Source organism: Colias philodice, chromosome 27, assembly GCF_061535455.1.
Source record: "Colias philodice isolate Cphi_HAF_F1 chromosome 27, ilColPhil1 Martin Lab GWU primary, whole genome shotgun sequence".
NCBI classification, from domain to species: Eukaryota; Metazoa; Arthropoda; class Insecta; order Lepidoptera; family Pieridae; genus Colias; species Colias philodice.
This window is the reverse complement of record NC_143112.1, coordinates 4,761,159-5,821,529: the sequence shown is the minus strand read 5'-3', so window position 1 is coordinate 5,821,529 and position 1,060,371 is coordinate 4,761,159. Positions and strand designations below refer to the sequence as shown.

Here is a 1,060,371-nt window from a genome sequence, read left to right as displayed (position 1 = left end):
GTAAGCAGTATAAAATCGTACCTTGCGTACAGCCGAACGTGTTAGCAGTATAAAATCGTACCTTGCGTACAGCCGAACGTGTTAGCAGTGTAAAATCGTACCATGCGTACCGCCGAACGTGTAAGCAGTATAAAATCGTACCTTGCGTGCCGCCGAACGTGTAAGCAGTATAAAATCGTACCTTGCGTACAGCCGAACGTGTTAGCAGTATAAAATCGTACCTTGCGTACAGCCGAACGTGTAAGCAGTATGAATCGTACCTTGCGTACAGCCGAACGTGTAAGCAGTATAAAATCGTACCTTGCGTACCGCCGAAAGTGTAAGCAGTATAAAATCGTACCTTGCGTGCCGCCGAACGTGTAAGCAGTATAAAATCGTACCTTGCTTGCCGCCAAACGTGTTAGCAGTATATAATCGTACCTTGCGTACAGCCGAACGTGTAAGCAGTATACAATCGTACCTTGCGTGCCGCCGAACGTGTTAGCAGTATAAAATCGTACTTTGCGTAAAGCCGAACGTGTAAGCAGTATGAATCGTACCTTGCGTACAGCCGAACGTGTAAGCAGTATAAAATCGTACCTTGCGTACCGCCGAAAGTGTAAGCAGTATAAAATCGTACCTTGCGTGCCGCCGAACGTGTAAGCAGTATAAAATCGTACCTTGCTTGCCGCCAAACGTGTTAGCAGTATATAATCGTACCTTGCGTACAGCCGAACGTGTAAGCAGTATACAATCGTACCTTGCGTGCCGCCGAACGTGTAAGCAGTATAAAATCGTACCTTGCGTGCCGCCGAACGTGTTAGCAGTATAAAATCGTACCTTGCGCACAGCCGAACGTGTTAGCAGTGTAAAATCGTACCATGCGTACCGCCGAACGTGTAAGCAGTATAAAATCGTACCTTGCGTACAGCCGAACGTGTTAGCAGTATAAAATCGTACCTTGCGTACCGCCGAACGAGTTAGCAGTATAAAATCGTACCTTGCGTACAGCCGAACGTGTTAGCAGTATAAAATCGTACCTTGCGTGTCGCCGAACGTGTAAGCAGTATAAAATCGTACCTTGCGTTCAGCCGAACTTGTTAGCAGTATAAAATCGTACCTTGCGTGCCGCCGAACGTGTTAGTATAAAATCGTACCTTGCGTACCGCTGAACGTGTTAGTATAAAATCGTACCTTGCGTACCGCCGAACGTGTAAGTAGTATAAAATCGTACCTTGCGTACAGCCGAACGTGTAAGCAGTATAAAATCGTATCTTGCGTACAGCCGAACGTGTTAGCAGTATAAAATCGTACCTTGCGTACAGCCGAACGTGTTAGCAGTGTAAAATCGTACCATGCGTACCGCCGAACGTGTAAGCAGTATAAAATCGTACCTTGCGTGCCGCCGAACGTGTAAGCAGTATAAAATCGTACCTTGCGTACAGCCGAACGTGTTAGCAGTATAAAATCGTACCTTGCGTACAGCCGAACGTGTTAGCAGTATAAAATCGTACCTTGCGTACAGCCGAACGTGTTAGCAGTATAAAATCGTACCTTGCGTAAAGCCGAACGTGTAAGCAGTATGAATCGTACCTTGCGTACAGCCGAACGTGTAAGCAGTATAAAATCGTACCTTGCGTACCGCCGAAAGTGTAAGCAGTATAAAATCGTACCTTGCGTGCCGCCGAACGTGTAAGCAGTATAAAATCGTACCTTGCTTGCCGCCAAACGTGTTAGCAGTATATAATCGTACCTTGCGTACAGCCGAACGTGTAAGCAGTATACAATCGTACCTTGCGTGCCGCCGAACGTGTAAGCAGTATAAAATCGTACCTTGCGTGCCGCCGAACGTGTTAGCAGTATAAAATCGTACCTTGCGCACAGCCGAACGTGTTAGCAGTGTAAAATCGTACCATGCGTACCGCCGAACGTGTAAGCAGTATAAAATCGTACCTTGCGTACAGCCGAACGTGTTAGCAGTATAAAATCGTACCTTGCGTACCGCCGAACGAGTTAGCAGTATAAAATCGTACCTTGCGTACAGCCGAACGTGTTAGCAGTATAAAATCGTACCTTGCGTGTCGCCGAACGTGTAAGCAGTATAAAATCGTACCTTGCGTTCAGCCGAACTTGTTAGCAGTATAAAATCGTACCTTGCGTGCCGCCGAACGTGTTAGCAGTATAAAATCGTACCTTGCGTGCCGCCGAACGTGTAAGCAGTATAAAATCGTACCTTGCTTGCCGCCAAACGTGTTAGCAGTATAAAATCGTACCTTGCGTACAGCCGAACGTGTTAGCAGTATAAAATCGTACCTTGCGTGCCGCCTCTAGTTTAAGCAACATAAAATCATACCTTGCGTACCGCCAAATGTGTAAGAAGTATAAAATCGTACCTGTCGTGCCGCCTCTAGTTTAAGCAACACAAAATCGTACCTTGCGTGCCGCCGAACGTGTTAGCAGTAAAAAATCGTACCTTGCGTGCCGCCGAACGTGTTAGCAGTATAAAATCGTACCTTGCGTGCTGCCGAACGTGTTAGAAGTATAAAATCGTACCTTGCGTGCCGCCGAACGTGCAAGAAGTATAAAATCGTACCTTGCGTGCCGCCGAACGTGTTAGCAGTATAAAATCGTACCTTGCGTACAGCCGAACGTGTAAGCAGTGTAAAATCGTACCATGCGTACCGCCGAACGTGTAAGCAGTATAAAATCGTACCTTGCGTACAGCCGAACGTGTAAAGCAGTATAAAATCGTACCTTGCGTACAGCCGAACGTGTAAGCAGTATAAAATCGTACCTTGCGTGCTGCCGAACGTGTAAGCAGTATAAAATCGTACCTTGCGTGCCGCCGAACGTGTAAGCAGTATAAAATCGTACCTTGCGTACAGCCGAACGTGTTAGCAGTATAAAATCGTACCTTGCGTACAGCCGAACGTGTTAGCAGTATAAAATCGTACCTTGCGTACAGCCGAACGTGTAAGCAGTATAAAATCGTACCTTGCGTTCAGCCGAACGTGTAAGCAGTATAAAATCGTACCTTGCGTACAGCCGAACGTGTTAGCAGTATAAAATCGTACCTTACGTACAGCCGAACGTGTTAGCAGTATAAAATCGTACCTTGCGTGCCGCCGAACGTGTTATCAGTATAAAATCGTACCTTGCGTGCCGCCGAACGTGTTAGCAGTATAAAATCGTACCTTGCGTACAGCCGAACGTGTAAAGCAGTATAAAATCGTACCTTGCATACAGCCGAACGTGTTAGCAGTATAAAATCGTACCTTGCGTACAGCCGAACGTGTTAGCAGTATAAAATCGTATCTTGCGTGCCGCCTCTAGTTTAAGCAACATAAAATCATACCTTGCGTACCGCCAAATGTGTAAGAAGTATAAAATCGTACCTGTCGTGCCGCCTCTAGTTTTAGCAACACAAAATCGTACCTTGCGTGCCGCCGAACGTGTAAGCAGTATAAAATCGTACCTTGCGTGCCGCCGAACGTGTTAGCAGTATAAAATCGTACCGTGCGTGCTGCCGAACGTGTTAGAAGTATAAAATCGTACCTTGCGTGCCGCCGAACGTGCTAGCAGTATTAAATCGTACCTTGCGTACAGCCGAACGTGTAAGCAGTGTAAAATCGTACCTTGCGTACAGCCGAACGTGTTAGCAGTATAAAATCGTACCTTGCGTGCCGCCGAACGTGTAAGCAGTATAAAATCGTACCTTGCTTGCCGCCAAACGTGTTAGCAGTATATAATCGTACCTTGCGTATAGCCGAACGTGTTAGCAGTATAAAATCGTACCTTGCGTGCCGCCGAACGTGTAAGCAGTGTAAAATCGTACCATGCGTACCGCCGAACGTGTAAGCAGTATAAAATCGTACCTTGCGTACAGCCGAACGTGTAAAGCAGTATAAAATCGTACCTTGCGTACAGCCGAACGTGTAAGCAGTATAAAATCGTACCTTGCGTGCTGCCGAACGTGTAAGCAGTATAAAATCGTACCTTGCGTGCCGCCGAACGTGTTAGCAGTATAAAATCGTACCTTGCGTACAGCCGAACGTGTTAGCAGTATAAAATCGTACCTTGCGTACCGCCGAACGTGTAAGCAGTATAAAATCGTACCTTGCGTGCCGCCGAACGTGTTAGCAGTATAAAATCGTACCTTGCGTGCCGCCGAACGTGTTAGCAGTATAAAATCGTACCTTGCGTGCCACCGAACGTGTTAGCAGTATAAAATCGTACCTTGCGTGCCGCCGAACGTGTGAGCAGTATAAAATCGTACCTTGCTTGCCGCCAAACGTGTTAGCAGTATAAAATCGTACCTTGCGTACAGCCGAACGTGTTAGCAGTATAAAATCGTACCTTGCGTGCCGCCTCTAGTTTAAGCAACATAAAATCATACCTTGCGTACCGCCAAATGTGTAAGAAGTATAAAATCGTACCTGTCGTGCCGCCTCTAGTTTAAGCAACACAAAATCGTACCTTGCGTGCCGCCGAACGTGTTAGCAGTAAAAAATCGTACCTTGCGTGCCGCCGAACGTGTTAGCAGTATAAAATCGTACCTTGCGTGCTGCCGAACGTGTTAGAAGTATAAAATCGTACCTTGCGTGCCGCCGAACGTGCAAGAAGTATAAAATCGTACCTTGCGTGCCGCCGAACGTGTAAGCAGTATAAAATCGTACCTTGCGTACAGCCGAACGTGTAAGCAGTGTAAAATCGTACCATGCGTACCGCCGAACGTGTAAGCAGTATAAAATCGTACCTTGCGTACAGCCGAACGTGTTAGCAGTATAAAATCGTACCTTGCGTACAGCCGAACGTGTTAGCAGTATAAAATCGTACCTTGCGTACAGCCGAACGTGTAAGCAGTATAAAATCGTACCTTGCGTTCAGCCGAACGTGTAAGCAGTATAAAATCGTACCTTGCGTACAGCCGAACGTGTTAGCAGTATAAAATCGTACCTTGCGTACAGCCGAACGTGTTAGCAGTATAAAATCGTACCTTGCGTACCGCCAAACGTGTAAGCAGTAAAAAATCGTACCTTGCGTACAGCCGAACGTGTTAGCAGTATAAAATCGTACCTTGCGTAGAGCCGAACGTGTTAGCAGTGTAAAATCGTACCATGCGTACCGCCGAACGTGTTAGCAGTATAAAATCGTACCTTGCGTACAGCCGAACGTGTAAAGCAGTATAAAATCGTACCTTGCGTACAGCCGAACGTGTTAGCAGTATAAAATCGTACCTTGCGTACAGCCGAACGTGTTAGCAGTATAAAATCGTATCTTGCGTGCCGCCTCTAGTTTAAGCAACATAAAATCATACCTTGCGTACCGCCAAATGTGTAAGAAGTATAAAATCGTACCTGTCGTGCCGCCTCTAGTTTTAGCAACACAAAATCGTACCTTGCGTGCCGCCGAACGTGTAAGCAGTATAAAATCGTACCTTGCGTGCCGCCGAACGTGTTAGCAGTATAAAATCGTACCGTGCGTGCTGCCGAACGTGTTAGAAGTATAAAATCGTACCTTGCGTGCCGCCGAACGTGCTAGCAGTATTAAATCGTACCTTGCGTACAGCCGAACGTGTAAGCAGTGTAAAATCGTACCTTGCGTACAGCCGAACGTGTTAGCAGTATAAAATCGTACCTTGCGTGCCGCCGAACGTGTAAGCAGTATAAAATCGTACCTTGCTTGCCGCCAAACGTGTTAGCAGTATATAATCGTACCTTGCGTATAGCCGAACGTGTTAGCAGTATAAAATCGTACCTTGCGTGCCGCCGAACGTGTAAGCAGTGTAAAATCGTACCATGCGTACCGCCGAACGTGTAAGCAGTATAAAATCGTACCTTGCGTACAGCCGAACGTGTAAAGCAGTATAAAATCGTACCTTGCGTACAGCCGAACGTGTAAGCAGTATAAAATCGTACCTTGCGTACAGCCGAACGTGTTAGCAGTATAAAATCGTACCTTGCGTACCGCCGAACGTGTAAGCAGTATAAAATCGTACCTTGCGTGCCGCCGAACGTGTTAGCAGTATAAAATCGTACCTTGCGTGCCGCCGAACGTGTTAGCAGTATAAAATCGTACCTTGCGTGCCACCGAACGTGTTAGCAGTATAAAATCGTACCTTGCGTGCCGCCGAACGTGTGAGCAGTATAAAATCGTACCTTGCGTGCCGCCGAACGTGCTTGCAGTATAAAATCGTACCTTGCGTACAGCCGAACGTGTTAGCAGTATAAAATCGTACCTTGCGTACAGCCGAACGTGTTAGCAGTATAAAATCGTACCTTGCGTACAGCCGAACGTGTAAGCAGTATAAAATCGTACCTTGCGTTCAGCCGAACGTGTTAGCAGTATGAATCGTACCTTACGTACAGCCGAACGTGTTAGCAGTATAAAATCGTACCTTGCGTACCGCCGAACGTGTAAGCAGTAAAAAATCGTACCTTGCGTGCCGCCGAAGGTGTAAGCAGTATAAAATCGTACCTTGCGTGCCGCCGAACGTGTTATCAGTATAAAATCGTACCTTGCGTGCCGCCGAACGTGTTAGCAGTATAAAATCGTACCTTGCGTGCCGCCGAACGTGTTAGCAGTATAAAATCGTACCTTGCGTGCCGCCGAACGTGTTAGCAGTATAAAATCGTACCTTGCGTGCCGCCGAACGTGTAAGCAGTATAAAATCGTACCTTGCGTACAGCCGAACGTGTAAGCAGTATAAAATCGTACCTTGCTTGCCGCCAAACGTGTTAGCAGTATATAATCGTACCTTGCGTACAGCCGAACGTGTTAGCAGTATAAAATCGTACCTTGCGTGCCGCCGAACGTGTAAGCAGTATAAAATCGTACCTTGCGTGCCGCCGAACGTGTTAGCAGTATAAAATCGTACCTTGCGTACAGCCGAACGTGTAAGCAGTGTAAAATCGTACCATGCGTACCGCCGGACGTGTAAGCAGTATAAAATCGTACCTTGCGTACAGCCGAACGTGTAAAGCAGTATAAAATCGTACCTTGCGTACAGCCGAACGTGTAAGCAGTATAAAATCGTACCTTGCGTGCTGCCGAACGTGTAAGCAGTATAAAATCGTACCTTGCGTGCCGCCGAACGTGTAAGCAGTATAAAATCGTACCTTGCGTACAGCCGAACGTGTTAGCAGTATAAAATCGTACCTTGCGTACCGCCGAACGTGTAAGCAGTATAAAATCGTACCTTGCGTGCCGCCGAACGTGTTAGCAGTATGAAATCGTACCTTGCGTATCGCCGAACGTGTTAGCAGTATAAAATCGTACCTTGCGTGCCACCGAACGTGTTAGCAGTATAAAATCGTACCTTGCGTGCCGCCGAACGTGTGAGCAGTATAAAATCGTACCTTGCGTGCCGCCGAACGTGTTTGCAGTATAAAATCGTACCTTGCGTACAGCCGAACGTGTTAGCAGTATAAAATCGTACCTTGCGTACAGCCGAACGTGTTAGCAGTATAAAATCGTACCTTGCGTACAGCCGAACGTGTAAGCAGTATAAAATCGTACCTTGCGTGCCGCCTCTAGTTTAAGCAACATAAAATCATACCTTGCGTACCGCCAAATGTGTAAGAAGTATAAAATCGTACCTGTCGTGCCGCCTCTAGTTTAAGCAACACAAAATCGTACCTTGCGTGCCGCTGAACGTGTTAGCAGTAAAAAATCGTACCTTGCGTGCCGCCGAACGTGTTAGCAGTATAAAATCGTACCTTGCGTGCTGCCGAACGTGTTAGAAGTATAAAATCGTACCTTGCGTGCCGCCGAACGTGCTAGCAGTATTAAATCGTACCTTGCGTACAGCCGAACGTGCTAGCAGTATTAAATCGTACCTTGCGTACAGCCGAACGTGTAAGCAGTATAAAATCGTACCTTGCGCTTTGCCGAACGTGTAAGCAGTATAAAATCGTACCTTGCGTGTCGCCGAACGTGTTAGCAGTATAAAATCGTACCTTGCGTGCCGCCGAACGTGTTAGAAGTATAAAATCGTACCTTGCGTGCCGCCGAACGTGTTAGCAGTATAAAATCGTACCTTGCGTGCCGCCTCTAGTTTAAGCAACATAAAATCGTACCTTGCGTACCGCCAAATGTGTAAGAAGTATAAAATCGTACTTGTCGTGCCACCTCTAGTTTTAGCAACACAAAATCGTACCTTGCGTGCCGCCGAACGTGTTAGCAGTATAAAATCGTACCTTGCGTGCCGCCGAACGTGTTAGCAGTATAAAATCGTACCCTGCGTGCCGCCGAACGTGTTAGCAGTATAAAATCTTACCTTGCGTGCCGCCGAACGTGTTAGCAGTATAAAATCGTACCTTGCGTACAGCCGAACGTGTTAGCAGTATAAATTCGTACCTTGCGTATAGCCGAACGAGTAAGCAGTATAAAATCGTACCTTGGGTACAGCCGAACGTGTTAGCAGTATAAAATCGTATCTTGCGTACCGCCGAACGTGTAAGCAGTATAAAATCGTACCTTGCGTGCCGCCGAACGTGTTAGCAGTATAAAATCGTACCTTGCGTGCCACCGAACGTGTTAGCAGTATAAAATCGTACCTTGCGTACCGCCGAAAGTGTAAGCAGTATTAAATCGTACCTTGCGTACAGCCGAACGTGTTAGCAGTATAAAATCGTACCTTGCGTGCCGCCGAACGTGTTAGCAGTATAAGTGCCATATCACACTAGCGGATTGCGAGCGGTTTCAAAGCGGAGCGGGTGCCAAAGAATACGTTGCGGGCGCGCAACGAACACGCCGCGGTTGCGCAGCGAATTCGTTGCGGACGCGTCATTTTGTATACTCTCGCACAAAAGCCAGCCCTTCCGCCTTGCCTAACTTCCATTCAATATTTCCATCGTTTCTGTAGCACTCAATTTTTTAACCGTACTGTGGAAATGCACTTACTTAACAGTTAACTAAAGATGTAATAACAACTGGAGTTGTTAAAAAAAGGTGCTATAAAATTGAATTACTAGGACTTTTAGAATGTACCATACATTCCAAAAGTATGTAACGACTGACCAGTATAATCTCTCCCATAGCAACGTATGTTATAAAGAGATTTTGTGAACCTAATTATGAGCAAAGTGATAGTGAGTTGCTGGTTGCTTGATAAAATTTTCTATTCACTGCTATTTATCTAATAATAAGATAGCCCTGTTTTAGTTAAGGAGCTTTAACATTTATTTCACTAATGAACTTTCTTAATGAGCAATTAAGTTATCTGATTGCATTTCGACCAAGATTTAATAAATAAATAAATAAATAAATAAATATTATAGGACATTATTACACAAATCGACCTAGTCCCACAGTAAGCTCAATTAAGGCTTGTGTTGTGGGTACTAGGCGACGATAAATATAATATTTAATAAATACATATATAGATAATAACACCCAGACCCAAGAACAAATAATTGAGTTCATCACACAAATATTTGCCCTGACCGGGGATAAAAATAATATAATATAATAATATATAATAATAATAGATAAAACAATACCCTAAACATTAACATGTTATGAAACTCGTAAAAAATAATGATCTCATAATTATTATACTATCACAAGTTATAAGTAACAACCAGCACGGATTCCATTTTGTTAATGAGTGTACATGACTGCGACGTAAACGTTGCGCATCTGCCACGCGTCCGCAACGAATTCGCTGCGCAACCGCAACGTATTCGTTGCGCACCCACTCCGCTTTGAAACCGCTCGCAATCCGCTAGTGTGATATGTCACTAAAATCGTACCTTGCGTGCTGCCGAACGTGTTAGAAGTATAAAATCGTACCTTGCGTGCCGCCGAACGTGCTAGCAGTATTAAATCGTACCTTGCGTACAGCCGAACGTGTAAGCAGTGTAAAATCGTACCTTGCGTACAGCCGAACGTGTTAGCAGTATAAAATCGTACCTTGCGTGCCGCCGAACGTGTAAGCAGTATAAAATCGTACCTTGCGTGCCGCCGAACGTGTGAGCAGTATAAAATCGTACCTTGCGTGCCGCCGAACGTGTTAGCAGTATAAAATCGTACCTTGCGTGCCGCCGAACGTTTTAGAAGTATAAAATCGTACCTTGCGTGCCGCCGAACGTGTTAGCAGTATAAAATCGTACCTTGCGTGCCGCCTCTAGTTTAAGCAACATAAAATCGTACCTTGCGTACCGCCAAATGTGTAAGAAGTATAAAATCGTACCTGTCGTGCCACCTCTAGTTTTAGCAACACAAAATCGTACCTTGCGTGCCGCCGAACGTGATAGCAGTATAAAATCGTACCTTGCGTGCCGCCGAACGTGTTAGCAGTATAAAATCGTACCCTGCGTGCCGCCGAACGTGTTAGCAGTATAAAATCTTACCTTGCGTGCCGCCGAACGTGTTAGCAGTATAAAATCGTACCTTGCGTGCTGCCGAACGTGTTAGAAGTATAAAATCTTACCTTGCGTGCCGCCGAACGTGTTAGCAGTATAAAATCGTACCTTGCGTGCCGCCGAACGTGTTAGAAGTATAAAATCGTACCTTGCGTGCCGCCGAACGTGTTAGCAGTATAAAATCGTACCTTGCGTGCCGCCTCTAGTTTAAGCAACATAAAATCGTACCTTGCGTACCGCCAAATGTGTAAGAAGTATAAAATCGTACCTGTCGTGCCACCTCTAGTTTTAGCAACACAAAATCGTACCTTGCGTGCCGCCGAACGTGTTAGCAGTATAAAATCGTACCTTGCGTGCCGCCGAACGTGTTAGCAGTATATAATCGTACCCTGCGTGCCGCCGAACGTGTTAGCAGTATAAAATCTTACCTTGCGTGCCGCCGAACGTGTTAGCAGTATAAAATCGTACCTTGCGTGCTGCCGAACGTGTTAGAAGTATAAAATCGTACCTTGCGTGCCGCCGAACGTGCTAGCAGTATAAAATCGTACCTTGCGTGCTGCCGAACGTGTTAGAAGTATAAAATCTTACCTTGCGTGCCGCCGAACGTGTTAGCAGTATAAAATCGTACCTTGCGTGCCGCCGAACGTGTTAGAAGTATAAAATCGTACCTTGCGTGCCGCCGAACGTGTTAGCAGTATAAAATCGTACCTTGCGTGCCGCCTCTAGTTTAAGCAACATAAAATCGTACCTTGCGTACCGCCAAATGTGTAAGAAGTATAAAATCGTACCTGTCGTGCCACCTCTAGTTTTAGCAACACAAAATCGTACCTTGCGTGCCGCCGAACGTGTTAGCAGTATAAAATCGTACCTTGCGTGCCGCCGAACGTGTTAGCAGTATATAATCGTACCCTGCGTGCCGCCGAACGTGTTAGCAGTATAAAATCTTACCTTGCGTGCCGCCGAACGTGTTAGCAGTATAAAATCGTACCTTGCGTGCTGCCGAACGTGTTAGAAGTATAAAATCGTACCTTGCGTGCCGCCGAACGTGCTAGCAGTATAAAATCGTACCTTGCGTGCCGCCTCTAGTTTAAGCAACATAAAATCGTACCTTACGTACCGCCAAATGTGTAAGAAGTATAAAATCGTACCTGTCGTGCCACCTCTAGTTTTAGCAACACAAAATCGTACCTTGCGTGCCGCCGAACGTGTTAGCAGTATAAAATCGTACCTTGCGTGCCGCCGAACGTGTTAGCAGTATAAAATCGTACCTTGCGTACAGCCGAACGTGTTAGCAGTATAAAATCGTACCTTGCGTACCGCCGAACGTGTAAGCAGTATAAAATCGTACCTTGCGTGCCGCCGAACGTGTTAGCAGTATAAAATCGTACCTTGCGTGCCGCCGAACGTGTTAGCAGTATAAAATCGTACCTTGCGTGCCACCGAACGTGTTAGCAGTATAAAATCGTACCTTGCGTGCCGCCGAACGTGTGAGCAGTATAAAATCGTACCTTGCGTGCCGCCGAACGTGTTAGCAGTATAAAATCGTACCTTGCGTACAGCCGAACGTGTTAGCAGTATAAAATCGTACCTTGCGTACAGCCGAACGTGTAAGCAGTATAAAATCGTACCTTGCGTTCAGCCGAACGTGTTAGCAGTATGAATCGTACCTTACGTACAGCCGAACGTGTTAGCAGTATAAAATCGTACCTTGCGTACCGCCGAACGTGTAAGCAGTAAAAAATCGTACCTTGCGTGCTGCCGAACGTGTTAGAAGTATAAAATCGTACCTTGCGTGCCGCCGAACGTGCTAGCAGTATTAAATAGTACCTTGCGTACAGCCGAACGTGTTAGCAGTATAAAATCGTACCTTGCGTACAGCCGAACGTGTTAGCAGTATAAAATCGTACCTTGCGTACCGCCAAACGTGTAAGCAGTAAAAAATCGTACCTTGCGTACAGCCGAACGTGTTAGCAGTATAAAATCGTACCTTGCGTAGAGCCGAACGTGTTAGCAGTGTAAAATCGTACCATGCGTACCGCCGAACGTGTTAGCAGTATAAAATCGTACCTTGCGTACAGCCGAACGTGTAAAGCAGTATAAAATCGTACCTTGCGTACAGCCGAACGTGTTAGCAGTATAAAATCGTACCTTGCTTGCCGCCAAACGTGTTAGCAGTATATAATCGTACCTTGCGTATAGCCGAACGTGTTAGCAGTATAAAATCGTACCTTGCGTGCCGCCGAACGTGTAAGCAGTGTAAAATCGTACCATGCGTACCGCCGAACGTGTAAGCAGTATAAAATCGTACCTTGCGTACAGCCGAACGTGTAAAGCAGTATAAAATCGTACCTTGCGTACAGCCGAACGTGTAAGCAGTATAAAATCGTACCTTGCGTGCTGCCGAACGTGTAAGCAGTATAAAATCGTACCTTGCGTGCCGCCGAACGTGTTAGCAGTATAAAATCGTACCTTGCGTACAGCCGAACGTGTTAGCAGTATAAAATCGTACCTTGCGTACCGCCGAACGTGTAAGCAGTATAAAATCGTACCTTGCGTGCCGCCGAACGTGTTAGCAGTATAAAATCGTACCTTGCGTGCCGCCGAACGTGTTAGCAGTATAAAATCGTACCTTGCGTGCCACCGAACGTGTTAGCAGTATAAAATCGTACCTTGCGTGCCGCCGAACGTGTGAGCAGTATAAAATCGTACCTTGCGTGCCGCCGAACGTGTTAGCAGTATAAAATCGTACCTTGCGTACAGCCGAACGTGTTAGCAGTATAAAATCGTACCTTGCGTACAGCCGAACGTGTAAGCAGTATAAAATCGTACCTTGCGTTCAGCCGAACGTGTTAGCAGTATAAAATCGTACCTTGCGTGCCGCCGAACGTGTTAGCAGTATAAAATCGTACCTTGCGTACCGCCGAACGTGTAAGCAGTAAAAAATCGTACCTTGCGTGCTGCCGAACGTGTTAGAAGTATAAAATCGTACCTTGCGTGCCGCCGAACGTGCTAGCAGTATTAAATCGTACCTTGCGTACAGCCGAACGTGTTAGCAGTATAAAATCGTACCTTGCGTACAGCCGAACGTGTTTGTAGTATAAAATCGTACCTTGCGTACCGCCAAACGTGTAAGCAGTAAAAAATCGTACCTTGCGTACAGCCGAACGTGTTAGCAGTATAAAATCGTACCTTGCGTAGAGCCGAACGTGTTAGCAGTGTAAAATCGTACCATGCGTACCGCCGAACGTGTTAGCAGTATAAAATCGTACCTTGCGTACAGCCGAACGTGTAAAGCAGTATAAAATCGTACCTTGCGTACAGCCGAACGTGTTAGCAGTATAAAATCGTACCGTGCGTACAGCCGAACGTGTTAGCAGTATAAAATCGTATCTTGCGTGCCGCCTCTAGTTTAAGCAACATAAAATCATACCTTGCGTACCGCCAAATGTGTAAGAAGTATAAAATCGTACCTGTCGTGCCGCCTCTAGTTTTAGCAACACAAAATCGTACCTTGCGTGCCGCCGAACGTGTAAGCAGTATAAAATCGTACCTTGCGTGCCGCCGAACGTGTTAGCAGTATAAAATCGTACCGTGCGTGCTGCCGAACGTGTTAGAAGTATAAAATCGTACCTTGCGTGCCGCCGAACGTGTAAGCAGTATAAAATCGTACCTTGCGTGCCGCCGAACGTGTTATCAGTATAAAATCGTACCTTGCGTGCCGCCGAACGTGTTAGCAGTATAAAATCGTACCTTGCGTGCCGCCGAACGTGTGAGCAGTATAAAATCGTACCTTGCGTGCCGCCGAACGTGTAAGCAGTATAAAATCGTACCTTGCGTGCCGCCGAACGTGTAAGCAGTATAAAATCGTACCTTGCGTGCCGCCGAACGTGTGAGCAGTATAAAATCGTACCTTGCGTGCCGCCGAACGTGTTAGCAGTATAAAATCGTACCTTGCGTGCCGCCGAACGTGTAAGCAGTATAAAATCGTACCTTGCGTGCCGCCGAACGTGTTAGCAGTATTAAATCGTACCTTGCGTGCCGCCGAACGTGTTAGCAGTATAAAATCGTACCTTGCGTGCCGCCGAACGTGTTAGAAGTATAAAATCGTACCTTGCGTGCCGCCGAACGTGTTAGCAGTATAAAATCGTACCTTGCGTGCCGCCTCTAGTTTAAGCAACATAAAATCGTACCTTGCGTACCGCCAAATGTGTAAGAAGTATAAAATCGTACCTGTCGTGCCACCTCTAGTTTTAGCAACACAAAATCGTACCTTGCGTGCCGCCGAACGTGTTAGCAGTATAAAATCGTACCTTGCGTGCCGCCGAACGTGTTAGCAGTATAAAATCGTACCCTGCGTGCCGCCGAACGTGTTAGCAGTATAAAATCTTACCTTGCGTGCCGCCGAACGTGTTAGCAGTATAAAATCGTACCTTGCGTACAGCCGAACGTGTTAGCAGTATAAATTCGTACCTTGCGTATAGCCGAACGAGTAAGCAGTATAAAATCGTACCTTGGGTACAGCCGAACGTGTTAGCAGTATAAAATCGTATCTTGCGTACCGCCGAACGTGTAAGCAGTATAAAATCGTACCTTGCGTGCCGCCGAACGTGTTAGCAGTATAAAATCGTACCTTGCGTGCCACCGAACGTGTTAGCAGTATAAAATCGTACCTTGCGTACCGCCGAAAGTGTAAGCAGTATTAAATCGTACCTTGCGTACAGCCGAACGTGTTAGCAGTATAAAATCGTACCTTGCGTGCCGCCGAACGTGTTAGCAGTATAAAATCGTACCTTGCGTGCTGCCGAACGTGTTAGAAGTATAAAATCGTACCTTGCGTGCCGCCGAACGTGCTAGCAGTATTAAATCGTACCTTGCGTACAGCCGAACGTGTAAGCAGTGTAAAATCGTACCTTGCGTACAGCCGAACGTGTTAGCAGTATAAAATCGTACCTTGCGTGCCGCCGAACGTGTAAGCAGTATAAAATCGTACCTTGCTTGCCGCCAAACGTGTTAGCAGTATATAATCGTACCTTGCGTATAGCCGAACGTGTTAGCAGTATAAAATCGTACCTTGCGTGCCGCCGAACGTGTAAGCAGTGTAAAATCGTACCATGCGTACCGCCGAACGTGTAAGCAGTATTAAATCGTACCTTGCGTACAGCCGAACGTGTAAAGCAGTATAAAATCGTACCTTGCGTACAGCCGAACGTGTAAGCAGTATAAAATCGTACCTTGCGTGCTGCCGAACGTGTAAGCAGTATAAAATCGTACCTTGCGTGCCGCCGAACGTGTTAGCAGTATAAAATCGTACCTTGCGTACAGCCGAACGTGTTAGCAGTATAAAATCGTACCTTGCGTACCGCCGAACGTGTAAGCAGTATAAAATCGTACCTTGCGTGCCGCCGAACGTGTTAGCAGTATAAAATCGTACCTTGCGTGCCGCCGAACGTGTTAGCAGTATAAAATCGTACCTTGCGTGCCACCGAACGTGTTAGCAGTATAAAATCGTACCTTGCGTGCCGCCGAACGTGTGAGCAGTATAAAATCGTACCTTGCGTGCCGCCGAACGTGCTTGCAGTATAAAATCGTACCTTGCGTACAGCCGAACGTGTTAGCAGTATAAAATCGTACCTTGCGTACAGCCGAACGTGTTAGCAGTATAAAATCGTACCTTGCGTACAGCCGAACGTGTAAGCAGTATAAAATCGTACCTTGCGTGCCGCCGAACGTGTGAGCAGTATAAAATCGTACCTTGCATGCCGCCGAACGTGTTTGCAGTATAAAATCGTACCTTGCGTACAGCCGAACGTGTTAGCAGTATAAAATCGTACCTTGCGTGCCGCCGAACGTGTTATCAGTATAAAATCGTACCTTGCGTGCCGCCGAACGTGTTAGCAGTATAAAATCGTACCTTGCGTACAGCCGAACGTGTAAGCAGTATAAAATCGTACCTTGCGTGCTGCCGAACGTGTAAGCAGTATAAAGGCCGCTGCATACGTGACGGGATTTTACCCGGACGGGACGTGACGGGAAGTTTTGGAAACATCGTTGCATACAAAATGTATCCAAATACGTATATGTCACGGGAACATCGACGGGACGGGAACGTGGACGGGAAAAATATCGTCGCCGACGATGTTTAGCACGTCCCCGTCCCGTCCCGTCCCGCACGTGCCCCGTCCCGTCCGTGATTTCGCTACGTATGCACAGTCGCTCCGTTCGTGCCGGAGAGATTAATAGTGACGCCTTCCAAGTATCGAAAATGGACGATGAAAAACTGATCGAATGTGTACGCTCTTATCCAGCGTTGTATAATTTAGCGAACCCACAATATTTAAATACAAAATATGGCAATTTTATTTTTATAAAAATTATTTATGGCGTAAAATTGCTGTGAAATTGTCATACAGTGAAAACGGTAAGTGTTATTTAATGAATATATTGTGGTATTCCTAACTATACTTAGTCCTTTTCACCTATGATGATTCCTGTGACACTTCATCGTGTTCTGAATTACGTATTTTATGTTTAAAATGCCAAAATAATTTTAGTGCATAATATTTTTGTTTTATGGCGGCATTATTACCAAAAATATAAAAATGAAACATCTTAAGCTTATAAATCAAAAACAGTATTGTTTAGTTTAAATTCAAATTCAAATTTATTTATTTGCAGAATGTAGATTACAAAGATGTTAATGTTTTCTTGACGGTCGTAGCTTCTTCGTCATCTAGAGCAATAGCAATTAAAGCCAATTCTTGAATTGAAAAATCCATCTTTCGTTGTTCACAACACTAGCACGTTAGATCAGAATCACGTCACGGTGCGTATGCGTTTGCTCCACGTTCCCGTTGTGAACGAGGCAATCACGTGCCCGTCCCGCTCACGTCCCGTCCGAGGTATTTTCCCGTCACGTATGCAGCGGCCTTAAAATCGTACCTTGCGTGCCGCCGAACGTGTTAGCAGTATAAAATCGTACCTTGTGTACAGCCGAACGTGTTAGCAGTATAAAATCGTACCTTGCGTACCGCCGAACGTGTAAGCAGTATAAAATCGTACCTTGCGTGCCACCGAACGTGTTAGCAGTATAAAATCGTACCTTGCGTGCCGCCGAACGTGTGAGCAGTATAAAATCGTACCTTGCGTGCCGCCGAACGTGCTTGCAGTATAAAATCGTACCTTGCGTACAGCCGAACGTGTTAGCAGTATAAAATCGTACCTTGCGTACAGCCGAACGTGTTAGCAGTATAAAATCGTACCTTGCGTACAGCCGAACGTGTAAGCAGTATAAAATCGTACCTTGCGTGCCGCCGAACGTGTGAGCAGTATAAAATCGTACCTTGCGTGCCGCCGAACGTGTTTGCAGTATAAAATCGTACCTTGCGTACAGCCGAACGTGTTAGCAGTATAAAATCGTACCTTGCGTGCCGCCGAACGTGTTATCAGTATAAAATCGTACCTTGCGTGCCGCCGAACGTGTTAGCAGTATAAAATCGTACCTTGCGTACAGCCGAACGTGTAAGCAGTATAAAATCGTACCTTGCGTGCCGCCTCTAGTTTAAGCAACATAAAATCATACCTTGCGTACCGCCAAATGTGTAAGAAGTATAAAATCGTACCTGTCGTGCCGCCTCTAGTTTAAGCAACACAAAATCGTACCTTGCGTACAGCCGAACGTGTAAGCAGTATAAAATCGTACCTTGCGTGCTGCCGAACGTGTAAGCAGTATAAAATCGTACCTTGCGTGCCGCCGAACGTGTTAGCAGTATAAAATCGTACCTTGCGTACAGCCGAACGTGTTAGCAGTATAAAATCGTACCTTGCGTGCCACCTCTAGTTTAAGCAACATAAAATCATACCTTGCGTACCGCCAAATGTGTAAGAAGTATAAAATCGTACCTGTCGTGCCGCCTCTAGTTTTAGCAACACAAAATCGTACCTTGCGTGCCGCCGAACGTGTAAGCAGTATAAAATCGTACCTTGCGTGCCGCCGAACGTGTTAGCAGTATAAAATCGTACCTTGCGTGCTGCCGAACGTGTTAGAAGTATAAAATCGTACCTTGCGTGCCGCCGAACGTGCTAGCAGTATTAAATCGTACCTTGCGTACAGCCGAACGTGTAAGCAGTATAAAATCGTACCTTGCGTACAGCCGAACGTGTTAGCAGTATAAAATCGTACCTTGCGTGCCGCCGAACGTGTAAGCAGTATAAAATCGTACCTTGCTTGCCGCCAAACGTGTTATTTTTAGCAGTATATAATCGTACCTTGCGTACAGCCGAACGTGTTAGCAGTATAAAATCGTACCTTGCGTACAGCCGAACGTGTAAAGCAGTATAAAATCGTACCTTGCGTACAGCCGAACGTGTAAGCAGTATAAAATCGTACCTTGCGTACAGCCGAACGTGTAAAGCAGTATAAAATCGTACCTTGCGTACAGCCGAACGTGTAAGCAGTATAAAATCGTACCTTGCGTGCTGCCGAACGTGTAAGCAGTATAAAATCGTACCTTGCGTGCCGCCGAACGTGTTAGCAGTATAAAATCGTACCTTGCGTGCCGCAGAACGTGTTAGCAGTATAAAATCGTACCTTGCGTGCCGCCGAACGTGTAAGCAGTATTAAATCGTACCTTGCGTGCCGCAGAACGTGTTAGCAGTATAAAATCGTACCTTGCGTGCCGCCGAACGTGTAAGCAGTATTAAATCGTACCTTGCGTGCCGCCTCTAGTTTTAGCAACACAAAATCGTACCTTGCGTGCCACCGAACGTGTTAGCAGTATAAAATCGTACCTTGCGTGCCACCGAACGTGTTAGCAGTATAAAATCGTACCTTGCGTGCCGCCGAACGTGTAAGCAGTATAAAATCGTACCTTGCGTGCCGCCGAACGTGTAAGCAGTATAAAATCGTTCCTTGCATGCCGCCGAACGTGTTAGCAGTATAAAATCGTACCTTGCGTGCCGCCGAACGTGTTAGCAGTATAAAATCGTACCTTGCGTGCCGCCGAACGTGTTAGCAGTATAAAATCGTACCTTGCGTGCCGCCGAACGTGTTTGCAGTATAAAATCGTACCTTGCGTGCCGCCGATCGTGTTAGCAGTATAAAATCGTACCTTGCGTGCCGCCGAACGTGTTAGCAATATAAAATCGTACCTTGCGTGCCGCCGAACGTGTTAGCAGTATAAATGTATGGGAGTGTTTGATGTAAACTTTTTAGATATTTCCCGTTTCATTCTTAAAAAGTTATTACTGTCATTTTACTCATTAGGTAAAGGGCTTTCGATATCAGTTTAAAGTTTTTTGATATCTGTTATAGTTACGGAATAATCGCCTGTGCACACTTAACGATTACACCCTGTATACTCACATAACCACGTGAGAAGGTGCAGTTTACACATTTTGGTCACCACCTATTACATTCCCAATATAGCTCCATAGAGCCTCACCTAGGGTGTGCCAGCAGCAGAGCGCGTCGTGCGGGAGCCGCAGAGCTGCGAGACAGTGTCTCAGCGCTGCCAGACAGTGTCTCAGCGCTGCCAGACAGTGTCTCAGCGCTGCCAGACAGTGTCTCAGCGCTGCGAGACAGTGTCTCAGCGCTGCCAGACAGTGTCTCAGCGCTGCCAGACAGTGTCTCAGCGCTGCCAGACAGTGTCTCAGCGCTGCGAGACAGTGTCTAAGCGTTGCCAGACAATGTCTCAGCGCTGCCAGACAGTGTCTCAGCGCTGCCGGACAGTGTCTCAACGCTGCCAGACAGTGTCTCAGCGCTGCCGGACAGTGTCTCAGCGCTGCGAGACAGTGTCTCAGCGCTGCAAGACAGTGTCTCAGCGCTGACTGCCAGCGCCATACTACCGCGGCGGACATCATATCGCCGAAGCCGTTCATTATGTACTGTAACACGAGTAGGGGTTGTGTTGGATAACATAAAAAGTATTCATTTAACACGTAATAATTGATTAATACAGTTTACATAGACCGTTCATTACAATTTAAATGTTGTAAAAACAATAGTAGTATAGTACGACATAAAAGAGATGAAATTAATTATTTTGGAACTAATTCGTTTTTCATTACCTGGCAACCCTGAATTGGCAATGTAGCTGTCAAGTTGAATAAAAATTTGTTGTTTTTTTCGTGAAGTGGAGAATTATTGAGATAAAATTGTTATTTAGAACAAGAAATTTAAATAAAAAAGGAGACATCATGAAAAAGGTTAAACGTAGCGGTGTCCGTGATGTGGTGTATAAAGTTTTTATTCGGTGTTTGTCCGAATTTCAAGCTGGAAATTTATTGACTGATTTGGAAAACGTTTACAAACGTACAGCAGAATATACCGGTGAGATTCCATTTATTTTTGCTCAATACTACGTAAAATAGAATATTCCATTAGTGACGAGTGTTTAATGTATGTATGTATGGCGATTATTACGTTTTCGCAATTTAATTTGAGGTTATTTGTATGTAAACAAAAACTAGTTTTTATAGTGCGACCAGCACAATTTGAGTCAAGAAGTTATATCCAATCCAACCAGCCTGAAATAAAGTACCTAGTTTAGATTTTACTACAAAGTATAGTGATAACTGTTTTCATACAGCTATCTATCTATTAATCAATCAAAACATAAGAAAAAAATCATATTTACTGTATCATATTTACAGATACTGAAGATGCCCAGTACCCTCTTGCCAGTACTTCGAAACAGAGTGATGATCAGTCCTTTGAAGGAGTAGAATATTTAGATTTTGATGAATTATATTAATGTACAAAATTTATCTACAAAAAAAATAAAAATATGTGGTTTTCAAATCGCCTTGTTTTTTTCTACCCGACGGACCCAGAAAGAGGGTAATGTGTTTGAGCTGCATGTATGCTTGTTTGTTTGTATGTTTGATTCTATGTGCGCCTCTGCAGTCTAAACACTTGACCGATTTTTATAAAATAACTAATTCCAAATACATTAATAAGTAAAATTTGACCTAGGTAGGTCAATTAAAATACTAATGTATTTTTGTCTTAAATTTACACTATTGCTACAATGAAACAATTATAACGGTTTAAATCGCGGTATTTATTTTAGATTATATTATATAGATTTTTGGATTTTTATTCTATAGTATCAAGATCGCTTGCGTCGCAGTATCAGTGTTGCTATATGAGCGACGGTGGCGCCCTCATTTATTTTCATCTCTTTTGTGTCGCACTGTATGTTTTGGCTACAGACTTATAATTACGGCAAGATCAAAACAAAAAGAATAAATAAGATACTTCGTTACCGACATAACCACCCCCAAGGGTGCAATCCAGTATCCACACACACATAAAACTTTTATTCATTGGTAATTTAATCTTCAATTAGTAAACGGTGTAAACCTCTAATAATTTAATGTTAAATTCAAACCAAACAAATTGATTGGGAGAACTAAATAAAAAAAAATCTGACCTCTATATGCAAGAATAGCAAGCACTTATGGGAAATCTCAGTAAAGATGGCCGCCGCAGCGTTCAAGTCGTTCACAAACTTATCAGTTAATTGCAGAGCTGGACTCATAGTGCTCGGAAGTGCCAAAATGTTAGCGCTTATCCATTCCTGTAAAATAATTGTGTTAATCTATACTAATATTATAAAGAAGAGTTTTTGTTTGTTTGTTTGAACGCGCTAATCTCGGGAACGACTGGTCCGATTTGAAAAATTCTTTCGGTGGATTGCCCATTTATCGAGGAAGGCTATAAGCTATAATTATATCATCACGCTAAGACTAACAGGAGCGGGGCCACGCGGGTGAAACCGCGTGGCACAGCTAGTTATGAATATTCATCGTTATTTGGTTGTTTAAATTGACAACTATGTTTCGTTTTTCGTTGTGGAACTTGTGCGTGGTCCTTCAAGCCGGATAAAAATAAGTGTAGTCCTTCAAGTCAATCATGTATATTATTCTCTTATAAGTAAACTAGCTTTCCACCCGCAGCTTCGCCCGCTTTGTCTAAAACCTAATAAATTACATACTAAAACCTTCCTCTTGAATTATTCTATCTATTAAAAAGAACCGCATCAAAATCCGTTGTTTAGTTTTAAAGATTAAAGCATACAAAGGGACATAGGGACAGAGAAAGCGACTTTGTTTTATACTATGTAGTGATATTGGTTTAATTTACAATAGTACGTATTTTAAGAGTTAATTTAAATAGGTACGTACCTTTAGGCAGTACAAATAAATAAAAACAAAATATTTTCCGTTAGGTACCAAAAAAATAACCATGTAAAAATTATAATGAGTCAAATAATAAATGTTTTTGAAACCGGAAAGATATTAATTTAGGCATTTTGCTATTTATTTAAATATTCATATGAGTTAAAATGCTTCATATTATATTGCCACCAGCTTTCCGCCCGCGGCTTCGACCGCGTATTCAAAGAAAAACCCGCTAGTTCCCGTTTCTGTGGGATTTCCGAGATGAAACCTATCCTATGTGTTAATCGAAGTTACCCTCTATATGTGTGATAAATTTCATTGTAATCTGTTCAGTAGTAATTGTGTGAAAGAGTTACAAACATACACACCTCCACATACACATCCATCCGCACAAACTTTCGCATTTATAATATTATTAAATTAGTTGGATTTGACTTACCATAGTTTCAGCAAGCAAGGCTCTTCAAGCTGGTACATGTCGCTGACTATCTCTTTGATAGTAACTTCATCGCCAAGACTCGAACCGAGGATTTCAGCTTCATGCTCATAAGCTGCTTTTATATCCTACACATTTGATAAAATTGAATTATTTTTAGCATTTTAATTTTTAATGTATAAGTTCAACAGTAGAGTTGCAAATAGCATGTATGTGCAGGACTGAGTATATTTTAAACAGTTCTAGAAGTTTATATCATTAATCATTTGGGCGGAATGGGCGGGGCTAGTCGTTTCAGTTGTTTCGCCGCAAAAACAGGAATTTTTTTCGGCTTTGTGGACTCGAACAGACTGAAGATATTGCACACATTATCCTTTAGTTATTATCATTTATATATATTCCTGAAATATTTTATCATTTAAGTATATTATTCCTGAAATATTTATTCTTTAGCAATCATAATCTAGAAAAGAAGAAGCACAGAATTGTTCGTCAGCCACCTTACTGGTCTTGCATGCATAGCGAGAGCTGCTAACCTGTTGAGTAGTCAGCGCATTATTCTGTAAATTCTTCAATAACCAATAATTGGGCAGTGCTTGTATAAACTAGACTATATCATCAACCGCCAGTCACTTCACCGCTGTTCATGCAAGAGCGCGGATGCGTAGCGAGGGAAGCGAGCACAGTAGTACTAACCTGTTGTGTAGGTGGCCTATCATCCTGCACGTTCTTCTGTAATCTATAGTTGGGTAGCGCCTGGAGAAACCGCACAATGTTATCATCCGCCAGCCATATGGCCGCTCTAGCCGTATGAGCAGGGGCAAGTCTCGTATGCGCTGCTTTAGCATGTGTAGCCAACGACCCTGCAGCAGCAGTGGCTCAGCGTCGCACGGCTAGCCATGCGCGGCTGACGCAAGCGAATACTGTGCACTGCTCACCGCTGTGGAGATAGTGTTGTATTTGTTAAAAAAAATTGGTTGTCTATAAAGTCGGTTTACTGACGATAGTTGAACGTGGCAACGTCCGATTGTGCTTCTTTGTCGCTCGATCCGCGCTCTCGCTTGCACTTCAAGCCTTACATGGAACGCCTCAGAACGAGGTAACGCCGCATGAGTCATGTTTTTTCGTGCGTGCAGCCGGCTGTACCGAATTATAAGACGTTGTCACGTTAAAAATGCGGTATGGAATTAAACGACATGGACAACCAATAGATTAAATATTTCAAACAGCCAAGTGAATCTGAAAAATTATCCATCCATTTTTTAGTTAGTACAAGTCAGACGAAACCAGAAAATGCACAACATTTTTTACAATCTTGTAAGTCATCAAACAGAAGCAATGAAAAGGGGTAAATTATTAGAAAATGATGTTATTGAGAAAGTTGAAAAAATAATGGATATAACTGACTATTACTATTACATCATCATTATATAATATGGACCCTATAATAAATTATAGATGTTAAAACTGTTATTTCTACACTAGCGGTCCGCCCCGGCTTCACCCGTGGTACATATGTCGCAATAAAAGGTAGCCTATGTTCTTTCTCAGGGTCTAAAGATTATCTGTGCCAAATATCATCAAAATCGGTCCAGTAGTTTATGCATGAAAACCATACATACATACATACAAACCTTTCCTTTTTATAATATTAGTATAGATATTAGATATATTGTATTTTAGTATTTACTTGAATTGTCTTGTTACTATAAAATGTTATCTTCTCACTACATATACTATCTACTGAATTATGTACTGCAAACTGCTTCCCAAGTGTACCCTGTGTTTTATAAGTAAACTTGAGTTGACAACAAACCGGTATGTAATTCTACATTATGTTGTGTTGTTGAGGCACTATCGGATAAAATTTCAGATGCAAGAGGCTCAGATTGACGGCTTTATTTTGAAATTTGTTTGGAAGGATACCAATATTCTTTAATCTTAATGTTTTAGGTCTGTTTTTCTTGCAAAGTTTTGTTTGGAAGGATGTACCATTCTTTAATCTTAATGTTTTAGGTCTGTTTTTATTGCAAATTATTGATTTTATGCTACATGTAGTTAACTGTGTCTTCTTCAACCTAAAAATGTTAGATATAGATTAGTGAAATTATTAAAAAACGGAATTTTGAAAAAGCGAATACTGTTTTGAACAAAGAATACTTATACTCTGTTTTGAAGCAACCAAACTCATAAATTTACTTTACATTAAGATGTTCAGATCTGAACTTCCTACAATAAAAATAAAGAGTTCAATACTAACCTCAAAGTGATCTTCACAACAATATTAATGAGGCGCTATATTTAGCGCCTCTTAACTCTTTACACCTACATAACTTTACACTTATAAACCATTGAGATACTATTACTACTTTACAAAGACAAATACTTTGGAGCATTGAGCATTTCTTATTTTATTTTCGCAGTTAGGCACAACACAATACTTGTATGTAGATTTTTGTATTTGGCTATTGAAGACTGATGTCCCTTAACGATTTATTAACAATTATTATAAGAAACGAATAACAATATTGAATCAAAGATTTTCTTGACTTGATTTGTTTCACAGGATTTGTTTGTTGTGAGGTTTGTTTGTTTGTTTTCATGAACTGTGACGTCACACGAAGCGGCCGCAGAGCAAGACGAGCAAGTATCTGTCACAGAGCAAGTAATATAGTAGTATCTGTGGCAAGCGTTTCATACCCCGTTTTCCAATTACAGCACTAGAGCGCATTATGCGGCATAATGCTTAACGTTGAATGTTCCAACTACAGCAACGCTTCGCACAGTCGAGCACTAGAAAAAGTAATGCGCGTGAATTGATGCGTGCAATTGATTTATCGTTAGTAATTATTAATTGTTGGAAAAAAAATTAAAGCTTTCGTTTCATTGTAGTTTTTAAAGTGAAACTTTTATTACATCGTCTCAAACTTTTTGGTCTGTGTAGCGCATGTCGCGTATATCGCGGCTGCCGAGTAGGTATACCTACTCGGCAGCCGACTGTCACGCGACATGCGCTACACAAAGCAGTGTTCGGAACCGTTCGAACAGTTTCACTTTTACCGTGGTTTCATAAAACCACACAACATTTTTTTCCTTATTATCCTGAATTTTTTATCTTTATACTCACCCCTAGAAAGAGACACAGGAGACGGAGGGGAGTTGTCACCATCCATAAACCAAAATATGTTCTTATCTATACTACAGTCTACAGGAAACAAATATAAATTTATATGTTTGTTGATGAGTTTGTTGATGAACTGTGTTGATGAATCAGTTTTCAAGTCTTAACCCTTATTAAAACGCTGGGAGCTATACTTCCCACGTCTCAGATTGAAGTAAATCGTGTTTTATTTTTATATGCTTAAACCTAATGCAGTGTAATATTTATCTACGCAATCTTAACATTTTAGAGAACTTTTTTTCATGAAACACCTTTCAGAAAATTATTACATGTCATGGTAAACACACGTCAAAGTCAGGTGACCTGAATTTGCAGCCGAAAACGACCGTTATTTTTTAGTTTTTGGTGTAGTGCTCAAAAAAAATTAGATAAGTAGATTTGAGTTCTAGCTATGTAAACTAGACTATATTACGGTTATTATATATATGGTATATTAGGTTGCGTGAAACGTAAAAATATTCCCAGAATCTTTCTTTTATACCTTGGTAGAGTCGATTGAAATTAAGTCTATAAGTGGGAAGATATCATCCCAGTGTTCGTCACTGCACACGACATTCGGAAATTCTATATATAAAATCTGTGTGTCTAAAAAATCTTTTTTAGTTGGTATAAGCAACTTATTTATTGTTATTCGTTATTTCCTGATCAGATGCCCTTCCAAGGTGTATCCGTGCCGATAACTGACCGCCTCGAGCTTCTTGGAATCACCCTAACGCCTACTCTTAATTTTGGTTCATACATTGAATCCATAGCCCCAAGTAGCCTCGAAAAAGCTTGGTATACTGGCAAAGGTGAGGCAGTATTTCAGCCCGGGACAGTTGCTCAATCTCTACCAAGCACAAGTCCGTTCGTGCATGGAATACTGCTCTCATCTCTGGGATGGATCTGCCAAGTACCAGCTGGAGTCGCTTGAGGCGATAGAGAGGCGTGCCAAGAGGCTCATAAACGACGATGTGCTAGTAGGCAAAAAACTCCAGAGCCTCGCTCATCGTCGCAGAGTGGCAAGTCTATCGGTTTTTTACCGGATACACTTTGGAGAGTGCGCTGCGGAATTGCACGACCTTATTCCGCCATCCCCGTTTTTCCATCGTTCATCGAGGCGCACAGATTCTAGGCATCGCCACATGGTAGACGTTCCATGTACCCGGACTAAGCGGTTCGGATCGACATTCTTTATTCGAACCGCTAGGGACTGGAACATGCTTCCTGAATCTGTGTTCCCCGATGAGTACAATATGGGGGCCTTCAAGAGGAGAGTGAACAGGTACATTCTAGGGAAGCACGCTCCATCTTAGGCCACATCTCAGCTTACCATCAGGCGAGATCGTGGCCAAGTGCTCCCCTATCGCAGCATAAAAAAAAAAAAAAGATAATTAGAAATCTTAACTCAATACATTAGTATTTACCTATTGTTTTTATTTTGTTGTAGAAAAATGCCATTTTTATGTTGAAGTCATTCATTTTTCAATTCCCGAATTCTTCCCTCAGTAAAAGAAACTTGCATTGATGAGTACTTTCACCTCCTTTATTAAAAAACTTGATCTTTATAATTTTTTACGATAACATTAAATTCACAAGTGGAGTCAGGGCAACTAACTAGAGTTTTAAAATATTGATGTCTGGAGTGGACACTGGGAGCTATAGTTCCCACCTTTCCAAACTTTTTACAAGAGAGAACAGATGACGGGATATATACTTCCCACCGAAAAAAGGGTACTTCCCCCCCACTAACCCCTTTTTTGTGTGTATTTTTGAAATCTACGACCTTTTTTGTTAGCTCCTCCACAGGCTTGCGTTTGAATAAGGGTTAACTTATTTTGAACTAGTAACACTAAACAGATATCAGACGTGACATTCATTATTTTTTGTCTACATTTTTTATTTTTTCGTGATCTATCAAACGTCAGAACTGTGGGAGATGTCGAGTTTGTGTTGTAAAAATAATTAATTTGTCGACGTTTTTGTCTAACAATTATGTGAATAATGAGATGAAAGTGTAAATAAATGTTTTATTAGTGTTCGCTAGTGATTATGGCGCATAGTGGTGGTGTTTTAAGTTCAGATATATCACGGAGAAATCCTCAAGACGAATATGAGCTCATACAGAGGATCGGTTCGGGCACTTACGGAGATGTCTACAAGGTAGGGGCTTTCTAACTCTTTATTTTTTTCGTCATCGCGGCGTTTACAAAGCTATAACACCAGTATCACGGTGAATCATGACATTCATACATAAATCGTAACGGGTCTCGGGTCACATTCTGCATACGTTATTAATTGGTCAGCCAAAAATGATGGCACGATACTGAATACGAAAATCGTGCGAGTTTCATGAAAAAAAAAAAAGAAATATTGCACGCATTTACGTCCTTGGACACTAAATTGGTTAATTGACTGAAACATCCCACTTTGAACAGTGCAATTGCTTTCAACACGTTACAAAGAGTCGTAATTATGCCAATATTTATATTGTGAAACATAAATAATTTGTAAAAGCGTAGTTGTATATAAATGTATACAAACAATAATCTTTGAAACATTATTATTTTAATGAAACATTTTCCCATTAATCCATTGGTATATCAAACAAGTGACATATCTATGTTCTTTTTGTATTTATCTTCTCACATGATAAGTATTTGATTAAATATATTATATCAAAGGAGACATATTTTTATTCTTATGTAATTGTATCTAGCCAATTTTTAATGTATGATATGAAAATCGAAAGAAAATTAGAAAATAATCAACACAGATCAAGAAATATATTATTTACTTTACATTTTTACTCAAACTCAAACATTTATTCATTCAATAATTAGACTTCTTCTAGAAGCACTTTTGAAACTTCATTACATATTTTTACATTTACCACAAATTCGGAAAGCAGTATCTACGGAGAAGAACCGGCAAGAAACTCCATAGTTGCTCTTTTAAATCATGTCAGTTTTACAATTTAATTTTACAAATTACATATGTAACATTATATATTATAATAATTATAATAAATACTATTTTACAAGATTTATCAATATAAATAAAACATTACCCTAGATAACATCTATAATTAAATTCAAAGTGGGCTACAGAAACTATTATTATCACAACATAAATGATTTGATTAAAAAAGTGGAGCATTTCCTATTTCTTAATCAAACTAAATAATTATTATGTTCATTCACTATTATGCATATCCTTTGTATTGTAAAAATGAATAGCCAAATGTGTTGCTAAGCGTAAAACTGAAGGACTCGACTAATTCAGCAATATTTTTTTAAAATTTGTTAATGCACAATGGAGGTTCCTATGACAAGATGTTGCAAAATCCGTAAAATTAAAAATTAAAATGTAATATTGACGTGATTTAAAAAGAGCAATTATGGCAAGTTTCTTGCCGGTTCTTCTCCATAGATAGGTACTGCTTCTGAATCGGTTGTATATTTATCAATTATGAATTCAAGGCACATTTTTATTATAGGTATTATTTGTACTTTATTTTAGTAAGTTATTTATCAACGAACAAAACAAAGATTATAGATTTATTGTACAATTTTTTTGTAACCGGATAATTTGGTACATATATACATATACAATAAAAAATAATAATTAAGGTGACGTCACATGTGTGTGAAACAGTACATGTAATATTTTCAATTAAACCAACTTTTACTTGCTTATTAGATCTATTAGTAAGACGTTATTATATAGTTACATGTCACATGATAAATTTTTTTTTTTTTTTTTTTTAAATCTCCTCTAAACCTGCAATCTGCCTTATTAAGCATTAAGCTGGTGGTTAAAAGTTTTAATGTTGGCATGCATGGCAAACGCCCAGTGGCGTCTCCATATAATATTTTCTATGATCATGGTGAGTCTGATTCTACGGTTGAAGGAGGTCTTGTGGAGCTCTCCGTTTTATGCGCTTAAAAGTGCGAGTGGGCTCCATCATGTTCCAGACAAGTATGTTGGGGTGATTTTTTATACGGCTTTTATATGTCTTAAGTTTCTTGAGAATTTCCTCTTTAACAGTTGGAATAAACAAGTCACGGTGAAGATGACAATTGCTAATGAACCACGGAGCTCGAGATATGATACGAAGTATTTTTGACTGGAAACGTTGTATAATTTCCAGATTAGAGTGAGCTGCAGTACCCCAAAGTTCAACTCCATATGACCAAATTGGTTTGAGGATAGACTTGTACAAAAGAAGTTTGTTGTTCAGTGAAAGGCCAGAGTTACGCGCCAAGAGCCAGTACAATTTGCGAAACTGTACACTAAGAGCTTTCCTTTTTGTGAATATATGTTTCTTCCATGTAAGACGTCTGTCCAAGTATATACCCAAGTAACGCACATCTTCTGACTGGGGAATTGTTATTCCGTTAAGTTGAACGGGTGGACAAGTATCGCGTCTGAGGGTAAATGTCACTTGCACCGACTTCGTTTCGTTGGCTTTTATTCTCCAGTCTTTCAGCCACACTGAGACATCATTTAAGCTTTGCTGTAACATTTTCGAGGCAGATACAGGATCCTCATGCATTGCGATGAGAGCAGTATCGTCAGCAAATGTCCCAACGAGAACATCTTCTTTAGTCGGTAAGTCATAAGTGTATATTAGATATAATACAGGACCCATTACGCTGCCCTGCGGAACACCAGCCTTAATTTCGTAGAGATTTGTTCTGTCGTCTCCATGCTTAACATAGAAGTGTCGTTGTTGAAGATATGACTTAATGATTAGGTAGAAGTTTATAGGTAAAGCTTGGAATATTTTATAAAGAAGGCCCTCATGCCATACACGATCGAATGCCTGCGAAATGTCCAAAAAAGCTGCTGAACAATATTTTTTGTGTTCGTATGCGTTATTAATCATCTCGACCAAACGATGGACTTGTTCAATCGTGCCGTGACCTTTGCGGAAGCCAAATTGATGGGTCGGTATTAAATCAGATTTGGCTAGCAGTGGAGCCAGGCGTTTCAGAATGAGAATTTCCAAGATCTTTGAGGCAACAGGTAGTAGACTTATGGGGCGGTAGGAGGAAACGTTTTCTGGAGCCTTTCCTGGTTTGGGAATAAGTATGATTTCAGCCACTTTCCACTGAGAAGGTATGTATTCTCTTCGCAGTATAGCGTTATATATAGCAGTTAGTAAGTCAATGGCTACGGAAGGAAGTTCCTTCATGGCTTTAGTTGTTATTAAGTCATAACCAGGAGCTTTGTTCAAGCTAAGATTATTGATTGTGGAACGAACTTCACTTGCCGTGAACTTTTTTATGGGAGGTGAAAGCTGATGCGGTGTCGATAGAGCTTCTGTTACTTCAGATATCTTGCTAGAGCCGTCAGCAGAGTTCGGCGTGAACACTCGCGAAAGATGCTGAGCAAACAAGATTGATTTTTCAGCGTCACTTTTGGCCCACGTGCCATCATCCCGTCGAAGTGGTGATTGGAAAGATATTGGGCTTTTTAAAGATTTAGTTGTCTTCCACAAAGAGTAATCTGTTGCAGAGGTGGCATCTAGGCTGTGCAAGCGATTTTCTATTTCTATGTTCCTGATGTCTTCTAGAGTGTTCTTAACTTTCTTCGCTAGTTTGTTAAATTTTTTCTTATCTTCTGGATGTCTAGAGGTATGCCACTGTTTTCTTGCCTGTCTCTTTTTAAGTATTAGTTCGGTTGCTATTTGTGGATACATGGGTATGATCTTAATATCTCTGTGTTTGGGCGTAGCTTTCCAGGCAGCAGTTTGAATGCAATTGTTAAAACTCTCAACAGCTGTGGTTATATCGTCATCTGATTTCAAGGGTATATGTTTATCTATTGTGCTGACTATAATTTCTCGAAAGTATTCCCAGTTAGTTCTTCGAGAATGAATCCTGCAAGGTTTTGTTACTTCCACAGGCTCATTATACAGTACGGCTATGACAGGTGTGTGATCAGACGATAGTTCGTATGTAGATTTGCAATGTAGGGAAGAGATGGGAAGACCTTTCGTTACGAAAAAATCAACCAGGTCAGGATTCTTCTTTGGATCGGAAGGCCAATATGTCGGTTTTCCAGTAGATGTAACGCATAGGTTAAGTTGCTCGACAGCTTTCTTTAGTTCCCGACCCTTCGTAGTAGTGGTTCTTGCGCCCCAGTCAGTATGTTTGGCGTTATAGTCCCCCGCTGCAATGAATCTATTGCCGAGTTGATTGAAGAAAGACATATATTGCTCAGCTTTTAGGTTGTGCTTTGGGGGTATGTAAAGCGCTGAGACCAGTATTGGGCCACTTGCACTCTCAATAGAGATGGTAGTGGCTTGAATTTCATTAGTGCTTATTGGATTGTGGACGTAGTGTTTGACATTGTCCCTGACCAGTATTGCAGAACCTGCATGAGCTCCGCCATCAGGGTGGTTAGTGTGATACAATTTGTACCTTGGCACTTGGAAGTGGGATTTGACGGTAAAATGCGTTTCAGAAATAAGCATAAAATCAATTTGATGAGTTTGCAAAAAATATATTAGTTCTTGAGTATGATTTGACAGCCCATTTGCATTCCACAAGCCGAGGATTATGGGTTTAAATACACTTAGTTGCGGGGGGGCACGGTGGGCCGCCTGCCTCCCGCCTGAATAAAATCCTCGCAACTGCCTTGATTTGTCGTTTGCGATCGCCAGTCGGATATTACACTTAGCAAAAGGCTTGTCATGTTGTTCAATTGTTGCATCATTTGTTTAAGCATATCCAAGAGTTCTTTAATGTCATTATTGGTTTCATTGGACTTTCCAGTTTGTTGGGTTTGAGATTTAGGCAGATTAGGATCCTGTAGCGGAGGAGTGTGAGTTGCAACTGTTACATGCTGAGGTTTGTAAAGCCTTTGGTTTTGTGGTTTCTTATTTAGACCGTAGCGAACGACGTCAGCATATGGCTGAATTGGATGTTGGACTTGATTAGAAGTAGGGATGTTCAGATCTTGTTGAGGAGCTCTGACTCGAAGAGCAGGGTATTTCTTTTTCTGAAGCTCCTTGAAGACAGAGCAGCCTTTATAGTTCGCAGGGTGATTTCCATCGCATAAAGCGCATTTGACGTCATCCGATCGATCTTCACGCGCACATGTGGACGATGCATGATTTCCGGCGCATTTAATGCATCTTGGACAACGACGACAATAGGCTTTTGTGTGTCCGTAATCAAGACAATTGGCACACTGAGGTATAGTCCGTTTTGGTTTTGGTGGTTCAAACTTTACGCGACAATATAGCAGGTTTTTAATTTTATAAATATCTTTATTATTTGAGCTAGGTTGGAGTTCGACTACAAACATATGCAACGGGGTTTTGGTCAATGCTTGTTTGATATTCCAGATATTAGTGGTGATGTGCCCCAGCTTTGCCAATGCTTCTTTAATATCATCAGTATCAGTCGATGGATGTATGTTCTTAAGTATGACTTTAAAGTTCCGTTCTTGTTTGGGTTTGTAAGTAAAATATTCTGTGCCCTTAGCATCTAGTTCATTGACAATGATCCTGTACGCGTCTGTTGTTGCTGGTTGAATTTTTACCTGATCCTTGGGTAATACTTTAATTTCAAAAAGATCTTTCACGGTTTCGTCCAGCAATTTTATTAAGGGACGAATATTATTAACTTTGTCGATGAATATAGGTGGAGGTTTTGGTATCCTTTCTGTTGGCTGGGGTTGATGGTCCTCTTTTTCTACATCGTTATCGAGCATAGAGAAGGAATTGTGTGTGGGTGTCGGCTGGCTTAGCCAGTATGTGCTGATTTTAGACTGTTTTTGGCTTCTATCTGCTTCAGGACTATTTCTTTGTCTCTTGCGATTTTGAATTTCAGTCCACTTAGAATTATCCGGGTTTTCATTGTCGTTAGTTTTGGCTGTAATGTTTTGGCTGCAATCAGTGAGGGATTGCGATCTAGGTCTATTGAAGAGACTAGGGTGAAAAATTTGTTGTGTAAGCCTTTTTTGATTGGTTTGGGTTAGGATAGATGATTGATTAGACGATTCCATTTTAGTTCCCACGAGTAGGGCAAATATACAGGTCACACAACCGGGTTACTCCCATTCCGGTCATGAAGGCTCACTTCAACTTAATTTTTTTTTATTATTTTTTTTATTTTTTTTTTTTATATTTATTATTCTTAGAAATATTTTTAAAAGTTAATGAAATTTATCTTCTATTATTATTAATTTAAATAGTGGCAACACAGAGAATATTGTCTATGGATTGTCATAACATGTCAATGTCATGTCATTTTCACTTGACAATAAAAATGTTAGGTGTAATATTGAGGGTAGTCTGTAGATTGCAAACAGTTAAAAGTGTCACTATAAAGTTTTAGCACTAGTTTTTTTTTAAGAAAAACACAACACTTTCACTGGATAACAATCACACATGTACTTCAGGTTGTCTTTTCCACTTTTTTCACTTTTTAACGACATAAGCTAGAATATTTCCCGTAGTAACGATTTTATATTCACGAGAGTATGTTTTCATGGTTATGACAGTTGTGACGATAAATAATATAAATTAAGTAGCATTTACCTCAGTGGTCACGGCTCGGCCAAGCGTTAAGTTTATGATTCACAAAACATTGACTCATTGCGTTCAGTGTTCGTAATTATAGTTTTGGTATCTTGCAATAGGTTAGCTGTTAATTGTATTGGTTGAGAACGGAGAAATTTGTACGGTTTAGCATATCTTTTGTGTTAACAGGTGATATCATTTATTCTAGTTAGACTTGGAAATTGTGTTGATTTATGTGTGGATATAGCTTTAATATCTTTCAGTATATTTTCTCTCACTCTGTCTATTATTTATTATCTCTTGTCAATATTATTTACGATTCAATTTTGGATTATTAAAGGGGAGCTTTGGTCGTCTATTTACTTAAATTTTTGATCATTAACAAAGGGAAACTTAGGTTGTCTTTCTACTTCAAAAAAAGTGAGTTTTCAGCAATATATTTTAAATTATTATTTAAATTAGAGTTATCAAACATGTATTTTATAAAATCACTCAGTAACTTCTTTGACAAATCAAAAAACTTTGTTTGAATAAGAATTTGTAACAACTAGGTTGTCCGAGGTAACTAGTATTATTTAAAAAATAACTATTTAATTTTGCTCTCATAATCTTAATCCCATTATTCAAATCCTATACAACTAACCAATCTACTTCCCATGACATCGAAACAAAACAAAATTCAATTCTAGAACAGCTTGAAATATATTTCTAACACATTCTTCATTCGGCTAATAGACTTCCTATACAAAAATGTACATACTAAATGTATCAATAATTGCGTCATATGATTATATTTATGTGTAATCGATCAATTGTCTCGCCGTGGGAAAAATATGAGAGGAAGCTGTAATCAGTAATAGGTATAACTTGTGCCTTGTTTATTGATAACTAGCTGCGCTCCGCGGTTTCACCCGCGTGGCTGCGCTCCTGTTGGTCTTAGCGTGATGATATATAGCCTTTCTCGATGAATGGGTTATCTAACACCAAAAGAATTTTTCAAATCGAACCAGTAGTTTCTGAGATTAACGCGTTAAAACAAATAAACAAACTCTTCAGCTTCAGGAATGTATTGATTTTCAGGATGCAGTATGTATATTATTTAAAAAATAAAATAAATTGAAATTCCATGATTAAATTATATAGCTTTATAAGTTTTACGGCAATGTATAGTCGTAAATAGTGTAGGTACTGTTGAATGATGAAGTAACTAATTTTTCTGCACATATTCAGTATTATTTTCACTAAAGTAACTAGTAATTATCCTATGAAGTAGGTAACGATAAGTTGCACTGATATTCAATTGTATCTTCTTTGCAAAACGCGAACTTCTTGTACCTACATAGACAATTTCTTTCGTCCAACAAATCTGAACTGTCTGAACAAATTTTTAGCTATATTTTGAATCAAGTAAACATGAACTGCTCTATCATCTTGAAATCACGTAAAAATATTTGTTTTATTTGGGTGAGTGTCGCGGCACGAACCGTTCCGTACGTTTAGGCAAACGTACTTCCTGATTTTTTATCGCAACCTTCGAGGGTGGGTGACTCTGTAGACTGTAACTGAATATGGCGGATAAATAACGTGCTCTTGTTATTTAAATGACTTGGTATGTACATGTGATGATATAACGTTAATTGTTTATTGGAAAATGTATTTAAAATAGAAAATGGGACGTTTGGTAGGCCGTAGGAATAAAGAATATGTAATCGCAATTTGCTAAGTTCGACATTTGGAAAATAGTGCAAAAAGTTGGAAAGAGCGTCAGGCATGATTATTTTTGTATCCTCTAGTGTTGTTTTTATAGGAACAAGTTTTAGGCCATAATATCACAATAAAAAGTGAGTCGTCCAATCTCGCTTAGATGATATGAATTATGCATTTATAAGCTAATAAGAAATGCAATAAATCTAGAATAGTGTGATCAATTAAAATTGTTGTTCGTACGAACCGGTGCGACATGCTAGACGGTCATCGAACCTGCACCCTCGGCTTGTGCGACTAGACTGGATGTTGCCGGAGATGAGCAATGTCTAACTTATATTATAAATACGATGTGAGAATGGATGTATGTTTGATGCTCTTTCATGAAAGAACTGCTGGACGGATTGGATGAAAATTTGCAGTTCTATAGGTTATCAGAATAACTGCACGAGCTACAGAAATATCTACTTATTTGATTTTGCGGGTGAAAACGCGCGTTGCAGCTCTATCTTCATAATTTCTTAATACATACAATACACGGTAAATACCTGTGTTAGGAGTTAGGACGATTCAAAAGTGCTTCTAGAAGAAGTCTAATTGAATAAGTCGTCAATGTTTCAGTTTGAGTACATAATATTGTATCTGTCTGTTCGCGATAAACACTGCAAAAACTATTGCACCGATTTTCATTATCTTTTCACCTGCGGATAGCGTTGTTCTCGAGGATGGTTTTATTATACTTATTACATACTACTTTTTTGAGTTTTGAGATAACGCGGATGAAGCATCGGGCATTAAGCTAGTTGTAATGTCATTTTTGTATCGGATAGCCAATTTATCGAGGTAGGCTATAAATTCACGGTAACAGCAATAATTTTTGCTTAAAGGAGAAAAAATATTATTTTTTATGGCAGACGAAGTAACTTGTGACAGCTGATGTACTTATGTAATGAAATGTAACTGCTCTCTGTATACGGAAAATATAGTCCTCAGTACCTTTATTTGATTCTATAGTAAAACAATATTCTTCTAATATGTATTTAAAATTTTCGTGTCGCGGTGTTCGAAGTGAAACTCCTCCGAAACGGCTTGACAGATTCTCATGAAATTTTGTTGCAAATCAGATAGGTCAGAGAATCGGACTACATCCATTTTTCATATCTCTAAGTGATAAGAGTAAGGCAGAACAACGTTTGCCGGTACAGCTAGTAATAAACTTACATTTTCGTCTGTTGATTCTTGGCGATTATCTCAGAAACGGCTTAGCCTTTTTGAGATTAGCTCGGATCATCCTCTTAAGTATTATTTGAACTAAATTTAGCGCGAACCGGTTGCCAGTTAAGGAAGTTATAGTAATAATAATAAATTGATCGAGATCAATGGATCCGAATTATTAATAGCCTGCTTATTTGATACGTTTCATTCGATTTGTCTATCTGTATGATTTTTAGGGTTCCGTAGCCAAAATGGCAAAAACGGAACCCTTATAGTTTCGTCATGTCCGTCTGTCCGTCTGTCCGTCTGTCCGTCTGTCACAGCCGATTTACTCGGAAACTATAAGTACTACAGTGATGAAATTTGATGGGAATATGTGTTGTATGAACCGCTACAAAAATATGACACTAAATAGTAAAAAAAAGAATTGGGGGTGGGGCCCCCCATACATGTAACTGAGGGATGAAATTTTTTTTTTCGATGTACATACCCGTGTGGGGTATCAATGGAAAGGTCTTTTAAAATGATATAAAGTTTTCTAAAAAACATTTTTCTTAAAGTGAACGGTTTTTGAGATATCAGCTCTCAAAGTCGTAAAAAGTATGTCCCCCCCCCTCTATTTTTATAACTACGGGGTATAAAATTCTAAAAAAAATAGAGGTGATGCATGCTAATTAACTCTTTCAACGATTTTTGGTTTGATCAAAGTATCTCTTATAGTTTTTGAGATAGGTTGATTTAACTGTAATTTATTATATTTGCTGCTACGGAACCCTTTGTGCGCGAGCCCGACTCGCACTTGGCCGGTTTTTTGTAGGATTTTTCGTTTATGGTAATAGCGTTATTAGTGTTTTATTTTACGCGATCTGGTAGGTTATTGTGTTTAAAATGTAGAGACAACCTAAGTATTTAAATTATTTCGATTCGTAAGATAATATTTTCGTTTTGCTTTCAAGTGTTGGTTTAATCAACAAAATTATTAAACTATAATATTATAATATATTGACTATAATATTTACGTGAAATATTTGAATTTCAAGATATATGTAGGTACTTAAGTAGAGTAGCATACAAATACTATAGAACCAACTACCAATACTAATATCCAATCCAACCCCGTTCCTACACATTATAAACTATCTCATCAAAACAACATCGAAAGGCCTATTTTTTCAATCATATTATAAAACACATGACGTCAGCGGAATGCAACAATAAAGACAAAACACTTGCTATGCGGTACACGCCTGGTGCGCACGTGTTGACATAAGTATGTACATAACTATGTATGTGTGTGTGTGTTGTATGTTTGTTTAGTTGAACATGCGGTTGGTGGTCTACGTAATTCTTTAGTGAAGAAAATGTGTCTCTGGCTATGTTTAATTTATTTTGTGACTAGATTTCCGCCCGCGGCTTCGCCCGCGTTTGCAAAGGAAAACCCGCATAGTTCCCGTTCCCGTGGGATTTCCGGGATAAAAACTATCCTATGTGTTAATCCAAGTTACCCTCTATATGTGTGCTAAATTTCATTGTAATCGGTTCAGTAGTTTTTACGTGAAAGAGTAACAAACATCCATACATCCATACATCCATACAAACTTTCACATTTATAATATTAATAGGAAATAGGATGACAATAGATATCCTTATCACTAAGCCTAAGGTATGGGTGTGACTAGGGAATCCAATCCCGCAAACGCGGGATCCCGCTAATGCGGGATCCCGCAACTTTTTTGCGGGATCAAAAATGCGGGATTACTCATGCGGGATCCCGCACATTCGCGGGATTGAAAAAAAGTAAGAAAAATAGGCTCAGACGATGATCTGAACTATTATCGGACGGAACGGAACGTAATCAATGTCAGTTCCAGTAGGTACTCTATGACTGGGGATTCCCCTACGGCGCACGGGGATTTAACTTTGCGCGTACTGAATGGGTGGCAGAGTCTAGAGCTGCTGTGCGTGTACCCACTCGAGATAATTCAACTGATATTGACACTTTTTGAATGTGGAGGGAATAGGGGGAAGTATTTGGAAGCTGTTTATACTTATGTAAAGTCAATTCCGCCTACAAGTGTGGAAGCCGAGCGTGCTTTTTCCGCCGCTGGTTATTTATGCAACAACATAAGATCAAATCTAAAAGATGAAACGTTAGATACTTTATCATTTCTTCGAAAGTATTTTCAGAAAAAAAATAAGCTGATTTAAAATGCCTCTAAAACCAATGAATATGTTCTATTTCAAATAAAAATCTAAATATGAAACGTTAAATATTGTGAATATTGTATTGTCTTAAACATCATCATTATATTTAATTTATAATATAAGTGATAACTTTGCTTCATGTTGATAAGAATAATCATAAAAAAAATATTTGTGTGTATTTTCTTTCTTTAAATTACATGAAACAAAAATAATAATAATTAAATCAATCCCGCAAATCCCGCGGGATCCGCGGGATTGATGATCTTAAACCCGCAGGCTTGCGGGATCGCGATTTTGATGCGGGATTGGATTCTCTAGGTGTGACATATCTAGATCACTACCGATCGTCACCTGCTGAGTATACACTAAATTCAATTGGAATCGCTCAAGCTGTTACTTATTTTATCGGCTGTTCAATGAATAGCCTAGCCTCTTAATTAAACTGCGCCGATCAACTAAAGCTGTTCGTTAATCATTCACCAGTTTTGACATAATCGAGTAACATACTAACATACACGATTAAAATAATTTCTCACATTAATAAGATTCTATAAAGATTTATGACTATAGTTGCGTAGGTGGTTAGCCGATTCGAGGCAGGGTACGCAGGTTCGATGCCCATGCAAGGTCACATACAAAATAGTGAAAGCCTACACTTATTAGTTATTAGTTAGTAGTTATATATAGGTATTATATTATATGTATTATTAGGTGACTAATGTTCGTTTAACGAGAGAAGGGTGACTGGGTTTTTGTGTGTGTGAATCATTCGGTTTTGCTTGTGTAAAAAAGAATAAGGGAACAGTTTATTTAGAGCTGTCTATTGTTATGTGTTTATATTGAAGTTAGACCGTAGGTATGGGATAATAATTCTAGTTACAATAAGGGCCGATTTTTCAATGCTTGGATAAAACTTATTCGTCGAATAATTTATAAAACTACCATTTTAAAAACGTGTTCTAATTGCCCGTATTTGACAGTTTACGTGACATTTTAATATTATCGTGTAATACTTTATTGGACAGATAAGTTTTATCCAAGCATTGAAAAATCGGCCCTAAGTGTGTTTAATAAGTATGAAACTGAGGGCGCTATGATAGAATATATAAGCAAAATCGTATTGAGTAAATCAGGATTCTGCCTAGATATGAATATGAATAAAAAAATGCACATTATTTCGAATCGATATCTCTAATTTCTGAAGAAACGCAATCGACGTAGAGACAAACTTATAAAAATATGCAGTGAAACATAAACCTCATCATTTATTATTGAAGTCGACTAAAGAAATTATTTTGCCTTGATAATCTTCATCAAAATACATAATAAATAAGACCACTTACTTTGAGAAAAAAAACGAAGCGCGCGTGAATCTCTATGGCATTTTCAATTTTCATAAAACTAACGAGAGAGGCTTGTAGAAAATAATATATTTTATCGTCGGGGTGTCGTCGCAATATTCAGATTAAAGAGTCGTTGAGTTAACGCAGTCTGCACGGTGTTAGGGCGCTTCACACGGCACTGCGTAACGCAGCGGTAGCGTTTTTTATTGATTGTATGGGAGATTAGTAGTTTGTATGGTATGCTAATAATAACTCGTATAGATTCAAGATAAATTCAATAAAAGTGTACCTCACTATGAAAATGGCAGATCCGTCTTTTAAACGTAGATGAATGAGAAAATCAGCTGCATTTATGACTTAATTAATAAAAAAAAAACACAACAATGAAATGAGATTGAAATGATTCAGATTTATTAAGTAAAATTTAATGCAATGCAACTCCTGTAAAATATATATACTAGTAGCTAAAGCGTAATGATAAGGTACACGTATGTCGTTTCAGGTGTATTAAAGAAACTTGCATTTTAGTTAGAAACATTTCAGACTTCTCAATTTTTAATTTCAATATTTGTAATGTTTGTGTGAAATGCCTTTATAGACAAACGTCGCGGCTATAGACTCGCCGTGCCGTCGCTTCAGAGGGTGCGTCAATAAATTCAATTCTATAGTGATATGCGAATTCGTGTGGAAGGGTGGAAATTATATTAAGCTATTGCATAGCTTCTATCGCGGGCCTTGAGCGCGGGGACCGAATCCAGAAATTCCGTAACGAAAAAACCTCACGCTCGTCACTCCGACGGACACGGAGGTGTGGCTTGAAGGCATAGCATGCAATAGCTTTACCGCGGCAGTCCCCGAGTGCCACACGTCTTTTTATAATAGTTTCTACATGTGACTTTGCTCAAAGATATCATGTTAAACAAGTGTGTATTCACACAGATCGTAGAAGCAAGTGTTACAATAGATTTAGAAGCTATACGTTTGTAGTAGTTCTCTGGGAGGGGTTTTAATCATAGACGAAATAGGCGTAGATGTACTGAATTTTTCCACTCTGTAGGTTGTAAGGGTCCAGAATTGAGTGTTTGTTATCATAGTTGCAGACGTAGTTATGTATAGTTATGTAGAAAAAAAGATACAATATAATCTGTAATTTCTAATTAGTCTTGGAAGACGCGAAAGCAGAAAGTTTCCCAATTTTTTATTGGCTTTGCCATTTTTTATCATCGAACTGCACACACAATTAATCCAAACCAAATACCAACCATAACAATATCAAGATAATTATTATTATTATACTACAATAAAGAGGAACGACCCTCTAATGAGTAAATGCTACTCAACTGCTGAGTAAGCCGTCTGGCTTGGTATTAGGGAAATAATAATCACCGGTGACACATTGGAAGGGTTATAGTACCTAAGACTGTAGAGTTTATAAGAAAGTATCTTAGAAAATAAAGACTTCAAACCTTTTCATTGTGTTATGTTTCGAAGACTATGGCGAAGGTGTGAGGGTAGTCAGAAATCTCTACTAATATTATAAAGCTGAAGAGTTTGTTTGTTTGTTTGAACGCGCTAATCTCGGTAAATACTGGTCCGATTTGAAAAATTCTTTCGGTGTTAGATAGCTCATTTATCGGGGAAGGCTATAGGCTATATATCATCACGCTACGACCAACAGGAGAGGAGCCACGGGGGTGAAACCGCGCGGAGCAGCTAGTAAAATAATATTGCGTGAAATTGAATACAAGATCAGCAAGCTATTTCACAGAGATGCTACGAGTAATAGTCCTGTAGTATTTGTTACAGACTAACTAGAGTCGCCTCCCCAGTTTTACATACAATTGAATCAATATGCCATTAATATCAATGTTTACCACATACTTGCATAATATATATCTATTAAGAGATGAACGGCTGCCCACCTATTTGGCTGCGTGTTGTTTTTTTTACTAAGCGAAACGATTCTCGAATATACGCAAAAATGTGTTGAAAATTCACACATTTAATCTCATTTTATGCCTATTTAGACCCGTGAAAACGTTTATTTATTAAAATAAATAAACAAACTAATATGTGACTTATGTTTTGTAACCTAAATTCTAACTAATTATTATCGGTCAATTAAAGCTAGCCATTTGAAAACAAACAAATGAATGTAGTCTTTATGTACTAGTTAATAAGTTCTAAAATTCTGTAAGAAAACTTCGCGTGTGTGGTACATGTAATGCGAACTGGCTCCAGTGAAATATAATAATATATTCATTGTGATTAAAAATTCAAGATTGTGAAACACGAAAGAACTGCTACTTGGTAAAATTAAATTGTTGTTAATTGTTTTAATTTTAAAGCCAACCGCAAACCGCAACATTCAGAAATACCCGACTTAACTGAAAACTCTATATTTGACTCTATGCTATATGTACGTATACAGTTTAAAAATCTTAAGAAGATTATCCGAATTTAAGTGTTTTTATTTTTTTATCACAAAATAAAGTACTCGTAGTAAATTCTTTAAAATCTCTGTTAACAAGCGGACACGGGCGATGAATCTATAGCAATACAATATGATCCCTATAATAAAACTGAAGAAATAAATAAATAAATAAATATTATAGGACATTATTACACAAATCGACCTAGTCCCACAGTAAGCTCAATTAAGGCTTGTGTTGTGGGTACTAGGCGACGATAAATATAATATTTAATAAATACATATATAGATAATAACACCCAGACCCAAGAACAAATAAATGAGTTCATCACACAAATATTTGCCCTGACCGGGGATCGAACCCGGGACCGTCGGCTCAGTAGGCAGTTACTTTACCACTGCGCCAACCGCGTCGTCAAAAAAAAAATGTTTGGTAGAACGCGCAAACCTCAGTAATCGCTGGTTATAATTGAAAATGTCTTTTGGTGTTGGATACTCCGTTTATCGGAGAAAACGACAGGCTAATATAATCACGCTACGACCAATAGGAGCGGAGCAGCAATGAAAAATGTTGTAAAAGCGGGAATTTTTTATATTCCTCTCGAGAGCAGACGAAGTTACAGGGGTCAGCAAGTTAATTATATTTGTAAGTGACCTCGACAATGCCACTTCCATTCTAAAGTGCTCTTGCTGCAGTCACTGTAATCCCCTCAAAGCTACCTAGTGTTTAAAGTGTAGATTTAGATGACTAGTCTAAGTAGTTAGTACTCGCTGTGCGGGTTGGTTATACTTATATGGATCGTATATAATTAAAACTAGCAAGGGCTGTAACTGTAAGCTCTTTGCTTGGAAAATAAAGTCCAAATAATGCTGGAAAGATACATTTTTCCAAAGCACACACAATGCTTGTTTAAACAGAACAAATAGTCAAGTATAAAACATCTGAGGCATGTCTACTTAGGGCCGATTTTTCAATGCTTGGATAAAACTTATTCGTGGAATAATGTATAAAACTACCATTTTAAAAACGTATTCTAATTGCCCGTATTTGGCAGTTTACGTGACATTTAAATATTATCGTGTATACTTTATGTGTACTTTACGTGTAATACTTTATTGGACGGATAAGTTTTATCCAAGCATTGAAAAATCGATCCTAAATGTTCATCAACACTTTTTGACCACATAGTTAACATAATTCTACAATTATCACTTTCTCTATATTTACTCTGGAGTTTTGTTCTTATCACATGGTTCTCTTATCGTGATAAGAGTAATCTAAGTCTGACCATCGGATTTGCGAAGGCCAAGCTATCACGACTTGCTACTTGAATTTGGCCTTCTTCTATAGATATATTTATAGAATACAGGGCAACAATATGGCCCAGGATAATAGTTAGGCTATGCTGGTCGTCTTTTGTAATCTTATCGTGCACCATATTATAACGATTATTTGGGTCATCTTCGTTAAAGCGATCAGTATAAATAGATCCCAGTTAGGAGAGTGGATAATAGAAAAGATAGACCTTCGTTGGTTGGTGGTTGTAGAACTCTGCGACCTTGTCATATTGATACCTATATGCTATAACACACCCTCTTGCCCTGAAGCTTATAGCTCAGATAAACTGAAGGATTTGTAGTGACATGTCTATTATTAACTTTACAATAAGGTTTATGACATCAAAACAATGCCATGATGAACTGAACATGATGTTTTCCATGTTCGTGATAATTGTTAACAAATTAGATTTCTATGAAAGTAAATGTTCCCATTTAAATTTACTCAAGTTCTTCTGCTCTGTTTTTGTTGTTTCCATATTATAATTGTTGAATAGCAATGCGCTATTTATTCTCTCGTTGTTTTCAAAACATTTGCACTTGTCGTGCGAGCGTTTGAATGTGGGTCACCTGTTTAAATTAATATTGGCATCATTAACGAAGCGCATTACAAAACCACAAATCCGTAGAGTATCTACGCAGTGGCGAGGGGATATCAAGTAAATTGGAGTGCCAGCGTGCCCGGGGTCAGAGACCGGAGTCAATTAGATTTGCGAGGCACCGATGAATAACGGTTATGATATGGGTTCATTAGTTACCTAGTTTGTTGTGGTTTTTTGCGAGTGTAGAGGATAGCAGGATAATGGCTTCGTAGTTAAGGATGTTTTATAGGATAGTATGAAAGATTTCGTGACTTTCAGAGGAAGATTTTACGTTAAATGTACGTATGTTTTACGTATAATAACTAAGTCGAGATCGAGTCGATTATATTAAGTTGAAAATGAAAACAAATAATCCATATCTTATCCTCACATAAACGCCACGCTTTTTAAAGAATTTTTCCATAAGCTTAGCTTGGATATATTTGACGACATTAAAATAAGCCATACGCTTTAGGTGAAAGATTCATCGTCTTCTAGGAAGTCTCTTAAAAAATAAATAAATTCAAGATTCTATGTAATTCTGTAAATTTTTATAACTTTACCAATATATCGAGCCAACCCAGCACTTCCGATCGACGCACGGAGCGTTAAATTCGTTCCATATACCCTAAATCTGTAACGTTTCCGAATGGTCGCGGCGCTGGTCGTGCGTGCATAATGGTCCGGTCGACAGAATTGTGACCTAGATTCCTGGGGATAGGGGTTGATCATTGAATCAATAATAAAGTCGTTTATTCAACCAGCTTTTCGCCAGCTTAGTAAGGAAATTCCCATAAAAATGAGAAGTATATAGCCTATAACAGTCTCTAGTTTCCCGACTATCTCCATACGAAATCATATCTATACTAGTTTTTAATATTATAAAGCTGAAGAGTTTGCTTGTTTGAGCGCGCTAATCTCAGGATCTACTGGTCCGATTTGAAAAATTCTTTCGGTGTTACATAGCCTATTTATAGAGGAAAGCTATAGGCTATATATCATCACGCTTAGACCAACAGCTAGTCAACCAATATGTTTATTCACACTGTCTTCGCAAATTTCCAGGCGAAACGCATCAACGGCAGCTCCGAGCTTGCCGCCATCAAGGTGATAAAGCTCGAGCCGGGTGATGACTTCGCTATCATCCAGCAAGAGATACTGATGATGAAGGACTGCAGGCACCCGAATATCGTTGCGTACTACGGCTCGTACCTGCGACGGGATAAGCTTTGGATCTCTATGGAGTACTGCGGTGGTGGTAGCTTGCAGGTGAGATATGAACAACTCTAACAATTTATTCTGATGATGATTAAATGTAGGCACCTCAACATTAGATATTGAGATATGACCAGCTCTAGAAATATACATATGGTAGATTTCACCAAGAAGAAAAAAATACATATAAATAAATAATCGAAACAGAAGGAACTATTTCCTTCATAGCACCATTAAATGATAAAAAATATACCCATTTCTATAGTGAACTAGCGGTCCGCCCCGGCTTCGCCCGTGGTACATATTTCGCAATAAAAGGTAGCCTATGTCCTTTCTCGGGTATCAAAATATCTCCATACCAAATTTCATGCAAATTGGTTCAGTAGTTTAGGCGTGATTGAGTAACAGACAGACAGACAGAGTTACTTTCGCATTTATAATATTAGTAAGGATTAAAGTAAGACGTATGTAGTGTGATGTATGACAGTATGATAAATAAGATAGTTAGAAAGACTTAAGATGTTTCTGGCTTAGCTTGCATGCAGATAGATTAGCGCAAGTAATAAAGTAAAGCCTACTTTACCGGATAAAAGCGGTAACTACTTAGGATATACATAGGATATATTATAATACTAGATTTCCGTCCGCGTTTTCAAAGAAAAACCCGCATAGTTCCCGATCCCGTGGGATTTCCGGGATAAAAACTATCCTATGTGTTAATCCAAGTTACCCTCTATATGTGTGCTAAATTTCATTGTAATCGGTTCAGTAGTATTTGCGTGAAAGAGTAACAAACACACACACACACACATCCTCACAAACTTTCGCATTTTTAATATTAGTAAGACATGTAACAATGAAGGTAACAATTGTATTCGGGCTGACCTTCAAAACATTATTAGAGTATGTCAAAAATAAGAGAAATGGTTACCTCTTTGATGAGCTATAGCAAGAGCATTCTTTCGTGATATTTTAGTGTAAACGAAAACTCGTATTCAGTGTTAGAACATTGCAAATAATCTTTTCGAACGCACTAATAACAACGAAATAATGCTCTACGCCTGTTTACACTAAACGAATTTGACATAGTGGGGTTAGAATGAGCATTCGCTCGTTTGATGTTAATGCACGGTTAGAGAATCAGTAAACATTTTTAACAGTAACATTCTACTTTCCAGGACATTTACCATGTGACCGGGCCGTTAACAGAATTACAAATTGCATATATGTGCCGAGAGACGCTCACTGGACTATCGTATCTACACAGTATGGGCAAAATGCACAGGTAATATTTTTTTGTAGTAGTTTATTATTCATACGTGAATATGGAATAATCGTTTTTACTCAAAAACAAGTTTTTACTCAACAATTTACTCAATTTGACTTCTTCTAGAAGCACTTATGAATCGTCATAACATAGTTTAATCATTTACCACCGATTCGGAAGGCAAAGAATGGAGAAGAACTGGCAATAAACTCCGTACTTGCTCTTTTAAAATCATGTAAATATTGCATTTTAATTTTACATAATATTACATATACACTAAAACCTTCCATGAGTATCTGTTATAGCTTTCCGCCTGCGGCTTCGCCCGCGTTTTCAAAGAAAAACCCGCATAGTTCGCGTTCCCGTGGGATTTCCTGGATAAAACCTAGCCTATATTACTCGTGGATAATGTAGCTTTCGAATGGTGAAAGAATTTTTAAAATCGGTCTAGTAGTTTATGAGCCTATTCATTACAATCAAACAAACAAACAAAGTTTTCCTCTTTATAATATTATTAGTGTAGAAAACCTCTATCTATTAAAAAAAGAACATATAAAAATGCGTTGCGTAGATTTAAAAATCTAAGCATACATAGACAGGGACAGACTACTAGCGACTTTGTTTTATTCTATGTACTGATAAAAATGAGCGAGTGTGCCGAGCACACGTGTCAGAAGTGCAACTTCTTTGGCAAAATCGTCGCCTTACTCTATGACGTGACGGTATTGCCATTACGCGACCTACTCTCAACGCGCCTAAAGAAGAAAAATATATATTAATTAATGAATTAATTATTCACAGGGATATAAAAGGTGCGAACATTTTACTGACGGAGTGTGGTGACGTGAAATTGGCAGATTTCGGTGTGTCTGCGCAAATAACTGCAACAATAAATAAACGGAAATCCTTCATTGGCACGCCGTATTGGATGGCGCCTGAGGTGAGTTGCATCAAAATTGATGCAGCCATTTGAGAGATGTGAAAAGTTTAAGTCGTAGAGGGGAATGTTTATGCGCGGAAATAGCTGGTCTGTATGACATTGATATGTACGATTGAAAAATTTGTACAATTATGAGGGATGACAACAGATAATTTCAAGCCCAAAAATAAAGTGACACAAAATAACTTTTTTTTCTGTTATTTCATATTTTTTATGAATGGGTATTTTCCATAGCACAGTATTTTTTTTTTCATCAATATATGTCTGATTAGATGACACTATTTTTGGTCATCTAGTATTGCACGCCTCATAAGCGAAGCGTTGAGGTGGGTACTACTGTCACTTCGCGCAAAACATCTGATTTTTCAAACTTAAAATGTCTTTATGTATCATACATTGCACTTGTAAGATAATACATACACACACATATTAAGAAAAAACACTATTTTTAACGTTCATGATATTTTTGATGTCATTTTTGTTATTTAAACTAGTTAAAAAACAGTTTAAAAAAGTTCTGTCTTGGACGTCCGTGTGTCTGTATGTGCGGATCCTTTTTCTTGTTAACACGATAGCGACCGAAATACTTTACTAATCGAGTCTTTTTTTTTCTCTTACGCTTGAGTATGCTCAGGAATAGAACCCTTTCATTTTTCAGGGTCTGATTCGATGTGGTTTAATTGTTATTAAATAAACAAAAATAATAATTAATAAATATTTATTAAAAAAAAATTATGAGGCGTGCACTTTTGGATTTTCCAAATTATTTTTATTCTATTTTAGATATCTACCTTCAAAAAGTTTATTTTACAATACATTGTAAAGTTTTATACAAAGCTCTTAATATATTCTCTTTTTCTTTTCTTCTGTATGTGTGTGTTAAATAATATTTTTTTATTGTATTGTATTGTATTGTATTGTATATTTCAATATTAAATTGCAGGTAGCGGCGGTCGAGAGGAAAGGGGGTTACAACCAACTCTGTGATATATGGGCTTGCGGGATTACTGCTATTGGTATGTATTTTATGTACTAATATTACAAAAAAATTGTAATAATTTCAAGTTAAAGAAAAATAATTAGAATATGTTGTTATGCCTGTTCTGTGTAATAAAATCAACAACTACTTTGATACATAATTTTGCGACAATTATTAACAGAGAACCTAATTCATAATTCTATATACGATAATGTTTTTCTCTAAATAAATTATAATTATTAATATTATTCACAGAATTAGCGGAACTCCAACCGCCCATGTTCGAATTACACCCGATGCGTGTACTCTTCCTTATGTCCAAATCGGGATTCAAACCCCCGCAACTGAAAGAGAGGGAGCGATGGTCGCAACTGTTTCACGCGTTCCTTAAACTTGCACTGACTAAAAACCCTAAAAAACGACCCACCGCTGATAAGTTACTGCAGGTATGTATTTGAAAAAAAATTGAGGGTAGATAAATATAATTTATGTAAGGAAAGTCAGAAAATGTCGATGGTGTATAATTAACTGCTGGTATGTATTTTCAACAAAATATTATTGTTTAAAAAAGATGAGGGTAGGCATAAAAAATATTGAGGGTACATAGAAATTGTAGTGTGTGTATTTGAAAAAAAAAATTTGTTGTTTATGCGGATGTTTTTTAATATAAAACACTCGATGCGTGTGCTATTCCTGATGTCCAAATCGGGATTCAAACCCCCGCAACTTAAACAGAGGGAACGATGGTCGCAATTGTTTCACGCGTTCCTTAAACTCGTACTGACTAAAAACCCTAAAAAACGACCCACGGCTGATAAATTGTTGCAGGTATGTGTTTATTTGAAAAAAAAATGAGGGTAGATAGTAGGCTATGTGGTATATGGGTAGTTTGATAAATTATGCGAAACACTAAGAAAAGATCTAAAATATTTTTAGCAATATGTAAATATAAATAATTGAGGGTAGTTAGAGTTTGTAAGTTATATGGATCATTTGATATAAGTATTATAAAAACTGTAAGAAAAGGCTGAAGTAACTATAGGTTTATATTAAATCGTATTTTCTGCCACAATGTTAATATTTAAGGTTTTAAACATAATGAGAGGAGTTTTTTTTGGGGACTTTGAAGATATTAAAAATTATAATTTTTAGGGTAAAAAATACAAAAAATTACAATAATAGAATAACATAAGATAACAATCGAATTACAACTGACAATAATTATAGAATTTGAACTTTAAAACACTACACTGCTTTCTACAAATATTTTTAATATATTTTTCAGCACGCATTCTTTCAACAAGACAACATGAGTAAGCGGCTTGCTATAGAACTATTGCAGAAATATTCGAACCCGCCGAGCCACTGCAATAGTCAAGAGTTGGACGAAGACGGGGTATGTGCTTGTGTTTATATGTTTTATTTATATAACTGTCCTGGGTTCGATTCCCGGTGGAGACGAAGAAAAAAAAAATGTCTCAGTCTGGTAGGACACAGAAGGCTGATCACCTACTTGTCGCTAAAGAAAATCGATCAGTGAAACAGATGTATAAAAAATGCATCTGCCCCTTACCCCACTTGGGGACACGGGACTTCACTTTTAATAATAGCAAAAAATATTTATAAAAAACCATACATAATATAGCATGTTACTATGAACATAATAGTAGGAGAGAGATGTGTTAAAAATAAATAAAATATGGCTCACGCCCAGTCTTAAAGGGCTATTTACTAACTTACGTGTGCGTACGAGAACTACATATAAATATATGTACGTTAGTATGTTTGAATCTTTACTACACGTATGCATAAATTAAATGATTGATTACTTTTAGTCCATTGAAAAGTTACATTTGGGGTTGCGATTGCAATTTTATTTTTTTGATGTGTAGGGGGGGGGGGGCAGTGTGAAGCTATCACCAAGTTTGTGGGGTCGCCACCCTTGTCCCACGGCCGCCATCTTGAAAATAGCGGTTGATATGGTTTTTAAAATTGCGTCCTCTAAAAAACGCAAGGTTAGGCCTAAAAAATGTAACATTTCAATGGACTATTTATTGTGCTGCCAACATAAAATACAGAAAGTAAAAGCAAAATTTATACGCAGCCCGGAAGGTGGTTTTGTCCTTTATAAATCACTTACTGCGCTCCGCGGTTTCACCCGCATTGCTCCGCTCCTGTTGGTCTTAGCGTGATGATATATAGCCTATAGCCTTCCTCGATAAATGGGCTATCTAACACCGAAATAGTTTTTCAAATCGGACCAGTAGTTCCCGAGCTCTCTTCAGCTTTATAATATTAGTATAGATAAATGACTGTTAAATATGTATGTTTGTATGTCAGACGGTGCCAAACGTGCCACAACGAATAGCATCAAAGCACACGGGCCGTCGCCGCGTGCCCGACGCGCAGAGACATCGCGCCAGGTGATATATACTTACACTTACACTTACATTACACTATACCTGCACTTACACTTACACCTACATTACACTATACACTACACTTACACCTACCCTACACTAACAGTTACATTTGCATGGACGATACGCAACGAAGATTGACAACATTAATCAAATTGGCTTAAAGTAATTTATTATTTTGGATTTGTGATTATTGTTTTTCGTAGAAAATGGTTAGATTTTGTGCTGTTTACGGATGTATTTCATCAGAAAACCGCGATTTTTTTTTACGCTAGTCACAAATGTGCCAACCATAAAGCGTTAACACACACATTTGCAGTCTCTACAGTGTGACTGTCATAAACACTGCTAATTTGAAATGACCACTCTCTTTATAACACACTATAACACCATGTAACCTTTCCACATTTACATTTCAGCGTATACGAAACCATATCACACTTGAAACTACAAAATCTAACAAGACTTTAATATAATATTTAGTTTTATAGCATTCAAATACTTTACAAGTGAATTATTATTAAAGTATATAAAAAATTCTAGACGGCTATTCGACTAGGCGTAGTCCCGGTATGGCAAAAACACACAGGTTCAAATCCCGCCTTTTGATAGATGTTATTATATTCATTTAAAATTTGTCACAAACAATAAATACCTTTAAAAAATCAAATATTCATACTTATTTTAAATTATTTTTATATATTTCAGTCTCCACGAAGACCATCGTCGCTCCGGCGCGTACGACGATTCGCCGATCATAGATCTAGACGCGGACGATGATCTAAGTGTTGCCTCCATGCCGAAAGTGATCAATTTTAGTGCAGATCTTAATAATAGCGGGGATACTGTTAAACGGAATGGTAAGAAAGTGAAAAAAAAGAAAGAAAAATGTGTGCGTGTACTAGTGTACACACGTAAGAAGTGAAACTTCTTTATGAGCTTATTTTTCAAAAAATAATTTACTATATGCAACTTTCCAGAAATACGTCGAATCACGCGTGGTAGGGATAAGAAAAAGATGGGGCGTAACGGAAAAATGTCACGCGTAACAAAAAAATGTTACAATAAATTTTTTTCCAACCCCGATAAAGAAGTTTCATTTCAAAAATTATTTCACAAACTCAAACATTTATTTATTCAAATAAACTTCTTATAAAAGCACTTTTGAATCATCATATTTTTAACATTTACCACCGATTCGGAAAGCAGTATCTATGGAGAAGAACCGGCAAGAAACACCATAGTTATTCATTCACAAAGACAGAAATCACTAAATATGTTTAGTAATGAAAAAAAGACGTGTGTCACTCGGAGTCTGCCGCGGTAAAGCTATTGTATGCTATGCCTTCAAGTCACACCTCCGCGCCCGTCCCCGTGGGGAGCGTGAGGTTTTTTCGTTACGGAATTTCTCGATTCGGTCCCCGCGCTCAAGGCCCGCGATAGAAGCTATGCAATAGCTTAAAAAGACCGTGTGTGCCCAGAACCACTTGGAGATGCTAGGCGTTTCTTTATCGCCAAATCTCAACTTCGGGCGGTTCATAGTGTCCAAAGCACAACTTGCAGCCAAAAAACTTGGCATACTATCTAAGGTGCGGCAGTATTTCACATCACAACAGCTTCTAAATCTTTACCAAGCGCAAGTTAGATCTTGTGTGGAATACTGCTGCCACCTGTGGGCAGGCACTGCCAAATGCCACCTTGATGTTTTGGAAGCGATGGAAAGACGTGCCAAAAGAATTATAGGCGACGATAACTTAGCTGAAAACCGCCTTCAGAGTCTTACTCATCGCCGAAGAGTTGCCAGCCTTTCGGTATTCTATCGCTTACACTTCGGCGAATGCGCCACTGAACTGCACAGCATCATCCCTGCTTCCCCTTTTTTTCAACGGACATCCAGGCGCACTGCAGGCTACCATCCTTACTTGGTGGAAATGCCGACTGCTCGCACTTCTCGCTTTGCGTCGTCATTCTTAATGCGAACCGCCAAGGAGTGGAACTCCCTGCCAGCGTCTGTCTTTCCAGAGAAGTACAATATGGGTTCCTTCAAGAGGCGAATAAATAGGCATTTTCTAGGTAGACATGATTTACCACCATAGACCGCGTCACCGCTTTCCATCAGGTGGGACTGTGGTCAAATGTCTACCTATCCTAATGTAAAAAAAAAAAAAAAAAAAAAAAAAACACGTGTCAAAATTGAAACTTCTTTGAAAATATTCTAAGATAAATATCGTCGACTTCCTCCATGACGTGACGGTATTGCCATGACGCGACCTTGAAATTTTACTCTCAACGCGCCTAAAGAAGTTCAAATTCAAAAATAATCAACAATATCTTCAGAGTTTTTGAAATTATACTTCAAGATTTATTTATTTGTATGTTTAAGGGCCGATTTTTCAATCCTTGGTTAAAATTTATCCGTCCAATAAAGTATTACACGAACATTTTAAAATGTCACCTGTAAACTGTCATATACGGACAATTAGAATACATTTTTGAAATGGTAGTTTAATACATTATTCGATGAATAAGTTTTAACCATGGATTGAAAAATCAGCCCTAACACTTTTAAATATAACGTTTTCAGCATACCACAGACAGACAAGCGAAGAATGGAGCGTAGCCTCGTTAATGACGTGTCCAAAACACAATCCACTAACGCAAGAACTGTCCGATACAATATCGACGAGTGAGAAGTAAGTACCCTCATTTTTTACAAATGAAACGCTTGTACACGTATATTATTTATATTTTACTCTTTTCATAGCAAGTGGTGTCGGGTCGTCACCGGCGATGATATATTGAGAATGAGTTTGAGGTATTTTTTTTTATTATTGTTTATTTGTTTGTCGTTAGGCAAATTTTTGAGGTGTTCCAAATTTTTGGTTGGTTTTTGTTTTTGTGATCTTTTTTTGGATTTGGAATTGGTGGTTTTTTTCTGTTTGAGTTGTCCGTGTGGCGTTGTGTTTATAAGTGTTTGAAGAGCGTTGTTTTTTTTATATAGTGGAACTTTGATAATTTTTATGTGAGGAAAGAGTAAATATGTAATCGAATTACATTAAAACCTTATTTGGAAGTTAGTATGTGAAAAGAATGTCATGCTATACACAAAAAGAGTTTTTATCTGTATTTGAAAATATTAAACATACATAAAGCTTTTGATATAGTGACAGAATCAACTATGTATGTTAAAGTACAGACTTACAAGCTGAAAGGTAATTTTCTATAGTTTACTAGTAATTTACTATGAATTCTAGCATATATTTTTGAATTGGATTAAAATAGAAATATGCATGTATAGAAAAATCAATCAAATAATATTCGGGGTGTCACAAGGGTATGTTATAGGTCCTTTGGTATTCCTTATTTATAACAACGTACAAATCACTTGAAACACTTGTAAACATACTTTATACGTATGGTATGGATGTGTGAATGTGAAATTAGCACAGATATTAGATTTAACATGTCGAATATTGTGTTTTTTGCATGTATATACGAATCTTAGATATTTAATTGTTGACATTGTTAGAATTTCTGAAAAATCTATAATTTACCGATTAATATGTACGAAAAAGAGCGTGTGTGCCAAGCACGCGTTTCAGAAGTGAAACTTCTTTTGCAAGATTCAAAGATATCAAAATCGCCGCCTTACTCCATGACGTGACGGTATTGCCATGACGCGACCATGAAAATTTAACTCTCAACGCGCCTAAAGAAGTTTCACTTCAATAATTATAAAAGATAGTCAACAATTAATATATTATAATGCATTTATTTGTGTATGTATGGCTTTTTTTAAATGCGATGTGTTTGACTTACATCAACAAAACACAAGCAACGATATACTACAAATTTTAACTTAATACATAACAATTTTTCTTTTACAATAATGTTTGATTTGAAAGAGTGACAAAACATAACACTTTATTACTTGCCTACATTTACAATATATATAATGCTTTTATTTGAATTGGAATAAACAAAAAGCCAACAGGGTTTATTTTGTATGAAATCACAAAATTAATACATAATCGAACTTATTTAATACTATTTATAACATTGATAGTAATTCTATAGAGTTTATTATTATTTTATAACTTTTGTTACTTGTATGTAAAAGTTTTAATTGCATAAGGTTGTTTCTTATACTTGAAATTTGAAAACAACAGTAACTCATAGTTATAAATTTCTGTTAATCAAAGTCTATTTAACACATCCCATGATATCACTATTAAGTATTAACATTGATAAATTGGTAAATTTAATTGTAAAAATTATTATTTGAATTCACGTACAGTCAATTATAATAATTTATTTATTCAACATCATTGGTCCACTTATTAGTAACAATATTCTTATATCTATGTTAGTAACAATACCAAAATTAATACATCATTTATTACATTATACATTTACACTTTATATTATTACTTTAAAGAACTGTATACAACGATACATAACGTTATATATCCAAGCGCGAAACGCAACAAAAATGAACTCTAACACAACGTGATAAAGAACATTTTGTGCTTGGCAAGTGTTTTGTAAGTTATTTCTCTTGTTTTAGGAGCCTCTTGCAATATATTGACGAAGAGTTAATGCTCAGGTAAACGATACGCATGGACACGCTGATTTTTTTTAATGTTTATATATTTTTTTGTATGTATGTATGTTGGTGGGTTAGTTGTGGTTTTGCGGTCATATATCGACAGATTTTATGGGTTGTTGGTTTTATACGTGTTTGAGGGTAGTTGGTTTTTTTACATTAAAAAAAATTGTCAGTTTAATGAGTCAGGGCAGTTAAAAATAATAAATAAAGAAGATTCATTGAATAAACATATTATATATTGTAAAAGTCAGGTCAGGGAAAGATGAGATTTTTATAATTCGATAGCTGACAAATTGTAATAGGAGAAATCTGTCGTTATATGATAGGGTTTGTAGCAATGCATATTGAAATAAAGATGTATTGGAATATCTTGTTATATTTATAGATGCTTTTTGCATAATGGTTTTTTTCGAACGGATTTTATTAAGATTTATTTTACTTTGCGATTTTTTTAATATTTAGTCGTATATGGTTTATATGTGTAGCAACTGTGCATTTATCACGCATGTATTTGTTTACAATTTTGATTAAAATTTACGTAATTAGAGTTAGTAGTTAAATTAACCATATCGTAAATTTGAACCGACTTTATATAAAGAAAACATATATCTTTCGACTATCACTTCGTGTCCTGCACCACTTGTTATTTGACTAATGAAAATGCCTGATACAGTGTTTAACACTACCCCGGCTTTAAACGCTAACAGCACTGCATCAACCCCAGCCTTTCTCCCAAAATATACCAAGAACTACCATAAACTACCATCTTCTACCATTCACAGGGCAACACTCCCGCTCACAGCGGACACGGCCGCGATACAACAAGCTGGCAACACTGGCCTTTCTATTCACGACCACCATTTATCGCAATGTATACAATTAAAGCAGAACTATTTAAATAATTCAACGACGAATGTATACCAGAGTCTGACCAGCTTCCAAACTCCCATGGGGGCGTCCAGTGTTTCTATAGACGATCCCTTATGTAGGAAAATGGGCGATAGTGACATTATGTATGTCGATCAACAGGAATCTGATACAGTGGCTAATTCCCCTCAAAATAGAAACGCGAATTGCGAATGTGGGCTCTGTCCCAAACCAGAATCTAAAGATGTCAACACTTTAAGTGACTTACAAAGATCCGTAGCACCAAAGTGTTCCTGCGATGCGTGTAATTCAAACGGAGATATACTAAGCTATTACAGACACTGTTCGAATCAGAATCGAGACTCGGGTATAATATACTGCGAATCGTGCAAGAAACAAAAGATTTCCGTGTCGAATTTCCGCGCGTTGCAAATCGCGAATCGGTTGCAGATTTCCGATTCGGGGCATCTAGAAAACGGGGGGACAGATGAAGAGCTGTGCAGGAAAATCGATATGAGTCTGGACATGGACGATAAATACGAACATCGGAAACGACACAACCGGCACAATTCCGATTCAGTGACGGCAGGAATCGATTTGAATCAATTCTGTCAATGCGATATGGAGGGTAGTAAGAGAAAAACGTCGTCGGTCGATGAGATTTTCAAGATGGTGGATGAGGATGCTGCGAAATTGGAGCTTTCTGACGAGCAAGTTAAGAGTCAACGGCAGAGGAGCCTCTCGGATAGTCAGAGGGATAAAGCGAAGGTGGAGGGAGAGGGTAAGTTCTTTTTTTACTTATATACTAGTGATCCGCCCCGGCTTCGCCCGTGGTACATATTTAGCTATGTCCTTCTCCTGGCTCTAAACTACCTCCCTGCCAATTTTCAGCTAAATCGGTTCAGCCGTTCTTGAGTTATAAGTGGAGTAACTAACACGACTTTCTTTATAGATAACTAGCTATACCGCGCGGTTTTATCCCTGGACGAACGAAAAAATCTAGTATTTCTATAGTATTTTTATATTTCTATATCTCATTTGTTATTCTGATATATACCTAAACTATATTCCTGTAAAATTTCATCCAAATCCGTGCAGTAGTTTTTTTGATATATGATTTAGGTTTCGCAACTTCTGGGTATGTTATATCGAACTTGTCTGTCAGTTAAATGAAATACAAGGCAGAAAGTGTTAAAATTGTGCAAAATTTTATAATTTTTCCAATAAAAAATATGTATACTTTCTACCTACCTACCTCCTATTTCTAGTTTATTATTTATCCTTATACCAGTTGGTTGCCTGGAAGAGATCACTCTTAAGTGATAAGGCCGCCTTCTGTGCTGTTTTTCTTTTAGAATAAGTTTTGTTTGTATTTTATGTATTTTGGCAGCACAATAAAGAGTATAAATAAATAAAATAAAATATAGATAACCTGTCTTTTACGGGGCAGGTGGTCTTAAATAAAAACGAATCGTAGGTACATCATATTAAATTTTTATTGTTTTAACATTTCATGCTGTGCTCAATGATATTATAAATAAAAAGTGCAGATAGGAGGCCAATTAGCCACAATTTACTTCTGCTGTCTCTTTCGCTCGCGATAGTTGAATTATGCCATCTCACTTTGACGTCTAATCGTGTGTGCGTTAGTGTGCGTTTTGAAGATCGGATGTTGTGTTGGTAACCTGTCTACACCTTTTTCCTTATAATTGCGTAAACACAATCTCTATATGTTTACGGTTATTTCGCAAACACAATATTTCTGATTCCAATAAGTGCTCTGCTGGCAATGGCCCTTGATCCTGGAAGGGTCGCAGACCTCTTTGCACTTCCAATCGCACTCGGCGTCGGTTATACAGGGGGGGTAATAGTTTGACACATCTGCTGTAAAGAGAGAATTGACCATTTTAACCCATTGACCACTTTAACCCATTGACCACCGAGCGGCCCGATCGGGCCGAGACACAATAGATTTTCTATTGTGTCTGTGATCCGAGGACTGACGGATTATAGGACATTTTGACGTGACAACGTCTTATAATTCGATAGAACCAGCTGCACGCACGAAAAAACATGACTCATGCGGCGTTACCTCGCTCTGAGGCGTTCCGTGTAAGGCTTGAAGTGCAAGCGAGAGCGCGGCACGAGCGACAAAGAAGCACAATCGGACGTTGTCACGTTCAACTATCGTCAGTAAACCGACTTTACAGACAACCAATTTTTTAGGCAGTTTTGCCTCACGTAAAACCGATTTTAGGCGTAGCGACGGCATGCGTCGTTTATTTGCACTAGTGTGTATGCTGTTTCACATCTGCCAGGCGTTTGGTGACGGCTCATACTTTTTCTCAGAATTTAATAAAATTTATACTAATATTATAAAGCTGAAGAGTTTGTTTGTTTGTTTGATCGCGCTAATCTCAAGAACTGGTCCCATTTGAAAAATTTTTTCGGTGTTAGATAGGCCATTTATCGAGGAAGGCTATAGGCTATATATCATCACGCTAAGACCAACAGGAGCGGAGCAATGCGGGTGAAACTGCGGAGCACAGCTAGTTATTATTAACTAGAAAACTAGACTACTTTCAAATTGCCAGAACTAAAACAAATACAAGTCGGCAAAAATACAATTGAATTGAGAACCTGCTACGCTTAATTCAGAACTTTTCACTGTGTGAACCGATTTTGATGTTTCTTTTTTTATTTGATAGCTGATGGTCTCCCGTATGGTTAAATGTGGTACAATTTAATAAGTCAGTTCAATAAGAAAAATACCCCACTTTAAGATAAAAACTTGCCTGGAAGAGATCACTCTTTAGTGATAAATCCGCCCTCTGTGCTAGTCTAGCTATAAGTTTTAGTTTTAAGTAATAATAGAAATATGTATACTAGCAAAGTAAAGTGTAATAAATAAAAACTTGTATACCCTAATATAAAAAATATTAATACTAATTAATAAAATAATAAAATTAAAAACCTGGGTCACAATACACGGCCAGTAACATTGTAGCGAAGAGGAAAATAATTATTTGTTGCTTCATTTTGAGTCTTTCAGATTCTTCTGTGCTGAATATATTAACATCCTATTACTATATATAGCATTTTATTAATTTATAATCACACGGCTGTCTTTGAAATTTACGACCATAAAGATTTATAATGCGCAAGAAAAATAAAAATATTTAACGCTCTTCATTCGATCGATATGTCGATTCGATACACCTGTCTAAAATAATCTAAATTTGTATATATCAATACGTAAACAAATATAGAAAAAAATATTAAATAGTTGAGAATTGAGAGTTTTCTGTTATTTTTGCGAGCGTAGATTAAGGGCCGATTTTTCAATGCTTGGATAAAACTTATTCGTCGAATAATGTAGAAAACTACCAGTTTAAAAACGTATTCTAATTGCCCGTATTTGACAGTTTACGTGACATACTAATATTATCGTGTAATACTTTATTGGACGGATAAGTTTTATCCAAGCATTGAAAAATCGGCCATAAATAGAATTTAATTAAAATAGTACAAAGGTTTACATTTAGGTATATGATATAAAAAATGCTATCATCTAGACTATTCACTAATAAATTAATTACCTAATTCATAATATTAGAAAGCTGAAGAGTTTGTTTGACTCATTTATCTCAGGAACCACTTTTCCGACTTGAAAAATTATTTCGGTGTTAGATGCCCATTTATCGAAAAAGGCTAGGTAGGCTATATAATATATTATATCATCACGCTAAGGCCAAGAGGAGCGGAGCAATGCGGGTAAAACGGCGAGCTATGCAACTAGTTGTAATATAGGTATAATAGTTGATAACCTAATATCGTAGATAATAATCTAATGAGACTTGAAAGGTCGTCTCATGGTACCGTCACGTCATCCAGTACGGCGACGTTTTTGGTATCTTAGAATCTTGCCAAAGAAGTTTAACTTCCGACACGTGTGCTGGGCACACACGCTCTGTTTTTCATCCATACTAATATTATAAATGCGAAAGTAACTCTGTCTGTCTGTCTGTTACTCAATCACGCCTAAACTACTGAACCAATTTTCATAAAATTTGTTATGGAGATTTTTTGATACCCGAGAAAGGACATTACTTTTTATTCCGGGAAAATGACGCAATCCCGGAAATCCAAGGGCGGACACCTAGTTATTACATAAATGTAAAAAAGTGTTTGTTTCATTGTCTATCTTACACATAGCAAAGGATATATGTTATGGTATAAATCTCTATTTTTTTTTTGTGTGTGCAATAAAGCATTCCGCGCGCGACTTCGCCCGCTTTGTCTAAAACTTAACAAATTTTAATTACTAAAAACTAAATCTATAACCACCCTATTCAAAAACTCTGTGTCAAATTTCATGCTGCACTTGGCCAGAGTGGTGGATTATGGCCTAAACCATTGTTTCTCTTTACATGATGATGATGATGTTTTTGTTATTCTATATTTATAGTATTTTAATTAAGTTTAAGAAGATTGATGTCAACCATTCCTAAGGATATAATTGACATATTTATCTAAACTACCCCTGATAGTCACCACATTTTAGTGTTTTTTTTTGAAGTGAAAACTTCTTTAGCGGCGTTGAGCACTTTTTCTGTAATGGGTATAAAATCTTAAACTCGCGTCAGGACACGCGTGGCCTGATCGAAAAAGCGTAAGACGGATGGATATCAAACATGCTCAACGTTAATAATCAAGTTTTCACTTCTGCGGGCACTCCCAGAGTGCAACCCTTTTTTTTTTGTATGAGAAAAAGTTTAGCTGTTATTATCAAGCGTAAATCTCGTTGCTCGCCCTGGCTGCGCCTGAATGTGAATTTTTTTTTTGTAAAGTTTCAAATTTTTAAGACTTATTATATTATAATACAAGCGGAGACAAAACCTGGAAAAAAAACGTGTGGCACTCGAGGACTGCCGCGGTAAAGCTTATTGCATAACATCGCATCGCTGTGCCGGTTGGAGTGGGGGGCGTTAGGTTTTTTCATTACGGAATTTTTACATTCGGTCGCTGCGCTCAAAGCCCGCGAAAGAAGCTATGCAATAGCTTAATAAACCTTAACTAGAATTAGTTCTTCAAGTTATAAGTGTATAGACCTTGTACCTCATTTGTACTTATCATCTACTACCTTTCCGCCCGCGCTGTCTAAAACTTTACAATTTTCTATTAAAAAAAGAGCGTGTGTGCCACGCACGTGAAACTTCTTGGGCAAGATGCTAAGATACCAAAATCATCACCGTACTCCTTGATAAGTCAGTATTGCTTATCATGCAACCTTGAAATTTTACTCTCAACGCGCCTAAAGAAGTTTCACTTCAGAAGCATCAAAATCTGTTGCCTAGTTTTGAAGATTTAAAAATAGGTAGGGACGTATAGACAGCGAAAGCGTCTTTGTTTAGTGATACGTTCAATTAATTCAAATTCGTTTATTCATATCGACTGTAATGATATACCAATGAACGGTTCGAGACTGGCATCTTTGCTAAGGTACCGAGTAGGTATCCTGTATAAAAATACCAGTTCATTCCCCATATAATTTACTAGCTGTGTCCCGCGGTTTCATCGCATTGCTCCGCTCCTGTTGGTCTTAGCGTGATGATATATAGCCTATGGCCTACCTCGATAAATGGGCTATCTAACATCGAAAGAATGTTTCATATCGGACTATTAGTTGCTGAGATTAGTGCGTTCAAACAAACAAACTCGTCAGCTTTATAATATTAGTATAAATAGGTGTAATTTATTAAGGGCTGATTTTTCAAACCTTGGTTAAAACTTATTCGTCGAATAATGTATAAAACTACCATTTTAAAACGTATTCTGACAGTTTACGTGACAATTGACATTTTAATATTATCGTGTAATACTTTATTGGACGGATTTTAACCAAGCATTGAAAAATCGGCCCTAAATGAATATAACAAACGTCTCATTTTCATATATGTATATGGTTATATTTATTCAACATGTATTGTACATATTATATATCTGGTATGTAGTATACGCCGCATGTACATATGCTCGTGTTGAAGGCATCAACAATGCTGCACGTGCCCTTGATTTTATCCGGCCTGCACACGGACTTGCACTTTATGTCGCATTCGAGGTCGGAGCCGCAGTAGGGGTATTTAACTGCAAAATATATAAAATTCTTTAAAAGTAAAGATATTAAAAATCACCTAAAACTTGGCAGAATTAAACCAAATTTTAATGGAATATGGTACTTCAACTTGTCACAACATTTTTTTTTAATAAATAAATCTTTATGGCGAAAGTTTGAAAATTGTACAAATTATATATTTTGGGGAAACTAAAAATTGAAAAGGGTGGTCTTAAGTCAAGCAACGACTTAAAAAAAATGTTCAAATCACCCAACAAAAGTTCTGAGTAACAAGTTCAAAAAAAACAGTGGAATTGAGAAACAAAAAAAGGCTTCAATTAATAAATTTTTACATTCGTAGCAGTCTAAAACTGGTAAACGGAGTTTGATGAGGTTTTTTGACGTGACAACGTCTTATAATTCGATAAAGCCGGCTGCACGCACGAAAAAACATGACTCATGCGGCGTTACCTCGCTCTGAGGCGTTCCATGTAAGGCTTGAAGTGCAAGTGAGAGCGCGGAACGAGCGACAAAGAAGCACAATCGGACGTTGTCACGTTCAACTATCGTTAGTAAACCGACTTTACAGACAACCAATTTTTTTTAACCCATTCAGCCCCAAGCGGCCCGATCGGTCCACGACACAATAGATTTTCTATTGTGTCTGTGGTTCCGGGGCCTGAGTTATTAATTGATAGACTGATTCTTGAGAAGGGTTTTAGTATAGAATTTGTTAAATTTTCTACAGAGCGGACGAAGCCGCGGGGGAAAGCTAGTAATATAAAATATATCTTACTTTTAGCGTTAGCAACTGCCAACAACGCTGTGAAAGCGAACAGTAAAATAACTAAGAATTTCATTTTTCACAAAATTTTCTGCTGAAATTTCTTTGACTCTTATGTATATTATGTAGTCTTTTATTCTACTAAAGCCTATTTATATAGCATTCATTTGAAAGGCATATAAATAATAATCTGATCACCGTTACATTGTTTTTCTAATTCAATGATATTTAATAATAGAAATAATCGTGATCACCGTAAATTTTATTTTCCAATACGTCAAATGGTTATTTAAGTTTTAAATGGCGAAGAGGACTGTTTAGTGTTTATGTTACCATCGTGTTTATTTTTATGTGGTAAATATTAAATATGTTTGTGTTTAATAATCGCGTTCTTAACGAATCATTTGTAATTAGTTGCTCCCCGTGGTTTGAACCGCATGGTTCCACTCCTATTGGTCTTAGCGTGATGATAAAAAGCCTTTTTCTCAAATCAGAATCTTTAATTTATCAAATCGGAACCGTAGTTTCTGATATTAAGGCGATCAAGCAAACAAATAAATAAACTGTTCAGCTTTATTATATTTACTAGCTGCTACTACTACAATGATGCGCCTATAGCCCTCCTCGATAAATAGGCTATCTAACATTGAAATATTTTTTCTAATCTGACCCGTAGTTCCTGATGTAAGCGCGAACATCCAAACAAACAAATAAATACCAAATTGTTTTATTTGTAACAAGCGGTCCGCCCCGGCTTCGCCCGTGGTACATGTTTACGTTTTCTCTACATAAGAACCATCCTCGTACTTCAAGGAATATAATAAAAAAAGAATTATCGAAATCGGTTCAGCCGTTCTCGAGTTATGCGCTTACCAACACATTTTGCGATTCATTTTTATATATTTGTAATTATAATTAAGTTATAGATAATTCTACTAGCATAGTATATTTTTTTCTTCTTACTCTGGACTCTTACTTCTAAACTGGACTTTGAATTTTACTTTCATCAAGGCTACAAACTTTGCTTACTATGAAATTAGATGGTCTGAAAGACAAAAAAGAACTGAAAGGATATATTTCTTTGTACAATTTGTAAAATTAATCGCGAGGAGTGGCCCATTATGTCACTTCTATACCATTTCAAAATTACCTGTTATGCTACAATAATATAGGTTTATGTATTTATGTATTATTGCACGCCTCATAAGCGAAGCGTTGAGGTGGGTACTACTGTCACTTCGCGCAAAACATCTGATTTTTCAAACTTAAAATGTCTTTATGTATCATACATTGCACTTGTAAGATAATACATACACACACATATTAAGAAAAAACACTATTTTTAACGTTCATGATATTTTTGATGTCATTTTTGTTATTTAAACTAGTTAAAAAACAGTTTAAAAAAGTTCTGTCTTGTATGTGCGGATCCTTTTTCTTGTTAACACGATAGCGACCGAAATACTTTACTAATCGAGTCTTTTTTTCTCTTACGCTTGAGTATGCTCAGGAATAGAACCCTTTCATTTTTCAGGGTCTGATTCGATGTGGTTTAATTGTTATTAAATAAACAAAAATAATAATTAAAAAAAAATTATGAGGCGTGCACTTTTGGATTTTCCAAATTATTTATCTATTATAGGCACAACAACGCCCCCCGTCCCGCCCCGTAGGGCGAGGGGCAGACGGGCCAGGAGCCCCGTCCGACCGGCGCCTAACGGTCTACCGCCAACGCCTAAAGTTCACATGGGGGCTTGTTTCTCTAAGGTATGGAGACAATTTATTACCAACTTTATAGAATTTTTCGTAATCTCAAACATTTATTTATTAAAAAAGACTGGGCCGATTTTTCAATGCTTGGATAAAACTTATTCGTCGAATAATGTATAAAACTACCATTTTAAAAACGTATTCTAATTGTCCGTATTTGACAGTTTACGTGACATTTTAATATTATCGTGTAATACTTTATTGGACGGATAAGTTTTATCCAAGCATTGAAAAATCGGCCCTAACTATACTTAAACTTTAACTTTTTTCGCTAAGAATATATGTATGCTCTATTCTCACCAAATCAAAAAATTACGTATTCACTCAGCTTAAATAATTTCCATCAACTTTTATATCACTTATATATAATATAATAAAAATTACACCAATAGCAATAATGATATTCCAAGTTTAATTAATTCGATTATCATTTCAAAAAGGTGAATTGAAGAAAAATTCACTTGGAAATTCTTGTTCTTTCGGTCTGTATGTTTTATATTCTCCCCAGGTGTTCAATGGTTGTCCTTTAAGAATAAATTGTACGGCGTCCTGGATTCACCCGGATACAAGGGATCAGCATATTCTTATTGGTAAGTCTCCTTCTGCTATGCTAAATTTAATTATCATACATGCATCCAGAATTATGTAATTTTATATTTAAAGTTTGGTTGATTTTTTCTTTCCATAGGTACATTTATATGTTCTCTTTTCACATTGAACTATCTAGTCTATTTTGCCCATAACATTGACTACATCCATACTAATATTATAAATGCGAAAGTAACTCTGTCTGTCTGTCTGTTACTCGAACCAATTTTCATGAAATTTGGTATGGAGATATTTTGATACCCGAGAAAGGACATAGGCTACTTTTTATCCCGGAAAATGACGCAATCCCGGAAATCCTACGGGAACGGGAGTTTATGCGGGTTTTTCTTTGACTGCGCGGGCGAAGTCGCGGGCGGAAACCTAGTACATAATATTACATCGACTAACATCAAATACTCATCCCAACAGGTGCCGAAGAAGGTATATACACACTGAATCTAAACGAGTTGCACGAAACTGCGATGGACCAGCTTTGTCCACGACGAACTATATGGATGCACGTTATAAAAGATGTTCTGATGTCTTTATCCGGTGAGTTATAAATGACTATATGATTAAAATGTCTTTAAAAATAAATAACCTATTCACTATAACAACTACCCAACTCAAGGTTGTGGGTTGTATAGACCTTCCCAATACTGCCTCGAGTTGATTTTTGTTCAACTTTATGCAAATACATTTAGATTGATTCAATATGTTTCCATTTTTCGATTATCACTTATCGACATGTTGCAATTCATTTTGTAATATTACCGTATCCTACACTCATTGAATCTACTACTATAGTAAAAATTCGTCTCTATTCATTTTAAAATACCATTCAAAATTTGTAAGATAGATTATTTACAAATAAAATTAAAAACAACGGCCCCAAATGAGATCCTTGGGGAACTCCTGTGAGAATTAAATTTTTTTGTTAATATACTCGCGAATTTTAATAACTTTTCACATGATTTTGTAAATACGTCGCGTACAAACGATGTAGTGATCCGTCGATACATTTTAAGGATATCTTTCAAAATACATTTTCAAGGTTTAGTAAATGCTCTACTAAAATCTGTACATGGACTTCTTGACCAATAGTTGTTGGTTGTTGTAGATTTTTTTTTGTTTTCTATGCCAAAGTAATTATTTTTTTAACCATAATTTCAAAAAATTATCGGCTTTTACCTATTGGTACTATTGTAAAGTTTCAACTGACTTTAAAAAAGGAGGAGGTTATCCATTTGACTGTATTTTTTGGGATTTGTTACCTCAGAAATTTAAACGTAGTGACTAATTTTGTTTAGTTTTGACAATAGCAATGTCGACTTCTGACATTTTTTTCCTATCGATATTTCAGGTAAAACCCCATCGCTATACCGTCACGAGTTACTATCTCTAGCGGGTAGCGGTCGGGCGGGAGGGGGGCGGTCACTAAGAGTGTTACCGCCGCGCTTGTTGCCCCGACGTTTTGCACCGTCTGCTCGGTTGCCGGATACGCGAGGTAAGTATACACACACGCACACATGCATAAACTACGAAATAAAATAGACTTACATGCACACACACAAACATAAACTACGAAATAAAATAGACTTACATGCACACATATACACACACACACGCACAAACAACGAAATAAAACAGACTTACATGCACACACACTCATACATAAACTATGAAATAAAATAGACTTACATACACACATATACACATATACACGCACAAACTATGCAATAAAAGGAGAATGGGCATTTTACTATGGAAGTTGGGCCTGAATACTTGAGTTGGACCAATACACATGAGATATTGTTTTTATAATAGATCATACATCACGGGAAAAATATATATAAAAAAATAATCAACCGGGTTTTTGTACAGTCTCATCAAGTTTTATTTCGTGTGTATTGGTCTTAACCCAAGTTTCAGGCCCAATTTGACGCGTCCTCCTTTATTTTATTTCAACATTTGCCATTTTTAATACTTGCCCTATATTTACGCATTTATCCCCCTTCAGGTTGCACATCGTGTGCGGTAGTACGCAATCCGTACAATGGGTACAAGTACCTTTGTGGGGCAACTCCCGCAGGACTCTTTCTCATGCAGTGGTACGATCCGCTAAGGAAGTTTATGCTGCTCAAGGTAAAGGGATAGATAAATTAATGAAAAATGGTTTGAATTAGGTTGCGAATAAAAAAAGAATGGTTGAAATCGGTTCACATAGTCGAAAATTATGAGGACAAACACTTTTTTAAAAAATCCAACCTCGTGATCGATTTTTTTCTATTTTGCATTTGAATGCAAAAAACAATGCAATACACCAAGTATGATTGCGTTTAATTTACTTATTTTACTTGGTTATAATCTATATTTTATAAAAAAAAGTTTCAAAATTTAAGTATTAATTTAATTTAAGTATGGATTAAATTAAGTTAAAATGCTACTTTTACATTTGTACTACTCACGCATTCTTTTTTATGGAAACTGGGGATTCCCCTTTGCTTGAAATAAAGTACAGTCTGCAAAAGTGCGCTCATATTGTTTAAGATTTAAACATTCAAAGAGACAACGGGAAGCCTATGTAGTGATAAATAATGTACTTAATTCTTTACTTATAATACATAATTGACTGACCGGTTGGCTTGGTTGATAGTGGCCCTGCCTTCCAAGCTAGAAGTCGTGGGTTCGATTCCCACCCGGGGCAAATATTTGTGCGATGAACATAGATGTTTGCTCTGTGTCTGGGTGTAAATTATCTATGCAAGTATTTATTTAAAATTATATATGTATACGTATGTTTATCAGCCATCTGGTTACCATAACACAAGATAAAGCTTAGTATGGGATCAGATCGTGCCGTGTGTGAAAATTGTCCTGAATATTTATTTATTATTTACTAGCGGTCCGCCCCGGCTTCGCCCGTGGTACATGTTTACGTTTTCTCTACATAAGAACCATCCTCGTACTTCAAGGAATATAATAAAAAAAGAATTATCGAAATCGGTTCAGCCGTTCTCGAGTTATGCGCTTACCAACACATTTTGCGATTCATTTTTATATATAAGAAGAAGATAATTATAAATAATATTCCACAGAACATAGAATGCGTGCTACCATCGCCGTTACTCGCGTTCGAGTTGATCATCACACCAGAATTGGAATATCCTTTACTTTGTGTCGGAGTCACGAGGAAACCCATGCGGCTCAACTTGATTAATATAAACTCTGGTAAGTTATCTAAGTAAGGATAGAATTTACTTACAAAATGCTATAAGTACGACAGGTTTTGACAAAATAATTTTCGTTTGTAATATTAGTATTGATAGGATCCGACTCGAAGGACTATCAAATATATGAACATTTAGTGGTCCTTCAAGCCGGATTTTAACTGCTAATATAATAAACGCGTAAGTGTCCTTGTTTCACGTCGTAACGGGGCGTTTTCTTGGTTCATTCAATTCAAATGAGAAATTCCTTCGACCACGCGGACGAAGACACGGGTAATAGTTGGTTTGAATTAAAGACTTGTTCATTTTGTGGTCCTTCGAGCCGGATCTACACAAGTAACCTATGTTTATCTAAAATTTTTGTTATAATACATTAAGAGGCTATATAGTTCCACCCTGACAAGTTAGACGCGAGGCTCGGGCCTTAATTTTTATACCTGTGTCATTAAAATGTACATAACTATCTTAGGAGCTCATTTATTTTTTGATCCTTCGAGCCGGATCGAAAGTATCGACTTACGAATATATAATATTGTTACGAATATATAATACATTTGCAACCATGTATATAGAAAATAATATTATAAAAAACGTGTAGGGGCAACTTGGTTCCACACGGACGAGTTGTAGGCGAGGCCGGGGGCTTCAATATAACTGTATACATATAGCTAGCTACCAAATTGTCTTACATTTAGTGGTCCTTCGAGCAGGATTTGTATGAATATCTACATATTTAAAATAATTCTGTTTTAAAAACGTTAAGGAGCAACATGGTAGAGGTGAGACCTGGGAGCTTAGTATTTTATTCCTATATCAAATTTTATTGATATAAATATCTTATATGGGGGATTTGGCGATCCTTCGAATCGGATCTAATGTAGCGTACTACGAATATACCCTAATATTCTTGATTTAATACGTTACTAACATATGTATATCTATAATTATTGTATAAATACGTGTAGGGGCAACATGGTTCCATTCTGATGAACTAGAGGCAAGGCCCGGGGGCTCCAACACGGTGGTCCCGAGGCCCGAGAGGCTCCACACTTTACGGGCAGTGCATCAGCTGAATAAGGATGCGGTTTGTTGATTTTTATTGTTTTTTACCGTATAATAAGTGGATTTTTTTATGTTTTTCATGTTTTTATAGAGAATAGTGATTAAAAATAAAAACTTTGTTGATGTTTGATATTGTATTAGTTTAACTCAGATGAACCGATTTTAATGATAGTTTTATTTTGTTTTTCATATTTCCAGATGGTCTTAAACAGGCTGCAATTTATCATAAATATATATTATATACTATAAGAAATTACACGCGAGGCCGGGTTAAATATTAGTTTGAATGGGTATAATAAGAATGTACTGCGATTCTACACAGCTACCTAATTGATGTAGGTAGTTTATAACAAATCGCAGCTAGTCAACGACTATTAGCAAAGTGAGGGTAGTTGGGTCGAACGTCGTATAAACAAGCCCCCCCCCCCCCAGGCGTACGAATGCGCCACGAGACAAAGGAACGCGGCTTTTTATAGTATTCAACAGCAATAATGACAACTACATTGACAACTATTCATCCACAAAAATATTAAATCAAAAGTTACGTCTAACAATACATATACTTACACAATTTTGGTTCAACTGTCTTGATTTCTATACGTATTTCACAATACATAAATAAAAAGTTCGTGAGTGATTTGTTTTTGCCTTTATTTTAACTGCCTTTAATTTAATTGCCTCTTTTCAAAATGATATTTTTGCCCTTCCAGGTACTAGTATGTCACGAGAACGTGGTAGATATTATCCCGGTATTGCCCGCGTTCGATTCTCGGCGCGGCGATGAACGACGGCGAGGCAAACTGCCGCAGCGTATCACGTTCGACTTCCAGATTGATAGTATATGTGAGTAGATAAAAAATTAATAAAGAAAATCGTTCTTTTTGGTAACTACCCACCAAAAAAAAATTGGAAGAAATTTTGGGACTATTGGCACAGTATTACAATATTATTTCCTACAGTAAGGAAACGCCTTTGAACTTTGAAAAAAGTAACGACATTTTATTTATGTAGCTTGTAAATTATGACGTCAGGGCTGTGCAAAATTTTTACAAATTAATATTCAAAATTACATTTTATGTGTTGTAACTAGTCAACTAAATTCTACACTAAATATATTGACGTGAAACTTCTTTAGGCGAGTTGAGAGTAAAATTTCAAGGTCGCATCATGGCAATACCGCCACGTCATGGAGTGAAGCGACGATTTTGGTGTTTTTGTATCTTGAATTTGAGATTTTGTTTGCTAAAATTACAAAATTGAAAGAAGGCGGAAGAAGCGGGTTCGATTCCCGCCTCGTGATCGAATTTTTTCTATTCTTTAAAAAATGTAAATATCTTTGCATATTACCAAAGAAGTTTCACTTCTGACACGTGTGTTCGGTACACACGCTCTTTTTTTACTAAATCTAACTAAAAACAAATTGGTTGTCTGTTAAGTCGGTTTACTGACGATAGTTGAACGTGACAACGTCCGATTGTGCTTCTTTGTCGCTCGTTCCGCGCTCTCGCTTGCACTTCAAGCCTTACATGGAACGCCTCAGAGCGAGGTAACGCCGCATGAGTCATGTTTTTTCGTGCGTGCAGCCGGCTCTATCGAATTATAAGACGTTGTCACGTCAAAAAACATGACTCATGCGGCGTTACCTCGCTCTGAGGCGTTCCAGGCTTGAAGTGCAAGCGAGAGCTCGGAACGAGCGACAAAGAAGCACAATCGGACGTTGTCACGTTCAACTATCGTCAGTAAACCGACTTAACAGACAACCAATTTGTTTTAAACTAAAACTAATACATGATTATTTTGCAGTGTGTCTCGCGGACTCAGTGTTAGCGTTCCACCGTCACGGCATGCAGGGCCGGTCGTTACGTCACGCTGACGTCACACAGGAGATCGTCGATAGATCTAGGGCGTATCGCCTTTTGGGGAGGGATAAGTGAGTTTTAATTTATTATACACAAGTATAAAAAACGTTCTTAATAGAAAAAAATGCAAAAATTAATTTGAGGGACATGTATAAGATGAGTGAATGAGTGAGTGATTGAGTGAAAGATTGAATAGGAAAACTAGTGATACACTAAACACTTAGCACAAAAAACTGTATATTATTTGTAGAAAACAATGTGAAACTGACATGTGTAAGATGAGTGAGTGAGTAAGTGAAAGCCATTTATAAAGTTAAGATTAGTCAAATTTGTTGAAATCAAGCCATTAATAATAAAATTGCATGACAATGTTTGAATTTATTGAATGAGTGAATGAATCCATACTTATATAATAAAGCTGAAGAGTTTGTTTGTTTGAACGCGCTAATCTCAGGAACTACTGGTCCGATTTGAAAAGTTCTTTCAGTGTTAGATAGCCCATTTATTGAGAAGGCTATAGGCTATATATAATCTCGCTAAGACCAACAGGAGCGGAGTCACGCGGGTAAAACCGCGGAGCGCAGCTAGTTTTATATAGTTATGTAAAAAAAAGTTTTAAATGGTATTTGATTGATGAATGATGAGTGAGTGAGCGAAAACTGGAGAAATTACACATGTACTTATAAAACGGAGTGGTAAAGTAAATGTTTTCTCCATAATGTTGTCTATTTTCCAGATATTTCGTAAAGTGAAAGATCGATGAATGAATGAATGAATATAAAAAAATATACAGATTTAGAAAAATAATGAGTTTTACTTAGTAGAGTTTTTAATATAATAATAATTTATTTCACAGGGTCGTCGTTTTGGAATCGCACACGCTGCAAAACAACACACTGTCGGGCGAAGACGGGAACGATCTATATATTTTAGCCGGACACGAAGCGTCTTACTAATTCCATAGATACATTATACATACATACAGAATTTACAAAAATTTTATTTAAATTACGAGCAATTTTGAATGACGTTTAGTGTTTATAGATATGCAATAGTTTTGCGATTTTTTTATGTAGTAAAAAATGTATCTTTTAAAGGTAAAAGTCAAATAAAAATAGCATTTTGTTTGAAGCAATAAATGAAATTATATTCAATTAACATTGCAATACTTAGCGTATGCTTAAGTTATTCGACGTAATAAAATAAACTGAATTATTAAAAATTAGAAGCGTGCGAGTTTGATTCCCGTCGGAAGCACAAATTTATCGACTTTTTAAGACGATTAATTAGTCTTTATTATTTAAAATCTCGATTGTATCTTCATAGCACTGCCCTTTCCATTCCATGGATGTAAAAGCAATAATATAGAAAATAGTTTTTTTCTCGATGAATTTAAGTGTTGCCGTAGACGTCAAGTATAATTAAAAAAAATATCACAGTATACAGATACAACCAGTAGGGAAACTTCATATAAAACGTTCGAAATGGTTCACGCACACAAGCAAGCGTGTTTACCAGAATCGTAAGGGATTATGACAATTTACAGATATAAGAATACCCTTATGATTCTCGTAAACACGTTTGCTTGTGTGCATGAGCCATTTCAGACGTTTTGTATGAAGTTTCTCTACTGTTTGTATCTGTATACTGTGATAATATATCGCCTGGTATATAGTTAGTTAAAGATTTGTATTATAACACGATTAACAAAATTATATATAAACAGTGTGCATACAAAATCGTTTAAAAATACCCAATATCGAATTAATAGCGTGTCGCTATAAAAATATCACGTGAAATAACGTAACGGTTATAACTGTTATTTTTGCATAACGTTACTGTGATTTTAAATTAGATACACATGCAATGGATGGCATTTTAAAAATATATTTATTAATTATGTGATTAATCATAAATAACGCTAACAAATGTATGGAAAAGACAACATTATCGTTATATTATAAATATAGTTTATAGTAACGGAGAAATTATAATTGTTCGCTTATTTTGTAAATATATAAAATTCCAATTAGATATAGTCAATTGTATTATAGACGTAGTTTAGTTATTGTATTTAATTTTTTTTAATGTAACCTCATGAGAGCGCTTGCTCGAAAATGGACTGTTAATTTATTTATGTGTCGTGTCTATTTTTTAATTTGCATGTAATTTTTGCTTTTATGCCGTGGGATGAATTTAATATAAAAAATATCATTATGATTTTTTTTATTAAAATTACTAGCACAAATTCATAGACAAGTATGTAGATAAAAATAACAACAAATTGTGATTTTTGTTTTACAACTGTTATTTTCACATCGAATAACGTTCAGTTACAAAAATATAACGGTACATATTTGTAACTGTTAAATAACGGTATTTCAAAAATAACGTTTTTCATTTGAAATCTTATAAAAATGATTATTTTTAAGTAAAATAAAATATATTTAATTCATCCTACGACATATTGCGATGTTTTGTGAGATTCTCACTGTGGTTGTATTCTACACAGCACTATCGAGCGATTTTTTCTTTATTTTTTGCAAACACCACAGATTAATTATAAAATTAAGGGCCGATTTTTCAATGCTTGGATAAAACTTATCTGTCCAATAAAGTATTACACGATAATATTAAAATGTCACGTAAACTGTCACATACGGGCAATAAGAATACGTTTTTAGAATGGTATTTTTATACATTATTCGACGAATAAGTTTTATCCAAGCATTAAAAAATCGGCCCTAAAATAAATGTGGTCTCGATATTTCTGTTAAAACGAAACAATGTAATGCTTTAAACCAGTTAATTTACACCTGTAATAAACTTTTAATTTTCACTTTTTGGTTTTTTATTTACTTTACTTGCACTCTTCAACTTGCTTTTAAGACTCATTAGTTATTCAGTTTGATATTTGAAATCATCATAATTAAATACCATCTTTTTTGCATTTTTATTGATGTCTTCATTTGCCGAAATATATGATTTCGCATCATAAGAAATATTTTAATTTTCTGTTCAGTAATATAGTTATTTCATTCAATACATATTTTTCTTTGCAAAGTACGTACGTATTCTTACAATGCTTGCAATATTACGATTATTGAGTAAATGTAGCACTTTTAATTTCATAGACTAAGCATAGCCATAGACTCAGTGTAGTACCTAGGCTGGTGCTAATTTTTCTTTCAAAACCTGTACTTGTCTACTATTTATCAAGTTTGAATTTTCTAAGCTTCCCACTTCCAAAATTGCCAAAATTCACTTATGGCAAGTGGACTGAATATTGGCTGTATTAAAATAAATTCCCTTATATCGATAATTAGATATAGTTTTTTCGATTTAAAAGTTTTAATAGTCGTAGGTTTCGAAATTATTAGATGTAAGACAATGAACACCAATCTTTAATAAGAGTACAATAGTGACATAAATTTCCGTAGGTTTAAAGTTATTTGTGTAACTCTTAGGAAAGTGGAAATTGATGAGATATTTTTAAACTTCTTTATTATAAAGTGTGGCATTAGATTGCATACAATGCATCAATGAAATTACGCAAACATTTTGCTTCTAATCGGCAAAGTAATTTAAGATATGGGTCTGTCAGTAAAATGTAAAATTCAGAGATCATTTTGTATAGTGCTGCAACACTCGTTCACCTTTTTGTCTAATTTATAGATATTTAGATACTTACAAAACTGCAACACCGCCCTTATATATTCCGGCTGTGAAAATATAAAAGAGCGTGTGTGTCGAGCACACGTGTCAGAAGTGAAACTTCTTTCGCGACCGACGTGACGCGACGCGACCTTGCAGTTTTACTCTCAACACACCACTTCAAAAAAACAATACATCTAGAGAAAAAATATAGGCCATAAATACGCTATAGATTCATTAGAAATTATGTTCTCATAGTTATTCCATAATGCGACGAATACAAAAACTCAGCAACGATTGTTTTCAATGATTCGGTGTTCCTACCGCATGCCACAGCATAAATTGACGCTTCGTGCGTACCTGTGGTGCGTACCTATTTAAAAAATGGTAGGTACACTGGTAACTCTAAATAATTCATTAATTTACACCTCAAAGCTAAGTAACTTTAAAACCTGTCTTTTAAAACATTGTAGGTTGGCACATTACAAACGACCTATGTACCCATTTTCATATTAAAGTATGTTTGAAAGCTATCATCGATGGATAAGTTACTTAATGCATTAGTTATTTTATGACAGGAATCAGAGAATATAAATTATAATGTTTTGTAGAAAGACTGCTTGCTATTATTCAATCTAGAGAAAAATAGTGATTCTTTACCAAAGAAAACAGCATTCATCGATTTATTCGGGATATTTATTTAGTAAATAAAACAATTATTAATTAGATATTATGATGATAGCATGCTAGTCTCATTTACTGACAGATCTATTTACAAAATGTAATCTCTCCAAAGCTGGTACAAAGCAAAGACAATTTACGTTAGTTTAGTATTTCAAAGTTCTCAGAAACAAATAATTTAGGTATAATAAAACAATATATTTATTTTCGTTATGAAAGTAGATGGATTTGTCTTGTACATAATGGTTAGAATATGTAGAATAAGCAGAAAGATTAAATGTTAATATCCAAGATTATATTGAAAATTTTATTCCAGACAAATAAAAGTATTAAATTATATTTTGTTTCATTTTTTTCCCTTATACTTACCTAATTAATTTTATTTCCGAGGCCCGGCTTCTGTCGCGGTATTCGCATGTGTGATGAGCCCTTGATGAGCCAGTATTATTTAATTTATTTATTTAATTATAGAACATGTGGACTTACAGACATGCACCACAATGCTATAGAGTACAAAAAATTATTTTACACAATACAATTATTATACGTGATAAAAAATACACAAGAATATTGAAAAAAATATACTTATTACAACTGAAAGAAAACTTCAAACCGAAGGATTTATTTTGGAAATTCATATGCGTCCTGTGTTGCCGTAGTCAAGAATCAAGATGTGTTAAAGACTGTGGTTGTAGTTTGTACAAAAGAAACTAAAAAGGAAAAAAAAAACTGGTTTCAGTTAGATCCACTCCTGTTGGTCTGAGCGTAATGATATATAGCCTATAGCCTGCCTCGATAAATGGGCTATCTAACACTGAAATAATTGTTCAAATCGGACCAGTAGTTCCTGAGATTAGCGCATTCAAACAAACAAACAATATTATTGCTCCGCTCCTGTCGGTCTTAGCGTGATGATATATTATAACCTAACCTAAAGAAAACTTCAAACCGAAGGATTTATTTTGGAAATTCATATGCATCCTGTGTTGCCGTAGTCAAGAATCAAGATGTGTTAAAGACTGTGGTTGTACAACAGAAACTAAAAAGGAAAAAAAAAACTGGTTTCAGTTAGATCCACTCCTGTTGGTCTGAGCGTAATGATATATAGCCTATAGCCTGCCTCGATAAATGGGCTATCTAACACTGAAAAAATTGTTCAAATCGGACCAGTAGTTCCTGAGATTAGCGCATTCAAACAAACAAACAATATTATTGCTCCGCTCCTGTTGGTCTTAGCGTGATGATATATTATAACCTATAGCCTTCCTCGATAAATGGGCTATCTAACAACGAAAGAATTTTTCAAATCGGACCAGTAGTTCCCGAGATTAGCGCGTTCAAACAGTTTAGTTTTTTAATATTAGTATAGATTTACGTGGATTCGAGCGGATACATAGAGCACTCGGGCGCTGCTATGAGTGAACAGCGCTTTTCGGCCTGCTCGGACGTCGCGTGATAATACTGCTCATCAGCAGTATTGCAGCAGCTTCATACACTTGACCTAATTTTATTATAATATGTAATGTAACTACCTATAGATTATAATTTACTAGCTTTCCAACCGCGGCTTCACCCGCGTTTTTAAAGAAAAACGCGCATAGTTCCCAGTCCCGTGGGATTTCCAGGATAAAACCTATCCCATGTAAAGTTTCATTCAAATCCATTCAGTAGTCTAATCCATACATACAAACTTTCGCCTTTATAATAGTAGTAGGATAAGTAATAAATGTTTAAAATAAAATATTTGTTCAATGCTCAAACAACAGCTCGTCTATACAAATATTATAAAGAGGAAAGGTTTGATTTTTTGTTTGTTTGTTTGTTTGTATGAATTGAATAGGCTCCGAAACTACTTGGCAGATTTGAAAAATTCTTTCACTGTTGGAAAGCTACATCATTTCTGAGTGACATAGGCTAGGTTTTATCCCGGAAATCCCACGGGAACGGGAACTATGCGGGTTTTTTTTTGAAAACGCGGGCGAAGCCGCAGGCGGAAAGCTAGTATAATATAAAATATGTAATACCACAGACTAATAATGTAATACTTTTTGAGCTTAGCCCAAAAAACAACACAAACAATCTAAAAACTAAATTTTTTGCTTCCATATTGATTGTAGATCAAGCCCAGCGCTCAAGTAATTTATTTTAAACTAGCTGTGCCCGCGTGTCCCTTCGTCCAGCATACTCACCACAACTCACCATGGAATCCTGATATTTCATGAATGTCAAAAAACTGTTCTGAAATAGTGCTAAATAGTGCCCAAAGGAAAAAAATAGTGCTCTTGTACTTGCGAAGTTATAGCCATAGTTCGATGAGTATGCTGGACGAAGGTTTCGCCCAGCATACTCACCTCCGTCCGGAGAATCTGTATACGCTTCAAACATAATTCATACTTCAAAAAATAGTTCCCAAATAGTGCCAAACGGTGCCCAAAAAGAAAAAACAGTGCTCGAATAACTTCGGAGTTATAGGCTTCGTTCAGTGAGTATGCTGGGCGTAGGTTCTACGCCCAGCATACTCACCTCACTGCGCGAATATCGAACGAGCTATAGGTATAATTTACGTCTCAAAAAATTGTACTTGAAATAGTGCCCAATATCAGTCCAATTTTTGCTTGACTTTTGACTTAGAAAACCATTAAATTTTAATGTAAACTTCTACATACTAACGTAAAATGGGGTACAGTCGTCGACACATGTTTTTGGACAAAAATATTAAACTTTCTAATTGTAGACTTCATGTTATCTATACATCTATACAAATATTATAAAGAGGAAAGGTTTGATTTTTTGTTTGTTTGTTTGTTTGTATGAATTGAATAGGCTCCGAAACTACTTGGCAGATTTGAAAAATTCTTTCACTGTTGGAAAGCTACATCATTTCTGAGTGACATAGGCTAGGTTTTATCCCGGAAATCCCACGGGAACGGGAACTATGCGGGTTTTTTTTTGAAAACGCGGGCGAAGCCGCAGGCGGAAAGCTAGTTGGAAATAATTATGGTATTTTCTCACATGTCAAAAACTTTCGATTAAATGCATTATTATATATTTTATAAATAATAATAAATGAATGAAACTTTAAGCGTAAATGAAGTCTATTACTTCATTGCATTGTGTGTTTGTCTGAATAAAAACAGTCATTTGCAGCCAATAAAATTAATATCTTGAAAAATTGTAAAAAGGAAATTATACAGTTTCTTTTTGTATATATGTTGCAGGCAAAACTTATAACCAGTCAAAACTAGTACTGTGACATAGTTATACAAATTTTTAAAACTCTTTCCAATAGTTTCATCAATGAAAGGTTTAGCAATAAAAAACATTTTTAATTACTTACGTTATTTATTACTATTTAAAGGGCCAAAGTAATCAGAATTCTAGTTAACTAGTTCACAGCTTTTGTTAACATTCATAATATAATCAATGTAAATAGAAAAAATTGTAGTTTTAATATTGTATATAATATACATATAAAAAAATGTTTAGCGTCGCGGGCGCCGCGCGTCGTAAGCCCCATACCTATTGACCGTACGTGCATCCATTACTGCCACACTATATTGAACTTTATCACATGAGGAATACAGGTCAATTCCGTAAACGTTGTGGTACCGTCCTTGATCCGGAAAATGATTATTTTGAATAATTTTGTCAGTTGTAATGTAAGCATTAATAACAGCAACTTTATTTTTCATGCATGATTTACTTCATTTGATATCTTAATCCTTCAAGCGCCGTGATCTAGACAAATATATAAAATCATTGTTCCTAGCTACCGGGGTCCCATGCGACGCGCGAAGGCTTAATCATATTATTATAAAGTATTATTAAAATAATGTGTAATTAATAATATTGCGATTCTAAAGTAAATACTCCCTTACATAGACAATATAACAAAACAAATAATTTACACAAGACAAAAATTGTTAGAAAGAAAGTTAATAATATTGTATTCGACTGTACTCAATGTAATGTATGTAGAAGTTTACAATCAAATTTAATGGTTTTCTAGGTCAAAAGTCAAGCAAAAATTGGACTGATATTGGGCACTATTTCAAGCACAATTTTTTGAGACGTAAATTGTTCCTATAGCTCGTTCGATATTCGCGCACTGAGGTGAGTATGCTGGGCGTAGAACCTACGCCCAGCATACTCACTGAACGAAGCCGGAAGCCTGTAACTCCGAAGTTATTCGAGCACTGTTTTTTCTTTTTGGGCACCGTTTGGCACTATTTGGGAACTATTTTTTGAAGTATGAATTATGTTTGAAGCGTATACAGATTCTCCGGACGGAGGTGAGTATGCTGGGCGAAACCTTCGTCCAGCATACTCATCGAACTATGGCTATAACTTCGCAAGTACAAGAGCACTATTTTTTTCCTTTGGGCACTATTTAGCACTATTTCAGAACAGTTTTTTGACATTCATGAAATATCAGGATTCCATGGTGAGTATGCTGGACGAAGGGACACGTGCCCGCGACTTCGTCCGCGTGGAATAGTGACTGCATAGTAGTTACTACTTAACACACAATTATTGAGTAAACACGTCTTGAAACACGTACTATCATATACAACTAAATTATAAGTACTTACACATTATTATAAAGTTAAGAAATAAAATAAATAATAACACAAAAGAACTGTTAGTAAAATTTATTATTAAACTGAGCTATAAAAGTTAGGTACAGAAGAGTTCAAAATTTCCAGGATGTGGTTATTCTCCCGCTCCCATATTCCTTCTACTTTCACAGACTTTCAACTTTTCCCTATCACCCCTAGTAAATGGCAGAACCGATTTTGATCTAAACCATGTCTAATCATACCTATATATGTACATGTATCCTTTCATTTGGTACTCCATTTGGATTATTTATCCCCACTATCACCCCTAAGGTGCCTATATGTAATAAACAGATTGACCGATTTTGATAAAACATGACTAATTGTAATTCACACGTCATTTGATATGCCGCTCGATTATATTATTTGACCACATCCGATTATTCATTCCCACTTTTACCGCTATAAATCAATAAATGGATGAACCGATTTTGATTAAATATGCCTCATTATACTTCTCACGTCAGGTCATGCCCTTTCATTTGATATGCCACTTGGGTATATTATTTGATAACTTTTATTCCCACTTTTATACCTATATCCAATAAATGGATGAACCAATTTTGATAAAATATGTCTTATTGTACTTTACACGTCATGTATTTCATTAGATAAGTCACTTGAGTATATTTGATAAAATTTATTTATTTATTCCCACTTTTACCCCTATAATATCAAATAAATGGATGAACCGATTTTGATAAAATTGGACTACTTAATTGTTTCTGACAGGTCGTCTTTTTTCATTTGATATATCACTTGGGTATAACCACAGACTAATAATAATATACTACGTATGTATAACATGGTATAACAGACAGCATTCGTTTTTCTCATTCCCACTTTTGCCCTACATATAATTATTGGATGAACCGATTTTGATTAAATATGCCTCATTATACTTCTCACGTCAGGTCATGCCCTTTCATTTGATATGCCACTTGGGTATATTCGACAACTTTTATTCCCACTTTTATACCTACATATTATATCCAATAAATGGATGAACCAATTTTGATAAAATATTATGTCTTATTGTACTTTACACGTCATGTCTTTCGTCACTCACTTGTCACTCACGTCACTTGAGTATATTTGATAAAATTTATTTATTTATTCCCACTTTAACCCCTATATCAAATAAATTGATGAACCGATTTTGATATAATTTGACTTGTTGTTTCTGACAGGTCGTCTTTTTTCATTTGATATATCACTTGGGTATAACAGACAGCATTCGTTTTTTTCATTCCCACTTTTACCCCTCTATATAATAAATGGATGAACCGATTTTGATAAAATACCTATGCCTCATTATACTTCTCACGTCAGGTCATGCCCTTTCATTTGATATGCCACTTAAGTACAGTAGCACCTCGTTAAGTCGAACCTCGATAAGTCAAAAACCTCCAAATCTCGAAAAAATGTGTTGTTCCCTTCCCTTCAAACCCGAAAACCTCCGTTACTTGAAATCTTGACCCTCTGTTAGTCGAAATTATCACCGAGTCCCTTCAAGCCATTTTGGTACATATTTTCACTCTATAACTCGAAAAATTAAACTTGACCTCTGTATCTCGAACATAGCGACGTTTTATTTTACAACATTTATAACTTGATCATTTGAAATTTATTATCTCTATTGTTCGAACAAAAATAATTTACCGACTTTAACAACTTGCCGACAGTGCAAGTACACTATTGTTTCTTAGAAAAATTTTTGGGAGTATACGATAATAAATTTATCCATCAGAAGAAGAAGAATTTTCTGCTCTTTAAAGATTAGACAATGCTAGAGGACAACCAAATTATCTAAAGCAAAAAAAAATATACTGACTTTATTTAATGCCATATTTTTTATTTTAAACTGATTTGAAATAATGTTGATTTGTAATCAATAAAAACATGTTTGTCACCTCTGCAAGTTGAATTTTAATGTACTTTACCTCTCTAACTCAAAATTTGTAAGAATAAAACTCAAACTCTTTATGTCGAATCAAAATCCGCCTAAGTCGAAATTCTCCATAAGTTGAAAACTCTATAACTCGAATTTTTTGGCGTCTCCCTTGATATTCGACTTATAGAGGTGCTACTGTATATTTGACAACTTTTATTGCCATTTTTATCCAATAAATGGATGAACCAATTTTGATAAAATATGTCTTATTGTACTTTACACGTTATGTCTTTCAGTAGTTTTTATGTGAAAGAGTAACAAACATCCATACATACAAACTTCCTTTATAATAGTAGTAGGATAAGTAATAAATGTTTAAAATAAAATATTTGTACAATGCTCAAACAACAGCTCGTATAATATAAAATATGTAATACTTTTTGAGCTTAGCCCACAACACAAACAATCTAAAAACTAAATGTTTGGCTTCCATATTGATTGTAGATCAAGCCCAGCGCTCAAGTAATTTATTTTAAATATTCAATGAGTGTTTTGACTTTCCTACCAATTTAATACATATAAAAATATGCTTTGAGCACAATATTGCTATTTTTTTGTTGAATTTGATAAATTTGTAATTTAAATATTTACTAAGCTTCTATAGCTTTTAGCATGCATAGAGCACATATTATGTTGTGTTTATATCCTGCTAAAATAACTAGGAACCATATCATAATTGACCGCCTACTTTGTACAGTTGTTGATGTGTGAGCATAGAACCGAGAGGTAGTGGGTTCGATTCCTGGTGGAGACTAAGAAAAAATGTCTCGGTCTGGCAGGACACAGAAGGTTGATCGCATACTTGTCCCCAAAGAAAATTGATCAGTGAAACAGATGTATGCATAATGCATCTGCCCCTTACCCCACATAGGGACATGGGACTTCACTTTTATATGATAATTACATGGGCAGCAAATAAAAAAATTATAAACTTGAGTTTGAACTTATTTAGACAAATAAAATTAAGTTATATGAATTTATATACAAAGAATTAGAGAAGACAAGGTTATTAATTAAAACTAAACAGATAATGTACAAAATATTAACCATGTTTAACTTACAAAATACAATTCATAATATCACAAAGGCACTCATCATGTCGAGATTTAAAACTAAAACGTTTTATTATTCATCGTCTTCAACCATTTCTACATCTTCTTCGTCCTTCTTCTTGCCAGCAGCAGTTTTTTTGGCGAAAGCCGTAATCTTGTATTGTTCTAAGGCATCTCTTAGAGGCTCCATGAATCTATCAAATTCTATGTCAGCCATCGCTTCTAATACATCCTGGCCGGTTAAAGCTTTCCTTTTATGGTTCTTAACAATATTAGTAGCCGCTGAAGTCACATAGAGCACAAAAACAGAAGCAGCTTTGGCCAAACCCGTTCGCGCCTCTTTTGATATAGATACTCCTTCAGGCAAAGCCTCTTTGACGATTCGTGTAACTACTGTGAGCGGTAAATTTAGATCTTCGAGTTTTTCTGCCATTATTGAGAACAATCTACGATTAAATACTATCAGAATTCAATATAACAAGAAAAATACAAACTGAAAATACAAAAACCGCGCTAATCAGTTTTATGCATTGACAAGTGACGTATGACACCAGTGTTAGCAACCTGAAGTGAGCTGATTATCGTACCAGGGGCGTAAAATTATCGTACATTAGGCGTTTTTGGTTCGAAATTATCGTACTTTTTAGAATAAAGTCAATTATAAATAAATAAATCATATAAATTGTAATATTGATAAGTATGCAAGTTCTCTATAGTTAATCTTTGTTTAACTACCGCTGTCAAATCAACGGGACACTGAAACCCAAACGTTGTACGTGCCTTAATATTCATTATACTCTTTGGTTTTACGCGTGGTACAGACTACAGACCTGAACCGATTCCATTTCCACTTTATGTTCAATAAACGCGCCAAGTTTAAAATTCAATCTGACAAAATTTCACTGTTCCCATGAAAGTTCGATATGAAACACGTCAAAATTTCATATTTGTATGGGTGAAATAATATAAATTCTCGAATTTTGCCTGATAAAAATTATCGTAAAATCAGCGTACGATAATAACATGCTATCGTACATCGTACGTAGGCACCAAATTATCGTGTTTGTACGATAATTATCGTACGGTTGGGAACACTGTATGACACACAGGTATGACGTTATTGTGAAAAAACTTTTAAAATGGCAAGAAGATATGTCTTTTAGACGAGCTTCCAAAAAACTTTAGTATAAGTATGTTCTTTAGCGGCGTTGAGCACTTTTTCTGTAATGGATTATGGATATAAAATCTTAAACTCGCGTCATGACACGTGACCTGATCGAAAAAGCGTAAGACGGATACCATTCCAAAATATCAAACATGGTCAACGTTAATAATCAAGTTTTCACTTCTGCCGGCACTCCCGGAGTGCTTCCCGTCTTTTTTTTATATAGTTTCAGGCACATTTCAGGTGCAAGACGAAGTACCAACTGTGAAAAATTTGAATTTTTTGTTCAATATTAAAATCAAAGACGATTTTTAGAAATCTGATATAATCCAAAGTAAATAACAAAACAATATTTTCCCGTTTAACATTCCACTAGTTATTTTAATTCATAGATTTCTCTACTTGTAAAAGCAATACAATTATTGTAAATTTATATTCAATTATGTTAATAAATTACATATATGGTTTTGAATAATAAACAAGAGATTGTAACTACGAAATTTCATATTTTTCTTCACTGAATAAGATGAAAATAAAGTGAGTAATTTAATTTAAATATTTAACAAAAATTTAAATAATACGATTATTTAAATTTTTGTTAAATATTTATATACTTTCAAAGTTGTTCGCCCAACATACCGTTCCTAAATCGTTTGCCTTGCTTTCACAAGCAACTTGTGCAAATGTAACGCATCGCGTAGATGGGGTATTACAATATCCTTGATCCATGTGACACGTGTAGACAGAGAAACCAATTGGATTCTCCGTCTACGATGTGACATGTCCACCATCGTCCAGCATGGTCCTTCATGTCGCTGTCGTGGCAACACTGGTCTTGTCGCCATCGGCCATATTGAATTTTTTTTATCAGTGCGGTGTTTGAATTCGTAGGTGAAGGTTGTCGCTTTCTGCTCGCTTATCGATTTCTTCGTTAGTAATGTGTTATTCTAGTGTTTGTATTGAAAACATGCCGAATATGACACGGGAATAAATTCGTATCGTATTTATGTGTTTTCCTTTGAGTGTGCTCGTAAAAAGTATTCAATAAACAATCATAATATTGATTATTGACTGTCCAACCTGTGTTTATATTTCAAAGCAAGGTAAATAAAGTTTTTTATTTAACTATGTACAGTGATAATTATCAAGTAAATAGTAAGGTTTTATGGTCTATTAGTAAAGGTATAAAATAATGCAGTTTTATTCGTTGAAGCTCGTAAATATAAAAATTTGATACGCCAAGTGTAGTGTGTGACAATACGCTAAATGTATGCGCATAATATTATAATGGAATCGACTAAACTTGATCAATAGAGTGTAAAGATGCGAATAAAATTAGAATTCCTTAACGCTTCCACATATTTACTTCTCATCTGAATATTAATTTTCACCTAATTAATTGGGAAAGCTTTGCGATTGTTGTTCCTAATTCGAATCTTGTTAGGCCAAGTTTTGTATGTCAGCTGTTTATTATTTACGTTATTTATAATTTATTAGTACTTATTAAATGTATTTTGTATATTAAAATATGTATTTACCTACTGGAATATTAAAATAAATATCTTATTTTAATATATTAGTTATGCAGATATTTTTAAGCATATGGAAAAACTGCAGTACCTACGTATTCTTACTAGGTAGTAGGTACCTACACTTACTTAATTGTAAATACTAAATATGTAATATTTTATTTTATTATTTTTTGATACACACATTTCTTCTCTTACCACATAAAGAACGTTCTACACTCAATGGAATTAAAAATTAATTAAGTAATGGAATAATTTTGTCGATTGTCGCCGCGTGGTTAAAAGCTAGGTCATTGGGTTAAACGGGGCGTTAAGAAATATCGATCGATTTACATGTAATACATGCGCCCCGACTTCGCTTGTGGTACATATAAATATTATATAGCGCCTATATAGCACTGAGGCATCAAGTAGGTACATAGGACCTATAGCGCCTGCAGAGATTAGTGCATTGAAACTTCACATATTTTATGCTATGTTAGTTTTACATTAGCCGTTCATCCCGGCTCCGCCTAGGTTGACCTGGAATGAAAAACAAATAAAAAAATATATAGCCCAAACAATTAAACATACTTAGTTAACTATGTAGGTATGTCTCGGAATAATGTAGTAGGTATTCTGCTCTGAAAGAATTTTTCAAATTGGTCCAGTAGTTTCTTAGATCATTAAGTAAAGTAGTTTCGAAGTCTTCATTTTAAGGTTGATGTTCCGACCGTCCCTCCATACATTTTTGATTACCTCTAAACACTTAACACAGACACTATTTCTTTAAAACTAATCATTTTATCACTTCTCTATAATGAAATGTGTGCGCGTTCGACCTTTTTAATCAATAATTTACAATATTTACTTAGAAAAACAACAGTAAAATACCGGAAAAATTTGACACTTCTACAGTAGTGTGCGTGACTTTTGCCAAGCGAAACACGACATAAAGCACGACATCTAGCGCATAGACTATATACTTATTACAGATCTAGCGCGTCAATGTCTAAACGAAAGGCGATGTTTAGACATTGACGCGCTAGATGTCGTGCATTCGCGTTCGTTATCTTATGCATAATGAGCATAATTCTAATAAATCAAAGTTCTGTGTAAAAATTGAGTAATTTCATTTCCAATCGTTCAAAGAAAATAACAATAAAATAAAATAAAACTAATGACCTTAGAAACTATGTTTTTTTTATTTATTACTCATTATTGTTCGTCCGTCGTAGGTCTGTAAACTGTATTGTACACTGAAGGTAAATGGTACTGTAGGTACTTTAGTTCGGCGTCGTCGCTCGTCGGCTTGATATAAAATTACATTCTTGATTTCATTGACACGCGCTATGATTTGCGCGCGGAATTTCTTGTGTTGTGAATTTATTTTTGTATGCTATGCATTTTAATTGATTCAAATTGCAATGTTTCTCTAGTATGCATTTGAGACTATATTGTAAATTGTAATAATTGATCGTGGGTATAGTAATTAATTATTCTAATAACGCAATTAGTAATATATGTATTTTCGGTGGGATTCAAAACAAAAAATTGGCCCGTGATTTTTATGAAATTTCACCACATTGCAAATCACATCAATCATAGTTCATACACATGTATGACGAAAGTGATTAGTATTGTGGCTAACATTGACTCATCAGTTCATCACTGAAACCAGTGATAAATCAGTACCTATATCATATTGTGTTTGAATATTTTTAAACAATGATATAAGTATACAATTATTATAAATCGGTAAACTATCAAAGTAACCACAAACTTGCAAACATTGGTAAAATGTCCAGTAGTTTATGAGCCTATTCATTACAATCAAACAAACAAACAAAGTTTTCCTCTTTATAATATTAGTGTAGACAAACACTATGAATACGATCACGAATGCAAATTCGGGGATTTTCTAATTATTGCTAAATAATAATTGAATTCGTTTTGAAATACTCTATAATTTTTAGTGTATAAATAGACATTTATAATGTGGTGCTCATTTTTTTTGTACTGCTAACGCTATTGTAGGTACCTATTTTCGTTGTTTTATTTCAAGTGAACACGGCCATACAATTTTGTCACGAGCCGCCTATGATTGTAGGTACTTTTGTTAGGCTCCTTCGTCGTCCGCGTCGGCTCGAAAGTTCTTGATTTCATTGTCACGCGCTATGATTTGCGCGCGGATTTTCTTGTGTTGTGAATTTATTTTTGTATTATTATTATTTTTTATTTATTTTTTTTATTTTATTGATTCAAATAAAATATTTCACTAGTATGCATTTGAGACTATATTGTATTATGTATAATTTATCGTAGGTATAGTTATTCTTATAACGCAGTTATATTTTCGGTGGGACAATTTGACCCGTGATTTTTCTGAAATATCACCACGTTGCAAATCACATCAATCATACACACGTATGACGAAAGTATAGTGGCTATAATTGACTCATCAGTTCATCACTGAAACCAGTGATAAATCAGTACATATATCATATTTTATTGTGTTTGAATATTTTTTAAACAACGATATATACAATATTATTATAAATCGGTAAACTACCAAAGTACTTCCGAATTTTCAGACAGACAAACAAGTAGTTTGAACACGCAGTTTTCTTATACTAGTAGCAAAAATCAAAACCATAATATTATGTTTCCCTACTATATTTTACTAAAAGTCGAGTGCGTCGAAATCGTAAATAATAATATGTTTTTCACCTTCCTGGTTATTTTCCCATAGTAAATAGTGTTTTAGGTTTGTTGTTGTAGGTAGGAATAATAATAATTATTCTTACATGTTGGTTATGAAATGTATATTGAAATAATTTACTTTTACAAATCATTAGTGATATAAGTTTTGAGTGAAAATGCTTGGATCAGCAGGTACTTCAAATACATGTTTTGATAAAAAAAACAATAGTGTAATAAAATAAAACTGCGTTTTATTGTAATCAATGTTGACAATTTTAAATTCCAAAATTATTGATCAATAAAATAGTTTACACCAACAAATATAACTTTTATTTTTATAACAATCGTTCATAATATAAACCGTAGCAGGTGGCGTTTTGAAGTTCTGTCTACTCATACAGAAAAATGGAAAACTTGTTTTTTTTGTAAACAATTTATTACTCATGTTGTTTGGCAACTCGAAGCGTGGTCGTCCGTCGTAGGTACTTTTGTTCGGCGTCGCGTCGTCGTCCGCGTCGGCTTGATATAAAACATTCTTGATTTCATTGACACGCGCTATGATTTGCGCGCGGAATTTCTTGTGTTGTGAATTTATTTTTGTATGCTATGCATTTTAATTGAATCAAATTGCAATATTTCTCTAGTATGCATTTGAGACTATATTGTAATAATTGATCGTGGGTAGGTATAGTAATTAATTATTCTAATAACGCAATTATATTTTCGGTGGGATTCAAAACAAAAAATTGGCCCGTGATTTTTATGAAATTTCACCACATTGCAAATTATATATTATACAATTACAATTACAATTATTATAAATCGGTAAACTATCAAAGTAATTACAAACTTGCAAAATATGCTTTTCCGAATTTTCAGACAGACACACAATTTTATTAGTTTGTTTTAGCAAAGTAGGTACCTATACCTATACGCTTACGTCGCGCGTCGCGTCGTCGAAAACGGTGCGCCCAGAAACAAACATACCTAATTCAGTTACAATCCTTTTTTTGTTCCGTAATTTATTGTATTTATTCTAATACGATTTTTTTTATTCGTCGGCCAGTTCTACTAGGTATAAAAAGATAAAATTGAAATATTCTAATAAAAACGACCTACTTTAATAAAAAAAGTACTGGAAATAGTTCAAATTAAAAGCAAATCAAACGAAATACATTTATTTGACAATGAACAGCAAAATGACGGTAGAAATAAATGGGCAGAGGTTCCGCGATAATGTGCGCGCGAGTAGCAGACGAAATGGACGACTCCGCCGCTCGTTCGTTGTTATAAAGGCGCGCCGCACCGCGGTGAGGAAGGCGCGGGGGGTGGCCTTCCGGATTTTACTCCAACACGGCCTCTCCTGACGGGGCAGCGTCCTCGCTGCCTTCAGTGGCAGCTGCAGCTCGTGTGGAAGGGCCAGCTTCGCAGTCTTCAGCGTTATGATGTGCATCGTAACCTGGAGTATACAAAAAAAAACGACATTCAAAAATAAATACTTAAACCAATGCAAATGAGGAAAGCTGAACCGGAAAACCGAACCGTGTAACAAACTTTACACAAACATTAACACTAGCACACGTGGCTATTACATACACAGGCTTTACACGGATCTGTTCCAGTGTAACCAAATACCATTAAATGTGTGCGCAACCAGGCTTTACATTGGTCTACAAAGGTCAACCCAGATACCTATTCAGTAGGCTTTACACAGGTCCCTAATCGGTGGGCCCACCGATGTCACCCAGATACCTACTTACAACAGGCCTTACACAGGTCCCTAGTTGGCGCGTCCGCCAACGTCACCCAGATGCCTACTTACAACAGGCCTTACACAGGTCCCTAGTTGGCGTGTCCGCCAACGTCACCCAGATGCCTAGGTAGCACAACAGTGGTGCAATACCAAAAGGTCACCCCGATGCCATGCGCACCAGGCCTTATTCGGGTCTATTCCAACATCCAGTACAAATAACAAAAATACTCCTTATCATACTAACATTCAAAAAATCCAGCACAGGTATCCGGCGTCCACTCGCCGCGCCACAATACCATGTACCCAGCCGCCGCGTGACTAGTTTTCCCATAGAAACCAACTAGTAGTTTTAGTTCGTATCTATCGTTAGGCAGTATTTTGTATAGGCATCTACCATTATTAGCACATATTTATAGCCATCAGATTCGCTAAGCGGTCCAAGAACATCCGCATGTACGGTATCCAAAGGTACAGGATTCTTATGCCAAGATGAAATCGGTTGTAACGGTGCTCTTGCTACTTGTTTATGTGAAATGCAGACAACGCAATGACATATATTTAGTGACGAACTTTCGCATTCCCGGAAACCAAAAATGTTTGAGAATCAAATCAATAGTTTTGTCTATACCTATGTGCTCATGTTCGTCGTGGAAGACGCGCAACAAGCTCAAACGAAATGCCTTTGGAACAAAACATAAATACCGAGTTTCCTCACCCGTTATGTCATACTTGTAATATAAAAGATCGTTACGTTTTACGTACCGGCTACTATCTAATTCCCCATTGCTTAATTTTTCTAACAAATTTAGAGTCTACTCGTCACCTGACTGGACTACTTGTGCCCAATTTTGCGGTTTATCAACTGCGTGAATCAAGTTAATCGGATTCCTACTTAAGTAGTCCACATGTGACATAAGTACTAATAAGATATTAAATAAAGACTTTTAATGAATTAAACAGCTTTTAATATATCCAAACGGAATGTCGCGTCACACTGCTTTCTTCCCGCGCAATAGACTGACATCTGCCAGCATTAGGGAGGGGACGTGGCCGCGACTAGTGATGTGCGTTCTTGATTTCATCTAACAGCTCGGCCATCCTGCAACCCTTCGGTCCCCGAAGGAAGCTCACCCGGCCGGCCACAGGAACTCACTCATTCCCGCGGACACGACGATTCTTGCTTCTCGAACGGACAGCTTCGGCAGCTCTTCAGCTAAGGCCCTTGAGGCAAGCCATCTCTGCGAGGCCCCTAAGGCAATGCAGGATTCGTTGATATTGCTAAGGCCCCTGAGGCAAGCCATCTCTGCGAGGCCCCTAAGGCAATGCAGGATTTATTGATATTGCCAAGGCCCCTGAGGCAAGCCAACTCTGCGAGGCCCCTGAGGCAAACGCAGGCTTCGGTGATAGTGCTAAGGCCCCTGAGGCAAGCAACCGAGTCGTTGTCAATGCTGAGGCCCTTAAGGCAAGCAAAAGGATATTAGTTAATGCTGAGGCCCCTCACGGCAAACAAGACATTGGCTCACTATGCTAAGGCCCCTAAGGCAAGCGTACAACACGACAATGATGCTTTGGCCCCTCAGGCAACATAAGTTATTTCAGTGTGAACAGGCTCCGAAAACAAGTGTTAACAAATACACTAGGCCCCAGAGGCAAGTATTGTATCAGATACTCGGAGGTAACCACTGCGGACAGTGACAGGCCCCGGAGGCATAATTCTTACATAAAAATCAAATGTATAAGGCCCCATAGGCAAACTACTTTAATTGGCACAATATATGCAACGCAGTAACCAATCAAAACACGAAACTGCTCATTGATAATAATTTAATACACCATTAGGTAGCGCTATCATCAGATGACGACTCACATCGAGCTCGCCATAACTTCAGTTTGTCACGTGCCACTATGTTTTTATAGGCTTTTTTGCCCTTAGCAGCTGACGTGACTTCGTAACGATCGTTAGGCAAAACTGCAGTAACCTTATATGGTCCCGCGTATTTAGGGATCAACTTGCCACTGGACAACCCTGGTCGCATAATTTTTCGCTCAACCATCACTAAGCTACCAACTGCAATTGGTAAACTAGCACGACGACCCTTGTCATACCGCAGTTTCATTCGTGCGGCGTTATCAATAATTTTGCGGGAGGCTTCCTCTCTGTTCGGGGCTATCTCTGATGGCGCATATGACGCTCCCAGTATATCCCCGGCTAAACGGGGTCTCAAGCCACATAATAGCTCCAAAGGCGATTTGCCAGTCCCTTGACTCACGGTCGAGTTGATGCCTAGCTGTACTTTAGGCAGATATTTGTCCCATCCTTTTTGCTCTTCGCCCATATGAGCGGATAATGAATTCAAAATAGTGCGGTTTAGGCGCTCAACCTGCCCATTCGCACGTGGAGTTGCCACGGCATTCAAAACATGTTTTATATCAAACTCGCTGCAGTACTCTTTAAATTCACGTCCGGTGAAAGCCGTGCCTCTGTCGCTCACTATTCTTGTGGGATAACCAAAAACTTGACTTATCCTATTTAGGGCAGTAATAGCTCCTTTTGCATTGGCGCTAGCAACAGCTTCTAGCCACACAAATTTTGTAAACCCATCTATGAGCGCAAAAATATAAGTTTTCCCATTACTTTTACAAAACGGCCCTAAATGATCGACATGTAGGGTGTCGAAAGGCACAGGAGCTCTTGAAATCGGGTGTAAGAGTCCAGGCTGTTTACCAGTCGGTTTCTTGGCCAACTGACAACCAATGCAGCTTGACACATACCGCTCTACACTTTTCCTCATTTTAGGAAACCAATATTTGGCTTGAATAGCCTCCAGACACTTTTCTACACCTAAATGACCATTGTTGTCGTGATAGGTCTTCATTATATGCCATCTCGCGCTTTTAGGCACAACAGGCTTAGCAGAACCATCCACAATACGGCACAACAATTCGTTTACAATTTTGTAGTCCTTAGATAACCCCTCTTTTTTGTGTTTATTAGCGTCTAACTCCAAGTGTAAATTCGTAATAGTTGACTGAATATCCTCATCAGCATCTTGTAAGGCGTTAATAAAATCCTTCTCTTCGATATGCTTAATTGTAATAGGATTTCGACTGAGCGCGTCCACGTGTACCATAGATGTCCCAGGTCGATGCTCCACGTCAAAATCATATTCTTGCAGATCAAGCCACCAACGCGCTATGCGAGGTGACAAGTCTCTTTTTGACCATGCCAGTCGCAGAGCTGAACAATCTGTCACAACTCGAAATTTGATGCCCGTTACGTACACTTTGAATTTTTGAATGCTAAAGACGACAGCTAACGCCTCAAGTTCGAAACTATGGTAGTGTACCTCAGTAGCTGTGGTCTGTCTGCTCGCGTAAGCAACAGCTTTCCAGTCGCCATTTTCTTGTCGCTGTAGTAGCACTCCACCCAGACCCAACTTCGAAGCATCAGTATGGATCTGTGTTTCACGATTCGGATTATAAATTGCAAGGACTGGATCAGAAGTAAGTACCCTCTTTAATGTTTCCATAGCTTCAGTCTGTTCGGTACCCCAGCTCCACTCAGCAGTCTTCTTGGTCAACATTGTAAGTGGTTTCGCAATTGTAGCAAACCCTTTAATAAACTTGCGAAAGTAGCTCGCCAACCCTAAGAATTGACGAAGCTCGTGGACATTACTGGGAGCCCTGAAGTCCGCAACAGCTGTTATTTTGTGAGAAGATGGTCGTATCTCTCCTCCATGAATCTCATGTCCAAGATATTCTACAGTTTTGGTAAGAAATGAGCACTTACTCCGCTTCAATTTGACACCAGCAGCATCAATCAACTCTAAAACTTTCCTGAGATTGTCCAGACAACTAGAGACGTCATTACCCCAAATTATGACGTCATCAATGTACACCTCCGCACACTCATGAATAACAGGAGCAAGTATTTCATTCATGGCCCGCTGAAATACGGCGGGAGCGTTACAAAGCCCAAAACTCATCATCCGGTATTGAAAATGACCATCAGGTGTGACGAAACCCGTGTAAGGTCTCGAGTCTGCTGCTATTTTAATCTGGTGATAGCCATTCGCCAGGTCCAAACAACAGAACATTGTCTTATCAACAAGTCTGTCCAGTAGATCTTGAATAACAGGTAGGGGATATCTTTCTTTTTCGGTAATTTTGTTCAATGCTCGATAGTCAACGCACATGCGATAGCCCCCATCCCTCTTCTTCACTAGCAGTACAGGGCTTGCATAAGGCGAAGTTGATTTCTCCACTATACGAGCTTCAAGTAACTCTGCCACAATATTTCTTACCACTTCTCTCTCATGAAAGGACATCCGGTATGGCTTGTAATTAATTACCTTGTTTTCTGTCAATTTTATGTTCATTTCAATGTTACAGTTCCCTAACTCCATGCCGTTGCTGGCAAAACACCCGCTATAGTGCTTGAGAAGTGAGTTTAAAGCTTCCTGTTCCTCATCAGTCAAGTGATCACCCAATTTAGGTACATTCACTGGTTCTTTGACCATGTTCTTTAATTCAGCTCGAGCTACACATTCTTCACTTTTTAGTTCAATCTGTCCATGTGTCCTATTTATAAGTTTTATAACGACTGATCCATCTTCACTCTCTACTTCCCCACTCAGTATGTCCTTTTCATGCATTGGCAGTCTCTGTTCACTGGGCTTCACATCCATGATACCCCTAGCCAATGGTTCAGTTCTGACTGTTACTTTATTCAAGCCTGGATTTAACACAACATCAACATAAGGGTAGAGGCGCACCTTTTCAATGTCTTCACACAGCTCTGCGAGTTCCAAAGCCATATCCCTTTTGAAGACGCTAAGTTGAGAAGCAGTCTTAACCACCACCACATTTTCCGCTTCAGTAAATGGCTGTCCCACTAAAATATCAAAATCTTGAACTTGATCTGGTACAACATAAAACTTAGTCTTCAACTCAAGTCCATCCACCGTCAACACAGCTGTAGTCAAACCAAGAGGTAGAGTAAGAGCATCGCCATAACCCTTTATAACCATGTCATTATTAGTTGTGCATTCCAATTTTTGTTGCTCACAAAAACTATGCTTCATAGTATTGCAAGAACTACCAAAATCAACAAAAGCTTCAGCAGGGTTCCCATTAATCAGTACAGTTTTAAAATACTTTTTGTCTGAGACATCATTGCATACTGTCTGAACTTTTCGGACCAGTTTGTTTTGAGGACTCGCTCTGGACCGTTTCCTACATTCATCAAGAGTGTGGCCCTTAATATCACAGAAATTGCAATGTTTCTGGATTCGTTTCTTGAAACAGTCAGCTTCAACATGACCAACCCGATCACAAAATGAACATCTTTTGTCAGTTTTATTTTTGTTCTGAATTTGAGTTGTCTTCTTAGTACTCCTATAGCACCTGCTAGCCTTATGGCCAATTTTGCCACATGAAAAACATTTTGTTGTTTTATTTAATTTTTGGTCACTAGGTCTGGAGGTGCTTGGCTGACCATTGTCATTGCCCAAATCTGCAGAATTAATGCTAGCTAAGTATTGCAAAAGAGAACCACTATCACGGCACCCGGCTGACTTAGCACCAACTTCCCACAGCTTGTTACCAAGTGTCCCAATGACAGCTTCAGTTATTACTTCATCACTCAGATGGCAAGACATTCCAATACCCAGCTTTGTGTAGAAAAATTCAATTGGGTCCTCATCTAGCAACCTCACCCTATTGACGAGTTCCCTAATCTGAGAAAGTTTATTCTTGGTGAAAGGAAATGCCTTTATTAACTTTTCCTTCCACTCGTCCCAATTAATCTCATATGAAGCTTGTTGTTCATACCACGCTTTAGCGTACCCACTCAATTTTGAGGTGCAATTGCATACTAGGGTACGTTCATCCCACCCATGCATCTTGGCTGTGCTCTCTAAGTTCCGAATCCAATGTTCAATCGATACTGATGTTGTTTGGGGGTTAAATTCTGGTACAAAGTCGTTACGCCCTACATAACGCACAACAGGTCGCATATCCTTATCAAAACTAGTACTTGAATTAGATATGGGCGGTGTCCCACTCCTAGCGGGCATATTCTTCTTTCTTAACTGTCTGACTAATTCTTTCAAATCCTTGATCCTCCTTTCCTTCTTCCTTATCCTACTTTTCAGCTTTTTCCCGCCTTCCCCAGAAGAAGAAGATGAAGAACTTGAGCTACTATGAGCCCGTTTCCTATCCTTGGAGCGACCCATATTACTCTTATTTATTTAATTACAATATACTTAAAATTAGGTTTATAACAAATTTTTCTATATCAAGAATCTAATTAGACTTAGGTTTTTATTAAATTGTTCTGATTCACACATATACACCTCTATGTTATTCTATAGTAATTGTCCAATATATATAACGCACACAAGAAATAAAATAGAAATTAAGTTTTTTTAAATTATCTTCTATAAATTCAAAATATTAAAATTTATTATTATAATAGCCCACACACTTAGAATGTTTTAATATTCACTAGTTATTGTTTATTTAATGTTCTAGTAATCCAAACAGAATTAAGACAATATGAAAAAAAAACAATATGGATGGAGCTCACCAAGGTCTCTTGCACAATATACCACACCAACTTTATATTTCAAACTTGTCACCACGTGTACCGCGAGCAAGGTCACACAATAAGATTTATCATTAAGAAAGCAACAATTGTCCATAAAACACAACAAAAGCCCACACCAAAGTTAGTTTAAGCGTTTAACAGTGAAAAGCATCCATTATTGCAAAATTAAAGTTCAACAAGTAAGTTTTCCGTCACCAATTAGTTAGGTTAGTAAAACTTCAACACACTTTTGTTAACGAATTAATCATGCCAAAAATCACATATATCGTTTGTGCTCGTGAGAAACATACCACTTCTGAATCTAATAAGATATTAAATAAAGACTTTTAATGAATTAAACAGCTTTTAATATATCCAAACGGAATGTCGCGTCACACTGCTTTCTTCCCGCGCAATAGACTGACATCTGCCAGCATTAGGGAGGGGACGTGGCCGCGACTAGTGATGTGCGTTCTTGATTTCATCTAACAGTACCCTTTTGTGGTATTCTAAAGTGAAATCAAAGTCCTGCATGTAAACATTTTTTGTTAAGTCATTTTTAAAGCGTTGCAATCAGTTACGATTTTAAAATGTTTACCTAGGTACTAAATATTGACGAAAATGCTTAACGTTACTTGGGTTTTGGAGATTTAACTAAAGCTTCAATATTATACTCGCTCGGTCGTACCTGACCTTTGCACTTCACTATCTGTAACAGTAGTGGTCGCTGTACCGCTTAAAAAAAAATTTTTGAATATTTGGCAAGTATGTTGATTAATTTTTCTTTACATACACCGGTAACGGGGGTATTAATTTAATTAAATGACGTCATCAAATCTACCTGCCTAACTTCCGAAACGATTGAGCCACTGTGTACTATGCGTTGAGAATCACAAGTCCTAATATAAGCTACTCCTTTTAAATAAACGTCCGTACCAATTATTACGGGAACATTAAGTGAACATTTTTGCACAATATAGAAATCAACTTCCAAAGTAATACCATTCAACTCAACCGGTAAGGTTTCAAAATAATTAGAAAAAACTTCCTTACCTCCAAGTCCCCGTAATACCTGGTACGTCGGTTTCCCCTGAGTACTTCACTAATTCTGTGGACAATAACGAAACACATGAACCACTATCAATTAAAATATCAACCGGTATACCTAAAATCACACCATTAATTATGTCATTATTTTTCGTAATACCCACATTTTAGGAACAAAAATTAACGTTACTTTTATTTCTAGAATTATCAACCCTTTCTTTCGTGTAACATTTGTCTTCGGTATGCCCTATCTTTTTGCAAAATGTGCATCTCAGCGGCGATTCAGACGTAGGCTGTTTTTTAATGTTAGAATCAAAAGTCAACTTTGGTTTTTTCGAACATTCACTCTTTGTATGACCGAATTGGTTACATTCATAACACTTAATTAACTTAGAATCGAAATGATTACGTTTCAAAGAAAACTGATTAGAATTTTGATTTCTACTAATACGATCATTATTATCGGCATTGTTATTCGGCTTTCTAAATTGTGGCGCTAATGTCGGCTTAACAAAATTTGACAAAAATTCGACTATGTTCTCGGAAGTTAATTTTGCGTTTGCAGCAGCGGCACGAACGTGTGGGTCAACAACACCGCGTATAATTATCGCTGTTAGAAGTGTATCATTTAGGCCTTTAACAATACGCAATTTTAACAATGACCTTCGAGCATATTCTGCATAAGTTGAAAATCTATCAGATTCCGTTTTCATCACATCGTATAGAATGTTCGCGATGTCGATATTGCGTGGACACAAAGCTTTTAACTCTAACTTAAAAGTGGACCACGTGCGGACAGTACTTGTCCATCGGCTCAGCCAGGTACGAGCTTCACCCTTTAAACAGTTTCCTACCCGCGCGAGACATTCTGCGTCATCCCAACGATTTATTTTTAAGGCTTTATCGACCTCGTCACACCACGTATCGACCTCATGAACACTAGGATCGAAATCAGAAACAAAATATTGGTTTGATCTCACCGGGAATGACATCAGCGCTGTCAGAAAGTTCTCGGCTGCCGATTTCATATCGCTCTGCATAGTGGCCTCGGTGGTCGTCGTAACAGGGGTAGAAGTGGGGGCGGCAGGTGCTGTTGGTACTGGCGTTGGTGCAGGTGGAGTGGCGCCGATGTGGCCGTCAAGTAATGATGACGGCACTGCCGACGTCGCGGACGGCGGCGTCGCGTCGCCCATCGTCTCGATAGGGCGCACCACAGCTTGGTCCAGGTCCGCAGAAACAGCTTGAGGCTCCGCGCTGCTACGATCTTCGAGAGCCTGTAATCTCTTCAAAATCTCGTCCAAAGGATTAGTAGTTTGAGGAGACGGTGATCGTTGTCTCCTCCTAGTGCTATGCCTTTTGTTCGCTGGCATGATCGCGAAACTCTCTGCCCAAATACGTGAGATAAGAAGAAAAAAAAATAATAATAATCAGAATGGTTTCGGTGGCATAAAGCCCTCGAATCCCACTTCTGATCTAATAAAAACGACCTACTTTAATAAAAAAAGTACTGGAAATAGTTCAAATTAAAAGCAAATCAAACGAAATACATTTATTTGACAATGAACAGCAAAATGACGGTAGAAATAAATGGGCAGAGGTTCCGCGATAATGTGCGCGCGAGTAGCAGACGAAATGGACGACTCCGCCGCTCGTTCGTTGTTATAAAGGCGCGCCGCACCGCGGTGAGGAAGGCGCGGGGGGTGGCCTTCCGGATTTTACTCCAACAATATAATTATTGTAGCGACAGCCATATTATGTTACTATGTTTTCGTAAATATGTTTTTCACCTTCCTGGTTATTTTCACATAATCTTATCTTATATATAAAAATGAATCGCAAAATGTGTTGGTAAGCGCATAACTCGAGAACGGCTGAACCGATTTCGATCATTCTTTTTTTATTATATTCCTTGAAGTACGAGGATGGTTTTTATGTAGAGAAAACGTAAATATTATGTACCACGGGCGAAGCCGGGGCGGACCGCTAGTATATATATATAAATGAATCGCAAAATGTGTTGGTAAGCGCATAACTCGAGAACGGCTGAACCGATTTCGATAATTCTTTTTTTATTATATTCCTTGAAGTACGAGGATGGTTCTTATGTAGAGAAAACGTAAACATGTACCACGGGCGAAGCCGGGGCGGACCGCTAGTCTTATATATAAAAATGAATCGCAAAATGTGTTGGTAAGCGCATAACTCGAGAACGGCTGAACCGATTTCGATAATTCTTTTTTTATTATATCCCTTGAAGTACGAGGATGGTTCTTATAGCTAGAGAGCTAGTTAGTTTAGTTTTAGTGCAGTGGCAGTGTAAATGTTGTTGTTGAGGTTATGTAAATTTAACACTTTAGTTAACTACCAAGATATAAAGAAATGAGGATAGGACACAATAACTATTGGTTGAGGTATTTATAAACTCATAATATACTTTTAAAAAAATCACGTTTTAATAAATTTCTAGAATTAAATTAGAACAGCTGATTCAAAATAGCCTAAAAAATCTTAATAATAATAATTACGCTTCACAGCAAGAAGAAATGTACCATATGTACCCGCACAAAGTCGATATTGTGTTGCCTACCGTTCGACTCAATGGCTAGGGTTGTAACTACCTTTAATAATTATTACCAAACTAATAAACCGAGTGATGCGAAATAACCATAATTCTTTTAGAGTTTGATAAAATGATCAGGCAGGTATTTTCTTTAATCCTCTGAATTCTCGGTTACTAAATTGTATCGTTGAAATTATTCTTAATCGCGTAAATTTAATAAATAATCATATGGAAAACACTTTTCATTTGTTTTTTTACTTTCACGCCCAACTACTATACAATAATTACGTTGTTTCGGTATTTTGACGAGAAAACGCAGGAAACATCCGTTGTATCATTTTAGATAGATTGTATATTTTGTATCTGTAGAATTGAAATCAAAGCTATGTATATGTTGTATCCATTCTTTTCTTATCGGATTGTTGATCCCAATGCGAATGCGTCACTTAAATTTTATAAAAGACAATTAAGAACATCAAAAATAAAGTGATACGTAAATATTTCACAGTGCAATATATTATGTAATTAATAATAATTATATATTTATGAAAAAATAATTACATCAGATTTAATAATAGCAATTGTTTTGAATGTACATAATATGAATAAATGATTACATCATAATAGTAATAATCACAATTGTTTTATTTCCCATTTGTTGCAACCCTAGCATATTTTCATGTAGCAGCAGAAGTACCTACACTGGCGGCGCGGCCGCGGCATCGTGCGACATCAAAGGCATTGCCTTACTAGGTAAGTTTATAATGACTCATTTCTTTTATTATATAATTTACGTTTTACTTTTACAGAATCCGATTCAATGGATTATGAAGACGAGTCACACAACGCCATACGATAGTGATGATGAATGAACATTTCAATAAATGCATGCGTGTTTTTTTATGTTGTTTTGTAATTATTGTTAATTGTTTCTTAAATAAAGAAATAAACTAAATATTTAAATGATGATTTGTTATTTGCAACACAACTTTATATTTGAGATTCTTTACAAATGTATATTTAGTTTTGTATCATCAAATTTATAAATTTTATTCCATAGTTTTCAAAATTAAATGTAAATGACCATAAAAACATTAATAAAGTAAATCATTGATGTAAGGTCAGGGAACGTAATACATATATACATCTGACCATGTAGAAGCTAAGTCTTGTTGACTGCTGAAGTCTGTAAAGTTTTGTTGTCTGCTGAAGTCTGTACGCAATGAAAATGTCTGCCGTTTCGAAAATAAGTTTTTAAGACCCTAATAAATAAAATATATGAATGGCAGATCTGGTCAAATACTTTCAAAATTGTATTTTTTTCAGCACTTTCATAAGTGTCTGCCAGAATGTTATCCGCGTGATAATGGTCTGCCATTGTTATTTTCCGATAGTAATAATAATCTATTTTCAAATATCAAAATGGCAGACGTGGTCAAATGGTTTCAAAGTTCGCCAAAAATTTCCACCTGTCTTACCTAAGCGCGCGCCCCGTCCACCACTCTGGGCTTAGTGACTCCTCATCTCATGTATAGTAGGTATAGGGGAATCAACACACAAAAATCCAGGTCTGGTCAAATACATACAGGTAGCTTTGCGCTAGCTCTCTAGCTATTACTTCTTATGGAGAGAAAACGTAAACATGTACCACGGGCGAAGCCGGGGCGGACCGCTAGTAAATAATAAAATAATAAATAGTGTATTAGATTTGTTATTGTATCTTGTATACCTACGAATAATTATTCTTACGTCTTGTTGGGAAATGTTCAAATACCTACCTATTGAAATAATTTACTGTTACAAATCATTAGTGTTATTAGTTTTGAGTGAATAGGCATGGATCAGAAATTCAGAATATAATATGCTACTAACTACTCAAATACATACATGTTTACACAACAAACACCACTGACCTCTATAACTATAAGTTATAGAGGTCAGTGACCGTCAGTGACAAACACTATGGATACCTACGCTCGCGAATGCAAATTCGGTGATTTACTAATTATTGATACCTAGTCATTGAATTCGTTTTGAAATAGCCTGTACTTTGTAATTTTTAGTGTTATAGACATTTATAAAATGTGGTGCTCATTTTTTTGTAATAAATCATCCCGAACGCTATTGTATTTTCGTTGTTTTATTTCAAGTGAACACCTATACAATTTTGTCACGAGCCGCCTCTGGCCTCTGGGTGAAATAAACAAGTCAAATGATTTTTGTTCTAATTGTATTTTGGTAGTAGTTTGTTTAGAATTTACATTACCATTGTTTAATTTTTATTTTGTATTTGCAGTAAAATAAAAAGATGAAAAACTTCATTAGGTATATTGTACGACACCTCACTCTGAATCGCGCTAGCGAAATTTTTTCGTTATAGAGCACATATACAACTTTCGGACAATCTTCATTGAGGCCGGCCGGCAAATCGAGTATGTCGAGAAACTTCACTTATTCGATGGAGGTATTCTACCTTCCTTCCTCCACAGTTGTGGGACCCCGACGTGCATTGAACACGCAGCTTTCTGATACTAGTAGCTAATATCAAAACCACAGATATGTCTGTGATCAAAACCATAATAATATTTTTACCTATTATTTTACTAAAAGTCGAGTGCATCGAAATCGTAAATATGTTTTTCACCTTCCTGGTTTTTTTTCCATAGTAAATAGTGTTTTTGATTTGTTGTTGTATGAATAATTATTCTTACTTGTTGGTTATGAAATGTATTTTGAAATAATTTACTTTTACAAATCATTAGTGATATTAGTTTTGAGTGAAAATGCTTGGATCAGCATAATATCATATTTGCTACTTCAAATACATGTTTTGATAAAAAAAAAACAATAGTGTAATGTAGGTAATAAAATAAAACTGCGTTTTATTGTAGGTAATCAATTTTGACATTATTTATTTCCCAAAATTACAATAAAATAGTTTACGCCAACAAATATAACTTTTATTTTTATAACAATCCTACTTCCTACTAATGCGAAAGTTCATACATGTTTCAAAAGAAAAACTTTTACTTTTACTATTATTTCAATTTATCCGGTTTAATTAAGACTTAATATTGATACATATGATCATTATAAATACAAATAGGAATTAACAATATAACGAATACGTGGCACAACTAAAATTTTACCGATACCACCCGTGGTCATTCTCCTTTGTGGGTCATTTGTAACAGGATGGCGGTTCTACAGCGAAACAAGAAAAATGATGGTCAGAACGCTGATACCGGATACCTTAAGATACTGTAATATAAAATATTACTAGATTAGATAAAATATTATAGGTAGTATCTTCACCGTGTGTGACGCGCTTTACATTCACGCCATCTAGAGTTAAATCTTTATCATTTTTGTATACGTCTGTGTGTGTAAACGACCCTGTATGCAATGACAGATGTTAAAACGCATAATTTTACCGAATTGGGTGGATTTTAAGGCAATGATATAACATATTTCAATAAAATATAATATTCAGTAACCGCCATGACTATTCCTAGGTTTGATGACTATTCCAATTACGCAAAAACTCAAATAAACTAGAAATGTAGAATTCAGCGCCATCTAGCGGGATATTGGCTGGGAACAGATCGTTGCAATCACCTTAAACAATCAAATCTTTCCTCTTTATCGTAAGTTTAGAAATAGGCATGTAAAGTTGATGTTGAAGTGTTGTGTGTGTTTACCTATTTAATAAGTACCAATCCATCCACCGCGACATAGGTACATAAAATATTATTTATCTTTGCAATTAAATATTTACATTTTGCATATAAACTGACATGGTTGATAAAAGTAACTTAAATATTTGTAATAACGTGTAAAACTTTAAATACCTACATTATTGTGCACTATGTATATCTGTCGCCGTCAACTGGTTGAATCTGCTATTTGATTGAATGACTAGCGCATACATTGAATGACAACATTCAATTCAGTGACTAGGCCGAACGTTGAGCGTCACTCAACGTCTAACTACATAATATGTTCCTAGTTACCGAACATAGGTAACTATATTATAATATATAGCATATCTTAATATATATACTTAAATCTCGTGTCACAATGTTTGTCCTCAATGGACTCCTAAACCACTTAACCGATTATAATAAAATTCGCACACCATGTGCAGTTCGATCCAACTTGAGAGATAGGATAGGTTTTATCCCGGAAATCCCACGGGAAAGGGAACTATGCGGGGTTTTTTCTGAAAACGCGGGCGAGTCCGTGGGCGGAAAGCTAGTTATAGTATATATCTTATATATAAAAATGAATCGCAAAATGTGTTGGTAAGCGCATAACTCGAGAACGGCTGAACCGATTTCGATAATTCTTTTTTCATTATATTCCTTGAAGTACGAGGATGGTTCTTATGTAGAGAAAACATAAACATGTACCACGGGCGAAGCCGGGGCGGACCGCTAGTAGTATATAAAGGTTTATATTAGCAGTACCTTTAGAAGTATAGATTACGTTACGTGAGTAATCCGGAAACTTCGGAAAAATTAGTCGTGGCTTTAATTTCATTGACCGATTTGTCGAAAATATGCAAGGCGCCCTAGTCAAAGGTCAAAAATACTTACGTCATGTTATAATATGTGGTCCCTTCACTGTTCCAACCTCAATAACTTTTTTATAACTATCTTCTTGTTCCGGCTTCGCTCGTGTTGATACGGGTTTTGATATGGGGATATGGGTTTCGATATTTCAAATCGGACTAGTACCGTAGTTCCCGAGATTAGCGCGTTCAAACAAACAAACAAACTTTATAATATTAGTATATAGATTTAGTAGTATTATACCTACCTCATAACTTCATAAGTCATAGTATTTATTACTAGCGGTCCGCCCCGGCTTCGCCCGTGGTACATATTTCGCAATAAAAGGTAGCCTATGTCCTTTCTCGGGTATCAAAATATCTCCATACCAAATTTCATGCAAATTGGTTCAGTAGTTTAGGCGTGATTGAGTACAAGACAGACAGACAGAGTTACTTTCGCATTTATAATATTAGTATGGATTTAGGTACTCAATGAAATATACGGTTATCCTATATAATTATATGACCTTGTAGGACTGGTTCTGTCATGGATTTTAATATTATGTATTATGGAGTAAATGACCGCTAATGTACAGTGGTTATGACAAGTATGTATATAATGTATAGTTTGAGGAATAAATAAATAAATAAATAAATATTTCAGGACAATTTTCACACACCGCACGATCTGATCCCATACTAAGCTTTCGCTTGTGTTATGGAAACCAGATGGCTGATAAACATACATATATAATTTTAAATAAATACTTATATAGATAATTAACACCCAGACACAGAGCAAACATCTATGTTCATCACACAAATATTTTCCCCGGGTGGGAATCGAACCCACGACCTCTGGCTTGGAAGGCAGGGCCACTACCAACCAAGCCAACCGGTCAGTCAAGGAATAAGGCTAGGAGTTCGAACATTAGAATCTCGTTGCTAGACTGAACTCCTGGCTTCACTCGCGTGGTACCTACTCAAAGCCTATGTGCTAATCCAACTATAGTCTTATCTCTGTACCAAATTTTATCCTACTATAAATGCGAAAGTTTCTGAGGATGTGTGTGTGTTTGTTACTCTTTTACGCAAATACTACTGAACCGATTACAATGAAATTTAGCACACATATAAAGGGTAACTTTTATTAACACATAGGATAGGTTTCATCCCGGAAATCCCACGGGAACGGGAACTATGCGGGTTTTTCTTTCAAAACGCGGGCGAAGCCGCGAGCGGAAAGCTAGTACAATAAAAATAACCAACATAGGTATATATATCGTCTATTGGATAGTAGGATTACATTGTTATAATTTATCTTTTAAGTAAGAGCGGGGGCACACGATGCGTTGCGGCGCCGCACCGCAAAGATTTCACCGTGTCAGTAGGCACACGAGTGGTTCGGCGCCGTAACGTTGTTATGTCGCAGCGGCGTCGTAGCAGCGTTGCACAGCACGCTGTGGAAGGACACGTCCTTCCTTGTGACGCAAAACAACTGAGCGGTGCCGCTCCGACGTCGCACCGCATTCACCCCTCCCCGCCTCGTCTTGGTGGTTACAAGTCCGGTGCGGCGTCATCGTGTGACATGCCACAGATATTTCTATGTAAGACACCGCTCCGGCGCCGCACCGCCGCCGTAACGCATCGTGTGCCTTCGCTCTAAGTTGTCGAGAGCTCTTTTTTCCGGAATTATAATTCTGCTTTAAAACTGTTGGTATTTTTTTTTGTAAGTAATAAATAAACTCAAAACTACGTAAGAAACGAATGTTCTTCCACCAAAAGAACTATGTAAATATTTTTAGTACTAACACAATTGATTATTCCGTTGTTTTTGGAAGTTTTTGTAAAATGTATACACTCACAAATATTTCTACAATTGAATTTCTCAAAAGAATCATGTGAACAAACAAACAAGTATTTTATTTTATATAATCGTGGGAATTATTAGAACTCAAAGCACATGAAGGCCTGTGCGACATTGATGATTGAAGTAACATTTTGTTGTTTTTACCAAGTTTTCCATATACGTATTTTAAGGTATGATGTAATAAGCAAAAAATTGCCACAAAAAAAAAGATTAGACCAAGATAAAGCAGATAAGTCATTAAAAACACGACTGTTTATATTAATTTAGTTGTAGTATTGTTTTTTTTAATAAGTGGTTTTATTTATTACTAGCTTTCCGCCCGCGGCTTCGCCCGCACAGTCAAAATTGCGTTATTTTCCCGAGATAAAAAGTAGCCTTAGTAGTAGTAGTCCTTCCTCGGGTATCAAAATATCTCCATACCAAATTTCATGAAAATTGGTTCAGTAGTTTAGGCGTGATTGAGTAACAGACAGACAGACAGAGTTACTTTCGCATTTATAATATTAAGTATGGATTTACTAGCCACTTATACTGGCATTACCCGGATGCAATTGTAAATATGTAACATACTAGCTTTCCGCCCGCGGCTTCCCCCGCTTTGTATAAAACCTAAAAAATTATATCTACGTATAGAATCAGTCTATCTATTAAAACCACATCAAAATCCGTTGCGTAGTTTTAAAGATTTAAGCATACATAGGGACCTAGGGACAGAGAAAGCTACTTTGTTGCACGCCTCATAAGCGAAGCGTTGAAGTGGGTACTACTGTCACTTCGCGCAAAACATCTGATTTTTCAAACTTTAAATGTCTTTATGTATCATACATTGCACTTGTAAGATAATACATACACACACATATTAAGAAAAAACACTATTTTTAAGGTTCATGATATTTTTCATGTCATTTTTGTTATTTAAACTAGTTAAAAAACAGTTTAAAAAAGTTCTGTCTTGGACGTCCGTGTGTCTGTATGTGCGGATCCTTTTTCTTGTTAACACGATAGCGACCGAAATACTTTACTAATCGAGTCTTTTTTTTTTCTCTTACGCTTGAGTATGCTCAGGAATAGAACCCTTTCATTTTTCAGGGTCTGATTCGATGTGGTTTAATTGTTATTAAATAAACAAAAATAATAATTAATAAATATTTATTAAAAAAAATTATGAGGCGTGCACTTTTGGATTTTCCAAATTATTTTATACTATGGTAGTGATGATAATAATGTAAGTTTTACTAGCAAGAGATTTTTAAATAAATTTTGTACTTATTTTTCGAGCCATTCAGACAGAACAAATCTATCCACTAAAGTACAGACTAGATTTAGTACCTTTGTTATTGTCCTATTTTGAAATATTAGCAAGTAGCAACTGTAACTTGCTGATTGGCTGCGTATTCGGTCGATATTACTTGTAAATGGCATTTTGCCAGGCGCCTTTTCGTCTATTGTGGGGAAAAACACTATAATGTCTTTAGTCTGCTAAATATGGATATATCCTGTACTTACTAATGTGATAAACTAGCTGTGCCCTTCGGTTTTACTCGTATTTCTCCGCTCGTTACGGTCTAAGCGTGATGAATTCATGGTGTATAGCTTATAGCCTTCCTGGATAAATGGGCTATCTAATATTGAAATAACTTTCGAAATCGGAGCAATAGTTCCTGAGTTTAGCATACAATCAAACAGACATACTCTTTAGATTTATGTATATGTAGAAATGTGCTTGTTTTTTTTCCTTTCTTAACACGTCGAAGCGATTTTATGATCAAATTTTTATGTCTGGATATAGGACCTAGATAGGAGACTAGAGAGTGGCAGAGCCCATAGTTTCTTTTTAATCCGGTCAATATCAATATCATAACTTAAAATTCACTATTTCGTATATCTTTTTTTAATAAAACTGGGTAGTGGGTACGGGGTACCCAGTACGAACTACGAAGATTACCCGGAAGAAAAACACGCGCTTTTTAACGGAAAATTAATACACTTTTATAAAAATAATCCATACTAATATTATAAATGCGAAAGTAACTCTGTCTGTCTGTCTGTTACTCAATCACGCCTTAACTACTGAACCAATTTGCATGAAATGAAATGAAATTTGGTATAGAGATATTTTGATACCCGAGAAAGGACATAGGATAGGTTTTATCCCGGAAATCCTACGGGAACGGGTTTTTCTTTGAAAACGCGGGCGAAGCCGCGGGCGGAAAGCTAGTGTTACATAAGTAAAAGTTGTATCAAACAGGGTTAATAAAAATTGACCTTTATAAACAATTACCAAATTACAATACTTCAGTCCCACAGGGCTGGACCTTCACCTTTGGTACTCGTTTTAGCCCAAATTATATTTAATTGAAGCACGCATGTACGTAAAATATTACATTTTTATATGTCTGTAATTTATGGAAATAAAAGGAAGAGGATATAAGTTTATTCGTGAATTTATGATTATATTATAAACTAGCTTTCCGCCCGCGGCTTCGCCCGCTTTGTCTAAAACATAAAAAATTATATGCTAAAACCTTCCTCTTGAATAACTCTATCTATTAAAGAAAAAGTAGTTTTAAAGATTTAAGCATACAGGGACATAGGGACAGAGAAAGCGACTTTGTTTTATACTATGTAGTGATGATGCGAAAGTTGCATTGTTAAATAAATAAATAAATAAATCATTTATTTGCAAGTAAACATGGTATACATAGGTGTTAAGAATAAGATACATTATTTCAGCATGTTTAGCCGTGTTATGAATTATGATGTTTGTTAAAACATCCAAACATTGAAACATCGATATAGGTTATTACTTATTATAGTCTGGCCACACTGCCACACTAGCATTTGTATACGTAGTATATTATTATTAGTCTGTGCTAGCATGTACAATGTACATCTATATCACACACGCATCAAAGTTACACACACACAGACACAACAAATTTAATAGGTAGAATATAGGTAGAATTACTTTATATTCGCGAAGTATTATTTTTTAGATCTCTTTATAGAATGCGTGCTTTTAAATAAAATAAAAAAGACACATATTATTTTATTACAGTTTAAACCAATACATGTACATTATACGTACTTGAAATTGCTCCTTGATTTTTTCTTAAAAACAATCTCAATCTATAATGACCATAGACTAAAAACATCAGAACCAAAACAAACAAAAACGAATTCTGACTCTTGTAAAATACGGTCTATTTTCCACATTTATAGATAGGTATTTTCGAAGGTGGATACGGCACGCCTAATTATACCTGATTCACTTAGCATTTAAGTGGTGACGTCATAAGCCTCACTTTTTGTGGAGTGAAGTCATGATGACGTAATTTCAACTGGGTTGGCATTAGGGTACTGGTCATCGCCCTTTATTTCACTATACTAGCACGGAATAAAGGACAAATTTTAAACTCAAACATTTATTTACTTAATAAGACTTCTTCTAGAAGCACTTTTGAATCGAATAAAATAACTAAGTTAAAAAAAACCGACTTCAAAAATGGAGAAGTAAAAAATAAAAAGATTTGATATTATTAATAACCTACTACATCTCTTCTCTTATATATAAAATTCTCGTGTCACAATGTTAGTCTGCATACTCCTCCGAAACGGGTGGACCGATTCTCATGAAATTTTCTGTGCATATCGGGTAAGTCTGAGAATCGGCCAACATCTATTTTTCTATTATTATATAAATTTACTAAATTGGTTTGATGTCGGTGCCGCCTCCTTTTTTTTGAAGTCACTCAGTCTTTGATAACTTTTTGATCAATTTAACCCCAATTTTTACCCTCAAAAATAATTTAAAACTAAATTAACCGTGTTTTAAATCCAATAATATTTATAGACGTAATAAATAAAATTTCTCCTCATTCCCGTGCGATTGTGATAATTTTGCTCTTATCAATGACATCTGTTATCATTGACACTATCTAATATATCGAAATACCAAAGTGCTGATTTGTGTGTATTTTATATTATCCATAATCTATATTATGTATTATTACAATTAACTACCAAAATCCATGGATTTTTTCGCGAAATACCTGATTAAATTATAAATTAAAGATATATAAGTGCATAGTTAAAAACTAAAAACACTTTTTCTGTTTACTTTCTGTTCTTTCAAAATTTATCAACTTAAAAAAACGGCTTGACAAGATAATATACTCTTGTAAGTATCGTATTGTCACCGATCCTTGATAAGTGTACAAAGTTTGAATTAAATCAATCCGTTTACAATAGTCTAAAAGAATCGGTTACATACAAACATACAGGTGAATGTAATAAAAACGTGTTAAAAAATAAAAATAATCAAGAATTCCACACTATAATCTAAAACTAAAATTTCACACAGATTCGATTAGCTGTTTTGCGTAAAAGAGTTACATACATACACATATTCCTTCAAACTTTCGTGTAATGTACGTTTCTGATAGAGAAAGAATTTAAAAAGTCAGTTCAGTCGTTTCATTAATTTAGAATTACAAAGAAACTATAAATAATAATAGTTTAAAAAAACTAAAAAACACGCTTTTCATAGAAAACCGAACTACAAAATAGAAAATTTTGTCAAATTATTGTATTGTCATCGGTCCTCAATATAGACTACAAGCCCGCATAGGACAAAAATATGGGTCAAATGAACCACCATGGGACATATCTAGAACGATAGCAGAGCAAAAAATAATAAGATTCATCACTATGCCGTCACTTGTAAGCTGTCCAACTGAGTGCAGATGAGAATTGAAAAGTACAGGTAGACTCGGTAAATTTTGGTCATATATTTTTGTACGGCATTCTTAACCATCGATAGATCCATTAAAAATAATAAGAAACCGCTCAGTGCCGTACAAAAATGTGGGTCCACCAAGTCGGAATTTTTATTTAATTTCCGAGAGTTACCGGGGGTAAATTTGGTCATTTGACCATGTACGGCATCTGTGTCATACTATTGCTATACTGCTTTTAATCCATTATTCCGCAACGCCGTACAAAAATCATGAGGACAAGGGGAAAAAATCGAGAGTTGTAATCCCCTCTCTTTCCCCACTCCAGGGGGTCATTTGACACAACACGAAATAAATTTATTTTTAAAGTATTTTATGCATAGATAATATTTTTTCATGTGCCGTACATTTTCGTTGGTTCAAAGGGGAAAAATCTGAAAAAGAAAAAATCCATATAACGAAATATTTGCTTTATATTTTTATAATAAAATATAAATATACATTAATATTAAGAAGCTCGAGGTGGTTAATTATCACCTTGGAAAGTCGGAGTCAGGTGGAATGGACTCCGTTAAATTGATGAACTAATAAAAAAGCTATGAACGAAAAGATGTGAATTATATGCAATCAGTCCATGAATACAGGTAAAGTCACAAGCAAATGCTAGTAATATATACATATTCAAAATGTACAAGTAAAGCGCTTTCAAATGATACCAAACACTGCATATTTATCTTAACTTTATTTTTTTACTCTGTATGTTTTGTCCGCTAGAGGGCGCCACATTAGATTTTGTGAAACCCCATATAGCCTTTATAGACTACAAGCCCGCATAGGACAAAAATATGGGTCAAATGAACCACCATGGGACATATCTAGAACGATAGCAGAGCAAAAAATAATAAGATTCATCACTATGCCGTCACTTGTAAGCTGTCCAACTGAGTGCAGATGAGAATTGAAAAGTACAGGTAGACTCGGTAAATTTTGGTCATATATTTTTGTACGGCATTCTTAACCATCGATAGATCCATTAAAAATAATAAGAAACCGCTCAGTGCCGTACAAAAATGTGGGTCCACCAAGTCGGAATTTTTATTTAATTTCCGAGAGTTTCCGGGGGTAAATTTGGTCATTTGACCATGTACGGCATCTGTGTCATACTATTGCTATACTGCTTTTAATCCATTATTCCGCAACGCCGTACAAAAATCATGGGGACAAGGGGAAAAAATCGAGAGATGCAATCCCCTCTCTTTCCCCACTCCAGGGGGTCATTTGACTAAGTACGGCTTCGGTTCCAAAACATTATCTAGCACTCAAAAGTACTATTAAAAGCAATGCCGTCAAAAAATAATTGTTCTTTTAAATGTATACCAATAATCATCTTAATTTCATCGAATTCTTGATATAAAGAGCTGTAAGGTCATTTGACCCTGTACGGGAACTTTTTTTTTAACATGATATTGTAAAATTCAATTGTTGTATAGTATTGCCGTTCAAAAGAAACCGTTCTAAAAAAAGTTATAGAGAAATGCAAAACCAGAAATTTTGTTAAAGTTTAAACATCGTAGATTAATGAAATATAATAGTTTTCTACACTTTATCCGTTGTTTTAAATAGGGTTGTAACGGAACTCCGCCTCCGCCTCCGTTACTGCGGAACTTCCGCAAAGAATTTAACCTCCGCCTCCGCATCCGCCTCCGCAAAATTTATGCGGAGTCATATCGGAAGTTCATTTACGATCACAAACAACGCGCAAGGAGCGACGTTAGGCGACGCGGCCGCTCGGCTGCGTGTTTTCAAGTGAAATCGAGAGTTTGCTTAAGCCGCGGGAACACGTCCAAGCGGGTGGTGGGAGTGTGAGTGAATGAATAACTGGAGTCAACTTGTCAAATCGTTCGGTACCGCGTAGTTGCAATTGAACCGTGATTGTTTTATGTAATTTTGTGCGTAATTATTAGTTATTGTTATTTAAATAACGCGATGAAGCCGAAAACTAGTGAAATTAGGCAGTACTTTGTAGAAGTAGACGATAATTATGCAAAATGCAAAAGTTGCGGGAACAATTATTCAAGAAAAGGCCGGACAACAACATCACTGAAAGGGCATTTAAAATCTATACATAAAGAACAATTTGAAGAGCTTTGTAAATTAGAAGAACAACGTGAAAAAGTAAAATTACAACAGACATCGTCTTTAACACCGCTTAGAAGGCGAAAAAGCCGCAAAGCTTTTGTTCGTAAAATATAATTTGCCTCTTGTCAATTTTGATTACTAAGATGAATCATGAACATGTATGTACAATTGTACACATTATATATTCTTTTATATATAAAAATGAATCGCAAAATGTGTTGGTAAGCGCATAACTCGAGAACGGCTGAACCGATTTCGATAATTCTTTTTTTATTATATTCCTTGAAGTACGAGGATGGTTCTTATGTAGAGAAAACGTAAACATGTACCACGGGCGAAGCCGGGGCGGACCGCCTAGTGTATAATATAAATAAATGTTGCTGACTCTATTAATCATAAATTTATTTATATTTTCCCAACAAATTTCACCTCCGCCTCCGCCTCCGTTAACCTCCGCATCCGCGGAGGCGAACCTCTTCACCTCCGCATCCGCCTCCGCCTCCGCTAAGTAGGCCTCCGTTACAACCCTAGTTTTAAATAGTATTAACATAGATAAATTAGGAAAAAACGATGCCGTACATTTTTGTGCAGACCACATCTTTTAGGCTGATGAAAGCGACGAAAGCTACAATTTTAAGAGTGCTTTATGGCCATTTGATACAGTACGGCATTAACATATTTTTACCCAACTACGGCAAAGCAAAAGGAGGGTTATGGTTGTTTACAGGTCATGTATGTATGTTCATCTATTCCCTCGTAACTTCTAAACTACTTATCAGAATTCGACAAATGACATATCATTAGAGGCGTCTGAATTGTTCACTGGATAACCAACGACCAGCTAGCTAAAGGCTATATGGGGTTTCACAAAATCTAATGTGGCGCCCTCTAGCGGACAAAACATACAGAGTAAAAAAATAAAGTTAAAATAAATATGCAGTGTTTGGTATCATTTGAAAGCGCTTTACTTGTACATTTTAAATATGTATATATTACTAGCATTTGCTTGTGACTTTACCTGTATTCATGGACTGATTGCATATAATTCACATCTTTTCGTTCATAGCTTTTTTATTAGTTCATCAATTTAACGGAGTCCATTCCACCTGACTCCGACTTTCCAAGGTGATAATTAACCACCTCGAGCTTCTTAATATTAATGTATATTTATATTTTATTATAAAAATATAAAGCAAATATTTCGTTATATGGATTTTTTCTTTTTCAGATTTTTCCCCTTTGAACCAACGAAAATGTACGGCACATGAAAAAATATTATCTATGCATAAAATACTTTAAAAATAAATTTATTTCGTGTTGTGTCAAATGACCCCCTGGAGTGGGGAAAGAGAGGGGATTACAACTCTCGATTTTTTCCCCTTGTCCTCATGATTTTTGTACGGCGTTGCGGAATAATGGATTAAAAGCAGTATAGCAATAGTATGACACAGATGCCGTACATGGTCAAATGACCAAATTTACCCCCGGTAACTCTCGGAAATTAAATAAAAATTCCGACTTGGTGGACCCACATTTTTGTACGGCACTGAGCGGTTTCTTATTATTTTTAATGGATCTATCGATGGTTAAGAATGCCGTACAAAAATATATGACCAAAATTTACCGAGTCTACCTGTACTTTTCAATTCTCATCTGCACTCAGTTGGACAGCTTACAAGTGACGGCATAGTGATGAATCTTATTATTTTTTGCTCTGCTATCGTTCTAGATATGTCCCATGGTGGTTCATTTGACCCATATTTTTGTCCTATGCGGGCTTGTAGTCTAATAAATCTACAAAGTTTGAACGAAATCTGGCCGTTTAAAGTGGGTCAAAATCGCGCCCAAAGAAGTCGGTTACAAACAAACAAACATACAGGTGAAGCTAATATAAAGCGTGTAAAAAAATATAAAGTGATGATTAAATCGCGTACAAGCAATCAATGAGGCAAATTATGCATATTTAGCGTAACTCTAATATAATGTGTAAAGAAATCTAGTTTTTGAGAATCATTCATTATTACATACAAGGACATATTTTTTAGTATTACAATGTTCTTGGAATTTGCTAATTGGTGAATCAGTAGTATTCATTGATGTTACAAAAACTATGTTTGTATTTTTCATTGAAAATTGATCAGCCGTTTCTGCGTGATTGAGGAACTTAAATAAAAATTATTTGTTAACGAATTTACATTGTAATAATTTTCAATTAATTTACAAAGGGGAAAGATTTAAAATGATAAAATAGCGTGTATGCTAAGCACACGTGTCAGAGGTGAAAGTTCTTTGGCAAAATTCAGCCATACCAAAATCGTAGCCTTGCTCCATGACGTGACGGTATTGTCATGAGGCGATCTTGAAATTTAACTCTCAAGCTCCTAAAGAAGTTTCGCTTCAAAAATATGATGTGAAATAGGTATCTGCCCTGTAAAAAAATTGTTTTAAATTTTGAATTCCAACATTTTTTTCCTCGGGTTGTAAGATTTTTTTGGATTTAATTTATGAGACTACTATAAGTTTAAAGAGTAAAAGATAGGATGGAATGTTGAAATACATGGACTTTCACTTTTTCACATTCATACATACAATGAGGCCAACATAAATTGTGTCCTTGCATTTATAAACTACCATAAAAAATATTTTTTCATTCACAACAAAAAGCAGAATTCAAAAACATTATGTACTTCAATAAAAACAATTCTGGCAACATTTTACAATGTTTGCATTAACACGGCCTCACACCTACGGCATCCGAAAATAGCCCTTATTGCCAATTAAATAAGTTGTAAATCGTGTTTGTTTATAAATGTTTCTTTTTTGCACAATTTAATCAGTCTTGGCGCGGATGTCCGAGCGAGTGGTTGTGTGTGTGTTGAGGTTGGTTTAAATCGATATAAATTTGTATTATTTTATTTCATTTTTTTTTGCTTTGAATTGGAATATTATTTAGTGATATTTGTTTGTTAGTGGTAAGTGTTTTATGATTCTGTATTCTTGCTTTGCATGGATATTGTACTAAGATGTAGTGAGTAAATAGTTTTGATATAGTAGGTCATACAGTTGATTCTAGTTGCCTGTAAAGAAAAATCGATCAATAAAGCAGACGATTAATGTATCTGCCCCATAAAATATATTATGAAAGAAACACTATAATATTATGACTTATCAAATTAAATACATTTTCATAATTGGCTTTTACAAGTGTTTATAAACAAATTACTACCAGGAAATGAGCTAAAACGTTTACGTCTTTATGTACCCCAAGAGGTTAATGACATGAGAGCAGACACACCATTAAGATATTAGGGGTTTGTTATTTCTAAGTGGCTGACAACACTATTCTTTTAGCCATAATAATGTTATTAAAAAAATGTTTTTTTTTTTGTTATTTAAGCATAATTCATCATTGACTTCATTCTGTTTACAGAAAATTTAACGTTTATTAATTCAATGCGTACATGGGTATAATATACCATAGTATTAATTTGATAATATGCAGTATATCGGTGATAAAATTGGTTTTGAAACATATATTTAATATTTCTAAATTACACCTAAAGCACTTGCAAAAAATTTAGACACACATTAGTAATAGTATATTTTAAAAACAGTTTGAAATGAAAATATCTCAAGCATTCTGTAGTGTAGACGATTTTAATTACCTACTTTAGCCGAGTGTATAAATTATTCGAGTGATTCTTGTATCGTCGAATGATTTAATTAGCGTACCTACATAGTCGCAAGTTGCGGTGTGCTATGTCTTATTTTAATTTTTTATACTTACCGGTTTTTGTGATAAAAAGAGAGATGGAATGCGAACGGTATTCTTTTTGAGTGTTTTATATATTCGGACTTTTATTTCGAAATTGATTTTGTCTTCAAATAGTTTCACGGAATTCGAATCTAGGCACTATTTATTATGGGACTGTGCTTTATGGTTTAGTCGTAACAGCGTACATACATAAAAAGACAGATATAGAATATATATACCTACTTAGTAATATTATAAAGCTGAAGAGTTTGTTTGTTTGGACGCGCTAATCTCGGGAACTACTGGTCCGATTTGAAAAAAATATTTCGGTGTTAGATAGTCGATTTATCGAGGAAAGCTATAGGTAATCATCTCGCTAAGACTAACAGGAGCGGAGCACTGCGGGTAAAACCGCGGAGCACAGCTAGTATATATGTATAACGAGCTTTACCACGCTTTACTGAGCATGTATAATTACTTCGGTACTAAAAAATCCACAATAAGAAAACAGTACAACGCCTAATCTCCCAGAAAAATACGTTACGTATTGAAAACCGCATTTTTTACAGTCGGTTAACAAAATAAAAAACACCATGTTTCGAAGCAGTAGTTAATGACCTTGCTACTTGCTAGTGACATCATCGAGGTTGGTTATGCGATAACGAGTGAATTTTAATGTAAAAAACGGTTAATTAAATTAACATGATATTATTATTTATTACGCTTAACAATTATTTTTCGAAACATTGAAAAATTCATTTTTTTTTAACCCAAACTCAAGCATTTATTCGTCATAACATAATAATTAACATATAATTGAATCGTCATAACATATTTTTAACATTTACCACCGATTAGGAAAGCAGTATCTATGGATATGGAGAAGAATCGGCAAGAAACTCCATAAATAATTTTAAATTTTATTATACACCTAAAAAGACAATGAATGATTAGTGCTACATTGGTAAGATTGTTTTCTTCACATAGCTTGTGCGTTGCAGCATTTGCCGTTTGAATTTCCAAATTTTCGTTTGTGATCTTTATCACGATTCACGAAATCCTGCGAGAACGAAAAGTGTATTGAAAGTAGTTACATAATTTTTTTTTTAATAAGTTTCTAGAAAGTGCAAATATATTATTAAATACTAGCTTTCCGCCCGCGGCTTCGCCCGCGTTCTCAAAGAAAAACCCGCATAGTTCCCGTTCCCGTGGGATTTCCGGGATAAAACCTATGCTATGTGTTTATCCAAGTTACCCTCTATATGTGTGCTAAATTTCATGCAAATACATCCAAGGAATAAAAAGTTTCATACAAACTTCTATCCCCTATTTTACCCCTTTAGGGGATGAATTTTCTAAAATCCTTTCTTAGGGGACGCCTACGTTATGACATCTACCTGCATGCCAAATTTCAGCCCGATACGTCCAGCGGTTTGGGCTGTGCGTTGATAGATCACTATCAGTCACCTTTGAGTTTTATATACCTATATATATATCTTCTATATAGAAGATTATGAAGTGTTTGATATGTATATCATAATTTAATAACTGTATCATTTACTTCAGGAAATATGTGGTTTTACCAAGGACATCAAATGGTACCTACCTACCTACCTATACTACAGAGTTTAATGTTCATGTGATTCTTTTTATTTATGAAATACAATCATTTGTTGGATTGTGCAATTTTGTACAATATTTTTTAGATGATACGATTATTTATAATTTAATTGAAAATTTCTTATTATATATTTAGAATAGAATAGAATAAGAATTTATTCGCAGTAGAAATCAAACACATAAACAAAAAAATACACAAGAAAAATAACAGTTTACTACGAAAAGGCATCATATTATATTTAAACATCGCTATCAGTTCGTATGTTTTTTTTACAAAATATTGTTACGTTATTATAAACTAGCTTTCCGCCCGCGGCTTCGCCCGCGTTTTCAAAGAAAATCCCGTTCCCGTAGGATTTCCGGGATAAAACCTATCCTATGCCCTTTCTCGGGTATCAAAATATCTCTATACCAAATTTCATGCAAATTGGTTCAGTAGTTAAGGCGTGATTGAGTAAGAGACAGACAGACAGAGTTACTTTCGCATTTATAATATTAGTATGGATTAGTCATTTTGACTTTCGTGGGCTACTTTCAGAAGAGTTTGAGGACCTCTTGCCCACAAGGAGTTAACAATAAAATCAAGACACTAGGTCTTGTTCTAAGATAGGCAAAATGTTTTTTGGACTACTTTCTAAAAAGTTATATTGAATTTAATTTAATGTAATGTTGTATTTTCCTGTTATTGAAGGTGCAGTAGACCATATTGTATTCAACTCAACTCAACTCAACTCAAACATTCATTTATTCAATTAGACTACTAATAGTAGCACTTTCGAATCGTCATTACATTATTATTCAATTGTAAGCTATGTAAAATAATATAGACTGTATCCTTTGTTGGAAAATCTCTAAAAAAAAAAAGTTTGAGAACCTCCTGCTAATAAGGAGTAAACAATGAAAGTTTGTTTTATCTCTACGCAAGGAGTAAACAATATACAATGGAGTCTAGACACTAGGTCATGTTCTAGGATAGGCATAAAGATGGCCGTCACGGCATGACTGACCTGACCTTGTACTAAAGGATTGTCATGCTTGAATACAGAGATCGTATGGCAGCAGTAGCGTAGGTATAGCAGATGAGCAGTGGCTCAGTGGTGAATTGTTGTGCTTTGAAAAATTTGCAGGTTTTATTGTGTAAGAAAATTATGTCATTTGTTTTTAAATTTATTTGCTATAATAGCTTTCCGCCTGAGGCTTCGCCCGCGTTTTAAAAGAAAAACCTGCATAGTTCCCGTTCCCGCGGATTTCCGGGATAAAATCTATCCTATGTGTTATGCAAGTTACCCTCTATATGTGTGCTAAATTTCATTGTAATCGGTTCAGTAGTATTTGCGTGAAAGAGTAACAAACACACACACACATCCTCACAAACTTTCGCATTTATAATATTGTAGTAGCACGTAGTAAGAAGGATTCGAACCCTGGACCTGTCTTTATATGATAATAATATATGTTTATTTTGCAATAAAATATTATAGTCTTTTGTTGACCACATTTTCTATAGCAGTTAAAATAGTACTAAAGTAACTACTGCAGGATTTTTACGACTCTCATAAAAGACGTTTTATTTGTATGTGTGTATTATTTTATGTCTCTTTTCTATGGTAGATGCAATGACATAATACAATTATAATACATATTGCTTGCTTTCCGCCCGCGGCTTCGCCCGCTTGTCTAAAACCTAATAAATTATATACGAAAACCTTCTTCTTGAATCATCTATTAAAAAAAACCGCATCAAAATCCGTTGCGTACTTTTTTTAAGCATACATATAGGGTCATAGGAACAGAAAAAGCGACTTTGTTTTATAATATGTAGTGAAATCTCTTAATTATTTTTCCCAAACAGACCTCCATCCATTTTTTTAAATGTTTCAAATGATAATTAAGATATTATTAATAATATTTTTAATATGAATTCGTCCAAAGTGGTTTATCATTAACATGTCTGAGGTCAGACGTTGAGGTCACTGAGTCAGGAGTGAGGTAATGTCCAATTATATGTTTTATTTTGTTATTTGTCTTATCTATTGTATGTTTTTGATTATTATTTATTATAGTGTATGAAAATAAAGGTTTAATCGTTAGAAGGGTTTAATCGCACAATTTTTTTATCATTTTCGGTTAAAATTTTTGAAATTGGTTACGTATTGTATAATAATTAATACATACCTACTTATAATGTAAGTACTTAATGATAGTTATCAGTAATCACTGTTAGGTTTTTTAAATTTATTCAATATTTAAATATAATAACTAGCTAATCGTCCCGTCCGATTAGGGCCCTTCTGGCCTCCTCCACTCAAGCGACAGCTCAAGCCGAGGTTCGTGGTCCCCGTCAAGGGGGGACGCCCTTGTGCATGTCGCTACCAGGGTGAACCTTCAAATCACCCCCGCGTCCGCGTTAAAATGTAGAAGCCCTTCTGGCTAACATTGAGAGACACCACAAAAAAAAAAATAGCTAGTCGTCCCGGACTCGTCTAGGTTAATAAATACCTTAATAAATACTAAGTCTTGATGCAGATTTAACAGTAAAAAGTTGTTATTACCATTACCACATTATTACGTTACCTATTATAGATTACCTACTATAATAGGTATTGAATATTATACAGTTTTGCGGTTAGTGGGCATTGATACACATTTAGCATAATAAAAATATGTTAAGTATATCGTATATTATTTCGATTCCCATACCTTTCAGTTATTATAACTTATAATGCCGCACGAAAGTTGTCATACTGCAGTACAACGCAACGCAACAATGTTTATGTTTCATTGAGCTGTGATTTATTTTTCTGAATACAAGAATGTTCCGCAACGTTTTACGAACTGTAAAGTTTTTATTGCGATAAGTCACGCGTCCCATTCAATAGAAACCGTTTCGTAAAATATTTCCCAACCCACCATTACTAGAAATACAAAATTTAACCACTATCTCCTTTGTTACAGTCCCCTGCAAAATGTCAACGATTTGAACACTCGGAAACCGCCAATAAATACGAACGAACGAATTATTTATCTGTGCGATGCGTTCAGAAACGTACAGATTAAATTAAACCGACTGTGATGCAGTTTTAGAACGCACGAAAGAGAAGCGAGCGAGACGCACAGCTGGATTCGAAAATAGAACATTCAAAAATAGTGAAAAAATGTTGGGCTCCAAGTCAGTATCGGGGAGACCGTCGGCGGGTGAACACGCCGCATGGTGGGAAACACCATGGAAAACTATGGCTGACCTTGCAGAAGCCGTCGACGACCTCATATGTAGTTTCGACTATATGGACACAGCGATGGATAACCTAGTGATGCTCGTATTCATTTGGATAGTATTCTCGATAGTGTTGCTGGGGATCGCGAAATGGGCGTACGGCAAGTTCGGGGCGAGGAAAGTAGAGGAGAAGGTGGAAAAGAAAGGTAGTGACGAAACGAAGAAGACGGCGAACGAGATAATCAGCAGTGCTGATAGCGTGTTGGCGACAAGCGCAAAGATAAAGACCGGGGCGTTTAAGCCGTCGAAGCCGAGTGGCTTTATCCCCGCGACTCCGCCGAACAAGAAAAGATTAGGTCGGATGTCCCCTGGACCAGAGCAGTTGTCTCTCAAGAAGCATCAGAGCGTCATAGTGCCGACGTGCACGGGCGCGGACGCGGCGAGCGTTCAATGGGTGAACGAGCTGTTGACGTGGTTATATAATGATCTGGTTATTGTGAATGAACTTGTGCAGCAATGGATCGTGTCCATGAACGAGTTCTCGAAGAAATCGGTGGAGGAGGTGAGTTGATTGTTTATTTGATAGTAGGGAAACAATGATATTTTGTTTGAGATAGAGTTTTGGATAGAGTTTAGATTAAGATTTAGTCTAAAGATGTTGTTATTGGGATTTAGAGTAAACTGGGTTATATTAGGGAGGTTTATAAATAGGTAGATTCAGTGTCGAATGATGGCCATGCGAATATAATTTGGATTAATAATTATGTTCTCCTGAAAAAGTCAGAAACTACAACTTCAAATAAAAAATGAATTGACCAAAGAAAGAAGTTGGGGGAAAAGAAAATGTGCAAATTCTGCAAAGCATAAGCGGACCTTTTACGTTAAAACTAATTAGTTAGAAACAGAAACTAAAAGCAAAGCCACCTGTTAATCTCTTAATGTAATAGTTGAACGTAAAATTCAATTTAAATTCGCCTTTTTATCACTTCATAAGCGGCCAAACCTTTGTAAATAAATAGTAAAAGCGATCAAAGTATATTTCGAGTTATGTTTGCTAGTAGTAGCTTCATATCTCTAAAGGAGGCGGTCAAAAAACTAAAAGAGAGGAATAGATTTATTTTTTGAAGTGAAAACTTCTTTAGCGGCGTTGAGCACTTTTTCTGTAATGGGTATAAAATCTTAAACTCGCGTCAGGACACGTGACCTGATCGAAAAAGCGTAAGGGCGCGTTCCCACTATGTCGTAACGACTAATTTATCGTTCGACGACTGTCGTCTCTACCTGTTCCCATTATAACGATTGTTTGTCGTCAATATTTTTTATCGTTTAGCGACTGTCGTATCTAGCTGTTCCCATTGGATCGCGACGACATTTTATCGTTTCCTGGCAGTCGCTTTGTCGTTTACACATCATCAGCAAGCTACAAATCTAGTCGCCTCTGCGTTCGCTTGGTGATTACTAGTGCGTTTACTCTCCTGAGTTCAATGGACGTCATAGAGTTGCCGTCCACGATTTTTTATCGTTTTACGACTGTCGTGTTTGCCGTTCCCACTGTCACGACAAAGTGTCGTCACTGCAAAAACTGTCGTAGACGACAGTAAATTGTGTCGTTCTAAATGTGAACACCTCCATTTAAACATATAAGCCACGACACTTAAAACTACACGATTATCTGTCGTCACGACACGGTGGGAACGCGCCCTATGACGGATACCATTCCAAAATATCAAACATGCTCAACGTTAATAATCAAGTTTTCACTTCTGCCGGCACTCCCGGAGTGCCCGTCTTTTTTTTAAAGATAAAATGCTGTATAAAAACTTTGCAGTGTTTAATAGTGCATAATACATTCCTAGCTAGTGTCAATTAATATTTCCCATGTTAATAATTGATTTGCCTATCGATTGATTGATTGATTGAAACACGTCTATGTCACGTTCATAACACTTATGTATTGACATACAAATGTATTAAAACACGTGCTGAATTTTTTATCAGTTTATTAGCTTCATGATTCTGTTTGTTAACCATCAAAATAGACGGATCAATTTGGACAAGACAGACTGGAATCGTGAGTGAGAGTTTCAGTTACTTTAAAAACATTTCAGTTATACGTATATAATTATACTAGCTTTCCGCCCGCGGCTTCGCCCGCTTTGTCTAAAACATAATAAGTTATATACTAAAACCTTCCTCTTGAATCACTCTATCTATTAAAAAAACCGCATCAAAATCCGTTGCGTAGTTTTAAAGATTTAAGCATACATATAGGGACATAGGGACAGAGAAAGCGACTTTGTTTTATACTATGGAGTGATGCAATGCAAGGTGTATCGAGGCTGAATTTTGTTCTTTATAGATGTTGAAGTTTTTAACATTTTTAACATAAAAAATTTCCAAAATTCCAAGCGACTAAAACCATCTAGATACCGAACTAAATATCTTTAAAATTCGTTTATTTTCTCTTGACGTACAATTTTAAATATAGTGGTGTAATTAATTAACACGCCTATCAATACTAATTTTATAAAGGTGAAGAGTTTGTTTGTTTGTTTGTTTGAACGCGCTAATCTCAGGAACTACTGGTCCGATTTGATAAATTCTTTCGGTGTTATAGTCCACTTATCGAGGAAGGCTTATAGGCTATAATATATCATCACGCTAAGACCAACAGGAGCGGAGCCACGCGGGTGAAACCGCGGAGCGCAGCTAGTCTTTTATATAAATAGAGTATATATTCTATCGTAATATAATAAAAGGATGTCCTAATACAATTAATAAAACATACATCGACTACATAATACCATATGGCTTCTTAATATTATTAGTCACGCGAAATTAATCCCAATTGCCTTGTAATAAGATCCAATTAATTACTCGTTTTTGCAATAAAGAGGTCACGGGAGGGAACGGATGTGTTTAAAGATCTTTATGACCGAGATTTACATATCAAAGAGTATTAAATAGATGTAACATTATAATTATTAAATAGATTAAAGTAAGTTTCTTGCCGGTTCATCTCCATATACTTAGATACTGCTTTCCGAATCGGTGGTAAATGTTAAAAATATGTTATGACGATTCAAAACTGCTTCTAGAAGAAGTCTAATTGAATAAATATATGTTTGTTTGAGTTAAGAATTCTTTGAGAAAAAACTGGCTGATGTGTTCTGGGTGAAATTTGATAGAGGGATAGTTTATGGTTTATTTTGATTATAGTTATTGAAGCACTTAAACGGTTTATATACCTAATTTGAGTTTATATGTTATTACATTTATGTCTGTCGGTCTGTTTTACTCTCATTAGATAATAACATATTAACATAGCATTTTATTTTATAAGTAGCTTCGATAAGCACTATTAGAAATAGAAATTAACGTATTTTTAAGGAATTTAAACGCTACTTATTTGACAAGATATTTTCTCGATTTTCTCAATTTACCTATCGCCATAACAACTGTTATTTAATTGGCAATTCTTATGAACTTCTATAACTTTTATATATTCCACGTAAATCATTTTCTTCTTTGAAATATTTTTCCAGTATAAGTCTTCGTAGCTTTTGATTTGATTGAAAATTTACCTTTATAAAGGACGAAAGCTATAATGCTTCACTAATAAGCAGGAGTTCAAAAAAAAGCTTTGAATATATTATTGTAGCTAGCTGTGACCCGCGGTTTTACCATGCCTGCCACTGTTGGTTGTAGTGTAATGTGATTTTGCCTTCGTTGATAACTGGACTACCAAAAAAAACTATTCATCTCTATAAGTTTGTTCTAATTACGAGTTACTAATTTATAATATCTGAAGTATCAAATACCATGTACAGTACTCCAAAGTAGGAATGGGTCGTCGACGCATTTTTCATCAACGAGACTAGACCGTTAAATGTCGTTCATCAACTAGTCGATCAACTAGTTAAAATCTTCGACTAGTCGATGTGTAAACTGAAACGAATTGACACGGTTGACCGACGCGCGACGGTATTGGTAATCGAACGTTCGTTACCTTGAACTGAGGTCTACACTCTACATGTAAAATTCCACATTCTTACCACGAAGTTATAACGAATTATAGATTTTCAAAGAATTCAATGTCAGGGTTGTCTCTAGTAAAGAAAAAGTCAGAGCTGTTTTTTAACAATTATATATTTATCACCTATCTATTACCAAGTTTTTGTTTATGTTTTAACTTGTCATTTTAAGTCGTTAGTTATAGTCGATATTTTAACATTATTCAATATATTATTATAGGTAGGTAATCCTTATGATATGTAATAAATTAACTGAATAAAAAAAATATCTTGGATTTTTAAGACAATTCAATAATATCAAATTAATACAAATTAATCTCCTTTTTTTTCAATATTTCGAGCATTGATCATAGTAATCTCATTAAAAGTCAAACGGAATTAACGGTAAAAATATTGAACTATCAACTAGGTAGTTGATACAAACGTGTCGACTGACGAGCCGTCTACGACGAGTCGTTTAGCCGTCTACGGTAGACTATTATACGGCCACGTCGAAGAGTTAACCGTCCGCGTCGCGGACGCGTTGACGAGCGTTTCGACTCTTTTGTTTAGTCGTTGAATTTAACTAGTCCGTTGATGAGCGATGGACTAGTCGAATCGTTGAGTGTACATAGACGTTTAATTTAACTAGTCCGTTGATTCAACGCCCATGCCTGCTCCAAAGTGATAATGCGCATAGAAATCTTCGTCATAATTCGGTAACTGTCATATTCCCGGAGCGTCCGAAGACGTTAATTATGTATATAGAGTGGTTAAATGAATTTTCTTCGTGCATAATTTAGTAAAATTTGTTTAGTCAAATGAAATACATTTTGGAAATACGACAATTAGCGAAGATTTACATGCGCATTATTAATTTTGGACTGTAGATATTATATTTATATGCAGCTTTCGATCTCTAAAGTACCTATTTGTTTTTAAGTTTTGATTAAGTATGTCTAGATTGTGAAAACTCAATACCTATTGAAAAACTAAAGCAATCACCGGAAAATATTTGAGACAGCTAGACACTCACATGAGCGACAATTTGTCTGATTGCCAAACGATTGTGTTTTGTTACTAAGCCAATTTATATCTTTGATCATAATACGACTCTATTTAGATAATTATATATATATTTCATAATATCTAAGTGTATGATTATATCTACTAGCTGTTCTCCGCTCTTGTTGGTCTTAGCGTGATGATATATAACCTATAGCCATTCTCGATAAATGGGCAATCTAACACCGAAAGAATTTTTCAAATCGGACCAGTATAGTTCCTGAGATTAGCGCGTTCAAACGAACGTCCTCTTCTGTTCATAATTCTAGCAAAGATTCATCCTCTTCCTAATACTACTCGCATATACAAATACTATTTTGCATAATAAAAGCCGCGAAGGTTATCTTATTTTGGCACAAGTTGATCGGCCTATAGTTTGGCACATGTTTATCCGGGCTACACATGGTTTGCGAAATCTTCACAACATAGTATAAAACACAGTCGATGACGCTATCTGTCCGTACCTATGTATGCTTAAATCTTTAAAACTACCTAATAGATTTTGATGAGGTTTTTTTAATAGGTAGAGTGGTTCCTGAGGAAGGTTTTATTATATGATTTATAAGCGAAAAGCGAGTACCTAATATTATATAAAACGCACAGGTTCTATCAACGCACAGCCCAAACTACTAGATCGATCGGGCTGAAATTTGCAGATGGCCACTATGATATAGGCATCCGCTAAAAAAGCATTCTAATAAATTCTTCCCCCAAGGGGATAAAATAGGGGACAAAAGTACGGTTCCGACTTAACCACGCCTTCCTCGATCTCCGTGGGCATCTTAGACAAGATTTCCACACAGATTTCCCCACACACTTGAAAAAAGGGGATACTACGAAAATTTATTTAGACCGCGCGGCCTGAAGCTGCGGGCAACTTTATTTATATGGCGCGTCATCATACGTCATACGTGACGTCATCAGCCATTTACAAGATGTGTCAGCGGCCTATTTATAGTACATATCACTCGGAGATTATGTATGTAGTCTTTTGCAAGTGCAATGATTTTGTGTACGGAAAATAACGTTTATAGAAGCGGTATTGCGCTGTTTATTTTTAAATCTTTTAAACAAGAGGCTTGTGTGTGTGTGTCTGCCAATCGAAGTTTATTTGAGAGTGGTTTTACACAATTTTATTAGCTACACCCTACACCTGTATGTTTGTATCATACGTAACATACAAATTGTATGTACATCTGACTCGTTTTCTCGATTTTGACCCCATTTTACGGACGGATTTACAGATTTATTTTATTTATTTAGTTTTTTATTTATTTATTTTTTTCACTTATCAGAGATTTTTGTAATTCCATTCAAACATACAAGTTGCCACATTTAAATAAATATAATTATTTTTCATACTTATCGATATGTAATTCTATTACAAGTTACAACATACTTCCTGTTGCTATATTATATTATATCTTACTGGTGTAGCATCTTAGTTATGGCCTAATTACAAATAATATTTGTATATCTTAATATATATATATAATATAATATATATTATATACAAACTAAAGGGCATAGCATTGTAAGTACTTAAATAAAAAAGATGCCACATTTGGCAAATGTTGATAATTAGCCACAATTTTTACTCCCGATTTAAATCATGCCATCTCACGTCTAATCGTGTGTCCGTTTTTGAAAATTGAATGTTATGTTGGTAACCTATCTATACCTTTTTAGTTTTTACTTATACATAATATCATTACACAAATAAAAAAAAACATAAAATAACTTTACTAAAAATAACCACAACATAAACAATAAATAATAAGAATTTCCATCCATTGAATTAAAAACAAAGCCGTCAAAACGTAGGAAACGTTTGCGCGGGAATGTAGGTCGATTGGCGGGAGATTTAAATTTAGAACGCGATTCTGATTCGTGTTCTCTATGGGAAAGAGGTTTTATATCTACAGATACAGATAATAAATATAGTTTGATGGATTGATTTGTTCGTGGGAGTTTTTTTTTTTTATGAACATGACAAGAACTTGATATATTAATTATTTCAATGTAAGAGTGATGGGGTGGTCACGGGCAGATTGATAGATTAATAACATGTGTATAATTATTCACAATATTTAAATCTATACTAATATTATAAAACTGAGGAGTTTGTTTGTTTGAACACGCTAATTTCAGGTACTACTCCGATTTGAAAAATTCTTTCGGTGTTAGGTTGCCCATTTAGCGAGCCAAGAGGAAAGCTATAGGCTATATGTATATCATTCGCTAAGACCAACAAGAGCAGAGCCACGCGGATGCAACCGCGAAGCGCAGCTAGTAATTATATAAATTTTCTGCCCGCGGCTTCGCCCGCATGTTCAAGTGAAATTGATGCCACGATGATTCGATGATTTATGCGTATGTTTGTCACTCTTTCACGTAAATACTACTGAACAGATTACAATGAAATTCAGCACCCATATTGAGGGTAACTTGGATTAACTTATAGGATAGGTTCTTAGGATAGGTTTTATTGCGGAAATCCCATGGGAACGGGAACTATGCGGGTTTTTCTTTGAAAACGCGGGCGAAGCCGCGGGTGCAAAGCTAGTATTTATATAATATGATCAATCCTTCAACCGGACCAGTTACATGCATTGCGACAAGTCTTAGGTTACTTTAGATATAGAATTGCGTATCATGCACAGGAAGTGTCAACATCTTGTAATGGCCGCTGCAATGGAGAAAAATGCTATTTAAATTTGGAATTGCGTTCTATTGGTGGTAGAATATTCGAATTTGGAATTGCGTGCTATTGGTGGTAGAATATTCGAATTTGGAATTGCGTTCTATTGGTGGTAGAATATTCGAATTTGGAATTGCGTTCTATTGGTGGTAATTAGAGTATTCGAATTTCGAATGCTGCATTTCTCAGCATAGACAGTACGCTGTTTTGAGTATGGCAGTCAGGCATAAAGCAAGAATAAATGACGAGTTCTTGTGGTTCTGAATACGGGTTTGTCCTGAGAGTGGTTAGCTGCTATAAACAGAATACACTGCAGAGATGTTTACCTACACTACGGTTAAATAAATAATAAAAAACAGGCTAGTGTTTCTACATGTTACATACAAACATACAGTTGACTCTAATAAAAGTGTGCTAAAAATGCAAATTGAATATTTTAATCAATTGCGTTCGTTGCTAGTTCTTAGTAATCGAGGATTGGTAAAGACTAGGAATTTTTTAACACGAATTCTGAGTTAACCTACGTATTTACTATTTACACAAATAAAGCGCAATGTGTGTTCTAAATGGGTAGCAATAGCATATTGTGTCGCTGTAAGATTGTATATAAATCGTTACTCGTTAGAGCTTAGATAATCACTACTTAGTATAAAACAATGTCGCTTTCTCTGTCCCTATGTCCCTTTGTATGCTAAAATCTTTAAAACAACGGAACGGATTTTGATGCGGTTTTTTTTAAATAGATAGAGTGATCTAAGAGGAAGGTTTTAGTATATTATAATTTATTAGGTTTTAGACAAAGCGGGCGAAGCCGCGGGCGGTTAACTAGTAGATAATAATATATAAACCGCGAGATTTTAAAACGTCGAAAAATTGTGTGTAACATTTTCTTGCAATTTATTGCATTACTTTTCGAGATGGTAATCGGATTGTAACGGTGTTTACAATTTTACGCTGACATCTACGTAAAATGCAATAAGAATTACAGAGAAATCTTCTTATATATAAAAATGAATCGCAAAATGTGTTGGTAAGCGCATAACTCGAGAACGGCTGAACCGATTTCGATAATTCTTTTTTTATTATATTCCTTGAAGTACGAGGATGGTTCTTATGTAGAGAAAACGTAAACATGTACCACGGGCGAAGCCGGGGCGGACCGCTAGTTTAGAATAAATTCGAATCGTGAATACGTGAATCGTGAATCGTGAATCGTACGAGAAATATCCACCATGACTTTCCACAGTTTGTGGTTTCTTTCTAAAATTAAACTACACCACTTTGTTTACTACAAAGATTATAGCAAACAAACAAAAATGTTAAACGATATAACTATATGTTGTAGGTTTAAAAAACTGACATTACTGAAAAGTCTGCCAAGTTCTTATAGTATAGTAGCCTTATAATGTCTTAAAAAAACTTGATATTGCAAAAAGCCTTAAGTTGTTTGGTAAGTTGCCAACTTGTTAAGTAGTTAAGAATATGACAAAGTTGGAACATTCACTTATAATACCACAAGAGCTTCAAAATTATCGGGTATTTTCCGATAGGTTCGTTGGAAACAAATGGAGGAGTCAAGTTTTTAGTCAAGGTTAAAAAATCACGAGCGCGAAGCGCGAGTGATTTTTCCTGAAAAACTTGACGACTTTATTTGTTTGCAGGGAACCTTGAGGGAAATGCCAGATAATTTTGAAGCTCGTGTGGTATTCGGGAGATTATTTTTCCGTCCCAAATGTCGGCCAATAATTTCACAATTGAATTGAACCTGTCAGTTTGTCGTCAACGACCAGAGAAAATTTTCAAAAAATTATCAGTATAATACCATGTAGGTTGTACCACGTGACGTCGAATGGTGCAATTCTATTGGTCGATATTTGGGTCGGAAAAATAATCATTGATATTGAACATTGCTTTGATAGTGATATGAACCAAAATTTTTCTATCGACTTTTATACACTAATAAATTTAAAACTTTATCAATTCAATAAAAATTACGATTATAATCTACATTACAATAGATATTATTTTGGACCTTTTAAATAAATAATTTCTTAAAGCTTTTCAAATTAGCGAGTCTGTGTGAATTGTTTCTTCTATCGTTTTGAAAATACTTCTTATAGGTATATAAAATTCTCGTGTCACAATGTTAGTCTGCATACTCCTCCGAAACGGGTGGACCGATTCTCATGAAATTTTCTGTGCATATCGGGTAAGTCTGAGAATCGGCCAACATCTATTTTTCATATGTACCACGGGCGAAGCCGGGGCGGACCGCTAGTTATATTATAAAATTATGCATCCTCATACAAATATAGCCTCAAGAGAATTTTTAATTACAATTTAGAGACGAATCTATCTTACCGCTCGCGGCTTCGCTCGCTTAGTTTATGACTTTTAACAAATTATAAACCGAAATCTTCCTCCTTTATACATAGGGACAGACAGACAACGCGAAGCGACTTTGTATACAAATTCGTATGAACTATATTAAGTGGTGATTAACAACCCTTTTGGAAAAACAACAGCTGGCTTCTAATATCTATTTAAATAATAAATACAAGCTGAAAACTTAATATCGACACTCGAAAAACAAACTGAGTCCTTGATAGCAATTCAAATTGCTCTGCCCAGTTTTTAAATGGCGGTTTGCCAGTTTTTTTAGTTAACACTATGAATAGGGTTGTCACCTTTTCAGGTCTAATTTTTCTTTTTTTTTTTTTTTTTTTTTTTTCTATACTGCAACTTAGCCATCTGTTTATGTAAACAATAATCTAATATGGTCTCTGATTTTCATCTGTAAATATGTTTATACACTAAGATTTGCGTCCAGTGACGCAAAGCTCATCATTTGTCTGCGAATCTTATCGCAAGATCGGGTATGCTATTTCTCTTCAGGCGAGAAAATCTCACAGTGCCCCCTCCCTTCAGTTCAGCAGCTAATTTATTTATATGGTGTCCCAATCTGCCTTGATATTTCTTGCTGTTTAGTTCTATTTCTTGCTTCACTGTGTGCAGGTTGAGATTAAATTAAGATTAAAATTTCAGGTCTAATAGAAAAATATTAAAAAAATGTTTAATATATTTTTAGCTAAAGGTAGACAAGTGAATTGTATGGAAATTAATAGAGATAGATCCTACTAATATTATAAATGCGAAAGTTTGTGAGGATGTGTGTGTGTATGTATTTGTTAGTCTTTCACGCACAATTACAATGAAATTTAGCACACATATAGAGGGTAACTTGGATTAACACATAGGATAGGTTTCATCCCGGAAATCCCACGGGAACGGGAACTATGCGGGTTTTTCTTTCAAAATGCGGGCGAAGCCGCGGGCGGAAAGCTAGTATTATCTATTTTAGAATGTATTTAACGTAGATAATAACAAATCATGTGAAATAAATATTGTACAAAACAACCATGTGGAATAAAATATTTTCAAGTAAATTTTCTTTCAATCATAGAGTAGGTAGAATTATCCTTTATAAATTATGTTAAATTTATTATATGTGTGACAACCCTGAGGTTGTTGGCAGTACACCAGTTCAACCTGTGGAAACTATGATGAATGTCGTTTTTGTTGACCGTACATTGGCCGGTACTTGATGGATTTGATGCTTTATATTCCTTTGAAAACTGACAAAATGTTAAGTCACTTTTATAAGCTTTGACCATGAAGCTCGTTAGTTGTTAATCCTACTAATATTATAAATGCGCAAGTTTGTGAGGATGTTTGTTACTTTTTCACGCAAATACTAAATCCTCGTCAGATACTGTTGTGTAACTGATAATTTATTAAACATAAAATTTTCAGAGCTCTAAGTCAGCAGGTTACGACGTTTATAGAGTATTTGCGGAAAAATCGATGACCACGGCACATTTTTTTTCTAGAAATCTATTAAGTTTGGAAAAAATTCCTCGTGAGCAATTAAAGATCAAAGACCATCCTATTTTATATATTTTTTTCGGTATTGTGCTTTATGTTGTACCAGACTTTATAGAGATTGAACATAGTCGAAATTGCCGGGTAACGCCTTAACTGAAGACCCAGAATATATATGCAAATGCGTTGAAGTTGTTATTTTCCATCCTCTTTGATCCCAATGCTCCCTCCTATTTAAAAAAAAAAACAATTTAATTTCCTAGATTCAGGTGTTTATACTCTTCGTTCCGCTGATAACCTTCTCCTTAGCTTTCCTCCTCACCACACTAGTTTCCTTGGTAAATCCTTTGTAATAACCGCTATCAGACTTTGGAATTCTTTGCCTATAGCTGTAAGACGAGCTTCCTCGAAAAGTTCCTTTAAAACTCTTTTAAATAAACATTTCTCTGATTTAGCTTTTCCTTCAAAATAATAGTATGTATTATATCCTCTCTTATTTTTCATATAATATGTATTTTATTTGCAGCCTGGAAGAGATCGCTGATAAGCGATAAGGTTGCCTTATGTGCTGTGAATGTTTCTTTTTCTTTTAATATTATATGATTGTAAAATTTGTAATGGTACATAAAACTGTTAAATAAATCCATACTAATATTATAAATGCGAAAGTAACTCTGTCTGTCTGTCTGTTACTCAATCATGCCTTAACTACTGAACCAATTTGCATGAAATTTGGTAAAGAGATATTTTGATACCCGAGAAAGGACATAGGCTACTTTTTACCCCGGGAAATAGGATAGGTTTTATCCCGGAAATCCCACGGGAACGGGAACTATGCGGGTTTTTCTTTGACTGCGCGGGCGAAGCTGCGGGTGGAAAGCTATCACTACATAGTATAAAACAAAGTCGCTTTCCCTGTCCCTATGTCCCTATGGCCCTTGGTACGCTTAAATCTTTGAAACTACGCAACGGATTTTGATGCGGTTTTTTTTATAGATAGAGTGATTCAAGAGGAAGGTTTATATGTATAATAACATCCATTAAATAGTGGAGAAGTACTGTTATTTTTGAGGTTTCTAATGTGATGTCGTAAAAAATTACATTTTTTTGAAAACGCAGGCTGAACCCTACGAGTTTTATCAAAATAATGTACTAAGTATTATACACATTGAAAAGGTCTACAGAAAAGTCCGCGATGGTATATGTCTATCTCCTAAGGCTAACCCACAATAACTTTTTTTTGTCATTTACTTTTTACGACAAATAATGGCTAATTTTCGATGCGATTTTAACCAATACAGCATTAATCCTTAACCAATTAAATACCTTGAATACATTGTTCATTTAATATAGATCTATATGGCCCTTTACACCGTATGATTTAAGTGAATATTTTCGAAGATATTACAGATTTAAAAATAGTTTGGAAAATCCAAAAGTGCACGCCTCATAATTTTTTTTAATAATTATTTAATAATTATTATTTTTGTTTATTTAATAACAATTAAACCACATCGAATCAGACCCTGAAAAATGAAAGGGTTCTATTCCTGAGCATACTCAAGCGTAAGAGAAAAAAAAGACTCGATTAGTAAAGTATTTCGGTCGCTATCGTGTTAACAAGAAAAAGGATCCGCACATACAGACACACGGACGTCCAAGACAGAACTTTTTTAAACTGTTTTTTAACTAGTTTAAATAACAAAAATGACATCAAAAATATCATGAATGTTAAAAATAGTGTTTTTTCATAATATGTGTGTGTATGTATTATCTTACAAGTGCAATGTATGATACATAAAGACATTTTAAGTTTGAAAAATCAGATGTTTTGCGCGAAGTGACAGTAGTACCCACCTCAACGCTTCGCTTATGAGGCGTGCAATTGCGGGACGTAGCGTTTGCGGCGGTACCGGCCGGCCACCCGGCTATATCTATTTTATACCCGTGCGAAGCCGAAGCGGGCCGCTATGTTTTTATATACAACGTTCACAGTTTTTCTGTATTGTATTTAGTATCAGCATTGCACCCGTGCGAAGCCGGGGCGGGTCGCTAGTAGTAAATAAAATATAAATATATAGTAGTATAGATAACTTATCTTCAAGTTTTTCAGGAGTTTTTCTTATCGTTCTGCTATTTTTCATGGCTGCTTTATAAAGTTTCGTAACTAGTTATAAATTTCTATCCCAATACGGATAGTTTTTTCACAAACTTTTCTGAATTAAAAAGTTTTACTATAACCTATGAAGTAAATAGCAAGTCATTTATCAAACTGTCTAGTTGTAAATCCTTTTGCACGATTCTTTAAGCTATTTGTTTAAATTTTTTGTACTATATTCCTTATGTTACATGTAAAGTCTGTAATACTGACACTTACGAAGTATCAATAATAAAAAATTGCACTAGGTAGGTAACTTATTTCGCCAAAGTCAATCTAAGAATTTACAGATCACTCAATATAAACAAATACTGTACACAAATAAAGGACTCGATTATTGAAGTGAAACTTCTTTATCGGGGTTGGAAAAAAATTTAGTTAACATTTTTTCGTTACGCGTAACATTTTTCCGTTACGCCCCATCTTTTTCTTATCCCTAACATGCGTGATTCGACGTATTTCTGTAAAGTTGCATATACATATGTAGTAAATTATTTTTTTGAAAAATAAGGTCATAAAGAAGTTTCACTTCTTACGTGTGTACACTAGTACACGCACACATTTTTTGTTATCATATGATTGTGTCTGTTGTGGTTTTGATTTATTATAATTAGTCAAACAAAAGTCATTGTTATACCAACGGATTAGAACCTTAATTATAATTGGCATATAATCACAAAATAAGATCACAAATCTTCTCTATTCCGCTTTTAAACTAAGAATTATTGAATAAATAAATGTTCGTTAGAGGTAGAGTTCGTTAGATATATGCTAAAGATTGTATAAACAGAATGAACAAATCTGTCAACAAAATTATGTAAACCATGTTTTGTGTCAACTCTTGTACGTAATTTAATCTGACGTGCATTCAACTGGAGAACTCAACTATACAATAACAATAAAATGAAGATGAATTTATAAGCGATAAATAGTGAAACGAATTTGCGATAACTACTGAAGATATAATAAACGAGTTGCGTAGTTTGTTGTTTTGTTGTTATTACTGTAACATTCAAATAACAATTTATATTATTCTATGATTATAATATGTATAAATTTTACCTTTACCATACCTACTGCGTTCTACTGCACTTTGAGAGTGATACACACGACAAATCGGCTGTTATCGGCTGTTGGCCAGAAGGGCTTCTACATTTTAAAGCAGACGCGGGGGTGAACTGAAGGTTCACCCTGGTAGCGACATGCACAAGGGCGTCCCCCCTTGACGGGGACCACGAACCTCGGCTTGGGCTGTCGCTTGAGTGGAGGAGGCCAGAAGGGCCCTAATCGGACGGGTTGGTATACACGTAGATACTGTTTAGTTATTGAAAATAGTGAAGATACTGCTTCGTAAGATATTAGATCCGCAAAGGAAGAGTATCGACGTTGCATATAATAGTCATGATAAATAATAAATATGATTGCGTCAGTTAATTCACTAAGCACCGATTTCAAATTCAAAATAAATGTAGTTTAACATAGAACACATTGTTTTCATATTTATTCACAGAATACAAAGTGCCAGTTTAATTACATTATCTGTGACATGACATTACATCATTGTTGTGTCACGGTCGCGAGCTAGGCTTGAATCATTTATTATGTCGTCGTTACAATGTATGAACCTAATTTGGCTCTTCATTTTACATTGAAATGTTAAAACGTGAGTCATATTTGTAGTGGGTTTCGTACGTTTTGGAGATTTACTTGTTTTTATATTTTGCTACGACAATGCGAAGTGAAACTTCTTTAGGTACGTTGAGAGTAAAATTTTATGGCTGCGCCATGGAAATACCGTCACGTCATGGAGTAAGGCGACGATTTTGGTATCTTTGAATTTTGCCAAAGAAGTTTCACTTCTGACACGTGTGCTCGGCACACCCCCCTTTTATTTTATTCTTTTTCTTATTAAATGGGATGGTTGAACAGATTTTGATGAATTTAGAGCATATTACCAGAAATATTACGTCCACAAAATTTATATTATTAGTATTCAGGGCCAATTCTACGCCTGGCTGATAAAGTCAGTAACTGGCATATTAACTATAAGTTAAATAGAACATTCAACATATTCAGAAGTTGTGAAACTAGGTATTTGCAGATTATCAATGAACCATTCATATCAAATACAAGAAAACGATATCTGAAGATTAATTTTGTAGTCTGGATGCAAGCCAAGTTCTTATAAGATAAGTAGAGTCGTATCTTGTTGCTATATATGACATACATCAGCCTATATACATCCTATGAGAGTACAGGTCAGTTACATCAAACGAGCGAATGCTCATTCTAACCCCACTATGTCAAATTTTAGTGTAAACAGGCGTAGAGCATTCTTTCGTTGTTCTTAGTGCGTTCGAAAAAATTCTAAGCAATGTTCTAATACTGAACAACACTGAATACGAGTTTTCGTTTACACTAAAGGTCACGAAAGTATGCTCTAGCTCTATGTTCGTTGATGTAAATACTCCGTACCACGCTGGCCAAGTGCAGATGTCACATGTCCTCGAAATTTTTGGTTTCTTGAGATCGATGAAGAGATTAGAGAAGATATAAAAATTGTATCTTCATTTATTGTAGCTTTTATTTTTGTGCGATTGAATCACTGCTTTTTTATAGTTGTAAGTAGGGCAGTGGTGAAGTGTAGAGTGAATAAATTTAAAATCTATTTATGCAGCACGCTCGTCTTGTCGAATATTAGATCTATTAGTTGAAGTCAAAGGTCATAATGAGTCATCATTGTTAACAAGTTGCAATACCTACTTATAAGCGATACTAGTTTTTTGTCCGAGGATTCGTTTAGGTACTTGAATTTTAATAATATTATAATGTTTATAACAAGCCTACCTCCCACCTTCTATTACAATATCGTTAAGTTTCCTTTTTGCGACGAAAATAAGAGAATAGCCGTTGTTTAATCTATCATCAAATTAAAATTCAACAAAATCGATACAGCCGTTTTTGAGGGAATTCGCATCATCCATAAACATTCCGATGTATAAAATTAGAAGAATAAATTTAAATAAATCACTACATAGTATAAAACAAAGTCGCTTTCTCTGTCCCTATGTCCCTATGTATGCGTAAATCTATAAAACTACGCAACGGATTTTGATGCGGTTTTTTTAATAGATAGAGTGATTCAAGAGGAAGGTTTCAAGAGGAAGTATATAATTTATTATGTTTTAGACAAAGAGGGCGAAGCCGCGGGCGGAAAGCTAGTAAATAATAAAACGATGAAACATGATGTCTGATGAACATCAATACTAAATGTAAAATTATTTCTATATTTGGGAGAAAACTATAAACATAAAAAGCTCGACACAAACAAATGACATTTAAAATTTGACCTTGACATTTGAGTTCAATGTATTCATAATGTCACTTTGACAGTTCCCATGTAAATATATTTAGTCTGTTGCCTTATCTATGATAATAATAGACTTTTTTATCTTTTGGATTGTTTCCGTTACTAAGTAGCTTTTTTAATGGTGTTGTAAGGTTTTAAGCGTACTTTTTGTTTTTGATACTCGCCTAGTATTGTATACTTTATTTATGTAACTAGTTTTTGTGAATAAAAGGTACTGAATTTGAAATAAATATTGGCCTACTCAAAATTCATTTGTATTAGGCTAAGGCTGTCATAAATTGTAACCACTTAACATAAGGTGGCTGACCTTCCCCTTTGCAAACTTTTTATTAAAGTGAAACTTTTATTACATCTGCATCGTCTCAAACTTTTTGGTCTGTGTAGCGCATGTCGCGTGACGGTCGAACCGTACGATAATTATCGTACAAATACGATAATTTTGTGCCTAAGTTTCACTTTTACCGTGGTTTCATAAAACCACACAACATTTTTATTTTTTTAATTCGTGGATTTTAAATAAAGGAAGATGATGAGGATAGACAGATTATCGTACTTAAATAAAAGATACATTATTATATTCATACTTATGTAGTTGAAAAATGGTTTATGTAACACAATTGTCTACTGTTTATTTCTACTTAATATCGAGCTATCTCAAACCATTTAAATTCTTACTATCCCTAAAAATAACGTATGTATGATTATTTTGTTGGTATTATAAACAAATTTTAATAGATTTTGTTATCTGTTTCAGCAAGGCATCGGCGTGGAGCTAGTGAGAGCGTTAGACAGCCACCCGCCTAGCATCTCCAACATCTTCTGTGAGTGCGACAGCAAAGATGACGTCGTAAGTAATATATTTTATATTTCAATGAATATGTGAATTGTTTTTAACTGTAAAACAACCTTAAATGTTAATAATACCAACTATATAGATAATGAAAAGCAGTGCACCTAATATTGATCCTAGCGTAACTCCACGCTTATTCTAAACTAAACTAGTTTTATCACTCAATATTAATACAAATCTGGAAAGTTTTTCAATTGTCTTATAATATACAATCAGTGCACGATTAAGAATAATATAATCATATCCAATTTGGTACAATCGTTTGGAAGTTATGCGCGTACAAACAATTTGATTTATACAGATGAATCGTTTATTGTGTCATGTTCTTATAAACGCCTACAAGTCACTTAGTCAGCAATTGAATTGCGCTAACGTATCTAGATTTCAATTGGATAATAATCCTAGCGGGTACGAAACTACGAACTGATTACTAGTTAATCTAAAATTATTAAAAAAAACGAAAAAATAATGAATTAGTTTTACTAAGTGTAGATTTTTCTCCTATTCTCGGTGTTATTTTATAGCATAAAGCTTTAATTAAAATGTAGAAATATTTATGAAAACATTAGAAATTTAAGTTTTACTGTTTGATATTTCGTGCACAAAACTATATAAACATAATTAATAACAAGAAAAAAATAAATAAAAAGGCCGTTCTTAGGGGACACCCGGGTTTGAACCGGGGACCTATCGATCTGCAGTCGATTGCTCTACCACTGAGCTATATCCCCATATCCAGTGTTCGTAAATAAAGCTATCGTATTTCACAACAAAACTGCATGTTTGTTGCAGTTGATAAAAACAATTTATTTGCGACTTTATCCCCTATGCGATAAGGAATTAAATGGATTGACAATGGAATTAAGGTTTTGCGTAGGTGGCTTTTATAGAAGAATGGAAATAAGTTACATTTTTATAAATTATTGTTGGCGTCTCGGAGTCTGAGGAATTTGCCGCCATGACGTCATCAATTTTGTTTATTAATGTTTTAGTAAGCCTTTTAAGTAATTAGTTTATTAGTTATCTAATAAGTTGGTAGATTTATTTTATAACGTTTGTTTGGATCTATGGGTTTGTTATTCTATTATACAAAATTGATGATCTGATTTCGATGAAATTTTTCATAGAGATAGGTATTAAGTCTGGATTAGTGGATATATTTCACAACAGAAGTGAAACCGCGGGCTTAATATAGTAAGATAAACCTGATTTTAGATTGACAACTGGGCTAGTAGTAGTTGATCAAATTACTTATTACTTAGCTCACGCTCGCGGCTTCGTCCGCATAAAATGAAATGTTTAATTTTTGATAGGTAAATTATTATTTTTTGAAGTGAAACTTCTTTATCGGGGTTGGAAAAAAATTTAGTGTAACATTTTTTCGTTACGCGTGACATTTTTCCGTTACGCGCCATCTATTTCTTATCCCTACCACGCGTGATTCGACGTATTTCTGTAAAGTTGCATATAGTAATTTTTTTTTTAAAATAACGTCATAAAGAAGTTTCACTTCTTACGTGTGTACACTAGTACACGCACACATTTTTTTATATTATTTATTTTGAAATAGATATTACAAACAAAATATGTGTAGACCCACTAATTTAGAAACATTTTATTAAGCTGTGCCCGCGACTTCATTCACGTGGGAGTCAATTTTTCGCTTCGATAATTTTAATTTTACGCAATGTTTACCACGAGAATTTTTATATAAAAGTAGAGATAAGGTTGTATGACAGCACTTGTCACTTATTAATCTATCTTCCAGTGTTAGATGCATTCAAATCGAGTTTTATTTATATGTATAAATGGATTGCGTTGTATGACGTGAGTAAGCGAACAAATTACTTAGCCTAACTTAAAATGGTGACATGTACTTATGTATAACTTAAGTGCCTTTCACTTTTAATTGGGAATCGTCAATGTTATATTAAATGCAATTTATATTCATGATTGAATTGGTGCAATGGTTGATGTGAGAATGGTGGTTCAGGGTTCGAATCCTTGAGTTACTAAGTGACTGTTTCGAAATCGTCCAAAAAATTGATAATTGAAATTTGAAGTAAATACTTGCAGTACTTTTTGAGTTTTGCCCGGACATACAAACAGACAAAAATTCTTATAACTATGCATATTTAGCTTCGATATCGATTGTAGATCACGTCCGAAGGAGTTTTGCACGACTCATGATGCGAAGCATCAGAGAGTGCTTTACGATCGAAAAATTTTTTTCGCCTCATTTTTGCAGCTATTCTTATTATTATAGCCTTGTTAGTTCACGGAATCAAGATATGTATTTTGCATACTATTGTCGAGATAATTTAATGGAGATTAATCCCATACTTTTTAAAAATTCTCCAAAAAATTTTCCTGTCCGTCATGTGTGAAACCTGAAAACACTATAACTTGTGAAAATATCCATCATTTGAGTTAATTTTTTTTTTAAATATTCTAATCGACGATTGTACTAGGTCACTGAATGCGAATGATTAATTAATTCAGTGTCGTTTAATTGCAATTAATAAAAAACGAAAACTACAATAAGTTTTTTTTTTTATATTTCATAATAAAATGAGCATTATGAGTCGTGCACTTTTGGATTTTCCCAACTTTTCCTCGATTTTATTATCTATACTAGTACATATTATAAAGAGGAATGGTTTGTGTGTATGTATACGTATGTATGGTATTCACGCATAAACTACTGGACCGATTTTGATGAAATTTGGCACACATAATCTTAAGACCCTGAGAAAGAACATAGGCTACCTTTTATTGCGAAATATGTACCATGGGCGAAGCCGGGGCGGACCGCTAGTATATAATATGTATATTATATTTATTTTTCACCAATTCCAGACGATCACCTGCGACTGCGAAGCGACACCCGCATTCCAGCTTAAAGCCTTCAGCCAAATGGGGGATAAAGTGGAAGTCTCACATTATAGAGTTAATGTTAACAGGTAATTATTATTTATTTATTTATTGTTTATCTATTCAAACTCAAACATATATTTATTAATTTAGTCTTCTTATAAAAGCACTTTTGAATCGTCATAATATTTTTAACATTTACCACTGATTTGGAAAGCAGTATCTACGGAGAAGAACCGGCAAGAAACTCCATAGTTGCTTTTAAAATAAATAAATAAATAATTTCCATTTTTTTTTTCAGATTTCGCGCGCGTCTCCACGTGACATGCGTTACGGAGAAATTGACAGGAGAACTCAAATGTGACGGTTGGCCCGAGGTGAAAGTGGCCCTTGCCCCCGTGGGACCGTTGAGGCCAAATACCGCTGAGAGCAATCTACAACAGCTAGTTAGGTATGGATAGAAAAAAATAAAGAAAATAAATATCTTAGTAATATTATAAAGGACAAAGCTAGTCGTCCGCTAAACGGATGAATAAAATAAATTAGTCGTCCGATTACCGGATGAATAAAATAATTTAATCGTCCGATAAAATCTATTTATCTATATAGTTAGGTTATCGGGGTTTCTTTAGAGAACTGCCGCACGTATTATAGGTTTTTTGTGGGGGGAGGAGGGGGGAGGAGGGCACACGTAGGTATTTGATTTTTTTTTGCGCGTCGACGGAGCCCCGCTTCGCGGGGCTCCTATTTCTGTGTAGTTTTTTTTTAAGAAACCTAACCTAACCTAACCTAACGACTAACCTAACCTAAACTTGATTTTTTTTTTGCGCGTCGACGGAGCCCCGCTTCGCGGGGCTCCTATTTCTGTGTAGTTTTTTTTTAAGAAACCTAACTTAACCTAACATAACGGCTAACCTAACCTAAACTTGATTTTTTTTTGCGCGTCGACGGAGCCCCGCTTCGCGGGGCTCCTATTTCTGTTTAGTTTTTTTTTTAAGAAACCTAACCTAACCTAACCTAACGGTTAACCTAACCTAAACTTGATTATTTTTTTGCGCGTCGACGCAGCCCCGCGAAGCGGGGCTCCTATTTCTGTGTAGTTTTTTTTTTAAGAAACCTAACTTAACCTAACCTAAAGGTTAACCTAACCTAAACCTAACCTAACGAATTAAGGGCGAATATCTCGGCCATTTTTGATTTTAGAGAAAAGTTGTTCCTATAAAACATGCTTATATTAGCGTAATCTTTACGATAAAACAATAATAAATAGGTGTTATAATGACACAAACTCCATCAAAAATTTTCTAAGTCCTGCGCCCCCTTTGCTTTTGTCCAACCCAAGGTTATCTATTAATCCGAATAATCGGACGATTAAATTATTTTATTCATCCGGTAATCGGACGATTAAATTATTTTATTCATCCGGTAATCGGACGACTAATTTATATTTTATTCATCCGTTTAGCGGACGACTAGACACTTCGTATTATAAATGCGAAAGTTTGTGAGGATGTGTGTGTTTGTTACTCTTTCACGCAAATACGAACGAACCGATTACAATGAAATTTAGCACACATATAGAGGGTAACTTGGATTAACACATAGGACAGGTTTTATCCCGGAAATCCCACGGGAATCCCACAATGTAATCAGTAGCAAAAGATCTTAAACTATTAATTTGTAAATAAATTTAATGTTGAAATTGATATTTTTAGTTTTATGGCATTCAAATGCTTTATAAATATAAATTTATAAAGAATAGAAAAAATTCGTCCCGCCTCGTGATCGAATTTTTTCTATTCTTTATAAATTTAATGTACGAAAAAAATGTGTGCGTGTACTAGTGTACACACGTAAGAAGTGAAACTTCTTTATGACCTTATTTTTCAAAAAATAATTTACTATATGCAACTTTACAGAAATACGTCGAAACACGCGTGGTAGGGATAAGAAAAAGATGGCGCGTAACGGAAAAATGTTACACTAAATTTTTTTCCAACCCCGATAAAGAAGTTTCACTCCAAAACATTGTTACTAAAATAATTTCTCTAAATTTTCAGTGACATCATAGTAAGCGCTCTTCGCAACACCAATTTGAAGTTCAATTTGGCCCCATACCCCACTTGCCCTAGACTGAGGCGGTATATGGCCGAATCTACCCCGAGACTGCCCCTACATTATGACTCTATGGTAAGTTATTTTTTGTGAATAATGCGGGTAGTTGGATATTTAGTCTGTGAATTTATGTGACGGGAGTGTGCACAAATAATATTCTATTGGCAATGATATTAGGATAACTAAAAAGGTGTAGATATGTAGGATAATCAAATAAAAGTCGATTTTAAGTTAAATTTGTGATTTGGATTATTAGATAAGCTTTATTATTACTATTTGACTGACCGGTTGGCTTGGTTGGTAGTGGCCCTGCCTTCCAAGCCAGAGGTCGTGGGTTCGATTCCCACCCGGGGCAAATATTTGTGTAATGAACAAAGATGTTTGCTCTGTGTCTGGGTGTTTATTATCTATATAAGTATTTATTTAAAATTATATATGTATGTTTATCAGCCATCTGGTTTCCATAACACAAGCGAAAGCTTAGTATGGGATAAGATTATGCCGTGTGTGAAAATTGTCAAAACGTCAAAAGTATTTTCAAAGACTGTGACAAAATTATAATTTAAGACCCATATATCTATCTATATATATAAAAGTCAAAGGTGACTGATATAGTGATCTATCAACGCACAGCCCAAACCACTGGACGTATCGGGCTGAAATTTGGCATGCAGGTAGATGTTAGGACGTAGGCATCCGCTAAGAAAGGATTTCCCGAAATTCTTGCGGGAACGGGGAAAAACGGGGATGCACGTACAAAGTCGTGGGTGGAAGCTAGTATACTATATACCTATTGAATAAATGAAAAACAATATTTGAAAATAAATAAATTTATAAGTATTGCAATCTATAATATAAAAATGAATCCCAAAATGTGTTGGTAAGCGCATAACTTGAGAACGGCTGAACCGATTTCGATAATTCTTTTTATTATATTCCTTGAAGTACGAGGATGGTTCTTATGTAGAGGAAACGTAAATATGTACCACGGGCGAAGCCGGGGCGGACCGCTAGTAATAAATAAATAAAACATATTTCAGTTACAACAAGACAGACATATGTACACATCAACACCAAATTCGACGGCCGGTTGTATTCAGCTCTTGGGTGATAAACGACTTTTGGTTAAAGTCGTGGGTGCTAAGGATATTGGAGGTAAGAAAGAGGAATATAAACATGTAACAATTGTGTTTATATGTAATGTAATATTATATTTTTTTAAATTAAAACTGTTAAACAAAGTAAATGATATATATATATAATTATCTTTAACTTGACATGTTTTCATAATTTCACATTAAAAATAACAATATGAAATAATCTATAGGTACTAATATTATAAAGCTGAAGAGTTTGTTTGTTTGTTTGAACGCGCTAATCTAGGGAACTACTGGTCCGATTTGACAAATTCTTTCGGTGTTAGATAGCCCATTTATCGAGGAAGGTTATAGGTTGTATATCATCACGCTTAGACCAACAGGAGTGGAGCCACGGGGGTGAAACCGCGCGGAGCAGCTAGATATACATATATTTAATACTTACGTTAATTCTCACTTAATCACAAATAAAGTAAATTCGTATTGTAATGAAAAACATCGAATAATAATTTGTTAAAAACCACTACCTACTTTACTAAATACATATTATATATGTACATATAAAATTGCAGGCAAAACCGGGTGTATAGCACCATACTGTGTAGTAGAAATGGATGAACCGCCGCAGAGGAATCAGACAGCATTCAAAAAGGATACAACAAGCCCTCAATGGGAAGAACATTTTCTATTGTAAGTGTTTAACTATCTAGGTACAGGAAATTGAACCTTATTTCCAGAGAAATAGGTATTTAAATTTGAAAAAAAACATTGCTAAGGAACATAAGTGTTTTATTTGCAAAAAAGTTGAGTATTATCTAGCCTAGATATTGAAAATTGAACCTTATTTCAAAAGTACTAAGAACGTGTTTTATTTACAAAAAAAACTTGTAATTTTGTATTTTTGGGATTGTGAAAATTTTGTTTGTGATTTGGAATTCGGATTCATTTCTATTTTAGCGCTAAGTAATTCGTATTTATGGATACCAAGTAGATACAAGTTTTAAATTATATTTTCGTCGCTACTTTAAATAAATACTATCCATACTAATATTATAAATGCCAAAGTAACCCTGTCTGTCTGTCTGTTACTCAATCACGCCTAAACTACTGAACCAATTTGCATGAAATTTAGTATAGAGATATTTTGATACCCGAGAAACGGGAACGGGAACTATGCGGGTTTTTCTTTGACTGCGCGGGCGATGCCGCGGGTGGAAAGCTAGTCTGACATAAATTGTTATAAATATTCCGCTATTACAAAATTGTTTTATTTCTCAAGAAGTAGTAAGAACAAATGAAATATGTAATTTTATAACTGTAATAATAAATATAAAATAACAAAACTACTTTAATACCTAAATAAATATTTTACATGATAATGTTTATTTCACAGCGACCTATCGCCTCAAACTGCGGAATTACTCTTCGAAGTTTATGACAGAACCGGCCCCCCCTCCCCTGGAGGGGCGACTACACAAAATAGGTATGTTTATTTATATTCTTATTGTATATTTAATAAAATATATTGAAAAAGAGACTCAAAATCTATTTAAAAAAAAAAAAAACTTTCTCGTCCTAAAAATAAACAGATTTGTATGAACAATGTATGGAATAATAGTTTTTTTTTATGTTTATGATTGTAATATTAATCAAAAACTACTGAAAAACCATTGAAAATAACTGAAAAACTTTGCTCAAAAAAATTCTTAAAAAATGCAAAATTAATTTTTTCATAATTTTGACGTGACAACGTCTTATAATTCGATAGAGCCGGCTCCACGCACGAAAAAACATGACTCATGCGGCGTTACCTCGCTCTGAGGCGTTCCGTGTAAGGCTTGAAGTGCGAGCGAGAGCGCGGAACGAGCGACAAAGAAGCACAATCGGACGTTGTCACGTTCAACTATCGTCAGTAAACCGACTTTACAGACAACCAATTTTTGAAGTGAAAACTTCTTTAGCGGCGTTGGGTATAAAATCTTAAACTCGCGTCAGGACACGTGGCCTGATCGAAAAAGCGTAAGACGGATACCATTCCAAAATATCAAACATGCTCAACGTTAATAATCAAGTTTTCACTTCTGCCGGCACTCCCCCAGTGCAACCCGTCTTTTTTTTGTCAAAATCTATATATATATAAAACTCAAAGGTGACTGATATAGTGATCTATCAACGCACAGCCCAAACCACTGGACGTATCGGGCTGAAATTAGGCATGCAGGTAGATGTTAGGACGTAGGCGTCCCCTAAGAAAGCATTTTAGAAAATTCATCCCCTAAAGGGGTAAAATAGGGGATGAAAACTTATACCATGAAATAAAAATAAAATTTATCTTTTCCACGCAGGCGAAGCTGCGGGCAACAGCTAGTTGGTAATAAAACTCTATGTATCCCTATTCCAGGTTCCTAGGTCTAGGTCTAGTAGGTATAGACGAGTTACTGGCCGCACCGTCACAACGCCAGCAGATAGCGCTACAGACTCGACCGATGGAGGAACACGATGTTAGCGGCTGTCTTACTGTTGAGGTATTTATTTATTTTTAAAGTGAAACTTTTATTACATCGTCTCAAACTTTTTAGTCTGTGTAGCGCATGTCGCGTGACGGTCGGCTGCCGAGTAGGTATTAAGCAGTGTTCGGAGTCATTATCGTCCAAATACGATAATTTTGTGCCTAAGTTTCACTTTTACCGTGGTTTCATAAAACCACACAACATTTTTTTGACGTGATAACGTTTTTAAAATCGTTTTAGTCGGGTCACATGTTCAGAAACTTGTGTCACACCAAAACCTCACGAGCGCGATCGCAGGTATAACGAGAGAGAGACGGACTGATCTCCCGTCTCATCTCGAGCGCTGCTCAAGACGTTATCACGTAAACATCTCGATCGTAAACCTACTTTACAAACAACCAATTTTTTTACTAGCTGTACTTTACGGTTTCGCTCAGCTCCTGTTGGTCTAAGCGTGATGATATATAGCCTTCCTCGATAAATGGGCTGTCTAACACCGAAATAATTTTTCAAATCGGAGTAGTTTCATGATATTTCTATTTCTAGGATCAAATATTTTTACGAAAAATTAACAATTAATTATCTTTAACATTATTTGTGTCGATTTCAATCGAAATTCATTTTTTTTATTATTTTTAGTTAGTTCGATTCCCGGTTGAAGCAAGTGAATTTTCGAAAATCTTTGAATGCAGTTCTATTTCTTTTAAAAAATAAAGGAATGTTTCCTTTCAAAAAAATTTGCTATCTCCAGTATTTCAAGTACTTTCCCAGGGCCCATCGAAAATTTCCACACTGTATATAATATAGTAAAGATATTTTTTGAAGTGAAACTTCTATAAGCTCGTTGAGAGTAACATTTCAAGGTCATGGCAATACCGTCACGTCATGGGCGACGACGATTTTAGTATCTTTGAATATTGCCAAAGAAGTTTCGCTTCTGACACGTGTGCACACACGCTCTTTTTTTGTTAATCTACTAAAAATCATTTCTCCTTTCAGTTCCTTTTCATAGAGGGCGCTGATATACCAGACTTAGGATCTAAGCCAATGAAAATCAAGGAGAGTTTACGAACACTATCACCGCAAGGACAAATGACAACAATGACTAAAACTATATTTAAACAGAATGGTAAGTTTTAAATTTAAAAAGAATTAGGACGGATAAAAAATTCAAATTTTAATTATATAGTAATTTACTAAAAAAAATTGTTCAATATTGCTATATTGCTATCATTTTCATATTGTTTTATTTTTTTGCTGTACAGATGTTACAAATATTTTTAAACTAATTTATTTATGTTTTTTCTAGGTCACGAAAATTCAGCACTAACAGAGACAGCCCTAAGAGAATTAGAACGGAGCCCTAGCAACGCGAACAAATCCACACTGATCATACATTCAGTACAAAGGGTATGTTCTTTACTTTTTATTTCAGGGTTGTCAATTTTTTTTAGTGAAATTCCTTTACTAATTTTTTGTGATCTCGTGAGTTAGGGTTGTCAATTGTCACATTTGTTTTTATTTCTTTTTTTTTATGTGTTGTTTTTTTACAATTTCGAAAAGTTTCATTTCCTTTTAAGACAAGTAAGACAGTTAAGAAAATGTATACTTGTGATTTTGTTTTACCCTTGTGTGTGTGAAATAATAATTATTTTTTTGCATGTCTGTGTACGTAGGAGCCGACGAAATCAATAAAGGTGAGTTATTTTCTGATTTCTTTGCATTTTAAATTAACTGTTTTAAATTGCATTTTGGTACCTAAATTACAATAGGGTTGTCACAATCCGAAAAAAAATTATATATGAATGTAAATATGTACCGTTGTTCAAGCATGTTAGATTTAATACAGTTTTGAAAGATTTTGTGATTTGTAAAACTTTTTACTTTTTGTTAATAAAAAAACAATATTTATTGTGAAAATATTCAATTTAAGAACTCGACTTTCATTCTTATGATACAGTATTAATCTTTTATTACTGTATTAATTTTATCGTTATCACAAAATATGTTCAAAACCGCGTGTGTGTTGCCACTAACAAAATCCCATCCAAAGGTGGAAATGACGGACTCTGGCAAGTTTATTGAAGTTGAACGCGAAGCAAGCATAAAAGATAGTCCAGAAGAAAAATCAAATGATATTAATGACAAAATAAGTGAAAAAGACGAAAACACAAGTGACACAGATAAAAAATCGGAAACGGTGGAGGAAAAAAAAGATGTGACGTCATCAACGGCCAGTCCGAGCCAATCTCCCGCCAAAAGTGTAAGGATAAAAGAAAATGGCGCGAAATCAAACGGCACGGACGCGGTAATTTGTGTTTTTTTTTAATAACCACTAATTTTTGCATTTTTTTGTACATGATTGTTGTATTGGCATGATGTATTTATGTTTTGGTAGGTATTTATATAATTTTTTCATGATCGGCACATTTTTCAATTTTTGCACAAATAATTTTATATATAAATATTACAACTTTTTGTATTTGTTGTATGCTAATTCGTAAGATTTATATCTTATATCAACACACCTGGACTTTAACAGGCATATTTGGTATGAATTCACAGTTTAAAAGCTAGACCGATTAAGGGCCGATTTTTCAATGCTTGGATAAAATTTATCCGTCAAGTAAAGTATTATAGTGCCACAAACTTATCTGACCCGGTGACAGTGTCACTGATGTCGCTTTCTTTTATATAAACAAAATATTCCGTATGAAAAGTCTGTGAAAATGTGACATTTCAAAATGGCGGCACGTAGTTCCAGTTTTTGCCACCGGGTCAGATAAGTTTGTGGCACTGTACACGATAATATTAAAATGTCACGTAAACTGTCAAATACGGGCAATTGGAATACGTTTTTAAAATGGTAGTTTTTATAAATTATTCGACGAATAAGTTTTATCCAAGCATTGAAAAATCAGCCCTAAGACAATAGGAATAGATTTTTATGAAATTAAATACAGGCATACTACAAACTTTATTGGGATAAGTATCGTTTTCAAATGTTGTAACGATTATGATAACATTTTACTTTTTAATAGGTATTTATTTGTATTTCCAGCAAGGAGACTATGTAAATAATCAAGAGCCACCACCAGAGCCTGCACCAAGGCAAAAAAGGAAACGAGATTTTTTCGGAACCATTAAGAGAAGGTAGGAAAATTATTTATTGCCTTTTTTGCTAAGGAACTGCAATATAAAATCGTATAAACTTAATTTCTTAGCTAAAAGTAAACTTTCTGACAGTCAGATATTGTTATAATTGGATAAATCGTTTTCAAATGGTAACAAACAAACAAATACATATTTAATCTATAAAACACATATTATGTTTTGTCTAAATGATAACTTTTATTCAATGAATATTCACAATTTTATTCATTCATTCATTCCCAGGCTAGGTAGATCCCGTACGAGAGGCCAATCGCTCGATCTGACTGACTCTGAGATCGAGAATCAGCGCTTACGCAGCATCAGCGCTGAGAGAAATAGCCATGGTAAGTTTCAAGAAAAGAAAGAAAGAAAGATTTTTCTATACTTAACGCTAAAAGCACAGACGTAAAATGTAAATAGTAAGAAAACAATACGTAAAATTGTATATTGAAGTGAACTTATTAAAGTAAAATGTCAAGGTCATGGCAATACCGTCACATCATGGAGTAAGGCGACGATTTCGGTATCTTTGAATCTTGCCAAAGAAGTTTCACTTCTGACACGTGTGCTCGGCACATACGCTCTTTTGTATGTAATATGACTATCAAAACACTCGGTGAACATCGATAAATACAAAACAATACAATCGTAGTATATATCTACGATCCGGCTTGAAGGTTGGTCCAAAAGATTGGTCCTTCGAACCGGATCTAGTTATAAATTATGTTATTTATCTAGAGTCTAGACGTTTCTTTCCCGTAAAAGTAATGTATTTCTTATAAATTTATACGAGTTTATTCCTAAAATTTTATTGTTATTGATTTTGAGAAAATAATTACTTGTAAAATAAAATGGCGAACCCCTGACTTGTCAATTTACTTTTAAGTTCTACAATTTTAACGAAGTCCATTATATTTAGCACATTATATTACTCAAGTATAGATACAAAATATCTATATTTCAGATAAAACGTTATCACTAGCGAATAGAAATGTTTATTCCGCCGGCGCGTCGCCCGCACAGTCCGGGGACGAATCTAGGACATCGAGAAGGTGAGACTTAAGTCTTAATTATTATAATTATGTATAAAATATAATATATTCAGGTTCAAAAGTGATTTTTAATGAGATTTTTAGTAACTTTTTACTTTGTGGGAAATTGTTGTTTTGCCTTGTAACTCGTAACTTCTACAAAATAACGTTGATTTTAATTGAAAATGTAAAACTTTAAGGAAAATTAATTGATTCATATAATTATGGTAAAAAGTTAATTAGTTGTGAGCTTTTCAAATAAATCTAGAACAATTAAAGGATTCAATAAGAAAAATAATAATCACGATTTTTTTGCATGGTAAGGCTACATTATAAAAACAAATTTTATTTTAACATAAAATTGATTGAACTAAATTTAGTAGTTAGAAGCAAATGCTTTTAATAATGCCGTCTTGCCATTTTTGGCTTAGTTAATGATATACAATCATACATACTAATAAATGCGAAAGTCTGTCTGTCTATTACGCTTTAGTTTATCTGTGTATTTTTTTCTACGAGTAAAGCCGCAAGGCAAAGCTAGTATAATATAAAAAAATGCATTAATATTATTTTAATAGCAGTATCGTTAACTAATGCTATTTTAATTATTTATTTATTTGATATATTTATAATGGTAACACTAAAACTAAATATGTATTTTCTCTCTCTTTCCATCTGTCAACACACGCGGGGGCAAACGCACTGCAATATGGCAACATCGGTATTTCAAACTAATTCTTCCTGTAACGACTTTGCATGATCTAATTGGCTTTACATTTGCACTATTTTGTACATAAATTCATTTCTTCGTGTACTTTTTCAATCTCTACTATTTATCTGTAAATTTTCAAAATTGACGTTTCCAAATAATTTTTTGTACATTTTCGATTCTAAATCAACAAAACATCGCTTCAATCATATTCCAAATTGTCCATGTAATCTCGGAACGAAAAATTGACAAAAAAGGTCCTCTCTCAGTGAAGTCTCCGGATTTAGTACCGCATCAGCGAGGACGTTCATCCACGAAGCTTCCACCTTAGTACTGGAGACCATAGAAGCTGGTATCAAGAAACATTACCTTGTGCCTTTGACCGTCGCGCAGAGATCAAGATGGCGGCGGAAAGGCGTCAAACTGCACATTTATAATGAGCACACGTTCATCGCTAAACATCTTAGCGGGTGAGTTGTTTTTCTGTTGTTTTATCTGTTTTTTGTGTTGTTTTAAAAGTTGTTTATAAGGTGGTGGGTATATTTTTGGGGAAATTTAAGGGGAAAAGGTATATTTTTGTAATTTAAAATGGGTTTTCATTTTTAAATGGCTTCCTAAATAGTCATTGTATTTTTATTTATATAGTGAGATGTTTTTTTTTATGTTTTTCTGTAATTAATTAATTAATTAATTACACAGGGTTTGGTATATTTATTATTCAATAAATAAAATATAACGTGGTAAGGTTAAATTTTTTATTTAAATAGGTTTATTTAAAGCATTTGAATGTGTAGAATATTCCATTTCATTGGGTAAACTCTGCGACTATGAAATTAGCGAATTGGCTCAAAACGGCGAGTAGATTAACATTGGTGTTCCGCAGGGATATATTTTAGGTCTTCTTTTGTTCTAAGACTACATTAATAATTATTTCTACTCTATTGTACCTTTTAAGTTGTTTTATTTTAAATCCCACTCCTTCTAGTGAAACTAGAAATCTTCATATTGTAATTTGTATTGTCACATTTTCTTGATATGTATAATGCTAATGAGCCAATTAGTTTCCCACTTCTCCTGGTTTCTGAAATGGAGGGTAATGAGGTTTGCAACGATTGGCTGTAATTTTGAACCTTGAAGCCTTTTCCCCTTCTTTTGTACTGGTCATAGAAAGGTTTTATCCCCCACCTCTCGCTCCAGCGGAACGGTGTGCGAGGTGTGCAACAAGACGGTAGCGCGGCGGCTCGGCAAGCAGGGCTACGAGTGCCGCGACTGCGCCATGCGCTGCCACAAGCACTGCCACGTGCGTGTGCCCGCGCCCTGCCCGCGCTCCACCGTGCACAACATGGAGCTGTGAGTGTACACACACACACTACACACTGTACACACACACACTGCACACTGTACACACACACACTACACACTGTACACACACACTACACACTGCACTACACACCAAACACTACACACACTGCACACTATACACAACATACCAAATACTTCAAACACACACACACACAACACGTAGTTCATATCAGTTAACACAAGAGAACGGCGCAAAGAATCTTATATTACGTTCACACAATCTATGAAAATATGGACTATTTCAAAACAATTTCAGGAGAGAATTAAAAAGCTTAATGATATTCACACACACACTGTATTAATTTCATATAACAGTTACGACCTCAAGACATCATAAAATGAAATATTTAAATTGGTACATTTTATCGATTCACATTTATCCAATAAATTAGCAAAAAGAACACTGTATCCTAGATATTTTAAATTTCTAAATGATACATGCATGCTATTCAGTTTTAACCCCTATATCACACACCCGTATTTAAAAGGCACATACTAATTAAAATATTATTTTGTTGCCCTCCCGACGATGAAGGGAAAACTCGCAAGAAATATTTTACTGGTAACCCTGAAGCTATGTAGTTGCCATGCCGCCATATTTAATCCTATATCAATCACCATTTTACATTTCAATAATTAATTACATACGCTAAATTTATTGGTAAGTCGGACTAATTGGTATTAACACATTATTCATGTTTTAAATTAGAATTCACTAACATTGACATTTTTTGGGGGAAAAATATGTGCTAATTTGTAATTCTTAATGCAGTAATACATTGTCAATACAAGATGCATTAGAATTATTTTTGTTCCAATTTTAAGCAGAAAAATATTAGGTCAAAAAAAAATAAATCGTTTTTTTTTTGGTTGTCAAACTAAAATTATAGTTTGACATTTATCATCTTGTATTGCCATTTAAAAAATCATGCAAGTACACACTGTAGTTAAGCGAGTCATTTCGATAGTTTAAAGACACAAAGTAAAAAGAAATATTGGTGGCATTTTTGTAATTTATTAAACTCGGCGTATTTTGGCTTAAGCGATTTTTGGGCGACGAAGTATATAAAAAATATAATTAGACTTTAAATCATTTCATATATAGGTGAACTTTTGGCAACCCTAGCCTATAAGATATAGATTACAGACCATCTCTGATTTTTCTCAGCTTTTTTTAAATGTTCAATCTTAGAAATTGTTAATTTAAAAAATATTAAATATATTTACAATTAAATTAAATATAATTCATCGCTCAAGCCCCATTATAATTATTAATTTAATATTTATAACATTGAGCTGAAATTCCTAAACAAATAAATTTAGATATCTGCTTATATATATTTTTTTATTTCAACGCTGCAAAGGTCCCATTCCCATAGCTTTGGAAATGGAAGGTATTTTGTAATTTTATATAATTCGCGTATTTATTCAAGTTATTTTTTATCGTGAAAATCTTTTGTCCAAAATTGTTTTTATTATTTTTTTATATCTTTGTTGAAAAAAACACATTGCGCATTTCTAAACGTTTCTACGATTTTAGTGTTAATTCTAATTTTAGCGAGTGGCAATAATGGTAATGCTGAATTGAAATGTGTTGCCATATCTTTATTAAAAAAAATCTTTAAATGTACGCACATTGTACATAAATACATAATTTTATGTAACAATGTTTAGTTTAAATTTCCAATATTTTTTATTTGGAAAAAAATTACTTGTTTATCAGGTAATCGTTAAAATCCTACAAAGCGTTTAGAAATGCTTCGCGTATCAGTTATTTTATATATGTTTTTAACTTTTTATAGCTATTTGTAATATTATCATGTCATAAGCTAAGGTAGAAGCTACATCGACTGCATTTATCGAAGCTTCAATGATTAATCTTAATAAAGCTTAGAAATAACGTCAAATTATTGTCTTTTTATAAATTGTTGTTATAACGACATCGCGGTATTTAAATTTTAATATAAAACTAAGTAACTTAACCCTTATTTCGAATTTGTCCGTACCACCGGACAAGTACTTTAAAAAAATCCACCGCCCCGTCTAATTCTATTTTTGCAACAAAAAAACTACTAAGCTATTGGGAGGTTGATCAAATTTTAGTAGAAAAATAAATTTTGCGTGTAATAACCCAGAGTTTGACAGTTGGCGAAAAAATGTCGGCCAAACTGCGCACTAAGAAAGTCTTTCAGGTAATTTATTAAAAAATATTATTTTTTGCCTATGTTGCGTAGATTTTTTATTTGTTTTTTGTGAATTTAGTCTACTAACGTTCAAATAATACGATTTCATAGCTTTTGCTTACGTTATTCTTAATAATTATCGAGTTTTTCACTTGTCCGCCACACCGGACTTCGTCGAAACACCTGTATTTATTGTGTCTTACAGCTTGTCCGTCACGGCGGACCTTGTCGAAATATGGTATGAAAGGTAAAAGATTTGAGTTGTCGGTATTACCAAAACATTACATCTATTCTCAGTACCTATCAACTTGTTAGATACTTCTTATCTACCTAACCTTTACATACGACTTCCCGACGCCTTTGAGTCCAAATATAGAGCAAGTTTTCCCGAACCAGTCGCAGGAACTCAATTTTGCAAACTTACCTTCTATATCGTCTTTACCCTCGTTGCCAACACCTGTGCATAGAAAAAGAAGACTCAGAGAACCATCAGTTGTGACAAAAAAGAGACCCAAGCAAATTCAAAAGCTTTCCCTCTCTTACAAATGGAAACAGAGTACCTTTTTGTATAGAGCCCAGATAGAAGATACTGCAGTAGTTGAAGATCCTCCCGTAGTACGTTCACCTTTAGATTACTTTTTTTCACAGTTTCTTTGTACTTTTATAAAAAATAAAGGCTCTTTTACTATTATATTCTTTTACTTTATACTATGCAACTTCTTTCACGTATTCGATTAAGTCCGCTAGGACGGACAAGTCATTTTTACTAAGATTCGATAATGTCCGGTGTGGCGGACATCGCTTTTCTCCATAAGGGTGGGGGGTAGATTTTTTTTTTCTTTTTTTGGAGGTTTAGAAAAACCATGGAAACTAGGTTATACAATAAAATTTTAATAAGTTTACTATCACCTTCTCTGTCGAAATAAGGGTTAATATACTCGTTGGTTTTTTATTGAAATTTGACGTTATTTTATGCAGTAATAGTATTCGTAAATATCTTTTATAATTATTTTTTATGTAAAAAGTATTCTGTGTTTTATGTTTTTCAACTATATACATAAACTGTATTCTATGACAAAAAAAAACTGTTTTAGTATATGGTTGAAATTCATTATTACAAAATTATAATGAAATATATATTCTTGAAAGTTATTGTATAATATATATTAAAAATACCCAAACATTTTTCTAGATCCATGCTCCCAGTGCTAAATGAATAGTCAAGTAAGAGAAGACTGCAAGAAAAAAATAAAAATCCAAAAAAAATCAGGTTCTTTAAAAAATAATGTTGTAGTCTGTTCTCGTTTTTGCTTTATACTTTATAGCATGATTGTTTTTGCATTAGGTATATTAACATTTTTTATATTTTAATGAAACTTTGGTACTCAATCTAATTAATGTTTTTATTTTGTAGATAAATATTTGAAAAAGAAAGTTGCATGGCTTTTTAATATAATAAATTATTTATTAAAACGTGGCGTAAGAAATATACTACAGTTTATGATATTTTTTAAATACTATTTACTAACCACAATTGCATTATTTTTTATTGTACGCGTTTTAAGTTTATTTCTAACTACATACTTCTGTGTTTTTTTATTCAATACCTAACACAACACAAATAAAATTTTTGTTTTTTTTGCACATGTTTGATTGCAGTTTATCTATTAATTTGTTTTAAAAAGACGTGTCAACCGTTACCTTTTGTTCTATTGTCATTTTGTCTTTGAAGTGAAACTTCTCTAGGCGCGTTGAAAGTAAAATTTCAAGGTCGCGTCACGCCATACCGTCACGTCATCGAGTAAGACGATGATTTTGTTATCTTTGAATCTTTTCAAAGAAGTTTCACTTCGTGCTCGGCACACATGCTCTTTTTTATTTATTTTGAATTCAAATTAATGTATTTTTTTATTTTCAGGGCTTACATCTCATCGCCATACACGGATAAGAATATACGGATGTTGTGATCTTTTATAGAAACGTAGCTTACGCACAAATGAGCTGTTACTTAATATATAATAAATTGTTTATTAAATTATAAAAAATATAAAATATACACCCATACTATAAGTACAACACGCTAAAATGTGTAGGCTTTTTATACATATTTATTATATAAATTTATATACATCATACTTTATGAGTCGAGTATGAGATTATACATCTTTTAAATTGTTAAAATAATACGAAGTCTCGTCTCATAAAATATGAGATAGGAGGTAAGAAGTAGTTGAAAATCCTTAAATACATTCAAGTGCATATTGCGTCTATGCAGTTTGTGCTCTGTGTAGTATTTTATCTGCTTGCTATAACTATATTGGCTAATTATTATAGAGTAGTTTAGCGTCGCTAGAGCCCACCTTTAATTAAAAATTCATTAATCAAACTGTTTAGAAAATTATATCTAAAAAATTGTCCAATGTTCGTCGATTTTTCAAAATCGCTACCTCATTTCTCTTTACCGCGAAGTTACCAAAACGAAAACTTTAAACTTTTTATCTGTTTTATAGGTTATAAATAACGGTAGTGACAGTTACACACTACAGCTGTTATATCGTTATTTTGATTGTAACATAGCTATAAGTGCTTACGCACAATCTATGAAGTCCAAATGTGCAATAATTATTTACAAATAAAATCTTCTCTCGAATAATAAACTTTAATATATTTAACGCCACCAGTGTTTTACTGATTATTATATTTATTGTATGTTGTAAAACCAGCAATTTATGTGTTCTGTTATTTTATTCACAATAACATAGACAATGTTTTTTTTTTTAATTGTGAGTAATTGTAAAATATTATCGGTCGTAAAAATCTTACATGACAAATGTGTACTTTATTTATATTAAGGTTGTTGCATAATTATTTATGTGGTTATATACAAGTAATATTGTTTATAAATGTTGGCATTGTGTTTCTGTAATTTTATTTTCTTCTTTTAATAAAAGGATGCCTTTTTATACGTTGTTTTATTCCTCTATCCCTCTGCGAAATTTACTAGTTAGAAAGGAAATGACTGGTATGATTTGAAAAATTATTTCACCATCAGAAAGTGAGATTCTTGCTGTCGAGAGCGATGAGCTGCAGTTTGTTTTATTTTGTAAAATATGTATTGATTTCTAAGAATTAAAGTTATGAGATACTAGTGGTCCGCCCCGGCTTCGCCCGTGGTACATATTTCGCAATAAAAAGTAGCCTATGTCCTTTCTCGGGTATCAAAATATATCCATACCAAATTTCATGCAAATTGGTTCAGTAGTTTAGGCGTGATTGAGTAACAGACAGACAGACAGAGTTACTTTCGCATTTATAATATTAGTATGGATTAAAAATAGAATAATGTTAAGAATCTATCATCTTCAGTTTATTTTGTTAGTAGTAACACAATTAGATAAAGGTAAATTAAAAAAAAAGTGTATTTTTGATGCATATTTATTAATCTGGTAATCATAAAAAATGAACAAATTCTCATAGAAAAATTAACAAAATCTCAGGGTCCCAAGACACAAGTTTATCACTTAGTTTGGGACCCACTGTCGTAGATTAATAATTGTAAAACATAAATGGACAAATAAATTTATTTCATTTCATGCTAGCACACAATAAGAAACCACATTCTCTACTGAAACACGTCTGTTGTGTTAGGTAAAAGATCGAACCGCCGCGCGGGTGCGGCTTATCACAATATGTGTGCACAGATAATATAATTAATTAATTAATAATTATAGTGTACTCAAGTACAAACTACAAATCTACAACTCTTTGCAAACAGATGCGTTGACTTATCAAGTCGCTCTTGCGGTTGCATACATTTTATTTTGGCGAATAAAATACCTAGTTAAAAGTAGTAATAATACATTATTTCTTGTCAGTGTTTCGTTGATTTTTTAAATAAAACACCAATCAAACATCAAAACATATGTTACGTTACTAATAACGTTTTCCTATGAGCTGCACCGTCCGACACGAAAAGCATAAATTGAAAGCGCCCATGTAATCTTTCTAAGGCTGGTTTGCACCATTTCCCTTTAGCAATAACAAATATGTTAAAGTTGGTTAGGAAAAATGTTAGATGCGCTATCATGACATTTAACAATTTTATAGAGGACGTATAGATTTTAACACTAACTAAAGCCGCTCGTGTTTCACTCGTGCTCGTGTTGTTTAAGTACCTATTGTTAAGTTTAAATTGTTAATGTCAGAAGCGTCAAGTACATATCTACAAAATAAGATGAAATACGCAGTCGTAAAGCAATTTCGCAGTTTTCGCATTGCAAAAGTCATAGTTACTGTTAATGTTATTGTTTGACATTAATCTTTAACTGTAACTAAAATAATTTCTTGTTGAGTTACTTAATTTTCTTGCCGGTTCTTCTCCATAGATACTGCTTTCCGAATCGGTAGTAAATGTTAAAAATATGTAATGACGATTCGAAAGTGCTTCTAAAAGAAATTAGGTAATTGAATAAATAAATGTTCGAGTCGTTTGAGTTTGAATATGGTGCCACTGTGGGTGCCACTTAGCCTGAATCTAAACCTCTACTATAAGTACCTACTTTATGCTATTACTCAATTATTTTATTGATAAATCAATTACAAGATATTTCCTTATATTGTCTCTATTGTCTCTACTAGCTTACAGCTTTCTTTTAGAAAAATATGGTTGTTCCGAATGACGTTTAAGATGTGTTGTGATGTGTTTGGACTTTGGAGCATTTTCATACAATTAATTCTTAAAAGAATAAGCTTGGATATAGTTTGGGACCAATTTCACTGGCAAGAAGCTGGATTCATTTTTTTTGTAATTGTTTTTTTTTTTATAATTCAGTCATTCTGTTACTTCGTGAAGATTTTCACACCGATTATGAGATTAGAATATAGGTACGGGCTGAATAACTTTTGCAGAGACGATAGTAGGTAGTAATTAAATAAATTTAGTAGTACTTGAGCAGTACATGTAGAAAATAACAATGATGCAGAATCAAATACGTAATGTGCCTTTAAAAAGATTAGCTATTCGGTTATATTTTTATGTATACCTACTCATGAGATTTACTATACGCTTTGTTTATACAATCTAATAACATTTTTATCTAATTCCTCTTACCTAAAGATACTAGTATTGTGTCAAGAGAAACTATAATGTATTTTCAAACAATTCCAATAAGAATGTGATCAATAAAAATTCTGTAAGTAGTTTAGTTTTAAATTTCAGGGTTTTGTAACTCTCGTTAGGCTTGAGTTAAGAGCGAGCCATTCTTGAGTTCCGACTGCCCAATGATATATTATGAGTAAGTCTATGAGGAGTCTAGGTTGTTCAATAATTACCAGATTTAGACAAGTATTTTTATTATTTCACAATATAACATAGGAGATTCTATGTTGGGTTCGAACCAACTTTTGAGCTAACTGTTTCTTTGGTTATATTGAAAAGGTTATTTTAATTATTTCTTATTGGAATAACAGTTCTTAAAAAAATATAAGTAATTTAAAAAAATCACACTAAAATCCACTATATTTATATACTTGCTATGACTGAATATCATATTTATATATGTTTTACGTGTCAGGATTATATGAAGGGTAAAAAAAACATCAAAATTAAGTCATCACTTTATTGACTCCAGCATATGTACACATACAACAAGCTATCCGTAAACGCCATCTATTGTAATAAATACAAAATAGAAATCAAGGAATATAAGTAACATTTTGGCAGTGTGTATAAGCCTAGGCGTTCACATTAATTACTATTACGTCCAATATTCGATTCTTAGCGTGTGTAAGAAACAAAAAAAAAATCATTGTGATCACAAAAAAATAAATTTGAAAATATGTACACTATGTCACTGACTACAAATGTCGATAAAATTGTGTGATGGAACATCACTTGGTAACCTAAACTAGCGGAACATCACTATTCCGCTATTCACCTTTTATAATAACTATCGATATTTTCCTTTCTTTTATTTCACTTTTGCAAAGCATAATTTTGTACTTAATGCATAATAAAACATTAGTGACAAATAATAATTATTATAAAAGGTAAATAGCGTATTACAAACACAAAAAAATATACATAAATGACGTCACACGAAAAATCATTTAAATACTGTGATAAACGTGAGGCGCGCTCTGCTTTGTTCAAAACAAAATCTCTTTTACAAATACATAAACATACAAATACAATTGCATCGATACAAATACAATTGCCTCAATACACATACAGTTGCATTAATACAAATACAGTTGCACCGATACAAAGACTGTTGCATCAATACAAAGACGGTTGACTCAATACAAATATATAAACGTAGCGCGCTGAGACCGAAATAGACATATCATAACCAACACATGTGCGTTCAGAAAACGCGCGTGCGAAACGCCGCGTTTCCAACGCGTTTTTCCCCCATACAAACACGCAACACTAAAATCAACTAAGCGATTACAATAATTATTAGGCGTTACAATAATAATATATTCATCGAAATGGCATACAATTTTACACGTTACAATATTTTCAATATATTAAATACGAATAAATACCGATCGACAAAAATCTTTGACATAACTGAGACCAATACAAAAATTGTATAATTGTTAGTATAATCGAACTAATAATTTGGTTAGTTTTTATTTATTACGTTTCTAATACGATAACATTATACATAACTTATAGTTACAATATTTTTAAATTATAATTATAAATATCACTACATTTTAATCACCATCATTACAGTAGTGCTTTAATAAATTACTGATTTACATAGAAAAATATATAAATGCGATGTAAGTTTTCTTATTACGTGAAAATTTCTTTACGACAACGAAAAATAAATTATTTAATTTTCAATTATTGTGCTGTTAAAAAATAACGAATGACATTAAAAAGAAAACTACATATATACAATTGTTTACTTGTCTGTTTAATCGTCATAACCGATATTCTATAACTGCCTAAGTTAATTCCTCCAAATATGATAGAGAATTAACTACAAAAATCACAAGAAAAAACTCTACCGTTTAAAAAAAAAAGACGTGTGTCACTCGGGGACTGCCGCGGTAAAGCTATTGCATGCTATGCCTTCAAGCCACACCTCGTGGAGAGCGTGAGGTTTTTTCGTTACGGAATTTCTGGATTCGGTCCCCGCGCTCAAGGCCCGCGAAAGAAGCTATACAAGCTTAAAAAACTTGAAAATCATTTCTTACTCAACAACTAATATGAAGATACGTAGTATATATTATTAATTTCTCTATGTAAATCAGTATGTACGACATAATTCAAGTATTAATTCACAATAACTGAATTGTAACAAATGCTTATTCAGTCAAAATAGGATATGGAATGGCCTGGTACTAACGTTGCGAAGTAATAATTTGAAAAAAAAAAAACAAAGTATATAATTTCGATTAACGACCATAAATTATTTATAGTTATAGAAAAATGGATATTCTCTATGAATATCGTCTATGTATACCAAAGCAATTTATTTTCTTTATGGACAATGATTTTATACATAACTGCTATGATATAGACGTCAAAAATACAAAAATCCAAAAAGCAAAAAAATGTTTCTTTGATTTAGCAAATACGAATTTAAATTGATTCAAAATATCTATAAATATGTGAAAAAAAGCTCTGTAAAAGATCATAGCATTTTTTATTTTTCCAATTTTTTTTATAAAAACCACTTCAAAAAAACGTAGGCTATCTCGCTAATATCTCTTTCGCACAAAAATCAAAAATTTCTTCACAGTACCAGGCTTCGAGCACCAAAGAAAATGCCTCGTAAATCTCCCAATAGAGGATTATGCAAAAAAATCTGTCAAAAAAGAAAAAAATTATAAAAAATGGTGTCCATACTGTATAATAATATAGTTTTGTACGAGCCGTGTGTAGGCCGCCGGCCTTATCTCATTGGAATGAACTATCAGTCGAGAATGTAGCTGCGAAACGATGTTATTCCGAAGTATTTTAACCAAAATTTGAATTTAATAAAAAAGGGCTTAATGTAAGTAATAAATAATGACGTTGTTTTTTATTCTATATTTGAAGAAACAATTGTTGCACGTTGCATTAAAAAATGGTATAATTACATATTTTCACGTGAAATACTATTTTTATTAAAAAAAAAATATCTTGTATATATTTTTTTTAAATTGTTTTGAAAATAATGTATAACTTAATTACGCAAAAACTTTAACATCATAAAAATTTCCACTTTCATAGATTAAAACTAATTTCAATAAAGAAAAAAATAATAAGAAATTGCTATCATTAAAAAATACCTTCGGAATAAAATCAGCGTCACGCAACCATCACCTATCTTAACACTATGACACTTCTAACGGGGCTAATTTTTATTTAATTTCTAAAAATGTACTTCCAATACACTGTTATTTTAATTATTTTTTTATTCATTTATTCTCTAAAATACCAACCCTTACACGATTATTTGATTTTGTGCATATTTAAAAATCAAAATGGCGATGTATTGCGCGCAATTTCGAAATAACCTATTTTAGTATTTATTATTTTTTCGTTTTATGTTTAAAATGTAAAATTTAAAAACGAATTTAAACCGCATTTATTTATTTCGTTCGAAAACTGTTCGTTGAGTATGTTATACAGGGTGTCCCAAAAAGTAGTGATGAACGGAAGCTGGGAGGTAGAGGACCTAGAGAGCTATCCGAATCACCCCCATGTATGTTATGCGATTTTTCGTATTTTCGGAGTTATGACATTTTTTTCAATTTTTCATCTATCGCTGAGTACGATGAGATTTTTATTTATGGTGACGTGACTTATTGCGCTAGATGCTTGATTTTTTTTGTGTGGTAAGCTGAAAGATAGGCCAATTCAGTATGGTAACATTTACTATCGTTAGATCTTCGAATGGAATAAAAAAAGAATTAAATGCCAAGAAAGATAAAATTACCCAGTATGTTCACAACTTCAAGGGCCCATAAAAAAATAAAATCACATAAAAAAAGTTTTCCATTTGGCTTTTAAAAACTCGCTCTATCTATCAGGTAGCTACCCTAAAAATTTCATTTTATTATTCAGAAGGCTTCAATCGAAAAATTGAAATCTAAATGTGGTAAGTGCAAAAATTTTATTAACATGATGATCATTAAAACCAAATTAAAACCCATAAATAGGTGTTTAATTACCAGAAATTTTTAAAATAACCCCGCTGTTGCTCAATGCAAGTGCGACATCACCGTAAAAAGTTGTCTTTTAAATGTCTGAATGCCCTTTTATCATTTTTAATGGTTTCTTCTGCTACTATGAATTTCCGGGTTATTTCGTCCAAATTGTAGCATTCTCTCAAGTAGCCGAGGTCTTTTTAGTATCCCCATTGAAACAAATCAATGGGGTTTAGGTCGAGGGACCGTGCAGGCCAGGCTTTAAGGCAGGCGTCACCAGCGCATGCGCAGGCTGCAACGACCAATCCATCTTTCAGGGTATCTTTGCCCTTTAGCCTGGCCTCGACGGTCCCCGGACATAAACCCTATTGATTTTTTTCCGTGGGGATACTACAAAGACGAGAGACTGCCACAATTTGAACGAAATAACCTGGAAATTCATAGTAGCAGAAGAAACCATTAAAAATGATAAAAGGGCATTCAGACATTTAAAAGACAACTTTTTACGGTGATGTCGCACTTGCACTGAGCAATAGCGGGGTCATTTTAAAAATTTCTGGTAATTAAACACCTTGTTATTGGTTTTAATTTGTTTTTATTAATCATCATGTTAATTCAATTTTTGCACTTACCTCATTTAGATTTCAATTTTTCGATTGAAGCCTTCTGAATAATAAAATGAAATTTTCAGGATAGCTACCTGATAGATAGAGCAAGTTTTTAAAAGCCAAATGGAAAACTTTTTTTATGTGATTTTATTTTTTTACGGGCCCTTGAAGTGGAGAACATACTGGGTAATTTTATCTTTCTTGGCATTTTAATTCTTTTTTTTATTCCATTCAAAGATCTAACGATAGTAAATGTTACCATACTGAATTGGCCTATCTTTCAGCTTAGCACACAAAAAAAATCAAGCACCTTCCGCAATAATTGACGTCACCATGAGTGAAAATATCACCGTACTCGGCGATAGGTGAAAAATTGAAAAAAACGTCATAACTCCGAAAATACGAAAAATCGCATAACATACATGGGGGTGATTCGGATAGCCCTTTAGGTCCTCTACCTCCCAGCTTCCGTTCATCACTACTTTTTGGGACACCCTGTATATTATTAATTGTGATAAAAAACGCGTTTTAAATCCGAAATATAAAACACTCGTTCTAAAATTGTTATTTTTTTATCAGTTTTTCACGTGCTACAGTCAATACTATTTTCAAGTCATAATACAAAACGTTTATCTTTTAACTTTTATACTTACTTCTGTCAAAAATGTAATTTTATAAAATGCACACAAAATAAATATAAAATTGGTGTATTCTTAATGTTTGTTTTTCATTATCGTGGTCGGGTTTCAAAGTCACTATAAGCACTTAACGACTATTTTGGCCTATTATTTGCACTAATTGAATGAAATTGTCAAATAAAATACAGTAAATTAAATAGAAAAAAAAAAATTTCTATTAAGTACGAAAACAATTCAAATAAGAACGGAATACCACTTTTGAACACAATTTCTTATATTTTAAAAACATTGTCTTGCGTAGTCGGATAAAAAAATTGCATGAAAATGAATACGCTTATTTGAAATCTATTATTTTACGTGGAAGACTGTTAATCGTCTTTTTGAACCCGACCAAAAGGAAAATATTCATGCACATTGTAACACGGAAAGTTATGTCACATGATAAATATGATTATCCATTACTTAACTCCACGCTAAAATGATTATATTTAATACATAATTTATACTGGACTTTTTATTATACAATAAATAAAGTATGAGAAACAGACGTTATATAAAAAGTCCAGTATAAAATTAACACATTAGCAATCCTTATCCTACATACATTAATACGTATTAGAATAAATATTTTAAGTATAAAATTAAAAAAGAAAAACACAACTTTACTCATCGACTCGACGGTGTGCTGTTCGTATCTTTTTTCTTTTTTTTTTTAATTTTTTCTTTACATACAACATTCGCGGAGCAATGTTGCCCGATCGTTGTTATTTTCAATGCGAAGTTGGCAACATTAAATTATTACGTTGTTTTAAATCACAATATACCGAACTAACACCGCTTTTTACAAACAATATATAGCAAAAATCATATAAAAAAAACATAATTACAGACCAAGATTTATTCATGATTCAAAAAAACCTACAATTCCTTAATAACTATTCAACCGTTCAATACAAAAAACATACATTTGTAAATAATTGATTGACGTTGAAAAGATAGACACTTGTTCAAAGTATAGTTTTCCTCCTTTGACTGCAACATGAACAAAAATCTTGATACATTTGTATATATAAAAGTATATAATATAAAAAGTCGGTGTAGCTCGGCGGTAGACTAGTTGCATCGTTCGGCGTCGCCTGGCTTTTTTTATCTGCGAGCGAATTCCGCCTTCATGGCTGTAAAATAAAGAAAAAAATTACAATTGTAAAAATATACAATTTATCGAAGACAAATTCAACAGTTATGTTATTTAATAGTGGTGAGTGAAAAACACTGGTTACAAGTCCTATTTCCGATTTTTTAATTTTACAAGCTCAGTTTAGATACTTTTCGGTAGCAAAATGGTAAAAAAAATATGTTATTACGATTCAAAAGTGCTTCTGAAATTTTGAATTTTTCACAACTTTTTATATTTTTTTAATACATAAAAAGTTGTATGTACATATAAAAAATTATAGAATTCATGCTCTAGCGGCTAGCCTATCCCACTTTTTTGCTATTATTGTCACTTTTCCGGTTTTTTTTCGTAAAATTTCCCCACATTTTTCCCTAATTTTTTCGTACTTTTCCCCCATTCCTTACCGTCGAGTATCTCCCGCTTCATAAGCGCCATCTGTGAGCGCATTTCCCTCACTAGCTCCTGTTTGAAGCTCTCCCACTCTGCGGCGGTCACACAACCGCCTTCACCGCCACCGCCGTTCACTTGCTGTTGAGAGACAGACATACAAAATTAAAAAAAGACGGGTTGCACTGGGGGAGTGCCGGCAGAAGTGAAAACTTGATTATTAACGTTGAGCATGTTTGATATTTTGGAATGGTATCCGTCTTACGCTTTTAACGCGAGTTTAAGATTTTATACCCATTACAGAAAAAGTGCTCAACGCCGCTAAAGAAGTTATCACTTCAAAAATGATGATACACAGATCAGATTGTAGTAAAATTACAAAGAAACGTCGGGAAAATAATATAATAAATAAATCGCGTTTAAAAATCCGTTAATAATCTATAATTTCTGAAAGAAAAATCTCATTTCATCTACACTAAAGATCTATAGTCTATACTTATATTATAAAGCAGAAGATATTGATAAAAAATATTTCAATGTTAGATAGCCTATTCATCGAGGAAGGCTATTATAGGCTATATATCATCACGCTAAGACAAACAGGAGCGGAGCCACGCGGATGAAACCGCGAAGCGCAGCTAGTTATGAATAAAATCAACTCAAAATTAGTAACAAACATACTGGGATAAAACTCTTATTATATAAGAACTCAAACTCTTATATAATAAGAGTTTTATCCCAGTAAAAATACTATTTTTTATACAGGTTAGTAAATAACACCCACCTTCAATATAGTCTCTTCGCTCGCAGAACCGAACCGTTTGCGGACAGACCGGGGCGATTGAGCTTGTTGTTGCGCGGGAGACTCGGAGCTTGCTAAAGTATAAAAAAATATATATTTAAAGATTTACAATATAATATTTAGACTATATGGAAGTTAACTAGTAATTAAAACCATTTTAAAAAGACAAAAAACTACTTTTTTACACGTTGTAATCATTTTTGTTGGAAAAATGTACAAAATATGCAAATATCTTTTGTTATTCATTATTAGTATGTGTTTAAAATAATTCATACACAAATAGAAAAAAATGTCTATTAATTGAAGCTTGAATAAAAACAATGCGTGCCACTATAGCTGCTTGCGTGATGTACCAAAGCAGATGATTTTAAATAAAAAAGAAAAATAGACATTTAAAAACATAAAACCAAGTCAAAACGTGAAACATTTTACATTATATTTATTACGCAGATTTTTTCATAAACATAACAATTTTTTTTATTTAAAGTCGATACATTTTTTCAATTATCCCCACCACATTTTCATTTTCATTCCTACACTAACATTTACATACGCAAAAAATCAACAAAAAAAACGCCCAAAAATTATTTTTTATCACATATTAACATTGATACTCCCAAAAAACCCGAAAAAATTAACAAAAAATCACAAAAAAATCGCAAAAAAAATCCCACAAAAAGCGACTCACGCGTATTGCCATTACAATTGGCGGGCAGGCGGTGCGGCAACGTCGCTGAACGTTCCCAACTTTTCATCGGTGTAGAGTTGACAGAGTTGTCTGTTGATGTCTCCTGGAAATTGTAATATATTATTTAATACATATAATTTTCATATTATATGTAGACTTGTATGATGGGAACACATCGAATTAGATTTTTACACGCAAATGAACAAGTGTGTATTGTATAATATTGTATTAATGACTTAATAAAAATTATTAACCTGAAAAGTTTGTTTGTTTGTATGAACGCGCTAATCTCAAGAACTACTGGTCCGATTTGAAAAATTCTTTCGGTGTTCGATAGCCCATTTAAAGAGGAAGGCTATAGGCTATATATCATCACGCTACGACCAACAGGAGCGGAGCAATGCGGGTATAACCGCAGGGAACAGCTAGTTATTCATAATCACATCTTAACATAGATGGCTCTAGTAGCAACATTACATCCAGCACGTTGATACATATTACACACTACGTTCAGTTTCCCGAGATTTTTGGACTGGATGTAATGTTGCCAGTTGCCACTAACAAAGTAATATAAGTTATATGCGACTTTGTTTTATACTATGTAGTGATGTGGACTTTAAATGTCGTTTCTTTGAATTTACCGGTGAGATTACATAATATTTTAAGTTGTTATAGTAATAAACTTGTATGTTAACTATTGTGAAAACTTTCTAAAATAAAAACTTTGAATTTACAGAGAAACAAATTGAGTTTTCTTGAAAATCCTTAATAATATATCTTAAACTAGCTTTCCGCCCGCGGCTTCGCCCGCGTTTTCAAAGAAAAACCCGCATAGTTCCCGTTCCCGTGGGCCTTCCGGGATAAAACCTTTCCTATTTCCCGTGATAAAAAGTAGCCTATGTCCTTTCTCGGATATCAAAATATCTCTATACCAAATTTCATGCAAATTGGTTCAGTAGTTTAGGCGTGATTGAGTAACAGACAGACAGACAGAGTTACTTTCGCATTTATAATATTAGTATGTAAGTACATATGTATATGTATACCTCGGCTCTATCAAGATGCGCCCGTCGTCTAGCGAGCGTGCGCTGCATCTCGTGCATCATGCAGTGCAGGCTGGCGCGACCGGACCCGGACCCGGCGCCGCCGGACCCGGACCCGGATCCGGTGGACTCGGTTCCGCCGGGAGGAGATGCCGCTTCGGCGTTTATGGCTTGCTGAAATTGGAATTGGAGATATGTATAATTATTTTATTGCGCACACATAATAAGTACGATATAGAAATACGAAACATAAAATAGAAGAAAAACATGTACGAATGGCGGCCTTATCGCTAGGTAGATATCTCTCGAGACTGTAGCTCCCAGTGTTACGTGCATAGTGTAATGTGTTTATAATATGTATGTCGTGGCCATACCGTAAATTTGCTTACTTCATGAAATGATCAATCATTTCACGAACAATAAACAAGTTTTTAAAATATTCTGAAAATGTTAAATATTTTATGGACTCCCTATATTTTATACTAGCGATCCGCCCGGCTTCGCCCGTGGTACATATTTCGCAATAAAAGGTAGCCTATGTTCTTTCTCAGGGTCTAAAGATTATCTGTGCCAAATTTCATCAAAATCGGTCCAGTAGTTTATGCGTGAAAACCATACATACATACAAACCTTTCCTCTTTATAATATTATAGTATACTAGCGGTCCGCCCCGGCTTCGCCCGTGGTACATATTTAAGTTTTCTCTACATAAAAACTATCCTCGTACTTCAAGGAATATAATAAAAAAAGAATTATCGAAATCGGTTCAGCCGTTCTCGAGTTATGCGCTTACCAACACATTTTGCGATTCATTTTTATATATAAGATATGATCTGGCCACATGTGGATGACAAAATCGTAAAACAGATGAAGACGAACATGAAATGATCAAATCTACGACATATACACGTGGTTTGTGAATGTGTGTCGTGTATGTGTGTATGGCATGTTTATATAAGTTGATGCGCATGTAATGTGTGTTTATATCAGTGTACGACTGTGTATGATGTGTACAGCGTGTTGATATCTATGTAAGGGTATGTCTATAGTATGTTCCTAGGGCAGGCGGAAATTCGTACAATGACCTAACAGGGGTAACCAACCTTTGTGTAACCTGAGAACATTATTAAAGGGTGAAAGTGAAAGTGAAAATCTTTATTTCAGTAATCTACATTACATAACACTTTGACTTGATTATATCTAACTTACTTTGCAGTAAGCTGTAGGTATGACACAATTTACAACAAAAAAAAAATGTTAGACCACTTCTGCTCTTAGGTTCTAACTTCTAAGTGTATGTGTATGTAATAATAAAAATAATTTGGAAAATCCAAAAGTGCACGCCTCATAATTTTTTTTTAATAAATATTTTTAATTATTATTTTTGTTTATTTAATAACAATTAAACCACATCGAATCAGACCCTGAAAAATGAAAGGGTTCTATTCCTGAGCATACTCAAGCGTAAGAGAAAAAAAAAGACTCGATTAGTAAAGTATTTCGGTCGCTATCGTGTTAACAAGAAAAAGGATCCGCACATACAGACACACGGACGTCCAAGACAGAACTTTTTTAAACTGTTTTTTAACTAGTTTAAATAACAAAAATGTCATCAAAAATATCATGAACGTTAAAAATAGTGTTTTTTCTTAATATGTGTGTGTATGTATTATCTTACAAGTGCAATGTATGATACATAAAGACATTTTAAGTTTGAAAAATCAGATGTTTTGCGCGAAGTGACAGTAGTACCCACCTCAACGCTTCGCTTATGAGGCGTGCAATAATTATAAATATTTTAGTAACATTTTATGAAATTAGTGAATTATTTACTTTATTTATATTATCCGCACCTCATCCAGACATGACAAAACAAGTTTGTTATCTCTGAACGACCGCGTCACTCACCTCACATTGTACCATGAAAAGCGGTACGCTGTGTAAACGATAAAGAAGTGTATGAAGAGCGATAGGTATCGTTTTATTTTGATGGTAACATAATACTTCGTGACATTGTACGAATTTCCGCCTGCCCTAGGAATATACTATAGCGTATTATAGGCTGTATATGTATAGCGTGGTAAGGGCTGTGTATGAATTTCTATAGCGTCGACATATTTGTGTTCATGTGTAGTATGTATGTACATACCTTCGCCTGCCGCTTCAGCCTCGCCTGCTGCAGCTGCGCCGCGAGCCCCGCGATCGCCGGGGGCTCCGCGGGGGGCTGGGGGGGCGGGGGAGGGGGAGGGGGAGAGGCTGTGGCCCCCGGCGGGGGAGGGGGAGGAGGGGGAGCCGTGGTGGTGGAGGGTTGTTGGGGCGGTGGGGGTGGGGCGCCTTGCTGTAATTACACATAAATAAATAAATAAATAAATCTTTATTTGCTCAAATGTGGTTCACAAGTTATTATTTTATGGAAAAGTACAACACATTCGCCAGTTATACTGGCATGCAAACATAATTTCACAGCTCCGCATAATCAGAAAAAAAGAATTATCACATAAACATTACATACTTATTGTAGTTAAGTTCATAGTGGTATGTTTATATTTTATGTATACTTTATTGTACATGGGAAGTATTATGTACACTTTATTGTACACGGGAAGTATTATGTACGCTTTATTGTACACACGGAGTATTATGTATACTATATTGTACACAGCGAGTATTATGTATACTTTATGTACACAGGAAGAAAAGTCCACAAGTTTTTTGTGTATGATTGTTTCATGGCTATACGCCATTTCTTCCAAATAAATAAGAAATAGTATCTTGAAAGTTTAAACTGACAATGTGGTCACAGAAATCATTAAATCAAGGTCAATTTATTTAATTAATGACGCAATAATTTAATATTTTGTCTGACAACATACAAATGCTTGATAAATGAGAATTTTCAAGAGTTTTCTGATCGTGCAAAAAGAGGAGGGTTTGTATCTCGAGATGGAACGTTGTACGTTGTACGTCAACTTATAAGCATTAAAAAAATAATTATGGGAATAAATTTTTAAAGAATAGCTTAAATAAGCTATTTTTTAAAGAATAGCTTAAATAAGCTATTCTTTAAAAATTTATTCCCATAATTATTTTTTAATGCTTATAAGTTGACGTACAACTTAAAAAAACAACTGCAATCTATGCATGATTTTTTTTAACATATTTTACATAACAATTTATGATAAATAATTAATGAAAATTAAACTTACCATGGGCGGCGGTTGTGGGGCCGCTGGTGGGGTCGGTGGGGCAATGGGGCCCTGAAATATTCAACGTGCTTATAAATTTTCGAAATAAATAGTATTTATTGAATAAGTATGACATTTCTAAATTTGTATATAACATTATGGATCTGTTATTTAAATGGAATAAGACATGAAGATGGAATTGTAGCATTTGCATTCTTTAATACACTTTGTACTTGTAATTTTCTGTAGCTGGTAAAAATGTTTTAAAAATCAATGAAAAAAAATAGCCAAGCAAATTCCTAGTATAGTAAATATTAGTGATGGTTACACCACCAAATTATTTTTGTTATTATTACAAAAATTATTTAACTAAATAAAACATTTTTTAATTACATTAAAAATATGTTAGTTAAATAATCTACACTAATATCATAAAGAGGAAAGGTTTGTATGTATGGTTTTCACGCATAAACTACTGGACCGATTTTGATGAAATTTGGCACAGATAATCTTAAGACCCTGAGAAAGAAAATAACAAATAACCTTTTATTGCGAAATATGTACCACGGGCGAAGCCGGGGCGGACCGCTAGTTAATTATAAAATAAAAAATACTTACATTAGCGGGTGCGGGTAGATTTTGATGCGGGGGCACGGGCGGTGGGGCAACCACACTCGCAGATAGGGACATGTTCGGGGGCATTGGGGCACTGGGGGCAAAATGGATTTATATTGAGTTGAACTTATTGCGCTAGTTAAATATATAATTTTTTGTGTTTTTTTTTTCATCAAAATAATGTAATGTTGTGTGTATGTTATAGGCAAACTCCGAAGCTCCCGCGCTCCTAGGTTGGACTGGTCAATCCTCAGGTCAGACTGAATGACTTTGTCAAAGCCCAAACAAATGTAAATTTTCGGCCTTTGACTAAACAATTTTCGTCAAACCTGGGAGAGACTAATTTGGTCAGGCAAACGTCAAAACACAATTTTATTAAATCGGGGTTTGACGAGTCAAACTCCGATATAGGTATGAAGTTTCTTATCTTCGTATATTTGGAAGCATTTTATCATTTAAGCAGCTTTCAAGTCTTAAGAACCGCTTAACTCTGCCAGTTCTGACACCTGATTGGTCAGCTTAGGCGCGGGTCAAACACAAGCGGCGCGGGCGCGGCACCTCTTCAACCTGTTTTGCACCACGTCCTTCTACATTTTGTATGAAAGAACTTTGGAAATAGCCAATAGCGCACCCGATGCGCGCCGGCAGTGCGCCCGATGCGCGCCGCGCCACTTGTGTCTGTCCCGCGCCTTACGTGATTTTCACTTTTATATTTGAGATGCTTTGAGAGAATGCCGTGTGGCATTAGGCCCGCCTTTTGTACGATGTGCAATAAAGTATAAAATAAATAAATAAATGCTTTGGAATATACGGAGGTTAGTTTGTATAAGATTAAGGGCCGATTTTTCAATCCCGAGATAAACAGTCTAATATCTACCCCTCGAATAGATTTATTCAATTATTTATCTAACTCATAACGGCTCGCCTATTTTTCAATCGTGATTTATTTGATGAACAACTATCTGACCAAATATTTCCATATTGGCAGCTCTGCTCTCGGAGTGGCGAAACAAACATATTAAATTAGTCAGGTTAGAGCGGGATAGAGTCAACTCTTGCAATTTGTCAACAACCGTCATTATGACTCACGTCTTGTATTGCTCTTGTCTTCTATGATTGTTGATTGTTGTTTTGATTCGAGTAAAGAGTTTAGTTAAATTTGTGTTTCAATTTATATATTTTACGATGGAAACGACATACTTAAAGGCAGCGTTCGGCAAATTTTCAATGGCATGGTCATCAGTACTATCAAAAACATCAATTTCAATATGATTTTAATTGATAATAATTATATAGAAAGAGGTTTAATTGTTAATAATTCTACGCTCTATGTTATGACATACGAAAATATCCCAAATTTGACGCATCAGTTGTCAACTCAAACGTCTAACCGTCGAATAGCGCGCTATCTGGCCGTTGGAGCGGCAAATAGATTTATTCCTCAAATAACGTAGTTATTCGATAGATACGTCCTATTCGTCTGTTGAAAAATTGAATATTTTGTTAACTGAAGAATAAAGTCTATCTAGCTGTTTATCTGGGCATTGAAAAATCGGCCCTAAGTATAAAAAAATAACATTTTTAAAATTTTGATGTTTATTGTTTTAATAATTTCTTAAGTAATTAAAATGAAAAATTAATCATTTTTCTGACATGGTGAGGCATTAATGTTAATTGTTTTAATAATTTAGAAGAATTGCAGTCGCTTCTAGGATCAATCCTAGTCAACTAGGCCAAAACCGAAACAGAATAATTTACTTTCGACGTTTGACTGAAAAGTTAGGAGCTCCTGGGTTTGACTAAAAATACAAAGGGCAAAGGGCGAAATTGAAATGTATTTCGGGGATTGACTGATGGCTTTGGCCAAACCTAGGATAAACCAGTCCTTCCGCGAAGAGACTGTGTATCGGACTTTGACTATAACGTGTACACATATCTGTTGCCTATTTATGTTTGTCATTCTGTAGGTGTATCTGTATGTATGTATGTACGCACCTATTAGTGCGGTGGTGCGAGTGCGGTGCGGGCGCGTGCGGCAGCGTGTGCACGCCGTGCGGCGGCGGCGTGGGGGCCGTTTGCACCGTTGTTTGAACCGTCTGGAAATTTATATTTCAATAATAACATAAATATTTAATTATACCATTTTTGGAGTGAAAACTTCTTTAGCGGCGTTGAGCACTTTTTCTGTGATGGGTATAAAATCTTAAACTCGCGCCAGGACACGTGACCTGATCGAAAAAGCGTAAGACGGATACCATTCCAAAATATCAAACATGCTCAACGTTAATTAATCAAGTTTTCACTTCTGCCGGCACTCCCCCAGTGCAACCCGTCTTTTTTTTTATATATTAGCATAATATTATCTGCCCGCAAATACTTTTTCTTTAAGTAGTTTGCAAAAATATCAACAGTTATTTTTGTAATCGAAACGGACAAAAAACTAATGAATCTAAAATCATGAATAATAGTTATTGAATTGGAAATGGTGCAACCATCACTACATTCTTTAATGAGATTACATCTTTTATGAAACACGATTCAAGCCTTATATTTTATGTTTCAATTTTGAAAAAAAAAAACAGTACCATGATGTAAAATTTGTATAGAATAACCAAACTTTTTTAATGGTTAAATAAATCACATGGGAACATAAAAAAACTGCTATTGGTAGGTTAACATCAAACAAACACATATCTGCAATAGAAATTATTATTATTATAGAAAGAGAGAGAAGGAAACTCACGTTATGATGATGATGCGGCGCGTGATATTGACTCTGCGCCGCATGATGCTGCGGCGTTTGCACAGCGTGCTGACTCGGCAACTGTTGCGCTATTTGTTGGTGTTGCGTCGGCAACGCTTGATGTTGCGTTGCTATTTGTTGGTGCTGCGTCGCTATTTGTTGATGTTGCGTTGGTATTTGTTGATGCTGCGTTGGCAACGCTTGGTGTTGCGTTGGCAACGCTTGATGTTGCGTTGGCAACGCTTGGTGTTGCGTCGGTATCGCTTGGTGCGGTAACTGATGCGGTATTTGGTGGTGTGGCGCGTGGTATTGTGGCTGTTGTAGCATCGCTGCGTCTTCGCGCGTCATCGTTCTGAAAGTAAAGGTGTTGGATATTTTTGTCTTTTTATCATAATATGATGTAAGTAAAACAGAAATATTAATCTAACAATATACAAAAAATTGAAGTTTCTTAGCTTGTGTTTTAAATAGTTTTCTTTAAGAAAATAATTAAATAATCTATGTAATAGAGTATGCGTTTTAATTATCTAACAAATTGGCTTCTTCGTTTAGCTTTTAAACAACTTTTCAGAATTTAAGGATTATTATCAGATCAATCTTATACACTAAATAATATAAAATCTCACCTGTACCCCATATCTTCGTCATAATGTGCGTTATGCCCGTTGTACGGCACGGGGGGGTTCGGCTGCACGGGCGGGGGGGCGGTGTTGTTGCTCGCCTTGTTCGCTAGTACCTGTAAGTTTTTTGAGTGGATTTCAGGCATTGCATGAAGAATGGCCGTATAAACATAAGGTACATACATGATAGGCTATGTGTAAAAACTTTGCTCGGGTTAAAACTGAAAATCCTATGCTAATATTAAAAGAATTTGTGGAGTAATTTTTTAGACGACAAAAGTTAATTTAGTTCTAAAATAAAAAGAAACAGACAAGTCTAATAGTTGCTCTTTATAAGTCATACATCCATGCTAATATTATAAATTCGAAAGTAACTCTGTCTGTCTGTCTGTTACTCAATCACGCCTGAACTACTGAACCAATTTGCATGAAATTTGGTATAGATATATTTTGATACCCGAGAAAGGACATAGGATAGGTTTTATCCCGGAAATCCTACGGAAACGGGTTTTTCTCTGAAAACGTGGGCGAAGCCGCGGGCGGAAAGCTAGTAGTACATAAAAGTTCGGAAAATATTACGGTAAAACCATCAATACAAATATTGCTTTATCTTTATAACTGAGCATTTATCTTGTAGCTACCATCCAGTAAACACAATTGAATGACTAGTTTAAAAATAATCTAAATCAATGATGGAAAATCTTATCATTCAAAATGATTCCAATCAAAAGGGCCTCTATTTTAGCCTCAGCTGAAGTATTCCTTTGCTTGACCGAGCCTATCTTAAACAGATATTAAATCCTATGCCAGAAGAAAAACTTCCCAAACAAAATACCTTTTTCCCACTATTACTGTCAATTTCCTGATACCCCAACCGTGAGTCAATTGTAAAGGAAACACGCGTGATTACAGTCACGTAGTTAATTCGTGCACTTCGATGTTCTATATGTAGCTAATTATCGAAGTCAATTTATGCACTTTTAGTTGTACCCTTGGTGGTTTAATTTGGATCCAGGTTCAAGTTCTTAATTGTTTGACTTAAATTCAGAAAAAAAGACTAGATTTTTAGACGTTTTTAATAAAAATTTTAGCAGTACAAGTTAGAGGAAGACACTGCCATATAAAAGCACGTTGAAGCCAAGCTTTGGGCTAAATAAATTACCAAGGCAATTATTTTGGCTAGATATCGTGGAAAATGCTTGCAATTTAAAGTCTTTGTCAGACTCAGAAAGGTGATAAGAAAAATCAACCTGTTAATGTATTAAACACCTAACCTATTACCAAAAGAAGGTACGAAATAACAAATTTTTACTCCTGAGTATCCAGTCATGACTGGATAGATGTTATCCGAAATTACCTTTAGCAACACAGCGGCAAACTTTACCATCAAAATACAATATCCACCATCAATCAGAATTCTTTGTCATGCCAGACCGTCTTGGTCTTTCTTTTTTCTTATTGCCAGACCAAGAAATTTTATTTTTTCGTCTGCACCACGAATCGAACCCAGAACCCCTCGGATCTTCGCTCCGAGCTTTAACCACTGTACCAAGGAGGCGGTCAAAACTAAACCCTCACCTCCAACGTATGCATCATGGCCCTCGCAAAGCTGTCCGCGTCCTCGCGACACGAAAAGTTCAGCCCGTACACGTGCCGCGCGTCCCTCCATTGGTGAAACGTGGCCGTCGCCTGGTTGTACTTGAGCCCTCTGACTATACCGCAGTTTATTACCACCTGGAATGGGGAGGGTTAAATTTAATGATGATATCTTCGCATTTTTATGATGGACAATGTAGTATTATGGTGATATAGGTACATAGATGTAGTGTTGAAATTGAGGTCTTAATATTCAATTTGCTACTGTAATAAGCCATATGATTGGCCACTTGGTTTGATAATTAAGCTATTGAAAATGACGGAATACCCTAGGAGAATTAAGCTGTTGCAATAAGACATTTGATTTGCTACCTGATGCTGCTGAAGATGATAACCTGTCTCCTTAAAAATGTATTTACGTATCATTTTTACAAACTTGGCTACTAACCACATGATCGTTCAGTTTTCTGCCCACTACTCTAAACGTGTTGTGCTTCGTGTGATGGTAGATGAGCACTTTGGACCATCTGACCATCTGACTGACTTACACAGAACTTGGCTACTAAAAATACCAACCTCAAGATAGGTTAGTTACTAACCTCATGGTCATTTAGTTTCCTGCCAACAACTCGGAACGTGTTGTGCTGCGTGTGATGGTAGATGTGCACTTTGGACAGGCCCGAGCTGGAGCCCGAGGGAATCCACCGCTTGAGCGCATCGTCGTACACCATTACCGATGCGCGCGCGCTGCTTATTGATTGCTCGCTGTGAACAAAGGGGATGGTGTAATTAGAATCATATAATCATGTTGTTTTCATAGAGATTTTGACGCTATATTTAATGCTATGTTTATGACGTGAAATAGATAGATGAAAAGAAACGTATAAGATTTCAATAAAATTATTATTACAATCAACATAAATATTTGGTTTATATATTGACGTAGATTGCTATCTATTTTGTTGATTGAGTAAAAATACCACTTTTCACACGATAAAAGGTAATTAAATTGATTTTAAGTTCAGAAATAAATTTATATGGAGCATTGAAATGGGCTAGACTGTGTAAATTATTTAAAAAAAAAAAGCGTTTTGTATTTTTAGAATATCGTAATTACCATACCTACCTGATTACCTACACAGATCTAATTAAATGTAGTGTAACACAGTTTGTTTGTATGTATATATGTATGGTTTTCACGCATAAACTACTGGACCGATTTTGATGAAATTTGGCACAGATAATCTTTAGACCCTGAGAAAGAACATAGGCTACCTTTTATTGCGAAATATGTACCACGGGCGAAGCCGGGGCGGACCGCTAGTTTTATATAAACAAATACCTACATATACTTTACCAAAACAAACTGTACCTACAAGTAAGAAGCAGACCACAGTAGCGGTGTACCAATGAAAGTTTTGCTTTCAACGTGATGGGAAAGTTGGAATTAAGTTCGTCGGTTGCTTCTGGATTAAGTCATTGGGTTGGTGAATTATCTATGATTCGGTGACCACAAATATCAATATCTTAATATATATAAATCTCGTGTCACAATGTTTGTCCTCAATGGACTCCTAAACCACTTAACCGATTATAATAAAATTCGCACACCATGTGCAGTTCGATCCAACTTGAGAGATAGGATAGTTTAAACATGTAGGTACCACGGGCGAAGCCGGGGCGGACCGCTAGTAAATTTATATTATTTTAGTGTTTCGTTATAATGACGAAAGATATTTTTATTTTAAGTGGATAATACACAATTCTATACATTCTATGCGTTATAGTATACCTAATATAATAATTTACACCACCAATACATAGATCATCAAGTAAAGATTAGGTAAGTGTAGGGATAGACGATAGAACATAGAAAGAGATCCATAATTATCGCTGAATTATGAATACTAATAATATTGACCTAGTTTAAAGAGCATATACAAATTCAATATGTATCTATTTTCTTACGTATAAAACAGACTTATAGACTAGAGTAGATAATTTTTGAAACAAAAAAAAATCGCAGTCGGATGAAACCCATTAGAAAAGGAGGGGAATATGATAAAAATGTAAGGAAAAATAAATTACGGTCAATCCGAGTTCGGGAAGTGGGAGGGGGGAGCTTTTAAGAGAAAAAAATGGTCTCTCTCGATTTCCGACAAAACTACAAGTCCTACGGAAAAAAGTTCAATGGCAAAGTTGTAGGTAATAAAAGGATCTACAACTTTTGTATTCACAATTTTTTCACATAACCTCAAAATTTAGGTGAAAAATTCAAAAAACCAAGTTTTGGTTTTTTATTTTTATCTACTTCAAAATTTATTGCTTTTCTACGAAATTTGGTGAAAACTTACTTTATTATGTCCCAAATACACTGTAATTTATTTGATTGAAAATATTTATTTTTTCGCCTTATTTTGAATTAATACCAAAAAAAACAACCTAATTTTCAATCGAAAAGTCACCCGTCAAAATATCAGGTTTTTTCAAAAAACTGGAGTGCCTTTTATTCATTGAAATCTCTACTTTCATATGGTGTAAAAAAAAATAAACACCACCATAGTAAATGTTCTCAGGAAATGCATACAAACAGTGTGAAAATTAGCTTTTACTAAATCAGGCACACTTCTCCAACTACCTGAAATGTTTATATCGACATCATTTTGATTTGAATATGCTGTAAAATATTAAACTTAGAACAGATAATTATTTTTCTTTTGAAATATTACCGAAAAGCCGATACAAGAGAAGATATAGAGTTCGAGAAGTGTGCCTGATTTAGTAAAAGCTAATTTTCACACTGTTTGTATGCATTTCCTGAGAACATTTACTATGGTGGTGTTTATTTTTTTTTACACCATATGAAAGTAGAGATTTTAATGAATAAAAGGCACCCCAAGTTTTTGAAAAAACCTGATATTTTGACGGGTGACTTTTCGATTGAAAATTAGGTTGTTTTTTTGGTATTAATTCAAAATAAGGCGAAAAAATAAATATTTTCAATCAAATAAATTACAGTGTATTTGGGACATAATAAAGTAAGTTTTCACCAAATTTCGTAGAAAAGCAATAAATTTTGAAGTAGATAAAAATAAAAAACCAAAAACTTGGTTTTTTGAATTTTTCACCTAAATTTTGAGGTTATGTGAAAAAATTTTGAATACAAAAGTTGTAGATCCTTTTATTACCTACAACTTTGCCATTGAACTTTTTTCCGTAGGACTTGTAGTTTTGTCGGAAATCGAGAGAGACCATTTTTTTCTCTTAAAAGCTCCCCCCTCCCACTTCCCGAACTCGGATTGACCGTAATTTATTTTTCCTTACATTTTTATCATATTCCCCTCCTTTTCTAATGGGTTTCATCCGACTGCGATTTTTTTTATCTTTTCATTATTTTTAAAGGCTTCTACCCCAGTCTATTAGTTTACAGTTAAATATTAAAAACGATTAAACTATCAAATATTTTTAATATAAAAATCTTTATCTTGTTACTTTCCCGCACACAATCCAACCAAATTAAAACGTCTCAAAAACCAGCTACACCCTACAACATTATGCAAAAACCACTCAAAGGGCACGCAGTCGCAGACGGTTGCGCAACAGTCGCCCAACATTGCCCAACGTGTTGCGTAAGTTTGCCCACGCGGGACGGTACGCCCACGACGCGACGTGGTTGTGTAGCGAAATCGGATTATGTTAACTTGTATGAAAATATGAATGAATATAATATGGTAAAAATAATAATTCATTAAAAAGGTACGAATAAACAGCTGATGAAGGTAAAGTAAGCGTTATTAAAGGTAGCTCAAAAACAACTAGTCAAATCTGGATCAAATGTTCTCACCCGAATACAGCTTAAAAATTCATGAAATATGGTTTCCATTAGAAAATGTTAAACAAAAATTTAAAATACAGTGTTATCGATGAGCCTAAAACGGGTGCCACTTATACTTTTTTTTGTCAATAAACCTATCCATACTAATATTATAAATGCGAAAGTAACTCTGTCTGTCTGTCTGTTACTCAATCACGCCTAAACTACTGAACCAATTTGCATGAAATTTGGTATGGAGATATTTTGATACCCGAGAAAGGACATTTACCTTTTATTGCGAAATATGTACCACGGGCGAAGCCGGGGCGGGCCACTAGTAATGTATAAATCTATGGAAAGGATAAGAAATACACGTTATTTATTTAAAACTTAACTTTACTCTCATTCATACTAACTCATACAAGTCCACTTAACATTCCCTACATCCTGTAACTATCAACTGTCCAGTGTCCTTCAAACCAAAACCACCCAAAACTCCAACTGCCAAATATTTCACGCACATTATTCATCGCGTCAAGCCCAGAATCTTATCCGCAAACGAAACATGGCCACCAGATGTTTGGTAACGTAAACAATGGCCGAAATAAATAATAACACAGCTTATTAACAAAAAAGTTCACCGACTTATGTATAAAATGGAGCAAATTCTGACACCATAATATAGGTATGCAGCATGAACTATGGTGGCTCATTTATTAAAGCATTCTATCTAATTTAACACATAATCTACTATATAAAAATAAGTCGAGTTTTCCTTCCAGACCGCGCTATAACTCCAGAATGCACGAACCGATTTCCACGGTTTTGCATTCGTTGGAAAGGTCTCGGGCTCCGTGAGGTTTATAGCAAAGAAAAGGTGTCTCTGGTGGTGAAACGGAGTTCGCCCGGTTTGCTAGTTGTTTATGAAAAGACAATACGAACATGGTGTAAATTGAAAGATTTTATATTTATAAATACAGCTAAATATTAAACGTGCAATGGATCTGCAAACCCCATATTCTATACGCAATAAAAACAAAGTCTAGATAGAACCTATAATAACTGGAACGATAGTCCAGTCACCACGCACTACGCCAGAATTATTTATGCTAATAAAATAAATATAAAGTTTCTAATTCTATGTTTGTAGGAGGAAATCTTGGGAAATACTAAACCGACCATGAAATTCTTTCACTAACAGAAAGCTACACCAGCATTGACATATTTATTTTAATACTCTTATTCAAGCTGAGCGAAGTCGGTGCAAGTTGCTAGTCAATTATAAATTACCTCTATCATATCACAGTCAAAAGTGCACAATAAAAAGCGAGTGCAATATAAAACAAACCAGAATATTAACATTTTTATTTATACACACGTCGAGCATTGTTGACCCGAAAGTAAAATTGACGCAGGGAAAATATTCCGAGTTTCTAGTACAGGATATGCTAGGCATATTGTGTACACTCATGTATCTGCAGTAAACAAAACGTTTATAAAAATAACAAAAAAAAATCATACCAAAACGTATGTGTGAAAATCGAAGACCACTGAAAATAAACTGATAAAAAATGAAATTATCAGCTTAAATATTGTCAATAAATCTAGCTCTAATACCTTCATTGGTAGTTTTAAAAGCTTTAAATATCCTCGAGACATCTGCATAGAAAGCGCAAAACGTCCTGTCCAAAAACACGAAGATTTATAATTTATTTTTGTCTAGATCCAAAATTGACGGATATTACAAAACCTAGCCATTTTCATTTCCTTGAACCATGTAAGTATGGTATTATTAATTGTGCAAAATTTAAAGTTTATGTAGTCACTAGCTGTGCTCCGCGGTTTTACCCGCAGTGCTCTGCTCCTTTTATATGTTATCAGATAGCAAACGAGCAGACGTGTCGCCTGGTGTTAAGCGATACACGCCGCCCATAAACATCCACTCCACTGGGAAATGGATGCGTTGCTGTCCATATATAAAGGAAAGAGAGGGATATCGTAGGAATTAATTAGCCTTGGCTTGCTGCCGGTTTTTCAGATACTTAAAGGTACACTTTTTAAAGGATTCCATGTTATAAGAGTTCGGGAATACCGCTGGTGGAAGGTCGTTCCAAAGCTTTACAGTTCGTGGCAGAAAGTTTCGCGTAAATCGCACTGTGGAACTCCGCCAGCAGTCGAGATGGTGAGGATGGAACTTATTTTTCAGGCGGGAAGTGCGATAGTGAAATTGCGCCGGTGGTATAAGACTGAACAGTTCCTCAGAACACTCCCCATTATAAATACGGTAGAAGACACAAAGTGATGCTAAGTCCCTTCTGAGCGAGAGGGGATCGAGCTTGTCGGAGATTTTAGGATCGTTAATAATACGAGTTGCCCGACGTTCAATACGGTCCAGAGGAAGAAGTTGGTATTGTGGGGCGCCAGCAAACAGATGGGAGCAATATTCCAGGTGTGGACGAACCTGTGCCTTATACAAAAGGAGTAGATGAGCTGGTTTGAAATATTTCCTCGATCTGCTGAGCACACCCAACTTTTTAGAAGCTAGTTTGGCTTTGTCTTCTAAATGACCTCGAAATTGAACGTCGCTCGATATTTGGACGCCTAGGATTCCAATGCTCGGTGAGATAGTAAGGGGAGTGTTCTGAAACCGAGGGGAAACAAGAAATGGGGACTTTTTAGTTGAAAATACGCAGACTTGTGTTTTTTTGGGATTAAACTCAACTAAATTGAGCCTTCCCCATTCAGAAACTTGATCTAAAGAAGTTTCGATAGTATTCACAAGTTTATTTCGACATTCCCCCACGAATGCCCTAGAGACTTGTGAATGGCCAGAGTAACAGGCATCCCCCGTACTGTCGTCCGCATAACAGTGTATGTTGCATATTTGCAACATGTCGTTAATGTGCAGGAGGAACAGCGTGGGGGATAGCACACAGCCTTGAGGGACACCGGCATTGAGAGGCAAAGAAGCAGAGCGAAAACCGTCGATAACGACCTCTATTCTTCTGCCTGAGAGGAAGCTGGTAACCCATTTACAAAGTCCCGAAGGAAGTCCGTAGGAGGGGAGCTTGGCGATGAGCGCCTTGTGCCAGACCCGATCAAAAGCTTTGGCGACATCCAAACTTACAGCCAAGGCCTCCCCCTTACTCTCGACAGCCTCCGCCCATTTATGGGTTAAATAGATCAAGAGATCGCTGGCTGAACGACCGTGGCGAAAACCATATTGGCGATCACTCAATAGCTGGTCTTTCTCTAGATAACCCAAGAGCTGGCTGTTGATAATGCCTTCCATTATTTTTGAGAGTAAGGAGGTTATGGCAATGGGTCTGTAGTTTGTCGGATCTGATCTATCGCCCTTCTTAGGAATCGGGTGAACAAAAGCGATTTTCCATGATTTCGGCACTACTGCTTTTGTGTAGGAATGTCGAAATAGGCGCGTTAACACTGGCGTAAGCTCAGGAGCACACGTTTTGAGCACTACAGCAGGGATTGTATCCGGCCCACTCGACTTGGATGTGTCTAGGTTACAGAGTGCCTTACGAACAGCTCGTTGTGAAAACCGAATTTCCGGCATTGAGTTTAGTTGACGTGGAATCGAAGGCGGCGTTTTTCCCCCATCATCCAAAGTTGAGTTACTCGCAAAGATTGCGCCCAGGAGATCGGCTTTATCTTTGGCAGAGTGAGCCAGAGTGTTGTCACCCCTGCGTAAAGGTGGAAATGATGACTGACTGAAGTTGCCTTGGATTGCCTTGGACAGTGACCAGAATGCTCGAGATCCAGATGGGAGTTGTGCAAGTCTGTGACCTAACCTTTCTATGTAGGCAGCTTTCGCTGCGGAGATTTCTTTTTTGTAGGCCCTAGAGGCGAAGTTATATTTCTTTTTATAAGTTGCTACGTTGGGATCACGAGTAGCCAGTGCTTTAGCCCAGGCTTCGAACTGTTCTTGCTTGCGGCGTGACGCCATAATGCAAGAACGGTCAAACCAGGGCTTGGACTTGCCACCGACGGGTACTACAGAGGATGGAATGAAAAGTTCCATACCCTGCAGCAACACATCAGTGACAGCGTCTGCACAGGTACTGGGATCATCGTGTGAGAAGCAAACACCACCCCATGGGTAGGAGGCATAGAAAAGTCGCATTCCCTCCCAATCTGCCGACTTATAATGCCAGACTCGGCGGCAGGTTGCCTGTTCCGGCCGTTTTGCACGTTCGAGTGGCACCACACTTCTAATCAGGCAGTGGTCAGAGGACCCGATTGGGGCGGTGACCGTTACCTGATAATTATCAGGGTGTGTAGTTAGTAGTAGGTCCAGCAGAGAGGGTAATTGGCCATCCACATCCGGTAATCGCGTGGGCGAGGAGACCAGCTGTGTCAGACCGTAGGCTAAGGCAAGATTGCACACAGTTCTCCCTGCGTAGTCGGTTGTCCGTGATCCGAGCCAATCTGCGTGGTGAGCATTGAAATCACCTAGTAAAATGAGCTCTGCAGAGGGAAACTGATGCAATACCTCATCGGCCATTGATTGGACGTGCTCAAAGAGCTGATCAATCCCATTGTTTCCACTGTGGGGTCTGTAAAGACATGCATATATACGAGGGCGGTCTTTAAAATCAACATGTAGCCATATAATAGAGAGACCAATAATCCCAGAAGTTGTTAGACGTCGACAGCAAATGTTCTCCCTTACGTACACGCATACGCCGGCATGTGGAACAAACGAGTGTTCTAGATTAAAGCCAGGATATGTGAGGTATGACGTGTCCGATGGGGTGGAAATCTGGGTTTCTGTGAGAAACAACAGGGCCGGCTTGGCCGTCTCGAGGTGGTGATGTACGGCATTGAGGTTAGAGTGAAGCCCTCTTATGTTACAAAAGTCCACGGAATGCGTGACTTGCGAAGATGGTAAAGGTCTATTCTGTCTGGTGTTTCTTTGTGGAGTGCTTGGGTGCGGATTTATGCCCGCCCCAGAATACGACGGGCTGCCCCAACGTGAAGGTTGGGGGAGGGATTCTCCTGCATTGTGCATGCTGGTACCCTCCTGGGGTATTCTACCTGATAAAACCGCTGCCATTATTTCGAATGAACTAATAATAGGGATTGGGAGTGGATAGGTTAGAAGGATGGGAGGGGGATGGGAAATGGATGGGAAAAGGATAGGACAAATAGAGGAAAGTGGATAGGATAGGAGGAGGAAAGGAAGGGAATGGGTCTCCGGACCCCTCACTCACCGAACGAAACGCGGCAATGCCACTTTAACGCCGATCTTCTGTGAGGGTGTGGTAACTTCCCCGGTGCGAGCGTGACCCAATACTAAAGCATGCTCGACTCCCACTACAGACTGTTGGTCTTAGCGAGATGATATATAGCCTTCCTCGATAAATGAGCTATCTAACACCGAAAGAGATTTTTCAAATCGGACCATTAGTTCATGAGATTAGCGCGTTCAAAGAAACAAACTCTTCATCTTTATAATATTAGTATACATTTAGGCAACTATCCCACCTTCTCTAACGCTTTAAAAACACCATCTCAATTAACCAAACTATTAGAGCGGGGGCACACGATGCGTTGCGGCGGCGGTGCGGCGCCGGAGCGGTGTCGCTGCGTCGTCTTACATAGAAATATCTGTGGCATGTCACACGATGCGCTCCGGCGCCGCACCGGACTTGTAACCACCAAGACGAGGCGGGGAGGGGTGAATGCGGTGCGACGTCGGAGCGGCACCGCTCAGTTGTTTTGCGTCACAAGGAAGGACACACTGTGCAACGCTGCTACGACGCCGCTGCGACAGAACAACGTTACGGCGCCGCACCACTCGTGTGCCCACTGACACGATGAAATCTTTGCGGTGCGGCGCCGCAACGCATCGTGTGCCCCCGCCCTTACTATTACGAAACCAGGCTACCTGAGATAACTTTCATCTTCCGATACCGATTGTGTTTCTACAAAGGCGATTGTTTTCGCCTACCTACCATTGTTTAAATACCGTTATAATAATGGGTTCCGAATTGTATTACGACATAAAAATATACCTACTCTAGTGGTCAGTCGAATGGGCCATGTCTAAACTGAAGACTTTCTGTTTTTGTGTTTGATTTTAGGTTGGATTTTAACGGATTTAAAACACGCTTTATTTGTTGCAGTATTATTGTTTCAAGCTCGTTTAACAGCGTAAGAAAAGTCAGGTTATATACACAGAACAATAAAAAGGTTATATGAGTTTTAAATGAGATTTAAATCTTAATTATTCAAAATTAGCATGTTCTGAATTGATTTCAAAATGGAGGAAATTATCAATTCGCCTGTACCATCCTGTACTAAATTTAGTATCGATCATTTAAATAAAGGTGAATTCATTTATCTAACAAAATTCATCAAAATGAATTCCGCAGTTCGGACATGAAGACGTGAATGTGACGATAAACAAACTAATGTAAAATATATAATAATTAAATATAATGTCGTTTTAAGATCACTTTCTCATTACAAGAAAAGGTGATTAATTAAACTGCAATCTCGATCATCAACTAAAATTTATGGTCACACAAACACACTGACCTCTTTAACAATTCCAAGTATGCGAATGGATAAAAAAAAATGAATTCTGCGACACGAATACTTCGAATATTCAGCCCTAAAGGTATTAATTATCATTTTCGACTTAATTACAATGTAAAAACTTAATATTTAAATGTAAAATTGTAAATGTCTTAAAGCAGTATTATTACCAGGGTGGAAAAGTGACAGCGCTATATAAGTCGTCTAGCGCTATCACTTTCCCACACTGGAAATAATACTGCAATAAAACATCATGGTATTTGACTTCAATCGGTTGAATGAGGTAAAAACCCCACTTATTATGCACGTGGGATTTAGTACACACTGTATGAATGAATGAATGAATGAAAAATACTTTATTGTACACCATAAAGAATACATTTTACAAAATTAAAAATACAATATAACAATGTACAGTAGGCGGCCTTATCGCTGGCAGCGATCTCTACCAGGCAACCCAGAAAAGACGAGGAAAATAAATGAGTCAATAACATGGTGGTGCAAAATAAATAAAAGTGCCAGAATAATAGTCTTATTATATATATACTATACCTACATATATGCAGCTTACATTATTATATACATACACAAATAATAATATATTATATACACAATACACATATTATATAATAAATAAGAATACATACTTAAATATATACAAGCATATATACATGCATACATATACATATACATACATACATATTTTATAAGCACATATATTATAAATAAGTCGACAGAGTTAATAACTAGCCTGTGACAGAGTTAAATAATAGTTTTTAACTTTCTTTTTGAAAATAAAAATCTGTATATTAATAAAAACTGTATATTGTTATCTTATTATTATTATTTAGCTACTCTTTAGTTAAATATTTTAAGACGTTACTAGGTCATGTCAAAACAAATAAACATACTTCTTTATCAAAACTCTAATATTAAACTAGAATTTTATATTTATACCTAGAAAATGCCAATCCACATCGTAATCAGTCTAAAATAGAATTTCATCCAAATCTTTTTTTTATTATTTCACTGTAAGATAGTCCATTTATCGAGGAAGGTTCTTCGCTATAATATATCAGCACAATAACACAAATAGGAGCTGAGCAATGCGGGTAAAACCACGGGGCATAGCACACATTATTTCACGTAAGTGTAACAAACTTCCATCCAACTTCACAAACATGACATTTATATATCAACTAGCGGCGCTCCGCGGTTTCACCCGCGTGGCTCCGCTCCTGTTGGTCTTAACGAGATGATATATAATTTATAGCCTTCCTCGATAAATGGGCTATCTAACACCGAAATTTTTCAAATCGGACCAGTAGTTCCCGAGATTAGCACGTTCAAACAAACAAACTCTTCAGCTTTATAATATTAGTAGGGTCAACCGGGGCAAATGCAACTAAAAAATAACAAGTTTCAAGTTTGATCGGTTGCAGTTATCTCCTTTTATATTTGGTCATTTATTTGACCCATTTATTGTTTTTTGTATTTATTCAAGATTATTTTAAACCAATCAAGCAATACAGTAGTCTTATAAATAACTGGTAGTGAGAATATTTCCTAAAATTGGTAGAAAAAGTTACATTAACCCCTAGTCGGGGGTAAATGCAACTAACTGCCATAGCTCTTCTTCTATTTCATATAAAACAACGAATATAGAATATATTTATGAGATTTCATGTTATTCATAGGATTTTGAACTGGATTACCGTGTAGCAAGGACGAGTTTTCAGGAAAAATCTTATTTTTCTGATTGTGGGGCAAATGCAACTATTTGTTAGAGAATTAGTGTGGGGAATGCAAAAAACTTATTCATCGATATATTTTTATTATTCTATATATATATTCAATAACGTTATCTATACAATAACGTTGCGATCGTAGATGGCGCCGCATTATTTAGAGGAAAAACTCATGTACCTACTTTGATTTACCACTTTAAATCGCAACAAAAAAAAATAACAGTGTACTACCTACTAAGTCAATTTTAGTTTTTGGTCAGAACAAATAATATTCTTTGTGTTAAATATTGTTAAAAACGTAAACCAAACAAAATACGTTTATTAGTTAATCAACCGTTTACTAAAAATTACTTGAACAATCACAGAACTATCCTACCTATCGTTTTTAGTTACTTATATTCTTTAACCACGCTTTATCTAATTTGAATTTTACTTATGAACCCGTCTCTGGGTATAATATCGAAGAAATAATCGATGGTTCTTCTTTAATTAATCATAAAGAAAGTATATTTTGACTACCAAGAAGGATACATAATAAAAATATCGACACTGTCACATCACTAGTGTTTTTAGTTTCATACAAAAATATAAGGGGCTATTGTAACTAACCTCACAGTTGCAATAACCCCACAGTGAAATTTTCATGAGGCAATTGTAACTGCATCAATAACACAAAATAGAGTCAACTAACGCACTAAAAATATAAATGAAATATGCTTAACGGCTTGTGATAATCGTGTCCAATCAAAAACACCTGCAAAAAATCACTCCTAAACAATTTTTTTGTCTGCAAAACTCGACACCTGTTTTTACGCACACCAACTTCAAAATAGCGGTTTGACACAATGGCCTATCAATCAAATAGTTTTCATCGTAGGGGCACCATCTATTACTTGTAAGATTTATTAGTCGTTGAGTTATTGAATCATAGGTGGCGATTTATTACAACAACTCTAATAAATTAGTTATGATAACTAGTTGCCATAGCCCCATAGTTGCATTTGCCCCGGTTGACCCTATACGTTAGATTATTGGCCTTTTTACATTCACACTATCCTACAAGATGTTCTCACATCCATTCTGTCTAAAACGAGCGTGTTTACATAAACACAGGTACAATATGTTATCATTTTGATGGATGGTGGATATGGAATCTAGTTATCTCACGGAGATAGTTTTTGTAAACTTGAACCAATATTATACAACGCTTTTAGAATTGATAATAATCACGTGAATTATTTTGAACACATAAGAAACAAAATAGACCAGATTTTTTGAAGAGAAACTTCCTAAGGCGCGTTGAGAATAAAATTACAAGGTTTCGTCCCTCACGTGATGGATTAAGGCAACGATTTTGGTATTTTTAAATCTTGTCAAAGAAGTTTCACTTTTAACACGTGTGCTCGACACACACACTCTTTCTATAACTACTTATAAGATACTTTCTTTTAGGGTCTACCAGTTAAACAACTAAAGTTATAACTCATAAGGTAAGGCATAAATACTATGCAGACTACGAGTTACATCCCATAATAAATATGTAATAATATTAATTTGTAAACAGGAAGATAATTCCCAAAACCTTCGATCATATAAAATAACTACAATATAATGCCTATAAAGTGACATCAAACGACTCTTCTACAAACTGATGTAACTCCAATCCTGACTTACATGCATACCTTACCAAAGATATACCATATGCCAAACTGTAAATAGTCAAAAAATGCTTATCGTAAGATCTAACTGGCCAATCTTGACCATGTACGGCATACTAGAAACTAACATTACAACATACTATCACTTCGCAATACATTACTCTAACATCAACCTACAACCCTCCCACATATTATATTAAATGATTATGCGGTTTAAAAAACTACTACAGAATATAACAGGAGAAATCTGGCAAGCCCACACTCGATGTGATTACTACTATCGAACTCAATCATCAGACAATATTGCTTGTATTTATTCTTTTCAACTCAATCTAAATATAATTGTAAAGTTCCATCATGATAAAAGTACAATTTAAAAATAAATTGATCATCAAAATTTTTATTACATAGTTGTGGCCAGCTCGTAACAGAAAAGCGTTTAATAAACGCAATAATATATACTCACGTAGAATTACCATTTCTTAAAGCAGTATTTATTCCAGTGTGCAAAAATGAGAGAGCTATATAGGTCGTCTAGCGCCATCACTTTCCCACTAATAATATATATAAATAGTACTATTTTAAGACTTCATAGTGACCCCTAATTTAGGGGTCACTATTATTAAATATGAATGATTTGAAAGAACCAACTATGTCATCAAGCTTGATGACATAGTTGGTTCTTTCATCTCCATTCAACCTGATAATATCTTATTATAAAAGCTACTCACTGTGACCAATATTCCTCCCAATTCTTCTCCTTACTGGACCCGTAGCCGCGCGGCAGCGTCGCCGTTTTACACCGCCCATTTAGAGACGCTGCATCCCTTTTATCCGGCAAGCTTAACACCGAGTGCCTTTGCACGGGCTCCGAACGAAACGACTGAAAGGACACCTGTGACCCTTCGTCGTTCGAGCGCAGACTCGACTGGGACCCTTTAAACCCATTCTGCACTGTACCGTAGTCCCCATTTCTGTATTCAACCGCTTGATTCGCTTCACTGTTAACTCTGTTAACAGGGCGAGGAGGTCGTCTGTATTCCATGTTTTCCTGATTGAAAGAAGAAGCCCGTTTCATCTTTGGTGACTCTTGCACGCTGGTTAAAGACGGCATCTTGCTCTCTTTCTCTAGATCGATCTCTTGTTCGATTTGCGTCTGCACATGCGCTAACATCTCCTCCAGATCACCCAGATCCGGATTGATATTCAGTTTGGAACGACGCATTTTGCACACTATTCTCTCACCATTTTTTATTTACACACACTATAATAAATATAATTAAATTAATCACTGCAATCGTTTCATTATAATCGATGGTTCTTTTCCTTGTACTCGCTATGTAAATTTACGCAATAGTAAAATGTTTATAACTCGATCGTTGTATCAACCTAACGCAATGCGCGACACGTCCGCCCCCCACGAGTGTCGGAGCCCAACTGATTGAAATTCAAGACTCAAGTATAAAGCAGAACTCAATTACACTGAGAGCATGACACAGTTATCAAATACTTGTCAACTAACCTGAATATCCATTGCCTTATCAGTTGACATCCGACATTGATAAAAAAATATTATTTTATTGAAGCGAAAAGATCATTGTAGTCATTAATTTTCCGTGTAATAGATTTTAGTCACGATCTCTATTGACAGGGTACAGTGAAATCAAAAATTTATATTTTCCTGCGCCCGCGCATGTTTGGTTGCTAAACTTAATTGTTTATATTTAGGTCAGAATAGAAAGGATTCGCTGTATTCAATTAACTATTGTCAATAAAGTTTCATCGATGATTAATTGCGTATAATATACGGAGTATTAGGTATATAATAAGTTTATACATAGCTTTTATAATATAATATTTTATGCTCTTAATTATAGAGCTTATATTTGTAAAAATAGACAATCATCGGATACGATGCGCTTACGCATATCCTTCCTATGACATTTTTATATATAATTATTCATCCATATGAATTGCAATGTCATAAATTATAATAAATGTTACATTGTCATAGTGTATTTTACAATTTACGTTACAATTTACTTCAAACAGTAATAGTCGAACCCTTGATATAAAAACTTAAAAATTAATAGCGATTCTTTTGCAAGATATAATTAAAAATCGTTTAACTCTTATAAAATTTCATTTACTAGCATAATGCACTTTTAACCATTTTGTTTTCAACGCACGTAATTACTTCTTCTAGATTTTTAATTAAATTCCATTGAAAGAGCGTTTAAAGACTTGACATCTTTTTTCAAATTGTAGCAATCCGCAACTCAAGGAAGTATTAAATAAAATAGGAAGGATTTAGGGCCGATTTTTCAATGCTTGGATAAAACTTATCCGTCCAATAAAGTATTACACGATAATATTAAAATGTCACATAAACTGTCAAATACGGGCAATTAGAATACGTTTTTGAAATGGTAGTTTTATACATATCGACGAATAAGTTTTTACATATTTTTTTAAGTTTAAACAACGCGCGCAAAGCCACGGGCTAGTATCAAACTGATCTGGCAATGCCCCGCTCGGCACTAGATACTATTTCTGATCTCATTGATTCGCCACAATGACAAACGATACAGCCTCCCATCTCAGAGACAGTTGATTGATACAATTAAAACGAATCTTTAACAATTGGGGTCACGCGTATTCATTTCACAGTTGACTTTGTGTTGCCATTTCATTGAACAGCTAGGTTATATAACGCGCAAAATTTTAATGGTCCTTTAGTTATTTTCATTTATTTAAATACATTTAAATTTACATATTATACCTGAAAATAGGTTCACTAATTGCAATAAATAATTTTATGGCGATTTGTGGATATGTACCTCTTTCTAATGATACTAATCAAAAATTGATTGTGTTCTCTTGTTGTGAGAGTGTTTAGTTAATTTCTCAAAACTATCACACAGCGATTCTACGTAGATACGTACAAGAGTCTGCTCTTGTACGTGTTATACTGTATCCAAATTCAGAAACACACACAAGGCAAATACCGAGAGAAACATAATATAATATACATACTACCACATAATCCAACAACCCAATATTGCAATGTTAACCAAAGTTTAGTGTCCTAACCTTCGTTTAAACATCTTTTCCCTATACACCCAAATCCCCAAGTAAACCATAGATATACAATATAAAATAATATTATAAAGAGGAAAGGTTTGTATGTATGGTTTTCACGCATAAACTACTGGACCGATTTTGATGAAATTTGGCACAGATAATCTTTAGACCCTGAGAAAGAACATCACTACCTTTTATTGCGAAATATGTACCACGGGCGAAGCCGGGGCGGACCGCTTGTATAATTATATTTATTGCACACCGTAACAAGGGAGAAGAGAAATCGGTGTAACAACGGGTCAGTGATAGAAAGGTAATCTAGATTCTGTTTAGGTGTTGAACACGTTCAGAAGATAGGCGGTTACACTTTTGTTCGACCGTTTCGTAACATGTAACAAATATTTAAACATACGCGGCCTTACTTATAAAAAGTTAAACAATGGATAAATGTCAACCATTTCCTACCATAGCTTTGTCCTGCTCTTGCTCACATGAAACGTCATTCATAAAAACAAGACAGGTTATTGCAATAACTAATCTATTGCATAGCGAATGGGTAACTTTTTATAAGTAAGACCGATGATGATGAAATTTAAAATATCGAGCATTGAATAATGAATAGAATTAATCACGGTACTTGTTACTTGTTACTTGTATCGCTTTTGTTTTGTAGTACTGTATTTAGTGTGCAATAGAGAATATTACATTCATTTAATAAACAGCAGTGTTAAATTTACATTGAGTAACTCAAATTAAAAACATAACCTAAAAACTAACATTATAAAATTGCTACCGCTCATCACCATATTGCTACCTAACAAAGTTTCTCAGAACGCTCGATTGACTCAATAAAAGGGCACTGCCGTAGACAGGACAGATAAAAACCATTTCGCGTTTTTGTGATTCATTTAATATTAACTTGATATGCGGAAGTCGGGGAAACATATACCTGTGGACATCTCTATTGTTGTCTAACAACATACCTGAGTAGGTACCTACCTACTACAGAATCTTGCCAACTGTTGATTTGTAAAAACTGATTTCAGAACGAATCCATACTAATATTATAAATGCGAAAGTAACTCTGTCTGTCTGTCTGTTACTCAATCACGCCTTAACTACCCAACCAGCAAAGATGTCCTATAACAATAACTTACATCACTAAAAAGCTTTTTAAATGACGTATAACAGTGTCGCGGTGACAAGCTTGTTGTATAATAGCGTTTAATGAGATGATTTTGCTCTATAATCATACACAGCAAATTTGTCCCATAACAAGGTGATGTAAACGTTTATATCACTATTTTATACGGCGTTTATAGAGCAGCTCTTATCCAGATTTTGGTACAGCAATAACAGGACGATATTATCACATAACAGCGCTGGTGGTCTCTTTTTTACAGCAAATTAGTGCAATAAACGATTCTAGGGTAACCTTTATAGTCCCATGCCTATAGAGGCGTAAAAAAATCTACAATAGGACAATTTAGTGTTGTAATGGTTTTCCTTATTACTATTATAGCACTGTGAATCTTCATGGTTGCTGAAACTCCATAATACAGCAATTAGGTGATATATCCGAGTTTTATATCACTTCTTTGTAACCTAATTGAATTATATTAGTGTTTTTCTGCCCATTATAACGCAGTGGTTTAATAGCTGAGTGGTCAGAGTTATAGGACTGATTTACTGTATAAAAGAGTTAATAACTCTGTTATGTAACAAAAACGGCGTATTAATGTAGTAAAATGCGACACTTACGAGAGATATACGGCCTATAAGAGAGTTTCTTTCACTTTAAAACAACAAAAACCTGCCATATTGTCAGCACCGTCTCGTAAATAAATGAAGGGTTCTATTTAATAATCATGGATTGAATGAATTTAAAAAAATCGCAGCTTCAGTAACGATTGACACCAGACAAATTCAAGGTGAGGCTTCGAATACGGACAATGATTCCGTACAATCTGTTACATCCTATGAACAAAACCAAGTTAACAGCCATCATGTGGTTTGTGATAATTCAGAATCAGACCATTCAGACACTAGTGTTTTGCTTGACACTTCGGGATCGGAATCTAAAAATCGGAATTTACACTAGAAAATACAAAATAAAACATGTTATGGGTTTTCTATTTACATCAGGGAACCCTACTAATTTAATCCAGTATATGGCATAACAGTTGTCAAAACTACGTTCGTTTGCGGACGTATAATAGCCACGGAGTTGCTATTTGGCATCCTATACAGCAATTTGGTGTAAAATTAGTTTTTTAATTACTTAAAACTCAATAATTCGAGGGGGGCATGAAAAAAACAGCTTAATTATGCATATAATCTATCAGTAAAATTTCATTCACAAGTCAGTTTATGTATCTAACATAATTAACAGTGTAACAAAAATTAATATTCGACACCACGATGATGGTTCCTATAGTCATTTACTCGTATTATCAATTGGTACACGATTTACCATTTTGTATTATAATTATAGCGTCGCAGTGACTTGTACATCGCAACTTCGTGCTACAAAAGATTCGCGGTTACTCTTAAAACACAACTTCGCGCTGTAACAGCATCGCGGTTCCTTTTATATCACTACTTCGCTCTATAACAGCATCGCGATTCTATAAGTGTACTCTTCTATAGGTCCAATTGGCATCTGAGTTGCTGCTACAGCAACACAATACCACCAAATAGCTTTATAAATGCGCCACTTTGGGGTTTATACAACGTTCTTATCACCCTTATAGAACTACCAATTAGCACCTCTGAAACGTTCTTATCCCTTCTATAGAGCAACGATTTGCTGGTTGGGTATTGAACCAATTTGCATGAGTATATGTGATGTATAGAGATATTTTGATACCCGAGAAAGGACATAGGCTACCTTTTATTGCGAAATATGTACCACGGGCGAAGCCGGGGCGGACCTCTAGTATTAAATAATGTCTTTATTTTGACCATACAAAAGCGCTCAGAGAAGTCTAATTGAATAAATTTAATGTTTAAGATTAAGCCCGAGCTAGCTGCTAGAGATACTTTAAGTTTGAGTTCATTTCGAGTTTGAATTTAATATTTAATCTGCCAAACAAACCGTATACTCCCGCATCACGCGACATTATCACCAGGAACCGGAAGTGCAACCGCTGTAATACGATAACATATACAGTTATTTTTATTTGGCGCTTTAGAGTTAACCGACTTTGATAAGGTATGTTATTGTTTATTTATTATTTTGTGTCATATTTATTTAAAAGATATAATTTTAGGTTGTGTTCGGAATGCTTATGAGACTTACTTTTAAACTATTTTTGTTTCTGTGTATGACTATCGCATCTACTACCTACATCTACCTATCGTTTCATAGATGATAGATCTGGCAAAAAGATAAATTAAAAAAAATCGTATTTCAAATCAGTTAAAACGCTATTTTTGATATGAAATGTAAGTTGGATCAGTTCAATATGATCAGTTATTCTGTCTATATCTTTATACCAAGTCATTATTAAATTTAAACAGCACATAAACCTATTTTATCTAACACTAGCTTTCCGCCTGCGGCTTCGCCCGCGTTTTCAAAAAAAAACCCGCATAGTTCCCGTTCCCGTGGGATTTCCGGGATAAAACCTAGCCTATGTCACTCAGAAATGATGTAGCTTTCCAACAGTGAAAGAATTTTTCAAATCTGCCAAGTAGTTTCGGAGCCTATTCAATTCATACAAACAAACAAACAAACAAAAAATCAAACCCTTCCTCTTTATAATATTTGTATAGATGTATAGATGTATAGATAACACTACCAACAGGTGCATATATACTAACATACATACATACATCTAGAGTCTAGACTATCATCCAACATCTACACTATCTACGTGAGATCACATCCTATACAGTTAACGGTTGATAAACAATAACCATCTTCGAACATAATATTCCCACGTCACACAATCACACATACATACATACATGCATGTTTATAAAACTATCGTCTTTCGTTGTTACTTCGTATGTTCTTAATTGGGATTCTCGGAATTTCGATTTTCGTGATTGTCTGTCAGAGTTTCAGGTCTTTTAGGGCCGATTTTTCAATGCTTGGATAAAACTTATTCGTCGAATAACGTATAAAACTACCATTTTAAAAACGTATTCTAATTGCCCATATTTGACAGTTTACGTGACATTTTATTATTATCGTGTAATACTTTATTGGACGGATAAGTTTTATCCAAGCATTGAAAAATCGGCCCTAAAATAAATAAAAGAATAAGATAAATTCATTAAATCTTAATATATATAAATCTCGTGTCACAATGTTTGTCCTCAATGGACTCCTAAACCACTTAACCTATTATAATAAAATTCGCACACCATGTGCAGTTCGATCCAACTTGAGAGATAGGATAGTTTAAACATGTAGCCACTATAGCCAGGTACCACGAACGAAGCCGGGGCGGACCGCTAGTTATTGACTATTGTATTGTTAGCGATACTGGATAAGTGTGCAAAGTTTGAATTATATCTGAGGGGCTAGTGTGAGTTTGTTCGAGTACGAAACGTTACTATCGCGTCTGCGTCACAGCGAAATTTGTATGGGGAATCAAAGCTTCCCCATACGTCCGCTAGGGGCGCTGTTCGATTTACCATACTAATTCGGCTGTGACGCAGACGCGATAGTAACGTTTCGTACTCGATCAAACTCACACTAGGGGTACTGAATCGAGCTCTGAGCGTTTTCAAAAAAAAGTGTACCATGACTGAATTTATGGATAAATTTTAAATGTTGCATTTTTAATGAAATTTTGATTTAGAAATTTTAAATATACATCATAGTAAGTGAAATTGTATTTAATTGCTTGCAGATTAATTTGTTTTACGAGAAATCATCAAAATAAATTGGGACTGTGAAAAAAAGTGTCAGTTTTGCGACAGTCATTAATGCTCATGTAACTATTAACTACGACTACGAAGGAAGACGCAAAATATTTTGATTGTGTTACGAAGATTATAACATACATTATTTAAAAAATAGAAAATTGAAGTCGACAAATTAATAAAATTCCTATTAAACTAGCTTTAAGTTCTGTTTTGCCACAGCTGATGCCAAAGTAGCCGTTACTTTTACGATACTTAATACATTTTGATTAAAATCGGCAAAGTGATTATTTTATTTCGGAACAGCAAAACCATTTTAAATATTGAAATCAAATTATTTGTGTCCCTTATAATAAAAAAATGTAAAAACTAAAATTTTTCTTGTCGCAAAACGGGGGACTGTCGCAAAACCGATAGACCATTTTTTATAAGGCTAGGTTTATATTGAATCCAATTTACATGGTTAAAACAAAACCAAGAAAACGTTTACAAAAATTTTATTTTAGTACCTATCATAAAAAAATACACCAACACACAGTTTGACACAGTATCAATTTTAGGGTAAAACTCAGAAGAAATAAATACACTAAGTACACCTTTTAACTTTCCATACATGCATCACATATGTATTCAGGGTATACCTGCTGACCAACGCATTCATTGCAATACCATTTTTTGAAAATTATACATGTCCTTTTTGGTCCCGAGATTAGTGAAACCTTAGTGAAACCTAAAAATATGAAAAAATTATAAAAATTATGTAGAATATTACAATGACAATCTAGAATTAGCTTTATGCTGTCAGTTTTGCGACTTTTCTTGTCAGCCAGGTCACGAAGCAAAATGTTGCAAAACTGACGTGACGTTTTCTTCTCAGTTTTTAGTCAAAATTATATTCTGACGAAAAAATGTGCCTACACTCATTATCAAATGTAAATAACGGTTAATGAATATATTGCTCATCTTCTGAAAGTATTTAAACGATGTTTACTTACCTGTATCAAGTAATAATATGTCTCAAACCAGACAGTAGAAATTTCAACGGCCGTTGCACTCACAAAACACATCTGTTTTACTCTAACTGTATTTGAAAATAAGCTTTTTTAAATTTACGGACGGTGAAAGTAAACGATAATTTTGCCAGTAAAAAAATTCAAATAGTAATCTAAAATTTCTAAGTGGCATTATTAGCCGTGGTAAACCCGACATGTCCGGTCGGTACCACTTTATAAGATATTTTTGGAAATCAAATTGTTTTTAAACGATTATAAGGTCGTAATTATGAACTACATGCGACGATTCGCAAATAAATGTACTTTTAAACGACACTAAAACTTATGGTACCCTGGTATAAAACTTTTTAGTATCGCTTCTCTAACATCGAAGAACTTGGATGGGGACACGCCAAAAACTGACACTTTAGTTTTAAAAATGATTATTTCAAAAATAGTACGCAATGTTTCCGTGAATTAATTGTTTACATTTATCAAATTATGATGTATTTAATACTTTTCAAGTATTACAATAATTAGCCAAGTATAAATTTTACTTGTTATTCGACTTGAAACACAGGGGACAGGCCGAAAGTGAGGGGTACACTTTTTTTTGAAAACGCTCCTCTACTCTAAAGAAGTTGGTTACATATACAAACAAGTGAAGCTAATATAAGTCTGTTAAAAAGCTTTCAATTCACGAGCTGGACACATTTATTAAATTTTCATTTTCAATTTACATCAATTTTGTAATTAAATTATTAATTAAAATTTTCTAAATTTAATAAATGTGTCCCATGTGAATAAAACGATAAACGATAATTTTTGAAATGCAAAATAGTTACTTAATTGCCTAAGGTATACGAAGAATAACTTACAATAATAATAATATCTCGCATTGACCTCTCCTTGCGGTTTAGTGGTTAGTGTATCGGTTGGAATGAGGCTACTGGTTCAATACCGAGTTAAGGTCAATATAATTTATAATCATAATTAATTAATACGATAATTGAAACATTTTCGCACAAGTTTTTAATTTTCGATGTTATAAACTTATAAGGTCTAAAAAGACCAGTAAGTATATAACCAAAGAATAAAAATGAAAAAATAATGAATCGCATTTTAAATCCATCAAGCCTTAAATTTCTAAAACTACCTACGTTTGGTAAAAAAAAACTTAAACAAGTTGTCTGTTTCTTCCATATTAAAAAAAATTTCTTCCAATCTTAAAAATTCAAAATTCAAAATTCATTTATTAATTGCTTATATGAAAAAGCCAATTTAAGTAATTATTCCTATAGTAAAAAGGGACTACAGATTAGCAAAAAATGTATGTATGTATGTGTGTAGTCTGCAATATCATTCATACTGATCATACATCAAGCTAAACCAAGTTAAACCACACTCCATAAGACTAATCCGAGTTTAATTATCAACCAATATTAAACCCTTGATTGGCCGCTTCCCGTGCCATGTCCGGCCACACTACCGTTAAATTGAACAAATCAATTGATCATTTAACTGTACTTTCTTTTCAATTATAGTTTTTAGTAGTGGCTTTCAAATTGTGTATTTTGAACGAATTTATCGAGCAATTGACGATAGAAATACGCTTACAATGGTTTTTTTTTGTTTGTACGCGCTAATCTCAGGAAGCACGGGCCGATTTGAAAAATTATTTCACTGTTACATTTATAGAGGAAGGCTTTATCATCACGATAAGAACAATACGAGCGGAGTAATGCGGGTAAAACCGCGGGGCACAGCTAGTATTCCATAACAAACCCAGACGAATACAGGGCAAATTCAAATTCGAATCAATGCTATAAATTTTTACTGCCACACACACAACCTTATACAAAACTAATCACCATCCATACCAATCTAGTGCCCAATTTAGAATCTAGGTAACCTAACAACCCAGTACAATGGATTTCGCATTGTTACCTCAACAATGAGCCTCAACTCAAACTCAAACTCAAACGTTACGTGAAATATGATCTATTGTGATTCGTCTTTACCATTGTGCGAGACCTTTCGACTTTCGTTTTGCTATTTTTACGTTTTATCTATACCTACTAATTTTATAAAGCTGAAGAGTTTGTTTGTTTGAACGCGCTAATGTCAGGAACTACTGGTCCGATTTCAAAAATTCTTTCGGTGTTAGATAGCCCATTTATCGAGGAAGGCTATATATATATAGGCTATATAATTCATCACGCTAAGACCAACAGTAGCGGAGCAACGCGGGTGAAGCCGCGGGGCGCAGCTAGTCACAGATAATTATAATGCTTTGCTAGTAGTTTTATCTAATGTCCATTGTCCATCTATTCTATACTAATGTTAAAGGGGAAAGATTTGTTTGTATGGTTGTTACGATTTAACACAAATCTATTCAATCTATTTAAAATATTCTTCATCATTAGTAAGCTAGAATATTTCCGAGTAACGTAGGTTATATTTTATCCCGGGTGAAGTCAGAAGTTCCTAAGTATTAAAATTTATATATAGATACCTACATGTATTTAAAAACTAACGATTGATCTTTGAAGACAAAATTATAATTTGAAATTATTGACATTCTTTGTCGGGAAAATTCAAAACATGGATCGTAGTGCAAAAATATAAATGCATAATCTGTTATATTATTATATGCTTATGAATCACCGTTCGCTGTTTATAAAATTGGCACGTTTTGTGTTCACCAAATCTCTTATTTCATTACAAAACCCACAACTATATACAGGTGGTTAGGATTGGGAAATTGCAACTATTTATACTGGTAGTGCATATATGCACTATTTATAACATAAAAAATGTATAAGATTAAGGGCCGATTTTTCAATGCTTGGATAAAACTTATTCGTCGAATAATGTATAAAACTACCATTTTAAAAACGTATTCTAATTGCCCGTATTTGACAGTTTACGTGACATTTTAATATTATCGTGTAATACTTTACTGGACGGATAAGTTTTAACCAAGCATTGAAAAATCGGCCCTAAACAACCTTGTTTATTATCCTACTTACTATTATAAAGGCGGAAGTTTGTATGGATGTATGGATGTTTGTTACTCTTTCACGTAAAAACTACTGAATGGATTTGAATGAAACTTTACCACAATATAGCTTATACATCAGAATAACACATAGGATAGGTTTTATCCCGGAAAGCCCACGGGAACGGGAACGAAGCCGCGGGTGGATAGCTAGTTTTAAATAAACAAAATAATTACCTACACAAATAGGTACATAATAACTTTCCTGTCCGCTAATCCAATGACATATATAAAGGATGCAAGATGATGTAATGTCAGTGAGGAAAAATATACATATAGTAAAGAGGAAAAGATCGTTTGTCCATCGAGGTTATCTACAGTCAGTCTGAAAGGGATTTATTGCGTGTACTAGCTGGTAGCCCGGGTTTGCGTGGGCGGAATGATAATTAATCTACACTAATAGGTAGGTAGGTACTGTAAAGAGGAAAGATTTGATAGTTTGTAAAAGTTAGAAACCTACACAAGAAACAGCTATGTTCAATTCTTGACTGATTTTATCACGGTTCTCAACAGGTAAAGGTAAACTAAAGGACAGGAGTAAAATTATTATGATGTAGATGTATATATGTGTTTATCCTGGTGGATTACCATGATGTCTTAAAGCAATATTATTCCAGTATTAAAGTTATGGCGCTAGACTACCATTTATTCAACACTAGATTTCCGCCCGCGGCTTCGCCCGCGTTTTCAAAGGAAAACCCGCATTGTTCCCGTTCCCGTGGGATTTCCGGGATAAAACCTATCCTATGTGTTAATCCAAGTTACCCTCTATATGTGTGCTAAATTTCATTGTAATCGGTTCAGTAGTTTTTACGTGAAAGAGTAACAAACATCCATACATCCATACATCCTTACAAACTTTCGCCTTTATAATAGTATTAAGATCAAATTCTCTACACCCACGACATCACGGCACAAGATATCCCGTATTTCCAAACTATAATCCGACAAACTTAAAAAGTACAAAAACGTGGCGTGGTCATATGAAGCGTAATTTAAGATATTTTAACTTTAACTACATTGTCGAATGACATAAATAAATAAAAATAAATAACACCACAACATTAGTCGGAATGTTAAACTAGACAATTCGTTCCGAAGCAACATCGGCACGCGTGACCGTCGACGTGAGAAACTGTGCGGCAATCGCGTGACATTGAATGTATTGTGACGGGATGTGATGTGATATGATGTGATGTGTTGTGACGTGACGTGACGTAAAAAATACAAAAAAAAATGTAAAATGAAAAACATCAAGGTGCAATACGGTGCAGTATATGCAATGATAACGCTACAGAAGATACTGTTACTGACTGACGACAAAAAATATCATAAAAAAGTACATCGCGTTGAAGCATTTATTCTCCGGGACACTTTAAAGCTTAACCATACGATATCTACTATATTAAATCAATGATTGATATACGTACCAAATATTAACATGACAGCTGTCACTGATTTAATCATATGCAACATTAATTAACCGCAAATATTGCATTATTTAACTAGTACTAACATAAGTGGTCGAAATTCGACCTTCTAAATTCTAATTCTAATTACCATCACCTGCTTACTTAAGTGCAATACTGAAACATACAAACAAACTAGTAATGGATTGAGAAAAAGCTATCTGTTAATCTAGCTTGTCTCACATTCATCTAAACATACGCAATCTATATAGAAAGTAGTAGAATAGAATATGTTTATTGACACTGATTTTTTTACATTTTAGCTAAGAAGTAATAGAATAGATATTTTATTACATTGAGACTGAACATTATGGCATTTTAGTTTTTACTGAGGAAATAATCCTATTTTTAGAGTAATACGTAAATCAATATTATATATTATATATCATGTCAAAATTATCATCATAAAACCATCATAACACAATAAAATAAAACAATATTAAAACTAACACGAAAAACACCTACCAATTAAAGATTTGTCATTGCTAATAAAAAAACACATTTTAGCGATAGCTAAAAAGGTGTTTTCACCATTTAATTAGCGTCACTTCTAAATAAGGACACGTCCGTGCGCTTCAGCCGCCAACGCGCGACTGACCCGACCTTATATGTTTCATGCGATTGTTTAACATTCTACCCACATTACAAATAAAGCGTAGGTTAAGCTTTTTAGAAAGGTGTTTTTAATTCATTTGGAAAACAAATGACGTACCGTGACCTTTTATTGTCAAGTGGAAAATATTATTAAAAGTTTTAAAAGTTAGCTAACTTCGAAGTGCTTTATAAAGTTGTTTTCTGTATTTTTTAAATATTCCATTTTTTTCTCATATTAAGGGCACGAACAAATTAAAAGTCTTAAGTAAGTAGTCGGTCCAATTAAAATCATAAAGATATTTATTTATATTATTACTTATTTAACGACTATTCGTAAATAATATTGCTATTAATACATATAATACAGACATTGAAATAGTCTTTGCGTCTAAATATTTTATCGATTCTCATCCAACACCAAATACAGTAAAACAACTCAACCATATCCCAGTACAATATAACATAATAATAAAACCGGCCAAGTGCGAGTCGGGCTCGCGCACAAAGGGTTCCGTAGCAGCAAATATAATAAATTACAGTTAAATCAACCTATCTCAAAAACTATAAGAGATACTTTGATCAAACCAAAAATCGTTGAAAGAGTTAATTAGCATGCATCACCTCTATTTTTTTTAGAATTTTATACCCCGTAGTTATAAAAATAGAGGGGGGGGGACATACTTTTTACGACTTTGAGAGCTGATATCTCAAAAACCGTTCACTTTAAGAAAAATGTTTTTTAGAAAACTTTATATCATTTTAAAAGACCTTTCCATTGATACCCCACACGGGTATGTACATCGAAAAAAAAAATTTCATCCCTCAGTTACATGTATGGGGGGCCCCACCCCCAATTCTTTTTTTTACTATTTAGTGTCATATTTTTGTAGCGGTTCATACAACACATATTCCCATCAAATTTCATCACTGTAGTACTTATAGTTTCCGAGTAAATCGGCTGTGACAGACGGACAGACGGACAGACGGACAGACGGACATGACGAAACTATAAGGGTTCCGTTTTTGCCATTTTGGCTACGGAACCCTAAAAACGCGAATCGATCACAACGAACAAAAAACTTATTTACTTTCAACAAAGACACTCCGATATTTCCTTACAGCCGAAATATAGCACTGTATTCTCAAACTCAAACATTGATTTTTTCCACGAGACTTTTAGAAGCACTTTTGTATCATTGAAATTTGAAATACTATAGATTCATATTTCAAAAACAGAGAAGAACCAGCAATTTGTATAGTAACATCTTTGTTATTCTACATTCTGCAAATAAAGCAATTTGAATTTGATTTGAATTTGAAACACCTTAGACATGTTTTGACAATCTACAGAGTTGACTGCGCAAGAATCTGCGCAACAGCTAAAATACCCTCCTCACCAAATACTGATTTATTTATTTAACCAGATATCTTTCAGAAGCACTTTCCAATCTTCACAACCCACACTACATAAAAATATGAACCACGATTCACAAAACAATTTCTACGTAGACGACTCAGTCAGAAACTCCATAGTTCCAACTACCATACCTTCCTCACTCCATACCTACAATTGTTACAATAAAAATCCATCACGGAAACGGTTACAAACCTTGAACGTAGATATCACAGTAACCGCGGTACGTTTGCGGTCAAAACCGCACCGCACTTGGTCCTACTATATCAAAGGAATGTATGAAAAACTGGATCATTGGACACATAGTTACTGGACATGGCACTATTTTTTCTTGAACTAATTGCCGGCCTTTTCAATGAAATTTTGACAACCCTAATTAACTTTGATATTAAGTTTTATAGCATTCTAATGATTTTTTTTTTATTGTACCATAGGGGAGCTATGTTGCTTGGTCACAATCTCGCCTGATGGTAAGCTAAGATGTGGCCTAAGATAGAGCGCGCTTCCCTATAGAATGTACCTGTTCACTCTAAATTCATAAATGAGAAAATTTTAAATATTAGGATAAAATATATTACGAGGTGCCGTGGCGAAAGACGCAGGTTCGAATCCTGCCTCGTGATCGAATTTTTCGATCGAAATTTCTCAAACTTAATTAGCAAGGCCCTATCTAATCATAATATATCCAATCAACATCATCTGCTTGTTAATCTCATCATTATAAGCCCAACAGTTTCGTATAAAAACCAAACTGAACATACAAACCGACCTACTAAAAGTTTTATATACCTATATACAATTCGTTTCCGGAGCGACAAAGAGTCAGAAAATATCACCATAATCATAATAATCGTTGATGCGTACCGGTATATCCTTTCATACGAAAATCTTTTATTCCGATATTCCAAACAGGCACTAAAAATGTTAAAATTAAACCACACGATTGACAACTTCCTATCTTACTTCCTTCGACCATTATAAACGCGCAAGTATGTGACATTTGTTGTATGTTTGTTACTCTTTCACGCGAAAACAGCTGATCGGATCTGTGTATTTGGTATTGCAATAGATTATAGTCTGAGCTAGTTGACACATATGCAACTTCGAAAATAATATTTTTGGAACATTTTCTATGCTATTCTGCTCCTATTGGCCTTAAGGTGATGTTAGACAATATACATACCTATAGCCTATACTATACCTAGCTTTCTTCGATAAATGGACTATCCAACACAAAAATAATTTCCAATTCGACCCAGTAATTCCTGAGATAAGTGCATTCAAAGAAACTCTTCAGCTTTTAGTTAATACTAATGTATAACCTAACACATAGAAAAAAAATTCCCGGTAGGTAGTAGGTACTTCTATTGCACAAGCGAAGCCGCACTACAAAACTAGTTTATCTAAAATCCAAGATGGCCACCGGCACACGATCCCGTAAATAGGACGTGGACAACAGGAAATTGTTTTCCGTTATTAAAAACTCATTTCTATGTGATAAACCTTTTTACTGTAGGAAAAGCAATCATTTCACTGCTAGTGAATAGAATAGTTTTTGTATCAAAATACGTGTGAAAAATCTAATGGAGTAGCCATTTTTTATTTTAAATTAAAAAAAATGTTGTGTGGTTTTATGAAACCACGGTAAAAGTGAAACTGTTCGAACGATTCCGAACACTGCTTTGTGTAGCGCATGTCGCGTGACGGTCGGCTGCCGAGTAGGTATACCTACTCGGCAGCCGCGATACACGCGACATGCGCTACACAGACCAAAAAGTTTGAGACGATGTAATAAAAGTTTCACTTTAAAAAGTGTGTGTGCCGAGCACACGTGTCAGAAGTGAAACTTCTTTGGCAAGATTAAAATATATCAAAATCGTCGCCTCACTCCATGACGTGACGGTATTGCCATGACGTGACCTTGAAATTTTACTCTCAACGCGCCTAAAGAAGTTTCACTTCAATAAAAAAACGATAAGTAACTAGCTACGTATACCTAGTCTGTGTATTTGGAACAACAAACATTTAAAATATGTTATGTAAATTAAAACATTGATATGAGTAAAGGCATTGAATAAATAAACATCCTATGTATTACAAATGATTAAATATGAATAAACTACAAAAAATCCCAACTTCTTTCGAGTTTAGTTTGGATCTGATGACCTGATGGTCATAGATTGATGAGATTTTGGAAAACAGTCAATCTATTTTTATTATCACTATCACTACATAGTATAAAACAAAGTCGCTTTCTCTGTCCCTATGTCCCTTTGTATGCTTAAATCTTTAAAACTACGCAACAGATTTTGATGCGGTTTTTTTTAATAGATAGAATGATTCTCGACTAAGGTTTTAGTATATAATTTATTAGGTTTTAGACAAAGCGGGCGAAGCCGCGGGCGATAAGCTAGTTCATAATATTTAGACATCGCACAGAGATACTCGCACAGAGATACTCGCACAGAGATACTCATACAGAGTTACTTTCGCATTTACAATAATGCTGCAGATCAATATCCAAATAAACATCGATTTTTTTTAATTACCGTGCATAACTAAAACGAGTATTAGTCCCATAAAAATTCATAATCCCACCAATTTCAACCAACCAAATTGTACTTCCACCCCACTAGTTATTTACCAATAGGTACTAAAACAGTATATGAAAACATCGAAACCACAGGCAGATATCAAAACAAACAATTTGAACAGAGTCATGTTGACTGTAGTCTTATCAATAATGAATATAGCATTTAATGTGTATTTGTGTATGTATAGTTACTATATTATATGGTGTGGAAATGTACCGTTATAGTAATAATCCACACTAATATTATAAATGCGAAAGTAACTCTGTCTGTTACTCAATCACGCCTAAACTACTGAACCAATTTTAATGAAATTTGGTATGGAGATATTTTGATACCCGAGAAAGGACATAGGCTACTTTTTATCCCGGGAAAATGACGCAATCCCGGAAATCCCACGGGAACGGGAACTATGCGGGTGTTTCTTTGACTGCGCGGGCGAAGCCGCGGGCGGAAAGCTAGTATTTCCATAATTATTCAATTTTCAAAGGACATTATTTTAATGAACAAAAACAATACTTGTTTACAATAATAAAAGCTGAAAGAGAAAGTTATCATTAAAATTGTTCAAAAAACAATCAAAAATATTGCTTTTTGATTGTAATATTTATTATTCTACTATTTCTATGTTTATCGATTACTCGAGGAGATTATTTAGTTTTGAGAAAACAGTCTTTTTAATTAATATTTGGTCAATGTAATTGTTTTTGCAGATGGACACCGTTAACGTTGTTAAATATTTCGCACATATTTTACAGAAATTACACCATCTTTTGAATCCTTTAAACTCTATTCTGACCTGAACATAAACCCTGTAGGTTTATGTATGTAAAACGAAAATCCTCAACACAGTGTAAATGTGACCATTATAAAAAAATAACATATTTTTACGACCTTTATCGTCATTATACAGTTAACATTACCACGGTTAAGTAAAACTGCATCAGTTAACATAACTACAGTTAGTTAACAGCTGTACAGCCACCTGTTTTAAAATGCCACATTAAACGTACAATAAAACATATTTTTATTTGAATATTCATCTTATTTTAAATTTGCTCAAATGAATTTGTGTCGTATAAACTTAGACCGCGGTTTTGCGTGGTTTACATCGGAAAAAAAATATTTGTACTGTAACCAAATAAATTCGATCATTTTGGAATTACATGGTTTTCCTAGTTATTCATATTTACAAAATAATAAAATATTAAATTGATGAAGTAGAACCGATAAAAAAACATTTAAAAGCCTGTCACAAATACACAAATTATAAAAGAATTACTGAAGAAATAAAATGTACAGCTAGCTTCTCTACAAATACAAGCACGAAACCAATTTGTGAACTTTTTTCAGTCCAATAAAAAACTGCATCATCTAAATCGTAAACACCTAATAAAAGAAATACTTCACTTGTAAAAGGACCGTCATCATCAATTTACACAATAAAAGAACCCATCAAAAATAATTCAACGATTACCGACCACAGCACAATGCATTCCACACATATACGACACAATAAACTATTGTCAAACTATTATATCATAACAAACAGTCGTATGATCTATGGATCAATGATCGATGCGTCGACGCGTGCGCACGATCCGCGATTAACTAAATATTAAATAACTAGATCTTGCAGGGGAAACTGTAAACAACGCGAGAAAGGGACGGATAGCGTCGCGAGAGCGGGACGTACAGTAATTTGTTTATGCGGCGTAGACGGAGAATCCAATAGACACCGGCAATGCGTGTCGCAGAAAGGGATAGAAAAGATTACGTCACAATATTTAGGGTTACCGTATGAGGGAAAATTTACCCCACAATTTGTAAGATACAAATCTCTCAATATCATTATTCACATATGTGGATAATAATGAGATATCCACATAATGATATTATGTAGGTACATACTTACATGTCTATACTTAATATTATAAAGAGAAAAGGTTTGTAATTATGTATATATGTATGTATGGTTTTCACGCATAAACTACTGGACCGATTTCAAAAATTCTTTCACCATTAGAAAGCTGCATCTTCACTGAGCAACATAGGCTATATTGCATTTTCAAAAAAAATAGAGATCCTTACCAAAAATGCAATAATGTATCCTTAATAAAAATTCTGTCATCGCGTGCGCTGCGGAATCTATTGAAGATAGAACAAAAAAATGTTCCACGGTATTATAGAATGGATCAATATCTACAAGAAAGTCCGCGATATTCCATTCAAAAGATATAACGAATTTTTAAAAGTGTCAATTTACAGAAAATAGTAGGTATACATACTGTATAATTCAATGAGGAGGCGTAGTGCGGGACGGGGTGAAGGTGAGTAGAGAAGGGATATTCGCAGGAACTACTTTGATTCCGATTTGAAAAATTCTTTCAGTGTTAGATAGCCCATTGATCGAGGAAGGCAATATTGTACCGTAACACTAAGACCAACAGGAGTGGAGACACGCGGGTGAAACCGCGGAGCGCAGCTAGTATATAATAAACATACAGTGGATTTCGGTTATAACGACGGCGGAGGGACCACTTTAATGTTGTCGCTATATCCGGAGGTCTCTATATCTGAAATAATAAAAAATCACGTACATTATCTACTTTTCCTTTAACAGTAAATGTACGTCTAGGAGCCATGTTCACAAGTTTAAGAAACGATGTTTACTCACTGGAAATTGATACGTAACTGATTCATAATTTTAACTTCATGCACGTGCTAAGTAATCCTACACAGAAACAAATCACTTGACCATCTGCGAATGTAAACAAAAGATTCTTATCCTTTGTTTACATTCCTACATAATACAAGCTTAATAGTTAAAGTTGATGAATGAGTCTTTGTGCCTTTGCCGACTCCGTCTCAATATCCGCAATGAATTTCTAGGAATCTGTCCCAAATAGTTCAGAAAAACAAGTCGTTATACCCGAATTAGGCGTTATATCCGGAGTCGCTATTGCCGAAAGGATTTATACGAAAGTATGCTTCAAATTCTAGGGACGTAAGTTCGACGTCGCTATAACCGAAAGGTCGTTACAACCGAGGTCGTTATTAATGAAATCCACTGTATTACTTTTAGATGGGTAATACATATTATGTATTTACACATACCTATATATCATATAATATGTATATATCATTATCATAATCCCATATGAAAATGTGTATGTAATGATAATGCAGATGAAAACTCGATTGTTTATTATTTTTTATAAAATAAAAAAAATAATGTTTATTTTCGTAAATTAACAGATACACACTTTAATTATATTGACCAACCCGCGAAGGCGCAAAAAAAAACGAAATTTACTTAATAATAATTTATTGTAATAAAAAAATTACATTTAAATTATCTCTAACTTAATTAACTACGTCCCTCCGGTTCAATGTTGGAACCAAGAGCGTCCATTGACTTCGGCGGGGCAGCGTTGCGGTGGTGGTGATTGCCGTAATACTTTCTGTGCGCGTGTAGCTACAATCCAAATTTTTTGTAAATTATCCGGTCCAGGAAAACTGGAAAAAGCCATTGAATATTTCAGATATTTAATTAAATACACACTGCAGAATATATATTATTACTAGCGGTCCGCCCCGGCTTCGCCCGTGGTACCTAGTACCCACATGTTTTTAACTATCCTATCTCTCAAGTTGGATCGAACTGCACATGGTGTGCGAATTTTATTATAATCGGTTAAGTGGTTTAGGAGTCCATTGAGGACAAACATTGTGACACGAGATTTATATATATTAAGATTTCCCATAATAGTGGGTAACAATTTGTAGAAAAGTTGGCAACACAAAATTTTTTAGGTTAAAATTTATAATTGTTATTTTTGTGGTTTTTAAACAATGTATTCAAGTCAACAGCACGTGATACACAATATATTAACACGCTAAAATATCATGAAGGCCTATTAACTGATAAAGAGTTGTATACTTACGAGTGAAAAGACAATCCAGGCATTTTCGTTCCACTATCACTTTTACACCCTTTAACGCTACACCGCACCATGGTATTATTTTATAAGGTATTAACGGTAAGTTTAAATTATTCAAAACCAAACACAATGAATTACTTCTAACTTATAACATGTAAAAACTATATTTTTAGGGAAGACGATAGTTAGCTGTCAAACTTTGTTTATCAAAGTAGGTTGCTTTTCTTGAAAAAAGTGGCACGCTGGGTGAAACAAAAAATTTTATCGTTCTCTCTCATTTCTTTACACAACACCGGCATAAGTTGCTCTTTTTCTTGTGTGAATGCGATATAAGATATCAATTTGTCTATTGGTTTCTCTGTCTACGTTATGCGGTGTCAAAGGACTGTTTGTATAGCGGGGCATAGATTAATTAATTTATTAATACAGATACTCCTCTGCGTTCAACTTATTTGATTTTGATGTTTAAAATATCTTGAAAGTAGATGTGGAATATGATTTTTAGAGTATCTACACTAGTGACTTGGACGAAAAAGTGTACACTAAAATAAATGCAATAAATATAATTGAAAACAAACATATTTATGTTCAAGAATTCGAATTAAAGTATCAAGTGTAAAAATAAGCATCTTATATGTCAGAAAAGGTCACCCATTGAGTAAGATTTGATTCACTGATTTTCAGAGGACGCGTTTTGACGTATTGACATTTGACAGTGAAAGCGGTCAGGCTCCTTTTTGATAAATGAATGAATGAATGAAACCTTATGCCTATATGTTTAAAGGAAAATATAGGAACACTCGTATTGATAAATATTATGATTCAATGATGGAGGTGAAAACATGTATAAGTAACTAGATTTCCGCCCGCGGCTTCGCCCGCGTTTGCAAAGGAAAACCCGTGTGCCCGTTCCCGTGGGATTTCCGGGATAAAAACTATCCTATGTGTTAATCCAAGTTACCCTCTATATGTGTGCTAAATTTCATTGTAATCGGTTCAGTAGTTTTTACGTGAAAGAGTAACAAACATCCATACATCCATACATCCATACATCCATACATCCTTACAAACTTTCGCCTTTATAATATATATTAGATATTAGATAGATATTAGAATATATATTAGATGAGTTTGTAAGCGTAACGATTGTGAGGTAAGATACAAATAGACATATATAAAAAATAGGAAGATAGTCAATAATGCATATGAAACTTTCATTTTTAAGGCTAAACCCGGACGTAGTCGCGGGCAAAATATAAGTTAATATAAATAGAGATCCCAGAAGAATGAATACATCATTACAAACACAACACTGTCAACAATAGTTCTGTAATTTAGACTTAAGATTAACTAAACTTAATCCGTGCTTAAAGGTAACTGGAAACGTTCTGAAGGATAAGCTGCTGAACTTTAAAAAGAAAACTTGGAGTAACCTTATATCTTTGATGAAAGTTTTATCGAGTTCTCCAGCGAAACCTATTCCCGACTAACCGTTATCTAGTTTTATCTTTGAAAATTAGAACTTGAAACTCGGCTAGAACCTTGGTTTGCACTCTTTTAGAGTAGTTTTAGAAACCATTTACATTTTTTTTTTAAAGGTGAATTCGAAGCGTATTCGATTAATATCACGATAATTTTTATAATTTACACCTTATCCATACTAATATTATAAAATATGCGAAAGTAACTCTGTCTGTCTGTCTGTCTGTTACTCAATCACGCCTAAACAACTGAACCAATTTTCATGAAATTTGGTATGGAGATATTTTGATCCCCTAGAAAGGACATAGGCTACTTTTTATTACGGGAAAATGACGCAATCCCGGAAATCCCACGGGAACGGGAACTAGCGGAAAACTAGTAACAACATAACGTAACGTAACCTGTAGATTATGAAGATTTACATAATATGGTGTTTGTTTAAAAAAATGCCTCCATAACTTCCATTACGCATCACGAAATAAAAAGCACTTTTCTTACTTTACTTTTGAGTCCCTAACAAAACTTCATTCCTTTCAAAGTACAAGTGCAAGATCCTTTCAATACTTTGAACATGACGTAAAATGAACAACTTCATACATCTTTCAATATTCAAGCATGTATTTTATGCACTATGCATTCGTATCAAGTATTAAAGTCTAAACTTTGAAACATGGCATACATAAGTAGGAAAAACTTCACTCAGTTCTAAAAAAAACTTGAAAGGTACGCAAGTCAAGTTATAATTACTTATAAAGAGTGCATTTCTAAACATTTTAGTGTAAGTTACAGCAGGGCTGTCCAAAGAACGTTTTTTATTAATGTCAAGAACTAAAAAATCGTTCTTTTGATTTTTCTTTGATTTGGTATGGCACAAATTTACACAATTGCAAACTACCGCCATTCTAAATATAATTTTTATAGAATAATATAAAAAATAAATAACTTGTTGCCAACCCTACATCAGCTCTCTTTTAGACCGCCCTGAGTTACATTAATCCAATAACAAAAGCACATTTGAACCGTTCAACTACTGCAATGCAGCTTCGCTTATGACGAGCTCAAATTAAGGCGAACCTGTATAAACTTTGAAAAGATATGACCACTCGGATTTTATTAAGCCTTCACGCGTAGGTATCCACATATATTCACTAGCGATAAAATAACATGAAATCACTTTACAATACTAATACGATTAATAAAGCTATTTTTTGAACAAAAATTGAGTCAATTCTTACAGTACTCCATCTATCCAATAGTTAATGACAGCAAATGGCGCTAATGACGCCATTTCCAATGCCACTATTAATGTTTTCCTCAGTTTAAATATCACATCTACAACTGTTGCCTTAAATACAATACATACTTCATCATCATCATAATCAAGTGGTTTCAATTTCCACCACTGGTATAACTTATAAGTTCTCTTTAAGTTTATAGGCATTTAACACAAAAAGACTGTCACATCTGGTATAACTAATCTATGACGTCTACCACATGACAAGTCATTATTGAGATATTCTGCGTGTAAGTTTCAGACAGTTAAGTAGAGATTGTCTAATCTAAAAATGAACGCCCCTCCACTAAAGTTAATTGTTTCAATGTGTGAGGACAAATAATTATTGAACCACTTTATATGTGTGCGCGCGTCGATTCTACTGCAAACTTTGACACTCGCGCACTGATTTGTCAACTAATCGGGCGATCAGTTCAGGTGCCTAGCATTGTATGGCGGGGAGAGCGCGCTATGTACGGAATGACACGTCCGTTCTGTCGTGCATCGCGTCATTTATGCACTAGTTGGCCAACTGGTCCTGTCGTTCGGGCATGGACGGGACTGGAGGACTGAACGACCAATGAGGCAGACCAATTTGTGTGTATTGCGTCTATACACGTACTTTGAATGTGAGCGTAAACACAGTGGAGGGGCGTTCATTTTTAGATTAGACAATCTCTACCGCTAAGTTATCAAGTGAAAGAAATTAAATCTTACGACTTACTGGAGATAAAAACTACTCAATCGTATTAAAAAAACTGTTTACGTAATAATTTTTAAGAAATAAGACTATTGAGTACGTCTAGGCGAGAAGCTTTGGAATTGAAACTACATATTATTAATTTTAGAAATAACAAAATACTGGATTAGTGAAGTTGCTAAAATAAATTTAACCTAACGATATTTATTATGGCAAAATAAACCAATAGGGGTGGAAGGTTAGGGGTCCTTTGCTTTTAAAAATTATTTGATTTTGATATTAGGTACCTAAACCATTTGATTTTATAATTGTAATAAATCATTTATCACTCATATTTATTTCAGTAGGTTTTTATTGTTCACATAGACCCCTAAAAAGCATAAACAGTAACCACATTACTACAATCTCAACACTAAAGTGACAACTTAATCGCTGCAGCGCTTTAGATAGCGTTTATCAAGCGCTGATAGTGCTTACTTCATTAAAATATCTTTAACTAAATTCTTTTCTATTTTCACTTATAGGTTAAACTCACTGTTTGAAGTTTGTTTAGTTATAGTAAATATTAAATAACTAATTAATAAAAGTAGTAATTTTTTTTTAAATACAGTAGTGTTGTCCAACGTGCTGGATTATGAAGTCTAAGAGCGTATACGCACTATGCGGGTAGCCGCATTGCGGGTACCCGTCCGGCTGACCGCAAGCACAAGTACGTAATATTCATTTCTATGCGCACTGCGATGTGGCTACCGCAGACCGCACAGTGCGCATAGAAATGAATATTACGAACATAATTGTGCTTGCGGTGAGCCGGACGGCTACCCGCAATGCGGCTACCCGCATAGTGCGTATACGCTCTAAGCAGATATACTAAATAGTAAATACTAATATACTAAGCCTGTAGTATAAGCAGATAGTCTGACGATGTTTATAATTACCTGTAACAAACAAACATTATTTGTAAGTAATTATATGATTAGGGATTATAAAATAGAACTAAGGAAGTATATGAATCTGTTTATTTGTTTACCAAACCTATTGAAAAAAAAAGACGGGTTGCACTCCGGGAGTGCCGGCAGAAGTGAAAACTTGATTATTAACGTTGAGCATGTTTGATATTTTGGAATGGTATCCGTCTTACGCTTTTTCGATCAGGTCACGTGTCCTGACGCGAGTTTAACATTTTATACCCATTACAGAAAAAGTGCTCAACGCCGCTAAAGAAGTTTTCGCTTCAAAAATATTTTCCCGCATGCAGAAAACATTGAAACACCTGACGGAAGGTGGTCCACTATATACATATTTCATTTTAATTATCGTAGATTAAGAGGTCTTTTCCACTAATAATGTGCGAGGATGTGTAGCGAGGAATGTGTTTGTCAATCTATACTAATATTATAAAGCTGTAGAGTTTGTTTGTTTGTTTGTTTGAACGCACTAATCTCGGGTACTACTGATCCGATTTGAAAAATTCTTTCGGTGTTAGATAGCCCATTTATCGAGGAAGGTTATAGGCTATATTTCATCACGCTACGGGCAACAGGAGTGGAGCCACGGGAGTGAAACCGCGCGGAGCAGCTAGTAAACAATATAAGTATCGCTTCAAACTTCAAACTAAATGAAAAAACAAATATGTGCGTGTACTAGTGTACACACGTAAGAAGTGAAACTTCTTTATGACCTTATTTTTAAAAAAAATAATTTACTATATGCAACTTTACAGAAATACGTCGAATCACGCGTGGTAGGGATAAGAAAAAGATGGTGCGTAAAGGAAAAATGTCACGCGTAACGAAAAAATGTTACACTAAATTTTTCTCCAACCCCGATAAAGAAGTTTCACTTCAATTATATGATTCTCTCCGTGGTTCCTCGTTACACATTCTCGCATGTTATTTGTGGAAAAGAATCCTAATACACATTGACATTGCCATCAAAACATTTGCCTCTCACAGTCCAATTCATAAACTACCCGCTTTTTACACTACAGAGTATAGTGTATAGGCAGATCGGAAAAGCCTAGGCACAAATTGGGTCGCCGACTGCCCTACATCCGACCTTATGAGAGGCTGGGGTGAAATCATTTTTAAATTACATCGACACTTGAGCCACAGTATAGCTTTTTACGAGGAATAACTGCGTTATTTTGCTGTAGTGAATAAATTAAATGAGTCGTTATTTTGTGAACGTATGATATGTTTTTGCGGCTTCATCTGGTCGATATATTCTTTATAGGCAACTAGCTTACCACCTGCGGCTTCGCCCGCTTTGTCTAAAACCTAATAAATTATATACTAAAACCTTCCTCTTGAATCACTCTATCTATTAAAAAAAACCGCATCAAAATCCGTTGCGTAGTTTTAAAGATTTAAGCATACAAAGGGACATAGGGAAGTAGGGACAGAGAAAGCGACTTTGTTTTATATTATGTAGTGATTAGCTGTTATTCTAGATGAAGCAGTCCTTAGAAATACTTCTAGATTGAGACGTTTTTTCTTAGTCTCCACCGGGAACCGAACCCATTTCCCCTATGTTCCAGGCGTACTGTCCTAATCGTTATGATGTAAAATAAATATATACATGTAATACCACACATAAGAAATAGTCTAAGTACACAAGTAAATAAATAATTTCTTCTTTGAATTATACTAGAATTAAAAGGCTAATTACTATTCTACACAATGCATACTCTTTTATGAAATATTGTCCACTTACTATAGGATTATCACAGAATAGAAAAAAACATTGCATTTTTATAAAGCCACACATTCAACACAAATATTAATCGTATGGACACAAGTATAAAACATTCAAAGGCCCTTCTAAAAGAACTTTAGTAGAATTAATAATTAAATATTTGAGTTCAACTATTTTTGAAGTTAGTCGCCAAAAAGTATAACAAGAGTGTAGTCTCTTCATTTGTAGAGACTCCAGCCCTAATTTACATCAAGTGGCAGCCCTAATTTCCAGCGAGTGCCAGCCCTATCCAGAACATTGCACCCGCGGGCCGCGTAGCAACAATATACCCGACTTTAAATATACAAGAATATTTCTTAAATATACAGAGCTGCCAAATTGTATTAAGTTAGTAGGTATCCTTAATTTGTAACTGGCTGCTACCAGAGCCCTAATTTCGAGCGAGTGCCAGCCCTATCCAGAACATTGCACCCGCGTAGCAACAATGGGTGTAGCATTAAATATACAAGAGCGGCAATCGCCGGCGGCTACGCGCTGATAGCGTAGCCGTGGAGAGACAAGATGGCTGAATCGCGCTTTCAGTGGGAATGAAAACAAATAAATAATGGTGTAAACAGAACAACGCAAAATAAACTTGAAATCATCTTTTAAAATACGTCTACTCCGTAAAGATGTAGGTAGATTTTAATTTTAAAATTACAATAAATACGATTTTAAAATAATTGTTAAATAAATTTTAAAATCGATAGGCTTAAATAGGAGGTAGTGTAGACTAGAAGCCTGTCCAGTTTCGTATTTTCAGTCAGCAAAGACCTAGAAAGTAAGTATAATTGCTAAACTTCTTCCGAATTAATTCAAATTTCAAACCAATCAAAAAATAAAATTCATTGCAAAATTAGCTAGAAAACCAATTAATCAGCGAAGATCTTATACCTATTCGAAAGCGAAATGCGAAAATAATTCCCAAAATCAACCAAAAACTAACCAACCCAAAACCCTTTAACAATATTAGCGCCGAAACACAAATACCATCACACTACGCGACCAAACATCTGCCACCTACACAATAAGGTTTCCCAAACAATTTTTCACAGTTGGCGGGTGCGCTCGCGCAGCGCCGGCTCCGGTGACACCATCTGGTTCATGAGGTCTTGTGTTCTAACATACGTATGGTTAAATTGCTAAGATTTCTTTGTGAGAGAAAAAAGCTGACCCTTTTGTTAAAAAAAAATGTTGATAGAAAACTAGAATATTATTTGACTAGTATTATTTTACAAATACATGAGGAAGGAGGTCAATAAATTATTAAAAAGAACCAAATTACTTCAATATTTTGATACCTTGAGGGCATAATAGTTATATAAACTATTACATTTTCAATTCTCGAGCCAACTTTGAACCATAGCTAACTTAGTTTCTAGTTTTATTTATTCGAATCGCAAAAATTGGATAAACAGATAAACGCTGTAGCGTCTATGATATCCATATTAAAGATATTCATTAAAATTTTAAGATATCTCAGTTTAAAACTACATACTTACTACATACATGTTTATTCTAAGTTCTAACCCTAAGTTAGCTATCGCTTAAAATCCGTCCTACCTACTTCATTCAAACATTCGCAAAACAACAACACTTTACACTCTCACGCCTCACACGGTCTATCAAAAAACAAAACACAATCACCAATCAAATCAATAATTACTGACCTATAAGCGTACAACCTTATACAACAGCATCCGTATGCAATAACAATAACTTGCCATAACACCCACCAATACCAAAAAAGTACACGACAGCCGACAGGGTTGCCACCTTTTCATAAAGATAAAAATAGTATATTTTTTAAAACATTGCAAAAAATAATGCTATTGGGAAAGTCAAGGAAAGTTAAAGTACACCTATATTTTTGGGAATTATTATTAATTTTCAATGTACATAGTTATATATTGACTATTTGTTATTGGACTTAAAAAAGTTCAATTGCGTATATCATTCATACTATATTATTTTTCTATAACATAAATAGTAGATACGATAGAGTTAAATATAGCGCGAAACTGTATAATATAATTGAACATACGTATATGTATACGTATAAGTATAGTATGTATGTAATACAGTACAGGTGGCAACCCTAGTCCACGCACACATTTGCATACAATACGTGTAAATGTCACTTGGAAGCGCGTGCGCCACCTTCATTTGGTCGGTTAGCCTACTTCCATATAAGGCCGTGTGCACAATGGTTTAAACATTTATTGATTGATTTTATTTTTATCAGCTGTTTTAAAAAATATATTTTATTTCTTTAATTGCTACTTTCTGGAAGGGAAAATGACACATTTCAAATCGAAGTACCTTATTATATTAAGTAAATGCTATTTACACCGGCCAATCATTAACGATGTTTTTAATTTGTTTTAACCTTGAAAACAATAAAACGATGCTTAAAAGTTGCGGCTTCATTATTTTAAGTACATACATATATTTATTAATTTTCAATGGTAAAAACATTAAATATGCTATATTAATTGTGGGATATTAAATAGAATTGTAGGTAGTACATAAAGTTCAACCGAATTTAAATAAAAATTACATTACAAAAAAATCTTGTACATTTTTTCTATTACTAACACCGGAAATAATTTATATACACAGTAGGTACTTTATTCACGCATATTTAATTAATAAATTAATAATTTACCACGTTTTTAAACTTATTGCTCAAAATTTGCATAACCGTATCGCACAATACAATAAATGAACCTAATACTTACTATTCATAAAAAATTCATACAAAAATTACACCACAAACAACGCACATCATATGTACGAACCTTTACCACCTTTACGCACAATGACGTCACCGACCGTCTCAATTTGGCCGGTTAATGCCCGCGAACGGACGGACGCATTAAATTATACATACGAATTACGAACCAACGTGGTCACGGCCTAACTGTTCATTGTGTTGAAAGATTAAAGATACTGCAAATTTTGTTTTCTTCTTTGTATTGTTTTAAAAACTGGGCAACTAATATATATGTAATGACGATTCGATTCGAAAGTGCTTCTAAAGAAGTCTAATTAATGTTTGAGTTTTAGTAAATATTTTGTAGGGCAAATATAAAATAATATAGTTTTTACTAACTATTTAATATCATGTTTTTTTAAGTTATAGTTCGTGTATTTAAACAAATTACAACATTTATAGTCTGTCCACTATAAGAATTGCTTTTTGACAGCTCGACGGGTGATACCAGAGTCCAGAAGTGATGTTCAAAAGATTATCGATTGTGATACCATTTCAATTATAAATTAAAAATATTATCATAAATCGAATCAGGTACGTAAATAATAATTACAACGTAAACGTACTAATAAGATATGTAATAATAAGACCACATATCTATGCATTGTATGTTAAAACTAAACTAAACTAATATTTTATTATTTATTGGTTTCTATCTTAAAATTTGGTTGTCTTTACGTTTAAATTATATAACATAATAGAAGAGTTTTTCTGCATCGGATATATTTTACAGAGTATTTCTATCGATTATTATAATCTATCGACCCATCATTGAATAATTCTGTGTAGACATCACTAAGTGGGCGGGACCTGTCCATGAAGAACGATAATTATTTGTATGACATTTTAACATAGACAATACAATCCTTCATAGGCGTGTAGCTGTCAAAAAGCAAATAATATAATGGACAGAGTATAATCAAAATTATAACGATTTAGCCTTTTATGCAACAAATGCTTCACTGAGATTAAAATATAATATACGGGTAATTATGAGACCACATAATTACCCCCATAATTACTTACATAATCTCCAGGTAAACTTTCCATTTTAAAAATTTAAAGTTTCAATACATCCATAGTCCATACTAATATTATAAATGCGAAAGAAAGTAACTCTGTCTGTCTGTCTGTTACTCAATCACGCCTAAACTACTGAACCAATTTTCATGAAATTTGGTATGGAGACATTTTGATACCCGAGAACGGACATAGGCTACTTTTTATCCCCGGAAAATGACGCAATCCCGGAAATCCCACAGGAACGGGAACTATGCGGGTTTTTCTTTGACTGCGCGGGCGAAGCCGCGGGCGGAAAGCTAGTTCAAAATAAATCTAAACCATATACAGGGTGTCCCTCTGTTGGTATACTAAGCTCAAAGGAGGTTATAGTTTTGCGTACGCTGAGTACGTAAAAAATACTAATAAAATTCCAGATGCATTTCTTTTTCAAATAGATGAATTCTTAAAACTCTATGTGTACACCCATAACAAGCAATTCGCCCAACTTTGCCACTAGCACGTGAGCTTTCGTTTAAGATTATGTTTTCATAGACAAAATACTCGACATTAGAGAAGCGGTATATGCCGGCTGCGCGAAGCTAGAGAATAAAACATGGATTTTCAGGAAAAATTTAGCAAAAAATTTTTGACGTAATTTTGTTGTTTAAGTATTTTTTACGTGATCAGTGTATGCAAAACTACAAGTCCCTTCGCGCTTAGTATACCAATAGTGGGACACCCTGTATAGGTATTATAATATACTAGCTGCTCCGCGCGGTTTCACCCCCGTGACTCCACTCCTATTGGTCGTAGTGTGATGATATATACTATATTATATACCTTCCTCGATAAATAGGCTATCTAACACCGAAATAATTTTTTAAATCGGACCAGTTGTTCCCGAGATTAGCGCATTCAAAAACAAACAAACTCTTCAGCTTTATAATATTAGTATAGATATACAGAAAACTAAAACTAAAACCTGTCCGTCACATACCGCTACTGCTCTGAACCTTATAAAAACTACTTACACGCCCGTTGATCACGCCTTCATTAATTAATTACTTATTTGCTATTTAATCTGCGCTGGCGCAATTACAACTGAACTAGAAGCGAAGAATACGTTATCCAAACTAATTATGGAAACATATTTTTTGTTTCTTTATAACGATTTAATTTAAAAAAATGGAGCGATTTTATAAATTATTTTCCCGTACTTAATTAAATTGAACCATTTAAAATATTAATTCAATAATTGTTAAAATCTCATTTAAGAAAAACCATGTCTCCTAGGGCAGATGCCTCTCGGCTCTCACATCTGTTTCACTGGTCGACTTTCTTTACGGGTAAGCAGGTGATCAAACTTAGGTATTAGATCAAGCCTCTTTAAAAATAATAATATGTAGTTTAAAAAAACTAAAAAACACGCTTTTAGTTCGGTTTTCTATAAAACGCGTTTTTTTATTTTTTTTAACTATTATTTATTTTATCAAATTAGTGTATTGTCATCGGTCCTAAATAAATCTACAAAGTTTGAACGAAATCTGGCCGTTTAAAGTGGGTCAAAATCGCGCCCAAAGAAGTCGGTTACAAACTTACAAACATACAGGTGAAGCTAATATAAAGCGTGTAATAAAAATCATCGGGAATCAAACTCATGTTCAGACGCATGGTCCCATTTTACAAAATAGCAGAAAATTGTTATTAGGTAGGTATCTATATATGCAGTAGGAATTAGGATATATTATATTATAATATCTTAGTTACTTTAAAGTGTAATCGCTTGGCTACATATATCGTGGTTCCCGTATCACAATGCGGATTTGTCGAATGTGTGTTCCATCGCGATTCTGTGGCGATACGGGCAGTGGAACGCGGGTGAGAGACGTTAGTGTGTGAAGGACGAATTTCGACATCCAGACCATCGTAGTAAGTCATTGATTGACTCTGACATCATTAAAAATGCTTCAATATTTTATGCGTCATGGTGTAACATCTCATATTAACATAAATCAACTTTCGTAATATTACAAAAATCGTTCCAGACGACGTCAGTAAGGCAAGGCTTACGAGTTACGGAGCCAGTCATTGCATAATCCAACTCAATCTTATTCAATCGATTTAAAGATCGTCACGGTTGTAAAATAGTAAAATGTAGGCCATAGACGAAAATAAGATTGTAATAATTCTAAATGTTACAAGATATAATTATTTATTTTTACCTTTTACACACATAATATATCAAAGGCGACATAAGATGGAACAGATCTACATTCATAACCATCTATAATCGTCCAAATTCGACACATATTTTATAAAGCATGCAAAATTGCAAATTTTCTGTAACAGACAATACAAAAGGAATATATATCTAGACTAGTGGTCCGCCCCGGCTTCGCCCGTGGTACCTACATGTTTAAACTATCCTATATCTCAAGTTGGATCGAACTGCGCATGGTGTGCGAATTTTATTATAATCGGTTAAGTGGTTTAGGAGTCCATTGAGGACAAACATTGTGACACGAGATTTATATATATTAAGATAACCATTCAAAAGCAAAAGATACAGCTGCATTTCATCCTAGGTATTTCATATTACAATGGATACAATTCTACTACACTCCCTAGTCCCTACGTACCTACATTGAAATCTATCCTGACATTGAGAAGATATAGCGCAATAAGGAATGATACGAATTTCCTTATTCGTAGTTATAGTTATATTGCATAACTACTCAATATCAGAACCTTAAGAGTATTTATACTACTGTAATATATACTCTAAGATCAGCCCCCCTAGACAAGTGGCTTTCTATTAGCGTAAAGTTCAATAGAATAGATTATGAATGTATGAGATTGACGTAATCAATCGTCGTCGTCGTCGTAATCAAACGTCAATCTCATACATTCATAATCTATTCTATTGAACTTTACGCTAATAGAAAGCCACTTGTCTAGGGGGGCTGAACAGATACGTCTGCAATCTGGATAATATAACCGTCTTTATGTATTAAATGAAAATCGTTTAACTTGCCTTGATTTGTCACTAGATATTTTTTTAAGCGTATTTTATGTCATCTTATTTATTTTATTACTAGCGGTCCGCCCCGGCTTCGCCCGTGGTACATGTTTACGTTTTCTCTACATAAGAACCATCCTCGTACTTCAAGGAATATAATAAAAAAAGAATTATCGAAATCGGTTCAGCCGTTCTCGAGTTATGCGCTTACCAACACATTTTGCGATTCATTTTTATATATATAAGATAAATCGAATTAACTATTATTGAAACTTCTGAAACCAAGTGTGTCCTTTCAAAACGTCCTCACCCTATTTAGACGCCCTGGATTCAGGACATTTTCCTGTTAACCTAACACGATACACTTGCTATCATTCCATTAACACAACATTTTACCAACATAGACTAAAAATAAATGCATACAAAACTATCATGCCACGCTTCACACAACCACAGTCCACAATGCACCTCAAAAGCAATTCGCGACAACGCGTCACCAAAATTCAAACGTCACCTAGGTACCGTAGACCATAGTGCGAAGTTAAAAGTCGTGTACATTTATTGAACAAAAGGATCTACAATGCTGGACCGTTTTGTGGACAATAGACGAGTGTCGGTTTTGGTTGGAATAACTGTTAAATTTTGTGACTATCTTTGGACAATGCAAAATAGTCAAACTATATGTACCTACGATGTAAATTGATGGAATATGCATCTTGAATTAAAAAGAATAACATAAGAAATAACAACTAGTAAATAGTAACACGATATTCGAAATATAACTTACCTATCTAAGGCTGCCTGTCCACCGGAGCGGAGCGGAGAAACGGAGAAATATTAACCAATAGGACTGCACAAAATCTCCGCACCTCAGAGGTGCGGAGATTTTGTGCAGTCCTATTGGTTAATATTTCTCCGTTTCTCCGCTCCGGTGGACAGGCAGCCTTAGGGCGCTTGTGCACTACAAGGAATTTTACTGTCCGGCATTCCGATTTTTTACGGTCCGGTATGACATGAAAAAACCGATGAATTGCTTGTGCACCTGTCCGTCTTTACTCGGATCAGTGCGGTACAGTTCAAGGAAGTTTGGCGGTATAATGCTATCATAAATGATTGTTTTTGCATTTTACAAGAAACGAGTAAAAAATATAGAAGGTTAAATATTATATTACTTCGTTATAATAAAAAGTAAAGTTCCGTAAGAGATTTAAAATGCGTGTTTCACTTATTTATCTTAATCGGTGACGAGGAGCTAAAGCTATTCCTACTTGAACTTTAACTTACCAACACTTACTTAGATAATAATTATAGGTCAATGCTTGGTCAATGTATATAAAATAACAATACCGACTTCTCAAATCTCATTGCCAACTAAAAGAAAGTAAAACAAGAGCTTGCTTTTAATTGGCATATGCAGTAAAAACAGTAAAATCCAAGCAAGTGGGCATTCGAAAACAATTATACCAACAGCGACTCGTAGACACAAAAAACCATCCGGAATAGGGAAAAGTAAAATGTCGGACAGTAAAATTACGGACAAACGCCCTTAGGGCGTTTGTCCACTACAAGGAATTTTACGGTCCGGCATTCCGATTTTTTACGGTCCGGTATGGCACGCCATTAATCTATATACTAGCTTGTGCACTATACGTAATTTTACTGTCCGACATTTTACTTTTCCCTATTCCGGATGGTTTTTTGTGTCTACGAGTCGCTGTAGCTATAATTGTTTCCGAATGCCCACTTGCTTGGATTTTACTGTTTTTACTGCATATGCCAATTGAAAGCAAGCTCTTGTTTTACTTTCTTTTAGTTGGCAATGAGATTTGAGAAGTCGGTATTGTTATTTTATATACATTGACCAAACATTGACCTATAATTATTATCTAAGTAAGTGTTGGTAAGTTAAAGTTCAAACTCAAAACTCAAACTCAAACTCAAACATTTATTTATTCAATTAGACTACTTTTAGTAGCACTTTCGAATCGTCATTACTTACATAAGTATTTTTAACATTTACCACCGATTCGGAAAGCAGTATCTATGGAGAAGAACCGGCAAGAAACTCCATAGTTGCTCTTTTAAAATCATATTGTCAATATTACATAATCTGTAACTTAAATCTAACTACATAATATATCATAATATGCCAAAGAACTGTGGTTCTTACGCGACAACCCTCCATGGATTTTCATCTTCCATATATTCCTTAATGCTATAATAGGCTCTCTGAACTAATATATTTTTTACATAAGTTTTAAATTTAGCACTACCAAACTCTTTAATATTATGAGGAATTCTATTGTAAAAGCGTATACCTTGACCCATAAATGAATTTTTAACTTTAGCTAATCGGAAAAATGGCATTTCAATTCTATTTCTGTTCCTTGTGCCATAACAGTGTCTATCTCCTACTCTTGTGTGTACGTCGGCATTTTTGTGTACATGCAAAATATTATTAAATATATACTGTGATGGTACAGTAAGGATACCAGTATTCTTAAAGAGATCTCTTAGTGAGTCCCGAGCACGTAAATTATATATAGAGCGAATGGCTCTTTTCTGTAAGATAAATATAGTTTCTATATCTGCTGCCCTGCCCCATAGTAGAATTCCATAGGACATAATACTATGAAAGTAGCTGAAATAAACCAATCTAGCTGTATCTTCATCGGTGAGATGCCTTACCTTTCGGACTGCATATGCTGCTGAACTGAGCTTACCTGCAGCGGTGTTGACATGGGCTCCCCACTGTAGTTTCTCGTCCAATGTTAACCCAAGAAATACAGTCGATTCTGTAGGGTGTAATACCTCCCCGTTCAAGGTAATATTTCTGCTCAACTTTTTAACGTTAGGTAGTAAAAATTCAACACAAGTTGTTTTTTTGGCACTTAATAATAAATTATTAGCAGTAAACCAGTCGGATATGTGTAAAAGAGTACTGTTCACTTCGTCAACATTTGGGTCATGCCTCATAGTTCAAGTGGGAATAGCTTTAGCTCCTCGTCACCGATTAAAATAAATAAGTGAAACACGCATTTTAAATCTCTTACGGAACTTTACTTTTTATTATAACGAAATAATATAATATTTCACCTTCTATATTTTTTACTCGTTTCTTGTAAAATGCAAAAACAATCATTTATGATATAGACTACAAGCCCGCATAGGACAAAAATATGGGTCAAATGAACCACCAGGGGACATATCTAGAACGATAGCAGAGCAAAAAATAATAAGATTCATCACTATGCCGTCACTTGTAAGCTGTCCAACTGAGTGCAGATGAGAATTGAAAAGTACAGGTAGACTCGGTAAATTTTGGTCATATATTTTTGTACGGCATTCTTAACCATCGATAGATCCATTAAAAATAATAAGAAACCGCTCAGTGCCGTACAAAAATGGTGGTCCACCAAGTCGGAATTTTTATTTAATTTCCGAGAGTTACCGGGGGTAAATTTGGTCATTTGACCATGTACGGCATATGTGTCATACTATTGCTATACTGCTTTTAATCCATTATTCCGCAACGCCGTACAAAAATTATGGGGACAAGGGGAAAAAATCGAGAGTTGTAATCCCCTCTCTTTCCCCACTCCAGGGGGTCATTTGACACAACACGAAATAAATTTATTTTTAAAGTATTTTATGCATAGATAATATTTTTTCATGTGCCGTACATTTTCGTTGGTTCAAAGGGGAAAAATCTGAAAAAGAAAAAAATCCATATAACGAAATGTTTGCTTTATATTTTTATAATAAAATATAAATATACATTAATATTAAGAAGCTCGAGGTGGTTAATTATCACCTTGGAAAGTCGGAGTCAGGTGGAATGGACTCCGTTAAATTGATGAACTAATAAAAAAACTATGAACGAAAAGATGTGAATTATATGCAATCAGTCAATGAATACAGGTAAAGTCACAAGCAAATGCTAGTAATATATACATATTCAAAATGTACAAGTAAAGCGCTTTCAAATGATACCAAACACTGCATATTTATCTTAACTTTATTTTTTTACTCTGTATGTTTTGTCCGCTAGAGGGCGCCACATTAGATTTTGTGAAACCCCATATAGCCTTTAGCTAGCTGGTCGCTGGTTATCCAGTGAACAATTCAGACGCTTCTAATGATATGTCATTTGTCGAATTCTGATAAGTAGTTTAGAAGTTACGAGGGAATAGATGAACATACATACATGACCTGTAAACAACCATAACCCTCCTTTTGCTTTGCCGTAGTTGGGTAAAAATATGTTAATGCCGTACTGTATCAAATGGCCATAAAGCACCCTTAAAATTGTAGCTTTCGTCGCTTTCATCAGCCTAAAAGATGTGGTCTGCACAAAAATGTACGGCATCGTTTTTTCCTAATTTATCTATGTTAATACTATTTAAAACAACGAATAAAGTGTAGAAAACTATTATATTTCATTAATCTACGATGTTTAAACTTTAACAAAATTTCTGGTTTTGCATTTCTCTATAACTTTTTTTAGAACGGTTTCTTTTGAACGGCAATACTATACAACAATTGAATTTTACAATATCATGTTAAGGGCGCGTATAAAGTCAAATCACCAATCAACTTTTAGTTGATACGTGTAATATTCAAGACCAAATATAAAAAATAAAATATATGTAAAACTTGATGATATTTTCGATTATATTGTCAGATCAAAAACATAAAATATTGAAATTGACTCGATAGAAAAAATTCACGAAGTTACCTCTAAATTTCACACTTTTACGTTTTTTACTGGACATGGTAATACTTATTATGATTTTTTTTTCATAAACAATTATATTAAAACATTTGCAATATATTTGTCAGAGCATTTTGTGTAATTACTTTTAGTTTTGGTTTAATCACGATAAAACACTTTTGGCGCTTACTATATTTTTAATTACGCAAGAAATCATCTTCCATCGCACGTTCCGGGAGCTAAAAACATAATTCTATTTCATACATCAGACGCTATCGCTCCGTTGAGACGAGTAGACCACGCTAAAATTGCTGCGCCGTGTTTTATAATTACGCCGAATATTGATTTGTTGAAAATGGTAAACAACAAAATGAAAAGACTTAAGAAACGAGAACTAAAGAAGATTCAAATTGAAAAGATAACTAAATGTCGAAGGTAATAATGTATATAATGTATAATATAATAGTATTGTTATAATATTAATAAATTATAATTATAATATAAAAAGATAAGTCTTGATTTACCTATTTGAGAAAGTTTAGTTAGGTAAATAAAATTCATAGTGGTACCTAATTCTTACAGTCGCGGTGCAATCAATCAAGTCAAGAAAGATTTATATTATTATTATTACTATAGGCAGATCCTATGTTCACTCCAGTAAATAATAATATCAATAATATGTAAACCGGTTGTGAATAGTACATATATATTATATTTACAATCTGTATTAGATAATCATACATAACATCTATACATAGGTATAACAAATTCGTACGAAAGTCAAAATTGTACTTACATTGAATAGGTATTTTTTTTATAATATACATATGTATATGTATATATATAATATATTCATAATCTGTATTACATAGTAATATGTAGTACATATCTATACATAAATATAGTTTTTAGAATTTTTGTATGTGTGTCTGTATGTAGGTATGTCTGGGCTCTAATTTTGGTGCAGATATAGCTTGAGACCTGAGAAAGGTCATAGGATGAGTTTTATCCCGTAAATAAAAAAAACTGTCTGTGTTTGTCTGTTTGTTTGTACACGCTAATCTCCGGAACTACTGGACGGATTTGAATGAAAGTTATTTTGTTGTGTAGGTACTATTATATTATCCGGGAAATATAAAATAATAATTTATTTTGAAAACTGAAACACCTGATGCAGAACCGCAACAGACCACCTAAACTATAGATTCATTTGAGAAAGTTTATCCAGGCGAGTTTGGATATTATTATTTGTGTAAATTCTGTAAATTCGTTTCCGCGAGTTGAGTATTCATGCGACGATATTTATAGATACCTACATTCATAGTGCAACACACTGCCTTGCCTACAATTTACAAAGACACTTTTTATACTTAGTTATGTAGGTACCTAATTCCTACGGTCGCCTTGCAAATGCAATCAATCAAATTGACCCTGTTTGAAAGTAATTTACTAATTTCACAGAACAATTTTAAATTTGGAAAATGTGGACCCTCACTCTCAACCTGTGTCTACTGACTATTGCCACGCAGAAAAAAATACTCCAGAAAGGTACCTGCTAAAGTTACCAGCTGTCGATAAAATAATACGTAAATTTCGAAGAACTTTGTAATATTTTATAAAGGATAATTTTTATTTTTATTTTTAGAATAATTGCTGAGTCGAAAAATGTCGTACAATCTAATAGTCCATTGAATAAAAAGTTCTAGAGTGCGTGAGTTAGTAACGTAAGATGTTTCTTCGGAAACATGTCAAGAGTCCCTAGGTAATAAACATACTAAAACCCCGGGCCACTAGGAGGAGCCCCGGAGTGGGGGGAGGGGGAAAATGGGTCCATTTTTTCATTTTTCGCTTAAATCTCAAAAACGGTACATGTTAGAGAAAAACTTTCAAGGAAAAGTTGAAAGGCCATAAAATTATCTACAAGTTGTACCTGAATCATTTTTTCCTATATCCTACCGTTTCTGAGTTATACGCAGTAAAACATGATTTTGGCTCAAACAATTTCCACATCAATCGATCAAAAAATATTTCTTTCTTCCAAAAAACTCAAAAGTGCTACTTGTGACCGGTACTGATAGATTGCTCTTAATTAGGTCTATAATTGGTAAAATAAACACATTCCTCCATGGAAGCCTTTAGGAGGAATCGATTGTCAAAATATTATATTATGGTAGTTTGAGTTACTGAACTTGATCTTTTTATTTTTTTCTTCCAAAAAACTCATAAGTGCAACTTGTGACCGGTACAGATAGATTGCTCATAATTGGGTCTATCATTGATAAAAATACCAGATTCCACCATGGAGGCCTTTAGGAGGTATTGAATTTTATTAGGGTAGTTACGATTAGGGTTGTAACGGAGGCCTACTTAGCGGAGGCGGAGGCGGATGCGGAGGTGAAGAGGTTCGCCTCCGCGGATGCGGAGGTTAACGGAGGCGGAGGCGGAGGTGAAATTTGTTGGGAAAATTTATAATTATCGTCTACTTCTACAAAGTACTGCCAAATTTCACTAGTTTTCGGCTTCATCACGTTATTTAAATAACAATAACTAATAATTACGCACAAAATTACTTAAAACAATCACGGCTCAATTGCAACTACGCGGTACCGAACGCTTGGACAAGTTGATTCCTGTTATTCATTCACTCACACCCACCACCCGCTTGGCCGTGTTCCCGCGGCTTAAGCAAACTCTCGACCATTTCACTTGAAAACACGCAGCCGAGCGGATGCGTCGCCTAGCGTCGCTCCTTGCGCGTTGTTTGTGATCGTAAATGAACTTCCGATATGACTCCGCATAAATTTTGCGGAGGCGGATGCGGAGGCGGAGGTTAAATTCTTTGCGGAAGTTCCGCAGTAACGGAGGCGGAGGCGGAGTTCCGTTACAACCCTAGTTACGATACATGAACTTTTTAACTAACTACCCTAATAAAATTCAATTCCCCGTAAACGCCTCCATGGTGGAATCTGGTATTTTTATCAATGATAGACCTAATTATGAGCAATCTATCTGTACCGGTCACAAGTTGCACTTTTGAGCTTTTTGGAAGAAAAAAAATAAAAAGTTCATGTATCGTAACTACCCTGATAAAATTCAATTCCCCGTAAACGCCTCCGTGGTGGAATCTGGTATTTTTAGCAATGATAGACCTAATTATGAGCAATCTATCTGTACCGGTCACAAGTTGCACTTTTGAGTTTTTTAGAAGAAAAAAATAAAAAGTTCAAGTTCAGTAACTCAAACTGCCCTAATATAATATTTTGACAATCGATTCCTCCTAAAGGCTTCCATGGAGGAATGTGTTTATTTTACCAATTATAGACCTAATTAAGAGCAATCTATCAGTACTGGTCACAAGTTGCACATTTGAGTTTTTTGGAAGAAAGAAATATTTTTTGATCGATTGATGTTGAAATTGTTTGAGCCAAAATCATGTTTTACTGCGTATAACTCAGAAACGGTAGGATATAGGAAAAAATGATTCAGGTACAACTTGTAGATAATTTTATGGCCTTTCAATTTTTCCTTGAAAGTTTTTCTCTAACATGTACCGTTTTTGAGATTTAAGCGAAAAATGAAAAAAATGGACCCATTTCCCCCCTCCCCCCACTCCGGGGCTCCTCCTAGTGGCCCGGGGTTTTAGTATGTTTATTACCTAGGGACTCTTGACATGTTTCCGAAGAAACATCTTACGTTACTAACTCACGCACTCTAGACCCCCCTTGGAGGGACTCATTCAATGGACTATAACCAAATTAATCAAAATAAAGTTCTGGAGGAATGTGTGTCGTCGACTGCGTATGTTTATTTAAAAATAGTATCTATACTCGCTATTTCGACAGACTTTTTTTACGGATTCGTGCTCTATACTGTTTCCCTAATATTGTTTTTTTTTATATATTACATACAGATAGTTTTTACTTTTTTTATTGTTTTATAATATGTATAGATTATCATTAATAATTATAAACAAATAATAATAAAAAGACATATTACATAATTTGTGATGATTTCAACTTCACTGTTTTATACAATTATTTTAGACAACATACCTACTAACTACCGAAAATACGCGTTGAACGAGCGAAGAATATTGTGTATAATTTAGCGTGCGATGAACTTTACGTACGTTGGATGAGCCGGGTGTATGAGGGTATTGTGAGGGCGCGCGGCATGGCGCGTAATGTGCGGGGCTTAATCGTAGAATTATCTGGCTTTATACGCCTTCTTAAAAAAAAAGTTCCCGTACAGGGTCAAATGACCTTACAGCTCTTTATATCAAGAATTCGATGAAATTAAGATGATTATTGGTATACATTTAAAAGAACAATTATTTTTTGACGGCATTGCTTTTAATAGTACTTTTGAGTGCTAGATAATGTTTTGGAACCAAAGCCGTACTTAGTCAAATGACCCCCTGGAGTGGGGAAAGAGAGGGGATTGCAACTCTCGATTTTTTCCCCTTGTCCCCATGATTTTTGTACGGCGTTGCGGAATAATGGATTAAAAGCAGTATAGCAATAGTATGACACAGATGCCGTACATGGTCAAATGACCAAATTTACCCCCGGTAACTCTCGGAAATTAAATAAAAATTCCGACTTGATGGACCACCATTTTTGTACGGCACTGAGCGGTTTCTTATTATTTTTAATGGATCTATCGATGGTTAAGAATGCCGTACAAAAATATATGACCAAAATTTACCGAGTCTACCTGTACTTTTCAATTCTCATCTGCACTCAGTTGGACAGCTTACAAGTGACGGCATAGTGATGAATCTTATTATTTTTTGCTCTGCTATCGTTCTAGATATGTCCCCTGGTGGTTCATTTGACCCATATTTTTGTCCTATGCGGGCTTGTAGTCTAATAGTATTATACCGCCAAACTTCCTTGAACTGTACCGCACTGATCCGAGTAAAGACGGACAGGTGCACAAGCAATTCATCGGTTTTTTCATGCCACACCGGACCGTAAAAAATCGGAATGCCGGACAGTAAAATTCCTTGTAGTGCACAAGCGCCCTTAGGATGGAAAAATCAGCCCTTATTGGGAAACGAATCCTATTTTTTAAGTAAATTAAATTAATAATTTATCTTAGTTAGAGAGTTAGAGACTGAGAATCCTTATGTTATAAGAAGGATTTAAGGGTGCTATAACAGATTTTTAACAAAAACCGCTATTTTACGGTACAATTTTAACTCAAAGCACTTACACGTGAGAACAAAGTAATATCTTAATTTAAAGATAATATATTCAGTTCTACGATCATCTTATAAAAATTGTACGACGTCATACAAAATTGTCGCTGAAATACGATTTTCCCAGCACAATGATGGCATAAAATGCAAAAAAATGGGGTCTAAACCGGTACACTTTTAAGAAAATTAAAAGCCTAATCTATCTTCTTACCTATAAATTATTGAGGGATATATAGTCCTTTATAGATTGTGATAATTTTTTTGTATCTAAATCAAAATTTTATTTCAATTATAAGCTAAATTAAAAATACTTGTCGATTTCTTCATACATTTTGCTCTCGCGGGTCGTCAGACCGCGCTCAGAAGCGCTCTTGGAAGGACGGGTGTATCGCTCCTCGTCCCAAAAATAAAAACGAATTAGAAAAAGATTATTGTGCGTATACTGTCGTTTTCGTGATTTGAAATATTTGATACTTTATAAGAGTAAACTGTATAAGTTTCATATTCCAATTATTTGTAATTTAAAATTATGTTTTAAAAATTATGTTGACTGAGATCCTCTTTTTTTATGGGTTGTTGAACGGATTGGTGGGGTAAAGCAATTTGACAAAACTTAAATCCAAAATGGCGCCGACGAAAATTTGCCATCTTTTCGTTATGGGTGTCATTTTCATGGTTTTTGGGGTAGCTATTAACCAATATGAGGTCAAAAATAAAATCCAAGATGGCGCCGACGAAAATTTTACATCTTTCCGTGATGGGTGTCATTTTCATGGTTTTTGGGGTGGATATTAACCAATATGAGGTCAAAACTAAAAATCCAAGATGGCGCCGACGAAAATTTTACATCTTTTCGTCATGGGTGTCATTTTCATGGTTTTTGGGGTAGCTATTAACTAATATGAGGTCAAAACTAAAATCCAAGATGGCGCCGACGACAATTTTACATCTTTTCGTCATGGGTGTCATTTTCATGGTTTTTGGGGTAGCTATTAACTAATATGAGGTCAAAACTAAAATCCAAGATGGCGCCGACGACAATTTTACATCTTTTCGTCATGGGTGTCATTTTCATGGTTTTTGGGGTAGCTATTAACTAATATGAGGTCAAAACTAAAATCCAAGATGGCGCCGACGACAATTTTACATCTTTTCGTCATGGGTGTCATTTTCATGGTTTTTGGGGTAGCTATTAACTTATAAGAGGTCAAAACTAAAATCCAAGATGGCGCCGACGAAAATTTTACATCTTTTCGTCATGGGTGTCATTTTCATGGTTTTTGGGGTAGCTATTAACCAATATGAGGTCAAAAATAAAATCCAAGATGGCGCCGACGAAAATTTTACATCTTTCCGTGATGGGTGTCATTTTCATGGTTTTTGGGGTAGCTATTAATCAATATGAGGTCAAAAATAAAATCCAAGATGGCGCCGACGAAAATTTTACATCTTTCCGTGATGGGTGTCATTTTCATGGTTTTTGGGGTGGATATTAACCAATATGAGGTCAAAACTAAAAATCCAAGATGGCGCCGACGAAAATTTTACATCTTTTCGTCATGGGTGTCATTTTCATGGTTTTTGGGGTAGCTATTAACTAATATGAGGTCAAAACTAAAATCCAAGATGGCGCCGACGACAATTTTACATCTTTTCGTCATGGGTGTCATTTTCATGGTTTTTGGGGTAGCTATTAACTAATATGAGGTCAAAACTAAAATCCAAGATGGCGCCGACGACAATTTTACATCTTTTCGTCATGGGTGTCATTTTCATGGTTTTTGGGGTGGCTATTAACTAATATGAGGTCAAAACTAAAATCCAAGATGGCGCCGACGACAATTTTACATCTTTTCGTCATGGGTATCATTTTCATGGTTTTTGGGGTAGCTATTAACCAATATGAGGTCAAAAATAAAATCCAAGATGGCGCCGACGAAAATTTTACATGTGTACACAATTTTACAATGTTTTGTTTGTTTTATTGTACCTACTTACTAATACAAACTGAAAATTATTTTTTTAAAATAGATACTTCAGCTTCATAATATTAGTATTAGCATAGAATAAATATAAATTTGTAAATGTAAAATGACAGGGCCTCATTAATAAGATTTCGTGTTTTTATCTGTCACCAGGTATCTCATGAAACGTGATAGGTAAACAGTTAAAATTTTGAGAGATGAGGTTATTTCCTTTACCGCTACCAATAGCAACAAATAAAAATATCGAGGTTAGCATCGGTTGGCGCGGTCATAAATTGGATGGATGATCAATTTTTTTGCAATATCTCTTAGTTTTTTTGTACGGAAAAAGAAACAGCGTGCTTAAATAGAATAACAAAAACGTTAACATCTTTGTTATTTTATTTTAGTTTACTTCTTTATTATTAAGAAAATTACACCTATGACGAAAAGATGTCAAATTTTCGTCGGCGCCATCTTGGATTTTGGTTTTAACCTCATATTCGTTAATAGCTACCCCAAAAACCATGAAAATGACACCCATCACGAAAAAAGTCAAATTTTCGTCGGCGCCATCTTGGATTTTGGTTTTAACCTCATATTCGTTAATAGCTACCCCAAAAACCATGAAAATGACACCCATCACGAAAAAAGTCAAATTTTCGTCGGCGCCATCTTGGATTTTGGTTTTAACCTCATATTAGTTAATAGCCACCCCAAAAACCATGAAAATGACACCCATGACGAAAAGATGTAAAATTGTCGTCGGCGCCATGTTGGATTTTAGTTTTGACCTCATATTAGCTAATAGCTACCCCAAAAACCATGAAAATGACACCCATGACGAAAAGATGTAAAATTGTCGTCGGCGCCATCTTGGATTTTAGTTTTGACCTAATATTAGATAATAGCTACCCCAAAAACCATGAAAATGACACCCATCACGAAAAAAGTCAAATTTTCGTCGGCGCCATCTTGGATTTTAGTTTTGACCTCATATTTGTTAAGAGCTACTCCAAAACCTTGAAAATGACACCCATGACGAAAAGATGTAAAATTTTCGTCGGCGCCATCTTGGATTTTAGTTTTGACCTCATATTGGTTATTAGATACACCAAAAACCACCCACACTTGCAAATGTGTTTGCTACGTAGGAAAAGTTCAGATTTAAGAGTATCCTAGGTAATGTGTTATGTGACGAATACCTATAATTTATTTCATTCCGACTATTTTTCGGAATAACATACATTTACTAAGAATTGTATACAATGCCGGATTTAATACAGTGCCGGTAACATCATATGTATGATAATAATTCTACATTTCTTAAAAAGCTTTGATATTGTATACAATTCATAGATTATTATTCAATGAAATAATGATGTAAAATAGTCACACTTTTTTAAGTTGTTTGAATATACTTATTAGGATCGTACCTACTAATAAAAGTAACAAAATGAATTTTTAAAGTTCCTAGTAATCTTCTGGAATCAATTTCAATAAAAATACATAATATCAAAAATTAAAAATAATATCAAGTATGAAGATGGTCTATAAAATGGAATGCGCTATGTTTACGTGAGCGTGATATTGCCGCGAACAAAGTTACGTCGTTAGATACCTAAATTTGAGTAACGCAGATTTGTGACAGCGTCCTTAATAGCCTATTTGAGAACTAACATTTTTCGGAAGCCGGAAACAAATATCTACAACCACAGAATATATGTATAAAAGTACTATGCTACAACCGTAGTATATTATTATTAGTCTGTGCTACAACTAACAAGAATGAATTTTGTTTCCCAATAAATCGTCATAGTATAACTATCCAGTCATTCGCAAAACTCGTCTTAATAAAAAAAACACCATACTAATATTAAAAATAAACAGTATTATGTACTTATTTCCCGCTAAAACATCTCACCATGCGCGCTCGCAGTGATTCAAAGTGTGAGCAAACCCGGGTGACTCACGTCGCAAAAGCGTCACATAAAACGACATTTTATTCACAAGAAATTCCGTTACCACACTTAGACTTGAGTGAGACTATACTTGGTATTAATTTTATTTTTTGCAAAGCTTAGCCTCCTCGTCTTCGCTCGAAACAAAATGATGGCTTTATTCATAAACGACTTTCCGACAGGAAAGATTTCCTATATATTCAGTATAATATAATTTATATCCTACAGGATTAAGATTGATAAAGCATATATTAAGTAGAAAATATGTTCCTTATTCTTTGACGCAAAAACAGCTGATCGGATCTGTTTAAAATTTGATACAGATATAGATTATATAAGCACAAAGGTACCCGGTAAATTTACCCGGAATCCATGATTCCATCCAAGCGTTTGAGCAACTTGTCTTGACACTTTTCTTACAGATTCTCTCTATCTGCTACGGCCTACAGAATTCAGATTGGTATACCAATCGATATAACGACCATTTCGTGAAATGATCAATCATTTTATGAAATGAGCAAATCTACAATATGGCCACGACATAGATACAAAAACAAAATCGTGTGTATAAAACATTTTTACATATTCTATGTGTCTATGGTGTTACATTTCAACTAGGTACCTACTGTCCTAATTGAAATATTCATAGAATTCTTATTAGTTAATGGCTTTCCTGGAAATTTAATCCAAAAATTAGCTATAATTCCGATCGTATAGTTGTTTGTGAATTCTACTTGACTTTTAACGAGGTTATTTAGAGCCGACCCCAAGTGAACTGGGATAAGGCTAGGCACAGTAGTAGTAGTAGTTTTAACGAGGTTATTTATTATAGCACCTTTATTCGACTGTCAACTTGCCTAAAAATACGTCAGTACCAACTTACAACAATATTTAAGTACACAAGAAATATCTAAGATATATTTTCGCATTGATCACGACTCGCAAATCGCATCGCAAAATTCGATATAAAATAAGAATTATCTGAAAATTATCAAGAAATTAAGACTAATAAATTTATTGTTTTTACTTTTATGTAACTATCCGGGATAGAACCTAGCACATTCCATAAGGTTCGTTCATTCTTAATTCCTTGGTATAAGACCAATGTGTAGAGACCTGCGTGTCCAACAGTCGATTATTTCAATTTCCAACGTCGATCACATGGCGAGAAACAAATGAAATAATGGTTGAAATGCGGATGTCACACTTAAGCGCGTCACACACGGTGAAGATACTATCATATTTTATCCTAAGATACTGTTATATTTTATATTACAGTATCTTAACGCATCCGGTATCAGCGTTCGGACCATCATTTTTCTTTTTGTCATTGCGTACTAAGGACCCCTGTAGAACCGCCATCCTGTTACAAATGACGCGAAATTTTGTGGGTCATTTGTAACAGGATGGCGGTTCTACAGGAGTCTAAAGTACGCAATGACAAAAAGAAAAATGATGGTCTGAACGCTGATACCGGATGCGTTAAGATACTGTAATATAAAATATAACAGTATCTTAAGATAAAATATGATAGTATCTTCACCGTGTGTGACGCGCTTTACTCGTCATACCTACCTACATCTTCTATCATTGCTTATTTCTTGGTATCATCAGAGTATATCTACGTAATAACATAAGCTGTAATGTTAGGTACCTACTTGAGTTTAATAATAATAAATGTATGATTTAAAACTAATATACTACGTTTGTATTATAATTGAGAAATTGTCTGTGTAGCCGACGCGACGCTAAAGTGCATTCAGATGAATTTTGCAACAGAGATAGTTGAGAGACCTTGTAGAGAGACATAACATGGGCTAATGTCGCAAATATATACTTACTGCTAGTTAGTTAAGTGCTTTCACTTATTTTTAGAGACGAGACAAAATATATTGACACTAGCTTTCCGCCCGCGGCTTCGTTTGCATTTTCAAAGAAAAACCTGCATAGTTCCCGTTCCCTTGGGATTTCCGGGATAAAACCTATCCTATGTGTTAATCCAAGTTACCCTCTATGTGCTAAATTTCATTGTAATCGGTTCAGTAGTATTTGCGTGAAAGAGTAACAAACATACATACACATACACCCATCCTCACAAACTTTCGCATTTATAATATGTATTAATAATAGGATAGGATAGGATAAAACAGATTATAAAACGATTGTAGTTATATCCTAGATTGCAAATTATAGTAAACTACATTCACAAGTGTATAATTAATCACTCGCATGCGTAATACGTAATCATTTTATAATCCAATAATTGCATTGATGAAAGATTAGTCATTGGAACATTATGATAAATGTGAATATCGCACCTACATTATGAATGGGAATTTTTATCTGTATCGTTGTTTTTCATTTAAGGGCCGATTTTTCAATCCATAGTTAAAACTTATCCGCCCAATAAAGTATTACACGATTATATTAAAATGTCACCCGTAAACTGTCAAAGACGGGCAAAGAAATGGTAGGTTTTGAAATGGTAGTTTAATACGTTATTCGACGAATAAGTATTAACCAAGGATTGAAAAATCAGCCCTAAAATAAACAGCTCGTTAGAATACTTCAAGAAGACTACCTATGTCTAAATAGAAAGAAGCTCCTCTTTTTTTTAAGTCCATTAAAAGCTGTTTCAAAACATCTACATTTTCTGTTACATATTTGTTTGTCACTCCTTCACGCAAAAACTGCTGAACCGATTTTCATGAAATTTGGCACATAGAGTGTAACTTGGATTAACACATAGGATCACGAAAATCCCAAGGAAACGGGAACCATGCGGGTTTTCTTTTTACCACGAACAGTTAGTAAACACATAAAGCAAAGAAAATAACAAGAAAACCACCCCACACTACATATTTAATTAAGAAAAATAATGAAAACAACTACGCCGCACGCGGTAAACTCATTAGCTGTCGCGTCCTATAGGGCGATTTCAAAATATAATTGTCACCAATTGTTGCATGCGTGTAAATTATATTTGTCGGTAGGACGTAGTAATTTAGGTGACAATTTAGAAAACGCTACCAACATTATTTATGTTGTGACGTCACGATCGTTGCTTACTATGAAGCTTCGTGAAGCAACTACTTGCTTCATCCCTACACGGAAAAAACTATAATAACTTACATAGTAAAAGGCCCTCTGTAATATAATATTTAAATGCTTAAATTGCTGAATGAGATTAGATAATTTTTTGTTAAAGCAATAGATTCAAGTAATAATCATAATAAATACGATTTCGTAAACTGTCGCCGAAACAATTCAAAAATATGTGATTTCATTGTAACTTATAATGTATAACATGATAAGATTATTATTAGCAAAAACAGGGCAAAAAAACTAGCCATTTACATACAATTAGGTATTGCACATTCCATTCACTTTAAAATTTCAGTAATATCATCCTATTTCGAAACAACTTCACCAGCAACAAGTCTCACCTTCAATCATAAACGCCATACAAAAATCAGGGGCCATTGTTCAAAATGTATGTTTCTAAATCATGGTTTTTGGATAGAAATCATCATATTTAAAATCCTAAAAAAATATATAGCACAGATAAACGTTTGATCTAGTGACTTTTTTGGATAAAAACACAATATTAAACATTTAACTCGATCAAAAAAAAATCAGAAGTAACATCGATTTTGAAAGCATAATCAGTTTTATGAGAATTAGGGGAACGCTATGTTTATGAAAATTTTACATTTAATTTACTAATCAGGTTTTACAGGGAAATTTTTGGATAGATTTATAATTTAGCCCTTATTTTTTTCTATATAAAATATAATACGTAAAATGCGACTCGCGCGCACCACGTCAGTGCCGCCAGAGTCCAGCCGGACGTCATCGAAGGAGGACCTGTGCTAGTTTTGCTCCCGACCACGTTTTAGTCGCCGCTCGCGTATTAGAACCGAGCGGCGAGTAAAACGGCGAGCACGTCACGGTATAAATAAATCAGTAGTTTGATTTTGTTTGTTATCCTAGGATTATTGTTGTAAATATAAATTAACCTCTTATTCTATACTATTAAACGAGCAATATTTGCATATTAATATATTTGTTTGTAAATACAGTGTGGAAATTTTCGATGGGCCCTGGGTGAAAGTACTAGAAATACTGGAGATAGCAAATTTCCTTTATTTTTAAAAAGAAATAGAACTGCATTCAAAGATTTTCAAAAATTCATTTTCTTCGACCGGGAATCGAAAGAACTATAAAATCCGTTGCGTAGTTTCAAAGATTTAAGCGTACAAAGGGACATAGAGACATAGGGACAGTGAAAGCGACTTTGTTTTATACTATGTAGTGATTTAAAAAAATTACCTTGTAAAATGTTTTAAAAATTACCTTGCCTGAGATCCTCTTTTATATGGGTTGTTGAATAGGAATAGCGGCAAAGTTTTGAAGTACTAGTAGAAAGACTATTATGATGTTGGTTGATCTGTATTCAATGAGTATGACAAATATTATTTTTATAAAACAACAATCCAAGATGGCGCCGACGAAAATTTGACTTTTTTCGTGATGAATGTCATTTTCATGGTTTTTGGGGTAGCTATTAACGAATATGAGGTCAAAACTAAAATCCAAGATGGTGCTGACGAAAATTTTACATCTTTTCGTCATGGGTATCATTTTCATGGTTATTGGGGTAGCTATTAACCAATATGAGGTCAAAACTAAAATTCAAGATGGTGCGGACGAAAACTTTACATCTTTTCGTCACGGGTGTCATTTTCAATCATTAATTGATTATTATTCAAATTGTTGTAAAATACTCACACTTTTTTAAGTTGGTTGAATACACTAACATACTTATTACATACTTATATTCAATTACATATTATTTTGCCTTTTTTATTTGTTTTACTTTTAATTATTATTACCAATATTTTCAGAAGAAAATAAATTAATGTATCCAGAACGAGAGTTTCATTTTAAACTTTAAATGTATGTATAAAATAGACCAATAAACCAGAAGCGTTCTTTATGTTGAGATGATGTTGATTCTACAATAAAAATGTTAGATTCCATGATATTTTTATTTCTAAGAGCAAATATTTTTACGAGAAATTAAAAATAAATTATATTTTATATTGTTTCTATCGATTTTAATAATAAAGTAAAATTTGAAAAAGGAATGTTACCTTTCAGAAAAATTTGCTATCCCTAGTATTTAAAGTACTTTCCATTCAGGGCACATCGAAAACTTCCACACTGTATATATACAAACAAATATATAAATATTCAAATATTGCTCGTTTAATGGTATAGGATAAGTAGTAAATTTATTTATCAAATACATTCCTACGATAGCAAATAAAATCGAACTACTGATTTATTTATACTGTGGCGTATTCGCCCGCCTTCATAGGTCACCGGAGTTCATGCCGCGCCGGCTCCTGCGCAACGCGGGCGCGAGCCGTCTCAGTGCCTAAAATGCCTAAACTTTCAGTATAATGGGCTCTTAAGTGGTTTAGGTGTCCATTGAGGACAAACATTGTGACATGAGATTTATATAAGTATATTAAAGATTATAATGTCAAACTTATCATATAACTGAGGCCATCCTCAAATAGCATAAGCGAACATGCAATATGCACTATCAATAAATTATTTATAGAAGATTACCTTGAAAATGACGAACAGCGACTTATACGGCTGAATAATTTAATGTACATTAAAATGAGCATATCCGGTGAGAAATGTTAAACTGAATGGACGCAAAATGTTTTATTGAAAAAAATATGTCAACCTTGATATTACTAGTCCTGCAAGATACAAGATATATGCGTAAGTATGGTTCGATAAATTTGATACAAAAAGTTGCTCTAGAAAAATTTAAAATTATTATGATATGTCTCATCAAGTCTTATTGCTTAATAATTTGTGAAGCTACCTTTTTTTAATTTACTTAATTGAAAACTTTACACATTCGTAATGAATATATGTATGTATTATTAAACATCTAGTTCAAGTACAATCCTTAATCCTTTTAAAACTTTTTAACAGGCCACAGCTGAAATCACATCATAACTCAATATTTAAATTATATGAAGCTTTTGACTAAAAACTTTTGAACATTTAAATCAGCATTTTTTCAATGTGGGTGGAGGTGCCTTTGAAAAATTCAAACAGTAGGTATATGGGTCTGCAACTATTTTTCTAAATTTCATCGAAATTGCTAATGTGCTTTCGAAGCCTCTGCAATTAAAGTTAATAGATAAACTTTTGCATTAATAATATTAGTGAATAATATTATAATCTATATATAATATAAAATTAATCGCTAAATGTGTTGGTAAGCGCAAAACTGGAGAATAATATTTTTTATAACATTCCTTGAAGTAGAAGCCGGTGTGGACTGCTAGTATTAGTATAAATTATTTTGGAAGATAGACCATCTACTAAAAAAATAGATATAACTTTAAAAACAATTTATTAAATGTATTAACTATTAAATGAATACCCAAGAGACATTAAATTGTATTAGAACACAACCATTTGCTAAATTAAGTCATAGGTTAATTGTATTGTGTGGGACATGACCTAGCATAACAATTAATTAATGATAACAACAATGGAGTAGTTTTTAATTTAATTTTTTAATCTATTCATATTAAGGCCGCCTCTTCAGCACAGTGCAGTGGTTAATGCATGAGCGTGGAATGCGTGGTCCTGGATTCAATTCCGGGTGGAGACAAAGACATGATTTTCAAGAGCAACTATGGAGTTTCTTGCCGGTTCTTCTCCATAGATACTGCTTTCCGAATCAGTGGTAAATGTTTTAAAATATGTTATGACGATTTAAAAGTGCTTCTAGAAGAAGTCTAATTGAATAAATAAATGTTTGAGTTTGAAGGAAAAAATAATGTCTTAATCTGGCAGGACACAATAGGCTACTTGATATTAATGAAAATTGATAAGTGAAACAGATGTACATGTATAATGCATCTGCCCCATGGGTGGTGCCCACACTGGGGTGGAGACACAGGACATCACTATATATGTATTAAGGTATTATGTTATAAAAAATTGAAAAGCCAAAAAAATAAATATCTACCCAGGAGCCGAGGCAAAAAGATAGTGTATAAAAATAATACTATATTGTTAAAATTCTATTGTCTAAAGTTCAAAACAGCCATTACATTAATTACTTGTGCTTTATTACACAAATTATTCATAGAATAGATTAAACTTGACAATGTATAATTCAATTTGGAAATAATGTTTTCCATGAAAATTAGTAATGCAATAATTGTACATTGTAAGTATAGATAACTGATAAATATGTGAAAAATTGGCAAACAATAAGAAAAATGCTAAATTATGTTTCTGAAAATGTTTATTTTCAGTTTTAGAATAATCTTTATTTTTATTCCTATTTGTTGCATATCATAAATCGTAATAAATTACGAAAATTACATTTATTTCCTATAAAACTGTTATCAGTTATTCACCTTCCCTATCCAATGAAAATGAGTTCGATTTGATAAATATACAGAATAAATATCACACCGACTTTCCCTTCTTATTGGGCTCACCCTAATTCAAAGAAAAATTACGTGTCGTCCTTACAGAGTCATTCTCATAAATTGATCCCCAAATTCAAGGTCAACTCTGCATGTTCAGCCCTAGGGAGAAACGAAAATAATCTATAAAACCAACGTGTGGGGTACAATACCCATTACGAGAAACAAAAATCAATAATAATTGCAATCGAGTACATTTTTCATTCATCGTATACCGTAACAAGGTATTTACATAAAACACAGAGCTTTATACAATTTCATTCATAAAACTATAATTATGAGCATAATTACTTGATCGATGTACCATGACAGGGATGTCTGTTTACGTTATATTAACTCGGTCATAAACCTAGCTAGAGAACAAACAGATGGACGAGAAAGGGTAAATATTAAAGTTTAATTATAGATCGACGCGTGCGAGCTCATATTAAACATTATTTATTTGTTTTCGTCGCGAAAGCTCTACGAAATGTACATACCTCATTTTTATTATGTATCCTTTGTCAAAATCAATTCTGATGCACTATTGCACAGCACGGAACAATTGTTCACTTAAAAACAGCATATTTTCACAAACACACGCGAACATTTCAAAATTATCGACTCAGATACACGGCTGGCACTTTGAGGGTGGCCATTTTTGTCAAAAATCAAAAGCACTGTCTGTTTTTTTCGTTTACGTTCCGATTTTCTCACTTTTCGGCGAATATTTGTGCGAGAGGACGCTAGCACTGCAAGCCGACGACAATAGCGAATTAAAAAAAATCACCGAGATCTGCCGGTCACACCTCCCATTTAGAGTAACATCCGCACAAAATGTTATATTATTTTTAAAATTCACCCGCGTTGCTATATTTGATTTTCGTTCACATACTAAATATTCTTACTATCCTAAGGAAATTAACTTCGATCTTATTTGCAAAATGTAAATTTAATTTAATATAAAACCGGACATATATTATAATTTTCGTCCTTATTTAGAACCTCTTTAACGGGGTCGCGTTATAGCTGAACAATGACCGACCAATCAAGTTTGAGAGGTTAATAGTTGAAACTGTCACAGGCTCATACAAGTGCTGCCATCTTTTGTACATCTGTGAAATTATGAAAGTTTTTTATAACCTTATTTTATAACAGGGCTGCCATAAACATAAGCCGTTGCCGCTTTCTAAGGCAGTTTAGCCCAACAAAATAGGTTTCCAAAATTTCATTATCATCATCATTTGGAATATTATTAAGATGAATATAAAGATAAGTAGAAAAAAAAGTTATCCTTTATAATTGCAAATATGTACTTTATTATCGTTCTTATGAAGTTAAAGATAAACCAATAATGTTATTAAATGCTAGTCTGTTCATAATTCGCCAAACGGGAATCTCAAAAAAGTTTCAACTTAATCTATTAAGTGCTTGGGCACTTAATATTTCCCCAGATTTATGTGTTATGTGGTAATATTAGTAGGGCTAATATTATTAAAATTAAGTTCATGGTTTATATCATAACAAAATTATTAACTTCTCTTGATGACTTATATATCTATTTCCTATGTAAGAATATTCTTCAGAAGGTATAGGTGAAATGTATAATAATTTATTTTCCCAATGCATAAGCATTACATGCAAAGGAAATACTATTTATGGCAGCCCCACCCCTTATCGACAGTCTATTGACTCCTTTGTTAAATGTCAGCTTGACAGTTGTCATACGCAGAGCTTTCCGAAAAGAGATCAATCTGTTTTTCTTTTGATAAATAGTTCCTTTTTCGAAAACATAAAAATAATGGTGGGCGCTATGCCTGTAAATTTAATACCAAAATTTTGTAACGGCGCGATGGATAGTCGAAACGGTTCCGATGAGAACGAAATTCAAGTGACCATTGGTAGTAGAGTAAAAAGTAATGACGATTTTGGTACTGTGAAATATATTGGTGAAGTTCAGGGATATAAGGGTATTTGGTACGGAGTCGAGTGGGATAATGTTGAGCGCGGGAAGCATGATGGATGTGTTGATGGGATCCAGTACTTTAAAGCGACGAAGCCTGGAGCGGGCTCTTTTGTACGCCCGAACAAAATTTCTCCCATGATAACTTGTGCAGAGGCTATACAGAAGTATTACGGAGATCGCGAGGTAAAGTCTAATATACTTAAAACTACATTTTTAATTTGATTTCACTATTAAAGTTACTAAGAACTTTGTTATAATGTTCCATATACATACAATTGAATTATGAATCATCCACACCCACACAAAAGACTGTTTTGATAAGTGTTGTTATTGTTTTATTAACAACAACTGTTAACATTTTATTTATAGTGTAGGTTAAAACTTAAAAGTATGTCTCACTCTCAAGTTAACCTTTGTTGTTTTATTGCATAAAAATAATTAAAAAAAAATTGAGGCATTTATTTCTTTATTTTAATGAAAAAAAACATGTCATGTATTTGGCTCATGTGATGCATAATAATTTCAATTCAACATGAATATTGTTATTATAAAAGTTCAAATACCGTAAATAACTGAAATTATGAACTTGAACTTATATATTGTTATCTGTTTGGATTCAGAAGTTAATACTCAAAAGAATTTTCAATAAACTTTTTTTAGATGTTCAGATAATATACATACATAGCTATAAATTATGTTTTAGCTGACATGTTTAGTGTATATTAAAAGTAAATCTAACTTTCAAGCTCAACAATTTATTTACTTGACTAGACTTCTTTTAGAAGCACTTTTGAATTGCCATAACATATTTTTACCATTTACCACCGGCTTGGAAAGCAGCTATTCCATTTGGAATGTACTTATTTTTTCTTTCATTGTTATCTAAAATATCTTAAAAGTGAATAAGACAAAACAATGACAATATTTATCAATGTCAAGGTGGAGTAGTTTTTGAGTTAAATCATAAGAAACAAACAATTAATAATTAAATTGTAATTTGTATAATATTTTATTTAGATAAGTACTGCCAATTATTGTAATCAATTTGTTTTTACCATTAGGTAATCATCATATACTTAAGAGCAATATCAAAATTTTTTTTTTTTTTTATGTATGTGTGAATGCAATCTGTTCATAGAACATTCAGCACTTGGTTATGAATGTATTGAGACTTGTAGGGCGGGCGATCCAGTGATGCAAAAAAATATTTGAATCAAAAAAATAACTTTGAAAATTTAAAAAATATGACTTTCCTGGTTTTATGAATCTAGAACATTCTGGTTTGTGACCGCTCTTTTTAACAAAATTCCCTTTAATAAAGAAAGCATTATGTAAGAGAGATTTATAGGAATTCAGGTTCATAAATAAATGTACAACAAAATAATATTATTATATTTCAGGATGAAACCGTAGCAGCTCACCGCAGGACAGTCATCAATGAATGGAAGCGTGAAATGGGCGCTCCGTTTATTGAAATGGTCGGCTTCGAGAAGATTCATCAGAAACAGTATGTGTATATAACTAGCATAATTATAGCATTTCATAGGGACTATCGTATACATAAATAATGTTTAAATGTAATCCAGCCATTCCTACAATTTGTTTGATTTTTATTTATTTTATTACTTTAGTACATATTTACATACATATAGATACCTTCAATAAAACTTTTCAGATTACAGTGAAAATAATTAATGAAGTTATTTTTTTGGGCCTAAAATGCAATTTTCCACCTTTTTGGTGAAATATTTTTGATCATGAGATCAACACCATTCAACAATCAAACAATTATAGTCTCCAACACATTTTTGTGCAGAATTTGGTAAAAAAATAAGTCATCAAGTCAATGCAAATCACTTATTCTACACACACGTTCCAGAAAATTCGACCGCCTTCTCGAAGTGTGCGTCCACGATCAAGCCGTAGCTAAAGCGGGCGATGTGTTCTCTCTATGTCCCAATGTAAGAAGCTTGGATGTATCGCAGAATCTGTTCTCGAATTGGCGGGAAGTGATCACGTTGAGCGCTCAGCTGCCGGATTTGAGGGAGTTTGATGTTAGGTGAGTGAAAATACATAGCTTGACCGCTCTGTTTGTTCCAGCTAACCTCCTGTATGGCTGGACCGATTTTTATGGGACTTTCACTTGCAGTAAGTAATAAGAAGTAACATAGGCTACTTTTTTCTGATATTTCATAATTATTAGGAACATTAGGATAAAAAGGGAAAAAATTTACGCGGATGAAACCGCAGGACACAGCTATAGCTTGACCACAGTGGCTGTAGGGTGGTGTAGGTAATAGGTATGTGCGGTGAGGCTGGGAATGGGTAAGAAAGAGCACGAGTTAGAAGTTAGAAAGAAACAGAACGGTTGGTACCGTCCCCCGCCTCGCCGCGCACTTACCTATACAGGCCTACAGCCACTACGGTCAAGCTATAGCTGTGTCCTGCGGTTTCATCCGCGTAAATTTTCTCCTTTTTATCCTAATGTTCCTAATCCTTATGAAATATCAGAAAAAAATAGTCTAAGTTAGTTCTTATTACATTGGTTATCTGTCAGTAAAGGTCCAACAAAATCGGTCTTGCCGTACCGGTTAGCCGGAAAAAATAGACAGACACTAGTTATTTTTAAGATTCTTGAAATTGACCGAATACATAACTTCTTTTAATCCTATTTTTATATCTCATCTTATTTCCTTTATATTTTTAGTGAATAAAAAAAACAAATTTTTGAATAAAACAATAATTTACGAAACCTTTATTCTCATTACAGTAAAAACCGCATGGCCATCGACATGCCGACAGAAACAATGATCCAACTATCGAAAAACTTTGCAAACCTCGAAAAACTGAACATCTCCGTATGCGATTACGAATGGTCCGACCTCCTTGCTCTATCCCACCTCTGGCCGAATATAAACGAAATCATAGCCGCATATAACAGAATTAAAAAAATAACACCGCCACATGACACTTTGAGCACGTTGACAGTTCTGCGGTTAGATGGCAACCCCATAGATTGTTGGCGGGAAATTTTGAATCTGGGCTGTTTGTCAAATTTGACAGTACTAAGTTTGAACGATTGCTTCATTGAGGATATACGGTTTAACGACGACCCGGGAAACGCGAAGGTCGATGTTTTTGTAAATTTGGAAGTGCTGTTTTTGAACAGGAATAGGATTCGTGATGTAAGTATGGACTACATATTAAAAAAAAAAAAAACATTTTTTTTTTTCATTTAATTCGAATTATTTCACACTTCACAGTTTAAAAGACTTTCTTTCATATACTTAAGTATATTATTGTATCCATATCATAAATATTTTATAATAATTCTTAGTAATTAAAGAATACCACACGAATTATACTCACAATGAACTAAAACGATTTCTAGTTTATTATTTATCCTTCTATCAGTTGGTTGCCTGGAAGAGATCACTCTTAAGTGATAAGGCCGCCTTCTGTGCTGTTTTTCTTTTAGAATAAGTTTTGTTTGTATTTTGGCAGCACAATAAAGAGTTTAAATAAATAAATAAATAAAACATATCAATAAAATATACTTCAAAATCCTATATAAACCAATATTATTTACTTTACCTAATTAAAACGTCTTTTTAATATACAAATTTATTTTCAGTGGCGGTCAGTCAGCGAATTGAACAAACTAAAGAATCTCAAAAAGCTATACTTCTTAAAGAACCCAGTGCAAAATACTGAAGACTACGACTCTGCGTCACAACTGATTATTGCGAAAATTGGAAATTTACAGGTAACATAAATCCATTCTAATGAAATGTTTGTTTGTTTGAATGCGTTAGTCTCAAGAACTACTGGACCAATTTCGAAATATCTATAAATATCTATACTTCTATACTAATATTATAAAGCTGAAGAGTTTGTTTGTTTGAACGCGCTAATCTCAGGAACTACTGGTCCGAGTTGAAAAATTATTTCGGTGTTAGATAGCACATATTTTATCGAGGAAGGCTATATAGGCTATATATCATCACGCTAAGGCCCATGGTTTCAAAATCGGGGATTTTTCTATGCTGGGTGATTTGCTTTTACTTCTCCGGCGAAGCCGCGGGCGGAAGGCTAGTTGCAATATACAGTATGTGATCCCTGAGTGCTATAGCACTATTAAAAATCTAAAATATTTGTAAATCATCTGTGCCCCGCGGTTTCTCCCTCTAACAAAATGAGCTGAAACTTCGGCATTTAAATCTGTTTAGTGGTTTTTGCTTATTAGCGTACAAACCTAATATTAAATGTGCTGATTACCTTCTGCCCTGGTTGCCTGGAAGAGATCACTACTAAGTGATAAAGCCGCCAAATACACTAAACTGCTCCTTGCTTTTATTTTTGTATGTTTTAGTATGTAAGTCTGTTTAGGTGTATTGAAGAGTAAAATAAATAAATTTCTGATTAATTACAGGAATTAAACGGATCAACAATAACGCGGGAATTACGTCGAGGGGCAGAATATGATTATATGAAACGGTACGGCGCAGAATGGAAATTGGCGCAAAATGACATTAACATGAAGAAAGCATTCGATTTGGAACACTGTAGATTCCAGGAGTTAATTGATAGTGAGTATTTAAAGATTTTTATTTTTTTATTCAAAATATAAGTGAAAAGTTATGCTTGTAAACTTGTACCACTTAGATGGGGCATAAAAATGTCTTTGAATTTTTCCATTTTTAAAGGGTTACATCTGCATAGAATATGTTTTATAATAAATATAATGAGTGCCGATAATTTGCCCTAAAACACCTTCAGTTTCAGAACTGACATGGGTTAAGACCCATGCTTGAATCATTAACCTTGCAGTGTCTTAATTTTTAAAGCAATATTTCAAATATAATATGAATCGTAATTTTTACAGAATATGGCATCCCAGATGACAGTCTTCTCGTGAAACAGCAAAAAACAGTAACACTCACATCTCAACTATTAGAAATAACACTACAAGATGAAAACGGAAAAATCATCAAGAAAAAATTTCCCTCGACTATGGCAGTGCAGAAACTGGTAACACTAGCGCAAAGGCTATTCGCAAAAGGTTTTACGGGATCACCTAAATTATATATAATGGACGACCAAATGCAAGGCGCGGAAATACAACTCGACAATGTCATGAAAGATTTAGCATTTTTCTCGATTAAAAATGGAGACAAAATTATTGTCAGATTCAGATAATGTGCAAATTTGATTTATGGTTCTAGCAAGACTCAATATGGCTGCATCGTTATTATTGGCGCGTAATTTAAAAATATTATTTTCAAAGTTAGCTTTGTAAATAAACAGAAATTGTACCTGTATTTATTATTTTATTTTGAAAATATATGTCCTATGTATTTTTAAACTTGTCTTTTATTTCATTTATTAAATGGTGTGGCATGATGTAGGATTTTCCCTCCAAAACTTCAAATATTATTTCAGTTATACTATTACAAAATAATGATGATTACAAGTTTAAATATTACTTGTGTGTCGACCGTTAATAATTTGTTGACCTTCATAATATTGTTAAGGTTATGATTTTCTTTTATTTTCAAATTACCTTGCATAAACACATGTCACCTTGGAGACGAACTTATTGTTTCAATTTGTGAATGAGATTATCATATTCATCGTGATATTGTTAAAGCATCAATTATTGTATTATTAAAAGTAGAAAGAATTATATCGATTAAAATAACAATTAAAATATATTTTTAGCAATCTTTTTTTTTTAATCGTTTGTCAATGTTTATTTTGTGGTTTATTTTGACATAACACTGGCCACTTATAACTCGATCGCCATTGGTAACCGTTGTGTCAACAAAAAAAAAGTATACACAGGAATGGCGGCGGGCGACAAATTCAAAGTTGATTGAAAATTTTGTGATGAAAATCAGTGATAGTATCGCCAATTTAGTGTTATAAGTTGTTAATTATGGGTAATTGTTGGGGCGTGTTCCGTCGGCGTCGAATACGTCGTCATATTGTGCTCATATTGATAGGTTTAGACAACGCGGGTAAGACGAAAACTGTGAATAATTTAGCTGGAGAAAATGAAGATAAAGTTTTACCCACGGTTGGTTTTAAGGCTGTGAATTTAGTACATAAAGATACGCCTGTAACTATTTACGATTTGGGTGGCGGGCCGCAGTTTCGGCAAATATGGTCGCAATACTATAGTGAAGTTCATGGTGTTATATTTGTGATAGATTCAAGCGATTATTCGCGCTTGGATGAATGTAAAGCAGTACTAGAAGAGGTATTATCGCACGATAAAATATCAGGTACGTTTATTGTATAGTATATCCCTTATCAGTGGTGTTATTGGGAAATAATTGGATTTGCCATGCCGCTGGCTTTCATATTAATTAAAAGTTTTTTTAACATACCTACGTTATTGAAACTAAATAGTATACTTGTCTAATTGAATTGTAAATACTTCGTATGTATAAAATCATTTATTGAAAATTCATTTAATATAAATAAGGCGTAGAAAATATTTTTCTAAGTAGAAAATTTCTATGTATCAAGTCTTTTAGGTCATTTACAATAATATAAATTCTAGAATACTCCTGAATCAACTTTTGATTCATTATTTCTTTATTAATTTAATTATAGGGAAGCCTGTACTAGTGTTGGCGAACAAACAGGACAAAACGGGAGCTTTGGATGACATAGATGTGGTGGAGAAACTTAATATTGAACCGTTGGTTAATAAGTAAGTATTAAATATTATACTAGTGACTATAAAAATAATATAGATACTCACTAGTAAAATAATATCAAAACTCTGATTCATTCAATTTCCAATTGGTTTTGGTAATTTCTATTCTAATAGGAAAGTTATATGATATTTAGTTTGGAAAGATGTTTCAATTGTCACATTTCTTTTTCAATAAAATAATGTTCCTTATTATATACTTACATTCTAGATTATTGAAGCAAAAAGTTTTCTGTGTTATGACTTTTTTAATGTAGATTATTTTGCAATGAAGATTTTAAGATGTTATACACTAAGCATTATTCCATAAAATATTATGCTGGTGATATATCCAGCTGGTGCTCAAATACTAGCTTACACAGTACGAAAAGACAGACAGATATGAAGACATACGTATATGTGCATGCATACACACACACACTCACACAAACACGCACACACGCAGAAACACACGCTCACGCCTATGTAATGAATGAATTAATGTCTATTACGCAATTTAAAACCCCTTTACAGATATAGATGCCCGACCCTAGTCGAATCCTACACTGCGGAAGCGACGCCATCAAAGTCTAAAAAAATCGACCCCGGCCTCAAAAAGGGCTACCACTGGCTGCTAAACTATATAGTGCGACGTTATGGAGATATAAACCTGCGCGTACAGACAGACATACACACAGAACTCGAACGCAGACGACGTATGACGAGATCAAACAGAGGTTCCCAAACTTTCACAGCGCTAAGTGATGATATAGCCACACAAACTGGCTTTGAGAACCCCAACTTTGAAATACCTAGCCAAAAAGACAATGGATTAATAGTGGTCAAGCCGATCAAAGTGAACAATGATTCAACGATCACTATAGAAAGTTTGGATTCAGATAGTACGTCCGTTAAGCCAAAATTATCTCCGTTATTTGGGAAAAGGGAAACAGAAGGCAGTAATTCTAGTGAAATTAAAGTGGAGTTGGAAACTAGGAGTGAATTTAGGAAATTGTCCCCGATTGTTAGGAATAGGGGTGTGAATCATATAGATTTCAAGAATCGGCCGCAGTCCAGCCCGACGTATAAGAAAAATACGGTATTTTCTATATCTATGCTTCTATACTAATACTATAAAGAGGAAATGTTTGTTTGTTGTATGGTTTTCACGCATAAACTACTGGACCGATTTTGATGAAATTTGGCACAGATAATCTTTAGACCCTGAGAAAGAACATAGGCTACCTTTTATTGCAAAATATGTACCACGGGCGAAGCCGGGGCGGCCCGCTAGTTTTTAATATATTTTTTGAGTTTATTCCGTAGAGATCAGCTTATGGATTTGGGTTTAGGTTATCTGAAAGTTTTTTTTATTTTATTTTACGCAACTATTTAAGTAACGACCATTTTCAAAATTTAGTTCGCATCTTTTCCATTATGTACTATTTTGTAACATTTTAAAGAGTAGCAAGAAAATCGGATATTTAGTATAGTATCAATATATTTATGTCTTTATATTTTACGACGACCGTCAACAATTTCAACTATATAATAATTGAGGGTAGTCCAAATCAAGCTGATTTAAATTTAATAGACATTAATGACATTATTTCAATCGTCGCCTAAGTTACAATTATAACAAAGACATTTTTGATACAAAAAAAGAGCGTGTATGCCGAGCACACGTGTCAGAAGTGAAACTTCTTTGGTAAGATTCAAAGATACCAAAATCGTCGCCTTACTCCATGACGTGGCGGCATTGCCATGACGCGAACTTGAAATTTTACTATCAACGCGCCTAAAGAAGTTTCACTTCAAAGTACGTTATCTTTAAGTAATTTTATTAATTAAAATTTATAATCTAAAATTTCAGCTACCGCTTAGCAAAAACTCGTCTCTCATAGAAGATAAGATCACAAAGGACAGTGTCACAGAAGGGACTCGAACCCTGGACTCTAAGAAGCAACGCGTTTTGGTCAACGATATAGAACTTATGCAGATGCATCGAGAGATTGTGCTCACTGAACGAGGTAAATAAATAATTTTATATTTATGTTACCGTAAAACTGTGAATACCGTTAATTATAATTTAATAGCTAGATTGATTCAAGAGGAAGATTTGATTATATAATTTATTTGGTTTTAGACACAGCGGGCGAAGCCGCGGGCGGAAAGCTAGTATTTCATAAATTATCCCTTTAAATATATCGAAAACTCGGAAAAGTATATAATTTACTAGCTGCGCTCTGTGGTTTCACATGCGTGGCTCCGTTCCTGTTGGTCTTAGCGTGATGATATATAGCCTATAGCCTTCCTCGATAAATGGGCTATCTAACACCGAAAGAATTTTTCAAATCGGACCAGTATTTCTTGAAATTAGCAAGTTCAAACAAACAAACAAACTCTTCAGCTTATTATAGTATAGATTAAGTTTTAGACAAAGCGGGCGGAAAGCTAGTACTTCATAAAAAATTATACATATATCCATACTAATATTATAAATGCGAAAGTAACTCTGTCTGTCTGTCTGTTACTCAATCACGCCTAAACTACTGAACCAATTTGCATGAAATTTGGTATGGAGATATTTTGATACCCGAGAAAGGACATAGGCTACCTTTCATTGCGAAATATGTACCACGGGCGAAGCCGGGGCGGACTACTAGTTTATTATAAAATTGGTCTCATTCTATTATCACGCCGGTGAAGGTCGACCTATGTTCGGATCTTAGAGTAATAATATAGATTAGTTTTTAGACAAAGCGGGCGGAAAGCTAGTTCTTAATAAAAATCAACGCAATTGACATACAATACTAATATTTATCTTCCAGAACACCCAAAAGCGCTATCGGACACAATATCAAGTGTCCGGTTCCCACTCAGCGCCCGACCCGCCTCCGCGTCGCAGTCGGTTCGCAGACAACTGGAGATATCCTCGCAACAGAGACGGAGACTCAGTTTGAGATGTTAGTGCGTGAAATAGAACTAAAAACAAAACCAAAATATACTTTCCGAACTAAAACCAAAATACACGGACCAAATAAAACACTATGACTCGGCTTGAGATGTTAGTGCCCATACGAACCGGCAAATCACACTAAGGCCGCCTTTCCATATGCAAGAAAACTTGAGCAAGAAATGTCCGACAGTCTGTCTGACAGCAGCTTGCAAGTCTACTTGCAGGTGGAAACGCGGAATTCGACTTGCAAGCTGCTGTCGGACAGACTGTCAGACATTTCTTGCGGAAGTTTTCTTGCAATTGGAAACGCGGCCTAAAACTGTTTAATCTACACCTAAATATACAGTATTTCTATTGTGACCGCCTCCTCGGTACAGTGGTTGACGCGTGAGCGTAACACCGAGGGATCCTGGGTTCGATTCCCGGTGGAAACGAACCTACCTACTTGTCCCTATAGAAAATCGATCAGTGAAACAGATGTATAATGCATCTGCCCCTTACCCCACTTGGGGACATGAGACTTCACTTTTTTAAATATACAATGAATAAATAAATAAATCAAATAAATATTTCAGGACAATTTTCACACACGGCACGATCTGATCCCATACTAAGCTTTCGCTTGTGTTATGGAAACCAGATGGCTGATAAACATACAAATATATAATCTTCTATAATATAAAAATGAATCCCAAAATGTGTTGGTAAGCGCATAACTTGAGAACGGCTGAACCGATTTCGTTAATTCTTTTTTTATTATATTCCTTGAAGTACGAGGATGGTTCTTATGTAGAAAAAACGTAAATATGTACCACGGGCGAAGCCGGGGCGGACTGCTAGTTTTAAATAAATATATAGATAATTAACACCCAGACACAGAGCAAACATCTATGTTCATCTTTGATCTAAGATGTTCATCACACAAATATTTGCCCCGGGTGGGAATCGAACCCACGACCTCTGGCTTGGAAGGCAGGGTCACTACCAACCAAGCCAACCGGTCATTATTATAATAATTATGATTTATAAAATCTTATTGCAACCATTCAATTTAATCTTTAATTGATTTTTTATTTAAATCTTGTATGAATTTTGCTTTGGAGTACCGCAAGGATCTATACTTAGACCATTGCTCTTTCTTACATGTATCAATGATATATTACCTCTTTTTAGTAGTTTTAAAGCTTCTTAATATTGGAATATTAAATTAAATTATTAACATTATATTTATATTAATATAACAGATATGCAACGCAACAAAACAAGCCCGGAGCGTACATCCATGTTGCTGTACGAACCGACGAAACAGAAACAACTGGATAAAGGTGATTTTGAACATGCCGCCACCATTAATTGAAATTGGTAAGATTTAATATTTACTGTATTTATATGATTCTATGTAATCGTGAATTTTATTGTTTAAACTTATTTTCGAAGGGATTTTACTCACTATGGATGTGTAATCTATACTAATATTATAAAGCTGAAGAGTTTGTTTGTTTGAACGCGCTAATCTCAGGAACTATTGGTCCGTTTGAAAAATTCTTTCGGTGTTAGATAGCCCATTTATCAAGGAAGGCTATAGGCTATATTATATCATCACGCTAAGACCAAAAGGAGCTGAGCCACGCGGGTGAAACCGCGGAACACAGCTAGTTTAACATATTACTACGAATGTGTACATTTTGATGACTAACATTTTTCTTATAACTTCAGCTATCTGCTAGTAAAGTCCCTTAAAATCGGTTCAGCCCTTAATTTATTAATTGTTATAGTTAAATATTGAACCGTTATTTTTTTTAACATTGCATACATTTTAATTAATTTATTTGTGTATCACTACATAGATATTTAATTTTGTATTTTTTCAGATGGCGTTTCTTACTACAAGCGAAGTCTATTAATTAATTTTAATTTTTATTATAAGTCAAAGATTTGTTTTCTGTTTAGATGATTTTATGAAAGAGTAAATTTTTGTTGTATTTTAATACAGGGTGTTCCAAAATTCGCGTAATGTTTAAAATTGAGCTTTTTAAAAATTATTATTCCAATATTTAAATTCATATTATGTGTGAAAGTTTTTGGGACACTTTTTATCTATATTTTGTAATATCTGGGACCAATAATAATTTAATACAAATATATTGGTACATCTATAAAAATGTCAGAAACTAGAAAAAGTATTTTTTTTGTTCAAAGTAAATAAGAATATTAAAATTATTATCCAAATAATTGTTTGAAAAATCTTTCATACTTATATGTATTAATTAAATATGTATATTAAAACAGGGTATTGGAAAATATTCACAAAACAAAATTTATATGTACTGAAGTTGAAAGCACATCGAATTTTTTACTATGTAGTAAGTTTAATATTATATAAACTACTATTTTAGAAATTTATGATCAATATTTTGTATGAGTACTATAATTATTATTATTGTAAAAGAGGAAAAGTTATGTAAAAGTTTAGAAGAGTGATTGTAATAGAAAAATAAATAAATAGAACAATTATTTAAAAAGTATAAGATTCTATTTCTGAAGAAGTTAAGGAATAGAAATTGATATATACCTCAAGTAGGGCCTATAATATATATTTATATATGTCGCCGTCATCTGCTATTTGACTGAATGACTAGCGCGTTCATTGAATGACGACTAAATTTACTTTTTCCAAACGTCCACAAGAAGACGGTTGCGAGCCCATCCCCTTATCCAAACCAAAGAGTTTGCTAAATGACGTTCAGTCAAGACGTTGAACGTTATATTCAACAATTTGACGAGTTGTCCTTTAGTCATTTAATTAAATGTCGTCATTCATTCAAGGACGCAAATTCAAGGACGAAGGAAGATGACTGCGACATATCTATTAGCTGTTAAGAAATACTAATATGTATTTCAAAACGTTAAAAATGTAAATGTTTAAAGAATATATTAAATAGTAATTTAGTTTTGTATTTTGAATACGAAGTTTATTAATAAATGATGATGATTGAAAATATTTTGTGTTTTATTTTATTCTTCCCTATTTATACTTAGGTGGGAGATAATTTTATTACACAACAAAATACTATAAAGGAAACATCATTATAATATATTAATAAAATTACCTTGATGAAAAAATAATTTACTTCGATAAACATTAGTTTTTTGTTCATGAAATAGACATCATCAGATCAGAATTATATGAAACATTTAACCTTTCATTTACTAGAAGAATATCTGTATATTTTTAAACATACAGTGCACATTGACAGGCACAACCATGGCACAACAATGATAAAAATTAAAAAGAGAAAAATTTTTTTAACGATAGCACACGCTTGAATCGCACGCAGTATCTTATAAATTTACAATCCCAGACAAATTGTATAATTTCGCCGTTTAAAAAACTCGCAGTAATGTATCATGCAAAGAATTTACTTTCTCACACCTCCGTTTTAAATTTTAGTTCTTGCCTAACCTGATCAAAAATTCCTGATTCCGAATTCTTTGTTTGTCAGCTGACGACCCCAAAATCATACAATTTGCCTTCGAATGTAATAAATGATTTATGAGATATTGCGTGCGATTTGAACACACTCATTCAGGGAAATACAAAATTTCTGCCTGACTTATAAACACATTTCGCTTCTTTTTTTGCAAGGGCGCGTGTATGAACTCATGTATTGAATGCACTATACCACTGCAGTCTGCACCAGATCTGAAATTTTGCAGTACGACCGGATCGGTTTGTAGTCGCAAAATCGGATTTGAACTACAGCAAGATTCTCTTTTGCCGTGTCTTGAAACTGAATGCATTTGTTAACGCTTTCATTGAAATACCTGTACCACTAAACCGAATCCTGCAAAACACCGATTCTGTATAAAAAACAACGACATCGTTTGAACGTAGGGCTCTGGGTAAGGTGAGTAGTGATCATAATGAGTAGCGTGTTAGCTGTTGAAATGCCATTAAAATAAATAAATGAGAATCAGATTCTGTTTTGTTTAATTTCATTTCTGACTGAACCATTCGTTTAAAAGCAACATGACACAATATTGTGTTGTTGAATTTTAACCTTTTGAACGCCAATGACATCTATAGATGTCATGCGCAATCGTGCCCTGTGCGCCAACGACACCTATACATTCCAAGAAACAGATCATAGATAAATACAAATTAAACATATTAAACCTTTACTTTTACGTGTTTTATTTATACAGTTTATGAACTGAATCCCCAGTTATTACATAATTGTACACAGTAAACAAAATTGCCAAGTAGTTATTCAAATATTTGATGACAAAAAATAACTTAATTAATGGCTAAAAAAGCATGTTCTCTCGCGCCAATGACATGTATACGTGCCTACTAGTGATGTAGTGTAATATTCAAGTAACTTCATTAAAATTTCAGCGAAATTACTCTAATTCGCTTAATTTTTGTAATAACTACAAAAAAAATATATAAGCTCAGTCACTGAGAAAAAAGTTAAATACTACATTCTTTGGTATAATACCATATTGTCTATATTGTGGATATTGTTGATTTGAATATTTTCCTTTTCGCCAATCATGCGCATCCCTAGCACAGTATCGATATGCAATCCCTTCTGCGCCATTGACATGAATAGATGTCGGACTGGTGACGTCGTAAGCGCGTGCCGTGTTGTTAAGTGCGGAAAGTTGTAAAAATATTTTATCGAGTAGCGGGCGAGTGAGCGAGCAGTTTTCAAAATTTATTACCTAATAAGTCTAATCAGTGCCTTTATTAGAATATTCTTATGATACAAATTGTCGCTATGTCATATCAAAATATGGTAATTGACCTAAATAGGTACCTACATATAATTAGTATTTGTAATAACTCAAGTATTAAACTAAATGATTGGAAAATAAATATGTAGTTTTAATGCAATTCCCTTTATTTAAAGGTAATAGTTGTTTTGATATTTACAAATAAACACTCCACAATAATACCTATAGTTCATATAAACTTAATAAATAAACTCGATAAGTTATAATAATATACAGCTACACATCCCTAATCAGAAGCGAGAGATTATAAAAAAAAGGATGGTTGCCCGCGCCATTGGCATGTATACATGCCAATGGGGCGTAACTGATAGAGAATAGTGCTGTAACTTGCTGCAATTTTATATGTATTTTTGTATCTCAAAAGGTTGATTTTTTTTGTTGATAGTTGCTATAAATGTGGTCTTAAGTTTTTACAGTAGGAGATGAGGTTAAATAAATATTATTTTTGTGTTATAAGCTGTTTATTCAAATATTCAGACGTGAATTATTATGTTTATCGATAACATTTTGGACTCCCTACTATTTTCAAGGTTATCTCATTGAATTTGTGGCTTGGCGTGGAGGGCACGGCGATGCGTTTTTGCTCTGGCGGTCAAAAGGTTAACATGCTAGAAACTAATATTTTTTATGGGAATGGTTTCATACAAGTACAATTAGTTAAGGATTTTTTGTAAAAAGTCAATTCTTTGGCTGAACCGAATTTTCAAATGAGTAGATACCTACTGGAATGTTTGAGAAATAACATAGGCTAGTTTAAAATTATAGTTGGTTTTATTGAAAGCTTCCTAAAATAATGTCCTGGCGCATGTCTATGTAGTTCTTGTTATAAAAATTGTGTATAGTTGAATTTTTTACTATTCTAATTTCTACGGCTCCCTAATTATTATTCAACTTATATGGTACATGGTACATGTAACTTGTGATATTACTTAAGTAGTTTGATTATGTAGTTTGTTAGTTTTTGTCACCAACTAATGAGCCGCATAGTATTGTGATATTTTTATGTTTTGTAATCAGTTTATGTGTGGTGTAAAATAAATTCTTTCTTCCTTTCTTGTTGAATGTGTAAAAATGAAATGGTCTTTAAAGACTTTTCTTAGGTAGGTATATATCGTTAGTTCAACGCTTCACGTGAACATATTGTGACAATAACTAAAATTAGGTATCGAAGAAAATAAAACAGCAAAATTTTCTACACTCATTTATTTCACAATATAAATATATTATACAATAATTAGTACTGGCAGTGTCGCACCTGTTACAATTTTCAAATAAATATTTCACGCTGCAAATGCGCTGCAACATTTTTAAACTTGTCAAATGTGTGTCAAATACATTCTAACTTATTTTTTTTTTAAATTAACAAAATAATGTGACACTGGTTTTGACCGATACATAAATTAGAGTTGCCACAAAAAAAACATAGTTTTAACTCACTTTTGACTACATTTCTATTGCATTATTGGGTTAAATCTATAAATGCTAATAATACTACTTGTATCAAAATCTATGGCAACTAGGATACAATTGGATATTTTGGCGTTTTCACATAAAAAGGTTATCTCAATAGTCGTTCGTCTGTTAAAATAATAACGAGACATTTTTAATAATAATGCGGTCAGTGAGATTTTTATTGGAATTGGTGTATTTGGATCTAAATTTTTATTTACAACTGCGTGTACCCAAAAAATTTAACATAGTTTAGACTTTAGATGCATACAATTTGGAATCTTACTAAATTTTAAACAAAACTATACACAAGTTTTTTTAAAGAAAGATCATTTTAGCAAACGAACGAGATCTTCATAATAACAATAAATAATCTTATACTATATTTACTCTAACGGTTCTCTATATATTTTGCAGCCAACTGGTAAAATCCGCCGTTTCATGAATAGCCTAGTTTGTTAATTAAACGGCTTGTTCATAAATCACCTGAGTGATATGCAGCTTTTATATAGCGACGTATCGATTAAAATAATAAAGAGCTTTCCACCTCTTACAATAGACTCGCAACCATTACACAGATCTAACGAAGAAAAATATCTTGGCCTAATCTTGGATAATAAATTAACATTTAAATCACACATAAACCACGTGAGATCTAAGTTAATACCACTTACAGGGGCTTTAAGAAATGCTGCTAAATATATACCATTTAAATTACGATATAGTATCTATAACACGCTTGTTAAACCACATCTAGATTATCTCATACCAGTTTGGGGGCAATCGGCGCCTACTAATTTAAAAAAACTACAAATTACGCAAAACAAACTAGTAAAAATTCTTTTTAACTTTAATTTTTTAACGCCAACTAAGGATCTATACTCCCGTACCAAATTGTTTGATTTAAATAAATTATATAAATATCACACATGCATACTGATTAAAAATATTCTATCTAATAATATAAAAACACAAATAACACTAAACAAAAAATCCCACAAATACCACACACGAAAGAGTGATAACCTTGAATTACCATTTATAAGAACTCTATACGGTAAGAGAAACCTAAGATTTGAGGGAGCACAATTGTACAATAGCTTGCCTAAAGCAATTAAAGAATCCTCATCAATTACTATTTTTAAAAATAAGTTAAAGACATACTTAACTAATTTCGATAGCTGATTGTGTTATACTAACTGCAAAATTGTTATTTCTCATATGTGTAAAAGATCATTGTATTGTTCTTGTTTATTTTATGAGATAAATAAAGTTCTTTAAACCGAAAGAGCCTAGGCTATTTACCAAACGGCTGATTTAACCAATTGACTGCGACATTTTATAAACGTATTAATCCGCCATATTGAATATGCTATCTCATTCATTCTGCTTAAAACTGACATTAGAGTGAAAGAGACAACAATAGCGATTCAATACATATTTCGAACCGTAAACTTATAATTATTTGTGACAAGAATAATATAAATGAATAAAAAAAGGACGCGTGAGCATTTAATTTCATTTCAGTCTAGGAACTTTGGATCAAATAAATTGGAATAAAGGAAGACATTTACAAATATTTCATAAGACAATCAGGTAAACGTGTGAGATCACTAATCTAAAATAGGCTTTAGATAGAGAATATTATAGACTTTTATTTAATTAAAAAATAATTTAATTTTTGGCAAAACGTATAAAAATTGTGATGCTTTGTGAAGGCTCATATTAATCTTTCTATATTTAAAAAAAAAAAAAAATACGTGTGGCACTCGAGGACTGCCGCGGTAAAGCTATTGTATAGCATCGCATCGCTGTGCCGGTTGGAGTGGGAGGTGTTAGGTTTTTTCGTTACGAAATTTTTACATTCGGTTGCTGCGCTCAAAGTCTGAGATAAAAGCTATGCAATAGCGTAAAAATTCAATTTTGTAATATATCAATTCGTTATGTGTATGTCTTATCTTTGTAAGCCTGTCTGTGCGTGAGTAGGAGCGATTATTATCAGCCAATGGTTGGCTACAAATGTTTTTCTAATAGTGCATTTACATCAAACGAATGCTCATTCTAACCCCACTATGTCAAATTATTTTAGTGTAAACAGGTGTAGGGCATTATTTTGTTCTTAATGCGTTCGAAAAGATTCTATGCAATGTTCTCAAAATGAACAACATTGAATACGAGTTAAAAGATCACGAAATAACGTACTTGCTCTAGCTTTAGCTCTATGTTCGTTTGATGTTAATGCACCGTAATACTTACTCCAGAATAATAGATTTTTTACAAGTTACAATAAATTGCTGTGGACAATTAAATTTTAGTAGAGATGATCTAATCTAAAACTGAACGCCCCTCCACTAAACCTAATTGTTTCAATGTGTGAGAGCAAATAATTATTGAACCACTTTATCTGTGTGCGTGCGGCGATTCTACAGCAAACTTTGACATTTATCGGGCGATCAGTTCAGTTGCCTAGCATTATATGGCATATGGCATTTATGCACTAGTTGGCCAACTGGTCCTGTTGTTCAGGTTTTTCTTTTATTCGTGTCTAGCTGGCGACTGAACGACCAATGAGGCAGACCAATTTGTGTATTGAGTCTATATACACCTACTTTGTGAGCGTAAACATAGTGGAGGGGCGTTCAGTTTTAGTCATCTCTAACATATTATAGCGAGCTTTAGAAACTTAATAACTTTGTAGTTAAAACAAAAAGAGCAGAATTTAGATATTTTGTATTTTTTTGTCTATGATATTCTCTATCTATTCATAGCGAATTGAAAAAGTCTAAATAAAGTTGTATAATTGACCTATTTTTTTATAATTGGACAAGACTGGAATGCGTAGTCGCAAAAGTAAAACTAAAAATACAAGATAAAAAAAAATTGTGCTAAAGAGTTCTATTACATTGTCATTATACAGGGTTACTTGTAAAACACCAGCAACCTCGCAGGACATGATAGCTAACATTATAAGTACATAACATTTGTTCTACGACTATTGGCATAACGAAATAAATTATTTTTTAAGCTTTTATTGTACTCTCCTAACATTTGTAAGTCTATGTTCTAATCATCGTCGATTGGACGACGATTCTTCCCCCTCTCGTTCGCTTTACGTATTTTTTGGGATGCGCGTAGCGTTTATAATATTCAAACGGAAAATTAAATGAATATTTATTTTTGTATGAAAATAAAATCTAACAAATTATCAAAAGTCGTAGAACAAATGTTGTTATGATGTTAGCTATCTTGTCCTGCGAGGTTGCCGGTGTTTTACAAGTAACCCTTTATAAAAAAGTCATATTTATACATATTTATATTTCTTACTTACACCTAATACACAACACAAACTTAATACATGCAATAATTACACTATTGTAAAATAAATAGGTATTTAATAATCTACTTTTTAAATTAATATAAGAAAAATTGTAAATTTATTTTAAACCTGTATAATAAAAGGGATTACATATTGTGCTAGTAAATAAATTTATGGTTTTAATAATTTAAATGCTGTTTATTTAAAAATTGTCTATACGAAAAAAAAGACGGGTTGCACTGGGGGAGTGCCGGCAGAAGTGAAAACTTGATTATTAACGTTCAGCATGTTTGATATTTTGGAATGGTATCCGTCTTACGCATGGAATATAAGGGCTTAAAAAAAAATCCATCTTACGCTTTTTCGATCAGGTCACGTGTCCTGACGCGAGTTTAAGATTTTATACCCAACGCCGCTAAAGAAGTTTTCACTTCAAAAATTGTACTTCGAATAATTATTTTGATGGGTATTAAATAAATTGTATTTTTTTTGCATTTTAGTTTATATTGTGATTGTTTTTTTTTCTATTTTGCACCTATATATTTATACACTAACTACGAATTTTATGTGACGTCATAGATTTACAATACATTACATTTATATAATCCATTTTTATGGAGTATAATAATATTACACAAATTTTTACAATGTTGACAGAATCTCATATTTATGGCAAATTACAAATGTGAATAATTTTGAGCAAAAATCCATACAAATTTATTGGCAGCCTTTTTGACACTTTTTTTTAGAAACTCCACTATGTGCGACATATAAAAAAAATGTATTTAATTCGCTAGCAGCAATTAAACAGTACCATAAACTACGATTTATCATAACTATTTTTTAAATGGCAATGTTTTATAGCAAATAAAAAATGGCGCGAAAGAACTGTCAACGTCACTTTGACAAGCTGCCAACAGATGGCATTACCCGTTTTCATTTACCGCGAACTATTTTGTATCGAAGAATCGTCATCAGCAAAACTAGCTCTATTCCGTCTATCGCATCTTTTTTGGTGTTGTCGAATAAACGCGCTAAGTCGATTCAACAAAAATTGTTTATCGTGACCTTCCAATACGAGTTGGTTTTTCAAAACTGTCACCATATGTCTATTAGCTGTCGCTACTGCCCAATAATAATACAGAAATATCAATAAAACCGCGAAAGCTGGTACCGCGAACGTCGACGTGCCCAAAAGGAAAATCGTCTCTCGAATAATGTTCGGAAACGTCTCGAACGTTAGCACAACGTACTCCCATACAGTTGTATACCCTCTAAAGGGTCCACAGTTTATGGAGGGCATTAATTCCGCGATAGAATACGCGACTGGCGCTATAGATATTACGAAACCAAGTAGTAGAACCGACATGAAAAGTGACTTGGATTTTGACGCTTTATACACTATGGGCGAGGGAGTACTATTAACTAAACACGCGAATTTCTTCACATAGAATATTAAGAAGCAGAAAATAGTCCCCATTATTGGTAGGAACGGACAGAAAAACGCACCCATCCATATAATAGTCTGTACGTACACGATATCTAAAACATGCTTTGGCAGATAGAAGTCTTGAGTCCCGATAATTTTTAAGCAAGTGCTATGCGAATGCCGCGCTATAAACGACCTTGGGAAGTTTATGAAAAACGTCATCACAAATTGCACAGCAAAATCTGTGAGGATCAGTTTGTACAATTGCTGACCGACATATGTTTCCCAGCATTCGAGACGGTTGTCGTCAGTAAATACTGAGCAAGTCACGCGATTCGGGTCAGTCACTTGTATGTAGATCTGACTGAGCAATACTGCGAACGAAGACAATCGCAGCAAGACAGTTCTCAGCAAAGAAATCAGTATTACATGCGAGGGATTATAGTTCTCATACTTAATGAGGTGTCCAAATATTTCTGGGACTATTAAATTTAGCCCCACTATACATATAAATGGAAGGAATTCCAGAAAAGTGTTCTGGAACCTTCCAAACGTGTAGTTTTCTCTATACAGACCTAGGGTAAGCCTTTCCGCGCTTCTATTAACGTACTCACTTTGGGATATCTGTTCGTCTAGCATATCTAGGGAATAATTGAACGTAAAATATATCAAAACACCGGACGCAACTAATATTATGAGCACTAGAATATTGACTAGCAAGCGTCGTAAATGCATCAAGATATGGCTCTCTTTACTACGCAGTTGTTTCTCTTCGTTGAACCTTTCTTCTTCCAAGCACCCTTTTATTTCATTATACAGGGCTTTGTGCTTAATTTTGGCAGATTTTTCATTGTGAATACAGAAGTCCCAGCCTCCGAAAACTAAATTACAATACATGTAGAACTGCCCTTCACTTTCTACTAATCTTTCTTTGAAGCCTTTAGCCCCAGTTTTCACTATAGCTATTAAGGAAAAAAGTGCCCAAGATATCGGCACTAGAATATATGCCATCGGCATATTATAGAACATTTTGGCCTCCCATAAGTTTCTTAAAAAATACGAATATATCTGATTACTGTACACCCCGTAGAACAATATAGTTCTCTCCATAGACCCAGTTCCCTGAATTAAATCTAACATCACATTATTTCCCGTCATATTTCTGCTAAAATACGCCTCAGAACAACATATGGTCGAATTATTGTAATCTTCAGTGCAAATTAGGGTGTTTTCGACTAGCAACACTTTGGGTAAAATTAGGAAGAAAATTACGAATAGAGATATGGCAATGTTTAGGAAAAATAACCATCGTAAGAAGAGGAAATACGCGACAACTCCTGTACCGAATTTCCCCTCGATTTCCCGTAATGCGGATTGCCATAATTCCAATTTTCCCATGATTTCGGCGAAATTTATCCTAAATCGATGCCAGACTTTCCTTTGACGCCATTGTAGTTGCTCGAAACCTTGTAGGCGTAGTTTTGTTGCATTCTGAAAACAAATATGTATTTTTATTCATTATTATCAACCATCAGGAAATGTTACAATAAAAAGTATTTTCCTTATATGCTGTTATATATTTAGCTTGCATGATTTATTCCAATAAATTAAATACGGCTATACCGATTCAGATGAAACTCATTACACAGTTTTAACCACTGTGATTTATACGATTTGCTATATAATATTAAACTCAAGTAAAATATCTGTTATATTTAATCTTTAACGAAGTTATTAACTATTTGTGTTAATTGTATATGAAATCTAAACTAATATTATAAAGCTGAAGAGTTTGTTTGAACGCGCTAATATCAGGAACTACTGGTCCGATTTGAAAAATTCTTTCGGTGTTAGATAGCCCATTTATCGAGGAAGGCTATAGGCTATATATTTCATCACGCTAAGACCAACAGGAGCGGAGCCAAGCTAGTGCGAATATAAAATAAATAAAACTTAAACTTAAATGTCTTTTACTTAACTCAAACTCAACTTAAGTAACATACCTGAAGCCTAGCCTTAAGATCTCGCTTTTGGTGCATCGGTACCGGCATAGCTTTGATCTGCATAATTTCTTCCCAGGTCCGTTCTTCGTTCGACAGGTTTTCTGAAATTAAAAATATATAATTTAACAGGCTATTTACGTTTCTATATTAAATAAAGATTGGTTGGTTTACTTATATTGTAAGTATTTTTAATCAACTTCATCGAATGTAAAACGCCAAAATTGCATAGTATTTTATTAGTATAATATAAACTACGACCGCTTCCTTGGTACAGTGGTTGACGCGTGAGCGTAGCACCGAGGGGTCCTGGGTTCGATTCCCGGTGGAGACGATGAAAAAAAATGTCTCGGTCTGGCAGGGCACAGAAGGCTGATCACCTACTTGTCCCTAAAGAAGATCGATCAGTGAAACAGATGTATGGATAATGCATCTGCCCCTTACCCCACTTGGGGACACGGGACTTCACTTTATTATATAAACTAGCATATTATATCCAACTAAAATCAGCGTAATTTTTCCTACTAATTTTTTAACGTTCATCTTTTTGGCAAAAACAGTTGAATCTATGTGAAACTTTGTATAGAGAATTAGAGATAGATATAGTCGGGATAGTCACGTAGCAATGAATGTATATTATGTTAGAAGTAAGATTAATCCCTACTAATATTATAAATGCGAAAGTAACTCTGTCTGTCTGTCTGTTACGCTTTCCCGCTTAAACCTCTCAACCGATTTTGATGAAATTTGGCACAGACAATCTTTAGACCCTGAGAAAGAACATAGGCTACCTTTTATCAAAACACCACGCGGGCGAAGCCGCGGGCGGAAGTTAGTAGTTAATAATTAAAATATTCGAGTTTTTTCTACCTTTCATATAAATTTTTGAGTTTTTATTGTGATTAAATAACTTTAAACAAATTAATTTCACATACCAACTACTTATACTCATTGAGACCACATAGATTTTTAATTTCATCATTTAAATTTAATCAAAACTTATTTTTCAGTATGGACTATGGAGACCGTATTTATTATGTGCATGAAGTAATTTAAATAAATACTTTCAAAATTCATTTAAGATGTGTTAAATCGTATTTGTTATTTCCATATTGATAATGTTTATAAAATTGACATACCTATTGTCACGATTAAGACCAAATTAAAACGAATTTAACATTTAAAAACATAACCCTCCTTTCGCAGTCGGTTAATATGTAATAGTTTTTCTCACATCGTAACACGTGTTTTAACTGTTAATACTGAAGTAAAACTAACAGTTTTCATTTAATTAACTGCTAGTAATTAGAGTCAGTTATAGGGCGATATCGGTCAATATACGCAGTTTTGGAGTTCCGTAGTTATTGAATTTGAATAATAATAACACACTTTATTAACCGACTTCAAAAAAAAGGAGGAGGTTATCAATTCGGCCGGTATGTTTTTTTTTTATGTATGTACACCGATTACTCCGTGGTTTCTGAACCGATTTACGTGATTCTTTTTTTGATCGATGCGCGATGGTGTCGAATTGGTCCCATAAAAATTTTATTCGGATAGGCCCAGTAGTTTTTATTTTATGAGCATTTTTGTCTGTATTTGTAAATGTTGCAAGTGCAAGTTTGAAGTCGGTTGTTTTTAACGCAGTTATTGACTTGTTTAGATAGATCATTTTAGACTAACAATATAAAGGAGGAAGATAAGAAATTTTTTCGTTGCCTTTTTTACTATTAGATGATTACTCTGATCGATTTTAAAAGTTCTTTTACCAGTAGAATCTACATCTTTACGAAGAAATAGTTAGTAGGATATTTTTTTATCCCGATTTTTATTAGTAAGTTTTATTAATTCCGATAGATGGCGCTATATCAAAAATGTGACATTGAAAATAATCAATTTCTGTTAATTTTTTTTGACATGTGATCGAAGCCACACGTTACAGCTGCTTTTTATATATTATTGTTGAGCCAATTTAATAGGCAACATTTGACGTCTATCAATTTTATCTTCCTAGGGTGGTAACCTGCTTAAAAACATCGATTAAAGTGAATTAATCGATACGGACTTGAAACATTTGTCAATCGAACTTGAAACACATGTCAATAATTTATGATGATTTTTATTCCCAAGTAATCAATGCATTCGATTCTAGATGTCAGTTTTCGATTTTTAGAGTAACGTCTCTGGTATTTAAAAAGAAAAAACGTTTATTGACACAAAATTGTAGCGACGTCTGATCTTTAAATCAGAAATTATTTATTATGTTTAGAATGGTTTATCAGTAAAATCAAATCCTAAAATTACTTGTATCGGTCATTATTGTTATAAATATGTAATCGTAATTGAAAAAAAGTTAAGCAAATGTGCAGTTCTAACAAAACGAAATATCATGTTATTCTATGTCGTCGTTACTAGGTTACGTTGTTGAATTTTGTTGAACTGTCAAATGTCGCCTATTAAAATGGCTCTACTATAACCGTTGACATATGTACCTACTCACAATCGTCTATTTTAAGGTTGTCAAAAATAACCCAGCGGTAAACTCAACTCAAACTCAAACATTTATTTATTCAATTAGACTTCTTCCAGAAGCACTTTTGAATCGTCATTACATTCTTTAAATTTACCACCGATTCGGAAAGCAGTATCTATGGAGAAGAACCGGCAAGAAACTCCATAGTTGCTCTTTTAAAGTCATGTCCATATACAATATAATTTTACATTACATGTTACTTACATCTAACTACATAATATTATATATTATCATAATATGCCAAAGAACTGTCCTGTTATTCTTACGCGACAACCCTCCATGGATTTTCATCTTCCATATATTCCTTAATGCTGTAGTAGGCTCTCTGAACTAATACATTTTTTAAATAAGTTTTAAATTTAACACTACTAAACTCTTTAATACTATGAGGAATTCTATTGTAAAAACGTATACCTTGGCCCATAAATGAATTTTTAACTTTAGCTAACCTATAAAATGGCATTTCAATTTTATTTCTATTCCTTGTGCCATAACAGTGTCTATCTCCTACTTTTGTGTGTAAGTCCGCGTTTTTGTGTACATGTAAAACATTATTAAATATATACTGAGATGGTACAGTGAGGATACCAATATTCTTAAAGAGATCTCTTAGTGAGTCCCGAGCACGTAAATTATATATAGAGCGTATGGCTCTTTTCTGTAATATAAATATAGTTTCTATATCTGCAGCCCTGCCCCATAGTAGAATTCCATAGGACATAATGCTATGAAAGTAACTAAAATAAACCAATCTAGCCGTATCTTCATCGGTGAGATGCCTTATTCTTCGAACTGCATATGCAGCTGAGCTGAGCTTAGCAGCGGTGGTGGCAACATGGGTCCCCCATTGTAGCTTCTCATCTAGTGTCAAACCAAGAAAAACAGTAGACTCGACAGGGTATAATACCTCCCCGTTTAAAATGATATCCCTTTTGACCTTTTTTACATTTGGAAGGATAAACTCTACACAATTTGTTTTTTTTGCATTCAATAATAAATTATTAGCATTAAACCAATTAGATATGCGTAAAAGAGCAGAGTTTACTTCGTCAACATTTGTGTCATATCTATCCACATTAAATATTAATGAGGTATCATCTGCAAACAGTACTATTTCACACATATCCTGCAAATAATAAGGTAGGTCATTAATATACACTAAGAACAAAAACGGTCCTAAGATAGATCCCTGCGGAACACCAATGTTAATCGGCGCACCGCAAGATTTCTCTCCATTAACAACAACGGTCTGTACCCTGTTCTGAAGATATGAAGCTATGAGGTCCTGAGATAAACCTTTGATACCATAAAAATTTAGTTTCCGTAATAGAGTGGAATGTTCTACACAGTCGAAAGCCTTAGAAAGGTCGCAGAATATCCCCAAAGCATTCTTTGAATTTTCCCATGCTTTATATATATGTGACAAAAGAGCTATTCCAGCATCAGTGGTAGAGCGCCCCCTTGTAAAACCAAACTGTTTGGCGTGCAGTAAACCATTTGAAACAAAATGACTACATAATTGGTTTAAAATCAATTTCTCGAAGACTTTGCTCAAAGTTGGTAAAATAGAAATAGGCCTATAGTTATTACAGTCTTCTTGGTCACCGCTTTTGAATAAAGGAATAACTTTACTAAACTTTAATAAATCAGGGAATATACCACAGTCACAACATTGATTAAATATAAACGCTAAATGGTTGGCAATGTTTTCTATAATATTATTTACTAAATTCACAGACATTCCCCAGAGATCACATGTTTTTTTTAAGTTTAATGTTTTAAAAGTTTTAACAATTTCATCTGCAGTCACATGTCGCAATTCAAATAATACATTACACTCCGCAACATGGTCCCTCAAATAGGACTCCGCAAGCACTGATGATGAATTTAATTTTTTAGTAATACTAACAGGGACACTACGAAAGAAATCTTCAAAAGCAAGCGCAACATCAGCACTTTTGTCAATGACCCTGCCAGCATTTACAAGTTTTATGGTACTATTTGTCCGGCTTTTGCCCATTTCACCATTAATAATTGTCCAAACTGTTTTAACTTTGTTATCAGAGTTGCGTATTTTATCTCTGACATATAGACACTTGGCAGTGAAACAAACTTTTTTAAAAGTTTTTGAATAATTTCTAACATAATTATGGAATGACAAGTCTTTGTTATATTGCTTCATGCCATATAACTCATATAGAATGTTCCTGCATCTGTGTATACTAGGTGTTGCCCATTGACTAAATGGTAAATCCTTGGTGATACTTAAAGATTAAACTTTAAATATTTCTTTAAACTCATTATGAACTAAATTAAAAAGATTTGTAAACATTTCACAAGGATTATTATAAAAGGATTGATCATTCAGGTTAGGCAGTTTATTATTAATATTATCTCTAAATTTATCAATGCCTTTTTTAGTTATAGGCCTAACATTAATTCTTTTAAACTTAGGTATGCAATCCCATTCCAAAACTACTTTCTGGCCACAGTGATCTGAAGTCAGTATATTGAGGATATTTTTTTCTAGACAGTTGCAATCACAGTATATATTATCAATACAAGTTGCAGAAGTAGGTGTAATTCGTGTGGGTTCATCAAAAACTTTATACAGATTAAATGAGTGAAACAAATTAACTATTCGTGTTGCCGTCTGTGTGTGTGAAAGTAAATCAATATTAAAATCACCACATACTATTACCTTCTTTTTACTCCTGCCTAAACGCTTTAATGTTTCTTCCATGACTGTCTCAAACATATTATAGTCACTGGAAGGAGGTCTGTATACGCAAACAATAATATAACGCTCAAGCTCAACACAGGACAGTTCAATGGTGCGTTCTACAGAAAGACTTACAATGTCAGTTCGTTCTTTGCATTTAACACTATTGTGTACAAAAATAAGAGAACCTCCATGAATAGCATGTGCCCTATAGTATATACTTTTTAATTTATAATTATCAATATTTAATAACAACTGACATTGTTTAAGCCAATGTTCTGTTACACAAAATATTTTTATACTATTATGATTTAAAAATAATTCTATTTCTAATAATTTGCTAGCCAAGCCTTGAATATTTTGATGTACAATGGAAAAAGGCTGCTTAGCTGTTGTCTTACAAAACATTCATTTAAATATGCACCTTATTGTGTGGCAATAACGTTCAAATTCTATTGTATCGCTTAGGAAACTCTGCCTTATACGCACGTAGGCAGAGTTTTGCTTCGAATAATTATTGGGATTTTGAGCCTAGTTGTTTAACTATACTTCACTACATAGTATAAAACAAAGTCGCTTTCTCTGTATGCTTAAATCTTTAAAACTACGCAACGGATTTTGATGCGGTTTTTTTTAATAATAAGAGTGATTTAAGAGGAAGGTGGAGGTGAAGGAGGAGAGAGTATATAATTTATTAGGTTTTAGACAAAGCGGGCGAAGCCGCGGGCGGTAAGCTAGTATATTATAAACCTGAAGTGTTTGTTAGTTAGCTTGGTCCGATTTGAAAAAAATATTTCACTCGTAGATAGTCCATTTAACGAGGAAGGCTATATATCATCACGCTAAGACCAACAGGAGTGTACGGGTAAAACCACGGGCCACAGCTAGTTATACGTCGATATAAACTTACCAGACAAATCCGGTAACATGGACAAGTGTATATCCCGGCTTTGCATCGTGCGAGCGAACGTTGATTGTCGTCTTTCATTTTGGGATCTAGTGCGTTTTACTGTTGTCGCTGTAATAATACAATAATATTACTGAATTATTATAAAATCCTTACGTTAGTAACGTTGAAAAATAATCTAATATTCTACCAGCATTGGTGCAGCAGTTTAGCAGTGACAGACAAGACAATCAGACTATAAGATTTTATAGTTATTATTTCTTATTTTAATTATTAAGACATTATTATTTTTTCATAAGATTGTGAGACTTATAGATAAATAATAAAATTCACCGACTATTTAAAATGAACAAACTGTTGACCGTTTTTCAAGTGAACTACAAAATTGTAATTATATTTTCCTCTAATTTATTCACTTTCCTGTTTGAAGGTTAGATACTATTATTTTAATTTTAAGATTTTTTGTACATAAATAATAAATATTATAAATTTCTGTGTATGTATATACATACATAATTACATAATATAATAGTCAATCTGTAAGGCATAGACCAAAGCAATTGAACTTTTTGTATTCTCTTTGAATAGGTAACTAATATCTTCAAAAAAGAATTTTGTTAGTTAAGAGCAAGACACATTTTACTTTAACTGATGACAATTGACAGGGGACATTCCAATCACCGCCATTAAAATAGTAATGTTCTCCAAAGTCCAAACTCCCTCCAAAGTTTGAGCTAAAATTAGTAAACCTATAGAAAAAAGGACAAAAACTTACTCCGAGCCTGTTTCGATGGCAGCAGTGTTGCCAACTTAGCCGCATCTGCTCTTTGCAAGTTATCGAATAACTCCTGCTCCCCCCCCGGGTAAAGTTCCTGGTAGAACTCCCCCCCCGCCTCCTCCCACCCCTCGTGACGTTTCGACCGCTTGCTCTTCGAGTTGCCCCCTGACATTATGTCATTTTATCTGGAATAAAAACAAATATTTTAAAATCATTGTTTCAATTACTTAAATTAAAAATTTGGGGATATTTACAAAAAATCTAAGCGAGCGTGTAATAATCTCATTTATTTAGTCATTCAATTTGGCCATAATCGCCATCCTCACTGCTCTAATGGTCTCTTAGTACTATACTAAGAAATTGGTGGAATACCAATATAATGGGTAAATACAATTTCTTAATATACCGACGTATATTATTTTATAATTTTTTCCAGAAAAACGTTCTAAAAAACCACGCGAAAAATAACTCTCCTTCTGGCTTAGTCAGAAAAAACCTGAATTCGTTTTTAATAAAAAATGCAACGAGATAGCTCGCTTCCAAGGGTCAAGGTCACAATATCAGATTTGATTCACTTTGACTCATTAGACGGCTTAAATTGTGCATCCATGTGCATCTTTACTAATACATACAAAACTGGAGTTTTTATGTTTGTACGCGCTAATGACGGGAACTACTCGTTAGGATTTAATTTTTTTTGAAGATAAATAAACATAACATACATGTACAATGTACATAATACTTATAGTAACGTAAAGCGGAAGAGTTTGTTTGATTGTTTCGTTGAACGCGGTTATCTCAAGAACTACTCGAGCGATTTAAATATTCTTTCACCAGGGAAAATATGCGGTGAAACTGCGAACTTTAGTAAGTAATATTATATGTTTGTCACACATGAACTGCCGAACGATTTTATTTTACAGATAAAGTTAAGTCCCAGGTCCCCTAGTGGGGTAAGGGGCACTGATCGATTTTTCTTTAGGGACAAGTAGGTGATCAGCCTTCTGTGTCCTAAAAGACCGAGATATTTTTTTTCTTAGTCTTCACCGGGAATCGAAAATCGATTTTCCAAAAACATTATTGTATCGTTTCTTTTGAATAACCTTATCTATTCCATTTATCTTATCTATACATATAATAAAATCGTAGGAAAGTCAAAACTGTACATTGAATATTTTTTTAAAAGAATACATAATCCATGATCTATAATCGATATAGAAGCCAAAAATATAGTTTTTAGAATTTTTGTCTGTTTGTCTGTTTGTCTGTTTGTCTGTATGTTTGACCGAGCTAATCTCGAAAAGTACTGCATAGATTTACTTCAAATTTTGCATGAATATTCCTAAGAGGTCGGGTGAGGATAGTTTAAACATATTATCATGATATCACCTTCGGGGGAGGAGCTGTGAGCCTTTATTTTTCTTACATATTCCGTGTACTACGACAGCGTACAATCTAAAGACTCATGTTTAAATGTTGGTTTCGAGTAAGCCATGCTATTATCTAGCTTTACAAAATAAAAACTATGTCATTTACGTAATTTGGGCAGAGAAACAGTTTAATGAATTTAGTAGTATAAAGACAAATCTGAAACAGCGCCATCTATGAGATTTCGTAAAAATCAAATCAATTTACCTGTTAACACTACTGAAAATACTGTTGAAAATTAATAATTTAAATATAATCATGTTATTTATTTAACTCTTTAACCCATATCTTCCCTTCCCTATAAGGTGCGCTTATATTTCGTGTGAATATACTACATTTTTAAAAGTGAGGGTAGATGTTTATTATTTTAAGTCAAACTAGACACCATTACAATCTCAGAGCAATATTACAATTAACCCATTGACCACCGAGCGCCCCGATCGGGGCGCGACACAATAGATTATCTATTGTGTCTGTGATTCCGGAGACTGATGGATTCTAATATTGATTGTGTTCATTGGTTACATTTTTAAAATCTTCGTGTTTTATAAATTTATAAAGAATAGAAAAAATTCGATCACGAGGCGGGACTCGAACCCACATAATTTCGTGATCGAATGTTTCTATTCTTTATAAATTTATTATTTATAAATTTATATTTATAAAGCATTTGAATGTCATAAAACCAAAAATATCAAATTCAATCTTTGTGTTTTGTGAATTTTCACCATGCGTTCCCACAAAAGGTAAGTTGTTACTTTTATAGATTCATGTTTTTTAAAGTGAAACTTTTATTACATCGTCTCAAACTTTTTGGTCTGTGTAGCGCATGTCGCGTGACGGTCGAACCGTACGATAATTATCGTACAAATACGATAATTTTGTGCCTAAGTTTCACTTTTACCGTGGTTTCATAAAACCACACAACATTTTTATTGGTTTTATATTACACTTTTAGAATGAAATAATAAAATGATGAATTCTTTTTGACTTTTACAAGATTTTGAGGTGCGTTGGGAACAGTAGTTTGTTGATAAAATTTTATTTATAAGTAGCTTTTTTTATAGATTTACAGTTAACTTTTGATTTTTTATTTACAGATTGTAATAAAAAATGTTCATAAAATTATATCGCCTTTGGAAGACGATTTCTGCTGACAATTTTACAACACCACTTGAAAATTGATGATTTGATGATGAAGATAGTGGCAGCGAGGATTAAGTGGAAATTAGCAATCATCCGCTTCGTCAATTTTTGACTGAAGTTAATGTCCAACGTATGGTTCAATCATTGGAAGTATCTCGGGTAATTTTGGAGGATATTTTTCAGGAAGGAGAGAAGGGGCAGCCAACCACATAATATCAAAGTACTACGTTTTAGTACCGAAAAAAATGTTATTGCCAAATGAAACATAAATTTTGCACTCACAACTGTACAAGTTATGATTTTTATTCTGACTTTGCTGTTATCTGATTATAATATTTATCGTTATGGCTATCGACCGTACTGGGATGAGAGTACATGATATACTCATCATCCAGGATTGCATAGAGCATTTTCACACTGAAAAAGATGTTTTCTTTGAATCGTAGTTTATTTATTTTTAATCATTTTACATAATATGTTTTATATTTGCCCATTTTCATTATATTTTATAAATAAAATGGAACCAACATAACTTTGTTGTGTATCATTTCTCTATTAATAACCCGTAGGCATATTTTCCAAGCGCCCCATTTAAGGTGCGGTCCTTAAATTTTAATGTATACTTTTGCCTAATATAAGCTCAAGCTCATTTTTAGATGAAAATAACAAAGAGAACTTATTTATTAAAATTTAGTAGATAAAAGAAATTATGTTACGATTTTATAAGAAAACACAGTATATTTATTAGTCGGCGGTGATTTTCCAGGCAAAAGATATTCATCAGCTCAATAAAATTGAATAGTATGTTGTTAGTTATTCTTTAAATTCACAGATTGTAATGAGAATTTCCGCATGCAAGTTGTATCGTAGTTTAGATATATCATAGTTTTGACACATTAAAGTTCCAACAAAACCCTCACATTTTTGAGCAGAGTTGAGCAAGATAATTTAAAAAATGTGCTGTGTTAAGTATTATAGAAAAGGTTAGTTCGTTGATAATTATTATTTCTTCATCATTTACATGTTGTTAAATGTTAGTAAAAATAAACTTTGACTGTTAATACTTTTGTTCAGTATTTACCTGTATGATTATTGCTTGGTAATTAATATGTATATTTTCATGTCGTATAGCTAATTATAAACATAAGTGTGATGTGAAACTAGCTGGATTTATTTTTACACACTCACAGCCATATATTTTATATTAAAATAGTGTTAATAGTGTAAATCATAATATTTTTTCACAATTAAAAATATTTCCTTTTTTCTGATGGTATTGGCATCGAATTAAACCGCGCTGTCGTTTCGTTCACTAAAAGTGATGTTATGAGGACCGAATATGTAGCCGCCTCAACTTACGGAAACGAGAGTAACCTGCGTTGTCTGTTAGTTATTGTATAGTCGAATTTAACGTTACATGGAAATTGGAATCTAAATATATTATGTATACTTATATTAAATCTGTACATGAAATATATTTCCTAAATAACTATCACGGGGTGATTAGGGATCGACACTGATACCAACGAAGCAAACAGTAAAATTTTTGTCCGTCTGTCTGTCCGTATAACCGTTATAGAAACAAAAACTACTCGACGGATTTAAACGAAACTTGGTACAATTATTTTACATATTCCTGAGCAGAGCAGTAAAAGTAGAGTTAAAGCTACACAGAAATCATATTGTATGAAAGAAATGTTCTCCTTATTATATAAAAAATATCTCCCGACATCATAAATGTATATCTTTTATGGTTGACTCACAATAACACGTGTAACTTCCGATAGCTTAGGAGTTCGAAGCTTTCTGATTATATTTGTCTATAACACTCTCAGTCCGTTTCAACTCAATTTTTATTTTCATGCATCAGTGCCACCTAAAAAATCTTTATCTCGAAAATCGAGCAAAGCTAAGAAAATGAGAAATAAGAGTTCTCAAGAATCGTTAGAGGTAAGAGGCTTACTATAGGCCGAAAACAACATGTGTTATGCCGAGAACCTGAAACCGCTTCACAACGAGAATTGCGGCTCACAGCTGACCGCGAACGGCATGTACTATCCCGTGAGACCGAAACCTTCACTGAGAGGGTATAATGTCTCACAGCTGATCACGGCCGTCATATTTTATCTCGAGAATCTGAAACTTTTACTCAATATGAAGACCGTTTGACAAATGATAGGGTGCACCATAATATTATTCGATCTCTTGAAGATGAACATGAGCATAAGCAATGACTAGAGTAAGGACGCGAATATTACAATTAATTGAGACAAAAACGATTAATAAGTTTGTTTAATGAAAGATTAAGAATTGAAACTATTCGGTCTCTGGAAACGGACGAATAGCGAGAGGCCCCTCTTACTGCAGACAGATTTCGACAGTCTTAATGACTTAGAGGTAAACAAAGAAGATCAATCTACGAGTTCGGTGGTGTGGTCCGACAAATATAAAAGTGGGTTTGCTAATAACCTCACAATTGATTACAGATCATCTTCTGTATAGGCGATATTAACGTAGTATGTTATTTTTGTAATGCTTTAAAGTGGAGTAAGGACAATTTTAGAACATGTTTCATCAGGTTAATTCGTATGTATGCAGTTTTAAATCGACATTAGAAGCTTTTCCTCAAGATGGTGAATGGTGATATTAATATAAAATTGTTATAAATGCCGATAGACGGACGTCTATCGGCACTCAGGAACTTCCTGGGCGTGTTATAACGCCCAGGCCACAGTATTACAATTTTTTCTACAGCAGGGCGACGAATGTATTTTCGCATAGCAACGGAGGGGAACTCGCGGGGGGTCAAGTGACGCGGGCCACGTACCATTAACATGCTTAGTTTGTGGTACCGAGCGCGAAAGAAAGTCATCGTGTTTTTGTTTTGTTACTATGTAAACTAACGTAATTTAATACTTAGGTACAATATATTCTATAACGGTGCGCTCAAACTGTTAATCTACATTTAATTTAGATTATTATTTGAAATACTAAGTAATGTAGAATTTAAATCACATTCATTCATGTTTTCCTCAGATTTTCGATTTCCTCCGATTTTAAGATTTTCTTATCAGTGTTCAATTTTAATTTAGTTAAATTTTATAAGAGACAATTAAGAACATTCAAAAATAAAGTGTCACGTATTTTTTTAAACGACGAATGACGAAAAACGACGTAATCGCGGACGAAGTCGCGGGCAACAGCTAGTACATATATAAAAATGAATCGCAAAATGTGTTGGTAAGCGCATAACTTGAGAACGGCTGAACCGATTTCGATAATTCTTTTTTTATTATATTCCTTGAAGTACGACGATGGTTCTTATGTAGAGAAAACGTAAATATGTACCACGGGCGAAGCCGGGGCGGACCGCTAGTTGATAAATAACTTTGATTACATTCTACTAATTTCGCTTTCACAAGGTTCATTAAACCTCTTATTTATCTACCCGGGCGAATCCGGGGCTCACGCCTAGTCTCACAAACTAAAGCAAGGCATAGAATATTTTATAAGCACTGATCCGTTGAATGTAGGTGACCTGCTTTACCGGAAAACATATGACGACCCTTCGCGTGTTTTCAATATAAAAATAGTATTAACGAACATTGGTTTATAAGTTACTAGCTTTGGACACGCGGCTTCGCTTGCTTTAAAACTTGACATATCACTACATAGTATAAAACCACAGTATAAAACAAAGTCGCTTTCCGTCGTCTGTGGATGCTTAGATCTCTAAAATTACGTACGTTCTTTAGGCGCGTTGAGAGTAAAATTTCAAGGTCGCGTCATGGCAATTCCGTCACGTCATGGAGTAAGGCGACGATTTTGGTATCTTTGTATTTTGCCCAAGAAGTTTCACTTCTGACATATTGTGTGCTCGGCACACACGCTCTTTTTGTATACTACGTACGATATTTAAGTAGCCCCGGTTTTGTCTGGGTTAAAAAAATTCATTAACCGGAAAGACGTATATCGTAAACTATTTGTGTGCCAAATTAACGTTTTGACGTTTTACGAAATTGGGTTAAAAATATCCAGAAATTAGTCTAAGATCCCACCGCGCAGGATTACTTCGTTCATAGCTTTTTTGATGAAACCAAAATTTTATGTATATTTATATTCCTAAATATTATTTTCACATTTCATAAAAAAGTGATAGATATCATATGTATGTAATATATTGTAAACGTCAACCATTATCTGATTTATTTCCTTTATACATATTATTGATTATTATCGTATCGATATTTAAGATAAATTAAAATTATTAAAATTCCTAGAAATTCTATGCTAATTAATAAAATTTACAGATAGTATTATTTGAATGAGTTATTTTATTTTTATAAGATTACATTTATTTATAAATACTTTAACTTTTTACTTTAAACTTTGGCGCCAAAATTGACTTAACTCTTGCCCTATTCACACAAAACAATAAAAAAAAAAACTTCACACAAAAAATAACGGTAAATAACTAGATACGTAAAAACAACTGTACTTAAATAGAATTAACCTTGAGTGATAAAAAGTTTTAAATGTTTATTTTTAGTGATTTTAAACATTTGTAAAGAACAGGTGAATGTAACAAAAACAACTAGCTTTCTGCCCGCGGCTTCGCTCGCGTTTTCAAAGAAAAACCGGCCAAGTGCGAGTCGGACTCGCGCACTAAGGGCTCCGAACAAACCTATTTTTTATTATGTTGTAACTTTAAAATTTATGTTTTTAAAGGATCCTTTTTTTTCCTCTTGTGGTTCGAAACTCTTAAAAGAAAAATTATTTTCCAAGAAGAATGTTATCTAGTGCAAAATAAATCAAAACTATTATATATTTCTTGGAAAACACAATATACTTATCATTATAAACACATAGATAACAGATAAACAAAATGGAATGTGATTAAGGGAAAAAATCTATACTTAATATAAAAATTAATCGCAAAATGTGTTGGTAAGCGCATAACGCGAGAACGGCTGAACTGATTTCGTTAATTCTTTTTTTATAATATTCCTTGAAGTACGAGGATGGTACTTATGGAGAGGAAACATAAACATTTACCACAGACGAAGCCAGGGCTGACCGCTAGTATAAGTAATTATATATTTTACATGGTGCTTCATGGTGTACAGTAGTATTAAGAACAAATATTTTAAGACATGACTAAATTAATTAGAACTAATTGAATTTAATATTTTTTATACTACAATACAGCATTTCGCATACGTCTTCTGCGTAATAAAAATAATTCAACACTATCACTACATAGTATAAAACAAAGTCGCTTTCTCTGTCCCTATGCCCCTATGTATGCTTAAATCTTTAAAACGACGCAATACATTTTGACGCGGTTTTTTTAAATAGATAGAGTGATTCAAGAGTAAGGTTTTAGTATATAATTTATTATGTTTTAGACAAAGCCACGGGCGCGGCGGAAAGCTAGTAAAAAATAATTCAACATTACACTATAATATCCTTACCTAGTATAAAACAAAGTCGCTTTCTCTATCCCTATGTCCCTATGTATGCTTAAATCTTTAAAACAATGCAAAGTATTTTGTTACGAACTCTAAATAGATAGTGATTCAAGACAATAAAATAAATAAATCGTTTAAATTCCATCATAATTTGCTACATAAATTTAATGACCCAGGCTCCTAATATAGTTATAAACTGTTTTTCAGGAGCCTGCAATGGCATATAATTTATTAGATTTTATAAAAAGCGGCCGAAGCCGAGGGCGAAAGCTAGTAATACAAAAAACAATAGAAGCTATTTAAACATGCGGTTCATCAATAAACAATGATCAATTACTTAGAATTAACTATGTTATTATGGTAAAACCCTTCTTATCTGATTTGCTGATACTATTATCTTATAATTACTTTATTGGCAATCTAAAATAGTTCGCAGTATTTATTGTTCACTTCTAATTAATTAAGATTATGCCTTTTCGTAAAATAAATCCTACTAATATTATAAATGCGAAAGTTTATGAGCATGGATGTATGTTTGTTACTCTATCACGCAAATACTACTGAACCGATTACCGACTACAATAAAAATTTTGCACACATATAGAGGGTAACTTGGATTAACACATATGTTCCCACGGGAACGGGAACTATGTGGGTTTTTCAGTATTCTTTGGAAATGCGGGCAAAGCCACTGGCGGAAAGCTAGTCTTCTTTCTTATATATAAAAATGAATCGCAAAATGTGTTGGTAAGCGCATAACTCGAGAACGGCTGAACCGATTTCGATAATTCTTTTTTTATTATATTCCTTGAAGTACGAGGATGGTTCTTATGTAGAGAAAACGTAAACATGTACCACGGGCGAAGCCGGGGCGGACCGCTAGTACAATATAAAATTAAATGTCAAAAAAGTATACCTTACCTTACCTATATAGAAATTACTAAGTGGTGATTTTTCAATCCATGCTTAAAACCATATCCATTGAAGAAAGTAGTACATAATACAATGAAAATATCGTATACATCTCTAATATCTAACAGAAAACATTTGTGAAATGCTTTATATAATATGATAAAAAAATGTTGTGTGGTTTTATTAAACCACGGTAAAAGTGAAACTTAGGCACAAAATTATCGTATTTGTACGATAATTATCGTACGGTTCGACCGTCACGCGACATGCGCTACACAGACCAAAAAGTTTGAGACAATGTAATAAAAGTTTCACTTTAAATATTTCCTTGATGAATTTTAAACCAAGGATAGAAAAATCAGGCCTAAGGCCCGGCGCCCATTATCGGCATCGGCAAGGAAAAGGATCCTTCAGCATCCTACATGCAAGCGCACACTAACGGCAATTATGCTTTGGCATGCTGCAACGTACTTAGGGATGACGAGGCGTCCTTAAGGATTGTATTTAATATGGTGGACTGGGATCTAGTGTTCATAGCCTCGGCGCCGGCGGCATACCGAAGGATGCCGAAGGATTCTCAAGGCTGCCGATACAGCAGCCTCAAGCATACCAAAGCGGTATTTTTGTTATTACGACCACATATCACGGAAATTTCTACTTAATTGCCATTATGTTATAGTATATTGCTATTTGCCACCTTAAATCCTCAGTCGTACCGATGCCGATAATGGGCGCCGGGCCTTATAGAATAAAAATTGGAATTGCAATGTACAAAATAGGTAACATATTTTAAGTGAATTGAATGTACGAATTTACACAATTTTATGGATGTTAACAGGCCCTTTGTCGATTTATTATAGATGCTTTATTGTTACTTACATATTTATTGTCAATAGCGATAACGTTTGATTAATTGTTATTGTTTTTCCTCATTATTTGTTAGGTTTTTTAAAACAACGTACAAAACTATAAAATAAAAATGTTTATTTTTTTCGATTCAAATTAAGAATTCCATATTCAAATCGACGGCGATATTCTTTCATCTTCGTTTAAAAATAGTTTTTAAACACTAAAGCCGGATACCGCGATCTTTCATTAAGAATTAGTCCGTTTTTCTAATTATTTTTCATTAGTCATAACAAACGGGATGCATTACTTACCTTCCAATTGTTGAAAAATCCAAAATTTCACAGAGTATAATGCACAAAGGAGTTCACTTCATAAAAATGACACATTATGACTATATTACGGGGTTTCTTATTTCTCACAACTAATTAATTCTTATTTATTGATACGGCCAACAAGAAATGTCGACCAAACCAAAATAATCCACAAGGAGTGGTGCTGTGCCGTGCGTTCTGAAATTCGCCCCAAATGTCAATTGTCAATACTGACAGCTTGACAAGTAAATTATGCGTGGGTTATTTGATTATTTTGATCATTTTAAAGATGATCAAATTAAATTTATTCCTTTCTTCTAGTAAATATGAAATAAATAGAACTCTGTTGTAATTATTGCAAGCAGACAATTTTTATCTATTTCAGAACGTAGTCGTGCATTTAATTTTGTGTCAATCTATTGTTGTCTGGATCGTGGACACTACGTGGACACTGGACATCACAGAGTACCTTTTTATATACTGGCTGGACATTAACCTTTTACATCCTATCTTTAATTACGGCCAATTAATAATGAAGTTATAACTTATAATGAATTACCTATGCTTTTAGACGCTTTTATTTCTACATTGAATGAGCAAAAAATTGTTAATACTTTATGATTTATTGCTTGATTTTCATAGCAGGCGTTCAAATCGTTCTAAAAATGTACAGTAAAAAGTCGGATGGAATCAGAGAACAGTCCTTTATTGAATTTCCGTAGTTAATAAAGAAGTAAACGGCAGCCTGCCGTTCACGTAAATAAATCTGCATGGAAATATTCCAACAGGGAGTCCTATGAAATTTCCGGTTTGCGAATCTATTGGTGTAGTTTCGCGGCATTTTTTATTCCTGCCAATAAATGCTTCTGTAACACTGAGCCGACCAATCAGCGACGTCTGACGTGAGCACTGATACCGTGTTGGCCAATACTATTTCCGGTGTTTGACGCAGCGATTTTCTGCGCAAAAAGCCCGGGAATCCGCTGTACACGAGTTGTCACCTGCGCAGCATCCCTTCGCTCCTTCAAGATCGCATCTAAAGTAATGATTATTTCGGTCCACGGCCGCTTAGTTCCGCAAATTCCCGTGGCGGCGCTGCATTCACGGGAGTGGAAATATCGGCTTATATTTTACAGGCCAGTTAAAACGTAATTTTAGATCTAAAAATTGAAATAAATCTCACAATATCAGTAAAAGTGTTTCCATCGTCCGCGTAATTGTTAAAAGACGTTGAAGTGGCCGTGCGGGTCGAGTGTCGCGATTTCGACGTTCCTACGTCGTCGTCCATTTATGAGATTTCCTGGGACATGGAGGCTAGAAGGATTGTGCTAATTTTATTGGAATAGTCCGAGTTGTTTTGTGTAAAATGTGCACGTTTATGTTGTTAATGTTTCGATACAACGTTCCGCACTGGCGGGATTCCAACAAAACGTTATTTATCGTGAGTAGCGACAGTCTTCGCTAACTAATGTGGACACTCCGAGCCCGATGATCCGTTTCGACGATATATTTGATGCGGAAAATGTTAATCGTTGTACGTGCAAAGCCTGCCGCGCCGAGTGGAGCCCACGCGATACCCCAATAAAGACGACACTAATGGAGTTCGTAAGGTTCCTCCTCCTCATCGCCGTGGTAGCGACCGTGGGCGCGGAGCAGTATGATCTGGAAGCGAAAGACAAAGCGAAGACGGCCCTGGCGGCGAAAAAGGAGCAAAAGTCGAGGTCGGCGGCGCCGGAGCCCGTGCGCGGCTCCTTCCAGAAGCTGTCGAACCTCATGAACCGGAGCGAGGAGATGAAGAGCCGCCGCCGCGGGAAGCAGCACATCACCAAGCTGCTGCAGCTGGGCCCGAGGAGCGCGCACGAGAACATGATGAACGACAACGAGGGCGCAGTATCGATCAATCAGAAATCAATCGGCGATAACGACACCAACTCGTTGGCGAAAAAGATGAAGGAGTTGCGTAGGGGCGATCCCGCGTATGAGGCGCTGTCGAAGAACACATACGTGCCGCATGTGACTGGTGTGTTTTGTAACTTTGAACTGATGAACGGATCTATGGATATGTGCATGTGGCAGTGGAATTCTACGGTCTCAAGCCATGGGCTGGGCTTCAGGGTTGTGACGGCAGCTGATGTGGAAGAAATGAACAGGACGACGCAAGGGTTGAAGTTCTCCGCGCCCACGGTTGACGCGGATTATAATAAAGATGGTAAGATCAAATATGTATGCTATCTACTTCTTTTGATATAAAAAAGGCGTAGGTATATTTTTTCCGTAATTAGGTACCTACCCGCATACTTTCATTTTCAGTGAATTATTATTTATGATAAATCGATAGCAACAACATCAATAATATTTTTGATTGAACAAAATTGAACTGGCCATAGATAAAAATTACACAAAAGAACAAATCGATTCCGAATTCAAAAATAGCGCGAATTTCATAAGGCGTATGTAACAGCTTCGTTCGGAAAGGAAAACTGTTGCGCGCTTGAAATGTCAAGGGTCAAATATATCTATTGTATCACAGAAATATTTCTTTATACTGAATGTTAGCGATATCCATTTGCCTTATTGAAAATGCTAAAAATATATATTCATTAATTAGTGCAAGATTTATCAAAGATATTTCCGCGCAAGCTTAGTTTCCGTTTCAATTAATTAATGAAATATAGATTTGATTTTTCTTTATGTTATATTGAAATAGCTACTTACTAACATTAATTATTTTTATAAATATTCAATTTGTTAAATTGCATTCGAATGGTATGTCTAGAAATTAATAAAAGCATTGCAATTGCACTAAGTTCCTACTTAGGTATTTATACCTACCTAGGTATATAGGTACTTAAATATTGAAATTACTTATCTAATATAAATAAAAATAATATAAATATTATAAAGCTGAAGAGTTTGTTTGTTTGTTTCAACGTGCTGATTTCGGAAACTATAGGTACTGGTCCGATTTTAAAAATTCTTTCGGAGAGGAGCAACGCGGGTAAAACCGCGGGGCACAGCTAGTATAAACATAACATTTTATGTCTCCCACTTGCCGCCCCCAATATGCCTAATACCGCCCTACGCTTTATCCCACACGACTTTTGAAAATGATGATAATATACTTACTTGCATACTAATTATGACTGATAAGTTCATAACCTATATTAATTAGATGTCTACAGTTTCGGTTTATAATTAACTAGCTTACCGCCCGCGGCTTCGCCCGCTTTGTCTAAAACCTAATAAATTATAGATAATATACTAAAACCTTCCTCTTGAATCACTCTATCTAATTAAAAGCTACTTTGATACAAAAAATTCATTGTTTTTTTTAATTAAGTTGTGTCAACTATCGTAGGTATTGTATAATATAGGACAAAGAGTTCACTGTTTCTACCAAGGTATAAAAGTAGGTAGCAAATTGAATCATTGCGGCGATATCACTTGATTTCCTCACAGACGAGTGACAATTGGATCGGATGTGATAATAAACACTGACGTTTGCCGCCAATTTTGTAAAGGCGGCAAAAAGCGGTATTTTTTTTAATAGAAACGTTGTTATGGTTATCGAATACCGTGTTGTATATTTTTGGTATAGTAATGTAAATACAAGCAGGTAATAAAGAGAAATAATGTGGCTGTTAAATAACAAAAAATTATATTACTATTTCACTTTTGTTTTTTTTTAATTAATTCGAATCAATGTCTGTCATTGACCTAATTTCAATTATGGCAAGTTGAAAAAAAAAAGCTCGGCGCATTTGTTTAAAAAAATAATTACAATGTTCGATATTTAAAAGTTTTTTTCGACATTGATAACATAACCTAATTGTATTCTCTTTGATTGAAAATAATAATCATTGAAATTGAAGTCTACATGGATATTTTTCTGATAATACTATTTAAAAGTATTTTGGTAAGTTTAATCACAATTTTAAATTAAGGCTAGAAATTAGAATACTTCATAATATTATAAAAATACTTCAAAAGTACATAACTAAAATAATTTGTCCAAAATTAAAATATATTTTGTGCTAAATCGAGCATTGTGGTAGGTACCTACTTAGGTTAAACGCGTGCAACATAATATACATAACTCTTTGGTAAAATGACATAAAATAACATCAATTTTATGATAGTTATTATCTTACCATGATGATACGCAGTACGCCTTATTAATTGATGTATGCGTTATTCGGATGTTAAATTTCTATAATTTATTTAAGTATATTATTTCTATTCTAAATTATATTATGTATATTATTTCTTCAATAGCATTACAATATCATTGTAATACTGTGATATTATGTTATAAGTAAGTGTTTTCGCGTGAAACAGTAACAAACATACATACCTCCTCACAAACTTTTGTAGGTATTTAAAATATTTTATATTAGTAGGATTATTATATTATATCAATAGCGGTCTGCCCCGGCTTCACCCGTGGTACACGTGTACGTTTTCTCTACATAAGAACCATCCTCGTACTTTAAGGGGGCGCATAAAGCAAAATAACCAATCTTCTATTAGATGATACGTGTAATATGCAAGACCAAATCTAAAAAATAAAATATATATCAAACTAGATGATATGTTCAACGATTCTGTTTAATCAAAAACATAAAATATTAAAATTTACTCGATAAAAAAAAATCACCAAGTTAGCTCTAATTTTCACACTTTTACGTTTTCTACTTGACATGGTAATACTTATTATGATTTTTTTTTCATAAACAATTATATTAAAACATTTGCAAGATATTTGTCAGAGCATTTTGTGTAATTACTTTTAGTTTTGGTTTTATCGGCGATAAACCACATACACACAACAACATTATAAAGGCGAAAGTTTGTAAGGATGTATGGATGTATGGATGTTTGTTACTCTTTCACGTAAAAACTACTGAACCGATTACAATGAAATTTAGCACACATATAGAGGGTAACTTGGATTAACACATAGGATAGGTTTTATCCCGGAAATCCCACGGGAACGGGAACTATGCGGGTTTTCCTTTGAAAACGCGGGCGGAGCCGCGGGCGGAAATCTAGTCTATGATAATATTATAAAGCTGAAGAGTTTGTTTGTTTGAACATGCTAATCAAAGGAACTACTGTTCTGATTTGAAAAATTATTTCGGTATTAGATAGCCCATTTATCGACGAAGGCTATAGGCTAAATATCATCACTCTAAGACCAACAGGAGCGGAGCCATGCGGTTGAAATCGCAGGGCGCAGCTAGTTATAGATATTATACTAGCTTACCGCCCGCGGCTTCGGCCGCTTTATCTAAAACCTAATAAATTATATACCTACTAAAACCTTCCATAACTCTATCTATTTAAAAAAACCGCATTAAAATACGTTGCGTATAGTTTTAAAGATTTAAGCATACAAAGGGTCATGAGGACAAAGAAAGCGACTTTGTTTTATACTATGTAGTCCGCATTGCTCCGCTCCTGTTGGTCTTAGCGTGATGATATATAGCCTATAGCCTTCCTCCACAGCTTCCTCGATAAATGGACTATACACTGAAAGAATTTTTGAAATCGGCTCAGTAGGTAGTTCCTGAGATTAGCGCGTTCAAACAAACTAACAAATAAACTCTTCAACTTTATAATATTAAATGGAATACTATACAGTATACATAACACATATTTCACCGTATTAACACGTTCACTGCGGCATGTCCAGTATCGGGCCATCAGCGACTACACCACAGTGCGGCGCCCAAAATCGCAGTTTTCACCGTGGTGCGGCGAGGTTTTTTATATGTTAATCAATGACTAGAAAAGAGACAAATATATTTTTGTGATCACAGTTTGAAGTAGGACTCAATTTCGTTTAAAAATCGTATGGCAAAATATTGGACACACGCATAGAAAAGAAACCGTTTCTTTTGTGTGCGGCATGTCAAATATTTTGCCATGGACAAGCACCTCATGCCGCACTGTACTGCGAGCGCGCCGCGTGTCAATCTCGCATAGTGATGTACCAGGACCACACGCGTCCTTATCAAATTTTTAAATGACAATGATACCTTAGAGGCTTTAGTTTTTTTACATTCTTTTATTTCGTAGCATAAATGCAAAAATGTGATGACAGTTGTGAAAATAATATAAAACATTAAAACAAAAGTTACTGAACAAATTAAAACAAAAGTTACTGAACAATTTCCTGATAGTACTCTATCAAGTACCTTGTTTTATATGTGTTTTTTTTTGTATCGACGATCTCGTTATCTGTTAACAAACAGACTGAAATATACAAAATTGATTTATATCGATATCGATGTTTTATTTTACAGTGTTTCCCATCGCTATTACTGTAAACATGCCGTATCAACGCAGTGCGGGATGGCAAATAATTTTTCACAAAATCAGGGGTTTACATTTTCCCTCATATCTTTTAAACTATTGAGTCAAACTAAAAGCTATTTATGCGGTATATACAAGACTATATATACTATTATCCGAAAAAAATTTTTTTGAAATATCTTGAAATTTCATGAAATTATTAACCTTCAAAGTCAGTAGGTGCGATGTGATAAAAATGGCTCATGACGCACAGTGGTGAACTTGCCGATGTGAAGTATTGAAGACATGCCGCAGCAACGGTAAGTTTGGCATTTTAGGTGCCGCAGTGAACGTGTTAAGCACATGCAGCTAACTTCACACAGATCCATCTATTTTAGCCACTGAATGAGTCTAAAAAGGGAATGGATTGGCCATTTGCATTCACTAGAATCCTATTGTATGGAATGAAATCCTGAGCTATATTTAGAGCTTTTAGGTACAATTTAAACGTTGTTTGATTTGTTTTTGTACACTGCAAATGGTTTTTGTTCAGGATTATATGAAATGCAATTGTAATTTGCTCATTTTTTGAAGTGAAAACTTCTTAGCGGCGTTGGGTATAAAATCTTAAACTCGCGTCAGGACTCAGGACACGTGGCCTGATCGAAAAAGCGGATGGATGTTTTTTTATTTTTTTTTAAGCCCTTATATTTCATGCGTAAGACGGATACCATTCCAAAATATCAAACATGCTGAACGTTAATAATCAAGTTTTCACTTCTGCCGGCACTCCCGGAGTGCAACCCGTCTTTTTTTTATTTCTACGGGGTACGTGCGTAATTTTTATTGGGTACATAGTATATTATACACATAAATAATGGCATAGCAAGTATTACCTCTAGTACATCACTGCATTATCATCAAAATCCGTGTGGTAGTCTTCGCGTGAAAGAGTAGAAACGTAACTCCTTAATTTATTCCTTTTACTCCTCCTTATAGAGAATAAGAAGTAGCTTAGGAGAATGCAAAACAATTAATTCGTTCTTTGTAATCTGATAAAATAAAATATTTAAGTAAAACACATTAAAGGTACTTATGGTAGTTAGGTACTTATATATTTTATATTCAACTAGCTTTCTACCCGCGGCTTCGCCCGCGTTTTCAAAGAAAAACCCGCATAGTTCCCGTTGTCGTGGGATTTCCGGGATAAAACCTATCCTATGTGTTAATCCAAGTTGCCCTCTTTATGTGTAATCGGTTCTGTAGTATTTGCATGAAAGAGTAACAAACACACACACATCCTCACAAACTTTCGCATTTATAATATGTATTAGTAGGATAGGATAGGAAGTAGGAAGTAGGAAGTAGGATAGGATAGGATCCAAATGAAGGATATATTGTGATTCACTTTGTGATACATACGAAGACTTATTCTGTTTGATCAAATTCATTACCTACCTAATGCTTATTTTATTTCTATAAGTACCTTTCGTTAGATTAGATTGACTAGCGGGAATTGAACAAAGGACCTACGCTTCGGTTCTACGCTTTATCAACTGTACCTAAACATTGAACTGGTTTGATTAATATTGTCTAAATTGAAATCCCACCAAAAACATTTTCATGTAAAATGTTGCCAAGACGAGCCCATATGACTCGCACTGTCAAAAAGTTATCAGATCTCATGTAGATAGTAGAGCCAAGCTTCTAACACTACACGCCCTAACTCTACAAGGCCTAACTTCACAAACTCTACACGTTAGTCAAAATATGTGGCTTGGCCATTTCGCTACATTCACATCGGCGTAAGGTGAAAAATTAATTCACTGTTCATTACTTTTGTGTTATACAATAGTTCTTGTAGTAACGAACGGCCAAGCCACATATTTTGACTAAGGTGTAGAGTTTGTGAAGTTAGGCCTTGTAGAGTTAGGGCGTGTAGTGTTAGAAGCTTGGCTCTACATCTACATGAGATCTGATAACTTTTTGACAGTGCGAGTCATATGGGCTCGTCTTGGCAACATTTTACATGAAAATGTTTTTGGTGGGATTTCATTTCTTTTTGTAGGTTGTTTGTAACAATTTTTTTTTTAACAAGGAGTACCTATACATATATATATCTAGGGGAACCAAGTTTTAGATTATTAGATTAGACCTCTAGCGTCATCAAAATTTAATTTAAAATTACAGGTCTCATACAAACTCCCATCCCCTAGTTTAAGGGGTTGGGGGATGAAAGTTACAAGTTTTATAATTTTTTTGTTGTTTGTGTGCTAATACTAGCTTACATACAAAATTTCAGCTTTCTAGGACATTAGGAAATACCTTAAGAATTTTGATGATCATCAGTGAGTCAGTGACGAAATTAGCGTTTTTTAGATATAAATAAAATCTGAAGTATAAAAGCTAATGTAATTAAAACTTAATATGTTCAATAAGTCCGCTATTGACAATATATCCCGAAAATTTTGTTGATCTAGCATAATCCAAACCCAAGTTATGAGGGTTCAAAAAAACGTCGAAGCGCTTCGAGAAAAGGTAGGTAGTGCCCGTGCGCCTCGCTTGGCTTGTCTTGGCGGGGGCACTACCGTGCCCCCAGATTATGTGTAAATAATGTATTTTTCTTCTTTTACAGGACACTTTCTCTATCTCCCCGTCGACCCAACTATGGAGAATATGGTGATAAAGTCACCGCCATTCCGGGGACTTCGTGAATTTTGCAAGGTACAGTCACGAGAAAAATTAAATAATTAAAAATACCCTACAGTTAGATATAATTATTGCAGTCTCATCGATTCTTGATAAGTGTACATAGTTTGAATTATATCTCTCCGTTTAAGGTGTCGGTTACATACAAATATAGAAAATTACAGGTTAATAGAAGCGTGTTAAAATAATTATAGTATAGACAGGACACTGTTTTTCAGGTTGGCTAGTTAGATATTGGTTTATCTTTTACTATCAGGGCCATACCTATACATGGACAGGATATTTTTATATCAGAATTTTTTTGGTCTGAAAAAATTGGTATCATGCAATGATCATGGGCCTTAGACAAAGTAACAATTAAAAAACGATAACGAAATTAGAAAAGGCAAAAATGTATGGGATTGACATACGCCGCGTTAGATCACGTGGTCTATCTAATGTCAATCCCATACATTTTTCCTTTTCTAACTTCGTTATCGTTTTTTAATTGTTACTTTGTCTACGGGCCCAGGTCTTATAACTTACTAGCTTTCCGCCCGCGGCTTCGCCCGCGTTTTCAAAGAAAAACCCGTTCCCGTAGGATTTCCGGGATAAAACCTATCCTATGTCCTTTCTCGGGTATCAAAATATGTATCTCTATACCGAATTTCATGCAAATTGGTTCAGTAGTTAAGGCGTGATTTAGTAACAGACAGACAGACAGAGTTACTTTCGCATTTATAATATTAGTATGGATTATGTGTTAAACAACATCACTCTCGAGAACCGATTTACATAATTTGTGAATTGTTGGATGTCACAAATTTCAATATCACGATTTAAAAGAAAATTATTGAAATAACAAGAATTCCTGGAGTCGGGACGGAGTAGCTTATATTTAAAAAAATATTTCTTGCAGTTAAGTTTACAGTTCTGTTATATTCTACGGGTTTTTTTGTACATTTGTATACAAGCATGGACCAAGTACAAGACTATTATCAAATAAATAAGTTGAAACCAATAAGCAATTCTTTATTTAATCATAAATATTATTCAATAAATCTCTTGTTCACAGCTCGAAGTAAAATTGCATCAAAGCAAGATGCAAAACGCAAGCATCAGACTTGTTTCCGAATCCACTTTTTCTGAAGTGCAGTGGATTTTACAGGAATATGCTGGGAACAATGAAAAATTGTGAGTTTTCTAATAGATAAGAAGATATTTCAGTGTACAGATGTTTTTTTAGTCTTGACTTTTTATTATTTTCCTTCTAAAAATTTAGCCCATTGACCACCGAGCGCCCCGATCGGGCCACGACACAATAGATTTTCTATTGTGTCTGTGATTCCGGGGACTGATGGAAGTTCATTTAGATTTCAGTATTTGTTATGAATTAAATCTGGCAATTTCGATAATATTCTTGTAACGATGCAACAGGTGTTAAATATAATTATGGTACTGTTTATACAAAAGACTTTCTGAACTTTTTTATAAACATTAACGTACCTACTGTAAACAACTAGACTCAAAATCAAGTCATCAAGTCAAGAAATGTCCGAGCGTTGTATAAAACATTCATTGTAATTTAAACCTTATTTCGTGAAGATCAAAGTCTATTGTATCGCTCATTCGCAAACTACCTACATACGTAGGCAGAGTTTTGCTTCGGACACTTTTTGAATTGTGAATCTTTTTTGAAGTGAAACTTCTTTATCGGGGTTGGAAAAAAAATGTAATGTAACGTTTTTTCGTTACGCGTGACATTTTTCCGTTACGCGCCATCTTTTTCTTATCCCTACCACGCGTGATTATTTCTGTAAAGTTGCATATAGTAAATTATTTTTTGAAAATAAGGTCATATACAGGGTGTCCCACTGTTGGTATACTAAGCTCAAAGGAGGTTATAGTTTTGCATACGCTGAGTACGTAAAAAATACTTATAAAATTCCGGACGCATTTTTTTTTCAAATAGATGAATTCTTAAAACTAAATGTGTACACCCAAAACAAGCAACCCGCCCAACTTTGCCACCAGCACGTGAGCTATCGTTTGCGATTATGTTTTCATAGACAAAATGCTCACATTAGAGAAGCGGTATATGCCGGCTGCGCGAAGCTAGAGAAGAAAACAAGGATTTTCAGGAAAAATTTAGCAAAAAATTTTTGACGTAATTTTGTTGTTTAAGTATTTTTTCTTTTGATCAGTGTATGCAAAACTACAAGTCCCTTCGCGCTTAGTATACCAATAATGGGACACCCTGTAGAAGTTTCACTTCTCACGTGTGTACACTACCTAGTACACGCACACATTTTTTTTATACGTCATTTGACGATTGACATAAATCGTTAATTGGAAAACTCTGCCCAACACATACGTAGGCAGACTTTTGCTTCGGACACTTTTTGAATTGTGAGTTTATTTCTTTACTGTGTTTTAAAGAAATAGATTCAACAATTAAATTTGATCCTCAGGTGGTTACCAATGAGGTTCATGATAGGCAAAGTACAGCAAGAGGTCAGGATTATAATAGAGATAACCCGGCCGAATTATGTGAGCGTGTCCCAAGTATTGCCGCATATAGCGATAGATAACATTCGCATGGTGGAGTGTTTGCCAGAACCGCCGGTTTATAACGGAGAATGTCAGTTTAGACAAGTGAAATGCCGGGTTATGAAGGTAGGTTGGAAATTTGTAATTGATGTATATTTACGAAGTTATCGATGGTAAAATGATTGGGGGCTTCAGAATTGGGAGTTATATTGCCTAATAAATAATTTTTTAGGCTGTATGTTGAATCTATGATTTTATTGGTATATTTTGATGATAATTTGGTGAATTTGTAAAAAGTATCTTAAGAAGTAAACTTCTTTGATTTATGTTTGTTGATTGAAGTTCTTAATTTGTAACAGGTTTGATTTAATTTACTTTTGAATAAATAAACAAAAGATATACATACAGACCGTATCGAATACTAATTATAATATTATTTTTGAATTTGATGATCATTACAGTCCTACTTTTACATAAAAATAATAATGATACAAGTTCAGAAGGAGATATATGGTCTTCTGGTACTTATTATGATTATAATGCAATTTTTAGTAAGTACATTAGATAATGATATTCTTGCAGAGAGAGTCATGTATCAAGATGCAACAGATATGCGATTTGGTAAAGGATTGTGACGATGGCTCTGATGAACATCAGAGTTGTGGTGAGTTAGAAATTATTATTAAAGAAATTTTATTTAATACATATATAAATAGTTTCTTTTATGTTTAATTGACTTCAAAAAGGAGAAGTTTCTGTATATTTTTTAAGGTACATAATAGACACTAAATTTTTTCGTCTTTATGATATAAGGAAAGGTTTTTATCAGGTAGGTTAAGTTGGAATGTGACGTCATTTATATTGTTTTAAGTTTACTTATACTTGAAATAAGAAAGAAATGTTAATTTTAAGCGTTGTTGTAATTTCATGTGAATTTAATTACTTTTTAATTTCAGATAAAATGCCCTATGGGTCATATTGTAACTTTGAACAAGATGCTTGTGGTTTCGAAAACGTCCCTCAGTAAGTATTTTTGTCTATTTGATGTTGAAATTTTTAATTATACTCTCATATTTAACTAAAAACTTTAATGTTAACTATTTCAAATCTTTGAGTATTTTGTTTTGTTTTATCTTTCTTTCTGTTTTCTGATTTGAACCTCGACTCTTTTTATCAATAAACCTCCCAAAAAAATCATATAGTAATTTACTTCTCCAGATAATACAGTTTATTCTACTTTCCCTTACAGACCAATACTAAAATGGTCCAGACACAGTGGTCCAACACCAACTGACAAAACAGGTCCAAACTACGACCACACCTGTGGTCCTCCAAACATTTTATATACGACCGCGAGTCCCATTATCCCACTATCCCCAGCACATAGAAATTATTCTCTCTCCGTCTGTATGGGATATTATTTCTTCGTCAATATGAATGTAACTGGGCCGAATAAAAAGAAACCGGATTTCGCGTCCACTGCAGTTATGAAAACTGTCATTTTTAATCCGCCACCTAAAGTGCATGGGAACATCACGTCGAGATATTATAATTGTTGTACCGTAAGTGTTTTTATTGATGAGAAATTATTTTTATTAAGTAAAGAGATATTATGAAAGCAAAATTTTAAGTCACCATTTTGTACGGTATTATCATCTTCAATTGTTGTTGTTATAACTTTATAAAAAATTGCTTTATAATTATCAATTAATTCAGTATCTGTATCATTTACAGAATCATATTAATTAACATTATTGTTCATTATTATTTTGGATATTATGTTATACTTACTTATAAAATTCATTTTACAATTCTCATGCAATAAGGATAATATTACTTTCGCATTTTCTTTTTATCAATCGTTAACTTTAAACTTACAGTTATATTCTAAAATATCGGTTGACTGACCTGTTGACTTGGTTGGTAGTGACCCTGCCTTCCAAACCAGAGGTCGTGGGTTCGATTCCCACCCAGTGCAAATATTTGTATGATGAACATAGATATTTGCTCTGTGTCTGGGTGTTAATTAAAAATAAGTATTTATTTAAAAAATTATATATGTATGTTTGTCAGCCATCTTGTTTCCATAACACAAACGAAAGCTTAGTATGTTATCAGATCATGCCGTGTTTAAAATTGTCTTGGAATATTTATTTATTTATCCTAATTTTCTCCAGATACGTTTCTATTATCAACAAAATGGTCGAAACTACGGTTCTTTAAGCGTTGACGTTGTAGAACTTACCTCTAGAGGTAATATAACTACTTCTCTATGGTTCTCTACGAAGGATAAAGGGGAGAATTGGCTGAGAGCCGCCATTTTCTTACCTAATATTACTAGCAGGTGAGATTTTGTATTTATTATGTCTTAATTATTATTTTCAAATTTAATACTAGCAATATGAATGGTCTAATAAATAAAATTAGAAAAAATGTTGACAATTAGAATGATGCAATAAATAAAATTACAAATCTTATGAATACTGAAATAGTGTTGTTTATTTTCAAATTTAATGGTAACAATGATCTATTTGATTTTATTGATAATTTTGTGAGTAATGAAAATAAAATTGACATTATTTTTTTGCGAGTGTAAAGAACCAAAAGTCAAATGAAAGAGGGTAGGTAGAAATAAAACTAAACTTAGACTTGATGCAAAAAAAAAGTGGATAAGTAAATTGCATGTTAAGGTAGAAGTATTTTTATCTAAATTGCAGGTATCTTATTGATTCAATAGCTACAAATACAACCACATTTACTTTATTTTTCACGAATTAATTGAAAACAATTGCTCTATTTCTATAAAAAATTCCAGCCTTCATTCTGGAAAGTTCTTGTAGATATTTCTACATTACCTATATTTATTTTGTCTTCATTTCCCAGGTACTATCTCCTATTCAAAACAAGAATGGGAATGAGGATATATTCGGATTCAGCTATAGACGACTTCTCAATGTCTCCCGAATGTTTTGGATTAAATATAAACGCTTCAGAATTAGGAGATTATAATTACTATGATCCTGTTTTTGAGGAAAAAACCACACCACATGAAGATTTTGCTGAATCTACTTGTAAGTTAATTAAAAATATAGTAATAGATATTACAGAAAAGTATAAATTAAATTGTAAGGTAATAAAGCGAAATTATTGACATAAATCATTTAATTTCAGAATGAAATTGTTATATTGTTAAATTTGTCTTTGTAAAATTATTGTGAATTAATGTTGAAAAAAAAAAATAAAGCCGTATTAGAAGCTGTTAATAATATCTCAAAATAAAAGTATTCAAGTGTCATAATTATAAGAAATATTACACAACTTAATAAGTAAATCCAATGAACAGAAGTAATATAGTTACAGATGTCAGCTGATATATACATAGATTACTAAATAATTACGTATGACACTGTAACACTATATTATAGTAATCAAATAGACAAAATTGTAGTTGCCATTAATTTTCAAACAATAATAGTCCTTATCCCTCTAACAATAAAACCGCTTACAGTGTACCGTTTCACAACATGCGGTGCGACGGGCAGATTTGGACCGAACCAAACCATGTGTGATATAGCTTATAACAACACTTCTGTAAGTGTTAACGTGGTACATAGTACGCCGTACACTGGGATACAAGTGTGGGAGGTGCCTAATGAGGGATTGTATACGTAAGTATCAAAATATTTAGAAATAGAAAATTTTGTTGGACCAAGTGTAGAACCTTGGGGTACACCAAAGTTGTGATAGAAAGATTTGTTTGACCTAATATTGATCCTTGAGGGACACCATGAAACAGATAATTGTATAATACTACATACAACAATACTACTGTAAGCGTTAGCGTGGTACATAGTACGTCGTATGCTGGGATACAAGTGTGGGAGGTGCCTAATGAGGGATTGTATACGTAAGTATCAAAATAATTAGAATTTAGAAATAGAAAATTCTGTTGGACCAAGTGTTGAACCTTGGGGGACACCAAATTTTATGAGAAGTTAGTGAAAGAAAGTTTTGTTGGACCTAATATTGATCCTTGAAGGACACCATAAAACAGATTATTGTTCCGCGTCTGAATAAGTTAATATGGTAAGTACATACTACGCCGTAAGCACATTTGTATATCAAAATATGAGGGCCTAATGAAGGTTTGTATTATGTAAGATGTTTATAAAGTTGTTGAAAATTAGTATAATAAGGGTCATTTACTATTGAAAACGTCATTATTAGAAATTATTACCAATAACTGTTATTGGACCTTGTCTTGATCCTTGAGGTACACCAGAAAAAGTAATTAACAATATTTTTTTTGTATTTTTTTAATCAAATTAAGTTGAGAAGACCAAATTATTATTAAAAAAAAAATAACTTTTAATGTATTTAAAACTACATACTATTCAATACCTTGCTTTATAAGGAACGTTTCATTTGATTTACCATGTAAAAGGCTCTTGACGATACTTAAATATATCGCAGGTTTTAAATGATAAACGTGACATTACTAATTACTATATTAAACATACGATATATCTAGAACGTACTAAGTACTAAAATGTAATCGTACTAATCTAAATTATTTTCCATTTGACGCATTTCGCTTGAAGTTTTACTTTCAACGCGCCTAGAAGTTTCACTTCAACAAGATGATGATATCGATCGAAAATCGAATGAATCTGAAAATGACATCAACTTGTTTCTTTTTTTATCGAAGTATTCGTGAACTGTCTTTTTAACCGACTTGAAAAAAATCTTTATTTTTATATTTCTTTAGGATAATAGCCACAGGGGCATCAGGTGGTTTAGGCTCAATGTGGGCAGGCGTATCTCACGGGGCACAGGCAAGGGGTCTATTTGAGTTGCATCGCGCTGAGAAAATATATATGCTCGTGGGGCAACAGGGGCAGAATGCTTGTAAAAAGGTCAGATATTTATCAGATTTGTTAAAATTAAGTCAAATTTTAAGTAATATTATTAATTTAGGTTTAGGTTTGGTTGAAATGTCGGGAATTAAGAAAATTTTTAAAGATATATAGATAGTATAGGTCTATTTTCGGTGTAAAGTATAACTTTCTTCAAGATCCGGCTCGAAGGATCTTGGACTTGATTTTTGTGCAATTTTGTTTCAGTCTATTTAAATAACAATTTTTGCAATATATTCCCTACTAGCTTTCCGCCCGCGGCTTTGACCGTTTTTTCAAAGAAAAACCCGTTCCCGTAGGATTTCTGGGATAAAACCTATCCTATGTCCTTTCTCGGGTATCAAAATATCTCTATACCAAATTTCGTGCAAATTGGTTCAGTAGTTAAGGCGTGATTGAGTAACAGACAGACAGACAGAGTTACCTACTTTCGCATTTATAAAATTAGTATGGATTGTATGTCCCTAAATATTCATAACTATTGTTATGCTTCTGTTATTTATTCAAAGTTTTTTTATCTGTAAGAGATAGTTCTGAAGCCATCAGATCGTCTATTGTGCAATTTACGTTTATTTTGTACTTTTATTTCGTGTAAATAATTCGTCTGAATAATTCATTCATTCATTCATTTTTTGATTAACATTTCTTTCTATAGACATTATCAGCCCAAGAAAGCCACGAATGCTCTCGTCGAGATTCCAACGATACATACCAAATATTTACAAGCAAAACACACGAAGTTAGAAACACGCACGTGGTCGATGGTGGGGGAGGGGGTGGGGGTGCTACTTATGTGTTTTTGGTAAGTTAGCATAGATAATTTAGAAAAAATGAAAGAAGGATAGTTTTTAAGTATTAAGGAACATGTAAAATATACAAGTAGGAAAATCTGATAGTGCAGAAAGACAAGTGATAACTGCGTTAAAAACAACCGACTCCAAACTTGCACTTGCAACATTTACAAATACAGACAAAAATGCTTATAAAATAAAAACTACTGGGCCTATCCGAATAAAATTTTTATGGGACGAATTCGACACCATCCCGCATCGAACAAAAAAAGAATTACGTAAATCGGTTCAGAAACCTCGGAGTAATCGGTGTACATACATAAAAAAAAAACATACCGGCCGAATAACCTCCTCCTTTTTTTTGAAGTCGATTAAAAATGAAAGATTTAGAAATTAACGTCTCAATCAACGACCATTTATTGACAAAGGTCTAGAAACTATGCATATTATAACATCTCGTTACCATCAAAAAGATCGAAATATTAAGAGTTACTAAATGAAAAAAAATCATAACCTAACCTTACTATTATAGTATAGATTTAAATAAATATAACGAATTTGATACATTTTTAAACTTTCTATTACAGCTGGGCAAAAACGGTCGTCCCATACCCCTCCTAGTGGGTGGTGGGGGTGGGGGGATATCCGTGGGGGTGTTCCGGGACGATAACTCCCAACATGCCCGGGGAAGGACTAACGCTACCCCGGAATCGGGGTATATGTATGGACAACCGGGACGGACTTCGGGTAAGTTTGGAGATATTTTCGAGTTTGGAAAAAAAAATAGTTTTTTAATGTTTGTTATATTGATCGGTTGTTCGATTGATTGCTGTACTTGTTGATTCATCTATGTAACTAAATATGCGTATTATTATGTATCTTAATATGTATTTATATTTGTCTAGGTGCTGGCGGGGGTTGGACAGGTCGGAGGGGTCCTTTAACCCCAGGGTTCGAAATCGTCCGTGGGGGGGCGCTACAGGAGGGGGGTGCGGGGGGTCGTGCGTGTACTGGGGATGCGGACGGGGGGTTCGGTGGTGGGGGTGGGGGGTGTTTGAGAGGTGGAGGGGGTGGAGGGTGGTTGGGTGAGTGGAGTAGATATAGACAGGATTGATGTAATTCAATACATACAGAAACACAACATTTATTAATTAAATAGCAAAATATGTTTACATTGATACATTATTATGATTTATAGACAAAACACTAATTATTACTCCGAATTGTGTTGCATATATTTTTGAATTATTGACTATTCCGTAATTTTATTTATTGGTCTTGTTATTTGATGTAACTATCTAGATTATAAGTAGTAGGAAAAGACACTTACAAATAGACAGAGAAAAAGCAAAACAAATAAAATTAAAAACGACTAGGAAATTCATATTAAAAAACACACAAGAAATAAAGCTTGTATAGTGTAATACTTACAACAGCGCAGAAATCAATAGAATACATAATAAGGCAACCACATAAAGGAAGATAATATCAGTAGTTGCTACCAATCACAAGTAAAAATTACCAAACATCATTTTAATCAAAATCGAAATACATTACAATATAAAATTTCCTCCAGGTGGTAGCACCCACGAAGGTGTAGGCCAGCACGGTGAAGGCGGCTGGTCCTATATTGATAATATAAGAGCTATCAAAGATTATAGCTCTGCTGGTGTAGCCTTACGTACAGGCCCAGGGGAAGTACTTATAATACCGGCTATACATGTAAGTGTTAATATATATTTTTATAATAAGCAGTAGATGATTTAGAAATAGAAGAAATAACATTAGCAAAATTAATTAAAGAGAAAGACAAAGATTACTTTTATCTTATTCAAATTATAGCAGAGTAGGTAAAAGTTGAAGAAATTAAGAATATTTAGATAATTGATAATTTACCAGAAAGTCACAATTTAAAATAGGAAAATTTAATTTTTCAAAATGTTACATTATTTACTAAAATTTACGTAAATTGTAGAAATGTAAATGGTTAATACAATTAATATGGTTTTGAAAAAGCCTATTAAGACAATATTGATATGTAGTAACAATGATCCTAAAAATATCAATGAAATTGAAAGTTACAATATAATACAAGTTAATTTAAATTTAGATTTCACTCCAGATTTAAGTAAAGTTCTTACCACCGTGACATCAAAAATGGACTTTAATAAAACTCCTATAAAGTCTACACCATGAGAAAAATCCAAAAATAATACCAAAATTATTGTAAAAGTTACAAAAATACCTAAAACAAATAAACAATTCCAGGCCTGCGGTTGCAACTACCGCTGTGTAGCCATGAACGAATATAGAAGCGAAGTGAAATGCTACTGCCCTGCGTCCTGGGCTACAGATGCTAATGATGCTACTAAATGTATTTGTGAGTATATTTAGTAGTTAATTATTTCTTTGAGATTTCATTTTTGTTAGGAAGTACAGGTAGTCTTTATTTTGGGACTTATTTACTCAGAAAAATATATTTTTAGATGATATTACATTTCCTGACGATTTAAAAGCTTTTATAAGAAGTCTAGTTGAATAAATAATTAATGTTTGAGTTTGAGTTTTGAGTCTTGAGAAAAGGGAGAAAAGGTCTTTATATAATGAATAACAACTAAATTACATGTTTATAATTTTATTTAACAAACATAACTTTAGTTCATAAACACATTTTGTCTTCTCAAAATAAAATTATTCCAAATCCTTTTGATATATGTAATACTAGGTTTCCGCCCGCGGCTTCGCCCGCGCAGTCAAAGAAAAACCCGCATAGTTCTCGTTCCCGTGGGATTTCCGGGATTGCGTCAATTTCCCGGATAAACAGTAGCCTATGTCCTTTCTCGGGTGTGAAAATATCTCCATACCAAATTTCATGAAAATTGGTTCAGTAGTTTAGGCGTGATTGAGTAACAGACAGACAGACAGAGACAAAAAATCTCAGTATGAAATTTTCAGCTACTGTTATCGAATCCAGTATTATCATATATCACCAAAAAACACTTTTTTTATAAAAATGTATATATATTTCTTTCTAGTGGAAGAAACCTGGTCCCAAGGATGGTGGCTTCTGATCATCGTGCTGTGCGTCATTGGAGTTGTTTGTATGGTCACTGTGCCATGCATTTGTTTATATTTGTGTAAGTTTATTTAGCTTAAAAATTATTTATAAGGAATTTTATTTTAGTACGGATAATTAAAATTGTTCAAGTTGTGTGTAAATATTCATAATAATATAAAAAATCGTAGTTATATAATAGATTTATTGGACAATTACAGTTGAATTAATATACAGGTGTTCCACAAGGTACCGTTATAGGTCCAGATGTTTATATGTTGTTTAAAAGTTGTAAAAACAAAATTATAACGTAATTGTTTATTTTTTGTGACATTGTTTATTGAAGTACGCATATTTTCAATGGAAATGGATTAAGGAAAAATATTATATAGAGTTTTTAGTACCATTACATAATATTATAACATGACAAATTGTATACTATATAATTATTAACTGAATGATTATAATATGTTAATATGCAGCTATAACTTGATTATAATTTGCTTACAAATATAAAATCAGTACCTATTTTCATTTTAAACCTAATTTAAAATTAAAATAGGTTTACACAGTTTCTTAACCAAGACTTTTCCACAGATAACAAATACCAACGCAAGAAAGAAGCAGAATTACACCAAAAGCGTCTCCGTGAACAAGCTGTACAATTACACAATTTGCCCACTGCCCCCGATGGGGCACTTAGCATGGCTTTCAACCCCCACTACGGGAGTGAAACATTCTGCCCCTTGGGGGTAGATGTAAAGGGATTGCCCCAAGTGGCTAGGGAAAAACTGAAGTTAGTCAAGTAAGTACAAGAGGAATAGGACTTTTAGTTTAGATTGGTGATATTGCCCCTATGGGGTTCTTGGCATGGCCCTCGACCCCCACTACGGGAGTGAAACATTCTGCCCCTTGGGGGTAGATGTAAAGGGATTGCCCCAAGTGGCTAGAGAGAAACTTAAGCTGATCAAGTAAGTTAATGTGTATATTAGGACAAAATTTAACACGTTGACTGCGGCACAGATATATCTGTACTTTCCATTACTGCGTTACGGGTCGTTTTAAACCTTGTCTTATACCAGACATTGTGGCGGCACGAGGCATATTAAACCCCACCGCCCGTAGGAGATCAAAATCCTTTTTTTGGCGCCAAATAAGACAAAGTGTGCGGCTTTTGTCGTGATTATTATTAACAATGAGTTCATTAACCTAAATCTACCGTCGCCCGTGGTTAGATTAGTTAGTTTAGATTCTATGGGTAAAATAAAATGTGGGGTCTGATGTACCCCATACCGCACTGAACGATAGCAGTTTTTCATATAATTTAGTGATGGGAAAAGAAATATCGACTTTATTTAATTGTATTTATTTATCAAACTTATGGATGTTTTTCATTAAAACAGGCCAAGCAATAATATTTTTTCAGATTTCAGATTTTAGAGTTTCACCACCCGGTTTTTCTTCATCTTCCTCCTTGATTAACTTTTTTCGGCAACGTTTCGACATAATCGGCAGCAGTCGTAATTCGTCGCGTGCTCAGTCTCGAATGTGTTGCACAACACTAACCGCGTGAAGCTAGCTTAGGGTGCGGTACGAGGTTCGCGGGGTACGAGGTTTTCGCAACCTCGTTCCGCACTGTGTTAGAATTTTTATTAGTTCAGTGCGGCACGAGGTCTAAGAAACCCGGTATTAAGGTCGGTATACCATTGAACTAGGAATCAATAGCACATCTCAGATATATAGATATCACTTTCCTACACTGAACCAGATGGAAGTTATGCCTCCCGCACGACAGAGAAGTTTAAGTTTTTTCCTACCGCTATAACGACGAGACACGGACAGGGTGTTTCAAGCCCTGTTTCGCAGCGAACGTGTTAAAATGGTGATATTACCCCTATGGGGCACATGCCCTTCAATCTCTACTACGGGAGGGAAATGTTTAACCCTTTGGGGGTCGATAGCTGAAGTTATTTAAAAAGTAAATTTGAAGAATTGGTTGATCAAATATAAATAGTGATATTGCCCCTATGGGGCTCTTGGCATGGCGTTCAACAATTACGGGAGCAAATCATTCTGCCCCTGGTGGCTAGAGAAAAACTACAGTTGATTAAGTGCATGAGAAGAATAGGACGATACAATTCATAAAAGCTGTATTGCCCCTATACCCATATATACTGGGAATGTTCGGTGAAATTATGTCGTTCAGAAGCTGCAGTTAATTAAGTTAGAGACTACGAATATCCATGATGTTATATATTATGTTCATATCGCTCGGAGAGCGTGTTACAAAAGTCTATTAGCATTCCTTTACTTATTTTTTTATCATTTAAATCCTAAATATTGTTAATTTATGTAATAATACCTTCTATAATACTTATTTCAAAAACAAAAGGAACTTTGTTTCAATCGAGTATCCCACATGTGGCACCTCAGTTTTTGTTAATTTTAATATTTTTGAAAATATTAATTTCCCTAGGGCCCCTGGGCAAGGTCTATCAAGGCCTCTACAAACACCAGCCCGGTGACACAGTAGAAATGCAAACTTATAAATTTATAATTATAATTATTGCTTCTGGCATCGCTAATAAGACAAATTTTTTTAGACTTTCGTAAAACAGATATAAGAAAGATACAAGACAGATGCCCGGAAAATCTTAAATATATCAAAATTACAACGTTAAAATTTTTGGTCATTTTCTTAGGATTAAGGACAGTTTCTACTACATGAACAAAAATCCAATATTTTTTTCCTAAATTTCCTAGGGCCCTTGGTCAGGGTGCCTTCGGAGAGGTCTATCAAGGCCTCTACAAACACCAGCCCGGTGACACAGTAGAAATGCCGGTAGCTGTTAAAACTCTGCCTGAACTATCTACTGGTCAGGCAGAGTCCGACTTTTTGATGGAAGCCGCTATTATGGCGAAGTTTAATCATCCCAATATTGTGCATATTATTGGAGTGTGTTTTGATCGACATCCGAGGTAAGTTGTGAAGGCAATTAATTTATAATGTAAATGTAAGTAAGAATGGAGAAAACAATAGAAATAATGGTTTATATGTAAATGTTGCAAAATTGAATTCGGAGGTGGTAGGTAAATTAAAACTGATTAAAATAATATTATTAAGTATAATAAAAATGAAGTAAAAAATGTGATAGTAGATAATGATAGTGCGTAATGTAATTTAACTAAAATAACATTACATAGGAAATGTAAAGTAAATTTCTAAATTTAAAGGTATTGTATAAAAGTGATCATTAATGTTTTACACTTATAAGTGGGCATTGCGATAGTTAGCCTTTTTTGTGTTTCTATACTGAATCAGTTTAAATTGATTTAAACTTTATTAAACATTAAGTACCTAACATCTTTCTAACTTAAAAATAAACTAACAACAAATGCATGCGAATTTTATTCGTCCAATGCGCATTTTTGATCTTTACGCGTAACATTTATTTCTATTTTTAGGTTCATAGTAATAGAACTCCTCGGTGGGGGGGATCTAAAACTATTCCTCCGAGACAATCGTCCCAAACCCGATAGAGCCAGTGCTCTCACTATGAAGGACCTTATTCTGTGCTCTCTGGATATATGCAAGGGGTGCAAATATTTGGAGTCGCAGCGGTTCATACACAGGTTGGTCCTTCGAGCCGGATTTGTAGTTTAATAGTGTATTTTTATAAATTATCTTGTAAAAAGAAGGTTTCTATTAGTTATGAAGAATCTATTGTGTTAGATGGATATATGCAAGGGATGCAAATATTTGGAGTCACAGCGGTTCATACACAGGTTGGTCCTTCGAGACGGAGTTGTAGTTTAATAGTTTAGTTTTATCAATTATTTTGTTTAATGAAGGTTTATAAGAGTTGTAAAAGATGTCTGCTTGATGGATATATGCAAGGGATGCAAATATCTGGAGTCACAGAATTCATGCATAGGTTGGTCCTTCGAGCCGGATTTATGCAGTTTTAGGCTATGTTGCACCATATTACACACATGTTAAAGTTACTGTTAGGGAAAATAATTTGCGCCATTTGACAATTTTATTTTCAGCGGTCAAAGCTATTGTTAACGTTTGGTTAACGTTAAATAACTGTCAGAAGCGTCAAATACAAAATAAGATGACGTTTGATTTGCGACTTAGATAAGTGTTATTAATATACTAAAAAATAGGTTTGTACAACACATTGTGCTGTCACTGTAAAATTCACCGTACTGTAATTGTTAAATTTGACATTAATTTTTAACTATAACTACTATGTGGTGCAACCAAGCCTAATAGATCAATTTTATATTTTTATAAAATGCACAGGTTGGTACTTCCAGCCGGATTTGTAGTTTGATAGTTTATTTTATAAATTATTTTGTTAAAATAAAGTTTGTAAGAGTTATGAAGAACTTCTTGTGTTCGGATATATGCAAGGGATCGGGTAAATATCTGGTGGTGGACTGCTTTCTTACTTAGTATTTAGTTGATTAATTAACTACTCATTATAAATCGAGTGATTGCATTTTCCGGATGTATTCATTTCTGGGATTGACATTCAGCCACTCCCTAATTATGTTTTATTTAGATTTTCGTAGGAATATAGAGTTTTACTATTTTCTTGTAGACTGTAATTACCCATTAAATTTGATAACCATTTTTACTACTTGAAAATCCTTTAAATTTTAATTTTGTTTATTTATCAGGGACATAGCAGCCCGAAATTGCCTACTAACATCCCGCGGGCCCGGCCGTGTGTGCAAAATCGCGGATTTCGGTATGGCGCGAGATATCTACCGCGCTGACTACTACCGGAAGGGCGGGAAAGCCATGTTGCCGATAAAATGGATGCCGCCGGAAGCTTTCATGGATGGTGTTTTTACTGTCAAAACTGATGTGTGGTAAGTATGGTGGATGTTGGATATTTGTATGGTTGGGTGTTCGAATATTTGGATGTTTGGTTATAAGTAACTTAATTACCAAAAAGGGATGTGTGCCTGACTTGAGTGGTGATACGACTTTTTTACTTACTAATGACTCGTTAATTTCTTCTTCTTTCTCTATTTCATACAACTCTATATAATATAATAAAAAGACGTGTGTCACTCGGGGACTGCCGCGGTAAAGCTATTGCATGCTATGCCTTCAAGCCACACCTCCGCGCCCGTCGGAGTGGGGAGCGTGAGGTTTTTTCGTTACGGAATTTCTCGTTTCGGTCCCCGCGCTCAAGGCACGCGATAGAAGCTATGCAATAGCTTAAAAAATAGAATTTCCTCTATTCCTCAAAATCTTGTTTAGAGCAAAAATCGTATCCTAAACTTATTTTTTCATTCCTTTGCCTCAAATTTCTACACTACTGGTTTCTTAATTTGTTAAAGTTTTTAAGCTATTGCATAGCTTCTATCGCGGGCCTTGAGCGCGGGGACCGAATCCAGAAATTGCGTAACGAAAAACCTCACGCTCCCCACTCCGACGGGCGGAGGTGTGGCTTGAAGGCATAGCATGCAATAGCTTTACCGCGGCAGTCCCCGAGTGCCACACGTATTTTTTTTCTCAATCTTCAAACTCTTAATTATAGCCGTTTATTTAAATAATAGGTCATTCGGAGTACTCCTCTGGGAAATATTCTCTCTGGGCGTGATGCCGTACCATGGCTGTTCCAACCGGGAGGTGATGCAACTTGTCTCTGGTGGGGGACGGCTGGATATACCTTATGGTATGTTCATCGACAATAAACAACTGGACTTACAATCACGCTAAAAAATGTTTGGAGCAAAACTCTGCTTTGGCGCGTAGTAGGCAGAGTTTTCTTATAATCCAAACAAGGTTTAAACACATTTTTTGATGACCTTTAATGTGCATTTATGAGTTTAGATGTTTATAGTATGCCAGTGTTTCTTTATTTATCTATCTTTTTGTGTTGTATGTGCTTTTTTAGATTAAAATGTTATATATAAGAGTGGAATAGTATTTCAAAAATAAACAACAATAAAAAGCAATACAGATGAACAAAGAAGCTCCTGTGATATTTTACTACAAAACCTGCAGTAGATTTTTCTTCAAATCTATCAGTCGTATTTTATACGTTTTCAATTCTAACCTTCCCAACACATTCTATGCAATGTCATTTTTAATGCTCCATTCCTTTGATGTATGCAAATGGGGTGTTTCAATTTAAATTATTTTCTCGTAGGTTGTCCAGCAGATGTATATCGTCTAATGTGCGAATGTTGGAATCCAAATTCCGAAGAGAGACCTTCATTTGCGCAGATGTTTGACAGGCTGCAGAGATTCTTGCAGGTAATAATACAATTATTATATGAAAATCTGAAATAAAATATAAATTGAACTTAACTTTTTATAAAATAAAATATCACGTAGAACATCTGTGTTAATGTAACAGCAGATACAGTACAAATAGTAGGTTATAACATTTTTATTTATTCTTCTTTTACTTAGAACTATCATAAAGTCATAATCGAACAAATGGGACTTTAATGTTTCTGAATATGAGCGTAAAGAAATTGATTGAAATTAATAAAATGTTTTGCAAAAGTCATTTACATAATCGAGAAAAAGTAATGGACCAAGAGTCGAACCTTGTGGAACACTTATTGTATCTTTTTCTAAAAATTCCTGCAAATGCTTAATGGAATTTTTCCTTTTACCATTGTTGTTCTTTGCATGTACAATGAACATGTGGTTTAGTCATTTACGACACATTAATATGACATAACCATATAAATCTTTCTACACTAGATCTTGGTTAATAATTCAAATGCTTCTTACAACTCCATTACTTATTACTATAATAAATAATACTTTTTATTATTCTCATTTGTTTATTACATTTACGTAGATTTGCGAAACAGTAAGAGCCCCTCATTAGGACATCTAAAAACGAAAAAAAGAGCGTGTGTTCCGAGCAAACCTGTCAGAAGTGAAACTTATTTGGCAAGATTCAAAGATACCAAAATCATTACCTTACTTCATAACGTGACGGTATTGTCATGAAGGGACCTTGAAATATTACCCTCAACGCGCCTAAATAAGTTTTACTTCAAAAGTTGGAAATTCTACATATCGTATCTAAAATATAATTATTTCACTAGGACCTTTCTTTTATATATTTACTTTTGTAATTTTTATTTCTTGGTGCACAATAAAGTGTTTTTGTTTGTTTATTTGTTAGGACCCAGAAATAACAAGCGCCCCCCTCCCAATGATGAGGTCACTGATACCTCATACTAACGATTACTTCGACCAACTCAACGGAATGCCGGTATGTACAGCTTTATCCTGAGTTAAAGTGATTTGGTATTTTTTTAGATGGCAACATTGCGATGTCAAAATTTAGATTAGGTTTTCACGGTGTGGTGAAATTTTTAGGATTTCACAGTGTGTTTTGAATTTCAGTGATGATTCTGTTTAGTTTTTGAAAAACATTTAGAAATAATTGTTATCAATGAATTAAGATTGGCGAGTGTTTTTGTAGTTTTGTCTTAAACCCTTGCACTAAAAAATCTGTTTGTGAAGTACACTATCAAAAATATTGATGATGTATTAGTAGATACTGAACCAGACAGAAAGATAGCAATTTATTAACTAACAACCAAATCACTTTAGCAGTTCTTTTAGAAATAAACCACAATGAATAATAGATTATTTTGATCACAATTTTTTGACAGTTCAAGTAAATATTTTATCTGTACAGATTTTTACATCATACAATCATGAACACATCCACTTTATCTTTTAATATTAATCAATAATTAAAATGAAACTTTAAACATACTAATCGATAACCGTGTTTTTCTTCCAAACGTTTTCGCTCTGGCTACTAGAAGCAAGTAAATAGCGTCTTTTTATATAAAAATCAATGTTAGCGTAAATGATTGGCTTGGGAGTGGCGCATGAACTTGCCTTAAATTTTTTTCTTTTTTAACTTTTAAATTTCCCGCCCTTTCCTTGTAATAAAATTGCATAGATATAGCAACCCCGTAGTTAGAGAGATACGTTGAAACGTCACTGCATGGTTTTTAAATTAACGGTCATTTTGAAAATCGAATTAACACGAACCCTTTTTATTTTTCAAAGTATCTCTTTTATCGGTTTTCAGAAAGTAATTGTTTACTTGCATAGTAGCTATAGCGGGAATTTACCTGTATTTTGAACCCTATAATATCAAGCTTTATAAAACTTTAAATATGAGATTTAAATAACATTTTAAAGATAAAATAAAATATTTTTATAAAGCCTGATGTTTTTCTAATGCACGACTAGTTTTAAAGTGAAGATATAGGGAGGTCAAAAAAATAATGGTCTATGGTCTTACTTATCGTAATTTTCAATATATATTTTGTATCTTTACGGATACATTTAATTTAAACGACCTTAATACACGAATACGAATTACGAAAAGTTAAAAACAGAGATAATATAACAATAACTAAATAAAATCGCATTTTAAGCAAATTTTTCTGATTCAAAAATACAAGCCTGAATTCAAATTCACAATTTAAGTCATCGCGATCGAACAAAACCTAGAGAGATTGACGTACTATCGACCTTACCTGCCTACTTGACAGCGAATCGAACCGAACAATAAGTATATTATTATTATTAGTTTGTTTGAACGAACTAATCTCAAGAACTACTGGTCCGATTTGAAAATTTCTTTCGGTGTTGGATAGCCCATTTATCGAGGAAGGCCATATATATCATCACGCTAAGACCATCAGGAGCGAAGCCACGCGGGTGAAACCGCGGACCGCAGCTAGTACATCATATAAACACCAATATTCTATCTGTCAATGTCACACTGACACAAGACCACAGATTACAAACGACAATATCTAAAACAAGACCATAGACCATTCGCCCTCCCTGCGTATTCACGTGCGCTGTGTTGGCAGCGGTCGTCAGCGTGTGACTACCTCGTGCCGACGGTGCCGCAGGGGAAGCAGACGGACGATAGGTAATATTGTTGTGGGACGCTGATTATATGCCTTTTTTTATTAATGAGAATATTTATTTCAAACATGGCTTTTTAGTAGGATTTACGCGATAATTTTTAACAAAACCGTCGTGATTATCTTTTTATTTTAGAGAAGATTTTTAAGGAAACTTGCCATCATTTCAAACGAAAAGTCGTGTTAATCTATTTATTTAGAGATTCAAATAAAATTACAAGCGTTATTGGGAAAATCGCCACAATTTTCAAACAGAAGTCGTTATATTACTAGAGATTATACAGATTTTCGATTATAAATCTGGAGGCACAAAAATATGTAATTAAATTAAGATAACATGTTTTTCGAAAAGTGATGGGTATATTAAAACAAGACTGTTATTGTGAGAGTATAACGTTTTTTATTGTTCAAAAACAGTCTTATACAATAACCAAGACATAATGTCAAATTTACTTTGAGATAAATGTTTTGTATATTTTTTACAAGATAAATATGTGGCATCCCTCAAGGATCTATCATTGGTCCATATTAATTCCTTCGTTTCACTAATGGCAATAATCATTAAATTTAACGTTACACGTCAATTCTTGGCAGTGATCAGCGTTTCACGGGATTAACTATTAATATTTCTTATTCAATAACATTCTCAAATACATTTGGCACTCCCTTTACAATTTGATGTTGTTTAGCTAACTAGGATATGCTGAGATATCTTTTCCTGCATCTTTCAATCGAGATTTTATTATCTTTTTCACAATCTTTAGACGTGTGTTGTTTGATCAATAATTTAGAAGATAGCCCAGCAAACAGGATTAAACTAAACTTTCCCAATATATGAACATTAAAATTATTTTGATTTGATATAACTTGTTTTCGAATAATTATAAATTTGGGAAAATTTAGAAACGAAAATATAGCTCATATGACAGAGCAATACATGAATGCCTAGAAACCCTGCAGCCTTTAAACTAACAAATAAATGGTCAGACTAATACAATTAATCTAAAAGTGATTTAACTAGACAAAAATAGGATCTATCAACTTGAGGGTAAAAATTTTAATAGTTCCAAATGTTATTTTGAAGTATTCTCACAAATTTAATTTTTAATGTAATAGGTCAGAATTGTTCAACAAGCAATGCAATTGTTTCAATTTTTAAAGGCTTTAAAGTTTATTTTTGTTCAATAAAAGTGCGATATTATAGAATCAAATCAATTATAGCCCAACGGAACCGTTGGTACCTCATAGCAAAGCGCCAACGGCGACATCGGACAGCCAAGAAATGGAGGATTCACCATATCCACCTCTACTGAAAGGTAAGATTTAAAATAATTCTGAATTTGAAATATTATTTTATTTGTGGTTTGAGAACAATTTTTAACGATTTTTGACTATCAGTAAAGTCTAGTCTTAAGTAAAGAGCGAGAGTAAGTAGAGAGAAATAATATTTAGGCACTGCTTATAGACAAACTTATACGGCATTTTGATTAATAACTTATATTGATAGATATAATTTACTGTATCGTTACTCATATCACTGGTATTACAAATTAAATATTAAGTATGTGCATCAGGCTCTTTGTAGTTGACCGCAGGCATCGCGTTACAAAATACCAAACTAATGTCGAGACTTTCCGTATTCAGAACTTGTAATATTATGTCTAAACACTAAGTACCTGCAGGTGTTTTTAATTACAACGGTATGTAAGAAATAATAAATATACTGCCTACACAGTTGCAGTATTAAAATTTACTCTCATACAAACTTACAATACTGAATTCCAAATTAAACAAAAGCAACAAAGAGAGAATTAGCTAATTCCACTAATAAATTTATATTACAACACTCTCACACAAATTTTAATACAAAATTACAAAATGTAAAACTACCCGCACTCTACCAGCATCACCAGGCTATGGCAACATTCGGGCGCAAGCCGCGGGCGCGAGCGCACGTCGCGAGGGCTCCGCTGTTTCCGCCGGAGAGACGAGGACAAAGTTTCTGCCGTCTAAATCTACCGATAGGTTTGTATTAATTATCTTGATTTTTGTGTGGTTACCTGTATACATACAAATGCATAATGTGTGTTATTATTTTGCTGGGTATTATTTTGCATATATTTTATTCATCTTTATGTTACGAAAAAAGCAGTATAGTAGGACGATCTGATGATAAGTGATCCATGCTTATCTATTTCTGAAGATTCTGAAAACTATATCGTCTTTTTAATCCTGTCATTTTTCGATTTTATGTTCGATAGATATAAAATATGTTCTTTCTAGAAGGGAGGAAGAAACATTTACACTTCAATTATTATTTAAACAGTTACTTATTGACGTGACAACGTCTTATTCGATAGCGTCGGCTGCACGCACGAAAAAACATGACTCATGCGGCGTTACCTCGCTCTGAGGCGTTCCATGTAAACCTTGAAGTGCAAGCGAGAGCGCGGCACGAGCGAAAAAGAAGCACAATCGGACGTTGTCACGTTCAACTATCGTCAGTAAACCGACTTTACAGACAGCCAATTTTTTATAAAATTCGATTAATTTTAAAGTCCTACCACGGTAACTCGTAACAAAAATTAAGTAAAATATAGATATGTTTTTGAACTATAATTAAATGCATACATCCTCAGGTTGCTAAGTTCAGTAGAAGTGGCATCAATGGACGAAGACTCACCGACAGACAGCGACAAGCCGACCATCTGGGAGACATCGTTTATCGAGAAGAAAAGTGCCTCGGAGAAGGCACCGAACATCAAACCTGGACCCACAGTGAGATCAATGTTTTTTTAGATCTAGTTTTAGTAATAAAAGGAAAAAATAAAAAAAAAATATGTTTAGATTTGTTATAGTATATTTTTTTTTTCTACATTTTGTTTCAATATTGATTGTAATGATGGAATTCTAGATGATAAGCTTCTTATTAATTAATTCGTGTTTAACAATTTTGGTAGTAGTGCTAAGTTTAAAAAATATGTAAATCTTCTAATGCAAAATGTATAGGAATATTTATTTCTCCTATCAGTCTAGCACATAGTTAAATTTCTCAACCTTCCTAACCTACCATATTTCCACAGGTCGAAAAGCTTATAAGCATCACTCCCACCTCACCGAAACCACCAGAAAATGTGCTCTCACTAGCCATAGAATCGAAACCAGACATTAAAATATCACCCGATAAAACCAAACCAATACCAGACAATAAAATACCAGATAAAAAGCCAAATACCCTCACAATTGAGAAGAAAACCGCTCCCATCGCTTCACCAGACCCCCCTCGAATCAACGCATGGGCTAAAGAACCACCCAAATTGGTCCCAAAACCAAAACCTCTATGTCTTGATGCAGCACAACTAGAACAAAACCTAAACGCACTTAAAAAGAACAGCGGATCTGTGAACCTAACAACCATGAATATCCTACCCCCATATATAAATGTTGTCACTCCAAACAAACTATCAGAGTCAAAAACAATTCAAATTGACCCGAAAAAGGCAGTTATTCACGACCTACCTTCAGAGGAAAATGAAGATAATAAGATAAAACTGTCAAGTTCAGCTGCAAGTTTACTAAATGGACCTCTTACGGATGTGCCATACGCTGACAGCAGCGATAACACCTCATCCGGTTCCGGAAGCATAAAAGGAAATTCACGAAACAAAAGCTATCCCGACATTAATATCGTGAATAGCAAGAATAAAGTAAAGAAACAGGGTAGTGAAGGCGATAAGGTCGATGTCGAAATCAGTTGTTAAAAACCTTTGCCGTTAATTAAAACAAACGTCAAACTCCCATGACAAACGTCAAACTGTCAAATGTCAAAAGCCGAACTAAAAAAAGTAAACGTCAAACGTCCCAAGATGGCCGCTTGACAGCAGTCAGTGTCGTGTTTTGGCGCCGTGTTGCCGTTGCAAAGACAGTTCGTTGTAAATATCGATTGATCATTTTTGATTTCGATACATAATATATTTTTGTTAGACGATTGTACAAATTGTTTATCGTTAAGTTAAACGACGGCTTCCTGTTGCTTATAGAGATAAATAGTTTTATGTGGACGCTCAATTTGCTCAATGTTTTGCATAAAGATTAGAACAATAAAAATTTTCTACGTACTGTACGTTGTTTTCTACTTTTTTGTATAACCATTGATTCGCTTGTAGCATTTGTATTATTTAGCGGTGTAGAGATATAAATGAATGTTTTATATCAATACGAATACGCACATCGCATCAAATATTTAATATTAGTGCCTGACGAAATCTCCAGCGTTTATGACACGGATTATTGGTTTGAGAACTCTTCGAAAAAATACTGAAAAACGGTTAGAAATTAATGTTTTATATTTTATTTTTATCAATCGTCGAAGTTTCTCAAATCGACGCACATCTCCACAATTAAATAGGTATTTAAGTAGTGCTTAAAATATTTGTACATAAAATAAAAAGTAGTGAATTGTGTAAATCCGCCCTAAAAATGTGAAAAAATAGACACAAGATTGTCATAGTAGTTGTAACGTAGATATTAATTGCATGTGTCATATTATGTGTTACGCGGGTATGAAGTTTAACTATAATCTAAGAAGTTTAAACATTGTTGTCTCTTTCTATCAAACTACATTGGTATACGCATAGAGAGAGACGGCAATATTGTGTTTTATTTTATTTTAACTACGCCAACGCCCGCCCGACCTGCAACTTAAAGTCAAAAATTCGAATATACATAATATTTATTGATATATGTATCAAGATATGTGTTAAATCACAACGGATGCTTTAATTAAATTTTAAGATAGATTAAGAAGAGTTGAAGAGTATTATTGCACGCCTCATAAGCGAAGCGTTGAGGTGGGTACTACTGTCACTTCGCGCAAAACATCTGATTTTTCAAACTTAAAATGTCTTTATGTATCATACATTGCACTTGTAAGATAATACATACACACACATATTAAGAAAAAACACTATTTTTAACATTCATGATATTTTTGATGTCATTTTTGTTATTTAAACTAGTTAAAAAACAGTTTAAAAAAGTTCTGTCTTGGACGTCCGTGTGTCTGTATGTGCGGAGGATTTTCTTGTTAACACGATAGCGACCGAAATACTTTACTAATCGAGTCTTTTTTTTTCTCTTACGATTGAGTATGCTCAGGAATAGAACCCTTTCATTTTTCAGGGTCTGATTCGATGTGGTTTAATTGTTATTAAATAAACAAAAATAATAATTAATAAATAATTATTAAAAAAAATTATGAGGCGTGCACTTTTGGATTTTCCAAACTATTTAAATATATTTTCCGTTTGTAACAGTAGTGCCAAATTTCAAGCCTCCAAGCATTTATTTATTTCGAGGCATGAAACGACAGGGTATAGCGTTATTTTGGGGTGTTTCCAAACAAAATCTATTCGTATTAATTATAAATTAATTTTGAAATGTTTAATGTTATATGAATGTCATAATAATGTTATTTTGTTCCTAATTTACAACGGTTCCTATCTCCTAAATTTATTTTTAACGTTATTTATTTTGCGATTGTTGGACTTATATTGTGTTATATGAACATAAAATGCGGAATAAATTATTGTGTAGGAACTAAAAAATTTCGTGTCTATGTCGCAGGCAAATTGTAATATTTCGCTGTAAAGTGACGGACGCCGTTTGTAAACGGCGAAATTCTACAATTTGCCTGCGCCATCTATATCATATACAAAATCTCGTTATATAATAAATTATATAAGTAATTGACAATCTTCTTTGAACCGGTATAATGTAAAGTTTATTCATAAGCTTATTTAAATGTTTAAGAATATTTTGTATCTACACTATCAAGAACGTTTTATTGAAAAGATAATAATATATTATCCAAAGATAATAATATTATACTAATAATTTTCTAATTTTACATTTACCCTTTTAAAATTATTGGATGCAATTTCATGAATAACGTTTTATCGTCACTTTCATATTGCTCAATATAATTATTTTAATATCCTTTAGAATGTAATATTTATTTTGTTATATTGCTTACGAAGGTTGTGATTAAGACGTAGTACCGGTTGAAAGAATTAACAGTTCCTTTTTTTAAGTGACTATAAAAAGTTATTCTTTTTTTTGTATCTGTCAAAGTCAAATTTGGCGCGTCGGGAAAACGTGCCTTGCAGTGTTTTTAAAAGCATCGACAATCAATAAAATCGATACCATCAATTTTTAAACTATTAAAATATGTATTTATGCAATCCCTTGCCATTTTATTTCTATTAATATCTGAGCAAAAAATCGAGTAATTTAAAACGCCACAATAACATTGCTTTTAGGAGTATTCTCAAATAGAAAATTGTACAGGTTTAATTTTCGATGTAGCTTTTTCACAATGTTTTTAAAAGTAAGTTACTTTTATAATTTATTGTCTCTGTGTATATAAAATATATGAGAGACAGCTGTGTAAGCTGAGAAGTGATTTACTTTAAGTATCGATTACCACACTGTGGGAGATTTTAAAGATGAATTATAAATAATTTTATATAGTGCATTGAGGTAATGGCGAACTATGACGTTATTTTATGATTTTTATTCAAAACGATGCCAGTATAGTACTATAGCAATTTGTAAATACCATTTTCACGATGTTAACAAAATTTACTAAATAGATTTGCATGCATACAATTTCATACTACGCAATTACAACGACGCACTAAAATATATTATAAAATGAGTTTATTGTTGTCAATACCTATTTATTTTATAAAATTATTAGATAAATGAGTAGAGTATTTAGTGAATGTATCGAGTTATATATGTTAATTTGTACCTAAGAATATTAAGTTTAGGAATAAAATAGCGGTTGTTATTGAACAGCTTCTATAATTACTTTAAAAACGTTATAGAACGTTATCCTTTTCTTAACCAGAGACAATTTATAATTGTTACTCTATGCTCCCTTGCTATGAGAGATGAAAAATATTTATTTAGGTAATAACTAATAAATACTTTAAAAGAGTCCACGGTACATAATCCTTTTATGTAATTGTTAATTATGTATTGTACTGGATTTAAATAAGGACAACGAAATTAATTTACATTGCAAATCATTTTATTTTCAAAATATGGAAATGTAAACATGTTAGATATAAAATAAATTAATATTATTATATAAATGGATAAATTGTAAAGTTCATAAAGTATTATGAGCGAAGTGTATTGGTTATCGCAAATAAATGATAAATTAATGTATATGTCATGTTGTTTTATTTTATGACCTTACCATCCCCTACCTACTTCCCTGTAAACATACCGTACGTACAAATACCTTTACTTCCTTACCAATGACATACTACACCCCGTTTTCCAATTACAGCACTAGAGCGCATTATGCGGCATAATGCTTAACGTTGAATGTTCCAACTACAGCAACGCTTCGCTTAATCGAGCACTAGAAAAAGTAATGCGCGTGAATTGATGCGTGCAATCGATTTATCGTTAGTAATTATTAATTGTTGGATAAAAATTTAAAGCTTTCGTTTCATTGTAGTTTTTTCGAAATAATCAAAGTTAATTCAAATTGTGTTAAAAAAATAAATATAAGTATGGATGAAGGTACAAACATTGAAAAAAATGTTAATGAAATAATCAAAATCCAAATTACTTAAAATAACCGTAAATATTTTTCAACCAATTATTATGTATACCACTTTATTAGTAGTATACGAGGTTATTGCTAACTCTATGAATATTTTTTTTTTCAACACTGAACTTAGCGCAACCTGCTGGTGCGTTTCACGTTCCAATTAAGCATCAGCATAATTCGGCATTGTGCGGCACTGAGTCGCATTATGCTCTGTAATTGGAAAACAGCCACAGTCTACAGAATACAAGTAGGTATTAGGTAACATACATGATACGCGAAGATTCAAAATATATGTACCAAATGGGACATTTGTAAGTTGTCTATTTATAGCAGAAAAAAGTACCTACATATACCTAGTTCTTACCAAAATAGAAAAAAAATGTCATTAGCTCTAATAATGGCTCAAAGCCTCAAAAGTTCATGAAAAATACGGAATCATACACATGTAAATATGTTAGAAAGCATCAGAATTCAAAATGTTTATTTTGCTCGATAAACCGACTGCCACCCTTATTTTGTAAACGACAAAATGTGGTGGATGAAGCAGTGTTTATGTCGCAGGCAAATTGTATGATTTCGTCATCTACAAACGGCGCCGTTATGTTAAAAACACTCGCAGTTTTGAAAGAAAATAAAGACACTCGCAGAAAATTCATTTCAATTCAGTCAGTCACGGCTGTGTAGTTTTAAAAAAAACGAACCTCATCTTTTTCCACCTTTTTCTCAATTTCGTAAATATTGTCCATAAATTTCTGCATCCAAATTCTTGGTTTAAGTAATGGAATTTTCGGCATATAGGTAGGTATGTGTTTATGTGTATCGGCATAATATAAAACTGCGAACGTTTGTAAGCAGACAACGCCTTTTGTAAACGGCGAAATCGTACAAATTGGCGAGCAAGATAAGACAAGAATTCGTAGCATTATCGTAGCGAGGCTTATGCCAGACCCTATGTTCACACGGTGTCGCGATTTTCTCTACTGAATCCGTTTTTTGCAGGATTCGGTTCAGTACCCGCAATGCAAGATGTGTTGTGTGAATTCAACAATCGGTTTTTCCGATGAAAATAAGATTCGGCAAATCGCGTTTCCGGGTGAACGTAGGGTTAGATTGTGGATTGATTTGGCTGCGACTTTTTTACGTGTGTTCAATGCCCGATTATTTGCTATTAGTTATTATAGATATCAGTGTGAAAAGTAACCTAAAACATTGGTTGGAGTGGGTGGATGTGTCGGTGCCACGAAAGTTGGTTCTTAAAAAGTTGCAACTTGAAACGTCTATTTCAAATTTTCTAGTCTATCTTTATAATTATGTTAAGAAGAATATGAATACCTAGATATTTGTGTTAGGGCGCGTTCCCACTATGTCGTAACGACTAATTTATCGTTCGACGACTGTCGTCTCTACCTGTTCCCATTATAACGATTGTTTGTCGTCAACATTTTTTATCGTTTAGCGACTGTCGTATCTAGCTGTTCCCATTGGATCGCGACGACATTTTATCGTTTCCTGGCAGTCGCTTTGTCGTTTACACATCATCAGCAAGCTACAAATCTAGTCGCCTCTGCGTTCGCTTGGTGATTACTAGTGCGTTTACTCTCCTGAGTTCAATGGACGTCATAGAGTTGCCGTCCACGATTTTTTATCGTTTTACGACTGTCGTGCTTGCCGTTCCCACTGTCACGACAAAGTGTCGTCACTGCAAAAACTGTCGTAGACGACAGTAAATTGAGTCGTTCTAAATGTGAACACCTCCATTTAAACATATAAGCCACGACACTTAAAACTACACGATTATCTGTCGTCACGACACGGTGGGAACGCGCCCTTAGTGAATTTCTGTGCCCTTTGTATGGGGCCGATGCATTACACATCAATTTCACTCACTTCACTGATCGATATTCTTTATTGGCAAGTAGGTGATCACTGTGCACTGTCAGAATCTCTTTTTAGTTTTTATTGTAAGTTCCCACCGGGAATCGAACCCGGACCTCTTTGGTTCTACAAGTCAGCCATATTGGATCGTCTGATATTTGAGTATTTGTGCATGTTTGGATATATTCATATGTTTGTTACGTATGCGATCGGTTATCACAATTACTTAATGTATTTTAAACAATAGGATTTTTATATACAAAATTTCATATTTTGTTAGGTAGCTTATTTTAGGGCCGATTTTTCAATGCTTGGATAAAACTTATTCGTCGAATAATGTATAAAACTACCATTTCAAAAACGTATTCTAATTGCCCGTATTTGCCAGTTTACGTGACATTTTAATATTATCGTGTAATGCTTTATTGGACGGATAAGTTTTATCCAAGCATTGAAAAATCGGTCCTTAGGAGGATAAGGATTATTAGTAAGGTTGGATAGGAGGTAAAGATGGTAGGAGGTAAGGTTGGATTGCGCAGTCACGCTAAATAAAAACCAAAAATTCATTTCCAATTTCCTTTTATTTTCCTTTTAAACAATTATGAAATGCTTAACATTGATACAATTACAAAATTTCTACTTACGCTTACAGCGAATACAATAATAATTTAACAACGAATTAATACAAAGGCCAGGCTTATGTTGCAATTCTACCTTTTTAATTTTTTATAGACATGACAAAAAAGATAGTCTATGTTAATTTTTAGGCGGGAAAATAATTTATTCAATTTAGCACAGATAAAAATTGCATTTATTTCCCGTGGGAAAATAAAAAGAAAATATATTTAATCTCATATAATAGATAATAATGTAAATAATAATTTGTACAAAAATACTGAAAGCTAAAAAAGAATCGTATGTACTTACTTAATTCAATTCTAACACGAGTACATATACATAGCTAAATTATACTTCATTTTCGGCTGAGTATTGAATTTTAAATAGAAAAATATAAATTGTTCGCATCAAAATAAATCATTGACAATTTTCTAAGCTTACAACAGGAATATAAAATGTTTTACCATAATCGGAACATGTGCAAGTTGTAAATTCTTAACGTACTGGACATCGTTATTAAGCCAAATATAATTTAAAAACTTATCCAAGTTACCGTAAACTTGATACTTTTGGGTCGATATATAAGAAAAAGTTTGCAGTAGCCATTGATGTATTATTACTACGTATAGAGGAGACACCACGAACAAAATCAAACACCCCGCGGCGCGGGGCGGCTTGTGGGCCATACACTTTGCCTCTTATTACTTATAAATTAAAACCAATCAATGTAACAAAAAAATATTGTTTATCTTATTAAAAAAATATGAATAAACTTATCAATTAAAACCTATGACATAAAAAATTGGTTTGAGACGATTGGCTCTAACTCGTGTTACAAATAGTGTAGTAGCGATGTCCTCTCTAGTACGTAGTACATAGTACCTCAATGGCAGTAGCGCGATATTCTAATCAATAGTGACTTAATAGATAATAAACTCGGTGTTTTAAGACTAAAAATAATGTGATGTATAATTATTGCACTAAGTAAAATAATCTAGCTACATTAAAGAAATAAATCGATGTATATGATATGAGCGAGTATAATCTACAAATTCATTACTGCATCAATTATTATCGGACGCCTACTACAATATATTAAATACCTACATATACCTGAAATGTATATTTAAGATCGAATCTTAACATAAATTTATCCTTATTTTAAATCATTCGATACATCAACCGTGTAAATACTATACAATAAAAAGAAACGTGCACGCATATTGCATATTTTGTGCGATGTAATAAAAAAAAAAGATTGCAGCATCCCTATTTCATATTGCGTAAAATCGGCGGCAAAACTGACAGCTACGTCAGAGGACAGATAAAGCGAAACACGTTCGGATACACGCACTAAATAAATTAACACAACACTATCACATTGGCGTTTATTTATTATTTTCGCCTAGAAGTCGTTATCGCTAGAAGCGTCGTAAGACTCGTGGATGAGTCCGGGCGGAGGTTGGTAGCGCACGCTCGGCGACAGAACCGGCCCGTGGAATGACTGCGAGCGTAATACGTTACTGGAAAAGTCATAATTTTATGTTAATATTTAATAAGTTAACGAGAATTGATCATTGAAGTGTTATAAACAACTAGATTTACAACCACCTATAAAAAGATTCACAAAAATGTCTGCCAAGCGTTAAAAACATTCATTGAAAATTTGAGAATACGGTGTGTATTTCTCGGTGAAAAAAGTAAAAATGTTCTGTATTAGAACATATTTAAACGTGATTGTGAGTCTAGTTCTTTATAATAGTATGAAATAACACCATGAATTTGTTAAATAAGATAGATTAAAAAAAATAAGTTTGACAAGGTTGTTAAGATTAGGCGTATGTACAAAGAGCTTTAGACATATTAAATAAAATATATTTTTACAAAAGAGATTTTTTCAGAATGGCAACACATTACATGTTTTTTTTTATTGATTCTACCGTCTTCAATTTTTGTCAACTAGGTCTGTATTAAAAACATTATTTCCGAAAAATCTCTTTTGAATTTATAAGCTTAACGACACGAGGTAACAACATATTAAGTTTATATACATTTATAAAATACAAATAAATATTAAATTAAAACCATAATAACAGAACTCCTCAAATGGTGAAAGCCAATGAAAAGGTGATTTAATTTGAAAAATGTCATGAAGAAATCACTAAATCAACACATCATTTTTTTGTGTATTTACATAGTTTAGAAAATATGATAAACCCACACTCTAGCGGAATGAATAGCAAAAATATTAATAAGCATTGCGATTAAAATTTGTGCGGATTAGTAAGTACGAGTATCCGATTTCCCTCGAAATGTCAATTTGACATTTAACTAACCTCAATTACACAAGATGGCCGCCGTGGCACTTTAGCCAAAATTGCATGCATATTGGCAACTGTCACGCTCTAAAATTTGTAAGATATTTTGTGTTAAACATTTATTTTTTATTAACAATTTATTTTACTCTATATTTTCATTTATAATCTAATTCTAAGTATTAATCACCAGACATTTTTAATCGAAATTTATAACACAAAAGAAGGGAAAAAATAATAGAATACAAAATAAACAACTAAAGTAGGTAGTATAAAGCAAGTAATAGTTGAACATAAAAGTATACAACAATCTTGTATTAATAATATTATATCTACAGGTACATTTTTACAATTAAAATGCAGATATTTACATCTTGATTCATAGCAAACACAATACATCATTTTAAAATGAACTCTATATGTAATAATGAATAAAGTTAAAACTTTCATATTGGATTTCTGTAACTTTTATTTTACAAATATGGCAATTTGAATGATTTTTATAAGTCTAAAAAATAACCATAGACGACATAAAGTATGTAGGTATTAATAAAAATAAAAATAAATTTTAATGGCCTACTTAGACTTGCTCAATATTGAACGAAATTTTTAACGTATTACTTAAGATGTGATGTAAAAAACAGGAACATTGAATTGAATAAAATGCAGTGATGTTGACTTTAGTTTGAGTTTTAAGGTTTCATTTCTTTCAGATAATATAACTTTGACGTTCAGTTGAAATTGAATAGTACTTGCGAAACTCAAATAATATGACTGCTGTTTATTTGAGTGGAGTTGTGTAGACTTGAGTGTGAGTTTGAGTGCGAACTCACCTCGCAGTCTTGGGCGGTGTTTTGGACTTGCCGAGCGCCGCGGCCTTGCGCGGGTCGTACGACGCTCTTCGTTTCCACTTCTCTAACTCTTGTTTCTTTTGTTCTGCAAATAAATTAAATACAAATAAGTGATTTATGGACTATAATATCAGTGGATTTTATATAAGGTGCATTCGAGGTATTCCGGATGTCGGGTTATTCAGAAAATTGTGAATACCACTTCAGAGCATCGTTTTATTATGAGTATCGTGAAGGTATCGTATGAAAAAAACGGGTTTGGTAAAAATAGCATTCATATTTGTTTAATCGGTCACTAGTTACGTATTATAATTTAACATTATTGCATTTACCCGTCATCCGGAATTACCCTAATGCACTATACCCGTAAATAATGTAATAAAAAAAAACATCGCGTAAAACGAAACGCAAAAAATACAACTATTAATAATTATAATGATAAATTAATTTTAATGATAAATTTTCGAATTTATAATACACTCTTAAAAGATTTAATTTTAAACACATCTGGGCCCGTAGACAAAGTAACAATTAAAAAACGATAACGAAGTTAGAAAAGGAAAAATGTATGGGATTGACATTAGATAGACCACGTGATCTAACGCGGCGTATGTCAATCCCATACATTTTTGCCTTTTCTAACTTCGTTATCGTTTTTTAATTGTTACTTTGTCTAAGGCCCCAGAATTGTCAAAGTGACAATTGCCATGTCAAACGTTAAAAAAAAGATGGCGGATTTTGGCGCCAAATTATTTACGTTTAATATGTTTAAATTTATTTCTTCAAAATCAATCAAGTACGTTATCAAATTATCGATTTTTTTGGATAACAAAAATTGGAAAAACTATTTTTTTTTTGTTTTGAAATTAATGATTATACAATTATAATAATGAATTTAAACTTACCCATTTCATAATGCTGAGCGCTACCCTTGCTAACGTTTTTCTCGTTATTATTAAGAACGCCTACATATGTTTTACTCGGGTCCCGTCTTAAGAAGTTTTTCGGCGAATTCTCCGATTTATATTTGGATATGTCTAGATATCTCGGTTGTATCTCTTTTGGCTTTTTGTTGCTCGCTGAAGTTGTTGATGACGACATTGAGTAATCACCACTGTACCTGTAATGTATATTTTTAATAAGTAGGTATGTAAGTATTTGAATCTTTGTTTTTTATAGAAGTTAAGGAAGATTTTCTGAAGTGAAACTTCTTTATCGGGGTTGGAAAAAAATTTAACATTTTTTCGTTACGCGTGACATTTTTCCGTTACGCGCCCTCTTTTTCTTATCCCTACCACGCGTGATTCAACGTATATTTTCTGTAAAGTTGCATATAGTACATTTTTTGAAAAATAAGGTCATAAAGAAGTTTCACTTCTTACGTGTGTACACTAAGTACACGCACACATTTTTTTTTTATTAAAAGAATACGTAGGTTTTTTTGGGCTATGTTTTGAAATATGCCTACAGATAATCGACTGTTTCAAGTTTTATTAATTACAGAAATATTGAAAGTGTTTTACACAAATAAACTTATCATTATGTGAGTAACGTTATTTGTTTAGACATATGCTGTAGACTTCGATAAATGCACCATTTATTGAAAACAAATACTAATACATTGTTATTCCTGGTTTTGATATTACTCGAAATTCGTACAAGAAAAATCTACCAATTGACGATTTACTTTCATTCAACCTAATCCTGTATGTGAGTACTTTTCCGACTGCATTAACCCAGTTGTTACTATCGTTCTTTTAAAAGGACGCACCATAAATAAAATTATTATTAACAATGAGGGCAATTTTGAAAAAAATGTTTATATTCATTTGGCACCTCACGGTTGTAGGAATTGGAAAATTAAAGTGTTGTGTCGTTTTATAACAGTGGTATATTTTTAAATTATTTTAGAATTTCTGCCATTTTCCATTGAATAATAAAGTTAAATGTATTATCAATAAATTACAACAAATTACTTGATTTATTTTAAATACACGTAATTTGAAACGTGTTTTATCAGAAACTAGCGGTCCGCCCCGGCTTCGCCCGTGGTACATGTTTACGTTTTCCCTACATAAGAACCATCCTCGTACTTCAAGGAATATAATAAAAAAAGAATTATCGAAATCGGTTCAGCCGTTCTCGAGTTATGCGCTTACCAACACATTTTGCGATTCATTTTTATATATAAGATATATATTACCTACTATTAGATTACATTTCATTTGTGATATTTATGCAGTTTTAATTGCCGTTCTTTTAAAAGGCCAGTAGTAATATGTACTACTACAGAGTACTTTTTTGCGCATGCACTCTTTGAACAGCATCACAGCATCGACGAAGTCATTGTGCCCTACTATGACGGCCATCCATGCAAGCAATTCATACGATGGAAACCGATAAGATGGGGGTATGAATTTTGGGTCGGAGCGACACGGTTAGGTTGCATAGTTTGGTGTGATCCATATTCCATACCAAGGACAATCGAATGATGTTGGTAATCAAAACAAATACCAAAAGCCTCTGGGATTGGGTGCAAGCGTTGTATTACAGTATTCCTATGTACTGCGACAAATATAGGACAAAGCTGCATTCCATTTATTTTTTTATAACTTTTTTACGTCCATTCATCTCATTGATGAACTTCGAGTACGAGGAATAAAGGCTACTGGCACAGTACGTGAAAATCGCGTCGCGAAATGCCCTTTGCCTGCTGCCTTTGAGAATTGAAAAAGACACCACAAGGTACATTCAAGCATCAATCGACCAGAGCAGAACAAATTTATTTTGCAAATGGAATGATAACAGTGTTGTGACTGTTGCATCAAACTCTGATACGATTCAGCCTGTGTCTACGGTAAAGAGATTTTCACAACAACAGAAGAAAAATATAGTTGTCGTAAAAAAAGTACGAGAAAATAGGAGGGGTGGACAGATCCGACCAGAGCATCGGTTTGTACAAGACATCTATCAGAGGCAAGAAGTGGTATTTTTCTTTGACTTGTCATGGACTAGATATGGCAATACATAATTCTTGGCAAATATATAAGTAAAAGGGGGCCATTATGATTATCTCCACATTCTTAGAAGTGTTGGAACTGCTCTGCTCGAAACATATAAGAATGAGGAACGTAAAGGTGCTAGAGTTTCCATGAAACCTCTGGATTTGATGGAAAAGATCACATCATTAGGTACAGAGACAAGCAGCTTCGGTGTATAGAATGTCACAAGAAAGCCAATTTCTATTGTCCTAAATGTAATGTAACCTTGCATCCTAAATTATGTTTTGAAAACTTTCATATTGCTACATAAATATATGTGAAATGTATGATGTCATTTTAATATCATAGTCTACCTACTTAGTAGTACATATTACTACCGTCCTTTTAAAAGTACACCATTTTCCGAGATTTCCACAATAGATAAAAATTTTATACTATTTTTCCAGTTAAACTTTTTGTAATATGGACACAATATGTAAATTTCACCTTAATATGATAACAAAAATTGTTTCAGTAACATCTGGGTTAAACTCAAAATTGCAAGAATCCTAGAAATTCTAAATATTGAGACTTGCATTATTTGCAATTTAAAACCAACTCTGCACCATCTACCACAAAAATTTCCCACTTCCCGCTGTTATTTCCCACCATGAAATTGGCATGTACAATTGAAAGTGACGACGCGGTTGGCGCAGTGGTAAGTAACTGCCTACTGAGCCGACGGTCCCGGGTTCGATCCCCAGTCAGGGCAAATATTTGTGTGATGAACTCGATTATTTGTTCTTTGGTCTAGGTGTTATCTATATATGTATTTATTATTATTAAATATTTATCGTCGCCTAGTACCCACAACACAAGCCTTAATTGAGCTTACTGTGGGACTAGGTCGATTTGTGTAATAATGTCCTATAATATTTATTTATTTCCCAGTTTTCTCCCCATAATTACCACCCCTACCTCTGTCTCGCTTGCACTTGCGGCCTGTTCTGCCTCATAACAACCGGGGCACTCTCTGTCCCACTCTCTCCCTCCGTATCCGTGAGAGACTTTTCCTGGCTAAATATGGAGCTGTTCCGGGGACTGCTGCCGTTCGTCGTGGAGTCACTGTCCAGGATGAACGTCCTCCGCTTGTCCAGGTTATCTCTATCTGGTTTTGGTTTGCGCGTGTGTTTTTTGTCTGGTTGGTTCACCTGGAATAAATCCATAATATTATAAATGCGAAAGTAACTCTGTCTGTCTGTCTGTCTGTTACTCAATCACGCCTAAACTACTGAACTAATTTTCATGAAATTTGGTATGGATATATTTTGATACCCGAGAAAGGACATAGGCTACTTTTTATCCCGGGAAAATGACGCAATCCCGGAAATCCCACGGGAACGGGAACTATGCGGGTTTTTCTTTGACTGCGCGGGCGAAGCCGCGGGCGGAAACCTAGTATAGTATATATTTTAATGGTGACGTTAGTTATGTCAATACGAAAATGACTAATGTGTAATATGTGATATTAAAATTATTACAAAAGCAAGAATTATATTTATTGCTTCCTAAAGCAACTTTTTAAAGTCATAAAAATACCGTTAACTAATTTAAACAACACAAAATTTAATCACATATTTTGGTTTGGTATCGATCCAGTAACACCCCCTGCTGTTTATTTTTTTAATATTTTCAATGTATAGAATTGACCCTTCTACAGATTTATTATATGTATAGATACTAGGTTATAAAAATAGATTATAATCTCCTACTTGTAGGTATTTTAAGTTTTACACTCGTAACATTTGTTTCATAATCCATACTAATATTATAAATGCGAAAGTAACTCTGTCTGTCTGTCTGTTACTCAATCACGCCTAAACTACTGAACCAATTTGCATGTGGTATGGAGTTATTTTGATACCCGAGAAAGGACATAGGCTACCTTTAATTGCCAAATATGTACTACGGGCGAAGCCGGGGTGGACCACTAGTAGACTATATTTGTTTTATTAAATAAGAAACATTTTACGCCTATTTTTTGTTAACTAATATATTTTACGTATACATACACAAAACTGTACTATTAAGCATATTATTATTACCTTAAAATTAGCCACAAACTCCCTCCCCAGTACATCGGTCACCCGTCTCCTCACATCCAGGATGTCCGAATGTGTGGATGTGACCATGGGATCTATTGGCAGTGTGAGCTGATCATCCTCCGTACCCTCGGAGGAGTAGTCCAGGGTGAGGTCCGCTATGTTCGTCGTGTGGAACGATTGGGAGCGGTGGACTGGTGATGATTGGCTGCAATGGATTCAAAATTTGAAGTAAAACAGTAATAAATATTGAAAAAATTAAAAATATTAAACATTGTTATTATGTAAGTATAGTAACAAAAAAAAGCGTGTGTGCCAAGCTTACGTGTTAGAAGTGAAACTTCTTTGGCAAAATTCAGAGATACCAAAATCGTCGCCTTACTCCACTAAATTTTTACTCTCTATGAGCCTAAAGAAGTTTCAGTTCAATAATAATTAAGAAAAAAATAATTAATAGAAATATTAGTTCGAAAAAACATGGTGTATTATTATTATTTTTTTGTGGAATATAATTCATGTATTCTAAAATAAAGTTTAAAATAAATCTATAAAAATATTGTGCGATGAACATAGGTGTTTTATTTCTCTGTGTCTGGGTGTTAATTATCTATATAAGTATTTATTTAAAATTATATATGTATGTTTATCAGCCATCTGGTTTCCATAACACAAGCGAAGGCTTAGTATGGGATCAGATCGTGCCGTGTGTGAAAATTGTACCGAAATATTTATTTATACATATTTACATATTTATTAAAAAAATCATACCTAGGCGAACTAAGGTCGTCCTTGTTACACTCCTGCCGTTTCGCCATCTGCTGTCTCTTTCTCTCTCTCTCCGCCTGCGCGGCTTTCATAGGGTCGTAGGATGCTCGTTTCTTCCAATTTGAAAACTCTATCTCTTTTGAAGCAAGAGCTGATGACGAACGGTGTTGGTTTGGTTTCTTTTGACCTGGAATTGAAAAAAAAATGTTTTTTTGATATTTTTTTTTTGTTGGAAAAGCTTTGACCATTATGAGAATATTGTGATCATATCTTACTGGATTGTTTTGATACTGTTTTAGTAGCGATAAAATAAATAATAGAAACGCTCTAGAATGTAGTGATTATGCTGTGTATAAATATAACATACTTTATTCCAAAGTCGCGGAAATGTAGATTGATAAATCATACGATTAGCATTTCCCTTAAGCATTTCCTAATTATTTAAAACCTTTATCAATAATCAAAGGATCTTAAAGTACTTCGAAACAATAAAATCATAGACAATGATTGCAAAAACAATGGGTCCTTCGATAAATTGATTGTTTATGGTTCTTGGTTAATGTCTTGCACTTTATGGTTATTATGCTGTGTGTAAATAGCATTATAATCATTTATAATGTTATAATTCATTTTTGACTAGATTTCCGCCCGCGGCTTCGCCCGCTTTTTCAAAGGAAAACCCGCATAGTTCCCGTTCCCGTGAGATTTCCGGGATAAAAGCTATCCTATGTGTTAATCCAAGTTACTCTCTATATGCGTGCTAAATTTCATTGTAATCGGTTCAGTAGAATTTGCGTGAAAGAGTAACAAACACACATACACATCCTAACAAACTTTCGCATTTATAATATTAGTAGGATTTTGTAAATCGGAAAGTTAAGGTGAGACGGGAAGGGATATGTGCTCTTATATAGCGGTAATAGTGTTGAAATTGGCTTGGCATTGGATATATCAAGCTTGTTGTCTGTTGAATATTATATAAATATGTGTATACATATAAATATTGACTAGGTACTTTTAGTAGTGTAGCAATTATTTTTGCTTGTACACTACGAAATTTTTTAACTCTGTCAACTAGAAATTAGAAAAAAAAATTACCTTTATCTTGTTTCTGTGGTTCCCGCGTAGACGATCTAGATTTCGAGAGCCTAGTCAGTACAGCTTGCCGCGTTGGTTCAGCCGCTCTTCTACTCTGATGATTGGTCGGTTTAGCGCGCTCCTCTCTCCCCATTGGTGGTTCGGACATGCGCGTGTTCACCACTCTCTCCTTATTGGTCACTCGCACCGAATTCCTGACCAATCCCGGCCCGAATTTCCTCTGCATCTCCGGCGTATTCGGACATCGCGGCGAATTGGCGGGAGCTATCGATTTGAAATCTGGCGAATCGATTCTGCCCCTAGTGATCTGCCGCTTGTACCTAATATCTTGCGATTTATCGAACGACCCGTTGTCCGATTCGTCCGAATAATCTTTGTATTCCTCTGACTGACCACTCGATCTTCTCGACACCAATCTTGGGTCGATGATGTTATTGTTCTTGTTCACTGTATTAAAAGAGCTGGACCGCCTGATTGACAAGCCAAAAGCGGCGTTATTATACGTCGGTTTAGCTTTACTATCGCTCAAAACTCTCTGGTGCTTCTTCTCGCCTTGACTACGAGTTTGATCGATCCTATACTCCTTGGTATCCAAGGCGTTGTTTTTCAATACCGTCTTGAGACAAACTTGAGTTGCGTTGTTGTTATCGACAAACTCTGTGTTTCTGCCGCCGAAAGATCTGTGCCGTGTGTGCGTTTTTCTGTGCGGTGATAGAATAGTGTCCACATCGTACGGTGGACGATTTGATAGTGTTTTGTCATCTGAACTGTTGCTGAGTAAGCCTCTGTCTGAACTTGGACTGTTCATGTTGGAATCTCTTCGCGCTTCCGCGTCGAGAGATCGGGACGCTGAATTGAGGAGGATTCTAGAATTTTCTGGAACTTTCGAGGAGCCGGTGATGACGTAGTGTCCTGGACTGCGTAGGGGGCTGCTGTCGCTGCCATTGTCTTTCCTTCGTAAGCGGTAGTTGAGGGAGTTTGATCTGCTAAGCTGGGAGAGCGGCAGACGGGATACAATCGTCTTTTCACTGATGAGGCTGGTGGTAAGTTGTGAGGGGATTGTCGACGCATTGCTGTTTCTAGCTGAATGCAATTTTGCTTGTAGATTTGTGATCGCGTTCTGCGTTTTTAGAAGATACGACTCCGTGTCTTGTGGTGGAATGAGATCCTGGAACAAGGGAATAGTTATATTAGTATAGTAATATTAGTTGCATGAAATATACGCATTTCGAAGTTCACTTCACATTTTACGAAGTTTAATGTCGTGTACATTAAAAAAATGTGTGCGTGTACAAGTGTACACACGTAAGAAGTGAAACTTCTTTATGACCTTATTTTTCAAAAAAATAATTTACTATATTATGCAACTTTTATTTACAAGATGGCGCGTAACGGAAAAATGTCACGCGTAACGAAAAAATGTTACAGTAAATTTTTTTCCAACCCCGGTAAAGAAGTTTCACTTCAAAAATTTGTAATACGTTTATTTGTTTTTAAATATAAAAGATGGTAAAAAAATTTGCTGAGACTACAAGTATGAAAATAAATAATTCTCATTTAATGCGTTTTCTTGAAACAATTATGCCATTAATTACATCTCTACTTCTCGATATATCAATTACAGTATAAAGTACCTCTTTACAATTGTTATTATGTATAATAATAATAACATAAAGAAACAATACAATCATTTTATTTCCGACTTATTCTTCGAACTACTTTCACACGCATTCAGTACATATCAATAAAGCTTATCAATGCATTTAGATGACTGATAAGAGCAAGGTCAATCGCTTCCTTTGAAATTGATAAAGTATAAACATAATGGTGTGTTATCAATAAAATAAATAATCATGAGCACAGTAGTTTAAACCATAAACTTGTATGAACTGCTAAAATAATTGTACCTATTTGCGAGGGGTGTAGCTTACAAATGTAGATTGTAGGGGTAGTTTACAAATTCATCAATGTAGGTACTAGCAGTAGCTCCGCCCGCTTTGTCTAAAATTTCTTCTCTTTATTGAAAAAATCACATGAAAATTCGTTGCGTAGTTTCAAAGATATAAACATACAAAGACATAAGTAGACGGACAGACAGCGACTTTGTTTTATACCATTATATGTTTAAAGTAATTAAAATAAAATTAATTATGGGTATTAATTAATTTTAGGTACTTTGCAATAATTAATATGTGCCTGTCCTTCACTACAACTAAATACTAATAAACAATATTAAGTTATTATTTTGTAGGCTTTTATATAAAATTATAATAACACTAGCGGTCCGCCCCGGCTTCGCCCGTGGTACATATGAAAAATAGATGTTGGCCGATTCTCAGACTTACCCGATATGCACAGAAAATTTCATGAGAATCGGTCCACCCGTTTCGGAGGAGTATGCAGACTAACATTGTGACACGAGAATTTTATATATAAGATAAGAAGAAAGATAATAACATTCTAAACTAGCTTCCGTGTCCAGCGTGTCTTGTATAATGTAAGTATTTCGTAATAAAAATCGAACTGCCGTCGGTCACGCGTTACCTTTAGATATAAAACAATTATGTAATTTGTGGATTTGTTATTTTTTAAAACACTGTAGATATATAATAATATATTATAACTCAAGTACTGGAAAAAAATATTAAAAATCAATATCGTACATAGTTAAATTATCGGAGCAAATGGCAATTAGTACTACTGGTCCGATTTGAAAAGTTATTTCGGTGTTATATAGCCCATTTATCGAGGAAAGCTATAGGCTATAATATCATCACGCTAAAGATCAACAGGAGCGGAACCACGCGGGTAAAACCGCGGGGAGAAGCTATTTTATAACAATTGGAATGACTTTAGAGCCATTATATCTGCAGTATATAATATCTGAACAAAATGTTGTTTGTTTGGCACTGCGTACCTTCATAACAGAAATGTAATCGCAGACTTACATATTACCTTTATTAAAATAACACCGGTTCTCATATTATGTTTTGAACTCAGAATCAGCAAAAATTGTGGCAAAGTTTATTTTACTCGACTGTCCGAAAAAAGGCATTCATGCGTTTTAGGTATATTAAAATATTATGTATATTTTGAGATTTCCTCGTCTTCTTTTTATTGAACCATAACGTTAACATTACACGATTACGATTAACAATTGTCAATCGTTATCGATTTACGATTAACAGCCGCTGGATAATGCTATTATAAATGTATCTACTATCTATAGTTTTGAAAAGTTCAATCAAAATATTTTTTTCAGTCGAAATAAGTCTCTACATAAGAAAATCTTTAAAAATTTATAGTCGCAGAATCGAGACATTTTAGGTCATGCGACCACAAAGAGCAGTTACAAAATAACGTCTTGGACGTGGTTAACCAAGGTTAGAAAGTCTAGTCTTAAATCTGAGATAGGGTTTAGTATTGTGTCTAAATACTTAGTACTTTCGCTTAGATTCCTGGACTTTCTAGAGGACTATAATTGCAAAATACTTACTACATACAATGGTTTAAGTATCGATGTTTTAAGTTAAAAAAAAATATTTTCCTATTTAATCAATTAAATTTAGGAATACACTTTAAAATAATATTAAAAAACAATGTATTCTGCGGTAACAAGCGCGACTTTAGTTGAAGATTATGTTTCAGAAAGAGCTCTATATTTGAGAAAAATATTATCGAAATCTGTTTATCCATTCTTACATGTGATTGAGTAACAAACAGCTTTACAAAACGTTGCAATTATTTAAATTACAATACCTCATGTCCAAATTACTTTTGACTAATGTTACCAATATTACCAAGATAACAACTCTAGTTTTTATGAGTCCAAAACACCAAAAAACGCCTTACAAAATTGCATCCAAACAACCTATCATTTAAAAGTTAAAAATGCCCTCAAGATCGACTATTTTTAACCATTACCCTTTTCGGTAAGGACACATCAAGTCAAGTTCATACATATATGGAGAGTGAATCATGCTTGATTCATTGTTTGTATATGATGTCATACAGCCTCCGTAGATGCATTATAGTACTTAATCTTAACAAGCATTCCGCCTGCGATGTTAAACTGTATAATAAAACCGCATTTCTCTGCTCCTATTGATCTTAGCGTAATGATATATAGCCTTCCTCGATAAATGGAGTATCTAACAGTGAAATAATTTTTCAAATCCGACCCGCGGTTCCTGAGATTAGTGCGTTAAAGCAAACCAACAAACAAACTCTTCAGCTTTATAATATTAGTAGGTATAGATTTTTCTCGACAACCACACTATCTGTTGGTGAAAACAGAATAAAAGTAGTCGTTTTTGAGTGAATCCCGAACAGACAGAACACATCACACATACACATCCTCACAAACATTCGCATTTATAGTACCTATAAGGGCTGATTTTTCAATCCTTAGTTAAAACTTATTCGTCGAATAATGTATAAAACTACCATTTTAAAAACGTATTCTAATTGCCCGTATTTGACAGTTTACGTGACATTTTAATATTATCGTGTAATACTTTATTGGACGGATAAGTTTTATCCAAGCATTGAAAAATCGGCCCTTAGTAGGATTCTTAGTACAAGTTTTTATAACTAAAGTTCACTTTATGAAGTCCAAAAAGTATCTACATAAAGCACTCATTATAATACTATGCCAAGCTTATATGCCATTTCAAATCATAATCTACACGCACATCAAAATCTAATCAAAGAGGTTTAATGCTTTCTGCGTGAAAGTGCAACACACATAAACATTCAAATACGTAACACATCATAATCTTATAATAATAAAATTCTCGTGACAGTGTTCGTAAGTTTGTAACCAAACATCTGCGAAACGGTTAGACCGATTTTTATGAAATATTTTGTATTTACATACTTTTTCGATGTGTAATGTAATAAAAATAGGTCGCAAACGATTTTATTACCTCTGAATGATAAGGTTTAACAAAATTGCCAGATTGACTGCAGGTAATAAATATAAAACCATAATTATTATTTACATTACTATATAAAACTCGTAATAAACATAGTTATGTTTATTTAAACACTCGTATAACAAAAACCACAAATCATAGACGAATATAGAATTTTGTTTATGGCATTCATAAAGTTATAGTAGCAACTAGCAATGATAGACTATAAAAAGTTTTAACGTTCTGTTGAATTAATTAACAGATAATAAATTTTATTATTTTTTTTATTTTGATAGACAGTTTCTTTATTATTTAGATCTCAACAATGCGTGGTAATAAAATTGAAGTGTTAGTGATTTAACTGTTACAAGTTTATTGTTATTTTTTATGATACCAGGTATCAAATCATCAACACTTCAATTTTCTTCTGTCTGGCATATGTAGGTTACTGCTATTTTAATAGAATTTCTATGAGTTTATACGACAAATAGGGATGTAACGATACCGATACCGATACCGATATATCGGCCGATATAATCGGCAAGCCGATATATCGGTATCGCCGATTATAAAACAACCGATACCGATATCAAACAATTCAAAGAACCGCGCCCAATGAACGATGCGGAAGGCCCCCGCGCGTGCGCACGTTGTTTTCTGAAAAAACTCTACCAATAGTAAATTTTTATTAGGTACTGATTGTATGTGTATAACTTAAAGTTTAACTGACTTTGTAAAATAATAATACTAAAGTAAATGGTTTTATTTTTTTTTTTGATTTGTCATTGTTATTTAAAAGAATACGATTTACAGTTGAGTCTCTGTTAAATGTTGGTAGTTATAAAAGTTTTTATGCATAATTCACTATTTATTTTTCTACCAAGCCATCGATATCGGTATCGGTATCGGTATCGCCGATATTTAATTACAAATATCGGTATCGGTATCGTATCGGCAAAATCATGTATCGTTACATCACTAACGACAAACATTATTCAAAATAACACAAATTTTAAATCGCGATCCCAGTATGCGAGCATTCCTGTAGTCAATTATTACTATCGGGAATCACTGAAAATCTCTTACAGCTTACACTTTCAAAATGTTTAGTCTTATATTCTTTTAAAATTTTTTTCTATGTATACCTACCCTGAAGTCTAAATAAAATATTTTTGTATACTTTTAATTTTTCTCTTTACTAGATTAAATCATCTCTCTTTGAAACGTGCCATACTATTTAAAATCACCCAACACCTAACCGCTAAGCAACCTGTAACTTGCATGACGTCACAACTCACAACCCCACCCTTCAAACTGCGTACCCCAAAACCATCGCCGTGTAGTGTTACAGGTGTGGTGTATGGGATAAGAGAAAGCGTAACGCGATACATCCTGCCGCCATAAAGCGACACTGTTTAGACGTACACTTCTCAACTTGTGTTGTATACAAATTATGTATGCTCAAAACTTAGCAACTGGTGCACTTCTCAAATGGTACACTTCGCAACTGGTGCACTTCGCAAACTTTTATCGTGACAAAACCAAACGTTTATCTCGAGAAAAAAAGAGCGCCAAAAGTGGTTTATCGCAGATAAAACCAAAACTAAAAGTAATTACACAAAATGCTCTGACAAATATCTTGCAAATGTTTTAATATAATTGTTTATGAAAAAAAAATCATAATAAGTATTACCATGTCAAGTAGAAAACGTAAAAGTGTGAAAATTAGAGCTAACTTGGTGATTTTTTTTTATCGACTAAATTTTAATATTTTATGTTTTTGATTAAACAGAATCGTTGAACATATCATCTAGTTTGATATATATTTTATTTTTTAGATTTGGTCTTGAATATTACACGTATCATCTAATAGAAGATTGGTAATTTTGCTTTATACGCACCCTTAAGATGAGTGGAGATATGGAAAAATTGTCAAAAAATGAGCAAATCTTTGGTTTTGCGTAGATAATTTTCTTAAAAATACAATATTCTACTTTTTTTATGAAATCCACTTTACATTTCATGCCCAGGCTGTCAATTAGGAGATATGATTATTTTAAATATTATGCAAAGTGAAAAGTAGGTTATCAACACAATTACATACATTATTATTACTTATTATACATGTAATTAAATCAATATTATAATTTATGTGAGTACTGGGTTCGTTGACGTCCAAAAAGTTTCAATTAGCTTAATTATTTAAATTAAGTGCAGTAATTATATAATTGTATGTATATTTTACCTCTTTATTTTACAAGACATGTCATACAATGTCAAACTGACATTTCACGCATAAGTTATGTAGCTTACGAAACGTCATTTATTTTATTATTTTTTTGTCATTTATATAAATTTATCAATTCATTATAATAATTTATTACAATTTACACACAACGTACAAGTACCTAATTAAAATATAGCTACGTAACCATATACGTATGTATTTTTCCTATAATTTCATAGATTTTTATATCATCGCATTATAAAAACAAACATTATAGTGTTTCAAATGATATAACGCTAAATAATTAAATAGAAACTATAAATTAATCCATCAAACGCAAAACCGCAAACCACATCTGTTGCACACCTGTCCCGCTCGCACTATTGCTATCTCTGTCTGTATCAAGTTTCCCGCCATTTGCAGTTCGTTGTCACAATTGTTATTACATGAATTAATAAAGCTATTACCACAGTATTACCATCCTACAGTATGGCGACGAATGTACTTGTGCAGAGAAACGGAGGGGAACTGGCGGGGGGTCGGGCGACGCGGGCCGCTTAATGCAATCACGCTGAGTTTGCATTAACTATCGCGAAAGGACGACGCAGTCGTATTTTTTGTGTAATAATTTTATTATACATAGGTACTTACATATTCTATTATGACGCGCAAAAACTGTTCCGTTTAAGGATGTAAATCTACATTGAAATCCCAGAAGGAAACAATATTTCAGAAAGATTGTATTAATTGTATCTGTTGAATTAAAATCAAAGCTATGTATATGTTGTCCTCATTATTTTCTAATCAGATTGTACATCCCAATGCGAATGCATTACTTAGTTAAATGGTATAATATACAATTAAGAACATCCAAAAATAAAGTGTCCACGTAAATAATATTTAGCAGTGCAATATCTGTAATTATATATTTATGAACAAATAATTACATCAGATTTAATAATCGCAATTATTTTGAATGTACATATGAATAAATGATTTCATCATAATATTAATAATCACAATTGTTTTATTTCCCATTTGTTGCAACCCTAGCGTATTTTCGTGTGGCAGCGTAAGTACCTACGCTGGCGGCGGCATCGCGCGACATCAAAGGCGATTCCTTACTGTAGGAAATAATATTGTAATACTGTGCTATTACGTATCAGACATATGGACACATTGACTTATTAAATAACAATTTATGTTAATTGCTAGTTACAATTAAAAGTACAGTTAGAACAAGCATGTGATCACATATTTCATGTAATGAAATGACTAATGACAATGAGTCCTTTGACCTTTACTCGATTGTCTTTTTAAAATTCCAAATTAGAATATTTTCCAATCTGGCCGCGAAACCACAATTCGCGGGAAAGAAAAAAAAATACACTTGACACTGGCAATAGTCAATCTTTTTGGTATGAAGAAAAAAAACACTATTCGCGCCAAGAAATAAAAAAAGCAAATCCGCTCCCACCACAGAGTATAGACCACAGACTACCGTCACGGTTCGGCGGCACGACAGGTGCACGCACTGTTAGCCACTTGCACGTCTTTTGTCTTTGGTTAACTACCAGTGCATTGTTATGTAGTCTTTAAAAATAGAAGATATGAATGAATGGCGGGCATTAAATTTCCCTCTTTATTACATAAATATACATTTTACTACGTTTCTTTCAATAATATGTAAACAATATTTTATATAGTGACAAAGGGGCGTTTGACTAATTAAATCTTCTTTGTCTTATATATAAAAATGAATCGCAAAATGTTTTTATATAACTCGAGAACGGCTGAACCGATTTCGATAATTCTTTTTTTATTATATTCCTTGAAGTACGAGGATGGTTCTTATGTAGAGAAAACGTAAATATTATGTACCACGGGCGAAGCCGGGGCGGACCGCTAGTTAAATATACAGTTTATATTATGTTTATCTGTTTTAGTTGTATCAAAATAAACATTGTTTATAAACAGTATAGTATAATTTCGATAGCCTACATCATATAATTGATATTTAGTGTTGAGCGACAAAGCCTTCTAGTTGTGCAAATAGGTAATGTTATTGTTTATACGAGATAGAGCGAACTGTTTTTTATGTAAACATAAAAAAAAACTGTTTTTTTAACTTTAATACGCGATATTCTTTACGTCTAACTGACTTTTGTCCATAGCTTTCTATATTTCATATAATTATGCAGATTTATATGTCTTATAAATGCACTATAAAGTTGTTTTTCGTACACTTAACGACTATCTGGAACCAAGAAAGCGTAGCTTATAGTGCGCTTTCGAAAATTAATGTCTATTTGTAAAGTCATGCAATTTATCCATACTGGTTGAGTTTTGTGAGCAATATGGTTGACGATTAAATTGCTAAACAATTTTTGATAAATTTTTGTAGGCAGCATATCCAACATTTTATTTGTTTTCTATTCCAATAAAAGTCTATTATTTAATAAATTTATTATTTTTACAATACGTTACATTCCATAAATATCGCTAAGAAACTATTTTAACAATATTGCAAAAGAATAACAAAGAAAAAAGAGCGTGTGTGCCGAGCCCACGTGTCAGAAGTGAAACTTCTTTGGTAAGATTCAAATATAATATATCAAAATCGTCGCCTTATACCATGACGTGACGGTATTGCCATGACGTGACCTTGAAATTTTATTTCAACGCGCCTAAAGAAGTTTCAATTCAATAACTGCACTATTTTATCTTTCACAAACAACACAACAATTAATATCAAAGTTCAATCACATCATTCCCCATCTAGCCGTTCTCTAGGTCACTAGTATATCAAAACGGTATAAAACAAAAACCGTAAAAACTTATTTAAAAAGCTATTAACGCCCACATCCATTGTTCTAACATCACCGTAAAATGTAAATGCTGTAAAAAAATCCCACGGCCTTGAACTACAACTTTTAGCTAAATATGGGATCGACCGTTTTGGCTATGAAATGGCCAAATCTTCTAAATACATATATAAAACTCAAAGGTGATTGACTGGCATAATGATCTATCAACGCACAGCTCAAACCACTGAACGTATCTGGCTGAAATTTTTCATGCAGGGGCTTTATAATTCTATTATCTACCTATGGGGCCGTATAATGAACCATGGCTGTTATTGCGTTCATAATATGATTTTGCCAGTCAGTTCAATTCACGGCGTAAACTGTCTGGAAATAAGAGGAGGATACTACCTGGGGCCGCCCAGGTAGATATATACGGCCTCTGTATGGCAAATTTCAGCCCGATCCGTTCAGTGGTTTTGGCTGTGAGTTGATACATATATCATTATGCCATACGGCCCCAGATATATTATGAACGTAGGCATCCGCTAAGAAAGAATTTTAATCAATTCTACCTTCAAGGGATTAAAATAAATAAAACTATACCCAATTTATAATAATACTCCTGAACGCGAGCGAAGCCGCGCGCAAAAGCTAGTACTTACTAATATAAATTTTATATGAATAAAGTTTTGTGTTATTTGCAAAAAGTTATCAATCTACCTACATGTTCTTTTGTTATATAAATAATATTATAAAGAGGAAAAGTTTGTAAGTATGTATGTATGTATGTATGTATGTATGGTTTTCACGCATAAACTACTGGTCCGATTTCAAAAATTCTTTCATCATTAGAAAGCTGCATCTTTACTGAGCAACATAGGCTAAATTGCATTTTCAAAAAAATTAGAGATCCTTACCAAAAATGCAATAATGTAACCCAAGGTGTAAAAAAATCCTCAATAAAACTTCTGTCATCGCGTGCGCTGCGGAATCTATTGAAGATAGAACAAAAAAATGTTCTACGGTATTATAGAATGGATCAATATCTACAAGAAAGTCCGCGATACCATATGTCCATCTTCAGTAGTTATGTTACTACAACAACTTTTTTACGTTTTCAAAGTAAATAGAAGTGCCAACAGTAATCAAACCATGTTATCCATACACATATATTAATCCTTATCCCATTAAATGATGTTTTATTATAGTCTGTTTCAATACCAGCAAAATACTTTTTAAATGAAAAGAATTGGATATTCCATTCAAAAGATATAACGAATTTTTAAAAGTGTCAATCAACAGAAAATAGTAGGTATACTGTTCGAGCAGGCCGTAGTGCGGGGGTCACGGAGGAATTCTACCAATATGCGTCTTGACGGAACACAGTGGGGTTTTGTTCGGTAGGAATCCGACATAACCTACGGCCCCTCCCCCGGAGGCCGTGGGTAGCTATGAAAGATTTCCCCACTAAAACAAAAAAAAAAGGCCGTAGTGCGGGACGGGGTAAAGGTGATTTTCATGTGATTAAAAATTAAACCTATAGTCCGACCTATAATAGTAGACTTTTCACTGTAACGATATCGCTATCTATGCGGGTGAAACCGCAGGGCATTGCTAGTGTTATATAAACTATCAGTTTGAAGTTTGAACGCTCATTACGTTTACACTTTACATTTTTAAAAACTCAAGAACGGCTAAACAGATTTTGATAACTTTACATTTACTTAATAAGTAGTTAATTAACATCTCCTGGATTGGTGCGATAATTAAAAAGTTCTATATAAAAAACTTTGAATGTAATGTTTAATTTTTTAACTTGCATTTTAACATCACTGATGATATAGCGAATTAAGAAGTTAAGTATCTAAAAACATCTATTCGCTACTAAAACTGTTTTAAACCAGGTTTAATTCCAGCATACTGCATACTTGATCCTTCCAATCAATACACGACAGTTGGATCGTTTCCAAGCTAGGCTTTTCAGCTGAAAGCACTTTCTATAAAACGAATGACCATGTTATATTGCCAATTTTGGACAAAATACTATAGTTTCTCAACTGCCATATATAATGTCACTAGCTTTCCGCCCGCGGCTTTGCCCGCTTTGTCTGAAACTTAATAAATTATAATATACTAAAAGTTCCTCGAGAATCACTGTATCTATTAAACAAACCGCATCAAAATCCGTTGCGTAGTTTTAAAGATTTAAGCATAGATAGGGACATAGGGACAGAGAAAGCGACTTTGTTTTATACTATGTAGTGATTATTATTATGAACTACAGAAATCCGGACAGAGTACGTTTTTAATTAAATAAGACTAAAATGGTTTCTACTTCCCCTTTTTAGTCTATGGCACTTCCCAACAAAGAAGCAATGACCTCTATTTAAAAATTAAATTGACATTGACATTTGATATATTTGACAGTTGACACTAATTGAAGCTCGGAGGAATTAACAAGCCTGGAGAAGTAACAATTAATTGAACGTTTCTTATATAGTGGCTCTCTTTTATTCAATACCCTAATTAGTGCGATAGAAAGAGACAACACACTGTTATCGGCTTGGCATTCAAATCCACATGTAGCCACTTTTTGTTCTAAAAAGGTAGTGCTTGCCACAAATTTATCGAATACTAAAATATCGATAAATAAAAAAATTGAGTTATAAAATTGCTTGAAGATAATTTACACGAATCTATTTGGAATTATTCATTTACGATGCGTACTGACTGCCTTGCATTGTATGGTAGTGGTATTTATAAAAAAATATTATTAGGTATTTCGGTTTAGGTTTTTTTTATGGTTTCGTAAAAAGGTACGTATTTTTTCCTGTTTTCATAGATTCATTCATAGAATTATACGGAACCCTTCGTGCGCGAATCTGACTTCCACCTGGTTGATCATTTTACAAATCAATAATCGTATCCTACTAATATTATAGAAGCGAAAATATATAAGAATGGACATTTGATACTCTTTCACGTAAAAACTACTGAATGAGTTTTTATGAAACTTTACAATTAAATTTTAATTTATAGTTTAAACATCAGAATAACATAATATAGGCTACAATTTACCGCGGGAAAATAACTCATTCCCACGGGAAAAAATTGTTTGTTTGTTCCCAGAGAACACGCGGGGCACCTCTAGTTTAAAATAAATTTCTTCAAATAAAACAAATAAACATTTAATTTTTTTTTACAACATTTTAATTCGATACTTAATTACCAAATTACAATATTTATTATTTAAAATAGATGCCACCGTAAACTTGTGGCACAGCATCTCTGCAAAGCACTTTACTTTTCTTCCCGTCTGATTCGAAATGATTTGAACAAAGCCGAGAATGTTTTGAAGGCTTCCAATTTTCCCTGTGCTATAGCTTTAACCCGAACATCTTTTAATTTTTCTCAAGCCAGAAACCTGCAAATAACAATAAAATCCATACTTAAATACCTTTTTTTCTCCTAACTTAAAGCAGTCATTATCAATGAAGTACTTCGTACCTACTCAAGTATCGATAATTGCACAACACTATGGAAGTTATATTTTGCATTTTTTCTAAAAACTAAGCTGATTATGATTTCATTTCAATGATTACGGTTAGATAAAAAATAGATGATTATGAAAATAACGTAAATTCACTTATTTATAACACAATTAACAAAATAATTGATCAAAACACTAACCTGTGAAATGACAAATTCCTATCTTCATCCGATTTCCCAGTACTACGGCTTTTACAGCCGTAAACAACACAAGCCATGTAATCTTTAGTCAATTGTCTTTTCATAAAATAAAAAATTAAACTAAAACACTCGTTTTTCACTTCAAAAAAAATAATTAAAATAACCAAGCGATGATCACCAGACTGGTGATCAAAACAAATTGAAATGGCTACATGTCATTTCAAACTGTCGAACTGACATATATCTGTCCTCTTTTTTCGCAAGACATTTTGCCATAAGCTAGAAAGGCCAAACTAGTGCGTTATTGTTCAATTAATTGTTACTTCTCCAGGCTAGTTAATTGCTCCGAGAATTGAAGCAATGTTCTTTCTCTTTCGCTTTCTAGTTATTTCATATAAGGAAGGAAAGAGACAAATTGTGGTTTGTAGTTTAAAATTTATGTATCGACTAGCTGTGCTCCGCGGTTTTACTCGCAATGCTCCGCTCTTGTTGGTCTTAGTGTGATGATATAAATTATAATTTATAGCCTATATATAGCCTTCCTCGATCAATGTGCCATGTAAAACCGAAAGAATTTTTCAAATCGGACCAGTAGTTCCTGAGATTAGCGCGTTCAAACAAATAAACAAACTCTTCAGCTTTATAATATTAGTATAGATTTAAAAGTATTATATTATTGAGGGTAAATTGAAACAAAATAAATACTAGAGGTGGGTATATCGTTTCTGGATGTCTACATTATTGTATAACGATCTAATACACGTTCAAATTCGAATAAAAAGTCACGCAATTTGGTTACATGATATAAATATTATGTTCTTCAATATTGTTCTTAATCGCTTTCTATTTCAGCCAGGCTTTCTATGAATTTTACAGACTGCATCTATCCACTGCAATTTAATAAAAATCTCAATCATACGATTTTATCCGATTCTCATACCTACCCGATATGCACTCAAAATTTTATGCGAATCGGTCAAGCCGTTCCAGACGGGTATGGGAACGAACATTGTGACATTCATTGAGAATTTTATATAAGTACCTATTAGAAGATAATTTTTAACTAAACCTTAAGTAGTAAAATGTATACAGTTTTGTGTAGGAATTTCTTCTCGATACTCAATACAGTATGGCGACAGAATACAAACGAAACGACAGACCAAATTAACACTCATTACATACACAACATAAATACACACAAATACTCCTTTTGCTTTAAACATTAACCACAATATATTCGAAGCACATCTGCATCCTTTCCTTATTTTGATAAATAGACAGATAATATGTACAATGGTTGTGTAAACTTCACGAAGAATTCCGAGACGGGGTTGCCATTTGAATATTTATGTTATCTGTATGCAGATCGCGCGGTGCGCTTTAATGTACACACTATTCTTTCAAAACGCAGCTAAAGAGATGATTCATGAATTTTATTAAAAAAAAAACACTAAAAATTATTAACATTGTTAAAAAAGCACGCTTAAATTCATTAAACTATTGTATGTTTACCAAACCTTGATAAGTGTTCAAAATTTGAATCAAATCTGTCCTTTTAAAGTGGGTCAAAATCGAGTCTTGAGGATTCGGTTTCGTACAAACAGGTGAATCTAATAAAAGCATGTTAAAAACGAATCTAACCGGCCAGTATTTATGTATAGCACTCAAGAAGCTTATATCTAATACACTGGAGATTTCAGTATGAACATTAACTTGTAACAAGTAAATATGGCCTGTATGTTTTTTTATCCATTTCACACCCGCTTGCCAAGTTAGGTGTGAAAGGGATAAAAAAACATACAGGCGTCATTCAAGGTCATATTTTCTTGTTACAAGTTAATGTTCATACTGAAATCTCCAGTGTATTAGATATAAGCTTCTTGATAGCACTAATCGACAATCGTTCCAAAGAAAAAAAAATCAGAATTGGCGCCAAACGTCAAATTAGCAACAGACTATAAATAAGTTGCCAGTGTCTAAAATAAAGGCACATTACCATTCATTTAGAGTACTATGCAAATGTGTTCTTAGCGTGTTGCATCGTTGATGTGGTAACTATTCTAGTCGTGAAGTAATCAAACGGAATTCGTTTCGCGCCATGCAAATCGTGACGCCATTTTGTTTTAGCGACAAAGGATAGGCATGGATAGGCTAATGGCGCCTAGCCTGTACAATGCAATATGCATGTGCATCGATCACGAAGTGTTTAAGGTTAAAAATATCCTGTTTCTAGCTGTTGTTTTTTAAAGTTAAATTGGAAATCGATTGGAGGCAATGAACTTTGATTGGTTGACATCAAACTTCAACTATTAGGGGAAAATTCTAGGAATTGGTGCATTCCTTAATTAACGTACAATAAAATGGCTGCTATTACTAATTTTTCAAATAAGGCAAGACTTTTCTTTGTTTCTTACTTGAAATCTAAAGAAATAGCACATAATAATTCGTGTACGTATTGTATGAGAAAAGTTGTTCAATTAAACTTGAAAATTCACGTAAACTGCGGAACCCTTTACGACTAAGGCCAAAATAAAGCGCTTATAATTACGAGTAAATAAAAAGCACTGAGATTAAAAATACTGTAACTAAACTAATTCAAACCAAAACTATGTTAACAATTTATTTTTTTATTTATAAATTATAGCATACGGAAGTCCGCTACTGCGTTAAAATTGCCATATATAAAAACAAGTTTAGCCTTAACTCAATGATTTATATATGTGAATGTCAATGGTTAAACGGTTCGAAATTTAAATATTTTTACAACAAAAAAATGGCCGCCTACAGTCTGGCAACAAATACGGAAAGTAGGTCAGACGTATATAAAATTAATCTGGGAAGCCTCCGCTCCATATGGCTCCATTTAAAGTATGCGCAGAATTTAGACAAAGTATTAAATTTAAAACAAAATTTATCTTAAGTATGAACATTCGGATATTACAATGTAATACAGACTGCAGTCATTATCCTTGAACTCAATTTAAATTGCCGAACTCAGATGCATTTAAAATTTCAAATTCGAACTTTGTTATTACGCCGATCATAATCTGCACTTTTTAAAAAGTAAAAAAAAAAATTGTCAAAAACATCGCTTAATTCTTTATTTACCGGCAAGCCTGTGTAATTTTTTTAATTTAAATGAAATGATGATAGCAATAATCTGATTTCTACGAAATACGGATTTTCTACGAATTTAAATTTCATACATAAAAAAATAACCATAGACAATTAAAAACGAAACAGCATCATTTTTTAAACAGGTTCGGTAAAGCTGTGTCTACACCACACACTCGATATGATACGTCACCGCTGACCGTGTATCATCGCATAAGGTTGTAACTGACTCATAGAGCGTTGCCCTCTCCCGCGCACCAGGATAGCTTCCGCCAGATTTCACGTCTCACTTCTATTGTTTATGCTTTATACTTTGTTTATGCACTTTATCACTATACTCTATTGTTTATGTTACATTAGTTCGAAATTAGGGCGTAATTTATGGCAACTTAAGTTTGTTTTTTAATTCCGTTTTTGGGTAGCGCACATCGTTTATCATTCACAATGATATTTATCCTGTTAATGTGAATATTTTGTCTGTTTATATTTCTTTCGGACAGGTTTAGTTATTTATTGAACTTAAATACAAAGACAACTTTTTTTTACGGATCCTAAAGTTGAGTTTTTTCAAAATCTTGTAACTAAAGACTTAAGAGTAACAAGATACTAAATTAATAATTATTTACCTGTTATAACATTACATTATGTCATACAACTCAATAATTATAGATATATAATATTATGATTTATGTGCTTTCAACCCTTCGTTTTCCTCTCGCACACTTCAAGTTATCGCAAGCGAACCTTATTAAGTTCCCCTGTTTGTAGCTAGCCCTTTTTTTTAGTTTTAAGTACTTTGATATTATTAAAATCGATATAACCATTTTGACACGACAAGGGAAACAAAAAAAAGCGGCTTTTTAATCATAAATTTTTTTTTAACTAAAAATATAAACATAAAACCATTTTATTGTTCTAGAAATTACTCGTATGTACATTTAAGAGAAAGTGTATGCAATTTTCTTCGTTATTTATGTGACGGAAACACATTTGTAACCGTTGTAAATTCAGTTTAAATGTCATATAAATGACTAATGTAAAACCTCCGACGTCACCTGTTTTTTATTACACGTAGAACATTTACATCTATGACATAATGGTCAAAAACGAATCTGACGTGACCAAAAAATGTGTATTTTTCCATACATTTTGACACTGGCTTACTGCTTACCCGCGGTTTTGTATGCACGCACTTATTAAAAAAATAGCGTATGCGCTGAGCACACGTGTCAGAAGTGAAACTTCTTTGGCAAGATTCAAAGAAACCAAAATCGTCGCCTTACTCCATGCTGTGACGGGTATTGCCATGTCGCGACTTTGAAATTTTACTCTAAAGCGCCTAAAGAAGTTTCACGTCAAATTAAATATTAAATCATCTATTTATTTACATGTATAACCAATTTAATAATATACAAACAATCAATTAAAATATAAATCACACATGTAACTTTGTAAGACAATATTAACACGGATGTGTCAAGCCTGCCCACGCTTCGCCCACACTATCCTACTGTATTTATATGCTGTTTAAAGTTGATTTAATGAATTGCTTGATTTAATAACGCTTATATTGTGTGTTATCTACTTTTAAAACATACTATACAGGGTGTCCCAAAAAGTAGTGATGAACGGAAGCTGGGAGGTAGAGGACCTAGAGAGCTATCCGAATCACCCCCATGTATGTTATGCGATTTTTCGTATTTTCGGAGTTATGACATTTTTTTCAATTTTTCATCTATCGCTGAGTACGATGAGATTTTTATTTATGGTGACGTGACTTATTGCGCTAGATGCTTGATTTTTTTTTGTGTGGTAAGCTGAAAGATAGGCCAATTCAGTATGGTAACATTTACTATCGTTAGATCTTCGAATGGAATAAAAAAAGAATTAAATGCCAAGAAAGATAAAATTACCCAGTATGTTCACAACTTCAAGGGCCCATAAAAAAATAAAATCACATAAAAAAAGTTTTCCATTTGGCTTTTAAAAACTCGCTCTATCTATCAGGTAGCTACCCTAAAAATTTCATTTTATTATTCAGAAGGCTTCAATCGAAAAATTGAAATCTAAATGTGGTAAGTGCAAAAATTTTATTAACATGATGATCATTAAAACCAAATTAAAACCCATAAATAGGTGTTTAATTACCAGAAATTTTTAAAATAACCCCGCTGTTGCTCAATGCAAGTGCGACATCACCGTAAAAAGTTGTCTTTTAAATGTCTGAATGCCCTTTTATCATTTTTAATGGTTTCTTCTGCTACTATGAATTTCCGGGTTATTTCGTCCAAATTGTAGCATTCTCTCAAGTAGCCGAGGTCTTTTTAGTATCCCCATTGAAACAAATCAATGGGGTTTAGGTCGAGGGACCGTGCAGGCCAGGCTTTAAGGCAGGCGTCACCAGCGCATGCGCAGGCTGCAACGACCAATCCATCTTTCAGGGTATCTTTGCCCTTTAGCCTGGCCTCGACGGTCCCCGGACATAAACCCTATTGATTTTTTTCCGTGGGGATACTACAAAGACGAGAGACTGCCACAATTTGAACAAAATAACCTGGAAATTCATAGTAGCAGAAGAAACCATTAAAAATGATAAAAGGGCATTCAGACATTTAAAAGACAACTTTTTACGGTGATGTCGCACTTGCACTGAGCAATAGCGGGGTCATTTTAAAAATTTCTGGTAATTAAACACCTTGTTATTGGTTTTAATTTGTTTTTATTAATCATCATGTTAATTCAATTTTTGCACTTACCTCATTTAGATTTCAATTTTTCGATTGAAGCCTTCTGAATAATAAAATGAAATTTTCAGGGTAGCTACCTGATAGATAGAGCAAGTTTTTAAAAGCCAAATGGAAAACTTTTTTTATGTGATTTTATTTTTTTACGGGCCCTTGAAGTGGAGAACATACTGGGTAATTTTATCTTTCTTGGCATTTTAATTCTTTTTTTTATTCCATTCAAAGATCTAACGATAGTAAATGTTACCATACTGAATTGGCCTATCTTTCAGCTTAGCACACAAAAAAAATCAAGCACCTTCCGCAATAATTGACGTCACCATGAGTGAAAATATCACCGTAGGTACTCGGCGATAGGTGAAAAATTGAAAAAAACGTCATATCTCCGAAAATACGAAAAATCGCATAACATACATGGGGGTGATTCGGATAGCCCTTTAGGTCCTCTACCTCCCAGCTTCCGTTCATCACTACTTTTTGGGACACCCTGTATAATCATCATAGTGTTAAACAAAGTCGCTTGCCGGTGCCGATGTCTGTCTATCTGTCCCTATGTAGGTATGCTAAATGCTTCAAAACTACGCAACGGATTTGATGCGGTTTTTTTAAATAGATAAATGTTCAAAAGGTAGGTTTACAATTTGTTGACGAAGCCGTGGCCGAAAAACTAGTTTTGACTACTAATTTATTAAGTGAAATGTGCTTCCATGGCGTTTTCAATACCAAATTATTTCTTCTCTTGTCTTCTATTCTACTCAATGAAATCAAACAATTATTAAGGCCTTGTCAATACTTGACACCTGTTGGATGTCAAAGCAACCACTTGACCTAAATATAACATTTCAGATTTATTCGCAGCATCATTTATTTCTGCAAAATATTATAAGAATACATTTTCCATCATTCCAACTTCCTTTTACTTTTTAAACCACAAAAAATTCAAACATATTATTTTTTTGTCCGACAAAAAGATGGCGGTCGTGATTCACCTGTCAAACTTTCGCGCGCAAAAAATGTGCAATGCACGATCAGCTATGGTACGGTGCTTTATGCGTCATCCACACGATTTATTTGAACTATATTTGGTGTAGACGCGGCTTTGTGTCATCGTTCCATTTAAAAATATTAGAACTTTCATTTTCAAATAGAAGTTTCATGGTAAGTTTACGAATTAAATTCTTTGTTTATTCCAATTTTATTGGGAAATAATTAGAGATATTCTGTGCAATGATATTTTATAATTTACTTTAAAACTAAGACATTAAAGACAAATTCGCCATACTTAAAAATACGACAAAATGTTTGCATGAATTACTCAAAACAATTATTACAGGTGTAACATATGAAACTAAAATAAATCTTACATCAGACAATTAGCACAGACAGGCAAGACAAAACGTGAATCAAACATTACCATAAGAATGTATACTCTGTAAATGTCAGTTGATGACACAAAGTTAGTGTTGTGGATTATTCTATATTATCGATTATCGATAGAATGATATTATTTTTAAAACAACTTTTCTTTAAACCTGAAGACCGTTCGAATTATATTCTCGAAGTGTATTCAAGTCAATTGTTATTCAAAATTCTTCTGTAACAAGCCGGCTCGTTAGTGTTATACGTAATATCTAGTCACTGAAAATATGTATACTAACATTTTTTCATTATTAACAGCTTCCAAATCATTTATCATTTATTGCATAAATATCGTAGTATCATGTATCAAATACTTGTATAACCAACTACATCAAGGATACAGGCCATATACTACATTCAAATCCTTGAAAAAAACTGCAATATAAGAGGAGAATGTCTGAGGCAATATGATTAACTGTAACGGACAACTATAATCACATACGCAATAAACTACGTATAAGCATCCCGTATTGAATAATAACTTTAAATATTATATTCACATCCATAAACTGTAAGAGACAGTCAATACATTTTTAGTCCGTGTAAAAGTAGATCAAAAATTACTCGAGGAGTAAGAATCGAATCCTCGTCTTTCTCGTAACTGTAGCGACTAATTGATGAGTGCTTATACTACAATAATAAATCATTAAAATCATAAAATAGAATGGTCCAAATCAAAATTCCAAAAATAATCAATTATCGTATTAGTCGCTAAATGTATTTAAAAAAATATCGACAACATTGCGTACATCCTTAACACACCAACAGCCATCTGTGTCAAGAAATATTGATTTAGCACATGCATTGTTTTAACTTCAGCTGAAGCTACACTTTATTATTTAACCTTAGAAAATGTATTTATTTAATCTATACTAATATTATAAAGCTGAAGAGTTTGTTTGTTTGAACGCGCTAATCTCAAGAACCACAAACCCGATTTGAAAAATTATATCACTGATAGATTATCCATTTATCGAGGAAGGCTATACTTAAATATCATCACGCTAAGACCAATAGGAGCGGAGTACCTAATGCGGGTAGGTAAAAAAAACCGCGGGGCACAACTAGTTATTCAATATTTATATAATTTTACCAAGGGACTAATTTTTCTTTGTTTTGTTTTAAATGGATGAATATTTTAAAATAACACGTAGTTAATCCTAATCTTTTTGCATGTTTATGTACAAATGTTAAAAAAATTCGCCGAATTTTGATAAACGTGTAGATAGGACCTTGCAGTTGAGCATGATTATACTATGATATGCAAATTATTTTCCTGTTTTTTAATTTACGCTAATATTCATAAATAAGCAGAAATTATACAGAACATATTGTTTTAAACGTGATCTATTACGTGATAAAATCATTACGATATCCCAACGTCCAAAACTCCTTATATTTATATTTTACTAGATTTCCGCCCGCGGCTTCGCCCGCGTTTTCAAAGGAAAACCCGCATAGTTCCCGTTCCCGTGGGATTTCCGGGATAAAACCTATCCTATGTGTTAATCCAAGTTACCCTCTATATGTGTGCTAAATTTCATTGTAATCGGTTCAGTAGTTTTTACGTGAAAGAGTAACAAACATCCATACATCCATACATCCATACATCCTTACAAACTTTCGCCTTTATAATAGTATTGAGATTGAGATGAGATTTACATTTCATGGAACATAGTTGTAAGTGCTAGATCTTACCGTTAATATTAACCTAATTTGAAATGAAATTTTTTACAACCTATTAATAATTTTTGAAATTGGTTAAAAAAATACAAAAGCTCCAATCTTTATGTACGTAGGTATATTAGACACACTCCGCCCGCAGTCGGTTAAAAAAACACTTTAACTCAACGAGAGTTTATATCTTGTTATTATCATTAACTTTACAGAAAGATAATATAATCGAATGTTTATTTATTACATTCTAACTGGCCCGGCCGACGCTGTTTTGCCCAATTTCCCCTTTACGCTTTTTTCTCCTCATAAGAACCTTAACGTTAAAAAATTGCTGAATTGGCCGTTCTCGACTTTTACGGTTATCAAGCTTAGCGATATGATATTATAGCCTATAGCCTTCCTCGATGAATGGGCTATCTAACACCGAAAGAATTTTTCAAATCGGACCAGTAGTTCCCGAGATTAGCGAGTTCAAACAAACAAACTCTTCAGCTTTATAATATTAGTATAATAGATAACGCATATACAACTTATAAACATACATAATAATATGTAACACTTGTTCCACATTTAGACACAGGATATTGGCAAGTGCACTTGCATAATGATATATCTCGTGACAATTTCGCGAAGCTGCAATGCGGATTATTTCGTACTTGTGTGTTTTATATAATTTTGACGGTTTAAATCAGGATTTTTTTAACTTTGACTTATGTAAACTTTAGTGTCCGACCGAACTTTCGGTTTCGGTTTCGGTTTCGGCCGAGTTTCGGCCAAAAATCAAGTTTCGGCCGCAGTTTCGGTTTCGGCCAAAATCGGCCGAAACTTTTGCCGAAACCGAAACTTATTTCGCAAGTTCAGTGAACTTTGTGAACAACGCTTTGACGGACGCTGTCAAAGCGTTGGTTGACCCACGCTGGTGGAAACAATTTTTGATTATCTATGTTGAGATTGGAACTGGGTGTAATTGTAATTAATAATTATTATTTTTATATAAGAGGTACCTAAAAGAGACTTATTATTCTTCTAAGTACAAATACCAATCCAAAGTATTAAAGACTCTTTAATAAAGAGAAAGATCTCAAAATACCAAAACTTAGTATTTAAAGTAACAGTAACAATTACTGATTTGATTTAGATGACTGATTTTACCGAGAACTTAATTTGAAAAAATAATAAAAATTAAATTTGTTATTATTAATATTTTAAGAATATTATTTTTTTTATTTTATATTAAATAAATGATTACAACAAATTTAATATACTGTGTTTTCCTTTCATGCCCTAATTAAGGCAAAATAATAGGTAAAATGCACCAAAGTTCAGTATTTTTAGAAATTTCATACTAGACCACGTGAGTTTCGGTTTCGGTTTCGGTTTCGGCCGAAACTGAAGCCACGGCCGAACATTCGGTTTAGGTTTCGGTTTCGGCCTGGAAACCAGTTTCGGTCGGACACTAGTAAACTTGTAAGTAGTGAGCAATTTCTATCGATTTAAAAATCACGAGTAAAAGCGATTTAAATAAAAATAAATGCGCGTGGCTTAAAATAAACCTGCGTGGAGTTTTTTTCTGTATGCTTAATGTATGTTTATTTGTTTCTTTTCTAAAAAAATTGTGGTGATATTTTATAGTTTATTTTTGATAATTTTAAATTCCTACCCGCTTTAGCTATATTATATTATATTTAATTATCAATCCATTGGTATACATTTCATTCCTGTCGATTCTGGGTCATTTTTTGGACATCTCCTTTTGAGGTAGGTACCTACTAATCAATTTTAAATGAAGTGAATGAGAACACCTTCTTCATATCTTTCTACTTCTTAATTTATATTTTACTAAAAATATCTCTAGATACTGAAATTTCGACAGAACCTCTTCAAATTTCTCTCTCTACCATTTAGAAGTTTCCCTTCACCATTCCACTCCCATGTATATAAAAGCAATGAGAACCGACAATATTAAACCATTAATTAGTAGATAATTATGCAAGCGTGTAACTATTTGGAGTGGAACATACATTTCACTTTTATTATAGCCTCCTTAAGAGCTTAGAGAAGAGGCTACTAATAGTCACAGAAATCCACACAGGCATCTTATTGAAGAACTAGCTTCCGCCCACGCCTTTGTACGTGCATCCCCGTTTTTCTCCGTTCCCGCAAGAATTTCGGGAAATCCTTTCTTAGCGGATGCCTACGTCCTAACATCTACCTGCATGCCAAATTTAGCCCGATACGTCCAGTGGTTTGGGCTGTGCTGTGCGTTGATAGATCACTATATCAGCCACCTTTGAGTTTTATATACTGTATAGTGTATATATAGAAATATTACTATATAAAAAGAATTGTTTTTTTTCGTAAGAAGTAATCAAGCAACTTATCTTATTGCGCTTTTCTACATATTTACTATTTAGTAATCTTAGTTACAGCGTTTTGCTTTCGACTTCATTTTGTTTGTGCAGGAAAATTTAAAGTAAAGTTGGTTTTCATACAAAGTATGGAGTTTTTTCTGACTGAAGCGGACTCATTTTGCTAAACTTTTTTCTTGTCATTCAACATGTAGGTAAGCCATAGGTAAGCATTAAGAAATAGGTCTTTCAGATTTGAGACACAATTGCAGTTTAATATTCAGTAACATTTTCATCGTAATCGAAACATAAATATAAAATTCAGTCATTCAACTAAACTGCCTATCAACAGTCACTCCATAGCTACGCAACGGCTGCACATTCGACAAACTGACTCATCGGTATGCAGCTGTACGTGATAGTTATATAAACGAGTCCTTTCTAAGCTGGAGGTATTTCAGTTGAAGGCTTGCCCGTGACCGCGATTAGCCGAAAAAAGTAAAACTTTCGAATTAAATACGTGTTGATCCTAATTTTCTATTATTTTATTAACTGTTATATTTCCACTACATTTATTAAGAAGAATTACTAAAGAAAATGTCTGAGGTGTCACATGTGGGACACCCGATTGGAACGAAGTTCCTTTATTATAGCAGGTATAAAAATAAATTAATAATATATAGTAGTTAAATGATAAATGAAATAAGTGAAGGAATGCTAGTCGGAGAGCGCTACGCACAGCAAGTGTCGTGAGGATTTTTCGTGACGCTCGCCAACGCCAAGCCCCCTTAAGCCAGCATACCGCGTGATAAGATCTAAGGAACTTCGTGCTAAAATTTATATACATTTGACTGTAAATGCTATACAAATGAATCAATCTAAATTTTCTATTCCGGCTTGAAGGACGCATGCTTACACCTGGACCACAAAGGATTTTAAATAACTACCTTTTCCATTGTGGGCTTCAGTTTGTAATTATACATATAAAATATCTATGCAAAGAGCAAATTTATACTTTATAATTATAGCATAAGCATGATTATTATAACTTCCTTGACACCCTTCTGCACCCTTATTTTTCATACAGGAAGTTCTTAACTTCAATATTTCCTGTTATTTCTTTAACAAAGAAGCATCAATAACAACAGCATGATAATTTCGCATCAAAATCCGTTGCGTAGTTTTAAAGATTGAAGCATACAAAGGGACATAGGGACAAAGAAAGCGACTTTGTTTTATACTATGTAGTGAAGATTAAGGTCCCTTATAAGATTATCTTAAATATCAAGACCGAACAAGTATTTCTTTTCAAAATCAAAAAAAAATTACCACTTATATTTGACAGGATCAAAATTGGGGCGAAAAGCCTTTTTTTTGTAGAATTCTGACGAAACCAGTACCAAAGATTGAGAGATAATTTTAGATGAAACACTGAGTTAGTCGGTCAGTCAATGACACACGTTATTTTGTATAAATAGTGCATTTAATCCGTCGTTTCGTCCTGAGTCAAAGTAGCTAAAATAAGTACCAAGCACACAGATATAGATGCCTGATAGACTATCAAATGCTTCAAGAAATGAATAGTAGGTATAGGCTGTTCTTCGTGGTTTTACACGATACGGTAAAAGTTAAAATATGTTTATTGTTCTTCCACACTTTTTTTGCATCCAAAAAAGACTTATCTAGTTTCTCTATATAATCTTATTGATCTTACCTTATATGTGTCCTGTAATTAAAATATTATAACTTAATTCAATTCAAAAAGGGATTGATTACCGTATAAACTTCACAAAAAATGAATTAAACGGGTATAATCTTTTTGACCAGACGTCTTTTGAGGTGACCCGTTTGCCCCCTATATTCCAATATACAAAACCAAACATTAAGAATTACTCAATAACGTATTTATATATTTTTACATGCTTTCAAATCATGACGAATGCATTTTCAGCATTAAATATCCAGCAAATCGTATAAACTTAAAACCCAGAAAAGAAGTGAACAGACAATCCAAACTAAGCTCTCTTACCCACAAAATATTCTCCCAGTTGCAGCAGTTACAAAAATCTCCCACTAAGGTATACCACGTGCCCAGCTACCATAAATTAATATACAGAAAGATCATAAACGGCATTACAAATTATTTGGCACGGTCGCCACATTATTTCGGGGCAAGGTCGCGGAAAAATAGCCCAGTGTTAATTCGAACATTAAACTATTTGTATTTATCCCTTTGCACTGTTTTATGTGCGCTGGATATTTTTAATTTTTACGTAAAACAGAGCATTGAACTGCTCTAAACAGTGAAGGAAAACACTGAGAGGAAACTGAAATGTCGAAGAATCAAAAGTTCGACGAAATGTGAATCTGCCAAACCGTTCTTGGCCAGCGTGGTGTATTATGGACTGTACCAAACCTTATGGGAGGCCCGTGGGGCCGTGTCCCAGCAGTGGCAATGTATATGAGCTGATGATGATCTTCACAACTAGTAAAATCCCGATGATGACGATGATGACTTATATTAGTTTAATTGAATAAATAAATGTTTGAGTTTAAATGTGCGTTTGTATGATTGTCCTTCTTTCACGTCGCAACAGATCGATTTTATGGAGGAGATAGAAGCTAGAGAGTGACATAGGCTACTATTTACCGCGTTGAAACATCTTATTTCTATGGGAATTTCCTTTGACTAAAGTGTAAATCTAATAGGATATATTTTAACTAGGATAACTCCAATAATCGACCTTTGAACTTTACGCCTCTCACCCGCATTCCACTGCACGTATCGCGATGGAAGACACATTCGACAAATCCGCATTTTGATACGGGAACCACGATATATGTAGCCAAGCGATACGTGGAGTGAACACTCTCAAATCCTATCCTACTATTCTACTAATATTATAAATGCGAAAGTTTGTGAAGATGGATGTATGTGTATGTGTGATGTTTGTTACTCTTTCACGCAAATACTACTGAAGCGATTACAATGAAATTTATCATACACATAGTAACTTGGATTAACACATAGGATAGGTTTTATCCCGGAAATCCCACGGGAACGGGAACTATGCGGGTTTTTCTTTGAAAACGCTGGCGAAACCGTGGGCGGAAAGTTAGTATATTATATTTGAATATACGACCCACTTAATACTATTAAAATACTTCTAGTATTTATTTATGTGTATTGCACGTAGATACGGAAGACTTTTAACCTAAAAATACCCGCAATTCTACTAAAGAATAGACACAAAAAGTAGAACAAAGTTTATTTTAAAAATAACTAACAAAACGCTAAAATCTCAGTCTTGATCCAGAGGCACAAACATTGAGAACATTTTCAAGCTCTTCATTCCGGTCGTGTCCTATAAAATTATAAATAGATTAGAATAATACGAATATTATAAAGAGGTAAAGATTTTGAGTTTGCAGGTTTATAGTAATTTCTAGAACTACTCAACTACCTACTACGGATTTTAAAAATATTTCACTATTATAATTAATTAAACTATCTGCTTAACCCGACCGAAGCCAGGGCGAGCAATTAGTAATTGTTATTTTTTATTTGTACTGTGTTAAATATACTTTTTTCTTTTTCTTTCGTTATCCACTATTAAAATGGAAAAGTGGAGTAACTCTTGTTTGTTATGTACCTATAAATTTAACAGATTTGGATTAATTTTAATTCTACAGATAGCTTAAACCTCGAAGTCGGACTCTATGGTCGGATCTACTTTTTATCAAAAACGAATCTTATATGGGGTAAAAGAGGGGATGTCTATCGACGTCGACGCCTATCTGCTATCGCGTGATAAATTGAACTGCACGAGCGAAGCCACGGGCGGAAGGCCAGTAAATTATAATAAAGACATTTATTAAAAAGAAAACTATAATAACATTATATAGCTAGTAGCTAACTACTATATTACATGTAATGAAGAACTAAATCACTACATAGTATGTATAAAACAATCGATTCGTAAGGAGTAGGTTACATACAAACATACAGGTGAAGTTAATAAAAGCGTGATAAAGACTAAGTCACTTTCCGAGGACTGTGTGTCTGTACGCGATCATAAAAATTGCGCAACAGATTTTGATGCGGATTTTATTTCAATTGATAAAGTGATTTTCGAGGAATGTTTAGTATATAATTAAAATTACACAAAATCTTCTGATGGGTTTATTTTTCGAGCGCATGGTTTTAGTACTTATATCATTTATTAGGTTTTAGCCACGGGCGGAACGCTAGTTCTACACATATTTAACCTTATTGATAAGAATTCGGTTACCACACCCGCATTTAAGTACCTACAGTTAAATTTAAAAAGCATACACAAAATCCCGTTACTTTATCGATAAAATAAAAAGCACACTCCACATATTATATTATCAATTAGGTCGAGGTCACACTATCTACACTGCAGTGCAATTTAGAGGGAACGTGTTAAAATTAATTTATTTAAAAACTGTATGTTCCAAAATGCACTGGAAGCAATATACATATTGTTATTAATTAATTGAAAAACATTCATAAACCGAATAGGAAACTCTACAGTGATTATAGAATTAACGAAATCGGTTCAGCCGTTCTCGAGTTATGCGCTTACCAACACATTTTGGGATTCATTTTTATATTATAGATGTTTTGAGCAACGTTTTTGAGCTTGGTAAGTATAATTATTATTAATGTTCACGTAAATTTACCTTGAAATAGAAGAATTCGTGAGGTTCTTATGAAAAAATTACATCTCGTTATTACCACCTGTCTAGAACATTAATTAGCTTCATTTCATTTCGAAAGGTTATAATGTAAGTCATGTAAATTCAAGCCAACCAATTAACATGATGAATAAATGAATTTGTAATAATTTACGTTCACAGACAACAAACTAGTCTGTTATTGCCATAATTAATTTTCTGAAATACATATTTTACTATCAATATATAACTCGAATTAAAAACATGGGATTGCAATCGGATTTCTAACTTCATACAATTAATGGCAATAAAAGAACTATTATTTAGTATTATTCTCTAATATAAAAGAAATAATAATCCTCAAACTACAGAGATCATAAATAAATCACATTTACACTATTAAAAATTAACAAAAACATATTTACAAACACAAGAAGCCTCAATATAATATTTTCTTTGAAGTAACAGTAAAAATTATTACTGAACGCGTAAACCAACTTACAAGTCTCACTTGACGGCCTTAGCATTACTTAACCTAAAAAATAAATAATACCCGTAACTTAATTAGCTAAGTAAACCACGACTCACTTTCGCGTTAAATTAATTATCTAACTTGCTTTAATTACAAACTTAAATCAAATATTTGCGACTATTCTTTACTTAAAAAATGTTTAAAAATTTTTAGAACTTATTTTATTTAAGAAAACATAAACAACCAAAATATATAACGTAAGCCTTCAGAAAAACAATAACATACCTACTAAGAAAATTGTGACTTCTTCATCAATCGTTAGATTGATAAATTGAAAAAATCACGTAAGAACTGAACCTACATACAGTGTTTATTAATTATTATAATCACATTCATGGTAACTGGAATCCACATTTATGATTTTGGAATAACCCAACCTTCCATAATTCCTACAAATCATCTTTCGCAGTAAGTATCGCAAACCCAGTCAGTCTTTAGCGTATGTACAGCATTCAAAAACCTCAGCTAAATTCATATAACTACATAGTATAAAACAAAGTCGAGTTCTGCCTGTCTGTCCCTAATCCCTATGTTTAGATCTTTAAAACTACGCAACGGATTTTGAAGCGGTATTTTATTAATAGATAGGTTCTTGAGGAAGGTTTTAGAAAATAATTTGAATTTTAGACAAACGACGCTTCAGAAGTATTTCAACCTACTTGATAATTAAACATTATGAAATTTATTTTTCAGTCAGACAGAATTATAGTTAATTAGTTTATTATATGTACAGTAATTACTACATAAGACTATACATACCTATAAATTGCATTATGCTATATAAGAATTAATCGTACAATGAGCATCATACAGTAGTTATGAGGAAAATGGATGTCGTGACTTGAAATCATTGTTATTATATGAAAATTATTATCCATGTGACAAAGTATGTAATTAAATCACATAATAACAAAGTTTATTCATATTTAAAGGTCGTAGTTTATAATGTAATTATCTCATTTTAATTTTCTTTTTATTGAGACGTGAGTACGTAAGTTTTCGACTTCAATTTCAATACTTTAAGAAGTGAACTCTTTATTTATAATACCCTACCTAATTTATAAGTTCCACACCCCAAGGAAATCTTAATTGAAGCACTTATTCTGGCACCATAAATTAATTATATAGATAAACTTGGGGTAGGGCAGTGAGAATCACTTCTGTGCATGACACAAGTGTTCTATCCATTTAAAACTTATTTACAGTGTTCAGAACATTTTAATACAAACGGAGCTCAATTAGTATAACTATTTTTTTATAATCAAATACAGTATAATACTAGACTAAGACTACTTTCAAATAATATCTACACTTAATTATATACACGATACAAAGTTAGATAAGTTACTTGTTCATAAATCAAGTAACTTGACTTACTTTCCACCCAGTGAGCGTATCAAAATAACTATTAAACAAATCACGAAAAACAATTCAACTGTATAAAAATTACGACTAACGTATCTCTACTTAAATACTAATTTTCCATCCATTATAATAGCTTATAACTATTTAAAAAATCACGAAAAACAAATAAAATACACTAACAAGTACGAACAACGTATTACAACGTTTATAATTATAGTTATTTCCTAATCTAGTATAACATAAATTAATTAATATAAAACTGTGTACTCACCGGTGTCCTCCGGTGTAACAGGGTCCCGACGGGGCTCGGTATCTTTGTGGGTGTGCCGCCGTGCGGGCTGCGGGCTGGACACAGTTACAAATTAATTATAGAATTACACTGCTGAACATATTAAATGTGACGCTTACAAATTTTTAATATTTGACAACTTTACATTGCTTGACAAAATTACAAATTAGTTATCGTATTATACTGCTCAACATATTAAATGGGACGCTCACAAATTACCTATTTACAACTTTATAGTTTTAATAGTGCTTTAGTTTTACTAGCTGTTTGCCATCACTCTGCCCGGATTGAATATAAAAAATATACGTTAAATCATTCAGGACGAATGTACCTAAACGAAAGAACTTTCAAAAACGGTTATATAGTGACATTTAGAATTTTAAAATATAAAAATAGCACAAACGTAAAATATCTGAGCATAGAAATAAAAATTCGTATCCAAAACTCGATGTATTACGTGTAATAAGCATAACCTTGATATTAACAGAAGACAAAAGAGACGTGTTTTGAAATTCTCGAGTCATATTCATCGCTAAATTACAATATTTACAATACGTTGACGCTAATATTCACGGCCATATGACAATATCCTTGTTTGACAAGAAGATGTCTGATTGTATGTTTTGAATGAGCATAAAAAATCGTTAATAAATTATTTTTATTAGGGCGCTTTCAATTTATGCGTCTCGTGTCGGACGGCCGCGGTGCGGAAGCGGTGTTTTAGGGCGCACGGACGATCCTCTTTTTAACCGACTTCAAAAAAAAGGAGGAGGTTATCAATTCGGCCGGTATGTTTTTTTTTTATGTATGTACACCGATTACTCCGAGGTTTCTGAACCGATTTACGTGATTCTTTTTTTGTTCGATGCGGGATGGTGTCGAATTGGTCCCATAAAAATTTTATTCGGATAGGCCCAGTAGTTTTTATTTTATGAACATTTTTGTCTGTATTTGTAAATGTTGCAAGTGCAAGTTTGAAGTCGGTTGTTTTTAACGCAGTTATCGCGTAAACGCATTAATTGAAAGCGCCCTTAGATATTTTTTTTCCTCCCCAAAAATATTATAATTAGAAAGGTGTAGATAAGTTAGTCGCATGTTGAAATGTAGCTAATTAGCCAGAATTTACTTCAGTTGTCTCTTTTACGCTCAAAATATAACTCCTGTACATCTTCACTCTCCATTTATATGAAATTTTAACACTTTTCAAGGCAATAAATAGTTTCGTCAGAATTATTTCGTTTAATAGGTACTTGTTTCAGGCATTGTTCATGAAGAAATAAGTACTTTGATTAGAAATAGTGTATACTCCACTCTAAATAATCTACTTCTGTGAATAATTTCTTCCAAATTGTTACCACGAACTCTAAATTTTACTACAAACCTCCAAATTCACAGAATTTCGAGTTTGTGCTAATATTCAATATTTAATATGACTTCATTGAATATTTAAATCTGTGTTTAAAATTGCACTCAATTAATATTTGCGTGCCAATAAATTGGCATTTAGAGTTGGAAAAATTAAATTTTAACATCTGAAATATTTCTATTTTCTGTAAAAACAATCTATACAAATAAATATATTTTAAATTTGAATTTAAATTCATATTTTGATATAGTATTTAAATTTCTCAATTTATTAAATAAAAAAGATACTAAATGCTTCGAACACTAACTAGTTAGTAGATAATATATATATATATATTATATTAACATTTATAATTAGTAGACCTTGAATATATTCTTAGTAATTAAATTAGGCCATGAGGCATGAATAATTATTTATTTTTTGTATCCTGAGTGATACATTTTCTTATAACAATATAAGGAAATATGTACATATTATACTTAACATTTTTAGGCCTTAGTCGGCCAAAGTCGGTGCCAAACACTAAGCACTTAGAATTAAGCCCGTGCACGGTCATTAAACCTTTTTAGTAAATATCACATCTAAATAATATGCAGTAATTAATAATATCAAATCTTTTTTATTTATTACTTTTCCGTTTTTGAAGTTGGTAGTTTTTAATGCAGTTATTTTTATGGTTAAGTATATTTTATTTCAATTTTAATCCTGTGTCAAACTGAGCAGAGTCAGGGCAAGCAGCTAGGTTATGCTGACTGCTCATGTACCTACCGCAGGGGCGATATTGGTGCAATCTCAGTTGGTCAGCGGTCAATTTCCGTTGTTCTCTAAATTGCCCCTGCTTGCCTATACACATCACAATTTAGGAGCCAAATAAAGGTTTATTGCCCCTGTTGCAGGTACATGAGTAGGTCTTAGATTTATGTATGGTCATGTATTTAATCTGATATCATATTATTGCATGGGTGTCTTACATTAATTATGAATAATATGAAAAAAGTGTTTCTTTGTGATACATAATTGAAAATTAATTTATGGTTGGAAATTATCATACTTTGTGTTTACAGCTATTTAAGGAAATCAATTGTTTTTAGTTATCCATTTACAATAAATATTTTTTTAAGCTTATGAAAGGGCTTTGGAATCTTTAGTTAAATTATTTTTCCAAATTTCAATTTGACATTAAGTACCTACCAAATATAATTAATTAAAAATAATATGCATTAACTAATGTAAAACTAAAACATGCCTAAACTATGTTTATTTCTACATGTTTGCATAAATAACATATAAAATTAGTTTATTATTACTCATACTGATTAAAACAATTACGAATATATATTTTTTGGTTTTATGGCATTCAAATGCTTTACAAATATAAATTTATAAAGAATAGAAAAAATTTGATCATTCATCCCGCCATTTGTCCCGCCTCGTGATCAAATTTTTTCTATTCTTTATAAATTTATACAATTACGAATAACCAAACTAATTTATGTAATTGACTATAGATAATAAATAATTAACTTACGTTTAGTGGGATGAAGTCTTGGGCTTATCGGTGGACGATCTTCTAATGAAAAAGTACTATTGAGATCTCCAGACTCGTTAGCGATTGTATTATTATTGTACTTCTTAACACTGTCAGCCCAGTCTTGTATCCAAGTTTTGTCACCCTTACATCTATTCAGACTTAAATACGACAGCTGATTAACAACCTGCTCTGGGGATAGGTCAGGTTTCTCGGCCTGTAGCGCCTTTTGCGCGTTCTTTAAAGCTGTACTCTCGAATTTCGCTTCTTCCAGAATATTCTTACTGCTAGGTAATGATACAGGGACAGAGGATTCTCTAGATAAGCGATGGATGTAGTCAGTCTGGTCTATTTCCGATTTTGTTAAGCTACACCTCCTCCGCCTGGGTATTTCAACTTTTATCGGATATTTCGAACTCAAAATGCCCGACGTCGTCACAGATGTGAACATACCGACATCACCTTCCTCTCCATGCTTTGGCGGTGATTTCGAAAACGTCTTTTCCGTAATATTCCGTACCCTGTTCTTTATTTTCTCTAAATAACTACGCGTCGATTTGATTTGTTTCGACGTTTGTGCGGCTAGATCGCTCTCTGACGGTGATTCGTAACAGCACGATATTTCTAAAACGTTTTTGTCTTTCATCATTTTGTTAGGTAGTTCTATGTTTTTTGTGATTGGCAAAGCGCTTCGCAAGCATAGATCTCGTCTGGGCTCTTTTGTAATGACAGCGGGGTTTGTGTAGTCGAATATAAGCTCGGGATTGCTTTCTACGCTTCTACGCTTCAATTTTTCCTCTATTGCTTCATTGAGATAATGTGTCCCAAATGTTCTATCTATACTCATTCTAGCTTTTTGCTCCTCGGTGTAATTATCACCTTCTATTGTATATGTACCTGTAGACGAGTTATTTGATTGCCTATCATCCTCATCGTCTATATACAACTGGGGTTTAGGCGGACATTTTTTAAACAAATCTGGCGTTTCTGATGTCGCTCTTAATTTACGAGATATGGGACTTTTCGATGGTTCCGGTGTAGATAAACCGTTGTCAGGTGTTAATATATCTAATTCAGGACTGGATATGTCTGTTAGCATGACACCTTCAGGGCTATGATCAACTATATCTGCCATTGGGTGTCTCTGATAGTTAGCAAGGTTACCATAACTGGGACTTTTATGGACGTCTCGTAAATAGGAACTGTTCGCTTTTAACGGCAAGTTAAGAGCTTGACGTGTGGAAAAATTCTCACTTCTCGACATAATACTATCTACAATGGGACTTTTGGACGTACATTTCGGCTGGAATATATCTATGGGTGATTTCACTTGTCGGTTTACTGGGCTGATGGTTTTGTCAGTGTTTTGTGCTAGTGGACTACTTCTGAGTTTAACGGAACCCGATAAACCACCGTCTTCTTGGTCGGAGGAAAAATAGCCCTCCGAGTTATAGCCTTGAGCCTTTCGCGGTAGCTTAGCACTCATCGACAGCCGTTGCGAGATAGGGCTAGACTTGGGCACACTAGCAGACATAGACTGCACTCTTTGATGTCGTGCTTGAGACTTTTTCGCTAGCTCTTCAAGCCTACGGTTGTCGAATTTCTTCGCCTCTCCAAAGTCGACCGTGAACGCCATCGGATGCGGTTTTGGGGCGGAAGACTCTGACTGACCTTCCTCAACATTATCAGCAGGTTTCACTTCACATTCTACTTTATCACCCACTTCTAAAACACTACTCTGTCCTTCGGATAAAGGACTAGAAACGTCTTCAACACTTACACTCATTATTCAAGGATCTAATAACAGTGACATCATATTCATAAAGCGATTGCTTTCGTTTGAACACGAAAAGGGTGCCCTTTGTTTCACTGCAAAGCAATTAGCGTATCACAGCACTTATTAGCACAGTATAAAAAAACAAAGAAATATTAAAAAGTGGAACGAGAGCGTTGAAAAAAATAAATTAATCTAAAATCTACATTCGTACGCGAATCGACTCGATCGCGATTAGACACCACGGAACCGAGCGACGACAACATTCATGACAGCACGAATACAACCAAAAAGGGAAGATAACTTTTTACGACTAATTCCCTCTACATGGCAACACTGAGAATTAAGTCAAATACCTATTCTATCATCTTCGACATAGATAAAATTTATAATGCGTTTAAAAATTTATAAAATAGATACATAAACAAGTTAAGTGATTCAAACAAAAGAACGAATCAAAACATAATTATTAGTGTTTATTACAATTTTTTGAAGAGGCAGCACAGTTACAATAGTCCGTTTTACGCAAAATCCACTTTTATTTTCTATCAACAAACAACACATTTAGCGCATACTTATATTTTATATTCACAAATGACATATTATGTGAAAGAAATATGCCACCACTTAGATTTTTTCTTGATTCGTTACAGATGATAAATTTTGATGGTGGCACAAGAGTGTGTGTGTGATGTGTGATCGACATTTTTTGAGATAATGGAACGTTGACATCATGTACCTACATGGCAATAAATCGCTATGATCAACGTCAGACGTCAGACAATTGAAGGCATTAACGTCAAAAGTTCGGAAACATGGTTGAGGCCGCGTTTTCTGGAGATGGAAAATATTATTCTTTAATAAGTAATGACGGTAGATTAAAAATATGGGACACAGAAACAAATGTCCTGAAACAGGAGTATACTCCTGAATTCCATTTATCAGCTCCACCGACATGTTTACAATGGGTAGACATAAGTTTAAATTCGGTAAGTAACAACACGTGGTTTTTAACGTTAAAATTTATTTATAGAACTGTCAATAACATAAAAATATGGTAAACCTTTGATTGTATATTATTGTATGTTAATAATACAGTTGTCGAAGTTACTTTTAATCATCCAAATCTCAAAATAAAAACATAACCTTACAGGGTCCTCAAAAGAAGTCAAACAACAAACAAGCTTCACAATGCATAGCATTGGGTACCACACACGGAAAGATACTCCTATACTCAGTGGCACAAGCAAAAGTTGAAACTGTAATTGAAAAAGGGACAAAGAAAATCGAATCCTTAGACTGGCATAGAAATCATGGCTTATTCAGCATCTCTGTTGATCAAGTTGTTACCGAATGGGACATTAGAACGTCGTCTGCTAAACACACATATAATTTATTATCTGTTGATGCTAAAAAGGTCTCAAAAAAGCCATCCGTTATCAAAATAGTGCCACATAATCAGGTAAGTCTAGATTTTTCGTTTAGGTAAAGAGAGATAGCATAGTGATTAATTCTGTTGTCATTTAGACTGATATTCAATTAAGTTTTTGTTGGTTTATTAGCCTTTCAAACATAGTATTGCGTTGTTCTTGTTTTTTATACTGAAAATATGAAATGTCATAGGATATTTGAAGATAACAATTATGTTTGTTTATCTTTATATCTGTCTCTTACAAACTCAAACTCAAACATTTATTTATTCAATAAGACTTCTTTTAGAAGCACTTTTGAATCGTCATTACATATTTTAAAAATTTTCCACCGATTCAGAAAGCTGTATCTATGCAGAAGAACCGGCAAGAAACTCCATAGCAACATCTGAACCATTTTTATTAAATTAAATAGTGTTTGTAGAAGATTCGTCATCAAATATGAATTATTTATTTTAACATAGAATTTAAGACTTAAAAATTGATGTACATATTCTTCATAACTTATTTACACGCAAAAAATATATTCAAGTGTTGCTTTGTTGTGGTATACCATATAAATGTTAGTAATGTTACCTTATTTGATGAAACATATTCTTAAAGGATTCCCAAAACATTTTTTTTTTTCATTCAAATTCTATGAAGCCATTGTAAAAAAATAAATGTAAAATTATCATACACCTAATTTGATATAACTATCACTACATCACTACATAGTATAAAACAAAGTCGCTTTTTCTGTCCCTATGTCCCTATGTATGCTTAAATCTTTAAAACTACGCAACGGATTTTGATGCGGTTTTTTGTAATAGATAAAGTGATTCAAGAGGAAGGTTTTAGTACCTATATAATTTATTAGGTTTTAGACAAAGCGGGCGAAGCCGCGGGCGGAAAGCTAGTGAACTATAAGAATGGCCCAAGGCAACCAATATAGTTAAAACACTTAAATATTCTAAAATGCTTGTTTACAGGGTTCAGAAGTGACTTACATGGTAGTAGCGTCAGTTAAAATGAAATTATGGAAGTTTGAGAAAAACAAGTGTTCCATACTAACAACGCTTGGTTCAATGACCTCGGATAAGAATATATTACGTATTGCGACGTTGGGTAGTTCTACATGGCTGTTGGAGGGATCACAGTAAGTGAAAAATTTATGGTATTAACACAAAACAATTTTAAAGTGAAACTTTTATTACATTGTCTCAAACTTTTTGGTCTGTGTAGCGCATGTCGCGTGACGGTCGGCTGCCGAGTAGGTAAAGCAGTGTTCGGAAAGTTTCACTTTTACCGTGGTTTCATAAAACCACACATTTTTTAACACAGTGTAACTTTAAACCGATTATGACCGCCGATTGACTGCTTCCTTGGTACAGTGGTTGAAGCGTGAGCGTAGACCCAAGGGGTCCTGGGTTCGATTCCCGGTGGAGATGAAAAAAAAATGTCTCGGTCTGGCAGTACACGACTGATCACCTACTTGTCCCTAAAAGGAAATGGATCAGTGACACAGATGTATGCATAATGCATCTGCCCCTTACCCCACTAGGGTACATGGGACTTCACTTTTTTAACTTTAAACCAGGGATCTGTCACTTTAATAGTTGTCTATGTGATATATGACAAAACCAGATTAAAGAGAATCTGTGCTTAAATATAAACCCTGTCTAAAGTTCTTTGTGGTTAGGTGGATTTTTAACTACAAAAAATAAACAATAAGTGAGTTGCTTTATCTGCTGTGGCATATTGCTTGTTTCCATTCTAAAAATAATCATCCTATTTTGTTTCCAATGCAGGGATATAACTTTTACTGTATACACTGTACTTTACAGATAAACCCCATTTATTGTTAGAAAACAATTACCATGATAAAAATAGTTGAAGGTCTTTGTTAAAACAATAATTTACTAATGGTCAAAATTGAATTCAAAACGCTATAAGAATCTATCATTAGTATTAGTTTTCCTATATTTTCTCAACAAAAAAGTATTTTACACTATTATTCAGTGACATATTTATATCTATTTTGTTTTATTCTTGCACTTAGTCTTTATAAGTGCTTCTCATCCAGAAAACTTAAGTAAATCTTATCTTATTCTTATACATATATAAAAATGAATCGCAAAATGTGTTGGTAAGCGCATAACTTGAGAACGGCTGAACCGATTTCGATAATTCTTTTTTTATTATATTCCTTGAAGTACGAGGATGGTACTTATGTAGAGAAAACGTAAACATGTACCACGGGCGAAGCCGGGGCGGACCGCTAGTCTTCTTCTTCTTCTTTATATATAAAAATGAATCGCAAAATGTGTTGGTAAGCGCATAACTCGAGAACGGCTGAACCGATTTCGATAATTCTTTTTTTATTATATTCCTTGAAGTACGAGGATGGTTTTTATGTAGAGAAAACGTAAATATGTACCACGGGCGAAGCCGGGGTGGACCGCTAGTAACAAAATATATTCTCTCCACAGAGACGAGAGAATCCTAGGCTTCTGGGACATAACGATAAAGAACGAACAACAAAACGGAGACACAGACACACCCAAGAAGAAAATATGCAAAATGCCGAGTACAATACCATTGCCAACTTATAATTTCGTGCTCGAAGACGCGCCTAAGTTTGTGGACATTAATATGAGTAGCGAGGGGGACGGGAAGAAATTGGCGATTGTGGCTGCTACTAGGAGCGGTGTTGTACATTATTATGGACATATGTTAAATGGGTATGTATTAAATGCTTGTAGTAATTGATTTATTGCATACCATAATTTTTTAAAAGTTATAAAGCATACAGTGTACAGACTCAGAACTTTATTTTCTAGGCATATTTTTACGATTTTTTAAATACATTCATGTATTTAATTAAAGTTAAACAATCTTAGTGATTTATTATACTAACTCAAAGTTTTAATTTAGTTTAATACAAACGAAACTACAAGCAATGAGTACTAGAGATTTATATAGTAACTGAGCTTTTTACCACTTTTAAACTGAATTCTTTCTTGTTTACACTTAAAAGTAAAAATACTGCTCAATTTAATCATTAACATATTATTTCTTCTTAATGACATTATTTTTAACTACAATTTTCTCCTACTTAAGAGCGTTAGTTACTTAAGAGTGTGCTTAACGCGTGCCGGCCACAAACATGCCACAGAGCAAGTAATATAGGTAGTACCGGCCGTTACTGAACGTGAGCGCAGTATTACGATAATGTATATTGTACTACTGTGCGCGAGTTCATTTGGAAGCCGCATTAAGAGCAACTTTTCGTAAAAAAAAAAATTGGTTGTCTGTAAAGTTGGTTTACTGACGATAGTTGAACGTGAAAAAATAAACATATCTACAAAAACTTATAAATTGATTGTACATCTTCCAGAACGGCAATAAAACCAATCAAACCATCTGTAACGATACAAATAAGTACGTCTGATGCACATCCGCTACCACTTGCCTGTTGTCGACTGCCGAATAATGGTGATGTGCTGTTGGGCTATATGAACGGACCAGCGATGATGTTTGAGAGAGTGGTATGTATTATTGTATAGTTATGTTTACTTTTTAACTAAAAGTATTTTTAAGCTATTGCATAGCTTCTATCGCGGGCCTTGAGCGTGGGGACCGAATCGAGAAATTCCGCAACGAAAAAACCTCACGCTCCCCACGGGGACGGGCGCGGAGGTGTGGCTTGAAGGCATAGCATGCAATAGCTTTACCGCGGCAGTCCCCGAGTGACACACGTCGTTTTTTCTTTAGTTAAATGTTAGTGGTAAATGTAAAAAATATGTAATGACGATTCAAAAGTGCTACTAGAAGAAGTCTTATTGAATAAATAAATGTTTGAGTTTGAGTTTTTTATTGTGTTTAACTTAATTATAAAATTTTGATCTATAACACGCACAAAATTACTTGAAATAATTATAAAATTTTGACGTGTTATACACGCACGAAATTTCACAAATCAAGTACTTAAAATAATTAATTTGATAGCTAATTTGTTATTAGTATTTGTATAGATTGCTTCTTGATGATTTTATATAGATGTAAATAATAATTAAAATGTTCATGTTATATAGAAATTCGTTACGAAAAATTTCACGTATACATAGTTGAATTATACACTGTTACTTTAATAACAACTTCTAATATCATGAAAACAAGCAAATGATTACATAGAAAATTGGATAAGTTAAAATTGTGGGGCTTTTTAAAATCAGTATTAAAATTACGATTTAATTATTGTTTAATCCCATAAATGATGTAACCCAAGTGCAAAATAGCCTATATGTAAATAATTTTTTCCAGACACCAGATCCATCATCAAAAACGCAAGTTTTAATACGAGGGGAGGCGGAAGCGAAAAAGCAATCAAAAAGTAATGAAGCCATCAAAGAAAGATCAGCCAAAAGTTCAGACGTTAAATATGTTGAACCTCTGGGAGGTGTTAGTAGAAAACGGCCGGAGGCTGGCGCTTCTGTAAGTTATAGTTATAACTTGTAAAACTAATCTCAATTAAATGTAAAACCACTATCGTATTGGGAAACTGTAATGTTAGTGTGTGTTTTTCAATAAATAAATAAATAAATAAATATACGCAGAAGATACTAGCTTTCCGCCCGCGGCTTCGCCCGCTTTGTCTAAAACATAATAAATTATGTACTAAAACCATCCTCTTGAATCACTCTATCCATTAAAAAAAACCGCATCAAAATCCGTTGCGTAGTTTTAAAGATTTAAGCATACATAGGGACACCGGACATAGGGACAGAGAAAGCGACTTTGTTTTATACTATGTAGTGATTATATAAATTCAGACACAAACATGTATGCATGCATGCAACACACACACATGTATGCATGCATGCAACACACACACATGTATGCATGCATGCAACACACACACATATATGCATGCATGCAATACACACACATGTATGCATGCATGCAACACACACACATGTATGCATGCATGCAATACACACACATGTATGCATGCATGCAACACACACACATGTATGCATGCATGCAATACACACCTGTACATACGTCGTTTTTCGTCGTAGTTGTCGAACGCATGAAATTCACATACTATGTACACGTATGCATTACACACACAAAGACGTACGCACACATGCAATACACTCACATTCATACATGGTACACGCATGCTTTAAAATTATATTAACCCTAATTTGTTGAAATTGAACTTTGCAATGTTTGCGACTGGCCGGTTGGCTTGTTTGGTAGTGACCCTGCCTTCCAAGTCACTGGTCGTGGGTTCGATTCCCACCCGGGGCAAATATTTGTGTGATGGACATAGATGTTTGCTCTGTGTCTGGGTGTTAATTATCTATATAAGTATTTATTTAAAATTATATATGTAAGTTTATCAGCCATCTGGTTTCCGTAACACAAGCGAAAGCTTAGTATGGGATCAGATCGTGCCGTGTGTGAATATAGTCCCGAAATATTTATTTATTTAATGTAAGGCGTCTTACATTTCAATGGTTCACTTTTATTTCCACAATTTTCTTAAATTTTAATGAATTTTCCTACAGGTAGAAGTAACAATGGAAGCCAGGTTACAGAACTTAGCCTTGGACTTAAATAGCAGAAGTAAAGCGCCGGTCAGTCACAATTTAACGAAATTGTTGATACAGGCCTTGCATTCGGACGATAAAGGGTAAGTTAAATTTTTAAATTAAAAAAAATATGTATGTATTATTTTAATATTTTGTTTTATAGCATTCAAATGCTTTATGAATGAGAAATATTTAAAGAATTGAAAATATTAATCACGAAACGGGATTCAAACCCGCGTCTTTTTGCAAAATCGGCTTCTTGGCTATCCGTGATCCCTTTTTAATAAGTTAAATGACGTTTAATATGTTAGTTGTATATTCAAATAAATAAATGTATAGTAGTAGACATTTTTTTATTTTAATTAATACATTTCATAAAAATGCATATTTATGTGGATATATATTTGTCTCAAATCTGTCCCTAGAACAGAATTTCTTGTTAAAAATTACTTACAGCATCTTATAATAATACAGTCGTATTAATAATAATTTATTAATTTCAATATAAACATCCATAATATGCATTAGTTTCTACTTGGTTTCTACCCTTAAAAGATATCAATGTCAACCACAAAATCGAAAAATTATTTATTTAATAAGACATTTTGATTATCAGTTTATTAATACTAATATAATTTTCAGGTTAATACTAACGGTACTACAGAAGGACGATATAGCTGTAGCCTCAAGGACAGTCAGTTCGCTTCCCGCTGAATATGTGCCCGTTTTATTAGAGAAATTAGTCGATATGGCCACTAAGAAGACTAGTCAGTGAGTATTTGAAATGTGTTTTATTTTCAACTGAAGTTATGAATTAAAATTAAATTTAAGAAGAAAAAAGAATTATTAGAGTTGTTGAAAGTAGGATAGCTGTGCTTTTTAAATTTTGTTTTATTTAACTGTAGTATTTCAAGACGCAAAATAAATTGAAAAAACGTGTGGCACTCGGGGACTGCCTAAAGCTGCATGCTATGCCTTCAAGCCACACCTCCGTGCCCGTCCCCGTGGGGAGCGTGAGGTTTTTTCGTTACGGAATTTCTAGATTCGGTCCCCGCGCTCAAGGCCCGCGATAGAAGCTTTGCAATAGCTTAAAAACAAACATTCATTCAGGAACTTAATTATTTTGTGTTGTGGAAAAGGCAACTAAATACTATATTACAATGTTTAATTTCACCTGCTAATTCTTTTATTATCGTGAATCATTCAGAAATTGACTTTCTGAACGTATTGGTATATTTTTTGCCATTTACTTGAAGGTTGCCCGATAGAGATGGCTTTGATACATAAGGCCGACATTTGTACACAATATATTCTTGTCGTCAGTCGTCTTGTCAGGTTTATTTCCTGATAATTCTTTTTAGTTCTTTTTGAAGTGAAAACTTCTCCAGCGGCGTTGAGCACTTTTTCTGTAATGGGTATAAAATGTTAAACTCGCGTCAGGACACGTGACCTGATCGAAAAAGCGTAAGACGGATACCATTCCAAAATATCAAACATGCTCAACGTTAATAATCAAGTTTTCACTTCTGCCGGCACTCCCCCAGTGCAACCCGGCTTTTTTTTAACTAATTATAATTCTTTCTTAATTTCTAGATGTTCAGCAGTTTGTACATGGGTATCTGCGTTATTAAAGTCACATTCAGCATTATTATTAGCGTCTATGAATGCAAAAGCTGCGGACCAAGTTACACAGCTATTGGCTATATTTACACATAGGTGAGTACAAACATACAGACGAATATCTTATATGTATATAAATGGTAGGTTTGAGAATTTCAATTTTTGTACAAAAATTGCAACCAGTCTTTCTTTTGTTCCAAAGTTTATAAAATTCAGTTCAGTAGTTGAATGCTTAAAACACAGACGAATCACTCTCACATTTCTTAAATCACTACATGGTTTAAAACAAAGTCGCTTTCTCTGTCCGTATGTAAGCTTAATTATTTAAAACTACGTAACGGATTTTGATGCGGTTTTTTTAAATAGATATATTGATTCTCGAGGCAGGTTTTAGTATATAATTTAAGGGTTGCGCTCCGCGGTTTCACTATATAGATATATAGCCTATTGCCTGCCTCGATAAATGGGCTATCAAACACTGAAATAATTTTTCAAATCGGACCAGTAGTTCTTGAGATTAGCGCGTTCAAACATACAAACAAACTCTTAAGCTTTATAATATTAGTATAGATTAGGTTTTAGACAAAGCGGGCGAAGCCGCGGGCGAACCTGCACATATAAAAATAAATAAAATAAAATAAAAATCATTTATTGAACAATTTGTGGGTTAGGTACAAACATGTAACATTTGGACCCCAAACTAGGACTTGTATTTTGGGGTCCACCTTCCTTAATGACACAATAATTTTAAGTTATTGTGTCATTGGCGGAAGCTGCACATATAAGGAATTAACAATATTCAATGAAACAACATAATATGTATAAATAAAATAACTATATTTCAGACGATCGAACCTATGCCAGTTATTAAATCTAAAAGGCAGATTGGAGTTAACGATAGCGCAACGCAAATCTAACTCAAACGAACCAACGGAACAAGAAGCAATTTTAAACTATAAAGGTGTGTATTAAACTCAAACTCAAACTCAAACATTCATTTATTCAATTAGACTACTATTTAGTAGCACTTTCGAATCGTCATTACATAAGTATTTTTAACATTTACCACCGATTCAGAAAGCAGTATCTATGGAGAAGAATCGGCAAGAAACTCCATAGTTGCTCTTTTAAATCATGTCAATATTACACAATATGTAACTTATATCTAACTACATAATATATCATAATATGCCAAAGAACTTTAATTATTGATTATTTAAGTAAAACTTCTTTATCGGGGTTGGAAAAAAATTTAGTGTAACATTGTTTCGTTACGCGTGACATTTTTCCGTTACGCGCCATCTTTTTCTTATCCCTACCACGCTTGATTCGACGTATTTCTGTAAAGTTGCATATAGTAAATTATTTTTTGAAAAATAAGGTAATAAAGAAGTTTCACTTCTTACGTGTGTACACTAGTACACGCACACATTTTTTTTTATTTCAAAGTTGAAGTGAAGCTTCTTTAGGCGCGTTGAGAGTAAAATTTCAAGGTCACGTCATGGAGTAAGGCGACGATTGTGCTATCTTTGAATCTTGCCAAAGAAGTTTCACTTCCGACACGTGTGCTTGGCACACACGCTCTATTTTACATAATCAAAATAAATATGTATTTCTATAACAATTTTAAAATGTTACAACTCTAAAATTACTAAGAATAAACAATGAAAGTAAATTTTATATTGCGTTTTCCCACATGAGTTCAATATTAATATCCAAGGAGTAAAAATTTACAGTAAAAAAATTAAGAGTAAGGAATAAAAAAAGACGGGTTGCACTGGGGGAGTGCCGGCAGAAGTGAAAACTTGATTATTAACGTTGAGCATGTTTGATATTTTGGAATGTACCTGATCGAAAAAGCGTAAAGCGCGTCACACACGGTGAAGATACTATAATATTTTATCTTAAGATACTGTTATATTTTATATTACAGTATCTTAACGCATCCGGTATCAGCGTTCGGACCATCATTTTTCTTTTTGTCATTGCGTACTAAGACTCCTGTAGAACCGCCATCCTGTTACAAATGACCGCAAGCACAATTATGTACGTAATATTCATTTCTATGCGCACTGTGCGGTCTGCGGTAGCCGCATCGCAGTAATAATTGTGCTTGCGGTCAGCCGGACGGCTACCCGCATAGTGCGTATACGCTCTAAGATTTTATACCCATTACAGAAAAAGTGCTCAACGCCGCTAAAGAAGTTTTCACTTCAATAAAAAAATTAAGAGTAAGTAATAAATAATGAACAAAAATTATTAATTTTCTAGATGGTTCCTCCGATGAAGAGATGGAAGTAGACCAACTGTCACAGTCGAGTGATGAAGCAGAATGGGAGGATGGTGATGAGTCAGCCAGTGATCAGTCGGACGAATGATAATAAAATATATATTTTATTTGTTTGTTTTATTTGTAACTAGCGACCCGACCCGGCTTCGCACGGGTGCAATGGCGGCCGGTACCGCCGCAAACGCTACGTCCCGCAATTTTTAAATCTGTAATATCTCGAAGATATTACATTAAATATTCACTTAAATCATACGGTGTAAAGGGCCATATAGATCTATATTAAATGAACAATGTATTCAAGGTATTTAATTGGTTAAGGATTAATGCTGTATTGGTTAGGGCCTGTTCAGTGCGACGCGGATGACCTACGCGGACGTCCGCGACGGACGGTAAAATGTATGAAACCCAGCGCGTTCAGAGCGACGCGGAGCTGTCCGCGTCGCGGAGAGCTATCCGCGCGCGGTCGAAATCGCTCCGCGCCGCTCCTCCGCGCCGCGGATGTCCGCGGGCGGACGGTGCCTGGTTCTAATGTATTTGTTCAGTGCTCGGCGGACAACAGTCACGCGGAGCGGATGTAAAGTACTGTCGTTGTCATGGCGGCTGCGTCAAATGTGCAAACCGAGAGGGTTACAGTCGATCCCGATCCGCATCGCACTGAACGACAAAATCATCCGCGACGGACGAAAAAGTTATTGTGTGTTATCCATAAGAGATAGACATATACCATCGCGGACTTTTCTGTAGACCTCTTCAATGTGTACAATACTTAGTACATTATTTTGATAAAACTCGTAGGGTTCAGCCTGCGTTTGCAATGTAAGCGGAAAAAATGTAATTATTTACGACGTCACATTAGAAACCTCAAAAATAACAGTACTTCTCTACTATTTAAAGAATTAAAATTGCATTACAAAGAGTCCAACAAACATTTAGTGTACCGTACGTAATTGATGCAAGAGAGGCCTTTGCCCAGCAGTGGGACAGCCATGGTTGAATAATAAAAAATTGATGCAAAGTGAATTTTTTAAATTAAATCTTGTGACTAGTCAAACGATAAAATATTTAAAATTGAAATGCACGAGCGCGGGCAAAATGCTATGATTATGAAATATCTAGAATGCCTTGGTAATTACTAATTATGAAATGTAATTCCTAAATAGTTTCATTTATACCTAAATTTCATTTCAACATCCAAAAAATAATAATTTTTGTGATCCTAAATTTTAAGGAAATTATAAAAATTCTCACATTTAATTATTTAATTAATAATTTTTATTAGGTAACTATATAGATTCTAGATTTTCAAATATACCTAAAGATACCTAATTGGCTAATTTCAAAAAATATATTTCTATCAACCACGTTAATTTATTCGTGGATTATCAATTATTATTTATTTATTAGATAGATTCATATAAAGTCTAAATTACCTATACATAATAGGTACCAATTTTTCCCAGTTTTAGTGTTATCATTTACCTAGGTTAGGGTACCTATACCCTTCCTATACCTATCTATAATCTAATCCTATAACCTAGACCACAGAGTAAGTGTGGAGTAAGTAATATAATATATATATCGTGAATATGTCGAAATATATTAGGCTCCTTTAGAGCCGCGAGAACCACAATTCGTGACCTATTTTTCTACACAAGAAACCTAGCAGGTGATTACAAAATGTCAATTTGATAACTTCATAGAAATCCACGTTATCTCCAGTGCATATCATCTTTCGAACTTATCTGATACAAAAATAATGTTATAGTTATGATACTTAACACACTTCAGTATACATCTGTAAAACATCTACAAAATCATTACTATTGACAGTAAGGCACGGATTACTCTTGTTTACATTTTAAAATGGAATCGAAAGATTACAAATCAATAACACTAGACCATTTTCGTTGGCTAAACGAGCCAACAAATTGGAATTTATGTGATAGTGTTCTGAAAGTAACTACGGACGATAAAACAGATTTTTGGCAAGGCACTTGGTACAATTTCCATTTTAATACCGGCCATTTATTTGGGATTGATATTAAAGATGATTTCACTTTTGAGGTGAGTTAAAAATAGATTTATTTACTTGCATTTGTTAATTTAATAGAAACTTCGGCATTATTTTAAACCAGTTTAATTAAATAAATGCACAAATGCTTATAAAATATAGTGTAACTGTAAAACCCGTTACAAAATTAAAACAAAAAAGAAATTAAACCTGTGTCCACTACAGCGTGACTTTCTGTAAAACTGGTTACGCCAAAAAAATAATCGACCAGTCGACCCATGGTTTCATTGATTTTAATTAATATACCTTTAATATACATACGTATACGTATTTTTGTTATATTGCTTATGAAGAATAAGCGAATAATAATAGCTAGACTTTTAAGTTGCAAATCATGCTACCTTACATTTTGTATTAGTCGGTCTAGGTTTATTAAATTATATCTAGAATCCAGATTCGATAGGTATCTAGAACCTCGGAGCAATTAACAAGCCTGGAGAAGTAACAATTAATTGAACGTTTCTTATATAGTGGCTCTCTTTTATTCAATACCCTAATTAATGCGATAGAAAGAGACAACACCCTGTTATCGGCTTGGCATTCAAATCCACATGTAGTCACTTTTTGTTCTAAAAAGGTAGTGCTTGCCACTTCGATAATCAAGATATCGATAAATAAAAAATTGAGTTATAAAATTGCTTGAAGATAATTTGTGGTGTAGGTTCGTATGAATCTTGTAAACCGCTATATAAACTTAAGTTGTTAACTTTACCGTGCATATTTATGAAATTTGTATTTTTGTAAAGAGATAAATATCTTGATTTATGTTATGTTTAATTTTGAGTATTGAATATATTATTATAATATGTACCTTTTATGATGTGACTGAAATAATGTTCTTCTAATCTTAAATAATGTTGCGGAGCTGATGTAATTTGCACGCCATTTATGGCATAATGTGTTGATTTTGCCTGGCCTGGATTTCGTATGGTGATACATATTTATAAAAAAATATTATTAGGTTGTTTTTAGGGTTTAATTTCCTTACAAATTAATAATCGTATCCTACTTATAAAGTCGAAAATATTTAAGAATGGATGTTTGTTACTCTTTCACGTAAAAACTACTGAATGATTTTTTTTATACTTTACAATAATATAGTTTAAACTTTAGAATAACATATCAGATGGAATCAATCTTATAGAATCTTATAGAAAAATAACTCATTCCCATGGGAAAGAAATTGTTTGTTCCCTGAGACACGTGTGCAAAGTCGCGGAGGCACCTCTAGTTAAAAATAAATTGCTTCAAATAAAACAAATATACATTTTTTTTACAAAATTTTAATTTGAAACTTAAAAACCAAATTATAATATTTATTATTAAAAATACATGCCACCGTAAACTTGTAAAAATCGTTAGTTTATAATCTGACTCACAGAATAGGCATGACGACAGTATTCATAAATGATCGAATTAGTGTTTTTAAGGGAAAATGTATAATAAATAAATTAAAAATAGTGACTTAGAAATATTAAAAACATTAAGATTAACGAGATGATGAACTACTTGAAGTTGATGGTGCATCTAAACCAGGCTGAAGATTGCTGATACGTCGAAGTTTTCTCTGAGAATCGATGATTTTGTTTCTGGCTATCTTTTTTAGACTCCTGGAATTAAAAAAGAAAATCACCATAAATAAAAAAGAGCTGGGCTATATATGAGTTGAAACGAAACAAAAAAGTAGGTAAATTATTTATAAGTAGTTACAAAAAGTGGTAACAATCCAACATAACCTTAAAAACTTCATTTGTAAATATCTCGAAAACTATTAATTTCCGCGCCCCCCCCTTTACAGGGGAAGTTCCTAGTACCCACCCCCCCTCTCTCCACCCTCCACTACCCCCAAATTTCACGCCCTATAATGTACAGTCTTACCTTGTTTTTGGTTCTAGTAAAAATATAAAAATATAAAAGTGATAGATCACATTAACAAGGGTCGCATAACTATTTCTAATTTAATTGTGGATATATTAATTGACTTTATACAGTACCTTCTGTAAGTAAGTAGGGTAATGTTCGAATATGGTTGGCACAGCATGTCTGCAAAGCACTTTCCTTTTCTTCCCGTCCAAATAACAGTCTAATCCAAAATGTTTTGAACAAAGCCGAGAATATTTTGAAGGCTTCCAATTTGCCCTGTGTATAGCCTTAACCCAAACATCTTTTAACTTTTCACAAGCCGGAAACCTACAAATAACAATAATCCATGCTTAAATAACTTTTTTCTCCTAACCTATTTGATTTAAAGCAGTCATTGTCAAAGTACCTTAGCAAAGTACGTATATTTCGTTTCTATTAAAGTATCGATAATTGCACAACACTATGGAAGTAATATTTTGCATTATCTCTCAAAAAGAAGCTAATTATGATTTCATTTCAATGATCAAGGGTAGATAAAACATAGATGATTTGGAAAATAACGTAAATTCACTGATTTATAATACAATTAGCCAAAAATTGATCAAAATCACTAACCTGTGATATGATAAATTCCTATCTTCATCCGATTTCACACTACTATGGCTTTTACAGCCGTAAGCAACACAAGCCATTTTATCTTTAGTCAATTTTCTTTTCATAAAATAACAAATTAAACTAAAACACTCGTTTTTCACTTCAAAAATAATAATTAAAATCACCATGCGTCAGTGACCAGACTGGTCACTGAAACAAATTGACATGGGCACATGTCATTTCAAACTGTCGAACTGACATATATCTGTCCTCTTTTTTCGCATGACATTTTGCCATAAGCCAAAAAGGCCAAACTAGTGCTATATTGTTCAATTAATTGTTACTTCTCCAGGCTTGATAATTGCTCCGAGTCTAGAACGCTTTCACGAAGTGCGCTCCACTTGATGATCACATGTCATGAAATCAAAACAGAAATTTTTAAATAGTAATTATTTTCACATATATGATCTAAGTAAAAATTAGAAAAGCATAGAAAGAGCGAAAAGCAAATCGTTGAAGATTATTTTTGATTGATTTTTTTTTCCAAATTAAACGTGTTGCTATAATTTATGTAACCTACTTAAAATAAATAATATATATTTAGTTCAGTTATTATTTGAAATTATAAAATGTAAATGTTATCCAGGCTTGCATAGAAGCAGATTTTGCGTCGCTATACGACCAAGCTGGTCTTATGTTGTACATCAATGAAAAGCAGTGGATCAAAACAGGAATAGAATACACTGATGGGCAAGCAATGATTAGCAGTGTGCTAACCAATGGTGTATCTGACTGGGCTACCGGTAATTCGTTATATTATATTGCATAAATTTTTTAATCGTAATTAAAATTATAAATGCAAAAGATTGACAGATGTTTTTTATTCAGTAATTATAGATTGGCTGAATTTTGATAAAATTTGGCCTTGAGATGGATTAAAAAAATAGTATAATAAAATTAGAACACTATTGTTATTTTTAGACGTGCGAAAACTTCGATTTTTTTTTTCAAATTATGATAATGAGATATGTACTACTATACGTAGAATAAAAGTAATCTTATTTTTTTCAGGTATTTTCAATGGCAATCCTAAAAAATTTTGGCTGAAATTGAGTAGTGTTGGAAATATAGTTTGCATTAAATATTCTATCGATAAAGTGACGTGGGCGCTTCTAAGATTGTGTCCTTTTATGAAAAAGGAAGAAGATTTATGTTTTGTAGGGTTTATGTGCTGTACTCCTCAACGATCTGGTCTGAATGTTAAGTTTAGTGAATTTAGAATAACTGTGCCAATTGATGATGTTTTACATGGTGATAACTAGAAAAAAATTGTAGATCAATATAATTATGTGTATCTTATTTAAAACCTTCTCATTCGTTTAAAACAAATACACAAAATAAATATAAAATTCTATCAAGATTCACTACATAAATTGAAAAGAAGTCGATAAAACTATACTGTACATGAACTTAACCCTATAAAGGTTCAGTATATAAAACTAAATCTCGTGAAAAGTGTTTTATTTTGATTGTAATTTATTTTTACAGTCTATGTGCAAAAAGCCAAAAAGGCTTGTATCTATATTGAGCAAATATTTACGTTTACATGGTCACCCTGAAATCTGACAACGGCAGTGTGGAGGATTGACAATTACAAAATGGCTTCATTTCCGGCGGCGGCAACACGGCGCGGGCCGTTTGAGCTGCGCCCTATTTTTGTTAAAATTTGTTTTTTATTTGATTTTAATAGATAAGTGTTAGAAATAAACGTTAATTGAAGAAAGCAGATATTCAAAAGAATAATGGGTAAACCAGGTAAGAAATTATATTAATTTTTTGTATTCGGCTTCACCGCGTGTGACATCTCGTGGTTAATTTTAAAATTTTACTGAAGTTTTCTTCTATCTTTAATTCAAAACACTTTAACTTAAAGGCTCTAAAATAGGTCTTTCATTTTATTAGCAAAGTGTATGCCCTTTTTGTTAGTTTCGTTCCACATGGTCCTTTTCAAACATAACCTCAAATCTCCCACTTAATTATAGAACTAACTAATAATTTTCAAAGCAAAGCCAAATTATTCTCACATAATTGGTTTTATTTTATGGTTGAATTCAAATTCCATGATAGAGCTTGGTTTTTTATAAACCACGAGGGTCGAGGCACAATACAATCTACAACGCATTTTGCAATATAACCTCTCTTCACCGATTTGCTTGTATAATATGCTCTTATTATTGTAAATAATTATGGAATTTCCCAATTTCCACACTATTTAGAGTTGTTGGTTGATAAAAATGTGAATGTTAACAACAATAACACGTGGTAGTAATAGAACACAACAAAATTATCACACATTTTCACATGGTGCTCTCCCATGGAGACTGACTTATTGAACAAAATTCAGTTTAATTTTTTTATATGTACTTTATTTACATTGATTTCATATCTTATGTGGCTACATTTCTACCTGTACCTAGTGAAAAGCCTAATTTTTGTTTACAACTAGTACTAAAATTGAGATGTCTAACTTCTAAGCTAGGTCTGGATATACCTATATATCTCACCTCATCTATTACAGTTTTTTCACTATCATACTTTGATAAAATTATTGCCTATAAATGAAACTGCCTCTATTTAAAAGATTTATTAATAAGAGATTCACATGTGCTTACAACTAAAGTTACAATTGTTTATATGATTAAAGAGATTACCCATTGTTTTCCCTCTGTTATAGGTGTGCGTTAAAACTCAAACATTTATTTATTCATGTCACCTTTAAACTGTCAATACGGGCAGTACAAATACATTTTAGAAATGGTAGTTTAACCCATTGACCACCGTAAGCCCCGATCGGGGCGCGACACAATAGATTTTCTATTGTGTCTGTGATTCCGAGGACTGATGGATTAATATGTTATTCGACAAATAATTTTTAACCAAGTATTGAAAAATCAGCCCTTAATTTGTTTGTTAGCTTAAATAATACTAGCTTACCACCCGCGGCTTCGGCCGCTTTGTCTAAAACCTAATAAATTATATACTAAAACCTTCCATTTGAATCACTCTATCTATTAAAAAAAAACCGCATCAAAATCCGTTGCGTAGTTTTAAAGATTTAAGCATACAAAGGGAAATAGGGACAGAGAAAGCGACTTTGTTTTATACTATGTAGTGATATCCCGTTCCATTAAAGAAACGAATCTAAACTTACGGGCAGACTGAAAATCAGTGCTGTTCAGGTGTTAAAGCCCGACAGCATGGCTAAGCCTGACCCTGATTTTTTTAAGTAATATTAGTACCTAGTTGTTAAGTGTGTGTATGTGTAACATGTGGCAATAAATATTTTTTCTTTTTTTTTTCTTTCTAAACAAAGTTTATCAACGGTTGCTCAACAAATGTTTACCATTAATAATTGTTCTCTTTATTGGCTTTAGTATACACGCATATTTTTATTTCATTGAATTTTTAATGTTTTCCAGAATTCAACAGCCCCGGCGGCGGTAGAGGCGGTTTCCGCGGCGGTCGCGGCGGCGGGGGCGGAGGCGGGAGGGGAGGGGGTGGTGGGAGGGGGGGTCGCGGGGGTTTCGGCGGCGGTGGGAGGGGTGGGTTCGGGGGTGGCGGGGGGAAGTTCGAGAAGCGCGGGGGAGGTGGGGGCAAGTTTGGTGGACGAGGCGGGGGTGGTATGTAGTGATAACTTTTTAATTGTTGTATTATACCAGGTGAAAGGTAAGACGTCAGACGAATTTAGACAGGAGCTTCTTCTCATGAAACTGAACAACTTTTGTTCTACAACTTTGCTGAATTCGTAGAAAAAAATTTGGACTTTGTATGGAAATCTGTCAGCTGATTAGCGAAGTTTCCTTACAAAGTCCAATTTTTTTTTTTAATTTATCTTAATGATATCCTATATAATTTAATATTAAAACAGTGGATTGTGTAAGAAAATTTATTGATATAAATGAATTTTAATAATACTTGTTCTCTTAACAGTCAATTTTTTTTAGACAATAATTTGTAATCTCTAGCCAAGCACCACACAATTAAGTTTTTACATTGAAATGATGATAAACTGGTCCCTCTAATCTTGACCTATTCATGAAGACTATGATACCACATACCCACTTCTGACTACATCACTTATTATAATAAATAAACTATCATTTATATAGAAAATGTAATTAAATGTAATATTTTAAGGCCGTGGGGGTGGTGGCCGAGGGGGGGGTCGTGGTGGTGCCCGCGGGGGCTTCAAGGGTGGCAAGCAAGTTTTTGTCGAACCTCATAGGTATGTTATTTCATTAAATTTATATATTCAGTCATATGACTCAAAAACTGTTGAAAGCATGTGAAAAAATAAAAATACTGTTTCATATAAATTCATAAAGAATAGAAAAAATTCGATCACGAGGCGGGACTCGAACCCGCATCCTTTCGCGCCATTCCGGGGCGGATGCCTGACCAATTCAGCCACTCGTGACCCGCCATTTTTCTATTTTTTATAAAGTTATATTTACAAAGCATTTGAATGCCATAAAACTAAAAATATCAATTTCATACTGTTTCATTTTATGAACATGTCAATCTCAAGAACAACTGGACCTATTTACAAAATTTTGTCTTGGCCAAACAATATGGCGATAGTTTGCAGCATTAAATTGTTATTTTAGATTGACATTAAAAATTTTTTCTGAATTAACAATAGGTAAAATTTTTGTAACGATAGTTTTAAAATATTGAAATGATGCTACCCAAATAACTTTCGTTCTTCTGAAAGCGAACGCTTGAAGCCAACTTTATTTACTGATCACAAAACATATTAAAACAACTACAATTTATTAAAAATCGTCTATTTAATATAAAAAATACGGTTTTTTACAGACACGCGGGTGTTTTCGTAGCTCGTGGTAAGGAAGATGCGCTTGTAACTAAAAACTTGGTGCCTGGTAGTGAAGTGTATGGCGAAAAAAGAATATCTGTTGAGGTATGTAAGTAATGTTAAGTTACATAAGTTAGTTTAACCGTAGAGGTTTATCTTGTTTGTAGGTTTATTTTTGTGATAAATGTATAATTTTTTCGTATTATATTATTGTACTAAGTAGATTTTTTGTGTGATATTATTATGAAATGAATGCAAATGCATATAAATGTAATGCAATGTAAACTATTTTAATTTCATCAATAGATCAAAATTTACTCAAGATCAAGTTTTGTTTTCAAATCTTTTAGAACAAAAGAAAGTAGTTTTTAGAAAACTATTTTAAATATAGGAATTTAGGCATTTCATTAATCAGAAATCTATACTATCCATACTAATATTATAAATGCGAAAGTAACTCTGTCTGTGTCTGTCTGTTACTTAATCACGCCTAAACTACTGAACCAATTTGTATGAAATTTGGTATAGATATATTTTGATACCCGAGAAAGGACATAGGATAGGTTTTATCCCGGAAATCCTACGGGAACGGGTTTTTCTCTGAAAACGCGGGTGAAGCCGCGGGCGGAAAGCTAGATCAACATAATTAGACGAAGGATGCTTAAATTGTCAAAACATAGTTCTACCAAATGGAATACAATGTTCTTTAAACAACAAGTTTTTAATTAAATAAAATTTGAATATCTAAATGATGATTGTGGTCCCTCTAATCTGGACCTATTCATGAAGACCAGATCCACATACCCACTTCTGACGATACCCACTAAAACCCAACCGAACCTTCCAAATTCCACCAAATTCTAAACCGTTCCACGATTCCAGGAGAACGGTGAAAAGGTGGAATACAGAGTGTGGAACCCGTTCCGTTCCAAGTTGGCTGCCGCCATTATGGGGGGGGTCGACGGAATACACATAATGCCGGGGAAGCGAGTCTTGTATTTGGGTGCGGCTAGCGGTACTACAGTTAGTCATGTATCTGATATTGTTGGACCGGTGAGTTTATTTGTTTATTTAATGCTTTTAATAAAAAGGATTTTAATTTAGATGTTTGTCTGTTAAGTTTAATTTACTCAAAAATTACTCTAGCTATTTCAAAGACACATTGAAGAAAGTGCACTATAATATATAATATAATAACTAACTAATTAATATATTACTAATTCTAACATTTTAGCCTTAAATTAAATAACAAATTCGAATATATCATAATCTATAGAGAAAAGTAAACCATTGTGTTTTATTACATGTGAGTAATTAAAATGCCCAAATAGGCATCAATTATTTAATTTTCCTCAATAATTCCTACATTTTGTTTATTTCAATTAAAATATGTATTTTAAATTTTTCTAAATAATTTCAATGATGAAAACATGCGTCCGACCTAATCGTGATGACTATGCATATCACTACCCACTATACTGAGTGACACACAAACATACAGACAAACAAACTGTAAAATATAAAAAATAAATAAAAAATTTGTTTTACAGGAAGGACTGGTATATGCAGTGGAGTTTTCACATAGATCGGGAAGAGATTTAATAAATGTAGCTAAAAAGAGAACTAATATTATTCCAATTATCGAAGATGCTAGACATCCACTTAAATATAGGTAAGAACATTTAATTATTTATGAATATAATTAGTTTATAATTATGAATATTGTGTGGGTGAAACAAGCAAAAAAAAAACATATATTTTCTATAGATATGCGAATAGGTAGCTTTTTAACTATAATCTTAATATATATAAATCTCGTGTCACAATGTTTGTCCTCAATGGACTCCTAAACCACTTAACCGATTATAATAAAATTCGCACACCATGTGCAGTTCGATCCAACTTGAGAGATAGGATAGTTAGTTTTTATGAAAAAAAACCGTAAACATGTAGGTACCACTGGCGAAGCTGGGGCGGACCGCTAGTTTTAAAGTAAAACAAGTTATTACTTGAGAAAAATTGTTTGTTTCATCAAAATTTATATAAAAAGATTTGATCATAGTACACAATAATTCATTAAATTCGAAATTGTTAAAAAAATGTCATAAAAATAGTTTTAAAATAATTGATATAATTTCAAAATGATGAAGATCCTATGAACTAAATCTGTCATGTTGATACAAATTTGAACTCTCTCTCTGATGTTAATACAAAATTAAATTAAACATAAAATAATACGAAAAAACATAATAAATATATAATAATTATTTTCAGAATGTTAGTCGGTATGGTTGATGTAATATTCGCTGATGTAGCTCAACCAGATCAAGCAAGAATTGTCAGTTTGAACGCTCAACATTTTCTCAAGAATGGCGGACATTTTGTTATTTCTATTAAGGTGAGGTTTTTGAAGTTTTTTTGTTTATGTCTTAGGTGGATGTTTGTGATATCTATACTAATATTATAAAGCTGAAGAGTTTGTTTGTTTGTTTGCACGCGTTAATCTCGGGAACTACTGGTCCGATTTGAAAAATTATTTCGGTGTTAGATAGCCCATTTATCGAGGAAGGCTATATATCATCACGCTAAGACCAACAGGAGCGGAGCCACGCGGGTGAAACCGCGCAGAGCAGCTAGTCTTAAATACTATTGGATGGAACTTTGTTGTTTTTATTACTGTTCATTGAAATGTAAGGCTAGAAATAGTAATTATTTTTTATGATATGATTATAGTTTGGATTTGATTAAAGTAAAATACAAAATATTTTTAAAATTACCATGCAGTAAAGTGTGTTTATACCAAAATGCTATATTTGTTGGTACAAACTTGAATTTAAAACATGTTACTTGATTTTATCTGAAAATAAGTAATAACAAAAATAAACTCATTACTAACTGTATTAGAAACATCCCCACAAAAACAACCTTTACCGTGATGATAAAAAAGTGCTAAATATTTCATGTTGAAAATTGAACTCTCTCACTGAGTTGCCATCCAAATTTAAATTAAAAATCCCTTATTTTTAATAAATTAACCACATAAAACTATTTTCAGGCATCTTGTATAGATTCAACGGCACAACCAGAGGCAGTATTTGCAGCGGAAGTAAAAAGATTAGCTGCGGAAAAGTTAAAACCACAAGAACAATTAACTTTGGAACCTTACGAGAGAGACCATGCCGTAGTAGTAGGCATATTTAGAGCTGCGAAATAAAATTATATAGTTTTAATTTTTCTGTGACTTATTACCTCCGTTTTTTTGTACGTCAGATTGTTGAAAACGTTTAAAATTTGATATTGAGTTTTATAGCAATCAAATGCTTGCTAATATTTTGTAAGAATGGAAAAAAAAATCGATGGCGGGATTCGAACTTGCGTCTTTTGCTTTGCCGGGCTTCGACTTTTTCCATTCTTTAAAATTTCACAATCTTTATAAAATGATTGCTATTTGTGCTAAAAAGTCCGCATTGTATATTTTTAAGCAAAAATACAATACATATGTATAATGAATACAAAAAGTCTATTTTTTTCAAGTACAGGTGACTGTATGATACATGTGACCAATTTAAGTTGTTAAGTGCCTAGATATGTTAGTGTAAGTTAGGTTAAGTTCTGATGATGAATATATGATAAGAATGATTCTATTGTTTTATTTATTCACACTGAGAAAAAGTTACCCTACCAGGAAGGAACCTTTCTTAAAAACTACATTTTAAATTGCACACAAAATTAGATGACATTACACACTAAAAAACTACTGAAGAAAGTTTGTAAAAAAAAGCGTTGCACACACAACTAAAACTAATTAACAACACTGATTTCATGGCCCACATATACAGAAAGGAGTCGTTAGAAAACTTCAAAGTGCATTAACATCTCTAATAGCAATCGAAAATATTGATAAAAACCATGTAATAAAGAATAATGGAAATAACACATATGTACAACATACGCAGTCCTTATGTAGTTAAATTTATATAATGAAATGATGCCATGACATCGGAATATCAATATCCACTCATCAACATATTTAGTAATTATGACCCTGAATTTGGCAGACAGCAGACAAAATGTAATTTCAGATTGGGATATCTCTAAGCGAAATTAAGTTTTACATGTTTACCAAATTGGAAATTGTTTGTCGTTGATTTACCTACAGGTGATAATAAAGAAAATTTTATTTAATTTGTTTAATTTTTTTTTAAATAAAAAATAAAATTTTGGGAAGCTCTCACCATGTTCCCAATTGTTTTATAAATGTGAAACTTTCAAATTTAGTTTATTATTGGATTCTGAAAAGGTGATATCAGTTAGTTTTTTCATTTCGGTTTGGAATATTCTGGGACGTGTATCTACCAGAAAAATTAATTTTTAGTGGAAAAAAGAAAAGTCATATTTTCGTCTTTAAAAACTCTAAAGGTGATATTTTTTTAATTTTAAATTTTTCAGTCGGATCATAAGATATCCTAATTTTTAAATTTTGATGCCGGATATCAAAGTGAAATTTAATCCAAATAAAAATCAAAAAAATGTCATGTCTTCATTTTTAATAAATCTACAGATGATATATCTCAGATTTTATAATTTCTTGTTTATTTGTTGTATATCCTCATCTTTCGATTTTTTATCCGAAATGGAATATCAGGCATGAATTATTCTTTTTTTTATTAAATAAAGAAAAACATATTATCAAGGCAATTTAACTGTTAATATTCCGCCCATAATAAGAGTAAATTATGGAATAAAATATTTTCAGTCTTTATATCATAGCCCGGTCAAATTAGACCTTTGCAATAACAATAATTCCTGCAGAGCTAAATTGTGGTAGGGGTGTACCATAACAAATAAAGTTTTAAAAGTACAAGTTTTAAGATCCCATGTGTGCAACAAAAGTTATTCAGGGTCAAAGGAAAAACGGACAGGACGGTAAATTTTATAAAAAAAAAACCTCAAATAAGTACTAGATCTTATAATTATTCTGTACAAAAATGATCTTGATGTTTTCTTTCCCAAGAGTTACGAGAGTTTAGAGGGTGTGCCTATAAACTCACCAGCTCTCCACCAAAAATTTGGCTCTGTAGGAATTGTTATTGCAAAGGTCTAATTTGACCGGGCTATGATATAAAGACTGAAAATATTTTATTCCATAATTTACTCTTATTATGGGCGGAATATTAACAGTTAAATTGCCTTGATAATATGTTTTTCTTTATTTAATAAAAAAAAGAATAATTCATGCCTGATATTCCATTTTGGATAAAAAATCGAAAGATGAGGATATACAACAAATAAACAAGAAATTATAAAATCTGAGATATATCATCTGTAGATTTATTAAAAATGAAGACATGACATTTTTTAGATTTTTATTTGGATTAAATTTCACTTTGATATCCGGCATCAAAATTTAAAAATTAGGATATCTTATGATCCGACTGAAAAATTTAAAATTAAAAAAATATCACCTTTAGAGTTTTTAAAGACGAAAATATGACTTTTCTTTTTTCCACTAAAAATTAATTTTTCTGGTAGATACACGTCCCAGACTATTCCAAGCCGAAATGAAAAAACTAACTGATATCACCTTTTCAGAATCCAATAATAAACTAAATTTGAAAGTTTCACATTTATAAAACAATTGGGAACATGGTGAGAGCTTCCCAAAATTTTATTTTTTATTTAAAAAAAAATTAAACAAATAAAATAAAATTTTCTTTATTATCACCTGTAGGTAAATCAACGACAAACAATTTCCAATTTGGTAAACATGTAAAACTTAATTTCGCTTAGAGATATCCCAATCTGAAATTACATTTTGTCTGCTGTCTGCCAAATTCAGGGTCATTTAGTAATTTCAAAACATTTTGACCATCATCATTCGGCCAAAGACATACATCAGGCGAGATTGTGGTCGAGCGCTTCCCTATTCACAATAAAAACATATCGGCGATTGGCACGCCACATCACACAGCATTCAATAATCACGGCATTGCCATAATTTGCCCAATTTCAATTTTCATACCCACAATCTTACTCTGTCTCCACACAATATATACCTATATACTGTCGCACAGTTCCGATACAGAAAATAAAGAGTATTCTAATGGCTGGCGTCCACTAGGCGGATCGGGCCGGGCCGCATCGCAACGCAAAAATACGCCGGCCTATGTTTTGTATGAAACATCGTCCATTAGCGACGGATCGGGCCGGGGCGGGCCGCAACGCATTGGCGGATATCGCTTCGCAGGCGGATTTCTGCCGGCGGTGCGCTGCGGCCCGGCCCGCCCCGACCCGTCTAGTGGACGCAGGCAGGCGGATGTGAGCGGCGAGCGTCTGTTAGATAAAATCCGCCTAGGCGGTCCGCCGCGCCCCGTACAGGTGGACGCAGGAGCAAACAGCGCGTCCATTAGAGACGGCCCGTTGCGATGCGGCCCGGCCCGATCCGCCTCTAATGGACGCCTAGCATAATACTACCTACTGAAAATATACTGCAGAAAACGCATCCACACGCGAGACGTACCACCGAGCTCGAGCGTAATTATTCATAGTTTGTATGGTTTGTAGTATTTGTAGTAACTATATTATGGACTATGGTAAAACCATGCGTTATTTTAGAGGAGCATCTTGAATGAAATGACTCAGAGCCGGGGCGACTTAAAGCTGAGTGAATCACAGGAGTGAATCTACCCAATGCAACTATGATCTACGCGCCTGAGTGCGTAAATCCACATTGACGCAGACGCGCACTCCTGCAATTAGCAAGCGTGATGCAGGGCAGTTTGCCTATCAAAATTAAATAAAAATATTCAAAACAGTTCTTAGATAATCATTCTTCGACGATATACAGTAAATTAAAAGTAATAATAGTAGCATAATAGTAGTTTATAAATTGTAGTTTGCTCGCACACGGCACTAGCAAGATTATTCACAGGAATATTACCTACGTAGAGGTTTATATGTTGCGTTTAAAACGCATCATGCCGCTGCATGATGCATTACGAAAAATGAACTAATAGCATGGACTAATAGAATATTAGTCTATGCTAATAGTGAAATAATTTATGAAATCGATTTTGTGTAATTCTTCGTTCATGTACATGTACCTATTGTAGATTAGATAACAAAAAATGATGCATATCTACTATTGTAAAAAAAGGAAGTAGGAAATAAAAGAGATGTTTCATTTTATTCGTTTATTTAATAAAATCACATTCATTTTACATAACATACTTGTAAGACAGTTAAAATTTCTTACATTTTGGAATGTATCGTAAAAACATCAATATTTCAGATATAAAGTACAGCTTCACACCAAGAGATCACATTTTCAAACTCGAATTTTCATGTAAAAATCTTTTATATTATAATTTTTACCGTTTAGGTCCGCCGTATTGGTCTCTATTTAAATATTTTCTACGAAATATATCAAATACTGTAAAACCACCAAAAATACTTCCATTTCCCTCGCTGTACTTTTTCCTATACTATTATTTTATTTATTAATTAATAATTCCTAACTAACTAAAACTTAACTTAGTTAAACTAGAAATGCTTTTTGTTTCGACAACAGTATTACTATTTAATAGTTAATGAATCACACAACACCAAATATTCGTATACACATTGATTTTACAAGCATTTAAAATTATAAATAATACCTAGAATAACCTAAAAATATATCACAATCATTCTGTAACTAATAAACTAAAGAGGAGCACTCATAAACACAGTAAATTAATTGTCAAAACAGTAAAAGTGAGTAAAAAGAACTCTATCTACATACACAAGGCATCTAATTTATTTATAATAGATATTTTATTGAATATTTGATAAATTCGTTCCTTATACATTTGATAGACCCGTATAAATTATAAATATGCATAGAATTGTCACTACTAAAATAAATTAGAATTAAAAATGACGGCTAATCTATGACATCATTCTTGCAATTTTCCTGCTTTTTTAAACCGTTAACGGCCGCCATTTTAAATTCTAATTTTTGACGCGAAACACTTATCATGATTTTACTACAACACATATTTTTCTACACATCAAGTTTTTATAATTTTAAATTCAACACGACATTTAAAATACAAGAAGGAAAAAACATATATAATATCTATAAAACAATAAAATATAATATGACATGACATAGACAATTATTTCTGACCAAAAACATAAATAATATAGAATTAACCATAAATATATAGAAGTTGACATAGACAATGTTTATTTTCTAAATGTGTGCATAGATAATTAATTTAAATTAAATAGTTTGCCTCGGGATAGTCGATTGGCTCAGTTTTGACTGACACTTGCATGTTAGTAGCTGGCTTGGAGCGCTCCAAATTATACATCTGAAAAAATATAATTGACATATTAATATAATTATTAATTACTTATTTATGATTAAAGTGTACTGCGAATGTCTTAAATAACCTGATATCGTTACCATCAGGCATATAAAGTTATTTATATATATTCTATTCTAGCTTACCGCCCGCGGCTTCGTTCGCTTTGTCTAAAACATAATAAATTATATACTAAAACCTTCCTCTTGAATCTTGTATCTATTAAAAAAAACCGCATCAAAATCCGTTTCGTAGTTTTAAAGATTTAAGCATACATAGGGACAGAGAAAGCGACTTTGTTTTATAATATGTAGTGAGTTACTTGTAATAAAATAAAAGCAACTAAGTATTTAGATTCTAATCTTGAAAAATTTCCACGTAAAGCTCGTTTTAACGAACATATTACTTAATTTTTTATACAGAGAACTACTATACAATAATCGGTGATAGGTTTATAAAAATTAATATTTGTTAGTATGAATTTGAGAAAGAGATTATTATTTTGTTGTTTTGGCATATATTTGAATATGTATTATGTATGTTGCAGGTGTACAGTTGAAGCAGTGATATAACAGTTTCACTAGTAATCTATACTAATATTATAAAGAGGAAAGGTTTGTAATTATGTATATATGGTTTTCACGCATAAGATACTGGACCGATTTTGATGAAATTTGGCACAGATAATCTTTAGACCCTGAGAAAGATCATAGGCTTCCTTTTATTGCGAAATATGTACTACGGGCGAAGCCGGGGCGGACCGCTAGTATTAAAATAAAATGGCGAATTTTCAATCTACTAAATTTCATAACAGTCTGATTTTAGTTTTAAAATCTCATGGGGAAATTGAAATATTTATTTACGGTTGAATCTAAAGTTTGAGTACGCATTTGAGTTTGAGTTTGAGTAAAACTTACCTTCATAAACAACGGAGTAGACAATTGAGCAACACTTGTAGCTTTGCTCAAGGAATCTTCATCGGGCGTGAGATTGACCTCAATAGGTGAAACTTTTAGTTTTGGGAAGCTCTTCTGTTTCTTGGGACGATCTTCCTCAGAGTCGGAAGGCGGTGGACGGATCTGGAATATTAAATTTTTGATTAATAAGTATAATATATATTTATTTTAATAATTTTTAAGACTTTTTTTACCTGACTGAGTTACATGCACAATATAATTATAAGTACATATATGTCTAATAAATTATCTGTGATTTAAACAAATATGTTTATTAGATTACTCTACTTTAAACTACTATGGAGTTATAATCCGATCAAGATGTGTTTAACTACAATTTTTCTTGCAAAATAAGTGGTTACCTAGTCCATATTAGAAATTTAATTTTAAATGGATAAAGTTTCTCATCAAGATATTACGATTCTTTCTTCATGTCCCCAAAAAATGTCGAATTATTTTAACTAATTATGTCTAATGTCTAATTATTTCCTTTATTTAACTCACTTTTCTAGGACGTCCGGGGCCCCTACGTTTCGGCGGCATTGGAAGAGGTGATGGTGAACGTAGCTGAAAAATTATAATAAAAATATATTTTATAGTATCATCTCAATCTAAACTATAGATATGGGAAAGATTTGAATATGTATATGTTTGTTTGTTACGGTTAAAATTAAACTTATAGACCGAATTTTTGAATTCTTTCAGGGGCGTCCATAAATTACGTAAGCTGTTATTTCAATTTTCCGAAATATTTGCCGATACCCTCTCCCCAACGTAAGGTTAAATGAGATTGGACTCGACCCCCTCTCTCCCTAAAACCACTCACATATTTTATACCTATACCGTTAAAAACATTTTTACCAAGTAATGTCTTCATGTTTTTTGTAAGCGACAAGTGTTTAGACATAAAATATAATTAGTTTCTCGGGTAAGTTTAAATATTATTTCACAATGAAAAGAAAAAAATGTAAGTAATTCTACATTTAATTATATATTCTACAAACTAATATGTGTCTTCACTTCATTTTAATAAAACATATTTTCCTTTACTTTGCTCACCTTTTAATTAAGTTTCTAGTAAAATTTGTACGATTAATATTGAACAGTTTTTTGCTTTATGTGTACCTACTTACATCGTAAAATTAAAAATGTCATATTTCAGTAGCAATTTATTTTTAAATTGAATAATAACATTAAGTTGAACACTATTTTGTTTGTTACATATATATATAAATATATGTAGTTTATAAAAAGACTAAAAACAAAACTTGAACATGATAAACTATTAAACTAATGAAATTATTGTATTGTCACCGATCCTTGATAAATGTACAAAGTTAGAATTAAATCTGTCCGTTTAAAGTGGGTCAAAATCGGTTGCATACAAACATACAGGTGAAGCTAATAAAAGCGTGTTAATAAGGAGCGTGTGTGACGAGCATATGTGTCAGAAGTGAAACTTCTTTGGCAAGATTCAAAGATACCAAAATCGTAGCCTTACTATTACATACCGGTATTGCCATTGCTACCTTGAAATTTTACTATCAATGCGCCTAAAGAAGTTAACACTTCAAAAAAAAAAATTTTTTTTTTAAACTTACCCGCCTTTTTCTAACCGGTCGGCTGCCATCCGCCGATCGCGTTGTCATAGACAACGTCGACTCTGTTTTATTTATCACTTCCTCCTTAGACAGTATTCCACTAATACGATTCTTGAAAAAGCTATCCTCCGCCATTTTCAACGCTTCAAAACATTTGTTCCCCTGCAACGCGTATCTTATTATTTTCAACACTTCAATACGACACAACAGTCGAGTGTCATCATCCATTTTCTTGAAAAGTGGCAATAGAGAATTCATGAACATTTTGTCATCATTAAAATGGTCATCTGGCAGGATGCTGTTAGCGTCTATCTTGATTTCCAGCTTCTTCTCCGTGTCTATGGTCTGGTTGCACTTGTCTGTTGTCTCTGGCCGTTCTGGCGGGTCCGGTTTTGTTTTTAAATCGAGCGGTTTGTCTATGGCTTCGTGCTTGATTCGCGGCATTTCTTCTGGTGCCGGGTGTTGGGGCGAGTTTGATATCTCCGAAAATGACTCATATTTGTCTTGGGAGTAGCGTGGTTTTCTGAAAGGAGAAACAATATATTAGCATAACATTAAAAATATATAGAACAACAATAAGGGGAATTTTTATCAACTATTGAAATTTTTAAAAAATAAAAAAAATCAATCACGAGTCGAACCCCGCTTCAAACACTGCTCGCGCTAGACGCGCGTTCGAATCTCGCCTCGTGATCGAATCTCGCCTCGTGTTTATTCTTTTAAAAATTCATATTAGTTATTTAGCTTAACAATATTATTTTACTCCTTTATGAAAAATTTTAATGGTAAAAAAATTGGGACGTATGTAAGTAATATTCAATAAGTAGCTCTTGAATTTAATCGATAAAAAAAACGTATAATTGTACCCTTTATAATATTATTGCAAATTAACGATACACAGGTACAATTAATCTAAATAGGTCAACATTATTAAGTCTAGTGGATAAACAATACTAACAAGGCTTTCCAGAATCGATGCAACAATTATAAGCTCAAATGAAGCTTTTCTGGGAACTGTATCATAAACAGGTATCAATTTAATCGATATTAACACGAGTAATAATGATGAAATAGTAAATGAAATAAACGAATATTCAAAAAAATGTATGACGAATATAGGATCTATCATCTATCATCAAATATCCTCAAATATAATTCATAGTTGAGGAAATTACGTTTTTAAAAGTATGAGAGGTCTATTTGAGGTCAGATTCTACTAATTTTAATATTGGTATTTAATTGGCTATAAATTTTGTAGTTATTTTAATAAAAATAATAAAAAATAGTATGATAATGTGTATGTGTAATGTAACAAAATAAAATTGCAACACTCGTGGTAAGACCTGATAAAACACATTATAATATTATGAAGTATGTACCTAATTTTAAATGCGGATATGTTAAATACATACTGTGTTTATACATTTACTTAAAATTATTTTCATTCCCTTATATTTGTTTTTAACATGGAAGGACCAAGTATTGAACCCTGTGGGACACCCAGTGCATTTCCCACTCACACAGATATTGAATAGCGAAGGTCAAAGTGTTGAACCTTGGGGGACACCACATATAAATCACTCTCATATACAAGGAATATCAGTGGACCAAGTGCTGAACCCTGCGGGACATCACATACAAATCACTCACTTGTTCTTCAGCGCGCGCAGCAAGAAGGACATCTGCCTGTGGTACTGATAGCGGCGGCTGCCCGGCGCACAGTGTTCCGGCGGCGGGCACTTGCCTTGCCTGTACGCTTTCGTGTACGAGTCGCGTATTGACCGCCACCTCTTTTGCACCTCTTTACCTGTAAAATTAGATATTATTGATTTTATTAATGGTAAAAGCACAGACTAATAATAATATACTACGTGTAAAAGTATGTTATGACGATTCAAAAGTGCTTCTTTTAAGTCGCCTAAAGAAGTCGAATTGACTAAAAAAAAGGTTTCAGTTTGACAAAAAGGTAATTAGGTTGAGCTTTAGTAAGAGTGTTTAGAATTAGATTATTTGGACCTAATCCAAACAAATAGTTAGTTTATAAAGTTGATAATCATACATACTATTATTTAAGAAGGTAGGCTCATATCTAGAACAATTGATTTGGTAACATTGGTCAAGGCTATATGTTTGTGTAAAAAATATTGAGTTTTTAACAAAGAACTTCATAATAATTTACTTATATAGTAATTGATAAAAGTAACTGAAAAGTAAACAAAAAGTTTGATTCATTTAAATCTGGAGTGTCAGATTTTAAAAGCTATGCGTAATTTGAGTTGTGGGATACAATATTTGCTGTTATTATTAATTCCAATCGCAACGAATGAAATTGTAAGTATCTCCAATAACAAATGCTAGCTAAGTTTCATAACTTATCTTTCCTAAACTTAAGTTATCTTGTACTCATTTTAGTGTTTTGGCAATAAATCTTTTCTCACTTTTTTTCACGAAAGAGCCTTAACTTGAACGGTGCAATATATTAATTTAAATATAATAACTAAATGTAAATATGCCTCTCCTCGCGTTCCACTGCACGTATCGCGATGAAACACACATTCAGCAAATCCGAATTTTGATACGGGAACACCGATTTACCGATACCATCCCTATACGTGGACAACACTATAATACGTAACAGAACACGATGACTATATAAATATAGGTATGACACAAGACGACAGGTCACAGGTAACAAACGCATCCAACGTAACGACATCAAATGCCTTCCATAAATCAAAAGTGTCGACAACAATAAATTTATAATATAGACATCAGTGGGAAACTGATTCTCGGACTCAAAATCAAATATGCCCAGTGGATAACATCTATACTAATATTATAAAGCTGAAGAGTTTGTTTGTTTATTTGAACGCGCTAACCTCGGGAACTTCTGGTCCGATTTGAAAAATTCTTTCGGTTTTAGATAGCCCATTTATCGAGGAAGGCTATATATCATCAGGCTAAGACCAATAGGAGCGGAGTACTTCGGGTAAAGCCGTGGAGCACAGCTATTTATTTATAAAGATTTATATATTATAAAATAAAATAAAGAATGTTTATATTATAAATATTCTTACAGGGGGTTATAGTGTTCCAGAAATATTTTTCATCAATTTTCATTGATTTTTAGTCGAGAGTCTTGGACTAAAACCTAAGTTTCTCCGCCTGTATCGCGATTTAATTAAAAAAAATCCATTACAATACAAGCCACATCACAAACAACACATCATTCCCGAGGGTACAATAATAGAGATAATCAAACTGTGGCTAATATCTAAAACAATACATAAATTAATTCATTTGCACCACGTGTTTACGGGAGCTCATTTAGTAACCATTGTGATTTGATAGTTGATACCAACGTATATCCAGTTAAATAAGTCCCTAAAATAACCGTTAATGTTTCTAATAGTTCATTTAATCCTATAATGGTATGTTCACAAGGAGCCAGCGAATATTAGCGAACGAGCATTAGCTCTACAATTATATTACTATGAAATCTTTAGTTAAAAATAAAACGTTTTTGGCAATAAAATGATACAGTTCAATCAATAACCCACTGATTAATTATCGAACAATTTTTTTTTTTTTTATCGATTTAGACAACTTGGATGACATTAAGGAATATATAATAGATAACATTATGTATAATAGCTACTTAATCACTATGACTGTAACATATATATGGAAGATAAAAACCCATGGAGGGTTGTCGCGTAAAAACCACAGGACAGTTCTTTGGCATATTATGATAATATATACGACATACGTACAGTTACTTACATATTTTGTAAAATTAAAATTGTAATACTGAAATGATTTAAAAGAGCAACTATGGAGTTTCTTGCCGATTCTTCTCCATAGATACTGCTTTCCGAATTGGTGGTAAATTTTAAAAATATGTATTGACGTTTCAAAAGTGCTTCTCGAAGAAGTCTAATTGAATAAATAAATGTTTGAGTTTGGGCTACAGGGGCTACAACTTACAAGGGGCTTTTAAACTGATATATTATGACCAGAACAAATTAAATTAAATAAAATTTTATTTATCACCATATAAAAATACAATATCCTGCAGTCATCATTTTTATTATTTTAATTTTCACATAAGCCCCGTGTGGACGCATCATTACTTTATATAACACAGGGCAGGTGCGTATCACAGCACTATCGATACACGATAATATATTAAATGTGGTATTTTTTATCTGTGCAAATAGTTAAGTCAATAATGTATTATTTTTTGAATGTACTTAATGTTAAAAAAATAAAAACATTGTTATCAGAATGTGTACCTACTTGGAATAAATATTTTTATTATTTAGAACTAATAAACATCTATGTCATGCTTATAACGGTTATCTTTCTGACCGATTTTGTTTGTTAATTATTTTTTATATTAGTCAGTAGATAATATCCTTTATGAATGTAAAATACAAATATAAAAAAACTGGAAATCCATACGTATGTTTTTAATTGTTACTGTGATTTTTGTTACAAATGCGAAAGTAACTCTATTGTCTCATAAACTACGAAACTCATTTGGATAAACTTTGATGAACGGATAAACTTGTATCTTGATGTAACAATCTGTTGCGAACGGCGGTCAATCGATAACGATAGAGCGCACTCTTTTGTATGTATGTATCATTAAAAAGTTGTAGAAACTAGAAACGCAATAATGGGCAAAAAAATAAACATATTTATCTCAAAATCTATACTCATATTATAAAGCTCAAGAGTTTGTTTGTTTGAACGCGCTAATCTTAGGAACTACTGGTCCGATTTTCTAAAACTATAAGCCTTCTTCGATACAGTTATCGAAATTAGGCTTATCTAACGGGTCCGATTTGAAAAATTATTTTAGTGTTTGATAGCCCATTTATCGAGGAAGGCTATAATCATCACGCTACACAGGAGCGGAGCAATTCGGGTAAAACCGTGGGACACAGCTATCACATTAAACGACACTAAATCCTACTAATATTATAAATGCGAAAGTTTGTGAGGATGTGTGTGTGTGTGTTTGTTACTCTTTCACGCAAATACTACTGAACCGATGTACAATGAAATTTAGCACACATATAGAAAGTAACTCGGATTAACATATAAGATAGGTATTATCCCGGGAATCCCACGGGAACAAAAATGCGGGCGAAGCCGCGGGCGGAAAGCTAGTACTGTAATAAATAATCTAAAAACAGAAAAAATGTTATTTATAAAGCTTCAATAACCCCTAGAAACAAGAGCTACTCCCAACAAAACACCAAACAAAAAAAAAACAATAAAAATAAACATACACATCCATCGAAAACCCCTTTTCGCAATCTGATAAAAAAAAAGAAAAAAAGAAACAAACTACAGAGTTTCCGCGAACAGAAGTACACGTGCCGTGAACACAGGGGCAAACTGATTTACCCGGGAATAATATGAATTTCCCTTTACAAGATCTCGAAGTGCATCGATAGAGTATTCAGGGAATTTTGTTGAAAATAGATCGCCTATGAAATACCCTTTTCTTGTTTAATCTGTGACTGTTTATTGTATGCATTACGTATTTGAAAATCTAGTCTCTTAGATATAAGTACTAGCTTTCCGCCCGCGGCTTCGCTCGCTTTGTCTAAATCCTGATAATTATCTTAATATATATAAATCTCGTGTCACAATGTTTGTCCCCAATGGACTCCTCAACCACTTAACCGATTATAATAAAATTCGCACACCATGTGCAGTTCGATCCAACTTGAGAGATAGGATAGTTTAAACATGTAGGTACCACGGGCGAAGCCGGGGCGGACCGCTAGTAATATACTAAAACCTTCCTCTTGAATCACTCTATCTATTAAAAAAATGTACCTATCAAAATCCGTTGCGTAGTTTTAAAGATTTAAGCATACATAGGTGATAGGGACATAGGGACAGAGAAAGCGACTTTGTTTTATACTATGTAATAATATAATTCTCGTATCATAATGTTAGTTACTATACTCCTCCGAAACGGCTGTACCGATTCTGCAGAAATTTTGTGTGCCTATTGGGCAGATCTCAAATCGGTTAGCATCTATTTTTCACACCCCTAAGTGATAAGAGTAAGGCAAAACGTTTGCCGGGACAGCTTGTTATTATTACATAAACTGATTGCATAAACGATTACTTGTAATTAGTATACTATGGTATTAAAGAACTGGGGTAGTTCTTGTATTGATTGCTTGAGTAGCCTGATAGTTATAAATGTACTGGATTCGATTCGCGGTGAAAAGTCTTCTGGGACTATTTCTTACAAGCTGTTCAAAGGAAAAACACAAAGGAATGAGATGTTTCTCTGCTGTAAAACGTAGCCTATATCGCTATCTAGCCTTCTCACTAAGAAATACTAACAAAAACACTTTTGCATTTATAATATTAAAGCAATGATTACTTTATAACTTACTATGCTTATTTTCGTAGTCAAAAAGATACTTAAAGTACACATATTAGGTAAGGGCCGATTTTTCAATGCATGGATAAAACTTATCCGTCCAATAAAGTATTACACGATAACATTAAAATGTCACGTAAACTGTCAAATACGATCAATTAGAATACGTTTTTAAAATGGTAGTTTTATACATTATTCGACGATTATGTTTTATCCGAGCATTGAAAAATCGGCCCTAAATCAACTAATATAATTTGCAAAATTCCTCGTCTAAAGTAATATAAAACCACCTATAAACAAAGATACTTTTAACGGATTTAAATCCCGATTCATTGTAACAACATACATGCGCAGTTGAGCATGCTATGTGACCACGCCCACTTGTAAACCGCTCGAAACATCAACGTGAACAAGATTGCAAATAAAATGGAAATATAACTTCTATTCACCATCATGTTAAATTGTAAAATAATATGTAATAACTTATCCTAGTCCTAACTAATATTATAAATGCTAAAGTACCTAACTGTCCGTCTCTTGTTCAAGCTTCAACCACTGAACCGTTTAGGATTAAATCTGCTATAGAGATAGTTTGAAACTTGAAAGCTACAGTGTTAATAAAGTTAAATAAGCAAAAAAAGTAAAATTTTGTAAGGGAACTACCGGATATTTACTCTTTATTTATTTATTTATTTATTTATCAGACACACCAATAATGACTCAATTAATACAATATACAGAAATACATTAATAATTATTTCATAAACTGAATTGGCCATAAAGCAGGCGTATACAACAATTATAAAAAAAAAAAAATGTCTTAAAATTTTTCAGTTTTAAAAGTCTAAAAATACATAATCAAATTTATCATCAATTGACGAAAAAACATAAAATTCATCACATAATTAAAAATTTATCAAGAATACAATATAAAATTAATACTACAATGATAACATGATTAAAATTTTGAAATTTGAAACATCCATGAAATAAAAAATATATAAAATTCAATTAAAACATGGCTAAAACACATAAAATACAAATTAATAAAAACACATAAAGCACATAAAGCAAAATATGTCAAATACATCAAAAATACAACACAGTCACTGAATAAAATTTACTATTTTATTTTTAAATCTATAAAAATTATCGTGAAAGATGTCAATGTCAACGTTATTACTATGTTGTAAGCTATTTCTTTTATTGGTAACACTATTGTACGTTTTCATTAACCTATTAAATGGACTATTCTTTTTTAAATTAGTACGGGATAGACTTGGGCAGAAAGTACTAGAAACACCGTAACGTGGAATAGAGCGTGGAACTGACAAATTCAAATACATAATTAGGTTAGAGCTAAGGTTCCCATGAATAATTTTATGCAATGTATATAAATCGAGTAAACGACGGCGATTTTCCAATGAGTTTAATTTAAAGTGATCCAGTCTATCTTTATAAGCTGCCCTATACGAAATACGGTGATCCTTAAAAGCTAAGTACTTTGTGAAAGCTTTCTGTAGGCGTTCAATGCGGCCTATATGAATTTGATAATGCGGATTCCAAATCGTACTAGCATATTCTAATAGACTACGAACTAGGGCACTAAATAGGCAAATTATCGTACTTGCTTGTCTGAAATCTTTTGTATTCCGTTTTATAAAACCTAACATCTGCCAAGCTTTAGAACATATATGATCAATATGGTTTGAAAAGTTTAGTTTTTTGTCAAATAATATACCTAGATCACGAACTACTGACACTTCCTTAACAGGTTTATGATTAATTGTGTAAGCTGATTTAAAAGAATTCTTTTTTCTAGAAAATTTTATGTGAAGGCACTTGTCAGCGTTAATCTCCATTTTATTATTCTTACACCAGACTTGAATAGCATTTATATCATGCTGCAGAAGATATGCGTCATCAGAATTGTTCACACTACGATAAAGTTTTAGGTCATCGGCAAAGATTGAGCAATTACTATAACTAATGCAGTTAGAAATATCGTTGATAAAGATTAAGAAAAGAGTCGGGCCTAGGTGTGACCCTTGGGGAACCCCTGACGTCGCAATATATTCACGAGACCTGAATCCACCCATGGTCACCCTTTGAACCCTATGGCGAAGATAAGAATGAAACCATTGGATAAGAGTTCCGTGGAAGCCATAATTCTTCAATTTTACCAACAGTGTTGTATGGTCGACTTTGTCAAATGCACTGCTGAAGTCTGTGTATATGGCATCCGTTTCAGAGCCTCTGTCTAAGCATTCGCTGATATATGTTGAATAGTGCAGTAAATTTGACACTGTCGACCGATTTTTGCAAAATCCATGCTGAAAATCATTGATAAGGTTGCTAAAGTATGGAGTAACGGCGGATAGTACCAAGCGTTCAAAAATTTTTGAGAAAGTGTTTAGTAGAGAAACCGGACGGTAATTTTTGACATCATCTTTATCGCCTTTCTTGTAAATAGGGACGATATTTGCTGTCTTCCACGCGGTTGGAAAAATCGAAGACTCTAGGGATTTCTGAAATATGATTTTGAGCGGAAAGGAAAGATTATGGCTGGTTTTAATAATAAAAAATGGCGGGATTCCATCTGGTCCTGCGCCCTTACTAGGATCGAGGGAACGGAGCAATTTTAGAATATGGCTCTCTCTTTAGCTATCTGTCGGTTAAAATGATAATTCTTAACATCAATACTTGCAAAGGCAAACTTTACCAGGGACATTACCAGCAAGCGGTGGAACCGGCCCTTAATCTAATGTATATTTATTCTATATGTATATTTTTTAAATTGAAAAAAATCTATACCTATTGAAAATAGTTTTAAAATAATACAGTTTATATATTTATTATTAAATGCCAATAGGAGCAGAGAAATGCGAGTAAAACCGCAGGGCACAGCTAGTTTACAATATAATATCAGAAATGACAATGAAAATAAAATTCACAATACATTCTATTATATCTTCAACTGCAATAATAACTTTATTTCCAGTCCCTTCGTTCGTGAACGCACTAATCTCGGGAACTACTGGTCCGATTTGAAAAATTCTTTCGGTGTTAGATAGCCCATTTATCGACGAAGGTTATAGGCTATATTTCATCACGCTACGGGCAACAGGAGTGGAGCCACGGGGGTGAAACCGCGCGGAGCAGCTGGTATTTTATACACGACACCGTACATTACACGTAAACTTGGAAGTTAAACTTATGTTAAGGGTCAAATCCTTGTTATTAATATCATAAAAATTTATTTCATTATAATATTTTAATTTATTATAATACAAATAAATAAATAATAAATATTTTCAGGACAATTTTCACACACGGCACGATCTGATCCCATAGGTATAATCTTCTTCTTCTTCTTATATATAAAAATGAATCGCAAAATGTGTTGGTAAGCGCATAACTCGAGAACGGCTGAACCGATTTCGATAATTCTTTTTTTATTATATTCCTTGAAGTACGAGGATGGTTTTTATGTAGAGAAAACGTAAATAATAAATATGTACCACGGGCGAAGCCGGGGCGGACCGCTAGTTTTAAATAAATACTTATATAGAACAAACATATATGTTCATCAAACAAATATTTGCCCCGGGTGGGAATCGAACCCACGACCTCTGGCTTGGAAGGCAGGCCACTACCGACCAAGCCAACCGGTCAGTCGAAAAATGAGTTTTTCCTTTCAATTCTTATGATCAAAATATAAAAATAGCACAAGTTTCTCCTTATTGCATCAGCTATCTATAATTGAAATTACCGTTCGTCCAGCAATTCCAGAGATTAGCCGGAACAAACATACAGACTGAAGAAAATTGAAAAAAAAAGTTACCTTGGTATATGACATTGTATACATTCGTAATATGCATTTAGTAAAATGCGGTTATTACAAACAGACATTTAAATTTCTACAGATAAATATAAAAGTCTGCCTAGCTTACGCTTTCATAGCCTAAACCACAGCACCGATTTGGATGAAATTTATAATTAGAGTAGGTTCCTAGGAAGAAAGAAAGGATACAAGTTACAACTGTATTACAACAATAATATTATGGCTAATCGAATATATTTTATTAACTGCGCAAAGGCAAAAATAAATTTTATATAACAATGGCGATTGATATAGAAATGAAAACTTCATACGAAATTGATATTAAAGGTTCAAAAAATAAACTAATATTAATAGATAAAAGCATAAAACGCTTCATCCATCGAGATCGGATAAATATCTTTACATTTTTATACTGTCCATTAAATCGTGTTGTTTTGAAAACATAATTTAGGTCAGGTGCGTTTCTGTTACACTGATCCATTTTCTTTTCATCTATATTGATTAATCTATATCTACCCTCCTTTTTTTTGAAGTGAAACTTCTTTAGGCGCATTGAGAGTAAATTTTCAAGGTCGCGTCATGTCGTCCATGACGTGACGGTATTGCCACCGTCACGTCATGGACTAAGGCGACGATTTTGGTATCTTTGAATGTTGGCATGGAAGTTTCATTTCTGACACGTGTGCACACTGCACAGGCTCTTTTTAACAAGTACATTTTGACGATTGCTTATATTATTATACCTATTAGCCAATAATGATACAATAACGTACTTGTATCTAAAACTAGCTGTGCCCTGCAGTTATACCCGCAGTGCTTCACTTCTAAAATAAAATATCTAAGCATTTTTTAAACACTTATTAATTACCCCAAAATGAAGATTTTGTTATTTTTTATATGTGTTTATTGCAGATGTCTGTATGTTTTTTTTCCAACAATACTAATACTAACTAGAAAATAAAAATATGTTTACAATTTGAAGAAATGTATAAATAATTGTCATTTATTATGTAGGTACACACAATACCCACGACCCCTTCACTGAAAGGTGATCGACGGAAAATAGTCACAGTAAACAGATTACCAACAGTATGTAGAAACTATCTACAGAATGTTAGATGCCCCACCGGTAATCGAACCCTATGTTCTATACTCACGATAAACGACATTTATGGAAATCGACAAGCCTAATTAATTAATTATTTAAGTCAATATTATGTACTTCGAAGAACTAAATCGTTAAGTAATTTCTTGGTTTAAGTATTGACTATTGTTATTTGTTACTTATGGAAGTACTGTATATTCTTTTTTTTCTGTTTGAGTAAAAACTAAAAATGCAAGCTGTGTTAAATGTCATTTTTTTTTCAAATAAATAGGTACTGAATGCATAAGGCATTGCAACTTGTATTTTGTAATATTGTATTTATCTTTTTCAATTATATTAACTTCTTATTATAATTGTATGCAATCAATAATACATTAATAGATTAAATAAACAAAACATTTTACTAATCCATTCAATTTATTTATTACTAGCGGTCCGCCCCGGCTTCGCCCGTGGTACATGTTTACGTTTTCTCTACATAAGAACCATCCTCGTACTTCAAGGAATATAATAAAAAAAGAATTATCGAAATCGGTTCAGCCGTTCTCGAGTTATGCGCTTACCAACACATTTTGCGATTCATTTTTATATACAGGGTTACTTGTAAAACACCGGCAACCTCGCAGGACAAGATAGCTAACATCATAAGTAACAACATTTGTTCTACGACTTTTGATAATTTGTTAGATTTTGTTTTCATACAAAAATAAATATTCATTTAATTTTCCGTCTGAATATTATAAACTCTACGCCTCCCAAAAATTACGTAAACAAAAAGCGAACGAGAGGGGGAAGGGGGCGTCGCGTCGTCCATCCGATAATTAATAGAACATAGACTTACAAATGTAAGGAGAGTACAATAAAAGTTTAAAAAATCATTTAAAAATAATTTATTGCGTTATGCCAAAAGTCGTAGAACAAATGTTGTTACTTATGATGTTAGCTATCTTGTCCTGCGAGGTTGCTGGTGTTTTACAAGTAACCCTGTATAAGAAGATTAGGTAATTCATTAATCGAACAAGAAACAACAATATTATGAATACTAACCATAATAAATTGGTCTAAAAATAATCATAATGATACAAAGGAGAGATCAAACTACATAATATACTGGTTAGGTAGTTACCTACTTCAAATATATAATCTTTTATAAAAGTTAAATGAAGGACGCATATTATTATACATATAAACACACAACATAATATTAAATATTTATTTATAAAGCGTAAAAATTCTGAATTTATGTACTTACCTAAATAATAATGTAGAAACAAACGAATCTACCTATTCAATTAAAAAAAAAAACAATTACCAACACCTGAGAATGGCTCAAATATCAATTGATTTCGTTTATTTATAATAGGTACGTTCGATATTTTTTTTTGACTAAGTATTAGAAAAAAATATTTCCATAGCATAACCGCATTGTATACCGACCAATAAAAAATAAAAGAGTCGTTTTCAAAATAATTGTACATTACTACAAAATGTTTGTCCCCCTAAAAAATCTTCGAAAAAAATATGGTTACGACTGAAATAAATCATTGTTAACGTTTTACAGACTAAACTTAAGCATACTGCATATCATTTCTGATAAAAAGCAATGAATTGCGATTCAAATTCTTACATAAATTTAATGTGAAAATAAAGTAACAAAAAAAGCTCCATACATTTTTTTATTGTCCCCTATGTGGACGACAATGAAAACCAATATTTTTATCAGAATTTTTGTATGAAACTTCCTATTTTTTTGTATCATAATTAAAAAGCAATGTTTCAAGTGTTATATCTGATAGATTAAACTATTTAAATTACCTTAAATAAACGAAGAATTACATATTATAAAAATGTCCCTATCAATCGTTACAATTTCGTGACACTGATTTATTGACACAATTAACCAACTTCTTGTATCACAAAGAAGAGGAATCTAACTCTAATCATTGGCAGCACTGGTCATGTCACGAAAAGTAAGGTCACATTAACGCGCCGCCATTTTGTTCGTCGTCCAGACATGGAAGAAGTCCAGTAGTGTGCTGTGCAAAAAATTTAGTTACAATTTCCTAACGACGTATTCTCAACAAAAGTAAGTACATTTTGAAGAATTCACCTACCGCAATTGTAATATACTTAAATTATGACTAGAGTAATAGATTACACTTTCAATCTAATGGTAAATGTGATTATGTTTTGTGTAAAAGTATTTCTTAGGTTATTTTTTACATGTTACTGACGAACAATTTCTTGACATTTACTGACGTCAGTAAATTGTAGACGGTAAAGCTGTGGTCTCATGTGTAAAGTATGAAAATAAGATATTAAAATGTGTGTTAAATTAATGTAACGAATAAAAATAAAGGAGAAAAACAATAAATCTCTCAAGATTATTTTTTTGTAACTACAGGCCATACTTTTTTAAACCATGATGTAGGGTTAGTAAAGTCGGCCTTAGGGACTTGACTTTTCCTGGGATCTGATAACTTTTTTATAGTGAAAGCGGATCAGTGAGTCTTGGCCTCCAATTTTACAAGTGGTTTCTGATTGGATAACGCTTGCCTTATTGCATTTACTGTTGATCGCTTTTCCACCCACACGAGTGATGCTTACTTTTGTTTTTATTTTTATTCAAAATACATATATCCAACAGCTTTTTTTAGTTTCAGAATGCCGCTAACCTGTGCCGAACGGCAAAAAAATACATTGAAAAACTAAAAAAGCAAAACCCTGAAAAATATGAAAAGAAAAGGAAAAAACACCTCGAGAAAGTGAAACAAAGACAAAGAAAAATATCAGGGGCCTTAGACAAAGTAACAATTAAAAAACGATAACGAAGTTAGAAAAGGAAAAATGTATGGGATTGACATTAGATAGACCACGTGATCTAACGCGGCGTATGTCAATCCCATACATTTTTGCCTTTTCTAACTTCGTTATCGTTTTTTAATTGTTACTTTGTCTAAGGCCCCAGATCTTAATGACAGTGAAAAAGAAGCTCGAAGACAAAAATGGAAAGAAGCTAATGATAGAAGAAAAGAAAAGGAAAAGCAAACAGAGAATTATAAAAATTGATTGTTTGTTGATTATTTTGTAACTAAAAATATATATTTTTTTTAACTAGTGACTTCTTACTTTTTTATATGTAATATTACCTTATTCTGAATACAGCCTTACTTTTACAACTTCCTGACATTTCCTAACGAAACAGTTTACTGACAATTTCGTGACGTACAAATATTTTGAAAATGACCCAAAAACCTGTTCAAAGCCTATAAATTTATTAAGGTACTAATTAGTAATATGACTTGTGATAAATTACTTGAATTAGTAACAACCATATAAATTACACAAGAATAAATTATAAAATAGGTATGTTCCAATTATAATAAAAAAATACACCACCAAAACTCAACCCGCATCGCGCCTTACATACTAATCAATAAAACAATACATATAATAACCGTTTCAAATTAAGACTCCATTTTGTTAAATTATTTTAGTAACATCAATAATTGAAATTCCTTCGATTATTCTGCATGTCCTTGAGAATAACTAGTATCCACGCAAGTTGCCATGTATGAAACGTAAATTTAAATGTAAATAAAAAATAAAATAAAATACCTACCCATTTGTTGGCGACCTTAAAAACTCCAAGTTTTTATGTGAAAATCATTTACCGTCCAAATATTATAATATAAAATCTTATTAAATTTCCACACAAATCCCACTGCAAATTTCAATTTTGTTCACATTCGAATAGCGTTCGTTTTCCAAAAACTACAATTTAGATATCCTTCGAATAATATGCAAGTTATAAAAACTATTATTCACTAGTACGGTCACTAGCAAACGTTATATTTCAAACAACACCGAGGATTCTATTTTTAAACAATTCGGTTTAGAAATGCAGATTAAATAACAGTATCGTGAAGTAATATTGATAATAATAATGTGTATTTAATGATAATAACGTAAGACGCGTTCGAAATTACAATAAAGAACGAATGAACTCCGCCCGAGCCAAAACATGTCCTAAAATACCAACTTGCAATGAAAGAAAAATAAATAACGCACGAATAATGAGGTCAAATACGAGCAGTAATATAAATTACCAAGTAATATGATAAAAGAAGTACATAACTAAAATGTATTATTAAAAAATTAATTGTTTATAAATAGAACGCCACAAACTTAAAAACAAAATCAAGTTGGCACACAATTAAAAAAAAAAAACACTCGATAGAACACAATTTTGGCTGTATAGCATGTTTCCATAGCCACTTGTCTCAAACACAGATTATTATACAGACGCGTTACAAAATGCCCGCGCTTTAGCGAGCGCGGCTGCCGCGCGAATGAGAGGCTTCACTCAGTCTTCCCTTGCGTTGCATAGGACAGATGCGCATTAATTTCTAGACATTTTTAATACACTCCGCTTATAAATAGATCCATATTAATGGGTCTGGAAGAAATGTTATTACAACTTCATTCAATTAGTTTACCGAGTTTTTAATTGTGGTTTACGATTTTCTAGAAGTCTTCCCGTTTGTATTTTAGTAATATTTTCTTGTTCGTTTTATACTGTTGCATAACTTGTATATTCGAGAAAAAGGTCATACTTTTGTCGCAAGCAGACTTATTTTATAAAAGAAAATGCTTATTTAATTTCATTTTCTTCTTTGAATCACATTAATCCATCAGTCCTCGGAATCACAGACACAATAGAAAATCTATTGTGTCGCGCCCCGATCGGGGCTTACGGTGGTCAATGGGTTAAAGCGTTAAAAATAATTTATTTGCCATAGCCAAAATAACATACAGACTTATCAAGGGCCTTATTTCTTCAGCAGCAATTTCTTCCAGACAAGTATACGTTTTCATCGCTATAATAATATGATAAATATAAAAGAGAAATAAAACATAAAAGTGAAATTAATAATAGCGTGTATGAGAAGAAAAATGCAATACATGGCTCATTAAAAAAAAACAATGCTCGTTCGCGTTTCCAATATAATATAATTAGTGAAATGAGAAATTATTTCGTTACCAAGATACAGCGGATGAAATTTAATTTATTTTAATAGTTCCTAGAATATTGCGTTCGCATTTATTTTAATAACTAGCTTTTGCCGCAGCTTCGCCCGCTTTGTCTAATATCTTGTAAATTATGTACTAAAACATTCCTCGAAAATAAGTCTATCTATTAAAAACAACACATCAAAATCCGTTGCATATTTTTTAAGATTTAGCTTACTTAGGGACGGACAGACAGCCATAGCAACTTTGTTTTAAACTAGGTATGTAGTACTAGCATTTTACATTTTTACATTTTTTTTTAAATATATACATATATATATTTAAAGAAAGCTATTCTATATACTAAAAGGAAGTCAATAAAGACATATTTAACCGCACTTGGAGAGGTTAATTAATTTAAACCTAATTAATACTTACTTAACTAATCACTAATGAACATAATTAACGGAGCGTTATCTGTCACTGAGTTCGAACTCAAATCTGAGTATTGCTTAAGTAATGATTTAACAAGTGCAAGTTGAAAATAATTTGGAAAATCCAAAAGTGCACGCCTCATAATCTTTTTTTAATAATTATTTATTAATTATTATTTTTGTTTATTTAATAACAATTAAACCACATCGAATCAGACCCTGAAAAATGAAAGGGTTCTATTCCTGCGCATACTCAAGCGTAAGAGAAAAAAAAAGACTCGATTAGTAAAGTATTTCGGTCGCTATCGTGTTAACAAGAAAATCCTCCGCACATACAGACACACGGACGTCCAAGACAGAACTTTTTTAAACTGTTTTTTAACTAGTTTAAATAACAAAAATGACATCAAAAATATCATGAATGTTAAAAATAGTGTTTTTTCTTAATATGTGTGTGTATGTATTATCTTACAAGTGCAATGTATGATACATAAAGACATTTTAAGTTTGAAAAATCAGATGTTTTGCGCGAAGTGACAGTAGTACCCACCTCAACGCTTCGCTTATGAGGCGTGCAATCTTCTTCTTATATATAAAAATGAATTGCAAAATGTGTTGGTAAGCGCATAACTCGAGAACGGCTGAACCGATTTCGATAATTCTTTTTTTATTATATTCCTTGAAGTACGAGGATGGTTTTTATGTAGAGAAAACGTAAATATGTACCACGGGCGAAGCCGGGGCGGTCCACTAGTTTAATAAAAAAGTGATAATACGATTTTTGCTAGTCATAAATTCTTAATCTATCTATTTTAAGAAATTCATCATTATTAATGCAGCCCTTTCTAGCATCATAGGAGGTCGAGGCAGGTGTCCCAGCAGTTGGTACGTATATGGACTGATGATGATGATGATGATGATGTACTGTACATCACTATGCAGTTACACAAATTTAGTTTTTTTTACTGTTAGAGCGTATACGCACTATGCGGGTAGCCGTCCGGCTGACCGCAAGCACAATTATGTACGTAATATTCATTTCTATGCGCACTGTGCGGTCTGCGGTAGCCGCATCGCAGTGCGCATAGAAATGAATATTACGTACATAATTGTGCTTGCGGTCAGCCGGACGGCTTCCCGCAATGCGGTTACCCGCATAGTGCGAATACGCTCTTAGTGTTCTATCTCATTAGTCTCTATTTACAAAATTAGTAATTACAGGGAACTTGATACAGATCAATAAAAAGGTTTTGCTATAATGAATACAGGATAGCTGCGATCGCAACGCATCTAAGCTCTATGGTTCACGAACTTTCATCTGAATCAGGTAGACTAGTACTAGCCCGCGGCTTCGCTTACATAAAACTAGTAGTAAACTAGCAACTTAATTATTTAAGTCCAAACGTATGGATAACATTTGCATTTTCATTAAATTTTCATTTCATTTTCATTTCATTTTCATTTCATTTTCATTTCATTTTCATTTCAATTTCATTTTCAGTGTGCCGAGCACTAGTGTCAGAAGTGAAAAGACTTTCCCAAGATTCAAGGATACCAAAATCGTCGCCTTACTCCATGACGTGACGGTATTTCCATGACGCGACCTTGTAATTTTCAAATACATCTACATAGTTATATTAGTATTATATTATCTGTATATATGTATATCTTTCTTACTTTTGTCGCTCTTGGCCTTCATTTCTCTTAAAGGTCAAAGGGATTATCTTGCTCCCTGAGCCAGATGCTATATTAGTCTCCACCGGGAATCGAACTCGGGTCAATGCAAATGCATATTACCACTGTACTTGGAAGGAAGAATTACTTACTGATATTATTAAGAAGACTTTTAATAATTATTTAGTCTATAAAAATGATACATAATAATATTTAACTACAATTTTTAATTTGTACTAGCAGTCCGCCCCGGCTTCGCCCGTGGTACATATTTACCTTTTCTCTACATAAGAACCATCCTCGTACTTCAAGGAATATAATAAAAAAAGAATTATCGAAATCGGTCCACCCGTTCTCGAGTTATGCGCTTACCAACATATTTTGCGATTCATTTTTAATTTTTACTAGCGGTCCGCCCCGGCTTCGCCCGTGGTATATATTTATGTTTTCTCTACATAAAAACCATCCTCGTACTTCAAGGAATATAATAAAAAAAGAATTATCTAAATCGGTTCAGCCGTTCTCGAGTTATGCGCTTACCAACACATTTTGCGATTCATTTTTATATATAAGAAGATATATATATACAATTAAAATAATTATATTTAACTACTACATCATAAAAGAAACGATCATAAAATATACCATATAACTAGACTTTAGCTTTTACGCCAATCATTTTTCAATCTAACCTTTTTTAAATACTATCCGTCTAAAAAGTGAAAACCTTGAAATTTCTGAACCGTGTGCGAGACGGACTCGCACTTGGCCGGTTTATTCACATGTATTGCCATAACGTTCGTTGCAGTGATTTTGATTTTATTTTATTGAAATTATTTATTTTAATGACTAATTATAAAAATAAAATATTGTCCAGTTACTCAGAAATAAAAAAATTTCTAAAGGTCAATAGTTATAAATGTTTTATTCTAAATTAAATTATACATATATATAATATTAATAAGTAATAACATTTTAATATTTCCACTATAAATAATTTTAGCCTAGAAAAATAGATATTAATTATTTTTAAGCTTCTTTAGATAAGTAATTTTAATTAAAATATCTCTTCACATCACCCGCAAACAATTCGTTGCAGTAGTTATGTAATAAATAACCAACATCCTAACAATATTAAAACTGAGAAATCTTATTTCCCTAACCTTATTTATAACAAAGAGCAGAGGTTAGATAAATTATAAAAAATAAAAACATTTTGCATCCATTATGACTATCAAAGGTTATTTAAAACTGTACTGTATATTAAAATTATAAATAAAAAAACGCGCGAACTACGCTGCCGCCATCTTGTTCAGCGCAAACTAGCAAGTTTCGCACGCAATAATAATTTGCTTTGTAAATTGACCTATTCAACAAATAATAATTATATTAAAATAATTTATACGTACCTAGCCTAAAATAAACAAATATTTTTGTAAAAATAAAACTACAAATTTTATATCACGACGCGTTGCTTATCAATTTAAATTACATGACAATTTAATTATATAATATGCATGAACAGACAAGGTTAAACCATAGGTACATAGTACACCCATCTACGAATACGATAGAATAATATCAAAACCGATTCCAAAATCTACAGCAAGATTACGTATCTTTTAAATAAATTATACTATAACGAACATTGTAATACAACGTACATTGCAGTTTCAATATGATATTGTTCAAATATCACATGGAACAAATACGCAATGGATATTCGACCGCTTTATTTAGTCGTAAATATGATATCGCAGAACTGCTTCGGGCTGGTGCGGCCCCTTGCGTCGATTGAGTCACGAATACCGCATATACCAATGCATTCTCACAAATAATTCACGACCCGACTCCTTTGTGTTAATACATTACTACGTCAACTAGAGAGAGCGGCTACTTGACGTATACAAACCCAGCCATGTATGTAAATCATAATTTTGTATCCACGTTGAGTACAGAGCGTATTGACACGATAATATTATGTTGAAGTTTTTTTGTCAAGAGCTCATATTGATATGAATATATAGGTACGTTTGTAACGATGCTACGTTTCTAAGGAGTATAGACAATTGTTTTGTTTTTGTCTATTGTTATAATGGTTAAACGCGGCTTGAAGTATGACTGTTCGATTTATAAATTTTTAACAATTTCGAACCAGTTCTACAGATTGCAAAATTAAATTTCGAACATAGAATGTCGGATAATTCAATTTTGGAATTTTTCGTACATTCTAGAATATTTTTGTTACACGTGGAAAAATAATAATAAATATGTAAGCGTTTACGAACGATGTATGCGGCAAAAGTGAACAAGAATATAATACTGCAGTAGAATAATAACAAAGCATTTATATAGTAATCTAATTAGAATTACTTGATATTTCCAACGTCGTTTCTAAACGTTGCGTCACTGTGAAAAATTGTATTCTCGTTTCATTTTTGGACGAAGCTTAGAACTTGTGAGTCACAAATAAATGTATGTGATACCTATAAAGTGTTAAAACAGGCTTTTTACCTTAATTAGGTTGATATCGTGATGTTTTTCGAGAATATTTTTTGTTGAATACTATTTTGAGTAGGCATAATATTGAGAATGAGATGACAATAACAAAATATTTTTTTTTTTAATTATTAATACATTTGTTGGTTAAATATAAATACATAATATACCTGCGTATTTATAGTACTATAGGTACTTATGTATCAATATTTTCATAAAATACAAAACAATACATTTTAAAATATGATGCAATAATGAACCAGTTTTATTTGTTCCATTGATCTCGCTAATTAATATGATTTCTTTGTTTTTGTTACATTATTAAATATTCTATTTTATTAAATACCTATGAAATATGAATGATTAATAACATACCAGCATAATAAAATATAAATACAGTCTGCGAAGTGCGGGTATAAACGTACGATTAAAATTTAACCAATGTATCAAATCGACATTTTTAATATTATTCACACTCAAAAGCAAATATTAATTATTTTCACAGAATAATATACTTATTGGAGAAAAATAACAAGTATGAAAAAAAAATACAAATTTAAATATTTTTTGTTTGTTTATTACTGAGTAGAAAATAACCGTCAATTTAATTCACTAAATTCTAAATTCAGACTTTTTTTCTATTATGTTAAATATATAAAATAAATAATAATAAATACTTGATATTGTAATTAATATTAAAAATGTTAGTTTTACTACATAGGTAGTCTAATTTACTATATTTATAAAATTCATAAGCCGAGTAATAAGCGAAGGATCAAGTTTTTAGACCATGAAAAAAAATATATTGCTCAATACTACACGTAAAAAATGTATAAAACCAAAAAAGGAACTAAACTTAACTGATAAATAAAAACAATCTAACATATCTAACACTTTCTTTTTTAAGGGGGATAAATTAATTATTATTACCTATACCTATCCATTGATTTTATTGATTGATTTGTAAATTTTATATGAATAATCCTGATTGGCAGGGGACTGACACAGGTAATACGTACGTATGTACTGAAAATAAAAGCATACTAAAAACATAGATACATACTTCATTCTCATCACATTAAGAAAATTGAGGGTAGATTCGATGTTATTTTACTGAAGTATTAGCTGGATCGATAATATAATTGAATGGTCTTTAATTATACATACTTACTTAATCTACACTAATATTATAAAGAGGAAAACTTTGTTTGTTTGTTTGATTGTAATGAATAGGCTCATAAACTACTGGACCGATTTTAAAAATTCTTTCACCATTCGAAAGCTACATTATCCACGAGTAATATAGGCTATAATATATCATCATGCTAAGACCAACAGGAGCGGAGTAATGCGGGTGAAACCGCGCGGCACAGCTAGTAACAAATAAATTATGTACACAGTAACAAGAAAAGCCTCAGTACCTTTCATCTTTAACGTGACTTAAGTTTCCTCATTTCTGTTCCACACAAAAATTTGTATCAACTTTGAACAAGTGTCGAAATCTTCACCGTTGAAAAGAAATGACAACGTGACGTAAGCAATCAAGCTGTTTCCTTATACGAACAAATTGACTCATAGGCCTACACCACAACAATTATTTGTTATTATATGAATGAATGAAAAGAATGAAAATTCATAATTACGTTAAAAATAAATACAGAAAATAAACAAGATAGATACCTATAATATATATTTAATTTAGTGGTGGCTCAGTGGTGAGACGTCGGACTTTGAATCGATCGGCGAAGGAAAACATCCTGAGGAAACCGACATGTCGAAGAATCAAAAGTTCGACGACACGTGTCATCCGCCAACTTGGCCAGCGTGATGGATAATGGCCTGTACCCTCATAGGAGGCCCGTGTCCCAGCAGTGGGAACGTAAATGGGCTGATGATGATGATGACATCAAAACCGGTGCTAGAACCCTCCAAAATACCGAGATATAAAGTAGTATATAATCCAGACTAAAATCTATCTCAGTACCAAATCTTCTTATATATAAAAATGAATCGCAAAATGTGTTGGTAAGCGCATAACTCGAGAACGGCTGAACCGATTTCGATAATTCTTTTTTTATTATATTCCTTGAAATACGAGGATGGTTTTTATGTAGAGAAAACGTAAATATGTACCACGGGCGAAGCCGGGGCGGACCGCTAGTTATACATATATGTATAGATTTGCTGTTTTGCGTGATAGAGTTACAAACGGAGTCACGTTTATAATATTAGTAAGATTATTGCAAATACAATAATCGTAGAGAAATTCAATCACTAAATAGTATAAAACAAAGTCGCTTTCTCCATCCCTGTATGCCTAAATCTTTAAAACTACGAAACAGATTTTGATGCGGTTTTTTTAATATATAGAATTCAAGACGAGGTCTTAGTATATAACTTATTAGCTTTTATAAATAGCGGGCGAAGCCGCGGGCGGAAAGCTTGTATTATATAACACCAACACCACATCTGGTAATATTTTAAAAATATAAAAAATACATGTAAATATGCATTAAGTACACAGTACACACACACACATACACACATTTCAATTTGCCATTGCACTTGTCATCATGGGCGTTGCAGTTGCAGAAATCAAGTGACATACGTACCGATTAGTACCGCGAAAGTCAGCAAATAACTTTTCAGTCTCCTACAGAGATCACGAGATCAACTCATGCCTGCAGTTCCAAAGTTATTTTTGCATCCTTGTTTATAATTTATGTTGAAGTATAATTTCTTAATAACACCGTTTGAACATTTGTTTTCCCACGTGTAGAATGCAATGAATTTAATCATATTTTAAATTGTTTTATTTAAATATGCTTAATAAAATTAAAATGTGTGTGCCTGAGCAACATAATCTTTTTGTGATTAAGCTCTTTAAATAAAGATAAAAAGTTATTTTCAAGTAAAACATTAAAAACAGACTTTTGCAACTGATAAACCGTGGTATTTGGATTTTTCTACGGACGAAGCTAAAATAAATTATCAGCACTGTATATTTTTAAGTGAAAGTGGAATGCAGAAACTGAACGCTCACGCCTTTGTCTAATCGAAGCGAAGCCATTCAATATACAAAAATATCAAATTCCGTCTCAAACATTTAGCACTAATATACTCTTTAATATTATAAGGAATTCTATTGTTAAAGCGTTTACCCTGCTTGTTATTTTTCTTACTGTGGTCATAAAAATATGTATCACCTATTTTGTGTGTACATCGGTTTAAATGTGTACATATATAAAATGTTATTAAATATGTACTGTGACAATACAGAAAGTTTATCAGTCTTCCTAAAGTGATGTCTCAGTGAGTTCCTAGAATTTAAATCTACGGTAATTCGTCAGTCCCCTGTCTATCAGTCAAAGTGTCGAATGCAATATGCTGGTGTGCTATTCCTAATACTTTTTACTATTATAAGCTGAGATTTGTGCTCCAGGGTATTGACCTCATTACCCTGGTGTCAAGGTTATAGTTATATCTGGATACAGAATTGAACCTATTTGGAAGTTTGTTCAAATTTAGAAATCTACATCTTTACAGAGTGACATAGGCACTTTTTCACGAAAGGACAAGGGGCTGTGTTTAATAATAATTTTACCATTATTTTTTTCAATTATTAAATTTAAATTCAAATTCCAACTGTTAAATTCTAACATATTATGTACTTAGACAGCATTTTCATTATAGAAGAAATATCAAGATAACTATCAAATTTAACAGACTTTGACATATTTTATATTATGTAGTATACAGTATCGATCGTATTCATAACTATTATTTATTTTTTTAAATGTCTTTTCTAACATATAGCAATAAGGTTTTGGCCTTTGGGGGAAAATTATTGAAAACTTGCCAAGAAAAGTACCCTAGTTCTTTATAAAGATTAGAATTTAGTCTGCACGCTCCGTAATATTATAAATTGAACTTCATATTTTATTAAAGAAATAACAACAAAATACTGTCAAAAACAAAACGGCTTGACTGATTTTTAATGTTTTTTTGAAGTGAAAACTTCTTTAGCGGCGTTGGGTATAAAATCTTAAACTCGCGTCAGGACACGTGGCCTGATCGAAAAAGCGTAAGACGGATGTTTTTTTTTTTTTTTAGCCCTTATATTCCATGCGTAAGACGGATACCATTCCAAAATATCAAACATGCTGAACGTTAATAATCAAGTTTTCACTTCTGCCGGCACTCCCGGAGTGCAACCCGTCTTATTTTTTTTATATTTGTCATTATAAATTAATTATGTATTAATTAATATAATATGTATTCAATAGGCCGCGTTTTTCTCAGCAAAGGCACGTCCAAGAAGAGCGAGCTGCCTCGCGCGGAAAATGAATTGTCTTCAATTTTGTATAGTGTTGTGAATATGTTTCTAAAATAAATTAAAATAATTTGGAAAATCCAAAAGTGCACGCCTCATAATTTTTTTTTAATAAATATTTATTAATTATTATTTTTGTTTATTTAATAACAATTAAACCACATCGAATCAGACCCTGAAAAATGAAAGGGTTCTATTCCTGAGCATACTCAAGCGTAAGAGAAAAAAAAAGACTCGATTAGTAAAGTATTTCGGTCGCTATCGTGTTAACAAGAAAAAGGATCCGCACATACAGACACACGGACGTCCAAGACAGAACTTTTTTAAACTGTTTTTTAACTAGTTTAAATAACAAAAATGACATCAAAAATATCATGAACGTTAAAAATAGTGTTTTTTCTTAATATGTGTGTGTATGTATTATCTTACAAGTGCAATGTATGATACATAAAGACATTTTAAGTTTGAAAAATCAGATGTTTTGCGCGAAGTGACAGTAGTACCCACCTCAACGCTTCGCTTATGAGGCGTGCAAAACACATGACGTAGCAATAAAATTAATTTTCCTGTTCTTTCGATGCGTTAGATAATTAAATTCTATATAATTTTCATAGAGCTGTAGTTACTTTTGATTATTATCATAAACCAGAAATGTGCCGCACCATTGCGATTTGCGTCGTGAATCGTGTTAGATGGCCAAACTAACAAAGAAATTTCCTAGTAGGTATTTATGATTTTTTAATAGCTACGGAGGCCATAATTAATTTATTAATAATTATTAAGAATATATAAAATTATATTTTTATTTGCATTCTTTACGAAATTAAGCCACAATTAAGCGTTATTGACTATTGTACGAATTATTATAAAATTTTACTGTTACGGAAAAATTATGTAAGGTGCATTTTTTATTCTTGTTAGAATATAACCATATAATTTATTTATCTACTAATAACTAATAAGTAGTAGGTAAATAATTAAATTTGCAGGATATCAAATAATTATTCATTTAAATTTTAAAATTATTATGAATAATTAATTTATCCATTTAATCTTTAAAAATAAATATACTATCATAATTATTATGTAACCATTCCATAAACAACAAGAATAAATGAAAAAATATAAAAAATATTTTTTTTTATTATGTATAAAAATATGTACGTGACAAAAGACCACGTACACACTTAAGACACAAATTAATACCTACATAACGGGTATTTCCTCAGCCCGCGTGTAAATCTATTATCATTATTTTACTTCCTTTCACTTCAAATTACTGTGCGGATTTCAGAACGTTTACATCACTATAATATTTTTTTTATTTGTAAAAAAATTGCGCCTCTCAAATTGTCTAATATGATATTCGATTTTCAAAATATTCGCACTATGTTTAAAATTTAAATAATATTCGAATTTCAAAATATTTGCTTTATGGATTTTATAATTGTACTGCAAGATGACGCTACATTACACCGCAAAGATAACTAGGCACCATATTGTTATGTATACTTGTTATCGGCCGATAAATTATATTTGTAGCGCGTACGAATCATGCCGCATAACTCCAAAACGGAAAAACAATCGAGTATATTTTCTCACAACAACCTTACATTATTGACCTGTACAATTATTATAGAAAATGAATTTCAAATTTAGATAACAAAATGGCCGCTATAAAAATTTCATAAAGTGCAAACAGCACGTGTTTTTACTTAGCGCAAACGTTAATTCGAACTAGGTACGTTTCGAAAGCATCCTGACCGAACAAAGAGCACGCAAGTCGAACGCGCCGTGCAACCCGACCGGTTGCGCGTGTCGCCGGCACCGCACGCGCTGCCCGCGCCAACATACATCCGCAAATGGGCAAGGTAGCATAACATACCCGCCGCCAGCTTCTCAGTCTCCGGCAGCGTGAACCAGCCAGGCACTACGCTCTCGCAAACTTCCTCCCAGCACCGCAATTTTTCAGCTCTATCCCCATAGTTCGTGTGGTTGGTATCGAATAGACACGGCCTCTTTTGCACTTCGGACACTATGGAGCAACTTTTTATGCCGCCGTCGCCGTCCTTGGTCCGGACCATGGTGGAAAAAAAATATAAATTCGAATTTTCGAATTTCGAACGCGGCTGGTTCAGTTGCGTCAGTCGCGACGCGAACGCGGAACGCGATACGTGCGTCCGAATGCCCGCGTGAAACTGGCGGGTTAGGAAGGCGCAGCGGGCAACATGGCCGCCTCGCCGTATAGTATAGGTGTTAGCTTGTTGCGATATCTTCCTCGTACTAATAAATAAATAAGCGGCTAATAAATCTTTATTCAACAAATGAACGCATAAAACGCACATACAATGTTAAAATTGTTAAATATGCGAAAAAGGTATTGAAAAGTTAAATCAAATTAGTTATAGTTATGTAAAAACGTCTGCATAGAATGTAATGACTAATGACAGATTTAATATAAAATTATATAGAACAAGTTGAGTCATACGATCGCTACCAAGAGGAAAGGAGTTACCTAATATCGTATATATTATTATGTACTTTAAAACGTAATTTTTATAATAGTTATGTAATTTATTTATGCATTATGGTGAAATATCGACCTTAGAAAAACTATAATTTGCTTTATATCTAAAGACGAAGCTTATAATTATTAAAAATAAACTTTTTTGTTTACCTAGGTATAGGTATGTTTATGTTAATAATCTATCTTGATTTATATTTACATAACATGTCGATATTATCTACACCTACAGGCTACAGCATATTGCTTACGACATAAGCAGGTAATGGAGGCGTCCCCATGAGGTTAGAGCTGGTTGGCTCACAATTTGTTTTGGCCCGGCGACGGGCAGCCGCTGACGGGGTCACGGAAGAATTCTACCATACCCGTGGCCCCGTCGTTGATGCGGCTTGACGGAACACAGTGGGGTTTTGGTCGGTAGGAATCCGACATAACCCACGGCCCCTTCCCCGGAGGCCGTGGGTATCTATGCAAGATTTCCCCACTTAAAAAAAAAAAAAAAAGGTAATGGAGGCGTCAGAACTAATAATTAGTACCTATGTAGGTATATAGTTAAGAAACAAATAATCACAATTTCATAAGATAAAACCAATAGTCTTCTATACGCGACCAAGTCTTTAAAGTCGCCGAGAATCGAACCTAGAACCCGTCGGCTCTACGCTCACGCGTTAACCACTGCACCAAGAGTCCAAGACACTTGTCAAGCTAAAATAGTTCCTATATCAATAGGTATAAAATTCTAAAAATTACACACTTATATTAGTATATTACATGCTTATTGCAATTCTATGAATGTCATCACAGTATTACCATCCTACAGTATGGCGACGAATGTACTTGTGCAGAGAAACGGAGGGGAACTGGCGGGGGGTCGGGCGACGCGGGCCGCTTAATGCAATCACGCTGAGTTTGCATTAACTATCGCGAAAGGACGACGCAGTCGTATTTTTTGTGTAATAATTTTATTATACATAGGTACTTACATATTCTATTATGACGCGCAAAAACTGTTCCGTTTACGGATGTAAATCTACATTGAAATCCCAGAAGGAAACAATATTTCAGAAAGATTGTTTTAATTGTATCTGTTGAATTAAAATCAAAGCTATGTATATGTTGTCCTCATTATTTTCTAATCAGATTGTACATCCCAATGCGAATGCATTACTTAGTTAAATGGTATAATATACAATTAAGAACATCCAAAAATAAAGTGTCCGCGTAAATAATATTTAGCAGTGCAATATCTGTAATTATATATTTATGAACAAATAATTACATCAGATTTAATAATCGCAATTATTTTGAATGTACATAATATGAATAAATGATTTCATCATAATATTAATAATCAAAATTGTTTTATTTCCCATTTGTTGCAACCCTAGCGTATTTTCGTGTGGCAGCGTAAGTACCTACGCTGGCGGCGGCATCGCGCGACATCAAAGGCGATTCCTTACTGTAGGAAATAATATTGTAATACTGTGATGTCATTATCATCAACGATATAGTTTCATTATATTCAAGCTTCTTTGAATTAAATTATTGCTTGTAAGGAGAAATCATAATTTTCTAAATTGCTCCTTTTAGTCGACTTTAAAAAGGAAAATTGTTATAGGAATACTGTATTTATACTTCTTCTTCTTCTTCTTCTTATCTTCTTATATATAAAAATGAATCGCAAAATGTGTTGGTAAGCGCATAACTCGAGAACGGCTGAACCGATTTCGATGATTCTTTTTTTATTATATTCCTTGAAGTACGAGGATGGTTTTTATGTAGAGAAAACGTAAATATGTACCACGGGCGAAGCCGGGGCGGACCGCTAGTTGATTAATAAATTCAACACGCATATAATGATACTAGCAATGCCCTGCGGTTTCACCCGCATACATAGCGATATCGTTACAGTGAAAAGTCTACTATAGGTCGGACTATAGGTTTAATTTTTAATCACATGAAAATCACCTTTACCCCGTCCCGCACTACGGCCTTTTTTTTTTTGTTTTAGTGGGGAAATCTTTCATAGATACCCACGGCCTCCCGGGGAGGGGCCGTGGGTTATGTCGGATTCCTACCGACCAAAACCCCACTGTGTTCCGTCACGACGCATATAGGTAGAATTCCTCCGTGACCCCCGCACTACGGCCTGCTCGAACAGTATACCTACTATTTTCTGTAGATTGACACTTTTAAATTCGTTATATCTTTTGAATGGAATATGCAATTCTTTTCATTTAAAAAGTATTTTGCTGGTATTGAAACAGTCTATAATAAAACATCATTTAATGGGATAAGGATTAATATATGTGTATGGATAACATGGTTTGATTACTGTCGGCACTTCTATTTACTTTGAAAACGTAAAAAAGTTGTTGTAGTAACATAACTACTGAAGATGGACATATGGTATCGCGGACTTTCTTGTAGATATTGATCCATTCTATAATACTGTAGAACATTTTTTGTTCTATCTTCAATAGATTCCGCAGCGCACGCGATGACAGAAGTTTTATTGAGGATTTTTTTACACCTTGGGTTACATTATTGCATTTTTGGTAAGGATCTCTAATTTTTTTGAAAATGCAATATAGCCTATGTTGCTCAGTAAAGATGCAGCTTTCTAATGGTGAAAGAATTTTTGAAATCGGTCCAGTAGTTTTTGCGTGAAAACCATACATACATACATACTTACATACATACTTACAAACTTTTCCTCTTTATAATATTAGTATAGATATCACTAGTCACTACATATTATTATGAAACAAAGGTTTCCGTCCTGTCTGTATGTCTGTTCGCGATAAACTCAAAAATGAATGCAACAATTTTCATTTTTAACACGCTTTTATTAGCTTCACATATATTATGTATCGACTTGATTTTGACCCTATTTAAATGGGCAGATTTAATTCAAACTTTGTACACTCATCAAGTACGGTGACAATGCAATAATTTCATGAGTTTAAGCGTGTTTTTTTGTTAATCCAAGTTACCCTCTATATGTGTGCAAAATTTCATTGTAATCGGTTCAGTAGTAAGGTTTAAACTTTAAACTATGCGGGCGAGGCCGTGGGCGAAATGCTACTTACTTATTTACATCATTCGTTATCTGATTAGAACTTGAAAATATTGCTCCACAGTATAAGTTTTAAGACATCTAAATATGTACAACCTTGGTATACTAATATTATTACTATTAACCTGAAATCGGAAGACTTTTGTTAGTTTGAACGCGCTAATCCACTGTCACCAGGAACCACGGGTCCGATTTGAGAAATAATTTCACAGTTAGTCAATTTATCAAGGAACGCTAAGCTTATAGATGGGCTATAAAACAGTGTGGAAATTTTTGATGGGCCCTGGAGGGAAAGTAGGTACTTCATATACTGAAGATAGCAAATTTTGCTGAAAGGAAGCATTTCTTTATTTTTAAAAAGAATGAGAACTGCAAAGATTTTCGAAAATTCACTTGCTTCGACCAGAAATCGAACTAAAAATAAAAAAAATTGTTATTTCATTCTTCAAATCTACTCAAAACCCGCATAGTTCCCGTTCCCATGGGATTTCCGGGATAAAACCTACCCTATGTCTTTCTATCCCTGTCTCTAGATATCCCGTGTCCCAGCAGTGAGAACGTATATGGGCTGATGATGATGATGACTGCTGATTTAACTTTATATTTTAGGGGTATGAAAAATAGATGTCAGATTCTCAGAATTTGTCAAGCCATTTCGCAGGAATTGAAGTACAAACACCGCGACACGAGAATTTTATATATTAGAAGAATAACATTAATATAATTAAACATGCGTGAAAATTAATAAAATATTTGCTGTAAAAAATCCCCAAAATGTCATAATTTATGGACTAAGTAGTCTATGTTATTGTATATTTTTCACCTCAAATAATAACTTGTTTTAAATAAAAAGGTTACATTCTATATTTTGATAAATAAAGATACATAATTGTAATTAGAATAATTTTTTTTTATTTTTTATTATACAGGGTGTCCCACTATTGGTATACTAAGCGCGAATGTACTTGTAGTTTTGCATATTATACTGATCACGTAAAAAATACTATAACAACAAAAAAAATTTTGCTAAATAATTCCTTAAAATCCATGTTTTCTTCTCTAGCTTCGCGCAGCCAGCATAATATACCGCTTCGTGTCTGTTTTGTCTATGAAAACATAATCTTAAACGATAGCTCACGTGCGGGTGGCAAAGTTGGGCGGGTTGCTTATTAGGGGTGTTCAGATAGAGTTATAAGAATTAATTCATCTATTTGAAAAAAAAATGCATCTGGAATTTTAAAAGTATTTTTTACGTACTCAGCGTATGCAAAAGTACAGGGTGTCCGCCGGCAGATTTTACACTTTGAATTGTGTTTACGGCGACTAATAATGCGGAAGGGTGGAGATAGGGGTATCATTCGACGCGCCAGAGTTGCGGATTATTTAGTAGCCATGAGTCAGTGGACAGGAGCACACCGCGCTTTTGCGGTTGAGGCGTATTTCGCGAACAATAATTCGACCAATGTGGCGAGGCGTCCTTTTTGTTCACGCTATGAAATCCGACGACTAAACGATGGGCCATCAAAACAATTAATATGGTCATGGGTACAGAAGTTAAGAGGTTCTGGCTCACTTAAAAATGAGCCTCGGCCTGGACCTTCAACGTCTGTTACTACGCCTGAAAACGTAGAACACGTGAGAAGAGAAATTTTACGTAATCCGCGTAAGTCTATTCGGAAGATTGCTGAACGTTACTGCGCAATGCTAGACAACTTTTTTATACCGGCGCTGCATCGTCATGTTAGTGACAATAATAGGACCAATTTTCAGCAGGATGGGGCCACGGCAAAAACTGCTAGGGACTCAATAGCAAAAGTGAGATAACTTTTTCCCGGAAAATTAATAAGTCGCTTTGGCGACATAGCCTGGCCCCCTAGATCACCAGATCTGACACCTTGCGACTTTTTCCTATGGGGATATTTAAAGTCTCGCGTATACAGCAATTCACCATCAACAATACCGGCCCTCCAAGAAAATATACGACGCGAGGTTGCGGCGATCAATCCGGAACTTTGTAATCGAGTTTTCGCCAACATGAAGGAAAGGTTACAAGAATGTTTGCAGCTAGAAGGACGCCATTTGAGTGGAGTGCTTTTTAAAAAATAAAATCCGCATTATTCTTCTGTAAGATAATTAATAAATGACTTTGATAGTATTGATGGTTCATTTTATTTTATTTTTTAAAGTGTAAAATCTGCCGGCGGACACCCTTTATAATTTCGTTTGAGCTTAGTATACCGACCGACGGTGGGACACCCTGTATAACTTCACTTACCTCTAACTTGAACATTTCAAATATCAACATTTGTGCCTCGTGAATTCGGACCTCGTTTTGAACCTGTTAAAAAACAAATTTTATTTATTTACTATCTTAAAAACATACAGCGTATGTCACTAAGGGCCGATTTTTCAATGCTTGGATAAAACTTACTCGTCGAATAATTTATAAAACTACCATTTTAAAAACGTATTCTAATTGCCTGTATTTGACAGTTTTCGTGACATTTTAATATTATCGTGTAATACTTTATTGGACGGATAAGTTTTATCCGAGCATTGAAAAATCGGCCCTAAGTAGTATAAAATAATATATTTTTTTATGATTCCATTTTATTTTCCTCAAACTCGAACTCAAACACAAACATTTATTTATTCAATTAGACTTCTTTTAAAAGAACTTTCGAATCGTCATTACATATTTTTAATAATAACCGCCGATACTATGTATTATAATATTTGTTTTTTTTTTAATTAATAGGCATTTCTTTGTAAAGTTGGTATGTACTTGGTGAATAAATTTTAATCCCGGCGAGTATATTATTTTAAACATACCTACCAAATCTATTATATGCTCTTATTTTGGAACAAAAAGTAATTAAAAAAATGTGTGCGTGTACTAGTACGTACTGTACACACGTAAGAAGTGAAACTTCTTTAATGACCTTATTTTTCAAAAAATAATTTACTATAATATGCAACTTTACAGAAATACGTCGAATCTCGCGTGGTCGGGATATGAAAAAGATGGCGCGTAACGGAAAAATGTCACGCGTAACGAAAAAATGTAAGTAACACTAAATTTTTTATAAATTTATAAATTTATAAAGAATAGAAAAAATTCGATCACGAGGCGGGACTCGAACCCGCATCCTTCGCGCCATTCCGGGGCGGATGCCTAACCAACTCAGCCACTCGTGACCCGCCCGAGCAATCGAATTTATTCTATTCTTTCAGTTTTATGTGTCTGAAGGGACACACCGCGCGCCATCTATTGAGATGATTAACAACCATTTGAATGCCATAAAACCAAAAATATAAATTCAACTAAATTTTTTTCCAACCCCGATAAAGAAGTTTCACTTCAATAAATTACATACCTTTCCATACATTTGTCGCACGATATATCACCATTCCTATGCACGAATTTCATATGATTTTTCATCGTAGATTGTCTTAAAAACCTCCTTTGGCAGATGTCACACTCGTGTGTCCTTGTGTTTGTATGTGAACGGAGATGTACAGACAGACTGTGGACAATTTATATGTATTAGTCACTACATTGTTAAAAACAAAGTCGCTTTCTCTGTCCCTATGTATGCTTAAATCTTTAAAACTACGCAACGGATTTTGATGCGGTTTTTGAAGTGAAAATTTATTTAGCGGCGTTGGGTATAAAATCTTAAACTCGCGTCAGGACACGTGGCCTGATCGAAAAAGCGTAAGACGGACTTTTTTTTTTAGCTTTTATATTCCATGCGTAAGACGGATACCATTCCAAAATATCAAACATGCTGAACGTTAATAATCAAGTTTTCACTTCTGCCGGCACTCCCGGAGTGCAACCCGTCTTTTTTTTTTTAATAGATAGAACGATTCATAAGTAAGTATATAATTGATTAGGTTTTAAATAAAGCGGGCGTAGCCGCGGGCGGAAAGCTAGTAATTAAACAAGACAAGTGATAACTGCGTTAAAAACAACCAACTTCAAACTTGCACTTGCAACATTTACAAATAAATAATAATAAATAATAAATATTATAGGACATTATTACACAAATCGACCTAGTCCCACAGTAAGCTCAATTAAGGCTTGTGTTGTGGGTACCAGGCGACGATAAATATAATATTTAATAAATACATATATAGATAATAACACCCAGATCCAAGAACAAATAATTGAGTTCATCACACAAATATTTGCCCTGACCGGGGATCGAACCCGGGACCGTCGGCTCAGTAGGCAGGTACTTTACCACTGCGCCAACCGCGTCGTCAAAAATAAAATACAGACAAAAATGCTTATAAAATAAAAACTACTGGGCCTATTCCGAATAAAATTTTTATGGGACCAATTCGACACCATCCCGCATCGAAAAAAAAAGAATCACGTAAATCGGTTCAGAAACCTCGGAGTAATCGGTGTACATACATAAAAAAAACATACCGGCCGAATTGATAACCTCCTCCTTTTTTTTGAAGTCGGTTAATAAAATTGTATTAATTAAGTGTTTTAAAAGTTCTCATTACATGGACACCAAAGATCAGTTACAAAACGGTTGTCAAGTTCAACACAACAATATTTTTATTTTTATAGCATTCAAATTTCAAATGCTTTATCTATAAATTTTTAAAGAATGGAAAAAATTCGATCACCCGTCCCGCGTCTTCTGTCACTGGGGCAACCGACGCGCTGACCACGCGGCCACTTGTGAATTGTGATCCCGTCAAATTAGAATAATATGGTCTTACCACAAAAAATTTTAGACAGGGTGTAACATTAAGCGCGGGTTCTCTTTAATCTGGTTTTGTCGTATTTAGTATATATAAAACGAATCTTTCTACATAATATCACATCTCAATACAACAAGCAAATACTTCAACGTAACATCACCTATCGATCAATAAAACCCAACCTTTATAACACGATACAAACACATACATGCATTACATTGCTCAATTACAACGTACACTGAATTGCACTTTGCCCATTGAAGAAGTAATGTATAGATAGAACTTGGATAAAGTCGAGTTGAATTGCTTTAACTTAGCTGACATAATTAAAACTGATAGGTAAGTAGCGTTGGATGGAAATACGGCCAAGTGCGAGTTGGATGTTTCTGTACAAGATTATAATGTACTAGCTTTCCGCCTGCGGCTTCGCCCGCGTTTTCAAAGAAAAACCCGCATAGTTCCCGTTCCCGTGGGATTTCCGGGATAAAACCTAGCCTATGTTACTCGTGGATAATGTAGCTTTCGAATGGTGAAAGAATTTTTAAAATCGGTCCAGTAGTTTATGAGCCTATTCATTACAATCAAACAAACAAACAAACAAAGTTTTCCTCTTTATAATATTAGTGTAGACAAGCGGTCCGCCACGGCTTCGCCCGTGGTACATATTTCGCAATAAAAGGTAGCCTATGTTCTTTATCAGGCACCGACAATCTTTAGACCCTGGAAAACACATATGCTACCTTTTATCAAAACACCACGCGGGCGAAGCCGCGGGCGGAAGCTAGTTTTTTATAAAAGTTTTAAATTTAGCACTACTCTTTAATACTATCAGGAATTATGTTGTAAAAGCGTATACCTTGACCCATAAATGAATTTTTAACTTTTACTAACGGGTAAAATAGCTTAGATCATATAAGTACATAGTAAGTTAGTTACTTAATGATCTAAGTAAAATAGCAATAATATTTCTTAGACATCTTAAGTCTTTACTCGACCAAAGTCAAGACAAGAATGCCCCGCAACTGCTGCCGTCCGTTATTTAAATGACGATCAAAACAACTATTCGAGTGGTGGGAGTGATCGCACGAGTTATCTTATTTGTGTTGTTTTGATCATTAATTGATAATAATTAAATGATTTTTAATACTTTAATCCAATTGATTTAGGTACATAGTTACTTTTAAAATATAATCAAGAGCGCTATCATAGATATAAATGGGAAAATTTTGCTATAAAACTAAATATTAATCAGAGAAAGATTATATTCATATAATAGCTTAAGTTATATCTAAATATATATCTCGCTGGCTGAATCTGATAAAATATTTATATTTGTTTGTTTTATCTTCCGATTATTAAAACTAGTGATGTTACATTACTAGTTTTAATGATAGATGATTTTGCCGATACGATACTGATACCGATATTACTGTATATAATCGGCGATACCGATACCAATACTTATATCGATAGCTTGGTAAATAAATTATAGATTATGCACTTATTATGCATAAAAGGTACCTACACCAACAGAGACAACTCGACAACTCCTACACAACTCGACTGTAAATCGTATTTTTTTTTAATAAAAATGCAAACTCAAAGAACAAAGAAAACATTAATTTAGTAATATCATTTTACAAAGTCAGTTAAAGTATTACATAAAGTCAGTAAGAAATCAAAGTTTACTATTGGTAGATTTTTAAAGTGAAACTTTTATTACATCGTCTCAAACTTTTTGGTCTGTGTAGCGCATGTCGCGTGACGGTCGGCTGCCGAGTAGGTATAAAGCAGTGTTCGGAGTCATTATCGTACAAATACGATAATTTTGTGCCTAAGTTTCACTTTTACCGTGGTTTCATAAAACCACACAACATTTTTTTATTCAGAAAACAAAGTGTCCGCGCGCGGGCTGCCTACCGCCTCATTCAATCGGCGCGCTTTATAAAATATTTGATTTCGATATCGGTTGTTTTATAATCGGCGATACCGATACATCGGTATCGGTATCGTTACATCCCTAATTAAAACAAAGATTTTTTTAGAAGTTTAAATAAAATTCTACAATTTGCAGCGATTGATTATTTTATCATGGGAACTTTTTAGATCAAAATAAACGCCCTCTACGAAACGGTAGAAATTGTATGAAATTATGATCGGTTTTAACGTATAAACTATAATAAATAATAAGAGTTTATATACTATATTTGTATATATATACTACTGGCATATTACTGGAAAATTACAATTTTAAATTTCATTTTTTTCTACACGAAACTGTGCTAACGAACGCCACAAAGTTGTCTCGGATGAGTTGATAACAGTGGAAACATATATTATATTACGTTTTTATCAATTTTAATGTAAACGGAAGCACTAAAAGAATACATAATATACGTATAACTATTAATTATTATAATAAATATCAAAAAGTGAAAACATAGAGTGTTCTATTTTAATTTTTTTTTTCAAGTTTTGGAATACCCAGTAACAACCTTTTTATGTAATACTAAATACATGCTCAGATTTTCAACGTTTTTTTTTGTTATTGAGACCTTATTTACCGTTTAATATAATATGTTTCTTAACAAGTAAGAGTTCTTTATTGATATTGATATAAAAAATAAAAATTGACCTACGATTTTTAAGTTATTGCATAATGCATAGCTTTTATCTCAGACTGAGCGCGGCGACCGAATGTAAAAATTTTGTAACGAAAAAAACCTAACACCCCCCACTCCTACCGGCACAAAGATGCGATGCTATGCAATAGCTTTACCGCGGCAGTATCCGAGTGCCACACGTCTTTTTTTTAAAAGCGTCTGCGTAAAGTTTCGTTCAAAAACGTCCTGTGAAAAAACCTTTGTAATGGGCAAACTATACTCAAAATGTAGATTTTTTTAAGCCAAGAAACAAATTATGAAGTTACAAATAACATTATAAAATATAATATTAAATATAATTACTAAAAACCTAATAAGTCATATTATTTTCGTACTTCTGAAATCAGCATTTCCGGCAATCAGATTCTAGGGCATGAACGCTCTTAAGGCAATCTATTGTTTTTTGGCATGAAAAAAAGATTCATATTCTCTGACATACCTATTGAAAGAAAGAAGAAAGAAAGAAAAGACATTTATTTCTAGATAAAGGTACACACACAAGAAGAAAACACAAAATAGAAGAAAAAAGAAAGTACGATACATTTACAAACATTATACATTATACATACATTATATACATTTACAAATTAGACATAAATTAGACGCCATGTTTGTTGAGAATCTGGTACTGTGTGTGCACTGCATATCCAGAAAAGGGTCTTGACTCAGCTTTCTGCCATAATCGCAGCAAGCTGCGACTACAGCGCTGGTATTCTGTCAAGACCGAATGGAGGGTGTGATTTCGATATTCATTATTTTAATATCAATATCAAGATTATTGACTGCTGAAATAACAGCAAAATACTATAAAATATCTATTTTTAGTTCTAATTTCCTGACAACTAAATAAAATATTTGAACACCTGTATGTATATAAGTAATTTTCAAACATATAAATAACAAAGGCGATAGCAAATTCTATTCATTCCGTTCACAATGTTGGTGAAAATTCTAAAAAAAATTAAAAAAATACAAATTTTTATTATACTGCTATTAATTAGTCTGTCATGTCAATGCGATGAGACACTAGACCCTGTTCGAGATCAAATTTTATTATACAAGAAGAGAACTGAGGTAAGTACTTAAAATACTTATTAGTAATTTTTTGAAGTGAAACTTCTTTAGGCGGGTTGAGAGTGAAATTTCAAGGTAACGTCATGGCAATACAGTCACATCATGGAGTACGACGACTATTTTGGTATCTTTGAATTTTGCCAAATAGGTTTTAATTACCAGCTTTTTTATGCAAAATGCAATAAATTTAAACGTGTTTATCAGTTCTTACAAAACACATTTCCTTTTAAATAAAAAAGATGGATAATATGCAAGGAGAAACATTATAAAAAACGAATAAGCGTAGATATATTTTCCCTTTCCAGATTTTTTTTATCCCTTACAAACTTATTAGCATTATTTATTAACAATATTAGCAATTGATAAACTTTTATACAAACAATTTTAATATTTACAGGGCGTATGCACTCGTTTAACAACAAGCAATGGCGCACTCGTTGAGAGCCGTGACACATCCACATTGAACGAAAACCTGATGTACAACAGTTTCTTCATGGACTCCCTGACTCGCTTAACACGGGAGAGAATCCAAGAACGTGTCGTTCACGGCAAGGGCACTGGTGCAACGGGGTATCTAGAAGTCACAAACAATATAACACAATTCACAAAGGCAGATTTCCTCAACGGCATCGGCAAGAAAACCCCGGTGTCCGTGAGATTCTCGCCAACTGTTGTGGAACGGGGCGGCTCAGATATGTTCCGAGCGGCGAGGGGATTTGCCGTGAAGTTCTACACGCAGGAAGGCAATTTCGACTTCCTGGGCTTCAGTACTCCCATGTTTGTCGTGAAGGACCCAATTCTGTTCCCTGCTTTTATCCACAGTCAACGGAGAAACCCCTCGACCGGTATACGCGACAACAATATGCTTTGGGACTTCTTAACGCTCAATCCTGAGGCGTTAAACATGTTCATTACTGTGTTCGGTGATGATGGTATACCGAGAGGCTATCGTCATATGGCTGGATTCAGCATACACACATACCAGATGCAGAACAAAGAAGGTGATATATACTTCGCTAGATTACATTTCCGTCCCGATGCAGGTAGAGCCAGTATAACAACAGAAGAGGCTAGATATCTGGATGCAACCGATCCCGACTATTTCAGTAGAGATTTGTACGAAGCGATTGCGTGTGGAAAGCAGGTGAGCTGGACATTTTACCTACAGATACTGACTTTAGAACAAGCATTGAACAGTGACATCGATGTATTTGATGTGACAATAGAACTGCCTACAGACGAATATCCTCTCACAGAAGTCGGCAAATTGGTTCTAAATAAAAACCCAGTCAACCAGTTCGCAGAAGTAGAACAACTGGCGTTCTGCCCGTGCAATTTGGTACCCGGTATAGACGGAGCTCCAGATAAGCTTTTCCAAGCACGAACCTTCGTCTATCGAGACACTCATATGTACCGTTTAGATGTTAACGTCAATAAAATCAAAGTTAATCGTCCGATCGAAGCCAACACTTATATTAGAGACGGAAAACGACCTGTAGGTGATAACGGGGAAGACACTCCAAATTATTATCCAAACTCTTTCAATGGACCAAAAGCATATATACGGATATGAATAGATCGAAATTGATAGAGATTGTCCAGAAGGAACCAAATAATACAGCACAAGCCGGTCAGCAGTATCGAAAAATGTCTGACGGAGAGAAGGAACGCTTTATGAGTAATCTTCTAGATAGCCTGGGTCCAACTATACCATTGCTGCGTGAGAGAGCTGTTAAAATATTTACACAAATTGACCGGGATCTTGGGAGTCGGGTGTATCAAGCGTTAAAAGAATATCAGAAGGAACCAGCTTGTAATATAAACTTTTAATAAACAGTGTTAATGGCTTCAATCATATGTTACAACTATTCAAATTTGTTCTTCTTAATGCATTTTACAAGATTTTTTCTGTTGTATCGTTAATTACTTCTGTTATTAAAATATATCAAATTTTAACGACAAAAAAAGGAGGAATTTATTCAGACAGAGAAGAACACAAAGTTTATTTAATAATTTTGTTGTAATTTCCATTAATAGTTTTTTATCTAGTTTAACAACAAGTTTAACAAACAGACATTTTTTATATATTTAATTTAAGTATCTGTTCTTGCTCTAGTTACAGTTGTTACACGTGTAACATTTTCATCAGACGGTACCTATAATATTCAAAATTGGTCTGATAACATTTATAATATAATGCCAATTAATTTATAAATTACCATGATAGGATGTTATTTATTACTATTACTAATATTATAAAGCTGTAGAGTTTGTTTGTTCTTTTGTTTGTTGAAACGCTTATCTCAGGAACTAATGGTCCGATTTGAAAAGTTGTTTCGGTACGTATATATCATCACGCTAAGACCAACAGGAGCGGAGCCATGCGGGTGAAACCGCGAAGCGCAGCTAGTCTTAGATAACAGTGAAAATTAATTAAAATCTAACCAATTACCAATACTTTAAAATTTACTACTTACTAACTCAAAGACATTTTTTAGAGTAGAGTATTATATTATCTATGATTTTTAGTGTAATCCGTTTTTAATATTGATTATAATTAATCCATACTAATATTATAAATGCGAAAGTAACTCTGTCTGTCTGTCTGTTACTCAATCACGCCTTAACTACTGAACCAATTTGCATGAAATTTGGTATAGAGATATTTTGATACCCGAGAAAGGACATAGGATAGGTTTTATCCCGGAAATCCTACGGGAACGGGTTTTTCTTTGAAAACGCGGGCGAAGCCGCGGGCGGAAAGCTAGTTAATTGATAATTGATAATTAATTATGACCAAGATTATGACATTATCAAATCTTCCGATTTCAATGTCAATTGAATTGAATGACAATAAAGAATTCTTATAGAATATAAATAATTGATAAAAAATAAAAATATACTTGCAATGTTCGATATATAATGTTGAATTTCAATCTGACTCATAAATCATGCATTTCGTCGAGCGTTGGATGGAAATACGGCCAAGTGCGAGTTGGATGTTTCGTAAAAGATTGTAATGTCATATCTGTATGTATGTTAGTTATGTATGTTTGGATGGAACGTTGGATGGATGGTTATTAGTTGTTGCTCCTCTAGAAAAACGGCTCATCGGATCCTAATAAAATTTAGCATAGATGTTAGAGCGTATTGGTATTCCGTGATAAAATACTGATATAATTCAAAGTCAAACATTTATTTATTCAATTAGACATCTTCTAGAAGCACTTTGGAATCCGGAATCGTCATAACATATTGTAACATTTACCACCGATTCGGAAAGAAGTATCTATGGAGAAGAACTGACAAGAAACTCCATAGTTGTTCTTTTAAAATCATATCAATATTACAATTTATTTACATAATATATCATAATATGCCAAAGAACTGTCCTGTGGTTCTTACGCGACAACCCACTATAGTTCAAGATCCATCGCCCATTTTTGCAAGTGATTACTATCAAGCTAATTTTCCGTGAGTAGCTTTATTTTGATGAGACGCCCAATAATTTCCTGTACGAAACTCTCGATTGTGGTAACTAACAGAGGTAACAAGGATAAAATGTTTTGATTTGATGGTTCTCAAATTTTTATTACTATAGTCGAGCCAATTTAATAGGCAACATTTGACGTCTATCAATTTTATCTTCGAAGAGAGGTAACCTGCTTAAAAACATCGATTAAAGTGAATTAATCGATACGGATTTGAAACATTTGTCAATCGAATTTATTAATTTATGATGATTTTTATTCACAAGTAATCAATGCATTCGATTCTAGATGTCAGATTTCGATTTTTAGAGTAACGTCTCTAGTATTTAAAAATAAAAAAGGTTTATTGACACAAAATTGTAGCGACGTCAGTTCTTCAATTCAGAAATTGTTTATTATATTTAGAATGGTTTATTAGTAAAATGAAATCTTAAAATTACTTGTATCGGTCATTATTATTATAAATAATATGTAGTCGTAATTGAAAAAAGTTAAGCAAATGTGCAGTTCTAACAAAACGAAATATCATGTTATTCTATGTTGTCGTTACTAGGTTACGTTGTTGAATTTTGTTGAACTGTCAAATGTTGCCTATTAAAATGGCTCTACTATAACTGAGTTTTTTTTGTGTTCAATCTCAAGATAATTATCTAAATTATTCGAAAAAATATTTGTCCTACAAAATCTATTGTTTGATCAAAGAGTCCCCTCTTTCCAATGTGTATCGATAACAAGGTCATCATAAATGATTACTAACTGATTTTTTTGTTTTCACTTAGTTAATATTTATATAATTCAACAGACATATTGTCCTACAAATTGCGTAATAAATATTATCAAATCAAAAAAAATACTACTCACGGAAAATTAGCTTGATAGTAATCACTTGCAAAAATGGGCGAAGGATCCTGGACTACTATGGATTTCCATCTTCCATATATTCCTTAATGCTCATACAGGCTCTCTGATCTAATACATCCCTACTAATACATATTATAAATGCGAAAGTTACTCTGTCTGTGATCTGTCTGTCTGTTACGCTTTCCCGCTTACCTCTCAACCGATTTTGATGAAATTTGGCACAGACAATCTTTAGACCCTGAAAAAGAACATAGGCTACCTTTTATCAAAACACTACGCGGGCGATGCCGCGGGCGGAAGCTAGTTTTTTTATAAAAGTTTTAAATTTAGCACTACTATACTCTTTAATACTATCAGGTATTATGTTGTAAAAGCGTATACCTTGACCCATAAATCAATTTTTAACTTTAGCTAACCAGTAAAATGGCAATAATATTTCTTAGACATCTTTACTCGACCAAAGCCAAGACAAGAATGCTGCGCAACTGCTGCCGTCCGTTATTTAAATGACGACCATAACAACTATTCGAGTGGTAGGAGTGAATGCACGAGTTATCTTATTTGTGTTGTTTTGATCGTTTTTTTGATAATTAAATGAGTACCTATTAATACTTTAATCCTAATGATAAAATATTATAAAAATAATTAATTAAGTTCATCATTTGCCTTATTTTTAAAACATAATTTTATCGTTAAATTAAGAGCGCTATCAATATTATCATTGATATAAATGGGAAAATTTTGAATGCCATAAAACTTCCTACCTTTCAATCAGAGATAGATTATATTCTTATAGCTTTTACGTCACATTTAGGCGCCTACTACGCACGCGGAACCGCGGGCTGAATCTATAAAAATATTTATATTTGTTGTTTTTTTCTTCTGATGATTAAAACAATTAAAGATTTTTTTAGAAGAAAGTATCAGGATCTAGCCATAGAAATCAAAAGACAATAGAATGTGAAAACAGTCCACATAGTTCCGATAGTTCTATCAGCCACCGGTATAATCCCTTAAACACTTATACACACTTTAAACACTCTGGAATTACCATCACATATTCAACATGCTATAGAAAGCAACCATCCTTAACACATGCCGAATAACGCGGAAGTTCATAACATCATCCACTTTATCATCAACATACACAATATAAAGTATTCCGTTGCACGCTTGGCCTTTTTTTTTAAGTGGGGAAATCTTGCATAGATACCCACGGCCTCCGGGGAAAGGGCCGTGGGTTATGTCGGATTCCTACCGACCAAAACCCCACTGTGTTCCGTCAAGCCGCATCAACGACGGGGCCACGGGTATAGGTAGAATTCTTCCGTGACTGCAAGGCCCGCGTGTAATGAGTATCCCTTTCAAGTAAAGGAGTAAAATAAATAAAAAAATAAACTCATAATAATTAAAGAAGTGGATCAATTACTAATGCTGATGGAACATTTAAGGAGCAATTTTTTGAGATATTAATAACTAGCTTTCCGCCCGCGGCTTCGCCCGCGCAGTCAAAGAAAAACCCGCATAGTTCCCGTTCCCGTGGGATTTCCGGGATAAAACCTATCCTATTTCCCGGGGTAAAAAGTAGCCTATGTCCTTTCTCGGGTATCAAAATATCTCTATACCAAATTTCATGCAAATTGGTTCAGTAGTTAAGGCGTGATTGAGTAACAGACAGACAGACAGAGTTACTTTCGCATTTATAATATTAGTATGGATTATTATAAAGAAATAACTTTCGCCGCTAACTTTTTACCTATTAAAACTCAGTCAACACTCAACAGTCAAGCATCCTTCTAATATTATAAATGGGAAAGTTTGTGAGGGTATATTTATATTAATTACTCTTTCAAGCAAATATTACGGGACCGATTATATACTAGTAGGATAGGACTAGTAGGATGGTCACCCGTGCCACTTCTTTACTCGACTTCACTAGATTTAAAATACGTTAAAATTACCATGTTTATTTAGTAGCATGTTCAGGATCGGAATTAAAAAAAAACACAAGTTTAATCAAAATCAGATAGAATTGTTTCGATGTTTTTGTACATTTCGAATCTTACGTAATGTATTATGCCTCAGGTATCCTGAATGGCTTCCTTTTTTAGCGCATGCAACCACACATATATTTATGTTTTCTATTACCTAGGTATTATTTATTTACAACTAGCTTTCCGCCCGCGGCTTCGCCCGCGTTTTCAAAGAAAAACCCGTTCCCGTAGGATTTCCGGGATAAAACCTATCCTATGTCCTTTCTCGGGTATCAAAATGTCTGTATACCAAATTTCATGCAAATTGGTTCAGTAGTTAAGGCGTGATTGAGTAACAGACAGACAGACAGAGTTACTTTCGCATTTATAATACACTAGCTTTCCGCCCGCGGCTTCGCCCGCGTTTTCAAAGAAAAACTTGTTCCCGCAGGATTTCCGGGATAAAACCTATCCTATGTCCTTTCTTGGGTATCAAAATATCTCCATACCAAATTTTATGAAAATTGGTTCAGTAGTTTAGGCGTGATTGAGTAACAGACAGACAGACAGAGTTACTTTCGCATTTATAATATTAGTATGGATTAGTATGGATGCTATAATTTTATATGTGTGTTGTTTGTGTTGGAATAAATGGTTTCTTTCTTTCTTTCTAATGTGAATGTTAATGTTAGTCGATTAAGATACAAAATAAACTGGGTAAATTACAAATTTCTGTTCTTCATTAGCTGCTCCGCGCGGTTTCAACCCCGTGGCTCCACTCCTGTTGGTCGTAGCGTGATGATATATAGCCTATAACCTTCCTCGATAAATAGGCTATATAATACCGAAAGAATTATTCAAATCGGACCAGTAGTTCCTGAGATTAGCGCGTTCAAACAAACAAACAAACAAACTCTTCAGCTTTATAATATTAGTATAGATTGATATAAATACAGTATAGGCCAGTGGAAATTAACATTAAATTCGCAAAGCACGATGTAGATTTGAATTTTTGGTATGTTGTTTGGATCAGTTAGGGTGATGTAAATCCCAATTTGCAACTTCGAAAAAGTTGTGCTCGCTGCGCACCACGTGATAAACTGCGAAAATTTTGGACTTTTTTCACTTTTTGCTCTAAAAGTCATAAACTATGCGTTTCCGACAAGTATGATTCAGTACATAAATTAATGTTATTAAATTTGCAACAATTTAAGCCTAACCGCAGCTCTCTAAACCTTATAACGACTAAACTGTGGCCATTCGAAGATGGTTCATTTTTCCCGAAATATTGAAATTTTTAGTTTTGCTCCCGTTTGAAGCAAAATATTGGCAAAAACCGCTCGTTCTATGAGAAGTTCGTATAATTAATTTTCTTTCATAAGAGCATAGAACAAAGTCTGTGAGACAAATATTTCACACACAATATCTGAAAAACAAAAAGAAGGTAGAAATAGATTTTTAAAGAATTGAAACTGAGAGCATATAAAATCATAAAAAGAATAATACTTTTTCATTTGTAGGATAGGTAATTAACAAAATTACAAAATTTGGGAAAGTAGGAAAAAAGATTATACGCAAATAATAAACTGCGAAAATTTTGGACTTTTTTCACTTTTTGCTCTAAAAGTCATAAACTATGCGTTTCCGACAAGTATCATTCAGTACATAAATTAAGGTTATTAAATTTGCAACAATTTAAGCCTAACCGCAGCTCTCTAAACCTTATAACGACTAAACTGTGGCCATTCGAAGATGGTTCATTTTTCCCGAAATATTGAAATTTTTAGTTTTGCTCCCGTTTGAAGCAAAATATTGGCAAAAACCGCTCGTTCTATGAGAAGTTCGTATAATAAAGTTGTAGTGCATTTAATTTTCTTTCATAAGAGCATAGAACAAAGTCTGTGAGACAAATATTTCACACACAATATCTGAAAAACAAAAAGAAGGTAGAAATAGATTTTTAAAGAATTGAAACTGAGAGCATATAAAATCATAAAAAGAATAATACTTTTTCATTTGCAGGATAGGTAATTAACAAAATTACAAAGCTAATTAAATTTGCAACAATTTAAGCCAAACCGCAGCTCTCTAAACCTTATAACAATTACTAAGCTGTGGCCTTTCAAAGAAAGTCAGTTTTTCCCGAAAATTTCAAATTTTTAGTTTTGCTCCCGTTTGAACCAAAATATTGGCAAAAACCGCTCGTTCTATGAGAAAGTCGTATAATAAAGTTGTAGTGCATTTAATTTTCTTTCATTAGAGCATAGAACAAAGTCTGTGAGACAAATAGTTCACTCACAATATCTGAAAAACAAAAATAAGGTAGAAATAGATTTTTAAAGAATTGAAACTGAGGGCATATAAAATCATAAAAAGGATAATACTTTTTCATTTGCAGGATAGGTAATTAACAAAATTAAATTTTCTACAACTTTATTTTATGACCTTCTCATAGAACGAGCGGTTTTGCCAATATTTTGGTTCAAACGGGAGCAAAACTAAAAATTTGAAAATTTCGGGAAAAACTGACTATCTTTGAAAGGCCACAGCTTAGTCGTTATAAGGTTTAGAGAGCTGCGGTTAGGCTTAAATTGTTGCAAATTTAATAACCTTAATTTATGTACTGAATCATACTTGTCGGAAACGCATAGTTTATGACTTTTAGAGCAAAAAGTGAAAAAAGTCCAAAATTTTCGCAGTTTATCACGTGGTGCGCAGCGAGCACAACTTTTTCGAAGTTGCAAATTGGGATTTACATCACCCTAACTGATCCAAACAACATACCAAAAATTCAAATCTACATCGTGCTTTGCGAATTTAGGGTTTTTTAGTGTCGATTTCTACTGGCCTAGTACAGCAGTCAGCACCACCGAATTCGTTCGTGAAATATCCCTAATCCGGTATCATACTATTGGGGAATTTTCGCATAATGCAGCGTTGTCCAGTGCTGCCAAATTGTGCGATATTTTTAACCAGACAGAAAAATAATATACCCTTACATAAAAATATAATACATAATTAAAAATCCCTAAAATTACTTTAAACAATTAGTAATTATATTTATCTACAATATTCCAAAATAAATACGCTCTTTATGGGGTACTAGCTGCGCTCCGCGGTTTCACCCACGTGGCTCCGCTCCTGTTGGTCTTAGCGTGATGATATATAGCCTGGCCTTCCTCGATTAATGGGCTATCTAACACCGAAAGAATTTTTCAAATCGGACCAGTGGTTCCTGAGATTAGCGCGCTCAAACAAACAAACAAACCCTTCAGCTTTATAGTATGTATTACGATATATTTTGCTACCGTAATTTTAATCATATTTATTTTAAATTTTTATTTAATTACTAGGTTTCAGACAGACAGACAGAGTTACTTTCGGATTTATAATATTAAGTATGGATAATCCTACAGAGGGTGGTAATCTTTCCTGATTACCGTAATTACGGCGGTGTTGACAACACTGGGTACGTCTAAACAAAATAAATAAATGAAAAAATGTGTTAAGTGACTGTCGCTGGCTACTAGTAGCTGTCGCTGGCCACTAGTGGCTGTGGTCGGTGGTCCGTTTGCCCGTTTACGCCTACGATTATTCTTGCTCTTTCTCAATCTGTCAATGAATTGTTGCTTCAATTCGCAAATTTTTAGATTGCCTACATAGCAATTTGTAAAGATTTAAATTGTTTAATTTTTCATTTTTACCAATTTTACAGTACTATGCAAGCTATATTTTTGAAGTGAAAACTTCTTTAGCGGCGTTGGGTATAACATCTTAAACTCGCGTCAGGACACGTGGCCTGATCGAAAAAGCGTAAGACGGATGGATATCAAAGTCAAACATGCTCAACGTTAATAATCAAGTTTTCACTTCTGCCGGCACTCCCGGAGTGCAACCCGTCTTTTTTTTATATATTTGTGTTTCGGATGAGTTGATAATTAATAGAACGTGTTATTTTATAAACGGTTTAATCAATAAAAACTTGAAATAGTAACGCTTCTATAAAGTTCATTTTGTAAACATTTTTTTATATAGGGTCAACCGGGGCAAATGCAACTATGGGGCTATGGCAACTAGTTATCATAACTAATTTATTAGAGTTGTTGTAATAAATCGCCACCTATGATTCAATAGCTCAACGACTAATAAATCTTACAAGTAATAGATGGTGCCCCTACGATGAAAACTATTTGATTGATAGGCCATTGTGTCAAACCGCTATTTTGAAGTTGGTGTGCGTAAAAACAGGTGTCGAGTTTTGCAGACAAAAAAATTGTTTAGGAGTGATTTTTTGCAGGTGTTTTTGATTGGACACGATTATCACAAGCCGTTAAGCATATTTCATTTATATTTTTAGTGCGTTAGTTGACTCTATTTTGTGTTATTGATGCAGTTACAATTGCCTCATGAAAATTTCACTGTGGGGTTATTGCAACTGTGAGGTTAGTTACAATAGCCCCTTATATTTTTGTATGAAACTAAAAACACTAGTGATGTGACAGTGTCGATATTTTTATTATGTATCCTTCTTGGTAGTCAAAATATATTTTCTTTATGATTAATTAAAGAAGAACCATCGATTATTTCTTCGATATTATACCCAGAGACGGGTTCATAAGTAAAATTCAAATTAGATAAAGCGTGGTTAAAGAATATAAGTAACTAAAAACGATAGGTAGGATAGTTCTGTGATTGTTCAAGTAATTTTTAGTAAACGGTTGATTAACTAATAAACGTATTTTGTTTGGTTTACGTTTTTAACAATATTTAACACAGAGAATATTATTTGTTCTGACCAAAAACTAAAATTGACTTAGTAGGTAGTACACTGTTATTGCACGCCTCATAAGCGAAGCGTTGAGATGGGTACTACTGTCACTTCGCGCGAAACATCTGATTTTTCAAACTTAAAATGTCTTTATGTATCATACATTGCACTTGTAAGATAATACATACACACACATATTAAGAAAAAACACTATTTTTAACGTTCATGATATTTTTGATGTCATTTTTGTTATTTAAACTAGTTAAAAAACAGTTTAAAAAAGTTCTGTCTTGGACGTCCGTGTGTCTGTATGTGCGGATCCTTTTTCTTGTTAACACGATAGCGACCGAAATACTTTACTAATCGAGTCTTTTTTTTTCTCTTACGCTTGAGTATGCTCAGGAATAGAACCCTTTCATTTTTCAGGGTCTGATTCGATGTGGTTTAATTGTTATTAAATAAACAAAAATAATAATTAATAAATATTTATTAAAAAAAAATTATGAGGCGTGCACTTTTGGATTTTCCAAATTATTTTTTTTTTGTTGCGATTTAAAGTGGTACTTAAATCAAAGTAGGTACATGAGTTTTTCCTCTAAATAATGCGGCGCCATCTACGATCGCAACGTTATTGTATAGATAACGTTATTGTATATATATATAGAATAATAAAAATCTATCGATGAATAAGTTTTTTGCATTCCCCACACTAATTCTCTAACAAATAGTTGCATTTGCCCCACAATCAGAAAAATAAGATTTTTCCTGAAAACTCGTTCTTGCTACACGGTAATCCAGTTCAAAATCCTATGAATAACATGAAATCTCATAAATATATTCTATATTCGTTGTTTTATATGAAATAGAAGAAGAGCTATGGCAGTTAGTTGCATTTACCCCCGACTAGGGGTTAATGTAACTTTTTCTACCAATTTTAGGAAATATTCTCACTACCAGTTATTTATAAGACTACTGTATTGCTTGATTGGTTGAAAATAATCTTGAATAAATACAAAAATCACTAAATAGGTCAAATAAATGACCAAATATAAAAGGAGATAACTGCAACCGATCAAACTTGAAACTTGTTATTTTTTAGTTGCATTTGCCCCGGTTGACCTAATAGTTTTTTTTGACAATAAAAAAAAGGTTCACATTCTCTGAAATATTCATTATTTTCATAATATTTTTTAATATTATGAAATAATTTCAAGACTAATAATTATCTAGTCATATCGATATCAACATTATTTACTGCTGAGATAAAAGCGAAATACTAAAAACTATTTTTAGTACTAACTTCCTAATTATAAAATAATTAAACACCTGTAGATTACAGGTGTATATAAGATGTTACGGGCAATTAAATAAGTCCGGTCACTATTAATAATGGCCGGTCTGTATTCATAATGCCCTACAGTCTACTCAATTGGGCTATGTAATTAAAATAGCATGATTAATCACTTTCCCGATTATTATGAATAATGCCCATCCTATTTTGGGTGAAGTAATAAAACAATAAATAAATATATTCTTTATTTAACAACAAAATAAAATGGTTTTAATGTATTCTTAGGCTAAGTATTATTGTAATAATTCTAAGAGCAATAAAGTATTTTTAAAGTAAAATAAATAAATAACAAAAATTACATATAATATGTAAAAAATAAACCGTAGGTACAATTAATTGCGATATTTGAACAATGTCTCCTTTATTAAGAAATGTCCTGTGTTACAGGAGACATTTATCCATCCGTTGATACAATTTATATACCTGAATATTATAACAATTCTATACTATGCAAGTATTCTATCCTATAAAATTTGATTAATGATGATGAAAATAGGTGAACTGAAGTGTTTTTATAGCATAGTTGTTGGTTTGAATAAGATTGTTGGGGTGGGATAGGTTCGGCTCCTGTTTATTTTTAAAGTGAAACTTTTATTACATCGTCTCAAACTTTTTGGTCTGTGTAGCGCATGTCGCGTGTATCGCGGCTGCCGAGTAGGTATACCTACTCGGCAGCCGACCGTCACGCGACATGCGCTACACAAAGCAGTGTTCGGAACCATTCGAATAGTTTCACTTTTACCGTGGTTTCATAAAACCTCACAACATTTTTTACTACACAGTAACCGATCACAATTCAGTCCAATTAATCACATAGTCCAGCTATAAGTAGGGAATTATTCATTCTCCAGTCCAAGTGATAAAATCAAGCTATCTCAAACACTTACTTATTACACGGACTACAATCTGTGGGGAATTATTAATAATGGCCGGCCCTTATTAATAATGCCCAGTTAATCACATTGCCCGTAACATATCCATAATGTCCAAACATATAAATAACAAAGGCGATAGCAAATTTAATTCATTCCGTTAGTCACAATGTTGGTGAAAATCCCAAAAATGAATCAAAAACTACAAACTTTTCTTCTACTGCTAATTAGTCTGTCATGTCAAGGCTACGAGACACTAGACCCTATTCGAGATCAAATTGTATTATATAAGAAGAGAACAGAGGTGAGTACTTTTTTTATTTTTTTTATTTTTATTTTTTGATAGCAAAGCGCTTGACCACTATCTCGCCTGATGGAAAGCTCCGGGCCGTGCCCCGTCCGGGGCTTGATCAAAATTATTTTATAAACTTTTTGTATAAAGTGATTGTGAAAAGACTAGGAACTTCAGTTGTGACTACAGACTGGTTTTTAACTTGTTTAATTTAATTGATGTGGTAGAAAATGAAAAAAAATATCAATGCTGTCCGTTGGTCTGTACGTCTGTTAGAAAAAAAATTAGGCAATCAAATAAGTTGAATCTTTTTTTCAACATGTCCATTGTCCATTTATTCTAAGGATGAGATAATAAGGTAGGTCATTAATATACACTAAGAACAAAAACGGTCCTAAGATAGACCCCTGCGGAACACCTATGTTAATCGACGCACCGCGTCCACTCACTCCATTAACAACAACGGTTTGTACCCTGTTCTGAAGATATGAAGCTATGAGGTCCTGAGCGTAACCTTTAATACCATAAAAATTTAGTTTCCGTAATAGAGTGGAATGTTCTACACAATCAAAAGCCTTAAAAAGGTCGCAGAATATCCCTAGCATTCTTTGAATTTTCCCATGCTTCATATATATGTGACAAAATATTTGTTTTGCGATGTTCAACTTTTTTTTCAAATTCTAATAGTTCCCCATTCTATTTTAATTTTTCCATTTTTTCTTGTCGCTTGCCCATTCTATAGAAAACTTCTTTTCCTGAAGCTGATATTTTTTAATGACCGCAAAAATTGAATTTAAATTTCTTCTACTTTTTCATGTAAAATAAAGATTTCCTGTTTGTAGTATTAAACGTGTGAGGCGTGCACTTTATTTATTTATTTATTTTTTTACTGTAGATAAGGAAGCGCTAGAGCACAATCTCGCTTGATGGAAAGCTAAGATGTGGTCTAAGATGGTACGCGCTTCCTAAGTAGGTAGGTAGGTAGGTAGGCACTTTTTGGATTTGCCAAATTTTTATTAATCCTTTTCATTTCATTCTGTGATAACCTTTTGGTGTACTGGAAAATGAGAGTACGATCTGAGTCGGAGACTAATGATTTTGCTTGTTGGGTAATGATTAGATAGTTTAATACTTTAATCTATGGAGTAATCGATCAAGAAGATATGACTGCCTCATACCCTCAACCAAACAAATATAGGATATTATTTGATATTGCTATTTAATTTCCAGCTTTTTTTGGCATCAATTGATAGACTTATACAAATACTTTTACTGTTTACAGGGCGTATGCACTCGTTTAACCACAAGCAGTGGCGCACCAGTTGAGAGCCGCGACACTTCTACATTGAACGAAAACCTTATGTACAACCCTTTCTTTATGGACTCCCTGACTCGCTTTACACGGGAGAGAATCCAAGAACGTGTCGTTCACGGCAAGGGCTCTGGTGCATTTGGGTATCTAGAAGTCACAAATAATTTAACACAATTCACAAAAGCAGATTTCCTCAACGGCATCGGCAAGAAAACCCAAGTGGCTGTGAGATTCTCACCAACTGTTGTGGAACGGGGCGGCACAGATATAAACCGAGCGGGGAGAGGATTCGCCGTGAAGTTCTACACGCAAGAAGGCAATTTTGACTTCCTGGGCTTCAATTCTCCCATGTTTGCCATCAAGGATCCGATTCTGTTCCCTACATTTATCCACTGTCAACACAGAAACCCCTCGACCGGTCTTCGCGACAACAATATGCTTTGGGACTTCTTAACGCTCCATCCTGAAGCGTTAAACATGTTCTTTACTATGTTTTCTGATGATGGTATACCGAGAGGCTATCGTCATATGCCTGGATTCAGCATACACACATACCAGATGCAGAACAAAGAAGGTGATATATACTTCGCTAGATTACATTTCCGTCCCGATGCAGGTAGAGCCAGTATAACAACAGAAGAGGCTAGATATCTGGAAGCAACCGATCCCGACTATTTCAGTAGAGATTTGTACCAAGCAATCGCGTGTGGAAGGCAGGTTAGCTGGACATTTTACCTACAGATACTAACTTTAGAACAAGCATTGAACAGTGACATCGATGTATTTGATGTGACATTAGAACTGCCTACAGACAAATATCCTCTCACAGAAGTCGGCAAATTGGTTCTAAATAAAAACCCAGTCAACCAGTTTGCAGATGTAGAACAAATGGCGTTCTGTCCTTGCAATTTGGTACCCGGTATAGACGGAGCTCCAGATAAACTTTTCGAGGCGCGAACCTTCGCCTATCGAGACACTCAATTGTACCGTTTAGGTGTAAACGTCAATAAGATCAAAGTTAATAGTCCGATCGAAGCCAACAATTATAATAAAGACGGAAATCCACCTGTAGGTGATAATGGAGGAGACACTCCAAATTATTATCCCAACTCTTTCAATGGACCGAATGCATATACGGATATAAACAGATCGAAATTGATAGAGATTGTCGAAAAGAAACCAAATAATACAGCACAAGTCCGTCAGCGGTATCGAAGAATGTCTGACGGGCAGAAGGAACGCTTTATGAGCAATCTTATAGATAGCCTGGGTCCAACTACACCACTGCTGCGTGAGAGAGCTGTTAAAATATTTACACAAATTGACCGGGATCTTGGGAGTCGGGTGTATCAAGCGTTAAAAGAATATCAGAGGGAACCAGCTTGTAAAATGTACTTTTAATATTAATCAGTGTTCATGGCTTTCATATGATACTACAATATTATTAAAATAAAATACCAATTTTCTGCATTTTACGAGATTTTTTCTTTCAATCAAAGTGGCATTAGTACCTATCATTTTTTACGAAAAAAACAAAAAAAATACGAATATATTCACACAGACGAACATAAACTATACTAGATTTTTTTATTTCTCTTATAATTACCGTGGGTCTTACGATAACTTACAAGAATAATAATTAAAAAAAAAAAATCCGTGTGGCACTCGAGGACTGCCGCGGTAAAGCTATTGCATAGCATCGCGTCGCTGTGCCGGTTGGGGGTGTTAGGTTTTTTCGTTACGGAATTATTACTTTCGGTCGCCGCGCTCAAAGTCTGAGATAAAAACCATGATAATAGCTTAAAAAAAAATAATAAATATACTATGATAGGGTGAAATTAATTTATTATTATCTTCATATAATTCATGTGATTGCAAGAAGTAAGGCCAAGACATAGTTTTTTTTATATGTAAAAAACTGGTTAGCAATTAGTAAGGACCTAATATAATTAGTTCTACTAGGACCTAATAAAATTCTAAAAATATACATTTTCTAAAAATTTACATACTAGGGTATGTTGGTTTGGTTTTTTTTGGGAAGATAACTTTCAGGGATATATTTTTGAGCAGATAATATTTTCGATACAGATTACAAATGGGTAATATAACATATAGAATATTCCAATACACAATAAAAACTTTAAAAAGAACTTACCTCGTCCTAACACTAAGCATTTTCTTACAAACAGGACACTTGACTGTCTTCTTCTCATGAACCGCCATGTGCCGTATCAATAAGTATTTAGCCGTACACGACATTCCGCACACGTCGCAGACAAACATACAAACTGCACAGTGCACTTTACGTATGTGAGCCTTGAGAAGGGGTTGCGATTTGAACGTTTTTCCGCAGTTTTCCTACAATAAAATTGAGAGTTATTGATTTATTAAGCTAATACCTATAATACTATGCTAATATCTATACATACTAATATTATAAAGCTGAAGAGTTTGTTTGTTTGTATGTTTGTAGATGTAGTCCATTTATTGAGGAAGGTTATAGGCTATATATAAGAGCTAAGACCAACAGAAACGGAGCCACGCGGGTGAAACCGCGGAGCGCAGCTAGTATAATATAATCATACAAATATAGATAGAAAGCAATAAACTCATTTTAAAATAGCAACTTTTTAAAGAGTAACTATAAAGTTTATGACATGTTGAATTAACTTTTTTTTAAATGATGAAGTTATCATAATATTATGTTGATAGCACAAAAAGTATTGGAACCCAAGTTCGATATCGCGCTTTACGAACAAAAATTAAGACAAAAATTTGTAACAACACTTTTTTTGCTATATTTGTAACTAGCTCCGCGGTTTCACCCGCGTGGCTCCACTCCTGTTGGTCTTAGCGTGATGATATATAGCCTATAGCCTTCAAACAAACTCGTCAGCTTTATAATATTATAGTATAGATTTGTAGGCCGTGCGCCATGCGCGTGTTTCTCTGCATATCTCTCTCTCATCAGTTAATTAAGGGTGTCTTCCGTTATGCACTGCAACCACTGCACAGTGCTATCACTGTAGAAAAATTCGTTCCGTTATGGACTGCCAGTATACTGCCGCAGTACCCTAGGGAAATTTATGACGTCATTAATCGCCGCCATATTCTACTGTGAGCACTGGCGTTTTCGAGGTAAGGTACTCGCAGTACTTTGATCACGTGATCAGTCCACAGAGCAAGTAATATGATCAGTCAAAACCACTCGAGTGCCTAACGTCTTATACAAAGCTACAGTATAATCAGAAAATTTTAAAGTTCTGTAATTAGTTTGGATTAATAAATAAAACAATGGAAGAATTGCAAAAATTAACTTTATTAGACTGTGTTGAAAATGTTCAATACGAGCTGAAAGTTCCTTTTTATTTTTTTTTATGAAAAAGTACTTACTTTTATTATATTATAAATTCAATTTACAATTAATATTAATTAAAATATTTTTAATTGGACAGTACTCCAAAACAGTTTATTTTTATGTTCTAGAAAACTTTAATACACTCATTTGAATGCTGCGTCAAAAAATGCGGCTGACAGTATACTGGATTGCGTTCCGTTTTAAATCGTAACCAGTATAACTGGCTATAAAGGAACGGCTTCACAGTATACTGAATTGACGTCACACCTTACAGTGGTCGCAGTGCATAACGGAATACACCCTAAGTAACTTCCTCCGGTGTCCCTTGACACGTCTCAAGTTTTTTTACTTACCTGTGGACATGTCACACTAGATTTTTCAACATCAATATGAAACTTTCTATATTTCTTTTTAGGATTCTTCTGTATGATTACTTTATCCATAAATGTGAATTGGCACTCGTCTTCCTTTTTACCTGAACAAGAATAAAATATATAATAGAATTAATGTACTATGTAATTAAATTAATTAATACATACATTAAAAAAATATGTAAGCATGTGCTTCCAAATGTACACTTTTTTAACACGAACAAATATGTGAATATGTATAAAGCATAGCATTGATGTACAGTATGGTTCAAACTTTATGGCGGCTCGGAATATTGTACGATCCAATGTGCAGAAAACAATTTTAGGTATTAGCGGGATGTTAAGGGACCCCTGCGCACCTGCACTCGCACCTACACCTAACTTCAGAACCGCCATCTATTTATTTATTTAAACAGAATAATTCATTGTACTTACAGTAATTAAACCAAAACATACATTGAATTTAGTAACAATACATAAAAAAAGACAAAACGGATATACATATTATGTGCGGCAACATGCATCCAAGTACCTGCTACAGAGGTCCAGGATAGCATTTGCACTGCTAGCAAAAATATCAATTGTGCCATCAGAGGCCAGCACACGATTTAACAAATGAAGGGTGGCCATTAAGTTTGAATCAAACTGTAAATAAATAAATATTATAGGACATTATGACACAAATCGACCTAGTCCCACAGTAAGCTCAATTAAGGCTTGTGTTGTGGGTACTAGGCGACGATAAATATAATATTTAATAAATACATATATAGATAATAATACCCAGACCCAAGAACAAATAATTGAGTTCATCACACAAATATTTGCCCTGACTGGGGATCGAACCCGGGACCGTCGGCTCAGTAGGCAGTTACTTTACCACTGCGCCAACCGCGTCGTCAATACTGTACTTATCTATAGCTATTGAATAACTGTCTGTTTACTTACCATCCGTTTCATGTTCAGCATTTACTGTCACTGGTTCAGCAAATACTGTATCATTCAGTCTGTAGTATTTCCCAGTGCTGTCATCACCAATACCACGAAGAGGCTGATAAAATATTTAGGATATAGGAAATAATTTCTATATCTATCTATGAATATAATACTATGTTTATTTCACATAAAGTAAATAAAAACATATAATATTTTATAATATCAATTCGTTTTCGGTAAAAAGGTAATTAATTAATCTGAAAGAAAACAATTATAAAAGTTACTTACATCAGCCTCTAAAATATGTTTGTTGTTTTGTTGCATACTTTCTTCTTTGATAAAAACTTTTGTTTTAGAAATCTCCATTGCTGTTAATAACGTGTTTTAAAATTAGGAAACACACAATTTTTTAACACTTTAGTATTGTACACAAGTGTTGTCTCGGAAAAGTATTTTGAAAAGTTTAGTAAATATATCCAGGAAAGTAAAATGAAAACTTTTGTTTACAAAGTTTACTGTTTTACATAAATTGCTTGTTGAGTTATCTGTTATAAAATTTATAGTAATTCTTAATCACATCACATTACACATATTTCTTTAGAAAATTACTATTCTCGAATATATTCAGAAATATTATTTGAAGAAAAGAGCGTCACAAGTGACACGCGCTGCGAGTGAAAATTCAAAATACGTTGTTTACTTTTTTTTCAGAAACGTTAACGAATTTTCTTTGACAATTAGATGACCACAGACGAAGAAAAGTATATTTTTAATAGAGAAATGCGAATTGGACTAATAAGTAATAATCACCCATTTTATAAAATAGAATAGTATAAATCAGCAGTAGTAGAATATTTTTTACAATTAATTAATGTCAGGATTAAATTAACTCCTGGATTAGGTAGTTATTGTTTTGTCTATGCCTCAAGTCACTAGTTTATTTTTTTAATTCTTGTTCTACTGTCTGTGGTTGTGTTATTTGCATGCCGCATGCGCGAAACGTGTTTTTTTGTGAAATTGTACCTACTATTTTCTTTCTATTTCTGATTCCAAATGAGTTTATTTTAGCATTTAATATTTTTTAGTCATAGTTATATTACAGTGACGTGTCTAACAACTTAAACTATCGATATTTGAAACTTAATACGACTCATTAAAAATGGTTGTGGTATCTTCAACTTTTTCTGTGCCGGTAGAAGGCATTATTTTACAAACACCATCAACAAAATTGTTCATAAACGATCAAGAAATAGGTACAGCTACGTTATATATAACAGAAAAGTAAGTATAATTCCAATTTTAATAAGAAAAAATATTCTTTGTTTGGATGGATGATGAATGGACTTTTTGGGGTTTCTTTAGAGAACTGCCGCACGTATTATAGGTTTTTTGTGGGGGGGGGATGGGGGGGAGGAGGGGGGGACCCTCCCACCAAAAGGGGAAAGTTAGGAAACCAATAGTTTTGGAGAAAAATCAATTTTCCTATTCTAACCTCAAAATGTATGGTATTGGTGTAAAATCATTTTAACTAAGCATTAGACGATAGTAACATATTTTACGCTACATAAATAAAATACAAACAAGTTGTGAAAACCTACGTAGTTTTTTTTTATTTGAGTGGGAATCGCCCTAAAGTCAAATGTTAACCTAACACGCTCGTCGCTTCGCTCCTCGCTACCTATTTGGATATTAAAAATAAAAGTTTAATAGTTTTTTAACCTACGTAGATTTTTTTAAGCTATTGCATAGCTTCTATCGCGGGCCTTGAGCGCGGGGACCGAATCCAGAAATTGCGTAACGAAAAACCTCACGCTCCCCACTCCGACGGGCACGGAGGTGTGGCTTGAAGGCATGCTATGCAATAGCTTTGCCGCGGCAGTCCCCGAGTGCCACACGTCTTTTTTGTTTGAGTGGGAATCGCCCTAAAGTCGCTTCTGGCACTCGCCGGCCGCTGCCGCGGCACGCTCGCTTCGCTCGCTCGGCTCGTGCGGCAGTTCAAGAGTTAACCTAACACGCTCGTCGCTTCGCTCCTCGCTACCTATTTGGATATTAAAAATAAAAGTTTAATAGTTTTTAACCTACCTACGTAGATTTTTTTTGTTTGAGTAGGAACCGCCCTTAAGTCGCTTTTGGCACTCGCCGGCCGCAGCGTAAAGACTAAAGTCACAGTACAGTGAATTGGAACGTCTTGGTCCGCTTTTTTTGCACAACAAAACGGATAAATGCACTTTTTTCGCACAAAAAATTATTAACTTTAAAAATTAATAACTAAAAAACTACAAGTTTCCTAACGATAATATTTTGGAATTACAATCTTACATTACCTAGCTAACTAAAAATATAAATATTTCCAACAAATTCGTGCGGCAGTTAACTAAAGCCAACCCGGCTTTTTTCTTTCGAAATTCGAATTCCTGAAAATTTTCTGAGATTATAATTTGTATTTCGAAACACAGTACCCATCATTGCCGTTTTAATTTATCGTCATCACTCACATCATTTTTTACTTTAATTCACTTCACTTGAATTTTTTACTTTAAAACACCCCAAAAAGTCACCTAAGAAAAAAATATCTTAAAAATAATTATTAATTCTCAGTAATGTCCTATGGGGCGGAGGAGTGGGTGCCTCTGGTGGTATATCACCAACAATATCACTGCTATATCCCAGTATATCACTACATGCCATACAGAGAGAGCCGAGCCCAGCCTTGTATATGGTGCTGAATTATGAATTAAGGTAAGGTCATCTATTTTAATATTTATCTGTGATTTATTATAAACTAGCGTTCAGTCCGCGGCTTTGTCCGCTATGTCTAAAAACGAATAAATTATACACTAAAACCTTCTGAATTACTCTATCTGTTAAAAAAAAACTGCATTGAGATCTGCTGCGTAGTTTTAAAGATTTAAGCATACACAGGGACAGAGAAAGCGACTTTGTTTTATACTATGTAGTCATAAAACATCACATAAAATGTATCTGTCGCAGGCAAATTATATTCAGAGAGAATTCATTATCAGAAATTTTTCGTTTGGATAAGGGGATGGGTTAGGTTAGGTTCGTGTTTTTAAAACATCACAGAAATAGGAGCTTGCAACCGTCTTTTGTAGAATTTTGGAAAAAGTAAATCCTCAGCATATTACAAAATGTCAAGCATTTGAAAACGGCGTGACTATAGTCTATACTAATATTATAAAGAGGAAAGGTTTGTATGTATGTATGTATGTATGTATGGTTTTCACGCATAAACTACTGGACCGATTTTGATGTAATTTGGCACAGACAATCCTTAGACCCTGAGAAAGAACATAGGCTACCTTTTATTGCGAAATATGTACCACGGGCGAAGCCGGGGCGGACCGCTAGTATACAATACTTTATTTGTTATCCCTACTTTAAAACTAAAAAATAAATGCTTTATCAAAAGTGGTGCAACAATTTTCAGATTACCCCAAAACCAGTCTGGAGGCGGTGACACAAGTGATAGTCAGAATGATGACGAAGAATTTGATGCTGACGACCAACCCATCACACAGTTGAGGTAAATAATTATAATTGTGATAAAAAAATATGACTAAATACTGTAACTCTGCAGTGCATCTTACAGTTGAGAAAATATAGGAAAATAATTGCTACTGGGCACTGGCATTATAAAATAGTTTAACTTTTTGAGCATTAGTTAATTATAAGTTTAAATTCCATTTAGTTACCTACACATAGTTCAAACTAGAGAACATGCGTTGAAACAAATACTATTTTCAACAAGTTCACATAGCCTAAGAGGCCTATAGGCTATATCTTAATAGATATAAATCTTGTGTCACGATTTGTCCTCAATGGACTCCTAAACCACTTAACCGATTATAATAAAATTCGCACACCATGTGCAGTTCGATCCAACTTGAGAGATAGGATAGTTTAAAAATGTAGGTACCACGGGCGAAGCCGGGGCGGACCACTAGTTAACTATAAAAATTTCACTGCCAAAGATAAAATGTATTATGTAGATGGCATGTTGAAAAGATGTCAAATTTGATTGTTGATGTTGATTAATTTTTATATAGTAACAGTTTTGTAGATTCTGGATACGTTCTGTTTAAACTTAAAACTCTAACCCAAACATGTATCTATTCCAAAAGGATTTCTATTGAATTATTATTATGTATATACCATTACCATTGACCACCGGTTCGGAAAGCAGTTTCTACAGAATGTAAATCAACATTTTGTCATTGCTACAACATGTTGTGGTTTACTTTTTCGATCAAAGAGCGTTTTTGGTCTGTAAGCATGTAGTATATTGACAGTATTTCTACATAATCACAGAATACATAATAGTAGCTAAACGCTACAGAACGGACACTCTCCGCCTCCCGCCAAAATTAAACACTTACCTCACCCCGCACGATCGTGATTAAAATGGGCCATATTTTTCTGCAAGGACGATACGCAACGAAGATTGACAACATTAATCAAATTGACTTAAAGTAATTTTATTATTTTGGAGTTGTGATTATCGTTTTTCGTAGAAAATGGTTAGATATTGTGCTGTTTACGGATGTATTTCATAAGAAAAAACGCGATTTTTTTTTTACGCTAGTCACAAATGTGCCAACCATAAAGCGTTAACACACACATTTGCAGTCTCTACAGTTTGACTGTCAAAACGATAATTTTGTATGGAGTGTCCGGGGTGTGACATAATTGCAAAATTTTAGGTTCATCCCAGGCAATGAGCATGACCTACAGCCGATGTATTCCGCGATGAGCCAGGGTCAGGCTCTACACCCCGACCCACAGGATGTTGACGATGACCCTTACATGGATGGAGAGGATTTTGATGAAGGTTTGTGTATTTTTATTTCTTTGTGCATATTTTTTTGGTAAATAATTAATAGCTGCTCCCCTTGGTTCTAGCCGGGTAGATATTATTTGTAGTTTTAACAAATTATTATCTTAATCCAAATCATTTAAATCTGTTCAGCTGTTTTTGAATTATAACTGTCGTATCAAACGCAATGTTATACTTAATATAAAACAAATTTGCTTTCTGCTTCGTCTATCCCTATGTTTGTTCAGATTTTTACGCATTTTGATGGATTTTTAATAGCTGATGATAGTGATTCAAGAGGAAAGTTTGATAATGCATAATATTGAATACTTAGTTTATTTATTCAATATTATGTATTCTAATATAACCCGAGCGAAGCTAGGGCGGAAAGCGAGTCTTTATATACACTTTAAATTAGGGATGTAACGATACCGATACCGATACCGATATATTGGCCGATATAATCGGCAAGCCGATATATCGGTATCGCCGATTATAAAACAACCGATACCGATATCAAACAATTAAAAAAACCGCGCCCAATGAACGATGCGGGAGGCCGCCCGCGCGTGAGCACTTTGTTTTTTGGAAAAACTCAACCAATAGTAAACTTTTATTAGGAACTGATTGTATGTGTATAACTTAAAGTTTAACTGACTTTGCAAAATAATAATATCTACTAAAATAAATGGTTTTCTTGTTTTTTGATTTGGCATTGTTATTTAAAAGAATACGATTTACAGTTGAGTCTCTGTTAAATGTTGGTAACTTTTATGCATAATTCACTATTTATTTTTCTACCAAGCCATCGATATCGGTATCGGTATCGGTATCGCCGATAATTGATTACAAATATCGGTATCGGTATCGTATCGGCAAAATCATGTATCGTTACATCCCTACTTTAAATCTTCGGCCATAAACAAAAAACAAAAAAACATGAACATGTGACAGTAAAAACCCGATTTTGTTTTCGTCAAAATACATTTTCCCTATTTAAAAATAGTTGAGGGAAACCTTTTAAAAGTATTTATATGTAGACACATAAAAAAATAAAATATACAAAAATTGCACAATAGGCGACCTTATGGCTACAGAGCCATCTCTTCCAGGTAACCCAACCAGCAAACAATTAATAACAGGCAGGCAAAAAAAAAACACATTTTTGAAGTGAAACTTCTTTATCGGGGTTGGAAAAAAATTTAGTGTAACATTTTTTCGTTACGCGTGACATTTTCCCGTTACGCGCCATCTTTTTCTTATCCCTACCACGCGTGATTCGACATATTTCTGTAAAGTTGCATATAGTAAAATTATTTTTTGAAAAATAAGGTCATAAAGAAGTTTCACTTCTTACGTGTGTACACTAGTACACGCACACATTTTTATTTATTTATTTGTTTATTTATTTAAAAATAATTTCCAGGAGAAGAGGAATTCGAAGACGCAGAGGAGAGTGAGGGAAGTCCAGAGGAAGCCGCAAGGAGTCAGTTACAACAACTGAGGATTGAGAACACTAATGGAACGTCTAATTATCACGGTGAGGTGATTTAGCCCTAATATATGCACTATATAATATACAATATAATATAATAATAATCTTATAGGTATATAAAAATGAATCGCAAAATGTGTTGGTAAGCGCATAACTCGAGAACGGCTGAACCGATTTCGATAATTCTTTTTTTATTATATTTCTTGAAGTACGAGGATGGTTCTTATGTAGAGAAAACGTAAACATGTACCACGGGCGAAGCCGGGGCGGACCGCTAGTATACAATATAATATAATAATAATAAAAAATAAATAAACTCTTTAAAGGATTGCCGCTCAGCATTTTGCAATGAAAAGCATAGGGCCTTCATTGCAGAGCTGATTTTCAGCGACACCTAAATAATGTCCATGCGATAATATATATAATATATGCCCTATATATAGTTATAATTTAGATTTAGGCCTAATGTGTCCTTAGTCCAAGTGAAGTGTCCCCTAGTGGGGTAAGGGGCAGATGTATTATACATCCGTTTCACTGATCGATTTTCTTTAGGGACAAGTAGGTGATCAGCCTTCTGTGTCCTGCCAGACCGAGACTTGGTACAGCGGTTGACGCGTGAGCGTAGAACCGAGGGGTCCTGGGTTCGATTCCCGGTGGAGACGAAGAAAAAAAAAATGTCTCGGTCTGGCAGGACAAAGGCTGATAACCTACTTGTATACTAAAACCTTCCTCTTGAATCAGTCGTATCTATTAAAAAAAACCACATCAAAATCCGTTGCGTAGTTTTAAAGATTTAAGCATACATAGGGACATAGGGACAGAGAAAGCAACTTTGTTTTATACTATGTAGTGATTAGAATCATCTATATTTACCAAAAAAAGAGCGTGTGGGCCGAGGACGTGTTTGAAGTGAAACTTCTCTGGCAAGATTCAAAGATATCAAAATCGTCGCCTTACTCCATGACGTGACGGTTTTGCCATGACGCGACCTTGAAATTTTACTCTCTTCGCGCATAAAGAAGTTTCACTATAAAAAGTTTTCATAAATATATTTAAAATATTTTTTTTATTTTCAGATTGTGAAGACATGGACAACGAGCGGAATTAATTTTTAATTTTAATGTTAATTATAAATTACAATTAAATATTGGTTTTATTATTAACACAGCGTGTGTTTTGTACGCAAGTATGTTTTACCAAACTTTAAGTTGGAATGCATTTAACAAATAATTTTTTTTTTCAATAAATAATAAAAAATTCAATTAAAAAGTCAATTTTTTTCAAGTCGAGTTTGTGAGGATGGATGTATGTTTGTTACTCTTTCACGTAAAAACTACTGAGCCGATTACAATGAAATTTAGCACACATATAGAGGGTAATTTGGATTAACACATGGGATAGGTTTTATCCCGGAAATCCCACGGGAATGGGAACTATGCGGGTTTTCATTTGAAAACGCGGGCGAAGCCGCAGGCGGAAATATAATAATATATTAAAGGTTAAATGTATTTCAACTATTATTAGGAATCATAATATAAAGCTACGTTCGCACTAGCGTCCGTTCATTGACTTGTGTAGAAAAGTAAAGGTGCAGTTGGCTTATTAAAGTAATATTCGTATTCATTATTTTAAAAAAAGATAGATATTAGGTACAAGATACAAGTTTTTAGTTCATGAAGTTGTATTATGTCACGTGTCAGAAGTGAAACTACTTTGACAAGATTCAAAAATACCAAAATCGTCGATCCATGACGTGACTATATTGCCATGATGTGACCTGAAATTTTATACACGACGCGCCTAAGGAGGTTTCACTTCAAAATAATCGTCGATACATAAATGAATACGAATGTGAAAACAGCTTTCCAATTAGTGATGTAAAAAAAAATATTTTTGAAAAAAAATGTTTTTTTTATATGTACATCTGCAATAGTCCGGGATACATCGCCCATTTTTGCAAGTGATTACTATCAAGCTAATTTTTCGTGAGTAGCTTTATTTTGATGAGATGCCCAATAATTTCATGTACGAAACTCTCGATTGTGGTAGCTTACAGAGGTAACAAGGATAAAAATTTTTGATTTGACGGTTCTCAAATATTTATTACGCAATTTGTAGGACAATATGTCTGTTGAATTATATAAGTATTAAATAAGTGAAAATAAAAGAATCTGCTGGTTAGTAATCATTTATGATGACTTCGTTATCGATACACATTGGAAAGGGGGACTCTTTGATCAAACCATAGATTTTGTAGGACAAATATTTTTTCGAATAATTTAGATAATTATCTTGAGATTGAACAAAAAAAAAACATTCAGTTAGTAATTAATATTTGAGAACCATCAAATCAAAATATTTTATCCTTGTTTCCTCTGGTAGCTACCACAATCGAGAGTTTCGTACATGAAATTATTGGACATCTCATCAAAATAAAGCTACTCACGAAAAATTAGCTTGATAGTAATCACTTGCAAAAATGGGCGATGTATCCCGGACTACAATAATTAAACTCGTGAAAGTTGCAGACTGCCAATAAAAATAAATTACGACTCGAATACGAATATATTTTATATAATTTTTTGCCAAATTTTCAGGAATATGGATCTCGACAAGTAAAATCAATGGCTATGTGAAAATATCCCGAATCCTCTAATAACTTTATTAGATTCAATATTACTGACAATAATATATCACTTTCTATTTAATTTTCAACTAAATAAATTACTTTAAAACTGATTTTTAGACTTAGGTATTTTGAGGTTAATTTTCTTACAAGTTGCCTTATATTTATAAAACTTTACACATTAATACAAAAACAACTTGATGTTAATAAACTTTGCTGTTTAATTATTAAGTTTAAGAGCCCTCGATTATTACTTAAGATTTGTAGTTCGCCTAATTTAGCGAAGACCGCCTCCTTGGTAGTGGTTGACGCGTGAGCGTAACACCGAGGGGTCCTGGGTTCGATTCCCGGTGGAGACGAAGAAAAAAAAGTGTCTCGGTCTGTTAGGACACAGAAGGCTGATCACCTACTTGTCTAAAGAAAATCGATCAGTGAAACAGATGTATAATGCATCTGCCCCTTACCCCACTAGGGGACTTCACTTTAATATAGCGAAGAAAGAATGTATCTCTTTTAGTCTGTACTGTAGTACATTTTATTCTGTATGTGAACTGAATTTCAACAACCAATAAAATTGTATAACATTGCCATATAAGTTTGACAAAATGAAATAAGATACATATAAATAATTGACTATTAACTATATCAATTTTGTTTAAATCTTAACGAAATGCGTGTTTTTTTGTTTGATTGTTTGATAAACAACTAGTCTCACAATTACCTATTAAAATGTCCGAACGGCGTTGCATAAAAAATTCATTGAAATTAACACCTTAATTCGTCACTGTAATGTTCAAAGTCTAATGTATAGCTCATTAGAAAACTGCCTTTATACATGCATAGGCAGAGTTTTGCTTCGGACACATTTTTAGCGTGATTGTGAGTATGTATGTATTTTTATATTGTACGCCAAGGCTTGATTCGTACTATTTTTGTTTGAAATATGAAGTTTGTTTCATATCTTATATAAGTCAGTATATGTATGTTAATTCTGATTGATGTTTGTTATTTTGCTAACGAGTGACTATTTACGTGAAAAAAACGTTTGAAATTGTATCGCTCAAATGTTAGTAATGTAGTATTTGTATTCCAAAAACCTAGATGTAATTTTCTTAATAAACTCCATTATTATATTTTTGTTGTTTTATTCTACACTAGCAACCTTTATGTCAATGTGCACCCTTGATAAAATATGATTACGAATTCAGAAGGCACGTCTTTCCATACTTTTCGATAAAACGAACACACCCACATGGGAATTAAAATCATAACAGTAGTACAGGATTCCTGGTACACTTTTCATCAGTTTCAAGCTGATTTTGTGGTAGCTTCCATTTGACTAGACGCTCATTTTTTACAGTAATGTTGGTAATGGTAGATTAATAGCGATAGCAAAGATAAAATATGTTGATTTGACGAATTTGAAAAATTTATTACCTGAATTTTTCTTTTTTCATTTAGTTGCGGCGTCAGCATAGGTACCTACCGATGAATTTTTTAATGACTTCAAAATGTCGATTACAAAACTTGGGAGTCAGTATTTACAATATCAAGACTGAAAAATTACCAATCTACGTGCGTGCGTCACAGTAATGTTACTATGGGACACAAAAATATCGCTCTTTTTCCAACCACGATCTAAACCGAGTTTCTAATTTGTGTCTAAACGTAGGTAGCAAATTAGCCAGATAAAAATCGTTAAAGCGTGTTTCTAAAAAAAAGCCATGTTCAGATTCTTTTGCTTCATGGTAGGTAAAAATAATATTATAGCATTAGCACACGCACGTCTTCGTCGGTTCCTTGAAGTTTGAACATTAGTTTTAAGTTTTACGTTTTAACACGCTTTTAAGTTTTATCAACTTTCAGGTAAAGTTTAAACTCGATTTTGACGATTTTGCGGAATCGGATCGGTAGCGTTTTTTTTACTTTTTTCTCTACCATTGTACTCGCTACTCGCCAGATATATATTATGATTTATGATGATACTGATAAATGAAATAGCTCGATTCGTCAGCTAACTGTAACTCGGCAGTGTTCATGGTTTAAAAAAAAATATTTCAAAATCAGTACCTAGTACTTAGTAGTAGTAGTAGTAGTAGTAGTAGTAGTCCATAAAATATCTTTTTTATTACATAATATTATGCACTCGTGAAAGTAACACGAATAGTTTTAAATTCAGAGTATATATTAGTAGATCTGTTGATGCTTATATTCAGGTCAATTTTGTATGTATATGAAAATGGGTGTGTAAGGCGGTGTGTAAGTAAAAAATAATCGAAATAAAACACAAATTTACACTACAATTTTATTATAAAACACAATACACTATAATCATATTTTAACAATTAAGAAATATAGCATTGCGTGACAGAGACGTACGTTTTGTACTTTTTAGAATCATGCACAGGAGAAAACATTTCTTCTATATAAAATAAAGATATTTTCAACAAAATACTAAGGGTTCAGTCGTATCGCTATCATTCCATAAACGCAATTTGATTTATTTCAAATTTAAATTTGAAATGCAGATAAAAAACGAAAAAAATTAAACAGATAATATATTATGTCGATGGTTTTATAGAATAATAGCGATAGAACAAAAAATACTAAACTAACACGTAACATACTATCCACGCTTACAACATACTATATTCGCTTATATTTAATTTATTTATTTATTAACCATAAAACCTAACAACCTCACCTAAAGTCCGTTACATAATGTAACTACACTTACGGCCACGAACATAATATAATTTGCATTTACAAAGCGATTTTATAAGAAAAAACTCAAGACGTTTTTTGGCCACCATTTAAAGATAATTGATACTAAAAATGTGCATTTTTTAATGCTTTCATATTATTTTAGACAAAGACATGTATGCCTAAACATTTTTAGAATATATATATTGTCATTTAGCTCAATTATAATACATAGAAAAATAATCAGTCAAAAAATATTTTTTTTACGAAAAATATATAATAAATTATGTAATCGTGACCGCATTTGAGCGCTGTCGAGGTCCGTACAATAAAAATACGCAAGTATAACAACCATTTACTTATGTTAACTTAAAGTTAGGGAACTCATGATGGGCCTCGAACAAATCAACTTGGTAAGTTGAAAACTTTTAAACGCATGTAAAAATATTTTATATTACAGGCATTTTATGTTTTTCATTGTTAAATTCACATTATTTTCGACATATTTTACGACTAATACAAGTTTTATATATAGGGTTGGAATAAATAAAACGGATTTTAGTTTTTAATAAATATTATTCAAGTCAATTTCATCAGCAGTCGGAACCAGATATTTTTTATGAAATAATTAATTAATATAGAGTCAATATTAATAATTTAATGTCAGATATTAGTAACAGTTAAATAAACCTAGTATTAAATAATTCTTTAGTACAAAAGTATGTCAAAACTAAAGTAAACTTAACGCAAACTCCAATTCAAATTGAATTATAAATATTTTTATGTTTAAATAACTTAATAAGTCTATAATCTATTATTGAGAGAGGGAAAAATTTGTCTATGGTGTAATTACTTATAGGTTATTTTACAGAAAATCTATGTTTTGACATCAGAATTGTATGTGACATGAATAGAATTGACGACATTACATGTAAATCTTAACAAATATATAAAATAAATGCTTTTACCACCAAAATTGTAATCTTAAAAATATTCTGGGATTCTCTTTGCAGGCCAAATTTTGTAGGCAAATATTTTTAATCAATTTTTGAATTTTTATCATGACAGTTATTGAGTTTAATTGCAAATATTTTTAATTTGTAACTAACTGGTCCGGCAAACATTCTGCCAAGATACCATTTATTTTCTGACATACATACACAAAAAATAAAAATAAAAATACATTTTGCAGCAGTTTTTTTACAAATGCTTAGAATTTTAAAGATAAATAAATTAATATACTAGGTTTTACATTTGGTTCCAAACTTAAGTTTATCCTTTAAAATTTACTTATACATTTAATTTTCAATACATATTTCAAAAACATAACTTAAAAATATCTGCAATTAAACCCAATATTACGTCATGAAACATTTTATACCTAACGTTTTTTTCACCGCAAATCAAATCTTACACAATTATATGATATTTTTACACAGGAATTACAGGTTGTTTATATTAAAATATACGAAGCAAGCTCTCACTTACGTCGACATTATTTACAAATATATAAATAGATGATATAGAAATCTATCTCACTCATCGCTTATTTACACCGGACCATCGATTTTGTGGCTTCCCAACGACATACAGACGAACGCAGTCAACAAGAAAACATTATGCATCTGACACTTACAATAGTAAGCCCAACTCGACTAAGTACGAACTTATTAAGTTATTCAAACATATAACTAAACTTACGAAAATATCACGCAGTGTCAACAGCCTCCGTCCCGTTCAACTCGGGATTTTCACTGATTTCCGCACTTTTTTCCGCACTGACACTTTTTACACTTTCCGCACTGACACTTTTGACACTTTCCGCACTGACACTTTTGACACTTTCGACACTGTCGACACTTTGGACACTTTCCACTTTATCTGGTTCGCTGTCAACGGTGCCTTGGCTCGATGTGTCCATGGTCTCGGGTTTGGATCCCTGCTCGGACACTTCTTCCGCGCTCTGTTCGTCTGTCTGTTTGTTGTCGTCTTGTGATTTGTCAGATTTATCTGTGAATGTAATGTTTAATGGTTAACAGTTGTTTGATTTGCATCTTGGTAAAACTTAAAATAAAATTGTACATTTTGTTTTAGATACTATTTTTGTAAATGTTATTTTTGTGTGCATTGTACAATAAAGTGCTTTTACTTTTTAATTTTTTTTACTTATACTGGATAATGGACGAATTTGAATTTATACACACATCAATCATTATCTCCAATTATTATCCAGAGTTTAAATAAAAACTTAAATGAAGTATTTTTTTTAATTTGACTTATTAATTTAATAGTCCAATAGATATACACCATTATGTCATTTTTTGGCAATAAGTAGCAATAGCCGTATAATAAACTCATATTCACTTTAGGACCAACAACAAAAAGTATTTTATCAAATTTATAAGTAATAATGATAATAATTAAGTAATTAGTAATAAAACTTACCAGTTTCGTCAACTTCCATAGGTGTCTCTTTCTTCTCGTCTCCGTTAATTTTCTGAAAGTGATATTTATTAAATTAGACATTTGAAATAACATTAGTTTGCTACTAAAACATACTAGATACTACATACTACAGTCGAGCCAATTTAATAGGCAACATTTGACGTCTATCAATTTTATCTTCGAAGAGAGCTAACCTGCTTAAAAACATCGATTTAAGTGAATTAATCGATACGGACTTGAAACATTTGTCAATCGAACTTGTTTATTATGTTTAGAATGGTTTGTATCGGTGATTATTATTATAAATATGTAATCGTAATTGAAAAAAGTTCAGCAAATGTGCAGTTCTAACGAAACGAAATATCATGTTATTCTATGTCGTCGTTACTAGGCTACATTGTTGAATTTTGTTGAACTGTCAAATGTTGCCTATTAAAATGGCTCTACTATATTATATACTAGAACTATACTATACTTATTACACCATATACCAATATTTTTAAATAAAATATTATTTTTTTGGGCTCAACTTTTACGTTTAAAAATACCAGTATATGAATTAAAACTACAATGATGCAAGACATCACAAACTATAAAACCCGTAGTTACTTTTTTAAATTAAACTAAACCACCACCATTTTTTTATAACTGAACTAAACTACTACATATTTTTTTGAATAATATTAGTTTGTTACCTATGTAATTATGTTTGCTACATTTTTTATGCAAATAATACATTTTAATTGTAAAATTTATATTTTTTTAATAAAGAAATGCATATGAATGCTTTGAAAATAAAATAAAAAAACAACCACATGACTCGTTCCCTTCTAATTTTTAAAACCAAATTCCCACAAAGCAGATGATTTAATTATATTATTTTTTTGAAGTGAACCTTCTTTAGGCGCGTTGAGAGTAAAATTTCAATGTCGCGTCATGACAATATCGTCACGTCATGGAGCAAGGCGACGATTTTGGTATCTTTGAATCTTGCCAAAGAAGTTTCACTTCTAACACGTGTGCTCGGCACACACGCTCTTTTTAAAGGGAAAATCATCTGCTTTAAAAGAAAATAAACATAAAAAAAAAGAAATATAAAGAAACCTATTTCTTCTGTTTCTTAATTTTCTTATTCGTAGAGCTGGAACTGTTCACCACCTTTCTTTTAGCGCCCTATATAGCATGATTTTATCAATTTCTGTTCATCATTCAATTAAAAGATATGAAGAAACAAAAAATAAAAATAATGAAGAATATACAAAGAGAATATTCTTAAGCAGCTTAGGACCGATTTTTCAATGCTTGTATAAAACTACCATTTTAAAAACGTATTCTAATTGCTCGTATTTGACAGTTTACGTAACATTTTAATATTATCGTGTAATACTTTATTCGACGGATAAGTTTTATCCAAGCATTGAAAAATCAGCCCTAAAATCCTGAAATTCTAAAATTTAACCCAAAACGTGTTATTCATAGAGATCTTAGATAAAAAACATATTTTTTAGTTAGGGTTTAAACTTTAACTGTCTTACCACAAAAAACTTTAGATAGTGTTAAACTTTAAGCACGGGTTCTCTTTAATCTGGTTGGTTTTGTCGTATGTCACATAGACAACTATTAAAGTGACAGATCCCTGGTTTAAAGTTAGACTGTGTTTAAATTGTTTTGTGGTAAGACCATCAATATTAAAAATTGATTTTCAAGATTGTTGAGTGGAAAAATTACCTATCACTTAAGTATGGTAAAATTATGATTAAATGTACCCGAGATTATCTCAATTTCTTGAGTTTAGCATAGTGAGTGATACTTTCAATATACTTGAGTTTAACTCAATTTTAATAGTAACATCTGAGTATGACGATTTCATAGTTCACATATACTTGAGTCTAACTATAGTCCTTTTCACCTAGGATGATTCCTGTGACACTTCATCGTGTTCCGAATTACGTATTTTATGTTTAAAAAGTCAAAATAATTTTAGTGCATAATATTTTTATTTTATGGCGGCATTATTACCAAAAATATAAAAATGAAACATTGTAAGCTTATAAATAAAAAACAGTATTGATTAGTTTAATATAATGAAAAATAAAATAAAATAACACAAAAATATAATACCTACGCAATTCGTGTACATGAAATGGATCGTTGAAAAATCATAGAGTTGGAAAATCATATAATCGGCGCCCATCTTGTGATCGTTTGTCAATCGCGTCAATCGTCTCTACGAGTCCGTCAGCCTTGTATATACAAGAATGTATACAAGTTGCATTTTTATATTGATACCTTACGTGGTATTCTGTTATTGTTACTAATTGTTATTGTTGACTTTTTGTTGCTGTTGTTTGCTAAGTTTCCTTAGTTAATTGTTGGCGAAATGCCGAAAAAACTAATTTTGGTACTTTATTCAAATCGATTTCATTTCCATATAGAATATTATCGATTATCGGAAACAATTGATACGATTTCAGTAACCGACATCTCTACACGTGTCAAAAATCGATGTGTCACAGAAATCATCTTAGGTGGAAAGGACTATAATAATAGTTTATCATGGTAAGTTTATAGTTTACTAAACATTAATCAAACTCAATTTTTTGACTCAAACTCAAATTTGAGTCCAACTCAAATACTTACATCAACTTTAGCCTCGCTCTGCGAACTGGTCGACGATATATGTTCATCTTGCTCTTGTTTCGCCTTTTTAGCCTTCGGTTTGTCCGCCATTTCTATATCCGACGGTGTCACTTCCTCTTCCGGTTGCGGTGTTTTCTCTTTTTGCGGCGATTTATCCTCCTGGAAGGAAATAGAATGAATGAATGAATGAAAAATTCTTTAACAAAAAAAATGTATGCGTGTACTAGAGTACACACGTAAGAAGTGAAACTTCTTTATGACCTTAAAAATGTCACGAGTATGGCGTAACGCAAAAATGTCACGCGTACGGCGTAACGCAAAAATGTCACGCGTACGGCGTAACGCAAAAATGTTACACTAAATTTTTGTCCAACCCCGATAAAGAAGTTTCACTTCAAAAATACAGGATTACAAAATAATAGCGATACAAGTTACAATATGTATAGAGGCCGGTCTTATCGCTGTATGCTACTCCTGCCAGACAACCCGAAAAACTATAAGGATTACATATTTAATATTTTTCACTGATGGTGCATTACATTTAGGTACATTTTGCGTTAATATTGAATATAATTTATAATAAATGAATATAAATAATTATTAATTATGTCACAAATAATAAATATATAAATAAATATATTTATATTGTCGAGGCTTGTTATATGCGGGTGTAATAAAAGAAGAAATAACTATGTAAAGGTTATATTTCAATAATTACATAAATTTATATTTATTATTATAAATTATAAATTTATTTATTCGTATGTAATTAATATTTAACCTATGCGACCCAGAGACCGCCTTCTAGGTACAGTGGTTGACGCGTGAGGGTACTACCGAGGGGTCCTGGGTTTGATTTCCGGCGGAGACCAAGACAAAAAAAATGTCTCGGTCTGGCAGGACACAGAAGGCTGATCACCTACTTGTCCCTAAAGAAAATCGATCAGTGAAACAGATGTATAATGCATCTGTCCCTTACCCCACTTGGGGACACGGGACTTCACTTTTTTTTATGCGACCCACTGTGTGACACTTTATGTGACTATCCATGCATAGCGCACAAATTGTTTATACAGGGTGTAATCGTTAAGTGTGCACAGGCGATTATTTCGTAACTAATACAGATATCAAAAAACTTTAAACTGATATCGAAAGTACTTAAACTAATGAGTAAAATGGCCATAAATTTTTTTACAAAATAAAACGAGAAATATCTGCCTGTGCACACTTAACGATTACACCCTGTATACAAGTTACCGTGTGAACTTTCTTTGTGCTATACTTGTAATTCGATAGTTAGTAATTCGGCTTGTCTTCAGTACAATGTTATTATTTATTTTTTATTTTATTCATAAAAGGTACCTTATAGCTGTTCATATAATGTATGAATATTATTAAATTGTACACTACAATAATTATAGTCTGTTATTGTTGAAGTGAAACTTCTTTAGGCGCGTTGAGAGTAAAATTTCAGTCACGTCATGGCAATACCATCACAGATTTTGGTATCTTTGAATCTTGCCAAAGAAGTTTCACTTCTGACACGTGTGCTCGGCACACGCTCTTTTTCCATATTTTTCTTCGTTTACTAGTACGAATTTACGGTTTTGTAGACCTAGAGTCACAAGGAGGCAGTGGGTTCGATGTCCGATGTACTCCCCAGCTACTAGAGCGCTACAATCTCACCACAAACAGCACGCTGTGTTGCCCGCCGGCCGATATCCGCAGCGGTGTGGTGGTGTTGCCCAGCCCCACGCACACGGAGGCAGTGGGTTCGATGTCCGATGTACTCCCCAGCTACTAGAGCGCTACAATCTCACCACAAACAGCACGCTGTGTTGCCCGCCGGCCGATATCCGCAGCGGTGTGGTGGTGTTGCCCAGCCCCACGCACACGGAGGCAGTGGGTTCGATGTCCGATGTACTCCCCAGCTACTAGAGCGCTACAATCTCACCACAAACAGCACGCTGTGTTGCCCGCCGGCCGATATCCGCAGCGGTGTGGTGGTGTTGCCCAGCCCCACGCACACGGAGGCAGTGGGTTCGATGTCCGATGTACTCCCCAGCTACTAGAGCGCTACAATCTCACCACAAACAGCACGCTGTGTTGCCCGCCGGCCGATATCCGCAGCGGTGTGGTGGTGTTGCCCAGCCCCACGCACACGGAGGCAGTGGGTTCGATGTCCGATGTACTCCCCAGCTACTAGAGCGCTACAATCTCACCACAAACAGCACGCTGTGTTGCCCGCCGGCCGATATCCGCAGCGGTGTGGTGGTGTTGCCCAGCCCCACGCACACGGAGGCAGTGGGTTCGATCGCGTCTGATGTAGACCCGGTGCCGAGTTGGCCCTCGCTGCCCATGCCCCAGGCTAGCACTTCGCCTGGGAAAAAAAAACGAAATATCCTTTAGAGTATAGATGATAATGATAATCATAAAAAAAATGTGTGCGTGTACTAGTGTACACACTTAAGAAGTGAAACTTCTTTATGACCTTATTTTTCAAAAAATAATTTACTATATGCAACTTTACAGAAATACGTGGAATCACGCGTGTAAGGGATAAAAACAAGATGGCGCGTAACGGAAAAATGTTACACTAAATTTTTTTCCAACCCCGATAAAGAAGTTTCACTTCAAAAGAAACAAAAATAGTGTCTCATAAGAATAGACAATATACTATATAGCATTTTATAATGATATAAATTGTGACTGGCAGTCAATCTGCCGATTATTTAAATCAAATATGATAAAGGCAGATTTTTTTTTAAATATGTGGATGTATGCAGATTTTATGAGATGTCCTACTAATATTATAAATGCGAAAGTTTGTGAGGATGAGTGTGTGTTTGTTACTCTTTCACGCAAATACTACTGAACCGATTACAATGAAATTTAGCACACATATAGAGTGTAACTTGGATTAACACATAGGATAGGTTTTATCCCGGTAATCCCACGGGAACGTAAACTATGCGGGTTTGATGTGAAAACGCGGGCGAAGCCGCGGGCGGAAATCTAGTTTTCTATAATTATAATTATTTAGTACATCACTGTACTTTATCCTACATATGCACATAGCCAACTTTTAATACAAGTGATGCTTCAACTAGTGTAATTTATTGAAGAATTTTAACTTTTTCTATTCTTTTGACTTTTTTTTAGATATTTAGGAAGAATTCAAAATTTTGTTCTTGTAAAATAAATCTTGCTATATCACATAGCATGTTTTATTGTACACGCAAAAATTATCAAAAATCATATTCCCCATACTAATAAGGGCCGATTTTTCAATGCTTGGATAAAACTTATTCGTCGAATAATGTATAAAACTACCATTTTAAAAACGTATTCTAATTGCCCGTATTTGACAGTTTACGTGACATTTTAATATTATCGTGTAATACTTTATTGGACGGATAAGTTTTATCCAAGCATTGAAAAATCGGCCCTAAATAAATAATATTTAAAATAAAAACATACCGGCATCAGTGACCGCAAAAGAGTTGCTCGTACCGGCGGCTATACTGACGCACTTCTTATTTTGTAGCTTCGGTATTGGCTCCAATGTTTCTGCGTCTGTCGATCTGTCACCGAGGCCTAGTCTGTAATGTATGGAAAAACGTATGTATGTATGTAGGTAGGTATGGAAAGATTTGTATGTAGAAGATAATATTATTATTGAAATAGTATTCATTTTGCATGTATTTGGTAGGAGTAAATAAAAAGAAATATAACATATTATTCATATACAGGGTGTAATCGTTAAGTGTGCACAAGCGATTATTCCGTAACTATTGCAGATATCAAAAAATTTTAAACTGATATCGAAAGTACTTAACCTAATGAGTAAAATGGCCATAATAATTTTTTAAAAATAAAACGAGAAATAACCAAAAATGTTACATTAAACGCTCCCATACAATTTATTTCCCATACATTTTGTATTCATAGTAGATTTTCGAAGTGACGTCCTTATTGTGCAATACAATGAGGAGGTCTATTTACAGTTTCTAAATGAACTTCCCTCCAAATTTGCGAAGTAATTAAAGCAGAAAACCAAAAAAACAAAAAAAAAAGCTAAAATCTTTCATATTAAATGTATAGGTTGATCCAAAAGTAATGATAATTGGGTATTTCCTGTGCACATAAAAATATAAAATAAATGTTTTATGCTTGCTCATGTAATCACTAAGTTATCACAAAAAAAATATATCTACAGGCCACGTTTCCAAGTATTAACATTAATTTTAATGTGAACAGTGCGAGCCAGAATGTTTCCCGACGAAAAGAAGAAACAACGATTCGACATTTAGAGGGTGAATTTCTAAATTTTTAATGAGATCAGGAAAATTTTTTGTCACGATTTGTGACCATGGGCGTTACCTGGGTTCACCATGTTTATGCTGAAACCAAGAAACAATCAATGGCCTGGATGCGAGCTTCCAAAGTGACGGTGAAGATTTTCAAAGTGAAAATTAGTGGGATAGATTAAAGCCGTAGTTTTTTGGGACGCTGAAGAAATGTGGAATATTTTAAGAAGGTAGCCACTACTACACAGGGCTCTTACTACACATACCAAATTAAAAGATTGCGGGTAGGTTAGTAAGAAAAAGAGACATGGCAAACTTCAGTCTTGAATGTTGGTTCACCAAGACAACGCACCAGATCACAAAGCGTCAGTTGCGATGGCTGCCAATCAAAAATCGGCATTGAAAATGCTTAAACACCCACCCTGTTTGTAAGATCTAGCTCCTAGTTAATTCTATCTCTTACCTCGGCACAAGAAACACCGTCGATACAAGAAATTTTAAGACGACAGCGAAGTGATGGCCGATTTTGAGGGGTTTTTGTAGATGAAGTCAAAGTTTTTTTTTTTTCTAAGTTAAGGAAAAAAAATATCGAAGTATATTATCTAGTTAGAAGACTATCTAGAGAAATACATAATTATTTTAACTGTAATGACCTTGTTTAATATTGATTATCATTACTTTTGGATCAACCCATGTACATGGGATATTCATATCTCATACTAAATGTATGGGAGGGTTTAAAGTTAATTTTTTAGATATTTCTCGTATTATTTTTAAAAATTTATTATGGCCATTTTACTCATTAGGTTAAGTACTCTCGATATCAGTTTAAAGTTTTTTGATATCTGTAATAGTTACGGAATAATCGCCTGTGCACACTTAACGATTACACCCTGTATACATATGAAACTGGCTAGCAGTTATAACCACTTCGGAAAAATTTTACACCATTTTTCTATTCACCTCTAAGTGTATTTTATCCATCTCCCTACCAATTTTTTCACAAAAAAATCACACTTTTTTCATGTTTTTTGTATTTTTCACCCAATTTTCGTGATTTTTTCCCAATTTTTACAGATTTTTTCCCATTTTTTTGTACTTTCCGACTACCCACCTCCCATATTCACAGCGTCCCACGCTATAAACTTTCCCCGCGGCGTCCATCGCAAGCGAGTGGTGTTGTCCCGCGGCCACTGCGCTCGCTGAAGGTGGGAAAGCATCGCATTCCGCAGGAGAGTATAGTGCCACGCGGCGTTTCTCGCCTGTTACACCTGTATTAACCAAAAATTTATTAGAACCGGTTTTATCACTGATAAAATCACTGTTATTTTTACTAAGGTGCATTAGGGGAAATTCCGGCCACGGGGTAAATACGTATATGTTAAATTAATACGTAACTATCGATAGATTAAGCAAATATGTATGCTATTAATATCAAACCTATATATATCTTCATGCCCTTCCTTCGCGATACGATAAAGCGATGCTCTAATAGTGGTATTCACAATTTTCTGAAATTACCCCTCATCCGAAATTCCCCCAATGCACTATATAGGGTATTGTAGTGTACGGACACCACAGTTAACCCACGGGGGTTAACTAGAAGCTAGATAGTATATTCAGTTTTATTTCAATGTATATGAATAATTTTACAATTGACACTTGACAGATAGCTAAACACAAAATATATCCACATAAAATAAAAAATAGGCAGATAAATTTATACACATAAATATGATTTACTTTTCCATAATTTAAACTTTAACATATTTTGCGCAAGCAGTACCATATAATTTCTTATAAATACAATTATCCACTTTCAAGGAGATATAAACGAATAAAAAAAAATTGGTTGTCTGTAAAGTCGGTTTACTGACGATAGTTGAACGTGACAACGTCCGATTGTGCTTCTTTGTCGCTCGTTCCGCGCTCTCGCTCGCACTTCAAGCCTTACATGGAACGCCTCAGAGCGAGGTAACGCCGCATGAGTCATGTTTTGTCGTGCGTGCAGCCGGCTATCGAATTATAAGACGTTGTCACGTCAAAAAATAACTCATACTTAGAAAAAACATCTTACCGAGCTGCCCATAATTATTGAGCCCCCAAGCGAACATTTTATCAGTATTCGCGTCCAATGCAAATGTAGCGTGGTATCCCGCCCAAATGTGGGACACTACAGCTTTGAGGGTCACCTTCGATGGCACCAGCAGGGCACCTGGTGATGAAGAGCATCATCATCATCATCACGTAGAATTATCATCACATAGAACACGAATCACATACACACATAATACAATATTTATGCATATAGAAATAGAAAGCGTTTTATTTGCCAACATGTAACTCTTAGTAATATAATACACAAAACAGAAAAAAAAAAGATAGTAATGGAGGCAAAAAGGACTCCCCGTCAGCAAAGCAGCAACCATTATTTAAAATGTATTGCTGCACTGATTTTCGGAGGAGACCACGTGACTGTACAGATGCAATGATTCATTATTAAATGATACATATAATTATGAAAGTGTGTTTATGTAAGTTACGGCCCTGCCTTCATACGAAACTGCTGAATACACCGTTCGCACGGGAATAGAATGTTAGTCCGATTTCCCTGAGTTAGCATCCATGCTTACGTCTTTATAATTATTAAAATGTATAAATTCATTCTTTAACTCCGGTCTGCATCGTGCAGACATGGGTGTAAAGTCTCACTTTAGTCATTAAATGTAGTTTCTAAGTAAATCTGAGTTTTCTTTTGGAGCCTCCGGCTGCGGGAAATGTAATTTGTAGCATAGGTAGAGAAAAAAATATAATGTGCACCTTAATTTTATTTTGCAAACAGTGGGTGAGAATACATATGAAGTTAGAATGTAGCGTGGTGGCCCAGAATTGGGACACTACCGCTTTACAATGGCAGTAGTTTACTTTTAGACTGCTAATGTAACCTGATGCTAAAAACGATTTTTAGACCCAAAATTCAATTAATTTTTGAAGTAATTTCAATCAATCAACAACTTAATTTCAACAAGGTTGCGTTAAACGTTTAATAATACCATGGATGGGGATATGAAAGCACTGTTCATTTCCATATTACGATGTTTCAATTATACAGATGGAAGGACTCTGCACTATTTTTTTATTTTTATTTGACATTGTGTATAAAAACTAAAAATATTGTCAATATTCATTATCATTGCTTGATGACCAATAAATGAGCATGTTCAAAGCTCAAGCTTTTTCGATTGATTAAATTTTAATTGATTTGTTGAGCAAATAATTTATCACATTATGTATATTATACTAGCGGTCCGCCCCGGCTTCGCCCGTGGTACATATTTCGCAACAAAAGGTAGCCTATGTTCTTTCTCAGGGTCTAAGGATTATTTGTGCCAAATTTCATCAAAATCGGTCCAGTAGTTTATGCGTGAAAACCATACATACATACATACGTACAAACCTTTCCTCTTTATAACATTAGTGTAGATTAGTATAGATAGTACAAATTGTAGGTTGATAATGATGATGATGATTATATTACATAATTAATATTAAAATACTCACTAAATCCCTGTCTCGCATCTCTACTGGCCGATCTTTGAGCCAATCTGCCCAATTGCCCTTGCTCACCGCAACCCATTGTGTATACTGCTCCCGTTACCTAGAAAATTAGTATTAAAATTATTTTATTTAAAATTTGTGTGTAGTAGAATAGAATAGAATTCATTTATACGCAGTAAAAGTTCGCAGAGAGGGGATTCTAAAGGCTGTAACTCAGATTTGAACCAACACAAGCTTTAGTTTCCCCAAATATATAAACTATATGTCGTATAACTTTTATTCATTATTCATCTGTAATTTAAGGAAAAATAAATTGGCCAGTGTTTTCATCACTATTTTTTAAGCCGTAGCTCAAGTGCTGTATTGATGTTGCATTATGTGACAAAAAAGTTGCATACTTTTTTGGAAAGGAAAAGGGAAAAAGGTACATATTCAGATAATAATTAACATAGTAATGATTAAAGTATTTTTATGTACATATAAATTCAGAATGCACATTGTGCATGCTGAATTTATATGCTTTTTTTGTGTATGAAGAAAATTAGCACTTACTTTTTATCATGGTGAAAAATGACATTCCCATGATCATTTCCTTTGAAGCTCTCATAAAATAAAAAGACAAACTCACAGACAAAACGACAAGATGGTCGCCGCCGGAAGCTATGGACACAGCTGTTTCCGGTATCGTCAATTTTTGCGGTTCTTTACACGCTTTGCCTTCACGAGCTCGAACTACGAGACCCATGCTGCCGTGGGAGTCCTGAAAATATTAAATTGTAATATTATTTAAGTGTAACATATTAGGTTTATATTTTTTTGAAGTGAATACTTCTTTAGCGGCGTTGAGCACTTTTTCTGTAATGGGTATAAAATGTTAAACTCGCGTCAGGACACGTGACGTGATCGAAAAAGCGTAAGACGGATACCATTGCAAAATATCAAACATGCTCAACGTTAATAATCAAGTTTTCACTTCTGCCGGCACTCCCCCAGTGCAACCCGGCTTTTTTTAATAAAGTTTTTTAATTTTAATAAAGTTGTGGAAAGAAAATTTGTTTTATTTCTAAACTTGTGTACTTGTAATAAATGATTTTTTTAACTACCTTCTGGCTTCTGGTCGCGGCTTTGCTTAAATTTATATACAAAGCCACATTAATATTGTACATAATCAATTTTTAAAGTTAAGTTCGAGTTAAATTGAAACTCGATACTATATTTTTTTACAAAATCAATAATTGTATAATTTTTACTTCACCTTAAACGCACCCTCCTGTATAATATGTATATTTTCTTGATAAAAAGTCTTCATTATGTACAATTAACAATATCTCACCCTAAAAGATCCCCAAGCGTATACATCCCCGGTCTCCAATAGGGCTGCGGAGTGCGAGTCCCCAGCGGATATCTTGACAGCAGCAGCGGGGAGCTTCACGGGGGCCGGAGTCCCTTCCTCCTGCTCGTTGGTGGTCGGGCGCCCTAGGGCTCCCTCGTCGTTGCAACCGAACGTCCACACCTGTTAATAATAATTCATTTATTTCAAGAAAATCATCCATATAAATTAATAAAGAATAGAAAATATTTGATCACTCAGCGGGACTCGAACCCGCATCCTTTCGCGCCATTCCGGGGCGGATGCCTGACCAACCCAGCCACTCGTGACCCGCCAGAGCGATCGAATTTATTCTATTTTTTCAGTTTTATGTGTCTAAGGGACACACCGCCTCGTGATCGAATTTTTTCTATTCTTTATAAATTTATATTTATAAAACATTTGAATGCCATAAAACAAAAATATCAATTTCAAAATCATCCATATTAAAAGGGGTTTACGTTAATAAAAATAATCAGTTTTTACACTAATTTTTTTTCTTTGTATATTAATAACAATCTAGCCTTCAAGACAAGTAATTTTACGTTACCCTAAATTTCTAAATATATTTTTCATAGAAGAACATATTTTGTTCAATGCATATATCAATAGGTTTTTGACAAATTTATTTTATCATACATGAACATTATATTGTAGTGAACCCAATTATTTAATTAAATTAAAAACAAAAATCATATAAAGTAAAAATTTTTCACTTTAAATACCAAAATGAGTTCCACAAAAAAGTCATTAAATATAACATTATTGGTAATTACAACAATAATTACCATATAATCAACATTGACAAACATTTACATTTTCAAATAGCTATATAATTAAATTTTTTTGTTAGTGACATAAAATACGGATGGATATAATTCAAAATACTATATCAGTGAATTGCTTTTAGTACTAAAGATGTAAAGAAAAGTAAGCTAACTATAGAAATATTCACTAAATAATTACTCTAAATTCATGTTTCTATAATAAATAGTTGGTTGCTTTTTTCTTATGTTTCATTTTACGCGAGCCATACATATTTAGAAATAGTCCATCGCTTTCAATCAGCCATTTTAACGATTTATTAAAGACGCTTGATGCTTTACAGTGAACGGTTTTAACAAATATTGTTTTCCTAAGGTTGGGTTAAACATGATATTAAACAAACAGCATTAAAAATCCAGTCTTTATTTCGATCTATTCTTTAATTTGATTTGATTTGATTTAATTCTTTAGTTTGAATAATTAGTTTCGTAGCTATCAAATGATACAGACAAATCTATACTAATATTATAAGGCTGAAGAGTTTGTTTATTTGTTTGAACGCGCTAATCTCGGGAACTACTGGTCCGATTTAAAAAAATTTTTCGGTGTTAGATAGCCCATTTATCGAGGAAGGCTATATATCATCACGCTAAGACCAACAGGAGCGGAACCACGCGGGTGAAACCGCGCGTTACAGCTTATTTGTTATACTTTGAATTAGTGTGTTTACTTGCCATGTATGTTTCCTTACGTACCTTATGTATGATGTACCAATTATGATGATATTTCACATTAAAAAGTAGCAAGATTAATAAAACAACATACCTTTCCATCCGTATCGAGTGCTATAGTGTGCATGCCTCCCGCGCACGCATCAACGATCTTACTTCCCAAGGCCGATACCACCTTGAATCTGTATAGAAAAGGAATAATTAATGAAAAACATGATATTTTACATCTTCTAAATTTTATATGACAAATAAACTATACTATATGTAGCAATCATTATGTTCCTTTGTAACTAGCTGCAGACAATTATCAACATTCAGTTAATTGTCTGCAGGAAAATATACATATTTGAGCAATATTTTTTTATCTAAATATTTTTTAAAAGTATAATTAGTATGGGGAAAATATAAGTGGAATTCACTCCAATGCCTACAGTAACTATTTTAACAAAAGATATTCTTAATACTCATGAAAATGCAAATTGAATTACATTCAATGTTTGTAATAAAACAAAAAAAAAACTCATTATTTCTTCCATAATTGATGCCTACCAAGGAATAGTACAATATTTTTCTTTATATTTCCACCTGAAGTATATTTCCTATAAATGAACATAAATAAATATAAATATTTCAGGACAATTTTTACACACGGCACAATCTGATCTGATATATAATTTTAAATAACTACTTATACAGATAATTAACACCCAGACACAGAGCAAACATCTATGTTCATCACACAAATATTTGCCCCGGGTGAGAATCGAACCTATGACTTCTAATATAACAACATTTATATAACTCACTTGGTAGTCTCAATGACATCTTCCCCCAAACCCAATTGACCCACATCCCCTTGACCACATGTGAGCACACAACCACGCCGTTTCGGAGCGCTTGGTATCTCTAGCTGTATCGCTGAAATGATAATATGATTATGTGATTTTGGTGGAATACTTTGTAATCTATACTTAATATTATAAAGCTGAAGAGTTTGTTTGAACGCGCTAATCTCGGGAACTACTGGTCCGATTTGAATTCTTTCGGTGTTAGATAGCCCATTTATCGAGGAAGGCTATAGGCTATATATCATCACGCTAAGACCAACAGGAGCGGAGCCACGCGGGTGAAACCGCGCGGCACAGCTAGTTCGTGATATGGTTTTATTGTTTTTTGAAAAGATCTTATAGTATTTAAAGTTTTATTTATTTACAATTTATTATCAGGTAGACTAGTACCAACCCTAACACATTTGATAATTAAATACAGCTTCATAATCAGTAATATAATAATAAAAAATGTTTATTTCTCATAGAAAAAAGTTTTAAAAATCAAATGAGTGACTATACTCGAGTAATTTTTCAAATAAATGGGAACTACCATAGAAAATGTCTTCATAACATTAATTATTTCTGTTGGAATTATATGCAAAAATTAATTAATTATTATGAGTATAGTCACTCATTAGATTTTTTTTGAAAGTATAAAATAACCACCACCAGTAAATATTTGTTCAGTCCTATTTCTTTTTTAAATTTATTTTGATTTGTGAACAGTGCACATGTATATTATAGTGAAAATAAACAGTGATAAATTGAATCAAGTGTATTATTTTATGCCCTAACCTCCTACAATTTCAAATATGTTTTATTCATGGAAGTGTAAAGTCATGTACTCAGATTACAATGAAAATGGTTTAGTAAACATGGTTAGATAAAATTAAACTCCTATACAATCACAAGTCATGATAAATAATGGACGTACATAATATATTACAAATGTTTTACATACATTATTTGAGATGTATATCTCTATCTGTAAAATATACATGACTAGCTTACCGCCCGCGGCTTCGCCCGCTTGGTCTAAAACCTAATAAATTATATACTAAAACCTTCCTCTTAAATCACTCTATCTATTAAAAAAACCGCATCAAAATCCGTTGCGTAGTTTTTAAGATTTAAGCATACAAAGGGACATAGGGACAGAAAAAGCGACTTTGTTTTATACTATGTAATGATGTAATATACATGATGGAAATAACAGAGTAATTTTATTGTATATGGAGTTTGTTACATAGAAAACTTAATGTGCGAATGTCATTTATTAGTTAGGTTTTGTTATCATGTGTGTATATGTATTTTTATTGATTGTGTAATATTTTATCATCTTTGATAATAATATTTCTGTTTAAGTCTATACTTCTATTATAAAGCTGAATTGTTTGTTTGTTTGTTTGAATGCGCTAATCTCAGGAACTACTGGCCCGATTTGAAAGATTCTTTCGGTGTTAGATAGCCCATTTATCGAGGAAGGCTATTGGCTATATATCATCACGCTTAGATGAATAAGAACGGAGCAGTGCTTGTAGGCACAAGTAGTTTATGTATAATAACAATTATGCTTTGTGATAAACACATAATGCTTACTTTCCGTATATTAACACTCAAACTAATAATATGTTAGTTGCAAGTCACATGATGTAATAAGCAAGATTATCTAATAAATATATATATATATACAGGGTGTCCCACTGTTGGTATACTAAGCCCAAAGGAGGTTATAGATTTGAATACGCTAAGTACGTAAAAAATACTTAAAAAATTCCAGACGCATTTTTTTTTCAAGTAGATGAATTCTTAAAACTCTATGTGTACACCCATAACAAGCAACCCGCCCAACTTTGTCACCAGCACATGAGCTATCGTTTAATATTATGTTTTCATAGACAAAATGCTCACATTAGAGAAGCGGTATATGCCGTCTGCGCGAAGCTAGAGAAGAAAACATGGACTTTCAGGAAAAATTTAGCAAAAAATTTTTGACGTAATTTTGTTGTTTAAGTATTTTTTACGTGATCAGTGTATGCAAAACTACAAGTCTCTTCGCGCTTAGTATACCAATAGTGGGACACCCTGTATATGTATAATAATAAATGTTTGTCTGTATGTCCTTTATAGAATAGTAAACTATGCATTTGATCATGTGATTATCTTCAGCAAACTGTTATACATAAGTCCATAATGAATGCCAAGTTCGTACAACCAATCTTCAACAATGTAACACAAGCGAAGCCAGGCTGCGCAACTAGTAGTGTATAAGTACTTTTGATAATCATCCAAAGTAAGTTGACACGGTTTACGAATGTCCTTTAAAAATGATTCAACAGATACCTACTTATATTTAATTTAGGAAATGACCTAATTTTCAATAAATTATCAGTTTTATTTGTGCAAGATACCTTTTTAAGAATGAACATTAATCTTAAACTTGTGGGAGTCGCACAGGACTTAGATGTCAAATGAAGGACATTTCGTCTAGGATTATGCAGTTGTCGTGAATTTAAAGTACATATTTGGATAATAAAGTCAGTATCGTAGACAAAAAGTATTTTGTTTAAATTTCATCCATTATATTGTACTGTGATAAGATATTAAATATAAGATAGATAATGTAAACTAGAAAATACTGTTTCAATTATAAATACTTTAAAGTGTGAACAATTTAACTATGTATTGTCAAAAAGAAAGCGAACTTCAAATCAAAATTTATAACCAACTAGCGGTCCGGCCCGGCTTCGCCCGTGGTACTTACGTTTTCTCTACATAAAAACCATCCTCGTACTTCAAGGAATATAATAAAAAAAGAATTATCGAAATCGGTTCAGCCGTTCTCGAGTTATGCGCTTACCAACACATTTTGCGATTCATTTTTATATATAAGAAGAAAGAAGATATCTCCAAAATTATGGAAAGTTTTTATTTTGTAGTAGGTATATTCTTCTTTATTAATTATGTTCTCTAGGATTACTATAATTTTACATTATGTGTAGTAAAAAAAAGTAAGTATTGTGAATTTTATATTTATTAGTTTATAGCTGTTATCACCATGATATATGCAAAATTACTCAAGACCTAATTAAATAACAAATTGTATGATTAGTTTTATTCTTGTCTTATTATAATAATTTAATATATTAAATATAAGTTTAATTCGTGAAAATTAGATTTTACAAACTTATGTTTTCACATAATAATTGCATTATAGTTTTTTTTTATAATGTGTCATTAAACCATTACATTACGGCGAAGGTCATCGACATGGTATTTTCCATAAATATATAATTATAGCATTGTTTTGATCAAACTTACAATTCGTAATTATTAAAGAACATAAAGATAAATATTCTTGTTTCCATTCAGTATCGATACAGGCACTTGTATTGATAACTGCGAAGGACGCAAATACTCAAAAGTATCGGCAAAAAATAGAACGTACCTAAACTAAGCGGTGATAATTCGACTAACCTCAAAATATTCCACTAAGAACCGACGCTTACGTAACAAAATAATAATATATAATACATTAGAGGCATTTAATAGCTCTTCATACATAATGTGCTAATTATAGGATTATTGTAATGTAAACAAATCGCTTAAAATGTAAAAAGGCGCCAATCTTAGCGAAGTATAGGAGATGCATTTCCCGCCATCATGGTTTGACAGGTCATTGACGTCGTAGAAATGTAAAGAAAACAAGTGCTATGGCTACATTTGTAAACTCACCTCCGCGTTTTTTCTTATTTTTCGGTCCCGTTGAAGCTGCTGCAGCAGACGATTTGGATGCCGTCCTTTTAACACCCCGAGCCGCCGGCATTATGTCTGCAATATTGTAATGGACGCGTCAGTAAACAGATTTGGAGCGCGGCAAATTTACGCAGTCCGAACGCTTCGCACTGATGACGTTTTCGTAGCTTCTATAATCGCGTTAACGTTTTATTTCCACATTGCCTGCATCTGCATCAATTACAAGGCTATGGTATCACAGATTTATGCAAAGCGCAGATAGGTTATATTATGCATTTGTATTGCATTACACAGTACAAACAACGCATCCGAATCAAAGGTAGAAAACGTTGCACCGAAGCTAAATTATTTACTTACTGGCTTTTTATATATTAGATTTAGTAATCCAAATTACAAATGAGTAAATGAAATCACTTTAAAATACGAGATGACGTATTATTTCAACAGAGTGCAAATCCCGTACATCTCCAAAACTCGCTTCGCTTGGCTACGAATGTACAAAAACGACAGCGGCCAATCCACAGATTAGATAAAACCATAGATAACTAAAGTTCAGTGATGTCATTGTTACAGACTATAAAATATGTTTGAATTTGCTTTTTCAACATCGAAAGAATATTGTACAACATAGTACTAAGTACACAATGTTCATTATTGTTTTATTTATATTTTTTCATATTTTTATGTTTTATAATAAATGTATCAAATGGATAGAGATCGAGAGATATCAAATACGAATTTGTTCAGAAATTATAGTTTTTAGTTTTTAACATGCTGTAGTAACTTAAACCGATTGTAAGAGTAATTTTATTATTTAAAGTAAGCACATATAGAAGAATTTTATGATTATGCCCTTATTTATTTATTTATTTATTTATAACACTTTCCTATATTGTACAAAACAATATAGGAAATTTGGTACAAATTAGTGAGGTACAAAAATTTTGCACAATAGGCGGCCTTATTGCTACACAGCAATCTCTGCCAGGCAACCTGGTAGGAAAGGAAATGTGAGAAGAATAAGGATAGCGCAAAAAAGGAATAAAAGAAAGAATATATTTAAAAAAAATGCCTACATACTACATAAACTACATATACTGTACATAGATACCACATAGTTATATAAATATACTTGTATTATACACTACACAAACTACTATATATATATATATATATAACAATATATACAAAAATTATAATTATACATAAATTATTACTAATACAACTATTGCATGGCTAGATAATGAGCTTTCAATAGGGACTTAAAAGAACTAAGCGTTTGTGCACGTCGGATACTTTCCGGCAAGGCGTTCCAGAGCTGAATGGCACGAACAGTAAACGAGTTGTCATAAAAGTTTGACCGATGGACAGGAGTACATAATAATAAAAGGTTGGAAGAACGAAGAGTGAGAGTGTGAGTAGAGCTAAGATAGTTAAAGTTGTTTTTTAAATAGGACGGTGTTTTAGGATGAAATAAAATACAATACAGGAGATGAAGAATGTGAGTATTCCGGCGGAAGCGAACGGGGAGCCAGTTTAATTTTGTTCTAAACTCAGAAATATGATCAAATTTACGTAATCCATAAATAAATCGTATACAAAAATTTTGAAGCTTCTCAAGGGTGTCTAGTTGGTATTCATGGAGATCTGGATAGGATGAATCGGAAAAATCAAGGAGAGGAAGGAGTAAAGAATGAGCTAACGTAATTTTCGTAGCGATCGGTAAAAAGTTTCGTAAACGCCGTAGCGAGAACGCCGATGAGAAAACCCTTTTACGGACTTGTTTTATTTGCTCATCCCACGAAAAAGTTTGGTCAAGTGTCAAACCAAGATTTTTTACTTGTGTGCTATATGGTATAGATACACCATCAACCTTCCCTTCATACATTACTAAAAAAATTATATTGTGAATGTGAATCATCTACTAGTTAAGCTACTAGTAGAACGTTATAGTACCTAGGCTTGACTTGGATTCTATTAATTACTAGCTTAGCTTTCCACCCGCGCCTTCGCTCGCGTTCCTTTGAACCACTATAAAGTTAACCCTAAAGATCTAAGCATACGTAGTGTCAGACAACTGTAGGTGAGTTTGCTATACATACATGATACACATTTTCTTAACGTACCTAAGTATATTAACACAAAGAGGGGGGGGAAGGGGGGTGTTATGGAGCATTATACATCTGCCGCACTGAATTTATCGTAATCGTAAATAATCTAATGTCACTTTTTAACCTACTTCAAAAAAAGGAGGAGGTTCTTAATTCGGCCGGTATATTTTTGACGTGACAACGTCTAATAATTCGATAGAGCCGGTTGCACGCACGAAAAAACATGACTCATGCGGCGTTACCTCACTCTGAGGCGTTCCATGTAAGGCTTGAAGTGCAAGCGAGAGCGCGGAACGAGCGACAAAGAAGCACAATCGGACGTTGTCACGTTCAACAACATATCGTCAGTAAACCGACTTTACAGACAGCCAATTTTTTTTTTATTAATTTTTCACATTATTAACACACTATACGAATGTTCGTTGAATATATTGTCGAATTCCGATGTGAATACTAAACGCGAATTTGTAAATACAGAATAGGAGTATGGCTACAGGTACGGCACTTTTATGCACTCTTATAAGAATTGTGATTTCGGTAGCGTGAGCTACGATTAAGTATTCTGTTTGCCATGAAAATTGTTTGCCCATAAATAAATGATAAAAAATTAGTCTGTGATTTCGGTACAGGTTCCACGTGACAATATAATTGATATGAAGGGATAAAGTTCAAAACAGCGGACATAATTGTAAATTACTATAAAACAGGAATAATTAAAAAAAAATGGCTTAAAACTTCGACAGAGTAGTTACTAGTTACGCAGTTTAAAAACTTAGGGCAGTTGGTTTAATGCTCTAAAATGGCTCTAAATAATTAAAAAATAAGAAAAAATGTTGTGTGGTTTTATGAAACCACGGTAAAAGTGAAACTTAGGCACAAAATTATCGTATAAATGTACGATAATTATCGTACGGTTCCGAACACTGCTTTATACCTACTCGGCAGCCGACCGTCACGCGACATGCGCTACACAGACCAAAAAGTTTGAGACGATGTAATAAAAGTTTCACTTTAATATCTATACTACACATGATAGTACCTAAATAAATAGTTCATGGGTACGTACGTACGTTTGCAATTTTTTCATCACATTTTTTTTAAATTTCATGGATCACCATCATATTATGAAGTTTTAGTGTTACGATCTCTAGTATGGCGATTGGTAGTCCACTTGAGTATATTGGTCCATGATCACCATATTGTAAATCTTATAAAAAAAAATTATTTTCAACTACCCGCACCGGTCGTTTACTTTTACGCAAAATGAAAAAAATAAAGTCTACAACTCTGTTTTCTATCGTTAGTCCCATTTCATATATGAATATTACATAAACTGGATTTGAATTTTTACTTTACCCATTCAGGGATCATATTATGACGTCGTATTTCCATGCAGATTACGCCGTGAATTGAACCACATTGAACTGATTGGCAAACTCATATTATTATGATCGCAATAACCAGCCATGGGTAAGTGTGTGAAGTCCCATGTCCCCTAGTGGGGTAAGGGGCAGATGCATTATACATCTGTTTCACTGATCGATTTTCTTTAGGGACAAGTAGGTGATCAGCCTTCTGTGTCCTACCAGACCGAGACATTTTTTTTTCTTCGTCTCCACCGGGAATCGAACCCAGGACCCCTCGGTGCTACGATCACGCGTCAACCACTGTACCAAGGAGGCGGTCGAGCCATGGGTAGGTACCTATTATAGGTATGAATTTGCCAGTCAGTTCAATTCATGGTGTAAACCACGTGAATAGGTACTGGGAATAGGAGGTCATAATATGGCCCCAGTTCCTATTTGATCGAAGCATGAGTTGAAGAAACATTACCTATACATCTTATGGATGGTCAAGTTTATAATTTGTAGCATATTTGTAGTCTACGAGTGAAAAATAATGACCAAAACTCATAAGGGAGCGTCGCAACATATATCTCGTTCAACCGACGAAAACCTTATCAAAACTGAAAATGCTTCTGAAGTACCTATGTATTATTTATAGTTATAACTTAGGTATTTGGATTAATATAATATTGCCATCCTATTAAATAATCAGAATATTATTAAGGATTGTTTGTTTACTTGAACGCGCTCATCTCAAGAACGGCGGGTCCGATTTGAAAAAATAGGAAGTCTCTATGCTATTTATCATCACGCTGACCAATAGGAGCGGATCGTAGCGTAAACTGTATAATAGTCTTTGAACAGACTATCCAACGGAAATATATTTTCTAATTATTGGAAAAAGAATAGTATAGTGATACTAACTCGTTCAATCCTCAAACCATGCTTCAAACAAATAAAACTATGGCTTTATAATAAACTAGAGGTCCGCCCCGGCTTCGCCCGTGGTACATATTTCGCAACTAGCTTTCCGCCCGCAGCTTCGCCTGCGTTCTCAAAGAAAAACCCGCACAGTTCCCGTTCCCGTGGGATTTCCGGGATAAAACCTATGCTATGTGTTTATCCAAGTTACCCTCTATATGTGTGCTAAATTTCATGCAAATACGTCCAAGGAATAAAAAGTTTCATACAAACTTCTATCCCCTATTTTACCCCTTTAGGGGATGAATTTTCTAAAATCCTTTCTTAGGGGACGCCTACGTTATGACATCTACCTGCATGCCAAATTTCAGCCCGATACGTCCAGCGGTTTGGGCTGTGCGTTGATAGATCACTATATCAGTCACCTTTGAGTTTTATATATATAGATAAAAGGTAGCCTATGTCCTTTCTCCGGTATTAAAGTATCTCCATACCAAATTTCATGCAAATTGGTTCAGTAGTTTAGGCGTGATTGAGTAACAGACAGACAGACAGAGTTACTTTCGCATTTATAATATTAGTACGGATAGGCTATTCTTTTTTTTTGTAATATTGCAATTTTAAAGTAAAAAGTTATTCATGTAATAATGTAATAGGTAGGGGAGAGTGCCGGCGTTACGGGGTGGGGCGTGATTTGGCGATGGCCCAGGGCGACAAATTCGGGGGGCGCCAAGGTCTAAAGTCTCTTGCCTCTCCTGCCCCCCTATGCAAGTGGCTTTCTGTTAGCGTAGCGTTCAATAGAATAGACTACGAATGTATGAGATTGACGTAAGCTGTAGATACGTTTATGTATCTACAGCTTACGTCAATCTCATACATTCGTAGTCTATTCTATTGAACGCTACGCTAACAGAAAGCCACTTGCATAGGGGGGCTGGTGCATAGTGCAAACCCTCAGAACTGTGCTCTACGCTCTGTGCATATACCTACTTTTATAAAATTCTGCATCCTGCATCCATCCACTAGCGTTCCCAGCTTCCCATTCCCAGGTCTAGAAATCGTTTCAGTGGCAATATGAAAAAAGGCGGGATGTGTCCTCCTTGAACAAGCAATAGTTACCTACCTACTGTTAAAAATGTATAGACTATCATCACAGCTATCTTTGTAGATGGTACGAAGTGGTACAAAAATGAACCAATTTGCCAAACATTACAGAATTAGCATTTATATTGTTTTCTATCAAATTATTGTGGGTAATTTAAAATTTTGTATTTACACAGGTACCTTCCGTAATGTAGGCACTTTTAAAATTACATTGAGATTGCGATTCTCGAGTTTTATACTTATCAACAAATTTATATTGATGAATAGGATTTGCATCTGGGAAATTTTGGGTGTAGATCTAATATCTAATATATATTATAAAGGCGAAAGTTTGTAAGGATGTATGGATGTTTGTTACTCTTTCACGTAAAAACTACTGAACCGATTACAATGAAATTTAGCACACATATAGAGGGTAACTTGGATTAACACATAGGATAGTTTTTATCCCGGAAATCCCACGGGAACGGGAACTATGCGGGTTTTCCTTTGCAAACGCGGGCGAAGCCGCGGGCGGAAATCTAGTCTAACATAGATTTAACAATATCGTATAGGAGCTACCAACGTTGACAAGAGAGAATTTTAGTATGTGTTGGTTCTTTGATATACTGTTTCTCTTCTATTTCGGTTAGAGTCCGGACTCCGGGCTGTCTGGCTGGCCGCAGTGGTTGCGTTTATAAGTGCGCATCTTATCTGCACAGGAAAATATCCGTAATTTAAAGTCGATTTAAAGTCGAATTAACGCGTAATTTTTAATCTTTTGCCTTTAGATAGATCCATCAGACATAAATTTTTTATTGCAAGACGTTTTTTTCGTTGTGAAATAGGTGCCAATTTTTTATTTCAAAATAATTAAAATGTCATCGAAATAAGTGAAATTACATCAACATGAGTCCGCTTTAAAGGTAAGTAATAACTTTATTACCTACTTATATTATATTATCCTTTTTTAATACTTATATTGAATAATTAGTAAAGTACCTAATATTTTTAATAGATGGTTTCATATTTATTACACTTTTGGGTATTAATATGAATAAAATAAAAAATTGCGTCTGGCACCTATTTAACAACGAAAAAAACGTCTTGCAATAAAAAATTTATGTCTGATGGATCTATCTAAAGGCAAAAGATTAAAAATTACGCGTTAATAAATGACTTTAAATTACGGATATTTTCCTGTGCGCACTAATAAACGCAACCACTACCGCCAGCCAGACAGCGCGGACTCTAACCGAAATAGCAAGAGAAACAGTATTTCAAAAACCCAACTATACTAAAATGACTTTTTTTAAAACTCCCGTACAAATAGGAACCTAGCTAGGTAGGTAGGTATAATCTTTTTTCCAATTTGAAATTTTATAAGAATGCACAAAATTGCTTTTTTCCAATTTGAAAATGTCCCCAAGTGGGGACTTGGGACTTGGGGACATGGGACTTCACTAACAACTATAATCGCCTGGAAGAGATCGCTGATAAGCGATAAGGTTGCCTTATGTGCTATGCATGTTTTCCATCTCTTTTAATTATTATGTATTGTAATTTCAAATTTGTAATGGTAGGTAGGTACATAAAATTGTTAAATTAATAAATAAGTAATAAATATTAATTACCACTAATCTACTTCTAAATGTATAAGTAATTATTAATTATCGCTCTTCCAAAGACACTAAGAATAGAAAATTATAGGAATTTAGGATATTATGTAGATCTTATTAATTACATTAGATTCAAGATAGGATCCATGTTTCATTTTACGCAAATATTATAAATGAGACACCGCTTTTGTTCCCGCTAAAAAGCAACAAGGCGTCCGTTAAAAATAACAATTCACAAGTAACAAAATAAAATTTTCCCGCTCATTAGTAAACGTTAAAAAATGGTGGGTGGTCGCTTAAAGCCCCGCCTACCTTGAAAGCCTTAAAATATAGTTTTCCCTCTCACCCATTAAGAACTAACCGTCTCTTTCTAACGCGTTGTTTGTGCAAGCCACTTGAGGCAAGCATGGCTTGAAGGCTCTTTATATTCAACATGAATGTTATAGCTTATTGATAGAATTTACGATTCGTGTGTGGAATTAATTTGAATACATTATATCTACATCTAGGTACATCTTAGCAGATTGTTTTTAAGTAGGTAGGTAAATTTTATGTTCAAGGTTTTTTAATTGATAATTTTATATAGGTAACGGAAATTTGAATAACATTATTTGAATCACTAACCCATAATTTTAAATATTTGCTTCGCGACCAGACTTCTGTAGATATCAATTATTTTTATGTAGGTAAGTAACTTGTATCATAAACAAACACAAGTATATTATAACTAATATATAAATAACGGATCATAACCGTAAAATATACCTTAAAAAACCGATAAATCCACCAGCAATTCAAGTCAAACTGAGGCGTGAATGTTCAAAAATTAAGACAATAAAAATATAAGTAGCTTTCTCGAAGCGGGTGGTATGGTTATATACGGCGGGGTCACGTTACCGCGAGGTGGTCCCGGCTCGAATGTTCCTACGATGCACAGATAAGAGTAAAGATATTGCTTTTTTAATTTTTCCAAAATGACCAAGGCACATGTTTGTTGACGTTCCGTTTTTGATGTGTGCTGTGTGGAATGAAAAATGCTGTTTATTTTTTTTTTATAAATTGTGTGTACGGAGAATATTATTTTTCAATATTACAATTTGATTACAATCAAGGGACATGTTTGTTGTACTTACTTCAATTTTACGTTTGATATATGTACCTATTTTACAAAGTGGTTATTTAATTTCCGAAAGAAAAAAATTTCGATTAAAGAAACAAGTCTTTGTTGATAGGTACTTGATAACAGTTATTATTTATTATCAAGTCTAGTACCTATATACCTAAGGGTGCTATAGGCAACACGTGTAGGCATCTATCAATTCGTAAATCTATATTCTATTATCAAGAATAATTTACCTGTTTAATATAAAGATAATTTAAAAAGTAAAAAGATTTCGTTTTCCCGCCAATTCTCATTGAATGTGTAAAAATTAAAAAGTATTTAACCGCATAGAGCGAAACTGGAGACAGTGAAAGATAGTGAGAGCGAAATATTATACTTTGAACGATATATTTTTAACAAATTGTAAGTAGGTACTAGGTAGGTATCTAATTTACATAGGTACCTAAGTAGATGTTGCATTTCAAAATTTACGATTACCTAACAAGTAAGGCGACGATTTTGGTATCTTTGAATCTTGCCAAAGAAGTTTCACTTCTGACACGCGTGCTCGGCATACACGCGTTTTTTGATAGATACAGTCGTTCTTGATCTTGAGCTAGGTTACTTACAACCAATTTGTATAGGAAGGTATAATTTATTAGGTTGTTGTTTTATGTTAGGCGAAGCCGCACGGAATGCTAGTACATAATACAATAAATAGATTTATTATTTTTATTGAAGTGAAACTTCTTTATCGGGATTGGAAAAAAATTTAGTGTAACATTTTTTCGTTACGCGTGACATTTTTCCGTTACGCGCCATCTTTTTCTTATCCCTACCACGCGTGATTCGACGTATTTCTGTAAAGTTGCATAGGTATACATAGTAAATTATTTTTTGAAAAATAAGGTCATAAAGAAGTTTCACTTCTTACTTGTGTACACTAGTACATGCACACATTTTTTATGTGTGCATGTACTAGCACACCCCGGATACTCCATACAAAATGATCGTTTTGACAGTCACACTGTAGAGACTGCAAATGTGTGTGTTAACGCTTTATGGTTGGCACATTTGTGACTAGCGTAAAAAAAAATTCGCGTTTGTCTGATGAAATACATCCATAAACAGCACAATATCTAACCATTTTCTACGAAAAACGATAATCACAAATCCAAAATAATAAAATTACTTTAAGTCAATTTGATTAATGTTGTCAATCTTCGTTGCGTATCGTCATGGTATCGTCCTTGCAGAAAAATATGGCCCATTTTATGTCTGATCGCGCGGGGGTGAGGTAAGTTTAATTTTGGCGGGAGGCGGAGAGTGTCCGTTCTGTAGCGTTTAGCTACTATTATGTATTCTGTGGTACTAGTGTATTTTTTATCTTCCAATTCCAGATTTCCAACGAAAAAGTCCAGAAAACTATCACGAGCAAAAAAAATCCATAAATAAAATATGAATGGGTCTAATGTATAACACTTGAAATGTGTAGCACGCCCTTGTAAAGTCAATATTGTTTAGACTTGGCTAGGGATAGGGTGGGTTCAGTTTTCGTGGGTTCCGTAATAATATGTGGATTTTTATATGAATCAAGTTGTTAAATAGAATGGTGATATTATATTATTACCTACTAACGCAAGTGTATGTATATTGTATAGGTAGGTAAATACTAAATATAAATATATTATGTCGATTTTTTATTAGTAGAGCTGATATTCAGTTAATTAAGTAGGTAATTGATAGTTTAATTGACTGAAGTAACTTAGCTAATTTGATATATTGTGTCATAGTATAAATATTTTAGGATTGCATATTGTCTTTACCTAGAGCACAGAATACTTAGGTATACCTAATAGTAGCTAACGCTACCTAGAGCGTTGAAAGAATATTAATTACAAGATTATAATTGTCATCATAGTTAATACCTTATCTGTTCTACAGGTAGGGTAGACTGGGTACGATTGAAACAAAGGACGGTTGAAACAACACGAATATCTCGCAAACCGTTGGTGGGGGGGTTAGGGGTCCAAGGGGAAAATGAAGCGCACAACTGTTCTAAACACGAACCACAATGTTGCGTCGATCTCCGCGCGCTTCAGCTGATTTTATAAGACCCTATTATGTTTTTATCACCAAAAGTAAGTATTTTTGCTTGGAGATTTTTCCAATTATTGGCGTTTCTATTTAAGTGTCAGTATTAAGTGTGCGTTTTTGTTTGAAGTGAATCTTGTGGAATATGACATTGTGACTAGTTTTTGTGTATCATTGTTGTTACAATTACTATAACTGTATTTTACCTAAAGTAGGAGTTGGGGACGGTTGAAACATTTTTTTTGGGTACGGTTGAAACATTGTTTTAATTATTTTTTGTATTTTTAGATGCCGATAGTACATGTAAGAGAGATTTCGGGAAGATAAATAGACTTATCAAAGTACAAAGACGGAAGTGAAAACCGGTGATCATTGCGAAAAGCGGCAAAGAAGCACAATTAATCGTATCTAATGTAAATTCGAATGCGAGATGACTCTGGCGAGCAATAAAATAAAAAATTGGATATAATAGAGGATATAACAATAGAAGGTATAATAATAGAGGGCGAAAACTCAGGAAGTCTACTATTTACACTGACACATCAGATAAGGAAGAGATAAGAAAAGAGCAAGAATTAATATTGAAACGAACAAGAGCTAAGTAAGTGAAGAAGCGATTGGATAGAGGAAAAAGGAAGAAATTTGATCGAAGAAAATGTAAAAGTAATACCGAAGAAGCAAAAAAGAAAAAATACAAGAGGAGATATCATCAGAAGATGAGGAGTAGGTACTTCTGTCTTGATTGTATGTCACCATATTTAGAGAGCAGACCTTATTGTAAAAGATTTACTTAATTATTGTTAGATTTGAAATAAACAATCAATAAAACATATTTTAATGCTATATTTTGTATTATTCGCATATTTTTTACTGACCCCAATCACTGTTTCAACCGCCCCTGGTATGGGGACGGTTGAAACAAATCGGATTCATTTTTTTAATTTGATCTGCTATAAAAAATAATACACATGGAACTAAAATCATAGCTCCTATTAGTAGACAGATACATGCTCTTTTATTTAAGATATATTTTTCATCGCTCGGGTTATAAAGAGCAAAGTTATGGTCGTTATAAGTGAAATTGTTTCAACCGTACCCAGTCTACCCTACTTATTTATTAATAACTCTACATGTACTTAAAATACGCATGCAAAAGCTCATTATTATAAACTTTATCCCAATTGCAATGCTGCATTACCATTGCCTAAAAACAAAAAAAAAAACAAAACATTTTTTTCTTTTTTTTTGCCACGGAACCCCAGCAACCAACAAAGCTTCCCATCATTACATCGTTACTAAGCATATTGTCGGCACCCCATTCAAATTAATGGCCACAAAAAATATTGCACTAATATAACAGGCTGTGAAATCATTATACTGCATTCTTTTCCTTGTTTGACAATAACTTATAATCTACTTTCGAGTTTTGACAGATATATTTCCATTGCGTCGATTTAAAAAAAAAGTAGGATCGTTTTCGTTATCTGTGGTTTTCGAAATTTGAATTTGAAGTAAAATTGAGTTCTTGAAAATTAGTAATCTGTGGTTTTAGGCTTAGAATACCTATATAACTACTAGCGGTCCGCCCCGGCTTCGCCCGTGGTACCTACATGTTTAAACTATCCTATCTCTCAAGTTGGATCGAACTGCAAATGGTGTGCGAATTTTATTATAATCGGTTAAGTGGTTTAGGAGTCCATTGATGACACGAGATTTAGATGTATCTTCTTATTCTAAGGTTCTAGCACAGAATACATAATAGTATAAAGGCTACAGAACGGACACTCTCCGCCTCCCGCCAAAATTAAACACTTAACTCCCCCGCGCGATCGTGATTAAAATGGGCCACATTTTTCTGCAAGGACGATACGTAAGTTCTAGGCTCAGAGAAATGAACCAGTCTTCTATAATTTAAATAAAATTAGGTTGTTATGAATACTATAATGAAAGTCAAACAAGACGATTGAATGGTAAGAAAGGTCATAATTGCGTACACAATAATTATGATACTGAAACATCAATTAGTGCTTAGTTACCCTAATTATTATTATAGAGGGTGTGAGTTAAAAGTTAATGGGGACTAATTAAGTAAGTCTGGTTCTAGAAAATCATTGAACAGAGTGCATAGTGCTTTTCTAAGCATATTTAAATAACCCATTGAGCCCCGAACGGCCCGATCGGTCCACGACACAATCGCTTGGCTACATAATATACCTATCGTGGTTCCCGTATCACAATTCGGATTTGTCGAATGTGTGTTCCATCGCGATACGTGCAGTGGAACGCGGACGCGGCCGTGAGAGGCGTCAGAGTGTGACAGACGCATTCCTGACAGAATTTGAATTAGGTACAATGATCTGTAGTATTAGCTGAATAATTATAATCGTATACCTACCTATAGGTATAGATATCTAACTACGTCTTTGTAATAATACTACTAGCTGTGCTCCGCGGTTTTACCCGCTGTGCTCTTAGCGAGATGACCTTTATATAGCCTACTATAGCCTACCTCAATTAATGGGCTATCTAACACCGAAATAATTTTTCGGTGTTTTTTTTGTTCCCGAGATTAGCACGTTCAAACAAACAAACTCTTCAGTTTTATAATATTAGTATAGATTTACCTAGTTATCTGTAATCATACTAAAATATCTACTTACCTACTATAGTACCAGTAGGTAGGTAGTACCACAGACTAATAATAATATACTACGTATACAAGTAGTACCTACCTACATAGTTGCATAAACACTTGTTTGAAAAACAATGTATAACTACGAAGTAGGTACGTAAGTTCCCAAATATGAACATTGAACATAGGTATTAAAGATATGATTTACGATGGTGTAACAATAAAGAAAGTAATACCTACTAAGTTGCTGACATTTCTCAAGTATAGTGCCACAAACTTATCTGACCCGGTGACAGTGTCACTGATGTCGCTTTCTTTTATATAAACAAAATATTCCGTATGAAAAGTCTGTGAAAATGTGACATTTCAAAATGGCGGCACGTAGTTCCAGTATTTGCCACCGGGTCAGATAAGTTTGTGGCACTGTACCTACAAATTCAGCATCCCAAGATAAGAAGCAAGTAACACCCCATTTGAAACTTCAAAGCATGTCAAAAGCGTACTTACAATACAATAGCAATTATTTAAATCAGATAAGTATGTACAAATATGTTATCTCGATAACGATCGTTCAATGAGAGATTGTTGATACTTGACTGGTAGAATTGGATTATTGTGTGTGGGTTCTGTAGAATATTATTTTAACTCACCTACTGCGCGGTATGTATTTCTATAGCATATGATGAACAATGCATTGCTATTTGCTAAGTAGATATTATCGACATCCGTATATGTTTATTTGTGACACCTCATACCAAAATTGTAAATTGTAATCTGTAACATAAATACCTGCCTATTGCATACAATTTAACGCATTATTTTTGAATTAAACTGTATTCACGATGTAACGATGACAATTATATTTACCTAATTATTAATAACAGAACGTTTGTATCATAATAAATCATTGTGCATTTGGGTGATATCTTGTTAAGTATTAATAATTTAACAGCAGAACCCCAAAACGGCACCGGTATTTCTGACAGTGAAAACAAGATGTCTACCGCCAAATGTCATCGAACAAAGGGCACACACAAAGGCACTTCACAAAAGGCGCCAAATAAGCGTATAATAACCGTATAAACACTTGTTTGAAAAACAATGTATAACTACGAAGTAGGTACGTAAGTTCCCAAATATGAACATTGAACATAGGTATTAAAGATATGATTTACGATGGTGTAACAATAAAGAAAGTAATACCTACTAAGTTGCTGACATTTCTCAAGTATAGTGCCACAAACTTATCTGACCCGGTGACAGTGTCACTGATGTCGCTTTCTTTTATATAAACAAAATATTCCGTATGAAAAGTCTGTGAAAATGTGACATTTCAAAATGGCGGCACGTAGTTCCAGTATTTGCCACCGGGTCAGATAAGTTTGTGGCACTGTACCTACAAATTCAGCATCCCAAGATAAGAAGCAAGTAACACCCCATTTGAAACTTCAAAGCATGTCAAAAGCGTACTTACAATACAATAGCAATTATTTAAATCAGATAAGTATGTACAAATATGTTATCTCGATAACGATCGTTCAATGAGAGATTGTTGATACTTGACTGGTAGAATTGGATTATTGTGTGTGGGTTCTGTAGAATATTATTTTAACTCACCTACTGCGCGGTATGTATTTCTATAGCATATGATGAACAATGCATTGCTATTTGCTAAGTAGATATTATCGACATCCGTATATGTTTATTTGTGACACCTCATACCAAAATTGTAAATTGTAATCTGTAACATAAATACCTGCCTATTGCATACAATTTAACGCATTATTTTTGAATTAAACTGTATTCACGATGTAACGATGACAATTATATTTACCTAATTATTAATAACAGAACGTTTGTATCATAATAAATCATTGTGCATTTGGGTGATATCTTGTTAAGTATTAATAATTTAACAGCAGAACCCCAAAACGGCACCGGTATTTCTGACAGTGAAAACAAGATGTCTACCGCCAAATGTCATCGAACAAAGGGCACACACAAAGGCACTTCACAAAAGGCGCCAAATAAGCGTATAATAACCGTATTCAATGGATTAACAAATACAAACTTTTTCGATTCCCGCCTCATTCCGTATTACCAACCAAAAAGGTTTCATGTCGTTTGACAGATGACATTTCGATTTTGACAGGACTGTGGTACTTTTTTTTTGGTTAGTTTTAATAAAGAATGGACTAAAATGAGCAAACTATGGTCCCGCCTTTGATAATGGGACATGTTTTTGGTATGCTTTTAACTTTGTTTGAACATGTGGCGTTTAAGAACGATGTCTTAATAGGGCTGGATATTGTTTTTCGAGTTTTGAACGGATTGGAGATATTTCAATTTTGGAATTATGGATGGAAGGAACAACGCTTCGTAATTGTTTCTGTAGTTAGTTAATAACAATTTGATCGGGTTTTAGTTAAGTTTCTCATAAATACCTGAATTACCTTTATTTAAAAGATATCTACAAACGTACAAACACTTCATTAATGAAAAAAAAACAATAATTACCTCACTTCACTCTACATACCCTATCTATTATTATAACTCTAATAGTCCGAGAGTCGACGATTTTATTTAGGAAGTAGATATAATTTTTAAAAACTTAAATTGAAAGTTTGAATGATTTAAAACTTATTAGTAGTATGGATTCCCGGGTACTGCCTCACTCTATGCTGCCTCACTGTATGGTACGGTGAGGACGTGACTTGATTGAAAACCCCGACTAAAAAAAAAAAAAAAAAAAAAAAAAAGTTTGGACTCTTTTCCCACTAAAGCGGCCACGCTGAGTCGATAGCACTCACTCCCGAAGCGATAGGATGCACGGTTCCAAAGATAGCTGAGGTGTGCAGATCGATTAACTCTTATCAAATATCAATTAGATAAGAGTTAATCGATGGGTCATTAATGGGACGCTAATGACCCACCGGTTGTTTGCCTTTTCCTATTATCTATCGGCGTTCATATCTATTACTCATTGTGCACCTCGCTTATCACTGCTTTTGTATTAAACTTCTTTGTTACGACCTACCTCGCTATTCTAACCAAACGATGTATTATTATATTCAAGAAAAAATACGTCTAAAATCCTATATTTATATATTATCCTACTATATTATTATAATTGTTGCTTTTTTAAAAAGCGATTCGCTTCTGGCACTCGCCGGCCGCTGCCGCGGCACGCTCGCTTTGCTCGCTCGGCTCGTGCGTTGTTTATCAAAGTCTAACCTAACCTAACCTAATTGTTGCTTTTTTTAAAAAGCGATTCGCTTCTGGCGTTGTTTATCAAAGTCTAACCTAACCTAATTGTTTTTCCGGGTAATCTGATGTATCGAACTTTGTTACGGTAGGACAAGGATTGTAAAAGAGTTGATTGAAAATAAAACATATTATTTCCATATATTATTTCTTTATTTACACCCGCATTACACTACAATACAATTTAACAAGTGTCATATCATTTCTTGGTGAGTCATACGAAAAATTTGTAAGGAAATCTTCCAATCTCAGGCCTCGGAACTTGTAGTACAAATATACCACGCAATACTCTCCACAAAACGTGGAATAGATATCCTGAATTCTAGCAGTATTATAGTCCCACATGCGACAATTTCTTCTTAAAAATTCCGCTATTACTATAATCGGTTTACGTCCGAAGGAATCAAAATATTCTCCAACTCTTTCGTGGTTGATATGAATAGCTACCCAATGAGAACCTGGCTGTGAGTCAGGGTCGAGATTGCATATAATAAATGCAGGTATGTGTATATGCATTGGCAGGCGATTCGAGGGGTACACGCTATACTGGAGGCTGGGGTGTATTCTATGAAGACTCATTTGCAGGTCTAATGTATTCATTTTTACATGTTTGACCTCATCCAATTTCTATCAATCATCAACCTAAACTAACATCATGTTATATTGTCATCCCAATATATGAAATATTTTTATATGTATTTATTTAGAAATGCAGGCCGGCCAATATATGCAATATTTTTATATGTATATTTATTGTTTGTAAGGAAATAAAAAATAGTAAATTGCATACAATTTGTTTTATTTAATTTTATAATGTTTCCCTTAGTTACATATACACAAAATGCATTAAGCATACATTAAGCAATATTCACTACAAACTGAAGTCCAAAGATAATGATTCCCAAATTATTCTCAATATAATTATAAGTACATAAGTGATTGCTTAACTATGTTCGTTGTTTTTGTTTGTGTTTGTTGTGTCATGTCTTGTGTATTAGTTGTTAGCTAAGTATGTTAATGTATTCATTTTTCGGAAATCCTTATAGATAAGATAATGATTCCAAAGTCGTGCTAGCCCCTTCCCAAATCTATCATATAAATATCCCTGCACGCATCCTTAGTATATTGTGTTTCGAATTCAACCACAGGTCAACGCGTAGAAATTTATTACAAATAACAAAATGGAGGTAAGTTATTATTATTATTAATATTATTTTTAATTATTACTTCAGTAAAATCTTTATTTATTTTTATCTTGTTAAACATATTTTTAATTATATATGTTATGTTTCAGGCTTCTTACAACCTCAAAGATGTGGAAAAATGTTTCAAGCCCTATAATTATTATGATTTATCGGATGAAGATGAGGTTTCTAACTTAACAATAAATAAAAATAAGAGGACCAGTCGTTTAGATGACTTTTTTCTTCAAGAGCCTGTATACAACATAACAAAGGAGATATCGGAGGAAGATAGTGCAAAACACTACAGCTTTAAAAATTAGGTTTCTTCATGTGGTAGCTTAGTAATTAGTTTATCTACTAGTATAAATGAGGTAAGTTATTATTATTAATAATATTATTTTTAATTATTACTTCAGTAAAATCTTTATTTATTTTTATCTTGTTAAACATATTTTTAATTATATATGTTATGTTTCAGGCTTCTTACAACCTCAAAGATGTGGAAAAATGTTTCAAGCCCTATAATTATTATGATTTATCGGATGAAGATGAGGTTTCTAACTTAACAATAAATAAAAATAAGAGGACCAGTCGTTTAGATGACTTTTTTCTTCAAGAGCCTGTATACAACATAACAAAGGAGATATCGGAGGAAGATAGTGCAAAACACTACAGCTTTAAAAATTAGGTTTCTTCATGTGGTAGCTTAGTAATTAGTTTATCTACTAGTATAAATGAGGTAAGTTATTATTATTATTAATATTATTTTTAATTATTACTTCAGTAAAATCTTTATTTATTTTTATCTTGTTAAACATATTTTTAATTATATATGTTATGTTTCAGGCTTCTTACAACCTCAAAGATGTGGAAAAATGTTTCAAGCCCTATAATTATTATGATTTATCGGATGAAGATGAGGTTTCTAACTTAACAATAAATAAAAATAAGAGGACCAGTCGTTTAGATGACTTTTTTCTTCGAGAGCCTGAGCGGAAAAAGAAAAAGGCGAAACTATCTTCAATTGTTGAACGTTCAGTGAAGGAGGGATGCATTTCATATATTTCAACAGACAAAGATGACGGAAAGGATGCTGATCTACTAGTGAAAATTGATTTATATAGTTTAAAAAAGTTGAAAGAAATCCCGGTGTCGCAACATTGGAAAAATACTGATATTCGCATTAAATATTATACAAAAAACGATTCTAACATAGATCTTCAAATAAAAGATATTGTATACAACATAACAAAGGAGATATCGGAGGAAGATAGTGCAAAACACTACAGCTTTAAAAATTAGGTTTCTTCATGTGGTAGCTTAGTAATTAAATAGGAAGTTTGTAAGGAAATAAAAAATAGTAAATTGCATACAATTTGTTTTATTTAATTTTATAATGTTTCCTTTAGTTACATATACACAAAATGCATTAAGCATAACACATAAATCTAAAACATAACACACATTATAACCTTAACTACTATAGTCTACAGTAACATTTCTTAAAAACTACAATTATTTTACATTAGTTACAATCAAACAATACATTTTAAATATGTAATAAACTATTATATAACATTATAGCAATATCATAATTTTACATGCGGTACAAATTTTGTATATACACACAGAAATAATAGTAAAAAGTCACTTAGCGTAATTTATAATGTCCCCAAGCCAATGTATCAATGTTGTTGTTCATAATACATCGATTGGTATCATTATATGATAAAGATGTTTTATTTATTTTTTGTGTAAAAATAGTGTGTTTGATTGACTTAAATCGAAGCATACTTCTTGAGAACTTTAAATTATTCCATTTCTTTCATAAAACATATAATATATATTTTTTTATTGCAAATTTTTAAGCATTAACCTATCATTTAGTGTGTATTTTTATTTTTTTTAACTCTGTTGTAAGAACTAGAAATTCGACGCCATATACGCATAAAATTTCATCAAAGTAAGGTTATTTTAACTTAGATTTTCTTTGAATTTTTCAATAAAAGTACTTAAATTGCCTCGAACATATTTTAGGATGTCTCAGTGTCTTTACTGTTGTATATTTTATAAGAAAACTTCTTCTAATTAATTTTGTATAAAATACAAAGACACGAACGTCCCGCATGGAAAAAATTGAAACACGCCTCAGGTTATTGGCTATTAAACAAACTGGACAATGAATATCAATAAATTGTCTCGAACGCATTTTAGATATTGAATGAATCTTTAATTTGAGATATCATCACACATTGTTACTAATTTAGTTTTGTTAAACGAGCTTCTAAAGAATTACAGAAACAAGCCAAAATCACTCTAAAATCGATAGGGACTCTTAAGGGTCTCAGATATATCTAAAATACAAAATCCTAAATAAATCGGCTTATCATAAATTAATTTTGTTTTCCGTAATTGTATTGCGACTAATTAATGTTCTGAAAATATTGATAAACTATGGAATTCTGGTTTTGCAATCCAATCCTGAGCACCTAAAACTTTACCACGATTATCCCAGTGAGTTAGTAGTTTAACGTTTACTCTTTTTCAATATTTTCCATAGTCATATCGAAGACAGAATTGTTCATTAATTTAAAAAAGTCTTTTTCAAAGTTTGATGTAGCTAACGTTCTCAAACTAGTATTTAAGTCTATGTATTTCTTTAACCAAGAACTCTGTTTAAATTTTAAAATTCTATGTACTTTAATTAATCCAATTCCCATTTCAATTCATTGTTTTAAATTCCTGTAGTGAATGATGTATTTATTTTTATTATTTAAATTAGGAACTAATTTAGTTTCTTCAGTATTACCCACACATATGTTTTCAGGACATAACGAAAAGTCAGAATGCAAATTATGAAGTTCATCAGGATATTCCAAATCAACTTCTAAAACAGAACCGAAATCAGAGTTAACCGACACATTATAATCTGTATTATAATCTATCCATTCGAAACCACCAACAGGAAGAGATTGAGTTAGGATAGTTCCTTTTTAGTTCTGTAAACTGATCATCATTAAGATTTTTAGCTAGTTGATCTAAACTACACGATAAAAATTTCAATGAATCTATGAATCTTAAACTTACTGATTGATTATTTATTGTTAGCAAAAATGTATTTTTATTTATTTATTTTTTTATTTTTTCACCTTCAAGAAAATTTCAAAAGTTCTATGTCAGTAATTGATATTTTTGGTTTATCGCATTCAAATGTAAATATTAATATAAAATACATTTTTTAACTAATTGTATTAGGTGTAGTTTGGGCAAGTGTATAATTCATATTTAATTTTAAAATCAAAGTCAATTAATTTTTCGAGAATGATGTAAATATTTTAGAATGTTTTATTGGATTAATTTTCAATCCAGTATTCGGTTAGCGAGCTTATTACAATATTAAGTACTATTTATTCTTTTGATTTATCTTTCCACCTTCCAAACAATATGAGATAAAAAATGTCAAATGATTTTTTTCTTAATAATAGTTTTTATTTTTTCATTAGACGTTTAAATTCAAGTTAAGCTTCATAAAATATGATCATATTATATTAGATACAAAATAAAAACCTATGCATTAATATTTACTTACCTTTTTTACGAATATTTGATATCCTCATACTTTTTTTTCTTTGCTTTTGATATTCTTATTATGTCTATTTATTTTTTCGACGACGATAAAATTTTAAAAACTCGACCCCAAAATAAGACCATCCGCTCGATTTTTGCAAATAAGCAAAAATGTTTTTCATTATTTTTTTTTTAGGATGCTGGCACATTCACAGGTTCGCCAGGACTGGCGAACCTGCGAATCAGTGGCACCCATCCTAAAAAAAAAAAAAAATAATGAAAAACATTTTTGCTTATTTGCAAAATCAAGCGGGTGGTCTTATTTTGGGATCGAGTTTTTAAAACGTCGAAAAAATAAATAGACATAATAAGAATATCAAAAGCAAAGAAAAAAAAGTATGAGGATATCAAATATTCGTAAAAAAGGTAAGTAAATATTAATGCATAGGTTTTTATTTTGTAATATAATATGATCATATTTTATGAAGCTTAACTTGAATTTAAACGTCTAATGAAAAAATAAAAACTATTATTAAGAAAAAAATCATTTGACATTTTTTATCTCATATTGTTTGGAAGGTGGAAAGATAAATCAAAAGAATAAATAGTACTTAATATTGTAATAAGCTCGCTAACCGAATACTGGATTGAAAATTAATCCAATAAAACATTCTAAAATATTTACATCATTCTCGAAAAATTAATTGACTTTGATTTTAAAATTAAATATGAATTATACACTTGCCCAAACTACACCTAATACAATTAGTTAAAAAATGTATTTTATATTAATATTTACATTTGAATGCGATAAACCAAAAATATCAATTACTGACATAGAACTTTTGAAATTTTCTTGAAGGTGAAAAAATAAAAAAATAAATAAATAAAAATACATTTTTGCTAACAATAAATAATCAATCAGTAAGTTTAAGATTCATAGATTCATTGAAATTTTTATCGTGTAGTTTAGATCAACTAGCTAAAAATCTTAATGATGATCAGTTTACAGAACTAAAAAGGAACTATCCTAACTCAATCTCTTCCTGTTGGTGGTTTCGAATGGATAGATTATAATACAGATTATAATGTGTCGGTTAACTCTGATTTCGGTTCTGTTTTAGAAGTTGATTTGGAATATCCTGATGAACTTCATAATTTGCATTCTGACTTTTCGTTATGTCCTGAAAACATATGTGTGGGTAATACTGAAGAAACTAAATTAGTTCCTAATTTAAATAATAAAAATAAATACATCATTCACTACAGGAATTTAAAACAATGAATTGAAATGGGAATTGGATTAATTAAAGTACATAGAATTTTAAAATTTAAACAGAGTTCTTGGTTAAAGAAATACATAGACTTAAATACTAGTTTGAGAACGTTAGCTACATCAAACTTTGAAAAAGACTTTTTTAAATTAATGAACAATTCTGTCTTCGATATGACTATGGAAAATATTGAAAAAGAGTAAACGTTAAACTACTAACTCACTGGGATAATCGTGGTAAAGTTTTAGGTGCTCAGGATTGGATTGCAAAACCAGAATTCCATAGTTTATCAATATTTTCAGAACATTAATTAGTCGCAATACAATTACGGAAAACAAAATTAATTTATGATAAGCCGATTTATTTAGGATTTTGTATTTTAGATATATCTGAGACCCTTAAGAGTCCCTATCGATTTTAGAGTGATTTTGGCTTGTTTCTGTAATTCTTTAGAAGCTCGTTTAACAAAACTAAATTAGTAACAATGTGTGATGATATCTCAAATTAAAGATTCATTCAATATCTAAAATGCGTTCGAGACAATTTATTGATATTCATTGTCCAGTTTGTTTAATAGCCAATAACCTGAGGCGTGTTTCAATTTTTTCCATGCGGGACGTTCGTGTCTTTGTATTTTACACAAAATTAATTAGAAGAAGTTTTCTTATAAAATATACAACAGTAAAGACACTGAGACATCCTAAAATATGTTCGAGGCAATTTAAGTACTTTTATTGAAAAATTCAAAGAAAATCTAAGTTAAAATAACCTTACTTTGATGAAATTTTATGCGTATATGGCGTCGAATTTCTAGTTCTTACAACAGAGTTAAAAAAAATAAAAATACACACTAAATGATAGGTTAATGCTTAAAAATTTGCAATAAAAAAATATATATTATATGTTTTATGAAAGAAATGGAATAATTTAAAGTTCTCAAGAAGTATGCTTCGATTTAAGTCAATCAAACACACTATTTTTACACAAAAAATAAATAAAACATCTTTATCATATAATGATACCAATCGATGTATTATGAACAACAACATTGATACATTGGCTTGGGGACATTATAAATTACGCTAAGTGACTTTTTACTATTATTTCTGTGTGTATATACAAAATTTGTACCGCATGTAAAATTATGATATTGCTATAATGTTATATAATAGTTTATTACATATTTAAAATGTATTGTTTGATTGTAACTAATGTAAAATAATTGTAGTTTTTAAGAAATGTTACTGTAGACTATAGTAGTTAAGGTTATAATGTGTGTTATGTTTTAGATTTATGTGTTATGCTTAATGCATTTTGTGTATATGTAACTAAAGGAAACATTATAAAATTAAATAAAACAAATTGTATGCAATTTACTATTTTTTATTTCCTTACAAACTTCCTATTTAATTACTAAGCTACCACATGAAGAAACCTAATTTTTAAAGCTGTAGTGTTTTGCACTATCTTCCTCCGATATCTCCTTTGTTATGTTGTATACAATATCTTTTATTTGAAGATCTATGTTAGAATCGTTTTTTGTATAATATTTAATGCGAATATCAGTATTTTTCCAATGTTGCGACACCGGGATTTCTTTCAACTTTTTTAAACTATATAAATCAATTTTCACTAGTAGATCAGCATCCTTTCCGTCATCTTTGTCTGTTGAAATATATGAAATGCATCCCTCCTTCACTGAACGTTCAACAATTGAAGATAGTTTCGCCTTTTTCTTTTTCCGCTCAGGCTCTCGAAGAAAAAAGTCATCTAAACGACTGGTCCTCTTATTTTTATTTATTGTTAAGTTAGAAACCTCATCTTCATCCGATAAATCATAATAATTATAGGGCTTGAAACATTTTTCCACATCTTTGAGGTTGTAAGAAGCCTGAAACATAACATATATAATTAAAAATATGTTTAACAAGATAAAAATAAATAAAGATTTTACTGAAGTAATAATTAAAAATAATATTAATAATAATAATAACTTACCTCATTTATACTAGTAGATAAACTAATTACTAAGCTACCACATGAAGAAACCTAATTTTTAAAGCTGTAGTGTTTTGCACTATCTTCCTCCGATATCTCCTTTGTTATGTTGTATACAGGCTCTTGAAGAAAAAAGTCATCTAAACGACTGGTCCTCTTATTTTTATTTATTGTTAAGTTAGAAACCTCATCTTCATCCGATAAATCATAATAATTATAGGGCTTGAAACATTTTTCCACATCTTTGAGGTTGTAAGAAGCCTGAAACATAACATATATAATTAAAAATATGTTTAACAAGATAAAAATAAATAAAGATTTTACTGAAGTAATAATTAAAAATAATATTATTAATAATAATAACTTACCTCATTTATACTAGTAGATAAACTAATTACTAAGCTACCACATGAAGAAACCTAATTTTTAAAGCTGTAGTGTTTTGCACTATCTTCCTCCGATATCTCCTTTGTTATGTTGTATACAGGCTCTTGAAGAAAAAAGTCATCTAAACGACTGGTCCTCTTATTTTTATTTATTGTTAAGTTAGAAACCTCATCTTCATCCGATAAATCATAATAATTATAGGGCTTGAAACATTTTTCCACATCTTTGAGGTTGTAAGAAGCCTGAAACATAACATATATAATTAAAAATATGTTTAACAAGATAAAAATAAATAAAGATTTTACTGAAGTAATAATTAAAAATAATATTAATAATAATAATAACTTACCTCCATTTTGTTATTTGTAATAAATTTCTACGCGTTGACCTGTGGTTGAATTCGAAACACAATATACTAAGGATGCGTGCAGGGATATTTATATGATAGATTTGGGAAGGGGCTAGCACGACTTTGGAATCATTATCTTATCTATAAGGATTTCCGAAAAATGAATACATTAACATACTTAGCTAACAACTAATACACAAGACATGACACAACAAACACAAACAAAAACAACGAACATAGTTAAGCAATCACTTATGTACTTATAATTATATTGAGAATAATTTGGGAATCATTATCTTTGGACTTCAGTTTGTAGTGAATATTGCTTAATGTATGCTTAATGCATTTTGTGTATATGTAACTAAGGGAAACATTATAAAATTAAATAAAACAAATTGTATGCAATTTACTATTTTTTATTTCCTTACAAACAATAAATATACATATAAAAATATTGCATATATTGGCCGGCCTGCATTTCTAAATAAATACATATAAAAATATTTCATATATTGGGATGACAATATAACATGATGTTAGTTTAGGTTGATGATTGATAGAAATTGGATGAGGTCAAACATGTAAAAATGAATACATTAGACCTGCAAATGAGTCTTCATAGAATACACCCCAGCCTCCAGTATAGCGTGTACCCCTCGAATCGCCTGCCAATGCATATACACATACCTGCATTTATTATATGCAATCTCGACCCTGACTCACAGCCAGGTTCTCATTGGGTAGCTATTCATATCAACCACGAAAGAGTTGGAGAATATTTTGATTCCTTCGGACGTAAACCGATTATAGTAATAGCGGAATTTTTAAGAAGAAATTGTCGCATGTGGGACTATAATACTGCTAGAATTCAGGATATCTATTCCACGTTTTGTGGAGAGTATTGCGTGGTATATTTGTACTACAAGTTCCGAGGCCTGAGATTGGAAGATTTCCTTACAAATTTTTCGTATGACTCACCAAGAAATGATATGACACTTGTTAAATTGTATTGTAGTGTAATGCGGGTGTAAATAAAGAAATAATATATGGAAATAATATGTTTTATTTTCAATCAACTCTTTTACAATCCTTGTCCTACCGTAACAAAGTTCGATACATCAGATTACCCGGAAAAACAATTAGGTTAGGTTAGACTTTGATAAACAACGCCAGAAGCGAATCGCTTTTTAAAAAAAGCAACAATTAGGTTAGGTTAGGTTAGACTTTGATAAACAACGCACGAGCCGAGCGAGCAAAGCGAGCGTGCCGCGGCAGCGGCCGGCGAGTGCCAGAAGCGAATCGCTTTTTAAAAAAGCAACAATTATAATAATATAGTAGGATAATATATAAATATAGGATTTTAGACGTATTTTTTCTTGAATATAATAATACATCGTTTGGTTAGAATAGCGAGGTAGGTCGTAACAAAGAAGTTTAATACAAAAGCAGTGATAAGCGAGGTGCACAATGAGTAATAGATATGAACGCCGATAGATAATAGGAAAAGGCAAACAACCGGTGGGTCATTAGCGTCCCATTAATGACCCATCGATTAACTCTTATCTAATTGATATTTGATAAGAGTTAATCGATCTGCACACCTCAGCTATCTTTGGAACCGTGCATCCTATCGCTTCGGGAGTGAGTGCTATCGACTCAGCGTGGCCGCTTTAGTGGGAAAAGAGTCCAAACTTTTTTTTTTTTTTTTTTTTTTTTTTTAGTCGGGGTTTTCAATCAAGTCACGTCCTCACCGTACCATACAGTGAGGCAGCATAGAGTGAGGCAGTACCCGGGAATCCATACTACTCTTATTTGAAATGATTATTTACCTAGGCAGGTACATATCTATTTCTGACCGATTATTATTTTTTGTTTACAACTAAATCTTGTGAAAGAAGTTTCACTCCTGACACACGCGCTTTTTTAATCACTGAAGTTGTTGTAATTAAACTAATAATTGCTATTATATAAAAGTGACTTAGATGTACCTAAAATACTCGCAAAGGAGGACTTATAATTATTAGGAGGTATATGTAGGTACATAAGTAGGTACCTATTTCTAAGTCAGTCAGACATAGGAGTGAGGTTAAGATTTTTTATTTTTTTAGTGAATCACCATCACCCGTTGGTTTAATCATTTATTCATTTCATGAATCATGCTCTAAGCCACAACTAGGTACCTACTGCACACTAAGCCATTCAACTTTATCTAAATTCCTAAAATTCCTAAATTCCAAGCTGAAAGCTAGATATCTTAGTTTAACAACTTCTAGATACCTAGGTCCGGTTAGCATACCTATCTGTCTGTAAAAAATAACAAATACCTAATAGGTAATATCACAGACTAATAATAATATACTACGTATACAAGTAATATTAATTATTAATTCAATGGAGTTTAATAAAAAAATTAACTCAATGAAAGAATCTACCTAAGGTACAAAATCGCACTGAATTAAAAATTAAATTAAAAACTCTCCAATAATACATATTATAATACCTACAAATAAAGTAAATATTATAGGTGCTTTTGGTATTCTAAGTTGATTTCTGTTTATAATACATATCTACTTACATAGGTACCTACGTTGGTACCTACACATAAACACTGTAACATCCTATTGATTTCAAATGTTATTCACAGGCCAAAATAATTATTTCAGACTAAGATGTTAATCTACTACCTACTCTTAACTGAAACTACCTAACATGATAATCCTCTACTTACAATGAAATTTATTGTTCTCAATTCAAAATAACAAAAAAGCTCCCAAATAATTTCGAGAAATAAAAATTTAAACGGACAATGTTACAATAAGTAAGCTCTCAACGTATAAACAGACGTTTCCATCAACGTTACATCATTATGTTTTCGTAGCAATGATTTAATAATATCAGCTGGTACTGGTAAAACACGATCGAAATATCTTTTCCGAAATCATTAAAGTACGCCTACTTTAACGAGTCCAATTGTTTTAGAAACGCTAAAATGGCGAACCAGTCAAACAACCAATACAAGGCGGGACCTTCGCGCCGGAAGAAGCGATTCCATTGGTCCATTTGAATTCTTCATTACAATTGACCAATCAGGATGTAGAACGGAACTTCGAGTGAATCCAGTACCATTTTTGCTTTCGTGTTGTGCGCACGCTTTTGGACTTACAAGGATTTTAAATCGTTCTTTTTCAAATGTTCTAGTGGAATATCGGTTTTGTGTTCGGATATTGTTTAGTGCAGCAGTGAATAGATGTTGAAAGAATCAACGCGTTTGGATTGTATTTAGGTTGTTTCGTCGTGGTAAGCGGTTATTTTTAGCATTTAGCTTGTTAAAGCTTCTGATGCGAGTCTGGTCTTAATTTAGAGTAGCATATTAGTGTGAGTATGCCACGAGCGGTCTTCCTTATTATTTTTTATTTCATTTTATATCCCGTCTTGTGCAGCTCTCCGTTTATGGTACTGCGAATTACGTACCTAAATATTGAAGACTTTTACGAACCTCGTATTTTTTTAAATGGTTATTAGTTAGTGCCAGTATTTTTTTAAAGATTTTTTATTTGTTTGCATGATTGCTATGTGCCACATTTGAGTAATTGAGTAGGTAGTAATTTTGGTTCTTTTTAAAGTTTGTAAGAATAAAAGCAAAGATTCAAGGCATAAATATTTTACACAGTATTCATAAAATATCAAGTGCTAACAATAATTTTTCTATTCATGTAGAGTGGCTCTATATTATAAATTATAATGTTTATTAATAGGTATATTAATTCTTAAATAAATATGAGTCCTACGTATGAGTCTATCAAAATATTCCTAAAACCATAGGAACACCATTTTTTTTACAAATAGGTAAACAGAAATATGGCCGGTGATAGGTACATTCTAAATATTAGAGTACCTATATTATTAATAAAAGAAAATATTTAGTTATTGTGAGACTAGTTTTAGCCGACGGATTCACAACCGAAGACGATAGGTACTTACTTTAGGTACTGGGAACTATGCAATGCAACCTGTTTTATGTAGATATATTTCAGGCCATTAACCTATCAAAATTCAACCACTTCAATCGATAAATTTCCAAAAAATAGCTCGCAAAGGCCAACAATCAAACACCGAGTGTTTTTAGCCTTCACATACAAACACACTTCACCACTACAGATTCCATTATATGATCAAATAAAATCTTCAAAATAATTTTGCTCCCAATTACGAGTAAGCTCATAAAAAAATTCGTTTTATAAGACACGTAACTTTTGAACATTTAGCTTCGCGTAATTTTCTGAACGACCGGATTTTAAAAATGCGCTCCAACTTGCAAATGATTCACATAAACTACAATTTTGCACGTATAAAATTGAAAATCATAATTACCATAATAAACGGTCAGGCATAAGTGTGTTTTTTTTCCAATAACCACAACGAATATTCATTACTAAATGCGATTTCACCTGCATAGCTCCGCTCCTGTTGGTCTTAGCGTGATGATGTACCTATAGCCTTCCTCGATAAATGGGCTATATAACACCGAAATAATTTTTTAAATCGGACCAGAAGTTCCTGAGATTAGCGCGTTCAAACAAAATAACTCTTCAGCTTTATAATATAGGTACCTATCCGTTTATTCTTTACTAGCTGTGCTCCGCGGTTTCACCCGCATTACTCAGCTCCTGTTGGTCTTAGCGTGATGATATAATATAGCCCCTTCCTCGATAAATGGCCTATCTAACACCGAAAGAATTTTTCAAATCGGACCAGTAGTTCCCGAGATTAGCGCGTTCAAACAAACAAACAATCAAACAAACAAACAAACTCTTCAGCTTTATAATATTAGTATAGATTTTATTTAAACTGAATTTTTTATACCTACTCTGTGTGGTCTCTACCATATAGTAGGTACCTACTTCATAACTCTACATCGTTTATGATTAAAAAAGAGCTTTTTACACTTTGAAATTAAAAGCGTGTTGTAGTGGGTAGGTTCTCTACCGACCTAGCTACGCATAGTGCCTACCTAGATCTAAAGCTAATAAAAATTTATTAATGGTTTTACACAAGCTATCGTGTTTGAACTCTGAACTGAAAAAAATATATATACCGGCCGAATTGATAACCTCCTCCTTTTTTTGAAGACGTTTAAAAAAGTATTGATTGACGGGAATTTTCTTTTTCTACATTTCTTTCCTGTTTAATTTTCTTGAATAAATTTTTACCAGTTACAGTAATAATCTTGATTAAATTCATTATAAATGCGAAAGTAACTCTGTCTGTCTGTCTGTTACTCAATCACGCCTAAACTACTGAACCAATTTTCATGAAATTTGGTATGGAGATATTTTGATACACGAGAAAGGACATAGGCTACTTTTTATCCCGGGAAAATGACGCAATCCCGGAAATCCCACGGGAACGGGAACTATGAGGGTTTTTCTTTGACTGCGCGGGCGAAGCCGCGGGCGGAAACCTAGTTATCTATAAAATGATGTGCAGACTTAGGATATTACATTTATTACCAATCGTTTAATTAATTAAATAGTTGCGGAATATGTGCGGAACCAAGGCAAAACAAATTTTTCGATCGAAAAGCATTCTCTTGGCTTTGCATTATGAGTCGTGCAATATTATACCTACTATTATTGAAGTGAAACTTCTTTATCGGGGTTGGAAAAAAAATTAGTGTAACATTTTTTCGTTACGCGTGACATTTTTCCGTTACGCGCTATCTTTTTCTTATCCCTACCACACGTGATTCGACGTATTTCTGTATAGTTGCATATAGTAAATTATTTTTTGAAAAATAAGGTCATAAAGAAGTTTCACATCTTACGTGTGTACACTAGTACACGCACACATTTTTTTATCTAGCTATCTAAATGCTTTACAATTTTATTATTAAAAAGGTTATATTATTACAGACCAGAGACATTATAGAAATACATAGACATAAAACAAAAGGCGAACGATGCTGCGTGTATCATAACAGCTAGTTATTTTTAGTGTCGTAGCGGGGGCGACATTTAACATGAATACCTAAGTGTGAAAATATATCACACTTCATTTTGTTCCATAAAGTATATTTCTGAAGTCAAACATCTTTAGGCGCGTTGAGAGTAAAATGTGAAGGTCGCGTCATGGCAATACCACCAAGTCATGGAGTAAGGCGACGACTTTGGTATATTTGAATCTTGCCAAAGAAGTCTCACTTCTGACACGTGTGCTCGGTACACACGTTCTTTTTATTACACGCTTTATATTAGCTTCACCTGTATGTTTGTAACCGACTTCTTTGGGCGCGATTTTGACCCACTTTAAACGGCCAGATTTCGTTCAAACTTTGTAGATTTATTGAGGACCGATGACAATACACTAATTTCATAAAATTTTCTATTTTTTAGTTCGGTTTTCTATGAAAAGCGTGTTTTTTAGTTTTTTTAAACTACTTATTATATTAAACTTGGAAATTGTTAGGAATAGGAAGAAATTAAAATTAAAAACGCGGAGGCAGGTACATATGTAAGAATGTATGGATGAATGTTTGTTTCTTTCACACGTAAACCGCTTAGCCGATTTTCATGATACGATACTCAAAACTAAACTAGGTACATTATAAATTGGATATGGTAAGGAAATCTATCAGCTAGCCGCTAGGTTAGTCTCAGTCTGGCTAGATCGAGCTTTGCTTGCAAATGTCCTAAATGGCTATCATAATTATTGTCAACTAGCTTTCCGCCCGCGGCTTCGCCCGCGTTTTCAAAGAAAAACCCGCATAGTTCCCGTTCCCGTGGGATTTCTGGGATAAAACCTATCCTATGTGTTAATCCAAGTTACCCTCTATATGTGTGCTAAATTTCATTGTAATCAGTTCAGTAGTTTTTACGTGAAATAGTAACAAACATCCATACATCCATACAAACTTTCGCCTTTATAATAGTATTAAGAAGTAGGATAGGATATAATCATCATCTGTAGGTACAATGGTATTCTAGATATTATTTTTTAAGGAAATCAAGTTTTCTGCAAAATTGTTAAGCTATTTTTCAAACATAATTAATATCTTTGTTCTAATCAAGTACGTATAGTATTAGGTATATTATCTGTATCTGTTATCAAATTATTATCATACAAATATTTTATGCGTGCATGTTTTGGAATGAATTGATATTTGACTAACCTTTCAAGCATAAACTGACTAACAGATAAGTACATGTATTAAACATAGTACACACTTGTATTTACTAAAATTCTAGTTCTAATTATATCATGTCTTTCTAAGAAGTACAAAATTGATAGAGAAAGCAAAATCTTATTATAAATGCTAATCACATGAAAAAAATAAAAAATGTGTGCGTGTACTAGTTAGTGTACACACCTAAGAAGTGAAACTTCTTTGTGACCTTATTTTTCAAAAAATAATTTACCATATGCAACTTTACAGAAATACATCGAATCACGCGTGGTTGGGATAAGAAAAAGATGGCGCGTAACGGAAAAATGTCACGCGTAACGAAAAAATGTTACACTAAATTTTTTTCTAACCCCGATAAAGAAGTTTCACTTCAAAAAAAGTAGCAACAAAAATTGGTAGACCGTATTCAAAAATAAGTCCTCACGATTCCATTAATCGAATAAAATTATCGATATTTAAACATATGTTCTGAATGTTACAATCTTTATTGGTTGAGCCAATCGTAACTCGTAGAGATATGGTCTTACACGGTCGTTAATTAACCCCCCACAGTTTTTTCATCCATATAATACCTTTTTATACATTTTATACCTTTTTATAAATTTAATACTTATAAAACCTTTTTACGGTCCGCGATATAATCTGTCCGTATGGAGGGAAAGTCATATTCGATTTTTGAATTTGACGTTTTTGAAGTCGTTATTGTTTATGGTTACTTTTTTAATTGCGACCAGCTACCAATGTCAATGTTGGTGTTCTTTTTTAAATTGTTTTTTTTTGTTAATGTGTGGTATGTAGCATAAATTAAATATTCTCGTGTCACAATGTTAGTCTGCATACTCCTCCGAAACGGGTGGACCGATTCTCATGAAATTTTCTGTGCATATCGGGTAAGTTTGAGAATTGGCTAACATCTATTTTTCATATGTACCACGGGCGAAGCCGGGGCGGACCGCTAGTATATTATAAATTAAATGGACGTTTAAAATATTTTTCCTATGTTGAATCAAAATTATGTTACTTGTTAGTAAAATGTACTTGTAATTAGGTATTCTGATTTAAAACAAAATGATATGCGTAAACTATAGGTGATTTGACGATTCATCTAAATTATTGCACGCCTCATTTTCTTCTGCTACTAAGTTTAACCAAATTATTCAAAATTTATTCCGTATTTTTATATGGAATACAAAACATCTGAATTAATTAATTTAACTCAAAAATGTCATACCGTTTAGGCTTTATCTCGACATAACTGAAATAACAAGGTACATCACTAATAGTGAGGTGATTTGTTCCATTATCGTGGTGCAGTAATCTGTCGATAAATCCTGTGTTTTACAGCTGGTGCCCGCGATAAGGATCTCACGCCACGTGGGGCAATAGTGATGGGATGTGATGTCGATAGTTTTAGAATATTGTTTATATTTAGGGTTGATTGCGATAATTTATCTTATATGTATAATTATGTTAATGAATGAATGAAAAATATTTTTGATTTTAGAGTTTTAATTTAATTTAATGAAATGTGAAAGTTTTCTATGATCGTGTTCCTTACTGCACGATCATTGAGAATAGCACAGCTACCTATATAATTAATTAGTAGTTAGTTATTGAAAATAAGGAAATCGTTCGTCATACTTCAATCACATTACGCAGACCGTTCACCATACTATCTGTGTGTTAAAATGTAAAAAAAACAAGTCTTGTAGGTCTCTACATGATATGTGTTTGTGTAGTAAGTTTTGAATGGCGGTTCCTACTTCCTATTTACTTCCAACTTTGCAAATATCATTGACTCGATGTCAATAATCTACAACATGGTTGATCTTTGGAAACCAGATGCAATACTTAGCGATCTTAGTTAGCGATATTTTGGCAATAATATGTGAAAATACTCATAGATCTATTTTATTCAGCAAGAAATGTTAGATAGGGTCATTGGCAGATATATTGTATAGACACGTAGGTGTCTTAAGTAGGTTTATAAATAAGAAATAGGTTGAATGTGATATTTTTACAAATATTAGGTATACAAAACTATTTTGGCTGAATGCCATTTCACATCCATGAATTGGCTATTAGATATCTTGTCCCTCATGATAAAATAACTAAATATACTAGCTTTTGAGGATTGGAATGTTAATCGAAGTAGGAACACAATCAGTTAATTTGTTTTGGAAAGTTTTCGAATCCTACTCGAATATCGAGACTTAATAATAGATACTACTTTTTACTCCAAGTCAAGAGAAAAAAATGATGATGAATGATGAAAATCTGTGTTATTCTAATGTGTGTGTATGTTGTGTTGCTTTGTTGTATACAGTAGTATGGCAAAGTCTGCTTCGTTTGCTGAACTTTACGTAAATATATAAGTATGTAAGAATGAGGTTGCAATAATTTTTCTTCCTTTCAAAGTTTTATTCTATAAGGTCTTTTATTCTATACCAACTAATCATATATATTTTAAATAATGGTTGCTGCTTTGCTGACCGGGAGTCGTTTTTGCCACCATTGCTATCTTTTTATTTTCTGTTTTGTGTGCTATATTAATAGATTTATATTTTTATCATGGTGGCAAACAAAACGCTTTCTATTTCTACTTCTATAAACCTAGCCTATGTTTTGAGGCGGAATAATGTGAAACTACTTTTTTCAATTATTATTATTTGTTGTCTACAGTACTTACATATTAAGTACTTAAGTTAACTGATTAGATTAGATGGAAATCGTATTTACAGTTTTACCTACCTTCTTATACTATATGAATTGTTGCTTTATTTATTTATTCAATATATGGACCGTTTTGAATAGCTTTGTGTTGCAATTTTAATAGAAATCACTCAAGCAAATTAATATAATAAAAATGAATTGCTAAATGTGTTGGTAAGCGCAAAACTCGAGAATGATTGAACAAATCGGTTCAATTATTTTTTTATAATATTCCTTGAAGTACGAGGATGGTTCTTATGGAGAGAAAACGTAAACATGGATAACCGTATATGATAAATTAATAAATTATTATAATATGTCATAACTCATAACTATTCATTCATAAATGCATATATATATACCTAGTACCTACGCCTATTATAAAATGAACTATGATGACATCTCTAAAAATATTTATTTAAATATTAATCGGTTAAAATTTACATTTAGTGTAACTTGTTAATCTCATTTTAATGCAAATGAACATCTTTATTAAGACAAATACTTTAGTTTAAATATTCCTCAAGTCAAATAATGGATACAATTAATTAAAATGTCATGTAAATATGTCGCGAATTTTTTTTTCCAATTTGAATAGATTATGAATCATCAATTTAAATTCTATCATTTCTTATCTATTAAATTATAAATTAAAACTAGTTTTGTTAGATATCGAGATTTTTATCGACAAAAAATATCGATAATAACGCACATCCCTAGCCAACTCGTCAAGTCCATACATCACCAGGGCCTCCCTACAGATCGTGTCGATGATAAAAATTACTTAAAACACCAAACATTTAACATTATGCCCCTTTACCTCGCCCATCTCTTTCACACGTCCACAATTACTTATAAACGAGCGAGATAGATATATCGTGAGTTATTAATACGACAAAATTTGGGTGCCTCTAAGAAATTGTATTTTTCTCTAAAGGAATGTATTGTAAATCTTTTGTTGTCTTTCCTTAGATCTCGGTAATACTTCACGTGCGTGCATTATAAATACTTTTAACCCTTAATTGGGCGCGCCTACAAAGTTGCATAAGCGGTCGCGTGGGGTGTGTAGCACCCCAGAATTAGGAAATAAAATAAAATACGAAATACATGCAAAATCAGACTTTTATTAATTAAAACATTTGAACTTACATATTAATCAACTTTTAAACATTTTTAATTTAAAATTAACTTATTTTTTTAATATGAAAATTTTTTTTTACAAATCCTAGTTTTAACCGTTGCAATTTTTACAGACTACAATCATATGGTCATTGCACACATGTTTATGGCATTTAAAACATTCAGTCTTTGTTTTCCTGTCCTTACTTCTTGGACATACATGGCACCTTTTGTATGATTGCGATCGGCCTGCTTCAGAAATAGATTCTTGGTCCGAAATTTCATGCTGTCTTTTTAGTTGTTTTTGCAGCGGTCGCGGTAGTGTGGGTATGCTGGCTCTTGGTATTTGGTGAGGTTTGACTAAATCAACAGCCAGTAACTTTAAAAATAGTCTTCGGGATATATTGGGGTCAATTTTAGATTTGTATATTACATAGGAATTGATACCTGTGATATTGAATATATGAAAAAATATCACCATCGGCCATATTTTGGTACATCTTCCTACTTTATAAGTGGCGCACATTTGGTCGTTCGTATCAACTCCCCTTTTGGTTTTATTATAAAAATGAATAATTCCGGGCTTTCTTTTCTCACCCTTTTAGTCCACGTGGCATTTTACTGGTAACCTAAAACAAAAATATCACAACATAACCTCAAAAATTTCAAAGTATTATAATTGAACACTGTTAACATTTATCACTTGCAAAATACAATGTTTTAAAACAGAAATAATGAAATTACCAATTGGCCACTTACTCGGAATTTAGACCACACAAACAGTCACCTGGGGTGTCGTGCACCCCAAACACGCTCTCCGAGCCCAACCGTCCACAACCGAGCGCCGCTCACAACTGAATCGTGTACGTTTTACGTGTTTACGAAGCTACCTGGAAGAACAGCGCGCTAAATTCAAATTTTAAAAAGTTGTGAGCCTGGAAACCCGCTCTGGGGTGTATGACACCCCACGCGACCAATTAAGGGTTAATTTATTATCTGTATTTTTGTGTTTTGAATTAAAAACTATGTGGACATATTTTGAATTCCTAAACGTTCGAACTAGCAGGGTTCATTGCACTTTCAGCCTCTCGGTAGTTTAAAATTTTTTTTACAAGTCTAAATAAAAATGTAAAAACATGTGTCATGTCAAACATTTTAATCTTGGAAAACTTGTTATAATTCATTTGTTTTCATTAATCTTCTTTCTAGACTCATAGTACCTATGTCTTTGTCTGTTGTTATTTATTCTACATAATATACAGACTCAGTATAGACTATAGACTCATGATAGTTGTTATATTTTATTCCTTTATTTTTTATTATTATCTCGTTTCGTTAATTATGAAACATTTGTTTGGCCGAGAATGGGCCTTGAGATAATGTATTTATTACTTTTTAATTCTTACTTGACATACCTACATAACATGCAACATGAATAACATACATGAATGCAACTACGATATAGTTAGCTGTTAGTAAGTACCTAATTGTAGATTGAAGTGCTTATTTTATAAGTAGATAAGTAACAATTTACCATTGCCAATTCTCGATGTACATGATACCTTCTTTTTTTTGTGTGGTGTTTCTCAATGTTAGCCAGAAGGGTATATGATCCCGTTTTCTCTGAATACCTATATGACATCTTTCGTTGTTCTTTCACTGTGTGTTGATATTTAATTTACCATTAAGCATTATTTATTTAAATTATACAAAAATAACAAACATTTTTAAATACATTCGTTTCATCGTAATACCATAATCCCCTGCCACAATTATTTATTATCTGTCTGTGTTTATAAAAGTGTTATTTAAACAATTTCCACGTAAAAATAACTTGTTTATCCTTTTGTTACAGACGCAGTGATCGCTGATTTGTTGCCGTAATTAAAATGAAAAAGAAGAGAAAAATTAAATCGCAGTGTTTATAAACAATTTATAAAGCGTTACATTCACGCGCGATCAAAAACATTAATTTCAATGAGTGATTATGACCAGATAGAGACTGGGTGTAGTGTCCATTAAAACTTAATAAATATTGATATAACAGCTTTAAAACTCTCTGGTTCTTTAAATATAAAGGCAAATACGTAATCGTTTTGTTTGAACATTCTTGGGACTGCCGCCTTTTGTTTAATTTTGTTCCTAAAGTGGACTATAAAAGCAAAACAGTGAAAGAACAAACACGTATATATTTACCGTACTACCATTACGGTTTGTAAACAGCCCAGCTTCATAAAATATAAATCATAATCCAAAAAAAATAACTGTCAAAAAATGGCGCGCTAAAAATGACAGTTTAAAAAAAGAAAAGACATTTGAAGTTTGGCGCCAATTTGGTGTGCGTTTACAAGTGAAGTGCGTATTGGTGTCAAAGTGGCCGGGGACGAGCATTTGGACATGCTGGGGGGCCCGGAGTGGGGCCAGCGGGAGGCCACCCCCCCTAGAGACGCGCCCCTGCCGAGTTTCGGTTTCACACAGGAGCAGGTCGCGTGCGTATGTGAGGTTGGTGATCTATTTTTTTATGGCAATGATCTTATGTGCATTATACCAAATATGTGGTGTCTTTTTTACAGGTGAATTTAAAGTAGTACCATTTCTATTCAAAAAATTTGCACGTCGTAATTTTTTTAGTACACTGTCAATTTATTTTTCCATTTGCAAACTGTAAGAAATTATAAAAAACGTCAAAATCTGTATAGTAATTTCGTTCCATCACTTCAAAATCCAAGGCACACAATCTTCACAAGTTACATGTGATACCTACTTTAAAAACTTTATTTTAGTGAGTAACTAGTAGTTTACGTAGTTTATTTTCACAAGCTTTTTTTCATATGGAATCCACATACCTATTGTACCCTACGTAAATATCTTAGCGCGCATACCAAGCGCCTATTTATTCCATTTCAATAATTTTTCTTGATAAGTATTACATTATATCCAAACGAGGAATCTTTATTTTCGCAAACTTTGCAACAAAATCACACGCATCACCAAAATAGAACGCGTATTCATTTGCAATTTGTCAAACTACGTCAAAGTGTTAGAGCGCACGTACACTAGTAAACTTTGTCATAAATCCAAACGTTGTTTATTTTTGCGTTCTCCGAAACGTGGACGTTGTTTTATTTCTTTATTTATCACCACAGCTCTGCTAAATAAAGATTTTATAGTGACCATTGGCATTTATTGGTCGCACTATTTGTTTTCTATCGCTCAACCTATTAATAACTTGCAGTGGTGGCTCAGTGGTGAGACCTCGGACTTCTAATCGATAATCGGGTTCGAGACCAGGCGAGCGTACAGGAAATAAATGATTTTTCAATTTATCTGCGCATGTTGTAACATCAGCATTGCTCGAACGGTGAAGGAAAACATCGTGAGGAAACCGACATGTCGAAGAATCAAAAGTTCGACGACATGACGTGACGTCCGCCAACCCACACTTGGCCAGCGTGGTGGATTATGGCCTGTACCCTCATAGGGATTAGGGACGCCCGTGTCCCAGCAGTGGGAACGTATATGGGCTGATGATGATGATTAATTACTTGTGTCGAACTGAAACCTAGTCATGTAAACTGCAAAGGGTAAACTATTACAAGCTTATTACAAGTGTTTATGAATTGTATTTTTTTCAACTGATTGATTCGGAATAGCGAACACGTAGAACTTCACTAGCTGTCTCGGCAAGCGTTGTCCTGCCTTAGGTACTCTTATCACCGGGCGCATGGGTATTAAAAATAGATATAACGAGAAGAATTATCTTCTTAATTCTGATTAAATTTATACCTATTAACAATGAATAAAAGGTAACAAAGTATTTTTATCAATAACTTGCTGTTTGCGGTATTACACGCGATAAAAAATAGAAAAGCACCGGGAATAATATTTAGGTAAAAATAGACCACCTATATTTGTACTGATGCTAAATTATATTTAAATTAGATAAGCACTTCGGCTGTTATAGCAATAGATTACTAAATAGTTACTGTTTTAACTATTAGCTGATGCTTTGAGTTTAGTTTCGTGGTAGAATAACAAAGATTTATAATAATACTATAGCTTACCGTCCGCGGCTTCACGCTCACGCTTTGTCTAAAACCTAACAATTTATATGTATGCTAAAATTTTGAAAAAAAAAGCGCATCAAAACGTGCCTTTTCACTTCAAAAACATCAATTAAAATTTTGGCTCTGTAGTTCAAAGCTGAATTTTGAATGGTAGAGCCATGTCTGAATATGGAATCGTAAATGCCATAACACCTCATAACACGTACCTACAATCATTTTTTAGGAAGTTTCGTTCGTAAGTAGTTTCTCTTGATAAAACGTTTTAGCAAATTTCATACGATTTTAACGAATAATTTCCTAAATTTACGAACCTACGGAAATATTGTTTTAAAACATGCGAGATTTAAATTAAGGTATTTCGTAGAAACCCATATCATAAAGTTATAATATCTTCCCTTACTGACTGACCATGGGGTCAGTCTTTCCAAAACAAAATACTAAGTACTGAATCACTTGTAGAACTGCGTGTGTTCCGCTTCTAAGAATATTGCTTATATCAATGACTAAGAAAACACCATCAAAATGCTTACATGCATTTTGAATATAATAACAAACTAATCTTTCGTACAATGTAAGCATAAACAAAATTGTTTTTATCTGTGCCTTAAATACAGGGTGTCCCACTATTGGTATACTAAGCTCAAAGGAGGTTATAGTTTTGAATACACAGATCACGTAAATAATACTTAAACAACAAAATTACGTCAAAAATTGTTTGCTAAATTTTTCCTGAAAATCCATATTTTCTTCTCTAGCTTCGCGTAGCCGGCATATACGGTATACCGCTTCTCTAATGTGAGCATTTTTCTATGAAAACATAAACGATAGCTCACGTGCTGGTGGCGGGTTGCTTGTTATGGTACACATAGAGTTTCAAGAATTCATCTATTTGAAAAAAAACTGCTCCTGGAATTTTATAAGTATTTTTTACGTACTCAGCGTATGCAAAACTATAGCCTCTTTTGAGCTTAGTAAACCAACAGTGGGACGCTCTGTATAGGTAGGTACCTACTATATATATCCAATTATTATCTTCCAACAATATAAAATCTTATTAAAGATTAAAAAACTTATAATTATACAGTAAAGGGAGGCAAAGCCCGCCATTGTAACCGGATATCCGTCTAGAAACTGGTAGTCAAGGCGATTCAAAATGGCGGGTTGATGGAATACTGTAGTTCCTGTGTATTGAATTTTATTTTTCTGTGCTAAATTTTTTTATGTTACAGTTATTGACAAAGTATCTATCAAAATAATAAATAATCCATACTTTTAATGTTATAAATGCGAAAGTAACTCTGTCTGTCTGTTACTCAATCACGCCTAAACTACCGAACCAATTTGCATGAAATTTGGTATCGAGATATTTTGATACCCGAGAAAGGACTGAGGACATAGGCTACCTTTTATTGCGAAATATGTATAACGGGCGAAGCCGGGGCGGACCTCTAGTAAATAATAAATATGTATTATCAAGTATCTCTAACAAAAAGACGGCAAATTAAACAAGTTCATACATTTTTTTTAATATCATTATCAATATGCTTAGCTTTCCGTCCACGGCTTCGCCCGCTTTGTCTAAAACCCTTTAAATTATAAACTAAAACCTTCCTCGAGAACTACTCCATCTTTTAAAAAACTCGCATCAAAATCTGTTGCGCTGTTTTAAAGATTTAAACATATACATAGGGATATAGGGACCGAGAAAGCGACTTTGTTTTATTGTACTAGGTAATAGGTATGTAGTGAAATTGCCATCTTTATAAAAAAATAAATTTTAGAGAAATGTCGAAATATTTTTCAGTTGTTTCTGTGATAAAATGTACAAAAAATGTCTCAATTTATAACAATTGAAAAAGTTGCTATATGTAGATAGGTAAAGGTAGTAAATTAATGTATTTACTAAATAAAAAATAATTCAAATTCAAACCTTAAATGGACCTTACAAAAAATAGCATCTTCCTATCAATTATTTTCACTATTAGGGATGATTTTGCACTTACGAACCCCTAAGTATACGCTATCGGTTTCACACATAATTGTAGGGTAGTTTTAATAAGGTTTACCCCTAATGGATAAATTGGATTTAGTAGTTTTTAACTTTTAATAGATACCTACTTATTTATTCGAATATGACTGTTAGATATTGTTTGTTTATAGTTATAACAAATATATAAAATAAATAATATATTAAATGTTTGTTTAATAATGTTGAAAGCAAATTATTAAATAAATATTTAAAAAAAAATTGGTTGTCTGTAAAGTCGGTTTACCTACTGACGATAGTTGAACGTGACAACGTCCGATTGTGCTTCTTTGTCGCTCGTTCCGCGCTCTCGCTTGCACTTCAAGCCTTCAAACTCAAACTCAAACATTTATTTATTCAATTAGACTTCTTCGAGAAGCACTTTTGAAACGTCAATACATATTTTTTACATTTACCACCGATTCGGAAAGCAGTATCTATGGAAAAGAACCGGCAAGAAACTCCATAGTTGCTCTTTTAAATCATATCAGTATTACAATTTAATTTTACAAAATATGTAACTGTACATTATCATTTATCATAATATGCCAGAGAACTGTCCTGTGGTTTTTACGCGACAACCCTCCATGGGTTTTTATCTTCCATATATTCCTTAATGCTGTAATAGGCTCTCTGAACTAATACGTTTTTTACATAATTTTTAAAGCACTACTAAACTCTTCTTTTAAAACCTTACATGGAACGCCTCAGAGCGAGGTAACGCCGCATGAGTCATGTTTTTTCGTGCGTGCAGCCGGCTCAATCGAATTATAAGACGTTGTCACGTCAAAAAATCATTGATAAACTAAAAAAACAATCGGGCTACCCTCTGTAATTTTTATGGAAACCATATATAGATAAATACGATATAAAATACTATACCTACATAGAAGAAAATACTAGTTATAGGTACTAATCTATTAAATTTGCCCTTCAAATTAAGAAAAATATTGCAATGCTTAATGCCTCTAAAGCTAAAATAAATAAAAATAATCGAAAAACAATACTTCTTGGCGTAAACAGGTGACATGTTCCCATGTAATTACGTATTTTTTACAGTTAAAAAAATATATAGAGAAATTATTTGTACTCTTAATAGTATACTTTATTCAGATCTATTCCTCCCCTAAAATCCACCCCTTAATATATACGTATTAAAATTAATACAGGGCTGTATTAAAAATAATGAGATTTGACGGCAGCCGAAAATTGATAACCACCCTACAAGCTTTTGTATGTATGTCCATTGTTTCCACAAAAACAATGAATATTTCGTGATACTTTCACTATTTATTTTTACCTGCATTTGAAAAAAGTTTGGTCATAATCGGTTCAGTAGTTTTTGGGCACGAAACAAATAATGTGAAAAAATTTAACCCTTATCACTTCCCGTCTGTTGGTCTGCCAATGTTCATTTATTAATTTTTAAGACGAAAATTAATATTCATGAAAGCTCTTTTTGAAAACAGATTTAGGTAGATACTTTTTAACTAGGTATTATTATAGTATACCTAAAGTTTAAAACTGAAACTTACACATTTATTTATTCAGACTTCTTTTATAGAAGCACGTTTGAATAGTTATATCATATTGTTATACTGTGGTTATACCTATGTAGTTTATAATTTTGTTTTAGTTTACTAGTATACCTACAGCTATTTATTGTTATACTAGCGGTCCGCCCCGGCTTCGCCCGTGGTATATATTTACATTTTCTCTACATAAGAACCATCCTCGTACTTCAAGGAAATAAATAAATAATTATCGAAATCGGTCCACCCGTTCACGCGAGATGCCGTGACCAAGGAAAAAAGAAAAATATATTAATTTTCAAATATCTTACTATCACCACAGATTAGAGAATAGTTTGCTATCACGGTTCATGAGATACAGCTTGGTGATAGCCAGACGGACAGACAACGGAGTCTTAGTATTATTGCCCCATTTTACTATTTTGATACGGAACCCTAAAAAGACTGCAAAACAATTAGCAAAAATCATGTAGGATACTAATCTAGCGTTTAGCTACTATTATGTATTCTGTGCTAATACCACAGATATCTTCTTTATATATAAAAATGAATCGCAAAATATGTTGGTAAGCGCATAACTCGACTCGAGAACGGCTGAACCGATTTCGATAATTCTTTTTTTATTATATTCCTTGAAGTACGAGGATGGTTTTTACTTTTTATGTAGAGAAAACGTAAATATGTACCACGGGCGAAGCCGGGGCGGACCGCTAGTTAGTAATAATGTACTAATTTAATTTGCAGAAAAAAAATATTTAAATCCCCCAGGAGCAGATAACTATTCCCTAATCTCTCACCAGATAATTATTTATAACAACCCCACACAATGGTTTCATTTTGTATAATCACCGCTGATATACGAAAGGGCTGTACCGTTTGGGGTGAGATTGCACGGTCGGATAGATAATGACAGGTTGTTGATTATGCAGTTAAGTGGTGTTAAGAGGTGATTCTGTATTTAATAGGTACGAGTAGGTACTTGAAAGAAGTTTTTATATTATGCAATTTTTAATACGTAATCCATACTAATATTATAAATGCGAAAGTAACTCTGCCTGTCTGTCTGTTACTCAATCACGCCTAAACTACTGAACCAATTTGCATGAAATTTGGTATGGAGATATTTTGATACCCGAGAAAGGACATAGGCTACCTTTTATTGCTAAATATGTACCACGGGCGAAGCCGGGGCGGACCACTAGTGTGTTATAATATGATGCAATATAATGCAATATTATCCATTCTTTTAATTTATTGAAGTGAAACTTCTTTAAGCGCGTTGAGAATACAATTTTAATGTCGCGTCATTTTAATACCGTCACGTCATGGAGTAAGGCAACGATTTTGGTATCTTTGAATCTTGCCAACGTTTCACTTCTGACACGTCTGCTCGGCACACACGTTCTTTTTTAAACCAGGCAAGGTAAATTTATTTTATAATTAGGTAAAACGTATTTTTTTTACATTGGTACCTATACAGGGTGTCCCATCGTTGGTATACTAAGCTCAAAGGAGGTTATAGTTTTGCATACGATGAGTAGGTACGCAAAGAATACTTAAAAAATTCCAGACGCATTTTTTTTTCAAATAGATGAATTCTTAAAACTCTTTGTGTACAACAAGCAACCCGCCTAACTTTTCCACCCGCACGTGAGCTATCTTTTAAAATTACGTTTTCATAGACAAAATGCTCACATTAGTGAAGCGGTAGGTATATGCCGGCTGCGCGAAGTTAGAGAAGAAAACATGGATTTTAAGGAAAAATTTAGCAAAATTTTTTGACCTAGGTAATTTTTTGTTTAAGTATTTTTACGTGATCAATGTATGCAAAACTATAAATCCCTTCGCGCTTAGTATACCGATAGTACCACACCCTGTATATTTACTTAAAATCTTTTTCATCATTTCTGAATATTATGTAGTATATATATGTACATTGTATTAAACTAGAGATAGTTTACATACATTTATTTTAAAACTAGCGGTCCGCCCCGGCTTCGCCCGTGGTACATGTTTACGTTTTCTCTACATAAGAACCATCCTTGTACTTCCAGGAATATAATAAAAAAAGAATTGTCGAAATCAGTTCAGCCGTTCTCGAGTTATGCGCTTACCAACACATTTTGCGATTCATTTTTATATATAAGATAATAATGGTTCCTTCTCAAATTTGTATCATTTATTTTTAATATTTAAAGTTTAAACCGTCCAGATTCACAAATTCACACACAATAATATTCACAAAGTAAACTGGCGAAATGTAATATTTGTTTAGGGCCAAAGAAAAAACCGGACGAAGCCGCATGTGCGTAAATAACTTAATACTTAGTATTTGTGACCACCCTGCTTCATTTTGATGATGAGTTAGGGACATTTAAAAGTCAATTTATCATTTATAATTCCACTAGAGATCCGCCCCGGCTTCGCCCGTGGCACATATTTCGCAATAAAAGGTAGCCTATGTCCTTTCTCGGGTATCAAAATATCTCCATACCAAATTTCATGCAAATTGGTTCAGTAGTTTAGGCGTGATTGAGTAACAGACAGACAGACAGAGTTACTTTCGCATTTATAATATTAGTATGGATTACCTACTTTTTAATTTGCCGAATTAAAGCTTTAACGTTTAAAGATTAATTAGAGAAATAAATTGTTCTTTTCCTAGATATAATATACTAGCTGTTCCGCGCGGTTTCACCTCCGTGGCTCCACTCCTGTTGGTCGTAGAGTGATGATATACAGCCTTCCTCGATAAATGGGCCATCTAACACCGAAATAATTTTTCAGATCGGACCAGTAGTTCCTGAGATTAGCGCGTTCAAACAAACAAACAACCAAACAAACAAACTCTTCAGCTTTATAATATTAGATAGTATAGATATTTGGTATTAATAGTTATAGTAAAAGTTCGAATTAACTTTGGCTAAAAATAAATGTGATAAATAATAAATAAATAAATTTCCCCCAGGTACTGCAACAAGCCGGGAACATAGAACGACTAGGTCGTTTCCTCTGGTCGCTGCCCGCTTGCGAGCGCCTCCACGCTCATGAATCCGTCCTCAAAGCGAAGGCCATGGTCGCCTTCCACAGAGGCAACTTCAAGGAGTTGTACCGATTGTTAGAGTCGCACAACTTTAGTGCCCACAATCATGCTAAACTGCAGAGCTTGTGGCTGAAAGGTACGTCTTTTGGGGCTATTTTAGCGTGTACATTAATATAGATAGGCTAGGTCGTTTCCTCTGGTCGCTACCCGCATGTGAGCGTCTCCACGCTCACGAGTCCGTCCTCAAAGCGAAGGCCATGGTCGCCTTCCATAGAGGCAACTTCAAGGAGTTATACCGATTGTTAGAGTCGCACAACTTTAGTGCCCACAATCATGCTAAACTGCAGAGCTTGTGGCTGAAAGGTACGTCTTTTGGGGCTATTTTAGTGTGTGCAAATTTCGGTTTGGACAAACATTTTATTGGGTTATAGTTAAGTAATCTTCAGTGCTCACAATCATGCTGAACTGCAGAGCTTGTGGCTGAAAGGCGGGTTGTTAAGGGCTATTTTAGCATGCACATTTATATAGAATGACTAGGTCGTTTCCTCTGGTCGCTGCCGGCTTGTGAGCGTCTCCACGCTCACGAGTCCGTCCTCAAAGCGAAGGCCATGGTTGCCTTCCATAGAGGCAACTTCAAGGAGTTGTATCGATTGTTGGAGTCGCACAACTTTAGTGCTCACAATCATGCGAAACTGCAGAGCTTGTGACTGAAAGGTGGGTTGTTTAGGGCTATTTTAGTGTGCACAATAACACAGAACGACTAGGTCATTCCCTCTGGTCCGTTGTCAAAGCGAAGGCCATGGTCGCCTTCCACAGAGGCAACTTCAAGGAGTTATACCGATTGTTAGAGTCGCACAACTTTAGTGCCCACAATCATGCTAAACTGCAGAGCTTGTGGCTGAAAGGTACGTCTTTTGGGGCTATTTTAGTGTGCACAATAACACAGAACGACTAGGTCATTCCCTCTGGTCCGTTGTCAAAGCGAAGGCCATGGTCGCCTTCCATAGAGACAACTTCAGGGAGTTGTACCGATTGTTAGAGTCGCACAACTTTAGTGCGCACAATCATGCTAAACTGCAGAGCTTGTGGCTGAAAGGTAAGTTAATAGAGGCTATTTTAGTGTGCACATTAACAAAAAGTGACAACACATATTGATGGTAACTTGGATTAACACATAGGATAGGTTTTTATCCCGGAAATCCTACGGGAACGGGAACTATGCGAGTTTTTCTTTGCAAACGCGGGCGAAGCCACGGGTGGAAAGCTAGTAAACCATAATTTAAAATGTTGCAATAATAATAACCATAATTTAAAATCGATCAGCACTTGCAAACATACAGAGTTAGAAACTTCTCTGTTAGTATCTTTTCTTGATGTTTATTGCTCTTTCACTTGAAAACCATTGAACAGATTTTGATGATACTTGGCAGTGACATAGCTAATGTAACAGAATAACATATAAGCCAATTATAATAAAATTAACATTCTGCTATCATTAATAATAAATTCTCAATACTTTTAGCACATTATATGGAAGCAGAGAGGCTTCGAGGGAGGCCACTGGGCGCGGTTGGAAAATATCGTGTTCGTCGTAAATTCCCTCTACCGAGAACGATATGGGATGGTGAAGAAACTTCATATTGTTTTAAGGTAATCATATATTATTTAACTAGCTTGCCCTCGGCTTCCCCTTGTGTTAAAAATAGCCTATGTTAATCGGAAAAGATGTAGTTTGCTAGCAGTTAAACTTTTTAAAATCGATCGAGTGGTTTTTGTATAAAATCGTTACACAATAAACTAATTATTTTTGTTTTATCTATTTTCAATAGTTTTGATTCTAAGTAAAGATATAAATGTAGTGCACAAAGGTTTGGAATTTATTTACAACTTTTTAAAGCTTGTCAAAATTTTAAGGGCAAATATTGCTTCAATTATCTGTTCTTTAATTTTTTTACGTATTAGAGTACATACACATTAGGTACAGATACATTTACCTTTGCATTTATTTTCATATTTTGAAGTGAAACTTCTTTAAGCGCGTTGAGAATAAAATTTCAAACTTGCGTCATTTTGGTATCTTTGAATCTTGCTAAAGAAGTTTGATTTCTGACAAGTGTGCTCATCACACACGCTCGTTTTTTGTTTTTATCTAGTTCATTTCCAATTAATCAACCTTCTTGTAATATATGAGGCACAAATGATCGGAATATTCAGTTAATTAATTTTATATACCACATGGACTCTTACCCTAATAGATACTTACTGTAAGCATCGCTTATATTTTCTGTATTTCTTTCAAATATTTTTAGAAACAGGCACTTTTGCCTTTTTAATACAAATATCTTCAACCTTTTATATACAAAACTAAACAATAATCTATTTATATAGGAAAAATCCAGATCAGTGTTACGAGACTGGTACCTACACAACCCGTACCCCTCGCCTCGAGAGAAACGGGAACTAGCCGAAAGCACTGGCTTAACTACTGTACAGGTAAGTGCATTTATTGATAGTATTGTTGAAGTGAAAACTTCTTTAGCGGCGTTAAGCACTTTTTCTGTAATGGGTATAAAATCTTAAACTCAGGACACGTGACCTGATCGAAAAAGCGTAAGACGGATACCATTCCAAAATATCAAACATGCTCAACGTTAATAATCAAGTTTTCACTTCTGCCGGCACTCCCCCAGTGCAACCCGTCTTTTTTTTTATTTAGTTACTTTACTAGGTGTGCCCCGATTTTACCCGCAGTGCTCCGTGATGGTCTTAGCGTGATGATATAATATAGCATAGCCTTCCTCGATAAATGGGCTATCGAAAGAATTTTTCTAATCGGACCAGAAGTTCCTGAGATTAGCGCGTCAAACAAACAAACTCTTCAGTATTATAATATTAGTATAGATACTATTGTTTTATTTATTCACTAACTAGATTTTCGCAGTTTCGCCCAAGTACTCAATAGGAAAACGGTAGTTCCCGTTTTCATGGGATTTTCGGGGTAAAAACTATCCTGTGTGTTAATCCTATAATGAAAATGAAAACCGGTTCAGCAGTTTTTGCGTGAAAGAGTTACTAAGAAACAAACATACTTACTTTCGCATTTATAATATTGGTTGGAAAATGTGCGTAAAAAATGTATGTCCTAAATGTTGTCCAAATGTTTAGTGTTATAATAATTTAAGTCTAAAACTTCGCAAAACTTTCCTATCGGGGAAATATCGTTTTCTTTTTTGTTGCACAAAGACCTTTTATAATATCCAGTAAAAGTCTAATTAAAAACGGGTCAGTTGTTTCAAATATTACATCAGCCAATCAGGAAGACAGAAAGTAAAATAATAAAGTGCCTAAAAAAGGTTATTTTGCTGCATCATTTAATAATTGAGCACAATTCTGCCCTATTGCCCCTTTTTCGTGTTTTCTCTGCAAAAGAACATTTCTTTCGCTTTAAATGAAAAACCTTAAAAATGTAGATAACCGAATTTGTTAATTTTTGGTTTGGAAAAGGTCGAGTCGAGCCGCAATTGGAAATAGTCTTCAGTATTTAATCAAAATAAATTAAAACTAGACCTTTTGGATCAAATTTTATTAAATAAAATATTCTAAAAACCTTCACAATTAATTTCAATTTTATATCATTATTAACAATTTATTATTAATGAGCAATATTTTTTAGTTTTAATAAAAAATAACGTCAATCCTACTGTAACATAATAGCTTCGGTTTTGAGGAAGCGGTAGGCGAGTCTCGGATTACACCGCAAGATGAACAGTTGTGGAAAAATAAAGGAAATTTCTTTGTTTATATACATTATGTATTAGTTATTTCTTGTGACAATGTTTCATATAATATTTTAATTACCATTAATCTAAGTCTAAGAGTTTGTTTGTTTGTTTGAACGCGCTAATCTCAGGAACTACTGCTCCGATTTGAAAAATTCTTTCGGTGTTAGATAGCCCATTTATCAAGGAAGGCTATCATCACGCTAAGACCAACAGGAGTGGAGCAATGCGGGTGAAACCGCGGAGCACAGCTAGTATATTATACTAGCTGTTCCCGTGGTTATACCCGCATTGCAAAACCACGGCGCATAACTACTTGTTTGTAATATTTGAACAGTAAATAGTGTTTTATGTACATATATATAATATTTAATTATAGTGTTATTGGTAATCATCTTCTTAATATATATAAATCTCGTGTCACAATGTTTGTCCTCAATGGACTCCTAAACCACTTAACCGATTATAATGAAATTCGCACTCCATGTGCAGTTCGATCCAACTTGAGAGATAGGATAGTTTAAACATGTAGGTACCACGGGCGAAGCCGGGGCGGACCGCTAGTACATATTACATATATATAGTTGTGCCCATATCACAATGTGGAATTGTCGAATGTGATTGTGAGAGGCGTTAGAAAGATCGTATTTCGACCACATAGACTAGAGTAGATAATTTTTGAAACAAAAAAAAAATCGCAGTCGCATGAAACCCATTAGAAAAGGAGGGGAATATGATAAAAATGTAAGGAAAAATAAATTACGGTCAATCCGAGTTCGGGAAGCGGGAGGGGGGAGCTTTTAAGAGAAAAAAATGGTTTCTCTCGATTTCCGACAAAACTACAAGTCATAGTGTGCCTGATTTAGTAAAAGCTCATTATCACACTGTTTGTATGCATTTCCTGAGAACATTTACTATAGTGGTGTTTATTTTTTTTTACACCATATGAAAGTAGAGATTTCAATGAATAAAAGGCACCCCAAGTTTTTGAAAAAAGCTGATATTTTGACGGGTGACTTTTCGATTGAAAATTAGGTTGTTTTTTTGGTATTAATTCAAAATAAGGCGAAAAAATAAATATTTTCAATCAAATAAATTACAGTGTATTTGGGACATAATAAAGTAAGTTTTCACCAAATTTCGTAGAAAAAAAATAAATTTTGAAGCAGATAGAAATAAAAGACCAAAAACTTGGTTTTTTGAATTTTTCACCTAACTTTTTAGGTTATGTGAAAAAATTGTGAATACAAAAGTTGTAGAACTTTTAATTACCTACAACTTTGCCATTGAACTTTTTTCTATAGGACTTGTAGTTTTGTCGGAAATCGAGAGAAACCATTTTTTTCTCTTAAAAGCTCCCCCCTCCCGCTTCCCGAACTCGGATTGACCGTAATTTATTTTTCCTTACATTTTTATCATATTCCCCTCCTTTTCTAATGGGTTTCGTCCGACTGCGATTTTTTTTATCTTTTCATTATTTTCAAAGGCTTCTACCCCAGTCTAACAGGCTGAAAATAAATTATAATATTAAGTCAGAATTGTAAACTAGGATTGCTTGGCAATCATATTATTTAGTGACAATTTTATAGGCGTTATTTTAACTTTAAATACATATAATAATAGTGAAGATGCCTCTGCTTGATTCTATACATGTACGTATCTTCTTTTATAAGAAACTAGCGGTCCACCCCGGCTTCGCCCGTGGTACATATTTACGTTTTCTCTACATAAAAACCATCCTCGTACTTCAAGGAATATAATAAAAAAAGAATTATCGAAATCGGTTCAGCCGTTCTCGAGTTATGCGCTTACCAACACATTTTGCGATTCATTTTTATATATAAGATTATTTTTACATGAATGTAGGTATGCGATAGATTGAGACGCCTGTAAAAAATGGAAGGTCAAGTCACAGAAATGTCAAATTGTGAACAATTTGCACATTTTATGGTTAGATACATATGGATGAATAACTTTTAACCAATGACCGGTGTAATAACTAAGAAGTATTAAAACTATCAACCAAGTCAATTTTTCTTATTATGGCTATCAATTATTATTATACAAGGCTATGTATAAAATGATTTTTTTTTAATATTTCAGGTGTCAAATTGGTTCAAAAATAGACGACAAAGGGATAGACAAGCTGAACATAAAGATAGGTAAGATTTTTTTTTATTTCCTTTTTTTAAATATAAAGCTTATTTATATTGTCGGAATTTTCCTCACAAATTACTCGAAATCTTTTAATTTTTAAGTCATTACTAATTGGTCACCCACATATTATGAGTACGACCTACTACTACAGTCAAAAATAATAAAATATTTAGCTCTCTTTAATGTTAGTTTTTCAGTGGAAAAGTATTTGGAAGAAAGTAGGTATTAGATAGCTGATGATAGTGCAAAATGTGCTGCGTGAAGGAGTAACAAATATCCATCCTTACAAACTTCTCCATTTATGATAATATGTGTGTGAAGTCCCGTGTCCCCGTAGTGGGGTAAGGGGCAGATGCATTATTCATACATCTGTTTCACTGATCGATTTTCTTTAGGGACAAGTAGGTGATCAGCCTTCTGTGTCCTGCCAGACCGAGACATTTTTTTTTTCTTCATCTCCACCGGGAATCGAACCCAGGACCCCTCGGTTCTACGCTCACGCGTCAACCACTGTACCAAGGAGGCGGTCATTTATGATATAGGACTAGTTATTCCCTGCGATTTCACCTTTTAACAAAACTATGAGCAAAAACTTATATTCTCTATTTCAACCCCTTTTTATTTGAAAAATAAGTACCTACCCTATATTTAATACTAATTGGTCTTCAACTATTTTCATTCCAAATTTCATCCAAAACGATGCTACAATCTACACGTGAAAATGTAACCAACACACATTTTTAGAATTATAACATTACTGAATATGCCCTTGATTAAACAATGTATACAGACGAACCCGCAGCCTATAACTAGTATACGAATTTACTCAACCATTACTTTGGCTTCGTAACATGATACTTTTGCCAAACAAACGACAAACAAACTAAATTATACCCTATTTAGTTGGAATAGAGTCGATATTGTAATAAATGTGTGATATTGAGTCAGTCAGCTGTGACTATAAACTTAGATCGTGGGTTTGTCCGTCTGTGTTTGCGATTTTATCTATTCAATTATTATTATTAAATATGTAGTATATATTGGTTAGTTATGTAATAATAGTTCGGTTTAGAGTTGGTTCTAAATAGACGAAAATATGAGATACATTTTGATTATTTATTTTGTTCAATAAATTTATGTAACGTTCAAAAACTAGTACTTACTAGTATTATTTACTAGTATAATTATTATGACGTATTATTAGGCGACTTTTAAAAGTGGCCTATCAATTCATTTGTAAGGAAGCTATCCTTACAAATGTAAATTTACGATATTTTTATGTTTTCGAAATTATTATTTTGAACTTATGTGTACTTTTCTTAGAATTACAAAACAACCACGTGCAAGCGACTGCATATACAATATTATGTTTGCAAAAACGTTCAAACTTAACAAAGTTGTTAAAATCATATTGTTTTTAAAATATGAAAAATAAATATTTCCCAATACGCCCCTGGACGCTTTTAGACGCAGATGTGGTAGTATCAAGTTACATATATCCGTCCCGCTCTAATGTACCCTCTCGCTCGCACTTACGGTTACAATGTTTTAATTTGTTATCGAAAATGTAATGCTAAATAATGTGTTATTAATAATGTTTTGAATTTGATGTTTTGTATGTCTGTTTATCATTATATGTTTGTACTGCTGAATGGGGGTGGATGAATTTTCATGTACCTATAGATAGATAAAATCGGGCTTATGTACTTTTTGGTCGCGAAATACAGACATGCTAAATTTTGAAGTGGACAGTAATTTTTATGTGATTGTTTTTGCATTTGTACTGCTGATTATGATGAAGTTTCATAAAAAGATAGATGAAATATTTAATTGTTATTGCTGCGAAAATAAACTTGTAAATGGTGAAAAAGGGGATGACAAATATACTTATAGTTTTCGGCTAAACCGACTACGTCACAATTACATAAAATACACACGAACAAAGAAATGCGGCAAATAAATAATCAACAAAGAACAAGCAACAGATAAGAAATCGCCAAACGCTTAAAACTTTTTTTTTTCAAAAAAAAAAAAAACAAGCGCCACATTGTATTAAAGACTTTTTTCTCCATTTTTTTTAATCTATCCTTCAATACATCTAATTCTGATAATCCGATTCACGCTCAATCAAGTGAAAATTTACGGGCCGCTGCTTTAAGACATACTCGGCCACCAGGGTTGGCTTGTTTTTTTGGTTGTATAGAAAATCAGGAGGCATAGGTAATTTGTTAATGGATTGCGTCATTCTGATAAAGAAATCGCAGTTTTAGTTTAAACTTTAAAGTTTTACCTGGAAAGAAAGTATTTAATTTTTGAACTAGCTTCCACCCGCGGCTTCGCCCGCGTGGTGTTTTTTCGCAATAAAAGGTAGCCTATGTTCTTTCTCAGGTACCTAAAGATTGTCTGTGCCAAATTTCGTCAAAATCGGTTGAGAGGTTTAAGCGGGAAAGCGTAACAGACAGAAAGACAGACAGAGTTACTTTCGCATTTATAATATTATAATATAGTAGGGATGTATATATTTATTTGCCTTATTCCTATCCTTTACTTAATTTATCTCTGTATAACCGGTTGTCTGGAAGAACTCGCTATTTAGCGATAAGGCCGCCGTATCCTAGGTTAAGTCTCAATTTGTAATTTATCTAAAACAATAAAGCTTAATTAAATAAAATTCACATAAAAAATAATTCGAAAAAAGCGCTCAATAATTATTCCCAAACCCCCTGTATAACAAAAAATTAAAAAAAGAAAAACTTTGTCTATTCCAATTCTATCACGTCTATGACAGACCCGCATATCGCATTACTAGGGGGCGGGCTGTCTCTGTTTTACCTTTATATTGAACGAAATCCAATACGCTCAGGGTTTCTACATACAGGGTGTTCACGGTTGATTTAATTCAGTCTAATGGGTTCAGGTAGAAATTAAAAGATTTCTCGTAGTTTGACGCACATAATTATTTGCGTATTGTTGAAAATCACTTGCACTGGAATTGGATATTCTGTCGGATGTAAAAAGAAAAAAAAACATAATATATCTATTATTATTTTATCATATACAATTTATAACGCAACTTTCGGTTCAGGTGTATCAAATAATGAGAACTACTTTTATACTAATTATTTATAATCTGCAGTTAAACAAAATAAAAATATTGTGTATTTAATATTTAGGAAACAATCTTTGTATTTGACCGTAAGCCTTCTGTATTTAGGCGTTGACTGTTGAATTTAGAAAGATTGAAAAAGCCCTTTTTATCAATAATATATCAATGCTGCTATTAAAATAACTCGCCATAACACGTGGTAGAGTAATACAGAATTAGCATGTTAATATAAGGTGGGCATTCAAAAAAAAAAAGATGTTAATCTTCTGTATATCTTCATGACTTCCAGCTAACTTACTTATAATAAATGAATACTTTTAATTCCAGCGGTGGCCCAGACAAGCAGCTAGACTCATCAACTGACGACGACAGTGACGCCCCTCACGTGACCCCCGCACACGCACCACCGATCTACCCTCACGCGTTATATGAACACCCTCTAGCTCACTTACCGTATCATCATACGTGACCATACTAAAACTATTTAATATTAATAAACAGGATTTGTATTTGACCGTAAAACACTTGTATTTGAAAGAAAAAGTTGTATTTGAAAATTTTTGTATGCGACTGTTTGGTATATCCATGATAATTCAGATACAAGGATTTTTAAGAGCTATATGAACAACCTGCTAGCTCATTTACCGTATCATCATACGTGACCATACTAAAACTTTTTAATATTTACTACAGGATTTGTTTTTGACCGTAAAACACTTGTATTTGAAAGAAAAAGTTGTATTTGAACATTTTTATATGCGACTGTTTGGTATTTCCGTGATAATTCACATAAACAAGGATTTTTAAGAGCTATATGAACACCCTCTGGCTCCTCTACCCTATCATCATACGTGACCGTTCTAAAACTATTTAATATTAGTATTCTGTATTTGTATTTCGTAAAATAAAAGCCGTGACCGTACTAAAACTTTGTATTGAACTGTAAACATTGTTATATTTGTAATAATGAGCTTGCTGTTTTGCCGTATTATAAAAGTGACCGTACCTAATGCTACAATACAACCAAAATCCAAATACAAAATCAAATAGTAATTTGACTGTTTTGTATTTGGTTGTATTTAACAGGAATTGTATTTGACCGTGATTTTTTGTATTCAGATAGTTATAAATATGTAATAAAAATAAATCTAAACAAACACACATGCAGCTAATATACTTATTTGTATTAAAAAGAACATGATTCACGATTCTACAAAAATTGTTAAATAAGGCTGTTACAAACATCACTTTACCTTGTTCAATACTAAATAACTTCATATTCGTTAATAGTTATATTACTACGTGAATAATACAATAATTGTATTTGATTGTATTTGACCATTAACATCGAATATACTCAAATATTAAGCATATCGTACTAAATACGTGGTACAATAATTGTATACACTTTTGTATTTGACTGTTATTACTATACAAAATAATATATGTTTGATTCAAAATAATTCATTTAAATGAATAATTTAATTGTATTTTTCTCATTTATTAACATTGTGCTACAATATTTTTTTGTATTGACTGTACAAACTTTTGTATTTGACCATATTTAGTTAAAAATAATACGATTTTTATTTATTAACAAATATTTTCAACTATTATATAAAACCCTCAAGATATTCATAGTTTTAATTTAATTTAATTATAATATAAATATATTGTACAAATTAATATTATACTATTAATATAAAATAATATAATCATTTGTGTTCACGGTAATTTCTGTGTTCGTTTTTTAATAGTAATTTTCAAAAACAAAATTAATACAAAATGTTTGATATGTGCGATTTCATTTTTAATTATGTTTACAATATAATTGATGTAAATAATTAAACCTTTGTTCATTCTTTTTTATATAAAGTTATTTAAGGTAACATTTTTTCAGTTAATTTTTGATACATTAGGAAATATAAAAATAGTCATAAATAAATGAAAGTAGTCTGATTTTGTGATTATTGGCTTCCTATAGATATTGTAAGTACCTATAGATATTACTTAAGTCTTATCGAATAAAATGAAAACACTAACTGCCTAACGCAATACATTAAAACAATTGTTACAATAATAATTAGTGCGTATGACATTTAAAAATGAACAATTTTGACTAAATTGCTAACTACTACCACAGCTACTACTTAAATATAACAGAAATAAAATAAATAACAACAATTTCAATCTTTGGAACCTTGTCACTTGACTTTTGGTTTATATTACAAAAAGATAACTCTAAATTCAATCGAGTGCTCGAAGGTAATTGAATAATATTAGACTACAGGCCCATGTTGAAAAAAATTATGGGTCATTTGAACTATTATGTGACCTATCTAAGCTTGTAAGCTGACAAGTAACGGCATAGTGCTGAATCTAATTATTTTATGCTCTTATATCGTTCTAGATAGGTCACCTGGTGGTTCAAATGACCCAAAACTTTTTCAACATGGGCCTGTAGTCTATATGGCTGTTATTTAACACAAAAATCAGCATTTACTTGTATAAAACTATTACCTATAAATCTATCGTCATTCTTTATTTCTATTCAGGTATATTAAAAAATATTAATGTTTCGCAAAAAACGATAATTTTACTTTATTATGTACAGTAATTAAGGTTATATATTTTTTATGTTATATTGACTGACGATTAAAACTAAATTACTGAGCTGTTAAATGCAAGTCATCAAATATTATTATTCATTATTTTTAAATATCTTCAATAATTATTATTTTACATCATTAAATAAAACAAAATTATTTTTAATAGTTTGTTTGTTTACAACAAAACAATGTAGGAAATGTCGTACAAATTAATAAGATACAAAAGGCCTTATTGCTACACAGCCATCTCTGCCAGGCAACCTGGTAGGAAAGGAAATTATCCTTTATGTACTACATTACCTACAATAATATAAATCTTTCAAAAATTTATAGGTTTACACCGTGTAAAAAAACCTTATCGTCTAAGGCGATTTCTGCCAGTGAAGTGTTTGATCGTCAGTCAATTTTATATCATATAATAATAGTTATAAGTTAGTTATTTATTTAAATATTATTTAAGTTTATGTAAAGATAATACACAATGTAACATAGATTAGAATTTTTAAATGAAAGTGTGTTGTTATAAATGGTGTTTTATTTATCTGTTTACCCGACTCTGTAAAAAAATATGTATAAAAAAGTTTGAGAAGTGTCATAGGTAGGTAATTCTTAATAACAAAGAAGCTATATTAATTTCACATCAAATATCTGTACCACAGATAATATTATAATACTAGCTTTCCGCCCGCTGCTTCGCCCGCGTTTTCACAGATTTCTCACATAGTTCCCGTTCCCATGGGATTTCCGGGATAAAATTTATCCTATGTGTTAATCCAAGTTACCCTCTATATGTGTAATTTAATTGTAATCGGTTCAGTAGTATTTGCGTGAAAGAGTAACAAACACACAGATACATCCTCACAAACTTTCGCATTTATAATATTAGTAGGAAGTACTATCTGTACTTAATAAATAGGAATTCGTTAAATAAAAATTCATTCACATTCAAACCATTTATTACATATTTACAAATCAAACAACAACATCCATGATCTTCGTGTTGAACTTCCTATCAAACACAACAACCTTTGAGTTAGTGAAGAAGCCGATTTCCATAATTTGTTTAGAGATTAAAGCGTTGTTCAGACCAGCTTTAGCCATAACAGTTCTGACATCCAACGCCCAGAAATGATGGTCTCTGTACTGGTCATTGTAGTTCACAGCGAGGGATCCACTTAAACTGGCTTCATATTCAACTTCCACCTTCAAAGTACCTCTTGTAGCGTGTAATTCAGCCAAAACAGATTGTCCAGGAGTCAACATTAACTCCATATGGGATTCGGAACCGACGGTAATCGTCTGTGACTTTTCGGAGTTCGTTCCCCATGACGAAGAGAATTCCAAGGATGTTTTACCACCTACATTGACGAAATCGATATCAAAGTCGTAGCTAATCTCTTGACCAACGGTTAAATCGCCAGATTTGCTCCAGGATGAGCTCATTGTGTTCTGAACGGCTTGTGAGATCCCCACGTTGAAGGAGGCAGGTTTAGAGCTGTTGTTTTCGAAGATCTGTTGCATTACAATCTGGGGTTGGGTTGTCATAGATAAAACGCGGCCTCGTTTGGGCACCAGAGTCCTGGAAACCTGTCTCCACCCGTAGGACCTGTACAAATCACCCCAAGGTGTTGGGCTCTTTACGAAAATGTCGTCTGGCCATTGTCCAAAGTACAATTCGGCGCCTTTCTTCAAGTTGCTGTCTGTCAATTGGAAGGTTTCCCGCTCTGTGTCGCTGATGACGTCAATTTCCTGGCCGGAGAAGGCGAGGTTGAGGTTCTTCTCGAACGTTCCAGAAAGTTCGATGTCTATTTTCGCGAGCGCGAGCACTGGCAGCACGAGGAGCACGAATTTGAACGCCATTTTCAGATTCTGGAAAAGGAAAAAATGTGTTCATTTTGTAAATAGGTACTTCTTTATTTTGATATAGAATTTTTCCAAGTGTGTGTTACAAGGTAAATTTGCCAAAACATTGATGGGTGAGTATTCATTGAAATAAGTAGGTACATACCTATCTATTAAACGGACAAAAAAAATTATTAACATGCAAATATTCGGATTGAAGACAGTAATTATAAATAAATCTAAGGGTGAAATTTTACTTAAACAATATTCTAATTATACAGTGTATAGAATTATAAAAATTAGTAAAAACATTTATACATTAGATATAAAAGAAGTGATTACTTACAGATGAGATTCGAAACCGAAGATAGTTCACGAATATTGATTTCTCTAACTAATGAAGTATTTATACACAATTTTTCGCAAATTACGCATTTTTTGTTGCAGGTAATGTATAACTTCTGGGCTCTACATAGAATTTCTGAAAGTGTGAAAAAATCTAGGTCAAATAAACAGACATAGAAATGCTGTTTTAATTAACAAACTGCCTTTAACCCGCGACTTTGTTTGCAATTACATATAGGTATGTTTCATAATACTTTATAGTGAAAATAAATAAATACCTAGCTTGAGTCCACGACTTCACTCGCGTAGTTCCGATTTTATGTTGTCTGTGCTACCTATTTCAGACAAAAATCTATATCTGTATTCATACAGATGGGATCATCTTTTTTTTAGAATGCACATTGATCTAGCATGAATAAATTAGTTTAGCGGTATAAGACACCATCAACTCCTACACTGCAACATCTTATTTTATGTATCTACTTATAAACTTAATGGATTTCTCGAGTGGTGTGACATTAATACCTTATATTTATAGACACACGTGTCGTTAAACTAGATATTTCAAAATAGTCCAAATAAACATTTATGCTGTAACACACATTAACTGTATTGAGAGCAAAAGAAATAAGCAACCTGCGATTTTGTGTTGACGTGATGATTTATATTTTGTCAACTCGCAGATTTTTTAAGTAAACTTTTATCTTTTAAATAATTTCTACCATTTCTATAATACAAATATAGATATACAAAATACAATAATCAAGTCTATGGTCCCTTGAAGCTGTAAAAAAATCAAACTTATAAGAAAACCCAATTAAAAGATAGAGCCGTAAATGGTGAAAATTTTCACAAATTTCGACATTCGCACAGGAATCAAATCTACAGGGTAGGTACTTCCCTTGAACACAGAGTCTTGAAATTTGGTTAAAAGCAATGGCATATTGGCATAGCACAGCGTAAAGAAAAAATTTAGATTCGATTACCAGCTATTTTATTTTACTTCATTATTTTGATTACTTAAAAAAGATTTATCTAAAATTGTTACTTTAGCATATCATAAAAACCTTTTAAATCGTAAAATCACATTCAAATAGGCTCATCCTTTTTGGAGTACTTAGTGCATTGCTCGAAGCAGGTACCTACTATTTCAGCGTTTCAGAGTATTTATTAGGAAGCTATAGAGCGCGTGTTACTTCTAGATATCACTATAATATCACTACATAGTATAAAACAAAGTCGCTTTCTCTGTCACTATTTCCCTATGTCCCTTTGTATGCTTAAATCTTTAAAACTACGCAACGGATTTTGATGCGGTTTTTTTAAATAGATAGAGTGATTCAAGAGGAAGGTTTTAGTATATAATTTATTAGGTTTTAGACAAAGCGGGCGAAGCCGCGGGCGGTAAGCTAGTGTTCATATAAGCTTATAATGAAACATGCAAGGAAGAGAAGTTGTTTTATTTTTATCAAAACTTATTAACTTGGTAAGGACTATAAGAAAATAAATGTCAAATATATTTTTTTCAAAATTATTCCAGGAACATCGGTACCTTTCTACATAGATTTAACGAAAGGTACCTACAAGTAGGTAAGGAATAAAAAACTTATTTTACAATGTTCGTTTTATTTTATTTCCCACTAGCTTTTCACCCGCGGCTTCGCCCGCGCAGTCAAAGAAAAACCCGCATAGTTCCCGTTCCCGTGGGATTTCCGGGATAAAAACTATCCTATGTCCCGGGGTAAAAAGTAGCCTATGTCCTTTCTCGGGTATCAAAATATCTCTATACCAAATTTCATTCAAATTGGTTCAGTAGTTAAGGCGTGATTGAGTAACAGACAGATAGACAGAGTTACTTTCGCATTTATAATATTAGTATGGATAGATTGCTTACAAATTATAATTACACTTTGGTCTTTGGACTGCTTGACATTGGATTAAAATGTCTGAGTTAGCATAACCACAAATTATAGGTAGTTTAATGTTTTCTTTAATGATGAGAATGAAAGTACCTAACAATTATATAAACAGCATAGGATCTTTAGTCGATCGTCAAAAGGTATATTTCGTCCAATAGTATCTAGTATCTACATACTATCTTTCTAATATTATAAATGCGAAAGCTTGTCAGAAAAAATCACGAACAAATACTGGACGGATTTGGATTGATCTTTAGGTGAATAACACATGACTCATGAGCTCACAAATACTTGTTATAACTTATAGGTACCCGCGGATTCGTCTGCGGGTTAAACCGCGCGGCACAGCTAGTAAAAACTGAAAATGCAATATTTTGTAGGTACATATCTATTGAAGAGAAAGCATGAAATAAGCAATGCAATTGCAAAATTCGTTACGATTCATAAAATAATCTTGTATCGTTGAACTCAATTTGCGTTTGAAGATGATGACGGTGACCAAATTGTTGTTTTGCCTTTTAGCAATAATTTACGTTGTAAGTTAAACATGATTTAAAAATTCTTCGTAGTACTTAAATATTTGGTATAAAGCTGAGTTTGTTTGTTTGAACGCGCTAAGTCAGGAACTACTGGTCCGATTTGAAAAATTCTTTCGGTTTTAGATAGCCCATTTATCGGGGAAGGCTATAGGCTATATATATATATATATCATCACGCTGAGACCAACAGGAGCGGAGCAATAGGTACGGGTAAAACCACACAGTTAAAATATCTAATGACATACCTAAATATAATATCCCTTTAATAAAGAAAGCCCTGCTAGTAGGATTATTGTAGACATATTATTTTCTATTTATTTTAGAAAGCGACCAGTTTTGAAAATATTCCATTCGAAACAGCAAAGGTGAGTTTCAACTTTATTTTATTGTGACATGGATAATTTATAAGTTAATAAAATTAAATAATTAAAATTAATAAAACATAATGTTACTCTTCAGTGTTCATATAATATTTGAAACTCCACAGTTTAGATAATAATGTAGACGTATACATGGCTGGATTGTACAAATTCTTTTTCTTTTACACTATTTGGTAAATACATGCATTATATTTTGATGACTACACGGACCTATTGGTGAGATAAGGGCATAGTTAAATTAATATTTTTCTTAATACATTTTACATTACAGGTGGTTTATCATAAACAGCGGCTGTGTATATTCCGACCGGGGAAACCGAAATGTTATGGCAGTGAAAAGGTTACATTATACCTCAGCCAAGCTAAGTTTGCACCTCGTTGGAGGTGAAAACTGAAGAGGTGCAAACTGCAAACAAAACAATAAATGCAAAGTAAAATCTAACAAACATTAATTGTTTACTTATTTTAAGTCATAGCGAATCCTTTTTTGCAGACCGTACGTAAGCATCAGTGTGACGTAATCGACGCGAGGTGCAAACTTAGCTTGGCCGAGTTGTACTTATATATTTCTGGGTTGACTGTAACCATAGACTATATACCTACTTATTACAGAGAACTGTAACCATGCATTTACATCAAACGAGCGAATACTCATTCTAACCCCATCAATCACTTATATTATGTCGAATTATTTTAGTGTAAACAGGCGTAGAGTATTATTTTGTTGTTCTTAGTGCAATAGATTATGCAATGTTCTAATACTGAATACGAGTTTTCGTTTACACTAAAAGATCACCAAATGCTCTTGCTTTAGCTCTACGTTCGAATGATGTAGGTAAATGCACCGCAGTCCGTTTACAAATCGTTTATAGGCCAGTGGAAATTAACATTAAATTCGCAAAGCACGATGTAGATTTGAATTTTTGGTATGTTGTTTGGATCAGTTAGGGTGATGTAAATCCCAATTTGCAACTTCGAAAAAGTTGTGCTCGCTGCGCACCACGTGATAAACTGCGAAAATTTTGGACTTTTTTCACTTTTTGCTCTAAAAGTCATAAACTATGCGTTTCCGACAAGTATGATTCAGTACATAAATTAAGGTTATTAAATTTGCAACAATTTAAGCCTAACCGCAGCTCTCTAAACCTTATAACGACTAAACTGTGGCCATTCGAAGATGGTTCATTTTTCCGGAAATATTGAAATTTTTAGTTTTGCTCCCGTTTGAAGCAAAATATTGGCAAAAACCGCTCGTTCTATGAGAAGTTCGTATAATAAAGTTGTAGTGCATTTAATTTTCTTTCATAAGAGCATAGAACAAAGTCTGTGAGACAAATATTTCACACACAATATCTGAAAAACAAAAAGAAGGTAGAAATAGATTTTTAAAGAATTGAAACTGAGAGCATATAAAATCATAAAAAGAATAATACTTATTCATTTGCAGGATAGGTAATTAACAAAATTACAAAATTTGGGAAAGTAGGAAAAAAGATTATACGCAAATAATAAACTGCGAAAATTTTGGACTTTTTTCACTTTTTGCTCTAAAAGTCATAAACTATGCGTTTCCGACAAGTATCATTCAGTACATAAATTAAGGTTATTAAATTTGCAACAATTTAAGCCTAATTAAAGCTCTCTAAATCTTATAGCGACTAAACTGTGGCCATTCGAAGACGGTTCATTTTTCCCGAAATATTGAAATTTTTAGTTTTGCTCCCGTTTGAAGCAAAATATTGGCAAAAACCGCTCGTTCTATGAGAAGGTCGTATAATAAAGTTGTAGTGCATTTAATTTTCTTTCATTAGAGCATAGAACAAAGTCTGTGAGACAAATAGTTCACTCACAATATTTGAAAAACAAAAAGAAGGTAGAAATAGATTTTTAAAGAATTGAAACTGAGGGCATATAAAATCATAAAAAGGATAATACTTTTTCATTTGCAGTATAGGTAATTAACAAAATTACAAAGCTAATTAAATTTGCAACAATTTAAGACAAACCGCAGCTCTCTAAACCTTATAACAACTAAGCTGTGGCCTTTCAAAGATAGTCAGTTTTTCCCGAAAATTTCAAATTTTTAGTTTTGCTCCTGTTTGAACCAAAATATTGGGAAAAACCGCTCGTTCTATGAGAAAGTCGTATAATAAAGTTGTAGTGCATTTAATTTTCTTTCATTAGAGCATAGAACAAAGTCTGTGAGACAAATAGTTCACTCACAATATGTATCTGAAAAACAAAAAGAAGGTAGAAATAGATTTTTAAAGAATTGAAACTGAGGGCATATAAAATCATAAAAAGGATAATACTTTTTCATTTGCAGGATAGGTAATTAACAAAATTAAATTTTCTACAACTTTATTTTATGACCTTCTCATAGAACGAGCGGTTTTGCCAATATTTTGGTTCAAACGGGAGCAAAACTAAAAATTTGAAAATTTCGGGAAAAACTGACTATCTTTGAAAGGCCACAGCTTAGTTGTTATAAGGTTTAGAGAGCTGCGGTTAGGCTTAAATTGTTGCAAATTTAATTATCTTTGTAATTTTGTTAATTACCTATCCTGCAAATGAAAAAGTATTATCCTTTTTATGATTTTATATGCCCTCAGTTTCAATTCTTTAAAAATCTATTTCTACCTTCTTTTTGTTTTTCAGATATTGTGAGTGAACTATTTGTCTCACAGACTTTGTTCTATGCTCTTATGAAAGAAAATTAAATGCACTACAACTTTATTATACGAACTTCTCAAAGAACGAGCGGTTTTTGCCAATATTTTGCTTCAAACGGGAGCAAAACTAAAAATTTCAATATTTCCGGAAAAATGAACCATCTTCGAATGGCCACAGTTTAGTCGTTATAAGGTTTAGAGAGCTGCGGTTAGGCTTAAATTGTTGCAAATTTAATAACCTTAATTTATGTACTGAATCATACTTGTCGGAAACGCATAGTTTATGACTTTTAGAGCAAAAAGTGAAAAAAGTCCAAAATTTTCGCAGTTTATCACGTGGTGCGCAGCGAGCACAACTTTTTCGAAGTTGCAAATTGGGATTTACATCACCCTAACTGATCCAAACAACATACCAAAAATTCAAATCTACATCGTGCTTTGCGAATTTAGGGTTTTTTAGTGTCGATTTCTACTGGCCTATTATGGGCATTTTGAAATATAATCTAAATAGTATAAAAGAGATAGATTTAAAATTGCGCAACCGATTTTTAATGGGTTTTAAATAGATAGTGTTTCAAGAGGAAGGTTTTATTGTGGTTTTTTTACACAATTTATTAGGTTTTACAAACCAAAACTTTTGTGCTTCTAAAATATTACAGAATATATAGAATTTGTACTATTTTCTATATTTGGATTAATAATATTATTTCTTAAAGATTCCGGGCGACCCATATGAAGTAGCTGAGCTCTTCACTGTTCAGAAGAAATTGTACGCGCAAATCGGAAACCTGGACGAAGTCGAAGAATAAACTTGTTTTAATGTTATTTATTGAATAAACTATTTGGAATCATTGAGCGACTTTTATTCGTTTCCCGAAAAATATATCCCCAATGCTATAGGTATGCTTCTGTTTCAATGATCGATTTTCTTTACTAGTAGAATTTTTGTGTGCATAGAATTTTTTATTAGTCTTAACCGGGGATCGAACCCAGTTGAAACATGCAGTATTTTTGGTCATGTAGTTCAAACTAATTCAAACAATAAGTATTAGGGTAAGATTGAGTATTAAATAGAAAATAAATTAGACAAGCCAATGATTTAAAAATGTATGTATCTATCCTATACTAATATAATAAAGCTGAAGAGTTTGTTTGTTTGAACGCGCTAATCTCGGGAACTTCTGGTCCCATTTGAAAAATTCTTTCGGTGCTAGATAGCCCATTTATCGAGGAAGGCCACAGGCTATATATCATCTCGCTAAGACCAACAAGAGCGGAGCACTAGGCGGGTAAAACCGCGGAGCGCGGCTAGTTATAAATAAAACTATAGGATTTAAAAAATAAAACACCATTATACATCGATTAATATTTATTACAAAAATCTCGCAATGCAAATTCCTTCATCAATCACTTCTAATACGAAGTTATTTAAAAATATATAAAAAAATCATACAATATTCAGTCTTAACGAAGACTTAAATAAAGGTTACAATCGCTTAAAACTAAATTAAATACGACATAATACAAAAATTAAAATTACAAGCCGATATAAAATTTATGAAATACCGAGCGAAGCACATCGATACGAATTGGCCAAATTTACATTTTTACAATTTTATTACTAGATTTAAATGAATAGTACAAATTGACTTTTTAATAAAAATATTCGCTTATACACTTATTTGGTTATAAGTATTTTAATCCAATACATAAAATGTTAAATGCAATATTTTTTTATAAATGTGTTGACCTTGTTTATTTTGAAAACATCGCAAAAAATGTTCGAATGCGTAATAAATAAACGATATTTTGCCCTTATTTCTTGACATATTCATCAATTTTGAGCTTATGTAAAACTAACAGACCAATAAAATAAATAATGAATATAAATAAGCGAACATCTTACAATAAAATCTTAAAAAAATGGGGATCACAAAATCCCATTTTTCTATGTCCACGAATAAAATATTAATTGCAATTACAGATTAGGGGGCGTTCAAGTATTACGTAAACCATTTTTGACCCCTCCCCCATTCCCCCTTGTAACACACTGATTTTTTCTGTACCGCAGAAACGTAGTAACGTTTTACGAGACACCCTCCCCCCTCCCACCAAATTGCCGTTACGTAATACATACTTGAACTCCCCCTTTGTTAACTAAACCTAATTACTAAGATCTGGCACTAAAAACTATCAGTTTAAAACTGACTTATGCTACGAGTATATATTATATATAACCTAAAAACTAAAAGCTAACTGTAAATACAACCTACACAAACTAAATCTAAAATGTCGTATGTAAAAATGATATCAAGGTGTCAGTCATATAAAAAATGATTACTTTAGGAATTAAATACTAAATTCTATTTAAAATAATAGCTGTCGAATTAAATACTAAAATTATAAAAAAAAAAACATATTTTCGTAAGAGATAAGTGCGAACGAGATAGCATGCTATCTATCGCCAATGTGTAATAGAGAAAACTATATGTTGAGATCGATTTCATACTGTTTTTGAATAGATCACTTTTGTGACTTCATTACATCTAAAATTACTTTTTCGATAAGTCTGTCGTTTTTAATCGAAATCTATGTTTTATTGACTTCTAAATATGGAGATAGTAATTATAAAATCCAAAACCGGTATAAATTAATTTGTTGCCTGCTCTGTCTAAAACTTGTAAACTCTACATACAGTACGAGCGGCAAAAAAAAAATCATATTGAATGACACTTGTCACAGAGCTTATAAGTATAGACTCACTAGAAAATTGTTTTTTATTTCACTAAATGAATATTTTGTTCCGTTATATTTGGCTACATAATCCTAAAATGCAATGATATTAAAAGTATAAACGTGTAGATTGCTTATAAGCACTCCGGGCATGTCAAAATGAGGTTGTCTCTTTTTGCCTCACGATATTTGAATCATGCCATCTCACTTTAACGTCTAATCGTGTGTGCGTTAGTGTAAGTACCATTTGAAGATTCAATGTTGTGTTGGTAATCTATCTACACATTTTCTTATATTGTCGAGCCAATTTAATAGGCAACATTTGACGTCTATCAATTTTTTAAAAACATCGATTAAAGTGAATTAATCGATACGGATTTGAAACATTTGTCAATCGAATTTATTAATTTATGATAATTTTTATTCACAAGTAATCAATGCATTCGATTCTAGATGTCATATTTCGATTTTTAGAGTAACGTCTCTGGTATTTAAAAAGAAAAAAGGTTTATTGACACAAAATTGTAGTGACGTCAGTTCTTCAATTCAGAAATTGTTTATTATGTTTAAAATGGTTTATCAGTAAAATGAAATCTTAAAATTACTTGTATCGGTCATTGTTATTATAAATATGTAGTTGTAATTGAAAAAAGTCAAGCCAATGTGCAGTTCTAACAAAACGAAATATCATGTTATTCTATGTCGTCGTTACTAGGTTACGTTCTTGAATTTTGTTGAACTGTCAAATGTTGCCTATTAAAATGGCTCTACTATAATATCATTGCTAAAAAGTATTTATCGAAACAAACTATACTCTAAAATCATAATCATAAATACGATGCGACTTACAAACTATTTCTATATATTTGAAACCTAGATAACCTACTTAAAACCTATAAATGCAATATCTGGTATCAAAGAATGTACAATTTAAACCCTAATGTCCACGACTTTAGCCAAATATAAACTAATCTGTACAGTCAGAAATTTAAGTTTTTACACATTTTTTTGAAGAAGTTACTTTTAAAACAAAATTTATTTGGCGAATTTACTTATTGATTAAAAATCCTGTTTAACAAAAAATGGTGGTTTTAATTTTTATCAAAATACATTGTTGGAAACAAAATTTAATTAAGAAAAATGAACATAAAAGAACTGTTTTTAAGGATAAGATACACATATTAGAAATATCAATACTATTTCCAATCAATAGGCCTTACAATTTCATAAGATATTTAAAAAGTAATTAAATCTAATAAGCATTTACTTGCTGACCGTACCTACATAATTTCGATTCGAATAGGACGAGAGATTTCACAAATTTTGGACGATACACCTTACACTAAAGTATCACTAAAATATCACTAAGTTACACGAAAATAATACTAACTTACACTAGAGTATCACTAAGTAACACTAAAGTATCACTAAGTTACACTAAGTTACATAAAGTTACACTAAAATGGCTATTCATCAGTCTTAATCGCTAAACTTTATACAGATTGGCAGTTTCATTTAGCTGACGGTTTTTATCTTAAGCTAAGTATGTCTAAGTACATTGGTTATACTTTATTTTTAACTTGGTTAACTTAAAAATAAGTGCTTACATCAATTATTTTTTAAGAAAAGATGTTCTGAAAAAATTACCACGTTTTTGGATCATTTTCACAGGAGTCAACAACAAATATTAATAAGCAAAATCTTGATAATTAATGGGACATGAGAAACACTAACTTTCAATATAAGGAAAATCATCAAAATTGATTTACTCAATAAAATTTAAACGAAATATTTACATTAAATTGCTTTCGAATTGACTAGTTTATTAAGTTTTTTTTAATAACAGTTAAATCCATACTTAATATTGTAAAGCTGAAGAGTTTGTTTGTTTGTATGTTTGAACGCGCTAATCTCAGGAACTACTGGTCCGATTTGAAAAATTATTTTGGTGTTAGATAGCCAATTTATGGAGGAAGGCTATATTATATCATCACGCTAAGACCAACAGTACGCGGTTTCGCAGCCACGCGGGTGAAACCACGAAGCGCAACTAGTAATAGATAAGAATAAATAATAGTAACATAATTTTTTTTTATATTTCAGGACAATTTTCACACACGGCACAATCTGATCCCATACTAAGCTTTCGCTTGTGTTATGGAAACCAGATGGCTGATAAACATACATATTATATAATTTTTAAATAAATACTTATAAACATAGATAAATAATTAACACTCAGACACAGAGCAAACATCTATGTTCATCACACAAATATTTGCCCCGGGTGGGAATCGAACCCACGACCTCTGGCTTGGAAGGCAAGGCCACTACCAACCAAGCCAACCGGTCAGTCACAACCGGTCAGACAGAATGTTGTGTTTCTGTGTGTTTAAAAGTTTTGTATACAACTTATTTATAAGTATACAAGTCACTAATAGAGTGTAACCAATATAAATCTTATACATAATATAATAAATGCAAAATCTACTAGAATACACTTAATATAATATTTTAAAACGATTCCCGTTTCTTATTGACATCGATTTGACATCCATTGAAGTAAAGTTTTATCAAAAATCGATTAGCCGTTTTGAAAAGAAATCGTTTTAAAACATACAAAAACTAAATAACTACATAATACTCGTTGTATATTTTTAAAACGTAATTTATTTAATATATCATAATTAATTTTATATTTATATGAGATATTTCTAATTGTTGGAAACCAACTAAATAATAAAAAAGAGCGTGTGTGTTGAGCACACATGTCAGAAGTGAAACTTCATTGGCAACATTCAAAGATACCATAATCGTCACCTCACTCCATGACGTGACGGTATTGCCATGACGTAACATTGAAATTTTACTCTCAACGCGCCTATAAAAGTTTCACTTCAAAAATGTATACGTTGCAAGTTAGAATATTTTTGTTTGAATTCTATCGTTGTTAAAATTAAAAAAAATATATATACAGAGTGATTTTTTAAATGGTTTTTTAAGGAAATCTTCTAGTAAACAAAAAGAAGTCATAACCACTTAATTATTTTTTCAAGTATGGTATAATTTATACATTGTTTCTAACATCTACGTTAAAATAAATGTGTAAGAGACCGATTTTTAACAATACATATTAACTTATGAATTAATCCCAGGAATACCATAAAAAATCAGCCTGTATATGATAAATTAAATCCTACTAATATTATAAATTATGCGAAAGTTTGTGAGGATGTGTGTGTGTGTGTGTGTGTGTGTGTGTGTATTTGTTACTCTTTCACGCAAATACTACTGAACCGATTACAATAAAATTTAGCACACATATAGAGGGTAACTTGGATTAACACATAGGATAGGTTTCATCCCGGAAATCCCACGGGAACGGGAACTATGTGGGTTTTTCTTTCAAAACGCGGGCGAAGCCGCGGGCGGAAAACTAGTCTTATATATAAAAATGAATCGCAAAATGTGTTGGTAAGCGCATAACTCGAGAACGGCTGAACCGATTTCGATAATTCTTTTTTTATTATATTCCTTGAAGTACGAGGATGGTTTATATGTAGAGAAAACGTAAATATGTACCACGGGCGAAGCCGGGGCGGACCGCTAGTTGTATATAAAAATGTAAGTAATAATTGTTACAAAACTATTAAATGCTATAGAAATCTAAAATACAAAACTTATAAAATATAATACAAAATGTAAATGCATTAAAATGACTAAAACTAGGACTATGTTTAAATAAAAAAATCTAATATAAGGTAAGTTATGGATTATTTACTAATTTTAAATATAATATAGCTGTTTCTGTAAACGTAAAAAATATCAAAAAAATCGGTCAAGCTATTTCGGAGAAGTTGATTTACAAACATAGTGACGATGAAATTATATGAAAATCACTTTGTTTTTTTCATAATTATTTTTATACAAGCATAAATTCTGCAAATAATTATTTATTTTTAGCCTTTCAATTTGTGTTAATTGTAGAATTTTTGACAATTTTAAAATTATTTTTAAGTTTTTATAATTATAAAATTTTACTAACTTTAAAACTTTCTTGCGACATTCGAAATAGAATATATATACCAAAAATCCATAACTTACCGTTCCTACATTTTAAGAAATATACAGTCTTATGTCGAATAAAATGAGATTTCTTGTGAATCAGTTATTTTAAATACTTTCATAATTAAGCTTGTATAAACGTCAAAGTTATATTTTAAAGTTATTATCTGTAATTGTAATTAAACTAACCGGCATTTTGAAACGCGGTCACCCATCAGACTTTGGACTTGATGTATAGTTGCTTAACCAACTTATTTATAAACTAAATTATTTCCATTTCACACACTGGCTTGTCTGGTAGAGATAACCAAAAAGTGACAAGTGTTTCATACATTTTCTATGCAATCTAATTTAGATAATATTATCTCAAACCAAGTTATTAAAAACTTAAAATATCTCCATTGCACACAGTATTGTCTGGTAGAGATCGCCAAAACTATATAAACTATAAGTGTTGTTCATACATTCCTATGTAATATAATTTTAATCTGCAAGTTACAATTGTTTCTACGCATCGGTCACCCATCCACAATATAACCGCGCGTAACGTTGCTTAACCCGTGACGCGTCCTACGTACAGGCGGTTGCTCGTAACTCAAAATGGTACTGTAGCGTCCTGCGTACAACGACTGTTCATAACGCGGCCAATGACTTTGAAGGTCACCTGTAGTTCTTACAAGTGAATGTTTCCAGTATAAAAAATATTTCTCTATGCCTTAAACATTTATAATTCGAATCGACACGACTCCGAGACAGGCAATAGAGACCAAAACCAGAAAATAAAAAAAAAAAGTGAATCATTGATTGAGTTGCGTCATCGGCCATAGTTTGTGACATTTGTCTTGTTCAACGAATATTTGGATTGTGAATTATGCCGAGAGGAATAATTAGATGAGTGATAATTGAGACGTATATTACTGGAAATTTTACGTAGAATACGTTTATGATATTGGTTTTAGGGATATTTGAAGAATACTCAGTGAAAAAGTGTCTCAACTTTTCAGTGCGGAAGACGCAAAATGGCGCTTTTTTTCTTGTTGATGTGTGAAAATATAAGTGAATGTATTTGGCAATCGTGTAGTGATATGAAAACGTGAATATGATCATTTGATGACTCAGCATTATCATGTAAGTGTTAGTATGTAAGCAATTAAAATTAAAACAAAAGAAAATCAATTTTTTATAATTTTATAGAAAAAATATATCGTCATGATTACATTTTTATGCTATAACTAGTTTCTTCCTCTTTCCAAAAATATATCATACATGGCATATAATTATAGAACAATAGGGTAAATAAAATTTTCAAACTCGGTAGTCATAAAAAAGCTAGATTTCGTGAACTCCCTTGACACTATCGGGATCGGTGCCGGCTGTGCGCCGGACGCGTAACGGGTTAACCATCTATATCGATATTTACAATTGAAAAACATAAAAAAACTGTCAAGTGCAAAATTTTTAACTTCCTATACGTGACATTCTAAATACTTATAAAACGTAATATTTATTTAGAAACTCCGGTTACCCATCCATTTCCCGTCACCGGTCACTGTAACTTAACCGTTCATTCGTTCAAATCGCTCTTTGAATGTTGCGATTCATTTTCCGCGGTTATTTCTTGAACTATATTCGTAATTTCTTCGAATATTTCTGTAAATTGAGGCCTGTCTGTCGGTATTTTGTTCCAGCAACGTTTCTGTAATAAAAATATATTATTATTATATATTATTTTTAAGCTATTGCATAGCTTCTATCGCAGGCCTTGAGCGCGGGGACCGAATCCAGAAATTCCGTAACGAAAAAACCTCACGCTCCCCACGGGGACGGGCGCGGAGGTGTGGCTTGAAGGCATAGCATGCAATAGCTTTACCCCGGCAGTCCCCGAGTGTCACACGTCTTTTTTTATTAGTTTTTAAAGATTTTTACGCAAATAATACAATTAATATATAATGTATTCATGGGAATAAGCAGATAATTTTAGTATTTTTTTGAAATTTCAAGTTCAAGTTGAAAAAAAAAAAAGAAATTTGAAATATTTTTTGATGATTAAATTTTTTTTTATTTGGTATTTTTACAATCACACAAAAAAAAATCAACTATCACTTCAATCATCATCAAAACAAAAGTTTTTTAAGCAAAAATTTTCACTCCAAAAAAAATTTTTTTTATATATTTTTTATTAAAAATAAAACAAATTTCACTCACAAGCAGCGCTCCCAATTTGTCGGGCATCGAATCCGGGACCGTCCATTCGAGGGAACCATTTTTGATTCTCTCTAGCACTGAGTTATCGTTCAATTTTGCGAATGGCAACTCCGCCTTTGTGTAAATCTGAAATCAATTAAATTTTAATATAATAAAATAATAATAAACTAGCTTTCCGCCCGCGGCTTCGCCCGCCGCTTAGTATTGTCTAAAACATAATAAATTATATACTAAAACCTTCCTCTTGAATCTATTATCTCTATCTATTATCTCTATCTATTAAAAAATACCGCATCAAAATCGGTTGCGTAGTTTTAAAGATTCAAGCATACAAAGGGACATAGGGACAGAAAAAGCGACTTTGTTTTATACTATGTAGTGATTATAAAGTCGAAGAGTTTGTTTGTTTGTTTGAACGCGCTAATCTCAGGAACTACTGGTACGATTTGAAAAATTCTTTCAGTGTTAGATAGCCCATTTATCGAGGAAGGCTATAATAGGCTATATATCATCACACTAAGACCAACAGGAGCGGAGCACTGCGGGTAAAACCGCGGAGCACAGCTAGTATATTATAATTAAAAAAAAAACTCATTTTTTATATAATAACTAGTGGTCCGCCCCGGCTTCGCCCGTGGTACCTACATGTTGAAACTATCCAATCTCTCAAGTTGGATCGAACTGCACATGGTGTGCGAATTTTATTATAATCGGTTAAGTGGTTTAGGAGTCCATTGAGGACAAACATTGTGACACGAGATTTATATATATTAAAAATTATTATTATTACCTCCCATATAGTAGCAGCGAACATATAAGCATCAGACTTAGAGGAATAATCTCCTTCTAGAACTGACTCTGGCGGCAACCAACGGAGCGGTATCACCTGAAATTTTAATGTATGAAAAATTGTAATAATTTAATGGGTGATTTTTTGTTTCTTTTGCTATATGTATATGTCGTGGCCATATCGTATGCTCATTTCATGATATGATCGATCATTTCGTGAAATGGTCGCATCTCATGAAAAGATTGGATGTCTATTGGCCACATGATGCCTCATGATGTGGTTTGAGCAGATCAATGATAAGAAATTGTTTCCCGATATGGCCACGACATATACATGTAATATAGAAATAAATAGAATTTAAAGTATAGTGGCAAAATTTTGTCGTGAATATGAAATTTAGACAGGGTTTTTTTTTTACAATAACAATTATCGGATCAGTTACTATTTAATATAATCTATTTTAAAATATTTTGTATAAAATAAAAATGTTGGGTTGTCTTTTCTTACATCTTTGTGTATATTATAGTTTTGAGTGAAACGGTCATCTAGAAATTAAAGACTTTTAACGGATTTTAAACGCGATTTATTCATTATATTATTTTCCCGACGTTTAATTTCTAAATGTATAATAGTCGCGTAAAAACTAGAGAATACTAAAATTCATCTACTTTATGATTTTAGATATCCATGTAGATACAAAAACATATATAGATAAAATTACAAGTTTAAACTCAAACAAACTCAAACATTTATTTAATAAATTAGACTTCTTCTAGAAGCACTTTTGCATCGTCATAACATATTTTTAACATTTACCACCGATTCGGAAAGCAGTATCTATGGAGAAGAACCGGCAAGAAACACCATAGTTGCTCTTTAGATATACTATTGACATAGAAACAGTTATAGATACGAGTATAATTATAAATACAGTTAAAGATACAGGTATAAGTACAGGTATAATTATAATTACCTGATCGTGCATTTTATAGTATTCCTGTGAATGTGGCCCTCGAGATAAAGCTGGGAAAGATAGCTTGAGTTGCAACTGCGATGTGATCAGACAATTCCGGGCCGATATATCACTGAAAGAGGCAATAGGTAATATAGTTATGTATACAGGTAATTATGTTTATATTTTTGAGAGTTAATACACATAGTATTACTATGTGTATTCCAAATTACATGTTAACCCATTTTTTCTTTTTCAAGTCATAGTAAAAAATAGAAAATTAACAATAATAATAATTTATGTTTGAACTTTCAAAGTTGGTAACAATTATACAGGATGTTATATTTAGATGAGTCAGAACTGGAACGTTTGAGACTATGACACATAAAGTTTTGTTCTTTAACAACATGGGTCATCGATTTTAGTCACGATAAACTGCTTTTAATACAAAAAAAATTATTCGTTTGGGAATTGATCTCGGACGGTTATGAAATAGGTATATTACATTATTTCTGTCGAGATATCAATTATATTGTTTTAAGTAGTTAATTTTACAATTTGTATGTATATGCAACATTACTACTTCTTACCTACCTATTTGTACCACTATTACACAGTATTTTGTCTGGAAGAGACCCCTTTAAAATAAGTCCACCCTCCGCTCTTCTATAAATAAATATATAAATAAACAAGTGTCCCAGCGGTGGGACAGTGAGCCACCTGTCCCATACTAAGCTTTCGCTTGTGTTATGGAAACCAGATGGCTGATAAACATACATATATAATTTTAAATACATACTTATAAAGATAATTAACACCCAGACACAGAGCAAGCATCTATGTTCATCACACAAATATTTGCCCCGGGTGGGAATCGAACCCACGACCTCTGGCTTGGAAGGCAGGGCTACTACCAACCCATATATAAACTCACCGATGCGTAGCCCGTTTGCTGGCTATCTTGCTAGCTGCACTCGCTAGTTGCTGTCCCAAAACTGCCCGGTGCAAGTGTCCCAGCGGTGGGACAGCGTGGGCAGGTTTGGGCAACGCGTGGGACGAGCCCACTCGCGTAACGTACTCCGCGTTCTCTTCGTCCGTGCGGGTTGCGATTAGGAACGTTTTTAGATCACCCTGTAGATTAAATTTATGTTGAATTATAGTAGAGCCAGCCAGCCAGCTAGGCAACATTTGACAGTTCAACAAAATTCAACAACGTAACCTAGTAATTACGACATAGAATAACATGATATTTCCTATATACGACATATTTATAATTATAATGACCAATACAAGTAATTTTAAGATTTGATTTTATTGATAAACCATTCTAAACATAATAAAACAATTTCTGATTTAAACAACTGACGTCGCTGCAATTTTGTGTCAATAAACCTTTTTTCTTTTTAAATACCATAATATTTTCTAAAATAATGTATCATTTGAATAAAATTTTCTATCTCCAGTACATTACTACTTCACCCTAAATATATGTATGTATAATCTATACTAATATTATAAAGCTGAAGAGTTTGTTTGTTTGAATGTGCTAATCTCAGGAACTACTGGTCCGATTTGAAAAATTATTTCGGTGTTAGATAGCCCATTTATCGAGGAAGGTTATAGGCTATATATCATCACGCTAAGACCAATAGGAGCGGAGCAATGCGGGTGAAACCGCTGAGTACAGCTAGTATAAAATATATAAAATAACTCACCCAGTCTGTATGTTCCAATACCATATAGTGCGGTTCCGATTCATTGCATAGACCAAAAATACGAGAAATATTCTCGTGTCGCACATTACGGAATAACTCTAGTTGTCTGCGGAATTCTGCTAATTGTGTCTGAAAATAAAAATTATGTAGTTTTAGCTACTATTATGTATTCTGTGGTTTTAGTATGAAAAAATATTTATGTACATGGTGGCCAAAAAAAATATCTATAATAAGTAAAAAAAAGTTCTAAAGAAGTTGAAAATTTATTCATGATGAAGTGCTTTTTTGGAGTGAAACTTCTTTATCGGGGTTGGAAAAAAAATTTAGTGTAACATTCTTTCGTTACGCGTGACATTTTTCCGTTACGCGCCATCTTTTTCTTATCCCTACCACGCGTGATTCGACGTATTTCTGTAAAGTTGCATATAGTAAATTATTTTTTAAAAAATAAGGGCTTAAAGAAGTTTCACTTCTTACGTGTGTACACACACATTTTTTTTAGAAATAAAAGAGTGTGGGCCAAGTACACGTGTCAAAAGTGACATCTTTGGCAAGATACAAAGTTTGGTATCTTTGAATCGTCGTCTTACTCCATGACGTGACGGTATTGCCATGATGCGACCTTGAAATTTGACTCTTAACTCGCATTAGACGATATTTCACAAGATTTTTTAAAAGATATCGCACATTAAACAAAAAAGAAATTTTAATTTATACACAAGAATAATGTTCTATAACATAAAAAGAAACCCAAAAATAACAAAAACCTTATAAAATACATACCTCATCCTTAGTACTGAGCGCCTTAACCAAAATTGGTCGGATTTTAGCTTCCGTGTCACTGTCGTCCTTATTTCTCAATTTCTTCACTTGCAATAAATCTATTTTGGCCAACCAAACGTCACCAAATTCACCACGACCTGAACAAAAAAAAAAATTAAAATCTTGAGAAAAAAACTATATAATTACAACAATGAAAAGCTTAACAAAATGGTTGTGAAAACTGCATGCAATTTTATCAAGAAATTTTGAAGTTACGCAAGTACAAACTGAGAAAAAAAATCATTTTGAATATCATCCGTGGTTTTTACTCTATAGTTAACCATTTGGCATAATAATAGCTGTATTTTTAAACAGCTATTTTTATATTATTCAAAAACTATCTACTGACATTGCTAAATTTCACTAAATTGGAATAATAGTTTTTATATGCTCAATTTTATTTTACATACATACATAAAAATTAATTCCTAAACAATTTTTGATAAGATTAAAAAAATACATACCCAAAATAATTTGTTCCGTGATCAAAGACTTTGGTATTGACAACTGATCGTATCGCCCCGATTTCTTTGACATTCTTGACATACATGATACCTCTGAATCGTCTGCGCCTAGATAAAATAAAAAGATAGATAGATAGATAATTCTTTATTGATAAAAATAAAATATAGATAGATCGATAATTCTTTATTGCACACACTTGTTGTTTTTATGCAAACAGATGAAAGTATGTACAAATGGCGGCCTTATCGCTAGGCAGCGATCTCTTCCAGACTACCATTAATTTGAACAGGGAAACATTTAAAGGAGGTGGGTGAGCAAAAATTATTGCGTTGGGAAAAATAAATTTATATATTTTTGAAGTTAAACTTCTTTAGGCGCGTTGAGAGTAAAATTTCAAGGTCGCGTCATGGTCATACCGTCACGTCATGGAGTAAGGAGACGATTGGTATCTTTTAATTCTTGTTAAAGAAGTTTAACTGGTCGGCACACAAGCTCTTCTTTTTAATTAAAAATCATGTTCACACGATAAATATTTTTTATAAAACTGACTGACTTACTGCCTAACAGTCAATCTGACTGACTGACTGACTTACAGTCAAACTGACTGACTGACTGACAGATACATACCGCTATCCCTCTCATGCAAAAGTCGGCCATTATGCACGGGAACTCCATTTTGCGGCACTTTCTTATCTTCCCCTTCTTCTACTAACTTCTCTCGACCTTCTACCATTTCTAACTCTTCTTTTTCACCTGAAATATTATTATATAATTAACTAGCAGTCCGCCCCGGCTTCGCCCGTGGTACATATTTACGTTTTCTCTACATAAGAACCATCCTCGTACTTCAAGGAATATAATAAAAAAAGAATTAACGAAATCGGTTCAGCCGTTCACAAGTTATGCGCTTACCAACACATTTTGGGATTCATTTTTATATTATAAAGATTTCTAGAAAAGAGTTGATTCAATTTTTAAGTGTAAAGTTTTATTTATAACTTGAATAAGGATATTTTAAAAGGTTGAAGAGCCATTTGAAATTCACTTCAAAAGAACAGGACAACAATTTTATTTCGAATTCGAATAAGACAATGTTTTTATATAAATTGTGTCAGTTTTTATTCGTTTGCAATACTTTCATATCTTTACAATAAAGAAGCAAAACTCTGCCAAAGCGTCTGCAGGGCAGAGTTTCCTTAAGAACGTAAACTATACATTTTGAACATTACTGTAACGAAATAAGGTGCTATTTCCAATGAATGTTTTATACAAAACACTTCGGACACTTTTGACAATATTTTTATAGACGATTGTGTTATAGTGCGTCAAAGATTTATTATTTTTGTATTCAACCAGAAGAAGTTGCAGTTGCTGTAATAAGCATTAGAATTAATACTTGTAGTAGACCGGTCTACTCATCCTGCTGCCGTCTCTTGAGCCGTCTTCTCCTGCAGTAGACCATCAGAGCCAACACTAGCACCATATATGCTCTAGAACAAATTTTCCAGTAGAAAACCACCAGAAGACCGGTCTACTCACCCCGCTGCCGTCTCTTGAGCCGTCTTCTCCTGCAGTAGACCATCAGAGCCAACACTAGCACCATGTATGCTGCAGCCACTGATATGGAGACGAGAACCGCTTTGCCGGCCACTCCTGTCGATTCTTGTGGGGGGAGGTCGTTTTCTGGGGAAATTTATGAAAAATCTTAGTGTATACGTATATTTATTTATGGGTAAGCATGTGTTTTTTTAACGTGATAACGTTTTTAAAATCGTTTTAGTCGGGTGACATGTTCAGAAACTTGTGTCACACCAAAACCTCACGAGCGCGATCGCAGGTATAACGAGAGAGAGACGGACCGATCTCCCGTCTCATCTCGAGCGCTGCCACCAATAAGACGTTATCACGTAAACATCTCGATCGTAAACCTACTTTACAAACAACCAATTTTTTTAAGTAAATCATATTATGTTTGTAGAAAAGTATTTTTTAATTAACAATATTATATTCAGTGATAATTGTTTTTATTTTAGATCAGTAGACTTTAATGGTGTTACCACAAAACAATTTAAACACAGTCCAACTTTAAACCAGGGATCTGTCACTTTAATAGTTGTCTATGTGAAATGCGACAAAACCAGATTAAAGAGAACCCGCGCTTAAAGATAAACCCTGTCTAAAGTTTTTTTTGTGGTGAGAGAGTGAGGTTTTTATTTCTATGTGAATTTAGAGACAAAAATTAAAAACTTTTATTTGATAGACAAATACTATTGAGCAAGCTAAATTCCTGAATACATAAGAGCTTATTTAATATCTATTGATGATTTAATATCTAACTAGATATTTATTTAAAGCACTAAGTTATCAAAATATTATAAAAATTTAAAATAACAGTTATAAATTGACCATGAAGTGAGATTTGCTGTTAAATTTCATAGGTATAGGGTAGGTACTATAACTTAGAACTTGAAAAAATCCCCCTAACTTTAACATAACTTACCTGTATGAACAATAAGCTCCAATTCAGCTCTAGACAATCCCGCGGCGCTGCCCGCGGTACATCCGTATCGGTACGCGTCTTGTTCCGTCACATTACGTATTAGTAACGTACCGTTCGTTAGGAGGAGTATTCTAGGAAATAAGATTATGTATATGTGAGAGAATTGTAACAGAGTAGTTATTTTGTGGCTATACCTTCCTATTACAATGTACTCTATGATGTACAACATAGTGTCGATATTGAATTGATATGAAATGCATGGGGTTACGGGCCATGCTATGGTTTATATTCCTTGAGTCAGTAGCTCGATGATATAGTCTCGGTACTACCATCGACCGCGCAGGGTGTGCGCACTGAGACATTATTTAGTATTATTTAACATATCTACCTAATTTTAATTAATTATGGAGAGTTATTTAAATTCTCCGACATATAAATTGATTTTTTTTGGTTGAAGGTATTTGGATGTGAAAGCAGATTTTCGTCCGCCTAGTAAAAGAAAATTCCTATGGAATTGAGATATTTGACGGTAAAAAATAGTCGATACAAAAATAATAGATACTATAAAATCGCTCTTTTGCCAATTGTACACTTTCAATTAATAATATTTATTACTATAGTAAGGATTGTGACACAATGAACAAAGTTCTGTTAAACAGCTTTACCGTTTATTATGATATTTTTTATTAGGAAGAAATAATCATCATAGGAAAAAAGGTGAATCTTGGAAAATAATATTAATACATATAATGTTTTAGACTTCATAGCAGTAGGGTTATTTTAGAAACTCACCGTGCGGTGGATGCATTTGTTCCATTTTCTACCTCAACGTCCTCATCTGAAATTGTTAAATATTAATAAATTAAATTGAATTGAAAACAACAAAATATATTTAAATATCATATTATGTATTTATATTATGTCCATGTTTTTACACTCATAAAAGGCTTTTTCCAAATAAGTCGTTCTAAATAAATGTTTGCGTTGCTGCAGATTCATACGGATTTGATACAGATTCAGATATCGATAAATATACTGTTGTCACCTATACGCCCGTTTACCTGTAGCCCTATGGCTACAGGTAAACGGGCGTATAGATAGCCGGAGTGAGTATCACTCTGGCTACTCAATATGGTCCTGTTCCTGTGATATTCAAAATTCTGTTTTAATAAATATTTATCAGCATACCTCTTAAGTAAACAAAAAAATATTTAAACATATCAAAGCACATTATTTAAACATATTAAAGCACATTGTACGCAATATATTCTGGTTATGGCTTCGATGTATATTTTTATCAACCGTATTTATATATTTATTAACACGATATGTATATTTATTTTTAAAATAGATATTACTATTTATTTTTTTATTTATTATATTATTTATTCTTTTTATATTTATTTATTTATTAGATATATATATACCTTTATTGAATTAGATCTAACACCACACCTAGACACCTAATTATAAAAAACGATCTTAGCATTAGATCGTTTTTTATAATTAGGTGTCGCTGAAAATCAGCTCTATGCTTTTCATTGTAAAATGCTGAGCGGCAATCCTTTTAGCATGTAGGTTGTTAGATTAAGTAGATTGTAAGTACATAAATTGTTAACTTTTAATATTGCCTACCTGTTAATAAAGAGTTTATTATTATTATTTTTTTATTTTTTTATATGTTGTCACCTATACGCACGTATACCTGTAGCCATAGAACTTTACCACATATACTCTTAAGTGATAAATCCGCCTTCTGTGCTGTTTTTCTTTTAGAATAAGTTTTGTTTGTATTCTGGCAGCACAATAAATAGTTTAAATAAATAAATACTTACTCTGGCTACTCAATATGGTCCTGTTCCTGTCCCAGTGAACAGTTGGCGGCGGGTCGCCTATGGCGCGACAGTTGAGCGATATGTTGTCGCCTATACGCACGTGAATCTGTTGCCCGTTCGACGGTTCTAGAACTCGCGGGGCCACTGGGAATGAATTAAATCAATTAATTTATCATATAAATATCTTGTTTGAATAGTATGTATGGGAGAGATATGATTTTAAATTTGTGCACTTGGGACAAAAAATTGTGCATCGATTGAGCTAGAATTTTGAAACGATATACAATACAAAGTAAGGCAAAGTCTAAAGTCTAAACAAATAAAACATATAATATAGCGAAGACTTCATTTTTTACTCTTTGAAAGCAATTTTTAAGCTATTGCATAGCTTCTATCGCGGGCCTTGAGCGCGGGGACCGAATCGAGAAATTTCATAACGAAAAAACCTCACGCTCCCCACTCCGACGGGCGGAGGTGTGGCTTGAAGGCATAGCATGCAATAGCTTTACCGCGGCAGTCCCCGAGTGCCACACGTCTTTTTCTTTAATTAAGTTTTTCCATAAACTTCTCGTCTCCTATTTTTTCTTTATTTATTTAGAGATTCCACTATGAGCGTGCCGTTCGATGACGTCACTCCATTCATACATACATACCAACAACATCCACACTGATCTTGGCCGCAATAGACTTCTCGCCATCCACCGCCTTGCAAGTGTACTGTCCCGCGTGTTCCCGCTTCGCTTCCGCTATGAGGAGCGTGCCGTTCGATGACGTCACGCCTTCGGGAAGCGCGTCTGAGTCGTTCTGAAATTATTTTTCTAGTTTATCTACTGCTTCTTCTTTTTTTCTACTACTGATTCAGATTTTTTGATGAGCTTTAGTTGCTTTGTTGGTTAAGGTATTTCTTTGAATTTCAAAATGACATTTGACATATTGTTAGTATGCTTGTATTATTAACTAGCTTTCCATCCGCGGCTTCGCCCGCGTTTTCAAAGAAAAACCCGCATAGTTCCCGTTCCCGTGGGATTTCCGGGATAAAACCTATCCTTCTATGGTATGGTAATTAATCCAAGGTACCCTCTATATGTGTGCTAAATTTCATTGTAATCGGTTCAGTAGTATTTGCGTGAAAGAGTAACAAACACACACACACACACACATCCTCACAAACTTTCACATTTATAATATTAGTAGGATGGCAATTCAGGTATGAAAGATCGTAAGTCGGTTGTCAAACTCTTTTAGTCTTTTGTCCTCTTCTTTGCGCTTTTAAATTTAAACGCATTTAAACATTTATTTTAATCAGTAACTTTTTTACAAATAATAGGCGTGTTGTTATAAGATTCTACTGGACTATAAGTTACTTCTGCCATTTCTCATATTGTTTTTGGAGTATTCCTTCATATATTCCGATACAGATGCTTATTTATAATTAGTAGCTTAGTTCTCTTACCAAAAACCATTGTACCGTGGGAGCCACACCACCAGCCACCTTACAGTGAATCTTGCCAACTCCGTTTAACTCTAATTTCTTGTTATATGGCGCTGGTTCGAAGTGAAGCTCGCCATCTGATGATGAAAAATTGTTACACTAAATTTTTTTCCAACCCCGATAAAGAAGTTTCACTTCAATAATTTTATCTTTAATGATATTATCGACAAAGTAAGCTATTAACTCCTTCTAGCTTCTTTTTAATCATGGACAATACAAGCATACAGAAGAAAACATAAATTTAACATACCAGTAGCCGCGCGATGTGTTCTCGTCTTATGAACATGTATCTTATGAGCCAAATGATGAGCTGCATCTGCAAAAAAAAAACCGGTTTAATTTCATATTTACTAATTTTATAAAGCTGAAGAGTTTGTTTCTTCGGTTGAACGCGTTAATCTCAGGAACTACGGGTCCGATTTGAAAAATGATTTCAGTGTTTGATAGACCATTTATCGAGGAAGGCTATAAGCTATATACCATCACGCTAAGGCCAATAGGAGAGTTGCAATGGGGGTAAAACAACGGGGCCCTGCGTAAAACATATTATGTCTTCAAGAGGAGAGTGAGGTACATTCTAGGGAAACGCGCTCTATCTAAGTATCTAGGCCACATCTCAGCTTACCATCAGGCGAGATTGTGGCCAAGCGCTCCCCTATTGTACAATGAACAAAAAAAAAGTTGAAGAGTTTCAAAGAGTACTATCAGGTTCAGGTATCATCACTAAAGGTTCGTTTTTTTTTGTATTTCAAAGCTTAGCATCTAGCTATTTCTTTTGAATAAATAAAAAAATATTTCCGGACAATTTTCACACACGGCACGATCTGATCCCATACTAAGCTTTCGCTTATGTTATGGAAATCAGATGGCTGATAAACATACATAAATATAAATAAATAACTTATATAGAAAATTAACACCCAGACACAGAGCAAACATCTATGTTCATCACACAAATATTTGCCCCGGGTGGGAATCGAACCCACGACCAGTGACTTGGAAGATAAAATTGAAGCGTAGCGAAACAAAATATATTCCTAGAGTTCCTAGACATGTACATTATCACAAAAGTTTCGTTCTAGACAATCTCGGGAACGAAAAAACTACCTCGCAAGTTTCAATAAAACAAATACCAAAATAGACCCAGTACACACGGACAAACGGTTAAACAACCGGCCAGTGTAAACCGGGCCTAATGTAATTGATAAACACACACTGTCGGTGATTTCAAAGGATCTATTCTTGGAGTGAAGATCTTCTTTTATCTTTACTTAAATAAACTTGCTGCTCCCGGTTTCAACTGGTAAGGATCGATTTTAACCGATTGTGTTGTGGAGGGTTATGTTTTACTAGCATGTAGATTGTAGGTGTCTCTGTAGCGTTTAACGTTAACGTTAAACTATTTCGTTATTTAGTTGACATTTTATCTTCAGATGTATCGCTGGATTTATCATATTTTTTATTGAAGTGAAACTTCTTTATCGGGGTTGGATAAAAATTTAGTGTATCTAACATTTTTTCGTTACGCGCCATCTTTTTCTTATCCCTACCACGCGTGATTCGACGTACTTCTGTAAATGATGCATATAGTAAATTATTTTTTGAAAAAATAAGGTCATAAAGAAGTTTCACTTCTTACGTGTGTACACGTAAGAAGTGAAACTTCACACACGCACACATTTTTTTTTAATCTTAGAAAGTGATATAGTATAACGGCGGATACGGCGGACTTATCATTTAAACATAATTTTTAGGCTATAATTCTCTTTACGAAAACGTCTATAGGCTATAGGGGGTTATAAGGGGTTGTCTTAACGCAGAATAACTTCGATTGTGGAATAATGACAAAGCTATATACGTCATTAATTAAGTAAGTATGTCTTCACTTTCCCATACTGAAAAAATAATTCTGGTTTAATCTACTTTTTTTGTAATTTTGCTGCATCATCATCATCACCACCCGCATTATCAGCCTACAAGGGCTCTACAAATGACCATACATACATAAATATTATGTACTAGCCTTCCACCCAAAGCATCGCCCGCGCAGTCAAAGAAAAACCCGCATAGTTCCCGTTCCCGTGGGATTTCCGGGATAAAACCTATGCTATGTCCTTTCTCGGGTATCAAAATATCTCTATACCAAATTTCATGCAAATTGGTTCAGTAGGTAAGGCGTGATTGAGTAACAGACAGACAGACAGAGTTACTTTCGCATTTATAATATTAAGTATGGATTTTGTACCTACTATGGACGAAGTTATATAAATCTTCAGTTTAGTCTCTCATCGCTAACTTAATAACAAAGTGTGAATGCTGATATGAGCGCGATAGCTGAACACAAACAGATGCGGTTCGGCGGTTCGTTCAAAGAGTTCCCAGTGAATGACCACACGTCTTCTAATTGCAGGACAAATAAATAATTATTTATAATTAAAATTGTAGTCATATTATGAAGATTCGTATAATTGGAAATGATAACGTATGTAATGGTTGTTTGCTTATTAGTTATTAAGTACATAAATTGAAATCACTACATAGTATAAAACAAAGTCGCTTTCTCTGTCCCTATGTATGCTTAAATCTTTAAAACTGCGCAACGTATTTTGATGAGGTTTTTTGACGTGACAACGTCTTATAATTCGATAGCCGGCTGCACGCACGAAAAAACATGACTCATGCGGCGTTACCTCGCGCTCTGAGGCGTTCCTTAAGGCTTGAAGTGCAAGCGAGAGCGCGGAACGAGCGACAAAGAAGCACAATCGGACGTTGTCACGTTCAAATATCGTCAGTAAACCGACTTTACAGACAACCAATTTTTTTTTAATAAATAGAGTGATTCACGAGGAAGGTTTTAGTATATAATTTATTAGGTTTTAGACAAAATCTGTTGAAAACTGTATATTGAAATTGTGCAATTGTGATAATCGCGTATTAAATTCTTGAAAGTATTCACTTTAAATTCATTGTCCTGTACATTCATTTTAAATGGATAGGATAATGTTTTCTTGAGTCAATTACGTTAACCATTACGTGTGCATTACTAAAATTATTTTCTACCTTAACGTTCTCAACAATTTTGTAGTTCAGTAGCTCTACTATGAGTTTACGCACACGATACTCGCATGAGTTCAAATTTTGACATATGTCTTAGTTTATAACTATTCGACGATAGATACGTCATTCACGGTAAATAATCTCGTGAGTCGTGAAAGTTAAGTGAACTATTCACGTTTACTATTGTATTTACGTCAGACGATTTAACTATGTCAACTCATGGTAGAGGTACTGAACAAAGTTGTATGAACTGCTTAATTTATTGCTGCTAAACGCAGTAACCCCACAGCATCTTCTATTCTCCATTTCGATTGTTTTCGCATGCCAACAATCATTCACAATACAATATTATTGTATAACAAACTAAAAATCTACCATCATACAAATACAGTATAAAACTATTGCATAAATACAATTCACTATAAAAAACGTAGCTTATTCCGCTATTGTTATCCACAATAAACAAACAATGAATTAATCTCACCATCGCGATGTTAACATGAGATTCTATTATAGTGGAAGGCATTTTTCTTGAATAGAAGTTTCCGTAAAGGTTAGTTACTGGGGCACATTGTGCCGGGGTCTAGGCTCCAACAATGGCGCAATTAACGACCCCAGTGTAGCCCGGAGCTAGGTAACTGTCGCATATTTTTATTCAGTTAACGGTGTATGAGTTTTTTCTTATCGGTGTTGTTTTATTTTAGACTAGCTGTGCTGCGCAGTTTCACCCGCATTGCTCTGCTCCCGTTGGTCTTAGCGTGATGATATACAAATTATACATATATAGCCTACTATAACCTTCCTCGATAAATGGGCTATCTAACATCGAAAGAATTTTTCAAATCGGACCAGTAGTTCCTGAGATTAGCCCGTTCAAACAAACTCGGCAGCTTTATAGTATTAGTATAGATCCTATTTTATCTAGGTTTAGCTTGATTGGATAGCGAATTAAAGATTATTAAGGAGCTAATGTGTATATCAAAGATTTGAATTAATTCGGAATTATTTATACGATTAAGGACATTTACTCGTGTTCACACATTTATTCGTGTTCCAAAAGTGTGGTAGGCAATGAGTGGACGATCAACGAGTGGAAATTACGAAAGTGTTAAAAATATCCGAAAAAATAAACACTCAGGGACAGTTTTAATAATATACCATGCAACCTTACGAGAAAAGTCCCACAAAACTGCAAAAAAATGCCAATTTTACAGACACCCTACACGCCTGATGAACATCAGTCAGTATTGAACCCAAGATCGTCAATTATCACCCGATCACTGCTCATTATACGAGAAAAAGACAAATATTTGTGTTCCCACCACAAATAGCTTTAACTTTTAAGCTTCCTATGAGGTTATTTTTTTTTATAAAAAAGCTTGCAAATGGACTGCTCGGTCACCCGGTAGCGATCACCATTGTCCACGAGCCTTCACAAGTTTCCTTGTGAAGGTGTTGCCGGCCTTTTAAGAATGCAGGAGGATAAAAAGATTGCGGAGGAAGGAAGGTGGAATTCCTTTGACTTGACAAAAAAAACAGTCCCAAAAAGTCCCCCAAAATGCCAAACGTATGGATACCGTTCAAGCCTGGTAAATATCAGTCAGTATCGAACCCACGACCGTCAATTATCACCCGATCACTGCTCAGTTGTCGAGAGACAGGCAAATATTTGTGTTTCAACCGCTTCTAGCTTTTAGTTAAAAGTTCGTTTGTATGTTCGTTTATAGCGTAGAAACTGTGAAAATTGTAATTATCGATTGATTTTGAACATATACCACAGAAATATGAATACTTATACCAAGTAATATATAAAATTTGTTATAATTTAGCTTATAAAAAAATTGGCTACAAAATGCTTCAAAAGGCCTTCTGAAAATGTGGTTAAAAATATGTTTATTAATTTACAGGAGCTTTTAGTTACGAAAGAAAAATTGTGTGATGCAATAAAAATGTTCTTTGTTTATGGCCCCACCCAATAACAATAAAAATGTTGGTTCTTAAATGTTTGTGTGTACCTACTATGAATCAAAATTTGTATATTTGTCGCTCTATCTGTCTATCACATAAAAACTACTGACCGATCTCGATTTTATATAATATATTATACCGAAAATGTTAAGTTTATACCTACTAAGGAAGTGCGATAGGATAATCTTTATAATTTATAACACAATTTGGTCCTATACAAACAAAATATATTTTCTATTTGTAAAGGATATTAAAAATGGGTCAATAAATATTATCAAAGCATAATATAAATTTTGATAGCACGGTTATTGACCGCCAAATTAATACAGTTCCAAGCTAGCAAAAAAAAAAAAACCATTTCTACGCGTCTATCTATCTGTCTGTGATAAACCCAAAAACTACTGCACCAATTTTCATTCAGTTTTCACTAAGGGATAGCGTAGTTCTCGAGAATTCTTTTAGTACCTATCTATATAAAAAGTTGTAGAAAACGCGGGCGTATCCGCAGGCGGAAAGCTAGTTAATAAATAAGTCATACATGCTCTGCTTTTTCAGTGCCTTTCAAAAACCACTTATAAAAATAACTATGATCATTAAAACAGTTTCTACAAAGCCACAGAGAAACATTTTATATACTTAAATAAAATAATTTCCAGTCGCAAAATGTGAATAAACGACCTAGATATAACTAAGAAACTTATTTTGTTAGTTTTGTATGTGAAAATAAATAAAATAACTTATTTAAGTAATTAAATAAGTTATTTTATAACTTACTTTATATTTATATTAATAAGTTACTTTTAACTGTAAAGTTACATATACTATAGAAACTCTTTAGAATTTAAAATCATAATAAATTTAAAACAGCATCATATAATCTTGTGAAAATGTCTATAATAATTAATAATTATTAATAAACCTTTTAATTGGTACCTTAAGTTATTATACACATAATGAAACAAAAATTATTAGCACTACTTAGATACATTAAGTTATTCATAACATTTGTCAATGAAAATTTTAATTACATAGGCATGTGATACATATAATTTTTCTCTTCTATTAACTTTTATTTTAAATCGATAAAAGAAAAATGTTTACAAATTTAATTAATACATTTTTCAACATGTGGTCCATTTATTATCTTTTTGTTTCCATACATTTTTCCATATTGCATTTCTACAAGGATTAGGTAATTTCAGCTGCAGATTCATGTTGCATGAATGAATTTGAAAGAATCAATAGTAATAAATTTGAACGTATCAACGTACAATCTGCTTAAAACCGAAAACTAGATCCTATACTATATTATATTTATATTATATTTTGTATCTATCCTATATATATTATATTTTGTATAGGTACCTCTATTATAAAATCTACAATGCAATTTTAAACATTTGCATATTGCTACATACAGACCTGACATGTCACGAAAAACATTCCTTTGGCTCCTAGCGCCACGCGGCGACTTGTGGTACTAAATAATGGCGGCGTTGCCATGGTGACGCGGTCGTAAAATTTTATGGCGCGCAACCCCCTAGTGAAATTCGCTTTGGAAACGTTACGTCTAGCTATTTTATTAGATTAGAGTCAAGCGCGGATCCAGGGGGGGGGTCACGGGGTCATGACCCCCCCCTGGGCTAGGTCCACGACCTAAGTGGACCACTAATTTAATATTAACTTTTTTAAATTAACAAATTAATACTGTTCAATATGATGCTTTTTATTGAATTTTGAGACATAAAAGTAATAATATAGAACAATGAAATCAATTACAAACGGTAACGGAAGAGAATATAACAAAAATTATAGAAAAAATTTATTAGGGTCGACCTGTGGTCGTAATTTAAGGACAAATAACATGCAAATAACAGGTATTTCGATTTAAAAAAAAACTATAACTGCGGAATAAAGTGTAATGGTAAAGTTGTATGTAATTAATTTTTTTTCTACAACTTTTGCTGTTACACTTTTCACACAAAACCTCAAATATCGAAATATCCCAGTTCGTGGAGACATAAAATAGCAAAATTTTTTTTCAGATGAACACTATAAAATACATTCAAATTACAACAAAAACCGGCCAAGTGCGCGTCGGACTCGCGCACCGAGGACTCATAACATATTTTTCATTAAACAAACATATTTTTTCATTATGTTGTATCTTACAATTTTGTTTAAAGGATTTTTTTCTTAATCTGTGCTTGTAAGTTTTTAAGTCGTTGCTTTTAACCAAATTTCAAGACTGTGTTCACGGGAAGTACCTTGTAGGTTTTGATTGATGATTCCCTTGCAAGTAGTTGCGAATTACAGAATATGCGGCTCTAATTGCTTTTTCTTCAGATTGCGTTGACATAGAATTTGAATTAAATAACAGATTTAAGTTATTATAGACCTGAGTTATGATGTGAATATCAATTAAATACATGTAGACGTTCATGAGTAAAGGGATTGTAAGTTTAAAATTATTTAAAAATATATTATTATTTAATTTAATTAAATAATTAGGGTTTTCGCATTTATTACTACATCTGTGCTATAACACGATACTTTTTACTCAATTTCAAGACTGTGTTTACGGGACAGGGTGCTCCCTGCAGGGAATCAAAACTCAAAACCTACAGGGTACTTTCCGTAAACTCAGAATCTTGAAATTCGGTACAAAGCAACATCTTATAGTACAGATACAGGAATAATTGCAAAAAATATATTTTTTTTCAAGTTTGTCTGCCTGTGAAGACCCTTTTTCTCAGGAACGCGTGGAGGTATCAATCTGAAATTCATACCGAATACTCAAATTTACGGTTCCTTATAGCTGTGAAAAAATCAAACTTATAAGCCAACGCAATCAAAAGATACAGCCATTTATGCCGTAAATTATCGCAAATTTCGACATTCGTCGTCGTCGTCGTCGTGTCAGCCGTGGGACGTCCACTGCTGGACAAAGGCCTCCCTCAGGGTTTTCCACCACGCCCGGTCACCGGCGGCCATCCATCCAGCGGCTCCCTGTCACTCGGACCAGGTCGTCTGTCCATCTTGTGGGTGGACGTCCCACGCTCCGTCGTCCAGTACGTGGTCTCCATTCAAGAACCTTTCTGCCCCAACGGCCTCATTCATTGCCACTTCAACGTGCTAATTTCGACATTATCGCAAGGGAATCAAAATCTATAGGTATTGTACAACTTCCTGTGAACACAGGGTTCTGAAATTTGGTTAAAAGCAATGTCAGCACAGATGGAGGAAAAATTGCTAAAACATACATTTCATGCTTATCATTTATCAACATTCGCAAGTGTTGCCAGGAATCAAAACCTACAGGGTACTTCCCGTGAACACAGAATCTTGATATTTAATCTTTATTTAATAGAAACTTACGTCTTATAGCACAGATAAAGGAAAAATCGCAAAAAGCATAAATTTAATATTGAAACCACTGAAACATATAAAAATGTTTGTACGGAACTCTTGGTTCGCCAATCCGACTCGCACTTGACCATTTTTTTTTAAATCTACGTATCAATTAAATTATCAAAATATAGCTTTTGAAAATTGACCACGTCTATGTGACCCCCCCCCTGGCACTAAAGCTGGATCCGCCCTTGATTAGAGTGTTACTTGAGATTTCAAATATTTGACTTGATACTGTTAGCGTCCAATGGATACAGGAAAATCGTAACTTTTGGTATTTTACGCTGCAGTATTGCTGTATGAAAAAATCATACCTTGTGAATGTGCGTTCAATACACTGCAGCAATGAACAACGATGTATTTCAACATAAAATTGTAGTTTATGTTCTATGTAAAAAAAACATAAATTCGGTCATTATTACCATGTATTCTACATCAATGATTTTCTCTAGAATGTAGACTTGTCCTAGTACATAACTCGCAACTATTTTTACTAAGTTACAATAATTAATTGAAGTGAAACTTCTTTATCGGGGTTGGAAAAAAAATTAGTGTAACATTTTTCCGTTACACGCCATCTTGTTTTTATCCCTACCACGCGTGATTGACGTATTTCTGTAAAGTTGCATATAGTAAATTATTTTTTGAAAAATAAGGTCATAAAGAAGTTTCACTTCTTACGTGTGTACACTAGTACACGCACAAATTTTTTTTTGAAGTTATTAGCCTGATTCAATTAAAATTTTATATTAATATATAAAATTGTACAGCTACCTAATGGTAGCTGTAGGTAGGTACGATCTGTTCTCAAAATTACCTTGATACATAAAAAAAATAATTTCAAGTACTTATATCATAATTTTTTTCAAGAACTGTGACATGAGCATTTCATATAAATACAGATATTGTATTACAAATCACAAGAAAGCATTTCTCAGAACGAAGAATTCTGGATGCCTTAGAATCAATTAAAATACCATTGCATAAGTATTGGCAAAGCTAACCGGTCTGGATGACCATCGTTATATTTTACTTACTTCTTGCTAAGGACTGTTGAGAACTCTTCAAAATCTTTGTCAACGGTTTATTTGACTTTTTATAGAAATAACAATGTGGTATTTGTGTGGGAATTGATCCAATATTATGGTGTAAAAAATTTGATTAGAAATATACTTGTTACGTTGGGAAATACGATTTTCTATCTTTTTAGATATAGTAAACCTATCTAAAAAAAGATTTTTCCTGGTGTGTGAATATAATTAAGAAAATGACTAGCCTTTCATCATGCTTTCATCACACTCTGTCTTATGTCCATTGACGCTTACAATTTCTGGAGCCTTTATATTGTATGAATTACCTCGTACAAATTTCAGAAAATAAATATGTTCCGTCGACAAAGCAAAACTGAAAGAGGTGAAAATCCTTTTTCAAAATCGTTCGTTCACTTATACCTCGAAGTTATACATAAAAGTCGTCATACATCTATCTATCCAAACAATTTATTGAAAATTTTCAATCAAACCCGTAGAATTTTAGTTCATTATGTAAATCATATTACCCTGGTTATATACATATCTTTACCCGAGGGAAATAATTCCCTAGTTGTAACTATAGCGTGCTTCGAACTATAAATGAAAATAAGTCGTTAAATTTTTTACGACTGCACTAATTAAGAGCTTAAACAATAAAGCAGTGCGATTAAGGGCTCCAATTCTGTCAAAATGACACTTGAATCAGGGTTGTCAGATGCGGGAAATTGTTTAGAAACAAACTCCCTTATTGTGGTTACAAAAAAAACATAGAGAAATAATAACGTATAGTGTCGGAATAAAATATATTTATAATTAAAATCGAAGAATCTTTCGTTTCTCAATACATGTGTAAAATCAAACAAAGATCTGAAAATGCATCAGGTTGGAAGATGTAATACGACATAAAGTTATTTTATTCACCGGCGAAGAACAATGTTTTTCGTCGCCACTTCCGATTTTAGCATGCACATAATATGTACTTCATTTTTAGCATGCACATATGTACTTCAATTTACAACCTTTGAACCCGTTGACATTAGATCGACTGTCAGAAGCTTTAATCACGCAACCACTGTATCACGGACTATTTTGATCGATGTGTTAGGCCTCATCACTAGGCCACCACTGTTCATCACCACTTAAAAAAGACAAAACTGACAGCCCTGATGTTAAGGGCCGAGGGGTTCGGGGGTTTAATTATCAGCTTTAATTAAGGATTTGGCTATTGTCCCTGCGAACTATTGTAGCAGTCACTTGGTGTAATGGAAGATCTTACGATTTGGCAGCCATTTTTAACGGAGATTTGTAGCGAGTGTGAAGGGCTCTTAATGTAAATTAAACCTTTTTGTTAGATAGTATTAACTTTTCGAGGCTATACTGTCAATGTTCTATTAAATAGATATGATGTAAGTAATATTGTAAATATAATATACCTACTACTTGACCCGGTAAACGTTGTTCTGCCATGTACCTACCGTAGTCCGTATATACGTTAAAAAATATAAATAGAAACTAAAATAGCCACAAAATAATCATTAAAATAACAAAAATCATATTCAAATCTCTTCGTCGTTTCCAGAGAAACAACGCCACACACAAACAAACGTAACATTTCAAATCTACTTTCATCAAGCAAAATTCGTCAAGTTAATAAAACAAAATAACAAGTGCAGTCACGTGCACATCTAGTATATAAAATGGCAAAGATTAATTTGAAGTCAGACGGTAGCAATATTAGTTTCGTGATGGGAATGCCTCTGTCTGCCTTGCCACTGTGATGAACGTCAATATAGCTGATACGATATAAATGTATCCGTTTCGCAGGTATAGAGAGACGGTATGACAAAGTCAAAGAGGTCTTGTGATATTATAGTGGAGGTTTAATATCAAATTTTTCAACAACAGTTTTAATGCTTTTAAAAAGATTGAAAATTTTAAACTATGCCATACGGAAGATTGTAAATAATATACATAGTTATTTATATCAATGCGCATTACACATGTGGCTTCGCATTAATAAAAATTAATAGTTTAATGTGTAACTCTAGTACTTAAGCTACATTTGGCAGTCTAAATATCATCAAAATCTGCTCAGTGGTTTTCCCGTGATGGAGTAACAAACATCCATCTTCACGAATTTTCGCATTAACAAGAAGTAGGATACCTACCTACTTAACTCAATTAAAAGACAACTGACGTGAACTTAACACTTTTACTTAATTATAACTTCATTAAAATTATTACATACCTACTTACAAAACTGTCATACTATAACTTTCTACATATACATATAACAATACAATAAAACAAAAACTCCGTACCACGTGTCAACCGGGGGGCTATTAAGATAAACATAAGACACCCGAATTGAGGGTAGTTGCACATTTCAGTCACGCGCCGACCTAAATACGGCGCGCAGTCGCTTTACGAGTTTAGTATATGTACTAACCTAAAACTGTTTTTCTCTTTTTGTATTTCGATAAAGTTGTAAATTGTATTGTGAGTATTTTACTTTGTATTTTGATTTTACAATTGAAATTAAAACAATTTTCTTAATAAATTAAACTTTTGCAATTTGCTAGATTTGATAATGTCTTTTAGGGCCGATTTTTCAATGCTTGGATAAAACTTATTCGTCGAATAATGTATAAAACTAACATTTTATAAACGTATTCTAATTGTCCGTATTTGACAGTTTATATGACATTTTAATATTATCGTGTAATACTTTATTGGACGGATAAGTTTTATCCAAGCATTGAAAAATCGGCCCTTAATATTTTGTTTAATTAGTAGCTTATAAGTTGATATTCATAATGCATTTAAAACTTTTTTTTTGCACGGATAATATTAAGTCTAATTAGTAAAATAATTTTTAAACAGGATAATCAGAAGATTGAATATGTATAGGTACAATGTACATAGTAAAGTACTTCTAAATATAATAGAGATTAATATGAGAAGATCGCACGGCCTATACAATAATACAAGTACATACTTTACAACAGCGCGACCTGAGCAATATTCAAACACAAGATATATTCAAAAAACTCAAATCTATTAAAACAGAACTCTCACTCGTCTCTAACAAGAGGATTCCGTCACACGTACGCAGGAACTGTTTAAATTACTCATGAAAAATGTAACAACACCGCGTCATTATGTAAATACATACTGTAATTGTGTTTCAGCTGTGACTCGTTTGTCGCTCGACATTATGTCGTATGCGAAATTATGTCGCATGCGATACAAACTCGAGCAGTTTGTGAATAATCCCCCAGCTCGAAGTTTTGTTATGTTTCGATGCGCTCGGTAATAACTTAGCGATAACTTTGTAACCGTGAACTGCGAAACTGTTCAACTTGCCTGTGCTTATGTTGTTCACTTGATAGCTTACGGCATTCAGAACGAACTGTGTATCAACTAGTATAACTAGAAAGATATAATTGTTTAATAAAATCAAATATAAGATACTGTTATACATATTTATAAAACAGGTAATAGGTAGCAATAAAAATAATGTTTATCTGTAAGTAGGTACTTCATATAATGGCAAACTATGCATTTTACATGTGATGATCATCAGCAAAGTGCCCACGAAGCTTCTGAGTTGGTTCACCAATCTTCAACAGTATATGTACTTAACACAGGCGAAGCCGGGGTGCACAGCTAGTCATCTACAATACTAACAAACTCTGCCATACACGCTAAACTCCAATCGCCAAGTACGCGAAGCTCTAAATATTTCCAAACGCTCCCAGCAAAAAGAACACACTCGAAACCGAACCGAAACTCAAAACGGAGGCCTAACAAAACTTTTCCATTCGAATACCTCACAAACTTTCCGCACAATCCAAACTCAAAACTATTCCCGCCAAAGCAAAGACAAATAAAAATTCGAAAAAGGAACGCCAGAACCAACGGTCCAGACATTCGCGAATGTTCTAATAACGAATCGTGAATCGCGGGCTTATCAATTATTCGGATTTTTGCGACGGCAACACAATGGGCCATCAATAGTCGACATTCATGCTACGGCAAAAGCTGGCAACAGCGGATTTGAATATTTGAACGTTCTATTTCCAAGGTTTTTTTTTTCGCTCCAAATTTTTGACCGGCCAGTGGCCATTGAAGCTGAAATGTCAATTTATATGTAACGAAAACGATTGTATTTTTTTTATTCTGTAAACTTTTCAAAGATTTAAAAAGGTTCCATACGACGGTACTTTCCAAAGCGTAAACACTAAACATTTTCCATTCCCAAACGGAGTGCACATTTGTAAAAAAATATGACGTTTCAAAACCATTTCACGACCCTCCGAACCGCCACCAGCGTTGGGGAAGCTATCGCCTGCCAGTTTCATCAACTTTGCTTTTCTTTTTTAATCTGTCACCAATCAAGCGCGCATTTGCAATCGCACAGATAACGAAAATGCACCTCTATTATGGCGGGAAAACATGCCTCTTCATACTGGAGTGTTGACTATCCCGCTCGTTTTATTGAAATGTGAAAGGGATAGATGATACAAAAGAACGCTCCAGTATTCATGGGTGGAGGCGACGAAGCGTGGCACTAGACTAGTCGATGATGATGACGTAGTGATGTACGCGACATTCTAATATATCGATAGTGATAGGTAGATAGCACGGACATATATCAAGATAGACTAAGCGAGTGTATGTACTTCCCGTGTCCAAACTACGATTATGAAACTTACTTGACGCTGGCCTACACTCAGTCCGCGCTTGCAGTTCGCCAAGGAAAGACGTGAAGCTGAATAAAGTAAAATGCCGAATTACGCCGTTATAAACTGTAGAAACTCCACAGCTGTGAGTGGCCGAGTTAGCAGAGATGTTTCCTTCCACCGGTAAGTAATTTTCTAATCAGAATATGCACTATTTATTTTAAAATCAAATAAAGAATATCTGTGGAAAACGATCGTGACAAACACGGATACCAAATCATACGAAATGATTCGGAATACATTGCGGCTTTTACTTGGCACGGTAAAGATCGCGTCGTATGATAACAAGCAATGAATAGCGTCTTCTCATTTTTCTGTTCTCATTTTTCTGTCCAATTTTGTGGTTAGTGATGTTCATTTGATGCAACAGTTCTCGATTCTAATCGATTTTATAATCGAACAGATAAATGATAATTTGAAGGAGCAATTTTTCAGAAAAAAAGGCATAGATTTTTTTTGTCATTTAATACGACTTGACCTAGAACTTTTAAGTATTTTAATACAAAGGTACTAAAAATAAATATTATGACATGGACGCCATTAGTTAAAGTGTCATCTTGGGAGTTTTTTAAGAAAACTCCTTATTGCTTAGACTATGTTTGTTTTTTCAGTTTTCCAAGTAACCCGAACATAAAAGGAAAATGGATCGATGCAACGGGACATAAAGATTGATTGATTGACAGTTTCATTACTTTCTTTCGATGGCCTCTCTAGTACGTAGGACATGGTAACTCAATGGGCATATGTAAGAAAAAGCTAAAACACATTAGTTTACTAATTGTTAGAATATTAAAAGGTTTATAACTTTATTTTATCATCCCTCTATCCTGTCTATGTGTCTATGGTAATTATCATTTTTCTGTCTTGAATCGATTTAGTAATCGATTACGATTCATTTATTTGACTACCTCTTAGACATAGATCTAGTTTGATCTGATTTCTTTCGATTTACTTCGATGGGATAGGACGATACTAGAATCGCCGCGCGAGTGGCGGCCTAATCGATTTAGCGTAAAATGAAATTAACATCACTAAAAAGCGCTCGTGACGTCATAACGCGTCAAGGTCAGTACAAAAAATATGACACGCTTGGTTTTCATACAGATCGCGGTACTTGCGTTGTCTACTTATATATACATGTCTGTGGTAGATAGTCCATTATTTTAGTGTACTTCCAAACAGAAGGAATTTACCTATATTATTTTTGATGTTATTTTTCATACAGAAACTAACCTATACTTGGTTAATAGATTTGTTTTACTTTTGATTTTAAAAAGTTTGTCATTCTAATAAATAAATCATCTTAAAAATGAATATAGTTTGCCATAAAATGATTTGTTATATTATGTTCTTAAATTTCAAATTAAGAATAATTTCTGGATAGTCTGATAATATTCATAACTAAATATTTGCTTAAGTTATAAATATGCCCCAGATCTAATCAAAATGCTACAATCCAACATCCAACACCGAGTCACATTCAATCCTTCAATATCTTGATTCACGATAAAACTTTCGGCCTTTCGATATCGATAGATTTCGCATCACTAATTTCAATAAAAACCCGCCATTAAGCATGCCCAGCCAGTTTCCAGTCTCAACAGGACACTTAGAAATTCATCTTTACATAAATATGGATCTTTTAAGATTCAAATCGAGAAAAATATTAAAGGACATTTTTATATTTTAATATTTTATTCGAGACGAAGAAACCTACCTTACCTACCTTACCTACCTACCTACCTACCTTACCTACCTTACCTACGGTACCTACCTTAGGTACGTTTTTAATTACAGATTCTATTTACAAATATTGCAAGTAATATTATTATTGGCTTCACTGACCAATGAACAAGACTCAAATTTCAGCCCCAGTATAAATTGAAAACATGTTCACTAAGTTTTTAATATGTACCTACATGACGTAAAATTTTTTATAAGAAAAAATATTGTTATAGATTATTTATGTATGTACATATCAATTAGCTTACTGCCTACGACTTCGTTCGTGCGAATTAGACAAACTTTTTCGATTCTCATTTGACTTAATTTCAAACCATCGTAGATAATACTAATATTACAAAGAGGAAGATTTGTTTGTAACGAAATAACTGAAAAACTACTAAACCGAAATGGAAAATTATTTCACCGGCTGAAAGCTGCATTATTCCTGAGTTACACACAATTTTTATATGTTTTTATCCTACTTACCACCAGTAATATGTATCTAACGAGTTTGTTTGTTTGTAGGTATCCAAGGAACCACTGAACTTTCACCGTTGGATATGTACGCGATCCCTGAGTTCTATCCTATAACTTACCAAGGACGAAGCCGGGTCGGATCGCTAGTTAAGTCATAAACCTCAAATACTTACCAAAAACACAAGAAACATAGACCATTCAACCTTAATGATTAATTAAGAAGGCCACAGTCTAATTGAAAGGCCCGTATAGTGAATAGCACAACTAATTAGCAGTACCGTAACATGAATGAGATTACTCTGTGGCGTTTCATAATTAAATGCAAGAATACGACTAGACTACCTGAATGGTATTCATTTATATTAAATATAAGATTTCACGTAACTGAGTACCTACTTATAAAAATTGCCAAGTGTGTGTCGAACTTTACAAAGTTACAATAATCTTAATGTATAGAAAATTCGTTTCTATTCAATAGAAGCTCTATTTCTGTGGCTATGCTCGCATACATAGGCACAGATATCATTTATTTCATTTAAAATGTTTACAAAAAATATTATAGACATCCCTTCAACGGTCAAGATGGCGTCAAAGTTTGTTATAATCAGAAGAGAACGTTAAAGACTTAAAAAAAAGAGTAACAAAAATTTGAAAAATTAAAAAAATCGCATCTCGCCTTCAGGATAACATTTGTCGAGTCAGCTATAACAAGAGAGTTCTCTAGTAGAGATAGTGATAGCCTATATATAAAATCATCTTAGATTCGATCCACGAGCGATTATTTTTTCAGATTTTTCCATCTACCCTCAATTCACACAAAAAAAAATCATCAAAACTAATTCTTCTCAAGCGCTCTGCCTACACTAAAGAAAAAAAAACTCAAATATTTATCGTACAATTCTTCAATTTCTAAACGCACAAAGCTATGTCAGAACAATATCCGGGCCCGGTTACAATATGGTGCTTTTCATTAAAATGCGTGCGTTTTTTAGAGCGGCCATTTTGTAAAAAAAGAAACGACAATAGATTTTTTTTTATTTTCTCGAAGCGCAGATACACTGTTTGAACTTGGATGCAAGTTAGAATTTTTTAAGTAATTGGTTAGATAGATATTTATTTTGATTTTTCTACTGAATAGAATATAATAGCTTCACTACATAGTATAAAACAAAGTCGCTTTCTCTGTCCCTATGTCCATATGTATGCTTAAATCTTTAAAACTACGCAACGGATTTTGATGCGTTTTTTTTAATAGATAGATAGATAGAGAGATTGAAGAGGAAGGTTTTAGTATGACAATGAGCAACCGTCGCCCCATAAGCCTGACTACACAGACATACATAGTGTTAAACCCACTACCACAATTACAACCAGTAATACTAAATACCTTTCAAAGCAGGAAATAATTGTGTTGTCAGATAATATTGGTCAGGGATTTGGCGCTATGCTCAACAACTTAGGGCTTAAAGTTACTAATGTTTGTACGCCTAACAGTTCATTTAAATATATAATCAAATCACTGGATCATTTCAGCTTTAATAAGAATAATATTGTAATTATATTATATGGGGACAGTTTAAATATAAATAATAAGGATATTGATGTAGGATTAAAAAAAATGTTAGATATTAGTAGTAAGACTAAATGTAAATTTATGTTGTGTACCTTGCCAAGTTGCCATACCTACCTGGTTTAACACAAGAACAAAATAGATTAATTCATAATATGAATTTAAAATTGTATAACCTAACAAATCATCATCGTGATGCATTTATTTACTTTGACATTAACTCATGTATTAAATCTTTTACTTTGACAAAGAATACAGTGTATCTGCCATATAGATATAAGCGTGAACTTGCTATGTTAATAGCATATAATATTAACCAGTCTGGTACATGTTCGGTATCAGACCATCAATCTACTATAATTTTATGTAGTAGTAATTTTATACATCAACCTAAAAAAAAAAGTGTAGACAGACAATCTAGCCCTAAGCTAGATTTAAACTAGTATATAAGACAACAGCTAAGCAGTCTTTTTCCATTGTGCATCAAAATATTCAAGGCTTGGCTAGCAAATTGTTAGAAATAGAATTGTTTCTGAATGATAACAATATTAAAATATTTTGTGTAACAGAACATTGGCTTAAACAATGTCAGTTGTTAATAAATATTGAAAATTACAAATTAAAAAGTATATACTTTAGGACACAGGCTATTCACGGAGGTTCTGTTATTTTTGTACATGATAGTGTAAAATGTAAAGAACGAACTGACATTGTTAGTCTTTCTGTAGAACGGACCATTGAACTGTCCTGTGTGGAGCTGGAGCGTTATATTATTGTTTGCGTTTATAGACCCCCTTCCAGTGACTATAATATGTTTGAGACAGTCATGGAAGAAATATTAAAGCGTCTAAGCAGGAGTAAAAAAAAAGTTATAGTATGTGGTGATTTTAATATTGATTTACTTTTACAAACACAAACGGCTACACGAATTGTTAATTTGTTTCAGTCATTTAATCTATATAAACTTTTTAACGAACCCACACGAATTACACCTACTTCTGCAACTTGTATTGATAATATATACTGTGACTGCATCTGTTTAGAGAAAAATATTCTCAATACATTGACTTCGGATCACTGTGGCCAGAAAGTAGTTTTTGAATGGGATTGCATACCTACATTTAAAAGGATTAATGTTAGGCCTATAACTAAAAAAGGCATTAATAAATTTAGGAAAAATATTAATAAAAACCTGCCCGTACTAAATGATCAATCCTATCCTAATAGTCCTTGTGAAATGTTTAAAAATCTTTTTAATTTAGTACATAAAGAATTTGAAAAAATATTTAAAGTTAAATCTTTAAATATTACCAAGGATTTACCATTTAGTAAATGGGCGACAGCTAGTATACATAGGTGCAGGAACATTCTTTATGAATTATATGGTATGAAGCAATATAATAAAGACCCATCTTTTCTTAGTTATGTTAGAAATTACTCAAAAATTTTTAAAAAAGTTTGTTTCACTGCAAAGCGTTTGTATATCAAAGAAAAAATACGCGACTCTGATAATAAAGTTAAAACAGTTTGGTCAATTATTAATGGTGAAATGGGTAAAAGCAAATCAAGTAATACCATAAAACTTGTAAATAATGACAGGGTTATTGACAAAAGTGCTGATGTTGCGCTTGCTTTTGAAGAATTCTTCAGTAGTGTCCCTGCTACTATTACTAATAGTTTAAATTCGTCTTCAGCACTTGCAGAGACCTTTTTGAGGGACCATGTTGCGGAGTGCAGTACATTATTTGAATTACGACACGTAACTGCTAATGATATTGTTACTGCCTTTAAGACGCTTAATCTTAAAAATACTTGTGATCTTTGGGGAATGTCCGTAAATTTAGTGAATAATATAATAGAAAATATTGCGAAAAATTTAGCTTCTATATTTAATAAGTGTTGTGACTATGGTACATTTCCTAATTTACTAAAGCTTAGTAAAGTTATACCTTTATTTAAGAAGGGCGATCAAGAAGACTGTAACAATTATAGACCTATCTCTATTTTACCAACATTAAGTAAGGTATTCGAGAAGTTAATATTAAACCAATTGAGTAGTCATTTTGCATCTAATAATTTACTGCACACCAAACAGTTTGGTTTCACAAAGGGGCGCTCAACCACAGATGCTGGAGTTGCACTTCTAACACATATATATAAGGCATGGGAAAACTCAAAAAATGCTCTAGGGATATTTTGTGACCTCTCCAAGGCATTTGACTGCGTTGAACATTGTACTTTGTTACGTAAACTTAATCACTATGGAATTAAAGGAAAAGCCCAGAACCTCATAGCGTCATACCTGCATGATAGGATACAGACTGTAGTTGTTAATGGAGAACGTTCTAGCGGTGCGTCAATTAACATTGGTGTTCCACAGGGGTCAATTTTAGGTCCCTTCTTGTTCTTGGTATATATCAATGATCTTCCCTATTATTTGCAGGATAGGTGTGAAATAGTTCTGTTTGCAGATGATACCTCATTAATTTTTAATGTGGATAGGCATGACCCAAATGTTGACGAAGTGAACAGTGCTCTTTTACACATATCTGAATGGTTTACTGCCAATAATTTATTATTAAATGCCAAAAAAACCAATTGTGTTGAATTTTTACTTCCTAATGTAAAAAAGTTGAACAGAGATATTACCTTGAACGGGGAGGTATTGCATCCTACTGAGTCTACTGTATTTCTAGGGTTAACATTGGACGAGAAACTACAGTGGGGAGCCCATGTCAACACCGCTGCAGGTAAGCTCAGTTCTGCTGCATATGCAGTCCGAAAAATAAGGCATCTCACCGATGAAGATACGGCTAGATTGGTTTATTTCAGCTACTTTCATAGCATTATGTCCTATGGAATTCTACTGTGGGGCAGGGCTGCAGATATAGAAACTATATTTATCTTACAGAAAAGAGCCATTCGCTCTATATATAATTTACGTGCTCGGGACTCACTAAGAGATCATTTTAAGAATACTGGTATCCTTACTGTACCATCACAGTATATATTTAATAATATTTTGCATGTACACAAAAGCTCTGACTTACACACAAGAGTAGGAGATAGACACGATTATGGCACAAGGAACAAGAATAGAATTGAAATGCCATTTTTCCGATTAGCTAAAGTTAAAAATTCATTTATGGGTCAAGGTATACGCTTATACAATAGAATTCCTCACAATATTAAAGAGTTTAGTAGTTCTAAATTTAAAACTTACATAAAAAATGTACTAGTTCAGAGAGCGTACTACAGTATTCAGGAATATATGGACGATAAAGACCCATGGAGGGTTGTCGCGTAAAAACCACAGGACAGTTCTTTGGCATATTATGTAGTTAGGTAGATGTTACATATTATGTAAATTTATTGACATTATTTAAAAGAGCAACTATGGAGTTTCTTGCCGATTCTTCTCCATAGATACTGCTTTCCGAATCGGTGGTAAATGTTAAAAATACTATGTAATGACGATTCGAAAGTGCTACTAAATAGTAGTCTAATTGAATAAATGAATGTTTGAGTTTGAGTTTGAGTTTGAGTATATAATAATTTATTATGTTTTAGACGCGGGCGGAAAGCTAGTATTTCTATAAAAAGCTAATTTTCTTCTGAACACATAATTGAAACATATTCATTATTTCTTAGAGGTTGATGAAGAATTAGGTGATTTATCATATCCTGTGGATTGAACCCGGGACATCTAGGTTACTGAGGCAATAACCACTGCGCCGTTATGAGCTCGTTATTAATATCAATTATTACATATAATATTTTAAAATATTATATATTATAATTATAAAATTATAATCTTCTTATATATAAAAATGAATCGCAAAATGTGTTGGTAAGCGCATAACTCGAGAACGGCTGAACCGATTTCGATAATTCTTTTTTTGTTATATTTCTTGAAGTACGAGGATGGTTCTTATGTAGAGAAAACGTAAACATGTACCACGGGCGAAGCCGGGGCGGACCGCTAGTACTACATAATTATAATATACATTACTATTATCACTTCAAATAATAATTTTATAACTTGGTTACAACATTATTATTTTGAGTGACATTTAGTGCAAGAGTTGCTGATAAAATATCCGGTTGTTAATTGTATTGCTTCGTATAATTTTATTCATATCATTTGTTTTAATACTCGATTTGAGTTCACGTTTATGCATTAAAGAGCTACATAATAAGTAGGTTTTAAAAACTACATTCGATTTTAAATTAGATTTAATTATGACTGAGATCACTCAGTTTAAAATATCCTCATTCTAACAACTTCCTCGATTTTTTAATGTACTGCTTTTTCTATATAGGAGTACACAGTACAATAAAGAGTAATTGATTTGATTGATTTCATCTCTCTGTTGTCCTATTTCACCTAGATATTATCACGATGAAGCAAATATTCGATAAATCTGAATTATTCGAATGTCATATCATCGCGATGTTTCGTAAATATACTCAGAAATGTAGCTTATACTTGAACTATATTTTGTATGTGTAAACCTCTACGCATTTTTAGATAAATGTGGTTCCTCTAAAACTTTGGACACAATTTACTTAACCAAAACAAAATAATGCCACATAAAATTCAAATCAAACTCGAAACACATTCGAACTTAGTGCAACAAACTTACAAAGTCAAGTTTAATACATGTAATAAAACTAGTAATTGGCTCTTAGACTATACGAACTTTTGACAAAGGTCGCCGCCGGTCAAAAACATTCAAGCAAGTTCCAATCTTTAGGGCTTTCGCTAGAATTTAACAGACGCCTTTATTTGACGAAGAAAATTGAATAAAATAACCTTTGAAGGTTGGGGTGTACTTTTAACCGAGTGCGTGGGGCAGGGTTATGTTTTTGGTTAGATCGATTATACATAGTTTGAGAGCTGTCGTTAGATTTTTCTAAAATATAAGTAAGGTGGCAAATTACGTGAGGTATATATTTAAATTTTTAGAATACTTTTTCCATTATTAAGTAGGTACCATCGTTTTAAATTTTAATTTATTTGGATATAAATCGAAACAAAAATAGATTAAAATTTACTTTACCCACTTATTACCTAATTATTATTATTACCCAGCAATGAACAAGTAACGTACGATAAGCTTTACACTTCGTCACTTAAAAACGGCTGTACTGATTCGTATAATTATTGTTAAAAAGGTAGTTCAAACCTGGGTGTTGTATAGTGTTATACCATAATGTTGAACCTGTATAATCCGGGCGATGCTCATGTACCTATAATAATACCTACCTGTAGGAATAATCTTATTCTTATATTAATATTAGCCCCTGCTTCGCCCGTGGTACATGTTTACGTTTTCTCTCCATAAGAACCATCCTCGTACTTCAAGGAATATTATAAAAAAAGAATTAACGAAATCTGTTCAGCCGTTCTCGAGTGCGCATACCAGCACATTTTGCGATTCATTTTTTATATTCTAAAGTAAGTAGGTACATAATATTAACTCACCACTCGCGCTAGCAAATGCGTCGAAACCTGAAACAAATAATAAAAAATTTTTAATACAATTTTTAAATCCTCAAGCAGATAACGATTACACCCTGTATATCAAAACAGTACATCAGGTAGGTATAGAACTACATACTTTATTTTGCATGCGATAATAATAATAGTTTAAAAAAACTAAAAAACACGCTTTTTACAGAAAAACGAACTAAAAAATAGATAATTTTTATCAAATTAGTGTATGTATTGTCATCGGTCCTCAATAAATCTACAAAGTTTGAACGAAATCTGGCAAAATCGGTCAAAATCGCGCCGAAAGAAGTCGGTTACAAACATACAGGTGAAGCTAATATAAAGCGTGTAAAAACGCGGGGCACAGCTAGTTTAAATATCACAGCGTATCAAACCAAACGTGAGTGAATTACTAAAATATCTAAAAAACACACACATAGTAAATATTAACTTCAATTAAAATAACATTCATGTATTGCCTATTCGCTTAATGTTTTAACATTTAGCGTATATTATGTTTGTTTTACGAGAACCGAGCTTTTGTAAACATTTTTTAATTCAATTTACCTTTTGATGTTTTATTATATAAATTGAAAGGATTTGTTACTTAATTAATAAGTATAAAAGTAGATAGCAACATTTTCTATAAAGAAAACAAGAATAATTTATCATAGTTTCAATGCTTTGGCATTTTATGAAATAATGTTTTGATGCTTTTGGTCAAATACTAAAGGATAAGCAGACAAAGAATATCAACCTCTTTATATTATTTTAAATATCTACACGACAGAGTTCCTATTTGTATGTACCACAGTATGTACCTAGAATCATCATCACTACATATTACCTAGTATAAAACAAATTCACATTTTCTGTCCCTATGTCCCTATGTATGCTTAAATCTTTAAAACTACGCAACGGATTTTGATCTGGTTTTTTGTAATAGATAGAGTAATTCAAGAGGAAGGTTTTAGTATATAATTTATTAGGTTTTAGACAAAGCGGGCGAAGCCGCGGGCGGAAGCTAGTTATAAGATAAATACATAATAGACCGATGTAAAAAATACTTTTAAAAATAATGAAATTTCAAACAAGCTGCATACTGAAATAACTGTATGTTTGTGTGTAGAAAGACACTATAAAGCATCAGACTGTTGAGTTCTAAATCTATACTAATATTATAAAGCTGAAGAGTTTGTTTGTTTGTTTGTTTGAACGCGCTAATCTCGGGAACTACTGGTCAAATTTGAAAAATTCTTTCACTGTTAGATAGCCCATTTATCGAGGAAGGTTATAGGCTATATATCATCACGCTACGACCAACAGGAGTGGAGCCACGCGGGTGAAACCGTGCGGAGCAGCTTGTTATAATATAAAGCCTTGGTGAAACATTTAAAAATATAAAATTCACATTGTGAAGACTCCGAAACGACTTGCCCGATTGCCATGAAATTTTGTGTGCATAATTGCATATCGGGGTCTAATTTTCAATCCTAAATGATAAGAGTAAGGCAGAAAGTTTGCCAGCTAGTTTGTATTTCTTTTAATCTGATCTTTTGACTGACCGATTGGCTTGGTTGGTAGTGTAGGGTTCGATTCCCACCCAGGGCAAATATTTGTGTGATGACCATCGATGTTTGCAGGGTGTCTGGGTGTTAATCTATACTAATATTATAAAGCTGAAGATTTGTTTGTTTGAACGCGCTAATCTCAGGAACTACTGGTCCGATTTGAAAAATTCTTTCGGTGTTAGATAGCCCAATTATCGAGGAAGGCTTTAGGCTATAATATATCATCACGCTAAGACCAACAGGAGCGTAACCACGCGGGTGAAACCGCGGAGCGCAGCTAGTTATCTATATAAGTATTTATTTATGTCCTGAAATATTAATCTAAAGAGTTGACACACCACTGACCACCATTATATGTACCGTCAGCAAATTCAGCACTTATTAAAACATTTCGTTTACATTAAACATGTTTCAGTTTGGAGCACACACGTAATGAGGCCGGGCGCTCGAGTGATTCGTTAGCGGCTAGCCTTAATTGCGTGTAGGGTCGGCAGAAAAAAAAATATGGAGATATAAAATTAAGGGTACAAACATTAAAAAAGATTTATCGAATTTATATCACTAATTTTGTTGCCGTTGCGTAATATCATTGAGGAGTAAAAGGATGCATTATATCTACCTAATTCAAATTAATCTGATGGTTCAAGCTTATAAATATTGATTGAAAAGACTTCTTGTTAAACATCGATAAAAATATGTCAATTAAAATAAATCGTATTGATAATAATTGTTTATGTTACACCTACATAGTTTAAATTCAACAGAAGATATAAACAACGACTTTCATGCACGCTTCATCAGGTTAAATGAAGTTACGTGAATAAAAATTAACACAATCTAAAACACTTACTTTATACTAATGATACTTACACACAAACTTAGACCGTACCTACTAACATGCTTAAAAAGGACTTTTAATTTTTTTTCATGTTACATTTTTCTGCACACCGTACAGCAGTGGACGTTCCATTACACGGTTGTGAGTTACGAAATTATAAAGTTTAAAGTGAAATGGACGCTATCGGCCAAGTGTGTGTAAATATTAACAAACGTTGATGAATATTCTTGAAAAACAATTTTTAGTTCATTTTTTAGTATGTTGAAAGGGTTTACATTCCTTTACAGGAACGTCATTTCATTAAAATGTTTTAATTTGTAAAGGTATTTAAAAATATATATGTTTGTTATTGAAACCAATTACTTTTTTTATTTAAGATAGCCAGGCATTTGACTGCATCCTACCTGATGGTAAGTAGTGATGCAGTCTATAAATGGGCATGCCTGCCTAGAAAGAGCCTATTCACTCTTACCCTGAACAGATCCGGATTATGGGTTTGTTTAACTTTAACTTTAGGTTACATACATTCAGCATATAATTAACGTATTTGACTCTATAAAATCTTTTCATAATTGTATACAAAACATTTTTATAAATTACTAGCGGTCCGCCCCGGCTTAGCCCGTGGTACATATGAAAAATAGATGTTGGCCGATTCTCAGACCCGATATGCACAGAAAATTTCATGAGAATCGGTCCACCCGTTTCGGAGGAGTATGCAGACTAACATTGTGACACGAGAATTTTATATATATATGTATGACGGCGCGCCGATAATTACTGTACTAAATAATAATTATCTAGTATAGTTGATTTCACGTAGTTAAATTGTTTGTTTTGATTGTCAAAGTATTATGTTGGGTTGCCAGTAATGAAAATATTGTGAAGTAAGGTATAGTACGACATAAAAGAGATGAAATTAATTATTTTGGAACTAATTCGTTTTTCATTACCTGGCAACCCTGAATTGGCAATGTAGCTGTCAAGTTGAATAAAAATTTGTTGTTTTTTTCGTGAAGTGGAGAATTATTGAGATAAAATTGTTATTTAGAACAAGAAATTTAAATAAAAAAGGAGACATCATGAAAAAGGTTAAACGTAGCGGTGTCCGTGATGTGGTGTATAAAGTTTTTATTCGGTCTTTGTCCGAATTTCAAGCTGGAAATTTATTGACTGATTTGGAAAACGTTTACAAACGTACAGCAGAATATACCGGTGAGATTCCATTTATTTTTGCTCAGTACTACGTAAAATAGAATATTCCATTAGTAACAAGTGTTTAATGTATGTATGTATGGCGATTATTACGTTTTCGCAAATTAATTTGAGGTTATTTGTATGTAAACAAAAACTAGTTTTTATAGTGCGACCAGCACAATTTGAGTCAAGAAGTTATATCCAATCCAACCAGCCTCAAATAAAGTACCTAGTTTAGATTTTACTACATAGTATAGTGATAACTGTTTTCATACAGCTATCTATCTATTAATCAATCAAACCATAAGAAAAAAAATCATATTTACTGTATCATATTTACAGATACTGAAGATGCCCCGTACCCTCTTGCCAGTACTTCGAAACAGAGTGATGATCAGTCCTTTGAAGGAGTAGAATATTTAGATTTTGATGAATTATATTAATGTACAAAATTTATCTACAAAAAAAATAAAAATATGTGGTTTTCAAATCGCCTTGTTTTTTTCTACCCGACGGACCCAGAAAGAGGGTAATGTGTTTGAGCTGCATGTATGCTTGTTTGTTTGTATGTTTGATTCTATGTGCGCTTCTGCAGTCTAAACACTTGACCGATTTTTATAAAATAACTAATTCCAAATACATTTAAGTAAAATTTGACCTAGGTAGGTCAATTAAAATACTAATGTATTTTTGTCTTAAATTACACTATTGCTACACTGAAACAATTATAACGGTTTAAATCGCGGTATTTATTTTAGATTATATTATATACATTTTTGGATTTTTATTCTATAGTATCAAGATCGCTTGCGTCGCAGTATCAGTGTTGCTATATGAGCGACGGTGGCGCCCTCATTTATTTTCATCTCTTTTGTGTCGCACTGTAGACACATGACATGATAAAAATAAGAGCGGGTATTCCCGAATAGGGTAGTGGGTTGGCACGATGGTGACAGCTGACGTTCTACTGTCAGTTGTGCACAGAGGCGCACGCGTACTAACCTATTGGCTCTTAATCTGTTTCCATCTTGATTTTTACGGAAAATTGTGAAGTACTGTAAACTTTAATAAACTATCTGATTGGCGTTTGAGAAAATAGTGAGTTTATTTCGGTGTTCCCATCACTACTAAACCACCGCTATGTCTGATAACGGAGATCATACCGCCGAGCCTTCCGACGTTCCGTTATCAGAAGTGGGATTACTCCGTGCATCTCAGGAGCAGCATGCAGCCCACTCAGGTCAGATTGAACAACCTTCTTTAGAAAAAGAGTGCGACCGTTGGAAAACACTGTTTGAATTGCAGCAACGAAGTTTGACAGATTTGATACGGGCAATTCAAGAACCTCGGCTATCTGTATCAAAAATAGCTTTACCCGAATTTAATCCTGACCTTCAGGGTAGCGATGCTCGTGCTTGGTGCGAAACAGTTGACCTATGCTTGCAAAAAAAACCACTTTCCGGTGGAGACCTGATAATAACCATGAGTAAAGCACTCAAAGGAACTGCGGTATCATGGCTAGCACAGTCTAGTTATCCTGGAATAACATGGGCCCAATTAAAGGATCTATTTTTAGCTAGATTCGATTTCGTTGAAACTCCTGCAGCAAACTTATGGCGATTGTTTAATGGAAATCCAAAGGAAGGTGAATGCTTATCCTCTTATGCCTGCCGATTTATGAGTGCAATAATGGCAAGATGGAAATCTTTATCAACGGAACAAATTGCCATTGCTGTTACACTAGCACACGCTGCAAAAATCGACCCAAGATTGCAGAGATTGGCTTTTACAACGGAAATAGACAACCGTATAAAATTACAACAAGAACTTATGGCATTTACGTTTAGAAAAAGAGGACCTCCAGCTCAAGAGCAGGCGACATCAGCTGTAGAAGCAAAGAAGCCGCGTCCCGAAAACTCTCGTAGGTGTTACAATTGCAACAAGTCCGGACACGTGGCTACTGAATGTCGATGGATTGGTAATCGTGATGACACTAAAGCACAAACCGAAACTTCAAGCAACTCTGTAACTCATGCTTCAAAGGAGGGCAGTGCACCGAAGAAGACCATCACTCCAACCTGCTTCAACTGCGGTGAACAGGGCCATATCGCAACGCGGTGCCCCGGCAAGGAGGCGAAATCCAACGAGACTCGAGTGGAACGTCGTGTGGATATCTGCGCCATCAAACCAGTTACTGATCATCTTTCGGACGAAACCGGTGAGAAGTTTTCATTTTGTTTCGATTCTGGTGTCGAATGTTCTTTGATAAGGCAGAGCTTATCAGAACGACTTTCTGGTAAAAGATCATATTATGTTGCAGTGACATTGCTGTGGCTAGGTAACGCTAGTATACATTGTAACACCCAAATTTTATCAACGGTCTCGATTCAAGCCTATACGGTAAAGTTGTTGTTTCATATAGTGCCGGATAGTAGTATTTCGCATGACATAATGGTAAGTAGAGATCTACTCGTGCTATGCCTGAGTGTTATGTTCCCTTGGAGTTTAGCGCTGGGCTAGAAGTCCCTGTCAACCAGGCCGCGTCAGAATGCGCCAGTGACGGCAATGGTGAGTTAATTAGTTATCTTTAGAGTTTATCACTATTTTGATAGTACCAGTTAGCCTAAGTGGCGAATACAAGCCTGTGTGGCTTTTCATAACTATGCGATGCGTAGCCTGTGTGGCAGTTGCAAGCCTGTGTGGTATTTTAAGAGCCTGTGTGGCAGTGTTAGAAGCCTTTGTGGCAATGGGAGCCTGTGTGGCAGATAAGAGCCTGTGTGGCATTGTTAGAAGCCTGTGTGGCAGTAAGGGGCCTGTGTGGCAGTAAGGGGCCTGTGTGGCAGTTAGGAGCCTGTGTGGCAGTAAGGGGCCTGTGTGGCAGTTAGGAGCCTGTGTGGCAGTTAGGAGCCCGTGTGGCTGCTTGGAGCCTGTGTGGCAGTTTGTAGGCTGTGTGTGATAACTTATGACGATTTATAGTCTGTGTGACACTCAAAATATTGCGTAGTTTGTAATTAAGCTTATGTGACGTAATTGGACTTATATTGCGCTTTTGAACTGTGTGCCTAGTTTTGAGTGTGACCCACTTTGGTCAGGATGCTCGAACGGTGCTTGATGTAAACCGTTCTCGTTTGCCTGTTTACAGATGGTGTAGATGAGCGAAATGACTCCACACACGAGGACGTGTGAATATGCAGGACGGCCGTGACGGCGCGCCGATAATTACTGTACTAAATAATAATTATCTAGTATAGTTGATTTCACGTAGTTAAATTGTTTGTTTTGATTGTCAAAGTATTATGTTGGGTTGCCAGTAATGAAAATATTGTGAAGTAAGGTAGACACATGACATGATAAAAATAAGAGCGGGTATTCCCGAATAGGGTAGTGGGTTGGCACGATGGTGACAGCTGACGTTCTACTGTCAGTTGTGCACAGAGGCGCACGCGTACTAACCTATTGGCTCTTAATCTGTTTCCATCTTGATTTTTACGGAAAATTGTGAAGTACTGTAAACTTTAATAAACTATCTGATTGGCGTTTGAGAAAATAGTGAGTTTATTTCGGTGTTCCCATCACTACTAAACCACCGCTATGTCTGATAACGGAGATCATACCGCCGAGCCTTCCGACGTTCCGTTATGTATAAGATAAGATTTTATGTATGTAGTTCCATTGAAACTTTACAAGTAAAGCCAAGAGTTATAGCTAGCTTGTTAGTTCATTAAATAGCATATTATCATTTAAGTTATGACTTCCTTTCATGATCATTAAATGTGGAGACTAATGTAATTATTATTTATATTCGTCACAATTATAACAATTAATGACAATTTCAAACAATTAACATTAATTTTGCGAACATTTTTTTAATTCTTATGAGTCATAACAATTCGATTTTTTGTTGATAATAATCAATAAATAATAAACAATAATGCATTAAAATAATTAAGTTACATATGCACAAATATTCCCTTGACAGTTTTGCCATTTTTACTACTACTTATAAGTTTGTACTATTGAAAATTACCATAGTAGGTAGTTTTAACTATAGTAGTACCTATCATACAATATTTATTTATATTCACATTTCATTTCTGGAATTGTAACATAATATAACTTATTTCGGTACTTTTAAATCGGACCCAGACTTGACTCCTCTCAAATCTCCCCTAGACGGAACTTAATCACGTCACTTAAACCTTAATCCGTATCGTAAATCTAAGTAAAAGTCAATCGAAATTTTTGAACAATTTTTTTTTGTAGGTACAAAAAAGTTTTTTTTACAAATGTATAAAAAATAAAAAAATATACAGCCGTTAATAGAACTACCAACATTGAAAAAGAATAAGGTCCATAAGTCCATACTCCATAGTACCTACTCTTGTTATCATATTATGTGCATAATATGCAAGTCGATTATACTACACTAGCTACGCTCCGCGGTTTCACCCGCGTGGCTCCGCTCCCGTTGGTTTTAGCGTGATGATATATGTATAGCCAATAGCATTCCTCGATGAATGGGCTAACACCGAAAGAATTTTTCTGTAGTTCCTGAGATTAGCGCGTTAAAACAAACAAACTCTGCAGCTTTATAATATTAGTATAGATTATTGTATTACCTACACAAAATGTATTTTATTACTCATTATTCTAACAAAAAACAACTTTCCTCTCCATAATTTCCCTATCCCTAACACCACTTTCACATTTAAACCTTCAAGTAACCCTCAACGAAAAGTAACATTAATATAATAAAATTAAATAAGAAAGACTCCGAAACTAATTCACTTGTACATTTTTCAAGAATTATATCTGAGTACTGGATTCGAGTTCAAAACAGCATTTCTTCAATTTTTACGGGGAAATTAAAAACAAACGCACTTACAATCTTTTATGCTGATCGTACTTGGGTTTTATTTTAATTTGAACCTTAAGTGTAGGTGTTAAGGCAGGTTTTTGGGTGGCAATTGAAAGATTTTGCGTGGTTTACTGTGTGGTCCAAGTTATAAGATACTAGAGATTATTATGATTGATTAATTATTTAATTTTAGATATCTGTAATAGCGGCATTTTTTTAAAGAAAATGGATTTTCTTTTAAATAACGAGTTTCATGATAATTATTAATTATCATTACTTTTAGGTTTGTATCAAATGAAATATTTTGATCCATTCCTACTGTATTATTATTATATGAAATCAAAAGAGATTACTTTTGTTGAAAAAAAAGCTTTACTTTCGCTTTTTATTATAGCCCTATAATAAATTACAATGATCTATAATTATTGTACTAAACAGCAAGCAAACCAGCGGGCTAATAGTAAACAAAAAAAAAATTTAAACGATAGCAAAGATCCCACCAACATTCTATAATATCAACTCAATATAATCACACAAAACATACTAAAAACTACAACTAAACCGCTACCATTTCAACCTTAAACCGCAAGCAAAACCAGGGGTTGCGCAAAGCTCGTAAACATGTCGAGTTTAGTACACCCTACCCTTAGCAGGGGTAGCTATCATGGTGATAACATCGTGGAGCAAACACGGGGTACAGTCATAGTGTTACAATTCGTAAGACAAATAATTACAGTACCTATGACAATACTACAAGTAGTTTTTAAGTTTAAAAAAGTTTGTTTGCCGAGCACACGTGTCAGAAGTGAATCTTCTTTGGCAAGATTCGAAGATACCAAAATCGTCGCCTTACTCCATGACGTGACGGTATTGCCATGACGCGACCTTTAAATTTTACTCTCAACGCGCCTAAATAAGATTCACTTCAAAAATACGCTATGAATTGGTAAATTTCCGTCGTTTTTGGAAATGAAATTTCCAAAAAATGAAATTGTTGAATGTGATAGGTACTTCAAGTAGTTAAGATACGAAGTTAAGAGTTCGCTTTATTCAGAGTAATTAAATAAATAAATCTTTATTTGTCAAAAACATTAATTACTTAAAAACTATGCAATTATTAAAATATAGGGCATAAACGCGAGCTTTCATAAAATAGATTTATCATAATTGGTTCGCCCAAAAAAAGTAAAATAAATGGTAGAACACCTAAAACAACTAGGCATTCAAATGTTAAACCTTTTCCTGTGTCGAAAATAAATAAACTTAAAATATATTGTACAACTAGTATTTAGGAGCATATATACATATTATGTTTTTGTAAAAAGGCCCAGTTTAAATAAAAAGAAGGCCAAAATATCACAGTGCAGTAAATAACTAGTTACTTTTTCTCGTATTACACGTACGAAACATAATTAAAAAACTACTGTAGCGCAAAATATTAATCTTAACATTTTCATTACAAAGCTTGTGTTATTATATGGTACAAGTAGTTATTAGAACGACGAAAACTAGACCTAAAAAGTATGAATTAATGTCTTTAAAATGTCTTTTATTACATCCACTCATGTTTATAGGTTTAATTAATTTTTAATTTTAATTTTTGTTTTTTTTTTGTTTTAGTTTTGTTGAATTACTTTTAGGTAATTATACCTTTTAACTTTTAACACTTCAAAGGCAATTTGCAGTGGCAATATCAGCATTAAAATAAATGAAAATAAAAAGGAAAAATGTAGAAAAAATCTCAATCTCATCGTCATAGTAGAATAATGTGTATTTTTTCATAGTAGGTACATTGTATATACAAATTATCTTTACCTACAAATCTAGGCTATATAATGTACTAGCGGTCCGCCCCGGCTTTGCTCGTGGTACATGTTTACGTTTTATTTCCATAAGAACCATCCTCGTACTTCAAGGAATAGTATAAAAAAATAATTATCGAAATCGGTCCGACCGTTCACGCGTGATGCCGTGACGAAGAGAAATATGGATTCATTTTTATATACAGAGATTTAACTGTGGGTACAAAATTTCATAGAAATCAATGAACTGAATAACATCTACTATCCAGGAATTCAAAATTATTTTAAGTTTTATATAATTTATCTATTATGCAACAGGACAAACTTTTATGGAGAAGAACCATAATATTTAACAAAAAAAACATTCCTCATTACCAGATTAACAATCTCCATACAAGTAAAAACTTAGTTAAAAATGTAAAAAGCTTGCCTTGTTAAAGTATCTTGTTATTTCCTCTTTCCGTAGCCGAGTTCAAAATGGCGGAAACGCCTAAGCTTTGAGCATCTCTCATGTCTTTATTCATAAGAATCTCACAATTATAAAGATTTTTAAGATGTGAAGTTTATTTTACAGTCTATATTTTAGATCGTGTTAGTTACACCACTTATAACTCAAGAACGGATGAACAGATTATGATTTTTGGTTGGAATGTCTCCGCTTGGTTTCGTAATACAAATTTGAAAACTTGAAAAAAATATAAGAATTCTTCATAAATGAGTTCAATTATCAAACTAAAGTTTAAACCAAAGTTAAATTATTCGCATTGCTCAGGTAAACTTAAGTTTAATCTACAATTGAAATTATCTGAAACAGCTAAATGTATAGATAAGGGTGCTTTTTCACCAATAATGTGCGAGTATGTATAGCGAGGAATGTGTTTGAAAATAGCCAATATGATCGCTTCAAACGCTTCAAACTTCAAACTAAATGAAGCTAAAGCTATATGATTGGTTATTTACAAACACTCGCTACACATACTCGCACATCATTGGTGGAAAAGTCTTCTTAAACTCGGCTCTTTATCGGAATTACATTTAGGGCCGATTTTTGCTTGGATATGCTTGGATAAAACTTATCCGTCCAATAAAGTATTACACGATAATATTAAAATGTCACGTAAGCTGTCAAATACGGGCAATTAGAATACGTTTTTATAATGGTAGTTTTATACATTACTAGCGACCCGCCCCGGCTTTGCACGGGTGCAATGCTGATACTAAATACACTACAGAAAAACTGTGAACGTTGTATATAAAAACATAGCGGCCCGGCCGGCCGGTACCGCCGCAAACGCTACGTCCCGCAATTTTTAAATCTGTAATATCTTCGAAAATATTCACTTAAATCATACGGTGTAAAGTGCCATATAGATCTATATTAAATGAACAATGTATTCAAGGTATTTAATTGGTTAAGGATTAATGCTGTATTGGTGAAAATCGCTTCGAAAATTAGCTATTATTTGTCGTAAAAAGTAAATGACAAAAAAATGTTATTGTGGGTTATCCATAAGAGATAGACATATACCATCGCGGACTTTTCTGTAGACCTTTTCAATGTGTATAATACTTAGTACATTATTTTGATAAAACTCGTAGGGTTCAGCCTGCGTTTGCAATATAAGCGGAAACAATGTAATTTTTTACGACATCACATTAGAAACCTCAAAAATAACAGTACTTTTCCACTATTTAATGGATGTTATTATACATATAAACCTTCCTCTTGAATCACTCTATCTATTAAAAAAAACCGCATCAAAATCCGTTGCGTAGTTTCAAAGATTTAAGCGTACAAAGGGACATAGGGACATAGGGACAGGGAAAGCGACTTTGTTTTATACTATGTAGTGATTCGACGAATAAGTTTTAACCAAGGATTGAAAAATCAGCCCTTAAAAACATTAGAAATATGATATGACAATTATGAGCGACATCTATACTAACATTATAAAGCTGAAGAGTTTGTTTGAACGCGCTAATCTCGGGAACTACTGGTCCGATTTGAAAAATTATTTCGGTGTCAGATAGCCCATTTATCGAGGAAGGCTATAGGCTACATATCATCACGCTAAGACCAACAGGAGCGGAGCCACGCGAGTGAAACCGCGCGGCACAGCTAGTAAAAAATAACTAGAAACGGGAGCTTTACCACGGCGCGAAACTCGTAATATCCTAGTAATTTCTTTTAGTCCTATAAAACATTCTAAAGCTCTTTTACGGTTAATTGGAGCAGCAGTTAAGGCTATAATTAAGTAGGTCAGAACTCAGGATGAAAAGGATGTAAAATGAAATAAAATCTTAAATACTGAGGAAAAAGGAAATACGGGTTCATTTATATTTTAACTATATGTTACACTCGACTTCGTTTTCTGTACGTGGCTCTTTTAATTCACAAAATTATTCGCAGAATTAAACTTAATTTTTTACTATAACAAAAGAGATGTTAAGATGTAAGACTTTAAGAAGAGAGCGTACTCCTCCCTCAAAGGCCGGCAACGCAACCACAGTACTCCAGAGTCTGTGGTTGTTCATGGGCGGCGCCAATCATCTCAGCTTTCTGTACGATGACGCGCAAGCTCGTTTGCCGACCTATACTAAAAAAAAAAAAAAGATGTTTTATAAAACCGGTTCCACACCGCGCGTAATCACGCGTAACAGTATTTTTTTTCATAATTAAAACCCTACACTAACTTCTTCTACAAGAAACAACACTGACTTTCCTATCTCCAAGTTTCTTCTTCAAAAAATAGCACATACTTTCTTATCTCCAAGTCATGTTTATGAAAAAGAAACCTTTACACAGACTAAACAGAAATAAACGAATTTACGTAACTACCCGCATTAACGAAAACGATCGCCGCTAAAACAAAAACACCTTACCCATTCACATTAACCTTTTACCTTCTGTGAACATTCTCAATAGTTCTAAAAAGAAAGAAAGAAAAGGTATTTATTGCCAATATCAATTAAATGAATACATGATTATAGAAATTTAAATACAAACGTTTTCCTCAGCTAAATGCTCAATGTGTTCGATTTTACGCGAGTATTATACATTTAGAAATTAAAGACTTAACGGATTTTGGACGCGATTTTTCATTATATTATTAGGCCAGTGTTTAGAACATAATTAAATATACATCTACAGTAATATATAAAAAACAAAAAACAATATAGCATATTCATATCGCGACCGAGCCTTGCCCTGTACATTTTTTAAAGTACATAAAATACATTTTTGTCTCCACCGGGAATCAAATCGTTCTACACCTTAATCACTGCACCAAAGCTTTCTCGATAGTTCTAGAACATCCCAATTAGAGACAGGTGAGCGTTCATGCCGCAGGTTTTTGTTGAAACTTCTCATTTACTAAGAGCCTGGCTAATTTCGAAAAACGTCGAGTTCACCGATCTACGGGGAGCCGCTTTTAGTTCGGAATAGAATCTGCGTGGATACGTGCTTTTTATATTTTGATGGGGATTGGATTCTATTGTTATGACATATTCTAGGAGAATAAATGTTGTGGTGACCAATTTAGAGATTAGATCCGTTTTAAGGAAAGTGAAACTGATAAGTATTATTTTTATTGTCTTAACTGCTGTATTACTAATTAATAATATTAGTTTACCTAAAGATATTCTAAAAGGACATATGCTACGTTTTCGCAAAAAAATTGAGGTTAAATTGGAATACTATCGCACAAAAACCTTAAAAAAACAAACCTTTGCTAATATTTTTATAAAAAAAAAGTACCTCAACAATGCATTAACGACAAACCAAATTCTTCAACGCCCACTGATTATCGAGAGTCATTATTTTTTGTTAATTATTTCCCATCCCCTGCTGTTATTTTTTACCTGGTTTTGTTCATGTTTTATCTTAATTTAGAACCCAATTTTTTAACTTCAGCAATAACTAACAGAATATGATTAATTTCAATTTTTTTTAATAGTTATAGGTCAAACAAATATTGACGTGCTTTTTTCGTGTTCTACTAATAACGAACAAAATAAACCTACTCTATCCATACTTATATTATAAATGCGAAAGTAACTCTGTCTGTCTGTCTGTCTGTTACTCAATCACGCCTTAACTACTGAACCAATTTGCATGAAATTTGGTATAGAGATATTTTGATACCCGAGAAAGGATATAGGATAGGTTTTATCCCCGAAATCCCACGGGAACTATGCGGGTTTTTCTCTGACTGCGCGGGCGATGCCGCGGGTGGAAAGCTTTACTAGCTTTCCACCCGTAATAAATAGTATTTTTATTCGTTTTGAAACACTATTTTTCTTAATAATTTCTCACAAGCATGTAAGAAACCCTGAAATACGTAGTAAAAAGAAGACGAACCAACATTAATATATAAAGATACGGTCACTGCAGATGTCCGTAATCAAGAGGTATCATTAAGGGTTCTTACATACTGTAACCTTAAATAAATATAAAAAAGAACCTCCGACGTTTTTGCGACCATCTGACAAAAAAAAATACGCACAAAACAACAAAACAACAACAAAACAGTTTTTTCGAACATCTATGAAAAATACTGATACACAAAAAACTGCCACACTTAAACCGACCACTTAAATCGCTAAAAGCTACCAATGTCAAGTATTATTTACATCACGATTTTTCGGAGGTAGTTATAACTTCGATACATTGTTCTATGGAAACATTGGTAGGTACCTCTTATTAAACAAGTGAAATGTATCACCTTATGACGTATGGATGGATGGATTTCACTTCTGTTTCGGTAAGTAGCGTTTTTATACCGTATTTTTATTATTTTATACTTTTAAAGGTGCTATAGCACAGAATAAATAATAGTACTACGTAGCTATAGTATCGAGTGCCGTAAGTCTCATAAGTATATCATAATTTTGCGGTTCTAACATTTTGTCATCATGTTTTCTTGCTTTTAAGCACGAAATTCATACCTAATTCTTTCTTGAGTAAATTTGTCGATCTATTTATAATTTTAACAAAAACGAACCAATACTCGTATTCACGAGTCACGACCCAACTTTCCATTTCATAACCACTGAACTATAACCATATAGCAAAGTAAAACAACCACATACTCAATACCAACATAACCGCAGGTTAACTTAAAGAAAATTAAAATGGCGCAGATATTAAAATACATATATTTTTCCATTCACTAGATCCCATCAGCACATGCATTACGCTTTACATTAAAAACTTCATTATATAAATGTACCTTTACATTGCAGTTACTGGAAAATTATTCTTCGCAAATACGATGGTTTTTTTCTTCTATATTCCTATTTGAGTAATAGTTTTGCGTGCGACTTTGTTTAGAAACATATGACGTAACGAATACATTTTTTCGAGTGCCATAATAATTATAATTAATCTTATAACTAAGCTAATATTATAAGCCTGAGAAGTTTGTATGTTTGAACGCGCTAATCTCAGGAACTACTGGTCCGATTTGAAAAATTCTCTCGGTGTTAGATAGCCCATTTATCGAGGTAGGCTATGGGTTATATATCATCACGCTAAGACCAACAGGAGATGAGCACTGCAGGTAAAACCGCGGGGCACAGCGTATTTTGGAGCCAAAAGTTCATTTTTTTAATTACTATCCCATCCCAGCAAACGTTCGTTCTTACTCTTAACACTCAGGGGGATTAAAAATAAATGTCCGATTCTCAGACCTACCCGATAAGCACACACAATTTCATGAGAATCAGTCCATCCGTTTCGGAGGAGTATGGTAAATAACATTGTGACACGAGAATTTTATATATCTAGAGAAGTCATATATAGAAGATAAATATAGATAAAATGATGCCCCTTCTGTAAAATATCGATGATTCAACAAATGAAATACATAGATGAATGAAGCAATTTTTTGCTATCAGAATAATACCTGAAAAGGAATTGAAATATACATATATATTTTGCAATTGGTTATTGATAAATAAAAATATCTAGTACAGTATATTATAACTATAAGCTTTTGTTTCTGGAAAAAAAATATTTTCCCCATATAATTTTCAATCATTTTCATTGACTTTCCTCTCGTATGACGATTCGATGCGTGATTTTATATTACCTACTTGTTTTCTTAACCCATTGAGCCCCGAACGGCCCGATCGGTCCACGACACAATATAATATAATATTTTCTATTGTGTCTGTTATTCCGGGGAATGAGTTATTAATAAATGATCTATTCTACAATAAAATACGTGTTTAATTAGAAAAACTAGTTCCTGAGATTAATAATAAACAAAATAACTCAATAACGTACCTACATATATAAATAAATAAATATTTCAGGACAATTTTCACACACGGCACGATCTGATCCCATACTAAGCTTTCGCTTGTATTATGGAAACCAGATGTCTGATAAACATACATATATAATTTTAAATAAATACTTTTATAGATAATAATTAACACCCAAACAGAGCAAACATCTACGTTCATCACACAAATATTTGCCCCGGGTGGGAATCGAACCCACGACCTCTGGCTTAGAAGGAAGGGCCACTACCCACCAAGCCTACCGGTCAGTCAGTCATATACAACGATGAAATTCAAGAAAACTTTTGAAATCGGTCCTCATCTTTCTGAGGTTACCGCGTTCAAACATACAAACTCGCCATTTTTATAATCTTAATATCTTAATATATATAAATCTCGTGTCACAATGTTTGTCCTCAATGGACTCCTAAACCACTTAACCAATTATAATAAAATTCGCACACCATGTGCAATTCGATCCAACTTGAGAGATAGGATAGTTTAAACATGTAGGTACCACGGGCGAAGCCGGGGCGGGCGGGCTAGTAGTAGTATAGATATTAATAAGTTACATCACACAAGTGTTATTCACACAAATCTGTTGTCTGTTGTATTAATCAAATTCGCTGATGCAGCGTAGTGTCGAGTGCCTATTGTTTTATAATTGTAATATCAGATGACATTAGCTGTAAATAAAAATAATTGTGTATTGTTCTTGCAGTTGGCAGTTGTTTTGTTAATAATATTATTTTATTTGTATGATCGAGTTTTTAAGAACCTATAGGTAGGAACTTAACCCGCCATTGGTGACCTCATATGTCTGTGAGACCGGGCAGTTAAAGAAACCCAAATATTTTTGTCACCGTTTATCGAATTGCACTGTGGTTTCGAGTAGCTTATTATTTCGCGCCCCCTACCCTACCCCTACCCCACGACAGCGACGCGGGCGCACGTTACTGAGTTTTGGCCCCAACCCGGTGCGTGAGACCGGCGTCACCAACTAAGTAAGTAAAATGGTTATTGTGTATTTTTTTTATTTTACTTATTTTGATAAAGCTATTGTTGTAATTTATAGTTTAATCATATAATTCTATTATTAGTAAGCGTTTTGCTAGATTTGATCGATATTTTACAAGAAATTCCGTGTTTTTTGTTCAAATTGTGAACACTGTTTCAGCATGTCTTACGAAAGTAATCAGTGTCGTCTCGAGGCTCTTTTGCAAGAAGCAGTATCTGATGAGGACAGATTACAAACGTCATCGGAAAGTGAATCTGGAAGTGACTTCGAACCAGATAATTTCGAACCAGATCGCACGTAGTACCAATAACTTGCTCTAGTTGTTTGGCTGTTGAAGATGAGTGATTTTAGTATTGTATATATTTTTTTTTTGGTCGAAGTATTACCATTTATGTTACTTCATTTTATGTTTTCAGTGTCATAAGACTGACTAAGCCTAATTTTACTGTTAAATAATTAAGATTGATGCTTTATTTTTGAGTTTTAAAAAAACTTTGTTAAAATACTTGACAATTTTAGTTATTTCAAAGATGTTGTCTTATGCTAATAAAAGAGATTTGATTTATTAAATACCTATGTTTTATTGACAATAAAAGATCAAATTTTATATCTATCCCAATGAAAAGTAGCATGAACCGTAAATTACAGATAAACTCGTAGTCAAAAACCCCGGTGCGTGAGACCGTGGTCACCAACGCTGTAAGTCAAATTCACGTCACCAATGGCGGGTTAAAAGTTTGTTTTGTATGTTTAATAATTAATTTTAATGCTAAAACGGCTGTGTAGATTTTATATTCTAAAATACGATTAACAATAGATAAGCATTAAAATTCGATACTTGGTACTAGGGATGTAACGATACCGATACCGATACCGATATATCGGCCGATATATCGGCCTTGCCGATATATCGGTATCGCCGATAATAAATCAACCGATACCGATATTTTTTTATTAAATTCTTTCTTTTCTTTTATGTTTTTGCATTGTATTCATTCATATTGTTTTATTTCTGTTTCTGTAATAGTGTTAAGTAAGAGCGGAACCTCCTGACACAAGCATTTTATTTGGTTACTAGGAGTGTTCCAATCACAAAGGAGATTGCCCAAGTTACTATGGCACTTGGTATCGCAATCAAACTTATTGTGTCAAGATGAAATATAGCTCAATTTAAAGCTTGATGTTAGTACTTTTAGAAACGATTAAAGTTTTTATGTAAATAAGCCGCAGTTCGCGACAATAAAAATAAAACAATAGTGTTATTCAACACTTTAAAAAAATACTTTATCGAGTTTAAACTAAATATGAACGTTAAGTTTTACATTTATTACATAGGTAATATTTTAATTTACAAGACAAATGTGAAAAGTAAATCGTAATAAACATTATTTCAAAATAAATAACGTCGAACAATGCGTCGAACACAATGACAGATGACGCAGGACGCTAGCAAGAGAGATAGATATATGTGTCAAAACAAAAACTTTTACTTTTATTTGTATTTATTCGGTATAATTACGACTTAATAGTGATAAATATGATCATTATAAATACAAAAAAGTTTGGAAAATCCAAAAGTGCACGACTCATAATGCTCATTTAATTATGAAATATATATAAAAAAAAAACTTATTGTAGTTTTCGTTTTTTATTAATTGCAATTAAACGACACTGAATTAATTAATCATTCGCATTCAGTGACCTACAATCGTCGATTAGAATATTTAAAAAAAAAATTTAACTCAAATTATGGATTTTTTCACAAGTTATAGTGTTTTCAGGTTTCACACATGACGGACAGGAAAATTTTTTGACCTATTTCGGTGTTTATAATAGTGTGTATAATGATCATAATGTGTCATAAGTGATCATACATGTTTCAAAACACAAACTTTTACTATTATTTCAATTTATCCGGTATAATTAAGACTTAATAGTGATACATATGATCATTAAAAATACAAATAGGAATTAACAATATCACGAATACGTGGCACAACTAAAATTTTACCGATACCACCCGTGGTCATTCTCCTTTGTTTATGTAAAGGAAATAAATAAATAATTTTGAATTTTTTTAATTTTTAACGTGATAACGTTTCAAAATCGTTTTAGTCGGGTGACATGTTCATAAACTTGTGTCACACCAAAACCTCACGAGCGCGATCGCAGGTATAACGAGAGAGAGACGGACCGATCTCCCGTTTCATCTCGAGCGCTGCCACTGCATTATGTTATCACGTAAACATCTCGATCGTAAACCTACTTTACAAACAACCAATTTTTTTGATATCAAATAATTCAAAAACCCGCGCCCAATGAACGATGCGGGAGGCCGCCCGCGCGTGCGCACTTTGTTTTCTGAAAAAACTCTACCAATAGTAAACTTTTATTAGGTACTGATTGTATGTGTATTACTTAAAGTTTAACTGACTTCGTAAAATAATAATACTAAAATAAATGGTTTTGTTGTTTTTTGATTTGGCATTTTTATTTAAAAGAATACGATTAACAGTTGTCTCTGTTAAATGTTGGTAACTTTTTATGCATAATTCACTATTTATTTTTCTACCAAGCCATCGATATCGGTATCGGTATCGGTATCGCCGATACATTACTACAAATATCGGTATCGGTATCGTATCGGCAAAATCATGTATCGTTACATCCCTACTTGGTACATTAGGTTTAATCACGAAAATTAAAATAAAAAGTGCTTAACAAGTAAAGAAGCCTATTGAAGTAGTTGGTTAAATAATATTGAAATTTGTTTTTATTTTATTTATTTGTTTCACAAAAAAACAGCTTCAAAACTTTGATTGAAATTATCTTCAATTTAAATAGATAGAGAAGCTAAAACGAAAAATACTCAAAGAATTCCTTTTTACCGAGTAAAGGACAAAGATCCAACTCCAATTCCAATAACAACTAAATTAAATTAGATAATTTAAAACTGTAATCCATTACTAACAAAACAAACAACAATTTAAGATAATTCCAGACACAATCTAGTGCTTTAGATTTTAGGTTCCACTCGAAACTTGGTATTAATTTTAATTTAGTACGTCTGGGTTCAGTCTAGCTTCTGTTTTAGGGTAGTTCTCGAGGGGTGCGTGATTTATTTTAGTGCCATGAGTCATTAGTGTTTTAAACTAATATGTGTGGACTTTAAAAATTATTTTACACTAGCTGTGCCCTGCGGTTTTACCCGCAGTTCTCTACTCCTGTTGGTCTTAGCGTGATGATATATAGCCTATAGCCTTCCTCGATAAATGGGCTGTGTAACACCGAAATAATTTTTCAAATCGGACATATAGTTCCCGAGATTAGCGCGTTCAAACAAAAAAACTCTTCAGTTTTATAATATTAGTATAGATTTAATTTATAGCTATACTGTGGCTATCAGTGGCTATACTTATACTGGATTACGGAATAGTCGTAAATCGTAATTTCAAATGACAGGTAAATTAAGCTAAGAACTTTTTCGGGAAAATATCTACACATGAAATAAAAAAAATCATTTCGGAAGCAACAATCACGTCATGACATTTTAAAACATAGTAAAAGATAGTAAATATTAAATGTACAATAGACCGTATGTATTATTTTTTTTATTTGCATAAACGTGAGTGACTCCTTCAGCGTAGTATCTTCTTTTTACTGTTTTTCTTTCAGCAAACCTGTATAACCTTTTGTTCTTTTCTTTTTGTATCAACCAACTCCTGAAAGAACTATCTATAACAAATGATTATCAACTTATATTTTACTAGCTTTCCGCCCGCGGCTTCGCCCGCGTTTTCAAAGAAAAACCCGTTCCCGTAGGATTTCCGGGATAAAACCTATCCTATGTCCTTTCTCGGGTATCAAAATATCTCTATACCAAATTTCATGCAAATTGGTTCAGTAGTTAAGGCGTGATTGAGGAACAGAAAGACAGACAGAGTTACTTTCGCATTTATAATATTAGTATGGATTAAGTTTCGATCATTTGTTTGTAATCCTAAACCAATATATCTACCAAGGAAGGTATGAGGTAAGGATATACTTACATATTAGTGATCAATATATCCAATTAACGTGAGTTCACTTGCACAGTACCTGGTTGAAAGCATTAATAATCCTTTGTCATTTCACTATGAAATCTCACTATCTAGGTATCTTATATCTAGTAGGTATCTAGGTATATACCCAAATTTTAGTCTGTATTCCTTTACAACGTAGAAAAAGACAGACAGATAGATAGGTACGTGACATGAATATTAACATAAACTGTCTGTTAAAGTTAAAGTTAGATAAATAAATAAAAATACTTTATTGTACACACAGATGAAGTTGACAGAAAGACAATAAAAATCAGCACAAGAGGTGTACAGTAGGCGGTCTTATCGCTCATGAGCGATTTCTTCCTGACAACCCAAAAGCAAAGGAGAGCTGGGAAGTAGGAGAGTAGGCGTGGTACAATAGATACATAATAGATATAATATTTTGTCCTATGGATTAAAAAAATCGTGATTTTCCCGGATAATCTCCAACAGGTATGTGTACCCATTTTTAAGGAGTGCATAAGTACCTATTTCCGTACATAAATAAATACATATATGAAAATAAAATTCTCTCTAATCGCACGGAAAAAGTTGCGGTTGTTAACCATAAACCAGTAGGTATGTGTTACAACTAAAAAGTCCCTTATGGTACCAAGGTCACAGAGAAGTGAGAACCCATATTGTACCTTGCTTCATTTCTTTCCAACGTTACATTTCGAAGAACCGACACAGTCGAGTTACGACTTCACTTCGAAGAATATTATTTTTCCATGGAACGAACCGATTTAGCTAAATCTCTCTTTGTTGCGTTTGCTATTGTCAGGTTTGTATGAAAGGAAAAATTAAGGGAGTTGGATGGAAAGCTACGAATAAAATCCGTGTTGAATCATAGATACTTGAAAACTTAATCGATATAAATCTATAGTAATATTATAAAGCTGAAGAGTTTGTTTGTTTGAACGCGCTAATCTCGGGAACTACTGGTCCGATTTGAAAAATTCTTTCAGTGTTAGATAGCTCATTTATCGAGGAAGGCTATAGGCTATATATCATCACGCTAAAACCAACAGGAGCGGAGCAATGCGGGTGAAACCGCGGAGCACAGCTAGTACGATCATATTAAAACTACGCGTTTTTATAGTTCGTGTGTACGACAATGTCGAGTCAGGTAATTTAATAAATAGTTTATAGTACCTACGTATTAAATAAAAAAAACCGATCACTATTTCAAAATTAAGTTTTCTTAAATACAATTAACATTAGTAGTGACCATGTAGGTAGTTGCAGACCATAATAAAAGTTATTTCACTTAAATTATGTAAAATTTACGAAGACAGAAGAAGCACAATGGCTTGTATTTATACTCTAGAACCCCCCCTTTAGTAATGTTGCACAATAAAATTATATTTAAGGGGCCCTGCTCCGAAATGTATGTTTCTAAATCATGGTTTTTGGATAGAAATCATCATATTTAAAATCCTAAAAAAATATATAGCACAGATAAACGTTTGATCTAGTGACTTTTTTGGATAAAAACACAATATTAAACATTTGACTCGATCAAAAAAAAATCAGAAGTAACATCGATTTTAAAAGCATAATCAGTTTTATGAGAATTAGGGGAACGCTATGTTTATGAAAATTTGACATTTCATTTACTAATCAGGTTTTACAGGGAAGTTTTTGGATAGATTTTTAATTTAGCCCTTATTTTTTTCTATATAAAATATAATACGTAAAATGCGACTCGCGCGCACCACGTCAGTGCAGCCAGAGTCCAGCCGGACGTTATCGAGGGAGGACCTGTGCTAGTTTTGCTCCCGACCACGTTGCAGTCGCCGTTCGCGTATTAGAACCGAGCGGCGAGTAAAACGGCGAGCATGTCACGGTATAAATAAATCAGTAGTTTGATTTTGTTAGTTATCCTAGGATTATTGTTGTAAATATAAATTAACTTCTTATTCTATACTATTAAACGAACAATATTTGCATATTAATATATTTGTTTGTAAATACAGTGTGGAAATTTTCGATGGGCCCTGGGTGAAAGTACTAGAAATACTGGAGATAGCAAATTTCCTTTATTTTTAAAAAGAAATAGAACTGCATTCAAAGATTTTCAAAAATTTAGAATACACTAACTTACTTATTACATACTTATATTCAATTATTATTTTGCCTTTTTTATTTGTTTTACTTTAAATTATTATTACCAATATTTTCAGAAGAAAATAAATTAATGTATCCAGAACGAGAGTTTCATTTTAAACTTTAAATGTATGTATAAAATAGACCAAAAAATTTTTACGAGAAATTAACAATAAATTATCTTTTATGGGTGTTTCTCTGCTATTTGGAAACTCGTTCAAACAAGACTGTCCTAACCAAAATTTATCAAATGTTGAGAATGTTTGTTAATACAAAGCAAGGTAATAGTATATCAAAAATATATATTAAAGAAACACACACATTTTTTTCTTTGTTTTTGAGTTATGAGCGGTTTTGTGCAAAATCGTGACAGGGTAATGTTGTGACTAACCAGGGGAATGTTTTTATGAACTAAAACTAATATTTTTGTATGTTTAAATAATCGAATCTTTATTTTTATTAGCTCTTACAATGTGTAATTATTACTTAAATAATCAACGAGATCAAAACTAAATTCACTTACAAAATAGAGACATTTTTATAACATTTGTTATAAACTGAACAAAATCAACTTCTTACTTTTAGTCTTTCTTAAATACTGATTGTTTGACATAAGTCAGCTCTTAGAACGTTAAATAAAATAAAAACAAAAATATTACCTCATCACAATAAACTTTTTTTGGCTTACAATTAAGAAACATTTATACTTTTCAGGTAACTTGAAATAATTATCATTGCTGGCACAGTATACCACTAAAAATGAATTTTATCTTTCAGGGAAACATCTCTTATTTCTCAAAGACATGTAGCAATTTTGGAAAACTATAAAATAATCTACTTCCTTTAACAGTCACGTTCGGATCAGGAACTTTTCCAATATTTGGTCAAAACCGACATCAGACATATCATTCTCATCTATTCTAAACTTGTAGCCCTTGTTATCACAAATTTTCAGAAAAGTCACTGTTAGTTCGCCGTCCTCATCATCTACTTTATTAACAACCGCAGCATAGCGATATTCCCTGTTCCCGACAATAAACTTAACTAAAACGTAATCACCACTGTTATAATAAGTTTGCTGAAGGACGCTTGTACTAGGCTCCGCAGTATTATCAAGATCAGTCTTAGTATTTTCAATCGGTCTTAAAAGGATAGTCTCTGTAATGCAGTCATGTCCGTGAGATTTGAGATAGCGGGATTTCGACAGGAATCGGAGTCTGTGGAGATACAGGCCTATCATTTTGGAGGTTCTAGAGAGCTGAGCTGAGCCTTCATACTGTGGTAGTTTACACACTTACACACTAAAAATGCCTTAAAATTTTAATATGCGATGGTAAAGTTTTACCATCGCATATTACCGGCATTCATTTTGTGAGCGTCGGACCCGTTACACAGTATCGAAATAAAATGTTGTTCCATATTGTGACTTCGAGGCTACATATGAAGGTTCCAAATGTAGAAAAGTTCTCCTGGAATTTTTCAGAGAGTGGCCATGGCAAGAGTGCCACAGATGGTATTGGCGCCACGTGCAAAAGATCTGCTGATGCTGTCGTTGCTGCAGGAGGAGATATCGATAGTATGGAATCTTTTATAGACTCTGTGTGTCAAAGGTGTCCTTCAATCACTCTATTTACAGTAATTGACGATGATGCAATTAAAAAAATGACTATGGATATTCTGAAAGACGCCTTTCTTCTTGTTTTTGAGGGTCATTTTTAAGTCGTTGGTATCTCAATCGATCAGCTATTCGTTTTTGTTCTAATATTTCTTCTCTTGTTTTGGGTGGCTTCATTTTAGGTGGCATTTTGAGCTATAACCTACGAAAAAGAACGATAATTATATTATTTATTTATTTATTTGGTACATATTATTAACGCTGAGGAAAATTGATGCGCTATCCAGCAATGAAGTCTTTACAAAACTTAAAAAACATTCCCCTGAGGTAAGGAACACTCCCCTGTGCATATAAATGACAGGGGGATGTGGACCAGGGGAATGTTTTTTTAACTTGAAAACCAAATAACTCAAAATCATTAAAACATATCACATTTATAACACAGATGTGCAGACATGATTGCTAGTAAAGTAATTTAAACAAATTATCTTAATTAAAACTCTTAAAATATGAAGACAAATGCTCACCAGTGGAGTGTTCGTACTAACGGCCGCGACGCGTTGTTCACATCCAAACACAGTGGTGCTACTGACAAGATAGCGGCTGTCTATTTACATTGACAACCGAACGAACTTTACACCGTTTGCGTTCCATTTCACGGTTGAAATGTTTTGGACTAATAACCTAAGTGATTTTCGCGCCGTTTTCAAATGTTACCAGGGTAGTGTTTTAAAAATTTGAGGACAAACTTCGTAAACAATTTTTTCAATATTTTTTTTATTATAGACATGTAATTTGTAATTTAAAATATGCCACAGTCTTCTGCAATTACATATTATTATTATTTAGTAACGAATTGACAAGTATTAAATATTTATAGGTATCAATACTTCTAATTCTGGAAAAGGGACATACCAGGGGAGTGGTTTTTGAGATGTATAACATTTTTTTTCTCGAAAATTATTATATTAAATTACATAATGAGCAATTGTGAACCAAGAATTCCACATTTATGTTCATATTAATCCTAAAAAAATAGAAATGATAGAACTTATTCTAATAAAATTTGCTTGGGACAGTGATTTTCCATTTAGCAGAGAAATGCCCTTATATTGTTTCTATCGATTTGAATAATAAAATAAAATTTGAAAAAGGAATGTTTCTTTTCAGAAAAATTTGCTATCCCTAGTATTTCAAGTACTTTCCATTCAGGGCACATCGAAAATTTCCACACTGTATATATACAAACAAATATACAGGGTGTCCCAAAAAGTAGTGATGAACGGAAGCTGGGAGGTAGAGGACCAAGAGGGCTATCCGAATCACCCCCATGTGTGTTATGCGATTTTTCGTATTTTCGGAGTTATTACATTTTTTTCAATTTTTCATCTATCGCCGAGTACGATGAGATTTTTATTTATGGTGACGTGAATTATTGCGCTAGATGCTTGTTTTTTTTTGTGTGCTAAGCTGAAAGATAGGCCAATTCAGTATGGTAACATTTACTATCGTTAGATCTTCGAATGGAATAAAAAAAAGAATTAAATGCCAAGAAAGATAAAATTACCCAGTATGTTCATAACTTCAAGGGCCCATAAAAAAATAAAATCACATAAAAAAGGTTTTCCATTTGGCTTTTAAAAACTTGCTCTATCGATCAGGTAGCCACCATAAAAATTTCATTTTATTATTCTGAAGGCTTCAATCGAAAAATTGAAATCTAAATGTGGTAAGTGCAAAATTTTTATTAACATGATGATCATTAAAACCAATAAATAGGTGTTTAATTACCAGAATTTTTTTAAATAGCCCCGCTGTTGCTCAGTGCAAGTGCGACATCACCGTAAAAAGTTGTCTTTTAATTGTCTGAATGCTTTTTTATCATTTTTAATGGTTTCTTCTGCTACTATGAATTTCCGGGTTATTTTGTCCAAATTGGGGCATTCTCTCAAGTAGCCGAGGTCTTTTTAGTATCCCCATTGAAAAAAAATCAATGGGGTTTATTCGAGGGACCGTGGAGGCCAGGCTTTAAAGCAGGCGTCACCGGCGCATGCGCAGGCTGCAACGACCAATCCATCTTTCAGGGTATTTTTGCCCTTTAGCCTGGCCTCCACGGTCTCCGGACATAAACCCTATTGAATTTTTTCCGTGGGGATACTACAAAGACGAGAGACTGCCACAATTTGGACGAAATAACCCGGAAATTCATAGTAGCAGAAGAAACCATTAAAAATGATAAAAGAGCATTCAGACATTAAAAAGACAACTTTTTACGGTGATGTCGCACTTGCATTGAGCAACAGCGGGGCTATTTAAAAAAAAATCATTTTTAAACACCTATTTATTGGTTTTAATAATCATCATGTTAATAAAAATTTTGCACTTACCACATTTAGATTTCAATTTTTCGATTGAAGCCTTCAGAATAATAAAATGAAATTTTTAGGGTAGCTACCTGATCGATAGAGCAAGTTTTTAAAAGCCAAATGGAAAACCTTTTTTATGTGATTTTATTTTTTTATGGGCCCTTGAAGTTATGAACATACTGGGTAATTTTATCTTTCATAGCATTTAATTCTTTTTTTTATTCCATTCGAAGATCTAACGATAGTAAATGTTACCATACTGAATTGGCCTATCTTTCAGCTTAGCACACAAAAAAAAACAAGCATCTAGCGCAATAATTCACGTCACCATAAATAAAAATCTCATCGTACTCGGCGATAGATGAAAAATTGAAAAAAAATGTAATAACTCCGAAAATACGAAAAATCGCATAACACACATGGGGGTGATTCGGATAGCCCTCTAAGTCCTCTACCTCCCAGCTTCAGTATATCACTACTTTTTGGGACACCCTGTATAAATATGCAAATATTGCTCGTTTAATGGTATAGGATAAGTAGTAAATTTATATATCAACAACATTCCTACGATAGCAAATAAAATCGAACTACTGATTTATTTATACTGTGGCATAATCACCCGCCTTCATAGGTCACCGGAGTTCATGCCGCGCCGGCTCCTGCGCAACGCGGGCGCGAGCCATCTCAGTGCCTAAAATGCCTAAACTTTCAGTACAAAGGGCTCTTAATGCTGTACCACAGAATACATAATAGTAGCTAAACGCTACAGAACGGACACTCTCCGCCTCCCGCCAAAATTAAACTTACCTCACCCCCGCGCGATCAGACATAAAATGGGCCATATTTTTCTGCAAGGACGATACGCAACGAAGATTGACAACATTAATCAAATTGACTTAAAGTAATTTTATTATTTTGGATTTGTGATTATCGTTTTTCGTAGAAAATGGTTAGATATTGTGCTGTTTACGGATGTATTTCATCAGCAAAACGCGAATTTTTTTTTACGCTAGTCACAAATGTGCCAACCATAAAGCGTTAACACACACATTTGCAGTCTCTACAGTGTGACTGTCAAAACGATCATTTTGTATGGAGTGTCCGGGGTGTGGCTGTACCACAAATCTAATAATCTATTTTCCAACTTAAATATGTCAAAATTGTATCAGAGTTTTTTGATTGGATTTAGCACAAAACCTTTTTGTTTCAACATTCATTAATAATTCTTTTGAAAATTTATCGATTAGATTTATTTTACAAACAATTTATCTTGTTTTAATCCCTTTTAGGTTTAGAAAGAGTTTTGTATCAGCATCTATATCTATCCCTTTGTGATTTCTGCAATCAAGTTTACCTTTCCTTGACCTGCGCTGCAAGCTGGTACATTAAGCCGTAAAATACAACATTATATTATGTAAAATTATTCTTGCTACATAATCTATTAATTTCATAGAATATGATCATTGATTATCTGTGAGATTTATAAACCCATTTGGGGTCTGTGTTTCTTGTTATTTTATATTTTTAATTTTTAAACAGGCCTTTAATACAAGACGGAACATTTGATTTGCAATTAATCAAAATGGTATTTTTTAGGCTTTGATATCACTTTTCTTTCATGTATGTAGGTATACCTATATTCATTATGTATTTCAACACTAGGATAGTAATACATTATATATGTTTCCATTCAGTTCTAAATATATGGTCTACTATTTTTTGTACTAGGAAAATTACCTATAAACTATTGGTAAATACCTACTCCAAAATTATTATTTTACCTTATAATTAATATGTAGGTATTTAATAATGCACAGTGATATCATAAAGGTAGATCATTGATAAGATTATTCGATAAATTGATACCTATATTAAATGCATATAATTATTATAAAAGTACGTAAACATACACGTTTAATCGAGATTAAGTATCATAATTTGATATAAATCTTATAAGTTTTCAAATTATTTTTGAATAACACTAAGAAAGGAAATGCAACGAAACATAAGTAATTTAAACAAAAAGAAAGCAAATGTACAATTTACGAACACAGAACACTTAAAATAAATAAGAAATCGTAAACATGTCGTTTGCCGCAATACGTATCCGGCACATCAAACAAACAATTCTAACATCAAAGGGACCGAAAACGTGCAACGAATTACATATCCTAACAAAATCTCATTAATATCTGCCTCGAAAGACCGTAAACCTAAAAATAGCACAGGACTAAGGATGAAACTTACCGGTTACAAGCAGAAAAACGAATAAGACACCACGGTATAAACACATTTTTGTACACTATGCTGAATAAAACATCCACATTCGAGATCAAACAATCGAATATAGTGCTTGGATAGACATTTTTATGTTAGAAGACGCTTGGAAGTTGCATTTTGTAAGCACAAACAGTGAGCACCCGATTTCAGACTCCGCAGCTTTTGCTAGCAAGCGACGCGAACTGAGTGAGCTTTTGAAGTTTGAATTCGAAAACTGCTTTCACAGACAGCACACAGGCTCACATTTTTGTATCAATACCCACACATTGAAAGGTTTTATGGTCGCCAGACAGCAGGCAACTTCACTGCGTACTTTGACAGGTCATTCACATTGCAAGTATTTATTAAAAGTGAAGTTACAATAAAAACCTGTGATAAAAACTTACCAGCATTTGAAACAAAATTATACAATTATTAAAATTATACAATTTTTATCAAAATTTTGAAATATACAATATTTTATATTTAATATGAACATTGTTTTCAAAATGACGTAAGATGTCACTTGCACTAAAGTTTTCAAGAAATATTGAAATTTGATAATAGATGGCGTTACAAGTTTTAAATTTTTGTTGAGACTGAGTTGTTCTACTACCTTGATGAATACTTGTTATTCAATGAAAACTAATTAATATTCAACTAAAAAAATGTATCTACGTTTTAGAATGTGGTGTTCGATTAAATTAAAATCACATATATCAAAACAGCATTATTATGGATCAGTAAAATAAAACATCAATGTTTTTTACACATTTTTTTTATTGCTAAAATGATGTTTGGCGAACGTCTGAGCGACTAGAAGGGGGAACACCAACGTCGCATCAGCATACAGTTTCACTGGCGTTGCGTTCGGCCGTATCTTGCCCCAGGACACTGCTTCATCAGGTCTCGCCCCAGAGTCACTGCCATCATATTCACTCGCTGTATTTACATATACAGCGTAATCTGCTCCATTCCTCATGAGATTGGCGTTACATATATGATGCTTTATGACTCCTCCGCCCAGAATGATAACACCTGTATTGTTAGCTTTAACAGCTATTGTATTTAACCGCCGGAGATCTCCCAGTATATCAATTATGAGTCCTGGTCGTTTATAAGAATGGAAATACATCATATCGCCTAAAGATCCATCGGTTAATGCTGGGCTGAAGATCGGAATGTTGTTTTTCCATGCCCAATAGCAAACAGAGCTCTCGTTGTTGATTCTTTCGCCTAATCTTGCTATGATCCTTGACGGTGACCACACAGTACCATCCTGTAACTGTTCATCTAGCATTTCATTTAGTAGTGGAGTCACCCACTCTTCAAATAAGCAATAGTTGTCATTTGGCACTAATAAATTGCCAATCCTGTTTATCCCTCGAGTTCTTAATAGTTTACCACTTAAATTAAAGTCTCCTACATAAGTTGGAGCAAGGCATTTAATAAAATCTTCTTCGACACCACCAGCGGTAGTCACAATGCAGTCTACGAGTTTATTCTTAACTAAAAATCGTATTGTATCACGCAAACCTGACGAAATCATGTTCGAAGTGTATCCTAAGAAAATAGTACAGTTCGTCTTCTTTTTTATGAATACATCTTCTTCATATGGGTCACACGTTTCTTCAGTGAGAGGTACGGAACGACATTTTAACATTTTATTGATTTCTGTCACGGCTTTGCCGAAGCTGGTTGCTTGGAAGCCAGAGCGCGCGTAGCTTTCCAGTATTTTGTTATAATCGGTGCCATTCTCCCAGTCGTAGCCTGCTACTGTTGGTGTCTCTGCAGGTAGTTCTTGACTTGGTGCAAGAACAGCGCTTACAGCTACTTCGGGCGCAAGGAATTTAGCTTTCTCAATTTTTGGAACATCCATTTTGTTTTCTATCTTTTGTCTATAAGTGCTGATTTAAAATTGCATGACAGAGTGTTTGTACACAAGATAAAAGCACTTTGATTTATCTTTTTGAGATACAAATTACAAGTGATTACAATAGTGGGAATATGAAAAGAAAATTGTTTTTAATTGGTTCTGACACTGACAGATGACATTTTCTTGACATAAATATCAGGTTTCAATTAAGACACTGATATAAATATTGCAATTAACAAAAATAATAAAAATATATACCGGGCTGGCAAATAATTATAAAACAATAGGTATATACAATTAAAGTGATATTTTTTTTTATTTCACGTAATTTACAAATTAGTTTCATATTTAGATAAATATATTAACGTATTTACATAAATTAAATCGTTGACGCTTTTAATTTCCTATATGGCTACCCTGTCTAGGAATTCCATTTTGAAAACTGCGCGGGCCCGGGCGGTTTAGTGGTATTAGTCAGTTCAATAAAGAAACGAATCTTCAATGGCGGCCAAAGCTGACTTTGACAGATGGTAGGATCAGCAAAAAAGAAAATAAAAATAACGTAAATTGATAATTATTTTATTAATTATTTCAAATTGTTTGTTGACAAACTTTTTTGTAATTGTATTTGTGTATTTATATGAATTATCATATTTACGTATACAGAATGTAATAAAATCCCCATAATACTTGTAATAAGCCCATAAAACTGAACAACTTTTCCCAAAGAACATATTTTGTCAAATTCCAATAAAACATTATTTACTTTCGCAAATGCATAATTGTCATTGTAAATTTATGATAAAAACTATTATAGGGAAAATCAAATACATTTTAGTGATTTTATTTTTCCATTTTTTTTTTGCATACCGTACGGCCGTGTGTGAGCGAGAGGGAATGATAAGCGCCGCCATTGAAGATTCGTTTCTTTAAAGAACTAACTAATACCTAACTACAAAATTTCTCTACATTAATTTGTCCATTCTCTCATGATTCTCTCATCATTATTGTTATCAATTTAGGTGTTTTGAAATTATTAAGACGTGATCACCAGCCACCACGTGTACTTTTTGATAAGCACTGTTTAATAATACCTATTGTCTGCTTTTGATTTTAGCGTTCTTTTTCAGTTAGAGAAGAAAGCAAAGCCTACGTAAAAGTAGTATTTATTTAGTAGTAACACAATCTCTACAGTAGTTTTTTTACAACACTAAAATAACTATAAAATGGCTAAAGGAACCTTTTTGGCGATTACTTAAGTTTGATAGGAAAGGCTTTTTATGTATTTAATTTGTTTCATTTTAGGGTATTACAATGTTAACCCTAGAAGCCTAATCTACGCCTGCGAGGCGTACAAAAATTCGAATATCGGATGTCTCTTTCTAACGGTTGAAGCTAGCGCGTCGTACTTTTTAGTTATCTCAGTGGCCGACGGGAGCTAGAAGACGGTGCCTGTATCGTTATGGTAAGTCCCGCCATTTTTGATTTATCGAAGTGTTGCATGCCTGCGAGACGTATGTTTAGGCTTTGTGTAACTTTTAACTAAGATTAAGTGATTTTACTTTTGATTGTTTTTCGTGTATTTTATATCTTTTTTCGGAATTGTTTCAGTTATAAATATATTACGGTCCAATCTATTAAATAAAGACGACATTATCGCAATTTTGAATGGAGAAGGCAGTCCTCACGAGGATTCAGGTTCCGAAGTTGAGGATGACCATATTATCGACGACGTTCAAAGCAAGGGCTAAAATAATGAGGTGTCTGAGTTCGTTGCGTCATTACAATAATCTGGGCCGTCTGCAGAAACTAATCCAACCATGAATTTCAAAATTTGTGTGTAATAAATGTAAAAAAATCTGTGTGTGGCGAGCACAAGGTTGATTTATGTGTAGTGTGGTCCTAAAGTTAAACCAATCCTTTATAGACCGGTTAGTTGTAATGTTTTATCTAAAAATATATAATTAGCGTAAAAAAAATTGATACTTTATAAAAATAATATATGTTATAAGTTGATTTTGAAGAAGTAAATTTTTTGTTCCAATTTATGCATATTGTTTTTTATGTTGTAATAAACAACTTTGATTATAGTTATAATTGATAATAGTGTAGTTTTATTTTTAGTTTATTTCCCAAATTCAAATTTCCGCTTTATTAAAACAATAATAATTAAATAATATACCTAAAATAATGGCTTTTATATGTGTACGCCTCTGAGACGTATATTAAGGCTTTGTGTACGTTCCATATAGATTAGGCTTCTAGGGTTAAGTAGGTAGGTACATAAGTATATTTAGAAATTAAAGCCTTTCGGATTCTAACATACCTGAGGCTACGGCTCGCTGCAGCTGTAAATCGCTAGATAAACGATAAAATCTTATTCAAAATCTATTAAACTCTTTATGTAACTGTATCTATTATCTAAAATCATCAAATCAAGTAATTAACACTTCCAATTTAAAGCGAATATAGCTTTTAAATTCTTTGAACGTTACGCAAGAAGCAGTTTTAAACTTTAAGGTAGGTAGGTACTATTTTATCTTCAAGTAGGTAAACCTTATGGCTTATACTAGTTATGTCATAAGTGTAATAGGTTACGCAGGACATGCGTCGTTTATTTATATGGTATTTGTGTTACATATTATACGTAATGGCCCTGTCATTTCCGCAATTAACTTATGGTTACTTGTTAAGTTGTTAGTATGAGGAGGACTCTGGTGAAATTGTTTTATATAAGAAAATATTTTATTCTTCTCTGTGTTTAATATCTACACTTTTTCCGTAGGTACCCCGAATTACGATCTACCCTTTTGAACTTTAGGGGTGGAAAACGTAGGCCAGTCATAGTATTATAAATTATTAAATAGATTCTTTATTACCTATTTAAAGTTAGTAATGGAAAAAATAAACTTCTTAAACATTACCAATTATTTAGGTATTAAGGGGCGATTAAAAAAAGATTATTAAATATTTTTTGTACATAGTTTATATTTATAGCTATCGTTTGTGTCGGTTCCTTTGTTACCTACATTGTTTTTTTTACATTGTTAAACCCGGATTAAAATTATTGTGTAATCTTAGTATGTACATATTAACTCAATGTGTAATCTGATATCTGATTGTATATTGATTGAAATCATAAAAATTATAACTTGCTCACACAGAAAAGGGCCTTTTCGATTTTTTTTTAATAAAAGAGTGATAAATTCACTAAACATACTACAAGTTACAATAATTTTAATATTTAATAAAATAAACATTTTTTTTTACGATTCATGTGTCCGGTGTGATAATGTTAGTTAATGACCTAGATTTTTAATCTTTATATGTATGTTTTTTTTTTCCTTTCTTAGACTTAACTAACATGTCAGCTGTCTTGTTCATCATTTTGTACACAGAACCCATTATTATGTAACGAATACCAAGGTAATTGTTATGTTGTAATACCGTCCGGATGTAAAATTTATGTAATAGCTATATGTATTCGATTCTTGTTTCATTTCCCTTGGATAGTAGAATGATTGATGTGGATCATAGGTGAATATCCGCAGGTGTTTCCCGTTTAAAAGTTAAATAGCCATTTTCAAGTGCTTATTCACTTACAAATGTGAATTGGCGGTTTTGATCTGTCCTCGTTTTATCTTATCTTATTGATGGATTATCTTTTGATTTTGCATCTCCAATAATTCGGCTTTGTTTAGAAGGGCCTTTGAATCATGAAAATACAGAAAAATCTATACTAATATTATAAAGTTGAAGAGTTTGTTTGTTTGAACGCGCTAATCTCAGGAACTAATGGACTGATTTGAAAAATTCTTTCAGTGTTAGATTCCCATTGCCCATTTATCGAGTAAGGCTATAAGCTATACATCATGTCGCTAAGACCAACAGGAGCTGAGCAATGCGGGTGAAACCGCGGGACATAGCTTATAGTTTAATATAATTTTGCCACCTCGGAAAGCAGTTTCTCCATATAGTAAAAGTCTTCACGCCGTAATCTCTGTTCAATTCTTGGTAGTTGGAGAAAGAACATAGAATATGTTTTATTCCGGAAATCCCACGGGAATAGGAACTACACGGACTTCTTTTGACAACGCGGACAAAGCCTCGAGTGATAAGATTTTTTTAAGACTATCAAGGCTAGGAATTATTTGGCCTTTAAGTATTTTTTATTAAACGCGAGAAAAGAAACGCGTGTAAGTAAATGGACGTGCTCTTTTAACATATGCAAGCATACATTGTTTTGCATTTCCAGTGATTTTGTAAACAATATTTTTTCGCTGTACTACGTGTGCTCTTCGAATTCCTGACAGCCTGGTACATTGTTATGAGTTACGGGGTAGTTTGTAAACAACGGGCGGAGCTTGGAGCATCGACTCCGCCCATTTTATGTATAGCAAAATATTTTGGATTGTCATTTTTGTAATAAACTTGTAAAATGCCTCATTTAAAAAAAGAGCGTATGTGTCGAGCACACGTGGCAGAAGTGAAACTTCTTTAGCAAGATTCAAGATAACAAAATCGTCGCCTTACTCCATGGCGGTACCTATGACCATGACGCGGACGTGATCTTGAAATTTTACTTTAATTACGGAAGAACGTTCATGCAAATTACGAGGTATGTACTATGTTTTTATAATAACAATGTTATTCTTTATCATGTTACACGCGTTAAGTAATACAATATGTTATTGTTGATATTACTTAAGTGTGTGTATGTACAATACGTACACAATTACACATAATATCTACTTACATTCTTTGATATTTGTTCTTTGTTCAATAGCTAATATTAATTTGATCAGAAATCGTTAAAATTTTGCATACAGACGTATGATAATTGCGTTTTTTTTTTCAGCTTGCATTAGATTAAGTCTTTCCCAGCCCCCAGGGCAAATATTAAGAACTAAATACCGATTTAATTTAGCCGTAAAATATTCATATTTGATTTAAATAAATAAGGAAAGTCACATGTTTAACTTATACAAATTGAAGCGTACTACATGTACAATTTGTATATAATAAATAGCCTTCCACACAAATGCAGGGAGGCTTTTTCAACCTTCCTTCAGTGTCTGATCGCCTGGTACTCAATGTTTTGATTTACCGTGCATCTACAAAATTACCAGGAAGCGCTTTTTATTTTTACATGCTCTAAGATTTTTACAAGCTTTTGGGTGTATTTTTTGTCGGATTTTTCAATGATTCTCTTTGTGACAACTGACAACGCTATTTTTATTTCATCAAAAACTGACAACACAGTAAACGTCAATTGGCTTCGTCTTATTAAAAATCCGACTATAGAAGTCGCATCTTGTTGCACCATGACAGTGCTTCGGCGCACACCGCGAACAAAACGAAGTCATTTTGGCTTCTGAAAACATAGAGCATGTGTGATGTGTCATGTGACCCATGCCGCAAGCACTCCTAGCCTAGCACCGTGCGATTTCTTCGTTTTCCCAAAAATAAAAAAATCTATTTACGTGGCCAGAAGAGGCCGTGATTGCTTTCAAACAGCACGTAGAAAACATACCCTCGGACCAATGGTCCTCATGTTTCCAGAAATGGTTTGAACGGATGAAAAAGTGTTTTAAATGAAACAGAGAATACTTTAATCACAACTTTAACAGACAGTAAATATATATAATACAAAAAAATATACAAATAAATTGTTTTATTTTTGAGTCACAAAACTTTCAGTGTGGCCCACCGCCCACGAATGATCAATGATGCGACAAATGCAGGAAGGCTACCTTCCTTCAGTGTCTGATTGCCTGGTATTCAATGTTTTGATTTAGCATACACCTACGAAATTACCAGGAATCGCTTGTTATTATTATAAAATAATAAAGTCCCTTGCACACAAAATATGCAGAGTGGCTTTTCTACCTTCCATCAATGCCTGATCGCCTAGTACCTACTCAATGTTTTGATTTATCGTACAACCAGTAACAACTACGGAATTAAAATTACCAGGAAATGTTATTTTTTGTTTTGCTAGCGATTTCGTTTCTAACGAAAGAAAAAAATGCTTTATATATTTTCATTAAAATTATGTTTGTCTATATTAAACAATTAACAACCAAACTTCATCACTACATAGTTTAAAACAAAGTCGCTTTCCCTGTCCCTATGTCCCTATGTCCCTTTGTACGCTTAAATCTTTGAAACTACGCAACGGATTTTGATGCGGTTTTTTTTAATAGATAGAGTGATTCAAGAGGAAGGTTTATATGTATAATAACATCCATTAAATAGTGGAGAAGTACTGTTATTTTTGAGGTTTCTAATGTGATGTCGTAAATTTTTACATTTTTTCCGCTTACATTGCAAACGCAGGCTGAACCCTACGAGTTTTATCAAAATAATGTACTAAGTATTATACACATTGAAAAGGTCTACAGAAAAGTCCGCGATGGTATATGTCTATCTCTTATGGATAACCCACAATAACTTTTTTTTGTCATTTACTTTTTACGACAAATAATGGCTAATTTTCGATGCGATTTTAACCAATACAGCATTAATCCTTAACCAATTAAATACCTTGTATACATTGTTCATTTAATATAGATCTATATGGCCCTTCACCGTATGATTTAAGTGAATATTTTCGAAGATATTACAGATTTAAAAATTGCGGGACGTAGCGTTTGCGGCGGTACCGGCCGGCCGCGCCGCCCGGCTATCGGGCGAGTCGAGCGGGCCGCTATGTTTTTAATTTTATATAGGTACAACGTTCACAGTTTTTCTGTAGTGTATTTAGCACTTTAGTATCAGCATTGCACCCGTGCGAAGCCGGGGCGGGTCGCTAGTAGTTCATAAAGTAATAAAGTGTTCCCACGTCACCTACGATACGGTTTTTACATGAAAAGTTGATAATTTTTAATTTTTTATTTTACGAAGCAGTCACAATTAATATAAACAAAAATTAAAAACGTGTAGGTATTTTTATGTTACCTACACAAATGATAGATATATTTTTTAATCTGTAGTGAAATCAAACATTACAAACAAGTTTAATGTAGGTACTCTACTTACTAAATTGATGTTCCAACAGGTTTTGGAAAGCAAAAGTTGTTTATTTACGTTTTAAGATTACATGATGTATGTGTGATGTTTTTTATAACTATAATAATATATAGATCATACTAGCATTTCGTCCGCGGCGTCGTTCGTTTTTAATTACGGCTCGGTGGCAGATCCCCATACAATATTTCCACAAAAGTTCCACACCTTATTTGAGTTTATATTCATTTTTTATCTTTATAATCGTCATGAACATAACATATGAACCGATTTTTTTATTTTTTATATAAAAAGCGCACCGCACCGCTTTGGTAATTTTTGTTTGGACACTTGTATACTTATTTGTTTTCCAAAAGTTACCCTCTATAAGTGTGCTAAATTTCATTGTAATCAGTTCAGTAGTATTTGCGTGAAAGAGTAACAAACATACATACATAGTACATACATATATACTTAACACATACACATACATCCATCCTCACAAACTTTTCATAAATTATTAGTAGAATAGCATAGGATAGGTTTAGTAGGATAGATTATCCTACTAAACTCTTTGCTATGTGAATTTTCCTCCGTTGAAAATATCTGCGTAAAATCAGGACGGACTTTAATTCAATATGATAACGATATCCCTTCTATGAACTTAGAAATCTATTTAGGTACTTAAATTATTAACAGATATGAGATACCTAATATCCAACGTCTAGATTACAAACTCTCACTTTACTTGGAAAGGGAACGAAAATTGCAGTGTAAAATTGTCAGTTGTTTTAGCGCCCTGGTACAGTTTGCGCGCGAAAAGCGAAAGGTTCGCCATAGATAAAAAAAAGCGTGCGTTCAAAAACGTGTGTGAAGTTTTGATTATTTTTTTAATTTTATACTTGTGTTGCGTTTTTGTTTTATTGTAAGTATTTTGAGACTATATTTTGTAAATAAGGTTATTTTATATAAAAGTTCTGTATTTAACAACATAATTTCAAAATAATAATATAAATTACATATCTAAATTTAACTTATTTTTAGGATGAATAATAAATGTAATTTTTTTTGTATTGTGGAGAAGACCGAATTTATAGTTATTTATTTTAATTTTTAACCTTATAAAATAGCTTTTAAAATCCTAAAAATATTTTTTTAATGATGCATAATTAGGTAGACCGTATTTATGTATTTTGTACCGTAAATATTCGTCATATTTGTATTCATTTTATCATTTTGTGCTAACTTATAATATTACCCCTGTAAACCCCTTAATCCTTTCCACTTAGGATTATGAAAACAAATCTATAGCAGATTGGTATTAACAAACATTGAGTATTTGGGACAGCATATATAAATATTAGATCATACATATATTTTTATATAGTAAGTAATAAATTTTGTGAATAAAGTAATTCTTCGAAAATATGTCGTACATACATAAAAATAAATTTAACACACCAGCGCCGTCGGGCATCTTGGTTTGGGGTTGACCGTTGACTCGGGATGAAAACTACCTATGTCACGCAGGAATGATAAATTTAACAAATACATGTTACAAACTCAATTAATAACTCATAAGATACATAGGACTCGTAATCCCAAAATATTCATTGGTAAGTGTGGTAAACAGTATATACGAACTAAAATTAACAGCAGTTTAGTTTAGTTTTTGTTTCAAACGCATTCCATCCAATTTTTAAATTCGAACCAACAGACGAAGGTAACACACAATACAGCTAAGCCAACTATGTCACACACATTATGACACAAAGGAATAGATAACAGAGCGTAGCGTAGACTATAAAATCCGGAAGCAATCTACAAAAACACGCATGCAACATTGCACACGTCTCTTCCGAATTGCGTGTTGAAAATTGATCACTTAAATTATGACATAATTGTGTCGCATAATATAAATATTTATAAATTACTAACTCGCTGACAACTTGCGTGAAAATGAATACGGACGTAATTCTTAGATATTAATGATGATAAATTCGTTTAATTGATGTTCAGAAACTTGATATGATAACGTTAATGTTATGATAATTATAGATTTATGCTGGTTAATAAGCAGAAGTGATATACATTTTATAACACTCGTTTACCGACAAGCAAAATAATGTATAAAGAATCGAGGAATACTTTTTTTGTAATACCTATGTATATAATATACATTGATTGAAAATAAGGACGTTCCGTTCATTGAAAATAAGGATTGAAAATAAAGACGTTCCGTTCATTTAAAATAAGGATTGAAAATAAGGACGTTCGTTAGGATTATTATCTTCATGTATAATAATTTAAAATGTAGCCAAAATTACTCCTTATAACATTGGCTATTTGTTAGTGAAAGTCTCGTCAAAATCGGTCCAGCCGTTCCAGAGATTAGCTGGAACTAACGGACAGACAGAAAAAACTGTAAAAATTTCTATTTTGGAACACGTACCGTGTTTACATCTATATGCATTTAGCTAAATGCGGTTATTTTAATATTACAGATATTAATTTAACATGAACAGACACTCCAATATTATTATTTGTATAGAATTAACTACAATCCTATTATTTTTCAGTGCACGTAAGTAAATAAGTGTATCTTGTGACATATGATTCTCGTGCTAACAAAAACTAGCAACACTCAATTTTCCACAGATTGCATCTAGATTATGTGGTAATTCTAGGAAATGCATCTCTTATCTCCTTCATGAAACATGTTATTACGTCATTTTAACTGCATTTGCATTTTTCCAAGAAAACAATAAAGAGAGAAAATAATATCTATACATATATTCACTTATAATACCACAAGAGCTTCAAAATTATCGGGTATTTTCCGATAGGTTCGTTGCAAACAAATGAAGGAGTCAAGTTTTTAGTCAAGGTTAAAAAATCACGAGCGCGAAGCGCGAGTGATTTTTCCTGAAAAACTTGACGACTTTATTTGTTTGCAGGGAACCTTGAGGGAAATGCCAGATAATTTTGAAGCTCGTGTGGTATTCGGGAGATTATTTTTCCGTCCCAAATGTCGGCCAATAATTTCACAATTGAATTGAACCTGTCAGTTTGACGTCAACGACCAGAGAAAATTTTCAAAAAATTATCAGTATAATACCATGTAGGTTGTACCACGTGACGTCGAATGGTGCAATTCTATTGGTCGATATTTGGGTCGGAAAAATAATCAAAATTAATCGAAACTCAACATATGGAATTATTATTTAAATTTTACGCAAATTTTGTTTTGGTCATTTACATAATATGAATTTAAATGGCTGGTAAAATAAAATAAGGTATTAAAAAATTCAAATTTTCAAAATTCAAGTTTAAACTGTTCTTAAACATTTACATATTATTTGGTCTACCAAAATAACAAATTTATGCTGAGTAGCTCTAATAATTTTATTTTTATTTTCGTTAATTTAATATGACCAAAGAATAAATAATAGCAGTACTGACATATTATAATTCTAGTACTTATGTATGTGATATATAGGCCACAAATAACAATGAAAAACAGCTCTATTACGACGTATTAGAATATCTATTAACTTACAATAAAAACAGTCATACCTTATTCTCAAGAAATCTTCAACATAATCTACATATTTTAAATGCACCATTAAAAAGCAAGTCGAAATTTAATTTCCATCGATTTCTACAGCTTGTAACTAGATAACTAAGACCTAGGCTACGGTTGAATAGCTTAATATCGAATAGCTAAAATAGAAAGCGATAAATGTGTTATGACCTAATTATTGCTACACTTGACTGGTTGAAACTTGAAATTTGAGACTTGGTAACAAAAAGAACTTCAGTACCTAGGTACATTATTAATTTTCAAGATTTTTAAGCTATTGCATAGCTTTTATCTCAGACTTGAGCGCAGCGACCGAATGTAAAAATTCCGTAACGAAAAACCTAACACCCCTCACTCCAACCGGCACAGCGATGCGATGCTATGCAATAGCTTTACCTCGGCAGTCCTCGAGTGCCACACGTATTTTTTTTAACACGCTTTTTATTATTAGCTCCAACTGTATGTTTGTATTTAAACTTTATCAAGTATCAGTCACAATACCTACATATACATTCTCTTCACGACTAATGATCCGGAATCAACTACAAAAAAAAAAGTAAAAAAGCGTGTTTTTTCAGTTTTGTATTATTTTATTTTCACGTTAGAATATCACTATCACTACATAGTATAAAACAAAGTCGCTTTCTCTGTCCCTATTTCCCTATGTCCCTTTGAATGCTTAAATCTTTAAAACTACGTAAGCTAGTTGATAAATAAATTGAAACCGAAAAAATCACCTATGTATCTAAAATCACCAAAAGATACAGCTTCACAACTATTACATAATTTCTAAAATCAGCCAAATAGTTTTTGAGTTAAAACAAATCACTCCTCAAGTCGTCAACTATTATGCAATAGGTATGCAATAGATTAGATTAATCACAACACATTGAACGTTAAGGTAATGACGTGTGAGAGTGACTTAATTACACTTATATGGATAAAGAAAATTTACATTATATGGTGAATTACTCTGGCATGTGGTCAGTCGTGATTAGTGACTTATGCAATATATTATACATTTTATACTACACTAGCTGCTCCGCGCGGTTTCACCCCCGTAGCTCCACTCCTGTTGGCCGTAGCGTGATGTTATATAGCCTATAACCTTCCTCGATAAATGGGCTAACTAACACCGAAAGAATTTTTCAAATCGAACCAGTAGCTCCCGAGATTAGCGCGTTCAAACAAATAAACAAACAAACTCTTCAGCTTTATAATATTAGTATCTAAGATATAATGGTTCTATTGCTATTTACTCTGTGGTGTATGAAAGCGCGCCAAAAAAAGTTAACATTCGAATTATTTTCGAGATTGAGATTCGAAAAAAAGAATGCGAATTCTTTTTTTTAATGAAATCTTTTGTTTATTGTTAATGGCGGCAAATGACATGCCGCGTATAAAATATATAAAATTGTTGGTGTTTTTCAAAATATTTTTCGTTAATTATTTTTGCATTTGTTACAGGTAGTCCTAAGTGATTAGAACAACAACTGTAGCCTGTGTCATGGTACGTTATTCTTTATAATATTTTTATTGCTTCTGTAGTCATGTTGTACAGTATAGAAAATTCTAAATTTATTTTAGAACAGTAAATCTGTCTTATCTTAGAAATCTTATTTGTATATTATTTAGATATTATTAACACCTATTACTAATTTTAGTCTTTTCAACCGAAAAGTGCATATTAAATGTTAATTACCTAACGTCATTCATATGATATTATGTATATGTGTAAATATTATGTATATGATTTGTTTTATTTTCCTTGGCTCCAGCATAATATTTCCTAACTTCTAAAATATGTACTTATCACTTGATGTCGAGTACCTATTATTCGTCTAATTAATTTTTCGTCCCCTGAATATTATTTATATAGGCTTAAATTTGAAAATCTCTTGAAGCCATGACACTATTTTCTAAGTTCTTTTAAATGCGATTATTAATTTAACCTTCTTTATTACATCATAATAGATAATTTACTGACTAAATAATATATATTTCAGTGGCTCGGTGTGTTGACTACGCTTAGTGTATGGAGTTACGCACACACAAACCAGGGGGTGAGTATTGTATAAATTCATATTAATACAGTAAATTAAGGTTTTTTTTAATAATATCATCTATCAAGAGATTGTTAAGTAGGTTTTAGGAATCACACAAAATTAGAGTAGGTTTTAACTTTTATCAAACTAGTGCTAAATTAATTTAGTGTATGATACATTTATCTTAATATCAGAAAAGTACGGCTTTAACGATCATATTGTATTACCAAAAAGAAGAAAAGTTTGTATTAAAATAATGTGGATACTAATAAATTATATTTGATTTATAACCAAAGAATACATAATAACATTTATTTTATATAAAACCGATACGCACTAGCTTAACTTTTGGTTAAAGCCTAATAGGTACGCGAAATCTCCAAAATCACTAGTAGCACAGTATTACCATTATTTCCTACAGTAAGGAATCGCCTTTGATGTCGCGCGATGCCGCCGCCAGCGTAGGTAATGACGCTGCCACACGAAAATACGCTAGGGTTGCAACAAATGGGAAATAAAACAATTGTGATTATTAATATTATGATGAAATCTTTATTCATATGTACATTCAAAATAATTGCGATTATTAAATCTGATGTAATTATTTGTTCATAAATATATAATTACAGATATTGCACTGCTAAATATTATTTACGTGGACACTTTATTTTTGGATGTTCTTAATTGTATATTATAACATTTAACTAAGTAATGCATTCGCATTGGGATGTACAATCTGATTAGAAAATAATGAGGACAACATATATACATAGCTTTGATTTTAATTCAACAGATACAATTAATGCAATCTTTCTGAAATATTGTTTCCTTCTGGGATTTCAATGTAGATTTACATCCGTAAACCGAACAGTTTGTGCGCGCCATAATAGAATATGTAAGTACCTATGTATAATAAAATTATTACACAAAAAATACGACTGCGTCATCCTTTCGCGCTAGGTAAAGCAAACTAAGCGTGTTTGCTTTACGCGGCCCGCGTCGCCCGACCCCCGCCAGTTCCCCTCCGTTTCTCTGCACAAGTACATTCGTCGCACTACTGTAGGAAATAATGGTAATACTGTGCTAGTAGGTCTGGAATTTTAAGAATTTGGAGTGTGTTAAAACTTTATTAAACGTGTTAACTACCATAAAATATTTATACTGTTTGTCAATCGTAATTCTTAGATCTGCATAGACGTACCATAACAAGACGTAAGTCGTAACGTAAAATCTATATGTACTTTCAACTAAGCTCTGTGTAGCCGTACCATAGCAATTTATCACTGTTAACACCCACTAATTATTAACAGCTGTTCTCAAATAGAATTGCGACATAATAGCCATAGCTGCTATTGTTTAAAACATAGGAAATAAATGCTTTCTATAAAGGCTAGGTTCACTTAAAGCTATGCTATATTTAGTTATAGCTTTACATTCGCCTGTTTGCCCGCTTACACTACCTATCTATAAGGTGTTATTCGTATGAGGTGATAATGCTTTAGTGTAAATATATGAAACTCATTTTTTATGGAGAAAAAAGTATTTTATTTCACATAGAAGATTAAGAATTATACCTATTTCTCATGAGTCCAAGTTTAAGTTGATTATTTTTACATTTATATGTTCAGTGATAAAATATTGGCCTAAAAAGGCTTGACGAAATTTCTTTAATATTATCTTTATTTATATATAATTTTGTACAATTTATTTCTCTGGCACACATTTTTATAGCATAGCATCTGCAATGGTGCACAATCTTAAATCGGATGTCAGTTCCATTGTTAAAGTTCCGATATACGTAACGTACATTTCATACATAACTTCATAGAATTTGTAATAAATTTTAGTTATTAACTATTTATTAGTTATTAGTATCCTGAACCAAAAACGATTAGTAAATCGAAATTATATTATACTAGTTGCGCTCCGCGGTTTCACCTGCGTAGCTCCGCTTCTGTTGGTCTTAGCGTGAAAACACCGAAATAATTTTTCAAATCGGACCAGTAGTTCCTGAGATTAGCGCGTTCAATCAAACTCTTCAGCTTTACAATATTATTAAAATTAAATAGTATAGATTACAACTAGGTACCTACTCATTAAGTAACCATATCAAAAATGTATGTTTATCCGTCTTAGTGTCTGCCTCTGTTGAAGTAAGTAAAAAGTAAATAAATAAATACGATTTACGAATTATATAATTTATAGCATTATTAGTAATAACTAACTAATTAGACCATTTACGAATCCACATCTAGGCTAATATAAATAGAAAGATATATATCCTATATATGTATTCTTTTTTAACATCCTTAAACTAAAACTAGATATATGTATAATCTCTGATTGAACTAACAACTTAAGATCCGACAAATTAGACACACCTTAATTAAATAAACAATTCAAACGATATTATGCAATAAATAACGATAATTGTAGTGGATTTACTTTTACTCTTATATAAGAACCGGTATCCGATCTAGCGGCCCTTTATACCTACTTAGTACGTAGTAATGTATAAACTCCGCCTCCTTGGTACAGTGGTTGACGCGTGCGCGTAGAACAGAGGGGTCCTGGGTTCGATTCCCGGTGGAGACGAAGAAAAAAAAATGTCTCGGTCTGGCAGGACACAGAAGGCTGATCACCTACTTGTCCCTAAAGAAAATCGATCAGTGAAACAGATGTATAATGCATCTGCCCCAAACCCCACTAGGGGACACGGGACTTCACAACAACCAAGTTATTTAAGTTACTTTTAAGTCAACTGTTATCTAAATAATACATCCATTGAACCATAGAATTTATAAGTAGAATGGCTAGCTTAAAGTTACAATATATACGTACTAGATTTCCGCCCGCGGCTTCGCCCGCGTTTTCAAAGGAAAACCCGCATAGTTCCCGTTCCCGTGGGATTTCCGGGATAAAACCTATCCTATGTGTTAATCCAAGTTACCCTCTATATGTGTGCTAAATTTCATTGTAACCGGTTCAGTAGTTTTTACGTGAAAGAGTAACAAACATCCATACATCCGTACATCCATACATCCATACATCCTTACAAACTTTCGCCTTTATAATATATATTAGAATATTAGAATTAGAATATTAGATTAAGATTTAAACTTAATCTATACGCCTACTATTGTGGCAAACTTTCACGAGCTTTACTGAGCTTTATGTAACCAAACTTCCTGCATAGCTATATAATATCATAAATGGGAAAGTGTATCTGTCACCTTTTCCTATCTTAACCGCTAAGCAGATTAAGATAAAGTTTGTAAAATAGATTTCCTGAAGAAAATATACTTCTCTCGTAGTCGTATATGAACAAATCTCGTATAAGAAAACCATTTCTTTTGTAGGATGAATGTTGAACTGTTCGATACTCGGTCATGCAAAAATTACTGCACCAATTTGGTTAAAATTTAATAAAATTATAAATTTATAAGGGCCACGGGATACATAATTAAAAATATGTAAATCATTTAAAGTTAATAAGATTCTACTTCACTTTATATAATTTACAAAATATCATGAAAATCGGTCAAGTCTTTTAGGAGGGCACGAGAGTCTTATACACATAGATTAGGTATAATAATATTATACAGGGTGTCCCACTATTGGTATACTAAGCGCGAAGGGACTGGTAGTTTTGCATACACCACTGATCACGAAAAAAAATACTTAAACAACAAAATTACACCAAAAAATTTTTGCTAAATTTTTCCTGAAAATCCATGTTCTCTTCTCTAGCTTCGCGCAGCCGGCATATACCGCTTCGCTAATGTGAGCATTTTGTTTATGAAAACATCATCACACATCTTAACACGTTCACTGCGACATCATTATCAAAGAACTTTCAGCTGGTGCTTTGGAGACCTAAAAGATCTCGAAACTTATCCACCCTTTGGTGCGTTTGTGACCTAATCAGTCTCCTGAAGATACAGTTTTGAAAATAATTTATATCTTCCAGAAAACAATGACATATACTTTGAAGTTTTTGTGGATGAAAGATAGTCTATTGTTTTATATTTTGCTAGGTTCGCACGCAGTTATGACATTTGGATAAACTACAAATAGCAAAAAAAAAAATAGACATCGATTGTATCGCGTACCGCAACCGAAGATAGTTCAATATGTGTAGTAAGTAGTGATGGGAATGTCAGTTGTCGATTGAAATAGTTTTATTAATTATGCAAAGTGTTTTTTCATTAAAACATGGTAAGCAAATTGATTGCTTGCATTGCGCGCATATGGTAACAATTCGTTTTCCGAACATTTTCCAAAATTTTTATTATACTGGACGATGCAACAGTATAATCCGGCTTTGATTTTTTGTTCTTCTCCGTAGATACTGCTTTCCGAATCGGTGGTAAATGTTAAAAATATGTAATGGCGTTTCAAAAGTGCTTGTAGAAGAAGTCTAATTGAATAGATAAAGGTTTGAGTTTGAGTTTGTTAGAAATCTCACCAAAATAAATAGATTTTTTACACTTTTTTCTTTTAAAAAAACTCATTGTTTATAAAAAATAATCAACACCTAGATACGCGAGTATTATTTCCAAAACGAGCGAGCTCCCACATCGATGCTAGGACAACACTAAACCGAATCAAGCAGCGCCCGCGCCGCCTACCCTCCCTCTCTTGCGTCTACGAGGCCTACGTTTCCACGAGTACCGACATATCTCCTAACGCAAGGAATGAATATAATTACAGTACTGTGCGTTAGGGACCTAATCCATCTCTCATTTATTTTTTTATGTTATTGAACTTAGCTTTAAGTAGGAAGTAAATATGTATATTTGTCCTACTCATACTTAAAGAACTTTACAAGTTAGACCCTCCCGCAAGGAGTGAAAAAACACGATTATATTCAACGCACAAAACAAAAGTCCTGCACGGGATCTGATAGATCTCGTAATGCAGCGAACGTGTTAAACGATAGGTCACGAGCAGGCTGCAGCTGTTAGCCAAGCTGGGCGGGTTGCTTGTTATAGTTGTACACATAGAGTTTTAAGAATTTAGAATAAAAAAAATGCGTCTGGAATTTTTAAAGTATTTTTTACGTACTCAGCGTATGCAAAATTATAACCACCTTTAAGCTTAGTATACCTACCAACAGTGGGACACCCTGTATAATAAAACGTTAAAGTGAATGGTATGTGGTCTTTTTTCTTTGTCAAACCACTCTTACTGATATATCTATAAGGCCAGCCTTGCTTCCTGTATCAAGTTAATAAATATTTAACTTTGTCTGTAAATAAAGTAAAAAATATAAGAAAGTAACAGTATCTGGTTACACAAGTTTGTAGTTTTATTTTTTGATATAATAATCTAATATATAAAATTCTCGTGTTTAAAGTTACACTCCTCCGAAACGGCTTGACCGAATCCCATGAAATTTTGTGTGCATTTCGTTCAGAGAATTGGTCAAAATCTATTTTTCATTCCCTTAAATGATAAGAACAAGGCAGAATAATGTTTGCCGGGGTACTATCGAAAACACTCGAAAATCATCATGACTGCCTCCTTTGTTCAGTGGTTGAGCGTGAGCGTAGAACCGTGGTGTCCTGAGTTCGATTCCCGGAGACGAAAAGAAATATGTCTCGGTATGGTAGGAACCATACCTACTGTCCCTAAAGACAATCTATCAGTGAAACAGAATATGTATAATGCATCTGCTTCTTACTCCACTTGGGGACATGGGACTTCACTACCATCGTCCATCCAAAATCATTCACTACCTATTATTTTATTTTCAAATACATTCCTCGTAACTCGTAATCAAAAGTTCATCAAAATCTGTAAAATACCTACAGACATAATAAAACATAAAAATAATAATCAAATCTTATTAATCATAAAAGCAATAAACACATGTAACAATTTTTATGGAAGATTAATGGCCTCTCTCTTTTATGGATTATGTCAGATCAAATGAACCAGATTCTATTATATTATGCAATAATCCGCATAAAAAAGAATGGTGTAGCCTACTTTCTGTGATTAGTAGGTACCTACATGCACGCTTGGCGGGAAATAAAAGATTTATCTTGTATAATATGTACATGTCGAATGATTTTTAAAACGACGTTCCCACGTTAATTTGTATAAGAATATAACCACATATTATAAAAACAAAGTTAGATCCCGCTCTAGTCTGTCTGTCTGTCATTATGAGGACTCAGCTCTTAAAAACTACGCAATGTATTTTGATGCGGTTTGTTTTTAATAGATAGATAGAGATTCAAGGGAAAGTTAATTTCTTTAGTTTTAGACAACGCTGGCGAAGCTGTTAGCTGCGGGTGGAAAGCTAGTAGAATATTTATAAACAAGATAGGTACGTCCGAACTTAGCGTCCGAATTAAAACTCTGCTCTACGATCCTACTAAAGTCTAAATAGGAACGTCTATATGACCTCTATGTGTCAATAATACATCTAATGTCATTTGAAAAATATTATTTACTTAGAACCTCATTAAATGTAATCCTTTTGCATTTTGGGTTGTCTGACAAAAATCGCTTACAGCGATAAGACCGCCCTCTGTACATGTAATAGGTTACTTGTAATACCATTTTTTGTAGGTAATTCTAAGGTAATTCTGTATTTAGTGTGCGTACATAAAGAGTATTTCATTCATTCATTCAACCTTACTACATTTTTATATCGTTTATTATATTTGCCTCATAATAATAATAACTATTTCGTCACGAAATGGCGCCGAATCGATCCTATTCTTAATTGGATCGAAAAGTACTTACAACGCTTTACGGAACATTGATTTAATTGTATAAGTTTATTTTTCATTTATTTATTTTTTATCGATCCCATTAATTTATTCTTATTTCTTTTCACACATTATCACGTAAATTCCAAAATGTTTGAAACACCAATTCTAACCTACAATTTTCTTTTTCAGAACCAAATCCAAAATGGCGCGCAATGGGGCTGGGACATGCGGACGAGTGGGCCGCAAACTGTGGGACATTATTTCGTCAAACTACCTGAGGTAAACTAAATACGTATAATATACGTAACTAATTATAAATAAATTATAAATAAATTATAAATAAAATTTAAGTAGGTAGGTTATCTGTTTGTGATTTCAACTTTTTAAGATTATAGTTAAATTCTGTGGTTAAATTACTATAGTTATACATAGTATCTATGGTTATACTTATATGTATATTATTACATTTAATTAGATTTATGAAAGCAATGATATTACATTTCCTTACACGATACTTACCAAAATACGGGCATTTTTATTTTTGTCTCTATCTTAAAAACTATAATATAAATTATTTTATACCATAAAATCTTCTATCAAACTACTTAACTAATAACGAAGTAATTTATGAAACAAGTAAGTATTTGAAATAAAGGAAAGAAAACCGAAAAACAAAGATGAAGAAAACTTTTGCAGGTACTCAAAAAAGGTTGGAGATGCCGGGGATCGAACCCGGGGCCTTTCACATGCAAAGCGAACGCTCTACCACTGAGCTACATCCCCCATATCTACTGAATCGGAATATCAAATTACAATTTGTTATAAATAAACAAGCACCTAAAACAATAGAATTTAATGAACATGTGTTACATTTTTGCTTTTAAAATATTTAAAAATAGGGCGTCATTAATAAAATAACTATTATATCAAATAAAAAAGTTATCAAAACCGGTTTAAATTAAAACAGTACCTACCTAGGTAATTTGTTCAATTGCATCACGTTTAATTATAAAGGTTACCTTATTTCTTTTTTTTTTAATTAAATTAGCCTTCCTCAGACTCTATAGTACCTACATTTAAGCACAACATTAATAATATTCCAAAATATACAAACAGACAAACAGTTTTGTAGGTTACAGCGAAATAATAAAAAAAAAAACTGAACAGTGCTTTACAAAAACAATCAGGTAAGTAAATGTAAAATAAAGAAACTCATAATTTTTAACGAAATTATTAAATACAACTAATCAATGGCTAATCACTAAACGATTAGTTCACCGGGAAGTGATAACCATCTAGAAATTTACAACAAAAACTGTAATAAACCGCGCGTATCGCTTCGGATCATTTAACACATTATAAATCATACAAATACCGTTTAATATATTTGACATATCAACGCGTTGAAAATTGTCAATTAGTTAAGACATTTCCTTTTTAATCTTTTAATTAAAAGTGTCTCCCTTTCTTTCCTCTTTTGTTAATAAAAGCGAAAGTGATAGTGTGTATGTTACCTACGTCATGCCTATAGGATTAAGCAGATCTGGATGTGGTTTTTATTTTTAATAGACATTAGAACTATATAATAAATTAGCAGCAGCGTAGTACGCAGTACCCCGCGGTTTACGCGCATTGTCCTCTACTATTCCTACAAACAAACTCTTCAGTTTTATAGTAGGTATAAGTAAATATTATATTCTATACTAGCTGTGCCCCGCGGTTTCACCCGCATTGCTCCTACTTTCATAATAATGATATAGGTAGTGATAAAATAAGTATGTATAGGGTGGTATAGGACAGTATACGTATAGGACATATACACATAGGTATTTAAATATGTATAGACAAAAATTACCTGTTGCTCCTGATGGATAAAACATAAAAAAATCAGAGAAATCAATGTGAAATCTATCTCAGCAAATAACAAGTTATAACATTGTATACGCAAATACAAGAAAAAACGGGTGCAAGGGACTTAGCTAAAAAGGCTATGGCCAAGGCTTTTTTGTACTGTAATCAACTTAATAGCATTGGTATGAGTTTTACTGCATTCTTGACACGTTAATCTGTTCATTTTTCTTTGAAATAAACGTTTGGAAATTCTAGTAAAAATCGGTAAAGCCTTTTCGGAGACTCACTTGAACACACCACACAGACACAGTCATGCAGATAAATGAACATTGTTTTTATTTAAATTGATAAATGTATTACGACTGAAAGTACAGCTATCTACTCTACTTTTGCGCAGTAAAACTAACTAGGATACCTTAGAAACAAGAGATTCGTTTGTCGAGTAAATTACAGTACATCTATTGTTAAAATTAACTAATGTACCTTTTTAAATTCTTCATCTCTAAAATTATTCACGCAGTCTCTTATTAATTTTTTTTAACCGATGATCCTATATAGAAACAACACCAACAGAAGACATAGAGAGAACCCTATTTGATATCTATAGCTTAGTTTTTTGGTCTTTTCTTACCTTTACTGTTTTCTTTCACAGAACTTAAACAAATCTGATTTATTGATTTACTAGCTGTTTCCCGCGGTTTCACCCATATTGCTCCGCTCCTGTTGGTCTTAGCGTGATGATAAATAGCCTATAGCCTTCCTCGATAAATGAGCTATCTAACACCGAAAGAATTTTTCAAATCGGACCAGTAGTTCCTGAGATAAGCGCGTACAAACAAACTCTTCAGCTTTATAATATAAGTATAGATTTATATACTTATATTTATACGTATATATTCTCCTTACAGTCAGATCAACACGTACGATACATAGCCGACGGTAGCGGTTACCACGGCGCAGTCAGTTTGTCCACAAACGGACAACACACACATACGTCCAATTTCGCGTTGGGACAGAGGGCTATTGATTTGGATCAGGTAATTATTATATATAAATACTTTTTTATTTCGTAAAGTCAATAACACAATTTGGTTTATTTCATCACATCAGCACTCATTTTAAACCAAATCGACAATTAAAAAAAACTTATCATATTTTATAATATGGTTGAATTGGTCACTTGTATTTCATAATTTCTGACAATAGAAGGATTGTTTACGTTTCTTATTTGTGAGTTTAATCTATCTGCCTACCAAAACTTCAGCTAAATCGGTTTAGGATCTTTGTGTACATGAGCAAAACTTCATACAAAAAATCTATTTCACACCAATAAATTAGAATTATGTCAAAACATTTAATACTAAATAAAACTTTTTTTTCAGATAACCTCTCAAGCCTACAGTTCAAAAATACCCAACGAGACGCAAGAAGCAAGCGCTACTTCGGACCTCAGAGTTCAGAATCCTCTAGAAATATTTCTTCTACAAACCCAATTTCCAGCTCCCACCTTACAATCCAACCAAGTGTTCCAAATAATACCAGAACAATTACAAAATATACAATATCCCAATTATCCTAATCCCAATTTATTTTATAACGAACTACCTAAATCGGAATTTTATAACTTCCGTGTAGAACACAATGCAAATAATAATGTTCAAAATGTTCCCAATAATAATTATCAAATAAACGAAAATAGATATACAGAAAACACGAAATTCAATACGAACCAAAACGATGAACAAAATATTGAATTGGTACAAGTATTTAAAAATCACAATTGCACTAACGATGAAACGAAACATACACACGAATCGAATGAATACTTAGAGATTCCAAATAATGACGTCACTACATTACATGGAGATTTTGGTGCTAAAGAAAATGCGCCTTTATCGTATCGCGGTACGGTTCATTTTCAAGTAGACCCACCTACAAACGAAAGAAATGAAAGATTACTTTATTCAACAACAACTAGACCAATTACATTTACCGAAGAAGAAGGAATATCGCGCTTAGTAGCTTCTACACAAGACTTAATATCGAATGAAGATCTTTTGAAAATAAATCATGCTGTAGAAAGATCCGTTTATTCATTAAATGATGATTTAATTAAACCCCGTCATAGATACAGTGCTAGGTCTCAAGGTTACTTTGATTCTAAAAGAATTACACCACAAAATCAACATACTGTCTCCACTAAGTATGGGAATATTGTAAATACAAAGACTCGACACGAAAGTAATAATAGAAACCAAAATCATATACAGAATGAATACAAATTTAATGCACCAATAATTGTTGAAGATTCGAATAACGACAGTTTCAAAGACAAAGCTATTAATAATTTTATATCAACAATGGTACCGTATATGGAAAACGGTTACGAATTAGTAGCAGTTCAAAATAGTTTGGACGAAAACAACGCTAAGAATAATGATGAAAATTTGGTTAATATTACACCAAGGCCTATAAGTCAAAACTATTTAACACCAATAACAGTAGCTTTACGACTTCTAAATAATGATACAAACGATAATAATCTAGAGGATTATGAAATTTCGGAAAGCGAAAATATACCTAAAACTGTAATTCCTAAAAAAGAAAGAACCATTATAGAAATACAACAATCGATACCATTAGAAATAACACATATAAATGATGTTGAATATCATGAGTATTTGGAAGAAGGTAGAATGAACGATAGACGACCACCAAACTATGCCAAAGCATTATACGAACAATATATGTCATTGCAAGAAAACGAAAAAAATCAACAACAACAACAACAAAAACACAATTCACAAGAAAACCACGATAAATCTAACGACAACGATGGAGCAGGTAATGCATATACTGAAGTTATTATTAAACCAAATGAAGCAAATCAGAGAAATTCATACGAATCTAATCAAAATTACAACAACGACAAAGTATTACAACCGATTATAATAGAAAAAGAGGTTCCAGTAACAAAATACGTAGATCGATATATAGAGAAGAAAGTCCCTTATCCTGAACGAGTGGAAGTGGTCAAGCAAGTGCCGGTCGATAGACCAGTACCATATCCAGTTAGATACGATACTATTGTGGAAAAGCCCGTAGAAGTTACTAGATACGTCGATAAACCATACCCTGTCGAAGTTTTAAAGCCCTATCCTGTCGAAGTGCGTGTACCCTATCCTGTCGAACATAAAGTATATGTGGATAGACCAGTTCATGTACCCTACGCGGTAGAAAAAGTTGTGGAGAAAAATGTTATACATCCTATAGCGGTTCCAACTCCTATAGCTGTCCCAGTTCCCGTTGAACATAAAGTTTTATACCCAATTCCGGTTGAAAAACATATTCACATACCGGTACCAATAGAAAAACCGGTAGAAAAGATCGTTCACAAAGAAGTCCCTGTACCCTACCCTGTTGAAAAGAAAGTACCCTATCCTGTACCTCAAGAAGTACAAGTACCTGTGCCCTACCCAGTGGAAAGGCGGATTCCTGTGCCCGTAGAAAAGATTGTGGAAAAACCAGTGACAAAAATAGTCGAAAGACACATAAAAGTGCCTGTACCCCACCCTGTACCCTACCAAGTGCATGTACCCAAACCGTACCCAGTAGACAGAATAGTCGAGAAGAAAGTACCCTATCCAGTGCATATAGATCACATTGTAGAGAAAAAAGTTCCTATCCAAGTACCCTATCCAGTTAAAACGGTGGTCGAGAAAATAGTGGAAAAACCAGTCATAGTTACGAAATACGTTGACAAACCGTACCCCGTTGAAAAAAGGGTACCCTACCCCGTAGAAGTTAAAGTACCCTATCCCGTGGAAAAAGAACAAAAACAGGATTTTCCTTACCAATTTGAGAAAATAGATCCGACGATATATTACGGTTACGGAAATGGTGGATATACGCAAAATGGAGGACATTATATAAACTATATTCCGTTACAAAAAGTATCCACATTACAACAGACGAACCAAAACTATCAAACACAACAAAGTAACCAAAATTACCAAACGCAACAACAAGCTGAATCTCAAAGGAATTATCAAATCCAAAAAGCTAGCGATGAATACTTAAAAAGTTTGAATAAAACACCCGTTTATTCTACGCTATGGGGCAACCAATACGCTTCGTCATACACATACATTAATGCAACAAATAATACAAATTTACCAACAAATAATATTCCAAATGATCAAAAATATTTCGGACCTCCACCAACTAAAGAATACAATTTCACATGGGAAAGAAATCAGGAATTTGATAGACAAAGAAGAACAGATAGAATTCCGAAAATGACCAATTTACGAATAGAATATGGCGGCTTCAAACCACCTTTAGTTCCCAGTACAGAAGTCGATTTAAATGGCAACCCGATAAATAAGAAACAGTAAATGACCAAAATTTAAATTAATTCGCATTTAACTTAATTTGTAAAAGAACTTTATCATCGCTAAGTTAATGTGATATTTTAGTATCACCAATTGATTTTAATTACTTCGACTTTAAAAAGCTTTAATATAATGTTATTTCTAGTAAATAACTTAGTTATTAAGTACTTATGTAACTTATTTAAATACTTGTAAGAAAATACAAATGTTTGTAACAAAGTAGATTGTAAGGTATACTTAAATGTAAAACTAATGCTCAAATATGTTATGTTGTTGAAAATAAAATTATAAAATTTAATGTGTTTATTATTTACTAGTAACACAACATCATCACTACTAGAACTCACATAAAAAAGGAATATTTTTTTCCCGATTTTGCAACATTTTCAAAAGTCGTAGCGTAATGTTAAAATCACATTTACATTCACAGCATAATAAATAGCCTTAAAATTTTTCATTAATTCTAAATTGAAATTATGTTCAGATGGTTCGCCATATAGGGGCTCATAAAACCGAAAGTTCCATGATACGCGGGTTCGAATCTCGCCAAAAGATAGGTTTTTCTATTCCTTATGCCGGCTGTACACACTCGCCGAGACACACCGAGACAGGCCGAGAACGAGTATGTACATGGTGCATTCGTCTTGTCTCGCACTCTCGTGTCTCGCCTCGGCTGTCTCGGTCGCTGGTCGGTTTTTTGCGCCCGAGTCAAAGGGTCTCGTTGAGTCTCGCGAGGAAAACGAGAGCGAGCATGTACACACTCGTTCAGTTAGTTGCTCGCTGACGTTATTTATGAACGCACGTGTTTCACTATGTGGTCTAATGAACGAGAATTACAGTTTTTGGAGTGCTATCAAACAGAACCTTTTTTATGGAACTTATTTTTTATGGATTTATTTTAAACTAGCTTTCCGCCCGCGGCTTCGCCCGCGTTTTCAAAGAAAAACCCGTTCCCGTAGGTTTCCGGGATAAAAATAACCTATGTCCTTTCTCGGGTATCAAAATATCTGTATACCAAATTTCATGCAAATTGGTTCAGTAGTTAAGGCGTGATCGAGTAACAGACAGACAGACAGAGTTACTTTCGCATTTATAATATTAGTATGGATTGGCCAGAAGGTTCTGCCACCAACTCAGCCAATTGATTTTCCATTTTACTTCTGAAACAAAGAAGCGTTTCTATTGATTCCTTAAAAATACAATAAAATACATTAACTATTCAGGAAGTTTTTATATTTATTTCCCTGTTTCTACTGCGGTGCATAGTAATCATCCACCATCTTCTTTTTCTCCATGGTTTGAGAATTTTTTTTTTATAGTAAATGTTTAAAAAATTATAATAGCTCACGGCACAAAGACAAATAGCAGCAGCTATTTCTACGTCCATTCTCGTGTAAGTCTTCAGTTCAAATGTTAGAACGAGTGTGTACAGGCATGCTCTCGACGAGAGTCTTTTCGGCCGAGGCTCTCGACGAGAGGCTCTCGACGAGTGTGTACAGCCGCGGTTAAAAATACAATCAAATAGTATTACCATATGGTTAATATGCGTGTGAATAGCAATATTTTTTGAGAAATCCTATGTGGAACCTATGAATACTTTTCTGTGACATAAAAATGTACCGGCTATCCTACCTGACTAAATTTCCATGGACAAGACACTGTGAAAGTAGCTGAAGTAATCTAATCTAACTGTATGTTGTTCATACTGCCCACCATACACTAAAGTGCAGTAACAGCAAAATCACGATTTCGAGTAAAACGCATTTAAAGTTAAGAATTGATTTTAAAAAATCAACAGAATGATAAGCAAAAAAATTTGAATGCAGAAAGGTTGTAAAGGCATAGGTTCACACGTTAAAGCAATAAAAAAAAATATATCTTAATAACTGAATTTATTATGGCCATTTATTCTTTTTGGTGCCTATTACTGCATAGCCTTTTTTTGTAAAAAATACCATTTTAAACTTAGTAAAATGCAGCAAAAAGCCCTATTACTGCGTTTGGATCAGTTATTTTGTCAAGAAACCCAACTAACATGCAGTAAGGTCAAAAAAATACTGCATTTTAGTTAGTTTTTTAAGAAAAAAGTGTTCAATTTACTAGTGCAGTAAGAAAAATAGCTAGTTCACAGTTGCAGTATTTAAAACATTAACTGCACTTTAGCTAGGAATAATCATATCTGTGTCATTATGCTATCCAAACTAATCTGCAGTAATGCTGTATTTTACTGCGTGTTAGTCAGTTTATAATGATAAAAGAATGTTAAGTATTCACAACTAAAATGCGACAAGCTTTGATTTTACTGCATTTTAGTTGGGAGTTCGTGACAATAAATTGTATTTTCTTAATTTGCAGTAAAAATAGCTTGTATGGCGGTAAATTTTACTGCGTATTAATTTTTTTTTTAATTTTTTTCCAGAAATATAAAACTATCTAAAGAACTGTAAAATTATATTGCTTACTGCATTTTAGTTATGAAACCTTAAAATTTAATCTGCAGTATAATTTATACTGTATTTTAGTTGGGAAATCACGCCAAATTGTTAATTTTTTTCGTTTGCAGTAAGTGAAAACTGTTAAATAAAAACCATTCTTATAGTCTTAGAAATAAGTAAGTTAATTCAATAGAAAGCTTAAGAAACCCGCTTTCAGAATCACTAATAAAACGAAAAATCACAAAAGGACTGTTACTGCTCTTTAGTCTCTGGTGGGCAGCATAGGTGAGATGCCTGATTTTTCGAATTGCATATGTAACTTCTTATCTACTATTCCAAGAAATGCAGTAGACAACTTCAATAAATCCTAACACTTTTAATAGGTGATCATATTATTAAACTTAACATCATTATTCAATTAGGGCTTTAAAATCAAAGCAGCCATTAGACAGCTAGATTCGATCACGATTTCGAATCAAAATCATTCTACTTTTATAAGGAATTTATATACCTAAGTGTGTTCAACCAAATGAAAATTATGTACAGTTTATTAAAAATAAAAGTATCTCACAGCGAAACTTATCAAAATCAGTTGAGCAGCATTACGTATTGGTTCAGCAACTCCATAACATTTGAACGACCTAATATGATTGAGTTAACTACAACATTATGTCCTACATTTTTTCAATATTTTGCATATGATTTATTTATACCATGAGCGGCATTTTATCTTAAATGAGGTGTTTCGAATACAAAAATCACTTTGAAAAATACTATAATGGACAGAGTTCAATTTCCAATATTCGTCGTTTGTTATAGGATATTTGTCGCTTACTAAAATTCATACCACTCAAGTTATTAAAACAGTATCTCATTATCCGTCGCTCAGTTTTTTTAGTTAAAGTAATTAATTCATTTAAGTGGATCTTATTAAATAAGGATATGGGTAAAGAGAAAACAGCATTGGAATTAAAAATAAAATTTATTTCCATTTGAATATCTCACAAACGCCGCAGCCAACCCACAGGAACGGTCGACTCTATTCTAAATTATATAAACCAAAGCTCATATATATAAATATATAACTACAGTATGTAACCATTATTATGTGTTTCGGCTTCGCGTATCGCGACATCTTATTGCATTAAAAATTAAAATTTAAACATTTTTTCGCTAACTGTACAAAAACTCGAGGTATACTTGCATTAAAATCTAAGATTTCAAATAAAATTCGGCAAAATACTTCCCAATATAAAACCAAATCAACGGATTAATAATGAATCGTGTAAAATAAATAAAATTCGCATTTCCTAATTCATAATAGTTCATTCATAGAGCTACATTATTCATTTTGTATATTTATTACTAAAATATCATGGCACGATTACTTTTTGTAATGTCTCCGAGATCATTAAAATTATAAAAAAGTTAAGACGAAAAATACAGTAAAAACCTTTAGTATACATTTTCAAAAGAATATAAATAACGAATTGCACATACGAAAAAAGGAATATTCGAGATATAAAATGAATGTACACATTTCATAAATAAAAAGGGAACAAGAAGGTATACAGTAAAACAATATAAAATCCTTGGTATATAATATATTACGAATGTCACGATATACGAAGCCGACGTGTCAGATTTGTGATTTTCATGTAAAAGTATAACACTACGCTTAATTAAGATTATTTAGAAAAAACGCGATCGCCGCACGGCTACATACATACAAACCTATGTTTAATTATATCTAGTAAGTATGCATATCACACACAATAATATAATGACAAAAATGAAACGATAAAAAAAACTCCGAAAACATCACACGAAATCACAAAAAGGCTGAACGCACCGTTAATCAGGGTTGCTACAACAAAAAATTAATAAAATTTGACACAATCATGATGAACATTATTGCTATAACTACAAAGTTCATAATACTTCCATCACATTACACTAATAAACTGGTCACCCTATAATGCGGCCGAATTGAATCGTCGCCCGTTTCTATAAATGAGAAAACAATTTTGACACTTTCTAATTCAGCCTTATAATTAGAAAGAGACGAGTGCATGCGATCGCGTATAAACGACCATTTTCACACAGATTTAAACTAGTTTTCAAAATTCGAGCGCGAATGACGCGCGCCATCTTGAAAATAAACATTATAAAACCACAGTCAAATAGTTAACTTATTTCTGTTCATGGCCGCGCCATTCGCGACCGGGATTGAGTGCCGTTTTAATTTTTTGGCGTCACATCAGAATTAATAAAACATTGACTAAAAAAAATGAGTATAATAGAGTCAAATATTTTAACAAATTTAAATACAAATAAAACAAGTTCGTAAGGTGTAACTACTTTACAAATAAAATTCGTAAGAACTTCTAAAGTGACGTCAAAAAAAATTGTTTATCAATAATTCTCTTACAACATTTCAAGCAATACTCAAATTCAGTAGCAAAAGTGTAATATGATATCCTAATTACATTTCAACAGACAGCCATTTGCATTTTCCTTTTTTATTAACTCTCATTAGATTGGAAAAAAATTACAATTAACACTAAGCTAAAACTTGTATCTTGAGCGCGAACCCACTTTGTACATTATTACATTATTTAATATACGTAAAATTAATAATAATAATTAAGCGATAGCACAAAAATTACGCCTCGACCGGTGAAGCTTTGGATGCTGTTTTGTTTTTTCTGTAAAAATATCTTTTAAACGAATGATGTTTTAAATTTCCAATAATTTTACTAACGCATCCCGTCTCCACCGTTCGACCGACACTTATCTACAATTAAAAATAATAAAAACCACGTGATCTTCACAGTGATGATATTTTACAAAGGCGTCGTTTAATTGAGAGCATATAAATAACTAATAAAAAAAATATAATAATAATGCATCGATCGAAAACACATCGGCCCCAGATCCATCTTGGCACATCGTAAATCACGCCCGTTTAATATTACATTGTGAATTATTTATTTTTTTCTCATTTTATCGTTAAAAAAAATATTAAAAACATGTCGACGCACGAAATAAAACAATGTGTAAAGATGAAAATATATCACGCGCTGAATTATTTACACATGTCCAACGTAAATTAAAAAGTTATCACCTAAATTATATTTGTCGATGATTATTATTTATTCACTATAGATTAACCATAGAGTATACCATAGAGCTACGCTTCGCACTCTATGCCGCGCGACGCTCGGACGCGTCACATTTGTGTGTATAACAATATTATTGCTAAAATTCGAAAGAAAAACAAAACCGTAACAATTCGCGGGCGGGGCGCGTTCCGATCTCGTGTCTAGTTCGGCATGTGCGCTAACTCGCTATCTGTCAGATATTAACTTTATAAAGCCCGTGCAAATTCATCCATCGCCCGCCTTCGTGTGCATAGTACAGAAAACATTCATATAAAACCGTAATCACAATCGGAACGCGCTCGCCCTCAACAAATTTAAATCGAACAGCCCAACATAAAAAGACGTGTGTCACTCGGGGACTGCCGCGGTAAAGCTATTGCATGCTATGCCTTCAAGCCACACCTCCGCGCCCGTCGGAGTGGGGAGCGTGAGGTTTTTCGTTACGCAATTTCTGGATTCGGTCCCCGCGCTCCACGCCCGCGATAGAAGCTATGCAATAGCTTAAAAACCGTAGCGAATCCAAATCCGTGAGAAACACGCCGCCGCGCCACAAATTCGAAATTCAAAAAAAGAGCGATCAGAACTGGCCACATATACAGTATACACGCCGTCCTAATTCGAAGTTCGAAATTCAAAAGTCGAAGTGTTCAGGCGGCGGGATGGGCTCGACGGGCAGCCAGTCGTGCGGCGGGCGCGGCGGCTCGCGGTCGCGTCGCAGCGCGTGCGCACTGGCGCTGTGCCGCACCGGCTCGAACGTTAACGGACACGCTGTACTCAAGTAATGCGCGAGCGTGCCCGACCGTGTACGATACCCTGCATTCGCTACCAGCACCATATCATCTGCTGATAGGCGCAGGCTGTCTGCCCGGGGGGGCGGTGCGGGGGGGTGCAGGGTGAGTAGCACGGGAGGGGGGGGTAGCAAGGGGGGTGGGAGTGTGGGGGGTGGCGGGGTGGGGAGGGGTCGGCGCCGCCGCGGGGCGTGCCCGGGCAGTCACAGCTTGAGCTCGTTCGCGATCTTTGACGCAATGTTCTTGAAGCCGATGCTGGTACCTGGGTGACAAAATACGAAATAAATAAATAAAAGTATATTTATTGACATAAAATCGTACGGTACAATATATAAACTGTAAATGAATTAAGTGAAATAAGAAAAATTTCATGATAGACATTAAATCAGTACACGAAAACAGAGACATTATGTCCATCATCATAGACCATATACCCAAATAAACATTACGGTACAACGTAAAAAAAAATTCTGTGGCAACCTTTGAGCACATTCAATGGTAAATAATCATGAAGAAATCAAACTATCACCGTAATATATGTCTATTCACATTATGATATAGCTACATACTATTATCAAATCGCCATTACTAATTTTAAATTCTGGTATTCATTTATATTGATGATTTACTCGGATCGTTCTATCAAATTGCCGTCACATGTTCATTTATTGATGTCTTGTTACGTCTTCTGTCAAATTAGAACTAAGCGATACACGTCTTGTTAACATCTAATTACATTAGCATGTCTGGATGTTCATATATTGACGATTTGCTAAACGCATTCTATCAAATTACATAACACATTTGAGTGTTCCTATACGATAGTGGTTTTATTCCAAATTAGCATGCCTCTCACCAACAAACTATTCAACTATAAAATACTCTTAACATTAACCTTCCCTAACTTGTAAATATGCACGTATTTATCCCCCACTCACCAGATATCCGCTTGAAGCGCACACCATTGAGCGACAAACGCGGCAGCTTGCACACCTCTATCTCCCACTGAACCAGCGAGTCCGCGTTCGGATCACCGTGCACGCACAGTAAGAGGAAACGCTCGCGCTGCTCATAGTCGCAGTTGTTAGCGTCTAGCACCTGAGTTACATCAGAATTTGTTTAGCAAGTTTATGTGTTCAACCTAGCACCATATATTAGAATTTGTTTAGCAAGTGCAAGTGTTGAACACTTGCGTAGAATGACGGGAAAAGCAAACATAATGCCCAAGAGGGCATTGTCAGTTCTGGCGCTTGGAATGTTTCAAACTATACAACGTGTGAAATTCACCACAAAATGTATTTAATACGAATTACTTCAAGACCTGTAATATTTCACGAAAAATATTTTGATACTTGGAAGACACATTCCACAATTTTATTTGACTCTCGAAAATTCTTAAATTGAATCTGATTTAATGGAGGTCCCTAACCTCTCATAGTCACTAAAGTAAAATTTAAAACTGAAGCTTGGACATAACATACAAAAATTACACTTAAACTGATCAACTTGCAACTTGACCAAAATTCTCATCACAGAACAAATTCTACATCATAGAACAAGAATTTTTTTTAACACAAACGCACCTTTCTTATCTCAGCCATAATCTCGTTGGGATCCCTCGACGACGTGGTCTTCATACTCCACGTGAACCGCAAAACACGGGGTTTCACTTGTTCCTCTGTACCCTGTCTGTAATTACATGTATACTCAATAAAACTATTGTTTCTCCTTTTTTTTCTGAAATAAATCTTTAACACCAATTTCATTAATTATCTAACTATTTCAAAAAATCTTGTAAACTGACGATTCAGTTTTGAATAGTGGTTATTTATTAATGAAATTGGCTTTAAAGCCGATAACAAGATGAAAAAATACTCCTAAATTCTGAATAATTCTTTTATTGAACATATAACATCCTAAAACTTTTAGTTTTATGAGGCTAACGCATTGTATGTTTGAAATTAAGCATATGACAGTGACCAAATTGTCAAGTTGATTCCATTTTTTTATCATTTTTCCTACACTACTACTAAAAATCTAAAATATTGTCGGTTCCAACAAGACTTCCAACATATCTTTGAACTCTGCTACACATAATTTGCCTAATCTCTAAGACCTAAGCCAAAAAAATGACTATCACAAGACTGTTAAACTACTTCAGCATATGTCAGAAACTCCCTTAAGCTTCTAGTGTTCTGATCAGTATTATTAGTTAACAAGCCGCACAAATGAGTTTTAAGTGCCAACACATGAAATGAATGCGCGCTAAGTACACAATGTTTATGATATGTTATTGAAGCAATACTAATCTATATCAACTAGTTTTCAAAGGTTCTACGTGTTTGAATAGTTACAATTTAGAAATTGAGTGGAAATTTTGATAGATTAACGTTAGAAAAGGTTAACAATTTATTTTGCTATTTTAATTAGTAAATGGAGGCTCTTATTGTCGGAGGCTAAGACTCACTTGGGGCCCCTGCGCCACTCTAGTAAGTATTTTATTGAGTAGCTAACTTGGTAACAGGATAATAAAATAAAATAATCTTAAACCTTATCCATCCTTTTCAGTTAAAACATGTACGCTTTTGTAACGTTATTATTTTCAATCAAAAATTCCACTAATCTAATCTAATCAACAATTTATCGAAAAACATCTACTATTTATGTATATGTTTCACAAGTGACATGTACTTTTCACTAGTGATATTTTCACCTCACTAGTGATGCATACAACGGATGTATACCATCCACTATCGACCATACAACATCGAATTCACAACATATAGATCAAAGGGTCTAAAATGAACATATGAATAATTACCCAAGCAAATTTTGCGGACTAGCGCCTACCGCATGCTTCGGGGATGTACCATCCATAGGCCTAAAAACAGAAAAACATAAAAACTAACACTAGGGGGCTAGGGAGGGGCCGTCGATGCGTTGAATAGTGTTGTACCAAGCCATTAACGATTGTAACAACACATAATAAAATTAAAAAAAAAAACGTCAATTATATTAATCAATTTTTTCTTCTTCGTGTCATAAATAATAATTAAATAAATGATATTGCGCCAATAAGCATGGTAATAGCTTGATATAACATCCCTTGCGTAATGAAAAAAAAAAACAAAATGTGTAAAACAAGCACACAGAAGCAAGCAAACTTACATACGGACAGTCACAAAACATGCCAGACGCGTCTACACTTACCTGTACTTATTAAAAACTTAAATCACCTAACCTAATGTTTGTCTCTGTCACTCTTAAACTAAGTTTTAAAGCGCGAAAGAGACAACATTTATAAAGCTTTTTCCTCTTAGCATACGATATCAGTAATATACTAAGAAATGATTATCTATTGTTTTATAATGAAATGTTTTGTTAAAAATGAAATGGAATATACCCTCAATTAGAAAAAATATGTTAAAATTTACCCTGACGCTTATACTCAGATAAAAACTTCTCTTTTTTGGGACTTAGACGTATAAACTTTGCAAATAATATAATATAAATTCATTTATTCATAAATATATAACTTATTAATAAATATTAAATTATTAAATGTTATTCGAGTAATTAATGTTGTCAGTAAATCATGATTTCATGCAATCCACTTGAACGCAAGATCTCAACACACGCACACGGTTATTTTTTTTGTTTCAAAACTCCAAAAAGTAAAAGATAAAATCTCAAAATTAATATATCGATAGGTTATTGACAAATGCAATCCAGCCGATGTATGTAACTTTTAAAATGAGTGCAAAATATATTTAAACAAAATAACTAACGGTGTTAAAGATATGGTAAAATTCAAACGAATGGTAGAATATATAGATTTAAAACCAAGTTAAAATATGTAGATTCATTTGCTGAAAGTAATATAGTGAATGTACCAAAAAATTTTTGTGTGAAAGTAAATGAATAGGTTTTTAGTATAAATTTATTATAATAAAATACAAAATAATGTTTAAAAAATACATCTATATTAAATGAAATATTTAATATGTAATTTCAAAATACAATCGGCTGGAACACAATATTAAAAACGAACAAACGGATTCTCAACAAGATGCAATCGATACAATGTGGTTTACTTGTGGCTGTATACTCAAAATTATTGATTTAAAAATTATTTCCCCACAAAAAAAAAAAAACAAAAAATCTTAAATATTCCATTCATCTTTGAATGTATTTTAAACTGAACTTAATGCATGAATTATCAATTAAAAATAATAAAAAAAATGTTGCCACAAATGCCCCACACGAGATTAGATCATGATAAAAAAACGGTTAGAAAACGGGTCAAATTAAATTGCAAAAAAAAAACTTCGCGTATGTATACCTCCTTTGTATATCCAGAGAGGAAAATATGCGCGGTTTCTGACGGCCAGTGGAATCGCCCAACACCGACAAACTGGTGGTATTTATATATATTTATAGCTAAAATATCATTGTTTTACATAAATATATAGTTTTATTTGTAGTTAACTGCATTAATAACCCATAACCTACGAAATATTGAGGTTATCCCTTTTTTAATACGTAATAAAAATTGCGAATCTTTATTCCTTACACTGAAAGAATAACATCGTTGCAAAACGAATAGAATTAATTATTATCATTGAAGTAAAAAAAAAAAACTAAAAAAATCCTAATCGATCAACGATTTGAACAATAAATTTCTAGAAACTCATAATGTACCTTAATTTAAGGAGAAGGCTCATAAAATAAAACACAGAAAAATATTCCAAAAAAACTGATTATTCTGAGTTACACATTCATAGTTTATATTGCTTTACAAACCATCTGCATTTACGATTTCACAATATCGAAAACGGCATTTTTTTTTTTTTTCAACAAAAAAAAAATTGTTCACATACATTTTGCTGTAAAATCGAGATTGTGAAATTAACAAATCACAATATAAAATAGCTAAATGCAAATAATAATACAAGCAGTGTTACAATTTAAATGTTATCTTCGTAGAGATAGAAAATTAGTCATAGCCATTATGAATTTATTTTTTGTGTGTTTTTATGTGAAAATAGTGGAATTTTTGATCAACTAGAGAAACGGCTTAATTGTAAATATATATCTTTTTTATCGTTTATAATACCAGACTGAAGAACAAAAAAATATATACATATATAATAAAATGATAATACCGCCTTTTTTCTAAAAATTAAATGATGTTCAATCGAAAGTATTGTCTTTTCATTAGAGATGTCTATACTTTTTCCCTTAAAAATTTTTTATTGCTTTTATATCTATATTCTGGTGAATAAAACATTGTTTCACATAAAAACACACAAAATTAAAGAACTTTCTGCTTGATCACTTGAACTTGGACAATCTGACGGACGGATCGAAACAAAAACTTGCATATTATTTCGATTTAATTTAAACATGTAATAGCCATTGAAAATAACTCAAAAATTCTAAATTAATATACGTGCGTACACTCTATTGCAGTAGAAATACAAAGTTCAGTAAAAAATAAAAAATAAATCATATCATAATATACTTTTAATCATATAAGTTCAACTGTCAAAATTAAGTTGTCTAATACAAATCAATCATAATTTTAAGATCAAATTTTAAATACTTTCATGAATACCGACTCATAATTTTTAAACCAAAAAGCACCTCGTTTTTACATAAATATGTTATACAATTTATGCATTACGAAAAAAAAAATACACTGCAAGCGAAACCGAAGAAATAATGAATTAGTAAATGAAATAAACATTGAAATCAAGTATTTCTTTCTTACGGTTAGAGTTTCTATTAAAAACAAAGAGTTACGATGATTTCTATATATATTTTTATGTACAAGATACCCTAAATGATAGTCTTATCTTATATAATATAAGGATGTCATTCACAAAATCTTATTACACGTACTTTATATGTACATTGATTGAAAATATATCTTTACCTAAAAGGGTAAGCACAAATACTGAGAAAAATACACGAAAAATAGTATAATTTTTTTATGTTCATCAATCAAAAATAATTTAGACGAAAATAGAAGTTAATATATTTAACTATACTTGCCCATTTTACTATAAGTGATTTAATATTAAAAAGATTTTAATTTATAATTTTTGAGGATCGATCTTTCAAAAAAACCAAAAAAATCAATGATCTTTATAATAATTACGTATTACAAAAAAAAACTGTATCACTATCAACCAAACAAAAAAATATATATATTATATGTATCATATAAATTTCTATTCGGCCCAAAACTAGGTCTATAGGAAAATAAATGGGGTCTGCCCTAGCATTTCTTATAGGTAATACCTACTGAGTATTTGTACCGATATTGGGCCACGTCGTCTTAACACTACATACCGCTATCTCACTCAAAACTTTAACTATTATTAAAAAATATAGATATAGTCTACGTAAGTCCGATGCAGTCATCTGTTAATTAAATAATATGCTAACTTTTTTTTAATTATCTGTTACGATAAATGTGTCGGTCGAGACGTTTGAATTTCAAATTTGCTGCGCGCCATCTTTTCGCGCGTCAATGAAACGTGCGAAAGAGCTGACGCTCTACAAAATTCAAATCTTCCTATTCTCGTCCCAATCGAGTTCCACTACAAAGTTCCAAATTCAACCAAAATGATTATATTTTTTGACATTTAAAACGTCAAAATGCCAAAACATTCTGTTGAATTCGAATCTCAGTCATTTGTCATAGGAGTGAAAAAAAAATCAAATTACATTAGTAAAATAATGCCTAAAAACTATTTCAATTAATTATATAATAAACATCAAACATACACTGTCTCGAATACATTTTGACGAACGAAAAAAATTGTAATTATTCTCTAATAATCATACAAATATGATTTGTGCTAGTATTGTGAACTAAATATAACCCTGGAATGTTAAAAATTCGTTTTCTAAAACTCGAATTCCTTAAGAGCTACGATGAAATGCGATACGCGACGGGACTAGATTTCTGCTACATATTATATCATTAGAACCATTTTGTTAAATCGTTTAAAAAAAATAATTATCTATTTTTTTTTGATGTGGACATAGAAAAAAATCTGTAATAGGAAGGCTATATAAAAAAAAATTTATTAAACTGTTATTTTTTCACATTTTTTCAATACATTCCAATATAACTGTACAATATATGTGACAAAATATTATAAAAAAATCTCGTAAAAATGTCGGTACACTAATTACGTTCTAATAATATAACATGTAGGCAAAAATGTCGTCGCGACAATAAAAAAAAAATTAATGAAAACCGCCATCCGAACTCTCATGGGTTTTTCGTTCACACATCGTCTTACATCTAAATATAAAAAATTGTTAACAATTTCCTCTCTATTAATAAACAAATCTATTTTATATATAAAAAAAAAAATGTTCCTGTTCAGCGCACTAAATGATGGCTCTCACTTTACCGCACTTCAATTGTGTACCTTATCGCATGTGTAATAAAGATCAATTTACTTCAACGCATAGAATTAACGAAAAAACATGCAATAACTCTAGTAATACTTGAAATTTCACCGCGTCTTTTGTATGAAGTGCGAAAATGAACAAACTAAAGAGGAAAGAGCGTAAAAAACATCAATTAAATCAGATACTGAAAAATGGTCACGAAACGCGTATCCTTTATGATCCAAAAAGGTATGTTTCGCGATTGAATAATAAAAAAAAAATAGAAGAAACTCTTCATTGAAACACTGAACAGTAACAACCACACGTAACTATAAATTAAGCATAACAATTTTGCACATGTTCATCCTTCTCTACGCCGGCAACGTCGCCTCGACGACGCGGCAACGCCTCACGGGTTCTGATTCAACCTGCGTAGAACGGAACGGGTAAGCGAAACGACCAATCAAATCGAATCGCCCCCCTCTTCATCTCCGGCTCATTATCACCACCACTTTTTTTTTCATTCTTTTTATTTAATTTTTTTAATAAAAAAACCGTTAAAAAACTCTCGCGCCGAAACATAGATAGATGCACAACACTAACTCCCTCCGTAATAAAAAAAAGTCTGACAAAAGGGTTGTGGAAAAACTATAAAGCGGCTAGAAAAACCGGTGAATTATCGACTGTAATTAGTAGAAGCGTACGGTTAGGTTAGTCGTCGCACTAGTCACGGGGATGCACGAATATCGATATTTTTTTTATTTTTTGCAAATCCGTACATCTCATACGTCGAAGAACCGGTAAATACTTACATCGATAAACTATAAGCGCTACAACAATAAAAGCATGGAGGCATTGCGTCTACGTATGCCTTAGCCTATGCCGAAATAATAAAAAAAATATTATAATATTATGTATAAACAGCGTTCGATATCAAACGGGGAAAACAGCATGCTTGCTAATCACTACTGAAGGAACTTCAAGGCAATAATGAATGTGTATTTCAATCGTATTATATCAAAACGCTATATAGTACATAGTGTTGGGATTAATTATCGATAAACGTAAACCAAAAAAATCGTTGTGCGTACGTCACGGGAGATAGGTAGCATCGTGCATCCCCTGTATTGACGCGAGACCAAAAAAAAAACAAACAAAAAAAGATGGAGCTCGGAATATTTAGAGGGAGACAATTTGAGCATAAATATATAATTTTAATAAGTAATTAAACAAAGTAAAACACAAAACGATGACTTGTATGGCGAGACAAAAACGTATGGTTAATCCTTGGTGATAGTGACATATAGTGTTACGTTTTGTGTCCAATTCATTATTTACAAACAACAAAATATAAAGAAAAAATAATAAAGAATGCGAGCTTTTTTGAAAAAATAAAAAAAAAGTCAGTCAAAGAAGCTCAACTGTTCTTATTCAACGAGTCTTTCCACAACCCTTTTTAAAGTTAAAAATTACTGCCATTTCGGCGTCAGTTTATTATTATTTTTATATATTACATAATATGTTTACTGTTTATTGTGAAATGATCATGACAGTGCTGTAAGCTTGCTAACATTGAAGCGATGCGGTGAATGATGCATGACTTTTGAATGAATAAATGACATTTAAATTCATAAAAAAAAAAATTCATAAAAAATTCAAATTACAAAAATATTTTTTTCAAATGTCATTTAATAGAAGGTGATATTTTAATACTATAATGAGTAAGCTGAAGCGTTTAGTAAAATGAACGAAAAATGGTTTACACGAATTTTTATATTTCATGTTCCATTGGATTTAGGTTCATATAGCGCTGTCTCTGTCTTTCAATATGTAACTTATATAAGTGGGACAGAGACAGTTCTATAAAAATTTAACTTTTAAGTGTTAAGTGTCTATTTATTGACTGTTATTATAGTGTTTAGTGTTTATATAAGGTATTTTAGTTAAATCTGTTATAACATGTTTGTTTTTAGTGGAAAGTTATTAATAATTTATAATAATAGTGATTACAATAAATAATACAATATATTTATGGTACCTAATCAATTAAATCCACTTGTATTAATATAGTGTACCTTAAAAGTGTTATTTTGTACATCAAAATGATTATTTACAACAGGTATTAGTGAAAATGTTAGTTACAAAGTATATTAAGTTTAGTGTTGTTAGTGACAAGTATTTTACAAGATGTGAACATAATTTTTCATATGATGTTTCAATTAAATTTACAGTAATGAAATTATTACATGAGATTATTAAATATGTAGATTATGTATGTGTGCTAAAACATGTTTATTTACCATTTAGTAAATTTAATAAATTGTTATATTATATTAATTATTAATTCTAATTTAAAATATAAGACAACTGAATGATATTATGTTATTCGCAATGGCAAGCAATGCATATTGGTTAATAAGAATGTATTATTGTCTCAGTATAAAATGCTAAAATTTTCAACAAAACATAAACAAGAATAATTCATCTGATCATCTGTATGTGCATACATACTTCATTAATTGAGCCTAATAAACCGAATTATTAAAATTTTACTTTGGCGGAAACAAGACAAAATTAGAGATGATTCCACATGCATTATACAACTTGTAGAAATATAATACACTCAAAAATATTTCTATAATGTAATAATGTAAAATTACAAGTGCGTTTTAATATAATAATATTACGTTTCTTATACATTTGTATATTTGCATGTCTATTTATTCTACATACGCAAACATATGGATATAAACTTAATACATATATACATTTTAATATTACCGTGTGTCCGTGTCACTGTGTACATATTTATATCTCTACTTTATTGTGTGTGTATCTATGTATTCCAGTCTATGCATGTTCTGTTCTATGTAATCTGTATTATGTACATATATATTATGTGTGTGTGTGTATGTTTATATATCCCTTTACCTCTGTGTGTAAATGTATCTATGTTGAATATTTACATACACATTACACACGTGTGCGTGCTTGTGTATATCTGTATTTCTTGTGGTGGGTCGGTGTGTTTGTGTATATAATACGTCGTCTGCTTATATGCATATGCACACGTACTTGTATGTATATATGCACATGTACGCGTACATATACGTACGCGTACACGTATACACACGTACACGTACACGTATATATACCCGTAGATGTATACACCCGTACACGTATATACACCCGTACACGAACATGTATACACCCGTACACGTATATATACCCGTACATGTATACACCCGTACACGTAGTATACACACCCATACATGTACACGTATACCCACATACCCACGTACATGTCCCCGTACAGCCGTGTACACAACACTCACCGCTTGGAGAACCGCGAGGAGAGCTTGCTGAAGAAGGACGGCCGCGCCTGGTGCGGCGAGCCGCCGTCGCCGTACGCGCCGCCCGCGCTGCCGCCGCGCGACCGCGTCTGACCTACACGTTATATATGGGAAAATGGATATTTGAAAATTATGTCATTTTAAAGGAATCTAGCGTGAATTCGTACAATACAATAAATAACAGTTTTTGTGTTGCTAAAAAATACACAAAACATAATTCAATAATTTACCAGTCTATATATAACTGTTAACATAAATGCTACGTATACACCTATACAGGGTGTAATCATTAAGTGTGCACAGGCTAATAATAACTTTTGATTTCAGTTTATAGTTTTTTGATATCTGTAACACTTACGAAATAATCGCCTGTGCACAAACGATTACACCCGGTATAGTATGTATATCTACCTGTATCCATGCATGTCTACACGTATTTCCTTGTACCACACGAGCATACGCATTTTTTTATTGCAACCCCGACAATGGAGCAAGCGACCCACTTGACGGAAGGTTTAGTAGCCGCCCATAACAATTCACAGCGTTAGGGAGCACTACGATTGCATTTCTGGCGTATCTCCCTATACCTATACCTGTTTATAGTGTATACCTCTACCTATATCCGTATATACCAGTACGTATATAAAACTCACCGGAATGGAAGGTGGACCGCGACGGCACGTTCCGGGGGAACACGAGCGGGTTGGGGAAGTCGCGGCGCGTTGAGCCGGCACCGCCCGCGCCCGTGCCGCCCGATACCGGTGTTAGAGATGAGTTTACGCTGTAAATACATGTTTATCGTATTTTTGAGTAAATTTTTTACATTTCTACAAAGATTATAGGTTTATTTTCACACTTCTATCGCTTTCTTTCTGTTTATTGGTATTTTGATAGAGTTATTAAGTTTTATTTTCATATTTATATAGCTTTTTTAGAGTAGAAATAACAAGAGTTGAAAGTATTTGATGAATTATAAATACAACAGTGAAAATGCGTTTATGTATATTTTTTGAGGCTAGACTTATTAGAAACTAAATTATTTTACTGCAACTATAAAAAGGAAGCCGACGTTATGTAAAAATGTGTACTAATACATATTTAGACATATTTGAATGAATAGAATGGGATATATGCGTTAAGTTAAAAATTTAAAGGTCTACTTCAGACATGATCAACTACAATATAACATTTTTATTATGAAGAATTAATTAATAAATTCATGCATAAAACTCAATAAATCCTAATTAAATAAACATTAATAAATAGGAGGTATATCATAATACTTATATTATAATAAATATGTTAATCGAATACTAAATATATAAAATCTATGATTAACACACAACTACGCATGCTGTTAATAATAAAACCATAACACCAACTAAAAAGCGGAATAATTGAGTTATAAAAATTATTTACATAATAAATATTGTGCATTGTAGTAAGAAATATTGTAAGTGTTCATATAAAAAAGATCGTATGTGCCGAGCACACGTGTCAGAAGTGAAACTTCTTTGGAAATTCAATGTTATCGTCACCTTACTCCATGACGTGACGGTATTGTAATGATGCGACCTTGAAATTTTACTCTGAACGCGCGTAAAGAATTTTCACTTCAAAATTGAATATAAACAAAATTTTGACGAATAATTATTACAAAAAGCAAAAAACGCATTCGACATGGGCGAAGAATAATCAACCAATAACTATTGAATGTTTTGTTTCGTTTATTTAAATGTTAAGATACATACGAGTAATAAGGACAAAACATACAATAGATATTGGAGATTATCTGACAAAATTTCTACAATTTCCAAATGTTCCATGTTCAAAACAATCATAAAATATATAATAACAAACATTTTCTAATAATTTTTCGATTTAAATCGACAAAACAGGGTAAAAGGTGTTACAGTGCATTTACGGTTATCATTGCGTGTTAGGTATCAAGAGCAACTAAACAAATTCAAAATTATTCTTTATGTCCAATACGCAATAAATATCAACTGCTTCAAAGTCTAAATCGGAAAAAATGAGATTACAATTATTCTTTATACTGGAAGCGCGTGTGGTAAAACTAAAAAGCACATAGGATTAATAAATTGAAAACTGCTATAGATATGAAGAATGGACTGATTTACCCATGAAATTACGGGCGTGAGAGAGTGAAAAGGATAGCATGAACTCAGCCAAAGACAGATAGACAAACGTCTGTCATTTCAGATCAGCAGAAACAGATAGATACATGTCAAAACTCCTTCCATATAATAGTTTGTGTAATCCATTATTTATATCTATAAGAAACGCTATGTGCTCAACTATCATTGGTAACTAGGCGACAATTTTAAAATATTTCAAATGGAAAAATAAATTAGAAATTAAAGACATTTTAATCCACATTTTAAACATTTTTTTTTGTATAACCCACTTTTTAATTATACTCACGTATACATGTGTACGTATACCTATGTATGTATATTGTATGTACATGTATTTATGTATATACCAATACATGTATGAACATGTACATTCGGAGATGAACTTGGAAATAAAATATGTCTTTAATTTCTATTTTACTAAACTATAACATATCATAGATCATAAGTGCATGAACCAGCACTAAAATAATACGAATAAAGTAATTTACTAACAAAAGAAATCGATAAAAAAAACAACGCAGTGTTTTAAAGCACGTGTTTGAAAAACCATAAGCACGCTTATGGTTTTTCACACAACTCAATATAAAAACTAAGTAAGGGTAATATCATGGAATGTTTTATTTTAAAATATGTCATCATATTGGCCAAATAATAACATCTTAATTAAAAACTTATAAGTGTATTTTAATGATATTGAAAAAATGATTTAAAACATTCCATGATCATTAAGTCATACAAAACAAGTAATTTGTGCTCTATTAAAATAAATTCCACGCTTTAGTGCTGAAATAACAAAATTTTATACAAATAAAAATTCCAATGGGACTTTTTACGTGACAAATACAGCTTTGAAACTTCACAAAAGTACAGAAGAAAAGTGGCCTCAGATGATCTAAACACTGATAATACAGAAGTTTAATATTGGATGGGAATGTCATGTTACATGAAGGCAAGTTCGTACTAAAGTTTTACAAACAAAACAATTTTGAACCCGCAAAAAATCCCATCCTACAAACGAAACAAATAAACAAAAAGAAAATACTCAAAACGTATCGCTCGTAAAACGTAGCATAATCAAAATGTGTGCAAAACTTCCCTACAAAGCAGAAACTAAAAAAGCACGCAAAAAATCCCAAACTATCGTTCGCTCTTACGAGCGTTCGAACCGCTCGTGCGTCGCCCGCCTACCTCTGTCTAGTGGCCAAGTCTCTCGCGGACGCGTTGTGTGGAGCTTCAGTGAGCGGTTGCACGCCCGCGCTCGACGATATCGACGCGCTTTTGACGTGCGTCTTGGTTGTAGTCGTGGTGGCGACAGTCGTTCCGCCCGCCGCGTTCGAACCGTTCGCGCCCGCCGCGTTTTTGCCGTCCGGCTGGGGGGCGCTGTTCGGACGCGTGCTGTTCGTTAGTTGCCGCGACGCGTTACGTTAGCGTTGCATGTCGTATATGTATGTATACGTATACGTATATATTATGTATAATATATTGGTGTATAGGTATCATGTAAGTTAACAGCTTTGTGTGTATAAATAAATAATATGGTCAAACAATGACTACTTTTTATTACGACAAAGGTGTAATTTCAAAGAACATTAAACATTAAAAAAAGTAAGGAGTAACATAAAATAGCTAGAAATTTTAAATCAAAGCCGTAAACTTACATGAACTCCATACCTTTTAATATATAAGAAAAAATATATGTACGTAAATAATGAATTTTTATTAACATGCATTTGGAAACGTTAAATTTTTAATTCAAGAGAACCATACCATACAGTAAATCCTATATAAGAATATGATAAATATAAAATATGTACAAATAAATATTAATAATTATATTCATTAATAATTATTGTTTTTTACCTACCTACATAAAAATGCAATTATTCCACAATCTACATGATTTTGAATGATACACAGAACACATACTAATATTCCAATCAATGCTAGTGTAAAATAAGTCAATAAATTATTATATTCGGTCAATTTGTCACTTATATTAATTATTGCTATGAAAACGTGTCAATGTGAATGTATACATGTGTATACAAACTACACTGTTCACATGCACATTGCTCATGTGTGTTTGTAAAGCACTGAGCACCTGTATGTATCATATTGTGTATATTGTATATTGCCACGTATCATGAACTATATTTGTGTACGTGTACGGTGTATGATATTATAATAATTATGTCATGTGTGTGTTGTATGTATGTCACATACATGTACGACATGTGTGTATACTGTGTACGTTGTCACGTATCATGTATAATGTGTACGGTATATGTAGTGTAACGTATCATTTGCGTTATGTGTATATCACAATGTGCGGTGTGTATATGTCATGTATAATATGTGTAAGTTCACGTATTATTTACGGTAAATATATATACGTGTACACGTACATGTGTGTACATATACATGTACGCGACATGTGTGTACATATACGTGTACACGTACATGTGTATACATGTGTGTATATAAACGTGTACGCTACATATAGTTACGTGTGTGTACATGTATGTACGTGTATATACGTGTACGTGTATGTACGTGTACGTGTATGTACGTGTACGTGTACGTGTGTACACTCACCCGGGCGCGTCGTGCGGCGGGCTGAGCTTGGCGGGCGCGTCGTGGTGCGCGCGGCGCGGCTGCGCGGTCAGCGTGCGCGCGCGCGCCTCCAGCTTCGGCGCTGCGGACGTCGGCCGCGAGCCCTGCACCTGACATACGTGCGTTCTTCATTATTTTAAATAAATAATAAATAAATAAATATTATAGGACATTATTACACAAATCGACCTAGTCCCACAGTAAGCTCAATTGAGGCTTGTGTTGTGGGTACTAGGCGACGATAAATATAATATTTAATAAATACATATATAGATAACACCCAGACCCAAGAACAAATAATTGAATTCATCACACAAATATTTGCCCTGACCAGGGATCGAACCCGGGATCGTGTTTCGTAATGTGATTACAGCCCAGAAATTAAGAACCTACTTTTTAACATAAAAAATACAACGGGAATGGAGTACCCAGAAATCTCTTTCAGTTCGAAGAATTTTTCACTAATTATCTTGTATAAGTATTTACTATACATGGTGATTTTTCAAAGGCTGCACAAATTTGGTCAGAAGATATAGAATGGGGTAATATAATCGATTACATATTGATATAAAAAGAATATGCAAAACAAACTTTACCTGCATCTGCGCTATACGCGCTGTGTTCTCCTTGATAGACGCCGAGTCAATTGTGTTCTGAAAATTATTAATTAACAACACATTAAAATCGTGATTTAAAATTTTCAAGGTATTAAAAGATAGAATTTAATGTCACCAAATGAAATACTAACTATAGTTTAATTCAGAGATTCCTAGTGTAATACAAAAATGTTCATTAAATGAGTCCTGGTAAAACATATAGCGTTCTTTAATATGTTGTCAAATTTAAAATTACTAAGAAAACTTATACATATTTTTTTATATGAAATTCCTTTATTCAACTACCATCATCTACTATTACCTACTCTTTCATCAGTACAAACTCAATTACAATTATTTCTAGAATCGATAAGATATTTTAAAAATTACCTGTCTTTTGAAATTGGACGTTGTCGTGGTGGCCGTTGATGTTGTGTTATTCGCAGCGCTCGTGGTTGTGCCAACTGTAACACCAAAATCAACATATTACACACTAAAAGTGTTCTTAGTGCAAAGTGCGTTAGTGACACTTCACTCGCTAAGTGTAAAGTGTCACACACTAAGGTGTATAGTGTCACCCACATACACGTAGGCACCTAACACTTATATTATGTAATACACATTAAGGCTATGCTCATTTTCAGGTTCTGTTTATTAACAATCAGAAATTACACATCCAAATTGGTTAGGGAGCCAGGTGCAAATTTGGTTAACTATTTCCTCTCAAGAGATAATTCGTCAGACGCATGAGAGTATAGTATTATAAAGCCTCGTGAACGTCAGCTGGCGCTCGGTTGGGGGGGTGAGCGGTTGTAGCCTCCCACGCACATAGGAAAAAAAATACATTCATTCATTCATTTCCTCTCAGCTAAAAATTTGTCAAATTGTAGCTAACCCAATATCTCAACGAAAAAAAATAGTCAGCTGGTTACAACATGGTGTATTATACGTCAGCTGGTGTCTCGAACATGAAAGTTAAATTTAAAGAAAAATTTATTTTCCGTTATTTCCTCTCAAACAAAAATTTACTTGATGATAGCTTATATGTAACTGTGGATAAATATATATGTCAGCTGGCTGTATCTTGGTGGAAAAACCGTCAGCTGATACGGGAGGCTACAACCGCTCTTCCCCCCAACCGAGCTCCAGCTGACGTTCACGAGGCTTCATAATACTATACTTTGATGCATTTTACTAATTACCGCTTGAGAGGAACTTGGTCATAAAATCTGCTGCTGGCTCCCGGACCATGAATACACAAAATTTTCTGGTTTTTTCATACCATTTACACTATTAGCTGTATACCTGTAAGTAGCAAAACTACAAACCTTATATGAACATAGCCTAAAGCGATAGCGTTAGCACCTGTTAGTCAATCCGTTTGTTCATTATTCAATTATTTATAAACAGTATTTGTTACAAAAACTGATCTCAAATACAAATCTGTATTGTTAATAACTGTGGAACGATTTGCCACCTGCCGTGTTCCCGAACAACTACGACATTGGGGCCTTCAAGAAAAGAGCTTATTTGTCCATAAAAGGCCGGCAAAGCACTTGTAACACTAGATAGTGTTACAAGTGTTTACGGGCGGTTGTGACCACTTACCATCAGGTGGCCCACCTGCCCCTTTGCTTGCTCTGACATAAAAAAATAGTAGTTTTATGGGATATTTGCTACTATTATTTGTATCACAATGAAAAGTACAATTTATTAATTTTATTAAACAAGTATCAACGTCAGTACATTGATAGAAAGTCTAGTGACTTTCTTAGTAAGTTGTGACTGTAGAAGCTGTTTAAATGTTACAAATAATGAACAAACGACCACATTTGCTTGAGTAAGCATCAAACCACAAAGCGTGATGTTGTTATTAAATGAACACCCTCTCGAAAAGCTTTTTATTAAACGATTTATAAACTAAATATTATAACTTTTCCTACACTAAACTATATAAGCCTGTTACTTATAACCTACGTTGTAACGTACTAATTAAAACCTATGATAGTACTTAAAAATTAATATATGTTAGACTTTAAGTGATGTATTAAAAATAATCTACATGCCCGTTTAACTGTGAGCTAGTTTTGTTAAAATTATCAAAATTGGTCCATCCGTTTAAATAGTTTTCACATAGGTATGACATGCTTATATTTAACTACACTATAGATTGTTCGTATACCGCATACTACCCGTTCATTACATTTTCTACGAAGACATGCAAAAAAGAATTTAGAAATGATTTGATACAAATTTTCTTTCAAGTGCAGTGCATTTAAGAGAGGGTATTACAAATTTCATGCGAAAGTATACTTAAAAATAAATTAAACACAAATGCATGCGGTTTTCAACACAGTGTAGTCGTGAATTACAGTGATACCAAATCGCAAAAAGTGCTATACAGTGAAATTCTGTGTGTTTCTGACCCTTCAATAACATTCTTACATAATATGTAACACAATATACAGATACATACAGTAAGGAAACTTCATACAAAATGTTCGAAATGGCTCCCCCCCCATCAAGCGTGTTTACAAGGGTATTGAGGGGGATCGATAGTAGCGGGTGACACATCCACAGATTTTGAATATAGTATGGAAAAAAGTTTAAAGTGATGTCAATTCACATTAAATAAATATCGATTGTTTCAGTTTGTAGCCCTTTCAATAAATATATTTGTAAATACCATATCTGACTACAAGTTAAAAAGAGACTATTTTTTAATTTCTATAGATATGGCAGTATGAGTTTTATATTATGTTGACATATTTTCTATCAAAATGATAGCTACAAATAGTACCTATTAGGAGTCCAGTCTGTTTAAAGATCGCATCTATTTTTTACGCAATCTAGAAGAGCACGAAAATATAAAAAAAGGAAACCTTAAAAAAATCTTGTTTAAATTTATGTGCATAATTACGTAAATATTAGGGAAGAAAAAGATAGATATTATAAATAATATAATTATTGTATTTTTATCGATACGTGGCGTCTCCACTTTGTCAAGCACTAAGCCTGTCAAACTATTTTCTTTTTCTTCCTAAAACAAAAAGGTAGAGGTTCTATGCTCGTATAATAATAATTTTAATTTATTTTTGCATATTTTGTGTTTTTTAATTTAATTAAATTTATCGTTTTAAAAATAATTTTGTAGGTATACCTACATACAAGTATTGTAAATTCTGGTTTAAAATAATTATTGAATATATGTATAATACAAATATCAAGCATTATAAATAATTTAGGTACATTAAATAGCCTTCGGCGTCCATAACAAAACTAGATTTCAAAATATAGCACTGATAAAAACGTATTTACTTTTACAAGCTGTATTAATTCGGATTGTTTCTTCGTGTAAATTCATATTTAGGCTACACCATTTTTGTATTTTAACGGGTTTTAATCTCCAAATTACCACAAAATCAACTGTGAAAAAAAGCAAACAGAAATATACAGGCCGAATTGATAACCTTCTCCTTTATTTTTCAAGTCGGTTAAATATCAAAAAGTAACAGCCCTATAGCTATACGTCATAATTTCATGGGGGGGGCTTAGTTTCCTAACTGTATGTACGTAGTATATATCTGTCAACTGTGTATGTAACTTAGTGTTACTTGATAAGTGTTAATCACAAATAAGACATTTATCAGTATTCTCATATTTTATCTGTAAAACGTATAATTATCTTTAAATCTTATCTTTAAAACGTAATAATTTTCATGCATTTTCATACAACAATATTTTACGAACCACACGCAAAACTTTGACCCAAAAAACCTATAACGTTTTTAACCCTCCCCTATTTTACCCTTAATATACATAAAATTCAATCTCTAAAACATAAATGCCCAAAACATATTATAGACATGCAAATAAAAGCTACATATACATGCAATATCGGGAATTGAAAAGATATGAGTTTTGTAAGGAAAATGAGGCAGGATTATAAGCGTAAAAATGTCTTGCTGTTTGTAGATTTAATTTGTATATAAATATAATATAAACATTAATAAAATATATGATTTATTGCTTTTGCTTACATCATAATATAACCTATAAAACGCGTTTTAAATATCGATAGTAATTATATGCGTACAGTAATAATTAGATACATAAATATATACGTATACGATACATAGTATATACGTGAAGACGTACAAGATTGTATATTTGTATGTAATTTGGATATCGAAGGTGTACAAAGGGAAATGGATATAGATACACGTATAACTTATAAACGGAATAAAGAGATATATATGTGTGGATATAGATATCATATATTGTAGGTGTTATGTCGTTGTGTGTATTCGGTTGTATAGGTAGCAAGATGTACACAAGTATGTGGACAGGGTGTAGGATGTACAATGTAATATACTGTGTATATAAACTGTGGTGTATATACAATATATACTGGACAGGATATACACAAAAGTATGAATAGGGAGTAGGGTGTATGTAGGCGTGTAGGATGTAGGATGTGAGGCCGCCGAGGCTACACACAGAGATGTACATAATATGTGTGGGTGTGTGATAGTGTTTTACTGTACGTTATGTATATTATATACTATATATATGTATATACTGAGTATATTGTTTGTAGTGTACAAGACGATATATATGGGACATAGTATACATGGTGTACGATGCAGGATGTACACATAAGTATACAGAGGGTATAGGGTGTGTGGAGGCGTACAGGATGTAGGATGTAGGACAACGTATACGTACACGATGTAGGACTTGGGATATGTGTATGGGGGGGTGTGTGTGGGGGGTGTGGGGGTGTGTGTGGGGTGTGTGTGGGGTGTGTGGGGTGTGTTACCTTGCGCCCGCAGCACCTCAGCGCCGGAGGAGGCGCGGCGCGAGGCGGCGCCGGCGGGCCGCGCGCTCGCCGAGATGCTGCGCTGCACGCCGCGGTGCGACGGCGAGCCCGGCCCTGCCCACGCCCAGCGTTACCGTACACGCCACACAAACCGCGCAACACGAGACCACATCTCATACAATTTATACCGATTGCCTACTACAACAGAAACCGCGCAAAACGAGACCACATCTTATACAATTTATACCGATTGTCTACTATAGCATAATCCGCGTGAAACGAAACAGACACAACCACATCTTACGTTGTATACGAGATTTGATAACGAATCTAGCGCACACGACGACGATTTACTATGACTAGTTGTTGTGTAGATTTGATACCGATAGCCTACTATACCACAAACGATACCTATCGATCAACGCTAATACATCGATAACGACATGTTACGAAATTTCGCACAAACCGCACGCAACGAGACAAGATGATACGAAGTATTCGTACGAGATATGATAGCGATAGCCTACCATAACACAAAACGCGCGCAACGCAACAAGATCTTATAGAATTGATACCGATAGCCTACTATAATAAAATAGAGATTTCAAACTCAAACTCAAACTCAAACATTCATACCGATAACCTGACAATTACTGCTAATATAACCTCAAAGTAACGATGTATAATTGTACACGAGATCTCAACACGATACCCTTACATATAAGTCTTCTATTTGTTGTATGCGGTATTTGACTGAGATTGCTAGTAAAACCCCTTATAATAACGAGGATACCAGATTTGACATCAATATGTAAGATTGTGCGATCAATATAGATAGTATAAGAACTAACCAGATAATGAGAAAGTCTATAATGTACTGCGTTTAACTGCCTTCATTTACTGATAACATCGAATTGTAGAGAATGCAACCGATGGTAGTACTATACAGTACAAACTTTTTGCGAAGAACAATACCACCCAGAATAAAGATAATAAGAATTTCATTATAAATCACTACGTGCATATAACATCAAGAACCATCAAGATTATAGAAAGTGAAGAAAGTAAAACTTAGTGTACATGAAATACACGGCAAAATTAGCTGGCTAAACAAAAAGAATTGATTCCTTAGCAGAAAAAAATGGTTTTCAAACAAAAATTGATCTAGACAGTAATATCTTTACAAGTTTGACACTCACAAATCTACACATCTTGTATACAAATACAATTAACATAGAAAGAATAAAAAAAAACACGCTATACACAACACAAGTGCAACAATCAGGAAAAGTGTAAAAATCGTAAAAATACACATTCGAAACGTCACAAGGGTTAACACTGATTGGATAGTATATTAAGTAATTTGATATTCAAATACTTGAAGAAATGATAATAATAAAAATAACAACCTTGACCGTAGAATTTTATAATCAAATTTTATTCAGAAAAAATAAATACTCTATCGTTAACTCAATCTCGAATCATGTGATACGACTAATAATGACAAAAAAAACTATTTCGCGTTAATCCCAACGCATTTGACCTCTCCAAATAAATAAATTCCAACTAAACATAAACTGTGATCATATACGCGATCGTTAACGGGAACACACATCATGACATACGTATTGCGCGCAAAAAAAAACCCGCTTTAAAACCGTTAACGTTATTAAAGCCCGTTCTCAACAGCACTAGTTTGTGATGGGTGTACAGCACGATAAAGCACACATAATTGTATAGACAATAAAAATAATAAGCGTATAGATTTGCTTCGAACTAAATGGATATTCAAGTGAATAAAAACACAGATCATAGTTGTAACTAGATAACGCATGACCGACCGTACAATTTTTTGCGACCGTACAACAAAAAAATCAATCCAAACACTTTGAAATACCTACAAAAATGAAAAAAGAATATCCATAATCCCTTATCAAACAAGTCAATAACTGCGTTAAAAACAACCGACTTCAAACTTGCACTTGCAACATTTACAAAAATGCTCATAAAATAAAAACTACAGGGCCTATCCGAATAAAATTTTTATGGGACCAATTCGACACCATCCCGCATCGAACAAAAAAAGAATCACGTAAATCGGTCCAGAAACCACGGAGTAATCGGTGTACATACATAAAAAAAAAAAAAAAAAAAAAAACATACCGGCCGAATTGATAACCTCCTCCTTTTTTTTGAAGTCGGTTAATTAAAAAAATACAATGAACCTATCAGAATTAGTTTCGTCTGTAAATTCATATACAATATAAGAAATATTGAAGTTAAAGCGCTTGCCCTCTCCAGTTTAATTATGATCTGTGATATTTATTCTTGGAAACAACAATTTGATAGCAAATTGGACGATATTTTCGTCATACAAAAAAAAAACAATTATTATTATAAATTGGTAAATATGGCCAGTATTAAATTATCATAATTATTAAATCCATTTAGTTTTAAGCGAATAAATAACAAATGGACCTCAAATGATACTTCTATTCGCCTACAGTTTGTAGCCCTGTTAGATAAGCTCAAAGCCCGATTAATAAAATCAATTAATTAATTTTTATTAAACCCCTAAGCGATATTACAATGCGAATTTTATTTCTAGTAAGATTACTTATAAATGTAAGTTTGTAAACTAATTTTAATGACTAGATTAAAATCCTATGCTATATTATTAAATAATATGTTTTGATCATTATTATAACTTCGTTTTGAATGAAAATGTGTCTTACAAATAAATAGACCTGACTATGAATTAACATTTTAAAGCATAATAAGTATAAAACTAGCTTTAAATGTATTACACATTTTAAAACTCTATTTTGAATAAAAACTTGCTACTTTGGACAAAAAAAAATCTTTAAATTTAATCTAATAATTGTATATTGACTAAAAGAATATGTATTTTTCTTTTGTTTGCAAATATAAATACCTATACTCCCCCGAGTATACACATACGCGGGTATATGCATATATACTCATGCATAAACGTACATATACGTGATATACATCAGTACGTACATGTCTATATATCTGTATACCCGTACATGCCCACGTGTACACATTTATACGCCTAAACGTGTATATTTACGTATAAACGTATATACGTCACTATACACATCTATACGCGATCCCACCCGCATATACCCCACGTATACCCCACGTATACATACCGGCGTGTGCATTGGCCGCAGTCTGCTGCTGCTGCGGCGGCGCGGCCGCGTTGCGCAGCGACAGCGACGAGCCCGAGCGGCTGCCGTCCGACTCCGGCTGGAAATTTATACAATATTAAATAAATAAATAAATATTAATAAATAAATAAATATTAATTAAAGAAATCCGGATAGAATTATATATAGGGCTTCGGAGATCGTCAAATTAAATAATCGTCCATCTATACTTATATGTACTAATATTATAAAGAAGAAAAGGTTTGTATGTATGTATGTGTGTTTTCACGAATAAACTACTGGACCGATTTTGATGAAATTTAGCACAAATAATCTTTAGACCCTGAGAAAGAACATTGGCTACCTTTTATTGCGAAATATGTACCACGGGCGAAGCCGAGGCGGACCCCTAGTTCTTTAATAAATTCAGTTGGAAATGTACATACATATTTGGATTAAAGAAAATTATAAAAAAATAATGTACTACGCGATTCAACTATGAATAGGATTGATCCTACGTCACTTTATAACGTCATCGATATTAATTGAAACTAATTGATAAATCTTATATATAAAATTCTCGTGTCACAATATTAGTCTGCATACTCCTCCGAAACGGGTGGACCGATTCTCATGAAATTTTCTGTGCATATCGGGTAAGTCTGAGAATCGGCCAACATCTATTTTTCATATGTACCACGGGCGAAGCCGGGGCTGACCGCTAGTAATCTATATTAATAAGTTTGCATTGAAATTTAATGTTTGACTCTTATATATTATCTATATTAAATATATGTTTATAAAAATGAAACCCGTTTTCCTTGGTCATGGCATCACGCGTGAACGTGTGGATCGATTTCGATAATTCTTTTATCAAGTAAGTCACGAGGATGGTTCATATGGAGAGAAAACGTAAACGTGTACCACGGGCGAAGCCGGGGCGGACCGCTAGTAAATTATAATAATATAAAATACTCACATCAGTACTCTTTCTCCCAAGCAACAGATACGTCGCAAAAACGTCGTCGTATTTCGCCTCCGCTAGCGAATATTCAATCTCTTGCCTGTTGTACCCCAAACATACTAACGCCTCTGAAAACGATACAAATTACCTATATGTTAGAGAATATACTTTTATGTGGGGAACACATTTTATTTCAAAATTATTTAAGTCTGAATTATGAGAAATTTAAAAGTATTTGAAAGTAGGAATCATTTTAATTCAAATCTCGATATACTTAAGTATACTTTTAAATAAATATTTACAAAATATTAGTTACCATTTTCATCTAACAATGTCTTAATAATAATAATAATTACAATTTGAATTTGATTCAAAATACATAATATCGACACAAGATTTGAAAAGGAAACATGGGTGTACATTTCCAACTAAATATTAAAAAAAAATTAATTACTTTATTTGTTATTGATTCACTGTGAAAAAATGTTTGTTTCTCTGAGAATTTTTTTAAAGAATAGAAATCGATCACGATTTGGGATTCGAACCCGCGTCTTTCGCCTTTGTAGTTTCTCTTATGAAAACACTTTATCTTTCAAAACCTTATTAAAATTAACATTTAAGACACATAAAAGAAATACCATAAATTCTAAATCACATGACTGCTAAAGTGCTAAAACATTTACTATAAAATAAACTGAAATATATAACTGAAATAATATAGAAAATATATATTTATGTAAGGCAATAAAGCCATTACGAACATGCAGCTACTAAAAAAAGCTTATAAAATATGGAAAAAATAAAAAATAAATCAAAATGAAAGCTAAAATTGTACAACATCTAAAACTCTGTCTTATCGATGTCTTAGTTTTTAATACTTAGAAGTTATCTAATCCATTTTAAGATTACATATAAATATTTTTTATTCATTAAAATATTAAAGCCGAATATTTCTCAAAGTTCAAAATAATTATAATTAAATAGGTTTTCAAAATTAATACTTTTTTCATTCAAATATGTTGTTTTATGAACTATGTATATCAAAACATAATATTTTCGTACAACATTGAACATTGAACTCTAAACAAAATTTCAACACAATATTCAAACACTTTAAAAAACAAATTAATTCCAGTATTTCTTAAATAATCCCCCCCCCCCATATTAATAATTTATGAATTGTTCTAGATCGTCGCGTCATGGCAAGACCGTCACGTCATGGAGTAAGGCGACGATTTTGGTATCTTTGAATCTTGCCAGGAACTTTCGCTCACACATGCTCTTTTTTAAATAAAAAACATCAAATAAGACAGAGTATCACGTACACACATATAAAATGATCGCAAACGTACCGACTTGCGCTGTGCCCATAATGTTAGGCGCATGAAATGTAATAAAATTCAACATAAATATATTATATTGTTAAATGCATATTATTATTATGTAGTATTATTTGTGGTTGATATGGGACTAAGTAAGAAAATATTAATAATTACTGTACATAGATCGTAGTTTGTTCACAAAAACACTATAATAAGTACCTACAATAAAAATTCTTATAAAAAGGATTTTTTTGCAAGTATTCTTTAAGTTTCGACACTAATTATCGTCTATCAAATACAGCATTGAATTTATTAGTTACTAATATTAAGAAAATGAATTGCCTGTTTACCAAAAACAAACGCATTTTTCAAAATTATAAAGATACTCTTTACTTAGTTCCATATCAAACAAATATAATTTTTATATGCAAAACATAATTTTTATATGTAAGCTTCCAACTGTCTACAGCTGATAAGCTCAACATCCCAATTTCGCAAAGTGCAATGCTTGAAGGCATTTTTGTGTATGTATGTTTGAAGCAATGTTTATAATATTTTTCCTGTAAATAAGAATATTAAATTATTCTAAAAACCTCGAAAGATAATCCAGAATTTTTCTTATATTACTTTTAAATCCATATTGTTTACCTTTATGACCATAACGCAAGTTACGATCGACTCCAAGGACCGTTTACAATTTCATTTCCCTATACCTTACCAAATTAGATAGCTTAGTAATCTTAATATATATAAATCTCGTGTCACAATGTTTGTCCTCAATGGACTCCTAAACCACTTAACCGTTTATAATAAAATTCGCACACCATGTGCAGTTCGATCCAACTTGAGAGATAGGATTGTTTAAACATGTAGGTACCACGGGCGAAGCCGGGGCGAACCGCTAGTCATTTTATAATATCTGTAATCCTTGCGAAATGCGAATGTATGTTTGTTTGTCTCTCACGTTGCAACGGAGCCGTTTTATGAAATGATTTGTGTCTGGAGTATAGTTAAAAAGCTAGAGAGTGTTATAGGGTATTCTTTACCGTGGTAGAACTACTCATTCCCGTTGAATAAGCGGGAAAAGTGTCGAGCGGAAAATTGATTGCAAGAAATTTAGTATTATTTTTTATAATTCTCGTGTCTCGGTGTTTATAGTTAAACTCCTCCGAAACGGCTTGATCGAATCTCATGAAATTTTGTTTCTTTTTCGTTTTCACCCCCTTAAATGATAAGAGTAAGGCAGAACAACGTTTGCCGGGACAGCTAGTAGAATATAATATAGTTAGTAGATTATATTCAGCACGTGGGATATAATATTCATCATCACTCTTAACCTATCACGCGTCTGGCGCACAGCCGGCACCGATCCCGATAGTGTCAAGGGAGTTCACGAAATCTAGCTTTTTTATGACTACCGAGTTTGAAAATTTTATTTACCCTATTGTTCTATAATTATATGCCATGTATGATATATTTTTGGAAAGAAGAAGAAACTAGTTATAGCATAAAAATGTAATCATGACGATATATTTTTTCTATATAATTATAGAAATTGATTTAATTTTGTTTTAATTTTAATTGCTTACATACTAACACTTACATGATAATTCTGAGTTATCAAATGATCATATTCACGTTTTCATATCACTGCCACGATTGCCAAATACATTCACTTATGTTTTCACACATTTAACACAACGTATTTCACTATAAATAATAACAAATCTCCATTATTCACAAACAAGAAAAAAAGTGCCATTTTGCGTCTTCCGCACTGAAAAGTTGAGACACTTTTTCACTGAGTATTCTTCAAATATCCCTAAAACCAATATCATAAACGTATTCTACGTACAATTTCCAGTAATATACGTCTCAATTATCACTCATCTAATTATTCCTCTCGGCATAATTCACAATCCAAATATTCGTTGAACAAGACAAATGTCACAAACTATGGCCGATGACGCAACTCAATCAATGATTCACTTTTTTTTTTTATTTTGTGGTTTTGGTCTCTATTACCTGTCTCGGAGTCGTGTCGATTCGAATTATAAATGTTTAAGGCATAGAGAAATATTTTTTATACTGGAAACATTCACTTGTAAGTCTCTACTGATGACCTTCAATGTCACGGGCCGCGTTAGGCACAGAGTTTGTGCGCAGGACGCTACAGTACAATTTGCGTTACGACACAAATATTGTGCGTAGAACGTGTCACGGGTTAAGTGATAAGGTCGCCTTCTGTGCTGTTTTTGAAGTGAAAACTTCTTTAGCGGCGTTGGGTATAAAATCTTAAACTCGCGTCAGGACACGTGGCCTGATCGAAAAAGCGTAAGACTGATAGATATCAAACATGCTCAACGTTAATAATCAAGTTTTCACTTCTGCCGGCACTCCCGGAGTGCAACCCGTCTTTTTTTTATTTTAGAATAAGTTTTGTTTGTATTTTGCCAGCAAAATAAATAAATAAATAAAATATTGCTGATATCGTCTCGTAGCCGGTGTTCATCCACTTGTCGCTTGTGCTCTCAGAGCGTCGCCATAGCAACCGACCTATCCGCTTGTGGTCCTTGAAGTCCTGCTGCGGCTCGACGTACGGCCGCAGCTCGTCGTCCTCGTAGCCGGTGTTCATCCACTTGTCCCGCATGATGCTCTCGAGCGACGCTCGCTTCGCCGGGTTCAGAACGAGGAACTTCTTCAGCAGGTTCTCGCAGTCGGTCGACATGTAGAACGGTATTCTGTAACAAACAGACAAAAAAAAAATTGAAATTTACACCCCAAAAACCTATCAAAAACAGTTAAAATCAAGTCAAGTGCACAAACGTACACAAATCAGCATATGAGTGTACATACGCACATGCGTCTGCACACGCATGCGTTTGTGTATTGTGTATACTTAAACGACTGTGTATGTGCATACACATTCACGGGTGTATATACATTAACGTACATGTCGTGTCTTTTATTGTATTTGTTCCTGAATATGACACATTGTCATGGGTGTGCGCGTGTGTTTTACATTCGCACGTGCACCTATAAGTGCATACGTCTATACGTACGTATATTCGTACATGTATATCTATACGTGCGTGCATGCGTATATACGTGCGTGCGTAGGTATATAAGAGAGCAGTGGTGGCTCAGTGGTGAGACCTCGGACTTCGAATCGATAAGTCCGGGGTTCGAGACCGGGCGAGCGCGCAGGAAATAAAATGATTTTTCAATTTATCTGCGCATGTTGTAACAACACCACTGCTCGAACGGTGAAGGAAAACATCGTGAGGAAACCGACATGTCGAAGAATCAAAAAGTTCGACGATATGTGTCATCCGCCAACCCGCACTTGGCCAGCGTGGTGGATTATGGCCTGTACCCTCATAGGAGGCCCCTGTCCCAGCAGTGGGAACATATATGGGCTGATGATGTAGGTATATATCTGTGTATGTGTATATTGGTGGTAAATAGTAAAACTATGTTGTGAAAATTTAAAAATGTTTTTCGAAGAAGTCTTTTTGAAAATACTGAACAGTTCTTTGGCGTATTATGATATATTATGTAGTAAGATATAGGTTACATATTATGTAAAATTAAATTATAATATGGACATGATTTTAAAAGAGCAACTATGGAGTTTCTTGTCGGTTCTTCTCCATAGATACTGCTTTCCGAATCGGTGGTAAATGTTAAAAATATGTAATGACGATTCGAAAGTGCTTCTAAAAGAAGTCTAATCTATATACATATATAAAACTCAAAGGTGATTGATATAGTGATCTATCAACGCACAGCCTAAACCACTGGATGTATAGGGCTGAAATTTGGCATGCAGGTAGATGTCGTAACGTAGAAAGGATTTTAGAAAATTCATCCCCTAAAGGGGTAAAATAGGGGATGAAAACTTATACCATGAAAATTAATCTTTTCCACGCAAGCGAACAACAGCTAGTTGAATAAATAAATGTTTGAGTTTGAGAATAAATAAATGTTTGTCTGTCTGTATGTCTGTATACACGCACCTATACTTCCCGCGCAGAACTCGCTCGCGCAGTTCCCGCAGCGTGGACCCGTCGAACGGCAGTGACCCAGATACGAGAGTGTATAATATTACACCGAGGGACCATACATCTACTTCGGGACCGTCGTATTTCTTGCCTGAAAAAACAAATTTTAATAAATACATATTATTATTTGAAACAAGTTAAATCAACACATAATAATGTGTGCTATGTAATACAACAATATCAACGTTATAATAAGAGAAAAGTGGTATTTCTTGCTGGTAATAATCAGTTTCAATATTAATAATATGTGCTATCTATTGCAACAGGTGTTTGAAGACAATAATTTAATAACAATTTTAACAAATATTATGTGTAATGTGTACAAATAGTTGACATTTTAAGGCACAGGTAAGAAGATCAATTATAAGTATACAAGAATTCTCATTTACCCTCCTTAAGTAACAAAAGTAAATTGTATTTTGCGTTTAAATCATTGCATACATAGAAAAAACTATGTTATTTCGCTCCAAGAGTGCTTCTAAACAAGTCTAATTTATTTCTGAGTTTGAGTTTAAGTTTAAGTTTGAGTTTGAGTACATACCTTGAAACAGTTCAGGCGCCGCGTACGGTGGCGAGCCGCAGAACGTGTCGAGTTTGGCGCCCGGCGTGAACTCGTTAGAGAAACCAAAGTCCGCTATCTTTATGTTCATCTCGCCGTCCAGTAGCAGGTTTTCCGCCTGAAATGTGAAATTTTATGTGAATACTAATGGTCCGCCCCGGCTTCGCCCGTGGTACATATTTCGCAATAAAAGGTAGCCTATGTCCTTTCTCGGGTATCGAAATATCTCCATACCAAATTCCATGCAAATTGGTTCAGTAGTTTAGGCGTGATTGAGTAACAGACAGAGTTACTTTCGCATTTATAATATTAGTATGGATTGGTGATGTTTGATACCATTCATTTTATACGCTGTGAGCAAAACAGCGTAATAAAAGCAATTGACCAGCATTTTTTTGCCAAAACCACTTTGGCATGTGGTTTGCATGTTGAATTAACGTAATTGATTCCTATTATACCGACCGTGTCGATAAGAATTATAGCCCCTGATAAATATATAAAATAGTTTATCACTTTTACAGCCCCTTTACAATCTTTGTTTAGTTCAGTTTCTACAGTACCAATAATACAATATCTAAATCGAAACAATATGCCCACAATTATCTATCAACGAATTTTGAACCTTATTTCATTGATATTAAGGTTACTTTTCACTTCTGGCATTACCTATCAAGGTATTTTCGACCCTATTGCACTTACCTTAAGGTCCCTGTGAATGATTCGCTTTTGATGACAATATTGTACCGCTGAGACGATCTGTCTGAACTTCGCTCGAGCCTCTTTCTCTTTCATACGACCGTGTAGTACTAGATAGTCGAATACCTGGAATTTTTGTTAGAAAATTATTTTAAAATGATATTAGACTATTAACTGTATATTTCTGATGTACGTTTAAATGAAATTGTTATTTTAGACACTCTATTGTCAAAAGTTTCTACAGATCCGGCTCGAAGGACCACTTTTCACAAAACCTTATTCTACTTGTTGGTCCGGGAGCCAGCAGCAGATTTTATGACCAAGTTCCTCTCAAGCGGTAATTAGTAAAATGCATCAAAGTATAGTATTATGAAGCCTCGTGAACGTCAGCTGGAGCTCGGTTGGGGGGAAGAGCGGTTGTAGCCTCCCGTATCAGCTGACGGTTTTTCCACCAAGATACAGCCAGCTGACATATATATTTATCCACAGTTACATATAAGCTATCATCAGGTAAATTTTTGTTTGAGAGGAAATAACGGAAAATAAATTTTTCTTTAAATTTAACTTTCATGTTCGAGACACCAGCTGACGTATAATACACCATGTTGTAACCAGCTGACTATTTTTTTTCGTTGAGATATTGGGTTAGCTACAATTTGACAAATTTTTAGCTGAGAGGAAATGAATGAATGAATGTATTTCTTTTCCTATGTGCGTGGGAGGCTACAACCGCTCACCCCCCCAACCGAGCGCCAGCTGACGTTCACGAGGCTTTATAATACTATACTCTCATGCGTCTGACGAATTATCTCTTGAGAGGAAATAATGAACCAAATTTGCACCTGGCTCCCTAACCATGTGTACTGTTTTTTTTCCTGGAGCAAAAAGAACTGAATTCTAGTTAAAGAAATGTATTGTTTATTGTGTCCAGAAAAACAACAAATTAATTACCTTAATAAAAACCGACCACAAATCCTATAATAATTTTACCAAAAACGATGTCAGAACACAAACAGTAGGCTATACCTAATAAATAATTGTGTATTGCATGTACATTGCTTTATAAATGTTAATAAACGTTTCTACGAACAAACAACAATTACATGTGAAATGAATATACATACCTCACCGCCGGAAGCATACTCCATCACTAAATATAGCGTCTTTTCCGTTTCTATCACTTGGAAGAGTTTCACTATATTTGGGTGATCCAGCATTTTCATTATCCGAACCTGAAATTGATGAAATATACCGTAATTAGTATTCGTTATCATGTACTTAAAGTGTAACGTATATTTTCCTAGAAAATATTATGCATCTATAAGACCTTTTATGTTTAAGTATAAATATAAAAGGATAATCCATCGAAACTCCATAATTTTATTGGATTTTTCTGACTAGCTAACCTTATTACTTGAATAGAAATCAATCATCACAAAGAAATATATTTTTGTACATTTCAACTTTACCTGATTTTATTTTTCTTTCCTTTTATATGCAGAGGTACTTTATAATAGTCTGTGTTTTATACCTGAATAGATTTAATAGAAAACAATAGAACCTTTAATATATCCACAACTAAATTGCATTGCTACTACCGTATCAAGATAAGTCTCACAAAATTCTTTTCATATCATTAACACATAAATAAACACCACCCACCTCTCTAAACAACTTCTGCAACGAGCCGGGGTTGAGTTGCGTCTTGTCTATAATCTTGATAGCCACCTCCTTGCCGGTCGGCACGTGCTTGGCCAGTTTCACTTTGGCGAAGTTGCCTTTGCCTATCGTCTTGAGCAGCTTGTATTTGCCTGAAAACGTATAGTAAAATTTATAAGTGAAAATAAATCTGGGGAAAATCGGAAACAAAATGTTGCCTTGCAAACTTCATACGCGGTACGGGATAATCAATTTAATTTTCTTGTAAACACTGGAATTCATTTATAACACTACAAAATGCATTTTTTACATTTTTAAGTTTTTCACAAAAGCTGTGTTCCACTGACATGCAGTTAACAACAATAGTGACTCTCCAAAATTGTATGAACATATAGGATAGTTTTTATCCCGAAAATCCCATGGGATCGGGAATTTCCTCTGACTACGCGGCCAAAGTTGCGGGTGATTAGTCTACTTGTTTATAAGTACGTGAATGCTACAAATGCTGAAATAATACTACCAATTACTTACCAATGTGCGGCTCTTCGGAGGTCCGCGATCGCGACGAGACCCGCGACCCGCATCCTGACGACGCGCCGCCGCCGGCGCCGGCCGACGTCTCGGACGCGCTCTGAAATTTGTGAAAATATACATATTTACAAAATTGTCTTTAAAAAAATATCTTTCAAGAAACAGGTTTATGTATTATGTTCAGACGCTGACCTTCGAACTAGTGGTAAACTGTGTTTCGAAGGCCAGTTTCTTCCCAGTCTTTATATCTATATTATATTTATATATTTACTAGCGGCCCGCCCCGGCTTCGCCCGTGGTACATATGAAAAATAGATGTTGGCCGATTCTCAGACTTACCCGATATGCACAGAAAATTTCATGAGAATCGGTCCACCCGTTTCGGAGGAGTATGCAGACTAACATTGTGACACGAGAATTTTATATATCCTCCTGAGACCCTCGGTGTCACCTATGATACTCGGGAAAATAATTTTTTTGCAACGCCATTTGTCGCGGTTTGTTTGAATCATTATCAAAATCACTTGAAATAGTTATTAGGCTATGATACTAGGTGGCTACGGCTCGTTTTGGTTGGTCTGGGTCTTGCCTATCATAATTTGAAATTGAAGGTACGCAGAAAAACCGAAATGGCGAATTTGAGCAGAAGTAAGTATTATTTTATATTGTTTTTGCGTGTGTTTTTTGTTGTAACTATTTAGAATCGTCATTACACTAAACGTTCACGAAGTTATACTGTATAGATTATGCAATTAAATACATTATTTTGGCACATTTCTTTCGGTATCATAGGTGATACTTTGGGCACTCGCGTCTAAAAATCGTATCATTTTCAGGGTTGCGGGATGGTGAAATTATTCATAATTTAATGAATTTAAATGAATCAGAGTGTGAAGATATAGATGAAGAAGACGAGGAAGATCTAAATTTAGAGCAAGAAGATATCTCCGAGGAAGTAGTACCTCGGCCTTTAGACGAAAGTGATTGGGATTCTTCTGACGATGAGCCGCTTTTTTCAATTGCACGTGCTAATGCTACGAGAAGGTCAAGAAACCGTCCTTTGAGATGGGATCATACCCCAATACAAATACCCCATGCGAGGCAGAACTGGTAAATGGACTGTACGAGCCATTTATCATTTCTTTGACTTTTCCGTTGCTGCTGCATGGATTCAATACCGAGAAGATGCGACCAAGTTTGGATTGCCACGGAAACGAATTAAGCAGTATTTAGAGTTCAAAATGGACCTAGCCAACCATTTAATCTACGGAAGTCAAACTCCCGCTCCAGAGTCATGTCCAAGTCCTTCGCTGCGACGCATCTCCCGTAATAGCCCTCGAAGTGGTACCAGTAGTCCTGGAGTATGCTCAGAGCCGGAAGAGGATATTGTAGCACTACCTTCAAACCGGAAGCGTAGGCTTGTGCAGCCTCTTCCCCATGAAGCTAAAAGATTAAAAGAAGCTCAACACTTACCAATATGCGTGAAGGGCAATCGAAACAATCGGTCTAAATGTAGACTCGATAAATGCAGCCAATTAACATTCGTAAAATGTTCTACTTGTAACATTTTCTTATGTTTCAATGTAAACCGCAATTGTTTTCTTGAATTTGATTAATGTTTAAGGTTGATTAAAAGTCTGATTAAAAAAACATTCAATAAATTTTAATGCCTTTTAATACTATTATGATCCCATAGTATCACCTGTGATACCCCCTATTCTGGGGTTTATGGGAGGAGGGGATTTTTTTAAATATTTTTCCCGTAGTCTCTACATCAATATCAACCACTATTCCAAAAATCACGAAAATCCTATAACTTTTAGGGTCCTGGGTCTCAGGAGGATATAAGATTTATATTTTATATGTTTCTGCAGACTCACAGTATTATGTATATAAGCAGATAAAAGAAAAAAAGTATATATAATTATAATAGTTTTATATTGTGCATATTTTAAGCTTTTAACAATTTTTAAGCCACGACCACATAGACCGCTCTGCTTCACACAGAAATTGTTTCGCGAGGCTGCTCGCTCTGTGCGGACCCGCCTTATAAGATTGAAATCAAAAGGATGAAACGCTATTTGAATCGGTTAGCAATTTAAATGCTACATTGTAGTATCATCAGCCTATAACACTTCCGTAAACAGTAATATATTAACTGAAATGTGTTTATGAACTAAGGTTGTTGTGCTTGTTTAAAATTTAATTTTTATCTTTAAGTTTGCACCAAACAAATTATAACACAAAGATCTCCATAATTGTCGGAGCCTACTAAGTATTAATCCATAAACCATTACTCCTCAACTATCAAAGTCAAACTCAAACATTTATTAAGCTCAAAGAAGCACTTTCGAATCGTCATTACATATTTTTAACATTTACCACCGATTCGGAAAGAAGTATCTATGGAGAAGAACCGGCAAGAAACTCCATAGTTGCTCTTTCAACCTAATATCAAACATATTATAAAACATTTCTCTTCCAAAAACAATATATGTACACTAAACAACGAATCAAGCATACAAACATACACACAAGTCAGTAATAAGATCTAGGGAGGCGAGAGGTCAACGCTCCACGTTACGCAGGTATACACGGGGTCAACGACCCCGGGTAACTTATTGAAGAAGTTCAGCCCTTTTCTATTACATTCTATTCAATTATATTTTACGAGTATTTGCTAATCTAATACGATAGAATGTGGACTTTGACCCCCTTTTTGTTAGTTTGCAAAAATGTTGGAAATACAATCGATATAAAACACTTTTAAGTTAAAAAAGCGAGGTCAAATACAAAATCCTTTATTAGTATAGTTAGTCATAATTACCTGTTTAATTGCAATACTAATAATTTTGTATAACAACGCAAAAATCATTCATTCATGTTTATAATTATATTAAAACACGTGCAATACACAATTTCATATAAATTATACATTAAAAGGTCATTAAATCAGCGTCTACGTCAACATACATAATTAATTTAGCAATTGCTAATGAAGTCGACAAATGAATATACATACTTATTAATAAGTAGAGCACATCTAAATAATAAGAACCGTTTACACTTAGGAGCTAGTTCAATGTATTAGTGACTAGCTAGTTTAAGGCTTGACACCGACTTCAAACCTATTTAGTAAATAGTAAGTACATATAATATTGATAGTATACTAGCTGTACCTTGATATGAGAAATGAGAAAATCTAGATTAAATCTTGCTCTGCATGTTGTTAAAATTTAAGCTGCATCGATGTACAAATTTTTCGAGTTTCTAAACCGAGTTCAAAGCAACTTCACAATTTGAATGTACCTACCTACATTATACGTGATACATAAATTGTAAATGCTACGGTAATTATATTTGCAAAAAGCTATACTAATACATAATATTCACAACTAAATGTGTACCAATTTTTTTTATTATTCATATGAAATAAGAAAAACGCATGCATTCTCTCAACTGATCTACCTTCTTACTACACACAACAATAAACTATATCCCTAGCGACCACTACTATGAAATACGGGTCACTCTTATAATGTAACAAAAATAAAAAGACAGTAAGTTCGATCGATATCGCCGCTGGCCGTGCTGACTCTTCGAATCGTGTAAACGCGTCCTACATTTCGATCCAAGATTATCTAGATAATACAGATGTTACAAGATGAAAATTGAACGCAATTGAATTAAATCTATGATGTTAATGGTATGAAAAATATGTATGCAATTTGAGTAACAAATAGGTGGAATGTATACGGAATTCTTCTATACTCGTGAAACATAATTTTGACATTATATTTATTCACATAATTACCGAGGAATAAGTACAAAAATATTAAAATCATGCAGTGACCATATTTGCGAACCGTTGTCTTTTCTTGTAAATTTATCGATGGAACAGGGAACTTTTCCACACGCGCTGAAAACATCAGTGATAAAACCATTATTTAAAAAAGACGATCCGAAAGATATTAAGAATTACAGACCGATAGCGTTAATACCAGTGATATCTAAAATATTTGAAAAAGTAATCTTAGAAAGAATTAGAAATTATATTGATAGAAACAAGATCTTATGTAAAGAACAGTTTGGATTTAGGAAAAATAGTTCCACTTCATTAGCATGCTTTGATATGGTGAAAGAAATAATTCAAGCCTTCATCGAAAAAAAACCCGTAAGCGCTATATTTCTAGATATGAGCAAGGCATTTGATTTTGTAGACCATGAATTACTCTTGCTTAAGTTAGATAAATATGGTATAAGAGGAATTGCCAAAGAATGGATTGCTAGTTATTTAAAGGATAGAAATCAGTTTGTGGAAATACAACAAATAGTAAATCAATCAAGAAACGTATATAGATCAGTAAAAAAAACTAATAGATCAGGTGTACCACAAGGAAGTGTGCTCGGCCCGTTTTTATTTCTCTTGTATATTAATGACCTACCGAAATCAGTGAAACACAAATCAGTTTTATTCGCAGACGACACTACCCTAATTGTTAAATGTACTGAAAAGGAAACGTACGAGAGAGATATAAATGAAGCAGTTAAAAATATTGTAAAATGGTTAGAAGACAACAATCTTAAAATTAACTTATTAAAAACAAAAATAATTCAATTTTATACAAAGAATTGCTCCAAAATAAACCTAAATATAAAGTGTGATAGCCAAGTAATAGAACAAGTAGATCATCATAAATTCTTGGGTGTTTTGTTGGATGAAGGTCTAAAATGGAACAAACATATTGATTACGTTTGTGACAGAATTAATCGTTTCGTTTACGTATTACGGCGTTTAAGAGATACTGTTTCTATGAATGCAGCAATAAATGCTTATCATGCCTACGTTTCCTCTGTACTTTCGTATGGAATCATTCTTTGGGGACAATCTTGTGATGTGCGGAAGGTATTTGTCTCACAAAAAAAATGTATCAGAGCTCTGTGCGGTTTGAACCAAAGAGACAGTTGTAGACCTCTGTTTAGTAAATTACGGATCCTTACTTTAACTTGCATGTACATAAGAGAAGTATGTTTATTTGTAAAATATCACCCGGAATACTTTAAGAAGAAAGGAGAAGTAAATTCGCATATGTTGACAAGATACCAAAACAAATTACATTTCCCAACGTGTAGAATTAACAAAGCTAAAAACAGTGTAATATTTATGGCTATTAAAATATATAATAAAATACCGGACAATTTCAAGGAACTACCAGTAAATTTTTTCAAAAATAAACTGACGAACTGGTTGATGGTGAAACAATTTTATGACATTGAAGAATTTATGACTTTTAAGTAGTGTAAACTGAATTGTGTGTGATAAGTGTGTGATATAATCGTGTTAATCGTAGTGCGTTCGCGTAATTGTGAAAATTGAATTGTGTGTACATTTAAATAATTAGACTAATCAACTTTCTTTTCAATATTTGCACACCCAATCAATGGGTAGAATGTATTAGCCACATAATATTGTAATTAAAAACATCTATAATTTGTAACTACATTCTTGCAAATAAATATAATTTGAATTTGAATTTGAATTTGAGATTTTATTTCATATTTTTATATTTATAACTATGAGCAGGTAAGTCAACCCATAATATATAGCCCCGATGGTATAGGGATAGATATATATTATATGGTTAGGTCGAGCTTTTAACCTACAGTTAATTTTCATACAAATGAAATATGATACAGTCTGTATCATATGATATAGAGTCACTGTGTAGTGTATCTGTATGAGATAGATCCGATGTAATATCGGGCATACAAATGTTTATAAGTAAACTAGTAAGTTCTTGAAAAAAGTTACAGCGTATTGTCAAATGTTTTACTAATGAAATTTTTGCGTACGGGATGAGGTCGTTCAAACGTGCTGGGACGAGGAATGTCGCATAACATAAAACACTATATGTAACGTGTATAACAAATAACGTATGCTTCACCAACGTACCCCATGCAGTTTCTCTATCGCCTTCGCCCTGCGCCGGCGCCGCCACAGCTTCGAGAGGAACACCGGCGCGAGCAGCGGCAGCACTCGGTTGCGCATCGTTTGGGGATTTATTTTTGTAGCTTGACTAGCGACTTTGCAACTTGTGACTTTGTGTCTCGCGACTTGCGTCTTATGACTTTGTGACAAGCGACTTGCGACTTGCAATTGATACTTACAATTTGCGAACTAGTGAGCTAGTTGTGCACTAGTTCTTATTAATTACGAATTAAATTTAGATTTGTAGTGTTCGAGGCTTCTTTTTGTAGCTTTATTGGCAACTTGCGAGATACTTGTACTCTAGCTCTTATTAACTTCTAATTAGTTTAGTGTTCGATATACTAATTGTAGAGTTATTTTAACAAGAGATTCGTATTTCTTGAGGATTTTTTTATAGCTTTTCATAAAGCTTTATTTGCGACTTACGACTTCTGCACTAGCTCATATTCTTCACTTATAGTTTATTTACTTTCCGATACGATCGTTATTTTAGCAGCGCTCAGTTCTTTAAATACTTTTTATTAATAAGAGTATTGAATATCCTCGATATTGCACTGAATTGGATTACTTAATATTGTGTTTTATGATCAGAAACTTTTAAGTGCAATTTCGTGTTTCTGTTTGCACAGATCGAACATTTAGGTAGTGGATTATTAATTTAATTTATACAAAATAAGCTTTATGGCCAATTCAGAAATAATATTAATGTACTTATGTGAATTGTAATTGAGTCATTATTGGTGTATCAAATAAAATAAACAAATAAGATAACATATATATGTATAAGGTCCCTATTGATAACCAGTAAAATTATTTTATTTAGTTATCTTAGTAATAATATAAATGCGAAAATTTGTATTTTTCATACCTGCAGAGGCCTATAGTGGATATTGATATACTGTTTTACTAATTAAGTTAGAAAATAGTTTATTCGCAAATAAAACGGAAGAATTTTTTAAATCTAGCTCAGTATTTCAATTTGCATAGCAACAGACAGTGCTAATGGACGTAGCTGTAGTTGACCCATTTACAAATGAAAGGACAAAAAACAGCACGGACGAAATAAAAACATGAAAATCGAGCTTTGTATAAAACTTAGTTATTATTTCCTCTCCTTTCAGAAATTAAATCGAAATTCTAGTATTCAATCAATCGTATCTCTATACCAAATTTCATGCAAATTGGTTCAGTTGTTAAGGCGTGATTGAGTAACAGACAGACAGACAGAGTTACTTTCGCATTTATAATATTAGTATGGATAAGCAACGTTAATAAGTAAATACATATTGTTTTTTCAGGACAACACACATCCTCACCTCACATGTCCACACACACACAATATGAACAATCCCTACGTCACAAGTACACACACATACACACACACACTGTATATCGACAATTACATAACAAAAACAATTATCCTATATAAAGCCAAAACAACAGAAACACAGTGAACTTATAACACGGGTCATGCTGCGTGATGGCCGCACGGAGCGCGCAATAAAACTGATTTATATTATACACACAATAATTATTATTATGTTGTAGTAGGTACCTATTATATTGTTGATAACTCGAGAATGAATTCCCTTGCCGTTTGTATGTACGATTGTTGTAAAATTACTCATTATTTTTTTATTAATCGGATATAGACTATCAATTTCACTTCTGGCTTTAGTTAAGTTGCTACATATTTTGCATTTGTACTTTCTTCTTACTTTAAGATATATCTTCTTATTTTGAAAGATATATAAAACCCTACTTTTGAAAACAAAGACTACTGAATTAAGCTTAATATTACACATTTCCGTATCTTAAAGAAATGCATAGTAACCTCCTTAGTCCTTACTGTTAAATATAATGTGAAGCTTCAAAATTGGTTTCTAAACTTTATAGTTTATACTTACATTTAATAACTCCTAACTCGAAGAGTATAAGAACACGTGCGAAAACTTTCAAATAATATGGATTTACACGTGTCCAAATTTCATATAAATACATCTGTACTTTAATATATAAAGCTGTAGAGTCTGCTTGCTCGCACTAAACTCAGGAAATACTGGTCCGATTTGAAACATTATTTCAGTGTTAAGATAGTCCATTTATCAAGGAAGGCTATATGCTACATATCATCACGCTAAGACCAATAAGAAGCAGAGCAATGCGGATAAAACCGCGGGGCACAGCCAGTATATTAAGACAATACAAATCAGTGTATAATCTAAATACCTACATAAACATAACTAAGATGCAAGCGTCAAAGACTATGCTACATTGTAATTACTGATTGCACATTAAACATAAACTTGTGACACAATAATGTAATTATCGAACAAAAAAAAACATCATTGTTTACACATCAGCTGTAACGCACACAGTGTCAGCAGAGACGTGTGTGTGTGTATGTATAGATATACAATATACATACAACAAACCATTTGATTGTGTGCATTATGTTGTATGTATAGAATATAGATGTAACAAACGGTTTACATGTGTGTGTAATGTTTGTTACAAATAAGTGAATCGGATGATTATGCTATCTCATATATGTAATTTCAATCAAAAGAAGGAGAGGAACTTATATTCATTACATTAAAAAAAATCGAGGCAAAAAACGTAATCCCGTTTTGTCCGCAGTAAAAAAAAATGTTAAGTAGGTAGATTTGATTCACTCTATTAACATTTTACAACAGAACTAGCGAATGCACCTAAAACTACATACATAATACAATTTTGAAAACATAAAACTTAAATATTTCCCTTTCTTTTGTTATGACTGATATAAACTTTTACAAAAATCAATGACCAATCGCCCCTTAATAATCCAATAAAACGAATTTTATAACGTGATTTCTTCAATTTGTCTTTTGACTCACACCTCAAATTTATATAAAATTATTACACACACACATACCTGCATACAGACATATAAAGCAATACATACAATTAACATTAAAATTTCGACACAATCGCTTCGAGGAAACATAAACAAAGACTTTTTTTGCATACGTTCATTAACCTCTCAATTATTTAATTATTTAATATTCTATATTACCCTTCTTTAGGTCACTGGGAGTGGTACAAAGCCTTTGCGTCATGATTTTACGATATTACAATAGAAATAACAAATTTTTTATGATAACAAATTGCTTTGCATATTATAATTTGGTGCAATATTTAAAGACTTGATGTTCTGCAAGAAATATTAACTTGGGGAAAAGTGCTTTGTCCTATTTTCAACAATGTATTATTTAAATTTTAAACTTTCGCATTTATATTATCTACTATAAATTTCGCAGCCTATGGATGATATGATATGATAATGGGAATGGGACTAAAGCAATAAATTAATTTTTCGAACGTAATTGATTGAAATAACAATTTTCCCTGATTACTGTGTAAAATACTAGAAGCACTATTTCCCATAGACATCTCTAGTGAATATATAAAAGATAATTAAATTGTATTTAGGCATAATTCAAGCCTCCATTACATAAAACCTGATTATATTCTACTAGCGCATAATCAATATCTCTCATACGTTTTCCAATTCACAAAATCACCAAAGAACCGAACCGAATCCACATATAACTTCCAAAGCTACGTATAAAGAATCGATTTTAAAAATCGTTCATCACAATGTCTCGATGTATCGAACACCGACGGCCGACTGGCCTGTAGGTGTACACATCTACAGGATGCTATAAAAAGCACACCCTGACCACTGGACCAAGAAACACCCTGTAGGTAGGGCGTGAAAAAAACTCAACCGTTATGAATTTCATGCGACCGCGTGTAACAAGTCGACGCGGCCCCGCTTGTTGTTAATAATTTAATCGCCAGGAAATAACAAGATACACGCACGGTCCTGATAAAAGTTATTTGTAAGATAGACAAGAAAGCACTTATACATAATGGAACCAAACAGGCTCGATCTTACCAAAACACACCAAGAAAAAGCTTTACTATATAAATAGAGCTACCTATATACAGTTTAACATTGCGAATCTTAAAGTTTTTGCTCTATGCGAATTATAACCTCAAAATAGACAAGAACTACATAACTACATCTCAAGCAACATATGAGCTAATTATAAATATTTCCTTTGTAAACCTATACCTACAATGTCTCACATGTGCGAACTTTAGTAACTATGTATATAGTACTAGGTTTCCGCCCGCGGCTTCGCCCGCGCAGTCAAAGAAAAACCCGTTCCCGTGGGATTTCCGGGATTACATCATTTTCCCGGGATAAAAAGTAGCCTATGTCCTTTCTCGGGTATCAAAATATCTCTATACCAAATTTCATGAAAATTGGTTCAGTAGTTTAGGCGTGATTGAGTAACAGAGAGACAGACAGAGTTACTTTCGCATTTATAATATTAGTATGGATATACACAACTGGATGGATCTAGGATCACTAACCGCTACATAACACCCAACTTAACAACTATGTACATAACTATACTTTGTAAATATGCCTAATAATAATATGATACATCCTCAAGTTGTATAAAGTAAATCTCCATATAACATAAATTTGTTTAGCACCAACATGTGCCTAGCTAGAACATAGCATGTTGAAAAGTTCTCGAGGAGCGACAATATTTGAACAAAGTTTCTACATTGTTTGCTATTAGGAGGCCCTTTGTTTGTTCGTGATAGCATAAAATCGTGTTAAAAATACTAATTGCCATCTTATAAATTCATCACCACATCATCATCATCATCATCATCATCACATCCGCTTCACTAGGTACCAGGGCACGATGACACCAAGGAGATTAGCGAAATCTAACGAGCGTCTTGAGATTAAACTCAGTTTAGTACGTGCTCATACTTTCTTGGTTAATGATCATATTATTATTATTATTCTATATAATGATACAGCGTCCGTTAGCTATTTACCGGTTGATTGAAGAGTTGAAAAAGAGAATTTGGCAAATTCATGAGAGAATGTTGTAGTTTGGTTTGTTACGTTTATTCGAATAGAAATCCATACTAATATTATAAATGCGAAAGTAACTCTGTCTGTCTGTCTGTTACTCAATCACGCCTAAACTACTGAACCAATTTTCATGAAATTTGGTATGGAGATATTTTGATACCCGAGAAAGGACATAGGCTTCTTTTTATCCCGGGAAAATGACGCAATCCCGGAAATCCCACGGGAACGGGAACTATGCGGGTTTTTCTTTGACAGCGCGGGCGAAGCCGCGGGCAGAAACCTAGTTGAATATAATTCTACGATATAAGACATACATTTAAAAAAGAAAGACCGGTTTGAGATTTGAATTAACCGATAAAGAATCCAATCACTTCAAGATTTCATATGCATTTTTGTCACGAAACGTGTTATAGGCTGAATATTACGAAAATAAATTTGGAAAATCCAAAAGTGCACGCCTCATAATTTTTTTTAATAAATATTTATTAATTATTATTTTTGTTTATTTAATAACAATTAAACCACATCGAATCAGACCCTGAAAAATGAAAGGGTTCTATTCCTGAGCATACTCAAGCGTAAGAGAAAAAAAAGACTCGATTAGTAAAGTATTTCGGTCGCTATCGTGTTAACAAGAATAAAACCGGCCAAGTGCGAGTCGGGCTCGCGCACAAAGGGTTCCGTAGCAGCAAATATAATAAATTACAGTTAAATCAACCTATCTCAAAAACTATAAGAGATACTTTGATCAAACCAAAAATCGTTGAAAGAGTTAATTAGCATGCATCACCTCTATTTTTTTTAGAATTTTATACCCCGTAGTTATAAAAATAGAGGGGGGGGGACATACTTTTTACGACTTTGAGAGCTGATATCTCAAAAACCGTTCACTTTAAGAAAAATGTTTTTTAGAAAACTTTATATCATTTTAAAAGACCTTTCCATTGATACCCCACACGGGTATGTACATCGAAAAAAAAAATTTCATCCCTCAGTTACATGTATGGGGGGCCCCACCCCCAATTCTTTTTTTTACTATTTAGTGTCATATTTTTGTAGCGGTTCATACAACACATATTCCCATCAAATTTCATCACTGTAGTACTTATAGTTTCCGAGTAAATCGGCTGTGACAGACGGACAGACGGACAGACGGACAGACGGACATGACGAAACTATAAGGGTTCCGTTTTTGCCATTTTGGCTACGGAACCCTAAAAAGGATCCGCACATACAGACACACGGACGTCCAAGACAGAACTTTTTTAAACTGTTTTTTAACTAGTTTAAATAACAAAAATGACATCAAAAATATCATGAACGTTAAAAATAGTGTTTTTTCTTAATATGTGTGTGTATGTATTATCTTACAAGTGCAATGTATGATACATAAAGACATTTTAAGTTTGAAAAATCAGATGTTTTGCGCGAAGTGACAGTAGTACCCACCTCAACGCTTCGCTTATGAGGCGTGCAATAATACTTAAGTATATACTTCTTTTCTTATTTTAGTACTTAAATTAAAATGTAGAGTATTTGAAATTAAAGATAGTATTTGATGTAATATAAAGATTACACAAAAAATACTCACTAATCTATAACATACAAACCTGGCCATAATCTTATATTAATGTACTAGATTTCCGCCCGCGGCTTCGCCCGCGTTTTCAAAGGAAAACCCGCATAGTTCCCGTTCCCGTGGGATTTCCGGGATAAAAGCTATCCTATGTGTTAATCCAAGTTACCCTCTATATGTGTGCTAAATTTCATTGTAATTGGTTCAGTAGTTTTTACGTGAAAGAGTAACAAACATCCATACATCCATACATCCATACATCCATACATCCATACATCCTTACAAACTTTCGCCTTTATAATAGTATTAAGAATTAAGAATTAAGATATTAAGATAAGATATTTCATACTCCAACCTTTATCCATGTTAGAAATACGTGCAATTTTCTCGGTGACTTACCTGTAAAGAAAAAAACATTATATTAATTTAAATTAACAATTAAAATAAAACGAACACAGGCAAATTATGGTAGAACGCTAAAACTGATTACTATTTTAAAACAAAATTAAAATGTATCGTTAACAACAACCCTTCCATATTAAACCCAGTTTAACCAACATCCTAACATCAAGCCTCCATGAGAACCTTCGTTCAAAACGTTTTAAGATAAAACCATCATACAATTTTATAGACTACTAGCTTTTCGCCCGCGTTTTCAGAGAAAAACCCGTTCCCGTAGGATTTCCGGGATAAAACCTATCCTATGTCCTTTCTCGGGTATCAAAATATATCTATACCAAATTTTATGCAAATCGGTTCAGTAGTTCAGGCGTGATTGAGTAACAGACAGACAGACAGAGTTACTTTCGCATTTATAATATTATAGTATAATATAGTATAATAGTATATAGTATATAGTATGGACTTAGTAAAACCACGTTTAAGGCTTATACATGCGCTAATAACCTTGACCATACTTGACGGATCTCAAACCTCTCCCGCTGCACCTTCTTTTTTCCTCGCATTTTGTATTTAAAAAGATACCAATCAGTGAAACAAAAAATCCTCGTCAGGGACTGTTGTGTAACTGATAATTTATTAAACATAAAATTTTCAGAGCTCTAAGTCAGCAGGTTACGAAGTTTATAGAGTATTTGCGGAAAAATCGATGACCACGGCACATTTTTTTTCTAGAAATCTATTAACTTTGGAAAAAATTCCTCGCGAGCAATTAAAGATCAAAGACCATCCTATTTTATATATTTTTTTCGGTATTGCGCTTTATGTTGTACCAGACTTTATAGAGGTTGAACATAGTCGAAATTGCCGGGTAACGCCTTAAGCTACTAACAGCTCATCAAAGATAAGGTACGCCATCTATAATTAAAATCTTCACCATTCCTGTTATTAAACGGCGTTATACTTTAAACGGTGTTTAAATAAAGTTTAAAATAATCTATCGTTGATTGGCGATATTAATCAAGGTGTATATTAATAAAATCTCAATATTAATCGCTATCTCATGAGTTATTTGTTATAATATTGAGCTCCATGTAAAAATATCCCAGTGTTGTTTTTTTTTTAACGGCACGTTTGACACACAATTAATTAACTTATAGGTAAAGATATTATGTTCTTTTAACGTTAAAAAAATTTAATGTTGGTATGGAATTGAATTTTTACGTCAGCTGTAGCTTATTTGTGTTATATTTTTGCGCTGGCTTGGTTTAAAATTTAATTTATCTTAACAAAATCTAAAATAATTCGTCAAGTCCGAAATCCGCTTAGCAATTTCTGTATTTTTCTTAAAAAGGCACGTCAACAAATATCTACATTTAACCAAACAAATATGGACGCGTTCCTCCTAGTTTATAGTGACAGGTAATTACAATGTTTCACCCTTAAATCCTTATTTTCGTTGCGAACATTTTTACGAGCTTTCTTCTAGTGTACTACCGGCACATTAAATAATACGTTATCTTTGTACACAACGCGATAATTTAGTTTTTACTGCAGATATGACTCACGCCTGCATCACTTACCTACAGCTACGTTATATACGAAAAAAATGTAACCTCTTTTCGCAAGGCCAAAGTAAATAAAAATTTTTTTTGCATTGAGTAACATTTCCGCAATTATTAGTTATTACTCGTTTACCTATATTACAACTCTTGCTTTATTATATCATCATACCTACATACAAATTATACATTGCAATTTGCAAAGCCCCTAACCCTAATGAAACTTTATCTTTTCAATTTCAAAAAACACCTGCCACTCTTCCATGAAACGTGAAGTGCACGCAAACAATACATTATTAAAACCAAAAAAAAAAGAAAATTCTTTGGTAAGATTCATAGATACCAAAATCATCGCCTTACTCCATGACGTGACGGTATTGCCATGAAGCGACCTTGAAATTTTACTCTCAACGCACCTAAAGAAGATTTACTTTAAAAAAAACAAAAAAAAAATTCGAACAAAACTTTCGTTGCGAACAGTACCGGAGATACGTAATTATCCGGATATCCGCCGCGCGGTGGGAAGCTTGCAGAGTGGGTCGCGCCGTGCTGTATATTGATACCACATTGTGTTCGAACAAAGGGTTCGCGGTTACAGTATCGGTGTATTAGCCGTTGTCGCGAATACGGCGGTTTAACTTTAAGGTGTACCGTCAACATATAAATCTTATAAAAAAATATGACCTATTTCAAAATGTCCAAAATAAAATCCTTATTAAACGTGAATTCAAGATGAGTAACTAGCTTAATAAAATTAATTTAATTTAAATTTACCTAATTTTAAGTTTTTTCTATTGACACATTATAAAACTACTAAATTAAAACGTTTAAAAACATATCCGAATACTTCAAGTATATAGGTACAAAGTACATTCATCAAACTTTACATAACTAACTTATCAATACCTCATCACAAACAATACAAAAAAAAATCGCCACCAAAGCCACATTTTCCTCCTCTAATTGCAAACTGCCGCATCCATTGCAACCTACCCCCTGGATCATTGACCCGTCTGCGTATCAAACGAGAGTGGGGAGATGCCGGGAGGAGGGGGCAGTTAGCGCACTCTTCAATTAAGAGCTTGCAAACTTCCATAGAACAATAATAAGAGAGAAAAAAAACGTTCATTTTTTCGCGTAATGCTGTTCGAAATAACCTTTTCTTTTGAGTATAATGTGCTTTACCTTCATTTACATTTCCAAAGCGTTGAATATTGTTTCTAATGAGGAACGTAAATGGCCTATCGTCAATCAGCAGTCATCGTCGTCATGTTTTAAGTGTTAACATTTTGTGTGATAATTTCAATTAATTATCGAGATAATTTAATTTTAATTTATATTTTTGTACGTAAACATAAAGGTTACAAGGAATTGAAAACTTAAAACTAATTGAATGTTGTGAAGCTCTACTTTTATAAATTGTCAGTATGTAACAGCAAAATAATAAAGCATTTAATTATTTTAAATTTGAATTTCAGGATAATTATATCGTGAAATTCGAGTAATATTACATACATTTATAACAAGTAATAAACTATTTATTATTTTCAAAGACCAATAAAACTAAAGAATCATACAATAGAACATCATCTACCAACGCTATAAATTATATCTTCCAAGAAGTAGATTGGTTTGCAGATGAAATTCAATATAATCGATACTGCATCGTGAGTAACCTAGTGACCAACTAGCAATACTGAGCCACGGTAAACGCCCCGGAGTCAATACTTTTCTTATAAACTAGTCATTGCCACGACTCTCACCGTAGAAATTCGATAATTATATTGATATTTGATACCAGCTTTCCGCCCGCGCAAATAAATAAATACAACGTGCACAGTGCACGGAGAAATAACGTGACTTTCAAAAGTGCTTCTAATGATGTACGTACCTATAATTGGTTATTTTCGAATATTTATGTTTGTAATAACTTACTTCAAACATTTAGGGCCGATTTTTCTATGCTTGGATAAAACTTATCCGTCCAATAAAGTATTACACGATAATTTTAAAATGTCACGTAAACTGTCAAATACAGGCAATTAGAATATGTTTTTAAAATGGTAGTTTTATACATTATTCGACGAATAAGTTTTATCCAAGCATTGAAAAATCGGCCCTAAGATGGTTAAAACTTATTCGCCGAATAATGTATAAAACTACCATTTTAAAAACGTATTCTAATTGCCCGTATTTGACAGTTTACGTGACATTTTAATATCATCGTGTAATACTTTATTGGACGGATAAGTTTTATCCAAGCATTGAAAAATCAGCCCTAAGTAATTCAAACATGTCATTATCTATTTGTTAGATGACTTACAAACAGGCACAAAGCTTACCTAGATCATACAAGTACATCCACATAATATGCATTTCTAAAACAGTTATTTTCTCTCACAAATTTCACACAATACTCAACTAGCGCACAGGGACGAGCCCTCACACTCCTAACACTCGTCATTACCGTCGACCCTCAGCTAATTGGCACGTTAGACGAAATAATACCTAGTTAGTCGTTATAATACCTAGAGCATATTTATAGTCTAGAATCTAGATGGAGTTAGTGCTTACGTATCTAATTTAGTATTTATAACGATTAAAAATTGAAATACCGAGCAAAGTTTTATCGGATAAACTAAAAACAACCTTGTAATTTAAAAGCTACGAAATGATAATACATATAGAAAATATAGAGTCAATACAAAGATCTCAAGAACGCGATAATCTCAAGAACCACGGGTCCGATTTGAAAAATTATTTTACTGTTAGATAGTGCAATTATCGAGGAAGACTATAGAGTATAGACATGTATTTTCACACTTAGACGAATAGGAGCGGAGCAATACAGGAAATACCGCGGGACACAGATATTACATAATAATATTTATGTAAACTGTGGTGAACTTTACTATGATACATTTAATGTCTTCGCTCATTATTATGACATTAACAACTACAACAAACGATTACAATACCATTAACACTATCGCAAATTACAATATTACAAATAGTGCAAAACCAACACAACCAAAACGAATGATCGAGGTAAATAGCAATTGCAATGATCACTACATATTATAAAACATATCAGTACATACGTTTGTCTGGTTGCGACAAACACTAAAGTCTAAAACTACTGCACCGATTTTCATTGGATTATCACCGATGTGACAGAATGGCTCTATAGTCTATACCAAGAATCTAATTTGATATTATCACAAATGGATAACATGGTTCTCGAGCTATGTTTTAGTACCTACATAATATATATTATACACTTATTTGTTAAGTTTCAAACAACGCGGGCGGACATCTAACATACAATTTACAACCAAACGCGCTACATAACCATCTTGCCGTGTTCCCACGCGATCCAGCCTGTCTAGGTGACCTACATATCTGAATGTCTAACTAGTATAAGCATAGTATAAAGCAAACAAGTAAGTTATCTTCAAACAAAGGTTACATCGCGCCGTTTGTATGTACGCGGAGCGCTTGGCCACGCGCCCTTCATGTACGTACGCAAGCTTGACGCACGCACACATGGCCGCTCGGTTCCTACTCATGGACTGCCTACAATTATTTAAAATATTAACGTGACAAGTGACAACCCTCGTAAGTTAGGTACCGTGCGCTCCTAAACGCTGGGAGTTGGCCTACTTTTCTCTTTATACTATGGTATAAGCTATACTCGCGTGCTAACTACGAGACAGCGCTTTCAACTTTTCGCTTGGCGGTAACCTATTTTTAGTTTAAGTTCTGTTTTTATAACTGGGTGACTTTGTTTTTGGTACACGTTTCGTATGTTATTTATAGCTTAGTTCCTCTACAATTTCTAAATAGGATATAGAGATGAAATGTGAGTGAAAGTAACTTATATACTTACCTAATTCCTTTTTAATCAAAACAGTACAGTAATTGTAAATTGGAATGATTGTAAAATACAATTGCAAAAAAAATTACAAATAGTAATTAACAAAAGTTAACAATTTAATACGATTAGCTCTTAAATATTTTTTTAAGAATCAGCATAAAACATAATATGAATGAGAATTTTTTTTTCTTTACTAGATATCACTCGCTGCACTTATGTAACAGTCAGGTATATAACTATAACATTTGATAGCCCAATTCCAAAGGAAGATATAAACTATAAACTATTTATCATCACGCCATGATGCGAAGGAATCATGCAAAAATAGAGCTACATCTTATAGCAAAAGCAAAAAGCTTTATATTTAGTTCAATATTATGAATAACAATAAAAAAATCATTCGTGCAGCTACAATATTGCATTTAGGTATACACTTCGGAGTCTGGTACAACACTATGATTTAATATTTAGGTATACACTACGGAGTCAGGTACAACACTATGATTTAATATTTAGGTATACACTTCGGAGTCAGGTACAACACTATGATTTAATATTTAGGTATACACTTCGGAGTCAGGTACAACACTATGATTTAATATTTAGGTATACACTTCGGAGTCAGGTACAACACTATGATTTAATATTTAGGTATACACTTCGGAGTCAGGTACAACACTGATTTAATATTTAGGTATACACTACGGAGTCAGGTACAACACTATGATTTAATATTTAGGTATACACTTCGAAGTCAGGTACAACACTATGATTTAATATTTAGGTATACACTTCGAAGTCAGGTACAACACTATGATTTAATATTTAGGTATACACTACGGAGTCAGGTACAACACTATGATTTAATATTTAGGTATACACTACGGAGTCAGGTACAACAGTATAAATAGAAAGTCGAAACTGCATGCACAACTAGTATAAAAACACACTTTCAACTGTAATATTTTCCACTAGGAACCTAACCTAGGGTATAATCCAAAGATGAATGTGAGCTATTAGACACAAAGGAGACGTTTAGTCGTTTGCCGCCATTATCGAGACGCGAGGGATGGGAATTGCACAGGGGATCATTATCTTTCTTTTCTCTGTAGTAAGTAGTTTATTCATACTAATATTATAAAGAGTTCTTTTGTTTACTTGAAAACGCTAATCGCAGGAGCCACGGGACCGATCTGGACAGTTATTTCACTGTTAGATAGTCCATTAATCGAGGAAGGCTTTAGGCCATATATATTTCGGGTAAAACCGCAGTGCACAACTTGTATAATATATAATTTGTTACATAAAATGCTTACGGTTTTATAATATAAACTACCAGTATCATTATTGCTCGCTAATTTTTTTGAATGAAACATTTAAAAAATACTCCCAAGTTCTAATATACAGGGTGTCCCAAAAAGTAGTGATGAACGGAAGCTGGGAGGTAGAGGACCTAGAGGGCTATCCGAATCACCCCCATGTATGTTATGCGATTTTTCGTATTTTCGGAGTTATGACATTTTTTTTTTATTTGTATACCTATGAAGAATTACAATATATCTACCATATTCCAGTGTTCATTGCTAAATTATTAAACAACGATATACACAGCCAATTTCCAAGCATTCAAAATTGCTCTATGCAGTATTTACTAATACATACTCACTAAGGGCATACTCTACAAATAATAAACTTACGTAATATCACAATAATATTGATCAACAGTAAATAACGCAATCAATGCACCAAGGCTATAATATTATTATTACCTATTAATTGTTCTTATATACTGGTTATTTGTTTTATAGACAATCGTTTGCGCTATGTGCGTTTGCTTATTTATTTCAGCGTCTTCCGCTTTATTCGATACGGAAATTTGCTATTTAAAAGATTTTTAGTTAAAGAGTGAAATCGACAATTAAATGAAACATAAGGTACTCAAACAGAGCCAAAAGACCATACAATACAATATATCCTAGATATTATTTAACATCTGCTACAGTAACAATATTTATGATACGATTTTAACGTGAAATACATGAATATTTTTTCTAGCATATTTTTTAATAGCGCTGTATCAAATTTCTTTTTTGATCAACCATCATTTAATCAATTTAAAATTTAAACTATAACTATGCCTCTAAGGGCTGATTTTTCAATCCTTGTTTAAAACTTATTCGTCGAATAATGTATAAAACTACCATTTTAAAAACATATTCTTATTGCCCGTATTTGACAGTTTACGTGACATTTTAATATTATCGTGTAATACTTTATTGAACGGATAAGTTTTATCCAAGCATTGAAAAATCGGCCCTAAATCCATTTCCCAAAAAACCAATTCATCTACAAAACATCACCCAGACAACTCCATAGAAAAGAACTCTACCATCACGATATTACGTAACATTCCTGAGAAATTATTGTGTACGTGTAAAAATGTATAAAAACGTGGAACTCCGGCTCGACATTAATTAGCATACAACACGCGATTTGATACTGAACACAAGTTTTTATATATTATTTGTAGGAAAATGTATAGTTTGCATATATTTTTTTCGCTTAAAATATCGTGTATAACAACACGCTTTTATTAGCTTCACCTGTGTGTTTGTATGCAACCCACCCCTTTTAACTCGATTTTGACCCACTTTAAACAGACATATTTAATTCAAACTTTTATTTATTTATTTATTTAACAGTTTTATGTACCATTACAAATTTTACAAACTATAATATTAAACATAATATTAAACATTTTTATACAGTTATCAAGGATCGTATCGCTGACAATACAATGATTTCATGAGTTTATCTTATAAAGCGTGTTTTTTTATTCAACTATTTTTATTATATTGAATAACAATCAATGTGGAGGATTACTGTTTACGTGTCTCTTTATAATAAGCTTACCTATTATCTTCACAGTTTACAATTTTATAAACCCACGCTATCTAAGAATAGAAATAGCATATGTTTTACTGTGTTCTTATTATTTTTTATTCTAATAATATTACACTGTCATTTTTTTCTTATATTTTATTGCATAATCTCTTAAGTCTAACTTGTAATAAACAATATATTACCCGCATTCCTACGCAAATGAATTTACAGATTTAAGTACCACAATACTACACAATATATTAGACAGCTACATACGACTTGTTATCTAATATTTCTCTCATTTCATAAACGATATCTACTATTAAAACATAAAAAACAAAATAAATGACACAAAAAAAATCTTTTAACCAAACACAAAAAAATCTACCCTAAAATATTATTACTAAAAAAAACAATCTATTATGTGCATGCATCTAAAAAAATTACCAGATATCGTCCCTTCACCCCCATGTCGCTCGCTCACTCTAACATTGAACACAGGCTGCGCAGGATTCGATTTTATAGGTACCACAAAAATATTAATTAATGCATCACACACGTTTCCTTATTTTTAAGCAACTTATATTCGTCACAGATACACGTTAAAGTTTATAAAAGTTAATGCCATAATTTTAAGTTTATAAATGTTAAAATATTTTTAGTTTTTGCACTGTAAGTCTTCAATATCACCATATACTTAGAGCACTTATTATTATTGTACATGTACTAAACATAATTATTAATTATGTTTAATATCTAGTAAGTAGTATACATAGTATATACATAGGCAGGTACCTAATATCACTGAAATTAAAAAGAAGTCAAGATGTTTTGTAAAGTCAAGGCAACTTGTATTGGTATTGTCAAATTATTTTACTCTAGCAAAGACAAAAAGGAAACAAACATAAAAAAATATATTCCTAGAAATTATTACGTCAAAAACCGTCAAATAGGCTATCAGGGATATTATCAGCAAGTGTTGAAATCGGCTCTTAGTAAAACAAATACATGTTTCCTTTTAGTTTTGTGAAATTCAAAGAAGTTATAATGTCACAATAATACACAAACATATTATATGTATGCTTATGCTTATGCTTATGCTTAGATCTTCAAAATTACGCAACGGATTTTGATGCATTTTTTTAAGATAGAGCTTTTCTTGAGGAAGGTTTTACCATATTTATATTTAAAGATTTGGACAAAGCGGACGAAGCCGCGCTCGGAAAGCTAGTGTGGTTTTGAAAATAATTTGAATAAGATTTCCTATATATGTAGGTATGTATATTCCTATTGAAGAGTGAAACAAATAATAATATTAACTTATACCCGCGGGTGGAACTAGTTACTACGTCACAACTCTCAAGCGAACCGGGCTGCATAGGCTATCGATCGACTTACTAACCTATTGACTATTGAGAACCATTTACCGGCCGGTTTATTTTTAGCTGAATTACTATGTGCCATTTACGGCATACGGTTTTATTGCATTTTGTATAGCATAGGTATACATCAAGGTAATCACGTAAGATAAGCCCATTTATTTATTTTTATTTCACATTATATACTATAGGTACCTATGTGTAATGTTAATCACGTTTAATCTCAACGATTTCGAGGTAAACAGCCCCCCTAGACAAGTGGCTTTCTATTAGCGTAAAGTTCAATAGAATAGATTATGAATGTATGAGATTGACGTTTGATTACGACGACGACGACGATTGATTACGTCAATCTCATACATTCATAATCTATTCTATTCAACTTTACGCTAATAGAAAGCCACTTGTCTAGGGGGGCAGATGATCATCATAGCGACATAACAATAAATAGATTTTGAAGTGAAACTATTTTACTGCGCGTTGGGAGTAAAATATAAAGGTCGCGTCATGGCATAAGGCGACGATTTTGGTGAAAATGCCAAAGGAGTTTCACTTCTGACACGTGTTCTCAGCACGCATGATCTTTTTATTTGTTTCACGATCACGAGAAGTATTTTTATTTCCTAATTATTATAAGATTAAAACGAAAATTAAATATTTAGATAAAATCTATCTACCCTACATTAAATTGAACACAGGAAACACCTATAAAACAAGGAAATTACTTTTCTATCTCTTGTCTTCCCTTTTAGGAAGTCCAAGCAAACGTATCCTAGTCTATTGTTCGTTCAAATATCTATGAAACTTCCTATGCCATATTTCATCATGCTATCCATATACCAAAACCCATTTGAGATAAATAACACGTCTGCAATTAATCAAGCGATACATGATACACCATTTGATCGACCATTTTCCGCATAAATAAACAACTAGAAGCTTTTCCTGTCTGTGTTTTTGTATAACAGAAATTTTCAACTTAGTATCCATCCAACAATGTAAAGAAAATTTTGGCACCATAAAATACGAAAGAAGATACTTTATTTATCAATCTATTTTAATATAATTTCGATTTACGATTTGTAAAAAACACTTTTTGCACAACGAATTAATAGTCCTTATAATTTTTTGCAATGCAATCCCCATCGTCAAAAGAAAACCAACTCAAAATCTATACAATTAAGGTACAGTTTCACCAAATTAAATAAAACAAAATTTTGGCATCGCTACCTCCGCGTCTAGACTTTACTTAATCAGGAACAAAATGGAAGCTTAAAGTTAAAAACCAAAATATAATGAGCTTTTTATACCGAAACACCGCATAAAATAAACTACGAGTATCGTTAGCGAGGGCTTTACAGTCTCGCCCGTAGTATCTTTATATTAACTACCCGTTAAACGTCGTATCTCTATTTAAACTGTTGGTTAAACGTCTGGTTAACTTTGTAAATGAGTCGAGTCCGCTCGAGACCACGCTCGTTCTAGCGTTCAATTTGTTGGCTAATTAAAATAATGCATGTGTGTGTATAAAGCTAGTATTACTGATTGTGATATAAGCTTTTATTTCTCATCTCTTATTTCATGATTTCTTTCTTGATTTCGTCGGCACAATGAAGAAAAACATAGGATCCTTATGTTCCATGTCTACGTCTATAAGTACCGGACAGACAATGTAAATACCCACTTTATATTAGTAAGGATTGTAAATTTAAACAATGCCTAACTAATTTGACTAAGCCCTTCCAATTTTTTTGTAGTGTATAATTTTTATTTGATGGCAAAAGTTATTCATACAATGACTCTCTGCTCACTATAAATATAATGCAATTTAATTCAAAACACTTTTATGCTAACATAGTGCGCTTTTTACTTCGCAAGCAGTTTGTCTTAGGGCACTACGATATGCTAATCCACCCTTATCTCAGCCTATCAACCCTTGTAATAAAAATATTCAGTCGACTGCTTTAATTTTTTTACATTATGGCGTCATAAAATCCACGGAAGGGCCGTTGAGATTTAGTCGAACGAATCTTGCGTGTATCGCATAATATTATATAAACAACTATGTTTACATTGTTTTTGCGTATAATTTAATTATTAATCTGCTATATTTTAATAATTTCAGTGAGGTTATGTCAGTAGTTAATGATTACAGTTTGGTTAAGCATCTTGCGTCATGAAATCTATTCATTTAAATTTAGCTATTATAATAATACTTTTTGATACATTAGCTTGACCAATATTATTAAGAAACTTTACATCCGTAACAACAATACTCAAAAAACATTAAGCATCACACGTAGCTTTAAACACTTTTATCACATAGAGCCGTTCCAGGCTTACCCGTTTCTTAGCCATGGCACTTCACACACAAACAAACACCATAATCACAATGGAAGAGCTACAAAAAAACGCGTGCACACCCCCCGACAGCCGAAATGATACTGCGGAACCGAGGGGGTTGAAAACGGCAAAACAAATGTAAAACGTCCCAACTCCGCGTCAGCTAACACACGAAAATACACCCAAATATCAAACATGTAGAATTGTAGAGGTTAGAATCCTATGTTTGTATAAAGGTTAAAAATCCGATTCTTTTGTTCGCTGCTGTATTCAATTATATTACGAATGTAGCCGGAATTGACATGAAAACGTCGCGATAATCTCTCCCGTTGAAGGGTTTACGGAGCAAGCTACAATTTTTAGTCAAATTCAAACATTTTATCATGTAGCTAAGCTTCTTTAACTAACATTTGGACATCCATTCTCTATTTTAATTCTTCAAACAATCAATGTAAATGCATATTCTTTTTTATATATCAATCGACTAAAAAGTTTGAAATGCCATCAAATCTGCAGCAACTTTTAATAACGTTTTACAACCGTATATCCGAAACTAGATAAAAATTCCTATCATAACCTTTCCCGTCGTAAAAATAACGGATAACCTGACTATAATCCCACCGGCAATACACCTATGATCCCTTTCTTACGTAACCCGGTGATATATCGAGAAGCTCTGCTACCAGCTTATAAGCTGAAGCCACGCTGAAGCTTTCCTTTCTTGACCTTTAAGTCATCTTAAAACTATCGTAATGGGCAATCACAAAATGAGAAGGTAATGCACATTAATTCATTATATTCACGTATAAGTTATTACTTGGCTTTGTAAATGATATGATTTAAAAACTAGCAGTGCCCCGCGGTTTTATCAGCTCCTCTTAGGGCCGATTTTTCAATCCCCGGTTAAAACTTATCCGTCCAATAAAGTATTACACGATAATATTAAAATGTCACCTGTAAACTGTCAATTGCGGGCAATAAGAATACATTTTGAAATGGTAGTTTTATACGTTATTCGACGAATAAGTTTTAACCAAGGATTGAAAAATTAGCCCTTAGAATGATGTTACAGCCTTCCTGGATATATGGGCTATCTAGCACAGAAAGAAGAGAATTTTTCGAGAAGAGATTAGCGTGGTCCAGCAAACAAACAAACACTTCAGCTTTACATTACATTGATAGGAAGATTTTACATTAAATGATCAAGTCAACGCCCTCTGAAATCAAGTCTATTAATAGACTTATTCCTAAGTTATTTTGACGAGACACTTTCTACCGAACATTTTATCAAGTAGGTTGTTTGAGACAGCTTCTATGTAAAGTATAATATAGTAAATTGAATTAACAAAACTCTTCACAGTGACCTATTTACCCGGTTTGCGCATTAACACACTCCTCCCTCTAGGGATACTGTTATATTACAGTCCCTATAATATAATATAGTGTATACAGTACATTTTGGAATGTCCGAATTATTAGTTCTACGAATTCAATGGAGCCGCATACGAAATAAATACATACATACAAAATCACTAGTATACATTTGTATAAACTACAACACGTAGGACTTATGTAGTAGGTATAGGAAGTTCCATTTAATTATGTTCTAAAACATCAAACAAATAGGAGCACATCAGCATATATGTTCATATATGAAAAATGCGAATGGCCGCAAGCCACAGCTATAAGTACCTTAGCTAGTACAATATAATCACGAGAGATTCTCCAACGTAAACAGTTATGTTGCAATGTTAAATGCCGGCATTTCTAGTATAGATACAATTTTAAAACGATTTTACTTTTCACCTTTATATAAATATTATGTCGACAATATGGCTATCGCTTTTACTAGTACAAATGAAGTTGCGTAATTTTCTAAGGGTTTCATCTATCTATATAAAAATGAAACCCGATTCGGGTTGTCACGGCATCACGTGTGAACGGCTGAACCGATTTCGATAATTCTTTTTTTATTATATTCCTTGAAGTACGAGGATGGTTCTAATGTAGAGAAAACGTAAATATGTACCACGGGCGAAGCCGGGGCGGACCGCTAGTAATAGAATATTGAGAGCACTTCATTTCTTATCGTTTAAAGAACGTTCAATTACTTTATTTCATAGTTATTCCTTTTTAATGTGTTAACGTTAATCCTTTAACTCAAACGACTAGACTTCTTCTGGAAGTGCTTTTTAATCGTCATATTTTGTCTCTACAGAAAATCTTAAAATACCTGTATCTTTAATATTCCTACATTAAAATTTAAATGTAAGTAACCTCTCCTCAGACAACTAATTCGGGTCAACAATCGATCACAATAGCCGCTACCATCAATTGTAAATCACTGGCGAGCGACATAACTGTCAAACTTACTGCAAAACAATATAATATATTATATCCAACTTTTACATTCTGCAACTAAGAAGATACTTACGTAACGGTAAAGGGATATAAATCATTTCCTGCAATTTTATCACAACTTTTTAATTGAAATGCTGCTTTCCTTTTGCACATTCTTTATTATATTTTTTGCTAATCGATATCTTTGTCTATTAATTGTACAAAATTCATCTTAAATAACGCAACAAAACAAGATAATACGCAGTGAAATTGTCTTCATACAAATCTGCGCAAATCTTACCAACCTTAATATATTAAAATTCTCTTCATAAACACCAATTTTAATAACATCTTATATCATCTGACGACAATACATACATACATACGCTCTAAACACACCACACTATGTATTACTTTCCACCCGCAGCTTCGCCCGCTTTGTCTAAAACCTAACAATTATAATTATATAGTAAAACCTTCCTCTTGAATCATTCTATCTATTAAAAAAACCGCATCAAAATAGGACATTTCACACTACTAGGTATGTGGTGAAGAAAAATCAGTGCTACGTATGTTACATTCAAAGTCGATCACTTTACCACTTTGCGTTTCCATGCTGGCTCCAACCATCGCTTTCTGCCCACGGCCACACAAAACTGGCATTGGATTACCATAACGGATTACACACGCACTAATCCTTAACTATATAATATATAATCTGTATGAAATCTCACATTCGCTCTATTACATTTCACACTGCCACTGCTTGTAACAGCGTAACGACTTCAACTGGTAGGGTTTCCTAGGCTTCGCTTACGTCAAGAGTATTCGTGAATAACATAATAATATTACGGCAGTATGTAGCCATAAATATGGGTTAGAGCCGCCCTCGCTTCTCGGCGTTTTCTGCGAAATATCTAAGTTGTTTAGCCGCTTGTTATATGTATATGGTATACCGTATATTGGATAAATAAATAAACCAGTTAAGTTTGACACGTCGTGTACGTGACAGCGCGTACGTTACGTAGACCTAATCTTATTTTGGATCTGTTCATTCAATGTTTATCTTTATCAAGGGTGTATGATGTATTTGGTTAAGGTCCTTACAATGAAAATTTGAGAGGCCATCGCAATCCATCATATAGTTTGGGACTTTGGGTAACCTAATTCTTCTGAATAGATCAGAAAATGATTCTTCTATTTCTGTAAATTGGGAATTAATTTCTTACATTATATTAATCTTCTTCTTCTCTTATATATAAAAATGAATCGCAAAATGTGTTGGTAAGCGCATAACTCGAGAACGGCTGAACCGATTTCGATAATTCTTTTTTTATTATATTCCTTGAAGTACGAGGATGGTTCTTATATAGAGAAAACGTAAACATGTACCACGGGCGAAGCCGGGGCGGACCGCTAGTTATTAATAGATACAAACACGCTTCGAATTCATAATTATGTCTTATATTAATTACTATTTCCCTTCTTAAAAACAAACCAAACTTTTGTATTCGAGATTCACATCTTTAAAATCGTAAATTTATACTGAAAATTATCTACCCTTAATATAGACCACTAAACAAACCATAATGACTATATGAAATTACACATCCAACTTCACCAATCTACTTTCTTTTAAAAAACTAAATCGTGTCCACTACAAATTATAATAGGCATTCTTGTCAAACACTGGTTCTGTGGACCGGTTATTATAATGAGCCGGGTGTGACGGTGACGTCATCAAGGTCGCAGCAAATGGCCGGCCACCACGCGCCCTTATATGGGGAATTGTGGATTTTAAACATGGACATCTTGGGCGTATTGATTATATCTATCTTACATCTTGTTACTTAACATTATGAAGGGAAGAGACTAGAGAGTTATTTATGATTTATACAAATTTTACACATTCCTGAAACATAATATAGCATATTTTTAAAGCTACATTTTTACCCCGTAACGTAGGTTATATTTCAAAAGTTTTCTTATTATTATATAGTTTGAAATATTGTTTTCATTTTATCTTTATATTTGTTATCGTTACTATAAAGTGGATCGACTGCATCCACTTATTCCAAGAGGGTTCGCCGAATATTATCGACAAACGGACTATCATCACTATAAGAATAACTATAAATTGAGATCTTCTAATAATAACCATTCGAACATTTATAAGAGGAACAATTTTTTAAGGTTTCAAATTATTCTAACCCTAAATTATTTAAAAAAGATGCTATTCCAATTAATTTGCATATCTTCTTATACATAAAAATGAATCGCAAAATGTGTTGGTAAGCGCATAACTCGAGAACGGCTGAACCGATTTCGATAATTCTTTTTTTATTATATTCCTTGAAGTACGAGGATGGTTTTTATGTAGAGAAAACGTAAATATGTACCACGGGCGAAGCCGGGGCGGACCGCTAGTCTATAATAAAACGAAATATCACAAATTTTTTAGTCACATTTATCTCCCAATATTTCGCATATCAAATGTTTGATACATTTGAAAACAGATTCATTATCTTTCCACTTATCAGTTATATCACAATTATAAAGTTTCTCAAAATAAACATAGCCATTACCTGTTAACGAGAGTGCTTACGTGTTCCATACTTCCATCTTACCACAGATGAAAAATAAAACATATGCAAATAACCACAGCTTCTTACCTGCAAAGGAAAATAAATACTCAATTAATATGCATATCGAGTGAAATAAAAACCACAAGGAGATCAAAGTCAATCAATATGAATAAAATTTTAAAACTGTGCTTGTGTGTCTTTTGCATAATAATGGTTAATTATCTAAATTTTAAATCTACCTTTAATGCTTATCTAAATCTTGAATAAATCTATGTGCATTCATTTCTCTTGCATCAAATTATTATTATAAGCTAGCTGGTATATTATGTGTTTTCTCTAATTTTTAAATCCCTCAGAATAACGTAACTTTTATAGGTACTTGCGAATTAATATTGAAAATCAGATAAGTATAGTCTTATCCCATTGATATGAAATAGAAACAAATTTTAGTGTAGATATAATTATTTAGAAATAAAAATATATCTACATTCGATACAAAATTCACACACTCTAGCACACTGCACTTAATTTTATCTCCCGCCGGGAACCGAACCCGCGTCCATTAGGTCGCGTTCACACTCAATCAATTACATTCACTACGGACCAGCCGTTCGGTGTGTCTCTTTGATATGTGAGTGTCTATTAATCATTATTTAGGGTTCTGTGCGGAAAAAATTATAAATAGAAGCTTAAATAAGCAGTTCCGTATGAATTCTACTCATTCTACCACGAAATTATTATGTTCAATTATTAATCCTTAAAAAATTTAATAAAATAAACTAATATTATAAGTAATGAATAAATTTGAAAGTGTGTGTGTGTGTGTGTATGTGTGTGTGTTTCATGCAACCTGTTATATTCTTTTACAATGTATGATTTAAAAATTTAATCAAGTATGCAAAAGTTGAAATTGTGAAGTTCTTAAACAACCTTACAAAATACCAAAAACTGCTTATTAGTTATTGCTAATCATTTCTTATCAAGTAGAAATACAAAATGTTTGTCTATCAAGGCGCTATCCATACTTAACACTACACCTACCGAGACGCGTAGATTTCATTCATCACTAAACAAAATACTTCATAACATAATAATCTTATATTATTCTAATACCATATAACCATACGGATCTTCACACTTGACCCCTAGCTGTTTGTCTTTCGTAACCGATAACTCATCATACAGTGACGCAAGCACACATGGCTCTGCCTACAATAACACTAAATAAAACGGAATCATATAATATTTGTCGTAAAATTACGAAATACGACACCGTACGGCGTACCCTACCTATAAGGGACATTATAAAACTCTTGAGTTGTACTGTGTGAGATAACTGTATTTTTTATGATGGGATCTTTACCTGGTTCACAGTCACCATTATTATCGAAATAAATAAATACGTATGTTAAACTAACTTCATTGACGTAGTAATATGACGTATTAGTAATTTAGTTGTGACAAAAAACTTTAATGTTCTACTAATGGCAGTAAATAACTATTCTGTACAACTTATATTTAGAATACTATCTTTATATGTATATTACAAATTAGTAAAGAACATGAATAGTGCATTACATTATATATTCCTTAACTACCAATCAACACAACATGTTGACAAAAATTAGTATAGATAAACAAAGTTCATCAAACATGAATACCGTACTTCCTACTCGAACACAAATCGACATTCACAAAATTACCTGCGTGGTAGAACGCGTGGAGACTGGCGACGTGGGCGTCTTACTGGCCGCAGGCTCCGCCCTCGCTTCGGCCAATACTCTGTGCTCATGTTTAGTGCCCACCACGGAGCGCTTAACTTGTTCCATCCTCGCTTGAATCGCCTTCCTCGACATCACTTTAGTCTTCTCGTCTTTCGTACCTCCATCGGCCAGTTTACGCATCAATCGAGCGGTAGCAGCCACTGAATGCTGTTGCGTATCGGAATTCGTTCGAGCTAATCTCGTACCAGGTCTGGGCGCGGGTGCAGTCGCACCTGTACTGCTACGCGTCGTTTCATTCCTATTGAACTGTACCACATCGTGTTCTGTATCAGAATCTGCTGGTAAGTATCCCCCGCCACCAACTGAAGACACTCCAGTGCGTAGAAGATTCTCGTGTTCGGCGTAACGCACTCTTTCGTCAACTTCCACGTTTCCATTCTGTGCTCTTTCCAGCCCGCGTTCCATTTCACCGATTTGCCGCTCGAGTTTTCTGAGCACATCGTCTGACGGTGGAGTGGGACCAGTTTCATCGGATTCTGGTTGAAAAGATTTGAGATGTATGGGATGCGCTCTGTTGAGTTCCAAACGCTTGGGAGCAATTCCCGTAGTTGTAACTTCGTACTGAGCGCGTTGTGGTTGTGGCGTCCTTTCCAACATGGCTAAAGACACAGGAGAGGGTGGGGGAGCTCCATTAACCGTGGCCTGGCCTTCAGGGGCCGGCGACACCCGGGGAGCTCGGAAGCTCTTCCTCATAAAGTCCTCTCGAGTCAACTTCCGCTCCATGTTCGTCAGTGTACCATTATAATTATCACTTTAGTTCAATATATGAAACTTTCATCACTGTTCATAATATGTACACCTATAAAAAGAACGGTTTATGTAATAACACAAGGTCGGTGATATGAATATACGATTGGCTATCAGAAACGTGACCGGCTTGTATTAATCGATAGATATCCTAGCGATCGATACGAAACACAACTCATTTAGACTACACCACAATGGGTAACAGCGGCATCAGAAAACTACAGGCCAGCTCTGACGTCATACAAGACTAATACATCAAAAATTCTGTTGACGCACGAGTTCATACTGCTTCGATACCATTGTATATGCGATATCTAATCAATAGTTTATTAAATATTCAGCGACAATGGCTGCAGATGTAGCTAACGAGCAATTGTAGTGACTGTAATTTGTCATAAATAATTAGACAATACTATTATTACGGAATATTTTGTATTAGCAACAATATAATCAAATCAGTGAGAGGGCAAAAAATATACCAAAGAGTAAACTAACGATTGGACCGTAACGAGAAGTAATTCGATAAGAATCGAGTCTCGGGAATCAAATGTTAGGAAAAAAATAAACAAAAGTTATCCGAATCATTACAAGAAACAGCCGTAAGCTAAACTAATACATTTCTTTATACACTTCTAGAATTATATTCCTGGGTAATCGAATTGATTAACTTGAAAAACTAACTACAGCATTTTTTTTAAATTTATCTACGTATACACAATTCATCATTTCACAACACGACAACTTCCTTGACGAATGTGAAAAGAATATTCGAAAATAATGTCTGACTAATAGCCGCCGCGACCTTGGCATTAGAATCGTTCGAAACTGTAAACATCAATAGCTTATAGCACATTAGAAGAATTGGAAATTATGAAGAATCGAAATCGAAATGTGAACGGTACAAGCATAGACATTCCTGGAGCGCAGGGCGGGAGTGAGACACCAGCGTCCGGACATCTGGAAAGAGAGAGACAGGGTATAGTTAGTAAAGGGGATCCAGCCAATCACCGTGTACCCACAGTAGCTGCACACAAAGCCGTAGAACCTGTAAGGGACGAGTACCAACACCACGACACTTGAACCAATAAGGACGGACGCACAAACAATAAGCGACACAAAACAATGTTCCAATACACTTGAGACGTTTGAGTATGTAAATTTTGTAAATTGTTTTTAGTTGTAGATATCGTGTACTTGAATATTAATTAAAATGTATCTTAAGCACATTTGACAATGTATAGAAATACTAATTATAGTGTGAAGTCACTTGTCGACAAGATAGATAATGTAAGTATACAATATGTATATAAAGTTTAAATCAGAATAAAGTTATGAAGTACATATTATAAGAAAAGATTCTAATAAAAATATTTTACCTCGTGTTCATTACTGATTCACTTTAATAACGTAAAAATAACCTAACTATTGACCAGTTGAGTAAATTAAAATGCCTAAAATACATCCAAATAGCCAATATCAATTTAACAATAACGCTCTCGTAATCAGAAACTCATAAGCTTATCAATTCCCTAAAATAGATAGTGAAGATACCACGTGATATTAATAATCTAAATATTATAGATAATATGCTTTGTAATCGATGTTATAGTATGAAAATTTAACGAACACAGCAAATAATGTATTAATGAACGACTGCCTACTAGTAGTATAATGGTAATCAGTTTTTAGATCAGTTAGTAATATTATTTGTGTAATCAGACTTTTCTTATGAAGTCTTTAGCAATATCCTATAGACACCTCATTTCTATCTTACACACCAATTTTTAATCATAATATGACTATAACATAAGAGGATATTAAACTTTAAAACAATTGAAATTTATGCATTTTTTGCATTTGTTTTATCTCCAATACCCATGGAACTTAATGCAAATTGTCCCAAAGATGTTGAACCCTGCTAACCAAAATAAAAAAATCTACCTTCTCCCAACGCAAAAAAGACAGCAGATGACTGATACAGGTAATATGGTAAATATTAAGGTGTGAGACCTTGAAACGACAGGTGGTAAACAAGTGGTGTGAGTCACGGATGGATTTGTGAAAATTTGAATAACGTAACATTTAGATGATGCCGTGAGCAGATAAGTAATAAGTGGAATGATTTAGTGAAAATAAATGTATCAGTGATAAGGTTTTACTGATAGGAATTTGTATAGCATCTTGATCAGGTATTTTAAAAGTTATTTTAGGTGACATCATTAAACCAACTATAAGATGGTCCTGATGCTTAGAACAAAAACTTAAATATGTAAGCGATTAATATACAACTGTATATTCCGTACACAGCAAAACATTTCGGAACAAAGGATTTGAAATATGACATCGTTGATAGAATAATCGCTGGAGGCACCCCAATACTCAAATTGGGGAGGCTCCACAGCAACGCACGGAAAATCTTCAAACAGACAGTTTTCCTTAGACGATAATAAAAACAAACACCGCTCACAGCATCTAAATATAATCCTCCTCACGTGGTACATTATTTTTGGAGCCGTTCGCGATAATTAACGTCTATTTTTATATTTTTTATAGTTCAACCGTTTAATCTGAGTTCGCGTGACTTAGCGCTGCGCGGAAATCGTCAAATAATATTCAGAGATTTCTAATTTCGTAAGGTCAGTGGGGCATTCGCTATTTTATTTACTTGTTTTATTTACCAATGCCAAGGTAATGGCGACGTTTTTACGTTTCTATGTAAATGAAATGTCGTCAGAGTTATTGATCTTAACGTACCTACTTTACGAATATTTCATGGTTTCTTTGAGTAAACGTACATACCTAAACGTCTTTTACTTCGTTTATTTTAGTATTTGTAGTACAGAGTTATGTAACTTCTTGTTCTTATACAGTACTAGCTTCCGCCCACGACTTTGTACGTGCATCCCCGTTTTTCCCCGTTCCCGCAAGAATTTCGGGAAATCCTTTCTTAGCGGATGCCTACGTCCTAACATCTACCTGCATGCCAAATTTCAGCCCGATACGTCCAGTGGTTTGGGCTGTGCGTTGATAGATCACTATATCAGTCACCTTTGAGTTTTATATATATAGATACTTAGGTACTGTTTTTACTTATGAATGAATCTCGTAATGAACATGTAATATATTTTAGTATCCACTTATCAATCAGATTCATTCTAACTAGGTACCTCCTTTTTTATTTGAGACGAAATCTACCGAAGTGAATGATGTTTTACAAAACATCGACCAGAATCTAGTCATACAAAATCCAGTTAGTATAATTTAAAGCAATAAATGCAATCTGAATGAAATGAGACAACTAAATAAATTTTAGCAAAGCAACACAATAAAACCGGCACTAAAACAACTTTGATAACCTCTCGCTCGCGTCTCATATTCCACTTAAAGTAGCCAATGGTAATTCAAGCCTTCCGTGCTGTAGAAAATCGTGCAAATTTATACGCACGCAATTATGCACCTTATAACAATGGCATAAAACTCATTTTATATTATAATATAACAGACCGCAGGTATCCGCCGTGGCAGCGGTGTCTGCTTGCATGAAATCGTAAAGAGAAAAAATCCATTTTGAGCACGGTTCATACTTTATCTATTCAAACGAATTGCGACCTAATTCCTAGTCGTTAAAATTGAAATTTCTCTTGCGATTTACGTGTATAGTTTTGATGACATTCAGAATTAGCACGGAGGTGAATATGTACATAATGATGTTTGGAATTATTATTATCGCATCAAATATTGACACAAATGTAGCAAAAGCGTTAGCGTTACCGTTAAGCAGATTTTAACTGTTGAAATTGTTGTTGAATTTATTACTCTCGTGGCAAGGTAAGCCACTTTCAAATTCAAACTAACGGAACAAAACGTTTTGCAAGTGGTCTATTTTAGTAATTATTTTTGATACTGTTAATGTTTCAACATCTTTTTACAACACGTTATGATCATTAAATTTATGAAAAAAAAAAAACTATTAAATTAACAGAATATTTTTAAAGTGAAAAAAGGTCAAATAATAAACATGTCACTGAATTCCCTTTTGGGAAAGTTGTTAATACTAGCAGCAATAAACACGAAAGTTATACAACGTGAACAAATCAAAAGTACATATTATAATGTAGAGAGACATGTAAATAACAACACGTTATGGAAATAAACACGGTCAAAATTTAACAATGCTCTCATTAGTGACTAATTGTTGTTATAAACGTAAACGAACAATATCAATAAGTATGAAAAATAATATCAATAATATAATTCTAACATCGGACTAATAGCTGATAGTTGATACTACATAAATTACGTTTCAATAAAAAAATTTTTTAAAGCACGATTCAAAAAAGGGAACTTCAAAGAAATTTCTACATATCAGTCAAAATACCACTCATTGTTCAAAAACATTTAAAAAAGGGAATTTCAAAGAAAATACATAATATTTTACTAAAAAAAAAATCACTTCAAAAATCATCATAAGTGAACCATCACCACGCTGAACGTGGGCGGTATCAAAGCACTTACAACAAACCTATAGGTTATTTATAACAAAAGCGAATAGACCAACCATTTAAGATTAACAGATTACACGTATAATCTGTCGCCCACACAAATTAGCGAACGCTATAAATGGAGCAGTCAAATTGGCCGTTTAATTTGATACATATTTAAAAGTGATTTCAAACGTTATATATTCATTACTACCTAAGAATATGTATTATATTATAATGCTTCTACAGAGCAAGATCGATAAAAAAAAAATTTAGTTGACCTACTTATAATTTAAAACGAAATATCGTAGGAAGTTATCAATGTGAACAATTTAGTTATCTTTGGCAAGATTCAAAGATACCAAAATCGTCACCGTACTTCATAACGTGACGACTGACGATATTGCCATGCCATGGCATGCCAAAGAAGTTTCACTTCAAAAATCATATTCAACACTAAAACGCTCTGTGGACCAGCAGCATCGTAGTAGGTACGTTTTTTAAAAGCCTCACAAAACCAGTTTAAACACTCTCATATTTTTTGCAGCAAAAAGCCGCGTCTCTCGTTACCGGGGCCGAGTCGTTCTGTACAGACTTTAAAAGCTCAATCGGTGGGAACAAATTCGCGATTATTTTGGCCACATTAAATATGTTAAATGATTTAAAAATCTTGTCATTTCTCCTTGGCGTTTTGGATTAAATGCTTTCCGGCACATTTACGATATTCTTCCTTTTTCGTTTTGTTTGGTCTGACTTTAAAAAAATACAGTGAGCTTAATCCCTTCTTTATATAGGTAATGTAAAAGTGTCTTTATCTTTAGGCACATAAAAACAATATTCCTTCTCTATCATTCAATTTCCAACCATATAAAAAACAAACGCAACCTACCAATTAAGTAAGAAGTAAAAACAAAAAACCTATAGACGCATCCTATAGTGCAATTATATCATAATAATCATTAAAACTTGCTCTACGTAAAAAAATAAAACATACACACTGTGCTTTAACCATTTCGCGGCGTAATAGATCCTATAATGGCATTTCAATGAATGCGTAGGCGGTAAAGCTCGGATATCGCAAACGTACAATTATTTAGCAGTCTAGTCTGTATGTATGACTCATTACTACACGCTTTCGGTTAAAATTTGTACATTATGGTAATTACATGTAAATGGACATAGATCTCATATAATTTTGTACATAAATATACGAAAATGCTATATACATATTATGTTAAACATGGCTTTTTGAAATGTGACAATTCACTCGAGAAAACAGACTTAAAAATTCTCTTATTTCGGGAACATATCTCTAAAATCGGTTAATTAAAGTAAAGCTATTGCATAGCATGCCTTCAAGCCACACCTCCGAGCCCGTCGGAGTGGGGAGCGTGAGGTTTTTTCGTTACGGAATTTCTCGATTCGGTCCCCGCGCTCAAGGCCCGCGATAGAAGCTATGCAATAGCTTAATAATAAAAATACTAACTTCGTCTACTACCACTGTTAACTCCAAGTCATATACCTACGTAGTACGTACGTCTTGTCAGCATGACTCACAAGTCACACACAAGTTTTAGGAGGCACGTTTACACATTTCGAGCAGTCATCTCGATCCGAGATTATCCGAGTCTCATGCAAATTGAAGCGAGTTTAACAACGTTTATAAAACTTTCGCATTTCCTAAATTGTCGAATCATTCTTGTAACATAAAACGAACGAAAAGTCACAAGGTTTACATAATATAAGAAAACACACAACTACGATTAATATAAGATCTATGATAGTTCAGTAACTAAATTTGTTATCATTTCCATATCTCGACGCACTTCTAAATTTATAGTACTTAGAACAAATAAAAGAGTTTTTTTTTTAAACCTATTGTACCTATTAAACGTCATTACAACCATTTCCCAGTACAAAATGCGCCCTATACAATAAATCTGCGCAAGCGCCGCGGCCGGGCCCGGCCGGTGCAACCACCATGACTCACGCGCATCGAAGCGACACTTAGGGTTGCCAACCGTACTATAATATATAGTATTGTACTATATTTCGGGTCTGCGTACTATATACTGTTGAAAACATATATAGTACGCAAAAATACTATATTTTCAACACCGACAAATGTTACAAACAAATCCTTCATTAAAAAAAAACGCGCCTTTTAATTGTTAAGATGGCTTAGTCATATAACCTATCGCGCATATACCAGTGGCGAGAAGAAAGAAACAGAAGTAGTGTATCATTAATAATAAAAATAACTGCGTTAACAGCTACGGTTGTTTTTAACGCAGTTATTTTTATTTAATACTTTTTAGTGTATTTTTCAACAAGAATCAAACGAGCCCAATCTCGATAAAGTTGAGTCAATATATATACTAAGTTCCTATGGCCACCTTCCGCTTCCATCATCAAATCAGCTCTATGTCATGATAATGTTTCATCGCTATCCAATTTACATACGTATACAAAATTTCAGCTCAATCGGTTACCGGGAAGTGAATCAAAGTTACTTGCTACATTTCAATTAAGTCATCGAGTACAGACAAAATTGCTCATAAAATAAAAACTACTGGGCCTATCCGAATAAAATTTTTATGGGACCAATTCGACACCATCCCGCATCGAACAAAAAAAGAATCACGTAAATCGGTTAAGAAACCTAGGAGTAATCAGTGTACATACATACAAAAAATAAAAAAAATTATACCGGCCGAATTGATAACCTCCTCGTTTGAAGTCGGTTAAAAAATGAGCTTTTGATTTATATTAATTTAAAAATTGAATGTGACAAAGCTTGACACTTTTATTTTAAACAAAAAGCTGTTACACAGTGCAAGAAGTGCAAAAAATATAGTTTTTATAAAAATAAATATATATTTGTCTATTTTTTTTGTTTTTCCCCATACAATACTATATTTTTTTTAAATGTACTATATTTTTTACACCTCATTTTGGAAAATACTATATTTTGATGATGAAGTGTTGGCAACCCTAGCGACACTACACCTATCTCGCTCGCACGCACCTCTCTCGCTCTTGCGGCCAACAGAGCGCGAACATACAATTTAACTGGGAAATTGGACGTTTTATTTTTTTTAGTTTGATTGTTACGTTTTTGAAAAGAAAAACTCGTGTAATATGACGTAATATATGATAGTAAATATACTTTTATAATTAAATTGAGTCTTCTCAATATTTGTATACGATCGCGTTGCTACCAACATACAATACTCATATCATAATAAAAAAAGCTCCTATAAAAATGCTAGTACATATTTTACTTCGTTAACATAATGCATACGAACCACAAAACTCAAAAGATACATCAGACAATTGATGTTTAAGATAACAAGTGTCTAAATTACCATTAGAATCCATTATTCATTTATGTTAAATATATCATTGTATAATTTAAAATAATGGCTAATAATACAGAAGATGTATGTCTTTCTTTCATAGCTTGAATTAATCTCCAAGACAAAGAACTGACACAATAAAAAATCTCAATTTGTGAAAGTTGACTAGATCAATTAATGTAGACACGGTGTATGCCATTAATTTTGGCACAATAATAATAATCAATGTTTGAAATTTATTGATTAGAAAGTATAATATTTCCTGGTGTAAATAGAGATAAAAAACAATTATTGGAATGGACAAGTGACGCACATTACGCGCGAGTTATTCAATTATTTCATTTTATTATCGATTATTATCGATATTATATTACCGATTCATGTTTAATATTTATTCCTTCCTTCATTGTGAAAGCGACAGTAATTCTCTCTATCTTATTTAAAACTAAAAGTTTATCTAAAATGAAAAATTATGAATAGAAATGTGAATTCTTAATTACATCCCAGCGGCCAGCCACAAATACCTTATAAATTAATTATCTTTTATTAAAAAGTCATCTTATGAACACATATTTTACAGCAACCGATAGCAAACTACACATTTTTCCAAACTAAATTTCCTTCACTAAAAACTACCTTCATTAACAATTAAGTCCTACATGACACATCATCATCAACATCACTATAATAATAATCGCCTAAAATGTTCACAATAATTGTCTACAGGAAATTTCGTGTAACTCCCAATTAGCATTACTATTTACTATACAGTATACAGTGTATGTACACATTATGCACACTTAGCCCATTTCGACAACAATGCTTCGAAGATCACATAATATGCCACTGTGTGTGCACATTCATTTATTTTTCATCACTTTTACTCGCGTTGAATGAAGTTTTATGTGTATCTGTATTGATTTCCATGTTATGCTTTGTTTCGCAATGCCTAAAAAGATTTGCTATAGCCATGTGAAAGATACATTTTGCAGAATATTTGCTAGGAATTCAAATGCTTAAATACGCCATTGCTTATATCTTGAATGTTCTTCTTTTTGGTAACCCTAATTAAAACTAATTGCAATACCTACAGATGCTTAGTTTAACAAAAAATATGATCTTTATCACTTTTCTATAATAATGATTATATTACGCACTTATCCATAATTACCTCTGATATATTTTCAATTAACAAAAGTACCTACATACAGGATTATCAGAGGATTCCGCTAACGAAGGGATGACAGAGGATTTCCTGAATGCCCGTCGCCGTTTGAATAATCAATCAAGCTCTTCATACGAGTAATTAGCGTCCAACGAATATATAAAGGTAACATACATTTTGAGGATTTGAGGATATCGTTTACAAAATTGATGTAATTAGCTAATGTAGTACCTATTGTTTATGTTGAAGTGATTTTACTAGAATGACGAAAATTTGGATAAGTTTTAAACAGCAAAAGGGATGATTACTCCCTGGATTAAGATTTAAATCGAGTAAAGACAGCATGAATAATTATATGAATAACCAAACATATCCTTAGCAATTCACATGACATCTAAAAATAGTTATTTTCATGCGTTTCGATTAAGATAATAATATCTGCAAAATAAATAATAAATAAAATCTGCAAATATACACCCCCATACTTACACCTTGATTAAGATTGTACTATATCGTACACAATGTAGGTATACCCATAAAATGTTTAGACCACAAACATTACCTATCCACTATCCACTCCATTCAACTATCCAGCTTATTTAGATATACAAAAACGACAAAACCGCAGCACACACACACACACTATAGCATATGTGGGACACTCGCCCACGGAGCCAGCTTAGAAAGTTCGTAACATTGTTTTGTGGCAAGTTAGACTTCGACCATCTTTGCTCACGCGACACCTGGCTAAGTTTCGAGTTCCAAGGAATCATTGTAGTTACGAGAAGTAACAAATAACAAAGAATTTGCGCGTTTCGCTTCAGCGGCCATGTTCAACTGTTTATGAGCTTTTTATCAAACTTTTTATTACTCTGTATACCTATACTTAAGTATTTAAGTTCACAACATTCTTTATAATCATTTTAATGTCCCTTCCCTCAATATTTGTTACAGAAAGAACGTTCATTTGCAAGCCCGAAGTTCATCTTAATTTCCTAAATGTTCGTCACATTATCATAAACAATTGCAATTAACATAATAATTAAGAATTCAAACACATTTTCTAACCTCAATCTGCACAAATCATTCTAACCTCGAGTATTTCCCCAAATTGAAACACACTGCAAACAAATTTCAAATGACCAGGTACTTAATGCGACAAACAACTTCCCTACACTTTCACAGCCCTATACATACTCCTACATAAATTCTATATAATAACCGAAGCCTTCAAACAATGCTAAGTACAGTGGAGTTCGCAATCAGTGTAATTTACCTCATTTTCATGATTGCTCCCGCCTCATTTCTTTAATTACTGTCTATTCTGACTGTATAGACGAGATCTGAATTTTAAAACATTAATTTAGGCATTCGTTTTACTTTAATCATCAAGGTAAGAACCTTGTTACCGTAAAGACAGGATGGATGTTTATTTTTATGATCAACTAGCGGTCCGCCCCGGCTTCGCCCGTACATGTTTACGTTTTCTCTACATAAGAACCATCCTCGTACTTCAAGGAATATAATAAAAAAAGAATTATCGAAATCGGTCCACCCGTTCACGCGTGATGCCGTGACAACGCGAAACTGGTATCATTTTTATATAATAGAGATTACGAGTATTTCTAAAGTCTATTTTTCTACAATATATTGGTTTCATGCTATTAATATAGTAACCTGCAGCCAAGTTTATATTTGGCATAATTATTTACCCTGTTTCACAATTAGGTGCGCATTCACATACAAACGTACATATTTACTCTGTTTTAGCAGCTTGTTAACGGTCAGCAAGTAAATCATTGTCATGATTTGATTTTTCCTTATACCATCCATACTAATATTATAAATGCGAAAGTAACTCTGTCTGTCTGTCTGTTACTCAATCACGCCTAAACTACTGAACCAATTTTCATGAAATTTGGTATGGAGATATTTTGATACCCGAGAAAGGACATATGCAATAATATTATAACCTCTATATAAAAAAAATCTGTATCTGTATTCTTAAATATAAATTTCACTTTCAGCACAGCCCTATTTACTTCCACGACTGCATCCACACCAGACAAACATCCAGACAGGCTATTATTGCTAGTTAAAAAAACTAGAAACTGCAGGAGATCCAGTATTACCATAACGAAATAGAAAGCTGCGACCGGCCGCTAACTGCACATTCAATAAACGCGTGTGTCAATGTATGCTAGGGCTGTCACAATTTTTTTATTAATTACTTAAATTCTTAAAAACTACTGATCGATAACTGATCACATTTGATATTTAATACAAATAATACCAAAATTTTTCTGGATTAAAAGAAAAAAAATGTTGAGTAATTATCATCAATTCCTTACCTATATGTTAAAAATTCGCTAACTTTTCGTATTACTTTAGTAGGCACATACAATTCGTAATTTTCAGAAACTCGATTGTCATTGTAATAATGCTCTCTAGCTTTTAACTGTTGTAATAAATAAAACTATATCCCGACATCCCTATCATACAACCATCCAAGTATGACAACGTAAACTGTAAAGGTTACCAATAACTACCAAGTTAAAAATTTAATATTAACTACCCTCACTTCTTCCAACAATTATAAAACTATTCACCCATTACATGCACGTATTTACTTATATAATATTCAAAGATTCTTCACTATATATGGTATGAAAATAATGTTAAACGCAATCGAGATCGATATTAGAAACTATTTGTAACGGCCACTGGTTCTTGAGATTGTGTGCGAGTCGTAATGATAATATAAAACACTTAGGGCGCGGGCACACGATGCGTTGCGGCGCCGCACCGCAAAGATTTCACCGTGTCAGTGGGCACACGAGCGGTGCGGCGCCGTAACGTTTTTATATCGCAGCGGCGTCGTAGCAGCGTTGCACAGCGTGTCCTTCCTTGTGACGCAAAACAACTGAGCGGTGCCGCTCCGACGTCGCACCGCATTCACCCCTCCCCGCCTCGTCTTGGTGGTTACAAGTCCGGTGCGGCGCCGGAGCGCATCGTGTGACATGCCACAGATATTTCTATGTAAGACGACGCAGCGACACCGCTCCGGCGCCGCACCGCCGCCGCAACGCATCGTGTGCCCCCGCTCTTATGTATGTATGTATGTGCGTCCATTTACATGATTGATTAGTTAATTACATATTATAACAGCAAATTTATTCTGACTGACCGGTTGGCTTGGTTGGTAGTGGCCCTGCCTTCCAAGCCAGAGATCGTGGGTTCGATTCCCACCCGGGGCAAATATTTTTGTGATGAACATAGATGTTTGCTCTGTGTCTGGGTGTTACATAATATCTATATAAGTATTTATTTAAAATTATATATGTATGATTATCAGCCATCTGGTTTCCATAACACAAGCGAAAGCTTAGTATGGGATCAGATCGTGTCGTGTGTGAAAATTGTCCTGAAATATTTATTATTATTTATTCTTGTTTTATTGCTGTTGTATATAGAATGTTCCTGTATAAGACTAGTCGATAATTCATAAATAAAATGATCTTCACAAATAATGGAAAATATACCGCAGGCCAAAGTAATTACACTCGTATTTAGTACAACAGTTTCACAGCGAAATTCCGCAAAAACTCGTACAATACTAAAATAATTGTCCAACTCAAGAGTCTGCCATTTCTTTTGGGTATAAAAAACCCGCCATTTACCGTCCATCAAGAGTCGCGAATCGTTTACAATTAATCTCGACCGAAAATATACCGTTACAATCTGTTACCGTTGCTTCGCGAGATAAGGAAATGTATTTCATTCGTTGAATACTTGAGATTTAATTTAATACGATTAAAGAAATAAGTAAAAACTGTAATTTTGTCAAATTCGTTGTTGTTTCAAGTGTTGATAACTTTATAAATCATTCTTTAACAGACTAGACGTTAGCTGCATGCAGTTATGCACAAAATCTTAACTCAAAAACACATTAATGCTCAAATTATTTATTGAATACAATATCGTAACATAGTTTAAGTTTTATACGTGTGTTTAATTACAATTTTATCCATTACTATAAAAACCTCCAACATACAACAATTAAAACCGTAACTTTTAATTACATGCATAAAATTACGTTTCAAATTAAAATGTATCCAACTACGGGTCACAAATCACAATACCGTTACGCCTACAGCCCAACATCACAACATCAAAAGCATTGTTTGTAGGCGTCTATACAGTATATACTATGAGAAACTTAACCATTAGGGTGCACTCACACACATCAGTCACCGTCAAGTCACCGATGACTGATCGGTGACGGTTTGTGTACGTATCCACAAACACCAGTCACCGTCATGTTGTCCGTCAGTCACGTCGCCGGTTTGACTGAATCATTGAACACATACATCAGGTTAGTGAGTGATTAGACGTGTGTCACGCTAGAGAACATGTAGCAATTGACGGTAGCACGACGCTGACTGAACTGAGACGTGACGGCACCGGGTGAGTGGGGATAAAAGTATGATACATGTATGGAAAGATTATTTGACGTGCCTGACCGGGGACGTCACTGATAGATTTCGTGCCGGCGACTGTCGTGTGGGAACAGAGTCATACTAGAACTATTGATACATATTTTTTTTTAATCCTGTCCGGTGACGTGCCGTGACGGTGACTGATGTGTGTGAGTGCACCCTTAACCTGCATAAAATAATTACTTAGAAAATTGATATAGATTATAGTGCTGAGTAACAACAGCTTTCTTTCTAATCGACTCCATAGTCCATGGTCGGTAAAAGTGCGCTCGTCATTTTCCACGCTTATCATTGGTCAATGGAAAACATGTTCCAACTTAAACCTAGTAAAAGTGCTAACGAATTATCAATCCAAATAATGTCGTACACAAGCCAGTATATGACTTTCTCAAGTTTGATTTTATACTTCGGATAATAGACAAATAATACAGAGAGAACTACATATTTTACAACAAAATCATCTGTTTATATGATCGCGATAAACTCAAAAACTATTGTACCAATTTTGATTCTGTTTTCACCAGTGGATAGCGTAATTCTCGAGGAATATTTAAGTACATAATTTATCAAGATTTAGTTAATATCTAATTCAATATACCTACTTCAAAACTATATTCAAATACAAGTATTCCCAACCACACTTGGCAAGTAACACAAGAACCAAATAAAAAATGCAGATAATATAATACAAATGCGCATATCTAGAACCGCAATGTAAACTGAAACGAATGTATATCATAGGTTTTTTAATAATCTATACATAATATAATAATATAAAATGGTCGATAACCGCAAAACGCATTCCAACGAAGTGGCGTATCGTATTACCAAAATGTTGACCAACGAAAAATATACCAGTCTTGCGTTATATATGTATGTAAATAATAAATACGAATTATTTTTTAAATACTATGATAGAAGTTTGAAAACTCAAGCAGAAACTTAAACGATCCTTCCTTAATAAATTGTAGTTAAAGAAGCTTGTTGTTGCGTGCGCGTGTTAATTTTGATCAAAATGATGAATGAATAAGTCCAGAAATGACTTATTTCTTAATTTGCATACTCAAAAAAAAGATTATGGCAATATGTACATGCAAATGAATCATATAAAATAAAATAACGAAAAATATTCCAAAAACTTTCCTATACACATCTAAAGTGACAAAATAAAAAAGCTGACAAGCCAATTTTCCGCCACGCAGCCTCCTTCCGTTAAGAAACGAACTATCGAGCAGAAAATAATCCTATCTACCATCTCGCTTTGACACATCGAAAATTGGTCGTGTTAGAGCAGGACAACATTACAGTGTTGCGACAGAGCGGAACGTATTGTATAAAAACTTTCATGATACTTCAGAATTATCGGTGAAAGTGTTAATCGTCTAGATATCGATTTTTATTACGAACATAACCATGATGTCTTATAGTATTATTATTTCCAGAATGAGAAAGTGATACTAGACGATCTATATAGCGCTGTCATATTTCCATACTGGAAATAATACTGCTTTAAGACATCATGCTACGGGGGCAGGTCACAGATGTTCAGGCCGTTTGATCGTCGATAACCAACTTTATAACTTTGCCGGGTCATTGTCACTTCTGAGTATTCAATAAAATTGTTAGGATCAGCTGTGAGTTACTTCGCAAAACTTTCTTATTGGATTGCCTTATTCTGTTACAGCTACTTTTTATAGTAGCTCATATAATAACAGACCCTAAAGCTTGATAAAATTCAATATAAAATTCTGGACCAAGTTAAATATAGCTAGTACCATAGTGCTAAATAGTGATGAAGTGATTCCAGATCCACCTTTCAAAGATCTTACTTTCTTATATATCAAGAGAATTAAAACACCTGCTCCACACAATATAACACAAAGCAAAAACAACATAGCGTATATCACTCCACATCCTTATCAGATAAGCACTTCGATAAGAGAGCAATAAACACCCGCAAAGCGGCTACGGATCCGTTTTCATGGACATTAACTGTTCTAATCCTGGCGTTTGTTAAAATGTATTCAATTTAAATGATGAAGAGGTATGTGCCTTGCACAATACAGGATGGTATAAGGCACTGTAATAAAGCTCTACCATATGTAATCAAATTATTTCATAATTACTCACAATATTGGAATTTAGAACTTAGAAATACAACATAGGCAATGATTGTCTATTCAAGTAAAGCAGTTTTCAGAGACTAATCTCCGCGAAAAAACTATAAATAATTCGTGAAATATTGAACTTATTCCAATATTCCAAATCAAACTCCAATCACTCAACTTTTTCTAAGCCAATTATTAATTTGCTCAAAATACCCCACCGACAATCAAAATCCCAACTCGGCAAGTTCGGCAAGTTCAAACAAATCAAAGTCCAACATACCTCCCAAGCCTCAATCCATACCAATGACCTGGACCATTCAAACTGACCAACAACGCACACCGCTATGCCATGCCATTCATTCAGTGGCAATACAATTGCATTCTACAAGTTTCCGACAGCACCACAATAAAGCATACTAAACGTGCATATAATTATTGTGGACTTGATTTGAATTCGAGTCTCGTTCGCAAATACGTGTCGACATGGCGGCCCAAGACGACTAGACTATTACATTTCGTGTGCAAATTGACACAAATAAATTGTACATAGTTTCAAAGTTTATGGCTTTAGAAGCATAATGTACGTCCTATGGTGAACAGAAGTTATGAATATTACTATTTTAACTTCGTTTAATGTATTTTTTTATAACACACAATCATAATCTCTTTACCATTTCCATGTACGCCATAATTTCAAAAACCTTTCAACACAAAATTTTAAAAATTAAATTCTAGTACCCCAAACATTAGGTATACATCTGCCTCCACATCATTAAAACCAGTTTTAACAGTTACAGAATGTGCGCAAAGAATCACATCGTCACGAGGCGAACATGACTCAAGAGTCGAGCGTCACTAAACAGATTTTCCGAGACCAATTAAGTGAATGGACGAAAAAATATCAAGTGCAAGAGTCGAGGTCGACGATTAAATCACGTTTGTATCACACATGTTCAATATTTATCACTAGCATGTGTAAACCAGAGGAACTAGATTCTATAGACAATCCATTATTGATAGAAATGCCTGATTGATTGTAGTAATAAAACTTTATAGACGCATACTAGATTTTTTAATGACGGAAAATCTTTAAATTCCAAACGAATCAAGCCAATAGTCATTGATTTACATTTTTTCCGTAGAATATTCTAATTAATAACCTTTCCGTGTCTTCCTAGAAGTCTAAAATTTCCTGTGCATTCCTTCGATCGAAGAGATCCCATGAAAAGCCTGAAAGAATTATACTTTGCAAAAAAGCTGAACGTTGCCACAATAAATCGGATAAATAGTATAATATCGTGCAGCTTATCGGTGTTAAGGTCAACTTGACCTCAGAGCGAGGACTTATTCGAGACCATATTTTAATCTCTCTACTTTTAAGTACAATACTGGGCGAACATCTGCAAGCATAATAAAATCGAGAATAGTATTGGCTGTAGCATTAACAAAACATCGTTTAAATTTTATCGTCGGCAAATGCTTAAAAACTCATTTAATTTTATCACTTGTGCCGTAAATGTCTAAACAATATTCCGCAACTTAACCGGAGTGCTTCAAGGGTACGAATTTGGACTCGTTTTTTAAAGTTGTTACAGATATGAAACTTAAAATCAATTCACGTTAATTTCCAAAGAGTGACATCACCATGAAACACGGACCTTATCACACTATCACTATCAGGTGTTATCGCTTCAAAGACTGATAAATCCTTTAACGGCACGATAAGAAAACAAGTGGTTACTTTTTTAGACGTGATTATCAGGTCCGCGCCATTGTAAACTTTAACGCTTTCATTTAAAGAATAAGTGATGTTTGCTTGGTAAATAGGACAAATTTATATACATGTGCATACGTAGATAATGCAGATATGTGAACAGGTGAAATGAGAATGATTCAAATAACTCGCACAATGCTAACATTCATTTTCTAGAGCACTTTCTTGTAAATTTTAAGCAAGTTTGCATTCGACACGCTAAAATTCAGGCTAAGCCTTTGCTATAGTGCAAACAAATAGAAAAGTGTCTGACAGCACATCAAGCACGTACAGAACGATTGTCTACATAAAGGGGTAGTATAACAGCCAGTTTCCCCGACAGACAGCGAGTCGAGACGCGGTCCGAGTCGGGTATCTGGGTCAGATCGTATTCAGCGAGCGCAAGTTGAGGGAATTTTCACTTTAACCATACAACTGTGAAGGCTCTTCCCGAGGGGCAGGGTGGATAGTGACCTCGATCCGCTTGGATTTATCTTGTTTATACTAAATGCTGAATCTGACAGTTTTACTTTTTACTTTATGTAGTATTGTTAATAACATTAGTAATAGGTATACCATTTGTTACCAATTTATTTTGTTACCAAAGTCATGTGTCCTATTGAGCTAGCCTTTGTTTCCAACTTCTAAGTTCAATGCTATCCATTGCAAAGGTAAGCAATCCACACTCCCAAAGTTAAAATTACCTTTACCGATCTACCTCAAACCTCAATATTACCTAAGGTAGGTAACATTACAAGGTAGGTACAAATTGCACATTTAAATCCAACAGCCAAACAGGCATTGTGCTCGTTACTGTAACTCCGGATATCAAGGTCCAATTGCTGCCGTTTCACTCGGCCGAAACAAAACCTTCCAACGAGCACCGAATCGAAATCTTTCAAGCATGAATTATATAGAAAAAAACTCGATAGCCGCAATACTTCGACAAGATGATCGAACATGACTCATTCGCTATTGATCAAGTTGAATTCGCGAGTCAATATAACTGTTCTTGATAGGTACCAACATTGCTTTTGCGACACATGTACCTATTTCTCATCAAATGAAGAGTTTAAAAACATACTGAATACTTTGAACAAGTAACGTTACTAAAACCTGAAACAAAGACTGATAGCCAATCGTATAGACACATGCCCAGATGTAGTGTCTCTGGATACCAGAGCAAAACCAGAAACTGTCACCAATAATACCCTTCAATTACATACGATCAAGGTAAGTGACCTTTTCACGGTATTAAATCTTAGTCAAGCTATTACACAGTCACTGTAGATCTAAGTTATTAACCGAATCGCTGGAGCGAGACGCAACGGTATCGACACAATGAACATACACAGAAAACTATATATTTATCACTGGAACAACTGAAATCCTTTGCACTTTGCAACTGCGGTCACATTCACTATGAAACAAAACACTTTTGAGATGGAATAAAAATTCTCGTTAACGAGAGACGTGCGCTCCGCGTCACGTCCGTGGGGAGACTGAAGGTAGTTGCGCCCGCGCCGCCGCGCCTACCCGGTTATCAGCCTTCGGGGGAAAGGGGTGAGGGGCGCGAAAGAAAAGTCCACATATGACGTGAAGATAAGCCGAAATTGTAGGTCTCTAGGAAGAGCGATATATTAACAGTTAAGTTGGTTTCGATAGTCATTATCGTGTAAGCGATGTTAATAAATATTTTAACGACGTACTAAATTGGAAGAAATTACTTTACATTAATGTAATTTTACATTTATTTCTCGTATATTAATAGAGAAGTTACCTTACCTTACTTTATTAAAATAAGACAGGTAACATATCGCCTTTAAACAAGAAAATGTTATCATAACATTGCGCATTTCTTCTTACCATAGGTACTTCGTTCTATTCATTTAACCATTAAATTATAACATGAAAACATTTCGTGTTCTCATGCAGTTTTAGGAAGGGAAATGGTATCTGATGGGTCCCATTGCATTGTTTATACATATATACACTGTATGAGAACATTCGCACGTTACGCCTGACGAGTGTTGGAATTAAATTAATGTATCTACGTTCGTACGAGTGAAAAGGTAAAAAAGATTGTTTTGACGGTTTGACTGATACATCGTTGAACCCTGCTTCATGTGAAGATAAAATACAATATAAAGTTAACTTCCTTTTTGTCCTGAAATATTTGTCCAGAAAACATTTTTTGTTAACCAAGAATGAAAGCATTTCTTCAGTTTACACAATTAGAATATGTGCATCGTATGAAGTCAGTTACCACAAAGATCTATCATCTAATTCCTCCAAGCATCATACCTCGATATACCTACCATTACCTAATTTCACATTTTACTTATCTAATAAATAATAAGCGTCTTCTCTTGCTCACATTTCATCAGAAATAAATCACCGGCTAGCCTACAATGTACCAATATATCTCGTTTACCCAATACAAAAAACAATCTAGCTAAAAACTAGATACTATATATTCACATCAATCTATACATTTTAGATCCGTTTACACCACTAAGAGCATCGCCATTGACTCATGTTTTATTATAATTTACAATGGAGCCGGTTTTTGCGTCGATAGATTGTGCATTTTAATTATCAGCTACTACCTGGAACATTGTACCTATACGTAGTGTTTTTATAAATTAGCTATAATAACTGGCGGTGTCGTTTTATTTTGTGTAATCTTATGTTTACAACACATCTTCAAAAGACTCTTACACTATCAGCATCTATAAAATTAAATCCGCATTTATAAAATGAAAATAAACTTCATTTATTTTTACACATTAACATTTACTCAAATTACACCAGAAATAAAATCATAATGTATTGCTACGTCACATATCGGATGCAAAAAATATTGTAAAAAGTTATGCACAAATACACAGACAAACATCATCAAAATCGGTCCAACTCTTTAGTATGTTTTCAACGTAAAAAAATTGTTTGTAAACGTATTTATATCATAAAATATGTTTTATAAATAGTATCAAAACACTACTACAATAAAAAACAAGAGATTAAAAATACATCAATATTATTCATAAACTGTTAAGAAAATAATAATAAGATAAAAACGATAGCAACCTCTGATTCAAACTTGCTATTATAGCTAAAACAAAAACAGGTCTCATTTCTTAGTGCACATCTAGGTTAGGTTGTTGAGCGTAGGATCACGTGACCATGAATAAAGCGTGTTCCCATTAAAATAGAACTCACGAGATTAATTGTATTTTTTTTAGATTTAGCTCATGACTTCACGTGGTATAAAAAATGTAGCCTATACACAATGAATAGGTAACTAATTATACGCTTATTCCGGTTAAAATATCAAATTCACATCAAAATACGATCAGCCGTTTTAAAAGAGAATTTTTTCCTAAAAAAATACAATAGATTATTATCCTAAGAAACTTACGCTCTCAGTAGTACGATGTAAGAATGTACTTACTTGAATGACTAATTTGATAATATTTTTTCTTATTCACAGAAATTCAATGCACCGTTACTTTACCTATAGACCGGGAGATACTGACACAAAATTTCGAGTCATTTGTAACAGGATGGCGGTTCTACAGGGTTCTTAGTACGCAATGACAAAAAGAAAAATGATGGTGTGAACGCTGGTACTGGCGGCTTAGTCGCGTGGGCGTTAGTCGAACTCGTCGGAAAATAGCGAAAGTCAAACGATTTGTAACAGTATGGCACTTATTTTTCCTGTAAGTTTGAGGATCAACGAATATAAATACAAAATTTCAAAGATCTAGGTGTTGGAAATCTTCACTTATATAAATTAATAATAAATTTATTTTTCAAGTATGACAGCACTTTTTCCCCCTACTAGAAGTATGGCAAATATAATAATGGTCACATTTTATCAAATACTCTCCAAAAAGCCAAATGCAATACTGGTACAAAAAGATAGGCGAAATAAAAAAATTTTGCAGATTTTCGGCGGTATGGCGACCATTTGGAATCGTCCGAAAAGTATGGCATGGCGATTTTCGTAAATGGCTGCACGACGATGGTTACCTGTGCAAAAGTTAGCTTGGTACAAATGGTTGAATAATTGTTTTTTTTAAATCAACACATTCGCGTCGGTATGGCGGGCTGTAAGTCATACCGGAAAAGTATGGCATGACACTACCGCCTACTTCTTTTTTATGGGCTATCGGTAAATTCTAAAATTTTTGTGTTACAAATCGTTTGACTTTCGCTATTTTTCCGACGAGTTCGACTAACGCCCACGCGACTAACCCACCGGTACCAGCGTTCACACCATGATTTTTCTTTTTGTCATTGCGTACTAAGACCCCTGTAGAACCGCCATCCTGTTACAAATGACTCGAAATTTTGTGTCAGTATCTCCCGGTCTACTATACATAGCTTGATAATGCATATTTCTCACAATCGAATAAAACTCAGTTGTCAATCTTCAACCCACTCGATGTCGATTGATAGTCAAGATTTTATTGCGAATCAACGTGACGCTTCAACAATAAATTTTATTTCAATGAAAATATATGTATCTAATTCATAACTGACTTCCACGTGTCTTTTTCATCGTTATTATTTTTCAACATTTTCATCATAATTGAACTAAATTATTTGAGAGAGGCCACACAGTGAACGTTCCAAGGCTGAAACAATTACTCCTAATTAACGATTATTATAGTTGTAATTAAATCGTTACAATTAATATAATTAAAGAATCAATTATTTTTATTCGTGTGAGTGAAATTACTTTATCCAACACACAATAAACATTTATCCTTCCACATTTTAAAAGTTTATTCAGTAGATATTTGAAAGGAAATAATAACATATCGTTTATTCCACCCATAACTAACGAAACTGCCTTTTGTTCTTTATTTCTTTATCTTTACAGTATAATCAATAAACCTAATATGATACACAATTACACTAAAAGCTCCTAACTGTAGGTACTAGAATCATAATTGCTAGAACACCCACATTAATACAATTGTAGAAATTGTTTTACAATCTTGCACGACATTCTCGTGTCGTATTCGCCAATGGAGCTGCACAGATGAGTCACCGAGCGACGCAGGCGCAGGTAATGTTATACCGAATCGCGGGCACCGGTCTCTGTTAACACGTGACTTTGTACAGTGTTCTTATAAGATTTAATTTAATATAGGAGAGATATTATAGTAGAGAAATAGAGATATTTTAATGAGTTGTTATATCTATTTGAAAAAAAATATCGTTTGACAAAAACACATGTTTCCCAGCTAAAGTTTTAGTTTAGGTATACAATTAATTTATTATGATGATGGTGATATGAGAAACTCAAATCTTTTCCGTCAATATCGATAAAATTTAACATTAAACATCGTAAATCCCAACTTGATAACCTTCTCTACATAAGTACCTTTTTTCCTTATATTGTTAAACTAAATTATGTAGATACATACTTGGAAAAATATAAGATTACCAAAAACATAATTTATGCTAATATACTTACTTACTAATTTACTTATCCCAAAAGTACGACCTATAGCATAGTATAATAACGAAAACCGTATACCTAAACAAGGCATACGAAAACAAAATGGCGCCAATATAAAACGAACGTATACCACAAAATTGGAAAATCCAAAAGTGCACGCCTCATAATTTTTTTTTAATAAATATTTATTAATTATTATTTTTGTTTATTTAATAACAATTAAACCACATCGAATCAGACCCTGAAAAATGAAAGGGTTCTATTCCTGAGCATACTCAAGCGTAAGAGAAAAAAAAAGACTCGATTAGTAAAGTATTTCGGTCGCTATCGTGTTAACAAGAAAAAGGATCCGCACATACAGACACACGGACGTCCAAGACAGAACTTTTTTAAACTGTTTTTTAACTAGTTTAAATAACAAAAATGACATCAAAAATATCATGAACGTTAAAAATAGTGTTTTTTCTTAATATGTGTGTGTATGTATTATCTTACAAGTGCAATGTATGATACATAAAGACATTTTAAGTTTGAAAAATCAGATGTTTTGCGCGAAGTGACAGTAGTACCCACCTCAACGCTTCGCTTATGAGGCGTGCAATAAGAAAACAAAACGTACAGATAACACTAATTGCTCTCGCAATCTGGACAATGCATTCGCTTTTATCAATCTGTTTGTTTGTTTTTGTTATGTTTACATTTGAAATCGTTCGCACAGTCAACTGATTATACCTACGTACAATATAATAAAAGTATATAATATAATATAATATAAAAGTATATAATATATAATATAAGACTTGGAATGAACTAAAAAATTGATCAGATACAAAAAATACAATAGACATCATTAGGTTCACGATAACTCGATGAATATTACAAAAACTATTTGTAATTGGATCCATAATTACATAGATGATACTTGGAGTAATCCAGAGCTCAATTTCACTTAACTATGTTTAGGATGTGAAGACAGCATGTAGACCATTATACATATATACTATAGTAATGTAAAATAGTACAGAGAAGCAGACATAGAAACAGGCATTATAATAATACACACGAATCAATCAAATAATACTCTAAAAAATACGACAAGTGCCCCATAAAGTCGTAAAAAACTGCAATTTAAGTCACGTTGTACAATTTAATATGACGATCTAAAGATAGCCATAAAATTAAACTATTATCTCATCCATACCCACAGCAAAAAGTACTTTATTCTGTAATTGATAAAGCCTATAATCGATATGTATAACGTACAATACATAATGAGTGTCATTGAACCCATACCTGGATGTGGGTGATTCGTATATGGAAGTCGGCAAAAACTAGATCCCGAAACACGTTTAAGAGTTGCCAAATATATTATACCTTATTGCCTTAAGGCACTTGGCACTACAATACGAGAACATACATATAAAGGATTTTTTTTACTAACACAAAAGCGTCATATATCCGTGTGTGTTATTAAACGAATTAAAAGTAATGATTTTAAAAAACCTTTTAGATGTAGGAGTGGCCATTTGAAAAAGGTCATCGTGAATAAATCGTGTTTCATTTCGTCCGTTATTAGACCATTATGTTTATTTAATTGTTAATAATTTTCTGTACGAATTAGAAATCAAACTTATTTAAACAACTTTTACCTTCACTACATAGTATAAAACAAAGTCGCTTTCTCTGTCATAACATCGCCGGAAATTAATTTATTTTTATTAAAAAATACCATCACAAGATTAAACACACGTTTTATTCTAGTGTTATCGTTCTAACAAGATAATTCTTCACAAAATGTCAATATACCTGAATTATCTTGTCAAGTGCACGAGGGAAGTTATATCGGAAGAGCCTTCCCGGGGAAAAATATACTTTTCCATGACAACTTGAAAAAATTAAAGAGCTGATAATATTATGATGTATATTTTAGAGATAACTGCTATCTATAAACTATCTAAAAGGCCTCTTTGGAAGTGTAGTAGCATGGCAGCTAATAAAAAAAAACATAAAATATATATTTTCAATACCGTTCCCTATACATACAGCGCCATCTAGTTTTGAAGTTAAACAACTAAGAGTTGAACCACGTTGAACGCAGATTAATTGTATTTTGTAGTGTTGAAGTATTTATTTAACATTATGTAATATGTAAATAATAAATACACAAGATAACAAATCATGTTTGTTATTATATTTATATCATAACACAACATTTTATAACAAATCATGTTACGTACAAAAAAAACGTTAAAAATTAACGTACGCTTGTGCGTACTGAAAAATTATTTCGTCTAAATTCTAGATAATCACAAAAATATGTTAATAGTTAAACACAAATATCGAATGTGTATTTATTAGAAGTAGTTAAATATTGTACGTACATTGGAAGATACAGCCAGTGACACCTAGCGGGCAGTAACTCAACTAAAATCAGATACAGTATTAATATTTTTATTTGAATCTGTAGTTCATTACAAGAAAGAAGATATTTTTTTTTATCAAATGGCAAGTTTTACATAATTTTTCAAATTAAAATAAAAAAGGTAGGTATTATTAGAATCATTTTATATTTTACTTAACAAACTACCCATTCTACGTGTACATGTATTATAACACAAACAAATTTAACTAGAAAACCGAAATATCATACATGGCTATCCTCTAAAATTTAGAGTCTAAAGTCTAAGCTCATTTGCTTATATGTATTTGTTTCGCTATTGCCCGCTAGATGGCGACACCTGTATTACCATTTGTTATTACCACCTGTATTTAATAAGTTCCATTAATTCGACGTTTACTTTATTTGAAGGTCAATAAATAAAAAGGAAGAATGTGTGTTATTATTTATATTTTGAATTTATTCGTAACATAAAATAAAATTATTGTTAAACGACATAATATTATATATAATAAGGGTAATCTTATATATAAAATTCTCGTGTCACAATGTTAGTCTGCATACTCCTCCGAAACGGGTGGACCGATTCTCATGAAATTTTCTGTGCATATCGGGTAAGTCTGAGAATCGGCCAACATCTATTTTTCATATGTACCACGGGCGAAGCCGGGGCGGACCGCTAGTATTAATATATTATTGTGAAATTGCTAATCTTATCTCTCGTATAACAGACGATATTCAAATACTACAATAAATAAAATTTGCCATAAGAGGAAATCTTTTATCACGACCCGCCTTTAAAAATTTGTTTTCATTCATCTTATATTTAGGACGCGCGTAAAACTTGAATCGAGTAATATATGTATTTCTATAATATTGTTTTCTTAACAATAGACATTGAATTGATTATATAATGATATAAACGCCAGCAAAGAATCGGAAGATAGTAAAAAAAAAAACATAATTTATCATGGTAACTTTTCCGGTATCTTTTGGTTTCAATCTTCATCTCAATACGATAAGATATTATAAAACATCTGATATGAAAATGGATTTTTAACAGTTAAGATAAACGTCAAAAACAGATGAAAACATGATGAAAACACAACAGTCGAGAATTGTTGACTGAATTCTATTGAATTTAACTCGTGATGATTTTTCCAATATTGTTACATAGATTTTACTGTAGGTATGGTGTAGGTAATATACATAATAATACATAATATACATAATACAGTCAAATCGAAAATATTTTCTATAAAAGTATAAGTAATTTTAAAGTTTGGGCACGTTGTAAATATTCATTTCAAAATGTGTAAACTCTATGATGATACGATACAGTTAAGTTATTAAACCCAATTATATTTCAAGAATTATTTTGTTTCAAATATAAATCAAAGCAAAAACCTCAAACGTTTGTAAACAGACTATATAGGAGTAGGTACCTCCATTTTCTAATTAACACATTCAAAAAAGGCACAAATTAAAACGCCGAGTGTTACATAAAACGATACCAAACACAATCTATAATTGAAAACCAATAAAAACATTACCCACACTATCGTCTTTAATATATAATTCAATACACACCTCAACACCCACACATACACACACACCAAGTCGGTCGACTAAATATAAACCGAACTAAAATGGATCAAGTCGAGTATATTTATATTTTCGCTTCGATTATGCAACTGTGATTTATTTCGATGATCGCGTAGCATAATTACTTTTGTGAATGCGGAAAATACGTAAAAAAATGATAACAACTCTTTAGTATATATATAGAAATACCGTACTATTATGAGATAACTTATTTACCATCTCAGCATGAAAAAAATACAGTCAATATAAGATCAGGAAAATGATTAAAACGTGAATCATTTTGTCTTGTTCATTAATAATTAGGAATAAGAACACAATCCTACCTCCTAATAAAAGTTTATGAGGATTGATATTTATTGTAACACTCTCAAGAAAAACTACTGGACTCACAGTAAGTCACTACATAGTACATAGTATAAAACAAAGTCGCTTTCTCTGTCCCTATGTATGCTTAAATTTTTAAAACTACGCAACGGATTTTGATGCGGTTTTTTTTATAATAGATAGAGTGATTCAAGCGGAAGGTTTTAGTATATAATTTACTATGTTTTAGACAAAGCGGGCGAAGCCGCGGGCGGAAAGCTAGTAATATATAAATTGTAGATCAGAAAACACATGAGCTATAGCCATACTTCATATTCCCCGCGGGTACGTCTGCCGTCTGCGGGTGAAACCGCGCGGCCCACTTACATACCCAGATAATGCTCTAAAGTCTAAACTCTAAACCACACACAAAGTTAAGAGTTTCAACAAACAAACATCCCAGTTCCTTGCACCGATACGTTTCGGCACGTGTCGTGTTATATTTAGACGTTTCCTGTTACCTATTCTGGATGTTAGCATTAATTAGGGCATAGTGGTGCATGGCCGATTGAAATGTGGCTTCCAACTTTCGATTACGTTATTTTTATGTAACAAATGTTTGCACCTAATCTTCGTTTTCGTGCTCATTATTCTCACATGTAAAATAGTTTGTTTCGATTAACAACGAATTATAAATAATTATTTTAGTAAAAGCATTTAAGTATTTAAGTACTTGCTCTTCTTTACACGAGTATAATCAAAACATTTCGAAATAAACTTTTTATAATGATCACGGGCAGACCGTCGTGATAAATTATAATATCTATTAGCAATTAGCTTCCTTTTAACATTTATTTTTCTAAGAAAAAACTCGCTGCTAGCATTTCTCCGTAGGTACCAACTCAACAAGTCGTACTCAAACTCAACAAAGGCATTCCGTGAATCCCCCCTCCTCCTCGGCATCGTTTGTTAACCGCACCCTGTGATCTGAACGATCGAATCTATTGATCTTAACTTTTCTTTAATAATAGATTATAGCCATGTAACTCTTTTACTTCCGAACTCTTTAATAAACAATGATGTTGTTTATACTGCCACGCTTCACTGTAGCACATTGTAGTCGACAAATAGGGAATAGTAGGTAAAAATTATCTTTTAATGTGAGTTTTATATCGTATCAAAATTTCATGAAGAAACAACTTTTATAAATCTTTCTTAAACTTTCTAGTAGGTAAGATGTGTAAAAAAAAAGTGAAGTCCCGTGTCCCCGTAGTGGGGTAAGGGGTAGATGCATTATTCATACATCTGTTTCACTGATCGATTTTCTTTAGGGACAAGTAGGTGATCAGCCTTCTGTGTCCTGCCAGACCGAGACATTTTTTTTTCTTCGTCTCCACCGGGAATCGAATCCAGGACCCCTCGGTTCTACGCTCAAGCGCCAACCACTGTACCAAGGAGGCGGTCAGGTAAGATGTAGATAATAATAATTTCTCTACTAGACATTGAAATTACTACTACGATATTCAATCCCAATCAATAGGTAGAATGTACTAGCCACGCAATATTGTAGTCATCAATCTATACTTTGTACTACATACTTCCAAATAAATATAATTCGAATTTGATACGCATTTGAATCACTAAATTTATCACTCCTAAATTTCCAACAGTTCACCATATTAAAAACGTGTCCTATATGACAATTACTGTTCATTTTCTATAACCGTGCGCTCGCAGATTGAAAACTACTAGGTATATGACCTTGGTTCTGTCAAGTCCACGGTTCAGCTTATCAATGAACCATCTTAGTGTGGTCGTGATGCATCAAGCCGCACAGCTGTTACCGGTAGTGTCGCGTTAGATATATCCAGTCGACCAACACATACCTAGACGATAAGTTGAAGAGGATATTAGTGGAAATCAATGATAACCTAAATCTATAGTAGGTATATTTGAAATTTTGACCGCCTCCTTGGTACAGTGGTTGGCACTTGAGCGTTGAACCGAGGGGTCCTGGGTTCGAAGTGACGACGAAGAAAAAAAAATGTCTCTGTCTGGCAGGACACAGAAAGCTGATCACCTACTTGTCCCTAAAGAAAATCGATTAGTGAAACAGATGTATGAATAATGCATCTGCCCTTTACCCCACTACGGGGGTCGGGGACACGGGACTTCACTTTTTATAGTAGGTATAAGTATTTAAACAATTAATATAAGGTTATTTTAATTGTCACACTTCAGATCTAAATTGGAGGCTTCGTTTTTAAAGATAAATATGACAGTATAATCAAAAACCTCCAATTGATCACATATATTCAGTTTAAAATTCACAACAGAAGTTGTCAATGTATATATCGTATACCCTACTATTATATAAATAAACGAAATGCCATAAAACTTCCATATACCATTCAACTTTACACCACTCCACAAAAATCCTCAATAAAAAAAAAACCTGCCGCAAAAATTTCGTCAAACGAAATCAAATTGGCGCGCCAATATTTTTAACTCACAAAGTTAATAAATCACTTGAAATCAGTGCAATTAACAGAGAGGCTGTATTGAAAACGAAAATGTTGGCTGAATGCTTCCTCAATATAATCTGAATTAATAGGCGATTGCCGCCAGGGCTGCCGGATGGGAGAATAATTTAAATATCCCGTAGGCAGCTATGCTATTAATTTAAATATGGTGAGTTAAGTTGAAGGGTATTACCTACTTTGATTACTACAATCAACAATGTATGTATATGCGCTGATACATGTTTTAAAGATGAGCTGTTTTATATTATTTATTGTAAGCTGTGTTGGGTACTTATTTTATCATTTATTTCAGGCATATCTTCAGCGATGAATAGAACAAAAGTCAAGCGAATCTCGTTTAATTATATGTTAAGAGTTACAAAAAAAATATAGATAAGAAAACGTTTTAAAAAACCATTTCTCAGATGATACAATATAGATACTCGTAACTACTTTTGCTATTAACAGTAGTTCTACTTCATATTAATTTTACTTTCAAATATAATAAATTTCTCGAAAGTGACAACCCTAACCGCCAATCAATTATTCACACTATCACTTTTGACCAAAGCGAATTTCGCTTGCCTGCGTCCAACGTTCCGTGCGCTCGATTCGTACAAAAATTTTCGACGGCAATTTGTGAACAAACGGTCGAAATGTGCACCATTTTATATATTACACATTGAGGTTAATACGTTTTAGTTATGTCGTTTTTTGATGCCGTTTAAAATTGGCTGATATAAACATATTTTTACATGTGCAGGACGAGAGAACATATAGGTAAAGAAAGGAACAAAAATAAAGTATTCGCATATTATACCTACCAGCCAAGCATTTTAACGTTGAAATATACAGGGTGTCCCACTATTGGTATACTAAGCGCGAAGGGACTTGTAGTCTTGTATGCACTGATCATGTAAAAAATACAAAAACAACAAAATTACGTTAAAAATTTTTTGCCAAATTTTTCCTGAAAATCCATGTTTTCTTCTCTAGCTTGGCGCAGCCGACATATATCGCTTCGCTAATGTGAGCATTTTGTCTATGAAAACATAATCTTAAACAATAGCTCACGTGCCGGTGGCAAAGTTGGGCGGGTTGCTTGTTAGGGGTGTTCACATAGAGTTTTAAGAATTCATCTATTCGAAAAAAAAATGCGTCGGAATTTTATAAGTATTTTTTACGAACTCAGCGTATGCAAAACTATAACCTCCTTTGAACTTAGTATACCAACAGTGGGACACCCTGTATAATAGGTGTGTAAATATGAAGGTATGCGGAGTTTCTATAGACAGCTTCCAACACCCATCACAATGTCACCAGTCAAAACTTTTGCACCAAAAGTTTCGCTAAAAGCTTATGAAACAACGCAGAACCAACTTTGCTACAAGTAGCTAAGTACCTTAAAAATCGATCACACTAGTAGATATTTTTAATATATTGTTATTTTGTTGTAATGTAAGGCAGATTTAATACTACGTAAATACCAACTCACATAAACTGAACATAATATAAGTATATGTAGTCCCTTTATAATAAGAAGTATGTACATGTGATATATCACCATTCCTAGTTAGATAAGCTTCATATATGTGTGGGAATAGGAAAAAATATTAAGATGTATTTCATAATTAGCTTTATTTTTAGTCTGTGTTTTTCTATTATTTACTCTGTGGATATGTTATCTGTAGATTGATGGTTATCTATGACTTGATAAGTTGACTTTGTGGCTCGGTACTAAAAAGAAATGGAGGATTGTTAAAATGTATTTTTGTTAACCGGTGTCTGGGAAATAAACTGATTGGGCTAATTTGGCGTTTTTATTTACACCATCCCCACATATGTATCACTAAGAACTAAGAAGCCTATCGCTATAATACGAACAACACAAGACCTAATGATTTACTAAAAACTTCCAAATAGATTTACTAATTGACGATACAAATATTACCTACTAGACGAATAAAACAGCATTATCTTTTTGTTTATGAAATAAACACCAAGTCGACTAAATCAAACAAAATTACAAAAACTCCGCTTGATAAATTAACTACAGATTCATTTAAATATGTCTAATCTGCACTTAACGAAGCGCTAAAGACAGTAATTAATAATTATAAACAAAGTCAAATACATTACGTACAATATTTGAAGAAAGTTCACACTATTTACTAGCTTATATTTGTGTAAATATATCTTATAGAGATAACAACAATTTAACGATATACCATCTGCTCTTTAATATTATTTTTATTACATGGATATCACGTGTGTATAATATTACCGTTTATTTAGATATGGAGATAAAAATTTACGCGTAACCGAGTGACGATTGAGTACTTTGAGATGTGTATTGTGTATAGTTAAATCTTTCAAGTTGAACAGATAAAATGTTGTTTTTATTGATATCATATTTGATACCCAATTCTATCGCAATTTCTTGGTAGGATTGCTTGTAAACTTATTTCTGTATATTTTATTTAAATAAGGGCCGATTTTTCAATCCTTGGTTAAAATTTATATGTCCAATAAAGTATTACACGAATATATTAAAATGTCACCTGTAAACTGTCAAATACGGGCAAGTAGAATACATTTTTGAAATGGTAGTTTAATACGTTATTCGACGGTATATTCCCTGATTTATTAAAGTTTAGTAAAGTTATTCCTTTATTCAAAAGCGGTGACCAAGAAGACTGTAATAACTATAGGCCTATTTCTATTTTACCAACTTTGAGCAAAGTCTTCGAGAAATTGATTTTAAACCAATTATGTAGTCATTTTGTTTCAAATGGTTTACTGCACGCCAAACAGTTTGGTTTTACAAGGGGGCGCTCTACCACTGATGCTGGAATAGCTCTTTTGTCACATATATATAAAGCATGGGAAAATTCAAAGAATGCTTTGGGGATATTCTGCGACCTTTCTAAGGCTTTCGACTGTGTAGAACATTCCACTCTATTACGGAAACTAAATTTTTATGGTATCAAAGGTTTATCTCAGGACCTCATAGCTTCATATCTTCAGAACAGGGTACAGACCGTTGTTGTTAATGGAGAGAAATCTTGCGGTGCGCCGATTAACATTGGTGTTCCGCAGGGATCTATCTTAGGACCGTTTTTGTTCTTAGTGTATATTAATGACCTACCTTATTATTTGCAGGATATGTGTGAAATAGTACTGTTTGCAGATGATACCTCATTAATATTTAATGTGGATAGATATGACACAAATGTTGACGAAGTAAACTCTGCTCTTTTACGCATATCTAATTGGTTTAATGCTAATAATTTATTATTGAATGCAAAAAAAACAAATTGTGTAGAGTTTATCCTTCCAAATGTAAAAAAGGTCAAAAGGGATATCATTTTAAACGGGGAGGTATTATACCTTGTCGAGTCTACTGTTTTTCTTGGTTTGACACTAGATGAGAAGCTACAATGGGGGACCCATGTTGCCACCACCGCTGCTAAGCTCAGCTCAGCTGCATATGCAGTTCGAAGAATAAGGCATCTCACCGATGAAGATACGGCTAGATTGGTTTATTTTAGTTACTTTCATAGCATTATGTCCTATGGAATTCTACTATGGGGCAGGGCTGCAGATATAGAAACTATATTTATATTACAGAAAAGAGCCATACGCTCTATATATAATTTACGTGCTCGGGACTCACTAAGAGATCTCTTTAAGAATATTGGTATCCTCACTGTACCATCACAGTATATATTTAATAATGTTTTACATGTACACAAAAACGCGGACTTACACACAAAAGTAGGAGATAGACACTGTTATGGCACAAGGAATAGAAATAAAATTGAAATGCCATTTTATAGGTTAGCTAAAGTTAAAAATTCATTTATGGGCCAAGGTATACGTTTTTACAATAGAATTCCTCATAGTATTAAAGAGTTTAGTAGTGTTAAATTTAAAACTTATTTAAAAAATGTATTAGTTCAGAGAGCCTACTACAGCATTAAGGAATATATGGAAGATGAAAATCCATGGAGGGTTGTCGCGTAAGAATAACAGGACAGTTCTTTGGCATATTATGATAATATATAATATTATGTAGTTAGATGTAAGTAACATGTAATGTAAAATTATATTGTATATGGACATGACTTTAAAAGAGCAACTATGGAGTTTCTTGCCGGTTCTTCTCCATAGATACTGCTTTCCGAATCGGTGGTAAATTTAAAGAATGTAATGACGATTCAAAAGTGCTTCTGGAAGAAGTCTAATTGAATAAATAAATGTTTGAGTTTGAGTTTGAGTTTGACGAATAAGTTTTAACCAAGGATTGAAAAATCGGCCCTTAAATAACTATTCTACAAGTTATCGTCACTCGTATTAAAACTGAAACTTTTCTTGTTCCGACTTTTATACATATATACATAGATATATAAAAACGGAACCGGAACTTATTTGCATTATATAATCTAGTTTAAACTAGAACCATATAAAATCAATAATCACACCACCACTGCTATAAAATTTCCTATCCCAAACATTACAACCACTAGCACTTGTAAGGTTTATCCTTACAAGTTACAACAAAACCAGTATGGTACAATGAAAACACAAAAAAAGACCAAACAAGTTCGAACCGTATTCACCATAAATACACCATCAATACCGGTTCAAACGTAACGTATTAAGATCAAAATTAAAGTCGTGTCAGGGAGCCATTGAAATATTCAATTTACCTGATAAATAGTTCCAGCATTGACGATTCACTTTAAAGACAACGAAACACGAATGCAAATAAACTAAACGAAATGATATGTAATCTTTCTCGTATTTTATTTTTAGACGAGCTCTTCGAGTCTTTTGATAAAGATCAAATTGAATCCTACTTAGAGTTAGTATTTACCCGTATTGTTGCTCGAGTTGAAAATAGAAGAACAACTTCCATTATTTTGCACTCAAGTAGTGTTATTGTTTACAAACACGATCCAGTTTCATTTTATAACAGAGTCAGTTATAGGCCTTCATCAAAATGTCGACATTCATTAAATTAACTCTTGATATACGCCTTACTTTACAACCATTAACTGGTACATACCATAAAATGCAATACGATACATCCTTACAAGTTTCAACTCTATACCTCGTCACTGGATCGCTACTAAGAAATAATTACGCAAAGAAACACGCTTCGCTTGATAAACAAACATTCTGAATACAATCGCGTATCACGCGTACACACAGCCCTGCAGATAACGTACGTGTTTGTCTTTGAAATTACATGTAAATCCTTACCTTGTCTCTGTGCGAGTGTCTATGGTGTGTCACGGGCGGCGGGTGCTGAGTTTGCGGATTTTGGCCGGTCACAACAACTGGGAGACCATCGACAATTGTGACCATAACTCTTTTGTCAGCACTGCGTCTCCGCTCCGCCGAATTCCGCCTTCGTCGTTGCTCATCCGCTACCGGCTTCGAGAATACCGTGCGTCGATCGAAAGCACGCGGATCGACTTGATTCTCTGCCGCCCTGGTAGCGGGCGTGTGGCTCTTCGACCGCTTCAACAATCTCATCACGTGAGATTTGATCGCGTCCGGTTTGCTGACCGGCGGCGGTTCGGGTTTGTGCTTGTACGACTGGGAGTGCGCATGGTGACGCTGCACGGACACCGTGTGCCCCATGCCCTGCGGTATCACGTTGGATAAGCTTTTGACTGCGTACGCAGCGTCTACTTTGTTCCCGGCGACGCACGATACCTCGTACATCCCGAATTCTTCGAAATTCCTGCTCGCCTGGTACTTGTTTAGTTTGCTATTCACAGTTTATACACCCATTTTTATTTCCATTCACTTGTGTCACTGCAATCCTGGTTGTTACGAAAACGCTTATTCGAGTCGGACCGGTTGTGGAAAAAGAAATTAAAACATCGCTCGGATACGGCAAAAACAATAACGAATAGTCGCAAGATGGTTGTTATTTATTGTTATTTATCTAGATCGAGGTGCGCACGTCCATTCGGTGCGAGCGTCGTCGACACACTAACACATTCGCAGCGACATTAGAATAGAGAATCACAATGATGTATGAATGATAAGAGAGGATGCGTGTCGAGTCGTGGGCGATCCGACTTACCGCGAAAGGTCAATGTTTCGGTGAAGTCATCTTTATTGAAACGATAATGCCGCACTTACGGATTGACGTCTTAGCAATTAATCACTTGAGCATGGTTAAGCGTAATTTGCGTAATAGAGGAACGGAATGAGCAATGAGCGCGTTTGTTGTTTTCTACTGCATTTTCTATTACCTGTTCCTATACCTATTACTACGTCCATAGCCGACCGACACAGTACACAGCCTATAGTTATGTAAAAAATAACGTAGAGCTGCGCCTAAAGTTATTTTTTTACTCTTGATATTGTTAAAAAAACAATCCGTCCTCATTTTATCACAAACGCGGGGCGGGGTCGAAGGAATTTTAAACGAATACCTCTTTGGAGCGCGACCCGCGGTATTTCCTTTGTAAAACGCGATAACACGAATTTCCCTAGTCCCTACATAATAACGAGGGGACAAAAATGTTCTTAATATTGTTTTTGGCGAATTGTTCCAAAAATCCCTTTTATCTCGCCTCCATTGATACTTTGCGGAAATATCGCTTGGTATTCAATAAATTTAACGCTTACAGAAATACTAATATATTATATAGTTAGGAAGGTTCGTAGGTTGTTAATAGTAATAGAAAAGAAGTATTTATATTTTTATTATATTACATATGTCTATATCAGGTATCTACAATCTACATACCTATTAATTCATATATTTGCGTAGGAAAAATTTACTGAAACCTAATGATTTTAATTCATAGACATCAGTCTATTAGGTAATAATAATACATATATTATTAAAAGTATTTAGTTATAATAAATATATTCAAATGATACACATACAAATGTAAGTACATATTGCACACAATATCTGGAAACCTCAAAAAATTTCCATTCTAATTTTCCATGTATTCGCGTATGTATATTAATAGATTGTTTCCGGTATTAGTAATCTAATGGTTTAAGGATAAAGAATGTTTACGTTTTTTTTTTATAACTGCACTAGTCATCGTACTTACATAGAGGTTATAGCGGGCAAATATTTATCCGCTTTACGTCAAGATGTAGTCATAAGATAGGTACGAAAGAAAACATAAAACCTAAAAGTAAAACAATTTCTTAAGAGTTATTTTGTGATAAACATTAATTCATCAGGAGACCTTTGCGAAATCATCTAGATAAGCATTGCTTTCCTTATCAAATAATGGTAAAATAAAAAAAAATATGTTATGAGTTATGACGATTCAAAGGTGCTTCTAGAAGAAGTCTAACTGAATAAATAAATGTTTCAGTTCCAAAGCTTAGCCCTTAACATTACCCTTCATTGCATAGATTTATAACTAAATACCCGTATATTATATCTCTACATAAAAAAACAACAAAATCAATACTTATAAATAGCAGGAAATCAAAAAAATACAGGTCACATTGGACACAGAGATAATTCACAATTTAGTAGGTATATAAACGCGGCGCGTGCGCAACGCCACCCAAAACCTGTTCAAGCGAGTTACATAAACTACAGACACGATATTATACTACACAATATGTGTGTAAACGATTCAACGTCAATTACCTATCAATTAAAGTCAACTTAATTAATTGGACGATAGGTACTTATATTAAAACATTGATAAAAAAAATCTGAAGCAAATAGAATACCACAACTACAGCTGTATAAGATCCTTAATAATTGCATTTGATTAATAATTTAAATAATCAATTTCAAGTAAGTAAGTTTCAAACATGCTTCATTCCTTTAAACAGTTTAAAGGAATTGACTCATTTTCCTTTGCATACGTATCTCTGAGATAAAGAGCATAACATTATTCTTTATGTTTATCACTATTGTCTGTCTCATACTTATTATCTGCCACACACATCGATACAAGTTGGTTATGTATTAGGTACCTACATATCCAAACAGCTATAAACCAAGTACCTAAGTAAAAAATTAAACGAATCCTTCTCATCATTTGAACAGCTCTACATAATATTATTTAACTAAGTCCTCCGTATATTAAACAAATCAGTCTCAAATCTAGAATTTATTTAAACGTTTAAACTATCGTATAACCGGTAGCAAATGAATCAACCGGTTAGCTAACGTTTAACAAAGCACTGGTTCCGTTCGAATGGTCAATTCACAGCTGATGAGTCACATCGCGCAATAATACCTTCACTTGGCCTATTGTTGAGCTTTTTCCTATTACCTATTGCTTGTGTAAATTGGTGTAAATGTTGTGGTGAGATGTTAGCGAGGTGTTTTGTTGGTTTTTACCCAATTAATGTTGGTACCGAAATAATTACTGCTACTATTTCAAGCCCACGGCGGTAACTATACGGTGATAAAATGTAGCCTATAAGTTCTATGTATCTGAGTAGGTACCTACCTAATAACTATTTGAAATTCATACATAATTTCATTGTTTTCATGAAGTTAAAACTACCTACTGATAACAATACCTACGTTTATCAATCTTTATGAACTTGTTAATCTCTAATAATGTCAACTGATAGGATTCACTGAGGTGAATAGACGATAGATTATGAATCAATAAATAATGCAATCATTTTAAATTTATGTACATGTACATGTTTAATTATTTAGTTGACATAATAATGCTGCTGCAGGCTGCTTTTTAAGTATTACAACACTTATAAATACAAAACGGTTTTCACAAATATATTGGTTAAATTTCACTTCTACAACTCAATATACAAATTACTTTTCTACACAAACATCCAACCATCTACCTCGACCACACTCATCACACCATTACCCTCATCTACATTACAGCAATCATCACCAAACCAAACCACCAAACCAACATACAATATAAACATCAATCGAGTGCAGTGAAATTGAGTGAAAGTGGAGGGCCACAACTGGTATCGCAATGAATCACGGCTAGAGCTATATGTGTGAACCTAGTTTGTTTCATTCATGTACCTATCTAGGTCTAATATACCAATCTAGCTATTATTGATATACTTATGTAGGTTTATTTATTGGTAGCAGGGAGGAATAGCTACCTATTTGATATAACATTTAATTACACGTATGTATTTAGAATTTTCTCATTAATAGGTGATTTATTGAAATTAATAAATACTGAAAATATTGACGATATTCGATAATGCAATTTTTTTGTGAATAAATGTTTGTCTATGATTTCTACATTTTGTGATTCAGTATCTTACATGATTTCTATGATTTTAAGTATCGCACAAATGATACTCTTCGTATAATCTACGCCTGACTTTTCCATCTTGACAGAGCAATCAACCAGTATCCAAAACAAATCAAACCCATATTATATCATCATACATACAATAAACAATACCAAATCTCGATGAATAACCAAAACACCAAAATACTGGGAACGGAACAATAACATCAAGATTCAAACGCAAAACACATTTCCCATGCGAATGATTATATGTATTGATTCGATTCTACCTTCAAATCTGCCTGTTACCTATAAGGCAACTAGCTGTCTGCCCTGGCTTTGCTTATGGTACATATTATGTAGCCAATAGGCCCTGTAGTAATCAGGGACCACGTACAATCGTACGTACATATCCAACGGTGAAAGAATAGTATTTTAAATCGGTCCAGTAATTCCTGATATCAGTGCGTTCAAACAAAAAACGAACAAAGTCATAAGCTTTATACTATTAAATTAATTCGATACGACCTTCGAACTGCTCTATTGGGCAATACGAAACAAATCGGATATGCAATTATTGATTATAATGCAAATATGTTTGCGCAATATCCTTTGGTTGTGCATTATTATGAATTAATCTTAAATTTTATAGGTGATTGATACGATTAACAAAATTAAAAAAATAAAATAAATTACATTCATGTAATGAATCACTACATAGTATAAAACAAAGTCACTTTCTCTGTCCCTATGTCCGCTTGTATGTATGCTCTTATTATTATTATTATGTTTCTCTCCATAATACACGGGTACCACCAGAAGGAAGGTACCCGGTCCTTTGGGAGGCTTACGTGGGGACACAGGTCCAACACGCAGAGGCCCTTTAGAGAATTTTAATGTGTTGTGGGACACCAGCCGCAGCCTGCCCATGACTGCACTATAGAGATACAGCCCTGGGCAGTCCGCGGCCGACGCAGGACTATTGTAAAATATGGGAATTAAAAATCTGGGTTATGGAAGGAGGTGTTCAGTGGATCGGTAGGTTGGGTCTATGGGGACTATGGACGTCTGCCTTTTCAATATTAAAAATTGAAAGTGATGGCAGACGGTGACTCGCCAGCTCGGTCGATGGGCTCCCAAAAAGGTTACCGAAAATGGCAACAAGGGGGCAACATCAGCTGAGCGGCTAGGGGTGTAGAGAGGTGCGGCACCGGTTTCACCATCGCGGGCCCGTGGGCCCGGAGCGGGTTTCCCCGCTATTACGCCATTAGACACTTCCACCCCCGAGCATATAGCTCTGGCGGCTCCACTCTGGACGGCCAACAAAGGCAAGCCAGAGGTGGGGGATCCTGAACCTCGTCATTGTTCACTCCGAACTGCCACTGGGACAGCCCAGAGGTGAGGACAGGGACCTCCCCCGGGAGCGCTCGGTTCCCGCGGGGTCGCTACTCCCCGACACCTCGCCACAAGGTGCCCTGCGGGGTGACTGACTGCACGGCTGGGATATCTACTGTAGATATGCCAACCGGGGGCGATGGGGTCGTCACATCCCTACGCCATTATTATTATTATTATTATATTCGCGGAATGACAAAATAACTTTGGTTAAAAAATTCACGCTAAAAATTCACATTTAAAATATAATGGACTTAACTTTGTTGAAAGCGCCAGGCGTGTACCTGTGTGTAATTTTACGTAATTTCAGACTTGTAAATCCATGAAAATAATAATATATTATATTATATTCCTAATATACCTAACCAGCTGCGCTTCGCGGTTTCACCCGCGTGGCTCCGCTCCTGTTGCCTGTTGGTATATACAGGGTGTAATCGTTAAGTGTGCACAGACGATTATTCCGTAACTATTACAAATATCAAAAAACTTTAAACTGATATCGAAAGTACTTAACTTATGATTAAAATGGCCGTAATAATTTTTTTTAAATATAACGAGAAATATCTAAAAAATTAACTTGAAACCCTCCCATACATTTAGTATGAGATATGACTATCCCATGTACATTTAATATGAAAGATTTTAACTTTTTCTTTCTTTTTTTGGTTTTCTGCTTAAATTACTTCGTAAATTTGAAGGAAAGTTCATTTTGAAAATGTAAATAGAGCTCCTCATTGTATTGCACAATGAGGACGTCACTTCGAAAATCTGCTATGAATACAAAATGTATGGGAAATAAAATGTATGGGAGCGTTTAATGTAACATTTTTGGATATTTCTCGTTTTATTTTTAAACATTTATTATGGCCATTTTACTCATTAGGTTAAGTACTTTCGATATCAGTTTAAAGTTTTTTGATATCTGCAATAGTTACGGAATAATCGCTTGTGCACACTTAACGATTACACCCTGTATAGCCTATAGCCTTCCTCGATAAATGGGCAATCAAACACGGAAAGATTTATTTTTAAACCGGACCATTAGTTCAATTTTTATACAATACAACATAAGTTTATCTACATACACGTTTTTCTCGTATTGTCCCGTCACCCGCACCTACAAACGCACCTACATTCACTACTTTACCTATTAATATCTACGACTCGCCCGACTACACTAGTCCGTCCCGGGGTGGCAGACCCTCCATTGTACACATAGGTACATACACTTGAATACACATCATTTTCACTTCAATTGCTGCCCTCTAGCCATACAGAATACACCTAGGTACCCGTTGAAACAAAAGCGTAGAGAAATATTGTTTGTAAAAAAACAAAACACAATCTAGATACGTAGGTAGGTACTTCAAAATGGATTTTAATGATCTACCTGCAGGAAACTGTAGAGATGGAATTTTTATTATCGAGAAAAATAACATTTTCGTATATTTTCTGTTCACTGTAAATTTCGAAGGAGTTTGGTTTAATTCAAAAAAGGTATGCAATCTGAAATCGAAAAACTAAATACTTTCGATACATGCTCATTTAAATACAAATAAGAGGAAAACCGTAAAATCTGGCTGTATGCCAAGCCCTATAATATCAATGACATGCCTATATGCATAGCATATAATCGAAACATTGTATTAAGGGCTATTTTTACAAACAATAGCCAACCTTGGATGTTTTCAATGAACATGAGGAAAACGACGAACATGTGAACATATGAATTCTGCCCTACAAGTAAAATATAAATCGTGTAGAAAGAATTACATATTATAAAACGCGATTCTACTATCGAATATAACCAGCAAATACATACGTTCTCCAATAAATAATTCAAACCTATATCAGTACGTTCCTAATTCCTATTCATTGCCTATAGAATATACAAAACAGTTACGAAATTTCTTATTAATGACTCGTAAACTACCGTATCAAAACTATGTATCCTAAACCAAACAAACTCGCTTTTTATAATGTTTAAATGAATACAAAATTTCAGCACACAACATAAAATAGATGTTAGTGAACTTAGCAGATCATTTTTAGCAGATCAAAAAAAAATGTGAGTTCTTATCGCGTGCAGTTGAGTTCTACAGTTCCTGATACTTTTTAGAAATAGTTCTGGCGTTTTTACCTTAAAAAACGACATTTGAAAAAATGATCTGCCAACTTCCCGTAGCCGATCATTTTTAGCAGATCAAAAAAAAATGTGAGTTCTTATCGCGTGCAGTTGAGTTCTACAGTTCCTGATACTTTTTAGAAATAGTTCTGGCGTTTTTACCTTAACAAACGACATTTGAAAAAACCCGACCTGGACCCGGCTTAACGTGATGCTAAGACGTAATGCTACGACGTGATGCTACGACGTGATGCTACGACGTGATGCTACGACGTGATGCTACGGCGTGATGCTACGCTGTGATGCTACGGCGTGATGCTACGGCGTAATGCTACGGCATGTGTTACGGCGTGATGCTACGCTGTGATGCTACGGTGTGATGCTACGATGTGATTCTACGGCATGATGCTACGGCGTGATGCTACGGCATGATGCTACGGCGTGATGCTACGGCGTGATGCTACGGCGTAATGCTACGGCGTGATGCTTCGGCATGATGCTACGGCATGATACTACGGCATGATGCTACGGCATGAAGCTACGGCATGATGCTACGGCATGATACTACGGCGTGATGCTACGGCGTGATGCTACGGCATGATGCTACGCCATGCTGCTACGGCATGGTGCTACGGCGTGATGAAATATGACATAAATAAATTTTCTAGTGTTTCATTTTACGCGAGTATTTCTTAAAAGTATCAAGAACTGTAGAACTCAACTGCACGCGATAAGAACTCACATTTTTTTTTGATCTGCTAAAAATGATCTGCTACGGGAAGTTGGCAGATAAATTTTTTCAAATGTCGTTTTTTAAGGTAAAAACGCCAGAACTATTTCTAAAAAGTATCAGGAACTGTAGAATTCAAATGCACGCGATAAGAACTCAATTTTTTTTTGATCTGCTAAAAATGATCTGCTAAGTTCACTAATATATAAAATAGACTAACATGTAAGTACACAGAGACAGGTAGGTATAACAATGTGCAAAGTCATAGACGTTATTCATTCTCTAAACTGAGCGATGATTGCCTCTCGACAATGCCTTGATGAGTTTATTTTTAGACGTCACAATTGTTAAAATACTTCCTAGGAACTTATGCTTAGGTACGGAGAGCTATTATAATTACCTGTCTATATAATACAAACTAGCGGTCCGCCCCGGCTTCGCCCGTGGTACCTACATGTTTATACTATCCTATCTCTCAAGTTGGATCGAACTGCACATGGTGTGCGAATTTTATTATAATCGGTTAAGTGGTTAAGGAGTCCATTGAGGACAAACATTGTGACACGAGATTTATATATACATATTAAGATGTAAGCAAGCACGTTTTGTAATATTTAATTTTTATAGCTTAACCCCTCACGCGTCCTACTATAAAATACTGATTTAGTTACGAGCAAATAATGTACGTAGGACGCGTGAAGCTTTAATAAAGAACTAACATTTATGAATATGTAGATAATAAACAATACAATTTATATTCAATAAAAAAAGGTACATAAACTTTCACTTCTAGTTTTTATTACTTTTGTGTCGTAAATTGTATTGCAGACTTTGAGATTAATATTGTTTTGAAGACTTCACGTGATGCCAGACGCTATCATTTTTAAATATCATATTTTTGTTGTTATGAACAAAACATTTAAAGCCCTTCAAATATAAAGTAACAATATACTGTAAAACAGTGCACAATGATTAAAACATTTGCTATCAAAGACCTGTGTACAGCAACCTGTGTACAGCAACTCGATCAATCAAGCTTTTACACCATTCCTATTGTATGTTGGTATACCTAAAATAAATTATATTATTCCCTTCATACAACCGTGGGATATCGTACAAAAAATACCCATTTATTCTTCCCAAGAACGATATGTCACGACAATTCGGACAATTTGCAAACGGAATTGAATAATGAGCGGTAAAGTGGTCGCTTGTAATATGATCACTTTTCGTAACATTCATCACCATACATACACTACATAATATACGAACGTTTTACTGACAGTACAATTGGGTAATTGACAGCGTGTTTTATTGTAGACTTATAAGCTTTTTTTGAAACTGCTAAGAACCATATTCATGGACTCATGGTATATGTTAAGAACAGTTGATCAACAATATTAATCGAAATTTTGAATGTTGCTGCTCCTCGGGCTACAAAATTTCCACATACGTCACAAACAGACATCACTTGCATGTTGCTAGTAACATTTTTGATTCAATTTTGCTGCTAAAGAACATGATAATTTTTTAAAGAATAGAAAAAATTGATCACCAGGCAGGATTCAAACTCGCGTTTTTCGCCTAGCCCTTCCGCGATCCCGCCTATGCAATCGAATTTCTCTACTCTTTCGGTGTTATGTGTCTAAAGGGCACCCCACGCCATCTATTGAGATTATTAAACAACCATCTCAACCAATATATAACATTATTTCAATTATTACAATATTGGAACGATTGTAAATGGTAAATATATGTTTATCATGAATATGGGGCGTAATGATCGCACCACTGAGCTGAAGCAATTCAGTGGTTTCATGTTAAAATAGGCATGTTGTAGAACCTAAAAGGTAAACCACGTGTGACGTACTATGCCTCATTTAGTTGTATTATGGTCTAAAGTCCAAACTGAACATTATATTATATCGTAACAAAATGCAATAATATATGTACACTGCCAGTAATGACTCACGACATGCGTTGTGTACAAGCATGCTCTATTTCACAAAGGATTATTAATAAAAAAGCGGTTGTGTCATAAATAAAATACATCAACCCTATCATAAAGCTAAATAGCATTTACAATTTCCCAAGCAAGCGAATGAGTTACCGCCTGAAGCGAGGAAAAACGTTATAAAATTTTCGCAAAATTAGCATCCTATCCTTTTTCTGTTTACGTACAAATAATTTAATCAACGCACTGCGGAGCGATCCCTTAATTCCCTTGAAGAGCCCAATTCCGTTTCAGTACACAGTGTAAATGAGCATTTAGAATACCTGTATACAATCACAGTAGGTACATAGACAGCTTTCCGCCCGCGGCTTCGCACGCGTAGTCATCCCATTGCATGGGAATGCAGACAGCAAAATCATATTATTTAATCGCTCCATTACGACGTGAAAGACAAACAAACATACTTTGTATTTACAATATTATATAGTAAAAATAGGCATAGGCTATTGAGTATGCCTATAGCATATACCTATAAACTTTACGCTCCGTTTGTCATTTGTGTCGAATTGGCTCTAAACTGCGAACTGCGTTATTTTGTTTTGTAATACATAGAAAAATCACGCTCGCGCCGATTGTAATTCGATATTGAAATGCAATTTTTAATAAAAGTTTAATTAATCACTAATTGCATCTATCTCCTACTCTATCTTGCACACCATTCTAAGCCCAAAATAAAATAATTCTTTCAGTTCCGCAGAAATCAATAGCAAGTCTTTTTCAAGTCCAATTCTTCTATACCTCTAAATATCTCTAAAACAGAATACAACACATCTGATATTCATAGTTCCTAAAAATAAGCCCATAATACCCCAAAATATTGGCCAATACTTCAACAATCCTTCTCAAAATCACACTATATTTTTTGTCGACCTCTAAATATCCTAGTACCTACTTCACGCACGGAAACCCACTGCACCAGAGCAATAATTACCACAAAAAGGCGACACAAAAACATAAATCGTAATCGTAAAAGTAACAACCAATCGTCACTCACAAAGCGAGTGCCGGCCTCCAATCAGAGGTCTCAACTCGAGCGTGAAGTCTGTCGCGCACAAAAACTGTATTGATAACTACGACGTGATGCTACGACGTGATGCTACGACGTGATGCTACGACGTGATGCTACGGCGTGATGCTACGCTGTGATGCTACGGCGTGATGCTACGGCGTAATGCTACGGCATGTGTTACGGCGTGATGCTACGCTGTGATGCTACGGTGTGATGCTACGATGTGATTCTACGGCATGATGCTACGGCGTGATGCTACGGCATGATGCTACGGCGTGATGCTACGGCGTGATGCTACGGCGTAATGCTACGGCGTGATGCTTCGGCATGATGCTACGGCATGATACTACGGCATGATGCTACGGCATGAAGCTACGGCATGATGCTACGGCATGATACTACGGCGTGATGCTACGGCGTGATGCTACGGCATGATGCTACGCCATGCTGCTACGGCATGGTGCTACGGCGTGATGAAATATGACATAAATAAATTTTCTAGTGTTTCATTTTACGCGAGTATTTCTTAAAAGTATCAAGAACTGTAGAACTCAACTGCACGCGATAAGAACTCACATTTTTTTTTGATCTGCTAAAAATGATCTGCTACGGGAAGTTGGCAGATAAATTTTTTCAAATGTCGTTTTTTAAGGTAAAAACGCCAGAACTATTTCTAAAAAGTATCAGGAACTGTAGAATTCAAATGCACGCGATAAGAACTCAATTTTTTTTTGATCTGCTAAAAATGATCTGCTAAGTTCACTAATATATAAAATAGACTAACATGTAAGTACACAGAGACAGGTAGGTATAACAATGTGCAAAGTCATAGACGTTATTCATTCTCTAAACTGAGCGATGATTGCCTCTCGACAATGCCTTGATGAGTTTATTTTTAGACGTCACAATTGTTAAAATACTTCCTAGGAACTTATGCTTAGGTACGGAGAGCTATTATAATTACCTGTCTATATAATACAAACTAGCGGTCCGCCCCGGCTTCGCCCGTGGTACCTACATGTTTATACTATCCTATCTCTCAAGTTGGATCGAACTGCACATGGTGTGCGAATTTTATTATAATCGGTTAAGTGGTTAAGGAGTCCATTGAGGACAAACATTGTGACACGAGATTTATATATACATATTAAGATGTAAGCAAGCACGTTTTGTAATATTTAATTTTTATAGCTTAACCCCTCACGCGTCCTACTATAAAATACTGATTTAGTTACGAGCAAATAATGTACGTAGGACGCGTGAAGCTTTAATAAAGAACTAACATTTATGAATATGTAGATAATAAACAATACAATTTATATTCAATAAAAAAAGGTACATAAACTTTCACTTCTAGTTTTTATTACTTTTGTGTCGTAAATTGTATTGCAGACTTTGAGATTAATATTGTTTTGAAGACTTCACGTGATGCCAGACGCTATCATTTTTAAATATCATATTTTTGTTGTTATGAACAAAACATTTAAAGCCCTTCAAATATAAAGTAACAATATACTGTAAAACAGTGCACAATGATTAAAACATTTGCTATCAAAGACCTGTGTACAGCAACCTGTGTACAGCAACTCGATCAATCAAGCTTTTACACCATTCCTATTGTATGTTGGTATACCTAAAATAAATTATATTATTCCCTTCATACAACCGTGGGATATCGTACAAAAAATACCCATTTATTCTTCCCAAGAACGATATGTCACGACAATTCGGACAATTTGCAAACGGAATTGAATAATGAGCGGTAAAGTGGTCGCTTGTAATATGATCACTTTTCGTAACATTCATCACCATACATACACTACATAATATACGAACGTTTTACTGACAGTACAATTGGGTAATTGACAGCGTGTTTTATTGTAGACTTATAAGCTTTTTTTGAAACTGCTAAGAACCATATTCATGGACTCATGGTATATGTTAAGAACAGTTGATCAACAATATTAATCGAAATTTTGAATGTTGCTGCTCCTCGGGCTACAAAATTTCCACATACGTCACAAACAGACATCACTTGCATGTTGCTAGTAACATTTTTGATTCAATTTTGCTGCTAAAGAACATGATAATTTTTTAAAGAATAGAAAAAATTGATCACCAGGCAGGATTCAAACTCGCGTTTTTCGCCTAGCCCTTCCGCGATCCCGCCTATGCAATCGAATTTCTCTACTCTTTCGGTGTTATGTGTCTAAAGGGCACCCCACGCCATCTATTGAGATTATTAAACAACCATCTCAACCAATATATAACATTATTTCAATTATTACAATATTGGAACGATTGTAAATGGTAAATATATGTTTATCATGAATATGGGGCGTAATGATCGCACCACTGAGCTGAAGCAATTCAGTGGTTTCATGTTAAAATAGGCATGTTGTAGAACCTAAAAGGTAAACCACGTGTGACGTACTATGCCTCATTTAGTTGTATTATGGTCTAAAGTCCAAACTGAACATTATATTATATCGTAACAAAATGCAATAATATATGTACACTGCCAGTAATGACTCACGACATGCGTTGTGTACAAGCATGCTCTATTTCACAAAGGATTATTAATAAAAAAGCGGTTGTGTCATAAATAAAATACATCAACCCTATCATAAAGCTAAATAGCATTTACAATTTCCCAAGCAAGCGAATGAGTTACCGCCTGAAGCGAGGAAAAACGTTATAAAATTTTCGCAAAATTAGCATCCTATCCTTTTTCTGTTTACGTACAAATAATTTAATCAACGCACTGCGGAGCGATCCCTTAATTCCCTTGAAGAGCCCAATTCCGTTTCAGTACACAGTGTAAATGAGCATTTAGAATACCTGTATACAATCACAGTAGGTACATAGACAGCTTTCCGCCCGCGGCTTCGCACGCGTAGTCATCCCATTGCATGGGAATGCAGACAGCAAAATCATATTATTTAATCGCTCCATTACGACGTGAAAGACAAACAAACATACTTTGTATTTACAATATTATATAGTAAAAATAGGCATAGGCTATTGAGTATGCCTATAGCATATACCTATAAACTTTACGCTCCGTTTGTCATTTGTGTCGAATTGGCTCTAAACTGCGAACTGCGTTATTTTGTTTTGTAATACATAGAAAAATCACGCTCGCGCCGATTGTAATTCGATATTGAAATGCAATTTTTAATAAAAGTTTAATTAATCACTAATTGCATCTATCTCCTACTCTATCTTGCACACCATTCTAAGCCCAAAATAAAATAATTCTTTCAGTTCCGCAGAAATCAATAGCAAGTCTTTTTCAAGTCCAATTCTTCTATACCTCTAAATATCTCTAAAACAGAATACAACACATCTGATATTCATAGTTCCTAAAAATAAGCCCATAATACCCCAAAATATTGGCCAATACTTCAACAATCCTTCTCAAAATCACACTATATTTTTTGTCGACCTCTAAATATCCTAGTACCTACTTCACGCACGGAAACCCACTGCACCAGAGCAATAATTACCACAAAAAGGCGACACAAAAACATAAATCGTAATCGTAAAAGTAACAACCAATCGTCACTCACAAAGCGAGTGCCGGCCTCCAATCAGAGGTCTCAACTCGAGCGTGAAGTCTGTCGCGCACAAAAACTGTATTGATAACGAGAATGTGCTGAAGCGAATGCCATTGTTGATGGGAGCTTTGATGTTTCTTCTTCGATTATACCACAATAGACAAAAGAGCCTGCTCTGTTCGAAACGTTGGGTTGCCTTTAATTCCTAAATAGGTGTTGAGAAATAACACAATGGATAAGAAACTGATATATCGTTCAGAATAACATTTGATAATGTAATAGTTATTAATAAATTTAATTAAAACAAAAATAGTTAGCTGGCCTTTATCTACTGTTTGCTATAAAGTGAAACGATCATGGCAAAATTCTTGGGAATTTTATCAACCCTTTAACCATCAACATCAAATTTTATCCCACTGGGTTTTCACATCGGTTATACATTTTCGCTTGTGTATAACTTTTATCATTTTACTTTCAATACCTGCCTAAAAGCAAATATCAGCAAGCACGTTTGTACTAACAAAACAATTTATAAACATTCATAATTTCGATTTCATTTCCTTCCAGCTTTCTCATTCACTATGCCAATAAAAACCTCCCCATTATATACAATAGTTTGGTCAAGTCGCAAATAACACAGTGACGTCACATAAGATGAATTCGCTTTCATTCGACCTTTGAGATCCTTCATCACTACTACTACACTAGCGAATGATCGACTGCCAGAAATATAGCAATGCGTAGAGACATATACTTTGATACTTTGTAATGCTGTGTGGGCATAGCTAATTACTGTTTAATCTGTGATCAATCTAATTGCTGTTTCGTGTCATTCACTCTTAGAGGAATGTTACAAATAGGTACATTACTCTAGGTACCAATATATTATTCTTATTACCTACACATGGAACCTGTGTAATTTGAAATTTCATGTAAACTTCATAATGTGTTCAAGACAATCACTTGACTATGCTCAAAGCAGTGCATCATTGCACCTTAAAAACGTTACATATATTCTTAAATGGATAACGTGTATGTATTGTATGCGAAAAATATTTTTTATATATATTATTCCAATCATTACATTATTGCCCTATACAACAACAACAACAAACAATAACTTACGAAATAGGAAGGCGGAGTAACGACTCTGACCTTCATGCTGAATGAAACACTTATTTCAAAACCATCAACAATTTGTTTGAATGGGCATTTGTGAACCTAAATATTCTATATGTATTTATAATACTCAGTTCTATACCTACACGTTTAACAAATATTATTTACCTGCAGTAGCACCATTTGTAAATAGCATCTATCGCTATACTTCAGCCAACATACATTTCAATTTACCATTACCTATAGGTATACATATATGCAATATCCATTTCGTCTTAGGTCGTAAATTGACCATTTATGCACTAAATATTATATACTAAATGATATAACTATTATTTAAAGCAACAGCAACTTGCAAGGCTTCATAATATGCAAATACCACATCTATACACTAGCCATGTAATATTTCCAATAAATATTTACTACCCAAAATGTCAGAGTAAGCAGGTGGGCCATTTATGAACCTAAATATTCTATGTTTACAATACGCAATTTCATTAATTTAAAAACAATATCTGAATGCAATAGCAAGGCACCATTTGCAAATACTACCTATCTATCGATTATCACTACAGCCATCAAACACTTCCAATTACCATTTTACCCATATCCATTCCGACTTACCACGAGTAATACCGCGGTATCATCTAGTTCAATCTTATCACGCAACACACACACATACACACTTGACGTAATTTCTGCACACACACACACACACATTTGACGTAATTTCTGCACACGAAAATAGCACTCTTTACCCACGCAACGGCAAAAATAGAAACTTTCGAACCCGTCAAAATAAAACGTTTAGCCCAATTAGTCATTATGAAATTGATTTGTCATGTGCAAAAAGTTGGTGTCTGTGTGCGCGCCCTTGAAGCGTATTTCCGCTTGAGTCTATAAACTATGAAATATTTTAAGCCTTTGTAGTATACAATTATAGAATACCCACTACACCCATAATACTATGTATTATTGACGCGAAAGTGACTGTGCACTAAACATACAAGAAGGCATTGGTATCCCACGTGCAAACAAAGCTGCAATGTATTTCACATATTTTCTTACATTAGTAGCCTTCAATATTTATTAGTTCTTACTCAAAGCTTGTTTAAAAGATAAAACCATACATTATATCTATACATACAGGGTGTCCCAAAAAGTAGTGATGAACGGAAGCTGGGAGGTAGAGGACCAAGAGGGCTATCCGAATCACCCCCATGTGTGTTATGCGATTTTTCGTATTTTCGGAGTTATTACATTTTTTTCAATTTTTCATCTATCGCCGAGTACGATGAGATTTTTATTTATGGTGACGTGAATTATTGCGCTAGATGCTTGTTTTTTTTTGTGTGCTAAGCTGAAAGATAGGCCAATTCAGTATGGTAACATTTACTATCGTTAGATCTTCGAATGGAATAAAAAAAAGAATTAAATGCCAAGAAAGATAAAATTACCCAGTATGTTCATAACTTCAAGGGCCCATAAAAAAATAAAATCACATAAAAAAGGTTTTCCATTTGGCTTTTAAAAACTTGCTCTATCGATCAGGTAGCTACCCTAAAAATTTCATTTTCTTATTCTGAAGGCTTCAATCGAAAAATTGAAATCTAAATGTGGTAAGTGCAAAATTTTTATTAACATGATGATTATTAAAACCAATAAATAGGTGTTTAAAAATGATTTTTTTTTAAATAGCCCCGCTGTTGCTCAATGCAAGTGCGACATCACCGTAAAAAGTTGTCTTTTTAATGTCTGAATGCTCTTTTATCATTTTTAATGGTTTCTTCTGCTACTATGAATTTCCGGGTTATTTCGTCCAAATTGTGGCAGTCTCTCGTCTTTGTAGTATCCCCACGGAAAAAATTCAATAGGGTTTATGTCCGGAGACCGTGGAGGCCAGGCTAAAGGGCAAAAATACCCTGAAAGATGGATTGGTCGTTGCAGCCTGCGCATGCGCCGGTGACGCCTGCTTTAAAGCCTGGCCTCCACGGTCCCTCGAATAAACCCCATTGATTTTTTTTCAATGGGGATACTAAAAAGACCTCGGCTACTTGAGAGAATGCCCCAATTTGGACAAAATAACCCGGAAATTCATAGTAGCAGAAGAAACCATTAAAAATGATAAAAAAGCATTCAGACATTTAAAAGACAACTTTTTACGGTGATGTCGCACTTGCACTGAGCAACAGCGGGGCTATTTAAAAAAATTCTGGTAATTAAACACCTATTTATTGGTTTTAATGATCATCATGTTAATAAAAATTTTGCACTTACCACATTTAGATTTCAATTTTTCGATTGAAGCCTTCAGAATAATAAAATGAAATTTTTATGGTGGCTACCTGATCGATAGAGCAAGTTTTTAAAAGCCAAATGGAAAACCTTTTTTATGTGATTTTATTTTTTTATGGGCCCTTGAAGTTATGAACATACTGGGTAATTTTATCTTTCTTGGCATTTAATTCTTTTTTTTATTCCATTCGAAGATCTAACGATAGTAAATGTTACCATACTGAATTGGCCTATCTTTCAGCTTAGCACACAAAAAAAAACAAGCATCTAGCGCAATAATTCACGTCACCATAAATAAAAATCTCATCGTACTCGGCGATAGATGAAAAATTGAAAAAAATGTAATAACTCCGAAAATACGAAAAATCGCATAACACACATGGGGGTGATTCGGATAGCCCTCTAAGTCACCTCCCAGCTTCAGTATATCACTACTTTTTGGGACACCCTGTATAATAAATCTGTAGAAGGGTCAATTCTGTACATTGAAAATATTGAAAAAATAAATAGCAGGGGGTGTTACTGGATCGATACCAAACCCAAATATGTGATTAAAAAAATTTTTGTCTGTCTGTCTGTCTGTATGTTCAGGCATCACGTAAAAACTAACGGTACGATTTCGATGAAACTTGGAATAATTATACCTTATTATCCTGGGCGTAAAATAGGATACTTTTTATCCTGGAAAAATACGTAAAAAAAAATTAATCTTAATTTTTCAGTTTTATCCATAGACGTTGTTCTGTAGAACCGCGAACACACGTTGCGTATTATTATAGGCCTAGCCGTATTTGGGTCCAATAGATATTTATAAGATGTCATTGTCAGAGTTACTCAAAATGGAGAAATAAACCATCCACGCGAAGACCGACATCCGCGCGGACGGAGTCGCGGGCGGAAGCTAGTGTAATAATAATTTTAAAATCATCATCCACGCTTAAAATACAGAACCTTTTTCATACCACACATGCTAAAGCTTCAATCATTGACATTAGAAATATGGTTTGGTATATTGATATCACATAACCTAACCTTCTTGCCTAGTTAAAACTACCAGACTTCAAACTTCATACAAACATAGTATAGCAAGCAACAGTGCACCAATTATGATACAACAAGTCACAATGCACATCTAAATGGGGAAATGGTTTGACAATAGCTAGTGCTATTCCGAGATGCGATATCGTCACCGTGAATGGAGACGTTGATTGCTTATGTGCGAACCAACACCAAGTGATGTTGAAAACGTATTTGTGTCTTAGTTTGTATTCGTTTTGTGGTTTTCTGGATAAAAAGATTATTGTCACTTCAAAGTGCAGCAAGATACTGTGCTAAAGGCAGTATTTATGATACCTTTTTATAACGTAAAATGATCATCAATGTCGTCGTCGTCGCCGTTTCAGTCTTTTCAAGATGTTCATCTATGTAAAAGTTCGTATCACATATACGCAGATGACTTACAATTATATGTAAGCTTTCCACCATCTTCCTCTTTATCTGTTGTAGACAAATTAAACAACGATCTTATTAATATAAGCGATTGGTCGAAAAGAAATAAACTTGTTCTCAATCCATCTAAATCTAAATTCTTAGTTCTTGGTTCTCCAAAGCAGGTAGATAGGATAAATGAAATGAGTCTTAAGGTTGAAGTTAATGGTGAACAATTAGAGCAAGTTCAGATAGCAAGAAACCTCGGCTTACTAATGGACTCGTCACTAAACTTTGAAGACCACATAGCTGAAGTAGCACGTAACTGTTTCTACCGTCTAAAAATTATATATAAGATCAGAAATTACATAAACGAGCCGTTGCGTATTCAGCTTTGTAACTCACTCGTGCTATCAAAGCTTAATTACTGCGATGTTGTTTATGATGGCTGTTGTCTGGCAAGAAGTAAGCGTCTCATTCAAAGGATTCAGAATGCCTGTGCGCGCTACTGTTTCCAGATCCCACCTCGCACGCATGTTACGCCTTTCTTAAATAAAGCAGGAATACTAAAGATGTCAGCATGTAGACAGCTCCATCTTTGTAGTCTTTTGCATGGTGTTGTCAATAACCATTCACCGCCTTACCTCTATGAGAAATTAACTTGGTCACGAAGCCAAAAGCTATGCAAATCAAGGCCTTTCTCTTGTGTTTTTCGAATACCTAAGTATAAAACAGCTGCATTTAGAGGTAGTTTTAAATATCGGGCTAGTAAATGCTGGAACGACCTGCCTCCTCCTATACGCGAATCAAGGTGTCTTGTTACATTCAAAGCTAAACTAAAAAGCTATTTATTAATAAAACAAAAAGAGCAGTGCCCAGTGAATTAGTTGATGAATGGGTAATTTTTATAATATATATATATATATTTTTTTTATACTGTGTTTTTACATATTTAAATACTTCAATAGTAATTATTTCACCCGGGTATGAATGAACTGGCTATTAGATATAATTGTGTGGTTGATTAATTATTATTAATATAAGATGTATCGATGTATCCCACCGGTAGAAACGGAATAAAACATTATCCTGCATTCCTTTCATTTTCCATTTTTTTGTTGTTTATTTTTTATTGTTTTACCTGTTTTCCTAATGTATTGCATGTTTGTTTTGTAAGAAATGCTGTTAGTTTGTATACCTACTTTTATTTTAATAACAAAATTTTTGTTGTATCAACTCGTGTGACATTTGTGGCTACAACAGGCTATGGCTGAAAAACAGCGGTGAAAGCACTGGCCTTTTAGTCATTGCTTCCACCATATGCTGAGTCCATAGCCTTTTCGTAGTAAACTGTTATTTTTCTTGGGTATTTTTTTTGTTTATGTGTTTGATTTTTACTGCGAATAAATTCTTATTCTATTCTATTCTATTCTATTCTAATCACATCTTTAAAATCGGAATTATGATTATTTTTAAATGAAACTTTTAGAAATAACCTGGTCGTAAGTTTTTATTCATTTCCTAAATAATACACATAGGGTGGCAAGATATAAACGAACAAATATCATTTCTTCCAACCCAGTATAAAATATTACCACCTAGAATGTATTTTTAATTTTATAATCCAATATCAACCATTATCAAGGAACCCCAACACACCATCCTTCGATGCTCCGGAGTCCGTTGACAATTTAAAAATTAGTGCCATTTTTAACAACGGTCATTGGAATCGTGACGTCACACGACGGGCCGGACGAAGCGGGCCCGCTAAATATGAATTTATGCGTCCGGCTGAAGGTCCACATTCACGGGAGCACGGGGAAGGTTTTATTTCGGTGCTCTTAATTAAATAAACGGCACGTATTGTGAATTGTGAAGTGGCATTGAGTGCAGGGGGGAATACGTGCGAGGTTATTTTTACCGATTTTTTTATGTGTAAGTAAGGTAAATAGGCTGAGTTGAGCGAGCCTCAAATGTATATAGCTTATGATGAACAAATACATCTCGATAATGGACATTTAAATGATATAATATGAGTTACATTGTCCAATTGAAAATTCCAGTTTATAAAAATAGCCTCCTTGTGGTCGATATTTCACATGTTTTGGCTACCTTTATGGGTCGAATTACTAATCAGGTAATCCACCTTTGATATCCTATTAGACAGAGATCATTATTTACCATCCGTAATCAATCCAGAACCTCTCAAGCATCTAATCTACCCACATCAACCTGTACCGTATCAAATATTTCCTACCCTCATTTTTTATAAGGCAATTCACTAACACGAATCGATCATACCTCAACGATCATATCTCGTACATAAAACCTGCAACCCACAACTGGGCTGAGCTATAAATAAGGTCCGCTAGCACCACCGTAGCCATACTTTACGAGCACTTCTAGTTTATAACCAAGGAGTACCCTAATCGTAAATATTTGAACGATTCCACCCGTCTCGGAATGTACCGAAACGGTTACACGCCCAAGTTATGGTTATATGCTTGTATTACATCACTGGCCTGCACTTCGAATGCTATGGTATGGTTATAGTAAATTTTCCATGAGAATGAATGGAATGTTCGAGATCAATATTGAACAATGTACATAATAATTCTTGATGTGGAAATAGGTACCCAGATAGTTTTAGTCTTCAAATATCTTAAAATATTTGATTATATGTAGTAAGAAAACTATCACGTCACCTTAACCTTGTACCTTAGTATTTTTTATACTAAATTTAAGTTTTTTTTTTAATAAATTAATGATTACGTTCATAACATAAAACTGAATGTTCTCCAGCAAGCATTTTGTATCGAAATACATATTTGCAATTTAATTCGACGCGCTCTCGGTTGAAATTCCCCTATCACGGTTCACAGTATTTCTTATAATATTACTTGATATTTAATAAATAATATACAAGCAAAACCAGCCCTTACGTACGTACATGTTAAACGAAATAACGCCTAAATTTAAAAGATAACGCGTCCTTTGTGTGAATATGTAATTTCAGACAAATTTTGATAGACTAAAATACTGAAACGCTAATTAAAATGCCTAACAACATGTTTACGAGAAAATATGTAATTTGCTTTGAAAACGCTGAAGTCTGCTTTGTAATTATTATGACTATAAAATTGGATACTCTCATAACTTTGTATAGTTTTCGTTAATTAAATCTTATATATAAAATTCTCGTGTCACAATGTTAGTCTGCATACTCCTCCGAAACAGGTGGACCGATTCTCATGAAATTTTCTGTGCATATCGGGTAAGTCTGAGAATCGGCCAACATCTATTTTTCATACTACTTATATATAAAATTCTCGTGTTGTGACACGTCTCACGTCTCGTGTGTTTCGGAGGAGTATGCAGACTAACATTGTGATGTTAGTCTGCATACTCCTCCGAAACGGGTGGACCGATTCTCATGAAATTTTCTGTGCATATCGGGTAAGTCTGAGAATCGGCCAACATCTATTTTTCATATGTACCACGGGCGAAGCCGGGGCGGACCGCTAGTATTATGTAAGATAAATGCTTTTATTATTTTCCAAATAGTCTATTACATATATGATAAAAGTACACTCAACCTAAAACTACCATTAATTGATACTTGACTTATGACGATTATTCTCAATACACGACAAATCCTTAAAAAAACTTTTCCATACCTACAAATAACATTCTTACATTACTGTACAAGTAAAGTGTAAACCCATAGTTAATCACTAGTATTATTCGAAACAATGCATTACTCAAATAGTTATCTTATAATCATACAACATACATTAAACAAAGAAGCACACTATGTGCTGAACAATCATTAATATAATGACATCATATATCAACATAAGACAACATATAACACACAGTACTATCCTACTTTATTATCTTAATATACAGGGTGTAATCGTTAAGTGTGCACAGGCGATTTTTCCGTAAGTATTACAGATAACAAAAAACTTTAAACCGATATCGAAAGTGCTTAACCTAATGAGTAAAATGGCCGTAATAAATTTTTTAAAAATAAATCGAGAAATATCAAAAAAAATATCTTTAAACCCTCCCATACATTAAGTATGAAATATGAATATCCCATATACATTTAGTATGAAAAATTTTAGCTTTCTTTTTCTTTTTTTGGTATTCTGCTTTAATTACTTCGCAAATTTGAAGTGACATTTTCCACGTTTTTCCGGACATTTTTACGTATTTTCCGGATATTAAATGCGTGAAAATGTCCGGAAAATATCCGGAAAATGCGTGAAAATGTCCGGGAGAAGCGTGGAAAATGCTCGGAAAATCCCCGGATTATGCCTGGGAAATTCCCGGAAAAGGCCTGGAAAATATCCGGAAAATGCGTGAAAATGTCAGGAAAATGCGTGGAAATGTCCGGAAAATATCCGGAAAATGCGTGAAAATATCCGGAAAATGCGTGAAAATGTCCGGAAAATGCGTGAAAATGTCCGGAAAATATCCGGAAATGCGTGAAAATGTCCGGAAAATATCCGGAAAATGCGTGAAAATGTCCGGAAAATGCGTGAAAATGTCCGGAAAATATCCGGAAAATGTGTGAAAATGTCCGGGAGAAGCGTGGAAAATGCTCGGAAAATGCCTGGAAAATGTCGCATTTTCCGGATATTTTCCAGTCATTTTCCATTTACTTTCGATATCAGTTTAAAGTTTTTTGTTATCTGTAATACTTACGGAAAAATCGCCTGTGTACACTTAACGATTACACCCTGTATATAAATCTCGTATCACAATGTTTGTCCTCAATGGACTCCTAAACCACTTTAACCGATTATAATAAAATTCGCACACCATGTGCAGTTCGATCCAACTTGAGAGATAGGATAGTTTAAATCTCAAATCGTTTTAGAGAAAGCGGGCGAAGCCGCGGGCGGTAAGCTAGTATTATTATAGACGCAAAAGTTTGTGAGGGTGGATGTATGTGTATGTTGTTTGTCACTTTTTCACGCAAATACTACTGAACCAATGCGTTTGAGATCAATCAACTTTAATGTCCTTTACTAAAAGCTATGTCTTAACAAATTATAGATACAACAGACAGACAAAAGACGCCTCCTGTGTCACAAAGACGACAAAAGATTATTTCGTAATTAGATTTACAATACCATTTATATTGCAAAGAGAAATTTCAAGCGCTTACATCTCTTTTTTATACGAAAAGAACTGACAGGCAATCTCCATAGATTTAAATAGAATGTCTTGTATAATACTGAAGGATCAAGCTGATACTTTAGAATAAAGCATAATTTTTCAGTTCAATGTTTAAAGAAACTAAGAAAACAGACATCCATTTCACCTCACTATAAATCTGTCCCTGACTAAAAACAATTTCAAAATATCTTGTATAAATGAAACCTGTTGAAATCAGGAAAAACGATGCAACATAACAATAACGATACATCTACCATATCAATGAGTTATTCCTGCGATCCAATCTTACGCGTATAATAATGAATGAGTTACCAAGTACCTGACTAATTAAAACAAACACAGAGCCAACAACAATCAATAACCACACTACAGCACACTTCCCAACATTACTTCACAACTAATAACTAACAACCAACAACATAACACCCCTATTCTTTACAACATAATTAGTCCAACAAATCCAACATCCAAACTTCGCGATATCACGCATTCAATCACATCACGTCATCCCACGTCTGATATCAAACCATTTCATACAACATCGACGGATATCATAACTGTCAGTTTGTTGGACACAATATCAGGCGAAAATAGCAAATACCCACATTCGTACCCTCGTCGAAAAACACGACAAGTTGACACAGGTCAGCGTTGGACGCAAGAATGACGCTAACAATGTTTAGAATTTGGGGAGGTAAGATATTTATTAAATAGTTACAAACTGGACCCTGATATATGGTCATTAAGCTAACGATACTTAGATTGTACATGAGAAATGTTTGGACAGCGGACAAAATATTGTAGGTAGGTACTATAATCAAATAAGAATTTCTATTGAATTCGAGGCGTAGATAACCCGATGTACTCGTGTCATGTCGTGTCATCGTTTTAAATATTGATTACTAGAAAAGAACTGAAATAATAGGATTGGAAATTCCAAAACTTGAAGACCCAATTTTGTATCATATCTAATTAAACATTGAGGAAACATAAACGATAAACTGTGACTTCATAAAATATACCTAATACTTCAACTTTCCTCAATCAAAACTAACTTCTTTATGTATTCTATAAACGATAGAACGCTTTATCTTAAAAAAAGCTCACGTGTACACCTACCTATTTTTCATATTATGTTAATTTCTAGCTACGATAAAATAAAAAGTGGTGAGGTCGGTTCAAATACCATGGAAACTGGTTTGTGACCTTGTGGAATGAGAACCGAACAAAAAACGAAGATTTTCATATCATTGTCATTGTGCACAAGACGATCGGAGTTCGGACTTACAAGAATAAATGGAAGTTTTATTGTAACACAGGTTGATTCACGTAACTTCGTCTTTTCTCATACGGAATATTTGTATCATATTTGCAACTTTATTCACACAATAATGACAATATTATTATTGCTGGAAAAAATGTAAAATCTAAATCAAATAAAAAATCAATCATATAATTTGGAAATCTTTGTAATCAGATTTGCAAATTAATCATTTGAATTTGAAATTTATCAACTGAAACCCTAGTAAAAAAAGTAGTTTCTGTTTCCTCGTTCGTAGCAACAATCATGTAATCAGACAAATTCATCTGCTATTCTATAAAAAAGAAAATGGTAAATAAACGCAACGTATAATGTGTTGATAAGCTCATTCTTTGAACTTACACATCGACAGATCGTGCAAAATTGCGTATAATCAGATTACGCTATAAAAAGGTAAACGTAGCATTAGCGATTTCAAAATGTAGCTTTCGTGATGAAATAATGATAATAAACATTGTAAAAACGTCTTTTTGAAAAGCGAAAGCTTTTAGTGATGATTAAAATAATAGCAAATATCCAATATGCCTCATTTTAACATGAAATCAAATAACACATACCATAAAAAGCATACCGTTTAACGTATTACTTTAAAATTCGGTTATATTCCTGTCGACTTCTGCATTTTAATAACACCAAAAAAAACAAAATATGAACCTAAATCATCCGAATTATGAAGGCTTTTCACAAGAAGCGTACAACGTCCAATTTAGCTGAACAAACGTACGCCTCGTGATATTTATTGCAAGCGCGCGTAGCTATACAAATTACTTATGTACGCATTACTGAGATAAGGATATTTATTCATTTATTGTCAGTGGAATATTTCGTAACGCAACGTTTGCAAACATTTTAATCGTTTGAAAATCGTTATAGGTTGATATAGCGAAACATCGTATGTTGTGCAAGCATTATATTCAACGTGTGCATTAACTGTTTATTTGGTACTAGCTTTCCGCCTGCGGCTTCGCCCGCGTTTTCAAAGAAAAACCCGTTCCCGTAGGATTTCCAGGATAAAACCTGTCCTATGGTCCTTTCTCGGGTATCAAAATATCTCTATACCAAATTTCATGCAAATTGGTTCAGTAGTTAAGGCGTGATTGAGTAACAGACAGACAGACAGAGTTACTTTCGCATTTATAATATTAGTATGGATTATGTATTTTTTTCATTGTTACAAGTACTTTATTGAAGGGAATGTAGACGACATAAAATATCTCTCTTATGTGAGCAAAAAGAGAAAATTCTGTGTCGCATAAAGACGGATTAAGGAAGAATCGTGAAATGATTATCGATTTCAGTTTTTAGATAACTAAGTCGACTCGTGGTTGATTACTTGCCATGAAATATGTCGATATTTTGAAACATTCTGTACACAAAAACAATACCCATTCATTAGAAATTCTCATCCTCCATCCTCATAACCAACTTCAAAGCTGTATTCATTCAATTAGAACATTTCTAGAAACCCCGTTCAACCCTAAAGTTTAAACCAATAACCTTTCAGATCAGACATGATATTATTAACTGAGACGAACTTCGCAACGCAACGATCATAGTCGACAAACGTTAACTTCGCAATGGCAAAGTTAACCGACGTCTAGAACTTACTAATTTGACAGATGATATCTTGCTCCATAAACTAATTAAGGTATACAACGTTGATCTAAATTTCTACCTTTGCCCGAAGCTAAAGGAATGAGAAATCACATCTAGAAATAAACTTTTCGTATCGTAAATATCTCGTGTTTTGCTAATAATATACCTACTCATTTTTAACTAAGTGGATACATTGTTCCTTGTTTTACCTTTTCTAAATATAACCTATATAGTTTACACCTTTCTATTCCCTACTTTTATAAGAGGCGAAATACATTCAATTTAATTAGCTTACAGAATGTAATTGATAATTCAATCAACCATCGGCATACATTATACATTGTTCCTTGTAACGAAAAATAAAAAAGAATTCCTTGTTCCCAAAACAGATCGAACTTACACTAATACAATTTATTGGCTGTACCAAATACATTTTCCGGCAATGGCCATAGGCTATAGGGGTAAAATAGTATCGTCCAGCCACGATAAAATAACAAAGGCTACGGATGCGTCTCGTGGGGACTCGTGGGCAATATCTATTTATCCATATCATTGGCCATTATAGCTAAATAGGCGAACGGGCGTAAGCTTTTCTATTTCCAGGGTAGATTCTATGTAAATCTATAAAACACGTTGTGTACCTGTACTTTACAAGATAACAGTGTATACAATTATTTTCTAAATATCAAGTTTGTTTATCAGTAGCAGAAAGAATTTACCTACAGTATGATTAGATGTTTGTATATAATTCGAGAATTGAACTTTTTCAAAATTGATACAGGACATAACGAACTACGGATATCTAATCTTTGAATGCATACACGCTAGCATAAACACTATTACTAGCTTTAACATGTGATGTAATCAACGAGCTTGTTAAAAAGCATTCCACGAAATCCATCCCAATTTCATTACAACTACATCTACAAATTACGCGAACTACAAACCAAACAAACTCATCTATGTATAAACATGCACAAAACTGCAATGTCTGTTTGCGCAGTAGTTGCGACTCATTTAAATCCCGTTTCAGTTTTATTTTGTTTAACTTAAAAATCTCCGCAACTCGCCCGCAAAACATTTCAGTCCCCGTTGAATGCGCTCCGCGAACAATGGCCAAACATTACGCCCGTATTTTGTGTAACGATGAATACTTACCGGATTTATGCAGTTTTTAAATTGTAAAATAGCTTTACGGACGTCGCTTCGTACCGACCACGTAGTACAATATTGTAAGCGCTTTTATATTGCTAAAGTTAAATTATAAAACATAAACTGTCTCGAAGGACCATGTCGTTCACAAAAAGCTTCGCGAGCGTCGCAAATTTTTTCGGATTAAGCTATTCCTATGCGTGTATTATATTCTCATATTGAGCAAAGAATGAATGTTGAAAATGTATAACTTACATTCATATTCAAATACGTACCATCAGATCATTCTATTCGACTACATTGAGCACATTTCCATACTTGCAAGGACATTTCACCGTCGAACGTCTCGACAGAGTAATAATATTCCTAGTAATTACAAATTACATGTTCTATTAATATTCTAGCTGTTCACCCTCGCCCTGGAGGAGCGTCATCGACCAGTTAATAAGTAAAATGGACGCAACAAAGAGTTTAGGAAAACAACTTTTTAATTAACGGCTGCGCGTTGGTCCTGGGTGACAAAGACCTTATTTTAAATATAAGCTTTGAAAAACTCGATCATTTCTTTAGAAATCTTCTTAAAATTAGCTTTTACACTTTTAATCATTTTTACGGGAAAGCTGTTTACAGCTCGACTTATAATTTGTACTTCTTTTTTAGAAAATTCCATCGGAAACCATTTTCTTTGAACATTCGTAAAAGAAATAAGCATAAAGCATTATTGGCTTTTTATTTAATTCTTTATAATAAATATAATACAGAGATATCCTTTATCATTTCTAATCCGTATTTTATTAGAGGTAAGTACTAAGAAGTAGTTAAGATGAACTCAAGTGGTAATAAAGAAATAAGGAGTCTAGGACCTTTTAGAGCACTCGACGACTAAATCATAAAACTTCTTCAGAACTTTTTCCTTTGATATTTAAAGCTCCTGACCATTCTAGAAGAAAACGAATAAACAGCTCGAGTTTTATACCCTTCTTTGCTGAAGTACCTTATACGATTTTCTAGGATTAGACCCATTGTTGTGTGTATAGGTACCTATACTAAATATAATAATTTGATTTCAAGCAATTAGGTTGACATACCCATGTACCTACATACATAGGCGAACATTTTTATGAACAAACACAACATCATATGAATTAAATATGCATACAAATAAACAATTACAAAGCTAAATCTCATCACGTATTCGCTATGACTCACAAAACTTAAAAGTAGGAAAAACACTTTTAGCAGATTTTTTACGAGGCGATTAGTGAATGCTTACAGACGGTATTTTTAGCTGGGACGCTAAAGGTCGTTATGGTATATTTATTTTGTAGAAATACTGCGTAATTAGTTCAACTTAGACGAGGCTATTTACAGTCCAGGCATTTTGTTGCTAAATATGTGGTATCATAAATTGGTAAATTAACAGTGAGGTATATACCTCCAATGCCTTCTCTGCGTAGGTATTTTTTTTCCTTATTCCCTATGCAGGCAAGATTTATTTGGAGATAAGATTTTAAAATCGTTCTTTCTTAAATGACTAGAGAGTAATTTTTGTCAACGGTACTTCTATTGTATAAGCTCGGTATATCAAATCAATTTAATCCATTGGCCTTGTAAGGGGCGCTTAGATTTTAATTTTAATTTCTTTAGCTTGACACACATCCCTAATTTAGCTCTATAAAAAAGCTAAATATCAAAACAAATTGTATACCTAGTGGAAAACCCACATTATAATGTAAACATTCTTATCGTTTAAAATGTCCTACAAACCAATGACTCAGCACAGTTACTATACATTAACTTCACTATATGAATTTTATTACCGACCGACAATATTATAATAGTGTCTTTACAACTCCATTGAACATTCACAATAATAACTACTGTGTGTCAGCGTAAAACAAGAACATAACAAGAGAGATACTGACACGTGCTAGCTCGTGTTACGGCTAATGTGTCGATTCTAGTGTAATATGAACCGTCTGTATTGTTTTAATGTGTCTGCAGGGAGAATTGAAATTGATGTTAATTAACCGTTGGGAACGACTAAAGTTTTGAACGTATTTTAAGCTTTTAATAGTATATAAATTTTGGAACGTATTAATGCAAATGAAAAATAAATGAAGTATTATAAACATGTACATAAGTTTTAAGCCGAAAGATTGTATAAATCAAAATACAAACAATATAATGAAAATAAAATCTCTATAAAAATGTTTGCAATGCAAAGAAAACTACATTGAATTCAAACTCTCGTTCAAAGTTCACTTACAATATAAAGCTCGAAAATGATAATACCACGCTACAAAACCATGCACCTAATTACAATTTCCCACAACACACTAAATTCCATTAACTGACCGACCACCAATTAAATCCGGTAATTAATCGTATTAGTATTGTTGAATAATCAACAAAATTATAACGCTAAGCTATGTTATTCAATCAAAGCTTAATTAAATGTCTTTCAGAATTCATTGATTCGTTTATAGCACTATTAATTTTCGTCATACAGTTGTTGACTATAAGATAAAGTTGGAATGCTCAAGTACTTTCTTTTAAACAAAACTTTACACAAATTACAACTAAGCTTTTATCCAAATTGTTGTCTGATCGTAATATCAACATGTTATTTTCCGCGCAATCTCATCTTACAATTCTATATGTATCTATAATAGAACTTCATATTATACATAGAGTTTAGACTAAAAGCTATTACACTTTACAGCGATTCCTTTGCAGGCGTATTACGTTGTTTATGCAATGCTTCACATTTAACATGAATATTATACCATTTAGTTAACTAGCAACCACAGCTAGCAACCCTGTAAAAGTACACATTCTCCACACACCTACAACACACGCGACCAGTCATGAACGCGGAAACTTCCGTACACAATGCAGCTATCGACACGACGCGACGATGGAATGAATGGCATAATTGAGTTAATAGAACCAGTTTAATATTCATCTGCTGCTGGGCACGGCGAATGTGGGTCATGACGTGTCTTTATGGCTGCATTTCTATAGTGGCTGTGACACGCGACATCGCTCGTGTGTTCAATTTTGAAAAAAAAGGTACTGAATGTATTTGTATTTTAACTCTACTCAATTCAAATTCCGGAAAAAAAACAGTGAGATAAAATAAAAGCACTCATAAATGTGAATTTGATTATAATCACAACTTTGTCTTTACTGTTATTAAAATAAACTAAGAAAAACACCTTCAACGTACAGGTATTAATTTTTTTTCCATTTTTCTAATACTCAGACAGAACCGCATTTGAGCTATATACCTAACATTTAAACTATATATCCCTTTTATTTAAAACAAGATCAATTCAATAGTTTTGCATGACTGAGTGAATGAGCAAGACCATTGTTTTTTAATATACCAAGGAAGTTAAACATTAACACACTGCTTTTTGTCTGCATAAAAAGTAAATTTAATTTATTACCTACTACGTTATTTTAAGAATCACTATAAGAGCGATCATGTTATTCAACAAATACTTCGTAAATTAATGTATGTTTAAAAACATCCCTCATCTTACATCAAGTAAAAAAACTTATAACTATCATAACATCGTCCTACTAATCTTTCAATCGCTAGGTACGTAAGTACGTACTTACTGCGTACAAAGTAAAATATATTTATTATTTATTAATTTGTACCTATTATGTTACCTAAACTGAAGTTTACGCTTAGTAAACCTTCTTTCAGAACAACCAACTAATAACGAATAATACAGGATCCAAATTGATGAGCAAAACTAACAACTTGTATCTATATGAAGGTAGGCAGGTACATCTTCCTTAAAATACTATATACATATTTCCATTGCCTTTCTTCCAACGTCTTCCAAACATACTACCAACCAATACACATACATTACACTCCATCATCATACAAAACCTACACACTCGGCTCCCTAGTACCGACCCATTTCGCGAACTAACCGCTCCAGGGCACCCGTTGAAAACCGCATGCTATCAGAACGCCATAGGCCTTGAGATATAAAACCGACCTTTTAAAATTTCGTGCTCGTTCTAATCAAAAAAGCGCAGTGTTATTTTGCCGAATAAACTTTAAAAACATGCAACGTTAACTATAGTATCAAGGTTTCAATAATAGCCCAGTGAAATTAGGTAAAAAAAGGGGTCAACCTCGGAATGAAAGATAATAAGCTGGAAATTGGTAAAAACCTTTGTTTTGTTACCCTAAATATTGTCTCAAAAGTCACAAATGCTATCGTGTCCGCGTCTTAAGATATTGAAGGTCAAAGGTCACAAAAAATGATTTTTCGCGAATATCTCGGTTCCTATTGCTTAAATGATATTTTCACCTATTATGAAAGTTGGAGAGTATAAAATTCTCTACAACTTTTGTCTAAACTTTTTTTTTATACGATCAACCGTTTTTGCGGTAGAGCGCGAAGAGTGCGCAGCGTACAGTCATATATTAGTCCGTTTTCTTATGGGCATGCTTGTATGGAAAGGTATACATTTTTGAGTAAAGCAATGCCATTTGGTACGAATGTTGTACTCGTCCACCTAAGCCCAAATCGCCCGGTAGCCAGTCTTTACTCCCCTGCAGAAAGGAGGGAGGGGGGGTTATAGAACAGAGCGCCCGGCGCTCCGAAAAAAAATTCTGGCGGAGCCATTTGGACCTTTGAGTCGAGTTTGGTATCGTTTTCAGATAACTAGATGATGCCTGATTCATTCCCCATACCAGTTTTTTAGGTTTCCCTAGCAAAATATGTCACAATCCTTAAAATAAAGAACTTTTGGTAGTGGCAAAATCCAAACAAACCAGTATATTTTCATATTTTTGTATTAAACCTGGTTTATAAAAAAATACTGTTTGAAAGGCCATTTAATGCAGATTATTAAAACATTAACATGTTATATATATTTTACCATTGTCAATGTAAAATTAATTATAGAAAGTATAGTAACGCTCGTTAGCGCAGCATAGGGGACGGCTAATAGACCTGAAAAATAAGCGATACCACAGCGATACTAACAAACAAAAACCAGCCAAGTGCGAGTCTGACTTGTTCATCGAGTGTTTCGTACTTATTTGTCCCATATCATGTTAACTTGTCTGGTAGAACCTCGTTAACTGATACACACACACTTTCGTCTTTATAATATTAGTGTGATTTTAAATCATCTTTAAATTATAAATGAAGTCAGGTAACATTGTTAAAAATAAAGATATATAATAATAGAACGTTTTTGTATTAATAATAATGACAACCACCTCCACAATTACATAATTCGGTACATTTGAGCTGGCATATTCAATCCGGAACTACAAGATTTCACGTACCAACATCTTATCAATTCAAAGCTTCTCTTTTCTTTTTATTACAGATGGGCAAGGAATATTTTGATTTTTTTTAGGCCCCCAAATATATACACTATATACAGCCTGTAAAACTGCCCTTGAGGTGTGTTGTTTAAGGGCAGCTTCTGTGGGAGGCAAATTTTCGATCTGCCTATCTGTGTTTGTTTAAAATTTGTTTGCAACTCTCATTTACTGTCACAGCGGGGTAAGATGTGAAAAAGAAACATGTACTTATAATACTTATAAAAAAATATAAGTTCTGGATAAGAGCATCTTTAAAATATTGAGACCGTCCTTACGCTATCATGCATTGTAATAACAAACTTTTCAATTTCACTGTCTGTATATTTGCCACTGTAAAGTGTTTCAAATCCTCGTGTGACATTCGGATATGCCTTCCATACCTTACTTACTTATACATATACTTAAATGCATGTGTACCTATAGTTCTTTTAGACCTTCTAGCTTTGGAACACACGATATCCTGTACTAGCCATATCTTTCGACTGTTCTTATAAACAATAATTCTTATTAACACTATTTTGGCTTCTACTACTATATCGTGTGTTCCAAAGCTAGAAGGTCTAAAAGAACTATAGGTACACATGCATTTAAGTATATGTATAAGTAAGTAAGGTATGGAAGGCATATCCGAATGTCACACGAGGATTTGAAACACTTTACAGTGGCAAATATACAGACAGTGAAATTGAAAAGTTTGTTATTACAATGCATGATAGCGTAAGGACGGTCTCAATATTTTAAAGATGCTCTTATCCAGAACTTATATTTTTTTATAAGTATTATAAGTACATGTTTCTTTTTCACATCTTACCCCGCTGTGACAGTAAATGAGAGTTGCAAACAAATTTTAAACAAACACAGATAGGCAGATCGAAAATTTGCCTCCCACAGAAGCTGCCCTTAAACAACACACCTCAAGGGCAGTTTTACAGGCTGTATATAGTGTATATATTTGGGGGCCTAAAAAAAATCAAAATATTCCTTGCCCATCTGTAATAAAAAGAAAAGAGAAGCTTTGAATTGATAAGATGTTGGTACGTGAAATCTTGTAGTTCCGGATTGAATATGCCAGCTCAAATGTACCGAATTATGTAATTGTGGAGGTGGTTGTCATTATTATTAATACAAAAACGTTCTATTATTATATATCTTTATTTTTAACAATGTTACCTGACTTCATTTATAATTTAAAGATGATTTAAAATCACACTAATATTATAAAGACGAAAGTGTGTGTGTATCAGTTAACGAGGTTCTACCAGACAAGTTAACATGATATGGGACAAATAAGTACGAAACACTCGATGAACAAGTCAGACTCGCACTTGGCTGGTTTTTGTTTGTTAGTATCGCTGTGGTATCGCTTATTTTTCAGGTCTATTAGCCGTCCCCTATGCTGCGCTAACGAGCGTTACTATACTTTCTATAATTAATTTTACATTGACAATGGTAAAATATATATAACATGTTAATGTTTTAATAATCTGCATTAAATGGCCTTTCAAACAGTATTTTTTTATAAACCAGGTTTAATACAAAAATATGAAAATATACTGGTTTGTTTGGATTTTGCCACTACCAAAAGTTCTTTATTTTAAGGATTGTGACATATTTTGCTAGGGAAACCTAAAAAACTGGTATGGGGAATGAATCAGGCATCATCTAGTTATCTGAAAACGATACCAAACTCGACTCAAAGGTCCAAATGGCTCCGCCAGAATTTTTTTTCGGAGCGCCGGGCGCTCTGTTCTATAACCCCCCCTCCCTCCTTTCTGCAGGGGAGTAAAGACTGGCTACCGGGCGATTTGGGCTTAGGTGGACGAGTACAACATTCGTACCAAATGGCATTGCTTTACTCAAAAATGTATACCTTTTCCCATAAGAAAACGGACTATATGAGCTAATGCAGGGTCAAGCGTGAGTTACGGTTATAATTAAAAAAATTATAATTATTAAGCAATGCCCATTATTTCTGTACTTATTCTTAATTAATATATTTAATTATTCAACTATAGTATATTATTAATTCTGGATTATCTATTTTAGTTATATTTTAAAATAATAAGACAGTAAGGAAATATATTTTAGATATATCTTTATTTTTCACTAGCGGGCCGCCCCGGCTTCGCCCGTGGTACATATTTCGCAATAAAAAGTAGCCTATGTCCTTTCTCGGGTATCAAAATATCTCCATACCAAATTTCATGTAAATTGGTTCAGTAGTTTAGGCGTGATTGAGTAACAGACAGACAGACAGAGTTACTTTCGCATTTATAATATTATGAGATTGATATGTTGACGGGCTGCTACACTTGTTGGTGGAAGTGTTGACAATTGTACAGGTTTATTTAGTTTTGTTAATTTGATGAATTGCGTGTAGCGGAAATAATCAAGGTTGTCCTCAGATTCTGGAGCATTATATAATGCCAAAAAGATGCGCACTCCATTTTAAAATAAAGTTTGTACGGGGCAGTTTTCTTGTTGAAATACTTCCACCAGTTTATCCAAATTGGTAATTTTCTCCAATGCTCTAGTAACACTTTTTTTTCTTTTTTTAAATCGGCTATAAATAGAAATGATCATAGGGTAGGGACAAGTATTTCCAGTTATATAAGTATTTAAAAATTTACACGTTTTAAAGGAAACATATATAATGTCGTTTTATTTTAAAATATAACTAAAATAGATAATCCAGAATTAATAATATAACTACTATAATTGAATAATTGCTTAATAATTATAATTTTTTTGTCAATAATTGACTTTATACAACGTACTGATAACCGTAACTCACGCTTGACCCTGCATTAGCTCATATATGACTGTACGCTGCGCACTCTTCGCGCTCTACTTCAAAAACGGTTGATCGTATAAAAAAAAAGTTTAGACAAAAGTTGTAGAGAATTTTATACTCTACAACTTTCATAATAGGTGAAAATATCATTTAAGCAATAGGAACCGAGATATTCGCGAAAAATCGTTTTTTGTGACCTTTGACCTTCAATATCTTAAGACGCGGACACGATAGCATTTGTGACTTTTGAGACAATATTTAGGGTACCAAAACAAAGGTTTTTACCAATTTCCAGCTTATTATCTTTCATTCCGAGGTGAAACCCCTAATATGACTGGGCTATAAATGATTGGCACCGTTTAGGAATATGTTGAAGAGGCTCTATTATATAATCTCGTCAGTTTCTAACAAAGAGATAAGTAATTATTGTTAAAACAATTCAATAGAGTCAGTGTGAGTATCAAATATAAATATCATTCCTCCGTAAATTGCTAATTTAACGAATAATTGTTGATTTAATCAAACCTGAACAAAATTTACATTAAAAAAATTAAATATCATGATCTCACATTATTTTCATAAGAATAAAACATAAAATTAACAGAATATTCCCATATGAACCGGTTTATTAATTCATAACAACATTATAACTTATAACCATATTATGTTGAATAATTCAAATAAGAAACCAACGTGAACTGCACAGCACAGCAGAACAAAATAAAAACAAAACCAAAGCTGCATGTAAACACAGTGTATAATATTACAAATGACAAGTACAAAATATGTATGGGTGCTGAATCTCAATGCTGTGACGTAAGCGCTCGTAGGACGCAATTAAATCTAACGACCTCAATGTACCTATTATTATTTGCGTTAGGCTGATTGCAGACGATTGTATTATTTTAACAAAATGCGTAATCACTACAGTTAAACGTAAAAAATACCAAATCTAAAAGCTGAATCAAAAATACCAAAACTGTAGGGCAAATTATTGATGATATTTGTGAAAATGATATAGGTATTAGGTGTGTATTTTCTAACGATTTCATAAAAAATCAATGATCTAAATAAATTAAAGGCAGCGATTAGCGAAGCGAAGCAATATCATATACTTGTGTCGTTATTAAAAATTACCTAAGCCTATATGTATATAACGCCTGCCATATAAGGTTTGGAAATATAATTTCACCAAATACAAATACACGATCTTTCTACCACTAAAACTATAACTGCACCTGCATCTGACAATCTTCTTTTTAACTCATCTACATTCACAATACCAACGTTCAAAATTCAAATCCAAAATCCAAATCAAATCCCACAAAGTTCAAATTCACATACAAAGCCTCAACGACCTTCATAAGGCATTTACACATTCCACATAATATTACCTGCCCATTAATATTCCCAGCAAGCGTAGTGTGTAAAACACCTAACACCACCAAACACCTACGTTAAGCATTCAATTACCTCACTACACATGAACCTAACTTGTATATTATATACACATATACATATATAGGTGCTTATAAGCATTCAATTACATAACCTGTATACAGGGTGTCCCACTGTTGGTATACTAAGCTCAAAGGAGGTTATAGTTTTGCATACGCTGAGTACGTAAAAAATAATTAAAAAATTCCAGACGCATTTTTTTTTCAAATAGATGAATTCTTAAAACTCTATGTGTACACCCATAACAAGCGAGCCGCCCAACTTTGCCACCAGCACGTGAGCTATCGTTTAAGATTATGTTTTCATAGATAAAATGCTCATATTAGAGAAGCGGTATATGCCGGCTACGCGAAGCTAGAGAAGAAAACATGGATTTTCAGGAAAAATGTAGCAAAAAATTTTGGACGTAATTTTTTTTAAAGTATTTTTTACGTGATCAGTGTATGCAAAACTACAAGTTCCTTCGCGCTTAGTATACCAATAGTGGGACACCCTGTATATGTACACCTGTATATAGGTGCTTATAGCGCCAACCATTAATTACAACAATATTAAATTATTGACTACGTAATTCGATAATTAATACGCGATCGCACGTTTATAGGACCGTATTGAATAACGTATTAGAATATGAGATATTGTAGTGTGTTGGCTTGTTTGTTTATGTGTTTTTAACTCTACTGTATAATATGTATCGTAGCTTATAAATATTTACTTCAAAACAAGTATTATGTTACTTTTAAACACAGGTATATTATCCCTTATGAATTGCAAGATTTGAACATGAACCCTCCATGCCAAAATATAATTTACTAGCTGTGCCCCGCGGTTTTACCCGCAGATCTTCGCTCCTGTTGGTCTTAGCGTGATGATATAGACTTCATCGATAAATGAGCTTTCTAACACTGAAAGAATTTTTCAAATCGGACCAGAGATGAGCGCGTTCATACGAACAAACAAACTCTTTTACAGAAACAGCTTTACAATATTACAGTATCTAGATAACATAACCAGTAAGAAAAAAATACATATATGTATAAAATCTAACATTTACCTAAATCCTATATTCTATACCTATAACTATAAAATAATCTCTACCTCACGTAACAAATAAACATAATATAATCTTTTATTCACACATTATGCAAATGTTTATTATCATCGAAAAAATGAAGGTCAATAACCCCCGCACATAGTAACTAACTAGTTTAATCGTCACTACCTTTTTAATTTGTATCCCACGAAGTTGATAAAAAAGCTTTACTATAATAATTCATATTGTATAAAAAAAAACTAAAAAACACGTTTAAAATTGTGAAATTATTTTATAGTCAGCGATCCTTAATAAGTGTACAAAGTTTGAATTAAATATGCCTGTTTAGAAATTTAGAGTGGGTTAAAATCGAGTCTAAAGGAGTCGCTTACATACAAACATACAGATGAAGCTAATAAAAGCTTGTTAAAAACCATACAATCTGTTGAAAACGACAAAGTTATAACCATACACAGTTGACACTTTGTATTCTGGAAAGGCTTTTCATTTCGTCTCCCGAGTTTGCTACAAAACAACCTCTTCCCTACCCCTCGATTCAATTATCTCACAGACTTTCTGATTAAAACTATATTATATAATTTGCTCCAGATTTTCTTTAGAAATGAAACGGATTGTGTGAGTTTCCATTACGAACGAAGTCAAAAAGAAAATCTAGCTTATTGTCTCAGCAAAGATCGAATATAGGCGCGCGTATTCGTATCCAAAATGATTAGTTTTTTGTACTGACTAAAAATGTTTTAAACTCAACATACCGACGTCTTTATTCGCGCCATCTATAAATCTATCTATCTATCTATCTATCTATATCTATCTATCTATCTATACTAATATAAAGAGGAAAGGTTTGTATGTATGTATGTTGGTATGTTTGTACTTATGGTTTTCACGCATAAACTACTGGACCGATTTTGATGAAATTTGGCACAGATAATCTTTAGACCCTGAGAAAGAACATAGGCTACCTTTTATTGCGAAATATGTACCACGGGCGAAGCCGGGGCGGACCGCTAGTTTATAATATTATTCCAGAGGAAATATGTTCACTTATATTGGACAAACATAACGTTTATGTTTGTATATCATCAATCATTATGTTTCTCTTGTGTCGGCATATTTAATTTATACATGTTATCAATTACCTTGCCTTGACAATGCACGCTTAAACTTATTTGACTTGAATCCATTATTTCTAGGATATTCTGTAAACTCGACTTTGTCTATCTATAAAGTATGAACATAAAATCTCTGAGCTGCTCGTACTCTTCGTTCATTAAAACATTGGACTGAATTGTAATATGATTACAAAGATAAATATATATATCTGCTTTATGAAGCCCATCATTGTGAGGTATCACTGTCAAATATTATACAGAAAACTACCCTCATTAAACAAATAGATAACTTCATTACATATACAATATACCAGTAACCACGTCATTCAAACTACATACGAAAAACCTTGCAAATTAATTATCCTATGATAGATTAATCAAAAATATCAATCATATTCACACTAAACGCTAGCACAAACGCAGTCACTAAAACCGTCGATTGTAATTCAAAATGGCCGCCACGGGCATTAGGAGGTGCCGCTTAGCATACCTAATGCGTCCTCCATGTACGGCATACGACCATATAGCACATACAGAATTAGACGCCGATCATCATGATAAATATTGATCAAGATATGTATGCGATCCTTATAAATTCATGTGTTCCTGGTATTCCGGACTGGTGTACAGTTATTAAATAATTTATTTTTTTCACATTATTTATTCACATTTATAGCCAATACAATAATTGTGAACACATTTCGAACTATTATAAAAAACTGATAATAAGAAATCATTGATATATTAATATTATTTAATTTTATAAAGCTGAATAAGTAGTGTGTTTGTTTGAACGCGCTAATCTCAGTAACTACTGTTCCGATTTGAAAAATTATTTCGGTGTTAGATAGCCCATTTATCGAGGAAGGCTTATAGGCTATTTATCATCATGGTTAGACCGACAGGAGCGGAGACACGCGGGTAAAACCGCGGAGCGCAGCTAGTAAAACTATAAAAGCCCCTCAGTTCTCTCAAAATAAACATTTCTCTATAAATTTCAAACTAGTACCTACACGTGAGCTTTTGTACCTTAGCTTTGTTCAAAGCGAAACAAAATAAATCCCTCCAACTACAAACGTTTCTCAACTACACAATTCTTTTCTATTGACTTGTTCGAGTTTTGTCCGATTCTTTCTAAATTTAAACCACAACATTTGCTCTAGAATAATCGAGATAGAGATAACTGTTTACTGTATAACTTTGATAGTAAATCCCTGGTACAACATTTTGCCCTTTGCAATATATTAAATATAACGCACCTTCAAAAGAAAATCTAATTACGACCGCCGAAAACAAATCTTATTTGTTCTACGACGTTGTTGTACATATGTGTAACTGCTAGTCTATATTAAACTCACATTTTCTTTTTACTTAAATAAACGATAAAACATAGCCTATTGCATTGATTGCGCACATACTATTATTCCAATTAAAATAAGCACTTATCATGCGTGTTTTTTTTTCCTTACAAGCCTTGCACATCTTTAATGTATGTATTTAGATACACATTACACATACTTATGATCATTTATTGTTATACATATGTAGATACTTATTTTACAGACGATGCCACGAGCAAAAGTTAGTGTTAATTATTCCCAAACTTCACATAGCAAAGTTTACGTATTATTGCCTATTAGGAATACGGGAAGAAAGGAAAACCAATTTGCACCGCGTTCCGCAGAATTTCTGCATAATGTCCTTTTGAATATTTAGCGCTTTAGTTACTCAACTAATTTCTGTTTTGGAGTTCAGACCATTCGATTCCCGTTGTATATCTAACTATTATTGATTTCTCATACTGCACAACTTTGCTTACAGCTCTTATAGATTTTAATACGTTTGCGAGCTGGTATGTTGGTATTATTTTTAAAACATTCCTTTAATTAATTTAATACTCTGTTTTTGTATTCATTTTTAGTTTGTTATTTTTGGTAAAGATAGTATACCTACCTACCCCTTAGACCTACGTTTAACCGTTGGTAATTATACAGTAAAATATTACAGCAGCAGGAAGTGACCTCTCATTGAGTAATAGACTTGAACGGTCTATTTTTTTAATTTCTCCTTCTTGATATTAATAATAATCGTAGCCATTTTCTATATAAATCCTACCCAATGATCACGTTCCCTCATTAAACCAATATCTAGACTAGATAATCCAGTATATAATTATCACTACACATATCTAAATCATAATCGATCTACTTTCAGTGCAAAACATACAATTTCCAACTGGGCCGAGGTACCCACATGCACACATGCATATACGTATGCATGTATGTTTGTGTGTATGTATGTGCATATAACCAATTAGCACAGTTAAGTAAAGATAAGTCTAAGTGCACAAGTAATTAATGACTAAACGTTTGCTGCAATAATTTCCACGTGTTTCTCGTAAAGCTTGTTATTAATCAACTTAATTGAAAATAATTTAAAGTTATCTAAATGGGAAATGCCTTGAACGGCTTATGAAAGAGCTTTATAATTCGCAACGATTTTCCTGCCAAACGAATTTTTAATTAAACTTATAAATGTTCAACTATAAAATAAATATAAAGATTCGTTGATTCAGCGAGATGAAAGAAAATTTTCGATGTTAAATTTAATGCTAACATTTTTATATAATAGGCTCAGTTATTTAAGCAAAGTTACAGTAATATAACGACAAATAAATATGAAATTTCCCATTTAATCGTGTTTTCATACATATCCCGGAAAATAACCTTAAAAAATACAACAAATCATATTGATTCAAGATCAAAATATTACCATTTATAGCTGTTATCAGGACATGCCATAGACAAATATTTGTGTACACATAAACCAGAGATAATACAGACATTACGTCGTTGATAAGATACAGTGAGCAAATACCAAATAAGGTAGACCTTTTCGTCAATAAATGAAACTCAATGAAACGAAACGCATCGCACGCTAGTAACATTCGATTTTAAAATCAATGAAATATAATTTCATTACGCGTTAATCCGTGTACGAATAAATAACAACCGCACGAACCGGTCCGACAGGATCGCAACGATACAAATGTAATACAAACCACAAACTATATTTTTTTAACACTTGTATATTAAAACTCTCGAGTCGGTCTTCATGAAAGACTGGCCGGAAGGACACTACACTTCACTGTCATAAAAAAAAATAAACAGATCGAACTCAATTCGAGCTGATTCCACAGTCTGCACTCACAACACTTTTTTTCAGAAGCACGTGTTCGAAATTTGAAATCGCGAGTATGGAAAGCGCGTGCAACACGCCAACGCAGTGTTGCCATATATACAGATTTATCTGTATCTATACAGATTTTAAGACCACTATACAGATTACAGATTTGGCTTTACTTTTATACAGATTTTAGGTAAAGGACACTAACTATGATAAAATAATTGATAAGCAAAGTAAATTTTATACATTTGTTAAAACCTTTTTTGGATAAGGACACTACTATGATAAAATAATCCATTATCTAAGTATATTATTTTTATACAGTTGTTTAAATCCGGCAACATTCATGGCGTACATCGGGGATTTCCCTCGGAACAAACAAACAATAATTGTATATTCTTCTGGGGATTTCCCGAAACATGTATTTTGTTAACGAATGAATGTATTTGTTTCTTTTTAATGTTTGCAAATCAATCATTCGTTCATTACGATGATTACGAGTCGACTACGTTTTCTGATTACATGAAAGGATTTTTTCATCTATTAATTTAATTAAAACAAAAACCAGGAACCATTTAGGCACCGAAACGATGGAGGGGCTAATTTTGACAAAACAATTATTGAATAACGAGCCATGTTTTAAGCTCAATGTTCACAAGAAATTGATTAATAAAATGAATAAAAGTATGTATTTTTTTAATCAATAAAGTTTTAAGTACAATCCAATGTTTTCTTTAACAAACATACCATTCAGATTTTAAACAGCTTACGGTTTGATTTCATACAGATTTTATACAGATTTTTAGACTACTATATCCAGATTTATCGATTTGGCATGTGGCAACACTGCGCCAACGCCTCAGTACGCGACTGACGCTGCTGGCGCGCGGAAGGTCCGTGCGGCACACGCCCGAATTCCGTACCAAACATTGAATGCCACGCCCCAGTGTTTAGATCTCGTTGCTCTTAAGTTACGAGCTATTTCCATTCAAATATTGTTCACCAAACTCCGTGTGCAAGCTTGCCTTTAGGAAAGCATATCGATAATATTATTAAAGTTTCTATATATTATTAAAGTTAAATATTCTTAAAGAGGGCGCCCCCACGTTATCCACGCTATCATACATATTTTGAGGATATGTACGTACTGATTCGAATTCATTGTCTTTATACAACCAAGAGTAGGTATTGGATCTCAGAATACGATCGTATGTTGATTTTGTCATACAAAATGTCTTATAAATGAAGCATACATTACATTTTCCTTACAACATGTTCCTTTGTGTAATTCTCTAATATAATGTAGGTACATAGCTATATCCGTTCGTATATTATAGAAATATTTATCTTACCAGTCTGCACGTAATTATATCACGTATGTTTAACGGTCGCAATATTGCTACTGCAAATCACTATATACATAAAACAAAGTCGCTGTATGTCTGTCCCTATGTATAATAATCTTTAAAACTACGCAATTAATTTTGATGAGATTTTTCTTATCTATTCTCGAGGAAGGTTTTATATACAACTAGCGGTCCGCCCCGGCTTCGCCCGTGGAACATATTTACGTTTTCTCTACATAAGAACCATCCTCGTACTTCAAGGAATATAATAGAAAAGAATTATCGAAATCGGTTCAGCCGTTCCCACGTGATGCCGTGACAACGCGAAACGGGTGCAGACCCGCCGCCTTTTTATAGCTCCCGCCGCGAAGCGCGTCGAACGCGGCAACTGATACACAAAAATAATCCTTATGGCATGATTCTGTATTCACGCGCGATTACTTGCGTATTTCATGTATAACTTTGGTGTTTCTACACCGATTTACATGATTCTTTTACTATAACCTGCCCAGGAGTATGAAGAATAATTGTGCCAAATTTGGTTAAAATCCGTCGTGTAGTTTCTGTTTCTATAGCGAATATACAGACAGACAGACAGACAGACAGACAGACAAAAATTTTACTGATTGCATTTTTGGCATCAGTAGCGATCCCTTATCACCCCTTCATAGTTTTTTTTTAAATATATTTCATGTACAGAATTGGCCTCTCTACAGATTTATTATAAGTATAGATAGATTTAGCAAGAGCCAGTAATATAGTTATAATCATACATCTCACTTGTATATTATTATATTCTTGCTTCACTTCGTTTTAAACGTGACAAATATAATATGACCTCTGTCTCATATAGCAATGTAATGGAATAGAGATCAAACAGAATTTGCTCTACTATAGCGCATTTTTATGAAACTCGCGTCATATTTTTATGCAGCTGAAATACAAAACTATGAAAGCTCAATCAAAATTTCGATTAACACTCAAACAAACTAGAATTTGTTCAAAACAAAACATTTATTTTTACTTCAATTATATCCATAGTAGGTATGTATAGTGTACCCTTTTCGTATAATAAATCAATCATCATCATGTCTCTGGCAAAGTTACACGAACCGACATAACACTAATAACATTTATATGAATACTTTAGTTCACCTTCAATGTACAGACATCGATCCCGTCTTTATATTTATACAAAGAAATAACAATATAAAGCAGAAGTTTTTTCATATGAACGCGCTAATCTCAGAAACCACGGGACCGATTTGAAAAATTATTTCACTGTTAGATAGCCCATTAATCGAGGAAGGCTATAGCCTATATATCATCACGCTAAGACCAATAGGGCTTATACGTGTAAAACCGCGGGGTACAGCTAGTATATTTACACATCGACCAGAGATATAAACAGGCGGCGTCAAACCCGTCTGCTATCGGACGATATATCAGCTAATCGTTTGTTTGTTTACATTACTTGTTTACATGTTCAGTTGCCTGCGTCCAATATAATTGATAAGAAACACTTTTACTCTTTTAAAATATAATATCAAGAAAAGAGTGAACGGTAGGCACTTTATATGTGAAGTTTTCTTAATAAATATGAAAGTAATTTGAATAATGAATATAGGTATTCTTTGAAATATACGTGATTCCATTAGACAAATGAAGAAGCATTCTTCTCGCTATATTATATTCTTAAATTCAATTTGTTTAAACAAATAATTTAGATTTGTAGAAGGTCATGACACAAGTCGATCGCCCCGGTTCCTCTTCGATTGAGTGCTATAATATAGCTTAACTTATTCGAAAAATATTAGAAATGCTGATCAGTAATAGCTCTTTGTATTAACTTAATTAGTAATAACATTTTGTAACAGAAATAAACAAATAACCTATAAAACTATCGACCTATAAAAACCTCTTCTCTCCTTCCATACATTCTCCAGAACCTTCTCTATACAAAAGGTACCTATTAACATCACCACCTTCACAACATTAAAATAAACATAAAATTTCATCACAATCGAATCACCAAACACGTATAATCGAGTCAGCACAAACGAGCGCGCGTTAATTGCTGACATTTTGTGATGCTCATCCAATTTGCTTGCGTTCGCTTCGTTGGATGTCTACTTATATCGTGTTCAACGTTCACACAGGCTTTGAGAATCTTATAAAGTTGAAATTTTTGTTTGTACGTTAATCCCAAGAAAGACAATTGCAATGTACGAATTGAAAAGACATTACCAATCGGCAATTACGCTACAACAAATATGAAAATCAATGAAATGTTGCGAAAATGGGAAAAAATATAGGTATTTGATTGTGATGAGAATAGAGGAAATTAGGTAGATTATTAGCCAGTCTACTTAGAAGGTACATAATGACGTGTTCATCACTGTTATTATTCGAGTCGAAATTTATTGCACAGTACAAGTGAAAAACATTCCGCTATCGTGTTAATCCTCAAGTTAAATTGTTTTATGCTAAAGACACTTTTAAATTTCGGTTCTAGTACAAATTGTACTGGAACATAAAAATATTTCATTTACGTTTTTAGCATGATTAATTTGAAACACGCAATTGTATCGGAAGTCACGATTGCTCGCACGTCCGCGCCACACTACTTTCTTTTTTAAATTCATTTATTTTCATTGTAATAAAACTCGCATTACCTCATATTTAAATCGATTATGTACCTATACATTATTTAATCTTATATATAAAAATGAATCGCAAAATGTGTTGGTAAGCGCATAACTCGAGAACGGCTGAACCGATTTCGATAATTCTTTTTTTATTATATTCCTTGAAGTACGAGGATGGTTCTTATGTAGAGAAAACGTAAACATGTACCACGGGCGAAGCCGGGGCGGACCGCTAGTAGGTAATAATTTTCTATTATATTAAGCCATATAAGTTAAACAATTGAAGTTTAATATCACTTGAATAATTAATTTAATAAATTCTTACACGCTATTATTGTATAAATTCTTTGAAAGTTTTCATAATAATTATAAAAACATTTCATAGATTTATATATTACTTTTATTAAAAACGACAATAATATTTTTATATCCACCAAATATTAATATATCACATTCAAAAATTTCTTATTACATACCTACTTCAACATATCTCCCTCAATAAAACTGAAATATCTACGTCATTAAAATATATTTTTTTAATTTTATATGTAGTTTGTCAACTATGGTCCTTCGAGATCACTATCTCACTACGCGTATGAAATAGCAACTAATTTCCCTACCTCATATAGCACACCAGGTATAGCTTTAGCTAAGACCCAAGTAAACGATCATAAATACATCTTAGGTACAACAAATCATTACTTAACACACAGCTCAATCATCTTAATGGACAGTAGCCGACTGTGCCATAATGCTGAGCTTCATTTGTCTTCGTTACATAAATTAAAAAGCTCCGAGAGCAAATAACAAAAGGGCGTCGCGTCACTTTAACATTTTACTGTGTCGAGGAATTTACAATTATATTAATGCTTTTAGTGGTGGATAAGAAACTTAGAAAGATGAATTATTTTCAACATTTCGAGTAATCTGTATCAATCTGTCAAGTTTCTCTGATAATACATAATAATACAATAAACCCATAAATAAGCTGTAGTTTCCTTTAGGAACATACCCATTTTGGTCTAACATATTACCAAACAATTTCTTAAATCTTTCTACATATTAGCTGTTTATGAATACTTATTATATAGAACCAGCATTAATCACCCGATTACATCAATACATAAACAAACAAAACAACAAAAACAAATCCATCCTTTACGCAACGCTAGTTAGATATCCAATCGGCACCCCATCAAGCCACTCCAGTGAATAATTGGAGCCATCCTGTCTCCGACCTTCGCGCTGTTTACAGTTCACGTCAAATTGACCACTCTGAATTTTGCAACGAGTCGAGAGGATAGGCTATAGAGAAGGACAGATGGATCGATCTAACTTTGCAGCGATAGGTACCTACTCATTCATCGAAATAATTTGACCACTCTGAAGTTTGCAATACAAAAAATTAAATGGTTTGGATAACGACGGATTGATCGCACTAACTTCGAAGCGATAAAGTTACCATACTCTTTCATCGATATTTCAGAACCGCCTCACTACCTCCGCTGAAGCCTTTGCGTTTAGTTCACACATAAACGGGTAACGTGAACACATTAAGTACGCTTTAGGCATTATGGTTAGTGCTCTTATTAGTTGTACACTGTACAGCGCCTAACAATATCATACAATTAGTTTTTCCCCTATATTGTAACTTAATTGTATTAATTTTCTTTACAATAATGTAACTGAAGAATCCAACAGTATATCAAGACACCTTAAACTTAACACATAATAATATAATCACTTCGACGCTTCCGAAATACAAGCTACCGCATAAGATCCAGTATATCTACCTGTAGGCCTTTCGTAACATTTTTGTAAAATGCAATTTATAAATAGAACATGTTTATTTACGAAACTTAAATATAAGAAGAACTAGACATGTAAACTCAACCGTACATAATCCGAAACAAGAAGCTCAAATCAAGTCCACGTCTTCAAATCCTTGCCATTCCAATCTTTTCACCAGACTGGCAAACAATTCTAAACTGCATTTGTCTGGCACGATTCAACTGCAACGTGATAAGAATACGCGACCGGCGTGAAGTTGGTCGCGTATCAAAATATTTGTCTTCGTTGCGAACGTCAGGTGGAATAATGTTGTGCTCCTTTACGGAATATTAAAATACCTAGACGTCGTAAATCTTAGATCTAAACGGTTTTACAGTACTGTTTTAAATCATTCTGACCTTTTACGGAGAATAGACCCCTGATAAAAAGTATTACATATTAAAGACATGCTTCAAAAGACTTCAAATAATAATTTATCTGATCTTGCTGTAATTGAAAAAAATATCCTGCAAGTGTCATATATTTCAAGTATTTTGGTCATTAACATAAACGTATAGAACTACTATCATTTCACCAGAATATCTGGCACACCATAACTCCTTTACTGTGATACTACTAACTACAAAAAATATCGACTAAAATCCCCATTACCATCCCACTTCTGACACCAACTGCTACATTATACTCCCGTAATTTTTTTGCCCTCATTAATTCCGATACCTCGAGGACAGTTCCGCTAGCATCGTATCAAATATGATCCGAGAGCAATTTGGTCGAGTGCCAAGCACAACAGAGCGGAGCCTTCCAAATTCATTCCCACTACCTACTAGCTACGGTTAATTAAATATCGACTAGTCAATATGCAATATGAACATGCGGATAAAACGTAACTTTGTAGTATTTAGATTGATTTGTAAGTTTTACAAATGAATGAAGACGAAGTGATACGGTAATTGAACGCTGGGCATTACTTTTTCTTTGCAAAGAACATAAAAGAGATACAATTATATGAATAGTGCAAATATACAATAATATTTCTTCCTTATCAAGAAGGGATAACCCGAAATTATGTGATCACAAGATAAATACTAGTTCAGTTCACCAGACAGTATCAGTTTTATCTCGTCTCGTTTCTCGAGTTTAATCTACATACTGACAAGTACGAAGATACATCATACTATCCCCTTTTATATTGCTTTTACTGTATTTGCCTTTACTACACTACCCAGTCAATATCCGCCACCAGATTCTCATAGAGCACGAACACAAAAAAGCGAAGAATGCTTTACCTCCATCGTTTAAAGCATACGCCTGAAAAATATTCCGTTAATTAAAATTCTATTCGCCGATGTTGCATTGCTTTCATGTTCCATAGCTTCTGTGTTATAACTTGAGTGGCATCGCTTTATTAATAAGCAATTTTTTTAATCTTTTCATAACCTTTTATGTCATACAATTCATTCCAGAGTCAAAAATATATTTGATTCGTTAGCCTTTGATACCTATTAAATATATTTCCATGATCAAAGCAGGTATTACTGTTCATCATCGTAATTAGATTTTTATATCATTTTAGTACTCATTTAATACGACTACAAAAGCTTTTTGAATGAAGCACATTATTATCTATTTGCTTCGCTTCATCATTTAATAAGTACCTTCTCTAAAACACAAACTCCATATCAACATATGTCTTGAAAGAAAAAGAAGTACCTTGTACCTTCCATAAGCCAAATTGTATAGTTTAGTAATTTTTTCTTGCACAGGTTAGACATATCATCCACATTCCACACCTTAACCTGTATTCTGGGTGAACTGTATCAAACAGCAGCCAGAGATCATAAACCACACAAACAAATCTCCTCATAACCATATCATCTCACTACCGGGCTTATATAAGTTCATCCATCCAGCTAACCCGTTAACGAGCCTCAAGGTTAAGGAGGGTCCACGTCCACGAATAGAACATGGGGTGTCAACATTGTCAACGATAAGTGCTCATCTGACAATGTTTATGCGCTAGTGTGATTTCCTTTATGCGGTGATAGTAACAATTGACTGTAGGCAGAATTTTTTGAGGCAGTAATTTAAACTGCACAAGGAAGAAAGTTTCTGAGATATATGAGATGACATAAATGCTAATTCTTGCTTTCTTGAAAGGTTGGCTTTGATTTTTTTAAATTCTGTAATAATGTCATCAAATTAGTAATCCGTAAAGTTGATACTTGCTCTTTCACTGAACACTTTGTTCAACTACAACACCGGCAGAATTCGTTTTCTATGCATATAGAAATAGGACTACAATTACTAGTAAGAGCTAATCTCTTTTGGTTTTGGTGGAAAGCAGTAAATAGTAGAAGCTCAAAGTAAATTAAAAATGATTTTCAACACCATCTAGTGTCAGGAATTAAAGAATCACGCATTTATGGTAACCCATATATAGGCCAATGCGATCATGTTGGCACACGTGTTCACCGTGTATGGAGGAAAAATGCGATTTACGTAATAACGAATAATTACAGTATACATTACTCACATGAAATTTCATTGAGATTCTCTCAGTTTCGCATACCTTACTTACTACATATTTTTACTTGCTTATATGCCGACTTCCAAAATAAGACTGTAACCGGTCAGTATGAATTTATTATTGAATAATTTATTTGAGTAAAGCAATACGGTTAAAGAAGTATAATACCTTTATGATTGCGTCATATTTTTTCTTAATTAAGTAGGTATATAGTATTGGTATCCAAATGCTATAGAGAACAATGATTGCAAGTCAATTCCAAAATGAGCATACCTAGTTGAAAAAAAATAAACGTATAATAAGACGTATAACATCTTAGTCTCCCCGTGACCACACTCGCTGCAAAGTGTGCGAAACATCGTGATAATAAATAATAATATACATAATGAATAAATCGCGTTTAAAATCCGTTAAAATCTTTAATTTCTAAAAAATTGAATTTTTAGGTTTATAATAATAACACAATAACTAAACTAGGACTATCACTTAACACAAATTCCACCTAAACAATTACCCAGAAGTTTGAAGTATCCTTTAAACATCAAAGGGAATGTCGAATCGAAATTGTTGAGAGGAATTAGTTTACGCGCTACTCAATCAGGGTTTCTGTATGATCAAAGATGAAATGAGTAGGTATGTGTGTATAACGATTATGGTTGGCGCGTTAAAGGGTTAAACTTACCGATATATTATAATTAAATTTTTTAATTAACTATAAAAGGATGTTGGGAAGAAATTGCTTGTAAGCAATAAAACCACCTTTTGCATCAAATGTCATGCTTTATAATTTGTATATATTTTTGTATGCAATAAAGATTATAAATAAATAATTAAAAAGTAAAAACAAAACCGACTTAATGAAAGAAACTTTAATCGTTAATATTTAAACAACTTGTAGTAAGTAGAAATAACTCGGAAAAGAATTACAAAAATCCAATTATAAAAAAATGCTTTTTTTTCTTTCGAAATATGTAGTTAGTTATTTCGAATACATAAACAAAATATTTATTATCAAATACACCTCAACCTCATAAAATTTAACATACCAATTTCGCAGCCCTACATTCGATTACCGCCGTTCCAACGTAGCTGGGTCCCTCAGACGTTAAACATAATCGATTTAACTTGAGCCCTACGTGTTTATATCGGCTCTTCGGCTCTCTAAGGATCGGGGAAATAAATATGAATGAATGTACATAAAATGTATTGCTGATAAAACATTTAGGCGTATCGATGCACAGTTAGGTTATTCTAAGTAGTATGTACGTACATACATACGTAAATAAACGTGAAAGTTTATGAGGAAGAATGTACATGATTTCATTAATTAAATTACAAATCGCTTACTAAATAACCTAACAAATAACAGATTCATAAGTTCCGGCTTAACTAATTCAAACCAAACCAAACCTTAACAAGTTCAAGTTTAACTGGTTTTATTATATCAATTGACAATCAAACGGCCGGTAAGTATACAAGTACTAGACACAATAACAATAAAAATTAATATTCTCCACTACACACATACCTTAATAGCAATCAACGTTAAAATCCCAAAGGTGAAGCGAAATAATACAAACGTCACCTTGACACGAGCCGGCCGGTTCTCCCGCGCAATCATCCAATTGGCGGGAAACCGGACAAGATGGCCGCCCGCTGACAGTTACCGCAGTTACATAGTATAGAGAGAAAAGTAAGTTATCTTCGAACAAAGGTACATCGCGCTGTTAATATACGCGTAGCGCTTAGCCACGCCCTCTGTTCAAGTACGTACGCAAGCTTGACGCACGCACACAACGCCGCTCGGTTTCTACTCATGTACCGGTCACGTGATGGCTGTGCCTTTGCTGTGAGCGGTCGATGTTTGTTTATACAATTTTTTTAAAATATCAATGTGACAAGGTGACAACCCAGCGCCTCACGAGTTTAGGTACCGTGCGCTCCTTATCGCCGGGAGTAGGCCTACTTCTCTCTTTATACTATGCAGTTACCACAGTTACGCCGGTTGCACGTTCGGTAATCGATGCACCACAATTTACCGCTTTTTGTAATCGCCAAGGTAACGTCGCTCATCATAATACGATGCAGCTGGTTGCGTAAATATTTAACCTTATGTACCATTTAAACTCAAATTGACAAACGACGATTTCCTCGAATAATTGTACTGCTACATACCGGCATAACAATACGAATACCTGTACAATATTTATCTTCATTCATACGACACACACTGCCATCTAGTGACAAAAGTCAACTCCAAATATGTACTGCATTATATGCATAAGTTTAAAAAAATATTATTTGTTATTATATGTATAAAACAATATACATTTCATAATACACATTACATATTTATCTCTGTTAACTTAATTATTAATACATAGTCAAAACAACAGCTACTTTCATTAGATATACAATACAACAATTGCTACAAGCATAAATCCCATACACAATTTATTTTTATATCTACAGTCATACAAGCGCCATCTAGTGTTCAGTAGCGGTGTTACAACAACTTCGTGTTCCGTTACGCAAGTCGCAACGGCCGCGGCATTCTGTATCTCGATGAAAACATTCAACTGTACATGGCGCTTGTGGCCGGTGTACGCCACCTAGCGGTACAAGCGGAAACTATTGTAGTTGTTTATTTTGATACTTACACACGTGATAGTTTATTTCAAGAAAAATACTATTTTTAACTTCTTAAAATTCAATTTCCAAAAAAAACGTGCGTCTGTTATTTGAAACGATATTATTTTCGTGAAACATCTACAAATATAAATACGAGTAGGAATATATACGAAAGTTTTGTGAAATGTTTTTTTCTAAGTATAATTAGCTAATTCCAATTCCAAATTCCAAATTATATTAAAAAAAACATCATAACCATAAGAAATTATAATTTTCAAAGACGAACATGGCAATGATGTTATAATTATGATAATTTTGGTACTGTTAATACGCTTCTATCACCAAAGCAAATATTGGCCAGGACAATGATAAAATAATAAATTTAATTTGATTTGTTAATAATATTAACTTGAAAATTTGTTGTTTGACGCAATTTTGCTGCTCATTTTATCATTAAATGATACCAATTTCCTTATGACAAATTATTTAAAATATATAAAAATGAAACCCGTTTCGCATTGTCACGGCATCACGTGTGAACGGCTAAACCGATTTCGATAATCCTTTTTTATAATATTCCTTGGAGTACGAGGATGGTTCTTATGGAAAGAAAACATAAACAAGTACCACGGGCGAAGCCGGGGCGGACCGACAGTTTAAAATAAAATACATATTATAGATGAAATATTGTTGTAATGTTTTCCGCATTAAAGCATTGCACATTTATCACATTGCAAATACTACACGTTTCAACAGAAACTACACAATCGACCCAGTTTTTTTACAATAATATGCTGATTGATAAAGAATTATGAACGTAACATTACTCTATCGCTACTTTACTATGTACATATGTTTATACGTTTTACATTGTAATTACCTTATCTACAGAGTGTATTAATAGAAAAAATTACAAGTTTTGAATCTATACCAGGTAATATAAAAACGCGCTAATCTCAGTAGTCAATACATTTCAAAAATTCTTTCACTATTTGATTTGCTTGTGATCTCGGAGTGCTATAATATGTAGGTACACTAACATCCGGGGCGGATCGCTAGTATAATTATTAATTATGATAACTTGTTATGGTTTATTATTCTTTAATAATCACAGCCACATTCAAATCAAATCACATTAATTATTAGTGGCAGAGTTGTTATTGATATTTAAATTCTTCCACGAACTACGATTATCTAGCATTGTATTTAATGTAACAATGAACCGACCATCATATCATATCATAGGATATAGTTTAATAAGGTTACCACAGAACACACTTTATCTTCTTATATATAATATATAATCTTCTTATATATAAAAATGAATCGCAAAATGTGTTGGTAAGCGCATAACTCGAGAACGGCTGAACCGATTTCGATAATTCTTTTTTTATTATATTCCTTGAAGTACGAGGATGGTTTTTATGTAGAGAAAACGTAAATATGTACCACGGGCGAAGCCGGGGCGGACCGCTAGTATATAATAAAAATGAATCGCAAAATGTGTTGGTAAGCGCATAACTCGAGAACGGCTGAACCGATTTCGATAATTCTTTTTTTATTATATTCCTTGAAGTACGAGGATGGTTTTTATGTAGAGAAAACGTAAATATGTACCACGGGCGAAGCCGGGGCGGACCGCTAGTTCTAAATAATATTACTTCCAGCCGCCTCGTTTCGTATCTACCCTTATTAACCTAAAGAGACAAAATATTGTTTTTAATTTCAATCATTCAATATCGCTACCTAAATCGCTCTCGCTTTTAGCGTCGCTCACTAACATGCCATCACCTTAACCTGATATAAAATAACCATACGACAAAACCATCCCCGAAAACAAACTGCATTATACCTCCTACCATTTAATCGCTATTCCAATAACTATCGCTCCGCTTATCATCGTAACCAGACCCTAATTTTTATATTGTTCAATGCAAGACATGCGCTTGCGATCGCACAGCCGATATACTGTTACGGCAGCGTTATCCTTGCGCTGTCATTCACCTCACCATCATAGCACATAGCACACTGATCCACATTAGCTGCAATGCGTTAATCGTAACCTGATTATAGATGATCTCATTATTACCATTACCTGAAACGTTTTTATCTTTATAATATAAATCTAAGTACCATTGAAGTTGCTACTTGGTAAATCTTTGATTTGCCATTACTGCGTAACCTTTACATGACATTTTGTGCGCTGTTTGAAGAGTTTCTGTACTGTTTATATTCTATTTACTGTGACACTACAGTTCATCAATACATAGTATAAAACAGTCGCTTTCTCTGTCCCTATGTTGTATGCGTTTCGTAGTTCTTTAAAACTACGAAACGGATTTTTGTTATGTTTTAGACAAAGTGGGTCAAGTCGCGAAAGCTACAAAACGCTAATCGCTATGCTCATTATCCTGATACACCTTTACGTTTTGCAATTTTCAATTTTTATTCACGGTTATGGTTTCTTCGCGAGTGGTACTTTAGTTTTTGCTGCAATTTATTTAAAACAATATATAAATTAACACGGTTTCTTATCTTGCGGTAAATTTATTTGAAGATTAATTGTTCTTTTTTTAAACGAGCTTTCTTGATATGTTTTATAAATATTATAACGTTCTTCATTATTTATTTTCTTAGAATGAAATCGTTAAACTTTATAAAGTTACTTGTAATAATACGATTTTAATTTGAATATTGAAACTATGTATAGGCAGCAGCTATGTTATCATTGTATGCAACATTACGCTTTACTTCTATTATATCGAGCATTGTATAACCACTTTTATAATTACAAGCGGCACACGAATTATCCAAACAAAAAGCTGCACACTACACTGCTTCTTATGTTTTGACAACAAATCGTACATCCAAACTAAAACAGCAATGCTATCTAGATATACATTACTACCCTACACAAAACATAAACCTACAATCGCAGTACACTACTGCTCATGTACTACCGACGAATTGCATTTCCACGACAATTGTAACAAATGCAGCAATGTAAATCGAATTTTACCTTATTACAAAAGCTACGTAACATGCAATACGGCATTTCGCTACGTCATCGCTGTCATTCACCCCCAACCTCGTGGAATGATTGATGCGTTGTCACCGGAGCTCGGAATTTAATGAATATACCTACACAATAGTTCATTCACGAATGTCTATCTAGGTTTTATTGATTCCATTATCACGACAGTATCCTACAATCTATACATTTTACTGGTACACTTTACTGATAAACTATGACGCTTTCAAGGTTTTGGCAATGATATAGCTGACAGCAGTAGCAGTGGTTATGCTAAAAGCAGCAAAAGCAGTGGTGGCTCAGTGGCGAGTACCTCGGAATTCAAATCGATAAACCGTGCGCTCGAGACCAGGCGAGCGTGCAGGATTTTCAATTTCAAGTCTTTAATTTTAATCAATCATAACATTATCCTACCATAAAAAAAGTTTGGTAATTTAAGTATCACACTTGGCGAACCCTAAACCTCTTTTTGCTACCAAATATATTTAATGATTGTATAAACACGTTGATTCATTAATTATACATGCAAATGCGTAAGGGATGAGAGATAAAGCTGAGAACTATCTTTTGTGTCCATTAATTAATCACTATCAGTTTGTGATAAGACAGCACTTAAAGGGTGGCTCATTTAGCAGCTATTTCTTTATTCAGCTACCCTCACTATAAATTTTTAATTGTTATTTGCTTAAAATTGACTGATTGAAATTGATAGGTATTTTTCACGCGTTCTAAATAAAACAATATGTTTGCAAATAACATTTTACATTTACTATATTTGATATTAATTAATGCAATCGTTTGTCTGCTGCGCTTTCACGGCCAGACAGCTAAACCATCTTTATAATATAACAAGAAAATAATAGACAAAACATTTTCTAAAGTAACTTGTCTTTTAGGAAAAAAGGTAGACTTATGCTGGCCATACACCATACTTTCTATCGTCCAATCGACATGACGCTGTAGCTTGATCCAATCTGCAGTTTGTCCATAGAGACCACACACACAACGTTTGAATTGTCCAATCGGCAGCAACGTTCAGTTGAAGCCATGGCGTCACCGGTGACAGACGATGATGTTTTAGCCGTTTTGGGCGTTTTATTCGTAAAAATGAAACAAAAAAAGGATTATATGCCGGGAAGATTGTTGTTATATATATGTACCTATTTAATGAGAAGTACCCAATGTGTTAAGTAATCTGGTACTTCATCTATCTCCCAAACAAATCTTATTCAATTCCGTAACCGTTGACATCTAAACATCCATATACTTTCATATTTATCCACCAAGCGAGCGAAGCGCCTATGCTTCAGCTTGGACGAAAAATGACCAGAAAATTGACCAGACTGAAGTGACGATCGCATACCACCATACACGGTCCAATCGACATGATCCAATCGCCATGATCAAGCCAAAAGAATCGAAATTCGATTGTTCCGTCAAGTATAACTATCATGCCAAATAATGCCAATCCACTCCCACACATGGTCAGTTCTAACTGATCCAATCGGTAGCGTCATGCCGAATGGACGATAGGAAGTATGGTGTATGGCCAGCATTACGTAAACTAGAGGCTGAAGATATTTTACATCCATATTTATAAACTCCATTGCCGAGATAATTTGAAGAACACGCAAAAAGGGCTGGCGAAACCCCAGTAAAACCCGAGAAGTAACGTTAAATTATTATATAAAGTAATAAAAGTACATTGATCTTATTATGTAACAAAAAGAGAATCCCCTATTTGCCTCAGATATTTTTACGATATATCCACACACAGGCTTTGCTACATCCTCCGCTTACTTCTGTTATAAAACAACGTCTCTTCAAAGGACTTAAATTTAATGTAATATCCGCATGGGTGAAACAAAAGCTTTCACGTTGCACTAATTACCAGAGCATAGCACAAACGTTAATGGGATTAAAATCACAATTCGTTTTACAGTATATTAGTTGACCCGGTGGCCTTTCTACCCCGTTTTAATTAATATCCTGTTACCATGACAACACAGTTGTTTATAACTTTTTGAACGTTTTACAAGTTATGCTAATCTTAACACAATTTTTAACTTTATTGTATACGTTTTTGCTTTCTATTTTTTAAATAACTGAAATGAATACATTATTTACAGCTATAACTGCATTTTGCACGAGTGAAATTATCTTTACATTCAGATTCAGACATTCGGATGAATTCAAAAGTTTATATTACTTAAATATAGTTATACTTTGGACACTTCGAATTATTTTGTATCTCATTTACTGAATTCTTGAATAAAAATTGTTTGTCAATTGTTCGATCCAATATCTTTATCAATTACATAATTTACGGGTGTACCAACACATCTAAATGCAGTTCCATCAAGTACCAACGCAAACTTAAAATTTACTTATTCATCCACTATTATCATACCTATCATACTATTTTATTTTTTTTACACAATCCCATACATAAACTGTGCCCACAGAGCTTTTCAAGTTCGAATTTCGTTACCCCGCCACAACGGTAGCCATGGAATGCCGCCGGTACAGATAGATGCGCGGGCGTCGTCGCAGCGCAGAGCGGTGACGTCACCGCGGAAACCACGCTCGGGGTGACTAACCCGTGCATTGTCTAATGGTGCATTTACACGTTTGGGTACGCCGCTCGATTTGTCACTCGACAAAACGTTCGTATAGAAAGACTTTTTAACTGATTTTAAACACAGCGATCGTGGTAAGATGTTACATGTTTAGACGTTCATACAGCAATTGTCTGTTTTTGAACAACCTCCACGTCATAAGTGTTAATTTCTAAATCTATAATAGTCGCTTAAAATGAAACAAAAGAAATCACTAAACATTCGTATACGAGTGTAGTCGCGAGCCACTGTTTTAATATGCCTTCTTTTCTCTTTTCTGAAAAACCGCTCTAACAATAATATTGCTTATTGCTATTACTTACACGAATACGCCAATCTCTAGGCGATTAGCGAGTGCACTGTTTACATATGCGTGTTCGTTATTCGCCTCGCACGTATGTGTAAACGCACCATAACTGACAGACCGACAACCGTCTTGGGAGATATCGATAAGGTGCCGGTGGTTAATTACAAGCCTCGAGGGTATGTGCTGTTATGAATATTACAACTGGATAATTGCTTTGTTTATTGTTGATGGAGGTCAAAACAATTTGGCGGTTACGAAATGTTTATTATTTGTTTTTATTGTTAATTTAAATACATGTATCTCCTTATCTAATTATATAATTAATTAACTAATTCACAGAAGCGTACATCCCTTTTAGAACAACCACAAGAACATAATAGTTACTCCTACATTTCAAATCTCAATTATCCACCTTTAGCCTATATCACTCTCTAGCCTCCTATCTATCTCCCGAGTTCCCGACAAAAATTTCACCACAAAATCGCTCCCTCACAAAGAAGGATGTGCAATCAACCACACATACGTATAATTCGTAAGGATACAGTATTGAGTCATACACCCGTACTCACCATAGGTGCATGATCTGATGACATTGGTATACCTGTATGTATACTGTATGAAGACTACATGCAGCGCGTTGGCAGGCTGCCATGTAGAGATCATAATAACCTCAACCGCGGACGCGACAATATAAATGTTGTGTTTTTGACTATATCTATTTGTAAAACGTCGAAGGAATAAATATGTTATTGATAACAAAAATAATACACGTTTCTCTAAGCATATGCAACGTAATTCAGAAGTTAGTTATACCCATGAGTTTCGTAAATTGGTTTTTATCTGAATTAATAAAATACGTTACCTACTCATTTATTCTAGTAGTGTATTTAACAATAGGTATGTATCGATATAGTTATTACTTTAAAAATAGAATCATAATTAAATTGTCCCATTTTCAAATTATAAATTCTAAACAGATCATCATCAATATGTATTTTTATGAAACTTTATATAATGTACGATGAGGTGTTACTTAAATAAATAAATAAATCATCATCATATTACTACTAATCATTTATCACACCGATCCATAAAACCAAACCCTCTACCAAACCAATCTACACCCCACAGAAGTATCACAACACATCGTGTTTATACAACAGTATAAAAACACAAACACACACACAAACCGATTGTAATCTACGTACATTTATGGCGTCTTTACGTAACCGCTGCGTTTTGCGGTCACGTCACTCGGGTTGCACACAGATCTTGCACAATTATCGCAATCATTGGTGAGAGATACGAAAGAAGATAGCGGATTAAAAAAATATAAAAAATAGTAAGAAATGTACAATAAGGGATGAGTTTTGGGAGGAAGATGATTTTAAACAATGTAAGTCATAGATATAATTTATCGGAGATATCTATTGATCAATTATTGAAGTGAAACTTCTTTATCGGGGTTGGAAAAAAATTTAGTGTAACATTTTTTCGTTACGTTACGCGTGACATTTTTCCGTTACGCGCCATCTTTTTCTTATCCCTACTACGCGTAATTCGACGTATTTCTGTAAAGTTGCATATAGTAAATTATTTTTTGAAAAATAAGGTCATAAAGAAGTTTCACTTCTTACGTGTGTACACTAGTACACGCACTAATTTTTTTTATTATTATTAATGGTATAAATTCATCATTAATCCCTTGCTAAAAAAGTCTTCTTTTTCTTCCCTCTCTTATAGGGCAATTCCCAATCCCAGTGACGAAGGATTCACTGATAGCCTATTAAACATTTCTACTTTGTCATTTTAAATTACAGATAAGCTAAACAGAACATAATATATAAAAACTTTAAATTACATAAGTAGTTTTAATTATAATGCTACGAATACGAATGCAATTTAGATGTAAAAGTGCGAGGTATATGCTGTTGCCCCAAATGAAATATTTAATCTCCTTACCTCTACGATGTATGTTAAAATACGTCCATCAAATTATGACTGTAACATACTATGATAAAATATGTATCTTATAAATTGCATATTCGTACATTTTAGTGCATTTCGCTGTAAACAATCCAAAAAGACTCCTAAATCTTTATTTATTAAATTTTCCACAAAACTATCTATGCTACTTCAAAATACGTATATAATATTACAACTGTCTATGGTATTTCAAAGTACCTATACCCATAACCACACATATGTAATGTGTTTACTATTAACAAATAAAATTAAGGCGAGTTTAAAACTAATTAATTATGCAAGCGCACCCGAACTCGGGCTCAACTTTTAATGGATTCGCGTAATTTGACATAATTCTTGGTGAACGCTCCCAATTTTAGCGCGACGCGATGCAATAAACGTAATGTTATTTTATTTTTGACGTGTGCAGAGTAGTTTTTATTACAGATTAATGAAGTTATTTCGTTAATTATAGGTGTGATAAATACAGTATTTATTTATTGCTTAAACATTACCTAAATGAATAAAAAGAGAGATTATTTCAGGAATCGGTAACACTTGTTGATTCTTCTTTTGAAAAAATTATTTACGCTAACTCTGCATTCATATAAATCGCAAAACAACTACAAATCAGAGCTTGCCAAATTCAAACAACACTGCGTTAATCAACGCAAAACTTTCGTACGAGATTTATCTAAATTAGCCTTTTATCTTTCGTACGCCCACCGCGAACTTGACCGCTCCGTAGATAACTATGACTAACGCACACAATAAATACCACTAGTAGTTGTATTCGTTAAAATAAGGACAGGCTGTTTATTGATTCATTTGGTGTCCAGTTGCAAGCCGTGTCGCGCCTGTTTCCATGGCAACCTATAAACACCAATTTTTATATTGCATCGCACCGACGCGTGCGTTTTAAAATTGAGATCGAGGAAATTTCACTACATACTAGTAACAGGCACCTCTGCCTAAAAAACTGAAAAGAATTATGTAAATTCCTGATTTTAAACTAAAATATTTCCCCATCGGTAGGTATCCATTTTTGAAATATAGTGCGCCAGACCGATCAAAATCTTATCATTTTGATATTATATCAACTACCTATCTTAATTCAGAATAATATGTCGAATTAGAGACCGGGCTCAGTGGCATGCCATAAGGAGACTTATGTCGAACAGTGAACAATTACAGGCTTTTCATTATGATAATGCTGACACATAACAAGTAAAACATAGAAAAAATATATAATTTTCCATAAACGATGTCTATAATACACACCGTACTTACTAATTCAAGTCTACTCGCCCTTTACACTTTGAAAATGTTCCCCGGAAAACTTAATTTCCGGGCTGCGCCTTAATGGCCGGCCGACGTTAAGTGGTATATAGGTACTTACCTCCCGGGACGAGTTTTATCTTTGTAACGATCAAATCCTTACCCCATTTTGATTAAAAGCCTGTCGATATGAGCGGCTGTTATACATAATACATATAGATATTTTTTATAAGAGAATAATCTCTATGTACCTATTTAGGTTGATTATAATTTAAAATATTTATAAATAACTAGATTTCCGCCCGCGGCTTCGCCGGCGTTTGCAAAGGAAAACCCGCATAGTTCCCGTTCCCGTGGGATTTCCGGGATAAAAACTATCCTATATGTTAATCCAAGTTAACCTCTATATGTGTGCTAAATTTCATTGTAATCGATTCAGTAGTTTTTACGTGAAAGAGTAACAAACATCCATACATCCATACATCCATACAAACTTTCGCCTTTATAATAGTATTAAGATAACGGTGCATATTTTTATGTAATAAATTATAAAACCTTATAAAATCTGTAAATTCATGCCATACATATACATACTATATTAATTAAAGCCTCAGTGATACAGATACCTACCTATTACATTAAAATAATTCTTGTATACGCCTATTCTACACTACAATATTATTGCTACGTACAATACATATGCGTACAGCCTTAATAAAAACTAAACATCGTTAAAAAATTTCCCTTAGTTTCCTATTAGTTCCTATTTTTCGCGTTACAGGAAATTCTAATTAACATTGAACTTGTTACTTGTAATTGAACTAAAAACCCACCGGGGAACACGTAATAAACGTGTTTTTCGTTTTTTCTTCATGTTTCATTTGATATGTTTATTTCCATTTTTTACTTTGAGTTGTTCATACGAATAAAATGATCGATTTCGTATATTTATAGTAACATATTAATTATTAACTATTATAGAAGTAGTAGTATGTTTTGATTATATAACTTGAATATTGAATTGAAATTAGACTATGAAACAATATATTTGGAACTTTATCTAAAACTTAATTACCACAATTCATTGAAGATGAACTTATATGAAATTCCGTTGTCATGACAACGTCCCTTTTAATTCCCGAACTACATCACACTACCAATTAAACATCGTTGTTACTTGACGAACATTACATACCCATGTTTTGTCAAATAATAAAGCTGCTAAAAAGCTATCGATAAAGTATATTGAATAGAGCAGGTCCTACGCAAACAGATTGCTAACATATTAATTCCTTCATGTTTATACTAGAGACAGCAATAAGTATTAATCTTCTTCTTATATATAAAAATGAATCGCAAAATGTGTTGGTAAGCACATAACTCGAGAACGGCTGAACCGATTTCGATAATTCTTTTTTTATTATATTCCTTGAAGTACGAGGATGGTTTTTATGTAGAGAAAACGTAAGTACCACGGGTGAAGCCGGGGCGGACCGCTAGTATCGTATAAAAACATGGTGTTAAAAGCGTTACCGTGTAAATCAAAAAGTAGAGGTAAAAGCAATTTTATTACCATTTTAATAATTATACTTAATTTTCCAAGTCTACGAATATGTAGGTATATGAATAGAAACTACATAAACTTGAAAACACCTCTGTAACAACTTCATAAACGGAAATTCAATTTACCCCATATAGTAAATATGTAGGTAATTGAAATATCTATACAAGTACCAAACTGTCGAGCGGTTATCAACACAGCCAAACTAACTAATGAAAATTAATAACACCGCCCCGCGTAATGAGCGAGTACATGACGCAACTCAACTATTAATTAACAAGGGGAATGCCGAATATGAATATTGTACAATAGTTGGTACTTGGTATACAGGACACTGCCGCGTTTTATAGATTGTCTCTTTAGGAACATTTCCTGTTTATAGTGTCCCTATTGAATTAGGTTTGGTAGAAATTAGAATTCTCCTAAAACATATAACAGATATTTTAATAATATTACACTGTTAGCTTTAAGATGATGTATCGGTGATATTGCAATTTTATTCATACGAATTTTTACAGCATCGTTTCGTCCATCGTTCATAGTTACTTACTTACGCTGATACTTCACTTTTCTCGACTTTAAACTACCCACTTGTGGCCTTTTTGATCCTATAAAGTATAAACTTTAAAATTACATTTCTGCTAAAAACAAAACAATCCAATAAATCAATTTCTATATCGCTCAATTGCATCCCCCTTTTCAGTCACACATCATTCCAACCCATGCGCACACGCACCTCGAGCGGAAATCTCGTCTCCCAAACTAATTCGCTCAATATCACATTCAACAACAATTGATTAGTGTATTTCAATCCGTACATCGGTTAGCGGCACACAGCAATTGAGTCATGCGCGTGCGCCGGTCGCGACTCACACCTACCACGCCGCTCATGTGACACCTATTGACGTTGATTACACTGATTTTGTGCGTTTGTAGGCAGATATAACTGTTATTATTTCCACTAGGGTAGGGAATGATTATGCAATGGAAACATGAATGAAGGTACTTACTAAACCGATCTTAAGCGATAGAAACATAGTATTGTGCATAGATCTAGGTGCATAGATTTTGATACTGATAATATATAGTCAAGAAGATTACGAAAAGCCGGACGATGTTCTTAATATACAGTAAATATATTCAACAACATCGTAAATTGCAAAAATTTAATTAGGAGTTGAGGAACTTGAGATATTGGCTTCATTTCATAACTTCCTTTGCATGATCAGCATTTTAGATGTGTAGTAAAAGACTACTCTATTTATCTACCTACATCAAGATTACAAATCCTCATATTCAGATTACACCAACTTTCGCACAAGCGATTAAACCAAAGGTTAACTCAAAGCTTATCTAAACTAAATCAGAGTAAAGGTATATAGATCCCGTCCTAATTCGCAAAATCTAATTCCCTCTTCGACCCCGAAACTGCCCTTTCCAGTCGTTTATATTTACATAAATGTACAATGAATTTGAATGTTGAATATTCTTTTTAACATTCAGTGCCAGGATGGAAAACAAATTAAATAACGAAGAGGTCTTTACACGAACGAATGTGGTTGTTAAACTGGGTCACGATAAACATTCAAAATAGAAATCATTACATATCTTTTTATTAAAAAAAGGAAACTAAATATCATCGTCTCATATCTCTATAAGTCTACAGTATTTTACGCAGTTTTGTAGTGACACTTCAAACGATTAACTTTTTTACAGCAACATCACAAATAAAGAAGATATACTTTAATATCAGACCAGATGCAATTTTATTTTTCGTTCAGAAGTTCACGAGTCACGTGTCACCCGGTGTCAATGCAGAAGGTGACAAAAGAGCCGATCGAGTGTCATAAGGTCAAGGGTTATAAACACGACCTGTGATAACACGGACACTGGGGCATATTTTCTTTGCTACCTACATATTCAGGCTATAAAATATCATAGAATATGTGAAGATTTTTGGTTAAGATAGTAATGAAAAATTAGAAAAATATTTCGTTTTAGATGCACTTCCTAATTTAAAATAATACAAAACATCTTGTTGTGATTGAGACAAAGTAAACGATTAATACTAAAATATATAAAGTAATATTACAAATGCTATCAATTTCCTAAGCCCAAAATGACTCATTTACGCACCACCAAACGGGAATTAATTTCGAAGCCCAATTGCTAATTTCAGTAGCGACGTCGTTAATATTGCAAAAAGCAATAGGGCTCAGGTGCGTTCCTGTAATGAGATCTCTATTGGGCAGAACATTGACGGTATTTATTGGGGTACCATTTCATGCGATCTTCAAAACTTTATTGCTTCGATACAGATTTTTGGAACACGTGTAATAAAAAGGACATTCAGCATTGGGGTGTAATAAATACCTGAATATATTTTTACGATAAAGAGATCTAATAAAATTACATTTTAAACATCATACAGCCAGTGTTTACCGTTCACATGTCCTAATAAGGTACTACATTTTAGCGTTCCACGCGACCACGGTTCACAATAATCAAAGCAATAAAAATCCTCATTCACCCACTTCCTGACCTAATCAATCAATTTCTCTCACACAGAACCGAATCGTGAAACACGAGCTATAATAGTACTATTACCATTGGCAATAATGCCAGAACGATTATCCCAACAAAAACTGGTCGAATCAATACATCGTGAAAGTGTCACACACATATTTACCGTGAAACATCGAGACGGACGTATGGCGGTGGCCCGTCAGCTTTCCACGCCCCAACATGGCCACGACGGGTTCGGACACAATACTTTTTGCGAGATAACCTACATCTCGGCAGTGCGAGAGACAATTTCCCATGAGGCTATTTGTGCCGAATTCAAAATACGTTTCTTTTAACAGATTACGTTTTTTAAATCTTGCCTTGGACTATATTCTATTAAAGAATTTAGAATACCATGATTTTGATGGTCTGCTAATCCAGGCTAAAATCTAATTCCTATCATCCTGCCAAATTTTACAACAATCTGCTATTATTGCTCAAAATTTCCATCCGCTCTTCCTCACAAAATTTATCATAACTCGTGATATTAACATGCATTGCAGCACTGCAACCTAACGCACGTCGAATTATACTTTATTGATATATAAAAACAACCAATTAAACATTTGATAGCACAACTTTCTCGTATCAAACTTGTTTGACACGGCGTGCGTCCAAATATTAATTAATATCCTACGAAATCAAAATAACAAACAATTCTATAAACAAATTCTTTCTCTTGGGATATTTATTCTGTGTTAAGAGTTCAATGAAATTTTCCAATAAGCGAGCGCGGTAGAAGGCAGCCAGGACCGCAAACGAAGAATGCATTAGACGATGTAGTTATGCCATTTCAGAAGTTGAATTATCGATTGACAACGAAAACACGTCTCAGCCAGGCTAGGCGTTCACATTTTTAATCTTTTCACAATTATAATCAGGAAGCTTTTACAGACAAAAAACGTTTACATCATCACCTATTAATTCTTTGGGCATTAAATTTCTTGAAACCTTTTTTTTTTTGGTTACTTATAGCAGTATATTGCAGATGAATAAAGTATTTTTGAGTACATTTGTTTGGAGATGCTACATATAAAGTAAAGATACAAATAAAGTATTGACGATTTAAAAATGATTTGAAGTAATAAAGTGGTAGAATCAACAAAATAGATGTAACTTCACATAAAGCCTACCTCTCTTTTGTATGACCTATAGACGACAAACTGCATATTTTAAATGGATGTATATTATTATTTATTGCTCACCAAAAGACGAACGTTGTTGAACATACCTGTTCACAATGAACAGTGTCTTAAGAGATCGTCCGCTTATCGACTAATCTCATTGCAAGAGCTTAAATCTAAAGTCGTGAGCATTGATTTATATCCATTTAAAAACAACTAGGTAACATAGACGATCAGGAGCCTGCCTTTACGTACCTACCTACGTGTTTTTATTTACCACAAGTTATAGGCGTAGATATAAATAATTCAATGTTTATTTATATACCAGCTTCGTTTGTTTTGATCGTGATGCGTACAGATCGATCAGTTTTATTTTATCGTACTGTTTGTATCTGCGATGTGTTGATTATCGGCACATTAACGTACACGGAACGGACTTGGCTCCTTTAGTTACGTGCTAGATAAAATGTTGATGGTAAATTGAGAGCCTGTTTCATAATTACTGAGTCTCAAATGAGCTAGTTGCATGATGCATCTTATTTATACTTCGAGTGTTTGATTTCAATATTCAATTAGTTACAGTCGTAAGTCGTAATGCATATAATTGTCATGTTATAAAATATCTGCTTATTCAATTGCTGATGACGATCACGGTCGATACATTTGTACCGAATACATTAAATAATTCATAGTATTTTGAAACAAATAATAATTAGGAACAACCTCACAACGAAGGCCACGCCCTCCCAAATTCCCAGTCACGTTAAAATAATTGCTATTACCAAATTAAAAATAAACTTTATACAATCAGTACGGTACATTACAATGAACGGAATGTTCACTGTTTGTTCATATTAATTAATTAAAATATTCCCCTCTGATACAACGGGGACGTAATTGTAATTAACTTAATTCTGGTAACTGTCAAGGTCATGTTTATATTTAAATACCCACTCATTTCTTGTAACACAATAAAGTATAAAACTTTTACAACAAACGCAATTTCCTTAGAAATTGTAGGATCTCAGTGTTTTAATAAACCTTTTAAAGGAAATCGTATTTCTATAATATTCTACCGTAGATCAGTATTATCAACCTTTCAAACTCTTTACAATCCTGATATTTCTAACTACCCGCATTAAATTTCTACCAAAAACTACCTACTATTTAACTAAATCTGACATCTGCACTTAACCACGAGGCAATTATATCATCACGTCACATGCATACGTTGAAATATATTAATCGCACGAGCGTACATACATTGGATACGTTCATACGTGTGTCCAACGAAGCGTACATCTTACTAGTTCCTCTCGGTTCATTGCAGAACGCGTAGGAAACTGGATACACGTTTAAATACTTAGGAATACGTAGATTTACTTATAATGTACGTTAGGTAGGCGATTAATCCAACTGTCTAATCATCTAATGCTACAATAGTTTTTAAGTTTACTTGGAAGGGAAGCGTGAAAGTCGTTGAAGCTAAGGATAAGCTAATTCGCTTGTCTGAGTGTACCATTCAATGTAAATAAGATTCATTTCGTGTGTAAATGTTTCGTTTACATTTCTGTCTCATTTAGTCGAAATCCCCACTGCAGGCTTGCTGTAATTGACGTCGACAATATTGATTTCAATTGAAACAGTACAAACAAATCGCAATCAGTTCTGTAACTAGATCGCTCATTAAATGCCCGTTGCGAATTATCTGTCGCCAACTATATATCCTGTATAATTAGAGATTAAAGGCTACCATAGAAAAAATGTCACGTCCTCAATATGCATTCCTGTTACAAATTATAAGAAGCCCTACAAGTGTGGATGTACACCTTATAAATAAGTGAAATTTATTAGGTACTTCGTTCACTCCAACAATATAATAATGTTTTTTTTATTTTAATTTTACGTAGCCTTAAATTAGCATGTTAACGTAACTGTATCTAGAGAAGGTAGCTTCTTAAATAAACTTTAAAGTTTAGAGCTCAAATCTTACATTTATATGAATTTTACTATTTTACACAGGAAAAAGCGACTCTACCAACCTAACGCAAGGATCTTCTATTTAAGTTTGTTACCTATATATTTTTTATTAGGTCGTTGAATACATTATGATAATACACGCATATACTTCAACATAAGCCCGTAACGGAATACCGCGAATGTGGCAAAATTAGGATGTATGACGTCATAAAAAATCCATTTACATACCGAAATGTGGGTGCAATTTCACCATTAGTAAGTCTGGAGTCTAGACGAGAATGCTTTCACATATCAATTTACTAAGGCTATATTAAAACATCGACATTATCAATGTTCAAACATTATGATAGATAACATCAGCTGTGATTCTTCACACGCGTTTTATTGGATCTGTGAGCTTATGGCAAACTTTGACTGTCTATATTTTATTATACCAATTATTTCATCAAATAAATAGTTATTATTATTATTGTTATACATAGATAAGGTATCCAATTAAAATTTGTAAATTTGCATGCTGTGTCTACATCCAGAAGGTTATAAATCAACTGCATGATAGTACATAATTAATAGAATAAATCACAAACATTTGTAACCAGTTTTGTAGACCAATAAAAAAAAATATATCGTTTAGTCATTAGATATTCATTTACCTATGTGTTAATATTTATTACCTTTCAAGAGAGAATTTTTCGAAATTTAATTTCGAAACAATTAAGAAATTGCTGGCCATAAATGATGAAGTATTTTATATTTTTATTTACTTATTTAATTTAATTTAACTAACAATTTAATATTAAACATAATAGGTCTGTCGTTACATCAAATTTTACTCCTTATTAGTATAGCTAGTCAAGCGTTATCCCCTTTGTTCTACCTTAGACATCGTTAAGCTCAGTCAAAAATATAATATTAATTTCTATCAAACTTTCCGAATAATTGTACGTTGAACTCGTTCCAAATAGAAAACGCAATTAGCTCGACAGCTCAGTCAGCCCTGCCTTAGGGTGCACTCACACACATCAGTCACCGTCAAGTCACCGATGACTGATCGGTGACGGTTTGTGTACGTATCCACAAACACCAGTCACCGTCATGTTGTCCGTCAGTCACGTCGCCGGTTTGACTGAATCATTGAACACATACATCAGGTTAGTGAGTGATTAGACGTGTGTCACGCTAGAGAACATGTAGCAATTGACGGTAGCACGACGCTGACTGAACTGAGACGTGACGGCACCGGGTGAGTGGGGATAAAAGTATGATACATGTATGGAAAGATTATTTGACGTGCCTGACCGGGGACGTCACTGATAGATTTCGTGCCGGCGACTGTCGTGTGGGAACAGAGTCATACTAGAACTATTGATACATATTTTTTTTAATCCTGTCCGGTGACGTGCCGTGACGGTGACTGATGTGTGTGAGTGCACCCTTATTCCGTTATACATTATACGTATATCTTGATATATTTAATATCTAGAAATACTGGAAATATAGGAACAGCGGAAACGCGACGTTTCACATAATTCACAAGGTCTCGCGAAATATTATTGTGTCAGCGTTGTATTACTCAGCAATTGCACATATATTTTAATACCATATAGTTTTAATTACTTGCCTTATTTGTGTGTTATTTCGTAATAATAATGCGTTATTATTGTAAATAGAAAAACAGTTTTCAGTGCTATATTTTATCTATCTTTTACACTTTGAATATAGTTAGATATAATAAAGTTATTTAAATAGTAAAAAGTAAGTTTAAATATATGATATTTGAATGTAACAAATAATAGTAGCGCAAAATACAAGGAAATCCTGAGTAAGTAGGAACGTTATTTGATTTCCCTCACAGTCAGTCATTTGTAGGAAGTTCTTCGAGGAAGTTTATATACCATATTACATATTGAATATTATAACGTTTCATATATATTTGAAATTAGGTAATCATTCCTATATATACCTACCACGATATTTTTAGCATTCATTTTTACTAGCTTAGTTATTCCAAGTAAAAATAAAAGCTAATATTTTGCGGCATTTAAACTACGTAGTCAAGGAAACAACGTAAAGTAGGTATAAGTAGGTATGAGGTTTAAAAATATCGCGGTCGAGACAAACTTTCCTCATTCATACTTTTAAAACACTTCAAGCCTACTTTACCTGCCTACGTATTTCACGTTCAAATGCAAGTTTCACTACAACAGTTCTTGAATAACAATGAAATTAGAACTAACTCGCCTTACAAAGACTAAGATTTACTCTTTCTATTTCCGTATTTCGAGCCACGATTCTATTTAGTTGTTCGTCGTTAAGTTAATTTTATCTGTACCCATTGTTGTTGTGTTATGTATGTGTTCATACATCCAATATACGAGGAAAATGTAATATAGGATGATTTTCTAAAATCTATTTCATTGTTTCGATGCATATAGTGCCCTTGGCCCACAGATAATGATGAATATGCATATTTATCAATATTTTCGCAGTAATACACTTGCATATTAAGTTTTATGCATTATGTATCAACAGATAAAAACATATACATACCTATTTACTTGAACAATTAAAGCTTGTTATTAACTTATTAATTTACTTCATTCATCGATTTCTATTTAAAACAACGCCTACGAAACGTTCCACCATCAGTAGGCAACATTCCCGTAAACTATCCCTACAGTCCCGGACGATATCAAAAATAGATCGTGCATCCCGTGACATAATGTTGGTTATTTTAAAAGTGCATCCATCTTTGTGCTGTGTATGATGCCTACGATATTTTTAAAATGTCCGACTAACAATGGCAGGTGTTCTATAACCATTATTTTCAGAGCGAAGACAAATTGTACGATAATTAAATAGAAAGAAAAATTTATTTACGCAAGAAACATATTTATCACGCGTTTATTTTGGAGACATAAATATCCGCGCGGTATTGGTGTGTGAATCACAATTTCTCATAAGCTTGTTAAATCATAGAACCGTGCAAGTTCAAGGCAAAAAGTTTATATTGAACTCGATTTTTAGAACGTTCAATGCACCCTTAAGAATACAATACACACGCCTTCAAAGTTAGCAAAGTAAGTATATATTCTAACACGACATTCGACATAATACAGTAACGAAAACAATACCTAGTTTCGTAATAATCCATTAAAAATAGTAAGACGCAAATCTAATCTTACGAGAAATCGTCTCAATTTTCGTGAAGCACTTTTTCAATTGTCATGTTCATTCAAGCATAGATAAAATATAATTCGAATATTACACGCTCTATCGGTACAGATAAAAAATATAAACAAAAACAATGGTATACGACAGGGAAGCACTCATCTGTATAAGGTGTTCAGTCTTCTATGAAAACTGTTCAGCATGAAAATGTTTCTTTATTTGTATAAATATAGGCCAATACATATAAACAATATCAGGTTTTGTAGATAAACAAAAATTTCACTTTTGAATAGGTACCTTTAAAGATAGTCTTCATAATTTTATTGTATTCTATTGATTGTAATTATATTGGTTAGGCAGTTACTATAGCTACTATAGCTATACATATACTAAACTTTTCTTAGGTGTAGGTTTCTCTGCATTATATACATGTAGAAATAGCCTACCTAAACATAATTCAAATTATAAGTTCATGTATTTACACCTCAATATTCATAAACATTGATACATTTAGCGTATTTCTTGTAGTACTTAATTTTTAAACACACACAAACACAGCGTAACAATAACTTCAAGTTGGATAAACAAACACAATAGGCGATAGCTTAAAGCTTACAATATTTGTTCCTCAATCATTATTCCATATGTCACAAATAAGTATAATTAGTTTTATTTCATAAGAAAGACACAGAGACATTTATATAGGTATATCTTATATATAAAATTCTCGTGTCACAATGTTAGTCTGCATACTCCTCCGAAACGGGTGGACCGATTCTCATGAAATTTTCTGTGCATATCGGGTAAGTCTGAGAATCGGCCAACATCTATTTTTCATATGTACCACGGGCGAAGCCGGGGCGGGCCGCTAGTACTATATATGTATATGGGTCATTTTCAGAAAAAGTGTACACTATTAAAAACATGACGATTTTTTTTATTTATTGTTTTTCGTTTTTTTTTACTTAAATTAACAATTGATATTCTTTTCATTACATGAAAATTATGATAAAACCTCTTAATCAGGATTATTTACTGAAATACAACTAATTTATTGCCCATGGAGAACAAAATTTATTCCATTCCGAAACAAATGGCTTTTGGTTATAGAAATAAAATAAAACTCATTTGGATTTAATCAAATAGTATAATTGGTTAACGGTATTTTGTACTTCAATACAAAATAGATAAAACATAAAATCAACAATAGCAAACATACATAATCATCATTTTAATTTCCATTACGTTACTCTTTGTACCAAATTAGTTCAATAATTTCTGGTATGTTTCTCAATTAGGATACAGCTTAGGAACTCTTTTTTTAATTATATTAATCAAATGATTAAAATCTTAAGTATCAAAATCTAATAACAATTAAATAGCATTTCGCTCTAAAAATAATATTTATATTAAAACATAAAATAGGACAGTCACGGAATAGACTATTTCTATAACGGAATAGAATTCTTAAGACTATTGCACATTATCAAGAAAATGAGATCAAATTATTACAAATATTCTAATATACAATTGAACACAAATCAAATTTTACACCTTGTTCCCCTTTTACTGTCGGCGGTAAAAAACAATAAAACATAAAAAAAAATAGGAATAGGCACATTGACAATATACACGCAAAAAAACATAAGCAGTCGGGTTTTTGAATTTAAATTAACAGATATTTTTATTTACAACCATTTACTTAGTTATTTTTTTTTTCAAAATACTTTATGTTTTATATATACTCTTCTCCAAAACATTTTCGACAAATAAAATCAATATTATTATTACCTTCACTGCATCTGATACAAAACCATGTTTTACACGATATGCATTTTGTAACTTCTACCGACGGGAATTTAACATTTTTTTTACATGCGAAGCACACCAGACTTCGAGATATTACTGTCTTAATAGAAGGGTTTTTATTTTGAGGACTGTTTTCTTTACTATCGGAATGATTTTTTTTCGCTACATTTTTTGTAGACGTAATAGAAGCCGGTCTCTTACGAGAATGATGAGACGAATTAACTGTATTGTACACGTTACTATGGGATGCGTTAAAACGATTTTTGCTGTCATGCACTTTCATTTCATTGTTGATTTGTTTTTCATTAATAGGCATTATTATAACGGGAGCATATATCTTTTCAGATTTCAGGTCATCTGTAACTTTTAAGCTGATATTTTTTTCTGTTACGTCAGATACGGTAGGTTCAACAAAAGTTTCCGTGAAATTCATATCCCAAATGTCATTTTCAGTAAGAGTTATGTCTGGACTGGAGTCACTTACGACTAAAATTGGTAAGTTTGGAGACATTGCGCTATTTGTTACATCATCATCGGTATCTAAAAAGTCTACTAAATTATGTGTTGGATCAGGTTCATGTAATATATTCATTGGATTAGCCTCTTTTGTGTTAGCGATATTACTGGTGGATGGTAAAAAATCTGAAGGAATTGGTTGAGAAGGTTTTTTATTTATTGTGCAATTGTGGATGAAATGTTTCTTCAACTCATAACATAAACATATACGATCTTTATCAATTTCGCAAAAACAGCTTAACACTCTGTGCTGTAAGTGTGACGAATCAGCAAAACAAAGCACTTGATGAATTTGTAGGGTTCCAGTTACTGGTTTTAGATCAATAGGAACGTTATTCTGAACTATTTGTATCTCAGAGTCTTCAATGAAGAAGAACTTTATTGTTTTCGACATCGACTTCAGCATTTCGAATGCTTCTTTTCCATTTGTGATATCCCTGCCATAAGAAACCTGTTTGTCTAGAGTTCTCTTAACCGACCCACCTATTCCATCCGCCACTCCCTTACCATGGCCACTTTCGGAAAAATTCCACGTACACTTGTCAAAGCCTAGCTTAGTAGTATAAAAATTCAAAAGAAAAAAATTTTTTTTTTGTCTATATTGTGAACTGGGTCCATCAGAGAAAAAATTTATGCATTTCAGTTCAGGGATATTTGTTTTTAATAATTTAATAACGGGTAAGAGGTGAGCCCAAATAGCTTGTGGTTCATGACACTTATTATTCGAAACAGAGCAAAACGATTGCGATCCAGAAGCCCAGTAAATCATGCCACAATGTAAAGTAATTTGATTTTTTGAGGCTCCAAAATGGGTGGCTTGTACTTCTTCATGCGACTTGCACTCGTAATTTTCGCTAAAATCACAAAGAATCAATGCCTCGTGTGGACCTAATGTTTCTATTTTCTCGCGATATTTACTTTGTTGATGTTTCCAGTTGTGTATATGTATCTTATACAGGGGTATATTTCTTTCAAAAATCTGTATTAAGTCTGTGATTGTGCCATGTTTTTTATTTTTTACGGTTTTTTTTGTGACATGTTTTTTTACCACCCCTTTTTCCACCTTCTCATAAGAATGGTCTACTCGTTCCCACCGTTCCCAGTAAATTCTTTTAAATAGAGCTTCTCCTTCTAAAGCATAAACCAACTTAAAATTTTTACAAATTGTACATCTTCCATGCATACAATTGTAGGAACTTTGATCGCAAGACAATTTAGAAATAACGTCACTAAGAGATTTAATATTTTTAGAAAACGCACCGTTTCTGAATAAACTCAAAAACATCATTTCCATATTGCTGTGTTTTACGCATAAGCAGGTATTACGGTTGTGAATGTTTGGAGAAAGTACATATGCTGGTTTGTGTCTAAAAAAAGTAGTGAAACTGAATCTTCCTCCCTCATTCCTATAAATTTGGTACAAATTGTATAGTTTATCAGTAAGATATCGAATTTGATGCTTCTCTTTACTAACTGTTTTACACTCTTTCTTTCCACTTGTGCTACGACTTATATCATCACGTATAAAAAATAATTTTAACTCTTCTGTAATCTTACCTTTTTGCAATTTTCGAGCTGGTTGCAGTACTCTAATGCGCCCACGTAATCCTAAGAGTTTTGCAACGTATGACTTACACTTATTTTTCTTCACTACAACGGTATTCGCAACACTCTTTAGTATTCGTTTATCTGCTTGGCTTCTAGATTTATTGTAAGCTGAGCGTAGAGCACTTTCTATAACTTCTTCTCTTGCTTTAATTTTCATTATTTTATCATTCAAAGTGTCTATTTTTTTTCTATTTGCTGCTCTCAAACGATACATTTTCTTTCTTGTTGTTTGTATTGTTTTATTCAACACTTTATTCTTATTTATCGCAGTTTGGTACAAACGCCGCAATTTCTTAATAGTAATTAAATGATTTTTATTCATACATTTTTTGGTAGGTGCTTCGGAGGATGTAGGTTCTTTATTTTTATTAGTTTTGTTATTTTCAATGTCAGTTTTTTTCGCTTTCTGCCTTTTTTTCTGTTCTCTCCATTTTTTTCTCTGATCTAACTTTTCTTTTTCTGATAATTCCGTTATTTTCTTATTCTTTAATTTTATTCTATTCAGATCTTTTTTCTTATACTCTTCATACCTTTCGGGGTCTTTTTTTAGTTTTTCCCGATATCTTTTCATCTTCTCGGCTGGCGTAAGTGGCATCTTTAAAGGCAAAAAAGTATAATTAAATATTGAATTATTCAGTATAAAATACGTTGTGAACAAAACTGACAAATGAACCTACATGCTAGAGCAAAATGACAGGTACATTATTAATATTACCATGGGTACTGTAACTCTTGCCGTATTAAAGAATGCAGTTCCCACCTATTATTAATTAGTTACAATAATTACATTCATCTTCGCAATAGTGATCATAAATGGCATAAAATGTACATTGCTGACACCAAAAAAAGTCAACATTTATTAAATTCTTCACTTTGGTATTATCAAATATAATAAAGTGGTATGGTTTATGGATTAAACTGGTGGGAAATCCACAACCGAAACATTTTTCCACAATTCGGAAATGAGTGATTAACCACGGCCACATTGATTCGTACAATAACATAAAATCATTTTTGCTTAGAAATTTATCAACGTTTGCTAGGACAACCATTTTTACCACTCTTAGATAGTCAACTTGTGCCATTTTGAGTACATTAATTTCAACAATATTATAAAAAAAAACTTTTAACTTCAAAACCTACCTTAGTACTTACTTAACTTAAATATTTTATATAAATCCAAATAAAAATAAAAAAACACATTGTCACACAACACTATTTAGCAAAATCTCAAAATAGTTTTGTTACAATATTAATATGTTTGTTTTTACTAAGTGACTAATTATGAACGTTACGAATTAGATTTAGAAGTCGTCACTTTTTTCTTATTATAAATAGATCGATACTACAAACATAATGTATCATCTCCCTAAGAATTCCATTCCGAAACTTTTCGATTCCATTTCTACGTTACCTGCGTTTTGGTTACGGAACGGAAGTATCGGAAGTCTGACTTTAAACACTTTTATTTTATTATTTTAAACTAACTCATATAAGATTAACAAGTTTGGTATCAATTTAAGTTCACTGAAAGCTAATAAAGATATCAAAATAATTTGCAAGATATAAACTTGTAAACTTACCTTGAAATTGGTTGCGGTTCTGGGAAATCTAAACCGGACCGTTACTGAGATGTATGTTGCTTGTCCGCCGGCCGACGTCAAAATGGCCGAAATATACTTGTTGGAACCAGTTTACAGCATTAAAAATGTTGCCAATCGACATAAATAAGCATTAAATGGTAGTTTTTATAGAATCATTTCACAAAAATTGCGGTTTCGGAAGGGAATTTTCCATTTTAATTAGTTTATGTCCTCACAAAGATTAAATTATTTAAATTTTTTATGCGACATTAGACTATTGCTGTAATTATTAAACAAAGGGTGCATAACTATACTTTCCAAAATATCAAACACATTATTATATATAAGTCAAAAAAATACATTAAGGTTACGTTATATTAATGAAAATGGTAGTGGGACAGTGCAAAAATAGGTACATTCTACTTTCATTTTTGAAAATTAAGGTAATATTGGTGTTTATAAGCAGCAACATTATACAATATATTGTTAAGATATCACTACAGATCCAAAGTTTTAGTGTTGTTTTTCTTAAAAGTTGATATTACTCTTTAAATAAAATACATAAGTTGTGGGACACACCCAAAACACGAATGTACACTTTTTGTGAAAATGACCCATATAAAACTTTAATAATAATATCAAACTGTGATTCTATAAATACATATGATGTAACAACATCAATTCTGAATCAAGGAAATCCCAGTTATTTATTATTTTGTAATATTAATTGTTGATTATAAAATATATGGGTTTGCAATATTTAAAACAATATTACTTAATTCTTTATCCTTATATATTTTGTGCTCTATATCAATTTATATGTATGAAACAATGTGCAAAGTTCATTTATTAAGATTTAAAAGCATCCAGAAGATTGACCTTAACGTAATATAAATATGCATTCAGTTCAATTAAAGGTAAACGCATGGAAGTATCAAGATTATGTAATTGGAACATATTTTGCTCAATAATAATATTTATTCATGTTAAGAAACTGTACAATTACAAATCAACATTAACCAATCTTGATGCAATACTTTTGAGACTATGTTGTTAATGAATTTCACATTTTGTGTTTAAATGAAAGAAAAAAAAATGAATTTATAAAGGCTACTAAGCAGCTACTTAGACGGTAGTTATAAAATCTTATAAGAATTTATTATAGACCTGATAGCATTGTTTATTTATGTAATATTATATTTAAATTGTTTATTGATCTTCACAACATAAAAACCCTATTTCTATACACTGTATACTAAAAAAAAACTTTACTTCACTCAATTACAACACTGAATAAGCATTTCTGCTCTCTTCTTTTTCATTATAAAACAAATCTCATAAACCAAATCTCAAGTATATTGCAACAATAGTTAGTTCCACAAGGCGCTTGCAATGTCTCCTAACTAGGTGATGATTAATTAAATATTTTACATGCACGCTACAGCGCACACTTTCTACTACGTTTCATGATATTTGGCATATTTTTAGATATGAATTACATTTAAACTGATGTTGTACATGTTAAATTGGATTCTATTTAGATATGATGTGTTTTAAAGTATTTAATCTATAATTTAAACTAATTTGTTGGTATTTAATATGATAGGTAACAACAGGCATTCATATTTATCATTACTTTAAGTATTATAACTCTAATGTTAGCTCAAATTTTGTAAAAAGTAAACCTATAAAAGTTATAAGTAAATAATTTACCAAGAGATTTCTGTAATACGATGTGGCCTTTTGATACAATTTTTTTGGAAATAATAAGAACAATTCAATAGGTTTACAATCTCACTAATAATTCTCTTCAAATAAGGATATCCTCAAAGGGTAATCAATGACATCACCACACTTTGACATGTTTGGAAGTAATGATTGAGGAACTATAAAAGCTGGCACAGTTTTCTCTAATGCTCAATGAACATTACTCTAAATCGACGTTGCATTAATAAAATTGGCAATGAAACGTCGTCAGATTGAATATGCGATCATATTCATTGAACGTTTTCGAAAAATGTGCAAATTCTAACACTTACCTTGAAGATAGGGCGTGGATGCCGTGGTTGCGAGGGTGCTGCAGCTGTCGTAGTTGCAGGAGCAGGAGACGTCGTCACATGGTCCGCCGGTAACGACTCAGGCACAGTTTGCAGAGTAGGCCGCATAGTAGTCGACATCTTTCTTATAGATTACTTTACACCACGCTAGCCAAACTTCTCCGCTCGCATCCTCCGCGGTCACGCACTCAGCACCCCTCGACTGGCCCAAATCCTGAGGCCTCAACACTTTACAGAACCGACACAACTACGCCCATCTAACCGCATTTTAATCGCGAAAATACATAACCATCTTTTACACGATAGCCAGGACACAACAGGAATACCTACTTCACTTTCGCGTAATATACTAACGTACGTTGAGATTGAAAACGGAAATAGACACGCAAAAATCTATTAGAAAGCTTATAGTGCCTTCTGCTGTCACATAAACATTACCAAAGAATTCGGCGTTTTGGATATACACCAATGGCAATCGGTTTCTATAACGCGAACGACCTTTACTGCTGATACTAAATTGAATAATATGAAAATGTCCGTCAATTTAATAATAAATAAGCTAAAGATATTCACATAACTCAACTAAAAATCCGTATATTCTTGAAATCACTCTCAAGATGGCGGATTTTACCTACTCGTAAATGGGCACAAGGCTGACACGAAAACATCAACCGGCTCTCTATCAATCCCTTTCTTTTGGTACTGTTTAAAATGAGATAGTCATATGTGAAGAACTTCAACAGAACCAAAAAATACGTCGCGGATACGTCATACAACTTGCCAATGAATATGCGCAAAAGAATTGTTATCGTAAAATGAAACGTTTAGTACATATAAACTGTAATATTTTTATTTCATTGTAAATACATATTTTAATATTTAAATTAATGGATTTAATTAAATAATAGGTTAATATAAAAGAAGGTATTTTATTTAGTTTAAAAGTACGTTGTGATTATTTTGCTTTATTGTAATTTAACTATTTAAAACTGTATAATTTTTATTATATTAAAAGTGTTAAGTCGGGCTAGTGAGAATATTAAAATATAGGTATAAATAACATAAAATAGCTACTTGGTGTATAAATAATATAAAATACTTAAAAATAGCTACAAATAGTATATGTGTGATGTTTTTAATCTTTTCATGACTATTAATGGTACTACGTATGGTATTTTACGTATAAAATACATAAAATAAGTTGAGTTATTCTGAAATTAAACGAATACATTAAAAAATAAACCCATACCATGATATCAAAATCCGTTGGGAATTCTGGTGTATTTGTAGTATGTAGGGTAACATTTATTTAATTTTACACATGGTAATTATTTAATTCGCCATTTAAGAAAGATGGCTGCATTGTTGTTGGCGACTGTTGGGTGCTTGTTTGGCAATTAATGTTTGTTTCTTTGCTTTGTTATGACTTCGTGTTATTATACGAGTTTATTTTTGTGCCTTTGTTTAAACAGTTTTATTAATTGGTGAGTTTTCAATTGTATTATCGATATAGTTCATATAAAATCTAGGTGTAACGTAATAACATTGTTCGACGCAACGTGAACCACCTTTTCTTTTAGTGTGAAATCGTGTTATTTTTTTCTTAGTAGGTTACCAATGTTGAAAAACGTGACTACATTCATATATTTTAAGTTACAAATTGATTGATGGTTCTTCTGAAAGATTTGCAATTATCTACATTATGACCTTAAAACTGTACAACGACGAACAATAAAGGTCTTGAATATACAACGTATACTGGATGAAGTTATTTCCGCGAGTTTCGAGGTTTTTTTGCTTGATAAACGTTTCAGTTAACCTTCGTATACGATGACATATTCTATTTGTATATTATTTACCGTATCACGCAAACAAACAGGTGAATGAACTTTAAAAATCACCTTCCACAAATAGCATCATATATTATATGATTTTAACATGTTATTCCTTATACGTTGATTGTATGATTAAATTCATGTAATCAAGTCAAGTGATTCGACAACAGGTGTTTGTTTGTCAATTTTTTTTATTTTGATTTCTATAAAATATAGTACAGAAAATTACAAAAATATTCCATCTTACGTGTCTTGTAATATGTATTTGTTTAATGCTATAAATAAATCACAACCCTCCGTTTTCACTTCCTTTGGGCACCCTAAATCTGAATATAGCTATAACATGGGGTGCATCTCAAGACATTTTATTACCTTATTGTAAGAGTGACCTCAAAGTTCATGTTTAGTTTGTTAACTTTACTAGCACCAACTGGATTTATCTGATAAAAGAAAGTTTCTATAATTTAAACTATAATTATTTAATAGGATAGATTATAATTTATTTCTGTTAATCTGTACTAGTGTTGAACTAATGTTTGATATTCAAGTGTAAGCGGTATTTGTATAGTTATTGTTCATTGTAATACTTATATTCATTGATTGTAGATTCAACTTATTGGATGCAATAACCAATATCGATAATGATTTCATAATCATTATATAAAATTATTTCTAATTAGGTTTGATAATAATTATTTATTCAAGCAGACTATATTATATGCTACAGTACCGACTATATTCCTTAAATTATAGATATAATGAATAAGAATATTGTTTTCTAAGTTTTATATCATGTTACATTCTACAAAGCAAAATTGCTATTAAATAAAAATTGAATTGAATGATCATGTTACACAAATGACTCATCGTACAAATATTTACAAATATGTTATTTCTTTTCAGACTTATGCTTACAGCCAGCAGTCGTCATATTGAGCATTTAACCTAATGTTAGATACAATACCCACCCATTCTGTAGTTTAGGCGTAAGGTTTAGTTATATAATAGTAGAAAATAAACAATCATCATGTGGCCAGCATCGCAGTACTCGCATACAAACAATCAAAACCAAAATAGTTCTAAATCAAGTGAACAGAGTCCGCAGCATTTGAAAACGCTGGGGATGACTTCGGCCATTTCTATGGCAGGTATGTATTTTTGTTTTAAATCTAGACTTTATTATTAATGACAAATATAAATTCTTATCAGCATTAATTTGGTGAATTTTTAAACATTTTCATTAATTTATCATTAGGAAAAGCATTAGTTAATAGTTTGTTTACTAATTAAGAAGATCAATTTAATAATTATGGCAATAAAGTTGTATTACAAATTGTAATATAACATAGGAGGCTTTACTTTGTTGAATCACTAATTGTTTCCAAAATAAACAGCAACAAAGTACAATACTTATTGAAGTGAAACTTCTTTAGGCGCGTTGAGAGTAATATTTCAAGGTCGCGTCATGGCAATACCGTCACGTCATGGAGTAAGGCAACGATTTTGGTATCTTTGAATCTTGCCAAAGAAGTTTTACTTCTGACATGTGTGCTCAGTACACACATTCTTTTTATTTATTTATAGATGTTCAAATTATTTTCCCTATCAGATCTAGTGAATTTTGATTATGTTTATAAATATGACACATGAGATTAACAATATCAAAACAAATCAAATAAACAACTTGACACAATTATAATATTTTAGGTCCCAAGCCAATAGATATAGAGAAAACAAATGAATTGAAAGATTCCCTCATACCCTACGGGGTGTTTGAGTCTGAGCAAGAAATGCATCATAGGATGGAAGTCCTCGGTGCATTACATAGATTGGTTCGACAGTGGATTAGAGACGAGTCGTTGCGGAAAAATATGCCGCCGAGTGTAGCTGATACCGTCGGCGGGAATATATATACGTTTGGATCATATAGACTTGGTGTGAGTATAGTTTTATACCTGTTGAGTAGCTTGTTGATTGTTTTTGGTAGAAGCAACATTTGGATTCAGATATAGGCACATAAACTTGTAAGAAGTACATGCGTTGAAATGTGTTTACATATTTTTTTATTTAATTGAAGTTCAGGTCAAGTTTTAATTTCTTACTTTTTTGTTTGGATGGACAGTTGATGGTTTCAAGTTCTGTCTTAATTTTATAGATATTTATAAAAAAAAGTTAATTATACTGTATACTAGCGGTCCGCCCCGGCTTTGCCCGTGGTACATGTTTACGTTTTCTCTACATAAAAACCATCCTCGTACTTCAAGGAATATAATAAAAAAAGAATTATCGAAATCGGTTCAGCCGTTCTCGAGTTATGCGCTTACCAACACATTTTGCGATTCATTTTTATATATAAGAATTATGTCACATCAATCTAACTTAGTCAGCATGAAGGAAGCTAAGTTTTTTACAAAATGTTGCCATATCAGAAACATACTGAATAATATTTGATTTGAAAGTCTAATTTTGTATAATTTATCTTGCAGGTGCATCACAGAGGCGCAGATATTGACGCGCTGTGCGTGGCTCCGAGACACATTGATAGATCTGATTATTTTCAGTCTTTCTATGAATTACTGAAGCAACAACCACAGGTATGGAATTAACAAACAATCAAAAATACTTTATTGTGCACTAGGAATTAAAAATTACAAAAGCACATATATAAAGAAAGAGACAAAGAGCAATAACAACAACAAGAGCAACTTGCAACAATAGAACTTTTTAAATCTGAAATAACATCAAAAGTAAAGTAGAATTTTTATAATTTACTCGCTGTTGCCCGCAGCTTCCCTCTTGTGATAAAAAAAAAATAGTAGTTGTTATACATGTCACATTTTTGATATAGCGCCATCTATCGGAATTTTTTAATATCGAAATGCATCAAATACAAATCATAATAGATCTTCCCATGGGAAGGGCATATTCCTCCCCAATAAGACTGCTATATAGCACATTATATATAGAATATAGCACATTTCAATTTAATCATTTACAAATAGATGATATGCAATTATTTATCTTATGATGATGTTGACGATCATATTTTAATAAAATATTTTAGTTAAGTATAATTAATTGTTTAAGGTAAAAGATCTGCGCGCAGTGGAAGACGCATTCGTGCCGGTGATCAAGATGAACTTTGATGGCATCGAAATTGATTTGCTGTTCGCTAGATTGGCGTTGAAAGAGATACCAGGTTTGTTTTATGTGAATTTCTTTTGGTATAAAATGTGTCAATGGAATTTAGGATTATTTACTACTCTGTAAATGTGTTTTTGTAATAAAGTGAACCCAGGAAATATCATATCCACAATGTTTTTTAAATGCCTCACCGTAATAATGAGATATCCCTTTACTTAACATAGGCAGTTTTCACAGTTCAAAAGCTAACTTACCCATAAATTATTATATAATCTTAACTATTTTTAATAATACCTAACAGAATTTTGGAACTTCAGTAATTAATGTGAAGATAAAAGCTAGATTTCTTAATAATCCATTTCAGTAGCATTTATTATTTTTACAATTAATTTGGTACTTTCATATATTTCATTATTTTCTTATTACAGATTCATTCGATCTCCGAGACGACATGTTACTCAAGAACTTGGACCAGAAATGCGTCCGATCGCTCAACGGTTGTCGAGTTACAGATGAAATTTTGCGACTTGTGCCTAACATCAATAACTTTAGACTGACGTTGAGAGCTATTAAGCTTTGGGCTAAACGTGAGTTCATTTTTGTAGTTTAACTGTGAAATAATTCAAGTGTATTCGCGAATTACGAAGAATTTCGTACATGTACCTGGTAAAGGTATTGTGTCCAGTTCACAGGGGATATAATATGACATCAATCCAGTTCGAATAGAGCGCATTATTTTTGCGTGCGACAGACATAAAATTATTCGTAATAAGCATTTAAAAATTTAAATATTTCATCAAATAAACAGTCTGTACTAATAAGAAAACTTTATTGTATAGAAATTTATGATACACGGTTTTATAAACACAAACAGAAAATTATTTCATAATTTTGTAACAAAAAAAATTATAGAAAACACTTTATTGTACTTAAATGATATGTACACGGCTTTATATACACAGAACAGAATACATTTTTTATCGTATAAGATTGTCTTTATCTATATCTTTTTCCAGGCCACGGTATATACTCGAACACGCTGGGCTACCTCGGTGGTGTCTCCTGGGCTATGCTTGTAGCCCGTACTTGCCAGTTATACCCCAATGCATTACCAGCAACACTAGTACACAAGTTCTTCCTGGTGTTCAGTCAGTGGAAGTGGCCGCAGCCTGTACTGTTGAAACAGCCCGACTCGGTGAACCTGGGCTTCCCCGTGTGGGATCCAAGGGTGAGTGATGGTGTATGATGGGCCATGCTGGTAGCCCACTCTTGGCAACTGTACTCCAACGCATTATCGCCACGCTGGTGCATATAATATGTTTCACAATACTGAAAAGTACCGAAATAGACTAAAATTATAGCATAAAATCGTCCTGTTGTGACGTGAAAGAAAATCAAACATTTTTACTGAATAATGACAAATATTGAATTTATACATACAATTTTTATAAAATGAATTGAAGAAAAAAAATTGACCCCTTTAAAACTTTACAATACTATTTATATACTTTTTTCAATACTATTTATTTACACTTTACAATACCATTTATTTACACTTTACAATACCATTTATTTACTCTTTACAATACCATTTATTTACCTTTTGCAATACCATTTATTTACATTTTACAATACTATTTATTTACCTTTTACAATACCATTTATTTACTCTTTACAATACTATTTATTTACATTTTACAATACTATTTATTTACTCTTTACAATACTATTTATTCACTTTTTACAATACCATTTATTTACCTTTTACAATACCATTTATTTACTTTTAACAATACCATTTATTTACTTTTAACAATACCATTTATTTACTTTTTACAATACCATTTATTTCCTTTTCACAATACCATTTATTTACTCTTTACAATACAATTTATTTACTATTTACAATACCATTTACAGTCAAAACCGTTTATGGCGACATCGTTTAGAACAACATACCGGTTAAATTGACCAAAATCAAAGGTCCTGGCTGAGTGTTATATGACCGCCTTATCGAAAACATTGGTTTTTACGACATTGTTTACTACGACATACCGCATTAAGCGACCACATTTGGTTAATATTTTCGGAGTATTATACTGTAGAACGACCGGCTCAGCTGTATTGTAAACAATTTGAATAGGTAACTGTATCCACATCTGGCACGGTATAATAGTCAATGGCTATTATCGTAAAAGAAATCAAAGTTTAGGGTCTTTTGTAATTCTTAGAAACAAAGCACATGCATGCAGTACCTAGCCTGAAGGCCCGCTTCGTCATATCTTAATTTGTTACTTTGTTACTTATTGTTGAGTTAACTGTGAAAATTGTAACATGTCGCAAAAAAGAAAACAAATCAATATCGAAGAAAAATCGCGTATTATTTCAAAGCTACCTGGAAAAAGAATTTAGTGTATCACACTAAGATCACACTCGACAATTTTAACCGTTTGGAAAGAAAGGGAGAAAATTCTAATCCGGTTGTTACAACTATCGGTTTTTACGACTCAATATGAGTAGTCCCTTCGATGTCGTTATAACAGATTTTGACTGTATTTACTTTTTACAATACCATTTATTTACCTTTTACAATACCATTTATTTACCTTTTACAATACCATTTATGTACCTTTTACAATACCATTTATGTACTTTTAACAATACCATTTAATTCATATAAATGGTTTATTTAATGAAAGCAATACAAGAAACATCTGCTCAACTAACTCCATTCCCCTTCACAACAACCCTTCACTCCTTTAAAAGTCAATTGAAGAACTACTACCTTCGCTCGATCACTGACAAATCGTTAAAATAAATCTAAATTTAAGTTTTCCTTCTATATAATTTTAATCTTATTGTAATATTAGTGTATCAACTTATGTGTCCTTCATTATGTATAATAATTTTCTATGTTTAATCCTTCTTCTTTCCTTGTCTTACTCTACTCTTTAATTCACACTATATCTATATCTACATCGAGTTGCTTGGAAGAAATCGCTCACGAGCGATAAAGCCGCTCTTTGTACATCTCTATTACCTATAAGCTATCTTAACTATATAACAAAATTTATTACTGTGTATGTACAATAAGAGTATTTCATTCATTCATTCATCTATTCCACAGGTAAACATGTCAGATCGTTTCCACCTGATGCCTATCATCACGCCAGCATATCCGCAGCAGAATTCTACCTTCAATGTATCAGCTTCAACCAGAACTGTCATCATGGAGGAGTTCAGGCTCGGTATGTTTAATTTTCTTGCTTTGGTTTCTGTTGTTACTGATAACAAACCCATCAAAAGCTTGTCTTTTATAAATGTTCTGCCCCAATGTGAAGGTCTTACTGTCTTTTAGGTTATATATATATATATATATATATTTGATTTATTTATAACTAGCTTTCCGCCAGCGGCTTCGCTCGCGTAGTCAAAGCAAAACCCGCATAGTTCCCGTTCCCGTGGGATAAAATCTATCCTATGTCCTTCCTCAGGTCTCAAGCTATCTGTGTATCAAATTTGAAGTATATCCAGTATACAGTATTTTTGAGATTAGCCCGGACAAACACACAGACAAAAATTCTATAAAGTATATATTTTTAGCTTCGGTATCTAATATAGATCACGCCCCAAGTATTCTTTTAAAAAATATTCAATGTACAGTTTTGACTTTCCTACGATTTTATAATATGTATAGACAAATCCATTACAAAATCATTTAATTTTATTTTTCTATTAACAAGTATCATTTTTTTTTCAGGTTTAGCAATAACCGACGAGATAATGCTCGGCAAGTGCGGTTGGGAGCGTCTCTTTGAAGCGCCCAATTTCTTCGCTCGCTACAAACACTTTATAGTGTTGCTTGCTTCATCTGTGACTGCGGATGATCAGCTGCAGTGGTGCGGACTTATTGAGAGCAAGATACGGCACTTGATCAGTGAGTGGGGAGAGATAATTTAGTTGCTAGATCGTAAACTAGGAGAAAAAGTGGGGGAAAAGTTGGTTATGAAATGGTAGGAAAAAAGTCGAGTTGGGGTTGGAGGCACCTGATCAGTGAGTGGGGGAGGGGGGAGGAGATAATAGTCACTAGATCATAAAATTATAGGAAATAATAATAACTATGTTTTGGGAGAACTTCCCCTAATGTATGCACCTAGCTTATAGTACTATTATTGACTGACCGGTTGGCTTGGTTGGTAGTGGCACTGCATTCCAAGCCAGAGGTCGTGGGTTCGATTCCCACCCGGGGCAAATATTTGTGTGTTGAACATAGATGTTTGCTCTGTGTCTGGGTGTTAATTATCTATATAAGTATTTATTTAAAATTATATATGTATGTTTATCAGTCATCTGGTTTCCATAACACAAGCGAAAGCTTAGTATGGGATCAGATTGTGTCGTGTGTGAAAAATTCTCCTGATATATTTATTTATTTATTATAATGTACTAATATATTTTCTATAAATATCCCCACTTTATTTATTAATAAGCAAATAAATAAATTTAATTTCCACTTACAGCGACACTAGAGAGAAACCAGCACATCACAATAGCGCACGTGAACCCAGAGTGTTATAATTCTGTGCCCCTCAGCACTAATAATGGACAACCGCTAGCCCTACCGCCGGGTGAGATACTTGTGTTTTTAGTTTTTATTTTTTAGATGTAAGAAGGGCTTGAAAAGTTGCAAGGTATTAGGGTAAGGTAAGTAGGGAAAAAGGTACGAAAAGAAAAATATCTGTTTTACCATTTCCCAGTTTATTTCCAGAAAAAACAAAAATTGTAAATTTTACATCAATTAAATTTGTGATGTAACACTGTTAAATTTACAATTAGTAAATCACTTTAAATATTATGGCTTTTTAGATCAGATTATCATTCATCTTTTGCACGCCTCATAAGCGAAGCGTTGAGGTGGGTACTACTGTCACTTCGCGCAAAACATCTGATTTTTCAAATACATACACACACATATTAAGAAAAAACACTATTTTTAACATTCATGATATTTTTGATGTCATTTTTGTTATTTAAACTAGTTAAAAAACAGTTTAGAAAAGTTCTGTCTTGGACGTCCGTGTGTCTGTATGTGCGGAGGATTTTCTTGTTAACACGATAGCGACCGAAATACTTTACTAATCGAGTCTTTTTTTTTCTCTTACGCTTGAGTATGCTCAGGAATAGAACCCTTTCATTTTTCAGGGTCTGATTCGATGTGGTTTAATTGTTATTAAATAAACAAAAATAATAATTAATAAATATTTATTAAAAAAAAATTATGAGGCGTGCACTTTTGGATTTTCCAAATTATTTTTAAATTTACTTTTAAAACCTTTTATTTGTTATCATAATCCAAGCAAAAACTGATAGAATTTAGATTCAAATAGAGCGAACATTGGTAGTATCCTTTCAACAATTCTTATAATTGAAAATGTTCTAAAACTATTGATCATTATTATTTTTACAGCGTACTTATTACTTATGTTTATTGACACATACATGTAAGTGAAGTTAATTATCCAAAAATAAACTTTTACATACATACATTTAGGAAGCTTTCAGATGTGTTTAAATAAGTGTCTGTACTTTCCTTATATTATTAATACTGTCTTATCTATTGTTATGATGTTTAAATGCATACAAAATCTAAAGGATTAATATAATGGTTGTTGTTAAAATGGATGGTAAATCTTATTTGTGTTCTCAGGGACACCAGTGGCCCCAGTCAGTCCCGAAACTGAAGTTAAAAAGAATGAAAATGTAAGTATTTCATATTTTTTTTTTTTATATTTTTGTTAAATAACAAACAAGACAATACATTTAAATCAATCAGTATGAAACAGGTGCATATGCCGCATACCTCATTTGGGCAGTTGATATTACACAAATAAAAAATAAAAATATATCGGCCAAAATTAAGAACCTCCTTTTTTGAAGTCGGTTAAGTAGAGTAAAGCTTTAATACAAGAAAGAATGACAAGTTTTACAGTCTTAGCTAGAAAGTAAATTTATAAAACTTATATATTATGTTACAACAATTTTGTTTGACAAAATAGGTTTGACTTTATAAATATTTTCTTAAATGTCTAGTACCTATATAAAAAAAGACGTGTGTCACTCGGGGACTGCCGCGGTAAAGCTATTGCATGCTATGCCTTCAAGCCACACCTCCGCTCCCGTCCCCGTGGGGAGCGTGAGGTTTTTTCGTTACGGAATTTCTGGATTCGGTCTCCGCGCTCAAGGCCCGCGATAGAAGCTATGCAATAGCTTAAAATGTGGATATTTCATTCATAAAAATAGTAAGAAATCTAATATCTCTATTTCAGGGTGAAGTGATAGCCAACGTTTGCTCAATGTGGTTCATCGGGCTTGTCTTCGACAAAACCAATGTCAATGTGGATCTTACATATGATATACTGTCGTTCACTAAAGTGGTGCATTATCAAGCTGAAATCACGAATATGTTACGAGAAGGCATGACTATTGAGGTGTGTATAATTTTTATAATGTAATAATTGAATATCATAGATAAAGTTAACCGGCGCAAAAGCATGTGTATTGTTATTTACTAGCTGCGCTTCGCGGTTTCACCTGTTGTTTTCTCCTGTTGACCTAAGCGTAATGATATATTATAGCCTTCCTCGATAAATGGACTATGTAACACCGAAAGAATTTTTCAAATCGGACCAATAGTTCATGAGATTAGCACGTTCAAACAAACAATCTCTTCAGCACATATAACATTATATTATTATAGTATTAAATATAGTATAGATACGAAAGTATTTCTATCTATCTGTTACTTTTTCACTGTTCTTTTTTACTACTTACTCTGGAAAGCTCACAAGAAAAAAAAAACTATTTTTGTCTTAAATAATTTATTAACATTATAATAAAATAATTGCAGGCAAGACACGTACGTCGCAAGCAACTTCATCAATACCTATCACCATCTCTGCTGAAGCGAGAGAGAACTACATCTGGCGCTAAGCGCAAGCAGGACAGCGCTACGCAACCCGCCCCGCTGAAGAAGACCAAGCGCCTGTCGGAGAGCAGTGTGAGTACGCCGCTTAATTAACTGCCTGACTGGTGGCCAGGCGTTTAATTGAATAGTAGTGCAAATGATTTTGATCTATAAAAATTACCTTCTTACATATTGTAGGTGGTAGGATTTTTATCTCTAACATTCAATCACTTGCCTAGGCGATTCATTATAATTATTTTTGTGTGAAAAACAATAATAACTTACCTAATACGCCATAGTAATTTATTTAGTAATCAATGTTCTTATTACAATGTTTATTATGAGTGAGGCAAGTCTCCTAAGGTAGGCTCTGCAATGTCTAAGTTAAATGTAAAGGTCTGTTATTTTTAATTGTAATTTTGATTTATAAATGATGATATAGACATTTTTAAGTTTATCCGGAACAATGTAGATTTTTCAGAGAAAATAACCTGTAAACTATTTATTATTTACCATATATATAAATGATTTCAGACCGACGAGGTAAGCCTGCTATCCTACAACGAAGACTCAAACTCATCCAATATATACGAAGTGAACATACAAAACGGAACTGTAGCCAATTCACAAGAGGAAAGAAAACCTGTGGAAAAGCCCCTAGGAAATTCAGAACATAGCCCATCTACGTCCAATACTATAGCGTGCACATAGCATTACGAAGAATGGCGCGAGCGGTTTATATACGGGCCAAATCGCGCCAAATATCGCGTTAAACGTGTTTAAGTGATAGTGCTGTGTGGCAAACGTGTAATAATAAAAATAATTAAAGAAAGTGTTAAAGAACCCCAATCTTAGTGAAAACTGTATAGTGATGTGACGCGCGCAACGTGTTCTTTCTATTCGGTAAGTGTGGTCTTATTTAGTATTGCTCGTTGCGATGAGTCGATCGTTGATTGGACGTACCGTTTTTAATGTGAATGTGGCTTGTGTGTTATTGCTATCAAGAGTAACTTCAAATTTCAACACAATTGTAGTTAAATATTTTTACTAAATAGGTAAGTATTTACTTAACTGTGAATTGAAATTTGGATTCAATAGTTTCTTGTTCAAAATAGCTAATAATTAAAGACACTTATTCACATTAAAAACAAGTGGAAAACAAAGAAATATAGAATATGTTTTGGGTGTTTCCATTGCAGGTGGCATGGACATGACTGCTCACCGATTAAACGTAAGTTTTATGTAGCTGATAGCTCTTATTGATGATGTGTTTTGCTATTGTGATCTTATAGCTGGGTTATTTCATATATTGTGATAATTTTGGCAATAATTCGGGTGATCGGTAAATTTCAATGTGATGTCAATCGAGTTACGATACGTTATATCAAATTTGTAAATGTCAGTGTAAGATTTCGTACTTTTTTAGTAAAAGGACACATTTGGACTCAACTTTGTCATGTCATTTTCAATCTTTTGGAATGACTGATGCCAAAAAAATTACGTAAATTGTGAACATGCTATTGGTGCCTTAAATTGGATTTTTGTAAGATTTAGAAGATTAAATACTAATTTATAAATTGGGAAGTCGCTTTTCTCTTGTTTGTAAAATTTTAGGGTTTGATAAACAGTAAAAAGTAATTAAATTAGTTCATTGATGTCAATTGGCACATAGCACAATTTGATGTAAAAGAATGTTAATTAGACAAATAACGAGTAAACTTAATAAGCAATAATTAATTGATTAGTATCTCAAGATCATGTAACAATTAACCATATTGTCTTGGTGGTTATCTAACAACAAAAATTTTTGTGTGATTTAAATTTAAATGAGCAGGAATGTATTCAGAAAGGAATAATTTTTGCGGTATATGAATTACCTGGGCTGTAAGCTCACAATAGCACTGCACTTAGTTTGAACATGACAAGAGATTGACGATGTTTTTGTCTTGTCACACTAATCAAAATATTGTCATATTGACCGATGTCGAGGCGTTTGGGAGGAAACTATTTTTATAACCGCAAAATGTTTACGTCAAGGCGACACGTTTTTATGTCTGTACGACACTTTATTAGACACCGAGATTTTCGATTTATAGATAACGAATTTATTTCAAATTTAATGTACATATGTTACGGAAAGTATATAATTAGTTTGTTTTGTCATTTCTTACAAACGCCAATAGTACAAAGTAGGAGAAATTTTTTGTTCCGAATAATAATAATTGATTGTTGGACTCATTGTCTATTTGATGTACGATTCAATGAAAATTTCACTTGTATATACTCATATTTTCATTATATATTTTCTTCTACTTGTGTCATTTTTTTGCAATATTCCAATAATATACCTATCATTCATATTACTGTATTTGCATCATTTATGTTACAATTTCGATCAATTGGAATGGAAAGGTAATTTTTAATTTAAAATGACCTCCATATTATATAGATAGGAAATTAAATAAAACTCATGCAGTTTACAGGGAATATTGATTAATTTAATTTTACAGATTTTAGTGTGAAGTGGGCGTGGCCTTATATTCAAGTTGGTAGAATTTTTGAACATTACTAGAATGATAGATAATTTTAAGAAGACATTAATAGAAGTATATCATCTAAGAAGAATACACATACATACTTTGTAATTCTGGTCTAACATATTTTAATTATTAAATTTTCTTGGCAAGATACTTAATAAATAGTCTAATGGGGTGTTTGAACGAATTGTAATGTAATTTGATGCAAATCCATTCTCATTTCACCCTTATTCATTATATTGTAGAACAAATATGTATTTTGTGTGGAATAATGCAAATAAAATATATTATACGCATGGACGTATAAAAAAAGACGGACGGTATATCGCCTAAAAATTGAGTGAAGCCTAGTAATGGCGGCGAAACATCCATGTGTGTGTGCCATGTTGCCATGGCAACAGCTGTCCTGTTGACAATGGCGGATGTATTTTTTTCTATAAATCTTGCCGTAATAATTTTGTCATTAAAACATAAAAGAAATAACTTGCTTCCCTGTGGAATGTAATCCCTCGTGTTTTGTTATTTAAAATTGTACTGTTGCGACACCATTTAACCACGCAAGACAGCATTTTAAATATTTTTTGTGAAATAGTGACGCAGTTAATCAGTCGGTAGTTCACGACGTAATGGCGGCCGACTAGCTTACTATGGTGAGAGTGTGTGCGTGTTTATTGTCTTTACACGATCGCTAGCTTACTATGGTGGCTTCACGTTGTTTGTTCGTAATACGGCGTCCGTCTTTTTTTATACGTCCATGATTATACGTATCTAACGTGTTTTAATTCATCACAACCCTTTTGACGCCTACAAAATATTATTATATGTACATGTACCTACAATATTTATATCAATTAATTTTTATATGATTTTTTAGACTTAAATTATAAATTAAGACTTCATTTATTTTTGTTTGTTTCAAACGATTTACCTATATGTGTGAAAATTTTCGTATTTATGTTTAATATTTTAATTGTATACTTTTTTCTGCATTGACCTCACAAGAAAAAACAACTTGATATTATATTGTGTATTTGAAATGAAAACACGTTATTTACGTAAGAAACTATCAAAGAATAATTCCATTTAGGACATAAGACTTCAATGTAGTATGTTATAAGGAATTCATAATTATAAGTTGTATATATACGATAGCTAATTCGTTATTATATATGAAAATATATATGGAAAAAATAAAATTGAAAAAAAAAAAACAATAAATGTATATACAAAAGGGATCATGTTGTTTTATTTCACACATCTATTTTATTTAAGTAATTACATCTTAAATGTACAAGTATTTACATAGATAATTTATTTTCATAATTTTAAAGTACATATGTTCCATTTCATTCTTCAGTATGATTTTCATTTGCAAAACTCTTCATGTCACTGAAAAAAAAATAACAGTTTTAGTATAAAATACTAGATTTTTTTTAAAAGATACAGTTTTTCTTGTCTATTTGGATTTTTTCAATGTCTATGATCGGCCGTCATAATGTTTTTTCATAATCGCCGTAATGGCGGCAAACATCGACGATCATTTGTTGGGCCAACACTCTCGATTGTGTAGAGGGCCCATTATCTTACCAAATCAAAACCAGATTTACTCCGCTTCTTAGCCTGCAGTTCCAATATTTCGTCCTGTATAGCCACACTCAACTCTTGAATGGGCACTGTTTCAGTTTTCCAATACACATTTTGGTGTTTACTCGTTCGATTCCTACGCTTGTGAGCGTTTAGGTGCACCTGGAATTTTATAAATAAGTTAATTTTCTTGCATAAGGGTTTTCCACCTATAATGACCAATTACCTCGCACATTATTGGTGGAAAAGCACTGTAATAAGGTTGTACCATATTAATCTTCTATATTTTTAGTTAAAGCTATTTCAATTTTTATTTTACTACTACTTCGCAATACCATCACGTCATAGTGTAAGGCGATGATTTTGATACTTTTGAATCTTGCCTAAGAAGTTTCACTTCTGACACGTGTGCTCGGCACACACACTCTATTTTATAGCTAGTAAAATAATCAAATACATATACATAGAATACATGTGTTTTTTGGCAATAAATTTATTTTCTTTTCTTTCTTTCATATCTCCTTCAAGAACAATCCTATTTCTTTCTCACAGCATCCCTAATCCTAGCTACAGTGGTGATCCTCTTTGTTTCTATATGCTAGGTTTTACTATGTTCTTTATTATAAATTTATAAATAGAAAAATTCGATCACGAGGCGGGACTCGAACCCGCATCCTTTCGCGCCATTCCGGGGCGGATGCCTGACCAATTCAGCCACTCGTGACCCGCCAGAGCAATCGAATTTATTATATTTTTTCAGTTTTATGTGTCTAAGGGACACACCGCGCGCCATCTATTGAGATGATTAACAACCATCTCAACCCGTCACGAGTCCCGACTCCCGCCTCGTGATCGATTTTTTTCTATTCTTTATAAATTTATATTTATAAAGCATTTAAATGCCACAAAACAAAAAATATCAATTTCAATGTTCTTTATTATCGGTCACCTTCTTGATGTGCGTGTTGACCATAGAGCGCAGATGGAAGAGCGCGGGACAGAGCGGGCAGCGGCGCGCGGGCGCGGAGTGCGCGCACACCGCGTGCTGGTTGCGGCGGTTCAGCGACACGAACGCGCGACCGCACACCTACGCGATACAAAAAAAATGTGTGCGTGTACTAGTGTACACACGTAAGAAGTGAAACTTCTTTATGACCTTATTTTTCAAAAATTAATTTACTATATGCAACTTTACAGAAATTCGTCAAATCACGCGTGGTAGGGATAAGAAAAAGTTGGCGCGTAACGGAAAAATGTCACGCGTAACGAAAAAATGTTACACTAAATTTTTTTCCAACCCTGATAAAGAAGTTTCACTTCAAAAAAAATAACCGGGAAATAAATCAAAGTAACATCATCATCATCATCATTCCACCCTTTCAAGACGTCCACTGCAGGACATATGCCTCCCCCAAAGATTTCCATAACGACAGATCACTAGCGGTCTGACTCCAACGGCTCTCTGCCACTTTGATCAGGTCGTCTGTCTGTCAAAGTAACTTGCTAGATTTCAATTAAGTCATCGAGTTCAGACAAAAATGCTGGGCCTATCCGAATCAATTTTATGGGACCAATTCAAAACTCCTCCTTTTTTCTGAAGTCACAATGATATTATTATGCCGTCTATGTATTTTTATATGAACTTGAAAATAAATCACTACTTAGCATTTGAAAATAGATGTGCCGATTATCAACAACAAACAATCTTTTGCAAATTACATCTTATAAGTCTTAAATAATTGTTTAATTTACATTCAATTATTATTTTTAGTTTTTATGGGTATATTCTATGTAACATATATGTTACATATGTAACAGGAAAACACGCCTGCATTCAAACTTTAACATAACCCGTTATGTAATCTGTATCTATGTGTGAGTTAGGTTAACTATGTATGAAATACATAGGCAATATATACCTAAGAATAAAATACCAATATATATACCTGATAAAATGTCTTACCTTACAGGGATATGGTCGTTCGTTAGTATGTAGTCTGTTGTGCCACAACAAAGATCTTTCATCTACAAAATCTTTATTACATTGAGTACAAGTATGTTTTCGCTTTGTTGCTTTCTTTGGCTTTTCTTGGATTTCACTGAAATAATAAATTGAGGAAAACTTAATTCAATTAATTTACACTGAATATATATTAAAAGTATCAATTATCACATAAAAAAGTATAGAATATTAATATAGCTTAGAATTTAAGTTACAGACAACCTACTACTAACTTTTTATTCATATGCATTTCATGTTTCTTTATATGCATTTCAAAACTAATCTCTCCCTTGTACATTCGACCACAATAATAACAAGTATACTTCTTAACATGTTTCTGATCATAATGTTCCTGTAAATGCTCACTGTCTTCAAGCACTAAGCCGCAGATTTCACAAATATGCGCTTTATCCGACTTCGTTAGATTATTAACATCGTCATGCCATTTCAAATGATTTATTATGGCTTTTCGTTTTTTGAAAACCATATTGCATTTGGCACATACGTGAATATCGCCGTGGGTTCGTAAATGCTTCCTGTATTCTTGTTCGTCTTCTATGAATGCTTTGCAGATCTGTAAAATAGTGTTTGAATTTTCATATATTATATTGTACTAGCTGTGCCCCGCGATTATACCCAGTGCTCTACTTCTGTTGGTCTTAGAGTGATGATATATAGCCTTCCTTGGTAAATGGGCTATCTAACACTGAAATAAAATTTTCATATCGGACCAGTAGTTCCTGAGATTAGCACTTTCAAACAAACAAATTCTTCAGCTTTATAATTTTAGTTTTGTATAAAATAGCTATTAAAAGTAAAAGAAAGAGCAACAAATGAATAGATCTATCCATTCTCGCAAACTTTCATTCATAATATTAGTAAAGTAAGATGGAAAATTTTTTCTTGTTAGTTTTTAAGGTCTGACTTATTAACGTCTATCTAACAACTAGGTATTAGAGGAGAAATAATGACCTTACAAATATGAAGATCAATATTATGCTGCATCTTCATATGTTCTTTCAATTTGCCCAGTAATCTATATTTAACTGGACACTGACTGCAAGATTTATACGACATCGGTTTTCTTTTCTTGCGTATTTTAATTTTGCTCTTATCATCTACTACACCATTCTGTCCACAAAAATTAACGTCTAAGAGTTTCAATTTCCCGTTTTGTGCTTTAAAAAAATCTGATTTGCCGTTATCGTGTGAAATGATTACAATATTTTCAGGATCATCATCAAATGGTTCAAATTTAACATCATTTGAAGCTTCAGTATATTCCTCTTTTTTTATAGATTGTTCTAAAATACTGTCTAAATGTAAATCTTCACTATAAGTATGAGTGAATGGTGTATACTGTGGTAGAGCTATACAAAATGATTGCATCTCATCTGAAATATCTGGAGTTATTTGTTTGTCCAATTCATTAAGATAGAATCTAAGCAAGCCTTCACTTTGCTGTGCGATCTTGTGAAATAAGTATGTTGCTGATGCCAACTTGAAGCATTTGGAACAGACTTTATTGTAAACTGATAGTGGAAGCTGGAAATTGAACACAAATGTATTATTTTACTAAAAGGTACATAATATTTAAGAAAAAAAATGAAGATACTTCATGTTCCAGGTTTTATACTAAATAATAATCGCTTATTTACCTTAATACCGCACAGCTCTAGCATATCAGCCACCGACGAGTATTTATCGTCACTTATTTTAGTGAATATATCGCCACAAGGCTCTCGCAACTGTGCCAAACAAACTAAACAATTATGTTTAGCAAATGTCCCATTTACTATGTTCCTGACGATTTCTCTCACGTTTATGTTTGTCGTCATGTTGCCTGTAAGTATTAAATACATTGTTAAAGTAATACAAGTCAAACATTTTTTACAAAAAAATATCTCAAATTTGTAAAATGCAATTTATAATTTACCACCAATTTCTATAAGATGCGTTCTTAAAATTTCCAATTTGTTAGCGTTTCGGATTCATTCATGAAATGGCATTTCTATCTTTCTGTCACGACGTGTCAGTCAACGATGTCAACGCCATATTTAATCTAAAGGTATTTTTTCACTAATGGCTATTTATTATTTATTCCACAATTTATTACATGCGATCGCTATTTTTTATTAATTTCTGTCTCAATTCAATGGATAAAAATGATAGTCTATCTACAGCATGTTCCTTTTTAGTTTTTACACAACCATTTGTTTACTTCGTTTGATTATAATTGTCAGCTTAATCTGTTCAATCTTCGTTTATCTGTGCTTAATAATTTAAAATAAAAATATATTATGTCAATTCAATTGTCAATTTTATTTTTTGTGTTGTGATAAATATTTTGTCGTAGGTGATTACAAGTATCGCAATAATTCCTATGAGTTCTAATCTTTTGCGTCTTCAATAACTTTCTTTGCAAAATTCACAGTTTACTTGCAAAGTGAGAACGCCGATAGAAGTTATGTCACTTGGAAATTATCATAATTCATAGTGATTAATGTGTAGTGGTTATCAATATAAAATAATTGGTAGATAAAAAGGTAGATTTTCTGTAATATATATGCGATATCGGTTCTATTCATAATGTAATTTGTGTAACACATATGGATTGGCAAAGATCGGCGCCTTTCTTACAATCTATATTAAACTGAGGAACTAAAACTAAGTAAGTTAAAATTTCATCAATACTCAAAACTTTTTAACAAGTGATATTAAATCTAAATGAAACTCAGGCTTTTTGTTTTGACACATTTGTTGTTCCAATAAGTATTAGCCAAAGGTGCTGCAATTTTGTTGTTGATTAGTATATTCTATAAACAGAATTTTCCTCTCTCTTTATTGAGTAAAATTTATTTTATTTTATATATTAAATAATAGTAAGGTACTTTTGCTGAAAATGGTAAAAAAATGTATAGAGCGATTTCGTTTTTAATACACCTTATACCTCCTAGTATCTTTTCAACAGTTAATTGTAAATAATTGTAGACCTTGACCTATAAACTTATACAGCCGTACAAATAAAAACTTGCTTATTCAAACCTTATGCAATGCATAGATATGATAAGAATAAATAAAGAATAAGGATGTCATAATTTCTTACAAATAAATTTGGAATAACGTCGATGTAACTATGTTCACGCTATGCAATAGGCGCGAAGTGGCAACGTCGCAATTCATTCACAAAATTATGAAAAACATTGAAATTGTCTACGGTTAAGCCTTGGTGCTGTCATTTTGCTGACGCTCGTTTGACTTCGTCGAATTTGTTGTGAAGTTTCATCAAACGATGTTCTGTATATTTATTTTTTAAATATTTATTGGAAATAAGTTAAATATATCATTAAATATGCAAGCAAATGATAGATAACGCTATCCAATATCTGGAGAACAGAAGATAAACCCACCTTGAGATTTGTTGACCCACAGAGAGAGTTGCCAAATAACTGGTACTCAAAACATACAACTCCAGCTTAGAAGATTTATATTTTCAACGAAAGTGTATATTATTGTGATAAGTTTAGAAATAAGTTTTATGTATGTATGGTTTGGCGCATGTTGTAAATAAATAAATCATTTAAATATCAAAAGGGTTTTTCATAATTTCGTATATTTTGACATTTCATACAAAATTTTCCATTTCAATAGGTACGTAATGAAATTATTAATTTGCTCAACTTTTTCTACTTCTCGTATTACTCTCATTGCTATTATCTCAAATTTAGATTGAAAATTGCTTCTAAAACTTGTAAAACACAGCACAATGTACTAAAAGATATGTTATAACTCGGTTATGTCAGACTTATACTAGTATAAGTCTGACATAACCACCAGTCACCCTAGGGTGGTAGCCGTAATAAGGACGGAATAGCATTAGTATGAATACTTATTACGAAGTTATACTAGGTTACATTTATTTCGTGTTTATTTGTATGATTTTTCCGTATTCTTTTCTTAGTTTATTCTTTGCATAAAATGTTATAACTCGTTTATTTGTACGGCTGTTAGAATATAGTATGTTTGTACGGTATGCAAATTGAATTTTTTTATTAGAGAATAATTTTTAATTAATTTTATACTTGTTTGTAAAATGGTTTTTTCCTTTTTTACAGATATGTCACAATTATCAGAATTACAAAATAATACCACCATAGAGGAACATAGTCTACAAGCTGAACCTTTGGAAATAAAAGAAGAGAGTGATGTACAAATTAAATTAGAGCTTGAAAACACAATAGAAACAATTCAAGATGAAAATCCGTTTAAAAATATACAGCTTCATGTCAAAGAAGAATTATGTGATGATCAGAAGGAAATCGCAGAAGACGAAAAACTCATTGATGCACCGTTTTGTGAAAAAGAAGATAGTCAAGAAGAAATCAAAGAAGAATGTTCCCTTGAAGATGAATCCCTTATCACATATGATTATCCTAATTTCGAAGACAGTATGGACAGCTCAGATGCCACGGCACTCGGTAATGTCGAGGCTTGTTTGCAGGAAGATATTAAAGAGGAAAATGATTTATTTGAGGTAATTTGTTTTTTGACCATAAAATATAGTACAAAAATTTGAAATGAAAATAAAGATACATATAATATAAATATTTCTGTAAGTAAACAATAATATTTTTTTTCCAGCAAGGTGATAAAGAAGAAATAACTGATAAAATCAAAGAAGAATCAGATGTAACTGTCACAGAAACAAATCTCATATCCAATAAAGTTATGAACACAACGTCAACAATATCCAATCCTGACATAGGTGTGATTGAATCACAGACAACTAAACAATTAGTAATGGAAATTCACCCAATGATACACTCGGGCAGTGTAGCGTTGGACAAAATGGGTAATCCCGAAGAAATCTTATCCACCTCATATGAAGAAGATCAAGATATGGATTACAGTGAGACATTTCAGTTGAATTCGATCACTGGAAATGTTCTGTCGCTCGAACAAGAAGCGTACGGCTTATTGAAAGCAAAGACACAAAAAATCTTAACAAACGATCGACCGCACGCGTGTCCGAAGTGTTCGAAAACGTATAAAACTCAATATATCCTGAAAACTCATATGAAAGTCCACACCACAATAGAGAACTATCAGAATGGAATTATTAAAAGACTGAAGACATGGGAGAAGAACAAATTGAAGAGAAACAATGAGGATTATGACAACGACGAGATTTATAAGAAAACGATACGGCTCACTGACATCCAAAGCATAAAGGCGAGGCAAGAACGATTCAATAAACGGAATAACGTCTGTCAAGAGGAAAGCAATGTTGTCATTGAAACGAAAAAGGAAACTAAAAAGGAAGGATATGAATGTACCTGTGGACAAGTATTCCAACGGAGAAGCAGGATGGAGACATGCTTTCGGTCACACGACTTGGACAATAATTCCTCATCGTGTTACTCTTGTATGTCGTGTTCGAAACAGTTCAAGAATAAAGACGAACTCACATCGCACAGAAAAAGGATGCACCGAAAGCGATTCCCCTGTAAATTCTGCCCAACAGACTATCACACCAGAAAGGAACTATTCAAACATCTACGAATACATCAGAAAGTGCAATTAATGGAGTACAAAGTTATAGCGGAAGTTATGGAGGGCAAGCAGAAGTTGCGATGTTTCATGTGTGACAAATCGTACACGGAATTGTCGGAATTAAAGAGTCACGTAATGGACGATCACAAGGAACCTTACGTGTGTCCTCGGTGCAATGAAACATTCTCTAAAATTATCGATTTCGGGCATCACACAAAAACAGATCACCCAGAAGTGGAAGGGCAGTCTGTTCTGGATGTGTTAGAAGCGTTCTCGAAATTAGTTAAAGCTTGGAAATGCGAGGAGTGTGAGCTGCAGTTCCACGAAGCTGATAAACTAGCAAAGCACCAAGTAGAGAGCCATAGCCCAGATTTAAGAACCGAAACACAATACCAGTGTGACGATTGTCGACGCGTTTTCGTCAGTCAGAAAGGCTTAACGTCCCATAGAAGGATACATCACAGTACGGGCAGTACTGAAGAAGCAGAAACCGTTGAAGGCGTTATGTGCATCGAATGTAGGAAAATATGCAAAGACGAAGCAGCTTTAACGTCACACATGCGGTTACATTCTCTGGATAGGAAGTATCCCTGCAAATTCTGCGATTTTCGCTTCGCAACCCCTGAAAAGAGAAAAGCGCATACAGAGTTACATACGGGAGATATGAAGTATGTGTGCTTTATATGCGAGTATCAGTGCACTTCAGAAAATAGGCTCAAACAGCATAAAATGTCTGAAAAACATTTAAACATGAAGCAATATCTTCTATTAGGTCAAACCCAAGAAAAATCTGTGAAAACCACGGATGATTTAGCTAAAGTGGAGAGTCAAACATCATCGTCCACAACAGAGGATGATGCAATTATTTGTGATATATGCGGTGAAAAGTTTTCGAATTCAAAGAAAATGTTGAAACACAAAGAAACGCACCCGTTTATAGTTTTTCCCAATGAAGATACACCAACTAGAATATTCTTTAAGTAGCAATCCTTGCCTTTAAATGTGTAGCTTTAAGAAAAAGTAATTTATACAAATTATAAAAACTGCGTTGATCCCGCCTTTGCAGATGCAATAGAATAAAGTTGTAAAGAAATATTAATTGTAAGTCGTAATTTATTGGTAACAAAAATTCTAAATTAAAACTTTCTAGATGTAAAGTTGTCACAAAACGATATTTTGGTACACTTCTCGTATAGTTTTAATTTTTCACTGATTAGAATTTTCTCTTTTATATTTTTTCTAATGCTAAAAAATAAGGTAAAATTAAAATGACCTTAAAGTTGGCCAATTTGTCATAAAACATTTATTTTTGCTCTACTTATAGAATTAGTTTTTATATTTTTTTGTGCTTATGTTGAATCTAGTTTGATTCACTCAAAAATTTGAGTCCTTTTTTGTTTTCGTTGGTCTTTTTGTTAATGTGTAATGTTTGATTTTTACTTTCTGAATGTAATTTATCTTGTCAAAACGACGTTCTAGTTAAAATTATTTAAAAAATAATAAATATTTGTGCCTTGACAATATTACAAAAAAATGGTAGTAATTTTGGTGTGCGTTACCCAGGCAAAATGTTTTGCTTTAGAGAGATGAGACTTAAACAAATAATTAGTGTATCATGAGGAGCAATTTGTTTACTAATAGCAAAATTTGTTTGAATTGTAGTTTTTAAGTTATTTAAGAAAAACAAATTTTGCTGGAGTAACGTTTGAAACGTTACCCAGGCAAAATCGTCTTTCAAAAATTAGTTTCAGCACGGAACCAAATACATGAATAGATAGCTTTTGTTGAGTAGTAAATGTTTATAAATAGCAAAATTTGTGTGTGGTATAGTTCTTTAGTTATTTAAGATTTTGCTGCGGTAACGTTTTGGGATTTCCCAGATCTCGAAAACGGCTCAACGCAGAAGTTTGAAAAAAATACCAATAAAAGACCTTAATTTGTTTAAATTTGTTTAATCATTAGTTTTTGATTTGGTTGACGTAAACCAATGTAATTAAATGGTTTCAAAAATCAGAAGAAGCGGGTTTACATGTAAACCAATACACTTATAACCAAATAAACAGCTGTAAAAAATACCCGTGGTTCGACGCTTGTTTACAGCAGACATTTTAGATTTCATACTTTACACGTTAAGAAGATAAAAACAAATTTGATTTATTTTAGACTGGTCGTACTTTAGCGATCGAATACGCAGTTCCCATAACATTAAGAAACATGGCATACTTTAAACAAATTAAAATGATTCATGAAAATTCTTTCCTGTTAATTTCAGCCTTGAATTACGGCTCTAATGAAAGTTATCTCAAAAACAAGAATATGTCAGCAATTCTCTAATAAGCCGACCAAATTGAAAAGGTCACGTAAAAGCGACTGCACCGTACGTACGGGTAATCTTCGCAAATTAGCAGCTTGGTAACCGATGTTTTGTACAGTTAAGCAGAAAAACGTTATTCGTGAAGCCGATTTTTTAATATTTTTTAAGTGCAGTACCATATTACACAATTTTTACTAGTTAATAAAAGTGTAATATCATAGTGTATAATTTATAGTGTGATACATGTAGCTATATTTTTAGTACTTAATTTGTTGTTTCTGTTAAACCAAATGTTTTATTTTGATAGACTCAATTCCAACTCAAGTCACACTGTGGTATTGAAATATGAGCTTTATGTCGTGTTACTTAGAGTGGATATTTCAACATTAAGTTAAAAGAAGGTTACGACGCTTTGACAATGATTGGTTCACGGGTTATCCACTTGTGGCAGTCACATGTAATGTTAAAATATTCACTCTAAGTAACACGTAACAAAACTCAAAAATGTTGATGCTAAGGCAAAGCAAAACATATAATTTGTATGAGACTGATTTTTTAAATAAAAATAATGAATCTTAACCATTTTATTATTTTAACTAACCTGACCAGAAAACTTTTGTATTCAACTGTACTAACAAAACATCTATATTATCCTGTTCATTTCAGATGGTTGCGCTTATGTATGGTGCGGTCGCTTTTATGTGACCTTTTCATTTTGGTCGGCTCATTAGAGAATTGCTGACATAATCTTGTTTTTGAGATAACTTTCATTAGAGCCGTAATTCAAAGCTGCAATTAACAGGAAGGAATTTTCAGGAATCATTTTAATTTGTTTAAAGTATGCCATGTTTCTTAATGTTATGGGAACTGCGTATTTGATCGCTAAAGTACGACCAGTCTAAAATAAATCAAATTTGTTTTTATCTTCTTAATGTGTAAAGTATGAAATCTAATATTTCTGATGTAAACAAGCGTCGAACCACGGGTATTTTTTACAGCTGTTTATTTGGTTATAAGTGTATTGGTTTACTTGCAAACCCGTTTCTTCTGATTTTTGAAACCATTTAATTACATTGGTTTACGTCAACCAAATCAAAAACTAATGATTAAACAAATTTAAACAAATTGAGGTCTTTTATTGGTATTTTTTTCAAACTTCTGCGTTGAGCCGTTTTCGAGATCTGGGAAATCCCAAAACGTTACCGCAGCAAAATCTTAAATAACTAAAGAACTATACCACACACAAATTTTGCTATTTATAAACATTTACTACGCAACAAAAGCTATCTATTCATGTATTTGGTTCCGTGCTGAAACTAATTTTTGAAAGACGATTTTGCCTGGGTAACGTTTCAAACGTTACTCCAGCAAAATTTGTTTTTCTTAAATAACTTAAAAACTACAATTCAAACAAATTTTGCTATTAGTAAACAAATTGCTCCTCATGATACACTAATTATTTGTTTAAGTCTCATCTCTCTAAAGCAAAACATTTTGCCTGGGTAACGCACACGTAATTTTGTTGCCAGTTGCAAGTGTTGTAAAATTGAAAATACGATGTGAATTGTATTTTCTAACGTCTTAGTCTGAGATAAAGGTGCATAAGTCTTTAATTTCATCATATTTATTTGTATATCATTCTATTTTCATTTCTCTCACTTTGATTTATTTGAATAAGTATATTTTTAAGTTTTTTTAATAGTCCAGGATCCTTCGCCCATTTTTTAAATAAATATTTGAGAACCATAATTGCGTAATAAATATTTGAGAACCATCAAATCAAAACATTTTATCCTTAGCTACCACAATCGAGAGTTTCGTACAGGAAATTATTGGGCATCTCATCAAAATAAAGCTACTCACGGAAAATTAGCTTGATAGTAATCAAGTTCAAAAATGAGCGATGGATCCTGAACTATAACATTTGAGTGCTAGATATTTTACGGTAATTTTTTTAACGAAACATTACTGCCTGGAATATCAATAACTATATTTTTACAGTGTAGTATATTTGTATTATTGCCTGTGTTAGAAGCTAGTCTGTGGTTTTGTTAAAACTTAGTTGTATGTTTTAAAGTTAATTTATTTACTACGCAATGTTTTGCACTAGAAAAAATATCGATATTATTTCTATTAAAGCACTTTTCTTATTTCTTTATTATTTGATTTGAAGGCCCTATTTATCTCGACCTTATCTCGACATGTTTTCGTACATTTTTCCACATACGACACAAAAATAAAATACCTTTATTTAAATTAAAAAGATACTTTCTATTCATATCTTAATCAGAATGTCTTTCTTTTTTGCATCTTTATCGAAGTCTTTTCGTATTTATATTGGTTGCATCTACTACTTTTATTCAGCTACTGGTGCCTGATAATTGTATTTAAGGGCAATATATTGTAAGATCTATACGCTAAGTTAGTTGACACAAAAGACACCATTATATATATTGTTGAATTGTTTCATGTGTTGGTTTGATTTAAATAAAAGAAGATAAATATTTAAAAATTGTTTTATTATCACAAGATACATCTACTGTTTGAATTTAGTGTAGAATTCGTTTAGAAATTTGAAGTTTTTAAACAGAACGTCATTTAATAAAAATAATTTCTATATTTGGTACAAATATTTATTAATCACTGATTAACTTACAAACATAAATGCAATTTTGAGTTCGTTAAGAATAATACTAAAAATTACTCATAATATTTAATGTCAGTAACACCAAATTTCTAAACGAAAACTACACCTAAATACTTTTTATAATAAAAATTCTTAGATTATGGATTGGTCTCCGCGCGCGCGCTACGACTAGATACCGCCGGCGTACTTGAAAAATGCGGCAACTTATAGTACGCCGAATTCGGCGTACCCAAGCCAGTCGTGTCACAAGCATTGTGTGGAGAGGGTGAACCGATAATTTAAGTATAAAGATTTTGAACAAAATCTGAAGTAAAATGCCTATTTGTGTCATAAAACTATTTAAAAATAATACAACAAAAAATAAGAAAGACACTGGGATCACGTACCATCACTAAGTATCGTATTATTCGAAATTTCTCCTTTACTTCGAAAAATTTTTCTACGAAAATACGACGCCATTCAGTGTTGCCGTATTGCATATCCAAAAAAATACACGTGGTTGAGGAAATATTTTAGCAATAATTTGAACTTTTTTTTTTCAATACTATTACTAACACATGTATAAAAAGTATAATACAATAATTTTTTCTGTTTAACCATGTTTAACTGATTCATATAATATGTTTTTTTTTATTTCCGCTTGTTTACTTTTAAACAACCTTTGTGACTATAGTATAGTAGCGTCGCAAGTGGATTTGAGTCACATGTTCATGGATTCGATTCCCGGCCAGGTCAGGATGAAAAAAATATTTTTCAAACTTCTTTCCAAGATGCCAGATTTCCCATTTATAAGGTAAAATTTATGTAGCTGGCAGCCCAATTCTTCACACACACTAGCGTCTTTACAAATTGCCTAACACACACTACAGAAATGAGTTGCCGCACTCACAGAGCTATTGTTTTTAGGTGGGGCGGTATCTAGTCGTAGCGCGCGCGCGGAGACCAATCCTTAATCTAAGTAAAAATTCATATAATATGAATAAAATGTAAACAGTGTTGAGTATTAAACACTGGATTTGCAATTTTATCAAGTATCATAGATACAGAAAGGTTTGGGGGCATTGCTACGAACGAAATAGTTTTTATTATTTTAGTACAAGAGTTGGTGACATTTTTATATTGTAAACTTAAAAAAATGACTTCTTAAACCCGGAAAAACACTCGATGTTTATTTAAAATTATTTTATTGTGATGTTATAAAAACATTATTCGCTCGTAGAAATGAGAAATTATTTCGTATTTAGACTACAATAATTAATGCTATTACGTCCTATAAAGAGAGCATGTGAACTCAATGTACTTTTGACAACACCGCATATCCATACATTTTTTATTGAAGAGAATAATGAAAGAGAAATAACGCATCGTGATTTAATTAATTAACCATTATATAAATATTTTTACACAATTTAATATAACACAAAAAGACTAAAGACATTTTCTGAGATCTTATGTACAGTTTAATTTTATTTTTTGCCTTATAAATTTTTAGTGAAGTCATTCTAGCTTTATGTATCATGTAAATTGGTACATTTGATGTCATATAACAATTGTCGAGAATACTATAATTTATTGATATTTGATTTGTATATTATACGGTAAATTTTTTAGACTTTATATTTATACTAGCGACCCGCCCCGGCTTCGCACGGGTGCAATGCTGATACTAAATCGTATTGGTTAATATCGCATCGAAAATTAGCCATTATTTGTCGTAAAAAGTAAATGACAAAAAAAAGTTATTGTGGGTTATCCATAAGAGATAGACATATACCATCGCGGACTTTTCTGTAGACCTTTTCAATGTGTTTAATACTTAGTACATTATTTTGATAAAACTCGTAGGGTTCAGCCTGCGTTTGCAATGTAAGCGGAAAAAATGTAATTTTTTACGACATCACATTAGAAACCTCAAAAATAACAGTACTTCTCCACTATTTAATGGATGTTATTATGCATATAAACCTTCCTCTTGAATCACTCTATCTATTAAAAAAAACCGCATCAAAATCCGTTGCGTAGTTTCAAAGATTTAAGCGTACAAATGGACATAGGGACATAGGGACAGGGAAAGCGACTTTGTTTTATACTATGTAGTGATAATACTTCAATAATTTCCACTATATCGTTAGCGAAGGTTTATAAATTAAATTTTATACAAATCGCACAATCTACTTTTTAAGGGCAGTGATTCACAACAAAAAACCTTCAACACAGTTTTTACTCAACCACATAATATAAAAATAATTTCACAGATTTTTTTTATTTATTATCATATTCCATATACATAATACAATTTTAATCAAATTCCACAAATTTGTATTTATTTTTTATTAAATTACATACAAAAAAGTCCACACGCTCTCATACTATATTATACTAAAACGTAAACTGTATTTCCCAATCTGCACTCATTTGTGCCGCGGGTTTCCTCACGACGAGTACATCGTTACCGCGATGTATTGTCATCTGTAGCGGTGTGGCTCGACCGTTTTGGATGAGTTTCGCCGATTTGGGAGGCGACTTTATGCCCGCTATTACGATGCGTTCCAGCCAAGTGCGAGTCGCGTAGGAGCCGTTTGTGATACTGAAATTATAAGAAAAATATATATAATGGCAACAATCCATATTAAAATCTATTATTAGTAAAAAATAACTATAAAGAAAAAAATGTATGAATGTATAAATATTTCTAACGGAGCAAATCTTGTATATATTAAAAATGAATCCTTATTTCCCTTGGTCACGGCATCACGCGTGAACAGGTGGACTGATTTCGTTAATTATTTTTTTATAATATTTCTTGAAGTACGAGGATGGTTCTTATGAAGAGAAAACATAAACATGTACCACGGGCGAAGCCGGGGCGGACCGCTAGTTCGTTATAAAATAAACTACACAAGTAATTATATTATTGGTAGGAGTAGTAGCTTTTATATATTTTTTTTTGTGACAAGTTGATTTTGAAATAATTTTAAATTCTACTAGACTACAAGCCCGCATAGGACAAAAATATGGGTCAAATGAACCACCATGGGACATATCTAGAACGATAGCAGAGCAAAAAATAATAAGATTCATCACTATGCCGTCACTTGTAAGCTGTCCAACTGAGTGCAGATGAGAATTGAAAAGTACAGGTAGACTCGGTAAATTTTGGTCATATATTTTTGTACGGCATTCTTAACCATCGATAGATCCATTAAAAATAATAAGAAACCGCTCAGTGCCGTACAAAAATGGTGGTCCACCAAGTCGGAATTTTTATTTAATTTCCGAGAGTTACCGGGGGTAAATTTGGTCATTTGACCATGTACGGCATCTGTGTCATACTATTGCTATACTGCTTTTAATCCATTATTCCGCAACGCCGTACAAAAATCATGGGGACAAGGGGAAAAAATCGAGAGTTGTAATCCCCTCTCTTTCCCCACTCCAGGGGGTCATTTGACACAACACGAAATAAATTTATTTTTAAAGTATTTTATGCATAGATAATATTTTTTCATGTGCCGTACATTTTCGTTGGTTCAAAGGGGAAAAATCTGAAAAAGAAAAAAATCCATATAACGAAATATTTGCTTTATATTTTTATAATAAAATATAAATATACATTAATATTAAGAAGCTCGAGGTGGTTAATTATCACCTTGGAAAGTCGGAGTCAGGTGGAATGGACTCCGTTAAATTGATGAACTAATAAAAAAGCTATGAACGAAAAGATGTGAATTATATGCAATCAGTCCATGAATACAGGTAAAGTCACAAGCAAATGCTAGTAATATATACATATTCAAAATGTACAAGTAAAGCGCTTTCAAATGATACCAAACACTGCATATTTATCTTAACTTTATTTTTTTACTCTGTATGTTTTGTCCGCTAGAGGGCGCCACATTAGATTTTGTGAAACCCTATATAGCCTTTAGCTAGCTGGTCGTTGGTTATCCAGTGAACAATTCAGACGCCTCTAATGATATGTCATTTGTCGAATTCTGATAAGTAGTTTAGAAGTTACGAGGGAATAGATGAACATACATACATGACCTGTAAACAACCATAACCCTCCTTTTGCTTTGCCGTAGTTGGGTAAAAATATGTTAATGCCGTACTGTATCAAATGGCCATAAAGCACTCTTAAAATTGTAGCGTTCGTCGCTTTCATCAGCCTAAAAGATGTGGTCTGCACAAAAATGTACGGCATCGTTTTTTCCTAATTTATCTATGTTAATACTATTTAAAACAACGGATAAAGTGTAGAAAACTATTATATTTCATTAATCTACGATGTTTAAACTTTAACAAAATTTCTGGTTTTGCATTTCTCTATAACTTTTTTTAGAACGGTTTCTTTTGAACGGCAATACTATACAACAATTGAATTTTACAATATCATGTTAAAAAAAAAGTTCCCGTACAGGGTCAAATGACCTTACAGCTCTTTATATCAAGAATTCGATGAAATTAAGATGATTATTGGTATACATTTAAAAGAACAATTATTTTTTGACGGCATTGCTTTTAATAGTACTTTTGAGTGCTAGATAATGTTTTGGAACCGAAGCCGTACTTAGTCAAATGACCCCCTGGAGTGGGGAAAGAGAGGGGATTGCATCTCTCGATTTTTTCCCCTTGTCCCCATGATTTTTGTACGGCGTTGCGGAATAATGGATTAAAAGCAGTATAGCAATAGTATGACACAGATGCCGTACATGGTCAAATGACCAAATTTACCCCCGGTAACTCTCGGAAATTAAATAAAAATTCCGACTTGGTGGACCCACATTTTTGTACGGCACTGAGCGGTTTCTTATTATTTTTAATGGATCTATCGATGGTTAAGAATGCCGTACAAAAATATATGACCAAAATTTACCGAGTCTACCTGTACTTTTCAATTCTCATCTGCACTCAGTTGGACAGCTTACAAGTGACGGCATAGTGATGAATCTTATTATTTTTTGCTCTGCTATCGTTCTAGATATGTCCCCTGGTGGTTCATTTGACCCATATTTTTGTCCTATGCGGGCTTGTAGTCTATACTCAATTAAATATGTATATTCTAAAAATATCAAACCTTAGTCCTAACCTTGGCAGTTTTATTAAATTCTTACACAAAAATCTTATAAATAAATTATCAATTAAATAAAATTTAAATAAAATAAAAAATATTATCAATACTTTCAAACAAAACAAAGAATACTCACGTATATTTCATGGATGTCGGCTCGTATGTAATTTTAGCGTAAATATATTTGTTGTTCTTGTATTCATAAGTTTCTCCGTCGTCTATATACAGGGTGCCGCTTGCTGTGTTCTGTTACAAAAATGGATGTACATATTATATTATAAATAAATAAAATACATAATTTTTTTTTTATAAATAAATATATCGGGACAATTTTCACACACCGCACGATCTGATCCCATACTAAGCTTTCGCTTGTATTATGGAAACCAGATGGCTGATAAACATACATATATAATTTTAAATAAATACTTATATAGATAATTAACACCCAGACACAGAGCAAACATCGTTCATCACACAAACATTTGCCCCGGGTGGGAATCGAACCCACGACCTCTGGCTTGGAAGGCAGGGCTACATAAATATACAGGGTGTTATAGATTATTATTGTCCGTAAAGATATATTCAAATAAAATATTGGTTTGGTTTTGATAAAAGTGACTTTGATTGTATGTAAATATGTAATGTCTTATTCTTAACTTATGTTGGTGAAGAAACATGCTTTATCAATTGTTTTTTAAGTCTACACTTCAAGCTGAACCGATTTTAATTTTTGTCTAAACACCAACAGCCGTACAAATAAAAACTTGCTTATTCAAACCTTACGCAATGCATAGATATGATAAGAATAAATAAAGAATAAGGATGTCATAATTTCTTACAAATAAATTTGGAATAACGTCGATGAAACTATGCTCACGCTATGCAATAGGCGCGAAGCGGCAACGTCGCAATTCATTCACAAAATTATGAAAAACATTGAAATTGTCTACGGTTATGCCTTGGTGCTGTCATTTTGCTGACGCTCGTTTGACTTCGTCGAATTTGTTGTGAAGTTTCATCATACGATGTTCTGTTTATTTATTTTTTTAAATATTTATTGGAAATAATTTAATTATATATCATTAAATATGCAAGCAAATGATAGATAACGCTATCCAATATCTGGAGAACAGAAGATAAACCCACCTTGAGATAGAGAGTTGCCAAATATCTGGTACTCAAAACATACAACTCCAGGCTTAGAAGATTTATATTTTCAACGAAAGTGTATATTATTGTGATAAGTTTAGAAATAAGTTTTATGTATGTATGGATTGGCGCATGTTGTAAATAAATAAATCATTATAAATATCAAAAGGGTTTTTTATAATTTCGTATATTTTGACATTTCATACAAAATTTTCCATTTCAATAGGTACGTAATGAAATTATTAATGTGCTCAACTTTTTCTACTTCTTGTATTACTCTCATTGCTATTATGTCAAATTTAGATTGAAAATTGCTTCTAAAACTTGTAAAACACAGCACAATGTACTAAAAGATATGTTATAACTCGGTTATGTCAGACTTATACTGGGGTGGTAGCCGTAATAAGGACGGAATAGCATTAGTATGAATACTTATTACGAAGTTATACTAGGTTACATTTATTTCGTGTTTATTTGTATGATTTTTCCTTATTCTTAGTTTATTCTTTGCATAAAATGTTATAACTCGTTTATTTGTACGGCTGAAAGTCAATAAATATTTTGAAGAATCTAAAATTTACACCAATTTTCTTACACAATCAAATCCACTTCACTAGTCAACAAACAACAAAAAATTCCACAAAACGACAATATCAACGAGCACAATCATAACCCTATACTTACCCAGTCAAAAAATATATTAAAAACCACAAAAAATTACAAAAAATCCACAAAACTTACATTATCATCCAAAGTCACCACAAACGTATACGGATCATTTTCCATGAGCGGTGAAGATCTTCGAACTCGCTCCTTGCGAGGTATTATACTACCGCCGCGTTGATATACTGGGATCTGGGAAAAAATATGTATTTTTGACGTGACAACGTCTTATAATTCGATAGAGCCGGTTGCACGCACGAAACAACATGACTCATGCGGCGTTACCTCACTCTGAGGCGTTCCATGTAAGGCTTGAAGTGCAATCGAGAGCGCGGAACGAGCGACAAAGAAGCGCAATCGGACGTTATCACGTTCAACTATCGTCAGTAAACCGACTTTACAGACCACCAATTTTTTTTATATTTTTTGGTAATAAATTGATCAACTAAACCTAAAATGATCAAAACAATTCACTAAAGCGATTGTTAGTTTTGACTATTCCAAAAAAAAAATGGTAGAAGTTTTAACTTAGCAGCAAATTTCTTGGCTAAGAAGTTTTTTTTCAAAAGAAAAATACTTGTAAATGTTTAAATTCACCTTAGATAGGTATCATCTTACTAATCTAGTTGAATAAATAAATGTTTGTAGTGGTAAGCGATTGAGATTAATTATTATTTAGTCCAAAAAATAATGTAGTAATAAAATAATAGTAATTTCGTGGATCGCATAGCCTCTGACTCAAAAAAAGAAAATAGAAAAATTTCAGTAGATTTACTCTAGATGTGGTAGAATTGATTATTCAGTAAAATATAAATCTTTACTTAATAAATAAATAAAGCTGAAGAGTTTGTTTGTTTGAACGCGCTTATATCAGGAACTACTGGTCTGATTTGAAAAATTCTTTCGGTATCATATTATAGCCCATTTACCGAGGAATCTCATCACGCTAAGACCAATACAAGCGGAGCCACGCGGGTGAAACCGCGGGGCACAGCTAATTAAAAATAATAATAATTACCTTGGCCATAGTAACCTCTTGGTTAATATACCCGTTCGCTCTGTGCGGTTGGAAAGTGTCCACATCGTACCATAATGTACGAGATTCGATTCCCGGCAAGTACACTTTTACGGAAGACACACCGGGCTCGACTACAGGTCGGATTAGAAGTTTGTCACCTGTGGGAAAAATTATTGAACAAGGTTATATTATTTACAGGGAAATAGAGTCATTCCCTAAGATTTTTAAGCTATTGCATAGCTTCTATCGTGGGCCTTGAGCGCGGGGACCGAATCGATAAATTCCGTAACGAAAAACCTCACGCTCCCACTCCGACGGGCGGAGGTGTGGCTTGAAGGCATAGCATGCAATAGCTTTACCGCGGCAGTCCCCGAGCGCCACACGTCTTTTTTTTATAAAATAAATGGTTATGTAATAAATTGGAGTTTCTAATCGTTACGTTGAAATGACGCCGAGAATCTTGAAAATGTTCTCATAAATTGAGCAACCATTTGAAAATAAAATAATTATGAAGAATGAAATACAGCAACATAATCTATGCTAATATAATAAAGCTGAAGAGTTTGTTTGTTTGATTGTTTGAACGCGCTAATATCAGGAACTACTGGTCCTATTTGAAAAATTCTTTCGGTGTTAGATAGCCCATTTATCGAGAAAGGCTATATATCATCACGCTAAGACCAATTGGGGCGGAGCTATGCAGGTAAAACCGCAGGGCACAGCTAGTATTAAATACACCACGACTGTCTAAACTCTAAACTATATAAAAAAATCATATTCAACTACTTCAAAGTTTTTTTTTGTATTTCTCTAATACAGATAAAATCTCAAATTTAGATACTGTCCAGAGAACTCCATTTATTCATGAGATTTTAACTTGGTATCTTGAGTCAAATTCTTAATTTAGGTCTCGAGGAAAGTAGTTTTTTGAAGTGAAACTTCTTTATCGGGGCTGGAAAAAAATTAAGTGTAACATTTTTTCGATACGCGTGACATTTTTCCGTTACGCGCCATCTTTTTCTTATCCCTACCACGCGTGATTCGACGAATTTCTGTAAAGTTGCATATAATAAATTATTTTTTGAAAAATAAGGTCATAAAGAAGTTTCACTTCTTACGTGTGTACACTAGTACACGCACACATTTTTTTTGTGTTTTTTTTGAACACTTACCCAATAAATAAGCATCGTCGATAGTGTAAGTATCCTGCTCTTTAGGATAGTGTTGAAACAGCGGCCGCATCACTGGGGCGCCGTCTATCGAGTGCTCGTAGAATAGCGTGTACCTTGGGAATTATATTATTTTAATATTTTAATTTTATAGCATTATAAGTGTAATCTTAATATATATAAATCTCGTGTCACAATGTTTGTCCTCAATGGACTGAACCACTTAACCGATTATAATAAAATTCGCACACCATGTGCAGTTCGATCCAACTTGAGAGATAGGATAGTTTAAACATGTAGTTACCACGGGCGAAGCCGGGGCGGACCGCTAGTATTATTTGATATTTTAATTTTATAGCATTAAAATGATTTATAAATTTAATTTTTTTTTAATAGAAAAAAATTCTATCTCGAGGCGAGATTTGAATCTGGGTCTTAAGACCCTTACCTTTACACAAGACCAAGAGAAAAGATAAATTCAGTGAAATTAACACATTTTTATTAGAAAACTGCCTAATTGATTCCTTGGTACGCGTGAGCGTAACACCGAGGGGTCCTGGGTTCGATTCCCGGTGGAGACGAAGAAAAAAAAATGTCTCGTTCTGGTAGGACACAGAAGGCTGATCACCTACTTGTCCCTAAAAGCAAATCGATCAGTGAAACAGATGTATAATGCATCTGCCCCTTACCCCACTAGGGGACATGGGACTTCACAGAGTGTTACTTTGGGCAATATTTGAGCATAATTGTGAGTATAGCTGTTTTTCTTAGTTCGTCATTGCAAAAAATCTATTCTAACTAATATTATAATTGCGTTATGCGAAAGTCACTCTCTTTTGTCAGTCTGTTTGTCTATATCTTCTTCACGCCATTGAATCGATCTGGATGAAATTTTCAGTTTATCATTCCCATCCTATGTCCTGAGAAAGGATGGGTTTTATCCCGGAAATTTTACAGGAACGGGAACTATGCTTCTTTGAAAACACGGGCAAAGCTGCGGGTGGAAAGCTAGTTTTAATTAATAAAAATCTTACCAAAAGTCCAATAAAGCGTATCTCCGCCTCACAGCATCCCTGATCCTAGCTACAGTTGTTGCATCATATAGCCACGGTTCCCGTCTTTTGGTTTCAATATGTGAGTGTGCCCGCATGAACGGTTGGAACGCACCCGCCTGATGGACAGACAGACAAACATACATAATAAATAAATATTCAAGAAAAATTTTCACACACGGCACGATCTGATCCCATACTAAGCTTTCGCTTGTGTTATGGAAACCAGATAGCTGATAAACATACATATATAATCTTATATATAAAAATGAATCGCAAAATGTGTTGGTAAGCGCATAACTCGAGAACGGCTGAACCGATTTCGATAATTCTTTTTTTATTATATTCCTTGAAGTACGAGGATGGTTCTTATGTAGAGAAAACGTAAACATGTACCACGGGCGAAGCCGGGGCGGACCGCTAGTTTTAAATAAATACTAATATAGATATAACACCCAGACACAGAGCAAACATCTATGTTCATCACACAAATATTTGCCCCAGGTGGGAATCGAACCCACAACCTCTGGCTTGGAAGGCAGGGCCACTACCAACCAAGCCAACCGGTCAGTCAATTATTAAATTAATTATTAATAATTATAAAATTACATGAAACAGGTATATTATAAAGGCTAGGAACTCAAACAGGCAGAGACTAATATGACTGATTAACATATCATATAGTATAAAAACTCTTCAATAGAATATTTACAGATTAATTAAACAGGTAAAGTGGTAGATTATTTAGTGTAAAGTGGTCGTTTATACCCCTGTATAATCGACCAGGAATAATCGAAAGTGACAGATTATACAGGGTAAAGTGGTAGATTATACAAGGTAAAGTGATATTATATACATGTAGTGACAGATTATACAGGAAAGTGGTAGATTATACAAGGTAAAGTGATATTATATACATGTAGTGACAGATTATACAGGGTAAAGTGGTAGATTATACAAGGTAAAGTGATATTATATACATGTAGTGACAGATTATACAGGGTAAAGTGGTAGATTATACAAGGTAAAGTGATATTATATACATGTAGTGACAGATTATACAGGGTAAAGTGGTAGATTATACAAGGTAAAGTGATATTATATACATGTAGTGACAGATTATACAGGGTAAAGTGGTACATTTTACAGGGTAATGTAGTCGAGACTGTTAAAATAGGACTGTGACTATCTTTAAGATTAATATTTTTTAAGATTTATGTGACTAATCTTTATTCTTACCTGATACCATCTTGTCATCAATTCAGCTTCAGGATATTTAAAGAAACCGCCAACATCCGACCCGCAGAAAGAAACACCGGCGCTCGCTAGCGAGAGGCACATCGTTATTGACGCAGCCAAAAATCCCCATTCCGCCATATTGTCACCGGTCCATACTGCTGCGTATCTATATAGTAGAAGAAACTATATCAAAATGGGTTCAGCTTTGTATTTTGCTGTTTATATTGTCACCTATCCATACTGCTGCGTATCTGTGTAGTGGGATGAATTGCATTAAAATTGGTTCAGCTTAAATTTTATGTTTTATTCTTTGCACGGTTTTATCTAAAAGATAACTACAAAGTTTCTTGTAGGATATGGTCAGTAGAAATTACTTTACGAAACAGTGGTAAATAGTTTTGAGTTTTTACGATGATTTGTATTGATTCAAAAGCACTTATAAAATGTGTGTAATTTAGAATTTAAGATTACATTTGTTAGTAAAATAACAAATTTTTATTAAATTCGTTTATTTCTACGTTTTAAAAATAAAGTTTGTTTACGATATTAAGGTATGAATTTATTAATTTTATATTAAATCACGTTTATTCGGTTAAACAAAATTTAATTCAAAATTATAGCAATAAATTATACATAAGACAAAACTTTACTCGAAAAATACCAATTTTCATAGGAACTACTAGTTGAAGTAAGTAAATAAAAACTTACCTCTGAGTCCCAGCGAACACCGATCTGGATAATATAAAAGGTCTATATTTCCCGTCTGTCCGTTGCACCATACCCTGATGGGATGCACGAATGTGGGATAGACCGTATTCGTTGTGCACATGCCTGTGGGATTGAGTGGGATTCGAATAAATAGGTTTAAAGACATTAATTTCAAATAATTTACAAAAGTAAATAGGTAAAAAAGATCGTGTGTGCTGAGCACACGTGTCAGAAGTGAAACTTCTTTGGCAAGATTCTAAGATACCATAATCGTCGCCTTACTCCATTACGTGACGGTATCCTGACGCGACCTTGAAATTTTACTCTTAACGCGCATAAAGAAGTTTTACTTCAACAAAAAATCTAAAATACGGTAAAATTATGAATACGAGTTTTTTGATCATATAATTTTATGTGACTAATCAGTTAAGTACCATAAAATCTACCAAACATTAAATATTTAGATAAATTCGTATGTATGTTCACCTGTGTTCCCAAAACGCGGCGATACCGTCTTGTCCGTCTTGCGGCGGTTTGTAGTGACGACAATCTTTTGGCATCGTTATTTCTGGACCGCTGAATACCTATGATATAAGTATAATATTTTTTACTGTTTACTTTCTAACTTATATAATAAACGTTTTACAGAATGTATGTATGTACGTTTGTATTACTACTTCTATGATATTATAAATGCGATAGTGTGTTTGTTTTTCTTTCTTTGAACAACGCCGTGTGTGGTTTAATTTTCATAGAAATAAGAAATATAATAATTCGATCTAAAAAACTACCTAGTAGTCTCCTACCTATGAAATTTAGCACACATATAGATGGTTACTTGGATTAACACATAGGATAGGTTTTTTCCCGGTTATCCCACGGGAACGGGAACTATGCGGGTTTTTCTTTGAAATCGCGGGCGAAGCCGCGGGCGGAAAGCTAGTATAATAATATAATTAAAATTAAATCAAATAACTCACGCTAGGTTCATTCATATCGTTCCACAAATGCACATCTTTGCTTGTCCCGGGGAAATTTTCGAACAAGAACCTTTCCGCGTAGTATTTATGAGCTGCCGGGTTGAAAAAGTCCAAATATGATGAAGATCCTGGCCAACACCAACCTGAAAAAGGAAAATAGTTAATTTTCATAGAATTAAACGTAAAGAATATAGCGGATTTTATAATAGATAACTTTAAAAATATATTCACTTGCTATGTTTAAAAGATATCTTCTTTACACTATCTCTAACTATTATAAACTATAACTTTCACCTCTTATTATTTCACTTAATTGGAATTCGGTTTTGTTATCCTTGATATTTTAGCTAATTAGATTGATACATTAACGGTCTTACTAATAAAATGTTACCCATTCGCTTTGCAATGGATTAGTTATTACAATAACCTGTCTTGTTTTTATGATTGACGTTTCATGTGAGCAAGAGCAGGACACAGCTATGGTAGAAAATGGTAGAAATTTATCCATTGTTTCACTTTTATTAGTAAGACTGTTAGTTATTAAAAAAATTACGGATTTTTATGCATTCATTACAATTTAAAAAAGCCGGATTCGCGGCCGAATCTTATAACAGAGCATTTACATCAAACAATCATATAGCTAGAGCAAGAGCATTCTTTCGTGATCTTTCAGTGTAAACGAAAACGTATTCAGTGTTGTTCAGTATTAGAACATTGCATAGAATCTTTTCAAATGCACTAAGTACAACGAAAGAATGCTCTACGCCTGTTTACACTAAAATAATTTGATATAGTGCGGTTAGAATGAGCATTCGCTCGTTTGATATAAATGCACCGTAATAAGCTTACAAACGTCTCTTCTTGTGTACTTTTACGCATTATTTTAGAATTGTCTTTATTTAAGGGCCGATTTTTCAATGCTTGGATAAAACTTATCCGTCCAATAAAGTATTGCACGATAATATTAAAATATCACGTAAACTGTCAAATACGGGCAATTAGAATACGTTTTTAAAATGGTAGTTTTATACATTATTCGACGAATAAGTTTTATCCAAGCATTGAAAAATCGGCCCTAAAAAATGTTTATTGAAGTGAAACTTCTTTATCGGAGTTGGACAAAAATTTAGTGTAACATTTTTGCGTTACGCCGTACGCGTGACATTTTTGCGTTACGCCATACTCGTGACATTTTTAAGGTCATAAAGAAGTTTCACTTCTAACGTGTGTACTCTAGTACACGCATACATTTTTTTTTATTTTATTTATTTATATCTTACCATCATAATCCTTGCCATCTTTGTCCTTTACATACAAGCCTTGTTCGGTTGCATCTTCATGAAGGAAATACCCCGCTTCCCTCTTAATGTGGGGGTCAATAATGACCACCATTTTCCTTCCCTTGGCCGTGAGATTGGATACCATTTCTGTGGGGGTCGAAAATTTTATCGGGTCCCATGTGAAATATCTGTAAATTGGGGGACATGTTAATATTATTGAATATATGAATGGTATAGTTATATTTACAATAATTATGGTATGAAATTGATGTGTGTGTGTTTTATTTAGCGTATATATTATAATAGCATTATTTTAAATAGATTAGTTGAAAGAAATGACTATTTATGAAAAAGCAGTAAAAATTTAAAGTGTCTGTGCGTAATTAGAGCTATACAAACACAAAAAAATACTAATAGTGGAAATTCGAAACACATTTATAAATTTGTAGAAACCAAATGTGGTCATAAAAATGTGTGGAACGTTCCAAACACGTTTACAAATATGTGTGGAACGTTCCAAAGAAGTTTACAAATATGTGTGGAACGTTACAAACACGTTTACAAATATGTGTGGAACATTCCAAACACGTTTACAAATGTGTGGAATGTTCCAAACACGTTTACAAATATATGTGGAACATTCCAAACACGTTTACAAATGTGTGGAACGTTCCAAACACGTTTACAAATATATGTGGAACATTCCAAACATGATTCTGTATTTGAAAATTTATGGAACAGTGGAACATTCCACAGAATATCTATATCTATATATATAATATATAAAACTCAAAGGTGACTGATATAGTGATCTATCAACGCACAGCCCAAACCACTGGACGTATGGGGCTGAAATTTGGCATGCAGGTAGATGTTAGGACGTAGGCATCCGCTTAGAAAGGATTTTAGAAAATTCATCTCTTAAAGGGGTAAAATAGGGGATCAAAGTTTGTACGATGAAAATTTATCTTTTCCACGCAGGCGAAGCTGCGGGCAACAGCTAGTTAATAAAAATACTCACTTCTTGCCATCAGTATATTCAATGTCCAGCCAAATAACATCAAGTGGAATATCGTGTTGGTCGAAACCTTCGTCCACGGAACGAACGTCTGCTTCGTCGACGTAGTTCCAACGCGATTGGTGGTATGATAGAGAGAATTTCTGGAATATTCCAGACGCGTTAGTATATTAAATTAGGTTAAAATGTCATTTCTGGAACATTCCACACGGTTTAGTAGTTAAGCGTAAATATTGATAAAATATTATTTCTATATTGTATATAATAGTAATCTTTACTAAGTAAAACTTATAATTCCAATGTTTAACAAAGTTCTTAATGAAAATACCTAGTTGTTTTAAAAATTTTCAATTCGTAATCGTTAGAGTTCTTATAAAATTGGCGTAGTATAAATATATGTTTTTATAATAAAAATTATTCACTTTTAGCTTTAAAACATTGTTTCACTTTATACAAACTTTTTTTAACCATCATTCACACTTTCATTTAGAATATCAAAATGGTGATTTAAATCAAATGAAACAATTAATAATTAATTACTCAGAATTATTCTGAACTAATATACACATTACGCTCAGTACCGATATCAATTTCCAATGGCACAAATAAAAAAAATATACCAGACAAACATACAAAAATCAAATATTAAAAAAAAAATGTATGCGTGTACTAGTGTACACACGTAAGAAGTGAAACTTTTTTATGACCTTATTTTTCAAATCATAATTTACTATATGCAACTTTACAGAAATACGTCGAATCACGCGTGGTAGGGATAAGAAAAAGATGGCGCGTAACGGGAAAATGTCACGCGTAACGAAAAAATGTTACACTAATTTTTTTTCCAACCCCGATAAAGAAGTTTCACTTCAATAACTAAAAAACTTACAGGTGGCAAAGGCGCAGGGCCAGTAAGCGCAGTGTATTGCCTAAACACATCAGTGGGCGTGTCTCCCATCATCACGAATAAATCCACTATACCGCTCTCGCTCATAAATCTGCAAGTTTTTGTTAGTAAAATATTATTATTTTTTTTATTTTTATTGTGAAAATTACAAATTTTATAGCTTTTATTTTTTTTACCTACATTTGTAAGGCATTGTGATATTATATACTTAATACTTATATCTTATTTAGCGCCGATTTTACAATGCTTGGATAAAACTTATCCGTCCAAAGTATTAAATGTCACGTAAACTGTCTAAATATACGGGCAATTAGAATACGTTTTTAAAATGGTAGTTTTATACATTATTCGACGAATAAGTTTTAACCATGGATTGAAAAATCAGCCCTTAGAGGTAAATTTTGTGTCTATGAAGGGAGTAATTTCGGAATCTTTGGAACTGATTTTAATTTTATTTTTGTAATAGAAACATTAATTAATTGTCATCCCCGGACAACCAGCGATACCATTTTTGTAAACGTGGGTAGTATCCATACTTATGTAAAATGTTGACATTTTGGTTATGTACATAAGATAATGCTTATAACTTATTTCTCTTGTACAAATACGATATTTATTGTATTTTTTTACATTAAAACTTCTCACTTTTTCAAACAAACAATATATATTTTTTTTCATAATAATTATGTCCATAATAAACTTATTTCATTTAATTTAATTTAATTACTCTAATTTATCACCACACAATCTCACCTAGCATCAACCCGTCTGTTCTGCGAACCCGTGACCAAACTAACAAGAGACGCAACCACTGTACCATCGGCGTAGTTGACAACATCCGTCCATGTTTCCGCTGAATTGTGCCAAAATACTCCTACCGTGCGTTTTGAACTGGAAAATTAATATATTTTATTGAGAAGAAAAATAAAACGTGTTAAAAACAAACAAATAAATATTAGAAGTGATTAAAATTGTGTGCTAAAAGTTGTGAATATTGCACTAAGTAAACCTTGCTGTTTACTTTAAGTACAATATTCACGACGCAAAGTGTGTTTCGAACTTGGAAATAATAATCTAGGATCCTACCGCAGGATTAGTGCGTACACAGTTTTTTTGCTAAAACCAAACGTTTATGTATATTTATAATTAGGAGAATATATGTATAGACTAGGTTGCCAGTCAAAATTTGGCCGCAAGCATTTTTAATAAAAAAATTAATCGATTTTTCGGGGAAAATTTCGTTCACTACTTATTTGTATGTAATTTACGGAAAAGAATAGCTTTAATTTGATATATGATTCATAAATGTGCGTTATGAACATATAAATGGATCGAAATTATCAACCTGTTTGCACCAGGCTGCGAAGATGTTGCGGAATTTTGGGATTAGAATTTAATATTGACAGATAAGCTAAACAAGAGCACAATATTTAAAACGGTCTAAAATATGAACAAATAAATTATACAAAATATGTACAACTATAATAATTACAAATCAAATATAAATTAATAAATAACTTACCCATGAGCATACATAACCGGTATGGCTCCATACAACGCCATCCGACTATCTAACTCAAACTCGAAAACATCCAAATTGTACAATCTGTATGGTTCGCCAGATGTCGTTGTTTTCAAGTGGAAATTGTCTGTGTGTTCCGGTATACCTATGGAAAGAGTTGATTTTAGAATGTAACTACTAATATTATAGTTTAGTTTGTATGTATGTAAATTGCCTGTTACACAATAGTTTAAATAAAATAATAAACATATTGTATTTCATCAAACTTCGCGATTACAAGTAAACTTTTAAAAGAGCTCAAACATCATTGTGATTTTATCAGTTGTTTAGATTTTTTAACGATTAAGTTTAATTTTCCCGATAAGATGAAGACTTTGATTTTCTTTTTAGAAAATCTGGTAAATTACTTTTGTATTATTAACTAATCAAATTAACATTTTAGTATTTTTTTTTTTAATTCACAAAACAAAACACCAACATACCATAAACCTGGTCAGCATCAGGGAAACCAATATCGAGTGAGACAGCTTCATTGCCCCGCGGCTTGCTGTCGTGGTGCGATTTGAAATTCTCACTCCAGGCACCTTCGTCCTCCTGGTGATATTTTATCATTAAATTTACTGATATTATGTAAAATTAAATTGTAATACTGACATGATTTTTCCTCCATAGATACTGATTTCTGAATCGGTGGTAAATGTTAAAAATATGTTATAACGATTCAAAGTGCTTCTAAAAGAAGTCTAATTGAATAAATGAGTCCTTTTATTTTATTAATGCTAAAGATGGAGGATTTGTGAGGATGGATGGATGGATGTTTTTTACTTTTTCACGCAAGTACTGAACCGATTACAACGAAATTTGGTATGTACCTAGGTAGCTGAAGACCCAGAATAAGACATAGGCTACTTTTTATCCCAAAAATCTCACAGGAACGGGAACCATGCGGGTTTATATTATCTGATGTGCTCTGCACACACGCTCTTTTTTTATTTTTAACCGACTTCAAAAAAAGAGAAGGTCCTCAATTCAGCCAGTGTATTTTTTTATGTACCGATTTCACAGAGGTTTCTGAACCTGATTTTACGTGATTGTTATTTTGTTTGATGCGGAATAGTTTTTGTAAATTAACTAGTAAGCACATATAAAACACAAATTTGAATAGTCCAATAATGTAACTATGCCAATAGGCTTTATTAAGAACATTCGTATTAAAATGAAATCTCTTGACCCTAATCGGTAACATGTGACGTAACTTTGTAAACACGCGCTAATAAATTATCAATAACGTTGAACTCACGTAGCCAATTAATTAAGACCTATTAATCATATCTATAATGTATTTACTAACACTAATATAGTTATAAAACTATCATAAATATTAAAATTGTCAGTGGATATCTTTACATATTGTAAAACAAAGCCCTCCGCCGAGCTTGTCCGTCTGTATGTGATAAAATCAAAACTATTGCATCGATTTTCATTCTGATTTCACCAATGGATAGCGTGGTTCTCGAGGAACATTTCAGTGTATAATTTGTTTAGTTTTATAGAAAGCGGACGAAGCCACGGCCGCGAATCTACATGTTTGTTTATTCGTTTACTTGTAACGTCGCCGTCGTAGCCCTAATGACCATTCCAATTGTAATAGATGTAATCCTAATTCATTTAGTTTTAATTAAAACAGAACCACAACAGAACTGACATTTTAATTATAATTTTACAAGAACAAGCAGGAGATTTATTTATTTGGCATGTTCTATAGGTTAGTTCGGCGACACAATTATTATTAGAGCTAGCGCGCACGAGCAACTTTGTCTCCGCAACTATTTTGTCTCTCCCATCAATTGTATGGGGAGTTGCGTCGCTACGTGCGCGCACTTTCATACTAGCCCATAGGTGGGAGAGACAAAATAGTTGCGGAGACAAAATAGTTGCGGAGACAAAGTTGCTCGTGCGCGCTAGCTCTTATAGAATCGACCTAATTGCCTCGATCAATTCTACACAACGTATCGAATATGCTTAACGAACAATTTCAACCCTATAATGTGGTGATAAGGGCCTTTATATAGGAAATAGATAATTCACGGAGGGGGATCAGATTGAGCGTCAATTTGTACCTACCCTAGACCTAGAAATTTGATTAGGTTACATAGAAATGCGTACCCTCAAAAAAATATTCTTTCGATGTTTAAGTTATACGAAATTCCTGACTCGTGAGCAAGCGCGATGTTTTATGTGAGTTAGAGAAATAGCGCGGTTTATAACTGTTTCCGTATTAAATTTCAAAATTGTTGGTGTATCAATGGTCTATTTTTTGATACGACATTGAACGTGACCCAGAAATTGTCCAAGTTAAATCGACCTTTAAAACTACACGAAGATTTAAAGGCTTTTGTACCATCTGACTCATACTACGATCCATCTCAGTACCAAATTTCCTGTAGATCGGTTTTCCTGTTTTTGCGTGAAATACCTCTAGAAACAAACATACTTTCTTTCCTACAAACATTCGCGTTTATTAAAATTAGTTGGAAGTAGGTACCCTATTTATTGGTCCATTCCATATTTTTTTAGTGTCTCTTCATAATAGTCCGGGATACATCGCCCATTTTTGCAAGTGATTACTATCAAGCTAATTTTTCGTGAGTAGCTTTATTTTGATGAGATGCCCAATAATTTCATGAACGAAACTCTCGATTGTGGTAGCTTACAGAGGTAACAAGGATAAAAAATTTTGATTTGACGGTTCTCAAATATTTATTACGCAATTTGTAGGACAATATGTCTATTGAATTATATAAGTATTAAATAAGTGAAAATAAAAAAATCAGCTGGTTACTAATCATTTATGATGACTTCGTTATCGATACACATTGGAAAGGGGGACTCTTTGATCAAACCATAGATTATGTAGGACAAATATTTTTTCGAATAATTTAGATAATTATCTTGAGATTTAACAAAAAAAAAACATTCAGTTAGTAATTATATTTGAGAACCATCAAATCAAAATATTTTATCCTTGTTTCCTCTGGTAGCTACCACAATCGAGAGTTTCATACATGAAATTATTGGGCATCTCATCAAAATAAAGCTACTCACGAAAAATTAGCTTGATAGTAATCACTTGCAAAAATGGGCGATGTATCCCGGACTATAAGCAAAGTCTGGTTGCATTGCAGTATGCACATGGGAAGCGATAAGCAGTAACGTCTATCAGTCACGTATTTAGATAAAGCCAAGATCAATGACATCTCACAGCTGAGATGATAATTTATTAGTGTTTACCAGGATGACTTTTAAAAGCTACATTTTGTATAGAAATTTCGAAAATTTCCTACATGTAAAAAATTAAGAAGGAATATTTTAATGATAAAATCTAAAATATATCTTGTAAAATGAAATAAATAAGTAAATTCAAATAAGTGCACAGATTGAATAAATAATAGTTATTTTATAGACATTCTAATTTAATAATTTGCATGTTTTGGAGGTTTATGGAAATACCCCACTTATTTTATTAACGAATAACTAAATATAAATATTAAATATCTACATTCAATTTTGTTGATTTAGGTTAGGTTTATAAAAACATCAACTAATACACCTATACATGGTAAATATTATCTATTTCCCTCTTTGTGAAGATATTTATAATCGTACGACGTCATTTCGTTGTTCAAAACGGCAGTTGTTTATTTGACTCTTACAAAGCAATCATTTTAAATGTACTTAAGTTTTATCTGTATATTGAGTCATTATATGTATAAGTGTAACAATTAACACTCTAAAAGTGTGTAAATTGCATGCATTATGCATTTTTATCTTTTCAAACTTCGCCCAAATATTTATTTATTTAACAAGACTCCTTTTTAAAGTGTTCATGATTTCTTTTAATTCAATTTTTTAAACAAAAATCGTTAATATAATTAGGATGTATTATGTATTTTACTGATCAGGTAATAATTGCATACATTTATGCAATTTTTTACACAAACTTTTACGAATACAGTATTATCTTTTAGCTTTTACCATCCCTAATAAAACATATACACAAAAACAGTAACCACATTAACATGAGCATATAGTGCGACCCAACTAAGAATAGCTACATTAATGGTATATACTCAGATATAATTTGCGAAAATTTATTAAAAGAAATCCTTTTTGCATGAAAAATTTAAAAAAAATTAAAAAAATGATCAAAAAGCGGGATTCGAATTTTTTATATACTTTAATTTTGTTTCATTTATATAGTGTTTCAATGCTATTAAACAAACAAATTGAATCATTTTTGCATATCACTAAAACAAAAAAATGTATCGGAAAGCTTGTTTACACAAAGGAAGGCAATATTATTCTTACTTGGATCGCACAACACAAAACAATGGACAAAAACAAGACACTCACGCCCTCATTCCCTTCCTCATCATCAGATCGCCTCACCCTTAGCGGTTCCACAAATAGTTGAGCATTTTCATTCAAAACTACAGCAGTTTCACCGTTCTTATCGAGGAACTCCAATTTGAGAGGCTCAGCGGTGATCACCACTTTGTGACCTTGCGAGTTCTTGAGTGTAAGCTTGCCAGCTTCGTTTGATAGTAGTTTCAATCTGGAATGAAGGATTTAGTTTAACAAGACAAGCCGTTCAGTTTATGTTGTAGTAGTTATTAAATAAACTGAATCAAACCTAACCATAAACATCATATAAAATGACAATCTAACGGTTTCACATAGATAGATAATAATGAACCGATAAATAATACGATAAATTAATCAATATGTTACTAATCACAATTTTTCGACAGATTACAATCTTACGGGCATCTAACCAGCTGTTTACAATTTACTGAGACATACACACTGAAATTGAACATACAAAATTCATATTTTTTACATGTGAATAATCAATACTAACGGTCTTACTAATAAAATGTTACCCATTCGCTATGCAATGGATTAGTTATTGCAATAACCTGTCTTGATTGACGATTCATGTGAGCAAGAGCAGGACACAGCTATGGTAGAAAATGGTTGAAATTTATCCATTGTTTAACTTTTTATTAGTAAGGCCGTAATATTATAAAGCTGAAGAGTTTGTTTGTTTGTTTGTTTGTTTGAACGCGCTTTTCTCGGGAACTACTGGTCCGATTTAAAAAAATCTTTCGGTGATAGATAGCCCATTTATAGAGAAAGGCTATAGGCTATATATCATTTCGCTAAGACCAACAGGAACGGAGCCACGTGGGAGAAACCACGAAGCGCAGCTAGTTATTTTATAAAATTCATGGCAAGAGTTATCATAAAAGTTATTCTCGTGTTAAAAGCGCCCCATAAACGATTTACTTGTTTATTTTTATACCAAAGCACAATCCTATTGCTATAAAGCTTATTTACCTCATTTGGATATGGCCTCAGGAATAATTTTGTGTAACTAATTTAAACACTAAACAGGTTATGGCATACTATTCCTTATCTAGATTTCTATTTGCATCTGATAAAGTATATTTTTCTTATAAAAAGCTAGTAAGTTGGAATATTGGATGTAACTTTTTTTACAAATATTAATTCCATGACGTTATACACTAAGTGAATGAGTGATAGAAATAAGTATGACCACCATAGATATTGATGGCCTTCATTTGATTAAGTGATTGCATGTGAGTCGTAAACATGTTTGTTCGTAAGTGTATCATAAAAATAAGTTAATATACAAAACATCTCCTATGTAAGACTACTACAATGGATTTGTTTCACACTATACATATTAATATTGCTCTCGTTCGTCGTGCGCAGAACGATATACCTACAATGATACGCCTTTACTTATGTCTCATGAGTGAACGATATCAAAAAAGGAACAGAATGGAATGCTTAAAAATACTTTCCGTGTCACAAATTTTTTAAAACCATGATTATATTACAAAACATATCCTTTAATATATTTATCACTAGCTTTCCGCCCACGACTTCGCCCGCGTTTTCAAAGAAAAACCCGCATAGTTCCCGTTACTGTGGGATTTCCGGGATAAACATATCCTTTGAGTTAATTCAAGTTACCCTTATAAGTGTGCTATTTAATTGTAATAGGTTCAGCAGTATTTGTGTGAAAGAGTAACAAACATACACATACACATCCATCCTCACAAACTTTCGAATTTATAATATTAGTTGGATAGGATATGATACAAATTACAAACTATGATATACCCAGCAAGCACATAAATTGTATATTAACCAAAAATATATACAGAATTATGACTTGAAGTTATATTAATTATTTAAATCGTCACTATCCAAATATAAGTACTTTATAAAGGCATTTGCTTCATCAAATAATGCTAACTGTTATATTATGGTTACCAAAAAATTGTTACAATGTCAAAAATCTTAAATAAACGTAGGATAATTCTAAATTACAGCTTCTAAAACAGCTTTCAAACTTATAGTAATACTATTATCGTATATTGGTAATTTTAATAACGTTACGCTCTAAATAAGCATAAATAAATTATTTTATAGTGCCTTTGAACGTATGTTGGTTTTTTAAAGAATAAAAGCTTTATAATAGTCCATTATTGTGTTAATTTAATACTAATCCTATATTAACATTGAATTTATAACAATTATTGCTTTTGCTCCGTTTTCTTTCAAATCTATTCATCTCTACAGTATATAGCTATATATTGATCGAAATAAAAGTATTGTTAGAACTATGAGTAATAATAACATCGTAATTTGAATTTGGTTAATGGATAAAAAGGCTTTCAATAAAACTACAAAACAGGCGGATTCAAATGAAAACTTAAAAAGGAGTATACTGATTTTATTAATAATTGTAGTAAACAAAAAAAGATTCTTCATCGGCATCTTCATATTATGTTGGGAAACGCTTTACTTTGCAGGGCATGTTGGTTCTGAAAAGAACAAGCAAGTTTGTTTTTTAAATGGCTTAATTAAAAATCTTGGCTTATTTATTTTATACCAAGTACCTAACTAATTACGGTTCCCTGATAAGCTCGATAAAAATCAGTCACTAATACGTATAATGAGTTTAAGCATCATAACATATTTCCGAAGTGCTGTTATATGGCTGAACATAATAAGTGTCTTGTATTACACTATATACGAGCTCTAATTTTTGTGACAAACCATATTAAAATTAACAGCACTATTATGCTATCGTCAAATGCCTAAAGCTTTAATTTCATTTGTCGCCATTTGCTTTCCTTTTCCTATCTTACAAAAATAATACAAGTTACTAAGATCTGACTAGAAAGGGAATGAAATCATTTGTATTTTGTACCAATATCTTTATATAAGGTACTTTAATTGTTAAAACTATTACTATAATCTAAATTTTGTGATATTTGTTAAAAATAGGTTATGTTTTATAAAAAAAAAATATACTAATAAAGTATATTAGCGAGGGCGCGTGTATTCTTTCTCAATAACATGTATATTTCACCCGACAAACTGATGCGCGCAGCTAATTTCATTCAAAACATTCAGAAATACAGGCGGTACTTACCCATCATTCAATATTAATTTTCACATTTAAATATTTCAAGTCCACATAACGTTGCACGATCAAAAACAGATCAATATATTTTTAAAATCAATAAGATTTTCTTTTTTACAAAGGAATTACAACAGTTAGCATTGTTATGAAATTTTAATAACAGATTGTAATTTTAAAAGCTATATAATGACTGTAATGAAGTCGCAAAAAATGTCATTTGTTTATTCATGTGCTCTTAACTGACTTAATTAATGATTTAATACGATAATTATAATGCTATTAAATTGCCTTTATATAGCTCAACGCTGTGTAAAGGGGGGGCCCAAATTTTACTTATAAGAGTCGTATAAAAGAAATACAGCCGATATACGATTTGGTTATAATGCTTTGTACATGAACTCGTGCTATCATAAGTTTGTTATAATGGAGTTTTGTGCTTGCTGGGTAATAACTCAATGAACTTACTCATCGCCCTTAGGTTCTCCATTAAGAGCCAACTGCGTCCTGTATCTAGGATACAGAGGATCTGCTTCATCAATTTCCACTCTGAACGTACCATCGACTAACGCTGACAGTCTTAGTGCATAATGCCACTGCAACAAAAGTTTTATGATACTGTTATGATGATTTTGAATCAGTTCAACTGTTGTTTATAGTTTATTGTTTTATTTTAAACAGGTATGTTGAATGAGATGAATAATAAATAAGTTATATTTAGAAATATTTAGTTAGTGAACTAAATATTATGCATGTAATTGACGTAAAAAAAAGAAAATACCTGTATAATACAGATACAATTATTTTAATTCATAAAAATCAAGAAAATATGATAAGATGCTAATTCTTAGGTTTAGTCTAAACTCCGAATTAAAATTTGTATTTTTCAGTAGCAATTTCAGACTGACAATGGTCTAAATATTTTGACTAATTATGAAAAATTGAAAAAATATACCAAAAAAAATTATTATTTTATCATCAAATATTAATATATGTACCTACTAGTATTTGATAATATTATGTATTTGTTTAAATTAATTATTCATTTTCTTATAATTGTCTCATTACATGGCCTTGAAAATACCCGATCTGTCTTCGTTTTATAAACACAAAGAAATGTTCTATAATTCTTACATTAGGTAATTATAAAAACTTACCAAGATATTTTTCTTCTCTCCTTCCGTATTTATGGTAACAATTTCAGCCGAAAGAACATTTCCATGCACAAATACACTATCTATATTTAGAGAATATTGCGATTTCTCTGGTTTTAAAGATCGTAATCTTTTACAGAAACCTGATTGTTCACATGTTTTAAAATTGTTCCTATCCACACCTAAAGTACTATTGATTGCCAATACAGCAATTAAAAACAGTTTCACAGCCTTCATTCTGCAAAATATACAGGTTTATATAAACACTTTGCATTCATTTTTGAAGAAAAACACCGGTGTCACGAATACACCGCTACACAAAAATTAATTTTATTCAACTTACCTGGCCGAAACTGGATAGATGTACTTAATTTTCTTAGAGAATATTTAATTGGAATTTGTTTTTAAAAAACCATTTCAGCCGGTGCTTGATATTATATCAGCAAAATCGGGAAATAAACCGATGAAACGCACGCCTGCGTTACGTGGAGAAATTCCGTTTGACAATTTCAGGAAGACATAAGCTTTAACTTTGTTGCCATCATTTATTTTTATTATATAACGGAGTTACAAAAAAAAAGATACCTAGACATATTAAATTATATGATTATTAAATAAATAAATTAGTTTTGATATAAATTCATCTTATAAAAGGAAACTTGGCATTTCTTTCATAATTCTAACAAATAAAACAGGTACTTACATATGGTAATATTGAGATATATTTATACGTCAATCATCAATGTCAGAAAAGTTACTGTCATTTTTAAATTCAGACGAAATTTCAAAAACAAATGGGATTTTTTGCGAAAAGCTTCAACCGGCTTATCATTTTCACCTCGCAAAAACGTTATTTTTCCTCTATTATTCACAAAATGACTTTGCAGTCGAAGTGGATGGTTGAAAAGAATAGAATCTTAGCTCTACCAATAGAAGAGAAGAGGAAACTTTATAAATCAGGAGATTATGTTACCGTCCATCAAGTTGACCCCTGGTGCAGTTATGTTATCAAAAACAAAGACGTGGAAAACAAGAAACATACAGTTGATGACCTCAACGAGTTTCGTAAGATAAAAATAGATCCTGAGAAGAATAAGGCATTAGCCGAAAAAGTCTCTATATATAGAGGAGATATTACGAAGTTGGAGGTATGTATGAACTTAATCTATACTAATACTATAAAGCTGAAGAGTTTATTTGAACGCGCTAATCTCGGGAATTACTGGTCCGATTTGAAAAATTCTTTCGGTGTTAGATAGCCCATTTATCGAGGAAGGTTATAGGCTATATATCATCACGCTAAGACCAACAGGAGTGGAGCCACGGGGGTGAAACCGCGCGGAGCTGCTATTTTTTAATAAGGTTTAATGAGGATACATACTATAATGATGACTAATACAATTTCAAAGGGTATCAATGAGGAAAACCTATATGTTTACAATACTGTTACTATTTATAATTATATTTTCAACATAAACAACTTTTTAGGTAGATGCAATTGTGAATGCAGCAAATTCTCGTTTGAAAGCTGGGGGTGGTGTGGATGGAGCAATCCATAGAGCTGCAGGGCCACTGCTTCAGGTACCAGTAAACTAGAATTAATATTTATGTTTATTTTCACACTAGCTTACACCCGCGGCTTCGCCTGCTTTGTCGAAAACCTAATAAATTATATATTAAAACTTTCCTCTTGAATCACTCAATCTCTTAAATCAATCTATTAAAAAAACCGCAACAAAATCTATTGGGTAGTTTTAAAGATTTAAGCATACATAGGGATATAGGGACAGAGAAACCGACTTTGTTTTATACTATGTAGTTACATCCTAATTGATTTATGATACCACTTTTATTAATTTTTTCCACCAATCATAACTAAATTGTTAAAAAAATTGTACTTCAATGCTCCAAGCATTCATTAAAATAATGCAAAATCACATTTATTCATTTAAATACACAGAAAACAGTTTATCAGAAACTTAAAGGAGGTGAATTTATTTACTATTGTCACCACAGATTGTCACTCTCTCTTCTATATATATAAATCTATACTAATATTTTAAAGAGGAAAGGTTTGTAATTATGTATGTATGTATGTATGGTTTTCACGCATAAACTACTGGACCGATTTCAATGAATTTTAGCACACATATAGAGGGTAACTTGGATTCACACATAGGCTAGGTTTTATCCCGGAAATCCCACGGGAACGGGAGATACGCAGGTTTTTCTTTGAAAGCGCGGGCGAAGCCGTAGGCGGAAAGCTAGTTATTTCATAAAATGTGTTCGTAATTTCTATTTCACAGGAAGAGTGTAATTCAATTGGTGGCTGTAGTACGGGGGATGCTCAGATCACAGGAGGATATGATCTACCTGCAAAATGTAAGTTCAAGTTTCATTCATGTATTTGATTCAATTTTACTTTGTTTCAAAATTGAAATCAATTACATATTAAAATAACGATTATTGTGTATTAACTGTATTTATTTATTTATTTATTTATTTATTTAGCCTTTTAAACTGGGTGAGGATAGTTTTTTTTTGACTGTATAATTTTCTTAGTGATTTTTATGTATGAATTATTTTCTATAGAATATCTCTCAGCTCAGTGTGCCTTCTGGCAAAGGCCTCCTCCAGTAGTTTCCATTGTTTCCGGTCTTTGGCTACTCTCCTCCAATTGGGTCCCGCGGTAAGTTTAAGCTCATCTTCCCAGCGCATATGTTGACGTCCTCGACTTCTCTTGCCATCTCTTGGATACCAGTTAGTCACAATTTGGCTCCATTTTTCTTGTCTAGATCTCAACATATGGCCGGTCCATCTCCATTTTTGGAGGTCTATTCTTTCCAGGATATCAGTCAGTTTTGTTTTCTCTCTTAATTGCAGGTTACTGATTCGATCTTGCCTTTTTGATCTTGTGATGCTCCGTTCCATGCTTCTCTGGCACTTTGCTAATTTTTCTCGATGGTATTTGGTAAGGGACCATGTTTCGCAGCCGTAGGTTATGCAAGGAAGGATACAGGTGTTGAATACTTTTCTTTTTATTGCCATGCTGTGATCTTTTGATTTTACAATTTCCTTCAGAGACCAAAATCTCTTCCATCCATTAGCAATCCTTTTATTTAGTTCCTTAGTTGTTTGGTCTCTTGGGGAGATTATCTGACCCAAGTAGCAATATTCGTCGACATATTCTATTTGTTGATCTTCGATTACAATGGGATCCATTACCGAGTTGGTCATCAGTTTTGTTTTTGTTATGTTCATTTTTAAACCCACTTTCGAGCTCTCTTTATTTAGAGATTTGATCATCTTCCCGAGTGTCTTTGGATTTTCTTCCAGAAGAACAAGATCATCCGCAAATCTTAAGTGGTTTAGTTTTCTTCCAGCTACGTTGAGGCCTAGGTGCTCCCAGTCCAGATTACGAAAGACGTTCTCCAGAACTGCTGAGAACAACTTCGGCGACATTGGGTCACCCTGTCTAACTCCTCTCTTGATTCTGAATTCTTTACCCAAGGCTTCCAGTTGGATTTTTGCTTTGCTGTTTGAATATATATTCTTAATAATGTTGATATATGAAGCAGGTATACCTTGCCTTCGTAAGCTTTCCCATATTGCTTTGTGACTAATACAATCAAATGCTTTAGCATAGTCTATAAAGGCTATGTATAATGTTTTGTTGAACTCATTATACTTTTCAATAATCTGTTTTAGTGTGTGGATGTGGTCTATTGTAGAAAAGTTACGTCTGAATCCAGCTTGCTCTATTGGTTGGCTTTCGTCTAATTTTGCGCTTATCCTGTCCAAAATGACCTTTGCGAAAATTTTGTACACATTCGACATTAAGCTTATAGGTCGGTAGTTACTGATGTCATCCTTTGCGCCTTTCTTATGTAGTAGGATTATATGTGAAGTTTCCCATTGTGTTGGTACATATCCAGATATCGAAATTTGGTTGAACATCTTGGTAAGTATTGGTACTAGTTCTTCAATAGTGCCTCTTAACATCTCGTTCCTTATTTTGTCTGGTCCCGGAGCTTTCTCCATTTTTAAACTTTTTATTGCCTTTTCTACTTCACTCTTCAAAATATCGGGTTCCCTATCTGGCATGCTTTCTGCTGTTATACTTTGAGATGGTGGTAAATTAGGATGGTTGTGTGCGTCTTTGTTAGAGTAAAGTTCTTTATAGAACGTCGTGGCTAGTTCCTGTATACATTTCCTGTTTGTGATAGTATCTTCTTTTTTCCTTAGTTTGGGCACCCACTCTTTTCCTGATTCTCTCAGTTCTTTTAGAGCTTTTCTTACACCACCTGTTCTCATTACTTGTCTCTCTAACACTTCTAATCTCTTATTTTTACGGTCTTTCCTCATATTTTTGTTGATTTGTTTGCTTATTTCAGTAATTATTTTTATGTTCTCTTTGTTTTTTCCTTGGGCCAGTAAGGATTTTCTGCGGTTGATTAGTTGGATGGTTTCATCGCTAAGCGGGTACTTGTTTTTGGTTTTGTTGGTATTAATAGTTGTAGCAAGTTTTTTTTCCAATTTTCCATAATTTACTGTGATGTCGGTTTCATTTTCAAATGTTAGTTCTTTAAAACTATCTTTTATAGACATGCCAATTCTTTTGTAATTTTCCGTGGTGGTTAGGATTGAGTTATAAGTGGTAATGTTCTTCCTTCCTTTTTTTGGTGGTAATGCCAGAATTGTACTTCTGACCATCCGATGATCTGTGTTAAAATTTAGTTTTGATATCACGCTTGTATTTGAAAACGCCTTAGGGGAATTGCTCATCATATAATCTATTTCGTTCTTATATCTGCCATCTGGTGAGATCCATGTCCATTTATTTTTTGGATGTTTTCTGAATATACTGCTGAGGAGAGTTAGGTTGTGTTCTAACAAGAATTCCACAAGCTTTTGGCCATTAGAGCTTCTTTTGCCATATCCGTATCTGCCCAAAACATACTCCTCCTCATTTTGTTTTTCCCCAACTTGGGCATTAAAATCTCCCATCAGTATGATATGGTTGTTTGTATAATTCCTGATAACTTTTGCCAGGTCGGCATAGAAGGACTCTGTTTCTGATTCTGCAGCTTGCTCAGTTGGTGCATATGCTTGAATGATAGTCCAAGTCTTTGTATAGTTTGGTAATTTAATGTTAAGCACTGCTATCCTTTCAGAGATACCATAGATGTTTTGTATTTGTTTTTTCAGAGTCGTCTTTATGAGGAATCCAACTCCTCTTTTGCCTCCCTTTTCGCCTTTGTTAAACAATATGTAATCTTGGTATTCACATATCGTTTCGCCTTCTCTTCTCATTTCACTGATTCCTAGTATGTCCCACTTTATCTCTTGGATGGCAATATTCAGTTCTGCAAGTGTATCTTGTGTTCTTAGAGTTCTTGTGTTTAATGTTGCAATATTGATTCTATTTATTTTTCTATTATAATTATAATAATCTGGAGGGTTATGGTCTACACTTCCCTCGGCGACCAACCGTGGTGGGAAGGATTTTTTTAAGTATTTTTTAAAATTATTAAATGGTTGTTTTTCCTGTTTTTGTTTTGAATTTCCGGTTCTAGTTGTTGGTTTTTGTTTAAGTTTATTGTGTGAGCTTGTTAGTTTTTTGAACTTTCTGAGTTTGAGGTTGATGTAGTTCTGTCTCTACCCATGTACTGTAATATGTTTGGTTTCAATATGTCTTTTTGCCCCGTACTCTTTGCTTTATTTGCTTTGTTCTCGAGCTCGTTATGCGTGTTCGGTTTTTTCAACGTTGGTAAGTTGGGGGATACAGTTTTGTCTCTCTTCCTTTTTTCACGCTGATTGTCTTTTTGCTTTTTAATTACAAGCTGGTCTCCTCTCATAAAAGCTATGTTTCCCTTTTTCCATTCTTCCTCAACTTTGGACTGTAGTTTTTTCCGAGCCTCAAGGACATCTTTGGGAAAGTCCTCTTTGACATAGATGCCTGGTGGTAGTTTTGATTTTGATTTTAATATTAGATGTTTCTTCCACATAGTAGAGAATGTAACTACCACAGGGCGATTTTTGCTGGTTTTCGCTCCAATTCTGTATATGTTCTTTATTTCGTGGCTGTCTAGATGTACTTCTGCTTCTTCGATGATATCTTTAATGTAGTCAACAAGTTCTGCTTCTCTTTTTCCATTTTCATCGACGCCAAAAAATATCAGGTTGCTTTTCCGCTTGTCATTTTCCAAGTTAGTTATTCTGTGTTCCAGTTTCGTTATTTTAGATTTTAAATGAACGTTTTCTTCCATTAAAGTTTTCATCTTTTCATCAATTACTTCCATGACATTTTTCGTAACTGCTGTTGTAAGCGTAAGAGTTTGTTGTTTGAGTTTTTCATCTAGCTTCGCGTCCAATTTTGAAAATAGTAATTCCATCTGTTCGTTCATTTTTATTTTTATTTTTGCAATTGTTTTTCCCTATTTTTCTTTGTTAATTCTTAACTTGCAACACTAAGAATTTGTGGGAATTTTTCTAATTTGTAGTGGTAACCCTTTTCGTATATTTAATAATTTTTTGCTTGCAACACTTGTAAACTGTCTTTCTGTTAGGTTGGTATGCTTGATGGATGACAGATTGATTAGCGACTAACTTCACTTAGCATGAATTGTTATGATATGTCACAATGAGTATTCACTGCACTTTTTCGCATTAATCTTAGCCCCTTCTGCAAATTCTCCACTTTCTTCTAGGTTTTGATGGTTTACTAATTACGAAACACCGAAATTTCACGAGTTTTTTGATCTTGTGCACTTGTTTTCGATTTTTAATCACGGAGCTTACTAACGTACGTATTGACAGATAGACTACCGGAACCGGATTTCACGTATTCGGATTTCACGTACCGTATTAACTGTATCTATCTTAAAATTTTCAAAACAAATTAATTTATAAAGAAACAGATTCTGAACTGCTATACAAAATCACTTTATCCAATGATAAGAAATATCATAAAAACACAAATGCATTGAGTCTATAAAAAAGGTATGATATTCCTGATAAGAATGGTTATTGTTTATTTCAATGTATTTATAAGTACCTACCTATATTTGATGATAATTTCCTGCAATTGAACACACAAGGTCAAAACATTGAATAAGATATATGTACTAGCTGCGCTTCGCGGCGTGTACGCGCGTGGCTCCACTCCTGTTGGTCTTAGCGTAATGATATATAGCCAATAGCCTTCCTCGATAAATGAGCTATACACCGAAATAATTTTTCAAATCGGACCAGTAGTTCCTGAGATTAGCGCGTTCAAACAAACAAACTCTTCAGCTTTATAATATTTATAAGTATAGATTATAAAACACTGCATATTTAACTATTTTTATTTTCTAATCAATTGACACATAAAAATACGACAAGCCGTTGAGGCTCTTGCTTCTAGGACGTGCCAAAGAAATATACATTAGAATACATACACACAGACGCACTCAAAAATAATACCTTCTGTCACAGTAAAATTTGTTAAATCACAACAAAGTGTAAACGAAATATAAAACCTGTTTTAATTATTATTTTCAGACGTAATACACACAGTGGGCCCACAGAACGGCTCCGCATCGAATCTCCAATCGTGTTACGAGAAATGTTTTTCCCTCCAAAACCAGAATCGTATCACGTCCATAGCTTTTCCCTGTATCTCTACGGGTATATATGGCTTCCCCAATCGTCTAGCCGCTCATATAGCTCTAAGAACAACCAGAAAGTTTCTAGAAGAAAATGAAGATGTAGAGAGGGTTATATTCTGTACATTTATGCCGATCGACGTTGATATCTATGAAACGCTGATGCAAATGTATTTTCCAGTCCACGAATGGAATTATAATGATGGCGCTGCTGTGTCGGAGTAATTTTGAGGTTAGAATTTTGGAGGGAAATGTTTATGGTTGTTTTTTGATAGATTTAGGAGGTAAAACTACGTTTTGGACTTAAAGTTTGATTGGAGATTCAGTCTGATGTTGTATCGATAAATGAATGTTACATTTTACAGATTATAATAATTGTTCTAAATACTTTATTGAAGTATTTTAAATGTGTTTGAAAAGATTTTCTTGGTTGTGAACAATTGGCTGTAAATTAGATATAAATTTGTTTGTCCTAAGTCTTAAGTAAAGTGATAGTGTAAAACACATGACTGCAATAAATTTTATACAAATTTTGTACTTATTTTTTTTTATTTCAGCTCTGTACTTGATAAGCCTAAATTTGTCTTCATCACTACATAATATAAAACAAAGTCGCTTTCTCTGTCCCTGTGTATGCTTAAATCTTTAAAACTACGCAACGGATTTTGATGCGGTTTTCTTTAAAAGGTTTAGTGATTCAAGAAGAAGGTCTTAGTATATAATTTATTATGTTTTAGACAAAGCGGGCGAAGCCGCGGACGGAAAGCTAGTAGATAATAAGACTAACTAAATAAAAATGTTACCCTTAACAAATAATTTGATTTATTAACATTCTTTACATTTCCTATACAGGGTGTCCCAAAAAGTAGTGATGAACGAAAGCTGGGAGGTAGAGGACCAAGAGGGCTATCCGAATCACCCCCATGTGTGTTATGAGATTTTTCGTATTTTCGGAGTTATTACATTTTTTTCAATTTTTATCTTTCGCCGAGTACGATGAGATTTTTATTTATGGTGACGTGAATTATTGCGCTAGATGCTTGATTTTTTTTGTGTGCTAAGCTGAAAGATAGGCCAATTCAGTATGGTAACATTTACTATCGTTAGATCTTCGAATGGAATAAAAAAAAGAATTAAATGCCAAGAAAGATAAAATTACCCAGTATGTTCATAACTTCAAGGGCCCATAAAAAAATAAAATCACATAAAAAAGATTTTCCATTTGGCTTTTAAAAACTTGCTCTATCGATCAGGTAGCTACCCTAAAAATTTAATTTTATTATTCTGAAGGCTTCAATCGAAAAATTGAAATCTAAATGTGGTAAGTGGAAAATTTGTATTAACATGATGATCATTAAAACCAGTAAATAGGTGTTAAATTACCAGAATTTTTTTAAAATAGCCCCGCTGTTGCTCAATGCAAGTGCGACATCACTGTAAAAAGTTGTCTTTTTAATGTCTGAATGCTCTTTTATCATTTTTAATAGTTTCTTCTGCAACTATGAATTTCCGGGTTATTTCGTCCAAATTGTGGCATTCTCTCAAGTGGCCGAGGTCTTATTAGTATCCCCATTAAAACAAATCAATGGGGTTTAGGTCGAGGGACCGTGGAGGCCAGGCTTTAAAGCAGGCATCACCGGCGCATGCGCAGGCTGCAACGACCAATCTATCTTTCAGAGTATTTTTGCGCTTTAGCCTGGCCTCCACGGTCTCCGGACATAAACCCTATTGAATTTTTTCCGTGGGATATGACGTGGAAATACTACAAAGACGAGAGACTGCCACAATTTGGACGAAATAACCCGGAAATTCATAGTTGCAGAAGAAACCATTAAAAATGATAAAAGAGCATTCAGACATTAAACAGACAACTTTTGTACGGTGATGTCGCACTTGCATTGAGCAACAGCGGGGCTATTTTAAAAAAATTCTGGTAATTTAACACCTATTTATTGGTTTTAATGATCATCATGTTAATGCAAATTTTCCACTTACCACATTTAGATTTCAATTTTTCGATTGAAGCCTTCAGAATAATTAAATTAAATTTTTAGGGTAGCTACCTGATCGATAGAGCAAGTTTTTAAAAGCCAAATGGAAAACCTTTTTCATGTGATTTTATTTTTTTATGGGCCCTTGAAGTTATGAACATACTGGGTAATTTTATCTTTCTTGGCATTTAATTCTTTTTTTTTATTCCATTCGAAGATCTAACGATAGTAAATGTTACCATGCTGAATTGGCCTATCTTTCAGCTTAGCACACAAAAAAAAATCAAGCATCTAGCGCAATAATTCACGTCACCATAAATAAAAATCTCATCGTACTCGGCGATAGATGAAAAATTGAAAAAAATGTAATTACTCCGAAAATACGAAAATTCGCATAACATACATGGGGGTGATTCGGATAGCCCTCTAAGTCCTCTACCTACCAGCTTCAGTATATCACTACTTTTTGGGACACCCTGTATAAACTACAACACAACATATTATATTAACAATTAATTCATTAAAAACTAAATCAGTCTTTCTAATCGTTTCAATTCTTGTTTCTGCGATTTAAGTTTTTCGAAGTCTTGCAGTTGCGAACATTCCGGTACAGATGTTATATAATTATAACTCGAAAGTTGTTCTTCATACTTTTCTACGTTCTCTTTCATTTTCTTTATTCGCTTTTCTAACTTACTTTTAGCAGCTTCAATTAAACTGTCTGCATCATTTCCAGGAATTTCGACGAACACCTCTGTTTTAGTATCTAATATAGAACTAATATATTTTTTATCACTATCTTTGTGAAATTTAACATCACTGCATTTGGTTAGATTTAAAACTATCTTTAAATTATGCATTATATCGTCAATCAATTTATTATTTTTACTTCTTATTACAATAGTTGGTCTTTCTTTGTTGGATATTCCGTAAAAACCTCTCAGTTCTCGCACTATACTAATAGTGTCTAGTAGATTTTCAACTTGTTTTTCTAATTCTGCATTTTTCCACGATTTGTAATCTGCTGTTTGTGGAAAGTCAAAATAATCTTTATCTAGGTCGTTATAATTGTGTATTATATTGTTTTCAAATGCGGGTATCTTGGGAATAATTTCGTGTGTCAAATAAATCATAAATGGCGATAAAGATCTTAGCGAACAATTCAAAACTGCTGATAGGGTATGTGCGTGTCCGTATCCAGTTTTAGGATTGCCATTATCGAAACCAGGTTTCGTAGCTTCCAAATAAACATCACAAAATTCGTTATAAATAAATGTTCTCAACGCTTTAGTTGCTGTATGAAACTCATTTGTGTCCATCGAACTATTTACTTTCTCAACCATTTCAGACAATCTACTAAGAATCCACTTATCAAAATATGTTAAATCATCGTGTGTAATTTCTTCGTCAATTTCTTTGAGCTTCGCGAACGATAACTGCATGTATTTAATACTTTGCCAGATTTTGTTGCAAAACAATTTGTTCGCAAAACATTGATGGACGTCAAACGTAATGAAATTCGATTTCACGTCTTGGGAGAGTAATGTAAAGCGTAGTGCGTCAACTCCACACTCAGGGATACCTTTTGTGTTGTAAAAATGAGATTTATGGTATGATAGTGCCCTTTTAAGTTCTTCTTTGGTAATAGCACCGTCTTTGTGCATTTGTACAGCTTTATCTTTAAGTTTGTCAAGCGAAATGCCACTTATGACATCAATGGGGTCGATAACATTGCCTCTACTCTTGGACATTTTCGCTCCTTTACTATCGCAGATGACTCCGTGTAACAGAACATTGTTAAAGGGCAATTTATCAGTTAACTCTAAACCTAACATGACCATTCTGTGCACCCAAAAGCCGAGTATGTCATTTCCAGTAACCATAAGATTTAAAGGGTAGAACTTTTTGTAATCTTGGCTCTTTTGGTGTTCGGGCCAACCCAATGCGGCGAATGGATAAATACCCGAGGAAAACCAAGTATCTAGCACATCAGAGTCTCTTTTAACTGTAATATCGTCAGGTAGAGTTCTCAAAAACTTAGAGGCTTCTACTTTAGCTGTCGTTTCGTTTGTTGCGGCTATCCAGACAAATTCCTTACCCACGCTACATTTATACGCGGGTATTTGGTGTCCCCACCACAACTGTCTTGATATACACCAATCTCTGCAGTCATTTGTCCAATGTTCCCATTGGGATTTGTACTTTTCTGGGTCAATTTTCAAATGCCCTTCTTCTACTACTTGTGCAGCTCTTTCGTTTAATAACGTACAAGATAGAAACCATTGTTCTTTGGGCAAATATTCAATAACATCGCCAGTTCGACTGCATATCGGTAATGTCATTTGATGAGGGTTAATAGCTCTAAGAAGTCCTAAATCATCGAGTTCCTTTATCAAAACTTCGCGACAATCATACTTTCTCATAGAATTAAACTTTCCAGAGTTTTCCATTACACCATCTTCATTTATTACTTGCAATAGAGGTAAGTTGTGACGTTTGGCAATGTCGTAATCTATTTTACTATGTGCAGGTGTTATTTTTACAGCGCCAGTACCGAAATTCATATCAACAAAGTCATCGAAAATTATAGGTATTAAAGTTTCTCTAAATGGGTGGACTAAATTTTTACCTTTAAGGTGCTTGTACCTGAAATACAAACGTTTATTATAAAGAAGGTGATTCTGATATTTATCAAAAAAATTGTTCAGCTGATCTATAAGCGTATTTGCATTTATTTCGTTCTGCTTTTTTCTCTAACTCTAGATATTATTGTACATGATCTAATTTCTAAATGTTTCAAAAAATCAAGTCCTCCTAAAATAAAAATTATAGGCACTTTACTTATTATTTTTTTATATATTTACTGACACTTACCTATTATCTTCAGGATGCACAGCCACAGCAGAATCTCCTAACATCGATTCAGGGATTGTCGTCGACACTACTACCTCTTGATCACTGTCATACACTTTATACGCGAAATTGTATATCTGTCCAAACTTCACAGGCTTAGCATATGTTGGTAACTTTAGATCAGTCACTTCAGTCACAGCAACATTGTCCACCTCAATATCAGATACCGTTGATTTGAGTGTCGTACACCAATTGACTAGACCTTTCTTTCTATAGATTAAACCCTTTTGAAAAAGGTTTAAGAATGCAGTTGTGACCGCGTGAGATAGATTTTCGTCCATAGTAAAAACTTCGCGCGACCAGTCTAATGAGTAGCCGAGCATTTTTAGCTGTTCACAAATAGCATTGCCATGTTTTTCTTTCCATTTCCAAACTTCTTGTGTGAATTTTTCACGTCCTATTGTGTGGCGGTCTATGTTTTGATTGCTGCTCAGATATTTTTCGACTACCCTCTGTAAAAAAAATTGTTACACATACTATTTTTGAATAATATAAAATATTAACTATAGTGTGTTCCTAGGGCAGGCGGAAATTCGTACAATGACCTAACAGGGGTGTCCAACAATACGTGAATGCGTGTCGCTGTGCTTCCTAATCTGCACCTTATACAGACATGTAATAACAAGTTTGTTACCTCTGAACGACCGCGTCGTTCACCCCACCTTGTACCACGAGAACCCGTACGCTGCGTAAACGACATGTAAACGATAAATTAGTGTATGAAGAGCGATAGGTATCGTTTTATTTGATGATAACATAATACTTCGTGTAGTTGTACGAATTTCCGCCTGCCCTAGAAACATACTTTAGTATATGAGCATTTTGTGAAATAGTTACTAAATTTATCATCATTACACCATATTTGTTGATCCATCCATCCATCCATCATTATACCATATTCTAAATTTTTAAGCATTTCATATCGTAAATCAAATAAAAAGTGAAAGAACAATGAATATATACCATATGAAGTCCATAAATTTTAAGTTTAATATAGTATAACAACAACAAAAATGGTACACCATATCTAAAACCCACCTGTGTAGCGATACCAGCATGGTCAGTTCCTGGCAGCCACATTACATTATACCCCAAAGAGCGCTGCCTCCTCGCTATCACATCTTGGATGGTACTAGATAGTGCATGTCCTGAAAATAATATGATATGACAAACTTTTTCTATATCATAAGCGTGGAAAAATGAGACCAGCTGTTTTATTGGATATTTTCTGTTACAGTGTAACTTATAATAACAACTAGCTGTGCCCCCTGGTTTTACCCGCATTGCTCTGCTCCTATTGGCCTTAGTGTGATGATATATAATAACCTATAGCCTTCCTTGATAAATAGGCTATCTAATACCGAAACAAATTTTCAAATTGTATCAGTAATACCTGAGATTAGCGCGTTCAAACAAACTCTTCAGCTTTATAATATTAATTAATATAGTTAAACATTTTCAATAAGAACATATCGAATCTTTATATGTTGTTATATCAGTTGTTGTATTACATAAAAAATATGTACATCTAAAATATTTACTTTACTAACCTAAATGAAGTTTTCCGGTCACGTTCGGCGGCGGTAGTACCATACTAAATACAGGTTTCTCATCATTTAATTTCCCTTGAAATAACTTTTCTTGAGTCCATTTGTTATATTTGTCTTTTTCTACTATTTCAGGTTTGTATGCGGTTGAAGGTAAATTTTCTTTCAAAATAATTTTAGTTGTACTTGATATAAACCGCCTTTGGCATGAGCAACTTCCCAAATAATATTTCCAAATCATAATGAAAACATTTACTCTGTCAGTTCTTGTTAGTATAAGGGTGCACTCACACACATCAGTCACCGTCACGGCACGTCACCGGACAGGATTAAAAAAAAATATGTATCAATAGTTCTAGTATGACTCTGTTCCCACACGACAGTCGCCGGCACGAAATCTATCAGTGACGTCACCGGTCAGGCACGTCAAATAATCTTTCCATACATGTATCATACTTTTATCCCCACTCACCCGGTGCCGTCACGTCTCAGTTCAGTCAGCGTCGTGCTACCGTCAATAATTGCTACATGTTCTCTAGCGTGACACACGTCTAATCACTGACTAACCTGATGTATGTGTTCAATGATTCAGTCAAACCGGCGACGTGACTGACGGACAACATGACGTTGACTGGTGTTTGTGGATACGTACACAAACCGTCACCGATCAGTCATCGGTGACTTGACGGTGACTGATGTGTGTGAGTGCACCCTAATTCAAAATAATAAAAATACGTAGAGTGAGAATGAACCATAGAGGAGGCACTAAAATGACAAGTAATGCGTGAGAGAAATACACTTATGACTATAAAGCTAAGAGCAAGCGAGACAGAAACATTGTTTTTTGTTTCTCTCATGTTATGCGATTTCTTTTGTTGGGGACAAAGGCAGTTTGTCCCAAACAAGCGGCTACAGTCCATTGTTTTGCTAGTTTTCTGTTTTTTCTCGCTGTTAAGTGACTTCAAAGTTTAATAAACGTTGACAGTGATCTGTTTTAATCCGACTTTAAGTGAAAATATGGTGCGTTGTAGTGTGATTGGTTGTAAAAATCGGCCGGAACGAAGATTACCAAATATTACCTTTCACACGTAAGTAAACTTATTTGAAGTATATTGTTTTATAGAACTGGATATAGTTGATACATTTTCATTAACTCTAATGTGAAATTATCTACAAATATATAATATTTTCATCGAAATAGACGTAAACATTTTTTTGTGTTATCCGACTAAATTACGAAGTGTTCTTGTTGTTCAGGACGCCATTTGTTTTTACGTAGTTTCAAATTTATGGTATAATCATGTGATTAACATTAGGGATACCAGTACAGGGTAAAATTTTCCCCAAAATCGTGAAATGTTTTTTTAATATTAAATATGTTTTTTAGGTTTCCAAAAGAAACAAGTACATTAAACAGATGGATTCGAGCTACCGGAAGGAAGAACTGGTTACCAGGAAAAAGTCACAGAATATGTTCTATACATTTTGAGTCGCGTTATTTTCGAAAAACGAAAAAAAAAACCTATTTGATGCCCAATGCAATTCCAACACTTTTTACAACAGTGAGTAATTTTTGTGATGCATTTAGTTTGGATTTAAATGTTGTAGTTTAAATATTCATAGACCGATTTTGTTGCTACGTCTACATAATAAACAAAACAAGTTATTAATTTATTTTTATAGGGGTATATTTTCTATTTATACTAAATCAAATTTTATTTTTTTAGGATATTATTGTTGAGCGACTGAGTACTGCCCAACAATCAAAAGTCCATGGACCAGGTCTTCAGGTAAATTAATAATTTCATTGCACTTTCCCACGAGCAACAACACTGCACTATTTTAGAACTGCACGACATACCGTGGAGAGGAAGTTTATGAGGTGTTGTTGTGTATGTACACGGCTCATATGAATGTGTGAAGCCTGGATTAGTCACCGGTTTTTTTACACCTTTTATTTTGTACATGGATGTTCTTAGTATTATCTGATTCAACTAACTTAATCTTTTCAGGATGTTGTTGAGCTACCTAATACAAGAGAACAGTCGAAAACCCCTGAACCAAGTCTTGAGGTAAATTGATTATATTATAAAATTATGGTGAAATATATATCTATACTAATATTATAAAGCTGAAGAGTTTGTTTGTTTGTTTCAACGCACTAATCTCAGGAACTACTGGTCCAATTTGAGAATTTCTTTCGGTGTTAGATAGCCCATTTATCGAGGAAGGCTTTAGGCTATATATTATCTCAACAGACCAACAGGAGCGGAGCAATGCGGGTGAAACCGCGGGACATAGCTAGTTAGTAATAATTTCATTTGGGTACATTTTGTACATTTATGTTATTTGAATTTTCTGGTTTACCGAAGTTAAACTTTATCTTTACAGGATATTATTGAGCTACCTAGTACTAGCAAACAGTCGAAAGCCCCTGAACCAAGTTTTGAGGTATATCATTATTTCATATACAACAATAAATTAATGAATGAATACATTTATTTCTGAAACAATGAAGTAGAGTATAGTAATAATTTCATCACGCCGGTGCCAGCGCATGGTGACAGCGCTTGTGGCCGATCACGGGGCCAGGAGCAGGAGCCGCCGTTGTGAAACTATATAGTGCTCGCGCAATAACTAAAACCGTAGCAAATGTTAAAGAACAGCCGAAGTGATATCTTTAATGGCGTATAGGAAATGTTGCCACAGCGTGGTTTTATAGCGTGACCAAAAAATATATTTTGAAGAGTTACCGTGGGAGCACTGTAACTGTTTAGAGTTATTTGTATAAGTAGTATATTTTGTCTTATTTAGGTACATCTGTGTGGTCTTATATTTTTTAAAATTGTAAAATTATTTAAGTTGGAAAAGGAATCAAATCTACTATAATTGTGAGGGGAATCTAAAGCCTGTAACATAGTTTTGAAGTTTGAACTAATACATGCTTTAATTTCCCCAAATATATAAACTGTATTATTTTAATACTTTTTAATTAAAGATTTTTTTTCTATTATATATTTCTGTTTCAAGTTTGCAAAAAATAACTTAATATTTTTTTTTCCAGGTGGAAACACCGAGAAAAATCAAATTAAGAAAAAAATTAATAAATAAAGAACGTGTAGCCGAGCAAAGAAAAAAGAAAATTGCAGTATTGAGGACAAGGGCGTGGCGGTTAAAGAAAAAGAATGCAGAACTGTGCAGCATATTAGAAGATTTAAAAGCCCGATGTTTAATAAATCAAGAATCTGCTGATGTTTTGTCATCTATAGAAACGGCAAATAAGGACTTTTTAAAAAGATATATTTGTAAAGAATCCGCACCTAGGAAGTATTCTGTAGAGTTAAGAAAATTTGCATTAACTCTCCACTTTATAAGTCCAAGAGCCTACGATCATGTTCGAAAATATTTCAATACATGCCTTCCTCACCCACGAACTCTTTCACGGTGGTACCAGTGTATAGACGGTAGTCCAGGGATCAGTAAAGAATCTTTAGAAGCAATAAAACTACTCAAATTAGCTAATAGTATAGTGAATCCATTTCGCAAATTATTTTGCGCCCTATGTTTCGATGAAATGGCTATTAGAAAGCATGTAGATTTTGATGGTCAAAACTGTATAGGGTTTGTAGATTGTGGCAATAATATAAGTAGTGGTCAATTAGCTAAGGAAGCCCTTGTCTTTATGCTAACTGCTATAAATGGTAGTTGGAAAATACCTTTAGGGTACTTTTTAATAGATGGTATTTCGGCATACCAAAAAGCCAATTTAGTTCAGACCTGTATTAAAACCGTTCATGATGAATGTGGAGTAGAAATTTTATCACTTACATTCGATGGCTGTCCAACAAACTTTGCAATGGCTAAATTATTAGGGTGTTGTTTACAAGATACTCAAATAGATCCTACTTTCCAAGTAGGTGACAAAAAAATTATTATATACCCAGATCCATCACATATGCTTAAATTAGTACGGAATACTTTGGCTCAGAAAGGACCCATCATTGATAGGCAGGGACGCACTATTTCCTGGGAATACATCAAACATTTAACCCTTATTCAAACGCGAGCCTGTGGAGGAGCTAACAAAAAAGTAAGATAAGTTCCTGGGTAATTTTGGGTCGTAGATTTCAAAAATACACACAAAAAAGGGGTTAGTGGGGGGGAAGTACCCTTTTTTCGGTGGGAAGTATATATCCCGTCATCTGTTCTCTCTTGTAAAAAGTTTGGATAGGTGGGAACTATAGCTCCCAGTGTCCACTCCAGACATCAATATTTTAAAACACTAGTTAGTTGCCCTGACTCCACTTGTGAATTTAATGTTATCGTAAAAAATTATAAATATCAAGTTTTTTAATAAAGGAGGTGAAAGTGCTCATAAATGCAAGTTTATTTTATTGAGGGAAGAATTCGGGAATTGAAAAATGAATGACTTCAACATAAAAATGGCATTTTTCTAAAACAAAATGAAAACAATAGGTAAATACTATTGTATTAAGTTAAGATTTCTAATTATCTGATCAGGAAATAACGAATTACAATAAATAAGTTGCTTATACCAACTAAAAAAGATTTTTTAGATACACAGATTTTATATATAGAATTTCAAAATGTCGTGTGCAGTGACGAACACTGGGATGATATCTTCCCACTTAAAGACTTAATTTCAATCGACTCTACCAAGGTATAAACGAAAGATTCTGGGCATATTTTTACGTTTCACGCAACCGTAATATAGTCTAGTTTACATAGCTAGAACTCAAATCTATTTATCTAATTTTTTTTGAGCACTACACCAAAAACTAAAAAATAACGGTCGTTTTCGGCTGCAAAATCCCGTCACCTGACTTTGACGTGTGTTTACCATGACATGTAATAATTCTCTGAAAAGTGTTTCCATGAAAAAAAGTTCTCTGAAATGTTAAGATTGCGTAGATAAATATTTCACTGCATTAGGTTTAAGCATATAAAAATAAAACACGATTTACTTCAATCTGAGACGTGGGAAGTATAGCTCCCAGCGTTTTAATAAGGGTTAATTGACTTGCAGGAAAATGAAGGACTTCACCTAGCTAATAAACTGAAAAGATCTCATATGAATTTTAGGCAACAGATCATGAAAGTAAAGTTGGCTGCTCAGACTTTCAGTAATTCTGTTGCTGATGCCATAGAATTTTGTAACGAAGAACTTAAAATAGATAATTTCTCAAATTCGGAGGCTACAGTAGAATTTATTAAAAATATAAATGACTTGTTTGACATATTAAATTCAAGAAATATGAATGCATATACACATAAAAAACCTCTATTCGAGGGAAACTTTTTAAATACTAAATTGATTCTTGAACAAATATATCAATATTTAATGAAGTTACATTTAGGTGGCATGCCCATCCTTAATACAAACCGAAAGACTGGATTTTTGGGCTTTATGATTTGTATACGAGGGATAATTTTTCTATACGAAAATTATGCCAGAAGTGAATCCTTACAATTTCTGTGTACGTATAAGCTTAGCCAAGATCACTTGGAGTATTTCTTTAGCGCGATTAGGGCTAAAGGTGGATTTAACAATAACCCTACAGCCAAACAATTTAAATCCGCTTTCAAACGGATGCTAGTCCATGGTGAACTTAAACACATCACTACAGGTAATTGCATTCCTCTACAGGAAATAAATATACTAACATATACCAAACCGGAAATTGCAATAAATAAAACCACAGAAAGAATTAAACTAATAGATGAAACTGATGATTCTGAGATACGTGACATTGATTTTATCCGCACTATGGATGACCACGACTATTTAAGTGATCCTAGTAAACTGACCGAATTTTCGAAACAAATTATTATTTATATCGCAGGGTTTGTTGTAAGTCAACTGAAAAAAGAACTTAAGTGTCCTGATTGTACGTCAGTTTTGACTGCGGATAAATTTAAAAGTTTCTTGTATAAAAAAGACAAGGGGGGACTGCAATATCCTAGTAAAGATGTAGTTGCCATTTGTACATTTAGTGAGAAAATTTTCCGTCAAAATAGAGATATGAGTAAGAAAAATTATTTTCATACTATTTCTCAAGAATGTCTCAAAAGATGCCTTAATGAAAATCTTTTTTCAAGAATAAGTGATCATTTTAAAAATCAATTATTTTTAGACTGTCACTATTCACTTTTAATTAAATCCATCTGCGGAAAATATATAAAAGTTAGGATGCACTATGCAACAAAAAAAATGTCTGAGGTGGATGACAAGGTACGCAACTTTTATAACAAGTTAATTTTATTTAAAGGTCAATAATTTTGAAGGTCAAGGATTCAACACCATCCTTAACTCTTAATTATAAGATTTTTTTTATGTTTGTATTAGTCATCACTACATAGTATAAAACAAAGTCGCTTTCTCTGTCCCTATGTCCCTTTGTACGCTTAAATCTTTGAAACTACGCAACGGATTTTGATGCGGTTTTTTTTAATAGATAGAGTAATTCAAGAGGAAGGTTTATATGTATAATAACACCCATTAAATAGTGGAGAAGTACTGTTATTTTTGAGGTTTCTAATGTGATGTCGTAAAAATTTACATTTTTTCCGCTTACATTGCAAACGCTGGCTGAACCCTACGAGTTTTATCAAAATAATGTACTAAGTATTATACACATTGAAAAGGTCTACAGAAAAGTCCGCGATGGTATATGTCTATCTCTTATGGATAACCCACAATAACTTTTTTTGTCATTTACTTTTTACGACAAATAATGGCTAATTTTCGAAGCGATTTTAACCAATACAGCATTAATACTTAACCAATTAAATACCTTGAATACATTGTTCATTTGATATAGATATACAAGGTGAAAGGTAAGACATTTGAAAAATTTAGACAGGAGCTTCTACTCATGAAACTGAACAACTTTTGTTCTACAACTTTGCTGAATTCGTAAAAAAAAAATTGGACTTTGTAAGGAAACTTCGCTAATCAGCTGACAGATTTCCATACAAAGTCCAATTTTTTTTCTATATAATATAAATAGATATTATAATTATATACAGGGTGTCCCAAAAAGTAGTGATGAACGGAAGCTGGGAGGTAGAGGACCTAGAGAGCTATCCGAATCACCCCCATGTATGTTATGCGATTTTTCGTATTTTCGGAGTTATGACATTTTTTTCAATTTTTCATCTATCGCTGAGTACGATGAGATTTTTATTTATGGTGACGTGACTTATTGCGCTAGATGCTTGATTTTTTTTTGTGTGGTAAGCTGAAAGATAGGCCAATTCAGTATGGTAACATTTACTATCGTTAGATCTTCGAATGGAATAAAAAAAGAATTAAATGCCAAGAAAGATAAAATTACCCAGTATGTTCACAACTTCAAGGGCCCATAAAAAAATAAAATCACATAAAAAAAGTTTTCCATTTGGCTTTTAAAAACTCGCTCTATCTATCAGGTAGCTACCCTAAAAATTTCATTTTATTATTCAGAAGGCTTCAAAAGAAAAATTGAAATCTAAATGTGGTAAGTGCAAAAATTTTATTAACATGATGATCATTAAAACCAAATTAAAACCCATAAATAGGTGTTTAATTACCAGAAATTTTTAAAATAACCCCGCTGTTGCTCAATGCAAGTGCGACATCACCGTAAAAAGTTGTCTTTTAAATGTCTGAATGCCCTTTTATCATTTTTAATGGTTTCTTCTGCTACTATGAATTTCCGGGTTATTTCGTCCAAATTGTAGCATTCTCTCAAGTAGCCGAGGTCTTTTTAGTATCCCCATTGAAACAAATCAATGGGGTTTAGGTCGAGGGACCGTGCAGGCTAGGCTTTAAGGCAGGCGTCACCAGCGCATGCGCAGGCTGCAACGACCAATCCATCTTTCAGGGTATCTTTGCCCTTTAGCCTGGCCTCGACGGTCCCCGGACATAAACCCTATTGATTTTTTTCCGTGGGGATACTACAAAGACGAGAGACTGCCACAATTTGAACGAAATAACCTGGAAATTCATAGTAGCAGAAGAAACCATTAAAAATGATAAAAGGGCATTCAGACATTTAAAAGACAACTTTTTACGGTGATGTCGCACTTGCACTGAGCAATAGCGGGGTCATTTTAAAAATTTCTGGTAATTAAACACCTTGTTATTGGTTTTAATTTGTTTTTATTAATCATCATGTTAATTCAATTTTTGCACTTACCTCATTTAGATTTCAATTTTTCGATTGAAGCTTTCTGAATAATAAAATGAAATTTTCAGGGTAGCTACCTGATAGATAGAGCAAGTTTTTAAAAGCCAAATGGAAAACTTTTTTTATGTGATTTTATTTTTTTACGGGCCCTTGAAGTGGAGAACATACTGGGTAATTTTATCTTTCTTGGCATTTTAATTCTTTTTTTTATTCCATTCAAAGATCTAACGATAGTAAATGTTACCATACTGAATTGGCCTATCTTTCAGCTTAGCACACAAAAAAAATCAAGCACCTTCCGCAATAATTGACGTCACCATGAGTGAAAATATCACCGTACTCGGCGATAGGTGAAAAATTGAAAAAAACGTCATAACTCCGAAAATACGAAAAATCGCATAACATACATGGGGGTGATTCGGATAGCCCTTTAGGTCCTCTACCTCCCAGCTTCCGTTCATCACTACTTTTTGGGACACCCTGTATAATAATTATATAATAAGATATAATATAAAGTACCTAATGTCCGATTTATTCCAGATATTGATGCATGCCAAAAAGGAGGACTAGGCCTACTGGGGATACCTCTTTAAAAAAAACGCACCTAAGGTTCTTACCTCACAGGTGGTGTGGAAAAAGAACCAATACAATACAACAGTGAATATATATATATATATACTAGCGGTCCGCCCCGGCTTCGCCCGTGGTACATATTTCGCAATAAAAGGTTGTGCCAAATTTCATCAAAATCGGCCCAGTAGTTTAAGCGTGAAAACCATACATACATACATACATACATACATACATACATACAAACCTTTCCTCTTTATAATATTAGTATAGATTTAAAAATTGCGGGACGTAGCGTTTGCGGCGGTACCGGCCAGCCGCCCGGCTATATATTTTATACCCGTGCGAAGCCGGAGCGGGCCGCTATGTTTTTATATACAACGTTCATAATTTTTCTGTAGTGTATTTACTATTTAGTATCAGCATTGCACCCGTGCGAAGCCGGGGCGGGTCGCTAGTTAAGTTAATAAATAACAAAATCTTTTCAAATCTGTCTTTTTCTTCATAAACCTATCTTACAAAAAAATACCCAAACATTTATAGATATTTTGCCAGTTTTTCGGATAAAAAGTTTTTGTAATAGTTGGCAACATTGACGTAAGGATTCGCCATCTCGTTCGGGTATACGCCGATGTGATCTCTAGTACATTCTCCCTCTACGTAAAAATATCAACTACAAATTTGAGAATTGCACTTTTGCACTTTCAAAACATTTCACGTTGACGCGGATGACACAAGTTTGAAGTTGACATAATCAAATAACTGATTTGACAGTTAATTCAGTGATGTACTATTAATTTAATTTATGCAAATTACATCCTAAATACTAAAGTCCGGTCGCGGAGCAGAAAGAATTTCGTACAATGACCTCTTTACCTACTGACAGTGGTCACAAACATTTTTGAATGAAGTGCAGTTTACATGAAATATTTGGAGGAGAAAATTTTTTTTACTAATTTATTAAATAAATGTCTTTTATTCATTTACAATACTTATTATTAGGCAGTTCAATGAAGAAACGAATCTTCAATGGCGGCGCTTATCATTCCCTCTCGCTTACACACGGCCGTACGGCATGCAAAAAAAAAATGGAAAAATAAAATCACTAAAATGTATTTGATTTTCCCTATAATAGTTTTTATCATAAATTTAGAATGACAATTATGCATTTGCGAAAGTAAATAGTGTTTTATTGGAATTTGACAAAATATGTTCTTTGGGAAAAGTTGTTCAGTTTTATGGGCTAATTACAAATATTATGGGGATTTTGTTACATTCTGTATACGTAAATATGATAATTCATATAAATACACAAATACCATAACAAAAAAGTTTGTCAACAAACAATTCAAAATAATTAATAAAATAATTAAACATTTACGTTATTTTTATTTTCTTTTTTGCTGACCCTACCATACGTCAGTGTCAGCTTTGGCCGCCATTGAAGATTCGTTTCTTCATTGAATCACCTAATAGCTAGTTACATTTTAACTTTTTCAATAACAACGATATATTATATAAAAAAAGTGTGCGTGGACACACATAAGAAGTGAAACTTCTATATGACCTTATTTTTTAAAAAATAATTTACTATTCAGTACAATATTACAGAAATACGTTAGTCTAACACGCGATTTCGACTTAGGCGGATTTTGATAGGACATAAAGAGTTTGAGGTTTATTCTTATAAATTTTGAATTCACAAAATCATAATTGAACACCTGACACCAATCAAGCAAACACAAACCTTACGCTCTCAGGTTAAAGGTTTACAATCCCTAAGGACGGCGGTCATTGCACCTGTGCGAGCAAGACACATTATTTTTACAAGGGAGTGACAGTGACAGGTAATAACAGGTTAATGTACGAAATTCTTCCTGCTCCGCGACCGGACTTTACCTGGGTTACTACGTACTTTCATTTCCTTTTATTTAGAATTTATCCTTCAGTATACTTTCCCCGTATATTTCCAATAAATTGAACGCAACTAGCTAGTCTGACTTAAATAACAATAGATGTCATAATATATCCACTTGACAGTCCTTGTCACCGGCTACGACCGATTATAATTTGACATTTCACCTTGTATTTTGTAAATAAAAAAAGAGAAATTGAATTTTTGTGATAACTTTTCTTCATGTACATTTTTTGTCCCATTTAATTATCTCTAAGATACTCGGCGGCTACTGGCCATTCGTACATAGTATTGTTATCAGAATTCGTCGCCCCCGTTATGTTTTATCTTCTTAATAAATTATCGTTGAAATAATAATCAACGTTATCAATCCGATAGATCCTAGTTCCGTTTCCTTGACCGTTTGTATCAAAGTCACATTATTTCTAACACAGAACGAAGCAAAAAATGTCGCTTATACGCTATTTGAACCCTTTTATGGTATTTAGAGATTTTATCAGTCGACCGGTCGAAAGTTTTGTTACCGATCAATATATTGGGTATAAGAGAAAAACAAATGATAGTATCACAAGCATAAAAGATCTGTTGTATAGAGCGGGAATAGTTTTAGTGTTTTTTTCGGCTATATTGTGGATTTCAGTGTTTATGTACATTATATTCTATTACACATACATGCCAAATGTAACCCATGTGAGGCCTGTTCATTTGCAATTCAAGTAAGTTAATGTTTACTTGTTTTATGTGAAAACCTTGACAGCATTAGAGTATCCAAATTATAACATGCAATAAGTTGATACTATAGTTAGTTTAATATACATCAATATTTTATCCTATTTGTCTCAGTCACTGCTGTTAGTAAAATGGAATGTGAAAAAGCAAGCTAGTTTATGTTTATCATATTATATCTTTTGTAACAGCAGAATCTGTTGTATTTAGAAGACTATAAAGTCGTGTGTTTAAATTCACTAGTGTATACAATTTTGTTATTATTGATATAAATAACCATATTTTGTATGAATCTTATATGTTATAGATCATGCGAAGACCAAATGGGTCTATGTTCGTTTCCTTACGCCTACGTACAGCTGACAAAAGGCAGCTATGTACTAATGTCAGGCCAGCCGTACAGGATCAAAATAGTGATGGACGTACCTGAATCGCCAAATAATAAGAACTTAGGTTTGTTTATTTTTATTTATTTATGTATGAACTTGTTTAAAATAACTTGCACAACAAACATTACTTAACTTACTCAACATAACATACAATAAGGTTTTTCTTTAATAGCTGTGTTTTACCTGAAAATAAAACACATATTAAATACTTACCTATATTTGAAGCTTACTTATTGAGAAGGTACCTAGCTTTTTCCGCCTATTTTCCCTCTCTTTCTCGTTGTATATATGCTATCTCTCTCGCACACGGCACACCTCCCACCAGGTGGCGCGGCCGGCGCACGATAATGTGCAGGCGCTTGATCTTCTTCATTGAGTCGAAATCCTCAACAGGTGGACGTTAAGTGTAAGCTTCAAATATAGGTAAGTATTTAATATGTGTTTTATTTTCAGGTAAAACACAGCTATTAAACACTTGACCGTAATTTGAAGCTTACTTATTGAGACCTGTTTGTTACCCACCTGGTGTACAATATATGGACGCCAATGTGAATTTGAATAGGTACATAAGTAATTACTTATTTCTTTATTTGAAAGAGTAAGGTGTGCAGATAGTATACCAATAAATCACACAAATTTTTATATTATTTATATTAACAATCCCAGATGAAAAGTTAATCAAATAAGAACCAAAAAGTTAATCATAATGATTAAAAGTATTAGAACTTATGAGATTGGTTCAAGCGTACCTTAGTTAACCTTTTGGGCTTGAAAAGTTAAAGTTACTACAATTTTCACTATCTTTAGCGTAAATCTGCGAAAGCGCCAGTAACGACTTTCAATTACGCATTTAGATGTTACTTACAAAATGAAGCAACAGCTGATCCCGACGAGGCAAAAATACCTCAAACTCAAACCTTTATTTATTCAATTAGAACTCTGTAGAAGCACAATTGAATCATCTTAACATAGAATTACCACCTGTCTCAACTCACACAGTTTTAACCCAACCTGCTACAAGCGGACAAGAAGAGAACTTGGTCCTTACTTTTGGGGTCAGAAATAAATTTAAAAGGTCACCCCTTGAATAAGGCAATAAAATATCAAAACAGGTAAACGGTTTTAATTATAATACAGATTTTTAACATCCAACCAAACCGTGCGGTATCTATTAATGTTTAGAGCCAACGCCACCAATCATAATCTAAACATGGCTAGTACTTTCAGTACAATGCATGAATTATTTATTTAAAACTGATAGGTCATAAACTCTGTACTGGAAACAAATATACTGAACTTAAGAGACTAAAATGATAAGGAGCTTATCTGTGTCCCAAAACTGCAATTACTACAGCCAAGTACGTTACTTTTAATCAATTCGGTTTTAAGATATAATTATGATTTACATCAGAACTTATATACCGAAAGCCTCGGGACTACATAACGTGACTTATCTTCTTATTCTTATACTTATATAAAAATGAATCGCAAAATGTGTTGGTAAGCGCATAACTCGAGAACGGCTGAACCGATTTCGATAATTCTTTTTATATTCCTTGTAGTACGAGGATGGTTTTTATGTAGAGAAAACGTAAGTACCACGAGCGAAGCCGGGGCGGACCGCTAGTTTATAATAATAGTGTTTGTGCACAACACTAGGCAGTCAACAGCTATATGAACGTCAGATAGGAAAAGAGCCAAATTTATCCAGTCAGTAACAAAGGATTTTAACTATAGTTACTTTATTCTAATTCAACCAACTGCTACTAGCTACTCCGTATGTCTTTTGGATAGACGGAGGCAAATAGGATTTTTATTCCAACTATATCATTTGATATTTTGAAAATGTACTCCACATTTTCATACCGTCAGAGTCATTTTGCAGATTATAGTGGTGCAGCACTGAACACTGTCTATTAGGTGGCTGATGCTGCTGACCGGGCCTTCAGTTCCGCTTTCCAGAATACCTTCACCCTTCTAGGTGTTACTACTACTGAAATAGCGGTACTCTATCGCGTCGTTCAGGTCTCTAACTGACATAATGGCAAGAGAGATTATAAGCTTAACTATGCATTATTATGTTAAGGAATATGGTGGGTTTTGAATACTATCGTCGTCTGAAAGTATCTCCTTTCGATTAACTGCATTAAGGATGCAGATCTGATCCCATCTTTGTTCCGTAGGAATGCTACGACAGTCTAAACGTTACACTGAACAAAGAAAATTGCCCTGAATATAGTCGGTTGTTCCAACATCCGTAATATGGCTAGCCTAAGGTTAGTTATCCCTTGATTGTGACTGCTACCAATGGAGGCATTGCTCTTGTGTTGTCCACAGTTGTGCGAGTGCAAAAATGAAGAACTGAGCTCGTGGGGAGCTATGTCGAATGAATCTGTGTTAAGATTATGACAGTATAGGACAGTTAGCTGTGGATGCGAAGACAGGACATTACTTTATTCATCCGTAAACACGCGAGGCAGCCACGGACAGCGATATAGCAAGAACTAAACTAGCAAAGTTTAGTTCGCTTACCAGACTTTGTCATGTTTTAAATGCAGTATATCCTCTGAATAGCATTGCATTTATGACTATTGATAAACTTAATTCACCCGTAAACACGAGAAGCAGGCACGGATAGCGATATAGCAAGAACTAAACCAGCAAAGTTTAGTTCGATTACCAGACTTATATTTTAAAAGCCGTATAGCCTGTACATTTCATTTATTGCCCCCCCCCCCCCCTCAAAGCAAAGAAATGAGAAGTCATTTGGCAGAGCTTTCTCGTTAAGGGTAGGGGTTCCAAGTAATATCTAATAATAAGAGGCTTTTGTTTGGAAAGATTGACTTTCCGTTATTTATCCTCTATCCTATGTAACTCAACAGTCAGTATTCTCAGCATTCGTTGAGTACTTAAACGTTTTACGTTAATAGTTGTATATAACTTTATTATACAATATAATAATCCTGGTGGGATGACAAAAAACTTGTCTAACAAACGATTATCCTAATCCCTCAGCGATTTATTGTTTGAGCCCCGAAGAAAAATCTCATGGGTGCAATAATGAGGTCAAATGGGTTGAAAAACGAGTCAAATAAATTGCCTACAAGACCGGGCAACTAAAATAGGCCTATGAGAGGTCAACTATACGTAATCAATCGTCATTTGTTACATTCAATCGCTTTGCGATTAAAAAATCTCTTCCGATGTTTGTATATGAAAATTGGTCGGCTAGTGCCATTTAATTACGATACCAAACATACCGTTGACACAAGGCTTGGTGACAATCCTCGAAACCACCGCCACAAATCATCTGCGAGATGATATTTGATCCGACTCGCCTTCCTTTGTTGTGATTAGGCTTTGCATTGGTAAATACAATTTGTTCAATTCCAATTTCCATAATTGGTAAACCAATGGTGGTTTCCTGATTCCTGAAGCGTAAACTTTTAGGATACGAAGTATCAATTTCATGCGCCCATTATTTGACGTATCTAACCTTTATTGTATTTTATTAGGTCATTTACTATACTGCCCACTGTGAAGTAGATTTCAAAACCTTTTTCTACCTACCTTAGAAGAGTGAAGATCCGATACGGTCATATCCAAAACTTCTTTCGTGGGTCCTCGTTGACAAAAGCAAATATCTATGATCATTTTAATGATCAATCCTTTGTATATTTGCACCAATCGCCATTAAAGCCCCGCGAGGGCTGATATATATTTGCACCATTTCCCCGTGGGGACGGTTGTTATCAAAGCCCCGCGAAGGCTGATATATATTTGCACCATGTCTCCGTGAGGTACTGTTGTAATCAAAGCCCCGCGAGGGCTGATATATATTTGCACCATTTCTCCATGAGGGACGGTTGTAATCAAAGCCCCGCGAGGGCTGATATATATTCGCACCATCTTTTCCGTGAGGGACGATTGTAATCAAAGCCCCGCGAGGGCCGATATATATTTGCACCATTTCCCTGCGAGCGACAGCTGCGCGAGGGATGTTTGTAACTAGAAATAAGTAGGGCCTGCCAAAAAATGCTTAAGAGACACCCTGCGAGGGTGAATTTGACCTGGCTAACCCCTGCGAGGAGTAGTGGCCACATTTATGTATTCTGCTTCGAGCAAGAATACACCTTAGTGCTAATATAAAAATAGCAGTAAATAATCATTTAAATAATATAGCAATTAACAAGGTCCTTTAACTTATTTTCCAATGTTAGCGACATTTAATAAATTCATAATTCAAATCAATTCACTAAATTTTAAAATGAACTTCGATTCATATTTATTTTTGTTCATGCAATCGATGTAACATTTAGTTGCTTTATATCCGTTAACATTCCTTACGAACGCAACCATACCGTCGTAGGACGTTATAATATTTAATTGCACAAAATAATCTCCACTCACCCGCAATTTTTTACTTTTTGTCAAGGTGTACAAGTTTATAATATTATTCTAAAACGTTAGAAGTGAATTGTAAATCCTTTGAAATAAGTGTATCTAAATCTAATTAATTATATTAAGATATCTCGATAATTATTATACGATAACCCTTTCAGCACAAGTTCAGTAAACCAAAGAATTTAATTGTAAAATTTTTGGTACTTACTCGTTTTAACAAAAAAGTTGCATCATTTGAACATAGGAAACGTAATTTTCAATCAAATTAGCCGTGTGTAATATGTCTATTTTCACATAAAAACGGATCAGAATAATACTCATAAAAGGACACGTATAGACTACGGATAGTTTTGAATGTGTGGAACATTCATGGTACGTATCTACTATACATGAGCGAATTCCATCATTATTCAGTTGAGCGGTAACTCCCGTACGATTTATAAAATAATATCACAACGTGTTCTGACATGTCGTGACTTCTTGGAGCTGACTCATCTCGTTCGATAATTTTTAGTAATAAACTATGATAGGAATTCCGAACCGTTCCTAGCGATAACGACAATGTAATAAAGTCGTAGCAATGGATTGTATGCCTGTAAAGCTTTGAGTTGGCTCATATCCATACTAAGTATTAATTGTAATTTTTCCACGAAAAATTCACTTGTACCCTTGTAATAAAAACACATTATTAAAAATGAAATAAAATATTAAAAATATCTATATACAAGAGAGGGTATTTGATATATCATATCAAATAATCACAAAAGTAATATTAACGATTCGAGTAAAGCCGAACGGTAACACCGTTAAAATAGCTTTACTCACAGTATTAAAAATTCAAATATTAATTAGTACATATTGCATAATGAAATATTTCAAAAGAAAAGTTACTATTTCAAGTAAAATGTAACGGTTGTATCGTTAATTTTAAATATCTTTATTCATGCTATTAAGTATTTAAGCATATTGAAAAATAAACTATTGCTGAAGGATTCATTAAAAACCTCAGCATTTTAAATAAAGTCCAACGATTATACCGTTGACTTTAAAGATTTTTACTCATTTTTAAGTAAAATATTATTAGAATAGATGTAAAAATAACTCACTGTACCGATCCGACGGGATACACTTTTTAACACTTTTAGCACTTGCTTTAAGCAATACTTAATAGCACCAAGGTTGTAGTCTTGTAGACAACCTTCTCGCGGCGGAAGCTAGACGCCAATGAAGAAGATCAAGCGCCTGCACATTATCGTGCGCCGGCCGCGCCACCTGGTGGGAGGTGTGCCGTGTGCGAGAGAGATAGCATATATACAACGAGAAAGAGAGGGAAAATAGGCGGAAAAAGCTAGGTACCTTCTCAATAAGTAAGCTTCAAATTACGGTCAAGTGTTTAATTATGTATTTTATAAGCAATTATTTTAGAAACAAGTGTTTGATTTCCAACTTGCTCAGCAACTGTTAACTTCTTTAAGTACAAAGTTCATAGGAATTTTGGATAAATTTTATTTTTGATATTATAATTGGACACTACTTTTATCATTTGTTTTACTTTTATGTAAACTCAAGTTATTTCCTATACTATAATGGAAGTGAACACATTAGCAAAATAATGATAACTGAAATTAATATCACAGATTAATAAAAAGTTATAACCTGACTAATATTTATAAATTATTATAATAGCCACACCTTAGTTATTACTACATAGTATAAAACAAAGTCGCTTTCTCTGTCCATATGTCCCTATGTATGCTTTTATCTTTAATCCGTCAGTCCTCGGATCACAGACACAATAGAAAATCTATTGTGTCTCGGCCCGATCGGGCCGCTCGGTGGTCAATGGGTTAAAACTATGCAATGGATTTTGATGTGGTTTTTTAATAGATAGAGTGATTTAAGAGGAAGGTTTTAGTATATAATTTAATATGTTTTAGCCAAAGCGGGCGAAGCCGCGGGCGGATATCTAGTATAATATAAACCATTCACGTGTGGTACACAAATTATAGTTTATTAATTTGATAATACTGATTATCATGCTATTAATTAATAATTAATCCACAATTTCATTAATAAAACAAACAATGTAATTGAATTATAATTTATTCTGTATGCTTGAGAATTCATTAATTCAGTCTCATATACTATCTAGATATATTTAATATCTATTTGACTGTATTTTCTAGACCTAAAATTTAATTGTTTGTGTCACTAGAGCCAGCGTCTTTAATTGCATGTCAGTTAAACTAATATACCTGTTAATTTATGTTATATACAGAGAAATTTATTAAAAACATTTGAAAAAGAAACAACAAATAGTTTTCATTCATCTTTACAATCTTTCTGTATAGATAGCATTAGCAGGATTCAGCTTTAACAAAATTTTTGTTTCATTAATTTTCAAATGTATGAAAATTAAAACATTTGTAAATTGTATTGCATTTCGAATTCTAAATTTGCCTTTTATAAACAGAAAAATAAATGCATAAACTATGGAACTAATGTCTTTATTTCTTTTCAGGGATGTTTATGGTATGTCTACAAATGCGCGGGAAAGGCGGGACTTTAATTTCGTCTTCTTGCAGATCAGCTATGCTCAGTTATAGGTACGTAAATAATTTATTTATTTGATACTTTGTTACGAAGACATTTTTCTTGATATTTACATAAATAATGTAATATAGTAGAGGGGTAGGAGATTAAAATTAGTGTAGAAGTTTCTTTTGACTTTTAGGTTATAGTTTAAAGCATACAGATAGCACAGAGCACTGTAGCACAAATATTTTAAATTAACGTTTAAATTAATAAAGTGCTTCTGCCTTATTCGTCACATTACAACAATAAAATTAGAAATAGGAACTAAACTGAGGCCGTTATGGCCACAAAGCTAGAATTTTTTGATTTTTATAAATTTTACAAAAACATGCGTCTATCGCGAGTCGTTTAAGGTAGAATTTTCTGTGTAAGTGGAGGTGATTCTACCGATTTTGGCACCTTTGAATCTTGCCAAAGAAGTTTCACTTCTGACACCTGTGCTCGGCACATACGCTCTTTTTTATAGAGATAGATTATCCATCATAACTGGGACACCCTAATAATAATATGTATTTCTTATTTATTTATAGATCAAGACTGCACTATTACATCCGCACAGCGGTGTATTCGCCTCTCTTCCTATCGGGATTGGAGGACGAGAGGCAAGAACTTCAAGTGGAACTGTTTAGCCATTTCGAAGATGATCCTGTTAGTAAAATATGCATATACCCGCATTTGTTTAACATATACGTTAAGTTGAATATTCAAAGATTCTGTTTCTTAGAAAACTGGTTTTTAATAATATATGCAAAGATACGAAGATATTTCATTCAAGTTAAACAGACATTGTTAAAGTGTCGGAACAAACACATTTAAAAAAACATTCAAAAAATGCTAAATTGCTTTTCATCGATATTTAATGATAACTTCGTGTCATGGCAATACTGTCGGTATCTTTGAATCTTGCCAACGAAGTTTCACTTCTGCCACGTGTGCCCGGCACACACGCTTTTTTTAAGTTGTAACAATTTTATACTATGTATTAGCAACGATATAATACTATTATAGTCCTTTTCATTTAGGATGATTCCTGTGACACTTCATCGTGTTCCGAATTACGTATTTTATGTTTAAAACGTCAAAATAATTTTAGTGCATAATATTTTTATTTTATGGCGGCATTATTACCAAAAATATAAAAATGAAACATCTTAAGCTTATAAATCAAAAACAGTATTGTTTAGTTTAATATAATGAAAAATAAAATAAAATAACACAAAAATATAATACCTACGCAATTCGTGTACATGAAATGGATCGTTGAAAAATCATAGAGTTGGAAAATCATATAATCGGCGCCCATCTTGTGATCGTTTGTCAATCGAGTCAATCGTCTGTACGAGTACGTCAGCCTTGTATACAAGTTGCATTTTTATATTGATACTTTACGTGGTATTCTATTATTTTTACTAATTGTTATTGTTGACTTTTTGTTGCTGTTGTTTGCTAAGTTTCCTTAGTTAATTGTTGGCGAAATGCCGAAAAAACTAATTTTGGTACTTTATTCAAATCGATTTCATTTCCATATAGAATATTATCGATTATCGGAAACAATTGATACGATTTCAGTAACCGACATCTCTACACGTGTCAATAATCGATGTGTCACAGAAATCATCTTAGGTGGAAAGGACTATAGTAACGATATAATACTATTAGTAACGATATAATACTATTAGTAACGATATAATATTATTAGTAACGATATAATATGTATTAGTAACGATATAATCCTATTTGTAACAATATATTTACACACCAGAACACACCAGTAACAGACGCGTACGTAGAGCTCCAATCCCGCTATGTACAAGTACACTCTTGTTCGCTACACATTGAAGCGCACTTCTCGGGGCTCCGCTACGCAATGTACTACTGGCCGAAGGCCTCCGCCCTCCTCGGTGAGAATGTTTAGTAAGGGGGCTTGTTTGTAATGCTAATTTAGTTTAAGATCTACTAACATTGCTTAAAGCTTATTGTGCTTTAATGGCCGGTTTACTAGGGTAACTAAGTGTTTAGTGCTTGTCACTAATCCAAAGTCCCAATGCATACGGTGAGATAAGTGCGTAGTAATAGTGTTGACCAACACTAGAATATAAATAAAATAAATAAATAAATAAATATTTCGGGACAATTTTCACACACGGCACGATCTGATCCCATACTAAGCTTTCGCTTGTGTTATGGAAACCAGATGGCTGATAAACATACATGTATAATTTTAAATAAATACTTATATAGATAATTAACACCCAGACACATAGCAAACATCTATGTTCATAACACAAATATTTGCCCCGGGTGGGGATCGAACCCACGACCTCTGGCTTGGAAGGCAGGGCCACTACCAACCAAGCCAACCGGCCAGTCAATTTAAATAAAATTTAATTTTAAATTCATTTGTATTTTGTACTATTCACCAATAGTATGAGTGAATCGAGCATATTAGCGACCAGTCGATATATGACAGAGTGGTCTCTTGCTTACCTGTTGTCAACAACTCGACAAGTTAATTGGTGACAAGTTGTACTGACAAGTTTTACCGACAAGTGAAAATGCTGGATCGAATGGCTGGTCACTTATACTTTTACTGGCTCCTATGTGTGAACGGTTACTTCTCACTTGTTAATATTAGGGCTTGTGACAAATACGAAGCATTTAGAACTAAGCCCGTGTAAACCGGCCATTATACAGTATTTACGATCCTTCATTACTATCCTATTCCAGCTTATTCTTATCCTTACTCCTATTTATATTATTCTGTCATCTCTCCTTACTTACTATGCACGCGAATAATTCATTAGTTATCAATTTAAAAAAAAACAGGAATCATTTTTTACGAAGGTAAATTCATTACTAAATATTCATTCGCGTCATCGCTTGTTTGGTGTGCACCATACTTTTGCTTAATAGCTATTTTAACATAATCTGTTTTAATTTTTCTAATTTCCATTTATCTATCAATTAAAATCTGGCTTATTCGTTTATTGTTTTAAACTTCCTATGATTATACGCAACATTTCGAAAAGAAATAGATATAAGTAAATTACTTTAGTCCAAAATAAAACTATTTTCAATATTTTAGTCTATAATCTACAACTATCTTAATATTTCAGGTATTTCCACAAATCTGTTTTTTACGTCACTGGTGTTCATTTTGAGCTGGTATCACTTACAAGATGGCTTGCCTGAGTTTATTAAGGTAAGTTTATTTTAAAAGTTTTGTTTAGATTTTTAGTTTTACACATAATATCGCGTTAATAATTACATAGTTGCAACGACTTAAGGCGCGTTGAGAGTAAAATTTCAAGGTCGCGTCATGGCAATACCGTCACGTCATGGAGTAAGGCGACGATATTGGTTTCTTTGAATCTTGCCAAAGAAGTTTCACTTCTGACATGCTCTTTTTTATGTATTTTAATTAAAAATTAAGTTTGTTTCTTTTCAATCATGTGTTAATTTAGGGACACCCTGTATATTACACCATAAATTACAGATCATTCAAAAAAGTTGTTTAGTTTTAGTTAAATTGAAAATTCATAATAATAATTGCAGAAAAACTTCAAGAAGGAAATAAAAAGCGAACCAGGCGATGAGAAGAAGCCAATTGGCAAGATTAAGCTTGAAAGAGAAGGTAAGTTATATTCTAATGATACATTTTGTTCTAGTGCAAGTGTGTTAGTTTGTCTGTTTTTATATAAGGAACTGTTGAATGTATTAAAAAAATATTGAGTAGGTAATTATTTGTTTTGAGAGTGATTTTAATTTTTGAAAGTATCTGAGTTGAAATTGTATTATTTCCGACGAAGTTACCTGCATTTTTTGTAAGTTGCATATTAATTCTATCAATAAAAAATACTTTATAGATCCAGTTGCTACTGCGGCTCAAAGCTAATTAGGTATAACATGAACAAATTGTTTATATTTTTTACAGATTCATTCCCCTTCATAGAAGAAGAGGCGTTAATAGAAGAATTCAGAAGTTTAGAGAAAAAGAAAGCACAAGACTGATTCAATATGTTTCTCTAGTTAATTGTTTTATTTGGGCTTATTATGTAAAAAATGTATGTTTGCACAAGCTAATCTCTGCAACGGATAGTCTCTGGAATTGGGAAAATTTATAATCCATGTATTGAAGAAGATTTTTGGGACATACTTAGTTGGCTTTTTTATAAAAATAAATACTGAGTGTCCCATGATACATAATAGGAAAATATTTATTAGATAATGTTGTCTCTATTCGTTGAATATAAATGAAAGAGATAGCTGTATACCATTTAAATATGTCGTAAGTATAATTTTTATTATTGATACAAATGAAGCATTTTTATTTATGTACACAATTGATATTATTTTAATACTATAGCAGAATAATATATAATATGAGATTTTACAGAATTTAGACTGATATAATATTATGAATTTATTTTTTATATATTGTATGGAATGATTATGAGGGTAGATATATGTTATTTTATTGAATAATGATGTTGGAGTTGAAAATTTCAGTTATTAGTCAGTTCAATAAAGAAACGAATCTTCAATGGCGGCCAAAGCTGACTTTGACAGATGGTAGGATCAGCAAAAAAAGAAAATAAAAATAACGTAAATTGATAATTATTTTATTAATTATTTCAAATTGTTTGTTGGCAAACTTTTTTGTTATTGTATTTGTGTATTTATATGATTTATCATATTTACGTATACAGAATGTAATAAAATCCCCATAATACTTGTAATATGCCCATAAAACTGAACAACTTTCCCCAAAGAACATATTTTGTCAAATTCCAATAAAACATTATTTACTTTCGCAAATGCATAATTGTCATTGTAAATTTATGATAAAAACTATTATAGGGAAAATCAAATACATTTTAGTAATTTTATTTTTCCATTTTTTTTTTGCATACCGTACGGCCGTGTGTGAGCGAGAGGGAATGATAAGCGCCGCCATTGAAGATTCGTTTCTATAAAGAACTGATTAATACGAATAGAAATAATCGTTTGGGAAAAATGATAGATCTTTGAACGATGAAGATGACGGTTATTTGCACGGGATTGTGTTTTTACGTTAAAAAATGTATTTAATTTGAAATATTGAAGTAGGTTTGCATTTTTATATTTAAAGTCAATTAAAAATAAATAAAATAATATACTTAATACATCCAAATCAGCACTGTCGTTAACTGTTAGAAATGCTATTAATTTTGTCCCGAACGGCCCGATCGGTCCACGACACAATAGATTTCGTGATAGATTTAGTGATTCCGGGGCCTGAGTTATTACATGTACTAAATTCGAAAATATAATTTAGTATATTATTCTGTAGCTTTAACTAAAATCGAAGACGCTGTATGACTATCAGCCATTATTTGTTGCCATTTATATAAATTAATTTGAAACCAGTTTAGCAAATTTTATTGTATTATATTTAAATAAATTCTATAAGTAAGTATCTATGTATAAAATGTGATCAAGACTATATTATAACATTAATTTACTGCCAATGTATCAAATTTAGTAAATTATTGCAATGTAGATTCGAACTAAACAATATTGTATAGTTGTACTTATCATGGTATCTCTGTCGCACATATATTAATAGTCGATTGCTATCCCACTTGCACGTGACGTACGTCCGCCATATTTTTTATTGGCGGGAATATCGCGGTAGTATTATTGCGTAGTTTAAAATTAAATACTAGACAAATCATTACAATATATTCGAATTATTTATTGATTGTTAATTGTAGGTAATTTTATAATTGTTTTATTTGGGAATAAATAATAAAAAATTTCTTGAGTGTTTAATTTTAAAAGTAAACCTTAGAGCATTAAACTAAGATTAAACTCGTAAACAAACCTTATTTGATCTTTGTGAGATTCGCCTATACTTTTTCTGTTCGCTTATCCTGATTCAGAGTGAGTTTAAGTTTTCCTAACTTATAATTAAATAGTCAGACACGCTCACTCTTTTAAATCTTGAAACTATTTCAGTGCTTTGAGTAGTCGTCCTTAAACGTGGAATGTACTATGTAGAATAAGTAAATAAAACTTGAAACGAACAATATCTTTATTTATTTAAATTTTATTTGTAACAATGAGATCAAATTCTTAGAATGTACAAACTTTAGGAACAAATGTTTAAAACTTTATATGTAGTTCCATAAAAATGTTCAAGTACCTAGGACCTAGGTAGTAGTCGCGGCACGTAAGTCTAGCGGTGACCTTTGGTGATGTTTTACGGCAAGTTCGCCTTTATTTCGTTCAAATAGATCCCCTCCACTTCAAGGTGAGCGCTAAACTTACGTGCCGTTATTTCTAATTACGTCTATTTTTTAATTGTAATTGCAACCAAAGTCGGTTTATTAAATTCCACGATTCGAAATTGAGTGTTCCATACATTTTGATAGAGTTTTTAATTCTAATGTAGTGTTAAAAGTTAAGAAAATTGGGGCCACTTTTGTAAGCAAATAATATTGCCTGTGTTAAAATTCCAATATCCATTCATTCTAATCATTATCCATATTCACTAAGATATTCATCAATTATTGAAGGATAATCTATTTAATAAGACACTTTACACACAATCCCAAATTTTCTTAGTTGTGATTTAAATTTTTATTTAAAATTTCTAAACACTGTTCTAGAACTAATAATTCTTAAAAAATCTGAAACATCTAAATCTATTTAATTGATTGTTAACTCTATAATTTGAGATTCACACAAATTCCTCCGTAAAACAGTGAATAATTTTAAACAATTGAATTTCATATATTCTGACCACAGATTCTGACATACATATTTTCATTATCTTCAACTAAACATATTATAGCTTTTCCTAACATTAATTAAATATAAAAAAGTATTAAATGCGGAAATCTTTGATAATCAAGAATCAACGAAGTTTTTTTTTTCTAAATCTAGATTATTGCCGTTTAACCACCAATTTTATAGATACTTCTTAGTGCTGTGATACCAATATTTTTTTATTTTGAACAATAAAAATTAAAAGAAAGTAAGTACTTAGGTACTATTTTAGAGCCTAATAATAGGGTCAATTAACACAGAGTAAATAGGAGTGCAGGTCTCGATTGGTGGTAAAAGCAAATTGTCATTTTATCTAAAAAATAGGTAAAAACATATTTTAAAACATAAAAGTAATACATAATATCATTGTGCTTAAATACAATAAAAATGTAGGTACAATTCCATGATATAGTTTCGGAATCTAAATAAAAAAGCTTAATATAAAATTTAGTAAAATATAAAATTGTGTGAAAATAATGGTATGTATATTATTAAATTTTGATAACTAAATTATTTTTTATTTTTTCAGGAAAGTTGATGAAAACTTGTAAGTACGTAATATTTTAAAAAGATAAGGCAGTGAGAGATAGATATAAAGAAGTCATTACTTTATAAAAATTCTAGATCACATTATTAAGCAGGTTAGTAACATTAATTATTGAAAATAGATATCTTTTTATTTTTATTTATTTTACCAATTTATTAAATGGTAACACAATAGCCACTTTTTGGATCGACGAATGCTGCGCAGCTATGACATACATACCTACAAAAAAGTGTGAATATAATAGTTTTCGATATGTTATACTGACATCTTCAAGGAGTACATATAATATTCCTTCCTGACTTTCTCATCTCTAATCACATAAAACTTTGAAATAAATTTGAATAAAAAATATATAAATAAAGGAAAATTTTAGAGTATTTTCGTTGAGACATATAAAAATTAAATTCCTTGTTTAACCTCCAGAATAGTGAAAATAGTTAAATCTTAAATTTAATACAAGAAAATGTCACACGCAGCAAACCCTCCAAGTGACATGTCAAAATCTTTTTTTATTGCCTTCTGTCATTCCAACGGTTTTTATTTTTAAAATTTAAATGCTTATAGTACTAATGGTGTCAACGGGGGCTGGCGTCACATTTGGTTGTTGCACGGTGGGGTCCAAAAGGGGGATGCTATCTGTTGTCCTGAAAAAGAAATAATGGTAATGGTAATTTTTATTTATTACTAGCGGTCCGCCCCGGCTTCGCCCGTGGTACATGTTTACGTTTTCTCTACATAAAAACCATCCTCGTACTCAAGGAATATAATAAAAAATGAATTATTGAAATCGGTTCAGCCGTTCTCGAGTTATGCGCTTACCAACACATTTTGCGATTCATTTTTATATAATAAGATTAATAGATTAGTATTAAAATATTGTTCGATTGATCCATAGTATGGTAGAAAGGTAGTTTACGCTAAAGTTAAGTAGTGATTTAGATCAAAATTGTTATCGAAGCGTAGTTACTATTTAGTTAAATCTGTGGTTATCGTAAAAAAGTTTTTTGTTTTCGAACTGGCGGTTAAATTAAAATATATTTTTTTTCTCATTTTCGGGACGGATACAAGTCCATTTGCCGTATTTCTATGAAAATTAGAATAACATTCTTTTATTGTTTTACCTGGATCGCACTATCGTAGGTTCTGTAGTTACTTCAACGCAAGGGGTGGGGGTTTTCTTTTGTACGATCGGGAGTGTTGTGCATATTGTAGCCATCAGGTAAATATGCTGAAAATAAATGTTACATAAACATATTGACACACTTTAAACAGAGTTGAGCTAAAGTTACGAAAAAAAAAACGGAAAATAAGGTTGTATTTTAAGCTGTTAAAACGATAAAGGTAACAAAATATCGTTGAGATCATTTTATTGATACGTTTCCCTAACGAACTCGTTTTCTTTTGTTAAAAAAAATATTATGTTATAAAAAAAAATAAGTAATGCTTACCATAGATAATACAAGAATAAGATAAATAGTAGGCGTTGACCAATGAGTGGCGTTTTCAATAGCAACGACTCCCATCACCCAATTTATAGCGAAAAATGGTTCCAGGATCAGACACAAGTTCAAATAGGCCTTTAAATCGTTTCCTTCGATGTTCCAGCCGTTTTTCCACGACAATTTTTCCATTGATTTCCACAGATTAATCAAATGTTTGTCGGAAAGTGGTTTGATCTGTAATAAATTGCATTTATGCAGTTAAGATTTTATTACGGTATGGTACTTATTGAAAATAAATGTCAATTATCTATACTAATATTATAAAGCTGAAGAGTTTGTTTGTTTGATCTCAGGAACTACTGGTTCGATTTGAAAATTTTTTTCGGTGCTAGATAGCCCATTCATCGAGGAAAGCTATAGGCTATTTATCATCACGCTAACACCAACAGGAGCGGAGCCACATGGGTGAAACGCCTAGCGCAGCTAGTCAATAATAAGGTAAACGTAACTTATGTTTACAAAATTGCAATAGTGATATAATGCTACAGCATACTACGTGGGCCACACTGAAAGTTTTGCGTAACTAATAAATAAAACAATTTATTTGTCTAATATTATATTTACTACTTTTTAAAGTATTCTCCGTTACATTTAAAACACTTTTTCATCCGTTCAAATCATTTCTGGAAACATGAGGACCATTGGTCCGAGGGTATGTTTTCTGCGTGCTGTTTGAAAGCAACCACTGCCTCTTCGGGCCACGTAAATGTCGAACCACTCATTGAATCATAGATTTTTGGGAAAAGGAAGAAATCGCAAGGTGCTAGGTTAGGACTGCGTGCGGCATGAGTCACGTGCTCTATGTTTTCAGAAGCCAAAAATGACTTTGTTTTGTTCGCGGTGTGCGCCGAAGCACTGTCATAGTGCAACAAGATGCGACTTCTAGGTCGCTTTTCTCTTATTTTTTCTAAGACATTGGGCAAACAAATAGTGGTGTACCACTCAGCATTAACAGTCTTTGGTCGCTCAAGTGGGATAGTGTAGACAGGATTCGTCTTAGAGAAAAATAATGCAATCATTTGTTTGCCGACCCTTATCGCCTGCCTCAATTTGGTTGGTTTGCTGTCACTTTCAAACACCCACAAAGAATATTGGTGTTTTCTTTCTGGAATATAACCATGTATTCATATTACATATCCTGTTACGATATTATACACGGCATTAGAATGTCCGTAATTGTACTTTAATAGCATTTCTTAACACTAATCTACTCGATGTCGTTTTTGTCCTGGAGTGAGTTTGGGAGCAATCCACCGGCAACCAAGCTTCCTAACTTTGAAATGTTCATGTAAAATATTCTGAATTTGGCTCATACCAATCCCCAAATGTCCTCGAATCTTCTAATAAGTGATATGGCTATTTTCTTAAATTAGTCGTCTGACGGTAGCCATATTTTCCTCCGTGATCGCAGTTGAGGGTCGACCTTCACGAATTTCATCATGGAGAGAAACACGGCCGCGATGAAATTCAGCATATCAATGCCTTAAAGTGCTCAAATGAGGTGCTTCCCTCCCAAAAGTATTTTAAAGGCGAGCAGTGCAAACTTTCGGAGAAAGCGAACTTTTAAAATCATCAAAACTCATCGCCCTAAAATTGTTTCGTGTTAGTTCCGTTTTTGCTACGGCCAACGAACTTCAACTTGAGATAAAAAAAAATTGACAAGCGTTTTCCGCCAAATTTTTTTTCTCCTCAACTTATGAGACTTCATATGTTAAAAAAATATAACATTCGTAATATAAACATTTATGGGTGGCCAGAAACGCAAAACTTTTAGTGTGCACTAGGTATAATAAGTAAATTTATGTCAGATTCAGAAATACTTACCTCCCTCCCTTCCTCACTATTAGCATCGCTATTCGAAGCGCCCATCGTGACAGTTATATACGGATTATCCTCATCATTACTATTAGAATCTCTGTCCAGTGTATCCGAGCTATCTGTATTCTTCCTACTCGGTAGTGGAGTACAATCGTTATTCAAAGTCTCCGAACTTCCCGGATTCTCGCTTTTCGACCAATTAGCCAAATGTTGGTCAACTAGTTCCTGGATCTTGGCTGTTATTATCTCATTTTGCTTACGATTGACGCTCTGCAAGCCGACTATGATGATCGCTGTATTGATTAGTATCAATATCATTGCGGGTATCATGAATCCCATCACCATGCCCTTCTCAATCGACATCCAACAGTAGTGCTTGATTTCGTATTGTTCCATCGATAGCGCGTAGTTGAACTGCAAAGTTGATTAGTTAAAGACTATGTCACGATTAGCTATGTAGCTACTTATATATAAAAATTTGGTAACTAATGCAATATTCTCAATAATAAATAATTAGGCTTTTACTTCTTCACATAGTTCACATACGGTGTTCAACAACTAACGTGACTTGGCTCACATGCTCCTTCACTTGTTCTGCGTAAAAGACAACTTATGCTTGCATATTCAACAAACTTACCATAACAACAATAGCCGGGACCCCATATGCCAACAGATAATTATACTTCAACGGCAACAAAGTATCACATGTGCAGAACTCAGCAACCGCCGAGCCCAACGCTACTATCCACATAGCGCACGTTATATGCGTGTAGTGTAGAAGTAGCGCGATTCTTTCGCATTGGGATGGTGATGATGTACCCTAGAAAATGTTTATTGAAAGTTTTCATAGAAGATACGTTCCGTTTATGAAGCAGATACGTAAGTCGTAAACGTAATTTCTGTTGGTGATTTAGGTGTGTAAAATTTTAAATAATGAACAAATCACTTATCTTGGTCACGAAAAACTCAGTTATCTATATATGAAACGTTCTTAGTTCTTTGTTCAAATAAAAATCAATCTTACATATTCGATTAGTATTTTGATTTTTGAATAGTATTCTATCGATATTTTTACGAAAACGGTAACGTGAAAGTATTGATCTTTGTGGCCGAAAACTTCTCATCTTTCCGGCTGTAAGTTGCTAAGCCCTATATGTGATAAGAATGGAAAAAAAAGACGTGTGGCACTCGGGGACTGCCGCGGTAAAGCTATTGCATAGCATGCCTTCAAGCCACACCTCCGCTCCGTATCCGTCGGAGTGGGGAGCGTGAGGTTTTTTGTTACGCAATTTCTGGATCCGGTCCCCGCGCTCAAGGCCCGCGATAGAAGCTATGCAATAGCTTAAAAAATTAATATAAAAGTTTCCGTACTCACCACCACTGCTTGAATATAAATAAGAGTACATGCAGCCAAACAGCAGCACAGGTTAATATTAATCGGATACAATTTGCTGCTTCGACGAAACTCCGCAGCACATTCACTCCACATTAACCACACGATGGATGCTATTGGAAATAGTACCGCTAGACCACTTGTTACATAAATCTGCAAAAATATATATTACTTTCCTTTATCCTTACAAACTTTACTCTACTCGAGAACGGAGTTTATTCAAATTCGATTATCTCTTCACTTTTTTGCGTTATAGTTAAAAACTGGAGGCATCACTTGTTATTGTTTTTTTGTCAAAACCAGAATTTTTTGTTTGTGGAAAAGAACATCTATTTAAGAATTGCATTCCAAATACAATGAGCTATTGCTCATATTTTTAATTAAGTATTTTTCGCAGGATACTCAGTTCTCAATACAATATCAATATTACAAATTCAAATGGCAATACCGTCACGTCATGGAGTAAGGCGACGACTTTGATATCTTTGAATATTGCCAAAGAAGTTTCACTTCTAAAACGTGTACTCGGCACACATGCTCGTTTTTTCAAACTGTTTTTGCCAATAGACAGATTAGTTTAATTTATAAAAAAATCTTAGCTAGTCAAAAATAAGCCCATCTTTTTTTCAGATTTGTTTCGTTGATTTTAATTACTGTTTTAGTGCTCACCAAAACCATCCATTCATCGCGAACTCCGTGGCAATTGTTGAATCCATAAACATAAGTAACACTGTCTATAATATTGTGCTCTCTGAGATCAGAGTCTGCCAAAGAATCATCTGGAAGATCCACATCTGGCTCTATTAGCTTATTATCTGATAGCTTACTTGGCGACCCTGCAAAAACAACACTTTTTTAACTAGAAGTCATTGTACGCATTTTAGGGTTAAATTGTAATAACAACTGAAGCTAGTTTATTTCCTTTACATTTACGTTCATTAATTTAACGACATGCTAACATCATACATGCATTCTGTTCAATACAAAAAGAAATACCTTGTCCAGTTTTAGAAAACACATCAGGATTGGGATATAGCGGAGGGTTGTCATCATAAATCGAAGACGTGAAGTTTGAAACCACGACTCCATATTCAGAATCGTAAGCATTAACATCGTAGTCGTTGCGATCGTCTGCCTTTATGTATGTGGGTTTGTGTGGTGCTACTGGTTGGAAAGACCGGTATGTACCCAGCTTCTGGGGTTTATAGAAAACGTCATAACTTGACCGTCGTATGTGGTGAACCGTCTTATTTTGCTGAAATGCTGCAATTATAATACAAATATAAGATACGAAAATACGACTAAAAATACAATCAATCACATATTCTAAATATTGGTATTAATTCTTACCAAGAACATTATTTGTAGATGCATAATAAATACACAGCGCGAGAAGTGTTAACTTTGAAACGATATTACGCATTTTTAAGCTCATATTGTAGCTCACATTCACATTATATCTTGGTTCACTTCTTACTTTCCAGTTGTCGCAGTAAATTTTAAATAATTTGTTTATATTTAGCTGTGTCGGTGGCTATAATTATATCCCGTTGAAGAAAATCAATACAAACTTATCGTTTCTTTACAGGTATCAAAAGTAAGGACATATGAGATGAAAGTGAATATTAAATAATTTAATTTTGCATCTGAATAATTCCAACGAACACTTTTTCGTAAATTTTACTTAAATTTTTAGTTCTTTAATTAAAAATTGCAAAATTTATAGAGCTACATTAAACTTCTGTCATTTTCATTCAAAAAGCTTGGACTCCTGGCCAACAGACACAGCATTAAAAAATGAATTGACATTTGGATCCATACTGATTTTGCTCGAAACTGTCAAAGTCACCAAACAAAATCAAATTCAAAACGCAATAGTCAATACCAATACAGTATCAATAGAAATGTGAACAAAAATAGACACAAAATGAGTGCAATACTTAAATTCATCCGTGAAAATCACATACTCGCAGTCATAGAACAGGCTATCGCCAAGAAGAAATCCCGTTTGAGTTTAAACGCCTTTGAAATCACTGAAATACCTACGCTCTTGTACTCATGCCTGGAGCTCGAACATCTTTATTTACACTTGAACAACATTAGAACGGTACCAGTCCAGATAACTGAGCTGCTGAACCTTACAACATTGACATTGGACTATAACAACATAACTTCATTGCCATCCGAGATCGGTAACTTGAAGAATCTCGTAAACTTGAACATAAGTTACAACCCGTTGAAGGTGTTGATACCAGAAATCGGTGAACTAGAGAACCTGGAAGCGTTTTGGTGCAACAGAATAGGTTTGCGGGAAATACCAAAGGAGATTGGCAAATTGTCGAAGTTGGATACATTTGGTGCTAGAGGCAATGAATTAAAGACAATACCGGAGGAGATGACAAGGTTAACGAAGCTAAGGTGCGATATTTTTACTAATATGAAGTTCCTTATTACCTATACTATAGTCAGTGATGAGTCTTTTTTTGTCCAAATTAGTACTGTATGTATCTTGGTTTAAATATTGTGTGTGCCTTTTTATTATTGTTTTTAATATTTGATAGAATTTGTATTTCTATAAATACAAGATTTAAAAATATCTTTTTCATTGTAACTCAATATGTTATCAATATAATGTTAATTTTGTATTCAAGATGGTTAACACTGGAGAAAAATCAAATAGAAACGCTACCAAATAATTTGGACAATATGGAGGCAATAGTGCACTGTAATCTGCGCAAGAATCGTCTGAAAGAGTTCCCGGCTTCGTTCCTCAAGTGCCCTGATATGATGTTCCTGCAGCTGAACAATAATCAGGTTAGTTTTTTATATTAATGGCCAGGTTAGTTTGCTATAATAGTCACTGTTAACTTTGTTTTGTCAACGTCCGATTAGGGCCCTTCCAGCCTCCTCCACTCAAGCCGAGGGTCAAGGGTTACATTTTATAACATTACTAGCGGTCCGCCCCGGCTTCGCCCGTGGTACATATTTCGCAATAAAAGGTAGCCTATGTTCTTTCTCAGGGTCTAAAGATTGTCTGTGCCAAATTTCATCAAAATCAGTTGAGAGGTTTAAGCGGGTAAGCGTAACAGACAGACAGATGACAGAGTTACCTTCACATTAATTATAATATTAGTAGCTTTGTAGTTTTTGAAGTGAAACTTATTTATCGGGGTTGGAAAAAAATTGAGTGTAACATTTTTCCGTTACGCGCCATCTTTTTCTTATCCCTACCACGCGTGATTCGACGTATTTCTGTAAAGTTGCATATAGTAAATTATTTTTTGAAAAATAAGGTCATAAAGAAGTTTCACTGCTTACGTGTGTACACTAGTACACGCACAATTTTTTTTGATGTGTATATATTTAAAGAATAAGTTTAACTCTATAAATGCCGAAGTTTAACTCTATAAAAGTCGAATTTAAATCTCTTATATATAAAATTGATCTGATCGTGATTTGTCACCTGTCAAATAGATATTACGTACTGTTTTGTTCTCCGTATTATTTTTTAAATTGTCACCATCACAATCACTATTTTGATACGTGTTACACATTGTTTGGAAGAGTAATTTAAGCAGAAAAAGTGGTTATAAAATAAAGGCGAAGCAACTTTGTACTCGTGAGTAATTAAGAAACTATTATTTTGCACTCCGTGACCTTGACACACGACTACCGGCAAAAACATTGCGTCGCTTCAACGCATAGATAACTCGCTTGCACTACCACCGCTGCAGCGCTTTAACGCTTTGCGCACGGCCGTGTCTATCAAATTAATTATTATTTATTACTGGCTCATTATTTTTACTATTATTTATAATAATTGATAATGTCATCAGCAAGAGGCAAGTGCACCGGTTGTTGTAACGCAATTACAAATAGAGAATACCTAACTTGTTCATTATGTAAGAAAAAATATGATCTTTACTGTGCGAATATTTCATCAAAAGTCTTCCATAATAGTATGAATCTTGATGAGAAAAATAAATGGAAATGTCAAGAATGCATCTGTAAACAGCCGAAGCTCGATAATAGTAATACTCCTCTCAGAAGCACGAAAAGTGATTCTATGAGCAACGAAACGGCTACACAGGACAATCTATGTGATGCGTATGTTAACACGCGTATGCGCAGCCAACACGTTAACACTATTGTTTCTGAGGGAGATTGTAATGAGCCCGTCACGATTGCCAACTTGAGGGATATTTTGAAAGACGAATTAGCTAAAAGTCTCCGGAATACTATTAAGGAGCTTATATCAGAGCAACTCAAAAATATACATCAAGAAATATCCTGCTTTAATGATTCGCTGAGCTTTTTTAATACTCAATTTGAAACATTAAAGACTTCCTTAGAAGAACGGAATAACATAGTGGATGAACTCAAAACAGAAAACGGAAAATTAAAATCGACAGTTTCGGATCTTGAATCTAGGTTGCACATAATTGAACAACAACTCCGCGAGAACAACCTTGAGATTAACGGAGTTCCTGAAAATAAAGGTGAAATATTGTCTAATACAATAATTCAGCTTTCGAAGACTATAGGCGCTCCTCTTGAAGAAAGTGACGTTCAGCATGTTACGAGAGTTGCTAAATTTAACAAGGAGAGTATCCGTCCACGATCGATTATTGTAAAATTACGAAGTACTCGTATTCGCGACACAATCTTGGCCGCTGTTGCTAAATATAATAAAAACAACCCTGAGGATAAACTTTCGTCACATCATTTAGGAATCGGCGGCCGAAGATCGCCTGTATTTGTCTCCGAGCATTTGACTTCTGCAAATAAGCAACTCCATGCTGCCACTCGTCTCAAGGCAAAAGAACGAGGATTTAAATTTGTCTGGGTCAGAAATGCTAAAATCTTTGTTCGTAAGAATGAGTTTGGTCCGGTTTTGACCGTACGAAATTACGATGCACTCCAGTCTTTAGAATAAATTGCGACCAGATACCGATATGAGTGATGTAGTAGTTTAATGTTGACCATGCTTGATATTTATTATCAAAATGTGAGAGGTATACGGACAAAAACGAATAATGTGTTTAATAATATTTTACTTTGCTCGTATGACATTATTGTTTTTACAGAAACGTGGCTTAACTCTAAAATAAGTAATGGTGAATTCATTGACAATAGATATAATGTTTACCGTAATGATCGTGACCCCTTCGAAAATAGCTATAGTAATAAAACGGACGGAGGAGGTGTTATGATTGCCATTTCTAATAAATTGAAATCTTATCGCGTTTGTAATTGGGAGGTCAAGAACTGTGCCTTAGAGGATTTGTGGGTTGTGGTTGATGTTAGTAATGAATCGAATCAGGGTCACAAAATAAGTAAAAAACTTGCTATATGTTCCGTGTATTTACCACCACCTGTTAGTCTATCAACCCTCAACAAATTTTTAGATAATTTAAATGATGTTGTTGTGAATAATGTTGATGACATTCTCATATTAGGTGACTTTAATCTTGGTTCAATTAAATGGATTAAGGACAATGATGATATATTCTGCAAACCATCTAACTACCATAGTATTTTGGATAGCAGTTTTGTTGACTTCATGGCGGTGAATAATTTAAATCAGTACAATAATATTGTAAATAAAGACGGCAGAATTCTTGATCTTGTCCTAACTAATTTAAATAATGTACACGTATCGCAACCTTTAGACATTTTAAGTAAATTGGATACATATCACCCCCAACTGCTTATTGAAATTACAAATGCTAAATCGAAATATTTGCGTAGTCAAAACCGCTGTGAATTTAATTTTCATAAGGCTAATTATTCAGAAATTATAAATTATTTAAAATTAATAAATTTTTCATCTGTTCTCGAGGCGTGCAATAATGTAGACGAAATGGTTTTGAAATTTTATGATATATTATTTGACGCTATACGTAAATTCGTGCCTAAACGTAACCCCACAAAAGGTAAATACCCACCCTGGTATAACTATTCACTCATTAGACTCTTGAGAGAAAAAGAACGGCTGCGTATTAAATTTCGTAAATTCAAAAATCCTCGCGATAAACTTGAGTTTGACATTTTGAGGGATCGTTGTCATAAATTACACCAAAAATGCTTAAACAGTTATAAGCAAAATATGGAAGACGGTATCAATAAGAATCCTCAACATTTTTGGAAATATATAAACGCAAAGCGTCGGAATGAATGTTCATTACCTTCTCGCATGTACCTCGGTGATAAATATGCAGAAAATGGTGTTGATATTGCCAATCTATTCGCTAATAACTTTTCATCTGTCTTTAAAAATAATAATTGTTCAAACAAAACGTTTTCTATACCAAGTATAACCTATCGTAACCATCCCTCCTTAGGCAAGGTGTATTTTACTGAACGTGAAGTAATGAAAAAAATAAAACAATTGGATATATCGAAGGGTTGCGGTCCAGACGGAATTCCTCCGTTATTTGTTAAACGCTGTTGTACAGTCATTGCGCTGCCCTTATATTTAATTTTCAACCGCTCTTTGGATTGTGGTACTTTCCCTTCTGAATGGAAGAAGGCTCGAATAGTGCCCGTCTATAAGAAAGGCGATTCAGCCAACATTAAAAATTACCGTCCAATTTCAATTTTATCATGTGTTTCTAAATTATTTGAATCTCTTTTGTGTCCCGTTATCGCAAGTCATACTTCCAGTTTCATTGATAGTAACCAGCATGGTTTTCAAAAAGGTAGATCTACTGAAACAAACCTGGTTTCTTATATATCCACTGTTTCGAACGAAGTTGACAAAGGCAATGAAGTTCATACAATTTATACTGACTTCTCTAGTGCGTTTGATGTGGTGCAGCATGATGTCCTTCTATTGAAACTTGAATCTCTCGGCATACATGGATCATTGCTTGCTTGGCTAACCAGTTACTTAAAAAATAGAATACAGAGTGTGGCGGTAAAAGGATATGTGTCCAACTATTACATATCTGACTCAGGTGTACCTCAAGGGTCACATCTGGGGCCAATATTATTTACGATTTTTATTAATGATCTATGTTCTGTTTTCAAAAAAAGTAATTATTCTGTTTTTGCCGATGATTTAAAATTATTTAAAACTATTAAAACACAACATGATATCTCAGATTTACAAATGGATCTCAATAGGTTGGAAGATTGGTGTAATAAAAACGGTATGATAATTAATGCTAAAAAATGTTTCTTCTTACAACTCTCCCGAAAAAAGAAACCAATTATAGCATCTTACGTCATTAATGGTCAGAATATAGAAACTGGTAACGAGATCCGCGATTTAGGAATCTTAGTTGATAGTAAACTAAATTTTTGTTCACACATTGATGCTATCGTTAAAAAGGCCAGTAGATTGTTAGGTTTTCTTAAAAGAAACACAAAATGCTTTAAATCAAAGACCAAAATTTTACTCTTTAATTCATTAGTTAGAAGCCATTTAGAATATGCAAGTGTAGTTTGGAATCCGTTCTATGCTGTTCACTCTCAAAGAATTGAAAACATTCAGCGTATATTTACCAGACATATAGCTTTCCTTTCACCGGGAATTTCACACAGATCGCCTTATGAATATCGATTATCATTCTTCAAAATGATTTCACTTCGTAATCGTAGATTGTTGCGCGATACTATGTTCCTGTTTAAAATCCTCAGAAATATAAATCATAGCCCGCAAATCTTAAGTCTAGTTAGGTTTGCTGTTCCAAATAAATTACCACGTTATCCTGTTTTTAAAGTTTTTGACCTTCCAAATTGTCGTAATAATGTTGGTAGAAACTCTCCAGTAACTCGTATATGTAGTACTTTTAATGACCTATGTAAGTCGTTGGGTGGTATAATAGACATAAATTTTGATTCACTTGTAGTTTTTCGCAAAAAAATTACTAAATTCTTGTTTGGTACAAAAATTCAGTAAAAAAAATGTTTAACGATTTATTTATTTTATTTTTGTAGTTAAATTTATTTAAGCACTTAAAATAACAGTAACGTAATTATATGTTTAAGTTTTCTTGTGCATACCTGTAATTGGTGTATACATCACATTAATATTCGTTAGTTGTTAAGATCTAATTGTTATAATTTTTATGTGTACTCTGTTGGTATGTCTAAATAAATAAATAAAATAAATAAATGCCTTAATTCATTTCACATACATTAACAATGGCGATGAGAATTTATAGTAGTACTAGATTTCCGCCCGCGGCTTCGCCCGCGTTTTCAAAGGAAAACCGCAAAGTTCCCGTTCCCGTTGGATTTCCGGGATTAAACCTATTCTATGTGTTAATCCAAGTTACCCTCTATATGTGTGCTAAATTTCATTGTGATCAGTAGAATTTGCGTGAAAGAGTAACAAACACACACACACATCCTCACAAACTTTCACATTTATAATATTAGTTTATTTATTTATTTTATTTATTTATAGCCTTTATTGCCAATACAGGTTACATTTTTACTTATTAACTAAAATTAAATTGCTTTGTGTGTGTTGGCGTGTCCTTGTGACACAAAGGCCTCTTCCAACTTCTTCCACTCGCCACGTTCTTTCGCCTTCCGTAGCCAGAGCGGCCCTGCCACTCTCCTTATCTCATCTGACCACCTTTTTCTTTGTCTTCCTCTTTTTCTTTTAGCATCCACCCTGGGAGTCCATTCGGTTATCACCCTTGTCCATCGGTTTCCCTTTTCTCTGAGCATATGCCCTACCCACCTCCATTTAAGAATCCTTGTCTTTTTCACAACATCTTCTAGTTTTGTTATATTTCTTATATCTAAAGCTCTTTTTCTATGTTTTTTTGTATAACCTAGTATACTCCTCTCCATAGCTCGTTGGCATGATATATAATATTAGTAGGACTCGATTAATGAATTATTTTTTAATGTTATTTGATTCTGTAATACATTTGCAAGGTCATATTAAGTCATACACGATGAGCAAAAAGTCGAAAATATACGAATAAAAAACAAATTGTGGGCTCAAACGGTCAACAATACAAAAAAAAATCTAAATTAAAAAAAAATAACTCCTTATAATAGCAATGAATAGAATTACAACCAAGAATAAGCATATCTTATGGTCAAGGCTTAAACACTCAATGCTATATAATTTTCAATTATATTTTTTGTCATAACATTGATTGTACAAGGTCTTTTGCCTAATCGCTTTTATTGCAATCTATATGGAATAGATAAGTTGATAAATATTTGTAACTAGCTGCGCTCCGCGGTTTTACCCGCGTGGCTCCGCTTCTGTTGGTCTTAGCGTGATGATATTATATAGCCTTCCTTGATAAACGGGCTATCCAACACCGAAAGAATTTTTCAGATCGGTCCAGTAGTTCTTGAGATTAGCGCGTTCAAACAAACAAACAAACTCTTCAGCTTTATAATATTAGTATAGATACAATAAAAATTAATTATGTTTATTACAATGAAAAATAATTAATTATACTTGAAGCAAATTAGTATGTCCTTGGGAATCGAAAGTTTACATGACTTAATTTAAAATCGAGGTTTCCGCTTGCAAAGGAAAACTCGTTAGGTTCCCGTTCCCGTGACATTTACGAGATAGAATAGAATAGAATAGAATTCATTTATTCGTGGTAAAACAAGAAATACATACAAAACAAAAAAAATAATACAGATAAAAAACGAAAAGGGTATGGATTCAGCATATGGAGAAAACAATGACCAAAAGGCCACTGCTTTCACCGCTGTTTTTCAGCCATAACCTGTTGTGGCCACAAATGTCATAGATAAAAAGTATCCTGTGTCCTTTGCCAGGTCAAATTATGTTAGTAGTACGAAATTCTATGCAAATCTATTCTGTGCTTGGCGAGAAAATTTTTGCATTTATATTCAGTGTGGATATTATTTTTTTTAAGACTGTTCCTTCCATATTTTATTGAAGTATATTTAGTTGCCACCATTTTTTTTTTTTATTATAAAACAGGTTTTAAATTTATTGAATAACTCGTATGTACTTGCTAAATTATAATCAATAGAAAGATTTCAACATATTTTCAGTACATACATATAAGATTTTTTCCTCATTTAAAAACTGCATATAGCCTACAAAATATATTAAGTCCTTAACATATTAGAACCATTTATGGTTTCAAGACCTAGAAAACGAGTAAGTAACTTATGGCTTAAGTAATTTGCATTTAATTAATCCATCCTAATATGATAAATGTAAAATCATACAGGGATTAGTGCTTGTTACTACTGTGGGGTAAATCGCTTGTAGGAGTCATGTCCTTCATGCTAATACAATTATAAAATAAAACTACAATATTTCTTCTTTATTAATATAATTTTTACTAGACTATTAATGCTTTGAAATGTTTCAAATTTATTTGAATTTGTTTAAACTACCGCAGTTGCCAAGCTATAAAATAAACAAAAATTTTGCCTAGCTATGTTTAAAATCATAAACTACATATTTATATTATAAGTACATACATACATACAACTATAATTGTTTATGAATATTACAGTATGTATAAATTGCTGCTTATATAAGCGCTAAACTACAACAAAGGCTTATTTTATTTACATGTAAATCTTATTGTTTTTATACCAAAACTTGTTTTTAAATTTTAATTGACATTGGAAAACACGACATTGCCAATTTTCAATGTTTAAAAATAACATCATATTTCGTTATATCTTAATTTGGGGGTATTTCGTTTTTATTTCCTTAATTATTATTACAATTTATCACTTTAATTAATAAAATGTTATTAGTGTAACGACTAACGATATGCAAATTTATGTTATACTAGTTTTATGCCTGCGGTTTCGCCCGCGTATTCCAACCCGTGGGGTTCCGGAATAAAACTTACCTATTTTATTCCTTCCTCAGATCTCTAGATATCTCTGTACTAAATTTCATCTAAATCGATTCAGGAGTGAAGGCGAGACAGGCGGACAGAGTTACATTCGCATTTATATAGTTCTGTGATACACATGAAGTTAGGATCTCTAGGAAGACCGGGATGTTATACTTCAAGTTCTTTCCAGGACTAGAGAAATTTAAAAAACGGGTAATAAATGAACATGATTGTTTATTTCTAGATTTCAATCTTGCCGGAGAACTTTGATACGAGCGTAATGACAGTGTTGGAAATGATCGATCTGCGGGACAATCCTATCTGCGAATTAAGTCATCCAGTAAGTTGAACTTTTATAATATGATAAGGAGTACTATGTTCCACCAGTTTTTGCTTCATTCTTCCATCTGTTATACTTTCTTTTTGTTTGATTGTGAGGAAAGGATATAACTGAATTGATATCATGAATTCGAAAATTTTGTAATAAAATATGTATGTCACGAGTATGGCGTATCGCAAAAGTCACGCGTACGGTGTAACGCAAAAATGTCACGCGTACGGCGTAACGCAAAAATGTTACACTAAATTTTTGTCCAACCCCGATAAAGAAGTTTCACTTCAAAAAAATATATGACTTTTATAGTTTTGCAACCTACACCCGCTGGTATTTTGTATTATATTTTTTTGGAAATACATAATATTGTTTTGTTACAGGAGCACCCGCTAATCCGCTACGTAGACGAGCCTCTACCCACCGACACGTCCCCGTCAAGCAGCCGGCAGCACGTGGGCCCGCTCGCGGCACAAGCATTAGCTGTGAACGCGACCGCCCTCCGCCTGCCCGCTGTGCCGGCGCCGAGACACCCGGATCTCATACTGGGTGAGTTTTGGCAGTAGGATGGGTGAAAAAAAAAAAAAAGACGTGTGGCACTCGGGGACTGCCGCGGTAAAGCTATTGCATGCTATGCCTTCAAGCCACACCTCCGCGCCCGTCCCCGTGGGGAGCGTGAGGTTTTTCGTTACGCAATTTCTGGATTCGGTCCCCGCGCTCAAGACCCGCGATAGAAGCTATGCAATAGCTTAAAAACAGTGGCCAGTTTGTGTTTTGACAGATGCGTTTTTTGACAGGTGTTTTGGCGGGAAGTATTTTTTTTTCTTTTTTGAGTTTGTGAAAGGTGTGTTTGACCGCGCTCCGCTTGTGTTAGTAGCGTGATAAAACTTTTTTTGTTGTTTATTTAGGTGTTGAGATATCGTGCGAGTGGAGAGTGGTCTGCTGGGTTTTTTCTTATTCGATTTTGTTTATCAATGGCCAGGTGTTGGGAAATTGTTTTTTTTCCACATTTGCTTTATGGTAAGCTATGACATATTGCGATAATACAATAACGCATAACGCACTATGCATATAATATTTCCACGTCGACCTATTTTGAAATTTCCATATCAATATTACTAGCGGTCCGCCCCGGCTTCGCCCGTGGTACCATGTAGGTACCATGTAGGTTTCACCTTTTACGATTCATTTTTATTATATACTAGCGGTCCGCCCCGGCTTCGCCCGTGGTACCTACATGTTTAAACTATCCTATCTCTCAAGTTGGATCGAACTGTACATGGTTTGCGTATTTTATTATAATCGGTTAAGTGGTTTAGGAGTCCATTGAGGACAAACATTGTGACACGAGATTTATATATATTAAGATTTAATATTCACAGAGATGGAAATGGACGCATCGTCCGTGGAATCGTCTGAGGACTGGGAGAACAGCGTGAACAGTTCCGAACTAGATGTACAGTATCAGAGCGATGAAGAAAGGGGTGATAATGAGGTGAGATTGTGGGATTTGTGGGTGTTTTTTGAAGTGAAACTTCTTTATCGGGGTTGGAAAAAAATTTAGTGTAAAATTTTTTCGTTACGCGTGACATTTTTCCGTTACGCGCCATCTTTGATTCGACGTATTTCTGTAAAGTTGCATAGAGTAAATTATTTTTTGAAAAATAAGGTCATAAAGAAGTTTCACTTCTTACGTGTGTACACTAGTACACGCACACATTTTTTTTTGTATGGACATGGCTATTAATTTTTATCAGATGAGGACACAATTTGATATTTGAAAAGTCAATAAAATAATAGCGTGTGTGCCAAGCACACGTGTCAGTAGTGAAACTTGTTTGGCAAGATTCAAATATACCAAAATCGTCGGCTTACTCCAAGACGTGACGGTATTGACATAACGCGACCTTGAAATTTTACTCTCAACGCGCAGTTTCACTTCAATAACGAGACAATTAGTAAAAAATATGTAATAAGCTAGGTTATATAACATTTTAGTAGGGTCACAATAGTTCAAAATTACTATAATTACAAATTTATTTCGATCACCACAGATTATGTAGATTATATTATATGAAATATGGCAACCCTATTTTCCAAAATACAAGTAAATCAATTTTATATGCTATTGTAAAAAAACGATAATAGACTTCCTACTGTCGTTTGGGAGAATATCAGACATAGATGTAATGTAGGCAAAAAGCCAAAAAACATTTTATTTTTTGTATGTGAACTTGACATTTTATCTCTGTAATTTGGTTGAATAATTAAAAAAAAATTGTTACATAATAATTTACTGCTATTATTTTTTTACATAAATGGTTGATTTTATAATATAACAAATTAAAATGTTTAGAAGGAATATTTATTATTTTCTATTCAATATGATTATATAGGTAAGTTTAAACATTTGTGACTAACCTTTTACTAACCTGTGCATGTTCTTATTTTTTTTGGTTGAGTCATATTTTTTTCGTCTCTTCCTTTTCCTTATAATTTAAGAGCAAAACCTACTTCTTTTACGCTACATACTAGAAAAAATCTTTTCTTCACTAAAAGTATTTTTAACACATATAATTTTTTTTTTATTATTATATTTTCCATATCTTTTCAATTCATTTCTCTCTATTTCTTGTTTCTAAAACGTTTGTTAATCTTTGTAATATAATTAACAATACTAACCATGCTTGTATAATCGAACGGTATTTTAATACGCTCACGGTAGATTGCACAATTTTTCCAGGCCGTCGGGATGGTGTTGCCAGAGCTATCGCGCTACGCGTCAACTGCCAGCTAAACTGACAGCTGTCACTTTTGACAGGTGTCATTTTTCACAGCTGTCACATTGACAGCCACTTGGCGGGAAAAGACGTAATATTAAGAAAAAGTGCGAAAAAAAAATGTTATTAATGTTATCCGAATTATGTATGAATGGATTTTAAATAAATTATTATCATTTTATGTGTAGCATGATATTATGTCTACTTAATGTGTAATAAAAAAAGAAAAAAATAATTCCATATAATATGTGTAAATTGAATGTTAAACTTGATTACTATTATTAAACTTAATGTGGTAGTAGCGGTACTTTTTAATATTTTATTGTATTGTATAGCTTTCTATGCTATCTGTCATTGGGTAATCGGAAAAATATTATGATTTATTAGTTTATATGTATACCGTCCTAAACTTTTGGAAATTGGAACAATTTACCAAAAATTATTGCTTTTTTTCCCATTTTAGATTATATTTTGAAATTTATGAATGTTTTAATGTCGTCATATCTGATATTATTATCATACTATTACTATAAAACATAACTAACTCTAATATAATAAATGTATAGTAAAATATATAAAAAAATGTAGTCAAAATTGGCAAATTTGTGTGTAACTATGAATTCGACTTTTATATTCGAATTAATAATGTCATCGATAATTATTATGTGTAATTATTAAAACTTGAAAAGAATATAAAAGCACAACAATTTATTATCTGTGTGTAGATAATGTGTAGGGAATTTACTTTTCTATCCTAAATGTATTATAATTGAATTTGTTTATAATTTTTGTACATATCAAATATTTTATTTTATTATTAGTAATGGTTGTAATATTTCACGATACTTGGGAAAATGTGAATAAAAATGAAAAAGCACTAGAGAGTTGAACTACTGAAAAATGATTTTTTTTCCTAATGTTGTAAATTCTGCTGTCAACTAAGCATATATTGATTTCACTATTTTTTCAATTTAATTATAGTCCTTTCCACCTAAGATGATTTCTGTGACACATCGATTTTTGACACGTGTAGAGATGTCTTTACTGAAATCATATCAATTTTTTTCGATAATCGATAATATTTTATATGGAAATGAAATCGATTTGAATAAAGTACCCAAATTAGTTTTTTCGGTATTTCGCCAACAATTAACTAAAGAAACTTAGCAAACAACAGCAACAAAAAGTCAACAATAACAATTAGTAACAATAACAGAATACCACGTAAAGTATCAATATAAAAATGCAACTTGTATACAAGGCGGACGCACTCGTACAGACGATTTACTCGATTGACAAACGATCACAAGATGGGCGCCGATTATATGATTTTCCAACTCTATGATTTTTCAACGATCCATTTCATGTACACGAATTGCGTAGGTATTATATTTATGTGTTATTTTATTTTATTTTTCATTATATTAAACTAAACAATACTGTTTTTGATTTATAAGCTTAAGATGTTTCATTTTTATATTTTTGGTAATAATGCCGCCATAAAATATGATATTATGCACTAAAATTATTTTGGCGTTTTAAACATAAAATACGTAATTCGGAACACGATGAAGTGTCACAGGAATCATCCTAGTTGAAAAGGACTATAATGGATTAAAAGAGTGGTTTTAAAATTTAATATCTTTAATTTCTAAATGTATAATACTGGCATAAAATCAAACACTAGAAAAAACTACGAGAAAACTTGATATTCAATGAATCAATTTAAATCCTATATATACAAATTATTTAAAACTTTTTAATATTATTTTAAGGTACTTATAAAAAATTAAGATCATTATTAGTTGACAGCAAATTTACAAGCAGTGGTTTGCGTTCTGAAAATTATGTGATTCGAATTCGTCCTTTTTGAAAGGCATAATTGTTATTTTTATAATATTTACGATATTATATCGAATGAAATGTAAACAATTTAAATGCATGAAAAATGTTTACACTTAAGTAACGCATTACACATCTTCATGCGTAAATTTGAATTTGAACATCACCAAAATGGTCGACTTGTGATATTAAAATACGTAATTATTTTTCATATTGAAGAAATACAGGAAGTAATTCGAACCGTTTTTGTAAATAATTTTATTTTTTTTTTCAGATTATATTGATATGAGAATCAAACATTTTGTAATTTCTTTCAATTTTTGTCAAACATACGCAGGATTAATGTTTCGAATAATGAGCTAAATTTTCTCTTAGCAGAAGAGTATAAAATTATGTAAATGATGTACTTTTAATTTATCATAATATGCTATGTATTCACGACAAATGAAACGGTATTTAAAATGATAATAAATAGCACTATGAACTAGGGAAGACCTTTTTCGAAGTCGGTTAAAATATGCTATGATATTTGCCGTATTTCTGAACTTGTGAATGCATGGTCTTATTGTACATTGATGTGTATTATTTCAAATATTGTGCTATTTAGCAGATTTCAACTAAAAGTACGTTTGAAATGTGTGAAACGGTAAAAGTTGTAGTATTAGTAGCCAGTTATAATTGGTTGTATCTTATTGCTCATGAATTTTAGTTATGGGAATGTATTCGGAAAATGGAAATAAATAAATGGTTTTCCGGAGTTTTGTGTTTTATTTTATATACCCAAATACACTAATAATATAAAGCTGAAGAGTTGGTTAAAAAGCTAACTCGGAACTACTAGATCGAATTTAAAATTCATTTGTGTTCTGTAGTAGTTTAGTCTATACCCTAGAGAGTCCTATATGCTGTACCTAACACATTTTACGACCAATAATAAAATATATTGGCACAATGAGAAAAAATGTTTGAATAAGTTGTGCGTCAGCAAGTTGCAGTTAATCGAAAAAGTCATAATAGCGTTAAAAACCGGAAGCAGTCCTTGTGTATATAGTGTATTGGTTACATAGTGCGAGCATATTTTGAAGTGGTAGTAGACAGCTTTTGTGGCTGTATAGTGTATACTCGCATGACTGTAGCTGGACTAGCCTCGCTCGGGCACACCATGCAAACTGCTGTCGACGCCGCTAAAAAGCTGCACTAGTGTACGAGTCGCATAGGTACTGCGTCTAATTGACATACGATTGCATTGGAGTTGGCTTACGATCTGATCTAGGTACACCATGAGGTACACAATTATTACGAGGATGACACTCGCATCATATGAATTACTGGCAGTTACAATCGAATCAGTTGCTCGCCGGTTTACTATTATGTACTTGTATACGTAGTATATTATTATTAGTCTGTGCTATTACTTAGTCTGTGCTATTACTACAACACAACATATTGGTCCATACTACAACATGGTTAGTTTTTACTCGCCACTCGCTTGCCCCCACCACGCCACAAGCATTTTGCGTACTTACCTATCGCACAGATACCACCGATCTGTTATTGATGAAAAGACCTTCCATTGATTTAGGTTTTTGTGATAATTGATAAAATAGCGCAACGTCACGTACACACACTTGAAATTTGAATAGTTATGGGTAACGACTCACACTTAGATAAAATAGGTACGTATAAAGGATAAGTTGTATGGTTGTAGATAATACGAGAAAAGGGCACAGCTCTATATGTTGATTATGCAGCCGTTATGTACTAATTATCAGGATTTTATGAGCTCAATATTTTAATCTGTCTTTCTTTACCAAATGTACGACTCCATCGATGCGAGCGATGAACGTATCTCAAACATCATATCTGTATCGTATTTTATGTTATGAGTAGCTGTGCCGCGGGGTATAACTCGCTGGAAAAATCGAGTATTTCTATAGCTCACGTATTGTTGTTATTCTGATGTGTAATATTAGGTACTGAAAATTATTTTCATCCAAGTTTTTTCGACAGTCAAACATCCATCCTTCGTTTTTAATATTTGTATAAGGTGTAGGATTATGATGTTTTTATAAGTAGGAATTTTGTGTTAGGAGATAAAATAATAGTACTTAGGCATCTTTTTACTCAATTGTTTACGAGAAAATATGTAGTGTATAGGGTTGATATTCAATGAAATCCAGTTTCAAAGGGTATTATTATGGCAATTCTGTTATATTTTATTCTCTCTATATATTTTACTAGCTGTGCTCCGCGGTTTCACCCGCATTGCTCCGCTCCTGTTGGTCTTAGTGTGATGATATTATATAGCCTTCCTCGATAAATGGGCTATCTAACACCGAAAGAATTATTCAAATCGGACCAGTAGTTCCGGAGATTATTATAATATTAGTATAGATTATTGTATTTTGTAAGGGACGTTTTTTCCATTATGGAAAAAAGCCCTTCAGTTCATACAGACACTAGGTTACAGATATATGTAATAGGTAATGGGGAAAATAGTCATGTAAAAAAATAAAACCACCAATTTCACTTATATCGAGTGTATTTCTGGATAAATTGGTTACAAAATACTTATTCAACCGCCCGCTGGGTCCGAGCCGTTACAAGCAATTAGCCAGTTCTATCTCAAAATCAAAACTAGGCAATTGTATAAAAATCGTACCTTTTTACATCTAAATAGTATAAAAAGCCGACCGGCGTCACCTGTTTTCGATAAAAAAAATTAAAACGCACACGCGTCACTGTATTTAATTTAGTTTGAGCTTAACTTACTCTTTAGTTTATAGGAAAAATATATATAATAATTAGTATAATTTAAATTATTACTTAAACGATCCCTTATTAGCTAATTCAGTCGGCCTGTATCCTAATATAGCATTTTACTATATCTGTACAACACCGCCGACTAAGTTGACCGCTCATTTCTATTCAGAAGCAAAGGACAAACGTAAATATAAAAGAACCCATGCGTATCACTGTGTCGACGCGCCAAAATGTTTACACCATCTGACAGCTGTCACTTTTGTTTTTTTTTATCTTTTTTTTTCAAAACCGGACAAAGGTCCGTTTGTTCTTGACTAAAGTGAACCATGAAAAAAAATCTGACATTGTGAATTCTAAAATGGAATTCGGTATTGAAATGCTAAGAATTGTGGAAAACGTCAGTTCCGTCAGTCACAGATTAAACGCGCAGATGGTGCATATTTCGTCGCGCACCACGTCGGTCGTAGCGTAAAGGTTAAATAAATGCTGATTATTATTTTATTGACGGTCGGTGGCGCGAAGTTTCTCTTCGACGGCCTCCTGGGAAGCCTCCGAGAGGTCAGTTGCTTGGATGTACTTTTGTACGCCGACCAGCGACTTCTTCAATGCATCAAAGGAGCTGAGGACAAGATACATGACATTTATTAGAAACATTTTAACAGATAAAACGTATCTTTATATGAACTTTTTTACTTTTTACAGAAAGGTAAATGTATAGAAGAGGCTTTCTTTACACAAAGCATTAAATATTTTTAGACAATTGAACACAAAAAAATTAGCATAACAAACAATTATAATGTAGGCGGTCTTATCGCTTATAAACAACATTTTTCCACGCAATCAAAATAATTGAGGCTTTCAAAAATAGTAAGGTGCGATTACGAGCTTAAGAAAATTAACAACATAGATGAAAAAAAAAACTCTTCTTTTCACCAAAATATCAAACTAATCATCAAAAACTACACTCAACAACTTATAGCCACATGCTATAGTTATCGCTTATCACTAAAATTTACACCACACCGATGGCAAAATCCCTTTATTATAACAAAAACCCACCTAGAGTACAACATCTTCTTCTTAACCTTAGCGGTGTCCGGGCACCACGACATGAGGAACAGCTTTTGTTTCTTGCTCGCCTCCGATGTGCCTTGACATTGGTGCGTGTACTCGAAGTCGAAGAGGCCGTATCTGGAAAGATATTTAACATTACACTTTAGGTTATGTTTGAAAAAGAGATGTATTTATATCATACACACAATTTTACAAAGGCAGAAAATTGATAGGCCCTAAAGTTTACAAAAACCTGTGTCAGGAATACCCACTCTTCCTATATAGTGTACTAAAATAGTAAAAGTAGTATGTAACTAAATTTCTTTAGTTTAGGAAGAGCAGGCTTAAGCGAGCTTAATGTTTATAAAGAAAATTAGGTGAAGTACATTGTGACACGAGAATTTAATCTATACTAATATTATAAAGCTGAAGAGTTTGTTTGTTTGAACGCGCTAATCTCGGGAACTACTGGTCCGATTTGTAAAATTCTTTCGGTGTTAGATAGCCCATTTATTGAGGAAGGTTATAGGCTATATATCTTTACGCTACGGCCAACAGGAGTAGAGCCACGGGGGTGAAACCGCGCGGAGCAGCTAGTATACTAATATAATTAATAGAGGAGATACAATATTTGTTACCAAAGTGTCAACAGGAAAATTACCATTCCTGCCAGCAGATTTGAAACAATTAAGTTTAACAGTTTAACACACTTGCTTAGCAAATTGATACAGTAGCGTTTGCCTAATAAAGTTCGAAGCAAACTTTTTCAGATTAAACATACCTATTAACACATCTTGTATTGTTTATTTATTACACTAGTCGCACATCTTATGCTATGCGTTAAAGAATTTTTCAAATTGATTCATTATTTTTTTTTCAAGTTTATTCATTACCAACAAAATCAAAAGTAACAACATTTTCCCTTTAATATAAACACCATATACATAAAACAACCAACCTCGACTGGCCGGTTGGCTTGGTTGGTAGTGGCCCTGCCTTCCAAGCCAGAGGTTGCGGGTTCGATTCCCACCCGGGGCAAATATTTGTGTGATGAACATAGATGTTTGCTCTGTGTCTGGGTGTTAATTATCTATATATAAGTATTTATTTAAAATTATATATACATATGTATGTTTATCAGCCATCTGGTTTCCATAACACAAGCGAAAGCTTAGTATGGGATCAGATCGTGCCATGTGTGAAAATTGTCCTGAAATATTAAAAAAAAAAAAATTAACCTGCACTCCCCAGTGCCGCCCTTCTGCAGGTCCTCGAGGAACTGATCGTACTCAGCGTTCCTCCCGCCAACAGTTTCCACGTCGATCTGTTTCTCGTCGCGAATGAAGAACACCACGTAGCGGTGCTTCTTGTCCTTCTTGATCTCCTCGTACGTGGTTTTGCACGCGTCCGACACTGTCACACCAGACGCCTGGAAATAAATGTTGAATACATAAATATAATGGAATAAATTTAACTGTATAGAATAAAATTTAAAATATTTAGTGGGTAGATTTATGTATGATTTATTGTTTTACGTGCAAATTAAGCTTGCTTTTTCACCAGAGATGTGCTATGCTAATGTTGCTGTGGATGTGTATAATATCCACCAATCACATTCTTTGATGCATACAGGGGCCCTATTATGGCCTCTTATTGCCAGTCAGCTTACGCCGTCAATTGAACTGACTGGCAAATTCATATACCAAAATTAACCATGGCTGGTTATTGCGATCATAATACGAATTTGCCGGTCATTTCAATTCACTGCGTAATCTGTCTTAGTTGAAATACTAGAAATATTATAAACATAATTAACATCCTACATAGACTAAGGAATTGTGACCTTTTGAAAAGCAGCTTTTTATTATTTGTTGTTGTCTATTTTATGGCGAAACGTTACACGAAAGAATGTAGTTTTTTTTTTATTGACTTCCGGTGCTCATTATCCAATTCAAATATGATTAATAAACTGGCCAAAAAACACGTTATCGACACATGAGTCGAGCCAGTAAATTGTAAAGCGTGACATAATAACGCAGCTGCCGTTCCATTTTACGGGTAATTTTAGATACTAAGTGGTCGTATTTTGTCCAGCAAATGCTGGATCGTTTAAAATTCACTCGTGTTCATTAATGACGACAATCTTTCTAAATTAATTATGAAAATTAATATTTCATACATTGATTTATTTTATACGGGCTCGTTTACGAAAGCTTAAATATCTTGAAGTTTAAATATTTATCATACTGAAAATACAGAGACAAACGAAAAATTATTAACGGTTGCATATAAATTAAATTTAAATAACAACCCATAATACATAATTTTATTATACCCTTTACTTTCCCCGAAGGCAACCGAAGGGTTGACGTCACATCTGTTGTCGATTTAACTTTTGTTTAGCTTATCTCAAAGATCCTAAAGTATTAATCGAATCCACTTTGCATATTTTTGTGCACATTTCATCTATTGTAATGTATGCTTGTTAATGGATGGTTATTTTAGTTCTAATGGACGAATTCGACTCTCTTTATAAAAGTGTTAAATGTAACGCGGAATTAGGAATATTTTTATAGATATTAGATAGTTTGTTACTAGATGCTGTATTAAAAAGTGTACCTTAACAAGGTGTTGATAATGAATACGAAATATCTTTCATACAATATAATTTTGCCTCCATAATAAATTTAATTTAAAAAAAAATCCCCTTCAACCATCGAAATAGGTCAAGTACGATCAAACAAAATCACCACTTACTAAATACATTCTAAAAATAACACTACAGAAATAACTGTTCGTGATGATAACCTTCAGAGATATTCACACGACATTTAGGGGACTTTCAATTGAACGAACTTTCGCATTTCACGACCTCTGAAGTGCATTTTTCTCTTGACGATAAATACTGCATGACTCAACCGATTTATGTTCCGTACGTTAAAGGTCATGAGGAGATTCGACCTAATTCAAAACGTGATACGGTTTTAGACCGGGAGATACTGACACAAAATTTCGAGTCATTTGTAACAAGGATGGCGGTTCTACAGGGGTTTTAGTACGCAATGACAAAAAGAAAAATGATGGTGTGAACGCTGGTACCGGTGTCTTAGTCGCGTGGGCGTTTGTCGAACTCGTCGGAAAAATAACGAAAGTCAAACGATTTGTAACACAAAAATTTTAGAATTTACCGATAGCCCATAAAAAAGTAGTAGGCGGTAGTGTCATGCCATACTTTTCCGGTGTGACTTACAGCCCGCCATACCGACGCGAATGTGTTGATTTAAATAAAACAATCATTCAACCATTTGTACCAGGCTAACTTTTGCACAGGTAACTATCGTCGTGCAGCCATTTACGAAAATCGCCATGCCATACTTTTCGGACGATTCCAAATGGTCGCCATACCGCCGAAAATCTGCAATAAATTTTTATTTCGCCAAACTTTTTGTACCAGTATTGCATTTGGATTTTTGGAGAGTATTTGATAAAATGTGACCATTATTATATTTGCCATACTTCTAGTAGGGGGAAAAAGTGCTGTTATACTTGAAAACTTAATTTATTATTAATTTATATAAGTGAGGATTTCCAACACTTAGATCTTTGAAATTTTGTATTTATATTTGTTAAAACTTACAGGAAAAATAAGTGCCATACTGTTACAAAACGTTTGACTTTCGCTATTTTCCGACGAGTTCGACTAACGCCCACGCGACTAAGCCGCCGGTACCAGCGTTCACGCCATCGTTTTTCTTTTTGTCATTGCGTACTAAGACCCCTGTAGAACCGCCATCCTGTTACAAATGACTCGAAATTTTGTGTCAGTATCTCCCGGTCTATTTATTTCACAATGCAAATTTAATGTGGTAAAGAAGTGTTGTTAGGTGTTTAGAGGAGTTACAGAACGATCGTTTATAGTTTGAAGTCACTATTTGTTACGTAAATTTAATCCATACAGATGCTGTCGAATATAATAAGCTATGTGACTAATTGTACGTCGCATTTAGTAGCGATAAAACATAACAAGGCTATATTTTTTTATCCTTGCTATACCTGTAATATGCCCGTGCATTACATCTAAGTTTACATTTATTTTACACTTTAGTCGTGATAGATACACAAAGATCCAGACATCTTCATGACTTTTACATTTATTTTATTAGTAGCATTTACAGACAAAGGACATTATTATCGAATCGATAAGAGCCAAGTTACATAAACATTCTTATAATGGTGATTGGACAAACTCGTAGAACTGACGTTGATTTATTGCAGATGTCGAGTAAAAACTTGCATTGCATCTTATAAAGTATCGATTGCAAATGCAGTTAGGTTTTTAACCGGTAATTGGCTGCGTTTCAAGCGAGCTTATCAGTCATCATTCGTTTTCTCTTTCGACTGAGTCTAGACGGAGATGGGGTCAATATTCTACCAGAGTAAGATTCTAAATTAATTTAATTATTTCATGTAACTGATAGTTCATAAATATGCTTTATCAGTTTCAAATGAAAAATAATGACTTAATTAAATTGATAAATAAATCATTTTGATATAGGTATTGGATTGCTAGAGGTCCGTTCTTCGTACATAGAAATAACTGAAACTTAGTATTTATTTAGTTTCTATTATTTATATCTTATTACATAAGCAAAACGTATGTCTTTATTAATGCCCAAACACCATAAATATTGAGTAAAGAATTCCCAAGAAATCGCTGATAACAGGCAATATCTAAGAAGCTAATCATGATTATTAACATACAAATCGACACTTCTAGATACAACATTTTTAAGTGTCGTATTTAATTGAACAAATGACACGCAAGCTTTCTAAATGTAATCTCATTCACAAAACAATGATTATTCTAAAACTGAGACGTATGGCATACCACTGCGTTGCTTCGAAATAGACTAGAGACATTGGCCGTTGGTTAATTATAGTCGCCGAGTTGCACGTGTTTCAGTTGAGAAGAATTTTGTTGCATTTGAGAATCAACGGTTTTCAATATTGACGTCTATGTGGTTCAAATAACGTGTTGGTAGCATGTTTTGATAATGGATTTTAGTCAGGGTGGGTAATTGTGAACAGGGGCGATTTTTTTTTCTATAATCAGTCACATGAATTTCCAAACGTTTGAAAAACCAGAATTGGATCTATAAAATGAAATATTATTTACAGTTGTAAGTCGAGTTATTTAGAATTGATATTAAAAGTGTAAGTGGAGTTGTTTTCAATTACCCATATTGACCCTATATTTTCTTTTAAAAATTTGATCTCGAATGAAGGTATAGTTTGCTGGTGAAGTTCCTGTGATAATATCACTGCGATAATACAAATAATATCACCTAAATGTTTTAAACTTGTACACTTGTACACACTATCAAATCAGAGTTTTATTTTTAAGTCTTCATGTTAAATTAAAACAAGTTTCCAACATTATTATTTTAATTAGTATAATGCTCTTATGTCTAACGGCACCGGAAAGATACTGCAGAGAAAGTGTTTATCTAAGTTTATAATATACGTAATTTATAGCTATTTATATCGATTTTCCCAAGGTATAATTAACGTTACTGCAACCACACGCATTCTAGTCTTTAACCTTGATATGATATTATATATTCACGCCAAGGTATGGTTTCACACGATCGGCATTCAACGTGAATCGTGATGTCAATTTGAATTTCTGACTCATTTTTAATCATAGACATACTTCCGGTATAGGGAAAATATTACAGGTCAATAGCAAATTATTTGCGATGAGACATCTGTTTTTCGCGAAAATAAGTCATATTTTATATCCTGTAAGTCTGACTGTTTTAAGTTACATACTTGATGTCCTTATACTAAGCTTACCCTGAATTAAAAGGGCAGGTAATTATATGATATTTATCGTAACTTTCCAGATAATTTGAGGAGTGTTATGTGATGATACGAGTATATTATAGCATAAGATAGGTTGTATAACGGTCAATAAAATGCTACAGGAAGATTCAAGTATTCATAGGAATTTTAACGAGACCCTAGTCTTTTACTGTAGAACTTGATCTTAGTATCCAGAGATTGCAGTAAAATGCATAGATACTTCATTTATTACGTTTAAATTTTTTCTAAGTAACATTAATTACTGAAAATTGGTATTAAAACATCAGTCTCACACAGACAAATATTAACGTATGGTGGACAATATGAGACTCACGGAAACTTCACAATGGTAATAAAAGTAAAATTAGATTGTGACGTACACGACTCCCCCGCCTACGTTGTGACGAAGTTATCTAAATCAATTTATTTTTAAAGTTCATTTATAAGGTTTATTACAGACGTTAAACTGAATTCACACGTAGATAACTCAATACTAGACACTACTAATTAGGAGCAAAATAAGAAGCAGATTAGAGTGCATCTGAATTGATAACTAAACGAAGTTAAAAGTATTTTTGCCGAACGGTAAATCTGCATTTCAAACTAGAACTGTGTCTGTAGACTGTGCAGCATTTAATTAATTATTGGAAATTCACACTTAGAAGTGAAATTTGTGTAGGACGTAGGTAGAAAACGGAGTGTTTTAATAAATGGTTGAATACGCAAATTTTACGCATTCTGTAGTATTATTACACTGAATGTATTTATTAAAGGGGTTGGTTGGCGTATCTTGCAGTATCTAAAAATCGATACATGTAAAACAGTAATTTACTTGGTTTCAAAACCCGCATTGCGTCTTGCAGTCTGCACGTATAAAACGCAGGACAAGATCTATATTTGTGAGTAGAGAAAAGACGTTTATCTTCTGAGCAAGTTAATCGAGCAGAAGAAAGATAACGAACTGATCTCGTTAAAATTTATGTGTTAGGTTAGGTTATGTTCACGAGTTTCTTTGAGTAATCAAATTGTTGAGGGGTTGCAATTGTAACGTAATGAAAACCCCTCTAAAGTAGGTGCTTAAATCGTAAATTTAAGAACGTTTGAAAGCGATGTTTTTTACATGGGGATTTGTACTAAGCGCTAAATGTAGATATTTTGGAGAATCATGAAACTTATTTTTTATAGAAAAGTTTGAAACGAATTAATAAACGTAAAATTTACCATCTAACAGAGATTAAGCTATTCCTCAAGTAAATAACGGACTATATCAAAAATAATAACTGTAGAACTGCAATTCAGACTGGAGAAAGTTCATATCTACTTATTGACGAATATTAAGTATGTATACAGTATAGACACATAATTGATAGAATTGCAACGTAATTCGAATGCAAACGATCACCACGTCATCTATCTGACATTTGTCACCAGGGTACTTCCGAGGGTGCAGGAAGCAGGGGTCAACGACCTCCATCGTCGAGATGTGACGTCGGGTTCGTTGACACTAGCGCGCTTAATAAAAATAAATAAATTTACTAAAAATGTAGTGTACTTATCAGACACTTGATATAAACAATGTCTGATGTGACCTTCGTGTTTTTGTTCAGATTAGTGACAATGAATTATCTTTTAGGTGGTTTCAAGTTCAAGGATGGGGCAAAAAGGGTTGCCCTTATTTAATAAACATGCTTAACTCTATTTGGATTAGAAATTAAGCTTTGGGTTAAAATGACATACAATAAAATCAATATATTATTGATCATGATAGCATACATAATACACATCTTTAATTAGAATTGGAACTAACCTTTATGTGTCAAAAAGATATAAATTAAATCTGCATAATCAATAGTCAATACCATCATTAAAATTTGCAGAACTACCATTTTCTGTAATTAGAAAAAGATAAAACTGTAAATTACATGATTTCATAAATAATTTGATTATACCGTATCAGCTTCAAAATATCAAATGCTCACCAATTAACTGTTGTGAAAGTTTTCAGACAGTTAATTACCTCTCACGTTTTACAAATTTCATTTCTTCTGTACAATCCTAGTATTGTAGCAAAAAATAAAAATTGGTTGTTCTGAGTTTTTGTGCTGATTAATTTACTGTTTCAATTTTATCCTACTAATATTATAAATGCGAAAGTTTGTGAGGATGTGTGTGTTTGTTACTCTTTCACACAAATACTACTGAACCAATTACAATTAAATTTAGCACAGATATAGAGGGTAACTTGGATTAATACATAGGATATTTCGGTTTTATTCCGGAAATCCCATGGGAACGGGAACTATGCGGGTTTTTCTTTGAAAACGCAGGCGGAAGGCTAGTATATAATAAAATGTATCATATTTTAACGGTAAGGTTAAATATACTTTTCTGATACAATTTCACACAATTAAGAATATGTGTTCTTAGTGTTATCTTATTAGATATCTATTAAACTTGGCCTTCAGTTGATTAACATAGATTTTTCAATTCTAATATATAAAAGTCCATTATACAGTGAATTAGGATATAAAATATAACATATTGGGGTGTTACAAAATATGTGTTACAAATACAAAATATGTATGTGTCATTATTTTTTAGGGTCAATCATTATTAATACATAACTGAACTTATATTAGGTTTTCATCACAGGCAATTATCTATTACCAAGTACCTAATTGAGTGTATAGAGATGTAAAATTTAAGACCAATAGGCAACTTTTTAAGTGGTTTTATTATGTCATGGTCATAGAGTTATTTATTTAATATAGTGGTAAATATAACAAGTTGCTAACTATAACTATTACTGATGCAGCATACCCATAAGAAACCTTCTGTGGATTTGGGCAATATGAAGCTCAGTTTAATTATTTAGTATACAGTTTAGGAATGGATTTAGGAAGAATTTAATTTGTACAAATATAACTTAAATTTGAATATATCCTTTAGTGAAATTAAGTTCTGGACAATGTAAGATATTTGTCTGTCAATTGGATCAGATATGGTTCTCCATATCTGACATCGTAATTTAAACATTTAGGTTGTTGTGCTTGAAGAAAAATGAAATATCATTTACAGACAACACCATTACTGTACTAAATAACTGTAATCTAGCAAGTATTTTAACGATAAATGGTAATAATAAAATACATATCTGTTTGGTAATCATTAAAACAAACAGGATATACAATTAACATGTTCTGAGTACTCAAATTATCTCAAACACTTCAATCAATATAATCCTTACTAGCCTATCATATTATATGAACAGGTATTAACTCATTTATGTATTTAGCATTTTCTATACAAGATAAGACCATGAACAACATTACCATATTACTGAGTCAGGAGTCACCGAAATCTTTTGGGTGATTCATCTCAGTGACTCATGTAAAACAAGTTACAATCAATACATAAAAGGAAATCGCCATAGGCGAGTACAGGGTTCGATAAAGACGTAACCTTGACACTGATCGATCATAACCCTTAGCCTATGCGTTTACGCCCATCCTAGTCACTGTACCCACCACCCACGAAGGTCAACCGTTCAATGTGGTACATGGACGTTACAGATATATACCTTCGTCTCAACTAGAACATATTTCGACGAAAAAACTGGTACGATAGCGGCCTTTAACTATATGACAAGCTACCGGCCTATACCCATATAAGGCTAAACTGTAAAGCGACTGCGCGGCGTTGCGGCGTTCCGGAGTTCGTTGCCCTCGACACAACCAAAAGTTTATGATAACGCGAATTTATCGTCCTGCTAGTGAAGTCTTCATACCAGCCGTCATAAAAGGCGATAAGGATAGCTAACCTTTAGTGAAATATAACACCGTTCTACTAAACGTGTATCCATTCCATAACTGCCATGTCCTTCGCGGGACGTCAATCATGGTGTAAATGCAATGTGGAATACGACACGTGGCATAAAATCACTGAACGGTGACAACTATTTCTTCGAAAAGGCGTGCGAACTGGGCAGAGGGTTGTGCAAAATAATATGGCCGATGGCGGCACCGGTCATACGTCGCTATATTACCTTGTAACTGCGCCATTACTAACATTCTCACTGTGTCCAATAATATTTAACACAACAAAACGATAAAACACTCCAATTTATTTTCATCACTTACCATTTTTTGATGTTATACACGTAAAAATTCCACCACTAACTTCACCGAGTTCACGACAACGGCGACCGGAACGACACTGAACCGGAATGTTGGCTATACGTTTTTACGCGACGTCCAATGAGCGCATGTGTCAAAATTGTACAAGATAGTCAAAACACTTTTTTATAAATTCGTACTGGAATATTTTACAATTGAAAAAATCAATTTTATTACGTATTGCTTTAAATAAATATTTTATAAATATCTATTTATATCACAAACTTATTTCAGCGTATTCGAAAAATTAGTCTTTATTTAGAAATGTCACTCAAGGCGACAACTGTTCAAAATGTTCTATCTCCGTTGCTCACTGCGATGTTTCTATATTTATTTCTATTAGATGATAAATATAAAAGAGCGGTGCCGATGATAAGATATTGTATGAAAAAAATATGAGCGATTTCAACTCGTACTCAGAAGTATTATCACTAGTTTTTACTTTAGATAACCACTTGAAAAGTGACTCACTGGTGACGACGACATTTTAACCAATCAAAATTCAGTATTGAATAGATGTCCATATATGGACTGGCGGAAACTGCACCGGCTCTCAAAGATTTGTATTTGAATCTTAGCGGGAAGATAATAAACTATTTCATTGCATTATCAGACCGTATATGGTTATTCAATGAAATGAAAGTGTAAATTATTATGATAATCAGTAATCACACATCAGAAACAATGTACACTATACCAGTTTCAATATAAGTGCTATTATTATATTTTGCCTGTTTCATTAGACATAATAAATTTTGTTGTTTTGTTTTTATTTCAATTATTTTTTGCACTGTTTAAAAAAATATATATAAATAATTGTTAAGAGATTTAAGAACTTAATGTTTAAATTATTTACTTAAGAAAAAAATCACGAGCTAGATTTTTAAGGCAATTATTTTTTTTAAATACTAATACAAGCAAGGGAGCGGCTCCAGCTTAAATTTTTAAAATTTATTCGAATTTATCTTATAGTCCTTTAAGCTCTGCTATAGTTACTCAGGCTTAAAAATATCGGTCATCGGAGTATCAATAAAAAATATTGAAGGACAGGTAAATAAAACAAGAAATAATATCCAAATATTTATTCAAGCGTTCCCAACATATTTATGGTATCTTTTATACATTGTATACATATTTGTCAACGTCATTTGCCCTATAGACCCCGCAAGGCCTCGTCGTAAGAACGCCATAGCGTAATTAGAATCTGACGCTTGTATTAACAAAACAATGGAATTTTCTAGATGTTGTCTTATTATTTTTGGAGGGGGGGATTTTTCGAGCCAGGAACAGAAGTCGGCGACTGCGTAAGCTGAAATTCGCGATACGTGAGCTTTCCGTTTTGATATGGACTGGGTTAACCTGTAAAAAGAATTATTGTTTTACCACAAAAAACTTTAGACAGGGTTTATCTTTAAGAGCGGCTTAAGCGGCTTAATCTTTAATCTGGTTTTGTCGTAGTTTACATAGACAACGATTAAAGTGACAGATCCCTGGTTTAAAGTTAGACTGAGTTTAAATTGTTTCGTGGTACTACTATTAGTTTTTAATAAATGATTAAATTGGAACCACATTGGAACATAGATTTGTTGTTTCTTTTAAGCTTTGTAATAACAAGAGTAACGAGGAGGGAAAAAGGGAAAGAAATCAAATTTACTAGTGTCCAAATTATGGGCAGAGAAAAACATTTATTGCCACAGAAAAAAATATGTACCTACTAAGTTTTTTAATTTCAAACTTTAAAAATACCATTCAGTAAAAATAAAAATATAAAAGTAACAAAAATTAACAAGTCAATAAATTTTCGTTTTAAGTAAATTAATTTTATTTATTTTTGAAGTGAAACTTCTTTAGGAGCGTTGAGAGTAAAACTTTAACGTCGCGTGATGGAAGTACCGTCACGTCATGGAATAAGGCGACGATTTTGGTACCTTTGAATATTGCCAAAGAAGTTTCACTTCTGACACGGCACACACGCTCTTTTTTTGTATTCACTAATATTAAAAAAATATACTCACTTCTCAATAGAATGTGCAATTTCAGCAAATTTATGTTCAATCAATCTGTCCGCTTCATTCATGGCTGTAGCTCTCGCACACATACACAACACTAATGTTTTGTAACACTGCATTAGACATGGCCACCTGAAAATAATAATTTATAGTCAACGTTAATAAAAAAAAGACGTGTGGCACTCGGGGACTGCCGCGGTAAAGCTATTGCATGCTATGCCTTCAAGCCACACCTCCGCGCCCGTCCCCGTGGGGAGCGTGAGGTTTTTCGTTACGGAATTTCTGGATTCGGTCCCCGCGCTCAATGCCAGCGATAGAAGCTATGCAATAGCTTAAAAAAATATATAGACGCTAAATAAAATAAAATATAGCTTAGGTAATTCAGAAGTATAATATATACTTTGGTTAAGTAGTTTTTGAGGTAAATCGTTACAAACAAACAAATCTTTCCGAGTCATTATTATATTAAACAGTATTGATTATGAAAAATATGTTAATTTATATTTTAGAACTATATCTAGCCCGTGACTCTGTCCGCATAGTAGTTAGAACATACTATCCGTGCTGCTCTATTCAGCAGTATTTCATTTATAATTATCAAGCATTATTTATTTTAAGCTGTAATTTTAAGTGACATATAAACAAGCGTAGTATGAAAAAAATAGTAATGCTTCAATAATGTGACCTTAAAAACTCCAAGACTAGACGTTTTTTCTTCAAAATCATTTGAAATAAACAGTAATTACACTAATTTTATAAAATATATTTGTACGATTAAGTACCTAATCGTACAGACAATACAAGTTCCCGGAATCCGTCTATTTTGCACCTTTCATTATAATGTATTAATTATTTTACCACAAAATAAGTTAGTTCGCAGTCGGATTCCGCACCGGGCGGAGCTCCATCAAAGACCATCTCATCTCATCCCATCAGTGAATTAATAAATATCTCAATTTTGTCAATCTCATCTCTTATAATTTACCCCAACCCCCAACAATATTTGTAGAAGTTAAACAACCAAAAATATTTCACAAATCCATACCTATCTTCCAAAAGTTCATCCCTAGACAATATCATACTATTCAATATAGCAACACAACCCTCAAACAGTATGAAGAACGATTGCCAAGTGACTTCACACCTTCTGTCTATGGCGCTACGGCCGAGAATGTAATGAATGAGTTGTTGTAATTCAAAGATGGCGTCTATGAATTTGTAGTCGAGGGAAATCTGGAAATAAAGTATAGTATATTTTAGTAGATTTATAAAATTAAATATTTTGTTATAAAAGACTTATTTAGTAATTCTTCACTTGTTTTAAATTAACATTAATAAACAAGTTAATTCGGCGAAAGAAATTAATTGTACCTATATGATGATGATTTATTATGGTCTAAATTTGAACTATTTTTTTTAAGTTTATTATCCGATAGTCGATTTGGAAAAAGTTCAGAAACAATTTAGTTAATATTTCATGAGATTTATTTTTCAATAAAATAATAGTCATAGGTCTAATTTTGCAAGTAAATACTCAAAAGTCTTACTTTCTTTGCCGCCAAAATAACATCAGCCAGTACATCCAAATCGATTTTCAACAATTCGCAAATGGAATCCTCAATAATAACGTTCTTTTGAGCCCCGCCATTCCAATAATGTTGCTGTATCCAAAATCTAATATTTTTCGTCGATCTAAATATTAATTTTTCCAACGCACTACATTTTGTGTCGATAATATTAGCTTTAAGAATATTTAGGCATAAATATTTTAGTACTTTTCTGCTTATTATTTGCAATGCTGTCACTTCTTCGTTCTTGAGTATTATGGATGGTTTCTAAAAACATGAAAATATTATTATACATTTTTACTGAGAAATAATAAAATAATGATTCAAATCACTGATGTTTATAATGGAACAAGCTATCCTGCAAACGTTGTTCTGCCTTACTTTTATCGGGGTATCAAAAATAGATATTGGCCGATTCTCAGACGTACCCGATATGCACAGAAAATTTCATGAGAATCGGTCCAGCCGTTTTGGAGGAGTATGGTAACTAACATTGGAATTGTATATATTAGATAAGGATTAAAGCAAAAGAGTTAAAGTAAATGGACTCACCTTTAGAATACACAACGTATTCAAATCAGCAACAATATTATTCGCAAAGAATTCAACCGTAGACAATTCCGCCAAAAATTTCAAAGTGACAGCCACTTCCTCTAGACAACTGTTATTTTTCTTTTGTCTATGGTCGAGTAGAATAAACAACCGCGATTTGACAGCGCGCCAAATTTGCAAGAATAACTTGTCTTTGCTTTTGAAAATTTCGTGCGATTCCAACTTTTTTATGTATCGTAATATTACGTTGAGAAGTTGCATCGATGAATCTACGTGTATGTTTTTAGTGTCTGGATTTTCTATGGATTGTATCTGAAAGGTTAAAAAGCATATAATATTAGGGTAGAAAATAGTACGAATTTTATTATTATCAAGAATTGAATTCACAAAACAGTTGGATTTTACACTATTTTAAATTCTTTAAGATAAACAAGATTATTACGGTGCTCTGTGCCACAGCTCATTATTAGGGCACATTCTCTAAATTAAGCGGTTCGATTTGGGGAGTGCCTGGCGATCTGCACTACAGGCTACGACCTATCGCAGATACCAGTCCTCTTGGTTTATGTTTACGTGCAAATTTTGTTAATATAATATAGTTTTTTTGAGGAAAATAAATGATTTATTTATTTATTATTTATTTTATTTATTATATAATAAAAAAAAAAAAAAAATTATTGCTTTTCCTCGCTACACATCCTCGCACATTATTGGTGGAAATGCACCCAAAGTTGGAATAAATAGTAATGTTCACATTAAAGATAGTGTTAGTATGTTATCACTGGATGCTAGTCTCAAAATAAATTGAATAAAGACAAGTTTAATTCAATTACGGAAGTCGTACTTAGTTAAAACAAATGTTACATATTGTAATACTTACAGCATTTTGAACGAAGAAATCCAAACCAGACCACAGACAGTCCATACTTTTTATTTCTGTACCATCATTAGTTTCACAGATCTTCAACAAAGTCAACGTATACGCTCCCATTGCGTTAAGTGTTGCCATTGTTTCATCAGATATCACACTATTATCAGTATTGCTTGCGTTCAAAACACTTTTACTAAAATCAACGTTTTTGAACGAATTTAACATAGCCTGGTTCAAATTGTCTTGTAAGTTTGCTAAAATTGATCGATACGCGCTTGTCGTTATATTTTTCTTTTCTTTTGCAATTAATGGCAACACAATACATATAATTTGGAATACATCGTCATTAAAGTCACTGATACTCGTAATATCAACGACTTTTATTTTAAAATTATTGAGCAATATCTCGACCATTTTCTTTACAACCTCTGGTTCTTTTTTAACCTTTTTGACAGCTATTTCCAGAATGTTTTTGATTATCGATACGTGATTGGATGTTTTTGCGTTCAGTTTAAGTAATTCCAGTATTCCATTTTCGAAATTAAATAATAATTCCACAGGGAATATTTTAAAAACATCAGGATTCTTCGGGCTTATTTCAAAAATGCTCTGTAGTATGTTGTCGATGGATCTTTTAACTTTTTTCGAGTTGCAACACTTTTTTAACGTCACCAATACAAATATGGCTGTTAATTGGCAATTTTCGTCTAAATAATAAATCTGCAGATGTTTCAACACTTCAATATATTTAACTATTTCTTCAAAGTTTTCTGTACTTATTGTTAAATTATCAAAATACTCATTTACATTATTATCTTTAAAGAAGGTAGTGATTTCAAAACTACCTTTTCCCAAACTTTTGCTAAACGACGAAGCATTTTCAAAACTTTTTGTAATATTTTTAGCTACTTCAAAAACTAGAGCATTTAGAAGCACTTTATTATTACAAATGCTGTCATTTTTTAAAATGTCTACATCTTGTTCATTTGAATACATTTTTATCAGACATTTTGCTAATTGTCTGAGCTGGCTTTTATCTAAATTGGCAAATAATACTTTAGCAAAATACTCATTATTCTGAAGGTTATTAATTGTACTTGATATCTGTTTAATTAGATGCGATTTAGTGTTTGATATTATTTCATCTATATTGTCAGTATTTGATTGTATTTTTAATAGATGTAGTGCCATGGTTTTCACTAAGAGTAGATTGTCCTGAAAGAAATAACTAGTTAGTATTACACTATACATTTTTAAAAACAGTATTACCAGTTTATTTCAACTATGTTTCGCATTGTAGAAGACTTAACAAATTATATACTAAAATCTTCTTCAAGAACCACTTTATGTGTGTAAAAAACCGCCTCAAAATCCGTTGCGAAGTTTTTAAGCATACATAGGGACAGACAGACAGCGATAACGACTTTGTTTAATACTATGTAGTGATAGTGTCAAAATTGCAAATAATTAAAATTCAAAAAGAAATTAATTAATTATTAATTATTTATAACACGCTGAAAGCTACTCGAAATTTGCATAAAGCGATACATGACTTTAAAAATAAAATATTCTCACCAATAACATATTATTTTCTTCAGTAACTTTGCTTGCTATATCCTTCCATTGTGATTCACTTAAACATGGTAATACTGAATGTAAGTCAAAAACATCAGCACTTTGAACTTCAGGGAAATTCACTTTTGTGTTGCTATATTTGATATTCAATATTTTCAGTTGAGCAAAACTTATGCAAAGTTTTAGAAATGATGATAGTAATAAATTCTGTAAAGAATGAACTGTTATTATTTTTATTTCTATAAGGTAAAAATATATAAAATGGTGAAAGTTTATTTTGCAGATATAGATACAATGGCAATATTTATATATTTTTATGATGATACACTAGCTTTCTGCCCGCTGCTTCGCCCGCTTTGTCTAAAATCTAATAAATTATATACTCAAACCTTCCTTGAGAATCACCCTATTTATTAAAATAAAACCGGATAAAAATATGTTGCATACTTTTAAAGATTTAAACATGAATAGTGACAGAGAAAGCGACTTTGTTTTATACTATGTAGTGATATGAACAAGGTGTATGCTATATAAACAATAAGCAACTAGTGAAGAAATAAATAAAACAAATACTTACACAATCCGATTTCAAAACACATTCACCAAATTTCTTTAGGCATTGATCTTCAAAGTTTTGGTATATCGTCCAGAAGTCTTCACCAATAGGTAATGGTACTGTGTGATCGGCCATTTTGTTGTGGTGAAGGAAACTTGACAAGATGGCGGACACAAATTCTATTAGTGTCACTGAGGAGGGACCTGTAATATATTTGTAATATATAAAAATGAAACACGTTTCGCGTTGTCACGGCATCACGTGCGAACGGGTGGACCGATTTTGATAATTCTTTTTTTATGGTTCTTATGGAGAGAAAACGTAAACATGTACCACGGGCGAAGCGAAGCCGGGGCGGACCACTAGTTTGTAATAAATTTAAATATATTGATAGAATATAAATATATCGTGAATTTAAATTATGGGATGAATGAAGTTAAAATTATTCGCTGTACACATGATATAGCTACAATAAAATTGTATACCTACTTGCTTAATACTTATGTTCTACTCATGATTTAATAAGGGTAATAAACTCAATTTTATTTTCAATATTGCAATATAGGCACAAATAAAAGTTTGAATTGTTTAATTATAAACAGAAAAACTTACTGTTATTCCCGTCTAAGCCGCTGACTAATTCCTCCAAATCTTTTTGTAACAACAACAACAAATCCTTATTCTGCCTAAACATTAATTCCGACGTCAACTTGCCATACATTTCAACACAATTTGCCGGCATTATATCATATCCATTTACAATTTTGTTCCTCAATTTTTCGCAACACTCATCATTGTCCATAGACTGGTTTAATTTATCTTTTAATTCTTCTTGCTTGCTATCATTTTTTTCGAGACAGCTTTTTAAATGTGGCAACATTTGATGGACAAAGTCTATGCCTTTACTCAACTTAAATAATGTTTGCAAAAGAATTAAAATTGTTTCTGCATATGTTTCTAAAATGTTTGCTCCTTTTTTTGCTCCCATTATTGGCGCAAGTAATTGTATCATTTTCTGATCGATTAAACCAGGATCCAGTTTTAATGATGTCTGTATTATTTTCAAACTGGTTTTATCCGGTTTTCCCTCCATTTTTAATGTACCCGTTATAACCTCTTGTAAGAATAAAAGGAATATTTTCTTGGTCTCTTTAGATTTTTCGTTCAATGTGTCGCGTAGATGTACACTGATATCTACTTCATATTGTAATAATGCTTCTAGCATATTCAGAAAAATCCTGCGTTTTATTTTATCGCCATTCTCTTCGAATGTTATAGTTGTTAGTTTAGTAACAGTATTTATATAACTCTGTGTCATGTTAAGACAATTAACAACAACAATATAAAAGGCAAAGACAATTTGATTCTCATTTTTAAAACAGTTCACAAATACATTAATAAAATCTGATAAAAATTTGGGTTCTTTATTAGAACGGCCATTTGGGAATGTTAAAAATGTGTCCATTATTTTTATTACAGATTCAATGTTATCGTTTTTTTCTTCCAACAAAGAATTATCTTTTCGTATTAAATTATTTAAATACCGTGCAAAGAAAGATCTTTTATTCAACGGAAATAAAACATTTTGACAGAGATTGAGTACACTTTTTTCATTGTTAGTGTTCAAAAAGCTAAAAATAGTTTCCAGTCTGTCTTCTGCCAATATTTTGAGTACAAATTCAAACTTTTTCCGACATTCTTTGTAATATTTTGTTATGTGGTTAAATATTTTGTTGATTATTATTGTATTTTGCTCTGAATTAGATAAATGCTGTAACACAGTCATAGTTATGGAGAGATAGTCTTCGACTTGTGCGCTCAATTGCTGAGATATTTTTGGATTTTCTATGAAGGATATTATGTGCTGTATTTCCTCATCTTGTATGTCGTTTTTGTTGAGATATTGTACTACAATCTGAAAATAGAGTTTTTATAATAAGAAAATAGCAATAATGAATCTTAATTAATATTGCAAAGAGGTGAGATTAGATTTTTTGTTTGTTTGATACAATAATTTAACTTAAATACTTAGTGAATGGTAATTATAATCATATCACAGTGCATGCCATATGCCAAATGGTTGGACTGATTTTTATGACATTTGTAGGTTTGAGAATCATCCATCATTTATTTTGTATAACCCTAAAAGACAAGAGTATGGCAGAGGTATGATGATTGCGGGGTCAGCAAGTAAATATATTGTTTACCTTTATAAGTTTATACTTCAATTCAACAGTAAAATCATCAACATTATTTAACCAGCTTAATACATCCTTGAAGTCCTTATTTGTAATTTTTTTATTACATGTTATTTCTTCCAGCCAGATACCTATGACTCTTTCTTTAGGTGTTGTAGGAAAATGCTCAGAGAATGCTACATTTTTCGCAAGGCGGAACCTTTTTGCTAAAGGTGTGGATTCATCTTCTAGACGTCGCTTTAATTCTGTGGAAAAGATTTTTGAAACATTAAAATTTAAGAAGACGTTGAAACGTGTGAATTAAACGTGATCTTGACTAATAAATATGCAGCAAATGCTACATACGCATTCGTTATTAACTTTTAAATCTGATAATAGTATTCAATTATAAAAAAGATACAATATTAAGTATAATTAGATGTTAAAATAAGTCTTTTAATATTGTAGAGGTTATGTTGTTAAATAAACATAACTATATTTCTTACCATTCAGTGGATGAGACATTTTTATAAGTTTGTACTTTATAAACACAATACAGCGTATTAATTAATGTAAGATTTAGTCATAAAAATTATTTAAATGATTTATAAAATGTATTATTAAAATTTACACAATTTGTACACAAAACACATGGATTTGTTATGACATAAAGATTGACAGTTGACAGTTGACACATGACAAATACAGATAATTAACCAGCCACTTACACCACACAGACTATAATTTTAAATTATTATAATTTTTTTAATCACTGTTACGAATACGATATTATGTACATAGTTTTAAAGCTGTGTTTTAAAGCGTAATATTTGTTCAGTTAGATATTTTATCTAGTTGATAGTTTTATTTTGTATTATTTAAATTAATTAATTTTAGATTATTTCAATGTTTGTAATTCAACCACATTAAATCCGCTGCATGCAACATAGAAAATAAAGCTATTTGGTTTAACCTTAGGTTTAACCTACTTCCATATATACATAGTTAGTTTTATTTATTTATTTTTATACAATATATATGAGAGATAAAAATTATACATTGTGAAAAAAAAAAGCACGAAATACCTTGTAAGAACGTTGGTATTTAAATGCAATAATATAACTTAACTGCACACTAGGCCATGAAAATATGACATTCATATGGTCAACCTTGATTTTATTTAGGTCACGGGCCATGGCCGTTGGGGGTTTACCGTTCTGTTCAATGGAGATTACATCAAGGAGATGTACATTGTAAACGCTTCCTGTCCTTCAGTTTTAATTTGTTAACGTTTCAGGTCTTTGTATTTTTTGCCACAATACTTGGGAAATTTGTATATTCACTTATGAATGAGGAAAACCCCCCAGATAGATTTAATTTGAATGTATTAATTATTATTTTAAATAAAAAATATATATTTAAAGTTACTTGTTGTCTTCAGGTTTGAATAAGTAAGAAGATATGACGACAAATTTTATTACCTAAGTACCTACCTAAAAAGAGAGGTTGATTTGCACAATAACTGCTTATATTAAGAAAAAATAATGAAACAACAAAAATCTTCAATTTCTATCAACTTAGACCGAATTTTGCAAGAAAAATAAGTTATGAATGACCATTTTATATAATAAGCAATCTTAACATCGCGATAACCGATCTAAAAATAAATAATTGAATGAGCGCGGGTTTCATTCATAAAAAATGGTCGCCATTTTGTGTTAATACAAGATTAAACATGTCCGTCACGGTCGCCGTAAACAAAATAGGCCAAGGATGGGCTTTGCGCAGGCGCGAACTGATTGATTTTCCCCTGACGTCACAAAATGTCCGCCATACCACTGCAAACCTTAGTATAAAACGTTAAAATACAAGATTTCTGGCATACTTTCGCCCAAATGGATATCAGATGTACTAAGCTTTGTCAGTTAAAGTAACGGTTTTATTTTTAAACATTCAAATTGTTAAATGATTTACGTTTTTTTACGACGGTAGTATAGGTCACAATGATTCGCAGATCGCTCATAAGTTTAGTATCGGCTGCGGATTCCGCTATGTGCTCCCTGACGAAGTTTCTGTGTTTCTGTGAGTATTTGCCATTTCTATTTTATTTATAATCTTTGACTAACTTCTAATTCCCACAGAGAATTAAAATAATCGAGGATATTTCAAGCTTTTTTTCATTTTTCACAAAATCTTTATCACTGAATTTTTTGTTGCAAAGATATAATAATTTAGGGGATATTTGAAAAATACTAGAAAATGTAAGGTGCATATTTAATAAAGAACAATATACATTTATTTTGATTATCAAAATTGAAGCTAGGTTATCATAACAGTGGAACAAAAGATTTTTGGTGTAGGTCCGTAAGACCCTCAACATCATTCAAAATTAAAAAATATATTTGTTCATACCCACGTATTAATTTACTTGATAGATTACATATTTTTTATTATAATTGCTGACTATGTACTTTTCTAATTTGTAACAAATTTTTATAAAAATAAACGCAATCGTTTTATCGAAATCGTTAATAAAAAAAACGTGAAATTGTTCATGGCAGCCCCATTGCAATAGTTAATTTATTTGGAACATTTTTATCGCAAATTTATATGAGTTTCCTGTAGTAAGTAAGTACTTAAAAAATATACACGATCTCTGTTTTTAAGGGCATCGCAGTTATGTTTAAATTGCATTGTTTCCAATTAATGTGCCTGTTACTAAGTTTTTATTTTATAAATGGCAATAATTAAGTAATTGTGAATCACAATGCGGAAAAGAGGACCTAACCTAGATTGTCCGTCTCTTCCTTCCAAGAATCGATTTAAATCTAGACAGCCAAGTTTTAATACATTGTTCCTAGGTAATACAATTTACAGTTAGGCCTTTATTTTCCCTTTGGATAACATAGTAGAAGATATTTTAGAGAAAACGGGATATTTTTTAGTATTTTAAGATAAAAAAAGATTGCTTTCAATGTGATCTCTTAGAATTTTTGTTGGATAAAACTGAAGGAATAAATAAAATACATTATTGTATATACATTATTGCATTGCAGGAGAGCCCGTGGGAGCCATGACCACTTTTCGATAGGCAAGCAATTATACGCATATTTGTTTATAAAAAATATTTAATAAAAAATACGTCTCATCTGGTTATCAGATCGGTGAAGGACGATCTCCCACGGGCTCTTAGACCATATCTGTAAATAGGTGTGTGTATTGAATATTCTTTTAATCTGTATAGAAAGAAAAAAACATTGTATTAGGTATTTACGTAACGTTAAACTTAAATGTAGGGCATTTTCTTATTTCAAACATAATTTTCTTTTAAGTAGGTTAAGATTGTCTAAATATTTTAACAAAACTGTGACTTTCTAAGGAAACACGTACGACTAGGAACCTTCTCTAATTAATGAAAGTCGGTTATAAATACTTATTAGATAGCCTAGATTTTATGACCAAAGCTATTTATTTATTCTACTAAAAATTTATTCAAATTCGTAACTATATTCGTAACTAGCGGTCCGCCCCGGCTTCGCCCGTGGTACATGTTTACGTTTTCTCTACATAAGAACCATCCTCGTACTTCAAGGAACATAATAAAAAAAGAATTATCGAAATCGGTTCAGCCGTTCTCGAGTTATGCGCTTACCAACACATTTTGCGATTCATTTTTATATATAAGATATATTTCTGTATAATAATACAGAAATATATTTATTTCACGAAAATTCTTGGCATCGACATCGACTTAAAGACAAGGAAAAATAACCTTTATTAGTCAGTAGGGTAGATGAATATTCGACTACCCTACTTATACAATAACTGAAAACAAATATTTTCTTTGGAAATAGATATGTATTTTTCCGATCCCGGCTTGATTGTTGATTTTAATATCTAGTGAAGTGTTTGGACAAACCGAGAGAGGAGAGAATAAATATTTTGTAAGTAAATACAACTTATATTGCTTAGATATTATTCAGACCTTTAGGTTAGTAAAATATAAAAGTGAATTCATGAAATAATTTTAATTCATTTATTTTAAGGTATCATCAAAGGTATTTAATAGAGTCATTAAAATAAAAATAAGTCTTATATGATAAACAAGAACGTAGATATTACTACATACTATACCTATCTGTATCTATGTGTTATGAAGTTAAATGAAACCTTTTTTGTAAAATAACTTTACCATGAGGAAATTCCTACTATGAAAGGTATGCACGTAATATTATAATGTGAGTATTAAGGTGTATTATGTTATTTTCAAAACCATTACCACATAATATAAGTATAGTAATACTAGCCATTTCTTTAGATTGGAAAGTGCTATAGCGTCGATAAAGTTATATGAAAATGAGGGTAGTTAAATTGATTTCTCTATCTACGCCTACGATTTTGATCGCGTGGCGTGGGTGTAAAGGTACGTCAGAGGTTGCATAAATAGCTATCTGTAATTACGACTAATAAAACAATTACCTATTTGTAGGCTGAAATAGATACCGTGAATACTTGAATAGTATGACCGTGATTTGTTAATTGTGGAGATAGTTTAAGACTGTCTATTCAAAAATATTTGAAGATCAAAAATGTTGAGGTTGGGTTTTAATTTGAGTGATGATCTGGTGAGCTTTCTATAACCGGTTTCTGTTTCCTTGATTCTTCTGAACTTGGATTCTTTTAAGCTATATTTTTGGCACGCAATTTTTAATTCCTACAGCATCTATTATAGAAATGAATCATATGAATGTCTCCTTGTAATATATTTGTGTATGGATTACACCCAAATAGTTTTAATACTTATCAGAATGTTTTGGGAATGTCAATTATGCAAATAATAAAGCAATTACGTCATCATTAGAATAATTAATGTAGGTCCCACAACAGGGACCGAGTTGGCACTTGGCTCCCACGACATTCATGTATGTATTTGTTAATTATTGTATGTTGTAATTAGTACACATAATTAGGTTTCAGGTTTGATTAGCGTACCTAAAATGGTTAATCACACGCGATTTTTAATAGTCATATAAAAACAATAAATTATACTATTTAAACCAAACAATATTTAAGCAATAATTTATACCTATAGTTGATATTTTGGTAGATATGACTGTCGCTAGTCGTTACGTTAAGCTCATGTCCATAGAGGTATAAAAAATATATTATTTAATTATTATAATACTAGCGGTCCGCCCCGGCTTCGCCCGTGGTACATATTTCGCAATAAAAAGTAGCCTATGTCCTTTCTCGGGTATCAAAATATATCCATACCAAATTTCATGTAAATTGGTTCAGTAGTTTAGGCGTGATTGAGTAACAGACAGACAGACAGAGTTACTTTCGCATTTATAATATTAGTATGGATTGTAAATTGTAATACATACATCACAATCAGTGAACAAAATAAACTTGGCTTTTAACACAAGGGAAAAGAAGATAAGGAAAGTCGAGGTTTATGTCTTAAGGGTGATAGATATGAAATATAAAATTAACTGTAGAAAGATTAATCTATTCTGAGCCATTGTTCAATATTAATGAACCTTCCAGAAAATGGAGCTCGATTGATTTCCATAACTCGAAATAGGAAAGGTCTAGTTAATTTTAGTCTGACATTTTAATTAGTTGCTCATGGTTAGTGTGAACTGATTTCGTGTGAAATAATGTTATTCTTGTCATTTAACATTCTTAATAGATTGAATTTATTCAATTGTTTTAATATTACACAGAAGTTGTTCAGAAATAGGGGATTGGTGTTTGTAAAGTAGACATTGATTATGCGAGGGTGGTACAGGGATCTCTGCTGGGCCTGGTTTTGTTTAATACGTATAACGGTAATGGCTTTATATTTAAAAAAAATTGCATAGTTGTTATTGACCTTGAATAGCAAGTGGTGATACATAATAGTAAAGAGAGTAGGTAATTTGTATGCAACATTCATTTCAGTGGAATAAATTATTATGCTCGTCAATTAGTTGAAAACATATTCAACTAAATACAACTTAACCATACTCTGTTATGTAATGTCTGTTTTACTAGATTAGTATTTTCGTACCGCATGTAATATAGTAAATTACATTTGGCTTCTATTCCGTTGAGAGCTTTTATTTGATTATTCAGAGTACAACATTCCTGTGTGGTATATTACATAACTAGCTTTCCGCTCGCGGCTTCGCCCGCTTTGTCTAAAACATAATAAATTATATACTAAAACCTTCCTCTTGAATCTATTAAAAAAACCGCATCAAAATCCGTTGCTTAGTTTTAAAGATTTAAGCATACATAGGGACATAGGGACAGAGAAAGCGACTTTGTTTTATACTATGTAGTGATGATAATAATGAGTATTTTGGTTAGTTATGCTTTTCAGTAAACGCAGAATACGTTTCCTTGTAAATAATTTAAAACATAACGTAGTGTAGGATGTCAATCTAAAAACAATGAAACAGACACGTAATCGGATTCTTAGGACGGAAAACACTTCCTAAAAATATATTACAACTTCGTTTTAATTTTTGTTTACATGTATTTTTTTTTGTTCTTAATAGAAACTCTTGGTTAAAAGTTTTTAAAATGTCAGGCTTGTTAACAGTTTCTGCTACGCTAACGTCATTCGGTCTTTATTGTTATACATCAAAAGCTTTAATTATATCTTTAGTACTAATATTATTAGATTAAAAGAAGCTGATCAATACCAAAAGTTTCAGGCTCGAGTCGAAACGTGACTGACTTAGAAATTTTTGCTTTTAGGATAGCCTGAAATTGTTAATTCTGTTAGAAACCAACAGTGAACGTAATTGTCTTTGAACACGAAATAGTTTTGAGCTTCTTTGTTGTTAGTAAAGCAGTATTATGCTATCTGTAGTAAAGCTATGTTTATGATTGTTTACGCTTCACTCGTCCCTAAAGATAGGGAACGTCTCAAACTTTTTATCCTATTTTAAGATACGGTAAGGAAACAAATATCTAGATTAAAATTGTGCTTATACAGCTGAACAGTTTGTTTAATTGAAATTGCAAATATCAGGAACTACGGATTAAACAATATCCGTGTTAGATCGCCCATTTATCAAAGAAGGCTATAGGTAAATCAAGGTAAATCCAATAGGAGCGGAGCAGTGAGCGTATAAATAGTATAAAATAATTTCGTGGTTCGCTAACATTATGTTACCTGTGGTTCACACATGACATTTTGACAAAAGGTTAGGCACCTAATGTCATTTGTCTTGTCGGGCCATAAGAAAAATGGCGGTATGACACTCTGACGTAATGTATTTCAACTTTTTCATTTTCCATTATGAAAAATTAGGTTTTCCACGCCTTGGATATCTGTTATACCTTTTCTTTTTATAATTTTACGACATATACCTTCCAAAGAAACTAGGTTGTAAAAAGCTCAAATCACATGGAAAGCTCAATTTCACAAAAAGCTCAAATCAAATGGAAAGCTCATGTAACAAAAAGCTCAAATCACATGGAAAGCTCAATTTCACAAAAAGCTGAAATCACACGGAAAGCTCAATTTCACAAAAAGCTCAAATCACATGGAAAGCTCAATTTAACAAAAAGCTCATATTACATGGAAAGCTCAAATCACATGGAAAGCTCAATTTACCAAAAAGCTCAAATCACATGGAAAGCTCAATGTAACAAAAAGCTCAAATCACATGGAAAGCTCAATTTCACAAAAAGCTCAAATCACATGGAAAGCTCAATTTCACAAAAAGCTCATATAACATGGAAAGCTCAAATCACATGGAAAGCTCAATGTAACAAAAAGCTCAAATCACATGAAAAGCTCAATGTAACAAAAAGCTCAAATCACATGGAAAGCTCAATTTCACAAAAAGCTGAAATCACACGGAAAGCTCAATTTCACAAAAAGCTCAAATCACATGGAAAGCTCAATTTCACAAAAAGCTCAAATCACATGGAAAGCTCAATTCACCAAAAAGCTCAAATCACATGGAAAGCTATTGAGCTTTTACATTGGTAACAAAAAGCTCAAATCACATGGAAAGCTCAATTTCATAAAAAGCTCAAATCACATGGAAAGCTCAATTTCACAAAAAGCTCAAATCACATGGAAAGCTCAATTTACCAAAAAGCTCAAATCACATGGAAAGCTCAATTTCACAAAAAGCTCAAATCATATGGAAAGGTCAATGTAACAAAAAGCTCAAATCACATGGAAAGCTCAATGTAACAAAAAGCTCAAATCACATGGAAAGCTCAATTTCACAAAAAGCTCAAATCACATGGAAAGCTCAATTTCACAAAAAGCTCAAATCACATGGAAAGCTCAAATCACATGGAAAGCTCAAATCACATGGAAAGCTCAATTTACCAAAAAGCTCAAATCACATGGAAAGCTCAATTTCACAAAAAGCTCAAATCAAATGGAAAGCTCAATGTAACAAAAAGCTCAATGTAACAAAAAGCTCAAATCACATGAAAAGCTCAATGTAACAAAACGCTCAAATCACATGAAAAGCTCAATGTAACAAAAAGCTCAAAACACATGGAAAGCTCAATTTAACAAAAAGCTCAAATCACATGGAAAGCTCAATTTACCAAAAAGTTGAAATCACACGGAAAGCTCAATTTCACAAAAAGCTCATATAACATGGAAAGCTCAAATCACATGGAAAGCTCAATTTCACAAAAAGCTCAAATCACATGGAAAGCTCAATTTCACAAAAAGCTCAAATCACATGGAAAGCTCAATTTCACAAAAAGCTCAAATCAAATGGAAAGCTCAATGTAACAAAAAGCTCAAATCACATGAAAAGCTCAATGTAACAAAAAGCTCAAATCACATGAAAAGCTCAATGTAACAAAACGCTCAAATCACATGAAAAGCTCAATGTAACAAAAAGCTCAAATCACATGGAAAGCTCAATTTAACAAAAAGCTCAAATCACATGGAAAGCTCAATTTACCAAAAAGCTGAAATCACACGGAAAGCTCAATTTCACAAAAAGCTCATATAACATGGAAAGCTCAAATCACATGGAAAGCTCAATGTAACAAAAAGCTCAAATCACATGAAAAGCTCAATGTAAGTAGATCATTTATGTGTTTTTATACACATAAATGATCTACTTCAATCAAACATCTTCGGGTATGCAGATGATTGCACCATCGTAGAGAGGTACCTATCTAATGCTCGTTCTACAGGAGACATGATCCGAATGGAAAGGGAGGCCATGATTCAGCGGGTGAATCTGACACTACAAAATGTATCTCAATGGGGAGAAGCGAATTTAGTCAGATTTAATGCTGCAAAAACCCAGGCTTGTCTTTTTTCAGCCAAAAAGAGTCCTCTCACCTTGACTCCCAGTTTCCAAGGAGTGGCGATAGAATTAGCGGACCACTTGGAGATGCTAGGCGTTTCTTTATCGCCAAATCTCAACTTCGGGCGGTTCATAGTGTCCAAAGCACAACTTGCAGCCAAAAAACTTGGCAGACTATCTAAGGTGCGGCAGTATTTCACATCACAACAGCTTAAAATCTAAAATCAGCTTAAATCTTTACCAAGCGCAAGTTAGATCTTGTGGAATACTGCTGCCACCTGTGGGCAGGCACTGCCAAATGCCACCTTGATGTTTTGGAAGCGATGGAAAGACGTGCCAAAAGAATAATTATAGGCGACGATAACTTAGCTGAAAACCGCCTTCAGAGTCTTACTCATCGCCGAAGAGTTGCCAGTCTTTCGGTGTTCTATCGCTTACACTTCGGCGAATGCGCCACTGAATTGCACAGCATCATCCCTGCTTCCCCTTTTTTTCAATGGACATCCAGGCGCACTGCAGGCTACCATACTTACTTGGTGGAAATGCCGACTGCTCGCACTTCTCGCTTTGCGTCGTCATTCTTAGTGCGAACCGCCAAGGAGTGGAACTCCCTGCCAGCGTCTGTCTTTACAGAGAACTACAATATGGGTTCCTTCAAGAGGCGAATAAATAGGCATTTTCTAGGTAGACATGATTTACCACCATAGACCGCGTCACCGCTTTCCATCAGGTGGGACTGCGCCCTGCGGTCAAATGTCTACCTATCCTAATGTAAAAAAAAAGTAACAAAAAGCTCAAATAACATGGAAAGCTCAATTTCAAAAAAGCTCAAATCACATGGAAAGCTCAATTTCACAAAAAGCTCAAATCACATGGAAAGCTCAATTTCACATAAAAGCTCAAATCACATGGAAAGCTCAATGTAACAAAAAGCTCAAATCACATGGAAAGCTCAATTTAACAAAAAGCTCAAATCACATGGAAAGCTCACAAATCACATGGAAAGCTCAATTTAACAAAAAGCTCAAATCACATGGAAAGCTCAATGTAACAAAAAGCTCAAATCACATGGAAAGCTCAATGTAACAAAAAGCTCAAATCACATGGAAAGCTCAATTTAACAAAAAGCTCAAATCACATGAAAAGCTCAATGTAACAAAAAGCTCAAATCACATGGAAAGCTCAATGTAACAAAAAGCTCAAATCACATGGAAAGCTCAATGTAACAAAAAGCTCAAATCACATGGAAAGCTCAATGTAACAAAAAGCTCAAATCACATGGAAAGCTCAATTTAACAAAAAGCTCAAATCACATGGAAAGCTCAATGTAACAAAAAGCTCAAATCACATGGAAAGCTCAATGTAACAAAAAGCTCAAATCACATGGAAAGCTCAATTTCACAAAAAGCTAATAACAATTATTAGTTCTTATTGTTATTGCTTTAAACTTTAAAGTTCACAATAAAAGGTAACTTTCTAGCGTTGATTAAAAGAATTTAAATCATGTACCAGGCATCTGCGGACGCGGTTCTACCGAATACCCGCGGCCCCGTCAATAAAGCGGTACGGCGGAACACAGTGGAGTTTAGTCGGTAGGACCCTGCACTCAGCAGGGTGAGTCCGACATAACCCAGGGCTCTTCCCCCGAGTGCCCTGGGTATGCCTAAATGCATTCTCCACTATAAAAAAAAAAAAATGTACCAGGCAACCAGAAGAAATCAGGAGGTGTAAATGAAACAAAGTGAAAAGTCACTATGAAGCTATTAGTGAAATATATGAAAAGTACCAACCACAGACACTAATAACGCGCCATGTTACACACATAGACAACAATCGCCAGAATAAATTGCCAATATCTCGAGTTTATGAATGAACGATTTTAATAGTTCGCGCCACTGCGTCTATTGGCCCAGTTTTGTTCTATTTTTGATTTAGAATTGAACCGTTATTGGTTTTCTTTTTTTAGATTTCGAATGTTGTGATTGAATTTGAAGTTTTTATTTTTTTTAATTAAATGTCCAAGCCTTTTAAATATAACAACAAATGAATAGAAGATTTTGTTTTTATGAATTTGAGGGTAGATAGATATGATAATAATTATGATCGTAATCAGAAAGAGTTTTACGATGACCAATTGATAAGTTCGACTGATTCTTTATTACATAATTATTATGTTTATTGTATTACAATAAATTTAATTGAAACATTACTACTACATACCTAGTTTAAAACAAAGTTGCTGTCGCTATCTGTCCGCCCCATTGTTATTGTAGTTGTGTATAGAATTTGTTGGTTTAATTTCAATATATAGAATAATGTACAAATTCACTATAAGAGGAATTCTCATCCACTTATCGTCGTATTTCAAAGTAGACTTAGAGTAGTTCTAAATCCTTTATTAGTCCTTTCGTGTTTCAATTAGAATGTCCTACATATCACAACCGTCTGTCTAGATTAATCTCAGTGGGCTATAATTTTCCATTTACATGCTACGTAGTGATGTGCCATTTGTTATCGATAAATATTAATTTTGCTACTATTGTACTTGTCACAGCGACTCATATTATAAGTAAAATTCATTGTTCGATGATTTTTTCTTTTACTTTATTTTAAATTTGCTAGACAATAAGGCGATATGTGTATGTTAGGAAATGTATAGCTGAGTCGTTTTTCCTATGCTAAACAAAAAAATTAAATGATAATCTCCTATTTACATAATGTTAAGTCATTTTGTGTTCAAATAAAAGTATGTGTTAAACTTCACAAAACGGAAACAAATTTAAACACAGTTGTGGTATAACTACCTACTTTTGTATAATATGACAAATAATATCCGAGAACAAGAATATAGGTATATCAACATAATTTACAATATTAAAACTATCGATAAAATACGTACCATCTCTATCTAATCGCGACTCAACTCATGAATGCTTGTACTAGCTATGCACTCTATCAAAACACACAAGGAAAATGTGCTCCAGAAATTTTGAAAGAGCATCCAACGATTGTTTTAATTCTCTGTCTATTGACTGTTAATTCTTAGTTTTATATTACGTGAATGTGGTAATCTATGTGGTATCTTTTGGCAGTGATGGTGGTATGTTCAGTGCATAGCTTGCAACTCGACAATATTGCTTCGACCAGGCGGCCACGGATAACTAAGTATAGCAAGACGACGCTGTCGCCGGGGTCAACGGTAATTATATGGATATAATAATTAATAAGGGAAAGCAAAAATAGTACCTACGAATTAAGAACTGTAAGGTTTTTGGAGCGTTGGTTGAAGACTGTTAGTGATTGGAAATTCTCCTTGGAAATATTATTGGAAATTCCGACCATAAAACTTGGCTTGGCACAGAGCTGAATCAATCGAACTATTACTAATAACCCTGTCTATTTTAATAGCAATTCTTCTTTAAATTAATCAAAGTCAGAATAATCTAAATATACTGTTATAGGTAGAAAATACAATAGATAAGATATAGACCGGGAGATACTGACACAAAATTTCGAGTCATTTGTAACAAGGATGGCGGTTCTACAGGGGTCTTAGTACGCAATGACAAAAAGAAAAATGATGGTGTGAACGCTGGTACCGGTGGCTTAGTCGCGTGGGCGTTTGTCGAACTCGTCGGAAAAATAGCGAAAGTCAAACGATTTGTAACACAAAAATTTTAGAATTTACCGATAGCCCATAAAAAAGTAGTAGGCGGTAGTGTCATGCCATACTTTTCCGGTGTGACTTACAGCCCGCCATACCGACGCGAATGTGTTGATTTAAATAAAACAATCATTCAACCATTTGTACCAGGCTAACTTTTGCACAGGTAACTATCGTCGTGCAGCCATTTACGAAAATCGCCATGCCATACTTTTCGGACGATTCCAAATGGTCGCCATACCGCCGAAAATCTGCAAAAAATTTTTATTTCGCCAAACTTTTTGTACCAGTATTGCATTTGGATTTTTGGAGAGTATTTGATAAAATGTGACCATTATTATATTTGCCATACTTCTAGTAGGGGGAAAAAGTGCTGTCATACTTGAAAACTTAATTTATTATTAATTTATATAAGTGAAGATTTCCAACACATAGATCTTTGAAATTTTGTATTTATATTTGTTGATCCTCAAACTTACAGGAAAAATAAGTGCCATACTGTTACAAATCGTTTGACTTTCGCTATTTTCCGACGAGTTCGACTAACGCCCACGCGACTAATCCGCCGGTACCAGCGTTCACGCCATCGTTTTTCTTTTTGTCATTGCGTACTAAGACCCCTGTAGAACCGCCATCCTGTTACAAATGACTCGAAATTTTGTGTCAGTATCTCCCGGTCTAATAGTGACTACAATACAATAGAATTGACAGTTGGAACTGATCTGCTGCACTAAGGTCTATTATTGTAGATGCTCTGCTTCCCGTGTTTTGATTTAAATATTGTTAGATGTTATAGCAAATATAAGAATTAAACTGTACCTGTCTGTCTATTTTAGATCTCTTGACGTGATTCTAAATAGACGGTGGAAAATTTTATGAATGTTCGTCAATAATAATTTGACGCTTGCCAGTAAATTTCAACACGCAATTTTGCCAGCAACATTCTTACAGGTCAACAAGGACTCAACTTTTTTTGGGAATTTTTTTACCATGAATGCGTAGATAAGAATATTTTAAGCAATATCTGAAGCTGATACAATTTAGATATCTTCTATGCAGAAAACCTTTATTATGAAATTAGGTTTATTTATCCAGATACCTCGCGGTGAAGCTAGTAACTTTATAATTTCCAGGAGCCAGCTACCGAACGCAGCTTGTTGACGGCCACATATCGTCTCCAAGGGAGTGGGGGGGAGACATGTATCCTGCTGGTTGTGGACGCATTACTGGATATATCTTATATGACCAAACTTAATGAACGGGCTGTGAGTATTGATTTGTTATAAGTTGAAGATATAGGGCAGGTAGTCAAATTTATGAGTATCATCATCAGCCTATATAATATACTAGCGGTCCGCCCCGGTTTCGCCCGTGGTACCTACATGTTTAAACTATCCTATCTCTCAAGTTGGATCGAACTGCACATGTTGTGCGAATTTTATTATAATCGGTTAAGTGGTTTAGGAGTCCATTGAGGACAAACATTGTGACACGAGATCTATGATTATGTTCACACTGTTGGGAGTTTGAACACGGGTTTCCTATGAGGGAGGGGGTTTATGAGGGGATTTGAAAATTCTTCATTCCAATTTGCTTTGAATCTTCTTATATATAAAAATGAATCGCAAAATGTGTTGGTAAGCGCATAACTCGAGAACGGCTGAACCGATTTCGATAATTCTTTTTTTATTATATTCCTTGAAGTACGAGGATGGTTCTTATGTAGAGAAAACGTAAATATTATGTACCACGGGCGAAGCCGGGGCGGACCGCTAGTATAATATATAAATCTCGTGTCACAATGTTTGTCCTCAATGTCCAAATCCTCCAAAATTCGCACACCATGTGCAGTTCGATCCAACTTGAGAGATAGGATAGTTTAAACATGTAGGTACCATGGGCGAAGCCGGGGCGGACCGCTAGTCATAATATATTATGTTCCGACTGTTGGGAGTTAGGACACGGGTTTCCTATGAGGGAGGGGGTTTATGAGGAATTGATTTGAAAATGCTTCATTCCAATTTGCTTTGAATCTGATACATAAAAATTGCAAAATCTTTACGTATCTTTATTTAGTTTCCATTGTTTATAATGCAGGTATGATTCAATTTGGATTAGGATAGCTTTTTGACGTCATGAAAGTTAAAAACTATGGTAATTAAGTAGACCAGGCAATCAAGGACACAACATGTAGTATTATTAGGTATAATATCTACCTACAGACGTCATAATAATAGTTCTTATTCTATACAAAGGGCAAGGGCAGGGCTTTAATGAAAGCGTTGAAAGTAATTTTGTCATAAGTAGAGCACTTACTACCTACATATAGTCACCTTAATCGTTACAAAATTAGTCTAGTAATTTTCACTGAAAGAGTAACACTGAAAGGACTGACAAAGGCTTTGTGAAATGCCTTTTAATGTGTTGATAAGTCGTTTTGGATAGTTTTGGTAATCGCCATATAATATTTTGATATAGGGATTGATAAATTGATAAATTCAAGAGGCATTGCTCAATCTAACCTTTCTCATAATGCTGTGTTCCATACTATACAGTAACATGCACGATTTTTATGGCAACGCAAGAATATGGTTGCGTCATCTTAGGTGGTTATCACCACTCATAAACACTACTAACACTAATGGGGTCTTTCCGGCCGAAGACTATCTTTGATAAAATGTAAATAATTTCGAAGGACGCGAACACATTCGTGCCGAACAACGCGAATGTCGCTGGATCGTGTAAAGAAGCGGACATCGAGACCTTGGTGCTATCTTTCAAGGAGTTTGCATTGGAGTGGACTTTTGCTAAGGTATGGGGTAATTAATCTGTTGTTAGTTACAAAGGTCACATATATTTAAATGATTTTTCTTTGATATGTTCTTTGATTATTCTATGTATTGAGTTATTGAAAAAACAAATAACATTAAAATTTTGATAAACAGCATAAAACGAAAAATATCTCAAAACTCAATAGTTTCTTTCTGGAAAAGCAAATGGGCATTTCTTCTTTTCATTGAAGTCCAATGGCAATATAGAGCCTTATCTTTAATACCAAAAATTTCAATACTATTCATTCTTATTGGCCGGACTGATGTTAGTCGATGCGTACAACATAAATTGTCTACTATACCACAAAAGAACGAAGAATAAGTTAAGGACGTATCGATGCATAAAACATAAAATATCGACTGGACCACAGTAATAAGATTTACCTACATGAACAAGACACTAGTGCGAACATCAGTTCAATCAATTAATTATCTATACCTTTACTATTTGACTCCTACAGACCCCAGGCGGCGAACGTTGGTACGTCGACAGCATCCGACTAACATACAACTCGAGTGCCCGAATACTGGAACACGCAGCGAAGCAGGGTCGGCGAGTTAGTCTCACAACTGGACCCAGGGCACTATTGTTTCCCACTCCGGTTGGCAAGTCGTTCGATTGTCCTGATGAATCTATCGTGGAATTGCTAGAAGAAGATGCTAGGTAAGTTTTTTGTGGATTTTGATGCGTATAGTGGAATATTATTGGATCATTCAATTAATTCAACCAGTTCTACTAACTATCAAAACATTTTTCTTCGTCGTAGACATTTCTCTGAACAACAATTTTCTACAAAATTCTTACTTGGATAGTAGAATACAACAAAAAACATCTGTAAACTAGAGAATTTAAAAAAATAACAGGTGATTTTATCCTTGATTGTTAATTGACTATTACCAATTCTTTAGGAATTGGTAATAGTCCATTGCTGGCTAGAAGATTATAATATACACCTATATGTAATAATTCTGTATAGGCATAAATACAGAATTATTTACTTTGTGGTCCCTAAGCACGCTTTTTCCAGCTCCACTATATTTAAAGTGACCTAAAATTAATTTAAATCGAATCCTTTCAGTAACCCCACCACAGCGCACCGTGCAAAACTGTACCTCCGTCAAATGCGTCTCCAACCGTTCATGTTCAAACGCGACGGTCTATTCGGCCCGCCATGGAAGTGCTCTGACGCTAACAGAACTCGTTCGGAAACCGCGCCAGTCGCTGTCGGTTCAGCACTGGCTATAGCAACCGCGGGAACGCTAGTAGGCTACGCGATTTGGCGGTATTTGAAAGTCAAAAAGGTCCAATATGACACGATGGAATGAAGGGGTTGAATGCGTTCTGAGTTTTTTTTTTCGAATTTCGTTGTTTGTGGCCTGTTTTTTTTAAGTTGAATTCGAATTTCAATTTTTTGGGGCATTTGTGGTGACCTAAAATAATTGTGGTTGATTATTTTATTTATGTTTTACTGTTCGTCATCAATTTTTTTAAATTTCGATTTCTTATCGTTCGTCATTTTTTTTTAAATTTAGATTTTTTATTAAGATCTGAGTAATTATAATAATGATTACTCTATTTCATAATTTATTTTGTTTTATGAAAACGATTTTGAATCTCAATTATTAAATATTCTCGATAATTTATTGGTTTTTATTTATCGTATAATCGTTTTAAAATCAGAACGCATTCATAAAAAATTGATCTCAAAAATGTATGCCAATTACTCAATACATCCAAAATGCGATATTTTATCATGTATTTTGCCGCATGTGCAATGCGTAGTGTAAAGTTTGTACCAAAGTAGATCGTACGTGACTTTGGAACAGACTATACGTCTAGTGATGTATGTAAGAATATATCGACTATCGATAAATAGCGTTTGCGTCAAGTAATTAGAATTGTTATAGAAATTCGGAAATGTTATACGCGAATATTACACGTGTATTTATTAATGAAGCGAAATATAAATGCGAAAAATTTCGTAGTCGAACTCTTATGTAAGGGAATATTTTATCAGAGATATATAAAATAGTTGTTTAAAAACGTTGTTGATGGTTGATAATAATGTAAAAATGTATTTAATCCTCTCATATTCCCGCAAAACTATAGGATAGATTATTTCCGTTCACGGCATATTAATAGAATTAACAAAAAATATAATCGCACAATTTTGACCCTTTTAAAGTAGATATTGCGTTTGGAACGTTTTTTGTTAAATCTATTGGAATGTTTCGTGTAATGACGATTAAAATAATGGACTTAGGTTAAGAGAAGTATTATTTGATTGAAATAATTGTTTCATGAGTAAGTCAAGGCGATTTGTTGGAGATAGTATCTATTGAATCTCATCCAATGAATCTATGCAGTGATTTTATTATAGATAAGTTGAAATTTTATTGGTTCTATACAATATGTGCGGTATAAAAACGAATACGGAAATTCATTACGTATATGCATTTAGAGAGAGTTTGGTTTTTGTGGCTTTTCCTCGATGTCAGTGATTATTGAATTTAAATAGGTTAATTTTTATCTTTACTTAAAATATATTAAGCACTACGTAAATACTCAATCGCTTTGACTTTTTTCATGTAATCGTCAATATAGCGTTTCCCCTGTTACTAATTAACACAGTATAAAATATTAACATATCACACGATAATAAATATACACAATATAATTTATCAACATACGTTTGTAGTTATAATTATGGGATATATGTAATTAAATGATAATTTATTTTATAAATTGTTTGCGGTGTAGTGAACACTGATGATATTACGTGTACAAGCAATAAATACTTTTTTATTCGACGCCGTCGTTGCGACAAAGTGGCTGATATCGATGTTGTATTGTGCGCAAAACTTGGCTCCACTAGTGTAGGTTATAATATTATCAATTACGGTATAGTATTATAGGCCGCGCCAATAAATGAGCGAAATGAATGGCATTTTTGGATTCGATTATTTATTGGCGCGTCGTGTAATTGTTTAAATTACTGGTACTTGGTTATTGGTATGGGATATCGGCGTTAGGAATATGTTGTGATATTTTCCTCGCTCTTAGGCTGTAATTCCATGTTTGATTAATAACAATAATAATTATTAATATTCTATTAGACAATACATTCGTTACAGTTGGTAAGTACAAACAACAAAAAAAGATAATGGAAATTTTCGATGTCCTGTACCAATAATCAAAAGTGCGAATATTTTTGTAGTGTTAACATATTGTATATTTATACTAAGTTACAGTATTCATAAGGATTTTATGGTAATTTACTATTGACTGCTTTTTCACGTTAGTTGTGACTTGTGTGTTTTTGATAAATTCGATGTATTACTGAGTTAATATATTAATATGTAAGTTTTTTCATTAAAACTACCCCCACTTGTTTTAACTATTTGTCTTTATAATATGTATCAAGTATTCATTTCTTTATGATGATAAAAGGCAAAAGGAATATACTTTAACTAAAATCATTTCTCTAGAACTGTGGGTTGCATTAATTAATTTATTAAGCAAATTAAGCCTAATATTATGTGATTCTAATTTATCTACCTCTATTTACTTCCACGGTTTCTGTAAATATTTTTCTATTTCCTTTAGAAATTCATATTTAGTTTAACGAGTAAGTGAAAACACTAGTATCCAAGTTTTGCTAGTTAAGGTTGCTGTGTGTAAGCTTATTGTTTATTGTGTATGCTTATTAATAAATACCTTATACTCATCAATTACTCTAACATATCGTTTTCGTGTAATCAAATAAGTTGTATGTTACTATTTTGGATCGTTGTTCGATCGGTATTGTTTGAGGTTAGCGTAAGTTAGTCTGTAATTCTCCACGTTAATGCTTTCTGCTGTATAAAGTGGCTTTAGTTTCGCGTATTCTTCTGCTTTTATCATGTATTTTTGAATTTTATACAAGATGCTCGTCTAACGTAATTTTATTCAATGTATTTCTAATCACGTGCCACTTTTTTGTATTCTTGCACTATCGTTTCGATTTACGATCTGTGTAATTTAACGCTGGTGTCTGTTACTGGATTAATCTCAAGATTATAAGGAATGTAGTGATTTGTGAAGAGGAAGGAGACCATTTTTATAGTTTTATTTTCATTTTGTTCAATAGTTTATGCTTAGGTTCAGTAATTTATGTACGTTTATAGACTTAGTTCCATTCATAAATAGTAATTCTAATTTTTGTACACAACAATGTCAGTGATTTTAATTCTGTCTAAGATTTTGAATACTACCTTACTTACTAACCTATCTACTTATTTAAATCCTCTCAATTGTATTTATTATAAACACTTGCAATTGCACGAGAGATATTTTGTCTAGTAACGGAACACCGGTAAAATTTTTATAATATAAAATTCTGTCTTAAGCTAAAAACTTTCTGAAAAATTTTCGAGTAGATAAGATGTCTATTTTCCTAATATTTTGTATTGGATTCCCGTAGCTGTTCCCTCGTGAGTTTATTAGCGTTATACATATCGGTGCATTTATATTAAAAATAAATATTATACTAAAATATTATATGCCATACGATTTGTCTTCCAATAACATTGATCTTATAACAATAGCGTTAAAGTATTGTAGCTTATTATATTAATTTTATATGTCACAATTATGAGCTGAGGTAAATCCGGTACGAAGGACCATGTATTATAATTCCAAAATATGCCACTAAAGGATTTTTCAAATAAAACAAATAGAGGGTGTACCAATTGTATATTCACACTAACAAGAATGATATACATTATGACGGTTTTACAAAAACATTTTCTGCCCTTTTGAAAGATTGCACAAAATTTAACCAAAATAACATAAAATTGTTTTGATATGAATGATCTCGTTTGTGTGTATCCTAACATGGTTACAACAAATTATATTATGTGACTCGATTAAAAAAATATTGTAATGTGTATGTAAAGATTTACTTCAGTTCATAATTGAAGCATATATTTATATTATTATAGTGAAAAAGTGGTGATGTTATAATGCAATGGCTTTTAAAGGTAACAGAAATTTCGTGATTTCCAAAAAACACCAATTTTATGACGAGTTATATTCTACACAGCAATATAACTGGAATATAACATTTACCACTGAATAAATATAAGTGACATATCTCAAAAATTATCGTAATTTAGTGCGTTAATTTATGAAATTATCTTTATGAATAAATGACGTCGAAATTATTTGTTGTTATTTGATACCTGCTAGTTTTCCTTTATTTTAATAAAATCCTATTGAGATGCTAAATAACTTATATAAAACCATGGAATAACTAAACTTTCTAAGATAAATCAGACATTTTCAGTAGCAAAGCTAATTACTACCCTGCATTCAATATAATATTTATAACTGCGGAATCAAAAACAAATAGATCTATCACAGAAAACAAAAAGATACTATCACAGAAATTTACATTTTATCGATCTCCAAAATTATATAAGCACATCACTAAACTCTATTGATTTGAACGCCATCTAGTGAACGTGCGCCAAACTAATTGGAATTATACTCTTCATTCCACTGTATTCAAATCAGAGTCGAATTTTAAAGTATAGAGACATCTACAACAGTAGTTTTCACTTTGGGATTGATAAGAGCTAGCGCGCAAGAGCAACTTTTATCTCCGCAACTATTTTGTCTCTCCCATCAACTCTATGGGGAGTTGCGTCGCTACGTGCGCGCACTTTCTTACTAGCCCATAGAGTAGATGGGAGAGACAAAATAGTTGCGGAGACAAAAGTTGCTCTAATACAAAACAAAATTAATCTCTAACACCAAAGATAATATTATACACACCCAAACTATTAGGTACTAACACATCTTATTATTGGAAAGGGTCACTTCACACTTGTTATATTGTAACCCTCACAATTTAATCCATAATTAGCCCTCAGGGGAGCCAATAAACTTACACGTTTTTGGGATAAATAATTTATAATCTTACAGATGATGAATTTCGATTATGAGATAGATAAAAAATATCAATACACTACTACTAGGAAAACATACATATAAACATATCATACACTACTACTATTTAGCATCTCAATATGTACTTTCCGTTCATTTAATTAAATAATACATACTTACACGTCATATTGTACATTTAATTGCGGTTTCATTCCTCTTATTAAAATTTAATGTCACCAAGAACATGCAGACAATGTGGATATTTATTTTTACCCGACTACGGCAAAGCAAAAGGAGGGTTAGGATTTTGACAGGCTATGTATGTATGTATGTTCACCTGTTCTCTCGTAACTTCTAAACTACTTATCAGAATTCGACAAATGACATAATATGATTACTTTATTATTGATTATTATTGACCCCTCAAAACTCATTTAACACTTTCTTATTATTACTAATTAGCAGCAAAGTAAAAAAAGTATTAGTTTACTGGCAATCAATAGCGTCTTCTTTCAAACTTATTGTAGAAATAACGTTTTATATTTTAGATATAAACAAAGAACATAATTATCTAGTCTATACTCTATGACCCTTATTAAAACAACACAATTAATTGTAATTTTCCGTGTAATTTGCGATTCCCGCCATACGTTGTAACAAGCGTGTAAGGGTGTTTTTGCAGCTAATATATTTAATTGTAGGGGTTGTTTGGATAAACTGAGATTTATAAGAGGGGGTTGATTTCGTTCGGTTCTTAATTGAATTGTTTTTGAAGTTTTTGTTGGAATTTTCTTGATATTCCTGTATTTAAGTATTATGTGTGTATGTGTATTGAATTTGCAAGAACGTGGTAAAATTATATATTTATTTTTTATAAAAATAAGTTTTGTACCCTTTAAATATCGAAAGATATCGTAAAAAGTGTAACTACATACCTTGTATTTAAATTATTTTAAATTAGGTAAAAACTAAAAAGTGCAAGCTTTGCCACTAATTTTAGCGTCACCTAATTAACCCCGAAGCAATAACAGATAGTTTTTCACGGGGTGACTGATTTATTGCCACAAAAAATAACCCCGCGATGAGACATACAAATGTTTGACACTTTATTCGTTTATTGTGGATATGACTTATCTACACTAATATTATAAAGGTGCAGAGTTTGTTTGTTTGAACGCGCTTATTTCAGGAACTTACTGGTTCAATTTGAAAAATTATTTCGGTGTTAGATACCCCATTTATCGAGGCTATAAGGCTAAGGATATTATCATCACACTAAAAGCAACACGAGTGGAGCAATGCGGGTAAACCGCGGGGCACAGCCAGTACATAAATAAACTGAAGGGATACGATAGATTTTTACTGTTGGAAATTTATAGTAACATAGCATAGAGATAGTATGTGTACGTAGTACATATTATCTCGATGTAACATAGCCGGTTCGTCTACTCTTACAAGGTATTTTTTTTCATGTTTCAATATTTTTTATTGATGCTCCGCAGTCCGCTTATGTTGGTCGTAGAATCGTAATGGTAGACGTCTTCTTGTTTTCATAATTCTTCATTTGAACTGCTGAAAATGTTGCTCGATCCAACAAAAGTAAAATTTCTTCAGATTTGTAATATTTATGTATCTGAGTAATTGTTGCTATTGAGATAAGCGCATGGACCTTGTATAGCCGTTGGTATGGGTTTCATTCCCAGTTATGAAAGCTAAATCAAATCTTGAACGTGTATAATTTATTCATTTCAAGAGAGATGTGTACCTATATGCATATATTATGTGCATTGTGTACCTACATATAAATATATCCCGATACTGTGTCATTTTTTAATTACAAACAAAAACGAAATGTGTAATGGTTTCCATAATGTTTGCTTCCAGCAACAAATAAAGAAGGTATTGTATGACTTTATCATGAACTCTACTGTGTGTAAATTTTCAAGCATTTTTATATTTTCTTGTTACTTTTTCTAATTCTTCATAGAATATGTTTTAAATAATAAGGCTTATCCAATACATTCCAACATTATAAGATTTTATGCAACTATCGTAATGAGGTGTCAGGTGACCAAAAAAGCTTCCACTTTTTAAAATAAATTGCTGAAATTCTTATTAGATGTTAGAGTTCGTTCGGCCATTTTTTATTGACAATTTGTCATTTTTATGTCAAAATTGGGGTGATTTTGAAATATTTGGAAGTTTTACACTAATAAGTCTAACGATCGGATGTTGTTATTTTGTGAAAAAAACAAAAACGGTTTTGCCAGGATAGGTAACATCTGTTTTTAGTGTAAAAAAGTGCAGTGTGCACCTCAACAATAAATATTTTCCAATATGTTGATTATAAGTAATAATACCACAGTTATTATTATAAACCTATAGATTAAATACGTCCCTACCTAGGTCTTTATAAAGACCTAGGAATATGACATAATTTAAGTAATGATAAAGCTAGTAATGTTTCTTGTCTCAGTATCCTTCGGATTGACTCATATCTGTATTATAATATTATAAAGCTGAAGAGTGAAGAGTTTGTTTGTTTGAACGCGCTAATCTCGGGAAATACTGGTCCGATTTGAAAAATTCTTTCGGTGCTAAATAGCCCATTTTATCGAGGAAGGCTATAGAGATAGGCTATATTATAATATCATCTCACTAGGAGCATCACCAACTGGAGCGGATCGGTTAAAACCGCGGAGCACAGCTAGTTTAAAATAAATAGAAAATGTAACCTCACATTTTCTTGGATTGTTTTATATCGTTCTAACAGTTTATGACTAAAATCGTAATAAGACATAGGTAAATATTTTCAATATCGATGCAAACAAACCAAAAAAAAAAGATTGTAATATAGATATTGGTTAATATTAGATAATGGAGAGAAATTATTGCTTTCATTATTTTGTCACGCAAAACGTATACTTAACACGTTCACTGCGGCATGTCCAGTATCGGGCCATCAGCGACTACACCACAGTGCGGCGCCCAAAATCGCAGTTTTCACCGTGGTGCGGCGAGGTTTTTTATATGTTAATCAATGACTAGAAAAGAGACAAATATATTTTTGTGATCACAGTTTGAAGTAGGACTCAATTTCGTTTAAAAATCGTATGGCAAAATATTGGACACACGCATAGAAAAGAAACCGTTTCTTTTGTGTGCGGCATGTCAAATATTTTGCCATGGACAAGCACCTCATGCCGCACTGTACTGCGAGCGCGCCGCGTGTCAGTCTCGCATAGTGATGTACCAGGACCGCACGCGTCGTTATCAAATTTTTAAATGACAATGATACCTTAGAGGCTTTAGTTTTTTTACTTTCTTTTATTTCGTAGCATAAATGCAAAAATGTGATGACAGTTGTGAAAATAATATAAAACATTATAACAAAAGTTACTGAACAAATTAAAACAAAAGTTACGAACAATTTCCTGATCTGTATGAGTACTCTATCAAGTACCTTGTTTTATATGTGTTTTTTTTGTATCGACGATCTCGTTATCTGTTAACAAACAGACTGAAATATACAAAATTGATTTATATCGATATCGATGTTTTATTTTACAGTGTTTCCCATCGCTATTACTGTAAACATGCCGTATCAACGCAGTGCGGGATGGCAAATAATTTTTCACAAAATCAGGGGTTTACATTTTCCCTCATATCTTTTAAACTATTGAGTCAAACTAAAAGCTATTTATGCGGTATATACAAGACTATATATACTATTATCCGAAAAAAAAATTTTGAAATATCTGGAAATTTCATGAAATTATTAACCTTCAAAGTCAGTAGGTGCGATGTGATAAAAATGGCTCATGACGCACAGTGGTGAACTTGCCGATGTGAAGTATTGAAGACATGCCGCAACAACGGTAAGTTTGGCATTTTAGGTGCCGCAGTGAACGTGTTAAGTATCTGTAAAGTGTATACTATACAGGATGTCCCACCGTCGGTATACTAAGCTCAAATGAAGTAATAGTTTTCCAGAAGCATGTTTTTTCAAATAGATGAATAATCTTATATATAAAAATGAATCGCAAAATGTGTTGGTAAGCGCATAACTCGAGAACGGCTGAACCGATTTCGATAATTCTTTTTTATTATATTCCTTGAAGTACGAGGATGGTTTTTACGTAGAGAAAACGTAAATATGTACCACGGGCGAAGCCGGGGCGGACCGCTAGTTATTCATAAATCTCTATGTGTACACCCCTTAACCCCTTAGTTACATTGCCACCCACACGTGAGCTATCGTTTGATTATGTTTTCATAGACAATGCTCACATTAGCGAAGCGGTTTATGCCGGCTGCACGAAGCTAGAGAAGAAAACATGGATTTTAAGGAAAAATTTAGCAAACAATGTTTGACGTAATTTTGTTGTTTAAGTATTTTTTACGTGATCAGTGTATGCAAAACTACAAGTCCCTTCGCGCTTAGTATAGCTTTAGTAGGACACCCTGTATAATGTAAAAACTTATTTTGTCAGTTTGTACCTATTCTTTTATATTAGTACCGACTAACGATCACTTACTAAATAATATTAATAAGTCATTGTTATTCTTAGTTATTTTAGCTATTATTAAAATGACAATTTGACAGTTGCATTTCACGCTATGTCAAAAGCAAGTGGAGCATGTAGCCCGTATTATATTATTGTTTGAACGTAAATAGGTTTCTAGAGAAATCTAATTATAGGTACCTACCCACACTTGTTATTGTGATTAGGTATGTAGTCGATGAAAAATATATTAGAGTAGGTATGTTAAAAATGTAATCTGTGTCAAAACACAAGAAAAGAAGGTTAGGTACCTACATCCTGTAACAAAACGAAACTTCAAAAATTAAAACATAAGATTTGCAGCAGTAAACTGCTTGTTGCTGGTAGTATCGATTTAATAAAAAAAAATTCAAAAAAAAAAACGTATTATACCTACGTCTCCTACTACTAATAAAGTATGTACCTATTATATTATCTGTGGCGTAATTAATAATTTGTTATTTGATACATTTGAAGCAGCTTTCCGCCCGCGGCTTCGCCCGCGTTTTCAAAGAAAAACCAGCATAGTTCCCGTTCCCGTGGTATTTCCGGGGTATAACCTTTCCTATGTGTTAATCCAAGTTACCCTCTATATGTGTGCTTAATTTCATTGTAATCGGTTCCGTAGTATTTGCCTGAAAGAGTTACAAACACACACATAGGTACACATCCTCACAAACATTCGCATTTATAATATTAGTAGAATAGTAGGACACGTGAAAAAAGTATGTGAGTCTAGATAGCAAATATCAAACTAACGGGTTCCCAGAGTCATATTATTTCTCATATTGTAGGTGTGATATCAAGTTAGCAAGCTTATCTTGACATTTGACACTAAGTACTCTTTCATACCAAAGACAAGTGACAATACTAGGTTTTACCCGCGAATTTGTCTGGAGATTTTTACCTGTTATTTATTTTTTCTTAAACTACTTATTTGTATTTTTCGATGTTTCTATCGATTGATATTAAAAAGTTATTTTGGTAAAGTTAAACTTTAATAGTAGGTAAAGTCCTCTTTTGGGATTCGGGGCATAATATTACTATCTAGTATCTACTATATGATTATATTATCAGTCTTTGATATTACGTAGCTGCTAATAAGCGCGACAAATTTAAATACCTACAATTTCTGTTAGATTTAGACATAGCCAAAGTTTATTGTTTTTAAACTGTAAAATGCAATTACATTTGCCTTTTGCAGTTTACACGTTAATAATAAAAAAAGTTTTCGGATCTCACCAATATAAATTATAATAATTCTTCAATGTAAGACCTATTCCAGAATATTACCACAGACAACTATTACAACGTAAAACTTGTAACCAGTGAGTAATTAGATATTATTATTTGTCTATTGTAGCATCCGCTTTGTTTGTTTTTATAACCCACGTGTTTGCTCAACTTTTTGCCGCCAAAATCGCGATAATATACTTACCTATTCTTGACTTTTTCCGTGTTACTAAACAAATTCCACGCTGGATTAAGCCGCTCTAATCTCTAGTTGTGGACAATTTTTTCAAAAATCCGATAGCGCAAATGTGTAATTTTATCAATGGTTACAATAACTCAACTGAAAATGAATTCTATACCAAATATATAAGGCCTAAATTTCAATGTGGACAACTTCAATTTGACATTCAACAAAGCCCGCGCTGCACAGCGTTTGACGTTTATTCGAATTTTGTTTTTTTTTTTTAATAGACCGGGGCAAAGGCGTGACACTGTTAATCCGCAGTTACGAGTATTTGAACAAAGGACACAATAGACTAGGGAGCGAAGTGAACAGCCCTATTGTTGTTTGACACTAGGTATACGCAATGGTTGAATTTTGTGCACACTTGGCGATGTGCGTGGAGATCGGTTGCAACTTTAAAATCCACAAGGTACAATTTCATAAGTGTAATTGTGAAATATCAAATGTAATAAATATAACAAATTTGTTTAAAAGAGATGAGATTTGGCAGTAATAATTTTATTGTAAATTTATTTTAGTCTCAAGACTAAATGCATAGTAGGTAGGTATAAAGTATCTACTGCGCACGCCGCGCTCTGCATAACTTCTTTTAAAGAAAGCCTAAAATTAGGAATGGATTCGATAAAAACCCTTGTTTTTAATAACTTTTTTTAACTTAATAAATGGTTTGTAATCCTAAATCTTGAAATAACTTTATAGTATCTGTGAAAAATAAAAAAAATGAACAAACAAGTTACAGCCCTCCTTTCTCATCCCACAAATGGATAGAATTTGTCGCCCAATATGTTACAAGATTGCACATTTAATCCCTGCTGGGACTTCAATAATGGCGTCATACTTGACATTAATTGAGATGTCTATTTGTTAACATATCACGCGTGTTATAATATTATATTTTTATTGAGAAGTTTTATGTCTAATTTCATAGACTTATAATAATTATGCTCAAAAGCTTTATGGAACATCATTTACCTACTGTACCTATTGGAAATTAAATTTAAAAGGTTTCTCTCAAACCTCGTTGATTTTAGACTACTGCATAGTTACTAATTTACAATGGCAATATCTATATATATAAAACTCAAAGGTGACTGATATAGTGATCTATCAACGCACAGCCCAAACCACTGGACGTATCGAGCTGAAATTTGGCATGCAGGTAGGTTAGGAACTTAGGACGTAGGCATCCGCTAAGAAAGGATTTCCCGAAATTCTTGCGGGAACGGGGATAAACGGGGATGCACGTACAAAGTCGTGGGCGGAAGCTAGTTTATCATATATTTGATTAATTTATATTTACACCATGGCATGCAACGTTCATGTAAATTGTAGTATTAGTACCTACCTACCTACTACAGTATTGTACATCATACTGTAAATTATTATATTATTATCTGTGGCACTGGCACTGGATAATATATTTTTTTATAATTTAGTAATAAAATATCGCTAATTTTGTGTGGACTAATGGATAATACTTTCTACAAAAACAAAATATCCATCCCAAAATCATTACCGCCAAAACAAATGGCTTTAAAAAAAAGTTAAGCCAATCACAGATAAACAAATACTTTCGTTCGTGGGATAATATTTATCAGATCTGTGTTGAAAGGTGGCACTTTTTTTTTAATCCAGTGTTGCTACTTTACGTATGAATACTTTAGAAAGATTTGTAGTGAATTGGGATGAAAAAATGTCTATGCTTTAGTTATCTATATCTTTTAGATAGCCCGTCGCTTCTGTTTCTGTTGGGCTTTTAGAGCACAAAAAATAATTGGTACTGAACATATTTTTATGAAGGAATATTTTTATATTATATACCTACTCATGCCTATACGGCATACCTATTTAATAATTAATTACCTATGCAAAATAAATCTTGGTTCACCGGTATTATGAAAAAGGGTTGAAAATTGAAATCGATGTGTTTATTACTCTTTTATGTAAAAAACTACTGAACTAATTTGTCTAGATTTTTTGTAGATAGGTATTATTTGGATAAATTTTCATACTCAGCTATAACTAGAATATTCATCTATTTATATCTTTGCAATCTATTACCATATCATTTTGCTTTAAGTTCCAATCATGTCCCTATAGCAAAACAAACATCCAAATTAAACCAAATTAACAAGAAGCAATTTGAATTATATCTAATCCCGTAAACGGTATCAAAGTACTAACTCACTCGATTTAACAAGCGTAACTCGACACCGAATACACCCCTAGCGAATTGACCAATCACAGCACAGCACACTCACCCTCTAGGGAATTTCGACCAATCAGCACGCAGATTTCCTCAGGTGCGGTGTGGGTCGGATTGCAGTAAGTTTTTTACGATTTTTTATCTTTTAATTCGTCTCAAAGAGGATGTGTACTGGGACAAGGGACTTTTTAAGCTAAAAAATCTTTAGCTAAAGTTTCATAGAAAACGGGAAGAATGATAAAAATAATATAAGAGTAAAAAAATTGTCAGAAAACACGAATGGTTATAGAATAAATAGACATACTTACAAATCACATCAAGCTAAGTAAAACGAATTACTAATTCGTGTATATTACGAATTTCAATGTAGCAAAGTCAAAGGTTATAATTATTTAATGAATCATAATATGAATTATTTGGAGCGGATGTTTCTTTTATGACATAAGCAGAAGAAACTGCACTTACATACAGTTTGTCAAATTTTATTTTGCACATAAACCAAATTCTAAACCTGCAAATATAGGTACATTCAAAATAATCTTTAGATGGGTAGTTACATTTATAAAATTGCTAGAGATGTGTCATGAAAATTATGTCTACTACCTAAATGAAAATAAATAATACCTACCTAATAAGTATTCAGGAAATTTTAAAATTCTCTATAGAACTCAAGATAATATTATCTTCTAATTTTAAATGTGCTGAAATAAAACAAACAGCCAATACATAAAAACTTAGCATGAAAAACACCAGCCTGTTCTGACATCGTGAAAAAAAAAATCAAAAGAATTTTATTGATTTAAAAATGCAAACATAAAATATTGCCAGTATCAAAAACCAACCGTTCATTGAACTCCGAATAGATCGATTACGTTGTTTACACAGCGGCTTGCCATATAAAAATATTGTTTACATATTTAATAAGAAAACAATATTTGCCGCGCTTTTGTCTCTATGGGCGGTCCAATTGTTATAATTTTTGATGGGCGCCATACAGACGGTATTGTTGTTTATTGCTATGTAAGTATGTTTTTGTATAAAATGGCCCTTGTGTTGAACTCCATAGTGTTATAAACCTGCTAAGTGTTAATATAAACAAATATTATAGTAGGTACAATCTCCATTACATGATTAAGTATAATATAAGTGCTGTAAAAAGTAAACATAATAATTAAAATAGATTGGAAATCTTAGCGTGAATATTTATTTATTTAGATCTTGTACGGTGTACCTAGTGTAAAAAAGTTTTATATAGGTAGGATCTACTTACTTACTTTGGAAACAGTTGCATACATAACTCAACTAACAAGACTTTCGAGTAAAAAAAGTGCAAACTATAAATCGATTCTTTTTAACAGTTAAAATGTCATATATCGAAAAGTATCAATTGAAATACATCAAGTTTGAAAATGTTACGATAGTAGGTAGATTACTGAGTAAATAACCTAATTTTGTAAGATGTAGGTATACAACTTATAAACATTGAATTTTCATCTTATTTTCTTATGCGAGTGTGCTAACTTACCTACAATACAATATTTTAGAATCCTTTTTTAGGAGAATATCTTTTTTTTATTAGACCCTAAGATTAGACTGATTATTACCTACACCTTTTTTTATAGTGGGGAAATCTTGCAAAGATACCCACGGCTCCCGGGGAAGGAACCGATTATACTACTCGATTCAATAAATAATAACAACCAACACAACCACACATAAATTCATGTTTTCTATTACGGTCTATTATTTATAATTTACAATGCTATTTTTTATAATGTGGGTCCAAATAAATATTTTTCATTTCATTTCATTTTCATTTATTTGATATGTGTGTTGTGTGTGTTGGAATAAATGGTTTCTTTCTTTCTTTCTTTCTAATAATGTCAATATATAATGTTAATTTAAAATAAATAAAATAACTCATTGAAACGAAAAAATTAAGTATACATAATAAATTAATTAATAATACCTATTTCATGAATTTGTATGTCTGCATCACAAGTTCAATTACGACTTGACCTTATAATTTAATAAGACGTAAATAAATAAAATACGTTTACAAAGCAATGATTTATTTTGTTTCATACGTAGATATAAAAACTTTCTCATGGTTCACATATCAAAGAGTTACGCAAAATATTACCACCTTGCGATATGCAGGCGTGTTGAATTACAAAATAATCGAAATATGTTTTTATATTGCAAATCTGTACATTATTGATAACTATAATGAACTTTAATATTTAAATAACTTTTACTATACCTACGTAAAAGTCAGAGCTTGATTTTTTTTTAATTTTAATATTATTATTTTTAATAAGAGGCAATACTGTAGATATTTAATTCCGGTGAAGTTAAATTTTAATATAACGTCAGAGTTCGGAAATTGTATTTTTTCAATAAATCCGAATACAAAGAAATATATTTACATTGTACATGCAGTACCTACATAAATAATAAAATATTAAAATAAAATAAAATTATCGAGGCAGAGTTGTAAATAAAATTGCAAATGGCTGATTGGTTGGTGGAGCTACAGTCAATTATTATGAAACAGACACTACAGAAAATAAATACGTTATCGATGCCAAAACGCATACAAAACCACGCCAAAATTATAGTTTCATAATATAAATGGAAGATAAGCGTATTTTTACAAGTAGGTTAAACCGTCCGTCCATTCACACGACGATTGCTTTCTGTGTATTCCGCATTTCGATAAAATGTTCATTCATAAACATTTTGTAAGCGTTTTATATTCTCACGAATACAGTTTGTGATTTTATTTATATGTTTATAACATAACTGATACCGAAACATCAAGGGATGAAGCATATTTTTAAAATTGGAAATTTGAAAATTGGTTTTCCATGGAATTTTGAAATCACGCAAAGTGGATACGAGCAAAGTATATGAAGCGGAAATGTAGCGCTTTTTTCTAATTACCCGTATTTTGGCCTGAGTGGACATTTTGTACTAGTTTTTAGTTTTTATAGCATTCAAACGCTTTACAAATGTGAAACATATCACTTTGTAGGTACTAGCTCACAATTTTGACCTGAGGCCGTATTATGACCGTATTATGGCCGTATTATGACGTTATTTCCAGACAGATTACGCCGTGAATTGAACTGAATGGCAAATTCATATTATGATCGCAATAACCAGCCATGGTTAATTATCTTAATCTTATATATAAAATTATCGTGTCACAATGTTAGTCTGCATACTCCTCCGAAACGGGTGGACCGATTCTCATGAAATTTTCTGTGCATATCGGGTAAGTCTGAGAATCGGCCAACATCTATTTTTCATATGTACCACGGGCGAAGCCGGGGCGGACCGCTAGTGGTATTATACGAATTTGTCAGTCAATTCAATTTACTGCGTAATCGTCTGGAAATAATAGGTCATATTACGGCTCCTGAACTCTCATAGGATAGGGGGCTCTTGTCACAGCAGTGGGAACATATATGGTCTGATGATAACAATTACAAAGATATGTCTAAAAACCTCACCTGTATTAAAATCAACCTTTAAACTTTGACAAAACAATCAATACATGATTTCCTTCCCTTTCCATTGAACATGATGCAAGGTGTCATGTAGCTGTTACGAGGAAACCGTTGTGGGAACCAAATACATGGTTATGTGCGGAATACTGAGAATTGGCGGCCATTTTGAAATGGTGGAAATCAGTCAGACGTAACTTTTCAATTACCTATTATAACTTTATAAGTGGTAATAGTAAAGGTCGGGACTTTTTGTGAAAATATGTTGAGGGAAGTTAAAAAGGTTTGATAATGAAAGAGACAGCTCTACTGAACTTAACTGATCTATAAGTTATAATATGTTTAGAATATTATGTCAGATGTCTATAATATGTTAAATGTTATCAGACACAAATAAATATGTACACACAATAATACAAATAAAGACACAAGAAAATACCACAAAATTGCGCTTGGAAAGGCAATCTTGTACGTTTTTGGATACTGCGATTAACAATAATTCATGGAGGTTTTAATTTAGGTAAGGGCCGATTTTTCAATGCTTGGTTAAAACTTATCTGTCCGTTTCCGTCCGTATTAATTGCACGCCTCATAAGCGAAGCGTTGAGGTGGGTACTACTGTCACTTCGCGCAAAACATCTGATTTTTCAAACTTAAAATGTCTTTATGTATCATACATTGCACTTGTAAGATAATACATACACACACATATTAAGAAAAAACACTATTTTTAACGTTCATGATATTTTTGATGTCATTTTTGTTATTTAAACTAGTTAAAAAACAGTTTAAAAAAGTTCTGTCTTGGACGTCCGTGTGTCTGTATGTGCGGATCCTTTTTCTTGTTAACACGATAGCGACCGAAATACTTTACTAATCGAGTCTTTTTTTTTCTCTTACGCTTGAGTATGCTCAGGAATAGAACCCTTTCATTTTTCAGGGTCTGATTCGATGTGGTTTAATTGTTATTAAATAAACAAAAATAATAATTAATAAATATTTATTAAAAAAAAATTATGAGGCGTGCACTTTTGGATTTTCCAAATTTTTTTAATATTATTACACGATAATATTAAAATTTCACGTAAACTGTCAAATACGGGCAATTAGAATACGTTTTTAAAATGGCAGTGTTAGCCCTAAGTATACCTACATAAAACCTACAGGATTTAGTAGGTAGCATCGACAACAGGTAGGTAGGTATCCTGAAAGCCTAGTCCAGTGCCAAAATATTATTTTTGCATGTTATGATTATATTATGTTAGAACTTAGATCTACCTGATAGTAATCAGGTATATACCTACTATTGTGCTTATGATTGTACCTACTATAGTACCTACCAAGCGAGTAAACCCGCGGGCTGGAGCTAAGCTGGAGCTTGTAAAATATAAATAAACATTTTATAAAACTAATGGGCGTAACTTAGGGAAGCAGCTGAATGTAAATTGTATGTTTTACAATAGGAACTTATAATAGGTTATGCATTTAAATTTGAATGAGGTGGGAGTGTTTTAAACTACATTTGAAATAGTGTTAAACTTTTAAAAATGTATTGTAGGTATTCAGTTCTTTCGGCACGAAACAGAGAGATCAGAGCTTGTTGCATTTTAATGCTCTTCAGTAATTTGGTGCTACGTGTCCTACCTAAACATGCAAATGTGTCAAAAATATATTTCATTTACTCATAGATACCTACTACGATACGATATCATACAAATATGGTAGGTTGTGGGAATTTATTGCAATTTATAGGACAATATAGAATTCATAAATAAAAAATCAATTTTAAGGACCATGTAGACCTCATAAATTAAAATATTATTCGCTTATCTAATATGCTCTGAACTTACTTTCTTTTAAAATCTTCCTGAGGATGAACCTCATGAAAAATACGGACAAGCAGTGTTACAATCCAGGGAAACCATTACGTCACTGGCCACTGGTTACCATAAAAAAGAAAAATAATAAAACCTCCTTCGTCTCACCTGGCTGAGGCGTTGCCAAAAAGCGAAAATTAAAAAAATAAACTCAGCTAAACACCGCCCATTCGCCGTCCCTCTCGCACTGTCTCTCTCTTTCCTTACCCTCTGAAATCCGAACGCGCTTTTGTTATTTGACTCCGCGACGTCAATGGGAGAGGGTGTATAGATAAATTAGTTGTAGTGTTGTTAAAATTTGAAACTGAACACCGGTGACTGTGTGTGCAATAAGTTTTAAATATTAATTAGGTTTTAATTTAGGTGAGTTTCGTATACTTTTATTATTAGAGCTTTTAGATATTGGTTTTGCCTTTTGTTATATATTGTAGATAAATAGATAGGTAGTAAAGATGAGAGAACTTATAAAAAAATCACAAATGGCCTGCAAAAAAAATTATAAAGGTTTTCATATAATATTTTTTATAATACAGTTTATTATTCAAATACCTACAGTAGGTCTTTTAATAATTGCATCAATAGGTCATTTTAAAATTAAAATTAAAATTGCAACTATGTAATGCTATTATTTTGTACGGTTTAATAATTTATTAAATACCTTTTAAAATGTAAAACAATTGCTCTACCATGACTCTACTATTTCTTCATAATATTTTTAACTAGCTATGCCCCGTGGTTTTACCCGCGTTGCTCCGCTCATGTTGGTCTTAGCGTTAAGATAAATAGCCTATAGCCTTCCTCGGTAAATGGGCTATCTAACACCGAAAGAATTTTTCAAATCGGACCAGTAGTTCCCGAGATTAGCGCGTTCAAATTAACAAACAAAATTTGAACGCGCTAATCTCGGGAAATCAAAAACTTTATAATATTAGTATAGATTAAACCTGAATAATGAATGAATGAATAAGGTATATTTTAATAAAAATAAAAAATAATGTTGATACAAAATTTATATTAGGAGATTTTAAAAAACTTGTTTCTTCGGCAGTATGGAAAATTTTCCGGGCAAATCTTTAGGGATTAATTTTCACAAAAAAATATATCTTACCTATGTTTGATCTTAGAAAACTATTTTTATATCAATTTTTTTTATTTAAAAACCTAATAAGTATGTATTGTTAAAGTGAAATAACACAAAAAAATTATCTCTGATATCCATTATTGTAAAATGACTAACCAGGTTTTGATGGAATTGGATAAAATTTCACTTATTTCTTTGAATGGGGTTACAGAAAATTATGAAATAAATAATATCTATTTGTATCTTATCCTAGCATAACACGGGCTTTTGCACAAAACAGTACGAAGACGGAAGCATAATATTATAAACTTTTAGCTTTTGTATCCTAGTGAATATAATATAGAGCCGAACTCTATTTCTTATAAGTATTCATTTATATTAAAAACTAGGTATCCCAGTAGATGTTTTTCTGCCCTATTGCCTCTTTTTCATGTTTTCTCTCCATAAGAACCTTCCTTGTGCTGTGACAAACGAAAAAAATAGTAAGTATTTGCAGAATTTGTAGAGCCATTCTCGAGTTTAACGCAAAGCTCTACATTTGGCGATTAATTTTTATTTTATAGATCTGTTACATTATTACATACGCAGGAGACAGTTAAATAATCTATTTCAAAGAAACGAAAATCGAATATTCTTTCTTTATAAAGTAATTAAAAAATTGGTAGCTATTGTTGGCGTTCTAGTGGAAAATAAGTCTTATTGTTGTTTAATTTTTCTTGTATCTCGGTATTTAACTTATGATGTGTTATTAATTTAGAAAAAATGTTACCTAATAGGTTCTCATGCAGGTAATATAATAGCATAATCATTACCTATAATACTGATATCTAAATTCTTTTTTAGTAAATAACATATTAAAAGGTCTATTATATAAATATCTATATCTTATATATAAAATTCTCGTGTCACAATGTTAGTCTGCATACTCCTCCGAAACGGGTGGACCGATTCTCATGAAATTTTCTGTGCATATCGGGTAAGTCTGAGAATCGGCCAACATCTATTTTTAATATGTACCACGGGCGAAGCCGGGGCGGACCGCTAGTATCTATATATATATATATATATATATATATATATATATATATATATATATATATATATATATATATATATATATATAATATGTAATTGCAATAAAACTCTACTTTATTTAAATGCTTTCCCGCGCAGCTTCGCCCCCGTATTCAAAAGGAAAAACCGCATAGTTCCCAATCCCGTCGGATTTCCTTAATAGGCTAGATTTTATACCTATTATAATATGTAGTAGTAAATCTAACTAATCCCTATTAGTGCGCTTAGTTTTTTTGTATTTAGTGTTCTTTAATGGCAAGCGAAAATATAAAATAACTAGCGGTCCGCCCCGGTTTTGTCCAACAGTGAAAGAATTCCGATTTTCACAGTATTTACTCAGTTTTGCCGTTTGCACGTTCAAATAAACTCGGTAAAAGCATAATATGAATTTACGAGCTTAGCTTTCAGCCTGCGTTGTCAAAAACTAAAACCACCACTATTACCAAATTGAAAATGAAATCTGAAGTTATACATTTTCAGGTAATATTCAAACATTACTTCTTTATAATAAAACTAGCTTTCCGCTCGCGGCTTCGCTCGCGTTTTCAAAGAAAAAATGACATATGTAGTTTCCTTGGGATTTCCGGGATAAAACCTATCCTGTGTGTTAATCCAAGTTACCCTCTATATGTGTGCTAAATTTCATTGTAATCGGTTCAGTAGTATTTGCGTGAAAGAGTAACAAAGATACACACACACATCCATCCGCACAAACTTTCGCATTTATAATATTAGTAGGAAGTAGGATGATATAGCTATTATATAGCAATGTTCTGTTTCTAGAAATAAACCGCAAAAATTGTTTTAAAATAGTGTCCGGTGAAAACTCATAGGATGTTATGATAACAATGCGAATATTTTTACGCGAATGGTTGACATTTTAAATTTAAAATAATGATGTTACTATTGTGCTGATATAGTAGATACCTAGTTTAATTCATAATACGTTTTATTACACAACCTTCTCAATCAATAATATTTTTCAATAGATTTCTCATTTTTCACAAAGTTGAGTTGCAGTTGCTACATTAATTATGTTTTTTGTTGTTGTACATGTGTTTTTGAAAAAGGAGTTAAAGGATGATTGTTTGATTTGTGTTTGTTTACGTGATAATTAAATTGTATCCCATTTGCAGAAATAAGGAGTGATGAAATCTACAAACATGGATTGTTCCGATCGACTCAGTCCTTCGAGTGACATAACAAGCGAATCGGAAACGTCACTACCACCTTTTGCGTATGAAAACCAAAATGGAAACTTCTACCAAACAGAATTACAAGAAAAACAGTTCTTTTCCTGCAAACAGAAGTCACCTCAAAACGAAAGAACCAAAGAGGTTTATCTACAAGAGAGCAATAAAAATTTCGATTATCTGTCCCCGCCAAGAAGCAAAAAGTATTTGAATTTCGAACTCAAATTGCCGCCAATAAACGATAACTTTTTTCAAGTTGAAACAGAAGAAAGGATGCGTTCATACTTCAGTGATGCGCAAAATAAGTGCATTCAAAATGAGAATAATTTAACTGAAATTGAGATTGAAATAAATAATCAGAGTTTCGAACATGTTGCCAGTGTTAATAATGAAAGATTGCAGTCTTATTTTGAAAATGGCGCGAATAATATGCGTAGAATGAATTTTAATTCTGAACAAGTGCAGTGTATGTGTGAAGCTTTACAGCAAAAGGGAGATATTGAAAAGTTAGCAGCCTTTTTATGGAGTTTGCCAGAGAGTCAGCTGTTGTGTGGAAATGAAACTGTTTTACGGTATGTATTACATTATTATAGTTGGATCATTGATATAATTATACATAACCGATAGTTTTATTTTATAATGCATATTAATTTTTACATGATTAGACTATATCAACATACTTTTCTTTAAGTTCATACTTTTTAGATACTAAGTTAGGCATATTTTAATTAATGTTGAAAATATTTATTTTTTCTGACATACCTAATAGAATATTAACGTTATGCAGCATTGTATTATTTTTACCGGAGTTTTAAATCTCTCGCCGTAGCAGCTAGATATAATTGAAATCTATCGTATGTATCTTACTTTACATTTACAATAAACGAACATATAACTAGAGCTTGAAAATTGTCAAATTCTTTTCGTGTAAACAGGCGTAGAGCATTCGTTCGTGATCTTTTAGTGTAAACGAAAACTCGTATTCAGTGTTGTTCAGTATTAGAACATCGCATAGAATCTTTTTGAACGCACTAAGAACAACGAAAGAATGCTCTACGCCTGTTTACACTAAAAGAATTTGACATAGTGGGGTTAGAATAAGCATTGCTCGTTTGATCTAAATGCACTATTTCTAGGTTCACTAAATTAAAATATTGTGTTCAACTTGAAATATTTTTAATTTAGAGCTCGTGCCCTCGTCGCGTACCATAGAGGTGTTTATCAAGAACTGTACGCCATTTTGGAGACGCATACTTTCCCGCCAAAACATCACTCCACTCTACAGACTTTATGGTTCAAAGCACATTATAAAGAAGCGGAAAAAGTTCGAGGGCGGGCTTTGGGTAAGATTTTTTATAATTTTATGTTGTTTTTTTACCAGATATTATTTCTAATTTAACATTTCATCTTTTTCTTGTTTTAAAATTACGTTATCTTTGATTTGTTCTGATGAGCTCTTTAGGAAGGAACTCAGGATTTTCTTAGCAATCGATTTTAGCAGCATTTTAAATTGTACTGTATTCATTTGTGAACTCAATATATTTTTCTATCTAAACAAATAAGAATTTTTTCGTGAGATTGATATATTATTTTTTAACTTTTAATTAAACATATAAAATTGTCCTAGGTGCTGTGGACAAGTACAGGTTAAGAAAAAAATATCCCTTACCAAAAACAATATGGGATGGTGAAGAGACAGTTTACTGTTTTAAAGAGAAAAGTCGAAACGCACTAAAGGACTGTTATTATAGAAATAGGTAAGTTTTCAGAAATATACAGTATGTTTATGTTCGTACATAGATACTTATTTATGATGATTATTAGCATCGTAGAGCCTACTAGTTATTATTCTGTGGTAGAGCAAAGGAAATAATGGAGTCGTTGTTAATTAATGATTGATTTCTAATAATGTCGACGAGGAACTGATGGTAAATCATCCTCATTTTCTTCTCTACGAAGACGATCTGGTATGCAGGATAAGCTATCAGCAACATTCAAATAAAAATCAAGCAGAGCCAGTGATTCTTTTCTAGGTAACTTATTGGCTAAACAATCGTTTCGGTAAAGCCTCCAAGAGTTGACCAGCGCAAGATCCAAGAAGTGTATGAGAACTTTCAACGTTGTACCTTCCATAGCGGATTACCTGTCTTGCAGCCGGAGTATCAGAATCAATAACATGGAGTGCATTACGAAGGACAAGGAACCTGTCTCATGACATAAGACGAGATACCACCTCTAACTTAGTAGTAGCTCTCCAATACATCGGCAGTCGAGGAAAGGAAATGCAGCCCATGATGATATGTGCTACAAATAATTTAGCGATCTCTGCACTTGTACATTTGAGTTCACGGCCTGTAGTGCGTAGGAAATATACGTTTGTGCAACGCGATACCTCTTCTAGAAACTCAGTGTCAAAATAGTCGTTAAAATAATCAATTGGACGCCTTGCCGGCTTTATTTGCAGAGCAGGATAGTCGTGCGCTTTCTCTGCGAATGTAGTTTGCTTCCATACTCTCTTTCTCGTTGCCCTGGGTGCTGATGCTGAAACTCTTCCTCGAACAGCTTCCAGAACAACTTCTGATAAGCTGGATCTATCATGTCTAGCAGAAGTTGAATTGCCTTGGCGTGATCTTCTAGATACCCGAACAGTGTTTCTTGGTGTCGGCGGGATTTGTATCTCAATCAACGGAGAAAGTTGTGGCACTACTGGAGTAGATGACGTCGAAGGAGCCATAAAGGAACTCTCAGGGACAACTTCATCGACCTGCTCCCCTTCAAAGTGATTTTCATCATTAGTTTGCCTAAATAAGACATCTTGATCGAATAATTCCAGGTCGTCTTCGTCAAAATCTTCTAGCTCTGAATTATTTCCATCATTTAATAGGTCTGCTATCATGTCATCAGTAAGCTTAAGCCCTAAAATAAAAAATAAAACCATATTTAGGAAGCATAATACTCAAAAGCAACTTAAAAATGCACCACAACAAAACAAATTAATTGTACGTACTACGACCGGTATCACACGACCGTGAGTGTTTAAATTTCGAAGAAGATTCTAATAAAACTATCGATGTAAAGTACAAAAAACACTTGATATACTTTAAAGCAACTCATAAAGATACGATACACATAGAAAGTTATTTAAATATCTGTTTAAATTACGTAAATATTAGGTACTTACGCGAGCGGGAATCGTTGTCGAAGAACGCAGCCATCCTTCCTGCGGCCTCTGGGCTTCTAACAAGTTATGAATTGTGTCTACACTAATAAACCAGTTTTTCACGCGTTCTCAGATAGACTCACTAACGATCGGCACAGGTTGCGTTCGCAAAAGTTGATTTGATTTTGGTCCAGATTTTTTTAAAGTCAAGACTCACGATCTTATCAGACCGGTTGTAAAGGGTTAAATAAATATAATTTTATTCAAATACTCATTTGTTATAAATTGTATTGTAAAATTTCAAGGTAGCGACATGGCAATACCGTAACGCCATGGAAGAAGGCGACGATTTTGATAACTTTGAATCTTGTCAAAGAAGTTTCACTTCTGACACGTGTGCTCGGCACACACGTTATTTTTTATCATGATTCTTAACTATTTTTGTGTTATATACCTATTGATTTTTTTATATATTTTTTACACAGGTATCCTACGCCAGACGAAAAGCGCGCGCTTGCCCAAAAAACCGGGTTGACATTGACACAAGTGTCAAATTGGTTCAAAAACCGCCGACAAAGGGATAGAACTCCGCAACAACCGAATCGACCGTGAGTGGTAGCTTTATTTTTTTTGTGTCATAAAAAATCGCTTAGAAGAGGGAAAACTGAGTAAAACAGACATAGCAAACCTACCCTTCAGTGCGTGTCAAACATATCTATACTTAATATTATAAAGCTGAAGAGTTTGTTTGTTTGAACCCGCTAATCTCAGGAACTACTGGTCCGATTTGAAAAATTCTTTCGGTGTTAGATAGCCCATCTATTGAGGAAGGTTATAGATATAGGCTATATATCACCACGCCAACCAACAGGAGGGGAGCAATGCGGGTAAAACCGCGGGGCACAGCTAGTGCGTGATAAAAATAAAGTTGGACACTGTGAAATAATGTAGCTTTCTTCTGATTAAAGAATTTCAAAATCGGATAAGTAAAGTCTTTCCTCTCAATAATTCTTTAAATGCTAAAAAAGCTTGGGGAAAGCTTTTTTTGTACATTTGATGATATTTTTCCTAATGGTTAACGAATAAAAATTAAAAAATCGATTAAAGATTAAATTACTACCTACCCATTTATTGTTGATTTACTCTCACATGTTTCAGCACCATTATTATTATTTTATTATTATCGATTAAATTACTACCCATTTATTGTTGATTTGCTCTCACATGTTTCAGCACCATTTGCCGATATCCCCATGAAAAATTGACTTTGTTTAGTTTTTATACATTTCGTGGTATTTACCAAAAGGGCATTGCAGATGTGACGACCCTTTGTTGCATTGATTAATGTCCACTAATGACATGTCCAGTAATTATTGCCAGTGACAAAAAAAATAGGTTTTGCCATACGTTGTGTATTTTTTGCAGATAACACGTATACATAACAGTAGGAATAAGTGTTCGCTTTCTATGTCCATATGTATGCTTAAATCTTTAAAACTGCGCAATGGATTTTGATGAAGTTTTTTTAACGGATAGAGTGATTTTGAGTGAGTGAGTGAGTTTAAGTGTATAATTTATTAGACTTTAGATAAAGCGAAGCCGCGGGCGGAAATCTATAGTTTCTTTATAAAAATATTTTGATGGTGATTATAATTTATAGACTTTCCTTTTCGTTAAAAGCCGATATTTAGAAGGACAGGTGATGTATTTATTAATTTAGTAACTACAGTCTAAAAACATGACCCTCTTTCGCGCAGTCTGTTACATCTTAAAAAATATAAACACCAATCCCAAGAGCGATAAGCACAAAACCCAAATATTATATTTACGAGCTTCCAGTCAAAGGAAGCCATTGTTTTTATATTCAAGGTTGAAGTCGGTTCGTGTGACCAATTGACTGAAGCTTATATAAACGAAACTTGAAATAATTTTTAATCACTACATAGTATAAAACATATGTATAAAACAAAGTCGCTTTCTCTGTCCCTTTGTATGCTTAAATCTTTAAAACTACGTCACGGATTTTGATGTATTTTTTAATAGATAGAGTGATTTAAGAGGAAGGTACCTATATAATTTTTAGGTTTCAGACAAAACGGGCGAAGCCGCGGGCGGTAAGCTAGTAATATACAAAACAATTCGCTCGTTGGTTGGCACAGGATAAAATGAAATATAGCATATATCACTCAGAAATTCGACGAGCTTTCCCCTTTATAATATATACTAGCCGTGCCCCGCGGTTTTACCCGCATCCGCTCCTGTCGTTGGTCTTAGCGTGAAGATACATATATAATATCACCGCCAAAAGAATTTTTCAAATCGGACCGATAGTTCCTGAGATTAGCGCGTTCAAACAAACAATAATTAACAAACTCTTCAGCTTTATAATATTAGTATATGTAGATTAATAGAAAGGTAACTATATCTAGAAATATATTAAGTGTATTATTTGTATTTTAACAGTACTTATTATTTTCGTAGTGCTAACAGTTATAGTAAAACTTTTGTTTAGGATGTTTTAATTTTTTTATATAATTTACTGATAAATAAACCACTGCATCTCCTTATTCACCTAATATGTAAAATCCGTATGGTGCAAATCACATTAGTTCACAAAATATAAATCATATTCATTTGAAAGAAGTCAAAAGCACGACAAAATCGTAAAAGCTCAAAACGGCCATTTGCATTGTTTCAATCAAGCGTAGTAAGTAGTTTTTGTTAGGCTCAAACAATAGAGCGACATTAAAAACCTTATTTGCAAAAATAGATTTATGTTTGTATTAAAAACCTATTTGTATGTTATGCATTTTTAACTTAAAGGGTTAATATAAACACATTTAGAATAGGCAAATTAAATAGGCACTAATGTGTGTTATAATGTTTGTAAACAACACTTCAATATTATATATTATACTAGCTTTCCGCCCGCGGCTTCATCCGCTTTTTTCAAAGAAAAACCCAAAACTATACCTACGTAGTTCCCGTTCCTGTGGAATATCCGGGATAAAACCTATTAAGTATATTATGTGTTAATCCATGTTACCCACTATATGTGTGCTAAATTTCATTGTAATCGGTTCAGTACCTAGTATTTGCGTGAAAGAGTGAAACATACATTCTATCCTCACAAACTTTCGCATTTAGGTATAATATTTGGTAGTAAGATAAGGATAGGATAGGATAGGACTTGGACTTGTTAATTTTGAACTGACGACTGACGTCACAAAAAGTTCTATTCATATTAAAGTTTTCTATTGAAATTTTTATGCTATGTTAACTCGATTACTCCAAGACGATGGCCCGATTTCAAAAATTCTTTTTTGAGCCTTTATTTCAGTCTTTCTTTTGATGCAGAGAAACATTATAGGTATTATCTAATTTTATTTCAATATTATAAAAAAAAACTTAATCTAATACAAAAAGATAAAATTATTGGCTTTTAAACAAGTACATTTCTAGTAAGTATTTCAAAATAAAGACAAAAGTAATAAGTAATAACATTTATTTTTTTTTTTTCAGAGAAATCCTGGTTCCCGCGCAACATTCAAACGGTGGCTGGGCACAGTCATTCATACCCAACGCGTATTACCATAAACTTCAAGACGCAACTCATTATTTACATGGCAACACTCCATAGATGTGAAAAACTGAGAAAATGGCACAAAATCCGCTGTTTTTTTCTACGGAAAGTTTTAAAATAGCGGGTAATAATCTGAAGAAAATAGCGTGAAATAATCTGAAGTTCGTTGTTGTAATAACGGAATTAGAAAACTGTATACTACTACAAGACTACTACACTACACTAAATTAGTCACCTTCAATTATATATCTTATGAATTAAAGTATAAACTAGTTAAGACTGGTGAATTATAAGCTGGTGTAGTCTTCACATGAGTAATTTACTAAGATAGTAATCACAGTAAAAACAAATCCATTTTTACGAATTTCCGTTTCAAATTTGAATTCATTGGCAAATATTTTCAGCCACATTTTCAGCCGTTTGCGAATACGAATTACGACAACATCCATACTAATATTATAAATGCGAAAGTAACTCTGTCTGTCTGTCTGTTACTCAATCACGCCTAAACTACTGAACCAATTTGCATGAAATTTGATATGGAGATATTTTGATACCCGAGAAAGGACATAGGCCTCCTTTTATTGCGAAATATGTACCACGGGCGAAGCCGGGGCGGACCTCTAGTAGATAATAGATGGGTACCATAAAGTGGTGTTGCCATGTATTTGTGATAATATTTACTTTTTAATCCCCATTTTAATATGCTTACTAGCCAGTCTCACATTTTTCTGAACACGTACTGTTTATACTAATAATGACAATTAATATATAAATCTAATAGGTAATATGTATGTCAATAAGTGTAAAAAATATCTCAGCATGTCGTGAAACTGGTTTTATACTACTTATGTTATTATATCCAAAGATTAATGAAAATAAATAAAACAAAAGAATGATAAGAATAGCTAAATAAAAGGAGGATGTTGTAATATCTGTTTTATATTTTCAAGAAAATAGTTATTAGAGTTTAGTATTAGTTATTGCTTATTAGAAAGTGATAGAAAAATTATTATTTTTAAATGTAAATAAACCATAGTCTATTTAGTTATTTTAATTATGTAGTTTTTTTAGTGGATTTGAAAATATATTAACCGTGTCAGTATTCTACAGATTTTTAGATAACAGATTATTTCATTAAATATCAGCTAAGTATAGTTGTGAAAAATATGTTTGAATAATACTGAAAAACATAGAATATTTACAATTATTTTGTATAAATCTTTGTTTACATAATATACATGCTAAAAGAAGCCATACTTATTGTTCCTATTCCATTATTATTTTTAACTATTCTAAGAAATGTGCATACCTAGTAATAGTATTTTATTGTCTATAATATTCTACTTTATATTCACTTATCCATTGTAAATAAAGGTGCTGTTATGTTTCATTGTATTCTAGTCTACCAACGTATTAAAGTTTAATATAATGCAAATATTATTGTTTCATTACCAACTACACTTTCTTTTTTCCCTCCATCATCCTTTTATTTGCGATATTAATATTTCAATAGAACATTTTTTCTTACTTTTACTTTAGAGATTGTTTAATTTTTTTTCTAAAATAAATACCTACCACAGATAAATACAGTGTAATTTTTTATATGGTCACACAAGGCACATATTGTCAGTTGTCAGTAATGCCAACTGTCATCGAAATATGTCAACTGTCAAGTGTCTACAGTCAATTTCTAAATCACAAAAATTTGCGAATGTCGTCAATCTCAAAATTCATAAATTGTTTATAAATAAATCACAAAGACTTCTTTGTTCATGGACTGTACATACTATTGCATATAAGCTAAGCTTAAATATAGATAGTGAAGTTTCTTCTTGAGACAAATATTAACTATAGTATTGCAACATTCCTTGATACATCGTGAAAGTTGTATAACCATAATGAGTGATTCTAAATCTTATGTTAATTTCTCGTGCCAGCGATGTCTTCAGCCTCTGAAGCTCGATGAGTCTTTGAACAATCTTGGAGAACATACAATCGCCGATTTAACACTACAGATACGTCGTAACAATGAAGTGGACTTGGATTTGCAATCATCAAGCTTAGAGCACTATGTTCCACCCTTTCGTATGTTAGATTCAGGAAACGGAGCAAACGGGTTTATGGTGATCTCCGACGGGTGGGAAACTACATCTCTGGGGCATCAATTACATGTAAAAGCTACTTTATTCGATCTTTTGTCAAACAACTCTGATGTAGACCATCCCTTATGTGATGAATGTACAGATACCCTATTAGAACTTATGGATAATCAATTAAAAATAACGGAAGCGGAATGGAAAGATTATAACGATTATTTAAAAAAACTAGAGGATGATAAAGAGGATTTAAATTTGGAAGGTCTTGAAAAAGAATTAGAAGATTGGAAGCAAGAAGAAGATAGACTTTTGCAAGAATTATCTGCATTGCAAAAGGAGGAAAAAGCTATGAAAGATGAAATAGATGTTCAGGAAAAAGAGAAAGAGCGGTTAGAACAAGAGCAAGACATATATTGGAAGGAATACACTAGATATAGAAAGGATTTAATGACCACGGAAGATCAAATGAAATTCTATGAATGTCAATTATCATATACACAAGCGCAGCTGGAAAAACTAAAGAAAACAAATGTATTTAAAGCAACTTTTCACATATCGGATTCAGGACAATTTGGCATCATAAACAATTTTAGACTGGGTCGATTACCCACAGCTCCAGTAGATTGGTCAGAAATAAATGCCGCGTGGGGACAAACAGTACTACTACTATCATCATTGGCAAGGAAAATAAATTTCTGTTTTCAACGATACAGGCTCGTTCCATACGGAAATCATTCATACATAGAGGTTTTGGAGGATCAAAAAGTACTACCCTTATATGGGTCTGGGGGTTTCAGATTTCTCTGGGACACAAAGTTTGACGCAGCTATGGTCGCCTTCCTAGATTGTCTGCAACAGTTTAAAGAACAAGTCGAGAAGGGAAATACAGGGTTTTGCTTGCCGTATAGAATAGATAAGGGCAAAATTGAAGACACTGCGTCACCTCCGCATGCTTATTCTATCAAAATACAGTTTAATTCTGAAGAACATTGGACGAAAGCTCTGAAGTATATGTTAACGAATTTGAAATGGGCTTTGACATGGATTTCTTCGCAATTCAGTGAGGATAAAGTGGACGGGCAGTGATTTTAGTATAATCTGTGATAAATTAGCTATATTATGTTATCTGTATTCCAATAAAAAATTAGTTATCAGTCATTTTTTTATTGAAAATATTCTTTGGAAGATCTTATTAAATTATACATATTATATCCATTTTTATTATTGTTTTGTTTTATCTGTGCAGAATATTAAAATCTATTATAGTAAAAAAATAAATTTTAAATTTTTATTGGTTCACATTTTTCTTATTAATCTAAAGTCAATATCTTATATATAAAAATGAATCGCAAAATGTGTTGGTAAGCGCATAACTCGAGAACGGCTGAACCGATTTCGATAATTCTTTTTTTATTATATTCCTTGAAGTACGAGGATGGTTCTTATGTAGAGAAAACGTAAATATTATGAACCACGGGCGAAGCCGGGGCGGACCGCTAGTTTATAATAAAAATACCTATTACAGAACAAAAGATAATAATATGTTATTTTACGTCGTATCGTGTTTATGTGTGGGAGCCCTAAACATCGTAATACCACTACATTAGTCTGTGCCACTACCTACAACATCAGCTCTTGTGCATTGTTCGTAATATAAAATCAATTACATAGATGTCGCTTTTCTAAATTCTTCACTTCGTTAATTGATGGAAGCAGTGCCATTACTTTCGCTAAAATTAAATAAAAATATGTATGAAATTAGGTGGATTAAATTCCATTTCATTAAACTAAAATATGTATGTAATATACAAGTAGGTAACTATTATGAAATATCAAATAATAGAGATAAAGCGCACTAAAAAACCTCGAGTGAAGCTAATAATTTAAAGAGATATTAAGTATATTTTACGAAGATTCAGCGGTCAGCTCCGGTTTTGCTCGTGGTACGTGGACCCGGTTTTACGTTTTCTCTCCATAAGAACTATCTCTTACTTCAAGGATTATAATAAAAAAAAGACGGGTTGCACTGGGGGAGTGCCGGCAGAAGTGAAAACTTGATTATTAACGTTGAGCATGTTTGATATTTTGGAATGGTATCCGTCTTACGCTTTTTCGATCAGGTCACGTGTCCTGACGCGAGTTTAAGATTTTATACCCATTACAGAAAAAGTGCTCAACGCCGCTAAATAAGTTTTCACTTCAAAAAACCGCATCAAAATCCGTTGCGTAGTTTTAAAGATTTTAGCATACATAGGGAGATATAGGGACAGAGAGAGCGACTTTGTTTTATACTATGTAGTGATAATAATCGTGTCAGACGACCTTATTCGTTAAAAAGTTGTTAAAAAATTCTTGATAAATTTTTTTTGATAAAAATTATCTTCAAGAAAAAATACAAGACAACATAAACCTACCTACCTAATAATGTATTATGTAATAAAAAGCTTTCTTTACATTTTCCTTGAGTAACCTACATGTGCCTAATCCGAACAATGAATTCAATTTAGTGCCGGAAGCGGAGACATTTTGACGTTAATTTTGGCGGTTCACAGGCGAATATTTAATTTAGACGAAACAAAATTCTGCGTTCCGATTTTCATTATTTCTATCAGTCTTTCTTATTTCTATCTATATTTCTATCAGTCTTTTCCCTTGTCTTTTTAAGAGAAACATCAGCCTTTCGTGCTGCTGCCTGCTACTTTAGATAATATTGTTGGGATAATATATGGGTAGATGACAGGGCCGGACCGTGAACTCTTGGGGCCCTGGGCTGAAACTACCCAGGGGCCTTTTTTTTTGGAAATGTTCATATTCGTTTCATACTTACTTTCGCAATTTTATTTTAAATCGTTTCATTAGTTCAGGAGTCTATCGCGGACAAACAAGGTGACACGTATTTTTTGACGTGACAACGTCTTACACGAACACGAACACGAACACGAACACAATCAAATTCAAATTCAAATTCAAATTCAGTCAAATTCAAAATTTAATTAAAATTAAAATTAAAATTAAAATTAAAATTAAAATTAAAATTAAAATTAAAATTAAAATTAAAATTAAAATTAAAATTAAAATTAAAATTAAAATTAAAATTAAAATTAAAATTAAAATTAAAATTAAAATTAAAATTAAAATTAAAATTAAAATTAAAATTAAAATTAAAATTAAAATTAAAATTAAAATTAAAATTAAAATTAAAATTAAAATTAAAATTAAAATTAAAATTAAAATTAAAATTAAAATTAAAATAAAAATAAAAATAAAAATTAAAATTAAAATTAAAATTAAAATTAAAATTAAAATTAAAATTAAAATTAAAATTAAAATTAAAATTAAAATTAAAATTAAAATTAAAATTAAAATTAAAATTAAAATTAAAATTAAAATTAAAATTAAAATTAAAATTAAAATTAAAATTAAAATTAAAATTAAAATTAAAATTAAAATTAAAATTAAAATTAAAATTAAAATTAAAATTAAAATTAAAATTAAAATTAAAATTAAAATTAAAATTAAAATTAAAATTAAAATTAAAATTAAAATTAAAATTAAAATTAAAATTCAAATTCAAATTCGAACACGAACACGAACACGAACACGAACACGAACACGAACACGAACACGAACACGAACACGAACACGAACAACGAACAACGAACAACGAACAACGAACAACGAACAACGAACAACGAACAACGAACAACGAACAACGAACACCGAACAACGAACAACGAACAACGAGCAACGAGCAACGAGCAACGAGCAACGAGCAACGAGCAACGAGCAACGAGCAACGAGCAACGAGCAACGAGCAACGAGCAACGAGCAACGAGCAACGAGCAACGAGCAACGAGCAACGAGCAACGAGCAACGAGCAACGAGCAACGAGCAACGAGCAACGAGCAACGAGCAACGAGCAACGAGCAACGAGCAACGAGCAACGAGCAACGAGCAACGAGCAACGAGCAACGAGCAACGAGCAACGAGCAACGAGCAACGAGCAACGAGCAACGAGCAACGAGCAACGAGCAACGAGCAACGAGCAACGAGCAACGAGCAACGAGCAACGAGCAACGAGCAACGAGCAACGAGCAACGAGCAACGAGCAACGAGCAACGAGCAACGAGCAACGAGCAACGAGCAACGAGCAACGAGCAACGAGCAACGAGCAACGAACACGAACACGAACACGAACTCGAACAACGAACAACGAACAACGAACAACGAACAACGAGCAACGAGCAACGAGCAACGAGCAACGAGCAACGAGCAACGAGCAACGAGCAACGAGCAACGAGCAACGAGCAACGAACACGAACACGAACACGAACACGAACAACGAACAACGAACAACGAACAACGAGCAACGAGCAACGAGCAACGAGCAACGAGCAACGAGCAACGAGCAACGAGCAACGAGCAACGAGCAACGAGCAACGAGCAACGAGCAACGAGCAACGAGCAACGAGCAACGAGCAACGAGCAACGAGCAACGATCAACGAGCAACGAGCAACGAGCAACGAGCAACGAACAACGAACAACGAACAACGAACACGAACACGAACACGAACACGAACACGAACACGAACACGAACTCGAACAACGAACAACGAACAACGAACAACGAACAACGAACAACGAACAACGAACAACGAACAACGAACAACGAACAACGAACAACGAACAACGAACAACGAACAACGAACAACGAACAACGAACAACGAACAACGAACAACGAACAACGAACAACGAACAACGAACAACGAACAACGAACAACGAACAACGAACAACGAACAACGAACAACGAACAACGAACAACGAACAACGAACAACGAACAACGAACAACGAACAACGAACAACGAACATCGAATTCAAATTCAAATTCAAATTCGAACACGAACACGAACACGAACACGAACACGAACACGAACACGAACACGAACACGAAGACGAACACGAACACGAACACGAACACGAACACGAACACGAACACGAACACGAACACGAACACGAACACGAACTGTTATTATGGAGTCTAAGGTAATAAGGGGATGAATTTATGCTGTAGTATTAGTTTATAGATTTTTTTTTAAGTTATTAATTGTTGAAGTGAAAACTTCTTTACCGGCGTTGGGTATAAAATCTTAAACTCGTGTCCAATGATATTATATATAGAAACAAGAGATATCATTGCTCGCGTCAGGACACGTGACATCGAAAAAGCGTAAGACGGATGGATATCAAACATGCTCAATGTTAATAATCAAGTTTTCACTTCTGCCGGCACTCCCCCAGTGCAACCCGTCTTTTTTACTAACAAAATGAGTCCTGGTTACTTGAATAAATGAATGAATTATTATTATATGTATTATATAGATTGGGGTAAAGGAAAGTAATGTTTTTTTAGATGATTAAATATTTTATTGTGAAATAGTCTGGCTTTAGTTAGTACGTACGTTAATTTTAAACAATTAATTAATAATAAAAAGTAAATAGATACAGAAAATATGTATTTGTTTCTACAGATTTTTAGAAGTAGTATCTACTATTATATTATCCATTTATATAATTCTGTTTTATTACTCATCTTATTTCATCTCAATTAAACCAATAAGAATAATTTCTACCAAACTTGTAACTTTTAAGTAATTATTTTTAATAATTTTATATTATTTTTCAGCCAAAGACAACCCCACCTCCCCTCGACGTTATATACCAAGGATGCGCGGACACAAAACTATGTTTCGGTGTCCCCCAAAATTGCATTCAAACTGGCAACTGTAAAGCCATTCTAGCCATTTTCGTAGCTGGCGACACTTATACATTCGAAATTCAAGGCACAGATAATCCAAAATATGTCGCCGCTGGTTTAAGCGCAGATAATAAAATGGGCGATGACAGCGCTATGGAATGTGTCAGAAATGACAATGGACGAATTAATTTATTTACTTCCTGGACTTATCCTAAAGAGGAGCCATATGTAAAAAGATCAGATTCGCCTCAAGAAATTGTGCAATTGTTGGAATCTTCGACGATAGATGGGAAATTGTATTGTAAGTTTAGAAGAGATGTGGTGTCCGTAGTGAAGGGACAAACATTCGATCTAGCAAAGGATACGTATAATTTGATGGTGCTAGCTGGCAGTTCTATGAAAGGTACAGTAATATTACGTTAACTCCTGTATTTTGCTTCCGTTAATTATGTCGATAGGATATCTAATTTATTTTATAATGCAGATAAAACAACAAACTACAAACTTTGTGTTGCCATACTTGCGTGTCAGAAAACAATGCCATAGAATATATAGATAATAATAAAAAAGACCTTTAATTTAAAAATTTGTATTGTCTTGTTTTAAATTAATGCTGTAAAAGCGAGTTTCAATCAAACTGAACATTTATACATAAACAATTCACGAACACGAACACGAACACGAACACGAACACGAACACGAACACGAACACGAACACGAACACGAACACGAACACGAACACGAACACGAACACGAACAACGAACAACGAACAACGAACAACGAACAACGAACAACGAACAACGAACAACGAACAACGAACAACGAACAACGAACAACGAACAACGAACAACGAACAACGAACAACGAACAACGAACAACGAACAACGAACACCGAACACCGAACAACGAACAACGAACAACGAACAACGAACAACGAGCAACGAGCAACGAGCAACGAGCAACGAGCAACGAGCAACGAGCAACGAGCAACGAGCAACGAGCAACGAGCAACGAGCAACGAGCAACGAGCAACGAGCAACGAACAACGAACAACGAACAACGAACAACGAACAACGAACAACGAACAACGAACACCGAACACCGAACAACGAACAACGAACAACGAACAACGAACAACGAGCAACGAGCAACGAGCAACGAGCAACGAGCAACGAGCAACGAGCAACGAGCAACGAGCAACGAGCAACGAGCAACGAGCAACGAGCAACGAGCAACGCGCAACGAGCAACGAGCAACGAGCAACGAGCAACGAGCAACGAGCAACGAGCAACGAGCAACGAGCAACGAGCAACGAGCAACGAGCAACGAGCAACGCGCAACGAGCAACGAGCAACGAGCAACGAGCAACGAGCAACGAGCAACGAGCAACGAGCAACGAACAACGAACACGAACACGAACACGAACACGAACACGAACACGAACACGAACACGAACAACGAACAACGAACAACGAACAACGAACAACGAACAACGAACACGAACACGAACACGAACACGAACACGAACACGAACACGAACACGAACACGAACTCGAACAACGAACAACGAACAACGAACAACGAACAACGAACAACGAACAACGAACAACGAACAACGAACAACGAACAACGAACAACGAACAACGAACAACGAACAACGAACAACGAACAACGAACAACGAACAACGAACAACGAACAACGAACAACGAACAACGAACAACGAACAACGAACAACGAACAACGAACAACGAACACGAACACGAACACGAACACGAACACGAACACGAACACGAACACGAACACGAACTCGAACAACGAACAACGAACAACGAACAACGAACAACGAACATCAAATTCAAATTCAAATTCAAATTCAAATTCGAACACGAACACGAACACGAACACGAACACGAACACGAACACGAACACGAACACGAACACGAACACGAACACGAACACGAACACGAACACGAACACGAACACGAACACGAACACGAACAACGAACAACGAACAACGAACAACGAACACGAACAACGAACAACGAACAACGAACAACGAACAACGAACAACGAACAACGAACAACGAACAACGAACAACGAACAACGAACAACGAACAACGAACAACGAACAACGAACAACGAACAACGAACAACGAACAACGAACAACGAACAACGAACAACGAACAACGAACAACGAACAACGAACAACGAACAACGAACAACGAACAACGAACAACGAACAACGAACAACGAACAACGAACAACGAACAACGAACAACGAACATATTATATCCATTTTTATTATTGTTTTGTTTTATCTGTGCAGAATATTAAAATCTATTATAGTAAAAAAATAAATTTTAAATTTTTATTGGTTCACATTTTGCACGCCTCATAAGCGAAGCGTTGAGGTGGGTACTACTGTCACTTCGCGCAAAACATCTGATTTTTCAAACTTAAAATGTCTTTATGTATCATACATTGCACTTGTAAGATAATACATACACACACATATTAAGAAAAAACACTATTTTTAACATTCATGATATTTTTGATGTCATTTTTGTTATTTAAACTAGTTAAAAAACAATTTAAAAAAGTTCTGTCTTGGACGTCCGTGTGTCTGTATGTGCGGAGGATTTTCTTGTTAACACGATAGCGACCGAAATACTTTACTAATCGAGTCTTTTTTTTTCTCTTACGCTTGAGTATGCTCAGGAATAGAACCCTTTCATTTTTCAGGGTCTGATTCGATGTGGTTTAATTGTTATTAAATAAACAAAAATTTATAATAATAAATAATTATTTAAAAAAAATTATGAGGCGTGCACTTTTGGATTTTCCAAATTATTTCTTATTAATCTAAAGTCTTAAGCAGTTACAATATTTACAATAAAAATACCTATTACAGAACAAAAGATAATAATATGTTATTTTAGTATCTGAACGAATTTATTAAAGCGCCTAAACATCGTAATACCACTACCTAGTACCTACAACATCAGCTCTTGTGCATTGTTCGTAATATAAAATCAATTACATAGATGTCGCTTTTCTAAATTCTTCACTTCGTTAATTGATGGAAGCAGTGCCATTACTTTCGCTAAAATTAAATAAAAATATGTATGTAATATATACATTATACAAGTAGGTAACACTATTATGAAATATCAAATAATAGTGATAAAGCGCACTAAAAAACCTCGAGTGGAGCTAATAATTTAAAGAGATATTATATTTTACGAAGATTCAGCGGTCAGCTCCGGTTTTGCTCGTGGTACGTGGACCCGGTTTTACGTTTTCTCTCCATAAGAACTATCCTCTTACTTCAAGGATTATAATAAAAAAAAAGACGGGTTGCACTGGGGGAGTGCCGGCAGAAGTGAAAACTTGATTATTAACGTTGAGCATGTTTGATATTTTGGAATGGTATCCGTCTTACGCTTTTTCGATCAGGTCACGTGTCCTGACGCGAGTTTAAGATTTTATACCCATTACGTCTAGTCTAGTGTATTCCTTCAAAAAACCGCATCAAAATCCGTTGCGTAGTTTTAAAGATTTTAGCATACATAGGGAGATATAGGGACAGAGAGAGCGACTTTGTTTTATACTATGTAGTGATAATAATCGTGTCAGACGACCTTATTCGTTAAAAAGTTGTTAAAAAATTCTTGATAAATTTTTTTGGATAAAAATTATCTTCAAGAAAAAATACAAGACAACATAAACCTACCTACCTAATAATGTAATAAAAAGCTTTCTTTACATTTTCCTTGAGTAACCAACATGTGCCTAATCCGAACAATGAATTCAATTTAGTGCCGGAAGCGGAGACATTTTGACGTTAATTTTGGCGGTTCACAGGCGAATATTTAATTTAGACGAAACAAAATTCTGCGTTCCGATTTTCATTATTTCTATCAGTCTTTCTTATTTCTATCTATATTTCTATCAGTCTTTTCCCTTGTCTTTTTAAGAGAAACATCAGCCTTTCGTGCTGCTGCCTGCTACTTTAGATAATATTGTTGGGATAATATATGGGTAGATGACAGGGCCGGACCGTGAACTCTTGGGGCCCTGGGCTGAAACTACCCAGGGGCCTTTTTTTTTGGAAATGTTCATATTCGTTTCATACTTACTTTCGCAATTTTATTTTAAATCGTTTCATTAGTTCAGGAGTCTATCGCGGACAAACAAGGTGACACGTATTTTTTGACGTGACAACGTCTTACACGAACACGAACACGAACACGAACACAATCAAATTCAAATTCAAATTCAAATTTCAGTCAAATTCAAAATTAAAATTAAAATTAAAATTAAAATTAAAATTAAAATTAAAATTAAAATTAAAATTAAAATTAAAATTAAAATTAAAATTAAAATTAAAATTAAAATTAAAATTAAAATTAAAATTAAAATTAAAATTAAAATTAAAATTAAAATTAAAATTAAAATTAAAATTAAAATTAAAATTAAAATTAGAATTAGAATTAGAATTAGAATTAGAATTAAAATTAAAATTAAAATTAAAATTAAAATTAAAATTAAAATTAAAATTAAAATTAAAATTAAAATTAAAATTAAAATTAAAATTAAAATTAAAATTAAAATTAAAATTAAAATTAAAATTAAAATTAAAATTAAAATTAAAATTAAAATTAAAATTAAAATTAAAATTAAAATTAAAATTAAAATTAAAATTCAAATTCAAATTCAAACTCGAACACGAACACGAACACGAACACGAACACGAACACGAACACGAACACGAACACGAACACGAACACGAACACGAACACGAACACGAACACGAACAACGAACAACGAACAACGAACAACGAACAACGAACAACGAACAACGAACAACGAACACCGAACAACGAACAACGAGCAACGAGCAACGAGCAACGAGCAACGAGCAACGAGCAACGAGCAACGAGCAACGAGCAACGAGCAACGAGCAACGAGCAACGAGCAACGAGCAACGAGCAACGAGCAACGAACAACGAACAACGAACAACGAACAACGAACACGAACACGAACACGAACACGAACACGAACACGAACTCGAACACGAACTCGAACAACGAACAACGAACAACGAACAACGAACAACGAACAACGAACAACGAACAACGAACAACGAACAACGAACAACGAGCAACGAGCAACGAGCAACGAACAACGAACAACGAACAACGAACAACGAACAACGAACAACGAACAACGAGCAACGAGCAACGAGCAACGAGCAACGAGCAACGAGCAACGAGCAACGAGCAACGAGCAACGAGCAACGAGCAACGAGCAACGAGCAACGAGCAACGAGCAACGAGCAACGAGCAACGAGCAACGAGCAACGAGCAACGAGCAACGAGCAACGAGCAACGAGCAACGAGCAACGAGCAACGAGCAACGAGCAACGAGCAACGAGCAACGAGCAACGAGCAACGAGCAACGAGCAACGAGCAACGAGCAACGAACAACGAACAACGAACAACGAACAACGAACACGAACACGAACACGAACACGAACACGAACACGAACTCGAACAACGAACAACGAACAACGAACAACGAACAACGAACAACGAACAACGAACAACGAACAACGAACAACGAACAACGAACAACGAACAACGAACAACGAACAACGAACAACGAACAACGAACAACGAACAACGAACAACGAACAACGAACAACGAACAACGAACAACGAACAACGAACAACGAACAACGAACAACGAACAACGAACAACGAACAACGAACAACGAACAACGAACAACGAACAACGAACAACGAACAACGAACAACGAACAACGAACAACGAACAACGAACAACGAACAACGAACAACGAACAACGAACAACGAACAACGAACAACGAACAACGAACAACGAACAACGAACAACGAACAACGAACAACGAACAACGAACAACGAACAACGAACAACGAACAACGAACAACGAACAACGAACAACGAACAACGAACAACGAACAACGAACAACGAACAACGAACAACGAACAACGAACATCGAATTCAAATTCAAATTCAAATTCAAATTCGAACACGAACACGAACACGAACACGAACACGAACACGAACACGAACACGAAGACGAACACGAACACGAACACGAACACGAACACGAACACGAACACGAACACGAACACGAACACGAACACGAACACGAACTGTTATTATGGAGTCTAAGGTAATAAGGGGATGAATTTATGCTGTAGTATTAGTTTATAGATTTTTTTTTAAGTTATTAATTGTTGAAGTGAAAACTTCTTTACCGGCGTTGGGTATAAAATCTTAAACTCGTGTCCAATGATATTATATATAGAAACAAGAGATATCATTGCTCGCGTCAGGACACGTGACATCGAAAAAGCGTAAGACGGATGGATATCAAACATGCTCAATGTTAATAATCAAGTTTTCACTTCTGCCGGCACTCCCCCAGTGCAACCCGTCTTTTTTACTAACAAAATGAGTCCTGGTTACTTGAATAAATGAATGAATTATTATTATATGTATTATATAGATTGGGGTAAAGGAAAGTAATGTTTTTTTAGATGATTAAATATTTTATTGTGAAATAGTCTGGCTTTAGTTAGTACGTACGTTAATTTTAAACAATTAATTAATAATAAAAAGTAAATAGATACAGAAAATATGTATTTGTTTCTACAGATTTTTAGAAGTAGTATCTACTATTATATTATCCATTTATATAATTCTGTTTTATTACTCATCTTATTTCATCTCAATTAAACCAATAAGAATAATTTCTACCAAACTTGTAACTTTTAAGTAATTATTTTTAATAATTTTATATTATTTTTCAGCCAAAGACAACCCCACCTCCCCTCGACGTTATATACCAAGGATGCGCGGACACAAAACTATGTTTCGGTGTCCCCCAAAATTGCATTCAAACTGGCAACTGTAAAGCCATTCTAGCCATTTTCGTAGCTGGCGACACTTATACATTCGAAATTCAAGGCACAGATAATCCAAAATATGTCGCCGCTGGTTTAAGCGCAGATAATAAAATGGGCGATGACAGCGCTATGGAATGTGTCAGAAATGACAATGGACGAATTAATTTATTTACTTCCTGGACTTATCCTAAAGAGGAGCCATATGTAAAAAGATCAGATTCGCCTCAAGAAATTGTGCAATTGTTGGAATCTTCGACGATAGATGGGAAATTGTATTGTAAGTTTAGAAGAGATGTGGTGTCCGTAGTGAAGGGACAAACATTCGATCTAGCAAAGGATACGTATAATTTGATGGTGCTAGCTGGCAGTTCTATGAAAGGTACAGTAATATTACGTTAACTCCTGTATTTTGCTTCCGTTAATTATGTCGATAGGATATCTAATTTATTTTATAATGCAGATAAAACAACAAACTACAAACTTTGTGTTGCCATACTTGCGTGTCAGAAAACAATGCCATAGAATATATAGATAATAATAAAAAAGACCTTTAATTTAAAAATTTGTATTGTCTTGTTTTAAATTAATGCTGTAAAAGCGAGTTTCAATCAAACTGAACATTTATACATAAACAATTCACGAACACGAACACGAACACGAACACGAACACGAACACGAACACGAACACGAACACGAACACGAACACGAACACGAACACGAACACGAACAACGAACAACGAACAACGAACAACGAACAACGAACAACGAACAACGAACAACGAACAACGAACAACGAACAACGAACAACGAACAACGAACAACGAACAACGAACAACGAACAACGAACACCGAACATCGAACAACGAACAACGAACAACGAACAACGAACAACGAACAACGAGCAACGAGCAACGAGCAACGAGCAACGAGCAACGAGCAACGAGCAACGAGCAACGAGCAACGAGCAACGAGCAACGAGCAACGAGCAACGAGCAACGAGCAACGAGCAACGAGCAACGCGCAACGAGCAACGAGCAACGAGCAACGAGCAACGAGCAACGAGCAACGAGCAACGAGCAACGAGCAACGAGCAACGAGCAACGAGCAACGAGCAACGAGCAACGCGCAACGAGCAACGAGCAACGAGCAACGAGCAACGAGCAACGAGCAACGAGCAACGAGCAACGAGCAACGAGCAACGAACAACGAACAACGAACACGAACACGAACACGAACACGAACACGAACACGAACACGAACACGAACAACGAACAACGAACAACGAACAACGAACAACGAACAACGAACAACGAACAACGAACAACGAACAACGAACAACGAACAACGAACAACGAACAACGAACAACGAACAACGAACAACGAACAACGAACAACGAACAACGAACAACGAACAACGAACAACGAACAACGAACAACGAACAACGAACAACGAACAACGAACAACGAACAACGAACAACGAACAACGAACAACGAACAACGAACAACGAACAACGAACAACGAACAACGAACAACGAACATATTATATCCATTTTTATTATTGTTTTGTTTTATCTGTGCAGAATATTAAAATCTATTATAGTAAAAAAATAAATTTTAAATTTTTATTGGTTCACATTTTGCACGCCTCATAAGCGAAGCGTTGAGGTGGGTACTACTGTCACTTCGCGCAAAACATCTGATTTTTCAAACTTAAAATGTCTTTATGTATCATACATTGCACTTGTAAGATAATACATACACACACATATTAAGAAAAAACACTATTTTTAACATTCATGATATTTTTGATGTCATTTTTGTTATTTAAACTAGTTAAAAAACAATTTAAAAAAGTTCTGTCTTGGACGTCCGTGTGTCTGTATGTGCGGAAGATTTTCTTGTTAACACGATAGCGACCGAAATACTTTACTAATCGAGTCTTTTTTTTTCTCTTACGCTTGAGTATGCTCAGGAATAGAACCCTTTCATTTTTCAGGGTCTGATTCGATGTGGTTTAATTGTTATTAAATAAACAAAAATTTATAATAATAAATAATTATTTAAAAAAAATTATGAGGCGTGCACTTTTGGATTTTCCAAATTATTTCTTATTAATCTAAAGTCTTAAGCAGTTACAATATTTATAATAAAAATACCTATTACAGAACAAAAGATAATAATATGTTATTTTAGTATCTGAACGAATTTATTAAAGCGCCTA

General features: G+C 33.7%; 40 protein-coding genes, 4 long non-coding RNA genes, 2 other non-coding genes and 3 pseudogenes across 84 annotated transcripts; 25 read left to right on the top strand and 24 right to left on the bottom strand.

Moving 5' to 3' along the window:
- Positions 1–18,724: 18,724 nt before the first annotated feature.
- Positions 18,725–24,389, bottom strand: LOC149476659 (exocyst complex component 4-like). The gene is made up of 5 exons (XM_089711649.1): positions 24,385–24,389; positions 23,662–23,767; positions 22,969–23,093; positions 21,779–21,925; positions 18,725–20,228 (listed from the first exon to the last, which is right to left on the bottom strand). Exons 1-4 carry the CDS (start codon positions 24,387–24,389, stop codon positions 21,916–21,918), a joined length of 246 nt encoding a protein of 81 aa, XP_089567775.1. The 3' UTR covers positions 18,725–20,228; positions 21,779–21,915.
- A 3,657-nt stretch (positions 24,390–28,046) lies between these two features.
- On the top strand, positions 28,047–76,027 carry hppy (MAP4K3-like protein hppy). Of its 5 annotated transcripts, XM_089711866.1 has the most exons (23): positions 28,047–28,288; positions 46,547–46,750; positions 47,875–47,981; positions 48,765–48,903; positions 49,847–49,919; positions 50,138–50,328; positions 51,168–51,278; positions 52,223–52,305; positions 53,011–53,162; positions 54,887–54,995; positions 55,067–55,117; positions 56,870–56,908; positions 57,694–58,559; positions 66,320–66,444; positions 66,956–67,037; positions 67,465–67,587; positions 68,399–68,542; positions 69,056–69,180; positions 70,134–70,266; positions 71,231–71,349; positions 72,038–72,170; positions 73,131–73,257; positions 74,043–76,027. In XM_089711866.1, exons 1-23 carry the CDS (start codon positions 28,178–28,180, stop codon positions 74,140–74,142), a joined length of 3,447 nt encoding a protein of 1,148 aa, XP_089567992.1. In that variant the 5' UTR covers positions 28,047–28,177; the 3' UTR covers positions 74,143–76,027. The 5 variants fall into 5 exon arrangements, with proteins under 5 accessions (XP_089567992.1, XP_089567994.1, XP_089567993.1 ...); XM_089711868.1 differs by lacking the exon at positions 55,067–55,117; XM_089711867.1 differs by lacking the exon at positions 56,870–56,908.
- LOC149476658 (uncharacterized) lies at positions 63,680–64,769 on the bottom strand. Its single transcript, XR_016317832.1, has 2 exons — positions 64,690–64,769; positions 63,680–63,925 (listed from the first exon to the last, which is right to left on the bottom strand). It is a non-coding gene; the product is annotated as an uncharacterized LOC149476658 (long non-coding RNA).
- A 9,095-nt stretch (positions 76,028–85,122) lies between the features above and the next one.
- Positions 85,123–85,691, bottom strand: Chrac-14 (DNA polymerase epsilon subunit 3 Chrac-14). The gene has a single exon (XM_089711937.1). It carries the CDS (start codon positions 85,577–85,579, stop codon positions 85,220–85,222), a length of 360 nt encoding a protein of 119 aa, XP_089568063.1. The 5' UTR covers positions 85,580–85,691; the 3' UTR covers positions 85,123–85,219.
- A 1,474-nt stretch (positions 85,692–87,165) lies between these two features.
- On the top strand, positions 87,166–162,397 carry LOC149476653 (uncharacterized). 7 transcript variants are annotated; one of them, XR_016317793.1, is made up of 21 exons: positions 87,166–87,414; positions 124,101–124,921; positions 142,303–142,395; positions 145,258–145,361; positions 145,574–145,723; positions 147,333–147,462; positions 148,428–148,542; positions 149,057–149,174; positions 149,878–149,967; positions 150,886–151,009; positions 151,994–152,123; positions 152,304–152,404; positions 152,671–152,691; positions 153,048–153,302; positions 154,056–154,147; positions 154,391–154,491; positions 155,112–155,199; positions 156,145–156,357; positions 157,085–157,237; positions 160,625–160,702; positions 161,351–162,397. XR_016317793.1 is itself a non-coding variant. In XM_089711683.1 (20 exons), exons 2-20 carry the CDS (start codon positions 124,301–124,303, stop codon positions 161,397–161,399), a joined length of 2,736 nt encoding a protein of 911 aa, XP_089567809.1. In that variant the 5' UTR covers positions 87,166–87,414; positions 124,101–124,300; the 3' UTR covers positions 161,400–162,397. The 7 variants fall into 7 exon arrangements, 6 of the variants coding, with proteins under 6 accessions (XP_089567809.1, XP_089567806.1, XP_089567810.1 ...); XM_089711683.1 differs by lacking the exon at positions 160,625–160,702 and having other exon boundaries at positions 156,157–156,357; XM_089711680.1 differs by lacking the exon at positions 160,625–160,702.
- Positions 91,685–101,631, bottom strand: LOC149476655 (uncharacterized). 2 transcript variants are annotated; one of them, XR_016317838.1, is made up of 2 exons: positions 99,918–101,631; positions 91,685–91,981 (listed from the first exon to the last, which is right to left on the bottom strand). XR_016317838.1 is itself a non-coding variant. In XM_089711951.1 (2 exons), exon 2 carries the CDS (start codon positions 101,279–101,281, stop codon positions 100,079–100,081), a length of 1,203 nt encoding a protein of 400 aa, XP_089568077.1. In that variant the 5' UTR covers positions 101,282–101,295; positions 101,459–101,631; the 3' UTR covers positions 99,361–100,078. The 2 variants fall into 2 exon arrangements, 1 of the variants encoding a protein (XP_089568077.1); XM_089711951.1 differs by lacking the exon at positions 91,685–91,981 and having other exon boundaries at positions 99,361–101,295; positions 101,459–101,631.
- TRNAC-GCA (transfer RNA cysteine (anticodon GCA)) lies at positions 143,058–143,129 on the bottom strand. The gene has a single exon. It is a non-coding gene; the product is annotated as a tRNA-Cys (tRNA).
- Positions 162,398–169,697: 7,300 nt separating the features above from the next.
- On the bottom strand, positions 169,698–253,638 carry ena (ENAH actin regulator enabled). 3 transcript variants are annotated; one of them, XM_089711899.1, is made up of 15 exons: positions 216,029–216,161; positions 197,200–197,732; positions 183,287–183,452; positions 182,670–182,825; positions 181,098–181,207; positions 180,472–180,823; positions 179,724–179,824; positions 177,732–177,822; positions 177,135–177,185; positions 176,078–176,266; positions 173,932–174,102; positions 172,886–172,988; positions 172,180–172,271; positions 171,413–171,536; positions 169,698–171,006 (listed from the first exon to the last, which is right to left on the bottom strand). In XM_089711899.1, the coding sequence occupies exons 2-15, from the start codon at positions 197,691–197,693 to the stop codon at positions 170,978–170,980; spliced, it is 2,229 nt and encodes a 742-aa protein (XP_089568025.1). In that variant the 5' UTR covers positions 197,694–197,732; positions 216,029–216,161; the 3' UTR covers positions 169,698–170,977. The 3 variants fall into 3 exon arrangements, with proteins under 3 accessions (XP_089568025.1, XP_089568024.1, XP_089568026.1); XM_089711898.1 differs by having other exon boundaries at positions 216,033–216,161; XM_089711900.1 differs by lacking the exons at positions 197,200–197,732; positions 216,029–216,161 and adding an exon at positions 253,346–253,638.
- A 909-nt stretch (positions 253,639–254,547) lies between these two features.
- Tbce (Tubulin-binding cofactor E) lies at positions 254,548–260,170 on the top strand. Its single transcript, XM_089711709.1, has 7 exons — positions 254,548–254,994; positions 256,212–256,318; positions 256,691–256,870; positions 257,582–257,996; positions 258,446–258,577; positions 259,244–259,400; positions 259,697–260,170. Exons 1-7 carry the CDS (start codon positions 254,647–254,649, stop codon positions 260,008–260,010), a joined length of 1,653 nt encoding a protein of 550 aa, XP_089567835.1. The 5' UTR covers positions 254,548–254,646; the 3' UTR covers positions 260,011–260,170.
- Positions 260,171–260,589: 419 nt separating this feature from the next.
- LOC149476650 (uncharacterized) lies at positions 260,590–266,457 on the top strand. Its single transcript, XM_089711911.1, has 7 exons — positions 260,590–261,098; positions 261,433–261,532; positions 262,049–262,613; positions 263,388–263,544; positions 264,346–264,480; positions 265,718–265,835; positions 266,345–266,457. Exons 1-6 carry the CDS (start codon positions 260,750–260,752, stop codon positions 265,828–265,830), a joined length of 1,419 nt encoding a protein of 472 aa, XP_089568037.1. The 5' UTR covers positions 260,590–260,749; the 3' UTR covers positions 265,831–265,835; positions 266,345–266,457.
- A 5,556-nt stretch (positions 266,458–272,013) lies between these two features.
- Positions 272,014–294,728, bottom strand: LOC149476649 (transmembrane channel-like protein 7). Its single transcript, XM_089711893.1, has 5 exons — positions 294,525–294,728; positions 284,405–284,592; positions 283,633–283,740; positions 277,471–277,571; positions 272,014–276,958 (listed from the first exon to the last, which is right to left on the bottom strand). The coding sequence occupies exons 2-5, from the start codon at positions 284,577–284,579 to the stop codon at positions 274,979–274,981; spliced, it is 2,364 nt and encodes a 787-aa protein (XP_089568019.1). The 5' UTR covers positions 284,580–284,592; positions 294,525–294,728; the 3' UTR covers positions 272,014–274,978.
- Positions 294,729–295,512: 784 nt separating this feature from the next.
- On the top strand, positions 295,513–329,313 carry Alk (Anaplastic lymphoma kinase). Its single transcript, XM_089711943.1, has 29 exons — positions 295,513–296,733; positions 303,457–303,545; positions 304,585–304,703; positions 305,981–306,185; positions 306,642–306,723; positions 307,016–307,082; positions 307,309–307,621; positions 308,237–308,403; positions 308,943–309,130; positions 309,568–309,727; positions 310,828–310,975; positions 311,631–311,777; positions 312,354–312,513; positions 312,672–312,851; positions 313,343–313,488; positions 314,035–314,146; positions 314,802–314,903; positions 315,419–315,626; positions 317,585–317,800; positions 318,287–318,454; positions 319,511–319,705; positions 320,402–320,520; positions 320,998–321,104; positions 321,997–322,086; positions 323,720–323,781; positions 324,998–325,092; positions 325,681–325,801; positions 326,416–326,554; positions 326,860–329,313. The coding sequence occupies exons 1-29, from the start codon at positions 296,013–296,015 to the stop codon at positions 327,535–327,537; spliced, it is 5,304 nt and encodes a 1,767-aa protein (XP_089568069.1). The 5' UTR covers positions 295,513–296,012; the 3' UTR covers positions 327,538–329,313.
- Positions 329,314–333,843: 4,530 nt separating this feature from the next.
- On the bottom strand, positions 333,844–380,807 carry LOC149476647 (uncharacterized). 2 transcript variants are annotated; one of them, XR_016317827.1, is made up of 10 exons: positions 378,735–380,807; positions 375,823–375,896; positions 344,012–345,179; positions 342,917–343,100; positions 342,152–342,356; positions 341,025–341,257; positions 337,971–338,185; positions 337,048–337,150; positions 336,236–336,304; positions 333,844–335,422 (listed from the first exon to the last, which is right to left on the bottom strand). XR_016317827.1 is itself a non-coding variant. In XM_089711863.1 (9 exons), exons 1-9 carry the CDS (start codon positions 380,518–380,520, stop codon positions 335,305–335,307), a joined length of 4,086 nt encoding a protein of 1,361 aa, XP_089567989.1. In that variant the 5' UTR covers positions 380,521–380,807; the 3' UTR covers positions 333,844–335,304. The 2 variants fall into 2 exon arrangements, 1 of the variants encoding a protein (XP_089567989.1); XM_089711863.1 differs by lacking the exon at positions 336,236–336,304.
- A 481-nt stretch (positions 380,808–381,288) lies between these two features.
- LOC149476646 (WD repeat-containing protein 43) lies at positions 381,289–391,537 on the top strand. Its single transcript, XM_089711905.1, has 11 exons — positions 381,289–381,497; positions 381,662–381,970; positions 382,910–383,076; positions 384,410–384,661; positions 385,318–385,468; positions 386,244–386,414; positions 387,497–387,621; positions 388,163–388,291; positions 389,114–389,236; positions 389,986–390,101; positions 391,412–391,537. Exons 1-11 carry the CDS (start codon positions 381,324–381,326, stop codon positions 391,516–391,518), a joined length of 1,824 nt encoding a protein of 607 aa, XP_089568031.1. The 5' UTR covers positions 381,289–381,323; the 3' UTR covers positions 391,519–391,537.
- A 582-nt stretch (positions 391,538–392,119) lies between these two features.
- Positions 392,120–397,474, top strand: LOC149476645 (uncharacterized). Its single transcript, XM_089711934.1, has 3 exons — positions 392,120–393,494; positions 396,605–396,761; positions 397,030–397,474. Exons 1-3 carry the CDS (start codon positions 393,294–393,296, stop codon positions 397,278–397,280), a joined length of 609 nt encoding a protein of 202 aa, XP_089568060.1. The 5' UTR covers positions 392,120–393,293; the 3' UTR covers positions 397,281–397,474.
- A 147-nt stretch (positions 397,475–397,621) lies between these two features.
- On the top strand, positions 397,622–404,473 carry Fib (rRNA 2'-O-methyltransferase fibrillarin). Its single transcript, XM_089711930.1, has 8 exons — positions 397,622–397,773; positions 399,438–399,638; positions 400,156–400,243; positions 400,837–400,939; positions 401,717–401,887; positions 402,385–402,506; positions 403,109–403,232; positions 403,890–404,473. Exons 1-8 carry the CDS (start codon positions 397,761–397,763, stop codon positions 404,046–404,048), a joined length of 981 nt encoding a protein of 326 aa, XP_089568056.1. The 5' UTR covers positions 397,622–397,760; the 3' UTR covers positions 404,049–404,473.
- Positions 404,474–408,012: 3,539 nt separating this feature from the next.
- LOC149476643 (uncharacterized) lies at positions 408,013–439,260 on the bottom strand. Of its 2 annotated transcripts, none has more exons than XM_089711909.1 (6): positions 438,948–439,260; positions 413,393–413,549; positions 411,743–412,265; positions 410,646–410,708; positions 410,103–410,264; positions 408,013–409,191 (listed from the first exon to the last, which is right to left on the bottom strand). In XM_089711909.1, the coding sequence occupies exons 1-6, from the start codon at positions 439,144–439,146 to the stop codon at positions 409,096–409,098; spliced, it is 1,200 nt and encodes a 399-aa protein (XP_089568035.1). In that variant the 5' UTR covers positions 439,147–439,260; the 3' UTR covers positions 408,013–409,095. The 2 variants fall into 2 exon arrangements, with proteins under 2 accessions (XP_089568035.1, XP_089568036.1); XM_089711910.1 differs by lacking the exon at positions 438,948–439,260 and adding an exon at positions 426,732–427,149.
- Positions 427,812–872,276, top strand: LOC149476629 (uncharacterized). Its single transcript, XR_016317833.1, has 2 exons — positions 427,812–427,867; positions 871,957–872,276. It is a non-coding gene; the product is annotated as an uncharacterized LOC149476629 (long non-coding RNA).
- On the top strand, positions 439,325–467,501 carry LOC149476641 (catalase-like). 2 transcript variants are annotated; one of them, XM_089711912.1, is made up of 2 exons: positions 439,325–439,439; positions 466,024–467,500. In XM_089711912.1, the coding sequence occupies exon 2, from the start codon at positions 466,102–466,104 to the stop codon at positions 467,452–467,454; it is 1,353 nt and encodes a 450-aa protein (XP_089568038.1). In that variant the 5' UTR covers positions 439,325–439,439; positions 466,024–466,101; the 3' UTR covers positions 467,455–467,500. The 2 variants fall into 2 exon arrangements, with proteins under 2 accessions (XP_089568038.1, XP_089568039.1); XM_089711913.1 differs by lacking the exon at positions 439,325–439,439 and adding an exon at positions 464,619–464,753 and having other exon boundaries at positions 466,024–467,501.
- On the top strand, positions 450,981–453,007 carry LOC149476642 (catalase-like; annotated as a pseudogene). The gene is made up of 2 exons (XR_016317831.1): positions 450,981–451,133; positions 451,531–453,007. The product of XR_016317831.1 is annotated as a catalase-like (transcript).
- Positions 471,689–478,684, top strand: icln (chloride nucleotide-sensitive channel icln). The gene is made up of 6 exons (XM_089711932.1): positions 471,689–471,999; positions 473,317–473,457; positions 474,167–474,262; positions 475,440–475,567; positions 476,979–477,092; positions 478,124–478,684. Exons 1-6 carry the CDS (start codon positions 471,878–471,880, stop codon positions 478,153–478,155), a joined length of 633 nt encoding a protein of 210 aa, XP_089568058.1. The 5' UTR covers positions 471,689–471,877; the 3' UTR covers positions 478,156–478,684.
- On the bottom strand, positions 481,965–503,288 carry LOC149476639 (regulator of chromosome condensation-like). The gene is made up of 14 exons (XM_089711945.1): positions 503,138–503,288; positions 502,760–502,855; positions 499,001–499,112; positions 498,289–498,376; positions 496,663–496,842; positions 495,958–496,089; positions 495,333–495,429; positions 493,849–493,986; positions 492,886–493,042; positions 490,942–491,063; positions 489,684–489,841; positions 487,462–487,620; positions 484,822–484,873; positions 481,965–484,386 (listed from the first exon to the last, which is right to left on the bottom strand). The coding sequence occupies exons 2-14, from the start codon at positions 502,848–502,850 to the stop codon at positions 484,085–484,087; spliced, it is 1,788 nt and encodes a 595-aa protein (XP_089568071.1). The 5' UTR covers positions 502,851–502,855; positions 503,138–503,288; the 3' UTR covers positions 481,965–484,084.
- On the top strand, positions 530,844–559,592 carry LOC149476638 (protein sine oculis-like). The gene is made up of 7 exons (XM_089711946.1): positions 530,844–531,008; positions 540,581–541,227; positions 549,319–549,529; positions 550,916–551,043; positions 551,782–551,886; positions 555,276–555,334; positions 558,763–559,592. Exons 2-7 carry the CDS (start codon positions 541,123–541,125, stop codon positions 558,902–558,904), a joined length of 750 nt encoding a protein of 249 aa, XP_089568072.1. The 5' UTR covers positions 530,844–531,008; positions 540,581–541,122; the 3' UTR covers positions 558,905–559,592.
- LOC149476637 (U-megalopygitoxin(8)-Mc8-like) lies at positions 561,994–563,350 on the bottom strand. Its single transcript, XM_089711845.1, has 2 exons — positions 563,233–563,350; positions 561,994–562,913 (listed from the first exon to the last, which is right to left on the bottom strand). The coding sequence occupies exon 2, from the start codon at positions 562,902–562,904 to the stop codon at positions 562,017–562,019; it is 888 nt and encodes a 295-aa protein (XP_089567971.1). The 5' UTR covers positions 562,905–562,913; positions 563,233–563,350; the 3' UTR covers positions 561,994–562,016.
- On the bottom strand, positions 576,942–642,094 carry LOC149476635 (tyrosine-protein kinase-like otk). Its single transcript, XM_089711902.1, has 18 exons — positions 641,788–642,094; positions 611,788–611,814; positions 588,566–588,631; positions 588,277–588,392; positions 587,477–587,627; positions 586,824–586,967; positions 585,781–585,826; positions 584,989–585,119; positions 584,028–584,171; positions 583,116–583,241; positions 582,488–582,595; positions 581,985–582,121; positions 581,202–581,330; positions 580,421–580,617; positions 579,508–579,619; positions 578,535–578,630; positions 577,745–577,870; positions 576,942–577,235 (listed from the first exon to the last, which is right to left on the bottom strand). Exons 1-18 carry the CDS (start codon positions 641,831–641,833, stop codon positions 577,104–577,106), a joined length of 2,034 nt encoding a protein of 677 aa, XP_089568028.1. The 5' UTR covers positions 641,834–642,094; the 3' UTR covers positions 576,942–577,103.
- Positions 629,279–629,938, top strand: LOC149476636 (uncharacterized). Its single transcript, XR_016317824.1, has 2 exons — positions 629,279–629,354; positions 629,528–629,938. It is a non-coding gene; the product is annotated as an uncharacterized LOC149476636 (long non-coding RNA).
- Dhps (Deoxyhypusine synthase) lies at positions 642,551–644,126 on the bottom strand. The gene has a single exon (XM_089711927.1). The coding sequence runs from the start codon at positions 643,676–643,678 to the stop codon at positions 642,566–642,568; it is 1,113 nt and encodes a 370-aa protein (XP_089568053.1). The 5' UTR covers positions 643,679–644,126; the 3' UTR covers positions 642,551–642,565.
- On the top strand, positions 651,469–669,492 carry LOC149476632 (uncharacterized). Its single transcript, XM_089711955.1, has 6 exons — positions 651,469–651,608; positions 655,734–655,776; positions 656,273–656,329; positions 663,229–663,318; positions 665,799–665,927; positions 666,273–669,492. Exons 2-6 carry the CDS (start codon positions 655,774–655,776, stop codon positions 669,285–669,287), a joined length of 3,294 nt encoding a protein of 1,097 aa, XP_089568081.1. The 5' UTR covers positions 651,469–651,608; positions 655,734–655,773; the 3' UTR covers positions 669,288–669,492.
- On the bottom strand, positions 663,751–663,822 carry TRNAA-UGC (transfer RNA alanine (anticodon UGC)). The gene has a single exon. It is a non-coding gene; the product is annotated as a tRNA-Ala (tRNA).
- LOC149476631 (MAP/microtubule affinity-regulating kinase 3-like) lies at positions 672,683–820,931 on the bottom strand. 14 transcript variants are annotated; one of them, XM_089711883.1, is made up of 23 exons: positions 820,715–820,931; positions 776,948–777,516; positions 709,596–709,695; positions 709,068–709,216; positions 708,530–708,637; positions 707,409–707,531; positions 706,692–706,827; positions 706,106–706,241; positions 704,643–704,827; positions 700,780–700,892; positions 699,804–699,900; positions 696,628–696,741; positions 692,196–692,269; positions 691,806–691,862; positions 691,192–691,319; positions 689,785–689,976; positions 687,091–687,218; positions 686,420–686,531; positions 680,014–680,085; positions 678,493–678,552; positions 677,255–677,360; positions 676,610–676,769; positions 672,683–675,933 (listed from the first exon to the last, which is right to left on the bottom strand). In XM_089711883.1, the coding sequence occupies exons 2-23, from the start codon at positions 777,413–777,415 to the stop codon at positions 675,875–675,877; spliced, it is 2,877 nt and encodes a 958-aa protein (XP_089568009.1). In that variant the 5' UTR covers positions 777,416–777,516; positions 820,715–820,931; the 3' UTR covers positions 672,683–675,874. The 14 variants fall into 14 exon arrangements, with proteins under 14 accessions (XP_089568009.1, XP_089568010.1, XP_089568003.1 ...); XM_089711884.1 differs by having other exon boundaries at positions 820,722–820,931; XM_089711877.1 differs by lacking the exons at positions 776,948–777,516; positions 820,715–820,931 and adding exons at positions 741,183–742,062; positions 760,602–761,076 and having other exon boundaries at positions 691,192–691,313.
- On the bottom strand, positions 852,508–857,062 carry LOC149476630 (uncharacterized). The gene is made up of 2 exons (XM_089711891.1): positions 856,902–857,062; positions 852,508–855,913 (listed from the first exon to the last, which is right to left on the bottom strand). The coding sequence occupies exon 2, from the start codon at positions 855,911–855,913 to the stop codon at positions 853,121–853,123; it is 2,793 nt and encodes a 930-aa protein (XP_089568017.1). The 5' UTR covers positions 856,902–857,062; the 3' UTR covers positions 852,508–853,120.
- hrg (poly(A) polymerase hiiragi) lies at positions 860,301–872,276 on the top strand. Of its 3 annotated transcripts, XR_016317830.1 has the most exons (15): positions 860,301–860,442; positions 861,697–861,941; positions 862,501–862,730; positions 863,280–863,387; positions 863,881–863,992; positions 864,366–864,524; positions 864,954–865,165; positions 867,065–867,185; positions 867,698–867,874; positions 868,458–868,565; positions 869,645–869,697; positions 870,264–870,425; positions 870,845–870,994; positions 871,436–871,804; positions 872,101–872,276. XR_016317830.1 is itself a non-coding variant. In XM_089711904.1 (14 exons), the coding sequence occupies exons 2-14, from the start codon at positions 861,821–861,823 to the stop codon at positions 871,610–871,612; spliced, it is 1,881 nt and encodes a 626-aa protein (XP_089568030.1). In that variant the 5' UTR covers positions 860,301–860,442; positions 861,697–861,820; the 3' UTR covers positions 871,613–872,276. The 3 variants fall into 3 exon arrangements, 2 of the variants coding, with proteins under 2 accessions (XP_089568030.1, XP_089568029.1); XM_089711904.1 differs by having other exon boundaries at positions 869,654–869,697; positions 871,436–872,276; XM_089711903.1 differs by having other exon boundaries at positions 871,436–872,276.
- A 2,382-nt stretch (positions 872,277–874,658) lies between these two features.
- Positions 874,659–879,038, bottom strand: LOC149476627 (uncharacterized). Of its 2 annotated transcripts, none has more exons than XM_089711906.1 (8): positions 878,961–879,038; positions 878,683–878,867; positions 877,997–878,569; positions 877,258–877,598; positions 876,986–877,121; positions 875,972–876,109; positions 875,026–875,184; positions 874,659–874,827 (listed from the first exon to the last, which is right to left on the bottom strand). In XM_089711906.1, exons 2-8 carry the CDS (start codon positions 878,860–878,862, stop codon positions 874,825–874,827), a joined length of 1,530 nt encoding a protein of 509 aa, XP_089568032.1. In that variant the 5' UTR covers positions 878,863–878,867; positions 878,961–879,038; the 3' UTR covers positions 874,659–874,824. The 2 variants fall into 2 exon arrangements, with proteins under 2 accessions (XP_089568032.1, XP_089568033.1); XM_089711907.1 differs by having other exon boundaries at positions 878,964–879,029.
- A 300-nt stretch (positions 879,039–879,338) lies between these two features.
- On the top strand, positions 879,339–885,126 carry LOC149476626 (uncharacterized). Its single transcript, XM_089711896.1, has 3 exons — positions 879,339–879,695; positions 881,140–881,558; positions 881,666–885,126. The coding sequence occupies exons 2-3, from the start codon at positions 881,142–881,144 to the stop codon at positions 883,559–883,561; spliced, it is 2,313 nt and encodes a 770-aa protein (XP_089568022.1). The 5' UTR covers positions 879,339–879,695; positions 881,140–881,141; the 3' UTR covers positions 883,562–885,126.
- A 4,517-nt stretch (positions 885,127–889,643) lies between these two features.
- Positions 889,644–914,508, bottom strand: GCS2alpha (glucosidase 2 subunit alpha). Its single transcript, XM_089711892.1, has 20 exons — positions 914,337–914,508; positions 913,997–914,231; positions 913,308–913,435; positions 909,731–909,932; positions 905,800–905,911; positions 905,318–905,462; positions 904,549–904,686; positions 903,778–903,886; positions 902,892–903,031; positions 901,871–902,058; positions 900,591–900,733; positions 900,097–900,194; positions 899,611–899,733; positions 898,903–899,068; positions 897,646–897,782; positions 896,615–896,727; positions 895,443–895,600; positions 894,503–894,616; positions 892,746–892,855; positions 889,644–890,125 (listed from the first exon to the last, which is right to left on the bottom strand). The coding sequence occupies exons 2-20, from the start codon at positions 914,228–914,230 to the stop codon at positions 889,918–889,920; spliced, it is 2,766 nt and encodes a 921-aa protein (XP_089568018.1). The 5' UTR covers position 914,231; positions 914,337–914,508; the 3' UTR covers positions 889,644–889,917.
- Positions 912,132–913,072, bottom strand: LOC149476625 (uncharacterized). The gene is made up of 2 exons (XR_016317805.1): positions 912,852–913,072; positions 912,132–912,237 (listed from the first exon to the last, which is right to left on the bottom strand). It is a non-coding gene; the product is annotated as an uncharacterized LOC149476625 (long non-coding RNA).
- Positions 914,509–914,742: 234 nt separating the features above from the next.
- On the top strand, positions 914,743–922,179 carry LOC149476623 (uncharacterized). The gene is made up of 4 exons (XM_089711849.1): positions 914,743–915,141; positions 915,482–915,574; positions 916,300–916,375; positions 921,539–922,179. The coding sequence occupies exons 1-4, from the start codon at positions 914,788–914,790 to the stop codon at positions 921,865–921,867; spliced, it is 852 nt and encodes a 283-aa protein (XP_089567975.1). The 5' UTR covers positions 914,743–914,787; the 3' UTR covers positions 921,868–922,179.
- Positions 922,180–924,114: 1,935 nt separating this feature from the next.
- Positions 924,115–937,585, bottom strand: LOC149476622 (uncharacterized). 2 transcript variants are annotated; one of them, XM_089711888.1, is made up of 5 exons: positions 937,503–937,585; positions 928,097–928,359; positions 927,585–927,694; positions 926,508–926,998; positions 924,115–926,279 (listed from the first exon to the last, which is right to left on the bottom strand). In XM_089711888.1, the coding sequence occupies exons 2-5, from the start codon at positions 928,332–928,334 to the stop codon at positions 924,161–924,163; spliced, it is 2,958 nt and encodes a 985-aa protein (XP_089568014.1). In that variant the 5' UTR covers positions 928,335–928,359; positions 937,503–937,585; the 3' UTR covers positions 924,115–924,160. The 2 variants fall into 2 exon arrangements, with proteins under 2 accessions (XP_089568014.1, XP_089568015.1); XM_089711889.1 differs by lacking the exon at positions 937,503–937,585 and having other exon boundaries at positions 928,097–928,366.
- A 1,312-nt stretch (positions 937,586–938,897) lies between these two features.
- Seipin (lipid droplet biogenesis associated protein seipin) lies at positions 938,898–952,685 on the top strand. The gene is made up of 9 exons (XM_089711972.1): positions 938,898–939,486; positions 939,804–939,949; positions 946,811–946,895; positions 947,415–947,532; positions 948,647–948,785; positions 950,001–950,086; positions 950,440–950,518; positions 950,819–951,403; positions 951,882–952,685. Exons 1-8 carry the CDS (start codon positions 939,218–939,220, stop codon positions 950,893–950,895), a joined length of 999 nt encoding a protein of 332 aa, XP_089568098.1. The 5' UTR covers positions 938,898–939,217; the 3' UTR covers positions 950,896–951,403; positions 951,882–952,685.
- Positions 952,686–954,161: 1,476 nt separating this feature from the next.
- Positions 954,162–960,676, bottom strand: LOC149476620 (uncharacterized). Its single transcript, XM_089711854.1, has 9 exons — positions 960,308–960,676; positions 959,954–960,220; positions 959,627–959,793; positions 958,940–959,110; positions 958,202–958,384; positions 957,571–957,978; positions 955,693–955,920; positions 955,366–955,472; positions 954,162–954,888 (listed from the first exon to the last, which is right to left on the bottom strand). Exons 1-9 carry the CDS (start codon positions 960,390–960,392, stop codon positions 954,795–954,797), a joined length of 1,710 nt encoding a protein of 569 aa, XP_089567980.1. The 5' UTR covers positions 960,393–960,676; the 3' UTR covers positions 954,162–954,794.
- Positions 960,677–960,796: 120 nt separating this feature from the next.
- LOC149476619 (uncharacterized) lies at positions 960,797–973,846 on the top strand. 2 transcript variants are annotated; one of them, XM_089711928.1, is made up of 6 exons: positions 960,797–961,375; positions 961,609–961,771; positions 970,025–970,120; positions 970,495–970,660; positions 971,494–971,606; positions 972,837–973,846. In XM_089711928.1, exons 1-6 carry the CDS (start codon positions 960,885–960,887, stop codon positions 972,906–972,908), a joined length of 1,101 nt encoding a protein of 366 aa, XP_089568054.1. In that variant the 5' UTR covers positions 960,797–960,884; the 3' UTR covers positions 972,909–973,846. The 2 variants fall into 2 exon arrangements, with proteins under 2 accessions (XP_089568054.1, XP_089568055.1); XM_089711929.1 differs by having other exon boundaries at positions 972,855–973,845.
- Positions 973,847–977,257: 3,411 nt separating this feature from the next.
- tsr (Cofilin/actin-depolymerizing factor homolog tsr) lies at positions 977,258–988,712 on the bottom strand. Its single transcript, XM_089711936.1, has 4 exons — positions 988,554–988,712; positions 979,788–979,978; positions 978,556–978,687; positions 977,258–978,115 (listed from the first exon to the last, which is right to left on the bottom strand). The coding sequence occupies exons 1-4, from the start codon at positions 988,554–988,556 to the stop codon at positions 977,995–977,997; spliced, it is 447 nt and encodes a 148-aa protein (XP_089568062.1). The 5' UTR covers positions 988,557–988,712; the 3' UTR covers positions 977,258–977,994.
- A 944-nt stretch (positions 988,713–989,656) lies between these two features.
- Positions 989,657–998,562, bottom strand: LOC149476617 (uncharacterized). The gene is made up of 11 exons (XM_089711669.1): positions 998,404–998,562; positions 997,928–998,163; positions 996,333–997,635; positions 995,742–995,923; positions 995,165–995,371; positions 993,599–994,804; positions 992,719–993,030; positions 992,146–992,433; positions 991,644–991,831; positions 990,605–990,730; positions 989,657–989,948 (listed from the first exon to the last, which is right to left on the bottom strand). Exons 1-11 carry the CDS (start codon positions 998,420–998,422, stop codon positions 989,675–989,677), a joined length of 4,341 nt encoding a protein of 1,446 aa, XP_089567795.1. The 5' UTR covers positions 998,423–998,562; the 3' UTR covers positions 989,657–989,674.
- Positions 998,563–999,741: 1,179 nt separating this feature from the next.
- Positions 999,742–1,018,887, top strand: LOC149476616 (lysosome-associated membrane glycoprotein 5). Its single transcript, XM_089711671.1, has 6 exons — positions 999,742–999,979; positions 1,010,286–1,010,392; positions 1,011,991–1,012,122; positions 1,013,553–1,013,669; positions 1,014,150–1,014,352; positions 1,014,768–1,018,887. The coding sequence occupies exons 1-6, from the start codon at positions 999,901–999,903 to the stop codon at positions 1,015,012–1,015,014; spliced, it is 885 nt and encodes a 294-aa protein (XP_089567797.1). The 5' UTR covers positions 999,742–999,900; the 3' UTR covers positions 1,015,015–1,018,887.
- Positions 1,018,888–1,033,479: 14,592 nt separating this feature from the next.
- On the top strand, positions 1,033,480–1,044,714 carry LOC149476614 (homeobox protein SIX6-like). Of its 2 annotated transcripts, none has more exons than XM_089711924.1 (6): positions 1,033,480–1,033,599; positions 1,036,528–1,037,156; positions 1,037,770–1,037,927; positions 1,038,212–1,038,341; positions 1,040,230–1,040,352; positions 1,043,267–1,044,714. In XM_089711924.1, the coding sequence occupies exons 2-6, from the start codon at positions 1,036,540–1,036,542 to the stop codon at positions 1,043,382–1,043,384; spliced, it is 1,146 nt and encodes a 381-aa protein (XP_089568050.1). In that variant the 5' UTR covers positions 1,033,480–1,033,599; positions 1,036,528–1,036,539; the 3' UTR covers positions 1,043,385–1,044,714. The 2 variants fall into 2 exon arrangements, with proteins under 2 accessions (XP_089568050.1, XP_089568051.1); XM_089711925.1 differs by having other exon boundaries at positions 1,040,230–1,040,359; positions 1,043,267–1,043,321.
- On the bottom strand, positions 1,038,794–1,039,977 carry LOC149476615 (uncharacterized). Its single transcript, XM_089711648.1, has 2 exons — positions 1,039,766–1,039,977; positions 1,038,794–1,039,500 (listed from the first exon to the last, which is right to left on the bottom strand). The coding sequence occupies exons 1-2, from the start codon at positions 1,039,797–1,039,799 to the stop codon at positions 1,038,794–1,038,796; spliced, it is 741 nt and encodes a 246-aa protein (XP_089567774.1). The 5' UTR covers positions 1,039,800–1,039,977.
- A 286-nt stretch (positions 1,044,715–1,045,000) lies between the features above and the next one.
- On the top strand, positions 1,045,001–1,046,580 carry Atg6 (Beclin-1-like Atg6). The gene has a single exon (XM_089711718.1). It carries the CDS (start codon positions 1,045,229–1,045,231, stop codon positions 1,046,510–1,046,512), a length of 1,284 nt encoding a protein of 427 aa, XP_089567844.1. The 5' UTR covers positions 1,045,001–1,045,228; the 3' UTR covers positions 1,046,513–1,046,580.
- A 3,866-nt stretch (positions 1,046,581–1,050,446) lies between these two features.
- LOC149476612 (ferric reductase 1 pseudogene) lies at positions 1,050,447–1,051,608 on the top strand (annotated as a pseudogene). The gene is made up of 2 exons (XR_016317792.1): positions 1,050,447–1,050,473; positions 1,051,114–1,051,608. The product of XR_016317792.1 is annotated as a ferric reductase 1 pseudogene (transcript).
- A 5,777-nt stretch (positions 1,051,609–1,057,385) lies between these two features.
- Positions 1,057,386–1,058,547, top strand: LOC149476611 (ferric reductase 1 pseudogene; annotated as a pseudogene). The gene is made up of 2 exons (XR_016317791.1): positions 1,057,386–1,057,412; positions 1,058,053–1,058,547. The product of XR_016317791.1 is annotated as a ferric reductase 1 pseudogene (transcript).
- Positions 1,058,548–1,060,371: the final 1,824 nt, after the last annotated feature.

Excerpts from the sequence above, each read along its gene's own strand:
- LOC149476620 (XM_089711854.1), bottom strand. The coding sequence starts at position 960,392 with ATGAGCTTAAAAATGCGTAATATCGTTTCAAAGTTAACACTTCTCGCG. Across the intron at positions 958,385-958,939 it reads TTTATATTCAAGCAGTGGTG|GGTACATCATCACCATCCCA; the intron begins GTGAGTACGGAA and ends AACATTTTCTAG. Across the intron at positions 957,979-958,201 it reads TCCCGGCTATTGTTGTTATG|TTCAACTACGCGCTATCGAT; the intron begins GTAAGTTTGTTG and ends TCAACTTTGCAG.
- LOC149476619 (XM_089711928.1), top strand. The coding sequence starts at position 960,885 with ATGAGTGCAATACTTAAATTCATCCGTGAAAATCACATACTCGCAGTC. Across the intron at positions 961,772-970,024 it reads TGCAGCTGAACAATAATCAG|ATTTCAATCTTGCCGGAGAA; the intron begins GTTAGTTTTTTA and ends GTTTATTTCTAG. Across the intron at positions 970,121-970,494 it reads TCTGCGAATTAAGTCATCCA|GAGCACCCGCTAATCCGCTA; the intron begins GTAAGTTGAACT and ends GTTTTGTTACAG.
- GCS2alpha (XM_089711892.1), bottom strand. The coding sequence starts at position 914,230 with ATGAAGGCTGTGAAACTGTTTTTAATTGCTGTATTGGCAATCAATAGT. Across the intron at positions 903,032-903,777 it reads GCCCTGCGCCTTTGCCACCT|AAATTCTCTCTATCATACCA; the intron begins GTAAGTTTTTTA and ends GGAATATTCCAG. Across the intron at positions 896,728-897,645 it reads TACGCTTTATTGGACTTTTG|GTACACGCTATTCTACGAGC; the intron begins GTAAGATTTTTA and ends ATAATTCCCAAG.
- LOC149476647 (XM_089711863.1), bottom strand. The coding sequence starts at position 380,520 with ATGAGTGTAAGTGTTGAAGACGTTTCTAGTCCTTTATCCGAAGGACAG. Across the intron at positions 375,897-378,734 it reads AAGACTTCATCCCACTAAAC|CCCGCAGCCCGCACGGCGGC; the intron begins GTAAGTTAATTA and ends AACTGTGTCCAG. Across the intron at positions 338,186-341,024 it reads CAAGTGCAAGCGAGACAGAG|GTACAGTGGTGATTACTCAA; the intron begins GTAGGGGTGGTA and ends TATACATTACAG.
- LOC149476653 (XM_089711680.1), top strand. The coding sequence starts at position 124,301 with ATGTTGGGCTCCAAGTCAGTATCGGGGAGACCGTCGGCGGGTGAACAC. Across the intron at positions 145,362-145,573 it reads TATAGAGTTAATGTTAACAG|ATTTCGCGCGCGTCTCCACG; the intron begins GTAATTATTATT and ends TTTTTTTTTCAG. Across the intron at positions 154,492-155,111 it reads CGCTGAGAGAAATAGCCATG|ATAAAACGTTATCACTAGCG; the intron begins GTAAGTTTCAAG and ends TCTATATTTCAG.
- Chrac-14 (XM_089711937.1), bottom strand. The coding sequence starts at position 85,579 with ATGGCAGAAAAACTCGAAGATCTAAATTTACCGCTCACAGTAGTTACA.
- tsr (XM_089711936.1), bottom strand. Across the intron at positions 978,688-979,787 it reads GGCGGCACTGGGGAGTGCAG|ATACGGCCTCTTCGACTTCG; the intron begins GTTAATTTTTTT and ends ATATCTTTCCAG. Across the intron at positions 978,116-978,555 it reads AAGAAGATGTTGTACTCTAG|CTCCTTTGATGCATTGAAGA; the intron begins GTGGGTTTTTGT and ends TCTTGTCCTCAG.
- LOC149476639 (XM_089711945.1), bottom strand. The coding sequence starts at position 502,850 with ATGCCGGCGGCTCGGGGTGTTAAAAGGACGGCATCCAAATCGTCTGCT. Across the intron at positions 491,064-492,885 it reads GGACGCTGTGAATATGGGAG|ACTAGGCCTCGGTGACAGAT; the intron begins GTGGGTAGTCGG and ends CATACATTACAG. Across the intron at positions 487,621-489,683 it reads AACACAGCGTGCTGTTTGTG|GAGGATAAATCGCCGCAAAA; the intron begins GTGAGATTGTAG and ends ATTTCCTTCCAG.
- hppy (XM_089711866.1), top strand. The coding sequence starts at position 28,178 with ATGGCGCATAGTGGTGGTGTTTTAAGTTCAGATATATCACGGAGAAAT. Across the intron at positions 48,904-49,846 it reads CGTATTGGATGGCGCCTGAG|GTAGCGGCGGTCGAGAGGAA; the intron begins GTGAGTTGCATC and ends ATTAAATTGCAG. Across the intron at positions 49,920-50,137 it reads TTGCGGGATTACTGCTATTG|AATTAGCGGAACTCCAACCG; the intron begins GTATGTATTTTA and ends TATTATTCACAG.
- LOC149476632 (XM_089711955.1), top strand. Across the intron at positions 656,330-663,228 it reads ACGCACACACAAACCAGGGG|AACCAAATCCAAAATGGCGC; the intron begins GTGAGTATTGTA and ends TTTCTTTTTCAG. Across the intron at positions 663,319-665,798 it reads ATTTCGTCAAACTACCTGAG|TCAGATCAACACGTACGATA; the intron begins GTAAACTAAATA and ends TTCTCCTTACAG.
- LOC149476637 (XM_089711845.1), bottom strand. The coding sequence starts at position 562,904 with ATGGCGTTCAAATTCGTGCTCCTCGTGCTGCCAGTGCTCGCGCTCGCG.
- Atg6 (XM_089711718.1), top strand. The coding sequence starts at position 1,045,229 with ATGAGTGATTCTAAATCTTATGTTAATTTCTCGTGCCAGCGATGTCTT.
- LOC149476614 (XM_089711924.1), top strand. The coding sequence starts at position 1,036,540 with ATGAAATCTACAAACATGGATTGTTCCGATCGACTCAGTCCTTCGAGT. Across the intron at positions 1,037,157-1,037,769 it reads GGAAATGAAACTGTTTTACG|AGCTCGTGCCCTCGTCGCGT; the intron begins GTATGTATTACA and ends TTTTTAATTTAG. Across the intron at positions 1,040,353-1,043,266 it reads CCGCAACAACCGAATCGACC|AGAAATCCTGGTTCCCGCGC; the intron begins GTGAGTGGTAGC and ends TTTTTTTTTCAG.
- LOC149476617 (XM_089711669.1), bottom strand. Across the intron at positions 997,636-997,927 it reads TGAAGTATAAACTTATAAAG|ATTGTAGTACAATATCTCAA; the intron begins GTAAACAATATA and ends CTCTATTTTCAG. Across the intron at positions 995,924-996,332 it reads CGGCTTAGACGGGAATAACA|GTCCCTCCTCAGTGACACTA; the intron begins GTAAGTTTTTCT and ends AATATATTACAG.
- LOC149476623 (XM_089711849.1), top strand. The coding sequence starts at position 914,788 with ATGGGATTTTTTGCGAAAAGCTTCAACCGGCTTATCATTTTCACCTCG. Across the intron at positions 915,575-916,299 it reads CTGCAGGGCCACTGCTTCAG|GAAGAGTGTAATTCAATTGG; the intron begins GTACCAGTAAAC and ends TCTATTTCACAG. Across the intron at positions 916,376-921,538 it reads ATATGATCTACCTGCAAAAT|ACGTAATACACACAGTGGGC; the intron begins GTAAGTTCAAGT and ends TATTATTTTCAG.
- LOC149476655 (XM_089711951.1), bottom strand. The coding sequence starts at position 101,281 with ATGCCAGCGAACAAAAGGCATAGCACTAGGAGGAGACAACGATCACCG.
- LOC149476630 (XM_089711891.1), bottom strand. The coding sequence starts at position 855,913 with ATGCCACTTACGCCAGCCGAGAAGATGAAAAGATATCGGGAAAAACTA.
- LOC149476615 (XM_089711648.1), bottom strand. The coding sequence starts at position 1,039,799 with ATGGCTGCGTTCTTCGACAACGATTCCCGCTCGC. Across the intron at positions 1,039,501-1,039,765 it reads CGACAACGATTCCCGCTCGC|GGCTTAAGCTTACTGATGAC; the intron begins GTAAGTACCTAA and ends TTTTTATTTTAG.
- LOC149476622 (XM_089711888.1), bottom strand. The coding sequence starts at position 928,334 with ATGATTTGGAAATATTATTTGGGAAGTTGCTCATGCCAAAGGCGGTTT. Across the intron at positions 927,695-928,096 it reads GACCGGAAAACTTCATTTAG|GACATGCACTATCTAGTACC; the intron begins GTTAGTAAAGTA and ends TATTATTTTCAG. Across the intron at positions 926,999-927,584 it reads ATGCTGGTATCGCTACACAG|AGGGTAGTCGAAAAATATCT; the intron begins GTGGGTTTTAGA and ends TTTTTTTTACAG.
- LOC149476646 (XM_089711905.1), top strand. The coding sequence starts at position 381,324 with ATGGTTGAGGCCGCGTTTTCTGGAGATGGAAAATATTATTCTTTAATA. Across the intron at positions 386,415-387,496 it reads GGCCGGAGGCTGGCGCTTCT|GTAGAAGTAACAATGGAAGC; the intron begins GTAAGTTATAGT and ends ATTTTCCTACAG. Across the intron at positions 389,237-389,985 it reads TTGGCTATATTTACACATAG|ACGATCGAACCTATGCCAGT; the intron begins GTGAGTACAAAC and ends ACTATATTTCAG.
- LOC149476645 (XM_089711934.1), top strand. The coding sequence starts at position 393,294 with ATGGAATCGAAAGATTACAAATCAATAACACTAGACCATTTTCGTTGG. Across the intron at positions 393,495-396,604 it reads AAGATGATTTCACTTTTGAG|GCTTGCATAGAAGCAGATTT; the intron begins GTGAGTTAAAAA and ends AATGTTATCCAG. Across the intron at positions 396,762-397,029 it reads TGTATCTGACTGGGCTACCG|GTATTTTCAATGGCAATCCT; the intron begins GTAATTCGTTAT and ends TATTTTTTTCAG.
- ena (XM_089711899.1), bottom strand. The coding sequence starts at position 197,693 with ATGCGTCGTTCCAAACTGAATATCAATCCGGATCTGGGTGATCTGGAG. Across the intron at positions 183,453-197,199 it reads TGGGAGGAATATTGGTCACA|CGAGCAATCAATAAGCAGCG; the intron begins GTGAGTAGCTTT and ends CTTTGTTCACAG. Across the intron at positions 171,007-171,412 it reads GAAGCGGGAGATACTCGACG|CCATGAAGGCGGAATTCGCT; the intron begins GTAAGGAATGGG and ends TTTATTTTACAG.
- Alk (XM_089711943.1), top strand. The coding sequence starts at position 296,013 with ATGATCCGTTTCGACGATATATTTGATGCGGAAAATGTTAATCGTTGT. Across the intron at positions 311,778-312,353 it reads GTGCTACTTATGTGTTTTTG|CTGGGCAAAAACGGTCGTCC; the intron begins GTAAGTTAGCAT and ends TTTCTATTACAG. Across the intron at positions 319,706-320,401 it reads ACTGTCAAAACTGATGTGTG|GTCATTCGGAGTACTCCTCT; the intron begins GTAAGTATGGTG and ends TTTAAATAATAG.
- Seipin (XM_089711972.1), top strand. The coding sequence starts at position 939,218 with ATGTCGCTTATACGCTATTTGAACCCTTTTATGGTATTTAGAGATTTT. Across the intron at positions 939,487-939,803 it reads CCTGTTCATTTGCAATTCAA|ATCATGCGAAGACCAAATGG; the intron begins GTAAGTTAATGT and ends TATATGTTATAG. Across the intron at positions 946,896-947,414 it reads TCAGCTATGCTCAGTTATAG|ATCAAGACTGCACTATTACA; the intron begins GTACGTAAATAA and ends ATTTATTTATAG.
- LOC149476626 (XM_089711896.1), top strand. The coding sequence starts at position 881,142 with ATGTCACAATTATCAGAATTACAAAATAATACCACCATAGAGGAACAT. Across the intron at positions 881,559-881,665 it reads AGGAAAATGATTTATTTGAG|CAAGGTGATAAAGAAGAAAT; the intron begins GTAATTTGTTTT and ends TTTTTTTTCCAG.
- LOC149476631 (XM_089711872.1), bottom strand. The coding sequence starts at position 741,986 with ATGGAGCGGAAGTTGACTCGAGAGGACTTTATGAGGAAGAGCTTCCGA. Across the intron at positions 708,638-709,067 it reads TGCAGAAGTTGTTTAGAGAG|GTTCGGATAATGAAAATGCT; the intron begins GTGGGTGGTGTT and ends CATCAATTTCAG. Across the intron at positions 704,828-706,105 it reads GTTCTGCGCGGGAAGTATAG|AATACCGTTCTACATGTCGA; the intron begins GTGCGTGTATAC and ends TGTTTGTTACAG.
- Dhps (XM_089711927.1), bottom strand. The coding sequence starts at position 643,678 with ATGGATGTTCCAAAAATTGAGAAAGCTAAATTCCTTGCGCCCGAAGTA.
- LOC149476650 (XM_089711911.1), top strand. The coding sequence starts at position 260,750 with ATGGGTAATTGTTGGGGCGTGTTCCGTCGGCGTCGAATACGTCGTCAT. Across the intron at positions 261,533-262,048 it reads ATTGAACCGTTGGTTAATAA|ATATAGATGCCCGACCCTAG; the intron begins GTAAGTATTAAA and ends ACCCCTTTACAG. Across the intron at positions 264,481-265,717 it reads ACGGAGACTCAGTTTGAGAT|ATATGCAACGCAACAAAACA; the intron begins GTTAGTGCGTGA and ends TTAATATAACAG.
- LOC149476635 (XM_089711902.1), bottom strand. The coding sequence starts at position 641,833 with ATGTGTTTATACCGTGGTGTCTTATTCGTTTTTCTGCTTGTAACCG. Across the intron at positions 583,242-584,027 it reads GCTCAAGAGACGGCAGCGGG|GTGAAAAAGAAGAGTTAGAA; the intron begins GTGAGTAGACCG and ends ATAATATTTCAG. Across the intron at positions 579,620-580,420 it reads AGCAAACGGGCTACGCATCG|TGATATATCGGCCCGGAATT; the intron begins GTGAGTTTATAT and ends TGCCTCTTTCAG.
- LOC149476641 (XM_089711913.1), top strand. The coding sequence starts at position 464,619 with ATGTTGGTGAAAATCCCAAAAATGAATCAAAAACTACAAACTTTTCTT. Across the intron at positions 464,754-466,023 it reads TATATAAGAAGAGAACAGAG|GGCGTATGCACTCGTTTAAC; the intron begins GTGAGTACTTTT and ends TACTGTTTACAG.
- Fib (XM_089711930.1), top strand. Across the intron at positions 401,888-402,384 it reads TATCTGATATTGTTGGACCG|GAAGGACTGGTATATGCAGT; the intron begins GTGAGTTTATTT and ends TTTGTTTTACAG. Across the intron at positions 403,233-403,889 it reads ATTTTGTTATTTCTATTAAG|GCATCTTGTATAGATTCAAC; the intron begins GTGAGGTTTTTG and ends AACTATTTTCAG.
- Tbce (XM_089711709.1), top strand. The coding sequence starts at position 254,647 with ATGGTGGGCGCTATGCCTGTAAATTTAATACCAAAATTTTGTAACGGC. Across the intron at positions 256,319-256,690 it reads GAGAAGATTCATCAGAAACA|AAAATTCGACCGCCTTCTCG; the intron begins GTATGTGTATAT and ends CACACGTTCCAG. Across the intron at positions 256,871-257,581 it reads TTGAGGGAGTTTGATGTTAG|TAAAAACCGCATGGCCATCG; the intron begins GTGAGTGAAAAT and ends TTCTCATTACAG.
- LOC149476627 (XM_089711906.1), bottom strand. The coding sequence starts at position 878,862 with ATGACGACAAACATAAACGTGAGAGAAATCGTCAGGAACATAGTAAAT. Across the intron at positions 878,570-878,682 it reads TAGAGCTGTGCGGTATTAAG|CTTCCACTATCAGTTTACAA; the intron begins GTAAATAAGCGA and ends TTCAATTTCCAG. Across the intron at positions 877,122-877,257 it reads GAAATGCATATGAATAAAAA|TGAAATCCAAGAAAAGCCAA; the intron begins GTTAGTAGTAGG and ends TTATTATTTCAG.
- LOC149476649 (XM_089711893.1), bottom strand. The coding sequence starts at position 284,579 with ATGTCAGGGGGCAACTCGAAGAGCAAGCGGTCGAAACGTCACGAGGGG. Across the intron at positions 283,741-284,404 it reads GCCATCGAAACAGGCTCGGA|CGACAACAGTAAAACGCACT; the intron begins GTAAGTTTTTGT and ends GTATTATTACAG. Across the intron at positions 276,959-277,470 it reads ATCTTAAGGCTAGGCTTCAG|AATGCAACAAAACTACGCCT; the intron begins GTATGTTACTTA and ends ATTTGTTTTCAG.
- LOC149476659 (XM_089711649.1), bottom strand. Across the intron at positions 23,094-23,661 it reads ATAGGCCACCTACACAACAG|GATATAAAAGCAGCTTATGA; the intron begins GTTAGTACTACT and ends TCAAATGTGTAG.
- LOC149476616 (XM_089711671.1), top strand. The coding sequence starts at position 999,901 with ATGATTCGCAGATCGCTCATAAGTTTAGTATCGGCTGCGGATTCCGCT. Across the intron at positions 999,980-1,010,285 it reads GACGAAGTTTCTGTGTTTCT|TGATGGTGGTATGTTCAGTG; the intron begins GTGAGTATTTGC and ends ATCTTTTGGCAG. Across the intron at positions 1,012,123-1,013,552 it reads CCAAACTTAATGAACGGGCT|GACGCGAACACATTCGTGCC; the intron begins GTGAGTATTGAT and ends ATAATTTCGAAG.
- LOC149476638 (XM_089711946.1), top strand. The coding sequence starts at position 541,123 with ATGCTGGGGGGCCCGGAGTGGGGCCAGCGGGAGGCCACCCCCCCTAGA. Across the intron at positions 541,228-549,318 it reads AGGTCGCGTGCGTATGTGAG|GTACTGCAACAAGCCGGGAA; the intron begins GTTGGTGATCTA and ends AATTTCCCCCAG. Across the intron at positions 551,044-551,781 it reads AAACTTCATATTGTTTTAAG|GAAAAATCCAGATCAGTGTT; the intron begins GTAATCATATAT and ends CTATTTATATAG.
- LOC149476643 (XM_089711909.1), bottom strand. The coding sequence starts at position 439,146 with ATGGTCCGGACCAAGGACGGCGACGGCGGCATAAAAAGTTGCTCCATA. Across the intron at positions 410,709-411,742 it reads GACCGGTTAGAAAAAGGCGG|CTACGTTCACCATCACCTCT; the intron begins GTAAGTTTAAAA and ends ATAATTTTTCAG. Across the intron at positions 409,192-410,102 it reads CTACTCCGTTGTTTATGAAG|ATGTATAATTTGGAGCGCTC; the intron begins GTAAGTTTTACT and ends ATATTTTTTCAG.
- hrg (XM_089711903.1), top strand. The coding sequence starts at position 861,821 with ATGTGGCCAGCATCGCAGTACTCGCATACAAACAATCAAAACCAAAAT. Across the intron at positions 862,731-863,279 it reads TTGGATCATATAGACTTGGT|GTGCATCACAGAGGCGCAGA; the intron begins GTGAGTATAGTT and ends TTTATCTTGCAG. Across the intron at positions 867,875-868,457 it reads CAAGATACGGCACTTGATCA|CGACACTAGAGAGAAACCAG; the intron begins GTGAGTGGGGAG and ends TTCCACTTACAG.
- icln (XM_089711932.1), top strand. The coding sequence starts at position 471,878 with ATGGTTGTGGTATCTTCAACTTTTTCTGTGCCGGTAGAAGGCATTATT. Across the intron at positions 472,000-473,316 it reads ACGTTATATATAACAGAAAA|TAATGTCCTATGGGGCGGAG; the intron begins GTAAGTATAATT and ends ATTAATTCTCAG. Across the intron at positions 474,263-475,439 it reads CAACCCATCACACAGTTGAG|GTTCATCCCAGGCAATGAGC; the intron begins GTAAATAATTAT and ends GCAAAATTTTAG.